The sequence below is a fragment of the Nomascus leucogenys genome, chromosome 6 (genome assembly GCF_006542625.1).
Source record: "Nomascus leucogenys isolate Asia chromosome 6, Asia_NLE_v1, whole genome shotgun sequence".
Lineage (NCBI taxonomy): Eukaryota > Metazoa > Chordata > Mammalia > Primates > Hylobatidae > Nomascus > Nomascus leucogenys.
This window is the reverse complement of record NC_044386.1, coordinates 95,487,251-96,556,052: the sequence shown is the minus strand read 5'-3', so window position 1 is coordinate 96,556,052 and position 1,068,802 is coordinate 95,487,251. Positions and strand designations below refer to the sequence as shown.

At 41.7% G+C, this 1,068,802-nt stretch overlaps 7 protein-coding genes, 1 long non-coding RNA gene and 3 pseudogenes across 25 annotated transcripts; 7 read left to right on the top strand and 4 right to left on the bottom strand.

Moving 5' to 3' along the window:
- Nucleotides 1-22,970: 22,970 nt before the first annotated feature.
- TSPAN3 (tetraspanin 3) lies at nucleotides 22,971-61,350 on the top strand. 3 transcript variants are annotated; one of them, XM_003275432.4, is made up of 7 exons: nucleotides 22,971-23,107; nucleotides 50,784-50,975; nucleotides 51,172-51,246; nucleotides 52,767-52,868; nucleotides 54,138-54,290; nucleotides 54,597-54,680; nucleotides 60,446-61,348. In XM_003275432.4, exons 1-7 carry the CDS (start codon nucleotides 23,018-23,020, stop codon nucleotides 60,536-60,538), a joined length of 789 nt encoding a protein of 262 aa, XP_003275480.1. In that variant the 5' UTR covers nucleotides 22,971-23,017; the 3' UTR covers nucleotides 60,539-61,348. The 3 variants fall into 3 exon arrangements, with proteins under 3 accessions (XP_003275480.1, XP_030670706.1, XP_012362786.1); XM_030814846.1 differs by lacking the exon at nucleotides 22,971-23,107 and adding an exon at nucleotides 35,334-35,663 and having other exon boundaries at nucleotides 60,446-61,350; XM_012507332.2 differs by lacking the exon at nucleotides 22,971-23,107 and having other exon boundaries at nucleotides 50,806-50,869; nucleotides 50,902-50,975.
- An 8,905-nt stretch (nucleotides 61,351-70,255) lies between these two features.
- PSTPIP1 (proline-serine-threonine phosphatase interacting protein 1) lies at nucleotides 70,256-113,189 on the bottom strand. 3 transcript variants are annotated; one of them, XM_030814844.1, is made up of 16 exons: nucleotides 112,715-113,189; nucleotides 99,631-99,849; nucleotides 89,425-89,525; nucleotides 89,132-89,206; nucleotides 82,395-82,429; nucleotides 82,107-82,213; nucleotides 79,815-79,877; nucleotides 79,077-79,175; nucleotides 78,158-78,203; nucleotides 77,050-77,129; nucleotides 76,357-76,455; nucleotides 75,239-75,335; nucleotides 74,673-74,763; nucleotides 72,044-72,099; nucleotides 71,674-71,807; nucleotides 70,256-70,552 (listed from the first exon to the last, which is right to left on the bottom strand). In XM_030814844.1, exons 2-16 carry the CDS (start codon nucleotides 99,637-99,639, stop codon nucleotides 70,421-70,423), a joined length of 1,224 nt encoding a protein of 407 aa, XP_030670704.1. In that variant the 5' UTR covers nucleotides 99,640-99,849; nucleotides 112,715-113,189; the 3' UTR covers nucleotides 70,256-70,420. The 3 variants fall into 3 exon arrangements, with proteins under 3 accessions (XP_030670704.1, XP_030670703.1, XP_030670705.1); XM_030814843.1 differs by lacking the exon at nucleotides 99,631-99,849 and having other exon boundaries at nucleotides 112,715-113,185; XM_030814845.1 differs by lacking the exons at nucleotides 74,673-74,763; nucleotides 99,631-99,849 and having other exon boundaries at nucleotides 75,205-75,335; nucleotides 112,715-113,185.
- Nucleotides 113,190-127,867: 14,678 nt separating this feature from the next.
- LOC100596240 lies at nucleotides 127,868-129,316 on the top strand (annotated as a pseudogene).
- A 29,775-nt stretch (nucleotides 129,317-159,091) lies between these two features.
- Nucleotides 159,092-177,918, bottom strand: RCN2 (reticulocalbin 2). The gene is made up of 7 exons (XM_003275425.3): nucleotides 177,558-177,918; nucleotides 177,077-177,182; nucleotides 173,823-174,019; nucleotides 165,429-165,542; nucleotides 161,486-161,582; nucleotides 160,440-160,582; nucleotides 159,092-159,920 (listed from the first exon to the last, which is right to left on the bottom strand). Exons 1-7 carry the CDS (start codon nucleotides 177,861-177,863, stop codon nucleotides 159,768-159,770), a joined length of 1,116 nt encoding a protein of 371 aa, XP_003275473.1. The 5' UTR covers nucleotides 177,864-177,918; the 3' UTR covers nucleotides 159,092-159,767.
- A 31,564-nt stretch (nucleotides 177,919-209,482) lies between these two features.
- Nucleotides 209,483-771,582, top strand: SCAPER (S-phase cyclin A associated protein in the ER). 8 transcript variants are annotated; one of them, XM_030814836.1, is made up of 33 exons: nucleotides 209,483-209,641; nucleotides 229,808-229,872; nucleotides 248,339-248,456; nucleotides 253,227-253,297; nucleotides 268,950-269,147; nucleotides 307,640-307,740; nucleotides 311,907-312,023; nucleotides 316,834-316,994; nucleotides 337,269-337,531; nucleotides 340,416-340,628; nucleotides 345,275-345,445; nucleotides 346,740-346,815; nucleotides 346,916-347,033; nucleotides 347,300-347,411; nucleotides 360,189-360,329; nucleotides 381,187-381,342; nucleotides 387,779-387,921; nucleotides 403,092-403,173; nucleotides 404,628-404,780; nucleotides 405,760-405,867; nucleotides 452,833-452,969; nucleotides 499,681-499,746; nucleotides 533,210-533,336; nucleotides 600,436-600,534; nucleotides 608,001-608,116; nucleotides 643,984-644,107; nucleotides 684,041-684,273; nucleotides 715,278-715,433; nucleotides 738,119-738,356; nucleotides 743,421-743,570; nucleotides 765,644-765,835; nucleotides 768,498-768,549; nucleotides 771,042-771,582. In XM_030814836.1, exons 2-33 carry the CDS (start codon nucleotides 229,867-229,869, stop codon nucleotides 771,143-771,145), a joined length of 4,302 nt encoding a protein of 1,433 aa, XP_030670696.1. In that variant the 5' UTR covers nucleotides 209,483-209,641; nucleotides 229,808-229,866; the 3' UTR covers nucleotides 771,146-771,582. The 8 variants fall into 8 exon arrangements, with proteins under 8 accessions (XP_030670696.1, XP_030670695.1, XP_030670700.1 ...); XM_030814835.1 differs by having other exon boundaries at nucleotides 340,416-340,646; XM_030814842.1 differs by lacking the exon at nucleotides 600,436-600,534 and adding an exon at nucleotides 260,231-260,348 and having other exon boundaries at nucleotides 209,600-209,641; nucleotides 340,416-340,646.
- Nucleotides 539,765-541,059, top strand: LOC101175914 (annotated as a pseudogene). The gene has a single exon (XR_004030572.1). The product of XR_004030572.1 is annotated as a eukaryotic translation initiation factor 4E pseudogene (transcript).
- A 5,717-nt stretch (nucleotides 771,583-777,299) lies between the features above and the next one.
- Nucleotides 777,300-783,070, bottom strand: ISL2 (ISL LIM homeobox 2). Its single transcript, XM_030813831.1, has 6 exons — nucleotides 782,853-783,070; nucleotides 781,803-781,992; nucleotides 781,256-781,518; nucleotides 779,217-779,500; nucleotides 778,476-778,643; nucleotides 777,300-778,057 (listed from the first exon to the last, which is right to left on the bottom strand). The coding sequence occupies exons 1-6, from the start codon at nucleotides 782,908-782,910 to the stop codon at nucleotides 777,941-777,943; spliced, it is 1,080 nt and encodes a 359-aa protein (XP_030669691.1). The 5' UTR covers nucleotides 782,911-783,070; the 3' UTR covers nucleotides 777,300-777,940.
- A 24,892-nt stretch (nucleotides 783,071-807,962) lies between these two features.
- Nucleotides 807,963-907,555, top strand: ETFA (electron transfer flavoprotein subunit alpha). The gene is made up of 12 exons (XM_003275417.4): nucleotides 807,963-808,106; nucleotides 824,250-824,396; nucleotides 827,264-827,345; nucleotides 827,450-827,532; nucleotides 832,033-832,132; nucleotides 833,498-833,608; nucleotides 834,237-834,338; nucleotides 836,152-836,220; nucleotides 846,031-846,113; nucleotides 892,232-892,297; nucleotides 897,900-897,980; nucleotides 907,245-907,555. Exons 1-12 carry the CDS (start codon nucleotides 808,068-808,070, stop codon nucleotides 907,281-907,283), a joined length of 1,002 nt encoding a protein of 333 aa, XP_003275465.1. The 5' UTR covers nucleotides 807,963-808,067; the 3' UTR covers nucleotides 907,284-907,555.
- LOC105739955 lies at nucleotides 859,466-862,226 on the top strand (annotated as a pseudogene).
- An 11,255-nt stretch (nucleotides 907,556-918,810) lies between the features above and the next one.
- Nucleotides 918,811-1,063,702, bottom strand: TMEM266 (transmembrane protein 266). 6 transcript variants are annotated; one of them, XM_030814830.1, is made up of 13 exons: nucleotides 1,063,523-1,063,619; nucleotides 1,059,321-1,059,436; nucleotides 1,058,651-1,058,747; nucleotides 989,723-989,856; nucleotides 986,135-986,323; nucleotides 967,357-967,511; nucleotides 963,952-964,025; nucleotides 954,368-954,424; nucleotides 953,100-953,238; nucleotides 948,581-948,696; nucleotides 931,724-931,913; nucleotides 921,489-921,551; nucleotides 918,811-920,034 (listed from the first exon to the last, which is right to left on the bottom strand). In XM_030814830.1, exons 4-13 carry the CDS (start codon nucleotides 989,758-989,760, stop codon nucleotides 919,466-919,468), a joined length of 1,590 nt encoding a protein of 529 aa, XP_030670690.1. In that variant the 5' UTR covers nucleotides 989,761-989,856; nucleotides 1,058,651-1,058,747; nucleotides 1,059,321-1,059,436; nucleotides 1,063,523-1,063,619; the 3' UTR covers nucleotides 918,811-919,465. The 6 variants fall into 6 exon arrangements, with proteins under 6 accessions (XP_030670690.1, XP_030670692.1, XP_030670689.1 ...); XM_030814832.1 differs by lacking the exons at nucleotides 1,058,651-1,058,747; nucleotides 1,059,321-1,059,436; nucleotides 1,063,523-1,063,619 and adding exons at nucleotides 994,301-994,303; nucleotides 997,664-997,674; XM_030814829.1 differs by lacking the exons at nucleotides 1,058,651-1,058,747; nucleotides 1,059,321-1,059,436 and having other exon boundaries at nucleotides 1,063,523-1,063,702.
- On the top strand, nucleotides 941,935-949,365 carry LOC115835521. Its single transcript, XR_004030571.1, has 3 exons — nucleotides 941,935-943,328; nucleotides 945,479-945,717; nucleotides 947,784-949,365. It is a non-coding gene; the product is annotated as an uncharacterized LOC115835521 (long non-coding RNA).
- Nucleotides 1,063,703-1,068,802: the final 5,100 nt, after the last annotated feature.

Here is a 1,068,802-nt window from a genome sequence, read left to right as displayed (position 1 = left end):
GGACCCATTTAGATTAAGTAAACTTACTAAGGCTCCAGAGGAAGGTCTTCAAGACTGAAATCTTAGTTATAGATTAAAAGAAGTTGGCCGGGCGCGGTGGCTCACACCTGTAATCCCAGCACTTTGAGAGGCTGAGGCGGGCGGATCACGAGGTCAGGAGATCGAGACCATCCTGGCTAACACGGTGAGACCATCCTGGCTAACACGGTGAAACCCTGTCTTTACTAAAAATACAAAAAAATTAGCTGGGCTTGGTGGCGGGCACCTGTAGTCCCAGCCACTCAGGAGGCTGGGGCAGGAGAATGGCGTGAACCTGGGAGGCGGAGTTTGCAGTGAGCCGAGATTGCGCCACTGCACTCCAGCCTGGATGACAGCGAGACTCCATCTCAAAATAAATAAATAGTCACTTATGTCTTTAGATGAATGCACACTTACACGTAGACATATAGCTTAGAAGGTATGTAAGATGTGGGAAACCGTAATTTTGAGTTGATCTGGCGATAACTTCGAGGCCTTCTCCCTGTAACTGGTTACAGAAATAAAAACTCCCTTCTCTCCCAGTTCATCTACATCTTGTTATTAGGCCGCAAGAATAAGCAGCCTGACCCCCAGTTTGGTCCAGGAACACCTGGAGCCCTGAAAGGATACAGGCCAGTGGATGGTGCGACCAGTTCGGGATTGCCCAAGCCAGACTCCAGGTGAGGTGGAACAAGGCCAGATAAAACACCGGGTTTCTATTCTTCAGTGGGATCACTTTGTCCTTTGGTGTAACTGGAGAGCCTGGAGATAAATTATCCTATTCCCCTTCCCCATCACGTCACCCAGCGTGGGATTCATTCCTGAGAATTCTATTAGTGGTCCTCAGTGACACCATCCTGTCTGACTCTGGGTTGTCCAGAGGCGATGGGCCACTGACATTTGGATGGGGCCTTTGGCAGCTCCATGCCTGCAGAGTGTTGTCTTTCAACCTAAGCCACTGAGAATCTTGATTTCTTTCCTGCCGGGAGTGAATTGGTGTGGCGAGCTCTCCATTGCCTGGGGTTGTAAGTGTGTACCTTCTGCTCCAGGAACTCTTTGCCTCCTCTCCAAGGCCTAGCAAATTATGCTTCCTTTTAAGTGAGTTCACACTCTCTTCTAGGAACTTCATTAGTGCCATAGGAGCCAAGAACTGTAGTTGGCAGATCACAAGTTGTTGTTAAGAGCAGCTCAAGGCAATTACAGCTGAAACTTAAAAACTGGATTTCACACTGGGTTGGGGGGTAGGATGGAATTTGTTGCCAAGATCCAGTTCTCTCAAATTTGCAAACCTCTAAAAGGAAATAGGCTTTTTGGACACAAACTGACTTCATTGAGATCCCAGATAAACCTCCGTACAGGTATGTGCACACACACACACACCAACTAATGGCTCCCTTGCCCTCTGGGAGGTGTATGGAAGCAACCAGAAAGCTGAGTGATAATGCTGTGAGGGCTTCTGAGGAATCTGCGATTATAAGGACCAGGGTCCTCTGGAGAAGTAACTCTCATGCAGGAAGTGGGGGTATAGGGATTTGGGTTTTCCCCACCAGGATCACCCATTGCTTACCAGCCCACACTTGAGCTGGAGTCAAAGACAGAGCAAAAAACTCCAAGCCTGTGGTTCATCTTTGCCCTGGGATGGGGGATGGAAGGCAAATTGTACCTCAGGTAAAGAGAATGTGGAGGGATAAAGTCACCAGGCCGCCCAGGGAGGGGCAAAGTTGAATGCCTTGAAGAGCTGAGATGCTCCTCTTTCAGGGTAAAGGAGTCTGTCATTAGAAAGCCAGCCCTGGGGGTGCTTGCCCATGAACTAGCTTAACAGCTTAATTTTATCTTCACAATCTGGTGAGGTGGTTTCTAGAATTATCCCCATTTTACCCATGTGAAAACAAGCCAGAGAGGGTTTGTTTGCCCCAGATCCTTAGTAAGGGAACTACGATTTGTCCTCCAGCAGCCGTACTCCACCTCCCAGCTTCCTGAAGTGAGGGACAGTCCTCCCTCACTCTCTAGCTGTCACCCCAGTATCATCAGTGGCTTCTTGGTGTCCAGAGAAGAAAATCCAATTGCTGAGTCTGTGTCCTCCACCTCTCATGCTTATTGCTGACCAGACATTACAGCCGCCCTACTCTCCAGGCTGGCCTGGGAGACATGCATTGAAATTCTCTGTGCCCGCATCATTCCTGTTCTTTTTCTCCCTGTTCTTCAGGGCCCCATTCAGCCAAGAAGATTTTGGGATGACATCCATCTGAAATCACCAACTCACTCCCCAGCTTCAGCTCCTGGCCTGGTGTGTGTGTCTGTGTGTGTGTGCACCTCCCTTCTCATGAGCTCCTCCAGGGAGGCCATGGCTTCAGCTGCTCTGCCTACTGTCCTTGGTGTCTGACTCAACTAACAGGAAGAGAGGAGGAAGAGAACCGCCCCTGGCTGCTCCACTGGGCCAGGCCCTGGTCCAGGCTTTCCCACACATTAACCTCATTTGATCTCCACTACAGCCATTTTACAGATGAGGAAACTCAGAGCGGGTAAGAAACTTCCTAAAGCTGCATAGCTGGTAAGTGGTAGAGCTGAGATTCAAACCTAGGCTTGAAGCCAGTTCTCCCCACCACCATACGAGTCTTTGTCTATTGGCTTGTTTTTGTGCCAGTGGATAGGCCCAGGCCTATGGGTGTTTGCTCCAACTGTGACAGACTGGGGTAGCCAAGGAGTGCTTCCTGATGTGGGCAGAGAGTATGAGTAAGAAGAAAGGGCTGGCTAGGCTGAGCAGTCAGATCTGTAGCTTACTGTAGGGCCAGCACCTTTCCCTGTCAGATCTTCACTGAGCTCCTATAGGATCGCCAGGCCAACACAAGGCATTGGCACTGGCCGTCTTTGAGACGTTTCCTCTCAAGGCCCCTGAGCAGACTTGCCTGTTTGCTCTCCATCTTCCCTACAGAGGGGCCTCCCAGGACTGCTTCTGGAACCAGAAAGGCAACTAAGTGGCCAACAGCTGCCACAGAGCAACTGACAACCTTCTTTTCCTTTTTGTCTTTTTCTTTCTTTTTGGTTAATAATCTGCTCTCCATTCACCTACCCCCTCCACTCCCACCCTGTCATGGTAATCAGGGTTGTAAAGTCCTCAACCCCTAAGAGCTCTATGCTTGAGCAAATATATACAAGACATATGCATATAGCTGTAGGGTTCCACTCTCTTACAAAAATTAGATCTTATTGTGCACAATACTCTGAAAATTGCTTTTCTTTTTTTTTTTTTTTTTTTTTTTTGAGACGGAGTCTCGCTCTGTCGCCCAGGCTGGAGTGCAGTGGTGCAATCTCGGCTCACTGCAAGCTCCGCCTCCCGGGTTCACGCCATTCTCCTGCCTCAGCCTCTCCGAGTAGCTGGGACTACAGGCACGTGCCACCACGCCCGGCTAATTTTTTGTATTTTTAATAGAGACGGGGTTTCACCATGGTCTCGATCTCCTGACCTCATGATCCGCCCACCTCGGCCTCCCAAAGTGCTGGGATTACAAGCCTGAGCCACTGTGAAAATTGCTTTCTCACTTAACAATATATAATTGGCCAGGTGTGGTGGCTCACGCATATAATCCCAGCACTCTGGGAGGATTGCTTGAGCTCAGAAGTTAGACCAGCCTGGGCAACATGTTGAAACTCCATCTCTACAAAAAAATACAAAAATTAGCCAGGTGTGGTAGCATACGCCTGTGGTCCCAGCTATTCAGGAGGCTGAGGAGGGAGGATCGCTTGAGCCCGGGAGGTCGAGGCTGCAGTGAGCCATGAACTGCACTCCAGCCTGGGGAACAAAGTGAGATCCTGTCTCAAAACAAAAACAAAAACAAAAACAAAAAAATCGTGGACATACTATTTCTTAAAAGGTAGCTTCTCGCACTAAAAATAATAGCATTACATAACATACATATATACAAATTTTATTATTATTATTTCCACTTCTTCAGGCATTCAGTCACATAGGGATGACTAAACAACAAAATATGAGAAACTACTGAGAAGTATAAAAGGAGATGCACAGATACAGAGATGAACTATCAGGTTGTCTCAAATTTTACTGAAATTTGAATTTTAAATCTCAATGGGTTTTTTTTTCTGGAGTGAAAAACTTTACAAAATGGTTTTCAGAGTCACTTGGAGGAATGAATATATGAAAGAAACCCAGAAATTTTTGAAATTGAGGGCATAATTGAGCATATGAAAAAGCTATGATCAATAAAATAGTGTGATACAGGTACAAGAAAAAAACAGATCAATGTAACAGAATAGGTAACCTAAAAATAGTATCAGTATGAAACTAGTATATGTAATATAGGATAAGTAAGACATCACTATATGAGAAGGGAAGGAAGTTTATCCAATAAACTGTGCTGGTACAATTGGTTAGCTATTTGGAAAATATTAATCTGCATACTATAAACTAATACAAATCTAAACAGATCAAACAAAGAGTTACATGCCACAAAGGAAAGAAAAGAAAAATCCCAAGAACTAGAAAGAATGCCAAGTCAATGCATGTTTTATCTTTTGTTGAGAAAGGACTTTGTAAGCTAAGAGACAGTGGAAAGCATCTGAAAGGGAAAGATCAATAGGTTTGACTAAAGGTGATAAACCTTTGTCCACGGAAAACAGCAGAAACAAAATCGAAAAGTAAATAACCCAGAAAAAAGATTTCAACACATATAACAGACATAGGGTTAAAATTCTGAGTTATAAAGAGCTGATACAAATCATTAGGAACATAAAACACTAATATATGAGAACAGAGAAGTCACAGAAGAACGCAAATGTTTAACCTTTCTAGAAACGAGAAATAAACTAAAGTGGCATATCTAAAAAAAATTTTAACAGCTTTTTCTGATTGATTATAAAAATAATGCCTGTTTACAGTAGAAAATGTGAAAGGTAAAATTGACCCACTAGGTCACCATCTAGAAATGACCACCATTAACATTTACTGTATATCCTGCAACTGTTGTTTATTCTGCCTTTTTCTTTTTAAATTAAGATCATATTGTTGGCATCTCATTTTCCACCTATCAAATTAGCAAAGCTTTTTTTTAAAGCTTATACTCCATGCTGGTGACAGGGTACACAGTTCAGTCAATATTGGTGCAATTGAATTGGATGGAAAGGGGCTTGATTCATCCTGTCCTGGGGTGTCGGGCAAGGGCTGACCCCAGTAGTCAGCGTGGTGGTGGGTAATAGAGATTTCAGATCTCCAAGGTCAAAGTGACAGAGTCACCAGGGAGCTTTTCAAAAGGAAAGACCACCCAAGTCCAGTGACTCCAAGACCCCCTCCTCCCCAGGGTCCTTCAGCTATTCTGAGCTTGTAAGGGGCCTCTCTGCCTGAATCTGGATTTAGCTTCAGGTTCCACCTCTGACGAACTATGTCCTCAGCCACTCTCTGAGCCTTGGTTTTGATGGGGATTCCTACCTCACAGGGTCATTGTCAGGATGAAAGGACACAGTCTAACAAGTGTGTTTAGTCCACTGCCAGGCAATAGTAAGTGCTCAAATATTGTTGATGAAAAAGGCAAACTCCAAGTGGGTATTTACTTTCTGTTTTTATAACCAAGGACTCATCAGGGGATTTTTGCTGAACAAAGGTACTGTGAATTCACATCTTGGCCTCGTAAGAATCAGAAAACTGCTTGCAGCTTTTGAGTGGCAATTTCTCCAGCTTTCCAAATATCTCCTGGCTGAATTTCAGAAAGCCTGGTTAACAGTCATTTCTCTGAACACCTCCTACCTGCCCAAGGTGACATAGCACATCAGAGGTAGAAATGGGTCCACGCCTCTGAATCCAAGCCTGCCTTCCTCCCTATACAACCTGGACCCTTTACTGGGGGAGAGTCAGGCACAGTGGTAAACTGACAAGGGACAGGGCTGCGATGGGAAGTGGGGGGTGAGGATGAAAGCAGCTGTCGGGTGCCCCTCTAGCTCTGGGCCGATGTGCTCTTTAGAGGGTGTCTGTGTCCTGAAGCACCACCTCCCTCCCTCAGCAAGTGGCTGGCCCAGGCCCTTGCCTTTCCTCGGAGCCTGCTGCCCACGTCAGAGCCCTTATTTCAGCTCCCATCATGACACTGCCTTGCATAATAAGTGCTTCAGTCGAATGTACTTTATTTTGGGGAAAGTCACTAAACTCCTTTTGTGGAAACATTTTAATTGAATTAGATTGTTTTCTGATTGTAATAAATGTTAATTGAGTGGGCTGAGTGTCCTTGGATGTAGCTGGCTTCTCTCAGTTTAATTAGGAGGTGAATGTGGACTTACTTCTTTTTGCTATGAGTCTGTGGTTTAAATTTATCTTTTCAGCTAATAAAGTGATCAGGCGAATGCAGGGAGCAGATTATTTCTTATATCTGAAATTTAATAGTCTGCTTCGCTCACAGAGCCAAGTGGCAGCCTCTGCTTGGCATCACTGGGGCGTGACCCAGTTCTCCATCTTGGCTTAATGAGGTTTCTCCATTTCTCTTGGGAAAAGAAAGAAGTTTTAAGTTCTACAAACATGCCTTTATCTCAAGGATACTAGTCACCTTGGGGAGTGATGCTGTTGGTTCCCACAGGTGTGGCTGACCTGAGAGGCAGGTAGTCTGCAAGGCAGCCAAGACTCCCGAGCTTTTGTCCATCCCTGGAGCAGGCAGGCAGGAAGGACTTGGGTAGGTACCGAAACTCAGAACAGCCAACAGACCCTGGCAGCTTCCTCACTGTAGAGATGCTGTAGCTGCAGCCCAGAGAGGGAGAGGGCATGCCCAAGGCCACACAGTGTGGCCCTGGGACAGTAACACCTACATCCCCCAGCATCTCTGACTAGTATCAAATTCAGTTTGGGTCAGCCAGTACTGACATGAGCCAGACCCTTGGCTATGTGAGAGGGCAGAGGTAGGTCCAAGGTCCTCAAGGAGGTTGCAAAATAGTGACAGCCATGATGTGTAAACGGAAACAACCAGAGGGATCCATACAACGTAGAAGACAGTGTGAGGGGCCAGGCATGCCACCTTGACTTGTGGATAGGAAGGGCAGTGTGGGAAGCCTTCTGAGAGGGGATGAGTCTGCACTGAGTTTTGAAGGATGAATAGGATTCCCCAGGAGGACAAAGTGTGGAGAACGTTATTCCAGACAGAGGCAACAGTATATGCAAAGCCAAGTTCATTCTGGCACATGCTGGCAAACATGTAAGAGCCACAGGAAGCCCTCAGCGGAGGCAGGACATGCTCAGATTTGCACTGTAGGAACAATGTCTCAGGCTATAGAAGTGGAGGAGAGACCAGAGTGGGAAATGAGGGATAGAAAGAACCAGGGGAGAGAGGCTGGGCACCCCCAGCCAAGCTCACTGCTGTGGAGATGGAAGAGCAGGGACAGATTCTAGAAATATTTAGGAGGTAGAGTCAACAGTTCCCAGCTTCCCAGAGGGTCAGGCCTCCCGAGGAGGCCCCAAGAGGGAGCAGGTGAGGATGAAGGAAGGGTGATGCCCTCTCTCTTAGACAAGTTCTTTGGCAACTAAATGGCTTGTGTTCCTCTGAATGGTGCTGTGAGGTGACAAGACTTGCAGTAGCAGTGACAGCTCACACTGAGTGACTTCCTTAGGCCAGATACCGTTACATGTGATGCGTGATGAACTTTATCTTCAGGACAATCCTGCAAGGGGGCTTCTTTTCCTACTCCATTTCAGCAGGGAGGAAACGTGGGCATGGAGATGGACAATGACCTGCCCAAGGTCACCACGCCGAGGAAGTAGCAGAGCGGTCGCTCTCCCAGGCTAGCTAGGGCCTCTCTGATCTACCCCAAATTGATGTGTGCTCCACATTCAAATAGGGCTTGCTTGACTCTTTACCCCAAATTATCCATTGTAACAGGCAACAAGAGTCTAGGTTTTCCTTTGAAAAATCAAAAGGCCTTCCAGCACCAAACATCATTCCCCAGAAGCACGGGGGCCTTGGACCTCGGCAGCTTGTCCCTTTCTCATCCATGCCCAGGGCCCCTGCTCTCTGGTGGGAGGAGGCGAGGAGTCCACAATGGGCTGCTTTTTTGCAGACCCCACAGTATAGCAAGAAGGGCCTGGTTCCAACTCACTGACTCCCTGTCTGATCCTGGGCAAGTCCCTTCCCTCTCCAGGCCTCAGGAACTGACCAGGTCTGCATCAGCCCCTGCCAGGGCTGCCATGGAGTCTCTGGGAAGCCACATGTGTAGGACTTCAGGGCACATGGTAGTTGATGGCTGCTGTGATTAAGGCTGCCTGGGCCTTGCTCCTGGTTCTCTCGAGGCCAAGGGGGTTTGGGGACACAGGACACAGAAAAGTGTCTTCACAGGGGCAGCCACTAACCCCAGAAATTGGCCCCCAGGCTCTGCCACCAAGAATCAAGCTCACTGCTTGTAGAGCTTCTTTCTTCAATAGGAACCCTTTCTCTGCAAATCCCTAGTTTGCTAGGAACCCCAGAGGCACATTCTTTCCTGTCCACATGCCCCTACTATCTCTGCCTGGCAGGACTATATTCACCCTTCAAGGCCCGAGTCTAGCCCACCTCCTCCTCAACCCCATCAGACTTCTCCCCATCCCCTGCCCTTTGGGTGCTTCCTATGGGTATCTGGCCCCATTCTGCCCTTCTGTGCCACTGGGCACTTTTCTGATGCTGGAGAGCTCCCAAGCTAGGCTTATGCCTCTGACTCGCCCAGAGCCTGCCAGAGCCCTCTCCTGGGTAGTTCCAGCTGAAGACTGTGGATGGCTAGAGAAGGGAAGAAATTCACTGTCCCCACAACATGTGCGTGTGTGTGCGCGCGCACGCACCCCCCCACACACACATATGGTCCCGCTCCCATTTTGTGGCCATAGCCGGCCTTCTCTCTAGCTCTGCCCTGTCTGGCTCTGGGACCTCTCCCCACTCTGCCCTATCCTTCATCAGGCTGTTCCGGATGCTTATCCAGCCCCTGGGACATTCTCACCCCACCCTTCTCACTGGAACATGCCCTGACTTTGGGGCAGGGTCTGGCGCTAGGCAAGCTGTCACTACACACCACAGTGGCCCTGTCTCTGGGAAAATAAATGGAACATGGCTTGGGAACTTGTCATCTACCGGCTCCAGGAGACTCCCACAAAAAAACATGGAGGAAGCAAACCGAGATCCTTCTCAAGGAGGCCAGAAAGTAGGCCCTGAAAAGCAGGATTAAGAAGCTTTTCCCTCTTCTCCCCGCCTGCTAGAGGGCAAAGCAGCAGGGGGGTTAACTGGTTCCCAATTGATAGGTTTCCTGTCACCCTTCCCCCTCCTTCTCCTGCAGGATAGACCAGCTGTTGGGGCCAGATTAATGGCCACAATTAAAAGCAAAATGCCCTTGCTGTGGCCCACTCTCCTCCCACACCTGTGAGCCAGGAGGCTGAGCTCTAAGCACCGGGAATGGGACATTTGTAATGAAATCAGACAGGCCTCTTAACCGCTGATGGTATCAGGGCCCAGGGGAGATGCAGACTTATTTCCTAATCTCCCGTGGAGCATCTGTCAGCCCCACTACACAGCAATGTCATTCCTGCGTGCAGCAAGGACCTTTCATGGGGCAGACTGTCAACTGCCTGCCTGGCTGCCCACCCGCCCCTCCAAAGCTCCCCAAAGCTGCTTCCCCTTTCCTGGACTCAGGCTGCACAGGCATTCACAAATGCTCACACCCCACACACTCACATCCTCTCATCCATACACAATCATTCTGATTCATTCATAAATTGCCTGCTGTGCCCCAATTTCATTGACAGACAAAAGAGAAAAATAAGAACATCTCTTTAGCAGTGTTGGAAAACAGAAAAGGGTATTATTGCTAAAGCAGTCATTTTGAGGGATTCCTAGAAGCAGAGAAGCAGATGAGAACAAGCAAAACGAGAGGCCCATTGATGCTGCACAGCTAGACAAGTCAGGGGCCTGCTTTCCCTACCAGAGCCCAGGGAGCTCCCCAACTCCGGGCAGCAGAGCTGAGCAAAGGGGCCGCACGAGGCCTCAGGAGCTGTCTCCATCCCGGCCTTTGTCCCAGGCTTTACTGGATTAGAACCGCGTGCTGAGTCCGCAAGGGGTTTGGTCAGCCTGCATGGGACAAAGGGTACAGGACTCCACAATCCCCATAGAGGGAAAGCAGGGGAGGGTCTTGGCCCAGCAGTGGCAGCTTTTACCATAGCCTGCTGCTACTGCTGTCACAGCCTGGTCCCTACGAAGACACCCTGAGGTCCCATTAGCAGTGGCGGGTGGAGGGAAGCAGGTGGCATGGCCTGGACTCTGCTGAAGCAATGCATGGAGACCTGCCACTCCCGCACCCCACCCCTCAGCCCCAGCCTCAGCGCCAACCGCACTCCCTGACACCTCAGACTTGAGGCACAAGGAATCCTAGGGCTCCTGTCCTCACCCTGGCCATTCGCCCCCAGTTCATGCACTTGGAAAGTGAACACTTCCTGCCCACACCCCTTCAAGAAGGGTCCAGTTACATCAGGAAAACCTGCATGCTACAGCCCCCTTCTTGACATTCATAATCTGTCTTAGCCTGTTAAGGGCTCTGAGAAGTCTTGCAGCATCTTTTATTGTATAATTTACATTCCATGCAGTTAACAAATCTTAAGCATTCAGTAGAGTGAATTTTGACAAAAGATTACACCCATATAACCCACACCTACATCAATATGTAGAACATTTCATCACTCCAGAAATTCCCCAGGTCCACCCCACAGGCAACCACGTTATGACATCTATAATGATAGATTCATGTTGCCTGTTCTGAAGCTTCACAGCAATGGATTCTCACAAAACGTACCCCTTCCGGTCTGGCTTCTTTCACTCACCATAATATCTGTGCAATGCATCCATGTTGCTATGTGTCAGTAATTCGTTACTTTTCATTGTTGAGCGTATTTTCTTGTAAGAATGTACTTATTGCAATTTGTATATCTATTTTCCTGCTGGTAAATATTTAGTTTTTTCCAGTTTTTACTGTGAGCAAAGCTGCCATGAACACTGTGTGCTAGTCTTGTTGTAAACAGATGTTTCATATTTTTCCTCGGCAGGTGTACCTAGAAATGGAATTTGCAAGTGTGCGCACACTGCCAAACTGTTTTCCAAAGCAATGTATGGGAGTTACTGTTGCTCCACATCCTCACCATTATTTCATATTGCTTCTTTAGGAACTTTTAAAAAACATTGGTTTAACTTAGCATTTCCCACACTAATTGAGCCATTGAACTTCTAAAATTTTTTGTTTAGTATTTCCTTATTTATTTAGAGATGGAGCCTCACTATGTTGCCCAGGCTGGCCTCAAACTCTTGGGCTTATGACACTGTGCCTCCAGAGTAGCTGGGACTACAGGTGCACACCACCACGCCCAGCTGTACTTTAATAAAATAATCCCTTTAACATATAATGGAGCAAGTGTTTTGGAGAATGAAGATCTAGATCTTTATTTATAAGTAGGAGAAACAAAAACATTAGCTATAACAATAAGTCACCAGATCAATGAGGAGAGGCTCAAAAGAGAGGGCAAGGCTGAAAAAGCTGAAGAAATGGCCTCCCATGAAAAGGAATGAGTACAATCAATCAGACTAACTGTGAGGTTCAAGAGGATGTCACACAGATAAAACTAGACGGAGCAGGCTGCAATGAAAGAGAAAGAGAATTTGGAAATGACCAACATGGCTGCCAAAATGAAAAACGAGAATTAATGAACTACACAATAAGCTCTGCCCCAAGCTAGTGATACTTGCGGCTAGAGACAGTGGAGTAAAGGCGTCTCCACCCCTTTCTCCTCTCTGAAACCAAGTAAAACCTTAAGAAGAATGAGAACTAGGAGAGAAATGCTCTTCTGCACAAAACTTGGACACTCATAACACCAAAACATAATGTATGAATACTGTAACAATTGGTTACTATCCTGGTCTCTCCAGAGAGTATAGTATCTGGAGAGGATTCTGAGAGACCAGATACTCCTAGAGACCAGGAAGGATAAAACCAAAGACCCCTCTGTTGGAAAAGCAAAGGTCAGAGTGTTTGGATGGGCTTCTGAACTTTCCTGAATGCTGCTTGGCCGTGTGGCATGGCTGTGGAGGGAGCGCTGAAAACGGGAAGGCAGAAGTTGCCATCCTTGTAGGAAGCTGGATGACCATCTGGTGGGTGACTGGCAGCCCTGCCACTGCTGGTCTTGATGGCTGAAGAGAAGCAAAGGCTGAACCACCACACACAAACCTGGGACACTCTGGGGACTTGACCGTGGGTGCCCTGCTAGTCTGGGGTGAAGTCACACCCTGGGGAAATTGTGGATTAGAAAGTATATTAGTTCCTATGACTGCTGAAACAAATTACCACAAACACCAGCGATTTATTCTCTCACAGTTCTAGAGAGCGGAAGTCCCAAATCTGTGTTACTGGGTCAAAATCAAGGTGTTGACAGTGGGGAGCCCTCCGGAGGCTTAGGGCAGAATCTGTTCCTTTCCTCTTGCAGTTTCTGGGGGCTGCCAGCACTCCTTAGCCTGTGTCCCCACCACTCCAGTCTCTGCCTCAGTGGTCATATTGACCTCTGAGGTCAAATCTCTCCTGTGTGTGTGTCACATCTGCTCCTGCCTCTTTCTCATTAAAACACTCATGATTGCATTTAGGGCTCAGCCAGATAATCCAGAATAATTTCTCCATCTCAAGATCCTTAATTTAACCACATATGCAAAAATCTTTGCCATTTAAGGTAACATTCACAGGTTCCAGGGATTAGGGCTTGATATCTTTGGGGCCATTATTCAGTCTACCACAGAAAGTATCACAAGACGAAGCTCAAACGTAAGCTGCACGCTAGCTCAACTCACTGCTTTGGCCTCTGGCTCCTCCTCCATACAATCTTTCATTTTCTTTTCTTTTCTCTTTTTTTTTTTTTTTTTTTTTTGAGATGGAGCCTCACTCTGTGGCCCAGGCTGGAGTGCAGTGGCACAATCTTGGCTCACCACAGCCTCCACCTCCAGAGTTCAAGAAATTCTTTTGCCTCAGCCTCCCAAGTAGCTGGGATAACAGGCGCACACGCCCAGCTAATTTTTGTGTTTTCGGTAGAGATGGGGTTTCCCCATGTTGGCCGGGCTGGTCTCAAACTCTTGGGCTCCATTGATCCTCCCACCTCGGCCTCCCAAAGTGCTGGGATTATAGGTGTGAGCCATCACACCTGGCCCTCCATACAATCTTCCTACAGAAAACTCGTCCAAAAAGACTAGAAAAAGCCAGTCAAAAATGAATGATAACAACGTATAAAATGGCAGGAAGGTCAAACATGTCCTTGTTGCAGGATAGCTGTGACTTAGCTAAGTACCTCTATTTAACGAGAAAGATCCTAATACTGGGCAGGCACCCACATATTCTTGTATGCACTCATACACAGACTTACACAACTCCAGCTACACACCAGTTACAAAATACTCAAAACAACAAGAGTCACATGGAAGGCCTGGCTAAGATATCTCAGGAAAATGCTGACATAAAGAAAGCAAGATAGGATATGTTTATATCAGACAAAGTAGAATTCAAGGCAAGATGCACTAAACAAGATAAAGAACTTTTTTTTTTCAAATAAAAGTACAGTGTGCCAAGAAGATGTGAAATGAAGAGGTCTTTTACCCAGCAATCTTCTCAGTGGGAGGATTTATCATAACTTTCTCAGACTCAAATTGGGTAAAGAGAAGGTTTGAATATCAAATTAAATAAGCTTTGTGTGTACTCTCAAAACAGACTACCTGTTTTCTTTTCAAATTCTCATGGAACAATGACAAAAACTGACCATATACCAGTCCACAAAAAACTCAGTAACCAAAAAGTAGAAATCATATGAACCACATTTCCTGATCACAATGTAATCCATCTAGAAATTAACAACAAACAGATAATACCTTCACCCCAGGTCTAACCACTTATAAATTTTCAAACATTTCTCCACAGCTCAAGTTAAATTAAAAGATAAAAATTGAGGCCAGGCATGGTGGCTCACACTTGTAATCCCAGCACTTCAGGAGGCCAAGGCTGGAGGATCACTTGAGGCTAGGAGTTCAAGACCAGCCTGGGCAACATGGTGACACCCCATCTCTACAAAAATAAAAAACGAAAACAATAAAAAATCACAAATTGTCGGAAATTATTATTAACAATGAGAATATCATTGTTAGTAACTGAAATATTAAAACCTAGATAATAAGACTTAAGATTTTCTCAGAGCAGTGGTCATAGTCTTAAACTCTTATATGTAAAGTCAGTAACTCATTCACTCCACAAATGTTTTCTGAGTGCCTATTATAGGCCAGCACTGCTCTAGGTGCTGGGGATTGAACAAAAAGAAAGAGAGATTCTTTTTGTAGAGCTTACATTCAAATTGATAATGGTAAGAATTTGGGGACAGGGGGAGGGGTGGAATGCCCTGAACATTCAATTCAAGAAGCTGGAAAGGTACAATAAAATACTCTCAGAAAAGCAAAGGTAATTTCAAAAGAAAATATATAAATTAGGCCAGGCACGGTGGCTCATGCCTGTAATCCCAGCACTTTGGGAGGCCGAGGCGGGTGGATCACAAGATCAGGAGTTCAAGACCAGCCTGGCCAAGATGGTGAAACCCCATCTCTACTAAAAATACAAAAATTAGTTGGGGGTGGTGGTGGGCGCCTGTAATCCCAGCTACTTGGGAGGCTGAGACAGGAGAATTGCTTGAACCCAGGAGGTGGAGGTTGCAGTGAGCCCAGATCACCCCACTGCACTCCAGCCTGGGTGACAGAGCGAGACTCCATCTCAAAACAAAACAAAAAATGAAAATATATAAATTAATGATTTAGAAAAATAAAGTAGAACTGATAAAATTGAGCTTTGATTAGACTCTATTGCATCTAAGAAAAAAGAGAAAACACAAATATTTATCATTAGTAAAGGCAAGAGGGATTACACAACTGCAAATACAGAGGCAATTGTATATAAGCAAATAATATGTGTAAAATGATGCTAAAATTTGAAAACTTAGATAAAGCAGATATTATGGATAAAAATGGATATATTTCTAGAAATATGTAAATTACCAAATAGGCTCAATAACAGATAAAAAACGAGTGGTGGAAGGGCGTAGTGTCTCACACCTGTAATCCCAACACTTTGGGAGGCCAAGACGGGTGGATCACCTGAGGTCAGGAGTTCGCAACCAGCCTGCACAACATGGTAAAACCCCGTCTCTACTAAAAATACAAAAATTAGCCAGGTGTGATGGTGTGCACCTGTAATCCCAGCTACTTGGAAGGCTGAGGCAGGAGAATCACTTGAACACGGGAGACGGACGTTGCAGTGAGCCGAGACTGTGCCACTGCACTCCAGCCTGGGCGACAGAGCAAGACTCCGTCTCAAAAAACAACAACAATAACAACAACAACAAAATCTGAGTGGCCCAGTTACTAGAGAAGAAATTGAAAAGATCGTTCAGGGTCCACCAACCAAAACACATAAATACCTAGATGACTGAAGGCAAAATCTGACAAACTTTCAACACACTGATAATCTTACTAAACTATATAGAACATAAAGATGGAAATACACTCTTTGCAAGTCTGGCATACCAAAATCTGATACACAGAACACACATGGGAATTACAGTTCCAAGCAGGAAGGCTGGGGCACACACTGCCGTCGTTGCAGCTGGAAGCGCCAAGCAGTGTTCACTTGGACACATGGGTGGCCTGTCACCCAAACACAGCTGTGGGGATATTTCACCTACTGTGGTCCTGTCCTCCTGTCACTCAAACTATGCTCCACATCTATGGCTTCAGGAGTGTTCCTTGTGGCCAGTTGACAGAGGAAGATAATAATTGAGTAGACTTTACCCCAACTGGTTCAGTAAAAGTGCACAGCTGCAGTGTTACTCTCCCACTCAGGAGTGGCCCCAAAAGACAGTGTGGAGAACAAATCCTCTCAGGAGTGGAATTTAGAGCGTTACATCTTGAACACTTTCCCCAAAGGCCAGATGGCCTAAGATATAGATCTACACTGGCTCATGGGCAGTAGGTCATGGTTTTGCTGGACAAACAAGGACTCCAGAACAAGATGCGAGATTGGAGACAGGGTGGTTTGGGGAAGGGAATGTGCATGGATCGCTCAGAACTGACCCAGAGGCAATGAGTATTTGTGTGCCATGTGGATTCTCTCCAAAATGTCCTCACTGTGGACATCAGGTGGACAAGAAGACCCACCCAGTGGATGAGTAAATGTCTGTAAGTCTCTTTCCTCAGTCACCCTTGTACCCACTCAGGAATAAAGTAGTTTTGGAGGCAGCAGCCACCTATCCAAGTAAGGACCAAATGGCCTCTCCAAAGCTGAAGCAGCCAATGGCACCAATGAGGGTCTAACTTCCAGCAGTAGAGACCAGTTCTGCAAATCTGATGTTATACCACAGTGAGGAGGACCAGTTAGCTACTTGATGGAAAGTTAGTTTTACTGGGGCTTCTTCCATTGTGGAGGGGCAGGAACTTGACGTCACTGGAATAACTACTTATACTGGAATTGAATATGCATCCTGTCTTTATTGTATTTCCATCAACACCACCATCAGTGGCCTGAATAACGTCCTCCACTCCATCATAGCAACCCATACAACACTGTTTCTGCCCAAGGATCAGGTGTACAGTCAAAGAAGTGGAGCAGGGGGTTGATAGTCATGGGATTCACTAGTCTTTTCATACATGTAGGAGCAGCTGGCCCTATAGAAGAGTAGAATGGACTGTTAAAGGATCAGTCCCAGCCGGGTGCAGTGGCTCACACCTGTAATGCTAACACTTTGGGAGGCCGAGGTGGACAGATTGCCTGAGCTCAGGAGTTTGAGACCAACCTGGGCAACGTGGAGAAACCCCATCTCTACTAAAAATACAAACAATTAGCCAGGCATGGTGGTGCACACCTGTACACCCAGCCACTCAGGAGGCTGAGGCAGGAGAATCACTTGAACCCAGGAGGCAGAGGTTGCAGTGAGCTGAGATCGCGCCACTGCACTCCAGCCTTGGTGACAGAGCAAGACTCTGTCTCAAAAAAAAAAAAAAAAAAGATCAGTCCCAGCACCCTGGTAGATAACATTTTGTGAGTTTGGGACACTGCCCTCCAGCGTTTGGTATGTGAGCACAACCAGCAACCAATTGATAGTGATCACAGCAATCTTGGCACCAAAGCATGGATGTGGGAATGGTGCCCTTCACTAATAACACCTTTTCAATAAATGCGCTTCTTGTTCCCACAGCTCTGCGCTTGCTGGTTTACAGGTTTTGATATCCAAAGGAGTAAAGCTTCAATGTGAGTAAAACATAATGGCTGCCTAAACAGGAAGTTAATACTGACAGCCCACTACTACGGGCTCTCCATGGTACTGGACGAACAGGCCCAAAGAGAGGTCAAGGCTTTGGCTTCAATGACTGATTTAGACCCGTGCTGCCCAATACTGTGGCCACTAGCCACACGTGGCTATTATATTTAAATTAGCTTGAATTAAACAAAATTAGAAGTTCAGTTCCTTAGACACACTGGCCACCTTTCAAGTGATCTGTATCCGCATGTGGCTTCTGGCTACCATATTAGCCAGAGCAGCTATGGAACATTTCCATCCCTGCAGAAAGTTCTATTGGACAGCACTGATTTAAACTATCAACGGTAATGGGGAGGTCACTGCAATGGGAGCATGAAGAAGTGAGGTTGACCTCCAGGAACCCTCTGTCCTGTCTGCTCATCCTGCTGTATACAGTGGTCAACATGGAAGAAGGTACGACAAACCTATATAGGCAAGGGCACCAGGGCTTAGCCCCCTCAGGAATAATGGTCTAGGTCACCCTACCAGTAAAGAATGCCTGCCACCCAAGGTGTGGACGGAGGGCAAAGGAAACATGGAATAAATGAGGAGGGAGGTCACACATCCTAACCACAACCATACAGAGCCTATATTTTCTTCCTTGCAGTGCCATGGGTATATTTATATATTTTAATAAATTTATTTTGTCTTTCCCTTTAATCCACTATTGTATACATTGTTTGCAGAATATTGAGACAGGAGTGGGACAGAATTAGAGAAGGAATGGATCTCACCCAGAAATACTGGACTTGGAGTTGTACAGAGTAACCGTATTATGCTGTTCTTGCACCGCTACAAAGAAATATCTGAGAGTGGGAAATTTATAAAGAAAAGAGGTTTAATTGGCTCGTGGTTCTGCAGGCTGTACAAGAAGCATAACACTGACATCTGCTTCTGGGGAGGCCTCAGGGAGCTTTTGCTCATGGTGGAAGGCAAAGGGGGAACAAGTATCTCACGTGGCAAGAACCAACAACCAGATCTCCCGAGAACTCACTGTCTCGAGGACAGCACCAAGCCAAGGGGGATCTGCCCCCTGATCCAAACACCTCCCACCAGGCCCCACCTCCAGCACTGGGAAATACATTCGACATGAGATTTGAAGGGAACATGCAATGCAAGCTGAATCAGCAACTGAGAAAATGAGTGAAAATATTTTCAGATGTTAGGCTGCACCTTCTGAGGGAGGAGTGCTAAGTCACAGAAAGAAGGCAGAACTGTAATAAAATCTCGGTTATTTTGCCTGCCCAGAGTTTGATTCTCCCAGTAGCCTTCCCATGTTAGTTTAAGTAGAGTTGATTTCTGCTGTTTGCGAACCAAATCTCTGACTGATCCAGAAGTCTAAATGTTGGTAACGGATAGACCACGTGGCTATTTGCAGATAACATGTTTGTCTTCCCAATCAACAGGAAAAAAAAAAAAATAGAAATCATTAAGGAATTTACTGTGGTGCAAAAAATAATAATAAATGTTGGAGGTGATGGATGTGCTAACTACCCTGCTTTGGTCATCACACAATGTGTGTGTGTATGGAAACACCACGCTGTACCCCACAAATATGTACAATTACTATGTGTCAATATTTTTAAAAGTCAAGAATTTACTGTGGTGGCCAGATACAAGATTGCTTTCTTGTTTATCAGATTTATTTGGAAAGAAAATCTAATTTTTAAAACCTATTTTGGGCCAGGCACGGTAGCTCACACCTGTAATCCCAGCACTTTGGGAGGCTGAGGTGGGTGGATCACCTGAGGTCAGGAGTTTGAGACCTGCCTGGCCAACATGACGAAACCCCATTGCTACTAAAAATACAAAAATTAGCCGGGCATGGTGGCACGCTCCTGTAATCCCAGCTACTCGAAAGGCTGAGGCAAGAGAATCACTGGAACCCGGGAGGCAGAGGTTGCAGTGAGCTGAGATCACACCATTGCACTCCAGCCTGGGCAACAAGAGCAAAACTGTGTCTCAAAAAACAAAAACAAACTATTTTCAATGTAAAATAAAACCAGACCCAGAAGAGCCTTAAATGCCCAACCGTTTTGTCTTGGAGGAGCTGAGCAGCCAGAGAAGGTGTGAGAGCAGCGAGGCCAGTGTTAGGAAGCCTGGTTGCAGGAGCTTGTGGGAGGACGGGACCTCCCAAGGCCAGGCTCATTCCTCCAGGGAGGTGCCTGCTGCTGTCCCCTGTGCAGGGGGCTGGGGCTGGGCATGGCTCAGATCCATGGCAGTGCCAGCTGCAGTGCACTCTGGTGAGAGATGGGGGTGTCTCACCCACAGGAGCCAACGGATAGAGCAGGTGGGCCTGGGTATTGGAAGGGTCTCTTGTGGAGTGTGAATCACTGCAGCCCCTCAGGCCACAGCAGATGCAAGTTTTGTGGTCCCTAACTTTGTACAATTTGGAGGCCTTCCTTAAGGAAAATAATAAAAATCATAAAGACAAAATTAACAGCTGGGCACGGTGGCTCACGCCTCTAATCCCAGCACTTTGGGAGGTCGAGGCAGGTGCATCACTTGAGGCCAGGAGTTTGAGACCAACCTGGTCAACATGATAAAACCCTGTCTCTACTAAAAATACAAAAATTAGCTGGGCGTGGTGGTGCATGCCTGTAATCCCAGCTACTTGGGAGCCTGAGGCACAAGAATCGCTCTTGAACCCTGGGAGACTGAGGTTGCAGTGAGCTGAGATCACATCACTGCACTCCAGCCTGGGTGACAGAGTGAGATCCTGTCTAAAAAAATAAAAAAATAAAAAATAAAGACGCTATTAGGTACAAACATGAAAAGTCACTTGGAATGAGAAAATAAAACAACCTACAAATCAGAAAAGTTGACACTACAAATACTACAAAATCCCCCCCAATAGCAATATATTTTTTATTCAGTGCTTAATAAACATTTATAATATCTTTTTTCCCTTCATTTTTGCTACGTATCTTTTGGCTGCTTTTTCATATGACAGTACTTTCGTGCTGCCATTTTCTATAAAGAGAATAGAAAGATAATTCACTGCTTGCTGTGGTATGGTTGACTAATTTGTTATTTTATTAGTGATAGTTTACAAAAATCTATTTTGGCTTCATGACTTACTGGTAAAGTCATGTACATTTTTAGGATTGTTGTCAAGTTGAGGGAAACCTTTATCAAATTTATTTTATAAATGAGCTGTAAGATTTCAGGGTTTTCAAGTTTTCTTGTGTTGAGGACCAATCTTAAATACTCCGAATTGATGGTGCTCGTTAAGGAGAGCAATTCAGATGCATTCTTAAATTGCTACTACATTGCTTTGAGCTACATAATTGTGTAATAAAATTACTCTTATGTCACATACACTGTACTTATTGATGAGCACATGTATGAGTTTTGTCGCAGGAACACTTGTTTCTTCGGGCTGTCTTGCTGTGTTGGTGGCAATTTCATGTGCCATTTCATCCGGAACTGCCAGACCTTATCAGGACAAGATGCGTCAGTTACACCAAGATGTGATTCCATATATTGGAGTGCATAAAACATCTAACTTCACACACAAAAGTACTTGCTGCTTGTAGAACTGCTGTAATACTCAAGCACTCACTATAAGCAGTGATTTTTTTTTCTTTTTCTTTTTTTTTTTTTTTGAGACAGGCTCTCTCTCTGTTGTCCAGACTGGAGTGCAGTGGCACCATCACGGCTCACCACAGCCTTGACTTTCAGGCTCAAGCGATCCTCCTACCTCAGCTTCCCAGATAGCTGGGACCACAGGCACGCACCGCCACATCTGGCTAATTTTTGTATTTTTTGTAGAGAGAGGGTTTCACCATGTTGCCCAAGCTGGTCTCAAACTCCTGGGCTCAAGTGATCCTCCCACCTTGGCCTCCCAAAGTGCTGGGATTACAGGCATGAGCCACTGTGCCTGGCCTCACAATGGAATTCTGATCAATTTTATTTTGCATGAATCTCATTAAAGAGAAACTAGTGTGTGGCACACGTGTCATGGTGTATGCTACATTATTGCATATATTCTTGACAAGAGAGAACTTTCATTTTGACTGGGCATGAGAAATGAGTCCCATGTTCTGATAGTGTAAGAATTTTCTACAGACTAACTTCTGGATTTGTACGTTTCAAACTTTGTTTCTCTTCCACAAACTGCCAGTGGTGGGAGCTGACATTCACATTTCGATGTGGCGTCTGGCCCTGCACCATCATGTCACAATGATGGGTGAGTCAGCATGGTGAGTATTGGTGGATAGGAGGAGTATTCCTGGAAACCATTCCTAAACCAGAATGGCTAGTAATAACTTTACACTGTAAGCCACATAAATGGATCCCACTAAGCCAAACAAATATGTCTTTAACTCAACTTCCCTTTAGCCTGATCCCCAAAATGCCCATGGCCATTCCAAACCATCCAACATGTGTGGAAAGATGATACAGAAGTTGGAGTGGAAGAGACAGTGATCTTCACTGATTGTAGTCAAAACGTTTTACTCCTATAGGTTTTACAGAAACCTTAGGACCATGTAAATACATTGCTAGTACCCCTCCCAGGGCTTTGGAGGGGGATGTCATTGAGCTTAATTAACATCACACTTTATCCTCCTTTGGCTTGGGCTGCCAGAGTGGGAACTGGGGAACCAGGGAACAGTCGCATTCATCATTCCTGTCACCACAAAGCTCTCCACAGTTCACACAACAGCCCTCACACTCACCTTCTCATTTTCTTGCTACAACCCTGTCAGGCAGGCCTTGTCATTCCCACTCCACGGAGAAAAAGCGCAGGCCCAGAGAGGAAGAACCCTAGGCCAGGGTCACACAGCTGGCAAATAACAGAGCCCAGCTCTCTGGTGTCCCAGTCCAGTGCTCAATCCCTCCGCCAGGGTCCTACTGCTTCATCTGAGCCCATAGTCATCCTGACAGGAGGCAGGGAAGGGGTCACATCCCCATTTCATAGAGGTGATGGCCTTTATGTTCACCCATCTACACCCACAGGACAGTCGACAGGACATTTGGCACACAGGAATTTATTTAACTCTCATGGCAGTGTGCAGGGAGTGTTATCCCCATGCTCTGGTGGAGGAAACTGAGGCTCGTGGAGGTCACGGGGTCTGATTAGGGGTCGGAGAAGAGGCACCTGAAGTCAGGTCTCTGGACTCGTAATTCAATGCTTTTTTGCTGAACTTTGCTTCTCCCCCTTTAGAGATGGACGGGACCTCGGAGTATCATCCAGCCCAATCCCCTTTTCACAAATGAGAAACCGAGGCCAAGAGGAGAAGCCAGGTCATACAGCAAGTTGGGACGGATGCCTTACTCAGCCGTCTGGTTTGCCTCTCTCCTTCAGGCACCCGAGAACCTTCCATCTGCCCCCTCATGTCTAGGGGTCCCCATTGCAGGCCGGATCTTTACCCCGACCTTTGAGTGACCCATCCAGCAACAGCCTGGACCAAGCAATCCTGTGATTGTCTTCCTGTCAGAGTAGACTCCTCTACTCTGAAACTGTCTCCACCCACAGCCCAGGAAGAGGGAGACGGGTGCCAGGCAGCCCTGAGAGCCCAGAGTAACCACGTCCCCATGGCCACAGCTGATTGGGTCACACCCGATCCTGGAGAGCCAATCCAGTCTGAGCAAAGCCGACTGAGTAGGTGGCAAGCCTGAGTGATCCGAGAGAAGCCGGGACGGATGCAAATGCGGAGCCGGCTGGCAGAGGCGCAGAGGCACCGACCGACCGACCAGAGCGAGGAGGCCTCCAGAGACAGCCGCCGCCGCCCTGTAAGTTTCCCAGTCCCATGAGCCTTAGCAGTCCCTGTGTCTGTGCGTTAACACACTCCCCCACGGAGTCCCATGAGAGGGTTTTTGTGCCCTTCAATTTAGACATTATAGAATTAATTTATTTTTATTTTAAAATGATGGCTAATATTTATATGGTTCACGAATCAAAGCCAAATGAAAAGAATACCTTAGGAAGTCTCATTCTCACTCCAGTTCCCAGACATCCTATTCTTTAGTCACCCGTGGGTAACCACTTTTATTCATTTCTGCTCAGTCTTTTCCAGCATTTCTTGATGCAGATATAAGCAAATACCAATATATTTTTTTTTTCTCTCTCTCTCTCTCTCTCTTTTTTTTTTTGAGACAGAGTCTTGCTCTGTCACTCAGGCTGGAGTGCAGTGGCACGATCTCAGCTCACTGCCACCTCCACCTCCCGGGTTCAAGTGATTCTCCTGCCTCAGCCTCTGGAGTAGCTGGGATTACAGGCACACGCCACCATGCCCGGCTAATTTTTGTATTTTTAGTAGAGACAGGGTTTCACCATGTTGGCCAGGCTGGTCTTGAATTCCTGACCTCAAGTGATCCTCCTGCCTCAGCCTCCCAAAGTGGTGGGATTATAGGTGTGAGCCACCGTGCCCGGCCCCAATATATTTTCTTACTCTACCCTCCTTGCCCAAAGGGAGCATTTATTTGTGTTCCTTGAAAAAGAAGCATTCATTGTGCCTTGCATTTTTTCACTTAGCAATCCTAGAGACCTTTCCATTATCATGAAATGATGTATTTTTGTTTTGTTTTGTAGAGCTAGGGTACGGTCTTGAACTTCTGCCCTCAAGCAATCCTCTCACCTGGGCCTCCCAAAGTGCTGGGAATTAGAGGTGTGAGCTACCATGCCTGGCTCTGAAATGATGCATTTTAAATTCCACTGAAATTATTATGTCCTGGGCTCCTGGCAATAGAGATCCCATAGGCTGAAGAGAAATTTTGTTGGGAATTTCAGTATTTCCAAAATTCCAAAAGTCTTCTTTTCCTCTCCACGGCAATGCTTGGAGGTGTGCAGTCTAGTCTACTGTAAGTCACATGTGGGAGGGAGGGAGTGGATGCTCTCCAGGAGCTGGGAGATGAAAGAGAGACATACAGGAGTGAGAGGAGTGTGGGCCTGTGCTCAGACAAGGGTGAAGAGCAGCTGCGAGGGGGCTTACCCCGCCTTGGGGTTGAAACTCTGGAGAAAGAGAAGATCCTACATTGTATAAACCCTACGTAAGCAAAGTGGGAACCCAAAGCAGGAGACTGTCTCTCTGGGAACCCTTGAGCCAAAAGGTCATTGGAAGCCAGCTGACCCCCTAAAGGGTGAGATGAGCCCCAGAGACTTCATGTAAGACAAAAGTGCAGCAGTATCTAGAGCTGCTTCTGGTCTGTCTGCTGGTGGGGAGAACTGAGTAGAGGAAGCTTCAACTGGTGTCTGCAGGAGTCAGGAGGCGCCTGGCCTAGGGCTTGGTCATGGCAGGGATAAAAGCCCATCACTGTTATCTTCTACAAGGTCTGCTGGCCTAGGCAACTCCTCAGCTTCCCCCCACTCTTCCTGTGAAGTTCGGAAATGAGTTTCTCAACCAGCTCAGGTTGCTCAGCTTATTTTTCTCTCACCCAGCAATTCCTCCCCCACCCTGAGTTGGCAGCTGTGAAAACATAAACATTGTCAAAACCTCCCTTGCACCTCCCCCGTCTCTCCCTGTCCCCAGTACTGCTGGGCCCACCTCTGTTCCCTGCTCCCGAGGGTCCTCCCTCACCCATGGCCTCTATCCGGGCAGCACCCAGGAATGTGGGCCCAGGACAGGCAGCTTCCCTTTCCCTCGGCCCATCCGGGGCCACGGGGGAAGCACAGTTCAGCTCTCTCCCTGGGCTCTGGTTGGACACACAGCATCTCGAGTAGCCCTATCTGGATTCCTAGACCCTGGTACAATCACTGGCAATTGGTGATGTGGGGAAGGGATCCCTATCCCCTGCCTCTGTCTCCAACCCAAACTTCAGGCTTCCCTGGCCCCTGGGCAGTGCCCTTCACTCCCCTGCCTCTACTTGATCCCCAGTGCTCAGTGGATTTGTGCCCCACCTTGGCCATTAGGGCTCCCTGTGCCTCCCTCTTGGAGTAACACTTCCCATCTACTCTTTTCTCCTTCTTCCACATTTCTTTTTCTTTTTCAAGATGGAGTCTTGCTCTGTTGCCCAGGCTGGAGTACAGTGGCACAATCTTAGCTCACTGGAACCTCCGTGTCCCAGGTTCAAGCGATTCTCCTGCCTCAGCCTCCCAAGTAGCTAGGATTACAGGCAGCCATCACCATGCCCAGAGAATTTTTTTTTTTTTGTATTTTTAGTAGAGACAGGGTTTCACCATGTTGGCCAGGCTGGTCTCGAACTCCTGACCTCAAGTGATCAGCCCACCTTGGCCTCAAGGTGTTGGGATTACAGGCGTGAGCCAACATGCTTGGCCGGTCACCTCCTCTTTTAAGGGACCCCAAAGTGCCTTTCTTTTCTCTCCCTTCTCCCCTCAGGTTACAGGGCCATTCATTAAAGTCAGGTGGTCTTTCTACAGAAGAATTTTTGCTTTAGTAGGCAGTTCAACTGAGATGCTGTTGAACGTGTCTATATCCCTGCAAGGAGGGATTTTTTTTTTTTTTTTTGACCGAGTCTCACTCTGTAGCCCAGGCTGGAATGCAGAAAAAGTATTTGATAGAATTCAATACTCATTCATGGTTTAAAAATAAAAAACTTCTTAGCAAACAAGTAATTCTTAAAAATAATCTTATAAAGGCATTGTAAAAGCCCTATAGCAAACATCACATTGAGTGGTGAAATATTGAATGTTTTCTTCTGATATTAGAAATAAATCAAGAAGACATGCTATCACTACTTCCATTCAACATTGTGTTTGAAGTTTACCAGTGCAATAGAACAGGAAAAAAATAAAAATCTTATGTCTTATGTATTGGAAAAAAAGAAATAAAGTTGCTATTATGTATAGGCAACATGATTATGTACATAGGATTTTTTTTTTTAATCTACAGATAAAGACTGGCACAGTGGCATGTGCTTGTAGTCCCAATGCTTGAGAGGCTGAGGCAGGAGGATTGCTTGAGCCCAGGAGCTCAAGGTTGCAGTGCACTACAATCATGCCTGTGAATAGTGTCCTCCAGCCTGGGCAAATAGTGAGACTCCATCTCTAAAAAAACTTTTTTTAAATCTACATACAAACCCTTAAAATCAATAAAATTTAGCAAGGTTGCTGGATACCCTCTCTATATACAAAAAACAGTAGATTTCTTCTTTTTATCTTTTTTTTTTTTTTTTTTTGAGACGGAGTCTCGCTCTGTCATCCAGGCTGGAGTGCAGTGGCACAATCTCAGCTCACTAGAACCTCCTCCTCCTGGATTCAAGAGATTCTCCTGCCTCAGCCTCCTGAGTAGTTAGGATTATAGGCTCCCACCACCACACCCAGCTAATTTTTGTATTTTTAGTAGAGACAGGGTTTTGCCATGTTGGTCAGGCTCGTCTCGAACTCCTGACCTCAGGTGATCTGCCCACCTCGGCCTCCCAAAATGCTGGGATTATAGGCGTGAGCCACTGCGTCCAGCCAAAAACAGTAGTATTTCTACTAATAGCTACAAACAATTAGAAAGTGAAATTCTAAAAATGAGACCATTTACAATAACATCAAAGCAAGACATATCTAGAAATAAATCTAATAAAAGATGTATAAAACTACATACTACATCACTGAGAGAAATTAAAGAAGACCTAAATAAAGGGTGAAAGGGATATATCACATTCATGGATTGGAGGACTCAAGAATATTCATAGCAGCACTACTCTAAATAGCCTAAAAACTGCAAACAATTGGCTGGGCGTGGTGGCTCACGCCTGTAATCCCAGAACTTTGGGAGGCCAAGGGGGAGTGGATCACCTGAGGTCGGGAGTTTGAGACCAGCCTGGCCAACATGGTGAAACCCTGTCTCTACTAAAAATACAAAATTAGCTGGGCGTGGTGGCACATGCCTATAATCCCAGCTACTCAGAAGGCTGAGGCAGGAGGATCACTTGAACCCAGGCGATGGAGGTTGTGGTGAACTGAGATCGCACCATTGCACTCCAGCCTGGGCAACAACAACAAAGCTGTCTCAAAAAACAAACAAACACTGCAAATAATCCAAATGTCCCTCAACTATAGAATAAATAAATTCATTGTGCTATAATTATACAATTGAATATGAATATTCACAAGAAATGAATACACTTCTGCTTCATGGAACAACATATATGAATCCCGTAAATATGATGTGGAGTGAAAGATGCTAAACACAGAAGATCATGACTCTTCACGATTCATTTATAAGTAAGATTTTATTCATAAAAAGTTCAAAAGCAGATAAAACCAATCTGGTGTTAGGAGTCAGGATAGTGGTTGCTCTTGCTGGGGAGTAATGACGGCAAGGGCCCAGGAGAGAAGGTTTCTGGGGTGCTGGCCACCGTCTATTTCTTCATCTGGCTGGTGGTTTCACAACTGCTCTCGCTTTGTAACAGTGAAGCCATGCATTTATGGTTTGTGTACTTTTCTGAGTGTATGTTTTAATTTAAAAAAGTAGGGGCCGGGCGAGGTGGCTCACGCCTGTAATCCCAGCACTTTGGGAGGCGGAGGTCAGGAGATCGATACCATCCTGGCTAACATGGTGAAACCCCGTCTCTACTAAAAATACAAAAAATTAGCAAGGCATGGTGGCGCACGCCTGTAGTCCCAGCTACTCGGAAGGCTGAGGCAGGAGAATCGCTTGAACCCGGGAGGCGGAGGTCGCAGTGAGCCGAGATTGCACCACTGCACTCCAGCCTGGGTGACAGAGCAAGACTCCGTCTCATAAAAAAAAAAAAAAAGAGCAAGTGGCAAATTGTGACATAAAGGACTTCTAAGGCTTCTCAGACTCAGTGACCTGGCTGCCGTCTGTGTCATGTGCTGCTGAGCAGTGGAGCTGAGTACTTTGTGTTTGTTTTCTCATGTAATCTTCTTGGATTAAATGCACTCTGTGAAATCGGTATTATCCTTTTTTTTTTTTTTGAGACGGAGTCTCGCTCTGTCCCCCAGGCTGGAGTGCAGTGGCACGCTCTCTGCTCACTGCAAGCTCCACCTCCCAGCTTCAGGCCATTCTCCTGCCTCAGCCTCCCGAATGGCTGGGACTACAGGCGCCCGCCACCATTGGCCCTGCTAATTTTGTTTTTTGTATTTTTAGTAGAGATGGGGTTTCACTGTATTAGCCAGATGGTCTCGATCTCCTGACCTCGTGATCTGCCTGCCGTGGCCTCCCAAAGTGCTGGGATTACAGGCGTGAGCCACCGCACCTGGCCGAAATCGGTATTATTCTTATCACCACCCCCATTTTGAAGAAAACACAGCAGTCCTCTCTTATCTGCAGTAGCACTTTCCATAGTTTCAGAAACCCACGGTAAACTACGGGCTGAAAATGTTAAATGGAAAATTCCAGAAGTAAACAATACGTTTTAAATTTTGCACCATTCAGAGTAGCATGATTAAATCTCTCGCCATCCTGCCCAGAATGTGAATCCTCTCTTTGTCCAGTGTACCCTGGCTGTGTACACCACCCACCCATTGGTCACTCAGTAGCCCTCTTGTTAGATGAAAAACACAGTAGACATAGGGCTCCGTACTATCCTTGGCTTCAGGCACCTACTGGGGAGCTTGCAACTTACCCCTGAGGATAAGGGGGACTGCTATACTAGCATATATATGTGTGTGTGTATATGTGTACATATATGTATATGTGTATATACATACACACATATACATATACACATATATGTACATATATACATATACACATATATGTACATATATGCACAAATATACATATACACATATATGTACATATATGCATATACACATATGTACATATATGCATATACACATATGTACATATATACATATACACATATGTACATATACACATATGTGTACATATATACATATACACATATGTGTACATATATACATATACACATATGTGTACATATATACATATACACATATGTGTACATATATACATATACACATATATGTATATATGTATTTGTGTGTATATATACACATATATACATATATACATATATATTTGCTAGAGAAAAATATATGTGTGTGTATATATGTGTGTGTATATATACATACACACACACACACATATATATATATATATATATTTTTTTTTTTTTTTTTGAGAGAGAGTTTCACTCTTGTCGCCCAGGCTGGAGTGCAGTGGCACCATCTCGGCTCACTGCAACCTCCACCTCCTAGGTTCAAGTGATTCTCCTGCCTCAGCCTCCCGAGTAGCTGGGATTATAGGCGTGCACCACCACGCCTGGCTAAGTTTTTGTATTTTTAGTAGAGATGGGCTTTCACCATATTCGTTAGGCTGGTCTTGAACTCCTAACTTCAGGTGATCCACTGGCCTTGGCCTCCCAAAGTGCTAGGATTACAGGTGTGAGCCACTGTGCCCATTCTATACTAGCAAATATTATTCCTCATTCTACAGATGAGGAAACTGAGGCCCAGAGAGTTTAAAGTAACTTGGCTAAGGTCACCTGAGGAGTAAGAACCAAGAGTGAAATCTCAGCAGTTGGTACCAGGACCCATGCTCTTTGCCACTGCACTGACTCAGCCTGTCAGCTGTGTGTCTGTTCCACTCCTTTCCCAGTTCCTGGAAAAGTGTTTCCCAAGCTACATAATTCATCCCACAATTCATGCGACATCTTTGCCATGTTTGATGACACGAAAAACAATAATGACTCCTATTGTATTCCAGCACTTGCCAATAAGAGACAGACTTTTAAAGAGCTTGGGACACGGTGCCAGGAAAATAGCTGAACAAAAGGTCTTCTGTATTTTGTCAGTAGAAGTGGAGTTGTGTGGGGCAGCACAATATGCATTTTCACTGCCAAGAAACTTGCATAATGATTTTCTGCCTCTTTAAAGGCCTGAATCTATTAAGGCTTTTTAATTGGTAAAGATGCAATTGGTACACGATGCAAATGGAAGGTATTATCCATCCCCAGCACCTCTTTGTGTCATCTTTTCTCTAGGAACTGTTAAAATGTCTCAGTTCACTATGCATAAACATTCAAAGTAATCAGCGTATTCTCTAAAAATGCAGAGGAAAGTTTTAAGGAAATACACCAGATTATTAATAATAATTATCTCTGGGTTGTTCTTGTTGTAGACTCAAATTTTCTATAATGGATATATGTCAACTTTGAACGCAGAAAACACTTTTCCAATCAGGTTAAAGTATATAAAGTTTTATAAAATCACATAACTACAATTATATTGAAATGTGTACATAGTAAAAGACTGGGAGAAATTGTTCATAGTTTTTTTTTTTCCTGGATGTAGAGAAATGAACATTTTTCTTTCTTGTACTTTTTGGAATTTTCCGATTTTTCTATAACAATCATTGTATTCGTCAGGATTCTTGATGATAAATTACAGAAATAGACTCCAGCTACCTTGAGCAGGAAAGGATTTATTGTAAGAACACTAGGTGGTTCCAGCATCCTTTGGAATGCTGGAAGCTGTGGAAGGTTTAGCAGGAGGGATCTCAGCCAAGGTCAAACCACAGGGATGGTGTGGTTAGGAGGCTGCTGCCGGCACTGCCACCCCGGCACACAGAGCCGGCGCTGCTGCCAGACTCAATGCCTGCACTGCCACCGTAAATACTCTCTTTTACTGTCCCTGTGTCTTTGCGTCACTCCCTGAAGGTCCAGATTTCTGGGCAGGATCATCTGACTTGCCAATATCCATCACATGGCCATGTTCTAGCTGCCTGAGTGCAGGGAGAAAGACTGTCAGGCTCCAGTCTGGGTGCCCCCAAAATTCATGCAATGGGGATCTTCCCAAACAGGTAGGGCAATCCAATGCAGGATAGCGCAAAAAAAGACAAATGGCCACAAGCAGGTATTGTTATTATGATTATTATTTGCAATGGCCCAAATCATACTACAGAGCTGATTTAAGAAAGGCACAAACCAGGCCGGGTGCGGTGGCTCACGCCTGTAATCCTAGCACTTTGGGAGGCCAAGGCGGGCGGATCACGAGGTCAGGAGATCAAGACCATCCTGGCTAACACGGTGAAAACCCGTCTCTACTAAAAATACAAAAAATTAGCCGGGCGTAGTGGCGGGCACCTGTAGTCCCAGCTAATCGGGAGGCTGAGGCAGGAGAATGGCGTGAACCTGGGAAGCGGAGCTTGCAGTGAGCCGAGATCGCGCCACTGCACTCCAGCCTGGGTGAGAGAGCAAGACTCCGTCTCAAAAAAAAAAAAAAAAAAAAAAAAAGACACAAACCACCACAAGCAGGCATTGCTTTACAATGGAAAGAAAATGAATAAACCTTTTCTTTTTTGGTAAAAGATAGACTCTTTGTGTCATACAACATGGATCAGAGTGAATTTTACTTCACACAGTACGGGTTGAAGAACAGAGTTTATTAGGGCAAGTTATAGGCCAGGGGTCAGTAAGCGAAGTCACAATTGCTCCATCCTCCCATCATCCCCAGACAGGTGTGCCACTGTCAGATACGGTGAGACAGGGTGGATCTGTGCTTCCTTGGGAGGGACTTCATGCCCTCGGTTGCTCTCTTTCTTAGCAACTTTGTCAGTGGAGGTAAAATCAGACTTCCTGAGCACTGGGCAGTAGGAATTTGGAGTTCCAAGAGTTACCCAGGAAGGCTAATTTTCCAGTAAGAAGGATCCTCTCGGTGGGTAGAAGGGGTCAGTGAGGGAGACTGTGGGTCATAATATCCAAGTCTTGGCCCAGGGAAAAGGATGGGTGGACTATTCATGAAGCTAAGGAACACAGGCAGAGGAGAGGCAGGTTGAGGGGAAATGATGAGTTCAATATGGGACCTGCCAGGTCTGGCGCACATATAAGTTAACCCCATACAAGGTTATGGTATCGTCCCTGTTATAAACTCTCACAGCAGCCTGAGGGTCTCCTTTGTATTGCTTATCCCAGTTGCAATTAGATCAATAATTTCATAATTAGTGTTGAATCTCTGCTCTGGACTGCAAGCTCCCTGGGGCCACTGCACACCCAGGTCTAACCGCTATGTTGCTAGAACCACCCCCCAGCACCTGGCATAGGGTCAGGCACAGAGTAGGTAACCAATAAATGTGTTGAATCAATAAATGAATCCACCTGGAGCAACGCAGCAGGCAGTCGGATACGTGGGTAGGAAATTGGGAGAAAGACCTGGGCTGAAGCTGTAGGTTCAGGAAAGTCCTGCACGTGGATAGCAACGGAATCCAGTGCTCTGGGTGAGCTGGCCCAGGTTGGTTGAGAAAATCAAAAGACCTAAGCCAGAACTCTGGGAGACACCAACATCCAACGGGTGCAAGGAACAGGTGCTGCTGCAAAGGCAGACAGTGAACTAAGTGACGATGGTGTTACAGAAGCTAAGGAAAGAGAGAGTTCTGAGTACGAAGAAGTCCATGGAGCGAAATACGGCTAGGTCTCGGAAACAGCAAACGCCTGTGATTACGAAGCACCTGTGTGCCGCATAATTCTCTGACAGCTCTATGTGTATGAACACGCTTAATTCTCACAGCAACCATATGATAATTAGGGAAGTAATGTCATCATTTTCTCCCTATGATGGGGATACTAAGGCACAGAGAGAGGACCCAGCTAGGCTACCTGGTCCCCGAGCCTGTGCTCTTAACCATGATATATGCCACCTCAGACAAGGGGTAGCAGATAAGTCACTGGTAACACTGACAAGAGCGATATTGGTGGCACTGTGGGGGTGATGCCACATGACACTGAGTCAAAAAGTGAGGCCGGGCCCAATGGCTCACGCCTGTAATCTCAGCACTTTGGGAGGCCAAGGCAGGCAGATCATGAGGTCAGGAGTTCAAGACCAGCCTGACCAACATGGTGAAACCACGTCTCTACTAAAAATACAAAAATTAGCCAGGTGTGGTGGTGGACACCTGTAATTCCAGCTACTCAGGAGGCTGAAGCAGGAGAATCGCTTGAACCTGGGAGGCGTAGGGTGCAGTGAGCGGAGATTGCACCACTGCACTGCAGCCTGGGTGACCGAGCAAGACTCTGTCTCAAAAAAAAAACACAAAAAAAACAAGAGTGGGAAGCAAAAGAGTCAAGGGCAGAAGTTCAGCCCCTTGCTACAAAGAGGGGCCCAGTTGCACCCCCACCACCTGGACTCTGCATCTTCAGGTGATCTGTGTGCAAGGAGAAGTCTGAGAAGCACTGGATGAGATGACTCTTCTAGGAACTTTGGCTAAGAGAAGAAAGAAAAAGTAAAACATGGTGTTTAAGTGAGAGGCTTTTCTTTTTAGGAGAGGCATGACCATGCTTGTAAACTCAGAACTGTGGTTTGCAGCCCCAACAGCATATTCGAATCACCTGGTGTGTTTTTGAAAAACAGCTGATTCCCTGAGGCTCACTCCCAGAGAATCTGATGGAGTTTGTCTGTGTGGCCCAGATGATTGTAATGTGGGGGGGTGGTCTGAGACCCACTTAAGGAGAAGGCACAAGAAGGACTTGATGAGACCTTCGCAGGGAAATGAGAAGGGACACGATGAGGATGAAGAAATGCAAAGGAGATGTTTTGGAAAAGGAGGAAAAGCAGTCAGAGCAAAGCAGACAGAAATTTACAGAGGGTAGGGGCGTCAAGAAGATAGATATTCAAAGGGAATCATATTTGAGAGCTCATCATTTTTCTTTCTTTAACTAGGACCTCCATGGTATGGCAAGAATGGCACTTGAAACAGATGGTGTTACTGGTCTGCTAAAAGGCTTGCACCTGGCGTAGTAGGCTGTTGGTGATCTGGACTTGCTCACCTCCAGCACACTAGGCTCTCTGTGTTCCACTTCCTACAGCACAGTGATCATGTTCCTTAGGGCCTTTGTCCTTGCTGCTCTCATCTCTGGGCTGCTGCTCTCATCTCTGGGCTGTTCCCCTCACCTCCCTTGCATCCCCTCCAATGTTCTCTCCTCAGAGAGGACTCCTCTCATCACTCTATTCCTTTCCTCTGAATTGTTTCCTAACACTACCTCATGTCATATACCCACTTGCCTGTTTGTTTATGGTCTGCCTCCTCTGCCCGAACGAACGTAAGCCATGGAAGGAAGGATATGTCTTGCTCACGGTGGAATATCCACCACCAACAACAGTGAGGCCCAGAGGTGACACGCGGTAAGTTTGATGAGTGAATAAATGGCTGTTGCTGCTGCTTGGTATAAATGCACAGGATGCTGAGATTAACAGGTACTTCTGAGAGTGCCTGGGAAAAGTGATGAGTTGGGGAGATTGCATGACAGCGAGCTGATAAAGACCAGTAAATGGAAAACCTTACGAGCGCGGTCAAGGAGGGAGTGCAGGATTATAATGGCAGGAAAGACAGCAAACAGAGGCAGTTTATTGTGTGACTGATGATGTGGTTTTTGCACTAGACCACTTACTATGTGTGGCTCTGGGCGAACTTCTTAACCTTTCTAAGCCTCAATTACCCGATCAGTAAAATGAGGCTGATAACCATAGTGCCTTCCATCCAGGGTTGTGGTGGGGGTTAAATGAACTAATGGAGCCTGGCACCGGGTAAGCACCCAATAATTAATTGCTATGACGGATTCAAGATTGGGGGAGAATGTAAAATGTTGCAATGCAAAGAGATGTTTCTGTAATCGTTGCGAATCTTGGTCCAAAACTTACTACCCTGGAATAGACCTTGTTCCTAACCACTCACCCACACAAACATGTCTCTGCCTTGCTAACGCCATCGCCAGCCTTTTCTCCTCTCTGACTCTTCTGAGAGCTAGCCCAGCGCCTGGCACAATAAGTTTCTCCATAAGTATTTGTTCTTGTTCTTTGCACTTCTCACCAACAGTGCTGCCAAGATTTTAACCTGGTCAGGAGAATCTCTGGTCAGGGAGAGATTAGTGTCTCCAACCTTCCTAGGGGAGAACGGGCTAGGTAGAAAGACAGCACTCAGAGGGCTCTGAATCATCTATAAGGGTGGCATAGTAAACGTAAGTCATAGGAGGAGAGTGGGTTTGGTCCACCAGAACCTCCCTAGGGAGCCATCTGCGTCCAAGGGCGGCCAGAGGCCAAGAAAAGGCACTGAGGCCTTGGCTCCTTTAAGAGGCGTGGCCTCAGTGCAGCCTCCGCAGAGGCGATTGGCTGAAGCGGCTGGCCGCGGAGGGCGGGACTCGGTTGCCAGGGAGCGGCGCGGGATCCCTGAGGGGACTGCGGCGGCTGAGCGGAAGAGCGAGGCGCTTGCTGGGGTCGGGGCTGCGCGACGGCGCAGGGGCTGCGGGGAGCGCCGCGCAGGCCGTGCAGTTCCCAGCGAGGAGGCGCTGCCGCCATTGCCGCTCTCTCGGTGAGCGCAGCCCCGCTTTCCGGGCCGGGCCTTCGCGGGCCACCGGCGCCATGGGCCAGTGCGGCATCACCTCCTCCAAGACCGTGCTGGTCTTTCTCAACCTCATCTTCTGGGTGAGCGGGGCCGGGCAGAGCGAAGGGCCGGCGGCGGGGCCGGGCGAGGCCGTGGCGGAGGCGCCCGTGAGGGCCGGGCTTGGGCCTGGGCGGGCATGCGGGGGTCGCGCGCGGGCCCTCAGGCCGCTGAGGCGAGGGGAGGGCCGGGTTTGAGGCCGCTTCGCGAGGTCCCTGCCGGACCAAGCCGGGAGCCCGGGCGCGTAGGACGGCGAGGGGAGGCCCTCAGGGACTCCATGGCCTCCAGCTGGCGCCTCCGCGCTCGGCCCACGCGGGCTGGCTCCGTGCCAGGCGCCCCAGTCTCCCCTCTGGAGTCGTCGGCTGGACGGAGAGGGCTCATTGCAGACTGTAACAGGACCTCGGGCTCGAAATAGGATCTTCCCCGGAGGCTCAGGTTCCGCGCTCTTTGTCGGGCTCCGCAGACGAGTGGCCGTCCCGAGGCGGGCAGATCAGTGGGGACGCCGCGGAGCCGGGGCGGGGGTTCCACTTAACGCCCTTTGTGTGTGGAGAACCGGCTGGCTGTCACCAGCCCAGAAAATGAAGGGTTTCAACTCGTGGAGCCAAATAATCCATTGACCAAGAACATCGGTCTGTTTGTTTTAGTCATGGGGGTGACCAAACTGTGAGATTATAACCCTTGGTTAAATATATGGTGGAGATGTCACAAGATTTTGAAAGTGATGAGTTCACTTTCAATAAAAGGTGGCTTATGAATTTTTAAGGGGTACACCCCCGTTGAAAGGAATGTTTATGTCATCTTAGTTTGGATCCTTATCTCACCAGGGACTTTTATAGCAACCTAAGTTGTTCCTATCCGTCTCTCCACCCTCCAGCCCATCTGGACTTTGCACCTGGATAAATCTTTTAAAACGTTTCCTCTATCACATCACTTGATCTGAAAATAAGGAAAACAGAAGCTTCAGCGGTAGAATAAGGTTCAACTCCTTCCCCTGGTCTTGCAGCTGAAGTCCTCAGTCTGGTCCCAAACCACCTTGCCTCTCTGAACTTGTCATTTCCTTAAACACTTGAGTGCCCTGGGCAGATTGCTCTGTCCACAGTCGCCAGAGCACTCCTTGAACATTCCGGTTAACCATACTCTGTGCCTCTTCCTCCTCCCCATTCAGCTCCTCCCTCCCACGCATACACACACCTGTTCTGGAAAGAATCCTTTCCTTCTCTCCCGACCCCCCAACAAGGGATAAAACTTCATATCCTGACAGCTGTCTCATAAAAGGATGGTTATATATTAAAAAGCACTTACTACACACTTGTATTGCCAGAGTCCTTCAGGGCATTTGTGTGTGAAGAGTCCTAACTGGGAGGTAGTACCTGTTCGCAAACACCCAGGCGACATTGGGATTTCCGTGATTTCTTCTTTTCCAATTAGAGCAGTGTTTCTTATATTTTAATTTGAGTTACAGGCTTATTTATTTTATTTTTTCAGTTTCTTGAGTTTATTGTGCAGAATGAAATGCACATACAGAACCAGTTCCATTAGCAAAAGTCGTATCAGTCTCCTCTGTAGATGTGGCATGATTTGTGAATCTGACCATTATAAAGGCATCTATTGCTAATTTAATACGTATCTATATACCTACTGCTACTTATGCATCCATAACATTTTTTATTCCATAAGGAGAAATGTATTCTACAATGATTAAGTCATTAACTCTCATAGCATCTCGTTATAAACCAGGAGTCAGCAATCTGTGGCCCAAGAGCACAAAACGGTTAGCTACCTGTTTTTCTACAACCTGAGAGCCCAGAATAGTACTTACATTTCTAAATGACTGGAAAACAAATGAAAAGAAGAATACTGTTTCTTGGCATGTAGAAATTATATGATGTTCTCCTACCATTCCACCCAGCAATCCCACTACTGGGTACATACCCAAAGGAATATAAATCATTCTATTATAAAGACACATGCACGCATATATTCACTGCAGCACCATTCACAATAGCAAAAACATGGAACCAACCCAAATGGCCATTAATGGTAGACTGGACAAAGAAAATGTGGCACATATACACTATGGAACACCACGCAGCCACAAGAAAGAATGAAATCATGTCCTTTACAGGGACATGGATGGAGCAGGAAGCCATCATCCTCAGCAAACTGATGCAGGAACAGAAAACCAAGCATCGTGTGTTCTCACTTATTTTTTATTTTTTTTAAGAGTTACAGGCTTTTTTAAAAGGAAAAATAATTTTCAGGGGTCCCCAAATGAGAAACACGTTGTCAGCTAGTAAGCTACCTAAGAGGTAAAGATGTGGCTTTGTACTCTTTACAGTTCCTTGTGAACTTATGGCCATAACTATTTGATTTTGAAGAATATTAGGTGAATTCTAGGTTATTCAAGCTCAGGGATTGGAATTGTTCATGTAACAAAATATTGGAAATACAGTAACCATTTTCTTTAAATTAGATTTTTATTTACTCTAAAATGTCAGTTCTAAGTGACTCCTCTGAATCTTTGGATATTGGGTAAATATATGTACCATTATTCCAGTGAAGAAAGTTATTTTGAACTTCAGTGGTGCTTTTTATAGCGAGTTATTGCCAAGACTGAAGTGGTAATGTTTAGTAAAAATATGCTTTATCTTGGTTAGTAGGGGGGTAAAGTTTTTGTTAGCTGTGATAAGGAAGTTAAGCAGATACGCTGGGGGCAGATGTGGCACAATGCAATGTAGCTAATGAGGAAACAGAATTAGGTGTGTCTCCCAAGAAATTATTAGTTTATGGACTAACTGGGAATCTGATGATGATGGGTAATGGCAACTAACATTTGAGTTACTATACCCCAGGCACTGTGCTAAACACTTTACATGGCGTATCCTCCCAGCTTTCCCATCTAGCAGGGAATATTATGTATATTTTAGAGGAGAACATTAAGGTTAACTGAGCCAAAGTAGCACACCCAAGGTGTGGTACAGCCTGCGTTCAAACCCAGGTTGTCCCATACTCTAGAGACTGTGATGTTAGGACAAAGTGTGATTTCAGAAGATTTGTAAAGAGAAGAAACTTGTTAGAATCACTTCTCTAAAGCATGCTGATTTTGACATTGCTAAAATTAGAAACTGTACCAGAATTTACATGACACTTTGTTTTGTTTTGAATTAAGTCATTATGAGGAAGTACATTAAAAAATGTTAAAAGGTTCCTCCTGGGAGTTTGTAATGCATTCTTCAGTTCTAATAAATGTATTCTTATATACTGGCCCCTCCCTCCTTTTAATGCCTTGAGATGATGTATAAGTGGAAGAATAAACATACTCTCCATAGAGCATATCAAATGTTTACCTAGGTTCCCTTGGGCAACTGTAGGCAATAAAAACTATGTTGCACTGGCTTTTCACTGTCAGATGGTAATGGCTGATTGTTAACAAGGGTCAAAGTTTAATTGCTTTGGCAAGACCTTTAAACTACACTTTCTTATGTCTTGATATCCTGATTCTGCTGGCAGTTTGTTCATTGAACTGTGACGTGGAGATAGATATATACCTGAAATACTCAGGCTGTAAATTATCTGACAGCTAAAATCATTACTGTTGATTTGGTGTAGATAGTTTGGAACAGTGCTGTAATAATGTTACTGTGGAAAGGCACAAACCAAAAAGCAGAAACAATCATTTCTAAAATCCTGAAATTTGTCTTAATGGAAATAGGGAACTCCTGCTATGGTTAGAATGTTTGTCCTTTCTAAAACTCATGTTGAAACTGAATCCCCAACGTGGCTGTATTGAGAGGTGGGGCCTTTAAGAGGTGATTGGGTCATGAGGGTTCTACCCTCGTGAATGGATTAATCCATTCATGGATTAATGGATTAATGGGTTTTCATGGGAATGGGATTGGTGGCTTTATAAGAAGAGGCAGAGAGAGCTGAGCCAGCATACTCAGCCCCCTCACCATGTGTGATGTCCTGGGCCACCTCAGGACTCTGCAGAAGGCCCTGACCAGATACTACCTTCTGACCTTGAACTTCCCAGCCTCCATGTATGTAAAAAAATTTCTTAAATTACCCAGTTTCAAGTATTCTGTTCTAAGCAACAGAAAACAGACCAAGACAGTTTCTCACCAAATTCTAGAATATTAGGATTTGTAGCTTGAAAGATAATCTTGGACAAGTGAAAGGATGTATAGCTTGGATCAACTTGGATCTCTATTTTTTTGGAATAATGAGGCTTTAAATATAAGTGTATTCATGCTGGACCCATGAGGATTTATTGAAGAAGGTTAGAAGTGTTTTAGGTAAATGACTAAATTTTAAAGGCTTTTTTTTTTTTTTTTTTTTTTTTTTGAGACAAAGTCTTACTCTGTCGCCCAGGCTGGAGTGCAGTGGCACGATCTTTCTGACTGCAGCCTCCATCTCCGGGTTCAAGCGATCTTCCTGCCTCAGCCTCCCGAGTAGCTGGGACTACAGGCGTGCACCACCATGCCCAGCTAATTTTTGTATTTTTTAAATAGAGACAGGGTTTCACCATATTGGCCAGGCTGGTCTCGAACTCCTGACCTCGTGATCCGTCTGCCTCGGCCTCCCGAAGTGCTAGGATTACAGGCGTGAGCCACCGCGCCCAGCAAAGGCTATTGTATTAAATAGTCATTAGCCTATTCTGTAAACTGTACCTTTGTACCAAGGTCAGACAGGATTTTTAGTTTGGTAAGACCAAAGAGGGCTCGTTGAAAACAAGTTTAAATCTTCTTCCTACCATTAAGTTTTTATTCTGGTAAATTAATTGATTCTTTCATCAAGTCCTATGTTACACAAATTACCTTTACTTTTTTTTTTTAAACCCTTTTAGAAAAGCTAATTGGCTAATACTTATTTTGCTCATATTTATCTTAGGCATTACAGGGACTGGAACAGAAAGCTTTATCCATGCTTATAGAATTTATAATCTTAAATATCTATTTAGGTTGTTGTTTTTCATCTGAGAGGTGATAGTATAAAACTGAGACACCTGTAGAGTGGGGGAAGTACCACAAAAAAGTCAAACGCCTTTTAAATAAATGCCTTTAGAAATAGCTTTGGAACGTGGCACCTTCACTAACCATCATTCATTCATATGAAATACTTTATACATATAAATTGTAGTTGAAAGCCATATGTAACCTTTAAAACTTATCTTGCCTTTAAAAATAAAACTTATCGGCCGGGTGTGGTGGCTTATGCCTGTAATCCCAGCACTTTGGGGAGGCCAAGGCGGGCGGATCACCCTCCTGACTAACACAGTGAAACCCCGTCTCTACTAAAAATACAAAAAATTAGCCAGATGTGGTGGTGGGCGCCTGTAGTCCTAGCTACTCGGGAGGCTGAGGCAGGAGCATGGCGTGGACCCGGGAGGCGGAGCTTGCAGTGAGCGGAGATCAAGCCACTGCACTCCAGCCTGGGCAACAGAGCAAGACTCCATCTCAAAATAAATAAATAAAACTTATCACACTTATGTCTGTGAATGTATATAAATAAGGAAAATTTGTCAAATATAACACTAATATTTGAGCACCTACTTTGTGCTATATTGTTGATAAATGATGAAAAGACAGTGAAAAATCCCTATTCTTACAGAACTTACTTTCCGGTGAAGCAAGACACACAAAAATAAACAAGAAAAATGATCAGAGTGATGTGTTATGCAGAGAATTAAAGGGTGATTTGATAAAGTGATTGGGTAGTGCTTTATGTTGGCAAAAAAAATCTGGAGTATAAGAAGTTGCTGGCCGGGCGCGGTGGCTCACACTTGTAATCCCAGCACTTTGGGAGGCTGAGGCGGGCGGATCACGAGGTCAGGAGATCGAGACCACGGTGAAACCCCGTCTCTACTAAAAATACAAAAAATTAGCCGGGCATGGTGGCGGGCGCCTGTAGTCCCAGCTACTCGGAGAGGCTGAGGCAGGAGAATGGCGTGAACCCGGGAGGCGGAGCTTGCAGTGAGCCGAGATTGCGCCACTGCACTCCAGCCTGGGTGACAGAGCAAGACTCCATCTCAAAAAAAAAAAAAAAAAGTTGCTGACTTGGGTGATTTGGAAGAGATTGGGAGATTGGGGGGATTCAGAACTGAAGGAACAGGCTATAGGCTGTAAGGAAAAAATATACTTGCTATATTCAAATTACTAAGAGGTTTATACCGTCATGCTTTTGTTTAAAAAATAAAACCTTATAATGAGGTATTTCAAGTGTGGTTCTCCCTTGTCACAAATCTTGTACATACTTTGTGTTTTCCAGCACATCCTACACATTTGAGGTGGTAATATGATACTTTTAAACCGGAACCTGCATCTGATATCCTGGAATTTGTTTCTCTACTTGCTGTATTTCTCCTATTATGAATGACTGCTCTGACAAAGAATATGTCATGGGACACGCCTTCAGCTAACTTTGCTTTTTCATACTTGTTTTCAATTCACTAGAAGAAAGTCTAACTTGTCAGGAAGCAAGTACATAATAGGAAGTGTGTGTCTTAGTTTGTCTTCAACAGTTAAGAAAATGAATGTTTCCACTCTTACTACATTCTTAGTCACCTGTCCACTGACAAAGAGCCTTGTGGCCCTGAGTAATCACTTAGAACTTGGAATCAGCAGGGGCGCTCTCTCTGGTTGCAGTTTAAGGAATGGGTTATTAGCTTTCTAGGATATTTATCATGCTTTGAAATAATTTAGTGAATTTTATTCCATAAGATCCAATTCAGGTTAGGCTTGTTTGATTTTTTTTCAGAAAATGTATTCCATAAAGTTTGTACTTAGACCAAACAGGTGTACTAAGAATCATTCATGAGTAAATGCGTGTTGAATATCTACCCTTGACCTTTTTTTGAGAAATAGAGTAAACACAGTCCCTGTAGTCTGACAGCTAATGGGGAGAAAGGGTAGACTTTTCATCGAATTAAATTTCTACATGCACCTTTCCCCCGGAAATCTTACTCATGGCTGGTCTCAAGTAAGTCTTTATTGAAAAATATTAACATATCTTCTTCCTCTTCCTTCTCCTCACTGTCTTCCTTTTAGTAGTTAGGCAGAGTTAATAGGTAAGAAAAATTGTCTGCATTTATATGTTGTTTTTAATCTACTAAAGGGGTTCTAGAATAAATGTTGACATTTTGTAACTTACATTGTTGTTGCTACTGATTAAACACAACCCAAGCGTGGATGAACTCTAGCATTACAAAGCTTAAGCACCTCAAGCTCCTATGATGTTGTAATGGACTCTTTTTACAATTAGAGTAGGGTGGGGTAACAGAGGGTCTCAAAGAAAATGCGTATTTAAATTTCATGCTTATCAGATAACCTCTGGAGCCCTACCGTCTGGAAACAGCCAATTTGCATGCTGTTACAATAATTTGGCAATGGCAATTGGTTAATCTCCAGTTTCTTTGCCACCTGAACTTTTGAGTTGTTCAGCCAGTAGATATTGGATTAAATAGAACAACTTTGTTAAGCTGGTTTAATAATGATTATGAAAAACCAAATAGAGAAAAGGTGAAAATGAGGCAGAATTGAGGAGCATGACCTTTGGCATATCATCAGAGTAATAGCAGTAAAAAGGATTAAAATATTTCTTATTTAAGAATAATGGCAATAATAATAGTGATGTTGATGGCAAAAGTGGCTTGTCAGAACTTTAAACTCTTAGCCAGGCGTGGTGGCACATGCCTGTAATCCTAGCTACAAGTAAGACTGAGATGAGAGGATCCCCTGAGTGAAGGAGTCTGAGGCCAGCCTGGGCAACATAGCGAGACCCTGTCTCAAAAAAAAAAAAAATAGAATTTTCTCATTAGTATAGTGGTGAGTTAAAAAAAACACAAAACTTTACACCCCAATTTAAGTAGGACTTTAAAAAAACCTTGTTGCCTTGAAAAGTAATATTTATGAGAAGAGGAACATAATGTACATTGAAAGAATTGTGTTAGATAATCAGAAAACATGTACAGGATGAGTCAAAGCCACACAGACCTGAGAAAAGTGGTAAGTGGGAGAGATTGGCAGAGGTGCCTAAAATATTTAGGATGGAAGAGGTGTCTGTTTTTGGTTGGTTAAGGATACATCCAGGGATGAATTCATTGGTGAGAGAACGTTAAAGCCTCAATTTCAGACATAATTTTAACTATTATTCTAATTATGCAAGTAATATATTTTAAAGAAGACACTAAAAGTATTTTAAAAAGCAAACTGATATCACCCATAGTTCTACCACCCAGAGACAACCAATATTAACATTTTGGTTTGTTTCCAATATGTGATATATGTGTTTTTTCCCCTGTCACACCACAAGCATATTATTAAATGATGCTTTAAGAAAATATTTCAGGGCCGAATGCAAACACACCTCTGAATACCAGGGCTTTCTCATTTTCATTTTTGCAGCCATAATTTCGTTACAACATCTCGATGAATTACCTTTTACGCAAATCTGTGTTTCTGACTAACTTTCTTAAGGATAGATTCCTGGAAGTGGAATAAGTAGGTATAAAGGCATCAGTGCTGAGGCAGATATGTATTGCCAGATTGTTTCCAAAAAGATGATTCTCTATTAGTTTGTGCTCCCGCCCATCTGAGGGCCCTTCTCTCTGCACCCTCACACATATTTGAATATTCCTTAACTTTATTGTTGATCAGTTTGTTAGGTAGAAAATGATATTATTTAATAGCTTCAGAAATTCTTCGTAAGAGTAGCTTTAATTTCTGAAAGAGAATTTGGAGTCTTTGGAATGGCCTTTTTTCCTTGAGAGTTGGTAGGAGAGTAAATGATATATTCAGGTAGTGGACTTACATAAGAAGTGGTTGTATTTAGTGACGTAAACTATTCTATCAGATTAAGTCAGAGGTGAAAGAAAGCATGGTTGAATTAGAGAATATACATTATGGCAAGTAGAGTGCTAAACGATTTAAGATGTTTTTTTTTTTTTTTTTTTTTTTGTGAGACGGAGTCTCGCTCTGTCGCCCAGGCTGGAGTGCAGTGACGCAATCTCGGCTCACTGCAAGCTCCGTCTCCCGGGTTCACGCCATTCTCCTGCCTCAGCCTCTCCAAGGAGCTGGGACTACAGGCGCCTGCCACCACGCCCGGCTAATTTTTTGTATTTTTAGTAGAGACGGGGTTTCACCGTGGTCTCGATCTCCTGACCTCGTGGATTTAAGATGATTTTAAGACACTTGTAATGGCATAAGGGTGGAGTTTGGGGAAGCTTTCAGAAATCCACTGTAAGGAATTACCAATGATTCTTCCCAGGATAGAAAAGAGGTATATGAAAAATATGACAGTACAGGAAACTCTGGATTAAATGTTAAAAAGATATATGCATAAGATGGATTCCTGCCGATTTTTTCCCTCTGCTTTTAAAGCCTGCTTTCTTACAAAGTCTAGAGTACAGCATTTTTTGCTCAGTCTTACATCTTGACTTTTTTTCCTTTCTCTCAACACTCCAGTCACTTCACTTTACTAATTGATTCTTTGGCAAAAATCACTGAAGGAGCAGTTCACACAGGCAAGCAAGAATTTGTCAGGCACTGTGCTTTTAGGTGAATAAAGTCCAGATGGTGCCTGTCTTTACATTGTCTTGATTCTTGCCAGTTCTAGATGTGAATCATCATCAATGGCTACTACATACCACTGCAAGAAAATCACTTCTGTTCTTTGCTTCAGCTTCACCCAAAATGTCCTGTGGGATGCTTTCGCCTTCGTATTTCTAAATCTCCATGTAGGTATAATTTTGGCAACAGAACTACTTTATCTCCCCACTTGTAGCAAATCCGTTTCATTTTTAATATTGCCACATTCCAATGGCAAGTTACACCGTGGTTGATGAAAATGAAGGAATTTAATAGTTTTACAGATTTTAACTTTTTTTTTTTTTTTTTTTTTGAGACCGAGTTTTGCTCTTGTTGCCCAGGCTGGAGTGCGGTGGCGCAATCTCAGCTCACTGCAACCTCTGCCTCCCGGGTTCAAGCGATTCTCCTGCCTCAGCCTTCCTGAGTAGCTGAGATTACAGGCATGTGCCACCACGCCCGGCTAATTTTGTATTTTTAGTAGAGACGGGGTTTCTGCATGTTGATGAGGCTGGTCTTGAACTCCCGACCTCAGATGATCTGCCGGCCTTGGCCTCCCAAAGTGCTGGGATTACAGGTGTGAGCTACTGCGCCTGGCCCAGATTTTAACATTTTATCTACTTGTCTCTTTCATAGAATATTTGAAAATTACCTCCCCAAAAACTAGTTTCTAAGCTATGGAAAAAGCAATCTCATATAAGAATGAAATCTCTTTAAGATATTTCACATTTGTGCATATGTAGAGGAAGGGTAAAAGCATAAAATGAAGTATCATACTTTTGGAACTCATACACTTGCAAAATTTTATAACAAGATGGCTTTATTTTTTAGAGAAACAGCTTAGTGGAAAAGCACTGGCTCTCCTAAAGTTTTAAAATGTTGTGACTTTATTTAGAGTGTAGGCTTATTAAAAGATAAGAATGGTTTTTTAAAAATTATTCTTTCTGTAATTTCAGACCTCAGCCTTTTGCCTAAATTTCCTTTCACTTCTTTGTAAAAAGGATGAATATTTTTAGTATACTGTCCTGGCACAAATCCTCCTTACAGGCTCAGATTTTCTCAGTGGTGACTAAAGCAGTTCAGCTGCTTCCAAGTTCTACATTTCATCTCCTTTTCTGTTGTACCTCCCTCCTCCCCACCCCCCTCCTTTGCAGCTGCTTTATTGGCAAAGCTCAGATCCTTTGATAGATCTCAATCCCATCATGGCCTTTCAAAAGAATTTAAGCTCACCTTTTATATAGCTTTTCTGATAGCCACAATTTCTGCATTAAAAATCTGAGGGACGACAAAGTCCCTATGCATACTAGTTAGGAATTTCTTAGAACCTCTCTTCCCTTTGCTATACTGTTTCCCATGTTCTTTTGGGTGTTCTTCATATTGATGGTTGGATATCATTACAACAATTACTTTTGGCTGTTTTTAGGTCTTCAGCCGCTACTGGGATACCTCTTCTATATTTTCAAAGTAACCAGTGTCATTTCATAATTGTTTATTATACAGCATAAGATATAAGCACCATATACAGATTTCAGTAAAAGCAAAATTTGAAGCTGTTTTCAATTTAGGAAACACATCGTCTATTTATAAGCAATTTGATGTGTATAGTTTCATATCAGCAATCCGTGCAGTTTCCTCTTTGGTGTGTGCAACTAGTAAGTTCCTTTCACTGTATGTTGCCAAATAGAGCTTTGTTATGTTCTCATCTTGTTGTGTGACTTGGATGTTGACTGGTTGCAGCCTGGGAAAAAAAACTGTTGTAGAGTCTATCAGAAAAGAAGAGGCAGCTTTACAAATGGCATCTCCCCACAGCCCTGCATTGCATTTGTTGTGCATCTGGTTGTCTCTGTTGCTGGTTTTTCTGCTTTCTTGTAGTCTCAGTTTCAGATGAGTGCCTCTTTTAGGGAGGAGTGGCAGTGGCAGCAGAGGAAACATTTCCCTTGGCCCATCTCCAAGCAGCACTAAGTGTGAGTCTCATAGGAACCTCTTTAGATTGAAAACTCATCAATTTATATCTAAAATGCAAGTAGTTCTTCAGTGAACTATGCTTCAGGTTGATTGTTAAGTACATATGGTCTCCAGTTTTCTCTTATTTTAATTTGAATTTACATAGGCTAAAACTAGTGAAGTTTCAGTAGGTGTACCGAAAGCTCAGAAATGGAATTCATTTTAACTCAAGCCTTTTAAGAAATAAATACTGCCTTTTTGAGTAAAAAAAAGCTACAACATTAAAGGATAGAGAAATGTCTAGTAAAAACAAATGACAAAATTTGATTAATTTACACTTCGGATCGCTTCTAATTTAGCGTGAGGACTGATACTATTTACGTTAGCAAAATGTGTATGTGTACATGTGTATGAATATATATCACACAAGTCAATAAAAAGGGGTATTTGGGAAGAGTGTTAAGTAGTTGACATAATTCTGTAATAAATGCACCCAAATTAAAATTAAGCTATTTCTGGCCAGGCGCGATGGCTCACGCCTGTAATCCCAGCACTTTGGGAGGCCGAGACGGGCGGATCATGAGGTCAGGACATCGAGACCATCCTGGCTAACATGGTGAAACCCCATCTCTACTAAAAATACAAAAAATTAGCCGGGCGTAGTGGCGGGCGCCTGTAATCTCAGCTACTCGGGAGGCTGAGGCAGGAGAATGGCATGAACCTGGGAGACAGAGCCTGCAGTGAGCCGAGATCGCGCCACTGCACTCCAGCCTGGGTGACTGAGCGAGACTCCATCTCGAAAAAAGGAAAATAAATAAAATAAAATTAAGTTAAATTAAGCTATTTGTCTTCTTCCCCACTCCCCACTTTTGTGCTCACCTTCATTCTCTAGTACCATGCCCCAAAAGCAAATATGTCAGTGAACTCCGAGAACCTTTGAACAGGCAGTTTGCTGTAAGTACAGCGTTTATATTTATGACAGATATTTATGATACATTAATATATTCCAGATGTAATGGCCATCAGAATTCAGCAACCTGGATTAAGTTGCCAAATAATTGAATAGTGAACTAAAAGCTATAAGCATTGAACTGAAGAGAAACCAGATACAAACCAAATACAAATACAAACCAACGCAAATACAAACCAAAGCTTATGATAGAGTTGGGAGAGTGATTTCAAGGGAAAGGGGTGAGATGAGGTGTACTCAATAAATTTTAACTGATCTCTGCTGTCTGCCAAGCACTGTTCTAGATGATACAAGGGTGAAGGACAGATGGGTACAATTTGTGCTCTCAAGGTGTGTTGAGACAGGTATAGCTATAATTGCAACCATTTTGATAAATATTCTGTTAGAACCATGCACTGGGAGATGTTTATGTCCACCAAGGGCAGCTAATCCAGCCTGAAATGGTCAAGAATGGCTTCCAAAAGGAAGAGGTAACATTTAAGCTTCATCTTAATGAGCGACAGGGAGTTCCTAGGCATTTGAAGAGAGCATTCTAGAGAGAGCAGCAGAGGGAAAGAAGTGAGAGAATATGTGGTCCATTTGGGTGTAACAGTTCTATATTGTTCATATTTCACAAGGGGTAATGAGATCTGAGGCTGAAAAGGAGGAACAGCTTGGTTCATCGGGGACTCACTTGCCTCATCCTGATTTTAAGTAAGGCTATGGCTTGATCTGGTTTGTATTTTTAATAAATTTAACCCTGGTAGTATAAAGAATGTATTAAGATGCAGGGAGAGTCAATAAGTAAGATTTAGGGGGATAAGTCCCAAATTAAGACAGAAGCACTGCAATGGGGTTGAAAAGGAGTTGAGGTATTCGAATAATGTTTTGGAAGTAAAACTTGAAGTTTTGTGATTTATGGGTTATAGAGGGTGGGGCAAGGAAAGTTAATCCTCAGATGTTTGACCAGAAAAATTAGATGTCTGGTACCTTTTGCTATGATAGGAATGTAAGGGAAGATTAGATGGGCTGGGCAGGAAGGCAGAAAGGGTTTGAGACAGGTTGAGGATGGCATGTCTCTGGAACTCGCAGATGGAAATGTGTAGGTCTGAGATGATAGCTCAGGTAGTGAGCTACAATGACTAATGAAGCCATAGCTGCTGTAGCCCATGGAAAGCCTAGAGAATGACTAAAGAATAAGGCCAAAGACAGAACTCTGGAGATCACTAACATCTCAGAGTCCGTGAAGAGAATGAAAAAGTGAGCACCTGGGGAAGTAGGAAGAAAACCAGCAGTGGGGCCTCTTGGAAGCCAGAGGAAGAGAGTTTTAAAACAATGTTTTTAAAAATTGCCTTCATTATTCTAGTTGTCTTCTCACTTTAAAAAGTTCATGTTACATTTTAAAAAATCAAGTTACTTTCCCAAATTTACATAAATGGAGTCTTTTTCTTCCTCATCTGACAGTGATCCTTATGGCCTAGTGTAAAAAAATATACTGATGATCCCCAAGCTTACTGAATTTCATAAACTTAAATGATCTGGGTTTTCAGGTTCAGAGAAGTTAATGATATTTCCAATATCACCGTGGCAGCTGTTTCTAGTTTGAAGATGATTTATATGTTAAATTTTAAAGGATGATGAAATACTTCTTGTGAAAGTTTAAAAGTACTCTACAAATGATAACTCATTGTTATCCAAATGATAACCAAATGTTTTAACACTTACTCTGACACTGCATTTGCTTGTTTGCATATGAGCCAGTGGCATTGGGCTGTCAGCACAGAGCTGGTACCCAAAGATAGCAAAATTGACAATAGCGGAGAAAGTAAGACTCTGCAGCTGGAGAATGATGCCTGGAGCAGCGGCTGAAATAAGACACACCTATCGCTTGTCTTTGTGTGTTCACGTTCCCTTTAGGTCTTTAATACCTTGTTACTCAGAGTGCGCTCCAAGAAGAAGCTGCACCAGCATCACCTGGAAATTTGTTAGAAATGCAGACTCTCAGGCTCCTCCTCAGACCTCCTGAATCAATCTGCATGTTATTCAGATCCCCAGGCAATTCCTATTCACTTGAAAGTTTGAGAACCACCATTCTAAAGAATTGATAGAGGGCTTGCAGTGTTCTTTAATGACAGCCCTCTAGCTTTGCCATTTCGCTGTCTCTAGGACAGCAAGATTTTTGGAAGTGGAGTGGGTATCATGCTTACTAGTTGGTATATTTTCTTTTCCTTGAGGTGGGGTAGATAGAGATTAGAAGTGCAGATTCTGGAGTCAGATTGCCTGAGTTCAAATCCAAGCTCTGTCATTTCTACCAAATTTCCCCACTTACTGAGGGCAACTGCAGTGAGCAAGGACCCCCCTAACACCATCCTGATCCGTATTGGATGTGGAATTGAGCTACAGTAAGCCTTTAGGGATGTGTAGGTGTGTGTCATCATCATTGTTATTTTTTGGTTATGGTTTCTTGGTTCTAGCTGAACCATCAATTCTTGAAAAGTAGGTGAAGTGTGGATAACTTTTTAACTTTAGTATAGAAATGCTCTTAATAAGGAATCATAGAAGACTTTTCAGCTTTACTGAAAAGTCTGTAACAGTTACGGTAACTCTCATTAAATTATACCATACTAAGCAATAATAGGAAATTTTTACCAGCAGTGCTTAGAGACCAGTACTGACTTTGTTTTCTACAGGGGGCAGCTGGCATTTTATGCTATGTGGGAGCCTATGTCTTCATCACTTATGACGACTATGACCACTTCTTTGAAGATGTGTACACGCTCATCCCCGCTGTAGTGATCATAGCTGTAGGAGCCCTGCTTTTCATCATTGGGCTAATTGGCTGCTGTGCCACAATCCGGGAAAGTCGCTGTGGACTTGCCACGGTAAGATGTGTTGTGAGAGCACGCAGGAGTATTTAGTCTACGCTACTGTCTTCTTGAACATAAGACTCCTTGGCTCTTATAGTTGGAACAGAGTTAGCATTTAAACTTCTAGCAATTATTTCTGATAACTTTAAATCGAGTGTATTTAAAGTTATTTTTTCATTTGTATATAATTTTAAACAATGTTTTCTTACAGTTTGTCATCATCCTGCTCTTGGTTTTTGTCACAGAAGTTGTTGTAGCGGTTTTGGGGTATGTTTACAGAGCAAAGGTATGTTGTCTACTGTAATTCACATAATGCCTTAAAAGGTGGTGTAAGTGTTTCAAGTAAAATAGAACATATTCATTTTATCAGAGTAAACATTTTCTTTTGCCTTACTTGTTTAATCTGTATTTCAAATATCTAAAGTTAATTGGCAAATATTTACATGTCAAGACTCCTCACCTCATTTAATATAGCAGAGTATTATATATGTATTGTTCTTGATTATAGGTATTTATAGCTGCAAATGAATAATTAGCTGAGAAGTTTGTTCAGATTTCCTTAACACACAGATTGCCTATATGAGGGGAGGCATAATTTTCTGATTTCTGCTTTAGAAGAACCAAACTCAGGATTTTGTTTTCCATTGTCTCTTTAAAAAATGCTTTGGTCCTGAACATAGAAAAAGATGTTGTGAGTTGTGATCCCACCTTCCACCCGTCCTGAGGAACAAGGGGTCCTGCCAACTTAGAACACCAAGGCAGCTGGTGCCAGCATTCCTTTCTTGACCTTCATTCTTTTTAATCATTTCACCGTTCCTTCCTTTCTATTTTGCCTGATTTTGCTGCCTACCTCTAGTACTACTTAAGGCTAAACAGGCTGCTTTAAATTAATTAATATGGGTATAATTTTAGAGGCATGGTAAAGACATAATAGACTCATTCTCACTGTAACTTAATGGTTTTGAGTCAAGGGCATAATATGCCAAGTTAATTTTCAGATCATTGATACGTAAGGTACTGTAAAGCTGTGCTAAAAAAAAAAATGCAATGGATTATGTCCCTACCTACGATCTGGTTATCAATTTTATGGACTTATTATATTACTGTTGTAATTACCAGATAAGTCCAGTCCTCCAAGGGGTAAGGAGGATCTGGTACAAGCAAACTTTACTAAATGATACTTGCTTGCCATTTTAGTAATTGGCAGCAATAAGCTATGAAGCTTGTTTCCTGTCTCCTTTTTGCAATACATTGAACAGTAGCTTTTTCATAAAGTGCCACTTCTAAGGACTGATTTTTTTAAACCTTCTGATTACTTTTGCACCTTTAGCCAACTCTAAACATTGAATAAATAAAATGGAAATAATGTTGGCGTTTGTCCTAAAAGTATCTTACAGGAGCTTCAGAGTTATTTTGTTTCACCTCCTTTAGGAAAGGAAAATGAGTAGTCTTCTGAGAAACTTATTTGTAAAAGGAAGGCGTCCATTTATAATTTAGGACATCTATCCCAAGCCTCAACTTTTCTCCCTTTTGAATACATTGTTAGCCTGCCATTTTGCACACAGTCCTCTCTTTGAATGCTTGAATCTATGTGGTATGTGTCTGAATTTTTACCTGTCACTTTTCTCCCTCCTGCCTTCATCTATATCTATATGAAGATGAAGGCAGGAAGGGAGAAAACTTTACAAGAAATTCATAGAGATCAGGCAACTTGCAAACATTTCATTTAAGTATTTTAGTAGGAGCCTTGACTAATGTTACTTTTACTAATATTTTTGAGGGACTGAATTCTTTGTTGTGATTCAGGTGGAAAATGAGGTTGATCGCAGCATTCAGAAAGTGTATAAGACCTACAATGGAACCAACCCTGATGCTGCTAGCCGGGCTATTGATTATGTACAGAGACAGGTGAGCTTTCTTGAGGCAGATTTGTTTTTGAGGACCAATCACTATTGGGTCCACATTAAACTAACTGCTATTTCTGTGTAAATTAGCCATGTCCCTTCACATCCATGGCTATCCTGATGTGACCAATATTTTTCCCCAACCTTCACCCTTGAGAAGTTTATTTCGTCACCTAGCCAGATGAGAAACATCTTGAACTTTTTTTTTATCATCTGAATTCCCTTTCCCTGACCCCAGTCTGTACTCTCCCAAAGTACTTAGCCAAAGGGGTGATGATGCAAGAGAGAGGTATGTGTCACAGGAAAGGTGGGAGTCCAGATTGACTCCAGGGGAGGTGGGAGGTCTATGTATACCTTTAGAAAACAAGATCAGAAAAGGCAACAGACAAACTGTCAAAAAAAAGTTGTTATGGACAGTTTGATACACACGAAGGTAGAAAGAATAGTAGAATAGATGTTTGCACCCCAACCCTGCCTCAGTAATATCAACTTTTCGTCAGTTTTATTGCCCCTACTTACTTTTTGCTTCATTATCTTAAAGCAAATCTCAAAATTTTTAAGACAAAATATTTTAAATACTTTGTCATTGGAAATAATATTTAACTTGGAACCAGATATTTAACATGTAAGACATGAAGATTTTACTTGGTTAGAAACTACCCCTTATAGGCAATGTACTTTTCTTTTCTTTTCTTTTTTTTGAGATGGCGAAATTTCACTCTTGTTGCCCAGGCTGGAGTGCAATGGCGCGATCTTGGCTCGCTGCAACCTCCACCTCCCGGGTTCAAGTGATTCTCCTGCCTCAGCCTCCTGAGTAGCAGGGATTACAGGCATATGCCACCACGCCCAGCTAATTTTGTATTTTTAGTAGAGACGGGGTTTCACTGTGTTGGTCAGGCTGGTCTTGAACTCGTGACCTCAGGCGACCTGCCCATCTCAGCCTCCCAAAGTGCTGGGATTACAGGCGTGAGCCACTGCGCCCGGCCTGGCAATGTATTTTTCATATGGAGGTTCTGGAGCCACCAGCCATGTCTGGCTGTTTACATTAAAATTTAAAATGCAGTTTTCTAGTCACACTAGCCACAATTTAAGTGCTCAGTAGAGCTTCATGTGGCTAGTGGCTACTATATTGGATCATGCAGACTTTCCATTATTATAGAAAGTTATATCGGACGTCACTGGTCTAGAGTAGCTTATTTTAAAGCTCTGTAGTACATGGAACTTCAGGTATTTGGGTTTTGTGAGGAATAATACCTATTCTCTTCTCCTTTAGCTGCATTGTTGTGGAATTCACAACTACTCAGACTGGGAAAATACAGATTGGTTCAAAGAAACCAAAAACCAGAGTGTCCCTCTTAGCTGCTGCAGAGAGACTGCCAGCAATTGTAATGGCAGCCTGGCCCACCCTTCTGACCTCTATGCTGAGGTGAGTCTCTTGGCCACGACTTGAGTCTAGCCTGATTAACCTGTTTTTCACCATGTCTTATCACCATCTGGGACTTCTTTTCTGCCATCTTGCTTGTCTTTAATGTCATATTGTTTTACTGTAAATTATTATAAAATGCATTGTCTTTGTTTTAATTACATGTCTGTAAATTATACCAATCATGGAATCTTTTTTTCCCCTCTTTCAGTTTCTGTCATTTCCCTTTCTGTCAGTGGGTAGTGGCCTGTGAATCTGCAGCTTTAACTTTTAAAGAACACTTCTAACGAGGATGACTGTTTGTTACAGGGGTGTGAGGCTCTAGTTGTGAAGAAGCTACAAGAAATCATGATGCATGTGATCTGGGCTGCACTGGCATTTGCAGCTATTCAGGTAAGCACAGCTTGCCAAGGAGTTCTATCAGAGTGAGTTGGTTCTCTGTTGTCAGCCCTGAATGGTTTTAATCCCCATCACAGTGAATCTTTGTGTATGTAGGTAATGTCGAAGTGACTGAGGTACTGGCCTCCCATTTCCCATGTCTTCCATTTCTTGTCTATGCACCTAGACGCGGAATGGTCTAAAGAAACCAGAAATCTGGATCGGGAGGGACCATGTGTTGAGGGAACTCCTCATCTTACTGTCTTTCTTGATTAGTGAGTGACCTGTTCAAAACATAAACGAACTGTTGTCTTAGTGTATTCTTGGAAGATACTTTAATAGAATGTCACAAGATTTTTAAAAATTATACTTCTTTCTTTCAGTTTGGGAATACAAAGCTTTATTCAGTTTTTTTCTATGCTAGTTCTCCCTCTAGTTCTTGTTTTTCTGTCCTCACAGGTTTTATATATTCATATACCTAAATCAAGAACTGGTACTACAGCACTGGTCTCTGGCACTAAACACAACAACTTTTAAAAATAGAGGCAAGGTCTCACTCTGTCACCCAGGCTTGAGTGCAGTGACATGATAATAGCTCACTGTAACTTTGAGCTCCTGGGCTTAAGCGATCCTTCTGCTTCAGCCTCTCCAGTAGCTGGAACTACAAGCACGGGCCACCACACCGGACTAATTTTTAATTTTTTTTTTTTTTCTTTCAGAAATGGGGTCTCATTATGTTGCCCAGGCTGGTCTCAAACTCCTGGCCTCAAGCAGCAGTCCTCCTGTCTTGGCCTCCTAAAGTGCTGGGATTTACAGGCGTGAGCCACTGCACCCAGCTTATGCTTTCTTTTCTTTTTTTTTTTTTTGAGACAGAGTTTTGCTTTTGTTGCCCAGGCTAGAGTGCAATGGTGTGATCTCAGCTCACTGCAACCTCTGCCTCCCGGGTTCCAGCGATTCTTCTGCCTCAGCTTCCCAAGTAGCTGGGATTACAGGTTCCCACTACCATGCCCAGCTAATTTTTGTATTTTTAGTAGAGACAGGTTTTTACCATGTTGGCAAGGTTGATCTTGAACTCCTGACCTCAGGTGATCCACCTGCCTCGGCCTCCCAAAGTGCTGGGATTATAGGCATGAGCCACTGCGCCCAGCTTCAGCTTATACTTTCTTAAGCCTGAAACCTATTTCAAGAGCTAAAAGAGCCAGGTGTGATGGGTTACACCTGTAATCCCAGCACTTTGGGAGACCAACACAGTAGGATCCCATGAGGTTAGGAGTTTGAGACCAGCCTGGGCAATAAGACTCCATTTCTTTTTCTTTTTTTTTTTTTTTGAGACGGAGTCTCGCTGTGTCCCCCAGGTTGGAGTGCAGTGGTGCGATCTCAGCTCACTGCAAGCTCCGCCTCCTGGGTTCACGCCATTCTGCCTCAGCCTCCCGAGTAGCTGGGACTACAGGCGCCCGCCAACACGCCCGGCTATTTTATGTTATTTTTAGTAGAAACGGGGTTTCACCGTGTTAGCCAAGATGGTCTCGATCTCCTGACCTCGTGATCCGCCCGTCTCGGCCTCCCAAAGTGCTGGGATTACAAGTGTGAGCCACCGCGCCCGGCCATAAGACTCTATTTCTACCAAAAAAAATTTTTTTTTTAAAAAAGAAAAGTGTAGATAACTTTTATTTGTTAAACAAAACCATTGTAATTGCTAATTTAAATGTAACTTGCTTGGATTGCTTGCTCTTTGTATATTTGAACAGAAGCTAGTGTATTTAATGGGAAAGGCCTTTTAAAATGGCAAAAGGATGATTGTTTACTTTGCTGATATTCAGACAGCCCTGAAATGATTAATTAAAAAGCCTACCTCTTTATTTGCCATGGTCTTTTGCCCTTCTAAGCATTTACTTTGCATCTCTGCATAGCAGTAATCTGATGATCAGCAGGGATTTATTTCATATTTTGATTATTTATGCAAACACATTCATTTAGCTAAAAATAATGAAATATGAGGAAGGTCTCTTTTCCCAAATAGAATTCTGAACTGTGCATTCTTAATGATTTTATGTTCAGTAATAAAGCCACATGTATTAGCATGCAGCAAAAAAGCTTTGGAACTGTATGGTACTTGTGGTCATGAAATATGCAACATGTATATAGAAGACTGATAAAAATAATCACTTTAACTATGTCCCTCATCTAGTTAAGTGGCTTAGCCTGCCAGATATTTCTTTATTAAATATTTTTCAATAGGGGCCAATAAATATTTTAACTAGTCTCTTAATTTAAATATGACTGCCATTTGTGTTTTATACTTAAGTCACCCTGACTTAAGTAAAAGCTGATAAAGCTTGATTTTTTCAGTTCAGCAAGGCTGCTTAAGTTTAGGGATTCAGAGCTTTCACAGACTCAAAACCTAGTGGTTTTGAAAATTTTAAAAACTTGGGTTTTAAGGGGAGAAAATTTATCTGAATGAATCATTTTCCCTAATTGTTTTTAAGAGTACCTGTAAACATTCTAAGCTTTTGGTATTCAAAATCTGATAGATTGGTGCCCTGGGTGTGGAAAACCTGAACAAAGGCAGAAATAACTGAAAGATCAGTGAGCTTTTGTGCTTGTACACTGATCCTAATATAGAAATTTAGAGCTGGAGAGGATGGTTGGAGATTCTCCAGTCTTGGCCCTCTTTGTTTAGCCACAAAATTTAGAGTGAGCAAGGATAGTATGGCATGACCATCACACAGAGAGTGTCAACTCTAGAGACCCCTGCCTCTGTTTGTACTCTGCCTCCAATTACAAGTATAAGATTTTCAGAAGATTAAATTCCTAAATTTTGTCAGGAAACCTGACAGTTAATTGACACTTTAGCGGATAAAATACAGAGGTAAGATGGCAGAGTTGAGTAGTTACAAATAGAGATTGATTTTTGTCTTGGTTTGGAAAGCCTAAAATATTTATGATATGGCCCTTTAAGAAAATGTTTGGTGACTCTTGCTCTAGTCGATTAAATAATCTAGATTTGGGTAGGACCAAAGTGACCAAGAAAGAAAAACCTGAAAAATACCAGTTAATTGCTATAACAGGACTTTTGAATATAAAAGAATGAGGTTTTAAAAATTTTCATGTACCCCTTATTAATTAGCAGGATAGTTCACTTCTTTGAGAGTAGCCACTCTCTTAACTCATGATCAATTATGAATTATATATTTGAAGAGTCTGGTCTTAATAATTGACAAAAATCTAGGGTTTGATTTGTTAAGCTTCTGAGTATCTGCTGTGAGTAGGGCTGTCTCTCTACAAAGGCAATACGGGGAAAATGTTCGAAGTCTTTACTTTGGGGTCTCATGAAGTTGGCATGTCCTCAAGATAGAATGATCAAGAGCAGACTTCATAGAGAACTGTTTCCCAAGGCCATGTTGCTTTTTTTCTGGTCTCTATGCCGCATGTGAAGCCGGTGGAGGCTGCCCTTTCCTCCTCCTCCTCAATTACCAGTTATTCATTAAAATGAGTAACTTGCTCCTCCTTCCCCTCACACCCTGGCCAACATTGCAAAATGTTACATAAATGAACTCATATAGTTTGCAACCTTTTGTACCTTCTTAAAAACAAATTAGTGTATTTTGGATATAGATCTGCCTTTTTAATTTCATGTCTGCATAGTATTCCATTTTATAGGCATACTTTAATCAACATTAATGGGCTGTTTATAGCAAAAATTTATAACCATGAAGTTATATTATCAGAATGTATGAATGAATTTTGATAGGTATTTCCAATTTTTTCTCAGAAAAGAGTGTTTCTAATGTGCAAAAGTTCTTATTTTTGTATAAGAATGCCTATTTCCCCATACCACCAGCTACATGGTATATCATAGAACATTTTACTTTGCCAGTCAGTTTTTTTAATCACCGCTTGTCATTTTTTGCAATTTTTGCAGTTGCTGGGTGTTATATTTGGGCTAAGTGAAGTTTAATTCTCATGCCTTGAATATTGCAAGAGAGTATTTCATTGCAAGAAATAATGTTGGAGATAAAATATTTGTGTAATGTTTCCAAGTCTGTTGTTGGAATATTTCAAAAATCAATGGAATTTCAGTATAGCAGGCCTTTGGAAATGAGCCTGTAATACTTAATGGTGAGGATAAGAAATTATTGTGTAGAGCTTAATGTTCTTAAGCAGACGGATTCCCAAGCATGAGTAGAATTTTATCAAGTTTATTTAATTGTTTTAAAATCAATACAAGTTGATTTCATTGAAATAAACAAATTGGGAAAGAAGTACTTATTTCAGACCTCATTTTGAGAATGCTGACTCCTCTAATAGAAGTTAACCAATTGAAAGGAATGTGGGGACGTGGGGCTGGGAAGAGAGATATTTTTCCCCTAGCAAATCAGTCATTTCTGAGCTTAGCATTTTTATTGCTCAATTTAACATTGCCTGAGAACATAATTGCATTTGAGTTTATAGCTGTTCTAACAATGTTTTGATGTACAGAGAACAGAAATGTATTTCTCTAGGAATTAGGTACTTCATCGGTCTAGAATTGACTTAAATTGTTTAGTAAACTTTAAATAATATTCACCTCTTAAGTGTGTTTAAGGTGCTTTTGCACTAGTAAGCACTCAGCAAATGGTGAAATAGTGAAACTGATGGATTTGAGCAGGAAATATATATCCCGAATGGGCAGAATATAGGTTAATGTGAGGGTAGAAATGGGAGTGGGTGACTTTATACCATGGAGAATTCAGATTGAGGACATCTTTATGTGTATATGTGTCTTAGTAGTGGTTAATCTTCTACTTCAAACTTTGAGAGTCTGTTTATGGATTGGGTACATTTTGCGGAAATTAGATTGACCCCCACATGTACAGAGGACCCTGTCTTTTAAAATCAAATAACTGAGGCTTTTCCTCATCAATGAGAAGTTAGAACAGCAAATTATCTCACAAAAAAATTATATTTTGTGAGAAGGTAGGTCAAAAATTCTAGAATCATTTTCTCTTTAATCCAGCTTAATCCTTTTGCTTATCCAAAATAACATGGCATGACTTTATTACTATTCCAGTATGCCACCACAGAAGGATTAGGACTTATTAAAATAAAATGATGAAGGAAGAGTGACCTTTCAAAAGTAATATGTATATAATACCACAGAACCGTGGATTTCAAAAATAGTAAATGTGAAGGAAACAAAAACCTTCCAACTACATTTTTTTTGGCATCAGAATTGGTTTTCCACCATAGGGCTATTCACATACTGAATTTTGTTTTCCAAAAACCAAAAGGCCTGAAAAGACCACCATTAAACACACACATTCTTGCTCATTCTACTCCCCAGGCCTTTGCTGTCCAGAATGGTAGCCACTAACCACGTGTCTACATTTAAATTAATTTAAATAAAATTAAAAGTGCAACTCCTTAGTTGCAGTAACTATGTTTCAGGTGCTCAGTAGCCACATAAGGCCACATGACAGTGCATATGTGGTATGTTTCCATTGCTGCAGAAAGTTCTTTTGGACAGCACTCGCTAGACTAGTAGTGGGGATACAAAATAAGAGAGACTTGGTTCCCTGCTGGCTTTATGAAGAGTTCCTGGGAAGGAAGCTGAAGCTTAGGACTTAGTTCCTTAAAAAATAATGTACTCATAAGAAATTTCTTCTATCACTGTTGTTACTGCCTTTTTGATGATTTGAAGTCATTGAACTTTGAAACAGCTCTTTTACCAACAAGGAAATACACACCTGCCATGAGAGGGTTTTCAGCCTTCCTTCCCCATTGTTGTTTTCTTTCAACAGCTGCTGGGCATGCTGTGTGCCTGCATCGTGTTGTGCAGAAGGAGTAGAGATCCTGCTTACGAGCTCCTCATCACTGGCGGAACCTATGCATAGTTGACAACTCAAGCCTGAGCTTTTTGGTCTTGTTCTGATTTGGAAGGTGAATTGAGCAGGTCTGCTGCTGTTGGCGTCCAGAGTTCATTTAGTTATTAAAACACGTGTACACTGGTGTTGGACAGAGCAGCTTGGCTTTTCATGTGCCCACCTACTTACCTACCTACCTGCGACTTTCTTTTTCCTTGTTCTGGCTGACTCTTCATGCCCCTAAGATTTTAAGTACGATGGTGAACGTTCTAATTTTCAGAACCAATTGCGCGTCATGTAGTGTGGTAGAATTAAAGGAGGACACGAGCCTGCTTCTGTTACCTCCAAGTGGTAACAGGACTGATGCCGAAATGTCACCAGGTCCTTTCAGTCTTCACAGTGGAGAACTCTTGGCCAGAGGTTTTTGGGGGGAGGAGGAGGAAACCAGCTATCTGGTTAAGGTTAACACCAGATGGTGCTCCTCATCAGTGTCCTTTTAAAAAATATTTACTGTAGTCCAGTAAGATAGCAACTGTACAAAATGACTAAAATAGATTTTAGGATCATACGGTGTATATCTTAGTTCATCTTCAAAATCAGAGACTAAGCTTTGAAACTAGTGGTTTTTAATCAAAGCTGGCTTTATAGGAGGAGTATAATGTATGCACTACTGTTTTAAAAGAAGTAGTGTGAGTGTGTTTTTGTATGAATGAGCCCATTCATGGTAAGTCTTAAGCTTGTTGGAAATAATGTACCCATGTAGACTAGCAAAATAGTATGTAGATGTGATCTCAGTTGTAAATAGAAAAATCTAATTCAGTAAACTGTTTCAGCCCGCAACATGTCATTGTTCATTATTTTGGGGATATTTCAGTTCCAGAGCAGCAGTGTCATGTTTTCTTTGTTGGCACTGCCTATAATTCATCATGGTTTACGTGTGTTTTCATTATAGTTGTTGCCAGATTCTAAAGGCCTTAATATTCAAAAAACCACAAATGCTTTCAGTCCAGTATATCCTAGAAATATAGAGCTCTACTTTGTGCACGGCACTGGGGATACTGAGGATACGCTGGCGATACTGTCCTTGTCTTCAAGGAGTTCGGAGTCCTAGTATAGGAGACATACTTAGGAGAAGGTAATTTTCACACTGTGCAGTGGTTGTAGTAATAGAATTGGAGTCCAAAGGGGAGTTCCGGAGAGGTCAGGGGTGACTTCCTGGAGGAGATGCCCAAGCTTGGAGGCTAGATAGGCTTTGTTGAAAGATGGTACACAAGACTGTGAAACAAAATTGTGTATGCAGGGAGCTTAAAATACAAGGCTAGGGAAGGAAGTTGGAGAAGCAGGAAAACCCAGGTCCTCTAGTGTCTTATGGAACATCCTGTGGAGGTGAGACCTGACTTGTAGGTGGAAGCAGCTCTTCAGAGGTTTGATTTGGAAGGTGAACTGAGAAGAAGGTGGTGATGCAAGCCGGCTGTGCTGAAGCCAGGATGAATCGGTGTGACTGGGCTTCAGTTAGGCTGGCATAGCAGTTGAGAGAGCTTAGCAGTGGGCAGCAGGGCACTGTTGGGGGCGGCGATGAGCGGTGGATTCTGGCTGTTAGGAGGCAGGACAGTGGTGGAATTCGATCATTGATTGGATGTGGGACAGAGAAAGGAGAAGAGAAGACTTATCTGGGATGAGTCCCAGGTTTCTGGCTCAGTCAACTGGGGAAACAAAGTCACAGAGATAGGGAGTAGTTAGAGAACACATCTGGGGGTGTGAGTTCATGGTCAGTTTTGGGCTCGTCAGTTTTGAGATGCCCAAATATCATGCAAATCTGTCCCACCTGAAAATGGAGAGGACATGGGAAAGGAGAGGAGTAAAAACTAACTCCTCTTCACAAAGTGGAAGTTACCAGAATGTTTGTGATTTCAGAGGCCCCGGGGGATTTATCATGTGACTACTGACCCATCCCACCTCTTGCCCCTGCCTGTTGCACAGTGGGCAAGAATGTTTGTGACCTTTCACTACCACCACTTCCCCCGAGCATGGTCCCCCCAGTTTTCAATATGAACCATCCTGTGGCTACCCTGTCACAGGCTGGCCCTGAGGTGAGCAATATTTGGACTGTGATGTTAGTTGTCCTCCACTCTTTCTACAGGACAGAACAGGGCCTCTAGAGTGGGAAATGGCTTTGGGAAATATGCCAAGCAGTAGCCTTGTTCTTGAACTTGCCCGAGAGGATAATTCTCCACACGCTTCCTGTACTCAGTCCTCAGTTTGCCTGGTGAGAGAGCAGCCTCCTCCCATGTGCTCTGCCAGCTAGACCCAGACTGGCCGTATTACCAGTGAGACCAAAAACATGGAGGTGGGGAGGTAGCTCTGAGGTCTGGGAAACCATTCTAGCTCCTGCCAGTTTTAAATTGTGTTTAATTCCTGGCACAGTTGTCCTGGAAATTCCTTTTTCTCTTGCCTGGGAACCACTAGAAGGGGAATGTTGTCTGTGTTGGCCAGGGCCATGCAAATTCAACATCTTGTCTCTGCCCTTCCCCCATGTAGCTGAGGCTAGGTGTTGGCATTACCCAGTGCTTGTTCTTCAGAGAGCAAAAGCACTGCTTGTCATGTCTGAAATTTAGTGAGTGAGCTCACCCACTAGACTGGTGTTTCCCGCCCGTGGCTGCACATTGGAAACACCGGGGCACTTTGAGAACTACAGATGCCTGGGTCCCAGAGCTTCTAAGATGCTCTAGGGTGTGTCCAGGACACAACCCCGGTTGAGGACCACTGCTATATCGTATGGCCTCTTTTAAAAAAGTTAATTTTAGGCCGGGCGCGGTGGCTCACGCTTGTAATCCCAGCACTTTGGGAGGCCGAGGCGGGCGGATCACGAGGTCAGGAGATCGAGACCACGGTGAAACCCCGTCTCTACTAAAAATACAAAAAATTAGCCGGGCGTGGTGGCGGGCGCCTGTAGTCCCAGCTACTCAGAGAGGCTGAGGCAGGAGAATGGCGTGAACCCGGGAGGCGGAGCTTGCAGTGAGCCGAGATCGCGCCACTGCACTCCAGCCTGGGTGACAGAGCAAGACTCCGTCTCAAAAAAAAAAAAAAAAAAAAAAAAAAAAAAAAAAGTTAATTTTACTTGGAAGTGATTTCAAACCTACAGAAAAGTTGCAAGAATAAGAACTGTACACATGAGGCTCACATATCCTTTGCCCAGATATACCTATTAACATTTTGTCCCATTCTGTCTGTCATGTGTGTTCTCAAATGTGTGTGCGTTCTCTCTCCCTTGCCCCAACCCCCTGTCTCTCCCTCTCCCTCCCTTCCACTGCCTCCACACCCGTCATGGCCTTTTACCCCTAATACCCCAGTGGGTACTTACCAAGAAGAAGACACTCTCAGACGACTGCAGTATAGTTGTCAAATTCCGTCCATCTAACACTGATAGAATACCTCACTGCTCATATTCCCATTGGCCGCATCATGTCCTCTATAGCACCTTTCCCTCTGCAGTGCTGGATCCGGTCTGGATCAGGTAATCAATTGAGTTGTCATGTCTCCTTGGTCTTCTTTAATCTGGATCATTTCCATAGCTTTGTCTGTGATGATAGGAACAGTTTGTAAGGATACAGTTCGTTTTAGGTTGGTGCTGCTTATCTGCGTTTGTCTGCGATTTCCTTGTGATTAGATTTGGTTTTGCATTCCAGGTGGCTGAACCACTACCTGCGTCACGCGGCCTCTCAGGGCATCGCATCTCGAGGCACACAGTGCCCATCTGCCCCACAGTGGGGATGTTCGTTTTGATCATCTAGTCCAAGGAGGAGGAAATGTGAACAGGAAGGTTTTAATGTAAATAATTGTTAACTGTGTAGAAGGTAGTTAACTACTATAAAAGGGATAAAAACGAGCTCTAAAGCAGCTTAACAGAGAACAGCCATCACCCCTAGGGCTAAGGGAAGAGAAAACAGAGAAGGAACTTGGAAACTCAGAGGAGGTTCCCCAAGGTGGAGAGACCTCCGAGGGGTGGCTGTGGTTGCCTGGGATATGCCACCTGTCCCATGCTGGAGAATCAGCTTACTGGAGGTGCCCCCCACCAAGCCACGAGAGCAGAGAGCCGCCACGGTGGGGAATGCTGCTGGGACCCGTGCACGACCAAAGGAGACAGAAGAAAAAGGCCATCTTCCTCCTGTAGCCTTGTGGGCCCCTTCAGAGCCCACCGTGGGTCAGGCTGGCAAAGGATAAAGGAGTTTGCAGAGTCCCTCTTCAGTATGACAAGGAAGGGCAAGGTCAGGGAAATTCGGAGTTAAGAGGCAATAAATGAGTACCTGGCACACCTGGTCGAGGTGTGTCCACTTTCTCCATAGCATAGTTACTGTTTTTTTCCTTTCAACTAATAAGAAATCTCTGAAGACACACTGTCTCCATGTACATACCCTGTTCCTCATGAGACTGTCCCCCCTCCCCGACCAGGTTCAGCAAATGTTGCTGATTCTGGCCTGATTCAATCTTTATGATGACTGCCAAGCGATGTTTCTGCAGCCCAGCACTCCTTCCTCATTTGCCTGTCATCCCTCCCTTCTCCTTCATTTATTTTCATATATCCACTATGGATTCCCATTTTTTCAACAGTCTGCTTCATCATTGACCTTTGGGGATGCGGGAAGAGCTCCTCAGATAGTTGCCGACTTGGCCAGTGAGAGCCCCTTTGAGTTCCTCCTATATCCCAGCATTTTTGGAAGCACTCCCGTAATTTCTGATCTAACAAGATGTTTCAGGCCCGTGGGCGCCAGCCCTGGATCAGTGTTTGTTCCGGGAGCCCTGGTCCCTGGCACTAGGTGTGCTTATTGCAGCTGGGGTGTCTTCTCTTCTTGTCCTATAGATTGACAGAGCCTGTCTTACTGCCTTTTTTAAGTGTATTTTTTTTTTAAAGTAATTGGTGCTTTAAAAAATGTAAACAATACAGACATCTGTAAAGAAGTACCCACAGGGAAGCAAGTTCAGCAGTTCAGCAATGGCATGTGTCTTTGCAGACTCTACATACACAGAAACAGACTTGGTGTTGGGTTTTGGTTTTTGCTTTTTGCTAATAGGAATTTTATCCTACAAGGTCCTCTTTCTGTCTTCACAACATAGTCTGATGCTCTTTCCATGTTGGACTGTAGGATTTGTCATTCCATTGTGTTAGCTGTGTGGGTACATTAGTACCATGATTAACCAAAGTGTATAAAGGGCGGGCCTGCAGGCTGCCTCCAGTGCCTCCACTGCTCGCCACAGTGACCATCTCTATACACACACTGCAGTCATTTACAATTTTTAAAATTAAAACAATTTTTATTGAGATGAAATTCACATGGCATAAAATTAACGATTTTAAAGTAAACAAGTGGCCTTGAGTACATTCACCATGCTGTGGAACCACTGCCTGTATCTAGTTTCAAAGCACTTTCATCACCCTGTGTCATGTATTTTTACATGAACTCCAAGGGTGGATTCTTGATAGTTGGATTTACTCTGGATTGAAAGTCATGTTTGGCTGAGTGCAGTGGCTCACGCCTGTAATCATAGAACTTTGGGAGGTCGAGGCAGGTGGATCACTTGAGGTCAGGAGTTCAAAACCAGCCTGGCCAACATGGTGAAACCTGTCTCTATTAAAAATACAAAAAATTAGCAGGGCGTGGTGGCATGCACCTGTAATCCTAGCTACTTGGGAGGCTGAGGCAGGAGAATCGCTTGAACCAGGAGGCAGAGGTTGCAGTGAGCCGAGATTATGCCACTGCACTCCAGCCTGGGCGACAGAGCAAGACTCTGTCTCAGAAAAAAAAAAAAAGTCACGTTTAAACATTTTCATGGATACATCTGGTTGCTCTCCAGAAAGATTATATCAATTTCTATTCCCACCAGCAGTGAATGAAATGTGCATTTATTTACACCCTTGTTGAACTTTGGGTGTGATCAGCCTTCATCTTTTCTTCCGTTCTGAGAGATGAAAATACGTGTTTGTTAGCTAGGGCCAGGATGCTTTTAAAGGTGTTTCAGCCATTTGTATCTTCCGAATTTTGTTTCTGTCCTCTGCCCGGTTTCATTGGTTATTGGGTTTTTTTCTTTTGGATCTTAACAGAGTTTACTTAGGAAACTTTTCTGTGAAGCTTAATGTCTGTAGCTATTGTGAATGCAATGGTTTTCCTAACTTATTTCCGAGTTGGTTGTTGTTGGTGTGTAACAGCACCTGCTTTTTGGGTGCATCCTTGCAGTTCTTGAAAATAACTTGCGTGTTGCACATGGCTTTCTATTGCAGTGCCTGTAAGGTCTGTGAGGTCTCCTGAGGGTGTAACACAGTGACCTGGCAGAAACCCTGTCTACTGAATGGTGCTGCTGCATTGCTAGTTGTGGGGAAGTTGAGTCCTACATAAATCCTGCTTTCCTGAGTTTATCCGATGAAGAAAGTAAGACAGATGTAGAAATTATAGGGTAGAAAAGAGACTTGCTGATCTTTTTTTTTTTCCCCCCCCTGAGACAGAGTCTTGCCCTGTCATCCAGGCTGGAGTGCAGTGGCATGATCTTGGCTTACGGCAACCTCCGCCTCATGGGTTCAAGCAGTTCTCCTGCCTCAGCCTCCCACATAGCTGGGATTACAGGCGCGCACCACCACGCCTGGCTAATTTTTGTATTTTTAGTAGGGACAGGGTTTCACCCTGTTGGTCAGGCTAGTCTTGAACTCCTGACCTCGTGATTCACCCGCCTCCGCCTCTGCCTCCCAAAGTGCTGGAATTACAGGCATGAGCCACTGTGCCCAGCCTACTTGCTGATCTTTGTTATCCCACCATCTGGCAGGTAGTGGGCACTATCACCTGAGATAAGTCACTATGGTGCCATAACTGTTTTTCAAACTTTTAAAAATGTTTAGCTGAAGATCCTGTTAGCCAGGGGTTTCTCAGCTCCAGCTGCGTATCAGAATCACCAGGAGAATGTTTCAAATATTTATGCGCAAGCTCAGTTTGCAGGGATTTGGTTTCAGTTTGTCTGAGGTGGGACCCAAACATCAGCATTTGAAAATCTGCTCAGGTGACTCCGTTGAGCAGCTGGGTTGAGAACCACTGCACGTGCAATATGTAAACTCTCCAAGTAGATCTCGAAGCGGAATGGCTGCCCCCTTTCTCCTCCTGTTGGCCCCTAAGAGGGCTCTACTGAGCACAGTTTGATAATCCCATGAGGGTGCTGAGGGCAGCAAGCCCACTTGCTGGTGTGACGTTGTCCTGGGCTTGTGCTGGCTCAAATGCCAGGATGGAGAAATAGGCAGACGCCCAGGTACGGTCAGACCAAGGCAAGCAGGTGACCCTTACGCTGAGGTTTCTTGGCCTAGGAAAGGCTGTGAGAGTAGTTGGAATTAGGTGTTGGACACCAGTGGCGCGTGCTTCCAGTTTGGCCAAATGTGAGTTGCTGCTTTTCGTCATCATTGCGAAGGATTCACTGACATAACCACAGCTGTCCCAGAGGGCGTGCTGAGCGAGGGGGATTATGCCAAGCTCAAAGCTGCTGTTGAGTGTAGCCAAGATTCAGAGGTTGTGGGCCTTTTCCTTAAAAGTGGTATCCCTTGCTGGTAAGTAACACCTAACCATTGTTTAATTTGAACCTTAGGGGATTTTGCATGGGGGCATGTTGCACCCATCTTACTGATGCTGAAACAGGCCCAGAGAAATTGTGACTTGCCTAAGACCACCCAAGAAAGCATGAGCCTGGATTCAGGCCCTGATGTTCTGATTCAGAGACCGTGCTTGTCCTCCTGCTCTGTGCTGTCTTTGAGTGGCCCTCTGTCAGGAAGAGGCTGCAGTTATTTATACACCCAATTACACGCTAACTCCCTCTTTATCTGGCACCATCTCTGCTGGGAAGGCCATCCATCCATGCAGTTGGTTCCAGCAGCTGAGGTGGTGCCCGGTGATGGGAGAACGAAGAAAGCTGCAGAGGCAGTGAATCTGACTTGGATTCATTTGTGGGCATTCTCCCCCTGGCATAAATTGTGACCCAAGAGTTGCTTTCAGTTCTATTCTCTGGCCACCCAAATGACTGGAGAACAGACTCTGTTATCTAACACTTGTTACCCATCACCCTCTGGGGCCCACAGACACTGCGGCACCCGTCAGAGATGATGATAAATATCTAGGCCAGAGGTTTTGAAAAAAATCTTTGCAGTGGAATGGAATGTTCAATCAAGATGACAAGGCATCTTCAAGGAATAAGTAAAGTATTGATTCCTAACTTTTTCCTTTCCCTTCCCTGCCCACACATGGCCCAACCCAGTGGTAAGCCTATGCGGCTATCCTGCCTCTCCCAGCCCTCACCCAGGCTTTGTTCCCGCACCACTTCCTCCAGCTTCTCCACCTGGGGAGGAGCCCATCTTCAAGTCTCGGCTCCGAAGTCACTCCTCACCTCCTCACTTTCCTCTCTTCCCACCCGTCTCCCATCCCGTAAGTTACCAAGTCCTGTCCATCTGCTCCGTGTTCTTCCAGAATTGCTCTCCAGCCCAGTCACCACTTCCCAGACAAGCCACCCTCCCCTCTGCTGGATGGCCTGCACCGGCCCCCAGAGCCCACTCACTCAGCTTACTGCCTCACATCTCAGGGCCTAGAGGGTACCTGTCTGTCCTCCTGGGCTGAATGAGCTCTTTGAGGGCCCCCTTTATCTTAGCACCACACCCCCATCATCAGGTACAGTGTGGGTCACACAGAAGTCATCAGAATGTCCTGTTTGAATTACTTGGACCACCTGACAGGTCTGGGACCCAGCTGGACCTGGTGGGGCTTGAGACGTGTGTCCTGGGCAATGTTTTTGGCCCAGGCAAGCATTTTCACATCCAAGGCTTTATTCACAGACTTCTCTCTCCTTCAGGAGGGTCTAAGACCAAGCACCAGATGACATTTTTCTCTCCAAACATCTCTATTGGGAAACCTTGGATGTATGAGAGCAGGAGTGGGCGTTTGGTCGGCTCTCACAGGATAGCTTTAGGAGGGAAAATGGCATTTCAGGAAGGATTTAAGCATCACTGAGTTTTTTCAGAGAACCAAAGCCTTTTCCCACCCTGTCTGCCACACGCCCTCTGGTGGGAAGCAGTGATTGATGGGTGACATTCAGCAGACGGCTAGCCTGTCCCCAGCTCTGGAGCCCTGCTTCCAGGGTCCTGCACCTGCACCCTGTGTGCCCGGGGCCAGCCTGCCTGGGCTCTGGAGCCCTGCTCGGCCGGGGTTGCCAATGTTGAGGGGAGTGTCACAGGCAACAGTGGCTTCCCCAGGCCCAAGCCTGTCTTCCTGGGCTCCCACCGTGGCCTCTCCAAAAGATCCATCACCAGCTTCCTGTTTCCAAACTGAGTCCTCAGACTATTCTTGGGTGTACCCCCAACCTCACCTTTGCCCACGCAGTTGCCCTGGCCTGGCCGCTGCTGCCCAGCCATGGACCTGCTCAACCCTCTGCCCCCAAGAAGCCTGCTCTCCCCATTGCAGCCCTGCTGAGCCCCTTCTTGCCCCTGCCACATCCTCCTGCACCCCTGTGGCCTCTGTCCAGGTGTGAATGTATCTCCCTGGCAGTCTGGGAGCTCCTAGCAACTGGGGCCAGGCCTCTTCTCCAACTGTAGCTGAAGCCTCTGTAGCTGAAGCCTCGGCCGAGTTGGGGAGCTCCGCCATCCAGGCTCCTTCCCTTGTTCCTTTGCCTCCTCTGAACTGAGCACTTGGACACTGGAGCAGGAGAAAAAGAGAAAGGGACCCCCAACACACCAAGGAGAACAGAACGCACTCCTTTATTCCCTGGGAGACAGGTTCCCTCTCGGGGCTGGGGGACGCTTAGTTCTGGGCCCCAGCAAGGCAGGGACAGTGCTGGGGGCACTGCTGGCTCCACTGCTGGCTCCACTGGCAGGGCAGGTCCAAAGGGGCTCCTGGCCCTTCCTCAAAGCTTCTCCAGGTAGGAACCAGGGACGAAGCCACGCTGCCCATTCCTCTCCACGGTCCACCAGCCATCCTCCCCTTCCAGGATCACCTCCAGGATGTCTCCCGCGGAGAGGTCCAGCTCATCTGGGTTCTGGCCAAGAGATTGAAAGCGCATGACGCTGGAAGGGCCTGCAGGGAAGGGCCTGGCGTTCTCCCACCCAGCAGTAAATGCGGCATGTCTCCCAGGGTGGGCAGGGGCAGCCGAGCTGTGTCCGTGCCTGCTGGGGCAGCCCCTTGGAGACACAGGATGGGGGTAACCCAAGGGACCGGGCCTCCCGTCCCCTTCAGTTTGTCATCATAGGCCTCCCCCAACCTGGGTTTCTTCCCAGCCTTACCTCCCCTCTCCCACTCTGGAGACACAGTGACTGGACCATGTCAGGGGCCATGGGTGCTCATCATACCCCAAGCCCAGGGCACACACATGCCCAAGCTTACCACACAGCCTCCCCTTTGTGGTCCCCAGCCCCAGCCAGCCACTGCCATCCAAGTACCCCGTCATTCTCCTGGCCTGGCTTCCCTGCCTCCCCGAGCCCTGGCCTTGTCAGTGGAGTCCACACCCAGCCTGCCTGGCCATGTGGGGGTGCTTGGCCCCAGTCCAGGTGGATGTGAGGTCTGGCTATGTACCCCTCCCCTCAAGCAGGGAGCAGAATGGACTCTCATAGCTGCCCCATGGCTGCCTTGGTGCATCCTCACCCTATGGACATCAGAAAATCAATCCTGGCAGGATTGTAAGACTTATTCTGGCCACAGTTTTCCACACCCGTGGCCACGAAGGACAGGGCCCTGACCCAAAGGCACAGAGCCTGGCCCTCAAGCTATGACCTGCAGGCAGCCCCAGGCTCTGCCAGCTCCCCGCACATGTGCACCATGCAGCGCCCAGCCTGTGTGGACGGCACAGGCACATGTGCTCCACGTGTGTGCTGTGTACAGGCCCAGGCAGACACAGGCCTGCTGCACACCAGCTTCCAGTCAGTACATGCACCCTGAGGCCCCCCCAAGCCCTGGGTGCTGTTCTCAGAGCTCATACCCAAGCACACTCCCAGGTGCCCTTGCTAGTGTAGACGCACAGGCACATGTGCCCTCCTGAGCAGGAGAGGACGCTCGAAGATGAGTGAAACCATGAGGAGAGATGACGCAAGGCACTGGATGGGAGAGGGAGCTCTCAGGTGCAGGGGAGGTGGCACAGGTGGGTTTGGGGTGTAGAGGCCTCACCTGCGCTGTATAGTCATAGAGTGCCTGGTACTCCTGGGCTGGCGAGGCCGGGTTTCCCTGCATCTCCTTCACTGCGATGGCTGCGTAGACACCCTCATTCCTCTCGGGGGTGGGGGTCGTGGTCTCCGTGGAGGCTAAGAGCAGGGTGAGATATGGACCCCTCCCCTTTCTGGGGACACTGGCCCCTGGAGGTCCTGCTAGAACGGGGTTTCTCCATGCTGGGCCCTGCCTCTTCCTTCCACTGTCTACACTTGCTGTTGGGGGACACACTCTTCCCCTTGAGGGCCTCAGTGGCCCCATCTGTGCCATGTGGGAGACCTCCGCCCCCGGGGGTCAGTGTGTTTGGGGGTCCCCTCCTGATCCCCTTTACCAGCAGAAGCTGCCGACGAAGTGGTCTTGGGACTTCCGTGCAGCAGTCCAGAGAACCTGGGAACGGGGAGGAAAGAGGGTGAGTGCCCCCGCCCCACACTCAGGGACCCACTGGGAGGGAGGGTTTAGACAGGGAGAGGTCTCAGAGCTGCACGCGCTCTGCCAGGGCTGGGGCTGCCCCTAGCCTCCAGGCATGGATGTCATTTATGAGGTGCCCCTCAGGCAGGAGGGCTCCCCAGAAAGTGGTCCCGGTGGCTCCTCCTTCCCCAGCTACGCCCTCCACTGGCGCCCTCTGCAGGCCATCTCAGCACCTGCTCCCTGCAGGGCCCTTTGGGGGCATCCTAGAACCCCCAAAGCTGCAGCTTCATGGGAAGACTCCCATGGCCCTTTGGGGGTTCTAGGACCTCTGTGCTAAGGCCTCGTGGGAAGACGCCCAGTCCTCACCCTCCAGGACCCTGCTCTAGCTTGCCCTAGCAGCTTCCCCCGCGGGTGGGGGTGGGGGGTGCACTGCCGCACAAAGCCTCCAAAGCCTGGCTCAGGTGCCCTGCTGAGGCCTCCACTGCCTGGGCCGAGCCAGCCCTCCTCCCTGTGGGCCTACGGTGATCAGGCCAGCTCAGCCACCCTGTGCACAGGAGTTCCGGGACAGCGCTGGGCTACTTTACCCCTGCCCCTGCGCCAGGCTTAGGCCTGGACTGAGCTGGGGTCATGAAGGTTTACTGAATAAAGGAAAATAAAACAGAAGAGGCAGATGCTGGGGGCACCCCCTGAAGTGGGCAGTAGTGAGGGCTCAACAAGTAGAGGCTGACACTGCCTCCAAGGCGAGAAGGCTTCTTGGTGGGGTGGGGCTGAGTCTTCAAAGGTGAGTGTGAAGCTTTACTAGGAGAGAAGGGGGAGCGAGGCACTGCGGGTGACCAGGAGAGGGAGCGCTCAGGTGCAGGGGAGGAGGCACGGCACAGGCAGGGTTTGTGGAGTGGAGTGGACCAATTTGGGTGTGTTGGGGACAGGACTGAAATAGGGACTGGACCAGACCCTGAGGGACCTTGAATGCAGGTGAGGGGCTGAGCCATGACTCAGGGTCCTGTGGGAGGCAGCCCTGCAATTCAGGGTGGCATGTGGAGGGCCTTTCCCACATGAGGGGCCAAGGGCCAAGGCCCCAGGAGTGCACACACATGCTCAGGGTGGACATGCATGGACCCAGCACATGGGAGGGCCTGACACCAACACAGGCGGGCAGACACACGCGCCAGCAACCCAGGCAGCAAAGGATAGGGTGAGAGCTAGCAGGGGCTGGGGACAGGAGGAGGAAGCGACCAGGGCAAGGGGAAAGGTATGCAGGACTTGCTGAGCCATTGTGCTGCCTGCCCCACACCTCTTTTCCCCAGACTGTCTACACTTCTGACTCTCAGCCACTGACCCCCGCCTCTTCCCAGCCCTGCCTGGCTTCTAGATGCCCCATCCAGAGGCCTGACCAGCCCCCTCCAGCAGCCAGGCCTCCCTCCGCCCTGCAAGACATCTCTCTCTCTCTCTCTCTCTCTCTCATCCTTTCTGGGGCCACTCCTTTCTGCCCCTTCCTGATACTGCTTCAGGTGAGCTCTTTTGTCCAGTTGCTTAAATGACCACATTTGCTGGGATCCAGGTCCTCAACAGGCGCAGGGAAGCCTGTCTCACAAGCTTTTGTAGCATGTGAGGCTGTGAGTGTGCTGCCTCCTGGGGTCACTGCTTTCACAAGATTCTCAAAGAGGGTGTGTGTATGCCCCTCTCTAAGCACGGGTGGTTCCCACGAGCCTCTGCCTCCCAGGAGTAGGAAGTTCCAGGGGCTCCTGAGGCCCTGGAATGAGCTGGTCCTTTTAAAGGGCCGGGAACTGCATCAGCCTCTCCCCAGAGGCCACTACCTCCCAGAGGCAGGGCCTTCTTGGTTGAAGGTTGGCTGAAGAGTGGTGGCATGGTGGTGGGGGCACAGGCACCATGTGAAACCCACAGACCCTTGTGGATGCTCACAGACAGGGCACGTGGCCTCCCTCAAAGGCCTGGCTATGAGGGCTCCCTGAGCTGGCTATTGTGCTGCCAATGGGCTGTCACTTTCGTCATTCAAGGCCTGAACCAGGAGAGTCCTTAGATTTTGAATCTGACCCCAACACTCAGGGCCCTGGCCTTAAAGAATGCGAATGACTTGCCCAGGTCACACATTGAGGCCCATCACTAGGACCTTGGCACCTGACTGCAGCCAGGCCGGGGAAGGGGCCCTGGAAAAGCCTGGAGAATTCTCCAGATGCCCCAGTCCTGCTCCAGCCAGACAGCGTTGCCACTGCAGCCTGACAGGGCACCAGGCTCACGTGAGGCCTCAGGGACAAGGAAGCCAGCATAGGGGCCTCCTCAGAGCTCGGAGCACATCCCCTAGTGAATAATTGGGGTGTGATTATTCACTTAGTGTCTGGGTCCCTTGGGCTGAGGGTTCCATAGGCTGAACTGAGCTTATCTTGTCTCCACAGAGTGCCCAGCACCTAAACTGGGCACCAGATACAGATACACAGTAGGTGCTCAGTGAACGAGGAAGGGCCAGGTACAGAGGAGGGGCTCGACTCACTTCCTGGCCCAGCCTCAGGCCCTCCCTCCGTCTGTCGGGGCCTCACCTCTTTATCATGCCGCAGGACGGCTGTATGCCAGGGCTGCTGGTCAGCGGGGTGACCTCCCGATCGTAGTAGTTCTGGTAGGGCACCGGAGCTGCAGACAGCAAGCTGTGAGCCCCAGGGCGGCCCCCAACACCCCATTCTGGCCCTGCCAGAGACTCGGCTGGGGCCCTATGTTCCCAATCTGGCCCTGGCCCTGGCCCATCCGGGTGCCTGGGGAGGTGCCTGTCTTGCTCCCATGAGAGACCCCACTGTAGGTACCATCAAAACCTAATATTCTGGACCCGTGATCCAGTGGAACCAAACAGGCGGGGAGTGGGGGCCGTGGGAGCTCCTCACATCAATGCCCATCCCCACCTCTTCCTCTGAGTGCCATCGTGCCCTTAGCTTTGCCTGAGAGAAGGCAGCAGGCCTAGGACCCAACCCCCCACAACCCCTGCTAGGGCTCCTCTGCCCGGAAGGGAGCTGTGAGCTACCTCAGCCCTGTCCTGGCACTTGAGGCTCAGGGCCAGGCCTTCCCAGGGGCTCAGTGCACCCAGAGGCTGCGCTGTCCGCAGGCCGGGCCTCACCAGGGGGCTCTGTGCCCGTGCTCTTGGCCTGGATGAAGCCGTCGATGTCGGCGTCTATGCTGCAGCCTTCCAGCGTCAGCCGCACTTCCTCGTAGAGCTGGGGCAGGAAAAAGCAGAGGCTGCAGCCCGATGCCCACTCTGCCCCTCTGTGGGCCTGAACTCTGGCCAGCGGCCCCCACCCACCGGCCTCCTCACAGGCCATTGTGTGCGGCTCGGGGTCTTTGATCCTGAGGGGTCACGGCCCTGGCTGACAGCTTCCTGTTTCCTGAACACCTTCTGTGCGCAAGGCCCTGTGCAAGGGACTTAACTCACACCTGTCCTCTGAGGTAGACCCCACTTTTCCCACTGGGTAGATGAGGAAACTCAGAGGAGAGTGACTTGCCCAAGGTCACAGAGCGAGAATGCAGCACAGCCAGGCCTTGGGGCTAGGAGAGTGGATCCAGAGCTTGCCCTTCCACCTGGAGTAGGCAAGGAGGCAGCAGGGGGCTCGAGTCACTTGGGCAAAAACAACAAGAAAATCAACCCCCGCAGCCCCCAGACAGGAGCATCAGGCAGGAAACACAGCAGGCAAGGGGGCCAGGGATGCCCGGGAGAGCCATGTGCTGGGCTGCATCAGCAGAGCTCAGGGCCCCTGGCTGGGGGCCCTCTCTGCTGGGGAGGACCCAACCAGCAGGTTGGGCTCAGTAAGGGGAACCAGGACACCCTGGAGATGTGGGGAGCAGAGGAAGGACTGCGCCTCGGCTCCTGCAAGCACCAGGCCTAGAGCAGAGCAGCCAGGATCCTCCAGCTTCTTCCAACCTCTGACAGCTGTGTCCACCTCCCCTCCCATCCCCGGCAGAGGGAGCAGGTGCTCTGTGGCTCTGAGGCATGAGGAGGAAGTCAGATGGCAGGGGAACCACAGAGTCACCATCTTCCAGGCAGAGAAGCCATGGCCCTGTGCGGTACTGAGCTTCTGTCCTGGGGTTCTGGGGGCAAAGGCTGAGCTGCTGAGGCCTGAGACCCCTGGGGCCAGGCTGATCACAGAGGACCAGGTGCTTGTTGACTGGCTCAGACAGACCTGGGCACTTTGCCACCTAGAGGCTGCCCTCCCTTACCCCACCAAGGCCCTCAGCCCCCACCTCATCATCCTTGACACACTGCATGGAGAGCTGGTTGCTGTGCACCCACAGGGCGTTGCGGAGAATGGTCAGCCGGTCAAACTCTTGTAGCTGAAAGGCCTGGGGGCAGTGGGAGGGAGGTGAGCAGTGAGGAGGGGGCCACAGGGCCCGGCCAGGCTTGGCCCCATTCACAGCTCAGCCGGAGCTGACCAGGCCAGCCCTCTCTGCTGGAAGCCCAGTCCAAAAGAGAGAGTGCCCTGGGGTCCCCATCCTGACTCCGGGCCAGCGCTGAGGCTGCCGGGAGGGAGGTGGAGCTGCGCAGGGGGTCCCTGTCCCAGCCTCCCTTCAGGCCGCACCACACCAAGGCAGAAGGGTAGTGAGAGGAACCTCAGACAGGAGTCCTGAGCCCTGTTCCCCAGGCCCTGTCCATCGGCAGCGCCCAGAGAGGCTGTGGGTTTTGTCGAAGTCTCAGTTTTGCCTTCAACAAAAAGGGTGGAAGAATGCCTGCCTGCAACGAAGGGGCCCAGGACTCAAGGGCAGGCAACAAGCACCAGGGCCAGGGCCCAGCACAGGCCTGTGAGCAGGAGGCTGAATAAATGAGTAACGGGTACCTTCCCCCACTGCCTCGCTTGGGCCGTTTGAAGCGGCTGGAGCAGGGATGGGCGTCTCACACTTCCCAGCTGGGGAAAGCGAGGCTCCACGTGGGCCACTCACCTCACAGGTGGTCCGGTGCTCCTGCTCCCACTCAGCCCGGACCTTCTCCAGCTGCGCAATACTCTGCCTGTATACCCGCTCTGAAAGCGCAGGCAGCCTCAGGGAGGGCCCTGACAGGAGCTCCTCCACCCCTGTGCTCCAGCAGGGTCCCATCGTGGAGGCCTCCTCCCCCCTGGGAGCCCCGCCTCCCCCGTGGGACCTGCCCTAGCAGCTGGCAGGGCCTCATCTGAGTGCCTGTCAGGGCCACCCACGCTGGTACTGCTGCTGCTCCCCAACTGTGTTCTGAGCTGCCTGAGGGCTGGAGTGGAGCCTCATATATGCAAGTCCAGAGTATCGGCCTCTGGGCATCTCTGGGCGCCCCACCTCACTTTCCAGAGGGGAAACTGAGGTTCAGAGAGGGCAGCTGAGAGGGCGCTGGAGGAGGGGTGGAGTCCCACAGGCTTGGGTCACAACTTCCGTGCCCAGATCTCTGGAGGTCACCTGTCCCCCAGCCAAGGGAGTAGCTGGGTCCCAGTAAAGGCAGAGCAGAAGGGAGAGGCCTTCCCAGGGGAAGGGAGAAGGGTGGGCGCTGTGTCTGGTGGGTGGGGCACCAGCAGGGACAAGGGTGTTGGTAGGATTCGGGCATCAAGTGAAGGACAGAGGCCCAGAGAAGGCTGTGTGCACACATGAGCACACATGCGTGTGTGTGTGTGCGCACATGCGTTTGAGAGATGAGTGGCTCTGTCTCCTGGGGCTGTGCCATGCAAGTCCTGGGCTCTGAAGCCCATTGGCCTGGGTTCAAATGCAGTCCCCACCACTTATTGGCTGTAACCTGGGGCAAGTACTGGACATTTTAGTGCCTCTGTTTCCTCATCTGTTAAGAAAGGGAATAATAACAGCAGCCACCTCAGAGGGCAGCTGTGAGGACTGAACACACGAAGCGCCAAGAAGGGTCGGCGCCTGGGGGAACACAGCGTTTACTTTGACTGCACATATCTGGAATGAGAGCGCCGCGCCCATGACTGTGCAGCCAGGTGGGAGTGTGTGTGTCCCCAGAGTGAGGAGGTGTGTGTGGGGAGTACCGCCCAGGCCTCCGCCCCGGTCGGATGGGGCAGCCAGGCTCACATACCTGCCTCGGCAGCCGAGTCCTTGCACTGCCTGGCTTTGTTCTGACTCTGAGGAAACAGAGGGAAAGCAGCGCTGAGCCCCTGCCCCAGGAGCCAGGGCCCACCCCGGCGGCCCTGAAGTGACTGTCACACCTTCCCTGGCCACCCTGGGGGGGCACATTCAGGAGCCAACTGTGGGCAGATGCTATCATCCACCAGCAACCTCCGCCCACAGAGGACCACAGGCTAGCTCCATGGAAAGGGAATGAAGCAGGAACCGAGCCCAGGAGGATGCCTGTGAAGAGTGGGACCACAGCCCACAGGAGAGGTGCAACTACTGCTGAGCCCCCTGGCTGGGACTTGAGCTCTGGCCGCTGACTGACTGCCCCCAGCTCACCCTCGGGCCACTTCCCTCTCTGGGCCTCAGCCTTCCTGTCTGTGCAATGAGTGACATGTTTCCTGGGCTCTGGGAGCTCTGATACCCCCACTCTGGCCTAGGGGCCACAGCATCAGGAGCATGGGCTCTAGACCACCTGAGTTGGGGGTCCCTTCTCTGCTGCTTCCTGGCTCTGAGACCTTAGACAAGTCACTTACTGTGAGCCTCAGTTTCCTGTGACATGGGCCTACTGAGCCCTTCTCCAAGGCTGTGTGAGGGTTGGCATCTGCTCTCATGGCCCTGTGGGCCTCAGTGGGCCTGCTCTGAGGAATGGGTCCCTGAGTGCCGCCTGATGGTGGCAAAGGGGATCCAGCTGACCTGCCTGTCCATGCCCTGAGGTTCTCTCTAGGAAACCCATTTCACAGATGGGGAGACTGGGGGTCAGAGAGGGCTGAGCAGCATCCCCAGATGCAGATCTTGCCTGGGGGTGTCTACAGCACCCCTTCCGTGCCTCCCCCACTGCCCCCAGCCCTGGGCGACCCACACGGCCCAGCAGCCCAGCGCACCTTCTCCACCTGCTTCTGGTGGCCGTTGGCGCTAATGCGCTCGAAGGCCTGCTCGGCGTCGTCCGCGTCCCGGCACTTCTGCTCATATGTCTTCTTGGACTGGGGGAGTGGAGGGGTGTGACTTGGGGGCGTGGAGGGGTGTGACTTGGGGGCTGCACAGCCCTGTTCTGTGGTCCCCGGGAGTGAGGCTCCCTTAGCCCAGCCTCCCTTTTTCCCTGGCGAGGGTTGTGGGTGGAGTGGGGGCATCCTCACCAGGGACAGGGATCTGGGGGTCCGGAAGGAGATGGAGAAGGCATGGGGGCTGCTGGCAGTCCTGCTGTCAGGCCCTCCCCACTGAGGACAGCGTGGCCTGCCCCAGGCCCCGCCTCCTGGGCTGTGCTCCTCGGCGAGGGCACGCCCTTCACCACGCTGCGCCCTCTTAGGAGCCCCTCTCCCTTCCTGTCCAGCGTCTCGCAGGATCCAGCTCAGGGGTCCCTCCTCCCTCCACCCCTGGAGTCCCCAGCTGACTTCATCTGCCCTTCATTCATGAGCCCCCCAAGGGAAGGGCCCAGGCCCATCCCCACGGGGCCATGGAGCCCAGCGCAGGCCCAAGCGCCCCTCAGGCTGTTGCGCCCTGGAGGACCAAGGCCGAGGCCAGCCTGTTCCGAATGCCCTGCCCGGGGCCACAGCCCAGGATTGCACCCTGAGCTCTGCACTGCTCCTCGAGGGAAGGCCGCGGCCCCAGGCCCTGGCGCTCACCTCCATGGCCTTCTTGTAGAGCGACAGCTTGCTCTTCTGGACCCGGTCCATGACAGCCTCATACTGCAGGGGACACGAGGTTCTGAGCCGAGGGCCACGGCCTCGGGAGGCTCCCCTAGGCCAAGAGGACGGAGTGTCCCTGGGATGAGGCGCAGCACCTCTCCTGGCTCTGGAGAGAGGGTGACAGACTGCCCTCCCTCCCCCAGAGCCTGCTGCTTCACAGTGACCCTCACAATGGAAGGCCACAGAGAATCCCAGGGCATGGGTGCGCCGTGAGGTCCTGGCTGCAGACCTTGGCCGGGGCTTCGTCTCCAGCTGGAGTTCCCACCCCAACACACGTGTGCACACAGTCGTTCATCCTGCGTCCCCGAGCCTCTGCAGGCATCACAGTCGCTCATGTGTGTGTACACTCTGGCACACATATACATGCAGAGTTCCACATTAACTCGGAGGCACATAGGCCCCATCCCTAGCTGCCCACACGCATGATCACAGGCATTCCTGTGCACACCCACAGACGCCACTCACAAGTACACACTCCCACAGTCACCCACACACAACCACAGGCCACATGCAGGCACAGTGGCCACTGGGCCCCTATGCCGAGGTCTGGGGCCAAAGTCTCCCCTCACCTCCCAGGCTTCCTGTTCTGATGGAGAATGCAAAACAGCCAGGACAGCGACTGGGTTATGAGGTAGGAGAGCTGAGCCAGTTTGTGCCTGGGGTCTCAGGGGAGGGGTTCTGTGCCAGCGGGGAGACCAGCGAGGCACAGGCACTCACACACACCCCCCAAAACACCCAAGTGCACAGGGCTGGACAAGGACACATGCTCACAGGCATATGCAGGGGAGCGTAGGCACGTGTGTACCGTCCTGTGAGCATGTGTCCCTGCTCTGTGGCACGCACACACACACACAGGCTCAGACACACATGGCACACACTACAACACAGCGCTCTGCCTGCAGGGCCCTGGCCACCTGGGGAAAGAGTGCTCTGTCCAAAACAGCCTTTGCAGCCAGAGCAGTTCCTCTGGCCACAGGGCTCAAAATAGCAGGGCCGGGGTCCCTCCTTCCTGGCAGGCTCTCTGCAGGCTCTGCAGGCAGGTCCCAGCTCAGAGAGGGTGCCTGCTCCAGCACCTCAAGCCTTGGCTGGCTTCTGGGGACCCATAGTCTGCTCAGAACCCCATATTTAGAATCCTGAAAGCCCAGCTGGCAGATGGGCAGGTGGCGCGGGCAGCCACGCTACATTTCTGCCAGCAGAGCTGCTAACCAGAGCTGGAGCCCTGTCTGTGGAGACTGAGGGGCAATGGCTTGGGCTGAGCTCCCAGCACTTGGGAGGTAGACATATGTGTCCCATCCTGTGAGAGGGAAACTGAGGCACAGAGCTGGGAAGTGGTATGGCCAGGACACCCAGGCCTAGCCTGGCCCCAGCCTCAGGTACAGCTTCTTCCCCTTTGAGGCTCAGTTGTGTCTTTTCATTTTCAGTTCTTCGGCCACTTTACAATGATCCTCTCCAAGCAAGAAGGGGGTCTGTGTGCTGCCCTCCCACCCTATGCAGGGCACCACCCTCAGCACTAAGGCCCTGAGAGGCTGAGCCCCCATCCTCACAGGCCCAAGCCCAGCCTCCAGGCCAGCCTGTGTCCTGCCTGCCCTCCAGGGAACCTATATCCAACTTCAGCCCTGCAGCCTCCCTGACAAGCATCTGCCAGCCTCTTGCTTACACACCTCCCATGATGGGGACCTCACTTCCATGCAGTCACTCTGTCTCGGGATAGCCATGCCCTACATATGGGTGAGAAGTACCTTTGGATGCTAAACAATGCCATACAACTCTCCCACCCCAGTCTGTGTCTGACCCCTCAGCCTTGGGCAGTCCTGTGGGGTGACTGGCTGCAAGTCTGCCTTTTTCCAGGACAATCAGACCTGATCCTTGGAATCAAGACCGGTTTCCAGTGACCCCCACAACTTAAACTGCCTCCTCTGGACACCGCCAAGTTGCCACAGACCCTCTAGAGACTGCTGTAGTAGGATCCTCCTAGGCGTGAGGCAGCTCAACGGGAAGGACCCTCCATGGGGCTCTGGGACTGAGAGTTGGCCTTGGTGCCAGCGGCCAGGCCTCTGCCCTCCCCACCCACTTCAGATCACCCTCAAGCCCCAAAGCCTGGGGTGCTGTCCCACCACCACCCTTGCTGCCCTCCTCTGGCTCCACCAGGAGGGTCAGCCCCCTACCCTCACAGCAACTGACAGGCTGGCAATGGGGCAGCAGCTCCCCCACCCCCTGCACCTGCCTCACCTTCTTCCTCTGCTCCTTCTGCCTCTCACGAAACTCCTCGAGACTCCGCAGCTCCTCGCGCAGGGTCAGGGCCAGCTGGATGTGTGAGCTGCCCACATTCTCCATTTCTGGGGGCAGAGCATGGATACTGGTCCCCAGTGTCAGATCTGATGGGCCTCAGCCACCCACAACTCACCCCTGTGTGGGCCAGCCCAGCCCCAGCCCCAACACCTCATCTTCTGTCCCCCCAAACCCTCCACCAGCCTCACAATCCCAAAAGATCCCATTGCCCCAGGGTAGGGGACTTACGCTGCTTCAAGGAGTCAAAGGAGGCCCTCAGGGAGCTGCAAAACAGACGGGTCCAGGTTAGGAGGAGGAGAGCACAGCGGGAACCTGCAGTCCAGGCTGCCCCCCGGCGGGGCGGGGTAGGGGGGAGGACTTTTATTTTGGTGGGAAGACCCTGAGTCACTTAGAACCAAGGGACCCTTTAGCCAGATGGTGACCCTCCACTGGGGCCCCAAACTGATTTCTGGAAGGCAAAGCTCTCTGCAAATTAAAGCAATCAACCCCCTGCAATGTGGCAGAAGAAGGAGGTACCGAAGGCCCCCACCATCTGTGCTCCTAGCTGCGTTCTTAGAGAAGAGGGGATTGTCTTCAGGACCCTCCCTCCCTCCCCTGAACTCCTCTCCCACACTCACAGCCCTCTCTCCTCTGCAGGTACCAAATGGCCCCAGGGTGAGGCTGCAGGGCAGGGGACAGTGTTCAGATGGGCTCTCAGCAGGTGGCCCAGGGGATGTTTGGAGGAGGTTGGATGGCCGTGGAAGAGGCTAGCAGGTCAGGGCGCAGGAGGTGAGAGGTGGGCACTGTCTACCAGGGAGGGAGGGAGGGAAGGGCCCAGCACAGCGCATAGGAGGCAGGGAATGATGGGCGGGGCCTGCCAGAATGAACACATAAAAACAGGACACCCAGTGCAATGTGAATCTCAGATGAACGAGCACTTTTTGAGTATAGTATGCCCCTTGTAGTATTTAAAACGGACTTTTATTTTTTAAGTATTTGTTGTTTATCTGAAATTCACATTCGCCTGGGCATCCAGTATTTTATCTGGCTCTCCCTGCAGCCTCTCTGTGGAGCAGCTCCGCTGCCCCCTGGCGGCCACATGGCCTCATGATGCCCACCACTGGGTGGCGGGGGCAGCGCACCAGGCAGGCTTCTCAGGGGGCTTCTCCTCTCAGTAGACACCTGGGGAAGCAGAGGCCAAGAAGGAGCAGTAGCCTGGCAGGAGCCTGGGGATCCAGGCCTGGGGGAGATCTGTGGGGGCCAGGCCCCTCGCCCTAAACTCGTGGATCCCAAAGTGAGGTCCACAGACCAGCCGCATCAGCATCTGCGGAGCCTGTTAGAAATACAGATTCTCAGGCTCCTCCCTGACCTCCAGAGGCTGAGGCTTCGGGGTGGGGCCCAGCCCCAAGCGCTGCTGATGCCCATCCAGACGTCAGAAGTGCTCACAACTCTGCCAGCACAGGTGCCTTTATTATCCCTTTTCACAGATGAGAAGCCAAGGGTCAGAGAAGTGAAGGAGCTGCGCCCGTGGCCACCCAGGCAGAATCCAGGGAGAGGAAGGAGGAGAGGGGTGGCTGTGTGGTGACCCCACCTTCCCTTGTGGGGCTCAGGACTCTTCTCTGACTCCTCACCAGCAGTGACACCTCCAATCCCTCTGCTTCTTGTCAGTTCACCCCTCAGCTCAGTCCCCCTCATTCAGTTAGAAGCCTCCAGGCACAGCGTGGTCCCCGCACCCCCAACCCAGCCCTCACGCACACCACCCTCCAGCCCCACCTCCTTCATGACCACAGCATGCCCAGACCCCTCCCAGAGCTCAGGGCCTGCACATTCACTTCCCCGCCCTCACCTTTTGGGTCTCATATCTGACAGATACCTCAAATTCAGCGTGTCCAAAACCGGACTCAGCACCTGCCCTGCAAACCTCTCCTCTTCCAGGGCTCCCCTCTCGGCAAAGACACCACTGTCCACCAACTATACACACCAGAAACCCAGGAGTCACCCCTGGCTCTGTCCTCTCCCTTCCTTGCTGCCACCTTCTATTTTATCTCCTAAATCTCATGCCTGTCCCACACTAGCTGCCACCACTGCTGCAGCCTCTGCCCCACCACCTCCATCTCCCACCTGTCAGCCCTGCTCTCTGCCCCTCCCCCCAGTGCTTCCAGGTGCCAGCCTCCATCTTGCCTCAGGGCCTTTGCATGTGCCCATCTCCATTGCTGCATCTTTGCCTGGCATCCTCTTCTGTCCTTTCTGAGCACTGATGTCACTTTGGGCTGACCCAGTGGATGTGTGTCACCCGGCTGAACCATGAGCCCTTGAGGACAGGGGCAATGCCTGGCTCTCCTCCTCATTGTCCCCAGGCTAATAATCTAGATTTTCTCAACCCCAATCCCACCTGTGGGCCACCCTGGTCCATGGTTTCAGGCTGGGGGGGTGCTGTAAGGAATCCCAGGTTCTGGGAGCTGCTGACCCTTTTCCCAGCCCCCATCTGAAAGCTGGGAGCCTGCCTGAACGTACAGCACTGCCAGATGGACATTCAGCCTCTGTCCCACCCCTGGGACAGTCTTGACAGTGATGGTCTGTGCTCACCTTGAACTCCCATTGGCCCCCATGACCTGGCTAGGCCTTGGGTGCTGCAGAGATACTGGTGCTGCCTCTGTCTGGGGCACCTGGGCAGGCAGGCTCCGGCCCCTCCAGGCCCCTCTTGCTGTCCCCTGGGCTGCAGGCCTTCCTGCCCCAGGTCCCCTGTCCCCATTGCTGGAACCATCAGGCCACCCTAGCTCAGCTCACACAACAAGGCCCAGAACACTCCTCCCTTTCTTGGCCCCAGATGAAATTTCAAGGAGCAGCCTCAGCTCTGTGGATGAGAGGAGGAGCCCAGCTTTGCCCCAGAACTCCCAAAGTGAACAGCCTTGAGCTCTGATCTTGGGGAGGATCTAGGGGCCACATAAAGTCATTCTCTGCCCCATGAAATTCTGGCTTCCTCCCACCGTCTGCGCAGGGAAACTGTCAAGATCTCCCTGAGCGCCTCTACTGTGTCTCCATCGCATGTTGAGGACAGGGTCCCGCACAGGCCTCTGCCTCCTGCCATCTGTCACCAGTGCCTTCATGTGTAACTCATCCCATTGCCCTTTTTGACTCAGCTCTCAGGAAGCTCAGTCTGAAATTCTGTGCTCAAATAGAATCCAGATTTCCAGTGTGTTTCCTGCTCTGACCCCACTGTGTCCCTGCTGCCTGCCCACCAGCTGACAGGAGTAGCTCTCTCGCCTCCCTGTGCTGAGGCTGTGCCCACAGTGAGCCAGCGTCAGGGGACATCTGACAGGAACAGGGCCTGGCTGTCTCCCGCCAATATCCTCAGCAATGTCGTCATTCTCTCTGAGTTCAGAGGAAGAGAGACCATGAAAAAAAGTGAAAAATCTCTCTGACAGGAAAACCACAGCATTTTTGGTTTGTGACAAGTGGGGGTGAGGCAGGGACGTGAGGATTCAAACCTGCACCCCTTGGGGGCTGTGCCTGCCCACTGGTAACCACAGAGGGGCTACAGGAAGCTGGCCTTGCCTTGATTTTCCTTTGTTTCCCAAACCCCTGCCCTGTGCATCTTCTGGGGGCATGCAGCACCCCAAGCACCTTACCCGACGCAGGAGGAGCAATAGGGGAGTGGAAGTGACAGCTTTCTGAGGGAGGTGACATTTCAGGCAGATCTTGAGGGATGGGTGGGACTGGGCAGGGGAGCAACAGGGCAACAGCAGGAGCAAAGGCCCAGAGGCTGGAAAGGAGAGTCAGGCAAAGTCTTTGCAGGGCTGGACATGTGACGTCAGCAATATTGGTAAGCCCCCTGCAAATACTAACACTGTCTTTTTTTTTAAGATGGAGTCTCGCTCTGCAGCCCAGGCTGGAGTGCAGTGGTGCAATCTGGGCTCACTGCAACCTCCGTCTCCCAGGTTCAAGTGATTCTCCTGCTTCAGCCTCCTGAGTAGCTGGGACTGCAGGCTCGCGTCACCATGCCCAACTAATTTTTATGTTTTTGATAGAGATGGGGTTTCAGCATGTTGGCCAGGCTAGTCTCGAACTCCTGACCTCAGGTCGGCCTCCCAAAGTGATGGGATTATAGGCATGAGGCATGGTGCCTGGCCCTAATGCTGTCTTTAAAATGCACTGAAAGCGCTGGTGGGGATCCCTGGAGTTTGGGGACTGGGTCTTACTTGTCCATCCTCCATTGCCACTGCCCCACGGATGTTTGCTGAGTTAACATGTGAAGGAGGTACATGTCAAAAATCACTTAAGATGTAACCTCCTGTTAATTTCAGTGGCCTGAGCCTCCAGGCCTGAGGGTGTCTCCTGGCTGGTTTGAGGTCAGGGGACTGTGCAGAAATGCAGCACCTTCAGGCAGCAGTTCTGCCTTTAGGGCTCACTAGGCTATTTATAGGGTCGCTTAACCACCTGGCTTTTGTCCTCATTCTGCACCCTGTTCCTAGTCTTCCCATCCCCCAGTCCCCTGCCCGTTCTGCAAGGGGCAGGGAATGAGCATCCCACAGACCTGGGGGGCAGCTGTGGGCCTCAGGGAGGCCAGGGGCTTCCCCTACTCAGGGATGGGCCCTGGAGGGTGGGCCACCAGCCCCCATGTTGAAGAGCCGGGTCACCTTTCCTGAGGGCCAACCCACACCCTCCCCACAGGAGTCCAAGATGAGGAAACAGGTCCACGGCCACTGCTCACACTTCCCCACCAAAAGCCCTTCAGGTTGGCATGGGGAGGGGTAACTGGGTCTAAGCCAAGACTCTGACAATGAGGCAAGGCAAGGTGTCTGGGAGGGCTTCCTGGAGGAGGTGGGGCATAAATGGGCCCTAATGCAAAGGACTAGGAAGGAGAAGGAAGTCACCCTCAGTGTGCTGGACTCTGGCTAAGGAATGGCAAAGCCCTTTATTTTATTTTATTTTATTTTAAATTAATGAATTCTCCTGACCCATCCAGGGCATGGCACATAGTAGGTCCTCAATTAAATGGTGACTAAATGGATGGAGGATGGATGCTTGGCCTACACTGAAAGGAACAGCTGCATGGCCTCACCAACAGTACTTCATGCCACATGGGTCAACAGCAACACTATGGAACCCCACTGTGTGCAGTGAACCCCTGTGGCTTGGCACTCTCTGCTTGTCCTTGTGACTGTCCAGAACACCTCTCCAAGTGACCATCCCCTTCCATAGGTACAGACTCTGGATTCAGAGACAGGGAGGACCATCCAGGGCCACACAAAGGATAGGTCAGGGCAGAGCCTGCCCCACCTGGCCTTGAATAACCATGGCACAATCAGGGCCGCCAAGAGCCTCCACCTGGCCCCTTCCTGGTTCTACAAATGGAGCAAGATGCTGCGCGCCTCCCGCCTCCCACGGCCCACACTGCTCCCCACCCCCATTGTATTTTCTGTGGGTAGATTCTCCTTCCCTGCTGTAAATCCCCTGTGACTCACAATCCCCTGAGCCTGCATCACACAGACCCACTCCAGCCTGGCTCCCATTGTGCCCTGCTGGGACCACCCTCTCCACCTCTCCCGAGTCTCTGAGTCCTTCCCATGAGGCACCCTCTCTTTCTGGGAAAGTTCTCTTCCAGCTGGCCTGGAGGCCGGGAGGCCGGGAGGGGCTCCCCTGGTCGTGCTGCCAGGCCCCCACAGCTGCTCCTCCCCTGGCTGAGAGCTCTGGGCACTGCTTCCTGCAGAAGACACCTCCCTGCATACGTCCATTCACTCCTCACCATGTCCTGAGCCCTCCTCTGTGCCCAGCCTGCACCCGGCCCTCAGCCCTTCCCTCGGGAGGCCCTCAGACCATGTTCTTGTTGATTTGCACAGCAGCTCGCTGGAGTGGGAGATGAGACACAAACTCGGAGAGGCTAGGCGACTTGCCCACGGTCCCACAGCTCACATTGGCCGAGCTGGGGCCAGAGCCCCAAGGGCTCCTCAGAGCCCTGCATCCTCCCAGGGCTGTGTGCACACTTTCTGGCCTCACACACAGCTCCTGCCACATCTAAGCCTTCCTGTGATCTCTGGCTCCTGGTTGGAAGCAGGAGCCGCCAGGGTGCCTGGTGTCTTTGGGGGACCTTCAGAGTATGGCACATTCAGTTCCTCTCTCGGGGGACAAGGCAGGAGGGGAAGGGGTTCCACAGCAGCTGCAGGGTCAGGCTAAGGGTCCCTCGGCAGGAGGACTCTGCAGAACCCTTTCAAGAACTTGCAGGCCAGTGGTCTGTCTGCCCCTTAGACTGGCTCTGTCCTCACCCAGGGGGACAGTCTGGGCCTTCCCAGAGCAGCCTCTCCACCCCACTGTTAGGGCGGCTCTGTCCTGAACTCAGCTTCATCTCCTCACCTCTCCTCCCACCCCAGCAGTCTGCGTGCAGAGACCTGTGGGGCTGGAGACCTCCGCTTCATCAGAGCCACTCTCCTGATGGCCTGCCCTCTAACCAGGCCTCAGCTAAGCCCATGAGCCCACTTCTTCCTTTGAGGAGGGCTGCGTTACTTTCCCATCACTGATGAGGAAACGGAGCCACGGAGTGTGTCAGCAGCCAGCCCATGGTCAGACAGCTGGGGGATGAGGAGCTGGCACCGGAACCCAGGTGTGTCCCCTCCTGGACCCCTGTCTCTGGCTACATCTCCATCCTTGAAGCCCATGCTGAACCAGTGCTGCAGGAGACTTGGGCCACCAGTGCAGAGGCCTGTCACCTGCCCCTCAGGACTTCAGTGGAGGCCACCCAGGCTGGTGCAGGCTGCGCTGCAAATGACTGAGGATGGATGGCCTCCTGTCTCCCCTGCCCAGACCCTTTCCAGCACTCAGACCCTTGGGCTTCCTCCCTCACAGAACCCGGCCTCCCCCTGAATGCCCGATAACCAGGCACCAAGGAGCAATCCAGCCTCCCCCATGCCAGGAAGACCTAAACCTCATCTAAGGGCCCGGAAACTGACAGCAGAGGAGAGGAGTGGGCCCCAGGGCCCGGGAGCTCTTACTTGATCTCCGTCTGGCCGCCTGCCTTCCGTGCAATCTGTACCAGCTCCTTCCCGTATCGCTCCTCCGCCTGGGCCCTGCAAAAAAAAAAAAAAGGGCATTTGAAAGATCATCAGTGACTTGCCACCTTTGGGGGAGGCCCAGGTTTGAGGGAACACAGGAGAGTTTTTTAAAGCAGGGCATGTTCTGACAGAGTTTGGCTGGGATGGGGGCCTCCTTGTCCACTGTCCCAGGAGCTGAGCAGAAGGCACCTGCCTCCTGCCCTGTGCTCCCCATGGCCTGCCCAGCAGCTCACCTCTGCCTCAGTAGCTCCTCCATGTCTTTGCACATCTTCCTGCCATCCAGAAGCCGCTGCAGCAGCACCTCGTAGCCCGTGTGGGCTGTGAAGTCCCTGCACTGTGACACAGGACAGAAGGACACATGAGAGCCACGACGAGGCGACACTGAGCACAGCCCTGTGGGGACCCTCCCACCATCTCGGGAACAGCCTCTCTCCTGCCTCCATCTCCCCTGCTCAGGGCAAGCTCTTGGGACTCCAGACCTGGCTTTACACAGGCACATGGGAGGTCCCCTCACATCTGTTCATAAGTGAGGTACATAAGTGAGCCCCACCCAGCTGACAGGGCCGGGGGTGCCGGGCCTGGCATCAGAGCTCACAGGACAGGACACACATCAGCATGAGACAGCAGATGGGAAGGGCCAACCTTAAGTCCCCCTGATGACAACCAGCCCTGAAATTCACTCACTCACGGTGCCACCCTTCCAATATCCCTGTCTCAGCTAAGTGGGGAAACCGAGGTGTAGGAGGGTGACGTGATCGCATCCAGAGTGGCCCAGCTGGAAAGTGGCTGGCCTGGCCTTGAACCCCAGGCTGTCTGGCTGGGGTCCCTGTCCTTCACCTCAGCACTGTGCAGTCTCCATGACCATCACAGCAATTGCAGTTTCTTGGGCACCAGCCATGTGCCAGATGCTGCGCTGGGCTCTCTGTGGGCTCAGGAACCCCCCGCCCCACACAGATCCAGGGAGGTGGGCATGGAGGGTGACTTCAGTCAAGGTAAGAGCACGTGCAAGCACACCCTACATTCACCTCTGGACTGGGGCGGGGTGGGGAGCCTCAGAGAACTCTCCAGGGACAGCTACCCTCTGCTGCCTGGCACTTGCCCAGCTTGCTCTGGCTGTTGTTCCTAGCCAACCCAATTCTCCTTTCTCACTGTGCAGTGGATTCCAGGTGCGTGTGTGAGCTGCTGGTGTGGGAAGCTGGGTGTGAGAAGTTGGGGGAGGGAGGTAGTCTTTAAGGACTATGAAGGAACAGAGGTCTCCCAGAACATTCCCAGGCCTGGGGAGTGGGTCCCAGGGCCAGGCCCCCCCCACAACCCCCTGAGCTCTCCCAGGTGCTGCATGCAGGCTTACTCCAGGGGAGCTTGAGGGGTGCTGGGGAGACAGGATTTTTGTCACCAACTGCACCAAGGCAGGCCTGACATTCTGCACTTAGTCTGTCTTCCTTTCTATCCCTGAGGACCCCTAAAGCCTCAGGGACTGGAGGAAGAAGTCCCAGCTCCCCTGACCACACACATTACAGTCTCCAAGGTCACACACACTCCAGGGTCGCACACACTTAACTCAGGTAAAGCCTGGTACTCCTTCCCCTGACCCATGTCTCCCCTCAAATGCCACCTTAGGGGTGTGAGGGGAGCAGGGATGGAGTCGAAATCCAGGAGAGCTCTCTGCAGGAAGAGGCATTTGAGTCAGGTGCTGGAAGGAGAAGGTATTCTCCAAGGTCTAAGAAGAATCTGAAGTAGGGGTAGCAATGGCATAAATTGCCCGAACAGTGCCCCCGCTCCCCACCAACTCCAGCCCACCCTCACAGGTGGACTCTCCTGGCCTGTAGGACACTTAGGACCCCAAGCTCCTACCCTCTCCATAAGCATCCCTAGAAATTCCTGAGGAGGGCCTGGCCCAGGCTCAGCTGTCCACAGAACAACAAGCAGAGTGTCTAGCCTGGAAGGCCAGAAGCTGTCCCCCCAGCCTCAGAGGCAGGCATCCACCCCCATGTCCAGGTTGGCGTCACTGGGCTAGCTTGGAGCAGGCTTCCATTTCTGTGGTTTTGGTGGGCAGCTGCTTGCAGCCAGCAGCCCTCCCCTTCCTACCCCTCAGCCTCTGCCCTCACTCCAGACCCTCAGGTCAGAGCCCCTGGCGGCCGGGAAGAAAAACAAATCTGGGGCCGCAGCCTCCTGCCCCTGCCCGGAGGGACACCAGCATTCATGTCAGAATGCCACAGACCCCCCCACCCCAGAACTGGGAACCACCTTGTGTGGCTCCCCTCACTCCTTAGGAAACTGAGGCCAGAAAAGGAAATGGCTAGCTCGAGGCTGCAGAGTCAGGACGAGAATCTGGACTCTCAGGGGACCTGTCATTCCTTCCTGTTACCTCTGGAGAGGCCACCTGGAGCCCAGCCCCACACCCAGCCCTGACGCCAAGGGAACCCTTCTTCTGTCCTTATGGAGGCCCCCAGAGTGGAAAGAGAAGCAAATCAAACCTACGCTGGCCATTCGGGAGGAGTCAGAAAGCAGCGAGAGGCCCTGCAGGCTGTGACCGCCGTGCTCAAGTCCCCAGAGGCTGCCAGCCTCCAGGATCCCGCCCAGTCCCCCGCTCAGAGCTCTGGGCTGCTAGCAGGGGCTGTGGCCGAGTGAGCTACTGTCACAAGGACTGGGCTGTTCCGAGGAAGTGCCTGACTCCCCAGGGGCTGCTCACGATGCTTCCCAGCCCTGCACCCCTTCCCCCAGCCCGCACCCTCCTCCTTCACCCCCACCCCTGCCACCTCCTCAAGGGCATGGGTCTGACTCAGTGCTCTGAGCTGGGAGAGTCAGGCTCAGGATGTGTTTAGGAAATGAATGAACCAATCATCCTATAACTTAATCAGTCGTGTGGGTCCGCCATCCAAGGCCCAGCATCAGCATCACCCCAGGGGGCCTACCCTAGTTGTCCCCCACTCCTCTTACCTCCCTCTCCCCTCATCCTGTCCAACCTCTGTCATCTGAATGCTGCCTGTGGCCCTGCCCTTTGTGAAATCTCTATTTACCAAGTCTACCTGGCACACACTGCACCAAGGGTATCATAGCGTTATCTTCCTGACCACAACACAGATCTCAGGAGGCAAAGATGGGGACAGGAGGCCCAAACAGGGAAAGAGACTGCCCAAAGCCACTCAATGGGCAAAGGGCAGAGTTTGGGATCTGAATGCAGGTCAACCTGTCCCCAAAGCCATATACCTACATCAGCCATTTAGTAGACAGCCCAGGAACCATTTTCTATTTTGGAACATCCAAACATGATTTGAAAAAATAACTCTTGAAAATGATTACTCAAATTATCTCCACCTCAAATCAAAGCTGTATTTTGGGCTATAATTTGGTCACTGTGGATTCACAGAGGCTAGCCTGGTGCCTAGGCTGGGTTAGAGGAGTGCAGCCCTGGGGAACCAGTGAACAGCCAGTGGTCACGGCCCAGCCGTGTGGCACCCAGGACAACCCGTTCTGGACTAGGGGTGCCAGGTGGGGAGCAGGCACAGTCTCTTCCTCTGGGAGGCTCACTTGAGCCAGATGTGGGACCCAGCCCTTGCCATCCATGGTGTGTGGCCATCGGCTCCAGGCTGCATCCCAGAACTCCAGGAGGAGACTCTTGGGAGGAAACATATTCCTGCCTCTGCCTTGAGGCAGTGTGGCCAAGGCCTGGGTGCCCTGTTCTGTCCAGGGACAGCCTACTGGCTTCATTCTCTGGTGGGTGTTGGTGTGAGCCATGGCCCAGGCCTGTGAGCTGGCCAGGGCCCTCCACACCCCCACTGGTTGAGTGGAGAAATACCCTCTGTAACTACCGCCACTTCCCCCTTTTCATGCCCATGACACTCTTGGTGGCTGCAGGGGCAAGACCACAGACACCAGGGCCTGAAGCAAGCCACTTTACTTCTCAGGACCTCGTTTCCTCATTGGGAAAATGGGGGCAGGAGGCTAACCTTTTCAGGCTCTGACAGCCCACCCCTCTAGGGCACAGTCCTGTTGGTGTAGGCCACAGGTCAGAGAGGGTACTCGGGCCTGTTTGAGAGGCTGGGAAGGGTCTGACCGACTAGATGTGGGTTCACACCTCCCATGACCCTGGCCCTTCTCAGTCTGTTTCCTTCCCTGTGAAAATGGGCCTAATAGTTCTCACCACATAGAGATGACCTGAGAAGCAAGTGAAATTGTGTGCATAGGTGAGAACGGTGGACTCAAGATCAGGGCTCACCACAAGGCAGATACTGGGCTAGGGGTGATGACTACCATTTTATGGATGAGGAAAAGGTAACCCAGAGAGGTTACCCAATCTGCCCAGGGACCTGCCGGGTGCAGCTGGGATATAACCCAGATATCCCAAGCCCCGATCTTGGCTGTTAACTTCCCATTACTTCACCTCTCTGCAAAGCCCCACACTCAGGGCCTGTCACCCGGGGGCAGTTCAGCAAGCAGCGGCTCCCCAAGCCCTGCCTGCCTGCCTGCCACCTCCCCCACCAGAAACACCTTCCCTCAGCTGGGGCCAGGCTGGAAGAAATGAGTCACCTCGTCACCTCCCCTCTCACCCTACACACCTTCCTCCACCAGAGGGTCCATTTAAAGGGGAGCAGAGCCTTTTTCAAATGCTCCCTTGCCTGGCACTCCAGAATACAGCATCTATCAGAGGACAGCTAAGCCTCCAACCTTGGAGGGGGACGCCTGGGTTTTGGTCCGAGTTCCCATCTGCTATGTCCAAGAATTGGCACCAAAATCTTCCCTGGGAACCAAGTGAGGGCCGTGGAAGGTAGCCAGGAAGAGCTGCCTGGTAATTCTGTCCAGGAGAACAGCCTGACAGGGAGAGGAGCCCCAAGGAGAAGCTGAGTGGAGCAGACTATTGGGTGCATCGGGAGGGGTTGGAAGTGGAAGGCTGTAGGGTACGGAGTGGTCAGGGACTCCAGGGGGGCAGGGTCGCCAAAAAACCTGCCCAGGTGCCAGGGAGAGAAAGGGCTGACCTGTGTGCATTCGCTGTCACCAGTTACAACAGTACCAGGGCAATGAGATGTTTCTCCCCTTTATAGTCACGGCCCCGTGCCCCACCCCACCTATGGAGACCCCAGAGGCAGCTGGCAGTGGAGTGTGGGTACCCCATGGCAAGGGAGGAAACTGCCCCTGTTCTCTTTTCCCCATCAGAGGTTTCCAGTGAAAGTCAGGGGACTGGGGAGCTTTAAATTGAATGAGAGTGAGATTGTGATACTGGGTTGGACTGGATTGGGTTACACCTGAAGATGACTGGGAAAGCTCCAGTATGGGCCCACAGGTGGGGAAGCAAGACCTAGCAGCGGCTTTGGAAGGTAGCTGCATGGTGCTGCATGGTGCTGCATGGTGTTGAATGGTGCTGCGTGGTGCTGCGTGGTGCTGCGTGGTGCTGCGTGGTGCTGGGGTGCTCTCCTCCCTCACACCAGCAGTGACTTCTGCAGCCAGTGTGGCTGACTCTGTGGGTTTGCTAGCACCTAGTTTCCTGCTGCTTGTCTTCTGTGGACTGAGAACCTGAGGTAGGAAGGGCTGAGCTCCATGGAGGCAGAGGGGGGTCTTTCAGGTTCCCCACTGGATCCTGGCACCCGGTGCCTACACACAGCACTGCTCACAGACACACTGAGTGATGGGCTGGAGAAGCAGCTCAGTGAGGCCCTCAAGAGGACAAGGCCTTATGACGGCTGCTTCCTGAGGTGCCCCATGGAGGGGACCAGATAATTTGCTTGCAGATTCAATGACCCATTACCCAGCACCTTTAAATAAGCCAGACACACTGGTCCCCTCTACTTCCTACAACAGTCCTCTGAGGCAGGAATTATCATCCCCATTGTATAGATACAGAAACTGAGGCACAGGGACGCTAAGTCAATGGGTAGCAACCAGGCTGCTTCCACTGCCCTACAGTCAGTACCCCACAATGGGACTCCTCTCCGCCATTACTGGTTGGCAAAGTGAGGCAGGCAAAGGACCAAACACTCAAGTACAACTTGATGGATGGATGGATGGATCGATGGATGGATGGATGAATTGACAGATGGAAGGATGGATGGACGGGTGGGTGGATGGATGGGTGGATGGGTAGATGGGTGGGTGGATGGATGGATGGATGGGTAGATGGGTGGGTGGGTGGATGGATGGATGGGTGGATGGGTGGATGGGTGGACTGGTGGACAGGTGGACAAATGGAGGGATGGGTGAGTGGGTGGATGCATGGATGGGTAGATGGGTGGGTGGATGGGTGGATGAGTGGATGGGTAGATGGATGAGTGGGTGGATGGATGGATGGATGGATGGGTGGATGGATGGATGGATGGATAGGTGGATGGGTGAATGGGTGGGTGGGTGGGTGGGAGGAGGGATGGGTGGATGGATGGATAGGTGGATGGGTGAATGGGTGGATGGGTGGGAGGATGGATGGATGGATGGATGGCCAGAGCCCTCAGTAAACAAGGCAGTTGCTTACCCAGAGTATTTGGGAGGAGGTGATAGGGAGGGAAGGGAGAGTTCCAAGCCAAAGCTGTGAGGGAATGGCTGAGGAACAGTCTCACCTGGAGATCTCTGTGGGGCCATCAGGAGCAGAGGGAGCACTAGTAGCTGGCATTTCCCAGCCCAAGCCAGGACTCATGGGGGCAGAGACAGGGAGGCCAACTCCAGGACGATGCAAGGAAAGGCTTCCCAGGAGCCCGAATGGCTGCAGGTATGGAAAGAGGGCGGGGGGCTTTGACAGGTGAAGAGCGCCCATCACTACAGTCTGTAAGCAGGTCTGGTTCCACAGAGAGGACTCAAGCCTCAGATGGCCTGTTAAACTAGGGACTTGGTGTCTAGGGATCCCCTGACTCAAGTACCGCTGGGATCCATCTATAAGTAAATAAATATGGGATGAGGATGACTTACAGCTGTCTGAGATGGCCCAGGGTAAGTGTTGAACAGAGAGGGCCAAGAAGGCAAAGACAGACTTTTAGTTTTTAGAGAACAAATATGCATTAATGTTGTCAGATGAGCTACTCTGTGTTCACCTGGGCTGACAGGACCTTGAGATTACAAATGAGTTTCCAGAGTGCCACGGTTCTCCTCCAAGTCCCAGTCTGATGGCCTCTGCCAGGCCTTACAGGGCCCCTCACCTGAGCAGCCCAGCTGGCCGAGTCCCAGAGATGCCTGGGCTGGGCTCCATTGTGCTGGGAGGCCCACAGGCCCGTGGCTGACAGGGACCCCATCAGAGCCCTGTGAGCTTCCAGGGACTCCCAGGGGTCCCACTGAGGGGACAACACAGGCACTGGACAAGGACACACTGCGCATGAGTGTGGCACCTGCCCTCAGCAATACTCACCACGAGGCAGCTACTGTCTGCCATGAAGATGAGGAAGGTGAAGACAAGAGAGGCGATTCTCTCTAACGTTGTGGGGCGTCTGGCTTTTTCACCAAGGTCTGTCTGGCTTGAAAGCTTTGTTCTTATAAATAGGCCTTCTCAATGATGAGGCAGGAAAGCACCCCACTACCTGAGTTCCCCTGACTGCTTCCCCTCCTGCACTCTCATGGGGCCAGCCCAATTCCCACTTCTTTCTCCTGTGTCATGAAACCAAAACATGCAGAAAAGTGAGAGAGGGCTGGACGTGGTGGCTCACACCTGAAATCCCAGCACTTTGGGAGGCGGAGGGGGGTGGATCACTTGAGCTCAGGAGTTTGAGACCAGCCTGGCCAACATGGTGAAACCCTGTCTCTACTAAAAATACAAAATTAGCTGGGCATGGTGGTGGGCACGTGTAATCCCAGCTACTCGGAGGCTGAGGCAGGAGAATTGCTCAAACCTGGGAGGCAGAGGCTGCAGTGAGCCGAGATTGCACCATTGCACTCCAGCCTGGGTGACAGAGTAAGACCCTGTCTCAAAAGAAAAGGAAAAGAGAAGAAAAGTGAGAGAGGAGGCAAGGAGCAAACACAAGGCGGCCAGAGGTAGATGGAGACACGCCCCTCAGGCTCAGCTGCCTGCTTCAAGGCAGCAGAGACAGGTGCAGGGAGATGGAGCAGGTGTCTGTAAAGGTGGCCTGAGGCCAGACTGAGGAGAGCCAAGTCACACACAGCAAAGGGCAGGACCTTCCCAGGAGGTCATAGGAACCAGGTTCCAGGTTCAGGGGGAGGGACTGAGTGGGGGCGGTGCCTGGTGGGGCTCTCACGGATCCCCTCCAATCCTCAGGGAACCCCGTCAAGTTGGTACTGTGCTGTTACTGTCCCATCTTACAGGCAGGCAAGGAAGTGAGGATAGCAGTGACTCGTCCAGGTCACACAGCTCCATACCGCCCCTGCCAAGCTGATTTGGCAGTCGGAGGCTCACTAGGTTCCAGCAGTGGGCGAGGAAGGAGGCTGATGGTGAGGGCAAGCGAGGAAGGGAGGCCGTGGGCCCTTGGGGGTGACTGATGCAGGGGAGGATGGAGCTGAGCCACCCCAGACCCCGAGCCCTGGAGGAGGCACTGACCCTGTAGCCAGCCAGGAGGGGTCCAGCCATCTTCACAGGAAGAGCAGGTATCCTTGCCGTACCGGCTCCTGCCTGTGAGTGACCAGCCAGGGGCACCGGTGGTCCAGGCACCATTGTTGCACATCCCCATCCCCAGGCCTCGCCCTCCCACACCACCTACGCCTGCCAGGGATGTCCCAGGGGAGCACAGGCCCACAGCGAGTCCAGGCAGTGGGGCGTGACAGGGTTCAGGCACTGAGTTCTGGTTCTGGCCAGTTCCACACAGTCTGCATGAGTCACAAACCTCCGGAGCCCAGATTCCTCTTCTGTGAGATCAGGATGAGAGCATCACCCACTTCCAGGGGCTCTGAGGACTAAATGCAAAACACCTGCAGGAGCCTTACGCAGGGCACTTGACGCTCACTGGGCTCCTGGAAGGGCAGCCGAGGGGATTCACACATGTTAACTGAGAGGAGCCCAGGGAAGGGGCGTTTACAAGGAGAATTGGGTTTGATCCTAGCCGGGACACTTCTCTAGACTAGTGGCTCCCACTCTCTGGCCTCGATTTTTACATCTGTAAGTTGGGGAGAATACGTGGAGTCCTAAGCGCTTATAGGGCTGATATGGGATGTCCTACCTTGCAGCTGTGATTTGCTGTAGGTGTGAGGGCTGGCAGGCTCCCCTGGGCTTGGGACTTGCTCAAGAGACAGAGATGGGCCCCTAGAGCTTCAGGGGAGCCCCACTCCTATGCGCATGCCCTTCCCTGAAGGCACGGACAGACCCCTGCAGCCTGTGGAGGCCCTTTGGCTCTCTCTGCCAGCCTCAGCAGGTTCAGGGCCTCGGAGCTCAGCCCGAGGCCTTCCGCGCCTGGGGGCTAGTTGGACTCCACACCTGCAGGGGATGGCAGGTGGGGCTCCTTATCCTTGCTTGGCCATTAACCTGCACGTCTCCACTCTTAATCCTCTAACCACCAAAGCTGGTTTACTACTACAATGTTTACAGACAAGGAACCAAGGCTCAGAGAGTTGAGGGGCTCCCCAGGGCCACCCATGAGTGTAGTAGGATCGAAGCGGGCCACTGGGCTCCAAGGTCAGAGTGAGAGACAAAGATGGCATTTGCCAAGTAAAGGCTTCTATCCTGGAGTCCGGGAAATCGCTCTGCTCTGCCCAACACAGCCAGTGTACATGTTGCACACAGCCACATGGTGGAGAAACACGGCTCTAAGTAGAGTCAGATGCTCCCCCTACCCCAGGCCTGGGGAGCTGGGCTGTGTGAGGAGCCTGGTGTTCTCTGGGACCATTTATTATTTAACGTTTTACTCTCAGCCTATACAGAGGTAGGACTCAAATCAAGACAGCCGGGCGCATGGCTCACGCCTGTAATCCCAGCACTTTGGAAAGCCGAGGCGGGTGGCTTACCTGAGGTCAGAAGTTCAAGACAAGTCCCGTCAACATGATGAAACCCCATCTCAACTAAAAATACAAAAATTAGCTGGGTGTGGTGGCGGGCGCCTGTAATCCCAGCTACTCGGGAGGCTGAGGCAGGAGTATTGCTTGAGCCCAGGAGACGGAGATTGTAGTGAGCCGACACAGTGCCACTGCACTCTAGCCTGGTCAACAGAGTGGGACTCTGTCTCAAAAAACAAAACGAAACAAAAATACTGCCAGACCCTGAGTGCAAGCTCCTTCCCTTGAGGACTGGGAGTTATCTGAGGACTGGGATGAAATTTCTGCAGCTTCATAGCAGCTCCTGCTCTGACCCTAGACCCAGGCTCAGCTGCTGGTCTTCCCTTGGTCCCGGCACCAGCCACACCTGTTTCTTTGGTTTCAGGGTCAGTGAGAATCCTCACAGATATCCCCAAACACCCCACCCACACCCTGTGCTTCCCTGTGCTGTGCAGACCTCACACCTGGCCGTGTTTAGTATTCACTGCAGCTCCAGGGACACTGATCCAGACTTCTGTGCTGATCTCCCACCCTCCACCCCCAGCTCTGCTTGCCTGAACCATCCTCAGCTGTTCTGGGTCTTCCTACCACCTGTAGTCTGGGGTCCTGATGCCTAGGAGAGTGGGCTCAGAGCTGGTCCAGGTCAATGGGCAGTTGTTCAGGAGGTGACCAAGAAGGGAATCCCTTCTGCTTCAGTGACTGCAGTCCCCAAAGTGTTCTATTGCCAGTTGGGCGCAATGGCTCACGCTTGTAATCCCAGCACTTTGGGAGGCCTAGACGGGCAGATCACGAGGTCAGGAGATCGAGACCATCCTGGCTAACGCAGTGAAACCCCATCTGTACTAAAAATACAAAAAAATTAGCCGGTCATGGTGGTGGGTGCCTGTAGTCCCAGCTACTCAGGAGGCTGAGGCAGGAGAATGGCGTGAACCCAGGAGGCGGAGCTTGCAGTGAGCTGAGATTGTGCCACTGCACTCCAGCCTGGGCGGCAGAGTGAGAGTCCATCTCAAAAAAAAAAAAAAAGTGTTCTATTGCCCAGGCTGGAGTGCCGTGGCGTGATTACAGCTCACTGCAGCCTCGACCTCCTGGGCTCAAGTGATCCTCCCACCTCAGCCTCCCAAGTAGCTTGGACCATAGGTGTGTACCACCACGCCCCAGCTAATTTATATATATATATTTTTATTTTTTGAGACGGAGTCTCGCTTTGTCGCCCAGGCTGAAGTGCAGTGGCGCAATCTCGGCTCACTGCAAGCTCTGCCTCCCGGCTTCACGCCATTCTCCTGCCTCAGCCTCTCCGAGTAGCTGGGACTACAGGCGCCCGCCACCATGCCCGGCTAATTTTTTTGTATTTTTAGTAGAGACGGGGTTTCACCATGGTCTCGTTCTCCTGACCTCGTGATCCACCTGCCTCGGCCTCCCAGAGTGCTGGGATTACAAGCGTGAGCCACCACGCCCGGCCTAATTTTTATATTTTTTGTAGAGATTGGGTTTTGCCATGTTTCCTAGGCTAGTCCTGGACTCCTGGGCTCAAGCAATCCACCTGCCTCGGCCTTCCAGAGTGCTGGAATTACAGGCATGAGCCACTGCACAGGGCCAGAAGTCTGATTTTTATCCAAGAAGGTGAGGCCGGGACAGACATTAATTCCTTGCAGGGTCTTCTCTTGATCCACTGAGGAAGTTGGTGACCCAGCCTCCAGGCCTTCCCTCCAGACCCTCCTTGAAGAAGAGTGAGAGCTGGTGGGGCCTCAAGGAAGCTGAGACATCATAGATGGACCTTCTCAGGGAGCTGGAAGGCAGAGCAATCACAGAGAGGAGCCCACAACCCAGGGGCCCTCTAAATCAAGTGTCTCCCTACATGTGCCCAGGGTGGGAGTATGATGAGGAGTTTGTCACGGACTCGTGGCCAGTCCAGGCTGGGCAAACTCAGGAGGGTCCAGGCCTCAGTCTCCTCACCTATAAAATGGGAACAACAAAAGCAGCTCTACTCAGGCCCCCGAAGAGCCAAAACAATCTTGAAAAGGAAGAATAAGGTTGGAGGACTCACACTTCTTGATTTTAAAGCTTACTACAAAGCTACAGTAATTGAAGTAGTGCAGTACTGTCATAAGGACAGACATATAACCAATAGAATGGAAATAGTGAGCTCAGAAATAAGCCCTATCATATATGGTCAATTGATTTTTGACAAGGGTGCCGAGACCATTCATGAGAAAAGGACAGACTTCAACAAATGGCACTGGGAAAACTGGGTATCCACATGCAAAAGAATTAAGCTGGACCCTTACTTTATACCATATGCAAAAATGAACTCAAGATGAATTGAACACCTAAATGTAAGACCTAAAGGTACAAAATTTTAAAAGGAAAACATAGGGAAAAGCTTCATGATATTTAATTTGGCAATTATTTCTCTGATATGATATTAAAATCATAGGCAACAAAACAAAGAGTAGACACATTGAATTCATCAAAATGAAAAACTTTTGTGCATCAAAAGACAACATCAAAAGAGTGAAAAGACACTCCAGAGTGGGAGAAAATATTTACAAATCATATATCTGATAAAGGATGAGTATCCAGAATAGATAAAGAACTCCTACAACTCAACAATAAAAAGACAACCAATTCAAAAGTGGGCAAAGGTCTTTTTTTTTTTTTTTTTTTGAGTCAGAGTCTGGCTCTGTCCCCCAGGCTGGAGTGCAGTGGTGCCATCTCAGCTCACTGCAAGCTCCACCTCTGGGTTTCACGCCATTGTCCTGCCTCAGCCTCCCTAGTAGCTGGGACTACAGGCGCCCACCACCATGCCCGGCTAATTTTTTTGTATTTTTAGTAGAGACGGGGTTTCACCATGTTGGCTAGGATGATCTCGAACTCCTGACCTCGTGATCTGCCCACCTCAGCCTCCCAAAGTGCTGGGATTATAGGCTTGAGCCACCGCGCCCGGCCGCAAAGGTCTTAAATAGACTTTCTCCAAAGAAGGTACACAAATGGCCAATAAACACATGAAAAGATGCTCAACATCATTAATTATTAGAGAAATGCAAATCAAAACTACGATGAGATATCACTTCATGCCTCCTAAGGTGACCATGATTAAAAAAAAAAAACAGAAATTAACAAGAGTTGGCAAAGATATGGAGCAATTAGATCCCTTTTGCATTGCTGATGGGAATGTAAAACTGTTTGGCAGTTACTCAAAAAGTTAAACATAGGATTACCATATGATCCAGCAATTCCACTCCTAGGTATATATCTAAAAGAACTGAAAGCAGGGTTTCAAACAGGTACTTGTACACCAATGTTCATGGCAGCGTTATTCACAATAGCTCAAAGAAGCAGCCCAGTGGTCATCAATGGATCAATGGATGTACAAAATAAAATATATATGTAGAATGGAATAGTATTTTGTCATAAAGAGGAAGAAAATTCTGACATATGCTACGACATGGATGAGCCTTGAAGACATTATGCTAACTGAAATAAGCCAGACACAAAAGGACAAATACTATCTGATTCTACTTACAGGAGATGACTAGAAGAGGCAGATCCATAGAGCTAGAAAGTAGAATCGAGGTAGAACAAGGTATGTGGTGAAGGGGTGGGGAGTTATTGTTTGATGGGTACAATTTCTGTTCAGGATGATGAAGCAGTTCAGGAAATAGTGAATGTTCTTAATGTCTCTGAATCGTATACTTAAAAATTGTTAAAATGGTCAATTTTATGTTACATATAATTACCACCACCCCCAAAACTTCTAACTTCTGCTCACTCAGGTGAGTCAAATGAGGTCATGAAAATGGTAAAAACCAGATGTATGCCTATTGTCAGCAATGGTAATTTTTGTTTTGTTTTGTTTTGATATTGAGTGTTCGCTCTTGTTGCCCAGGCTGGAGTGCAGTGGCACAATCTTGGCTCACTGCAACCTCTGCCTCCCAGGTTCAAGCAATTCTCCTGCCTCTGCCTCTCAAGTAGCTGGGATTACAGGCACGCATCACCACACCTGGCTACTTTTTAAATATTTTTAGTAGAGACAGGGTTTCACCATGTTGGCCAGGCTGGGTCTTGAACTCCTGACCACAGGTGATCCGCCCACCGTGGCCTCCCAAAGTGCTGGGATTATAGGCATGAGCCACCACGCTCAGCCAGCAATGGTAATTAATTACCACAATTATCTATGTTGATGCCTCTCAACCTGAAGTTCCACATGGAGGCACTGGGGAACTTTGAAAAATACTGATGTCCAGGTCCTACCCCCAGAAATCGGGATGTAATTGACCTGGGGTGTGGCCTGGGGATTGGGATTTTTTAGAATGACAGTCCTACAAGATCTGGCTCTCTGCTTCATTTCTTTTCTTTTCTTTCATTTTTTCTTTTTTGAGACAGAGTCTTGCTCTGTTGCCCAGGCTGGAGTGCAGTGGTACGATCATACAGTCACTACAGTTTGCAACTCCCAGGCTCAAGTGACCCTTCCACTCCAGCTTCCCAAGTAGCTGAGACTACAGGCGTGCACCACCAGGTACAGCTAATTTTTGTACTTTTTTTTTTTTTTTTTTTTAAAGAAGTGGTTTCACCATGTTGCCCAGACTGGTCTTGAACTCCTGGGTTCAAGTGATCTTCCCACCTCAGCCTCCCAAAGTGCTGGGATTACAGGTGTGAGCCACCATGCCTGGCCGCTGTCCTATTTCTTACCTTATCTCCAACTACTCTCCACCTTGGTCACTTTCTCTAGCCACGCAGACATGCTCTTGCCTCAGCCCATCACCCCCTCACTTCCTCCCCAGTGTGGCTGTTTCCCGTTCCTGTTTCCACAGCTGGGAAGCCCTGAGTTCCATCTGGCCACCGCATCCCCACACTGGCTGCTGGTCTCCAGGGCTCCAGCTGGCACTTCCTGTTGCCCAATGGTGGGTGGCCTGTCAACACCAGTGGAAGGAGCTGTCACTCTCCTGCCTGTTCCATCACCCATTGCTCAGTGTGCCAGGCCTCAGCAAACCACCACACCCTCCCATTAACTGCAAAGGGCTCTCTGACCCAGACCTGGGAAGGTGGTATCCAGGCCCAGCCCAGTCCGATCCATCTGTGTGGCATCCCCCAGGCCCACATCCCTTCCGTGAGGCTCAGTTTCCTCTCTGTAAAACAGGAATAAGAATACTGACCTCACAGGACTATTGTTGGAATTAAGTGAGATAACATAGATCATCTTGTTACTTGAAACCAAAGGAATGATTCTCTAATGGCAGAGTATAACATGCAGTGGTGAACATCAGTGGAGAAGGCATTCTGGAAACAGCAAGATCTATGTATAAGGCTCACCCTGTGGGTGCATATCCAATTAGAAATCTGGGTCCCCTGGGACCTGTCTGCTACTCCACTATGGTGAGCAGGAGGAGGTGGTCCCTTAGCACTGCCCTGAGCTGCCCCATCCTCAAAGCCCTTATCTTAAGTGATGATGACCCTGACATCCTACAGATGAGGAAACTGAGGTTCAGAAAGGGAAAATGATTCTCCAAGGCCACCCAGCAAGTGTGGGTGAGGGCTGGGTGAGGCTTCAAAGAAGCCTGCTTCCTTCTTCTTCTTCTTTTTTTTTTTTTTGAGACGGAGTTTCTTTCTTGTTGCCCAGGCTGGAGTGCAATTGTGAAACCTCAGCTCACTGCAACCTCCACCTCCTGGATTCAAGCAATTCTCCTGCCTCAGCCTCCTAAGTAGCTGAGATTACAGGCACGCACCACCATGCCCCGCTACTGTTTTGTATTTTTAGTAGAGGCAGGGTTTCACCATGCTGGCCAGGCTGGTCTCGAACCCCTGACCTCAGGTGATCCACCCGCCTCGGCCTCCCAAGAAGCCCATTTCCTTCTAAGCCTGGAGGGTGGGGCATGACTGAGTTTGTGAGGGAGGAACCTTCCGGAGCCAACCCAGAGGGAAGTCCTGGTGTGGGCGGCCCAGGGCCCAGGGCATCATTCTCTCTAGCAGAGGCAGTCTTGGTTTCCACCCAAAGTTCCCTCCATCGTGTGGTTTGCAGCGTCAGCCAGGCTCTGGGTGAGGAGGAAGGGCATCCCGCTCACAGCCCGCAGCCTCTGTCCTCTTTTGCATGAGAGGAAACAGCCATCATCAGAGAGGGTGCAGAGAGGCAGAAGAAAGTATTTCTGCCACCACTTACGGCAGAGACTTTTCACAATCCAGCTCGTGCCTTCCCTTCCTACCAGTCACCTTGCACAATGCTCTGGGCCAGAAAACTGTCTTCCAAACCCCCTTCCACACCTTCGCCCGTGCCGTACCTCCCACGTTGAGTGCCATTTGTCCTCCTGACATGTCTCAAATCCTCACCCACCCTTCAAAGCCCAAAGCAAGGCCCTCCTTCTCCATCCCAGGGGCTGCCCTAGTTCTGTGTAGATGCCAGGAGCAGCCAGGAAAAGCATGTGGGTTCCTGGGGACTGGAGCACAAAGCGGGTCATCTTTGTGCTCCAGATCTTGTTTTTTATCAAGCAGATCTTGTTTTTTTATCAAGAATAAAATTGAATTCAGAACACCAAAGCGACCCAGAACCCTGCAGCCAGCAAATCCCGTCAGTGACCATCTGCAGGCATCACAAAAGCAAAGCAAGCATGACCACAAACCTCTGCAATCTTCTAACACCTGAGCAGCCGGCCACGTCCTGTGAAATGGGCACAGATGAACCAAGTTCTTGGTCCCCAGAGGCCCACGTACCACAAAGAATTCACCAAGTGTGTGGAAGAGGGCATGCTAGCAAACCACAGATTTGGCCTAGAAACACCAACTCAGTCTTGAAAGCAGGAATTGCTTAGTTTTCTTTTTAAATATTTTCTTTTTAATGACAAAGGTACTCTGTATTGACTTGCAGAAAATTAGATGGGGGATGGAGAGAATCCTACTTCCAAATCCATAGACACCAGTGTTAACATGTAGGGAGGCATCCTTTCATCCTACACAAATTAAAATAGAAGCAAGAACAAACTCTCTAGAATTCAGGGGCAGAGGGCAATAGAGTTCGACAGACCTGGGTGGGAATCCCTGCTCTACCCTGCACAGGTGACCCTCGTTTGATCCTAGACCTGCCATGCGTTAGGTCCCATCACAGTCAGGAAGACACTGATGATGCGTTTGGGGGCATGTGGCCTGAATGGCACCATGCCTGTCATGGAACAGGCACTCAGCAAACGGGCAGCATTGCTGCTCCTCAGGGGATGATGTAAGTAGCTGGGATTCAGGGAAAAATTCTTCATGGGACTTGAAATAAATGTCCTCTTTTTCATTTTTAATTGTTTGATTTAATTTTTGAATAATTAATACATTCATATGGTTCAAAAATCAAACAGTATAAAAACATCAATCCTGAAAACGTTCACAGCCGCTCAGCCTCATCCCTCATCCATCTCTCTTCTCTCATTCTCCCAACAGGCAACCACTTTAATTAGCTCCCTGTGCATCCGTCCGCAGATTTTTGTTGTTAATACAACAAGCCAGTGCCAGTATAAATGCTTATTTCCCCACTTTTCCCAATGGGTTGCCGACCAGGCACACTGCTAGGCTCTCTGCTTTCTACAGGGAACACCAGGTCTTAAAGAGCTTTCCCAATCAGGAAAGGGAGAGCCTCTGTCCTCACTACTTCTGACAGATGCAGCCAGACAGGTACTGGGAAGGTACTTGGTGGCAGCAAAGGCAGGATGGCCAGGGCCTCTCTCTCCCACCTCCTGCACTGTCTGCAAGCTCTGAGTGCACCAGGGCCACTCCTCAGCCACTGGCCTCCTTGGCCCTCAAGGCCACAGCAGTTTGCTGGGCTGCAAGGCCTTCCACCAAGTCAGAGTAGGCTCTGGTTTCTAGCAGGGCCCCGTCCACAGGCCCTGACCCTTCCAGGCCATTCTGGGGTTCCTCCTTCCTGTGTGAAAAAGCTCCTGCCCAACCAGAGGACTATGGGGGATCCCAAAGTGACTGCTAGTGCCCATGGCTAGAGAACGGGCCACACTCTTTCACCCAGAAATGCCTCTTTCCCTGGAAAAGAGCCATTAGCCTCCTCTGCCCAAAGAAATAATCCCCAAGTGAAAAACCTTTATAGTCAAAGATCTACCCATGGTGTCACTGTCTGGAATAATAAATAATTGACAGTAACCTAAATGTTCAGCAATGGGAGACTGGGCAAAAAAATCACAGCATGGTCACCAAATTCACAAGCTAGAGAACTGTGCGGCCATGAACAGTGGTGTCGCTGAAAATGAGGAACGCATATCCACACCTGCAAGTGTTTCTGATGGCATGAGTTACGCTAAAAAAAAAAGGGGAGGGTGGCAAAGTGTGAACAAACATAGCGCTACTGAACCATACACCAAAAAAATGGTTAAGGTGGTACATTTTATGTTATGTGTATTTCACTACAATTTAAAATAAAACTTAAAATACTAGAAGAAAAAGGAGGGAGGGCCATGCATGGTGGCCCACGCCTGTAATCCCAGCACTCTGGAAGCCAAGGCAGGAGGATTGCTTGAGCCCAAGGGTTTGAGACCAGCCTGGGCAACACAGGGAGACCTCATCTCTGCAAAAATAAAAAAATTTTAAAAGAGAGGGAAAATACAAAATTATGTACACAACATGTTTGCACCTATTAAAGGCAATCGTACGCAAACACAGCAAAATATTAGCAGTTGTGTGATGAGACTAAAGGTGCTTTTTCTTTTCCTATTTTTCTCCATTTCCCCACTTTTCCTTTTAGGATCTTATATTAGTTGATTTTGTTTCTTCAGAAAGTGTGTGTATATATATACATATCTTTAAATGCCCAGGATAGAACAGGTACCCAGCAAATGTCAGGCTCTCCTGATGCCCCTAGGCCATGGTAAACAGGTCTGGGGGTAGGGACAGGCAGCTTTATGACAGGTCAAAGTAGGGCCCCTCAGTCCCCTTCTCTGTAGCCTCATAAATGGGCACCTCAGCGTCTCAGAACTGGGAAAGGAAAAGGCATCGGTGGCTGAGTGCCACATACGGAAGGGGCGGACCAGCCCAGCTAGTCCCACTGTGTGAAGCTGGTGAGTCACTGCCCCACTCAGCCGCAGTGCTGTCACCTGTTAAATGGGCTTGGGGAGGCTCAGCTCCTCCCAGTGTGGCACAAGGGTTTCCAGATAGAGCCGAAGCCCAGCCTCAAAGGAGAGATACGCCCACATGTCAAGGGGAAAGTTCAGGCCTATTGTCCCCATACCCCCTTGGTAGTTCCCACCCAAAGGGTGGGTGACAGTCACCGTAGTGCATGTGGCCCAGCCTCCCCAGGTCCTTACTTTTCCTTTTAACTACCCTAAAAGGGATAGGATGTGGATCTCAATAGAATCTGGTCCAGAACTAGATTTTCCCTCTTAAAACAATATCTAATGACATCTTTGCAAAGGCCGCTGGATGGACATACAGGTTGCAGGGAATGGGGGGCCTGGGAGGGGATGGCACAGTTGAGATACTGCTCCTCTCAGAGCACTCCTTGCCCCACCCAGTTATTCCTCCAGCCCCAGCACTGGACTATGGCTTCCTTCAGGTCAAGACAGTCTCATACATCTGATTAGATGTTGCAGGGTGAAGAAGCTCAGGGGTCCAGAGTGGACCACCTAGTAGAGAGCCCTACTCCCCAGATATTTGCAGAATATAACAAAAGTGAAATGAAGTGCTTGGTGCGGCAGCTCACCACTGTAATCCCAGCACTTTGGGAGGCCAAGGCGGGTGGATCATCTGAGGTCAGGAGTTCGAGACCAGCCAGGCCAACATGGTGAAATCTCATCTGAACTAAAAATACAAAAATTAGCCAGACGTGGCGGCGCATGTCTGTAATCCCAGCTACTCGGGAGGCTGAGACAGGAGAATTGCCTGACCCCAGGAGGTGGAGGTTGCAGTGAGCTGAGATTGTGCCACTGCCCTCCAGCCTGGGCGACAGAGTAAGATTCTGTCTCAAAAAAAAAAAAAAAAAAAAAGTGAAATGAAGTAAAAAATGGGTTCAGGAAGGGAGATGGACCATGGAGACATTCACTGTCCGTTCATTAATTCTATGAACACGTCCTCAGCCAGTACCCCACTTGTGAGCCCTGTGCAGAGGATACAGACAGACGTTTCTTGCAATAATTTGGCCGCCTGTTGGGAGTGGAGCCATAATAAACTGGGGGCAAGGGGAGGACCCTTCCTTCTCTGGGCTTCCCAGCGCCTCAGACTCAATGATAGGCCCGACAACATGAGGTCTAACGCCCTCTCCGCTCGGACAGCTGGTATTCTCAGATTCAACCTTGTCTCACTGACAGGTCCCACTCTGAGGCTCATTTACAAACTTCCTGCCAAGGGGTGATGCTCTTTATCATCTGCATGTATCACAGAAATCACATTATCCCTTCCCTCCCCCTGTGGCTGGTCCGCCCTGCCTCACTCCTACAGCAGCGTGCGTCTGAACACTCGGCTGCCGCTAAAATCAGGCTGTAAATAAATACTGTGTGGCCACCCTGACAAAACTGCAAAAACAGGCCGACTGACGGACAGGACTGTGTCTGCTCCCATGCTGAGTGTCCCCACTACTTCTATGCCATTACAGCTGCTTTTCAGACTGTTTCTGTCTCCTTCCTTGCAATCAGGCTGCTAGCTGCCTGTGAAACGTCCTCTCATAGTCCAGGTCCATCAGCATTTATCCATCGCCAACTGTATATCAGGTACTGTACAGACTGCCACTAATTGCTACATCTATAGGCTAAAAGACCCCATGACCAAGCTCGTTAAAATTGTGGGTGAAATTAGAGCTCATAGGACCTGAGTAAAAGCTAGGAGACCTCCTAGGAGTGTAGTGTATGAGCTTTAAGGAAAGCTCTTAGGGAAATCATCTTTGGCCCCTGAGAAACCACTTTTGCTTCCTCCCTTACTGTGAGCTAAAGCCAGAAACAGCAGGGCTGGGTCCCCTCCTCCACCCCGTGTTCTGTATGGGTGAGGTTGCCCAATAACTGAAGGGCTGTGATATCAAACATGAGCTTTCTAGTTTAGCCAAAGTAGGGTCCCTCCACTCTGTCAGCTCTGTCACCCAGACTAGAGTGCAGTGCGCAATCTCGGCTCACTGCAACCTCCGCCTCCTGGGTTCAAGCCATTCTCCTGCCTCAGCCTTCCAAGTAGCTGGGATTACAGGAGCACGCCACCACGCCTGGCTAATTTTTGTATTTTTAGTAGAGACAGGGTTTCACCATGTTGGCCAGGCTGTTCTTGAACTCCTGACCTCAAGTGATCTATCCACCTCGGCCTCCCAGAGTGCTGGGATTACAGGCGTGAACCACTGCAGCCGGCCTAAAAACCAGTCATTTCTAAACAGTGTGCTGGCAGGCTGAAGGGTTTAATGACAGTGCCTTGGGCTGGGGTGGGGGAAGGCCCGGACAAGGGCCAAGCTGGCTGGGCCGTTCCTAATATAACACCTGCAGTCAGGGCAGTGTGCCTTTTCTGTTTTACAGATTTGTCTACAAATGAAGCTTCAAAATATTGTTCTAGCCACCTTGTCTGATCTTCTTACCCCTCTGGAAGATAAGAGGGGTTACCTCTTATCTTACCCCAAAGCCAAAAGATCCAATGACATGTCAAATAGAGAGAGGGATCCTGCGACAACACAGGTGCTGGAGCCAGCCTGCCAGGGGTTTAATCCCAGCAGTGTGACCTTGCGCAAGTCTCTTAATGTCTCCGTGCCTCAATTTCCCCATCGGAACAAGAGAGAGAACAGTAGCACGTGTTTGAAGGATTGAATGAGTGAATATGCATACATCTTGAGAACAGCACCTGGCACATCTTTCGTGCTCAGCAAATGTTAGTTGTTATGCACTGGGATGGGCTGAGCATCAGGAAGAGGTATTAGAATCCAGAGCCCTGGGGCAGGTGATGCCTACAGTGACCTTTCAGGGCATCGGCCCAGACTCAGTGTGAGAGGTTCCCACTGGCTACTTCTCTCCCCTTCCTGCTCTGGCCTTCCCTAGGGAAACTATGCCCACCCCAGGCTCAGGGAGCCAGACACAGAGACCAGGCACTTGGAGGCCAGGAAGCCCAGAGGTGCGATGAGCACAGAGCGTGGGCAGGATGCCACTCAGGAAGCTCCACAGGGGCTGGCTGCTTGCTTCTGCTGCTGCTGCCACACCCTGCTCCCTTATATGCCACCCTTACCTGTGCCCAGATCCTGCCATGGAGGCTGCTCCTTGCCCAGCTCTGCCCTAGGGAAGGCAGGCCCAGGGGCTCTGGGACTGGACAGAGGTCTCAGTGATAAAATAGTCAAGGGGTCCTGGCCTGCCCTGGGCTACAGAGTGGCCTGGGTTTCCAGGCCCTACCCCTTCCCCCAACTTTGTACACCAAGGCAGGGCAGCAAGGTGGTGACTCACATCCCCCATCCCCCAGGGCTCCAGCTGCCAGCCTGGGCCCTGAGCATCCTGGTGCCTGGTCCTCCGGATGGGCTGAGGCAGCTCTGTCTCCATTGGCTTCTCTGGGCTGGGCCCACCCTGTCTTTGTAAAGATGGGGAAACTGAGGCCCAGAAAGGCACAAGGTGCCCTCCCCACATAGGGTCCTTTGCCTACTGTGCAGTCAGTGCAGAGGAAGCAGAACACTCACACGCTGGCCACAGGCCCCAAGTGGAGCTGGCCGGAAGGGAAGGAAGGCCTGGCTCTGTAGCTCTCATCCTCCTGGCTGCAGCCCCAGGAAAAGGCCCGGGGAGGGCAGGGCTGTTCGCTGGGGCTCAGCCGGCTGAGCCGAGGGCCAGAGCGTCCTCTTCAGGGTTGGAGGCAGCACCCCGGGACAGCCACATTCCCCAGCTCCAACCAGAGAGGTCTCAGCTTTTCCCCAGAGCCCTGGGCACAGCCAGAGCTGAGGGGCAGAGGGGTAGTTGAAGGACAGCTGGAAAAGTGCTGAGATGATCCAGGGGTCCAAGCTGGGCTACAGGCTACGTGGCCCGGGCCAAGCCACTTTACCTCTACCACTGGCTGGGCGCCCTTATTTCATGGGGGAAATGACTTGATTTAAGCCTGTGTTGAATTCAAGAAAGTAAGCAAGCAATTGCCCGCCTGGCTGCCTCCTTGAAGGACCCCTATGGTCTGCAAGGGACAAGGGGCTTGGTGAGGGGAACAGAATTACCATTTGGAGTGAGGCAAGGTGCTGGGGGCTTTAGTGCATTGGATCCCCTTGCTGATCCAATGTATTAGTTGGTGTGTTGATTTCTATTTTATCCCCATTATATAGATGGAGAGACTGAGGCTCAGAGACAGAAATGACTCACCCAGCCTGTAACAGAGCCAAGACCTGAACTCAAGTTTGTCTGGTCTCTAAATCTGTGACCCCTCCTTTGCTGCCCCACACATCCTCCTCAAGCCCCCACCCATGTGTTACCCTCTTCTGAGGAGCTCCTGCTGTGGGGAGAGGTCTCCCAGAGGAGAAAACAGCCAGGGCAGCAGAGAGGAGGACCCTCATTCACGGAGTCCACTTGCCTTCCAATCCAGAAGGGGTGGGGGCCTGGGCCACCTCCATGATGATTAAGACCAAGAATCAACCACTGTTTTATGAGAAAGCTCCCCTCTCGGAGCCGCATCCCATCACCTGCATGGAGATTTCAGCCTAGCTCTGCCCGCTCCACTTGTTCAGTGCCCCCAGCCATCCTCACTCACCCAAAAGGCATCTTTGAAGTGCAGCTGGGGCATCATCCTCAGGCGTCTGCCGCGGCAAAGCTCTCTCTCCTGCCACAGGCTGGCCTGATGGAGGGCCAGGCGCCAGCAGCAGCGTCCCAGTCCTGGCAGGGCTGGCCCAGGCCCCCCTTCCCGGCCGGCGCCGTCTGCAGCACTCAGAAGGCAGCCACGAGCCAGAGAGGAGCTGCCGAGGGGAGGAAAAAGCTCAACCTGTTTTGTTTGGGGCTAGAATCAGCAGCAAAATGAGGAAGGAGTGGAGCTCAGTGATGGGAGGGCGGGCCCTGGTGTCCAGCCCAGCCCCTCACCGACCCTGCGGTGATGGAGGACACAGTCTGGGACCCAGGGCAAGGAGCAGGGATGCCAGCCCTGGGTGGGAGGCAGTGGCCAGTGGAAGAGGCAGGCTGGAGCTCGGGCCAGGCAGGCAGGCAGCCCGAGGCCTGCGCAGGAAGGTTTGTGCAACCTCCCCTGGGGCAGGCGCAGGGCCCTCGCCCACAGGAAGTGGAGTTGCTGTGCTCCCCTGTGCAGCCCCGCCTGCCACCTGCCATCCTGCTCCTGCCTCTGCTTGCCCCCTCCCGAGGTGCGGGCTCACTTTATTCCAGAGGCCATACGCTAAGGGAGCTTGAGGCCCACTGACAGTGTGGCAGGAGGGGCCCAGGAACCCCAGGTGTGTCACCCGCCAGCCAGTCCAGCACCCTTCCAGGCTGGGCCCAGAGATGCCGGACTCTTAACCCCTCACCAGCAAGTCATTCTGGAGGGGCTTACTCAGGCCTAGGGCATCTGTCATTCATCAAACCCTGGCTGCTCTGGGACCCGAACCAGGTCCTGCCCTCAAGGAGCCCACAGCCTGGAAGACACAGCTGTGCTCTGGGGGCTGTGAGCACACACAGGCAAGGTGAGCAGGCAGCAAGATGAGGGAGAACAGCCTGAGGCCCCGGCACTGCTCCCACCACCACCACCGCCACCACCGCAAGTCTCCAGATTAGACGCAGTTTGGGGCAGAGAACCCCCCTCTGAAGATGGAGGCTTCCGGCTCAGTGAATGGGAATGGACGGAGACAGAAACAGGATTATCAAGGCACAGAGTGGGGTGTTTGGAAACCCAGTCTGAGGCCCAGTTTTTGTTTAATTTTGACCCTACCCCTCGGGGGCTGAAGGACTTTAATAGACCCTCCAACTCGCTGAGCCTCAGCTTCCTCATCTGCCACGCCCAGTATTTGGAAAGGAGACGGTGTCAAGAATATTTCTGGAATTTCCAGTTTGGTGGGCAGGTGCTGGGGGCACTGTGTGGTACCACCTTAGGAAGAGCCCTGGACTAGAGCCCCAGCCCCAGCCCTGAGAAGCCATGCCCTGCCCACTCAGCAGAAGATGCAGCAGGAAGTCCTGAGCCCAGGGCGGGCTGGCAAAATGGGGTGAGTCAGGGATTGTCCACAAATCACCACCCTCACTGATGTCTGCCTTACAGCTGACAGGTTGATGAGAGCTGCTGCAGCTGAAATAGTTGAGCTCCCAAGTGCCCATTATGCATGCCCAGGGTTTAGAGAGAGGGGGCACACCCAGGCTCTGAAATAGCCACCCAAGAGGAAACACTTTGGGGAGAATTGCAGAGCAATGGGAATGCCCCCAGAAGGCCCTCACCTCCAGAAACCTTGGATGTGAGCTAATCTTTAATCTGTAAGGCGCCCCAGTCAGGTTTTTTGTTACTTGCAGCTGAAGACAACTAATAGTGTAAAAATCCGCTTGAACTTTGTAGGCCATAGAGTGAGGCAGGCTGCACCTCCCTTCCCAGTCGCACCACCACCTCTGATAGCACTGGCTTAGCCTCCCTGAGCTCAGTTTCTCCATCCATCAGATGGGATGATGTCTCTAGATCTGGAGCAGACTAGAGACCCTCTGTTAACAGAAGGCTCCTGCCCTCTTATTGGCAGAAATTTTCATAGCTGGGCTCCCTGCCCTGCCTCTCTAGGTGTCCTTCCCATTACCTCCCAGAGACTTCCGCTCCGGCCAGGCCTCTTCCCTCTCCCCAGAGACACCTTTCCCACTCCCACCTGCTCTGTTCCCGGCCTCCCTTCTGGCAAGCCTTCCTTGATCTTCCTCACCTGGGCAAATCCTCCCACCCCCCCCTCAAAGCCAACCTCAAGGCTCCCACACAAGAGGCCTTCCTTTCTCAATTGCACTTATCCAGCCAGGGCAGCCCCGGATGGAGGGCCATGCTGGTGACAGGCTGGAGCAACTGGGGAAGGAAGTAATGTGAGGAACCTCTGGAGAGACTCTGCAGTTCTCTACTACAGAGGCCTTCCTCCTCCCTTCCCTTCCACCCTTACCTGTTGCAGCTCCCCAGGCTGGGCGACCAGACAGCCAATTCGGCTTTGGAGTACTTACCCAGCACCAGGTACATCATTCCACTTTTCACATGGACCGCCTCACTTACACTGTCATTATCCCCACTTTACAAATGAGCAAACTAGTGATTAAAGAGTGGAAGTAACGCACCCGAGTAACAGGCAATAAGCGGAGGGCTGGCCTTTGGTCCTTGATCTGTCTGAAGCCAAAGCACACGCTCTTAACTTCCACAGTTGTCTTTTACTAACAGCCCTCTATTCAAAAAGCGTTTCATTGTTCCTTTCTCCAGTTCTACCTCGAGACCTTCTCACCCAAGTCGATAGATGGAAAAACAATCTAGGGAAGCCACCGGGACTGATGGTGCTATAGAGATGAGAGGCCAGCCTTTAGCACATGCCATTCTGCAGTCACTGCGTTATTCGCATCAGTTGAGGATGCTTTTGGCTGCAAAGAACATAAACCAGAGGGTCTGACACAGAGGACGTGTGCTGTCATCTACACAAGGGGGCTGGAGGCAGGGCAGCCTCCAGCTGTGGTACACGAGGGCTTCAGCTCAGTCTCTCTGAGTTTCTCTTGCATTTACAATCTTCCTCCTTGGGCTGCAGGCAAAGGAGCTGCAGCAGCTCGTCTACAACTCCAGACACAGCCACAAGCAGAGAAAGAAAAGGACACCTGCCCTTGTATCTCATTTTCTCCAAAGCTCCTGCACCCTCCCTTCTGCCCAGCTCCCCAGGAGACCTTCCTCTGTGTCTCCTTGGCCCGAAGTGGGTCACGTGCTCATACTTCCCCATGGTTGGCCTTGCGAATGGGCAGCCAGGGATGCTGAAAGCCAACCACGTGACCACCACAACCTTCTCCTCAGCCCAGGCACACAAGCACTGCTGAGCACCAGCTCCTGCAGGGTCCTGCTGGGACCGGGGCCTCAAGGGGAGGCAGACTTGGTTTTTGCTCTGAGGGGCCTAGAGACTGACAGACAGGTTCTAGGGAGTTCTTTCTCCATGAGGAGTGGCTCAGACCGGGTGAGACCAGAAGAAGATATTGTGATGACTTAGACAGGAATGAGGTCTGGTTGGGGCAGGTGGGGTGGGGCTTGGGTGGATTGGTGGGATGTCAGGGAGATGGAGGAGCAAGACTGAGATGTCTGAGTGCCCCCTCAGAAAAGACTACTGTCTTAGGGGGCCCCTATTCACACCAGCCCCACCCACACCCAGGCCCAGGCCCAGGCCCCTGGGGAGAGGAATCTATCCCTGAAAATCACCGCTTTTTAGTGACTGTTCCAGCTGCTTCAAAACAATTTGCCTTGAGGTCTGTGCAGTTGTGCCTCAGGCCAGGCTGTGGGGGCATCCCCCTCCCAGGCAGAGCCCCTGCCTGTTTTGCCTGGTATCTGAACACATCTGCTTGAAGAATTCAAGAAGCAGTAGCTCCAAGGATTGAGAATAAAATGCAAAATCAGTTTTTATAACATTTACTGTCACAGCCCCCACCACTGACTGGCAGGACTCAGCTCCTGAAGACACTTCATCCGTCCCTCTGAGCCACAAAAACCACAAAACCAGTAACACCAGCTGCCACAGAAGGAGGATCAGTATTTACAGGACCTCCACCAATTTCACAAGCTTAATCTCACTGATTGCTCACTGCCTGGACAGCTACATAATTTGTGGGGCCAGTGCAAAATAAAAACGTGAGACCTCTTACTCAAAAAGCAGGGACAAAATTGCCATTAAAGGTACTAATATATAAAACTTGTTTCTTTACTGTAGTCTCTCTCTCAACCTGGAATGGTGTTTTTGATTTGTTATTTAACGTTACACTCCCTTGGGCATGGGAATATCTGTGGGACAACTTGCCCCGCCCCACCCTCTGACTTGACTCAGTTCTGTGTGAAATTCACCAGTTGCTGGAGTTCTCCTCCTGCCAGCCACCACGCTGACCTGCATTCTGCGTTCCCCAGTGGGGGTTGGGGAAGTCAAGCCAGGCATTGCCATTTCCCACGGACCTGCCTCACCAACCCACAGTGGACAGGCAGTCCCCAGGGGTGTTGCAAAGTCCAGGGCAGGAGGCACTAGGGACCTGGGTCAGAAGTGAGTGAGAGGCTCAGCCCCCGAGTCACCTGTTGAATTTGCCATGGTGTTGCCAGCCTGGGGCAGGGTCCACATTGCCATGGCCAACCCTCAGATGCTACCAGGTGTGCCCTTGACCCTGACTGTCCCCATGCCTGCACTCAGGTCTCTGCTGGGGGCAGAGGGTGGCAGTGGTTGCTAGGCAGAAGTGGAGAAGGAGACTGAGAACCAGTCCAGGGGAGGCAGTTGGAAGCAGGACCACAGGAGCCAAGGCTCCAAGTCCTTGATGTATGCTTCATTGTCCCACCAGACTGTACTTAAGAAAAGCAAATTCAAAAATAATGTGATTAAGAATTCTAAGATGGCAATCTCAGAGCATTAGACCCCAAGTACAATTTCTTTACACGAGTTGTACATCTATGAAACCAACCCTGCTCACTTCTGTCTGCTCTCCACACAGCAGAGTGACATTTTCAGATCCACATTTGGTTATGTCAACGTCCCACTGTCACCTTGCCATGATTTTCCATTACTCTCAGGACAATGGCCATTGCCCTTACATGGCCTACACACCCTGCATAATTTGGTCCCAGCCTACTCTTCAAAACTTCAACTCACGTTATGCCTCCCTCAATTTCTGGTACTGCTTCCTGGACCGTCTTTCAATTCCTCCATTCTGCCTCATTCTCTTCTACCCTGGGTCCTTCACAGATGATCTCCCCTCTGCCTGGAAGCTTCTTCCCGTTCCATCCTAGACCCTGCCTTGGCCCAGCTAACTACTCCTTATCCCTTGGCCCTCTTATCAAATGACACCTCTTCAGGAAAGCCTTCCCTGACCAATAAATGGATGGACAAATGGACAAAATGCAGGCAAGATGGAAAGCAAATAAACATCCTTTTTCTTCTTTCCTTTTTTTTTTTTTTTTTGAGACAGAGTCTCACTCTGTCGCCCAGGCTGGAGTGCAGTGACACAATCTTGGCTCACTGCAAACTCCGCCTCCGAGGTTCAAGCAGTTCTCCCAGGCTCAGCCTCCCGAGTAGCTGGGATTACAGGCATGCACCATCATGCTTGGCTAATTTTTATATTTTTAGTAGAGACAGGGTTTCACCATGTTGGCCAGGCTGGTCTCAAACTCCTGGCCTCAAGTGATCTGCCCGCCTTGGCCTACCAAACTGCTGGGATTACAAGTGTGAGCCACTGCACCCGGCCGAATAAACACCATTTTGAAGGAAGTTCAGCCAAGTTGTCAGGGGCTGGAAGAGAAGACGTTGTCGGGGGAATAGCCCTCAGAGGTGAGGCTGACACCAAGCTGGAGGGCGGGACTGCACTCTGAGGGTCCTAAGATTCTAATTTGTTATCCAGAAGGAATCTAAAGCGAGAGCTTCGAGCCTTCTGAAGAGGGGCAGGGGCTGGAAAGAAGAGGGAGAGAAGGAGGGTCTGAAAGCTCTTTGGTGACATTGGAAGAGCCAGGAGGCCCTTGCCATGAATTTCATTTGTAGACAGCATTGCCACTGGTCCAAGGGGTAGGGCAAGTGACGCACACTTCTCCCTTCTGCAGGGGAGCATCTGTCCTGCAGGAGTAATTCTCAACCTGCCATCAGCTATGGCCAGAAGGGCATTCACGAGTCGGCCATTTAGACCTCGGTGGGTGCAGTGTCACGACGCTGCCCATGGCTGTAGGGTTGTCCACCCATCCCATGGCTGAAGTGGGATGTTCCAGCACCTGGCCGTGATGGTTCACTGTTGCTGGGGGAAATACCTGCAGGGTCCCTCCAGGTGGCCAGAGGCTCATGCCCACTGTACTGGGGCACCCACTGTCCACGCCACCTATCCTGTCCCAGAATGGAACAAGCTCCACTGAAGCACACCCACCAGCTCTGACTGAGCCTTCCTGTCTGGGAACATGCAAATGAACCAGCTCAGCCCCTGCCAGTCTGGTGAGGGAGGCAGCCTGGGAAGGGAAAACGTGCTGAGCGCAGACAACAGAGAAAGCCTGTTGAGGAGCTTGGCCTGGGAGGTCCTCCCAAAGGAGGGGAGTTGGGTCTTGATTAATGGGAAAAAGCTCACCCGTGAGGCAGGAAGGGAGTTCCAGAATAACGCTAATAGCCTACTAGGGCTGTGCTGCATCAGGCTCTGTTGGAAGCACTTTACATGCCTTATGTATCACTTAATCTTCCCAACAACAGTGTGAGGCATTATGGCCACATTCAACAGATAAGGAACCTGAGGCTTAGACAGGTCAGTTAACTTTTCGGAGTCCCATCACTAAAAAGGGTCTTTCCCCTTCCCAGAGTGTGGGGCTGGCAGTGAGGGGCCAGGGCCTGGGGCAGAAACAGGATGAGGAAGAAGGGAAAAGCAAGTCCTGGCTGAGGAGGAAGTGCAGAGCCCATACGGGGTGAGGTTGTGGCGCTCAGATGGAGGCTCCCCTCCTCTGACTCCAGGAAATATCCTTGCCCCAGAGTCCTCCACTGGGGCTGAGGGTGTGGCCTTTGGCCTTCAGTATGTGATATAGTTTGTTTTTCAGTTTGCCCCCAGGGACAGCAGTTGCAAAAAATAAGGCCTCTTCCCACTCACACAGCTCTTCTGAGTTGATGAGGAGCTTTCAGGTTTACTAATTTGCAGCCACAGGAGTGTGAGTCTGAGTTTCCAAGCATTATCAGTCGTCAGAAACTGAGTGCCGGTCAGGATTCTTGAAAGACAGCGAAGGGGTGCAAAGTGGCCCTTCGGGAGGTGGCCCAGGAACTGGTGGGCATGGGGAAGGGACCTCAGTGAGTCCCAGGAATGCACTGCCACCTGGTCACTGGTCAGAGGGCAGAGGCCTGCAGTGATGGAAGAGTGTGCAGGGACCATCCAGAGGTGCTCAAACAACACAAAGCATGCCTACCAGAAGTGGGACTTTGTTAAAAAAAAAAAAAAAAAGAAAAGCAAAAGGCCAAGTCTCAACCTTGGCCTACTGACTGGGTGGGGCCAGGGAGTATAGATTTTAGGTTTCATAAGTGAGTCAGTCATACACCTTGGAGCAGAACTCCTGCTATTGCCTTACTTTGTCATTTTACAAATGGGGAAACTGAGGCCCAATAAGTGGGGGTGGCAGGGCCCAGAGGGGGACCAGTAGAATGATCTCACTGACAGGGAAGGAAAGGCATAACCATCTCCCACCCCCCACCCCCTTTTCTAGCCTGTTTTGTTTTGTTTCCATTATGGCAGCTGTCTCTCAAAACAGCTTCAAAAATGTGTTTCTAGCATCCTCTCCCCCGTTGGGTTGGTTTAATTCAGGTGGAAAATGACTTGTTCACAGTAAGGCAAAGCTTGATTTCAGCCCAGCTGGTGTTTAATTTTCCCTGAAAACCTAGGATTCAGAGGCAGGAGACCCCAACTTCAGTCTTGGCTGGGCCAGAAAATCAATAGGCAGAGACATGTGGTGGGCCCGTGTGCAGGCAAAGGGAGCAGCATGTGCTGAGGCTCGGAGCAGGGAAGCCCCAGCCTGTCCAAGGAGTGGAACTTGGGGTTGGGGGTGGGGGTAGATGACCCCTGGAGTCAGAGTTGGAAGAGCTCCAGCCTCACCTCACTGAGACTCAGTTACCTCACCTGGAAAACAGAAATGATGAGCCTACATATTTAAGCAGGTTACTCGTTTAAAGCTTAAACAAGATTCTGGCCAGCCGCAATGGCTCACGCTTGTAATCCCAGCACTTTGGGAGGCTGAGGTGGGAGGATCAGTTGAGCTCAGGAGTTCAAGACCAGCCTGGGCGACAAAGCAAGATCCTGTCTCTACAAAAAAAATTAGCTGGGCGTGATGGCATGTGCCTGTAGTCCCAGCTACCTGGGAAGCAGAGGTGACAGGATCACTTGGGCCTAGGAGGTTGTGGTTGCAGTGACTTGTGTATAATTGCACCACTGTACTGTAGCCTGGGTGACAGAGACCTTATCTCAAAAAAAAAAAAAAAAAAGAAAGAAGGAAGGAAGGAAAGAAAGAAAAGAAAGAAAGAAAGAAAGAAGGAAAGAAAGAAAGAAAGACGGAAGGAAGGAAGGAAAAAAAGAAAGAAAGAAAGAAAGATACATGCCTACACCAGTGTTTGAGAACATGAAAAGGAACCTAGTCCAGGTTCACCCACAGTAGGCTCACAACCAGGGTGATAACTGTACCCTTAGACCTGACAGTGTTGCTGCTGACAGCTCTGTCTGCTCAGCTGGAAAAGCCTCATTCCCAGAACTTCAAATCATAGAACCAAGCTGAGGAGCGGCTGGAAGCCAAAGTAGCAAACAGACTTCCCAGCCCCATGAGAGCCTACATCCTCAGGGTGCAGGCACTGCTCTCTAGCTGCCTCCCAAGCCCCGCCCTCGTAGTAACTCCTCGGGTCATCTAGAAGAGGCAGGCTTTCTCATGTTCCTTTTTTTTTTTTTTTTTGTAAATTTTTATTTTGGTATAATTTTAAATTCAGAGAAAAGAGTACAAAAAACTCCTGTCTGTTTTACCCAGATTCATCAGACTGTTTAAATTTTACCTCAACTGCTTTATTATTCTCTATTTTTATATATGCATACTGATTTTTTTCTATTAGTTGGGTAAGTTGCAGACATGGTATCCCTTCATCCTTAAATTATTCAAGTGTATATTTCCTAAGAATGAGGAAATTCTCTTATATAACCACAGTACAGTTTTTTAAATTAAGAAATTTATCATCGGCCAGGTGCGGTGGCTCACACCTGTAATCCCAACACTTTGGGAGGTGAGACAGGCAGATTGCTTGAGCTCAGGAGTTCGAGACCAGCCAGGGCAACATGACAAACTCCTATCTCTACAAGAAATTAGCCAGGCATGGTGGCATGTGCCTGAAGGCCCAGCTACTCGGGAGGCTGAGGTGGGAGGATTGCTTGAATTGGGGAGGTGGAAGCTGCAGTGAGCCTTGATCATGCCACTGCACTCCAGCCTGGGTGACAGAGTGAGACGTTGACTCAAAAAAAAAAAAAAAAAGAAGAAGAAGAAATTTAACATCAATATAAGGCTATTGTCTAATTTGCGCTCCATATTCAAATTTAATTTCATTAATTGTAACGTCCTTTAAAATTTTGTGTTTTTTTCTCTTGGTCTCCTTAATTCTGTGACAGTTCCCCAGTCTTTCCTTGACTTTCATGACCTTGACACTTTGGAAGATTGCAGGCCAGTTGTTTCATAGACAGCTTCTCAGTTTGGGTTTGTGTCAAGTGCTTTCCTCACGATTAGACTCAGATGATGCGTTTTTGGCAAAAGATACCACATAAGTGATGCTGCGTCTATCTCAGTGCATCATAAAAGGAGGCACGTGATGTCAATTTGTCTCACATTGGTGTTGTTAACTCAGATCACTTGATTAAGGTAGTGTCCACCAGTTTTCTCCACCTTAAAGTTACTGTTTTTCCCTTAGTGATTTGTAAGTATCTTGTGGGGAAATCCTTTGAGACTATGTAACTACGTAGATCATGTTTCTCTTTGCATTTTCGCCCACTAGTTTTAGCATCCGTTGGTGATTCTCCAACTCCATCATTCCATCTACATTTATTATACCGTAAGGAAGAATTTTCCCTTCTCCCAATTATTTATCCATTTAATTATATTAGTATGGGCTTGGTAAGTTCTATTTCATCCAATGAGTTTTAATCTGTTACTATTATTATTTATTATGATGCTCAAATTATCCCAGATTTGGCCATTGCGAGCCCCTTAGGGTGGCTTCTGTTTCCTTCTGTTATGGCCCCATCATTTATTGAGCACTTCTTTACTTTCTGGCGCAAGTTTTGAGGCTTATTTTGTAAGTTACCTGCCCCTTGCTCTCAAATTAACCTTTCTCCAAGGATCCCTGGTTCGTTTCAGTGGTGAGTCCAGAGCTCTGGCTCTTAACTCATTATTCTTTACCTCTTATCTCCTAGAAATTGTTTGGAGTAGACCTTGAGGAGACAGTTGAGGATTTTTTTTTGGTTTGTCTGAGACAGAATCTTGCTCTGTCGCCCAGGCTGGAATGCAGTGGCGCGATCTCGGCTCACTGCAACCTCTGCATCCTGGGATCAAGTGATTGTCCTGCCTCAGCCTCCTGAGTAGCTGGGACTACAGGCACCTGCCACCACGCCCAGCTAATTTTTGTATTTTTGGTAGAGATGGGGTTTCACCATGTTGGCCAGGCTGGCCTTGAACTCCTGACCTCAAGTGATCCACCTGCCTCAGCCTCCCGAAGTGTTGGGATTACAGGTGTGAGCCACCACGCCTAGCTGACACTTGAGGTTTTGTATGAGCAGATGAGCCAAGCAACTTTAGCTTATCACTGGTACTGAGCCCCTATGAGTACCTATGGTTTGGTGGAGCCTAGAGAAACATGCGTCCTTTTATTATTATCACTATTAACAGAAATAAGCATTTTTCCTTTTTTTTTTTTTTTTTTGAGGCAGAATTTCATTCTTGTTGCCCAGGCCCAGGCTGGAGTGCAATGGCACGATCTCGGCTCACCGCAACCTCCGCCTCCTGGGTTCAAGAGATTCTCCTGCCTCAGCGTCCCAAGTAGTTGGGACTACAGGCATGCGACACCACCCCTGGCTAATTTTATATTTTTAGTAGAGATGGGGTTTCTCCATGTTGGTCAGGCTGGTCTAGAACTCCCGATCTCAGGTGACCCACCTACCTTGGCCTTCCAAAGTCCTGGGATTACAGGTGTGAGCAACTGTGCCTGGCATTTTCCTCATTCTTACTCACTGAGCCCCCACTCTGTGCCAGGCTGGGAGGAAGCAGCCCAGCTCATGAGGCACTTCATGCCAGGCTGAGGGATTGGACTTCAAGCTAAGGGCACTAGCAGGGCACTAAAGGCCTTGAAGCCAGATGCATCCTCCTCTTGAGGACTCAGGTCCCATGTCTTTCGGGCTACCTCCTTACTCCCAACTTCAAGGCCTCATGGCCAAATCCCACAGAAACAGGAAAAGAAGGGAAACAATGCTCTCTGCTTTAAACAGAACGACGTGGAACCTTCATCCAGCAGAAAGCATATTACCAGGCCCAGGAGCTAGCACAGCAGGAGGGGAGGGAAGTGGTGAGACATGACAAGCCAGATATTTCAAAACTGCCAGGCCAGAAAATCAAGAAGCAATGGACTCAGAGAATCTGACTCTCCTAATTGGGACTCCTTTAGTACAAACACAATGACTTATTTTCCCTATCCACATTTATCAAAGCATCTGTCCAAAGCATAGGTTTCTATTCTCTAAAGTTTGTCTCTCTGCCATGTACAGTTGATAGGGTGGTTCACTGCTTAAAGTGTGATAGACATGGAGATGTGCAGCTCAGATTCCCCCTTCAAGGAAGGACCTGCTGCTCAGCTGCAGGGAGAGAGGTCGTCAGACAGTCTCAGCTTTCAGTTCCTGCAGAGCCTGCCTCCACTGCTGAGGGCCACCTGATCTCAGGTTATGCCGTTGCTGGGGTAGCCTACATCTGGTGACTGATGGTGGCAGGAGTATAGAGGCCCATCCACTTAGATCTGATGCTGGACAACTTTGATGAACACTGCTGGTTAAGCTGAGACTTTGCTGAGCTGCAGCACAGGTCAACTTCCCTCTGCCCAAGCCTGCTTCCCTGCCCCTTTCATAGCTGTTGACCACTAATAAACATCATGTGCCCCAAATTCTGTCTCAGTGTTTCTGCTTCTGCAGAACCCAACCTGAAACACAAGGGTTTCCAGCCAAGGGAATGAGTGAGGTCTGAAAATGAGACCTTATTCTTCTAGCCAAGTGATATAAACATGAGACTTCACCAGCCAAAGCAGGTGACATTTTCTAATCTTCATTAATGGACGGTGTGAATGGCAGGGAGCCCAAGACAATCCTCGCCCTGCCTTGGGGCTCCCCACTGGGCACCTCCCACCTCTGCACTCCTCTCACCCATGCTCCCTTTGTCTACCCCCCTGCCTCCCCTCCCACCCCACCCCTCCCCCCTGACCCTGCTCTGCTCTGGCTGTGGTCACTCTCTTTAAGCAAGCCCCCTCCCTCTGGATTTTCTTCCAATAATCCTCCCGAAAAGGCTTCCCATTGCTCCAAGAGACTCGGTTACACCAGCACTTGTCTCCTGTCTCCTGCAGAGGAGCTATGTTGCTAGGTTTTTAAACTTATGCGGAGGTCCAGATGGAGGGTCATTAGTCTCTTCAGGACACTGCCAGGCCAGAGGTTGTCCAAGATCGAAGGACACCCAGGAACTTCTGCAAATGGGTAAACCAGTGCGCAGTAAGGGTGAGGTTCTTGTTCAGGGTCACACAGTGAGCTAGTCATAGAACTAGGCATCGGGTGTCAGAACTTCCTGGGACCCATTCCTGCCCATTCCTCTGGCCACCTAGTAGCTGGATTCACCTTATGTCCTGGTACTGAACCAACCCTTCCCTTTGGACCTCATCATCTGGTCTCCACCTTTCCTGTCCACTCCTCCTCTCCCCAACCCAGCTCTCTCCCTCCTGCTCCTTCCCAGTCCCCTTTTTTTCCTCTCCCAGGCAGCCTGACGATCACTTCCCCACTCTGTTTTGCCCTCAGAGCCCTTTGCTCACCTTCTCTGGTCTCGGACCTTGGTGTTGGTTTTTGCTTTCTGCCCATCTGTCTGAAGGGATCCTGGGGGCCCTGGCTGGGTCAATGTAGGGACACACATGCCTGGGTTGGTGGGTCTCACTCTGCAGCTTCAGCTTTCAGAGGCCAAACATTTACACCAGTCCCAACCAAGGAGATGCCGTGCTATCGCGATAAACAATTGCTGTGCTCTTCTGTGTGCCAGACCCTGAGCTGTGTGCCGCACATTCACGGGCCTTGGTCCTCACAAAACTGCTTGAGGGTAGTATTACCACTTCCATCACACGGACCGGGAAATGAATCTCAGGAGGATGAGGCCATGTGGCCACAGCCCTGTGATTAGTAAGAACCCCAGAGCCGTGTGATTCAAAACATTCCATGCCCACCATCTCTTCTTCTGTAACTCCCATATCTCCACACAGATGCAAGGACGAGGCCATAACTGCGACGGGACCCACCGGAAAGCCATCTCAGAAAGTCACTAAGGCCATAAGTATCAAGGGATTATTGAGAGATTTAAAAATGTTCACACACTGTGTCCAGAATTTCCATGACTAAAAATCTACCCCAAGGAAATAAGAATCACGGGAAATAATTCTGTACAAAGATATTTGTAACAGTATTATTTGTCAAAGAAAAAGCCTGAAAACGAAACTAAATGTCCAAGCCTACTTCTTACACCTGTAATCCTAGCACTTTGAGAGGCTAATGTGGGCAGATCACTCGAGCCCAGGAGTTTGAGACCAGCCTGGCCAAGGTAGCAAGACCTTGTCTCAAAAAAAAAAAAAAATCAAAAAATTAGCTGGATGTGATGTTGCACACCTGTGATTCCAGCTACTTGGGAGGTTGAGGTGGGAGGATCACCTGAGCCCAGAAGGTCAAGGCTGCAGTGAGCCATGATCACACCACTGCATTCCAGCCTGGGCGATAGAATGAGACACACCCCCCGCCTCCAAAAAAAAAAACCAGAAACCTAAAAACTATGGCACTGCTTTACAGAAAATACATCACAGACATTGAAAATGTTTACCAAGAGTTTTATAATATTATAGGGCAAATGTTTATTACATAATGCCAAATAAAAATAGCAGGTTAGGCTGGGTGTGATGGCTCACACCAGCAATTTAGGGGGCTGAGGCAGGCTTATTGCTTGAGCCCAGGAGTTCAAGATCAGCCTGGGCAACATGGAAGACCCAGTCTCTACAAAAAAATACAAAAATTACCCAGGTGTGGTGACGTGTCTGTAGACCCAGCTACTTGGGAAGTTGAGGTGGGTGGATCACTTAAGCCTGGGGCAGGGGGTTGGGGGGGCAGCGGAGGTGGGCGTGGAGGCTACAGAGACCCTATCTATAACAACTACAAAAAAAGCAGGTTAACAAAGACTGAATAGCCAAATAAATCTTTTTTTTGTTTGTTTTTTTTGTTTTTGAGACGGAGTCTCACTCTGTCGCCCAGGCTGGAGTGCAGTGGCATAATCTCAGCTCCCTGCAAACTCTGCCTCCCATGTTCACGCCATTCTCCTTCCTCAGCCTCCCAAGTAGCTGGGACTACAGGCGCCTGCCACCATGCCCAGCTAATTTTTTATATTTTTAGTAGAGACGGGGTTTCACCATGATAGCCAGGATGGTCTTGATCTCCTGACCTCGTGATCTGCCCATCTCGGCCTCCCAAAGTGCTGGGGTTACAGGTGTAAGCAAGGGCATGCAGCCAGCCAAATAAATCTTAAGCAAAAAGGATAAAGCTGGAGTCATCACACCTCCAGCTTTACCTGACTTCAAAATTTACTAAAAAAATCTTTAGTAACCAAAACAGCATGGTAATGGCATAAAAACAGACACATAGACCAATGGAACAGAATAGACAACCCAGAAATAAATCCATGTATTTACAGTCAACTGATTTTCAACAAAGCTGCCAATAATGTCCTTTGGGGGAAAGGACAGTCTCTTTAATAAATGGGTTTGGGGAAAACTGGATATCTATATGCAGAAAAATGAAACTAGATCCTTATCTCTCATCATTAAAAAAATTAAATCTAAACTGATGAAAAACTTAAATGTAAGACCCCAAACTAGAAAACTACTAGAAGGGACCTAGAAGCAGCTTCTCTGCTCCTTCTTGAATGTCCACCTGGTTCAGCCCGCCTGCCTCCACTCCTGCCTCCACCATGTCCATCAGGGTGACCTAGAAGTCCTACAAGGTGTTCACCTCTGGCCCCCAGGCCTTTAGCAGCTGCTCCTACACAAGTGGGCCTGGCACCCACATCAGCTCCTCAAGCTTATCCTGAGTGGGCAGCAGCTTCCAGGGTGGCCTGGGTGGAGGCTATGGTGGGGCCAGCAGTATGGGAGGCATCACAGCTGTCATGGTCAACCAGAGCCTGCTGCGCCCCCTTAAGCTGGAGGTGGACCCAACATCCAGGCCGTGCACACCCAGGAGAAGGAGCAGGTCAAGAGCCTCAACAACAAGTTTGCCTCCTTCATCGACAAGGTACAGTTCCTGGAGCAGCAGAACAAGATGCTGGAGACCAAGTGGAGCCTCCTGCAGCAGCAGAAGACGGCTCGAGCAACGTGGACCACCAGTTCGAGAGCTACATCCAACAACCTTTGGCAGCAGCTGGAGACTCTGGGCCAGGACAAGCTGAGGCTGGAAGTGGGGCTTGGCAACATGCAGGGGCTGGTGGAGGACTTCAAGAACAAGTACGAGGATGAGATCAATGAGCGTGCAGAGATGGAGAATGAATTTGTCCTCCTCAAGAAGGATGTGGATGAAGCTTACATAATCAAAGTAGAGCTGGAGTCTGGCCTGGAAGCGCTGACTGATGAGATCAACTTCCTCAGGCAGCTGTATGAAGAGGAGATCCGGGAGCTGGAGTCCCAGATTTCCCACACGCCTGTGGTGCTGTCCATGGACAATAGCCGCTCCCTGGACACGGACAGCATCATCGCTGAGGTCAGGGTGCAGTATGAGGAGATCGCCAACCGCAGCCGGGCTGAGGCTGAGAGCATGCACCAGATCAAGCATGAGGAGCTGCAGACGCTGGCTGGGAAGCACGGAGATGACCTGCAGCGCACAAAGACTGAGATCTCGGAGATGAACTGGAACATCAGCCGGCTCCAGGCTGAGATTGAGGGCCTCAAAGGCCAGAGGGCTTCCCTGGAGGCCGCCATTGCAGATGCCGAGCAGTGAGGGAAGCTGGCCGTTAAGGACGCCAATGCCAAGTTGTCCGAGCTGGAGGCTGCCCTGCGGCAGGCCAAGCAGGTCATGGTGTGGCAGCTGCCTGAGTACCAGGAGCTGATGAACGTCAAGCTGGTCCTGGACATGGAGATCCCACCTACAGGAAGCTGCTGGAGGGCGAGGAGAGCCGACTGGCGTCTGGGATGCAGAACATGAGTATCCACACGAAGACTACCAGTGGCTATGCCGATGTGCTGAGCTCGGGCTACGGGGGTGTCACAAGCCCCAGCCTCAGCTTACGGCCTGGGCTCGAGCTTTGGCTCTGGCTGGGTGCTCCAGCTCTTTCAGCTGCACCAGCTCCACCAGCGCCATGGTTGTGAAGAAGATGGACACCCACGATGGGAAGCTGGTGTCCGAGTCCTCAGACGTCCTGCCCAAGTGAACGGCCATGGCAGCCCCGCCCAGCCTATCCCTCCTGCAGCTGCCCCAGAGCCTGTGCGGGAGGCCGAAGCCCACCCACGGGTGGGGGGGTTTACTGCCTGGGGTGCCCCACTTGGCCATGCTTCCAGCTACAAACCAATCGATTTTTTTTCCCAAAAGAAAACCTCAGCTAGCTATGCCAAAAAAAAGAAAGAAAGAAAAGAAAAAACTAAAACTACTAGAAGAAAATATAGAGGAAACACTTCAGGACATTGGATTGGTCTGGGCAAAGATTTAATGGAGACCTCAAATGCACAGGCAACAAAAGCAAAAAATAGACAAATGGAATTAGATCAAACTAAAAAGCTTCTGTACAGCAAAGGAAACAATCAACAGAGTGAAGAGACAGCCTGCAGAATGGGAGAAAATATTTGCAAACTATCCATCTGACAAAAGACTAATATCAAGAATACACAAGGAACTCAAATAACTCAACAGCAAAAAAACAAATAATCTCATTTCAAAATGGGCAAATGAGCTGAATAGACATCTCTCAAAGACATACAAATGGCCAACAGGTATACGAAAAAATGTGTGACATCACTAATCATCAGAAAAATGCAAATCAAAACGGTGATGACATATCATCCCATCCCAGTTAGAATGACTACCATAAAAATGACAAAAAATAACAAATGCTGAGGATGTGGAGAAAGAAGACTTATATGCTATTCATAGAAATGTAAATTAGTACAGCCATTGTGAAAACCAGTATAAAGTTTCCTCAAAAATCTAAAAATAGAACTAACATATGATCCCACAGTCTCACTACAGGGTATACATCCAAAGGAAAGGAAATCAGTATATTGAAGAGATATCTGCACTCCCATGTTTATTGCAGCACTATTCACAATAGCAAAGATATGGAATCAATCTAAGTGTCTATCAGTGGATGAATGGATAGAGAAAAGCTAGTATACATACACAGTGGAATACTATTCAGCCAGAAAAAAGAATGAAATCTTGACATTCACAGCAATACAGATGAACATGGAGGACACTATGTTAAGTGAAATAAGCCAAGGACAGGAAGAAAAACACCTCATGTTCTCACTCATATGTGGGAGCTAAAAAAGTTGAGTGCATAGAAGTAGAAAATAGAATAGCGGTTACTAAAGCCTGGGAAGGGTGTGGGATAGTGAGAGGTTAAAGGATACAAAATCACAACTAGATAGGAGGAATAAGCTCTCGAGTTCTATAACACCCTAAGATGACTATAATTCACAATTTATTGTATATTTAAAAATTGCTAGAAGAGTGGATTTTAAATGTTCCCAACACAAATAAGTGATAAATGGGCTGGACGCGGTGGCTCATGCCTGTAATCCCAGCACTTTGGGAGGCTGACGCGGGCAGATCACTGAGTTCAAGAGTTCAAGACCAGCCTGGCCAACATGGTGAAACCCTGTCTCTACTAAAAATACAAACATTAGCTGGGGATGGTGGTGAGTGCCTGTAATTCCAGCCACTTGGGAGGCTGAGGCAGGAGAATCACTTGAGCCCTGGAGGTGGAGGTTACAGTGAGCTGAGATCATGCCACTGCGCTCCAGCCTGGGTGACAGAATGTGACTCCATCACAAAAAAAAAAAAAAAGAAATGATTAATATTTGAGGTGATGGGTATGCTAATTACCCTGATTTGATCGTTACGGATCATATACATGTATTGAAATAGCACACTGTATCCCATAAATATGTACAATTACTACATGTTCATTAAAAATAATAATAGCTGGATGTGGTGGCGTGTGCCTGCAGTCCCAGCTACTCGGGAGGCTGAGGCAGGAGGATCGCTTGAGTTCAGGAGTTCTGGGCTGTAGTGTGCTGTGCTGATTGGATGTCTGCACTAAGTTTGACATCAATAAGGTGACCTCCCAGGAGTGGGGGACCACCAGGTTGCCCAAGGAGGGGTGAACCAGCCCAGATCCAAAACGGAGCAGGTCAGAACTCCCATGCTGATCAGTGGGACTGCACCTGTGAATAGCCACTGCACTCCAGTCTGGGCAACATAGTGCGACCTCGTTTCTAAAAAAAATTTAAGAAGAAATAGCAGGTTATAAAATTATACAGAAAGGTAGGTCTCAACCATAAAAAAGTGCTCTGCAGTTAAAAAGAAAAAAAAAGGAAGCGTGACTCTTCAGCAGCTCCACTTCCTCAGGGTTCCCCATGTGTCATGCACACACCTCTAACAGCAATTTCACTCTGACAGTGTCTCTTTGCCTTGTCTCTCTCTCTCTGTCTCCACTGGACTGTGAGCATTTAGGGTGGGGAGAAGTTGGGTCTTAGTTCTCTTTGATAGAGCAGCATCCAGGACAGAATCTGGCCCTGAGTGGATGCTTAATCCACATCTGTGGAATGAATAAGCAGATGAATGAAAGGAAAGGACGGGAAGGCTGGGCCAGATCCCAAGCCACTCACTTCCTTGAAATCAGAGATCCCCCAACCCACACCCCACTAGGATTCTCTCCTAAAGCCTTTGGCAGTTTTGTTGCCTGAGAAACAAGAAGGACCTTCTCAGCAGTTCCCCCATCATCCTATGCCTAGGGACATGGGGCTGGAGGCCTGAACAGCCACGCAGGAGCAGGCTCTTCATCTATCATTTCCTCTAGTCCTCATAGCAATAAAATATCAGAATTGTGATTCCTCATTAACATTTGCAGAAACTAAGCCTCAGGGGTTGAAATTTGCTCAAGCTCTTATAGCTAGTAAGTGGCAGAATTCTAATCTCCCTGTCTCCAAAATCCATTGTCTTAGAAACAAGACTGCAAAAGTGACCTTGGACAAGCCCCTTCTCCTGTGTGAGCCTTGGTTTCCCCTCTGGGTAATGAAGCTGCAGGTCCTCAGAGGGCTCAGCTATCCATTTCCACTCAGATAGTCCACAATAATAAAATGTCCCAACTCATCCCTCCCCAGCCTCCCTGTGTTACTGGAAGCAGCCTATAACCTACCGGAATGTAGGACTGCAAGCTTGCCAAGTGAGGCCATGTTCACCTGGCTGGAGAAGAGCTCCTGTTCCTCCTCAATGCTGGCAGAAAGCCCTGGGAGCATAAGAGCACCTCATCTGCAACTCACCTAAACAGGTGTGCATGGGGTTGTTGGCCATTGCCTCACATCCCCTCTGCCTTAACCCCCTGGGTTGGCATCTGAGGGTTGTGGAGGGGCTTCATGCTGGCTTTGCTTAGGTCTTATGGCCAAGAGGCACCAAGAAACACAATATCTCCCCCAACCCCAGTACACACCCCACCCTCAGGGAAAACCCTTGTAACAGCCTGCACCTGCACAGTCTCCCACATTAGCCTAGTAAGGTAACCAGGACACGGATGGCAGCCGCATGTTATAGCTGGGGATCCTGGGGCCCAGAAAGACAGTAATGTTCCAGAGACCACCCATCAGTTAAGTGGCAAAGCTGAGACTGAGTTCCAGCCCCTAGGCCAGTATTTAGTGCTTTCCTTCCAGAGCCCATGTTTGTCCAGGTCATGTAGCACATTTATTGACCCCTGCCACAAGCAGGGAACCATGAGGCCATGGAATGGGCAAGATGCGCCTCTGCCCTTGAAGGGTTACAGTTCAGAGGAGCAGAAGGATAAGGTCTCATGCAGGAGTTAATAAATGAAGATTAATAAGATCACAAAACAAGTGGATGAGGTGTCAGAGCAGGGGGTGTCCGAGTGCTGCCCAGGAATGGTGGGCACAGAGTGGGAGCCTGCAGAGCCTGCTGAATGCAAGGCTGGCTGACTGAATGAGGGGCTGTTTCATTACCCAGAGGGATGCATGAGGGTGGCGGGGAGGGGGGTTGAAGGAGAGAAAGACAACTGAGCAGAGGTGTGGCGGAGGGATGAGCACCCACAGTTTGATATACGTGCAGGATGCACCTCTGAAAGGATAAATAAAGCTGTAAAAATTCAGTAAGGCCACATTTTTGAACCATTTTAAATGCCAAGCTAAGTATTTTCAAAGATCCTCTGCAGATGAAGGCTGCTGTTATAGAATATGGTTTAGAAGCATTAATTTGGCAGCAACACAGTAACTAATCAGAGAAACAACGGCAGCCCCTGGTGGATACGTGGGCAGGGTGAGCTGGAGGCAGGGAGGCAGATGAGGATGCTGGAGAGGCTGGGCCAGGGCCAGCCAGGGACAATGGGAAGGGAAGAGCTGGTGGGTGACAGGGGCTGGTTCTGACATCGTCTTCCTCTGATCCAACAGCTTGGCCTCCCTGCTGGCCAGCCTCAGCCTCACCCCATCAGGGGGTCAGTCCTGACCCAAGAGGAGAATAAGAAGGCAGCCAGCAGCCAGCAGCCAGTCTCACAAGCCTTGCTGGTGGTCGGCTTCCTCTCTGGATGAAGCACATTAACACAGTGAAGTGCCTGGCATGGCCCCTGGCATACAGGACCACTCAGCCCCTAGACCCGGGCTTATATCTTTCAGACCCATAAGTGCCACTTCATCTGGATGTGGGACTCTTCCTCCAGCCTGCCAGAGCTGGAGTTAGGACCCTGAACCCCAAGCCGAGCTACATATGGCCCTGATGCCAGGAGCCACCTGGCCCTCCATGTGGGCCTGTGTCTGTCCTCCTCGTTCTTACCGCAGTTAACAATGCTGCATTTGCTTACTGGTTGTTCGTCTCTGATATCCTCCAATGTCAGCTCTTCGACACTAAGACCCACACATCACTTGTTCACAATTATATCCTGCAACTAGCATGGTACCTGACACATACAGATATCAAAAATGGTTGTGGGATGAAGAGTGACAGTTACCCGCATAGTGGGTGCCCTTACCCAGCCAGGGGGTCGTGCTTATTTCCTAAGGGTCTGCCACCCCCTCCACCTCCACTCTAGGTTGCCTCAGAGGCACTCACACCCCCATGGGGTCCTACTCACCTCCCCACTATCCTACCCTAATCTCACTGGACTTGTCCCAGGCTGTCCTTAACCATCAGAGTCATGCCATGGGTTAAGGGCCTAAAGGACAAATAAAAGTCCTTCCCCACCCCATCCTCCCACTGCTTACTGTGTGGTGGTGTCTATTATACACAGAAGTCGTGGTTGTGTCTTTCTGAGATAGGGCCATCCTGGGGGCCACCAAGGAAGGGCCCTGCTCCCGTGCTAGAAGGAGGTAGGAAATGGAACTTCTGGGCCAGGCAGGGTAGGGGAGAGCTCAATCCCTCTTGGCCTGCATTTAGAAAATCTGGAAGAATAGGAGGAACTTCTGGAGCCAGGGGAGAAAGATGGAACTGGGATCAAGGCAGGAGACACCCAAGCTCTGCCCCAAAAGAGTTTTCCAGGTTTGGGTGCTGCCGGGAACAATTTCCATTGTTCTTTCCCAAGCCTTTATCTGAATGGTCTTCACCACCCACACCGGGCTCTGAGCTGTCGCCTGGCAGCTGCCCTTGGTTCAGGCTGATTCTTGGATGCTGGAGGAACAGCGCCTCCTAGAGGCCAGGAAGGTGGGCAGCAGAAGTCAGCAAGAGCCCCCTAGACCCCCTATGCCAGGGCTTGAAGAGCCTGGTGTCACAGCCAGCCTGGACATTTCTGAAATTTATTTAGCCCAAGAAGCCTGAGCTTCCTATGGTGGCTTCAGTCCATCAGATAGTGATGCCGTTCCCCTCAGACCCACCCCAGGTGCAGGGGCAGGTGCAGCGATCAAGGAGGCACCACCTCGTCCCAGGGTGTCCCTGCTCAAGTCTTCTGCCTGCCCTGCCCTGCCCAGGCCTCCTCAGTCTTGAGACAAGAGGTGGCTGCTCCCTACCTCGAGCTATGCGGAAGGGGCAAGCTTGGTGTGCAGGACTTTCCAGCGAGTCCTTTGGAATTTCTGGGCCGCTTAACTGGACCCCGAGATAACTTCTCCCAGAGCAGACGGGTGGGGACTGGAGGCTCCTTAGCTGTAACCTTCCTACCCCAAATCCTGTTGTTTCGAGAGTTAATTCTGGAGCCATAGGGAGGATGGGAGGCATTATTGCTCTTCATACCTCCAGAAGTTCTCTTTCAGGCACAGGAAAGGGGTTTTGGCATCCGCCATGCTTGCAGTTTTCCAGACTGAAACGTCCGTATCAGTCTTATGACTCAGAAATTCTGTTCCTGTGCCTATGATGAGGGAGTGAGGGGCGGCCGGAGAGTCCGCCGGCCCGGGAGTAGATAAGGAACGTGGGGTTGATGCACTGCAAGTAGACGCATTATGGATATAATGGATATATCTTAAAATCAAAGGGTTTAATGAGAAAAGTAGGAAACCAGGTGAGATTTTTATAACATAATGCCATTCCTGTAGTTAAAAATACATGCTTATTTTTAGCACTGCGTTATTGCCTCTGGTGTTAATAAAATGAACACATGACTCTCTGGCACCTGTATGGAAAAGACTTAAAATACTTATTTTTAGGATATGAGGTGAACATGTTTTTGTCCAAAATCTGGACATTAACTTCATAGGCAAAGATGATTACATAACGTCTCTCTTATGTTAAGGATTTTTTAATCTGGAACTTTTGCATAGTCACACAGTTGGAAGGACTTTCGGTGGTATTTTCAATAATTCAGTACTATTTTTTAAATGTGATTGAAAATTCTATAAATTGACTTAGGAATACTATACTTAACTGGGAATGTAAGTATACATGCTATATTTTTACATATGTATATCCACGATATATTTTGCTCCCCAAATTATTTTTCATCTTCACATTGCATTGGCCCTGAGTTTGAAATAACAAGCTTATTCTAAGCAGAGAGGAAACTAGTGAAGGAAGATGATTTTGAAGAGAGTTTTGAGAAGTACTTATGTTTCTTCTCCCTTTAAAACTCTTGAAAATAATCATAGCCACAACATCACACTTAAAAACAATTAACAATAATTTTAATATAATCAAATATCTAGCCAGTGTTCAAATTTCTAATTGTGTTTTATATGTCAGCAAAAAATTATTTTATTCTGTTTAGATTGTTTGAATCTTGATCTAAGTAAGTTTTGCAGGTTGTGATTCTTTTAACTATCAGTTTCCTTTACATTTCTGTTTGTTTATCTTTACAGCCTATTTGTTTAAGAAACTAGATAATTAGGCCCGGTGCAGAGGCTCACACTCATAATCCCAGAAATTGGTAGGCCGAGGAGGGTGGATCACTTGAGCCCAGGAGTTTGAGACCAGCCTGGGCAACATAGCAAAACCCTGTCTCTGCCAAAAAACAAAACCAAAAATTAGCCAGGCATGATGGTGTGCACCTGTAGTCCCAGCTCCACAGGGGGACTGAGGCAGGAGGATCACTTGAGTCTGGGAGGTTTAGGCTGCAGTGACCTGTGATCGTGCCACTGCACTCCAGCATGGGTGACAGACGAGACCCTGTCTCAAAAAAAAAAAAAAAAAAAAAAAAAGAAAAGAAAAGAAAAAAGAAAGAAAGAAACTAGATCATTTATACTGTAGAGCTTCCCACAGTATAGAATGACTGATTGAATACCCATTGTGTCCTTCAATATTTTCTTCTATCTCCTGTATTTCCTGTAAATTGCCATTTGAATCTAGATTTAGGTCCAATTTTTTGGCAAGAATACTTCATAGGAGGCCTATGAGGTCTGGTTATCTCAATTTGTGATATTAGCAGACATTGCTGATCAGTGCCACTATCCATTAATTAGAGATTGCCACATGGCGATACTCTAATTCTACCATTTCTTCTTGATTTACAAGCTGAATTACTTCTATAACGTCTCCTTATCTACTATTTCGTTGCCCAGTAGTAGTTTGTACAGTATAGGTGGGATAAATGCTGAATTATTTCTCTTTATCAGTTTATGAACCACTGAATACTCCAAAGGTGACCAATTAGATATGTTTTAGTATCATTACGAACTCATGGAGTTAAACATATTCGATGTGCTTCAATCCATTGCAATTTTTGCCTTTATTGATGCAAAAATGGTCCCATCTTTGGCCAGACGGGGCCTCTTCAAGTTGACTCCTGAGTCCTCTGGACACCACCCTAGCTGTCTTAGAGAACTTTCTTGCCATCTAATATGGCCAATGTTCCAGTCCCCTGTCGTCCATTTCCTGTCTCAGACCTGGAATCAATCACTTTTTCAGGGAACACTAGTTCTTTTACTGGGTATATTTCAAGAACACAATCTGGGCATTGGGGTGCTCATAGCTACTGAAATGCTTATTGTTCTTAGGTCTTTTCTGAGGTCAGAACTAGGAAATACATTTTTTCTCAATATAAATATAAGGCACATCATAAGTTCATATTGATACTTTCAATTAAATTTAGGTCTACAGGGTGTTTGCACAACCTCTTCCTTCTTCCATCTGTACCTCCTTTCTTCCATGTCCAGAATCTCATTTCTCAAAAACACCAGGAATTCCAGAATTAGAATTTCATGTAATTTCTCATTTGCTTCATTCCACATTGCACATAACAGTCTCAGAACACCAATACCAAGTCTCCCATCAGCCAAGTGACTGCTGAAAACAATTTAAGATTTTCATTTGTGCATTTGCAGTTCTTTTTGTCTGCAGGCTATATCTTTTTGGGGTTGTACAGTCAAATTACTGTGTTTAGAACAGTTCATCTGTGTGCTGACTCCACCAACCAGATGCACATTATGTTTATTTGCTTCTTTTTGGGGGGATTCATTTTTATGTAATTTTTTTTACTTTTATGAAATATTTGGCCGGGCGCGGTGGCTCACACCTGTAATCCCAGCACTTTGGGAGGCCGAGGCAGGCAGATCACAAGGTCAGGAGATCGAGACCATCCTGGCTAACACAGTGAAACCCCGTCTCTACTAAAAATACAAAAAATTAGCCGGGCGAGCTGGCGGGCGCCTGTAGTCCCAGCTACTCGGGAGGCTGAGGCAGGAGAATGGCGTGAACCCCGGGGGGCGGAGACTGCAGTGAGCCGAGATCACGCCACTGCACTCCAGCCTGGGCGACAGCGAGACTCTGTCTCAAAAAAAAAAAAAAAAAAAAAAAAGAAATATTTACTCAGTTCCAAAGTCACATGTACAAAACAAGCTATCTTCAAATAAGCCCAGCTTCCATCCCTACCTCTCCCATTCTGCTCCCTCTCTCCTCCTACAGGTAGCCACTTTTCACTGCTTTATCCTTCCATTGCTTGTGTGCTTTTAAATATAAGCAGATACATTTACATGTTTATATATTTGCATCCCTGCCTTCCTTAGAGAACTGTGAGACACACATTCCTTTTCTTAATAATATATTCTATATCGGAACAGTCTTCACTCCTTTCTCCAGCTGCCTAGTACTTCTTGGCATGGCTGTACCATAGTTTATTCAGCCAGCCTATTGACAGACATTTGGGCTGTTTCTCATTACAAATAGTCCTGCAACTAATTGCCTTTTTTTGTTATGTTTTGTTTTGAGACAGAGTCTTGCTCTGTTGCCTAGGCTGGAGTGCAGTGGCTTGATCTGGGCTCACTGCAACCTCTGTCTCCTGGGTTCAAGTGATTCTCCCGCCTCAGCCTTGTGAATAGCTGGGACTACAGGCACGCGCCGCCACCGCACCCGGCTAATTTTTGTATTTTTTTAGTAGAGACGGGTTTTCACCTTGTTGGCCAGGCTTGTCTCCAATTCCTGGCCTCAAGTGATCCACCCGCCTCAGCCTCCCAAAGCGCTGGGATTACAGATGTGAGCCACCGCGACAGGCTTGCCTTTTGTGTTTTGATCTGAGTTCATTTTAGATGCAAATCCTATACATCCTTATTTCACAGAGTTTTTCTATATGACCAATGCGGTCAAGACTCTCCCCTGCTTAAAACCCATCAACAGTTTTTGATCATTCGTAGGATAAAGTCCAAATTCAGCTAGACAGACGGCACCCACCAGACCTGCCTGGCCCCTCATATTGGTCTATCTTCTTGTCAGAGGCATTCGAACCAGAGCGACTCCGTTTTGAGTGAGGGCTAGGAAAATGGTGCTGGGAATTGCTGGGCTGCGTTCTCAGAAAGTCAGGCATTCCTGGCCTCTAGATGTTTACAGTCAAGGGAAAAAATTAATAATGTTTACTAAACAGACCCAGACTTGGGAATGTCCAGATATCCTGATATCTGGAGAAAAAAGGCATTCCTAATATTGCTTTGAAGATAATAATATCGATTCTTGCAAAATATCATAATTAAGAAAATTAATCCTTTATCACAAACCCTTGTAGCAGAGCACATCTCTCCATATATACAAGCATTGTACCTAGGGTGGACGCATTCCTCCTCTTACTTTCGGGAACGTCCTGCTCTGTCTATGGAGTAGCTGTCCTTTCACCACTTTACCTGCTTAATAAACTTGCTTTTACTTTGCACTGCGGACTTACCCTGAATTATTTCTTGTGCAAGATCCAAGAACCCTCTCTTGGGATCTGGACCAGGACCCTTTTCCTATAACATTCTGGCCCCTCTACCCAGCACCTCTCATGCCCCTCTCTACCCAGGAGGAAGCCCACACTTCCCTGACTCTGGGCTGCCCACACATGCTCTACTTTCTGCTTAGAAGGCTTGGTATTCTTCTTTTCTTCACCTGGCTAACTGTATAGCCTGTGTGAACTTATCAGTGTCAATTCACGAATTTCCAGGCTGTGATTTTCTTTCTTTCTTTTTTCTTTTCTTTCTTTCTTTTTTTTTTTTTTTTTAAGAAGATGAGGCCTTTAGAACCTGGGCTGTGATTTTCTTATGTCCATCTCCTCCTCTCTGATGGCACCTTCAGAGCTGGGGCTCACTTAATATCCTCAATGGCTGGGCACAGTGACTCATGCCTATAATCACAGTGCTTTGGAAGGCCCAGGCAGGAGAATTACTTGAGCTCAGGAGTTTGAGATCAGCCTGGGTGACACAGCAAATCCCCATCTCTACAAAAAATTAAAAAATTAGCCAGGTGTGGTGCTGCTCCTGTAGTTCCAGCTACTTGGGAGGCTGAGGTGGGAGAATCTCTTGAGCCCAGGAGTTCAAGGTTGCAGTGAGCTAAGATGGCACCACTGCACTCCAGCCTGGGCAACAGAGCAAGACCCAGTTTTATATATTTTATACACACACACACACACACATATATTTTATATATAGGTATATTATACATACATATATATATATATGTATCTCCCCAATGACCAGCAGAAGCCCAGTGGCTCTATGGGCTCAGTAAATGTTTGTGGAATTAATGAATACTTGTCTTGCCTTTCCTTTCAAATAAACAAAAACAGCTCCAGGTCACAGCCGTGTCTCTTGCCAACCAGAGAAGCAGCTGCATTATAACGAAATCTCCTTGGTGTTATTCTTTTTGTTATCCTTCTGAAGGGAAAACATTTTACCCTTGTTAGGTGTTTATGAGAAAGACTGGAGCTATCATCATTGTGGGGGTGGGGAGGGGGTGAGGAGGAGATTTTCTAATCCAGAAACTCAAGTAGTCCAAGAATTTTATGACAAAGTTCTGGTTCTGTTGGAAAAAACAGACTCAGAGCCAGCAAGTATTGGGCAGACAAAGGCAGGCCCTGGCTGGCAGCCCTCCCCTCTGTGGCAAGTCCATGGGCCTTCTCACATTTGGCCCTTTTAGAGTCTGGGAAGTCCCCCAGGTTCACCTTTGAGATCCCACCACCAGGGCAGGCTCTGACAGTCTCCTAGGCTACCTTCAGGATGGGTTTCCTCCAGCATGGCAAAACCAATTCTACCCATGCCTTTGCCATTGTCCCAGGCTTTGGGGCTCCGTGCCTTTTCTCCTGTCTGCACCAAAGGTGGTGAAAGGCTCAGTTAAACTCAAATTGCAGCCTCTGCCGTCTGCTGCCTCTGCGATCCTTGACCCCAGCATGGAAAGCCCTCACTGTGTGCCATCCCTGGAGAGGGGCATGCGAGGTATGTGGCTGCAGCAGCGCACACACTCACGTCTTTCCCCTTCCCCATAAACATCACCACCTTGGTGACACCACATCCAAGGAAGTGTGTGGGCAGCTTAGGAAAAGCCTGGGAGGGGAGCAGAAGTTCCGGTTTGGAAAGTTCTCAAAGAACCACAGAATCAGAGGAGCTCCTGTCAGAAAGGACTTGATACTCACCCAGGATATTCCAAAGGGGTGTCCACATGGGAGGGCTCCAGATCCCTATCCCAGGGATCACCAAAGAGGCCCCACTTTGATTGTTTTATAAATTGTGGTACCATGGTGTATTATCTCATTCGAAGAAAGAGTTCTGCTTTAAAACATGTTTTTAAAGTCTGCAAAATATTGACCCTGGTGAAGTTTCTTGCCTGATACAAGAATTGCCTTTACTATGGCATCTCTGTCACGCGACCATACAGACTTACATACTCCCAGTGCCAGGAACTCCTTTTTACTCCTAAGATGCCATCCAATTGTTGGGTAGCTCTGTTTATCAAAAGGAGCCCCCAACTGTTTTTCATGGCTCACTGCATATGCCTCTTGTTCCTGGTCCTCTTCTACGTGACGGGGCTGTGGCTCCTTGAGACAGAGCCCACATACCTTCCCTCTCCCCAGCTCATCCCTTCTCCATATTAAGTGTCCTTAGGTCTTTGGTCTGCTCCTTTGATATTTAACAGACCATTACCTGCCCTAAAGGGACTCTCTTTTCAGAAGTAAAAATGTTTTATGGTTATCACCTCAATTTGCTCTGCCACTGTTTCCAAATAGCAATTGCTTTTCTCTTTAGAGTAAATGTTGTTTTTCCGCTTGTGAGTTCTTGCCCCTTTTAAAGGTGTGAAGATTGAAGGCTGCCCGCCCCCCAAATCCCCCCTTCCCCCCTGCCGCCACAGGTTTCAGATTTTTCTCCCTAGGCTTTCATAGCACTCCGCCCTCCCCCCTTCCCTCCGTTCACAGTTGTTGCTGACAGGGTAACAGCAACCTTACAATGAGGATACTTCAGGTGCACAGAATTGTGAAGCAAAGAATAAAGACTAAACTACAAGTAAAGCCATTTGATGAACCATCCCAGTAGAATCATGCTGAAATCGATGGTTCTGACTGTGCATGAGAATCCCCCAGAGGACTTGTTAAAACACAGATTTCAGGCCGGGCACAGTGGCTCACGCCTGTAATCCCAGCACTTTGGGTGGCCAAGGTGGGTGTATCACAAGAGGTCGGGAGTTTGAGACCAGCCTGACCAACATAGTGAAACCCCATCCCTACTAAAAATACAAAATTAGCCAGGTGTGGTGGCACGTGCCTGTAATCCCAGCTACTCGGGAGGCTGAGGCAGGGGAACTGCTTGAACCTAGAAGGCAGAGGTTGCAGTGAGCTGAGATGGTGCCATTGCACTCTAGCCTGGACAACAAGAGCAAGACTCCATCTCAAAACAAACAAACAAACAAAAAACCCCACAGATTTCTGGGCTCCCTCGAGAGTTTCTGATTCGGAGGTCTGGATGGGGCCTGGGTATTTGCATTCCTACCCGTTCCCAGGTGATGCTGATGCTACTGGTCACGGAACTGCATTTTAAGAGCCACTGGAGTACACGGCTATATTAGTCCATTTTCATACCGCTATGAAGAAATACCAGAGACTGGGTAATTTATAAAGAAAAAGAGGTTTGTTTAATGGATTCACAGTTCCACATGGCTGGGAAGGCGTCACAATCATGGTGGAAGGCGAAGGAGGAGCAAAGGCGCGTCTTTCATGGCACCAGGCAAGAGAGTGTGTGCAGGGGAACTGCCCTTTATAAAACCACTGGATCTTGTGATACTTATTCACTATCACTAGATGAGCAGAGGAAAAAACCCACCCCCCCCCAGCCATGATTCAATTACTTCCCACTGGGTTCCTTCCACGGCACGTGGGGATTACGGGAGCTACAGTTCAAGATGAGATTTGGGTAGGGACTCAGCCAAACCTTATCAATGGCCATGGAGAAATATCCCCAAAAAAAGCAAGGTTGCAAGGCACAGAAGTGTTTCTAAGTGCCCAGTGGGAAAGCGTGTGCCTGGGCCTGCACAATCCACAGCTGCCTGGGCTTACCTGGGCTTCTTCCTGAGGCGCTTCCTCCCTCACCAGCAGCACCTCCTCACAAATCAAGTCTCACAGGGCTGGACACAGAGCAGCCGACACATCTAACCTTCCCCTGCTGACCATTCTATCTCAGACAGCAAAGGAAACTTCTCCTTTGGACCCAATTTTGGCCACTAAAGAAAGAATTAACAAGAAAACATCCATTCTTGTCTTGGAGGTGGCAATATCTAAGCATAGTCATGCCCTCATCATGCATTTAAAACAGCTGTGTGTGTTAAATGCCTGCAGACATTTCCTAGTGACCTTAAAGAGGCAAATTTCAAAATTCTGAGAACACAGGTTTTCAGGATATGTGACGTCCAATAGATGAGAACTACTTTAAAGTAACAATTAACAATCACAGCTCTGGAGAAAGAGAAGCCAGATCTGGGCTGACATCAGGGCAGAGATGTTAGGATTTGGAGGTTTCTGTTGGTTTTAAAATATTTAACACCACCTGAGCATCAAAGACTGACAACAAACTGTGAAATTTCCCAGACCAAGAGGGAAGGCAATTATGTTCAAGGGGCAGAGCTGTCAATTGGTGGCTAATATATGCAGACAAGGAGCCTTCATCTTTGGCATCTTAACTCCAGCTGCTGAGTTCATCTCACCTTGCAGCCTTATCAAAGCTTTGCCCCTCCCTCCACTCTGGTTTTTGTTTGTTTATTTTGTTTTGTTTTGTTTTGCTTAGAAAGTCACTTTGCCGAGATCCTGAAATGCCAACGTTTTCAAACCATCATCAGCTCTTATCAGAACTTAGATGGGCTTTTATCAGAATGTGTGTATTTCCTGTTTTAACCTTTAAAAGCAGCTATGCCAGTATCTGCTGAGGTTTGATGAGGACTGTTTTATGACCGCGGGTTCCAGAGCTTTTCTTCGCTTTGTGTTTTGGCCATGCTTACCTCATCCTTCTCTTATTACCTAGCAAGGAAAGAATTTCCTTCTTTTTTTTTTTTTCTAGTCTAAACATTCTCCCAGGAGGAAAACCATCAGTTTCTGTATGGACTAATAAGCCCAAAGAGCTGGTTAATAAAAATTAAAGTTCATTTAGAAATTCATGGTAGGTATGAATCAATATAATTCATATTAATCATATTTTTCTACCTGATAGAGCATCAAAAGTGGATCAGCTTCCTAAGCTTGCACTGAAGGAGCGGATACAGGGTTTGCTTTTTAATGAAGCATGTCAGACTAGTCCTGTTGATGGTTCTGCCACCAAAATGTCTCCACTCTCTGTTCCCACAACAGTTTTTCTACCCAAAGGCCCATTATTCCCTTCCAGAGGCGTCTACACCCTCCTAACTGATCTCCCCACCTACTAATAATCCATTCTCCACACACTTTCCTCAAAACGCAGATCTGGGCACCGGTTCCTCTCTCATAGCCTGCAGGATCAAGTCCAAACTCCTCCTCGTGGGGCACCACAGAGCCTCCGTCCCCGCCTGACCTGCCTTCCCAGCTTTGCTTTGCCCAGGCTCCCAGCTCAGCACACCTGACCTGCTATTTCAGCCTCCTTCCAGCCATTGCTAGTCTCTCAGGCAGACAGGAGCTCATTCAGTCATTCATTTCTTCCCTCAGCACACATCAAGCCCCTATTCTGTCCCCGGTCAACAGCTTTAAGAACAACAGTAATAGAGCCAGGAGTAGTGGTGCTGGTCTGAAGTCCCGGCTACTCTGGAGGCTGAGGTGGGTGGATCACTTGTGGCCAGAAGTTCAAGTCCAGCCTGGGTAACATAGTGGAAATCCCCGCCTCTAAATATATATATATATTTTTAATTAAGTTAGTGCAAAAGAATAATGGTTTCTGCCATTACTTTTAAATGGCAAAATCTGCAATTACGTTTGCACCAACCTAATAATTAAAAAACCGTAATAACAGCTAACATTTATTGAGGACTGTGTGTGCCAGTCACTGTTCTTCAGACAAGAACTCATTTAATCCACACAATGACCCTATTAGGCAAATACAGGAACTTATCAACTCCACTTAGCAGTAATTAAAACAGAGACCCAGAGAAGCTAAGGAACTTGCCAAAGGTCAGACTTCACAGTTTATGGGTGAAGATCCATACGTGTTGTGGTGGAAGTGTGAAATTGTAGTGGGAGACTACGGGGCTTCAACCATTCATTCATTCATCCATCCACTCATTCAGTAAGATGTTTTTTGGAGCAGTTATTATGTTCCAGGAACTGTTCTAGGTGCTTGGAAATATGAAAGAAGAAAACAACCCTGCCCCCTGGGATCTTCTTATGTTCTAGTGGAAGGAAACAGACATTATAAATACATTATGTGGTGTGTTTGAAGGTGGTATACTGTGGGGAAAAAACAAGGGCAGGCTTAGGGGCTGGGGAGTCAGTATGTGGGTGGCAGGTTGCAGTATTAAATAGGGTGGTAAAGGGCAGCTGCATGGGGCAGATGACTTTCACCAAGAGCTAAGGGATGTAACACAGTCACCCTACAGCTATCTGGGAGGAACATTCTTGGGAGAGGCAACAGCTTGTGCAAAAGTCCTGAGACAGGAGCCTGGTGTGTTTGAGGAGCTATCATGGTGTCTAGTGTGGAGGGAGAGGAGTAAATGAGGGGAAAACAGTACGAGATGATCCTGTAGGAATTCTTAGTTATTGTAAGGACTTCGGCTCTTAGGCTGAGTGAAACGGGGAACGGCAGCAGCCGTTCTATGCTCTGGTGCCCTGTAGAGAGTGAATAATGGAGAAGGGGGTGGAGGGTGGGGAAGAGGCAATCACGTTAATGCAGCCAAGAGATGACCCAGGCAGTGGCAGTGGAGACAGCAAGAAGTGACTGGACTGGACATGAAGTGAAAGATGGGAGTCAAAGACTCCAAGGTTTCTGGTTGGGAGAGTGAGGAAGGCTTCACTGGGACTGACTAGGAGGTCTTAGGGACTCTACCCTGTCTCCTTGACAGGTAGTTGTATACAGGTCTGTTCCTCTGATTTGCTAGTTAGCTCTTAAAGGGCAAGGCCCCTTGGCAGCCATTTTTGTTTCAGGACCATCATTTGCACAACTCCAGGGTGCTCCATTCACAGTGTGATCTATGGGCAATGCGCTGCTCCACCACAATGTTTCACCTGTGAACAGCTCAATAAACAACATTGGAAGGAAGAAAGGCAGGCAGGCAGGCAGGTTGGTGGGCGTCTCTTTGGATTATCACAGATTCATTTGAAGTCACACACCCCAAACTGGAAATCGCTCATTTAAATTCATTTAATACTAGCATTACCTTTTTTAAAAATAACATCTACTTTTGAAAATTCCTACAGACTTTTTTTGTCTTTGAAAGTTAAATTGTTAAATTCATCATCTCCACTTTTAAATTCCTCTCATAAAAAGGCAGTGTTTCTTCCTGTCTGTTTAAATCATATTCCACACTGAAACCGGTTATGTAACTTAGGAATGAAAACAATGTCAGGCCTTACTTTTAGTTTGTCCCCTGGGAGGCTGGGCATGGGGGAGGGTGTACAAGAAACTTATTGAGGTAGAGGTAGAAAATCAATAAAGTCACAACCATAAAGCAATTTAATTAACTCATTCTTAATTAACTGGGAAATATAAAATTATTTTCAATAAATGTATCTAATGTAAAATACACTCCAATTCCAACTGGTTGCTAGGGGAAAGCAGGCAGAGAGAAAATGTGAGAGCTGGAAGGAAATGGAAAGATCCACTAGTTTGACCTCTTCGTTAGCCCTCTGCTGGGGAAACAGACCCAGGGAATATGAGAGAGCTACCTGGCAACAGTTTTAATGTTGAACGTCCCATTACTGAATGGCAGTCAGAACTTCTGACATCAGCTCAGTGCTTTTCCCAGACACTGCCCTGCAGCTTCCTGTGAAGGCAGACACAGAAAACAAGACGATGGGCTTTCAAAACCAGGCTTTTTGTTTTGTTTTTTGAGATGGAGTTTCGCTCTTGTTGCCCAGGGGATCTCGGCTCACTGCAACCTTGGCCTCCCAGGTTCAAGCTATTCTCCTGCCTCAGCCTTCCCAAGTAGCTGGGATTACAGGCATGCACCACCACACCCGGCTAATTTTGTATTTTTAGTAGAGACGTGGTTTCTCCATGTTGGTCAGGCTGGTCTCGAACTCCTGACCTCAGGCGATCCGCCCACCTCAGCCTCCCAAAGTGCTGGGATTACAGGCGTGAGCCACCGCGACCGGCCTAAAACCAGGCTCTTAAAGCAACTCAGAGCAACTAGACCAATGGTTCTAAATAGAAGGTGATATAGCACCCCCGGGACACTTGGGCAATGTCTGGAGACATTTTTGTCTGGCACACCTTGGCTGGGGGAGGGAAGTACTAGCATCTCATGAGTAGAGGCCAGGGATGCTAAGATCCTACTAAGCACAAGACAGCCCTCCCCGCCCCTCATGAAGAATTATTCTGCACAAAATGTCAACAGTGCCACAGCTGAGAAACCCTGAGCTAGAACAAGCTTTCGACCCTAGCCGCATATTAGAATCACCTGGGCCACCTTGGACCATCTGAATCGGAATCTCCAGGGAGGGAAGCCAGGCATCGATATTTTTGAAAAGCTCCCCAGATGGTCTTAATGTGCCCCAAGTTTGAGAATCACTGATTAAACCTCCACAAATTGGAAAATGAACAGTCAAGCAAATAAGACATTTAGCCTCTATTATATGTCTGGTGGAAACTAAAGGAAACATGAAGTCATCACTAACACAGTCCCTGCCTCAGGGAGCTTACAGCATGGGTGAGAAACAAACCAAGAAGAACTGTCATTCATTGAGGCTAAGTTAGGCAACAAATGAAGAGAAAGCGTGGGAAGCGTGATGGGAAAGGGGGCAGCGCATGGCAGCAGTGGGAAACCAGGACTCCCTGGGGTCATTGCCAAAGCTAAGCCTATTCGGTGAAGACTGCCTCATTCATTCTGCATCTTGTCATACTTTTACTTCTATGATCAGAAAAAGAATTATTTTCTCACTCTGCTAGAACCAGATTCACCATTTATCTTTCTCCTAAAATTATAATTGTACGTAACTTAATAATATTAAATATAATATATTCTATGAGTAAATTCAGGCTGCATTATTATTTTCTTTAACATTATACAAGTTATACAAGCAATTTTGTGTAACTGATACATTTAAAAAATAATGGTCCTCCAAATGTGATTAGGTTAAGCCTATCTTTCCCAGTGCGGGGGTTGGTTCCTTAAGGATATCTTGGTCAGATTCCTTCACCTGCCTGTCATTTTTGTGGCTATAGCTCCCTGATTTCACTATTTAAAACACAGTATTTAAGACACAGTCTTCTTCATTTTTGACTGGTCTCTATTCAAAACTGGTTTCCCTTAGAGGCCCTGGTGGTTCTGGCAGTGATTGTCAATCGTAAAGAGATTCAGTGCTCCCTTGCTATAATTATGTAGTAGCATTTGCTTTACAATCTTGAAATGAAATTCATAGGCAGTATAACTTATCTACATATAAAAATTAAAAAAGATCAATATGTACTTCTTACTTCTCTTCCCCTGTCTATTCTGTATCCTCCTATGACCTGCCCTGCCCTGTGATTATCTCCACAGATTGCATCGGCCCGCCTCCCTTGCTCTCTGGCTTCGTGGTGCAGCAGGCCAGCGGGAGGCACAGACAGGAGATGCAACAGAGAAGGAAAGAGATGAGGGCATTTATTCCCTGACCCAACAAGATACCTACAGTACAGGCCTATCTCTCTGGTCACAGCTCATGGAGGTAGGGGGAGGAGGGGCTGGGCTTCACCAACATCATACCTGTCCCAGGCCCCTTCAGGCCAAGGGGCAGTAAAGACTTCTGCTGTTGCTTATCCCAGGTTATCTCACCAAGCCCAGTTGGTTCCCTTAAACCTGCCCTCTACTCTGCAAATATTGAACCCCCCATTTCCTGTTGTAGCAGGTGGTGGGGGTGGGGGGCTTACTGACACACAGTGTAATGCTCTGACTAGAATAGGAAGGAGGAAGAAAAGGAAAGTAATTTTTATTAAAGGAGTATTATTTCAATATGTAAACACATGGATATGACTTTACCAGAGACCTATTGAAGTACTGTGGTCAGATGTTTGCACTGCAAATGGCCTAAGGACAAATGCAGGCAGTGGCAGTGCCATTTGTGACTTGGTTTTCTATTTTATTTTATTTATTTATTTATTTATTTTTTGAGACAGAGTCTCGCTCTCTCACCCAGGCTGGAGTGCAGTGGCGCAATCTCGGCTCACTGCAAGCTCCGCCTCCCAGGTTCACGCCATTCTCCTGCCTCAGCCTCTCCGAGTAGCTGGGACTACAGGCGCCCGCCACCACGCCCGGCTAATTTTTTGTATTTTTAATAGAGACGGGGTTTCACCGTGGCCTCAATCTCCTGACCTCGTGATCCGCCCGCCTCGGCCTCCCGAAGTGCTGGGATTACAAGCGTGAGCCACCGCGCCTGGCCTGTGACTTGGTTTTCTAAATGGCAAATAACTCTTGAGAATGTTCTGAATAAAACAAAGCATCACATTCCTTTGATTTACATAGTAGCTGAATTTCTGGAAATGCTATGTATGTGAAAACTATATAAAAATGGTTTAAAATAGAGTTTGATTCTAGACTCAAATGATCATAAGCAGGCCTTTCGTCTACATCGGGGTCTGCAACCCCTGGGCCACAGACCAGTACCAGTTCATGGCCTGTTAGGAACCAGGTGCACAGCAGGAGCTGAGTGGCGGGCAGGTGAGGGAGTGAAACTGCATCTGTATTTACAGCTGCTTCCCATCACTCTCGTTACTGCCTGAGCTCCGCCTCCTGTCAGATCAGCCATGGCATTAGATTCTCCAAGGATTCGAACCCTACTGTGAACTGCTCATGCAAGGGATCTAGGTTGCATGCTCCTTGTGAGAATCTGATGCCTGATGATCTGTCACTATCTCCTACCACCCTCAGATGGGACCATCTAGTTGCAGGAAAACAAACTCAGGGCTCCCACTGAATCTACATTATGGTAAGTTGTATTAATACAATTATTTCATTATATATGACAATGTAACAATAATAATAATAATAATAGAAATAAAAAGCACAATAAATGTAATGCACTTGAATCATCCTGAAACCATCCCCACAACCCTGGGTCCATGGAAAAATCGTCTTCCACAAAACCCCTCCCTGGTGCCAAAGAGGTTGAGGACCGCTGATCTACATGAATGCCCACTGGGATGTTCTAAAACCATGAAAGACAGAGGACAATTAGTTCTTGTACAAGACTGTCTCAAAAATTGTAGCATCCTAAGATTCCTAACCATGCTTTTTTTTTTTTTTTTTTTTGTGATGGAGTCTCGCTCTGTCGCCCAGGCTGGAATGCAGTGGCACGATCTCAGCTCACTGCAAACTTCGTCCCCTGGGTTCAAGCGATTCTCCTGCCTCAGCCTCCTGAGTAGCTGGGATTACAGGCGTGTGCCACCATGCCCAGCTAATTTTCGCATTTTAGTAGAGACGGGGGTTTCACCGCATTGGCTAGGCTGGTCTCAAACTCCTGACCTCAGGCGATTCGCCTGCCTCGGCCTCCCAAAGTGCTGGGATTACAGGTGTGAGCCACTGTACCTGGCCGACCCTGCTCTTTAAGTGCTTTCAAAATGTCCCAAGGGTGCTCTCATTGAGCACTAAATTTCAGGGGATTGCAGTGGGGTGGGGTAGTTGTGTAGTTTGCTGGGGGGCAGGTGGAGCCAGGTAGGGGTTGGTGACCATCTCTGGTAAGGATGTGCTTCTCTCTCAGGTGGTCGTCACTATTCTTGGCTCACACTGATTAGTGAAGCCTTCTGAGGAGAGGCTTTCTGGTGGGAAAGCCATGTGAGTTATGTTTTTTCTTTTTAAAATGGGCTTATGATGATATAACTCACATGCCTCAAAATTCACCCATTTAGGGTGCACAATTTGAGTAAAAAAAATAGAATGATTAAGACCTACTATTTGAGAGCACAACAGGGTAACTATGGTCAATAATAACTTAATTGTACATTTTAAAATAACTTTAAACACTTAAGGAGTGTAAGTGGATTGTTTGTAACTTAAAGGACAAATGCTTGAGGGGATTGATACCCCATTCTCTATGATGTGCTTATTTCACATTGCACAAGTGTATCAAAACATCTCTGGTATCCCATAAATATATATACCTACTATGTCCCACAAAAATTAAAAACTAAAAAAAATTTTAAAAATAAAGTGCACAATCCAGTGGTTTTTAGTATACTCAGAGTATTGTGCAACTATCACCATAATCGAATTTTAGAATATTTTCATCACCCCAAAAAGAAATCAGGTACTTATTAGCCAACACTCCATACCTCTATCCTCAGCCCTAGGCAAACATTAATATACTTTGTCTCTATACATTTCACATAAATGGAATCATGCAATATGTGGACTTTTATGATTGGCTACTTTCACTTAGGATAATGTTTTTAAGGTTCATCCATGTTGTAGCACATATCAGTACTTTATTGCTTTCTATGCTGAATAATATTCCATTGAACAGATCTACACCATGTTTTATTTTATCCATTTATCACCTGACGAAAGTAGAAATTGATTCCATTTTGGGGGTTAATATGAATAGTTCGGCTATGAACATTCTTGCACACGTTTTTGTGTGGATATGTTTTCATTTCCCTTGGGTATATACCTGTGAGTAGAATTGCTTGGTCATATGGTAACTCTGTATTTAACTTTTTGAGGAACTGCCAGACTGTGTTTTCCAAAGCAAATGGATCATTTTGCATTCCCACCAGCAAGGTATGAGGGTTCCAATTTCTCCACATCCTCTCCAACACTTGTCTGCTTTTTCATTATAGACACACGTTTAAATGGATCTGAAGTGGTATTTCAGTGTGGTTTTTATTTCTATTTCCCTAATGAGCATCTTTTCATGTGTTGGTTGGCCATTTGTGTATCTTCTTTGGATACATATCTATTCAGATAATTTGCCCATATTTTAATTGGGTGATTTGTTGTTTTGTTTCTTATTGAGTTATAAGAATTATTTATGTATTCTAGATATATAAATATAAATCACTTAGCAAGTATATGGTTTGCAAATATTTTCTCTCATTCTATAGGTTATCTTCTCACTTTCTCGGTGGTGTCTTTGAAGCACAAAATTTTTAATTTTGATGTAGTCCAATTTATCTATATTTTTGTTTCATTCTTTTGCATGTAGCTATCCAGTTGTTCCAGCATCATTTGTTGAAGAAGTTATTCTTTCCCCATTGAATTTTCTTGATACTCTTGTCTATAAATGTGAGATTTTATTGCTGAACTCTCAATTTGAATCCATTGATCTATATGCCTATCCTTATGCCAGTACCACACCATGTTGTCTTAACTACTGTACCCACATATATTTTTAAATGGGCCTTACAAGGGCCTCCCCCACTTCATACTTGTCCTTACATGACGAATCCAGCTCCTGCTCAAACTGTCCAGAACTGACAAAACCCACAGGGCTTAATCAAGAGGTAAATTGGAAATCATGCTGTGTAAGGATACTTCCACTGTCTTGGACACACCTGACTCCCATGAAAACAGCTCATTAAGATGCAGTCAGTCAAAGTGTGCAAACCACATGTGAGTTAGTGAACTAACAGATGGGACCACCACAAGGATTAACAGAACAATCCCAAAGTATTTTAAGATATATTTAAATATCCAAAGAGATAAAGAATATAAAGATCACAAGAACAGACTAACAGACATTAAAAAACACAGTCACTGAAACAAACTGATATTGTGTCAGCTCTCTCTCATCTTGTATCATTCCATTAGTAAATTTATTCAATGACTGTCTAGTATGTCCTAATCACCTGCTGGGCAGGGGAGATACAGTGATGAAGAAACAGTTGCAGTCCTCAAGGAGCTTACTTTTTCTTTTTTTTCTTTCTGAGACAGGGTCTTATGCTGTTGTCCAGGCTGGAGTGCAGTGGTGTCATCACAGCTCACTGCAGCCTCAAACTCCTGGGCTCAAGTAATCCTCCTGCCTCAGCCTCCTGAGTAGCTGGAACTACAGACACAAGCCACTACGTCCTGCTAATTTTTTTTTTTTTTTTTTTTGTAGAGCTGAGGTCTCCCTGTGTTACCCAGGCTGGTCTTGAACTCCTATCCTCAAGCAATTCTCCCCACTCAGCCTCCCAAACTGCTAGGATTGCAGGCATGAGCCACTGTTCCTGGCCTTTTTCACTTTAATGTAGGACAATTGATTTCCAGGTAAACTTTTTACCTTTTCTTTTTGCCAAATGAAATTTTATAAATTAGATTTTCTCACGTCTTTAAATTTAGCAGAAGGAAGGTGGCATTAAAGTAAATCATTCTTGCCTCTTTCCTTCTCTAAGCTCCTAGTAATAGTTGTTTTGCTTCAGTGAGTTGTTTGGGAGTTTAGGAGAGTTTTGCCTAGTCATTTGGGATTATAAAGTGGAAGGGCTGAAGACTAATTGCCATATGACAGCAAGGTAAAATAAATGTAAAGTAGCTTAGTCATAGCTCAGCCTCAGCCTAGCCTCCTTACCACCATGAAGGCAGTCCACAATTAACTTCAATCAAGTTTTTCATTACAGAGTACTCTTACAAAATAAATCACTTGCATGACATCACTTGTTGTAGACGGAACAACAAAGCATTAATTCAGACAGGCCAGCAGCTGGCACAAAAAGACCTTAGTTTATGCTTTTAGTGTGTCATTGTAATGGAACAGTCTCTCTACTTAGGTTACCAATCACTGCTAACTGAGCAAAATGGTGATGCCCTCTGTTCACTGGAAACTGGTCTCAGAAGAAAAATATCTCTGTGGAACAGAAAGCAAAAGTAGGGTTTTTTTCTTTAAGGTATGAAAAATCATGATTAAAAGCTATGAGATTTTTAAAAATTCCCATAATCACTTTAAAATAGTTTTATAAGCTCAAATGGTTTCCTTTCTACAGATCAGGAACTAACTGGTTAATTTGAGATAAAGATAGGGCAAACTCTAGGTATTCAGCAGTACTTGTTTTTCTTTGTGCTTGGATTGAGGTGTTTCCCCCCACCCCCAAACAAAACAGAGACGTTTTAGTAGCTGCACTGGAGGCCCTTAGGTAATTGGTTACTAGTTATAAAACATTTTATAACAGGCAGGAAATCTGGCCAAATATTTATTCGACAAAACTCAAATGTTGCAATGAAGCAAATTAGTTTTTACAGTTGTTTAAAAACTTTTACTCTAAGTGGCTTTCCTAAATCCTCTTCATAAGTAAAAAAGTGTAAGTTTGAGTTGAAATTTGTCACTCAAAAGGAGGTATTGTAACACAAAAACGTTTGAGAAACAATAGCATAAATTTATCCTCACATTTAAATTGCAAAGGAATGATATTCTGGAACAGGCAAAACTGTAGAGACAGACCATTAGGGAAACGCAAATCAAAGCCACAACGAGATACCACGTCTCACCCATCAGGATGGCTACTATTTAAAAAAAAAAGGCCGGGCGTGGTGGCTCACGTCTGTAATCCCAGCACTTTGGGAGGCCGAGGCGGGTGGATCATGAGGTCAGGAGATCGAGACCATCCTGGCTAGCACTGTGAAACCCCGTCCCTACCAAAAATACAAAAAATTAGCCGGGCGCGGTGGCGGGCGCCTATAGTCCCAGTTACTCGGGAGGCTAAGGCAGGAGAATGGCGTGAACCCGGGAGGCGGAGCTTGCAGTGAGCCGAGATCGCGCCACTGCACCCCAGCCTGGGCAACAAGAGCGAGACTCCGTCTCAAAAAAAAAAAAAAAAAAAAAAAAAAAAATAGAATTACTATATGATCCAGTAATCCCACTTCTATGTATAATACATATACAAAAGAACTGAAAGCAGGATCTCAAAGAAATATTTGTACACCCATATTCATGGCAGTATTATTCACAATAAAAGGTGGAAGCAACCTGTGTCCATCAAAGGGTGAATGGATAAGCAAAATGTGGTATATGCAAACAATAAAGTATTGTTCAGCCTGACAAGGAAATTCTGGTAACAATATGGGTGAACTTTGGGGACTTTATGCTAAGTGAAGCCACTCACAAAAAGACAAATACTATATGAGTCTATTTTAATAGACAAGAACTAGAATGGGACTGGGCGCGTTGGCTCATGCCTGTAATCTCAGCACTTTGGGAGGCCGAGGCAGGTGGATCACCTGAGGTCAGGAGTTCGAGACCAGCCTTGCCAACATGGTGAAACCCCGTATCTACTAAAAGTACAAAAATTAGCCGGGCATGGTGGCGGGCACCTATAATCCCAGCTACTCGGGAGGCTGAGGCAGGAGAATCGCTTGAACCTGGGAGGTGGAGGTTGCAGTGAGCCGAGATCGTGCCACTGCACTCCAGCCTGGATGACAAGAGTGAGACTCCGTCTCAAAAAAGAAAGAAAAAAGAAACTAGAATGGGAGGCTGGGCACGGTGGCTCATGCCTGTAATTCCAGCATTTTGGGAGGCTCAGACAGGTGGATCACCTGAGATCAGGAGTTCAAGACCAGCTTGACCAACATGGTGAAACCCCATCTCTACTAAATACAAAAAATTTGCCAGGCATGGTGGTGCCCGCTTGTAATCCCACCTAGTCGGGAGGCTGAGGCAGGAGAATCGCTTGACCCTGAGAGACAGAGGTTGCAGTGTGCCGAGATCACACCATTGCACTCCAGCCTGGGCAACAAGAGCAAGACTCCATCTCAAACAAAAAAACTAGAATGGTGTTTGCCAGGTGCTGAAGGGAAGAGGAAAAGGGGCTTTATTGTTTAATGGGTATAAATTTCTGTTTTACAAATGAAGTTCATGGAGATGGAAGGTGGTAATAGTTTCACAACATTTTGAATGTATTTAATACCATACCACTGAACTGTACCATTAAAAATGGTTAAGATGAATTTTGTTATGTGTATTTTACTACAATTTAAAAAAATATGAACAGTAAAAAGATCAGTATTAGCCGGGCGCGGTGGCTCACACTTGTAATCCCAGCACTTTGGGAGGCCAAGGCGGGCGGATCACGAGGTCAGGAGATCGAGACCACGGTGTAAATCCCGTCTCTACTAAAAACACAAAAAATTAGCCGGGCGTGGTGGCAGGCGCCTGTAGTCCCAGCTACTCGCAGAGGCTGAGGCAGGAGAATGGCGTGAACCTGGGAGGCGGAGCTTGCAGTGAGCCGAGATTGTGCCACTGCACTCCAGCCTGGGCGACAGAGCAAGACTCTGTCTCAAAAAAAAAAAAAAAAAAAAAAAAAGATCAGTATTGCTTGGGGTTACGGGGAAGGGAGGGATGAATAGGTGGAGCAGAAAAGACCTTAGGGCAAGGGAAATACTCTACCACACTACAATGGTGGCAATATGTAATTACACATTTGTCCAAACCCAGAGCATGTGCAGCACCAAGAGTGAACCCTAATGTAAACTATGCACTTTGGGTGATAATGATATGTTAATATAGTTTCATCGATTTTAACAAATGTACCACTCTGGTAGGTACTATCTCATGACATATAGGATAGGATAGTGGGGGAGGCTGTACATATGTGGGGCAGGGGACATATTGAAACTCTGTACTACTTTTTGCTCAATTTTGCTGTGAACATAAAACTACACTAAAAAAATAAAGCCTATTTTTAAAACTGCAAAGGTAAGAACTAAGTAAGGCAAACATGATATGCTAGCTTTTCCTCTGAATGTCCTGGCTTCCTTTAAATTTATATCATAACCTAGACAGTCATTTTGTCCTGCAAATTGGCCCAATCAGAACTACATATGAGCCAACATGTGCATATCCCATTAAATTTTCCCCTTTGAAGTTGTACCTGAAGTCAAATAATGGAAGTGATTAAGTCCTTCAGGCAGAATCAGCCAATGATTCAGAAAGTCTCAAACTATTTTTACTCTCACGCTCAAGGATAAATTCAAATTATCCTAATTACATTAAAACCAAAATAAAAGCTTTATTTAAAAAGTCTTATTTAAAATTCAAATCCAAAAAAGCCTTAAAATTTTCTATTTTGACTCAGCAGTAGATATAGCATCTCTGTTCACGCAGATGATTCTTTTTCTCTGCATGCTTATTAAAAGCCTATCGTTAAATGCGAAATCTTCACTCAGTCACGGCAGGATGGGCTCTGCTGTGGTTAAAAACAAAAAAGCACAACCAAATCTCAGTGGCTTAACATAATAAAAGCTTATTTATTGATCATACAAAGCCCACTGTAGATCCAGCTGACCTACACAGACTCAAGATCAAAGCCACTTTGATCTTGTGGCTGCACCATTTCAGCTGAGGCCTCCTGCACTGTGCTGTGTTAGAGGAAATGGGTTTGTCATAAGATAGTCTGATAGTGACACACACTACTTCCACCCATGTTTAACTGGTCAGAACTAGCCATCGCCTACCTACAAGAGGGCTGGGAAGTGTAGTTTTCTTTATGCTAGGAAGGAAAGTAGTACAGATACTGCATTTCTGCAAAGGACTGAAATAGAATCCATATCTGATTATCTATTCTGGCATAGATTTTGGAGAAGCTAGAGAGAAAAACAAATAGTTAACATACTAGTCAAACTGGTGATTTCAAATATGCCAGCTTCAGTGAGTCTGACAAATGACAGATGATAGTGGTAAATCTGTAATTCTTAAACTGCTATAGCCAGACATATATTATAGGTTAAAATGAAAACCACGTAGATACCCAAGTAAGCAAGCAGTCATTAAGGTGTGGAAGCTTACAATTTGCAAGCACACCTCACATCAGCAAAGATGCGGCAGTAGAGAGGTATATAGGTGCAGTCGATTCTATCAGAGAAAAGTTTCACGTCTTCTCAAATAGTCATAGGTACTTGTTGAGCCCCCAGTGTGCTGTATATGAGACAACTTTAGCCTGAAAAGTGATTAAGAGAATGCATAGCTGACCTCTTCACCCACAAATAAAAGTGATTTAAAGAATGAAAAACTAGAGGCCAGGTGTGTTGGCTCACGCCTGTAATCCCAGCACTTTGGGAGGCCGAGGTGGGCTGATCATGAGGTCAGGAGATCGAAACCATCCTGGCTAACATGGTGAAACCCGGTCTCTACTAAAAATACAAAAAAATTAGCCAAGCGTGGTGGCAGGCACCTGTAGTCCCAGCTACTCGGGAGGCTGAGGCAGGAGAATGGCATGAACCCAGGAGGCGGAGCTTGCAGTGAGCCAAGATAGTGCCACTGCACTCCAGCCTGGGCCACAGAGCGAGACTCTGTCTCAAAAAAAAAAAAAGAATGAAAAACGATCTCTGTACATCAGAACTAGAAAAAAATTAATTCCTCCCTTCACTTTTCCCTATCCCACCTCCACCAAAGTTAAATAAGTTGACCTACTGAATTAGGTTAAAATTGATTATCATGCTTATCAAGTATGATTTTAATTTCAGTAAAATTGATATTGAGCTCTACTGTTGATATCTGACCAGCTCTATTGGTAATTCCAACCTGCATTACTCAAGATTATTTATAGCCCCAAAGAGCAAAACCACATTTGCTACAAGACCAATTATTAAAATGTGTCAGGTGCATATTCAATTATATTATAACATGATTCTCTTATTTAAAAAAAAAATAAGAAAATGCAGCAAGAATAATTTGACAGTTTTGGGAACTATCCACATAAAGGAATGGATGAGGCAAGATAATGTACAATACCACAAAACCTATGCTAAATTCAAGATTTATCTGAAAGTTAAAGAAAAGCAAACAAACATATAAAAAGATAGGACATTTCATTTTTAATCACTCAAAAATGAAAAAGGTTTGGACAATGTCAAATTCCATTCACCATAATGCTATAGTTATACATTAAATATAATTACTATCTATACATATGCAAAAATATAAAGTTCTATTTCATACAATAAAACCCTTTATAGAAACCATTTTAAAATTAAACAGAACTTCTCAACATTAATATGTGAGGTCTAAGTCCTTCTAAAGGTTTCTTTAAAGGTTTTTAAACAAAATGCTAAACCTAAAAACATTGTCCTGTCAGTTCCCAAATTAAATCTACTTAGAACAAAAACAAAAATTTATAGCTCAGTCACATACTACTTAAATAATATTGTTCAGGCATCTCTAAAATCCTCCATGTTTTCAAGTATGGAAATAGAACTCAAATATTCCACAATACAGTACTAAACAGATGGAGTATTTAGGAAAGACTTTGTTGTCATATGGCACAGTATTAATGTTTCGTTGCTTCAATAAATTTTGAAATAAATATCAGATTTTTGTTTTTTTTTCTAAAAGACCAAAATTATAATCTACATTAAGATAATTCTGACTGTGGTTAAGACTTAAGAGTGTAAAATACAACATCAATATTTTATCACAAAAGTAAAGCTGGTAACAAATTATAAAAGGAGCCAGTACTCTACTGAGACAGGCTCGGAGATTAAAGCTCATCATGGTAGAAATAGTCATCATGGAGCTGTCTGCCATAATCTGTGGCTTCACTGGTGAGAAACAAGTCCGGGTTTTCCAGAATCTCTTCTTCAGAGAGCTTTTTGTCACCATTCAAATCCATTTCATCAATTAGATGAAGAGCCTTCAAAATAAAACAAAAAAGTGTCAAGTGTAATTAAGTATTTTCAGCAAGATGTTCACAATTTAATGTGATTTGACTTGTCAAAATCATCCAGGTGTACAAGTACTCATTATTATTTAAGTATCTAAAAATGTTACATGTTGTAACCAGGTCTGTCTACTGCTTTTCCCATTATCTCCTTTCTTCATTTCTGCTGGGTTCTGTCTCTCTCCACTCAAATCCAATCCAGGATATATCAAGGCAATGCAAAATTATTATAACCTACTTTGAGTCCCTGCAGGTAAATACAAGCCATTAGTCTATTCACTGTACTCTCAAATTAATACATGACACAATCTTAACTTCCTTGTCTCCCTGACAATCTAAAACAGTTCGTAAATTCAAAACATAGCAATGCATCAATCCCAAATAACTCCACTACTTCTTTCTTTGGCTTAAAATTTTGAACTTCTTTTCCTATCAACAGCACCAAATCTGGGGGGAGGGGGTGGAGAGAAACAGTTGTTCTGTAACACTTACCTCCTCTTGTGCAATGCCCTGATTATTAGGTACTACCCAAGGTAACAGCTCTTGGGGATCAAGCCTGCCATCGTTATCTTTGTCATAATCATTCACGAATCTGTCTTTCTCAACAAGTATCCATTCTGGATCTTCATTTGCAGCTTAATATAAAAAAACACAAATATACATACACAAGAATATCACATGTATCCAATAAGAAGTTTGGTATATCCCTAGAATAAAGGAAGTGAATTTAAAGTTTACTAAAGAAAGCCCAATAAAACGGAACTACTTAACTGAAAAGTCCTGACATAAGTACAAATATATAGTAATTTTCAAAGGTGACACAAGTCTAAATAACCCAGTTTTAAAATCACTGGATGTTTTCACAAACTAGTAATTTTGTTAACTGCTATTTGTTCTGATATCTAGTTTTCCCAAATGTGAGGTGGGTAATGTTTTACTGTATATCATGTTTCTATACAAAGTTTCCTATATGTTTTCACAAAGTAATGCCATGTGTAATTTTAAAGTGACAATCAGAATAAGTAAAACTGGTGACCAATTTAAAAATGGCAATGCTTGGTGTCTTTAAGCAACAATTCTGAAAAAACAGCTGCTTATATAAAAGCAAACTCTTAATTTCAAACACTTATTCACCTTCTACTAAGCTTCTGATACTGTGTTTACACCAGTATTTGTAGTGTTTTATGTTTCTATCTCTTTTAAGATCCACCTGCAACAGCACAGGATTTTGTTTAAAAATATCTACCTTACTTCCTTCCCCATTTAAACTGATAATAAAATTAGATTTGTTTGAAAAGAAAGAAAAATGTTTGACTCTAGACACGGAAGTAAAAGTAAGCAAGACAGTGTTCTCAGATAAGCTATAAATCCATTTGTTGAACTTGTATTACAGTTAACGAAACAAGTAGGATCAGACACAGATCCTCGCTACATTCCTGCTACATTTCCTGTCGAAGAGAGCTTTCAATGAGCAAGGCTGTCTTTCAATGTCTTTCTTCAATTCCTTTTCTCTTTTCACATTCTCCCAGGTGACTTACTTGGATCCCACCTGTAATCACCAAGAAATTCTTCCAAACTAACAAATCCATCACCATTTTTGTCATGTTCTTCTAAAGCTTCTTGAATGACAAATTCCTATTCCACGTTCATTAAAAAAGAAAAAAAAAGTTACAAAATGTTCAGTCCCACTGCCATCTGATTCAATTCTACTACAGAACTTCTTTAGAAATAAATGATAATTTTTGGAGCTCTAGTGGTGCAATCAGCTAGTAAGGTACTTATACAGGAAAAATCACTTTGGTTGTCCATATCTTCAAGACAATCCTTCTAAACACTGGAATTTAGAAGCAAGAATAAAACCTGAAGTACTATGTAGCTTTAAATTCAACATCCTTAAACTTCTGATAATGTGAAGAACTCCACTTTCACTCTCATAAACAACCTCAGCGTTACTCTCATGCTATTTTCTGCACACCTCTCCCTCTCAAGAAAAACATCTTATACTACCCTTGTCTTTAACTCCATTTGCCCTCCAATCCATGAACAACCCTAAAAGAGCCCTTACCTTAGAACTGCTGTTCTGCCTCCAGATCTAAAATGTGCCAGCCCGCCATTATACCTCAACCTCCTTGCTTGCCCTTCAGCAAACCTAGCCCTATTCATCCCAGACTGCCCCCAAATCTGTTCCTCCCTCTTATCAAAGCTTCTTATCAAACAACCAATCCTTTTCCCTAAAGATGACCTGTTCAATGGCAAGCTGTTTCAGTACTTTCCTCGTATCTTCCTATCTCCTTTTTTTTCAGATGGGGTCTTGCTCTTAGCCCAGGCTGGAGTGAGAATGGTGTGATCTCAGCACACTGCAACCTCTGCTTCCCGGGTTCAAGCAAATCTCCTGCCTCAGCCTCCCGAACAGCTGGGACTACAGGCGTATGCCACCACATCCAGCTAACTTATATTTTTAGTAGAGACAGTGTTTTGCCATGTTGGCAAGGCTGATCTCGAACTCCTAACCGCAGATGATCTGCCAGCCTCAGCCTCCCAAAGTGCTGAGATTACAGGCGTGAGCCACCCAGCCTAGCCCTTCCCACCCTTTTTTTAAGATAGGATCTCATTCTATCACCCAGGCTAGAGGGCAGCGGCACAGTAATAGTGGCACCGTAGGCTCAAACTACTGGACTCAAGTGATCCTCTCACCTTAGTCTCCCAAGTAGCTAGGACCACAGGTGCATGCCACCACACCTGGCTAACTTTTTTGTAGAGACAAGGTCTGCTATGTTGTCCAGGCTGGTCTTGAACTCCTAGCCTCAAGCTGTCCTCCTGCCTTGGCCTCCCAAAGTGCTGGGATTACAGGTGTGAGCCACCATGCCTGGCCTATCTCTGACTCTTACCTTCCCTTAACACTTATTTAGTAAGTCAACATTCCTGCATATGCTTTCTTCAAAATGTTGCTCGAATCTATTTCATTCTATTGCCAGATAGAACTCTGGGCCGTATCACATTATGCCTAAATTATTTCATTGCTTTTACTGGTAATTCCCCACTTTAGTCTTCAATTGTTCCTTATTCTCCAGAGAATCAAGCATCCTTTGCCTGTCATTCTTGGGCTCAATTAGCTTGTCCCAACTTAATTTTGGTACTTAAATTACACCCAGCACTGTTCTTAAACTGGATCATGTATTCTGTGCCAATGAGAAATTAGAAACTTCACAATGGCAAGAGAAGTGGTATTAATGACAGTGTCTTACCACTGAGCTATGGAGAAAAATGTATCTGCAGCCTTGTTATGCAAGGCAGCAGGGTCTACCATGACACATTAAACAAAAAGCTGTATCTTCCTTCTTTGAAATATCCAGGGAACCAAGCCACGTAGCTGGAGGCTGATGTCATGCAACAGACTTCAATATAAATGTTTAGTCTCTTTTTTAAAAAGCTATTTGTTACATTAGTCTTTATTTCCCAACGTGATGGTGTATGCTTTCAAGCTTGGCCAAGTCATAATAGGGACTCAATTAATGTTTGTTGAGTTAAACTTACAATTCAACAAAAGTTTTGAAAAACTGGTACTTATTTTAAATACTAAAGGGATGAGAGGACTCATTATGCTTAAAATTGCAAAAACATTACTAGTTACTAGCAGCTGCACCCCTACCAACCCTATGAAGAAGAATCAAAACATGACGTTTTTCCAGACCAAAAGCTTTCATAAGTGATGTTGTAAATTAAACAGAAATCCTAGTATTACTAACATTGAAAAACCAAAAAAAAGTCTGAAAGCTACAAAAGGGTAAGGAAGGCACTGAAGGTAACACAGTTATGAGAGAGAAAATAGTCTGAGGAAGCCTGCTGCTCATACATAGTACAGAGATTTAAAAATTCAGTCCTTCACCTTCTCCCTCCCAATAAGCAACTTCGTCACCACCAGAAAGCCTCCTTACCACTCCTAATTTTTTTTTTTTTTTTTTTTTTTTTTTTTTTTTTTTTTTTTTTTTTGAGACGGAGTCTTTCTCTGTCCCCCAGGCTGGAGTGCGGTGGCGCGATCTCGGCTCACCGCAACCTCCACCTCCTGGATTCACGCCATTCTCCTGCCTCAGCCTCCCGAGTAGCTGGGACCACAGGCGCCCACCAACACGCCCGGCTAATTTTTTTGTAATTTTTAGTAGAGACGGGGTTTCACCGTGTTAGCCAGGATGGTCTCGATCTCCTGACCTCGTGATCCACCCGCCTCGGCCTCCCAAAGTGCTGGGATTACAGGCTTGAGCCACCGCGCCCGGCCACCACTCCTAATTTTAAGTGGGGAGAATTAGGATCATTTTAAATCTGTGTATCTCTTAAAATTCTGGTTATACAATTCATTTTAACAACTTAATGAACGGGTTTTGAAGTTTTGGTTACTTGGAAATGTAAATTCATACAACCACTATGGAGAACTAAAAATAAAGCTACCACATGATCCAGCAATCCCACTGCTGGGTGTATACCCAAAAGAAAGGAAACCACTATGTCAAAGAGATATCTGCACTCCAATGTTTGTTGTAGCACTGTTCACAAAAGCCAAGATTCGGAAGCAACCCAAGCGTACATCAACAGATGAATGGATAAAGAAAATGTACATATACACAATGGAGTACTATTCAGTCATAAAAAAGAAAGAGATCCTGCAACAACATGTTGATCCACGCAACAACATGGATGAACTGGAGATCATATTAAGTGAAATGGGCCAGGCACAGAAAGACAAACATCGCATGTTCTCACTCATTTGTGGGATCTAAAAATCAAAACAATTGAACTCATGGACATAAAGGGTAGAAGGATGGTTAACAGAGACTGGGAAGTGTTGGGGGAGAGGGCGCTAGGAACAGTTAATGAGTACAAAAAAAATAGTAAGAATGAATAAAATCTATTATTTGACAGCATAACAGGGTTGACTATAGTCAGTAATAACTAATTATACATTTTAAAATAACTAAAAGAGTGTTCACTGGATTGTTAGTAATACAAAGGATAAAAGTTTGAGGGGATGGATACCTCATTGTCTATGATCTGATTATTTCACATTGCATGCCTGTATCAAAACATCTCGGCTGGGCGCGGTAGCTCACGCTTATAATCCCAGCACTTTGGGAAGCCGAAACAGGCGGATCACGAGGTCAGGAGATTGAGACCACGGTGAAACCCTGTCTCTACTGAAAATACAAAAAATTCACCAGGTGTAGTGGCGGGCGCCTGTAGTTCCAGCTACTCGGAGAGGCTGAGGCAGGAGAATGGCGTGAACACGGGAGGTGGAGCTTGCAGTAAGCCAAGATTGCCCCACTGCACTCCAGCCTGGGCGACAGAGCAATACTCCGTCTCAAAAAAAAAAAAAAAAAATTTCATGTATCCCATAAACACATACACCTACTATGTACCCACAAAAATTTAAAATATATTTTTTAAAGTTTTGGTCACTCAATAATTCTCTTAAAAATGTTTCTTTCTTACCGTCATATAATCAACTTCTTCAGGATGCTCAAAAGCAATAAATTCTTCAAGACTCAAACCGGGACCTGAATCCTGGTTAGCTTTTTCAAATCGCTTCTTGTCCTTTAAGTGAAGCTTTGAAAATTAAAATTTCTCATTAGTATACCACATCATTTTAAATACTTTGAAAAATACAAACTATGTGAAATTTAAAGTACATTCCCATCCATTATCTCATTTATCTTCACATCGTCCCTTTGAAGGTAAGCTACACAAATACATGTATTAGAGGCAGGACAGACTCACAAGCTCTAGAGTCATATAGACCCAGACCTGAATTCCAGCAGTGCCACTTACTAGCTGTGGTGTCAGCACAAACTGCTTAACCTCTCTGGTTTCCTCATCTATCAAATTGGGATAAAAATCTCTAATAAGCAATTGGGATGAGAATCCCTACCACACAATTAATAAACCTTAAGTATTAAGTATTTAGTGTTATATACTATTATTGATAGAAAAGCAGATTGAATGATTTGATAAAAGTCAGAAATACAGCTAAAAAATACTGAGCATGGCATAGTGGCGCACGCCTGTAGTTCCAGCAACTTGAGAAGACTGCATGAGCCCAGAAGTTCAAGGCCAGCCTTCACACCATAGCAAGACCCTGACTCAAAAAACAAACAAAACTACTGAACTTGGATCCTCCCTATTCTTTCTACAGTACTATACAGTCTACTTTAATAATTAATACTTTTTTGAATGCCCAAAAGTCAATAAATTTATACCATGTATTAAATCTTGGTAGGTAGGGCTTTTAAAAATTGTTCCTGGTCCTCTAAGTGACTTTTCAAAAATACATTATTGTTTCAGAAAAACAGTCTTCTTATGTTGAGAATCTCATAATATTAGTATATGTACCTAATATTTGGAAATCTTTTCTTTTTTGGGGGGGTGGGGAGATGAGGTCTCACTCCGTCATCCAGGTTGGAGTACAGTGTTGCAATCTCAGCTCACTGAAACCTCCACTTCCCAGGTTCAAGTGATCCTCCCACCCCAGCCTCCCAAGTAGTGGGGACCACAGGCATGTGCCACCACACCCAGCTAATTTTTTGTATTTTTGATAGAGATGGGGTTTCACTATGTTGCCCAGGCTATCCACCTGCCTCAGCCTCCCAAAATGCTGGGACTATAGGCATGAGTCACCGTGCTCAGCCTGGAAGTCTAGTCTTAGCAGGCTCTTTATAGTGTTAATTCTGTATATTCGGATATAAATACATCAAAAGTTTAAATGGATCCCATGTTGAGGTTTAACAAACATATCCTTTTCTACTTTCTCATCCATCTTCCCATCCACCCCCCCTTTTTTAAATGATTCGGCAGCTATCAGGGACAAGGCTGCTTTTGATAAAATTTTCAATGGTAATTCTGTAACCAAGAGCCTTGGGAGCCAATAATGCTATATTGCTAATCTTGCATAATTTCTGTTTTGAGAATTTCTGGGAATAGCTTTCCTTCCTATAAACTGATATGTATTAAACTGTGCATTTTTTTAAAGCACAATTTCAAATATTTTAGAAGCTTTTAAGTGTTTCACTACTGAATAAAAATACCTTTTCAGTTTTCTAGAATAATAGAGGTCAGGTAGCAGTCATTTACCTAAACACTAGTTCTTTTACAATTACTGATTTACAGCGGAGCAGCTCACCTCTTTCCCCAAAGAATTTGTTTTATTAACATCTAGACTCTACAAGCCAGTTATATTTACCCAATCATGACAGAAAAGAAAAAATAATAACTTGTTTCCAAATAGCTCCTTTTAACTTAATGTTTCATAATTTTAAATAACTAGGCCAAATAATTTGCATTTTATGTTCAGGTTTAACATGGCAAAAGCAGACAAACAAGAATTTGAGGTACTTTGCTGAGTCAATCGAGTTGTTTTTGAATAAACCATTATTCAAAATACCAAGTGCTTTGATTTCCTTATGAAAGAACCCTTCACTTTGGAGCAAAAAGGTCCATGTTTCAGGAGAAGAGCTGAATTTGGCCAAATTTGCCTATGGAAAGAAAGGATCTCTTTCAACAAGCTGAGATTTCTTAAAAAAAAAAAAAAAAAAAAAAGTGAAGGGGGTAGCTTTTTCTGGTTCACATTTCATGGCCATTTGAAGAACACAAAATAAGAATAGCTCACATTAAATCGAAGAAGCCAAAAACAGAAAGACTGTTTTTTACAAAGTGGCAAATTCCTAAAAAAACAACAAAAAAGATGGTCAGTTTCATAAAACTTCAACGCTTTTTTCTTCTATATAAAAACCTTGTATTCTAGTAGAGGGTAAAAAGTGTTAGGTACAGTAATAAAAAAGCTACCATAATCATTTATTTTTAGATTACAACAGAAACTTGTGAGGAACAAAACTGCCATCTTTTGGTAGACTAATGATTCTACACGAGGAAATATATAATGTGTGATACTAGAACAAATGACTAGGCCTTAAAAATTCTGATTAGCCACATGCAAGGTTATATCTTACATAAATAAATACTGTTTATATATGCACATCCAGCAGTCATGCCTGTAATCCTAGCACTCTGGGAGGCCGAGGCGGGTGGATCACCTGAGGTCAAGAGTTCAAGACCAGCCTGGCCAACATGGTGAAACCCCATCTCTACTAAAAAAATTAGCTGGGCACAGTGGCACACGCCTGTAGTCCCAGCTACTTGGGAGGCTGAGGCAGGACGATTGCTTGAACCTGGGAGGCAAAGGTTGCATTGAGCCAAGATTGTGCCACTGCACTCCAGCCTGGGTGACAGAGCAAGACTCTGTCACAAAACAAAAACAAAAACAAAAAAACACTTGCACTTTTGCCAGATAGATCCCCAAACTTTAATTATCTTGTGTTGACTATAACTGTCCTTTATATTATAAAGAAACGCTTCTTCAGGCATTTCACAGCCTGAAAGGGTTATCTTTATTCTCTATATGAAAACTTATTAAATATAAGATAAAATTCAGACTGGGCATGGTGGTTCACGCATGTAATCTCAGCCCTTTGGGAGGCCAAGGCAGGCGGATCACTTGAGGTCAGGAGTGTGAGACTAGCCTGACTAACGTGGTGAAACTCAGTCTCTACTAAAAAAAACAAAACAAAAATCAGCCAGGCATGGTGGCACGTGCCTATAGTCCCAGCTACTCAGGAGGCTGAGGCAGAAGAATTGCTTGAATCTGGGAGGCCAAGACTGTAGTAAGCCGAGATTGTGCCACTGCACTCCAGCCTGGGTGACACAGCGAGACTCCCTCTCGGAAAAAAAAAAAAAAAAAAGGTGAAGTTCAGATATCAAGCTGACTTTTGTTAACAGACTTTCTTACAGAAAACTTTATTTTATTCACATATCCAGTTACTTTTTATGATTATTTTATTTATGGTATAGTGTTTAGTCTATAACTTTGAGACTGATTCATTCCTCATCCTTTATTTTTTATTTTGAAAAATAATGCATATGGTTTCTGGGTTCATCTTTACACTCCACATCAATTTTTAGGACGTTATTATTTTTTTTTAAAGGGACAAGGTTTCACTATGTGGTCCAGACTGGCCTCAAATTCCTGGGCTCAAGCAATCCTCCTACTTCAGCCTCCTGAGGAGCTGGGACTACACATACACACAGGAAGTTACTTACAGCAAATTCTAAAAACATATGATTAGAACTTCATGAAGATAGAGACGTATTCCTAGGCTGTCAAAAAAAGAAAATAACCAAAAGGACTCCCATTGAAGTGTTCATTTTAGGGATCAATCTATTCCTTTTAGCTGTTAAGATTCATCTAATTCATCCTTTAAAAGCACAGTGTTATAATCAACACGTTCTAAGTAGCTAGAACACAGAATTAGAACCAGACACCTTTTAAAAGAACTGTTCATAAACAATTTATAAGTCATGTATCTCTTCAAAGTGAAGCTTTTCTTCTCAGCACCATCTATTACATCACCCCCTTCTAAGAATATAGGAACATTCACTTCTTATTTTTTAATGGGATAGTAATTAAGTCTTTTGAGTAACAAAAAAATAAAAATAGAAAACACAATTAGAATCTAATTCCAGCAAGATTTTAAAATACTGTATTTAACTTCTCTGTTGTTCCTAGGAAGGGAAATTATACCATACCCTGCTTTGGTTTTAGTTAAGTTACGATGGTTTAAGATAAGTTAATTCCTATAGCAAATGAGGATACTTAATAGACAGATGATCCCAAATCTCATTATCACCATTTGTTTTTCCTTTAGTATTTACAAGTAGTAAAAAGACTGATTTTTACTCACTTTAGTCCACTATAGAATGAAGACCCAAATAAAAAGAAAACAAAAGATACATTTTCCCCTTAAAAAATAAAATCCTGGCCAGGCACGGTGGCTCACACCTGTAATCCCAGCACTTAGGGAGGCCAAGGCAGGCGGATCACAAGGTCAGGAGATCGAAACCATCCTGTCTAACACAGTGAAACCCCGTCTCTACTAAAAATACAAAAAATTAGCTGGGCATGGTGCCAGGTGCCTGTAGTCCCAGCTACTTGGGAGGCTGAGGCAGGAGAATGGCGTGAACCTGGGAGGCGGGGCTTGCAGTGAGCAGAGATCACGCCACTGCATTCCAGCCTGGGCGACAGAGCGACACTCCATCTCAAAAAAAAAAAAAAAAAAAAAAAAATCCTAACTAATCTAAAGCTGATAGTTAACAAATGCATAAAGTTTTAAAAAGTTGATTAAATATAAATTTATGTGAACTGTAAATGCTTTCTTCAATAATATTCTTTTAAATCAAAACAGAACTGCTTACCCCTCCAACTGCTACCATTTATTACTATTTATCCACATTGTTATAATCCTAAATAAAGGGGAATTATTTATTTATTTATTTATTTATTTATTTTTACAAACGGGGTCTCTCTGTTGCCCAGGCTGCAGTGTAGTGGCATAAATATGGCTCACTGCAGCCTTGACTGCCTGGGCTTGAGCAATCTTCCTGCCTGAGCCTCCCAAATAGCTGGGATTACAGGCACGGACCATCATGCCCATCTCATTTTTAAATTTTGTTTGGGCATTTGTTAACTATACAGCTTTAGATTAGTTAGGATTTAATTTTTAAGAGGAAAACGTATCCATAGGGACGGGGTCTTGCCACATTGCCCAGTTGTTCTCGAACTCCTGGGCTCAAGTGATTCTCCCACCTTGGCTTCCCAAAGTGCTGAGATTATAGGTGTGAGCCACCACACCTGGCCTGAATGGGAATTATTATCCTCATTTTTGGAGATAAGGAAACTGAGGCACATGAAAGTTTAATAACTTACCCAAAGTTACACAACTGTGAAGTACTGGAGCTAAATGTGAAGCTAAGCAGACTGGCTCTAAGGATGGCGCCCCAAACCTCCACACTGATGCTGTAGTTATTAGCAGAGAATTAACCAACTTAGAGTTAGTGGTGGCTTACAGAGTTCAAGCGGCCAATATGATTCTAAATAAATAGCACACTTAGAAAGCATTTACCAAGGAGGGAATAGGGTGTTGTTTAACAGGTACAGAGTTTCAGCTTTGCAAGATGAAAAAAGTTCCGGGGATTAGCTGCACAACACTGTGAATGTACTTAACGCTACTGAATGGCACACTTTAAAATGGTTACAATAGTAAATTTGTTATACACTCCTCCCTCCATATTTGTAAGAAATTGGTTCCAGAACCTCCCTCGGATACCAAAACCCAAGGATGCTCAATTCCCTGATATAAGGTGGCATAGTATTTGCATATAACCTACACATATCTTCCCAAATATTTTAAATCATTTCTAGATTACTTATAATACAAATTACAATTTAAATGAGGAGAAAATCATTGCTACACTATATTGTTCAATACAATAAATTATGGCCACAATAAAAATTAAAAGGTATATACCAAAACAGGGTAAGTTAAGAAACAGAAGAGCCTTGAATATTTTCCAAGCACCCTTGACTAATATTTTGGGACAGTTTGCAACAGCATGTTTTATTTTTATTTTTTTCTACACATAAAAACTATCTTAAAAAAATTCTTAGTGATACTCTAATTACCCTGATTTGGTCATTATATTATATGTTTGTGTGATATCAAAATATCACATGTACCCTGTATGTATAATACAACTATCATGTACCTATAAAAAAGATTTTAATTCTTTAAAATTAGCTTTGAAATACAAAAGTATTTGATATAGCAATTTCTCAAGCTCAGTCATTTCTGTTGATATACTTTTAGTTTAATAGACTTCCTAGAAGTGTTAAAAAGTTCCTAATTCCTAAATTAGTCTTTCTTAGCTCTGCTTAAGCGGCATATATTTCAACAAATTAAACCATTAGACACATTAGAACTCATGGAGATACTAAATTTTCAAAAAATGAGTAATTTGGGGCCAGGTGTGGTGGCTCACACCTGTAATCCTAGCACTTTGGGAGGCTGAGGTGAGTAGATTGCTTGACCTCAGGAGTTTGAGACTAGCCTGGGCAAGATGGTAAAACCCCATCTCTACAAAAAATACAAAAATTAGATGGGTGTGGTGGCTCGAGCCTGAAATCCCAGCTACTTGGGGGGCTGTGTTGGGAGGACAGCTTGAGCCCAGGAGGCAGTGAGCTGAGATTATACCACCGCACTTCAGCCTGGGCAACAGAGTGAGATACTGTCTCAAAAAAAAAAAAAAAAAAAAAAAAAAGGAGTAATTTTAAAGGGTGTACTCACTATGAAAAATGGTACTGTGGTTTCTCAAAAAATTAAAAATAGAATTACCATATGATCCAGCAGTATCACTTCCAGGTATATACCCAAAACAATGGAAAGCAGGATCCCACAGAGATTTGCAAATCCGAAATCCAAGATGCTTCAATGAGCACTTCATTTGAGTGTTGTGTCAGTGCTCCAAGTTTCATATTTAAGAGCATTTTGATTTTGGAATTAGGGATACTCAACCTGTACATACAACAGAATATTACTTTGCCTTAAAAAGGAAGGAAATTCTGATGCATGCTACAAAATGGAAGAATCTTGAGGACACTATGTTAAGTAAAAATAAGCCAGTTACAAAAAGACAAATACGGCATATGATTCTACTTAGATGAGGTACCTAGAGTAGCCAAATTCAGAGACAGAAAGTAGAACAGTGGTTGCCAGGAGCTAGTGGGAGGAGGGAATGGGGAGTTATGGTTTAATGGGTAGAGAGTTTCCGCTCTGTAAGATGAAAAGAGTTGGGGAGATTGGTTGTACAACACCATGAATGTACTTAACAATACTGAACTGTACACTTTAAAATGGTTACAATGGTCAATTTGTTACACAGTCCTCCCTCACACATTCCTGGGAAATTGGTTCCAAGACCTCCCTATCAAAATCTGAGAATGCTTAAGTCCCTGATATAAAATGGTGCAGTATTTGCGCATAGCCTACACACAACTTCCTGAATACTTTAAATCAGGGACCCTCAATCTCTGGGTGGCGGACAGGTACTGGTCCATGGCCTGTTAGGAACTGGGCCACACAGCAAGAGGTGAGTGGCAGGCATTACCGTCTGAGCTCTGCTCTGCCTCCTATCAGATCAGTGGTGGCATTAGATTTTCATAGGAGTGCAAACCCTATTGTGAACTGTACACGTGAGGGATCTTCGTTGTGCACTCCTTAGGAGAACCTAATGCCTGCTGATCTGAGGTGGAACAATTTCATCCTAAAACCATTCCCCACCCCCCCACCACACACTGTCCCGTGGAAAAACTGTCTTCCATGAAACTGGTCCCTGGTGCCAAAAGGGTTGGGGACCTCTGCTTTAAATCATCTCTAGATTACTTATAAATTACAACTTAAATAAGAAATAAATCATTGTTATATTAAGGAATAATCAAGAGAAAAAAGTTCTGTATATGTTGAATAGAGACACAAGTTTTTTTTTGTTTTTAATACTTACTTTTTTGGATACTTACGATTCTCAGTTGTTTGAATCCACAGATGTGGAACCCGCAGATTTTTTTAAATGAGTATATAAAACTATGTGTTTAAAAATGGGAATGGGCCATAATGGCCTTCTTAATAAAGATAAAACTGATTATTCAATAATATTAAAATATTGAAATACTCATTCAAAACACATTTAAAAAGCAACTCTGAAAATGAGGACAATTAAATGATGCAGCTGAGAAAAACAGATAGAAGGATCATGTAGGTAATCTAGAATAAGAGTCCTAAATCTGGCCAGAAAGGAAACCATCAAAATGACTGCTGAAGTGGAACAGGTGATTTCCTAGAGAACAAGACAATCCAGCTTACAACCTCAGGCCCTCAGTGTGCTCATTCATGCAGGAAGGTAAAGTGAACCAACATGAAAAGAAACAGCTTGTGCACATGAACTCACCTTCCTAAAGGACTCCTCTTCTGCATCATCCAGAGCAGTGTTCTCATCAAAGTCAATCACACGATCATACATCTGAATGTTATATTCATCCCATGTCACAGTATCATCACTGTTTTTATCATATTCAACAAACTGTTGTTTTGCTTCTTGCATAGCATAATGCTTAAAAGACATCTGAATCCATGAACTGAGTTCACCTATGAGAATTTCCCAGAACACAACGCATGTGACGTTAATTCTGATACTTAAGAGTAAGGATTTACAAACCTTCTCTGAAAAGGCAAAATCTTTGATGTTTGCAAATACTGAGAATTGGCCTAGTTGTATTAATAGAAATGGGGTAGGAAGTGGGAAAGGCTGTTTAGAAGAGCTCATGGAGCTTTTTTTTTTTTTTTTTTGAGACGGAGTCTCACTCTTTCACCCAGGCTGGAGTGTGCAGTGATGCGATCTCAGCTCACTGCAACCTCTGCCTCCCGGTTCAAATGATTCTCCTGCCTCAGCCACCTGAGTAGTTGGGACTACAGGTGTACGCCACCACGCCCGGCTAATTTTTTGTATTTTTAGTAGAGACAGGGTTTCACCATATTGGCCAGGCTGGTCTCGAACTCCTGACCTCATGAACCACCTGCCTCAGCCTCCCAAACTGCTGGGATTACAGGCGTGAGCCACCGTACCTGGCAGGAGCTTCTATACTCTAACATATGATCTAAATATAATGTAAGCTCCATAAAATTTGGGTATGTTCTGTTCACTGATGTACATCAAATGCCTGGAAAGTTCCTGGCTCTGTAAGTATTTGTTGAATGAATTACCAACTGGCCAAAATAGCACTCTACTTTTAAAAAAATGTTATCCAAAATCTTGCAGAAAACCTTTGCTAACTACCACAGATCTCTCAGGAAGCATAAATATTTTGATAGCTATTTATTTTAATATGTATGAGAAAAAACAGTGTTTTTTATTTATGAAGGTGATATAAAGTCTTCCTTTAAAATAAATTTTATGTGAGTTGAATTAAAACTATATTAAGAAAATAATAGATGGTTAAGTAGATATGGCCTAAATTCTGAAAAGCTATTCAAGTGAGTGAGAATACTGCTTCAATATGTTACCTTTAAATATGTCGTTAAAACATCTGGAGGAAATTTTAACAAAGTTATGGGTAGCAATTTATGCCCTTCCTGCAACAGCTATCTGTCTTAACTTGGTACCTGAAGGCATGGGAAAAAAGTTTCTAAAACTCAAATGTCCACTTTTGAATCAACTTTTAAAAAATCTACTCGGCTGGGCTCAGTGGCTCACGCCTGTAATCCCAGCACTTTGGGAGGCTGAGGCAGGCGGATCACCTGAGGTCAGGATTTTGAGACCAGCCTGGTCTCGGGTAAAACCCGGTCTCTACTAAAAATACAAAAATTAGCCGGGTGTGGTGGCCAGTGCCTGTAATCCCAGCTACTCAGGAGGCTGAGACAGGAGAATCGCTTGAACCTGGGTGGCAGAGGCTGTAGTGAGCCAAGATCACACCACTGCACGCCAACATGGGTGACAAGAGCGAGACTCTGCCTCAAAAAAAAAAAAAAAAAAAAACAACTATTCATAAAAATATTTACTAAACTACATTAAAGAAAACAAAGGAGGGACGAACACTAATATTTGTGAGGACAGCATGAGTATACCATTTATCAGGTCCCTCTGTACATGTTGCCTCTAATCTTCAAAACAATGCAATTATAATCATCACTATTATATGGGTGAGGAAACTGAGGTTCAGAAAAGTCCAACCCTCCACAACTAGTAAATAGCAGAGTCCAGATTCAAACCTGTTTGGCTTCAAAGCCAACTCCTACTGAGTTTTGCTACCTCTTAACATCTGATTCCAGACCTGGCCCTCAAAGAGCAAATTGCCAAAATTATCTTAAGAGTCCTTAAGTAGAATGAAGGCTTTCATAAGCACCATGAGTCTTTCCTCTAGTTTATTTAAAGAGATCACCACGGCATAGAAGAAAACAATGGAACAGGGATCAGAAATGTGGGTTCACACTTCAGCTTTGCCATCAGGGAGTAGTTTACCGTCTCAAGCTTTTCTTCTCATCTGTATAATGAATATTTGGACGAAAGTTTTTCTAACTTTAAATTTCTTAAAACCTTGCTATTAAATATTTGAACATATCTAGGTCTTGACAGATAGGTACCACACAGTCTTCCAAATCAACGTGTTGTGTTCTTTGATTAGTATAACCAAAGATTGACTTATTCTTAGATTGGATAATCAGAATCCAAAGGTTTTGTTATTATTGTCTAATTAAGAGAAAGAAAAAAGCCCTTAATCTTCCAGAGGGTTCCAATGTGAATGTCATTGACAGCACATCTTAAATTTACCAGTTTTTAATTTTCTCCAGCAACTTAATTCCTTGATGGTGAACAGCATTTAAATGAGAGTTACAGAAAAACAGCTAACTTAAGAGTCACAGTAACAACCTGAATTTTTCTGAGGACCCACTTGGAATGCTGACAGGGTACATCATTTGAATTGAACAATGGGGAGAGACAATTGCACAGCAATTTATTTAGAACACTCTTTTAGTAGTCTGCATTTCATTTCTGACTAGAGAATTTACCTGAGAGCACTCAGATTTTTTTTTTTTTAACCGAAGGATATTAAAACTTGAATTAAGAGCAGGATACCTGGATTCTAGTCCAGCTTTGCCACTTATTTGTAGAAGGCACTCATCCCTGTGCTTCATTTCTTCATCCCTACAAAGTGATGTGGACAAGATGATCCTAAGGCCCCTACTAGCTCTAACATTTTGGTATAATGTTGTAATAAACGTAATTCACAGGCAACAGGTCTTTTTCTATTTGCTTACAAAAAGAAGCAAATTCCTAAAATTTAAATGAAGCGTATATCAAAACAGCGATAAATCATTTACTGCCTTAAAGTTTTGGGGCATATTTCTCTAAAATAAATCATATTGTTGACACTAACAAAAGTCATGTGAGAAAGAGGGTGTCTCAAGGTGTGACTTGCACGTAGAGTACAGGGTCAATGATGTTTATAGATAACTGGAGAAAGCACCGAGTTTTACTTGGTTCTCAGTGTCTAAAGATTTGTAGGTATAAAACCTATTCTCCATGTCCTTTTTTCCTTCTCACAGGACTTCCAACTTGGGACACTAGCAATCTATACATTCAGCACACATCCCTGCATAACATATTTGTATTTGTCTCCATTGTTAGTCGTGTAGGGCAGTCCTTACTTTCAGTGAGAAAGCCATCTGAGTCCAAGTCGATTTTCTTTATGATCGCCTGCAGTCTTTTTTGCTGCTCTTCGTGGCCGAGTTTAACATATTCATCCACATCTTCCTTTAGGGGGAAGCGACACACAGGAGGGCCAAGCATTACTACCAGTGGGGCAAAATGGTGGAGAAAAACAGGTCTACTAGAAGACCCCCTTGCCAAAGGGTTTCGGGGTGACCCGCACCTGCACTTCAAGGCCCCTACCGCCTACACACCCTCCATGATCTGAGGGGTAGAAGGGATCCAGCTCTTGGGCCGTGCTATCTCCTCAGGCTTTCCAGGCCCCAGGACCCCCAGAGAGCGAGTGCCGCGCCGCCCTGCTCCCATTGTCAGGCCGCCCCTGCCAGGCCTCGCCCGGCCGCCCCCCTTTGTCCCGGGACAAAGCCCGCGGCAGCCGCGGTGCGAGGCCCGGCCCTCCCAGCACCGGCCTGGCCGCCTCACCTGGACGCCCAGCAGCGCCTCGCGGTCGTAGTCGCTGCGGCGCTCGCCCAGCGGGTAATGCAGCTCCTCGGCCTTGCCGGCGCCGGCCGCCGCGGCGCACAGCAGCAGCAGCCCCAACGCCGCGGTCCTCGGGCCCAGCCGCATCGCGCCGGCCCGCGGAGGACACCGAGGGACGCGAGGAGGGAGGCTGGCGGGGACCCGGGACGGCTGCGATGCTCCGCGGGTGGCTACAGAGAGGCGGTGCGACGTACGTTGAGGGCGGAGGGAACGGGAGGCGGAACCTGCGGTGGCTGCCACAACGCCCATGGACGGGCCGGGGGCCGGCCCACCAATGCGGTGCGGAGGCTCGCCAGGAGGAGGCCTATATGGCCGGCGCGGAGTGGCGGGGCACAAGGCCGCGCCGCTGATTGGGCAGCGCGGCGCTGGGGGCGGGCCGCCGCGATGTCGGGGTCAACAGCCGCCCAGAGAGCTCCAGGAGCCATGCTGGGACTGCAGAGAGGGGAGACCCCTACGACCCGCGCCTTCTCGTTCCCCCGACACGCTTCGAAAAGCACGCCCCCACCCCACTCCTGCCCTGTCTTCCCGTCACCCTCGTTACTGCCATAAACTCCTGGTCCACTCCATGTACCCCTCCTACCGTCCATCAATGAGAGAGGCTGGAGGTTTCTGTGACAACAATACAATATCGAAAAAATTATTGCCTGAGGAATCGGCCAACAGTATTCTTTCTCATCTTCAATGTATCTCTATTTATTTTATGAGAGTAGGACGTACAAACTCAGGAAGTGCAGCCAGATGCTTGTATCTGATGCTCAATTTCGTGGTTTACAAGTTAATGTGAACTTGCTCAAATTTCTTGGCCCCTGAAAACTTGTTTGCTCATCTATAAAATGGGCATAGTAATAAGACTACCTTAAAGAATTGTCGTGAAGATTAAATAATGTAATGGGTTTAGAACAATAGCTGGCACATAAGGTGAAGTGTTTAGTGAAGGTAGGCTTTCATCCATGGAAGTAGAAAAACAAAAGATGATTGCACAGAAGGAATAGCTTAGTAAGTACCTAGCAAAACCTTTAGGGACAGAATGCATATACACATGGCTTCTAGTCCATGTCTATTCACAGGTTTATGTTATTTCTCCACCTCATCCTGAACACATTAAAACTCTGAGAAATTTGTAGGCTGCAGCTTGAACCCTTTTCTTTATGGATTGCTCCACTTAGGATCAGGCCTTTCACATAGAAGAAAAGGCTTTCTGGATCCTCTTTCATTTCTCAGTCTCTATTTGGATTGGGAGCAAGAATTCTGTTCCAAACTGCAAAACTGAGTGGGCACGAGTCGCAGAAATTTCCTGGGTCGGGTTGAAATTTATTGTTTGGCCACAAACCATTGAAAGATTCACAGAGCAAAGTGTAAGTTCAATCTTTCCAATGTTATAAAGATCAACGAAGAACAAAGTTTTAAATTTCAGAGTATAAATAAAAGCAAATTTTAGAGTTGATTTTATTAAACTAAAAAGAAAACCCTTTATTGCTGGATTTTAATTTTCACTTCCATTCTCGGTTTTGAGGAAAAAAAGAGAAAAATGTCCCAATTTAATATAAGGAACTCTGCTTTGTACCTGTTGTTCTCCAATTAGTAAAAGGTAAACTTTGACCAGCTTCCGGTGTGACTCCAATGATAAAAGGTAGGCTACAAGGTACTGTGGAAGTTCTTCTAAACTCAGGGGATCCACAGATGAGAGTTTTGGGGGCCAAGGGAACTTAATGATAGCTAAAGAGAAAATGGAGTAAACAGTATCAGAAGGCTGGGTTCTGTCTTCAGCCCCTAAACAGGCTGTTTTCTCTCCCTGGGTCTATTGTTTTCTTCTGGAGGAAAAGGATTATGTTATGTCAGCGGATCTTAATTTGAGATCTCTGGGTTCCTAAGTGGGTCCCTGCATGGTTTTCAGTGGTGTGTTTATCCCAAAATCTTGGTGTATGTGTATATTTCCAGGGAGGAAGTCTATAGCTTTGCTTTTATCAGAGTTTCAAAGGATCCATGTGGCAGAAAAAGTTAAGAGTCCCTGAAGAAGGCTCTGAGCAACTTTTTGACTCTTAAAATCAACGATTTTATTGGGATTGTTTGGAAGCAGATTACAGTAAAGGCCTATGCTTAAAAGAGGCAAGACTGATCCAGTGTCATTACTTGTAATTAATCCATTCTACTCAGGGAAAAATAAATATCTAAAATAAGTAACCTGTTGAAAAAAATGTGTTATGAGAATCCAAACATCAATTTTCTTGACCTATAAAAGCCCATAGCATATAGCAAAATTGGTTTTATGTATATTTTTATTGAGGTATAATTTACCTAAAGTACACAAATGTTAAGTACACAGTTCGATCATTTTTTAAGATTTGTTTACTGTGAGAGCCTTGAGGTAGGGAACTGTGTGATTTCTCCTAGTGCACCTACAAAGAAGAGGAACTCAATAAGTTTTTGTGAAATGTATGAATTCAGCTATTCTGGCATTCTTTTAGAAGTATGTATTATGGGTAATAAAGTTAACTTTGAAATTATTGAAAGAAAGATTTGTAGATTTCTTGCTTTTTGAATTTGGTAAGGTGTGTGTTACAATAAGCAGTGGCTTAAAAAACAAAGCAATACTTAACATATATGGCGTGGACCCTTGTGTTACAGGCTGATTTCCATCAGAATGAATGAGATTTGGCACAATAAACAACTTAAGTGGGAAAGCCAACAAACTCAGTGAGACTGCAGCTTTGCACAGATGGAAAACACAAGACAAAAGAACAGACTATAAGGCAGTGAATGGGAGAACAACTTAGAATGAATGATCATGCAATTAGGGGGATTTTGTTGGCTGTTTAATCTTTTGTCAGTCTTTTGAGGGGAGAAGGAAATGTGAGAATTCCAGGGTTATGGTGGAGTCTTAGAAGGTGACAAGAAAATGTGTAGGTGGGTGGGTGTATTATAATACCTTAAAAATCTTTTCATTTCCAAAGAGTATCTGAATGTGTAACTAGTCACAAAATCTTTATAACCTGTTCGAAGTACTTTCAAGAAATTCAATGTAACTTTTTCACTGAATAAGATTTCCCTAAATTAAAGATGGATCTGTCCCAATGATCAAATGTAATGATAGCTCCATTCTCAAATAGAAGCCATCCTCCACTTCCAGCAATTCACATTTATGGCCCTTGGCCAGTTATACTGGTGCATCTCTTTTTTTTTTTTTTTGAAACGGAGTCTCGCTCTGTCGCCCAGGCTGGAGTGCAGTGGCGCAATCTCGGCTCACTGCAAGCTCCGCCTCCTGGGTTCACGCCATTTTCCTGCCTCAGCCTCTCCGAGTAGCTGGGACTACAGACGCCCGCCACCGCGCCCGGCTAATTTTTTGTATTTTTAGTAGAGAAGGGGGGTTTCACCGTGGTCTCCATCTTCTGACCTCTTGATCCGCCCGCCTCGGCCTCCCAAAGTGCTGGGATTACAAGCGTGAGCCACCGTGCCCGACCACAGTGGTGCATCTCTTGCCCTAAAAGTAGCTCAAGTGGACAGATATTAGAGTGCCTTCCTGACTTGCTCCCTATTCACATAGGGTGACCATACATCCTGGTCGACCCGACATGATTATTAATCATGACTCTTTCACACTCAACAGTATACCAGAATGGGGTAATAAATTATATGATCACCTTACCTTTGGGCCTCACATTCAAACTGTCCAGCCCCCTCCCTGTACTCCTCCCCAAGCCCCAGGCTTTATTATGCCTCAGAACATTTTCCCACACTCTTTTCCCCAGGTTTTCAACAATAGGACCTTGAAGTCTTAGTTAAACACATTAGCAGTAAAAATAAAGAACACTAAGAGGGCATGAAAAGAGGAATAAGACTGTGGCTTAAGCAAGCATTTCTTATGAATTATAATGAAATTTATTTTCTTTGGCATTACTAAACAAGCTCTGAAGACAATTTCATGGAGGAAATCCAAAGCTGAAACAAGCAGAGTGACTTTGAAAGACAGCACCTCTTGAATTTATAAGTTCTCGAGTGTTTAAGAAAACTCAGGCATGGCTTTATAGTCACACCATGCATTCAACTCTTAGATATTCACAGATCTCACTGAGGAAGAGAAAATGCAGTTGCTCTGATTGCAACTCCATCACAAGATGGTGCTCAGGGGACTGTGATTGATTTGGGCTTTGGTTTTTTGATTCAGGATGAAATTCAAATCTATGGGATTTTGAGGTTAATTTCTGTTTAAAAAATAAAACTAAAAATTGGCCAGGCACAGTGGCTCATGCCTGTAATCCCAGCACTTTGGGAGGCTGAGGCAGGCAGATAGCTTGAGCCTAGGAGTTCAAGACCAGCCTTGGAAACATGGCAAAACCCCAGATCTATAAAAACAAAATACAGAAAAGCATATTAGTTGGGTGTAGTGGCATGTGCCTGTAGTCCTAGCTACTCAGGAGGCTGGGGTGGGAGGATGGCTTGAGCCTGGGAGGCAGAGGAGGCAGTGAGCCGAGATCGTGCCACTGCACTCCAGCCTGGGTGACAGTGTAGAAACAAAGGAGTTACACAACTTATGCATGCTTACTTGTTTATTTTTGCTTACTTATTTATTTTAGGGAAATCAGTGTACGCAAATAAGAAAAAGGAAGAAAAGATCCCAAATCCCATTCTCATAAATAATTGCTATTAACATTGGGGCATAACTTTCCGGAGGTTTTCTGTGCGCAGTATACACACTTCTAAAGGCAGTATCCCAGTCCATTTGTGCTTCCAGAACAAAACACCTGAGACAGGATAATTTATAAATCTGTATTTATAATTTATAAAGATTTATAAATCTGTATTTATAAATTTATTTATAATTTATATATTATAAATTTATTATATAGATTTGTATATTATTTATTTTAAAATATTATATTTAAATTATTTAAATTATGTGTTTATTTAAATTAAATATTTAATATTAATATTTAAATTAAATATGATAATTAAATTATTAAATATTACATATATTTATATATTATAAATATATTATACATTTATAAATCTGTATTTATAATTTATAAAGATTTATAAATCTGTATTTATAATTTATAAAGAACAAAAATTTATTTCTCACAGCTCTGGAAGCTGGAAAGTCCAAAATCAAGGCATGGGCAGGATTTGTGTCTAGCGAAGGCTGCTCTCTGCTTCCAAGATGGCACGTTGTTGCTGCACCCTCCGGAGGGGAAGAACACTGTGTCCTCATGTGGCAGAAGGGATGGAAGGGCAAAAACGGCTAACTCTCTCTGTCAAATTATTTTATAAGGGCATCTGGTCCTTTTCATGAAGGCTCTGAATCAATCACTTCCTAAAGGCCACACCTCTTAATACTGTTAAATTAGGAATTCTGTTTCAATGTGAATTTTGGAGGGGCCAAAAACATTCAAACCATAGCAGGCAGATACACCTTTTGCAAAAATAGGATACAAAGGAAGCTACTACTGTCATTGAAATAGCTCAGAAAAGCAGAGAAACAGTCCAGAATGACCTAAAAAGCCTGGGAATCCCTTAAAAATCCTCAGCAAATACGCACATTTCATCTCAGGAGTTTCTCTGTATCAATTAATTGTTGTCTGGTATGCTTTTCCTTATCTTTTACCTCTTTGGTGGAGTTTCTGTAGCTCTTACCACAAATACTGCTTCCCCCGGATCCATCTGAACTCTGGGAACCAGCAATCTATTTTGGAATTGAATATAGCAAGCTAGACCTTTGAGTCCCCTCCAAAATATAACTCCTGGTCTCTACTCTGAGTCTACCCATTATACCCAAAGTGAGAGGTATCCCACATCCTCCGGCTAAACAAACTCCCACCTGGCCCTCACTTAATAGTGGAATTAGAATGCAAATGTACAGGGGGCATGGAAATACGCATTTATTGTATCTGTTCTTTATTCTACTAGAGATGTCAGACCTCAGACTTCTGCTACCTGTGCCTTCTTTGAAAGAGTTCCCACCCATGTGCAACGAGGGAAAAAAAGTCTATATTCTGAAGTTGTTTATAGTTTTCTGTTTGTGTCAATTAGTAACATTTGTTAACTGTGCAGTATAGATCTTCACTGTACTGATATTTTGCTTGTCATTATCAGTTACTGAGAGATGTTTTATAATCTGCTCTGATTGTATATTTCTCTACTTCTTTACGTTTTGTCAATTTTTGTCATATGTATTTTGAGACTATATTATTCAGGACTTACACATTATGATTGTTTTATCTTCCTCATGGACTGCAGTTTAATCACTACAAAGTGTTTTCTTATCTTTAGTAGAGTTTTTATTGTAAACTCTACCTTGTTTGATGTTATTATTGCCCAGAAGATTTTATTATTATTTCATACAATTAAAATTTATTTAGAGTTTCCCACATATTTACCCTATTCTTTTCTTTCTTTCTTTTTTTTTTTTTTTTTGAGACAGAGTCTTGCTCTGTCACCCGGCTGAAGTGCAGTGGTGCAATCTCGGCTGACTGCAACCTCCACTTCCTGAGCTCAAGCAATTCTCCTGCCTTGGCCTCCCGAATGGCTGGGATTACAGGTGCACGACACCACGCCTGGCTAATTTTTGTATTTTTAGTAGAGACAGGGTTTCACCATGTTGGCCAGGCTGGTCTCAAACTCCTGACCTCAGGTGATCTGCCCTCCTCAGCCTCCCAAAGTGCTGGGATTACAGGCGTGAGCCACCGCGCCCAGCCTATATACACTCTTAATTTACTATTCTAGCTTTTACTAAAGTCCAGTGGATCGACAGTAGTCAAGACAATGTGGTACTGGCATAAAAATAGATATATAAGTCAATAGACTAGAATTGAGAGTCTAGAAATAAATCCATATCTTTATGCTTAATTGATTTTTTGACGAAGTTGCCAAGAGCACTGAATGGGGAAAAGATAGTATTTTCAGCAAATAATGCTGAGACAAGTAGATATCCACGTGAATGAATCCACCCAAAAGAATGAATCTAGATCTCTAGCTCACACCATACACAAAAATTAACTCAAAATGGATCAAAGACCTAAATGTAAGAGCTAAACCTTCAAAACTCTGAAAAAATAGGTGAAATTGTTGTGACCCTGGATTAGGCAACAGTTTCTTAGATATAACACCAAAACACAGGCAATCAAAGGATAAAAAGATAAATTTGATTTCATCAGAATTTAAAATTGTTGTAACTCAAAGAACACTGTCTAGAATTCAAAAAGACAACTCACAGAGTAGGAGAAAATACTTGCAAATAATATATCTGATAAGGGATTAATATTCAGTATGTATCAAGAATTCCTACAACTCAACAACAAAGAAACCAAAATAACCCAATTCAAAAATGAGCAAAGAATCCAAATAGACATTTCTACAAAGAAGATATACTTCTTTAAAGAAGAAATGACCAATAAGCACATGAAAAGATGATGCTCAATATCGCTACTTATCATTAGGAAAATGCAAATCAAAACCACAATGAGGTATCATTTCACACTCAGTAGAATGGTTATTTTATATATATATAATATATATAAATAATATAAATATAAAGTTATTTTATATATATATATAAAGAATAAGTGTGGGTAAGGTTGTGGAGAAATTGGAACTCTTTTGCTTTGCTGGTGGGAATGGAAAATGGTACAACCACTATGGAAATAGTTTGACAGTTTCTTAAAAAGTTAAATGTAGAATTACCATATGATTCAGTGACTACTTCTAAATATACACTCTGAAGAAGTAAAAGCAGAGATCTAAACAGATACTTGTACACAAATATTTACAGCAGTATTATTCATAATAGTCAAAAGGTGGAAACAACCCAAATGTCCATCAACAGATGAATAGATAAACAAAATGTGATATATATATATATATATATATATATATATATACACAATGGAATATTATTCAGCCTTAAAAACAAGTAATATTCTGATACATGCCACAACATGTATGAGCCTTGAGGATATTATACTAAGTGAAATAAGCCAGAGACAAATAGACAAACATTGTATGGTTCTACTTATATGAAGTACCTAGAATATTCAAATTCATAGAGCCAGAAAGCAGAATAGAAGTAGGCTAGGGCTGGGAGAGGGATGATGGGTAGTTATTGTTTAATGGGGACAGAGTTTCTGTTTGGATGATGAAAAGTTTTGGAAATGAATAGTGGTAATGTGACACAACAGTGGGAATGTGCTTAATGACACCGAATTGTTCACTTAAAAATGGCTAAAATAGTAAAATTTATGTTACATATATTTTACCAATATAAGAAAAATAAACTTAAACATTTTTTTAAATTTAAAAATGGTGACTTTTATGGTATATGAACTACAGCTCCCAAAAATATTTTTAACTCAGTGGATCATAGTGGCTGAGAGTAGACCACTGCAAACTTAATCAAGTAGTAGTCCCAATTGCAGATGCTGTGCTAGATGTGCTATCTTTACTAGAATAAATTAATATGGTTGCTGGTGTATGATATAAAGCTATTGATTTGGTGAATGCATTATTTTAACTACCCATTAGGAATTGTGACCAGAAGCAGTTCTTTCACGTGGGATGCAGGACAGTATACAATATACACTCACAGTGTTGCTCTAATCTAAAGGGACCCAAATCATATGGACATACCATGGAACATCACATTGGGCCACTATGCTGGTGCTATCATGTTAACCGTACTGGACAGATAATAAATGATGTCTACTTTGGATACCTTGGTATCCAGTCCACAGTGTGGAAGATAAATCTATAAAAATATAAGAGCCTGACATATCTATAAAGTTTTTAGGAGTCCAGTGGCCTAAGGCAATCTATCCAAGATAAAAGACAAGTTTTTGTGTCTTGCACCATCTACCACTAGGAAAGAAACACCCACTAAGAAAAAATAAACATAATCCTTAGAAGGCCTTTCCAGGTTTTGGAGGCAGCATATTCCACACTTGGGAATGCTGCTCCAACACATTTATGGGAGATGCAGAAAGTTGCTAGTCTAGAATCAGAGATCTATAGCAGATCCACCTGTAGTAAAAGCAGTCCTGCCATTAGGACCATATAACCTGGAAGATCCTACAATATTAGAGTTTCTGTGATAGAAAAAAGATGCTACCTGGAATACCTGGCAAGTCCCATAGGAGAGTCATAGCATGGATCATTTGGGTTCCAGAGCAAGGCCACGACATCTGTAGCAGAGAACTCTATACCATTTGAAAAGTATCTCCTGGCATGCTATTTTGCCCTGGTAAAGAATGAACATCTAGCTATAATGACATGTTGTGAGGATAGGTCACTATCTTTCTTTAACCTTAAACCAACAGTCATTGTATGGTGCTGCTTTTCCAGTCAATGCAACACATGGGTCTGAGAATCAAAGAGTGGAGTGGAATGGGAGTGGCCCCACTCCTCATCACTCTTGGAGACCCAGAATTTGTTCTGCCTGTCCTCACAATTTTAAGTCTTGTGGTTGTGGAGATTCTGATTTCTGGAAAGGATATACTTCTACCAGTTAACAGGGGATCCCACTAAACTTAATACTACAACTGCTTCCTTGACACTTTGGGTTCCTTGTGCTAGTGAAAAGGAGTTACCATCTGCAGAGAAACTGACTCTGATTATCAGGAGGAGGTAGGGCTGCTGCTGTGTAAGTAAGGGATGCAGGCAGAAGAAATGTATTTGGCATTTGGATAATCCACCATCTTGGTACTCCCATGCCTAGTTTTAACTGTACATGGAAAAATTCAGCAACCAGAGCCTGATACTGGCATGGTAATCAGGAGCTCAGGCTCCTCAGAGATAAGAGTCTGAGGCAACCCACCCAACAAACCATTCGGATGGGCAGAAGTACTACCTGAGGGTGTGGTGGAGAGAAGTGATAAATATCAGTGATGGCCTTGGGTCCAACTGCAGCAGTGGGGTTTGTAGTTCGTCTCACAGACTTTCCTATCTTAAGTGTTCCAGAAATTATAACCAACCAGAATCCCAGAGAAGCTGTAACAGGGTGGAGTAAACCTAATGTGAAAAGCACATGGACCTGAATGGTGCAAGAGGTGAACCTTTGTGGACATTGTCGATGCCTCGCCCAGATCTTCAGGATCCTCTTCCTCAGTCTGGTTCTTGTTTTTAATGCCCACCTGCCACAGATACCTTGGGTAACGGGTCATATCCGCAACTTTCTCTAGATGATTTTCTATGTATGTCTGAAGTCTCTGTGCCTAGAGATTCCTGGGAGTAATGCTAACCTCTCATTTCATGGACCATGACCAACAACTGTCTGGGGCAGAAATACAAAAATTCCACTCCTTTGTCCAATGCAACATGGGCTCTGCCATTCACTTTATACTCCAGAGCTTCCTGTAAGATGTGGCTGAAGGTAGATTTCACCTGGAACCTCATTCTTGCGTATGTTGTTTCCTTTCCTGCTTCACTCTGTCTTACCTGTCTCTCCCGAGTACACCCTTGATAAATCACAAGCACATAAATCCCCATCTCGTGCTGTTTCTGAAACCTGCTTAAGACACCTCCCAAATAAACTACTCATACCCAAGGCCTTCTCCAAAGCAAGAAAGAGGTTATTCATCCAATGGATTTTTAATAGGTGAGAGACCACAAAACCCTAAGTTATTGTATGAAACAATTACTGGACTTCAACTTTTATAAAAATCATGAACATCAGACCACAGCTTATCTTGGTATAAATTATATTTATACTTTTAAGGCATTTTAATAGACTGCGAGTCACTTTCTACATAGAAGATTGTGTCTGTAGGAACTTCATTAACAATGAAATATAAAAGACTTCAAGATTTGAAATTAGTTTCAAGGGTATAAGTTACAGTGATAAAAAATTCCATTGAGCACAAAGAACTTTTAGCCATTAGAGTGGCCTCAAGTTAGGTTGAATTTCCTGTAATCTTAGATTTCTGAACACAAGCTGGATGACCATTTGGTGAAGACTAAACAGAGGGCTCTTCAGGCATCAGGAGGAATGGACTGGTAGCTAGAAACTTAAGTATGGGGCTGGGCACAGTGGCTCACACCTGTAATCCCAGCACTTTGGGAGGCTGAGGCGTGCAGATCACTTGAGGTCAGGAGTTCCAGACCAGTCTGGTCAACATGGTGAAACCTTGTCTCTACCAAAAATACAAAGATTAACTGGGCATGGTGGCTCATGACTGTAATCCCAGCTACTTGGCAGGCTGAAGCAGGAGAATCCCTTGAACCCAGGAGATGGAGATTGCAGGGAGGTGATATCGCACAACTGCACTCCAGCTGGGGTGACAAAGCGAGACTCCGTCTCAAACAAAACAAAAATGAAACTTAAATATGGTATTTTAAACACTTTTAGTTGGAGGAATTACCAAGAAATTATTTCTAGTAATTTACTTTATATGTGTATTTTTTTCCTTGTAGCACCCAGTACTAAATTAATCTTTTATTTTTCACACATTTTTCTTTAAGCAAACAACTGTTTCTCATTAACACAACCCATACACTAGCGTGTGGGATCCTTCAGTGAATTGTGTTGGGTAGTGTCTCTTACTGATGGTATGAACTGAAAACCATGAACTTCCTACACCTGTAGGTGGCTAAAAACCCAATTTAAAATTTGATCCTGTGGGTTGCTGAATTTAGTCATTTAATGAATTCACAGCCATTCTCTTATATGAAAATAAGGGCATTGGAATGTAGGATGCCTAGAATTAAAGTGGGATGTATTGGAGTGTTTGGATGGTTGCTGTCTGATGGCACCATTCAATATCTCTGCCCACCATGCCCCTGAGCATAACACCATCCATCGCCCTTAACCATCATGGTATTCCATGTATCATTGCTTCTAACAAAGAACACACACTTTATGGTGAAAGAATTAAGGCAATTAATGATGTTTATGGAATTGACTGGCCTTATTGTTTACCCCATCACTCAGAAACAAGTGGCCATATAGAGAGGTAGGATGGTTTACTGAAGCCCAGGAATAATGTTGGTAGGGAGATTTTCCAAAGTTGGATGCCATTCTAAGATATGTTATATGCTCTAAGTCAGCAACAAATATGTGGTCTTTTTTTCATTGCAAAAACGTAGGATCCAAGATGGAAGTAGAATGTATGCTTTTTGCACATAGCAAATTTTTTGTTTTCCATCCACACAACTCTTTAATGTGCTTATTTAGAGGTCTTAGTATGCACAGGGGGAATGCGTCTGCCAGGGGACACAACTATAGTCCCACCGAATTGGAAACGAAGAGTGCCATTTGGATACTTAAAGTTCCTCAAGTCACCAGGAAAACATGCCGAAAATGGTACTTGCTCAGATGATTAATCCTCACTATCAAGAGGAGATAAGGGGCCAGGTGTGGTGGCCCATGCCTGTAATCCCATCACTTTGGGAGGCCGAGGCTGGCAGATCACCTGAGGTCGGGAATTCAAGACCAGCCTGGCCAACATGGCGAAACCCCGTCTCTACTAAAAATACAAAAATTAGCCAGGCGTGTTGGCATGCATGTGTAATCTCAGCTACTCGGGAGGCTGAGACAGGAGAATCACTTGAACCCAGAAGGAGGAGGTTGCAGTGATCTGAGAGCACAACACTGCACTATGGTCTGGGTGACAGAACAAGACTCTGTCTCAAAAAAAAAAAAAAAAAAAGAAAGAGGAGATAAAGTTGCTGATAAATAGCAGAGGCTAAAAGGACTATGGCTGGGACTCACAGATCTCCTTGGGGTGACTCCTGGTACTGCCAAGGTCCAGTGGCAAAGTTCTCTAGTAACAACAATCTCACGTGGACAAGACCATCAAGGGCTCCGATCCTCTAGGAATGAAGATTTGGGTCATTGTATCAGGTAATAAAGCCTGGCCAGCTGCTCTGGGCAAAGAGAACATGAAATGGGTGGTGGAGGAAGGAAATTAGAAATATCAATTACAGTCTCGTGACTACTTGCAGAAATAAAGATCGAAGATTCTCTAATGTTCTGCATTGTTCAATCATGTATATATATTTAACTAATTTTTCTTTCCTTTTTCTTCATGGCATGCAGCTGGTGGTTAATTTTACAATTTCGTTTATGTGTTACAGAATACTGAGATAGGATCATAATGGAACCAGAAGAGGACTGAGTGTCACCCAGAGATTCTGTATAAACTGGATGTAGCTGCCAATGAGGTTATTACCCTTTTAAGGGCGGGATGAGCGCATTGTGCTTTTATAAGGAATAGTAGCATTACGATAATTGGCAATAATTTTTCTTTTTTACGGGAAGAGGGATTTATGTTAGTGTTGGGTATGCATAGCAAAGAAGTAAACTCTGGTGAATATTGCCAAATTCTGTTCCATCTAGCATCTGTTTTCTTTTTGATATTGGAAGAACTCCCCACCTTAAAGTATGCCTCCCACTCTAGAAGCTGAAAATGGCATATACTCTCTCTCCTAGCCTTTCTTATAGTTAGAGTACATGATCTAGGACCCACCCCTAACCAAATACAATCTTCCAATTCTCTGAATCAGAGTTAGACACAAGAGGACTGAGAGGAGCTCTCAGACAGCATCAACATCACGGGAAGATCGAATTCCCGTAGCAGTGCTGCCTTCACTGGACCAATTCTGGTGTGGGAATTTTGGGTATCGTTTCTGATTGAATTGTCCTGAGCTCACTGAGACTGATTCTCCAGCCCTCCTAGAAATTCTGGTGTCACAGGATCCTTGGGGTGTCGCTTAGGCAGCTGGAAACCTCTGTGGCTGGCGGCGCGTTTCTGCCTATTGCTCGTTCCTGCTGGGCGTGTTCCACCCACTTGGCCTGGCAGGCTGCACTTGTTTCACACTACCAGCCCGGATCCCACACCTGCCAAGTGTGGCCAGGGGCGGAGCAGCAAGGGTTGTGTGTGGGCGAGCAAGCACGGGTCCAGCCACTGAACACAGCCAGGCACACTGGCTGCAGCAGTGCAGGCAGCTCCAGGTGCCAGCACAGGTGCCGGCTCCATGCCATGCTGCAGCTGGACCAGAAGTACTGTGTGCAGCTTCCGCTGCAGGCACCTATGTCTGGATGAGAGGAACTCAGTGGCGCCCAGAAGCTTGGAGACACCAGGAACGGCAGAACCCCAAAGAGGGAATCACAGCCCTGGCCCAGGGAACCCTTAGGTCCAGGCTCCCCGAAGGGCCAAAGCTCCTAGGTCTAGGCTCCGCAAAGGGCCAAAGCTCTTCTCGCCTTCACAACATGGCGAGTAGGGGGGCATGTTTCAGCCCTGTTTGTGTTATAGCTCTTTTAGTCCCACCATTTGGTGGGTCCCGAGTTCTTGTTCCACATCCATGGACCTCATGGACTACCTCATAGATGGAGAGGCGCTTCACTGAAGGCAGAGAGGCAACAGAACAGTTCTCAGAAGACCTGAAGCGGGCAGCTCCTTTCCTTTCCACAGGCAGGTCTAGGTCATCCTGACGAGTGTCCAGCCCTCAGCGGTGAGAAGACCCGCAGTCGGTAGCTTCCAGCAGAGAAAAGATGAGTGTCCAGCTTGGGGGTAGCTCCCAGCAGAGAGAAAACGAGTGTCTAGCTCTCAGTAGAGAGAAGACACGCAGTGGGTAACTCATTAGTAACTCCAATTCGCAAGCAGGTCTTCCCGTCATCTCTGCAGTCCTCAGCAGAGAGGAGACCTGGAGCGGGTAGCTACTATCTGCAGGCAGGTGGTCCTGTCCTTTGAGTCCGGCTGACTCAGGGGCTTTTATGGTCTTCAGATGGGAGGAAGTGTGTGCTGATTGGTCCATGGGTGTCCATGGGCTGCCGGAAAAAGCACAGTAAGTTCTCACTCTGGTCTGCGGAACTGACAGCCTGGCCCCCAGGATTCAGGCCATCCCTGGCTTGAAGGTGGGGCTTCATCGGGACTGCCCCTTTCCGCCCGGGAGCCTGTCTGCCTCCTGCCACCATCGGCCTGCTGTCCTGGCGTCCGTGGCGCCCACGGTGCCCAGGCGGTTCGTGCCAAGGAGGGCCTGCAGGCCTGCGCTGCCCTCGGCTTCCCTCCTGTGCTTCTCTGTGCCGAGGCGGCAGGAGGCTGGTGTGTTAGTGCTGCCCCAAGCGTGTGCACACCCAGCCAGGTCGCGACAGCGCCTGGGCTCAACCTCAACTTTGCTCTGAGAGCTGGTGCTGCCAGCGGGAGAGGCCAGCCAGGAAGAGCAGGCGCTTCCGAGCCTGTCGGGGGAAGGGGGCCTCCCGGTCCCTGAGAATGCAGAGATGCCCCGGTCGGCAGCCGCAGCTGGTCGGCTGCAGCTGCTCCTGGGAGGGTAGGGTTCCCGCCCCTCCAACTTGGAAGGGGGCGGGGCTCCCACCTGTTCCGGGCTCCGCAGGCTCCTAGGAACGCACAGCCTGCCTCATGGCAGTGGCCGCTCCAGATGGACTGCTGCTGCCATCACTGGGAATTATATTTTTGTTTGTTTCTTTACAACTTTTAATTTTGATATAATTTCATACTTGAGAGCAAAATTACAAGAATAGTCAAGGAATCATTTTTACAAGGAACAATATAAAGAGAATATGGTAAAGCAAATTTGGGCAAAGTGTAAACAACTAGTACATCTAAATAAAGAGAATATGGGAATCCTTAATTATTCTTGCAATACCCACACAAAGACACATTTTTTTTTCTGATTCATCTGAGAGTAAGTTGCAAACATTGTAGTTCTATACCTGTAAATGCTTTGGTGTGTATATCATAAAAACAAGGATATTTTCTTACATAACCACCATATAATTATCTAAATTAGGAAATGTAACTTTGGTATAATACTATTATCTATCGAATCCACTCCATATTCAAACTCCTATATCATTTAAACAAATTCGTTTACTTCTTAAATGAATCAGAATTAGCTTCTATGAACTCTGACTAATTCAAAGTCTCAAATATCACTCTCTCCAGACATGCTTTTTGACCCTAACTCTGGGTTAGACAGCTTTGTTATATACCATTATAACATGGAGTACTCTGTCTACCGGTGTATTTATAACTCTCTATTCCTGATTATTTATGTGTGTCTGCCTCTGCTATTTGAATTAAGCCAACTAAGGGCATATATGTCTCTTTTTCACTGGCCTTTCCTCACTGACTATCACAGTGACTAACACATAGCAGATACTCACTAAATATTTGTTGAACAACTGGATCTGCACACTTCAGTGGCAATTTAAATAAAATACTTTGAAGTTGAACTTGTCATACACCTTTTTTCGATTGAAGACAATGTCAGTCAAGGTTCAATGCAGAAAGTAGAAACCACTCCAGGATTTTTTTTTTTTACAGGAATAGATTTATTGCAGGAAATTGATGCTTAGAAAGGCTAGCACAGCAAGATCAAGGCTGGACCACTAGTAATGATTCTCAGAAAAATACAGAACTGGACTACTCAGAAACATTCCTACTTCCAAGGTTGTCATTTGAACCACTCAAGACACACCACCATAGCTTTGATCCAAAGGTCAGGAAACTAATGAAGAAGCAGCTGCTCTTGCAACTATGGATGCTGGCACTGCCTTTTGACACTCAGAAAGCAGGAAAATGGCCACTGAAGTCCCACTGCAGAAAAAAAAAACTCACATCTTCGGACAGGAGCAGTGGCTCATGCCTGTAATCCCAGCACTTTGGGAGGCCGAGACGGGCAGATCGTGAGGTCAGGAGTTTGAGAACAGCCTGGCCAACATAGTGAAACTCCATCTCTATTAAAAATAAAAAAATTAGCCTGGCGTGGTGGCGCGTGCCTGTAGTCCCAGCTACTCGGGAGGCTGAGGCAGAAGAATCGCTTGAACCTGGGAGGCAGAGGTTGTGGTGAGCCGAGATTGCACCACTGCACTCCAGCCTGGGCAACAGAGTGAGACTCTGTCTTAAAAAAAAAACAAAAACAAAAACGAAACCTCACATTTTCACAAATTTTCTAGACAGTATTTAAAATTGGGTTTTTCCTTCACCTCACTTCTGCCTGTCATATTTCATGAGTTCATCATATTATCAGAGACTAATTCACATTCAGAAACTTAGTTGCAAAGAAGTCCAGAAAGTGTACTTTTCAACTCTCCAGTCTTTGCAGTGCAGAAAGACACCTTGTGGATTGGAGGTTGAGTTAATCCACATTACGTACCATAATGGCATCACTATTCATGAAGCTGCTAAAGCTAGACACTGATGTGCAATCCTCAAATTCTGACACCAAGATGCTCCCCTTGGATGGAGGTGGTTGTGCCTCTTCTCTTTGAGATTAAACCTAGAAGATACTTAGTTTGTTAGTGCTTCCAGGGAATGGGATGAAGTGCACCTGTTTCCACTGCTCCAGAATCACTGATCTTTGAGAAGTTTTCTGCCTGAGAAAATGGCAGTCACATAGCCAGTTTATACCTTTCCACCTCTGGAAGTGGCAGTAACATACTGACTCATTTGCCAGGTACCGCAGTGACTTCTAGGGTCAGAGCAATGGGAAAAAAGTGTGGTAACCAAGGTCCAGAGAGATGAGAGACATGTGCAACGTAATGGAAAGAGCATGGGCTTTGCAGTCATGGTCCTCGATTTGAATCCAGGTTCTGCCCTTTACTAAATATAACACCTGGAGCAAGTTCCTTAGTGTCTTTATATCTTGGTTTCCTTGTCTCCAAAATACCTACTTCATAGTGTTGTTAGGAGGGTGAAATTAGGTAACACTTGTATAGTGCAGGTACATAAAGTACAAAAAGAAATATTGGTCCTTTTATTGGTTTCCTATGGCTACTGTAACAAATTATGACAAACTTAGTCGCTTAAAACAACACACATATATGTTCTTACAGTTCTGGATGTCAGAAGTCTGAAATCAGTTTCACTAGGCTGAAATCAAAGTGCTGGCCAGGCTGCACTCCCTCTGGAAGCTCCAGGGAAGAGTCAGTTTCCTTGCCTTTTCCACTTCCAGGGTTGTATTCCCTGTGTGCCTTGATTAAGGCCCCTTTCTTCATATCTGAAGCCTGCACCAGTCCTCACATTGTCTTCTTTGTCAAATTTCCCTCTGCCTCCTGCTTGTGATTGACAGTTAAGGCCCACCTGGCTAATCCAGAATTACCCACTATCTCAAGAGTCTTAACTTAATCACACCCACAAATCTCTTGTTACAATATAAGATAGCATTCACAAGTTTCAGAGATATGGATATCTTTTAGGGCCAATTCAGCCAACCATAATTCTTTTCATCACCAATCTTTACTACTTTTTTAGGCCATTTGGCATCTAAAACAGTACAGTCCAGTAGAAATATAATGTGAGCCACATATGTAATTTTAATTATTCTAGTAGCCACATTAGAAAAGTAAAAAAAAAAAAAGGTGAAATTCATTTTAATGATATGGTTTATTTAACTTAATATGCCCAAAATATCATCAACATGTAATCAATATGAAAATTACTAATGTAATATTTTCCTTTTTTTCATACTCAGTCTTTTTTTTTGGAGACAGAGTCTCACTCTGTCACCAAGGCTGGAATGTAGTGGCATGATCTTGGCTCACTGCAACCTCCAACTCCCAGGTTCAAGCGATTATCCTGCCTCAGCCTTCTGAGTAGCTGGGACTACAGGTATACACCACCACACCCGGCTAATTTTTGTATTTTTTGTAGGAATGGGGTTTCACCATGTTGGCCAGGCTGGTCTCGAACTCCGGGTCTCAAGCGATCCACCTGCCTTGGCCTCCCAAAGTGCTGGGATTACAGGCATGAGCCACGGCACCCAGCTCATACTCAGTCTTTGAAATCTGATGCGTAATTTACACCTAGTGCAAATCTCAATTCAGATGAACCATGTTTCAGTTGCTTGGTAGCCACATGTGGTTAGTGCTTAGTGTAGGATAGTGCAGGTCTAAAGTGTTGTGAAATTAAAAGGGCCAAATGTAGCTTGGACCATGTGCTCCTCACATCCAACCCATAGCTGTAGCTTTCACCTCTGGTACTTTATTCTGCCTATATTCACCACTGAGATGATGACTACAGCTCAGACCCTTGTCACTATGCCAAGTCGGCCACCAGCAGATTATAAACACCCATAGAGAACCAGACTGGGCATGGGATTAAATAACATTAGGTTATGTATCAGTTAGCTTTATCAAGAAAACATAACCCACCCTAGGTCTGAAAAGCAGAGAGATTTAATTCAGGGTTTTACTTACACAAGTTGATAGAAGGGTTGAGAAGTCAAATAGTAGACAATTAGACAAACCACGTATTAGCAACATTACACAGCTGCTGCCGCTTCTAGCGATAGAGGGACAACAGGAGGAGGTAGTGTTACCAGAGGCTGCAACTGGTACTGCTTATGAGCTAGGATCATGGCAAGGTGCTTGGATCATGAAGGAAGGAACTGTTTAGTGAGAACTGGAGACACGGAGGAAACATAGCCACTATTGCAGATGCTGCCTGAGGAACGAGTGAGAGAAATGCTTTGATGATTCCTTACTTCCATACTCTGGTGTTCTATCAGGGTCTTCCATTGGCCAAACATACCTGGAAGCGATTTGTCAAGGGATCCTGGGAAATGTAGTTCCTTGAAAATCAGACCAGCATAGGGGAAGATCAGGGAATGGATCCAAGAACTAACAGGCAAATAAGTGTCACAGTTCACATCTTTTTTTTTTTTTTTTTAATTTTGAGATAGAGTCTCACTCTCCTGCTCAGGCTGGAATGCAGTTGCATGATCTTGGCTCACTGCAATCTCATCACCTGGGCTCAAGCAATTCTCCCACCTCAGCCTCCTGAGTAGCTGGGATTATAGGCATGCGCCACCATGCCCCATTAATTTTTGCACTTTCAGTAGAGATGGGGTTTAACCATGCTGCCCAGGCTGGTCCTAAATTCCTGGGCTCAAGCGATCTGCCTGCCTCGGCTCCCAAAGTGCTGGGACAACAGATGTGAATCACTGAGCCCAGCCAGTCCACATCTTTACTATTTTTCTGTATTTACCTCCTATCTTACAACAACTTCATGTTTCTGTCTAACACAATGTAATTATACTTTATACAAATGAAGATGTCCTCATTGTCTCCTCAACATAGGGAGATTAGTCATCATTGCCATCTTAGAGTCCAAGATGTTCAGTGAATTTACAGTTTTCTCCATCAAATTATGGCTTTTCATGGTCTGGTAATATCTGAACTAACTGGCAAAATTAAATACCATTGTCCTTTTTGTACAAAATAGTAAGAAAGAGGAAAAATAATTGGTTAATATTAATATATACATAACAAATATATGCATAGTCATTTCCATAACTGGTCTTAAGGGTACAGTGGATACTTATCAGTTCCTTCCCTCACTCTCATTCCCTGGTCCCATTGTCCTTAGTTAACACTTTGGCTGGTTGTGGTCCTTCATCTGAGTAGTGATCCAAACCCTTGTTCTTAAAGGATCTGAGTCCTTAGTGGTCTTACCTTTATTGAGTCTTGCCTTTACTGGGTCTTGTCTTTATTGGGTTCTTCTTTTAACATTTTCTACTGGAAGTAGAAGAATAAAATGGTGCCCCAGTGGTTCCCACTGGGTTCTAGATAGGGTCTTTCCTGCCCTCATTGTGTAGCAGCAACCCAAATTTCCCCTGTTAATTGGAACTTATCACTCCATCCATTATAATTCCTCATTTCCCTGTTGGTTCAGTGGGATGAGGACCCCAAAATAGTCAGGTGGTAGTTTCAACTTCTCACTCAATGAGACCATTATTATGTACCCCAAAGATGAGAGCATACCTCCCTTGGGAAATTTCTCAGCTGAGGCAGATGTCTCTCTCCATGTCCCCTTGGCCCACCCGACTTCACTGGCAGCTGTGATAGAGAGTTTCCTGCACAATGACAGCTTTTCCTCCTTTGTCCTCTCTTCATGTGGGCTTTCTCTTGTACTCTGCCAAAGGAAAATGCGTATCACCCTGTGAATTGGAGTTGGTGGGTATACGCTTTGCCTTCCCAACCTCTTAAAGGACAATTCTAAAGCTTGTTCCATACTATTTTTTCAGAGAGTTCTTGGTGAGATGGAGCTTCAGTTGCCCTCAGCAGTCACCTGCTCATCATTACACACCTTACTGGCTTTTCTCCCTTCTCTGACTCATTTTCCTCTTTTCCTGCTTGTGCTTAGTGGGATCACAACCCAGATAAGCAATCTGCACCCAACACCTTGTCTTAGGACAAGAATCCAAACTAAGACAGGAGCAAAGATCTATAAACCACAAGAGTCTCTAGGCGTGGAGAAAGGAAAATACACTTTGTCAGTGGGTCATAAAGTGTAATCGGTTCCAGAACCTGGGTATTTGGGCTGTAAGAGAAATAGCACCATCTGTTGGTCACTGGCCCAAAGAATATACTCCATCCCGTAGGACAGCACTTGATCTCACAGGGTGTTGTCTCACATGTGGTGCTCTAATTATGGCTTCAGTAGTCCAATCCACCAGTCTGCCAGGTTACTTGTTCTCAGGTGTTGGGGTATGTGATAAGATTAGTGAATTCCAAGAACACGAGCCAGTTTCTCTTGCTTTCAAATGATATCTTTGGAGAGAAGCAACAGTGTATATCCTGAAAATGAATCACAGCATCATGACATTCCATAAGTCCACAGATGGTGATGCTGGCAGAACCATTTTGAATAGGAAAAGTTTTTTAAAAAAGTGTCTATTCCAATGAGGACAAATATCTGCCCCTCCATGACGGAAGAGGTCCAACATAATCAATATGTCCCCTGAATCCCAAGGAATGGTGCATTCAGGAGCTCACTGTTGGCTTCTCTTGTTGGCAGGCTGCATTTTCTGCCTTGGAGAGGGAAGTCCATGTTTTTGATCCCATGGATAGCCCCGTCCCTGTTGCCATGGTTAGTTACATATGGGGCCACTGAACAACAACTGGTGTAGCTGAATAAAGAAGCTGACCACGATCCACAGAATGGATCTTTTTGCCCATCTGATGATGATGATTATTATTATTACTATTATTATTTGAGATGGAGTCTGCCTCTGTTGCCCAGGCTGGAGTGCAGTGGTGCAATATTGGCTCACTGCAACCTCTGCCTCCTGGGTTCAAGCGATTCTCCTGCCTCAGCCACCCAAGTAGTTGGCACTATAGGTATGTGCCACCACCCCCAGCTAATTTTTTGTGTTTTTAGTAGAGACAGGGTTTCACCGTGTTAGCCAGGATAGTCTCGATCTCCTGACCTTGTGATCTGCCTGCATCTGCCTCCCAAAGTGCTAGAATTACAGGCGTGAGCCACCGTGCCTGGCCTGCCCATCTGATTATTGAAAGCCTATTCAGTGGATGCCGTTTTGTAAGCATTCTTATGGGTCACAAAAATCCTCATACAAAAATCCTGTCTCCTTCCAGGTAAAGAGGACATCCTAATATATGCTCAAAGTTTTCCCCACCGAGAGGATTGCTTTTCATCATTTTTTCAGAAACACTTCTCAACAGAATGGTAATACTGCAGTAGTCCACTTCCAGCTGATGCCAACATATTGTACAGATCCATCTTTAAATCAGCCTTAAGTTTTTTTTCACCCCTCTGATAACTGGTTATAGGAAATTCCTTTTGAGGCCCTAGAGTCTGAGCCACCTGCCTATGCAACTTTCTTGTGTCCTCCTGATCTTCTAAAGCCTGACCTTTTATATAGCACTTTTAATTGATGATGGATTGTTGCTATGTATGCACACCCAATCTTATGGAAGTTCATGATGGGCAGCTCAGAGCCCATTGATCTTGATGTCATCAAGATCTAGCCTTTAGTAGAATCCAGTGCTCTTTCAGCAGAAAAGAGCATAGCATTGTGTCAAAACCCTGGGATTCTGTGCTTTGGACCCCTATTTCGCCAGAGGATCCATACAGCATCCTTACTTGCCATAGACGCTTTGGGTTTTCTGAATTATTAGGCTTGAGTAGCAAGATAGCTTGCCTAGCACCCTGGACCTGCTACAGAGCCCTTTAATTTTCTGGGAGAAAAGGGTTCTCAGTAAGTTGGTTAGAGAAATACACCCAAATGTGGTATATGTGCCTCTTTCTTAGTGTTAGGATGTGCAAGATGCAGAAAGTTGTCTCTTACTATAAGTTACAGTAGGGATTCTCGATCTCAATCTTGTTATTTTGGGCTTGATAATTCTTAGTTGTGGGGAGCTATCCTCTGCATTGCAGGATGTTTATCAGCATCCTTGGCCCCTACCTGCAAGATGCCAGTAGCCACTAATTTGTCCATCCTCAGTTGTGACAACTAAAAATGTTTCTATACATTTCCTGCAAAATGTCCCCTAGTGGACACAATCACCTGGTCAAAAAACACTGCTATACAGGGATATGCCAACATTCCTTTCACTGAATTTTTATGTCTCTGGCATGCATGTGATTTACTAAGGCATCTAGAATATTTGCTACTTTTTGTTCACCAAGCCAATCAGCATGATGTTATCAATGTGGTGCATCACATGATGATGTTCTATGGCATGTCTAGATGACCAAGGTCACTGTGGACTAGACTGTTACGGAGTTTGAGAGCTGGCATAGCCCTGAAGTAAGACTGTGAAGGTGAATTGCTGTTTCTGACAGGTAAAAATTTGCTGCTTTCTGATTTTTCCTGCTAATTGATATGAGGGGAAATGATTTTCCAGATCAATAGCTACACAATAGATGGCAGGACTATGTTGATTTGTTCCAGTAACAATACCATGTCTAAATTGGAAGCTGCAAGTGAAGCCACTGTCTAGTTTTGCCACTAGTCAAACACAGGAATTATGCAGAAGTGTGATGAGAATCCTTACTCTTGTATCTATCAAATCTTTAAAGGTGGCACTAGTTAATGTCTGCAATTCCCACAGGGATGTGGTATTGTTTTTGGCTTACCATTTTGTTAGAGAAGAGCAGTTCCAGTGGTTTCTACTTGGCTCTACCTAACCATAAGAGTCCTCTCTTTATGGGTCAGGGAGCCAGTGCAGGGATTTTGCCAGTTGACAAGTATGGCTAGTCCAAATAACTTCAGAGTGGGTCTACAGAACCTATTGAGCCCTCTGAGTGATGGACTTGATTATAAATTTCATTTTCTACTTGACCACCTAAAGCTCTCAATCTATCCAGGGGTTCTCAAGGATTAGCATAAACTCAGAGTAGTGTGTAATAATCCTTCAAAGCCTAGGTATGTCCCTTTCCTCAGTGCACACTCATCCTGACAATAGCCACAGGTCCTTTTGGGACAGGCTTGGAGAAATATTTGTAGTATACAGTTGTGAGAGTGTTGTAGTTTCTTTCCTCAAGGGGACTCAGTTTCTGCTTCAATCCCTGGACCCTGCAAATGTGAAGCAGTTTAGGTCTGGGAACTAAATGAGAGGCTGCAATTTCCTTTTGTGGCAACTCAAGACAGGTTTCTGCTCACTTGATCTATAGTTTTGCTAGTTGCATATATCAAGTAATACTTCAGCAGGCTGCCCATCTATTTTATTCCTAGGGACCCTGTCATGAGTTAGCACCCCCACAGACCTCTCAATGTAAAAACTTTCTGACTGCCTGCTGCCCATTATGGTAATTGTGCCTCCTTGTCTCTGTTGGTGAAGTATTACTACATGGCCCCTGCCACGATGCCAACATTCCCGTAGAAATCAGATAACCTTTTCAATCATCCTTAGTCCAGAAAGGACAGCCATTGCAGAACTTTGGAGGATGCCTATGCTTCTCTGACTAATGTTTTTTCAATGCTTTAGGGCCCTCTGGGTCCTTCCAGGAAACATAGTCAGGAAGTGGGTGAACAGGTTACACATAATAAATCCACTCCAACCCTCTCATAACCTTGATCCTTTTGTATATGACCCTGTAGTTTGACTTTTTTTTTTTTTTTTTAATAAAACCCTTTGCGCTGAGCGCAGTGGCTCATTCCTGTAATCCCAGCGCACTTTGGGAGGCCGAGGCAGGTGCATCATGAGATCAGGAATTTGAGACCAGCCTGGCCAACATAGTGAAATCCCATCTCTACTAAAAATACAACAAATTAGCTGGGCGTGGTGGTGGGTTCCTGTAATCCCAGCTATTTGGGAGGCTGAGGCAGGAGAATCACTTGAACTCGGGAGGCAGAGGTTGCAGTGAGCCAAGATTGTGTCACTGCATTCCAGCCCAGGTGACAGTGGGAGACTCCATCTCAAAAAAACAAAACAAAACAAAACAAAAAATGAAACCTTTGCTTTTTCTACATTATATGAGATATTCTGGCATCTCAGCTCAGCTTCATTGAATGTAGGCCACCACTGAATCTTAGTTTCAGTCAGTCAACCAAGCAAACCATTAGAGATGCTGCCACTTGCTTTACTTACTTATTTATGTATTTATTTTTGAGATGGAGTCTTGCTTTGTCACCCGGACTGTAGTGCAGTGGCGCAATCTTGGCTCACTGCAACCTCCACTGCCTCCTGGGTTCAAGTGATTCTCCTGACTCAGCCTCCCAAGTAGCTGGGATTACAGGCATGTGCCACCACACCTGGTTAATTTTTGTATTTTTAGTAGAGATGGAGTTTCACCATGTTGGCCAGGCTGGTCTCGACCTCCTGACCTCAGATGATCTGCCCCCCTCGGCCTCCCAAAGTGCTGGGATTACAGGGGTGAGCCACTGTGCTCAGCCCAGTCACTCAATTTAGCACATTAAAAGGAGAACCTCAGGTAAGGACATCCATATTGTAAGTTTAGTCTGGTCTGTTATCATATTCTATCTTTTCTTATAAAACATCCTTAGAATCTACTCCCATAAATGTTTTTCAGGTTACTGCTGACGAAAATACACGTGTTTTTGTAGTGGTTTTTGTGTATAAGTTTCTTTTTCTTGGAATAGGCCTTACATTTCTCTCCTGAGTCACTAGATTTGACTTTAGAAATGGGTCTGGGCCGGGCATGGTATAGTAAACAGTTGAGTGGATTCTTTTTTTTTTTTTTGAGATGGAGTCTCGCTCCGTCACCCAGGCTGGAGTGCAGTGGCGCCATCTGGGCTCACTGTAAGCTCCGCCTCCAAGGTTCATGCCATTATCCTGCCTTAGCCTCCCCAGTAGCTGGGACTACAGGTGCCTGCCACCACTCCCGGCTAATGTTTTGTATTTTTTAATAGAGATGGGGTTTCACTGTGTTAGCCAGGATAGTCTTGATTTCCTGACCTCATGATCCACCTGCCTCGGCCTCCCAAAGTGCTGGGATTACAGGCGTGAACCACCGCGCCCAGCTGAGTGGATTCTTGTTCCTTGCTTTCAAAGAAGTCTAACTATTGAAGTTCATACAAAATGCTATGGAAGCCCAGAGGAAGAAGCAACCAAGCTTGCTGCCAAAGTGCAGGAAAGGATATCTGGGGCAAGTCCTAGAGGTGGGTGTGAGTTGATCAGGTAGCAAAAAGGAGCAGGGACATTCTGGAAGGACTCATGTGTGGAAGTCAGGAGGTGGGAAAAGACAGGGCAGCTGAAGCAAAGGGGGTAGTTATACAGTAGTACCCACCTCATAGGTTTGTTGTGAGATTAGATGACAAAAGAAACATTATAGTTGGTATAATTTGACCTCTTTCTCTATGCTAAGGCTTTCTGAGTGCTTTCTAAAAATTGATTCATTAATACTCACAAAACCCTTTGAGGTGTATTTTATTGCTCCATTTTACAGATGATGAATGTAGAGTTTAGAGAGTTTTAGTAATTTGCTCAAGGTTGCATATTATGTTATCTAGCTCCAAATTCAGGGTCTTAAACTGCTGTGGGATATCACTATTCTATACTTCGAGTGCATGGATTTCTCTATGTGCGTTAAACATAATCCACGAAAAGTCCATGCTAATATCCATTTAGCATAATGCCTGCCACATAGTAAATGCTTACTAAAGTTCAATTACCTTTAGCTCTTAGTACAGCATCATGACTCAGAGAAGGGCTTTGGAATCAAATAAACCTAGGTTCAAATTCTGGCCCTACCCCTTCCTAGCGCCAGGAAAAGTAAATCTAGGGTCTTTGTTGATTTGTAAAATGGGATATGGTACCTAATTCTTAGGGTTGTTGTCAGACCAAATATATATACATGTGTGTGTGTGTATGTGTGTGTATGTGTGTATATCTGACAACAAAGCACAAGATGTGTGTGTGTACACATGCACACACACATATATGTCGTGGGCATAGAAAATATTTAGGCAAAGATAGCTATTAATATTATATTAATCCAGTAATAATGAATACTTGGGCAAAGTCAGGTTAGGGGGAGGGAGAAAGAGAGAGGAAGAAGTAAATTCCAGGGCCTGAATGCATTTTATTTTGTCTGGAGGATAGGGTGGTTAAGGGAATTGCCTAAAAATGAGGCTGTACAGGTCAACAAGCCTGATCTTCAGGGCCTTGTAGGCCATGTCAAGGAGCCTGGAGGGACAGTGGAGCCAGTCACATAGGATGAGTGTGTCTTCTAGGCCAGGCTATATTATGATGCAGTAACAAATGTCCCAAAGCATCTGAGTGGCTTACAAAAACAAATGCTGTATTAGTTTGTTTTCATACCGCTATAAACAAATACCCAAGGCTGGCTAATTTATAAAGGAAGGAGGTTTAATTGATTCACAGTTCTGCATGGCTGGGGAGGCCTCAGGAAACTTACAATTATGGTGAAAGGGGAAGAGTCACATCTTATATTAGGGCAGGTGAGAGAGAGAAGAATGAGGAGCAAAGGTGGAAGAGGCCCTTATAAAACCATCAGCTCTTGTGAGAACTCACTATCATGAGAACAGCATGGGGGAACCGCTCCCATGATCCATTTACCTCCCACCAGGTCTCTCCCTAGACGTGTGGGGATTATGGGGATTATAATTCAAGATGATATTTGGGTGGGGACACAGCCAAACCATATCAAATGCTACATATCCACTGGGGATCAGCTGCAGTTCTGCTCCATGTCATCTCTGGTATGGAACTTATGCTGATGGAATAGCTTCTCTCTAAAACAAATTGCTTGTGGCAGACAGAAAAGAGACATGGTGAACCCACAAGCTAGCTCTTAAAAATTCTGCTTGGAACTGACATTCCTGCTTACATTTTATTGGCTGAAGCAAGTTACATGTCTGCCATCAGTGGGGCCAAGGCAGCAGCACATCATGGAGGGGAACCAGACTGTTTGGCATATCATTAGTAGGAATAGATTTTGTGGCAAAAGAAAATGAGTGGTAACCTGATTAAAAAATTGGCAAAGGATTTCGATAGACATTTATCTAATACCATACACAAATGGCCAATAAGCACATGAAACTATGCTATCAGGGAAGTGCAGATCAAAACTACAAAGAGATACCACTTCACATCCACTCAGATGGTTGTAATAAAAAAGACAGACAATGATAAGTGTTGGAAAAGATGTGGAGAAACTGGAACTCTTTATGCTGCTGGTGGGAGTATAAAATGGTGTAGCTGGTTTGATAAATCATCTAGCAGTTCCAGAAAAATTTAAAAATACAGTTACTATGTAGCCCAGCAATTCTACTCCTAGGAATACCCAAAATAAACGAAAATATATATCCCCACAAAAACTTGTAAATGAATGTGCACAGCAGCACTGTTCATAATAGTCAAAAAGTGGAGATAGTCTGTATGTCCTTCCACTGATGGATAAATAAAAGGTGATTATATATTCTATACAATGGACTATTATTCAGCCTTAAAAAGGAATGAAGTGTTGATGCATGCTACAACGTGGACATACCTTTTTTTTTTTTTTTTTTGAGACGGAGTCTCGCTCTGTCACCCAGGCTGGAGTGCAGTGGGGTGATCTTGGCTCACTGCAAGCTCCACCTTCCGGGTTCACGCCATTCTCCTGCCTCAGCCTCCCGAGTAGCTGGGACTATAGGCGCCCACCACCACGCCCGGCTAATTTGTTCTATTTTTTAGTCTAGACGGGGTTTCACCTTGTTAGCCAGGATGGTCTCGATCTCATGACCTTGTGATCCGCCTGCCATGACCTCCCAAAGTGCTGGGATTACAGGCGTGAGCCACTGCGCCCAGAAACATACCCCGAATATATGCAAAGTGAAAGAAGCCAGTTACAAAATACCGCATCTCATGACTCCCTTTATACAAGGTGTCCAGAGTAGGCAAATCTATGCATAGAGAAAGTAGATTAGTGGTTGCCTATGGCTGAGGGAACTGAAGGAAAATGGAGAAGTGAGTACTGGGTTTCTTTTTGGGGTGAAGAAAATGCAGCGATGATTGCACAATTGTGTGAATATCCTAAAAACCACTGATTCGTATGTAGGTTATATCTCAATAAAGCTGTTTTATATGTATATAAGAAAGATGAATGGTTTTTATTTTTGTCATATTATTTTTATTAATTCAAGTGGAGATGACCAGTAGGTAGTTAACAATGTGGCCTGGATCCCAGGAGTAGGAAACAGGGCTGGGGATATATATCGGGAAATCCAGAGCATAAAGATGCTAACCAAAGTTATGTAAAAGGTAGTGGTCACATAGAGAGTGTGTCCAGTGGGTAAAGAGTGAAGGCTTACACCTATTCCTGTGGGATAACAATATTTAAAGGCTGGGAGAAATAAGAGAGACTTTAAAAGAGATGGAGAGGGAGTGGGTAGAGATGGAGAACTGCTACCAAGAGAGTAAAAATGAAAGGCAAGGAAAAGTATTTCCAGAAGGAAGGAGTGTCATGAAGAGAAATTAAGTTAGGTAATGATAATGTCCACAAGATATATAGTAGGGAAATCCCTAGCGACTTTTATTTATTTATTTATTTATTTATTTATTTATTTATTTTTTATTTTTGAGACAGAGTCTCGCTCTGTCGCCAGGCTGCAGTGCAGTGGCACGATCTCGGCTCACTGCAACCTCCGTCTCCCTGGTTCAAGCGATTCTCCTGCCTCAGACTCCTAAGTAGCTGGGATTACAGGCACATGCCACCATGCCCAGCTAATTTTTGTTATTTGTAGTAGAGACGGGGTTTCACCATGTTGGTCAGGATGGTCTCAATATCCTGACCTCGTGATCTGCCTGCCTCAGCCTCCCAAAGTGCTGGGATTACAGGCGGGAGCCACCAGCCCAGCCTGACTTTTTTTTTTTTTTAATTGAGACAGAGTCTCGCTCTGTCACCCAGGCTGGAGTGCAGTGGCATGATCTCAGCTCACTGCAAACCTCTGCTACCCAGGTTCAAGGGATTCTCGTGCCTCAGCTTCCCGAGTAGCTGGGACTATAGGTGTGCGCCACCACACCCGGCTATTTTTTTTATTTTTTTATTTTTAGTAAAGACGGGGTTTTGCCATTTTGGCCAGGGTGGTCTTGAACTCCTGACCTCAGGTGATCCACCTGCCTCAGCCTCCCAAAGTGCTGGGATTACAGGCGTGAGCCATGGCAGCTGGCCCCTAGTGACTTTGGAAAGAACGGTTTCAGTGGGGTAGTGGGGCAGAAACCAGAGTGCAGTAAGTCCAGACTTGAGTAGTGGTTGAGTAATTGGAGGCACTCTTGTTTAGATAATTGGAGAAATGTATTATAGGAAAGAAAGCAGAGGTTGAAGTGGAGTCTGGTAGGTTCGGCGGGAGATTTCAAGATGGGAGAGACTTCAGGTTGTTTACATGCTTATGAGTATGAAAGGAAGCAGGGATAATTAAGAAATGAGGCCCTGACCACCTTTTATGGAATTGTAGTATGCTCCCTACTCTATCCCCCTTATCCTACTCATTTTGTTTACTGTAGTGCTTATTACGTTATAGAATTTACTTATTTATTGTGTTTACTATTTCTTGTGTTAAAAGTAAAACATTAGCCAAAGTAAACAGAGTTTAAGCAAAGAACTATTCCCGAATCAGGCAGCCTCCTGAGCCAGAGTAGGTTCACACAGACTCCCGCAGAGCCACATGGTGGAAAAAGGTTTATAGAGAAAGAAAGAAAAGTGAGGTAGGGAAACAGCCGGAATGGTTATAGCTAGACGTTTACCTTATTTGAACACGGTTTGAACAGTTGGCCGTCTTTGGCCAAAACTTGGTGATTGGCGCGAGTAGGTTGCAGTGTATTTACACCTCCATTTAGGTTATAGTTTACTATTTACGGAGAAACCTTCAGGCTGAACTTAAAATATGTAAGGACACAGCTTTTGGCTAAACTTGATGTAACACTTGCCTGGTTTCACTCTGCTCCAAGAAGTCGGAGGTTTTTTAGAGATTTCTGTTTATTTTGCTCACGTATTAACTCCAAGCATCTAAAATAGCATCTGATATATAGTATGTGGTCAATAAACATTTGCTGAATAAATGAAAAAGCGAGTTCTCTAAGAAGGCAAGAGAGAAGGGGAGCCAGAACATAGTCAGCCATATGGTTCCTGCCCCCACAGCGCTTGTGAGTCCAGGACTTCCCGTCTACTGCGGGTGGGGAGGGAGAGGGAAGGGTAAAGAGCTGTTTCCCAGCTGGATGAAAAGGGACGGGGAATATTCGTTTGATAATTACGGTCTGCATTGAATCTTTTTTCTATTTTGTTCAGACTGATTTAAACGTTAAAGTATTTAATTCATCATGTGTTTGTCTTTGAAGTAGATGAAACGTATTTGTTAGGTCTCTGTACTTCGACCTTCCAAGCCTGGCACACAGAAGGGCCCTGATAAAGCTTCTCGGAGGCCTAGTTGTGTTCAGCGCAGCCCAGCGTGCTCCTGTCAAGTGCTTTCACCAGTACAGATTTCTGTGAGGCGCCTCTCTAAGTCCTTAATCTGTGGATTGACTGTGGTGATAAGGCAGGAGGAGGGAAGAGATTGAGTACGAGAAGGACCTGTGTAGCCAAAAGCGGCGGGTGTAAGCTTAACCTAGGAAAAGAAACATCTTCGGAAAAGCCGCGCCGGGACATCGAACCAAATCAACTCTCAGACCTCCAGCCTGGGCGCCCCAACGGCGCGAACTGGCGTGCGCCTGCGCGCGGACGACACAGATCTTGCAGCCGGGAGCGGCGCGGCAGCGGCTGAGATCACGTGGTGCGCCGGGAAGCCACCCCGCCTCTCCGAGGCCTCCCCGCCCCGCCCCGCCACGCCCCTTTCCCGGCGGGACGCTCTGAGCCGCGCCGAGCTGCGCAGGGCGGCCGGGGGTGAGTGTCCGCGAGGGGCGTGCGTAGCGCAGACCCGGGCGGGTCCGAGTTGGGGCGCGGGCCGTCTGAATGCCTTGCGGGGACCAGGGGACAAAATGGCGGCGGGGCACGCCCTTTCACCCCCTCCCCTCACCTGGGAGTGCGAGTTGAGCGGGGCAGGGATCGTTGCTGGGGGAGGGGAGCCGCGGTCGCCTGGGGAGGGCTCAGAGGTCGGCCTCGGAGGCCTCGGGACGGGGGCGCGGGTGAGCCGCGTCCGGGCCTGCCCCGTGGGCTCATCTGGGGTGTGAGGGACGTGAGACCCCGCACACTAAGCGGTCTGAGGGGTGAGTGGGGGGCTGCCGCGTCACCTCACTTGGGGGCAGCCCCGGCCGCGGGTGACGAGGCTTCTGGAATGTCTAAATGCGAGGGGCTCCTGGAGGAGCCTCCCTTCGTTTGACAGGTGATCGTCATCGTCATCTCTCATTCTCAGCGGGGTTTACCATGCTTTCCCTGTACTCTGATCTTAGCTCTGCCCAGGCAACAGGGCAGGAATAGCCTCTCCGTCTTCCAGATGCGTGCGCTGAGGCCTGGAGGGGTGAAGATCCCCTCGCACCTGGGAGTAGTGGGACGCAGCCTCGTGCCTCTGTTGCTGCTCTTTTCCCAGCACTTCCTTTGCGCCTTCCCTCTACACCGTTTTCCAGTCGCGTTCATGGGAACCGCACCGGGGAGGAACGGGATTGTTAGAAAGCAGGCACAAAACTGGTCCTCTAAGCAACACCTGCTGCTGTTAAGGGGGCCCCAGCTGAGATGAGGCCGCCTGTTTGTGAGCAGCTTCCTGTTGCTGGTGGACTGCATCTCTTATTCTAGTTGTGACAAGTTATTTTCCATGAAAATAGCTGTTCACTAATAGTCATTTTAACGAACAGATACTAATTCCTTATATGAATTATAGTTTGTCTTAGTTTATGGATTAATTTCATCATTAACTTTTCATCTTCATAAATAATCTGGTAGAAGGATGGACTGGGCTAGGAGTAATGCTTATTTTATGAATGGAGAAACGGGGGCTCAAAAGGTTATTACTTGCCTTAGATCACCAGCTGGTGAGTGGTAAATCTGGGATTAAGTTTTCTGACCTAAGGTTGGTAGTCTGACCAATGTCCCACTCTGGCCTATACTGGTGCTCTGTCCATTCTGTTATTTCTGTTAACTATGACTTTTCCTCAAAGTTTGTTGGTTGCAGATGATTTATGCCACTTGAAGAATGATATCCACTAAAAAATTAATATTTTTAATCAATCAAAGAGTCAAGTTTTAATGTGATTTGGAAGGTTGTCTTTGTGGGAGAAGTAATCTGATGGCTTTGAAGGCAGACTGATTTGAGTTTGAATCTCAGCCCCACCCCTTGTTTTTGGCAAATTAATTTTTCTGAGCGTTTCTCATCTGTAAAGTAGGAATAATATCCACCTCATAAATTTGTTGATAGTAATAAATTAGGTGTCTGTAAAGTATTGAGAACTGTTCCTGGCCATGGTAAGCCCTCAACAAATGCTCTTTTCCTTCTTTCTCCACATTCCTTTGAGCTGCATTAAAAATACTCTCTATGTGTCTTTGGTCCATTTGGGCCTGGTATAACAAAATACCTCAGACTGAGTGGCTTATAAACAACAGAAATTCATTTCTTGCAGTTCTGGAGGCTGGGAAGTCATAGATCAAGATGTTTGATGATTCAGTGTTTGGTGATAGCCTGCTTTCTTGTTAATAGATGGCACCCTCTAGCTGTCTCCTTACATGGTGCAAGGATGAAGCGGTCTCTCTCTGGCCTCTTATAAGGGAATTTATCCCATTCATTAAGGGTCTGCCCTCATAATACAGTCATCTCCCAAAGGCCCCACCTCCTAATATGACCTTGGAAACTAGGATTTCAACAAGAATTTTGAAGAACACAAACATGCAGACCATAGCGTTATGGCTAATCACTCGGTTGTTCAGGTCAAACAACCATGGAAGTGTAATCAGCAGTACTGTACAAATGTGTTTGTAAATAAATTTTGGTGACTGGTCTAAAGGATATAGTATTCTAAACAGACTTTAAAAATGTTTGCCATTGGTGCTTCGTAGGTATTTTAAGAACTCCTAAAAGATTGGTATTAAGGTCATTAATGTCTTCATTTACCTGCAGGAATGTTTTAAAGATAAGTAAGATGAAGGGACTTGAGATTCTGTCATTTCTTTCACTTTCTTTTTTTTTTCTTGAAACGGAGTCTCACTCTGTCACCCAGGCTGGAGTGCAGCGATCTTGGCTCACTGCAAACTCCACCTCCCAAGTTCAAGCGATTTTCCTGCCTCAGCTTCCTGAGTAGCTGGGACTACAGGCACTCAACCACCATGCCCGGCTAATTTTTTTTGTATTTTTAGAGACCGGGTTTCACCATGTTGGCCATGCTGATCTCAAACTCCTGACCTCAGATGATCCACCCGCCTCGGCCTCCCAAAGTGCTGGGATTACAGGCGTGTGCCACTGCACCTGGCCTCTTTCACTGTCATACCTGACCACAGCCCAGACTAGTTTTAAAGGATAAACAACTTCTTTGGGAATCACATGTGAATGTTACTTAAACACTTAGAAAGTGGTGGTATTATTTAGGGGGAAGTTTAATAGAATTCTCTGTAAGGGTACAATCCGATATCCATTGTGGAATTGGCATTTCTGAAATAGTAGAAGAGAAAACTGTAAATGGCTGGCATAGCAAAAATTAAATCATTAATAAAATTCTGTTTGCAGTTTCTGCTGGATGGTAACCTTTTTTTTAAAAAAAAAAATTCAACTTTTATTATATAGTAGAGGGTACATGTGTAGATTTGTTACATGGATAAATTGTTTGATGCTGATGCTTGGGGTCCCAACTATCCCATCACACAGGCCATAAGCATAGTACACAACAGGTGGTTTTTCAGCCCATGCTCCCCTCGGTCTAGTGATCCCTAGTGCCTGTTGTTTGTGACTTTTACGATCACGTATTCAGTGTTTAATTCCCACTTATAAGAGAGAACACACAGTATTTGGTTTTCTTTTCTCATGTTAAGTCACTTAGGACAGTGGTCTCCAGCTCTATCCGTGTTGCTGCAGAGGGCATGATTTTGTTCTTTTTTATGGCTGCATAGTATTTCATGGTGCATTTGTAGCTAACCTTTTTCACAAACATGTTTGGCTTTCACTAATTGGCTATGGGTCTTGTGAAATATAAAGAGTGAAAAGATCTAGAGTCCAATGATGGAGCTAGCCTTAAAAATTATTAGAGGCTGGGTATGGTGGCTCACGCCTGTAATCCTAGCACTTTGGGAGGCTGAGGTGGGCAGATCACAAGGTCAGGAGATGGAGACCATCCTGGCTAACACGGTGAAACCCCGTGTCTACTAAAAATACAAAAAATTAGCTGGACATGGTGGCTCGTGCCTGTAGTCCCAGCTACTCGGGAGGCTGAGGCAGGAGAATCGCTTGAATCCGGGAGGTGGAGGTTGCAGTGAGCTGAGATCATGCCACTGCACTGCAGCCTGAGCAACAGAGCGAGACTCTGACTCAAAAAAAAAAAATTATTAGAAATTATTTATGGACAGACTTTTTCTTCTATGACATGAAACACTAAAGATTTCATAAAGTTTTGCTAAAATGATAACTTCTTAAAGTAATAAGTTCATTTTATGTTTTGAAACATACGCAAAAGAGATAAATAGTATGATGAACTACCATGTATCAATCTATTTCAAAAATTAGCTATACATTATACATGGGCAATATTATTCCATAAAAGTTACCTCCCCACTAAATTGTTTTGAAGCAAGTTTCAGACATCATATTTAATTTGTCAAGATTTTAGTATGCATTAAGCCTGCTTTTAATACAGTATTGGAAAAGAGAGATAGTTTCAGTATTTTCAATTGAGCATGCCACATTCATGAGAGAAAATAAATAACTTGGTTGACATATTCATGGCAGTATATATGGAAGTAATCAGAATTGAAAATCTTATTAAACAATTTAGAATTATAAGATGTCTATATTGCTCTTCAAATTACTCTTTTTTTCTTTTGAGATGGCGTCTTGCTCTGTCCCCCAGGCTGGAGTGCAGTGGTGCAATCTTGGCTTACTGCAACCTCTGCCTCCTGGGTTCCAGCGATTCTCCTGCCTCAGCCTCCCGAGTAGCTGGGACTATAGGCACGTGCCACCACACCTGGCTACAAACTACTCATTTTTACCATAATACACATTTTTCCAATTAGCAAAAATGTGAACGGTAGTTTTTGAGTATGCCTGTGACAACATTAAAGTATCAGACTCAGAAAGGCAAATACTCAGATTTTCTTAAATGTTGGAAAAGGCAAAAACATGGGTGACAGACTTTGTGAATCCTGGAGAGGAACTGTGATTGCAAACCTCAATTTTTCTACAATTTATTGACCAATATGTGGATAATTCATAGATGTACTATCCTGGCTTCAGTTAGATGGGCCCCTATATTTTGGAGTAGTGCTACCAGCAGGCTTCTCACTGCTTTGGGTCTGCCATTTACTCCTTGCTCTTTTACAACCTGTGTACCCAAACTTGGATAAAGAAAAGATATGCCTTTCCTGGCACTTGAGCCCATCTTTACATTTCCATCTCTAGGATTCTTAGGCATCTCCACAGATATTCCGGGATTGCAGGGCAGAATAAGACAAGTGAGACTTCAGTTCTGAACAAAGCAGGAACTTGTTCAGACACTTTGGGCTCAGCCAGGCCTAGTGTTCATTCCCTGTTTACCACCTTTTTTCTTTGTTTTTTTTGGGTGTTCCACTTTCTGCTTGGCCACTGTTTTTTTGCAGCCCTGAGTTTCTCAAATTTCATTTATTTGAGTACCACTGTCAATATTTCGCCATATCCATATTTCTTGTATATTGACTGATTTTATGTTTAAGATAGTGTTACAGATTTTTATTTGAGTAAATGTCATTTTATTGAAAGAAAATTATGTAAATTATTTTATAGGTGGTACTTAGTTATGGCAAATATCATGAAGGTAGTAACTGAATGATTGCAATTTTGGACATTTTGGATTAGGACATAGCTTGCTTTCTTTTTTAATTTGAAGCTTTATTGAGCTATACTTTACATGCCGTAAAATCCACCCATTTAAAATGTACACTTCAATGATTTTAATGTATTCACAGAGTTGTGGATCCATTACCACAATCAAGTTTAGAACATTTTCAGTATCCCAATATGAAACCCCATAAGCATTAGCAGCCATTTTCCATTCTGGCTTCCCTCCCTACTTCCCCATCTTATCTCCAGCTACAGCCACCCACTAATCTACTTTCTGTCTTTATGGATTTGCCTTTTCAGGACATTTCACGTAAATGGAATTATACAATACGAAACCTTTTGTGTCTGGCTTCTTCCATTTAATGTAATGTTTTCAAGATTCATCCATTTTGTAGCACGTATCAGCCCTTCATTCCTTTTTATGGACGAATAATATTCCATCATATGGATATAACACATTTTATTTATTCATTTATCAGTTCATGAACATCTTGCATTGTTTCTGCTTTTTGGCTATTGCTGCTGTGAATATTCCCGTAGAAGTTTTTGTGTGGACTTGTGTTTTCATTTCTCTTGAGTATAAACCTAGGAATAGAATTGCTGGGTTATATGGTGACTTATCTTTTACTTTTTGAGGAACTGCCAGATTGTTACCAAACCAGCTGTACCGGTTTACATTTCCACTGCAGTGTGTCAGGATTCCAGTTTCTCCACATCTTCTCCAGCAGTTGTTTTGTCTGTCTTTTTGACCGTAGACATCTTGGTGGATACGAAGTTATGTCTCATTGTGGCTTTGATATGTATTTCCCTAATGACTAGTGATTTCAACATGTTTTCTTATGTTTATTAGCCATTCATATACATTTTTTGGAGAAATGAGAACATAAACCCTTTAACCTGACATAGTGGTGCTATTTAACCTGACATGGGTTCTTATTCTTCCTCTTGGTTGCTCTCTGTTGGGTTTTTATTCATATAATCAAGTGAATTGCTCCCCAGAAATCCTTTGTGGTAATCTGTGAAATATACATCTCCTACTTATGTTTATTATTACATTGTAGTACCTGTTTACCTAAGTGCACCTGGAAATACCTGGAATTTATCTAAAAAAAAAAGTCATGCATCTTAAGTACCACTGACTTTCAGTTCAGAGGCAGAAACAATAATCTGTCAGATGCCTAATTGAACAGTAGTGCACAAGATGCAGTGATGTAAGGATTTCAAGTTAATCAGTATCTGGTGGGACTTAAGAAATAATAATTCAGTCTTTTTCTTTTTCTTTTTCTTTTTTTTTTTTTTGAGATAGAGTCTCTGTCACCCAGGCTGGAGTGCAGTGGCGTGATCTCGGCTCACTGCAACCTCTGCCTCCCGGGTTCAAGCAATTCTCATGCCTCAATCTTCCGAGTACCTGGAACTTCAGGTGCATACCACCACACCCAGCTAAGCTTTTGTATTTTTGGTAGAGATGGGGTTTTGCCATGTTGTCCAGGCTGGTCTTGAACTCCTGAGCTCAGGCAATCTGTCCGCCTCAGCCGCCCAAAGTGCTAGGATTACAGGTGTGAGCCGCTGTGCCTGGCCAATCTTGAACTAACATTTTTTTTTTTTTCCTCTTTGGAGGAAAAGGCCTGTAATTAAGAGTTTATGAACTCTGGACTGAAAAATTTTAAGTCAGAGCCTAGTTTAATCTGTAATTTGGAAATACTTTAAATCATTACAGGTTTTTAAAGTTGTAATTGCAGTGCAGTGCAATCATGTATCAGAAAATCTGAAAATAACAAAAAAATTCCCCATAATCCTGTGGTGCACAGCTACCAAGTATTTAGTGCTGGTTGTTTGCCAACAAACATTTCTTCACATTTACTTTCTTTGATTTTGAAAATAACCCTACAAAGTAGATATTTTTACTCTTGTTTTATAGCACTGTACCCTGAGATTCAAAAATGTTAAAGAATTTACCTAAAGGCTGTGTAGTTTGAAATTGGCAGACTTGGGATATGGATTTGTGTCTGACCTCAGAACTTACTCTTTTTTTTAAAAAAATAATTTTTTAGAGATGAGGTTTCACTCTGTCACCCAGGCTGGAGTGCAGTGGAATGATCAGAGCTTACTGCAGCCTCTGTCTGTGGGCACAAGTGAGCCTCCCTCCTTAGCCTCCCAAGGAGCTGGAACTACAGGTGTGTGCCACCATGCCTGGCTATTTTTTGTATTTTTGGTGGATTGCTGGTATTATTTTGTATTTTGGTGTATTCTCCACATTGCCCAGGCTGGTCTCAAACTCTTGTTTGAGACTCAAGGCGGTCTGCCTGCCTGCCTTGGCCTCCCAAAGTGCTAGGATTATAGGGTTATAGGAATGAACCACTATGCCAGGTCTAGGATTGTTTTTTCTATTTCTGTGAGAAACATCATGGAGATTTTGATAGGGATTATGTTGAATTTGTAGATTGCTTTGGGTAGTATGGATATTTTAACAATGTTAATTCTTCCAGTTCATGAACATGGGATGTCTTTCTCTTTATTTGTGTTATTTTCAGTTTGTCATCAGTTTTATGGTTTTCAGTGCATAGGTCTTTCTCTTTCTTGGTTAGATTTATATTCCTAAGTATTTTATTACTATTATTTTTGTTGTTTTTAAGACAGGATGTCATTCTGTCACCCAGTCTGGAGTGCAGTGGTGTGATCACAGCTCACTGCAGCCTTGACCTCCCCAGCCTCCAGTGATCCTCCCACCTCAGCCTCCTGAGTATCTGGGACTACAGGTACACACCACCATGCCTGGCCAATTTTCATATTTTTGGTAGAGACAGGGTTTCGCCATGTTGCCCAGGCTGGTCTTGAACTCCTGGGCTCAAGTGATCGGCCTGCCTTGGCCTCCCAAAGTGCTGGGATTACAGGTGTGAGCCACTGTGGCCAGCCTTTTATTGTCTTTTATGCTATTGTAAATGGGATTTTTTTTTTTTTTTTTTTGAGACAGAGTCTCGCTCTGTCGCACAGGCTGGAGTGCAGTGGCACAATCTCGGCTCACTGCAAGCTCCGCCTCCTGGGTTCACGCCATTCTCTTGCCTCAGCCTCCCAAGTAGCTGGGACTACAGGCGCCTGCCACCGTGCCCGGCTAATTTTTTGTATTTTCAGTAGAGATGGGGTTTCACTGTGTTAGCCAGGATGGTCTCAATCTCCTGACCTCGTGATCCGCCCGTCTCGGCCTCCCAAAGTGCTGAGATTATAGGTGTGAGCTACTGCGCCCGGCTGGGATTGTTTTCTTGATTTCCTTTTTGGATGGTTCATTGTTAGTGTGTAGAAAAGCTACTGATTTTTCTATTTTGTATTTTGATTTTGTATACTACAACTTTACTGAATTTATTAGTTCTAATAGTTTTTGGTAGAGCCTTTAGGATTTTCTGTATGTAAGATCATGTCATCTGCAAACAGACAATTTCACTTATTTTTTTCCTAACTTGAGTACTTTTATTTTTTCTTGACTTTTATTTTTTTTTTTTCTTGGTCAAGAAAAAAAAGAACTGGATGAGATGGTATTCTTGTCTTGTTGATCTTAGAGGAAAAGCTTTTAAATTTTCACTGTTGTGTATGTTAGCTGTGGGCTTGTGATCTATGATCTTTATTACGACATTACTTATGTACCTAATTTGTTGAAAGTTTTTATCTTGAAAGGGTGTTGAATTTTGTCAGATGCTTTTTCTGCATTTATTGAGATGATCTTATGATTTTCATTCTTTGTTCTGTTAATGTGGTGTATCTCGTGTTAATTTGCATATGTTGAACCATTCTTGCAACCCACAAATAATTCTTACCCAATCATAGTGTATGATGCTTTCAATAAGCTGTTGGATTTGGTTTGCCAGTATTTTATGGAGGATTTTTGAATCTATATTCATCAGGGATATGGGCCCGTAATTTTCTTTTCTTCTAGTGTTTATGTCTGGCTTTAGTATTAGGGTAATGTTGGCCTTGTGAAATGAGTTTGGAAATATTTTCTTCAGTTTTTGGGAAGAGTTTGAGAAGGATCGGTATTAATTCTTTGTTAAATGTTTGGTAGAATTCACCAGTGAAGCCATAAGGTCCTAGGTTCTTCTCTCTTGTGAGTTTTTTATTAAAAAATCAGTCTTCTTACTTGTTATTGATCTGGTCAGATTTTTTATTTCTTCATGATTCAGTCTTGGTAGGTTGTATATTTCTAGTTTACTTATTTTCTGTAAGTTATTCAATTTGTTGGAATGTAATTGTTCAAAGTAGTCTTTTATGATCCCTTTATTGCTATAGTATCAGTTGTAATGTTTCCTCTTACATTTATAATTTTGTTTGAGTCTTCTTTTTCTTAGTCTAGCTAAAGGTTTTTCAGTTTCATTTATCTTTTTCAAAAACCAACTCTTAGTTTCATTGATCTTTTCTGTTTTTCTAGTCTCTATTTCATTGATTATTTCTGTTATTATTTCCTTCCTTATGCTGACTTTAGATTCAGTTTGTTCTTTTTTTAGTTCTTTGAGGTGTAAACTTAGGTTGTTTATCTGAGTTGTTTTGCCTTTCTCTTTTTTTCTTTTCATAGATGGGATCTTGCTATGTTGCCCAGGCTGGAATGTAGAGACTAGTCTCAGGCATGATCATAGCACACTACAGCCTCGAACTCTTGGGCTCAAGCAATCATCCTCCCACCTCAGTCTCCTGACTAGCTGAGATTATAGGTGTTCACATCATGTGAGGCTGAGATCTGTCTGTGTCTTTTTTTTTTAGTTGAAATTTCACTCTGTTGCCCACGCTGGCGTGCAGTGGCACCATCTCAGCTCACTGCAACCTCCACCTCCCAGGTTCAAGCGATTCTCCTGCCTCAGCCTCCCAAGTAGCTGGGACTGCAGGCATACGCCACTGCACCCAGCTAATTTTTTGTATTTTTAGTAGAGATGGGGTTTCACCATGTTGGCCAGGCTGGTCTTGAACTCCTGACCGCAGGTGATCCGCCCGCCTCGGCCTCCCAAAGGGCTGGGATTACAGGCGTGAGCCACTGCGCCTGGCCCTGTCTGTCTTTATGTAGGCTTTTGTCACTATAAACTTGCCTCTTAGAACTGCTTTTATTGTATCCCATAAGTTTTGCTATGTTGTGTTACCATTTTCACTTGTTTCAGGATACTTTTTGATTTCTCTTTTGATTTTTTCTTTGACACATTGATTGTTTAGTTGTGTGTAGTTTAATTTCCACATATTTGTGAATTTTCCAGTTTTCTTCCTGTTATTTCTAGCTTTATACCATTGTGGTCAGAAAAGATACTTGATATCATTTAAATCTTCTTGAATTTGTTAAGACTTATTTTGTGGCCTAACATATGATCTATCCTAGAGAATATTGTGTGTGCTTGAAAATGTTGTATATTCTGCTGCTGTTGGATGGAATGTTTTGCATATGTGTGTTAGGTCCATTTGGCCTATAGAACTGTTCAAGTTCACTGTTTCCTTGTTGATTTTTTTTTTTTGTCCAGATGATCTATCCCTTGTTGAAAGTGGGGTATTGAAGTCCCCTGCTATTAATGTATTGCTGTCTATTTTTCCTTTCAGTGGTGTTAAAATTTTGGTGCTCCAATGTTGGGTGCATACATATCTACAATGGTTACATCCTTTTGATGAATTGCCCCTTTATCATTGTGTAATGACTTTTTTTTATTAATATACTCTAAGTTCTAGGGTACATGTGCACAAAGTGCAGGTTTGTTACACAGGTATACATGTGCCATGTTGATTTGCTGTGCCTATCAACTTGTCATTTACCTTAGGTATTTCTCCTAATGCTATCCCTCCCCCAGACCCCCACCCAGTGACAGGACCTGGTGTGTGATGTTCCCTGCCCTGTGTCCAAGTGTTCTCGTTCAATTACCATCCCAAGGATGAGTGAGAACATGTGGTGTTTGGTTTTCTGTCCTTGTGATAGTTTGCTGAGAATAATGGTTTCCAGTTTCATCCATGTCCCTACAAAGGACATGAACTCATCCTTTTTTATGGCTGCATAGTATTCCATGGTGTATATGTGCCACATTTTCTTAATCCAGTCTATCGTTGATGGACATTTGGGTTGGTTCCAAGTCTTTGCTATTGTGAACAGTGCCGCAATAAACATACGTGTGCATGTGTCTTCATAGTAGCATGATTTATAACCCTTTGGGTATATACCCAGTAATGGGATTGCTGGGTCAAATGGTATTTCTAGTTCTAGATCCTTGAGGAATCGCCACACTGTTTTCCACAATGGTTGAACTAATTGACACTCCCACCAACAATGTAAAAGCATTCCTATTTCTCCGCATCCTCTCCAGCATCTGTTGTTTCCTGACTTTTTAATGATGGCCATTCTAACTGGCATGAGATGATATCTCATTGTGGTTTTGATTTGCATTTCTCTGATGGCCAGTGATGGTGAGCATTTCTTCATGTGTCTGTTGGCTGTATAAATGTCTTCTTTTGAGAAGTGTCTGTTCATATCCTTCGCCCGCTTTTTGATGGGGTTGTTTTTTTTCTTGTAAATTTGTTTAAGTTCTTTGTAGATTCTGGATATTAGCCCTTAGTCAGATGGATAGATTGCAAAAATTTTCTCCCATTTTGTAGGTTGCCTGTTCACTCTGATGGTAGTTTCTTTTGCCATGCAGGAGCTATTTAGTTTAATTAGATCCCATCTGTCTATTTTGCCTTTTGTTGCCATTGCTTTTGGTATTTTAGTCATGAAGTCTTTGCCCATGCCTATGTCCTGAAGGTATTGCCTAGGTTTTCTTCTAGGGTTTTTATGGTTTTAGGTCTTACATTTAAGGCTTTAATCCATCTTGAATTAATTTTTGTATAAAGTGTAAGGAAGGCATCCAGTTTCAGCTTTCTGCATATGGCTAGCCAGTTTTCCCTGCACTATTTATTAAATAGTGAATCCTTTCCCCATTTCTTGTTTTTGTCGGGTTTGTCAAAGATCAGATGGTTGTAGATGTGTAGTGTTATTTCTGAGGCCTCTGTTCTGTTCCATTGGTCTATATATCTGTTTTGGTACCAGTAGCATGCTGTTTTGGTTACTGTAGCCTTGTAGTATAGTTTGAAGTCAGGTAGTGTGAAGTCTCCAGCTTTGTTATTTTTGCTTAGGATTGTCTTGGCAATGCAGGCCCTTTTTTGGTTCCATATGAACTTTAAAGTAGTTTTTTCCAATTCTGTGAAGAAAGTCATTGGTAGCTTGATGGGGATGGCATTGAGTCTATAAATTACCTTGGACAGTATGGCCATTTTCATGATATTGATTCTTCCTATCCATGAGCATGGAATATTCTTCCATTTGTTTGTGTCCTCTTTTATTTTGTTGCATAGTGGTTTGTAGTTCTCCTTGAAGAGGTTCTTCAAAATCCCTTGTAAGCTGGATTCCTAGGTATTTTATTCTCTTTGTAGCAATTGTGAATGGGAGTTCACTCATGATTTGGCTCTCTGGTTGTCTGTTATTGGTGTATTGCTTGTGATTTTTGCACATTGATTTTATATCCTGAGACTTTGCTGAAGTTGCTTATCAGCTTAAGGAGATTTGGGGCTGGGACGATGGGGTTTTCTAAATATATAATCATGTTATCTGCAAACAGGGACAATTTGACGTCCTCTCTTCCTAATTGAATACCCTTTATTTCTTTCTCTTGCCTAATTGCCCTGGCCAGAATTTCCAACATTATGTTGAATAGGAGTGGTGAGAGAGGGCATCCTTATCTTGTGCCAGTTTTCAAAGGGAGTGCTTCCAGTTTTTGCCCATTCAGTATGATCTTGGCTATGGGTTTGTCATAAAATAGCTCTTATTATTTTGAGATACGTCCCATCAATACCTAGTTTATTGAGAGTTTTTAGCATGAAGTGCTGTTGAATTTTGTCAAAGGCCTTTTCTGCATCTATTGAGATAATCATGTGGTTTTTGTCATTGGTTCTGTTTATGTGATAGATTACGTTTATTGATTTGCATATGTTGAACCAGCCTGGCATCCCAGGGATGAAGCCGACTTGATTGTGGGTGGATAAGCTTTTTGATGTGCTGCTGGATTCAGTTTGCCAGTATTCTATTGAGGATTTTTGCATCAATGTTCATCAGGGATATTGGTCTAAAATTCTCTTTTTTTTGTTGTGTCTCTGCCAGTCTTTGGTATCAGGATGATGCTGGCCTCATAAAATGAGTTAGGGAGGATTCCCTCTTCTATTGATTGGAATAGTTTCAGAAGGAACGGTACCAACTCCTCTTTGTACCTCTGGTAGCATTTGGCTATGAATCTGTCTGGTCCTGGACTTTTTGGTTGGTAGGCTCTTAATTATTGCCTCAATTTCAGAGCCTGTTATTGGTCTATTCAGAGATTTGCCTTCTTCCTGGTTTAGTCTTGGGAGAGTGTATGTGTCCAGGAATTTATCCATTTCTTCTAGATTTTCTAATTTATTTGTATAGAGATGTTTATAGTATTCTCCGATGGTAGTTTGTATTTCTGTGGGATCTGTGGTGATATCCCCTTTATCATTTTTTATTGCATCTATTTCATTCATCTGTCTTTTCTTCTTTATTAGTCTTGCTAGCATTCTATCAATTTTGTTGATCTTTTCAAATAAAACAGCTCCTGGATTCATTTATTTTTTGAAGGTTTTTTTGTGTCTCTATTTCCTTCAGTTCTGCTCTGCTCTTAGTTATTTCTTGCCTTCTGCTAGCTTTTGAATTTATTTGCTCTTGCTTCTCTAGTTCTTTTAATTGTGTTGTTAGGGTGCAGATTTTAGATCTTTCCTGCTTCCTCTTGTGGTCATTTAGTGCTATAAATTTCCCTCTACCCACTGCTTTAAATGTGTCCTAGAGATTCTGGTACATTGTGTCTTTGTTCTCATTGGTTTCAAAGAACATCTTTATTTCTGCCTTCATTTCATTATGTACCCAGTAGTCATTCAGGAGCAGGTTGTTCAGTTTCCATGTAGTTGTGCAGTTTTGAGTGAGTTTCTTAATCCTGAGTTCTAATTTGATTGCACTGTGGTCTGAGAGACAGTTTGTTGTGATTTCTTTTCTTTTACATTTGCTGAGGAGTGCTTTACTTCTAATTATGTGGTCAATTTTAGAATAAGTGCAATGTGGTGCTGAGAAGAATGTATATTCTGTTGAATTGGGGTGGAGAGTTCTGTAGATGTCTATTAGGTCCACTTGGTGCAAAGCTGAGTTCAGGTCCTGGATATCCTTGTTCACCTTCTGTCTCATTAATCTGTCTAATATTGACATTAGGGTGTTAAAGTCTCCCATTATTATTGTGTGGGAGTCTAAGTCTCTTTGTAGGTCTCTAAGGACTTGCTTTATGAGTCTGGGTGTCCCTGTATTGGGTGCATATATATTTAGGATAGTTGCTCTTTTTGTTGAATTGATCCCTTTACCATTATGTAATGGCCTTCTTTGTTTCTTTTGATCTTTGTTGGTTTAAAGTCTGTTTTATCAGAGATTAGAATTGCAACCCCTGCTTTTTTTTTGCTCTCCATTTGCTTGGTAGATCTTCCTCCATACTTTAGTTTGAGCCTATGTGTGTCTCTGCACATGAGTTGGGTCTCCTGAATACAGCACACTGATGGGTCTTGACTCTTTGTCCAGTTTGCCAGTCTGTGTCTTTTAATTGGGGCATTTAGCCCATTTACATTTAAGGTTAATATTGTTATGTGTGAATTTGATCCTGTCATTATGTTAGCTGGTTATTTTGCCCATTAATTGATGCAGTTCCTTCATAGCATCGATGGTCTTTACCATTTGGCATGTTTTTGTAGTGGCTGGTACCGGTTGTTCTTTTCCATGTTTAGTCTTCCTTCTGGAGCTCTTATAAGGTAGGCCTGGTGGTAACAAAATCTCTCAGCATTTGCTTGTCTGTAAAGGATTTTATTTCTCCTTCACTTATGAAGCTTAGTTTGGCTGGATGTGAAATTCTGGGTTGAAAATTCTTTTCTTTAAGAATGTTGAATATTGGCCCCTACTCACTTCTGCCTTGTAGGGTTACTGCCAGGAGATCTGCTGTTAGTCTGATGGGCTTCCCTTTGTGGGTAACCCGACCTTTCTCTCTGGCTGCCCTTAACATTTTTTCCTTCATTTCAACTTTGGTGAATCTGATAATTATGTGTCTTGGAGTTGCTCTTCTTGAGGAGTATGTTCATGGTATTCTCTGTATTTCCTGAATTTGAATGTTGGCCTGCCTTGCTAGGTTGGGGAAGTTCTCCTGGATAATACCCTAAAGGGTGTTTTCCAACTTGGTTCCATTCTCTCCATCAGTTTCACATACACCAATCAGATGTAGATTTGGTCTTTTCACATAGTCCATATTTCTTGAAGGCTTTGTTCATTTCTTTTTACTCTTTTTTTGTCTAATCTTGTCTTCTCCTTTCATTTCATTAATTTGATCTTCAATCACTGATATCCTTTCTTCCAGTTGATGGAATGGGCTATTGAAGCTTGTGCATGCGTCACGAAGTTCTCTTGCCATGGTTTTCAGTTCCATCAGGTCATTTAAGGTCTTCTCTCCACTGTTCATTTTGGTTAGCCATTCGTCTAACCTTTTTTCAAGGTTTTTGAGCTTCCTTGCAATGGGTTAGAACATGCTCTTTTAGTTTGGAGAAGTTTGTTATTACCGACCTTCTGAAGCCTACTTCTGTCAACTTGTCATTCTCCATCCACCTTTGTTCCATTGCTGGTGAGGAGCTGTGATCCTTTGGAGAAGAAGCACTCTGGTTTTTAGAATTTTCAGCTTTTCTGCTCTGGTTTCTCCCCATCTTTGTGGTTTTATCTACCTTTGGTCTTTGATGTTGGTGACCTACAGATGAGGTTTTTGTGTGGATGTCCTTTTTGTTGATGTTGATGCTATTCCTTTTTGTTTGTTAGTTTTCCTTCTAACAGTCAGGTCCCTCAGCTGCAGGTCTGTTGGAGTTTGCTGGAGGTCCACTCCAGACCCTGTTTGCCTGGGTATCACCAGTGGAGGCTGCAGAACAGCAAGTATTGCAGAACAGCAAATACTGCTGCCTGACCCTCCTCTGGAAGCTTCGTTCCAGAGGGGCCCTTGCCTGTATGAGGTGTCTGTTGGCCCCTCCTGGGAGGTGTCTCCCAGTTAGGCTACACGGGGGTCAGGGACCCATGTGAGGAGGCAGTCTGTCTGTTCTCAGAGGTCAAACGCCATGCTGGGAGAACCACTGCTCTCTTCAGAGCCATCAGACAGGGATGTTTAAGTCTGCACAAGTTGTCTGCTGCTTTTTGTTCAGCTATGCCCTGCCCACAGAGGTGGAGTCTATAGAGGCAGTAGGCCTTGCTGAGCTGTGGTGGGCTCTGCCTAGTTCGAGCTTCCTGGCTGCTTTGTTTACCTACTCATGCCTCAGCAATGGTGGACGCCCCTCCCTGACTAGGCCGCAGCCTTGCAGGTTGATCTTAGACTGCTGCACTAGCAGTGAGCAAGGCTCCGTGGGTGTGGGACCCACTGAGCCAGGCATGGGAGAGAATCTCCTAGTCTGTGGGTTGCTAAGACTGTGGGAAAAGTGCAGTATTTGGGCGAGAGTGTACCGATTTTCCAGGTACAGTCTGTCATGGCTTCCCTTGGCTAGGAATGGGAAATCCCCAACCCCTTGTGCTTCCCTGGTGAGGCAATGCCCCGGCCTGCTTTAGCTCACCCTCTGTGGGCTGTACCCACTGTCCAACCAGTCCCAATGAGATTAACCAGGTACCTCAGTTGGAAATGCAGAAATCACCTGTCTTCTGTGTCACTTATGCTGGAAGCTGCAGACTGGAGGTGTTCCTGTTTGGCCATCTTGGAACGGACTCTGACTTTGTTTTTTTGAAACTTTTATTTTAAGTTCAGGGGTACAAGTGCAGGTTTGTTATATTGGTAAGCTTGTGTCATGGGACTTTGTTGTACAGATTATTTCATTACCCAAGTGTTCAACGTAGTATCCATCAATTATTTTTCCTCATCCCTCCCTCCTCCCACCCTCCATTCTCCAAAAGGCCCCAGTGTGTGTTGTTCCCCTCTATGTGTCCATGTGTTCTCATTATTTAGCATCATTTAGCTCTCACATATAAGTGAGAACATGAGGTGTTTGATTTTCTGTTCCTGGATTAGTTTGCTAAGGATAATGGCCTCTAGCTACATTCATGTCCCTGCAAAGGACATGATCTCATTCTTTTTAATGACTGCATAGTATTCCCTGGTGTATATGTACCAAATTTTCTTTATCCAGTCAAGCATTGAGGGCATTTCGGTTGATTCCATGTCTTTGCTATTGTGAATTGTGCTGCAATGAACATACAGGTGTATGTGTCTTTATAATAGAATGATTTATGTTCCCTTGGGTATATACCCAGTAATGGGATTGAATTATATTTGTGTCTTTAGGTCTTTGAGGAATCACCACACTATCTTCCACAATGGCTGAACTTAATTTGCACTCCCATCAACAGCGTATAAGTGTTCCTTTTTCTCCAGTATCTTGCCAGCATATTTTTTTTATTTTTATTTATTTTTGAGAGAGAGTCTCACTCTGTTGCCCAGGCTGGAGTGCAGTGGCACAACCTTGGCTCACTGCAACCTCTGCCTCCTGGTTTCAAGCGATTCTCCTGCCTCAGCCTCCCAAGTAGCTGGGATTACAGGCGCGCACCACCACACCCAGCTAATTTTTGTATTTTTAGTAGAGACGGGGTTTTGCCATGTTGCCCAGGCTGGTCTTGAACTCTTGACCTCAGGTGATCTGCCCACCTTGGTCTCCTGGTGTGCTGGGATTACAGGTGTGAGCCACCGTGCCCGGCTGTGAGTTTTATTTTTATACATTTTCACATTGTTAGCATCCTTTTAAAAAATTTATATTAATTTATGGGGTCCATGTACAATTTTGTGGGAATGTGAATTGTTACACCCTCTATGGAAAACAGTATGGGGATGTCTTAAAAAGCTAAAAAGTAGAATTACCTTTTGATCCAACAATCCCACTACTGGGTATCTACCCAATGGAAATCAATATACCAAAATGATACCTGCACTTATATGTTTATTGCAGCATATTCACAGTAGTGAAGATATGAAATCAACCTGTGTCTATCAACAGATGAATGTTTAGTCTTTTGTTTGAACTTGAAGAACTTCTTTTAGCCTTTTTGTAAGGTGGGATGAACTCCCATAGCTTTTCTTTGTTTGGTAGGGTTATGATTTTAAATAGGGCCAGGTGTGCATGGTGGCGCATGCCTTTAATTCCCAGCACTTTGGGAGGCTGAGGTGGGTGGATTGCTTGAGCCCAGTAGTTCGAGACCAGCCTGGGCAACGTGGTGAAACTCCGTCTCTGCCAAAAAATACAAAAATTACCCAGACATGATGGTGTGCACCTGTAGTCCCAGCTACTCAGGAGGCTGAGGTGGGAAGATGGCTTGAGTCAGGAAGGCAGAGGTTGCAGTGAGCCAAGATCGCACCATTGCACTCCAGTCTGGGCGACAGAGCCAGACCCTGTCTCCAAATGAGTGAATGAATGAATGAATGTTATATGGGAAAGCCTTATTGAGAGTGACATTTGTGCACAGTGAATTGGGAGAGTTCCACATGGGAGGTCCAACAGGTATAAACCCCTAATGCTAGAATATGTCTGGCATGCTGGGAAGCATAAGCAGGCCAGTGTGATTGGAGTACAGTGAATGCTGGGGAGAAGGGGTATATGGAATTGGAAAATTTTGGACATGATAGGCTACTGTGAGGACGTCGGCTTTTACTCCGAGTGAGATGGAGAGAGGTTGGAGGTTTGTGAGCAGAGGTAGTACATTTAAAAAAAAATAATAGCTTTACTGATAAATGATTCATATACAATATAATTTCCCCATTTAAAAATGGTTTTAGTATATTCACAGAGTTTTGCAGCCATCACCATAATTAATTTTAGAACGTTTTCATCACCCCCTAAAGAAACCCTGTGCTTATTAGCAGTTACTCTCATTTTCTCCTAACCCCCCAGCCTTCAGCAACCTCTGTTTTCTGACACTATGGATTTGACTGTTCTGGACATTCCACATTGTATGTGGAATCATACAATATGTGTTTTTTTATAACTGGCTTCTTTCACTTAGCATGATGTTTTTAAAGTTCATCCATATTGTAGCATGTATTAGCACTTTCTTCCTTTTTTTTGGTCTTTTATCCACTTTTATGTCCGTTTATTCATTGTGTGAATATACATTTTATTTATCCATTCATCAGTTGATGGGTATTTGGGTTGTTTCTACTCTTTAGCTGTTATGAATAATGCTGCTGTGAACATTTGTATATAAATTTTTATCTGGACATATGTTTACTGGTAGTGCATTTTAAAGGAGCATATTTATTGACAAAGGATAAATGACCTAGGTTTTGTTCCAGAAGGAGGGAGGTTTGGTTCCATTTGCTGCTTTCTTTTCTTTGTTCACTGACTCTTCATACAGGATTAGGTCATTTTTTTGTTGTTGTTGTTAAGCAATTTCCCTGTCTCTGTGTTCTGTCTAGTTTCCCTGACTTGGATTTCTTTGAGTAAAAGTTTGGCTACATTAAATAGGTTACCTGAAATGTACGGGCTGTTGTACTTAAAGCCTTATGTAATTGTTAATTGAGATATTCTGATAAAATCTTAGTTTATGAACGTTCTTAAGGAAAGTTACACAGGATTTTCTATACTGAGTTGAGACTCATTAGTGAGTCAGTTCAGTGAAAGCAGCATTTAAAAACTGAAATAGAATACAGAAGGAAATATTACAGTACATCTGTTACTTTACGAAATTTTTAATTCAGTTAAACGTGTATGAACTGGGTAAGATATAAAACGTGTATGTGTTTATGGGTTGTAGTAAAAAAGTTTGGAACCCCTCTGGGTTAGGATGTCCATGTAATTAATACTGTTTCTTTTCCATTTTATTTTTATTTTTTGGAGAGCACTGAGGTCTTGTTCAGCATGGAATATTTATATAAAGCATGCTATATTATACCCCAACAGGTAATATAAAGGAGCAGCTTTTTTTGTTGTTGTTTAAGTGTGGGGATGAGATTTATATCTTTTTGTGAATAATTATGGTTTTCTGGTAATGTTATAACTAAGCGTATATATATTTTTTATTGTAGGAGTCATACTCCATGGGTTTATGTGATAAATGATCTTGGCATAGAAGAGAATTTAAAGAATGATGGTAAGTGATATCTTAAAGACTAGCCTTAGTTTTTTTGCCTTTCTCTTTTATTCCTTTTATCTTTTTTAATGTAATAGTTTTTTCATTCAAGATACCCTGTGGAACACACTGTCATAAAGCACAGTGATAAAGTGAGCAGCTATGAATGTACTATTCAATCTTAGAGCCCAGGAACCCTGCTGCTCCTCAGGCTTGACTCTAACACTTATGGTACCTAGGTTAGGAATACAAGTGGAAGCTAGCTTTTAAAATTTCTTAATATTAAATAGTTACAAATCAATGGACGCTAACAGCCTGACCTGGCCTCCTACCCAGGGCCTAGCCAAGTCTTAAAGGAACCTACTCTCTCTGGGCTAGGTAGGCTAGAAGTTGGGCTAGAGTAGGTCTTGAATCTGGTATGGGGACTGATGTGAAATTCCCCAGAGAGCCAGGGAAAACAGGTTTCTGTCCCCCACACTTTACTTTTCTAACTCAAGATTTTTCAGGCAATTCCAAACCATCTTCTTAAACTACTCAAATTGAGCAGGAGAAAGAAATGCAGGTATACAGGGAGTCCAGTCTGCCCGGATACTTCCTTTGGGATAGTTGGGGTGACCAACCTTAATCAAAAGCAGATATTCTTGTGCTGTTTTTTTCCAGCACTGATGCTGATTTGCCTTCTTCCTTCTCTCTTATTGTCTGGCCTGGAGGGACCCAGTTTAGTTTGTGAGTCCCTCTCTCTTAATTTGTGTTCACTCAATTAGTTACTGATTCCTTTTGGATTTTGGTGTTTTTGATAGGTACAACCTTCTGAAGTGTGGGGCTCAGGGCAGAGCCCCTTCTTCTGGTTGAAAGAGCGGGAGAGGGCCCGGCACGGTGGCTCATGCCTGTAATCCCAGCACTTTGGGAGGCCTAGACGGGTGGATCACAAGGTCAGGAGACCAAGACCATCCTGGCTAACACAGTGAAACCCCATCTCTGCTAAAAATACAAAAAATTAGCCTGACGTGGTGGTGGGCGCCTGTAGTCCCAGCTACTCAGGAGGCTGAGGCAGAAGAATGGCATGAACCTGGGAGGCAGAGCTTGTGGTGAGCCAAGATCGTGCCACTGCACTCCAGCCTGGGCGACAGAGCGAGACTCCGTCTCAAAAAAAAAAGAAAAAAAGAAAGAGCAGGAGAGCATCTATTTGTTGTGTGCTCTTATCTCATCCCTCCCACTTCATACTCTTCCTCAGTTCTAAGGTTTTGATTTTTCATATCTGTCATTTGGGGTTATTTTCTGTTGGTCTGCTTTTGGGTCTTTTGGTCATAAACTATGTTTTTGTTTGCCAGAAGATTTCTTTTTTTCTAATCTGCCCTAATTTTGAAAGATGGTCTTAGAGGGGATAGAAGTCTATGTTGACAGATTTTTTTCTCTTAATATCTTTTTTTTTTTTCTTCTTGAGACAGAGTCTGTCTGTCACCCAGTCTGGAGTGCAGCGACACAATTATAGCTCACTGCAATTTTTACCACCTGGGCTCAAGCAGTCCACCCACCTCAGCCTCCTGAGTAGGTTGGAACTATAGGTGCATGCCACCATGATTGGCCAGTTTTTTATTTTTTATTTTTTTGTAGCGATAGGGTCTTGCTTTGTTGCCCAGGCTGATCTTGAACTCCTGACCTCGAGTGATCCTCCTGCGTTGGCCTTCTTCCACAGGGCTGGGATTACAGGCATGAGCCACTATGCCTGGTCTTTCTTAGTATCTTGACAAAAGAAATTCCACCGTCCTCAGCTTCTTTTTGATTTTTAGGGAATTCTTTTTCCTTTGATTTAATTTTAATTTAATAGCATATGCAGCATTTACATGGTTCAAAATTCAACCTATAAAACAATGTTCATTTAGAGAAATTCAACTTTCTTCTCTCTTCTTCCTCTTCTTCCCTTGTGGGTAACATTAATTTTTTTTTAATTGTGCTAATACAAATAACATGACATTTACCATCTGAACCATTTTTAAGTATACAGTTCAGTTGTATTAAGTATATTCATATTGTTATGCAGCTATCACTATTATTCATCTTCAGAACTCCTTGTCTTGCAATATTGAAACTCTATATACATTAAACAGTAATTTCCCATTTCCCCTTACCCCCTGCTCCTGTACCACTTGCTGTATCTGTGATTTTGACTACTTTATGTACCACATATAAGTGAAATCATCCAGTATTTGTCTTTCTGTGTTTGGCTTATTTCATTTAGCATAATGTCTTCAAGGTTCATCCATGTTGTAGCATATGTCTGATTTCCTTCCTCTTTAAGACTGAATAATAATCTGTTGTCAGTATATATTACATTTTGCTTATCCATTCATCAGACACTTGGGCTGTTTCCCCTTTTTAGCTATTGTGAATGATGATGCTATGAACATGGGTGTACAGATATCTCTTCAAGACTGTTTTCAGGCCGGACGCAATGGCTTATGCCTGTAATCCTAGCACTTTGGAAGGCCGAGCCAGTTGGCTCACTTGAGGTCGGGAGTTTGAGACCAGCTTGGCCAACATGGCGAAACCCTGGCTCTACTAAAAATACAAAAAATTAGCTGGCGTGGTGATATGCACCTTTAATCCCAGCTACATGAGAGGCTGAGGCATGAGAATCGCTTGAACCCAGGAGGCGGAGGTTGCAGTGAGCCACGATCATACCACTGCACTCTAGCCTTTGTGTCAGAGCAAGACTCTGTCTCCAAAAAGTAAATAAATAAATAAAATAGTAAAGAACTGTTTTCAGTTATTTCGGGTGCGTAACCAGAAGTGGAACTTCTAGATAATATGGTAAATCTATTTTTAATTTTTGGAGGAACTGTCATAGTGTTTTCTGCAGTGGCTGCAACATTTAAAATTCCCTCCAACAGTGCACAAGCGTTTCAGTTTTTCCACATCCTCACCAACATTTTTTATTTTCTGTTTTTTTTGATAGTAGCCATTTTAATGGGTGCATGGGTAATCTTTTTATTAATGTTTGATTTATCCTTTATATTTTCAAAAAGAATGTATACATTTATATGTATATACATGTGTTTTTCTTTTTTGAACCTAAAGGTAATATATTTTAGTATCTTGGGAGTTTTTTTTTTTTTTTTCTCTTAGCAATATATCCTAGAATGTTAGAGATCTTCGTTTCTTTTTATAGCTGCATACTATTTCCTATTGATCTTTGTTTTAAAACTCTAGCAGGTAAAGTAAAGCTTTTCTTATCTGCCAATTGTGACTCTAAGGAATATGTCCAAAAACCTGAAAGTAAATGAAAAATGCCTATGATCATACACAACAGATAGTCCACACACTGTAGGTATATTCACTGTACTTGCAGAATTCTTGAGTTCCTTATTCAGAACTGTAATAGTACATTTCCCATAAGCCTACCAAATAAGAATTGACAGCTAATAGCTTGTTAGGGAAGAGGAGAAAATAATTAAGAATTAAGCTTTTGTGTTCTACTTAATCATCAGGAAGTAAAGAACTAAAAAATCTTTAACAACACTTTTGTCTGTGCACATTTATTTTAGGACAACTGTCTTTTGTATTTCTATAACTCCTGAGGCATAATTAAATTATAGTATCATGCAGAAGTTGGTGTTCGTAGTGATAACCTGAAGTTATCAAGAAAAGAGTAAGTTTCTTTAGTAGCCTCTGTTGCAGAGGTCAAGGAAATATGTTCAGAGATTTTCATACAAAATGATAAAACCAAAAAGAATTTGTGCTTAGCAGGGCAAACTTCAGTTATCAATTTATGTAGAACACCTCATTTCCCAATAATGTTCATTTATTGATTCCTTTTTAAAATCATTCTGTCAGTTATTCATTTACTCATGACATATTTATGTGCCAGACACCATCCTAGACAGTGAGAATAGTGAACAAAACCTATTCCTTCAGAAACTTACTGTCTAATGGAAGACAGAGTAAACACATTAAGTGTATGATTTAAAATATAATTGTGGTTAAGTGTTACAAAGGAGTACAAGTTGGTTTGAGTATATAAAAGGAATCCTGGCCAAGTCTCGGGATTGAAGAAAACTTAGCCTTAGGAAGTTACATTTAAGTTGGGATTTGAAAGATCATTAGGCTTTGGCTGGGCTAAGAGGAATACTCTCTTAGGATGCTTTCAGTAGCAAGTAGAGTTGGCTTCAGATAAGAGTTGATCCAGTGGCTCAACAGTGTCATCAAGAATTTGATTGCTTTTCCTCCACTTACTCTGGCTTCTGTTCTGTTTCCATTATTTTAAGGCTTGCTGTCTTTATGATCCCTAGATGGTTAGCAGTAGTTTCCAAAGCTGTATATTCCCTAATATATGGCCAGTAGGAGAGTCTTTAACATTCCAGTAAAAGATCTGAGATCCTCAGTTTTAATCACCTTAGGTCACATGCTTACCTCTGGATCAGTTGTTGTGGCTAGGCAAGCAGATTGACTTAGGCAAGGTCATGTGCTGCACCCTGGAGTTAGGGACAAAAGGTGCTTACCTAGAACCACAAGGGACCCCAACAAAAATTGAACTATTAGGAAAGGAGGATGCAGAGAATGAATGCTAGGGAAGAAGCCAATAAATGTGCATTATAGAGGGGCAGACTATTCCACATAGAAGAAAGAATTCTGTGTAAATGTCCTGAGTTAGGATGGAGCTTGGTGCTTATGGGGAACTGAATGAAAGTCAGTGATTTTGGAGCATGGCAAAGGAGGAAAATAATAGTACAAGATGAGACTGGAGGCCAGGTCATGTATTTGTAGATAATACCAGATTTCTAAAGTGGTGCTACCAGTTTCATTTCCTGTCAGTAGTGTATGGGAGGAGTTGCCCCAGATCCTCACCAGTACACAGTATAATAATTTATTTATTAAAAAAATTTTTTTTGGTAATTTTGATGACTGATTCTTAGTACTTTTTCGTTTGATTATTGGCCATTTAGATATCATTTGTGAAGTGCCTACTCAAGTTTCCTGCTCATTTTTTTATTGACCCAGTAGACTTCTTTTTTGACTCAGTCTCTGTCTTCTTCTTCCTCTTGTTTTTTTCTTTTTTAAATAGAGACAGGATCTCACTATGTTTCCCAGGCTGCTCTCAAACTCCTGAGCTCAAATAATCCTCCTGCCTTGGCCTCCCAAAGTCCTGGGATTACAGGCATGAGCTGCTGTGCCTGGCTTTGACTCAGTGTCTTTCTCTTTTTGCAGTTGATTTAAGGAGTTCTTTATCTTGAATCTAAGACCTTTGGCACCTTTGGCACTTCTCCTACTCTGTAGCTTGCTTTTTCATTTTTTAATACTGTCTTTTGAATAGGATCTGTTCTTAATTTTAATGAAGTTTGGTTATTAAATTTTCCCTTTATGATTAGTGCTTTTTGTGCCCTGATTATTTCTTTCTACCTGAAAATCATGAAAATATTCCCCTGTATCATTTTTGGTAATTTTTAATTTCATTATAATTTTAAATTTAAGAAAGGTTGTGAGAAGACTATGAGGAATTCTCATATATCCTTTTGCCAGATTTACCAATTACTAATTTTGCCCCATTAGTTTTATTCTTTCCTTTCTCTCTTTGTGTATATGAAACACACGTGTCTGTAAATATACATACATCCATATACGAATACATCCATATATGATGTATATCCATACACATTTATCCATATATGAATTCTGATATATCCTTTTGCCAGATTTACCGATTGCTGATTTTGCCCCATTAGTTTTATTCTTTCCTTTCTCTGTGTGTATGAAACACACGTCTGTAAATATACATACATTCATATACACATATCTACCTGCACACATATATAAATATATGCATATTACTTTTCTCCCTGAATCATTTGAGAGTATTTGAAGCCAACATACTCCTTCATCCTTAAGTACTTCAATATGTATTTCCTAAGAATTAAGGACATTCTTTTATATGACCACAATTCAGTGATCAAAATGTGGAAATTTAACATTTGTACAGTATTATTATATAATCCACAGTAGATATTCAAAATTTGTCATTTTCTGAATGATGTCTTTTATAGTTATTTTCTTCTTGATCCATTTAGTTGCCAGGTCTGTTTGGTCTCCTTTAATCTGGAACAGTTCTTCAGCCTTTCTTTTTCTTGACTGCGATTTTTGAAGACTACAGAACAGTTATTTTGAAGGATGTCTTCTCAGTTTAGGTGATGTTTCATCATGATTAGATTCAGGTTTTGCATTTCAGGCAGAATATCACATGAATGATGATGTGTCCTTCTCAGTACATCACATTAGGAGGTATATGATGTGAATTCGTCCTGCTTGTTAACTTTGATCACTTTGTTAGTGTAATGTAGTGTCAAGCTTTTCTACTTTAAAGTTTCTGTTTTCTCTTTTGATATTAGTAAGCAATTTGTGGAGAAGCACTTCGAGGATGTGTAAATATACAGTACCTTATCAAACTGTCACTTACTAGTTTTAGAATCCATTAATGATTTACTTATTAAAGATCTGTGAGGAAAAGGCTTACATTCTCTTGTTATCTGGACTCTGATTTTTAATTTTATTTAATGTAATCTAACATTATCATTATTTATTTTGATACCCAGATTGTCCCAGATTAGCCAGTGGGAGACTTTAATCTGGTTTTTTTTTTTTTTTTTTTTTTTGAGACAGGGTCTCTGTCACCCAGGCAAGAGTGCAGTGGCGTAATTACAGCTTACTGCCGCCTCGACTTCCTGGGCTCAAGCCAGCCTCCTGCCTCAGTCTCCTGAGTAGCTGCGCCAATTTTTTAAATTTTTTGTGGAGATGGGGGTCTCTCTATGTTTCCTAGGCTGGTCTTGAACTCCTGGACTCAAGCAGTCCTCCTGCTTTGGCTTCCCAGAGTGTTGGGATTACAGTTGTGAGCCAGTGTACCCAGCCAAGTCTATTTGGTATGTCCATATTATTCTTTGAGCATTTCTATACTTTCTAGTGTAACAAGCTGCTGTAGATTCAGCTTGTAATTTCCCTGTTTTATTCTTTTTCTCACCTTGTTACACAGGCTAGGACTTTCAATATAACATTGAATGGAAGTGGTGATAGTAGTAGGCATCCTTGTCTTTTTCAGTTTTATACCATTATATATGATATTTGCTGTAGTTTGCTAAGAATTTAAAAGTTATAAATAAATATTGAATTTCATTACATGCTTTTCTTTCCATCTGTTGATATGAACACAAGGCTTTTCTCCTTTATGCTGTTAATAAATGTAAATTTATTAACAGATTAATAAATTCTGTGAATTATATTCATTGATTTGAAAATGTTAAATCAGCCTAGTATTCCTGAAATAAACCCAACTTGGTGGTGTTCTCATATCTGAATTCAATTTGCAAGTATATTCATGTTTATACATACATGTATAAACGTGTGTGTATTTTTTTTTTTTTTTTTTTTTTTGCTTTTGTTTCGAGGCAGAGCCTTACTCTGTTGCCCAGGCTGGAGTGCAGTAGCACGATCTTGAGAGGTGACAGCGTGCTGGCAGCCCTTGAAGCCCTCGCTCACTCTTGGCCCCTTCTTGGCCTCGGCGTCTGCTCTGGCCATGCTCGGGGAGCCCTTCAGCCCACCACTGCGCTGTGGGGGCCCCTCTCTGGGCTGGTTGAGGCCAGAGCCCGCTCCCTCAGCTTGCCCTCAGCTTGCCGGGAGGTGTGGAGGGAGAGGCGCGGGCAGGAACTGGGGCTGTGCGCGGCGCTTGCGGGCCAGCTAGAGTTCCTGATGGATGTGGGCTTGGCGGGCCCCGTACTCGGGGTGGCCCCAGGCAGTGAGGGGCTTAGCACCTGGGCCAGCAGCTGCGGAGGGTGCGCCGGGTCCCCGAGCAGTGCCGGCTCACTGGCGCTGCGCTCGATTTCTCGCTGGGCCTTAGCTGCCTCCCGCGGGGCAGGGCTCGGGACCTGCAGCCCGCCATGCCTGAGCCTGCCCCCAGTCCCCCACCGTGGGCTCTTGTGTGGCCGGAGCCTCCCCAACCAGCCCCGTGCCCTGCTCTTTTGCTCTTTGCAATAAATCTTGCTGCTGCTGACTCTTTGGGTCCACACTGCCTTTATGAGCTGTAATACTCACTGCAAAGGTCTGCAGCTTCACTCCTGAGCCAGCGAGACCACAAACCCACCAGAAGGAAGAAACTCCGAACACATCCGAACATCAGAAGGAACAAACTCCGGACACGCCGCCTTTAAGAACTGTAACACTCACGGCAGTGGTCCGCGGCTTCATTCTTGAAGTCAGTGAGACCAAGAACCCACCAATTCCGGACACAGTCTCAGCTCACTGCAACCCTCGCCTCCCAGGTTCAAGCGATTCTCATGCCTCAGCCTCCTGAGTAGCTGGAATCACAGGCGCATACCACCACGCCTGCTAAGTTTGTATTTTTAGCAGAGATGGGGTTTTGCCATATTGGCCAGGGTGGTCTGTTTCATAGAGATTTACAAATTCATTGCTACAATGTTAATTATTATTATTATTTTTTTGAGAGGCAGAGTCTCACTCTGTCACACCCAGGCTGGAGTGTAGTGGCATGATGATCATAGCTCACTGAAACCTTGAACTCCTGGGCTCCAGTGATCCTCCTGCCTTAGCCTCCTGAGTAGCTGGGACTACAGGTGGTGCCACCATGCCTGGCTATTTGTTTTTTATTTTTTATTTTTAGTAGGGAGAGGTCTTGCTATGTTGTCCAGCCTGGTCTTGAACTCTTGGTCTCAAGCAGTCCTCCTGCCATGGCCTCCTAAAGTGCTGGGATTACAGGTGTGAGCCACGGTGACTGACCGGATACAATTTTATTTATAATATCCTTTTGTTATCTTTTTGATGTCTGGAGGTTTCTAGGATCTGTAGTGATATTTCTTTTTAATCCCTAATACTATTTTTGCCTCCTTTTGTTTTTACTTGATCACTCTTGCCAAGGAATATATACATTTCATTAGTGTTTTTAAATAACTCACTTTTGGTTTTTTTTTATTTTTCTGTATCACATGTTGGTCTTGTATTATATTGATTTTTTGCTGTTTATTACTTCCTTTCTTGGGATTTAATATGGTGCTGTTTTACTAACTTCTTGAAATAGACTTAGATAATTTATTTTTAGCCTGTTTTCTTTCTTACATATCCTTTAAAGCTATGCAGTTTCTTTTAAGCTGCATCTTGTAAGTATTAACCTGCCATCATTTTATTATGATTTAACTAAAAATACAATTTCCATTGTGATTTTTTCCTTGATCCCCGAGTTATTTAGAAATGTATTGGTTAGCAGGGTGTGGTGGCTCATGCCTGTAATCTCAGCACTTTGAGAGGACGAGGCGGATGGATCACTTGAGGCTAGGAGTTCAAGACCAGCCTGGCCAACATGGTGAAACCCCATCTCTACTAAAAATACACTAAATTAGCCATGCCTGGTGGCGGGTGCCTGTAATCCCAGCTACTTGGGAGGCTGAAGCAGGAGAATCACTGGAACCTGGAAGCAGAGGCTGCAGTGAGTCAGGATGGCGCCACTGCAGTCCAGCCTGGGCAACAGAACGAGATTCCATCTCAAAAAAAAAAAAAAAAAAAAAAAGAAGAAAAGAAATGTATTGCTTAACTTCCAAACACATGGGGATTATTCAGGTTATATCCCTTTTTACTTTCTATACTTTGAAATTTAGTGAGACCTGAGTTATCACTAAGGATATTGACAGTTTGGAAAACATGCACCTGGAAAAAATGTGTTTTTGCCATTGTTGAGTGCTGGGTTCTGGATATGTCAAATATATCAACCTTGTTAATTATGTTGTTCAAATCTTCTGTATTGTTACTTAATATTTTTGTCTACTTGTTCTGCCAGCTTCTAAAAGAGTGTGTTGTGTTAAAATCTTCCAAAATAATTGCATTTTTCTCTTATTTCAATTTTGCTTGTACATTATTAGATATGTTAGATATGTGCACATTTGACATTGATATGTTTTTCTGGTTGATAAACTTTTTACTAAAAGTATCACTATATATGCTCTAGCAGTATATCTTTCCATTTCTTCCTGTAAGCCAGTTATTTATATATTATTTTATTATTTTTTAGTGGGCACCCTAGAGATGCCTGCCTGCCTGCCTGCCTGCCTGCCTGCCTCCCTCCCTCCCTCCTTCCTCCTCCTCCCTTCCTTCCTTCCTTCCTTCCTTCCTTCCTTCCTTCTTCCTTCCTTCCTTTTTCTTTATCGTGAGATGGAGTCTGGCTCTGTTGGCCAGGCTGGAGTGTAGTGGTGCCATCATAGCTCACTACAGCTTTGAACTCCTAGTTTCAGGTGATCCTCCCACCTCAGCCTCTTGAGTAGCTGGGACTACAGGTGCCACTATGCCTGGCTTAATTTTTTTTTTTTTTTTTTGTAGAGACAAGGTTCTACTCTATTGCCCAGGCTGGTCTTAAACTCTAGACCTTAAGTGATTCTCCCACCTTAGTCTCCCAGAGTGTTGGGATTACAGGTGTGAACTACCATGCCTGGCCCAACATTTCTTAATGATTTATTAGAGTCTATTATAAATTGTTGCTTTTATCGCTTCCTGGAGAATGTAAAGGCCTTATCACACTTTGTTTACTCCCCTTCCACCTTTTGTGAAATTGTCATACACTTTGTTTTTCATATCTTTAAAATTTCATAAGATTATAGTACTTTCATATAGTTTGTATTCGTACTCTTTTCATATTTTTACTGTTTTTTGGTGTTCTTCGTTTGCATGCAAACCTAGATGATTATACTGTATTAATATAGTATAATAGTATAGTATATATAGTACATAATGTAGTATAATAGCAGATTATTATACTATATTATTATACTAGGTTAGAATTTTTTTTATACTAGAAAACAGTAATTTTCTTTCAGTACTTTAAGGGTGCTCCACTGTTTACTGACATTTATCATGTCCGTTTGTTGGAAAATCAGCTGAGCTTTTTTTTGTCACCCCTTTGAAGGTAATGAGCTCTTATCTTCTCTGTACACTCTTAAGATTTTCTTTGTTTCAGGTTTTCATCAGTTTTTCTGTGATATACTTATGTTTGGTTTTCTTTGTATTTATCCTGCTTGGGGGTTTGTAGAGCTTCTGGGAGAATTTGGCTGGTATCTTTTGTCAGTTTTAAAGCCATTCCCTTTGAAATTTTTTTCTGCTCCAGTTTCTCTGTTCTTTCCTTCAGGGTCTTCTCCAGTTGTACCATGTGAGACTTTTTCACTATGTCTTATAAGTTTATTTTCTCTTCTATGTTCTTTTTTTCCTCTGTGCTTTGATGTAGATATTTCCTACTGTCATATTTTCCAGTTCACTGACCTTTCTTCTGCTGTATCTAGTTTGTGGTTAAAGCGATTTATTGAGCTCATAACCTCAGTAATATTTTATTTCTCTTCTAGAATATCCACGTGAATTTTATTTTTTGTTTCTCCTCTTTTATTTATAATATTCAAAATATTTATTTTTAATGAAAAGGTATATCTTATAGCTTTTAAGAAATCAAGAAATCCGTGCAATATTTTGCTCATAAAAATGCAAATTGTGCCGGGCTTGGTGGCTTACACCTGTAATCCTAGCACTTTGGGAAGCTGAGGTGGGTGGATCACTTGAGGTCAGGAGTTTGAGACCAGCCTGGCCAACATGGTGAAACCCCGTCTCTACTAAAAATAGAAAAATTAGCCGGGCATGGTGGCGTGTGCCTGTAGTCCCAGCTACTTGGGAGGCTGAAGCAGGAGAATTGCTTGAACCTGGAGAATTGCTTGAACCCAGGAGGCAGAGGCTTCACTGAACTGAGATCACACCACTGCACTCCATCTTGGGTGGCAGAGTGAGACTCCATCTCAAAAAAACAAAACAAAAAAAAATGCAAATTGTAACAGATAAGGCCAGCCGCAGCTCCTTGGATTTGGTAATTAGTCACCAATCCCCATCCCTATCCCATCTTGCCCTTATTCCCCAGGTGACTATGTTATTTATTTATTTATTTTTTGGTTATCTTCATTTTTTATTAGTTTTTTTTTTTTTTTTTTGAGATGGAGTCTCGTTCGGTCACCCAAGCTGGAGTGCAGTGGTGCGATCTCAGCTCACTGCAACCTCTGCCTCCTGGGTTCAACCAATTTTCCTGCCTCAGTCCCCCGAGTAGCTGGGACTACAGGCTTCCACCACCACGCCCAGTTAATTTTTTGTATTTTCAGTAGAGGCAGGGTTTCACCGTGTTAGCCAGGATGGTCTCGATCTCCTGACCTCATGATCCACCCGCCTTGGCCTCCCAAAGTGCTGGGATTACAGGCATGAGGCATGGCGCCCAGCCCTTTTGTTAGTTTTTAAATAGATATTTTCACATATTTCTGCATGGCAGTTATTTACTTTTTTACTTTGAAGGTATTTTATTGACTTGCATTTATTATTTCTTATAGAATGTCACTTGTCAGTTTTATTCTTATTAATTTGAGGTTACTTGTAACCACTTTTAAGGTTTTTTTTTTTTTTTTTTTTTGGTTGTCAGTACTTTTTAACCCTAATATGTCTATCGTTTGTCTTTTTATTTTACCTTTTTATTAAAAAAATTCACAGTTTTATTCATAGTGCCTGTTGATTCGTGGTATGATCTTTTTTGTTAGTTTTGGAAAGTTCTCAGCCTTTATGTGCTCTAATCCCATTTTTGTTTCTCTTTTCCTCAGATTTCAGTTTTTGCTTCTGTTTGACCTTTTTAAAAATTTCTTATGTCTCTTTTGCTCTTTTCTATTTTTTTTTCTGTTTTCATTCTGGATATTTTAGTTTAACTAATTCACTAATTTCTTGTTAAACCCATTCATTGAGTTCTTAATTTCAGTTTTTTCCACATCCTTGGTAGCATTTTCCCCTATATTCTAGCGTGCGGAACTTAGTCACATGGCCATCTGTCTGCAAGAAAGACTGGAAGGTGTTGTCTAGCTTTGTGACAGGAAAGAAAGCAAGTGGTTTTGATGCATATTTGTAGTCTCTGTCATGGAGGCTGATACAGTATTAGTAATTTAGGCTTGAGATGATGATGGCTTGGACTAGGGTGATGGTAGTGGATTTACATTCTCCAGTTGTGTTCAGGAGATAGACTTCGTAAGACTTGATATATTATTTAGTGTATAGGCTAGTGAGCTATAACAGAGACTCCAGAACAGAGTAGCTCATACAAGAGAAGTTGTTTCCCCCTTATAATAGTTTAGCCATCCTTAGTTCATCTATGGTTTTACCCTTAGATGGTGTGAAATATTGGTAAAAATGGATAAAGTTATCATAATTTACTGAACAGGATTCCAGCTTATCATTCTGTAATATCAGGGAAATTGTACTAGTTACATGGTTTCTCAGGTAAGCTGCGTGACAAGTAATCTTGTCTTCATACTACCCAAAGTATTAAGGGTGTTAGTAGTGGGAATTTAAGAGAAAGGTTCTTTTCTGAATTATTCAGAAAGCTGAAAAACATTGGAAAAAAGATACAAGAATTTCATTTTATGGGCAGATAGTGGTATGAATGGATTTGGAAGAACTTGTATAAAGTAGAAAGTTTAATGGAGACAGATACATAGACATTTAGTAAACAGTACTTGTAACCTTTTCAAGATTATGGGGAAAGTTGTTAAAATTGAAATTATTTAGGTATTTTAAACCTAAGAGAAAGAAGTTTCTTTGGGAGCAAGTCTCAGAAGTACCTAGCCTCTTTGGTGACTATTGTAAACACTTTCTTAGATTATGTACTGTAAGATTTGAACATAAAAACTTTCACTGAAGACTGATCTTTATACTTTTAGTTGAAACATTATTTGAACAGGCCTCTGTAAAATCTCCATACAGCACTAGGTGGCACACTGTGACTTTAGATGAAAGTACACATATTTTGTTGAAGACTCCTGTGAGAAAAGAACCTAGGTTAAAAAAAAAATACTGTTTGAAATAGACATCTATTTTATGAAGTATCTCAGAACCATTTATTGCATTTCAGACCCTGATACTGATATTAAAATGCTTAAAACTATTTTATTTACATTACTACTGACATTTTTATAAGAATTGGATTACTAAAAATCATTAGAATTTATGGGTTTTTACTGAAAGGAGTCCATTCAGCATGTATTACAAAAAGCATCTGTGCTTTAAAATGAAAAATGATTTTCAATCAGATCTTGTAGTAAGATGAGTAGTTATGATGTTTTTGCTTATTAAGTATTGGAATTAAGAATAAAATCAAAGTCTTGAGCTAGCGGTTTTTCTTTGAATGTGTGTCTGTGTATATATACTAAATAAAAAAGAGCCAACTTGGTAAAATTTCTAGTGGAGCTGGAATGTTTATGGAGGTAAAGAATATTAGATTTGAAGTTTTCTGGTCTAGTGTTACAACATTGCTATTTTTGTGATTATCCATTTTAGTTTTTGGAAACTCATTATTTTGTGAAGACTCTTGACTTAGAATGTAATGTATGGCATAGTGAATTTTATGACCTGATACACACGCATGCACATACACACACACACACACTCAGTCTCTCTCTCTCTCTCTCACAGGATGTTCTGTGATTGTGTAAGGGAAGTATCTGAAGTAGAGCTGAAAAGTAGGCCATCTATTTATACTTGTTCATTTGGCCTGGAAGCCATAGTGATACCCTTGGTTAGAACAATGCTAAATGATAGATGCCAGTATAAGTTAGATAGAACTGACCAGTACTTAATGGGAGATGTGCTTAAGCTAAAGGAGGAAGTTTTCTGGTGTTACATTGATTGGAAAGTATGGGAATGAGTAGAGAAGTGACTTTTGCAAATCTAGAGGACACTGAATGGGGTTTGGACAGTGATCACAGACAAATGAGTTTCAGTGAAAGCTTAATGAGTCAGGTAAGTAGATGACACATGGATATTCAGGGTAAGGTCAGAGGAATGAAGGAATGTGGGTACAGATGTTTATGTTAAAGACGTAAAAAGTGACAAGTTCTGGAGAGGAAAATTTGGGTTAGACTCTCATCACAGAGAATTAGAGTAGAAGAACGTAGTCTTTGTTTTTCTGGTAGTTGGATATTAGTTGGTTAGTTCATTCATTTTTGTACCGAAACCTGATTCCTGTCACTCACAGATATAGCACCTATTGTCATTCCCTCTTTCTTACCATAACACAATTTGTCTCTGTACTGGATCATTCCCATCAGTATGAAAGTATGATATACTATCACTCATCTTAAAAATCCATTCTGTCCATTTATTTCTTTGTTCTCCTTTGTGACGAAACTCAAAGTATCTTAATACTCAGTATCTCCATTTTTCTCATCATTCTGTTTTGAACCGTTTTCAGTCAGGATTTTGACCCTACTATACCACTAAATAGGCAATAAGTTACCAATTTATTAGAGTTTATTATAAATTATTACTTTTATCGCTTCCTGGACAATGCAAGGCTGTCAGTCTTACGGCTGTTGCTTTAAAGGTAATGAGTTGATTTTTCCCTCTCCTCTGTACTCAAGATTTTTCTCTTTGTTTCAGTTTATCATCAGTTTTTCTGTGATATGCTTAAGTGTGGTTTTCTTTGTATTTATCCTCTTTGGGGTTTGCAGAGCTTCTGGGAGAATTGGGCTTATATCTTTTTCTCAACTTTATTTTATACTGTCAGAGATTAATGGGACACTTGGTAAAATGTAAATGCTGTAATTTAAATAATAATTCTGTATCAGTGATAATTTCCTGATTTTTTTGTTTTTTTGAGATGGAGTCTCACTCTTTCGCCCAGGCTGGACTGCAGTGGCACTATCTCGGCTCACTGCAAGCTCCGCCTCCCGGGTTCACGCCATTCTCCTGCCTCAGCCTCCTGAGTAGCTGGGACTACAGGCGCCCGCCACTGCGCCCAGCTGATTTTTTGTATTTTTAGCAGAGACGAGGTTTCACCGTGTTAGCCAGGATGGTCTAGATCTCCTGACCTCGTGATCCACCCGCCTCGGCCTCCCAAAGTGCTGGGATTACAGGCGTAAGCCACCGCGCCTGGCCGATTTTGTTATAGTATAGTGCTATAGGAGAGTATCCTTACATATATAAAATACATAGTGAAGTATTTACTGCCAAGGAGTATAACTGCAGAGTGTTCTCAAATGCTTCAGGAAAAAATGTGTAAGGGTATGTTTGATATTCTTTGTGTGAATTTATAACTTTTTAGTAATTTGAATTTATTTCAAAATGACAAGTAATATGTATCTGTTTATCTCACAATTGGCTTCTTACCATACAGCCACATTATTTGTTTACATATTGACTATGGCTGCTTGACATAAAATGGCAAAATTGAGTAGTTGTTACAGAGGTCTTATGGCCTGCAAAGCCTAAAATAAAAAAAAATATTTATTATCTGGCCCTTTGTAGAAAATCTTTACTGACCCTTGCTCTAGAGTGTACTATAGTGACTTTTTTTTTTCTTTCCCTGAAGTGATGCTACTCATTAATTTCCTTCATTTGAAAATAATGTATTGCTTTTTCTTCACATATTCCCCAAAAGAATAAAAATTAACCAGTAGGTGGGGAGAATCCAAACTGGAAGGCAAATAGTAACATACTCCCAGGTGAAGATGAGAACTAATTACATGATTTTGGCAAACAGTACTTTGGATATTGTAAGGTTAAAGATAAGAACCATACATAAATGCTGTAATGTCGTTAGTAAATGTGTTTCTCGTAGGAGTATGGGTTAGCAATTTTGAAACTACTTTATGTATATATTAGAATTGAACAGATAAGTAAATAGATTGTAGATAACGAAAGCTGGGGATCTTATGTTGGAGAAAGAAGTTTCAGACAAGCAAAGCAAAAGGCTAAAATGAGCCCTGTGGCATAGGATTGAAATCAATCATTATAAACTCACAGTTTTTAATATCTGTATACAAATAGATCCAGGTGTGTATACTGTGTGTTAGGGTGCATTCATCTAGTTCCTATTATCTCATTCTGTGAGTTGACTGGGTGATTTTTGTGATGTGATGTTGGCTTGGGTACTGGCATGGCAGCAGTTTTCTAGGGGCTCAGCTGGGCTGGAATGTCCAAAATGGCTCACTCACACAGTGGGCAGAGGATGCTGTCCTCTGGGGGTTCAGCTAGGGCCTGTCAACCAGAGTGCTGCCCATGTGTGGTCTCTCTACTTGTGGCTTGGGCTTCTCATGGCATGACAGCTGGATTTTAAGAGTGACTACCCTAAGAGGGAGCATTCTAAGAGACTCAGGTGGAGGCTGCAAAGCTTCTGATGACCTAGTCTCAGAAGTTATGCAGTGTCCTTTCTGCCTCATTTTATTGGTCAGAAAGCAAGTCACAGAGGTATATTCAAGGGGAGTGGATTACATGAGGGCATGAACACCAGCAGGTGTGGTTTACTGGGGCCAAGGGAGGCATCTTTGGAGACTGTCTACCATACTTGTTAATTCATGTATTATTTTTTCTCTTACATGTTTGGTTCATTTACTTGGATTGTTAGCTCTTTGAGGACAAGCACAATACTTTATATTTTCTTTATATTCTCTTCAGTCTCTTACTTGATGCTTTTGCGCATAGTAATTGCCTCGTTAAATGTACTATGCTTTAGGATTCCAGGGATGCTAAAAGTCCAGACTCGCAAGAACTATAGGAGGGCATGGAGGCACCTATTAATTGGACTGGGATTTTGGGCTGGCCCAGTGGTGAACTTGTTTCACAAAGAGGCAGGTTTCCCACACAGATTTAAGGATTAGATAAGGAGGCTGTATCCTCTTGTTCATATGGGTGCTTTATGATCTCTTTCTTCTCATAGATACTTGGCTTATAAAAACAGACTATTTTGATATGACATTCATTAGTGGGGAAGCAATTTCCTTTATTTTACTGGACCTGGCTCCCAGCTGGCACAGGGTGTTGGTGAGGCTGAACCTGTAGGCCTTTGTTCTTAGGCCAGGCGGGATAGAGCAAGTAAGAAATTACACATGTTCTGTGCAATAGTTTGAGTTTTAAAAATTGCAATTTAAATTTACCTGTTAACAGCAATTATTATTTGAATCCTAATAACTTGGAGATAAAATTATGTAGCTAAAAATGGAATGTTTACTTACTTTAGCACAATCTCTAGAGAATTAAAAAAAGAGTTTTCCAAAATATTTTATGCTGAAGAGGTCTTTTAGGGGAAATATATAGGATGTTTGTAAAAACTGGTCTCTTTCACACTTGGACTTGTTGATATGTGAGGGATGGTGCAGATATTAGTCCACAGCAGTGTTTGTGCTCTTTAGGCCACTTTTTCAAACCTTAGATTATATTTATTATTTAAATAATTTGTTTATTTTTTAAAAGTTACAAAATTCAGTGTTTTTAGATCTAAAAAAGACTTGTGACTTTCTTTTCTCTATTTAACCACCTGCCACATCCCAAATTAGTTTTAAGTGTTTTCTTTCTGAGAAAAATGTGAGAAATAATGACTTTGTTAAATATATATTTTGACTAATCTAATATCTAATAATCTAATAAGTACCATCTTTTCCATACATAGGCTTCATTCCAGCGCTCCAATAGTCATGACAAAGTAAGGAGAATAGTTGCAGAGGAGGGTCGTACAGCAAGAAACCTAATAGCTTGGAGTGTTCCACTAGAAAGCAAAGATGATGATGGTATGTATTTAAAAAATTAGTTTCATTTTTGTTGTAAATAAGAAGGATGTATTTAGTCCTAAAGAGATAGACTGAAAACTGTTTGCAATTAGACCTCTTGGGCTGATTGGTATGTTAAATAAGAAATAATTTTTTGTTGCTTTTATACACACATGGTTTTATAAAAGCCTTATTGTTAGTTTTGCTTTTTCAGATAATAGTGAAATTTGAAATTGGGTTTATTGTGTTATTATGACCAGCAGATTAGGGCTTTTTAAAGTGATAAGAGATTTAGTGATATGATTAGGTTTTGTCTCCCCACCCAAATCTCACCTTGAATTATAATCCCCATAATCCCCACGTGTCAAGGGAGAGACCATGTGGAGGTAATTGGATCATGGGGGTGGTTCCCCCATGCTGTTATCGTGACAGTGAGTGAGTTCTCATGAAATGTGATGGTTTTATAAGGGGCTCTTTCCCCTACACTCAGTACTTCTCCTTCCTGCTGCCTTGTAAAGAAGGCGCCTTGCTTGCCCTTCTCCTTCCACCATGATTGCAAGTTTCCTGGCCTCCCCAGCCATACTGAACTATGCATCGATTAAAGCCCTTTCGTTTATAAATTACCCGGTTTCAGACAGTTCTTTATAAGCAGTATGAAAATGGACTAATACATTTAGGTTTTTTCTTTTATTAAATTCTTATAAAAATAAAAGGTTTTTTAAAAATCATATTTACCATAGTTAGGTGCAATTTAATGTAATACTGTAGAAAATAGAAGATATTTCTTTAGTTCTCATTATTTGAACAAGAAAAAACAATCATCTCTCCCCTCCCTTTAATGGCTAGAGGCAGTGTGAAGCCACTGTTTCGGGGATGTTGAAGATTGGATAGAGATACAGAAGACAGGAGGTTGGCATACCTCACTTTGAAATTTTCTGAGGGCTTGTAGAATATTTGTCACAGTTAGGTTTGTCTGATATCTTTTCATGACTAGATTCAGGTAGGTGTTTTTAGTAGGAATTCTGTAGAAATGGTGTGTCCTTCAGGAAGGGGAACATCACACTCCGGGGACTGTTGTGGGGTTGGGGGAGGCGGGAGGGACAGCATTAGGAGATATACCTAATGCTAAATGACGAGTTAATGGGTGCAGGAAATCAACATGGCACATGGATACCTATGTAACAAACCTGCACATTGTGCACATGTACCCTAAAACCTAAAGTATAATTAAAAAAAAAAAAAAAAAAGAAATGATGTGTCCTTTTCAGTTATCAGAGGAGGTTCATAATAACTGTCTCGTTAATTTAATCAGTTGCTTTAAGTGTTGTCTGCCAGATTTCTCTACTGTAAAGTAACTTATTTTTTCCTGTGTAACTAATGAGTAATTTGTGGTAAGATAGTTTGAAACTATGTAAATATCCTGTTTTTGTTGAAACAGTACACTCACTACTTTTAGCTTCTATTGATAATCCTTGGCTTATGTTATACCTCTGGTGGTTGCAAAGTGGTGATTTGTTAACTCCATCATTCCTTCTGCATTTGTTAGCCTTCTAATATAAGGAAGAGCTTTGCCATCTCCTCTTTATTTTTATGTATGTATGTATGTATGTATGTATGTATGTATGTATGTATGTATTTATATTTTCAGTTTGTGTGGACTCATGGCTTCTTATGGTATTTAATGGGGTACAGTTACTCTATTTTGATGCTTAAATTGTTCTCGGTTTTTCAAATGGGAGACCCTTTAACTTGGCTCTTGTTCCTTTTGACATGTTCTAATCATGTTTCCATTCTTTGAGAACATCTTTACACAAGATGTTTGAAGCTCAACAAGAATTCACTCACCTGTTTTATTCTCTTAAATTTATTTTTACATTTTATTTTATTTAAAATTTTCTTTAAAGAATGTTTTAAATCTTTATCTTTTTTACATTTGGTCCTCTGATCCATTTGTAGTTTATTCTTACATATAGTGTGTGGTATGGATCTAATTTTATCTTTTTCTTTATAGCTAACAAGTTGCCTCAGCATAATTTGTTATAAAGTTTATCTTTGCCCTAGCTATTTGAGATTCCACCTTTTCTGTAGAGTGAATTTCCATATGTAATTGTATTCCATTCTGCTAGTCTGTTTACCTAATTCATGTGTGAGTGTCATACTATTTTAATTATGGAGGCACTATAGTATTTTAAAATGCCTGCTTGGACCTGTCTTCCCCTGTAGCTTTTCTTTCTCAGTTTTCCTAGCTATTTTTAGAGAGCAGTTATTTTGAATCACAAAAACTATCAAATAGAGGGGAAAATTGGATTTATCTTTTGAAATTCAGCTGCTTAACAGCTAATCTTTCCACAAGGAGCTTACTATTCATTTCTTTGATAAAAGTACATATCAACATGATTTATTACAAAAGTAAAAAAAAATTCTGTATGTTATAAATATTTTAATATGAAATTGTATTCTCTCATTTTCCATGGGTTATTCTGAACACAAAATAGTTCAAAGGTGTTTCTATTAAAGTTGTTTCTATTCAAAAAACAAAGGAAGTATAATAATCAAACATATGTACATAACCTGATTTTTCATACAAGAACATAAATAATTGGCCAGTACAATTTTAAAGCTTCATTTGTGACTGTTGTAACATAATAAAACTGTAAGCACAGGCCGGGTGCAGTGGCTCACGTCTGTAATCGTAGCACTTTGGGAGGCTGAGGCAGGTGGATTGCCTGAGCTCAGGAGTTCGAGACCAGCCTGGGCAACATGGTGAAACCTCGTCTCTACTAAAATACAAAACAATTAGCCGGGCATGGCAGTGGGCGCCTGTAATCCTAGCTACCCGGGAGGCTTGAACCTGGGAGGCAGAGGTTGCAGTAAGCTGAGATCGTGCCACTGCACTCCAGCCTGGGGGACAGAGTGAGACTGTGTCTCAAAAAAAAACAAAAACCCAAAAACCGAAAAACTGTAAGCACAGATAATTAGAACTTTCTGAGTATCTGTAGTAATGATGACAAAATAAGAATATTAACATTTACACTTTTTGTTAAGGATTATTTTGTTAAAACTTTGCCACATAGAGGCAATTAAAAACTAAGTTTTTAATAGCAGCTTGTTCTTGTTTTATGACTACAATATATACTTAGGTGTTTCTGAGGATAATTCCACTTAAAAAAAGTTCTCTGCTTTGTATTATTTCTGTTTCTAAGCTGGTTTTTCTGCTGGATATTCTAAAAACCTGCTGGTACGTTACAGCTTGTGCTTATTCTAAGCTGGTTTTTCTGCTGGATCTTCTAAGAAAACTTGCTGGTAGATTGTTTTATATAATTAAAGGCTGTGGCTCTGTAGGTTAGTGTAGCATTCTCTCTCTTCACCGCTGGTGGAACAGTGAGGGTGTCCCACTTATGTCAGATAAGTTGATAGTTAGGTACCTGTGTGTTATGGCTCACGTATACTGCTTCAGGGGACCTGGCCCAAAAATTACTTTGCAGAAAGGAGAATTATTCTGTTATACATTATAGAATTTTATTCCTATTTTGAAATGCTGGAGAGGTTGCAGAGAAAAAGGAACACTTACACGCTGCTGGTGAGAATGTAAGTTAGTTTGGCCATTGTGGAAAGCACTTTGGTGATTACTCAAAGAGTTAAAAACAGAACTGCCATTTGACCCAGCAATCTAATTACTGAGTATATACTCAAAGAATATAAATTGTTCTACCATAAAGATACATGTACGTGTATGTTCATCACAGCACTACTTACAATAGCAAAAACATGGAATCAACCTAAATGGCCATCAATGGTAGACTGAATAAAGAAAATGTGGTACATATATACACCATGGACTACTACGTAGCCATAAAAAGAATGAAATCATGTTATTTGCAGCAATATGGATGGAGCTGGAGATCATTATCCTAAGTGAACTAATGCAAGAACAGAAAACCAAATACTGCACGTTCTCATTTATAAGTGGGAACTAAACATTGAGTACGTATACATGGACACAAAGAAGGGAGCAAAAGACACCAGGGCTTACTTGAGGGTAGAGGGTGGGAGGAGAGTGAGGATTGAAAAACTACCTATCAGTTACTTATGCTAATTACCTGAGTGATGAAATAATCTGTGCACCAAACCCCTGTGAAATGTAATTTGCCTGTATAACAAACCTGCACATGTACCCCTGGACCTAAAATAAAAGTAAAAAAAAAAAAAAAAAAAGAATTTTATTTCTGTTTTGAATTGCTGTTGAGAATAGTAATTACAAAACAGTAGTTGGTGTCTTTCTTATAAAAAAGAATGAGTGAAAAAATACAAAGAACTGAAACCTCACTTTTCGCAATGAAATTGTGCATTTCATGTATCAGATAAATTAAAACAAAATATTGGGGTTTTATATAGAAAACATTAGTCTTAATTTTATTGTTGAAATGAAATTTGAACTTAAAGAACTATTTCCAGATTTATATAGAAGTTGAGGGGTACCAGTAACTGGACTTTGTTTTTAAAAGTTGTCAGAGTATCTGACTTCTTTAAGATGTTGATTTATTCCTATTCAGAGAAAGGTATTCAATAATAGCAGTCTCTGGGACTTTGAAAATTTGTTGTTGTTGTTGTTTTAATTATATCGGTTTATATTGACCATGAACAGACTGTACTATGCTGTGGTTTCTGGAAGGAGATTAAATGTTAGTATGCCTGAATGATTTGCGTAGTTTAGGTTTACATTATCTAATTCAATTTTATATTATCTGTCATTCTGTATATCTACATACTTATTTTTTTCTTGCCTTGAAGGAAAACCTAAATGTCAAACTGGTGGAAAATCTAAGAGGACGATTCAAGGCACTCATAAAACTACTAAACAGGTACAGCATCTATAACTTTTTTACTTATTTACTTTTAATTTCAATTTCTGAATGTATTATAAATTATGAAAATCTTATTTAGCAGGATTTGAATATTTATCTAAATAAAAATTTAATGTACTTTTTAAAAACGTGCATATAGTAATCAGTGTGACTTGTACTAAATACTTTAAAGATATTAATTTATTTGGTTCTCATACCCTTTGATGTAAGCATTACAGTTATCCTCACTTACATTGAAGTTTTGTTACAAAAAGAAACTGAGGCAGAGAGAAGGCATGTAACTTGCTAGTAAATGATACAGTCAGGGTTTGAACCCAGGCAGTTAATTTCTCTTTTTTTTTTTTTTTTTTTAACTTTTTTTTTTTCTTTGAGGCAGTCTCACCCTGTTGCCCAGGCTGGAGTGCAGTGGCGTGATCTTGGCTCACTGTACCCTCTTCCTCTTGGGTTCAAGCAGTTCTCGTGCCTCAGCCACCCCAGAACCTGGGACCACAGTCATGTGTCACCATGCCCGGCTAATTTTTGTATTTTTAATAGAGACGGGGTTTCACCATGTTGGCTAGGCTGGTCCCAAACTCCTGGCCTCAAGTGATCCACCTGCCTTGGCCTCCCAAAGTGCTGGGGTTATAGGCATGAACCACTACATTCAGCCCTCAGCGGTTAATTTCCACAGTTTATGCTCTTAGCTCCTCTGCTACGCCTTCCATGTTTGCCAGTTCTTTTATGATTTTCTTTCTTGATATAATGATGCCTTTAGGTTGTAGGATAGTAAAGATATTTGGACTACAAAAATTTTAAATTGCTCTAATAAAATTTTGGAGAACACAAGCCTACTTTATCTTTTGAAAGTGTTTAGCATAATTATAGTTAGCTTTTTAATCCATAGTTATTTTCTCTGAACTTTTCATATGTTGTTATTTTATTTTATTAATTTAATTTAATTTTTTGAGATAAGGTCTCACTGTTGCCCAGGCTGAGTATGGTGGCACAGTCACAGCTCACAGAATCACTTGACCTCCTGGGCTCAAGTAATTCTCCCACCTCAGCCTCCAGAGTGGCTGGGACCACAGGTGTACACCACTGTGCCTGGCTAACTTTTGATTTTTTGGACAATTATTTTTATATTTTTAAGTATATAGTATGTATTATATAAAATAAAATTTCATATGAGAAAAACATGGGCTTCTAATCATGATATCATTGTGAGTTCACAAAGAATCCCCCATCTCCACACACAAAGGCACCAATGATTTTATATACATATATATGTAAAAAAGGTTAAAAATATATACATATATGTATGTTTTTAATATATACATATAAAGATATATACTTATATATGCACATATATACACATATACGTGTATATATTTCTTATATATGTATATGTATTTTAACCTTTATTTTAGGTTCAGGGGTACATGGGCAGGTTTGTTATATAGGTAAACTCGTTTCATGGGGGTTTGTTGTACAGATTATTTCATCACACAGGTACTAAGCCTAGTAGGCAATAGTTATTTTTCCTCTTTCTCTTTTTTCTCCCACCCTCAAGGAGGCCTCTGTGTTTGCTGTTCCCTTCTTTGTGTTCATGAGTTCTTATAATTTAGCTCTCGTAAGTGAGGACATGCAGTATTTGGTTTTCTGTTTCTGCGATAGTTTGCTAAGGATAATGGCTTCCAGCTCCATTCATGTTCCAGCAAAATACATGATCTTGTTCTTTTTTATGGCTACATAGTATTCCATCATATATATGTACCAAATTTTCTTTATCCAATCTGTTGTTGATGGGCATTTAAGTTGATTCCATGTCTTTGCTATTGTGAATAGTGCTGCAGTGAACATTCACGTGCATGTGTCTTTATGGTAGAATGATTTATATTCCTCTAGTAATATACCCAGTAATGGGATTGCTGGGTTGAATGGTATTTCTGTTTTTAGCTCTTTGAGGAATCGCCATACTTCTTTCCATAATGGCCGAACTAATTTACACTCCCAGCAATAGTGTGTAAGTATTCTCTTATCTCCACAACCTTGCCAAGATCTGTTATTTTTTTTTGACTTTTTAGTAATAGCCATTCCGACTGGTGTGAAATGGTATCTCATTGTGATTTTGACTTGTGTTTCTCTAATGAACAGTGATACTGAGCTTTTTTTCATATGCTTATTGGCTGCATGTATGACTTATTTAGAAAAGAGTTTGTGTTCTTTGCCTACTTTTTAATGGGGTTGTTTTGTAAATTTGTTTACATTTATTATAGATGCCAGATATTAAACCTTTGTCAGATGCATAGTTTGCAAAAATTTTCTCCCATTCTGTAAGTTGTTACTTTTTTTTTTTTTTTTGCTGTGCAGAAGCTCTTAAGTTTAATTAGATCCCGTGTGTCAAATTTTGCTTTTGTGTCAATTGCTTTTGGTGTCTTTGTCAAGAAATCTTTGCATGTTCCTATGTCCAGGATGGTATTGCCAGTTGTCTTCCAGGATTTTTATAGCTTTGGGTTTTACATTTAAGTCTTTAATCCATCTTGAGTTGATTTTTGTGTGTGGTATAAGGAAGGGGCCTAGTTTCAGTCTTCTGCATATGGCTACCCAGTTATCTCAACACCATTTATTGAATAGAGAGTTCTTTCCCCATATCTTGTTTTTGTCTTCTTTGTCAAAGATCAGATAGTTGTAGGTGTGTGGCCTTATTTTTGGGCTCTCTCTCTTCTGTTCCATTGGTCTTTGTGTCTGTTTTTTTACCAGTACCATGCTGTTTTTGTTACTGTAGCCTTATAGCATAGTTTGAAGTTGGGTAGCATTGATGCCTCTAGGGTTTTTTTTTGGAGGGGGGGGATGGAGTCTTGCTCTGTCACCCAGGCTGGAGTGCAGTGGTGTGATCTTGGCTCACTGCAAGCTCCACCTCCTGGGTTCAGGCCATTCTTCTGCCTCAGCCTCCCGAGTAGATGGGACTACAGGCACCTGCAACCACACCTGGCTAATTTTTTTTTTTTTTTGTATTTTTAGTAGAGACAGGGTTTCACTGTGTTAGCCAGGATGGTCTCGATCTCCTGACCTCATGATCTGCCTGCCTTGGCCTCCCAAAGTGCTGGGATTACAGGTGTGAGCCACCGCGCCTGGCCGCGTTTTTTTTTAAACTTAGGATTGCCTTGGCTATTTGGGCGTTTTTTTGGTTCCACATGAATTTTAAATAGTTTTTTATCATTCTGTGAAGAATGTCATTGGTAGTTTGATGAGAATAGCATTGAATCTGTAAATTGCTTTGGGCAGTATGGCTGTTTTAATGATATTGATTATTCCTATTCATGAGCATGGGATGTTTTTCCATTTGTTTGTGTCATCTCTGATTTCTTTGAGCAGTGTTTTGTAGTTCTTCTTGTGGAGATGTTTCTCCTCCCTGGTTAGCTGTATTTCTAGGTATTTTATTCTTTTTTGTCGCAATTTTGAATTGGATTGCATTCCTGATTTGACTCTCAGCTTGGCTGTTGTTGGGTATAAGAATGTTAATGACTTTTTTGTTTTTGTGTTTTTTGAGATGGAGTCTCGCTCTGTGGCCAGGCTGGAGTGCAGTGGCATGGTTTCGGCTCACCACAACCTCTGCCTCCTGGGTTCAAGCGATTCTCCTGCCTCAGCCTCCTGAGTAGCTGGGGCTACAGGTGCGCATCACCATGCCCAGCTAATTTTTGTATTTTTAGTAGAGACAGGGTTTCACCATGTTGGCCAGGATGGTCTAGATCTGCTGACCTCATGATCAGCCTGCCTTGGCCTCCCAAAGTGCTGGGATTACAGGAAGAATGCTAATGACTTTTGTACGGTGATTTTATATCCTGAAACTTTGCTGAAGTTGTTTATCACCTGAAGGAGCTTTTGTGCTGAGACTGGGTTTTCTAGATACATAGAATCAAGTCATCTGCAAATGGATATTTTGACTTCCTCCCTTCCTATTTGGATGCCCTTTATTTCTTTCTCTTGCCTGATGGCTCTTGCCAGGACTTCCAATACTGTATTGAATAGGAGTGGTGAGAAAAGGCATCTTTGTCTTGTGCCAGTTTTCAAGGGGAGTGCTTCCAGCTTTTCCCTTTTCAGTATGATGTTGGCTGTGGCTTTGTCATAGATGGCTCTTATTATTTTGAGGTATGTTCCTTTAATACCTCATTTATTGAGAGTTTTTAACATGAAGATATGTTGAGTTATATTGAAAGCTTTTTCTGCATCCATTGAGATAACTATGTGGTTTTTTTTTCTTTAGTTCTGTTTATGTGATGAATCACATTTATTGATTTGCCTTTGTTGAAGCAACCTTGCATCCCAGGGATGAAGCCTACTTGATTTTTAATATACGGCTGAATTTGGTTTGCATGTATTTTGTTGAGGATTTTTTTGTCAATGTTCATCAAAGATACTGGCCTGAAGTTTCTTTTTGTGTTGTGTCTCGGCCAGATTTTGGTATCAGGATGATACTGGCTTCATAGAATGAGTTGGGGAGGAGTTCTTTCTCCTCAATTTTTTTGGAATAGTTTCAGTAGGAATAGTACCAGCTTTTCTTTGTATATCTGGTAGAATTTGGCTGTGAATCCTTCTGGTCCTGGGCTTTTTTTGGTTGGTAGGCTACTTATTACTGATTCAATTTCAGAGTTTATTGTTGGTCCATTTAGAGAATCAGTTTGTTCCTGGTTCAGTCTTGCGAGGGAGTATATGTCCAGGAATTTATCCATCCCTTCTAGGTTTTCCAGTTTGTATGCATAGAGGCGTTCATAGTGGTTTCTGATGGTTATTTTTATTTCTGTGGGGTCAGTGGTAACATGACATTTCCAGTTGTGTTTATTTGGATATTCTCTCTTTTCTTCTTTATTAGTCTAGCTAGTGGCCTTATTAATTTTTTCAAAGAACCAACTCCTGGATTTATTGATCGTTTGAAAGGTTTTTCATGTCTTGATTTCCTTGGTTCATCTCTGATTTTGTTTATATCTTGTCTTCTGCTAGTTTTGGGGTTGATTTGCTCTTGCTTCTGTAATTCTCTTAGTTGTGATGTTAGATTGTTAATTTGAGATCTTTCCAACTTTTTGATGTGGGTGTTTAGTGCTATGAATTTCCCTCTTAACATTGCCTTAGCTGGATCCCAGAGATTCTGGTATGTTGTATCTTTGTTCTCATTAGTTTCAAAGAACTCCTTGATTTCTGTCTTCATTTCATTATTTATTCAGAATTCATTCAGGTGCATGTTGTTTAATTTCATGTGTTGCATGGTTTTGGGTGATTTTCTTAGTTTTGACTTCCATTTTTATTACATTGTGGTCTGAAAGTGTGTTTGGTATGATTTCAGTTCTTTTTGCATTTGCTGAGGATTGTTTTATGTCCAATTATGAGGTCGATTTTAGAGTATGTGTGCCATGTGGCAATGAGAAGAATGTATATTCTGTTGTTTTTGGTTGGAGAGTTCTGTAGAGATCTATCAGATCCATTTGGTACAATGTTGAGTTCAGGCCCTGAATATCTTTGTTAATTTTCTGTCTTGATCCAATACTGCCAGTGGAGTATTGAGGTCTTCCACTCTTATTGTGTGGGAGTCTAAGTCTCTTTGTAGGTCTCTAAGAACTTGCTTTATGAATCTAGGTGCTTCTCCTGTGTTGGGTGCATATATATTTAGTATAGTTCGGTCTTGTTGAATTGAATCCTTTATCGTTACGTAATGCCCTTTTTTTGTCTTTTTTTTTTATCTTTGTTGGCCCAAAGTCTGTTTTGTCTGAAGTTAGGATTGTAACCACTCCTTTTTTTCTGATTTCCATTTGCTTGGTAGATTTCCCTCCATCCCTTTATTTTGAGCCTATGCATGTCTTTAGGTGTGATATGGGTCTCTCTAAGACAGCATACCATTGGGTCTTGTTTTTTTTGATCCAACTTGCCATTCTGTGCCTTTTAAGTGGGGGCATTTAGCCCATTTACATTCAAGGTTAGCGATATGTGTGGATTTGATCCTATCATGTTGTTGTTAGCTGATTATTATGCTGGCTTGTTTGTGTGGGCGCCTTATAGTGTCCCTGGTCTATGTATTTAAGTGTGTTTTTGTATTGGTTGGTAGCAGTTCTTCCTTTCTATATTTTGTGCTGCTTTCAAGATCTCTTGTAAGGCAGGTCTGGTAGTCATAAATTCTCTCAACGCTTGCTTGTCTGAAAGGGATCTTATTTCTTCTTTGCTTGGCAAGTTTAGTTTGGCTGGATATGAAATTCTTGGTTGAAGATTTTTTTTCTCTAAGAATGTTGGATATAGGCCCCCAGTCTCTTCTGGCTTATAGCTGAGAGGTCTGATGTTAGCTTTATAAGGTTCCCTTTGTAGGTAACCTGCCCTTTCGCTCTATTAAAGCTACCTTTAATATTTTTTCTTTCAACCTTGGAAAATCTGATGATTACATGTCTTGGGGGTTGATCTTCTTGTGTAGAATCTTGCAGAGGTTCTCTGTATTTCCTGAATTTGACTGCTGGCCTGTCTATCAAGGTTGGGAAAGTTTTTGTGGATACTATCCTGAAGTATTTTTTCAAGTCGTTTGTTTTCTCCGCATCCTTTTCAGGGATGCCAGTGATTCATAGATTTGACTTCTTTACACAATCCCACATTTCTCGGAGGTTTGTTGTTCATTCCTTTTTCTTTATTTTTGTCAGTCTTATTTCAGAAAGCCAGCCTTCAAGTTCTGAGATTCTTTCCTCAGCTTGATCTAATCTGTTAATACTTGTGATTGCATTGTGAAATTCTTAGTGTGTTTTTTAGCCCTGTTAGATCCATTAGGTTCTTTTTTATATTGGGTATTTCATTTTTTAGCTCCTGCGTTGTCCTGTTGTGATTCTTAGTTTCCTTGGATTGGGTTTTGCCTGTCTCCGGAATCTCGATGATCTTTGTTCCTGTCCATATTCTCTCTTTTTTTTTTCTTTTTTTTTGAGACAGAGTCTTGCTCTTTCGCCCAGGCTGGAATACAATGGCGCAATCTCTGCTCACTGCAACCTTCACCTCCTGGGTTCAAGCGATTCTCCTGCCTCATCCTCCTGAGTAGCTGGGATTACAGGTACCCGCCATCATGCCCAGCTGATTTTTGTATTTTTATTTTTGTAGAGATGGTGTTTCACTCTGTTGGCCAGGCTGGTCTTGAACTCCTGACCTCAGATGACCCTCCTTCCTCCGCCTCCCAAAGTGCTGGGAATACAGGTCCTATTCATATTCTGAATTCTATTTCTGTCATTTCAGCCAGCTCAGCCTGGTTAAGAACCCTTATTAAAGAACAGATGTGGTCATTTTAAGACGTATGACACTCTGGTCATTTGAGTTACTGGAGTTCTTGCATTGGTTCTTTTCTCTGAGTGTGGGTGTCCCTTTAACTGCAGTGTAGTTTGAGTAATTAATAGACTTCTATTCTGGATGTTTTCGTAGGACTGAAGCTTTGTGCAAGGTCTTCATTTGTTGCTGACTTCTTTTGTTTGATTTCATGGGGATGGGTATGTTAGTGATATGGTTTGGCTCTGTGTCCGCACCCAAATCTCACCTTGAATTGTAATCCCCATAATCCCCATGTGTCAAGGGTGGGACCAGGTGGGGGTAATTGGATCACAGGGGTGGTTTTCCCCATGCTGTTCTCGTGATAGTGAGTGAGTCTCATGAGACCTAATGGTTTTATAAGTATCTGGCATTTCCCCTGCTAGCACTCACTCTGTCCTGCCACTCTGTGAAGAAGGTGCCTGTTTCTCCTTTGCCTTCCGCCATGATTGTAAGTTTCCTGAGGGCTCTCCAGCCATATGGAACTGTGAGTCAATTAAACCTCTTTCCTTTATAAGTTACCCTGTGTCAGGTATTTCTTCGTAGCAGTGTGAGAACGGACTAATGCAGCAGCGTATTTTTGGTGTTGAAGCTTTGGGATGTGATCCAGTAGGTGGTGCTTAAGTATATTAGTCAGTTGATAGCTTCTTCCTTGGTCATGTGGTTTCCTCACAGTTGTAACCTTGCTCCCTCTCAATGCTGTCAAATGTGGGTTCCTCTCCCACTGCCTTTAGATTGTGGCTTGACACTCCCAGGCTGCCCACTGCAGCTCTGGGGTGATGTTTCCTCCCCAACTTGGAGCCAGCAGAGGAAGGGACTTTAGCAGTGGCATCACAGGATGGAGGGTCTGTGCTGTGGGCCCAAGCTGGGGGTTCCCTGTCTGTTGATGAGCAGGGGGTGGGTGGGACCCATGGGAGACAGACTGGCCTTCTCTCCTTGGGTTGATTGCAGTTTGTCGAAGGTGTGGATAAGGCACTTTGGGTCTTCGTTTCTTTGTTAGCCTGAAGGTAGCAAGTACTGTTCCATGGCAGAGGTAGTGGTAGAGAGGCTTTTGGTTGCCCCTAGGGGCTCCACCTCCAAGAAATGTGGAGCCACTGTTACTGACGGTGTTCAGCCACTGGGATGGGGCGGCTGCACTGCTGGCATGAGCTTGGGGTTCTGCTTGTTGGGGAGCAGGGAGTTGAAGGCTCGCAGGGAGGAGAGGTTGGTCTCCTCTCCATATGGTTGCTGTGATGTACTCTAAGTTTGAGTGTAGCCCTTAGGCTCTTTGTGTCCTCCCCTAGTCCAAGGGCAGGAGGGATAGCACTATTACTGTGGCAGTGGCGAAGGGGCTGTCGTATGCCTTTGGGAGCCTCTTCCCAGGGAAACTCCGTGTCACTACCTGTGGGTATGCTCAGCCATGGCTGGGGTGACTGTTCTGCATTCATGAGCCATGGGCCTTGCCTAGTGAAGAGTAGGGGTAGGGGTTCCTAGGGAGGAGGGGCTGCACTCCTGTCTGTATGGTGGCTGTGGTGTGCTAAAAAATTACTAAAAAACCAGTTGATAGATTTTTAAGTACATATTATATTTTAAAAATTACATATTAAGATATATGAACTGACAAATTGAGTGTGTTATTTAATGTTCCTTTAGATACACATATAATAAATTATTATCTCAGAAGAGGTAGACATAAATCTTTGCCCAGGCGCAGTGGCTCACGCCTATAATCCCAGCACTTTGGGAGGCCGAGGCGGGCAGATGACGAGGTCAGGAGATCGAGACTATCCTGGCTAACACGGTGAAACCCCGTCTCTACTAAAAATACAAAAAAATTAGCTGGGCGTGGTGGTGGGTGCCTCTAGTCCCAGCTACTCAGGAGGCTGAGGCAGGAGAATGGCGTGAACCCAGGAGGCGGAACTTGCAGTGAACCAAACCGAGGTTGTGCCACTGCACTCCAGCCTGGGCGACAGAGCGAGACTCCGTCTCAAAAAAAAAAAAAAAAAAAAAAAGAAATCTTTTAGCTCAGGCGCAGTGGCTCACGCCTGTAATCCCAGCACTTTGGGAGGCTGAGGTGGGTAGGTCACCTGAGATTAGGAGTTCAAGACCAGCCTGGCCAGCATGGTAAAACCCCATCTCTACAAAAATAGAAAAATTAGCCAGGCATGATGGCTGTAATCCCAGCTACTCAGGAGGCTGAGGTGGGAGAACCACTTGAACCTGGGAGGCGGAGATTGCAGTGAGCTGAGATCACGCCATTGCACTCCAGCATGGGCAACAGAGTGAGACTCCTTCTCAAAAAAAAAAAAAAAAGTCTTTATTTTTGTACTTCAGATAGTTTCAAAAACCTGCAAAATACAGGGAGAGAGCTTCTTTTTAAATTTTAATTAAAAAATGTTTTTAGAGGCAACGTCTTGCTCTGTTTCCCGGGCTGGAGTGCAGTGGCATGATCATAGCTCATTGCAGCCTTGAACTCCTGGGCTCAAGCAGTCCTTCCACCTCAGCCTCCTGAGTGGCTGGGACTACAGGTGTGTGCCACCACACCTGGTTAGCTTTTTCATTTTTTGTAGAAATAGGGTCTTGCTATGTTGCCCAGGCTGTTCTCAAACTTGTAAGTTCAAGCAGTCCTCTCATCTTCGTCCCCCAAAGTGCTGAGATTACAAATGTGAGCCACTGCACTTGGCTGAGGAACTGCTTTAAAAATTAATTTTTGTGGATACATAGTGGGTGTATATATTTATGGGGTACATGAGATACTTTGATACAGGCATGCAGTGTGTAATAACCACCTTGTGGAAAATGGGGTATTCATCCCCTCGAACATTTATCATTTATATTATAATCTAGTTACACTCTTTTAGTTATCTGAAACTGTACAATTAAATTATAGCCAGCCTGTTGTGTTCCCCAGTACTAGGTCTTATTCATTCTTCCCATTTTTTTTGTATTTTTTATCCTTTTATTTGTTAATATTTATTTATTATAGTTTAAGTTCTGGGATACATGTGCACAATGTGCAGGTTTGTTACATAGGTATACATATGCCATGGTGGTTTGCTGCACGCATTCTTTCCATTTTTTTGTACCCATTAACTATCTCTACTTCCCCCCTACTCCCCTGCTACCCTTACCAGACTTTGGTAACTATCCTTCTATTTTCTCTGAGTTCAATTGTTATGGTATTTAGCTACCACAAATAAGTGAGACCATGTGATGTTTGTCTTTCTGTGCCTGGCTTATTTCATTTACATAATGACCTCCAGTTCCATCCATATTAGTGCAAATGACAGGATCTCATTTTTTTTTTTTTTATGGCTGAATAGCAAGCACTTTATTGTGTATATGTACATTTTCTTTATCCATTCATCTGATGATGGCCACTTCCTTCTAAATCTTGGCTGTTTTGAACAGTGCTGCAACAAACATGAGAGTGCAGATCTCTTTGATATTCTGATTTCTTTTCTTTTGGGTATATACCCAGCAGTGGGTTTGCTGGATCATATGATAGCTCTATTTTTGTTTTTTTGAGGAACCTCTAAACTGTTCTCCATATTGGTTATACTAATTTATGTTCCCACCAACAGTGTACCAGGGTTCCATTTTTTTCCACATCCTCTCCATCTTTTGTTAATTGCCTGTGTTTTAGATAAAAACCATTTTAACCGGGGTGAGATGATAGCTCATTTTAGTTTTGATTTGCATTTCTCTGATGATCGGTGATATTGAGCACCTTTTCATGTGCCTGTTTGCCATTTGTATGTCTTCTCTTGAGAAATGTTTGTTTATATTTTTTGCCCATTTTAAAATTGGTTTATGAGATTTTTTCCTATTGAGTTGTTTTAGCTCCTTCTTTTTTCTGGTTATTAATCCCTTGTCAGATGGGTAGTTTGCAAATATTTTTTCCCATTCTGTTGTTTGTCTCTTCACTTTGTTGATTGTTTCCTTTGCTGTGCAGAAGTTTTTTTTTTTAACTTGATATGATCCCATTTGTCCATTTTTGCATTGTTGCCTGTGCTTATGGGGTATATTACTCAAGAAATTTTTGCCCAGACCAGTGTCTGGAGATTTTCCCCAATGTTTTCTTGTAGTAGTTTCGTAGTTTGAGGTCTTAGATTTAAGTCATTGATCCATTTTGATTTGATGTTTGTATATGGTGAGAGAAAGTCAAATTTCATTCTTCTGCATATGCCGATTTTCCCAGCGCCATTTATTGAAGATACTCTCTTTTCCCCGGTGCATGTTCCTGGCACGTTTGCTGAAAATGAGTTCACTGTAGGTGTATGGATTTTTTTTTCTGGGTTCTTTATTATGTTCCATTGATCTGTGCGTCTGTTTTTATGCCAGTACCGTGCTGTTTGAGTTACTATAGTTCTTTAGTATAACTTTAAGTCAGGTAATGTGATTCCTCCAGTTTTGTTCTTTTTGCTCAGGATAACCTTGGGTATTCTAGGTTTTTTGTGGTTCTGTATATATTTTAGGATTTTTTTTTCTATTTCTGTGAAGAATGTAATTGGTATTTTGATAGGGATTGTATTGAATCTATAGATTGCTTTGGATAGTATGGACGTTTTAATAACATTCATTCTTCCAATTCATGAACATGGAATATCTTTTTATTTTTTGGTGTCTTCTTCAATTTCTTTTATCAGTGTATTCATTGTAGAGATCTTTCACTTCTTTGTTTAATTCCTAGGTATTTAATTTTATTTGTGTCTACTGTAAATGGAATTACCTTTTTTTTTTTCAGATTGTTCACCGTTAGCATGTAGAAATGCAGCTGGTTTTTGTATGTTGATTTTGTATCCTGCAACTTTACTGAATTTGTTTATCAGTTCTAATAGTTTTTGGTGGAGTCTTTAGGTTTTTCTAAATATAAGATCATATTATCTGCAAACAAGGATAATTTGACTTCTTCCTTTCCGATTATTTCTTTCTCATGTCTGATTGCTCTAAGTAGGACTTCCAGTACATACTGTTTTGAGTAACAGTGGTGAAAGCAGGTATCCTTTTCATGTTCCAGATCTTAAAGGAAAGGCTTTCAGTTTTTCCACATTCAGTATGATACCAGCTGTGTGTCTGTCACATAATGTCTTTTATTATGTTGAGGTCTGTTCCTTCTATGCCCAGTAGTTGAGGGTTTTTGTCATGAAGGGATGTTGAATTTTGTTAAATGCTTTTTCAGCATGCATTGGAATGATTGTGTGATGTTTATTCATTTTGTTATATGATATCACATTGATTGATTTGCATATTGTTAAACCATCCATGCATCCCTGGGGACACTTGGTCATGATGAATGATCATTTTAATGTAATGTTGAAAATGTTGAACATGTTCAGTTTGCTAGTATTTTGTTGAAGATTTTTGCATCAATGTTCATCAAAGATATTGGCCTGTATTTTTGTTTTTTTGATGTGTCTTTGTCTGATTTTGGTATCAGAATAATACTGGCCTCATAGAATGATTTTGGAAGTATTCCCTCCTCCTCTGTTTTTGGAATAGTTTGAGTAGGATTGGTACTAGTTCTTTTTTAAATGTTTGGTAAAATTTAGCAGTGAAGCCTTCAGGGCCTGAGCTTTTCTTTACTGGAAGATTTTTTTTTTTATGGCTTTGATTTTGTTACTTGTTATTGGTCTGTGCAGGGTTTGGATTTCTTTATGGTTCAATCTTGATAGGTGGTATGTGTCTTGGAATTTATCCATTCTCTCTAGATTTTCCAATTTATTGGCATATAATTTCTCATAGTAGCCACAAACTGTCCTTTGAATTTCTATGGTATCAGTTGTAATGTCTCCTTTTTTCATCTCTAATTTTATTTATTTGGGTCTTCTCTCTTTTCTTGGAGAGCTTCTTAATCTGAGGTTGAAGATGGAGTCTGTGAATATGAAGAAAATATATGTTGAATGTCATACACGTGCATTTTTTTGGGGATAGGTCCATAGGTTTTCTCAGATTCTCAGGGAAGCCGATGAGCCTTTCAGAGAGGGATGAGTCAGAAGTCTCAATTTCTTCCTCCCTCTTTCCCTGGCCTGTCTTTTTTTTTTTTTTTCCTCTCAAAAGTCCTGGATTAAAACCCTATTACCTCATGGAATCCAATTGTGTGTGACTTCTCTTGCAAGTTTAGATTGTTTTGTCATCTATTGATTGTCTTGGGAAGCAGTTAGACATAGTAAGCCATAGTAGTAGTATAGTTACCCGATTAAGAATTCTGGCTTTGTCACTTAAGTTAATGTGAGGCTTGGGGGTATAATTTAATTTAGCTAAACCTGTTTCCTCCTCTGTAAAATGGAGATAATATTAGTACTGGTAATATAAAATTGCTTCAATGATTAAATGAAGTATATGTAGATCACTTGGTGTAATGCTTGGCACATAGCAAGTATATCGTGAATGTTAGATGCTGGTGCAATTGTTATTATCACTGCTATTCTTTTTGTTAGTAGTAATTAGAGCCCTATATTTTAAAACTCTCTACTAGTTAACTAGCCTCTATGATTTTTTTTTTTTTTTTTTAAGAGAGATTTAAGGTCTCACTGTGTTGCCCTGGTCTGTTCTCAAACTCCTGGGCTCAAGTGATACTCCTGCCCCAGCCTCCTGAGTGGTTAGGACTACATGTGTATAATACTATGCCTGTCTAGCCTCTGTTATTTGATGTGTCTTTTCTACCTTTCTTCACAAAGTTGGCAATTATTGCCATTAGTTTATGCACATTTTTTCTACAAGCGTGTTTTTTCTCCTTTTTGTCTTTCTTATGATAATCATACCTTACATTATTTGGGCACTTACTGTTTGCTAGATGCATGTCAAACGCTCTGTGAACATTGGAGCAGAAATTGAAAAATTGAGTTCTAGTTTCAGTTCTGTCATTCTTTTGACTTTGTCAAGAAATTCAGTCTGAGCCTCAGTTTTGTCATCTACAAAATGGGAATAGTAATATTTGTCCTGTCTTTACAGCTTGTCGTGATGATTAAATTATAACTATGTTTTCAAAAACCCTTTATAAAATATATTTTCTGCCCTTCTAGAATCTTTGTAAATAAAAGCCTTGGATAGAGCAGTCACACGTAATGATAGAAACAGCTTAACCCCAAAGCATTATTGCCTGTTGTACATTATAAGCAAGGATGGTAAAATATTTGAATGATATACTTTATGATTATAATTACTTATTATTATGAATGCTATACATATATACCACATTTATGGATGTATGATGAATTCATAAACAGGTGGGGATGAATGGCAGTAGTTTTGATAATTTCATAAGATTAGAGTCTGGATTCACAGGAAGCTGCTAGTCCTTTGCTGATCAATGTAGAAAAAAACTTAGGGAAGGAAGTATAATTCAGGAAACTTCCTAAGTTAATTTTAACTTTGAACGGTATATAGAAAGAAATGAGGTGGTCTGGAATATCTGGTAAAGAGCTGTCAGCACTGAACCTCGGCCAACAGTCTAATGGCAAGCCAGCAGTGTAATTGTAGAGCTGTAACTAGAAGATGGTCTCCTGTGGCAATGCGACCTTGAACAACTCAGCCTCTGAACCTCAATTTATTAATCTGTAAAGTGGAGGTAATAATACATACTTTAAGAAGTGTATGAAGAGGGTCAAGAGATATGTTAAGTTGATTTATAATATACAGTTGTTCCTCAGTATCCATGGGGGATTGGTTTCATGATCTCTGTTAGTCTGTTTTCATACTGCTGTAAAGAACTGCCTGAGACTGGGTAATTTATAAAGGAAAGAGGTTTAATTGACTCACAGTTCAGCATGGTTGTGGAGGCCTCAGGAAACTCATACAATCATGGCAGAAGGCGAAGAGGAACCAAGGCACCTTCTTCACAAGGTGGCAGGAAGAACTGCCCAGCGAAGTGAAGAAGATCACCTTATAAAACCATCAGATCTTGTGAGAACTTACTATCATGAGAACAGCATGGGGGAAACCGCCCCCATGATTCAGTTACCTCCATCTGGTCTATCCCTTTATACGTGGGGATTATGGAGATTAAATTCAAGATGAGATTTGGGTGGGGACAGAAAGCCTAACCATATCAATCTCCCGTGGATATCAGAATCTTTGGATGTTCAAGTCCCTTATATAAAATGGTATAGTATTTGCATATAACCTATGCATATCCTCCCATAGACTTCAATCTTTAGATTGCTTACAATACCTAATGCAATGTAAATGTTATGTAAATAGTTGTTAGACTGTATTGCTTAGAGAATAATGATAGGAAAAACAGTCCATACATGTTCAGTACAGATGCTTTTTATTTCTGGAGTGGTTTTGATTTGTAGTTGATTGAATCTTTATAAAAAATCCAATCGCTGGAAGCCCTTTTTATTTATTTTCATGTTTTATTTTACTTCACCAGAGTACTGCAGTGGACTGTAAAATAACATCATCTACGACTGGAGATAAACACTTTGATAAAAGTCCCACTAAAACAAGGCACCCTCGGAAAATTGATCTAAGAGCTCGATACTGGGCATTTCTTTTTGACAATCTTCGCCGAGCAGTAGATGAAATCTATGTAACTTGTGAATCAGATCAGAGTGTGGTCGAATGTAAGGTAAGGTTTGCTTTGAGGCCTTGTAATCCATTTGAACTCAGATTCTTGAATTTTTGCTACATCTGACTTGATCTTTTTTTTTTCTTTGAGATGGAGTTTTGCTCTGTTGCCCAGGCTGGAGTGTAGTGACGCGATCTTGGCTCATTACAACCTCTGCCTCCCAGGTTCAAGTGATTCTCCTGCCTTAGCCCCCTGAGTAGCTGGGATTACAGGCACATGCCACCACACCTGGCTAATTTTTGTATTTTTAGTAGAGATGGGGTTTTGCTGTGTTAGTCAAGCTGGTCTCGAACTCCTGACCTTAAGTGATCCACCCATCTTGGCCTCCCAAAGTGCTGGGATTATAGGCATGAGCCACTGTGCCTGGCCCTGACTGGATCATTTATCTCACTTTTTCTAGTTTTAATAAATTCTGTATGCTTTTCATTTAATTACCTCTTATGAAAAATTGTTCTTTTGATCCATACACTAACATCAGCATTATGCTTCAGGTTTTCTTGATTTTGAAGATTTTCTTTGGCATTACCTAATTATATATTTTATATTCTGTGAAGGATTTGGTAGAAAGCTGTCTTGATACATAGTTCTGGGCAGGGAATCAAAGGGTTGGATACACACACAACATTATTTTTAAAATCCTTCTTATCTGTATTCTCCATTGGTGCTGTAGATGGCACTAGTGAGATTTCACATTCTTTGGTTTCATGTTTAATGTCTAATTGGACATTACTCCCTTTCCATTGAGATACTTATCACTCTTCTAATTCACTTTGGTCAGGGAAAAGTGAGACTGATGGCTAACCATAAACAATCCTGGGTGGGATTGGGATGTCATTGTAAGGTGTGTTTTCTAATTTTAAATAATCTTGTGTTTGTAGTAGGATATTAAACAGACACATGGTGTAGAGTGTCTCTACCTAAAAAGCCTGGCCTTTTAGTAAGTAGAGACTGTATACCATATTACTTTTTACTGAATAAAACTATTTTGAGGAAAACCAGAGTGATACATGTTTATAGAAATATTAAAGAGATAACTTCTGTTTTTATGGTGAACATGGTTGAAAACCCTGGAATTCATTATTTAACCTTTGAAATATATGAGGGGTTAAAGAAGAGTTACATATTGAGACAGCAGCTATGTTTCCTCTTAAATTGGAAACAGTCAAAATAGGTTTTAGACTAACTTAAAAATATTAGTTATGGAAAGCAGGTTTCAAAATAAACAGTAGTTGAAACCATCTAAATACATGTTGTGTGGTTGTTACACATACTATCAGCATGTAAAAACTTTTTTTTTTTTTTTTTTTTTTTGAGGCAGGTCTTTTTCTGTCACCCAGGCCAGAATGTGATGGTACAAACATGGCTTACGAAACCTTGACCTTCTGGGCTCAAGCAATCCTCCTGCCTCAGCCTCCTGAGTAGCTGGGACCACAGGCATACACCACCATGCCTGGCTAATTTTTAAAAAATTTTTGTAGCGATGAGGATGCATCATGTTGCCCAGGCTAGTCTTGAACTCCTGGGCTCAAGCGATCCTCCTACCTCAGGATTCCAAAGTGGTGGGATTATAGGTATGAGCCACCATGCCCAGCCACTTTTTATGTTTAAAGAAAAATATTTTTAAGTAAAATCATATTCTTGGAGTATAATGAGTCAGTATGTTGTGGTAGAAGACACTACTGGACTTAGTTTTCTGTTATGCTTTGTAAACTGAGCATTTGGGCTTAGAGTATCTCTAGATTACCCCTAGAGATTAATCAAAGCAGCAGTTTCTTTGTTTTTTTTTTTTGTTTGTTTGAAAATAACAAATCACTGATTGATGAAATCAAATTTACTTAAAAATATATATACTTCTTTAGAGTAAAGGGAGATTTACCAATTGCAATTACGTCTTTTTGTGATAAGCAGAAACTCTTGCACCTGTCTCTGACACGACTGGGTTTTAGGAAGCTAGAATTGGCCACAAGAAAGTGTGGCTTTTATTTCTGGTTCTGTCATTTATTCCAAGCTTTATAAAAGCTTACTAGCCATAGATTTTTTTGTGTGTAAGTTGTAGATTAAAAGAATGGAGAAAGTTTTGACAAAGTGAGAGGAATAGAGATGTGTTTTCCATTCTTTGTACTGTGCCAAGATGCTCAAAGGCTTATGCTGAGAAATCTAGGAGTTTAAAAGGTATTTTTATATTCTACTCTTCTCCTCATCCAAGACTTACAGGTGGTGATGTAAAAAGATACATTTTAACGTTGCGTCTAAGCACATGCTAGGTATATACTAACTAGTTTTCTTGTTTTGTTTTGCTTTATTCTTATTATCAAAGCACTGCCATCCATGATCTCATTTGGTTAGTATCTTTATGAGATACATGACCCAATAATTTTTCCTCATTTTGTACGTGGATTCAGCCATTGTTTTGTTAATGCACTGAAAGATTTTTTCCTATTTGTGATTTTTATCTTTTAACCTTAGTTAAAATAATCACAGTTCAGTTCTGTGTCTCATATGTAAAATGCAGTTAATAACACATTATGTAATTCACGTGGTAAGTATAGCATGATGTGAAAAGTATCTTTCCTGTTTGCCCAGGATTTCTGACTAGATGCTGACTTTGTAATCAAAAGAAGCTACATTCCTCATTTTTTGAGTTTGAAGATTGTGCCTGTTTATGACATCCACTACTTTACTACATAAATTGCTAAGAACTGACGTTCCAGCAAAACTCTAAGCATCACCCCTACATTTCCCTTGCTCTCTTACCAAGTAGGCTAGAGTGGGCTGGGGGAGTTGCTTTTTGGAGTATGCTTCGTTAATGAAGTGGTGGCCATCTCCTCATTTGTTCTCACAAAATTTTGAGGTAAGGGTTGAAAGAGTTGGTTGTGAAATTTGTGGGTGTGGCTGCCGGAAGGGGAGATTGGCATCTTCTTCTCTGGTTGAATGTTTGTTGTGTGGACTGATTTTGGTGTCTCTGGAATGTGTTGAGAGAGTTTGGGGGAAAACATGCTGGGAAATACATTTTATTTTCCTTTCCTTGTTTCCCATTTCAATCTGGAGGGAACTAGATGTGTGTCTCTGGAGGCTTGGGGACACTTTTGGATATAGAGACTGGCACCTGCATCTGGCTTAGAGATTTTGTAGCACAATAGACTTGTTGGAGTAGCCTGTGCCAGCTGGGCTTGAAGGGACTCTAGGATAGTATGCCTTGAAAGGAGTTCTCAGTGATCAAGTAGAGAAGACCCGAGTATATCTAATGATCTATGTGAGGGAAGGAGCATAGGCATAGATGAAGGTATGAGTCATAGGAGCTTCCTCTGGGGACACTTGGCTAGGTGAGTATATGTAAAACTCTGATGGAGTTGGGCCCCAGTGTCTCCTATTCTCATATTTGTTTCCGTGCGTACTCAATCTTTAGCTCCCACTTAACAAGAGAGAGCTTGGTACTTGGTTTTCTATTACTGCATTAGTTTGCTTGGGATAATGGCCTCCAGCTGCATCTGTGTTCCTGCAAAGCACATGATCTTGTTTTTTCCTATGTCTGCATAGTATTCCATGGTGTATATGTACCACATTTTCTTTATCCAGTCTGCCATTGATGGGCATCTAGGTTGATTCCATGTCTTTGCTGTTGTGAATAGTGCTGCAGTGAACATATGTGTGCATATATCTTTTTGGTAGAGCAGTTTATATTCCTTTGGGTATATACTCAATAATAGGATTGCTGGGTCAAATGGTAGTTCTGTTTTCAGTTCTTTGAGAAATCTCCAGACTGCTTTCCATGGTGGCTGAACAAATTTACATTTCCACCAGCAGTGTATAAGCATTCCCTTTTCTCTACAACTTTGCCAGCATCTGTTTTTGACTTTTATTTTTTTTATTATTTTTTTTTTCAGTTTTTTTTTTTTTTTATTATACTTTAGGGTTTTAGGGTACATGTGCACAATGTGCAGGTTCTGTTTTTGACTTTTAAATAATAGCCATTCTGTCTGGTATGATATGGGATTTCAGTGTGGTTTTGATTTGCATTTCTCTAATGATTAGTGATGTTGAGCATTTTTTCATATGCTCGTGTGTGTATTCTTTTGACAAATGTCTGTTCATGTACTTTGCCCAGTTTTAAATGGGGTTGTATAATTTTTCTGACTGATGTGAGATGGTGTCTCATTGTAGTTTTGTATTGCATTTGTCTGATGATTAGTCATGTTGAGCATTTGATATGGTTTGGCTCTGTCCCCACCCAAATCTCATCTTGAATTGTAGTTCCCATAATCTCCACATATCGTGGGAGGTAATTTAATCACGGAGGTGCTTACCCTCATTCTGTTCTTGTGATAGTGAGTGAGTTCTCATGAGATCTGATGGTTTTATAAGGGGCTTTTCCCCCTTTTGCTCCACACTTCTCCTTGCTGCTGCCACATGGAAGAAGGACGTGTTTACTTCCCCTTCCACCATGATCATAAGTTTCCTGAGGCCTCCCCAGTTATGCTGAACTGAGTCAGTTAAACCTCTTTCCTTTATAAATTACCCAGTCTCAAATATGTCTTTATTAGTAGTGTGAGAGCAGACTGATATAGCATTTTTTATGTGCTTCTTGGCTGTGTTATGTCTTTGTTTGAGAAGTGTTTGTTCATGTCCTTTGCCCATTTTTTAATTGGGGCTGTTTGTTTTTTGCTTGTTGATTTAAATTCCTTATAGATTCTAGATATTGGACCTTTGTCAGATGCATATTTTGTGAATATTTTCTCCCATTTTGTGGGTTGTCTGTTTACTTTGTTAATTGTTTCTTTTGCTGTACAGAAGATGTTTCATTATGTCCCACTTGTCTATTTTTGTTTTTGTTGCAATTGCTTTTGGGGATTTTGTTATGAAATTGTTGCCAAGGCATATATCCAGAATGATATCTTCTAGGTCTTCTTCTATGGTTTTTATAATTTGAGGCTTTACAATTACTTTTCTTTTCTTTCTTTCTTTTTGTTTTTGAGATGGAGTCTCTGTTGCCCAGGGTGGAGTGCAACGGTGAGATCTCGGCTCACTACAAGCTCCGCCTCCCGGGTTCACGCCATTCTCCTGCCTCAGCCTCCTGAGTAGCTGGGACTACAGGTGCCTGCCACCACACCCGGCTAATTTTTGTATTTTTTAGTAGAGACGGGGTTTCACCATGTTAGCCAGGATGGTCTCAATCTCCTGACCTCATGATCCACTCGCCTCGGCCTCCCAAAGTGCTGGGATTTACAGGCGTGAGCCACCGTGCCCAGCCTACAATTAACCTTTTAAATCCATTTTGAGTTGATTTTTATATATGGTGAAAGGAAGTGGTCCAGTTTCAGTCTTCTGCATATGACTAGCTAGTTATCCCAGCACCATTTATTGAGTAAGGAATCCTTTATTCATTGCTTGTTATTGTTGACTTTTCGAAGATATGATGCTTGTAGGTGTGTGGCTTTATTTCTGGGTTCCCTAACTAGTTTCATTGTTCTATGTATCTGATTTTTGTACCATCCTATTTTGGTTACTATAGCCTTGTAGTATGGTTTGAAGTGGAGTAGTGTTCTCCTCCAGCTTTGTTCTTTTTGCTTAGGATTGCTTTGGCTATTGGGGCTCTTTTTTGGTTCCACATGAAGTTTAGAATAGTTTTTTTGAATTCTGTGAAAAATGACATTGGTAGTTAGGAATTGGCATTGGTAGTTGGTAGTTTGGAATTGGTAGTTGATAGTTTGGCATTGAATCTGTAAATTGCTTTGGGCAGTATAGCAATTTTAACAGTATTGATTCTTCCTATCCACGAGCATGGAATATATTTCCATTTGTTTGTGTCATCTCTGATTTCTTTCATCATTGTTTTGTAATTCTCATTGTAGAGGTCTTTCACCTCCCTGGTGAAATTTATTTCTAGATTTTTTTTTTTTTTTTTTTGTGGCTAATGTGAATGGGATTGTGTTCTTGATTTGGTTCTCAGGTTGAACGTTACTGGTGTGTAGAAATGCTACTGATTTTTGTACATTGATTTTGTATCCTGAAAGTTATCAGTTCTAGGAGCCTTTGGATAGAGACTATAAGGTTTTCTAGGTATAGACTCATATTGTCTGCAGAGACAGCTTGACTTCCTCTCTTCCTATTTGGATGCCTTTTATTTTATTCTCTCACCTGATTGTTCTAGCTAGGATTTCCACTACTGCATTGAATAGGAGTGGTGAGGTGGGAATCCTTGTCTTGTTCTGGTTTTCAAGGGGAATAGTTTCAGCATTTGCCCATTCAGTATGATGTTAGCTATGAGAGTGTCGTAGATGGCTCTTATTATTTTCAGTTATGTTATCTTTATACCTAGTTTGTTGAGGGTTTTTAACATGAAGTGATGTTGAATTTTATTGAAAGCCTTTTCTGTGTCTGTTGAGATGCTCATGTGGTTTTTGTTTTTAGTTCTGTTTATGTGGTGGATCACATTTATTGACTTGCATGCGTGAACCAACCTTACATCTCAGGAATAAAGCCGACTTGATCATGGTGAATTAACCTTTTGATGTGCTGCTTGATTCTGTTTGCTAGTATATTGTTGAGTTTTGTTTTTCTTTTTTTTTTTTTAATCTGTGTTTATCAGGGATATTGGCCTGAGCTTTTCTGGTTTAATTTATTCCTAGACATTTTATTTTTGTGTGTGTGTGTGGCTATTGTGAATGAGATTGTGTTCTTGATTTGGTTCTCAGGTTGGACGTTATTGGTGTATAGAAGTGCTACTGATTTTTGTATATTGATTTTGTATTCTGAAACTTTACTGAAGTTGTTCATCAGTTCTAGGAGCCTTTGGATGTTGCGTCTCTGCCAACATCCAATTTTTGGGAACAATTTTAGTAGAATTCTTATTAGCTCTTCTTTGTATATCTGGTGGAATTCAGCTGTGAATCTGTCTGGTTCAGGGATTTTTTTGGTTTTTAGGTTTTTTCTTAATGATTCCATTTCAGAACTCATTATTGGTTTGTTCAGGATTTCAGTTTGTTTTGGGTTCAATCTTGGAAGGTTGTATGTTTCCAGAATTTATCCGTTTCTTTTAGGTTTTCCAGTTGGTATGCACAGAGGTGTCTCTAATAGTCTCTGAGGGTTTTTTATATTTCTGTGGGGTTGGTGGTAATGTGAACTTTGTCATTGCCAATTGTGTTTATTTGAATCTTTTTTTCTTTATTAATCTAGCCAGCTATCAACTTTGTTTTATTTTTTTCTAAGAACCAACTTTTCTTCTTTGATATTTTGTATGGATTTTCATGTCTCAATGTTGTTGAGTTCAGCTCTTCCTTATTAGTATGGTGGTGAGTATCCTTGCCCGTCAGTGTTGTTCAGTTCAGCTCGGAGTTTGGTTATTTATTTTCTTTTGCTAGCTTGGGGGTTGGTTTGCCCTTGTTTTTTTTCTTTGACTTCCTCTAGGTATGATGTTAAGTTGTTAATTTTAGATCTTTCTAACTTCTTGATGTATGCATTTAGTGCTATAAACTTTCCTCTTACCATTGCTGTAGCTGTGTCCAAGAGATTCTCTTATGTTGTTTCTTTGTTATTAGTTTCAAATAATTTTTTGATTTCTATCTTAATTTCATTGCCTATCCAAAAGTGATTCATGAGCAGGTTGCTTAATTTCCATGTAATTGTATGTTTTTGAGAGATCTTATTATAGATTTCTGTTTTTATTGCACTGTGGTCTGAGGGTGTAGTTTGTATGATTTCACTTTGAATTTGTTGAGAATTGCTTTATGGCTGAGTGTGTGGTTCATCTTAGAGTATGTGCTATGTGTAGATGAGAAGAATTTATATTCATTTGTCATTGGGTGGAGTATTCTGCAGATACCTGTTAAGTCCATTTGATCAAGTGTGAATTTAGGTCCTTAATATCTTTGTTAATTTTCTACCTTGATCGGTCTAACACTGTCAGTGGGGTGTTGAAATCTCCTATTGTTACATGTGGTTATCTAAGTCTCTTCATAGGTCTCTGAGAACTTATGTCACGAATCTAGGTGCTCTAATGTTGGGTACATATGTTTAAGATAGTTAAATCTTCTTGTTGAGTTGAACCCTTTATCAATATGTAATACTCTTCTTTGTCCTTTTTGATCATTGTTGCCTGAAAATCTGTTTTGTCTGAAATAACGGCAACCCCTGCTTTTTTTGTTTTCTGTTTGCTTGATAAATCTTTCTGCATCCCTTTATTGTGAGTCTGTGGTTGTCGTTGGATGTGAGATGCATCTTTCGAAGGCAGCCTACAGTTGGGTCTTGCTTCTTTATCCAGCTCACCACTCTGCCTTTTAAGTGGAATGTTTAGCCCATTTATATTCAAGGTCAATATTGATATGTGATGCATTAATCCTATCATCATGTTGTTAGCTGGTTGATTCTTAATGTCGACTTGATTGTATAGTTGCTTTATCATGTCAGTGGGCTCTTATGGTGGCATGTATTGTTTTTTCATTTTCATGTTTAGCACTCCCTTAGGGACCTCTTTTAAGGCAGGTCTGATGGTAACGAATTCCCTTAGCATTTGCTTGTGTCAAAAGGATTTTATTTCTCCTTTGCTTATAAAGCTTAGTTTGGCTGGATATGAAATTCATAGTTGGAATTTATTTTCATTAAGGATACTGAATATAAGCTCCCAATCTCTTCTGGCTTGTAGGGTTTCTGCTGAAAGGTCTGCTGTAAGCTGATGAGTTTCCCTTTGTGGGTGACTTGCGCCTTCTCTCTAGCTGCCTTTAAGGTTTTTTCTTTTGCATTGACCTTGGAGAATCTGATAATTATGTGTCTGGGGGATGGTTGTCTTATATAGTATCTTGCAGTTGTTCCCTGAGTTTGCATGTTGGTGTATCTAGTGAGGTTGGGGAAATTTTCATGGACAATTGCTGCGTATTAGTTCATTCTTACACTGCTATGAAAAAATACCTGAGACTTGGTAATTTATAAAGAAAAGAGATTTAATTGGCTAATGGTTCCACAGGCTGTATAGGAACATGCAGCATCTGTTTCTGGGGAGGCCTCAGGGAGCTTTTACTCATGGCAGAAGGCAAAACGGGAGCAGCAGGCATCTTACGTGGCAGGAGCAGGGCCAAGAGCGAGGGGGAGGTGCCACACACTTTAAACAACCAGATCTCGTGAGAACTCTATCATGAGGACAGCACCAAAGGGATGGTGCTAAGCCGTTCATAAAGGATTCACCCTCATGATTCAGTCACCTCCCACCAGGCCCCCCAGCACTGGGGATTACAATTGAACTTGAGATTTGGGAGGAGACACCTATCCAACTGTATAATTCCTCAAATATGTTTTCCAGATTGCTTGCTGTATCTCTGACTCGTTCAGGAATGCCAGTGTGTTAGAGGTTTGGTCTCTTTACATAATCACGTACTTCTCAGAGGTTTTGTTCATTTTTTAAAATTCCATTTTCTTTATATGCTTGCATTGATTTGAAAGAGCAGTCTTTTGAGCGCTGAGATTCTTTCCTCAGCTTCATGTATTCTCTTATTAATGCTTCCAATTGTATTGTGAAATTCCTGTAGTGAATTTTTCATTTCCGGAAGTTCAGTTTGATTCCTTCTTAAAATGGCTATGTTGTCTTTCAACTCATAGATGGTGTCGCTGTTTACCTTGCATTGGTTTTCAGCCTTCTCCTATATCTTGTGGAGTTTCCTTCCCATCCAGATTCTGAATTGTAGGTCTTTCATTTCAGCCATCTCAGTCTGGTTAAGAACCATTGCTGAGGAGCTAGTGCAGTTATTTGGAGATAAGATACTCTGGTTTGAGAATTGCTAGAATTTTGGTGCTGGCTGTTTCTCATCTGTGTGTGGTGATGTTCTTTTAATTTTTGAAGTTGCTGTTCTTTGGATAGAGCCCTTTGCTTTTATATTCTTTGATGCCCTTGAGGGTTTGACTGTGGTATAATTTGGGTATAGTCAGTTGGCTTCATTTCTGAATGCTTTCAGGCCACCAAGCCTCAGCACAGCACTCCTGTGCTGTGGACTCTAACCCTGGGGGGCTGGAACTAGGCCTGCAGCTTTGTTCTCTGGTCCCTAGAGGTCAAGCACCTGCTGCACTTGAGGGATGGAGGTACTCCCAGTCAGCTGACAACCACATTCCGACAGGCTGCTAGCAAACATGCTCCGGTGGGGTGATGGAAGGGGTCATGGGAGAATATGCTGTGGTGGTGGTGTGGGGGCATTGTGGGTGAGTGTGTACCAGTGTGGCGGTGGGGCAACCACAGGTGATTGCGCACCAGTAGGGTGGCAGGGGATGCCGTAGGTGAGTGCTCACCAATGGGGTGATTGAGGGGGGAGGGGTTAGTGTACACCAACAGGGCAGTGGGGGCCCTGTGGATGTGCATAATGGTGGTGGGTCCTCATGCACGTGCATGCTGACAAGGGGATATTGTGGGTGTGTGTGTGCCGGCAGGGTCCTGTCTACAAAAGCACTCCTATGGGAGGGTGGGGGCTGGGAAAGAGTTATGGTAGTGGCCACTGACAAGCATTTCAGTGGGGCCACTGTGGCTGTGTTGCGAGTGTGTGTGGCCAGGGAGGGACCCTGGAAGGGGCCAGCAAATGGGAGCATTTAGATCAGACTGGCCCTGTACTGCAGGCAAGACAGCCCTGCTCTCTCCTGGTCTGGCAGCTAAGAAAGGCCAAACCCCTACCTATGGGAGTATGGCAAGCCTTGGGGAATGGGAGCCCATGGCCATGCTCCATAGTAGCTGTCCCCATGCCTAACCCTCTGGGCTCCATGCAGTTTGGAGTTCTTTCTCTGCCAACTCCCCAGGCAGTTCTCCCTGCCATCTCAAATGCCTGTTGAGGTCATGAGGGGCTCCTGCAGGTCTGTGGTGAGGGTGGACTACTTCATGCCTGTTTTACTCACCCCTTCCATAGGAGCCACTTTGGGCCAGGAACAGGTCACGGTGCTTGGCAGCCCTGTTCAGGGTTCCCAGCTTCCTTTCCCTTCAGCCCCAGGGTCTGTCTTCTCCCTCTATCCTCTCTCAATGCCTTCTTTACAAAGATCTGCTTGGAGTATGCCAGTCTACTTGATGTTTTGATCTTTCTTGGTGGGTGAAGCTCTTCTTCCTGGCTACGTCTATTTGGCCATTTTGGCTCTTCTCTCTCACAGCATTTTAAATTGGTAAAACTAAGTTGATGATCTCTCCTTCCCACCTCAAACCTGATGAGTTTCTCTTCCTTGAATACTGCTTTTACCCCCAGGTGTTTGTGCTTGAGACCTGGGAGACATCCTTGGTTCCTCCCCTCACCTCACAAACCCACTCACAATCCAATGGATTAATTCCTTTCAGAATTACCTCCTAAATCTTTCCAATCCATTCACATCTCTCACTCTACTGCTACCATCCTAGTCCAAGCTGTCATAAAATGCTTAGATTACAAGTGAAGCCTTCTAATAGGACTTCCTGCATCCTTCTAATCGATTCTCCACACTGCAGGCAGATTGCTACTTAGAAAATGACAAATGTGTCTCTCTCATTACTTTGATTGTAGTTGTTCAAAGGTTTTTCTTTACTCTGAGCATCAGAATCCTTAACATGGTGATGTTAAGGATCTTGAGTGACTTGATCTATGAATTCTTCATTTCACACCACTTTTGTCCCCTCCCTTCTGCCTCATGTAAATCAGACTTCCTTTGGTTCCGTAACCATATCATGTCCTTGCGTGTTTCCTGGCCTTTCCATGTTCTAATTTTTCCGCCGAGAACACTCTTTCCTCCTTCTCCTTGCCCAACACCTTCTTACTCATTACTTTTACTTAACTCCTATTCATAATTTACATTTCAGCCTAAGTGTCACTTTCCCAGGGGAGCCTAACTTACGTTTCAGACTATGATATGCTCTTATAGTGCATATGCTTCTCTTTGGAAATATATATCACAGTTGAAATGAAATAATTATATATTTAGTTGTTTAATATCTGTCTCCCTTTCTAGACACTAAGCTCCATGAGGATAGAAACAACATTGTATTGTTTACCCCTCCATCTTCAGTACTTGGTACTGGCACTGGATCATAGGAAATGCCCAGTAAATACGTGTTGAACGAGTGTGTGAAGCCATGAGGCTACATACACAGTTGCACTGATGTTAGTCTTCATAGTTGTGTGATTCTTAATTCCCCCAGTGATCCTTAGCAGCCAGTCATATGCTAAAAAGGTACAAAGATGGTGGGTATATGGATTAATCTTGGGCTAGTATTCTTCAAGCAGATGCATTGGAATTTGAATAGAGTAAAAGGAGTTGAAGAGGGTAAGAGAGTAGTTGGAGTAATGGGCCATGGAACCTAAGCTGATGGGGAAGGAAATGATTATAAGAGAAGCCTGATAGTGATGCTAAGTATTTACAAATACTCCTTGGACATGGAGGAGTGAGTAAGGTGGATTCTCTGTGGAAAGTGTTAGGTTTACATTTATATTTTTTAAATTAATATTTAGATCCTCCAAATACTAGTTTTCTTAATCTCCTTGATCTGTCAGATAGTGTATGTAGTCTTTTATCTCTCGTTCCCCCTCCCACCTTTCCTGAGTCCCCAGAATCCATTATATCATTCTTTATGCCATTGCACATCCTCATAGCTTAGCTTCCACTTATAAGTGAGAACATAAAATATTTGGTTTTCCATTCTTGAGTTACTTCACTTAGAATAATGGCCTCCAACTCCATCCACAGTGCTGCAAAGGTCATTATTTCATTCCGTTTTATGGCTGAGTAGTATATATACCACATTTTTTTTTGTCCACTTGTTGGTTGATGGATATTTAGGTTGGTTTCAAGTTTTTGAAATTGTGAATTGTGCTGCTATAAACATGCGTGTGCATGTGTCCTTTTCATACAAGGACTTCGTTTCCTTTGGGTAAATACCCAGTAGTGGGATTGCTGGATCATTTGATCCAGCCTGGCCCTTAAATGCTTTTCATTGTGAATTCTGTTTCGTCTGATATTAATGTTATAATCTTATTGTTTTGATTTTCCTGTTATACTTTAGCTCCGGAATTGAAATTTGTTACAGAGAATATGAGATTCAGGACAAGGATAGAAGGCCAAGAGTTCACTTGTGCATTTGTGGGAGTTGGCTTCTGTTACCTCACCGTTGTCTTACATTAATAGCCATCTTTTCTTCATCTGTATCTGTATCTGTATCTTTTCTTCTTAGCCTTATTCTGCATATTCCCTGTTGTGTTTCATGCATTGTAGTCTTCACAGTAAAATTTTACTGTTTGGTTAAATAATTAATTTCTCCTGTATATGTAACATTTACTAAAGCATTGTTTTATGAGTGTTTAAGTTGTAGAGATAAGATAGCTGTCATTTTTTACTCTGTTTAACATGACACTTTATTGACAATTTCTGGGTTGACAGATCTTTGTTCCTTATATCTAGTTTTCATATACATTATCATCAATATGATAGAGCACTGGTTTTTTTCCTTTTGGGTACGTTGAATAATGGAATAACCTGAGACTGTAATTACCATGTCATAACTACTGTGGGTTAGTCAAATTTCACTTGTCTGGTTGTCTCAGTCTGTTTTCTATTGCTTATAACAGAATACTAGAAACTGGGTAATTTATAAAATAATTATATATTATATAAATATATAAAAATCTTATCTTTATAAAGATAAGAAATTTATTTCTCATAGTTATAGACAGGCTTTATCTGGTTTGGGCCTTCTTGCTGGTGGGGACTCTGCAGAGTCCCAAGACAACGTAGGACATCACATGGTGAGGGGGCTGAGTCTACTAGCTCAGGCCTCTCTTTCTCCTCTTATAAATGCAGCAGTCTCATTCCCATGCTAATTCATGAATCCATTAACCCATTAAACCTTTCATGAGAGCAGAGCCCTCATGGCCCAATTATCTCTTAAAAGCCCTGCCTCTCAGTACTGCCACAATTGAGGATTAAATTTCAACATGAGTTTTTAAGGAGACAAATATTCAAACCATAGCACTGGGATAAGTTCCTAGTTATGTTAGCCTATTTTCTAGACATAGGTATTATACCAATTTATACCATACTTTCATTTTTCAACTATTTCTTCCTGATTTATTTTTGTTGATGGAACCACCATTCTTCTAGTCAGCTGTGTTCTATATTTTGTTGACTACACAGTTCCTATCCATTCATCTTTTGCATTTTTTTTTCCATTCACAAACTCCTTCCCTCTTTCCTAGTGTCAAGATACTGCTTTTTGAAGACCCTTATTACTCTCCAATGAAGTGTTATCTTTTTGGTATGTCCTCTTCTAGTTTTTTCTTTTTATAGTCCTTCATATTACTTTCCTGCTGTAAAACTTGTATCAATTCTATCTCTATAGTCTTCTGAATCCACAGTAGACTAATCATTTTGGCTTTTAAAACCTCCTACTGTATGGTCTTAGTTGACTTTTTTGGTTATGTTATAATTAGTGCTAAGCTGCCTGTATACTCACTACAGAAGAGCTTGAGAAAGCTGAGTCCTCAGGACCGAGTCCACAGGCTATGGGATTCCAAGTGGAGACATATTTTTAAAAAATGAATTAGTGTCTCATTTGGGAACTGGCATAATGCAACAGGATGAAATAACCTCAGCCCTGAGATTTTGTTGGACTTAATCTCAGTAGCAGTCATCTGTAGCTTTTAGACAAAGAGAGGAAATGGAAAGAAAGAGAAATGGGATGTTGGGAAGTGGACATTTGTTCAAGTCAATTTGGTGGAAGAATAGTAACTGGAAGGTGAAATCCAGTTCCACCTTACTTTTTTTTGTCTAATTCATTACGATTTAGACACATTACAACTTAGCTTTGTCAGAAAAAAGAAGAATGAAAATCATGTATGTGATTGGTAATAGAAACCAAAATAGAGCAGAATATGAAACTGAATAATAAATCATGAGATCTTAATGTGGTCTTAAAAATCATATAATCTAGCCATTTTATCTTACTGATGGGAAGCTGTAAAACTAAGTGATGTGTCAGAAATTACATAACGAGTTAGCCTCAGAGCTAAGGACTGGAAACGCAAGTGGACTTATATTTTATTCAACCACATTTAATGAATATTACAACATGCACTGTTTTGGGTGAAGTATAACAAAAATGCCTTAGATCAAACACATCATGTTGATTTAAATGCCACAGTTTTTTCCTTTTATAATTTAAAGACTTTCTTTGAGGAGGGAACATCCATGCTTCTCCTTCTGTGGATGTTGCCTTGGGTTATTTACACTTTTTATTGAGATAATTCCATTTTTTAATTAAAAATTCTTTTTTAACTATTTGAAATGATAGAAATTTTTCAGATAATGACTGCAACATAGAAAACAGATCTTTTTGTGGCCAGGCGCGGAGGCTCACGCCTGTAATCCCAGCACTTTGGGAGGCCGAGGTGGGTGGATCACCTAAGGTCAGGAGTTCGAGACCAGCCTGACCAATATGGTAAAACCCTGTTTCTACTAAAAATACAAAAATCAGCTGGGCGTGGTGGTATGCGTCTATAGTCCCAGCTACTTGGGAGGCTGAGTCAGAATTGCTTAAACCTGGGAGGGAGAGGTTGCAGTGAGACGAGATCACCCCACTGCATTCCAGCCTGGGCAACAGAGCGAGAGTCTGTCTCAAAAAAAAAAAAAAAAAAAAAAAGGGAGGGGGGAGGGACAGCATTAGGAGATATACCTAATGCTAAATGACGAGTTAATGGGTGCAGCAAAACAACATGGCACATGGATACATATGTAACAAACCTGCACATTGTGCACATGTACCCTAAGACCTAAAGTATAATAATAAAAACTTAATAAAAACCTTATATAGTGCCAAAAAAAAAAAAAAAAAAAAAAACAAATCTTTTTGGTGCCCAGACCACTAGGTGTAGTAGGAAAGGTTATAATTCTGTTTTTTATTATTCTGGGTTATTGAAATGATTTGATATTTGATCACTGTGGAGAAAAGATAGTCAATTTACAATTTTGGAATAAATTTTGCTCCTCTGTGCATGTTTGTCTCAATGAAGGTAAATATTTTAAGAATAACATTTTTTTGACTAATAACTTAGAAAGTGAGATGTGTTACTATGGACAAATATGGTTTGAAAGAGAAGGGACTTTTGTTTTTATAGCACTTACGGACTTGAATATCCATTGACATTAGTTATTATACTTGATACGGCCCACAGGAGGAGAGGTAACTTCTGGCTGTAGGATCATAGAAGAGTTTGTATATGTGGTATTTGTGCTGGCTCTTAAAGGGAGAATAGGAGCTATCATCAGTTAATAGTCATGTTAGTGTCTCCTCAAAGCTAGTTGTGTGATTTAAAAAAAAATCACCAGATTGTATTCAACCTTTGTGTTCGTAAATGAAGAGGTTGGACTATATGAGGGCTGAAGATCCTTGAGGCTGAATAAAAGCATGTGATTGGTATTGGAAGAATATTCCAGGCAAAAGAAAGATCTTGAAGCAGTTGTTTGGAGGTAACTGTGCAGGCATCTATGAGGGATTTGAATTTGAGTGTATTGATTTTGAGCCTTATAACTTAGCATTTTTGTCTATTTATTCTTAGTGGCAGTAGGTCTCTGATTTTTCTTAGTGGGAAATACTATTAGAAGCATCTAGTCAAGCCAACTTGCAAGTGAGTTTGAGATAAAAATTGGTTAGGAATTGCAGTAAAATATTTGTATCACTACCCAGGCAACTACAAATTTTATTTACCCACAAAGATGCAGGTAAGGATTAAATTATAAAGGAGAATGGCTTCCATTAGCAGATTTTAATTTATAAGGTTTTGGTTGGTGAAGATATTAAGTATTCTTTTTCTAGATAGATTATATTAAAAATTTAGGAGAGAGATTTAAAAAAAATGAGTGATTGAGAACTGAAGAAGATTGTGAATGATATTGACAGTTTTGCAAATGGTTTACTTGATGTTTTGCTTTTAGATGATGTCCCTGTTGAACTATTCCAGTAGTAGCATTCAAAAAACGAGATAAGATGTTCTTAAAAAATGTTTTAAGAAACTTGTTTTCATTTTGGTAAAGCTCATTTTTTTTCATAAAGGTTCCCTTTTGTCACTGACTTCTCATGCAGTGCATGTTTCTAGCCCTTTATCACTATGGGAGTACTCCACTGTGCTAATTCCTGTAGCTGAATTGGAGGGCTGTATTGATGTCATGGGCCCAAGGGCCTGCGCACTAGTATTGTGTGTCAGGAGGACAAAGGGATGGCGCCAACCTTCCTGCTCTGTGCGCCAGTAACTAGAATTAATTACAAACCAATCGAATCCGTTGCAGCCAATTGGTAAACTAATTGGTAATCTTAGCTGTACATCTATATGGAGTTGTCTGAATGCCTATAACATGACTTTCAGAGCCACTTTTGTTCTGTTTCATCCTGCTTGACAAAATGGCCTTCATAGCTTTGAGGAGAAAGATGTGCATCAGTGACTATGAGGTTGCTCCAGCTGCTTGTCTTGTTTGTATTCCCTTGTTCGTAAAACATGACTCGGATTACAACTTCGTGGTACCACTCTGATCATTTTTGATAACGTTGAGTTAAACATTCCTTGAAATAGGCTGTGTAAGCCACCAAATATACTTTCTCTTTACCAACAAATTTCTGAAGTATAGCGGCTTATATTCTTGCCCTTCAGAGTTAGTTTTTTTTTTTTTCAAAAAGAAATCAGTAGAAAACTTCTGAAGTAAATTATTCTTTGTCTTTTTGTACTTGATTGTAGGTGATTTAAGTCAAATGAATTTGATTAAGGAATTTGAATTATATTAGTAGAATTGAGGGAAGGAAGCCAACTAAATTTTTACATTTGTCCTTTTCTTGATTGTAGAAGACTTTTATTACCAGTTTTTTGGCACCAAGGATTACTTTTGAAAGGAAATAAACAGTACTTCTTTGTTCAGAAGGTTGTTTTAAAGTAGAATGTAACTTTTATGACTAAGGTAAGGGTGGTACTGTATGTCATTTGTGAATAATTTGGCATATATTCATTATTAGTCTTGGGTCTGATTTCCAAAGTATATGTGTGTTTATTTAATTTTATTTTTATTTTATTGTATTTTAATTTATTTATTTTATTATATTTTATTTTGAGACAGAGTTTTGCTCTTGTTGCCCAGGCTGGAGTGCAATGGTGTGATCTGGGCTCACTGGAACCTCCGCCTCCCAAGTTCAAGCAATAATCATGCCTTAGCCTCCCGAGTAGCTGAGATTACAGGGGCCTGCCACCATGCTTGGCTAATTTTTTGTATTTTTAGTAGAGATGGAGTTTCACCGTGTTGGCCAGGCTGGTCTCAAACTCCTGACCTCAGGTGATCCAGCTACCTCGGCCTCCCAAAGTGTTGGGATTACAGGTGTGAGCCACAGTGCCCAGCCCAAAGTATATCTGTGTTTAAAAACACTTATAAGTGAAAAATATTTTTGAGGTTTTTGAGTGTGACAATACAAAATCAGACTAAGCTATAGAAAAATAATGTATTTGTAATACAAATGATCATTTTTATAGCTGCTTGGCATTTTCCGATTGTCATTTTCTGAGAGTATTGGAAAGTTATCTTTATAGTAAGGTGAGACTGGTATATCTTTATGGCAAAGTGAGAATGGTATGAGACTGGTAAAGCAAATACATTTTAAAGTTTTTAAAATGCAATTAAATGACAGCTTTGGCTGTTGTACTAATACATACACACAGTCACATTTGATATCAATTTCTTCTTCCTGAGGAGTGGAGTGATTAGATTTTAGTGGCCTGTGCTTTTACAGTCTTTTCTTCCGTAAAATTTTAATTTCCATTTAGATGCATCAGTGATGAGTACCAAAAATTTATCTTTGCCAAGTGTGTAGAGTGTATTGTCACAATAATATAATTTTGGGTTATTTAAAGGAGATAATTAGAAGGCAGCAATGGTAATCATTGTGAATGGTGCAGTAGGCACAGATGATCTATATGTCCTAGTTAAGCTGATTTGAATATGATTTTCTGTCAGATTCAGACAATTTAAAATTTATCTTTGGAAGTTCAGTGTCAGTGGAAATGTTATATTTGGTAACAGAAGGCAGATAACCCATCATATGATTGAAAGCTGGTTTTAAATCGTGCAGAGTTGCCTTTATTTATTTAGCTTTGTATTAGCTGCTTAAGAAATGTTGGTAAAACTTTAAACATTTACTTTTTCAAACATATTTCCTTCTTTTTCTTTCTTTTTTTTAATAACTTTATTTTTTTAAGACCAATTTTAGGTTCACAACAAAATTAAGGGAAGGTAGAGATTTTCCATATAACACCTGCTCCCATACATGCATAGCCTCCTCCATTATCAATATCATACACCTGAGTGGTATATTTGTTACAATTGATGAGCCTGTGTTGGCAAATCATTATCATTCCCAAGTCCATAGTTTACATTTATGTTTGCTCTTGGTCTTATATGTTCTATGATTTTGGGCCAATGTATGATGACATGTATTTGCTATTTTAATAATATACAGAGTAGTTTCATTGCCCTAAAAATCCCCTGTGCTCTGCGTGTTAATTTTTCCCCAGTCCCCCACCCCTAACCCCAGCAGCCACTGATCTTTTTACTTTCTCTAGTTTTGCTTTCTTCAGAATGTTGTATAGTTGGAATCATACAGTATGTAACCTCTATTTTTATTTCTTACTTTTTTTTTTAGAGATGAGGTCTTACTGTGTTGCCCAAGCTGGCTTCAAATTCCTGGGTTCAAGAAATTCTCCCACCTCAGCCTCCTGAGTACCTGGGACTACAGTCATGTGTCACCATGCCTGACTAATTTTTAAAAAATTTTTAGTAGGGATGAAGTCTCACTATGTTTTCCCAGGCTGGTCTTCAACTCCTGGGCTCAAGCAGTCCTGCTACCTCAGCCTCCCAAAGGGCTTTGATTACGGGTGTGAGCCACCATGCCCGGCCCCACTGTGGTGTTTTGTTTTGAGACAAGGTCTCGCCCTGTCACCCAGGCTGGAGTGTAGTGGCTTGATCAGAGATCACTGCAGCCTCAACTTCCCAGGCTCAAGTGATCCCCCCCACCTCAGCCTCTCTAGTAGCTGCGACTACAGGCACGCACCACTATGCCTGGCTAATTTTCTGTATTTTTTTTGTAGAGATAGAGTTTTGCCATGTTCCTCAGGCTTCACTGTCTTCCAAAGTAGCTGTACCATTATGCATTCCCACTAGCAATAAATGAGTGTTCCCATTGCTCTACATCCTCATCAGCATTTGCTGTTGTCAGTTTTCTGGATTTTGGTCATTCTAACAGGAGTGTAATAATATCTCATTGTTATTTTAATCTGCATTTCCCTGATGACTTATGATGTGGAGCATGTTTTCATATGTTATTTTCCATTTGTATATCTTCTTTGGTGAAGTGTCTGTTAAGGACTTTGGCTTATTATTTAATCAAATTCTTTTCTTATTGTTGAGTTTTTTCTTTCTTTTTTTTAAATTTTATTATTATACTTTAAGTTTTAGGGTACATGTGCACAACCTGCAGGTTTGTTACATATATATACATGTGCCATGCTGGTGTGCTGCACCCATTAACTCGTCATTTAGCATTAGGTATAGCTCCTAATGCTATCCCTACCCCGCCCCCCACCCCACAACAGTCCCTGGTGTGTGATTTTCCCCTTCCTGTGTCCATGTGTTCTCATTGTTCAATTCCCACCTATGAGTGAGAACATGCGGTGTTTGGTTTTTTGTCTTTCTGATAATTTGCTGAGAATGATGGTTTCCAGCTTCATCCATGTCCCTACAAAGGACATGAACTCATCATTTTTTATGGCTGCATAGTATATTCCATGGTGTATATGCGCCACATTTTCTTAATCCAGTCTATCATTGTTGGACATTTGGGGTTGGTTCCAAGTCTTTGCTATTGTGAATAGTGCCGCAGTAGACATACGTGTGCATGTGTCTTTATAGCAGCATGATTTATAATCCTTTGGGTATATACCCAGTAATGGGATGGCTGGGTCAAATGGTATTTCTACTTCTAGATCCCTGAGGAATCGCCACACTGACTTCCACAATGGTTGAACTAGTTTACAGTCCCACCAACAGTGTAAAAGTGTTCCTATTTCTCCACATCCTCTCCAGCACCTGTTGTTTCCTGCTTTTTTAATGATCGGCATTCTAACGGATGCGAGATAGTATCTCATTGTGGTTTTGATTTGCATTTCTCTGATGGCCAGTGATGATGAGCATATTTTCATGTGTCTGTTGGCTGCATAAATGTCTTCTTTTGAGAAGTGTCTGTTCATATCCTTTGCCCACTTTGTGATGGGGTTGTTTTTCTCTTGTAAATTTGTTTGAGTTCATTGTAGATTCTGGATATTAGCTCTTTGTCAGATGACTAGATTGCAAAAATTTTCTCCCATTCTGTAGGTTGCCTGTTCACTCTGATGGTAGTTTCTTTTGTTGTGCAGAAGCTCTCTAGTTTAATTAGATCCCATTTGTCAATTTTGGCTCTTGTTGCCATTGCTTTTGGTGTTTTAGACATGAAGTCCTTGCCCATGCCTGTGTCCTGAATGGTATTGCCTAGCTTTTCTTCTAGGGTTTTTATGGTTTTAGGTCTAACATGTAAGTCTTTAATCCATCTTGAATTAATTTTTGTATAAGGTGTAAGGAAGGGATACAGTTTCAGCTTTCTACATGTGGCTAGCCAGTTTTCCCAGCACCATTTATTAAATAGGGAATCCTTTCCCCATTTCTTGTTTTTGTCAGGTTTGTCAAAGATCAGATAGTTGTAGATATGTGGCATTATTTCTGAGAGCTCTGTTCTGTTCCATTGGTCTATATTTCTGTTTTGATACCAGTACCATGCTGTTTTGGTTACTGTAGCCTTGTAGTATAGCTTGAAGTCAGGTAGCATGATTCCTTCGGCTTTGTTCTTTTGGCTTAGGATTAACTTGGCAATGCGGGCTCTTTTTTGGTTCCATATGAACTTTAGTTTTTTCCAATTCTGTGAAGAAAGTCATTGGTAGCTTGATGGGGATGGCATTGAATCTGTAAATTACCTTGGGCAGTATGGCCATTTTCACGATATTGATTCTTCCTACCCATGAGCATGGAATGTTCTTCCATTTGTTTGTGTCCTCTTTTATTTCATTGAGCAGTGGTTTGTAGTTCTCCTTGAAGAGGTCCTTCACACCCCTTGTAAGTTGGATTCCTAGGTATTTTATTCTCTTTGAAGCAATTGTGAATGGGGGTTCACTCATGATTTGGCTCTCTGTCTGTTATTGGTGTATAAGAATGCTTGTGATTTTTGCACAGTGATTTTGTATCCTGAGACTTTGCTGAAGTTGCTTATCAGCTTGAGATTTTGGGCTGAGATGATGGGGTTTTCTAGATATACAGTCATGTCATCTGCAAACAGGAACAATTTGACTTCCTCTTTTCCTAATTGAATGCCCTTTATTTCCTTATCCTGCCTGATTGCCCTGGCCAGAACTTCCAACACTATGTTGAATAGGAGTGGTGAGAGAGGGCATCCCTGTGTTGTGCCAGTTTTCAAAGGTAGTGCTTCCAGTTTTTGCCCATTCAGTATGATATTGGCTGTGGGTTTGTCATAGATAGCTCTTATTATTTTGAGATATGTCCCATGAATACCTAATTTATTGAGAGTTTTTAGCATGAAGGGCTATTGAATTTTGTCAAAGGCCTTTTCTGCATCTATTGAGATAATCATGTGGTTTTTGTCTTTGGTTCTGTTTATATGCTGGATTACGTTTATTGATTTGCATATGTTGAACCAGCCTTGCATCCCAGGGATGAAGCCCACTTGATCATGATGGATAAGCTTTTTGATGTGCTGCTGGATTCAGTTTGCCAGTATTTTATTGAGTATTTTTGCATCAATGTTCATCAAGGATATTGGTCTAAAATTCTCTTCTTTTGTTGTGTCTCTGCTAGGCTTTGGTATCAGGATGATGCTGGCCTCATAAAATGAGTTAGGGAGGATTCCCTCTTTTTCTGTTGATTGGAATAGTTTCAGAAGGAATGGTACCAGCTCCTCCTTGTACCTCTGGTAGAATTCGGCTGTGAATCCATCTGGTCCTGAACTTTTTTTGGTTGGTAAGCTATTAATTATTGCCTCAATTTCAGAGCCTGTTATTGATCTATTCAGAGATTCAGCTTCTTTCTCGTTTAGTCTTGGGAGGGTGTATGTGTCCAGGAATTTATCCATTTCTTCTAGATTTTCTAGTTTATTTGCGTAGAGGTGTTTATAGTATTCTCTGATGGTAGTTTGTATTTCTGTGGGATCGGTGGTGATATCCCCTTTGTCATTTTTTATTGTGTCTATTTGATTCTTCTCTCTCTTCTTCTTTATTAGTCTTGCTAGTGGTCTATCAATTTTGTTGATCTTTTCAAAAAACCAGCTTCTGGATTCATTGATTTTTTTTTGAAGGTTTTTTTTCTGTCTCTATTTCCTTCAGTTCTGCTCTGATCTTAGTTATTTCTTGTCTTCTGGTAGCTTTTGAATGTGTTTGCTCTTGCTTCTCTAGTTCTTTTAATTGTGATGTTAGGGTGTCAATTTTAGATCTTTTCTGCTTTCTTTTGTGGGCATTTAGTGCTATGAATTTCCCTCTACACACTGCTTTGAATGTGTCCCAGAGATTCTGGTATGTTGTGTCTTTGTTCTCATTGGTTTCAAAGAACATCTTTATTTCTGCCTTCATTTCGTTATGTACCCAGTAGTCATCCAGGAGCAGGTTGTTCAGTTTCCATGTAGTTGAGTGGTTTTGAGTGAGTTTCTTAATCCTGAGTTCTAGTTTGATTGCACTGTGGTCTGAGAGACAGTTTGTTATAATTTCTGTTCTTTTACATTTGCTGAGGAGTGTTTTACTTCCAACTATGTGGTCAATTTTGGAATAGGTGTGGTGTGGTGCTGAAAATAATGTATATTCTGTTGATTTGAGGTGGAGAGTTTTGTAGATGTCTATTAGGTCTGCTTGGTGCAGAGCTGAGTTCAATTCCTGGATATCCTTGTTAACTTTCTGTCTCGTTGATCTGTCTAATGTTGACAGTCAGGTGTTAAAGTCTCCCATTATTATTGTGTGGGAATCTAAGTCTCTTTGTAGGTCAGTAAGGACTTGCTTTATGAATCTGAGTGCTCCTGTATTGGGTGCATATATATTTAGGATAGTTAGCTCTTCTTGTTGAATTGATCCCTTTACCATTCTGTAATGGCCTTTTTTGTCTCTTTTGATCTTTGTTGATTTAAAGTCTGTTTTATCCGAGACTAGGATTGCAACCCCTGCCTTTTTTTGTTTTCCATTTGCTTGGTAGATCTTCCTCCATCCCTTTATTTTGAGCTTATGTGTGTCTCTGCACGTGAGATGGGTTTCCTGAATACAGCACACTGATGGGTCTTGACTGTTTATCCAATTTGCCAGTCTGTGTCTTTTAATTGGAGCATTTAGCCCATTTACATTTAAGGTTAATATTGTTATGTGTGAATTTGATCCTGTCATTATGATGTTAGCTGGTTATTTTGCTCATTAGTTGATGCAGTTTCTTCCTAGCCTTGATGGTCTTTACAATTTGGCATGTTTTTGCAGTGGCTCATACTGATTGTTCCTTTCCATGTCTAGTGCTTCCTTCAGGAGCTCTTTTAGGGCAGGCCTGGTGGTGACAAAATCTCTCAGCATTTGCTTGTCTGTAAAGGATTTTATTTCTCCTTCACTTATGAAGCTTAGTTTGGCTGGATATGAAATTCCGGGTTGAAAATTCTTTAAGAATGTTGGATATTGGCCCCCACTCTCTTGTGGCTTGTAGAGTTTCTGCTGAAAGATCAGCTGTTAGTCTGATGGGCTTCCCTTTGTGGGTAACCTGACCTTTCTCTCTGGCTTCCCTTAAAATTTTTTCCTTCATTTCAACTTTGGTGAATGTGACAATTATGTGTCTTGGAGTTGCTCTTCTCGAGGAGTATCTTTGTGGCGTTCTCTGTATTTCCTGAATCTGAATGTTGGCCTGCCTTGCTAGATTGGGGACGTTCACTTGGATAATATCCTGCAGAGTGTTTTCCAGCTTGGTTCCATTCTCCCCGTCACTTTCAGGTACACCAATCAGACGTAGATTTGGTCTTTTCCCATAGTCCCATATTTCTTGGAGGATTTATTCATTTCTTTTTATTTTTTTTTCTCTAAACTTCTCTTCTCGCTTCATTTCATTCATTTCATCTTCCATTGCTGATACCCTTTCTTCCAGTTGATTGCATCGGCTACTGAGGCTTGTGCATTCATCACGTAGTTCTCTTGCCGTGGTTTTCAGCTTCATTAGGTCACTTAAGGACTTCTATACATTGGTTATTCTAGTTCGCCATTTGTCTAAGCTTTTTTCAAGGTTTTTAGCTTTTTTGCAATGGGTTCGAACTTCCTCCTTTAGCGTGGAGTAGTTTGATCTTCTGAAGCCTTCTTCTCTTAACTTGTCAAAGTCATTCTCCGTCCAGCTTTGTTCTGTTGCTGGTGAGGGGCTGCGTTCCTTTGGAGGAGGAGAGGCGCTCTGCCTTTTAGAGTTTCCTGTTTTTCTGCTCTGTGTTTTCCCCATCTTTGTGGTTTTATCTACCTTTGGTCTTTGATGATAGTGATGTACAGGTGGGTTTTTGGTGTGGATGTCCTTTCTGTTTGTTAGTTTTCCTTGTAAGAGTCAGGACCCTCACCTGCAGGTCTGTTGGAGTTTGCTGGAGGTCCACTCCAGACCCTGTTTGCCTGGGTATCAGCAGCGGTGGCTGCAGAACAGCGGTTATTAGTGAACCGCAAATGCAGCTGCCTGATCGTTCCTCTGGAAGTTTTGTCTCAAAGGAGTACCCAGCCTTGTGAGGTGTTAGTCTGCCCCTACGGGGGGGTGTCTCCCAGTTAGGCTACTTGGGGCTCAGGGACCCACTTAAGGAGGCAGTCTGCCCGTTCTTAGATCTCAAGCTGCGTGCTGGGAGAACCACTACTGTCTTCAAAGCTGTCAGACAGGGACATTTAAGTCTGCAGAGGTTACTGCTGCCTTTTGTTCGTCTGTGCCCTGCCCCCAGAGGTGGAGCCTACAGCGGCAGGCAGGCCTCCTTGAGCAGTGGTGGGCTCCACCCAGTTCGAGCTTCCTGGCCGCTTTGTTTACCTACTCAAGACTTGGCAATGGCGCGCACCCCTCCCCCAGCCTTGCTGCCGCCTTGCAGTTTGATCTCAGACTGCTGTGCTAGCAATGAGCGAGGCTCCGTGGGTGTAGGACCCTCCGAGCCAGTTGCAGGGTATAATCTCCTGGTGTGCCGTTTGTTAAGCCCATTGGAAAAACACAGTATTAGGGTGGGAGTGACCCGATTTTCCAGGTGCTGTCTGTCACCCCTTTCTTGATTAGGAAAGGGAATTCCCTGACCCCTTGTGCTTCCCTGGTGAGGCGATGCCTCACCCTGCTTCGGCTCACACACGGTGCGCTGCACCTACTGTCCTGCACCCACTGTCTGGCACTCCCCAGTGAGATGAACCCGGTACCTCAGTTGGAAATGCAGAAATCGCTCGTTTTCTGTGTTGCTCACGCTGGGAGCTGTAGACTGGAGCTGTTCCTATTCGGCCATCTTGGCTCCACCCCCCTTATTGTTGAGTTTTAAGAGTTCTTTGTATGTTTTGGATAACAGTGTCTCTTATGTGTCTTTTGCAAATATTTTCTCCCTGTCTGTGGCTTCTCTTATTCTCTGAATATTATTTTTTGCAGAGCAGAAGTTTTTGATTTTAATGAGGTCCAGCTTATCAATTTTTTCATTCATGGACTGTGCCTTGGTGTTGTATCTAACAATTCATTGTTGCATCCAAGACCATCTAGGTTTTTTCCCTGTGAGTTATACTTTAGGAGTTGTATAATTTTGTATTTTACAGTAGATCTAGGATCCAATTTGAGTTAATTTTTGTGAAGATTGTAAGGTCTGTGTCTAGATTCATTAGTTTTTGCATGTGATGTCCCATTTATTCTAGCATCATGTCTTGAAAAACAATCTTTGTTCCCTTGTATTGGCTTTGTACTTTAGTCAAAGATCAGTTGATGATATTTATGTGGGTCTATTTCTGAGCTCTTTGTTCTGTTCCATTGACCTGTTGGTCTTTTATCCTAGTACCACCCTGTCTTGATTACTATAGCTTTTTAGTATATCTTGACATTGGGTAGTGTTAGTCCACCACCTTTGTTCTTCAAAATTGTATTGGCTCTACTGAGTCTTTTGCTTCTGTATATAAACTTTAGAATCAGCTTAACTTGCTGGGATTTTGATTGAGATTGCATTGAATTTATAAATCAGGTTTGAAAGAACTGACTGACATTTTGACAATATTGAGTCATCCTATCCATGGATTATCTTTCCATTTATTTAGTTTTTTAATTTTTTTATCAGAGTTTTATTGTTTTCCTAATATAGAGCTTATACATATTTTGTTAGATTTATACCTAAGTATTTCATATTTTGGGGTGTTAATGTAAATGGTACTCTGTTTATTTACATATATATTTGAGATTTATAACATGTTTTGACATACATATATGTAGTGAAATGATTACTGCAGTCTAGCAAATGAACCTATCTGTCACCTCACATAGTTACCTTTTTGTGTGTGTGGTAAGAGTACCAAAACTACTCTTTTAGTGAATTTTTAGTATACAATACGTTGTTATTAAGTAGTGCCCTCATGCTGTATATTAGATTTGTAAACCTGTTCATCCTACATAATTAGAAGTCTGTATCCTTTTATCTAAATCTCCCTATTTCCTTCTTCCCCCTGACCTTGTTAACCAACCACTGATTGTCCCTCTCTTTCTATGTATTTTACTTTGTTTAGATTATATATATATAAATGAGATCATACACTATTTTTCTTTGTATATCTGGCTTATTTCACTTAGCACGGTGTCCTCGAGGTTTATTCATATTGCTGCAAATGTCAGGATCTCCTTTTTAAAGGTGGAGTAATATTTCATTATACAGTCATGTGCTGCATAACAATGTTTCAGCCAACAGCTGACCGCATATACAGTGGTGGTTTCATAAGTTTATAATGGACCTGAAAGATTCTTGTCACCTAGTGATGTCATAGCTGTCATAATGTTGTAGCACAATATATTACTCAGTGTTTGTGATGATACTGATAGAAACAAGCCTGTGGTGCTACCAGTTGCGTGGAAGTATAGTGCATACAGTTGTGTACATTACACAGTACTTGATGATGATGATAATAAATTATGTTACTGGTGGCCAGGCACGGTGGCTCACGCCTGTAATCCCAGCACTTTGGGAGGCCAAGGCGTGTGGATCACGAGGTCAGGAGATCGAGACCATCCTGGCTAACACAGTGAAACCCCGTCTCTACTAAAAATACAAAAAAAAATTGGTCGGGCATTGTGGTGGGCGCCTGTAGTCCCAGCTACTCAGGAGGCTGAGGCAGGAGAATGGCGTGAACCTGGGAGGCGGAGCTTGCAGTGAGCCGAGATAGCACCACTGCACTTCAGCCTGGGCAACAGAGCGACACTCCATCTCAAAAAAAAAAAAAAAATTATGTTACTGGCTTATGTATTTTTATAGTATTTATTGTTATTTTAGAATGTATTCTTTCTACTTACAAAAAGAAAGCTAACTGTAAAACAGCCTTTGGCAGATCCTTAGGTGGTATTCCAGGATAAAGCATTGTCATCAGGAGATGATAGCTCCATACATGTTATTTTCTTGCTCTTGAAGACCTTGCAGTGGGACAATATGTGGAGGTGGAAGATCCTGATCCTGGGTAGGCCTAGGCTAATGTGTGTGTTTGTGTCTTCATTTTTAACAAAAAAGGTTAAAAAGGAAAAAAATGTTAGATAGAAAAAAGCTTATAGAATGAGGTTTTAAAGATATTTTTGTACAATTGTACAATGTGTTTGTGTTTTAAGCTAAGTGTTATTACAAATGTCAGAGTTTAAAAAATACTAAAAGGTTTATAAAGTAAAAAGATTGTAGTAAGCTAAGGTTAATTTATTAGGAAGACAGAAAATTTTTGTATGGATTTTGTATAGTCCAAATGTGTAGTTTATGAAGTCTCAGCAGCATACAGTAATGTCCTAGGCCTTCACTCACCATTCTCTCCTTTACTCCCTCCCTCACCCTCTCTTACCCAGAGCAACTTTCAGTCCTGTAAACTCCATTCATGGTAAATGCTACAGGTGTATCATTTTAAAAATATTTTGCGACGTATTTTCACTGTACATTTTCTGTGTTTAGATGCACAAATAACTAACATTGTGTTACTGTCACCCGTAGTATTCAGTATAGTAACATGCTGTACAGCAGTAGTCCCCAACCTTTTTGGCACCAGGGACTGGTTTTGTGGAAGACAATGTTTCAATGGACTGGGGTCGGTGTAGCAGGGGTAGTTTCAGGATGAAACTATTCCACCTCAGATGATCAGGCATTAGACTGTCATAAGGAGCACTCAACCTAGATCCTTCACGTGTGCAGCTCACAATAGGGTTTGTGCTCCTATGAGAATCTAATGCTGCTCCTGATCTGACAGGAGGTGGAGCTCAGGTGGTAATGCTTACTGGCCCACTGCTCACCTCCTGTTGTGTGGGTCAGGTTCCTGCCGTACAGGTTTGTAGCCTAGGAGCAATAGGCCATACTATATAACGTAGGTGTGTAGTAGGCTATACCATCCAGGTTTTTGTAAGTACACTCTGATGGTCACACAATGATTAAATTGCCTAATTGCATTTCTCAGTATATCTCTGTTGTTAAGTGATGCTTGACTGTATGTATGTGTGTGTATATATACACCACAATTTCTTTACCCATTTATCCATTGATGGACACTTAAGGTTGTTTCCATGTCTTGGCTATTGTGAATAATGCTGCAAATAAACATAGGAGTGCAGATGTGTCTATGAGGTGCTGATTTCATTTTCTTTGGATATCTACTCAGAAGAGGGATTTTTGGGTCATATAGTAGTTGTATTTTTAATTTTTTGAGAAACTTTCATACTGTTTTCCATAATGGTTGTACCAGTTTACATTTCCACAAATAGTGTACAAGGGTTTTCTTCACAACCTGGCCAACAGTTGTTATCTCTTATCTTTTTGATAATAGCTGTTCTAACAGATGTGAGGTGATATTTTATTGTTGTTTTAATTTGCATTTCCATGATGATTACTGATGTTGAGCATTTTTTCTTATGCTTATTAGCCATTTTTATGTTTTCTTTGGAAAAAAGCTTCTTCAGTTTCTTTGCCCATTTTTAAATCAGTTACTTGTTTCCTGTTATTGAATTGTGTGAGTTCCTTATATAGTTTGGGTATTAACCCCTTATCATATACAGGGTTTGCAGATATTTTTCTCAGTCTGTAGCCTGCTTTTTCATTCTGTTAAATGTTTTCTTTTTATTTGTAGGAAAGTTTTTATTTTGATGTAGTCTCACTTGGATATTTTTGCTTTTTTTGCATGAATTTTTGGTGTGATACCGAAAAAATTATTGCTTGAGGTCACTATTAAGGAACTTTTCCTTTTGTTTTCTTCTAGAAGTTTTATAGTTTCAGGTCTCATGTTTACGTCTTTAATCCATTTTGAGTTTATTTTTGCGTATGGTGTAAGATAAGGGTCTAGTTCCTTCTTTTACATGTTATTGTTCAGTTTTCCCAACACTATTGAAGAGTTTATCCTTTTCTCATTGTGTTTTTTTGGTGGCCTTGTTGAAAATTAGTTGACCATATATGCTTGGGTTTATTTCTGGGCTTTCTGTTGTGTTTCATTGTTCTGTTGGTCTTCATGTCTGTCTGTATGCCTGTCATTACAGTTTAGATTACTGTTGATTTGTAGTATAATTTACAGTCAGGAAATGTGATGCCTCCAATTTAATTTTTCTCTTTCCACATTGCTTTGGCTATTTAAAGTTTTTTGTAGTTCCATACAAATTTTAGCATTGTTTTTTCTATTTCTCTGAAAAATGCCAGTACAATTTGGTAGTGATTGCATTGAGCATGTCACTTTGGATAGTATGAATTTTTTTTTTTTTTTTTTGAGATGGAGTCTCGCCCTGATGCCCAGGCTGGAGTGCAGTGGCGTGATCTCGGCTCACTGCAGCCTCCGCCTCCCAGGTTCAAACAATTCTCCTGCCTCAGCCTCCCGGGTATGTGGGATTATAGGCGCCTGCCACCACGCCCAGCTAATTTTTGTAATTTTAGTAGAGACGGGGTTTCACCATGTTGGCCAGGCCGATCTCGAACCCCTGACCTCAAGTAATCTGCCCGCCTCGGCCTCCCAAAGTGCTAGGATTACAGGTGTGAGTGACTGCATCCAGCCAGTATGAATGTTTTAACAGTATTAATTTTTACAACCCATAAACATGGAATAGCTTTCTGTTTATTTGCATCTGCTTCAGTTTCTCTAATCAATGTTTTATAGTTTTCAGTGTACAGATCTTGCACTTCCTTGGTTATATTTATTCCTAAGTATTTGATTCTTTTGATGCTATTATAAATAGGATTTTGAAAATTTCTTTTAACATAGATTGTTATTGATGTAAAGAAATGCAACAGATTTTTTGAATGTTGATTTTTTGTATCCTGCTACTTTTCATTTAGAAGTTCTGACCTTTTTTTGTGTGTGTGTGACACCTGTAGCATTTTCCTGCATATAGAATCAATTCAAATGCAGCCATGGATAATTTTACTTCATTATTTCTGATTTGAGTGCCTTTTGTTTCTTTCTTTTTTTTGTCCGATTGCTCTTGCTAATACTTTCAGTACTACATTGACTAGAAGTGGCCAGAGTGGGCATCCTTGCCTGGTACTAGATCTTAGATGAAAAGTGTTATCACGTTGATATTGATCACTGTTGATTATGATCTTAGCTGTTCGTTTTTCATACATGACTTCTACTATATTGCGGAAATTTACTTCTATACGTATTTTGTTGAGTTTTTTTTTTTTTTTTTTTTTTTTTTTAGTGAAAGGATATTGAACTCTGCCAGATGCTTTTTCTGTGTCTGTTGAGATGATTATATGCTTTCTTGCCTATCATTGTGCTAATGTGTTGTATCTCATTGATTGATTTGCATGTGTTGAACCATCCTTGCAGCTCAGGGATTAATCTCACTTGGTTATGGTATATTATCTTTTTGATATATTGTTGAATTTTGTTCCCTAGTATTGAGCATTTTTGTGTGTATATTCATCATTTTTTGTGTTATCTTTTTCTGACTTTGATATCAGGATGAAATTGATCTCATGTATGAAATTGAAACTCTTCCCTTTAATTATTGATTCCCTCTGTAAGTCCCTCTGTGAGTCCCTTTAGCTTTCTTTACTCTTTTTCATTTTTTCCTTTTATTCCTCATCTTAAATGATTTCTGATGACCTCTCTTAGAGTTCCTGATCCTTTTTCTGCTTGATCTAGTCTGCTGTTTAACCCCTATATTAAAATTTTCAGTTGAGTATTATATTCTTCAGCTATATGATTTCTGCTTGGTACTTTTTGTATTTTCTGTCTCTTGGCAGAAATTTTTAGCTAGTTTTATGCATTACTCCTTCTGACCTTGACGTACTTCTTTATGACTGTTCTTTTGAATTCTCTATGTGATAAGTCACATATTGGCCATTCATTAGGATCAGTTTCTGGAGGTTTATCTTGCTCTTTTATTTGGAACTTATATACCTGTTTCTTCATTTTCTTTGACCCTTAGTGTTTGTTTCTGTGCATTAGGTGAGGCAACTGCCTTTCCTAGTCTTGTCATACTGGCCTTGTGTAGGAGATGGATCTTACCTGTCAGCTCAGCTAGTTATTCTAGGTGCCCCTCAAACCTTTGTGCTGATCTAAACTGCAGTCTTTGTTCTTAGTGGCCCCCAGCTTAGGGTATGCCAAGTCCTGTTAGTATCCTGAGACAAGCAAGTTAGAAACCCATCTCAAGATCCAGCTGGACAAAGCTGGAGGCGTCACGCTACCTGACTTCAAACTATACTACGAGGCTACAGTAACCAAAACAGCATGGTACTGGTACCACAACAGAGACATAGATCAATGGAACAGAACAGAGTCCTCAGAAATGATGCCGCATATCTACAACTATCTGATCTTTGACAAACCTGACAAAAACAAGAAATGGGGAAAAGATTCCCTATTTAATAAATGGTGCTGGGAAAACTGGCTAGCCATATGTAGAAAGCTGAAACTGGATCCCTTCCTTACACCTTATACAAAAATTAATTCAAGATGGATTAAAGACTTAAATGTTAGACCTAAAACCATTAAAATCCTACAAGAAAACCTAGGCAATACCATTCAGGACATAGGCGTGGGCAAGGACTTCATGTCTAAAACACCAAAAGCAATGGCAACAAAAGCCAAAATTGACAAATGGGATCTCATTAAACTAAAGAGCTTCTGCACAGCAAAAGAAACTACCATCAGAGCGAACAGGCAACCTACAGAATGGGAGAAAATTTTTGGAACCTACTCATCTGACAAAGGGCTAATATCCAGAATCTACAATGAACTCAAACAAATTTACAAGAAAAAAACAACCCCATCAAAAAGTGGGCAAAGGACATGAACAGACACTTCTCAAAAGAAGACATTTATGCAGCCAAAAAACACATGAAGAAATGCTCATCATCACTGGCCATCAGAGAAATGCAAATCAAAAACCGCAATGAGATACCATCTCACACCAGTTAGAATGGCCATCATTAAAAAAGCAGGAAACAACAGGTGCTGGAGAGGATGTGGAGAAATAGGAACACTTTTACACTGTTGGTGGGACTGTAAACTAGTTTAACCATTGTGGAAGTCAGTGTGGCGATTCCTGAGGGATCTAGAAGTAGAAATACCATTTGACCCGGCCATCCCATTACTGGGTATATACCCAAAGGACTATAAATCATGATGCTATAAAGACACATGCACACGTATGTTTATTGCGGCACTATTCACAATAGCAAAGAGTTGGAACCAACCCAAATGTCCAACAACGATAGACTGGATTAAGAAAATGTGGCACATATACACCATGGAATACTATGCAGCCATAAAAAATGATGAGTTCATGTCCTTTGTAGGGACATGGATGAAACTGGAAAACATCATTCTCAGTAAACTATCGCAAGGACAAAAAACCAAACACTGCATGTTCTCACTCATAGGTGGGAATTGAACAATGAGAACTCACGGACACAGGAAGGGGAACATCACACTCCGGGGACTGTTGTGGGGTTGGGGGAGGGGGGAGGGACAGCATTAGGAGCTATACCTAATGCTAAATGACGAGTTAATGGGTGCAGGAAATCAACATGGCACATGGATACATATGTAACAAACCTGCACATTGTGCACATGTACCCTAAAACCTAAAGTATAATTAAAAAAAAAAAAAGATCCAGCTGGAAAAGTTGAGGTATTAAATGTGGCTCAGGGAGAAGCTAGGAGCTGGAGTTTTTCTCTCATTTTGTTTACATTAAGCTGGGGAGAGGATCTGCAGTGATGCCATATTCTTGTTCAGACTGGACAGTCTTTTGACCCATTGCTTTGTACTTTGTTGCTCCCAGGGGCCTGGCAGATGCCTAATCTATAGCTCTTGGAGATAGGCAGGTTAACTGGAGACTTGGCTTTATCTCTGGAGCATGCCAGCAGGTGAAGTTGTGGATAGTCCCCACATGCACATTTATGGTCCTAGAAGACTGCTAATTTCCTACAGTTTCACTTCCCAGATGGAGGCTAAGTAATGGCCTGATCTACAGGTAGCAGCTGGAGAAGTCAGGACATTAGGTGTATAGTCAGTTTCCTTTAGGGAGAAACTGGGAGTCAGGAGTTTTTGCTTTTTAGCTCAGCGCTGACCTTCAGAGGAGATCTGCTGGAACTGTACCTGTTTAAAAAGCAGCTCTTTGCTCTTTGTAGTTTAGGGAGATTCACAAATGCAGAGCCTCATCAACTCCCAGGGCTAGGTGATTTAGGAGCCAGTTCTTTGGGTGGGAGCTGTGAAAGTTGGGGCATGCCATGTACATGCAAACTCCTTCCAGGGAAAATCTGCAGACCTAGTTTTATTGCTGGAGCAAGGCAGGGGGAAAAGGGGCAGCAGGTACCCATAAGCCCCTTGAGGCTTCTGGAGGTCTGTTGTTTACCTGCTCCATTGGCTTCCGGATGCAGGCTAGTTATAAGCCCAAACCCTCAGGCTGCAGCTGGAAAAGTATGCAGACAAACCCTTTCTGTGGAGAAACTGGGGGCTAGTAGTTTTGGCCCTTTTTCTCTTTCCTGTGCCCAGGGGGTTAGCTGCTGGAAGTACTTACACACCTGTTGAAAAATCACCTCTTTATTCTCTGTGATCCCAGGAGACTCAATACTGAGTCCCTTCTGCTGTCAGCTAGGTGATGTAGGTATCTGAAATTCTCTGTTGGGAATCATAGAAGTTGGGACGCTGTTTGTGAAGTTCGACCACATATAGTGGGAGAACTGGGATTCCTTTTGTAAAAAGAAAATTTACACAAAAAGTATTAATTCTTAGAAAAACAATAAAAACGGACATAAGAAATTGAAAACTTACATAGCTTTATAATTGGTAACTGAGTTTATAATTAAAAATACCCATCCCCCAAATAATTCCCAACTTTAGCGATTTTTCCAGTGAATTCTTCTAAACATTGTAGTTAAAAATAATGTTAGTTAAGCAATATTTTTTACAAATACAGACATAAAAATTCTCAACAAAGTAATAGCAAACCAAATCTAGCAGCACATAAAAAGGTCTATAACATCATGACCCAGTGGGATTTAGTTCAGGAAGGTAAGAGTGAGCATATGAAAATCAATAAACATAATAGAATATATTAATAGAACGAATGGAAAAAGATCACAGATTATCTCAGTTGGTGCAGAAAAGGCATTTGACAAAAGCCAATACCATTTCATGATAAAAACATTCAATAGGGAAATTCCTTAACCTGATAAAGAGCATCTATGAAAAATCGACAGTTAATGTCATGCTTAATGGTAAAAGACTGAAAGCTTTCCCGTCGGTTAAGATCAGGAACAAGACAGTGATGTCTTTTCTTGCCACTTACACTCAATATTGTACTAAAGGTTCTAGCCAGGGCAATTAGACAAGAAAACATAATAGAAAACATCTAGATGGAAAGGAAGAAGTAAAACTGTACTTGCAGATGACATGATTCTATATATAAAGAATCCTTAAAGACACCTGTCCCCCAATTATTAGAGCTAATAAACAAGTTTAGCAAGATTACGGGATACAAGATGGACACTCAAAAATCAGTTATATTTTTATACACTAGGAATAAACAATCCAAAAATGAAATTAAGAAAGCAGTTACATTAAAATAACATCAAAAACAATAAAATATTTAGGCATAAATTTAAAGTAGTGTAAGATGTACACACAAACTATAAAATATAATTGAAAGAAACTATGAAAAATCATTGTAAGAAATAAGAGAAACCTAATTAAAGGAAAAGATATTCGGAATTCATGAACAGAAGACTTCATAGTGTTAAGATGGCTGTATTTCCCAAAGTGATACCCAGATTCAATGCAATACCTATGATTGCTCCCTTCCCCCTTTTTGGCAGAAATGGACAAGTGGATCTTAAATTCATATGGGGATGCAAAGTATATAGAATAGCCAAAACAATCCTGAAAAAGAACAACGTTTGAGGACCTAGACCCCCTGAATTTAAAACTTAATAGAAAACCACAGTAATCAAATTCTGTGGTACTGGCAGTAGGCTAGATATATGGATCAATGAAATAGATTTGAAATCCTTGAAATAAATTCATACATCTATGTGTGAATTTGATTTTTGACATGAGTGCCAGAACCATTTAATGAGGGAAAGGATAGTATTTTCAACAATGGTGTTAGGACACCAGGATATCTGTATGCAACAAATGAATTTGGATTTTTACCTCACACTGTATACAAAAATTAACTGAATACAGTTTGAAGCCTAAATGTAAGAGCTGAAAGTATAACACTCTTTGAAGAAAACATATACATCTTTGTGACCTTGGACTGTGACACCCAAAGCCAGAGAAAAAATAAACTGAACTTTATCAAAATTAAAAACTTATGTGTGTCAAAGGATACTATCAAATGGAAAAATCACCCACATAATGGGACAAGATGTTTGTCAGCCATATGGTTGATGAAGGTCTAATACCTAAAATGTATAAAGAACTACAGCTCAACAATAAAAAGGACAAATAACTCAGTAAAAAAGGGCAAAGGATTTGAATAGACATTTCTTTTAAGGTATACAAATGTCGGCTGGGCGTGGTGGATCACACCTGTAATCCCAGCACTTTGGGAGGCGGAAGCAGGTGGATCACGAGGTCAGGAGATTGGCACCATCCTGGCTAACACAGTGAAACCCCGTCTCTACTAAAAATACAAAAAATTAGCTGGGCATGGTGGCACGTGCCTGTAATCCCAGCTACTTGGAAGGCTGAGGCAGGAGAATCGTTTGAACCTGGGAGGTGGAGGTTGCAGTGAGCCATGATGCCGAGATCGCACCACTGCACTCCAGCCTGGGTGACAGAGCGAGACTCCGTCTCAAAAAAAAAAAAAAAAAAAAAAAGGTAAACAAATGTCTAATGTACATGAAAAGAGGCACAAAGTTATTAGTCATCGGAGAAACACACATAACCCCCAATGATAGCACTTCACACTCATTTAGGATGACTAGGGTAAAAAAGTCAGAAAGCAGCAAGTTTTGGCAAGGATGTGAAGAATATGGAACTCTCATAAATTGCTGCTGGGAATGTAAAATGATGCAGCAGCTGTGGAGAAAAGTTTGGTAATTAACTTTAAACTTAGAGTTATCATATGACTCAGCAAATCCACTTCTAGGTATATACCCAAGAGAATTGAAAACATGTTCACAGAAAAACCTGGATACAAATTTTTATAGCAGCAGTATTCATAATAAACAAAAAGTAGAAACAACCCAAATATTTATCAACTGATAGATGAATACACAAATATACTATATTCATGTAGTCATTCAGCCATAAAAAGAAATGAAGTACTGATACATGCTACCAGGTGGCTGAACCTTGAAAAACATTGTTAATTTTTAATAATACTATTATTTAAAGATGGCATCTTATTATCTTGCCCAGGCTGGTCTTGAACTCCTGGGCTTAAGCAATTCTCCTGCGGCAGCCTCTGGAGTGACTGGGACTACAAGTGTGCAGCTGGATTTATGTTTAGTGTACTTTTCTATATGTTAAAATTCATAATAAAAAGGTTGAAAGGATGGCTATTGTGGGAGGTTTTGAGAAGGAACATCAATATCATTTCTTGGTCTTTAGACTTTCAACCTATTATATTTCTTATTATTTTACCAAACAGAATGAAAAAAAAAACTATATCAGTAACTTATGCAGCTTTTTCATTGAAGAGTGTAATGTAAAAACTTCTAATTCTTAAGTTGTTCACTCTTTTTTTTCTTCAAAGTTTTTAGTCTCAGACTGGAATTTAGTTTTTTTTGTTTTGTTTCTTTTAGGAGGTGCTAATGATGCTGGATAACTATGTAAGAGATTTCAAAGCATTGATTGACTGGATTCAGCTTCAGGAAAAGCTAGAAAAGACAGATGCTCAAAGCAGGTAATGAGCTCTCTGGTCTCAATATTCCTATCATCCAGCAGTTTCAATAGCAATCATTGAAACGGACAATAAACTTAACCTCATATTGACTTGAAACTTGTAAAAATCTAAAAATCAGGTGCCGCATTTCTCATTCAATTAAATAACAAATATTTATTGGGTATTTATCAGTGGGTATTAATTGGGTATTATCAGTTTATTCAGTACAGAGATTTAATTGTTGAATGTGACACATTTACCACTCATGGAATTTATAGCCTGAGTGTGATAAAAATAGAACTTAGTACAAAAAACTATTATGGTTCTTCAGATAAGGACAAATCTCTTTTGGAGGATAGATCAGGGAAGATTTCAGGAGGATGCAGAAGAAGAGTTTCAAGGATGGGATGGATTTTACCATTTACCATTTCGGTGAAGGGAATAAATTTAAACAGCTATGTAAGTGTAGGACATAGGCGAAGTCAAAGTAGTAGGGAAAGATACAGTATTTCTTCTTAATGTATTAGGCAATGAGGAAAATTGATGATTTTTGATTAGGGGAATAACACGAGATCAAAGCTCCTTTAGAAGGATTCATTTGGAATCACCCCACAGTATCTGAATGCTGCGTGCTAAGCTCTGTGACTGTTGTGGTCAAGAGGACAGATGCGGTCCCTGCCCTCATGAAGTATATAGTACATGCTATGGCCTGAATGTGCCTTCCCAAAATTCATATATTGAAATTTAATCACCAATGTGATAGTATTAAGAGGTGGGGGCTTTAGGAGGTAGTTAAGTCGGGAAGGTGGAGCCCTTATGAATGGGATTAGTGACATATAAAAGAAGTGGGAGCTGTTACCCCTCCACCATGTGAAGACACAGCTGAAAGATGATCTTTGTAAGGAACAGGGCTCGTATCAGACATTGAATCTGCTGGCACCTTGATTTTGTACTTCCCAGCATCCAGAACTATGAGAAATAAATTTCTGTTTATAAATTGTTGTTTATAAATTACCCGTCATAAGGTATTTTGTTGTAGTAGCCTGAATGGACTAAGTGCATTTCTAACAGGAAAGACTGATGTTAAGTAAGTATAAATGTGCCAAGTGTCATCAAGAAGAAATACAGCTTTCTCTGTGAGTATAAGAGAAAGCACCCTTAACCAGTTTGCTAAGTCCAGGAAGGCTTCCTGAGGAGGTGACATTTAAATTGAGACAGAATTGTTAAGTAGGAGTTAGTTAGACAAAGAGAAAAGAGTAGTTTGAGATAACGCTAACAGCATGTGTGATGTCTTTGAAGTGAAAGGGAGCACAGTGTACTCAAGGAATTTAGTAGGGCAGGAGTGAAAAGAACAAGGGGAGAGTAGCATGAGATGAGCCTAGAGAGCTAGGCTAGAACCACATTGTGTAGAGCTCTGTAGAAATAATAAGGGATTTAGATTTGATTTTGAGCCAATAAAGGGTTTTAAAGTAGGGAAGTGACATATCAGATTTATGTTTTTAAAAGATCATTTTGGCTGCCATGTGGGAAGGTTGAGATATAGCAATGTAGCTTAGAGATGATGGCTACTCAGATTAAGGTAGTAACAGTAGGGAGAATTAGATACTCCAGAGATAGATAATCAGATGGACTTGGTATCATTTTGGTTATGTACAAAGGCAAAAGAGCAGTTTAGTTTAGACATCTAAGTAATTCCTAAACTCTGGTAAACTTGCCAAGTCACATGGAGCTACAAGGCTGCTTACCCCCACTGCCTCCCGCTGACCAAATAGGCCTATTCTGCCTCTTTGCTTTGGATTTAATCTTGGTTCAATCTTAGTGGGTGAAAGTATCCAGTAAAAAAGGCATCTTTTATCTCATACTGATGTGTCAGCCCCTACAGGCAGGCAGAACCAGTAGGGTAAAGGAATTCCAAGGGAGAAATCCAGAGGGCTGGATTCCCAGGAAACCAAATCTAGGGAAACTAAGATAGGTTGATCCTTTTAACATTTTTGTTTCTCACAGTAAAATTTTTGATGGTTTTTAGTGCCTGCTTCATCCACAGTCCGTGGGTGGGTCAGGCCTAAATGTCTTTGTTTGTACTAAGCAATTTTACCCTTACCTTGGTAATAGGTGCTTGGATCTGGGGTTTCATTCTTTCACTGGGTTGAACCAAGCTAAGAGATCATCATGCTGATTTGGGACTTGTGGCTATATTGTCCTTGTGACAATAAGCAGAGTAAAACAGGTTGGGAAAGAAAACGGAATAGATTTACAGAAGGAAACAGAAATTATGTGGCCTTTGAGAGCCTATACCGGGTCTAATCCTCATGAGCCCTGATTCTAGTCTCCCCCAACTTTTGGATGTCTTTGACCTTGTACAGTTTATATCCTTACAATAAATCTTTATTTTCTTTTTCTTTTCATTTTTTTATTTAACTTGATTGAGTTTGTTTGTTGTATCCAAAGGTCTGTAATGTAATCACTAATGCATTAAAAAAATAGATTCTTTTTTTGTGCTTGCAAAATTCAGTTATCTATTGGTGGCTGTGTTGAGGATTGTACTGGGAAAGATACATAAGCCAAACCCAAGCTTAACAGAGTGGTTACCATTGCTCTCTTGGCACTGTGGTTCAAAAATATACCTGAGGCATCCCTTTTTTTTTTCTTTGGAGACAGAGTCTTACTCTGTAACCCAGGCTGGAGTGCAGTGGTGCCATCTTGGCTCACTGCAACCTCCACCTTCCACTTTTAAGCCTCAGCTTCCCAAGTAGCTGGGATTACAGGCACCCGCCACCACGCCCAGCTAATTTTTGTATTTTTAGTAGACACAGGGTTTCACCATGTTGGCTAGGCCGATCTCGAACTCCTGACCTCAAGTGATGTGCCTTCCTTGGCCTTCCAAAGTGCTGGGATTACAGGAATGAGCCACCATGCCTGGCGGAGGCATCCCTTTTACTTTTGCCAGTTATCAGCATTTCTCTTCTTTGCCTCATGAGACAGCACCTATATATGGAAAGCAGTCTTAAAGTGCTCTATAGATGGCATTATCCATCTTGCATTCTTCAAATCATGCATCAAAACTTATTTTGGCTAGCCTTGAGATTTAAATGTAAAAACTGAAGTTGTATATCTTTAAAGAAGAAAATATAGGTAAATATTTATATATTTGTTTTGCATGTGAGGACTTTGTAAGACACAGGCAGACACCACAAAGAAAAATATTGATACACTGATTCAATAGGAAGAGAACAAATGTTTCCAAATAAAAAGGAAAAATTAAAGGCAAAATAGTTGTATCACCAATGCCAATGGATTTATAGACATAAGAGTAGTAGTAAACTATTTCAAATTAATCAGAAAATGGTGCAAATCCCAGTGGAAAAAATGAGGGAAAGATACCAACATGTGAATTGCAAATGAAGAAATTCAGATGGTTGGTTAAAAAGTTCAGTTTCACTAGTAATGATAATAAACATATAATTTAAAAAACAAAGACAATGAAATACCATTTGCCAGTGAAATTTTTAAAAGCAGATATCAACAGGTGGCAAGATTGAAAGGAAATGGAGAGTAAGACACAGGGATACCCATGGGAGTTATGGGGATCTGATTGAGGGCATGTTATGCATCCTGTAAGCCAGTTGGTTGTGGGGCCAAGAAAGGAGGAGGAGTAGACGTTGTGTTACGTTTTTTAGCTTTCCCAGCAAAGAGCAGTGAAATCCTACTCTTGTGAGTGTTAAGAGGTAGAGGAAGGACATTTTATATTTTCCTACTCTTCATTTAACCCTTACCATATTCTTTCTCTTGATACATGTTTCACAAACTCTCCAGGACATCAGAGACAAGTAGATTGAAGTAGTATCATTGCCTTTTAAACATTTTTTTAGCTGGGCATGTGGAAGCTTATAAATCGTAAGTAGTGTATCTCATATCCCTGTAACACCATGACCTTTTTGAGGTAATTGGAGTAGTGTTGCTGTGCTGCAGTCAGTAGAAAATCCTGAACCATTTATCAACTATGATTTCTCACTGATAGTATGGTAACTTTCTGGTAATCAATGCTCTAGGGGAACATTTGCACATGTTGTGACTTTTTTTTGTTGTTGAAAAGTAGGATTATTTTTTCACCCACTAACAACCAAGAGAAAAGATTGTTTCTCCCTTTTCTCTGTTAATTTAGTCTGGTTTATATATTGAATTGGCAGACCAACATCATTGGCATGGGAAGTAAAGAAGATGTCTCCGGGACGCCATGTGATTCCAAGTCCATCAACAGATAGAATAAATGTAACATCAAATGCTCGACGAAGCTTAAATTTTGGGTGAGACAAACTAAGAAAAAACTACTAAGACTTGCATTACAGTAAATTATTTTCTTAGTTATTATAGTATTATGATTCTGATATTCTACTATAAAAATATCCATGTATATGTTATGCAGAATACTGTATACAGGTTCTGACACTCAGGAGGGGAACACTGTGTGTTGGTTAGCAACCCCAGGGGAGGATTCTAAACATCTCATCAATTTCTGCTAAGGTTCCTAGATCTGATGGAAGGTTTTGCATAAACCCCATTGCCACTGGAGGAGTTTGGTGAGTCATATGCTGACTTGGACAAGTCAGGTAAAGCAATATTGTTACTCACAGATAGGCAGCAAGGATCAACAGAAGCCTAGGATCCATGGCAGGATAGACCCCCGGGACTCAGGAAAGCTAACCAGGGGAATGGAGTTTCATTTGTGTGAGCTCCATTTATTACCACAGCCAAAAGACCCCAAAAGCACCCTGCTCTGGATTTTATACACCGATGTCACTTAGATTACTGAGTGCAAGCGTTGCAGGCATCCTCTCCTACGGGGATAAGGACAAAGCCTGGGCCGTCGTGGGCAGTTCCTTCTTATTTCAAGATGTTGCATTCTTGGTACATTTTGCCTGAAAATTGCAAGCCAGAGAGGGAAGAGCTGGGTTTACCAAGCAACCTGTCTTCCTGCATTGTGGATATGTTTGAAATTGTCTATATAAAAAGTAAAAACACCTGTAATCCCAGCAATCTGGGGAGCCGAGGTGGGAGGATCACTTGAGGTCAGGAGTTTGAGACCAGCCTGGCAAAAATGGCAAAACCCCATCTCTACTTAAAATCCAAAAATTAGCCGTGTGTCGTGGCATGTGCCTATAATCCCAGCTATTTGGGGGCGGGGGTGGGTGGAGGTTGCAGTGAACCAATATCACACCACTGTACTCCAGCCTGGGCAACAGAGTGAGACTCTGTCTCACAAAAAAAAAAAAAAAAATCCAGGAGATTATAGTTTAGCTTTTAGGACATGGACTATATTCAATCATAAATAGTAATTCAAAGATTAAAACTCACAAATTTCATGCCAAATATTATATAACATGAATTAACAATTTCCTTTGCAATAGATCTATATATTAATACATATCATACATTGTGTTATTGTCATACAAATTACATTATTTATATATTACAAGCTCAACACAGTTTTAAAATTACTGTTTTTTGCTATTGTCTCTTTAATCAGGAGAAGAAAAGAGTTACAAAAACTACATTTATATTGTCTTTTGTGGTTACCTGTATAGTTTTCTTTTCTAGTCCTTTACTGGAGTCTTCATTTCTTCATACAGATTCGAGTTACTATCTATTGTCCTTTTGTTTGAGCCTGGACTCCCTTTAGTATTTCTTGTTGGACAGGTCTGTTAGGAACAGATGTTCTCAGTGTTTGTCTTAATTTAGCTTTCAGTTTTGGAAGGGCAGTTTTGTAGTATGTAGAATTCTTGGTTAACAATCCTTTCTTTCAGCACTTTATGTTTCCTTACTGTCTTCTGGCTGCTATGGTTTCTGATGAGAAATCAGCTGTTATTGAGGATCCTTGAATGTGATCCATCACTTCTCTCTTGATTCTTTCAAGATTGTCTGTCTTTGGCTTTTGATCCTCTGACTATGATATATCTAAGTGTGGCTGTCTGAGATTATCATACTTGGAGTTTGTTGAGTCTCTTGGATATGTATTTAATGTTTTTAATCAAATTTGGGAAGTTTTTTTGCCCATTATTCCTTTAAATGTTTTTTTTCTGCCCCTTTCTCTCTCTTCTCTCCTCTGAAAATTCCACTGTACACATGTTTGTACTCTTGATGCTGTCCCATTTGAGTATCTGTTCATTTTTCTTTTTCTTTTCTTTTCTTTTTTTTTTTTTTTTTGAGACATAGTCTTGCTCTGTTGCCCAGGCTGGAGTAGAGTGACGTGATCTTGGCTTACTGTGATGTCCACCTCCTGGGTTCAAGCGATTCTCGTGCCTTAGCCTCCTGAGTAGCTGGAATTATAGGCGCGTGCCACCATGCCCAGCTAATTTTTGTAGTTTTAGTAGAGACAGGGTTTTGCCATGTTGGCTAGGCTGGTCTCGAATTCCTGACCTCAAGTGATCCACCCTCCTTGGGCTCCCAACGTGCTGGGATTACAGGTACAAGCTACTGTGCCTGGCCACTTTGATGTTCTTTAAATGTAGTTAATAGCTGATATAAAGTCTTTGTCTAGTAAGTCCAATGTCCGGGCTTCTTGTTGCTGCTCTTCTTGTGAATGGGCCATACTTTCCTGTTTATTGGCACATCTTCTGATTTTTTTTTTTTTGGCTGAAAAGTAGGCATTTTAAATGATAAAATATGACAGGTTTGGAGATCAGATAGCTACTCTCCAGAACTGTAACTGTGACTGTTGTTGTTACTGTTAGTTTAGTGCTACACTTAACTCATTCTGTGACGTCTGTATATTTTGTTTCATGGGTACATACAACATGAGTGTATGTTGATGTATGTTGTATGTAGCTATACAACAGTATGTTTTGTCAACATCACCTAATGATTTGACAGAGGTTTCCTTAAATACCTTGAGCCAATAAATCTCTTAGTTCTCACCTACTTCTGTCTGTCTGTTGGGACATACTTTGAATGCTCTGGCAGTTTATAACTCTCCCTTTGCTTGTCGGTTCCTCCTTTCTTAAAGCCTCAAGGCCAGTCATAGGTAAGAGATTAGGGTCCTCTCAAATATTTCCTAGGTATGCACACAACCTGCATATGTGTGTGGCCTTCTTGATTTTCAGGAATTTGCTAGAACTTTTCAAAGCCTCCCATGGATGTCTCATTCTTGAGCTTTTCCTTTTAAGTGTTTTGGTCAGCTCTTTGTTTGCCTCAAATGGTATTTCAACCTCTGGTAGTCGTATTATTTTTAAAAATTGTCACATTTGTTTTGCACAAACAAAAAAATTGTTTTTAAGACTAAGTTGTTTTGGACTCTACTTTTTTAGAGTGAATGTTAACATCTGATGTTTAATGGAAGGGTTGGTAAGTAGTTTGCTTGGTCAGTTTTCTTTTCTCTGTTAAAACCTGACCTTTCTTGACTGCTTTTTATCTCCTAACTTCATGTCACAGTTAATAGCTTTCACCTCTTGTTACTGCTCAACCTTGGATACAGTTTTATTGCTACATTTGCAATGTCTTATACTCTTTCTTTTAATGTCTGTTTTTTTGTACTTATACTAAGACCTTCTCTGAGGCAAGATTACTGCCGTATCTCTGTATTCTAAGTGCCTGGCACTGTATGGCATTTAGTAAAAGCTGATGAAGTGTTTGTTTAATAGAATTTAACTTTTGCTTTCAAGTTCCTTTATGGAGTTATTAGATAGTATTGCCTTTAAAGGTTGATGGGCTTTGGAACCATTTAATAATTGAACCATAGTGGAGTAGGGAAAAGATATATATGCAAATGAAAACAAATATTTATATATTCAAGCACCATTTTAAGGAAACTTGCCCTGTAATGCATTTCATTGGTGTGTGATTCAGAGTATTGTATAGTGTATGGTTTATTTTAACACTGAAAGCCGTTAATTCATGTGTGGTAAAAGTTCTTATATTGATCTCCACGTAACTGTGTCATTGGGTTAATTCAGTCCTCATTGTCATTGCAGAACACACTGTTTCAGCTTGAGGAACAATTTTGGCTCATAGACTACATTTTGTATATCTGTACTCACTTCTGCTCCTGCTGGTTGAGTTATATATTTGCTTCAAATGTGTTGTTAGTTACCAAACTTGGCTTATGTGAACTGTTTTCATTATTTTAACTCATAATTTAAATATTAAGTAGACCATTAAAATATGAGTGTAAAAAGAGTCATTGTTTTTGTGAAAACTAACATAAATGTTTGGAAACTTTGATAAAGGGAACTGCTAAAGTTGCTGTCAAATGAGGAGTAGACAGGACAACTATAAAAATTTGGGGAAATATTATTAAGGTTAACGAGAATTGTGCATTAAATTATATAATAGACATCACTGAATTTTCACTCCACTTTAAAGGAACCAAATTTAGATGTTGTCAGTGAGGCATCATGCTTGTGGTTCATGTAAGAAATGTACACAAAGAAAAAGCCTGTTTTAGTAGTGTCTTTATCAAGATTGACAAATTTATGCATATTTGTATCTTTTTCTTTTTTTAAATTGAGATAGAGTCTCACTCTGTCGCCCAGCCTGGAGTGCAGTGGCGCAGTCTTGGCTCACTACAACCTCCGCCTCCTGGGCTCAAGCAATTCTCATGCCTCAGTCTCTTGAGTAGCTGGGATTACAGCTGCACCCAGCTAATTTTTGTTATTTAGTAGAGACAGGATTTCACCATGTTGGCCAGGCTGGTTTTGAACTCTTGGCCTCAAGTGATCCACCTGCCTTGGCTTCCCAGGGTGCTAGGACTACAGGCGTGAGCCACTGTGCCTGGCCAATATTTGTATTATTAAAACACATAAATGAAAATAAAAACTTTTAGGTACCTATGCATAATTTTTAAAAAGCTTCCTCATTTAAGTGAAATCTTCTTTTAAACAACTGAGGGCTTTTATCCTTATTCTTTTCTGTTTATTCCCACATGTTATACTATATAAACTTAATGAAGTATTAGATCAAGATAAATTTATAAATATAGTTACCTTAAATTGCCATGGCAGAATATTATTCTATATATGTGGATATTCATATGCATAATTTAAAATTTAAATACATTTAGCATATATTCAGAAGTTTTTCTTTTATATTTAATTTATTAAATGTGTTTATTTTTCTCCATAGAGGTTCAACTGGCACAGTGCCAGCTCCTCGTCTGGCTCCCACAGGTGTCAGTTGGGCTGACAAGGTAAAGGCTCATCATACAGGCTCTACTGCTTCTTCGGAAATAACACCCGCCCAGTCTTGCCCACCAATGACAGTGCAGAAGGCCTCACGCAAAAATGGCAAGTGACTTCGAATTAGCCATTTTGTGTAGTAAACAGGTGGATATATAGAGATACTTATTTCGTTTAAAATTGGTCCTGTTTATCTTTTTGTACAACATATGTAATATTAATTTACCATAATTAAAACATAAAATTATCTTAAAAGCTGAGCAAAACTACTTTTCAGCACTGTAGATAGCTTATGGAGATCATTCCAGTTTCAGGTTTGCCATGTGTAAACTTTAAAGAGAATGAGGTCTTTTGTTTATTCATTATAAGATCCTTTAGAATTCTTTTCACTTCAGGTAGGAACAAAAAAGGCTAGTTTAGTCTAGGCAGAATTCACTTTTAAGTAGCATGTTACTACTTCAGCTGTTTAATACTTGATTGCTATTTTGTACTGCAAAATAATATTCTGTGTTTATCTTTGCTCACACATCCATTTTCTATACCATCAGAATAAGGAATACAAATAATTAGAAGAGGGATTATTATGAGGGCCCACCTAGAACAATTTTATCCCATAAGAATTATATAGATGTTTTATGTAAACATCTTTTTATGTAGAAGTCGCGAGTGGATTTTTATACATCCACAGAGGCTGGGATTTTAGAATGATAATAGGTAATAATGAGTTTTGTTTCATGAGTTCAAGAGAACTTCAGACACTGCTCTCTGTTTTCTTCAGTGGAAGATGCCATTGGAACTTTTTGGTTCAGAAAGAAATGTTTTATTGCACATAACAAAAGACATTGCTGTCTTTGTGTTATGGATGTGTTTTGTGTTTTTTCATTTTTTCCTCAGTTGTGTTGGCTTACTTCAATATATTGCCCCTCTTTTCTTCATACTAACTTAGTAGTAGATAATTGACTGTAGGCAAGAGTTCTTTTAGGAAAAGGTAGGAAAATATACAATCAGAAAACATAGTTTCCGTATCTTGAAAGATTCTAAGAGAAATGTGTTGTAAAAATCAAAATTGCAAAAAACTTAAAGGAATCATGGTATTAATACATATCAGTTTTGTTTAAAGCAGTCCACTTCAGATTATTCATGAATAACTCACCTAGTTGAGATGAAATAATAGATCTTGATTATATCTGTGCTTAAGATAACTCTTATTAATGTATTGGGAAATTTTATTTTGGACCAGTTTCATCTTCAGTTTTGGCGTTTCAGTGCGGTGTTATACACAGCAAGTTATGCCATTCTGTGGGAAAAGCAAACTATTTTTCCTCTGCTCTCATGCCACAGCAATCAACACAGAAGACCTCTGTGACCTCTGATCACCATGAAGTATGTGGGGATTTCTCCCCACCAACAACCAATCAACCAGTTCTGCAGCAGACACCGGCTGGTTGTCCTCGAATTCAATTTAATTCTGACACTGTTGAGCTGTAGATAGTGTCAGATCCCACAAGTCGAGGGCTCAACCCCACAAGGCTGCCTCCCACTTCTGATGCCAGTAACAAGCCTCAGGTTATTTTACCTGTGCTCTGACCAACTAGCTGTAAATCAAGATTCTGACTACCTACTTCTTGGATTTGATTAATTTGCTAGAGCGGCTCACAGAAGTCAGGGAAACACATTTATCAGTTTATTATAAAGGATATTACTAAGGATACAGATGAAGAGATGCACAGGGCAAGCTAAATGGAAAGGGAAGAAGAGCTTCCTTGCCTTCTCCAGGCACACAACCCTCTAGGAACCTTCAAGTGTTCAGCTATCCAGACATTCCCTGACCCTGTTTTTAAAAAAGGTTTTTATAGAAACTTCATTATGTAGGCATGATTGATTAAACCGTTGGCAAGCAACCTAACCTTCAGCTCCTTTCCTTTCTCCCTCCCTGAATGCTGAGGAGTTGGGACTGAAAGTCCCAGTGTTCTAATACTGCCTTGTTTTTTCCAGTGACCAGCTCCCATCCTGAAGCCACCTAAGGGCTGCCAGCCACTAGTCAACTCATTAGCATACAAAAAGACACATCATTTTGGGAATTCCAAAGATTTTAGGAGTTGCATGCCAGGAGACTGAGATGAAGACCAAATATATATTTTGCAATATCACAGGTGTATACTTTAAGTAATAGATAATAACAGTAGCTATAGAACTGAAGTTTGTAATTTTTGTGTTATAAAAAATAATTCTAGTTAAAGATGATAGAGTGACCACATGCATTTAATGTTCTCTTCCCCAAACCCAGCTAAAATGGTATAAAATGATTTAGAAATTGGACTTAAGGAAAAAGACACAAGAGAAGAGATGATATGAACAAGCTTTTGGAAGTTAGAAAGGAGAAAGATGGTGGTAACTGACAAACATACTGAGTGAGCTAGCTGAATCCTGTGCTAAAAAGAGGAGGCACAACTGAATACTCCCAGTATCTATTTCTATGTAGCAAGCCCAAAACTTAGCTACTTAAAACAGTTACCATTTTATTTCCACATAATTGTTTGAGTCAGAAATCTGAGCAGTGCTCAGTGGAGTGGCTCTTTTCTTTTCCACATGATGTCAGCTATGACAGTTGAGCTGAAACTAAAGTATCCAACATGATATCATCACATGATTGAAGCCTTGGTACTGGCTTTGGCTAAGAAACCCAAGTTCTTCTTACAGCCTCTTTCTCTTCACATGGTCTCTCGTTATTCAGTGATTTCTCCTGGGCTTCTTTAAATGTCATCTGGCTTCCAACAAGGAGAGAATGAAAGCTGCAAGGCTTCTAAGTCCTTAGTTGGGAAGTTATAGAACATCACTTACCATATTCAATTGATCATATGAAGTCACAGGGCCAACCAGGGATTCAAGGGAGGGTGAACAGTCTCCACCACTCGACAATGGGAGTGGCATGTAAGCACTGGGATGGGAGAAATTGATGGCACCCATCTTTGTGAACAATCTACCAGAGCCCACAATCTAACTTTATATTGCCAAAGTCTCCCAAGACTGCCAGTGACTCACTCAATTATAGTATCAGCCTTGAAGACCTGTATCTCATGATCTATATCAGATTTGAAAGTATTCCTTGAGTGTGAATTTTCTTAATCTGGAAGCTTGGAAGTTCAATGGGAGAAGAGGGCTGGAGGAAGAAGTGAGGAGGAAAGTCCTCAATATTACCTTTATATCTGAATTTCCTGTGGGTGTACTTTAAAATCATTTTTTTTGGAGTTTTACAATTATTTGACCTTTTTTTTTTTTTAAGCATCACTCACAGTCTTAACACTGTATATTAAAGATTATAGAGCCTCCAGCTAAAATGATTGTTTTTTTTTTTTTTGTCTGTCAAGATGATAGAGAACAAGCAGATCACCCAAGTCCCCTCCCAAAGGAGAGGGTGATCTGCTTGTTCACTATCATGTTGCAAGACAAAAAAAAAACCAACAACAATCATTTGTTCTCCATCTCCCTTTGGGAGGACTTGGGTGACCTTTGGTTTGGTTTGAGATTTTATTAAGTTTGATGTGTTTAATGTGTTTTAATTAGTCCTTATGCCTTTTGGGGTCTCAAATGAAAAGCTAGGGTGTTTGCCAAGGCCACTGCATTCCTGAATTTAAAATTTTTTCCTCAGCACTATACAGTTGCTATAATATCAGCTTAGCTCATTAGCTTCCCAGCTGCTGCTTTCTGCTAGGTTTCTTGGAGTCTTGCCCTGTATATGCAAAGTTTTTTTTTTTTTTTTTTAGCAGTTGTCAGACTTCTTAAGGAGAGATTAATTGAAGATTTTTTGACTCAATTCCCTGTAGTACTTTCCCACCCCCTCTAAGATTTTTGCCCCTGGAGTTCCAGTTGCTTTAGATTCTCTGAATTCTAATATCTGTTTCAGTTGGTTGGGAATGCTGGTTTCTGCCAGGACTCACTTCCCCTGCACCCTGAATTCCAGGTGTTTTAGGAGAAAATGCTATAGTGAATGTGGATCTGATCTCGTTGTCCTTCTCTCTTCTCAGGAATTGTAGTTCCTTTAAACTTGCCACATTGGCTGCTTTTCAATGCTGTTTAATTTTGTATAGTTGTTTTTGGCAGGAAGAGAGCAAATTTTAGCACAAGCTCCTTCACCATGGCTATAACTCTAAGTCCAAATACATAACCAAGCACATATGGAACATTTACCAAAATTGAAACGTGCTGGGTCATTAGAAATGTCTTAACAAATTTCAGGTGATTTAAATGATTCTGTTTGTTGCTGATCACAGTGGGATTAAATTAGAAATCAGTTACAAAGAATATAGTTAGATAATGCCCCAATTTTTGTAATTTTGGAATTTGCTTTTAGATAACTCATTGAGTCAGAGACGATATCACAATGAAAATTAGAAAAAGTAAATTGAATAAAAATGAACATTTAAAAACTTTGTGAGATTAAGGTAAAGCTAGGCTTCGAGGAAAATTTCTAGCCTCAATTATACACATTGGAAAAGAAGAAAAGCTAAAATTCACTCTGTTCATTTCACGAAGTTAGAAAAGAAAAGCAAGTTAAACCCAAGGAATATAGAATGAAATAAACTATATAGGTGAGAATAGAGAAAATAAAAGAAGCCAAAAAGTGGTTCTTTTAAATAGACCAGTAGAATTAACAGACCACTAGTTATATATTACTGTACTTGATCTTAGCCAAAAGACCAAGAAGTGATTATTACACAGTATTGATCAAGAAAAAGAAGACACAAGAAGTAATACCAGGAATCAAATAGAGGATATTGCTAGAGATACCACAAATATTAAAAAGATGAGGATTTTTATGAGCAGTATTATATACTAAATTTGGAAAAACAAAAGGATTGACATTCCTTGAAAAACACAAGTTAAAATTCGCATTGTAAGAAATATAAAAACTTGAAGAGAACTTAAAAGTATTTTTAAAAAGTGTAAGTTTGTAACTAAAAATTTTTTCATGAAGAACCTTCCAGGTCAAGATGGCTTCACGTGTTACTTCTTCCAAACTTTTAAGGTAAAAATAACGTGAATCTTACAGAAACTCTTCCTGAGGATAAAAAAGAGGACCATGTTTTAATGTTGCCAATGTAACCTTAATATCAAAATCTAACAAGGAAATTAAAACATTATCTCTTGAACATTGATGTACATTTTTTTTTTTTTTTTGAGATGGAGTCTTGCTCTGTCGCCCAGGCTGGAGTGCAGTGGCACAATCTCGGCTCACTGTAAGCTCCACCTCCTGGGTTCACGCCATTCTCCTGCCTCAGCCTCCTCAGTAGCTGGGATTACAGGTGCCTGCCACCATGCCTGGCTAATTTTTTTTGTATTTTTTAGTAGAGACGGGGTTTCACCATGTTAGCCAGGATGGTCTCCATCTCCTGACCTCATGATCCGCCCGCCTCGGCCTCCCAAAGTGCTGGGATTACAGGCGTGATCCACTGCGCCCGGCCCCATTGATGTAAATATTTTAAATAAAATATTATTGAATTAAATACAGTGATAAAAATAATATTTCACAGTAAGATTGGGATTATTCCAGATACACATCAGTTACTGGTTATATTGACTTGAATTTAGTACAACGTTCTTAATGACATTTGTAAAATTTTAAAAATTGTACAAGTGTAAAAACTATGAAATGAAGTGTAAGTTTTAGTTGTGTATACTCTGTCCTAACCTTCTAATTATTTAGAAGTTCTCTGACAGTTTAATCGCGTGATTTGCTGTTCTTAAACATTCTTTATTATGGGAATAATTTTTTAATATAGTTTGCACTGAAGGTTTATTAAAAATATAATTTGTCTATAACTAATTTCTCAGTTTTAAAGAGATCTGAGTTATAGTTCCTAGTTTGATATACTCCTCTCTTGACTGCTTTAAGTATTATTTCAATTAAAAAAATTATATGATAGTGTTTGTGTTGGCAATTTTATTGGTTAAAGGATTAGGTCCAATTTTAAGCAGTATTTCTTTCTATAAGGAAGGTTTCAAATAAGGGTGTTTTTCTTTCCTTTAAAAAGTAAAATGAGTAGGCATAGTGCTTCTAAGGGTGAGCCAGTTAACTGGAAACTAAGATGTTTTGTTAAACGCTTAATTTTATAATTTATTTTTTTCCTCTTGGTATGTGTGGTTTTTATATGATTCATTCTTACGATTTTTGTTTTAATTACATTATATGTATTTAAAGGATAAGCATAAATGTATTATATGTGCTGAATTTTAATAATATTAAACAGATGAAAATTGAACACAGACTGGATATTATATAATTTAAGGCATTATTATTTTTCAGTTTCATAATGTTATATTTTTAAGAAAATGCCTATTTATATTCTTACAAAGATACATACTAAACAGTTACAAGAGAAATGTATTTGCTTTCAATTATTTCAGAAAAAATAATGGGGAAGGGGAATGGATTGAAAAAAGAATGTCAGAAATTGGGCCGGGTAGCTGTAGTTCTGTAGTCCCAGCTACTCAGAAGGCTGAGGTGGGAGGATTGCTTGAGCATGTGGGTACTAGCCTGGGCAACATAGCGAGACCAGTCTCAAAAAAAATAAAAAAAGAGAGGGACAAAATGTTGATAATTGTTGAAGCTGGATTATTGGAACATGGGGTTCATTGTACTGTTTTCTCTATATTGTGTATTTGAGAACTTTCATAATAAAGAACTTTAAAAATCCACAAAACAGATGTAAACATACTTTTACTTAGAGGGTTCAAAGTCCTTATCTATGAAGTAAAATGTTACAGTTTCTGTCTGATAATATTTATTTTAAAATAAACATACAACATATGAACATACAGTTTTGGATTTTAAAAAATAGGGTAATGAATTAATATACCAGTTACAAGAATGAGCATTTTGGGTTTTGTTTTCTCCTGAAAATAAAATTTTTTTACCTTTAGTGACTCTTGTGATGGTGTGACACATTATTCTATGATATACAGATTTATTTTGTTTTCATAGTAATACAGATTTTCAGTTTTGCAAAAATAAACCTCAAAAGTTGTCTTTTTTCTGTTCATTTTTTATACCAGCTTTACTGAGATACAATTCACATACCATATAGTTTACTTGTTTGAAGTATGTAGTTCATTGGTTTTTAGTATATTCACACATAATGTGCAACTATCACAACAGTCAATTTTATAACATTTTCTTCACCTCCTAAAGAAATTCCATACACTTTTTGCTATCACTCCCGTAACCCCACATCCTCCACAGCCATGTGGTGTTTTGGTGTTACCACGGAATTTTGTTTTAGCTATTTTTATATGAGCATTGTGGTTTTAATTTGCATTTCTTTAATGACTAATGATGTTGAACATGATGGGCTTATTTGCCCTTTGTATATCTTCTTCAGCGAAATTTTTGTTCATGTCTTTGCCTATTTTCTGCTTGAACTGTTTGTAATAATAAGTACAGTTTTGAGAGTTCTCTGTGTATTCTAGACACTCGTGTTGTGTTGGATATTTTCTACCAGTCTGTCCTTTTCTTCACAGGGTGTTTGGCACAGCAAAAGTTTCAATTTTGATGAAGTACGATTGATTAGTTTTTTTTTTAATATATCATACTTTTGTCGTCAAGTCTAAGAATTCATTGTCTACCCATAGGTTCTGAAGGTTTTTCTCTTACATTGCCTGGAAGTTTTATAGTTTAAAATTTTATTACTAAACCTGTGATCCATTTTGAGTTAAATTTGTATAAAGTGTGTGTTTTAAGTCAAGGTTCATTTTTTGCCTATGGATGTCCATTTACTCCACTAGTTTGTTGAAAATTCTTGGCCAGGCTTGGTGGCTCACCTGTAATCCCAGCACTATGGGAGGCCAAGCCAGGAGGATTGCTAGAGTCTAGAGGTTCACGTCCAGCCTGGGCAACATAGTGAGACCTTGCCTTTACTAAAAATAAAAAATTAGCTGGGTGTGGTGGCATGTGTTTGTGGTCCCAGCTGCTCTGGAGGATCGCCGCATTCCAGCCTGGGGGAGAGAGTGAGACCTTGTCTAAAAATAAATAAATAAAAGAAAAATTCTTTTCTTTCTCTGTTGAATTGCATTTGCAATTTTATAAAAAATTAGCTGGCCATATAAGCGTGGGTGTATTTCTGGGTTCTATATTTTGTTTCATTGATTATATGTTTGTTGTTCCATCAATTCTATACTGACTTGATTAACTCTGTGGTAAGCCTTAATGTTGGGTAGAGTGATTGCTTCTTTTCTTTTTCAAAATTGTTTTTAGCTGTTTTAGGTTCTTTGTCTTTCTATATACATTTTTAGAATAAACTTATTTACATCAAAAATGTTACTGGGAGTTTATAGAACAATTACAATGATAGATCAATTTAGAGATAGTTTATCAATTTAGAGAGAGTATCTTTATTATGCTGAATCTTGCAGCCTATGAACATGGAATGGTCCCTCTATTTCTTTAGGCCTTCTTCGGTTTCATTCATCAGCATTTTATAATTTTCAAGACAGACATTCTGTACTTTCTTGTTGGACTTATAACTATTTCATTTTCTTTTTGCGATTATAACTTTTAAATTTAATTTCCACACATTTATTATTAGTATATAGAAATGCAGTGGACATTTAGAGTGTTGGTCTTGTATCCTGCAATTTTACTGAACCCATATAATTCTTGGAGTTTTTATGTGTATTCTCTGGGATTTTCATGTCATCTAAAAATAGGGACAGTTTTATTTCTTCCTTTCCTGTCTGTGTGTCTTTTTTCCTATGTTTGTGTTTTGTTTTTTGTGGCACTGTCTAGAATGTTCAGTACTGTATTGAACAAGCTATTGAATAAGCATAGTGATAGGAGACACCTTTCCCTTGTTCCAGATCTGGGAGGAAAGCAATTTTGCACCACTAAGTATTATGTTAGCTGTAGGTATTTTTGTGGATGTTCTTTATCAAGTTGAGGAAGTTACCCTCTATTATGATTTAATGCAAATTTTTACTATGAGTGGATGTTGGATTTTGTGAAATGCTTTTCTTGTATCCGTTGATATGATCCGATGATTTTTGTTGTTTAGCCTATTGACAGTGGCGAATTACATTGATTGATTTTTTTTTCTTTTTTTTGAGATGGAGTCTTGCCCTGTCACCCAGGCTAGAGTGCAATGGTACGATCTCAGCTCACTGCAACCTCTGCCTCTTGGGTTCAGGTGATGTTCCTGCCTCAGCCTCCCGAGTAGCTGGGATAACAGGCACGCACCACCATGCCCAGCTAATTTTTATGTCTTTAGTAGACACGGGGTTTCACCATGTTGGCCAGGCTGGTCTCGAACTTCTCACCTTGTGATCCGCCCACCTAGGCCTCCCAAAGTGCTGGGATTACAGGCATGAGCCACCGTACCCAGCCCATTGATTTTTTTTTAATATTATTATACCTTAAGTTATAGGGTACATGTGCACAACGTGCAGGTTTGTTACACAGGTATACATGTGCCATGTTGGTGTGCTGCACCCATCAACTTGTCATTTGCATTAGGTATTTTTCCTAATGCTATCCCTCCCCCAGTCCCTCACTCCACGACAGGCCCCAGTGTGTGATGTTCCCCACCCTGTGTCCAAGTGTTTGCATTGTTCGGTTCTCACCTATGAGTGAGAACATACAGTGTTTGGTTTTCTGTCCTTGTGATAGTTTGCTGAGAATGATGGTTTCCAGCTTCATCCATGTCCCTACAAAGGACATGAACCCATCATTTTTTATGGCTGCATAGTATTCCATGGTGTATATGTGCCACATTTTCTTAATCCAGTCTATCATTGATTGACATTTAGATTGGTTCCAAGTCTTTGCTATTGGGAATAGTGTCGCAATAAACATACGTGTGCATATGTCTTTATAGTAGCATGATTTCTAATTCTTTGGGTATATACCCAGTAATGGGATTGCGGGGTCAAGTGGTATTTCTAGTTCTAGATCCTTGAGGAATCACCAAACTGTCTTCCACAATGGTTGAACTAATTTACACTCCCACCAACAGTGTAAAAGCATTCCTGTTTCTCCACGTGCTCACCAGCATCTGTTGTTTCCTGACTTTTTAATGATCACCATTCTAACTGGTGTGAGATGGTATCTCATTGTGGTTTTGATTTGCATTTCTCTGATGACCAGTGATGATGAGCATTTCTTCATGTGTCTTTTGGCTGCATAAATGTCTTCTTTTAAGAAGTATCTGTGTTCATATCCTTTGCCCACTTTTTGATGGGGTTGTTTTTTTCTTGTAAATTTGTTTAAGTTCTTTGTAGATTCTGGATATTAGCCCTTTGTCAGATGAGTAGATTGCAAAAATTTTCTCCCATTCTGTAGGGTGCCTGTTCACTCTGATGGTAGTTTGCTCTGCTCTGCAGAAGCTATTTAGTTTAATTAGATCCCATTTGTCAATTTTGGCTTTTGTTACCATTGGTTTTGGTGTTTTAGTCATGAAGTCTTTGCCCATGCTTATGTCCTGAATGGTATTGCCTAGGTTTTCTTCTAGGGTTTTTATGGTTTTAGGTCTAACATTTAAGTCTTTAATCCATCTTGAATTAATTTTTGTATAAGGTGTAAGGAAGAGATCCAGTTTCAGCTTTCTACACATGGAGAGCCAGTTTTCCCAGCACTGTTTATGAAATAGGGAATCCTTTCCCCATTTCTTGTTTTTGTCAGGTTTGTCAAAGATCAGATGGTTGTAGATGTGTGGTGTTATTTCTGAGGCCTCTGTTCTGTTCCATTGGTCTATATATCTGTTTTGGTACCAGTACCATGCTGTTTTGGTTACTGTAGCCTTGTAGTATAGTTTGAAGTCAGGTAGTGTATTGCCTCCAGCTTTGTTCTTTTTCCGTAGGATTGTCTTGACAATGTGGGCTCTTTTTTGGTTCCATATGAACTTTAAAGTAGTTTTTTCCAATTCTGTAAAGAAAGTCATTGGTAGCTTGATGGGGATGGCATTGAGTCTATAAATTACCTTGGGCAGTATGGCCATTTTCACAATATTGATTCTTCCTATCCATGAGCATGGATTGTTCTTCCATTTGTTTGTGTCCTCTTTTATTTCATTGAATAGTGGTTTGTAGTTCTCCTTAAGAGGTCCTTCACATCCCTTTTAAGTTGGATTCCTAGATATTTTATTCTCTTTGAAGTAATTGTGAATGGGAGTTCACTCATGATTTGGCTCTCTGTTTGTCTGTTATTGGTGTATAGGAATGCCTGTGGTTTTTGCACCTTGATTTTATATCCTGAGGCTTTGCTGAAGTTGCTTATGAGGTTAAGGAGATTTTGGGCAGAGACGATGGGTTTTTTAAATACACAATCATGTCATCTGCAAACAGGGACAATTTGACTTCCTCTTTTCCTAATTGAATACCCTTTATTTCTTTCTCTTGCCTGATTGCCCTGGCCAGAACTTCCAACACTATGTTGAAGAGGAGTGGTGAGAAAGGGCATCCTTGTTCCAGTTTTCAAAGGGAATGCTTCCAGTTTTTGCCCATTCAGTGAGATATTGCCTGTGTGTTTGTCATAAATAGTTCTTATTATTTTGAGATACATCCCATCAATACCTAGTTTATTGAGAGTTTTTAGCATGAAGTGCTGTTGAATTTTGTCAAAGGCCTTTTTTGTATCTATTGAGATAATTGTGGTTTTTGTCTTTTGTTCTGTTTATATAATGGATTACATTTATTGATTTGTGTATGTTGAACCAGGCTTGCATCCCAGGGATGAAGCCAACTGGATCATGGTGGATAAGCTTTTTGATGTGCTGCTGGATTCCGTTTGCCAGTATTTTATTGAGGATTTTAGCATCAATGTCCATCAGGGAGATTGGTCTAAAATTCTTTTTTTGTTGTTGTGTCTCTGTCAGGCTTTGGTATCAGGATGATGCTGGCCTCATAAAATGAGTTAGGGAGGATTCCTTTTTTCTATTGATTGGAATAGTTTCAAAAGGAATGATACCATCTCCTATTTGTACCTCTGGTAGAAGTCGGCTGTGAGTCTGTCTGGTCCTGAGCTTCTTTTGGTTGGTAGGCTATTAATTATTGCCTCAATTTCAGAACCTGTTACTGGTCTATTCAGAGATTCAACTTCTTCCTGGTTTAGTCTTGGGAGGGTGTATGTGTCCAGGAATTTATCCATTTCTTCTAGATTTTCTAATTTATTTGCGTAGAATTGTTTGTAATATTCTCTGATGGTAGTTTGTATTTCTGTGGGATCTGTGGTGATATCCCCTTTATCATTTTTTATTGTGTCTATTTGATTCTTCTCTCTTTTCTTCTTTGTTAGTCTTGCTAGTGGTCTATCAGTTTTGTTGATCTTTTCAAAAAACCAGCTCCTGGATTCATTGATTTTTTGAAGGGTTTTTTGTGACTCTATTTCCTTTAGTTCTGCTCTGATCGTAGTTATTTCTTGCCTTCTGGTAGCTTTTGAATGTGTTTGCTCTTGCTTCTCTAGTTCTTTTAATTGTGATGTTAGGGTGTCAATTTTAGATCTTTCTTGCTTTCTCTTTTGGGCATTTAGTGCTATAACTTTCCCTTTACACACTGCTTTAAATGTGTCCCAGAGATTCTGGTATGTCATGTCTTTGTTCTATGTGGTTTCAAAGAAGATCTTTATTTCTGCCTTCATTTCGTTATGTACCCAATAGTCATTCAGGAGCAGGTTGTTCAGTTTCCATGTAGTTGTGAGGTTTTGAGTGAGTTTCTTATTCCTGAGTTCTAGTTTGATTGCACTGTGGTCTGAGAGACAGTATGTTGTGGTTTTTGTTCTTTTACATTTGCTGAGGAGTGCTTTGCTTCCAATTGTGTGGTCAATTTTAGAATAAGTGCTATGTGGTGCTGAGGAGAATGTATATTCTGTTGATTTAGGTTGGAGAGTTCTGTAGATGTCTATTAGGTCCGCTTGGTGCAGAGCTGAGTTCAAGTCTTGGATATCTTTGCTAACCTTCTGTCTCATTGATCTGTCTAATATGGACAATGGGGTGTTAAAGTCTCCCTTTATTATTGTGTGGGAGTCTAAGTCTCTACGTAGGTCTCTAAGGACTTGCTTTATGAATCGGAGTGCTCCTGTATTGGGTGCATATATATTTAGGATAGTTAGCTCTTCTTGTTGAATTGATCCCTTTACTATTATGTAATGGCCTTCTTTGTCTCTTTTGATCTTTGTTGGTTTAAAGTCTGTTTTATCAGAGACTAGGATTGCAACCCCTGTTTTTTTTTTGCTTTCCATTTGCTTGGTAGGTCTTCCTCCATCCCTTTATTTTGATCCTATGTGTGTCTCCGCACATGAGATGGGTCTCCTGAATATAGCACACTGATGGGTCTTGACTCTATCCAATTTGCCAGCCTGTGTCTTTTAATTGGTGCATTTAGCACATTTACATTTAAGGTTAATATTGTTATGTGTGAATTTGATCCTGTCATTATGATGTTAACTGGTTATTTTGCCCATGAATTGATGCAGTTTCTTCCTAGTATCCATGGTCTTTACCATTTGGTATGTTTTTGCAGTGGCTGGTACCGGTTGTTCTTTTCCATGTTTAGTGCTTCCTTCAGGAGCTCTTATAAGGCAGGCCTGGTGATGAGAAAATCTCTCAGCATTCGCTTGTCTGTAAAGTATTTTATTTCTCCTTCACTTATGAAGCTTAGTTTGGCTGGATATGAAATTCTGGGTTGAAAATTTTTTGTTTAATAATGTTGAATACTGGCCCCCACTGTCTTCTGGGTTGTAGGGTTTCTGTCGAGAGATCCACTGTTAGTCTGATGGGCTTCCCTTTGTGGGTAACCCGACCTTTCTCTCCGGCTGCCCTTAACCCTTTTTCCTTCATTTCAACTTTGGTGAATCTGACAATTAGGTGTCTTGGGGTTTGTCTTCTCGAGGAGTATGTTCATGGTATTCTCTGTATTTCCTGAATTTGAATGTTGGCCTGTCTTGCTAGGTTGGGGAAGTTCTCCTGGATAATATCCTGAAGAGTGTTTTCCAACTTGGTTCCATTCTCCCCATTTGTTTCAGGTACACCAGTCATACATAGATTTGGTCTTTTCACATAGTCCCATATTTCTTAGCTTTGTTGATTTCTTTTTACTGTTTTTTCTCTAATCTTGTCTTCTTTCATTTCATTAATTTGATCTTCAATCACTGATGTCCTTTCTTCCACTTGATTGAATCCACTATTGAAGCTTGTGCATGCATCACGAAGTTCTCTTGCCATGTTTTCAGTTCCATCAGGTCATTTAAAGTCTTCTCTCCACTGTTCATTCTAGTTAGCCATTCGTCTAACCTTTTTTCAATGTTTTTAGCTTCCTCACATTGGGTTAGAACATGCTCCTTTAGTTTGGAGAAGTTTGTTATTACTGGCCTTCTGAAGCCTACTTCTGTCAACTCGTCAAAGTCATCCTCCATCCAGCTTTGTTCCGTTGGTGGCGGGGAGCTGTGATCCTTTGGAGGAGAAGAGGTGCTCTGGTTTTTAGAATTTTCAGCTTTTCTGCTCTGGTTTCTCCCCATCTTTGTGGTTTTATCTACCTTTGATCCTTGATGTTGGTGACCTACAGATGGGGTTTTGGTGTAGGTGTCCTTTTTGTTGATGTTGATGCTATTCCTTTATGTTTGTTAGTTTTACTTCTAGCAGTCAAGTCCCTCAGCTGCAGGTCTGTTGGAGTTTGCTGGAAGTCCCCTCCAGAACCTGTTTGCCTGGGTATCACCAGTGGAGGCTGCAGAACAGCAAATATTGCTTCCTGATCCTTCCTCTGGAAGCTTTGTCCCAGAGGGGCACCCACCTGCATGAGGTGTCTGTCAGCCCCTCCAGGGAAGTATCTCCCAGTTAGGCTACCCTCAAGTGGGCATTAGGGACCCACTTGAGGATGCAGTCTGTCTGTTCTCCGAGCTCAAGTGCCATGCTGGGAGAACCACTACTCTCTTTAGAGCTGTCAAACCTGGACGTCTGAGTCTGCAGAAGTTTCTGCTGCCTTTTGTTCAGCTATGCTCTGCCCACAGAGGTGGAGTCTGTAGAGGCAGTAGGCCTTGCTGAGCTGCTGTGGTCTCCACCTGGCTTGAGCTTCCCGGCCACTTTGTTTACCTCCTCAAGCCTCAGCAATGGTGGGCGCCCCTCCCCCTGCCCGACTGTAGCCTCGCAGGTCGATCTCAGACTGCTGTGCTAGCAGTGAGTGAGGCTCTGTGGGCATGGGAACTGCCGAACCAGGCATGGGAGAGAATCTCCTGGTCTTCCGGTTGCTAAGACCATGGGAAAAGCGCAGTATTTGGTTGGGAGTGTCCCGTTTTTCCAGGTACAGTCTGTCACGGCTTTCCTTGGCTAGGAAAGGGAAATCCCTCAATCCCTTGTATTTCCTGGGTGAGGTGCCACCTAGCCCTGCTTCGGCTCGCCTTTTGTGGCCTGCACCCACTGTCCAACCAGTCCCAATGAGATGAACCAGGTACCTCAGTTGGAAATGCAGAAATCCTTTCTTCTGCGTCAATCGCGCTGGGAGCTGCAGACCGGAGCTGTTCCTATTCACCCATCTTGGTCGAACATCCCCCATTGATTGGTTTTTGAATGGTGAACTGGGATGGCATATCTGAAATAAATTTCACTTGGTCATAGCTTATAATTCTGTTTATATATTGGTATATTTTATATAGTATTATTTTGTTGAAAATGTTTGCATCTCAGTTCATGAGAGATTTTGGTAAGTCGTTTAATTTTTTTGTACTGTGTAATTTTTTTTTTAGCAGAGTAACAATATTAGCTTTGGATAACTTGAGATGTATTCCCTTATCTTCTATTTTATGGAATAGTTTGCATAGAACTGGTGTGAATCTTTTAAAAAGTTTTTAGTTGAATTTGCCAGAGAAACCATCCGGGTCGAGAGAAACTTCTTTCTTTTAAATTGTATATTGAGTTTCTTTAACAGTTATAGGGCTATTCAGATAGTCTATTTCATCTTTGTTGAGTTTTGGTAGCTAGTGGTTTTGGTGGGATTGATCCATTTATTCCATGTCATTGAATTTATTGGCTTAAAGTTGTTTGTAGTATTCCTTTCTTATACTTTTAATGGCTGGAAGATCTGTAGTAATGTTCCTGTTTCATTCCTATTGTGAACATACTTTGTGTGATGTCAGTTATTTTATACTTGTAGAAGTTTAGTTTATGCCTCAGATATGGTTTATCATGGTTAATGTTCTGTGAGCATTTGAAATCTTTTTTCACTGTTGTTGGATAGATTTTTCTATATATGCCATTTCTGTTGGTTGATCTTACGCATTTCTTTTATATTAATACATTTGCTGATTTTATGTCAATAGTTCTGTCAGTTGCTCTTTTTCCACAATGTATCTTGAGTGTCATTTGTTTGGTATTTATACATTTAGGAATGTATCCTGTATCCTATGTTTTGTGTTCATTATGGAATGATGCTTTTTATCATTATCCAATGTATTTTTTGTCCTTAGTAATTTTCTTTGTTCAGGATTCTCTATTTCTTACCCTCTCCTGATTTATTAATGTTTTCATGGTATATCTTTTCTATTCTTTTACTTTCAGCCTACCTGTGTTTTGTATTTAGATGAGTTGCTTTTAGATAACGTATAGTTTAAGTATATTTTTAAGTATATACATATCTAAGTATATACTTATGTACTGGTTTTGTAAGCTCAGCTCCCTGCTTGACCACACATATATATGTATATACTTAAAAATATACTTAAACTAATACTTAAAAACATACTTAAAGTATACATATGTATAATAATATATGTATTATATATTATATACCCACCTCATGCAGGTGGGTGCCCCTCTGGGACAATATATACATATATACATATATATGGGACATATATACATATATATACACACACACACTTATGTGTTTAAATAATTAAAGAGTTTATAGAGTCCCAGCCTGTGGGATTTAATTTGGATATTTAGAACATTTACATTTAATTATTGATAAATCTGTTCATTTTATTGTTTCTGTTTTCTCTCTTTGAACTGCTTTGCATTTCTTGCCTGTCTATGGGGTACTTGAAAGTTTTTTTGATTCTCTTTTGATTTACTCATAGTATTTTAAACAATATTGATTTGTATGGGTTCCTTAGTGGTTACTTTAGGTATAACATTATACATATGTAATTTATCACAGTCTGCTGATACTGGCATACACCACTGTGAGTGAAGTTTAGAAACCTTACATTTTAATTGGTTTCCTTGACTCTCTCCATTTTAAAAATATAATTTTTTCAAATATTTTATCTGTGTACATTGAGCACTGCTTCAGTTGGTGATACAATTTTGCATTACTATGAAAGATGATTCAAAAAATTCATGAGAAGGATAATTATACAGATGAGTCCCAACTTATGACTTTTCAACTTTATGATGGTGTGGTAGCAATATGCATTCAATACAAACCATATTTTGAGTATCCATGCAATCTTACCCAACAGCTGAAAGTGTTTTTCACTATCAGTATAGTATTCAATAAATTACATGAGTTATTTAACACTATTATAAAATAGGTTTTGTATTAGATGATTTTGCCCAACTGTAGGCTCTTAGTGTTCTCAGCATATTTAAGGTAGTCTAGGCTAGTTATGTTTGGTAGGGTAAGTGTATTAAATCCATTTTTGATTTGATATTTCAAACTTACTGTGTATGGGTTTATCAGGTTGTGACCACATTGTAAGTTGAAGAGCAACTTGTATTTACCTCCATTTTTAACCTTTCCAATGTTCTTTTCCTTTTTGAAGTTTCAAACCTTCTTTTATTATTTATTTATTTATTTACTTTTTTGAGATGGAGTTTTCCTCTTGTTGCCCAGGCTTGAATGCCATGGTGTGATCTCAGCTCACTGCAACCTCCACATCCCAGGTACAAGCGATTCTTCTATCTCAGTCTTCCAAGTAGCTCGGATTACAGGCATGTGCCACCATGTCTGGTTAATTTTTTTGTATTTAGTAGAGATGGGGTTTCACCATGTTAGGCTGGTCGTGAACTTATGACCTCAGGTGATCCACCCCCCTTGGCCTCCTAAAGTGCTGGGATTACAGGCATGTGCCACCACGCCTAGCCTCAAACCTTCTTTTGTTAAATTTCATTTCTCTTTTGGGAACTTTCTTTAGCCATTTATTAAAGGTGGTTTTGCTAGTGATTTATTCTCTTGGTTTTTCTTTTATCTGTGAATGCCTTTATTTTCCTTTCATTCTGAAGGATATGGTCACCACATATATTAATAAAATTCATAGTGGGCAGTTCTTTCAGTCCCTTGATAAATGTGCCACTTCCTCTTGGTTTCCATTGTTTCAGATGAGGAATCTGCTGTGATTTGAATTGTTGTTTCTCTATAGGTAATATGTCTTCTGACTGCTTTCAAGATTTTTTTGTGTGTATTTAGTTTTCAGAGGTTTAATTATGATGTTTCTTTGTCTTTAGTTTTGAGAGCTTTAATTATGATGTGTCTTACTATGGACTTTTTTGGGTTTATCATATTTGGGATTCACTTACTTTCTTGAATTCACAGTTTTCTCTGTTTCACTAAATTTACGAATTTTTCAGCCATTATTTTTTCAATGCTTTTTCAGTATTGAAAAGTATTTCTTTTTCCTATACTCTCCTTCTTGAACTCTAGTAACTCAAATACTGTCTCACAGGTTCTGAGATTGTTCTTGGTCTTGTGATACCTTTGCAACAAAAGTATCAAACCAACTTGGCATCACTTCCTTTCCTCCTACCGGTTTTATAAGCTCAGCTCCCTGCTTGGCCACCCTCACAGTAAGGAGGGGAGAAGTGGAAGCAGGACTGACTCATATCACCTTGTTGCTGTAGCTTGGGGTAGGATCCTAGCTCCCTGCTGGGTTCTGCTGACATAAGGAAAAGGAAAGGGGGAATCCCAATGTCAAACAAATCTGCCCCCCACTACTTTTTCTGCGTCCCACTACTTTTTCTGCCTCCTTGATGCTGGTGATAGCAGAAGCTCAGCTTTCTATAGGGCCCTGCTGATACTGGGTGAGGGTGAGAGCTAGTGAGAGGAGGCTCTGTTCACTATTGGGCCCTACTGATGCTACTTGGATAGGGGAATTGGAGTACCATCTATTTCTGTTAGGTGGGAGATGGAAGTTAAGCTCCCAGTTTACCCCTACTGAAACCATGGGGAACAGGGTTTCCACTGGTGTTTGGCTGCAGTAGAGTGGATATTGCTAAAGAGATTTTCTGTTTTGTTAGGCCACTCTTTTTTCTGTGCTTTGTCTTGGCAAAAGAGGCATTTCTTGATGCCTACTTTGTCTTTGCCTATTGATATTTTTGGAGACTGTTGCAGCTTCCTGTCTGGAATATATAGGAGGCAGTAAGGAAACCCAGGGAACTCACCAGTTTGCTGCTTTTCAAGTCCCCCAAATCCCAAGGAAGTCTACTGTAGTCTATCTCTCAGAGTCTTCCTATGCTTGATGTGTTTTATCTAGGGTTTTTAATTGTAAGATGGAGGGCCTGAAATGAAGGAATGGTTACTTCATTTTGGCCAGAACTGGAATTCTTTATATTAGTTTTGAAAGACTGTAATTAGCCAATAAAAATTTAAAATTGGGGCTATAAGCACCACTATACATATAAATACCTCAACATTGTCATATTTGAGAGAAAGATTCTTATTTATTTTAGGCTACTTTTTGTGATTTTTTAAGGCTATTTTGGTGTGTGGCTTTGAACGTAGGCCCTTAGTTTCCATGTATGTGTGGTGAAATATTAGACTAGATCGTCTGGGGTGCTATCAATTAATATCCTATAATTTTATCCTAAAAATAGTTTATTTAAGTCAAGGTATGCTGTTGGTGTTGGGATAGAGGAAAGAACTTGGACTTTGGAGGTAGATGTTTGGATTCTGAAAGATGAAGAGACAGTTTTTATATAGCCATTAGGATGGACACCAGAACCAATGTACCTAGACTAGCATTTTGGCATTACCTTTACTCTGTGTGTGATCTGGGATAAATTACTTAATTTCTCTTTGTCTCAGTTTCCTCATTGCTTAAATGGGTATGATAATACTGATCTTATAGGATTATTGTGAAGATTAAAAGAGATATTATATATAAAGCACTTAAAACAGTGCTCACACATAGTATTCACTATTTAAATATTTATTATTACTCACTGACTATATGGCCTTAGGTCAGCCTTAATCTGAATTTCAGTTTTGTCATTTGTAAAGTAGGAATAATTATACATACATTTATTTAAATATGTAAATACAAATATACATTTTGTGCAATACTTACTCTCATGTTTGTATATTAGTTATCTTTGTTGGGAATTAAATTGGAAAATGTTTCTATTCTATGAGTTTCCAAATATTTTTATCATCTAAATAAATCTTGATTTGTTTTTTACTTTAATTGCATAGAACGGAAAGATGCTGAAGGATGGGAGACTGTTCAGAGAGGAAGGCCTATTCGTTCTCGATCAACAGCAGTGATGCCAAAAGTTTCATTGGCAACAGAAGCTACAAGATCAAAGGACGACAGTGATAAAGAAAATGTATGTCTTTTACCTGATGAAAGCATACAGAAAAGTGAATTTGTTGGAGATGGATCTTCTAATACTGTAGAATCTCATCCCAAAGACTCATTACACTCTTGTGACCATCCTCTTGCCGAAAAAACCCAGGTAGTACATTCTGAAAATCCTTTTACTGTCTTTTTCAAAGGTGTATGTGTACACGTGTACTGGAATGTCTTAGTTTTGTACTTCATTTTTTAACTTACTGTGAAAATTCTCAGGTCTATAGACCTATAGAAAAGTGGCAAGAATAGAACAACGAACTCCTCCCATACTGTTCACCTACATTCACAAATTAATATTTGCCACATTTTTTCTTTTCTCTTGTTACATATTACACATACATGTTAAATGCTTAACATTTGAGAGTAATGTGCAAACATCATAAGCATTCACCTTTAAATCCTAGAGCATGGATCTCCAAAGAACAAAGACATTTATTTATATAACCACATTACAATTATAAAATTCAGAGAATTTGATATCTATGTATTATTTAATTTATAGTCTATATTTAAAGTTTTTTAGTTTTCCCAATAATTTTTTTTTAAATAGAATTTCCTCCAGGATCCAATGTGGAATTACTGAGTTCACTTGGTATGTTTCTTTAATATATTTCACTGGATATAGTTCCTCAGCCTGTCTTTGTCTTTCATGACATTGTTTTGAAGAATACATTGTAGGGTTTTTTTTGTACATTGTCCTTTGTCCATAATTCAATTTAGCTTATGCATTTTTGATAGGAATAAAGTAATTGTCCTTAGTGTCACATCTAGAGGCATATGATATCAGTTTGGTTAGGTTTGTTATTAACTTTGAGTACTTGGTTAAGGTGATGTCTTTGTGCCTCATTTGCAGTGTTAAAATTTGAACTTATTCTACTTACTGAAAATTGAGTGTAATTTGCTAATAATATTTAATATAATTCCTTAAAGTTAATATTCCCAGTATTTCTTCTGTGAGTTGAGTTGATGTTTATTTTACTTATTTGATGAACTAGTTTATACTTTTAGGTATTTGTTTATATAAAGGTTCATGTTCCGTTGGTGTAATTTTATGTAAAATGACTAATAAAATATAGGAGCTTTTTTTTAATATCATACTACAGGAACTAAATAGATCAGTTGTAAAATGGTTGTAGTATCTTTGGTCCAGAATAATATCTGCTTTTTAAAATTCTCTCTCTTTTTACCTGTAGGATTTTTTCAATTGGAAATGCCCCTCAAATTCCTTATCTTCCTTTTATGATGAGAATGACTCAACATTGTTTCTGATCTATAAACTCTTTAATGTGTATTGGTTTTATGCCTGTGTGAGATTACAGATTCCTTTTGGGCAGTATTTTATGTTGCTTTTTAATTTCTCACAATATGGAAGAGTCCTAAATGCATAGGAAGTAATTGGTATACATTTGTTGGATGTAACTTTAAGAAACTCTTTAGTGTTGTAAGCTACATTAGAGATACTTAGTGAATAAACTACTTTTTATAATACTTAACAAACAGCTAGCATTTTTGCTGTGTTCAGCTAAAAAATATAACTTACTATAAAAATTATGCAGTGTGTGTAGTGAATAAACCTATATGCTATTGAGATTTCAGGAATAATCTGTACATAGAACTTTTCGACAAGTAAACTATTGCTAAAATTTTTCAGTATAAAAGTTCACTGCTGATGGCAGCCAAGTTAATGATATTTCTTTTCTCCACTGTCATTCTAAAGATGGAATTAGCATATTAATGTCTTTACTTCATAGTTTAGCTTTGATTTTGTTATACAAATGATACTGAGTTTTTTAATAAGTGGGATTGAGTAGTGTACACATAAGTAATGCTAATATAAATATTGCCAAGAAGATTATAAACCATGGTGACTGACATATAAATAATGTTGATAGCAGTATAAACAATGTTATATCATTTAAATAATGCTTATGCTAAAGTCAACACTTTGGGACACTTTAAGTTCTGACCAATAGTAGAATTTTTAAAGTAGTTTATGAGACTTAGCCAAGTTTGATATTTGTATAAATAATTAATCAAACTGGGGGGAGGTTTATGGCCACTGCAGCGTTTATCTAATGTTTATTTAAGAAGTGACGGGAGTTTTAAATTCATAATTTTAGATTTTAGTTCTTTGACTTAGAGTACCATTGGAAAACACAGTACTATTGTTTCTCTTCTCTGTCCAAAGTAAAAATAAAGGCTTGACTCTACTAAATTAGAATGTTTTTAAAAAATGGATATGTATTTAGCCTAAGCCAGTGTTTGCTTTTTATATTGTATTTACATTTCTGTTGGTTTGTTATTAAATATTCCTAAAGGGGAATGGGGAAGATGTCTGAATCTAAAGTGTATGAATGTCATAATGAGACACTACATGCTTTCAATCTTCACCCTTAGGTCATGCTTTTTCAGATCTGAGAATTGGGATCATGTACCATATGAATTTTTAACAAAGATACTTTGAGATCATGTTAATATTATCTGAAGAGAATAAGTTTTATATTTTTGTGTAAAATACCCTCCAAATATATTGTTGTAAAAATTGCTTTCAGGATTTTTTCAAAAGTGCTGAATGTCCTCATTTGATATTAGACAGTCTTTGCAAAAGACCATGTGAATACTTTTGGTTGTATGAGTATAATGCAGTGAGTGAATGCCTCATACTTGTGACTAGATTTCATTTTTGAAGGATATAAAATACTCATCACAAATTGGCCTACTACAAGAAAATTACAGTATAAATTGCTTAATTTCTTAGAAAACTTTGGATAGCGCCCAGTACATAGTAGGCATGCAAATAAAATTTGTGCTTAATGGTCCCTGTCCTTTTGTTACACTTGAAACATACAAAAAAGATGAGTAAATTTTCTGTCATCCAGTCAAGTACCTCTTCATAGTTAATAGGTTAAGCAAAATCATCTCTTCTTCTAAAGTGGAATAGTTGGTATTTTTTAATTATCTCTGATTCATTCTCTACGTTTTGTTAGTTCACAGTGAGTACGTTGGATGATGTGAAGAATTCTGGCAGTATTCAAGACAATTATGTTCGAACTTCTGAAATATCTGCTGTCCACATTGATACAGAGTGTGTTTCAGTTATGCTGCAAGCTGGTACACCTCCTTTACAAGTAAATGAAGAAAAATTTCCAGCAGAGAAAGCAAGGATAGAAAATGAAATGGACCCTTCAGATATTTCAAATGTGAGTGCTGCTAACTTGGTAAGAACAACTTATCAGAATTCTGAGTATATTTAAGAGGCATAAACCCCAATAATAATAAGTTGTATGATTTATACTTTTAAAGCATTTTTATATATGTTATTTCATTTTAACATTTTATTCTTTTGGTAAACTTTTGATATAGTTAAGATTCTTGTTTTTTAGAGGAAGAAAGTGAGATTGTGAGAGTTAAGTGACTTGTTCAGAATCATTTGGTTTGTATGTGATTTGATTAAATGCTGTTAGCCCAGAATTAAGAATCTAAACTAGTAATAATAAAGTCTTCAATGCTACATCTAGCATTCTGATAGATGGAAAATGGTGTCTGCTAGACTTAGTTTTAAAAACTTTCTTAATGGAGTACTTTAGACAGCCACTATCATTTGCTTGGAGTTGGTCTTTAAGATGAAATTTATTTACCATCCCTATTCCAGAATCTCTAAAAATGCATTGATTTGTGATTATTTATAGATTTATGGTTTTGGATGATAACGTATTTCTACCCATCTCTTCCTTTTGCTCATTTTAGTATTAAGATACTTGACCTGGGGATAATCCAGAATAAATCATGCTAACTTTGTTTAAAAACTAACTTTCCAAAGAAATAGGCACATATAAAAAGCTGTGAAAAATTACTTAAATTTTATTTTTTAAAGGCTGTCGTGCACTTTAATTTCTTCTAAAATTTAATGCCTAATGCTGACAGATCTTAACAACACATGGTATTAGGTAAAATTATACATTTTATAGGGATAATAACAGTAGAGATGAAACTTGATATAGGTTGTTTAAGGGTAAAAAGGAAAATAAAGGTTATAGTAATACAAAAACCAAATGTTTAGATTCTTTTAATAAGGTAGAACAATTGATTTTCATCTTGTGTCTTTTAGTAATGAACATTTCTAAATGTTGAACATAATTATGGTCAAATAAGTAGTGAGTTTATTGTATGGGGTGGAATTTGGTCATTTATTTTGTTTTAGTAGTTGTATATCAAATTGTATATTTTTCAGTTTGATTCTGTGAGAATCAAATTTCAAAATTTTAAAAGAGGAAAACTATCTCATACTTAAATAAGTATGAAATAATTAAAAATTCTTACCTCATTTTTATTTTCATCACATACATAAACTTGCAGAGTCATAAAACCTTTTGGTTATTTTGAGGGTCAAATTTGCATACTTGAAAGAAAATAAATCCTGCTTTAATGTGGATATTAGTGTATTCTTAGAGGTCTTAAGAATACTTTTGTTTTGACAAACCAAGAGTGATAAGGTGATAAGCACCTTATTGTTTAGTTTCCAAGTATAGAGTTACAGAGAATTCCTGTAGTGATGAGACAACTGTTTTTTCTTTTCTTTCTTTTTTTTTTTAAATTATGCTTTAAATTCTAGGGAACATGTGCACAATGTACAGGTTTGTTACATAGGTATACATGTGCTATGTTGGTTTGCTGCACCCATCAACTCGTCATTTACTTTAGGTACTTTTCCTAATGCTATCCCTCCCTGACCCCCCTACCCCCTGACCAGCCCAGGTATGTGATGTTCCCCGCCCTGTGTCCATGTGTTCTCATTGTTCAACTCCCACCTATGAGTCAGAACATGCGGTGTTTGGTTTTCTGTCCTTGTGATAGTTTGCTTAGAATGATGGTTTCCAGCTTCATCCATGTCCCTGCAAAGGACATGAACTCATCCTTTTTTAATGGCTGCATCGTATTCCCTGGTATATATGTGCCACATTTTCTTAATCCAGTCTATCATTGATGGACATTTGGGTTGGTTCCAAGTCTTTGCTATTGTGAATAGTGCTGCAATAAACATACATGTGCATGTGTCTTTATCGTAGAATGATTTATAATCCTTTGGATATATGCCCAGTAATGGGATCGCTGGGTCAAATGGTATTTCTAGTTCTAGATCCTTAAGGTATCACCACACTGTCTTCCACAATAGTTGAACTAATTTACACTTCCACCAACAGTGTAAAAGCATTCCTGTTTCTCCACGTCCTCTCCAGCATCTGTTGTTTCCTGACTTTTTAATGATCGCCGTTCTAACTGGTGTGAGATGGTATCTTATTGTGGTTTTGATTTGCATTTCTCTGATGACCAGTGATGATGAAAATTTTTTCGTATGTCTGTTGGCTGCATAAATGTCTTCTTTTGAGAAGTGTCTGTTCATATCCTTTGCCCACTTTTTGATGGGGTTGTTTGTTTTTTTCTCTCTCCTTTTTTTTTGAGACAGTCTCACTGTGTTGCCCAGGCTGGAGTGCAGTAGTGCAGTCTTGGCTCGCTGCAAGGTCCGCCTCCCAGATTCACCCCATTCTCCTGCCTCAGCCTCCCGAGTAGCTGGGACTACAGGTGCTTGCCACCATGCCTGGCTAATTGTTCGTATTTTTTAGTAGAGACGGGTTTTCACTGTGTTAGCCAGGATGGTCTCGATCTCCTGACCTTGTGATCCACCCGCCTCGGCCTCCCAAAGTGCTGGGATACAGGCGTGAGCCACCACACCCGGCTGGGTTGTTTGTTTTTTTTTCTTTTAAATTTGTTTAAGTTCTTTACAGATTCTGGATATTAACCCTTTGTCAGATGGGTAGATTGCAAAAATTTTCTCCATTCTGTAGGTTGCCTGTTCACTGTGATGATAGTTTTATATAAATTGAATTGTGTAAGCTTTGCTTGACTTCTTTCACTCAACATATTTATTTTGAGATTTATCCATGTAGCTGTGTGTATTAATATTTCATTCTGTTCATTGACTTTACTAGTATTCTGTTACATGCATGTAACACAATGTTTGTTCATTCACTTGCCCAGAGACGTTTGAATTACGTCTTTTTTTTAATGAATAAAGATGCCATGAACATTTTTATATACAACTTTATGTGAACATATTTTTTTTTTTTTTGAGAAAATACCTAGATCAATTTTGTTGATAGTATTGTTCAGGTCTTCTATATCCTTACCAGTTTTTTGCTTACTTTTTCTGTCAGTTGAGAGAGGGGTACTGAAATCACTGATTGTAACTGTGGATCTATTTCTTTTCTAACGACTGTATTGAGATAATAATTTACATATAATACAATCCACCTGTTTCAAGTTTACTGTTGTTTTTTAGTATATTCACCATAATCAGCTTTAGAACCCTTTCATCACTCTAAAAAGAAAATCTAGCGCCCATTAGCAGTTACTCCCTTTCACTCCACCCACACCCGCCACTACACTGCCTTCTCTCTATATAATTTTGCCTATTTTAGACATTTCATAGAAATGAAATGCAATATATGGTTATTTGTGACTGGCTTCTTAGCATATTTTAGAGTTTCATTCATGTCTTAGTTTGTCTCAGTACTTTGTTCTTTTTTGTGATCAAATAGTATAGTCCACTGAATGAATGAATATACCACATTTTATTTATTCATCAATTGATGGACATTTAGGTTGTTTCCACTGTGCTATTATGAATAGCACTGCTTTAAGTATTTGCATAAAAGTTTTTGTGTGGGCACATTTTTTATTTCTCCTGGATATATATCTAGGAGTGGAATTGTTGGGTTATATGAACTCTATGTTTAACCATTTGAGCAACTGTCGGACTGCTTTCCAAAGTGGTTGCATCATTTTACATTCTCATTAGGTTTATATTTTTTTGCATTTCTATAGGTTTTTGCCTTATATATTTTGAAGTTCTGTTAGGTCTATAAACATTAGGATTGTTTTGTCGTCTTGATGAATTGACCCTTTGATTATTATAAATTGATCTTCTTTATTTTTTGTACTGAAATCTGTGTCTGATGTTAATACTTCAGCTTTCTTTTAGTTAGCATAGATCTTTTACTTGTAATCTGTTTTTCTTCTTCTAGGAAACATATAGCTCAGTCTTATTTTTTATCTAATTTGATAATCTCTGCCTATTACATGTTACATTTACATGTAATATAATTATTGACATAGTTTGTTTAAATCCACCATTTTACTATTTGTTTTCTCTGACTTGTGTTCTTCCTTCCATTTTTAATTTTTTAATAATTTCATTTTATCACCTTTGATGGCTTATTAACCACACGTTTGTTTTGTTATTTCAGTGTTTGATTTAGGGTTTCTAGTATACATCTTTAGCTTCTCATGAGGATTTATTAATTAATGAATCTCATGTATATTTTTATTATTTACAATGCATTTTTTAAAGTTAGGTGTATATATGTTCAGAAAGCATCATCACCAGTATAGCATATATTCTTTCCATGTTCCCATTATAGTGTACTATTTTGGTTTTACATTTAATGAGTATATTCATTTTGGCACTAAAATGAAATTCACACTTTGTCATTAATAATACCTGTTATTTATATGACTTCACAGTTTCTCATACATAGCAGTCTGGTAAATAAGGCAAGTCATTGATTATTGTTCCATTTTATGGAATACCAAGTAGGTTCTTGGTTTTTAGAAGCTTCTAAGGCACACAGCTAGTAAGTGGATGAGCCTGTATGGAACTCCAGCTTTTATGATTCTAGATCAATACAATTTTATGTATACTGTTGAGTTCATGTTAGAACATAAAAAATGATTACTTTCCAGTCAAGTGATGATTTTTCTTTTTGTTTATGTGTTTTTAACTTTATAGTCCATGGCAGAAGTCCTTGCTAAAAAAGAAGAGCTAGCAGATCGTCTAGAAAAGGCCAATGAAGAAGCCATTGCCAGTGCTATTGCTGAAGAAGAACAGTTAACTAGAGAAATTGAAGCTGAAGAAAACAATGATATTAACATTGAAACTGACAATGACAGTGATTTTTCTGTGAGCTTTTAGATTTTTTAACGTAACTATTCAAAATTTATATTTAGAAACAAAATTATCTGGGCCAGAAAGACTTGAAGTCCATCTAGTCCTATTTAAAATTATTTATTTAAAAATCATGTTCAGTAATCATAACTATTATTCTCAGGGTGATTTAGACTTATACAATAAACAATAGCAAATCTTTTGCTAGCACTTTACCATTACTAAGTATTTTCATATATGATACAGTTGACAAGTTAGAAGTTATTATTGTTATTTTACCAGTCAAGAAATTGAGTCTGGGCCAGATGTGGTGCCACATGCCTGTAATCTCAGCACTTTGGGAGGCCAAGGCGGTAGGATTGCTCGAGGATAGGAGTTCAAGACCAGCCTGGGCAACATAGCAAAACCCCGTCTCTATTAAAAAAAAGTTAAAAAATTGAGTCTGACATGAAGTAAGAACTCAACATTACTCCGATTATAATTTATGGAAAGTGAAGATGAAGCTAAGGTATTTTACTTCTGTATTCTATTAGCAAAAAGTAGGCTGGGCGTGGTGGCTCATGCCTGTAATCCTAGCACTTTGGGAGGCCGAATCGGGTGGATCACAAGGTCAGGAGTTCGAGACCAGCCTGGCCAATATGATGAAACCCCATCTCTACTAAAAATACAAAAATTAGCTGGGCGTGGTGGCAGGTGCCTGTAGTCCCAGCTACTTGGGAGGCTGAGGCAGGAGAATAGTTTGAACCCGGGAGGTGGAGGTTGCAGTGAGCTGAGATCATGCCACTGCACTCCAGCCTGGGCGACAGAGTGAGACTCCATCTCAAAAATAAATAAATAAATAAATAAATAAATAAATAAATAAATAAGCAAGCAAATGATACACTACCTTCTGTTACTAAGTGCTTAGGATATATATGTTGATGATGGGAATTTGTTAAGAATAAAATAACTTTAAATGTTTTACATATTGGTTTATTAAATTTTAATGCCAAGCAATCTTCAGTTCTTCAGTATTTGCTTTGTATATGTTAGCATTTATGTAGCAATAGGATAAGGCCAATATATTTCTTAAATTTACTTCATTTGTCTCTGCTGTTAATGGCTTCTAGGCTCTTAAAATGAATAGGCTGTGGTATTTTAACTTGGCAATTATTTTGATTGTACTGGTAGGTACCTTTTTCCTAGTTTTCAACTGTTGGTTAAATAGAATATATTAACAATAGGTAGGAAATTTTAATGTATAGTTCATTTTCTAAAGTTGTTATTGTGTTCAAAGATTTGATTTTCAACTTCCCTTATTACATTTTAGGCCAGCATGGGCAGTGGGAGTGTATCTTTCTGTGGTATGTCCATGGACTGGAACGATGTCCTTGCAGATTATGAAGGTATTGTGTATATGCATATTAGTACAGTGTTCAAAAGTTTGTTCTCAAATGTTTTATAGACCTATGTGGTTAAACAATAATAGTATTTTTTTCTGAACAGCTCGTGAGTCTTGGCGCCAAAATACATCCTGGGGGGACATTGTAGAAGAAGAACCTGCTAGACCTCCAGGGCATGGAATTCACATGCATGAAAAACTTTCTTCACCCTCTCGCAAAAGGTCTGGCATTTGAAATTAATTTGAAATGGTTCACAGGAAGGAAACCAGCCACCACTCTTGACTGCTAAATAAAATTGCTACATGGCATTTTTGGACACATTACTTCAGGACAGTTTCAGATCCATTGAAAAGTAACAAAGCTTTCCTGAAATGTTGGGCCAAAATTAGTTTTGTATACTTTAAGAAGTATGAAGTCTAAAGAACACTTTTTCTGGCCTTACCATGTAAACATTTCATGTCTCTTGTCCATTTGTTTGTATTAATAGAACAATTGCAGAATCTAAGAAGAAACATGAAGAAAAACAAATGAAAGCACAGCAGCTAAGGGAAAAGTTACGCGAAGAGAAAACATTGAAGCTTCAGAAATTGTTAGAAAGGGTGAGTTTTTATTTTTTAGGAAATTATGATAGTCTGAAGTTGGTGCGCTTATTTTCAACTCTACTTCTGGTCTGAGAAAAGCTAAAGTAACCATAAAAATAATTAGATTTGCTAGGAAATAAAAGCATTTTAATCTATTGACTCCAAGAAGGTTAACTATTAAAAAACTGTCATTTTCAAATTATCTAGTAAATTGATATTTTGCAGGGTTAGCGTGGATTATTAAAGTTCTACTTGTCTTTTGCCATTTTCATTGGAGGGTTTCCTTGGGGAGGTTTGTCTAAAGTGTAGAATGACCTGGTAGGACAATGTGGAGCCTAAGACTATCAGTTTGTAGTGTGTTTGCCCATGGCCAGCCCTGGTCCTTGCCCTTGGCTCTGGTTTTTACTTCTGTTTATGTATCTGCAGCCAGCCCCTTCAGCTAGAGGAATGCAAGCTACTGCCCTGTCGCACAGTTGTTGTCAATCCATGTCCATATGCAGTGGGCCAAATAGCCATGCACACACATGGCCACAGCTGGCCATGGCCCCATTGCCACATGTATGCCTGCAACCAAACTCCACCTGGCCTCTGCCACCACCTGCCTTGGCTCCCACCTACCAGGGGTGCTTACTTCTTAACACAGAGGTGCTGCTGGCAGCCACTGCCTACACCCTGTAGCTTTTAGAGCTGAGGACTGCCCTGTTACTGATACTGCCAACTCTAGCCCCCTGAGCTGCCACACCAATGCATACATATAAACCAAGAGTTATTGTACTTCCCCGCACTTTGGCACTCTGTGTGCCAGTAGGCTTAGTGCAACAATGTGCTCCTGCTTTCCCCCCAAGTCAGTGCTCCCATCTGAGCAATTGACTATCCTTTCTGAAGCCAGTCCATAAAGACTGGAGAAGGTGACTCCTTCTTTAAGTGCACAGACAGCAATGCAAGGATACAAAGAACATGAAAAATCAGGAAAACTTGACACCACCAAGCGAACACAATAAATATCCATCAAACGACCAAAACAAATGAAGATCCGTGAAGTCCCTGACAAAATATTCAAAATAACTGTTGAAGGTCAGTGAACTGTAAGAGAACACAGATAAATAATGTAACAAAATCAGGAAAACAGCATTAAAAACAAAATGAGAACATCAAGAAAGTGAAGCCAAGAGAAAGAACCAAACAAATTCTAGAGGTGAAGAATACACTGAAGAAACTAGAAAATGCAGTAGAGAGCTTCAGCCGCAGACTCAGTGAAGCAGAAGAAAGAATCAAGAGAACTTGAAAACAGGTCATTTGGAATTACCCAGTAAAAGGAGAGAAAAGAATGAAAAAAATGAAGGAAGCCTCTGGGATTTATGGGACACTATCTTTGAATGAATATATGCATTATAGGGATTGAAGAGAAGCAGGCAGAAAGCCTTTTTTTTTTTTTTTAAAGAAATAACCCAAAACTTTCTAAATATAGAGAGCAAAACAGATATCCAGACTCAAGCTCATAGAACCCCACAACAGGTAAAGAAGTCTACATCAAGACTTATTATAATTAAATTGTCGAAACTCAAGAAACAGAATTTTGAAAGCTGCAAGAGAAAGGCAACTCATCTCATACAAGCGAAACCTGCCCCCCCGCCATCCCCGGCCCCAGAAATGATTAGTGAATTTCTCAACATGAATCTTCCAGGCTAGGAGATAATGGGATGGTATATTCAAAGTACTGAAAGAAAAAAACAAAACCCTGCCAGCCATGATTACTATACCCTGGAAAGCTATCCTTAAAAATGAAGAGGAGATAAAGTCTTTCCCAGACACACGAAAATTGAGGGAGTTTGTCATCACTAGGCTTGCCTGAGAAGAAATGCTGAGTTCTTAAAATGGAATAGAAAAAATGATAAACACCAATGTAAAAGCGTATGAATAAAAGTATGTAAAGCTCAGGAGTAAATGTACAGTCAAATATAGAATAACATAATACTGTAAGGGTGGTACAGAAATAACTGGTAACCCCAATATAAAACTTTAAAGAAGGCTGTGTGTGGTGACTCACACTTGTAATCCCAGTGCTTTAGGAGGCTGAGGTGGGAGGATCACATGAGGCCAGGTGTCTCACACCAGCCTGAACAACATAGCAAGACCTCATCTCTACAAAAATAAGGAATAACAAAAAAATTATCAGTTATGGTGGTAAGCACCTGTAGTCCCAGCTACCTGGGAGGCTGACGCAGAAGGATCACTTGAACTTGGGAGTTTGAGGCTGCAGTGAGCTAGGATTGCACCATTGCACTGCAGCCTGGGAAACAGAGTAGCATCCTGGTACTAAGGTAGGGTGGGGGAGGGGACTTAAAAGACAAAAAGGAACTAAAGAGCTTCTGCACAGCAAAAGAAACTACCAGCAGAGTGAACAGGCAGCCTACAGAATGGGAGAAAATTTTTGCAACTTACTCATCTGACAAAGGGCTAATATCCAGAATCTACAATGAACTCAAACAAATTTACAAGAAAAAAACAAACAACCCCATCAAAAAGTGGGCGAAGGACATGAACAGACACTTCTCAAAAGAAGACATTTATGCAGCCAAAAAACACATGAAAAAATGCTCATCATCACTGGCCATCAGAGAAATGCAAATCAAAACCACAATGAGATACCATCTCACACCAGTTAGAATGGCCATCATTAAAAAGTCAGGAAACAACAGGTGCTGGAGAGGATGTGGAGAAATAGGAACACTTTGACACTGTTGGTGGGACTGTAAACTAGTTCAACCATTGTGGAAGTCAGGGTGGCGATTCCTGAGGGATCTAGAAGTAGAAATACCATTTGACCCAGCCATCCCATTACTGGGTATATACCCAAAGGACTATAAATCATGCTGCTATAAAGACACATGCACACGTATGTTTATTGCGGCACTATTCACAATAGCAAAGAGTTGGAACCAACCCAAATGTCCACCAACAATAGACTGGATTAAGAAAATGTGGCACATATACACCATGGAATACTATGCAGCCATAAAAAATGATGAGTTCATGTCCTTTGTAGGGACATGGATGAAACTGGAAACCATCATTCTCAGTAAACTATCATAAGGACAAAAAACCAAACACCGCATGTTCTGACTCATAGGTGGGAATTGAACAATGAGAACACATGGACACAGGAAGGGTAACATCACACTCCAGGGACTGTTGTGGGGTGGGGGGAGGGGGGAGGGACAGCATTAGGAGATATACCTAATGCTAAATGATGAGTTAATGGTTACAGCACACCAACATGGCACATGGATACATATGTAACAAACCTGCACATTGTGCACATGTACCCTAAAACTTGAAGTATAATAATAATTTTAAAAAAAGACAAAAAGGTATTAAGAGTAAGTATAATGACAAAAAATTGATGATGGATTCACTGTATGAAAAATAGTAAACTGACTTCAAAAACACAGTGTAGTGGTAGGTAAAAGTGTAGAGTTTTGTAGGCCATTGAATTTAAGTTGTTACCGAATTAAAGTAGACAATTGTAACCACAAGGGCAAACCTATTGTAAATACACAAATGCTAAAGAGAAATCAAACCAAACCATTACAAAAAAAAAAAAAACCCCACAATCAAATAACAAATGAAGATAGCAATAGAGTAAGGAACAAAAGCCTGCAGAACAAATAGAAAATAAGTAGCAAAATGTCAGTAATAAATCTGTACTTACTGTTAATAATTACTTCAAGTGTAAATGGATTAAACTCCCCAGTCAAAGAGCATAGAGTGGCTCAGTGAATTAAAAAAAGACATACCCAACCATATGCTGCCTTGAACAGACTTGGCTGAACACGAAGGAATATCTTATTCCATGTAAATTGTAACCAAAAGAGAGCAGAAGTGGCTAAACTTAGACAAAACAGACTTTAGGACAAGAACTGTCCCTAGAGAGGAAGAAGGCCATTAAATAATGATAAAAGAGTCAGTTTAACAGAGGATACAACAATTTAAATATATTTGCACCCAGCAACCTAACACATAAATATATAAAACAAATACAAATCTGAAGGGAGAAATTGGTAGCAATACAATCATAGTAGGAGACTTCAGTGGTCCACTCTCAATAATGGATAGAACATCCAGGTAGAAAATCAGTAATGAAACAGCTGACTTACAACACTATACACTAAATGTGCCTAAGAAATATATACAGGATTTTCTACCCCCGCATCAGCAGAATACTCATTCTTCTCAAGTGCGCATGAAACGTTCTTCAGAATAGATCATGTGTTAGGTCACAACACAAGTCTTTAGAAATTTAAGAAGATGGAAATCATACCAATATCTTTTAGACTGCAGTGGAATGAATCTAGAAATCAATAACAGAAAATAGGAAAATTAGCAAAAATGTGAAAACATACAGTTGAACAACTATTTGATAAAAGGAAATAAGGGGGAATTTAAATAATGCCTTGAAGCAAATGAAGACAAATATAACTCACTAAAATTTGTGTGATGTAGCAAAACAAGACCCTGAGGGAAGTTTATACTAATAAATGCCTACACTAGTTTTCTAACTCACAGAACTAGAAAAAGAAGAAACAAAACTAACCCCAAAGTTACTATATGGAAAGAAATAACGATAGGGCAGAAATAATTGAAATGCAAAAGAGAAAAACGATGGGAAAAAAATCACCCAAACAGGGTGGTTTGTTGGAAAGATAAAAAAAATCAACAAACTCTTAGCTGGTCTAAGAAAAAAAGACTCAAATAAATTAGAAATGAAAGTAGAGTCATTACAATGGATAACAGAGAAACAAAAAGGATCGTAAAGAACTATTATCAATAATTATATGGCACCAAATTGGATAACCTTAGAGGAAGTGGATAAATTACTGGAAATATACAACCCAATGTGACTGAATCAAGAAGAAATAAAGAGCCTAAACAGACCAATAACAAATACAGAGATTGAATCAGTAATCAAAAACCAACAAAAAAAGCCTAGGGCCAGATGGCTTAGTGAAGCCATCAATTCTACGAAATCTGTGAATTTCTGCCAGTATTTTAAAGAGGATTTCTGCATCTATGTTCATCTGGAATACTGGCCTGTAGTTTTCCCGTTTCTTGTGTTTCTATCTAGATTTGGAATCAGAGTGATGCTGGCCTCATAATACAAGTTGATCTATGATCAGTTCTACGAAACATAAAGGAGAAGTAGTACCAACCTTTCTTGAACTTTTCTGAAAAATAGGAGGGAACACTTTTGTGAAATAAGAAATATTATATTGGTCTCTGCCACTGGTTCCTGATGTAGAGCTCCTAAAACTCTGGTAGATAGAAGCACTAGGATAATATTGTTTTTCCAATATGCGATCTTTGACCCTGGTTCCCAACAGATAACTTCTATGATCTTTGTAATTTCTTTTTTTTTTTTTTTTTTTTTGAGACGGAGTCTCGCTCTGTCACCCAGGCTGGAGTGCAGTGGCGCAATCTCGGCTCACTGCAAGCTCCGCCTCCCGGGTTCATGCCATTCTCCTGCCTCAGCCTCTCCGAGTAGCTGGGACTACAGGCGCCCGCCACTACGCCCGGCTAATTTTTTTGTATTTTTATTAGAGACGGGGTTTCACCGTGGTCTCGATCTCCTGACCTCGTGATCCGCCCGCTTTACAAGCGTGAGCCACCGCGCCCGGCCGATCTTTGTAATTTCTTGAGTGATAAGAGCATCTGAAACAGAGTTCCTAAATGCCTTGGGCTTTGCTGAGTGATAGGAGCATCTTTTGTTATAATGAGGCTACTCTTGGTAGTGTCCTGAATAGCCTCAGAATTGGTGCTGGCTACTAGAACTTCGACCTCCAGGTTCAGTTGATTGCCAAAGCCAGTGATTTAATAGATCATGCCTCTGTAATGAAGCTTCCATGAAAAATCCCAAGAACAGACTTTGGGGAGCTTCTGGGTTGTTAAACATGTGAAGGTGGCACACCTGGAGAGGGCATGTAAGTTTCCTGTCCCTTCTTCACACTTTGCCTTAGGCATCTTTTCCATCTGGCTGTTTATCTGCATCCTTTAAAAGTTCCTTTGTAATAAATTTGCAACAGTAAGTAAAGTGTTTCCTTGAGTTCTGTGGGCCACTCTAGCAAATTAATCAAACTTGAGGAGACAGTTGTGAGAACTCCAAATTTATAGCTGGTTTGTCAGAAGTATGGGTCAGAACTTGGGACTTGTGATTAGCATCTGAAGTTGTGGGGGCAGTCTTGTGAGACCGAGCCCTTAATCTGTGGGACCAGGTAGATAATGTCAGAATTGGATTGAATTATATGACAGCTAGCTGGCATCAGAGAAGTGGTCAGTGTGAGAAAAACCCCATAAAAATCTTGGTGAACAGAACTGTTGTTGTGTTGTATGTGAGAGGAGGAAAAACAATTTAGTTTTTCCTATCTCTTACAACTTCCAAACTTGTATTATGAGGCCAGCATCACTCTGATTCCAAATCTAGATAGAAACACAAGAAACGGGAGAACTACAGGTCAGTATTCCAGATGAACATAGATGCAGAAATCCTCTTTAAAATACTGGCAAACCAAATTCAAGAATACATCTACAATCATACCATGATTGAGTGGGATTTATCTCTGGAATGTAAGTATGGTGAAATATACTAAAATCTATAAATGCAATATACTACATGAATACAATGAAAGACAAAAAACACACTAATATTTCAACAGATGCAGGATAAACACTTGACAAAGTTCAATATCCTTTCATGAAAAAACCCTCAACATAATAGGTATAGAAGGAACTTTACTTGACACAATATAGGCCAATGCTGTTGTTTTAATGTTTATCCCCTCCAAAACACATATTGAAGTTTAATTGCTATTGTAATAATATTAAGAGGTGGGTTCTTTTGGAGGAGATTAGGTTATATTGGCTCTGCTCTTATGAATGGATTGATAGCATTATTGTGGAAGTGGGTCCTTATTGCAGGAGTGGGTGCCTTATAAAAGGTTGGATTCAGCTCCCCATAGTTCCCATGCCACCCTTTGCCTTCTCTTGCCCTGTTGCTTTCCTCCAGGGTTGATTTAGTAAGAAGAACCTTATCATATGCCACCACCTTGATACTGGACTTCCAGTCTCCAGAACTATTATATGATAAATAAATTTCTTTTTTTAATTAATTACCTAGTTTCTGATATTCTGTTATAGCAGCACAAAACAGACTAAGACAGCCCATATATGAACAACCCACAGTTAACATCATAATTGGGAAAAACTGAAAGCTTTTTCTCTATGATTTGGTAAAAGGCAAGTATGCCCACTTTTACCATTTCTCTCCAAAATAATACTAGAAATACTGGGAAAAGCAAGAAGAAGATATGAATGCATTATATGGGAAGGGAAAGAAGTAAAATTATCTATTTGTAGATAACATCATAAATATAGAAAACCTTAAAGATTCCACAAAAACTTTGAGAAATAATATATGAATTCAGTAACGTTTAGAGATACAAAATCAACATGCTTAAGAATCAGTGGGGTTTTCTTTTTTTTGAGATGGAGTCTTGCTGTGTCCCCCAGGTTGGAGTGCAGTGGTGCAATCTCAGCTCACAGCAAGCACTGCCTCCTGGGTTCACGCCATTCTCCTGCCTCAGCCTCCCGAGTAGCTGGGACTACAGGCACCCGCCAACACGCCTGGCTAATTTTTTGTATTTTTAGTAGAAACGGGGTTTCACCGTGTTAGCCAAGATGGTCTTGATCTCCTGACCTCGTGATCCACCCGTCTCGGCCTCCCAAAGTGCTGGGATTACAGGCATGAGCTACCGCGCCCGGCCGGGGTTTTCATACACTAACTATGAACTATATGAGAGAGAAATTAAAGATACAGTTTTCTTTATATTAGCAACAAAAAGAATAAAATATTAGGAATTAAGCAGGGAGGTGAATCACTTGTATAGTGAAAATTATAAATTTATGAAAGAAAATTTAAAGCAAAAATTAAATAGAAAGTTATCTCTGTTCATGGATTAGAAGAATTAATGTTATTATAATGTCCATACAGCCTTAAGTGATCTACAATTTCAGTGCAATCTCTATCAAAATCCCAGCCATTTGTTTTTAGAGAAATAGAGAAACAGTCCTAAAATTCATATGGAGCTCCAAAAGACCCCAAAGATTGAAAGTCATCTTGAGCAAGAAGAGCAAAGGCTATAGTCATAACACTTTCTAACTTTAAATTTTATTATAAAGGTATAGTAATCAAAACAATTTGGCACTAGCATACAAACATACACACAGACCAATGGAACTTAATAGAAAACCCAGAAATAAACCTATGCAATTATGGGCAACTGGTCTTTGACAAGTATGCTGAGAGCATACAATGGGGAAAGCATAATCTTTTCAACAAAGGGTATTGGGACTACTGGGTATCCACATGCAAAAGATTGAAATTGGACGCTTATCTTACACCATGCATAAAAATAAACTCGAAATGGATTACAGGCTTAAAATCTGAAACCATACAACTTTTAGAAAAAAACTTGCAGAAAAACCTTCTTGACATTGATCTTGGTGATAATTTTTTGAATGTGACAGAAAAGCACAGGCAACAAAAGCAAAATTAGACATGTGGAATTATATCAAATTAAAAACCTATACAGCAAATGAAAAAATTATCAAAATGAAAAGACAGCTATGGAATGGGAAAATATTTGTAAAAAATATATCAGATAAGGCATTAATATCCAAAATATTTGAAGTACTCACACAACTCAATGGCAAGAAAACAGCCTGACTCAAAAATGGGCAAAGGACTTAAAGAGACACTTCTCAAAAGGAGAAATCCAAAAGGCTAACAGGTACATGGAAAGGTGCTCAGCATCTGTAATGATCAGGGGAAATGGAAATCGAACTTGAGTGAAATATCACCTGACACTTGTTAGGATGGCTATTATCAAAATGACAAGAGGCAAGTATTGGGGAGGATGTGGAGAAAATGGAACCCTTGCATGCTGTTGGTAGGAATGTAAATTAGTATAACCGTTATAGTAAGCAATATGGGATCTCCTCAAAAAATTAACATAGAACCTGTCATATGATCAGCAATTCTTCTTCTGGGTATATATCCAAAGGAATTGAAATCTGGATCAAGGAGAGATACCTGTGCACCCATGTTCACTGTAACATTATTCATAATAGCCAAGATATGGAAACAACCTAAATGTCTGCTGATGAATGAGAAAAATATGGTATATATTTGAGTGTGTGTGTGTGTGTGTGTATATATATATCTATATATATCTCTATATATAGATATAAACAATACTATCTAGCCTTAAGAAGAATGAAATTTTGACATTTGTGACAACGTGGGTGGAGCTAGAGGATATTAAGCTAAGTGAAATGAGACACAGAGAGAAATGCTGCGTGATCTCACTTCTGTGTGGAATATGGGAAAAAGTCACATTCATAGAAGCAGAGAGGGGAGATGGAGTGATATTGGTTGAAAGGTACAAAAGTTTGACTTATGCAAGATTAATAATTTCTGGTGAGGTAATGTACAACATCATGACTGTAGTTAACAAAAAACAAAATACCTGAAAACATAGGAAACATTGAGTTTATTCCTGGAATTCAAAGATATTCTTTCATTAGAAAATCTATGAATGTAATGGGATATAAACTGATGAGAAGAGGAAAACCATTATTTTCAACATCAGGGAAAGATGATCAAGTTTGGATAAGTGGAGCACTAATTATATTTACAGAAGAGAGTCTGTGTATTTAGAGCAGAATAACTATTGATCATCGTGGTAAGTAGAAATAACATGGGCTCTGGAGATAGCCAACCAAGTTTAAATCTTGATTTTCTCGTATAATAAGCTATGATTCCCTGAGCAAGTTACTTAACATTATTGTATTTCAGTTTCTTTTTCTGAAAAATGACAATTATTAATTTGTTGTGATGCTTAAATGAGGGAAGTGTTTAAAACAGTAACATAGTGCTAGGTTGGATGTTTAATATACAGTCACTCTTATAACTGAGTACTGTGTTATCTATGCTCTATTATAAATGACAGAAAAACATAGCTTAAAACAGCAAACATTTATCAGCTCACATTTTTCTGTAAAAAAGGCCACCAGGAATTGCATAGTGATTCTTTTATTGTTTTTTTTTTTTAGAGTCAGGGACTTGCTCTAGCCTCTCCCAGGATGGAGTGCAGTGATGCAGCATAGCTCACTGCAGCCTAGAACTTCTGGGCTCAAGCCATCCTCCTGCTGCAACCTCCTGAGTAACCAAGATTACAGGCACATGCCATCATGCCTGGTTAAGTTTTTAATTTTTTTTGTAGAGACAGGATCTTGCCATGTTGCCCAGACTGGTCTCAAATTCCTGGCATCAAGCAGTCCTTCTACCTCGGCCTTCTAAAGCACTGGAATTCCAGGCATGAGCCATCATACCTGGCCATCATTCTTGCCCTGGGTCTTTGATGATTTTTTTTTGTGTGTGTGTGACAGAATCTGGCTCTGTCGCCCAGGCTGGAGTGCTGTGGCACAATCTTGGCTCACTGCAGCCTCCACCTCCCGAGTTCAAGCGATTCTTCTGCCTCAGCCTCTTGAGTATCTGGGATTACAGGCGTGCACCACCACACCTGGCTAATTTTTTATATTTTTTTGGTAGAGACAGGGTTTCACCATGTTGGCCAGGCTGGTCTCGAACTCCGGACCTGAAGTGATCTGTCTCCCAAGTATTGGGATTACAGGCGTGAGCCACTGCTCCTGGCCTGATGAATATTTAGTCAAGCTATCAGTCAGGTCATAGTCATCTGGGTCTGGAGGATCCACTTCCATACTCATTTGTGCAGTTATTTGCTGGCCTTCGTTCCCCTTTGGCTGTGGGCCAGAAACCACAGTTTCTTGCCAAGTATACCTTTCTACAGCCCAAGTGTCTTCATGACATGGCCAGTGGTTTCTCCATAGAAAATCAGAGAGAGAGAGTGGGGGAGAGAAAGGAAAAAGTACCCAAGAGAGTTGATAAAAGGAAGTTGTGCTGAGTTTTATAGCATCGCTTTTGCTGTATTCTTTTGGTCACAGTCCTCATACAATATGGGAGGAGATTACATAAGGATCTTAAAACCAGGTGGCTTAGATCACTGGGCACCATCTCAGAGGCTCCATACTACAAGTACCTAACACAGCATGATGAAAAATGTATGGCCACTGTATTGTAATTACAGGTGAACTCTTTTGTTACCTTCTGGTATTAGAAAGGAATATAAATATGCATAGGTTAAGCATATTATTTGGATTACTTTTAGTGTGTAGTTTAAATTTGGGAGAAATAGTTGGACCACATAATCTGAATGTTCATAAAAATGCATTAGGTAGTGCAAGCTTCTGTTGAATACAGTAGTAAAGTTGACTAGGACTGTAAGAAAATTCTTTGATTTTTCTTTTTACTTGAATCTCAATAATTTGTCATGTAGATGAATAGATTAGATATGAAAAGCAGTCTCTTGTGGGATTCTACAAGAGTCAATGTATTATTTTAATTTTAGCTTAAGAGAAGTGCTCTAACACAATCACAGTTCTTCTCTTACTGTGTTTTTTAATACCAGCAAAATTATAGTATATTTTCTTTTATCTAAATATGATCTCCAAGTATTCATGCAAGAAAATCATAGGTTAGTGAAAGTATACAAGACTTTAGATGTTTTCTGGTTATTTTCTCATCAATGTAGGTATCCCTTCAATTAATTTTAATGGCAAATTTCATCTTCCATTTGTATGATGGATTATTGTTTTCAACACTGTTTCACATGAGTGATGTCATCAGATCACCACAATAACTCTATGATGTACACAGGGCAGGTACTGAACCTCATTTTATAGACGTAAAAACAATCTAGGAGAGGCTAAGTGTTGTTTCCAGTGTTACACAACCAATAATTTGCAGAGCTAAGGGTTTAAGGACATGTCATCTGGCTCTTAGTATAGTGCTATTTTTGTATCATACATTTTTGAATGGTTCAACACAATTATTGAGAGAAAAAACAATTAAAATGTTAGGTTTTTTCCACTCATATTGACCCATCTTCTGATTTTCTATAATTTATTCTCATTGGTGCTGAATCTTATTTCCTGGAGCACAGAACAAGCTTTTGCTTCTTCTGTTTGAGGTTGTTTTAAGGAATTAAAATTTTAAGCGTTAATTTCTTAAAACAACATCAAATAGCAATTATTATATCTATCTTTTTTTGTAGGTGAAACCCTCTCTGTTCCTTCAGAGAATGTTTCTTATGCAAATAATGTGATTTGTTAGATGTCATTTTTCAGTTTCTAGGATAAAATTACTTATTTTTCTTGAATATGGGTTACATCATAGAGATGTTAATGTTTATAAGGATAAGAAATATACACTATATTCGTTTTATACATACTCATGGTAACAGTACAAGAATAATAGCAAATATTTCTGTAGAGCCATGTCTAAGCCACTGTTCTGAGAGTTTTATGAACCTTCAAATAATCCTGTGAGTTAGGTAATACTATTTTTATTTCCTATTTATAGATAAGGAAACTGAGACATAGGCTAAAAAAGTTGTCTAGATTATGCAGCTAGTAAGTGGCCAATGTAGATTATGAATTCAGGTAGTCTGGCTTCATAGTCTTTGTCCTTAATTGTTAGTCATGTCGCTGTACATTTTTTCACTCTTAGAGTTTATATTTCATAAGCCATTTACTTGTTTGTACTTCTTTTAAATGATTGTATATGTTGAAATTAAGAATGTGATAATTCACTATACGTAGGAGAAGGATGTCCGGAAGTGGAAGGAAGAATTACTAGATCAACGACGCAGGATGATGGAAGAAAAATTACTTCATGCTGAGTTTAAGCGAGAAGTGCAATTACAAGCAATTGTGAAAAAAGCCCAAGAAGAAGAAGCTAAGGTATATCATAAGAGCTTTCAATGTTGACTTAATTACCCAAGTACTTTTTTGAATTGTTATATAATAGTAATAGAAGATAATGTTTATCCAATGTTTATTCTGTTGTAGAATAACAGCATTTTACACCCTCATTTAAAACTTACTAGGTGCAATATTTTATCCCTTTGATAATTCTATGAGCCATCTATTATTATTTTTACAACCCTATAAAGGTATAATTGATAGAGAATAAGCAGCACATATGTAAAGTATTCCATTTGATGAGTTTTGACATGTATATATCCTTGAAACTATCAGTTTGAACATAATTCAAATTCCCCTTTGTAATTCATTCCTTCATTCAACTCTATTATCTAATTACTGATCTGCTTTCTATCAGTATAGATGTTTGCTTTTTCTAGAACTTATGTGCATGGAATCATACGGTATCTGTTCTTTTCTCTGGCTTTCCCTCATAATAGTTACTTTGAACTTCATCCATCCTGTTGTGTGTGTGAATAGTTTCTTCCTTTTCATTGCTGTGTCATTCCTTCCATTTCTTTACATATGGAAATACCATAATTTGTCAACCCAGTCACTTGTTGATGGACATGTGTTTTCTTTCCAGTTTTTTTCTATTACAAATATAGCTGCTGTGGCAATTCATGTATATATTTTGTGCAGGTGTGTACTTCCATTTTTATTTTATAAAAACCTAGGAGTGGATTGGTATAGCATCTTACAATAGGTTCATGTTATGGTTTTCCATACTAGTTAAATATTTTGCATTCCTGCCAGCAGTGAATGAGAGTTACAGTTGTGCCATATTCTGACTAGCACTTGACACAGTTACACATTTTAATTTGAGTCATTTTTTAAAAATACAGGTACAGAGTCTAATTTTTTTCCTATTTTTTTGTGGGAAAAACATAATGTAAAATTTATCATCTGAATCATTGTTAAGTATACAGTTCAGTGGTTTTAATGCATTCATGTTATGCAGTCATCACCACTGTGTATCTCCATTACTCTTTTTCATCTTGTAAAACTGAAACTCTATACTCATTAAACAATAACTCCTCATTCTCACCCCCAGCCCCTGGCAATCATCATTCTACTTTCTAGATCTATGATTTTGACTACTGTAAGTACTTCTTGTAAATGGAATGATATGGTGTAATTTTATCTTTTTGTGACTGGCTTATTTCATTTAGCATAAGGTCTTCAATGTTATAGCCTATGTTAGAATTTCCTTCCCTTTTCAGGCTGAGTAATTTTCCATTACATGTATGTACCACATTTTGCTTATCCATTCATACCTCAATGGACATTTGAGTTATTACTACATTTTAGCTATTGTGAACAGTGCTGTTGTAAATATGGGTGTACAAATAACTCTCCAGTTCCTGCTTTGAATTCTTTTGGGTATATACCCAGAATTGGAAAGGCTGGATCATATGGTAATTCTATTTTTAATTTTTTGGGGAATCACCATGCCGTTTTCTACATGTAGTTCACCATTTTTATATTCCCATCAGTAGTGCGCAAGGGTTCCAGTTATTCCATATCCTGTCTAACTCCCATCATTTTGTTTTTGTGATAGTAGTCATTCTAATGTGTGTTATTTGGTATCTCGTTGTAGTTTTGATTTGCATTTCTCTAATGATTAGTGATGTTGAGCATCTTTTCATGTGCTTATTGGCCATTTGTATGTCCTCTTTGGAGAAATGTCTCTTCAAGTCCTTTGCCCATTTTTGAATTGAGTTTTTTTTGTTCTTGTTGTTGTTGTTGTGGAGTTTTAAGACTTCTGTATATATTCTTGATATCAATTTGTTTTAAATCAAAGATATGATTTGCAAACGTTTTCTCTCATTCTGTGGGTTGCATTTTTACTTTGGCAGCAGCATCTTTTGACATGCAAATTAATTTTCACAAAGTCCAATTTATCTGTTTTTTTCTTTTGTTGCCTGTGACTTTGGTGTCATATCCAATAAATCATTGCAAAATCTAGTGTCGTGACACTTTGATCCTGTGTCTTCTTCTAAGAGTTTTATAGCTTTAGATCTTACATTTAGGTAATTGATCCATTTTGGTTAATTTCAGTATATGGTGTTAAGTAAAGGTTTAGCTTGATTCTTTTGCATGTGGCTGTCGAGTTTTCCCATTACCATTTGCTGAAAAGGCTTTTCTTTGTCCATTAAATTGTCTTGGCACCCTTGTCAAAAATCATTTGACTGTATCTGTGAGGGTCTATTTCTTAGCCCCGTGTTCTATTCTATAGGTCTATATGTCTGTTTTAGTGCTAGTACTATACTGTTTTGATGATTGTAGTTTTGCTGTAAGTTCTGAAATTAGGAAGTGGGAGTCATCCAATTTTGTTGTTCTTTTTCAAAATTGTTTTGGTTATTTGGAGTCCCTTGAGATTTCATATGAATTTTAGGGTGGACTTTTCTGTTTCTGCAAAGTCATCATTGGGATTTTGGTAAAGATTGCATTGAATCTGTATATCACTTTGCGTACTGCTGATATCTTAACAATATTAAGTGTTCTGGTTTATGATCATGGGATAATTTTTTATTTATTTGTGTTGTCTTTAATTTTTCAATAATGTTTTGTAGTTTTTATTGTATGTGTCTTTTGCCTCCATGGTTAATTACTAAGTATTTTACTATTTTTGATGCTATTGTTAATGGAATTGTTTTCATGATCTCCTTTTCAGACTGTTCTTCTTAGTGTATGGAAATGCAATTGATTTTTGTATGTTGACTTTGTATCCTGCTTCTTTACTGAATTTTTACTAGTTTTAACAATTTTTTTTGGTGGAATCTGTAAGTGTTTTCTACATATAAGTTCATATCATCTGTGAACAAAGATAGTCTTACTACTTTCTAAATTTGGGCACTATTTCTTTTACTTTCCTAATTTTTCTGGCTTGAACTTCTAGTGCTACCTTAAATAGAAGTGGTGAAAGCAGATATCTTTATCTTGATCCTGATGTCAGAGTAAAAGCTTTCAGTCTTTTACCATTGAATATGATATTTGTTGAGGTTTTTTCATATATAGCTTTTGAGTTTGTTCTGTTCCTAGTTTGTTGTTTTTTATCACGAAAGATGTTGAATTGTCAAATGTTTTCTTCTGCATCAGTTGAGACTGTGTTTTTTTTCCCTCTTTACTTCTGTTAATGTGTTACATTACATTGGTCAGTTTTCATATGTTGTACCCTTCCAGGAATAAATCCCACTTGGTCATGGTGTATAATCCTTTTAATATGCTTTGCTAGTATTTTGTTGAGAGTTTGCATTAATATTCATAAAGGATATTGGTCTATAGTTTTTTCCTTGTAGTTTCTGTCTGGTTTTGGTATCAGGGTAATGCTGGCCCCATAGAATGAGTTAGGATGTATTCCCTCCTCTTCAGTTGTTTGGAGTTCGAGGATTGGTGTCAGTTCTTTAAGTGTTTGGTAGAATTCACCCATGAAGCTATCAGGTCCAGGGATTTTCTTAGGAGATTTCTAAATTACTGATCAACATCCTTAGTAGTTCTGTCTATTCATATTTTCTAAATTTTTTTGATTTAGTCTTTGTAGGTTTTGTACTTGTCTGTATTATGAGTTAGGGTTGAGATTTTTTTTTTCATATGGATATGTACTGTTCCAGCACCAGTTAAGACTGTTCTTTTTACATTGAATTGCTTTAATAACATTGCTGAAAATGAATTGGCCATGAATATGTGAGTTTTCTTTCTAGCTTGATTCTGTTTACTTTATCTCTGTGCCTGTTTTTATACCAGTACCACTCTATCTTGATTATTGTACCTTTATAATAAATTGAAATCAGGAAGTACAAGTCCATAAGCTTTGTTGTTTTTCTTCTGAGCTATTTTGGCTATTTTAGATCCTTTGTATTCCATGTAAGTTACAGGATCAGCTTTTGAATTTCTACAAAGATATTTTTTAAAGCCTATCTGGGTTTAAATTGGGTTTGCATTGAATTTATGGATTAATTTGGGGGAGAATTGACATCTTAATGATATTGAGCATTTCTTTCCATGAACATGACATATATTTCAATTTATTTAGATTCTTGCCTTTGCCTCTATGTTGTGAAATTTATCTGTAGTTCATATGTTTAATGGTATATTCAATGGTATTTTATTTTTTTTCTGTTTATTGCTAATACATAGCAATGCAGTTGATTTCTGTATATCTACCTTGTGTTTTACAACCTTGCTAATAAACTCACTTATTAGGTCTATTGTTATTTATTTCTTTGCAGTCTGTATGTTTTTTATTTTTTATCTCCTTTTACTGCAATAGCTGGAACTACTACAGTGTCGAGTAGTTGTGAAGAGAGCTGACATCTTTCCTTGTTTCCAATCTCAGGGGAAAAGCATTTATTCTTCACCATTAAGTATGATATTAGCTATAGACATTTCATAGATGTTTGTTATCAAATTGAGGAAATTTCTTTCCAGTCATAGTTTACTGAAAATCTTTACCATGATTGGACTTTAAAATTGTTCACATGGTGTTTTGTCAATTAAGATACCATTAAAATTTTTTTTTAACGATGAATTTCACTGGTTGATTTTCAAATATTAAACCAACCTTGCATTTCTGGGATAAACCTCATGTACTCATAGTATATGATCATTTTTATATATTGGTGAATTTGATTTGCTAAAATTTTAGGAATTTTTGCATCAGTGTTCATGACCGAGGGTGTTCTGTAGTTTCTTTTCTTGTAATGTCTTTGGTTTTGGTAACAGGATATGCTGCTGTCTTTGTAAAGTGATTTAGGAAGGGTTCTATCATCTTCAATTTTTTTAGAGTTGTTTGTGTAGATTGGTATAATTTATTGTTTAATTTGTTTTTTCTTGTAAAATCCACGAAGGAAGCTATCTGGGTCTGGGGTTTTCTTTGTGGGAGGATTTTTGCCTAAAAGTTTTATTTCTTTAATTTACATAGAGCTATTCCTATTGTCTGTTTCTATTATATAATTTGTATCACTCAAGAAATTTATCTATTTCGCCGAAGACTAATACTGTAGAGCATCTTTTCATGTACTTTTTGGCCACTTGTATATCTTCTTGGAAAAAATCTCTGTTCAAAATCCTTTGCTCACTTTTTACCTGGGCAGTTCGTCTTTTTGTTGTTTAGTTATAAGAGTTCTTTGTATGTTCTGGATACTAGATCCTTATGAAACTTGTGATTTGCAAATATTTTCTTTAATTTTGCAAGTTGCCTTTTCACTTTCTTGATAATGTTCTTTTCATAAAAGTTTTTAATATTGTCAAATTCCAATTTATCTTTTTTTGTTGCTTAGTTTTTGGTGCTAAGAAATAATTATCAAATCCAAGATCATGAAGATTTACCTCTTTGTTTTCTTCTAAGATTTTGTGGTTTTAGATTTTTATATTTAAATCATAAAGGCATTTTGAGTTAATTTTTGTGTATGATCTGAGGTAGGGGTTCAACTTAATTCTTTTGCATAAGAATATCCATATTTTGGCCGGGTGTGGTGGCTCACACCTGTAATCCCAGCACTTTGGGAGGCCGAGGTGGGTGGATCACCTGAGGTCCAGAGTTTGAGACCAGCCTGACCAACACGGAGAAACCCCATCTCTACTAAAAATACAAAATTAGCCAGGCACGGTGGCGCATGCCTGTAATCCTGGCTACTCCAGAGGCTGAGGCAGGAGAATGGCTTGAACCTGGGAGGCGGAGGTTGCTGTGAGCCGAGATCGCACCATTGCACTCCAGCCTGGGCAACAAGAGCGAAACTCCGTCTCAAAAAAAAAAAAGAATATCCATATTTCCCAGCACCATTTGTTGAAGAGACAAACCCTCTCATTGGTCTGTTTCAGCCCATTTGTGTTGCTATAAAGGAATACTTGAGGCTGGGTAATTTATAAAGAAAAGAGGTTTATTTAGCTCACTATTCTGTAGGCTGTACAAGAAGCATGGCACCATCATCTACTTCTGGTGAGGGCCTCAGGCTGACTCCACTGATGGCAGAAGGTGAAGGAGAGCCAGCATGTGCAGATCACATCGTGAAAGAGGAGGCAGTAAGAGAGGAGGGAGGTACCACACTCTTGTAAACAACTAGCTCTTGAGGGAACTTTCGCAGGAACTAATATAGCAGAACTCACCCCTCTACCCTGAGGGCATTAATCTATTCATGAGGGATCTGTTCCCATGACCCAAACACTTCCCATTAGGCCTCTACCTCCAACATTGGCAATTAATGTTTCACATATTGATTACATATATATATATTTTTGAGACAGAGTCTTGCTCTGTCACCAGGCTGGAGTGCAGTGGTGCGGTCTTGGCTCACTGCAACCTCTGCCTCCTGGGTCCAAGCGATTCTCCTGCCTCAGCCTCCTGAGTAGCTGGGACTATTGGTGTGCGCCACCACACCCAGCTAATGTTTGTATTTTTAGTAAAGATGGAGTTTCACCATTTTGGCCAGGATGGTCTTGATCTCTTGACCTTGTGATCTGCCCGCGTTGGTCTCCCAAAGTGCTGGGATTACAGGTGTGAGCCACCATGCCCGGCCAGATCACATTTCAACATGTGGTTTGAAGGGACAGACAGCCAAACCATTGCAGTCTGTATGTCTATCCTTATGCCAATACCATACTATTTTGATTACTGTAGCTTTTTAGTAAGCTTTGAAATGGGAACAGTGAGTCCTCCAACTTTGTTATCCCTGTTCCCACCAAACATGATGTACCAATGTAGTGTACCTTGCAATTCCATGTGAATTGAGGTTTGGTTTTTCATATCTGCAAAAAAGCCCATTGGCGTTTTGTTAGGGATTACATATCTTTATATCCCTTTGAGTAGTATTACCATCTTAACAATATTAGTCTTCTAATTTATGAACGTGGAATTTCCTTCTGTTTATTTGTCTTTAATTTCTTTCAGCATTGTTTTGTTTTTAACATGCAAGTATTTCACTGCTTTGTTTAAATTTATTCCTAAGTGTTCTTTTGGATGCAATTATAAATGATATTGTTATCTTAATTTCATTTTTTATTATTCATTGCTAATGTGTAGACATACAATCAATTTTTATGTATTGATCTTATGTCTTGTAATCTTGTTTGAACTCCTTCATTAGTTTTAATAGCTTTTTAGTGAATTCTTTAGGATTTTTCATAAACAAGATCACATAATCTGCAAATATAGTTTGTTTTGCGTTTGCTTTCGAGTTGGATGTCTTTGATTTCTTTTTCTTGTTTAATTGCTCTGGCTAGAACCTATAGTATATTGTTGAATAGAAGTAGTGAGAGTACACACCCATTTGTTATTCCTGATCTTCCTAGATATATTTAATCTTTCATCAAGTATGATGTTAAGTGTGGAGTTTTCATATACAGTTGAGCCATGGTATCTGTGGGTTCTGCATGTGCAGATTCAACCACCTGCAGCTCAATCAACAGGTGGTTGAATCCGTGAATGCAGAGGATCAACTGTAAGGGACTTCAGCATGTGTGGATTTTGGTATTCGTGGTGGATCCTGGAATCAATCCCCCATGGATACCGAGGGACAACTATATGTCCTTTATCAGGTCAAGGAAATTCATTTTTATTCATCATTTGTTGAGTGTTTTTATTATGAAGGGATATTGGATTTTGTCAAATGCTTCTTCTCCATCTATTGCTGTTACACTATTTTTTTTGTCCTTGTTCTGTTGATCTGGTGTATTACATTAATTGAATTTAGATATTTTGTATATTTGTCCAATTTTGTTGTTTAAAGTACAAGGGTAAATCTCATCCTGTTACTTACGGCTGGAAGTGGAATTTCTGATCTATGTATTATTAGTATTTTTATCTTTTTATTTTTGAGGGACAGTCTGAAGTAGATTATTGATTGTCAGAAGGCAGAATTAAATCCAGATCTTTCTGGTTCCAAAGGCTCTGATTTTACCGCTGTACTTATTACTTTAGTATTCTCATTTTGTGATATTTTGTCATATGACTTACATACATTTTGACTTGTCTAATTGCTTAATATACTTACTTTCAATATGATTTTATTAAGCCAAAGTGACTCTTATAAGCAAATTAACCTAATTATTTATCACAGTTTAAATAATTTCCATAGAGATGGATGGTCAACTCCTGCGTATCTTTACATGAGGAGATCAGCTACCATTTATAGTTCTTTTAATTCTTTTTCTTAAAATTCCAACTTTTATTTTGGATACAGGGGGTACATGTGCAGGTTTGTTACATGGACATATTATACCCAAGTAATGAGCATAGTACTCCATAGGCAAATTTGTTTTGCTTTGTTTTGTTTTGTTTTTTTGAGACAGAGTCTCACTCTGTCACCCAGGCTGGAGTGCAGTGGTGCGATCTCGGCTCGCTGACACAGCTGCCTCCCGGGTTCAAGCTATTCTCCCGCTTCAGCCTCCTGAGTAGCTGAGATTACAAGCACACGCCACCATGCCTGGCTAACTTTTTTTTTTTTTTTTTTTTTTTTTTTTTTTAGTAGAGAGAAGTTTTCACCATTTTGGCCAGGCTGGTCTTGAACTCCTAACCTCAGGTTATCCACCCACCTTGGACTCCCAGAGTGCTGGGATTACAGGTCACTAGGTAGTTTTTAACCTTCTCTCCCTTCCCTCTCTACCTCGAGTAGTCTGCAGTATCTATTGTTGCCATGTTTATGTCCATATGTGCTTATTGTTTAGCTCCCACTTACAAATGAGAAAATTGTCCTTTGGTTTACTGTTCCTGAATTAATTCACTTAGGATTATGGCCTTCAGTTCCATCTATGTTGCTGCAAAGGATACAATTTCATTCTTTTTTTGGTTGCATAGTATTCCATGTTGTATATGTACCACATTTTTTTAATCCAGTCTATTGATAGGCACTATTGATGGACTCCTGGGTTGATTCCATGTCTTTGCTATTGTGAATAGCATGGCAATGAACATATGACTGCACATGTCTTTTTGGTATAATAATTTGTTTTCCAATGGGTATATCCCCAGTAATGGAATTGCTGGGTCGAATGGTAGTTGTGTTTTAAGTTCTTTGAGAAATTGCCACACTGCATTCCACAGTGGCTGAACTAATTTACATTCCCACCAACAGTGTATAAGCGTTCCCTTTTCTCTGTAGCCTTGGCAGCATCTCTTGTTTTTCTTAATAGACATTCTGACTGGTGTGAGATGGTATCTCATTGTGATTTTGATTTGTATTTCTCTGATGGTTAATGCTGCTAAGAATTTTTTCATGTTAATTGGACACTTGTATGTCTTTTGAGAAATGTCAGTTCATGTCTTTTGCTCGTTTTAAAAAATGGGATTATTTGTTTTTTTGCTTGTTGATTTTTAAGTTCCTCATAGATCCTGGATATTAGACTTTGTTAGATGCATTGTTTGCAAATATCTCCCATTCTGTAGGTTGTCTCTTTACTCTGTTGATAGTTTCTTTGGCTGTGCAGAAGATTTTTAGCTTAATTAGGCCCTACTTGTCAACTTTTGTTTTTGTTCCAGTTACTTTTGGAGATATAGCCAAAATTGACTTGTCAAGCAGATGTCAAATGTCAAGAAGGGTATTTCCTAGGTTTTCTTCTAGGATTTTTATAGTTTGAGGCCTTACATTTAAATCTTTAATCCATCTTAAGTCAATTTTTATATGTAGTTAAAAGTAAGGGTCTAGTTTTGTTGTTCTGCATATAGTTAACCAGTTATCCTAGTGCCATTTACTGAAGAAGGAGTCCTTTTCCCATTGCTTGTTTTTGTTGGCCTTTTTGAAGATCAGATGGTTGTAGGTGTGCAGCTTTATTTCTGAATTTTCTGTTCTGTTCCATTGGTCTGTGTGTCTGTTTTGTACCAGTACCGTGCTGTTTTGTTTACTGTAGCCTTGTGGCATAGTTGGAAGTTGGGTAATGAAATGCCTCAAGCTGTTCCTTTTGCTTACCATTGCTTTGACTATTGGGGCTCTTTTTTGGCTCCATACGAATTTTAGGATAGTTTTTTTTTCTAATTTTGTGAAGAATGCCACTGGTGGTTTGATAGGATAGCATCAAATCTGTAAATTGCTTTTGGCCATTTTAATGATACTGATTCTTCTAATACATGCGCATGGGGTGTTTTTCTGTTTGTGTCATCTCTGATTTTTTTCAGCAGTGTTCTGTCATTCTCCTTGTTCAGTTCTTTCACCTCTTTGGTTAGCTGTATTTTCCTAGGTATTCCATTTTCTTTGGCTATTTTATATGATATTGTGTTCTTGATTTGACTGTTTACCTGGGCATTATTGGTGGATAGAAATGCTCCTGATTTTTGTACACTGATTTTTATATCCTGAAATCTTGCTAGAACAGCTTATCAGTTTCAGTAGCCTTTTGGCAGAATAATTCATGTTAAGTGAATTAAGAGTCTGCACTAAAATTCTTGCTAATGTAAATACTGTTTTGAAATCTTACTACCACTTGCTCACCTGTTGGTGCTCTCAATTGTCACTGTTTTCTGTTCAATAAACTGTGAAATCCTGTCTGGATATGTATTCCATTTCTACAAAGAAAATAGACACTGTATTTTTTTCCTTATTCAAAAGTATTTTTATTATCATAGTGAAGACTGAAGTCTCTTGAGTTAGATAAACTTGAACTTAGGTTCTGACTCCACCACTCAGTAGCTGAATATCCTTAGGTATTATTTTACCTCTCTGAGCCTATTTGTTCATCTTTAAAATGGGAATAATTTTATCTACATCTCAATTACTGTAAGAAGTTAGATTATGCATGTTGTGAAGCAGTTAATGTCATCTTTGGTATAACAAAAGCACTTAGTAAAATATTAGAATTATAGAAGAAATATTCTACTCAATTTTTTCTGAAGTCTCTCATGTATTTCTGTTGTTCTGTTACTAATCAAAAAGTACTAATAATCCAGTAATTTTTTTAATTTAAATTTTACTATAAGTGTACTTTCCTTGGGACCATGTACCATTTTAGTCCTGTTACATACTCAAGATTTTTTTTTTCCACGTATGCTTTTTATGAGTCCTTGGGGTAAATTAACGGCCATTTCAAATCCTTTAGTTCTTTCTTAGGAGATAGATGATTGAAAATAAATTAGCTAATATTCTGTTGATGGTGATTAATATTGCAGCCTGAGTTATTCAAAACCTGATTTTATATTAGATCATAGTCCATTATTTAATAGTCTAATATTGACTTTCATTTTCAGTTTCTTAATGATCTCATTGACTCATTTTCAGTTGCAGCATGTCTGGTAATAACTGCTGTTTATTTTTATTCTTTTTTTTTTTTGTAAGAAAAGACACCTGTTTCTTATTCCTTGTGCTGTGGGTCCTATTTTTGTCCCCTTTGCTGTTCTGGGAATTTTTTTTTTTATCAGTTAAATTCTTGTGCCTGGTCCTTTGCTTTCTTCCTCTAGATTACCTACTCTTGTACACCTGTTTTATAGATTACCTATTTTGTACTTTTGTAAATCCCCAAATTTCTGAGAAATAGTGGCCTGAGCTTGTTTCTACTACCTCATCACCCATGTCTTCCATAATTCCTTATATCATTTTCCCCTTTCTGCAACTATATTTGCCTTTGAGAATATTTCTCTGTTTTCACTGAGCTTAAAATACTTTTCTGAATCACTTCATATGAACACCATCAGGCATCTTTTTCTAGAAAACTTCTGCACTATCTTAATTTTCTCTCTACTCTCTAACCAGTCCTTTACTGTCTTCCCTTCTTTATTTTGTTAGTTAAACGTAACTGAAAAATGAAGTTTCACTTCACTTACTCTTCTTCTTTAGTATCACAGTCACTACCATTGCTTCAGCGTCTTCTCTGCAGTGATTTCTAAATCTGAATCTTTAGCCCTACCTTCAACTGAGCTCTAGACTCAATTGCCTATTGTTTGGTGCTTGTATCGAGTGGAACTCATCAGCTCACCATCTCCTTTATCCCAAACCAACTGCTTTACTGAATTCCATATTTTAGATAATGATAATAATAACTAGTCACCCATTAACCTAGATTTGGAAAACTTGTATTCATTTACTTCATTTCACTTTTCTTTTTAATCTCTTCTTGACAACTTTTTGTATATAAGCCAGAAAGATAAGCTAATTTTTTCTGACATCTTCTTTGGAGTCCTATGTATACATATACCTGCAGTTCTCTAACTCTGTAGGCAGCTACATTTTCCATTGCAGCTGCCACCAGTTTATTTTTATCTCCCTCCTAAATATTTACAGTTGATATTCTTCCCTTTTGTTCCTCCTCCCTCCAGATTAATCTTTCTGGAGGGTATTGTAATGCCTCTCAGTCCAAAAACCTTCGGGGACTTTTTATGGTCTTCAAGCCTAAGTATAAATCCATTACTCTAGGTTTCTTTAATATTATATCGTATTTAAAATAGTGGCCATATTTTTATTTTAAAAGTGATTCATTTTTATTTTGAAGAATTTAAGCAACATAGCAAAGGAAACTCAATCCCACCTTCAGAAATAGCCACCATTAACATTAGGTAGACACTGTTTCAGACATTTTCCTATTATTATATTCAGATTGCATGAATGGATAATCTTATAAAATAGAATTATGCTACACATGATACTTCTTAGTAAGATGTATTAATCTTTATTTTAGTTCCATTTTAAGGGAAGAAGATGAAATGGAAGTAAAATTGAGGAAATTCTTGAGTTTATCATGTTTATAACAAGAATTCATTCTCAGAATTTTTTGAGATAATAAAATATGAAACATATTGAAAGTTTGGAGTTGTATTTATTCAATTTCATTTTAATTTCTGAACATTTTTAGGGAACCCTTGCTAAAAAGAGATGAGAAAATTAGCACTCATATATCATCCTAATCTTTCCACAATAATTATTCATAGTTTTATGATTTTTCTCTTGTTAAGGTTGATCAAATTTACTTTTTTCTCTGTAACTTTAAATTCCTCAGTTTAGTTTTCCTTGTATTTGTAAATTGACTCATTGCTTACCAATTCTTCATTTATGAGTTGTTTTATCTTTTGGTTTGCTGGATTTTATTAAGAAAAAAACTTTTTTCTAGGAAAAGCTCGTATATGCTCTGTTCCTTGAGTTCTTGCATATTTTAGGCCTGAAGCATTTCTACCTGAATTATATGTTGGTTTGAGATCATATTTATGATTCACAATATCTCTCCTTCAGAACTTCGAGACATTATTCCATTATCTTAGTTATTTCAGTGTAGACTGTTTGAGTCTACACTGAATTTTCTTTCTTGTAGGTGACTTATATTTACTGCGTGGAAGCTTGAAAAATTATTGTTCTTTCTTAATGTTTTATGATTTAATAAGGATATTCTTGATGGTAATGTTCTGAGTCAGTTTTTTATGAAGTAACATAAGGTCTCTTAATCTTTAAACATTTCCTGTATTTTATGTTGGAATATTTTCTGTTGCCTTTCTTAACTACGTAGATACTATTTATCTTTATCTTTATATTAGGTCATTTTGCCATGTTCTCTATATTCAAGGCTTCTTATCCATTCATTTTCACTGTAAAAATCTACAATGACTGTATTATCAAAAGTTTTTCCTCTAGAAGTAATTTGTTTGTTTTAAGTAGAGACAGGGTGTCACTCTTATCACCCAGGCTGAAGTGCAGTGGCATGATCATAGTTCACTACAGCCTTGAACTCCTGGTCTCAAGTGATCTTACTGAGTCAGCCTTTTGGGTGGCTGGGACTATAGGCATGTGCCACAAAATTTGACTTATTTTTTAAATTTGTTGTAGAGATGGAGGTCTTGCTATATTGCCCAGGCTGGTCTCAAACTCCTGGCCACAAGTGATCCTCCTGCTTTGGCCTCCCATAGCATTGGGATTACAGATGTGAGCAGCTGTGCCTGGGCCATTATTTGGGGTTGGTTTTTACGATATCTGTTCTGTTCCATGCATTTTCTAATTTAAGTAATTCTGTGACAGTGTTACTTTTGTACTCTGTTTGTTTCCTTAGCTCACTAATCACCGTTATCAAATAAGACAGTAGTCCTCCCTTAATTGCAGTTTTGGTCTTTGTGGTTTCGTCTACCCTCAATCACAGTCCCAAAATACTAAATGGAAAATCTAGAAATAAACAATTAATAAGTTTCAGATTGTGTGCTGTTGTGAGTACCATGATGAAATCTTGTATAGTCATGTCCCAGACATAAATCATTCCTTTGTCCAGTATATCCATGCTGTATATGTTATCTGCTCATTGGTGTGTTAGTAGCCATCTTGGTTATCAGATGGAGTGTCATGGTATCACAGTGCTTGTGTTCAAGTAACCTTTATTCTATTTAATGGTCCCAAAGCACAAGAAGAGTGATGCTAGCAATTTGGATATGCCAAACAGAAGTTGTAAAGTGCTTCCTTTAAATGAAAGAGTGAAAGTTCTCAACTTACTAAGGAAAGGAAAGAAATCTTATGCTGAGGTTACTGAAATCTGTGGTAAGAATGAATCTTCTATTTGTGACACTGTGAAGAAGGAAAAAGAAATTTGTACAATGTATGTAGTCATCCCTCAGTATCTGTGGAGGATTGGTTTCAGGGCCTCTTGAAGATACAAAAATTCATGGTTGCTCAAGTCCCATGTATAAAATGGTATAGTATTTGCATATAACCTATGCACATCCTCCTGTATACTTTAAATCACCTCTAGCTTACTTATGCCTAATACAACGTAGATACTGTGCAATAGTTATTATACTGTATTATTTAGGGATTAAAGACTAGAAAAAATGTCTGTACAGGCATGCATTGTTTTATTCTGCTTCACTTTATTGGGCTTCAAAGATACTTACTGAGTTTTTAAAAATTGAATATTTGTGTCAATCCTGCATCAAGCAAGTCTTTATTTTTGCTATTTTTTCCAACAACATGTGCTCACTTCATGTCTCTGTGTTATACTTTGGTGACTCTTATAATATTTTAGATTTTTTAATTATTATATTTATTATGATCTTTGGAGTTACTATTGTAATTGTTTTGGGGTGCCATGAGCCACACTTGTATATGACAGCAAACTTAATTGATAAATGTTTTTTGTGTGTTCTGACTGCTCCACTGACCTGGCCATTCTCCCATTTCTTACCCTCAGGCCTCCTTATTCCCTGAGACACAGCAGTATTGATATTAGGCTAATTGGTTATTAATCGATAACCATACAGTGGCCTCTAAGTCTTTTTTTTTGAGATGGAGTCTTGCTCTGTCGCCCAGGCTGGATGGAGTGCAGTGGCGCGATGTTGGCTCACTGCAAGCTTCGCCTCCCTGGTTCACGAGTGGCCTCTAAGTCTTCAAGTGAAAAGAAGAGTTTTACATCTTTCACTTTAAATCAAAAGCTGGAAATGATAATGCCTATTGAGGAAGGCTTGTCAAAAACTGGGCTAGAGCCTGTGCAACTTAGCAAGACCCCATCTCTACCAAAACATTTTAAAAATTAGCCAGATGTGGTGGTGCATGCTTATCGTCCCAGCCACTCAAGAGGCTGAAGTGAACGAATCACTTGAGCTCAGGAGTGTGAGGCTGCAGTGAGCCACTGCACTCCAGCCTGGGTGACAAAGTGAAACCCAGTCTTGAAAAACAAAAAGAAAAAAAATAAAGCTGGGATAAACTGAAAGCTAGGCCTCTTGTGCTAGACAGTCAGGTTGTAAATGCAAAGGAAAAGTTTTGAGAAAAATTAAATGTGTTACTTCAGTGAACATATGAATGATAAGAAAGCACAACAGGTTATTGCTGATATGGTGAAAGTTCAAGTGGTCTGGATAGAAGATCAAACCAGCCACAACATTCCGTTAAGCCAAAGCCGAATCCAGAGTAAGATCCCGACTACTTCCAATTCTGTGAAGTTTAAGAGAGCTATAGAAGCTGGAGAAGAAAAGTTTGAAGATAGCAGAGGTTGATTCTTGAGGTTTGAGGAAGGAAGCCATCTCAATAACATAAAAGTGCAAGGTAAGGCAATAAGTGCTGACATAGAAGCTGAAGGAAGATCTAGCTAAGATAATTGATGAAGACTGCTGCACCAAACAAGAGATTTGCAATGCAGATGAAAGAACCTTCTCTTGGAAGAAGATGCCATCTAGGACTTTCATAGCTATAGAGAATTCAGAGCTTGGCTTCAAATCTTCAAAGTCAAGGCTGACTCACTTATTAGGAGCTAATGCAGGTGGCGACTTCAAGTTGAAGCCAGTGCTCCTTAACCATTGTGAAAATCCTAGGCCCTTTAAGAATTAGGCTAAATCTATTCTGTCTATACTGTATAAATGGAACAACAAAGCCGGCGTCACAGCACATCTGTTTATAGCATTGTTTACTGAATATTTTAAATCCACCGTTGAAACCTCCAGCTCAGAAAAGAAGACTCTTTTCAAAATTTTACTGCTTACTGACAATGCACTGGTTACTCAAGAGCCCTGATGGAGCGAGTACAAGGAGATGAGTGGTGTTTTCATGCCTGCTAACGTAGCGTCCATTCTGGAGTCCATGGATCAAGGAGTAATTTCAACTTTCAAATCTTAGTTTTTTAAAAAATACATTTTATAAAGCTATAGCTGCCATAGATAGTGATTCCTCTGATGGATCTGGGCAAAGGAAATTAAGAATTTCTGGAAAGGACTCACCATTTTAGACGGCATTAAGAACATTTGTGATTCATGGGAGGAAGTCAAAATATCAACATTAACAGGAATTTGGAAGACATTGATTCCAACCCTCACAGATGATTTTTGGTGGTTCAAGAGGACAGTTAAGGAAGCAACCGCAAATGTAGTGAAAACAGCAAGAGTATGAGAATTAGAAGTGAGCCTGCAGATGGGACTGAATTGCTGCAGTCTTATTACAAAAATTAAATATACAAGATACCTCTTGAGAACTTGTTTGGAGATTCTAGCAGGGGAGCACAGCTACTCATATTCCTTGACCAAAGACCAGTCCTCTTCTATCAGGGATGGTCATCCTCTTTGACCGAGCATGCAGCTTCGGGAGGGACGCATATGGAGTGATGAGGGAGGAAGGGGACACCCGCTTAGCCAGCCAGATCAGCTGAATCAACCCTGGTGATAAATGGGGTGACAGATGTTGCAGCCAGATCCCCCTCACGTCCTAGTTACTTCTTATGAATGAGCAAATAATGTGGTTTCTTGAGATGGAATCTACTCCTGGTGAAGATACTGTGAACATTGTTGAAATAACAAATTATTTAGAATATTCCATAAAATTAATTGATAAAGCAGTAGCAGGGTTTTGAGAGCATTGACTCCAATTTCGAAAGACTCTACTATGGGTAAAATGCTATCAAACAGCATCACATACTACAGAGAAATCTTTGAGGAAAGGAAGAGTCCATCAATGTGGCAAACTTCGTTGTTGTCCTATTTTAAGAAATTGCCACAGGCACTTCAGCCTTCAGCAACCACCACCTGATCAGTCAGCAGCCATCAACATCAATGCAAGACTCTCCACCAGAGAAAAAGATTATAACTTGCTAATGGCTCAAATGTTCATTAGCATTTTTTTGAGAATTATTATTATTGTTATTGTTATTATACTTTAAGTTTTAGGGTATATGTGCACAATGTGCAGGTTTGTTACATATGTATCCATGTGCCATGTTGGTGTGCTGCACCCATTAACTCGTCATTTAGCATTAGGTATATCTCCTAATGCTGTCCCTCCCCCCTCCCCCAACCCCACAACAGTCCCCAGTGTGTGATGTTCCCCTTCCTGTGTCCATGTGTTCTCATTGTTCAATTCCCACCTATGAGTGAGAACATGTGGTGTTTGGTTTTTTGTCCTTGCAATAGTTTACTGAGAATGATGGTAGTGTTTTAGAATTAAGGTGCGTACATTGTTTATTTAGACATAATGCTGTTGCACAATTAATAGGCCATAGTATCGTGTAAAAATAACTTTTATATGCACTGGGAAATTTGATAATTCATGTGACTTCCTTTATTGTGATACTCAGTTTATTGTGGTGGGCTGGAACCAAACTTGTAATATCTTTGAGGTATGCCTGTACATGTTCAGTACAAACACCCATTAAAAAAACATTTTTTATCTATGGTTAATTGAATCCATGGATGCAGAACCCACAGATATGGAGTGCTGACTATATAGGTACTGTCTGTGATTTGAAGCATCCACCAGGGGTCTTGGAATGTATTCCCTGTGGATAAGGAGATACTACTGTATGTTGTTTTATCATCTTTCCTTTGCTTCTTTAAATTCATGTTTTTGTCAAATTTTTCAGTGTTACCAAGTTTGTCTAATGAATTTTCTGCTGTTTGTTAGGTTATTTTCTTATCTTTTTTTCTTTCTTTTTTTTTTTTGAGATGGAGTGAGTCTCTGTTGCCTAGGCTGTGCAGTGGCACAATCTCGGCTCACTGCAATCTCCATCTCCCAAGTTCAAGCGATTTTCCTGCCTCAGCCTCCGAAGTAGCTGGGATTACAGGCGCATGCTGCCACACCCGGCTAATTCTTTTTTGTATTTTAGTAGAGATGGGGTTTCATCGTGTTGGCCAGGCTGGTCTCAAACTCCTGAGCTCAGGCAATCTGCCTGTCTCGGCCTCCCAAAGTACTGGGATTATAGGTGTGAGTCACTGTGCCCGGCCACAGGTTATTATTTTCTTCCAAATTGTTGCTGTTCTTTTAAATGAGACAGGGTCTCACTCTGTTGACCAAACTGGAGTTTAGAGGCGTGATCACGGCTCACTGCAGCCTCCAACTCCTGGGTTCAAGCAATCTTCCCACCTCAGCCTCCCAAGTAACTAGGACTATAGTTGCACGCCACCACACCTGGCTAATTTTTAATATATATATATATTTAATTAAATATATATAAATAAATAATAAATAAATAAATATATATATTTAATTAAATATATATATAATATATATAATATAATTATATATATATAAATATATAAAAAAAAAAAAAAAAAAAAAAAAAAAAATATATAATTAAATATATATATTTAATTAAATATATATATTTATTTAATAGAGATAGTCACTCTACATTGCTCAGACTGATCTTGAACTCCAGGGCTCAAGCAATCCTTCTGCCTGGCCCTCCTACAGTGCTGGGATTACAGGCATGAGCCACTGCCCCCTGCCAAGATTGAGTTGTTTAATCTGACTTTTGCATACTCTTTCCCTTGTGAGTTTTATTTTATTGTAAAAATTTTGCTTAGTGTATTAGGTCTCATTACTTTTTCTTTCATTTTGATTATGTTTAATATGTGTGCCCTGATGATGTAGTCTGAATAAATTTTCCTTGAACATACTTGTTTATCATACACACACACACACACACAACACACACACACACACACATATAGACAGAGAGAGAGAGAGAGAGAGAGATGGAGTCTCGCTCTGTCGCCCAGGCTGGAGTGCAGTGGCGCGATCTTGGTTCACTGCAACCCCTACCTCCCGGGTTCAAGCAGTTCTCTGCCTCAGCCTCCTGAGTAGCTGGGATTAGGTGCCTGCCACCATGTCCGGCTAATTTTTGTATATTTAGTAGAGACGGGGTTTCACCATCTTGGCCAGGCTAGTCTTGCACTCCTGACCTCATGATCCACCCACCTCAGCCTCCCAAAGTGCTGGGATTACAGGCGTAGCCACCACGCCTGGCCTATCTTGTATTTTGAGTACTTTCAGTACAGTTTGAAGGATATTTCTGTGATTAATGTACTTATTAAAGTGCTTATAAAAGTGGTATCATGGCATGGAGATTGGGAAAGCTTAGTTGGATCTGTATTCAAAGTTTTCTGAGATTTATAAAATATCTTAACGTAGGTTTTATTCCATCCAGCATGGATTTCTGTAGTCTGTGGCTGGCAAAGACAGTTGTCTCTAGTGTTCACTTCCCTACTTCACTCTACCATTTTAACTGTAGCATACCCTCCCCTCTGGCTTTCAAGAATGAGAGGGTTGATCCTACCTGATTTTTGAGCTTTATCATTAGCTGTCCTTTACTTAAAATATCTGTACTTTCTAGCAAAACTTGACTATTAACAATCAATATATGTGAAGTTAAGGATGCAATGTATAGTTCAGTACCTTGTATCTAATTGTCACTCATTCATTATAAGTTGAAGAAAAGTAATTTGTTGTTTATTTTTACATTTTGTCCTCTCAAACTCATTAGAATAACATGAGCATACCTATTTCAATGTTTGTGTAATTTGTATAGTTGCAAATTACAATGTTATTAAGTAGAACTTTGTAAGATGGTCTCTATAAGAATTTAAAATTCTTTCTTCACTTAAAAATGTTTTCAGTGGCAGGCCTCTAAATCACTTCTTTCTAAGGCCTGTGGATTTTTTATACACACTGGATTATTATCCATTTTGAGGTAAATATTGAAAGAAAAGACCCATAATTCCTTCATTTATTTTTTGTTCCATGCCTTACCACTGGTTTGTGTTGTTATATAAAGACTGTTGTTAGATTTCTTTCTTTCTTTTCTTTTTTTTTGATATGGAGTCTTGCTCTGTCACCCAGGCTGGAGTGCAGTGGCACGATCTTGGCTCACTGCAACCTCTGGCTCCTGGGTTCCAGCAATTCTCCTGCCTCTGCCTCCCAAGTAGCTGGGATTACAGGCACCTGCCACCACACCCGGCTATTTTTTCTTTTTTTTTTTTTTTTTTTTTAGTAGAGACAAGGTTTCACCATATTGGCTAGGCTGGTCTTGAACTCCTGACCTCAGGTGATCCGCCTTCCTTGGCCTCCCAAAGTGCTAGGATTACAGGCGTGAGCCACCACGCCCAGCCTGACTGTTGTTAGATTTCTTATTTTTGTAATGTGCCCTAGAATTAACTTGATCTAAACCTTACCTTCTTTGTTTTTTAAAGGTGAATGAAATTGCCTTTATAAATACCCTTGAAGCCCAGAATAAACGTCATGATGTTTTATCAAAATTGAAGGAATATGAACAAAGGCTTAATGAGCTACAGGAAGAGCGTCAGAGAAGACAGGAAGAAAAGCAAGCACGTGATGAAGCTGTGCAGGTAGGATTTTCTTCAGCAAACATTGATTGAGAACCTGTCATATTTGTGGGGTCCAGCCCCACAGGGTCGGTGGGTTTTTCTCCCCATGTGCGGAGATGGGAGATTTTTTTAAATTTAATTTTATTATTATTATACCTTAAGTTTTAGGGTACATGTGCACAACGTGCAGGTTTGTTACATATGTATACATGTGCCATGTTGGTGTGCTGCACCCATTAACTCGTCATTTAGCATTAGGTGTATCTCCTAATGCTATCCCTCCCCCCTCCCCCCATCCCACAACAGTCCCTGGTGTGTGATGTTCCCCTTCCTGTGTCCATGTGTTCTCATTGTTCAATTCCCACCTATGAGTGAGAACATGCAGTGTTTGGTTGTTTTGTCCTTGCAATAGTTTGCTGAAAATGATGGTTTCCAGTTTCATCCATGTCCCTACAAAGGACAGGAACTCATCATTTTTTATGGCTGCATAGTATTCCATGGTGTATATGTGCCACATTTTCTTAATCCAGTCTATCGTTGTTGGACATTTAGGTTGGTTCCAAGTCTTTGCTATTGTGAATAGTGCCGCTATAAACATACGTGTGCATGTGGAGATGGGAGATTATAGAAATAAAGACATAAGACAAAGAAATAAAAGACAGCTGGGCCCGGGGGACCACTACCACCAAGACGTAGAGACCAGTAGTGGCCCTGAATGCCAGGCTGTGCTGATATTTATTGGATATGAGACAAAGGGGCAGGGTAAGGAGTGTCAGCCATCTCCAATGATAGGTAAGGTCATGTGGGTCACATGTCCACTGGACAGGGGGCCCTTCCCTGCCTGGCAGCCGAGGCAGAGAGAGAGAGGAGAGAGAGAGACAGCTTATGGCATTATTTCTGCATATCAGAGACTTCTAGTACTTTCACTAATTTGCTACTGCTTTCTAAAAGGCAGACCCAGGTGTACAGGATGGAACATGAAAGTGGACTAGGAGCGTGACCACTGAAGCACAGCATCACAGGGAGACGGTTAGGCCTCAGGATAACTGCGGGCGGGCCTGACTGATGTCAGGCCCTCCACAAGAGGTGGAGGAGTAGAATCTTCTCTAAACTCCCCCGGGGAAAGGGAGACTCCCTTTCCCGGTCTGCTAAGTAGCGGGTGTTTTTCCTTAACACTGATGCTACCGCTAGACCACAGTCCGCTTGGCCACAGGTGTCTTCCCAGACGCTGACGTTACCGCTAGACCAAGGAGCCCTCTGGTGGCCCTGTCTGGGCATAGCAGAAGGCTCGCACTCTTGTCTTCTGGTCACTTCTCACTATGTCCCCTCAGCTCCTATCTCTGTATGGCCTGGTTTTTCCTAGGTTATGATTGTGGAGCGAGGATTATTATAATATTGGAACAAAGAGTAATTGCTACAAACTAATGATTAATGATATTCATATATAATCATATCTATGATCTATATCTAGTATAACTATTCTTATTTTATGTATTTTATTATACTGGAAGAGCTCGTGCCCTTGGTCTCTTGCCTCGGCACCTGGGTGGCTTGCCGCCCACACATATTTTAGATTTAAAGCTAGTTGCTGAGGACCCCAACTGGAGTAACCTAGTGTTTGTTCCCAAAGGTGCATGGTTCAATATGGCACTCTAGAAACATAAAGTCTATTTTCTAAAAGATAGTGTGTTCTCCTTCAGTTACGGTCATCAGTTCTTTCATCAGCAGACTGTAATCATAGCAATAGAATCATCAGCTTCAACTAGGTGAAGGATTAAACTGCTCTGGACAGATTATTGTCTATTCTTTTCTAATTGGGCTGGGCAAGAATATGGTCCTCTCCCAACAATAAAAGCAAAGGTTGTTTTTGAATCAGTATATATAGCCTCAAACAATTTTTTGCCTATGATGAGGCAAATTTAGGGTAATTTTTATGCCTAAGATAAGGGGCATCTGTTATTTTTTAGATGGTATCATCAGATACCATAATTAGATTTTAACCTCTGCAGCAAACCCTACGTTTGCAACCATTTTCAAGATGGGGAAAAGGTTAAGGCATAAACTATCCTGCTGTTTATAATCTATTTTAGATCTTCCTCAGTAAAATGCTTGCCCATAGTCTTTAAAGACCTGACATATTTTTGGATGTAGAAAACAAATTTTGCAATATTTAAATATAAATTCACATATGCTGTATTTATTGTGACTAATGTTTATTTGTTCCTTCAGTGATCATTTCATTGAGTTACTGCAAGTCATGTGTCAGGCTCAAAGATATGAAAAACATACATCTGTGTTCTCAATGTGGAGATGTATATGTACATAAACAAGATGAGGAAAAATGCTATGCTAAAGGCATTGTCAGTAGCACAAAGGAGAACACCTTATTTATATAGAGAGTAGAGGGAATATGAAAAAGTCCAGAAAAGTTTCCAGGTAGAGATGACATTTTTACTAAATTTTCAAAAATGAAACAGACAAATGATAAGTTGTATGGGAGGGCATTTCATGCAGAAGGGGATATGAGGAAGCGGTGCATTAGAGTTAGGGAGGAGGTCATGAAAAGCTTTGTAGGTATTTTTAAAAATTACAGGTGTTGTATTTCATGCTTCTTGTTATCAGTGATTTTAGTAAATTATTAATACATTTTTAAGTTCATTGGTCACTTTTTGCTATTTGTGGGCAATAACAGGCATTCCCATATTCATCCTGATCTCTATTTGATTTGAGTCCAATGTACTATTTTAATGAATGCAAAGCTAACTTCATGTTTAAAAATGCAGAATGCTCCCATTAGAGAAACTAGCCTTTCCTTTCCAAGAAGCAGTAAAAATTTTCATATTTATCATTTATAAGCTATTTATCTATTAACTTGTATTCTTAAATGAGTAAAAAAATATATTTGAATGTTTAATTTGAATCTTTAGCATTATTTCTGTTTCTCTACAGGATAAATGCTATAAATGTCTGTAGAGAAAGAAATACAGACAGATAAAAATAATACGGTTTGTAAATTATGTGTTACTTTAATAACTAATAATTCAGAGATATAAATAAGACATTTTTGCCTTTATAGCAAATAGTAAATTACAGTTTAATTTGAAAGAGTGTAATTAGAGTATGTACAAGGTACAAAGGTACCACAGAGGAGGGAATAATTAGCTCGATTGGTGGAAATAGAATATCAGGGAAAGTTCTCTGGAAAAGGTAACTTCTTAGCTTGTTTTTTTGAGGAAATACATGAGTAGTAGTGTATATTTTTAAATAGACATCTTTGGTTGCTTCCTCTGCATTTTGCAGATTTGAAATATAACAGTTATCTTTCGTTTAAAAATGATGACTCTCACTTCACAATTTTTAACATTCATTAAAACTTAAAGGAAAACAGTTTACTAAACTAGTAGGGAATTTCCTCCACCAACCAACACTTTAAGAATTGTTTTGGCTCTTTATAATTATTTTTGTTTTTAAAAGTGCTGAAATTTCCTATGGATTTAATTTCAATGAAAAATTTTAAACCTGTCTACATATGCTTGAGATATACTGAGATAGATAGTTAGAAAAATCCACTGGTAGATAACACGTATAACATTAAAATTTTAAAAATGTGTAGTCATTACATGCTGTACAGGCACTAGTGCCAAGTATTCTGTAAATACAATAATGGTAAGATCCTAACCTAATACAGAATTTCAGAGACCCTCCATCCATTTTATTTTTACTCTTGAAACATTCTCATGGACTATTAAAGGCAATTGTGATTCTCATTTCTTGTAAGTAAAATACCAAGTGCTGCCATCATATATTCTCAGTTTGCTGTTATTGTTATGTATATTCTTTATTGATTAATTATAAGCTCAATTTTTTCTTTTTTGCTTATCCTGCTTTGTCCTTTTGTCCTAATCATTTGAATTGTAGGCATAAAGAGGAGCTACAGAATCCTTTCTTAGGCTGCCTTAAACACCTCCCTGGCTGAGATATGTAGGGGTCTGAGAGGTTCTTCTGTAGGCTTAAGAATTAGTTATATTTCTAATTCCTTTGCTGTAAGTTTTAATTCTTTCCTTGTGGCTATATAGATTCATAGCGTATATTATTTTATAAAGTCATGCTTCATTTATTAAACAGATATTTAGGAATCCCTACTCTTTGCAGGGTGCTTTGTGGGGTGCAAAGTTTCCTGTCTTTCGGGAATTTAAATTTTAGATTGGGAAATGGTAGCTGAATTTTACTCATTAGCTGTGTGGCTACCAGTTCTCTTTTCAAGTTATTAAAAATGGAAATTAATAGGTTGAGTAACTTTTTACATCCAGTTATCTCTTTTCATACAATGTTGGAGTTGGTCTGATGTCCATTAAAACAATCAGCAAGTTGACATTATGTTTACAAGTGTACACTTGGCTACACTGCACATACCTGAAGTAATTATTTTTACATAATACATATTTTATAAGATCAATTTAGGATTTAAAAAATTACATTCCTCAAGCCCTTGGTCTTAATAAAATATGAAATGAAAAATTCTGCTTTAATTCTTTATATTTAATGCCTAAGCTCTTTGTATTTTGTTGTGAAACGTGTTTTCAGATATAATATGGAATTTTTAAACTTCAGAAAAATTGGACTGTAAGAGGAATTTTTTTGTTCACTTTTTTTTTCAATGGAGAAAATTTTCTGTGCCAGATTTGATTGTTTTTAGTCTTAAGAGTTTTTGATATTTTTTTGGCTAACCAAGTTTCCACATATTATTCTTGATTAGTCATGAGAAATAGCTACAACTATTTCATGAATAGTATGCTCAGACAGTAAAAGATATATTTTAAAATCTAATTGCATGACTACAGCAGTCTGCAGTGTGCCTGTTATGTCCTCCTCAAATAAGAGCATTCCCTCCAATTCCCAGTTTACCCTCTTCTTATACCACCCACCCCCTCAAAAAAAAAAAAAAGAAAGAAATAGAGATCCTTTTGGCTATTTTTAAAAGGCTTTCTTTCCCTGGGGCAGATAGAGCTTGTAGTGCAGGTGAAGCTACTATTGTGAGCTCAGTTAACTGTTAGAAATGTTCAAATCTCTCTTCTGTGTTCCCTGAATAGAAATTGCTTTGTTATTTTTTTTCTGCTATCTTTACTGAGCCCTTACTATGGCTAAACTCTATGCTGAGAACTTACCTGTAATTAATAATTTACATCTCACAATCAACTGAGGCTCTTTAAGGTGAAGTACCTTGCCCAAGGTTATGTAAGTAGTAGGTACTAGAGCCTAGATCAATGTATTCCATTAATTATAGAGGAGAGGCTACCAAGAGGTTGTATGTGCTATCTGGGGAATGGGTATGGATTCAGAGAAACATATCAATAACATGAGGAACAAATATTCATGGCAAATATTTCATGAGTGACAAATATTTCATGTTGAAGTTACCCAGTTTTGATGATTTATCTTCTGGCTTGATGATGATGATGATGATAATTATTGAGAATTTTATATATGCCACTATGGTAAGTGCTTTTCATATATTAGCTCATCTGTGCTTTATAATATCCTAAGAAATACATATTATTATTTATCTTCTAGAAAAGTAAGGCACAGAGAATGTAACTAAGTAGCCCAGAGTCACTGTGCTAGTGAATAATGGGGTCAGGAAACAAAACCAGGGAATCTGACCCGATATCCACTCTTATACCCACTATGCTCTATTATATTACCTCTTTCTCCTTCTCACAAGCTGTCTTTACTTAATTCCATCATGAAACCTTAGTTCAGAAATAAAACCTATTAACTATGGTTTTTTCATCGTATTCAGGTATTTCTATAACCATATATTAACACAAGGCTTTAGAAGTGATTAATCAGAAAACATATATTAAGTTCTGTATTAGAGTTCTCTAGAGGTACAGAACTAATAGGATATATATGTGTATGTGTGTATATATATATGTGTGTGTATATATATATATGTTTATTAAGTATTAACTCACACAATCACAAGGTCCCACAACAGAGTGTCTGCAAGCTGAGGAGTAAGGAGAGCCAGTCCGAGTTCCAAAACTGAAGAACTTGGAGTCTGATGTTTGAGGGCAGGAAGCATCCAGCACGGGAGAAGGATGTAGGCTGGTAGGCTAGGCCAGTCTCTCTTTTCATATTTTTCTGCCTGCTTTATATTCTAGCCTCGCTGGCGGCTGATTAACCATCACAAGTTCCCACAAAACAAATATAACACAGCGTTTGCGTAAAAAAGGAAGTCTTTACTGAATTATGTGTAACACTGGTAAATGACTTTCAGAAACCAGATATCATTGCTATTTGATTTTTGTTTAAATTTTAAGAAGCAGAGTACCTAGTGGCAAGCCCATGTTTCTACTTGGCTTGAACATATAAGTTTGGTGAAAGGTGTATTACTTTGAATCATTTTTAGTTTACACATAATTCTAATATTGGAAAAAAATATTTCTAACATTAGGAACGCAAGAGAGCTCTAGAGGCAGAACGGCAGGCCCGTGTAGAAGAATTGTTAATGAAGAGGAAAGAACAAGAAGCCCGAATTGAACAACAGAGGCAAGAAAAGGAAAAAGCCCGTGAGGATGCAGCCCGGGAAAGAGCTAGGTATCTCATTTGCTATCTTGATGAACATTTTGCACTGAGTGAATATTCAAGTTGAGGTCTTAAAGCCATTTACTGTCATGTAGAGTTTTTTTGAGATGAGGTTTTGCGATGTTCCCCAGGTTGATCTTGAACTCTCTGACTCAAGTGATCCTCCCACCTTACCCTCCTGAGTAGCTTGGGCTACAGGTGTGTACCACCACACTCAAATCAAAAAATATATAATTTGATTCTGGATGGCTTCAGCAAAAGAGACTTTTGGGGAAGATACTGAGGACATAAGTAATAGAAGGTTAGAGGACCAGGTTTGGAAATGTTCTGTCAGACATGAAAGGCTAGATCACAAGAGTCACAGCAGTGGATTTTTTTTTTTTTTTTTTTGATGGAAACAGTCTGGTCAGCGTGTTGCCACTCTGATGATGATATATAACCTTCAGTTATCCCTTAGTTTTAATCACTTGTTTAAGATTTAAAGACACAGGAAAAAACATATAATTGGCCAAGCCTAAGTCCCTTTTATTGGTGTGACCTTACTGACATGATATTTTGTGACTTTCCGAATTATAGCGAAGTTGGTAGATGTGAAAAAATAGCTCTTTGTGGTTTTAATTTGCTTTTCTACTTGTCCCTGCTTAATAATAAGGCTGAGCAATTTTTTCACATGTTTATGGGCTGTTCGGGGTTTTTTAATGCAAAGCGCCTATTCAAATTTTTGTTCATTCCTGTATTGGGGTCTTTTTTTTCTTATTGATGTTTAGGGATTATCTTTACTAGATACTAAGTCTTTGTTAGTTATATATATTGCAAATATACCTATAGGTTGTGTCTTACCTTTTTTCTTTCTTTATGATGTGTTTTGATTAACATAACTCTTGGTTGCAGTTTAGTAGAACTGAACAAACTATAATTTATGCCTTTTGGTCTTATTTATGAAATCTTTTTCTATCCTAAGTTATAAGACATTCTTCAAAATTTTATACTTTTATCTTTAATAGTCTTTATTTATCTGCAATTGGTTTTATTGTGTATTTAGAGGTAGGAGTCTTACTTCATTTTCTCCATGTGGATACCCAATTATTCTAGCATACTTTATTGAAAAATGCATTTTTTTCCTGCTCTGCAAGGCTTTCTAACATAAGCCAAGTTTTTATATATGTGTGGGTCTGCTCGTGGACTATTGTGTTCTGGTCCAGTGATCACTTTTTTTGTCATCTGCCTTAGTTATCAAAGCTTTATAATAATTGTTGGTGTCTGGAACTATCCTTCACCTTATTTTTTATTAGGACTGTCCTGGCCCTATTTCATGTCTGTGTTAGTTTTAGAATCAGCTTGCTCAGTTCTATATTTAAAAAGAAACTATAAAATTTCAATTGGAATTGCATTGACTCTATAAATTCAGGCGTTAAGATTGATATTTTTATGTTGAATATTTTAATTTATGAGCATGCTACTAAATGTTTTTCTACTGATTTAGGTCTTTCAAAACATCTTTATATCCTTTCACCAAACTTACATGTTCAAGCCAAGTAGAAAATTTTTTTTCTATAAAGGATTTTTGTATGCTTTTTTATTGTGACAAAAAATATAAATAACATGAAATTTATCATTTTAATCATTTTTAAGTTTACAGTTCAGTGGCCTTGAGTACATTGACTTTTTTGTGAAACTATCACCACCATCTGTACCCAGAAATTTTTTCAGTTTCCGAGACTGAAATATTCTATCTACTAAGTAATAACTCCCCATTCTCTCCATTCCACACCCCCACTTGCCTCTGACAATCGTCCTGCTACTTTCTGTTTCTATGAATGTGACTGCTTTAGGGATCTTGTATAAGTGGAATCATACGGTATTTGTCCTTTTGTGACTTATCCTAACGTCTTCAAGTTTCATCCATGTTGTAGCATGTGTCAGGATTTTCTTCCTTTTTAAGACTGAATAGTATTTCATTGTATGTGTAATACCACGTTTTATTTATTCATTTCTTTGTTGAAGCAACTTGAGTTGCTTCTACCTTTTGACTCTTGTGAATAATGCTGCTATAAACATGGGTGTTACAAATGTATGTTTTAGTCTCTGCTTTTTAATTCCAAAAGTGAAGTGATTGGATCATATACTAATTTTATTGTTTTTTTTTTAAGAGAACCCTACTGTTTTTCATAGCAGCTGTACCATTTTTATGTTCTCAGCAGCATTGCACAGGGTTCCACATCCTCACCAATGCTTGTTATTTTGTTTTTTTAAAAATAGCGTTATTGAAGAGTGTGAAGTGGCATCTCATTCTCGTTTTGATTTCCGTTTCCCTGGTGATTAGTGACCTTAAGCGTCTTTTCATGTGCTTATTGGCCACTTCTTTATATTTTTGGGGAGAGGTTACCACTTAGGTCCTTTGCCTATTTGCTTGTTGGGTTATAGAGTTTTTTTTTATATATATATATTCTGGGCATTAACCCTTTATCAAAGATACAATTTACTGACATTTTCTCCCATTCTGTAGGTTGACTTTTCATTTTGTTGATAATGTCTATTGAAGAACAAGAGTTTTAAATTTGGATGTAGTTCAATTTGTCTATTTTTGTTGTTGTTATTGTTGCCTCTACTTTTTTTGTCATATTCAAGAAATCATAGCCAAATCCAATGTTGTGAAGTTTTCTCCTTGGATTTTCTTGTAACATTTTTATAATTTTAGGTCTTATGTTTAGATCTTGGATACAGTTTTAGTTAATTTTTGTATATCGTATAAGGTAAGGGTTCAACTTCATTCTTTTGCACATACTCAGTTTTTCCATCACCTCTTGTTGAAAAGACTGTCCTTTCTCTATTGAATGGTTTTGTCATCTTTTTCGAAATTATTTGACTTACATACAATGGCTCTATTTCTTGGCTCTCTGTTCTGTTTCATTGGACTATACATGTCTGTTTTGATGCTAGTCCATACTGTTTTGATTACTGTAGTTTTGTAGTAAGTTTTGAAATCAGGAAATGTAAGCCTCTTTGTTCTTTTCAAGATTGTTTTGGCTTGAGGATCCTTTGAGATTCATGTGCATTTTTAAATTTTTGTAAAAAATAAGTCATTGGGATTTTGATAGGGATTGCATTGAATCTATCGATTGCTTTGGGAAGTATGGCTTTTTTTTTTTTTTTAAATGTATACACTAAGAGAATTCAGGGTGGGCTGCTTGTAAAGGATGAGGCAGCCAATATGGACATCTTACCAGGGCTGAGTTTTTCAGTCCATGAACACATGATGTCTTTCCATTTATTTGTGTCTTCAGTTCCTTTCAACAGTGTTTTGTAGTTTTCCTTGCATCTATTTTTCTCATCCTTGTTATGTTTATTCCTATTTTATTTTTTGTACACATGATATTTTTGTTATTATTTTATCTTGTTATACAATTATAAATAGAATCTCTTTAAGTGCTTTTAAAATTTGTATGTTGCTGGTGTTTAGAAATACCATTTATTTTGTTTCAGCAACCTCGATAAATTCTGTTAACCATTCTAATAATTAATCTTAGATTTTTTTTAGCATTTTTTACATAAACATACCATCTACCAATATATAGTTTGGGTTTTTTTCCTCATCTTTATGCCTTTTGTTTTGTTAGTGGGCATCTTATTTATAAGGAATGCTTTCCACAATTAACTATTAAGGATATCTGCCTTAGGTTTTTTAAAAAATAGTTTTTATTTGTTGTTTATTTAAGGTATACATCATGATGTTGTAGAATACATATAGATAGTAAAAGGGTTACTATAGTGAAGCGAATTAACGTATCTATCTTCTCACATAGTTACCCATTTTATTTGTTTTAGTGGCAAGGGCAACTAAAATCTCATTTATCACAAATCCCAATACTGTACAATTTTATTACCTGTAGCCCTCCTGTTGTACGTTAGATCTCTAGACTTGTTCATCTTACATATCTGCAGTTTTGTGTCCTCTGATCTACATCTCCTCTTTTCTGCCCTCTCCCTCTTATGCACACCCCTGATAACCAATACCTTGTTTTCTGTCTCTGTATAATTGAATTTTTTTTTAAGATTTCACATATAAGTGAGATCATGCAATATTTTTCTTTCTGTGTCTGGCTCATTTTACTTAGGATAATGTTCTCTGGGCTCATCCATGTTGTGGCAAATGGCAATGTCTTGTTCCTTTTAGGGCTAAATGATATGTATACTGCAGTTTCTTTATCATTGTTTCTTTGATGGACACTTAGTTTGCTTTCATGTCTTGGCTGTTGTGAATAATGCCATAGGAAACATGGAAGTGCAAATATCTTTATGAGGTGGTGATTCCATTTCCTTTGGGTATATTGCCAGAAGAGGGATCAGCTGGGTCATGTGGTAGTTCTATTTTAAATTTCTTTAGAAACCTCCATACTGTTTTCCAGATGGCTGTACCAAGCCACACTCTCACCAACAGTGTAAAAGAGTTCCCTTTTCTCCATACCCTCACTAACATTTGTTTTTTGACCTTTTGATAATAGTCATCTAATGGGTGCGAGTTAGTATTTCATAATGGTTTTAGTGTTCATTTCTCTGATGATTAATGATGTACACCACCTTTCCATATATCTACTGACTATTTTTATGACTTCTTTGGAGAAATGTCTATGCAGATTCTTTACCCATTTTAAAATCAGTTTGTTTTTCTACTATTGAGTTGTATGAGGTTTTTTAATATCTATATTTTGCTTTTTGTTTGTTTGTTTTGTTTGTTTTTTGTTTTTTTTTTTTCTTTTTGAGGCAGAATCTTGTTCTCTTGTCCAGGCTGGAGTGAAGTGGCATGATTTTGGCTCACTGCAGTCTCCGCTTCCCAGGTTCAAGCGATTCTTGTGCTTCAGCCACTCGAGTAGCTGGGATTATAGGTGTGTGCCATCATGCCTGGCTGATTTTCGAACTCCTGACCTCAAGTGATCTGCCCGCTTTTGCCTCCCAAAGTGCTGGGATTACAGGCATGAGCCACCATGGCTGGCCTAGTTCTTTATATATTTTGGATATTAACTCTTCATTAGATATATGGACTAAATATTTTTCCCCATTCCTTAGGCTGATGTTTTATTGATTTTTTTCTTTGCTATGCAGAAACTATAAACTTCCCTCTTAGAAATGCTTTTGCTGCAACCCATAGATTTTGCTATGTTGCATTTCTATTGTTGTTTGTCCCAAGATATTTTTTAATTTCCCTTTTGATTTCTTCTTTAACTCATGACTTATTCTGGAGCATGTTATTTAATTGCTATGTATTTATGAAATTTTCAAGATTCCTTTTATTGATTTCTAGTTTTATATCATAGTGATCTGAAACAACAATAGATACAATTTGAGTCTTCTTAAATTTGTTAAGACGACTTGTTTTGTGGTTTAACATATGGCCTATCCTGGATAATGATCCATGTGGACCAGAAAAAAATGTATTGCTTTTGATGGGATGTTCTGCTTATGTATATTAGGTCCGTTTGATCAAAGTACAATTAAGTCTAGTATTTATTTTTTCTCTAGTTTATCTGTTGTTGACAGTGGGGTATTGAAGTCCCCTACTATTATTATATTGCTATCTATTTCTCCCTTCATGTCCATTAATATTTGCTTTATAGTTTTAGTGCTCCAATGTTAGATGCATATATATTTACAATTGTTACATCCCATTGATGAACTGACCTTTTTATCATTAAATAATGACCTCTTTATTATTTGTATATTTGCTATAGTTTTTTGTTTTGTGGTTACTATGAGCTTATACAAAACATCTTATACTGTTACACTTAACAACTGTTAAGTTGTTATCAACTGTTTAAGTTGATAATTTCTGGCACATAGAAAAACTGGACTTTTACTGTCCATCCCACAAGTTATGTTTTCGATGCCACAATATTCATCTTTTTATATTATGTATTCCTTAAAAACTTACTGTAGCTTTTGTTATTTTTGACTATTTTGGCTTTTAACCTTCATAATAGAGACATGTATGGTTTACATACCACACTTACAGTTTCAAAGTATTCTGACTTGACTAAGTATTTATCTCTACCAGTGAGTCTTATACTTTACATGTATCCATGGTGGTAATTATTATAATTTTCTTTCTGCTCGAAGAAGCATTTCATGTAACACAAGTCTATTGTCAGTGAATTCCTTCAACTTTTATTTGTCTGGGGAAGACTTTATTTCTCCTTCATTTCTGAAGGATAGTTTTCCTTGGTATGGTATTCTTAGCCGGCAGATTTTTTTTTTCCCTTTCATCATTTTGAATATGTCATCCCATTCTCCAGGCTTGCAAGGTTTCTGCAGAAAAGTCCAATGATACTCTGATGGACATCCCCTTATATGTGACTAGACAGTTTTCTCTTGCTGTTTTTAAAATTATTTCATTGTCTTTTCACTTTTGACAGTTTGATTATAATGTACCATGGAGAGAACCTTCTAAAGTTTATCTGAGGATCTTTGAGCTTCATTGACTTGTATGTAGATATCTCCTCCTAAGTCCCAAGGTTTAGGAAGTTTTTACCAATTATTTTATTTATATAAACCTTTTCTGTTTCTTCCCCCTTTGGAATTCCTACAATGTGAATATTTGTTTGCTTAGTGGTGTCCCATAGCCTCTCTTCATTCTTTTTTCTTTTTCTTCTCTTCTGAGTCATTTCAGAAGCCTTCAAGATTCTTTCTTCTGCTTGATCTAGCCTGCTGTTGAACCCTCTGTGGTATTTTTTATTTCATTGAATTCTTCAGCTCTAAGATTTTTATTGAGATTTTAAAAATCATATCTCTTTTATTGAATTTCTCATTCAGATCATGATTTATTTTTCTAATTTCATTGAATGGTCTTTTTTTATTCTCTTATGTTTCACTGAGTTTCCTTAGTTCATTATTTTGAATTCCTTTTTAGACAATTTGTAGATTTCTGTTTCTTTGGGGTTAGTTACTGGAGAGTTATTGTGTTCCTTTTAGTGGTTTCATATTTCCTTGCTTTTTCATGTTTCTTGTGACCCTGCCATGATGTTTGTACATCTGATAGTGCAGTCATATCTTTCCAACTTTACAGAGTGGGAAGGGGAAGACTTTCACCTGAAGATGGGCCTGAGGGTACTGCTTGGGTGTAGGACACAGTGGCTCTGCTTCTGTGTGGGTGCAGTGGTGTAGTTGTCATGCAGCTTCTTAGTTGTGATCAATGTCAGTGAAGACTGTGAGTGCCTCAGTGATCTGGGCTATAGGAGTCTGTGTCAGTGATGGTGGCTGCTGAGGTTATTGGGGCAAAGGTTGTAGGGGTCTTCCTGTTCTTGTCTTCCCCAAAGTAGGGAATCTTCATTGAGGGGGATCTCTTTTGGTATCAGGTCTGACATTGCTCACAGGCAGCCGCAGCAGCACTGGGTTATAGGGCACAGGGGCCCAGAGCAGCTGTGGAGCCAAGTTCCTGGGCTTAGGGTCTTATGAAACTACTGTAGCACCTGGGACTTCAGGCACAGGTTCACTTTCCAAGGCATGAGTGGATTCAGTTCTCCCACTACACAGGGTTTGTTTCTGTGGGGCATACCCCAGCAGCTTGGGCCCAGGGGACTGGGATGTAGCCATGCTTCTGACCTTGGGGGGCAGGGTGAGGCACTGGCATGATTCTGGGGAAGAAGGGGTCTCTGGAGACTCAGTCCCTGGTGAGCAGTGAACAGTTGCCATTTGGGATCCAGAACCAACTGGGTAACATGGTAGCTCAGGCTGTGGGTGATGAGGAGCATGCGGTGGTCACTTGGGACCCTGACTTGGTATAATAGCCCAGGCTCTATGAGGCTGGGTCCAGTGGCAACAAGGACCCAGGAATGGCAAGATACAGCTGTATCTTGGGCCCTGTGAGGTAGGGAACAATGCAGCAATAACCACCCCTTGGAGAGGTAGGGTGCCTCAGCAGATTGAAATGTAGGGGGACTAGTCCAGTTCTAGGTAGATGGGGCACTGTGTCTCTTTGGCCTAGAACACAGGGTTTCACAGCTCAGCCGAGGTTCTGAATCCCTGGAAGGCAAGTTGCCATATCTTGTCAGCCCCAGAAGGCATAGCTACTTGGGTCAGTAGAGCCTTTGGATCCCTGGGTGGGGGTGGGGTGGGGGTACTGCATCAGCTATGGTGCTGGGGGTGCAATTACTTTGGTGTGCCAGAGGCTCAGAGCTCCTGGAAATGTGAGGTGCTGTCTCACCAGTGGTATTGGCGGGGGTATATGTGGTCTGGGGGAGATATCAACTGTTTCTGTGTGCCAGAGGCCTGAGGTCTCCAATGAGTGGGATGCCACTTCAGTTCAATTTTAAGAGGAGGGTACACTAGCAACTGGAATTCAACACCTCTGCAGTAGCTTGGCCCTTTGTGGTAGGGTGTAGCAGTAGTTCAGCTGGGGGATGTCATGCTGCTGCGTGGATGTTGAGTTTTTCAAGTGTTTTTTATGTTTTTTTTTTTTAATATGGAAATAATTCTATAAAATTTCTCCTTTAATGTGTTAATGTGGTAATTAGTTGATTGATTTTTCTAATGTTAAATCAGACTTGCGTTTCTGGGATAAGCTCAACTTCGATTTGATGTATTTTCGTAATTTACTGATATAAATTATTGTTGGATATGGTTAACTAATTTTCAAGGTTTTTAACCTGGGGAGTAAACCATATATTTTTAAAAACAGTAAACATTTTTTATGAATTATAACAAACAAAAATACACAAATTTAAGTGTACATCTTGAAGAATTGTCATCTTACCCCTGTAACTACCTGGCCAAGAAAGCAAACACCATCAGCTCCCCAAAAGCCCCCTTTGTGTCCCTCCAAATCGCTACTACTACTACTACTACTACTACTACTACTACGACGACGACGACTACTACTACTACAATGGTAATCACATTTTTTACACTGTAGTCTAGTATATGCCTAGGAATGGAATTGCTGGGGCCCAGGGCATGCAACTATTCAACTTAAGTAGATACCACCAAATTGTTTAGTAATGTAATGGTTTCTGTATTCAGATGCTCCACACCCTTGCTTGAAATGGAAATTGACAGTTAAATTTTTTTTCGCAACTTTATTGTGGTATAACTGACCACTTATTAAACTGTACAATTTGATGAGTTTTCACATATGTAACCATTGCGAAACTATCTGCACAATCAAGATAATATATCCATCACCACCCCACCCAAATTTTTCATGCTGCTTGGTAATCCATTTCTCTTTTCTCTATCCTCAGCCCAGCACAGCCACTGATTTACTTTCTGTCTTGTCTGTCATCTTTTACTCTGCACTATTTTTTTGAGATTCCTCCATGTTGTGTTTATCTGTGGCTTGCTCTTTAAAAAAAAATTGCTGAGTAGTATTTGTGTGTATGTCATGCAAATTACAGTCCTTTTACCTCTTTGAGACATTTGGATTATGTCCAGTTTTTTTGGCTGTTACAGATAAAGCTGATATGGATGTTTGCATATGAGTCTTTTTGTGGCCATTCACTTTTGCTTCTCTTGAGTAAATAACTAGGAGAGGAATGGCTGGGTTGTAGAGTAGATGTATCTCAAACTTTTTAGGAAACTTAAAACTATTTTTTCAAAGTGTTTGTTCATTTTACATAGCCATCAGCAGCAAATGAGAGTTTCAGTTCCGTCACAACCCTTGACACCATTTGGTGGATCAGTTTTTTAAATATACAAGTTCTTTCTTGTTGGTGTGTGGTCATATTTCATTATTTTAATTTTCATTTCTCTAATGACTGGTGCTGTTGAACATGTTGTCAGTGTGCTTATTAGCTGTTCATATATCTTCTGTGGTGAAATGTCAAAGCTTGTGCTCATTTTTCATTTGGGTCATTTTATTATTGAGTTGTAAGAATTCTTTATATGTTCTGGATATACATTCTTTGTGAAGTGTATGACTTATAATCTATGGCTTATCTTTTCAGATTTTAAATAGTGTCTTTGAAGAATGTGAGTTTTTAATTTTGATGATGTCCAGTATATCAAAATTTCATTTTATATACAGTGGTTTTCATATCTAAGAAATTGTTGCCTAACACAAAAAGAAACCACAAAAAGTTTCTTCTGTGTTTACTTCAAGAAATGTTTCAGTCTGAGCACTTAGCATTTAGTTCTGTAATTCTTTTTAACTTTTGTAAATTTATTTGTTTGCATATAGATATCCAGTTATAGCACTGTTTATTGAAAATGTTATCCTTTCCCCACTGAAGTGCCTTACCATCTGTTAAAGATCAATTGATCATTGATGCACTGGTATATTCTAGACTCCATTCTGTTATATTGATATCTATATGTTTGTTCTTGTGACAGTACTACAGTTTTAATTACTGTAGTTTTATAGCATATTTTGAAATTAGTATAAATTCTCCAACTTGTTTCTTCTTTTTCAAAGTTGCCTTTCCATATAAATTTTAGGTTCAGCTTATCAGTTTCTGCAGGATTCTGATAGGAAATGCATTGAATCTATAGGTCAGTTTAGGGAGATTGACATCTTTACAATATTGTATATTACAATCCATGAATATGATGTTTCTGTTTAAATCTCCTTTAATTTCTGACAACAAGGTTTTGTAGTTTTTTGCATATAGGTCTTGCAATTCTTTTTAAAATTTATTTCTAAGTACTCTTTAAAGCTGCTGTAAATGGAATTGTTTTCTTTGGTTCATTTTTGGATTTTTCTTGCTAGTATGTAGAAATACAGTAGATTTTAATTTATTTCATTCTACAACTGTGTTTTTTATGGCCTTGTTAAACTTGCTTACAGAGTTCCTCAACTTATGGTGGAGTTAAGTCCTTATAAACTCATCATAAAGTCAAAAAGCTATAAGTTGAACGATTATTAGTTGGGGACTGTCTGTATTAGTTTGGGTAGGTTTTTTTTTTATTATTTTGGTTCTTTAGTACTTTTTATACATAAAGGCTTATGGCATCTGCGAATAAAGTTTGTTTTACTTCTTTATTTCTAATGTAGATGCCTTTAATTTCTTTGTTTTCTTTTTGCCCTCTTGCACGGGTTTTCTCCTTCTGTGTAATGTTCAATGGAAGTTGTGATGTTGGGTGTCCTTGTTTTGTTCTCAGTCTTGGTGGGAAAGCGTTCGGTCTTTCACCACTATGTATGACATTTGCTGTAGATTTTTGATAAAGTCTCTTTATAGATTGAGGAAGTTTCTTTCTATTTCTAGTTTGTTGAGAGCCTTTAACATGAATGCATTTTGAATTTGGTGAAATCCTTCTTTTTGTGGGTCCATTAAGATGACTGTGGGTTTTACTCTTTAGTTTATTAATATGGTATGTTACATTAATTTTTGGATGTTAAGATAACCTTGCATTCCTGGGTTAATTCCCGCTTTGTCAATGATATATAATAGTTTTTATTTGTCGATGGCTTCTTGCCAAGGGCATGTTCATGAGGGGTATTTATCTGTAGTTTTCTTGTGATGTTTTTGTCTGGCTTTTGTGTTATGGCAATTCTGGCCTTATAGAATGTTTCCTGCTCTATTTGAGAAATCATTTGCATAAGATTGGTATTATTTCTTTCTAAATGTTTGGGGGGATTTACCAGTAAAGCCATCAGGGCTTGGGTTTTTCTTTGTGGGAAGATTTTAAATTACCAGTTAAGTTTTTTCCCCCTTGTTTTTGGTCTATTGAGATTTTTCTGTATCTTTTGGAGTCAGCTTTGATGATTAATGTCTTCCTAGGAATTTGTCTTTTTCATCTTCAGTGATCTAACTTATTATAAAGTTCTTGGCAGGGTGCAGTGGCTCATGTCTGTAGTCTCAGCACTTTGGGAGGCCAAGGCGGGTGGATCATGAGGTCAAGAGATGGAGACCATCCTGGCCAACATGGTGAAACCCCATCTCTACTAAAAATGCAAAAATTAGCTGGGCGTGCATGGTGGCATGTGCCTGTAGTCCCAGCTACTCGAGAGGCTGAGGCAGGAGAATTGCTTGAACCCGGGAGGCAGAGGTTGCAGTGAGTCAAGATTGCGCCACTGCATTCCAGCCTGGCAGCAGAGCGAGACTCCATCTCATAAATAAATAAATAAAATAAAGTTGTTTGTAATTGTTTTATAAGTATTTTGAGCATGATTTATAGTGATGTCTCTCCTTCATTCTTTTTTCTTTTCTTTTCTGTTGCCCAGGCTGGAGTGCAGTGGTGCGCTCTCAGCTCCCCATAATCTCCGCCTCCCAGGTTCAAGTGGTTCTCATGCCTCAGCCTGCCAAGTAGCTGGGATGATAGGCATGTGCCACCACTCTGGGCTGATTTTTGTATTTTTAGTAGAGACAGGGTTTCACCATGTTGGCCAGGCTGGTCTTGAACTCCTGACCTCAAGTGATCTGCCTGACTTGGCCTCCCAAAGTGCTGGGTTTACAGGTGTGAGCCATCGTGCCCAGCCTCCTCTTTCATTCTTAATTTTGGTAATTTATGTCACTTTTCTTTCCTGTTAGTCTAGCTAAAGGTTTATGTATTTTGTCGCTCTTTCCAAAGAACTAACTTTTGGTTTCATTGCATTTCTATGTTGTGTTTCTGGTTTTTGCTTCATTGACTTCCACTTTGATGTTTATCATTTATTTCCTTCTGCTTACTTTGGGTTTGATTAGCTTTGCCTTCTTTTCTTCATGAGGTTGAAGCTTAGTTGATTGATTTTAAAATATTTTTACATTTATGTATGTATTTAATCTTTTTTCTTTTTTGTTTTTTTCTTTTTTTTCCTGCCCCACCCTCCCTGCATTTCTAATATAAACATTTAAAGGTATACTTTTTTTCTTAGCATATCTTTAAGCACCTCTCATCAATTTTGATATACTGTATTTTTATTTCCATTCAAGATACATTTGGCTCTTTCTATCCAGAGGTTCCGCATCTGCAGATTCAGTCAACCATGAGTCAAAAATATTCAGGAAGACAACCCCAAAACAATGATAAGAATAATACAAATACCAAATACAGTATAACAACTACTTATATAACACTCATATTGTATTAGGTGTTATAAGTAATCTAGGGATGATTTAAAATATATGGGAGAATGTTCATAGCTTATGTGCAAATACTACGCCATTTTTTTATAAGGGATTTGAACATCCTCAGATTTTGGTATGGTAGGGGATGTCCTAGAACCAATCCCCCTTGGATACTGAGGGACAACTATATTTTGTAATAGTTCTTATTTGATTCATGGGCTATTTAGAAGCATGTTACTTAGTTTCCAAATATTTGGGGATATCACAGATTTCTTCCTGTTGTTGATCTATAATGCAATCGTTTGTGAAGAATATACTTTGTATGATTTCATTGCTTTTACATTTATTGAGCTATACTTTATGACGTGGACCTTACTAGTGAATGTTCTTTGTGCTCTTGGAAAGTATGTGCATTCTGCTGTTGGATGGAGTGTTCTCTAAATGTCAGTTAGGTAAAGGTAATTGATATTGTCTGGTCTTCTGTATACTGCTGATTTTCTCTGTAGTTCTGTAAATTCTTGAGACAGAATTATCAAAATCTCCAAATATAAGTTGAACTGTGTATTTCTTGTTTTAGTTTTGACATTTTGGCTTCATGTATTTTGATGTACTGCTAGTTGCATGTAATTTATAATTGTTCTGCCTTACTGAGGTATTGATTCATTATAAAATATTCCTCTTTAACTTTTAAAAAATATTTGTTGTATTAATGTCAAATTGTCTCTGTGGTAAATATAGGCATATCTACTATTTACATGGTATGTCTTCTTATACTTTCATCCTTTTTGTGTTTTTGTATCTCAGATCTGTCTCTTGTAGGCTGTATATAGTTGGGTTTTGCTTTTCTATCTGGTTTGCTAATTTCTGCCTTTTGACTGGAATGTTTAGTCAATTCTCATTTGATGTAATTATTGGTATGACTGAATTTATGTCTGCCATTTTGATATTTTCTATGTCTCAAGTCTTTTTTGTTCTTCTTTACCTTTTGTTTTTATTAAATTACCACTTTTTGTTGTATTATTTTCCTTGTTTTTTAAAAAATTATATTATTTAGTTACTTTAATAGTTGCTTTTTGGATTATAGTATTCATCTTGACTTACTATATTCTACTTCAGGATAAAACTAAGTTAATTTTGTTAAAATAGAACAACTTTGTACCAAAGTTCTATGTCCTCTTCCCCTTGTGTTACCGTTTTCAGATATCTTACATATATATGTCATAAATGAAACAATAGTCTTGTAATTTTTTCTTGATACAGTTCTATATTTTAAGAGAACTAGGCTAATAAAAGAGAAAATATATTTATACATTTCTTTGTGTGTGTGTGTGTGTGTGTATCAACAGTTTGTTTCTTTTAATTTATTTATTTATCTTAATTTATTGTACTTTAAATTCTGGGATACATGAGGGGAGTGGTATGTGAAGCTGGCTATGCATGTTGTATGAGTCAAAAAGCAGAAGGATGCTACTTGTCTCACCATTTCGGTATGTAGATTTTCACTTAAACTTCCTGTTTTCAGTATTTTATCTCACCTCCAATTTGCCTTCTGTCCTGAATGCAGATCTTTTTGTTCAGCCCCTCTAGGGAGTAATCTCTTCACCTTCTGCCGGCATGGGGAGATTTGGAGATCTGCTGTATTTTGAGGCCTTCCCAATCTGCTTATTTTTATCCTCAACCTTTATCCCTTCCTTCATAAGTGAATAGTTTCTTCAATTTCTGAGCTTCTATGGAATTTTGCTAGTAGAATCACCTTGCTTATTAGTTTCCCTCTGAAAGCTTAGATTTCAGCTTTCTCAGGATTGCTTCTCAGCTTTTGAAATATTGATGTCCATTTTTTGTGATTATTTCCTCTTCTACTTTGTCTTTGTGAGTTTATGCCTTTTCTATTCCTTTTTATGGTTTAATTGAGTTTTTGGAAAATAGAGATAAATATAGTTTTCAACATGCCATATTTAAATGACAGTCTTTGAGCTAATATTTAAACCCATGCCTGGGTTCAGAAACCCGTTTCATAACTGATAATCTCTATTGTTTCCCAAACATTTAATTAGCAATATACCTGAGACTTAGTAGGCACTCGAAGAAGAATATTTTTAAAAAATATCCCTTTAGACTATATAAGCCTATGTTTCCTAATTGTATTTTTGAGTTCCATGAGATTTGTTACTTTAAGCAGTTGAGTTCATAATTTTTACTGTCTTCTTACAGAGACAGGGAAGAACGATTGGCAGCACTCACAGCTGCTCAACAAGAAGCTATGGAAGAGTTACAGAAAAAAATTCAGCTCAAGGTAAGGATAGTATGTATTTTTAATTTGAAATTTTAGAGCTTACAGTGGAGCATGAGATCAAAATTTTGTAGAACAAAAATTGAATTAATTTGTATTCTTAATCTTTGCACAACAAAGATTATATAATTTTACTATGATCATTTCTAACTCAGTATCTGGAAACTTAAGTTTACTTTGATATGGTAGAGCCATTGAGGAAAAAAAATTTAAGAAAGTTTAACATTTCCTGTTTTTACTAAGCAATTTACTAATGACTTGAAGGCATTACAGGTAGGCTTCTTATATTCATAGGTTTTAATCACTGAAAAGTAAATTAAAAGATGTTTCTTATAATTTGGTTCACTTGATTTCAGTGCTTATGAATTGCGTAATTATAGCTTGGGAGATTATGATAAACTGATACTTTCTAGAAAATTTTTAGCATTACTACAACCTATAGGCAGTCTATAACAGTATGAATGTTTCATATTATATCACAGTTATTTACATGCTGGCTCCTCACAGTGACAGTAAAACCCTTAAGGTAGAAGACTGTATTTTATTATTTGTATAGTCCTAGAAATTTATCATTCATTTAAATTTATTGTAGCAGGTATTTATTGAGCCTTGTGGTAGGCAGGGGAATGCAGAGATAAGGCATGGTTCTGATTTTTAAGAAGCTCTTCATTTACTTTAAATTCAGATGCTAAGTACATAACCTCCACATAGAGAGAGGCATACATGAAATGCTGTGGAAGCACCAAAGAGGACACTTAGTCTAACATGAGGAGTGTCAGAGGTTAGGGAAGTGATTTTAAAGAACACTTCCTGAGCTGGATCTTGAAAGAAGGATGAGTAAAATGGATAGGTAGGTGGGATGCCATTCTAGCCATATCAGATAGATGAGTATAAGGACAAAGGTCTGAAATAGTGCTTTTTCCCCCAGGATTGTCACTGGAGGTATAAAAATGAAGTAGGTTATAGGTTTGGTCATGATGGGCCTTGCCTGCTGTATGGATAAGCATGTGCTTTACCTGTAGGTTAACATTTCCCATGGTGGGTTCCAGGAAGTGGTTCTCAAAAATATGTTACTGGCAAATAATTTGGAAGTTGATGCCTACTAAAAGCTAGGTGCATTGAGTCATAGATCACAGTGACATACTGGAGGTTCTGTGAAGTTCTACATTAAAAAACTGTTTAGCTTTAGCTTACTGTTTTCCAAATTTATTTGACCGTGGGACCTGTTCTATAAAACACTTGTTAATATCTCCTGGAGCACACTTTAATAAACATTAGTGTTCATGTGGGTGATATTAAAGGGCTTTGTGTAAAGCTTTGTCTTCAGTGTGTGTAGATTGTCATAGAAACGACATTCTCCTATTATTTTTGAAGTTTTAATGGAAATATTATTTTTCCGAGTTCTCACCATAATTTGAATAATTTTTGAAATTCTTGCACTTTGACTTCATCTACAGCATGATGAAAGTATTCGAAGGCACATGGAACAGATTGAGCAAAGAAAAGAAAAAGCTGCTGAGCTAAGCAGTGGGCGACATGCAAATACTGATTATGCCCCCAAACTGACCCCTTATGAAAGAAAGAAGCAGTGTACTCTCTGCAATGTCCTGGTAGGTTGTTATATCAATATTGTAATGATATAGTTTACTATTAAAGTTTATGAAACCATGGAAATATATTCTTCCAGTCTTTGAAAACTCATGCTAAAGCAGGCGAGATGTGGCAGCTCACGCTTGTAATTTCAGCACTTTAGGAGACTGAGGTGGGCGGATCACTTCAGGCCAAGAGTTCGAAACCAGCCTTTCCAATATGGTGAAACCCTGTCTCTACTAAAAATACAAAAAATTAGCTGGGCATGGTGGCGCATGTCTGTAATCCCAGGTACTCGGGAGGCTGAGGCATGAGAATCCTTTGAACCCAGGAGGCGGAGGTTGCAGTGAGCCAAGATCATGCCACTGCACTCCATCCTGGGTGACAAAGCAAGACTGTTTCAAAAAATAAAACTCATGCTAAGGCATCTGCTGAGTGACCTGGATTTCTTTCATGATTCTGAATGAAAAGTGTTACAGATAACATCAGCATTTTGGAATAGCAGTAAAAGTGCTAAAGAATATAGTTACTATTAAAATGGATGATTACCTGCTTAATGTGATAGCCCAAGTCAGTATTTTTGGGGTATTAGATCTAAAAAAAAGAAAGCAACATTTTCACTGCTGAGACTTGAACCTTCAAACTTAGAGGAAATAATTTCCTCTTAGGCTGGCTATAACATGTCTTTTTTTTTTTTTTTTGAGATGGAGTATCGCTTTGTCACCCAGGCTGGAGTGCAGTGGCGCGATCTCAGCTCACTGCAACCTCCGCCTCCCAGGTTCCAGCGATTTTCCTGCCTCAGCCTCCTGAGTCTTTTTTTTAACCATTTGTCTTCTAGGGGATTCTCAGAATTATGTTCTGAGGAAACTATTTTTAAGACTAATATGTAAATACTGGGTGGATCTCAACTCACATAATATCATATACTGGACTGAAGTGTAGTGTTTAAAATTCACATAATGTTATATTGATTACATTGCTTCGATTTTATGCTTTCAGATCTCTTCAGAGGTATATCTTTTTAGCCATGTTAAAGGGAGAAAACACCAGCAAGCCGTGAGAGAGAATACCAGCATCCAGGGGCGTGAACTTTCAGATGAAGAAGTGGTAAACTTTATTTTTGTTCATTTACAATTGTTTGTTGAGTACCCAATATGTGCTGTTTTATTATAAAGAATTCCATGTTTGTATTTATTTCTATGATTATTTAAAACTATATTTAGCACTTAATAGCTACTATAATATAGTGTACAAATGTGTCATTATTTTAGTGTATATATTAATTTAACAAGAAAGATAGAAAAAAGAATTTAATGCTGTTATTTACATAATTTCAGTATAAGGAAAGGTTATGGTATATTGATATTTTAATAATGCAGGAAAATAATCACTCGATGACATGCCACATTCTTGGAAAACAGTTAACCACATAAATTTCACTTAAGAGGATAATTTTGGATTAGTATACCATTTAGAAGCTTTTGGAAATTCATTATTTCTTCACACAAAATTATTGTCAACATGGAATTTAGATTTGTATAAATATGTATATGAATATTTTTCATGTAACTTTTTGAAACTTGGATGACATAGCTAGATAATCTATGAATTTGTTGTCCTATTTATTATAGTAAATTTTTAAAACTACTCAAGAATAAGAAATTCGTATTTGTTAAGCAACTCAAGCTGTCCAGGAAAAGTTATTGTGGGTTCTTTGAGGGCAGGTACCTTTATGTAGGTGCATGTGTATATTCAACTTTTTTTTTTTAGGTATGGCATTCATTAGTCAAGAGCACAAATCTCAAGTATATAGCTGATGAATTTTTACATATGTATAAACTGATATAAAACCACCCAGATCATAATATAGACCATTTGTTGTACCCTTTGGGCTCCTCTTATGCCCCCTCCTACTTATGTCTCCAAAAGTTAACTACTATGAATTTTTGCATCATTATTTAGTGTTGCCTGTTCTTAAATTTCATATAAATGGTATCATACAGTATGTATTCTTTTGTGCCTGACTTTATACATTCATGCTTAACCCTGCGAAATTGATTCCTATTGTTTATGTGAAGCTGTAGTTATTTTTTTTTTTTTTTTTTTTTTTTTTTATTTATTTTTACATGTGCCAATGTGCAGGTTGTTACATATGTATGTGCATGTGATTCTGCATTAACTCGTCATTTAGCATTAGGTGTATCTCCTAATGCTGTCCCTCCCCCCTCCCCCCACCCCACAACAGTCCCCGGAGTGTGATGTTCCCCTTCCTGTGTCCATGAGTTCTCATTGTTCAATTCCCACCTATGAGTGAGAACATGCGGTGTTTGGTTTTTTGTCCTTGCGATAGTTTACTGAGAATGATGTTTTCCAGTTTCATCCATGTCCCTACAAAGGACATGAACTCATCATTTTTTATGGCTGCATAGTATTCCATGGTGTATATGTGCCACATTTTCTTAATCCAGTCTATCGTTGTTGGACATTTGGGTTGGTTCCAACTCTTTGCTATTGTGAATAGTGCCGCAATAAACATACGTGTGCATGTGTCTTTATAGCAGCATGATTTATAGTCCTTTGGGTATATACCCAGTAATGGGATGGCTGGGTCAAATGGTATTTCTAGTTCGAGATCCCTGAGGAATCGCCACACTGACTTCCACAATGGTTGAACTAGTTTACAGTCCCACCAACAGTGTAAAAGTGTTCCTATTTCTCCACATCCTCTCCAGCACCTGTTGTTTCCTGATTTTTTAATGATGGCCATTCTAACTGGTGTGAGATGGTATCTCATTGTGGTTTTGATTTGCATTTCTCTGATGGCCAGTGATGATGAGCATTTCTTCATGTGTTTTCTGGCTGCATAAATGTCTTCTTTTGAGAAGTGTCTGCTCATGTCCTCTGCCCACTTTTTAATGGGGTTGTTTGTTTTTTTCTTGTAAATTTGTTTGAGTTCATTATAGATTCTGGATATTAGCCCTTTGTCAGATGAGTAGGTTGCAAAAATTTTCTCCCATTCTGTAGGTTGCCTGTTCATTCTGATGATAGTTTCTTTTGCTGTGCAGAAGCTCTTTAGTTTAATGAGATCCCATTTGTCGATTTTGGCTTTTGTTGCCATTGCTTTTGGTGTTTTAGACATGAAGTCCTTGCCCACGCCTATGTCCTGAATGGTATTGCCTAGGTTTTCTTGTAGGATTTTAATGGTTTTAGGTCTAACATATAAGTCTTTAATCCATCTTGAATTAATTTTTGTATAAGGTGTAAGGAAGGGATCCAGTTGCAGCTTTCTACATATGGCTAGCCAGTTTTCCCAGCACCATTTATTAAATAGGGAATCCTTTCCCCATTTCTTGTTTTTGTCAGGTTTGTCAAAGATCAGATAGTTGTAGCTATGCGGCATCATTTCTGAGGGCTCTGTTCTGTTCCATTGATCTATGTCTCTGTTGTGGTACCAGTACCATGCTGTTTTGGTTACTGTAGCCTTGTAGTATAGTTTAAAGTCAGGTAGCGTGATGCCTCCAGCTTTGTTCTTTTGGCTTAGGATTGACTTGGCGATGCGGGCTCTTTTTTGGTTCCATATGAACTTTAAAGTAGTTTTTTCCAATTCTGTGAAGAAAGTCATTGGTAGCTTGATGGGGATGGCATTGAATCTATAAATTACCTTGGGCAGTATGGCCATTTTCACGATATTGATTCTTCCAACCCATGAGCATGGAATGTTCTTCCATTTCTTTGTATCCTCTTTTATTTCATTGAGCAGTGGTTTGTAGTTCTCCTTGAAGAGGTCCTTCACATCCCTTGTAAGTTGGATTCCTAGGTATTTTATACTCTTTGAAGCAATTGTGAATGGGAGTTCACTCATGATTTGGCTCTCTGTTTGTCTGTTATTGGTGTACAAGAATGCTTGTGATTTTTGTACATTAATTTTGTATCCTGAGACTTCGCTGAAGTTGCTAATCAGCTTAAGGAGATTTTGGGCTGAGACAATGGGGTTTTCTAGATATACAATCATGTCATCTGCAAACAGGGACAATTTGACTTCCTCTTTTCCTAATTGAATACCTTTTATTTCCTTCTCCTGCCTGATTGCTCTGGCCAGAACTTCCAGCACTATGTTGAACAGGAGCGGTGAGAGAGGGCATCCCTGTCTTGTGCCAGTTTTCAGAGGGAATGCTTCCAGTTTTTGCCCATTCAGTATGATATTGGCTGTGGGTTTGTCGTAGATAGCTCTTATTATTTTGAGATACGTCCCATCAATACCTAATTTATTGAGAGTTTTTAGCATGAAGGGTTGTTGAATTTTGTCAAAGGCCTTTTCTGCATCTATTGAGATAATCATGTGGTTTTTGTCTTTGGTTCTGTTTATATGCTGGATTACATTTATTGATTTGCGTATGTTGAACCAGCCTTGCATCCCAGGGATGAAGCCCACTTGATCATGGTGGATAAGCTTTTTGATGTGCTGCTGGATTCGGTTTGCCAGTATTTTATTGAGGATTTTTGCATCAATGTTCATCAAGGATATTGGTCTGAAATTCTCTTTTTTGGTTATGTCTCTGCCAGGTCCTGGTTATTTTTCTTAGCTTTATGTCAGTGTCCTCCTACGTAGCATCAAGAACATGTCTGTAGTTGAATAGTATTTGGTTTACTGACTTGTTAAAAGATGGGGAAACAGGAAGAGCCAAGATGGCTGACTAGATGCAGCCAGGAAGAGCATCTCCCACTGAGAGAACAGACCATCAAGAAGGCTGGCACACTCTGAGCAGATCTTCCTAAGGAAGGCATTGAGAGTAGAGGGAGGGAAGGCACACCCTGGGCTGAAGCTGCGGGAGAAAGCAGGGAACGCTGCCTGGCTTTGTAGAGCACCAGGACTCTCTCCTGAGGAAGAGGTGGCTAACTAAGCAAGGAGTGGCCCACTGTCACCACGGACCTCTGGAATCCTAGCTGCAGGAGACCCCATGACCCCCACGAACATTTGAGCTGTCAGGGAGAATTTCTTGGAGAGGTGGCAGGGACTGGAGTCCAGCTTGTGAAGAGCCCAGAGGGTTTGACACAGAAAGAGTTGCTGTGGAGAGCATCCAGAGATGCTCAACCGCCAAGTCTCACTGTGTTCCACTAGGTGGCTTTGGCCATTATTGTCTGTCAGACCTGCACACAGCAGGGCTGTCTTGACAGTGGGACAGGGCTGGTGTAATCCGAGCACCCTGGCCTGATGGCATCTCCCAGGGTCCTTGCCTGGCCATGCCATCTTGCAGTGCAGACTTGGATGCCCAAACGAGGTGCTTCCAGGTGGTTGCCACCATAGCTCCTACCCCAGGAAACCCTGCCTGACCATCGGAGAGCTTCTGCACCTGCTGGCATGCAACTACCCACAGCCTCTCCCCACCACTTTCTGGCAGCTGCATGGACTTTGCCACCATGCTGCTAGTGGCGCCAGTGCAGGTATGGACTCTGTTGCCACTGCCCTGCCATCACCAGTGTGCGAACACATGTTCACACTCTGCCAGCTGCAACTGCATGCTTGCGGAACCTGTGACTGCTAGCCTGTGCACTTGGACCTGGTAACACCGTGCTGATGAAGTGATTTTGCCAGCGCCCGCCATTGAAGTGTTGTTGCCAGCGGACCAGGAACACCTTAGCCACTCCAGCGCAGCAAGTGCTTAACCTTGAGGTGCCTAAGAGCAAAGCCATGGGCCTGGTCTCAGTTCCCCAGGGCATGCAGTCCAGAAATCATCCAGAAACAAAGCCAGTTCATTGAACGCGCAGTGTATACTGCAGTCAAACCCTCAAGGGCATCAAAGAGTATAAAAACAAAAAGCCTCATCCATAGGACAGCAATTTCAAAGATGAAAGGAACATCCTTTCATGTTAAAAACCCTCAACAAACTAGGAATTGAAGGAACATAGCTCAAAATAAGAAGAGCCATCTATGACAAACCCACAGCCAACATCATACTGGAGGGGCAAAAGCTAGAAGCATTCCCCTTGAGATCTGGAATGAGACAAGGATTCCCACTCTCACCACTCCTATTCAACATAGTACTGGAAGGCCTAGCCAGAGCAATCAGGCAAGAGAAAGAATCAGAGGCATCCAAATAGCATGAAAAAAGTGAAACCATCTCCCTTTGCAGATTATATAATTCTATACCTGGAAAACCTCAAAGGGTCTGCTCCAGAGCTCCTAGATCTGATAAACAACTTCAGTGAAGTTTCAGGACACAAAATAATGTACAAAAATCAGTAGTGTTTCTACACAGCAACAACATCAAAGCTGAGAGCCAAATCAAGAACTCAGTCTCATTCAAAATAGCTACAAAAAGAATAAAAAATCTGGGAGTCTAGCTAAACAGGGAGGTGAAAGATCTCTATGGATGAGAATTACAAAACACTACTCAAAGATATCAGAGAGAACACAAACAAATGCAAAAGTGTTCCACGCTCATGGATAGGAAGAGTCAGTATTGTTAACATGGGCATATGGCCCAAAGCAATTTGCAGATTCAATGCTATTCCTATCAAACAACCAATGACATTCTTCACAGAATTAGAAAAAACTATTCTAAAATTCATATGGAACCAAAAAGATAGCCCAGTCTGAGCTCACTTTTTTTGTGATTTTTTTTAACTTGGAAGAATTTTGCTCAAGTTTTAACCACTTTGATGGCTCTAAACTCCAAATTCTGTCTCCTCAGCTCACTAAGACTGCTACTGTCTGCTTGCACTGTTCTCCCACGCCAAAAATTGGCATAAACCTTGAAGGAAGTATCCAGAATGAATGTACAGCTAATTTTATGTGCTTGCATTTTTTTAGGCATCGTAGTCTTTCAAGTCCTGTCTGTGTTGGCTTTTGTTCCCTTCAAATAGTCGATTTGTGTATTTTGTACAACTTTTGGCATTGGATTAGTCCAGTACAAGCCAGTTCACGGTAGCTAGAATTAAAAGTCTCCAGTGTTCGAGCCCTGCATATTCATGTTTGATACAATGCTTGACATATAGTTAAGGTTATTTATAAATGTCCGTTGAGTTGAATCGAAATGAAAAGTTTATATAGAGTGGCTTGAAGATATCATTGGAGTAAAACTCTCAATTTCACCTTTGTAAATTCTAAGTACTTTTAATACAAATGAAATGGAACATGGAACTAATAATCTACTTTACCTCAAATAATTTTCTGCCTTTTACTCAAATCGTCGAGTATTTTAAGAGAGAATAGTATGGATTTTTTTATTACTTAAATCTTTCATGATTACCCCCATTTTCTACTTGAGTTTTCTGTTTAGAACTATAGTCATGTTTTGTGTACTCTACTTTTGAAAACAATCCTTAATTGCCTCAATTACTTGTAATAATTCCCATTGTAAAGGATATTCTTTCCTTTATAAAAATTATTTGTGGCCAGGCGCGGTGGCTCACGCCTGTAATCCCAGCATTTCGGGAGGAGGCCAAGGCGGGTGGATCACCTGAGGTCGGGAGTTAGAGACCATCCTGGCCGACATGGTGAAACCCTGTCTCTACTAAATATACAAAAATTAGCTGGGCATGGTGATGTGCGCCTGTAATCCCAGCTACTTCAGAGGCTGAGGCAGGAGAATTGCTTGAACACAGAAGCCGGAGGTTGCAGTGAGCTGAGATTGTGCCATTGCACTCCAGCCTGGGCGACAAGAGTGAGACTCGATCTCAAAAAAAAAAATTGTTTGTAATTAATTTCCATTAATAAAACAGCTAAAAATATTATTTAATTTACAAAAAAAACCTTAACAATTTTTCTGGAATATGGTGTTATGTAATCTGAAATATAAATTTCGCATGTTTTTATTTCAATGAGAAAAAGTTACAAGGAAATAATAGGATTCATGCACTTTGGAAGAAAAATGTGCAATATTATCTGATTTTTGTAACCATAGCAGTCTTATGTTTAGCCATTATGGTTTGAGATTTGATTGGTGTGTTCATTTTGTGTACTGTTTCAGTTTGAAGGAATTAAATTTTCTTGAAGTTCTTACTTAATTCATGTTGTTATTCTTGGTTATAGCCTCTTCTTCCTGAAAACAAGTGTATAATATAGCATATGAATTGTGTGATATAAAAAGGCTATTTTCTGTTACTCTTATGGAAGTTTCATTTTTTTTAATCAGTAGAGGGTATCTATAGTAAACATACTTGTTCTACTTAAAGTTATTACTTGTCATCTATGATGTCTTTATGTTATATACACCTTGTCTGTGACCTTTCTTCTTTGACATATAAGATTTTATTTATATTACCTCTGACCTAATAAAATTGTACCTTTGACCTTATGAACTTAACATCTCTGATAACTTACTCTTGATCTTTGACACATTTTGTTTTAAGCCTTTTAAACATAATAGGTAGCTGCTGAGTAAGAAAGCTTTATTGTTTTGTGTTTTTATTGTAATTTGGGCAATTTTTCTAGTGTTTCTTGAGACTTAACAAAAGGGACTGTGTTTGAAGTTTATATTTGATTTGTTTCCTCATTCATCTTAGAATTCAAACGATTAAAAAAGTGATTTGTAAGTCGAAAATGGGTACTAGTTTTAAATACATTCTAAAATTTAACTTTTTACATGCATTGCTAAATAATGAAGTACTATTTTTAGTACTTGATATCTTTGTGGTCCTGTTTTCACACTATCTAAAGAAGCCGATAGTACTTTTTCTAGAAGTTGCTTGAAGTACATTTAATTGTATATGTAGAATGAATTTAAAAAGGTTTTTTTCATTTTAAATCAATGTATTTCTATGTTTGTGAGATTCATTAGCTTTAAAAACATGTACATTGTACAAGCTCTGTTTGTTATCCTGTATACTTATAGAAAAAAAATAATAGTTAATTTTCATTTGACTCCTGAAAGGTATGAATAGGACCTTCATGAAGGATCTTAAATTAACTGTAATTTATTGGATGTTTACAACCATATGTGACTTCACAAATAACATTATTAGTTTCCATGGACAATATATGCCAATTAGGTGATTGAAGAGAAAATAAATTTTAAATTAGGAAAATAAATCTTAAATTAGCAAAAATATAAAGACGTCACTGTGTTTAATGAAATGTAAGCTGACTGTCTTGGCCAGGGTGTGCCCGGCATTGAGATCGAAAGAAGAAGTGGCAAGATATTTCCCAGAATTATGGTAGTCTGGGAAATAAAAGATAATTCCATATAGACCCATTTATTTCCTTACCTTGCTTGCCTTTGTAGAAGAAGTATTCACTGTCATTTTATAATCACATTATGAAACATCTTATTTGTCTTTCAATAGGAAATCAAGTCAAATGAACAAACTAGAAGTAATTTAAAATAAATCTTCAGTTTTTTTTCCCATCTAATACCTCAGTAGGGTTAGCAAGTTTAAGACAATTTGAGAAATGATTTTAAAACATATTACCCTTTCTTTTAAGGCATAGCTTCCATTGACTTGATTTTCTCTTTAATAGTATGGGAAGAATTTTATGGGGTGTGTGTGTGTGTGTGTGTGTTTGTGTGTGTGTGTGTAAGTGTATATGTATTCAGTATTTAATGCACACACATATAGCTGATTATTAATTTATATATTCTAAGTTTTCACACTGTAACGGATGTGCAGAGAATATGTGGCTCTATATCTGTGGCTGATTTATTGATCTTTATTTAGTTCAAGGAAAATTTTTAGATTCCACTTATTAGGTCAAGGAAAAGTATTTAAGTAAACAGTTTTTTTTCTTTTTTCTTTTGTTTGAGACGGAGTCTTGCTCTGTCGCCCAGGCTGGAGTGCATTGGCTTGATCTCGGCTCACTGCAACCTCTGCCTCCTGGGTTCAAGCAATTCTCCTGTCTCAGCCTCCCAAGTAGCTGGGACTACAGGGGCCTACCACCGCACTCAGCTAATTTTTGTATTTTTTAGTAGAGATGGAGTTTTACCATGTCAGCCAGGCTGTTCTCGAACTCTTGATCTCAGGTGATCCACCTGCCTTGGCTTCCCAAAATGTTGGGATTGCAGGTATGAGCCACTGTGCCTGGCCACAAATAATTTTTATGAAGGAAAGAATACAAGCTTGCTTTTTAAAGTTTTAGAATTAAAACAGAAGAAGTTAAGAATTAAGTTGACTCTTAACAGATTTTTAGCTGTGTTAGTCAAGGTATAAAATTCTGCATGCAAAGTGACCTTAGAGTTACACTAGTAGCTAATTTAGTAACTTGGCATTTTAAGCTGAATGAAATTAAGACTTTGTTTTACCCTGTTACTTTCTAATTTGCAGTTTTGATTTGATCAATTTATAGGTTTTTATAAATATCTTTTATCATATTAAAGAAGGTCCTTTCTCTAATTTTATAAGATCTTAAAAATAACAAATAGTTATTAATTTGTGTTGAACTTTTTTTCCATCTTATGGTTGGTTTTTTCCTTTACTGCAAAAAGTATTTTTTGGGCAAAATTGCAAAATTGCTTTTTTCAGTTTGTTTATGTGATATATTACATTAAGGGCTTGTCTATATTAATATTTAACTTAATTTGGTCATGATTTTAAAAGTACATAGTTAAATTTGTTGTTAAAATATCTTATGATTTTTCTTTCTCAAGATTGTATCATCTTCATATATAAACTGACTACATTTTCCTGTTGTATTTTTATTCCTGGGAACATGTTGCATAAAATAGAAATTGTCTCTTCCTTAAAGGTTTTGTTTAATGTGTCTATAAAATTGTATGGAAAGTTCCTGGTATGTGTTTTTTGGGAAAATTTGTTTTCGGTCTTTTTTTGTGGTAAAATACACACAACTTAAAATCTGCCATCTTAACTATTTTTCCAACTTTATTGAGGTATAGTTTACAAAAATTGTGTATATTCAATTGTACACATTCAATGTACACAACATAATGATTTGTATATTAATGCATACACTGTGTAGTGATTACCACAATTAGTTGTGTTTCTATACACTAACAATGAACTTTCTGAAAAAGAAATTAATAAAATTATCTCATTCATAATCACGTCAAAAAGTAGAATATTTTGGAATAAATTCAACCAAGGAGGTAAAAAGTCTTGTCACTGAAAACTGTAAGATACTGATGAAAGAAATTGAAGAAGATACAAATAAATGAAGATATCCTGTGTTCATGGATTGGAAGAATTAATATCGTTAACGTGTCCATACTCTCCAAAGCAATCTGTAGATTCAATGTAATCCCCATCAGAATTTCAATGATATTTTTAATAGAAATAGAAAAAACCTCCTAAAATTTGCATGGAATCACAAAAAAAAACCTGAGTAGCCAAAGCAATCATGAGAAAGAACAAAGCTGGAGGCATTACACTTCCTGATTTCAAAGTAAAATACAAAGCGATAGTTACTGTCTTAACCCTTTTTAAGTGTATATTATAGTTTAGTGGCATTAAGTTCATTCACATTGTTATGCTACCATCACCACTGTTAATCCACAGAACTCTTTTTATCTTGAACATCTGAAACTTTGTGCCCATTAAACATTAACTTTCCATTCCATCCTCCCTCCAGACCCTGGTGATCACTATTCTAATTTCTGTCTCTATGAACCCCATATAAGTGGAATCTTACAGTATTTCTCATGTTTGTGACTGGCTTATTTCACTTAGTGTAATGTTCTCAAGATTCATTCGTGTTGTATGTATCAGAATTTCTTTTTTTAAAGGGCTGAATAATATTCCATTATATTTAATCATATTCCATTGTGTATACTATATTTTGTATAGCCATTCATCTGTTGGTAGACACATGGGCCACTTTCACCTTTCGGTTATTGCAGATAATGATGCTATGAACATGGGTTATACAAATATTTGTTTGAGTCCTTGCTTTCAGTTTTCTTAGGTATATACCCAGAAGTGGATTTCTGGATCATACGATGATTCTGTGTTTAATTTTTTGAGGAATGCCATACAATTTTCCACAGCTAATGAGGTATTTACATTCCTACCAGCAATGTACAAGGATTCCAATTTCTCCACATCCTTGTCAACACTTATTTTCAATTTTTTAATAGTAGCCATCCAAATAAGTTGGTCTTACTTTAAATTAGCAATTCATTTCTTTCAGTGTATTTAAATTTTCTATGATTTACTGTGTGTGTTTGGGTAAATTTTCATTTTCTAGGAAAGGATCTAGTTTTTTCCCTAAATTTCTAAATGTCTTGGCAGAAGTTTTTTTGGGTATTATTCTAGATATTTTATGCAATCTCAGTTTTATCTGTAACTGTAATGCTATTAATAACATAGCCTTAAAATAAATGTAGCAAAAATTGACAGAACAACAAGGAGATAAATCTATCATACTGGGAAATTTATAACCCTCTCAATCGGTAATTGAAAGAAGCAGCAGACAAAAATCAGCATAGATATAGAATATTGCAATATTCTATTTTTTCTTGATCATTTCATTTTTTTCATGATTATCCTTGTCAAAAGTTTTTATTTCCTAAAATTTGAATTTTGGTTTTATTGATACTGTCTATTGTCGCTTTATTTTTTTATTTTGTTAATGTCCATTATTTGACTTTTTTTTTCCTCTTTACCTCTTTCTTGGAATTTTGATGTCATTTTTCTTCCTTTCCTTTCCTTTCCTTTCCTTTCCTTTCCTTTCCTTTCCTTTCCTTTCCTTTCCTTTCCTTTCCTTTCCTTTTCCTTTTCCTTTCCTTTCCTTTCCTTTCTTTTCCTTTTCCTTTTCCTTTTTTTTTTTTTTTTTTTTTTGTTTTTTGAAACAGAATCTTGCTCTGTCACCCAGACTGGAGTGCAGTGGTGTGATCTTGGCTCACTGCAACCTCTGCCTCCTGGGTTCAAGTGCTTCTCATGCCTTTACCTCCCAAGTAGCTGGGATTGCAGACATGCACCTCCATATTCGGCTAATTTTTGTATTTTTAATAGAGATGAGGTTTCACCACTTTGGCCAGGCTGGTTTCAAAATCCTGGCCTCATGTAATCCACCAGCCTCAGCCTCCCAAAGTACTGGGATTACAGGCAAGAGCCACCACGCCCAGCCTTCATGTTATTTTTCTAACTCCTAAGGTGAATACGTGGCTCATTAACTTTCAGTACTTAATGGAAGTACTTAAAATATTAATTTCTAATTATCCTGTATCCTGTTTGATACAAACGATTTCCATTATTATTCATTTCCAATCATTTTCTAATTTCTTTGGTATAATTAATATGCTTGATCAAATGGATAACTCGAAAAAACACATTATCTTAAGGTATAAGGAGCATTTACAAAACCTGACCATTGCAGTATTCTGTATCTATGCTGATTTTTGTCTGCTGCTTTGTATTTTAAGGCTATGTTATTAACGGCATACAAGTTTAGAATTGTGTATCTTCTCAATTTCCAGCCTTTTACTGTGGAAAGTGATTCTTTTTAGTATAAGAACTGCAGTAGGTGAATAGTTTTTTCTTTTTTCTGCTGTCACTTTCTGGTTTTAAAATCAAGCTTATAATCCATTCATAAAACAAATTGGGACATTTTATCTAACTTCAAAAAGTTTTCTTAAAGTCTATTTTGTTTGACAGTAATATAGATAAGCTGGGTTTCATTTATTTACTATCTGTCTGATATGTCTTTTACACTTTTAAGAGTTTTGGTGACATTCATCATGTGTACAGAAGAGTGTCTAGGATGTATGTAAACTATTCATAGAATAACAATAGAACAAATTTCTTTGCACCCATCATTTGGGTTAGTGAGAATCTCCTGGTGGGGAAATCCGATTTTTGCTTGTCTAAAATTGTACTTTTGTTTGTAAATGGGGTTTTCACTGGGGGTAGAATTATAGCTTGACAATTTTATATTCCAAGAATTTATTGATTAGATATTATTCCCTATATTCTTGCTTCCATTCCTAATACATTAAGTTCATTCCTCTTTATTCTTTTTCAAAATTGCCATATTTCTCTATTTTTCAATTTGTGTATAGCCTTTGCAGTTAAGTTGTTCAGTTCAAAAATAACTGTTTGAATTTTGATTGAGATTGTTTTAAAATTGTAGATTAAATTATGCTTAAGAGTAGACATTATTTAAATATTGATTTTTTCCTTCCAGGGACTTGAGTGTTCGTCTGATCATGTCTTGCATTTGTGTGTATGTGTCATTGAGTAAAGTTTATGGTTTTCTTCATTTAAGTATTGAAAATTTCTTTAATAATTTAATTTTAATAATTTTTTTCCAATTATATAAAAGTAAATCTGTACATTTCTGTGTATTGATTTTGTGTCTGTCCATTGAGCATTTTTATTCTATTGGATTTTTTTGGCTGATTTACTAATTATTTGGTCCAAAAATAGTGACAGTTTGTAAGGTATTTTCTAGTATTTTTACTTTTTTAATACATGCTTTTGTTTTTACTGCATTGGCTAGGACCTCATTGCAATGTTGAAAAGGAGTAGTGAAAACAAGATCAAGAGCCCTCTTTTTTCCCTTGCTTTTGATTCCAGTGGAAATACCTCTTCAAAGATATATTATTTTGGGTTCACTGTGTTCATATTTCACTTAGAAGTTTTTTATTCATATCCTTTTTTCCTATGTGAACTTCGTCTATAGTTTTACTTTTTCTAGTCTCATTTTCTGGACTTCATATGAAATTCATAATAGACATAAGTAAATAAGGGCTCTTTCCAGCCTCATCTGTGTTCTGGAGCAGTTTCTCTAACATAGTCTTTTTCTTAAAGATTTGGTAGACTCACTTATAAACTATCTAGACCTGGTGTTCTTTTCTTTTCTAGTGAACTTTATTTTAGAATAATTTTAGATTTACAAAAAAGCTGTAAAGATAGTAGAATTTCTATATACCCTTTGCACAGTTTCCCCTGTTATTTATATCTTATATTACAGTGGTACATGAGTTAAATTTGTTAAAATTAATAAACTAACAGTGCTACATTAATATAACTAAACACCAGACTTTATTTGGCTTTCATTAGTATTCCCAGGACTGTTCTTTTTCTATTTCAGGATTTTATCTAGGACTCTACATTTCATTTAGTCACTATGTCCCCTTGGTACTCTCTGGTTTATGACAGTTTCTCAATCTTTTCTTGTTTTTCATGGCCCTGTCAGTTTTGAGGAGTGCTGGGTGAGGCATTTTGCAGAATGTCTCTCATTTGGGTTCACCTGATGACTGAAGTAGATTTATAGATTTTTTTTTTCTCGTGATTACCCTGGGGTTATACATATTTGGCGGGAATACCATAGAGTTGAAATGTCCTTTATGCCACATCATATCAGAGATACACACAATTATAACTTATTTCTTGCCACAGTAGTGTTTGCAATGTTTCTTCACTGTGAAGTGACTATTTTTTCTTTTCCATACCTTGGAAGCAAGTTTCAAGGGGTTGGGATACCTGTGGGAGGGATTAGGTTGCAGCTTCCAGAGGAGGACTATCTATATAAAATTTTCAGAATTCTTCTGGTAAGGAAGGTTTGCCAATATTCCTATTTATTTATTCATTTTTATATCAGATGGCCTTTTTTTTTTTTTTACTTTGAGTTATATTCTAGTACTACATTATCTTACTGCTAATACTGTTCCAGCTTTGGTGATTAGGAGCTCTTTCAGTTAGTTTTTGTGTCTTTTTGATGTTGCCCTGTTTAGTTTTTTTTTGAACACCTCTTTACTGGCATTTTATAATCTTGTAAGCAGCAGCCTTCTGTGGTATTCTTCCTTTTCTAGCCCTAGAATCAGCTACTTCTCCAAGGAGCTCTGTTTTTTTTTTTGTTTGTTTTCAAGGATAACATTTAGAAAACAAGACCTAGATACAAGGGGTGCTCATTGTTAACTGAGGTGTCGCTACTTCTAGGCCCTCAGGTTTAGAAGCCATTTTTAGGGGGAGGCTTTTCTCTACCATATCAGTTTCTTCTATATTCATTGTCTCTTAAGATTTTCCAGGTCTTCTTGAGTCAATAATTGATATTTTCTTAGAAAATTACTTTCTTAGATTAGATTTTCTAATTTATTTTAATAAAAGTATATACATATAGTAAGTAGCCTCTTTAAAATCATTAAAATCTGTTTTCTATTTTCTGATTTCAATATTTTACACTTTGTTTTTACCTTAATCAAACTTGCTAATGGTTTTTAAAATTTTTCTTTTTACCTTTTTTCAGTCTCTTTCTCTCTTCTTCCCTCTACCCCGTCTCAGTTGAATGATTAATTTGTTTTTATTTGTTCTTGTTTTAAGATATGTTATTTAATGCCACATATTTCCTTTAATTGAGGACAGTTTGATTTTCGTTTTTTTTCCTTTTTAAGAAAGAGGCATTTGGGCTGGGCGCGGTGGCTCATGCCCGTAATCCCAGCACTTTGAAAGGCTGAGGCGGGTGGTAAAAGGCTGAGGCGGGTGGATCACTAGGTCAGGAGATCAAGACCATCCTGGCCTAACACAGTGAAACCCTGTCTCTACTAAAAATACAAAAAATTAGCTGGCTGTGGTGGCGGGCACCTGTAGTCCCAGCTACTCTGGAGGCTGAGGCAGAAGAACAGCGTGAACCCAGGAGGTGGAGATTGCAGTGAGCCGAGATCGTGCCACTGCACTCCAGCCTGGATGACAGAGCAAGACTCCATCTCAAAAAAAAAAAAAAGAGGCAATTAAGGCTACAGTAACCAAAACAGCGTGATACCAGTACCAAAACAGATATATAGACCAATGGAACAGAACAGAGGCCTCAGAAATAACATCACACATCTACGACCATCCGATCTTTGACAAACCTGACAAAAACAAGCAATGGGAAAGGATTCCCTATTTAATAAATGGTGTTGGGAAAACTGGCTAGCCATATGCAGAAATTTGAAAGTGCACCCTTTCTTTATACCTTATACAAAAATTAGCTCAAGATGAATTAAAAACTTAAACATAAGAAAACCGTAAAAATCCTAGAAGAAAACCTAGGCAATACCATTTAGGACATAGGCATGGGCAAAGAATTCATGACGAACACCAAAAGCAATGGCAACAAAAGCCAAAATTGACAAATGGGATCTAATTAAACTAAAGAGCTTCTGCATAGCAAAAGAAACTATCATCAGAGTGAACAGGCAACCTACAGAATGGGAGAAAATTTTTGCAATCTATCCATATGACAAAGGGCTAATATCCAGAATCTACAAATAACTTCAACAAGTTTACAGGAAGAAAACAACCCCATCAAAAAGTGGGCGAAGGATATGAACAGACACTTCTCAAAAGAAGACATTTATGCAGCCAACAAACATATGATGAAAAGCTCATCATCACTGGTCATTAGAGAAATGCAAATCAAAACCACAATGCGATACCATCTCACGCCAGTTAGAATAGTGATTATTAAAGTCAGGAAACAACAGATGTTGGAGAGGATGTGGAGAACTAGGAGTGCTTTTACAGTGTTGGTGGGAGTGTAAATTAGTTCATTGTAGAAGACAGTGTGGCGATTCCTCAAGGATCTAGAAGTAGGAATACTATTTGGCCCAGCCATCCCATTACTGGGTATATACCCAAAGGATTATAAAACACTGTACTATAAAGACACATGTACATGTATGCTTATTGCGGCACTGTTCACAATAGCAAAGACTTGGAACCAACCCAAGTGCTCATCAGTGATAGACTGGATAAAGAAAAGGTGGCATATAAACACCATGGAATATTATGTAGCCATAAAAAAGGATGAGTTCATGTCCTTTATAGGGACATGGATGAAGCTGGAAACCATCATTCTCAGCAAACCAACAAAAGAACAGAAAACCAAACACCGCATGTTCTCACTCATAAGTGGGAGTTGAACAACGAGAACACCTGGACACAAGAAGGGGAACATGACGCACCAGGGCCTGTTGGGGATGGGGTGCTAGGGGAGGGATAGTATTAGGAGAAATACCTAATGTAGATCACGGGTTGATGGGTGCAGCAAGCCACCATGGCATATGTATACCTGTGTAACAAACCTGCATGTTCTGCATATGTACCCCAAACTTAAAGTATAATAATTTAGAAAAAGAGTATGTGTTGCCAATATGAGTACTATTCTTTGATTTTTAATTTTTACTTTTACTGGATTATGGTAAGAGAATATGGTTTATATAGGTTCCACTTTGAGGAGTTTATTAATTTTTCTTCATAGTTTAATATATTGTAACATTTTAAGAATAATCTCTTTTCTCTCTGGATATATATAACATATATTAGATCAAATGTCTTAATTATCATGTAAATCTTACTTTTTTATCCGATTGGTTTTTGTTCATTTAAATCCTTTACTCAAAATGGAAAAAATGCCAATATGCTACTATTGTTATTTCTTCACGTCTCTTTGTACTTTTAAAATCAATATTTGCTATTTATGTATTCCAAAGATTTATCATCACAGTCATAACTTTTTATATCTCTTTTACTGGTGAAGTTTACCTTTTAAGAGTGTGAAGCGGCCCTCTTTCCTATTTAATGCCTTTCTCCTTTAATATTATTTTTGTCTGGTATTAATATGCAAACCTAGTTTTGGTTAATGTTGCTTGATAGATCCTCTTCCCTCTTGTCCTGTTCATAATTCGTATTTTGATTTTTTTGAATGTAGGTCTATTCCTAAAATGTATACTTTTATTTTGGTTGTTTATTGCTCTACAAAAAGAATACCTTGCTGTATGTAATCTTTATAGACTTGTGCTTTTTCCTTCAATATTTTTTTCTTTTTTTTATTATTATTCTTTAAGTTTTAGGATACATGTGCACAATGTGCAGGTTTGTTACATATGTATACATGTGCCATGTTGGTGTGCTGCACCCATTAACTCGTCATTTAGCATTAGGTATATCTCCTAATGCTATCCCTCCCCCCTCCCCCATCCCACAACAGTCCCTGGTGTGTGATGTTCCCCTTCCTGTGTCCATGTGTTCTCATTGTTCAATTCCCACCTATGAGTGACAACATGCGGTGCTTGGTTTTTTGTCCATGCGATAGTTTACTGAGAATGATGGTTTCCAGTTTCATCCATGTCCCTACAAAGGACATGAACTCATCATTTTTTATGGCTGCATAGTATTCCATGGTATATATGTGCCACATTTTCTTAATCCAGTCTATCATTGTTGGAAATTTGGGTTGGTTCCAACTCTTTGCTATTGTGAATAGTGCTGCAATAAACATACATGTGCATGTGTCTTTATAGTAACATGATTTATAGTCCTTTGGGTATATACCCAGTAATGGGATGGCTGGGTCAAATAGTATTTCTAGTTCTAGATCCCTGAGGAATCGCCACCCTGACTTCCACAATGGTTGAACTAGTTTACAGTCCCACCAACAGTGTAAAAGTGTTCCTATTTCTCCACATCCTCTCCAGCACCTGTTGTTTCCTGACTTTTTAATGATGGCCATTCTAACTGGTGTGAGATGGTATCTCATTGTGGTTTTGATTTGCATTTCTCTGATGGCCAGTGATGATGAGCATTTTTTCATGTGTCTTTTGGCTGCATAAATGTCTTCTTTTGAGAAGTGTCTGTTCATGTCCTCTGCCCACTTTTTGATGGGGTTGTTTGTTTTTTTCTTGTAAATTTGTTTGAGTTCATTGTAGATTCTGGATATTAGCCCTTTGTCAGATGAGTAGGTTGCAAAAATTTTCTCCCATTTTGTAGATTGCCTGTTCGCTCTGATGGTAGTTTCTTTTGCTGTGCAGAAGCTCTTTAGTTTAATTAGATCCCATTTGTCAATTTTGGCTTTTGTTGCCATTGCTTTTGATGTTTTAGAAATGAAGTGCTTGCCCATGCCTATGTCCTGAATGGTATTGCCTAGGTTTTCTTCTAGGGTTTTTATGGTTTTAGGTCTAACATGTAAGTCTTTAATCCATCTTGAATTAATTTTTGTATAAGGTGTAAGGAAGGGATCCAGTTTCAGCTTTCTACATATGGCTAGCCAGTTTTCCCAGCACCACTTATTAAATAGGGAATCCCTTCCCCATTGCTTGTTTTTGTCAGGTTTGTCAAAGATCAGATAGTTGTAGATATGTGGCATTATTTCTGAGGGCTTTGTTCTGTTCCATTGATCTATGTCTCTCTTTTGGTACCAGTACCATGCTGTTTTGGTTACTGTAGCCTTGTAGTATGGTTTGAAGTCAGGTAGCGTGATGCCTCCAGCTTTGTTCTTTTGGCTTAGGATTGACTTGGTGATATGGGCTCTTTTTTGGTTCCATATGAACTTTAAAATAGTTTTTTCCAATTCTGTGAAGAAAGTCATTGGTAGCTTGATGGGGATGGCATTGAATCTATAAATTACCTTGGGCAGTGTGGCCATTTTCACGATATTGATTCTTCCAACCCATGAGCATGGAATGTTCTTCCATTTGTTTGTATCCTCTTTTATTTCATTGAGCAGTGGTTTTCCTTCAATATTATAATGCTTATATTCATCCAAATTACTATGAAGAGCTTTAGTTTGTTGGTTTTGGTTGCTGTACTCTTTTGTGATTATACATGATTTACTATCCTGTTGATTGGTGTTTATGCTGTTTTTAAGTTTTTGCTTTGTAAGTAGTGTTGGTGTTAACATTCCTATACATACCACTTGTACATGTATAAGAGTTTTCCTTGGGTATATACCTAAGGGTAGAATGCTGAGTAGTATGGTATATAAATGTTCAATTTTAGAGACGATCCCATACTGTTTTTCTAATTGGTTGCACCAATTTGCAGTCTTACCAGTGACATGTAAGAGATGTAGATTTACATTCTCCACAACTCTTGGCATTATATGGGTTTTTAACATTTGCCAATCAAGTAGGTGTAAAGTGATATTTCATTATAGGCTTGATTTTTATTTACATGATCATTAATGACATAAAGCATTTCTTCATGTTTTAGGAAAGTATTTCCTGTTCTGTAAAATGTCTGTGGCTGTTCTTCCCCTTTTCTATTGAGTTCTTTTGGGTTGTTTGCTTTTCCTTTTTATTTTTAGGCTTTTTTCATAAATTGTTACTAGTTTTTTATTATGTATATTTTAATTAACTTAGATTTTCATATTCTTATATCTGTTAGCAAAAAATATTAATTTCAACAATGAAATCTATCAATATTGTCTTTTATAGATAGTACTTTTTGTGTTCTGCTTCAAAAATCTTCTCTATCTTACGTTATAAAAGTGGTTCACCTATATTTTCCATTAAGTGTTTTGAAGTTTTGTTTTTGACATTTAAATCTTCAATCCACTTTGAGTTATTTTTTACAGCTCCTTTTATTGGACTCTTCTTTTACCATCTCACGTCACCTCTGTTTTATGCTACATTTCATGCATGCATGAACTGTTTCTGGGTTCCCTATCCTCATTTGTCTGCTCTATTATCATGTTATCTTACTTAAGAAACTTGTTCTCCTACACAGGAGAACAAGATCTTTCTTGTGGCTTCTTGTCCTTTTACTCATCCTTATACATTTTAGAATTAAATTGTCAAGTTCTATCAAAAACTGTTGAGAATTGTTTTAAATCAGATCATTTGGGAAATAATTCACATCTTCCTGATATTCTTCTTATTTGTGAATGCCATATTTATTACATTTCAGTTAGGCCTTTAAGAATATTTGTTACTAAATAAGGTTTTATAATTCCCCCAGTGGTATTTTTTTACCTGTTTGTTGCTCTATAGAAATGCAAGTGATTTTGCATATGAAGCTCATATTTAGCCCTCTTGTTAAACTCTTATTTCCAGTAACTTGTCTGTAGATTGAGGTTTCTATGTAAATAATCACACTACAAATAATAAGGTTGTATTGTGTATTTGCATTGTTTATAACTCAAATTTACTTTTTTTTTACTCACACTGGCTCATATCTATACTACAAAGGTGAACACATGAAGTGGTGGCATTCATGTGTTCTGAATCCCACCACTGATTTTAAAGAGTATGATTCTAAAGTTTTCTCACTTAAAATGATGTTTGCTTTAGGTGTTTAATAACTAGTCTTTTCAGTTAAGGAAATTTCTTTTTCTAATTTCTAAATATTGGCTTATGGATTTGTTGTTTAATCTTTTAGTATAGTGACATATTTATTTCCTAATATTGAATTGTTTTTGCTAAGCTGGAATAACCCTAATTCATTACTGGTATGTTATCTTTTTTATGTATTCTTTGCTAATATTTTGTTCACTACTATTGCATATAAATTTATGAGTGATAGAGTTTTATGATTTTTTCTTTTTTGCATCATCTTTGGTTATCAGGATTATTCTCATACAATAAGTTAGGAACTCTTTTTTTTCTATTTTCTGGAAGATTTGTACAATACCAGGATTGTCTTTTCTTTGAAATTTTGAAAGAAATTCCCTGTAAAATTTATCTGGTCCTGGTCCTTTCTTGGTTGGAAGATTCTTCAACAACCTTTAGTATTATTAATAATTACTAGTGTATTTAAATATTTTATTTCCCTTTTAGTCCCTTCTGCAAAGTTAAGAGTTTTCTGGAAATTTATTTTTATACTGTTTTAAAAATATTTTCATGTAGTTATTGATAGCGTTCTTGTATCTTTTAAGTCTCTACTTCATTTGTAGTTATACCCCTTTCTTAGTCATAATACTGTTTGAGTATCCCTTTATTTTTAATCTTCCCTAAGGTTTTTTTTATTTTTAATATCTTAAAATTTATTTAATTTTTAAATTTTCAATTAGTATGGGTATATAATAGTTGAATATAATTATGGGGTACATGTGATGTTTTGATACAGGCGTACAATGTGTAATGACCAAATCAGAGTAATTCGGGTATCCATCACCTCCAGCAGTAGATTTTTCTCTATCCCTTTACATTGAGCATATGGGTGTCATTGCATGTGAGATGGGTCTCTTGAAGATAGCATGTAATTGGGTCTTGCTTTTTTATCCAACTTGCTACTCTGTGCCTTTTAATTGGGACATTTATCCCATTCAAAGTTAATATTGGCATGTGCAGATTTGATTCTGTCATCATGGTGTTAGTTGGTTATTATGCAGACTTGATTGCATGGCTGCTTTATAGTGTCGGTGGTCTATATACTTAAGCGTGTTTTTGTGGAGGCTGGTAGCCATCTTTCCTATCCATATTTAGGACTCCCTTAAGGACCTGTTATAAGGCAGGTCTGTGGTAATGAATTCCCTTAGCATTTGTTTGTCTGAAAAGGGTCTTATTTCTCCTTTGCTTTTGAAGCTTAGTTGGGCTGCATGTGAAATTCTTTTTAATTTTTAGAAACATGGTCTTGCTCCATTATAAGGCTGAACTCCAACTCTTGGCCTCAATCAGTCCTCCTGCCTCAGCCTCCCGAGTTGCTAGGGTTATAGTTGTGAGCCACCCCGCCCAACTCTGCAATATGAAATTCTTGGTTGGAATTTCTGTTTCTTTAAGAATGCTGAATGTAGACCACCACCCCGCCCCCCGCCCCAGTGTCTTCTGTCTTGTAAGGTTTCTGCTAAACAGTTTGCTGTTAGCTTGATATAGGGATTCCTTTTGTAAGCTACCTGTGCCTTCTTTCTAGCTGCCTTTAACATTTTTTTTTCTTTAACTTCGACCTTGGAGAACCTGATGACTGTATGTCTTGGGGATGGCCGTCTTGTATAGTGTTGTGCATGGTTCTCTGTGTTTTCTGAAGTTCAATTATGGCCTTTCTAGCATGGTCAGGGAAATTTTCATGGATGATAACCTCAGATATGTTTTCCATATTTGCATGCTTTTTCTCTTTGTCTTTCAGGGATGCCAAGGCATCATAGATTTGGTCTTGTTGCATAATCCCATATTTCTCAGAGGTTTTGGTCATTTTTCTTTATTCTTTTTTCTTTATTTCGTTTGACTGAGTTAATTTGGAGAACCAGTCTTTGTGACGTGAGATTCTTTCCTCAGCTTGGTCAATTCTGCTGTTAGTATTTGTGATTGTATTATGAGATTCTCGAAGTGAGTTTTTCAGCTGTATCAGATCAATTTTTTTTTCATAAAATGAGCATTTCATTTTTTAACTCCTGCATTGTTTCATCGTATTTCTTAGATACTTGGGTTGGGTTTTGACTTTCTCCTGAATCTCCACGAAGGATGTTCCTATCCATATTCTGAATTCTATGTCTGTCATTTCAGCCATTTCAGCCTGGTTAAGAACCATTCCCGGGGAACTAATATGGTACTTTTGAGGTAAGAAGACATTCTGGCTTTTTGAGTTGCCACAGATCTTATTCTTTCTCATGTATGTGGGCTGATGTTCCTTCAGTTTTTGAAGTTGCTGTGCTTTGGATGGTGTCGTTTTGTTTTTAATCTTATTTGGTGCCCTTGGGGTTTCATTGTGTTATAAGGTGGGCTTAGTTGGCTGACTTCATTTTTGGAAAATTTTAAGGGGCCAGAGCTCAACTCAGTACTCCTAGGCTGTGTGCTGTAACTCTGGGGGGCTGGTATCTAGCCCTCTGCTTTGTTTTCTGGCCCCTTGAGGTTGGGAACCTGCTTTCCTGGGGGGGCTGAAGTATTTCTGGTCTGCTGACCACAACACTCTAATGGGTGGTACCAGCTAAAGTGCTTTTTTGAGGTGTTGCCTTGGGATCTGTGCTCACTTGTATGTGTCAGCAGATGCCTCACTGTTTTGGGGTATGCTCATGTTTGCTATGGTGGCGTAGCAGTGGGAGCTGGACTATGGCCTTCCTGTTTGTGCTTGTGCCAGCAGGGGTGGGGCAGGGTTTCCAGCATTTGTGTTTTCACTCACGCTTGCAGTGGCAGGGTGTTGATGGGCATGGGGCTGCCAGTGTCTGTGTGCACATTCAAACTGGCAATGATGGCACAGCTGGGTACCTCCCTGTCAGCTGGGGGCATCATTGGGGTGTGCTTGTGCCAGCAGCAGTGGCACAGCAGTCTGCATGCTCAACACGTGCACTGTGGGGTAGAGGGTGGGAAGGGAGGTGAGCTCTATGTGCGTGCACTGTCACAGCTGTGGGTATGTGGCCATGGGCTTCTGCATGCTGGCAAAGTGCCTGGGGAAGGTTGTGGGTAGGCTGGTAGATTTCCACAGGGCCCAGTCTAATGGAGCTCTCTGATGGTCAGGTGAAGTGTCTTGACAAAGAACATATGAAGAGCCCCAGCGGCACCCTGGTTGGGCATCTGAGGCAGAGCTCCAAGTGGCGCAGTCATGCTGGGGTTGCAGGAGAGGCTAGTATACAGGGCGGTGCCCAGATGGGACTGCCTCTGTCTCATGGGCAAGACCACTTTGCCCTGTCCAGGTCTGACAGTCACTCTAAGGCTAAAATCTCCTAGAGGAGCATGGTGAGCCTTGGGGGATGGTCAGTCACTGTCAGGCTCTACTGCAGACGTTCCTACACCAAACCCTCTGGGCTTCACACAGGCTGGAGTCTTGCCCCTACCACCCCTCTAAGCAGCTCTCCCTGTTAGCATAAATGTCTGTGGGAGTTGTGATGTCTCCTGCTGCTAGGATTCCAGGGATCTGTGGAGAGAAGAGGCCACTCCTTGCCTCCTCAACTCATCTCTTCCCCAGAATATTTGGGTGCCAAGAACTAGTCCTGGTTCTCAGTATCCCCATGTGGTGTTTCCAGCTTCCTCCCTCTTCATCCCAGCATCTGCATTCTGCTTCTATTCACTCTCGCTGCTTCCCCCTGACAGTCTACTCAGAGTATGCCAGTCACCTCCATGTCCCAGTCACTGGGTGATAGATGTTCCTCCTGGCTGCATCTAGTTGGCCATCTTGGTCACTACACTGTTTTGTATCCCCTTTGGTCTTAGATGGGTCTCTTACAGATAGCTTGTGCCTGGATTGTCTTCTTTTAAACTACTCTTATAGTATTTATCTTTTAGTTGAGGATTTGTTTTTAAGTGGACACAATATTTAATAGTATTGTAATTTGCATAATTATTTTATTTTACAATGTGTCTTACTGTAGGAAATTTGAAAATTGGGTAAGTTCTCCTTTCATTTATAGGGTTAGGAATAGATTTTTCTTAGAAATGTGTATTACAGTAGAGAGCTTTGAGGTATAACTATCATACATTTCTTACCCTGATTTTTAAGTGTACAATTTAATAAATTTTGGCATATATATAACACCATGGAACCATCACCATGATCAAGATAGTGAACAAATTTATCACCTCAAAACTTTCCGCATTTACTATATCCTTGCTGATTTTCTCTTGTCTCACCGGTTTTTGAGAGAGGATATTGAAATCTCTGATTTTAATTGTGCGTTTGTCTTCATGCAGTTTTCTTTTTTTTTTTTTTTTGAGACGGAGTCTCACTGTGTCCCCCAGGTTGGAGTGCAGTGGCGCGATCTCAGCTCACTGCAAGCTCCACCTCCTGGGTTTACGCCATTCTCCTGCCTCAGCCTCCCGAGTAGCTGGGACTACAGGCGCCCGCCAACATGCCCGGCTAATTTATTGTATTTTTAGTAGAAACGGGGTTTCACTGTGTTAGCCAAGATGGTCTCAATCTCTTGACCTCGTGATCTGCCCATCTCGGCCTCCCAAAGTGCTGGGATTACAGGTGTGGGCCACCGCGCCTGGCCCTTCATGTAGTTTTCAATTGTATTATTAGCTATATAAATGTGTCTTAGTATGTTTTTGTGTTGCTTCAGAAGAACACCTGAGGCTGGTTAATTTATAAAGAAAACACATCTCTTTAGCTCATAGTTCTGCTAGCTGGAAGGTTTAAGATTGAGCACATAGTGAGATCCTCAGGGTGCTTCCACTCATGGCAGAAAGTGAAGAGGAGCTGGTGCATGCAGAGATCACATGGTGAGAGAGGAAGCAAGAGAGTGAGGAAGGAGGTTCTAGGCTCTTTTTAACCAGCAGCTCTCATGGGAACTAATAGAGGAAGGACTCACGGCTCCACTAAGGAAGGGCCTTTAATCATAAGGCATCCACCACCATCACCCAATAACTTCCCAGTATGCCCCACCTCCAACATTGGGGATCAAATTTTAGTATGAAATTTGGAGTGGACAAACATTCAAGGTATAGCAAATGCTAAGGATTGTTAGGTTTTCTTAATTGGCCCCTGTATTATTATTATTATCATGAAATGACCTACGTTGTCCCTGTGCATATTCTTTGCTCTGAAATTTACCTGGTCTAATATTAATATAGCCATTTCAGCTTTCTTTTCTGTTGTGTTAGGATGGTATATCATTTTCTGTCATTGTACTTTTAACCTGTGTATTGTATATTTGCATGTATTTTTTGGTCAGTATTTAGAAGTTAACAGCACTGTGATGAAGCTGCTGACACCCTCAAGCCCTTGTCACCTATGGCTGTGGAAGCTACTCGAAACTAAGGACTTCTGGCTCTGAGCATTATCTTCCCTTTGATCTTGGTTTGAAAGATTGATGTTATTTGTGATATATGGTATTATTGTTACTCTGTTACTAAAATATTTTCTAAGGATGAAGCCTGATACTAGTCAAGTTGCTGTATTTGAAATCTGAGAATTCTGAGAAAACACCTTTCATTACAAGGCATGGTTCAGTACAACTGAATCATTCCTTGTTGCAATATTGAGCTCAGATCTTTCTTACTCTTCACAGCATGATAAATTAATAACCTTTTTGAACTGTTGGCTTTCCTTTGAGTCATCTGTTAAACCTCAGATTAGATCAGAAAGGAACATCAGAATCTGCAAAAGAAGGTTTTACCTCATTCATCATTGCTACCTACCAGAAAACTGATGGAGTATTTGTAATTGTCACTGAGTGGCAGGGGACAGATGGTGAACTGTCATCCTTATCAGTGGATGGCTTTTCTCTTTTGCATGGTGTCTGTTTCACAGTATTTCATTAAATTTATTTTTCTCATCTGTCACTTTAAACAATATAATAAATAAATTGTAACTGATAAAAATATAAGTATATCCTACATCTGTGGAAAGGGACCTTAGCAGAGTTGAAACTTTTGTATAATTAAAATGACCTATTTATTTTCAAAAGTTGTCATTGCCATATATGTTTAAAGTGATGCAGTCACAAATGATGCATAAATAATAAATGATGCATAAATGATAAGGCATTGCATTTCAGATTTTCAGATTTTCTCAAATTTACTGTTTGACAGAATTTTAAACTTAAATATAATGGAACTGTCAGTCTTTTTCTTTTATTTTTTAAAGCATTTCTTGAGCCCTTGCTTGTGTAATCTCTATTAGGCCAGGTGCTAGGAAAACATAGGTAAATGATGTCATGTGAGCCCACCTCTGACAAATTTCACAGTTTCTTGAATCTCTAAACACACTCATTTTTATATAAATTAAGTAATTTTTCCATATTGTTGTCTTCATTTTTGAATAGTGTTTGAATACTGTCCGTGGATACTTTATTTGATATGACTAATGCCATCCAAGACATTAGTAATTACAAATCAGCTTTAAAGAGGTCCTCTGTGTACTTTCTGGAACATAAACTGTTGGAATGTTTTCTTGGATGAGTGATCATCTATGAAAAGAACAGTTTACTACAGATTCCTTTGGCCTTAGCCTGAATAAAACTCTGGCCCCCAGAGAATCATTCCTCCTTAACTTAGGCAGTTAGCATAAGTCCCTGATACACAGTAGGTGTTGAATTAAATGTTAGTGATTGAGCTAAAACCCTAACTTATTATCTTCAGTATGCTGTATCTATGGGGATGCTATACGAAATATGTGATAAAGTGCTGTCTAAAAATGCCCTTTGTTTTTAGGTGAGTGTTCCTTTATTTTTCTCTTCTTTCATCTGTTTCTCTGTCTTGTTCTCCCAATTTTCCTTCTTCTTCTTCTTTCTCTTCCAGGTACCTTGATCTCTTTCCTGCTCTCCTATATACCTTCCTCACCTTTTACTTCTCTCACCCTCTTCATCATCCAGAGAAACAAGAAGTATAAGTTTTAACGCTTCAGTCCCTCACTCCTTCCCAATTTGGGTAGAAGGCAGTGAGGGAGTATTATAAATGCTTCCTATTTATATTATTCGTTGTCGTGCTGGGCAGGCTTAAAACAGTGGTATACTTAATAATATTTTTTGAATGTGAGGAAAAAAATGGATTTTTCAATAAACTGATAAAACTGGATTTTAGATTCCAAAGTTGATAAAGTGTAGGCTGAGACTGAGAGGAAAATGTTTTTTCAAATGACATGTGAAAACCATTGCACTAATTTTTTATGTAATTAGATTTGTAACTTGGTTTCCACCCTGGTCTTGAAAATAAACTTTAAAGAAATAAGCCTTTAAGCAAGACATTGAATTTTTATTGAAAAACTCTGATTTTCTAATAAAAAATTTGTATTACTGTAATTAAGCTTTGGATCCTTTTTTTTTCAAAGCATACATTTAAATCCTTTTGATCTAGGAAGAAAAATATCTTTGAATATTGTAAATTCTATTATAATATCTAAATAATGGGAAGGAGATTATTTGCCTCATTGTGCCACATTTTATGGAATGTGTTTGAGGCAACACTTGACAGAACTCTAAAAATGGCAGCTTAATAAAATTCTGTGTTGTGTCATTTATATTTCCTGCCTATTCTATTTTTAGAACTTTTATTCTTTTCCAAAGATCATGAACCTATCGTCAGTTTTTTTCCCCATGTCTCTTAAAAAATAGGAAATATGGGAACCCTTAGGAGGAGTCTGATAGACTATCAAGGTCATAAACCTGAGTATGAATTATTTCATAGAATACAATAAATTATGTTAGGAAAACCAGAGCTTTGGTCTAGTATGCCATAAAAGGTAATTAAAAGAATAAGAAGGGTGTAAACTTTTGATGAGATCATGTCTGCATACGTATTAGTTTATGTACATTATTAGTATTTTAAACTATAGCAGTGTTGTTTAAAATTTTACAGTGTGACTTAAAAACTAGACTTAAAATTTTATTGTGTGTGTGGAATTAGCCACCATTAATTAGCTTTTGGGCTTGTTACATTGATTTTTAGAATATTAGGGAAGGAGGACTTTAGAATTTATTATCTAGTCCCTTAATTTTACTAATTAGGAAACTGATGCCTAGAGAAGTCAGTCAGTCATGAGTTGCAGACTTTATCTTGGTGTGGATCTCTTGACTCACAGTTTAGTGCTCCTTCTACTGCATCAAGCTGCTTTTCTATACCTAAAATAAAAGCAATGTCTCTATTAAGGCTTAATTAGAATTAACAGTATGAAATATGGTCAACTAAGACTCATTTCTGATTCTCTTAGTAGCAGATAGGAATTGTATTATGCAGGATTCAGTGAGGCTAGAAGTTGCATTTTAAAAATTATATTAGGAAGGAAGGAGATCCAGGCACCTTTTGGGAAGATTTTTATTGTGATTCTCATTTTGAAAATGAGTAAGTCAGTCTTAGCTACTGTATCTCACAGGGTATATCTTTGCTTTTACTTGTGCCCGTGACATAGTAATTAGCTTTGAGAGTAGATACAAAAAGATAAGTGATGTCTATACCACAGATATTGTACAACAACTATAACCGTATGCAAATTGACCCTCTTTACTTGAAAGATACTGCTTTTTCTTCCATTTCCTTAATAACTAACTTATTTATAATATTTATAATAAAGTACATATTATTATATATTTATTGTAGAAAATTGAAGCAAAAACAAAGTAATGCCTGCTGTATTAACATTTTGATCTAATTATTTTCTGCTTTTTGTGCCCAAATATATAAAACTCACACATTTATATATAAACTGCATTGCATAGATTTGAATCCAGAATTTTTATTTAACATTATACAATGAAAATTTTAATATAATTAATATTGTTTAAAATTAAATTTATATAGTATAATCTCAATGCATGTGCCATAATTTATGTAATCAATTTCTTGCTGCTGATATTTTGTTGTGAATCTCACTACAGTGAATATCTTTATAGAGAAATCCTTTTGGACATTTCTTTCATTATGGTAATTTTTCAGAAATAAAATTATTTAAAGTACCTCTTATTGACTGAGCACTTACTAAATATTAGGTAGACTGGGCTATAAGACTAGTTGACTGTTTAGCAAGGTAGATTGTTATGAAATGTGACTATATAGAACAGAGGCAGGTATACCAGTATCCAAAGACCTCCATCTTTTTGATGGCTAGAGCTATAGATGACTTAAAGTGAACAGCATTTGAAATAAAAAGAGGTAAAATTTCTGTATTTTTCTGATCCCAGCCAGTGCAGGCTGGGTAAAGGAAGTGGGGTGTTAAGAAAGGATGCCATCAAGGCTCAGGGCCCAAAGGTTGCATTCTAAGTTTCTGAGCAGAGTTCAAATCACAGCAGGAATCTCAAGCAATGAGTAGGGAGAAGAAGAAATTAAGAAACCCAGTTTCAGCCGGGCACGGTGGCTCATGCCTGTAATCTCAGCACTTTGGGAGGCTGAGGTGGGTGGATCACCTGAGGTCAGGAGTTCGAGACCAGCCTGGCCAACATGGCAAAACCCCGTCTCTACTAAAAATACAAAAATTAGCTAGGTGTGGTGGCGGGCGCCTGTAATCCCAGTTACTCAGGAGGCTGAGGCAGGAGAATCACTTGAACCCAGGAGGTGGAGGTTGTAGTAAGCTGAGATCACGCCACTGCACTCCAGCCTGGGTGACAGAGTGGGACTCCGTCTCAAAAAACCAGTTCCATGGAATGGACTACCCACCCCTGAGGATAGAGTGAAGAGTGCTGTGTGCCCAAATACAGAAGCGTTCAAGTGTATTGGATTCTGGACCTAGAGCAGCAAGGGTAATTTCAGAACCCACAAGTTAGTATATGGATCCTGCTAGTGTACTTCGTATCATGGCAGATTTGGCTATGGAGTTACAGGAAGAGCATTAGAACCTTCATTTCAAAGTAGCTCCAGAAAGCAGAGCCTGACCCTTTTTTGTCAGCATTGTTACTTAGAAGGTTCAGCTTCTGCATCATTCTGTAATTGCCAGTTAAATTTTGTCCTGTTCGGTAGCCTCAGACATAAGAGAACCAAGCAAGGAAAGTGACGAAGTCAATACAAATATATCACCCTCTTCTTTCAGTAAAGCATATCCTTATTAATTTTACTTTTCTGCAGAAGACTGTTTTCTCCTATCCTTATAACAGATTTCAAACTTGCAGTATAGTATACGCTTTCAGCACTTGAATAGTGCACAAATGTGTTAATTTCGTTTTAAGTTCAGATCTTAGATGCTTGAGAGATACAAATATTATAATTTCATTTACTTATTTGGCAAGCCAAACATGGAATTTTAAGATTTATATGTATATATTATTTTTCTCTACAAAATGACTCTTTTATAAACTAATTATTATGGTGAACTTAAAACATACATAATAGTTGACAGAATAGTATGATGAACCTGTGCTTACTCATCATACAACCTTGCAGTGATAAACTTGTGGTAAATCCTGCCTCATTGACATTCCATCCACTCTCCATAAGTACTATCTCAAAGTCAATTCCAGATAACATTTCATTATGGCTATTTTTTATGGAGATTTTCTTTCTGCTTCTGAAAGTAACACATGCTTATTATAAAAGAGGAAATGTAAAACTTGTCACAATCATCTAGTGAGAAATTTTAATTTTTGCCTTTTCTTATATTTCTTTATGCATGCCAATATATACATATAAATACACACAAAATATGTATAAAACTTTGCTGCATAATTGTATTAGGGAAAGGTCTAAGCTGCTATAAAAGCACCAAAATACAGTGATTTTAAGAACATAGAAATTTATTTTTTACAGTACTGAGGTAAGCAGAGTAGATTTTCAGGGTCGCTTTATGTGACATATTTTTTCATCTTCTGTCTTTACCATCTCTTCAGGTATGCCCTCCCCTTCATGATTAGAGCTGTTGTTACAGGCTCTTTTCTGTTGCAATTTGCAGAAGGGGAAGAGTAAGTGGACCTTAAAACACGGAGTATGCATTCATTTTCCACTGACAAGTACTCAGTCACATGGTCACCTCAAGCTACAAGAAGGACTGGAAGTTCAGTTCATAGTAAAAGACTTATGTGACTTACTATAAAGCTCTATTACTATGGAGTCTGGTACAGTGCAATATTTTCTTTGTCCTCTTTATTTCCTCCCTTATAGACATGTGAGCCTAGAGTCTTAGACTCAGGTTTTTGATTCATTTGGTAAGACTATAATTGGTGCTGAGTTCTTTCATCGAGATGAACATAATGTTTGATTGTTTTTTATTTTTGTGCTATTGATGTATCAGCTATTGACGCTTAGTACCTAGATCCACTAATTAATAGATATGGGGATATTCCAGTTCTGCATTTCATTTTCATTTATTATTTGTAATACATTTATAAAGAAATGGTTCCCTCATCTAGTGTTTGGCTACTGAGTACAGTTTGTAAATGTGTGTGTTAGTCAGTACACATTTTTTATTATTTACCAGTTTTCAAGATAATGAACTGGTTTCCTATTATCTTCCAAAGTTATCTGATTGGGGTGTGTGTGTGTATGTGTGTGTGTGTGTGTATAGATAGATAAATTATGAATTGATGGATTTAAATATTTTTAATGGATTTCAGTCATTTGTAGTTTTCCTGTTTGAATCTCAAATTATGCCATCTTTTGTTCAGTGAGAGTCTTTTAGACTTTGTTTTCAAGTCCTTTTGACATGAGCCCAGTCAAATTTGATAGTTGCCTTGCTACCCAGTTTGACAAGGTGTTAGACTTATTATCAGCCATTTTAGTAAGAAACTCTGCTTACCTTTACTGGGAAATGATATTTCAAGACCATAATCAGAGATGCTCATTGCTACTGGGTTGATCATTGTGAACAGAATTAGGAAATGAAGAAATGAAATATGTGTATATATGTGTGTCTATTCAGCCTCTTCTGTATTGCATCCTGTATCTCTTTTCTTCCATACCAAATATCATGTTCTCAAGGACAGAAGAGATGATAGAATTATAATATAACCACATTTACTCTATCCTGCCCGACACATGCAACAGTCTTAGAATAACATTACTAATAGTACCACCATCAGTGTAATTATCAAGAACAGTTTAAATTTCTTTTCATATGTTTTCCCCATTCTCCCTATCTTTTAAAAATAGTAACACAATGATAAATCTGAGACACCAGCATTATATACTGGATTCTTTAGCTTTTATCCCTAGTTTAATCTCAGTTTTGTAAGTATATATGTAATGTTCACCAGTAGTCCTTGTCCATGTCTGTCCTGTCATTTTTCTTTTCTAAGGCATGTTCCGAGGAATCTTGTAGATTCCTCAGAAAGGTTTATGATGATAATATTCTCTAGGTTTTGAAAATGTTGATAATAATTTGTGCTTTTTTTGCTTGAAAGATAATTTTACTAGATAGAAAATCTTTAGCTTATATTTCTTTCTTGAAAATGCTAAATACATTATTTTCTTTTGGCATAAAATGTTGCTGTCAAAAAGGCTGATGATAATCCAGGTTTTTTCCTTGTAAGTCACTTGTTTTTTTTTTCCCCTAAATGCTGAAATAAATTTTCTTTTTATTTAAGGCCCAGAAATTTTAATAAGATATGTCAGTATTAGCCTCTCTAGGTCAGTATTTCCAAGTGTATGGTGTAGTCTTTCAGTATTTATATTCTTCACTTGATCTTAGCCAAGAGGCTGAGAAGTGCTTCTTTTTATATTCTTGAAAGTTTTATCAGATTAAAGTTTTTAATATTTGATCTTTTCTCTTGCTTTGGTTTACTTTGTCAAGAACTCCTATTATCTGGATCTCATCTTTGTCCCTCTTCACTATTTCCACTTACTTTCAAATCATTTTTTTATTAAAAAATTGTATCCTTTTTATTTACATTTTGAGGCATTATTTGTTGTGTTTATTTACTCATACATCTTCTGTTTCGTTTTTATTTCTTAAATGATTTCTTTCATTGCAATCTTTTTTTGAGTTTTTTTTTTTTTTTTTTTGAGACGGAGTCTCGCTCTGTCGCCCAGGCTGGAGTGCAGTGGTGCAATCTTGGCTCACTGCAAGCCCCTCCTACCGGGTTCACGCCATTCTCCTGCCTCAGCCTCTCCGAGTGGCTGGGACTACAGGCGCCCGCCACCACGCCCGGCTAATTTTTTGTATTTTTTAGTAGAGACGGGGTTTCACCGTGGTCTTGATATCCTGACCTCGTGATCCGCCCGCCTCGGCCTCCCAAAGTGCTGGCATTACTAGCGTGAGCCACCGCGCCCAGCCTTTTTTTGAGTTTTAAGACCAAATTATTGGGGGGTGTAGCCAAGATGGCCGAATAGGAACAGCTCCGGTCTACAGCTCCCAGCCTGAGCCACACAGAAGACAGGTGATTTCTGCATTTCTGTTTGAGGTACCTGTTTCATCTCACTAGGGAGTGCCAAACAGTGGGTGCAGGACAGTCGGTGAAGTGCACTGTGTGCGAGCCGAAGCAGGGCGAGGCATTGCCTCACTCGGGAAGCGCAAGGGGTCAGGGAGTTCCCTTTCCTAGTCAAAGAAAGGGGTAACAGACGGGACCTGGAAAATCGGGTCAGTCCCACCCTAATACTGTGCTTTTCCAACAGGCCTGGAAAACGGCACACCAGGAGATTGTGCCCCGCACCTGGCTCGGAGGGTCCTATGCCCACGGAGTCTCACTGATTGCTAGCACAGCAGTCTGAGATCAAACTGCAAGGCAGCAGCGAGGCTGGGGGAGGGGCGTCCAGCATTGCCCAGGTTTGCTTAGGTAAACAAAGCAGCCGGGAAGCTCGAACTGGGTGGAGCCCACCACAGCTCAAGGAGGCCTGCCTGCCTCTGTAGGCTCCACCTCTGGGGGCAGGGCACAGACAAACAAAAATTCAGCAGGAACCTCTGCAGTCTTAAATGTCCCTGTCTGACTGACAGCTTTGAAGAGAGTAGTGGTTCTCCCAGCACACAGCTGGAGATCTGAGAACGGACAGACTGCCTCCAAAAGTGGGTCCCTGACCCCCGGGCAGCCTAACTGGGAGGCACCCCCCAGTAGGGACAGACTGACACCTCACTTGGCCAGGTACTCCTCTGAGACAAAACTTCCAGAGGAACTATCCGACAGCTGAATTTGTGGTCTCATGAAAATCCGCTGTTCTGCAGCCACCGCTGCTGACACCCAGCCAAACAGGGTCTGGAGTGGACCTCTAGTAAACTCCAACAGACCTGCAGCTGAGGGTCCTGTCTGGTAGAAGGAAAACTAACAAACAGAAAGGACATCCACACCAAAAACCCATCTGTACATCACCATCATCAAAGACCAAAAGTAGATAAAACCACAAAGATGGGGAAAAAACAGAGCAGAAAAACTGGAAACTCTAAAAAGCAGAGCACCTCTCCTCCTCCAAAGGAACGCAGTTCCTCACCAGCAACGGAACAAAGCTGGACAGAGAATGACTTTGATGAGTTGCGAGAAGAAGGCTTCAGACGATCAAACTACACCGAGCTACGGGAGGAATTTCAAAACAATAGCAAAGAAGTTAAAAACTTTGAAAAAAAAATTAGACAAATGGATAACTAGAATACCAATGGAGAGAAGGGCTTAAAGGAGCTGATGGAGCTGAAAGCCCAGTATCGAGAACTATGCGAAGATTGCAGAAGCCTCGGTAGCCGATGCGATTGGAAGAAAGGGTATCGCTGATGGAAGATGAAATGAATGAAATGAAGCGAGAAGGGAAGTTTAGAGAAAAAAGAATAAAAAGAAACAAAGCCTCCAACAAATTTGGGACTATGTGAAAAGACCAAATCTACCTCTGATTGGTGTACCTGAAAATGACGGGGAGAATGGAACCAAGTTGGAAATCACTCTGCAAGATATTATCCAGGAGAACTTCCCCAATCTAGCAAGGCAGGCCAACATTCAGATTCAGGAAATACAGAGAATGCCACAAAGATACTCCTTGAGAAGAGCAACTCCAAGACACATAATTATCAGATTCACCAAAGTTGAAATGAAGGAAAAAACGTTAAGGGCAGCCAGAGAGAAAGGTCGGGTTACCCACAAAGGGAAGCCCATCAGACTAACAGCTGATCTCTCAGCAGAAACTCTACAAGCCAGAAGAGAGTGGGGGCCATATTCAACATTCTAAAGAAAAGAATTTTCAACCCAGAATTTCATATCCAGCCAAACTAAGCTTCATAAGTGAAGGAGAAATAAAATACTTCACAGACAAGCAAATGCTGCGTGATTTTGTCACCACCAGGCCTGCCCTAAAAGAGCTCCTGAAGGAAGCACTAAACATGGAAAGGAACAACTGGTACCAGCCCCTGCAAAAACATGCCAGATTGTAAAGACCATCGAGGCTAGGAAGAAACTGCATCAACTAACGAGCAAAATAACCAACTAACATCATAATGACAGGATCAGATTCACACATAACAATATTAACTTTAAATGTAAATGGGCTAAATGCTCCAATTAAAAGACACAGACTGGCAAACTGGATAAGGAGTCAAGACCCATCAGTGTGCTGTATTCAGGAAACCCATCTCACATGCAGAGACACACATAGACTCAAAATAAAGGGATGGAGGAAGATCTATCAAGCAAATGGAAAACAAAAAAAGGCAGGGGTTGCAATCCTAGTCTCTGATAAAATAGAGTTTAAACCAACAAAGATCAAAAGAGACAAAGAAGGCCATTACATAATGGTAAAGGGATCAATTCAACAAGAAGAGCTAACTATCCTAAATATATATGCACCCAACACAGGAGCACCCAGATTCATAAAGCAAGTCCTGAGGGACCTACAAAGAGACTTAAACTCCCACACAATAATAATGGGAGATTTTAACACCCCACTGTCAACATTAGACAGATCAACGAGACAGGAAGTTAAGAAGGATATCCAGGAATTGAATTCACCTCTGCACAAAGTGGACCTAATAGACATCTACAGAACTCTCCACCCCAAATCAACAGAATATACATTATTTTCAGCACCACACCACACCTATTCCAAAATTGACCACATAGTTGGAAGTAAAGCTCTCCTCAGCAAATGTAAAAGAACAGAAATTATAACAAACTGTCTCTCAGACCACAGTACAATCAAACTAGAACTCAGGATTAAGAAACTCACTCAAAACCGCTCAACTACATGGAAACTGAACAACCTGCTCCTGAATGACTATTGGGTACATAATGAAATGAAGGCAGAAATAAAGATGTTCTTTGAAACCAACGAGAACAAAGACACAACATACCAGAATCTCTGGGACAGGTTCAAAGCAGTGTGTAGAGGGAAATTTATAGCACTAAATGCCCACAAGAGAAAGCAGGAAAGATCCAAAATTGATACCCTAACATCACAATGAAAAGAACTAGAAAAGCAAGAGCAAACACATTCAAAAGCTAGCAGAAGGCAAGAAATAACTAAAATCAGAGCAGAACTGAAGGAAATAGAGACATAAAAAACCCTTCAAAAAATTAATGAATCCAGAAGCTGGTTTTTTGAAAAGATCAACAAAATTGATAGACCACTAGCAAGACTAATAAAGAAGAAAAGAGAGAAGAATCAAATAGATGCAATAAAAAATGACAAAGGGGAGATCACCACCGATCCCACAGAAATACAATCTACCATCAGAGAATACTACAAACACCACTATGCAAATAAACTAGAAAATCTAGAAGAAATGGATAAATTCCTCGACAAATACACCCTCCCAAGACTAAACCAGGAAGAAGTTGAATCTCTGAATAGACCAATAACAGGCTCTGAAATTGTGGCAATAATCAATAGCTTACCAACCAAAAAGAGTCCAGGACCGGATGGATTCACAGCCGAATTCTACCAGAGGTACAAGGAGGAACTGGTACCATTCCTTCTGAAACTATTCCAAGCGATAGAAAAAGAGGGAATCCTCCCTAACACATTTTATGAAGCCAGCATCGTCCTGATACCAAAGCCTGGCAGAGACATAACCAAAAAAGAGAATTTCAGACCAGTATCCTTGATGAACATTGATGCAAAAATCCTCAATAAAATACTGGCAAACCGAATCCAGCAGCACATCAAAAAGCTTATCCACCATGATCAAGTGGGCTTCATCCCTGGGATGTGAGGCTGGTTCAACATACACAAATCAATAAATGTAATCCAGCATACAAACAGAACAAAAGACAAAAACCACATGATTATCTCAATAGATGCAGAAAAGGCCTTTGACAAAATTCAACAACCCTTCATGCTAAAAACTCTCAATAAATTAGGTATTGATGGGACTTATCTCAAAATAATAAGAGCTATCTATGACAAACCCACAGCCAATATCATACTGAATGGGCAAAAACTGGAAGCATTCCCTTTGAAAACTGGCACAAGACAGGGATGCCCTCTCTCACCACTCCTATTCAACATAGTGCTGGAAGTTCTGGCCAGGGCAATCAGGCAGGAGAAGGAAATAAAGGGTATTCAATTAGGAAAAGGGGAAGTCAAATTGTCCCTGTTTGCAGATGACATGATTGTATATCTAGAAATCCCCATCGTCTCAGCCCAAAATCTCCTTAAGCTGATTAGCAACTTCTGCAAAGTCTCAGGATACAAAATCAATGTACAAAAATCACAAGCATTTTTGTACACCAATCACAGACAAACAGAGAGCCAAATCATGAGTGAACTCCCATTCACAATTGCTTCCAAGAGAATAAAATACCTAGGAATCCAACTTACAAGGGATGTGAAGGACCTCTTCAAGGAGAACTACAAACCACTGCTCAATGAAATAAAAGAGGATACAAACAAATGGAAGAACATTTCATGCTCATGGGTTGGAAGAATCAATATCGAGAAAATGGCCATACTGCCCAAGGTAATTTATAGATTCAATGCCATCCCCGTCAAGCTATCAATGACTTTCTTCACAGAATTGGAAAAAACTACTTTAAAGTTCATGTGGAACCAAAAAAGAGCCCGTATCGCCAAGTCAATCCTAAGTCAAAAGAACAAAGCTGGAGGCATCACGCTACCTGACTTCAAACTATACTACAAGGCTACAGTAACCAAAACAGCATGGTACTGGTACCACAACAGAGACATAGATCAATGGAACAGAACAGAGCCCTCAGAAATGATGCCGCATATCTACAACTATCTGATCTTTGACAAACCTGACAAAAACAAGAAATGGGGAAAGGATTCCCTATTTAATAAATGGTGCTGGGAAAACTGGCTAGCCACATGTAGAAAGCTGAAACTGGATCCCTTCCTTACACCTTATACAAAAATTAATCAAGATGGATTAAAGACTTAAATGTTAGACCTAAAACCATAAAAATCCTACAAGAAAACCTAGGCAATACCATTCAGGACATAGGCGTGGACAAGGACTTCATGTCTAAAACACCAAAAGCAATGGCAACAAAAGCCAAAATTGACAAATGGGATCTCATTAAACTAAAGAGCTTCTGCACAGCAAAAGAAACTACCATCAGAGTGAACAGGCAACCTACAGAATGGGAGAAAATTTTTGCAACCTACTCATCTGACAAAGGGCTAATATCCAGAATCTACAATGAACTCAAACAAATTTACAAGAAAAAAACAAACAACCCCATCAAAAAGTGGGCAAAGGACATGAACAGACACTTCTCAAAAGAAGACATTTATGCAGCCAAAAAACACATGAAAAAATGCTCATCATCACTGGCCATCAGAGAAATGCAAATCAAAACCACAGTGAGATACCACCTCACACCAGTTAGAATGGCCATCATTAAAAAGTCAGGAAACAACAGGTGCTGGAGAGGATGTGGAGAAATAGGAACACTTTTACACTGTTGGTGAGACTGTAAACTAGTTCAACCATTGTGGAAGTCAGTGTGGCGATTCCTCAGGGATCTAGAGCTAGAAATACCATTTGACCCAGCCATCCCATTACTGGGTATATACCCAAAGGATTATAAATCATGCTGCTATAAAGACACATGCACACGTATGTTTATTGCGGCACTATTCACAATAGCAAAGAGTTGGAACCAACCCAAATGTCCAACAACGATAGACTGGATTAAGAAAATGTGGCACATATATACCATGGAATACTATGCAGCCATAAAAAATGACGAGTTCATGTCCTTTGTAGGGACATGGATGAAACTGGAAAACATCATTCTCAGTAAACTATCGCAAGGACAAAAAACCAAACACCACATGTTTTCACTCATGGGTGGGAATTGAACAATGACAACTCATGGACACAGGAAGGGGAACATCACACTCCAGGGACTGTTGTGGGGTGGGGGTAGGGGGGAGGGATAGCATTAGGAGATGTACCTAATGCTAAATGACGAGTTAATGGGTGCAGCAAAACAACATGGCACATGGATACATATGTAACAAACCTGCACATTGTGCACATGTACCCTAAAACCTAAAGTATAATAATAAAAAATAAATAAATAAAAATTAAAAAAAGAAAGAAAAAAAAGACCTAATTACTGAGTTTTTAAGATAGTGATTTCTGTTGTTCCCTCATGCCTTATATCATTTTTTGTGTGTGTTTCAGCTTATTTTGAAATAGAAAGTTACATTTTGATCTGTGCGTCGATTTTTGTGGTGTGATTTGTTGTTGTTTGTAAGGTTGCTATTCTACTTATTTGTTTTCTTCTGATAACTTTGGAATTTGACCTTGATAATTTTCTCATGCTAATTTTTACATGGAATTAGTTTTATGAAACTTTTAGAAGGACATGTTTTAGGATAGCCATTCTAACTTCATAGAGATCCCTCTTATACAATTTTTGTGAAAAATTTAGTGGCTTGAGTTCTCAAGTTTCCTGGTTCTGTTTTCCTCTTCTGCCTTTAGCTAGGTATTGTTTTCCCCTTTGTCTCTATTATCCCTAGTTTGTCCAATTTAAATTCCTTTTCCAGCAGTTTCTCCTGGAAGGGAGCCCTGGTGGCTCATTTCCAGAGTCATAAGGGCTACCCTCCACTAGTCAGATCAGACCTTCTTAATGGAAGGACCATTTACTCACCTCCTATTGAAGTCACCAGAGCCTCTCTCACTTTCAAATGCTGTTCTCAAATTAGCCTGTTAACTCTCCAGTGAGTAACTGTTCTGTTTTTAGGGTTCTTATGTTCTGATACTCATTATTCATCCTGATGTTTCCCTCCAATTTCTCCTGTAGACACTGAAACGCTACCTCTCTGATGGTAGTTTGTCCACACTCCCTTTTTTTTTTTTTTTTTTTTAAATGGAGTCTTGCTCTGTCGCCCGGGCTGGAGCACAGTGGTGCGATCTCGACTCACTGCAAGCTCCGCCTCTCGCGTTGACACCATTCTCCTGCTTCAGCCTCCCGAGTAGCTGGGACTACAGGCGCCTGCCACCACTCCCGCCTAATTTTTTTGTATTTTTAGTAGAGATGGGGTTTCACCGTGCTAGCCAGGATGATCTCAATCTCCTGACCTTGTGATCCGCCTGCCTCGGCCTCCTAAAGTGCTGGGATTACAGGCATGAGCCACCACACCCACTTCTATTTGGAGGTTGTGGGAATACCTTGTCAGTATGGTTGTAAATATTTTTCATGGGTTTTGCTTTAATATCTAATTGCTCTTTATATTTGTATATGGAGATTCAGAGAGTTCAAAATTCTGCTACCACTGCCACCATCTTCTCAGAATTTTCTTTTATAATCTCAATCTGTTGCCCAGACTAGAGTGCAGTGGTGCAATCACGGCTCACTGTGACCTCAACTTCCCAGACTCAGGTGATCCTCCCACCTCAGCCTCCCATGAAGCTGGTACCGCAGGTGCACGGCCATGATGTCCCGCTAACATTTTGTAAAGACAGGGTTTTTCCACGTTGCCCAGGTTGATCTCGAACTCCTGGGCTCAAGAGATCCACCCACCTTTGCCTCCCAAAGTGCTGGGATTACAGATGTGCGCCCCTGCACCCAGCCTTTAATAAGGATTTTAATGACTATTACTTCTTCATAGAAATATACCATAATTTACTAAACCACTCCTTCAGTGTTGAAAAAGCTTCTTTTTACATGCTTTCCATCTTCAGAAACCATGTCAAAACTTTCTTCCTGTATAACACTGTAATTATTTTAATGGCAAGATAGATGATTTTTACTCTTTTATCATCAAAAGATGATCTCTGTCTTAGAAAAAGCAAAAGCATAATGCAAACCATTAAAAGGTAATATGTAAAGACTTGAAATGTATTTATAGAAAGCTGGACAGAAGAAACATCCTAAGTCACAGAAAACAAAATGCAGACAAATGGTCAAGCCTACTAATACCAATATTTCAGTTAACTAATCAAGAGATTTAGAAACAAAACAGGAACACCACATACTGGCAAACCACTTGCAGGGAAATAAATTAATTCCCATTTTGAATGTTCAGTTTGAGAATACTTATCAAAAGTCTTAAAAATATGTATAATCTGTGGCCCAGGTTTTTCATTTCTGTGATTTGATCATAAAAGAATAACTATGTGTTTAAATTTGAACTATAGGAATATTTTGTTGCACTATTTATGACACTGAAAAATTAAAAATTATCCAGATGTCTAACAATAAGGCATTACTCAAAATAGGTATATTTATGAAATGGAATAGCTTACATCTGTTATGTTGTAGAATTATTATTTAATGGAAGGAATATATATTTATATCAAATATAGCAAATTAAAAAATGTCATAAATGGGAGAACCTATTTTTAAAAAACTATATGTGCAAAGAACAATGGAAGAATATACTTCAAAACAGTGTTTTTCTAGGTATTAGGAATATTTTAATCTTAATTTTTATTTATATATATTTTCTATAATGAACACATTTTTGTGTTGAGAAAGTTTACTATTAAGTCAAACAAAAACATGCTCATTTATCTCTGGTTTGAGATTTTAAAAACATTAACGTTAATATGAATGCCTGATGTTGTATGTGAATATGTGTGTAAAGGCGTTGTCTATAACAAAGGTATGATTCTTGATAGTTCTGGATATAGTCCAAGTTTTTTTGTGTAGTGACTGCATTTGTGTATAAGTTTCCTTAGTGGTTTCTGTTAGTTATGTAAATAACATTTATATACAACTGAAAATAGTATAATTTGGATCTTTCACAAAACTGAAGATATCATTTAGAATATTTCTTTTCCTTAGTGCAGTGATCAAATCACATGTCGGAGACTAGCCTGCATGAGAATCATGGCGGGAGGGAATGTGGAGTAGTAAAAAACCTTCATCTTGTAAAGTCAGCCAGTCATGGTTTTGATCCTGAGCTTTGTGACCATGGGCATTATACCAAACTTCTTTGAGATTTGCATCAGTAAACATTTGTGTTTGTTAACCATCTGTGAAATGTAAACATACTACCATCGGCTTTATGGGATTGTGAAGATGATAGGAAATAATGTATGTAATTGATTCAGTCCTTTGCTAATCACATAATAAGTGTTCAATAAATGGTAGTATGGATGGTGCTTTCATATATGACTTGCTTTGTTCCATATGTCTTTGGGAGATAATGGGAAGAGGGTTTTCTCCCCCTGCCACTCGCTGTTTTCTTTCAGACCTGGGTTATTTAAGTTTTTTGTATGTGTGTACTTACTACTTAAATCTTTGCTTTACGTTAGTGCTACCGTGTAAAGGTATAGTATACCATAGGCCTAGTTTATCAAAGAAAATATCCTACAGTGAAAGAATACTTTGTTCGTTTGGCTGTGGGGTTTTCTTTGTTGTTGTTGTTGTTGTTGTTGTTGCTTGTTTTTTGTTGATAGGTTCATAATTTGGAAAGTGAGCACAATTCTATAGCTCAAACCTATTTCCAGCCATATCTCTAAGGTAGTAGTCAAGAATGTGGATTCCCTAATCACACTGTCTGGGTTTAAATTTAGGCTGTCACTTTACTAGCTGCAGTGTCACTCAGTCATGGTTTTGGCCTTCTAACTTTGAAAAAGTTAACTTTGTGTCCAAGTTTTCTCATAGTTAAAATGAGGATAATAAAAATATATACCTTCTAAGTTTTTTCTAAGTATAGTTGTAAGGACGAGATGAATGATATTATATAAAGTACTTAGCTCAATGTATCTTGTGTAATAAGGGCTGAAAAATACTATTATTATTTGTTATTACATTAACTCTCTTTTTATTTATTTATCTAACGCATACTTACTGAGTGCTTGCCATATGCCAGGCACAGTTCTAGGCATAGAAACAAAAGTGAACAAAACAGACAAAGTCATTGCCCTTGGGAAACTTACGTTTGAGGATGGAAATTGAAAATGATTATGTAATGTTAGGCAGTGATGTGAAACAAGTCCTATGAAGAAACATAAAGAGAATAAGGAGATAAATAATAGAGGGTGTATGTTAAGACTGAGCATTCATTTTGGTAGAGACCACCTAAATACCCAAGAGAATATTCTTGGCTAAGGATATATAGAGCCCTGAGGCAGTAACGTTTCTGATGAATGTGGGGAACAACAAGAGGACCACTGTGGATGTAGTTTTAGTGAAGAAAGAAGAGAATGGTAGATGAGATCAGAGAGATCAGTGACTCAGCCTTGTAGGTCATGGTGAGGAATTTGGATTTACCCTAAGTGTGATGAGAATGTACGTTTTGATAAAATGAATGACGTGATTTGACTGTTGTTTTAAAAAAATAAGTGGCTGTTTTTATAGAGAAAAGACCTATGGGGTCAAATTAGAAACTGCGAGACCAGTTAAGAGGCTATTGCAGTAATATAAATGAATGCTGATGGTGACTTAGAGCAGGTGATGGTGGTAGGGATAAGTGGTTGAATTGGGGATATATATGAAAGGAGAACTGATAGGATTTGCTGATATATTGGATGTGAGCAATTATGCAAATGATGGTACTGTTTACTCAAATAGAGAACACTTTCAGAAGAACAATTTGATGTATATAAGGAACATAAGAGTTTTGCTGTAGACGTGTTATTTTCGAAATGCTGATTGTGGAAATGTTCCACCTAACTGGAGATTTTGAGGAGACTTTTGTTTTGTTTTTTTAAAGACAGTCTTGCTTTGTTGCCCAGGCTGGAGTGCAGTGGCACGATCTTGGCTCATTGCAACCTCCGCTTCTTGGGTTCAAGTGATTCTTCTGCCTCAGCCTCCCAGGTAGCTGGGATTACAGGTATATACAGGCATACACCACCATGCCCGGGTAATTTTTGTATTTTTAGTAGAGACGGGATTTTACCATGTTGGCCAGGCTGGTCTTGAACTCTTGCCCTCAAGTGATCCTCCCAATTTGGCTTCCCAAAGTGTTGGGATTACAGATGTTGAGCCACTGTACCTGGCCGAGGAGCCTTTTTTTTTTTTTTTTGAGACCGAGTCTCGCTCTTGTTGCCCAGGCTGGAGTGCAATGGCACCATCTCGGCTCACTGCAACCTCCACCTCCCGATTTCAAGCAATTTGAGGAGACATTTTTATGCAGGTGAATGGAGTTGGGAGAGAGGTCAGAACTAGAGATAAAAATTTGAGAATTTTCTGCGTATGAATAATATTTCAAGTTACTGCATTAGATGAGTGAGTTTGGATAGAGAAGAAGAAAGCTCTGAGTATAGCTCTGGGATGCTTCAACATTTAGAGGTCAAGAAGAGGAAAAGGACCCAGCAAAGAAGACTTAGAAGGAGCAGCCAATGAGTTAGAAGGACAATGTGATGTCAGGAAACCAAGTGAAGGAGGAGTCTTAGGTAGGAGGAAATTATCTGTAGGACTAAGGTTGCAAGAAACAGATAAGAACTGAACATTGGCCACTGGCGTTATTGACCTTGACAAGGAAAATTTGTAGATTGGTAAGGGTGGTAAGGGCAAAAGCTGGACTAAAATGAGTTTGGGAGTGAATGAGAGCTAAGGAAGTAGAGGCAAAATACACTTTGTTTCAACAAATTTTGGTACAAAAGGGTTGTAGCTGAACAGAGACATACAAACAGGAATCCTTTTGAGATGATTTAAGTAGAAACAGGAAAACTGATGATACAGATAAGAGGAGAAATAACCATAAAAATGCGAGACAAGGAATGGGATCCAGTGTATATTTGGAGGACTTGCTCTTAGATAGGAACATGTGTTCATATATTACAACAGGAGGGAAGAGAGTGTACGGGCACATATGCAGATTGTTTGATACATTTAGCTGTGGGAGTGTGTGGAAGCTCTCGTCTGAATAATGCTGTTTTCCTTAATCAAATAAACATGCTCATGAACTGAGAGATAGGGTTAGGAGATGACAGATACTGGAGATTTAAGGAGAGAGTCTAAAATAATTTTTAGCAAGGCAAGTGTGTAGATTAACTAATGTAAAGTTGCTTGACTGCCTGGGAATACTAGAGGCCACTTGAGCTGTAATTTCATAAATTTAAAGTTTGTAATTATAGCCACATTAATCTGCTTCAGACATAGGCTCAGAATAGGGAGAGAGTTGGATTTAGGATTGGGATTTTGCCATGCATGTATGAAAGAAGAAAGGGGGAAAGGAGTTGAGCACAGGCAACAGAATGATTATAGTGATAGGCCATAAAATCTAAGATGGATAAGGAGGGGAACTTGACCAAACACTATGTGCTCTTGCTGAACCAAAGCTTTGCTGTCGATAGCCACATTCCACTTTCTCTTCTCTAGGATGTGTTTTCTGAGATGACCTTCGTTTTCCTTCCTGCAACCTTACCCTACTCACAGCCCAAACACATACTTACCTAATATCCATATGTTCACATTTTATCCTTTCTTCAAGGGATAGCAAATATGGTGCTTCCTTCCTGAAGTTTCCCCCCCTTCTCCCTAGTGAACAGTGATCTTGTTTCCCTCTTTGGGTTCTTACAGCACTCTAAATCTCCAATTGGCTTGGTATTATAGATGGTATTATAGTTTGGTGTATATATTTTACCTTTCCTACTCTACTTGTGTGATATCGTGGTAGGGATTATGTCCATGTAGCCTTAGCATTGGCATAGTTGATATGCAACGAAGTGAAGTCAGTGATGTAAAAACCTTAAGTAAAACAGTTTCTTCAACATTTTCCAAAACAACTGTAGAAACCAGTGTATTACGGAGATTACTTTTAGTTTCATCAAATGTCTTAAACTCACTGTAGTCTATAGCAATCCTATATTATATTTAAATAATCATCCTCGTTATTATTATTTTATTTATTTATCTTGCAGGAGCATCTTTCCTTGAAGAAGTATATTATTGACATTGTGGTCGAAAGTACAGCTCCAGCAGAATCTTTGAAAGATGGAGAAGAGCGGCAAAAAAATAAAAAAAAAGCCAAAAAGATAAAAGCCCGGATGAACTTCAGGTACCTTCAATACCCTTAAAAGCAAAAGAAAAACTCTTAGTGATGTATCTTTTAATGTAAATCCAAGGAAGACAAAAAAAAAGTTTAAAGTTGTTTGCTTCATGAAAGCCTTGGAAATAACACTGATGAGCCTAATTTATAGCCACTTTCCTTGATTGAGAAAGAAAACTGCATATCGATCTAAAGCCCTTGCTTTCACCTGTTAAGAGCTCTTCTTATAATTGGATGCCAAAGCTCTGCCAAACTTGTGCCTCCTCCAGCATACAATAGTATGTTTAAGTATGTGTAAACCAAGCCTATTTTTCTTTCCAACTATTGATTTTTAAATGAAGTATCAAAGAAAATCAATAGCAATCAACAAATAGAAGTCTACTGGCTGTAGTGTCAAATCCCATGACCAGGCTTAATCAATTTGGTTGCCTGTCACAACAAGAAAAAGTTCAAGAAATATCTTAAAATGGAAAGTGAGTTGTCAGACCTGTAGTTTATCATCAGCCTCCAAAGTGTCATCTGAAGATCAGACAGCTGTGTAGTACATCATTACCTCACAAGCTTTGAGTGTCATCTGATGACCGATGAGTCCGGTTGGAGGACACAGATAGCTCTTCTTTAGTAGATAATCCTTTGCTGTTCAAGGACAACTATTCTGAATATGTCCTTATACTTTTACTACTAAGTGTCTCAAAGATGGAGAAGCTGGACCCATGGGATTATAGGAATATAGAACGTACAATAATAGTGAACAGTGCAGTTATCTCTCTATAGTTTCAGTGTTTAGATAATGATCAATGTAGGTGTCTTTCAATTTACATAATCAGTGATAACTTCAGAGTGCTCATTTAATCAAAGAATAGAAAAGGCTTTTTTGATTTTAGTTTTTGAAGTTAGTCCAGATTTCTCAGAATAGTTTTACGGTATATTTTAGGGCATTACTGACCTTCATTTCTAGTTTATCCTAAGAACTTGCAGACCTCTTGATACTTTTGAATATTTTAAGGGCCTGTTTTTTGAACCTGTCTATTTTTTTTTATGTATTTTTAATGCAGATTTGAAAAATGCAGAAAAATAGAAATTAAGAAAAATGAAAGATAAACACTGTGAACATATAGTAGCATAAGGTTCTTTCCAACCTTAGTATTATGCGTAGTTTTCTTCTGGACTTTTGGTTTACAGTATTTGGTTGAATTTGGGAGGTTTTTGCTTTTTGGTTTTGTTTTAGAGACAGGGTCTTTCTCTGTCACTCAGGCTGGAGTGCCATGGTGCAGTCACAGCTAACTGCAACCTCGAACTGCCAGGCTCAAGCGATCCCCCTTATCTCAGCCTCCCAAGTAACTGGGACTACAGGTGCACACCACCACACCTGGGTAACTTTTTTCTTTTTTATGTTTTAGAGATGGAGTCTGACTGTGTTTCCCAGGCTGGTCTTGAACTCCTGGACTCAGCAATCCTCCTGTTTCAGCCTCCCAGAGTGCTGTGATTACAGGTGTGAGCCACTGAGCTGGCCTGTATATATTTTTTCACGTACTTGCAATTATTATGTATATGATTAGACTTTTTTTCATTAGATTATATTTTTTTATTAATTTTTTTTGCACACAAAACAATAAACATTTTCTAAAAATACATACAAACAAAAAGATGCGTATCAAACATATTAGGAAGGTTGCACATGGGAAGACAGGGAATAGAAATGGGGAGTGGGAATTAAAGAAAATGAATGAGAGAGGGACTTTGTATGGATCAATGATAATAACTCAATCCTCTATTTGACAAAGAAGAAGGAGAAGGAAGAGGAAGAAAAAGAAAGTGGGATAAAGGATCAGAAAGGGAGGAAAATAGAAAAAATTAGAGTATGACTCCAGGGTAGACCTGCTTTGTTGTCTCTGGGTTGGTTGGTTGGTTTGTCTGTTGTATTTTTCATATGTTTCGCCATGTTGGCCAGGCTGGTCTCGAACTCCTAGCCTGAAGTGATCAACCCGCCTCGGCCTCCCAGAGCGCCGGGACTACAGGCGTGAGCCACCATGTCCAGCCCTCACATTGCTTCTGGCCTCCGTGGTAGACCTCCCAGACGGGGCGGTCGGGCAGAGGTGCTCCCCACATCCCAGATGGGGCAGCCGGGCAGAGGCGCTCCTCACTTCCCAGACAGGGCAGCCGGGCAGAGGCGCCCCCCACCTCCCAGACGGGGCGGCCGGGCAGAGGCGCCTCCCCACTTCCCAGACGGGGTGGCTGGGCAGAGGCGCTGCTCACTTCCCAGACGATGGGTGGCCGGGCAGAGGTGCTCCTCACTTCCCAGACAATGGGTGGCCGGCAGAGGTGCTCCTCACTTCCCAGACGGGGCGCCCGGGCAGAGGCGCTCCTCACTTCTTCCCAGACGGGGCGGCCGGGCAGAGGCACTCCTCACTTCCCAGACGATGGGTGGCCGGGCAGAGGCGCTCCTCACTTCCCAGACGGGGCGCCCGGGCAGAGGCACTCCTCACTTCTTCCCAGACGGGGCGCCCGGGCAGAGGCGCTCCTCACTTCTTCCCAGACGGGGCGCCGGGCAGAGGCGCTCCTCACTTCTTCCCAGACGGGGCGCCGGGCAGAGGCGCTCCTCACTTCTTCCCAGACGGGGCGCCCGGGCAGAGGCGCTCCTCACTTCTTCCCAGACGGGGCGCCCGGGCAGAGGCGCTCCTCACTTCTTCCCAGACGGGGCGCCCGGGCAGAGGCGCTCCTCACTTCTTCCCAGACGGGGCGGCCGGGCAGAGGCGCTCCTCACTTCCCAGACGGGGGCCGGGCAGAGGCGCTCCTCACTTCCCAGAGGGGCGCCGGGCAGAGGCGCTCCTCACTTCTTCCCAGACAGGGCGGCCGGGCAGAGGCCTCCTCACTTCTTCCCAGACGGGGCGGCCGGGCAGAGGCGCTCCTCACTTCCCAGACGATGGGTGGCCGGGCAGAGGCGCTCCTCACTTCCCAGACGATGGGTGGCCGGGCAGAGGTGCTCCTCACTTCCCAGACGGGGCGGCCGGGCAGAGGCGCTCCTCACTTCCCAGACGGGGCTGCCGGGCAGAGGAACCTGTCTATTTTTAATGTTCACATTCCCTTGGTGAGCTCCCTGGTTCTGTGGCTGTAAATACCTCTACTTGCCAATGACTACCAATTTTATATCTTCAGCTTTACTCAAACTTAGTATGTCCAGAACAAACCTGCTCTTTCTTCTTGCCACAAAAAACCTACCTCATTTCATAGTCTTCTCTATATCAGCAAATGAATACTTTATTCCAGTTGCTTAGGCCAAAACCATTGCAGTCATCCTTGATCTGTCTTTCTCCTACACCTCACATCCAATCTAACTGCAAATGTTAGCTTTGCTTTAAAAATATATTCAGAATTTGACAACATGTCTCTAACTTACTGCTTTCCCCTGATCCAAAGCTTCAATCATCTCTTACCTGGATTGTTATAGTAGCCTTCTGACTAGTCTCGTTTCTGCCCTTGTATATTCTAAACACTCCAGCCACAGCAGACCTGCTAAAATGTAAGTCAGAGCCTGTCACTGCTCTTGTCAAAACCTCAAGGATTTTATAGTTGAGGTTTCCTCTTCCTAGAAGGTCCTCACATACATCCATACAGTTGGCTTCCTTGTCTCCTTCAGGTCTTTGATCAAATGTCACCTTATCAATGAAGCTGCTTTCGAGGGCCTTATTTTTTTTTTTAATGTAACTAATGCTTTGTTTTTTAAGGAAAATCTTAAAAATGTAAATAACCATAGGAAAAATACTTTTATCTTCTAATATTTTGCCATCTGTATCCATTCTATGCATACTAACTGTATCTATTGACTTTTTTCATTGATGTATGATTTATTTAAGTGCAATGTGGCAATGTCAAAAATATACTGTTTGAGTTTTGAAAAATCTAGATAGTCATACAATCCATACCCCTATCAAGATTTAGAACATTTTCATTGCCCCATAAAGTTCTTTGTTCCTCTTTGCAGTCAGTCTCCCACCACTCCTGGCCTGAGGCAACCGCTGATATGCTTTCTATAATTGGAGATTACTTTTTCCAGTTCTAGAAATTTATACAAACGTCATCCACTCTTTTGCAGCTGGCTTTTTTTTTTTAACTGATTATACTGTTTTTGAAGTTTATCTGTGTCGATGTGTATATGTAATTTCTTCCCTTTTTATTGCTGACTATATCCATTGTATGGATATACCACATTCTACTGATAGACATTTAGGTTTCCAATCTGGGACATTTATAAATAAAGCTCCTTTAAAGTCTTTGGGTGAACAAATATTTTTATTTCTCTTCGGTAAATACTTACAAGTAGAATTGTCAAACTGTTTTCCATAGTAGTTGTGCCATTTTATACTCCCATTAGCAATCTGTGAGAATTCCAGGTCCTTCACATTCTTGCCAATATTTGGTATTATTAGTTTTTAAAATTTTAGTTTAGTTCTAGTGGGAATGTAGTGGTATCTCATTGTTGTTCTAATTTGCATTTCCCCAGTGACTAACACATATATTGATCATCTTTTCATATCCTCTAAAACTGTTCAGTATTTTCCTTTATAAAGTGTCCCAATTTAAAAAAATGGGCTGTCATTTTATTAGTCATTTATATATTCTGACTGCAAGTTATTAGACAGATGTATGTATTGAGATGTCTTTTCTCTCATTCTGGAGCTTACATATACATTTTCTTTATAATAGCTTTTGATAAGCAAAATTTTTTTATTTTAATGATATCTGCTTTATCAGTATTTTTCTTTTATGTCTAGTGCTTTCTGGGTATGTCTAAGAGATCTTTGCCTGCCCAAAGGTCAAAAGATACTCTATCGTATATTTTTCTAGAAGACTTGTAATTTTAGCTTTTGCATTTAGGCTTATACTCCGTTTGAAATAAATTAGTAGGCATGATATAAAGTATAGGTCCAGGTTTATTTTTCTATAGATAGCCTGCTCTACTACCATTTTTGAAAAGATTTGTCTTTTCCATATGCCTTAGCACCTTGATTTAAAAAAATCTATCATATATGTGTGATTCTGTTCTGGACTCTATTGCATTCCATTGATGTCTAAGTTTCTATTTTGAAAACTTGATAAAAATGTAAATCTACCCTATTAGTTTGAATATATATCTGGACTCTCAGTTCAGTTCTATTTCATTGATAAATTTATCTTTAAACTATCTTGATTTCTATAGCTTTGTAGAAAGTCTTCAAATACAGTGGAAGTCCTTCAACTTTGTTTTCTTTTTTGAGCTTGTTTTGCTTATCTCAGGACTTTGCAATTTGTATATAAATATTAGGATCAGTTTTTTACTTTCTTTTGTTGTTGTTGTTGTAACTGATTTTATTTTATTTTTATTTTATTTTACTATAAGTCCCAGGATACATGTGCAGAATGTGCATGTTTGTTACATAGGTAAACATGTGCCATGGTGGTTTGCTGCAACTGTCAACCCATCATGTAGATATTGAGTCCAGCATACATTAGCTATTTGTCCTGATGCTGTCTCTCCTCTCAACCCCTGACAGGCCCTGTGTGTGTTGTTCCCCTCCCTGTATCCATATGTTCTCATTGTTCAGCTCCCACTTACTAGTGAGAACATGCAGTGTTTGGTTTTCAATTCCTGCATTAGTTCGCTGAGGATGATGGCTTCTAGCTTCATCGATGTCCCCGCAAAGGATATGATCTCATTCCTTTTTATGGCGGTATAGTATTCCATGGTGTATATGTACCACATTTTCTTTATTCAGTCTATCATTGATGGGCATTTGGGTTGGTTCCATGTCTGTGTTATTGTGAGTAGTGCTGCAGCAAACATATGTGTCCATGTATCTTTATAATACAGTGATTTATATTACTTTGGGTATATACCCAGTAATGGGATTGCTAGATCAAATGGTGTTTCTGGTTCTAGATCCTTGAGGAATCACCACACTGTCTTCCACAATGGTTGAACTAATTTACATTTCCACCAACAGTGTAAAAGCGTTCCTATTTCTTCACAGCCTCCACAGCATTGTTTTTTTCTTGACTTATTAGTAATCGCTATTCTGACCTGCATGAGATGGTATCTCATTGTGGTTTTGATTTGCATTTCTCTAATGATCGCTGATGTTAACCTTTTTTTTTAATATATGTTTGCTGGCCGCATAAATGTCTTCTTTTGAGAAGTGTCTGTTCATGTCCTTGGCCCACTTTTCGATGAGGTTGTTTTTATTTTCTTGTAAATTTGTCTAAGTTCCTTGTAAATTCTGGATATTAGACCTTTGTCAGATGGGTAGATTGAAAAATTTTTCTCCCATTCTGTAGGTTGCCTGTTTGCTTTTATGATAGTTTGTTTTGCTATGCAGAAGCTCTTTAGTTTAATTAGATCTCATTTATCAATTTTAGCTTTTATTGCAATTGCTTTTGGTGATTTCATCATAAAATCTTTGTCCATGCCTGTATCCTGAAAGGTACTGCCTCTATTTTCTTCTAGGGTTTTTATGGTTTTGAGTTTTGGGTTTTACATTTAAGTTAGTTTTTTACTTTGTAAAATAAGAAAGCCTGTTGGGATTTTGATTAGGATTGCATTGAAGCTATAGCTTAGCTTGGTAATAACTGACATTGTGATAGTATTGTATTTGGTCTTCCAATTCATGATTATGGTATATTCTCTGCATTTCCTTAGAGCTTCTTCATAAAATTTCAGTAATGTTTTGCGATTTTTAGTGTATAAGTGTTACATATGGAATATCATTTAAAACATTATTTTGTTTTCATTTTTGCTTGTTTTTTGCTAGTTTATAGAAACAGTTTTTTTTTGCATTATTAACCTTATATTCTGGGACATTGCCAAATTGACTTATAAGCTCTAATTAGTTTTTTTTTTTGGTAAATTTATAAGATTTTTAATGTACATGAACATGATATCTGGGAGTGAAAAGTGTTATTTCTTACTTTCCAATTTGTATACTGTTTTTACTATCATACTACACTGTCTTGTACCCTCAGTAAAATACAGAACAGAAGCCTTGATCCTGATGTTAGGGAGAAAGCAGTTTTTCACCATTAAGGGATGATGTTAGCTGTAGTTTGTTTTTGTTTTTATTTTTTTAGATGCCCTTTATCAGATTGAGGAAGCTTTCTTCTATTCTTAGTTTCTTGAGAATTTTCATCATAGATTGATGTTCCATGTTCCCACAGACAACCTAAAACCATGTTTTTGCTATTGTAAATACTGCCTTGATGACCACATGAGTGTATGTCTTTTTTTCCCCCTAGAGAAGGGGGGGTACACACCTTTTAAATTATTCGTTTATTATTTTTTAAAATTTTTATTTTAGGTTCAGGGGTATTTGGGCAGCTTTACTACATAGGTTAATTGCATGTCACAGGATATTTGCTGTATAGATTATTTTGTCATCCAGGTAATAAGCATAGTACCCAATAGGTTTTTTTTTATCTTCAACATCCTTGCACCCTCCACCCTCAAGCAGGCCCCAGTGTCTGATGTTTCCTTCTTTGTGTCCGTGTGTATTCAGTATTTCACTCCCACTTATGAGAACATGTAGTATTTGGTTTTCTGTTCCTGCATTAGTTTGCTTAGAATAATGACCTCCAGCTCCATCCATATTGCTGCAAAGCATACAACCTCATTCTTTTTTTATAGGTGCATAGTATTCCATGATACATACGTACCCCATTTTCTTTGTCCACTCTCCCATTGATGGGCATTTAGGTTGATTCCATGTCTGCCATTATGAGTAGTGCTGCAATGAACACAGACATACATGTGTCTTTATGGTAGAAAGATTTATATTCCTGTGGGTATATACCCAATAATGGAATTGCTGGGTCAAATGGTTGTTCTATGTTCTTTGAGAAATCTCCAGACTGCTCTGCACAATAACAGAATAATTTACATTCCCACCAACAGTATATAAACATTCCCTGTTTTCCACAGCCTTGCCAGCATCTATTATTTTTTGACTTTTTAAATAATAGCCATTCTGACTAGTATAAGATGATATCTAATTGTGGTTTTGATTTCCATTTCTCTAATGAATAGTGATGTTAAACATTCTTTCATATGCTTGTTGACCATGTGTTTGTCTTCTTAAAAATGTGTCTGTTCAGGTTGGGTGTGGTGGCTTGCACCTATAATCCCAACACTTTGGGAGGCTGTGGCAGGAGGATTGTTTTAGGCCAGGAGTTTGACATCAGCCTGGGCAATATAGCAAGACCCTGTTTCTACAAAAAAATGAAAAAGTTAGCAGTGCATAGTGGCATACCCTGTGGTCCCAGCTTCTCAGGAGGCTGAGGCAAGAGGATCACTTGAGCCTGGGAGGTCGAGACTGCAGTGAGCTGTGATTGTACCACTATACTCCAGCCTGGGCAACAGAGCAAGACCCTGACTTAAAAAAAAAAAGTGTGTCTGTAATATTCTTTGCCCACTTTTTAATGAGATTGTTTTTTTGCTTGTAAATTTGTTTAAGTTCCTTATAAGTTCTGAATATTAAACCTTTGTCAGATTCATGTTTTGCAAATATATTCTCTCAGTATGTAGGTTGTCTGTTTACTCTGGTAATATTTTCTTTACTTGTGTGGAAACTCTATTTTAAATAGGTCTCATTTGTCAGTTTTTTTTGGGGGGTTGCAATTGTTTTTGGCTTTTTCATCATGAAATATTTACCAGGTCCTGTTTTCAGAATGGTATTTTCTAGGCTATCTTCTAGGGTTTTTATAGTTTGAGGTTTCACATTTAAGTTATTTAATCCATCTTGAGTTGATTATTGTAAATGGTGTAAATAAGAGGTTCAGTTTTAGCTTCTGCATATGGCTAGCCAATTACCCCAGCACCATTTAATGAATAGAAATTCCTTTCCCCACTGCTTGTTCTTGTCAACTTCAAAGATGAGATGGTTGCAGGTGTGCGGCATTTTTTCTGCACTCTCTTTACTGTTCCATTCATCTGTGTTTCTGTTTTTGTACCAGTACCATGCTGTTTTGGTTCATGGCCTTGTAAAGTATAGTTTGAAGTTGGGTAATGTGGGTAATGTGATGTCTTCAGCTTTGTTCTTTTACGTAGGATTGCTCTGGCTACTGGGGCTCTTTTTTGTTTCTGTATGAGTTTTAAAATTTTTTTTTCTAATTTTGTTAAGAATATCATTGGTAGTTTGATAGGAATAGAATTGAATCTATAAATTGCGTTGAGCAATATGGACATGTTAACAATAGATTCTTTCTCTCCATGAGCATGAAATATTTTTGTCTTTGTTTATGTCATCTCTGATTTCTTTGAGCAGTGTTTTGTAATTCTTGTTGTAGACATTTTTCAACTCCATGGTTAGCTGTATTTCTAGGTATTTTATTCTTTTTTGTGGCTGTTGTGAATGGGATTGCATTCTTGAATTGGCCCTCAGCTTGGATGTTGGTGTGTAGAAATGCCACTGATTTTTGCACATTGATTTTATATCCTGCAATGGTACTGAAGTTGTTTATCAGATCTAGGAATTCTGGGGTAGAAACTATGGGGTTTCCTAGGGATAGAATCATATCGTCAGCCAACAGAGATCGTTTGACTTCCTCTCTTCCTATTTGGATGCCTTTTATTCATTATTTTGCCTGATTGCTCTGGCTAGGATTTCAGTACTATGCTGAATAGGAGTGGTGATAGTGGGAATCCTGTTTTGTTCCATTTCTCAAGGGCAATGCTTCCAGCTTTTGCCTGTTCAGTATGATACTGGCTGTGTGTTTGATATATACAGTTCTAATTATTTTGACATATTCCTTTTTTGCCTAGTTTGTTGAAGGTTTTTAACATGAAGCGATGTTGAATTTTATTGAAAGCCTTTCCTGCATCTATTTAGATGATCATATCGTTTTTGTTTTTAGTTTTGTGTATGGATGAATCCTATACATTGATTTGTGTTTGTTGACCAACCTTATATCCCAGGAATAAAGCCTATTTGATCATAGTGGGTTAGTTTTTTGATGTGTTGCTGGGTTTGGTTTGCTAGCATTTTCTTGAGGATTTTTATATGCATGTCATCATGAATAATGGCCTGTGTTCTTTTTTCTTTGTTTCTTTCTTTCTTTTTTTCTTTTGTTGTTGTTGTTGTGTCTCTGCCAGATTTTGATATCAGAATGATGCTTGGCTCATAGAATGAGTTAAAGAGTCCCTCCTCCTCATTATTTGGAATAGTTTCAGTAGTAATAGTACCAGCTCTTCTTTATACATTTGGTGGAATCTGGCTCTAAATCTGGTCCTGGGCTTTTTCTGGTTCATAGGCTTTTTATTACTGATTCAGTTTCAGTCCTAGTTATTGGGCTGTTTAGGATTGCAATTTCTTCCTCATTCAATCTTGAAAGGTTGTATGTTTCCAGGAGTTTATCAATTTCTTCTAGATTTTCTAGTTTGTATGCATAGAGGTGTTTGTAATAGTCTCTGAGAGTTGTTTTACATTTCTGTAGGGCTGGTAGTAATGTTCCCTTTGGCATTTCTGATTGTGCTTATTTGGATCTTATGTCTTTTTTTCTTTATTAGTCTAGCTAGTGGTCTATCAGTCTTTGTCAAAAAAATCAACTCTTGGATTCGTTGGTCATTTGCATGATTTTTTCTCATCTCAGTTTTCTTCAGTTGAGCTCTGATTTTGGTTATTTCTTGTCTTCCACTAGCTTTGGGGTTGGGTTCTTCTTCCTCTACTTCATTTGGATGTGATGTTAGGCTGTTAATTTGAGATCTTTCTAACATTTTGATGTGGTAGTTTAGCACTATAAACTTCCTGCTTCACACTGCTTTAGCTGTGTCCCAGAGGTTCTGGCATGTCACATCTTTTTTTCTCATTAGTTTCAAAGAATTTCTTGATTTCTGCTTTAATTTTATTGTTTACTCCAAAGTCATTTGGGAGCAGGTTGTTTAATTTCCATTTCATTGTATGGTTTTAAGCACTCTTCTTAGAATTGATACCTACTTTTGTGGTGCTGTGGTCTGAGATCGTAGTTGGTGTGATTTTTGGTTTTTGAATTTGTTGAGAATTGTTTTATGGCTCACTGTGTGGGTGATTTTAGACCATGTGCCTTGTGCAGATGAGAAGAATGTGTATTATGTTGTTTTGGGGTGGAGAGTTCTCTAGATATCATTAGGTCCATTTAGTGAAGTGTCAAGTTCAGGCCCCGAATATCATTGTTAGTTTTCTGCCTCAGTAGTCTGTTTAATGCTGTCAGTGGGGTACTGAAGTCTCCCACTATTATTGTGTGGTTTTCTAAGTCTTTTCATAAGTTTCTAAGAACTTGTTTTATGAATCTATGTGCTCCTGTGTTTGGTGCATACATGTTTAGTATAGTTAGGTCTCCTTGTTGAATTGAATCCTTTACTATTATGTAATGCTCTTCTTTGTCTGGTTTGTTGTGGATTTAAATTCTATTTTTTTCTGGAATTACAGTAGCAACCCCTGCTTTTTTCTGTTTCTTGTTTGTTAGATTTTTCTCCATCCCTTTACTTTGAACCTGTGGCTATCACTGCTTGTGAGATGGGTCCATTGAAGACAACAACATATGGTTGGGTCTTGCTTCTTTATCCACCTTGCCACTCCACCTTTTAATTGAGGGCATTATTCTCATTTACATTTAAAGTTAATATTGATACATGCAGATCTGATCCTGTCATGTTGTTAGCTGGTTATTATGCAGACTTGATTGTGCAGTTGCTTTATAGTGTTAGTGGCCTACATACTTAAGTGTCTTTGTTTGTTTGTTTTTGTGGGCCATAACAATCTTTTCTATTTCCACTATCTCTTAAGGACCTTTTTTAAGGCAGGTCTATGGTAATGAATCCCCTTAGCATTTGCTTGTCTGAAAAGGATCTTATTTCTCCTTCCCTTATGAAGCTTAGTTTTTCTAGATTTAAAGTTCTTGGTTGGAATTTCTTTTAATAATGCTGAATATAAGCCTCCAATCTCTTCTGCCTTGTAGTGTTTCTGCTGAAAGATCCACTGTTAGCCTGATGAGGTTTACTTTGTGGGTGACTGCCCCTTCTCTCTTGAGGATTTTTGTATGCATGTTCATCATGGATAATTCTTCCTTCCACTTTGACCGCGGAGAATCTGATGACTGTATGTTTTGCGCATGGTTGTCTTGTGTAGTATCTCACAGGGGTTCTCTGAGTTTCTTGAATTCGAATGTTATCCTCTCTAGAGTTTGGGGAAATTTTCATGGATGATGTCCTCAAATATGCTTTTCAGGTTGCTTGCTTTTTCTCTCCTTCTCTTTCAGGGACATCGATGAGTCATAGATTTGGTCTCTTTACATAATCCCATATTTCTCAGAGGTTTTGTTCCTTCTTTTTTCTTTATGTTTGTCTGATTTAATTTGGAAAACTTGTCTTCATGATCTGAGATTTTTTTCCTCAGCTTGCTTGATTCTGCTCTTAATTCTTGATATTTTATTATGAAATTCTCAAAGTGAGTTTTTTGCCTCTATCAGATCAGTTTGGTTCTTTCTTAAAATGACTGTTTTATCTCTCAGCTCCTGTATTATTTTGCTGTATTCCTTAGAATCATTGGATTCAGTTCACACTTTCTCCTAAATCTTGATGATCTTCATTCCTTTTCATCTTCTGAATTCTGTATCTGTCATTTCAGCCTGGTTAAGAATCATTGCTGTTGTTAAGAATTAGTGCTGTTGTTTTGAGGTAAGAAGACACTCTGGCTTTGGGATACCATAGTTCTTGCACTAGTTCTTTCTCAGCTCTGTGAGATGTTGTTTCTTTAATCTTTTAAGTTGCTATCCTTTTTCCTTTTGTCTTTGCTGCCCTTGGAGGTTTGATCATGGTATAAAGTGGATTCACTCAACCAGCTTTGTTTGCTAACGACATTGAGGCCTCCTGCAACCAGACCCAAAATTGTAAAAGAGTAAGGCACCTAGGTAGGACCTGGTGAACCAGGCCAGGGAAAGCGGGATGCCTGAGTCAGGGACTTGTCGCACTCGTATTTGCTGCCTGGTGGCCTTGTCAACCACTTCCAGATTTCTGCAAGTGTCTTCTTTGTAGAATGATTATTTTATTTGGGGTATATACCCAGTAATGGAATTGCTGGGTCGAATGGTAGCCCTGCTTTAAGTTCTTTGAGGAATCTTAAGACTGCTTTCCACAGTGGTTGAACTAATTTACATTCCCTGTGTAAGCATTCTCTTTTCTTGGTAGCCTCACCAGAATCTGTTGTTATTTGACTTTGTGGTAATAGCATTGTTAGTGGTATGAGATGGTATCTCATTGTCGTTTTGTTTGTTTGTTTTTGAGACAGTCTCGCTCTGTCACCCAGGCTGGAATGCAGTGGCGTGATCTTGGCTCACTGCAAGCTCCGCCTCCTGGGTTCACACCATTCTCCTGCCTCAGCCTCCCGAGTAGCTGGGACTACAGGCGCCTGCCACCATGCCCGCCTAAGTTTTTGTTTTTGTATTTTTAGTAGAGACAGAGTTTTACCATGTTAGCCAGGATGGTCTCGATCTCCTGACCTCATGATCAACCCGCCTTGGCCTCCCAAAGTGCTGGGCTCATTGTGGTTTTGATTTGCATTCCTCTGATGATTAGTGATGCTGAGCATTTTTTCATGTTTCTTGGCTACTTATATATCTTCTCTTGAGAAGTGTCTGTTCATGTCTTTTGTCTAGTTTTTAATGGGTTATTTTCTTTGTTGATTTGTTTAAGTTCTCTATAGATTCTAGATATTAGGCCTTTGTTGGATGCATAGTTTCTGAATATCTTCTCCCATTCTGTTTGTCGTCTCTTTGCTCGGCTGATAGTTTATTTTGATGTGCAGAATCTCTTTAGTTTAATTATGTCCCACTTGTTGCTTATTCTTGTTTTTGTTGCAATTGCTTTTAGGGACTTAGCCAAAAATTATTTGCCAATGGTGATGTTGGGAAAAGTATTTGCTAGGTTGTCTTCTAGAATTTTTGTAGCTTGAGGTACTTTTCAGTCTTTAATTCATTTGAGTCAATTTTTGTATCTGGTGAAAAGTAGGGGTCCAGCTTCAATCTTCTGCCTATGGCTATTCAGTTATTCCACCACCATTTATAGAATGGGGAATCCTTTTCCAATTGCTTGTTTTTATCTCCCTTGTTGAAGATGAGATGGTTGCAGATGGCTTTATTTCTGAGTTTTCTGTTCAGTTGGTCTATGTGTCAGTTTTTGTACCAATACCAAGTTGTTTTGATTACTGTGGCTTTATAGTATAGCTTGAAGTTGGGTAGTGTGATTCTCTGGCTTTATTCTTTTGCTTAGGATTGCTTTTGTTATTTGGGCTCTTTTTTGGTTCCATATGAATTTTAGAATCATTTTTTCTAATTTTGTGAAGAATGACATTGGCAGTTTGATACAAATAGCGTTATATCTGTAAATTGCTTTGGGCAGTATAGCCATTTTTACTATATTGACTCTTCCAATCCATGAGCATGGAATGTTTTTCCATTTGTTTGTGTAATCTGTAAATTTTTTTCGGCAGTTTTGTAGTTGTTCTTTTAGAAGTCTTTCTCCTCCTTGGTCAGCTGTATTCTTAGGTATTTCATTTTTCGTGTGGCTATTATGAATGAGCTTGTGTTCTTGATTTTACACTCAGCCTAAATGTTGTTAGCAATGCTACTGATTTCTGTTCATTAATTTTGTATTCCGAAACTTTACTAATGTCATTTATCAATTCTAGGAGCCCTTTGGCAGAGTCTTTATGATTTCCTAGGTGTAGAATCATATTGTCAGCAAAGAGAGGTAGTTTGATTTCTTTTCCTGTTTGGATACCTTTTATTTCTTTCTCTTTCCTGATTGCCCTGGCTAGGACTTCTAGTTCTGTGTTGGATAGGAGTGGCGAGAGTGGGCATCCTTGTCTTGTTCCAGATCCAAACAGAATGGTTCTAGCTTTTGCCCCTTCAGTATGATGTTGGCTGTGGGTTTGTCATAGATAGCTCTTATTATTATCATTATTATTATTTTTTGAGACAGAATCTCCCTCTGTCGCCCAGGCTGGAGTGCAATGGCACGATCTTGGCTCACTGAAACCTCTGCCTCCCTGCTCTAAGTGATTCTCCTGCCTCAGCCTCCCGAGTAGCTGGGATAACAGGCACCTGCCACCATACCCGGCTAGTGTGTGTATGTGTGTGTGTGTGTGTGTGTGTGTATAAATATATTTATATTTTTTTTTATTTTTTTTTTTTTTTTTTTTTTTTTTTTTATATATATATATTTATATTTAGCAGAGACACGGGGTTCACCATGTTGGCCAGGCTGGTTTCGAACTCCTGACCTCAAGTGATCCGCCTGCCTCAGCCTTCCAAAATGAGCCATCATGCCCAGCCTTATTTTTAGTTATGTTTCTTTGATGCCTAATCTGTTGAAAGTTTTCATCATGAAGGGGTGTTGGATTTTATCAAATGCTTCCACTGCATCTATTTAGATGATTATATGGATTTTGCTTTTGATTCTGTTTATGTGGTGAATCACATTTATTGAGTTGCTGATTGAACCAGCCTTACATCTCAGGAATAAAGCTTACTTGATTTGTGGTGTGTTAACTTTTTAATGTGCTGCTGGATTTTATTTGCTAGTATTTTGTTGAGGATTTTTGCATCTGTGTTTGTGAGGGATGTTAGTCTGAAGTTTTTTTTTTTTTTTTCCATTGTGCCTCTGCCAAATTCTGGTGTCAGTCTGATTCTAGCTTCATAGAATGAGTTAGGGAGAAGTCCCTCATCCCCAGCTTTTTGCAAATAGTTTTGGTAGGATTGGTATCATTTCTTCTTTGTATGTCTGGTAGAATTGGCTGTGAATCTATATGGTCAAGGGGTTTTTTTTTTTTTTTTTTGGTTGGTAGGTTCTTTATTACTAATTTAATTTCTACATTAATACTGCTTTATTCATGATTTCAATCTCTTCCTAGTTCAGTCTTGTGCTTGGACTGAAATAGGAAGATTGTGTGCTTGCATTGAAAAAATGCAATTTTAAAACATGACAAGTATGCTCACTCTCACTACTCCTATTCCACGCAGTACTAGAAGTCCTAGCCAGAGCAATCAGGAAAGAAAAATAATTCAATCTTGTGCTTGCATTGAGTTAGGAAGATTGTGTGCTTGCATTGAAGAAAATTTCATTATTTTTCTTTTAATTCCTGTATGATTTTTAGTGACATCCTCTCTTTCATTACTGAAAATTTTAATTTGTCTTTTCTTCCTTCGTTCCCCCTGATCTCTGGCCAAGAATTTATCAATTTTGTTCATCTTTTGAAATAACAAATTTTTGCTGCATTTGATTTTTGTTTGTTCATTTTTATTTCATGTTCTTTATTATTTTTTACTTGTATTTACTTCATATTTATATTTTCTTTTTTCCCGATTTCTTAAGGTGGCCTCTGAGATTATCGATTTGAAAGCTCTCTTTTTATAATATATGTAATTATAGCTATCACTTTCCCTCTAATACCTACTTAACCTACATTCAACATATTTTAATATGTTGTATTATTTTGATATAGTTCAAAATATTTCTAATTTGACTTTTAATTTCTTTGACCTATTGAATACTTAGAAGTGTTTTGCTTAATTTCCAAACATTTGAACTTTCCAGGTATCTTTTTGTCTTTAAGTGTTGATTTAATTTTCTGTGGTCAGAGAAGATACTGTGTATAATTTCATTCCCTTTAAAAATATTAAGATTTGTTGTGTTTCTCAGCAACTGGTCTGCCTTGATCAATATTGCTTATTTACTTGAAATGCACTTATATTGTGCTTATCATAGGTGTACTTTCTATGTTAGTTAGGTCTATGTGGTTAGTACTGTTAGAATATTTTGTAACGTTCTATCTGTAGTATTGTCTCTCTGATATTGTTCCATTTGTTTCTTCAAAAAGAATGTCCACATTTTCAGTCTTTATTACGTTTTAAAAATTTTCTTCCTTCAGGTTTTTTCCAGTTTTTCTTCAAATTTTGAAACTTTGTTATTAGATATATACAAATTTAGAAGTATATATTCTTGACAAATTGTTCCCTTTCCCATTATCAATGTTCCTTCTTCATATCTTCTTCTAATACTCTTTATCTTAAAACCTACTCTGTGTAATATTAATAGCACTATTTCTATTTTTTTAAATTTGTTTTTTGCGTAATATCTTTTTCCTTTTCGTTGTAAATTTTAACTGTGTCTCTTTATATTTAATGTGTAACTATTATAATCATGTAATTGAATCTCCTTTTTTCACCTAGTCTGGACATTTGTCTCTTCATTGATTTATTAATTAGCTCTACCACTTTTTATTTTTAGTGTTTGCTCAGTTTCAAATATGTATCTTTTAGCCATCACAGTATGCCTTCAAATAATATTATAGTATTTCAGTTACTATTGTAGAACCTTACAACAATATGCGTCCATCTTCCTTTCTTCTGCCTTTTGTGTTACTGTTATCATACATTTAACTTCTTCATGTTACAAATCCTGCATTTTAATTTCGTTCCAATCTTTCAGTTATCTTTTAAATAATTTAAGAAGCCATTTGTTATGCTCTTTGCTCCTTCATGTAGTTCTGAATTTTTATGTGGTGTCATTTTCTTTCACCTGAATAACTTCCTTTAATGCTTTTAATAGTTCAGGTCTACTGACAGTAGGTTTTCTTAGCATTTGTTTGCCTGAAAACGTCTATTTAACCTTTGTTTTTGAATAAAATTTTTAATGGATGTAGAGTTCTGTTATGACATGTTTTTTCTTTCATCTCTTAAACATGTTATTCTGTTTTTTTAATGGCTTTGGTTGTTTCTGATCAGCAGAGAACACACATTCCTTTTTTTCTTTTTTACTGTATCTGATGTTTCTTATTTTTTCTTTTCTGCTGTATATTTTTATATGTAAAAAATATAAATATAAACTAATATAAACATTAAAAAATAAGCATATATATATATTTTTTCCATATCATGATTTTAAGTAATTTTGTTATAATGTGCCTTGGTGTGGTTTTCTGGTTTGTTTGTTGTTGTTGTTGTTGTTGTTGTTTGGGGGGGGTGGGGAGCAGGAGGGATTGTCTCACTCGGTCGCCTAGGCTGGAATGCAGTGGCATGATCCCAGCTCATTGTAGCCTCAACTTCTCAGGCTCAAGTGATCCTCCCACCCCAGCCTCCTGAGTGGCTGGTACTGCAGGCATGCCAGCATGCTCAGCTACTTTTTAAATGTTTTTAGAGACTGAGTCTGACTATTGAAGTGACGTCGTTGTCTAGGGTAAATACTTGAGGCTTGTTGCCTCATGCCAAGAAAACTAAGGACACGGACACACACAAGGAGTGAGTTTAAGTACAGAGGTTTAATAGACAAAAGAAAGAGAAAGGAGAACAGCTCTCTCTCCTGCAGAAAGAGAGGGGCGCTCGAGTGGGTCTTCTGGTTTCACAGAGAAATGCATGGAGTTTTATTGACAAGCTTGAGGAGGCAGTGTCTGATTTACAAAGGGCGCGAGAGATTGGTTGGACCAGGTGTGCTGTTTGCAAAGTGTGAAGAAGCTGGCTATCCCACCCTAATCTTTTATTATGCAGATAGGGTCTCTACCTGGCTGGTGCCATGTTGCATGCCTTACTGCACAAGTGGTGACAAAGAAAAGGGAAGAGGGAACCTCCATGTTGAACATGCCTGACCCCCAGATACCCTTTTTTCCCTGTTGGCACAGCTGCCAGCATTTACCTATGCAAGCTTCCAGCTTGCTTATCTACTCCTGCAGCTTGATTTGTCAGGCTGCTTTTTGTTAGAAAAGAAATGATTTTGGGACTGCTTTTTTATTAAAAGGAAACCTTACCGAGGACTTCCTTATCCTTACTGTCTGCCTAAATAATTTCTTTCTAGCTCCTGTATCACTGTGCTGCCCAAGCAGGTTGGGAACTCTTCTTGTTATGGTTTTCTTTGTGTTGATTCTGCTTGATATTCATTTAGTTTTTTGAATCTATGAGTTTATATTTTACCCCAAATTTGGATAAATTTTGGCCATTGTTTCTTGAAAAAGTTTTTTCTGCCTCAGTCTATTTTTCTTCTATTTTCTGATTCCAGTAGTACTTAATATAAAACATTTTATATTGTCCCATAGGTCAGTCTTTTTTCTCTCTAGTTTAGATAGTTCTATGTCCTATGTGATCTTTTTTTCTACTGTATCTCATTTGCTTTTAAAATCATCCAGTGATGTTTTTATTTCATGTGTTATATTTTTCATCTCCAAGAATTCCATTTGGTTGATTTTATAGTTTCAGTTTCTCGATATTTCTTGTTTTTTTTTTTATGTTTTCATTTAATATGTTTATGAATTGACTTGAAGTCCATTATATCTGTCATTCCTTTTCCTGCTTTTTGGCTGATTTTTCTCCAAGTATGGCTTATATTTTCTGCTTTTTTATGCTTAGTAATTTTGTTATTAGTATTCTATTTTTTCATATGTTGGACAATATAAATGCTACATTGCTCTATTTCTGGGTTTTATTGTTTTCTTTAAGAGAATGTAGAATTTAATTCTGTAATGCATTTTTTAAACTTGTAGGTTTGCTTTTGTCTCTGAAAATATGGTTTTAAACCTTATTAGTTTGACGTAGAGTAACCTTTAATCCTAGGGCTCTGTTGTTCCTCTTTCTAAGGTATGTCCTTTGTGAACTCTACAGAATGACTAGGATGTTCAATGAGTATCCTCAAATATGACAGTTGAAACACAAACATTTCCCAGCTTTATGAAAGCTCCAGTACTTGTTCAGCTTATAGTTCCTTGATAGTTATTTTTTCCTGGAGATTCTTGCCTGCTCATTCAGCAGATTAATATGGCCAGAGACTCAGTGGGGCCTCTCTGAAGATTTGTAGACCCTCCCTGCGTACATCTTTTCACTCTGCTACTCAGCCCCACAAATTCCAACTTTTTCTTAGTTCAGACTTACATGTGTGCTCTGTTTTGGTTACTTAACCCTTCCCCGATATGTAGCTATCTGGAAAGTGCCTTCAGGCACAAAGGGTGAGACAATCATAGGACTTATTTCATTTGCTTTCTTTTTCTGAGGGATTCTAGTCCTGTGCTGACAGTTGTCCATACATGAAAAAAATTCATATATTTAAGAATTTCTAGGCCGGGCACGGTGGCTCATGCTTGTAATCCCAGCACTTTGGGAGGCCGAGGCGGGCGGATCACGAGGTCAGGAGATCGAGACTACGGTGAAACCCCGTCTCTACTAAAAATACAAAAAATTAGCTGGGCTTGATGGCGGGCGCCTGTAGTCCCAGCTACTCGGAGAGGCTGAGGCAGGAGAATGGCGTGAACCCAGGAGGCGGAGCTTGCAGTGAGCTGAGATTGCGCCACTGCACTCCAGCCTGGGCGACAGAGCGAGACTCTGTCTCAAAAAAAAAAAAAAAAAAAAAAAGAAAAAGAATTTCTAAGTTGCTTATAATAGAAAGGACAATATGATACTAGTTACTTAATCATGGCTGGAAGCAAAAATTGTCAAGGCCTTAATAAAACAATAACCTCCACTTCAACCTTCTCTTTTCCCAACTTAATATTTTACCAATACACTTAACCATCATCTAAAGTACTGTGTATTTCAACTGTTTATGTATTTACACATTAGCTTTCTCCTACTAGAAAATAAATTTCACGAGGATTTTTGTTTTTAGTTTTCTGCACATGGTAGGTGTCCAGTAAAAATTTGTGGAAGAATTAGATGAGATTGGATTGTGAGCTTTGTGGTTCTTATCACTAAGATTTCTTTGGCTTTTTAAGAAGGGAGAAACAAATTGCATATTACTATCATAAGTTGGAATTCAGGCTCAAGGCATGATGGTCTGCCCCACATTTCATGATATAGATAGTGAAGATAATGCGTTTAGGACCTGACTCAAGATGAATTAAAACTAAAGATACTTGATTTTTCTCCAAGCAGTGGGATGAGGGAAATGTTCTACAGGCAAAGCCAGAACTAGCATATATTTTAAACTGGATATGTGTTCTAAAATTAATTAGTAGGGACCTATATAACCTATATGTGATGAAGAACTGTGAGAGTACATGTGTTTACTTGAAAGTTTTGATAGGCAGATTTAATTTGGAAAAGGAGTCGCTATGATTCGGAACTTTGCTGCTGCAATTTAGGTGGAAAGAATTCATAGTTTGGCAAAGAGGACTAAGAAAAGCAAGATAGGCAATAAAGTTCTAATCATTGGACTGTGTTTTTGTACAGAAGGATGAAGATAAAGGAACTAGATTTATGTAATATATTGCCATTGAGCTGCAGTTTGTGTAGGAGTAGAAATAGGAGAGGAGAGAGAGCTGAAAAAGCAGCATGGGAATTCATAGTTTTTCACTGTATAATAGCTGGACCTCTGTCTGCAGTATTAGCAGCTTGGACATCAGCTTCAGTGTCCAGTGGTAATCAGTAGGCTAATAGACTTCCTATCTTTAACAATAATTGACTATCAAGAAGATATTCTGAAATGGGGCAGGGAGAGGAATGAGAGGATGAGGGGGGGTGTGTGTGTGTTTGTGTATCTACATTCAGAATTAAACCTTAGTATCTGTGGGTTCCACATGCGGAGCCTGCAGATATGGAGGGCTAACTGTACTATGTCTTTTTATATAAGGGACTTGAGCATTTGCAGATTTCGGTATCCATGGGGATCCTGGAACCAACCCTTCATGGATATTTAGATATAAATTTAGATATAGATAAACACACAGGTCTGTGTTAAATTTACATTGGTACAAGAATTGACATAGCGTCAATTTTTGTGTTAGAATTGACCAGAGAGCCTGACCATGGAGTAGGATACCTAAGTTGAACAGAGGAGAGGCAGGGAAAGACATAAGTTTTAACAAATATTACAGGATTCTGACAGAACTTTGAGGTGAAACCAAATGTTAAATCTAATTTTTAAATATTTTTAACACCCATGCATGTGTTTTTAAAAAATATTTGGTTATTTACTTTGTGATCTTAAGGAATTCATTCAACACATTTAAATACTTATCAGCATACAAAAGTGTATAGAACATGATTTCTAACCTTCTCAAGTTTACAATATATTAAAGAGAGGTAAATGATGTATATAAATAACCTTCTATGAGGCAGTGTCCAAAGTAGCAAAAGAAAGGTACAAATAAGTATTAGGTTAATTCCAGGGAGGATAAACTTAGGTATGACTGGGGCAGTCAGGAAAGACTGTTTATAATAATGACGATGATGATAAGAATAAATACATACAAACCAAAAAAAAAAAAAGGCTGATCTTTACTGAGCTCTTATTATGCCTCAGGTATTGTGTTAAGATGGAATATTTATGATTATGAGCAAAATACAAGTAGTCTATGAGTGTTCATTGTATTCATATTCATAAGAGCAAAAACTAGGATAAAAGTTTAGGTAACTAATAAAGAGATAAGTAAATTATGGCACACATTTGTAGAAGAATATGTAAAATGGGCATATGCTTATGATGTATAAGGTGAAAATGGATAAATCACACATTTTATATATAGTCATCCCTCATTTGGTTCTAGGACCCCCTGCAGGTACCAAAATCCAAGGGATGTTCAAGTCCTTGATGAAAAATGGTGCACTATTTGCATATAATCTACACACATCCTCCCGTATATTTTGAATCATCTCTAGATTACTTATAATATGTAATGCAGTGCATATGCTATGTAAATAGTTGTTATATGTATTGTTTAGGGAATAATGACAAGGAAAAAATATGTGTGTTTTTAATACAGACACAACATTGCAGTTTTTTTCCACAAAATATTTTTGATCCACAGTTGGTTGACTGTGTGGATACGGAACCTGTGGTTACAGAGGGCTGACTATATATAATAAGGCTACTGTTAAAAATTCACATTGTGCACAGAGAAAAAGACTAAAAGAAAACAGAAGCATGAGTATGTGTCTGGGAGGGTATATTTGCCAATGGAATTAGGAAAATGGTTTTCTTCTGTTTAAATATGTGCATATTTTGCTTTAATGGAGCTGTGATATCTTTGTATAAAAAAATAAAGTAGAGCAAGGCAATTACAAAAATTTTAAAGTAGGACTGTGCTCAGATGCCTTTAAGTAGTTTAGGTTTTATACTGGGGACTGTGGGGAATTGTTGAAGCTCTCTGAGACAGGCTTTGATAACATGTGTAAAGCAGTTCTCAGATTTTTGTTTTGATGGTCATAAAAATTAGTGAGGACTCGAGTGTACTGTATGTATGAAAGCAGTTCTTAGACTTTTAGGTTTTTACATTTGTAAAAATTATTGAAGACCTCAAGTATCCTTTATTATATGGGTATATTTATTAACATTTATCATGTTAGAAATGAAAAGTAAGAAATTCTTTAGAAAATTTATCAAACATTTGGAAATAATATAAAATCATTATTTGTTCACATGAATAACACATTTTTATATAAACAACCTTCCCAAAACAAAAAAAAAAGATTAATGAGAAGAGTCACATTATTTTACCTTTTTGCAAATTAATGTCCAGCTTAATAAAGACAGCTGAATTCTCACATCTGCTTCTGTATTCAATCTGTTTTAATATTAAATTCCATGTAGCCTCAGCTCTACTGTGTGCTTGTAAGAGAATGAGAATGAAAAAGTTTTGATCTTATATACCTTTTAAAGACTCTGTCTGACCCCTGGGGCCAGATCATACTCTAAAAACTGCTGGCCTAGTCCATGAGAAAGAACTCAAAGAATACTAATTATTCTTTGAGTTGATAATAATTATTGTCTTAATATGAATCAAATCATGAAACATGGTAGTGATTTTCAAACTGTAGTTCTTCATCAGATCAGATCCTGCATCAGAATCATCTGGAATCATTTTTAAAAGGTAGATTCGTGGTCCTTCCGCCTATTGATTTCTGATTCACTTGGTTTTAGGGGAGGAATCTATATTTTGGTAAGCTCTTACTAACAATTTGATATGCCTACTGTTTATTTAAAATCATGAACTCTTATAGTTAGGAGACCCTAAAAATTTTGCTAGTTTTTATTCCCTCATGTTACGAATGAGGATAGCTTAGGTTAACAAAAAAATGACTTTCTTTTTGTTTGTTTGTTTGTTTTTTAAAGACAGAGTTTTGCCCTGTCACCTGGGCTGGAGTGCAGTGGCACAGTTTCAGCTCACTGCAACCTCTGCCTCCCGAGTTCAAGCAATTCTCCTGCCACAGCCTCCCGAGTAGCTGAGACTACACGTGTGTGCCACCACGCCTGGCTAATTGTTGTATTTTTATTAGAGACGGGTTTTCACCATGTTGTCTAGGCTGGTCTTGAACTCCTGACCTCAAGTGATACACCCGCCTTGGCCTCCCGGAGTGCTGGAATTACAGGCGTGAGCCACCATGCCTGGCCAGAATGATGACTTTCTAAAGACCCACACTTCCTCACATGAATTAAGTTATTCATCTGAGGAAGTAGTTCAACAGTAGTTGAACAGTAGTTCAAGTTTGATCCTTATCGGACAGTGTTCAGTAAAGATCAAAGGTAAATGCCAAAATGTTTGGCACAGGCATGTGGAAGGAGATGGATTGGAGAAACTAATCTGAAATAGATTCTGTGGATGTCCTGATGTGAGGGAGGGAGACAGGAAGAAATTGATGGTGACCCTGACCCTAGAGCACATAGCATGTATGCAGATATCCTTGACTCAACTAGGGGGCACAGATAGAGGTGATGTGCCTGTGGCTATAGTAAGCCAGTTCAAGCTCTCCAGGGGATGTCCCAGAGCAACTGGTAGATAGTGCATCAATTTGTAAACCTGTTCAATGTCTGCTTATCTTTTTTAATTGAAACCTATTTTTGTAAAAGAAATAATTTCCTCCTAACCCTACCTTTTGAATATGTGCTGGTTTTAATCAAGCTCTACTATCCCCTAGTGGTAGTACCCTAAATGGTGAAAATGTCTCAAAAATCTTAAAGAAAAAATCTCAAAATGTCTCAAACCGGAGTCTAAAAGTCCAAACATATACAATATAGCTGATGATGTCAAAGAATGTAAAGTTGAAAAAGTAGAATAGGGTCAAAATAAGGAATCTTGAATGCAAATTTCTTGGAAAGGAACTACTATACTATAGATAATAAAGGGAATAACATCAGGAAATGTGTCATTTGGGAAAATTTGCCATCTTTGCGTTGCTGGTAATATTAGAAGGTTGAGAACATGGTGAATAGCAGGTTATTTTACTGATCCAGGTATGAAGTGATAAAAGCTTATATTACAGTGTACTGTAGATGAAATTATGAGGAAAAAAGTAATCAAGATACATTTTAATGTAATATTAATATTTTGATGATATATGACTATTCAGAAAATAAATTGAAGAATAAAAATAAAAGTTGTACTTTTAACTTTCTACTAGTTTTAAACTACTGAGTAATCCTTCCCAGTTGCTAAATATTATGTGTAATGTAGCTGCCTTGAAGTATATGGAACAAGCAGCATCAATAAGCTTTTAAAATAATCATTATTAACAGTCAAAAAATAAAGTGTAGGAAAATTTAGGATAGATTAGAAAATAAAGAAAACGTGGATAATCAAGGTATCAAGTATAATTGTCTTGGTATATGATGTTTGTACATTTACATCTGAATATAGATTGTATTTGGGCCTTTATAACATTTCAGCAGTAAAGAGAGCTAACATTTATTTGATTCTTATCTGAGTAGCATATTTTCAGCCATTTTCTAATTGATTCCTTATCATAATTCTGGGATGTTAACATCATCGTGCTTATTTTAGGGATGACAAAACTGAGGTTCATAGAACTAACCTGACTAAAACTTCATAGCTATTAATTGGTAAAATTAAAATCAAGTCTGTCTTTAGTGTCCATATTCAGTGACAACATGTTCTTCATGTAGACAAAGTCATTTAAAAGTATTGATGATGATGATGATATGATCAACTCAAAAGAGGCTGTCCATTTTCCTTGCCCTTCTTTCTTGCCTAACTCCAGTTTTGTCATGCTGCATCTTATTCCATATGGTGTTACCAAATGCAAATATTGTTTTATGCTGAGTGATAATTACTTTGACCCCCAGTGCCTCTTTTTCTTGTTCCTGCTGGGTGAGCAATTAGCCAAGTTCCTGTTTATGTTGAGAGAGTATTTAGTTAAGCAAGAATTTGAAAATAATTTATATTTAAATACTTTGGTATTGTGGAATCTGGCCAGCAGCCCGCAATGCAACGGGGGTCTCTCTTTGTTCCCAGGTGGATCGGCAGATCGAGAAATAATAGACACATACAGGATAGTGAAAGCTGGGTCCGGGGGGTCATCACCTTCTGGTCCTGTGGTGCCAACAATGCACTGGATATACCAGCATTTATTATTAAGTTTAGTGAGGAGGGGCTAGGTTATTAAGGGATTTAGGGTCATTTGATTATGAGGTGAGATGGTCGCATGGGGATGAAGTAATTCTTTAACATAACATCTGTATGCAGAAGTACAGCATGCAGAGATAAGAATTTACAATATAGTGTGTGCATCAGTAATTTCTAACAGAGCCTTAAAACAGAAACACAGTCTTTCCATAACCTATGATTAGCAAGATATTAATCAGCAGTAACAGTTGCAGCAAAAGCTGGTTACAAACAATCCATAGAAACAGGACATGAAGCTAGACAACCGGTTAGACCAGAAATTCTCAGAAGGGAGTATGCCTTAACCCTAAAGAGGCCTAGAAGAGCCGTGGCAAGATGACGGTGTTTATAGCCCTATCTTATCCATATGGACAGGCGCCCCTCATGCTTCCGTTTATAGGCTCTCCACAAGGGTCACATTCCATTCCCAGAGCTATGAACATCTACTTTTCTGGGATAGGCATCTTGGTGATGTGAAACCTCCCTGACTGCACGTCCATTCATAGGCTCTCTGCAGGGGGAAGCACATCACGTGCTATTGGCTCATTCTGGCAGTCCAACCTGGTGTTGTCTTTACACAATCCTGCATGCAACTTTGTATTTACAGTAATCAGGAGCATTTCATCTTTTATTCTGTAGCAATAGTTTCAGGGGGTCTCCCTACATCTCCCCCTTTTCTCTGATTTAAATGAACCATAGCAGTCATAGCTTGGTACTGATCACGATTGGATTGAAGAATATTTTTTCCAATTTTACTTATGGGCAATAAACCAATAGCACAAAATTAATGATAGTGGATCCTCCCAAAGATTTTACCCATTGAATGGGGTTGAGATTAGATAACCCCTTAGAGATACCATCTAAAACTTCAGCACTGGGTAAGCAGTTAAGTGTGCTTGAGAGGCCTCAAAAATCTGTTCTTTTAGCTTGCTTATGTCTATACTTAAATTATCTTCACTTCCTTGTAAATGGTGTTTTACTGATTACCAATTGTGAACAGACTCATTATACTGAAACGGAGTTATACAAAAATCAGAAGTATTCCAATCACATTGCATTTGTAATCTATGTTCTAAACTCATAATTCTATCTCCCATCCATATAACAGTTTGTCTCAGATCATTAATTCAATTGGCCAATTTTTGATCAATACTTGACTGAGAATTCCACATCCGTGTAGAATTTTTGCCATTTATCCACAAAATGAACAGTTTGAATAGATTGATGTATTGCAACTCCAGCAGTAGCAGCAGTCACAGTAACAGCAATCAAGCCCATTATTATTACAATTAATGTAAAAATAAATTGTTTACTCCTTTTGAGAATTTTTTGTAGAATATTATTAATAACATGGATAGAAGGGTAAGATTCCCAAGGCCTGTGTATGGCTATGGGGAGCCAAATACCTTCTCTGGCTCTGACTATTAAAATACTATGATATTGATTAAAGGATGAGTCAATACAAGTAACAACTAACACAGGTAATTATGTTGGTTTTTGAACTAATATGCATCTTTCCTACTAATAACGTATATGGTGGTTTAACACAACTTTTAAGTGATATAGTTTTGTTGGACTCCATAGAGATAGTATATATATTTTGGGATGGTATTCTTTTTTGTGAATGTGGGGTTGGCGGGAATAGGTTGTATGAGAGGTGGTGGGGGGACATTAGCAACGGGGGGGTGTAAGCCCTCATAATCTTTACTGTCCCATCTTTGAATTGACCTTTTGATGATTGCCATAGTGATATTTTTGGCTATGTGGAAATAGTAGTGTAAATCAATCTATTGTCTTAGTTTTCAAGGTGACAAGGTGGATTTACTTATAACACTTTCTCCAGCCCAGACTCTCATACCAGTCATAGCTATGGTTAATCTCCATAATTCTGAATGTTCAGGTCCTCAGTGGGGAACAACGAGCCTTGGCTTTGGAGGGGCAACCCCTGCCCCTTTCCACTGAAGAGGAAAAAAGGAGTTAAATCTACGTTATAATAGAGGAGGGTTGTCACTACTTTTTTGTTAAGTAATATCATAGAGAAAATGTTGACAATCTCTGTGACCCTGAGAGCAATCATTAGTAATATGACCTTTAGGAGCCCAGTCAACAATGGTGTAGTGAGAAGAATTAAATAACACAGTTCCTTCTGAATTAACACAATCCTTCCATATTAATTATAGGTATAGGTTTGACTCAATTCTGTTAAAAGTGAAATTTCAGTATGTGATCAGCCTCTTTATTCCAGCATATAAAGTGTCTCTTTCTGGCAAAAGAACCCTGTTTTTCTCCTATTTATTCTTCCTTTCTGTTTTTAAAAACAAGACAGGCATTTTCTATTAGACTCTAGATCTAAATACACTAGGTTTGAATCCATCTATGTCATGTAACCTTAAGCAAGCTTCTTAACCTGTTAGTGTCTCAGTTTCCTCATCTGTAAAATGGTTACCTAACTTGCAGGTTTATTATGAAAATTAAATAAATTAATTCATGTAAAGTGCTTATCACATATTAAATGCTGTATGAGAATTTAGAACCACACTAGGAATATTTTCAAAGGAAATAGCCAAATACATAAGTGTTCCTGTTTTTAAAATATAGTAATGACCAATATTTTGTCATTCTCGATATAGTTTATATCCTTGAAGAAAATCCCATTTTGTATTTATTGGAACATAAGATTGGTTGACTATTTGAAAATGAATCAGTATAATTCACCACATTAATAGAAAATATTTATGAAGAAAAATTCTAATTTTCTCATTAGATTTAGAAAAAACAATACATCTGTTCAACAGAAAAACCTCTTAACAGGTGAGATTATTGAGGGAAACCTCCTCAATCTGGTAAAAGATATCAACCAAAACCTTAGAGGACATATCATATTTAGAGATGAACTATTGAAGGCATTCCCTTTTAAGACAAGACAGAATGTATCTGCCACTGCCATGTCTATTTTATACTAAACTGGATATTGTAGTCAATTTGATAAGATTGAGGGAGAAATGTAAGAATCAGAAAGGGAAAAATAAAAGTGTCAATATTTATTGTTGTTAAAATTGTGAACTCTTGGTTGAGAGCAACTTAGATAAAGAAAACTGCATAAAAGATTTGATCAATAAATGAAATTAAACAAAAAAAGATGACCTTACTGAACAGAAATCATAAAACAAAATGGCAAGCAACAAAAACATAAATTGCATTAAATCAAAATTAAGATTATGTGCTTCAAAAGATCCCATCAAGAAAGCAAAAAGACAACCCACAGAATGGGAGAAGATATTTGTAAAAGATACTGGTAATGAAGGATTTGTGTCCAGAATATATAAATAATTCTTGCAGCTTAATAATAAAAATACAACTCAGTAACAAATGGACAAAGGAATTGACATTTCTCCAAAGAGGGAATAGACATTTCTCCAAAGAAGACATACAAATGAGCGGTATGTTCTTAAAAAGACACTCAGTCTAATTAGTCATCAGGGAAATCTAAATCAAGTCCATAATAGGATTCTGCTTTACAACAACTAGGATGAGTGGAATATGTATATATATATGTGTGTATATATATATAGTATATTATATATGTGTGTGTATATATATATATATATATATATATATATATATATATGTATTAGAGATAGGGTTTCACTCTGTTAGCCAGGCTGGTATGCAGTGTTGCCATCATAGTTCACTGTAATCTTGAACAACTTGGCTTAAGCAATCCTCCTGCCTCAGCCTCCCAAGAAGCTCGGACTACAGGCACGCACCACCATACCTGGCTAATTTAAAAAAAAATTTTGTGTGTAGAGATGGGGGGCATCTCACTATTTTGCCCAGACTGGTCTCAAACTCCTGGGCTCAAGTGATCCTCCCTTCTTGGCTGCCCAAAGTGTTACAGGTGTGAGCCACTGTGCCCAGCTGGATGAGTATATTTTAAAAAGACAGTAACAAGAATGTGGAGAAATTGGAACCTTTATATTTTGATAGTGGGAATGTAAAGTGGTGCATCTCCTTGGGAAAACAGTTTGGCAGTTCTTCAAAAAGTTAAACATAGGATTTCCATATGATCCAGTAATTCTGCTCTTAGATATATACCCTCAAGAATTGAAGACATATTCAAACAAAAATTTTATAGAGGTAGTAGATTAGTGGTGTGTAGAGATGGGATCAGAAGGAATGGAGTCAGGATTGACTGTAAATGGCTACAGGGTTTTATTCAGGAGGAGAAAAATGTTCTAAAGTTAGGTGGTGGTGGTGGTGGTGGTGGTGGTGGTGGCGGCTGCATAGCCTTGTGTATGTACTCAAAAACATTATATTATACATTTTAAATGGATGGATTATATAGTGCATGAATTCTATCTCAAAGCTGTTTTTTTAAAATAAAATGGCAGGAATAATGCTAAACTTATTATTCCTTGTAATTATGAAGATTTCTCATTGAAAAAACAGAAATCCTAAATTATGTCAGTTAAAATGGTATGGTAGGGAACAACCAAAGGTCGTACCTCCACAATAATAGTTAATTAATTGGCAAAAACGGTGAGAACCAATTTTTTTGGAACTCTGGAAAGTAATCAAAAGGCCACTGAAATCAAGGAAATGCTTAATCAAGTAAAATTAACTGAATATCAGTAAGAGAGTTTTGTGGCATTTTAACTTATCTTGGTCTCATCCCCTACTCTCCACCTCAACAGCAGCCTTGAAGACAACAACCTGTATTCCTGGTACAGATATCTACTTTTGGAGGCAACATAACAGACCATATTCTCAATTGTAATTGTCTGTTTTGCCCTGTCTGATGGCTCCCCGAAGGACTGGGTCAGATGATTTGTTTTTATTTTTACCTAACTCAGAATTCTCCTAGGGCTGAGGAGGCCACCTGAGAGATTTTTTTTTTTTTAAATTTAAAGGTAAATGTACTTAGTCACTATTTGCCAGGGAAAGGGAGAACAGTTGGGGTCAACAGTAGACTAACCAAAAAGCTTAGAGAGAAAGGCCAGAAATAGAGATCTCTGGGGAATAAGGACTTTGTGAAAGCAAAAGAGAAGAAAAGCTTCACATATAGTGAAGTATGTTTAACTGCTGATTTCTCACCGGAAATGATGGAGGCCACTTGGCAATGAGATGTCACACTCAGTGTGCTGAAAGAATTTTTTTCAGCCCTGTTAACCAAGAATTCTATATTTGGCAAAGCTTTCCTTCACAAAAGAAGGAGAAATTAATACATTCCCTGATAAACAGTAACTGAATTGTTTGTCACTAGTAGACCTGCCCTAACTTATTTTATGAAATCAGCATAACACTGCTACTAATGCCACATAAAGACAACACAAGAAATAAAATCTTTAGACCAATGTCCCTTATGAATATAGATGCAATATTCCTCAAGAAAATATTTTAGGAATGCAGCAGCATATTTAAAAGATTATATATCATCACCAAATGGGATTTATTCCAGGAATGCAAGGGTAGTTGACATAGAAAAAAGTCACACAATATAATATACCATATTAATAGAATGAAGGGGAACATAAACCATGATCAACTCAGTTCATGCAGAAAAAGTATTTAACAAAATCCAACCTTTTGTGATAAACACACCCAAAAAACTAGGAATAGAAGGCAACTTTCTTAATCTGGTAAAGGACAATTAGGAAAATCTCACAGCTGACAGCCATACTCAATGGCAAAAGAATGAAAGCTTTCCCCCTAAGATCAGGAAGAAGACATGAAAATCCACTCTTGCCACTTCTCACCTTGTTGTAATAGAATTTCTAGTGGCACATAGGCAAGAAAAACTAGTAAAAAGTATCCAAGTTGGCAAGGAAGATATGAAACTATTTCTGTTTTAAGATGACGTCTTAAAACAGCAGGTCCTCAAATAATGTTGTTTCATTATAACATTGATGAGGAAAAAAAAAAATCAATTCCTGGCCAGGGCCACTGTCTGTGGAATTTCCACATTCTCCCTGTGTCCGCATGGGTTTTTTCCATGTACTCTGGTTTCCTCCCACATCTCAGAGATGTGCACATTAGGTTAATTGGCATGTCTAAATTGTACCAGTATGAGTGAATGTAGATATGTATTTGAGTGCACCCCATGATGAAGTGATGTCCTGTCTAGAATTGGTTATGGCTTGTACCCTGAGCTGCTGGGATAGGTTCTGGCCTATAGACTTTGATAGGCTCCAGACACCCTGAACTGGGATAATTAGGTAAATAATTATCTTGTTTTCATTAATTTTTCTTAAATATATATAGAGCTCAGATTTATTTCAGTGTTTAATATTAGAAATGTTTCAGTCTTTATTTAGAAGTTTGGTGATGATTTTGTGACCAGAAACATACCATAGCAACCTTATTCTTGTTAATATTAATTAGCCTATGTTAAAATTAGTTTTGCTATGCATTGTTAAGATTACAGTTTCAAGAACCTATCTACTACATTGAGGACTTACTGTACTTACAGTATCGTAAATAATACACACACACACACACACACACACACACACACACACACAAATACCCACACCCAATTTTACCATGCTAATAAAGGAATTTGGCAAAGTTTCAAGAAACAAGATCAACATACAAAAATAGGTCATATTTCTACGTACAAACAATGAGCAATCCAAAAATGAAATTAAGAAAGCAATTACATTTGGCAATGGCATCTAAAAGAATAAAGTAATTAATAATAAATTTAACCACAGTAGTTTAAGACTTGTATGTTGGAAACTACAAACGTTATTAAGAGAATTTAAAGAAGACCTGAAAAATTGAAAGATATTCTGTGTTTTATGCTTTAGAAGACTTAATATTCTTAAGATGATGATACTCACAAAATTGGTATACAGCTTCAGTGTAATCCCTGTCAAAATTCCAGTAGCCTCTTTTGTAGAAATGAACAAGCTAATGCTAAAATTTATATAGAAGGGGGCAGCCAAGATGGCTGAATAGAAACAGCTCCACTCTGCAGCTCCCACCAAGAAGGATGAAAATGGCAAGAATTCTGCATCTTCAATTGAAGTACCAAAGTTCTCTCATTGGGACTGACTAGGCAGTTGGCATGACCCACAGAGAGTGGGGAAAAGCAGGGTGGAGTGAGGGCCCACCTGGGAGCAAAGGGAGCTCCCTCCCCTAGCCAAGGGAGGCAGTGAGGGACTACGCTACTCCTCCCTGAAAACCATGCTTTTCCCACAGATCCTTGTAACCTGTGGATAAGGAGGTCCCCTCATGAGCCCACACCACCAGGGCCTTGGGTCCCAAGCACAGAGCTGTGCAGAATCATGGCAGCTGCTCAGGTGGGCGGCTGCTCGAGTAGGCACTGAGACACGGGAATTTTTGCATACTGTGGCTCTGGGAACTCAAGTGAGGCAGGAGATCCATCCACTCCCATGGGAAGGGGGCTGAAGCCAGGGAGCAAAGTGGCCTCCCTCAGTGGGCCCCCACTCCCTATAAGCTAAAACCACTGGCTTGGAATACCCACCAGTGCAGCAGGCTGGAGACTGCCCTAAAGACCGAGTTCCGGGCAGAGAGGGGTGACCACCATCACTGTGGCTCCAGTCAGCCATTTTCCCCTGCTGCAGGTGCCAGTAAGACTGGGCATTTTGGACGGGGAGCAATTCCCCACAGTGCAGCACAGTGGCTGGGACAGTTTGTGGCCAGACTGCTTCTTTAAGCAGGACCCCAATCCACTCCTCCTCAGGAGTGCTGAGATTGTGCCACTGCACTGGGTTACCAGGCTGTTACCCAGCCTGGGTAACAGAGCAAGATTCCATCTCAAAAAAAAAAAAAAAAAAAAAAAAAGTCAGCAGCCTCAGAGATCAAAGGAAATAAGCCCATGAAGATGAGAAAGAATCAATGCAAAAATGCTGAAAACTCAGAAAGCCAGAGTGCCTCTTCTCCTCCAAATGATCACTACGTGTCTCCAGCAAGGGCACAGAACTGGGCTGAAGCTGAGACGGATGAATTGACAGAAGTAGGCTTCAAAAGATGGGTAATAATGAACTTTGCTGAGCTAAAGGAGTATGTTCTGACTCATTGCAAAGAAGCTAAGAATCATGATAAAACATTACAGGAGCTGGCTGGGTGTAGTGGCTCATGCTTGTAATCCCAGCACTTTGGGAGACCGAGGTGGGTGGATCACAAGGTTAGGAGATTGAGACCATCCTGGCTGACACTGTGAAACCCCATCTCTACCAAAAATACAAAAAAAAAAAAAAAAAAAAAAAAGCCCGGCTTGATGGCAGGCACCTGTAGTCCCAGCTACTCAGGAGGCTGAGACAGGAGAGTTGCTTGAACCCAGCAGATGGAGGTTGCAGTGAGCTGAGATTGCACCACTGCACTCCAGCCAGGGTGACAGAGTGAGACTCTGTCTCAAACAAACAAAAAACCATTACCGGAGCTGTTACCCAGAATAACCAGTTTAGAGAGGAATGTAAATGACCTGATGGAGCTGAAAAACACAACACGAGAATGTCACAATGCAAACACAAGTATCAGTCGCCAAATAGATCAAGGGGAAGAAAGGATATCAGAACTTGAAGACTGTCTTCCTGAAATAAGGCAGGCAGACAAGGTTAGAGAAAAAAGAAAGAAAAGGAACAAACAAAACCTCTGAGAACTATGGGATTGTTAAAAGGCCAAACCTGTGACTGATAGGGGTAACTGAAAGAGATGGGGAGAATGGAACCAAGTTGGAAAACACACTTTAGGATATCATCCTGGAGAACTTCTCCAACCTAGGAAGACAGGCCAATATTCACATTCATGACAACCAAAGAACCCCAGTAAGATACTTCACAAGAAGATCAACCCCAAGACGTATAATCATCACATTCTCCAAGGTCAAAGTAAAGGAAAATATGTTAAGGGCAGCCAGAGAGAAAGGCCAAATCACCTATAAAGGGAAGCCTATCAGACTAACAACAGACATCTCAGCAGAAACCCTACAAGCCAGAAGAGATTGGGGGTCAGTATTCATCATTCTTCAAGAAAATCCAACCTAAAATTTCATATCCGGCCAAACTAAACTTCATTAGTGAAGGAGAAGTAAAATCTTTTTCAGATGAGCAAATGCTGAGGGAATTTGTCACCACCAGGCCTGCCTTGCAAGAGCTCCTGAAGGAAGCACTAAATATGGAAAGGAAAGAACGTTACCAGCCACTACAAAAACACGCTGACATACACAGACCAGTGACATTATGAAGCAACTACATAAAGAAGTCTGCAAAATAGCCAGTAAGCATCATGATGACAGGATCAAATCCACACATAACAATGTTAACCTTAAGTGTAAATGGGCTAAATGCCCAAATTAAAAGACATAGAATGGCAAGCTGGATAAAGAGTCAAGATCCATCGGTGTGCTGCATTCAAAAGCTCCATTTCACATGCAAAGACACACATAGACCGAAAATAAAAGAATGGAGGAAAATCTACCAAGCAAATGGAAAACAAAAAAGCAGGCATTGCAATCTTAGTTTCTGACAAAACAGACTTTAAACCAACAAAAAAGACAAGGGCATTACATAATGATAAATGAGTCAATTCAACAAGAAGAGCTAACTGTCCTAAATATCTATACACCCAGTTAAGGAGTACCCAGATTCATAAAACAAGTTCTTAGAGACCTACAGAGAGACTTAGACTCCCACACAATAACAGTGGGAGACTTTAACACTCCACTGTCAATATTAGACAGATCATCAAGACAGAAAATTAATAAAAATTTTCAGGACCTGAACTCAGCTCTGGATCAAGTGGACCTGATAGATATCCACAGAATTCTCTACCCCAAAACAACAGAATATACATTCTTCTTGGTGCCTCATTGCACTTACTCTAAAATTGATCACATAATTGGAAGTAAATCACTCCTCAGCAAATGCAGAAGAACTGAAATAATAACAGTCTCTCAGACCACAGCGCAATCAAATTAGAACTCAAGATTAAGAAACCCACTCAAAACCACACAACTACATGGAAATTGAACAACCTACTCCTGAATGACTCTTGGGTAAATAATGAAATTAAGGCAGAAGTTAAGAAAGTCTTTGAAACCAATGAGAACAAAGAGACAACATGCCAGAATCTCTGGGACACAGCTAAAGCAATGTTAAGAGGCAAATTTATAGCGCTAAATAACCACATCAAAAAGCTAGAAAGATCTCAAATCAGCACCTTAACATTACAACTAAAAGAACTAGAGAACCAAGGGCAAACAAACCCCAAAGCTAGGAGAAGAAAAGAAATAACCAAGCTCAGAGCAGAACTGAAGGAGATAGAGATGTGAAAAATCCTTCAGAAAATCAGTGAATCCAGGGACTGGTTTTTTGAAAAAACGAATCAAGTAGATAGACAGCTAGCTAGACTAATAAAGAAGAAAATAGAGAAGAATCAAGTAGACACAATAAAAAATGATAAATGGGATATCACCAGTGACCCCACAGAAATAGAGAATACTGTGTTTCCACAGTACTATATACTGTATAGACCCCACCATCAGAGAATACTATAAATACCTCTATGCAAATAAACTAGAACATTGAGAAGAAATGGATAAATTCCTGGACATAAACACCCTCCCAAGACTGAACCAGAAAGAAGTTGAATCCCTGAATAGAGGAATAACAAGTTCTGAAATTGAGGCAGGTGATAAATAGCCTACCAACCAAAAAAAAAGCCCAAGACCATATGGATTTATAGCTGAATTCTACCAGAAGTACAAAGGAGAGCTGGTACTATTCCTATTGAAACTATTCAAAAAAATTGAAAAGGAGGGACTCCTCCCTAACTCATTCTATGAGGCCAGCACCATCCTGATACCAAAACCTGGCGCAGATACAACAAAAAAAGGAAACTTCAGCCAATATGCCTGATGAACATCAGTGCAATGATTCTCAATAAATACTGGCAAACTGAATACAGCAGCACATGAAAAAGCTTATCCACCACAATCAAGTTGGCTTCATCCCTGGGATGCAAGGCTGCTTCAACATATGCAAATCAGTAAACATAATTCATCACATAAACAGATCTAAAGACAAAAACCACATGATTATCCCAATAGACGCAGAAAAGGCTTTTGATAAAATTCAACATCCCTTCATGTCAAAAACTCTCAATAAACTGGGTATCGAAGGAACATACTTCAATAATAAGAGCCATTTATGACAAACCCGCAGCCAATATCATACTGAATGGGCAAAAGCTGGAAGCATTCCCCTCGAAAACTGGCCCAAGACAAGGATGCCTTCTCTCACCACTCCTATTCAACATAGTTTTAGAAGTTCTGGCCAGGGCCGTCAGGCAAGAGAAAAAAATAAAATGTGTTCAAATAGGAAGAGAGGAAGTCAAAGTGTCTTTGTTTGCAGATGACATGATCCTATATCTAGAAAACCCCATTGTCTCAGCCCAAAAGCTTCTTAAGCTTATAGGCAAAGTCTCAGGATACGAAATCAATGTGCAAAAGTTACAAGTGTTCCTATACACCAACATTAGGCAAGCAGAGAGCCAAATCATGGATGAACTGCAATTCACAATTTCTCCAAAGAGAATAAAATACCTAGGAATACAGCTAACAAGGGAAGTGAAGGACCTCTTCAAGGAGAATTACAAACCACTGCCCAAAGAAATCAGAGCAGACACAAACAAATGGAAAAACATTGAATGCTCACAGATAGGAAGAATCAGTATTGTTCAAATGGCCATAGTGCCCAAAATAATTTATAGTTTCAATGCTATTCCAATTAAACTATCACTGACATTCTTCACAGAATAAACTATTTTAAAATTCATATGGATCCAAAAATGAGCTTATATAGCCAAGACAATCATAAGCTAAAAGAACAAAGCTGGAGACATCACCCTACCCAACTTCAAACTATATTACAGGGCTACAGTAACCAAAATAGCATGGTGCTGGTACATAAACAGGCACCTAGACCAATGGAACAGAATAGAGAGTCCAGAAATAAGGCCACACACCTACAACTATCTGATCTTTGACAAACCTGACAAAAGCAATGGGGAAAGGATTCCCTATTCAATGAATAGTGATGGAATAACTGGCTAGCCATATGCAGAAGATTGAAACTGGACCTTTTCCTTATGCCATATACAAAAGTTAAATCAAGATGGATTAAAGACTTAAATGTAAAACCCAAAACTATAAAAACTGTGGAAGACAACCTCGATAGTACCATCAGGGACATAGGCACGGGCAAAGATTTCATGACGAAATTGCCAAAAGCAATTGCAACAGAAGAAAAAATTGACAAATGAGATCTAACTAAACGAAAGAGCCTCTGCACAGCAAAAGAAACTATCAGAGCAAACAGGCAACCTACAGAGTGGGAGAAAATTTTTGCAATCTGTGCATCTAATAAAGGCCTAATATCCAGAATCTACAAGGAACTTAAACTTACAAGAAAGAAAACCCCATTAAAAAGTGGGCCAAGGACATGAACAGACAATTCTCAAAAGAAGACATTCATGCGGCCAACAAACATAAGAAGAAAAGCTCAACATCACTGATCATTAGAGAAATGCAAATCAAAACCATAATGAGATACCATCTCATGCCAGTCAGAATGGCAATTATTAAAAAGTCAAGAAACAACAGAGGCTAGTGAGGTTGTGGAGAAACAGGAATGCTTTTACACTGTTGGTGGGAATGTAAATTAGTTCAACCATTGTGAAAGACTGTGGTGATTCCTTAAAGATCTAAAACCAGAAATACCATTTTACCCAGCAATCTCATTACTAGGTATATACCCAAAGGAATAAAAATCATTTTGTTACAAAGGTACATGCATGTGTATGTTCATTACGACACTATTCACAATAAAAAAGACATGGAATCAACCCAAATGCCCATCAACAATAAACTGGATAAAGAAAATGTGGGATATATACACCATGGAATACTATGCAGCCATAAAAAGGAATGAGATCATCTTCTTTGCAGGGACATGAATGGACCTGGAAGCTATTATCCTCAGCAAACTAACACAGGAACAGAAAACCAAATACCACATGCTCTCAGTTACAAGTGGGAGCTGAACAATGAGAACACATGGACACAGGGAGGGGAACAACACACAGTGGGGCCTGTCAGGGGGTGTGGTTTGGGGTGGGAGAGCATTAGGAAAAATAGCTAATGCATGCTGGGCTTAATACCTAGGTGATGGATTGATAGGTGCACCAAACCACCATGGTGCACATTTACCTCTGTAACAAACTTGCACATCCTGCACATGTACCCCAGAGCTTAAAATTTTTAAAAAAATTATATAGAATTACAAGAGACCTCCTGGTCGCCAAAACAATCTTGAAAAAGAAGAAAGAGGACTGAATTTCTCAATTTCAAAACTTACTACAAACCTATAGTAATTAACTGTTAACATAAGGATAGACATATAAATTATTTTATTAATCTATATTCTATTACATTCTAATCCATTAGAATTGAGAGTCCAGAAATATGTCCAGGTGTTTATTGCCAAGCTTTGATGTGTGCCAGTAGACCATACATATTTTAAAAAATACATTTCCATGGAACATTAATAAAACATGAACATACAACAAAACACGAAAGACCAAGAATTCTAATTCCTCTAATTCTGAAATGGAAATTATATATTCGTTGTGCATAAATCAATAAAACTAGAAATTTATTACAAAAGATCAATCACCACCACCTCTGAAAATAAACAGTGATTTTAACACAGCAAAAAATTTGAATACACTTAACTAGAGAAGATGTACGAACAGCAAATACCCACATAGTAGGTTGTTTAAATCATTATTAGGAAATTGCAAATTAGACCACAGTGAGATACCACTATACACCCACAGGAATTTCTAAAATTAAAAAGATTGGCCAAACCAAGTATTGGCCAGGACTAAAGCAACTGTAACTTTCATACTTTTCTGGTAGAAATGCAAATTGGAATGATTACTTCAGAAAACACTTCACTCATTTAAAGTTCAGAAAATACTTTGGTCGTTTAAAGTTAAGTACATGCTTATTACATGACCCACTCCTAGGTAATTTATCGGTGATAAATGAAAACTTTTCACCGAAGGACTTGTCTTCAAATTTTCATAGTAGCTTTATTCATAGTAATCCTAATCTGGAAAAAAGTGAAATGCCTAACTTGTGAGTGGATAAACAAATTTTCAGGTGTCTGAACAGTGGAACATTATTAAGCAAAAACAAAAAGAAATGAATTAGTGATACATTCAACAGTTTAAGTGAATCTCAAGAGCTAAATGAATTAATTTAGAGACGATAGTGTAGATTGTAATAATTGTATATTCTAGAAAGCCTTACTGGTAGAAAACAGATGGCTGATTTCTAGGAGCAAGAGGTAAGGGAAGAGATTGACTAGAAAGAGACAAAAGAGAACTTTGTGGTGTAGTGGAAATCTTTCATATCATGATTGTGATTTTGATTATACTGGGGTACACAATAGTGAAAACTCATTGAATTATACACAAATTAAAAATTTTTTATTGTATGGAAATTATACCTCCATAAAACTGACCAAATTTTTTTCAAATCAGAAAAAAATTAATTTTTTGGAAGCAGGGGTGACAAAAATAAAACATTTTCAATATGAATTGTTAGGAGTAAATCAAAGTGAAAACTACAGATTATTTGAAATTTATGACAGTGTGAAACTTACAGGATGTTACCAAAGCTTTGCTCAGAATGAAATTTTTGCTTTAAATGATTTTGTTATCAATTGATGTAGAAATGATCTAAATAACTCAAGGAGCTAGAACGATATTGTTATCACCCCCATGGAAAACAAGATTCATGGATTTACTTAGTTTTATTTAACAAATACACACGTGACACTTACAATATACTATTTTTTATAAAGATAAAAAAAGGTTTAATTTCTGAGAAGATTTGTAAAATAGCCTCTTTTTTTAATAAAACAAGATTTGTTTTGTTAGCAAAATAGCTAATAAAAAATAAAATGGAGCATACATATATCCCACATTATGACTGAGAGGGAGTATAACCAAGATGATATTGAGATTAATAATGAAGAAATGCAGTGTACAACACTACACCAATGAAAATTTTAATCTTACCAAAGTAGACAAGCATCTAAAAACCAAATCATCAGACTGTAATTGTGACAGTATATTTGAAAGGATTCTTTCAACCTTATCTCTTGCTATTCTCACATTTTAATCTTTTGCTCTGACCAAATGGGTCTCCACAATGTTCTAAGCATAAATTGTATTTTTCCGTATGTTCAGCATTGTTTGTTCAATTTTCTCTGGTAATAATGCCATTTCCTTTGTATTTGGAGACCACCTGACTTTCAAGAGAGTACACATTCCATTTCCTTCAGGAAACAGCTGGAAATGAACATATCACATTACTTACCTGTCACTTACTCTGCCCCATGTAATTATGTTTTTTGTTTGTTTGTTTGAGGCAGAATCTCTCTCTGTCATCCAGGTTGGAGTGCAGTGGTGTAATCTTGGCTCATTGCAACCTCTGCCTCCCAGGTTCAAGCGATTCTCATGCTTCAGCCACCTAATTAGCTAAGATTACAGGCGTACACACCACACCCAGCTAATTTTTGTATTTTTAGTAGAGACAGGGATTTGCCATGTTGGCCAGGCTGGTCTTGAACTCCTGACCTCAAGTGATCCACCCGCCTCAGCCTCTCAAAGTGCTAGGATTACAGGCGTGAGCCACCGAACGTGGCTGGAATTACGTATCTTTTTATGCTGTTATGTCATCATCTTCCTTCTGCAGACTAAGTTTCTTGAATATTCTCATTATGTATATACCTCTTTGTATCCCCCTCCCGTACTATAGTTTGTACAGAGTCAAAACTCTGGAAATAAATATTTAATTGAATGCTAAAAGTGAATCAAATGGGAGGTGCTTCCGGATGGTTGACTAGAGGCATCTAATGTATGCCTCCTCCACAACAAAGAACCAAAATAGTGAGTAGGTAATCACACTTTGAACAGATCATCTAAGAATATTGGCATTCAACTGAGAAGTGACAGGAGACATAAGCAAGCTTGTCCAGTGCACATCCTACAGGCCGCATGTGGCCCAGGATGGCTTTGAATGCGGCCCAACACAAATTCTTAAAGCATTACAAGATTTTTTTGTGGTTTTTTTAAAGCTCATCAGCTGTCCTTACTGTTACTGTATTCTGTGTGTGGCCCAAGACAGTTCTTCTTCTTCCGTTGTGGCCAGGGAAGCTAAAAGATTGGACACCCTGACCTAAAGCAAGATAGGAGAGGAAAGTGAGGTAGCCTGTTCTTCTGGGATCAGCTGGGAGCCTGGAGACGCTCCCCAGTGTGGGGAAAGAGGAAGTGCGTGATCACCAGCAGTCCACATTCCCACCGTGGACTCCTGCGTCCAGCCACGGGAAAGCCCCTGCAACTAACATAAGAAGCTACTTGGAGACCACATAAAGGTATTGTTCCAGAGAGGGAGTCCGTGCTTGGGCCTCACATACCCCTGAGCCCTCAGCAGCTACAGAAAGGTGCCACAATCAGAGTCTGCCTCCTACCAGAGCTACATTCTGCCCAGGGATCCAACAGCTTCTGCATTTCCATAACTCAAACCCCATTGACATTCCCCACCCTCAGCCAGCACCACAGTTGGCTACTGCCTCCAGGGATGAAGTGAGAGCCACTGACAAAGACCCTACTGCCCCTAGTGGTGAGGCCACTGTAACATCTTCATACGTCCAAGAATGAACTTCCCTGCCAACAGCAGCCACCACTGTGGGCCCCTGAACCTGGGGCCAAAGCACAAGCAATGTGCATGCTTCCCAGCTGCCTGCATATGGGTGCTGCTGAAAGCAACCTCATTCTCCCTAGTAGTGGGGCTGCAGTGCAGCCACTGCCATGTCTACCCAAGCATTCTGCCTTAGGCCTGAGTATTACCCCATGCTGGCCTACCAAAGCTAGCACCTACACATACCACCAGAGTGCCTGATGACAGATCCACCCAGCTCATCTCCACACCCCCAGTAACCAAGCATGTTGCCCAGGGGCCTGGGGACTGCCCAGCCCAGTCTACCACTGTTGGTACCCGAGTACTCTTTCTGGGGGCTTAAGGGAAAGCCCACCCAACCTGTCATTGCCATCACCGTGGGGATTCATCCACCTGCAAGCCTGGGGATTACACTGCCAGCCCATGAAGGCTACCACCAACAACATGAGAGTGAACTACTTGGGATCCAGAGGTTGTTATTCCTGCCAATGCTACTGCCATTGCCCATACCATGGCCCCAGAACCCACCTTCCTCACTAGCCCATTGTTGCCACCCCTGTCACCAGAGCAAGCTGCCTGTAGGCCCAAGAATCAGCTCACCTGGACCTGCTAACACCGGTATCAGTGTTTGTCGCTGTGGAGCCTAAGAACAAGTACATTTGGCCCACTGCTACCACTACGGGGGCTTGAGGTGTCCCCATCCCCAGCAAAACTTCATCAGAACCTTCACTAACAACCCTACTATAAATCGCTGAGGAAATCACAGACACCACTGATGCTGTTTACAGCTGAAAAACAGCATATGTGACATATGCAACATCATAAGGTGACAAAATACTCAAATTTGCAGTGTCCCAGAAGGTGAAGAAAAAATGAAAGGTAACTTAATAGGAATAGCATTGAATCTGCAGGTTACTTTGGGGAGCCATTTTAATGATATTCATTCTTCCAATCCATGAGCCCCTATGGAATGTTTTTTCATTTATTTGTATCATATATGATTTATTTAAATAATGTTTTGTAGTCCTCCTTGTAGAGATCTTTCACTTCCTTGGTTTAAATGTATTCCTAGGTATCTTATTTTTGTGTATGTGTGGCCATTGTAAATGGGATTGTATTCTTGATTTGGCTCTCACCTTCAATGTTATTGGTGTATAGAAATGCTACTGATTTTGTACATTGATTTTGTATCCTGAAACTTTACTGAAGTCGTCTATCAGTTCTAGGAGCCTTTTGGCAGAGTCTTTAGAGTTTTCTAAGTATAGAATCATATTGTCAGTGAAGAGAGATAATTTGACTTATTTTCCCATTTGAATGCTTTTTATTTCTCTTGCTGATTGCTCTGGCTAGGACTTACAATATGTTGAATGGGTGTGGTGAGAGTGGACAGCCTTGTCTTGCTCCTGTTCTTCAGGAAAATGCTTCCAGCTTTGGCCCATCCACTATGGTATTGGCTGTGGGGTTGCCATAGATGGCTTTTATTATTTTGAGGGTATGTTCCTTCAATTCTAGTCTGTTGAGGGTTTTTTATCATGAAGGGATGTTGGATTTTATTGAAAGCTTCTTCTGCATCTATTGAGATGATCATATGGTCTTTGTTTATCAATGTCATTTTTTACAAAATTATGAAAAGCTATTCTGAAATGCATATGGAGCCATAAAAGAGCCTGAAGAGCCAAAGCAATCTAAGCAAAAAGAGCAAAATGGGAGGCATCACATAATGCAATTTCAAACTGTACTATAAGTCTACAGTAACTAAGACAGCATGGTACTGGTACAAAAGCAGACATGTAAGACCAATGGAACAGAATAGAGAACCCAGAAATAATGCAGCACACCTATAGCCATCTGATCCTTGGTAAAGTTGACAAAAATAAGCAATGGAGAAAGGACTCCCCATTTAATAAATGGTACTGAGATAACTGGCTAGCTATATGCAGAAGAAATAAATTAGACCCCTACATTTCATCATATACAAAAGTTAACTCAAGATGAATGAAAGATTTAAAGATAAGACCTCTAAACTATAAAATTCCTAGAAGAAAACCTAGGGAATACCATTCTAGGCAATGGCCTTGGCAATGAATTTATGAGTAAGTCCTCAAAAGCAATTGTAATAAACACAAAAACTGACAAGTGGGACCTAATTAAACTAAAGAGCTTCTGCTCAGCAAAAGAAACTGTCAACGGAGTGAACAGATAACCGACAGAATGGGAGAAAGTATTTCACAAACTACGCATCCAAAGGTTTAGTATCCAGAATCCATAAGGAACTTAGACAATTGAATAAGCAAAAACCAAATAAAGCCATTAAAAGGTGGGCAAAGGACATGAACAGACACTTCTCAAAGGAAGACATACAGTCAGCCAAGAGACATATAAAAAATGCTCACAGGGTGAGGTGCCACACTCTTAAACAACTGAATGTCACATGAACTCATTATTATTCATTCCTATAAGGAGGGCACCTAGCTATTAATGAGAGATCCACCCCTGTGATCCAGCCACCTTTCATTGGGCCCCACCTCCAACATTGGGGATCACATTTCTACATGAGATGTGGAGGGGACAAATATCTAAATTATATCATAGGGATAATACCATATTGAATTTTTAGATACTTGTGATATTATTGAATGTACAGCAGCCAACACAATGCTTGGAACATACTCCACCATGCATAATTGTTACTTTCCCACCTTTCAGATGAGGTCACAATTACTTGCAGCTACCAAGTAGTTATTTCTCCATTTTGACATGCAAAATATTTACATTTGTAAAAATCTTTGTATTTATAAAAATCTTAATATTTAGGCTGATGGCAATGAGCATACTTAGGTTGAAAAAATATGTAATTTTATATTTTATTCCAATTTAGATATTTCTTTATTCCAAAAGCATCATCTGTCTAGTTTGCTTTTTTCCTCATTAGGGCTATTATAATTTGCATCTTTCCCACTTTTTTAGGTAGGAGTATTTTTTTTTCACCTGTCATTGTTCTCTAGATTGTTTTACATTGTGGATAATTTTTTCATAGATCACTGGATGAATTCTTTGACAACAGGATCCTTTGGATGAGCAGTTAACATTTAAATTGTCATTTTCCCCTTTTTTTCTCCAAAAAGAGAAATGTACAAATTAAGTCAACATTAATGGATTGCTATAGTGAGAACTGTCTTAGATCAGTGACCAGCTTGATGACTGTCACCTACTAGTTTAGGCAAGCTGGAGCCTAGTTAGAAAGGGGCAGAGAAGTATCTCAAATTTTTCTGAACCTTTGGTATTCAGTCAGTATAAAAAACAAAAACAAAACACATCTTTGAGAGTCTGGTCACGTTATTTCCACTGTCTTTTTAGTTATTTCTAAAATTAAATGCTTTTTTTTGTATTCTTTACCTGTATTTATCTTTTCATTGTATAACTCTTGAGGTACATAGGTAGTCAGCCACTTCAATCACCAAATTTAATAGGCTGAGTGTTAAATGTAATAGGGGAAAAATACAGCCAACATTTTGGTTTATTATAAAAATTAGCAGTGAAATAACTGTGTTAAAACTTTTTTTCTCTTCAGGGCTAAGGAATATGAGAGTTTAATGGAAACCAAAAATTCTGGCTCTGATTCACCTTATAAAGCAAAGTGAGTATTCCACATTTTAGTTCTCCTTTTCTTCAGTCTATGCCTGCAACAAAAGTGTATCTCAACCATCATGTTATGTCTGTAATGAGGTTCTTTGATTCTGATTTCTAGAGCAGCATTCTCTTAACACAGTAGTATCCAACTAGAGGAGAGTTTGCTGAGGATATTTAGCCATGTCTGGGCACAGTTCTTGTGAGCACAGCTTGGGGCTGCTAGCATCAAGTGGGTGGAGGCCAAGGATTCTGCTATATATTATTCAGTGTATAAGACAGCCCTCACATCATTCTCAGTAAACTATCCCAAGGACAAAAAACCAAACACCGCATGTTCTCACTCATAGGTGGGAATTGAACAATGAGAACTCATGGACACAGGAAGGGGAACATCACACCCCGGGGACTGTTGTGGGGTTGGGGGAGGGGGGAGGGACAGCATTAGGAGATATACCTAATGCTAAATGACGAGTTAATGGGTGCAGGAAATCAACATGGCACATGGATACATATGTAACAAACCTGCACATTGTGCACATGTACCCTAAAACCTAAAGTATAATAAAAAAATAAAAAAAAGACAGCCCTCACAGAGAGAACTATCTCATCCAAAATGTTAATAGTGCCAAGGTTGAGAATCTCTGTTCTAACAGATCAGGTTCTGGCAAAGCAAGGCTGTGCTGGTTCTTGCTCTGAGGAGATCTCTTTAAGGATTGTTCCTCGGGCCAGTCTGTAAAGAGAATTAGAATTCTCTAATGCTAATTCTCATGAGATTTTAGATGAGAATTTAGACTTCACCATTGAAGTGTAAATGTAATTAAACAATAGCTAGGTAAACAAAGGCATCATCATTTTGTTTCTCTTAAAAATACTGTCGGTAGAGCTGCAGTGAGAAAAGTACTCACAAACACTATTGAAGGGAGTACAGACTAGTATGATCTTGTTGAAAAGCAGTATGCATTAGCAGTTTAGGAAGTCCTATTCAGACCTAAGCCTGCTCAGTGAAATAGCACAAAATGTGCTCAGATATTTATATACATAGATGACTCTTTCTTAAAAAAATTTTTTATTTTAAGTTCTGCAGTACATGTGCAGGATGTGCAGGTTTGTTACATAGGTAAACATGTGTCATGGTGGTTTGCTGTACCTATCAACCCATCACCTAGGTATTAAGCCCAGCGTGCATTAGCTATTTGTCTTGATGCTCTCCCTCCTCTCGTCCCCCCTCAACAGGCCCCAGCGTGTGTTGTTCCCCTCCCTAAGTTTATGTGTTCTCTTTGTTCAGCTCCCCCTTATAAGTGAGAACATGCAGTGTTTGGTTTTCTGTTCCTGCATTAATTTTGCATAGATGACTCTTTTACTGGTACTTTTAACAGTGAAAAAGTCAAGAAACAATTTAAGTGCCCCAACTTGAGGAATATCCATAACCACTTGTTGGTGTACATATGCTATAGAATGTTAATGTAGCCATTATTTGCATTTACAGTAGAAATATTCTTGCCTGTCAAAAGATACCAATCAGCTTACTACTTTTATTTATTATTGTTCTGAAAGTATTAGGCATTGTAATAAAAAGATAAATACATATAAAACATTAAAGAAGTAAGAAATTATCAAGATTATGAAGATACTGTATATCACAAATACTGTATATCAGGAGAATGGAGTGCAGAACTAGTAGAAGCAACAAGAGAAATCAATTCAGTAGGATGGTGGATTACCAAATTAATATAGTAACAATAATAGGTAACAAATTACTGAGCCATTACCTTATGCTAGACTCTGTGTGTGCTAACTCATTGCTGACAATAATTCTATGAGGTTAATTAGGGAAATTAAGCTCTAGAGAGGGTAACTTGCCTGAAGCTACACAAAAGCAATATCTAGCATACAAAAATTAATAGCTATTCTTTGCAATAACCACTTAGAAAATATAAATATATTTACAACAGCAATAAAAAGAAGTAAAATATTTAAGAGAAAACTTGTATATATATTTTTTGAAGACAGAGTCTCTCTCTGTCACCCAGTCTGGAAGGCAGTGGCATGATCTAGGCTCACTGCAACCTCCACCTCCCAAGTTCGGGCAATTCTCGTGCCTCAGCCTCCCACCTAGCTGGGACTACAGATAAGTGCCACCATGCCCAGCTAATTTTTTGTATTTTAGTAGAGACAGGGTTTCACCTTGTTGCCCAGGCTGGTCTCGAACTCCTGCGCTCAGGCAGTCTGCTCACCTCAGCCTCCCAAAGTGCTAGGATTACAGGCATGAGCTACTGCACCCGACCTTTAAGAGTAAACTTAAGAGGAAATGTGAAGGATCTATTAAAAGAAAATCTTAAAAAGCTAACTAGAGATATAAAAGACTTTTATAAATGGAAAGACAAATCATACTCTTGGATAAAAGACACAGGACAGTAAGTTTGCTGTAAATATTCCTACAAATGTAATGTAATTCCTGTAAAATAGCAACCTTTTTTTCATAGATCTAAAATCATTCTAAAGAGAATATAGAAACGTCTGAGAATTTCTAGGAAAAATGTTTGAAAGAAGGAATATGAGATAGGACTCAGCTAATGGATATTTAATAAAATTTTAAAGCTGCACTCACTGACACATGAATAAAAATACAAATTGTTGGAAGAGTGTTCTTTTGTTTTTGTTTTTTGAGACAGAGTCTCACTCTATCGTCCAGGCTGGAATGTAGTGGCAAGATCTCGGCTCACTGCAACCTCTTCCTCCCGGGTTCAAGTGGTTCTCGTGCCTCAGCCTCCCTGATAGCTGGGATCACAAGCACCTGCTACCACACCCGGCTAATTTTTATATTTTTAGTAGAAAATATAAAATATAATGGGGTTTCACCAGTGTTGGCCAGGCTGGTTTCGAACTCCTGACCTCAAGTGATCCACCCACCTTGGCCTCCTGAAGTGCTGGGATTATAGGTGTGAGCCATCATGCCCGGCCGGAAGAGATTTCTTAAAACAGTCTAGAAATATATCTAAATACTTGAGGAAATTTAATATATGACTGTGGCATATAGTATTTGCAAAAGATGGCCAGAAGTTGAGCCATTTCTGAATACATGCCCCTTTGCAGTATAACTTTGCTGTTTCTCCTATCAAGAAGTGGACTCTGTTTCCCTTCCTCTTGAACTTCTGGACCTGTGACTTGTTTTGGCCCATTGAAAGCTGTAGAAGTGATATGTGACTTCCAAGCCTTAGCCTCACGGGTCTATGATTTCTGTTCTCACCTGCACTTTCTTATTCTTCAGTAACTGCCGTGTACGGAAGCCTGGGTCAGCCTCCTTGTGAGTGAGAAATCACATGAAGGGACAGGCTCAGTTGTCCTGGCTGTCCCTTCAAAGAAAACCCTAGGCAAGGGATTAAGGCCATCCAGGACCAGTTAGCACCTAGCCGGTTACATTAGGTGAGACCAGAAGAATTACCTAGCTGAGCCCAGGTCAAACTGCAGGGAGCAAATAGATAGTTGTTTGAAGATACTGAGTTTTGAGGCAGTTTGTTTCACAGGAAGTGATTACTGGTACAATGACAAAGGTGGAATTCCAAGTCATTAGGGAAAGGATAGATTAGCCAGTAAATGTTGATGAATACTCTTTTCACTCCTTAGTCTAGCAGTTAAATTGCTGATTAATCAAAGATGTAAAGATAAAAACATGAAACTGTAAAAGCACTAGAAGAAAACAGGAAATGTCAAAGTCCCTTCTAAATAAACTTCTAGACACAGGAGTCAGAGAAGAAAAGACTGATGAATTTGACTGTATCAAAGTGAAAACTGATGCTTGGTTAAATACCATAAAGAAAAGAGAGGGGTGGAAATATTTACAACAAAAATGATAAAGAGCTCATGTTTATATAAATAAATACCTTGTATAAATTAATATGAGCAAGATCATTCATCAGTAGGAAAAAATATTGGATATGATCAGATAATACAAGGAAAAGGAAATTAAAAGTGCCCAATTTGTTTTACTTTTGAAATTCCAAACTACTTAATTGGATTTTTAAAAATTATATTTATAGACATTTTAATGCTGTGAGGAAATGCTTATGATGATTGAAAACTTTTAATTTTGATACAGTACGAGCTTTTTACATTAAAATGATAGGGGCCCTAAAGGGTAGTAATGCTACTTAAATTCAAATTTCCATATATATCTTCCTAAAAACTATATATATCAACAAGGAAAGCAAATTAAGTCATCAATACTTCATATCTATACTATATCTAGGAGACATAGATGGCTACCAATGTATGTTTTTTCATTTTTTAAAATGGTGATGAAATACATATAGCAAAATTTACTATCTTACTCATTATTAATACAGTTTAGTGATATTAAGTACATTCATATTGTTGTGTAGCTATTACATCATCCACCTGCAGAACTATTTTCATCTTACAAAACTATAACTATACCCATTAAACGATAATTTCCCATACCTCCTGTTCCTAGCACTTGGCAACCACCATTCTACTTTCTGTTATTATGATTTTGAATACTCTGGGTAACTCATGCAAGTGTAAATATACAGTATTTGTCTTTTTGTGATAGGCTTATTTCATTTATCATGATATCCTCAAGATTTATCCATGTTGCACCAAGGATAAGAATATTCATCCTTTTTAGGGCTGAATAATACTCCACTCTATGTTTTGCTTATCCATTAATCTGTCATTAGACATTTGGATTGCTTCTACTGTTTAGCAATTATGAATAATGCTGCTGTGAACATGGGTATACAAATATCTCTTTAAGTCCCTGCTTTTAATTATTTTCTGTATATACCCAGAAGTGGAATTGCTTGATCATATGGCAAATCTATTTTTAATATATTGAGGAACCAGCACACTGTTTTCCACAGTAGCTATACCATTTTTTACATTCTCACCAGCTCTGCACAAGAGTAACAATATCTCCACGTCCTCACCAGTACTTGTTATTTTCTGCTTTTTTTGATAGTAGCCATCCATATAGTTGAGATAGTATCTTATTTTAGTTTTGGATTGCATTTACCTAACAATTAGTGATGTTGGACATCTTTTCATGTGCTTTTTGGACATTTGTATATTCTTTTTTTTTTTTTTTTTGAGATGGAATCTCATTCTGTTGCCCAGGCTGGAGTGCAATGGTGGGATCTCAGCTCACTGCCATCTCCAGCCCCCAGGTTCAAGCAATTCTCCTGCCTCCGCCTCTCGAGTAGCTGGGATTACAGGTGTATGCCACCATGCCCAGCTAATTTTTTGTATTTTTAGTAGAGATGGGATTTCACCATGTTAGCCAGGATGGTCTCAATCTCCTGACCTCGTGATCCGCCTACCTTGGTGTCCCAAAGTGCTGGGATTACAGGCGTGAGCCACCATGCCTGGCTCACACACATTTTTTTTTTTGAGATGGACTCTTGATCTGTTGCCAAGCTAGAGTGCAGTGGCGTGATCTCAGCTCACTGCAACCTCTGCCTCCCGGGTTCAAGGGATCCTCCCACTTCAGCCTCCCAGGTAGCTTGGGACTACAGGAATGTGCCACCAACTTGGATAATTTTTGTATTTTTTTGTAGGGATGGGGTCTTACCATGTAGCCCAGGCTGCTTTCAAACTCCTGGGCTCAAGCAGTCTGCCGCCGTCAGCTTCCCCAAGTGCTATTACATCTTCTTTAAATGCTTGGTAGAATTCACCAGTGAATCCACAAAGTCCAAGGCTTTTCTTCGATGAGAGATTTTGATTACTAATCTCCTTAATTATATGTCTTTTAGGTCTTCTATTTCTTAATCATTAGATTTTGGCATATTTTGGGTTTCTAGGAAGTGGTCTGTTTTGTGTAGGTTATCCAATTTATTGACATACAGTTGTTAATAGTACTCTCTTTGAATTCTTCTTATGTATGTACAATCAGTAGTAATGTGCCCACTTTCATTTCTGAATTTAACAATTAGTATCTTTTCATAGTCAATCTAGCTAAAGGTTTGTCAGTTTAGTTTGTCTTATGGAAGAACCAGCTGTTGGTTTCATTGATTTTTCTCTATTTTAAAAAATTCTGTTTCATTTATCCCTGCACTAGTCTTTATTATGCTTTCTGAAGGAAATAATAAAGCTTTGGGTTTAGCTTTGGGTTTAGATTTTTCTTCTTTTTCTACTTTGTTAAATATAAATGTTTATAAATGTCCCCCTTCTTTCACTGTGTCCCATACATTTTGATATGTTGTGCTTTCATTTTCATTTGTCTGTATTTTCTGATTTTTCTTTGACTACTTTTGTGATTCATTGGTTGTGTAAAAATGCATTATTTTTCACAAATTTGTGAATTTTTCAGGTTTTTTTTGTTACAAATGTCTAACTTCATCCTGTTGTGGTCAGAGAATACACATTGTATGACATCTATCTTTGTGAATCTATTGAGTCTTCATTTGTTTGTTTTTGTTTTTGTTGTTTGTTTTTTAACTTTTAAGTTCAGGGTTACAAGTGTAGGTTTGTTACATAGGTAGTAAATTTGTGTCATGGGGGTTTGTTGTACAGAGTATTTTATCACCCAAATATTAAGCCTAGTATTCCTTAGTTATTTTTCTTGGTCTTCTCCCTCCTCCCACCCTCCATCCTCCAAAAGGCCTGAATGTATGTTGTTCCCCTCTATGTGTCTATGTGTTCTCATCATTTAGCTCCCACTTATAAATGAGAACATGTGATATTTGGTTTTCTCTTCCGGTGTTAGTTTGCTAATGATAATGGCCTGCAGCACCATCCACGTCCCTGTACAGGACATGATCTCATTCGTTCTTATGGCTGTATTATGTTCCATGGTGTATACATACCACATTTTCTTTAACCAGTCTATCATTCATGGGCCTTTAAATTGATTCCATGTCTTTGTTACTGTGAATAGTGCTATGATGAGCATATGTGTTTGCATGTGTGTTTATAATAGAATGATTTATATTCCTTTGGATATGTATCCAGTAATGGGATTGCTGGGTTGAATGGTATTTCTGTCTTTAGGCCCTTTGAGGAATCACCACACTGTCTTCCACAATGGCTGAACTAATTTACACTCCCACCAACAGTGTGTAAGCATTTCTTTTTCTCTACAACCTTGCCAGCATCTGTGATTTTTTTGACTTTTAAATCGTAGCCATTTTAACTGGTATGACATATGTCATTATGGTTTTGATTTGCATTTCTCTAGTGATCAGTGATGTGGAGCTTTTTTTCATATGATTTTTGGCCATATGTATATCTTTTTTAGAAAAGTGTCTGTTCATGTCCTTTGCCCACTTTTTAATCGGGTTGTTTTTTTTCTTGTAAATTTAAGTTCCCTATAGATGCCAGATATTTTGTTGGATGCATAGTTTTCAGGAATTTTCTCCCATTCTGTAGTTTGTCTGTTTACCCTGTTGATAGTTTCTTTTGCTGTTCAGAAGCCCTTCAGTTTAATGAGATACCATTTGTCAATGTTTGCTTTTGTTGCAAGTGCTTTTGGTGTTTTTGTCATGAAATCTTTGCCCATGCCTATGTTGCAAATGGTATTGCCTAGGTTGTCTTCTAGGGTTTTTATAGTTTTGGGTTTTACATTTAAATCTTTAATCCATCTTGAGTTAATTTTTATACATGGTATAAGGAAAAGGTCCAGTTTCAGTCTTCTGCATATGGCTAGCCGGTTATCCCCACACCATTTATTGAATAGGGAATTCTTTTCCCATTGCTTGCTTTTGTCAGGTTTGTTGAAGATCAGATAGTTGTAGGTGTGTGGCCTTATTTCTGGGCTCTCTATTATGTTCCATTGGTCTGTGTATCTGTATTGTACCAGTGCCATGCTATTTTGGTTACTGTAGCCCTGTAGTATAGTTTGAAGTCAGGTAGCATGATGCCTCCCATGTTATTCTTTTTGCTTAGGATTGCCTTGGCTATTTGGGCTCTTTTTTGATTCCATATGAATTTTAAAATAGTTTTTTTTAGTTCTGTGAAGAATATCAATGGTAGTTTAATGGGAGTAGCATTAAATTTAATAAATTGCTTTGAGCAGTATGGCCATTTTTATGATATTGAGTCTTCCTATCCATAAGCATGGAGTGTTTTTCCATTTGTTTGTGTCATCTCTGATTTCTTTGAGCAGTGGTTTGCAGTTCTCCTTGTAGAGATCTTTTACCTCTCTAGTTAGCTGTATTCCGAGGTATTTTATTCTTTTTGTGGCAGTATGGAATGGGAGTTAGTTCCTGATTTGGCTCTCAGCTTGACTGTTGGTGTATAGGAATGCCAGTGATTTTTGTACATTGATTTTGTATCCGGCGACATTGGTGAAGCTGTTTTTCAGCTCAAGAAGCTTTTGGAGGGTTGGGCACAGTGCCTCATGCCTGTAATCACAACATTCTGGTAGGCCAAAACAGGCGAGTTGCTTGAGTTCAGTTCAAGACCATCCTGGGCAACATAGCAAAACCCTTTCTCTACTAAAAATACAAAAAAAAAATAGCCAGACATAGTGGCTTTCACCCGTAGTTCCAGCTATTCGGGAGGCTGAGGTGGGAGAATCACCTGAGCCTGGGAGGTCGAGGCTGCAGTGAGCCAAGATTGCACTACTGCACCCCAGCCTGGGCAACTAGAGTGAAACCCTGTCTCAGAAAAAAAGTAAAAAAAAAAGCAGCAGCAGCAGCAGCAGCAGCAGCTTTTTGGGCTGAGACTGGGATTTTCTAAATACAGGATCATGTCATCTGCAAACAGGGATAGTTTTGAGTTTCTCCTCTCTTGCTATTTGAATACCGTTTATTTCTTTCTCTTGCCTGATTGCCCTAGCCAGAACTTCCAGTACTACGTTGAATAGGAGTGCTGAGAGAGGGCATTCTTGTCTTGTGCCGGCTTTCAGGGAATATGCTTCCAGGTTTTGCCTGTTTAGTACAATGTTGGCTGTGGGTTTATTATAGATGGCTCTTATTATTTTGAGGTATATTCCTTCAATACCTAGTTTATTTAGAGTTTTTAACATGAATGGATGTTAAATTTTATCAAAAGCCATTTCTGCATCTTTTGAGATAATCATGTGGTTTTTGTCTTTAGTTCTGTTTATGTGATGAATAATATTTATTGATTTGCTTTGTTGAACCAACCTTGCATCCTGGGGTTGAAGCCTACTTGATCATGGTGGATAAGCTTTTTGGTGTGCTACTGGATTCGGTTTACCCAGTATTTGATTTTGGATTTTTGCATAAGTGTTCATCATGGATGTTTGCCTGAAGCTTTCTTTTTTTGTTGTATCTGCCAGGTTTTGGCATCAAGATAATGCTGGCCTTATAGGATCTGTTAAGGTGGAGTCACTCCTCCTCAATTTTTTGCAATAGTTTCAGTAGGAATAGTACCAGCTCTTCTTTGTACATCTGGTAGACTTCAGCTGTGAATCCTTCTGGTTCTGGGCTTTTTTTTTGGATGGTAGGCTGTTACTGCCTCAATTTCAGAACTCATTATTGGTTTGTTCAGAGATTCAATTTCTTTCTTGTTCAGTCTTGAGAAGGTGTATGTGTCCAGGAATTTATCAATTTCTTTTTCATTTTTTTCTTATGTTTTCTTCTAAGACTTTTATAGTTTTGAGTCTTACATTTTTTATCTGTTTTGAGTTTTTTTGTATATTGTTTGAGACTGGTGTTCAATTTCATCTTTTTGCATAAGGATACTCCGTTTTCCTAGCACCATTTGTTGAAGAGACTGTTCTTTCTCCATTGCATGTTCTTGGTTCCCTTGTCAAAGATCAATTGACTGTGAATGTGTGGGCCTATTTATGGATTCTCTATTCTATTCTTTTGGTCTATAGGTCTATTTTTATGCCACTATCATACTGTTTTGATTAGTTTTGTAATATAATTTAAAGTCAGGAAGTGTGATGCCTCCAGTTTTGTTCTTTTTGCTCAAGATTACTTTAGCTATTTGGGGAGTACTGTTGTTCCATTTGTATTTTAGGATTGTTATTTGTATTTCTGTAGAAGTGCTTTTGGAATTTTGATAGGGATTTCACTGAATATGTAGATCACTTTGGGTATTATGGTCAATTTAACAATATTCTTCCAATCCATGAACATGGGGTATCCATTTATTTATGTCTTTAAATTTCCTTAATCAGTGTTTTATAATTTTCAGTGTATAAGTCTTTCACCTTTTTAGTTAATTACTAAGTAATTTTTTGTTTTTCTTGTTAATGTAAATGGAATTGTTTTCCCAATTTCCCTTTAAGATAGTTTGTTGTTTATATATAGAAATCTTAGTGACTTTTGTATGTTGATTTTGTATTCTACAACTTTACTGAATTTGTATTTAATACTATCAGGATTTTTTTGTAGAATCTTTAGGGTTTTCTTTGTGTGTGATTTTGTCATATCCAGTCATTTTACTTCTTTTTCAAATTGGATGCATTTTATTTATTTTTCTTGCTTAATTGCTCTGTTTAGGAGTTCCAGAACTGTGCTCAATAGCAGTGGTGATAGTAGGCATCCTTGCCTTATTCCTAATCTTGGAGGAAAACTTTCTGTTTTGCCTGAGGCCTAGGGCTGATTGTGGACTTGTATGATAGTCATGCTGGGTTTCTTGAGGGACATGCATGGTGGTGCTGGCTGGGGTGACATTAGGGTGTAGAGGATGGTGGGTGACTCACGCAGCTGGAGTTTGGGAAGACATAAACTGTGGGGTCAGTGATGTTGAAAGCTGGGAGTGGGTGCACAGTGCTATGCTCGCACTGGTTTTCTCAGTTGCAGAGGCTCTTGGGGTCCTCTGTAGAGTAGGCCACTGAGCACCACAGTCGCATCATGGGAGGGGAAAAGTAATTATTTTGGAATATGTCAGAGCATTCTGTTTTTACCAAGCCCTGCCCTCAGGAAAGAAAAAAACCATTTCACCAGAGCCTAACCTTCTGGGGTTTTATCATAGCCAGTTCTACCTGGTGAAATGGGAAAACCCAACACTTACGTTCATTAGCCATGCTCTTCCACATAAGGGGGGAAAAAAAAGAAGTACTGGTTAAAGTCACAGTCCAGCTGCACAGGCCCACCAAAATAGTGAGACCTAATCATAGAATTATAGAACATTTACCCTCCTTTCACCTCTTACCATGATTTTACTAAAGGCTTATTTACTACCATAGTTCCATTTACCCAGTACATCATGTCCATCTTTCAAAAAACTGACAGGATATACTAAAAGGCAAAAAATGCAATTTGAGGAGACTGAACTAGCATCAGATTCAGAGTCAGATACAGCAGAAATGTTGGAATTACCAGATCAGAAATTTAAACAACTATGAATAATATGATAGGGCATTAATGGAAAAAGTGAGCAACATGGAATGACAGATGGATAATATAAGCTGGGAGATAATTTTTTTTTTAAGTGAGACCTTTTAATCAAAGGTCTCATTCTGTTGCCCAGGCTGAAGTGCAGTGGCATGATCATCGCTTACTGTAACCTCAGCCTCCTGGGCTCAGGCAACTCCCAACTCAGCCTCCTGAGTAGTTAGGACTACAGGCACACGCCACCATGCCCAGCATTTTTTTTTTTTTTTTTTAAGAGACAAGATCTCACTATATTGTTGCCCAGGCTGATCTCGAGCTCCTGGCTTCAAGCAGTCCTCTTGCCTCAGCCTTCCAAGGCACTGGGATTATAGGTGAGAGCCATTGTGCCCAGCCCAGTATTCTAAGAAACAATAAAAAAGAAATGCCAGAATTTAAAAACACAGTAACAAAAGTGAACAGTTTTATTGACAGGCTCATTAGTAGACCAGATAGCTGAGGAAATAATCTCAGCTTGAGGATATGACAATAGTAACTTCCAAAATTGAAAAACAGTTTGAAGAAGACTGGGGAAAAAGTGAACAGAATATCTAAAACTGTGGGACAACTACAAAAAGGTATAACGTACATGTAATTGGGATACCAGAAGGGAAAAGAAAGTGAGGAGGAACAGAAGCAGTATTTGAAACAATGATGACTGAGAATTTTCCCCAAATTAGTGACAGACACCATATCCTAGATCCAGGAAGTTTAGAGAATAGGAGAATACCAAGCAAGATAAATGCTTTCCTCAATAAACAAAAACAAAAAATTCTACCTGTGAGCGTATCATATTCAAATTGCAGTAACTCAAAGAGAAATGAAAAATCCTGAAAGACACCAAAGGGGAAAGAAACACCTTACCTATATGGCAGCAAAGATTAGAAAAAAACTCACCAACCTAGAATTCTGTACTGTGCAAAGTTATACTTCAAAAATGAAGAAATAAAAACTTTTTCAGATAAACTAAATTGAGGGAATTTGTTGCTATTAGACTTGCCTTGCAGGAAATGTTAAAAGAAGTTCTTCAGAGAGAAGTTAAATGATACAGATCAGAAACTCAGATCTGTATAACAAAAGGAAGAATTTTGAAGAATCAATAAACATAGATAAAATAACATTTTTCTTATTGTTAACAGATAACAATTTGTTCAAAATAATAATAGCAACAATGTTTTCTATTATATATGCTTATGTGTGTATATACAGTTGACCCTTAAACAGCATGGGTTTGAACTACCCAAGCCCAATGATATGCAGATGTTTTCAACCAAACACGGATTGAAAATGTAGTATTCTCAGGATATAAAACTCATGGATATGGAGGGCTGACTTTTCATATTTGCAGATTCCAAGGGGCCGACTGCAGGACTTGAATATGTGCAGATTTTGTTTTACATGGGGGTCCTGGAACCAATCTTACACATATACCAAGGGATGACTGTGTATTTATTTCTAAGCGAAATGAATGACAACAATGATAGAAGGGATAGGAAGGAAAAATGAGGAATATTTTGTTATTATAAGGTACTTCACAGCACTACCTGTGAAGCAGTATAGCGTTATTTGAAACTGGACTTGGAATACTTATAATGTATTCTGCAAACTTTTAGTTTGCAATTACTAAAGTAAAAATAAGAAATATACAGTCATACATCACTTAACAATGAAAATATGTTCTGAGAGATGTGTCCTTAGGCAATTTCATCATTGTTTGAACATCAGAGGATACATACACAAACACAGATGGTGTAGCCTACTGTAGACTTAAGCCGTATGGTATGGGCTATAGCTCTTAGGCTACAAACACGTATGCCATGTTACTGTAATGAATACTATAGGCAATTATAACAAAATGATAAATATTTGTGTATCTAAACATAACTAAACATAGAAAAGATACAGTAAAAATACAGTATTATAGTCTTTTGGGACCACTGTCATATATGCAGTCTGTCATTGACTGAAACATCCTTATACAGCATATGACTGTAATTGATGTGCTAAGAAAGGAGAGAATATGTAATCATATAAAATGCCAATTTAAAACCATCAAATAACCAGGCTAAATAAGAAAACTCACATACATATCATTAGATGGAGAAAAAACGTTTGACAACATCCATCACCCATTCATGATAGAACACCATTATTCTTATTTTAGAATATTATCTACTGCCATTACTTTTTAAATAAAAAGCATAATTTTCAGTTTCTATTCTGTGTATCCACGTTAACATTTTCTTTAATTCTCAGTACATTTTTTCTTTGGTTTTTGTTGCTAGTATTAGAAATTTCTTCTGTTGTTGTTTTTTGAGTAAACTTTTCAGAGGCTGTTTTTTATTTGTCCTTTCCAAAAATTGCTTTAAAATGTATAGATTCGATCTTTTTGTTTTCACTTTGACTTCATTTCTTCTTTTATTCTTCTTACTGTGTTTTCATAGAGAGTGTTTTTGTTTTTATTCATCTCCACATAATTGGTATTGATTTTATTTTGAATCCAAGAGTTATTTAGAAATATTTTTAAAAAATACTTCCCAGGTGGGGCGCGGTGGCTCACGCCTGTAATCCCAGCACTTTGGGAGGCCGAGGTGGGCAGATCACCTGAGGTCAGGAGTTTGAGACCATCATGGCCAACATGGTGAAACCCTGTCTCTACTAAAAATACAAAAATTAGCCAGGCATGGTGGCAGGTGCCTGTAATCCCAGCTACTCGGGAGGCTGAGGCAGGAGAATTGCTTGAACTTGGGAGGCGGAGGTTGCCGTAGGCTGAGATCGTGCCATTGCACTCCAGCCTGGGTTACAAGAGCGAGACTTCATCTCAAAAAAAAAAAAAATATATATATATATACACACACACACACACACATATATACACTTTACAAGTATACTATTTTTCTATTAGTTTTGCTTAATTTAAAGTTTTTATGTTGTTCAGTGATTTCTGCCTTTGGGATTGGGGATCTTCTTTCTTAATACAGTTTACTAATTGTAACTATTCCTTATTTTTTTTGAAAAGTATGTTATCTGTTTGGTACACAGTGTATAATATGATAGATATTTCTATATTTTTTCTAGCATTTTATTATGAAATTTTTCAAAAATTCAGAAAAGTTGGAAAGAATTTTACTGTGGAAACATATATCCTCTACATATATTCTGTAATTATTTACTGTACTTAATCACATTTATTCATCTTTCCATCGCTTTATCCATTATCAATCCATCAGATTTTGATGCATGAAAGTAAATTGCATACATCAGTATATTCCTCCTCCAGTATTTCAACATGCGTGTTATTAACTCAAGTTCATTATTTGTTTATCCTTGTTTATGTGTTTGTTTTGAGGTAAAATTTACATGTAACAAAATGCGCAGATCTTAAGGGTGGCATTTGATAAATTTTGACAAATGCGTACACCGAGTATTTTAAACACCTCTCAAACTTCGCACAGTATCATCATCCCAGAAGGTTATTATATGTCCTTGGTGAATCCCTTTACTCCCACCCAAGAGGCAACTACTATTCTGATTTTCTTTCATCATTGATTAGAATCACCTGTTGTAGAGCTTGTCTTTCACCACAGATGAGAATCGTCTGTTGTAGAGCTTTCTATAAATGTAATCAAATAGTATGTACTCTTTTGTATAAGCCTTCTTTCATTCAGCATGTTTTTGTGATTCACCCATGTTGTGTTTATCAATTCATTCCTTTTTATTGCTGGACAGTACTCCTATGAGTAAATGTAGCCTTGATTTGTTTGTGTATTCCACTAATGATGGATACTTGGGCTCTTTCTACTTTTTGGAAATAAATTTTGGATGTAAATTTTCATTTCTATTGGGTGAATACCTAGGCATGAATGTGCAACGTCCTTTGATACGTGTATGTTTAAGTTTATAAGAAACCACGAGACCTTTTTTTCAAAGTATTACTACCATTTTACCTACCTTCCAACAATGCGTGAGAGTTCCTGTTTCATATCCTTGGTAATATTTGATGTTGTCAATCTTTTTAATTTTAGGCATTCAGATGGGTATGTAGTGGCATTTTTAAATTTTATTTAGAGTTTTCATGATAATCCTAATGATGTTGAGTGTCCTCTCATGTATATATAGGTCATTTATTTCTTCATATGGCAAGTGTCTATTCAGATATTTTGCCCTTTTTGGTGAATTATCTTTTTTTATTATTGAATTGTAGATCTCTATATACTTCTGTATGTTTTTATTATTTTTTAAAGATATAGCAGGTAACGTTATACTTAATACCTATTCATTTTATTACCGCTAGAAACTGGGTGCTGGCAAAAGTTTTTTTTTTTTTATTTAATTTCTGGGATAAATACGCAGAACATGCAGGTTACATAGGTATACATGTGCCATGCTGCACCCATCAACCCATCATCTACATTAGGTAGTTCTCCTAATGCTATCCCTCCTCTATCCCCCTAACCCCAACAGGCCCCAGTGTGTGATGTTTCCTTCCCTGTGTCCATGTGTTCTCATTGTTCAACTCCCACTTATGAGTGAGAACATGTGGTGTTTGGTTTTCTGTTCCTGTGTTAGTTTGCAGAGAATGACGGTTTCCAGCTTCATCCATGTCCCTGTAAAGGACATGAACTCATCCTTTTTATGGCTGTATAGTATTCCACGGTGTATATATGCCACATTTTCTTTATCCAGTTTATCATTGATGGGCATTTGGGTTGGTTCCAAGTCTTTGCTATCGTGAACAGTGCTGCAGTAAACATACATGTGCATGTGTCTTTATAGTAGAATGACTTATAATCCTTTGGGTATATACCCAGTGATGGGATTGCTGGGTCAAATGGCATTTCTAGTTCTAGATCCTTGAGAAATCGTCACAGTGTCTTCCACAATGGTTGAACTAATTTATACTCCTACCAACAGTGTAAACGTGTTCCTATTTCTCCACATCCTCTCCAGCATCCGTTGTTTCCTGACTTTTTAATGATCGCCATTCTAACTGGCATGAGATGGTATCTCATTGTGGTTTTGATTTGCATTTCTTTAACGACCATTGATGATTTTTCATATGTTTGTTGGCCACATAAATGTCTTCTTTTGAAAAGTGTCTGTTCATATCCTTTGCCCATTTTTTGATGGGGTTGTTTGTTTTTTTCTTGTAAATTTGTTTAAGTTCCTTGTAGATTCTGGATATTAGCCCTTTGTTAGATGGATAGATGCAAAAATTTTCTCCCATTCTGTAGGTTGCCTGTTCACTCTAATGATAGTTTCTTTTGCTATGCAGAAGCTCTTTAGTTTAATTACATCTCATTTGTCAATTTTGTCTTTTATTGCCATAGCTTTTGATATTTTAGTCATGAAGTCTTTGCCCATGCCTGTGTCCTGAATGGTATTGCCTAGGTTTTCTTCTAGGGTTTTTATGATTTTAGACCTTATGTTTAAGTCTTTAATCCATCATGAGTTAATGTTTGTGTAAGGTGTAAGGAAGGGGTCCAGTTTCAGTTTTCTATATATGGCTAGCCAGTTTTCTCAACACCACTAATTAAATAGGGAATCCTTTCCCCATTTCCTGTTTTTGTCAGATTTGTCAAAGATCAGATGATTATAGATGTGTGGCATTATTTCTGAGGGCTCTGTTCTGTTCCATTGGTCTGTATATCTGTTTTGGTACTAGTACCATGCTGTTTTGGTTACTGTAGCCTTGTATAGTTTGAAGTCAGGTAGCGTGATGCCTCCAGCTTTGTTCTTTTTGCTTAGGATTCTCTTGGCTATACAGGCTCTTTTTTGGTTCCATGTGAAATTTAAAGTAGTATTTTCTAATTCTGTGAAGAAAGTCATTGGTAGCTTGATGGGGATAGCATTGAATCTATAAATTACTTTTGGCAGTATGGCCATTTTCATGATATTGATTCTTCCTATCCATTAGCATGGAATGTTTTTCATTTGTTTGTATCCTCTCTTATTTCCTTGAGCAGTGGTTTGTAGTTCTCCTTGAAGAGGTCCTTCACATCCATTGTAAGTTGTTTTGCTAGGTATTTTATTCTCTTTGTAGCAATTGTGAATGGGAGTTCACTCATGATTTGACTCTCTGTCCATTATTGGTGTATAGGAATGCTTGTGATTTTTGCATATTGATTTTGTATCCTGAGACTTTGCTGAAGTTGCTTATCACCTTAAGGAGATTTGGGGCTTAGATGATGGGGTTTTCTAAATATACAGTCAATGTCATCTACAAACAGAGACAATTTGACTTCCTCTCTTCCTATTTGAATACCCTTTATTTCTTTCTCTTGCCTGATTGTCCTGGCCATAACTTCCAGTACTATGTTGAATAGGAGTGGTGAGAGAGGGCATCCTTGTCTTGGCCGGTTTTCAAAGTGAATGCTTCCAGCTTTTGCCCATTCAATATGATATTGGCTGTGGGTTTGTCATAAATAGCTCTTATTATTTTGAGATACATTCCATCAATACCTACTTTATTGAGAGTTTTTAGCATGAAGGGGTGTTGAATTTTATCGAAGGCCTTTTCTGCATCTATTGATGTTTGTCATAAATAGCTTTTATTATTTTGAGATACATTCCATCAATACCTACTTTATTGAGAGTTTTTAGCATGAAGGGGTGTTGAATTTTATCAAAGGCCTTTTCTGCATCTATTGAGATAATCTTATGGTTTTTCTCATTGGTTCTGTTTATGTGATGGATAGTATTGATTTGTTTATGTTGAACCAGCCTTGCATCCCAGGGGTGAAGCCAACTTGATCATGGTAGATAAGCTTTTTAATGTGCGCCAGATTTGGTTTGCCAGTATTTTATTGAGTATTTTCACACTGATATTCATCTGGGATATTGGCCTGAAATTTTCTTTTTTTGTTGTGTCTCTGCCGAGTTTTGGTATCAGGATGATGCTGGCCTCATAAAATGAGTTAGGGAGGAGTCTGTCTTTTTCTATTGTTTGAAGTAGTTTTAGAGGGAATGGTACCAGCTCCTCTTTGTACCTCTGGTAGAATTTGGCCATGAATCCGTCTGGTCCTCGGCTTTTTTTTTTTTGGTTGGTAGGCTATTAATTACTGCCTCAATTTCAGAACATTTTATTGGTCTATTCAGGGATTCCTCTTCTTCCTGGTTTCGTCTTGGGAGGGTGTATGTGTCCAGGAAGTTATCCATTTCTTCTAGAGTTTCTAGTTTATTTGCATAGAGGTGTTTATAGTATTCTCTGATGGTAGTTTGTATTTCTGTGGGATAAGTGGTGATATCTTCTTTGTCATTTTTTATTGTGCCTATTTGATTCTTCTCTCTTTTCTTCTTTATTAGTCTGGCTAGTGGTCTGTCTATTTTGTTAATCTTTTCAAAAAACCAGCTCCTGCATTCACTGATTTTTTTGAAGGGTTTTTCGTGTCTCTATCTACTTCAGTTCTGCTCTGATCCTAGTTATTTCTTGTCTTCTGCTAGCTTTTGAATTTGTTTGCTCTTGCTTTTCAGTTCTTCTAATTGTAATGTTAGGGTGTTGATTTTAGATATTTCCTGCTTTCTCCTGTGGGCATTTAGTGCAATGAATTTCCCTCTAAACTCTGCTTTGGCGGTGTCCCAGAGATTCTGGAACATTTTGTATTTGTTCCCATTGGTGCCAAAGAACTTACTTATTTCTGCCTTAATTTTGTTATGTAACCAGTAGTCATTCAAAAGCAGTTTGTTCAGTTTCCATGTAGTTGTGCAGTTTTGAGTGAGTTTCTTAATCCTGAGTTCTAATTTGGTTGCACTGTGGTCTGAGAGACTGTTTGTTATGATTTCTGTTCTTTTGCATTTGCTGAGGAGTGTTTTACTTCCAATTATGTGGTCAATTTTAGAATAAGTGTGATGTGGTACTGAGAAGAATGTATGTTCTATTGATTTGGGGTGGAGAGTTCTGTAGATGTCTATTAGGTCCACTTAGTCGAGAGCCGAGTTCAAGTCCTGAATATCCTTGTTAATTTTCTGTCTCGTTGATCTGTCTAATATTGACAGTGGCATGTTAAAGTCTCCCACTATTATTGTGTAGGGGTCTAAGTCTCTTTGTACGTCTCTAAGAACTTGCTTTATGAATCTGGGTGCTCCTGTATTGGGTGCATATATATTTAGGATAGTTAACTCTTCTTGGTGCATTGATCCCTTTACCATTATGTAATGCCCTTCTTTGTGTCTTTTGATCTTTGTTGGCTAAAGGTCTGTTTTATCAGAGACTAGGATTGCAACTCCTGCTTTTCTTTTGCTTTTCATTTGCTTGGTAGATCTCCCTCCATCCCTTTATTTTGTGCCTATTTTTGTCTTTGCATGTGAGATGGGCCTCCTGAATACAGCACACCAATAGTTCTTGACTCTTTTTTTTTTTTTTTTTTTTATACTTTAGGTTTTAGGGTACATGTGCACAATGTGCAGGTTTGTTACATATGTATCCATGTGCCATGTTGATTTCCTGCACCCATTAACTCGTCATTTAGCATTAGGTATATCTCCTAATGCTGTCCCTCCCCCCTCCCCCCACCCCACAACAGTCCCTGGAATGTGATGTTCCCCTTCCTGTGTCCATGAGTTCTCATTGTTCAATTCCCACCTATGAGTGAGAACATGCAGTGTTTGGTTTTTTGTCCTTGCGATAGTTTACTGAGAATGATGGTTTCCAGTTTCATCCATGTCCCTACAAAGGACATGAACTCATCGTTTTTTATGGCTGCATAGTATTCCATGGTGTATATGTGCCGCATTTTCTTAATCCAGTCTATCGTTGTTGGACATTTGGGTTGGTTCCAACTCTTTGCTATTGTGAATAGTGCCGCAATAAACATACGTGTGCATGTGTCTTTATAGCAGCATGATTTATAATCCTTTGGGTATATACCCAGTAATGGGATGGCTGGGTCAAATGGTATTTCTAGTTCTAGATCCCTGAGGAATCGCCACACTGACTTCCACAATGGTTGAACTAGTTTACAGTCCCACCAACAGTGTAAAAGTGTTCGTATTTCTCCACATCCTCTCCAGCACCTGTTGTTTCCTGACTTTTTAATGATAGCCATTCTAACTGGTGTGAGATGGTATCTCACTGTGGTTTTGATTTGCATTTCTCTGATGGCCAATGATAATGAGCATTTTTTCATGTGTTTTTTGGCTGCATAAATGTCTTCTTTTGAGAAGTGTCTGTTCATGTCCTTTCCCCACTTTTTGATGAGGTTGTTTGTATTTTTCTTGTAAATTTGTTTGAGTTCATTGTAGATTCTGGATATTAGCCCTTTGTCAGATGAGTAGGTTGCAAAAATTTTCTCCCATTCTGTAGGTTGCCTGTTCACTCTGATGGTAGTTTCTTTTGCTGTGCAGAAGCTCTTTAGTTTAATGAGATCCCATTTGTCAATTTTGGCTTTTGTTGCCATGGCTTTTGGTATTTTAGACATGAAGTCCTTGCCCATGCCTATGTCCTGAATGGTATTGCCTAGGTTTTCTTCTAGGGATTTTATGGTTTTAGGTCTAACATGTAAGTCTTTAATCCATCTTGAATTAATTTTTGTATAAGGTGTAAGGAAGGGATCCAGTTTCAGCTTTCTACATGTGGCCAGCCAGTTTTCCCACCACCATTTGTTAAATAGGGAATCCTTTTCCCATTCCTTGTTTTTGTCAGGTTTGTCAAAGATCAGATAGTTGTAGATATACGGCATCATTTCTGAGGGCTCTGTCCTGATCCATTGATCTATGTCTCTGTTGTGGTACCAGTACCATGCTGTTTTGTTTACTCTAGCCTTGTAGTATAATTTTAAGTCAGGTAGCATGATGCCTCCAGCTTTGTTCTTTTGGCTTAGGATTGACTTGGTGATGCGGGCTCTTTTTTGGTTCCATATGAACTTTAAAGTAGTTTTTTCCAATTCTGTGAAGGAAGTCATTGGTAACTTGATGGGGATGGCATTGAATCTACAAATTACTTTGGGCAGTATGGCCATTTTCACAATATTGATTCTTCCAACCCATGAGCATGGAATGTTCTTCCATTTGTTTATATCCTCTTTTATTTCATTGAGCAGTGGTTTGTAGTTCTCCTTGAAGAGGTCCTTCAAATCCCTTGTAAGTTGGATTCCTAGGTATTTTATTCTCTTTGAAGCAATTGTGAATGGGAGTTCACTCATGATTTGGCTCTCTGTTTGTCTGTGATTGGTGTACAAGAATGCTTGTGATTTTTGTACATTGATTTTGTATCCTGAGACTTTGCTGAAGTTGCTTATCAGCTTAAGGAGATTTTGGGCTGAGACAGTGGGGTTTTCTGGATATACAATCATATCATCTGCAAACAGGGACAATTTGACTTCCTCTTTTCCTAATTGAATACCCTTTATTTCCTTCTCCTGCCTGATTGCCCTGGCCAGAACTTCTAGCACTATGTTGAATAGGAGTGGTGAGAGAGGACATCCCTGTCTTGTGCCAGTTTTCAAAGGGAATGCTTCCAGTTTTTGCCCATTCAGTATGATATTGGCTGTGGGTTTCTCATCGTTAGCGCTTATGATTTTGAGATACATCCCATCAATACCTAATTTATTGAGAGTTTTTAGCATGAAGCGTTGTTGAATTTTGTCAAAGGCCTTTTCTGCATCTATTGAGATAATCATGTGGTTTTTGTCTTTTGTTCTGTTTGTATGCTGGATTACATTTATTGATTTGTGTATGTTGAACCAGCCTCGCATCCCAGGGATAAAGCCCACTTGATCATGGTGGATAAGCTTTTTGATGTGCTGCTGGATTCGGTTTGCCAGTATTTTATTGAGGATTTTTCCATCAATGTTCATCAAGGATACTGGTCTGAAATTCTCTTTTTTGGTTGTGTCTCTTCCAGGCTTTAGTATCAGGACGATGCTGGCCTCATAAAATGTGTTAGGGAGGATTCCCTCTTTTTCTATCGATTGGAATAGTTTCAGAAGGAATGGTACCAGTTCCTCCTTGTACCTCTGGTAGAATTCGGCTGTGAATCCATCAGGTCCTGGACTCTTTCTGGTTGGTAAGCTATTGATTATTGCCACAATTTCAGAGCCTGTTATTGGTCTATTCAGAGATTCAACTTCTTCCTGGTTTAGTCTTGGGAGGGTGTATTTGTCGAGGAATTTATCCATTTTTTCTAGATTTTCTAGTTTATTTGCGTAGAGGTGTTTGTAGTATTCTCTGATGGTAGATTGTATTTCTGTGGGATCGGTGGTGATATCCCCTTTATCATTTTTTATTGCATCTATTTGATTCTTCTCTCTTTTCTTCTGTATTAGTCTTGCTAGTGGTCTATCAATTTTGTTGATCTTTTCAAAAAACCAGCTTCTGGATTCATTAATTTTTTGAAGGGTTTTTTTATGTCTCTATTTCCTTCAGTTCTGCTCTGATTTTAGTTATTTCTAGCCTTCTGCTAGCTTTTGAATGTGTTTGCTCTTGCTTTTCTAGTTCTTCTAATTGTGATGTTAGGGTGTCAATTTTGGATCTTTCCTGCTTTCTCTTGTGGGCATTTAGTGCTATAAATTTCCCTCTACACACTGCTTTGAATGTGTCCCAGAGATTCTGGTATGTTGTGTCTTTGTTCTCGTTGGTTTCAAAGAACATCTTTATTTCTGCCTTCATTTCGGTATGTACCCAGTAGTCATTCAGGAGCAAGTTGTTCAGTTTCCATGTAGTTGAGTGGTTTTGAGTGAGTTTCTTGATCCTGTATTCTAGTTTGATTGCAGTGTGGTCTGAGAGACAGTTTGTTATAATTTCTGTTCTTTTACATTTGCTGAGGAGAGCTTTACTTCCAACTATGTGGTCAATTTTGGAATAGGTGTGGTGTGGTGCTGAAAATAATGTATATTCTGTTGATTTGGGGTGGAGAGTTCTGTAGATGTCTATTAGGTCGCTTGGTGCAGAGCTGAGTTCAATTCCTGGGTATCCTTGTTAACTTTCTGTCTCGTTGATCTGTCTAATGTTGACAGTGAGGTGTTAAAATCTCCCATTATTATTGTGTGGGAGTTTAAGTCTCTTTGTAGGTCTCTCAGGACTTGCTTTATGAATCTGGGTGCTCCTGTGCTGGCTGCATATATATTTAGGATAGTTAGCTCTTCTTGTTGAATTGATCCCTTTACCATTATGTAATGGCCTTCTTTGTCTCTTTTGATCTTTGTTGGTCTAAAGTCTATTTTATCAGAGACTAGGATTGCAACCCCTGCCTTTTTTCGTTTTCCATTTGCTTAGTAGATCTTCCTCCATCCCTTTATTTTGAGTCTATGTGTGTCTCTGCACGTGAGATGGGTTTCCTGAATACAGCACACTGATGGGTCTTGACTCTGTATCCACTTTGCCAGTCTGTCTCTTTTAATTGGAGCATTTAGCGCATTTACATTTAAAGTTAATATTGTTATGTGTGAATTTGATCCTGTCATTATGATATTAGTTGGTTATTTTGCTCGTTAGTTGATGCAGTTTCTTCCTAGCCTCGATGGTCTTTACAATTTGGCATGTTTTTGCAGTGGCTGGTACCGGTTGTTCCTTTCCATGTTTAGTGCTTCCTTCAGGAGCTCTTTTAGGGCAGGCCTGGTGGTGACAAAATCATTCTGCATTTGCTTGTCTGTGAAGTATTTTATTTCTCCTTCACTTATGAAGCTTAGTTTCGCTGGATATGAGAATCTGGGTTGAAAATTCTTTTCTTTAAGAATGTTGAATATCGGCCCCCACTCTCTTCTGGCTTGTAGAGTTTCTGCTGAGAGATCAGCTGTTAGTCTGATGGGCTTCCCTTTGTCCGTAATCCGACCTTTCTCTCTGGCCGCCCTTAACGTTTTTTCCTTCATTTCAACTTTGGTGAATCTGACAATTATGTGTCTTGGAGTTGCTCTTCTCGAGGAGTATCATTGTGGCGTTCTCTGTATTTCCTGAATCTGAATGTTGGCCTGCCTTGCTAGATTGGGGAGGTTCTCCTGGATAATATCTTGCAGAGTGTTTTCCAACTTGGTTCCGTTCTCCCTGTCACTTTCAGGTACACCAATCAGACGTAGGTTTGGTCTTTTCACATAGTCTCATATTTCTTGGAGGCTTTGTTCGTTTGTTTTCATTCTTTTTTCTCTAAACTTCTCTTCTCGCTTCATTTCATTCATTTCATCTTCCATCGTTGATACCCTTTCTTCCAGTTGATCGCATCGGCTACCGAGGCTTCTGCAATCTTCACGTAGTTCTCAAAACTTGGCTTTCAGCTCCATCAGCTCCTTTAAGCCCTTCTCTGCATTGGTTATCTTAGTTATACATTCATCTATTTTTTTTTCAAAGTTTTTAACTTCTTTGCCATTGGTTTGAATTTCCTCCCGTAGCTCGGAGTAGCTTGATCGTCTGAAGCCTTCTTCTCTCAACTTGTCAAAGTCATTCTCCATCCAGCTTTGTTCCGTTGCTGGTGAGGAACTGCGTTCCTTTGGAGGAGGAGAGGTGCTCTGCTTTTTAGAATTTCCATTTTTCTGCTCTGTTTTTTCCCCATCTTTGTGGTTTTATCTACTTTTGGTCTTTGATGATGGTGATGTACAGATGGGTTTTTGGTGTGGGTGTCCTTTCTGTTTGTTAGTTTTCCTTCTACCAGACAGGACCCTCAGCTGCAGATCTGTTGGAGTTTGCTAGAGGTCCACTCCACACCCTGTTTTGCTTGGTGTCAGCAGCGGTGGCTGCAGTACAGCGGATTTTCGTGGACCGCAAGTTCAGCTGTCTGTTTGTTCCTCTGGAAGTTTTGTCTCAGAGGATTACCTGGCCGAGTGAGGTGTCAGTCTGTCCCTACTGGGGGGTGCCTCCCAGTTAGGCTGCTCGGGGGTCAGGGACCCACTTTAGGAGGCACTCTGCCGGTTCTCAGATCTCCAGCTGCGTGTTGGGAGAACCACTACTCCCTTCAAAGCTGTCAGACAGGGACATTTAAGACTGCAGAGGTTCCTGCTGTCTTTTTGTTTGTCTGTGCCCTGCCCTCAGAGGTGGAGCCTACAGAGGCAGGCGGCCCCCTGGAGCTGTGGTGGGTTCCACCCAGTTCGAGCTTCCTGGCTGCTTTGTTTACCTAAGCAAGCCTGGGCAATGGCGGGCGCCCCTCCCCCAGCCTCACTGCCACCTTGCAGTTTGATCTCAGACTGCTGTGCTAGCAATCAGCAAGACTCTGTGGGCGTAGGACCCTCCGAGCCAGGTGCGGGACACAATCTCCTGGTGTGCCGTTTTCCAAGCCTGTTGGAAAAGCACAGTATTAGGGTGGGAGTGACCCGATTTTCCAGGTGCCATCTGTTACCCCTTTCTATGACTAGGAAAGGGAACTCCCTGACCCCTTGCACTTCCCGAGTGAGGCAATGCCTCGCCCTGCTTCGGCTCGTGCACGGTGCACTGCACCGACTATCCTGCACCCACTGTTTGGCACTGCCTAGAGAGATGAACCCAGTACCTCAGATGGGAATGCAGAAATCACCTGTCTTCTGCGTCGCTCACGCTGGGAGCTGTAGACCGGAGCTGTGCCTATTCAGCCATCTTGGCTCCCGGATCTTTTTGAGGGTTTTTATCATGAATGAATGTTGAATTTTATCAAACGCTTTTTCAGGCCAGGCACTGTGGCTCACACCTGTAATCCTGGCATGTTCGGAGGCTGTGGCTTGTGGATTGCCTAAGCTCAGGAGTTCGAGACCAGCCTGGGCAACATTGTGAAACTCCTTATCTACTAAAATACAAAAAATTAGCCAGGCATGGTGGTGTGAGCGTGTAGTTCCAGCTAGTCAGGAGGCTGAGGCACAAGAATGGCTTGAACTTGGGAGTCAGAGGTTGCAGTGAGCTGAAATCATGCCACTGCACTCCACCCTGGGCAACAGAGCGAGACTCTGTCTCCAAACAAAAATAAATGCTTTTTCAGCATCAATTGAAATGATTATATCGTTTTTGTCCTTCATTCTGTTGATATGATGTATCACATTGTTTGCTTTGCATATTTTGAACCATCCTTGCATCCCTGGGATAAATCTCATTTGGTCACGATGAATGATCTTTTTCATGTGTTGTTGAATTCCATTTGCTTATATTTTGTTGAGGATTTTTATATCAATGTTTATCAGGGATATTGACCTATAGTTTTCTTTTTGTACTTTGTCTTGAAACAGCTGTGTGTGGTTTTGGTATCAGGATAATACTGACCTGCTCCCTTCTCCTCCACTTTTTAGAATAGTTTGAGTAAGATTGATATTGCTTCTTTAACTATCTGGTTAAACTCAGCAGTGAAGCCATCAGGTCCTGGACTTTTTTTTTTTTTTTTTTTTTTTTTTTTGCTGGGAGACTTTATTATGGCTTCAATCTCATTAGTTGTTTACTGGTCTCTTCAGATTTTGGATTTCTTCGTAGTTCAGCCTTGGTAGGTTGTATATGTGTAGGAATTTACTTATTTCTGCTAAGCTTTCCAATTTATTGGCATATAGTTGCTCATGGTAGCCTCTAATGATCCTTTGAATTTCTGTGGTATTGGTTATAATGTCTCCTTTTTCATCTCTGATTTTATTTGTTTGGGTCTTTTTCTTCTTAATCTGACTAAAGGTTTGTTGATTTTGTTTATCTTTTCAAAAAACCAACTTCTCATTTCACTTATCTTTTGTATTATTTTCTTTCAATTTCATTCATTTCTGCTCTGATCTTTATAATTTCTTTTCCTCTAATTTGGGGTTTGGATTGCTCTTGCTTTTCTAGTTCTTTAAGGTGTAGCTATAGATTTTTTATTTGAAGTTTTTCTGCTTCTTTGATATAAATACTTATAGGTATAAACTTTCCTCTTAGTACTGCTTTCACTGTATCTGATAGGTCTTGTTATGTTATGTTTCCATTATAATATTTTCAGGATTTTTTTTATGTGTGGAGATGGAGTCTTGCTTTCCTGTCCAGGCTAGCCTCAAACTCCTGGTTTCAAGGTGGCCTTCTATCTTAGCCTCCCAAAGTGCTTAGGATTACAGGCATGAGCCACCACACACAGCTGTTTCAAGAAAAGTATTAATTTTTTTCTCAACTTCTTCATTAACCCACTGGTCATTCAGGACCATGTGGTTTAATTTCCATGTGTTCATATAGTTTCCAAAATTCCTCTTACTGATTCCTAGTTTTATTCTAGTTTTGTCAGAGAAGACTATTGATATAATTTCAGGTTTTTGAATTTTTTAAGACTTATTTTGTGGTCTAACACTTGGACCGTCCATGAGAATGATCCATGTGCTAAGGAGAAGAATGTGTATTCTTCAGCCATTGGATGAAATGTTCTGTAAATATCTATTAGGTCCATTTAGTCTATGGTGTAGATTAAATCCGGTGTTTCTTTGTTGATATTCTGTCTGGATGATCTGTCCAGTGCTAAAAGTGGGGCACTGAAGTCTCCAGGTATTACTGTATTGGGGTCTGTCTCTCTCTTTAGTTCTAATAATATTTGCTTTACATATCTGTGTGCTCCAATATTCGGTGCATATATATTTATAATTATTATATTGTTTTACTGAATTGACCCTTTTATTATTGTATAATGACATTCTTTGTTTCTCTTTATAGTTTTGTCTTGAAATGTATCTTTTCTGATATAAGTATAGCTACTTATACTCTTGTTTGGTTTCCATTTTCATGTAATATCTTTTTCCATCCCTTTATTTTCAGTCTGTGTGTCTTTATAGGAGAAATTTGTTTCTCATAGGCAACAAATAGTTGGATCTTCTTGTTTTAATCCATTCGGCCATTACATGTCTTTTGATTGGAGAGCTTATTCCATTTACATCCAGTTATTGATAAGTAAGGACTTATGCCATTTTGTTATTTGTTTTCTGGTTATTTTGTGGTCTTCTTTTCTTTCTTTTCTTCCTTTCTGTCTTTCTCATAGTGAAGGTGATTTTTCTTTAGCAATGTGTTTTCATTTCGTGCTTTTTATTTTTCTTTATGAATCTCTTGTGTGGTTTTTGGTTTGAGGTTACCATGAAGCTTGCAATTGATATTTTATAACCCATTATTTTAAACTGATGGCAACTTAATACTAACTGCATAAAAAACTAAATAACAAGCAAAGGGAAAACTAATAAAAACTTTACATTTTAACTTCATCCCTCTGCTTTTTCACTTTTTGTTGTTTCTATTCATATCTTCTTGTACTGTATCTTAAAACATTGTTGTTATAGTTACTATTTTTTTATTTTTTTGAGACAGAGTCTCGCTCTGTCGCCCAGGCTGGAGTGCAGTGGCACGATCTCAGCTCACTGCAAGCTCCGCCTCCCAGGTTCACGCCATTCTCCTGCCTCAGCCTCCTGAGTAGCTGGAATTACAGGCACCCGCCACCATGCCCTGCTAATTTTTTGTATTTTTAGTCAAGATGGGGTTTCACTGTGTTAGCCAGGATGGTCTTGATCTCCTGTCCTTGTGATCTGCCTGCCTCGGCCTCCCAAAGATTATTTTAAATTATTTTCATCTCTTCACTAAATGTATCTGATAGAATTCTGAATTCCTTCTCTGTGTTATCTTGAATTTCTTTGAGTTTCATCAAAACAACTATTTTGAATTCTCTGCCTGAAAGGTTACTTATCTCTGTTTCTCCAGGATTGGTCCCTGATGCCTTATTTAGTTCATTAGGTGATGTCATATTGGGTGTTTGTGGGTGTCTGGGCATTGAAGAGTTAGGTATTTATTGTAGTCTTCACGGTGTAGGCTTGTTTGTACCCATCCTTCTTGGGAAAGTTTTCCAGGTATCCAAAGGGACCTGGGTGTTGAAACCTAATTTGTTGGCCACTGCGGTTATATCTGCATTTGGGGGAACCCCAAGCCCAGTAACACTATGGCTCTTATAGACTCGTAGAGGTACTGCCTTGGTGGTCTTGGATAAGATCCAGAAGAATTTGCTGGACAACCAGGCAGAAATTCTTGTTCTCTTCTGTTATTTTCTCCCAAACAAATAGAGTCTCTCTCTCTCTGTGCTGAGCTGCTTGCAGCTGGATGAGGGTTGACACAAGGACCCCTTTAGTCCCCACCACTGGGCCTGTGCTAGGTCAGACCTGAAGCACAGATTACTGTGTCTTGCCCAAGGCGCGCAGTAACCACTGCCTGGCTACCACCTTTGTTTGCTCAAGTCCCCCTAGGGCTCAGCAATCAGCAGGTGGCAAAACCCGCCAGGCTTATTTATTTCCCTTCAGTGCAGCAAGTTCTGCCTGGCCCGAGCAGGTCCAGATATGCCATCCAGGAGCCAGGGCCTAGAGTCAGAAACCTTAGGAATCAACCTGGTGCTGTGTTCTACTGTGGTTGAGCTGGCACCCAAACCGCAAGACAAAGTCCTTACCACTCTTCCCTCCCCTTTCTATAGTCACAGGAGTCTCTTCCTGTGGCCACCACCACCCCAGGCCTATGGTAAGTACTGCCTGGCTACTGTCAGTGTTCACTCAAGGCCCAAGGGCTCTTCATTCAGTTTGTGGTGTATGCTGCCTGGCCTGGGCCTTCCATTCAGGACAGTGGCTCCCCTGTGGCCCAGGTCAGGTGCAGAAATACCACCCAAGAGCCAAGGCCTGGAATCAGGGACCTCAAGAACCCTCTTGTTGCTCTACCCGACTGTGGTCAAGCTGATACCTAAGCTGCAAAACAAAGTTCCCGTACTCTTCCCTTCCCTTTTCTCAAGCAGGAGGAGTCTCTCCCCATAGCCACCACAGCTGGGAATGTGCTGTATCCCATCTGAAGCCATCATGTCTCTGAGTCTCACCCAAGGCCCTCGGCGAGTGCTTCCTGGCTACCACTGCTAACTCGTGAGGGCCCAAGGAGTCTGTTGTCAGCAGATGACGAATCCTTCCAGGACTGGGTCTTTCCCTTTAAGGTAGCCCATTCCCTTTTTGCCCAGGATATGTCTAAAAATACCATCCAGGAGCTAGGGCCTGGAATGGGAGCCTCAGGATTCTGCCCAGTTATTCTGTCCTATTATGGCTGAGCTGGTTTCCAAGTTGCAAGACAAAGTCCTCTTTTTTTCTTCTTCTTCTTCTTCTTTTTGAAACAGCGTCTTGCTTTTTCACCCGGGCTAGAGTGCAATGGCATGATCATAGCTCACTGCAGCCTTGACTTTTGAGACTCAATTGATCCTGCCTCCTCAGCCTCCCGAGTAGGTGGGACTACAAGTGTGTGCCACCACACCCAGCTAATTTTTGTATTTTTTGCTAGAGACAGGCTTTCACCATGTTGCCCAGGCTGGTCTCGAACTTCTGGGCCCAAGCAATCTTCTTGCCTCCACCTCCCAAAGCACTGGGATTATAGGTATGAGCCACTGTGCCTGGCACAGAGTCCTCTTTAGTCTTCCCTCCCCTCTCCTCAAGCATAGGGAAAGAGTCTGTACCAGAGTTGTGAGCTGCCTGGGGTTGAGGGAGGGGTGGTGCAAACACTCCCTTGGCTGCCCTGGCTGGTCTCATGGGTCACATTCTTCCCAAGTTCACTGGCTCCGAGCCCAGCACAACACCAGGACTTGCCCAGGAATTGCAGTTCTTGTGGCTTAAACCTCCTTTCAAGTTTATTTAGGTCCCCAGAACACTTTAACCTGCAGTAACAAGGCTTGCTGGAACTCAGGTTCTGAGTGCTAGGATGGGCGATTCCCCGCTTTCTAAGGTTGGTCTAAATGCTCTCTCTGTGGGGGTCAGCTGAATTCTGTCCTGTTGGCTTTCCACTGTAACAGGCTAGCACTGATTTCCAAGGCAAAGTCCCACTGCCACTGTGCTTCCTGTCTCCCAAGTGCATAGACTCTCTGTGTGCACCACAGGGTGGCTGCCAGGGGATGAGGGAGGGGTGGCATCAGCATTTCAAGACTGTCTTTCCTGCCTCTTCAGTGCCTTTTTCAGTGATATGAAGTTAAAATCAGGTACTGTGGTGATTCACACAACTTTCGGTTCTTATTAAGGTACTTTTTTATGTAGATAGTTGTTCAATTTGGTGTTCCTGTATGGAGGACATCTGTGAAGGCTTCTATTTGGCTATCTTGCTCTGCATCAGTTTTTGCTCTTTTCAAATAGGGATAATACTAATTGACAGTGTTGTTGAGAGGATTAAATAAGATCATGTACATGAAAGTATTTTGTAACCTATGAAGTTGTTGGGTTTTTTTCTTTTTAGAGATGAAGGTCTCACTCTCTTGCCCGGGCTGGAGCGCAGTGTTGTAAGCTCACTGCAGTCTGGAACTCCGGAGCTTAAGCAGTCCTCGCACCTCAGCCTCCTGAGTAGCTAGGACTACAGGTGCATGCCACCATTGCCAGCTAATTATTTCTTATTTTTTGGAGAAACTGGGTCTCGCTTTGTTACCCAGGCTGATCTCAGATTCCTGGCTTCAAGTGAACCTCCTGCCTTGACCTCCCAAAGTGCTGGGATTACAAACATGAACCACCATCCTTGGTCTGGATATTGTTAAAATTAATGTAAAGAAGAAGTTTTCTCTGTAGGACATGAATTTATTAAATATCTAATGAGTGTACTTATGTAAAAGTAGCATGTTACATGATAAGGATAAAGCAGTGAGCAGATAGACGAGCACCTCTCTCATGAAGTTAATACTCTGCTTCTGCACTGTTCAATACAATAGCTTCTAGCCACCATGTTGGACAGTACAAATACAGAACATTTCTATCACTTCAGGAAATTCCCTTGTAAAGCTTTGCATAGGAGAAGCACACATTAAACAGTTAGTTCAATATGTATTTTTAATTCTCTTGTGATGAGTGCTTTGAAGAAATAGTCAAATCAGAGAAAGTAATGTTTGTGCTAAGAGCTGAGGGATAAATAGTAATGTTCTAGGTGATGTGGGAGTGGAGGAAGCATTTCAGAAGGAAAAGATGAAGAACATTTGCAGAAAGACCTGAGACAGGAAGAAGAAAGAGCTTGAGATCCAGAAAGAACTCATGCATACATCCTGTGTGGTGAAGTTAGTCCTGTCTAGAAGGAATGACTGTAATAAGAGGAACAAAGAAGAAGATGAGTGAAATGCAGATAAGCTTGTAGATTTTATGGCCGAAAGTGAAAATTTTCTTGTTCCAATAACTTCTGTTTTCTCTTCGAAATGTAGGATCATCTTAGGAAAGCAAGAGAGAGAAAGGAAAGGGTGGAGTTTTGAAGAGAGTGGGGAATGTATGAAGCAAACCTTTGTGGATAGTGGGAGAATGAACACCCTAGAGAGATTTAGTAAGATCTTGAATCAGTAGCCCTACCAGTATTTTGCATGGTCTGACTCCCCCCACCCCCCACCCCCACCAGGTTCAGAAATGGAAAAGTCTGCCAGTTGTTTTCATTAATCCAGCTAAAGAAATTAATGCATGCAAGACATTGAGAATGGTGCCTGGCCCATAGTAAGAGCTAAACAAACATTATTACCACTGCCGGAGTTTGTCTAAGAAGAGTAAAAAACAGAACAACAGAGAGGAAATGTAGGACATTTGCAAGAAAATGATTATAATGATGTACTGTGGAATCTACCACAGATAAAAATTTAAGACAACGGGGATGATATATAGGGGAAAAGTGGGGAGATCTGGTTAGCATCTATTAGTGGATTCTCAAGTAAATAAGTGGAAAGCAGAGGAGGGTTGCTCCAAGAGTGAGGTACCAGGTAGGGGCCACAAAGAAGTAATGCACACAGTGATCTGAATGAAGACTCTTACAGTCTAGGTATAATGTGGTATTTTTTGGTGAAAACCAAATAAGTGTTCTGTCGTCTAAGTAAATGATATGAGCAGTAGCAGACAATCCCCAAACTGCCTGTAAACAAACATTTGGAAGTTCAACATTCTGAGAGTTTATAAAGCTAATAATATTCGAAGATTTAAATCAAAATATAAAAACCTGCTCAGGTTCTTATGCTCATTTTCTCTGCTCTCATCCTCTCACCTTCTCCCCATTCCTGATTCTGTTCTAAGAATCATACAGAAACTAAAGGCATCAATTGCTTTAGCTAATCCTGTAGATTGATAATACTATCCTCTAGTTCTGTTTTGTGCCATGAAGAGTGAATTGGTGGTCTTGAATAAAAAATAACACCAGCTTTATTGGTTGTCTGTTTTTTTCTCCCCTCAGATGCTCTGTGAAGCATTTTCAAATCCAATACTGAAAGTAACTTGTGTTTCAAAATGTTTTGGGAAATGAAGTATTATAGTCTAATTCATTAATGTCATTCTTTCCTTTCATTGGGTATTAAAGGCTTCAGCGATTAGCCAAAGATCTTCTAAAACAACTACAAGTTCAAGACAGTGGTTCATGGGCAAACAATAAAGTGTCTGCTTTGGATCGGACCCTAGGAGAGATCACTAGAATACTGGAAAAAGAGGTGTGTAACTAATCTCTGGCTTTTGAACCTTAATCTTTGTGATCCTTTCTCACTATGACAGTACATAGAGCTATAAGGCAGACTCAGTATATACCTTTCTTCTGTGTTTTTTAAAGCTAGTCAATAATAGATGAATTTTTTATTTTACTTTTGTTCTTTTCAGTTGTTTAATTGAAGCTATTTTCAGGTTTTTTTTTTAATTGAAGTCCTCTTTAAGTCATGGTTTCCTCAGTCACGTTTTCCTCACACAAACAAACAAACTGAAATTATTTTGTCAGGAATCACAATAATAAAGATGTATGACTTTATGACAGAAAATAGAAAACTTTGAATTATAAAGCCTTATAAATCACAACCAGATTTCTACAAAACACCAGTATCCCCTGATTCCAACAGATTTGGCAGTTTTCTTTAATGACTTAGAATCATTAAATATCTCATTTATAGTTTAAATATTCTCAGTGATTTTTAAAGTATTTATTATTCACTATAGGAAAATGTTAAACGTACAAAGAAGAAATAAAACTTCCTGTAATAGCAACTGATAACATTTTATTATATCTTCTTCTAAACATTTTATTGGACTTTTTTATGTTATTTTATCATAAATTATCATGTCTTTAAAAATCTTTAATGGAATGAACATATCACATTTTACATAATGTATAATATTTAGGTCGTTTCTAATTTTCTATTTAAAGTAATGACTATTTTCATTTATTAGCTGTAGTTTTGGGGTTTTTGTTTTGTTTTGTTTTCTGGGTTTAAAGTTGTTATGTAATATTTTATATGTAGAAAAGAAATATTAATAAAAAATAATATGAATATAGTGAACAGCTATGAACTCACCACCCAATTTAGGAGTAAGATTGTTACCACTACATTTGTGTTTCCCAATATGATCCTTTCTCACTCCATTCATGATTCCTTTAAAGGGAATACTGTACAGAATTAAAGGTGTATCATTGTTTTTTAGAAATAGCTTTATTGCTTTATCACATAAATGTATTGTTAAATAATGTTACTTGGTTTTGACCTTTATAAAATATTGCACAATAGACCTACAATTATTTTTTCAGTCAAAGTTATGGTTCTAAGTTTTATTTAGCCTTATAAATATAGTTGTTTGTCATTGCTTTTCTCTGCTGTAGAGTAAGTCCTTAATTGTGTTAATACTACAATTTTTCAATCTGTTCTGACAATGGACATTTCAGTGTGTGTGTGTGTGTAAGAGAGAGAGAGTGCACGCAAGCATGGACAAACAGTGCTGCTCAAACATTCTTGTATCAAAGTAAATAAACAAGAACTTCTTTAAAGCTGGGAGTCTCAGGCTTTCGTCTACATCGGAATTGCCTAGAGAACTTGTTAAAACACAAGATTGCTGCCCTCCGCTCCTGCCCCGGATTTCTGATTAAGTAGGTTTAGGGTGGGTCTGGAGAATTTGTATTCCTAACAAGTTCCTAAGTCATATTGATGCTGCTAGTCCAAGGACCATATTTTGAGAATCACTGCTCTAGTCTAGGGCATATGCCTCAATGGTGGAATTGTGGGGTTCTCAGGCATATGAATGTCCAACTTTGCAAGATAGTGCTCAACTACATTTTGGCATCAGACAGTACAGTCGTCTGGAGGAATCGAAAGCTGCCTATTCAGTGTGGCATTGTGGCAGAGCTGTAAAGTCAGTTCTTGTGTGTAACACATCCCTTTCAGGATATCAGAGGTTCAGAAACTGGTAGTTGTCACACATTTGCTAGAATGCAGTATTTAAAGATTTAATGTGCTTTAGGAAAAATCTCTGATCTTTTAAAAAATTATTTATGTACTGATTATTTTTGTAAAGTATAGAGTACTTTGAATTAAAAGGCAATTGCTTGAAGACACTGCTACACGTATCTTATCTCATGAATATTGTTTTAGATTAAAGTAATAGAACTTTTGAGGAAAAGGCAAAATGATCTATATAAGAAAGGCATTCAGTATGAAAATTTACCTAAAGTTATTTCCTTCACAAAGGGGCAATTTACTGAAATACCACTGATTTCTTATAATTTGGGGAAGAAAAATGTTGTCTGGCTCCCAGTCTAAATGGTCTGTGTCAGGAACCTTGCTGTAAAGCTGTCCTCAGAGTATACACTGCAGGACCACCTAAGAGTTTAGACTTACCTACAATAAGATCCTTTTGCTACTTTTATAACTAAAATCCTTTTTACCTAGCCAAGACACACTCACTTTATGAAGACTTCTGTAGAGTAATACTGACATTTCAGTGTAATTCAGCTGATGATATTTATGATTTCAGTCTAGGAATTGTAAATAGCCATTCCTTTTTGTTTGGAAAACTGCCTGGAGTAACAAACTCATTAGAGCCAAAGCCAGGTACCCAGTGAAGGATATTTGAAGATAGTCTAGAAGTGACAAGGTAAGATGGTAGAACTTGGGCAAGTGTAAGCACTAATGGAGGAATGGTGAGAGATGAATCTTGAGGTCTATTTTTGCTTAATTTAGACCTCAAAACATGGATGCTTTCTACTATTGCTTGACACAGTGTTTCTTTAGATAATTTTTCTAAAGTTCTGAGAACTATTTTAGACCTAATGGGTTAAACTTGTTATGTATAGTAACGCTCTTATCATGGAAGGGGTCAGGAAACTGAGGAGACCTGGGTTTTGTAGTACTTACTATGCATTTCAGGTTCCTTCTGGTTTTTTGGGTTTTCTGATTTCATTCAGAAATTAAAAGTGTGTAAGCTTTTTTTATGTGTTATGCTTTAAAAAAATCTTAAGCCACTTCTGTTTACTAACATACTTTGGTCTAGGGTACTGGTACCAACTCTCCCAACAAAAACATCTGAAAATGCTGGGTGGGGAAGGAAGCAGTTTTCTTAAAAGCATCAAATAGCTAAGAAGAAATTAAGGAATTCCCAGTCCAAAGAAAAAGCAAGAATTTAGAAAGTCGTGCTTATAACTTAATTGCCCCTAAAAGCATGTGCCAGATTGGCAAATGTGGGTTGTGGTTTATAAACGTCATTGTGTAAGGTGATTAAAGTAAAAGTATAAGGGCTGCCTAGGTATGAGGTCTAATAGGAGATTTTTCCGATTTTCCTTTCATAAAGATAAGACCACGTTAACCTACTCCATCACATAATCATGAACCTTCTTATCCCACCCTCAGGACTATGAAGAAAGCACCTTTGGCACAATGCAGAATTTATACCCATAGTCTAAACCCTGGCATAGATTTGCTGCTCAAATTCACATCACCCGTATTATTTCAGGTGGTGAATTGAGTTTAAAGTTGTCCTATATTGATTTGTGGTGTCTTTAGGAATCAAGCAGAAGAGAATACAAATCCTCATTGGAAGAAGACACCTTCATTCTAGGCCTCAGATAGTTTCTGTTAAACAATTTTACAAGGACAAGTAGCCATAGTGAAAAGATAAGCCTGAAAGTAAATAAGTCATGATGAGTAAGCAGAAACTAGAACTGCAAGGCTATGTTATTACTAGTCACAGATTATAAAACTATGCTTGCTATCTTCTGAGGAAATAAAAGGTAAGCTTGAAAATTTCTATAGGAATGGACTTAGCAATAGTGACAGGTAATTCAGAACTGTCCTTCCACTGATGACAATAAAACTAGATAAAATATGAAATAAAACTGAACTGCAAGCAGAGTAGTGAATAATTACTGGGCCAAGATCCAGAAATTTGGCATTTTGGGACTAGGTACCGTTGATGATCCAAAAGAAGTGGACATGAGTTTGATTAGTACTTTTGAGATTGTTTGCAGGACTGGTGAGAAAAAAAAAATGTTGGCATCTAGGACAATCAATGGTAGGGACTATGGCAAAAAAAAACTCATGTTTTGGTTTGGGATCTTAAAGGACTGTACAAGGAAAAAGAGTAGACAGGAAGTACACCAGTCATTACACAGACAGCTCAGTTTCAAATCATGTTAGGTGGCTGGGAAAATCCAAATCACTGAAAAAAGATTAAAATGATCCTAAATTGCTAATACCCCAGGTGGCTAACAGAAGCAGTTGGAAAATTTATTTTAGAGAAAGATAATAGCAACCTAAGTCTCAAATTATCTCAACAAAATAAATTTCAAATGCAGTGTTTGGCACAGTAAGATAATTAAGCATACAAAGGGACAAGACAAAGACAACATGCATAAAAACCAGTAGAAACAGACCTACAGATGCTCCAGAACTATGCTTACGATTATTGAAGATATAAATATTAATTATTTTTAAAGATGTATAGCACATTTGAGAAAAAATCAGAATTTGAGAACTGAACATTTTAGTAATAAAAATTACAAAAATTATAGATGAGGTAACAGTAGAATAAACCAAGCACTGGAAGATAGATCATAAGAAAGAATCCAGACTGAGCATGGAGAGAAAAAGATATGGAAAATGAAAAGAAGAGTATGAAAAGGATATAATATATGGTGAAAATGTCTAATTTATGTATAATTAGAGCTCCAAAAGGAGAAGAGAGAAGTATTTGAAGTAATAATCATTTAGAACTTTCCAAAACTTACAAATCAATTTACAGATTCAAGAAGCCCAATGATGCCCAACCAGGGTAAATGAAAAGAAATCCACGTTCACAAACGTCACAGTGAAATTAAAGAAAGTAAAATTATAAACCAATCTCATTCATAAATGTGGATTCAGAATTCCTAAACAAAATTTTAGCAAACTGAATCATGCAATATCTAATAAGGATAATATATCACAACAAAGTTGGATTTATTCAAGATATTTAAGTTTGCTTTAACATTGGAAAATTATGATCTATCATATTAACAGAAGAAAAGAAAAAATATCATCTCAAAAGACACAATGAAAGCGTTTGGTAAGTTCAGCATCAATTAATGATAAAGATTCATAGTAAACCAGGAACAGAATGGAATTTCCTTAATCTGACAAATTGAATCTACCAAAAAAATTATAGCAAAATAATATTTACTGGTGAAATGTTGAAAATTTTCACTTCGAAATTGTGTACAAAAAAAGAATATTTGCTGTCAACACATCTGTTTAAAATGGGGGTTCTAACTAGTGGAAAAATAAATAAATAAAAGTTGTAAGATTTGAGAGAAAAAGTGAAATAGTCATTGTTAGCAAATGATATGTTATATATAGAAAATTTAAAATAATTTACAGGTAAATATTAGCACAAATAAGTTAGATTATCAAGGGTACTAGACAATGGGCAGTATATAGAAATCAATTATATTTATATATTATCAAAATGTTAAATATCTAGGAGTAAATCTATAATGTTTATGGATTGGAAAACTCACTATAGTATATTTTTCTTTTCTGCCCAGACTTATTTGTAGAGTCAGTGAAATCTCATTTAAAAGTCCAACACTTTAGTCTTTGGAAATTCTAAAACACTATTTAGAATTTCTAAAGAACAATATATAGACACAGATTCTAAAATATGGAATTTCAAAGATCCAATGAAACAGTATGCAAAACCCTGTTGAAAAAGAACAATATGACCAGCACTTTGCAAGGCTGAGGCGGGTGGATCACTTGATGACAGGAGTTCAAGACCAGCCTGGCCAACATGGCGAAATCCCGTCTCTACTAAAAATAAAAAAAATTAGGCAGGTGTGGTGGTGGGCACCTGTAATCACAGCTACTTGGGAGTCTGAGACAGGAGAATCACTCAAACTCAGGAGTCAGAAGTTGCAGTGAGCCAAGATCGCGCCATTGCACTCCAGCCTGGGCGAGAGTGAGACTTGTAGCTCAGGGAAAAGGAACAATATGGGAAGATTTGCTCTACCAAGTATAAACACTTTTTATAAAGCCACAGTAATTAGGATAGTGTTCTATTGGAGATAAGACGGAGAAAAATAAGAATGGAACATAATTGAATTCATAAACAGTGCCATTTGTATATATATATATGCTTGATCTGTGACATATGAGGTACTTGTCTATGCACATATGGAAAAAGGAAGCACCACAAAACATTGTGGGAAAGTATGCTCTATTTAGTGAATAAAGGCTATAATGATTGAATATCCTTGTTTTTTAAAAAATGTTACTTCTATCTCACATCATAAACAAAAAATTGATTCCAGATGGATCTAAATATGAAAAGAAAAAACTAATTTTTAGAAGATAATATAGACTAATCTCTTCTTTACCTCGGAGTTTTACCTGGACAAGAAAATGACACAAAAGAAATTAACAATAAAGGGAAACTTGATAAATTGGGCTGCACTGAAAATAAGAACTTTTGTTCATCAAAAGACACCAGGAAGAGAGTAACAAGATAAGCAATAGGAGGGAAGAATATTTTACATATATATAATCAACAAAAGAGTGGCATCCAGAGTATATAAGGAATTCCTACAAATTAATGAGATACAAAAACAAACTAAACCGGTGCGATCAGATCGATCTAAGATGGCGACTGTCGAACCGGAAACCACCCCTACTCCTAATCCCCCGACTACAGAAGAGGAGAAAACTGAATCTAATCAGGAGATTGCTAACCCAGAACACTATATTAAACATCCCCTACAGAACAGATGGGCACTCTGGTTTTTTAAAAATGATAAAAGCAAAACTAGGCAAGCAAACCTGCGGCTGATCTGTTGAAGACTTTTGGGCTCTGTACAACCATATCCAGTTGTCTAGTAATTTAATGCCTGGCTGTGACTACTCACTTTTTAAGGATGGTATTGAGCCTATGTGGGAAGATGAGAAAAACAAACGGGGAGGACGATGGCTAATTACATTGAACAAACAGCAGAGACGAAGTGACCTCGATCGCTTTTGGCTAGAGACACTTCTGTGCCTTATTGGAGAATCTTTTGATGACTACAGTGATGATGTATGTGGCGCTGTTGTTAATGTTAGAGCTAAAGGTGATAAGATAGCAATATGGACTACTGAATGTGAAAACAGAGAAGCTGTTACACATATAGGGAGGGTATACAAGGAAAGGTTAGGACTTCCTCCAAAGATAGTGATTGGTTATCAGTCCCATGCAGACACAGCTACTAAGAGCGGCTCCACCACTAAAAATAGGTTTGTTGTTTAAGAAGACACCTTCTGAGTATTCTCATAGGAGACTGCATCAAGCAATCGAGATTTGGGAGCTGAACCAAAGCCTCTTCAAAAAGCAGAGTGGACTGCATTTAAATTTGATTTCCATCTAAATGTTTCTAAGATATAAGAGAAGTCTCATTCGCCTTTGTCTTGTACTTCTGTGTTCATTTTTTTTTTTTTTTCTTTTTGGCTAGAGTTTCCACTATCCCAATCAAAGAATTACAGTACACATCCCCAGAATCCATAAATGTGTTCCTGGCTCACTCTGTAATAGTTCAGTAGAATTACCATTAATTACATACAGATTTTACCTATTCACAATAGTCAAAAAACAACTTGGCATTTCTATACTTTACAGGAAAAAAAATTCTGTTGTTCCATTGTATGCAGGAGCATATTTTGCTGGTTTGAAAGATTATGATGCATACAGTTTTCTAGCAATTTTCTTTGTTTCTTTTTACAGCATTGTCTTTGCTGTACTCTTGCTGATGGCTGCTAGATTTTAATTTATTTGTTTCCCTACTTGATATTAGTGATTTCTGATTTCAGTTTTTCATTTGTTTTGCTTTTGTTCTTTTCCTCATGTAACATTGGTGAAGGATCCAGGAATATGACACAAAGGTGGAATAAACATTAATTTTGTGCAAAAAAAAAAAAACAAACTAAACCAGTAGGATAATGGTCAAGAGGATAGGAATTCTGAAAGAAATCCAAATAGCTAAAAAATAAATATGAAGATAGTCAACCTCTTTAATAATCAGGACAATTCAAATTAAAAATTGAATGTGATAATGTGATTCACTTATCAGAATGACAAAAATTAGATTGAAAATACCAAGTATTGGCAAAGAACTAGAGCAATGGGAACATACAGACAATGTTCGTGACAACATAAGTTGAGCCTACCATGTAGCAAACAGTCTACTGTTGTCTACCAAATTTGTAGACGTGTATCATATTTCACTTTTAGGTATATACTCTGGAAAGCAATGCATATATCCACCAGGCAAGATATACACAAATGTTCAATGGCAGCGTTGTTTATAATCACCACATATGGAAAATAGTGCAAGAATACATCAACAGCTGGAGATACAAATTATGGTATGTTCATATAATGGACTATTATTCAACATAAAAATGAATGAACTACATCTGTGGATAACAATATGGATGTATCTCACAAACTCTTTTTAGTGAAACAAGTCACCAAAAAATATATATACTGTTACAATTCCAGTCATGTAAAGTTCAAGAAAAGACAGAAGGACTTATATTGTTTTGGAATATACACATAGGCGGTAAAACTATAAATAAAATAGAAAAAGAAATTTCCTAAAAATCAGGATCGTGATTGTTCAGAGAGAAGGGTGAGATGTGTGATCAGAAAGAGTCATATAGGTAGCTTCTTTAGTGGCTTCTTCTAGTTTTCTTTTTCTTGACTGGATACTGGTTACACAGTGTTCAAATTAAAATTATTATTTATTTTGTACATACATGTTTGCTAATTTTTCTGACTTTTCTGTATGTTTACGTTTAATAATAAAATTAATTTTTAGAATTTAAGGTAAAGTAAATTGCTCCAAATAAAAGAATTTTTTATTGAAGAAATGTTCAATTATTTCAAAATTGAAGAAATGTTTTTTTAAGAAATGTTCAATTATTTCAAAAAAGAGTTTAAAAAATACTCTTATATGTGCAAAAGCATTTTCCTTATTCTTACCACTGTATTAAATTCGGTCCAAGTGAATGTGATCTGTTTTTGCATTGACTTTTCTCATTACTTTGTGATGATAAGCATTACATTTAAGTTTGGATAGTAACAGCATCCCAGAAGCTTTTCTGTGGTTTATCAGTAACATGAGACATGTGTATGCTGTTACTATAAGTAAACAGTTTAAGCAGATGGATTGGACATGGAGTTTGTCCAATTGCCTTTCCTGACTTTATAGAATCCTGCCAAATTTAAATAGAGATTCAGCTGTGATTCTTTCGAATCTGAGTAAGCAAACCACATAGCTGGCAACATTGATGATTTGAAGTGAATTGAGATATGTGAAATCACAATTTACATTATAATACCTATAGCAAACCATGCCATGCTTTGGTATTTTCAAAACTTACCTTGTAAAATTCCATTCACAGATACCTGTATAAGGTAGAAAGGTAGAAACTCTTCCCTACCATTTTCCTCTTTTTGCCAACTGTTGTGACTATGTAACACATGCCTAGGCTCAGAGAGAGAAATCAGTAAGCCTTAAGAGCTTTTTCAACCTAATCATATTCAGAAAACTGTGTTCAGATCCTGCTAGACACTGCCCATCTTCCAAACCCCATTGTTCTGCTTCTCTTATTTTCAGCTGGAATTCTTCAGCTGAAGAAATGGAAAGCATTCAATACTAGGAATCTCTTTTGATCCCTTCACTATGTTCTTAGCTTACATAGTTGTTTCCTCATTGCAGCTGATACATAACTGAATCTAGCTGGTATGACACTCATATTTTGTCAGAAGGTGACAAGTATATAGCCCAAAGTAAAATGAAGATGTTTTTCAGACGTTTTTCAGCTAGCTTCCCTTGGAAGACTACTATAAAGAAAAATTGAATTGTTATTTCATGAATATGACAGATTTAACTTATAAATGGTTTGTATTTTTTAAAAAGAAACAACAAAAGCAGGTGTTGAGAGAAGGAGAATTTACTGGAAATGGGCATAAGGAAATTTCTAGGGTGATTAAAAAGTGTTCTGTATTTTGTTTTGGGTGGTGCTTAGATAGTTGTGAGCAGTAGTCAAATGTCATCAAACTGAGTGTATAAGCATTCCTTTTTCTCCACAACCTCACCAGCATCTGTTATTTTTTGACATTTTAATCATAGCCATTCTGACTATGTGAGATGATATCTTATGGTGGTTTTGATTTGCATTTCTCTAATGATCAGTGATGTGGAACTTTTTAAAAAATGATTGTTGGCTGCCTGTATGTCTTCTTTAGAAAAGTGTCTGTTCTTGTCCTTTGCCCACTTTTTAATGGGGTTATTGGTTTTTATCTTGTAAATTTAAGTTCCTTATAAAAAAAAAGTTCCTTATAGATGCCAGGTATTAGGCCTTTGTTGGATGCATAGTTTGCAAAAGTTTTCTCCCATTCTGTAGGTTATCTATTTACTCTCTTGATAGTTTCTTTTTCTGTGCAATAGCTCTTCAGTTTAATGAGATACCATTTGTCAGTTTTTGCTTTTGTTGCAATTGCTTTCAGTGTCTTCATCATAAGATCTTTGCCTGTGTCCTGAATGGTATCGCCTAGGTTGTCTTCCACGGTTTTTAGTTTTGGATTTTACATTGAAGTCTTTAATAAATCTTGAGTTAATTTTTGTACCTGGTGTAAGGAAAGGGTCCAGTTTAAATCTTCTATATATGGCTAGCCAGGTATTGCATCACTATTCACTGAATAGGGAATCCTTTCCCCATTGCTTGTTTTTGTCAGGTTTGTCGAAGATCAGATAGTTGTAGGAATGTGGCCTTATTTCTGGGTTCTGTATTCTGTTCCATTGGTCTATGTGTCTGTTTTTGTACCAGTACCATGCTGTTTTGGTTACCGTAGCCCTGTAATATAGTTTGAAGTTGGGTAGCGTGATGCCTCCAGCTTTCTTCTTTTTGTTTTGGATTGCCTTAGCTATTTTGGCTCTTGTCTGCTTCCATATGAATTAAAAAAAATTTTTTTTTTAGTTCTGTGAAGAATATCAATGATAGTTTAATGGGAATAGCATTGAATCTAACAAATTGCTTTGGGCAGTATGGCCATTTTAATGATATTGAGTCTTCTTATCCATGAGCATGGAGTGTTTTTCCATTTGTTTTTATCATCTCTAATTTCTTCAAGCAGTGGTTTGTAGTTCTCCTTGTAGAGATCTTTTACCTCCCTAGTTGACTGTATTGCTAGGTATTTTATTCTTTTTGTGGCAATATGGAATGGGAATTTGTTCCTGATTTGCCTCTTCGCTTGACTGTTGTTGGTGTGTAGGAATGCTAGTGATTTTTGCACATTGATTTTGTATCATGAGACTTTGCTGAAGTTGTTTATCAGCTTAAGCTTTTGGACTGAGACGATGGGGTTTTCTAGATACAGGATCGTGTCATCTGCAAACAAGGATAGTTTGACTTCCTCCCTTTCTATTTGGATATCCTTTATTTCTTTCTCTTGCCTGATTGCCCTGGCCAGGACTTCCAATACTATGTTGAATAGGAGTGGTGAGAGAAGACATCCTTGTCTTGTGCCGGCTTTCAAGGATAATGTTTCCAGCTTTTGCCCAGTCAGTATGATGTTGGCTGTGGGTTTGTCATAGATGGCTCTTATTATTTTGAGGTATGTTATTTTAATACTTACTTTATTGAGAGTTTTTAACATGAAGGGATGTTGAATTTTATCAAAAGCCTTCTCTGTCTCTATTGAGATAATCATGTGGTTTTTTTGTCTTTAGTTCTGTTTATGTGAGGAATCACATTATTGATTTGCATATGTTGAACCAACCTTCCATCCCAGAGATGAGACCTACTTCATCATGGTGGATAAGCTTTTTGATGTGCTGCTAGATTTGATTGCCAGTATTTTGTTGAGAATTTTGCATTGATGTTCTTCAAGGATATTGGCCTGAAGTTTTCTTTGTTGTATCTCTTCCAGGTTTTGGTATCAGGATAATGCTGACCTCATAGAATGAGTTAGGAGGGCAGTCCCTCCTCAATTTTTTGGAATAGTTTCAGTAGGAATAGTACCAGCTCTTCTTTGTATACCTGATAGACTTCAGCTGCGAATCCTTCTGATCCTGGGCTTTTTTTTGGTTGAGTGGCTATTTATTACTGCATCCATTTCAGAGCCCATTATTGGTCTGTTCAGGAATTCATTGTCTTCCTGGTTCAGTCTTGGGAGGGTGTATGTGTCCAGGAATTTATCCACTTCTAGATTTTCTAGTTTATATGCATAGAGGTATTCATAATATTCTCCCATTGTTGCTTATATTTCTGTGGGTTCAGTGGTATTTTCTATTATGATTATGTAAACTAACTATTTTTGGACTGTTTAAAAATGTATCTTTGACACCTCTTGCCTTATGTAATACAGTACACAGATACTTACTTGCACAAAATAATGAAAACTATGAAGGCAAAAACCTCAGTGACTACTAATTGAGAAATAGGACATTGTCAGCATCCCAGAACCCTTTTGTCTGCTCCTGTTTATTTTGCTAATCACACTCCTTTCTCTGCATTTTATGATAAACTACTAATTTGACTTTTAAGAAGCGACTTCCTTCTCTTTATGGTTTTATCACTTAAGGGTCTGTTTCTAAACACCATGTTAATTAAACATGTCTAGTTTTGAACTTCATGTAAGTGGAATCCTACTGTATGTATTTTGATGGCTTCCTTCTATCAAATTTACATTTTTGAGAATTTATATTGTACAGTTTTATTTCCATTACTGTATAGTGTGCCATTGTATGAATTTGTCATAGTGGTATTTATTCATTCCACTGTTGATGGGCATTTGGATTATTTTTATGAAAAATGTGCCTGTAAGCATGTATCCTGGTATTTGTGCAAAAATTTCTCTAGCAAGCAGAGTTCCTGGGTCATAATATATGTCTCTCTTTATCTTTTCTTGATAATGCTAAATAGTTTTCCAAAGAAATTGTACCAATTTGCATTTCTACCAGCAGTATATAAAAGTCTTGTTGCTTCCTTTCTTTCTAGCACTTGTTATTATCAGACATTTTGATTTTTGCTACTCTTGTAGGTAGACAGTGCTATCTTGCCAAGATTTTAATGTGCATTTGTTTTTTGGCAGATAGGTTGAGGCACCTTTTCATATTTATTGGCCATTTGGGTTTCTTCTTTTGTGATATGCCTGTTCAAATCTTTTGCACATTTTTCTACTGATTGTTAGAATTTCCTGTGTGTTCTGGACACTAGTCCTAGGTTGTTCAAATATATTAAACATATCTACTCCTGTTACTGAGCTGTGTTTTTATTGTGTTTTGGTTCTTTCGATGAACAAAAGTTCTTAATATTAGTATGTCAGATTTATCAATATTATCTTTTATAAAGGTTGTTTTTGCTCTCCTTTAAAATATCCCATCCCAAAGTTAAGAAGATATTCTCCTATATTCTTGAGGTTTTACTTTTAGTTTCTTGTCCATTTGGTATTAATTTTTTTTTTTTTTTTTTTTTTGAGATGAAGTTTTGCTCTTGTTGCCCAGGCTATAGTGCAATGGTGCAATCTTAGCTCACTGCAACCTCCGCCTCCTAGGTTCAAGCGATTCTCCTGCCTCAGCCTCCAGAGTATCTGGGGGATTATAGGCACCCACCACCACACCCAGTTAATTTTTTGTATTTTTGGTAGAGATGGGGATCACCATGTTGGCCAGGCGGGTTTCGAACTCCTAACCTCAGGTGATCCACCTGCCTTGGCCTCCCAAAGTGCTGGGATTGCAGGCCTGAGCCACCGCACCTGGCCTCTGCCTCATATTAAAAAAAAAAAAAACTAATACTAGGAGGCGAAGTTTACAGGGAAGCAAAGGTTTCAGTGAGCCGAGATTGAGCCATTACGCTCCACCCTGGGCAAAAGGAGCGAAACATGAGGTAGAGACTTCATTTTGTTTTTCTTGCCCTTATAGATGCATAATTTCTTGAGTGTCGTTTATTGAAAAGACCAGTTTTAATAACTGTATTGTACCTACACACTGTGATTAACCACCCTTCCCTAAAACAGTGCTAAGAAAAGTTACTCAAAGCTGGTAAAATAGCACACTTCCCTCAAGTATCGGTTTTATTAAAACATTTCAGGGAACAAAAACATTTAAAAAAATTTTTATACTCCTAAGTTTTTGTCCATACCTGTGCAAAAGATACTAAAAATATCTCTTGAAGAAAGGTGGTATATAAAATACTTTATGGTAAAATAATTTTTAAAGAAAATTTCAACCAGGCATGTCAATTATTACAATAGGTAAGAAATATCATGAAAATAATATTTGAGAGCCAGAAGTAGGACCATTAATTATTTAATCTTAATTTTAAGTAAATAAATTAGAAACTCTTTTGGCCCAGCATGTGACATTGAGTGATTTTTTTTCTCAGTAAGCAGATGTGCTTATTGAGGTTTCTGCTTACAGCAGCCTGATAGTATTCCATCATGCTAACTCTCTGGCTATATTCTACTCTAAGCTCACTTTAGTGATTGATTGCCTCACGCAGTGAGTAAATACTTACTGTTTTTAACCACATTTATGTAAGTCTGGGTTCTCGGAAATAATGACACTAAAAAAAAATGAGAGAAATTGCCCGTGTATGGATCTTGATGCTAGCTGTCTTCAGTTCAGCTCAGTTCTTTTAAATTAGTAGACTCCATGGCAGATACCCTGTGTATTAACTAATGCAGGTAGAAAACTCATTTCTCCTTAATATAATACACTATTATCTAGTTATGATAAACGTGGGCCATATGGAAAAAATTGAGAAGTCTTGAAGGTATTTCTTTCTAGTGCTAGGTGTACATCCCCCAGCCCTGCATCCCTGGGAATTCACTTTTCTATGATACTACAAAGTCGTAAATGGATACTTGGAGAACTGTACTCTAGAATAAATTAAATCATTTAGCTTATTTTCTATTCCATTCCCAGGAACTATGAAGAAACAGGATTGTTGAAAGTGATGATGTGGGTTGGATTTGGATCATCATTGGGAAGGTATTTAGGGAAGCAGTTAAGAGCAATGTTAAAAGCGTGGACCTAGAACTTACTGTTTTGTTATTGTGTGACTCTGGACAAGTTAATTAATTTCTCTGGGTGTCCGTTTCCTTATCAGTAAAATATAAGATTTTGACACATCCCGAAGAATTGTGTGGCTATTAAATGAAATATTGCAATCAATAGGCAGTCAGCAAGTGTTGAAACAATATAATGCACCTGTTAAGAGCACAGCCTTTCTAGTTACGGGCCTGAATTCAAATTCCAAATAGATCATGTAGTAGCTCTGTGAGTTCACCAAGGTTTTATTAACCTTTGTAAGTTTCAGTTTCTTCCTTTGAAAAGTAGGATAGGATTACTCCCTTCAACCTCCTTCACAAGGGTACTAATTCCATTCCCAAGATCAGAGACCTCCTAAATTACTTCCCCAAAGGACCCACACCCAATGCTATCACACCGGGGATTAAGTTTCTACATGTAAATTTGGAGAGGGGCACACAAACATTAAGACCATGGCAGAAAGCTAATAAGAAAAAAAAAAACTCAGTGGGAGTGACACCATAAATATTTGTTGTGTGGGAATTTGATGTTTCTATCAAAATAGTTATACTATTTTAACTTTCTTTACAAAGTAGTAAACATATACATACACACACACATACACACATGCACACACATATACAAGTTGTTGTTTCTCTTTTAGTTTTAGGGGCATATATGCAGGTTTGTTACTTAGGTAAGTTGTGTGTCATGGGGATTTGGTGTACAGGTTATTTCATCACCCAAGTAATAAGCGTAGTACCCAACAGGTAATTTTTCAGTCCTCAACCTCCTACCGAGGTCCACCCTCAGGTAGGCCTTGGTATCTATTGCTGTCTTTTTGTGTTCATGTGTACTCATATTTAGCTCCCACTTACAAATGAGAACATGTGGTATTTGGTTTTCTTTTCCTGCATTTGTTTACTTAGGATAATGGCTTCCAGTTCCATCCATGTTCCTGTAAAGGACATTGTATGTCTGTTTTATACTGCTATAAAGAACTGCCCCATATTGGGCAATTTATAAAGGAAAGAGTTTAATCGACTCACAGTTCCGCATGGCTGGGGAGGCCTCAGGAAACTTACAATCATGGCAGAAGGCAAAGGGGAAGCAAGGCACCTTATTTACAAGGCTATAGGAAGGAGAAGTGCTAAGCGAAGGGGAAAGAGCCCCTTATAAAACCATCAGATCTCGGCTGGGTGCAGTGGCCCACAACTGTAATCTCAGCACTTTGGGAAGCCAAGGCAGGTGGATCACTTGAGGTCAGGAGTTTGAGACCAGCCTGGCCAACATGGTGAAATCCCATCTCTACTAAAAATACAAAAAAAAACTAGCTGGGTGTGGTGGCAGGCGCCTATAATCCCAGCTACTCAGGAGGCTAAGGCAGGAGAATTGCTTGAACCTGGGAGGCGGAGGTTGAAGTGAACTGAGATCACGCCACTACACACCAGCCTGGGCAACAGTTAGACTCCATCTCCAAAAAAAAAAATCAGATCTCATGAGAACTCACTCACTATCACAAGAACAGCTTGGGGGAAACCACCTCTATGGTTCAATTACCTCCACCTGGCCTCTCCCTTGACATGTGGGGATATTGGTTATTACAATTCAAGATGAGCTTTGGGTGGGGACACAAAGCCTAATCATATCAGACATGATATGATTCTCATTCTTTTTTATGGCTAATATTCCATGGTGTGTGTGTATGTATGTATGTATGTGTGATGTGTATCACATTTTCTTTATCCAGTCCGCCATGAATGGGCACCTGGATTGAGTCCATGTCTTTGCTATTGTTAATAGTGCTGTGATGAACATACATGTGCATGTGTCTTTATGGTAGAACAATTTATATTCCTTTGGGAATATACCCAATAATGGGATTTCTGGGTAGTTCTGAGTTCTCTGAGAAAGCATCACAACTGCTTTCCACAGTGGCTGAACTAACTTACTTTCCCACCAACAGTATATAAGCATTCCCTTTTCTCAACAACTTCACCAGCATCTGTTCATTTTTGACTTTTTAATAATAGCCATTCTGACTTGTATGAGATGGTATCTCATGTAACTCATTGATTTGGATCAGTGAGATCAATGGTATCTCATTGCTATGGATTTCTCTAATGATTAGTGGTGTTGAGCATTTTTCACATGCTTGTTGTAGACATATATGTTGTCTTTTTAGAGATGTCTGTCTGTGTCCTTTGCCCACTTTTTCTTTGTTTTTTGTTTGTTAATTTGTTAAGTTCTTTATAGATCCTGGATATTAGACTTGTGTTAGATGCATAGTTTGCAAATATTATCTCCCATTCTGTGGGTGGTCTTTTTACTCTCTTCATAGTTTCTTTTGCTGTGCAGAAACTCTTTAGTTTAATTAGATCCCATTTGTCAATTTTTGTTTTTGTTGCAGCTGATTTTGTGGTCTTAGTCATGAAATCTTTGCCAGGGTCTGTGTCCAGAAAGGTGTGTCCTAGGTTTTCTTCTAGGGTTTTTATAGTTTGAGATTGTATACTTAAGTCTTTAATCCATTTTGAGTTGATTTTTTTATATGGTGTAAGAAAGGCGTCCAGTTTGAATATTCTGCATATGGCTAGCCAGTTGTCATAGCACCATTTATTGCACAGGAATCCTTTACCTATTGCTTGATATTGTCGACTGTCAAAGATTAGATTAGATGGCTGTAGGTGAGCAGCTTTATTTCTGGGCTCTCTATTCTATTCCATTGGTCTATGTATCTGTTTTTGTACCAGTACCATGCTGTTTTTGTTATGATATTAGTCTGTTCTCACATTGCTATAAAGACATACCTGAGACTGGGTAACTGATAAAGAAAAGAGGTTTGGTTGGAAGCATGATTCTGTCATCTGCTCAGCTTCTGGGGAGGCCTCAGGAAACTTATAGTCATGGTAGAAGGCAAAAGGGGATCAGGCATTTCACATGACCAGAGCAGGAGCCGAGAGAGAGTGCCACACACTTTTAAACAAACAGATCTCACAAGAATTCACTATCGCAAGGACAGCACCAAGAGGGTTGGGGCTAAACCATTCATAAGAAGCCCACATGATCCAGTCACCTCCTACAAGGCCCCAACTCCAGCACTTGGGATTAAAATTCAACATGAGATTTGGTGGGGGACACAGAGCCAAACTATATCAGCTACTATAGCCTTGTAGCATAGATTGAAGCTGGGCAATGTGATATCTTCAGCTTAGTTCTTTTTGCTTAGCATTGCTTTGGCTATTGGGGCTCTTTTTGGTTCCATATGAATTTTAAAATAGTTTTTTTTTTAATTCTGAGAAGAATGTCATTGGTGCTTTGATAGGAATAGCACTGAATCTGCAAATTGCTTTGGGCAGTATGGCCATGTTAATATTGATTCATCCTATGGATAAGCATGGAATGTTCTTCCATTGTTTGTGTCATTTCTGATTGCTTTCAGCAGTGTTTTGTAAATTTCTTTGTAGAAATCTTTCACCTCTATTTAGCTACATTCCTAGGTTCTTTATATTTTTTGTGGCTATTGTGAATGGATTACACTCGTGATTTGGCTTTCATGTTGGATGTTGCTGGTGTATAAAAATGCCTCTGATTTTTATACATTGATTTTTTTTTATCCTGACACTTCCTTGAAGGTGTTTATTAGACATAGGAGCTTTTGGGCAGAGACTGTGGGATTTTTTAGGTATAGAAGCATATTGTCTGCAAAGAGAGATAATTTGACTTCCTCTCTTCCTATTTGGATGCCTTTTATTTTTTTCTCATGCCTGATTGCTGTGGCTTTTTTTGATTTGTAGGCTTATTACTGATTCAATTTCAGAACTCATTATTGGTCTGTTCAGTCTTTCAGTTTCTTCCTGGTTCATCTTGGGAGGTTGTATGTTTCCAGGAATTTATCTGTTTCTTCTAGGTTTCCTAGTTTGTGTGCATAGAGGTGTTCATAATAATTTCTGAGGGTTTTTTGTATGTCTGTGGGTTAGTGATAATGTCTCCATTGCAATTTCAGATTGCATTTATTTGGATCATCTCTGTTTTTTGTTTATTAGTCTAGCTAGCGATCTATCAATTGTATTTTTTCTTTTAAAGAACCCACTTCTGAATTTACTGATCTTGTGTATGATTTTTCAGATTTCAATTTCATTCAGTTCAGCTCTGATTTTGTTATTCCTTGTTTCGTCCTAGCTTTTGGGTTGACTTGCTCTTGTTTTTCTAGTTCATTCTGGTGTGGTGGTAGGTTAATGCTATCAACTTCCCTCTTACACTGCTTTAAGTGTGTTGCACGGATTCTGGTATGTTGTACCTTTGTTCTCATTAGTTTCAAAGGATTTCATTTCTGCCTTATTTTCATTGTTTAGCCAGAAGTTGTTCAGGAGCAGGTTGTTTAATTTCCTTGTGATTATATGGTTTTCTATGCTCGCTTCAGCAGCAGATATACTATGTATATGGTTTTCAGTGACCGTCCTAGTATTCATTTCTCTTTATTGCACTGTGGTCTGAGAGTATGGTCAGTATGATTTTGGGATTTTTTAATTTGCTGAGAATTGTTTTATGGCTGATTGTGTGGTCAGTTTTCCAGTATGTACGATGTGCAAATGAGAAGAATGTATATTCTGTTATTTGGGGGAGGAGAGTTCTGTTCATGTCTATTAGGGTCATCTGGTCAAATGTTGAGATCAAGTCACAAACATCTTTGTTAGTTCTTTGCCTCAGTGGTCTGTCTAATACTGGTGGTGTGGTGTGTTGAAGTCTCCCACCATTATTATGTAAGTTTCTTTCTAGGTTCCTAAGAACTTGTTTCATGAATCTGGGTGCTCCTGTGTTGGGTGCATATATATTTAGGATAGCTAAGTCTTCTTCTTGAATTGAATCCTTTACTATTATGTATGCCCTTCTTTGTCTTTTTTGATCATTGTTGCTTTAAACTCTGCTTTGTCTGAAATTAGAAAGCAACCCCTGCTTTTTTTTTCTGTTTTCTGTTTGCTTGGTTGGTAGATTTTTCTCCATCTTTTCCTCTTTGAGGCTGTGGATGTCATTGCATGTGAGATGAGTCTCTTGAAGACAGCATACAGTTGGGTCATGCTTCTTTATCCAACTTACCACTCTATGCCTTTTAATTGGGGCATGCAGCCTATTTCCATTCAAGGTTAATATTGATATGGGCAGATTTGATCCTGTCATCTTGTTGTTAGCTAGTTATTATGCATACTCAATTGTGGAGTTGCTTTGTAGTGTTAGTGGTCTGTGTACTTCAGTGTGTTTTTATGGTGGCTGGTAATGGCCTTTCTATATTTAGCACTCCCGTAAAGACCTTTTGTAGGAGAGTTCTGCTGGTAATGAATTCCCTTACAATTTGCTTGTCTGAGAAGGATGTTATTTCTCTTTGGCTTATGAAGCTTAGTTTGGCTGGATATGAAATTCTTCATTGAAGTTTTTTTAAGAATGCTGAATATATAGCCGGGTGCAGTGGCTCACACCTGTAATCCTAGCACTTTGGGAGGCCAAGACAGGTGGATCACTTGAGGTCAGGAGTTCAAGACCATCCTGGCCAACATGGCAAAACCCTGTCTCTGCTAAAAACACAAAAATTAGCTGAGCATGTTGGCACGTGCCTGTAATCCCAGCTATCAGGAGGCCGAGGCAGGAGAATCACTTGAACCCCATAGGTGGAAGTTGCAGTGAGCCAAGATCACGCCACTACCACTGCACTCCAGCCTGGTGACTCCATCTCAAAAAAAAAAAGAATGCTGATATAGGCCCCCAATCTCTTCTGCCTTGTAGGATTTCTGCTGAAAGATTCACTGTTACCCTGATGTGATTTGCTTTGTAAGTGGCCTACCCCTTCTCTCTAGCTGCCTTTTCTGTTTCTTTATTATTATTTTTTTTTATGTCGACCTTGGAGACATGAAAAACAGCCAAAGCAATGGTAAGTAGAAAGAACTTAAGCTGGAGGTATCATACTACCCAACTTCAAACTGTGCTACACTTGGAGAATCTGATGACTGTGTGTCGAGGGATGGTTGTCTTGTATACTGTCTCACAGTGGTTCTCAGCATTTCCTGAATTTTAATTTTACTCCTATCTAGAGAGTTTGGGGAAATTTTCATGGATGATATTCTCAAATATGTTTTCCAGGTTGCTTGCTTTCTCTCCCTCGCTTTCAAGGATGTCAGTGAGTTGTAGACTTAGTCTCTTTATGTAATCCCATATTTCTCAGAGGTTTTGTTCATTCTCTAATGGTTTTTCTTTATTTTTGTCTCATTGAGTTATTTTGGAGAACCAGTCTCCAAGCTCTGAGATTCTTTCCTCAGCTTGGCTGACTGTGCTGTTAATACTTGGTGATTGTCTTACGAAATTCTTGTAGTGTATTTTTCAGCTCTATCCGATCAGTTCTTAAAATGGCCATTTCATCTTTTAGCTCCTGTATTGTTTTATTGTATTCCTTAGATTCCTTGGATTGGATTTTGACTTTTTCCTGAATCTTGATGATCTTCATTCCTATCTACATTCTGAATTCTGTCTCTGTCATTTCAGCCGTTTGAGTCTGGTCAGAAAACATTGCTAGGGAAGTGGTGTAGTCATTTGTAGTGTCACTCTGGCTTTTTCAGTTGCCAGAATTCTTGCACTAGTTCTTTCTCATCTGTGTGGGCTGATGTTCTTTTAATCTTTGAAGTTGCTCCTTTGAATGAGTTTTTCTTTTTATCTTTTTTGATGATCTTTGGATTTGACTGTGGTATAATGTGGGTTCTGTTGACTGGCTTTGATTCTGGAAGATTTCAAAGGGCCAAGGCTCAGCTCAGGACCCCTTGGCTGTGTGATCTTACTCTCGGGGGCTGGGACCAAGCCCTTGGCTTTGTTCTCCATCCCCTTGAGGTTAGGAACCTGCTGTGCTGGAGGGGTCTAGGTATTCCCTAGTCTCCTGGCCCCAGTACCCCATCGGGTTGTGCCAGCCAGCGTGCTTTGTAGGGACAGTGGCAGTGGGATCTGTGCCCATTCATGTGTGCTAGCAACTGTGGTGGTGCAGCAAGATGCACATGCATCAGCTATAGGGGACACCTGTAGGAGTGGGGCAGAAACATCCATACATACATTCCCGCCATCTGTGGTGACACTGCGGGGTGTCCACATGTTGGCCATGTGGTAACAGGGGTACTGGCATCTATGCATGTACTTGTGCTGGCAGGGGCAGGGGCACCAGTGTCCATATACACATTCAGGTGGCACAGGTAGAGTGCCAGCAGGGGCTGGATTCTGGCATCTGCATGGGCACTTGCAATGCAGCAGCATGCTCTACGTGGTGGACTGCCTGTGCCTCAGCTGGGTCGGACAGAGGAGTGTGTGCACATATGTGCACCATCCAGGGAGGGGAGACAGGGTCCACCCACACCCATAGCCAACAAAGCAGTGGGGAGTGGGAGGTGCTGTGGGCAAGTGCATGCCAGCAGAGCGGCAGAGGGGAAGTTTCAGTGGGAGGGAGACTGTCAGTGGACTGGGGACCTATCTGCTGGAGTTCTCCAACAGGTGAAAGTGGTCTGCCAGCAAAGGAGCTATGATGAGGGTCCCTGGGAGGCATTCTGGTTGAACACTGGAAGCTGCCCAGTAAGAAGGCATGGCCAGACTGGGGTCCCTGGAGAGTCTAGCAAGTAGTGGGAGTGCTAGGATCAGACTAACCATGGGCAAGTCTGCCCTGCTCTGTTCAGGTTAAACAGTCTCTCAAAGGCTAAAGCCATCTAGCAGTGCTTGACGTTCCTGGTTGGGGGTGGGGGCAGGCATGGGCATCCCTGTCCATGCTGTACTGCATCAGTTCCTGCACCAAACCCCTAGACCGCGTATGGGCTGGAGCCCTGCTCTGCTACTTTTCTGTGCAGCTGTCCCTGCCAACTCAGGTGTCCATGGGGGTCAAGAGTTCTCCTGCAGTTAGGATTCTGAGGGTCCATGGCAAGAGGGGGCCAGTGCTCACCCATTCAATTCACCTTTTCCCAGGAGTCAGTTGGGGTCCAGGAGCCTGTCCTGGTGTTTGGCCAGCCCTGCGCAGGGTTCTCAGCTTCATCCCCCTTCAGTCCAGTGTCCACATCCTCCATCCATCCATTCTCAATGCCTTCCCTCCGATGATCTGCTCGGAGTGTGCCAGTCTTGCAGATGTCCAGTCCTTTAGTGGGAAATACTCCTCCCGGGTGTGTCTATTTGCCCATCTTGAATTCCTCTCTTATCTTGTTTTGTTTTGTTTGTTTTGAGATAGGGTCTCATTCTCTTGCCCAGGTGGGAGTGCAGTGACACAATCAGCTCACTGCAACCTCAAACTCCTGAGCTCAAGGGATCCTCCTGCCTCAATCCACCTAATCGCTGGGACTACAGGCATGTGCTACCATGCTTGGCTCATTTTTAAATTGGTAGAAACAGGGTCTTTTTTTGTTGCCCAGGCTGGTCCTGAACTCCTGGGCTCAAACAATTTTCTTACCTCAGCCTCCCAAACTGCTGGCGTTACAGGCATGAGCCACCATGCCCAGCTTCCATCTCCTGTTCTTGACAACCTGCAGGTCACAGGGCTATGGAGGCTACAGGAGAACCAGCTAGGCCTCCCAGACCAGAGAAAGAGGAGCAATGGAAACTGACCAAGCAACAGACATGTAGGCATGAGAGACAAATCTAGCTGAAGTTGTATTTTATATATAATTGACTCATAATAATTGCACATATTTATGGGGGTACAGTGTGATACTTTAATACATGTATATATATTGTGTACTGATGAAATCAGTATGGTTAGCATATCCATCACCTCAAACATTTCTTGTTTCTTTGTGATGAGAACAATCAAAATCTTCTACTAATTTTGATATACAGAGTATTGTTAACTACGGTCACCCTACTGTGCAATAGAACTCCAGAACTTATTCCTCCTAACTGTAATTTTGTAACCATTGACCAATCTCTTCTCATCTCCTCCTCTCTGATACCCTCCCCAGTAGCCAGTATTCTACCCTGTACATCTGTGAAATCTGTTTTTTTAGATTCCACAAATGAATGAGGTCATACAGTATTTGTCTTTCTGTGCCTGGCATATTTCACTTAACATAATGTCCTCCAAGTGTATCCATGTTGCCATAATGACAGGATTTCATTCTTTTTTGTGGCTGAATAGTATTCCATTATGTATATACACCTCAGTTTTTTATCCATCCATTAACTGATGGACACTTAGGTTGATTCCATATCTTGGCCATTTTGAATAGTACTGCAATAAACATAGGAGTGCAAATATTTCTTTGACATACTGATTTCATTTCCTATGGATAAGTAGCCACTAGCAGGATTGCTGGGCCATACAGTAGTTCTATTTTTAATTTTTTGAAGAACCTCCATACTGATTTTCATAATGGCTCTACTAATTTATGTTCCTACCAACAGTGTGAAAGTGTTCCCATTTCTCTATATCTGTGTTAGCGTTTGTTATTTTTTGCATTTCTGATAATAACCATTCTAGATGGGGTCAGAGGATATATCTCTTTGTAGTTTTGGATTGCATTTCCCTGATGATTAGTGATGTTGATAATTTTTTTTATATACCTGTTGGCCATTTGTATGTCATCTTTTGAGAAATGTCACATCTCACACCAGTTAGAATGGCGATTATTAAAAAGTCAAGAAACAATAGATGCTGGTGAGGCTATAGAGAAATAGGAGTGCTTTTACACTGTTGGTGGAAATGTAAATTAGCTCAACCATTGTGGAAGACAGTGTGGCAATTCCTCAAAGATCTAGAACCAGAAATACCATTTGACCCAGCAGTCCCATTACTGGGAATATACCCAAAGGAATATGAATCATTCTATTACAAAGATACATGCACACGTATGTTTATTGCAGTATTATTTGCAATAAAAAAGATATGGAATCAACTCAAATGCCCATCAATGATAGACTGGATAAAAAAAATGTGGTACATATACAGCATGGAGTACTATGCAGCCATACAAAGGAACGAGATCATGTGCTTTGCGGGACATGGATGGAACTGGAAACCATCATACTCAGCAAACTAACACAGGCACAGAAAACCAAACACCGCATGTTCTCAGTTATAAGTGAAAGCTGAACAATGAGAACACATGGACACATGAAGGGGAACAGTATGCAGTGGAGCCTGTCAGGGATCGGGGGAGGGAGAACATCAGGATAAATAGCTAATGCATGCTGGGCTTAATACCTAGGTGATGGGTTGATAGATGCAGCAAACCACCATGGCACACGCTTACCTATGTAACAGATCTTCATGTCCTGCACATGTATCCTGAAACTTAAAATAAATTTTTATTAAAAAAAGAAGAAATGTCTGTTCAGATCTTTTGTCTATTTTTAAATTGGGTCATTTGGGTTTTTTTTTTTTTTTTTTTTTTTTTTTTTACTTTTGGGTTATTTGAGTTCCTTATACATTCTGGTTATTAACCCCATGTCAAAAGCATAGTTTGCATCTATTTTCTTTCATTCTCTAGGTTGCCACTTCCTCTATTAACTGTTTCTTTTGTTATGCAGAAGTTTTTTAGCTTGATGTCTGTTTGTCTGATTTTGCTTTTGTTACTTGTGTTTTTGAGATAGTCTTCAAAAAATCCTTACTTACATTAATGTCATGAAGCATTTCCCCTATGTTTTCTAGTAGTTTTATAGTTTCAGGTCTTATATTTAAATCTTTCATCCATTTTGAGTTGATTTTTGTATGTGATGAGAGATAGGGGTCTAGTTTCCTTAATGTCATCCTTTTTTTTTGTACACTTTTAAGTTTTAGGGTACATGTGCACAACGTGCAGGTTAGTTACATATGTATACGTGTGCCATGTTGGTGTGCTGCATCCATTAACTCGTCATTTAACATTAGATATATCTCCTAATGCTATCCCTCCCCCCTCCCCCCACCCCACAACAGGCCCTGGTGTGTGATGTTCTGCTTCCTGTGTCCATGTGTTCTCATTGTTCAATTCCCACCTATGAGTGAGAACATGCGGTGTTTGGTTTTTTGTCTTTGCAATAGTTTGATGGTTTCCAGCTTCATCCATGTCCCTACAAAGGACATGAACTCATCATTTTTTATGGCTGCATAGTATTCCATGGTGTATATGTGCCACATTTTCTTAATCCAGTCTATCATTGTTGGACATTTGGGTTGGTTCCAAGTCTTTGCTATTGTGAATAGTGCCGCAGTAAACATATGTGTGCATGTGTCTTTATAGCAGCGTGATTTATAAATCTTTGGGTATATACCCAGTAATGGGATGGCTGGCTCAAATGGTATTTCTAGTTCTAGATCCCTGAGGAATCGCCACACTGACTTCCACAATGGTTGAACTAGTTTACAGCCCCACCAGCAGAGTAAAAGTGTTTCTGTGTCTCCACATCCTCTCCAGCACCTATTGTTTCCTGACTTTTTGATGATCGCCATTCTAACTGGTGTGAGATGGTATCTCACTGTGGTTTTGATTTGCATTTCTCTGATGGCCAGTGATGATGAGGATTTTTTCATGTGTCTTTTGGCTGCATAAATGTCTTCTTTCAAGAAGTGTCTGTTCATATCCTTTGCCCAGTTGTTGATGGGGTTGTTTGTTTTTTTCTTGTAAATTTGTTTGAGTTCATTGTAGATTCTGGATATTAGCCCTTTGTCAGATGAGTAGATTGCAGAAATTTTCTCCCATTCTGTAGGTTGCCTATTCACTTTGATAGTAGTTTATTTTGCTGTGCAGAAGCTCTTTAGTTTAATTAGATCCCATTGGTCAATTTTGACTTTTGTTGCCATTGCTTTTGGTGTTTTAGACATGAAGTCCTTGCCCATGCCTGTGTCCTGAATGGTATTGCCTAGGTTTTCTTCTAGGGTTTTTATGGTTTTAGGTCTAACATGTAAGTCTTTAATCCATCTTGAATTAATTTTTGTATAAGGTGTAAGGAAGGGATCCAGTTTCAGCTTTCTGCATATGGCTAGCCAGTTTTCCCAACACCATTTATTAAATAGGGAATCCTTTCCCCATTGCTTGTTTTTGTCAGGTTTGTCAAAGATCAGATGGTTGTAATAGCAACAAAAACTATGCCTAGGAATAAGTCTTTTAACCCTTTTCCATTTGCCTTGAGAATACTCACCAGTGGCACTTACAGATGCAGTGTTTACCCCAAGATAACTTTGCCATGAAATATCTCGCTTTTATTATTATTTTCATGTTGCTCTAATATATCAACTTTAGAAACAAGACATCATTCTATTTATAGCATTCTCGTTTTCATAGTGGTATTTCCATCTACAAAATACAGTAATTCTTTTTTTTCCTTTTTTTTTTTTTTTTTTTTTGAGATGGAGTCTCGCTCTGTCACCCAGGCTGGAGTGCAGTGGCATGATCTTGGCTCACTGCAAGCTGTGCCTCCCGGGTTCACGCCATTCTCCTGCCTCAGCCTCCCGAGTAGCTGGGACTACAGGCACGCCTGCCACCACGCCTGACTAATTTTTTGTATTTAGTAGAGACGGGGTTTCACCGTGTTAACCAGGATGGTCTCGATCTCCTGACCTTGTGATCCACCCACCTTAGCCTCCCAAAGTGTTGGGATTATAGACGTGAGCCACTGCGCCCGGCCCAAAATACAGTAATTCTTAATCGCTGAAAATGTCAAATCCTAGAAAATGTGGCATTCCTATTTGTGATGGTAACATCATTCTTGAGCAGTTGTTGGCCCAAGATTCATTTGATGAAGCTGATTTTTCCAAAATAGGCAATTCTGATTATTCAATTCTAATGTTCTGTTTAGAAATAACTCCACGAACAGTTTTTATATTTTATTTTCACCTTGAAAATCAGGTTAATTTGCTTCAGCCTCAAAGAGCATGTTTATGTAAAATTAATGACCACTAGCAGCAAGCTGCACTTTTTTTTTTTTCTAAACGGGAAAAGGGCTAAAAGAAATAAGATTTTATGAATAAAATTATAAAATTCTGTTGAAAGAACATTTAACAAAATGGAGATCCAGGATGCTCATAGTTTGGTAAACTAAATACAATAAAGCTGTCAAGTCCCCATAACATAAATAAGATCCATCAAAACAGCAATAGACATTTTCATGGAATATTACAAAATGATTCTAAAAGTTCAAAAAATAAATGAGTGAGAATAACCAAACCAATTTTAAAGAAGAAATAAGACTTTTTAAAGCTCTAGTAATTAAAAGTTTCTTATTAGTACAAATAGATAGATTGGTGGAAAATATTAGCCCACAAATGGTTTGACCTGTGTACGCATATGTGTATATATACAACATATATGACCCTTCTCATCAATCAATGAGTGGATGTAAGGATAGAGTAAGTGAGCAAATTAATAACCACACCATACACAAAAATTAACTCCAGAGTGAGTTAAATACCTATATGTGAAAAAGCAGAACTTTTAAAATTTAGAAGAAATATATTTTATGATATCAGGTAGAAAAGAATTTGAGATTCTGAAATCACTATTAATTAAGGTAGTGTGATTGATCATATTAAATTAAAAAAATTCTTCAGGAAGTAATGCAGCATAAACAAAGTTGGATACCAAAGAATATAAAGAAGATATTTACAACATATATAACTGGCAAATGGGTTAGTACAAATATATTAAAAAGTATCCTACAAATCTTTAAGTCAGCTCCTTAGAAAACTGGAAAAGCCATAGAAAAAGAAATCCACATGGCTAATAAACATTTCAATAGATGCTCAATCTCATTAATAATCAGAGGTCTATGAATTTAAATAAAAGAACATTTTAGTCCCACTTCTTTGGCAAAAATTGAAAGTTCAAAATACTAAATATGGGAAAGCATATGGGGAAAGGGAACCCTGTACACTGCTGGTGAGAGTGTAAATCGAAACCCACTTTGAAGAGCAAGTTCCGGTAAAGTTGAAGCTGTGCATTCCCTATTCAACCCCAAAATTTCCATTTCTAGGCTTATACTTTGGAGAAAATTTTGTAGTTGGATGTGGTGAGATCTGTACAAGGATGTGTGTTGCATCATCATTTTAATAACAGAAATCTGAAAACAACCTAAATGTTCATCAGTAGAAAAATGGCAGAAGGGAAGGGGGTAAGTTTGTAGCATTGTCATAGAATAGAATACATTGAACAGGTCATTGACTCATTTATTTAAAAAACATTAATGAACTATCCACTGTATGCCAGATACTTTTCTAGATACTGAGGATATGATGATAAACAAGACAAATACTTTTAAGTTGTAAAACTTAAGTTCTAGAAATCTACTTACAGTGTTCTACCGTTATGTAACACTTGCAAATACTTAAGGAAATGCTGTACTTCTTAGCAGAGAGAGAATCCATTTGTGTATGACAGACAGAGAGAGAGAGAGAGAGAGAGAGAGGGAGAGAGAGACAGAGAAGTATAAAAGCATCAAAAAGAAAAAAAACCAATTTAGGATAGTCCTTACCCCTGAGAAAAGTAGGAAATTGGAATTGGGTGGGGGCAGGGGTATTAATCCTATTCTGTTTTATTTCTTTTTAAAAAACAATAAAGCATGGTCAGACATGATGGCTAATGCATGTAATCTCAGCACTTCGGGAGGCCAAGGTGGGAGGATTCTTTGAGCCTAGGAGTTCAAGACCAGCCTGGGCAACAAAAATTTTTTTAAAAAGCACAGTTGAAAAAACATTTTTAGATGTAGACAGTAGGTACATAGATTTTGGTTATATTATCTTTTTTGTATATTTGAAATATCTCATAATTAATATTTTTAATTTAAAAAGAAGTGGTAGTCAATAACATAAAACATCCTGGTCTTATATTTTAATCATTTGTACTTCATCCTTTCACTATCCTGGGGTATATCTTGGTGTGTAGATTTTTCCTGGGAAGGGTACTAAACCTGCTGGTAAGCAGTACTCTACCATTTAGGGTCTTGTTTTGAAATTTTACTCTAGGCCTAGTTTAGTCCTACTATCAAGGCGTAGCTATTGTTGGGTTTCTTCTGTGCGTTCTGGATGTTGAACTAGGACTTTCTGCTGGCTGATCAGGACTTCAGTTTCTCCCTGCCCTGTGTGAACTCTGGGAATATTTTTTTAGGGGATGGGAGATGTCTTTTTTTATGTCAGTTTTTTGCCTTATGGAGTTTCATCCACACATGCATGACTTAATATCAGCAATAGAGTTAAAGAGAACTCCAGGCAAATTTCTGTAGTTAATTTCTTTGTGTTGCTCCATCTTTTCTGGTATTATGTTCCACATATTCCATCTAACTTCACCTTCCTGAATTCGTACTTCTGTCTCCTCAACTTAGTGAGACCATTGTCCTTTGCATCTGCATCCCTTCACAGTAGTCTTCAAAAAGCCAGGGTGATTATGAAGCTCACATCATTTATTTCCCTTCCCCTAGGCATCACAGTCCTGAGGTACCTATTATCTTAATGTCTAAAAATGGTTGTTTCATATATTTTATCCAGGGTTCTCGTTATTGACATTAGGAAGCTTAGCCTGGTCCCAGTTACTCTCAATGGCCAGAGGTGGAATTGATGATATATTTTTCTCTTCTAAAAATGTCATTTTTCTAACCATGTACACTATAATGGCATCAAAGGAACCTTTATAAGGCAACCCAGTAGCAATATTGTGGTCCCTAAGTACTCTTCTTAAAATGAACCAGTGTCATTGGAGAAACAGTTGCATCTCTAGCACAGAATGTTCAGGATGAGTGGGAGATATTTTCCTGTGCTAGTTAGCAAGGAAGTTATGAAGTGCTGAGTTCTTGTCAAAAGAACACAAGAACTACCCTGAAGGGGTTGTTGCCATTGCCCACAATAACCATTAGAGCATCAAGAATAATGACTATGGTTTTACATCAGACACATTAAAGATAAAAAAAAATTCCATGAATTCATAATGTTAATTTAAGAGGAAAAAAATCTCATTGGCCCCCATTCAAGGTACTAAGTTGTTATTCTAAAAATTGGTAAATTATGGGAAGAAGCCAAGTATTTATCATTCCTTGCTTATATAAATTGTATTTCAGGGTAGCCAAGTAATTGATGTTAATCAGCTCAGAAAGACTGATAAAGATATGACACCACTATATTGTAAATTCTCTAATGAAGTAATGAATCTAGGTAACAACTATTAGTGAATACCAAAACCACTGAGTGTTTGGCTAATTGGGATCTTGCATTTATCAACCTTAAAGAGACTTAATTCATATACCATACAAGTTACTATTTAAAATATCCAATTTATGGTTTTTGGTATAGTCAAAGAGTTGTGCAACCATCAGCACAATCAATTTTAGAAGATTTTCATCACCCCAGAAAGAAACACTGTACCCATTGCCAGTCATGCCCCATTTCCCACTAACTTCCCAATCCTCGGCAACCATGAATCTACTTTCTGTCTATATAGATTTGCCTATTCTGGACATTTTATATGAATAAAATTATTCGATATGTGGTCTTTTGTGACTGGCTTCTTTCACGTTAATTTCAAGGCTCATCTACATTATAGCTTGTATCAGCATTCTGTTACTTTTTATTGCTGAATAATAGTCCACTGTATGTATACAGTAGTGTTCCATTGTATAGGACATTTCATTTTGTTGATAGACATTGAGTTGTTTCTGCTTTTGGCTGTTAATAATACTGCCATAAATACTCATGTACAAATTTTTATATGAACAGATGTCTTCTTCAGGGTACATTTCTAGGAATGGAATTGCCAAGTTGTATGGTAATTCTGTACTGAACTTTCAAGAAACTGGCAAATTTTTCCAAAGCACCTGTATCACTACATTTTCATTAGCAGTGTGTGAAGAAGATTCCCATTTTTCTACATCTTTGTTATTGTCTTTTTAAATATAGCCATCCTAGTGGGTGTGAAATGGTATCTCATAGTTTTGATTTACATTTCCCTAATGACTAATGATATTGAGTATCTTTTCATATACATTTCAGCCATTTATGCATCTTCTTTGGAAAAATCGATTCAAATCTTTTACCCATTTTTAAACTAGGTTTTTCTAAAAATTTGAGTTGTAGGTGTCCTTTTTGTGTTCTGGATATATAAGTCCCTTAGAAATGTTACCTGCAAATATTTCCTCCCATTGTCTGGGTTGTCTTTTTACTTCTTGATGATGTCTTTGAAGCATATAAGTTTTAAATTTGATAAAGGTCAGTTTATCTGTTTTTCATTTTGCTTGCTGATGGTTTTGGTGTCATATCTAAGAAATCATTGCCTAAGCCAAGGTCATGAGTTGGAGGTCACAGCATTCATGGCATTAGGGAATTCCCTACCTTATTTCCAACCTATCTTGCAGCTATGGCACAGGCATATGATATAGGTTCCACCACTTTGAAGCATCCATGCCAGATTTTGTATCAGAGTCTAGGGAGGTAAGGAAGAAAAGCACTGCAAAAAATCCATTTTGGTAAGGGTAGCAGATATATCTAGTTTCCAGATTTCAGCATTGGTAGGAGTTAGGGGCAACACGCAGCTTCTGTCCACAGTGCAAACCACAGTGCTATGCCCAGCAGTTTGAAAGCACGGAGTGTACACTGAAAAATCTTTCTCTTACCATCAGTAATTCATTCCTGAAATGAATCCATTCTGTGTGAGAATTCTAATCGAGAGTCTACTTCCTGTATTTTAAATAAGAAAAAACTGCATTACATGTCAACCTTAAACCTACAACCAATTTCCTAAACTGTACTAAAACACAGTAAAATGCGCATGTAAGTAATAAGCATACATATTAGGATATAAAATGCTTAAAGCATCAAAATAATTCATATAGTTGTGAATGGTTTCCTTTGTATGCAGTAACATATTACACCTCCCCTTTGTTGACACTGAATGCATTTTTTCAAAATGTCTACATGTGATTGTGACATTCTACAAACTGTATTGGAAATGTAATTCAACATACATACTATTTAAAATCTATGGAGATATGCAACTATTATGTACTCATAATTATTTTTAAAAATTAAAAAAAGTACTGAGTTTGGGGTATATATAAATTTTTCTGTATACTAAACAACTGAAAAACTTTGTATTGAGAACTAAGTATGTCCTATAAAGTTTGAGTATTAAAAACCAAGAGGCATTTTACGAGGAAAATATTAAGCATGGAGACTTTCTGCAGAGGTATGCCTGTATTAATCAAGCACCTGTAACATACTTGGCACCATACAAAGGGTGCACATGATGTCTATAAGTTTATGTTTCAAGTAAAACACAGTTGTGTTTCATAACCATGACTTAGATACCCCAAGACTTACACAAAGAGTAAAAGAAGCAAAATTCTTTTTATATAGTCTTCCTTTTTCTTTAATAAGCTAAGCTGTACCTACACCTCTCTCTTTAAGGAAGGTTGTAAAATCATCTTATCCCAAAACTTGTGTAGGGGTTGTGGATTCTTTCTTTCTTTCTTTCTTTCTTTCTTTCTTTCTTTCTTTCTTTCTTTCTTTCTTTCTTTCTTTCTTCTTTCTTCCTTCCTTCCTTCCTTCCTTCCTTCCTTCCTTCCTTCCTTCCTTCCTTTCTTTCTTTCTTTCTTTCCTTTTCTTCTTTCTTTCTTTTCTGATGGAGTCTCGTTCTTGTCACCCAGGCTGGAGTTCAATGGCGTGATCTCGGCTCATTGCAACCTCTGCCTCCCAGGTTCAAGCGATTCTCCTGCCTCAGCCTCCCAAGTAGCTGGGATTACAGGTGCCCACCACCACACCCAGCTAATTTTTGTATTTTTAGTAGAGATGGGGTTTCACCATGTTGGCCAGGCTGGTCTCGAACTCCAGACCTCAAATGATCCACTTGCCTCAGCCTCCTAAAGTGCTGAGATTACAGGCGTGAGCCACTGCGCCCAGCCAAAGTAGTGGATTCTAATCCCAGCCCTGATAACACTTGGCAAGTCATTTTCCTTCTCTGGGCTACAATTTATCTATAATATGAGAAGTAGATTGAATTAGATCTAGGGTTTTGTCTAGTTTTAAAATTATTTGATATGGTCATATAAGCAGAAAATAGTCATATGAGTAGAACAGTTTTCAATGCTTCTCCTTTTAGAATGTCCAGATTTTTCCAAAATAGCTTTTATCTTATAGTTATTCTCAGAAAAACTCAGGTTCCCCTCATTTAGAAATTATATTCTGATCTGACAGTTTAGGAAGATCAAAAATTGTTTTCAAATCAATTTATTTTGTTAATTTAAAAAATGTTACAAGCAAGTATTTTTTATAAGCACATGATCTACCAATTGATTATTAGCTTTTTATCATATACATTTCTAGGTAAATGTCTGTAATAGGAAAAGGGCCATGGGAAGATAAATTTGGCAGTGTTAATAGGCAAGCCCTCATTGAAGTATTTTTTTCTTTTTCTAGGCATTACTCTGCCACCAGTGAAGTCTCATTATTTCTAAGTGTCCTAATCAATAAGGTCATGAAAGATTGATTTCAGGAGCTGTCGCTGTGTTTATGACAAGAAGCATATAGAGTCATTTATAGAAGTGGGCAGTAATTCTCCTGTTAACTAGCAAGTCAAGGAATCAGTAAGCCCATCTTACATGTCTTTGGGTGGTGAGGAAAATCTCAATGGTGTCCATCACCAACAGAGTAAGAGACTAATACTGTTAATTGAATTCCCCTAAAGAGAACAAAACTATACCATCATGTAGGGGGAAGGGTAGAAGGAGCAAATCCATACAGGTCTCCAATATGTATGAATTGGTTGCATTGATTTTCCTCTGCTAATGGCCTAGGATAGATACTGAATTGTCCTCAGAAAATATAAAGTTGATTACAGCAGCTTATTTCCACTTAAGACTTTTTAAATTGCAACTACAAATATTTCAAAGGTATATGTGTATATTTAGATATATATATTTTTTAAATAAAACATTTTATTTTTCGATTAATATGTGTTATACCATGCATAACTTATAAACATTTGCTCATCATTCCTCACAAACATGATTTTTTTTTCTTTTTTTGAGACATAGTCTTGCCCTGTCACTCAGGCTGGAATGCAGTGGCATGATCTCGGCTCACTGCAACCTCCGCCTCCCAGGTTCAAGGAATTCTCTGCCTCAGTCTCCTGAGTAGCTGGGATTACAGGCGTCCATCACCATGCCCGGCTAATTTTTGTATTTTTATTAGAGACGGGGTTTCATCATCTTGGTCAGGCTGGTCTTGAACTCCCGACCTCGTGATCCACCTGCCTCAGCCTCCCAAAGTGCTGGGATTACAGGTGTGAACCACCGCACCCAGCCACAAACATGACTTTAAGAACTACATGATATTCTATCATAAGGATACTATAATTTATTGGGCTAATCCTGTATTTTACATTTAGGTTTACAAGGCTTTTTGAAAATAATAATTATTATTACTCTAATACATGTTCATTGTAAAAAAAAAACTAGACAATACAGAAATGTGTAAATAGAATAAGTTAAAAACCCTTTCATTTTTCTGTCCTCAGACATAACAATTTTAACAGTTTAGAATGTATTCCAGATTTTTTCTATGCATATTTCTGTAAATATACATATACACTCATATTTTTTATTAAAAAAATAAAAATATAAACTTGTATATATAGTTTTTTCTTTTCACTAAGCAGTATATATGAACATCTCATGTCAACACCTGAAGATCTACCTAATCCTTTTTTGATTAGCTGGATTTTTAAAAGAAAATTTTTATAGAGACAGGGTCTTGGTTTGTTGCCCAGGCTGGAGCACAGTGGCACAACATACCTCACTGCAGCCTTGAACTCCTGGGCTCAAGCAATTCTCCTGCCTCAGCCTCCTGAATAGCTAGGACTACAGGCATGCATCACCATACCCATCTAATATTTTTATTTTTTTGTAGAGACAGGGTCTTGCTATGTTGCCCAGACTGGTCTTGAACACCTAGCTTCAAGCAGTCCTCCCACTTCATGATTTATTTTTTAATTTAAAAAACATGGCCACACATCGTTTTTCAAAAATTAAACCATCCAAAAGAAAATGCAGTGAAAAAGAAATTCTTCTTTTACTTTACTCTGGGAATTATTTTTAAAGACTGAATAGTATTCCATGGAATAGTTGTACCAATAACTTATTTAACTGTTTCCCTATTGATTGACATTTGTTTGAATTGTTTTTAGAGATTTTGCTGTTTCAGTGTTTCAGTAGGCATCCGTTTACATATAACATTATGGACTTGGACTTATTTTCCAGGATAGATTTACTGAATGTGGAATGAAATTTTGATTTTAGGCCGGGCGAGGTGGCTCACGCCTGTAATCCCAGCACTTTGGGAGGCCGAGGCGGGCGGATCACGAGGTCAGGAGATCGAGACCATCCTGGCTAACAGGGTGAAACCCCGTCTCTACTAAAAATACAAAAAATTAGCCGGGCCTGAACCCCAGGGGGCGGAGCCTGCAGTGAGCCAAGATCGCGCCACTGCACTCCAGCCTGGGCGACAGCGAGACTCCGTCTCAAAAAAAAAAGAAATTTTGATTTTAAGAAACTTCAGATGTGTTAAAAACTAGCCAAAATAATTTGGATCAGTAGTTGGTTGGTTAAGCCCAAAACCCAAACCAAGTAAATCATAATATATGATTACTAAATACCCTAAGTGTTTTAACTTAAAACATTTTAAGTGTAAATTTCTTCACCAATATTCTGATGTAGGAGCCAGGCTTTGCTTTGTGAATGATTCTCTTCTTGGGAGTTCCATTTAGGTTTACTTGCACAAAACGTACCTATAATACATTGTCTACAAATTCCACTTTGAGGTTTTTGTAAGTGAAGCAAGCACATAAAATAATCTAGTTTGTTATCAATCCTCTAGAATTTTACATTTTCCCCTTAGTCCTTTTGTTTTATCTACACCTAATTTGCTGGCAGTTTTGTATATCAATTGCTATTATTGAATCTTTCAAAAACATTCAGCTTAGTTTTTTAGTTGAAACTTTTTTTTTTTACTTACAACATTAGTTTACTTGGCATTTAGTTAAGTTACATAATTATTGTAGAGTTAATTCATATAAATTTGTTTGGGAACAGATAGGACCAACTCATGATTAGCATAACATTTAGAGGCAGGACCATTCACTAGGATGCAGGCATCAGTCTTCATGTTTTACGGAGGAATGGAAAGTGTCCCTTAATTTAACATTTTGGCTAAAGTGGAGATCAAATAACTGTCTATACCATTGTATATGCCCATCATAATTTGCCAGGTTCCATTTCTACATATCCTTGCTAAAACTAGGCATGATCAATAAAGCATTTTAAAGCTAGAAAATGTTTTGTCGGTGAACAATAACCAAAAATACCCTAGCATTTATTCTCTTGTAACACTTTGTAATATTGTCTCATAACTCATTACCATTAACTGTATAATGCTGTCCTCATTTTTAAAATAAGAACAGTGAGACACAGGGAGATTAACTAATTTGACCAAGGTCACACCGCAAGTGGCAGAGCTGAAATTCAAAAGTTTTTTTTTTTTTTTCCAATTTTTATTATTTTAATACTGGGTGTTTAAAGACAAGGTCTCTCTATGTTGCCCAGACTGGATGTCAACTCCTGAGCTGAAGTGAGCCTCCTGTCTCAGCCTCCTGAGTAGCTGAGTGGCACACACCACTGCACTTGGCCAAAAATATTTTTAAACATTTTTATTGGACATTATAATTTTATTGCATAAATGAGATATTCAGTATTTCAGCATCATATATTTATACAAGAAGTTGAAACATTCTTGCAAAATATAGAAGTAGTCTCTGTAAGATATGAAATGTATTTTCCCTTCAAGACATATACTTTCAGAATGGTTTTAAAGTTTTACTCAGTAAGTGTATGTTGAGCCTACAAATTACTGGAAGAAAACCATAGAATGTTAAAATTTAAGTAACATGAACAGTTATTAAGCCAACTCTCACATTTAAGCAAATGGGATAATACAGGCCCACAGAGTTGGAAGACCTTCCTAAGACGCTGTGACTACTGAGACCAGAACCCAAGTCTTTTGACTCTTCTGTCATACTTGTATTGAGATGATTCATAAACTGATGACCACTTTATAAGTAACTGATCTACCTTAACAAGACTCCTTCAGCCCATATAGACTATGCAGAACCTAGAGCCTGAATGAAAAGATTTCATTAGTGAAATCTTGGTGCATTTCTGTAGGCCAGCAATACCTGTAGGCCAGCAATACCTGTATGTCATCTGGGCAACATAAATTTTCCATAAATGTTTGTGGAATATGTGAATGAACTATGCTGATACTTCACATTTGTAAGGGCCTTTACAGAAAAGATTAAAATTAGAATTTCTTTTTTTTTTTTTTTTGAGACAGAGTCTTGCTCTATTGCCCAGGCTGGAGTGCAGTGGTGAGATCTCAACTCACTGCAACCTCCGCCTCCTGGGTTCACGCCATTCTCCTGCCTCAGCCTCCCGAGCAGCTGGGACTACAGTTGCCCACCACCACGCCCAGCTGATTTTTGTATTTTTAGTAGAGATGGGGTTTCACTGTGTTAGCCAGAATGGTCTCGATCTCCTGACCTCGTGATCCATTTGCCTCGGCCTCCCAAAGTGCTGGGATTACAGGCGTGAGCCACCGCGCCTGGCCAAAATAAGAATTTCTTATACTCTTAGCAGAGGATGATAATGTGTCATGGGCATGAAATTGTGTCATGGGCATGAAAAATTATCAGTCTGTAATCATAAATGTTAAATTCATTTCTACAGACCCACTGAGTGTGTCTAACTCCAGCATGCTTTTGTGGCCCAAGTTAAGACCTATGTTTCTCTATACATTAAGGTATACATTTGTTTTGGACTCTGACTTTTAATAGATTTATTACCATGTTTTGCAGTGACCTCCATTCCATTTTTAAACATTTTTAATTGTTTAGAAATAAAAATATATTTGTTCTTTATGTTAAAAGTCATCATTAAGCTCTAAGTATAGTTAGCCCAGGAATATTTAGGAATTTATAAACTAACATAAAAAATCAGCAATATTATAACCTTGTAATTTAGAAACATAATTTAACCTTATCATTTGTAATTATAATAGAGTTTGATTTGCAGTGTCATCTTAATTTAAAAGATATCTTGAAGTTTTCAAGAGAACTATTCATCCTACTGGACTTTTATAACTTTTCAGGAAAGCTCTACCAAGGAGCAGTAACAATTATCTCCCATAGAATAGAGGAAATGAAAGAATGAGATTCATTACATTTTATAGAAAATTAGAATTACAAATTTTATTCCATGCCCTTTCATGTAAAATCACTGAAAAATCAGAAACTAAAGTTAACAGATTTCTATTTGTGCTCTAATTTAAAACTGTCCTTTAGAGAGAAAATGTTACCCTTTTTCTACTGGCTTCTAATCCTTTTGCCTCTCATATTACTTACTCTTGCCTCAACTAAATTGTGACAGTATCTTTGGTGCATATTTTTTGAAGACTGATGACAACACTTATGACCTCCCAAAGCTGCTCCCTTGGTGACCACTAATGGTTTATCTAGTGTCAAACAAGATCTTTGTTTTCTTGATTTTAGATAAATTTGCAGCCCACTGCTTCACTAGTCATGATGTCAGTTGTTTACATTTCAGCACAATGTTTGTCGTAACTTTCAAATACAGGGGAACTGTAGACAGACGGTGTTTATCACGTTGTAGAGACTGTCAGAAATGGCTGGCCTCAACATAACTGAGTCAAGCCCAGTGTTTACATTTTAATCTGCAAACTGTCAGGCCTGCTCACTATAGTGACCGATTGCAGCATGAGAAGATGAATAGCATAGAATTTTTATACTAGTTGCTATATATTGCTGTGAATTAATCTTTTCAAAAAAATATATTTTACCATCATAGTGGCTGAAGGGTAAGAAGAAACCTTTCCAGCAATGGAAATGGTAATATTACTAATTTGGTTAATAATCCTCTTCTGAAAGTGAAATGTGGAAACTCACATGTAGAATGTGTTTTCTGTGGTGATATTCTTTCCTAGCATCTTCTGACCAAGTTAGCTCAGAAAAGTGTGCTGATAGATAGACAGAGGAGGACTAGCCCTTTACTTGCACAGTGGTCATGTCAACTATTACACCCAGTTAAAGACTGTTTCAATTTCAGGCATTTACTCAATTATTTACTGAGCAAGAATGAAGGAAATTTGTAATAATTTTAGTATTGCTTAAGATATGTCCATAGATCATACAAATGTACACTCACGCATTGCTTAACAATAGGGAGACATTCTGAGAAATGTGTCCTTAGGCAACATCATCATTGTGCAAACATCATAGAGTATACTTACACAGACCTTGATGGTATAGCCTGCTACACACGTAGGCTATATGGTATACCCTATTGCTCCTAGGGTAAAAATCTGTACGGCATGTTACTGTATTGAATACTGTGCTGAATACTACAGGCATTTGAAACACAATGGTAAGTATTCATGTATTTAAACATATCTAAACATAGAAAAGATACAATAAAAATAGACTATTATAATTTTATGGGTCCACAGTTGTATATGCTGCCAATTGTCGACCGAAACATCGTTATATGGCACATGAGTGTATGTAAATATTGACGTATTTGATTTTTAACTGTGCACTTCCTTCTTTACTGCCTACATGCCATTTCCTCTTCTGAAATACCCACTCCCCAAAGCCAGCCCCTACTTACTCTTCAAAACTAATCTCAGTAATCTCTACCTTTAGGAAGCCTTTTCCCAGTTCACTGTTTAACATCCTTGCCCAGCTACATCATTGCTGCATAATAGTTGATCATTTCTGCTGCATAATATAATTACTTATTTTCTTGATTGTTTTACCTACAAAACTATAGTTTCTAAAAGGTAATTATTTAACCCTGTGTCACTAGTGCAAAGCAGTGTTCTGCGTATAGTAGGGCTAAATAAGTGTTAAATTATTTGAGGACATCTTTCTCCTGCTGTAGAACCCTAGCATTCATGGCCCTCCCTTGCTGTTACTCTCACTTCCCACCTCCCAAAGGCATCACCACTTGTTAATCAAAGCGACATCTTCTGCGTTGTGCCTGCACCATCCATCTTTTCTATATTTCCCTGTGATGTTACCTCTGTAATACTCCCTCATTTCCTCTGTATATTTGTGCATGCTATTTTTAAAACCACATTTAAGGTGAATTTTCTTGAGAAAATTTATGATGAATTTAATCCTTAATGCCATAGAGATTGCAGTCAGAAATATAGGCCCTCAGATTACTTTCTGAAAAAATTAATGAGCGATAGAAAAATTGATGAGTGAAAAGTCAGCATTAGCCTGCAGACTTGAAAGAGAGAAAATATGGTAAAGAAAGAGGAAAGTAGCCCTGGCATAATGGTTCACGCCTGTAATCCCAGCACTTTGGGAGACCAAGGCAGGAGGATCATTTGAGCTCAGGAGTTTGAGACCAGCCTGGGCAATGTAGCGAGACCCTGAGTCAAGAATGAATGAACAAAAGGAAGGGAAGGGAAGGAAGGAAAGGAAGGAAGGAAGACGAGGGGAGGGTAGGGGAGGGGAGGGGAGGGGTAATGTTAAAAGAGTTTGAGTATTAGTTATATATTTACTCTTACCATCAGCATAGTCATCTCTATGATGAGGGAGAGCATTGCCACAGAAATGATAAGCCTCAGCTTCTTGCCCCAGATGTGCCTGGATGTGTGCCCTGGGGAATGACAAAACTATTCAGCCTCAATTATATTATCTGTGAAGCAGTAGGTTTTAGGGTTCTTCCATGGGCCAGTAAGCATTGAGATGATCAACACCTGTGAAAAGAAGGGGAAAAAATATATAAAGTCTACTATTTTAAAATCTTTTTTTTTTTAGTTTACTTCTGGTTTCTTTTTTTTTAAATTTTATTATTATACTTTAAGTTTTAGGGTACATGTGCACAACGTGCAGGTTTGTTACATCTGTATACATGTGCCATATTGGTGTGCTGCACCCATTAACTCGTCATTTAGCATTAAGTATATCTCCTAATGCTATCTCTCCCCCCTCCCCCCACCCCACAACAGTCCCCAGTGTATGATGTTCCCCTTCCTGTATCCATGTGTTCTCATTATTCAATTCCCACCTATGAGTGAGAACATGCAGTGTTTGGTTTTTTGTCCTTGCAATAGTTTGCTGAGAATTATGGTTTCCAGTTTCATTCATGTTCCTACAAAGAACATGAACTCATCATGTTTTATGGCTGCATAATATTCCATGGTGTATATGTACCACATTTTCTTAATCCAGTCTATCGTTGTTGGACATTTGGGTTGGTTCCAAGTCTTTGCTGTTGTGAATAGTGCCGTAATAAACATACATGTGCATGTGTCTTTATAGCAGCATGATTTATAATCCTTTGGGTATATACCCAGTAATGGGATGACTGGCTCAAATGGTATTTCTAGTTCTAGATCCCTGAGGAATCGCCACACTGACTTCCACAATGGTTGAACTAGTTTACAGTCCCACCAACAGTGTAAAAGTGTTCCTATTTCTCCACATCCTCTCCAGCACCTGTTGTTTCCTGACTTTTTAATGATGGCCATTCTAACTGATGTGAGATGGTATCTCATTGTGGTTTTGATTTGCATTTCTCTGATGGCCAGTGATGATGAGCATTTTTTCATATGTCTGTTGGCTGCATAAATGTCTTCTTTTGAGAAGTGTCTGTTCAGATCCTTCGCCGACTTTTTGATGGGGTTGTTTGTATTTTTCTTGTAAATTTGTTTGAGTTCATTGTAGATTCTGGATATTAGCCCTTTGTCAGATGAGTAGGTTGCAAAAATTTTCTCCCATTCTGTAGGTTGCCTATTCACTCTGATGGTAGTTGAAGCTCTTTAGTTTAATGAGATCCCATTTGTCAATTTTGGCTTTTGTTGCCATTGCTAATGGTGTTTTAGACATGAAGTCCTTGCCCATGCCTATATCCTGAATGGTATTGCCTAGGTTTTCTTCTAGGATTTTTATGGTTTTAGGTCTAACATTTAAGTCTTTAATCCATCTTGAATTAACTTTTGTATAAGGTGTAAGGAAGGGATCCAGTTTCAGCTTTCCACATATGGCTAGCCAGTTTTCCCAGCACCATTTATTAAATAGGGAATCTTTTCCCCATTTCTTGTTTTTATCAGGTTTGTCAAAGATCAGATAGTTGTAGATATGTGGCATTATTCCTGAGAGCTCTGTTCTGTTCCATTGGTCTATATCTCTGTTTTGGTACCAGTACCATGCTCTTTTGGTTACTGTAGCCTTGTAGTATAGTTTGAAGTCAGGTAGCGTGATGCCTCCAGCTTTGTTCTCTTGGCTTAGGATTGACTTGGCGATGCGGGCTCTTTTTTGGTTCTATGTGAACTTTAAAGTAGTTTTTTCCAATTGTGTGAAGAAAGTCATTGGTAGCTTGATGGGGATGGTATTGAATCTATAAATTACCTTGGGCAGTATGGCCATTTTCACAATATTGATTCTTCCAACCCATGAGCATGGAATGTTCTTCCATTTGTTTGTATCCTCTTTTATTTCATTGAGCAGTGGTTTGTAGTTCTCCTTGAAGAGGTCCTTCACATCCCTTGTAAGTTGGATTCCTAGGTATTTTATTCTCTTGGAAGCAATTGTGAATGGGAGTTCACTCATGATTTGGCTCTCCATTTGTCTGTTATTGGTGTGTAAGAATGCTTGTGATTTTTGCACATTGATTTTGTATCCTGAGACTTTGCTGAAGTTGCATATCAGCTTAAGGAGATTTTGGGCTGAGACGATGGGGTTTTCTAGACATACAATCATGTCATCTGCAAACAGGGACAATTTGACTTCCTCTTTTCCTAATTGAATACCCTTTATTTCCTTCTGCCTGATTGCCCTGGCCAGAACTTCCAACACTATGTTGAATAGGAGTGGTGAGAGTGGGCCTCCCTGTCTTGTGCCAGTTTTCAAAGGGAATGCTTCCAGTTTTTGTCCATTCAGTATGATACTGCCTGTGGGTTTGTCATAAATAGCTCTTATTATTTTGAGATATGTCCCGTCAATACCTAATTTATTGAGAGTTTTTAGCATGAAGGGCTGTTGAATTTTGTCAAAGGCCTTTTCTGCATCTATTGAGATAATCATGTGGTTTTTGTCTTTGGTTCTGTTTATATACTGGATTACATTTATTGATTTGCGTATATTGAACCAGCCTTGCATCCCAGGGATGAAGCCCACTTGATCATGATGGATAAGCTTTTTGATGTGCTGCTGGATTCGGTTTGCCAGTATTTTATTGAGGATTTTTGCATCAATGTTCATCAAGGATATTGGTCTAAAATTCTCTGTTTTTGTTGTGTCTCTGCCAGGTTTTGGTATCAGGATGATGCTGGCCTCATAAAATGAGTTAGGGAGGATTCCCTCTTTTTCTCTTGATTAGAATAGTTTCAGAAGGAATGGTACCAGCTCCTCCTTGTACCTCTGGTAGAATTCGGCTGTGAATCCATGTGGTCCTGGACTTTTTTTGGTTGGTAAGCTATTGATTATTGCCACAATTTCAGAGCCTGTTATTGGTCTATTTAGAGATTCAACTTCTTCCTGGTTTGGTCTTGGGAGGATGTATGTGTCGAGGAATTTATCTATTTCTTCTAGATTTTCTAGTTTATTTGCATAGCGGTGTTTGTGGTATTCTCTGATGGTAGTTTGTATTTCTGTGGAATCGGTGGTGATATCCCCTTTATCATTTTTTATTGCATCTGATTGATTCTTCTCTCTTTTCTTCTTTATTAGTCTTGCTAGCGGTCTATCAATTTTGTTGATCTTTTAAAAAAACCAGCTCCTGGATTCATTAATTTTTTGAAGGGTTTTTTGTGTCTCTATTTCCTTCAGTTCTGCTCTGATCTTAGTTATTTCTTGCCTTCTGCTAGCTTTTGAATGTGCTTGCTCTTGCTTTTCTAGTTCTTTTAATTGTGATGTTAGGGTGTCAATTTTAGATCTTTCCTGCTTTCTCTTGTGGGCATTTAGTGCTATAAATTTCCTTCTACACACTGCTTTGAATGTGTCCCAGAGATTCTGGTATGTTGTGTCTTTGTTCTCGTTGGTTTCAAAGAACATCTTTATTTCTGCCTTCATTTCATTATGTACCCAATAGTCATTCAGGAGCAGGTTGTTCAGTTTCCATGTAGTTGAGCGGTTTTGAGTGAGTTTCTTAATCCTGAGTTCTCAAAAAGTTGAGATGAGAGCAAGGATACCTGGTGGGGAGTCAGAGAGACTTTATATTCTAATCATCTCTATCATAGAAGACGTGTATTGTTGCTGGAGCAGGATTTTGATGATCTGTGCTTCTTTGCCAATCCCTGGTGCCAAAGGAATCTGCTGCGTGAAAGAATGTGGACACAACCCAGTCATACAACTCATTGACTTTACTGAAGACTGGTCAGTAGACCAGTAACTCTCTATGGGATGCTCAAGGCCACCTTTACTCAGAGTCAGAAGACACTGGGAAATAAAATATCTCTGGGCGATTTCATTAAATAGGTGCAGGCTAATAATCATAATTAACACTGTGTGCCAGGTACCATTCTTTTTTTTTTCAACATATATTTACACATTTAATCCTCACATCATCCCTTTTGTTTTTCTTACGCTGATTTTACGAATGAGGAAACTGAGGCACACGTCCACACTCCCTTAGCAAATAAGTGGTAAAAGATTATTTGAAAACGGATAGCTTGTCGTCAGTTAATTACTATGATGTACCGACTAAAGCAAGTTGGTATTCTATCTTGCTGCCTCTTGCTTGAGCAGCCATCAGGATGTAACTGTCCCCAGTTTCCTCAGGAGAGAGCACTGAGACTGTCTTCACACATACTCAGAAGCCACAACCAGGAGTCATGTTTCAGTCTCAGATACGTTTTTGTAGGGAGTGTTTTTCCAGACCAATAAAGAAAACAAGCATCTCTTCCCAAGTGGTTTGATTTTCTGATTTCCTTTTCCAGTTTTAGTAGATTCTTGTAGCAGGTTTTACTTCAGGACCTTTATGTCCTCAACTTTTGCTAATATATGTTCATTAGAAGTACCAGTATTCTTGGAGGTTAACTCATTTATAATCAACTTTTTTATTCGAGATTCACAAGCTTTTGCCCTAAATTTTTGTTATAGTCAATTAAATAATTGTTTTTATCAATGTAATCAAGAACTGTTTTTTAACTTACTTTTAATCTCTTTGTGGTTTGGATTATATATATATATATACACACGTGTATATTCATATATATGTATATATACACATATATACATATATACATATACATACATATATACATATGTATACATATACATATACACATACACACACAAACATAACTTTAAAGTTCTTTGATTATAAGAAATATGTCTTGGGGATTTTTTAAAATCTCTACATACTTCCCTCCCTCTGTCTTTCTCTTCCTTTCCTTTCCCTTTTTCCTTCCTCAGCACTGTAAATTGTTTTGTGAACCATGGTGCTGTACATAATTAATATATGATGGTGATAATTTCCAGAGCCATAGCTCATTTACAGGAAACAGATGTTCTCTCGATTCCCTGGTGCAAACTCAGAAACTATGTGCAGGTACACACTCATCAAATTCAGTTGTTTGGAAAAACCATAAGAAGAACAAGACCCTCCTAAGTGTGACCACAAAGAGGTTAATAAATTTCCCATAGTGCCTCTGGAACAGATATTTGGGACAGTGGAGGCCAGTACATGATGCCTTTAAATTTTTCTCGTTCTCAGAGCACATTTAGATAATTCAGGTTTGAAAGGTTCAGAACATGGTTTACAGGGTGACTGTGCACACTACTCTTTCAAAAGGGTACAATAATCAAAAAGTAAATTGGATGCCTGAGAGCTGGATTCGTCTGCTCATTGAAAACCAAGGAGTCATGTGGTCATTAAAAGATAAGGATAAGTTGCAACAAATAGATAATTTGGTTGATGGATGAATATTTTATTGTGATATATTCTGCCTGTTATTAATACTTTGGAAGGATATTTCATCTCTTCACTAAAAGGTGTAATGATATTATGCAGTATGTTCTTATTAGAGCACATTCCTGCATTCCTAAAAACTATTTTCAAAATAGAACTTAGGAAGTAGATCATTCCTCCAGCAATATAAATGCCTAAACTGTGTGTCAGACCCTGCTCATAAGACACTTCAATCCAATAGCTGGCTTCAGTCAAGTAGAGAGGTGGTTAAAATATAATAAGCTGTACAATAACAGGTCTTGCTTCCATCCCTGCTACTTTCAGTCTGCTCTTTATACAACCTCCAGAGTAATCCATAAGTCAGATCACATCACTTCCCTGCTCAGTACCCTCCAGTGACTCCTCATCATATTCAGAGTAAAGCTAAAGTACTTATAATCACTTAGAAAGCTCTAGATTTGCCTGACTCTTTGCATGTATGACCTGTTCTCTCACTACTTTCTCTCCTCATTAGCTTTGCTCCAGCCTCATGGCCCTTGCCATTCTTCGGATATGTCAGCTTTCTTCTGCCTTAGGCTCTTGGCACTTACTCTTCTCTCTGCCTGAAAGTTCTTTCTCAAGATAGTTGCATGACTTTTTCCTCACCTCCTTCAGGTCTTTACTCAAATGTCAACTTCTCAGAAGGCCTTGTCTTACCACACTATTTAAAATTGTATCTCCCTCTACCTCCACAGCCCAGAGGTCCCCTTCTCTGTTTTTCTTTGTGGTCCTTATGGGTGATAAAGGACTACATCTGACCGTCTAACATACTACCATATTGCTAATGACTTTCTCTCCCAACTAGAATATTCCTAGAAGTAGTAGAGATTTTTGTCTGTTAAACATTTGTTGAATCAGTCAGTGAATAAAAGTTAAATACAAAGTTCTGGCGGAGAATGGTGGCTCACACCTGTATTCCCATCACTTTGGGAGGCTTAGGCGGGTGGATCACTTGAGGCCAGAAGTTGGAGATCAGCCTGGGCAACATGGCAAAACCCTGTCTCTCCTAAACATACCAAAAAATTAGCCAGGTGTGAGGGTACAGGCCTGTAATCCCAGCTACTCGGGAGGCTGAGGCACAAATATTGTTTAAACCTGAGAGGCAGAGGTTGCAGTGAGCTGAAATCATGCCACTGCACTCCCGCATGGGCAGCAGAGCAAGACCCTGTCTCAAACAACAACAACAAAGTTCTATAAGAGCACATAAATCCAGCAACGAATATCAAAGTTATTATGTATGTAAAAGTCATGTAAAGTGTAAAAGTATGTAAAGTGTCATGTACGTATGTATGTAAAAGTCATAAAACTTACGACTTTTAAGTTACAATGAAGCTAAGATTTGGCAGATACGAGTAGGACGTTTTTAACAGTGTTTCAATGGAGAATGGCACTTGCTAAGACCCAGAGAAGCACAGAAGAAAGCGTGGTGCTTCAGTCATTCATAATGGCTGGAGCATAGCTAGGTTGGGAATGGTAAATGATGGGACTAGAGAGATAATCAGGGACTGGTTAGTGATGAGTCAGATAAAGACAATGAGAGCCACTGAAGGAAGAATGAAGTGATTAAGTTTGCATTTTGGAAAGATCTTTCAGGCTGCAATGTGGTGAGTAGATTGGAGGAAGGCAAACCTATAGCAGAAAAGCCTCTAAGGAGGTATTTTGGATATTTGAATGAGAGGGTGGCAGCCTAAAGTAAGCTGACAATGATAGGGATTGTTTGAACCTGGAGAAATGCATTTGAAAAGTGTTTAAGAGACTAAATCAATATTGGCTGTGAAGAGTAAGGAAAAGGAAGAAGCTAAAAATGGAGTATGGATGGTGGTGCCATTCCGGATCAAGTTTAATTTCTTATAAGAAAAATAACAGATTCCTCTCTGGACATGTTGATGTGCTTATGGGACATCCAAATGGTGGTAAGATACCTGGTAGAAAGTTATCTGTAAAAGTATGAGATTTAGAAGAGAGATCTAGACTCGAGATACAGGCTTGGGGTCATCAGCTTAGATATAGTAAAGGAAACAGTAAAATGGATGATAATCTATGGAATGAAGAATACAGGACAAAAAAGAAAAACATAAGGAATATTATTATTTAAGGCAGAGGTTGGCAAACTACAGCCCATGGACCAAATCTGGCCCACTGCCTGTTTTCAGTTGCCTACCAACTAAGAATGGCTTTTACATTTATTAATGATTACATTTTATCTAAAGTCCTTGATTTTGCTTCTTGGCCTGCAAAACTTGTACTGTTTACTATCTGGTTCTTTAAGAAAAAGTTTGTTGACCCCTGATTTAAAGGCAAAAAGAGAAGAGCCTCCAAAGACAAAGATAAATGTTAGACTGGTGGGGAAAATCAGAGTGAAGTGTCATGTAAGCCAATGGGAAAGACAAGGTTTCCAGATAGTTGGGAAAAGTTTTGGGTTGTCTTGACACAGTAAGTTTATACATTGACACATCCTTCTCCTCCAAATACATAAAAAATAAAAATAAAAAAAAATCTTAAACAGAACTAAGAGGACGTAGGCTGTCAAAAACAAAAGTGGGATTTCTATGGACTAGAAATAGGGCGAATATAAACACAGAATAGTAAAATTAGCAGAAGCCATTCATAATTCTGTTGTGCTCCTTGTCCAGCGGCAGACTGTTGTGACTAGGATTGGAATAAAAGGGGGCTACATGCCCCATACAACAGCTATGTTCACAACCTACTGTCAGAGCTTGGGTCTTTTCTTCTCCTAAAAGGAGGTGGAATAAAAACTGCTACTGATTACAGCAGCTTAATAAGAAGCTTTAAGCCTAGGGAAGAAGAGAGAGCACACAGTTTCACAACCAAGAATTGAACCAAGCCACCTGCCAGCTCAGTAACTATATCTGCAATATCTTCAGTATCAGTGCTGGAACTCCAACCACTGAATTGCCATTTATATGACCTGGAGCCCTAGATGCCCAAGGAAAGCAACTATGAAGCTGCTAAATAATAGAGGAAGAGACAGAATAAAACAAAAAGCCTCTTGCCCAAAATGCACCTGCAAACCAAAACTACAAACATGAATAAATCGAATATTAAGAAAGCCATGACATAACTTTCAGAAATAGAATAAGAATGTATAACAGATAAAATTACAGGTGAAATTAATTTTATAAAACTATCTGGGCTGGGCGTGGTGGCTCACACCTGTAATCCCACCACTTTGGGAGGCCGAGGCAGGTGGATCATCTGCGATCAGGAGTTCGAGACCAGCCTGGCCAACATGGTGAAACCCCATCTCTACTAAAAATACAAAAAAAATTAGCTGGGCATGGTGTTGGGCACCTGTAATGCCAGCTACTCAGGAGGCTGAGGCAGGAGAATTGCTTGAACACAGGAGGTAGAGGTTGCAGTGGGCCAAGATTGCACAACTGCACTCTAGCCTGGGTGACGAGCAGAAAACTACGTCCCCCCCACAAAAAAAAAAAAAAAACTATTTGAAAAATATTTTTCAGGAAATATATTTAGTATTCTCAAAGAGATAAATGAAAACAACAGGTAAGTATGAAAAAAGAGGCAAAAATGAAATCATAGGTGATTTAAAAACTGAAATCTAGGAAGTAAAAATATAGCTTTGAAATTAAAAATAAACTTGACAGGGAAAAAAATCTAGACTGGAAGTAGAATTAATAGCTTGGGTCATAGTATTAATATTAAGGAATATATCTTAAAAATAGCAGAAGAACAGATAAAAAGTGTGAAAGAATGGTTCAGAATGATAAGAGTATAAACTGTGGGGCTCCATTGATGTTTATTTGGAGTTCTGGATGAAGAGAATGGAAAGAAACGAAGAATTAGCACTATTTGACATAAAACACCTGACAATTTTCAAGAATTGAGTAAAGGCATCACAGTGAAACTGCAAAAGATCAAAGAGAAGAAGAAAATACTTTAAACTACTAGAGTAGAGACAGATTATGTAAAATGTACAGTTAGACTGGTAGCAAACTTCATCTTAGTGATAAGAGCTGCCAAAGACCAATACAGCAATAGGTTCAAAATGCATAATTATCATGTAGAATTTTATGCACAGTAAAACACTCAAGAATGAAGGCAAAATGAATCTATTTTCAGATATTCAAAGATAAGGAAATATAAGTACCACAGGTCATCACTAAAAATAATTAAAGGTATACTTCAACAAGAAGAAAATGAGCTCAGAGGGAAGGAATGGGATATATAAAAATGATGAACCTAGAAATTGTAAAAATACATTAGTGTATTTTATTAATTATTGACAATGTTCAACTACTTTTTTAAGTCAAAAAACCACAGATGCTGGCAAGGCTGAGAGAAAAGGGAATGTGTCTACTCTGTTGGTGGGAATGTAAATTAGTCCAGCCACTGTGGAAAGCAGTCTGGAGATTTCTTGAAGAACTTAAAACAGATCTACCATTTGACCCAACAATCCCATTACTTGGGTGTATACCCAAAAGAAAATAAATCATTCTACCAAAAAGACACATGCACTCTTATGTTCACCACTGTGCTATTCACAATAGTAAAGACATGGAATCAACCCAGGTGCCCATCCATGGTGGATTGAATAAAGAAAATGTGGTATATATACACCACTGAATACTACACAGCCATAAAAAAGAATGAAATCATGTCCTTTGCAACAACATGAAGGCCATAATCCTGAGCGAACTAATGCAGGAACAGAAAACCAAATACCACATGTTCTCACTGATAAGTGGAAGGTAAGCACTGAACACATATGAACATAAAGAAGGAAGCAGTGGACAATGGGGACAACTAGAAGGGGAGGGAGGGGGAGCAAGTTGAAAAACTACCTGTTGGGTACTGTGCTCACTACCTGGGTGATGGGCTCAACCTCAGCATCATGTAGTATTCCCATGTAACCCACACATGTTCCGCCTGTATCTAAAATAAAAGTTGAAATTTTTAAAATAAAATTACTTTTTTATTTATATTTAAAAAAGAAAAAAATTACACTGTAGTCCACAACAATAACATAGTAGGACGGCATATAATTGGGAGTTAAAGTATGCTAAGGGCCTTACGATAGATATGAGTTTCGGAGAGTGAAGATTTTCAATCGGTTACTAATCCTATGAATCAAAATTACTATGCAGGAAAAACATAGTTAAAAGTTTGTGTTTTAGACCAAGAATTCAAAATCAGTTAAATCATAAGATGAGGCTAATGATGTCATAAAGGCAAAGATAAAATTACTTGATCTACCCGTGAAAATCTTTTAACAGGATAAAATTCTAACAGTGACTAATTAAAACAGGCACCCAGACAAAGGAATGCCTATATATTTTTTAAGTATACATACAGAAAATCTAGCTTTACCAAAAAATAAATTATGCCTAACAATCATGTATTAATTTAGTCTGTTTTAATATGGTCAGTAATTATGTTTAATTTTTCACATTTTAAGGGACATACAATGGATTATTTGGTTGGGTCACTTAGATCTTCCCTGTATGTAAACCTACTATTCTTACTTATTCCCTAGATCTTTCAAAATTAAGTTTCAATTCTTGTTTCATTTCATGCATACACTCTTATGTATTGGTAAGTCTTTACATAATGGTAAAAACAAAAAAAAATAACAAAAAAACACAACTCCAGAAGCTGTAACAGCTATCTTAAACATCTTAAAGCACAGAATGAACTTTTCTAAGCAGAATTTGGGACTATCCTTATTTTCTATTTCTGAGTGTCATAAAAATATAGAGACAAAAATATGCAGTAAGATATAAATATTAAGTGAATATATTTTAAAATATTCACTTAGCTGTATATATATATTGATCTTGTTTCTAATGGAATCATCCATAAATGTCTAGTAATTTAAATGAAAATATTTTCCCAGAAGTAATAATCTTCTCTTCTTTGAACTCTGAAACACTTTGTCTGCACTTTTCTTCAGACACCTACCAAATTTTGCCTTATCCTGTAGCTACTTATTATCACTTTTGTCTCATTATATAGACAGTAGTCTTCTCAAGGCCTTCTGCCATGGCTGTTCATTCTCCACAGGGTAGACTAGTGCCATCTATACAGAGCATAAAAATGTTGCATGCATGGCAGGTTCATATATCTGAACTTTTGTTTTTGTTTTGCTTTTACTGTAAGAGGAAAGCATTTTACAGTATTTTACTGCTGCATGTTGTCTTGCAAAGCTATGGAATTTTTACAAATTTGCTGGTAAAGTAAGTGAAGTATTTGAGTAATTGGGCCATCAAGATAAGGAAGATTCGTGTAAAGCTGATGGTGTTGATGTTTTGAAGGAACTTTAAACCATAGTTTAACATAAGAGTCTTATTTCAGTACTGACAGTTATTTCAGTCTTAGGAAAGTCAGGAATTCATGGTGTGCGTGAAAAAACTAAGGTAGGAGAGGTTAAGTGAAGTCACCAAAGTTACACACAACAATTGGGATTTGTGGTTGTTGATTTATGCACATTTTTTTACTGACTGGGACATTGAAGTGGAAAGCATATCATCCTCTCCAAGTATACATGGAAACATGCTGCAGTAGTTATTTTTCACATATAAAGTATGTATTTTCTTCAAAAAAAGTAAACCGTTATTACTCTTCTGTGCTCTCTGAGCCCTCTGATTGTACTCCTGTTATAATGTGTACTATGCAATTATGGTTGTTCAACTGTCTTCCTAAAGCAGACCCACCTCAGTATTTGGCATTGGGTGGATGCCCAAAAATGTTTATTGAGTGAATAAATGATTCCCTGGATGTAATTTAATTGCCTTTGGAATTTGGATCCTAAAAGTTATTTATATTATTACTCATTTTTCCAAAGCAAATAGATTCTGAATCTCTTTGTTGATTATTAGTCGGTTCTATCAGATTTACATACAGGACAATCAGTGACTGACCTGGGAACCATAGCTCAGTACTTCTGTGGTCACAATATTGGAAATGTGTTGGCTGCTTTGAGAAACAAAAATGTGGCCGTTTATATCCAAACTTAGTATCATGGAGTTTTGCCTGATTTCAAGTCTTCCTCATTTTATGCAAATATATATTTCTCATCTTTTATTTAAAACTTTATAACTCCAATTAGTTTAACTGAGTATGAACCCCTTTATAAGGTAAAAAATATTTTTATAAAATTGTCTTCTAATTTGAATTTTATGTATCATGATTGGTTAAAGCAATATGCCACTTTTATTAAAGACATGAATACTTCATGAGAGTTAAGCTAACCTATTTTGGAATTATGGGTGGAATATGTAAGAAAACAATATTTATGTATATTATATATGTATTTATATAGTAACAATGCATTTTGGATTTTTCAGAATAGAATTCCCCATGTAAATGAGAAATAACGTTATATACTAACAGTCTATTTTGATGAATAGGAATGTATAAATCACTTGTCAGAAACATATTACATGAAGTTGTATTTTTAATTAGACCATTTTGTTAATATTTTAACAGCTCTATTTATATATAATTTTATGCCATACAATTCACCCATTTAAACTGTACAATTCAGTGGCTTTTAGTATAGTCACAGAGCTGTGCAATCATGACCACAATCAATTTTAGAACATTTAATTACCCTGAAAAGAAATTCTACACCTCTTAGTCGTTACTCCTCTAATGTCCCCATCCCCCAACATTTTATTAACATTTACACTTTATGATTGAAATACTTATTTACTACTCTTAGTGTAAAAATCTGAAGTTTGCGTTTTGCACATGCTTGTATGTATTTCAACAATCTCTGTACAGTCCATATTTTTCACATCTTGCTACAAGCTGTATGTGCAAATGACCTTCAGAATTAGAATTTGAGTATCATAGTTTTACTTTTTCCTCAAAATATAAAACTTAAAAATTAGTTTATTATTTGAAGATGAACCATTGCTTTATTGATAGAACTGAAATCAGCAATCTTGTAACTGACTTCCTACTGGTGAATCAGTCATTGTATAGTGATCGAAGAAGTATCTCTCCACCAAATTCAAATTAGAATAAATTATACTGGAGTACTTGCTCTCTGTCTCATAATTTGACCTAAATTTTTATTCTTCATAGGTTTTTACAATTTTTAAAAAACGAAAGTTAGTAACAATGCATTTTGGATTTTTCAGAATAGAATTCCCCATGTAAATTAGAAATAACGTTATACACTAACAGTCTATTTTGATGAATAGGAATGTATAAATCACTTGTCAGAAACATATTACATGATTTTTTATGTGTAATTTACACTAAATTCTTGCGGGCACAAAGCATTCTCTGAATTCTCTGTACAAAAGCAGTAAAATGTATAACGCATTTCTGAATAATGCATTAACATCCTTATATTCAAGATCAGTGATAAACAAATTGGTACCCTAGTATCTGGGGCCACAGGGCAATAAGACTGCTGAGTTCATTTGATAGAAGACTTTAGAGACTTGTCTACTATCTTTGCATCCATTGCCATAGAAACAAATTTAATAGATTTTTTAAACAAATTTAATAGATTTATTTAAAGCAGTGTGCCGCTTTTATTAAAGACATTAATACTTCATGAGGGTTAAGCTAACCTATTTTGGAATTATGGGAGGAATATGTAGAAGTCAGTATTTCAACAAGTTGTGTTTTGTAATTAGGCCATTTTGTTAATATTGTTAACAGCTTTGTATATACTTTATATAAGGTATATCATTTATGTATTATTGTGATACTTAATTGTAACATCAGGGACACAAATGGATAACCTAAGTACAGCTATGAAGGGCTAACTCTTCTTATCGCTTCAGTTTATTAACTAATGAAAATTGGTCTCGAACTCCTGACCTCTAGAGATCCTCTTTCCCCACCCTCCCAAAGTGCTGGGATTACAGTTGTGAGCCTAATTATTTGGGTTTTTTTTTTTTTTCTGACCTTAGATTTGGTCTTCTAAAGCACCAACTATACATTCCTTATATATTCTAGATACTAGATAGTTTGCTGAATTGATATATTAACAAAGCCTGTTTATATATGAATCCAAGACAGTGAGTTATAAAATATACCATAAAAAGCTAGTAAGTATACAGATACCCAAAATGACCATCCTAATATATTCCAAGGCATATCTTTGTCTCATTTAATAGTATTTAATTTTCACAAAGAAATGAGATAATTTTCACATTCCTTGCTAATCTAAAATTCCTGAATTCTGTACTTATTTTCTATCTTTTACCGTTTGTTCTTAGCTACTTGAAGAATGACCCTTTTCAAAGCTTCAGTAGCTTTTCTCTCAGGAGTAACAGAGCTATCTCTAATCTAAAAGTTTTTAGTTCATTCTATCTGTAGTGCTATCATCTGTCTAGGAAAACTTCCCACCACTGACCCTTTATATAATTGCATTCACTTTATGGACGTTTTAGTTCAATTAAACAATTTTGTTTTTCAGTGTGTACCATGCAGGGAGGCAATATACTATGGTGTTTGAAAGCTCAGATTCTAGAGTGAGACATATCTGGGTTTGACTTCCTGATCATCACTTACTATTTATATAATCATAAGCCAACTACTTATTTTCTCTGAACTTTAGCTTCCCCATGTAAATGGGAATAGTAATTGTATCAACCTCATGCTGTTGTGATATGAGACAGCTCTTGTAAGGCGGCACTTAGGAGAGTACTTGGAGGGCGTGTTTGTCTGTCTGTTGGGGGGTGGTGGGGAGTGTGTATGAGTACAACAAATGTTAGTGATTTTTTAAAATGGACCAAGCACATGGGAAACAGCAGTGATAAGACAGCTATAGGCTGGGTACAGTGGCTCATGCCTGTCATCCCAGGACTTTGGGAGGTCAAGATGGTTGGGTCACTTAAGCCCAGGAGTTCAAGCCCAGCCTGAGCAATATGGCAAAACCCCATCTCTACTAAAAATACAAAAACTAGCCAGGTGTGGTGGCGCGTGCCTGTAGTCCCAGCTACTCGAGAGGCTGGGGTGAGAGGGTCACTTAAGCCCAGGAGGTGGAGGCTGCAGTGACCTATGATCACACCACTGCACTCCAGCCTGGGTGACAGAGTGAGACTTTGTCTCAAAACAAAAACAAAAACAAAAAAACAAAAGATAGCTATAGGCTCTGTCCTTCCAGACAAACAAATAATTACAATAAAGAGTGATCACTGTTATAACTGAGGAGATACACAATTGTTCATGGGTATAGTAGGATGACTAAACACAATCTAGAGGCTAGAGAAGGCCCCTTTGAGGAAGTAACATGAGTGAATAGTTAGATTCTTAGCTAAAATATAGGTTTTATGAGAGAAACTATACTGTAGTACAATTTTAAGATACTACAAAGATTCCAGGATATGTCCATCAAGAACATTAAGGGTATACTATTATGAGTATCACTTAGCATTGAATGAAATAGAAATGAAATGTGAAGCCTAGAAAAAGCAAGAACTCTCTAGAGTAGGAACTAACATTTGTTTCCTAAAAATTTATTAGGCACTTATTTAGCTAGAGGAGTTTGGGGGACAGAATTTAAATATGATCATCACTAACATTTATGCAGGTTATTCAGTCATCTAAACAAGCACTTGAGATAGGAAGTATTAGCCCTGTTATATGAATAAGAACACCGAAGCATCAAGAGGATAAGCAATTTGCCTGATGTTATGTGGCTAGTAAGAGGAGGAGTTAAGATCCAAACTCTGGCAGAATTATTTCATAGGCCATGCTCTTAGCCACTGTTGTAATAGCTTCTGAACAGTGGATACACAGTCCCTGCCCATAAGGAGCTCATAGTCTAGAGGACAGTAGATGTTCTGGGCTATAGCTGCCAGGACAAGACTTATTTTGAAATCACTTATATCACAAAGTTAACAACCCTAAATGGCCTTTCTACCTGATTTCCCCTGATAAAATATATCATTCCTGCCTATCTTTCTCAGATCCCTACTTCTCCCTTTCCCTGCTAAAAAGGCCTCCTGGTGTTGTGTGCCATTTAATATTTACAAATGAATATTTTCAGAGGTATAGTTTTTTTTAGGATCTTTACATTTATTTTCTATATGATCACTTGCCCATGTAGTGAGGATATAAACTTGCCTGCTGACTTAAAGCTAAATGTATTTTAAATTTCAGATTAAAAGCGTTGTGTAAATATAAATTAATCCTCAAATTTCTCTTCAAATGAACTTAAAAGTGCTCCTTGTGAAGAGGAAGGGATTTTATGTTTGCCTTTTCATAAAATTATTTAATGGTTGAGTGTCCTCCAGGCTTAACAACTCTTCTGAGTTTTGTTTGCCTTAAATGAGCAGCCTTTTATTTTTATTTATTTATTTATTTGTTTTTGAGACAAAGTCTCGCTCAGTCACCCAGGCTGGAGTGCAGTGGCGCAGTCTCGGCTCACTGCAAGCTCCGCCTGCAGGGTTCATGCCATTCTCCTGCCTCAACTTCCCGAGTAGCTGGGACTACAGGCGCCTGCCACCACGCTCGGCTAATTTTTTTGTATTTTTTGTAGAGACGGGGTTTCACCATGGTCTCGATCTCCTGACCTCGTGATCTGCCCGCCTCGGCCTCCCAAAGTGCTGGGATTACAAGCGTGAGCCACCGCGCCTGGCCAATAAGCAACCTTTTAAATGTTTCAGTTCGCCTTTAGTAAAGGTCTTACTCTCACTAGCTAATAGTAGCAGCACAGAGTAGCTCTAAAGTTAGAATTCAGTGGGGCAGTATTAACTCTTCAGTAAACACTTGATCATGTTTGTTTTAGCAAAATCAAGAAGACCAGATATTCTGAAAAAAGTTTTCACACTGTTCTCCATATAAGAAGGTATTATTTGTGACCTCATGATGGAGAACAGAAGCTCAACAATGTTAAACTGTTCATCCATGACTAAAGTATAGATTAACGTAGGTACCTTGAAGTCCCCGTGCTGTTCATCTTTACCTTCTTCCTTGCTGCACTACATTTTGTGTCAGATAGTCTGATAGGAACACATTTTGCAATGTTTTTGCCTTCTGTGTTTCTCCCATAAACCTTTTAGGTGCTAGAGAACAGGAGGGTCTAAACCAGAGAGCAGGCTCCAGATAATCCATCAGAGAAAACCCTGACCCTGCCTATCACTAGCTGTTCCTTCCCTTCGTTTCCTTTAGACTAAATTAAGCAGACCCAGTACTTGGTAACAGGATCATCTCTAAAATGAGCTGTGCTTGACTTTCCTTGTACCTCATCTAAAGGCTTTTACCCCAGCTGCCTCTTGGAAAGAAAAAAATATATATATTGCAATAAATATCTTATCATGGCACAAGTGGAAAAGGCTTACTCTAAAGACTGAAGCAGTATCTGTGCTGAAGTTGGAAGCAGAGCCTGCAGAGATGAGCTCCAGTTCTGACATCCAGGAAGGAAGGTGTTTTGAAAGATGCCCTGGCTGAGCAACTATTGAAGGCCAGTTGGGGCTTGAGCTGCAGGGAGCCCATCTTGGGCCACCTGGAGTCTCTTCTAACCCTGGTCCCACATTTTCCCACATTTCCTGCCACCTTACCCAAGGCCTGGTTCCCTCCTGCTGTGTGCACATTTCTTCCCATTTCCTGGCAATCTCAAGAACTGCACCACTGGTTAAAAGAACTACTCATATTTCAGTCCCTTAGAATCTAGTTAGCTCTTTCATTTCCTTTTTATTTACTTGTGATAGTCAAACTTAACATTCCTTTACATTCTTTGAGTCTGGATTATTTCAAGGATTGTTTTTTTTAAGCTGCTAGTGAATGCTAATATAAGAAAGCTCAGGATCCCTCCTCTAATCCTAAAAGTAACTTTACTTATCTTTAAAATATTATTAAGCTAAATGCACTGTGGTATTCTAGGTTCAATCCTGGAACAGAAAAAGGAGGACATCAATAGAAAAACTGAGAAAATCAAAATAAAGGCTGTAGGTTAGTTAAAAGTATAGTACCAATATAATTTCTTAGTTTTGATAAACATACCATGGTTATATAAGATGTTAATATGGGCCAGGCACGGTGGCTTACGCTTGTAATTCCAGCACTTTGGGAGGCCGAGGCGGGTGGATCACTTGAGGTCAGGAGTTCGAGACCAGCTTGGCCAATATGGTGAAACCCCATCTCTACTAAAAATACAAAAAAATTAGCCGGGTGTAGTGGCACATGCCTATAGTCCCAGCTACCTGGGAGGCTGAGGCAGGAGAATGGCTTGAACCCGGGAGGCGGAGGTTGCAGTGAGCCAAGATCGCGCCACTGCACTCCAGCCTGGGTGACAGAGCAAGACTCCATCTTAAAAAAAAAGATGTTAATACAAAGGAAAGCTCGACTAAGGCATATAGGAAATCTCTACTATCCTTGCAACCCTTCTATAAATCTAAAATTACTTGAAAATAAAAAGTTTTAAAAATATATTTGGCTCTAAGTAGCCCAAGATTTTATAAATTTGGGCTATTTAGAGATAAGCGTGCCAAAAGTCAAACACATACTTGCAGTTACATGCAAGATTTTCCCACAACATTCTTGGTGTAAACCCATTACACACTCAGAAATCAGATAAACCTAGACTCAGTCCCCAGCTCTGCTACCTCTAGCTTTGTACATTTGAGCAAGTAACTGATTGTTCTAAGACTGATTTCCTTATCTGTATAATGGGGCTGATGAGTCCTACCTCATAGGATTGTTGTGAGGACTTATATGTGAGGATAGCCCAGGGCCTGTTACATGGTAAGCCCTCGAAATGTTGCTCTCAGTAGCCCTCCAAGATGGTAATTTGATAAAAGTAAAATTTGGGTTCCTCTTTCCTCCTTAAGTTTGTTTTGACTCCCAAGAATTGCTTTCCCCCTCTCTTCCTCAGGATGTAGAAAGTTCTGGGTCACCAGCAATCCCATTACTGGGTATATACCCAAAGGATTATAAATCATTCTACTATAAAGACACATGCACACATATGTTTATTGCAGCACTATTCACAATACCAAAGACTTGGAACCAACCCAAATGTCCATCAATGGTAGACTGGATAAAGAAAATGTGCCACATATATACCATGGGATACTATGCAGCCATAAAAAAGGATGAGTTCATGTCCTTTACAGGGACATGGATGAAGCTGGAAACCATCATTTTCAGCAAAGTAACACAGGAACAGAAAACCAAACACTGCATGTTTTCACTCATAAGTGGGAGTTGAACAATGAGAACACATGGACACAGGGAGGGAAGCATCACACATTGGGGCCAGTTGGGAGGTGGGGTGCTAGGGGAGGGATAGCATTAGGAGAAATACCTAATGTAGATGACAGGTTGATGGGTGCAGCAAACTACCATTGCACGTGTATACCTAGGTAACAAACCTGCACGTTCTGCACTTGTATCCCAGAACTTAAAGTATAATTTAAAAAATTTGTTAAAAGAATATATATTTACAAAAAAAAAAAAAAAGAAAGTTCTGAGTTCTGGGTCACTACTTTCCGTAAGAATATCGCAAAGAAAACTGATGCCAAGATGAGTAAGACAGGATGATTGACAAAGGCCCTGTGGTTGGCCTTCACATCTCTGGTCTCTCCTTTCCTTCTTTCCCTTCAGGCAGGCCTAACAGTAGGGCCTGCCTTCTCTGTCAGCACAGACAAAGACCAGTAACATTTTCCAAAGTTTCTAGCTTACTTGTACCCTTACCTTGACTTTTCCAAGGCTGTGGGATTCTAAACCTTTTCTTTCTCATTGAGGGGCTGTCTCTCCTCTTAAGGGAATTTCTGATGTCAGAGTCCCAGAAATTAAATTAATTGTAACTTTATTCTTTGATTCGGCAAATATTTATTGAATACCTACTTTTTGCTAGACCCAATATAAACATCATTCCAGCTGTTAGAGACCTCACAGTCTAGTTTGTGATGAAGTAAACAGATACTGTAATCATTATGATTTAGTTTACAACCAAATAAATAGAAAAATCAGTAAAGAAGCAAAAGTGTTATGATGGAGAGAAAATAGAAATTGCCACCTCTGAGAAAAGCCTCTGAGCTCTAAGGTCCTGCCTCCTGGAAGCTGCTGCACCCATTAGCGTTTGTCCATGTTACTGGCTCTTGTCCATATAACCCATTTGCCCAAAGCAAATTTTCTTTGTTCTCATAGTCCCAAATTTCTTTTTTTTATTTTTATTTTTTATTTTTTATTATTATACTTTAGGTTTTAGGGTACATGTGCACAATGTGCAGGTTTGTTACATATGTATCCATGTGCCATGTTGTTTTGCTGCACCCATTAACTCGTCATTTAGCATTAGGTATATCTCCTAATGCTGTCCCTCCCCCCTCCCCCCACCCCACAACAGTCCCCGGAGTGTGATGTTCCCCTTCCTGTGTCCATGAGTTCTCATTGTTCAATTCCCACCTATGAGTGAGAACATGCGGTGTTTGGATTTTTGTCCTTGTGATAGTTTACTGAGATTGATGTTTTCCAGTTTCATCCATGTCCCTACAAAGGACATGAACTCATCATTTTTTATGGCTGCATAGTATTCCATGGTGTATATGTGCCACATTTTCTTAATCCAGTCTATCGTTGTTGGACATTTGGGTTGGTTCCAACTCTTTGCTATTGTGAACAGTGCCGCAATAAACATACGTGTGCATGTGTCTTTATAGCAGCATGATTTATAATCCTTTGGGTATATACCCAGTAATGGGATGACTGGGTCAAATGGTATTTCTAGTTCTAGATCCCTGAGGAATCGCCACACTGACTTCCACAATGGTTGAACTAGTTTACAGTCCCACCAACAGTGTAAAAGTGTTCGTATTTCTCCACATCCTCTCCAGCACCTGTTGTTTCCTGACTTTTTAATGATGGCCATTCTAACTGGTGTGAGATGGTATCTCACTGTGGTTTTGATTTGCATGTCTCTGATGGCCAATGATGATGAGCATTTTTTCATGTGTTTTTTGGCTGCATAAATGTCTTCTTTTGAGAAATGTCTATTCGTGTCCTTCGCCCACTTTTTGATGGGGTTGTTTGTTTTTTTCTTGTAAATTTGTTTGAGTTCATTGTAGATTCTGGATATTAGCCCTTTGTCAGATGAGTAGGTTGCAAAAATTTTCTTCCATTCCGTAGGTTGCCTGTTCACTCTGATGGTAGTTTCTTTTGCTGTGCAGAAGCTCTTTAGTTTAATGAGATCCCATTTGTCAATTTTGGCTTTCGTTGCCATTGCTTTTGGTGTTTTAGACATGAAGTCCTTGCCCATGCTTATGTCTGAATGGTATTGCCTAGGTTTTCTTCTGGGATTTTAATGGTTTTAGGTCTAACATTTAAGTCTTTAATCCATCTTGAATTAATTTTTGTATAAGGTGTAAGGAAGGAATCCAGTTTCAGCTTTCTACATATGGCTAGCCAGTTTTCCCAGCACCATTTATTAAATAGGGAATCCTTTCCCCATTTCTTGTTTTTTTCAGGTTTGTCAAAGATCAGATAGTTGTAGATATGCAGCATCATTTCTGAGGGCTCTGTTCTGTTCCATTGATCTATGTCTCTGGTGCGGTACCAGTACCATGCTGTTTTGGTTACTGTAGCCTTGTAGTATAGTTTGAAGTCAGGTAGCGTGATGCCTCCAGCTTTGTTCTTTTGGCTTAGGATTGACTTGGTGATGCGGGCTCTTTTTTGGTTCCATATGAACTTTAAAGTAGTTTTTTCCAATTCTGTGAAGAAAGTCATTGGTAGCTTGATGGGGATGGCATTGAATCTATAAATTACCTTGGGCAGTATGGCCATTTTCACAATATTGATTCTTCCAACCCATGAGCATGGAATGTTCTTCCATTTGTTTGTATCCTCTTTTATTTCATTGAGCAGTGGTTTGTAGTTCTCCTTGAAGAGGTCCTTCACATCCCTTGTAAGTTGGATTCCTAGGTATTTGATTCTCTTTGAAGCAATTGTGAATTGGAGTTCACTTATGATTTGTCTTTCTGTCTGTGATTGGTGTACAAGAATGCTTGTGATTTTTGTACATTGATTTTGTATCCTGAGACTTTGCTGAAGTTGCTAATCAGCTTAAGGAGATTTTGGGCTGAGACGATGGGGTTTTCTAGATATACAATCATGTCATCTGCAAACAGGGACAATTTGACTTCCTCTTTTCCTAATTGAATACCCTTTATTTCCTTCTCCTGCCTGATTGCTGTGGCCAGAACTTCCAGCACTATGTTGAATAGGAGTGGTGAGAGAGGGCATCCCTGTCTTGTGCCAGTTTTCAGAGGGAATGCTTCCAGTTTTTGCCCATTCAGTATGATATTGGCTGTGGGTTTGTCATAGATAGCTCTTATTATTTTGAGATAGGTCCCATCAATACCTAATTTATTGAGAGTTTTTAGCATGAAGGGTTGTTGAATTTTGTCAAAGGCCTTTTCTGCATCTATTGAGATAATCATGTGGTTTTTGTCTTTGGTTCTGTTTATATGCTGGATTACGTTTATTGATTTGCATATGTTGAACCAGCCTTGCATCCCAGGGATGAAGCCCACTTGATCATGGTGTATAAGCTTTTTGATGTGCTGCTGGATTCGGTTTGCCAGTATTTTATTGAGGATTTTTGCATCAATGTTCATCAAGGATATTGGTCTGAAATTCTCTTTTACCTTCAAACTTTAAAACATTCAGGATACTTGAGATACAGGGGCAAGGAAAAAAGGAACTGCTGTGTTAAGACTCATAAGGTTCTGCTGTAAACCAGTGGGTAGACCTGGAAATTGAAAATGGTTGGCATATAAAGAAGTTGTACGAGGAATATCATATATACAGTCTTGACTTAGGTCCTTTGTCTTTTAATTTGAGAGCATAGTAGCTCAGAAAACTGTCCACATTGACACCAGTTGTGTTCTAAAGAATTAGTCAAAGGAATCATTTATTCTATGAACATCTTTTTATATCCACTCATTATAACATTTATCTCACTATATTGCATTTATCTATTTGTAAGTCTACTGCTTACTAGACTATGAGTGCTGGTCCTGGCCCAGTGCCTCCCACTTGGCAGCTTTGGAGAACTTGAGGGTAAGGAAGATCAAAATAACTACCATGCGCTTTGTTGGATTGCAGTAATGAACTCTTCGTACTAATCTTTGGTCATCTATCTCACAACAGCTTAAAAAGAAAGAGAAAGACCACTCAGGTCTTGTGGTCTGCTTCTGTCCTTCAGTTACTGCACCCACCCTCTCTCACTCACTCTGCTCTTTCCTTCCTTAGTCCAAATGTGTCAGAAATGGCACAATTCAGCTCCCTCAGGGAGCGTCTTCCAAAGAGTCCAACTTCTGATTAGCATCGCAAAGGAATTGTTCCTCTGATACTGAGAAAGCTTTTCTAGCCTCTCAGCCCCACTTACTGTATCACCTAAGCCTTCAAACTGTAGCTTATAATTTTACTCTGTTTGGCATCACCTTCCCACAGTATGTTTTTGTTCTTGTAACATCCTTGACCCCAAAACCTAGTACTATCAGTGTTAGTGCCTACAGCTGAAAAGCTGAGCATAAATATTTATGTAGATTATAGGAATATAAAGAAGCCAGCAGTTAGGAAGCTTGTGAGGGAAAAACACAGAACAAGGAGCATCATCTCATTGTGCTTGCTTCTTTTAAACTAACATTAACAGACAAGGATAGTAGAAAAGTGGAAATGATGTCTTTTAAGTGTTAGTAAAGTTTTCCATATTGGGAAAAACAACCATAAAAATTTTCACTTCAGGACCTTCTCATCTCTATAAATTAGGCTACTGAGTTCTAAATTTATGGACTTGCCAAAACCTACTTGTATTTTCTCTAAACAGGTCTTAAGGTGCCACAGATGCTCAGAACAAATCTAGCCTATACTGCTAATGAACACGCAAACAGTTTTCCCCATCTGCCACCTCTGTCTAAAAAGCTTTGAAGGCCTTCCTTCCTGATCACAAAGAACATAATTATTGTCTACAGAAAAGTCAAGTACAAAGGCCACTAGCCTTTGCAGGCTGCCAAAGATTAACAGCTGTCTCTTCTTTGATTGGGAGAGGTAATAACAGTTACTCCAGTTAATAATTGGATGGGTTCCCTGGCTGTGTAATTCAGATTGAGACTGTCATTTTTTGCTGGCCTTTAGCTAAGTGGGGTTATTAGAATGGAGCCACTAATCCTATTAGTCAGTTGTCAGTCTCACAGTGGGTGAGAGCAGGGGAAGGCAGAGCTTTTAAGGTATTATGCCAGGTACATAAGGGAAGCCACACGTCTTATCTTTAAAGGTATGTTTTTCTCAATCAAATCAGAATTACCAAGCTTTCTATGAAAGTTTTTTCCAGTTTCATATGTCTGAATGCAGAGAATTCGAAAAGGGGTAAAAGGGAATTCACCTTTCGAGAATGAGATATTTTCAATCACTGAAAAAACTTTGCTTGATACCTGCAGTGTGTGCATCCTGTGCTTGGCCCTGGGTAGGAACACAGACATAGGAGAGTTTAGGCTTTACCGTCTACTATGTGGACACAAATAACAGCATAAAGTAGAAAGTGGTAAGGGCCACACAAAAAAATACAGTTAAATATACAGAGAGCTTTGATTTTAGTTGAGGGGATCTGAGTGACTTAACAGAAGAAGCAACCTTTGATCTTGGTCTTAAGGGATTGGGAGAGCATTTGAACACTGCAAGTTGGAAAGGTGGCAGTTTGAACGGAGAAGTTAACTATGGTTAAGGATTTTTAGTGTACTTGCTTTTTCTGGATGCTAAGAGGGATAGGGACAAGTATAAAATGGTGTATCTGAAGAGTATCCAGTCTTATTATTATGGTATTAAGCCATCCAGAAATGTAATCAGAGCACTGTATAAAAAGTGCCAAGTGATTGGCACAGGAAGTTAGTGTGGTATGAAAAGAGAGGAACAAGAGATGGGAAAGCTTTCTGTGTTCTTTAAGTCTACCTAGATTTGTATGAGGATTATTTTCTTTTCAGATTTGCATATGAGGTATTTAACGCCACATGCTTCGAAGGTTTTTTTCTCTCTTAGTTTTAATATTTGGTTGGTTCATCATTGAGACTGCTTGATTTTCCCTTTCTGTCCCCATGAGATGAAGAAGTCATCTCTAATATCACAGGATTGTTTCATCCATCTTTATGTATAAACTGTTAGGGAATGGGATCCAGTGAGCAGTATTTCCCCTTGTTATATTTAACATGCCTCTATGTTGTGTTAATCTATCATATCTCACAGGACATTTTTACTGTCTGAAATAAGTCCTTTCACTTGTTCATTCTTTTGTTCCATCACTTATCTATCAGGTATTTACCATTCCTGCTCTGTACCAGGACTGGGGCTGCAAAGATGAGTCAGATGCCACTCTTGAGGAGTTTGCAGACAAGAAAGAATGGGGCCATGAGGTACGGCAGAGGTGATGGATGAATAGGGCTTGATGTGGGACATGAAGAACTTAGGATGATACTGAGCAGTGTTTCTATCTGTCTATGCTCCATGGAAGAGAGTCCCAAGGTGGCTTGTTGCATCTCTGATCCAGAAGTACACATAACCAGAATCTTCCTTAGTTCCAGGTGGAGATTTGGGAGATTTTTTTATTTCACAGTTGATTTTGCTTTTTGCTTTTTTTTTTTTTTGAAAAGCTGCAAACAATAAACTAAAACTTCAGTTTCCGATAGTACATTAGTAAAAAGTTGGCTCTGAATGGCCTTTATCTTCCTGAAATTGGCTTATTTGGTCCTGTTTAATATCTGTTAGAGCTTGTGTCTTAGGTTTTTCAAGAGGTCGCATCCATGTTGTTGGCATTGCAGAAAAGTCTTTGAGGGGTTTTTGGAGGGTTTTTTTTTAAGGCATAGATGTATACATTAAAATGATCTGCTTTTACTCACTCCTTTTCCCCTCCACTTCTGCAGTGCTGACCCAGTTTCCTCCCATTGTGGAGGGTCTGCAGGAACAGCAGTGGTGCTGCTTGGTTTCCCTGTGGACAGACTGATCAATCAGTGTTTCTGCTTGGCCTAACATAAGAGTAAGAGTATCTTTGTCAGCCTTCCTTCTCATTCAGCAACCATTGTTGAGCAATTACTGAGTGCAGTCCCCTGTGCTAAGTCTTTGGGATATGATGATGAAGTAGACATGGTCTCTGACATCAGCAAGCTCAGAGTTTCGTGCAGATACAAAGATGAAAAACTAGAGGATCATCCTTCCTGAAAAGGAACAGTTTATGCAAAAGCACAGAGGCAGGAAAAAGTAGGGATTATATAAGGAATTTGGTTACAAGAGAGGAAGGATCCTGGCAGGGAAGGAGGCTATTGGAGAGGGATCATTCTAAGTTCCATAGATCTCGTTCTGTAGACTGTGAAGAAGTTGTCCCTGGAGTGTTTTAAGCAAAGAGTGACGTAATGACATTTACTCTTCAGGGTATTTCTTCAGTGTGTATCCAGGGCAGGACTACTCAAATGGAGTTCGTAAGCCAGTGCCAGGCCACTGTTATGAAACATAATGAGATAAATACACAAATCAAGAGTAAATTTTGCAAGTTGACAGAGTAATTTTATGTCTTTTTCCATCGACTATTTTATTTATTTCTTTTTATTTCCATAGGTTTTGGGGGAACAGGTGATATTTGGTTACATGAGTAAGTTCTTTAGTGGTGATTTGTGAGATTTTGGTGCATCCATCTCCCCAGCAGTATACACTAAACCGAATTTGTAGTCTTTTATCTCTCACCCTCTTCCTACCCTTTCCCCTTGAGTCCCCAGAGTTCATTGTATCATTCTTATGCCTTTGCATCCTCATAGCTTAGCTCCCACTTACTAGTGAGAACATACAATGTTTGGTTTTCCATTCCTGAGTTACTTCACTTAAAATAATAGTCCCAATCCCATCCAGGTTGCTGCAAATGCCATTAATTCATTCCTTTTAATGGCTGAGTAGTATTCCATACACACACACACACACACACACACACACACACACACACACACCGTTTCTTTATCTACTTGTTGATTGATGGGCATTTGGGTTGGTTCCACATTTTTGCAATCACTAATTGTGCTGCTATAAACATGCGTGAGCAAGTATCTTTTTTGTATAATGACTTCTTTTTCTCTGGGTAGATGCCCAGTAGTGGAATTGCTGGATCAAATGGTACTTCTACTTTTAGTTCTTTAAGGAATCTCCACACTGTTTTCCTAGTTTACATTCCCGCCAGCAATGTAGAAGTGTTCCCTTTTCACTGCATCCACACCAACATCTATTTTTTTTTAATAGCCATTCTTGCTGGAGTAAGGTGGTATCACATTGTGGTTTTGATTTGCATTTCCCTGATGATTAGTGATGTTGAACATTTTTTCGTATGTTTGTTGGCCATTTGTATATGTTCTTTTGAGAATTGTCTATTCATGTCCTCAGCCTATGTTTTGATGGGATTGTTTGTTTGTTGTTGTTTGCTAATTTTTCTTGCTAATTTGAGTTCCTTGTAGTTTCTAGATATTAGTCCTTTGTTGGACGTATAGATTGTGAAGATTTTCTCCCACTCTGTGAGTTGTCTGTTTATTCTGCTGACTGTTCCTTTTGCTATGCAAAAGCTCTTTAGTTTAATTAAATTCCAGCTATTTATCTTTGTTTTTATTGCATTTGCTTTTGGGTTCTTGGTCATGAAATTCTTGCCTAAGCCAATGTCTAGAATGGTTTTTCCGATATTATCTTCTAGAATTTTTATAGTTTCAGGCCTTAGATTTAAGTCCTTGATCCATCTTGAGTTGATTTTTGTATAAGGTGAGAGATGAGGATCCAGTTTCATCCTCCTACATGTGGCTTGCCAATTATCCCAGCACCATTTGTTGAATATGGTGTCCTTTACCCACTTTATGTTTTTTATTTGCTTTGTTGAAGACCAATTGGCTGTTAAGTATTTGGGTTTATTTCTGGGTTCTCTGTTCTGTTCCATTGGTCTATGTGCCCATTTTTATACCAGTACCATGCTGTTTTGGTGACTGTGGCCTTATAGTATAGTTTGAAATCAGGTAATGTGATGCCTCCAGATTTGTTCTTTTTGTTTAGTCTTGCTTGGGCTATGCAGGCTCTTTTTTGGTTCCATATGAATTTTAGGATGGTTTTTTCTAGTTCTGTGAAGAATGATGGTAGCATTTTGATGGGAATTGCATTGAATTTTTAGAGTGCCTTTGGCAATGTGGTTATTTTCACGCTATTTTAAAATGTGGCCTTCTACTTAGTACATTTTTTCCCATTTGTTCAGTACTTCATCTGTATTGTATTTCACAAAGTGTCAGTCTATAATGGAGTAAAAATTTTAAAAACAAAAAATTGGCTTTTATTCGATAGAGTTTGGGAAGCAGTGTTCTGGCAAATGGGCTGGTTAGGGTAAGCTTGGACCCAAAGATACTAATTAGGAGGTTGCTATAATACCTCAAACAAGATACCATGAGAACCTAAGTAGACATGGTCCTGATATGGTAATCAACAGTAGGCATGGATAGAAGAGGCAAGAAGTGTAACAGAAGTAGAATTTTCAGAATTTGGAGGCTGAATCAGTGTGAAAGCTGAAGAAGAGGAGATAATCTAAAGGAGCAAATGTTCTTTTGAGAATCTACTAAAAATTGGACCCTTGCCTTATGCATTACTATCAGCTTCTCCATCCCTGTTTCACAGAGATGTTTCATTTATTTTTTAGTATGGTTATGATTTTTAATGTTTTAAAATATTTTATCTGGAATCCTTATTTGTTTTACATACAAGAAAGGAGGTGTATATATGTGTTTACATCCCCATCTTGCCTCTGCCATTTTCCCTACACTCGAGATGTTTCCATAGTTCGCTCGGCTTGGTGTAAAACTACTGGTAGGATAGCCAGTCCCTACCAAATTAAATCTAGAAAATATTTATACATACTAGATGATCTAATTTATATGAAAATCTATGGTAGACAACCCTAACTTATGGTACTATGAAACAAATCAGTTGTCGCTTCAGGGAGGAAGGATTGACCATAGAAGGAGCATGAGGGAACTTTCTGGAGTGATAGAAATGGATGTGTCTTGATAAGCATTTGTCAAGTTTGATTGAACAGTATATTTAAGATCTGAGCCTTTCACCCAATTATAAAACATACCTGAATTAAATTTTTAAAATCACGAACAGCCAATAAACATAAGATGTTCAGCCTCCCTGGTCATCAGGAAACAGCAAATAAAAACCTCAAAAAAATGCCAGTACACACCCATTACAATGACTAAAGTTAAAAAGAGTGGTAAAACCAATTTTGAGCGAGAATGTGGAATAACTGAAATTAACACTATATCACAAATATTGTTTGAAATATTTTAGAGAGCTGTTTGGCCATAGCTAGTAAAACTGAACCTATGCATACTCTGTGACCCAGCAGTTCTACTCCTAGATATGCCCAATATAGCTGCATATCACATGTGCCAAATACATGTGCACAAATGTTTAAAGGAGCGTTGTCCAAAGTGTCAAAGTAGAAACAAGCTAAATGTCAATCAGCAGTGAAACATTTAATTAAGTGGATATAGAATAATATCCAGAAAATATACAGCAAAGAAAATGAATGAAATACTGCTACAGGCAGCAACATGAATGAATTTAGAAATAAACAATCAACCAAAAAAAGCTAGACACAGTTGGGTAAAGTGTGATATAGATATGAAAAGAAGGCAAAATGAATTCATGAGTTTAAAAGTCAGGATAACCTTTACATTTTGAGACAAGGAAGAGATAGTGAATAAGATGGGCACAAGGGATACCAAGGCATGCTATAAAGCTTTGTATTTTAATTTTGGAGTTGTTACACAATGTGTTCAATTTGTTTTAGCGCATCCAGCTGTACAGTTATGATTAATGCACTTTTCTTTGTGTATATTATATGATAATACAGAGCTTATTATTCTAAATATATTGACATCCTAGCATAAACAGAGGGAGTAACAACAGCATTACAGTATTAAGTAAATTACTAAGTACCTGGATTTTGCAGGTTTTGATTGTTAGTTTTATTGCAAATAAATATTTTTCCATTAATAACAAAATTATTAATTTTAATCTTAAATGTATGAGTCTTGTCTCGCTTTCACAATGAACTTCTTATAGTCACAAAATGTATTTTATTGTGCACAAAGAGCAATTGAATGATTAAGATAAGCATTTGATTACACTGCTAAACTCTGGACATGTACTAGAGACAATAATTGATACATCATTAATGCTCAAAACACCAGGAGAATCAGGCAAATATGTTTGACAGAGCTTATGTATACTAATATCTCCTCCCCACTCCCTTTTCAAAAAAACCTCAGTATTTCAACGTTTCAAGGCTGTGGAATGCTATTAGAAGAAATATAAGGTGGTGATGTAATAGAGGGGTTGTATTAGTTTGCTTGGGGCTGCCATAACAAAGTGCCACAGACTGGGTTGGTTAAAACAACAGAAATTGATTTTCCCTCAGTTATAGATGCTGGAAGTCCAAGATCAAGGTGTCAACAGGTTTGGTTTCTCCTGACACCTCTCTCCTTGGCTCATGGATGGCCACCTTTTGCTGTGTCCTCATGTGGCTTCTTGACTGTGCAGGTGTAACCCCAGTGTCTCTTTCTCCTCTTGTAAGAACATCAGTCATATTGGACCAGAGCCTCCTCTAACGGCCTCACTTTTAACTTAGTTATCACTTTAAAGATCTTCTCTTCAAATACAGTTACATTCTGAAATACTGGGGGTTGGGACCTCCACATATGAATTTTGAGGAGGGCACAATTCAAGTCACAATAGGTTGCTATCTTATTTTTTACATATATGCTGCATTGCTTCTGCCTATGCTTAAGAACATATGGTGTAGCATAGAATTACTCTTCTCTTCCCCATGCCAAAGAAATGCAAATAACTTGGAAATGTTATTTCCCGCAAGAATTATGTACAGATCATAAATTGCATAGAAATAATCATAGTTTTAGTTCTAAAATTGTTACTTAATGTTCTCCCAAAATAGCAGAAATGGTATTTTTTAAAAAGGATACAGCTAAAATGATTAGATATTAGATTATCTTTTATTGCTGAAGACAAATATTCTAGTAGAGGGAATCTTTGTGGAAGTCTATATTGTTAGGTGGTAATTAAGATTACAATGTGATAAAGATGTGATTTTTAAGTAAATATTGCTAAAAATGTGTATATAATTTTTTTTCCTTTGCCTGGAGTGCTTCTTCACTTCCCACTTTCTTTTACTTGTCTTAAAACTTCAATTTTCTCAGAGAAGCCTATCCTGACCCTTTCTCCATTATATAGTTGATTCCCCCATTATTCTCATAGAGAACCTTTTATCTTTCAAGGTACTTATAATTAAAATCACCTTATTTATAACTATCCAATTAGTGTTGGTCCTAGCCACTCATTTTTTTTCTAATTTTTAATTTTTGTGGGTACATAGTTTATATATGTATTTATGGTATACATGAGATATTTTGATATAGGCATACAATGCGTAATAATCACATCAGAATAAATGGGGTATCCATCACCTAAAGCATTCATTTTTTTGTGTTACAAACAATCCAACTATATTCTTTTAGTTATTTGTAAATGAACAATTAAATTATTATTGATTATATTTACCCTGTTGGGCTATCAAGTACTAGGTCTTATTCTTTCTGACTATTGTTTCGTACCCATTAACTACCCTCACTTACTTTCCCACTACCCCGTCCCCCCCTACTACCCTTCTCAGTCTCTGATACCCATCCTTCCATTCTCTATCTCCATGAGTTCAATTGTTTTAATGTTTAGCTCCCACAAATAAATGAACACATGTGAAGTTTGTCTTACTTCACCTGGCTCATTTCACTTAACATAAGGACCTCCACTTCCATCTATGTTGTTGCAAATAACAGGATCTCATTCCTTTTTATGGCTGAATAGTACTCCATTCTGTGTATGTACTACGTTTTCTTTATCCACTCATCTCCTGATGGACACTTAGGTTGCTTCCAGTTCTTGGCTATATTGTGACTAGTGCTGTAGTAAATATGGGAGAGCAGATATCTCTTAGATATATGGATCTCCTTTCTTTGGGGCCTATACCTACCAGTGGAATTGCTGGGTCGTATGGCAGCTCTGTTTTTAGTTTTTTGAAAGATCTCCAAACTGTTCTCCATAGTGGTTGTACTAATTTACATTCCCACCAACAGTATATGAGAGTTCCCTTTTCTCCACATCCTCACCAGCATTTGTTATTACCTGTCTTTGGATAAAAGCCATTTTAACTGGGGTGAGATGATATCTCATTGTAGTTTTGATTTGCATTTTTCTAATGATCAGTGATGTTGAGCACCTTTTCTTATGCCTGTTTGCCATTTGTATGTCTTCTCTTGAGAAATGTCTATTCAGATTTTTTGCCCATTTTAAAATTGGATTATTAGATTTTTTCCTACAGAGTTGTTTGAGCTCTGATATATTCTGGTTGTTAATCCCTTGTCAGATAGATAGTTTGTAAATATTTTCTCCCATTCTGTGGGTTTTCTCTTTGCTTGGTGGATTGTTTCCTTTGCTGTGCAGAAGCTTTTTAACTTGATGTGATCCCAGTTGTTCATTTTTGCTTTGGTTGCCTGTGCTTGCCATCTACCAATTTTAAGCTTCATGGAGGACAGCAACCATGTATTTTATGCTCACTCCTTTTGACCTATATTTCCTAGTACTGAAACAATTAGCAGTGAGTAGCATTCAACAAATATTTATAAAATAATATTTGTAGAATAGTTGAATCATCGGCATGTTTCAGACTACAGATATCATTTGGTTATAGTTTAATGCCTGGGAAATTGGGCTAACTTCTGTTTGTATTTCTGTCTAGAATGTGGCAGATCAGATTGCATTTCAAGCTGCTGGTGGATTAACAGCCCTTGAACACATCCTTCAAGTAGTAGTCCCAGCCACAAATGTGAACACAGTTTTAAGAATTCCTCCTAAGTAAGTATAGTTTCTTAATCTATTTTTTATGTTTCATTTGTGAGTCATTTCTGCCCTATGGTTTCCATATGGAGAACCACAAGAAAATTGTATGCGTATTCAGGGTTGAATACCAAAACCTTACACTCCCCATTAGGGAGAAAAACAGAGGTGCTCAATGTCACTTACAAAACTCAAATTGAGCCTAAAAAGCCTTATAAAGGAAATCTCTTTGGTCTGTGATGTGCTCTAATCTGAAATCAAGAAGAATTGATGAACTCTTGAGCAATTCTAACTGCTTCCAAAAATTGAACACAAATAAATAATAGTAACAGAAAGCTAACTTATTGTGTTACATGTTAAAAGAGGTGAGTAAGTACATTAACAAAAGTCTGAGCTGTGAAATTTCAAGAAGTTCCTACCATACAGGAAGAGCAGTCAGAGGCGAAGAGTGCCATAGTCTAGCGTCCCAGCCAAATTGCTGGGAACTGAATTGCACGTTGGTCTTTAATAGTAAATTGCTTTCCTGTTCTCTTAAGTCCCCCTTTAGTCCCTGGCCACCTGGGGTATAGCAGCAATGTTATTTCAGAAGTATTGTGTTCCTGGGTTGTAACATCTGCAGTTTCTGGGTATTTTGTGGAGACTCTTATTTACAGAGTTTAAATAAGAGGTTTTAATAAAAGTTCATTTAGGCAGGGCTAAATGGCTCACATCTATAATCCCAGCACTTTGGGAGGTCAAGGCAGGAGGATCACTTGAAGCCAGAAGTTCGAGACTAGCCTGGGCAATGTAGCGAGACCCCGTCTCTACAAAACATTAACAAATTTAGCCAGGCATAGTGGCACACACTTATAGTCCCAGCTACTCATGAGGCTAAGAGAGGAAGGATCACTTGAGCCCAGGAGGTCAAGGCTGCTGTGAACCATGATTGCATCACCACATTCTAGTCTGGGCAACAGAGCAAGACCCTGTCTCAAAAAGAAAAAAAAAAGTAAATGCTTCATTTGTCCATTGGATACAACAGGAAAAAAAATTCCAAGAGTATGTTATCTCTTTTTTCTGAGAGGCATTTGTATTAAAAAGAAATAGCATTGGCTTTGGAGTAGGACAAACCTGGGTTCTGGTTTTACCTCTGCCAGGCTACTAGCTAAGAAAATTTGAGTGAGTGCCTTAATTTCATTGCATCTGTTTCCTTATTTGGAAAAATAAATGTAATCATATTCACCTCGTGGTGCTACTATGGGACCAGTTGAAATAACATATATATATGAGACCTCTTTGTAAACTGTTAAGTTTTCATTATAATGTATATTTGTATATTGTAATGTAAAGTTACATTATAAATGTTAGGTGAGAATTTAGACAGTGCTAGCTACCTGACATGAGATATTTCTAAGTACGAGCTTTTGACATTAAAGATAATTTGGATTCCTTTCCTCTATTCACAAAGATGAATGAAGAATGGTATAGGTATTCTTTAAGTCAGGAAATGTTTCTATGGAGCAGAAGGCTCCCCATCAGGCAGGTTGTAGCGTGCACAGTGGTCCTTATAACCCAGAAGCGTTGCTCTTCCTTATCAAAATGGACTTTATTCACAGGGTGCTGCTGGGCAGGTCATCTTCATTCACTGTGTGTTAATTGGCAGGGAGGAAGGTAGAAAGGAAGAAAGGAGTGAAATATAATACATATTGGAAATAAGGAAATGGTATTGATTCTTTGGGAGAGTGCTTTGATAACTGTTAATAATTTGTATTGTTCATCTTAAATTCACCTGGAGGTTTTTTGTTTTGTTTTTGTTTTGTTTTGTTTTCTGGTAGGCTTCAACGTGCATGACACTAAGCTCTCTGATTGGTAACCTAGAATAAATGCCTATTTCCCAAAAGCTGCTATTGTCATTGTGCCAGAGTATGTTGTTCTGGTGCTTATCTCTGCCTCTTGTTTAGGAAATGGAAGAGGCGTCCACAGTTCCTATAAAGACCTAAGCGAGAATTAGCACACTCCCTTTGCAAAGGAGCTGTGGAATCTTGAGAGTCCAGACCAGTGCCCTCCAGCTGGTCAGCACTAGCTGACCCACAGGGTCGGGATTAAGAGCTTGTTCCTTCATCTCACTTTAGGCCAATAGATTTGTGTTTTCTTTTCTTTTCTTTTTTTTTTTAATTATACTTTAAGTTCTACAGTACATGTGCACAACGTGCAGGTTTGTTACATATGTATACATGTGCCATGTTGGAGTGCTGCACCCATTAACTCATCATTTACATTAGGTATATCCCCTAATGCTATCCCTCCCCCTCCTCCCACCCCACGACAGGCCCCAGTGTGTGATGTTCCCCACCCTGTGTCCAAGTGTTCTCGTTGTTCAATTCCCACCTATGAGTGAGAACATGTGGTGTTTGGTTTTCTATCTTTGCAATAGTTTGCTCAGAATGATGGTTTCCAGCTTCATCCATGTCACTACAAAGGACATGAACTCATCCTTTTTTATGGCTGCATAGTATTCCGCAGTGTGTATGTGCCACATTTTTCTTAATCCAGTCTATCATTGATGGACATTTGGGTTGGTTCCGAGAGACAGTGTGGCGATTCCTCAAGGATCTAGAATTAGAAATACCATTTGACCCAGCCATCCCATTACTGGTTGTATACCCAAAGGATTATAAATCATGCTGCTATAAAGACACATGCACACATATGTTTATTGCGGCACTATTCACAATAGATTTGTGTTTTCAACTAAGTGCTACTTATTGAGGGAGTCTAGCACCCAGAGCTGTGGGCATCCAGCATTGACTCTAAGATTCTTCTATCCTGAACACAGTCTCAATATCATAACCCTACTTTCTAAACCAGCTTCAATTTTCAGGGCTAAAGGATTAAAGCCATGAGAGTGTTATGCTGTTTACTCAGAGAACAGCAAGAGGAATTTTGTAACCACTTCAGATTTAAATGTAGAATAAGAGCATACTGGTGGACATGAGTCAGTGGCTTACTTCAAAAAATACTCTTTCTCATTTTCCTTCCAATTGCTCTCCTGCACAAATCCCTGCCCAGGCCTTGGGCTTTCCATAGTCCCTGCGTACTTCCTTTGTTCTCAGCCTGTCCAGAATCTTTCCATCCCCAGCGATTTCCCACCCTTCAGCTCCATGAACCTTTTGCCACCTTAGCCCTTGCTGTTTCCTGCCTCCTGTGGCATTTCATGGCTTTTACCTAAAGAGGCTAGTTTAGAATATCCTGTTTAATTTTTCTCAGTGATAAATAGCAGAGGATTTGATAAGTTTAAGCCACTGTCTCATAACAGTTACCCTGTTGAAACCTAGAGTCCTATGGCCATAAACCTTATGTGTCACTACTTCTGAAGCCCTGACTCTTTGTTAGTGGATAAACCAGCTTCCTGTCCTCTTTTCTTACCATCCTGTTCATATCTCTTTTTACTTCACATAGTACCTCAGTAGTTGCATGTCTTTTTTGTCCTATAATTATTGCTAAGCAACTTCGTGTGAATGAATATTTGCTTCCAGAAGCTTTTTTTTTACGTGAAATTGAGAATTATACCTACTTCTGGAAATGTAACTGTTTGAAACCTTTCTGAGTCTGCAGTAGGTTGTTTTGCTCTTATCAGAACCAGGGAAAGGCCATAAAACTGCTTTAATTATTTTCAAGTTATCTTTGAAAGGGCTTAGGTCAGGATGTGTTATTACAAAATCAATCATTTAAACAAATGTGCTCCAATAAAATTGTTTTCAGTGCCAAGAAAGATCACCCTGAAACGAGGCAGTTTGTATCTCCTTTGGGGTAGACTAATGTTATTCTGCCTACAAACTTTTTTTTTTTTTTTTAGATAGGGTTTTACTCTGTCACTCAGGCTGGAGTGCAGTGGCGCTGTCTCGGCTCACTGCAACTTCCGCCTCCTGGGTTCAAGTAATTCTCGTGCCTCAGCCTCCCGAGTAACTGGGATTACAAGCACACGCCACCATGCCCGGCTCATTTTTTTGTATTTTTAGTAGAGACAGGGTTTCACCATGTTAGCCAGGATGGTCTCGAACTCCTAACCTCAAATGATCCTCCCACCTCGGCCTCCCCAACCTACAAACTTCTAATTGCAGAAAACAAGTACAGACAAATGAATAACATATTCTAGCCTTTTTAAAACTTTAGACTAATAATAGTGGTTCATCATAGCTTTTTAATATTTGAAAATAAATAGGAGTTTTCACTTTCTTTGAGCATAAAGAATGGCCCATGTTATGTAAATAAGAAGATGAATCTGCTATGACTAGAAGCAGCTGTACCAAAACTTTGTGTTGCCTTTTTATAGTATATGTACTTAGTAGCAATGGTAATTAAAGTGAGAGGTGGCACTAAACTGGCCCTCCACATCGCCAAGCCCTTTCCAGGCAGCAGTAGATGTTCATAATTCACAAGGCAACCAGCAAACCTCTTGGGCCACCAAAAAGAGTCTTCCCTAGGTTGTCTTTTACTTACTTAAGATTCATAATTTCTGATAGTTACACAAGGACCAGGGGCCAAATAGTAAACTCTGAGCTACTTTAGGTTGTTCTGTTGGGGAACTAACCAGGTGCCTATTTCTTCTCTGTCAGCCATGCGCATCTCTTCATCGTCCTTGTGGACACAGTTTTTCATATAGAAGTACATTCATCAACACAAAGCAAAGCAGACAGCATGGTATAGTGAAAAATGTGTAGGCTGTAGAGTCAGATCCAGGCTTAACTCTGCTTTTTACTGATTAGCTATATGACCTTGGGCCAAACTACTTGTTATAACAGAGCCTCAATTAAATTGTAAGACTAATACCTACCTTATAGAGCTGTTATGAGGATTAAAAGTGCATGTGTTTAAGTCCTGCACAGAGAAAGCACTTAGTTATTTTCATTGTTTTTTATTGTAGTTATTGTTTCGACTCCATATTATACTGCCTAATTACTGAGCTTTAAATCCCTAAGTCTTTGTCACTTTGGCTTCTAAGAAGCCATAATCTATTAATTTTATTGGGCATTTCTGTTTTTCACCCTAAATTCAAACTTCATCTTGGTAAATTTTAGCCCAGTCTGTCAAGATCCTGATGTGACCACTTATTCAGTTTCATTTTCCTTAACTTTGTGTCAGCCCTAAAGTTGATCTGTAGAGCATTTGTGTCTTCATCTTATCACTGAAAAAAATATCAAACGGGTTAGAGAATAGTTTGGCTTAGCACTTTATTATGTGCTGCATTGCCAAGTACTCCGTCTGCTGTACTATCATCTCCCCAAGTAGATTGTAAGTCCTTAGGATCACGAGACATAGTAAATACATTAATTGTAAATCATAGGACATCATAGTCAATATTGTGTGACTATATGAATGAATTCTTTCTCCAACAGGTGAAAGCAAAGCAGTAAAAGGGCATACGGCATCAAATACTGGACTCTGTAGACTTACAATTTGATCTCATTTTTGCCAAATATGGCCCTTCTGATTTTGGCATTTGATTTCCATATAGAGCTGTCAGGTATATTACATTTATTTAACAATCAGAGCATTTGGCATGTTTTCATCATTATCACACTATATAAATGAAGAAACCAAAGGTTTTAAAGACTGAATGATTTACCCCCCATCATCAGTTTAGCTGAGCGAGGTCTGAGCATCCTATTCTTCTTATTCTCTGTTAGATGGATTTTAGGCAATGGCTTTTTTAGTCTGTCTTTAAACTTCCATGAGTTTTTGAATGTCATGTATCTGTGACTGTTGCTTACTCAAAAGGCCAAAGAATATGCTAGAACTGTATTCTTAAGGTCATTGTCCTTATCACAGTTTTAGAATAAGAGCACATCAGTAGGTGTAAGATTGCCCCATTTTAAACTAATAGGAAAAATAATTCTTTTTGTAAGGTATGCCTAGTTATTCATATCAAATAGATCAGTAAAGTTGCTTTTTATTTCTTTACAGTACATTTATATAGGCATTTATCTGCCTATAGTAAATCCATCCTACTCAGGCCGAGCAATACTCATCAAATATAATTAAAAAAATTAGAATGATGTGAAATGGAGCTTTGTTCACTAGGAAGATCATTTCCAACAACATATCACAAATTTATTCTCCAAAGTAAAACTTGTGACTTTACTTGGGCAATATGCATTTACCTGATCCTTTGATTTGGTAAGGAGATACAAACTAACAATTATTGTGTGCTTGGTGCCAAGCACTGTGCTAGATGCTCTGCACATATTACCTTGTTTATTCCTCACAATCACCAGCAACCATGTATGTGGCTCACTGCCAGATGAAGGTTCGAAGCAGTCACATTGGGGTATGACTACAACCTGACAGAGCTATGATAACCCCTTTAAAAGAGTGTTTATTCTTTTCAATTAGTAGAAAGAATGTTCAGAGAGAACATTAGCAGAGAGAATGTTCAGAATTGCTCTCCCATGACTTATTGAGGTTTTTGTCCCCAAAGGCTTCTGTTTCCCTCTCTTTGTGTTGTGTAGAGGCTGATGCAATTCCTCTTATAATAGAAAAGAGATATTTCACTATGCTCCAGAAGCAGGTAATCTAGGGCTTCCAGTCCTTAATCCCAGGAAACTATTCTCTAGCATTTTCCTTCTTTGGATCACTTGTGGGCATGGGAATGGGATTGCCATACCTAGGAACCATTTGAAATAGACCCTGTCCTCAGGGAACTTACAGTCATGGAAAATGAGACATATTAAACTCTAAATACTATTAGTAGTAGCCTACTGTGTTACCTTTGTGGAACAGCCACCCTGGTGGTATAACAGAAGACTCTTCATTAAAGGAATGTTTTGTTACCTACGGCAATATCTGTCAACTTAGTTTCCTGAGATGCCAGGCCTCATGTGCTTACTTCCTTTTTTTTTTTTTCTTTTTGTGACGGAGTCTCGCTCCGTCACCAGGCTGGAGTGCAGTGGCACGATGTCGGCTCACTGCAACCTCCGTTTCCCAGGTTCAAGCAGTTCTCCTGCCTCAGCCTCCCGAGTAGCTGGGATTACAGGCACATGCCACCACACGCAGCTCATTTTTCTATTTTTAGTAGAGATGGGGTTTCACCATGTTGTTCAGGCTGGTCTCGATCTCGTGACCTCATGATCCACCCGCCTCGGCCTCCCAAAGTGATGGGATTACAGGCATGAGCCACCGTGCCCGGCCATGTGCTTGCTTCTTATTCCAGTCTCTTGACTCATTTGACTGTTCTCTTTGGGACTCATCTACTATTAAGTCTTTGCCTTTGTGTCTTCAGTTTGCAACACAATCCAGACTCTCACAGTTTTTACTATGAGTTTCCTTCCTTGTTACCTTTTCTTCTTTCTTGTTGGCTTGCCATAATCACCTTCTCCCTTCCTATTTGTTGCGTCCTTCTTTTTTTCAGTGTTTTATGAATACTACTTGTTCTAGGCATTACATCCATGCCTCGTCAGCTATGTTTTATGCCATCCATGTGGTGCTCCCCTCAATGGCCATAGCTGACTAAACTCTAAAGAGAGGACATATGACTCAAGAGCAATCAGTCTACAGACCAGCCAGCAAGATAGGATTTATAAATCTAATACAAAAAGTTGAACTGGCTCAGTCAAGTTTCTTTCTCGGGAATTTGCAGTTGGGAAGTTGCAGAACTTCAAGTCATTTTTTTTTTCTTAGGTATTTGAATTGGAATAATCATGTAGATTCACTTCTGGGATGGCCATTACAGGGCTATGTGCATTCCAAGTTTTGCAGGACTAAGGAAGGCTGTTTTGGGAAAAAAAAAAGAGGAGACCAAAACTGCTTCATGGGACAGAAGGGTGTTGGAAATGAAAGCAGTCTAGTCCACAGAGCTAGCATTGTTCCAGCTCTCTTGAGGTATGGTTGTTCATTTTCTCCTGGACTTATGTGAAAGTTCCCAATAGCCTTACAATAAATGGCTCTTTTTACTTAAAATATTTTGAGTAAATTTTTGTTCCTTCCAACCAAATGAACCTGATACTTTCAAATACAAATATTAAAGATTATTTTAACACTAGATTGGCTTGAAAATATTTGACTTTGCTATAGAGCCTTCCTTGTGACCTCATAGTTGTTTTTCAAAATTCTTCACATCAAGGAAGAATGAATAAATGCCCACCGTTTAAAGTAGGAATGAAGAGAGAAAGTATATTCTATAAGCTCTCTAGGGTACATTTCTTTATGAACGTTAAATGCTGTTACTACAAGCTGGGACTGACTGAACTTTCCTGTTTTCTGTCAACCTCAGTTTGGATAATTCTATATAGAAAATGACATTCATTAAACTTACTATCCCCAGGTCCTAAGGTAAACACACTTAAAAGGAACATACCTACAGTGAAGAGCTTATCTTCAGAATCAAAGAAAAGAAAATATGTATAGTTCTTTAAGAAAAATACAAGTTCTGTAAGAACAAATAACAGTACTGCTCATATGCTTTATAACTCTCAAATGTTACTTTCTAGGGGGACTTAGTGTCCCAGACTGGTTATCTCATCATTAACTTTATAATGAGCACTTAATTTGAAACCCAAGAGCATTGTCTTATATTTACAAACAACTGAAAAGTGTATTTCTTCAGACCCTACTCTCTCAGACTTGATCATAATGGGCTATAGTCCAGCTTTTTAATAAAAAAAAAAAAGGTTGTTAATGAGAAACTTAAACATTTCACCAATGATTTTCCTGAAATTAGAAGCCAGTTGCCTATTATGAAAGTGAGGTTAAGGTGTTCAGAAGGCATGCGATTATAAGAGCATACCCACATAGACCTCTTTTTTTCCTTCCCTCTCTCCCTTCCGCCCTTCCACCTTTCATCTCTCTCTCATTCTCTGTGTGTGTGTGTGTGTGTGTGTCTCTCTCTCTTTTGCTTTCTTTCTCTTTCTCCATCGCAAATCCTGGTAGCATAATACAGCTCAGAACTTTAATCCTACAGCTACAAGATAAAGCTTTACTATATTATGCCTTTAATATTTATATTTAACAGTGCAGTTTCAACTGCTAAAAGGAAAAAACACAGCATTTGAAAAATATAAATGATCTTTTCTTAGTTAAGTCATTTTACTGTGCTGAACAGAATGAAGAAAATCATTGGTTTATATCATTTCAAAGCTACTTTGGAGTTGCAGTTTGTTCCTCTCTGGAGAACCAAGAAGTATCTCCATATTATTCATCTACCCCAAACCCCAAAGAATGACATAGTCAAGTACCAGATGCACATTTTCAGAGCATTGCATCGTCTCTTTTTTTTTTTTTTTTTTTTTGAGACCGAGTCTTGCTCTGTTGCCCAGGCTGGAGAGCAGTGGCACAATCTTGGCTCACTGCAACCTCCGCCTCCTGGGTTCAAGCGATTCTCCTGCCTCAGCCTCCCGAGTAGCTGGGATTACAGGCACATGCCACCACACCCAGCTAATTTTTGTATTTTTAGTAGAGACAGGGTCTCACCAGGTTGGCCAGGCTGGTTTCGAACTCCTGACCTCAGGTGATCCACCTGCCTCGTCCTCCCAAAGTGCTGGGATTACAGGCATGAGCCACTGTGCCTGGTCTGCATCATCTCTTATTCCTCTTTCCCTCACCAGTGAGAAATGCAAAACTTCATTCCGGATTGGGTTGTTGTTTTACCAGTGTCAATACTACTATTAGAGAGTGAACGTATTAAGAAAAACTTGCACTGGTAGGTGTTGGGTTCATTTTTTCTGATAAAAATCCACAGTGTTGAGATTTTTTTTTAATGTAACCCATCTATGCCATGGTAAGGCATTTGATTTCCATGTAGAGCTGTCAGGCATATTACATTTATTTAACAATCAGAGTATTTGGCATGTTTTCACCATTATCACACTATATAAATGAAGAAACTAAAGGTTTTAAAGACTGAATGATTTACTCTCCATCATCAGTTTAGCTGAGCTATGTTTGAGCATCCTATTCTGGTCTTCCTTCTGTACCTTATTGCCTGCATGCTATCATCAGAGAGAAATATTATCAGTCTGCCAGTATTTGTTGAATTTCTTCTGTGATGAGTTTTGTCTTCAAAGAGCTTACATCATAGTTGAGAAGAGATATTCTCAACTATATTGATAAGATAGAATATCTTATCAATCAGTAAGATATTCTATACTACACAACAAAACAATTAAATTATTTAAGGGTAAGCAGAAAGTGCTATTTGGTTCAAAGTTTGCATCAGTGAGTGTTCTTGGTTGAATCTCTTACAAAGTTAGTGTTTGCAGGCTGATGATACCTGTACTTTTCTTCCTGATTTATGAACATAAAACTTTCACTATTTTAATAAAATATCATTTCATTGATAGAAAAAATACTGTTATTCCTGTGAGTTGCTGGAGGATTGCGATATTGTTTAGTTGATTGGTTTTGGATTTTTGGCTTGGGTGTTTTTGTACTGGTTTACTGATGTGGGTATAGGAAATTATCTGTGGAATCATTTTTCCCACCTAGCAGACTAGGGACCAAAGAGGAACTGACCTAACAGAAATTGAGAAAGGTGAACCAAAAACCACATGTATCTGTTTGTATGTGTGAGGCGAAATGTTCATGTAAGATCCAGCAACGAAGTCTAAAAATGAAATACAACATTTCTGTGTACTATAAACACTCTTTAAGGCTCAGATCAGCCGGCAAATGTGGAGTGAACTTATCATAGAATTTACTTCTTATAAGTAACAGATGAAGACATAGAATTGGAACCTATGTGTCACCTCCTGTGTCTACTACAGTAAGCACTAATAAAAGAGTATTAGCCAGTTAGGGTAAAATTTATACTACAATCCATTGTTAATAAACAATTACTTATTTCTACTCAGGATGATTTTAATATAATTTTAAATATCTATTTTTAGATAAAAGTTTACTAAAACTGAATAATTATCCCCGATAGACAATAAAAGTAAAAAATTATTTTGCAAGCTAATTAGCAATAGTGATTGATAAATACTATTCTCCATTTGACATATTGAGGCATTTTGTTTATGTCTCAAAAGGCTTTATAGAGATGGTTACAGTTGACAGCTGTTGTACCACTAATAAGATTAAAGAAATTAGTTGTGTCAACTTTAATCTGCTATTTAACACTGCAAACCACCTGGGGTCTCCTCCAGAGGCAACATGTTTAATTGTGAGTTTAAAATTACATAACCAGATCTTACTTAAGAACATATCTACAGACTTACTAATCATAGTCATCTTGTTATTAACAAATGCATGTTAACAGTAAAAATAATGCTGTAGCACTAGAGTTTAAAATTAATGAACTAATTTGATGCTCACTCTACTTTTTTAAATGTATTATTGTAATCTTTGAAACATAACACTTTCTCAGTCAGAGGCTAATTTGAGGAAATACAGAAAGTCTAATTAGGTTGGTGTTTAAAATATGTATGATTTCCTTTCTAAAGTTAGAATGTCTCTGTGGAATAATTAAATTGCCTATTCTATTAGGACCAAATTCACCAATTAAGTAAAAACCCTTGAAATAACACATCTAGTTGAAGATTATGTACTCCTTATTCTGAAGCAACATTATAATTAGGAAAATAGTTTAATTTTAACATTAATTTATTGTGATTAAAATGTTATATTTTATTATATGAAGTGCAGAGAAATAATCATTTGTGATTGTTATATTGACTTGATGCAAACTCAAGTTTAAGATGCATATAATTTATATCCCCACAGTGAAGATTCATTGTCAGAAAGTATTATTAGCATCCCTTGAAGACCCCTCTCTGGAGCTGGTTTGCTATTGCAGCATGATGGTTCTCCCTACTATCCCCACCCACTCTAAGTGTTCTGGCCTCAGAAAGAATGAGCCACAAGACAGGGAAGGCAGTGTAGGTAGTGTAGGTTTACGCTAGTCATCACAGTGCCAGCAGGAGAAATTTTCCCCCTTCATCCACAACTCATACTCTGATCCAAATATCCATCCCATTGTCTTCTGGGGAAAAAAAAAAAAAAAAAAAAACCACTCTCAGATTGTGTTACAAGTCTAACTTCTCTGTGGTCACGAAAATGTCAAAACTAAACAATCTCTTTAAAGAGATTTTAAATCTTTCTCTATATTTTAAAATTTTCTGTCCCCAGGTTTTTTGCTGATAGGACATTTTCTTATTATCAGTCCCCAAGCTTCTTGCTGAGAGGACATTTTCTTATTAACCAAGACTTATTCATCTAATTGCGCTAATTTAATATCTTCTAGTTTTATCACTGAAACAATAACATTAAAAATATTTCCATATATGCAAGTCCACATGTAGGACTTCTTACAAATACATTTTTCATGTCAAATACTATGTTTCTCTATTTCTGTTTAATATATTTTATTCTGATGAGTACTATACATTTAAAATATGTTTGGTACAACAGACCCAATGAGCATAACTAAAATGAGACTCCATTGGAAAAATCTTCACCCTTGCCACAATAAATAAACTTATAAACATAATTAAATAGCAATTTTTTTCTGTTTATAAGCACTCCATGTTGTTTTATAATTTAAAATTCATTGTTTTAATAATATGTATTTACTAGTAATTCTACTTTCTGTGGAGATGAACTAGGACATATGCCTGATACTGTCATTTGTGCTTGTAAATGAGATCTGGTTTTGCTCTTTTTAAAATTTTAAAGATCATAAGCCTTCCACATGTTTTCTAAGCTAAGAAGTATGATTTCTTTACTTTGGGGAGAGGAAGAGAGTATTATATTCATTAATTCCATCAATCGGTATATTTTTATGTTGCTGCTGTAGATACATCACAGAATAAAACAGTTAATAAATGTGCACAAGATTTGAATAGACACTTCACCAAATAAGATACAAAGATGCCAAGTAAGCACATGAAGAGATTCTCAACATCATTAAGAAATACACACTAAAACTACAGTGAGATACTTCAACATGTCAATTAGAATTGCTTAAAAAACAAAACAAGCCAGACACGGTGGCTAACGCCTGTAATTCCAGCACTTTGGGAGGCCGAGACAGGCAGATAACTTGAGGCCAAGAGTTCAAGACCAGCCTGGCCAACATAGTGAAACCCCGTCTCTACTAAAAATATAAAAATTAGCTGGGCGTGGTGGCAAATGCCTGTAATCCCACCTACTCTGGTGGCTGAGACACGAGAATCGCTTGAACCCAGGAGGCAGGGGTTGCAGTCAGCCTAGGTCACACCACTGCACTCCAGCCTGGGCAACAGAACAAGATTGTCTCAAAAACAAAAAACAAAAAAACAAAACCAGTAATACCAAGTGCTGGAGAGCATACACAGAGAAGTTGGAACTACGTATACTACTTGTGGGAATGCAAAATGATACAGCCACTTTGGAAACAGTAACTATCTCAAAAAGATAAACATATACTTAGTGTATGATCCAGCAGTCCCACTCCTGGGTAGTTACCTCAAAGGAATAAAAATACATGTTCTCACATATATTTTTTGTGTATGTATTTATATCATTTATAAATATAAATGAATGTTTATGGATGTTTTATGCATCATCACCCAAAACTGGTGAATGAATAAACAAACTGTGGTACATCTATGCAGTGACATACTATTCAGCAATAAATGTAACAGCAATCTTGAGAATGAAAAACAAAGCTGGAGTCATAACAGTTCCTGATTTCAAAATATGCAAAGATACAGTAATTGAAACAGTATTGTACTGACATAAAGATAGGCATATAGAGCAATGGAGCAGAACAGAGAGTCCAAAAATCTGTGTATATACCATCAACTGATATTTTTTTTTTAGCTAGAAATTATTCTTTATTGATTAAATCACCAGAAAATTTCAGCACAATATTTAACATCTTAATGACCACCAAGGCCTGGGCTCTAGGGCTCTCTCTGCCTCTTCTAGTCCTTAACTGGGTTTAAAGGGAGAGACATCATTAACAGAGACCAAGTCAGATGGAGTCAACTGATCTTTGATAAGATTGTCAAGAATACACAACACAGAAAGGATAATCTTCAACAAATGGTGTTGAGAAAACTGGGTATTCACAGGCAAAAGAATGAAACTGGACCCTTACCTTATACCGTAACACAAGAATCAACTGAAAATGGATTGAAGACTCAAACATAAGACCTGAAATTCTAAAATTAATGAAAGACGACTTAGGGGAAAACCCTTATAATATTGATCTTGACAGTGAATTCATGGATATTACACCAAACACAGACCACAAAAGCAAAAACAAACAAATGGGACCACATTAAAATAAAAAGCTTTGGCACATCAAAGGAAACAATAGAATGAAAAGGCCATCTACAGAATGGGAAAATATTTGCAAACCATATCAGAGAAGGGGTTAAGTTCAAAATATGTAAGAAATTCTTACAACTCAACAAAAATATTAACAACTTAATTAAAAAATGGACAAAGGACTTAAATAGATCTACTATGTCTTTACATGTCCAAAGAAGACATACAAATGGCCAAAAGATAAATGAAAAGATGATAAATGTCCCTAACTGTCAGAGGAATGCAATTCAAAACCACAACGAAATAGCACCTCACACCCATTAGGATGGTAGTTAACAAAACACAACAAGTGTTGACAAGAATGTGGAGAAATTGGAACCCTTGTACACTCTTCGTTGGAATCCAAAATGGTGCAGCCACTATGGAAAACAGTATAGAGATTAAAAACTAAAAGTAGAACTACTGTATGACCCAGCATTCTCACTTCTGGGTATTTATCCAAAAGAATTAAAATCACAATCTCAAAGAGATATTACCACTTCTGTATTTATTACAGCACTATTGACAATTGTGAGGAGGGGGAAACAACTTGAATGTCCATTGACATTGAGATGAGTAGACAAAGAAAATGTATACACATACAATGGAATATTACTTAGCCTTAAAAGAGAAGGAACTCCTGCAATATGTGACGTAATGGTTGAACCATGAAGACATTATGTTGAGTGAAAAGAGCCAGTCACACAAGGACAAATACTCCATGATTTTGTTTATATGAGGTATCTAAAATATTTAAATTCACAGAAGCAGAGAGCAGAACTATGGTTGCCAGGAGCAGGGGAGAGGGGAAAATAGGGAGTTGCTAATCAACAGGCATAAAGTTTCAGTAATGAAAGATGAATAAATGCTAGAGATGTATTTTACAACACTGTGCCTAAAGTTAACAATATTGTATTATACACTTAAAAATATGCTGTGGGTAGATCTCATATTAAGTGTTTTTACCACAATAAGATAAATATAAAATTTTAAAAAGAGGGACAGACTACTGATGTATGCAACAACATAGATGAATCTCAAATGTATTGTGCTAAGTGAAAAAAGGCAGACTTAACGGCTACATGTGGCACAATTCCATGTATATGACATTCTAAAAAAGGCAAAACTACAGGAATAGAAAACAAGGGTTGGGAGAGGAGTTGACTAGAAAGAAGACAGCAAGGGGAATTTAGGGAGGTGATACATCTACTATATCTTTATTGTGGTGGTCTCACAACTGAGTGCATTTGTTCAAACTCTTTAAGAAAAGGGTTAATGTTAATTGTGTATAAATTGTACTTAAATTTTTAAAATTACATAGCAAAAGAGCAAAAATAGTATTAAGTTGGTGCAAAAGCAATTGCGGTTTTTTTCTGTTACTTTTAATGGCAAAACCACTATTACTTTTGCACCAACCTCATGCATGATTTATAAGGGAAAGAAAATTAGTGTAATATCAGATTTTTTAATAGCAATGCTTTATTTTACAAGAAAATTGAATAACATTTTTAATACTCTCAAAAAGAACATATGTGCCAAGAACTTCATATCCAACAAAACTGATCCTTTCTTATAAAAGGCAAGATGGCTGGGCGCAGTGGCTCACGCCTGTAATCCTAGCACTTTGGGAGGCCGAGACAGGTGGATCACCTGAGGTCAGGAGTTCAAGACCAGCCTGGCCAATATGGCAAAACCCTGTCTCTACTAAAAATACAAAAATTAGCTGGGTGTGGTCATGCGCACTTGTAGTCTCAGCTACTTGGGCTGAGGCAGGAGAATCGCTTGAACCCAGGGGGCAGAGGTTGCAGTGAACCAAGATCCCACCACTTCACTCCAGCCTGGGCAAAAGAGCAAGACTCCGTCTCAAAAAAAAAAAAAAAAAGGCAAAATGTACTGTTACCAGGATGCAACATGCAAGAATTGAGGGAATATTGGTCCCACAAGCCCTTCCTAAGAAACTTACTAGAGAACAAGCTTCAGACAAGCAAATGACTACAGATACATTGACATAAGTACTTGTAGTGAGCATAAAGTATGTAGTTATTTATAGTTCTAAAACTTAAGAAGATTGAAGGAGAGAGTATAGTATGAAATGGCATGTTCTGACCACGTTACTAGTATAATGACAAAAAAATTAGTGGAAACTGAGTATGACATATGCCAAAACATTTCCAGCTGTTTTCAGTAATCATTATTGGTAGCGGTACTGTTAATATTGTCATTATGAAACTGTTATGTATTGTAATATAACATAAAGCAAATTATAGATATTCTGTATAATTGTAGGTATTCAAATTTTATCATCCTCTGTGCCCTTGAGCACCAGCATTCTCCATGTGAAAGAAAAGAGAGAGAGCTGTTATATAAAAGATATTAAAGAAAAAAATCCCTTAGTCTAGAATTTGAATTTGAAATATTATTACAAATTCAGAAGGTATTTTATCTTGGGCTGTATTTTATCTTGAGCTGTTATATAAAACATATTAAAGAAAAAATCCCTTAGTCTAGAATTTGAGTTTGAAATATTATTACAAATTCAGAAGGTATTTTATCTTGGGGGTGGGAGAGTGGGAATGGGGAGAGGTTCCTAGATCTATTCATTCTAAAGGTCTAGAAACAGTGACCACTCCAGTAGTATTGAGAATCCGTAGGGCCAGGTTATAGGTTTGAAGTATCATTTCCCATCAAATTAAATCAGTGGCTGATTCCAAGTATGCAGCAGGAAATGACTCTCAAACCTCTTGTTATCCCAACTAGAGCAAAGTTCTCAAAGACAAGTAGAGTTACGTCAAAGGATCAAGATACCAAGGGCCTAAGACGGAACAAACTGATCTCTGATATGAATAAGAATTGCAGGAGATTAAAACCTATCAGATATATCTAAATCCTAGAGTTTTTCTTAATTAACAGACTTTATTAGAGTAGTTTTAGATTTACAGAAAAATTGGGCAGAAATTGAGTTCCCAGGTATTTCCTCTTCCCATCCTGTCCTCGGTTTTACCTATTCTTGAAATCTTGCATTGGTGTGGTATATTTTTACAGTTGATGAACCAATACTGATATGTTGTTACTAACTGAAGTCCATAGTTTACATTAGGGTTCACTCTTTGCCTTTTCTAGTTCTATGGGGTTGACAAATGCATAATGTTGTGTATCTACCATTTTAGTATCATGCAGAACAGTTTTACTACCCCAAAACTTCACTCTGCTCCATATATTCATTCCTCCCCACCCACCCAACCCCTGAAAGCCACTGATTGTTTTTTAAACTTTTAAGTTCAGGGGAAAATGGATTTGTTACATATGTAAACTTGTGTCATGGGGGTTTGTAGTACAAATTATTTCATCACCCAGGTATTAAGCCTAGTACCCATTAGTTTTTTTTCCTGATCCTCTCCTTCCTCCCAACCTCCACACTCCAGTAGGCCCCAGTGTGTGTTGTTCCCATCTATGTGTCCATGTGTTTTCCTTATTTAGCTGCCACTTACAAGTGAGAATATGTGGTATTTGATTTTCTGTTCCTGTGTTAGTTTGCTAAGGTAATGGCCTCCAGCTCCCTCCATATCCCCACAAAGGACATGATCTCGTTCTTTTTTATGGCTGCATGGTATTCCATGGTGTATATGTACCAAATTTTCTTAATTCAGTCAATTGTTGGCATTTAGGTTGATTCCATGTCTTTGTTATTGTGAATAGTGCTGCAGCGAACATTTGCATGCATGTGTCTTTCTAATAGACCAATTTATATTCCTTTGAGTGTATATCCAATAGTGGGACTGCTGGGTTGAATGTTATGTCTGTCTTTGGGTCTTTGAGGAATCACCACACTATCTTTCACAATGGCTGAACTAATTCACACTCCCACCAACAGTATGTAGGCATTCCATTTTCTCCACAACCTTGCCAGCCTCTGTTATTTCTTGACTTTTTAATCATAGCCATTCTGACTGGTGTAAGATGGTATCTCATTGTGATTTGATTTGATCAGTGATGAGGAGCTTTCTTTCATACGATTGTTGGCCGCATGTATGTCATCTTTAGAAAAGTGTCTATTATGTCCTTTGCCTACTTTTTAATGGGGTTGTTTGTTTTTTTATTATAAATTTGTTTAAGTTCCTTATAGATGGATGTTAGACCTTTTCGGATACATAGTTTGCAAAAATTTTCTCCCATTCTGTAGGTTATCTGCTTACTCTGTTGATTTCTTTTGCTGTGCAGAAGCTCTTTAGTTTAATTAGATCCCATTTGTCAATTTTTGCTTTTGTTGCCATTGCTTTTGGCATCTTTGTCATGAAATCTTTGCCCATGCCTATGTCCTGAATGGTGTTGCCTAGGTTGTCTTCCAGGGTTTTTTATAGTTTTCGGGTTTTGGGTGTTTGTTTGTTTTTTGAGACAGAGTCTCCCTCTGTCGCCCAGGCTGGAGTGCAGTGGCATGATCTCGGCTCACTGCAAGCTCCACCTCCCAGGTTCACGCCATTCTCCTGCCTCAGCCTCCCAAGTAGCTGGAACTACAGGTGCTCACCACCATGCCCAGCTAATTTTTTGTATTTTTGGTAGAGACGGGGTTTCACCATGTTAGCCAGGATGGTCTTGCTCTCCTGACCTCATGATCTGCCCACCTCGGCCTCCCAAAGTGCTGGGATTACAGGCGTGAGCCACTGCACCTGGCTGATAGTTTTTGGTTTTACATTTAAGTCTTTAATCCATCTTGAGTTAATTTTTGTATGTGGTGTAAGGAAGGGGCCCAGTTTCAGTCTTCTGCATATGGCTAGCCAGTTATCCCAGCACCGTTTATTGAATAGGGAGTCTTTTCCCCATTGCTTGTTTTTATCAGGTGTGTCGAAGATTAGATGGTTGTAGGTATGCAGTCTCATTTCTGGGCTTTCTATTCTGTACCATTGGTCTATGTGTCTGTTTTTATACCAGCACCATGCTGTTTTGGTTACTGTAGCCCCGTAGTATAGTTTGAAGTTAAGTAGAGTGATGCCTCCAGCTTTTTCCCTTTGCTTAGGATTGCCTGGGCTACTCAGACTCTTTTTTTGGTTCCATATGAATTTTTACATTGTTTTTTATAGTTCTGTGAAGAATGCCAATGGTAATTTAATGGGAATAGCATTAAATCTATAAATTGCTTTGGGCAATATGGCCATTTTAACGATATTGAGTCTTTCTATCCATGAGCATGGAATATTTTTCCATTTGTGTCATCTTTGGTTTCTTTAAGCAGTGTTTTGTAGTTCTCCTTGTAGAGATCTTTTACCTCTCTAGTTAGCTGTATTCTTAGGTATTTTATTCTTTTTGTGGCAGTTGTGAATGGGAACATGTTCCTGATTTGGCTCTCAGCTTGACTGTTGTTGGTGATATTTGCACACTGATTTTTGTATCCTGAGACTTCGCTGAAGTTATCAGCTCAAGAAGTTTTTGGGCTAAGACTGTGGGGTTTTCTAGATGTAGGATTATGTCATCTGCGAACAGAAATAGTTGTACTTCCACTCTTCGTATTTGAATGCCCTTTACTTCTCTCGATTGCCTGATTGCCCTGGCCAGGACTTCCAATTCTGTGTTGAATAGGAGTGGTGAGAGAGGACATCCTTGTCTTGTGCCAGTTTTCAAGGGGAATGCTCCCAGCTTTTGCCCATTCAGTATGATGGCTGTGGGTTTGTCATAGATGGCTCTTATTATTTTGGGGTATGTTTCTTCAATACCTAGTTTATTGAGAGTTTTTAACATGAATGGATGTTGAATTTCATCAAAAGCCTTTTCTGCATCTATTGAGGTAATCGTAATTTTTGTCTTTAGTTCTGTTTATGTGATGAATCACATTTATTGATATGCTTATGTGGAGCCAACATTGCATCCTGGGGATGAGGCCTACTTGACTGTGGTGGATAAGCTTTTTGATGTGCTGCTGGATTCGGTTTGCCAACATATTCTATGAGGTGATGCTTGCCTCATAGAATGAGTTAAGGAGGAGTCTCTCCTCTTCAATTTTTTGGAATAGTTTTAATAGGAATAATACCAGCTCTTCTTTGTACATCTGGTAGAATTCAGCTGTGCATCTATCTGGTCCTGGGCTTTTTTTATTTGGTAGGCTATTTATTACTGCCTCAGTTTCAGAGCTTGTTATTGGTCTGTTCAGGGATTCCATTTTTTTTCCTGGTTCAGTTTTGAGAGGGTGTATGTATCCAGGAATTTTTTCATTTCTTCTAGATTTTCTAGTTTATGTAAATAGATGTGTTCATAATATTCTCTACTGGTTGTATTTCTATGCGGTCAGCCACTGATCTTTTCACTGTTTGTATAGTTTTACCATTTCCAGAATATCACACAGTTGAAGTTATATAACATGTACCCTTTTTAGACTGACTTCATTCACTTAGCAATATGCATTTAAGGTTCCCTCATGTCTCTCTGTGGCTTGATAGCTCAGTTCTTTTTATTGCTGAATAATAATCCATTGTATGAATGTATATCGATTGTTTATTTACCTACTGAAGGACAGCTTAGTTGCTTCTAAGTTTTGGCAATCATTAATAAAACTTCTGTGAATACTCGTGCAGTTTTTTGTGTAGATATGTTTTTAAGTCATTTGAGTAAATGTGTAGGAATGTGATTCTGGATCATATGATGACTGTGTTTAGCTTTATAAAAAACTACCAAACTGTCTTCCAATGTGACTTTATCACTTTGCATTCCCACCAGTAATGAATGTGAGCTCCTGTTCCTCCACATACTCACCCGCATTTCTGATGTTAAGTACTTTGGATTTTAGCCATTCTAATAGGTGTATAATGGCATCTTGTTTTAATTTGTAATCCTTCAATGACATGTAGCATTGAACATCTTTTTCTATGATTATTTACAATCTGTATACCGTGTCTTTGATGATGTATCTATTAGATCTTTTGCCCACTTTTTAACTAGATTTTTTGTCTTCGTATTAAGTTGTAAGAGTTCTTTGAATATTCTGGATACAAGTCCTTTATCAGATATGTGTTTTCCATGTATTTTTCTCCTAGTTTGTGGCTTATCTTTTTGTTCTCTTAACAGTGCTTTTCACAGAGCAGTGTTTTTAACTTTAATGAATTCCAACTTATCAATTTGTTCTTTCATGGGTTTTTGATATTGTATATGAAAACTCATTACCAAACTCAAGATCATTTTGAGTTTCTCCTTTGCATTCTCTAGAAGTTTTATGGTTTTATGATTTACATTTAGGTGTATAATCCATCTTGAATTAACTTTTGTGAAAAATATAAAATCATCTAGATTGATTTTTTTTTTGCATGTGAATGTCCAGTTGTTCTAGCACCATTTGTTGAAATGACTGTTCTTTGTTCCTTTATCAAAGGTCAGTTGACCTGTATTTGTGTGCTTCTAATTCTAGTCTCCCTTATTCTGTTCCATTGATCTGTGTGTCTATTTTTTTCACCAATACCACATTCTCTTGATTATTGTAACTTTATCATAAGACTAGTAGCCACATAGAGTCAGTCTTCCAACTTTATCCTTCTTATTAATATTATGTTGGCTATTCTGGATCTTTTGCCTCTCCATATAAACTTTAAAATCAGTTTATCAGTATTAATGGAGTAACTAGCTTGGATTTTGATTGAGACTGCATTGATCAAGTCAGGAAGAACTGACATCTTAACATTATTGAGTCTTCCTACCCATGAATATGGAATATCTTTCCATTTATTTAGATCTTTAATTTCATCCATCAGAGTTTTATAGTTTTCCCTCATCTAGAATAGTGAGGGTATATACATATTTGTTAGATTTATACTTGAATATTTCTCTTTTTTTGCTGCTAATTTAAATGATACCTTGTTTTTAATTTCAAATTCCAATCTGTCGTTGCTAATATATAGGATGGCAGTTGACTTTTATCAAGGTGTGACCTACAGCTTTGCTTTAATTGGTTATTCATTCCAGGAGGCTTTTTGTCACATCTTTGGAACTTTCTACATAGACCATCACATCATCTTCAAACAAGTAAAGTTTTACTTCTTCCTTCCTAGTCTATGTATCTTATATTTCCTTTTCTTATCTTACTGTATATAGGAGTGGTGAGAGAGGATATACTTAATCTTGTCCCCAATCTTGGGGGGAAAAGATCTGGTTTTTCATCATTAAATACGATGTTAGCTATAGTTTCTTATAGATGCTCTTTAATAATTCATGAGTTTTTAATGATATTTAAGATAAAACTAAAAAACTAACGTGTCACCTTCTAAGCATGACGGGGAACCCATTATGTTGATAACTGAAAAAATAAAGGGAAAATCTCAAACATTCATGTGGAGCTATACCACTAGACAATCAAATATATGAAGGGAATGTCTCCTTATAAATTATTTCATCTAACAAATTGAAACAAAATAATAGAATTTGAATATCACAGTTTTGTACCCCTTGAAGAGTGAACCTTTGATGAATTCATGGCTCTAAGTATTGATCATCAGTGACTGCTAATCTGAAAAAAAAGAATGACATTCAGATATTATGCGCCTGCTGATTAAAGAACTCCACCACCTATAGTCTTGCCAAAAGAGGTCAAACCTGAGTCTGATCAAGCCTCCAGATCCAACTTCCAATTTTCAGGAAATGCTGAAGAAAAAGGAACATTTGAACTTCACCATGTATATGCGGGCAGCAAAATTGTAAGGAAAATAGAGGAATGGAGGGGAACTTCACAGATTAAAAGAGATGTAAAAGACATATCCAGACATATTTTTAAAAGATTTTGTTAAAAGTAGGTAAGACTAACCATGGATGCACAGTGCTGGACATATACACTTAGGTGATAAAAGCATAATAAAATGCAAGGAAGTGATCACTGTAAATGTCAGAATTGCAGCTACTTTGCAGGGAAGGAGAGGCTATAATTGGGATGAGGAAAAGTATGTCTGGAGCTTCTTAGTAACAAAATTCTGGACCTGAGTGGTGATTTCAAGGATGTTTTCCTTATAGCAACTAACTAAGCTATATTTTTGTGTAATTTTCTGTATCTGTGTTTTATTTCATTAAAAATGTTTTTTAACAAAAAAAATTATATATGCATATATGCAGCATATATGAGGTCAGGACAGGTATCTAATTTTTTTCATTGTTACCTGTTACACTTAGCATAGCACCTAGACATAAATAGATGCCCAATAAACAGTAGTTAAATGAACAGTCATATAATCCCATCGTAATTCAGCTTTTACACAGAATCAGTAGATTATGTCTCCTCTCAAAATTGCTTACAGTGAAAGCTTAATAAAATAACTTGTATAAGTTTTAATCTGCCTCCCAGCATATTTATAAAGCAATTTAGCCACAATCTAATTTTCAAGTTCTAAAATAATTTTCCTTCTGTATAAATACACTTCAGAACTTTTAGATACTTCACAGTTCTCTCTGTTGGGTCCTAATTTTATTCCTGATAGCTACAAAAAATAAAATATTTCTTTGGTGCTGAGAATAAACCAGATTGGCTGAGAATAAATGTTCATGATCAAATGAGCATTAAAAAGTAGAATAGTGGGCCGGGCGCGGTGGCTCATGCCTGTAATCCTAGCACTTTGGGAGGCCAAGGCGGGCGGATCACGAGGTCAGGAGATTGGGACCATCCTGGCTAACACGGTGAAACTCCGTCTCTACTAAAAATACAGAAAAATTAGCCAGGTATAGTGGCAGGTGCCTGTCGTCCCAGCTGCTAGGGAAGCTACTGAGGCGGGAGAATGGCAAGAACTCGGGAGGCGGAGCTTGCAGTGAGCCGAGATCGCACCACTGCACTCCATCCTGGGTGACAGAGCGAGACTCCGTCTCAAAAAAAAAAGTAGAATAGTGGAGAATGTGGCTAATTAATGTATTAAGATATTCCACAGTTACACATTCTTGTATGTTTTAAACAAGGAAGACAGTTGTCCCTTCATTAGACATCCGTGTGCTCAGCCAGACTTTGTGCTGCACAGTATGAGGGCTCCCGACAGAATGAATGAGACAAGGATCTTGCCTAGAAGCAACTTAGGCTGGTTATGTAACAGAATATAGTTTTCAGTGGTTTGACCTAAGTCTCAGTTTCAGCCTCTAGAATTAGCACGTGTTTTCAGGTGGGCCACTCCTGCAGGGCCAGGCCTAGATTACACGTCTCATTCTGTGAGAGGGGCACTGACTTAGGTTCACTTCAGGCCTTAGACTTCTAAGCACAGTTAGATCTCCCTAGCTTCACATAATTCTTTTAAATAGTATCTGAAGAAACTAATTTGGAGCTTTATAAAGATAAAGCATAATTTGAGAATGACTAAATGCGTATAAACTGTATGCTATTTATTAAATCCTTAGTGCAAACCAAAGATATTCAGTAAATTACATATGCATTGGGGCTCTGGTGTTAACATTTGTCTCTCCCTTTCCTAAGGATTTGGAAAACTCCAGGTCTGGGTGTTCTGGTCCAATCTAGAGGGTTCTCATCAAACTACTATATCAACTGCTAATCATCTTCTTTGTTTTGCGAGGATCTGTCCTTTTATATTTATCCGCATCAGGCTAATTCTGTTCTTACTTGAGGGCAAAATGATAATTGATAAAAACACCAAGTTTCTCTTTGCAGCCATATTTATGTGATCCTAGTACTTGCTATCCCTACTTGGCACAGAATTTTACTGTGCCAGAACTTAAAGCCATTCTCTCTCCCCCATGTAGATTTTGTGAAATTGCCTTTGGCAGCTGTTTAAAAATGGTTGCTCTCTTGACACAGGTGTATGACAATGGATTTTGGTGAACAGTGTTTTTTTTTTTAAGTCTTAACCACTGCAAACTGCACAAGAATATAAACTATGTACTTTCTAAGTTATATTATTAAAACCTTCCCACATGGCAACAGAGCTTTTCTGTTTAACTATTTTATAATGTCTTAGGTGTGTACTACGCTTGTATTCTATTACTGTCCTTTTTCTGTATGTCCTGCACTTATTGTCAAAAGACCCAATTTTATGATGCTTTTCCTATCCTCTGTTTTTTGAGAGGAAACATTTTCAGTGAAAAGACTTGCTGACACAAAAATTCACTCACATATTCATGATTTTTTGGAGCAGAAAGCCTTTATCTCAAACCCCCCAACCACAGGGTACTTTTGACAGGATGGACAATAAGTTTTTAATGTCTTCTCAAAAGATACTTTGACAATCTGGTGCTTTCTGTTTGATGTTAAAAAGTGCTTCTAGTCATTTGAGTTTAAAATTACAGGGAAAGCTGCTTGGGTAGACCACCCAGGCTGGGTTCAAAGGAGTGATCTTTCTCAGACAGGTACTCCTCAAATAGAGGTTGTCTTTCAAACAAGTTTTACTGAAAGGACAAGTTTTTCCTGACCCTGGGTTTTTCGGTTCCCTCCTCCTTTTTTTTCCTCATCAGAAAGTGGTTCCTTTGTGAAAGTTTCTCAGGAGAGTTTTGTGAGCATAAGATTATGTAGATATACATTCCACACTTTACCCATAAATGACTTTTCTATATCATGTAAAGCACAGATGGCATTAGGACATCAGTCCCATATCGTGTGTTGTTTGTTCATGCCTCATGATAACACACAAAAGATTTGAAACAAGTAGTAGGAATTCCATTGAATAAAACAAACAAAAAAAGAAATTAAAAATAAAGGTTATATAAATATACTTCAAAACCGAAGGGAAAATAGGATAAACTATGGAGTTGTAATGTTCCACACATTATTCTTAATACCCCAAAATGTTTTTAAAAGGCTCTAGAGATCTGCAATTTTATATATTGACTTTACTGTAAAGCTACAATACACAAAACAATGTGAAATAGACATGATGATAGATAGTTATCAATTGCAGTCTGATAAAGATGGCATTTCAAACCAGTGGAGAAAGGAGGGTTTATTTAATACCTCTTCATGAGAAAAATAAATTCAGGCTCCTGTCTCACACAACACACCAAAATAAATTCTAAATGAATCAGCAGTGAATTAGAAAACCATAAAATTACCATACACAGTGATAATTCAAGGAAAATAAATACAAATGGTTAGAAGGTGATACAAATGAATAATTACCTCATCTCATAGTGAGAGTGAGAAAGAATTTTTAAAGCACAAAAGGAAAGGCAGGAAAAAGAAAACTACAAAAATTGTTAGACTACATAGAATTGTTTAGTCTCAATATATTTTTAAAAACTTTAAAATAACATAAGCAAAATGGAAGATAAAAGTTAAGCTTGAAAAAATACTAACAATATGTATTAACCATTTGTCATATTTATAATGAGATAATCTTAATAAGTTATTTTTAAAAGATGAAAACTTCCTCCCCAAATTTTAAAATAGCAAACTAGAACAATTAACAAAAAGATAGCGATAAATAGCAACTTTATTTTGAAAAAAAAATAAGATAGTAAATGTCTTTTTCCCTTATCCCCAAATCAAGTTTATATTGTGAATTCAAAGGCAAAACTCATAAAAGCACCAGAAGTAAATTTAAAAGAATATTTTTATAATATTCAAGTAGAATGGCCTTTCTAAGTCTGACAGAAATCTCAGATGTCCTAAAGGAAAAGTTTGGCCGATTGTATCAAATAAAAATGTAAAAGTTATTTATGACAAAAATAAAAAAATAAAAAAAAATCAAGATAGCAATAAACTGGAAAAGTTATTTTTAAAATATGACCAAAAGGGTTAACATCTATATCATCAGTAAAGAGCCTTATAAATAAATAAGGAAAACACACCCCAATAGAAAATGAGTAGAAGGCACACTGTGATAATGCAAGAAAATGTAAATAGACATGGCAAATAAACACTGGAAAAAATCTTTAATCATACTGATAATCAAAGAAATGTAACCTTTAAAATACAAGTTTTATTTAGCTGTCAAACTGGTAAATATTTGTTTTAGTGAGATTATTTAATGTTGGTGAAAGCATGGAAAAAATATTTTTCTGGGGGTATAAATTGATTAAAATTTTTTTTTCTGGAGGGCAGTTTAAATTTGACAATATCTATCAAAAGACTTCATAAAGGGAATGCTTCCAGTTTTTGCCCATTCAGTATGATACTGGCTGTGGGCTTGTCATAGATAGCTCTTATTATTTTAAGATACGTCCCATCAATACCTAATTTATTGAGAGTTTTTAGCATGAAGTGTTGTTGAATTTTGTCAAAGGCCTTTTCTGCATCTATTGAGATAATCATGTGGTTTTTGTCTTTGGTTCTGTTTATATGCTGGATTACATTTATTGATTTGCATATGTTGAACCAGCCTTGCATCCCAGGGATGAAACTGGAAGCATTCCCTTTGAAAACTGGCACAAGACAGGGATACTCTCTCTCACCACTCCTATTCAACATAGTGCTGGAAGTTCTGGCCAGGGCAATCAGGCAGGAGAAGGAAATAAAGGGTATTCAATTAGGAAAAGAGGAAGTCAAATTGTCCCTGTTTGCAGATGACATGATTGTATATCTAGAAAACCCCACTGTCTCAGCCTAAAATCTCCTTAAGCTGATTAGCAACTTCAGCAAAGTCTCAGGATACAAAATCAATGTACAAAAATCACAAGCATTCTTGTACACCAATCACAGACAAACAGAGAGCCAAATCATGAGTGAACTCCCATTCACAATTGCTTCAAAGAAAATAAAATACCTAGGAATCCAACTTACAAGGGATGTGAAGGACCTCTTCAAGGAGAACTACAAACCACTGCTCAATGAAATAAAAGAGGATACAAACAAATGGAAGAACATTCCATGCTCATGGGTTGGAAGAATCAATATCATGAAAATGGCCATACTGCCCAAGGTAATTTATAGATTCAATGCCATCCCCATCAAGCTACCAATGACTTTCTTCACAGAATTGGAAAAACTACTTTAAAGTTCATATGGAACCAAAAAAGAGCCCGCATCACCAAGTCAGTCCTAAGCCAAAAGAACAAAGCTGGAGGCATCACACTACCTGACTTCAAACTATACTACAAGGCTACAGTAACCAAAACAGCATGGTACTGGTACCACAACAGAGACATAGATCAATGGAACAGAACAGAGCCCTCAGAAATGATGCCGCATATCTACAACTATCTGATCTTTGACAAACCTGACAAAAACAAGAAATGGGGAAAGGATTCCCTATTTAATAAATGGTGCTGGGAAAACTGGCTAGCCATATGTAGAAAGCTGAAACTGGATCCCTTCCTTACACCTTATACAAAAATTAATTCAAGATGGATTAAAGACTCAAATGTTAGACCTAAAACCATTAAAATCCTAGAAGAAAACCTAGGCAGTACCATTCAGGACATAGGCGTGGGCAAGGACTTCATGTCTAAAACACCAAAAGCAATGGCAACAAAAGCCAAAATTGACAAATGGGATCTCATTAAACTAAAGAGCTTCTGCACAGCAAAAGAAACTACCATCAGAGTGAACAGGCAACCTACAGAATGGGAGAAAATTTTTGCAACCTACTCATCTGACAAAGGGCTAATATCCAGAATCTACAATGAACTCAAACAAATTTACAAGAGAAAAACAAACAACCCCATCAAAAAGTGGGCAAAGGACATGAACAGACACTTCTCAAAAGAAGACATTTATGCAGCCAAAAAACACATGAAAAAATGCTCATCATCACTGGACATCAGAGAAATGCAAATCAAAACCGCAATGAGATACCATCTCACACCAGTTAGAATGGCCATCATTAAAAAGTCAGGAAACAACAGGTGCTGGAGAGGATGTGGAGAAATAGGAACACTTTTACACTGTTGGTGGGACCGTAAACTAGTTCAACCATTGTGGAAGTCAGTGTGGCGATTCCTCAGGGATCCAGAATTAGAAATACCATTTGACGCAGCCATCCCATTACTGGGTATATACCCAAAGGACTATAAATCATGCTGCTATAAAGACACATGCACACATATGTTTATTGCGGCACTGTTCACAATAGCAAAGAGTTGGAACCAACCCAAATGTCCAACAACGATAGACTGGATTAAGAAAATGTGGCACATATACACCATGGAATACTATGCAGCCATAAAAAATGATGAGTTCATGTCCTTTGTAGGGACATGGATGAAACTGGAAACCATCATTCTAAGTAAACTATCGCAAGGACAAAAAACCAAACACCGCATGTTCTCACTCATAGGTGGGAACTGAACAATGAGAACTCATGGACACAGGAAGGGGAACATCACACTCCGGGGACTGTTGTGGGGTGGGGAAGGGGGGAGGGACAGCATTAGGAGATATACCTAATGCTAAATGACGAGTTAATGGGTGCAGCAAAACAACATGGCACATGGATACATATGTAACAAACCTGCACATTGTGCACATGTACCCTAAAACCTAAAGTATAATAATAATTTTTTAAAAATGCAAAGAAAAAAGGCTTCATAAAATGTTCATATTCTTTGACTCAAGTTATCATTATTGGAAATTTATTCTAGGGAAGAAGGCAGAGTGGTACAGAATGATTTGTCCAGCAGCTGTTGTAAACATGGGTTGTGCTGTTAACCTGCACAGCATCTCAGCCATTGTCCTGTATTTGCAGAATTCTCAAGCATATAAGATGGCTGTCTCACTATAGAACCTGAGAGTGCCAAGTATTTGCTTCCCAGTCTTTATTGTGTCTAAGATACAGGAATGTGACCAAGGTTTTACAAACCACGATACCCACACTAGACTTTCACTCTGAAGGCAATGAAGTAAAGAAGCAAAGACATATCAAACTGTATTCTTTGGAGAGTTTGAGGCAGCTATATCTAGTGTTCAAAGTCACAGTGTTAGTTCAGTCTGTTTCATATGGTGCCCAGTGGTTTTTTTTCAGCAGACCAGTTTGGTGTTGTGTTCTTTGGATATTAGTTCTGGAAGTGTAACTTCAATACCTAAGTTTTCCAAATTCTATTACATACACAAGTAGCCTGTCAGTTAATTTCCTTTCTATTTAAATCAACCTGAGCTTCGCCCAACCAACACCATGACTTGCAACTAAGAATTCTGACTGTGTTAAAACAACTTTATAACATTGAAAATTGGATAGAATAGTAAGAGTTTAATTGAAGTAAATTTTTATATCCATAGGATGAGACACTATTTAGCTTTTAAAAACCATGCAGTATTTCTCAGTTTAAATATTTTACTCAGAGAGGGAACTTAGTATAAGACATTAAGTACTTAGAAAATTCTTGGAAGGCTAAGTGTGTTGGCTAACGCCTGTAATCCCAACACTTTGGGAGGCCTAGGTGGAAGGAGGGATCACTTGAGGCCAGCAAGTCAAGACCAGCCTGGACAACATAGTGAGACCCTGTCTCTACAAAAAAAAAAAAAAAAAAAATGAGCTGGGTGTGGTGGTGTGTACCTGTAGACCCAGCTACTCTGGAGGCTGAGGTGGGAGCATCACTTGAGCCTAGGAGTTTCATGCTGCAGTGAGCTGTGATCATGCCACTGCACTCCAGCCTGGGTGAGAGAACAACACCCTGTACCCTGTCTTAAAAAAGAAAGAAAGAAAGAGAGAGAGAGAAAGGAAAGAAAGAAGAAAGAAAGGAAAGAAAAAGAAAATTGATGTAAGACTTCTAGATTGACTCCTAAAACAATACCAAACAAATTCACAGGGGTGCTGCTCCTTCTGAGGCCAGCACAAGTTAGGGAGGAAATGTGTGGCTAATGCTACACAAACAACTATCTCTTACACCCAAGAAACCACAGAATGTGTACCCGAAGCTACAGATGAGAAATTAGCACAACCTATCCTACTGATTTTTGATGCCCAGGAAGCTGGAAAATGGACCCCAGAATGCTGCTGCAGGAAAGCCTCATGTTTCCAAACCTTGCTAATAACAGCCAAGAGCCACAGGAAGATGTCTTTGACTCACATTCAACCTCCAAATCTTGTAGGATACTGTTTGTGTAGGGGAGAATAAAAGGCTTTCATATGCACAGATTGTCTCTGAAAGGATATGTAAACCAGTAACCATGATGATTTCTAAGATGAGGCTGGGGAACATGAATAATATGGAGAAGCTTTTCATAGTATCCTTTTTTTGTTTTGGCGTAATTGTACTGTGGTCATCATCACCTATTCAAAAAGTTAACAAATTAAATTTTACTTGTATCTTAGCTCAGTAGTTTTCACTGTATCACAAAGGAACACACCCCCAGGCCTCTAAGGATGCTTTCAAGGGTCTTTGAAAGGGGAGAACAGGGTAGGTCGCTGGGTCCGCAACTTCTGCTTCAGCCAGAGCAACTCTGATTTTATCTGTTCTTTGGTTCAAGCTTCTGAGTAAGATTTTGTTTGAAGAAAGAATTTCCCTGCTCTTCTTAAAAATTAAAAGCTGGTGGGGCATGGTGGCTCATGCCTGTAATCCCAGCAGTTTGGGAGGCCAAGGCAGGTTGATCACTTGAGGTCAGGAGTTCGAGACCAGCCTGGCCAACATGGTGATAAAAACACAAAAATTAGCTGGGTGTGGTGGTGTGTGCCTGTAATCCCCGTTACTTGGGAGGCTGCGCAGGAGAATAGCTTGAACCCAAGAGGCGGAGGTTGCAGTAAGCCGAGATCATGCCACTGCACTCCAGCCTGGGCAACAGAGCAAGACTCCACCTTAAAAAAAAAAAAATTAAAGGCTAGTGTTATAGAAGAATATTAGATGTCATGGAGAACTGTTCATTATTATATATTAATTAAGAAATGGGAAAATGGGATAAAAAATAAATGTAAATTTATTTATAAGAATAGGAAAAAGACTAGAAGTACGAATACCAAATTTTCTCTTGATAGTATTTCAGTATTTCTTTGTGGCTCTCTTTCCCAAATTTGTGACAATTATTTTTAAAATTATTTTTATCAGCATAAATGCACATTATTTTTAAATTAAATAGAAAAATACTCTTGAAAATTTAGACATGTTATCAAATAAATGAAGTGGTGCTGGTTGACATCTGTGAAGAATTTGCTAGATAGAACCTCCAACTGATGTGTCGTAAATGTGTTAGATGTGGGTCAAGGTTTTTTTTTTCATTACTCAGGGAAATTGGGTGAGGCTGGAAACAGATGAGTCTCCTCCTGGCTCCCATCAACTTAGTCCTTTCAGCATTTATGTCAGCATACCATGAAAAAATTTGGCAAGCACTATGCTTTACTAACCTGGAAATAAGCATCTGTAGCGTGCTTTAATTTGATTCTATTTATTAACATTTATACCTTATTCATTAAGAATAATAAGATTAATAATCCAAATAATGGACTAATAGCCATAATAAGGGCTACCATTTATTAAATACTTAATCATGTGCCTGGCACTGTCCTAAGTACTTTACATCTATTATCTCAATTCTCATGACAGCCATACAAAGTTTAGATATTCCAGTTTTATAGGTGAAAAAATGGATGCTATTATGTGAAATTAGTAACTAACTTGCTAAAATCTTGAATGGTAGAAGTAGGATTCTAACTAGTATCTTACTCCAATGTCTCTAGTCTTAACCAGTATATTCTACTGTGCCCTTTTTTCAGGAGTCTATCAATTATGTGAAGCAGTATACAGCTATATCAGACAGATGATTACAAGTATAACAAGGGCTGTCTTCACCATCTCTCTCCCACTAGAGCATCAGCTCCATAAGGACAGAGAACTTGCCTGTCTTATCCACCTAGCACAATACCTGGAACATCATAGGAAGTTAGATATTTTTTGAATGAACAAATAACTCTGGCTGCACATCAAAATTGCCCATAAAGATTTTGAAACATTCAGATGTCAGGAGCCTACCCTATCTCCCAACTAGTATCACCAAGGGAAGAATTCAGGCAAGCATATATTTTTAAAGATCTACAGGTACCAGGCATGGTGGCTCACGCCTGTAATCTCAACACTTTGGGAGGCTGAGGTGGGTGGATCACATGAGGCCAGGAATTCGAGACCAGCCTGGCCAACAAGAGGAAACCTGTCTCTACTAGAAATATAAAAATTTGATGGGTGTGGTGGCACACGCCTGTAATCCCAGCTCCTTGGGAGGCTGAGGTGGGAGAATAGCTTGAACCCAGGAGTCAGAGGTTGCAGTGAGCCGAGATTGTTCTACTCACTCCAGCCTGGGTGACAGAGTGAGACCCTGTCTCAAAAAAAATAAAAATAAAAATAAAGTAAAATAAAACTACAGGTGATCCTAATGCTTAGTCAAGATACAGAACCCCTATCCGAGAGCAGTGGTTCTCTAACTTGAATATGCGGCAGAATTATCTGCAGAACTTCTTAAAATCCCCAGAGCTTCTGTTTACTAGGTCTGGGTTAGAGCTTGAGAATTTGCATTTCTTACAAGTTCTCAATACTGCTGGTCTGTGAATCACATATTTAAGAACTGTCCTAGAGACTTGGTTGTAAGGGACTAAATCAAAACATTTTTACCTAGAACTTAAGCAGGAGATTTAGTCAGACAGGCCAAAATAAACATTGGTCACTCAGGCAATACAGGTTTTAGTCACAGTATTCAAAACATCCAGGAATCTGTCGTGCCCATTGAGCTTGTTGCTCTAAAAGTTTCTTTGAACAATTGCATATCATTTTTTTCCAAGCCAAACTATATCTAGCTTTATTAAAGTTACTTTCCATAAACAATCAGGGTATTTCAGGCAGGACATGGGCAGATAATCGTTAACGGTGTACAACAACTTTCAAACTCCCTTCTTCAATGGACTACGAAAATCAGAAAGCCACTATAAAACCCAGCGAGGTCTTCATTTTATGCTCTGAACAGGGAAAGTTTAGAGTGAGGGTTGACATTTCACCTTTAGCATGTTGTTTAACAGCTTTTCATGAACTGACCCTGACTTCCAGGAAATGAAATAAAAATGGCAGAATTTATCTGAAAATCTGAAAATCCACAATCTAGAAATGGAAACTCTACTCTTTTTGGGGGGCTCCATCTCAGTGGCACCACTGGAAAGTCTGATTGCCTGACACACTGGTAACCATTACTGGAGGGTCAGGGCCCAACAGAGTTTGGGTTTAAGGGAGTTAAGTCTATGTTGAAGATGACAAGGGAGAAGAGGACATAACAACTAATTTTTTTTTTCATACCACAAAGGATTTGTGCCAAGGTGGCTACATGTCTCAGAGTCATGGAATCCCTCCTCCTGGGAATCAAGAAGAAGTCTCTCAAAATGGAAAGGGAAAGGTGTTTTCCCCACATCAATCCAGCATCAGAGACATTCTATTAGTGACCTATGACCCTTCCCCACAATACAACAATAAAGCGTTCTGTGCACTAACGACATAGCTTTGAAAAAGTAAAACAAGGCCAGGCATGGTAGTTCACTTTGAGAGGCCGAGGCGGGTGGATCACCTGAGGTCAGGAGCTCGAGACCAGCCTGGCCAACGTGGTGAAACCCCGTCTCTACTAAAAATACAAAAATTAGCTGGGTATGGTGGCAGGTTCCTGTAATCCCAGCTACTGGGGAAGCTGAGGCAGGAGTAAAAAACAGTAAAACAAATTTTGCATTTTTATAAAACTTGATAAAAATAGTATTTCAAACTATACAGTCACCAGAAGTACACAGTCACCAAAAATGCACACGCTTCACTTGGCATCTCCAGCACCTTCAGCTTTCTGTGCCTGGTCTGTTTTGGCATCTTCATTTTCTGCAGGGTTATTCCCCTCCCTGCTAGTGTCAGCATTTTCCTTTTTCCTTTTGGGTACCTCCTCTCTCTCCTTCGCAGGGGACTTTTTAAGGTTGGGCTCTGGCTTCGGAGGAGCAGGTTAAGCAGACAACCTTGCGGATCTTCTCTGGTTTGTTCTTCACCTTGGCTCTATCGCCTTTAGCATCCCCTTCAGCTTTTTCTTGGGTGTGGCAGTGATGCAGCAGGACATAGGCCATGAATGCAGGAATGCAGCAGCAGGCAGACTTTGGTCACGCTGGGGTCGTTCTTGCCCCTTCTTCACATTGCTCAGGCTCTGGGGGCTTTATAGTGTTTTCAGCATATTTTTTTAACCTCCTAGAGAAAAACATTTCTTTGATCAGTTGATCTTAAACTGTTTGGGCCCACGCAGGCCAGTTTTTACACTCTGGGAAAGATGTCCTCATCTGCTCAGGCACTCATCCATGCGCCGCCTCCAAGCAGTGTGGTGTCCGCTTCCTAGAACTCCAGGGTCTTATCTTACGTGGAGAGCCTCCAGTTTCTCCTTATGGGTGCCCTCTTCTTCCATGATCTTTCTTATCCTGGACCAGGAGATCTGGCAACAGAAGCTTTGATAGAGCCCTTTTCCTTTTTTTTCTGGGTATTATTTCTAGAACCAAAGTTCCTAGATAACATCTAGTCTTAGAGTATTCAGAAACTGTCATAGACTAGTAAAATATGTTTCCATTATCTGCAACTGCAGCTAATAGAAATTAGTAAGAGTCATTAGGTACCAGTGAACCCTGGGCTTTGGGTGAAAATTATAAGCTTTTATATCTAGCTGATGGGCCTTGCACCTAATAGTATTTGGCTTGGTTTTTAGAGTGACTTCCATCTCATGCCTGTTGCCTTCGTACCATTCGTTTTATGTATTTTTAATTGTTTAAAGAAGAGCTGCTCGGGTTTTATAAATGGTGTTTTTCTCCTTCTTTTAGGTCTCTCTGCAATGCAATCAATGTTTACAACCTCACCTGCAATAACTGTTCAGAAAACTGCACTGATGTTCTGTTTAGTAACAAGATTACCTTCTTAATGGACCTCCTGATACACCAGTTGACGGTATGTAATATTATTGCTTTGAGTTAGAAGCAGTTAAGGTTTGAGAAATAGTCCCTGTGGAGAAAACTAAAAGAATTCAACTTATTTACTCTCCAGATGAAAAAAAAAAAAAAAAAGAAGGAAGTGAAGATGACTGTGAGAATAGAGACTGGCAGACAAATTTATTAATAATTTGAAATTTTTGCATTGGATTCTTTTAAGTTCCAATATTTAATGGATAATAGACTTATAACACTTGCTAAGGTTACAGATTTACCTAGTTAGACTGGGGCTTTGGAATCAGTTGGATGCAAAGCCAAACCTCTAAAGCCACAGGAATTAGTACTGTAGAAAGGAAGAACGTTAGGAAAGCCTCAAAACCTCTCTTGCCAGGTTGAGTTAAAAGGGTCAATTTAAGAGGACTTTTTGATGGATATTTAGATTATTTTAGAAAAGAAAACTCCTCTGTTAGAAAGGGGAAAACTTGTTATATTGTTGAAATGGGAACAAGCAGCCAATTTTCACCTTAAATTTTACTTCAGTTTACAGATGTTGAAAGAGGTAAGCTCAGTGTAATAGCCAAAGGTTTAAGTATGTCAACTGCAGTCGCCAGGAGTTTCCTGGTGAAGTTTCTAAGCCCCTGAGGTATTGGCACAAAATAGCTCTCAAGCTGCAAGTTTATAACACAAGAGATTTATTTTTCAGAACTGATGTACTTTTACTCAGCACACAGTTCTAGTAACTCTTCCTTAAACTACAAGCTATTGCCTCTATCTGGTTAATTCCTATGCATTTTACAGTCCTTTACCAAGGCTTAATGTTACCTTCTTCATGAAATCTTCCCCAGCCTGACTCTTTCCCCAAATTCAGGTTAAGTATACTTCTTATGTGATCTTAAGCATTACATCTCTGATAGAATTGATCACATTGAACTGTATTTAACTATTGTCTTGTCAGTTTTCCCCACTAGCCATAAAATTGATGAGGACAGGAAGTAAGTTATCACTATCTCCAAGATTCTAACATATGACCTGGCACTTAGTAGATTCACTACATCATTGTATGTATGTGTGGGTGAATAAATGAATTTTGATACATCACAAGCTGAAAATCAGAAATGGAATTATGAAGCCCTTACAGTCAGACATATTGACATTGAGAGGGAATAGCAATAAGGGAAAGCAAACAAAAATACAGATCTGGAACTGTTGCGCAGTACAATGGCTTTTTATAGTGATGATAATGAGTCATCAATCAAAGCCTACATGATATATGATTTTGTCTAAAAAATAAGGCATTAAAATACGAGTGAGATATTTTAGCAAAAAAAAAATTCTATCAGAAATATTTGAAAGGCTGCACAAGGAGAAAAGATAACATTTGTTGTATGGCCTTATATCCCAGGCATTTTAATATATTTGCTTCATTTAGTTTTAAAAACGGCCTCTTAAAGTCAGTATTACTATTCCATTTCACAGATGAGGAAACTTGGGTCCCAGAGAGGTTGACTTGCCCAAGGCTACATAGGTATTAAGTCAGAAAGCCAAGAATCAGACCTAGGTGTATCAAACCCAAGTTGGGGGACATTCTGCACAATAACTGACTAATATTTTTCAAAAACATCAATATCATAAAAGACAAGGAAAAAGTGAGGAACTGTCACAGAAGGGGAGAGACTAAGGAGACATAACAATTAAATGTAATGTATGATCCTGGACCAGAAAAATGACATCAATGGGAAAACTTGGAAATTCAAGTAAGATCTATAGAATAGTCTGTTTTATTGGCTCAATGTTAATTTCCTCCTTTCCATTATTATACTATGTTTTTGTAGGATGTTTAACAGTAAGGGACACTGGGTTAAAGGAATGCTCTATTTTTGCAACATATTTGTTTACTTAAAATTATTTCAAAACAAGAATGAAAAAAAAAACTTCATGCTCTCCTATCATTTCATACTGCGTCATCTGGAAGAATTTACTCCATGAAGCTTATTCTATGTTGGTGGTGGAAGAAGAGACATTACTTTGAACAGAACAAGTAATGAAAGAGAATGGCATTTGAAATGTGAGGGAATGAACAAGAAGACTTAAAGAAAGAATCTTGGTTCTGCATATGTATAGATGTCATGTGTCATAATATAGATGACATATTGTCTTAGTCCAGGCTGCTATTACAAAATACCATACACTGGGTGGCTTATAAACAACAGTAATTTATTTCTCACATTCTGTAGTCTGGAAGTTCAAGATCAAAGTACCACCACAGGTTATGGTGAGGGCCCTCTTCCAGGTTGCAAACTGCTGACTTGTCACTTTATCCCCAGGTGGTGAAAAGAGTGCAAGCTAATTCTCTGGCCTCTTTTTATAAGGACACTAATCCCATTCATGAGGATTCCATTCTTATGACCAAATTACCTCCCACAGGCCCTGTCTCCAGATATCATCACATTAAGCATTATATTCCAACATGTGAATTTGGGACGGACACAGGATTCGGACCCTAGTACATACAGTAAATGATATGATGGCAGCCTGTATAGAGTACTATGGGAGCACAGAGAAAGATATTCAGTGATCCTCCCTGGGACATCACAAAAGAGGGACATTTGAGTTAGTTCTCAGCTCCTCATAATAGCTCTCATTTATTAAGTACCAACCGTGGGCCTGGAGCTGGTGGGTACCTTGATCATTTTCTTCTTCTTTGAAAGCCCTAGTTCCCTTTGCATAATAAAGCCCTAGTTCCCTTTGAATAACCTTCGTTGTAACCCAAGGTTTCTTGACCTCAGAAAAGCTTTTAATCTCTCAATGGATTTGACCACATTCTATGTTTATTCTGCCCATGAATTTTGCTCAGTTTGGAACTGGGATCCTGGGACATTAGTTTGCCAAACACATTTTATCCTTTTTTTTCTTATACATGGCACTTTCTGAGTTTTTTCATTCCTTTTGGGCTCTTTATTTTATCGCTGTCAATTTTACTGTTGCTGTGACTGGGTTTGTGGCAGTGAGTAAAGGAGGATGTGTTTCCTGGTTTGGGGTGGTTGGTGATGGTGATTTTTATGTTTCTGAAATTCACTTGAGTGTATTTTCATTTTTCTTGCTAACTGGTTTTAATGTACATGTAACTGAAATATGGACCACTGACTTATTAGTATCCTTTAAATAAGGGATTAAAAAATAGTTGTCAATACATTTTCCAACAAGAATAGAAAAAAGCATAAAAGAAGCTAATTAATTGTGATCTGGTGTTATTTATAAGACAACTGATTATCATCAGGTACTATTGTCTTTCTGGTTATGTTTAGCAAACCCAGATGGTTTAGGAGACATTTTTCTTCTAGCCACTTGGAGTTTGTTTTGGTACTCTTGTATTTCATTTTAATTACTATTTCCAAAGCATTGTACAGATGCCTGGATTACAGAGGTGAATTGGACACAGTTCCATCACTCTAGAAGTCCACAGTTAAGGAAGGAAGAAATTGCATATGCAAATATTAATGACTATAGGAAGCTATGAGAAGTTCTATAATGTTATCAGAGCTACAACATAGCTCAGACAACCTAATAGAGTACCTAGCACATAATAGGTGCTTGTGCAGTATTTGATGAATGAATGAATACATTCTGACTTGGGGAATTGGGAAGATTTGGGGGAAGAAGTTTAATTTGATCATACCTTGAATACTTTGAACCCAGGAGTTCAAAGCTACAGTAGGCCATGATTGTGCCACTGCGCTCTAGTCTCGGCAACAGAGTGAGATCCTGTCTTAAAACAAAACAAAAAAAAAAAGACACCCCACCTCTCAGCTTCTCCTCTGGGAGGGAGAGAGAAGAGTGGAGCATGTGTACAATATCCCAGCTTTTTGGAAGGCTGCCTGAGAGACTGCTATCTGTCTTGCCTGACTTGGGGCTAGCATACTTTGGATACTGCTGAGAACAACAAAGAACAGGGAGGCTTGCTGCCATAAAACTAGAGAACGTGCAATGTGTATTAGTCTGTTTTCACACTGCTATAAAGAACCCCGTGAGACTGGGTAATTTATAAAGAAAAGAGGTTTAATTGACTCACAGTTCTGTAGGCTATACAGTCCTTGAGAAACTTACAATCATGGCAGAAGATGAAGGGGAAGCAGGTACATTTTACATGGCTGGAGAAGGAGGAGGAGAGTGAAGGAGGAGATGCTGCACACTTTTAAACAACCAATCTTGTGAAAACTCACTATCACAAGAACAGCAAGGGGGAAATCTGCCCCCATGATCCAGTCACCTCCCACCAGGCCCTTCCTCCAACATTGAAGGTTAGAATTCAACATGACATCTGGGCATGGATGCAAATCCAAACCATATCACAGTGCTAAAGACAGATACCAGAGGAAGGAAGAGATTATGATCACTTGAATAAGAAAGCAGCAAGCATCTCTAGTTGAGAAATTGCATACATCGGCCTAGAGAAGTTGTATCCCCCCCCCAAAGTTTTCAGAGGCCCCCCAGAACCTGTAGCTGAGCTCATTAGTGAGGGTTTTCCATACTACAAAAGCAGTTCATAAAGACTGGAAGAAGTGGCTTTTTTTGTCAAGTGCACAGATCCCAACAAAGCTTTCAAGACGTAGAAGCAACAGGGAAACATGGCCCGAAGAAAGGAGCAAAATAAATCTTCACAAACCAATCCTAAAGAAACAAAGACATGAATTACCTGACAAAGAATTGAAAATGGCCCTCATAAAGATGCTCTATGAGCTCAAGGTAACAATGCATGAGCAAAATGAGAATATCAACAAAGAGGCAGAAAATAAAAAAAAAAAAGGAACCAACCAATTTTGGAACTGAAGAATACAATAACTACACTGAAAAATTCACAATAGGGGTTCAACAGCAGACTCAGTCAAGCAGAAGAAAGAAACAGCAAACTCAAGACAAGTTATTTGACATTATCCACCCAGAGGAACAAAAAGAAAAAGAATGAGAAAGAGTGATGAAAGCCTAAGGGATTTGTGGCATACCATCAAGCCAACCCATATACAGATTATGGAAAGTTCACAAGAAGAAGAGAGAAAGGAATGGGCAGAAAGTTTACTTAAATAATGACCCAAAACTTCCCAAATCTGGGAAAGAAAATGGACGTCCAGATTCAAGAAGACTAAAGGACCCCAAATTCTTTATGTTGATCTTTCAACATAAAGAAACACACACCAAGACACATTATAATAAAATTATCAAACTCTCAAAGACAGTAAGAGAATTTTGAAAACAAGAAAAAAGTGACTTGTCGTGTACTAGGGAACACACATCAGACTATCAACATATTTCTCAGCAGAAACCCTGCAGGCCAGAAGGGAGTGGAGGGATATATTCAAAGTGCCAATTAACTGATCTTTGACAAGATTGCCAGGAATACACAGCAGGAAAAAGATAGTCTTCAATAAATTGTGTTGGGAAAACTGGATATCCACATGCGAAAGAATGATATTGGACCCTTATCTTAACACCATACACAAAAATAAACTCAACACTGATTAAACACTTAAATGTAAGACTTGAACTAAAAAAAAACTCCAAATTAAAACATAGGGGAAAACCTTCGTAACATTGATCTTGACTGTGATTTATTGCATATGACAAGCAGGGGCAACAAAAGCCAAAAATGGATAAATGAGATTACATTAAACTAAAAAGCTTCCACATCAGAGGACACAACAGTGCAGAAAGGCAATGTACAGAATGAAAGAAAATATTTGTAAACCATATGTCTGATAAAGGGTGCTGTGGGCTGAATGTTTGTGTCCCCAGAATTCATATGTTGAAACCTAATCACCACTGTGATGGAATTAGGAGGAGGAGCCTTTGAAAGGTGATTCCATCATGAGGGCAAAGCCCTCATGAATACGATCAGAACCCTTATAAAAGATGCCCCAGAAAGCTGCCTTGCCCCTTCTGTCAGGTGAGGTCACAGCTGGAAAGCGCCTTCTATGAACCAGAAAGCACCACTTCTGCCAGCATCTTGATCTCAGGACTTCCTAACTTCCTGAACTGTGAGAAATAAATTTCTGTTTGTTGTTTATAACAGTATTTTGTTACAGCAGCTCAAATGGAATAAGTCAGAAGTTAATATCCAAAATATATGAAGAACTACAACTCAATAGCAAAAATATATGATAATCAATTAAAAATGAGCAAAGGGCTTAAATAGACATTTCTTCAAAGAAAATATACAGTTGAACAACAGATATATGAAAAGATGACCAAAATCACTAATCACTGTGAAAATGCAAATCAAAACCACAATGAGATATCACCTCATACCTGTTAAGATGGCTGTTATAAAACAAATCAGAAAATAAGTATTGGTAGGAGTGTGGTGAAATTGCAAATGTTGTGCACTTTTGGTGCAGCCACTAAGGAAAAAAGTATGGAAGTTCCTCAAAAAAATTAAAAACAGAACTACCATATGATTCATCAATCCTGCTTCTGGGTATTTATTCAAAATAATTAAAATTGGGGTCTTGAATAGATATCTGCACTGCCATGTTCACCTCAGCATTATTCACAAGAGGCAAGAGGTGGAAATACCTAAATATTCATCAACAAATGAGTGGATAAAGAAAATGTGGCATATACAATTGACTCTTAAACAACACAAGTTTGAACTGCATAGGTCTATTTATGCATAGTTTTTTTTTCAAGCAAACATGGATCAAAAATGCAGTCTCCATGGGATACAAAACCCACACATATGTAGGACTGACTTTTCATATATGCAGCTTCCACAGAGCTGACTGCAGGACTTGAGAATATGCAGATTTGGGTATACACAGGGAGCACTGAACCAATCCCCTGTGTATACTGAGGGACTACTGTACAAACAATGGAATATTAACCTTAAAAAAGAAGGGAATTCTGTCATATGCTATAATGTATAAACCTTGATGACGCTATAAGTGAAATAAGCCAGTTACAAAAACAGAAATACTGCATGATTCTATTTAAATGACATATCTAAAAGAATCAACCTCATAGAAACAAAGGGTGGTTGCCAGGGACCAAGGGGAGGGGGAAGCAGAGTTGTTTAATAGGTTTAGCGTTTCAGTCAAGTGAGATGAAAAAGTTCTAGAGATCCATTTTACAACAATGTAAATATAGTTAACAATATTGTAATATGCACCTAAAAATTGATAAAGAAAAGTTATATGTCTTTTTACAAAAAAAAAAAAGACCAGTGAAAGTACTACTGAGTGCTGTGAAAATAGATGGATAAGCTTTTAATGTTGGGCAAGATCTAAACAGTCCAATATACTGATGAGCAAATTGAGATGTGGAAAAGGATCACAGAGCTACCTAGTGGCAGAACCATGACCTGGACCCTGGTCTTCTGAGTCCCTGACCAGGACTTCCCTTCCTATAAGCTAAATTGATGTGTCCTCATTTTCTTAAGTTGAGAAATGAAACAAAGCAACAATTTTGTGACTTTAATTTTATAAGTTTAATAGTATTACTTTGGTAAGATATACTGAAAAAGCACTTAATTAAAAGATTTATAATTTCTTGATGTTTCATTGCATTTTAAAAGGCATTAAATATTTTATTAGCCATCTTATTTTTAATTCATAGTGACCTGTTCCTTATGAAATATTTAATGAATACACTGATAAATTGTGTGTATGTATTTTTGGGAGCCAAGGAGATTGTTAATTGAAAAGCGATGTACTAATCTTAAATAATTGATATGATACTGTTGAATCAGAGAGGCTGCTGGTGAGCTCTTCAGAAGGTGACAAGAAAGCCCTGGATACAAACAAAGGAAATCTAAGTGCAACCTTACAGCAAGGGGATTGTTTTTCACTTAGTCATGTGCAGAGCCATCCAGGTGCCTGTTGATTTTCATTACAGCAGCAAGGCCTGGAACTCTCCATTCGCCACATTGTTTCTTTATATTGAATTGCCAGAACATAGACTCCATAGTTAATTACATGGGAGCAAAAATCCCTCAACACTACAGGTAACAGTACTCTTCCAGTTGCATCTTGTTTCCTTCTTTCCTCACTATATAGTATGGTACTTGCTCAGCATATCTAGGACACGTTGCCTTTTCCTTCAACTAAAGTGTGAACTCTGTTTATGTCTCCTGTGCCATATGTCTTATTGACACAGAATTTCAAAACTGGAGAGGAGGTCTTCATAGTATGTAGTCTATTTCAGTCCACTTGTTTTATAGGTGAGGATAATGGACTTCAAAAGAGGAGAGGGATGGGAGATATGTGGGGTTGGATACTTGCCCAAGTTCTACAGCCTGTTACCACTATAACTGGGATGCAAATTCAGGTCTCCTAAATCCTAAGTTAACTTTCTATTATTTTACTTAACAGACTGCCCATTTTTAAAGTTGGTGGGAACAGTTAAGGGATGTTGTGTGTATGGAGCTTTACTCTCAAAGCTACATTCAGAATTCAGCTGATAAAAGAACATGGGCCATATCTTAACTCAGATTGCCTTTGTACTACATTCATATGAAATAGTATCCTCACCACCATTATCACTATCACCTAAAATAATTAAATGACTACTTGAGGGAGCAGCTGACACTTGTACCTTCATCAGTGTAAAAGATATGTCACACTGCTTACAAATACTGATAGATAAACAAAATTATTAAAGGTGTAAAAGGTTTCAGTAAAACAACAGTTTAATGCACATGTACAACATTAGAGAATATATATTCTCTATAAGCACATATGGAAGATTTATAAGAATTATTCACTAAGCCATAAGCAAGTATTATCAAATTTGAAAGAATCCACATCATAGAAGATGACCCAGTTCTGCTTCAGTTATGGATGAATAAGCTCCTATCGGACTGACCCTCCTGCAGACAACAAATCCTAAGCCAAAAGAACAAAGCTGGAGGCATCACGCTACCTGACTTCAAACTATACTACAAGGCTACAGTAGCCAAAACAGCATGGTACTGGTACCACAACAGAGACATAGATCAATGGAACAGAACAGAGCCCTCAGAAATGATACCGCATATCTACAACTATCTGATCTTTGACAAACCTGACAAAAACAAGAAATGGGGAAAGGATTCCCTATTTAATAAATGGTGCTGGGAAAACTGGCTAACCATATGTAGAAAGCTGAAACTGGATCCCTTCCTTACACCTTATACAAAAATTAATTCAAAATGGATTAAAGACTTAAATGTTAGACCTAAAACCATTAAAATCCTACAAGAAAACCTAGGCAGTACCATTCAGGACATAGGCGTGGGCAAGGACTTCATGTCTAAAACACCAAAAGCAATGGCAACAAAAGCCAAAATTGACAAATGGGATCTCATTAAACTAAAGAGCTTCTGCACAGCAAAAGAAACTACCATCAGAGTGAACAGACAACCTACAGAATGGGAGAAAATTTTTGCAACCTACTCATCTGACAAAGGGCTAATATCCAGAATCTACAATGAACTCAAACAAATTTACAAGAGAAAAACAAACAACCCCATCAAAAAGTGGGCAAAGGACATGAACAGACACTTCTCAAAAGAAGACATTTATGCAGCCAAAAAACACATGAAAAAATGCTCATCATCACTGGCCATCAGAGAAATGCAAATCAAAACCACAGTGAGCTACCATCTCACACCAGTTAGAATGGCCATCATTAAAAAGTCAGGAAACAACAGGTGCTGGAGAGGATGTGGAGAAATAGGAACACTTTTACACTGTTGGTGGGACTGTAAACTAGTTCAACCATTGTGGAAGTCAGTGTGGCGATTCCTCAGGGACCTAGAACTAGAAATACCATTTGACGCAGCCATCCCATTACTGGGTATATACCCAAAGGACTATAAATCATGCTGCTATAAAGACACATGCACACATATGTTTATTGCGGCACTGTTCACAATAGCAAAGAGTTGGAACCAACCCAAATGTCCAACAGCGATAGACTGGATTAAGAAAATGTGGCACATATAGGCCTGGCACGGTGACTCACGCTTGTAATCCCAGCACTTTGGGAGGCCGAGGCGGGTGGATCACGAGGTCAGGAGATCGAGACCACAGTGAAACCCCGTCTCTACTAAAAATACAAAAATTAGCCGGGCGTGGTGGCGGGCGCCTGTAGTCCCAGCTACTCGGAGAGGCTGAGGCAGGAGAATGGCCTGAACCTGGGAGGTGGAGCTTGCAGTGAGCCGAGACTGCGCCACTGCACTCCAGCCTGGGCGACAGAGCGAGACTCCGTCTCAAAAAAAAAAAAGAAAATGTGGCACATATACACCATGGAATACTATGCAGCCATAAAAAATGATGAGTTCATGTCCTTTGTAGGGACATGGATGAAGCTGGAAACCATCATTCTAAGTAAACTATCGCAAGGACAAAAAACCAAACACCGCATGTTCTCACTCATAGGTGGGAACTGAACAATGAGAACTCATGGACACAGGAAGGGGAACATCACACTCCGGGGACTGTTGTGGGGTGGGGGGAGGGGGGAGGGACAGCATTAGGAGATATATCTAATGCTAAATGACGAGTTAATGGGTGCAGCAAAACAACATGGCACATGGATACATATGTAACAAACCTGCACATTGTGCACATGTACCCTAAAACCTAAAGTATAATAATAAAAAAAAAGTATGTGAAAACAAATACCTGAAAGGTACTAAGGACCAATGAAAAGCAGATCCTGATGGGAATAGTCACTTGGAAGAAAGGAACAGCTTTGGGTAAGTTTCCTGGTTGTATGGCTTTCAGCATGAGGGCAGGCTACAGTTGGTGCCACATGGGCTGGCTAGAACTCAATAGAAAATCCACAATCTTTTTATCCTGAAGAACCAGAGGGCAGTCTACAGTTGGTGCCACATGGGCTGGCTAGAACTCAATAGAAAATCCACAATCTTTTTATCCTGAAGAACCAGAGGACAGAATTCAGGGCAAAGACAAGTGCTAGAATGTTAGGAGGATATTCAGGAGGAGAAAAGCTACAAAGGGGTATCCCCTAAGTATTTACAAATATCTGCATGATTCTGAATATACTGTACATGTATGAGACAACTCCATGTAACTCAGCTAAAGACAAAAGAACTAAACTGAGATTTGATCTGCTATTCACTAGTAGAGTTTTGCAGTTTGAGTCCAACAAAGTCAAATGGCTACTTTAAAAAGAATATATCAACACCTGTAAGAGAAATATAGCAGAATCCAGATTCTTCATGACATAGCATTCACAGTGTTTGGGATTTCTTGACATAAAGAGAAAGAAGATGTGCACTATTTTCAAGAGTTAAGGCAATTAACAGAGGCCAATCCCGAGATGACAAAGATGTTAGAATTACCAAACAAGGATATTAAAACAACTTTATGACTCAGCTCAATGACAGAAAGAAAAATGTGCTGATAATGAAGGATATGAAATATCGCAGAAGTAAAAACATAATAAAGAATCAAACAGAAATTTAAAAACTAGAAAATACAATACCTGAAATAAAAAACTTACTATATGAATTAATGAGAAAGAATGATGAAAAACAGAAAAATCACCATTAGGCAAAAACCAAAGTAGTAAATATTTCAGGAGAGAATCATCAATGGATGCAAAAATTAGTGGACATATGTATGATGAGAAAGAGGATATTTGCATAATCTCAAAATAATTTCCCACAAAATAATCTTTTTTGTAAAAAAAAAAGGGGGGGGGGAATAGTAACTTCACAGTGAAAACCTTAGTAGACATCACTGTAACCAAGTTATCAAAACTAACATCACTACTACTGATGTTGCTATGTCAACATCAGTACCCTCTGATGATAATACATGTTTACAAGTTCACAGCATCACTTCTGTGATATTCTTGCCAAAAGTGCATAACCACCATCAAATTATGAGAAAACATCAGACCAAAAATTAAGGGGCATTTTACAAAATAACTAACCAAAGCTATTTCAAAAATAAAGACTGAAAAACATATTAGAGGAGACTAAAGAGGTATGACAATTCATTGTGGAATCTTGGATTGGATCCTGGACTGAAAAAAAGAATATTAGTGGGGAAACTGGCAAAACTCTTATAAGGTCTGTAGATAAGTTCATTGTTTTGAGCCAGTGTTAATTTTCTGGTTTTGGTAATTGTGCTGTAGTTGTGTAGGATATTAACATTAAGGAAAGCTAGGAGAAGCCTAAAATTGCTTACCAAAAGTTTTAAATTTTTAAAAATTCAGTAGATGGGTTTAACAGCAGGTTGGAGATGGCAGAGGAAAGGGTCATTAAACTTGAAGTTACATCAATAGGAATTAATGTAGTCTGAAGAATGGAAAGAGAATTTAAAAGGGAACAGAGCTTAGAGACTTATGAGACAGTATCAAACAGTGTAACATACATATCACTGGATATCCAAAAGGAGAAGAGAGAGAATGAGACATGAACATTTTTTTGTAAAAAATAATGGCTAAAATATTTTCCAGTTTTAGCAAAAGACATAAATATGCAGATTCAAGAAGCTCAGAAAAGGAAGTTAAATTGTCCCCATTTGCAGATGGCATGATCTTATATTTAGAAAAACCAAGACTCCACCAAAAAACTCTTAGATCTGATAAATGAATTCAGTAAAGTTGCAGAATACAAAATCAACTTATAAAAATCAGTAACATTTCTATACACCAATGATGAAATAGCTGAAAAATTAAGAAGGCAATCCCTTCTATAATAGCTATAAAAATAAAATTCTTAGGAATAAATTTAGCCAAAAAGGTGACAGACATCTACAAGGAAAACTACAAAACACTGAGAAAGAAACTGATGAGGACCCAGGAGATATCCATGCTCATAGATCAGAATAATTAATGTAATAAAATGACTATACTACCTAAAGAAACCTACAGATTCAGTGCAATCCCTATCAAAATGCCAATTTCATTTTTCATAGAAACAGAAAAAAATCGTATATTACAAGGCCACAGTAACCAAAACAGCATAATGTTGGTATAAAAACAGCCATACAGATCGATGGAACAGAAAAGAGAACCCAGAAATAAATCCACTTATTTACAGCCATCTGATTTTTGACAGGATGCCAAGAACATACATTGGGGAATGGACACCCTCTTTAGTAAGTGGTGCTGGGAAAACTGGATAACCTCATGCAGAATAATGAGACTAGACCCCTATCTCTCACCATGTACAAAAATCAACCCAAAATGAATTACAGACCTAAACCAAAGTCTAAAATTATATAACTGCTAGAAGAAAACACAGGGGAAACTCTGCTGGACATTAGGCAAAGATTTTATAGCTAAGACCTCAGAAGTACAGGTAATAAAAATAGACAAATGGACTATATTAAACTAAAAACCTTCTACACAGCAAAGGAAACGATCGACAGAGTGAAGAGACAAACTGTTGAAAGGGAGAAAATATTTACAGACTATTCATCCAACAAGCAACTAATATCCAGAGTATACAACAGCAAAAAAAAAAAAAAACCCTAATAATTCCATTAAAAAGTGAGCAAAAGACGTGAATAGATATTTCACAGAAGACATACAGATAGCCAACAGGTATATGAAAAACTGCTGAACGTCGCTAATCATCAAGAGAATGCAAATCAAAACCACAATGAGATGTCATCTTACTCCAGTTAGAATATATATAGAATAATGTATATATGCAAACACACATAATGGAATACTACTTAGCCATAGAAAAGAATGACATCCTGTCATTTGCAAAAACCTAGATGGAACTGGAAGTCGTTATGTCAAGTGAAATAAGCGAGGCACAAAAAGACAAATACCACATGTTCTGACTCATGTGGGAGCTAAAAAAAGTTTAATTCAGCCAGGCACAGTGGCTCATTCCTGCAAGCCCAGCAATTTGGAAGGCCGAGGCAGGAGGGTCACTTGAGCCCAGGAGTTTTGAGACCAGCCTTGGCAACATAGTAAGACTCCATCTCTACAAAAAATAAAAAAGAATTTGCCAGGCGTGGTGGCACATGCCTGTAGTCCCAGCTACCTGGGAGGCTGAGATGAGAGGATTGCTTGAGCCCAGGAGGTCAAGGCTGCAGTGAGCCTTGATTATGCCACTGCATCCCAGCTTGGGCAACAGAATGAAACCTTGTCTCAAAAAGTAAATAAATAAATAAGTTGATCCTATGGAGATAAGAGAGTAGAAAGCTAGTTATTATTAGAGGCCTGGAAAGGGTGTATGGTGATGGGCAGATAAAGAGAGATTGGTTAATGGATACAAACATACAGTTAAATAGAAGGAATAAGTTCCAGTGTTCAATAGCAGAGTAGGGTGACTGTAGTTTACAACAATGTATTGTATATTTCAAAATAGCTGGAAGACAGGTCGTGAAATGTTCCCAGCACCTAGAAATGATAAATACTTGAGGTAATAGATGCCCTAAATATCCTGACTTGATCATTACACATGACCAAAATACCACATGTACTCCATGAAATATACAAATATTATATATTGGTTTTTTAAAGCTAGAAACAAAAGAGAAGCTCAGAAACTCCAAAAAGGCTAAATACAAAGAAAATCAAGCTAGGCAAATCATAGTCAAACTGCTAAAAGTGTGTGTGTATATATGTGTGTATATATATGTGTATGTGTGTGTATGTTTGTATTTGTGGATATATATATGTGTGTGTGTGTATATATACACTTTCAAAATATTCTCTATATATATATGATTTTCTCTCTCTACATGTATAATTTTTCTCTTTTTCCCTTTATATACACGCACACACACACACAATGGAGTATGTGGAGTCTGTATGTGTGGGTGTATATGTGTGCGTGTATATATATCTATAAGGAGAATATATAGTGAGAGAATATATAAAGAGAGTATCTTGAAAGTAGACAAATTTCATATAGGTAAATAATTCATATGATGGCTTCTTAGCAGAGGCCAGAAGACAGTGAGCATCTTTAGAGTGCTTAAAGAAGAAACAAACATCAATCTGGAATTCTATATCCGTCAAAATATCCTTCAAGAATAAATGTGAAATAAATACATTTTCATATTAAATACATGTATACCTCAGAGAATTTGTTGACAGCAGACCTGCACTACTAGAAATGCTAAAGGAAGTTCTTCAGGCTGAAGGGAAATGATACCCAGTGAAAATTTCTATCTTCAGGAAATGATAAAGAGCAGTGGAAACGGACTCTATATTTATTTTAAAATTTTAAAAAATACATGTGATAGTTAAATTTTACTTTAAATTTTTACTTTAAAAGTTAAATTTTACTTCAAAAGTTAAATTTTTCATTTCGTTCTGTGAGGTTATGACATATGTAAAGTGTACTGCATATTATTATAATATGGAGAATGGGAAGGACAGAAAATGAACCCATGAGCTTACAAGCTTTTTACACTTTACACATAGTGCTACAATACCAGCTTAAGGAGACTGTGAGAAGTTAAGGTTGTGTATTGTAACTCCTTCAAGCAACCACTAGCAAAATAACTTAGAAGCCAATGGTAAATTAAAATAGGATTCTAAAATGTATTCAAATATTCCAAAAGAAGAAACGAAAAGAGGAATTAGAGAATAAAACACAGAGGGGACAAACAGAAAAGAAATAATAAAACAGTAGACCTAAACCCAGTGTGTCAATAATTAAATGTGTAAAGCCAGCTGGGCATGGTGGCTCATGCCTATAATCCCAGCTCTGTGGGAGGCCGAGGCCGACGGATCACAAGGTCAGGAGATTGAGACCATCCTGGCTAATACAGTGAAACCCATCTCTACTAAAAATACAAAAAAATTAGCTGGGCATGGTGGCAGGCACCCGTAGTCCCAGCTACTTGGGAGGCCGAGGCAGGAGAATCGCTTGAACCTGGGAGGCGGAGGTTGCAGTGAGCCGAGATTGTGCCACTGCACTCCAGCCTGGGTGACCGAGCAAGACTCTGTCTAAAAAAAAAAAAAAAAAGTGTGTAAAGCCCTCCGGTTACAAGGCAGAAATCATTGGAATGGATAAAAAGACCTAACCATGTGCTCTATCTACATGAAATGCATTTAAAATATAAAGACCAAACCCATATAAATACAGGTTGAAATTGGATAAAAAGACATACATAGTAAGCGTTAAGAAGTAGCTGTATTAATATCAAAGTAGAATTTAATATCACTGTATTAGTAGATGCAAAGAGGCATTGCCTATTAATAGAATATCAAATCCACGGGAAGATATAACAGTCATAAATGTGCATACTACAAAATACACGAAGCAAAAATTGACAGAATATAAGGGAGAAAGAAACAATTTCCATATGAGAATTTCCATTCTCGGAGATGGACAATTTAACAGACCTCTTTCAGCAACTGATAAAATAACTGGACCAAAAAAATCAGTAAAGATATACATGATATGAACAATACCATTATCAATCACTTTGACCTAATTGATATTTATAGATCACTGCACCTAGCAACTGTAGAATACACACATTCTTTCCGAGCATACTGAGGATGTTCAAGATACACTATATGCTGGACCATAAGACAGTTTTAATACATTTAAAGAGCTTGAAATCATGGAAAATATGTTCTCTGAAGACAGTGGGATGAAGTTAGAACTCAGTATTATGTATCTACAAATTCACAAAGAAATGAGAAAATATTTTGAACTGAGAAGTATTTTCAATGAACATATAGCATCAGGAAACAACAGATGCTGGCGAGGATGTGGAGAAATAGGAATGCTTTTACACTGTAGGTGGGAGTGTAAATTATTTCAACCATTGTGGAAGAAAGTGTGGCAATTCCTCAAGGATCTAGAACCAGAAATACCATTTGACCCAGCAATCCCATCACTTGGGTATATACCCAAAGGATTATAAATCATTCTACTATAAAGACACATGCACACGTGTGTTTATTGCAGCACTATTTACAATAGCAAAGACTTGGAACCAACCCATATGCTCATCAATGATAGACTGGATAAAGAAAATGTGGCACATATACACCATGGAATACTACGCAGCCATAAAACAGAATTCTGAGTTCATGTCCTTTGCAGGGACATGGATGAAGCTGGAAACCATCATCTTCAGCAAACTAAGAGAAAACCAAACACCGCATGTTCTCACTCATAAGTGGGAGTTGAACAGTGAGATTACGTGGACACAGGGAGGGGAGCGTCACACACCAGGGCCTGTCAGGGGTTGGGGGGCAAAGGAAGGGAGAGCATTAGGACAAATACCTAATGCATGTGGGCTTAAAACCTTGATGATGGGTTGATAGGTGCAGCAAACCACCATGGCACATGTATACCTATGTAACCTGCACGTTCAGCACATGTATCCCAGAACTTAAAGTAAAATAAAAAATAAAATTTAAAAAAGTTAAAAAATACTAGGCGTGGTGGTGTACACCTATAATTCCACCTTCTTAGAAGGCTGAGATAGAATTGGTTGAGCACAAGAGTTCAAAGCTGTGGTGCATCATGATAACACCTGTGAATAGCCACTGCTTTCCAGCCTAGGCAACATAGCGAGACCCCAGCTCTTTAAAAAAAACAATGCTTACAGGAAAGTTTATACCTTTAAATAAAAGTATTATACAATTAGTGCGTTCTGAATATAATGCAGTTAAGGTAGAAACCAATGAAGATAAAGATCCATATATACATTTAGAAATTTAGAGATTCCCATAATAAACTCAAGAGCGATAGAGTAAATTACAAGTTTTTAAAACCTAAAATGGAAAAATAGTGAAATCAAAACATCGAGTTGTACACCTGAAGTATATACAATTTTTATTTGTCAACTGTACCCCAGTAAAGCTGGAGGAACGGAAATAACAATGAAAATACTGCATATCAAAATGTTTGGGATGCAGTTAAAGCAAAACCATTGAAAAAGGTGTAAGCTTAAATACTTAGGCTTCATAAATTAGAATTGATCAAGAAGAAAGAAGAGGCACAAATAATGAATAAAATGGGAAATTTAACTACAGGTTGAGGAAGAATTAAAAAGTTAAGAAAATACTTTGAACAGCTTTATACCAGTGCATTTGAAAGCTTTAACGAATTTAAATTCCTAGAAAAACATAACTCACCAGACCAACTCAAGAAGAAATAGAAAGCCTGAATAATTTTTTAACCATTAAATAAATTATTTAAAATCTATCCATAAAAAAAAAGCACCAGGCCTAGATAATGCTACGGCCAACTTCCAGCAAACGTTCCAGGAACAAGATCATTTCAATATTAAATTATACCAGGAAGATAAAATGTGTGATTTCTTCACAGTTCATTTTTTTGAGACCACTATAACCTTGGTAACAAAACCAGACAAGGGTGGTGCAAGAAAAAAAATTACAAGCCAGTCTCTCTCATGAACCAAGATGTCAAAATTCTAAAAATATTAGTAAATTCAATGAATTATAAAAATGAGATATTTTTACGAAGTGTGAAAGCAAGCAAAACTAAATGTTATTTTTTTTATTATTATTGTACTTTAAGTTTTAGGGTACATGTGCACAATGTGCAGGTTTGTTACATATGTATCTATTCTTTAGGGACACATCTATGTAATAAAACCTTTGTTTAAGCAAGGGAATGATAAACACAAAATCATGATAATGGTTACTAGGTTAGGGAGATGGGGAATGAGATAGTAGAAGAGCCAAAAAGAAATTAAATGTATTGATATTATTCCCGTTAAATTATTTAAATTTTACTTAAAAAATTAAAGCCACAGTTGTAGTCTTCTTGGAATTTATGATCAGTGGATAGCCCAAACAAGTGGTCAAATACAGTATATCTTAAGGATTATGATGAGTCAGGACAGTGCTGATTTTCAGGGGTCAGAGAAAAGTTCCTAGAGAAAGTAATATCTAAACTGAGACCTGAAGGATAAGTAGTAATGTGATCATCTAAGAAAACAATGAGAAAAAAAAAAAATCCTTAGCAAAATTTATAACCCAAGTGAAAGGAAGGGGGATGAGTGCTAAGTGGTGAGAGCTCTAGCTGGTGACATAAGTAGGGATCCGCTAGTGAAGGATACTAAGTCAGTGATAATAGGACATAGCCTTTAGCTCTTGCCCTACAGATGCTTGCTTGTCTCTCAGGTTTCAAATATGAGGAAAGAATGTACTTACTGTCCTACTACATATTGAAAAATAATGCCCTGTATTTTAAATAGACACAAATGATACCTAATTTGTCAGTTTAAGCAGGAAGACCTGTATCTCGGATCATTCTCCAAGTATCTTTCTGCCACTTCTTACCAGTGAGAGAGAAATATTTATCTTGTTTATGAAATACTTATGCCATACCCATTTCCCAAGAAGAATGAACGTTTGTTGAGAAACAGGATATTTGCCTAACTTAAAAGTATAGTATATTCCTGAAAAATTGTTATTAGTTGCAAAGTAAAAGAGTAACTTTCCAGTGAAAAAACCTAGCACACAGCACCTTACCAAATGATCAAAGTAAACAGTATCAGTTATGCACAACTCAGAACTGTCTGCTACCTGATAGGCTGCAATGAAAATAACACAGCATCGCTTCTGTAATATTTCTGCCAAAGATAATATAATCTGAATCTAATTATGAGGAAACATCCTACATACCTAAATTTTAGGACATTCTTCAAAATAACCTGTAATCTTCAAAAGTCTGAAAATCATGAAAGTTCAAGGAGTCACTGAGGAGTTTTCTACACTGGTAGTGATAAGAGACCTGACAACTAATTAGAACACGATTCTGAACCAGATCCTTTTGCTATAGACGACATTAATGGGACAATTGGCAAATTTTGAATGGGCTCTGAGGTTTAGATGGTGACAAAGAATCAGTGTTAATTTCCTGACTGATGAATATATTGTAATGTAGGAGAATGTCCATTCATTGGAAATACACAAAAGTATTTAGTGGTGATGGGGCATCATGTGAGTATCCTCACAAGGTTCAGGGGAAAAGGTCATCTTAGCTGGGTTCGGTAGCTCTCATCTGTAATCCCAGCAACTCAGGAGGCTGAGGCAGGAGGATCGCTGGAGGCCAGCAGTTTGAGACCAGCCTGGGCAACATAGCAAGACCCCATCGCTACAAACATTTTTTAAAAATTTAGCTGGGTGTGGTGGCACACACCTGTAATCCCAGCCACTCACTGGGCTGAGGTAGAAGGATCACTTGGGCCCAAGAGTTTGAGGTTGCAGTGGGCTATAATTGCACCAGCGCATTCTACCCTGGGGAACTCTATCTCTAAAAAAAAAAAAAAAAAAGTTCTTTGAACTATACTTGCAGTTATTCTAATATTTGGGGCTATATGCACACAAATATTTTAATAAAATACAAAAATAAAAGTTTTGGAAACCTGGAATGAGTTTATAAGAGTTTTTTGATTTCCATCAGCTACATACATTGACCTCAATAGCTGAAACACAGAATAACTTAAAACTAGGGCTTATTTCTTGGAGCTGAAATATGGCCTTCAACTTAAAATGTTTTCCTTATGGGAAAATGATTGTTCTTATGAAAGGAATGTGAAGCTTTCATAGTAGACTGTTTAGCTATATTATTGAAACACCTTTAAAATCCTTGCAGAGGAATTTTTTTTTTTTTTTTTTGAGACGGAGTCTCGCTCTGTTGCCCAGGCTGGAGTGCAGTGGCGTGATTTTGGCTCACTGCAATGTCGGCCTCCCGGGTTCACGCCATTCTCCTGCCTCAGCCTCCCGAGTAGCTGGGAATATAGACGCCAACCACCACACCCGGTTAATTTTTTTTGTATTTTTAGTAGAGATGGGGTTTCACCATGTTAGCCAGGATGGTCTCGATCTCCTGACCTCATGATCCGCCCACCTTGGCCTCCCAAAGTGCTGGGATTACAGGTGTGAGCCACCGTGCCTGTCCTGCAGAGGAATTTTTAAAACACCTAACTCATACTATGAAAATTCCTCGAAGGGGATGACAGCTATTCAGTGTATACTTTGTGCCAATTTGAACAAAATGCTGATGTCATTTAATATGAAGATTTAGGAAAATGGGCAATCCCAGTAGCCAGGTGGGAAACCCACAGCATCCCAGGTATCTTGTGGAGAATATTCACAGTATAGCTGCAGGGAAGACTACTACAACTGAAAGGCACAAAGGCCAGGATCAGCAATGCAACGGAATAGTTCTGTTCCTTTGTGTCTAACAAGCCTGGAAATATAAGACTTGGTAACTGCTGTTTTGAAAGACTGAGAACAGAATGTTGAAATTAAGAAACCTAACAAGGATAAGATTCATACAATACACATGTGTACATATACTTAGAAAGCAGAGAGATGAGAGAAAATGGAAGAGTGGGACTAAAAGGAAGACAATAGTAGGAACTAGAAGAAGAATGAGACAGAGAGAAGAGGAGGTTAAGGAAGGAGATAAAATGAAGAGGAAAAGAGAATAGCAGTGGATCAGGTGTGGGGATATGTTTAGAAATTAGAATGGCAAATACAGAGAAACCCTGATTAGACCTTTCCCAATACTCTATAATAATGCAGTCACACCCTGCCCTCTTTAAGCTTATATCCCAGTGTTGTCATGTTTGTATTTAGATATAGCAAGGCATGAAGCAGTAAGTCTTCTGTCTTTTCCAGTAAATGAAAGAAAATAATAATATCAGACATTCTAAGATCATACACACAGCTAAGTTCCTGTTTCTGTGCCCTTTCCCACTCCTCTTGGGGTTTTATGAGATGTGGGAAATGGACTAAAAGCATTCTTTATGGTTGGCCTCTGCGCTTGTTCAGTTCATTCTTACCTGTTAAAGCAGTCTGTTTAGAGAGGAAAAAGCAGCAATATTAGGTCTCATTAGCGTTTCTGACTGTGGCAAAAGTTTTAACATAGACCGCACTTCAGTATGTAGTTGCATTCGTTCAAAGATAACTTGCTTTCTCTTAAACCTTGACAATATAGTTTAATAAACTCCTGTGTTTTATGAAGTGTGCTTTAAGTTTGGCAGTTTCTTATAAACATACACTTACCCTACATCCCAGCAATCCCACTCCTAGCTATTTCTCCAAGAAAAATGAAAAACGTTTCTCTACAAAAAGACTTGTACAGGAATGATCTTAGCATCCTTATTCATAAGTAAAATCCCTAAATAACACACATGTCCACGAACAGGTGAATTGATAAATTGAGGTATATTCAGAGTGGAATATTTAGCAATAAAAAGGAATGAACTATTGATACAACATGGATGAATTATTCAGAATTCATGGAAACATTATTCATACTGCAGAAAGCCAGATTCAAAAATCTGCCTACTGTATGATTGCAGTTATTTGAAATTCTAGAAAATGCAAAGTCATTTATAATACAAAGCAGATCAGTGATTGCCTGTGCCCACAGGGGCAAAAGGGAACATTGACTTCAAAGGGGCACAAGGAAACTTTTGGAGATGATCAAAGTGTTCTGTATCTTGATTATGATGGTTCTTACATAGATGCATATATGTCAAAATTAATCCAAGTGTACACTTCAAATGGGTGCATTTTAGAATAAAATTTATTTTTTAAATATGTGTTTACAGGCCAGGTGCAGTGGCTCATGCATGTAATCCGAACACTTTGGGAGGCCAAGGTGCGTGGATCGCTGAGCCCAGGAGTTCGAGACCAGCCTGCGCAATATGACAAAACCCTGTCTTTACTAAAAATACAAAAAATTAGCCAGGCGTGGTGGCACATGCCTGTAATCCCAGCTACTCAGGAGGCTGAGGCACAAGAATCGCTTGAACCAGGGAGGTGGAGGTTGTGGTGAGCCGAGATTGGGCTACTGCACTCCAGCCTGGGCAACAGAGCAAGACTCCATTTCAAAATATATATGTATATATATATATGCTTTTACAAATGTGGCAAAATGTTATCAATTGGTGAGTCTAGGTAAACGATATACTTCATTTTATACTTCATTGTATTAGATTTAGAAGGGAAAAAAATACTCTTTCCAAAAGGCAGCAATGTAAAGACAGTAATTGTATTATTGAGGGGAATAAATAAGCCGAAGAGCTTAAGGAATATGCCATCTTCATAGAATTTTGTATCTGTTCTTTCAGACTACACTGCTACCTTCTTAATTCAGTGTCTTGATAAGTATAACATCAGGAAAAAAGCTACTGATTTGCTTTCCTCATATTTTAAGTGAACACAATTTAATTCACTTTCTTCCACTTTGAGTGCCCTTTTCAGACAAGAATATGCTATAGTAGACATCACAAGGAATACAGAGACAATATGGTGTGGAGCTTCCTCTCAAGAAATATGCAGTATAGCACAGGGGTTAGCAGATTCAGATCCACAGGCCAAATCACCACCTGCTTGTAAATAAAGTTGTATTAAAATACAGCATTTGTTTACATATGGCTGCTTTCTTCTTACAACAGTAGAACTGAGTAGTTGTGATAGAGACTGTATAACCTGCAAAGCATAAAATATTTACTCTCTGGCCCTTGACAGAAAAAAATAATCGCCAACTTCTTGTCTGATAGAATAGGTAAGACATGGATGTTAAAAACAGAGTGTCATAAGCAAAGTAAAGATCAAGTGTTCTAAGAGGTCAGAGGAGGGAGAGATTCCTTTAAAAGGAAAGTTGGAGAAAGTTTCATTAAGGAAGTGGTATTGATAGCCAAACCTAACTAGGAATTAGGCAGAGAGAGATTTGAGGAAACAAGTTGGTAAGTGCTGGGGGTAAGAGGCATGGAGCAAAACTTTACACATGCCCTTGAAAATCACCAGATAGAGGGAAATAAGGGCCAAATTAAGCAACCTTGTACCCACTTGTCATAGAATTATAGAATATCAAGAGCTGTAAACCTTAAAGATTCTCTCATATAACTATTTCAAGTTACAGTTGAGAAAACAGACTCAAAGGGATTAAATCATTCATACAAGCCCACATACAAAGTTAGTGGGGAAGCCCTACTAAAATTCAGCATTTATGCCTCCACACCTTAAGCCAGCATTTACTGAATTTAGCTGAATTGCTTCCCCAGAGAGACTTTCTAGGGCAAAGACTTTCATCTAAGGTATAGAATACAGATCAAAATCTGTAGAGTACATTTTTAAAATTACATATGCTCTTTCCTCCTTTGAGATTTATTTACTACATGAAATGAGAAATGTCAGTTATGGAGATATGTTCCCCCAAATGAATATTGTGGAAGAGTAAGGCCAAAACTTTTTCTAAAATCATGTATTTCACATATGGTTTAGTAGATATTTTATAGGCCTTTATAGTAAAATAAATGATATTATTTTGAAGACCATTTGTTGCTGCCTATGAATAACTTGGTAATATCTGGATTCTGTGTTGGATCAGATTACCCATCCCAAGACTCACTTTTGTATTTTTCATTCCTGGATGTGCTTCTGTCCAAACTTTGCCAAAAATTATGCCATCATTTGTCAAGTGTCAGCATTATCAAGCTTTGTTGTGTTACGTCACTAAGTGCTGTCCAGTAGAAGAGAGATGATAACTCACTGGCTTCTGGTAATACTTATCACCCTTTCCTGTCACAACCAAACCTCTTAAAGAGCTGTCTGCATCCATTCTTTTCATTTCCACACTGCAGAGTCACTATTCACCCACTCAGTTTGGTTTTTTCTCCCACCATGCCACTCAAAGTTCTTTCACCAAGATCACCAGTAGATTCTAAGTTGAAAGTCTCCCCTCCTTTGGTTTGTAGAAAATCTCCCTCTGGACTTTCCTCCTGCTGGGCCATTTTGCAAATGTTGATATGTCTCAGAGTACCTTTTTAGTTTTCTTCCTCCGCTTCTCCTACCAAACTGTACAATCTTCATAAACAGGGTTTCTTTGTTTGTTTGTTTGTTTCAACAAACAGCATGCCATTTGTTTCAACTGTTGCCCATACACTGATGGTCCCAAGTCAGCATCTTCATACCCTGAAACTTAGCATGCCCAGAACTGGGCGTATACTCCCCTCAAAATCGGCTTCCCCCACTGCATTCCCCATCCTGGTAAACAACTCTACCATATAAGCGAGAAACCTAGGAAAGTTAAAACCATCCCTCCCTTCACTCTTCTCTCCCCCCTTCCCTAAATATGCAGTCAATTAGATTATTCTCCATTTCCCATCATCTTTCATTTGTAAGTAATATAATAGCCTCCTTCCCTGCTGTTAAGTGTAACCCTTCCTATAGCAGCCTACATATTGTGATGATCCATTTTTCAAAAAATGAAAACTTTTCATGTCACTCCTAGCTTAGAATCCTTCATTGTCTTACCCCTCATGTTCAGAATTGAGAGCTAAACCCCTCATTGTAGCACGGCCTGTGTGATCTGACAGTCTCATACACCACTAGTCCAACTATCTCCAGCAACCTGCAGCTTCCTGAACACACATACTCTCTTCTGTCTTCTTTCATGCTGTTTCCTCTTCACTACCCAACATCACCACCATCCCAGCAGGCTAAGTTTTTCCTCTTTCTGTGAGACTCAGCTCAGGGGTTACCTCCCCCGGGCACTGCACCTTGCACCTGTCCTCATAAGACCATGAGTTTACTTATCACCTGGAATTCGAATTACGTTTTACTTACCTGTGAACTCTGGGAGGCAAGACCGTGTCTTTCCTCTTCACCTGTTGAGTTTATCACTGAGTCAAGGACATAGTATTCAAAAAATGTTCAATGAATGAAAGAAATTGTTGTAAGCTAATGTGTTTTGTAGTTCAGATAATAATATTTCAGAGATAGGTGTCTGAGAATATAGGAATAACAAACTCAGTTTCAGCTATACTTTCACAACACAAAATGAGTTTGTGACCTCAGATGTTTAGGGGTTTTGCCACACACACACCAAGCCAAGTAGTCCTTCAGCAGCAAACACCAGCTGGGAGCCTCTACTTCAATTCAATTCTGACTACTTGAAGTTAGCATCATACCCACAGGTTTAGAGCTCAGTCCCACAAGACTGTCTACCACTTCAGATGCCAATCACAAGTCTCAGGTTGTTTCACCTATGCTTCTGACCACATAGCTATAAATCAGAGTTCCCCATGACCCTTTCCTTGGGTTCGATGAATTTGCTAGAGTGGCTTACAGAACTCAAGGAAACACTTACATTTACCAGTTTATCACAAAGGATATTACAAAGGATACAGATGAAGAGATTTATAGGATGAGGGAAAGAGGCATGGATTACCCTCTCCAGGTGCACCACCCTCCAAAAACCTCCATGTGTTTCATGCTCCTGAAGCTCTTCAAACCCTATCCTATTGGGTTTTTATGGAAGCTTCATTTCATAGGCATGATCAATTAAACCATTAGCCATTGGTTATCAGCTTAACCTTCAGCCCTTAATACACCAGACCTAACAAACATCATAGCTTAGCCTAGTCCACCTTAAATGTGTTCAAAACACCGACATTAGCTTATAGTTGGGCAGAATTAGCTAAAACAGAGTCTATTGTACAATGAAGTGTTGAATGTCTCATGTAATTTATTGAATCATGTACTGAAAGTGAAACAGGGAATGGATGTATAGGTACTCAAAGTATGGTTTCTATTGAACGCATATCTCTTTCACACCATGATAAAGTCAAAAAAATCCTAAGTTGAACCATGGCAAGTTGGGAACTGTCTATATATATTTCACAGTATTATGAGATTATGGATGATATACATTTCCTTTTTCATATGAATTTGTCTACTTCAGGATATGCACATAACTACCTCTTTAAACTGTAGGGGGTTATCCAGAATGTTAATCTCTATCCTATAAAGTGGATAGCAAAGCTTAGTGATTATCCATAACACATCTGTCCTTATAAGTATCTACTGAACTTGCCTGAAGAGATTAAAGGAAATTTCAGTTCCCTATATGTGCAAAAACAACCTATGAGAAAATAATAAATACTTGTATTTCACTAAAGCTCTACCGCTAAAACTTCCTGAGGTTCTTTTGCAGCTTTTGCTGAATATGAAACATGTCCTTTGGGGCAGCTATTGCAATGAGAAACAATGTTTAAATGATTCATTAGCACCAGATGAAGCCTGGATTCTCATTTATCTAATCATGATCACTTGTTGCAGTGCCCTGGAAATGGTAATAAAACTTCTTTCACACTTGTTTAGTGCTTTATAATTTTTGAGCACTTTTACATGTCACCTTGATTAATTTTCAGTATTGTATACTACAGTAGTTAAAGACTCAGTCTCAGAAGTGAGACAGCCTGGATTGAAATCCTGACCCTGATGTAATTTAACCTCTCTGAACCCTAGTTTTCTTATCCGAATATAGGAATAACAATATTTCTGATCTATGAGAGTGTTGTGTCGATTAAGTGAGATGATCCAGATGAGCTGTTATCATGGAACCTCACATTAAGTGCCCACTAAATGTTAGCTGCTATTACTATTATCACTACTGCCCCTTCCACCACTGTTTCTACAAGAAAATTCCCTGTGCAGTAAGAGTGGATATTACCACTGGAAGAATCAGAGGTCTTAAGAAAGGGTTAAGCACTCATGCAACACCCCTCTCGCCATCCTTTGGTGGTGTTAAGGAAGGCTGAATGGGAAATCGAGATTTTAATCCTCATCCAGCAGTAATGATGCACCTCCACCCGGGGTGCATGGAGACTGTATTGGAAGCCTCATTTTTTACCCCTACTGAGAGATAGTGAGATTCTCCTCCCCCACTCACCAGGATGGTGCCAGAAGGGGCCAAGTGAGATGCCAGGACTCACCAGCTTCCTGTGGTAACAAGCCCTATCCCATCCGCTCCTGTGGAAACCACGTGGGGAACAGTAACATGCCATCTCTGGGTGGTGATATCAGTAACATGCCATCTCCAGGTGGCTAACTCAGGAGCCTGAATTCCTGCTGTCACCTGATAATGAAGCAGCCTTCACCCCCACCTGACAGTAATGAGATGACACTCCCTGCCCTCCATCAGAACAGTGTCAGAGGAGGTCTTCTAAAACAAGATTTAAATAAGATACAGTCTTATCATACACAAAGCTTCCAGAATATAATTTAAAAATCACTCATCATAAAAAGAACCAGGAAAATCTCAACCTGAATGAGAAAAGACAACAGATGTTACAATTCTTATAAGGATTTTAAAGCAGCCACCATAAAAATGCTTCAACATGCAATTACAAATATGCTTAAAGCAAATGAAAAAGTAGTCTCGGCAAAGAAATAAAAGATATATATTCTCACAAGTGGAAACTAAGCTACGGGTATGCAAAGGCATACAGAGTGGTATAATGAACATTGGAGACTCAGGAGGAGAAAAGGTGAGAATAGGGTAAAGGATGAAAAACCTACTTATTGGGTACAGTGTACACTATTCGGGTGACAGGTGCACAAAAATCCCAGACTTCACCACTATACGGTTCATCCATGTGACCAGAAACCACTTTGATCCCTAAAGCTATTGAAATAAAATAGAAGATATAAAGAATAACCAAGTGAAATGCTATAATTGAAAACTATAATAATCCAAAATTTTAAAAGTCAGTGAATGTGCTCCAATGACTTGAATGGAGAGAAAGGATGAAAGAATGAATGAATTTGAAGTTAGAACAATCAAAATTACCCAATCTGAAGAGAACAACAGAGAAAACAGACCAAAATGTTTTAAATGACCAGAACCTAAGGACTGATGGAGCTATAACAAGAGATCTAACATTCATGTCATCAGACTCATGGGATCTAACATTCATGTCATCAGACTCATGGAAGTAGAAAAAAGACAGGGATGAAAAAGTATTTGAAGAAATAGTAGCTGAAATGGTCCCAAATTTGGCAAAAGATGTGTGGGTTCAAGAAGCAGAGCAAACCACAAACAGAATAAACAAAAGGTAAATTGTTGGACTTAAGCCCTAACACATCGGTAATTAGATTAAACATAAATGGTTCCAAAATAACAAAATTTTATTTAAAAATGGGAAAGGTTAGTTTACAGCAGTGAGGTGAGAGGGAAAATTTGTGGAAAAACTGAATTACATAATGAACATAAAAAACATGAATTTCATTTTTTTAAGTTCCATCAAGTTCAAGACACTTTTATAAGTGGTACTACCAGCCACTTAATTTATCCCTAAAAAACTAAGGGTCCTGGGAATTTAACCATGTCAATGCAGTCTTTTTTACATTATTAACTGAAAAAAAATGGGGCCCTTTACAGATTTTTTAAGATTAGGAAACAAAAAGAAGTCAGGAGACAAATCAGGGCTGAAAGGTGGATGCCCAATGATTTCCCATCAAAACTCTTGAAAAGTTGCCTACATTTGATGAGAATAAGCAGGAGTATTGCTGTGGTGGAAAAGGATCCTCCTGTGAAGCTTTCCCAGGTGTTATTCTGCTCATGCTCTGGCTAACTTTCTCAAAACGCACTCATAATGAGCAGATGTTATCTTTCTTTCACCCTCCAGAAAGTCAAAAAGCAAAATGCCTTGAGCATCCCAAAATGTTGCCATGATCTTTGCTCTTGACTGGTTCGCGTTTGCTTTGACTGGGCTATTTCCACCTCTTGGTAGCCATTGCTTTGATTGTGCCTTGTCTTCAGAATCATACTGGTAAAGCCATGTCCTACTGCAGTTCTTCCAAGAATTGCTTCAGGATCTTAATCACCCTTGTTTAAAATTTCCATTGAAAGCTGTGCTCTTGTCTGCAGCTGAGCTGGACACAATGGTTTTGGCACTCATCAAGTGGAAAGTTTGTACAACTTTAATTTTTCAGTCAGAATTGTATAAGCTACCAGTTGAGAAGTCTGTGGTGTTAGCTGTTGTTTCTGCTATTAATCATCAGTCACCTTCAATTAGAGCACAAAATGAATTCTTTCCTTGTAAATTGATGTGGATGGTCTGCTGGTGCAGGCTTCATCTTCAATATCATGTTGTCCCTTCTTAAAACAAGTTATCCATTTGTAAACTGCTGATTTCCTTGGGCCATTGTCCCCATAAACTTTTTGTAAAATACCAGTGATTTCACAATTCTTCTACCCAAGCTTCACCATAAATTTGATGTTTGTTCTTGCTTCAATGTTAGCAGAATTCATCTTGCTCTTAAAGGGGATCTTTTCAAATTGATGTCTTATCTTTCTTTGTGCCTCCAACTAGAGCCTCTTCAGACATGTTATAACAAGTTGGTATAAGTTTATCTTGGTGCAAAAATAATTGAAATCCACACATAGTTTTTTCAAAATACACATTTTTCACAAACGTTTTGAAGACCTCTTACATTAAGGAGCCCTGCACTGTTTGGGAGGATGAACTAGATAATCACCTTTAGGCTTTCCAACTCTGGGAGTCTCTGATTTTCTCCATTCTTCAAGGTCCACCATCTAGCATTATTATTAGAAGGTGATTCCCTCGGTGGTGGTGTTATTTTTTTACCCCAACTTTCGCTGTTTATCTGTCTTCTCATTTGCATCAGTACACATGCCCCCACCACCTTTTTCATTGGTTTTTTATTTCCTGGTTTTTACCTGTATTCCAGGTAAAATGAGATTACTTGAATAACTTCATAATCATAAATAAAGACCTACAGAATCATAGAATCTGAGACTTAAAAGAGGTCTCAGAGATTAACGAGTCCATCCTTATACCAGGGAAGATATAATGGTGTTGGGGTATATCACCTAACATGAAGTCAGATGTTTTGAATTTGAGAAGCTGCTCCATTATTTGCTGACGTCAAGATCTTGTGTAAGTTGCTTAACCTTTCTGAGCCTCTGTTTTCTCATTTGCATAATAGGCATAATAATAGATATACTAGAGGGTAGCTATAAACATTTAATGAGATAAATATATATAAAGGGACCTAGCTTGCCATCTTACAGTGGACTCTCAGTAAATATTAATTAAAGCTTAATGTCCTCATTTTATACATAAGGAACTGGATACACAGAAGTCATGCTGGTAGCAGAAGGTGAGATAGAATGAGAGAGACTCAGGCCTCCCAGCACAGTGCTCCCAACACACCAAAGCTGCTATGTAAATGCCTCTCAAACCTACCCATTCTTTCATTGGACAAATATTTAGGCACTGGAACTACAGAGACAAATTGTAGCTCACAGTAAGAGACATTTAAAATGTAGTATAATGATTGCTGCAGTAAAGCACAGCATATACAAGGTGTTTGGGAATTACAGTGAGGCACATAACTTATTTTGGGGGGTGGGGAAAAGAAAAGATGCACCTCATAGACTACAATAAGTGAAACAGGACTAAGAGGTGAACACGTAGGATATTGCATAGAGAAGGGTTTTGGGTGCAAAATTCCTTTCTTCCTTTAATTCACTTTACACCTTTGCCCAGGATGACTAAATACTATATATATATTTAATGCTGGTTTTCTCTTTACCTTGGACCTTCTAAATGTCACAATTATTGGTTTGGTGAATTTTTTTAGTGAAAATCAGTGTCTATATGCATTTAAAAAATATTTAGTGAACATCTACTACATGTCCGATGTTGTTTAGGCACTGGGATCGTAGCAGTGATCAAGACAAAGTCTCGCTCTCGTGGAGCTTATATTCTGATTGAGAAAGAGAGGAAATAATGTACAGTATTTCAGGAGGTAACTATTGCACTGGAAGAAAAATAAAGTTGAGTAAGCAAGAAAGGGAAGATAGGTTTGGGGAGAGAAATGTTACTTTAAATAAGATACTCTTGCCTAACTTACGGATGAGATGACATTTGAATAGAGACCTAGAAGAAGTGGAGAAATTAGTCATGAGGTTACCTGGGGGAAAGGTATTCCAGGCACAGGAAATATCAGAATGTGAGCAAGAGACAGACTGACTTAGTATATTAATTCGGGGAGGAATGGAGGTAGAAGATAGATCAGAAGGGCTTCCTTGGGCATCATGAGGTTTGGAGCTTTTAGTTTGCAGGAAATGAGATACCAGGGAATGTGTTGAGCAGAGGAAGTATATTATTCAACGTGTATAACAAAGAGTTTTGTAAGCATCATGACCACTACGGCATACACTATAAAGTTTGCTGACATTTTATCTTGTTAGGATTTTGTCTGCATAAATATAGGCTCAAAGGCATAAATATGTTAGAAAGGGTAATGATATTTAGGATTAATTGCGGTGTCTTCTTTAATATTGTCATAACATTTTTGTGGCACAAAAAGAAGGGGAATAGGCCAGGCACAGTGGCTCACGCCTATAATCCCAGCACTTTGGGAGGCCAAGGCAGGCAGATCACAAGGTCAGGAGATCGAGACCAACCTGGCTACCACGGTGAAACCCCGTCTCTACTAAAAATACAAAAAATTAGCTGGGCATGGTGGCGGGTGCCTGTAGTCCCAGCTACTCGGGAGGCTGAGGTGGGAGAATGGCGTGAACTGGGAGGCAGAGCTTGCAGTGAGCCAAGATCGTGCCACTGCACTCCAGCCTGGGCGACAGAGCGAGACTCCATCTCAAAAAAAAAAAAAAAAACAGAAGGGGAATAATTTTAAAAGATAATAGTGAAAAACTACTAGCCACTTCTGTGTGATTTCCTTTTATATTTTCAAGCCATGTAAATTGTTGAGGTAAATACCTTTCATCAGTTCTATTTTTATGCATAATATAACACGGGCATACACGCTTTATAAATATCAGTGGCAAAAAGACTGTTGCATGTTTAGTGACCGTTTCGTATAGGAAATGAGGTCAACAGTGTAAGAACTTGTCTCTGCTGCTGGAGCCCTTCCACATTTTTTGCCTTTTTTTTTCTATACTCTGACACTGCCTTGACAGTTTTCTAAACAATCTCTTATTGGTTCTCAGTGAACCTAATTCATATTCTGAGCATTCTGTATACACTGTACAGCTTGAAAATATGTAAACCTATCTTCAGAATACTAAAAAATAGTTGTACAGAATTACCAGTAATTACTAATTTAATTTTCTCTCTCATGGAATCACATTACAGAACAATAGATTTTTGTTACTAATAAAAGCATCTTTCTGTATTGCAAACAAGAATGTTGAAAGTATTTGAAACCACTTTGGCAATGGGAAAAAAGAATACATGCTTGGCTTTTAAAAGTTATAATGACTTTTAATTTAACTTTGCTGAAAACATTTTGATTCAGGGCTTGGTCCTATAAACATGGGGTTTAATTTTGGAATAAGTTCAGAGAATCGGCACCAGTATCTATTCCAGCCCTGATGATTTCTGTATCCTCAAGGAAGTCTTTTTCTCCTCTAGACCTTGGTTTCCCCAAAGATAAAATGAAAAGATTTGACTCTAAGATTTTTTCTATATCTAAAACTATATGAAATATCTACAAATTTTTAAAAGGTCAAATACCTTTTGAGAGGAATGGGAAATTTTACAATAAGATTATGCACATGAAATCACTGTATAATAAGCTGCTATTATAAAAGTAAGATAACGATCACTCTAGTGTATTCTAAAGAAATACTCTAAAGGAAATACCTTTCATCCATTTGAAAAGAAAGCATAGTTTTAGATTTCTGCCTGAGGGGTGAGAGATTCAGAAGGAGCAAAACCTACATAGCTCTCTTTCCCAGGCCAGGCTTGGTACATACCAGCAGGTGGTGGTTACAAACACTGATGCGTGCTGGGAAGGTAACCTTCCCCTGCCCCTCCACAGACCACCCACCCCAGAATGGAATGTGTTCCAGACTCAGGTAAGTCAGGTGTGTAATAGAGCAGAGAGGGGGAAGGGAGGAGGTTGCTTGCACATCTTGCCCAAAGGACAGGCGCTTGGCCCAGCAGCTGTGCTGAAAGTAAGTTCAAACTCAAGTGTTGCTCTATAAGCAAATATGAGAACTCACTCACGTAAGTGTGTATTTCATGTATTAAAGGTGTCCCAAAAGAGCAGGCTGCTCACAAGTGAGCTATTTTATCTCTGGCAAGTAACGGTGATACCCAACTAGATGAAAGACAGCAGTGCAGTATACTGCTTTGAATAAAATGTCATTTACAGTATAGAAACCTTCTCCTTAAAGTTTCTTTTTGTCAAATCTCATTTATAAGACTAGAAGGTCTTTGGGAGGCTGAGGTGGTCGGATTGCTTGAGGCCAGGAGTTTGAGACAAGCCTGGCAAACATGACGAAACCCTATCTCTACTAAAATATTAGCTGGGCCTGATGGCACACACCTGTAATGCCAGCTTCTTGGGAAGCTGAAGCACAAGAATTGCTTGAACTGGGGAGGTGGAGAATACAGTGAGCAGAGATTGCACCACTGCACACTAGCCTGGGTGACAGAGCAAGACTCTATCTTTAAAAACAAACAAACAAAATTTGTCTCACTGAAGATGAGCCCCTCTTTACGTTAATTCTGGCAATTTTGAAATTCTTTACTAGATGAAGCATTGGTTTTCTATTACAACATTCCTGTAAAATAACTTAAACCCAGCAAAAGAAAAATCTATACAAAGGGACAAGGAGAATTTCTGGGACATTTGAATAAAATGTCCTCTGAGACAGACCAAAAAATACTTTACCGAAGGTTGCAAGCAAAAAACACTATTTTTAACAATGAAATGGCCAATCTAAATGAAAAAATGCAATTTTCTATGAAAAAAAATTTGTTTCGGTGCTTGAACTGGATGTGAGGCTCAGTGAGACTGTTGAAAAATAGGAGATCATGGTGAGAAAATAGGACGGTTCAGTAGAGTAAAGGCCTTTACACCTGGGCCTGAGATCCTAGGATTTGGCCCAGCAAGCCTGACAAGGGAGATTTGCCTAGTGCAGGGCCACAGGGATTCTTTGTGTAACTGCTAGATTGTTATAGAAGTTTCTCCATTTGTGTTTGCTTTATGAGCAACTGACAAAATGGTGTTTGTGAAATTAGGCACAAATCCCCCAGTGAGACAGAAAAATAAAAGTTGCCAGTCAGCTATAGGCAGAGAATATAACAATAGTGTAAAACTATATATCTGATCTGCTTTACATTGAGCTTATTTTCTTGGGGCAGATGAGGAGGTAACATTTGGTCCCCAAACCACATTTACAGTTTCTAAATAATGAGATTAGTATGTTTCACCCAGAATTATCCCAACAGTCCATAAATATATTCTTAATTTTTTTTTTTTTTTGAGACAGTCTTGCACAGTCGCCCAGGCTGGAGTGCAATGGCATGATCTCGGCTCACTGCAACCGCCACCTCTTGGGTTCAAGCAATTCTCCTGCCTCAGCCTCCCAAGGAGCTGGGATTATAGGCACCTGCCACCATGCCTGGCTAATTTTTTGTATTTTTAGTAGATACAGGGTTTCATAATGTTGGCCAGGGTGGTCTCAAACTCCTGACCTTGTGATCCTCCCACCTTGGCCTCCCAAAGTGCTGGGATTACAGGTGTGAGCCACCACGCCTGGCCTATATTTTTAATCTTTTGGCCAAGAGTAAAGCTCATGTGGAAACCCCTAGTTTTTTAATGGAAGAGACATAAGTAAGGCAGTGTTTTAGCCCATGACCCATTTTCACATCCTCCACCAGAGACGCAGCTTCTCCACAACTCTCAGTAAAAGAGATGCCCAATGGGAGGGAGTCACTGTGGGGTAAGGGAAACCACATGGGCTTTAGAGTCTTAGCAGATTGGGTTCAAGTCCCAGCTCTTCCATTCAGTAGTTGTAAAACTTGGACATGTTGCTTGATGTCTCTGAACTTTGATTTCTAGTCTGTAAAAATTAAATGAGATAATATAAGGAAAATGATTAAGAACCTGGCATGGTAGAAAACTCTAGTAAACATTAGTTTTCATTCTTCCCCCACTACCCTCATAAGTGTGGCTCATATTTTAACGTTTTCTTGACCTCTTAAGGGTGTCCTTTTGAGAATTAGCAGTTAACACTGATTTGTAGTAAATCCTAATTTCACAGGAAATAAAGATGATTCAGTCTGTCCCCAGATCGCAATGCCTTTTGCATTCTCGTATCTGTCTTTTCTTGTGCTTCCAGAACTAATATCACATTTTACTACTGCCTACCTGTAAAATGGTCACCATTTTTCTCTCTCTGTTTTGTTTTTGTTTTTTTTTTTTTTGTGAGACAGAGTCTCGCTGTGTCACCAAGCTGGAGCCCAGTGGCGTGATGTCGGCTCACTGCAACCTCCGACTCCCAGGTTCAAGCGATTCTCCTGCCTCAGCCTCCCAAGTAGCTGGGATTACAGGCACGCACCACCAAGCCCAGCTAATTTTTGTATTTTTAGTAGAGACAGGGTTTCACCATGTAGGCCAGGATGATCTCCATCTCCTGACCTCATGATCCACCCACCTCAGCCTCCCAAAGTGCTGGGATTACAGGCGTGAGCCACTGTGCCCGGCCCATTTTTCCTTTTTATATTATTCCTTCTGTTTCTATAAACCAAGAAACCACATCTTGTTATAGTTTTATAAAATTAGTCTTTAGGGTCTGGACAAAAGCCTGAGGATGAGCAAAGCATCAGTCTGCTCCCTTGACTATGTATGTGTTAGGTACTCAAATGTTAGATGAGCAAGTGTTTAAATAAATGACATCAATTTTATTATCTCAGAAGTCTTTTTTATTTCCTGTTGACTCTCAACTGTATTTTTAAAAGTTCCAGTTACTGGATAAAAAAACTTCTAGATAAATGAAAGATTGCTAAATACAACATGCATACATAGTGTTTTATTTGAAATACTTCATGATGAAAAACAGTACAAGGTTGTTGGAGAAAAAGGAATATGAAAATTTGTGATGAATGAAGACTCCCTGACATTACCTAGAAATGTATTACTCATATTCTTTCTTTAGTGTGTAAAAGAAAAAGAAAGTTGTATTTTAGAGGATTTATTGAGTTAATTTTAGAATGTGGCCAGTTGAACAGATAAATTACATTCTCTCTGTCGAGAGGTCTTACTAATATTCTAGTAAATAGATGAAAGTCATAACCCCTCAAAGAAAGAGCACAGGAAGGAAAGGAAAGCAAGTATTTTTTTTTTCAATCTGGAAAGCACACGATTGAAAGACAGTTGCCCAAACTAGCAAAACGCCAGAAGAAAATTTGTGCCACAGAATCCTAGCAGGACTCAAGAATTAGAGTTACTGGCTATCTCAGAAAATGAGGGTGCAGGTGGGGCTGCAAAGAAAGGAATTGGTTGAAAGTCTAAATAAAAGGCAGTTTAGGTGCCCTGGGTGCCTTAGAACCTACCTACTCTATGTATAGCCAAGTGACTGCCATTGCCCAGCCCTCAGAGAAGACACCAGTTTCAATCAAAGTTACATAGAACATGGGGATGGGGACACCAGGCACAGCCATACAAAAACAAAGTGATTTAGTGAAAACCCATTCTCAGAACAGTAAGATACTGAGCCCCCTTCTCCAGTGAACCTCTGAAAATGGGCACCATGTTATACACTCCAGGTTTGCGGAGGATATAAGATTTCATTCTGTCTCATGAAATTAACTGTCCCAGGACTATAAATATTAAAAGCTGGGATCTCCCAGCAGAAAAGTGTGGTCTCAACCTAATCACCCAAATTGAAACTCCTCACACAGAAGTTTGTATTCAGCTTCTGACTGATTAGATCCAGATTGTGATACACTGATATATTCATTCATCAATCTTAAATATGAACAAAAAGCCCAAGATTACTACATGTTTGAGGAAAGCCTCCAACTTGAAATACGGAAAAACCTCAAACGAAACAGAGACCATGTTAGAAACAAAAGAAAATCTTTTAAAAAGTATAATTTCACAAAGATGAGAAGATATTGCATCCATGAAATAAAAACAAGACACTACCAAAACATAGAAAGCCAAAAAGACCTCTTGAAATTTTAAAATATAATTGATGAAACAAACTAATAGGACCAGAAAATAAGGAAGTCTCCAAAGAAGTAGGAAAAAACATAAAAAGATGAAAAGCAAGAGAAAAAGTATTTTCCAAATTAGAAGCTCATTCTAGGTTCAAAATCCATCAGAAGGCCGGGCGCAGTGGCTCACGCCTGCAATCTCAGCACTTGGGGAGGCCAAGGTGGGCGGATCACCTGAAGTTGGGAGTTCAAGACTAGCCTGGCCAACATGGTGAAACCCTGTCTCTACTAAAAATACAAAAATTAGCCAGGTGTAATGGCGCACACCTGTAATCCCAGCTACTCAGCAGGCTGAGGCAGGAGAATCGCTTGAACCCAGGAGGCAGAGGTTGCAGAGAGCTGAGATTGTGCCACTGCACTCCATTCTGGACGACAGAGTGAGACTCTGTCTCCAAAAAAAACAAAACAAAAAATCCAACAAAGAAAATGAATGGGAGGAAATTAGCAAAGAAATAATGCAAGAAATTTTCCCAGAAATGAAACATAAAACTTTCAAGTTGAAAAGACCACTGAGTTTATAAATAAAACTCAGTTCAATAAATAAAAGAAAATACCAAGGCACGGGAAATCAGCCGTCAGAAGATTCTAAGTTTCTGGAGTTTCAAAGTTCTACACGGCGTGCACTGAAGTATTAGGAATTAGAGACTTCTAAACAGCCATGCTTGAAGTGGAAAACAATGGAGCAATCCTTCAAAACTTAAAGGATATGGGTTCCAACCAATAATCCTATATCCAGCCAAACTATTGATAAAATGTAAGGATAATAAAAGATATTTTTAAATGCAGAATCTCAAAATGTTTCTTCTCATGCACTCTTTCTTAGGAAGCTGGTGGAGTAGACCCTACACTAAAATGAGAGAATTGTATGGAAAGAAAAGGAAGACATGTGATCCAAGAAATAAGGGCATCTAACCTACAGCTGTGTAGTAGGCCTAGAGAGCTACCAGTCTAGGTTAGAGAAAGACGGTGGCTGATTTCAGGAAGAATGTCTCCTTTGGAGAAGGAAAAAGAATCAGCAATCCCTGATGTACATGAACTTGACAGGAAATTTCATTTTGACAAGAAAGATAGACAATGAATTACTGATACATAAATAGGAAATTCAACATATAGGGAAAAATGATTATCTCAGTGAAACCAAAAATTTTGGACAAAAGGGTAAATATTAAGTAGATTAGCTGTGACTATTTGCATAGTCATAATAGAAAAAACAATAACTATTACTATGCAGTCGATTGTGCTGTTTAACAGATGTTCTGATTGTTTCTCTCTTTCCAAGTACATGATAGGATGACATTTCCTGGCTCCCTTTGTGGTTGGGTGGACTGTGTGACTAGTTCTGGCCAAAAAGTTGCTTGTTTTTTCTAAAGATCCCCCTTTTGGATCCAAGTGATCATTTATTCCTCTATCTTTGGTAGAACTGATACAGATAAACAGTGAAAATGAGGCAAAGGCTGGTTGTCACCAAGTAAGTACATTTGTGGAATTTAATATTTTACCAGATATTTTCCCATTCATCTTCTTAGTTGAACTTCAGAGTTGTCCTGGGAGCTAGGGAGATACAGAAAGCAAGGAACTTGTCTCAGATCATATACTGCAGAGCCATGGTCCAAGCTCCAACGTTTAATAACCACGTTACTTGTAAACTATACACAAAGAGAGCTGAGTGTGACATTATGTACTAGGGAAAGAACTATTTTGCCATTTTGTAGTAGGAAATGCAAATTTCATCCTGATAGAGGAATTCAGGTTAGATATTTTGTAATACACTGTAATAAGAAACAGTGCTGTCATTTTATCTGTTTTCTGAGTTCATTTAAATTTTTAATATAATTTATTAAGTATTGAATACTTAGTGTGCCTGTGCATGTTCTAAGCATTTTATATGTATCAGCTCATTTAATAATCACAAAAATTCTATGATACAGGTACTCTCATTATCCTTGTTTTATAGATGAGAAATTGGAATTTTGAAATAATAACCTCATCCAGGGACATCAGGTACTGAGGGTAAAGCTCAGATTTGAACTTGCAGTCTGATTTCAGAGCCAACACTCTTGAACATTTTAGATTGTCAAAATTACTTATGATTCCAGAAATGTTCTAAACTCTCTCTGCCCATTTTTGGTGGTTTTATTGAAACATATTTACTGTTCCTTTTTTTCGTCTAGGTTTATGTTCCAGATGAAAATAATACTATTTTGGGAAAAAGTACAAATAAACAAGTTTTTGAAGGCTTGACAACTGGACTTCTCAAAGTCAGTGCTGTGGTTTTGGGCTGCCTGATTGCCAATCGACCAGATGGAAACTGCCAGCCAGCTACCCCAAAAATACCAACACAGGAAATGAAAAACAAACCCTCACAAGGTGATCCTTTTAACAATCGAGTTCAGGACCTTATCAGGTAAAATTGCTAGAGTTCTTAAAACTTTGTTCTTTGTTAAAAAACTATATTAAAATAATTTAAATCTCAAGGCCCATGTGATGGCAGTGGTTCTCACAATGCCATTCACACATTCCTGGTAGAGAATACCAAAAATACCTTGTAAATGTTTCTCAGATTTATCACCTTTACTCCATTACTGCTATTAATACTTTACTTCAGATATTCAGGCTCTTGCAGCAGCAGACAGCATGTCTGTCTGTCTCTCCCCCACCTTTTAAAAATAAGTTCTTTTTCCTAATTATGAAAGGAATACATGCTCAATGATAAACACAGTTTGGAAAACACGGAAGAGCACAATGGATTTTTTAAAACAGTTTTGTAGACAGAAAATTATTTTAATGAAAAGTAATATAGGTAGAGCTCAGGTATCATTCTTGGTTGTTTTCTTGTTGTTGTTGCTGTTGTTTTTTCTATCACCCAGTCTGGAGTGCAGTGGTGCAGTGCAACCTCTGCTCACAGCAACCTCCGCCTCCTGGGTTCAAGCAATTCTCCTGCCTCAGCCTCCCAAGTAGCTGGGATTACGGGCACATGCCACCATGCCTGGCTAATTTTTGTATTTTTAGTAGAGATAAGGTTTCACCATGTTTGCCAGGCTGGTCTCGAACTCTTGACCACAAATGACCCGCCCACCTCCGTCTCCCAAAGTGCTGGGATTACAGGTGTGAGTCACCGCACCTGGCTTTTCTTGATATTTAGATATGTGATGTTAGAATGTGTTCTGCTAGAGCTTTTACAAGTTTCTTGATGTCAACTCTTTCCAACTGAAGGAATTTCTGAGAATTCCCCTATCTCAGTTCATCTCTGGTTATAAATTCGGTTCAGACTTAAAACAACAATAATAGCTACCATTTATAGAGTACCCATTATAGTATAATACCTTACACCTAGTAGGTTAACCTTATAGGGTTATACCTATAGTATAGTATAGTAACCCCTTTAAGTGTAAGGTATTGTAGTAGAGGCTTTGCTGCCCTGTAAGTGTAATATTTCTAACTCAAACTTTGTAGGTGAGGAAATTGCTCAGAGAAGTTAAGTACTTAGCCCAAGGTTATGTAATAAATAAGATTAAAAGTAGGTAGGAGAGCTGAGACTGGAACTCATGTCTAGCTGGACTCCCAACACCTGTATGCTTTCCACTAAACAAATGTGACAATTTCTGACACCTGTTCAAGGTCAGCCCTGTTTCCTTCTAAGGTCACCTTCTCTCCAGGGAAATTTACTCCTACTTTGGCATCTGAACTCATTTACCTTCGTTAATTTTTTATTTCCCAACAGTTTCATCTGGTGTTAATCAATTACCTGTTCCATCTATCAGCACCTCTTCTGTGTTCTGCACTGATCTCTGGCTCCCCAAATCCATGCAGTTTGTTGCTCTCTGAAGCTTATGGTTGGTTAACAAGAGAACAAGAATGCACTCCTCTGTATTTCCTTCTTTTACAGTTCATAAATTTCTTCTGCTTTCTTGTAGTGCCTTCTTGGGAACAGTTGTTTCACTCAGTAGCTTCCTTACCCTTGATTACTTTGTTCACTTACCCCTTCTATCTGCCTGTCCTCTTTCCTCAGTGTATTTATTACTGGAGAGCACCAGGCCCTTTGGGCCACAACCATTTATCTTACAGCACTTGACTTTTAGCCTCCCTGGCCTTTCTCTCAGTTGCATGATCCCATTCAATTCCCCATGTCTTTTTGGTCGTTGTAGAGTTTGCCCTCTCTGCTGACGAATGTCATTCTGTCCCTGTATTCTCCCTTGGGCTACCCTGTGATGCAGCAACCCTGCATGCTTGTCATCCAGACAACTTAGCCACATGCCTTAGCTGTGATGAAGCGGAAGACCCATTCAAATGCTTCATCGCAATTCCAGTGGGCCTTCCAGGGGGAAATACATACATTTTCACATATATTATTATAATTACCAAATTCTTCTTTTAATACCTTCCTTTAGGAGGTATTTTCCCCCTAATACCTTCCTCCTTTAGGAAGGTGGTAATCTGCCAAACCAAATAACTCATGTGACTTAAAAACGATGATTGACAACCATACTGCTTCAAAAAATACCATGCCAGTCTTTCTCTGATTTGAACCACTGTTGTTGAATATTGTTTTCTTACAGATAATGCATTGTTATTTGGCTTGGTGAAGACTGTGTAAAACCGCAAACCATATTTCACATCTGCCTAGTTTAGCAGACAGTGCATTTTTTTTTTTTTTTGCTAATCATTTTCATACTTGCCTTCTCACCTTCCCAGATATGAACTGACAAGAAGTCTCACTCCACTCCCTGTTACAATCCGGGCATTTTTGTCAGTTGTGAAATTGAGTAGAAAGGGCTCTAGTACAGTCTTTGGAGCTGTTCTCTGGCTGTATCCCTGAAGTAGAGCAGGAGCAGATTCTGATATCTGTCCCTTCCTTCCCCTTATCTGGCATAGGAGAGGTAGGAACATATCTAAGAGACATGAGATCATTACAGTATTTATTCTTATTATTTTATTTGTTTCAGTCAAGTTTCTGCATCTAAGCCATTCTTGGAAATATTTTTCAATTCAAAGTATGGCCACCCGTACTAATTTTGTGCCAGACACTGTAGAAGGACGTGTCAAAAATTTAAAAAGACTTTTACAGCATATCCAACTAATTTTACTTTACTATTAGACATCTGAATTTATTTCATTTTTAATTTTTTTAATTGGCATATTGTAACTGTATTAGTCTGTTTTCACACTACTGTTAAAGACATACCCAAGGCTGAGAAAAAAGGAGGGTTCCACATGGCTGGGGAGGCCTCACAATCATGGCAGAACACAAGGAGGAGTAAGTCATGTGTTGCATGGGTGGTGGCAGGCAAAGAGAGAGCTTGTGCAGGGGAACTCCTCTTTGTAAAACCATCAGATCTTTTGAGACTTATTCACTATCCCAAGAACAGCACGGGAAAGACCTGCCCTCATGATTCAGTTACCTCCCACCAGGTCCCTCCCAAAGCACATGGGAATTCAAGCTGAGGTTTGGGTGGGGATGCAGCCAAACCATATTATTCCACCCCAGCCCCTCCCAAATCTCATGTCCTCACATTTCAAAACCAATCATGCCTTCCCAACAGTTCCCCAAAGTCTTAACTCATTTCAGCATTAACTCAGAAGTCCATAGTACAACGTCTCATCTGAGACAAGGCAAGTCCCTTCTGCCTATGAGCCTGTAAAATCCAAAGCAAGTTAGTTACTTCTTAGATACAATGGAGGTACAGGCATTGGGCAAATATACCCATTCCAAATAGGGGAAATTGGCCAAAACAAAGGGGCTACAGGCCCCATGCAAGTCCAGAATCCAACAGGACAGTCAGATCTTAAAGCTCCAAAATGATCTCTTTTGACCCCATGTCTCACATCCAGGTCACACTGTTGCAAGGGGTGGGTTCCTCATGTTGGGCGGCTCTGCCTGTGTGGCTTTGTAGGGTATAGCCCCTCTCTTGGCTGCTTTCATGGGCTGGCATTGAGTGTCTGCAGTTTTTTCCAGGCACGTGGTGCAAGCTGTCAATGGATCTACCATTCTGGGGTCTGGAGGACAGTGGCCCTCTTCTCACAGCTCCACTATGTGGAGCCACAGTAGGGACTCTGTGTGGGGGCTCTGACCCCAAATTTCCCTTCCACACTGCCCTAGCAGAGGTTCTCCATGATGACCCCTCCCCTGCAGCAAACTTCTGCCTGGGCACTCAGGCATTTCCATACATCCTGTGAAATCTAGGCAGAGGTTCCCAAACTTCAGTTCTTGACTTCGGTGCACCTGTAGGCTCAACACCACATGGAAGCTGCCAAGGCTTGGGCCTTCCATCCTCTGAAGCAACAGCCCAAGCTGTATCTTGGCCCCTTTAGCCGTGGCCAAAGTGGCTGGAAGTCAAGGTACCAAGTCCCTAGGCTGCACAGAGCAGGGGGGCCCTGGGCCTGCCCCACTAAACCATCTTTTCCTCCTAGGCCTCCAGGCCTGTGATGGGAGGGGCTGCCATGAAGACCTCTGACATGCCCTGGAGACATTTTCCTCATTGTCTTGGGGATTAACATTCAGTTCCTTGTTACTTATGCAAATTTCTGCAGTGGGCTTGAATATCTCCTCAGAAAATGGGATTTTCTTTTCTATCGCATAGTCAGGCTGCAAATTTTCCAAACTTTTATGCTGTTTCTCTTTTAAAATTGAATGCTTTTAACAGCACCCAAGTCACCTCTTGAATGCTTTACTGCTTAGAAATTTCTTCTGCCACATACCCTAAATCATCTCCCTCAAGTTCAAAGTTCCACAGATCTCTAAGGCAGGGGAAAAATGCTGCCAGTCTCTTTGCTAAAACACAGCAAGAGTCACCTTTGCTGCAGTTCCCAACAATTTCCTCATTGCCATCTGAGACCAGCTCAGCCTGGATTTCATTGTCTTTATCATTATCAGCATTTTTGGTCAAAGCCATTCAACAAGTCTCTTAAGAAGTTCCAAACTTTCCCACATTTTCCTGTCTTCTGAGCCCTCCAAACTGTTCCAACCTTTACCTGTTACCCAGTTCCAAAGTCACTTCCAACATTTTCAGGTATCTTTTTAGCAGAGCCCCACTCTACTGGTACCAATTAACTGTATTAGTCCATTTTCACACTGCTGATAAAGACATAACCAAGACTTGGAAAGAAAAAGAGGTTTAATGGACTTAAATTTCCAGATGGCTGGGGAGGCCTCACAATCATAGTGGAAGGCAAGGAGGAGCAAGTCACAACTTACGTGGATGGTGGCAGGCAAAGAGAGAGTTTGTGCAAGGGAACTCCTTTTTATAAAAAACCATCAGATCTCGTGAGACTTATTCACTATCATGAGAACAGCGTGGGAAAGACCTGATTCATGATTCAATTGCCTCCCACCAGGTCCCTCCCACAATACGTGGAAATTCAAGATGAGATTTGGGTGGGGACACTGCCAGACCATATCAGTAACTATACAAACTTACTGAGTACATTTTGATGTTTTTGTGTATATATTGTATAATGATCTGATCAGGATACCTATTGTGTTCATAACCTCATATATTTGTCATTTGTGGTAAGAACATTCAGAAGCCTCTCTTCTAGGGATTTTGTAATATACAACACTTTACTGTTAACCATAGTCACTCTACTATGCAATAGAACACCAGAATTTATTCCTCCTATCTAATTGTAGCCTTGTACCCATTGACCAACCTCTCTTCCTCCTCTCTTCTTCCCCCACCCCCTCCTCAGCCTCTGGTAACCACTAGTATACTCTCTGCTTCTGGATACCAACTTCAACTTCTCTTTTTTGATTACACACTTGAGTGAGATCATGCAGTATTTGTCCTCCTGTACCTGGTTTATTTCACTTAGCATGAAAACCTCCAGGTCCATCCATGTTGTAATAAACCTCAAAGTCCATCCATGTTGTAAAAAAGAAAGATTGCATTCTTTTTTATGGCTAAATAGTATTCCATTATGTGTGTATACCACACTTTATCCTTTAATCCACTGAAGAACACTTAGGTCGGCTGCATATCTTGGCTATTTTGAATAGTGCTGCAGTAAACATGGGAGTGTAGATACCTCTTTGACATGCTGATTTCATTTCTTTGGATTTATAACCAACAGTGGTATTGCTGGATCATACAGTAGTTCTATTTCCATACTTTTACATGATGGCTATACTAGTTTACAATCCCACCAGCAGTGTTTAAGTGTTTCCTTTTCTCTATATCCTCACCAATGTTTGTTTTGTCTTTTTTGTTTTGTTTTGTTTTGTTTTTTGAGACACTGTTGCCCAGGCTGGAGTGCAGTGGCATGATTATGGCTCACTGCAGCCTCAACCCCCCAGGGTCAAGCAGTCCTCCAAAATCAGCCTCCCAAGTAGATGGGAACTACAGGTGCAAACAACCACACCCAGCTAATTTTTTTTTTTTTTTTTTTTTTTGGAGATGGAGTTTTGCTCATGTCACCCAGGCTGGAGTGCAGTGATGCGATCTCGGCTCACTGCAACCTCTGCCACCTGGGTTCAAGTGATTCCCCTGCCTCAGGCTCCCAAATAGCTGGGATAACAGGCACTTGGTACCACTCATGGCTAATTTTTGTATTTTTAGTACAGATGGGGTTTCACCATGTTGGCCAGGCTGGTCTCGAACTCCTGACCTCAGGTGATCCGCCAGCTAATTTTTTAATTTTTTTTATAGAGACAGGGTCTCACTATGTTGTCCAGGCTGGTCTTGATCTCCTGGGCTCAAGCAATCCTCCCACCTCAGCCTCCCAAAGTGCTAGGATTAGAAGCATGTGTGACTGTACCCAGCATCTTCTTTTGTCTTTTTGATAATAACTATTCTAACTGAAGTGGGCTGGTATCTCATTGTGGTCGTAATTTGCATTTCCTTGATGATTAGTGATGTTGAGCATTTTTTCACATACCTGTTGGCCATTTGTATGTCTTCTGAGAAAAGTCTATTAAGATCTTTTGTCCCTTTTTGAATTGGGTTATTTAGTTTTTTTACTGTTGAGTTATTTAAGTTTTGTATATATTCTAGATATTAACCTGTTATCAGATGTATAGTTTGCAGATATTTTCTCCCATTCTGCAGGTTGTCTCTTCACTCTGTTAGTTAACTTTGCTGTGGAAAAGCATTTTAGTTTGATATAATCCCCTTTATCTATTTTTTTGATATGTTAATTGTGGTTTTAAGATCTTATTTTTAAACTCCTTGCCTGACTCAATCTTGTGAAACATTTCGTCTGTGTTTTCTTCTAGTACATTCATAGTTTCAGGTTTTACATTTACATTTTTAACTTATTTTGAGTTGGTTTTTGTATTGGTGAGAAGTAGGGTTCAAGTCTCATTTTTCTGCATGTAGATACCCAATTATCCCAGCACGATTTATTGAAGAGACTCTCATTTCCCCCATTGCATGTTCTTGGCAGCTTTACCAAAAATAAGTTGGTTGTCAGTGCATGAATTTATCTCTGGACTCTTTATTTTGTTCCATTGGTCTATGTATCTGTTTTTATACCAGTACCATGGTGCTTTAATAACTATAGTTTTGTAGTACATTTTTAAGTCAATTAATATGATGCCTCCAGCTTTGTTCTTTTTGCTCAGGATTGCTTTGGCTATTCAGGCTCTGTTTTATTTTGGTTCCCTATGAATTTTAGGATTGTTTCTTGTTTTTGTGAAGAATGTCATTGGTATTCCGATAGAGTTTGCATTAAATCTGTAGATTGCTTTGGGTAGTATGGCCATTTTAACAATATTAATTATTCTAATCCATGAACACAGGATATTTTTCCATTTATTTGTGCCCTCTTTCTTTTTATAAAAAAAATTCTTGGGTGGTTCCAAGATGGCCAAATAGGAACAGCTCCAGTCTACAGCTCCCAGTGTGAGTGACATGGAAGACGGGTGATTTCTGCATTTCCAACTGAGCAAATGGCACACCAGGAGATTATATCCCACGCCTGGCTCAGAGGGTCCCACGCCCACGGAGCCACACTCATTGCTAGCACAGCAGTCTGAGATTGATCTGCAAGGCGGCAGCGAGGCTGGGGGAGGGGTGCCTGCCATTGCTGAGGCTTGAGTAGGTAAACAAAGCGGCCAGGAAGCTCGAACTGGGTGGAGCCTACCGCAGCTCAAGGAGGCCTGTCTGCCTCTGTAGACTCTACCTCTGGGGGCAGGGCACAGCCAAACAAAAGGCAACAGAAACCTCTGCAGACTTAAATGTCCCTGTCTGACAGCTGTGAAGTCAGTAGTGGTTCTCCCAGCATGGAGTTTGAGATCTGAGAACGGACAGACTGCCCCCTCGACTGGGTCCCTGACCCCCGAGTAGCCTAACTGGGAGGCACCCCCTAGTAGAGGCAGACTGACACCTCACACGGCCGGGTACCCCTCTGAGACGAAGCTTCCAGAGGAATGATCAGGCAGCAACATTTGCTCTTCAGCAATATTTGCTATTCTGCAGCCTCCACTGCTGATACCCAGGCAAACAGGGTCTGAAATGGACCTGAGGAAACTCTAACAGACCTGCAGCTGAGGGTCCTAACTATTAGAAGGAAAACTAACAAACAGAAAGGACATCCACACCAAAACCCCATCTGTATGTCACCATCATCAAACACCAAAGGTGGATAAAACCACAAAGATGGGAAAAAAACAGAGCAGAAAAGCTGAAAATTCTAAAAATCAGAGCGCCTCTCGCCCTCCAAAGGAACACCGCTCCTCACCAGCAATGGAACAAAGCTGGATGGAGAATGACTTTAACAAGTTGAGAGAAGAAGGCTTCAGACGATCAAACTTCTCCAAGCTAAAGGAGGAAGTTCGAACACACTGCATAAAAGCTAAAAACCTTGAAAAAAGATCAGACGAATGGCTAACTAGAATAACCAATGTAGAGAAGTCCTTAAGTGACCTGATGGAGCTGAAAACCGTGGCATGAGAACTACGTGGTGCGTGCAGAAGCTTCAGTAGCCGATTCTATCAACTGGAAGAAAGGGTATCAGTGATTGAAGATCAAATGAATGAAACGAAGCGAGAAGAGAAGTTTAGAGAAAAAAGAGTAAAAAGAAATGAACAAAGCCTCCAAGAAATATGGGACTATGAAAAGACCAAATCTGCATCTCATTGGTGTACCTGTAAGTGACAGGGAGTATGGAAACAAGTTGGAAAACACTCTGCAGGATATTATCCAGGAGAAATTCCCTAACCTAGCAAGGCAGGCCAACATTCAAATTCAAGAAATACAGAGAAGGCCACAAAGATACTCCTCGAGAAGAGCAACTCCAAGACACATAATTGTCAGATTCACCAAAGTTGAAATGAAGGAAAAAATGTTAAGGGCAGCCAGAGAGAAAGGTCAGGTTACCCACAAAGGGAAGCCCATCAGACTAACAGCTGATCTCTCGGCAGAAACTCTACAAGCCAGAAGACAGTGGGGGCCAATATTCGACATTGTTAAAAGAATTTTCAACCCAGAATTTCATATCCAGCCAAACTAAGCTTCATAAGTGAAGGAAAAATAAAATCCTTTACAGACAAGCAAATGCTGAGTGATTTTGTCACCACCAGGCCTGCCCTACAAGAGTTCCTGAAGGAAGCACTAAACATGGAAAGGAACAACTGGTACCAGCCACTGCAAAAACATGCCAAATTGTAAAGACCATCGATGCTAGGAAGAAACTGCATCAACTCACGAGCAAAATAACCAGCTTACAGCATAATGCAGGATCAAATTCACACATAACAATGTTAACCTTAAATGTAAATGGGCTAAATTCTCCAATTAAAAGACACAGACTACCAAACTGGATAAAGAGTCAAGACCCATCAGTGTGCTGTATTCAGGAGACCCATCTCACGTGCAGAGACACACATAGGCTCAAAATAAAGGGGTGGAGGAAAGTCTACCAAGCAAATGGAAACAAAAAAAGGCAGGAGTTGCAATCTTAGTCTCTGATAAAACAGACTTCAAGCCAACAAAGATCAAAAGAGACAAAGAAGGCCATTACATAATGGTAAAGGGATCAATTCAACAAGAAGAGCTAACTATCCTAAACATATATGCACCCAATACAGGAACACCCAGATTCATAAAGCAAGTCCTTAGAGACCTACTAAGAGACTTAGACTCTCACACAATAATAATGGGAGACTTTAACACCCCACTGTCAACATTAGACAGATCAACGAGACAGAAAGTTAACAAGGATATCCAGGAATTGAACTGAGCTCTGCACCAAGCAGACCTAATAGACATCTACAGAACTCTCCACCCCAGATCAACAGAATATACATTCTTCTCAGCACCACATCACACTTATTCCAAAATTGACCACATAGTTGGAAGTAAAGCACTCCTCAGCAAATGTAAAAGAACAGAAATTATAACAAACTGTCTCTCAGACCACAGTGCAATCAAACTAGAACTCAGGATTAAGAAACTCACTCAAAATTGCTCAACTACATGGAAACTGAACAACCTGCTCCTGACTGACTACTGGGTAAATAACAAAATGAAGGGAGAAATAAAGATGTTCTTTGAAACCAATGAGAACAAAGACACAACATACCAGAATCTCTGGGACACATTTAAAGCAGTGTGTAGAGGGAAATTTATAGCACTGAATGCCCACAAGAGAAAGCAGGAAAGATCTAAAATTGACAGCCTAACATCATAATTAAAAGAACTAGAGAAGCAAGGGCAAACACATTCAAAAGCTAGCAGGAGGCAAGAAATAACTAAGATCAGAGCAGAACTGAAGGAGATGGAGACACAAAAAACCCTTCAAAAAATCAATGAATCCAGGAGCTGGTTTTTTGAAAAGATCAACAAAATTGACAGACTGCTAGCAAGACTAATAAAGAAGGAAAGAGAGAAGAATCAAATAGACACAATAAAAAATGAGAAAGGGGATATCACCACCGATCCCAAAGAAATACAAACTACCATCAGAGAATACTATAAACACCTCTACGCAAATAAACTAGAAAATCTAGAAGAAATGGATAAATTCCTGGACACATACACCCTCCCAAGACTAAACCAGAAAGAAATTGAATCCCTGAGTAGACCCGATAACAGGCTCTGAAATTGAGGCAATAATTAATAGCCTACCAACCAAAAAAAGTCCAGGACCAGATGGATTCACAGCCAAATTCTACCAGAAGTACAAGGAGGAACTGGTACCATTCTTTCTGAAACTATTCCAATCAATAGACAAAGAGGGAATCCTCCCTAACTCATTTTATGAGGCCAGCATCATCCTGATACCAAAGCCTGGCAGAGACACAACCAAAAAAGAGAATTTTAGACCAATATCCCTGATGAACATTGATGCAAAAATCCTCAATAAAATACTGGCAAACCGAATCCAGCAGCACATCAAAAAGCTTATCCACCATGATCAAGTGGGCTTCATCCCTGGGATGCAAGGCTGGTTCAATAAACCAGCAAATCAATAAACGTAATCCAGCATATAAACAGAACCAAAGACAAAAACCACATGATTATCTCAATAGATGCAGAAAAGGCCTTTGACAAAATTCAACAGCCCTTCATGCTAAAAACTCTCAATAAATTAGTTATTGATGGGACATATCTCAAAATAATAAGAGCTATTTATGACAAACTCACAGCCAATATCATACTGAATGGGCAAAAACTGGAAGCATTCCCTTTGAAAACCAGCACAAGACAGGGATGCCCTGTCTCACCACTCCTATTCAACATAGTGCTGGAAGTTCTGGCCAGGGCAATCAGGCAGGAGAAAGAAATAAAGGGTATTCATTTAGGAAAAGGGGAAGTCAAATTGTCCCTGTTTGCAGATGACATGATTGTATATTTAGAAAACCCCATTGCCTCAGCTCAAAATCTCCTTAAGCTGATAAGCAACTTGAGCAAAGTCTCAGGATACAAAATCAATGTGCAAAAATCACAAGCATTCTTATACTCCAATAACAGACAAACAGAGAGCGAAATCATGAGTGAACTCCCACTCACAAGAGTTTATTCTCTTGCTTCCAAGAGAATAAAATACCTAGGAATACAACTTACAAGGGATGTGAAGGACCTCTTCAAGGAGAACTACAAACCACTGCTCAGCAAAATAAAAGAGGACACAAACAAATGGAAGAACATTCCATGTTCATGGATAGGAAGAATCAATATCGTGAAAATGGCCATACTGCCCGAGGTAATTTATAGATTCAATGCCATCCCCATGAAGCTACCAATGACTTTCTTCACAGAATTGGAAAAAACTACTTTAAAGTTCATATGGAACCAACAAAGGGCCCACATTGCCAAGACAATCCTAAGCCAAAAGAACAAAGCTGGAGGCATCCTGCTACCTGACTTCGAACTATACTACAAGGCTATAGTAACCAAAACAGCATGGTACTGGTACCAAAACAGAGATATAGACCAATGGAACAGAACAGAGCCCTCAGAAATGATAGCACACATCTACAACCATCTGACCTTTGACAAACCTGACAAAAACAAGAAACGGGGAAAGGATTCCCCATTTAATAAATGGTGCTGGGAAAACTGGCTAGCCATATGTAGAAAGCTGAAACTGGATCCCTTCCTTACACCTTATGCAAAAATTAATTCAAGATGGATTAAAGACTTAAATGTTAGACCTAAAACCATAAAAACCCTAGAAGAAAACCTAGGCAATGCCATTCAGGACATAGGCGTGGGCAAGGACTTCATGTCTAAAACACCAAAAGCAATGGCAACAAAAGCCAAAATTGGCAAATGGGATCTAATTAAACTAAAGAGCTTCTGCACAGCAAAAGAAACTACCATCAGTGTGAACGGGAAACCTACAGAATGGGAGAAAATTTTTGCAATCTGCTCCTCTGACAAAGGGCTAATATCCAGAATCTACAAAGAACTCAAATTTACAAGAAAAAAAAACCCCATCAAAAAGTGGGTGAAGGATATGAACAGACACTCATCAAAAGAAGACATTTATGCTGCCAACAGACACATGAAAAAATGCTCATCATCACTGGCCATTGGAGAAACGCAAATCAAAACCACAGTGAGATACCATCTCACACCAGTTAGAATGGCGATCATTAAAAAGTCAAGAAACAACAGGTGCTGGAGAGGATGTGTAGAAATAGGAACACTTTGACACTGTTGGTGGGACTGTAAACTAGTTCAACCATTGTGGAAGACAGTGTGGTGATTCCTCAGGGATCTAGAACTAGAAATACCATTTGACCCAGCCATCCCATTACTGGGTATATACCCAAAGGATTATAAATCCTGCTGCTATAAAGACACATGCACACATATGTTTATTGTGGCACTATTCACAATAGCAAAGACTTGGAACCAACCCAGATGTACATCAATTATAGAGTGGATTAAGAAAATGTGGCACATATACACCATGGAATACTATGCAGCCATAAAAAAGGATGAGTTCATGTCCTTTGTAGGGACATGGATGAAGCTAGAAACCATCATTCTCAGCAAACTATGGCAAAGACAAAAAACCAAACGCCGCATGTTCTCACTCTTAGGTGGGAATTGAACAATGAGAACACTTGGACACAGGAAGGGGAACATCACACACTGGGGCCTGTCATGGGGTGGGGGGAGCCGGGAGGGATAGCATTAGGAGATAGACTTAATGTAAATGGTGAATTAGCAGCTGCAGCACACCAGCATGGCACATGTATACGTATGTAACAAACCTGCATATTGTGCACATGTGCCCTAGAACTTAAAGTATAATTTAAAAAGATTTCTTCTTATAGTTAACAATGTAGAGATATTTTATCTTGTTAAGTTTATTCCTAGGTATCTTATTTTTGTTATTGTAAATGGAATTGCTCTCTTGATTCTTTTTCAGGTCATTCATTATTAATGTATGGAAATACCACTGATTTTTGTATGTTGATTTTCGTATCCTGCTAATTTGCTGAATTCATTTATTCTAAGAATTTTTTGGTGGAGTCTTTAGGATTTTCTGTATGTAAGATCATGTGCCAGGTATAGTGGTGTGCATCTGTAGTCCCAACTACTCAGGAGCACAGGAGACTAAGGCAAGAGGATCTTGAGTCCAGGAGTTTGAGACGAGCCTAGGCAACATAGACCCCGTCTCTATATAAAAAAAAAAAAAAAAGGAAAAAACATCTATAGAGGGGTGAAAGTGGGCATCCTCGTCTCATTCCTGATCTTATGACATTAGCTGTGGGTTTGTCTTAAGTGACTTATATTGTGTTGAAGTATGTTCCTTGTATACTGAATTTGTTGAGAGTTTTTTCAATGAAAGAATGTTGAGTTTTGTCAAATTGTTTTTCTGTGTCTCTTGAAATGATCATAAGGTTTTTGTCTTTCTTTCTGTTAATGTGGTGTATCACATTTATTGATTTCCATATGTTAAACCATCCTTTCATCCCTGGGATGAGCCCCACTAATTACAGTGAATGATCTTTTTAATGTGCTAGTGAATTTAGTTTGTTAGTATTTTGTTGAGAATTTTTGCATCTGTGTTCATGAAGTATACTGGCTTGTAATTTTCTTTTGTTACATGTTTGTCTGGTTTTGAAATCAGAGAAATGCTGGCCTCATAAAATAAGTTCCTTTCTCTTTAATTTTGAGAGGTTTAGTTTGAGAATTAGTATTAGTTCTTTTTTTTTTTTTTTTTTGAGACAGAGTTTTGCTCTTGTTGCCCAGGCTGGAGTGCAATGGCGCAATCTCGGCTCACCACAACCTCAACCTCCCAGGTTCAAGCGATTCTCCTTCCTCAGCCTCCCAAGTAGCCAGGATTACAGGCGTGCACCACCTCACCTGGCTAATTTTGTATTTTTCGTAGAGACAGGGTTTCTCCATGTTGGTCAGGCTGATCTCAAACTCCTGACCTCAGATGATCTGCCCACCTTGGCCTCGCAAAGTGCTGGGATTACAGACATGAGCCACCGTGCCCAGCCGAGAATTGGTATTAGTCCTTTAAACATTTAGCAGAATTCAGCAGTGAAAACTTCAAGATCCTGGGGTTTGTTTTTTTTTTCATTTCTTTTCTTTTTTTTTTCTTTTTGAGACAGAGTTTTACTCTTGTTGCCCAGGCTGGAGTGCAATGGTGCAATCTCGGCTCACCACAACCTCTGCCTCCTGGGTTCAAGCAATTCTCCTGCCACCTGTAGGTGGGTCCTAGGGTGTTGGTTGGGTATGGTGTGTTGGCTTTGGTTCTGAGTGGACTTAGTGGCATGGTCTGTGTACAGTTTCTTCAACTGTAATTTTCATCAGCAATGTCTGTGTTTGCCTCGGTAGCCTGGGCTGCAGGAATTTGAATAGTCACAGACATTGTAGCCTAGGGGCAGTGGCACTGGGCTGGTTGTTGGGCCAGGTACATGTTCGTGCAGAGGTCTGAGACACTATCTGGCAGATTCCCCAGGAAGGCAGCAGCCACAACCAGGCTGGCTTCAAGACTGGGTTCAGGCATGTGCAGGTGTGGCCAGCTATGTGGCTATGCAGTAGTCTCTCTGGGGAGGCAGGGCCATCACTGGTCCAGCTCTCAGGCCAGATGCAGGCACAGCAGGCCAACCAGCTGTTCGGTGGCTTCACCACAGTGCAGGTTTGCCTGTTCCATTGTTGGGTGGGATGCCACCTGGGTTCAGACACTGGCATCTCAGTAATTTTGTCTGGCCTAGGATCCAGCCAGCTACAGTTATAGTGATGCAAGCACCCATGTGAACATGGTGAAATGGCAGGGCCTCAGAGATGGAGAGAGTCAGTTGCTACTGGCCCCCAGGGCAGGACATACTCTACCAGTGGGTCTGGTTCCAAGATGATCTGTGGTGTGACAACTTAGGTTACAGAGGTGGGGAGTGCCCAACATGGGATCCTGCTCTGAGAGAGTTCAGGTTTACAAATCCCCAGCTACTCTCCAAACTAGATTTGGGTCCTATGAGTACTGAGAGATTCTCCTGTAGCAAGATTTGCTGGCATTTGTGGTGGCAGTGAGGACTGCTGGGAATCTCCAGCTTACTTTTTCCCTGTAAGAAGCCCTGCCTGACTCTGAGCTAATCTCAGCAGGGAAGACAGTGTGGCAGAGGCAGGATGCCTTACTCCCCTGTCTGTGGTGGTATCCTGGGCTTTAATGTTCCACAGAGATTTTGCTGCCCCTCTAGTATTCTCCAGTGTACTTCTTCAGTCACTACAGTCAAAATATCATTATTTGCTTGTTGTTTTGGTCACTTCCTGTTGGGGTGGAGGGTGACAACCACCAGGCAACTCTAATTCATCTTGCTGACATCCCTTGACCACATTAATCTCTGAATTTTTTTTTTTTTTTTTTTTTTTTTGAGATGGAGTCTTGCTCTGTCGCCAGGCTGGAGTGCAGAGGCGCGATCTTGGCTCACTGAAACCTCTGCCTCCCGGGTTCTAGCCATTCTCCTGCCTCAGCCTCCCTAGTAGCTGGGACTATAGGCGCACACCACCACACCCAGCTAATTTTTATATTTTTAGTAGGGACAGGGTTTCACCATGTTGGCCAGGATGGCCTTGATCTCTTGACCTCGTGATCTGCCCACCTCAGCCTCCCAAAGTTCTGGGATTACAGGCATGAGCCACCACGCCTGGCCACCAGCCTTTTAGAATCTAAGTTATCAAACATAAGACATGTATTCAAGGAGAAATTTTAGCCTAGCACTTTCCTGGCCACCACACCCTGACCACATATCTAGCCACCAGGATGTACCACAGGTACCTCAGACTCCATAGTTCAAAGCTTAATACATTATCTGTCCACCCAAAGGAGCTCCTCTTCCTGTGTCCTCTGACCTTATCAATGACAGCAATGTCCTATTAAGTTACTTAAGCTAGATCTCTGTCTTTTACCAAACCAATATCCAGTTAATCCTCCAGCACCTATTGATCCTGCCTTGTAAATATTTTTCAAAACTCTCACCCTCACTCCATTGCTATTTCTTTACTTCAGGTGTTCAAGCTGTCTTGCAGCAGGAGATGATGTATCTGTCTCTCTACCACCATCTTTTAAAATAAGTTCTTTTTTCTAATTATGAAATTACTATGTGCTCAATGACAAAAATAATTTGGAAAACACAGAAGAGTACAGTTTTTTGTTTTTTTGTTTTTTTAACACACACAGACTATCTTTAATTCCACCACCCAAAGATCATTACTGGGTTTGTGTTTTTTAGTGTATATATATGTAGTTATTTTATTTAAATATAATACCTATAAATACTCATTTAAGAAATGTGCTTTTTTAAACTTTATTTTTTATCTTTTTAGAGACAGGGTGTGTGTGTGCTGTCACCCAGGCTGGAGTGCAGTGGCATGATCATAGCTCACTGTAACTCACCTCCTGGCCTCAAGCAGTCCTTCTGCCTCAACCTCCAGAGTAGCTGGGATTACAGGTGCAAGCCACCACACCCAACATATCATATACTTTTTTAATTCACTTTTTCAAGTCCATAGAAACTTGTAAATTAATTTTTGCTGGTTTTCCAAATATTTCACTACTTAGGAATGATTTGCTTCAGGTAACCTATTATTACACATATAAGTGTATTTTAGTTTTTTACTTTTTCAGATAACACTGAACATCTTTGTATGCTCCTCTTTTCCTTTTTTTTTTCTGTTTTCATACAGTTGATTATTTTCTTATGATAGATGTTGAAAAGTAGAATTTCTGGGTCAGAGAATATACCTTAAGAATTTTGATCCATATTGCCAGATTGACCTACACAAAGAGTACCCATGAGTATGTCCTTGTACCCTCAACCTAGACAGTATTGGGTATCATCATTCTTTTTAAACCTTAGCCAAACTGAGAGATGAAAATATTTAACTTTTTTTTTCTTGAGATGGAGTCTTGCTCTGCCACTCAGGCTGGAATGCAGTGGCGTGATCTCAGCTCACTGCAACCTCTGCCTCCTGGGTTCAAGTGATTCTCCTGCCTCAGCCTCCTGAGTAGCTGGGATTACAAGCATGTGCCATCTCGCCTGGCTAATTTTTGTACGCTTTTTTTTTTTTTTTTTTTAGTAGAGGCAGGGTTTCACCATATTGGCCAGGCTGGTCTTGAACTCCTGACCTCTAGTGATCCACCTGCCTCGGCCTTCCAAAGTGCTGGGATTACAGACGTGAGCCACCGCGCCCAGCCAGTATTTAACTTTTATATTGCTAGTGATGGGGAATATTTTTTAATGTTCACTGGCCGTTTTTATTATTTTGTAAGTTGCTTCCTTATGTACTTAGCCCATTTTTCTACTGTTAGAGGTGTTGAAATGTTTTAATTATAAAAGTGATTTATATATTCAGAACATTAACCCTTCATCTTAATATTGCAAATGCTTTTTCATACTTAGTCATTATTGCCATTTTTAATATTTAAATTTTCTATTATTTTATTATGAAATATTGTCAACATACACAAAATAAAATTATAGATATCTGTGTACCAACAATTGTTAACTGATAAGATTTTCCATATTTGTCTTAGGTTTAGATCTTTTCCTTGTTGTTAAGAAACCAACTGTTGCAGATACAACTGCCTCCCCCTCCCCTTCCCTATCCTTTCCCCTTACGCTCTGCCAAGTGGTAAATCACTGTTAAGAGTTTGTGTATATCGTTTCATGTATTTTTTATATGTGTGTATGTGTGTGTATCTGTCTCCATAAACAACGTATTCTACTTTTAATGGTTTTTTAAATTTACATAAATGCTATGATATTATTTTGTCAATTGTTATTTTTATGCAATTAAACATGTTTTAACTTTTTTTATATTTATGTTGATCGTATAGATCTAGCTAATTCATTTTAACTGCTCTTCGGATTCTATTCTGTGAATAAATTCCCAAATTTATCCATTTTCTACCTCAGGGCAATAGTTTATTCCTTTTGACTATTTCAAGCAATGAGGTAGTAAATGTCTTTATAAAAGTCTTTTTCTGTACTTGTACAGAGTTTCTCAAGGGTATATACCTAAAGGAGTAATTTATGGATGATATAATAAATGCATGTTCAACTTTTATCAGAAAATACTGTTAAATATTTGCTGACAAAAATTTATACCAAATACCAAAAAAGTTGATACCTTAAAACCAAAATCTGACAAAGATATTCAACAATTTAACACCAAGTTGTTCTTTAAAGTAATTGTACCAATTTTAGTTCCCATCATCAAAAAAATTGCAGTTTCCATTTCCCCATATCCTTGCTAGTGTTTTTGTCAGTCTGATAGCTATGCAATGTTTTGTTTTTGTCGTCTTCATTACACTGACTTTATCACTAGTGGGGTTGAGCATTGTTTGTCAGTCATTGTATCAGTCTGGATTTAGTTGTAGAAAATGAAGCCATTGTAGCTATTTTAAGCAGAAAAGGATATAAAACAGAGAATTAGGTGCTTAAAAAATCGTTGAAAGGACTGAAAGAGCAAATTCTATCAAATAAACTTAAGTAAACACATAAAGCTAATGACTACTATACTGAACAACATAATTCTATATTCTTAATTTTTTTCCAGTTCTAACAATTAGCAAAATAGGAGTGTTAAAAATCTCCAGCTGTGACTATGAATCTGTCTCCATGTAATTAGTATGATTTTGCTTCATGTATTTTGAAACTCTATTAGACTGTTATGTCTTTCAGATGGCCCTTTTATTATTATTCCTCTTTATTGGTGTTAAATACTCCTTGCTTTGAAGTCTAGTTTGTTTCATATTAATTTCTCACATAACTGTTTGGTCTTTTCCATCCTTGACAATTTTTTTTTCCTTTAAGCACTTTAAAGATGTCATTCCGGCCGGGCGCGGTGGCTCACGCTTGTAATCCCAGCCCTTTGGGAGGCCGAGGCGGGCGGATCACGAGGTCAGGAGCTCGAGACCACGGTGAAACCCTGTCTCTACTAAAAATACAAAAAATTAGCCGGGCGTGGTGGCAGGCGCCTGTCGTCCCAGCTACTCGGAGAGGCTGAGGCAGGAGAACGGCGTGAACCCGGGAGCCGGAGCTTGCAGTGAGCCGAGATTGCGCCACAGCACTCCAGCCTGGGTGACAGAGCGGGACTCCGTCTCAAAAAAAAAAAAAGATGTCATTCCATGGTCTTCTGGCTTCCATGGTTTCTTATAAGAAATTGGCCTTCATTTATGTCGTTTTTCCCCTGTAGGTTGTGTCTTTTTTTTCCTCCAGCTGCGTTCAAGATTTTTTATTTATATTTGAGTTTCAGCAGTTTGACATGATCAGCTTCAGTGTAGTTCCCATTGTACTTATTCTGCTTGAGGTTTTCTGAGCTATTTGAACAGTAAATTGATGTTATTCCACCAGAACAGAAATCTACTTTCTTTAACTTTCCACAAAGAAAACTCTGGGTACAGATGGCTTCACTTCTAAATTCTACAAAGCACTTAAGGGAGAAATAATGGCAATCGTACACAAACTCTCTCAAGGGAGAGGAGGGAATACTTGCCAGCTTGTTTTATGATGCCAGTATAACCTTAATACCGAAATCTGACAAAGATATTCCAAAAAAGAAAATTACAGATCAACATTCCTCGTGAACATAAATGTAGCAATTGTTAACAAAATATTAGCAATTAAATTCAGCAATATATAAAAGGATCATGACGATATGAGATTTATTCTAGGAATGCAAGGTTAGTTTTAACATTTAGAAATTGCCATATTAACTTATCAAGAACCATGAAAGTTCATAGATTTTACCCTTTTTGCAAGCTAACAAGTTAGCCCACACAGTTTAATGGATGCTGGCAAAAGATACAAGACTGCTAGTCAGAGACAAGGGACCTCATTACTCACAGACAGCAAGCAATTTGAACTTTATGTTCTCATCAGTTTTTCTTACCCCCAGGTCCCACAGAAACAACACAGGGTGGGCCCAGATGGATGCTGCACGTGCAGTGAGTTTACATCACAGCCGAGGAAACCCCACAATCTTAGGAAACCCCAATCTTTAAAATGGGCTAAAAATAGATCTGTTCAACCTTTGCCTGGGAGGTAGACACTATCTTTACTATACTGCACAGCCAACATACCTGACCTTTGCTCTAAAGGAAGACATCATCACCATTTTCCAAGACCATTCCCTATACATTCTGGAAAACAGTCTAGAACAAAAGCTGTTAGTCTGTTAGTTCATCTGCTCACAAGACATGCAAAAATGTGGGACCTTTTGAGGATTATCTCCTGGCACTGACCTCAACAAAAGGAACCTATGATCATCTTCGTAGATGCAGAAAAAATGAAAAAAAAAATGTAACACCACTTCATGATAATAAAATAAACAGCAAATTAGGAATAGATGGGAAAAACAGCTAAATCATACATAATAATAAACAGTTTTTCTTTAAGATTAGGAATACACAGACTATTTACCCTCATCACTTCTATTCAGCATTGTATTGAAAGTTCTAGCTAATTCAGTAAGAAGCGGAAAAAGAAAAGGCATAAAGTTTGTAAAGGACAAAATAAAACTATTGTTATTTGCAGTCTCATGATTGCACGTATAGAAAACTATGTAATCTACCAAGAAAAAGATGACTATTTAATAGAACTGATAAGTAAGATTTAAGCAAGGTTTGAATATACAAATATAACTTACGCAAAAATCAGTTGTATCGCTATGTATAGCAACAAATAGAAATCAAAATTTAAAAAACAATACCATTTATAAAAAGCATCAGAAAATATCAAATACTTCTGAGTAAATCTCATGAAAGTAAAGCAACACCTTTATAAAGCATTATCGAGAGAAATTAAAGACCTAAATAAACGGAGATGTATATAATATCCATGGATCAGAAGACTCAATATTGCTAAAACATTATTTTTCCCCAAATTAATTTATAGACTCTCTGCAATCCTAATCAAAATCCCAGCAGGCTTTAGAAATAAATTTGCAAGTCAGCTCTAATATTTATATGGAAAAGTTAAGGCTCTAACACAGCCAAAACAATTTTGAAAAAGAATTAAGTCAGCGGACTTGCCTGATTTGGGGACTTACTACAGAGTTATGCTAATCAAGACAGTCTGGTATTGGTATAAGATTGATCAATAGGTCAAAATGGAATTGAGGGCACAGAAATAGACCCACACAAATACGGTCCAATTATTTGGGGTGGGGGAGCTGCTTAGGCTTTGAAAAAAACATACACAATTTTTTAGAGCAGTTTTTAAAGTTCACAGCAAAATTGAGTGGAAACTATAGAGTATTTCCATAAACCCCCTGGCCACACATATGTACAGCCTCCAGTAGCCCTCATTAGAGTGGTACATTTGTTACAGTCAGTGAACCTACATTGATGTCATTATCGCCCTAAAGTCCATAGTTTACATTAAGGTTCACTCTTGGTGTTAAATATCTTACGGATTTTGACAAATGTATAATGACATGTATTCATCAGTACAGTATCATATAACCCCATCTATCATTCCTCCTTCCCCCACAACCTCTAGCAACCTCTCGTCAGTTGATTTCTGATCAAGGGATCAGATTAATTTAATAGGGAAAGGAAAGTTCTTTTAATGAATGGTGCTAGAACAACTGGATATCCATATGGAAGAAAAGTAACCTCTTGTTATATACAAAATTAATTTGAGATGGATCATAGATCTAAACACAAAAGTTGTGACCATAAGACTTCTAGCAGAAAATATGGGACTATATATATCTTTGCAATCATGGAATGGGGAAAGATTTCTTTGGATACAAATATGCAAATAACTGTTTAACACATGGAAAGATACACAAATAACTACTTAGCACATGGAAAGGTGTTCAGTATGTTAGTTATCAGGGAAATGCAAAATAAAATTATACCAAGATACTGTTTCAAATCCAATAAAATGGCTAAAATAAAAAAGATTGATGATACCAGATGTTGGTAAGGATATAGAACAACTGGAGATCTAATACATTGTTTCTGGGAGAATGAAATGAAATGACCACTTTGAAGAACTCTAGCAATCTGTAAATTTAAACACATCTATTCTATGACTCAACAGTTCTACTCTTAGGTATTTACCCAATAGAAATGAAAACACATGTTCACAAAAAGACTTTCCCATGGATTTTCATAGCAGTCTTATTTATAATAACCAAAGACTGTAAATAACATATACATCCATCAACAAGAGGAGGAACAAACAAATCATAGCATACAGATTGAGTATGCCTTAATCTGAAATGCTTGAGACCAGAGTGTTTTGGATTTTGGATTTGGGTGGGGAGGGGATTTTGAGTATTTGCATTATACTTGCCAATTGAACATCCCAAATCTGAAAATCCAAAATCCGAAAAGCTCCAATGAGCATTTCTCTTGAGCAACATGTTGATACTCAGAAAGTTTTGGGTTTGGGAGGATTTTGTATTTTCAGGTTGGTCATGCTCAACCTGTATTCATACAGTGGGATACTAATCAACAATAAAAAGAAAGGAATTAATGTCCCATGCACCAACATGAATAAATCTCAAAAACATCATGCTTAGCCAGAGACAGATATAAAAGAGAACACTTTGAATGATTTCCTTTAGATGGAGATAGGAAAGGATTGGATAGAAAACAAGGGAACTTTCTGTGATGATGAGTATGTTCTATATCTTGTTTTTATTGATGGTTATGTAGATTTATGTGGTCTTCAAAACTTGTCAGACCAAACACTTAAGTTTTGTGCATTTATTATTTGGAATATATCTCCAGAGAAAGCAGTTGAGTATTAATCACAATGAAAGCAGAGAGAAAGGACAAAGGTTATCACAAATGTGATTAGCAAGAAGACGAGATGTGAAGGATAGACAACAGAATTAAAATGTTGAATAATTTATCTCAAATGAGGTAACAGGAGAAGTACAACAGAAAAAAAAAAAAAAGCAAGAATAGAACACTTCTAAACTGAAGGAAAACATTCTTTAGCCATATATGAAGGAACCAACTTTACTAGTGGGGTAGATATAAAGAGGCTGAGACTCAGGTCAGGCCTTGTTTCTAATATCACACAGTAACTTAGCCTGATAGGATGTGACCTTGACCAAACTATAGCAATAACAATTAGAGTGGGAGCAAGAAGGATTTAGGACTATTTTAGAGGTAGAATTAGCTTCTGTCTACCTCAGCCTTGGGCCTTGTCTACCTAATGAATTCATTTAAAAATATGAAGATGCCACCTCTTTTGAGAAGCTAGCCCTGGCCCATTAAGCCAAAAAATGGCACTTCTGCTATATGGTAGTAATACTTTGAACATACCTCTATTATAGAATTAATCATAGTAATGTAGAAATTATGTGTCAGCTACAATGTTAAGAAGTCCTTAAGGTTAGCATCAGCATCATACTTAGAAATGAGTGGATGAATGCATGATTACAAATGGTTATCTTAAAATTTCTTGCATTACTGTGAGATGAATAACGACATTCATTTGGACAAGAATAGTGGGAGAAGGAGATTTCAGAAGAGATAATGAGGTGTTATTTGAACATACAAATATAGGGGTGCCTTGGGACCCCCAAGGGAAAATATTCATAAACTAGTACTTTAAGAAAGAAGTTCAGAAAAGAAGTAGGTCAGATGCCATGGCTCATGCCTATAATCCCAGCACTTTGGGAGGCTGAGCAGGGCAGCTCGCTTGAGTCCAGGAGTTCAAGACCAGACTAGGCAACAAGGCAAAACCCTGTCTCTACAAAAAAAAAAAAAAAAAAAAAATTAGCCAGGCCTGATGGCATGCACCTGTAGTCTCAACTACTCAGGAGGCTGAGGTGGGAGGACCCTTGAGTCCAGCAGTGAGCCATGATTGCGTCACTATACTCCAGCCTGGGCGGCAGAGTGAGACCCTGTCTCTAAAAGAAAAACAAAAGTAGGCCTTGAGATAGAATTAGGAATTATTATTAACATATCGAAGATAGTTGAAACCATGGAATTGCATGACTTTACTAAATTTAGTTCAGGGATAGAACCCTAATAAGCAGCATTTTGGTTGGAATGTGAGAGTGGATAGGTAGACAAAGATGGACAAAGAAACAATAACTCATTTTAGTTTTTTTTTAATAGATTCAGGGGGTACATAATACATGGATATATTACCTAATGGTGAAGTTTGGGCTTGTAGTGAACCCATCACCCAAATAGTGAATATTGTATACACACACAAACACACACGTATGTATATGTTTCTAAATATCCCTTTCTGTTTGTAAAGTCCAATGACAGAAAGCTGCAAAGGGACTCATTTTAAATTTCAAATGGCAAAGCAAATGGAGAGACCCATTTACTGTATCATTTACAGCAGCATGTTTCTTTCCCAGGATGTGTGTTCCAAGAAGACTAGGAAGTTTTCTGTATTAAAGCTTTTCATCCTGGGTGTGGTAATAGTCTCAACATTATAATTTCAACCTAACAGTTACAATGCAAAAGATACATTGCTTTTGACCCCAGTATTCATTAGAAAGTTCCATATTCTTCCCTCAAAACGATGAGATTGACAAAATGAATTTCTCTACACTGACCTTTTAGAGCCATTTAGTTTAAGCATCTTCTTAGCCAGTCATTTAAAGATTGTCCATGCAGTTTTCAAGACATAGGCAATTTAGAAAAACATTAGACCGACTCATTAGTAGGCACCGTAGATGGCCCAGTAACCATAGGAGACGATACTCATAAAGGACCAACTACTCAACAAGTGGTTGTTTTAGTTTGCCTTGGCTTTACAATGCTTTTTCTCTCTTTGATCATTTTGTAGTCTTTCCTCCATTCTGGCTGTTTCAAGGAGGGTACCGGAAACCTAGCTAAGCCATTTTCATCTTGAGACTACATGGTTTTGAAGCTTTGTGTGATCACTTTAGACCTCAGTAAGGACCAAAAAAATGCCACAGAAAAGCAGTGAATTCAGTGCAAAGGACCCTCTTATCAGGAGTCAGAAAACCATAGAACGTTCCAGCTGTCTTGCTTGAGCTTATGTGTTGCCTTTCTTGAGCATCAGTCTCCTTGTCTATCAAATGGAGATAGTCATACCAACCTCCACATAGTGAACTGGGTTTTCTCATACCTTGCTGGTAAGACTATAAATTGATTTCATGTTTCTTGAATATAGTGTGGCTATGTATATCAAGAGCCCTAAAAATATGCATACCCTTTGACTCAGTAATTCCACTTGTGGAAAATAGTCTGAAATCTGGCAAGGTTTTCTACTTAAAATGTTCAGCACAGCATGGTTTATAGTAAGGAATATTGAAAATAACCAAAAGTTGCAAAAACATTCCACTGGTAGAATATTATTCAATCATTAAAAATGATGTTTATGTATCCAGTCAGACCTCTAGAACCTAGATCATTTTACAGGAAATAAATAGTTCCAAAAAATGTTATGTGACACCACAGGGATGTAATCAGCAAAATTCAACTTGTGGGGAAGTGTATAGGATAAACAACCAGGTTTCGTCAACAAATACATACATTTTCAAAGGGGGTTTAAAAAGGTGGAGGGTAGCTAACAGATTAAAAAGAGACTTAAGTCATATTAACCAGTCACAATGTGTGGTTCTTGCTTGGATTCTAATTTATTTATTTATTTTTTTAAAGCCAAAAATGCTTTTATTTATTTATTATTATTATTATACTTTAAGTTTTAGGGTACATGTGCACAATGTGCAGGTTTGTTACATATGTATACATGTGCCATGTTGGTGTGCTGCACCCATTAACTCGTCATTTAGCATTAGGTATATCTCCTAATGCTATCCCTCCCCCCTCCCCCCGCCCCACAACAGTCCCCAGAGTGTGATGTTCCCCTTCCTGTGTCCATGTGTTCTCATTGTTCAGTTCCCACCTATGAGTGAGAACATGCGGTGTTTGGTTTTTTGTCCTTGGGATAGTTTACTGAGAATGATGATTTCCAGTTTCATCCATGTCCCTGCAAAGGACATGAACTCATCATTTTTTATGGCTGCATAGTATTCCATGGTGTATATGTGCCACATTTTCTTAATCCAGTCTATCGTTGTTGGACATTTGGGTTGGTTCCAAGTCTTTGCTATTGTGAATAGTGCCACAATAAACATACGTGTGCATGTGTCTTTATAGCAGCATGATTTATAGTCCTTTGGGTATATACCCAGTAATGGGATGGCTGGGTCAAATGGTATTTCTAGTTCTAGATCCCTGAGGAATCGCCACCCTGACTTCCACAATGGTTGAACTAGTTTACAGTCCCACCAACAGTGTAAAAGTGTTCCTATTTCTCCACAGCCTCTCCAGCACCTGTTTCCTGACTTTTTAATGATGGCCATTCTAACTGGTGTGAGATGGTATCTCATTGCGGTTTTGATTTGCATTTCTCTGATGTCCAGTGATGATGAGCATTTTTTCATGTGTTTTTTGGCTGCATAAATGTCTTCTTTTGAGAAGTGTCTGTTCATGTCCTTCGTGCACTTTTTGATGGGGTTGTTTTTAACTATACTACAAGGCTACAGTAACCAAAACAGCATGGTACTGGTACCAAAACAGAGATACAGATCAACGGAACAGAACAGAGCCCTCAGAAATAATGCCGCATATCTACAACTATCTGATCTTTGACAAACCTGACAAAAACAAGCAATGGGGAAAGGATTCCCTATTTAATAAATGGTGCTGGGAAAACTGGCTAGCCATATGTAGAAAGCTGAAACTGGATCCCTTCCTTACACCTTATACAAAAATTAATTCAAGATGGATTAAAGACTTAAATGTTAGACCTAAAACCATAAAAACCCTAGAAGAAAACCTAGGCATTACCATTCAGGACATAGGCATGGGTAAGGACTTCATGTCTAAAACACCAAAAGCAATGGCAACAAAAGCCAAAATTGACAAATGGGATCTAATTAAACTAAAGAGCTTCTGCACAGCAGAAGAAACTACCATCAAAGTGAACAGGCAACCTACAAAATGGGAGAAAATTTTCGCAACCTACTCATCTGACAAACGGCTAATATCCAGAATCTACGATGAACTCAAACAAATTTACTGGATTCCAATTTTTTAAAAAAACTATTTAAAACATTAAGACATTTATGGTACATTTAGAAATTTGAACACCAGTTATTTGATGTTATTAAGGAATGGTGATTTTTAGATGTGATAATGATGTTGTGGTTTTGTTTTTTTTTTTTAAGTGATTTTTTTTTAGAGATAGAAATGGAAACATTTACAAATGAAATAATATGCCTTGGATTTGCTTAAACTTTATGCAGGATGGGTGTGGACAGATAGGATTGGCCATGGGTTGATGGTAGTCAGGGCTGTGTGATGAATGCATGGGTATTTGTTATCCTATTCTGTCAATTTTTTATGGTTTATGTTAACTTTTCAATAATACAATTTTTAAAGATTTAAAATATAATACTTAACCAAGATATTTTCATGACATAGAAGGGGCCTAAATAGTCATTGAATGAAATTCGGTATAATGTCAATCATGTGGAGAAAGAATCAAGTAGAAAAGCATGAAAGGAAAATTACCAAACTGTGATTGTCTTTAAAAGGTGAAATTATGGCCAACTTTTTCTACTTATTTTTCTGCTTTTCTTTACTATATAAATTTCTATAATGAGCCTATATTACCACTATAATCAGAAAAAAACACGTTTTCACTCTGGTTAGAACTCTTTTAGAACCTTAGCTTGAAACAACATAAGTAAAACAGAATAGTAAAATGGCTTGTGTACCTGGGAAGGTCAAGGTTTGAATTAGATGCCAAGGCTCTAAGTATAGTAATGCACTGCATAATGACTTTTCAGTCAACAACAGACCACATATACAATGGCGGTCCTGTAAGATTACAATACTGTATTTTTACCGTACCCTTTCTATGGTTAGATACACAAATAATTATCATTGTGTTACAGTTGCCTGCATTGTTCCCTGCAGTAACATATTGTATATATTTGTAGCCTGGGAACAATAGGCTATCCCATATAGCCTAGGTTAGGCTATACTATCTAAGTTTGTGTAAGTACACTCTATGATGTTTGCACAATGACAAACTTGCCTAATGATGCAGTTCTCAAAATGCATCCCCATATGCCATTACAGCTTTGTTTCTTTCTTTCAATTCTACTTATCTCTACTTGGCTTTATTCTCTACACAGATGTTCTCCATGTAACAACTTGACTACCAGCACCCCCAGAGTTACACATTTTAGTTTTGATATCCCCAGTGGAAAGAGATTTTTCCTATGGTGATATATTAATCCCACAGAAGATGTTGAGTGGTCCTCCCTAGGTCATATACTCATCCTAGAACCAGTCATTATGGCCAAGGTGATGAGTACTTTGACTGTCCTGAAGCACATGCTCACTCCTGCATTAGCAAGCGGGTAGCATCTTTAACAACACCCCCAGGACCATATGGAATAGGAGAGGAGAATGTGCTGGGCAGATAAAAACCAAAGCCTTTACAGTCTGCTCCCTAATGGTGTTCTTGGGATAATTCATTGGGATGATTAAGATAAAACACTTTCTTTTATTTTGTTTGCTAGTGTGTGTGTGTTGTGTGTGTGTGTGTGTGTGTGTGTGTGTGTATGTGTAGACAGGGTCTCACTGTGTTGCCCAGGCCAGTCTCAAACTTCTGGGCTCAAGCAATCCTCCTGCCTCAGCCTCCCAGTCAAAACACTTGATTTTTTTTTCTTGAGATGGAGTCTCACTTTGTTGCCCAGGCTGGAGTGCAATGGCATGATCTTGGCTTACTGCAACTTCAACTTCCTGGGTTCAAGCGATTCTCCTGCCTCAGCCTCCTGAGTAACTGGGACTACAGTTTCCAGCCACCATGCCTGGCTAATTTTTGTATTTTTAGTAGAGACAGGGTTTCACCATATTGTCCAGGCTGGTCTCGAACTCCTGACCTCAAGTGATCCGCCTGCCTCAGCCTCCTAAAGTCCTGGGATTACAGGTGTGATCCACTGTGTCTGGCTACAGACAAAACACTTTCTAAATTGAAGAGTTCTGTACAAATGTAAAAGCCAGTTTTTAAAATTCTAATTTTGTTAAATCAGATTGCAATAAGATTCTCAGCGTGTACATGTATCAGTCTATCAGTTTCCTTTACTATAAGAGGCCTGGTGGTCATCATTTCGTACTTCCCAATTTTAAAACTATAGGAGTGCTCAGTAGCCCAGGTAGATACATATTCTAATGTAAAAGATGGAAGGAGGCCCTATTTTGTACCTTCAACGTAGTAAACTTGGAATGGCTCCAAACATGAATTATTCATCAGTTTATCCTTCCTTTTACAAAAACCTGTGTTGGTAAATGAATAGTGGTGGGGAGTGTATTGCACTTACACACCAAAACCTCAATTCTCTTGCATATATCTCTGAAAGTTAACATGTTGATTTGCAGAACTGCTATATTTGCAGTCCTACCCTTCTCATACATGTCAGTGCAGTAGCATTGAATTTCTAGGCCAAGGTTGATTTATCTACAAGGTCTTTTATAGTTTTAAAATATTCTTTTCAACGATTGCTGCTCTGTGGATTAATAAAAGAGTTACTGTTGTCAGTCCAGTTTACAAACAGCTCTAGAAAACTGTTTTTTGTACTGAAAAGATGGAAATGATTTCTTAAATGTTGTTGTCAACCCTCAGGACTGGTACTTCTCAGTAAAAGCAATTAGATTCTCACTGTTCGTTATGCTGTTAATGGTGATAGAGTCTTTAAAAATAGAGAACCTGCAACTGGCTTTAGAAGTTTAACTTGTGGCCAGGCATGGTGGCCCATGCCTGTAATCATAGCACTTTGGGAGGCCGAGGCAGGAGGATCGCTTCAGGCCAGAAGTTCAAGAAGAGCCTGGGCAATATAGCAAAACCCCATTTCTACAAATAAAAAATAAAAAATTAACCACGTGGTGGTCCACACAGGTAGTCCCAACAACTTGCGAGACTGAGGCAGGAGGATCTCTTGAGCCCAGTAGGTTAGAGTTGTAGTGAGTTATGATCATGTCTCTGCACTCCAGCCTGGGTGACAGAGTGAGACCCTGTCTCTAAAATTAAAAAAAAAAAAGTGTAAATTGTAACAAGAGTGTCTGGGTTGAATCATTGTACTGTATCTTCTAAATCCTTGCATTGGGGCTCCCTAGTACTTTAAAAAGGAACAGTTTTTAAGAGCATAAAGGTCATTATAAATCATTTCACTTGTTGTTAGACTCTTTAGACCAGTAAGAATAACTAGATAATCATTTTCATTCATTTTTTTCTTGAAAAATAATATTCAAATAACCAAAAGAAAGAAGAGAGAAAAAAATATTTACAGAAAGAGCTGATTATTCAGGAGTAAATCTAAGGAAATTGTTACTTGAGATGCCTTACTCAAGCTTGTGTTGTGTCTGCTTGTTTGAGGGGTCCAAGCCTGTGTATGGTAACATTTATCATTGAAGGTGAAGATGTTGCTGGCCTATTCAGATTGATAACATGCATTTCTCCCCCACATCTAGCTACGTGGTGAACATGGGTCTGATTGACAAATTGTGTGCCTGCTTCCTCTCGGTGCAAGGCCCAGTGGATGAGAATCCCAAGATGGCCGTATTTCTGCAGCATGCCGCAGGCCTCTTACGTGCAATGTGCACACTGTGCTTTGCTGTCACTGGAAGGTAAGGCATCTACTTGATCTCAATCTAGACTCAGCTTTTGGAACATCTCTTGAATTTTGCCCATTCTAGGGTCATTTCATAGGAATTCAAGTGGTCATCTTGGCCATCTTTCCTCTTTGTTCTTTCCCCATCATTGGCTTTCTATATTGAGATGTATATTAATTTCTCATTTTTATGGGCCACACACTCTCACCAGAGTCTTTTTTTCTTGTTGGTGTCATAAATTTGACTATCATTGCTAGAAGAGACCTAAGAGGTCATCCAGTCCCTCTTCCACTGAGATCCAGAGGAGTCCAGTGATTCTCCTTCAGTCATTGAAGAAAACAAAGCCTAGACCAGACCAAGCCAAGCCGTCAGCCCTACACAGTACAGCCTGAAAGTGCTCATTACCGTCATTCATGTGCTTTCAGTTATAGGCTCCTAGGTTTATTTATTTTCCCTCTGTTCCTTCTTCCAGAGTACCTCCATGAATAAGGGAAGGGAGCCATCTAAAACAATAGGTCCCTGAAGTCACACGTGACCCATGGGCATAGTGAAAGCCAGCATGCCAGGGACTACTACTGGCCTGGTTGGCTGTTTAGACTACCCCATCCTACCCCATCCCACCCTGCGGACTGTCCTCAAAAACAATAATTCTCTAGGAAGGACACAAGTAATCCTCTGGGTCTTCTTGTCTTCTCCCCAACCCATCCCTCACCAAGTAAGAATCGTTGATAATAGTGCCTCCGTTTTTCTCATAGGAATATGACATATCCCTTAGGCATATTGAGGATGTTCAATCAAATAATTTTCTTATAATTAATTCTAAACAGCACATATGTATTAACTATTTTTTAATTATGTGTTTTGCATTTTTAGGAATTTATCAAGTCGAGGCTTCTGAAGTCTAGCTTCTTAAGGAAATATTATCCATCTTTATTCGGTGTTCACAGAATACCAGTGACTATATTCAGAACATTTTAAGAGGGGGAAACTGTATTCTAAAATGAACATCCTCAACATTTTTTGGTTCATTATACATAGGACCCCTAAGCCCACCTATCCTTCCTTACTCTTACCCAGTCCCTCACCACCAGTCACATTCTAATAAAATTAAGACTGTCTAGAGAAGTCAGGGAAGCCAAGCATGCCTGTATTCAGTGTTCCAAGTTAGTTTCTTCCCATCAAGAAGTGTAGACCAAGCCTACCTTCAGTGAGAGCTCGGGAAGTGACTGTTTGTGGGCCTGTGACCTATGTAGGATCAGGTAGTACCATACTACACAGAGGTTGGCATACCAAACACTGTCCATCTGGAACAGTGGCACCTGCCAGCTTGGAGGCCACCATGCTGCCCAGCTGGTTCCTGTGCAATGGCCAGGCCCCTCCATGGAGGTGTCCTCTCAGGCAGGAGACCTGTGCTAACCCTGTCTCTTTTTGAACACACAGTTTCCCTGTGTTCATTACGTTACAAACCTGCCAGCATCTCAAGTCTGTGTCACCTGTATTTTCTCGAATCCAGATCAATATCACAAATATAAGCATTTCCATATGTGATTGTTGTACAGTCTGTGGGCTTCAGCTTTCACTTACACGCAGATTCAGTCACTTGAAATCTATGGAATTTAAAAGAAACCTAAAGGCTATTCACCGTCACTTGTTTTTTGTAGGAAAAGTAACTGAGCCAAACTGACTTGAATCAGGTCCTGAGATTTCTAGCTTGGTACTCCTTCCACTTGACTTTATATTATTCAGGATGTTGAAGCATATATTTCATTTATTTGAAAATTTTCTCAATTACATATGGAACATGGAAATAGGATCTCCTTCTCTTTAATGCACACAGTCATGCTCTTGTCCTGAAGACACTGAGCATCTGTCCTGTGCCAAACACCAAGTTAGCTAGGTACTAAAGATACTGCCCTCAGGGAGCCAAGAGTCTAGTGCGGGGTCAGACTTATAAAGTAATAGTTATAGCAGAAGAGAATTTGCACAGAAAAGGAAGTAAAGCACTTACAAAGGAGGTCAAAAAAGGCTTCCATAGGCAGAATCCAAGACAAGTGGAAGGAAAAAAATCAATTGAGAAAAAGGGCATGATGTGTACATTATGTGGTATACCAGATGTTATTGGTGCCTTTGGTTCACCTGGAGGTCATCTGCCAATGGCTTTCTGTATTTCTCTGCCTCAGGACGTTCTCTGGACAAGGAGCTATTTGCTAGAGTGCAGAGGAGTTTAACTCCTCCAGTAGTGGCATTAATAAATTGGTAGATAATACCAATAAATTGGTAGATAATACCAATTTATTAGTATTATCAAACAATAAATTGGTAGATAATACCCCCACTTCCCTAATGTTCAGTAGTACAATTCTGAGTATATTCTGTACAGTTCTCACAAGATCCTAAGCCCTAACCTGTTTTTTGTTTGTTTGTTTGTTTGTTTTGTTTTGTTTTTGACACTGAATCTTACTCACTCTGTCGCCCAGACTGGAGTACAGTGGCACTATCTCAACTCACTGCAACCTCTGCCCCCCATGTTCCAGTGATTCTCCTGCCTCAGCCAGCTGAGTAGCTGGGATTACAGGCACAGGCCACCATTCCTGGCTAATTTTGGTATTTTTAGTAGAGATGGGGTTTCACCATGTTGGCCAGTCTGGTCTCGAACTCCTGACCTCAAGTGCTCCACCCACCTCGGCCTCCCAAAGTGCTGGGCGCGCCTGGCACATGACCTGTTCTTTAACACATCCTTGATTGAGTTTTCTCCCTTCCCTGTTTCTCTTCTCTACATCCTCACAAATAATCTATTTGCACCCATATTATTTTTTCAGGGTCTGCTTTTAGGGCAGCCCAAACCAAGAGATATGGACATACAAGACTTAGTGTCATGTGTAGTTTGATGTAGCTGTGCAATTGGGCAACTGTGGAGAGCAGCAGTAGATGAGGTATTAAATGAGCTCCACAAATGTTAGTTCTTGGGAGCTTTAAAGGGCTGCAAGAGCTAGACTAGAGCTGTCCAAGGCTGCGAAAGTTGCTTGAGAGTGAGGACAGGATCAAATTTCTGTTACAGAATGATCACTCCTAAGAAGCACAGAGATGACTGGAATGGCACAAGCCTAGAGGCAGAAGGATTAGAAAAGAAGCTCTTGCATAATCCAAGTGAGACATGTTGAGGGCCAGTAAAGTCAATGAAAATAGAGATGAGCAAATACATTACGAGGGAGTAGAATAAATGTAGGGGAGATGGCATAGGGTTTCATGATGTGGGGGGTGAAAGGAAGGGAAGCATCTAGAATGACTCCCAGGTTTCTGACTATAAAATTTTGAATGGTAGATAGCAGAGTCTCCAAATTAGGAAATATATCCAGTTTTTCATAGTGGAAATATGAGTTTGATCCTAGACATGCCTAAGGGTTATTAGATATGATATAAGATTATCATATACATATACATATCATATCCATATACATATACATGTATGTATAAACTTTGGTGTACTTGGATGATCTTCAGGCATGCCTAGGACCAAACTTATATTTCCAGTAAGAAAAACTGCTTATATTCTCAAACTTGGAGACTATGTTGTCTACCACTCAAAACTTTATATTTATTGTATATTCATACATCTGATAAATTACATGTTTACACATCTGATACATTTTATTTAAATTTTTTATTATATAATTTATTTTATTATGTATATGAAATATAATTCCTTCTATGTACACATACAACTGGATTTTAAACAGTGATTTACTCTTGATGGTTTTTAAGAATTCTTAATCTGTTTTTCTCCATTATAATTTCCTTCTCTAACCTCAATTGCTTAGCAAACTTCTGTCAGTAGGACTTACTACAAAAACAGATTATTCTAGAAAGAAGGTCCAGGTGGTTTCCTGGCTTAATTTACCTAGGAAATTATTTGCAGTATCAGTGTAAGCTACTTCTCTGAAAGAGCTGAGAAAAATGACCCCTTATTGTTGTTCTTCCTCTCATCCTTCAGTCTCCCAACATTTCCTGAACACCACCAGACCACAGGAATACAGGGAGTTTTTTCTACCTCCTCAGATTTGTTTAACTTCTGATATTTACAGATTGTTTTCTCCTGCTTATTTCTTCATGAAAATTATATTTCTAAACTATAAATGACAGCGACAAGCATCTTGTCGTATGCATTAAATAGAGTCTCTGCTGTAGGTCATAGCCGTGTCTACGAGGAAAGGTAGTGTGATTTTTGCTTTATTGGAGTAATTCACATAATGTCTGTTTTGGCCACCAGAAGGTAGCCAGAGCCAGAGTCAAGGAAGGCTTTGTCCTCATAGCCCTTTTGTGACAGGAATGAAAGAGGAAGAGGAGCTGGAGAGGGCTTCAAAAATTGCCTTTTGTGATGGCAGAGCCTGAGATAATTAAGGGGACTAATTGATATCTCCAGGCTTTGAGTAAACACTGCAGTCTGCTGGTGGCCCAGCCTTTGTGATGGTGATTACCACTAGTCTGCCTTTGCACTACTCTCCTATTGTGCCCTTAATCTTCTCATTTTTACCTAGGTTTTCTTTTCTTTTCTTTTTTTTCTTTTTTTTTTTTTTTGAGACGGAGTCTCTGTCGCCCAGGCTGGAGTGCAGTGGCGCTATCTCGGCTCACTGTAACCTCTGCTTCCTGGGTTCAAGCTATTCTCCTGCCTCAGCCTCCCGAAAAACTGGAATTACAGGCGCTTGCCACCATGCCTGGCTAATTTTTGTATTTTTAGTAGAGATGAAGTTTCACTGTGTTGGCCAGGCTGGTCTCAAACTCCTGACCTCAGATGATCCACCCACCTCAGCCTCCCAAAGTGTTAGGATTACAGGCCTGAGCCACCTCACCCAGCCAAATTTTTACCTAGGTTTTCCGAAACACAATTTGGACGTCAGAATTTGTGCTGTTGGTGTTTGTTTCAACTTGGGATAGAAAAGCGATAGCTGATGACTTGTACCGGGCTTAGTTCTGAACAATGAACTTGCATTTTTTTAAGTAAAAATTGAAATTGTGATCCTCTGATGAAAGGACTGATTTTATGTCAGAATTGCTCCAGAATTTTAATATTGCTAACAAATGATTCTTAATCACTTAAGCAAAATTCAACAGTCTGTAATAGGACTCTCAAAAATGCCTATTTCTGGCCAGGTGTGGTGGCTCAGGTAATCCCAGCACTCTGGGAGGCCGAAGCGGGCGGATCACCTGAGGTCAGAAGTTCGAGACCAGCCTGGCCAACATGGTGAAACCCCGTCTCTACTAAAAATACAAAAATTAGCTGAGAGTGGTGGCAGGCACTTGTAATCCCAGCTATTTGGGAGGCTGAGGCAGAAGAATTGCTTGAACCCAGGAGGCGGAGGTTGCAGTGAGCCGAGATGGCACCACTGCACTCCAGCCTGGGTGATAGTGTGAGACTCTGTCTCAAAAAAAAATGAAATGCCTATTTCTTTGGCCTTTACTGTTAACAGTTTTCTATTCTTGGTCCTACAAGTAAAGAGAAAACGATGGTTTTCAAATCTCAGGGCCAGAGCTCAATTGCTGTAATTGGTTGAGGCTCATTGAGTCCCCCTTAAGGTGGTGACTCCTTAGCAGAACTAATAGGATCAGCATAATAATGAGTGATTATAAATTGAAACCAACACGGGCTGTTAACTTAATCAGTAATCATTTACAGTATTCCTAACTGTGCTAGGCACCAAGGCAACAAAGCCAGGAAGCAGTGGACCCACAGTAAAAGAGTTTGCAATCCTTACAACTACACTGAAGAAAGGAACTTACAAAACTTGGATAATTCTGATTCGTTAGAAAAGACTTGTGAATTCAAGAATATTTGTATACAGAAACAAGTTTGATGTTATATATATTTGTGTTTTTCATTTTCACATCCATAGATGACAATAACAAAATGTGTTCTAGCCAAAGTTCTGGAAGCCTGTGTCATAAAAAGATAAGAATGATTTGTGATTTAGTCCATTTATTATGTGGCTATAAATGAGTGCTTTTCAAGTGTTTAAGGGTGCTTGAAAACCATTTGTTCAAGCAAAGGTAAACGTTAACTCTGCCCGCCTGCCTATTCATTCATTGAACAAATATTTATGTAGCACTTGCTCTGTGCCAGGCCCTGTGCTAGGATTGGGAGAAAGCAGTAATGGCTCAGACATCAATATTGTCTAAGGACTCTGTAAGCTCGTAGGGGGGAAAAGATGCCTATACAGCTATCTACAGTACAAGACAGAGAGTGATCAAGAGGACAGAAGATAACAAAAGCACTTAACATGCTGCCTGGTACATAGTAAATGCTTCATAAATGTTGGCCACTATTATCACCATTGTTATTGATGGAGTTCAGAGGAGGGAGAAATGACTGTTACTTGTCTGTGGGGATTAGCTGTTTTTTAGAGCAGCTAAAATTTAACATGGCCCTTGAAAAATGGAAAAGATTAGAACATGTAGAGTTGAGAAAAAGGTGGACCAAGAAAATAGCATAAGCAAAGACATAAAGGAGAAAAATACAAAGAATAGAGTACCTTAACTGAACTTTGAGATATATATGGTGGTATTTTAATGCTCCCAGATCCTTATGAGGCTCAAATGAGATCGTAAATATAAAAGCACTTTGTGAACTACATAAAATAATTTGCTGAGATGTGGTAATGGCAATAGTGTCATTAAAACCCTTTTACTAGAGGAAATGGATAAGTTTTGAGACACATGCAACCTACCAAGATTGAACCATGAAGAAATCCAAAACCAAAACAGACAAATAGCAAGTGATGAGATTGAAGCTATAATAAAAGTCTCCCAATAAAGAAAGCCCAGGACCAGAGGGCTTCACTGATGAATTCTGCCAAACATTTAAAGAACAACTAATACTAATCCTACTCAAACTATTCCAAAAAAATAGAGGAGGAGGGAATGCTTCCAAACTCTTTCTACAAGGCCAGTATTTATTAATCTGATGTCAAAATCACAGAAACATCAAAAAAAGAAAACTAAAGACCAGTATCCCTGATGAATATTAATGCAGAAATCCTCAACAAAATACTAGCAAACAAAATTCAGCAAAAAAGATCATTCATTATGATCAAGTGGGACTTATCCCAGGAATGCCAGGGTGGTTCATCATATGCAAATTAGTCAGTGTGATGCATCATTATCAACAGAATGAAGGACAGAAACTACATGATCATTTCAGGACATGCTAAAAAAGCATTTGATGAAATTCAGCATCCCTTCATTATTAAAAAAAAAAACTCTCAAAAAATTGGGTAGAGAAGAAACATACCTCAACAGAATAAAAGCCATGTATGACAGACCCACAGCTAGTATCATACTGAATGAGGAAAAATGGAAAGCCTTTCCTCTAAGATCTGGAATACAACAAGGATGCCCACTTTCACCACTGTTACTCAACATCATACTAGAAATCCTAGCTAGAGCAATCAGACAAAAGAAAGAAAAGACATCCGAATCAGAAAGGAAGAAGTCAAAGTATCCTTTTTTACAGATGGTATGATCTTATATTTGGAAAAACCTAAAGACTCCATCAAAAAGCTATTAGAACCGATAAACCAATTCAGTAAAGTTGCAGGATACAAAATCAACCTACAGAAATCAGTAGCATTTCTGTATGCCAACAACAAACAATATTGAAAAGAAATCAAAAAAAGTAATCCCACTTACAAGAGCCACAAATAAAGTTAAATATGTAGAAATTAACTAAAGAAGTGAAAGATTTCTACAATGAAAACTATAAAACATTGATGAAAGAAATTAAAGAAGACATAATAAATAGAAAACTATTCCATGTTAATGGATTGGAAGCAGCAATATTGTTAAAAATGTCCATACTACTGTAAGCAATCTTCAGAGTCAATGCAATCCCTATCAAAATATTGATGACATTCTTCACAGAAATAGAAAAAAAATCCTAAAATGTATATAGAATCACAAAAGACCCAGAATAGCCAAAGCTATCCTAAGGAAAAAGAACAAAACTGGAAGACTCACATTACTTGACTTTATAATACAAAGCTATAATAATCAAAACAGCATGGTACTGGCATAAAAACAGATACATGGACCAATGGAACAGAATAGAGAACCCAGAAACAAATTCATCTACAGTAAACTCATTTTCGACAAAGGTGCCAAGAGCATAAATTAGGGAAGAGTCTCTTCAATAAATGATGCTGGGAAAACTGGATATCCATATGCAGAAGAATGAAACTAGACCCCTGTCTCTTACCATATACAAAAATCGAAATGGATTATAGACTTTAAGACCTCAAAACTATGAAACTACTGCAAGAAAACACTGGGGAAACTCTTAAGGACATTGGACTGGGCAAAAATTTCTTGAATGGTACCCTACAAGCACGGGCAACCGAAGCAAAAATGGATAAATGGATCACATCAAGTTAAGCTCCTGCACAGCAAAGGAAACAATCAATCAAGTGAAGAGACAATCCACAGAAGAGAGAAAATATTTGCAAAGTACCCATCTGACAAGGGATTAACAACAAGAATATATAAGAATTCAAACAACTGTATAGGAAAAACTCTAATAATCCGATTTTTAAATGGGCAAAAGATCTGAAGAGACATTTCTCAAAAGAAGACATACAAATGGCAAACAGGCATATGAAAAGGTGCTCAACATCATTGATCATCAGAGAAATGCAAATCAAAACTACAAAGAGATATCATCTCACCCCAGTTAAAAATGTCTTTTATCCAAAAGACATTCAATAACAAATGCTGGCAAGGATGTGGAGAAAAGGGAACCCTCATACACTGTTGGTAGGAATGTAAATTAATACAACCACTATGGAGAACAGTTTGGAGATTCCTCCAAAAACTAAAAATAGAGCTACCATACAATCCAGCAACCCCACTGCTGGGTATATACAAGAAGAAAGGAAATCAAAGAGATATCCACACTCCCATGTTTGTTGCAGCACTGTTCCCAATAGCCAAGATTTGAAAGCAGCCTGTGTCCATCAGGAGATGAACGGATATAGAAAATGTACTCATATACACAATGGAGTCCTATTCAGCCATAAAAAAGAATGAGGTCCTCTCATTTGCAACAACATGGATGAAATTTGAAGTCATTGTGTTAAGTAAAATAAGCTAGGCACAGAGAGATAAACATCATGTGTTCTCACTTTTTTGTGGGATCTAAAAATCAAAACAAACTCATGGAGATGGAGAGTAGAAGGATGGGTGCCACAGGCTGGGAAGGGTAGTGAGTGGGAGAGAGCTGGGGATGGTTAATGGGTACAAAAAAATAAAAGAGTTAGAGTGAATAAGACTAAATATTTGATATCATAACAGGGTGACTATAGTCAGTAATAATTTAATTGTACATTTTAAAATAATGAAAAGAATATAATTGGATAGTTTTTAACACAAAGGATAAATGCTTGAGGAGACAGATAACCCCATTTCCGTGATGTGATTATTACTCATTGCATGCCCGTATCAAAATATCTCAGGTATCCCATAAATATGTATACCTACTATGTACCCACAAAAATTTTAAAAACATAAAATGAATTTTTAAAGCCTTTGAGCAGGGAAGTGACCTGCTAAGAACCATATTTGGGAGCACTAGTCAGGTGTCGTGCGAAGAATGTATTAGAAGCTGGAAAGTGCAACGGTCATTAACAGTTGTCCAGGTAAGACACGAAAGGAATGGAAAGAAGAATGTTTTGAAAAACCCTCCCATAGACACTGTTTTTATGTATGGTATCACCAGTCTCTCAGGCGTCAAGCTCCAAACCTCGTCATCTCTAATGTCTCCTCATGATACCCCAGATCTAATCTACTGCCACATTCTGTTGATTGAAAGGAAACTTAAAGTCCCCTATCTGGTCTTCCAGTCAGGTTTGAATCTTTTCAGTAAGCCTCTCGGTCTCTGTTGAACACCTCCAGTGACAGGAAACTCATTACTTACTAAGGGGAGCTTGAGTTGTTGATGCTTAAACCATCTCTCCTTATACCAAGCTGAAATCTGTCTCCCTAGTGCTACCCATTAGTATAAGGTCTACTTGCTCCTTGGCAACATGCAGACTAATATGAACCTACTCTTCTTCCTGAACTCCCCTGGTCTCACTGTACCTCATATTTTCCTTCATTTTTCTTCTTGTTACGGTTACAATGGCTGTGCAGAAAATTACCCTAAAATTTAGTGGCATAAAACAACCATCTATTAATCTCACAGATTCTGTGGGTCAGGAATTCTTTTAAGGTACGGAGAGGATGGGTTATCTTTGTTCCACAATGTCGGCGGCCTCAGAAGACATTGGTAGTTGGAATCATCTGAGTGCTTGTTCACACATCTGTGGTTGATGCTGGCCGTCAGCTGGGGGTCTTTCCATGTGGGGTCTCTGCATAGGCTTAATTGGCTTCCTCACAGCATAGTGGCTGTGTTCCAAGAACAAGCATCCTGGCAGTGAGAGAGCAGCTAGAAACCGTATCACCTTTTATGACTCAGCCTCAGAAATCACACAGCATCACTTGCACTGCGTTCTGTTCACCAAGGCAGTCGTGAAGTCCCATCTAGCTTCAAAAAAAGGAGAAATAGACTTTGCCTCTTCCTGGGGAGGATGAAGGTTCTAGAAGAGCATAGGGAACCAGAAATGTTGCTGTGGTTATACTTGAAAAATATAGCCTGCTACTTTCCACCCTCCTCTAAAGATAAATGAGTTCCCAGTCTCCTGTTCTCAGCTGCTTTCTATTCTCTCTGCAGTCTCTTATTTGATACTGTCAGCCCATTCCTAAATATTTTGTTGTCATTAGCTACTGTCTTTGGACAAAAGGTTTGTTGGTATTGGGAGATGGGCAATGAAGTGAATGTAACAGGACTAGGCAAGTAGCACTAAAAGAAGTAACATTTGTTGAGCACCTTTGATGTACCCTGAGCTGAGTGTTTCATGTGGGCTATCTCCCTACAAGCATTCAAGAATCCTGCTCACACTGTCAAAGAAGTTAAAACAGCCTCTAGACTAATAAGGAGGAGGGACTGTCCATATCCTTCAGATCTGGAGAATGAGAAGAATACAGAAGCAGGAACTTCTGGGCTGTCTCTGTACTCACAATGGCAGTGCTAATAGAGGGACTTCCGAAAGATCCATCCCAGCTGACATAAAGCCCTAGTTGATTTGAAGGAACGGAAAGATGACAACATTGGTACAGTTCACATGAGTGCTCCCTATGTGCTAGGCAGAAAGGGAACTGGCTGGGCCCCAGCCCATAGGGCCAAAGTTTAGGACAGTCTCCACTGACTTACCATTCTCACAGGGGACAAGGGATGATGGCCTCAACATGCAGGGTTTAGAGGAGCAGAATGTGTCCAGGATACATTTGCAGTCAGATTCTCACTGGCTCTAGGAGACTGAGGAGACAGGATCTCAAGAGGAAAACTATGTGTAATATTATGTTGAAGAGCACAGGTTGGGAAGTCAGAAAGATGTGGGCTCAGTTTCAGCTTTCTCAGTTCTGTGACCTGTGGCAGCATGCAGAAGAGTGATCACGGCTTACTGCAGCCTCAATCCTCCAGGCTCAATCTATCCTCCAACCTTAGCTTCCCAAGTAGCTGAGACTATAGGGATGCACTGCTGTGTTCCGCTAATTCTCTGATTTTTCTTTTTTCTTTTTTCTTTTTTTTTTTTTTTTTTTTGTAGAGACGAGCTCTCCCTATGTTGCCCACGCTGGCGTCGAACTCCTGGGCTTAAGTGATCTTCTTGCATCAGCCTCCCAGAGTGTTGGGATTGCAGGCGTGAGCCACCATGCCTAGCCCTGGTTCTTTAGGTTTTCAAAGCCTGTTGCTCACATATAAAAATGAATGTGTTACTTCTTCCCTCACAGGGTTGGACGTGACAGGAGTAAATGGGGGCTAACATCTGTCACTCTTATTTCTTGTCTAAGATGCTATTTTTTACATATTCATGTATTCATTATAACCCATTTTGTTCCAAAAACTTGAGATAGCTTATAGAAGTATATATATCTAACTTTTTTAATTAAAAATTAAAAGGAGATAGGCAGGAAAGGTAAATCAAGCCACAGCAAGTAAGGTTAAGGCCCAAACCATATTCATAACAAAGCCATGATAGACATTTCCTCCTGGAATTCCTACTGGCAATTTCTACCAGGAACTTATATTTAATATGTTAGATCCTGAGCTCATTGGCTTTCACCCAAAGTTGGCTGTCCCTCCTGACTACCTTATTCTGCTCATGATTCCAGTAATCTGAGTAGATTTTAAGACCCAAAGCCTTCATCATCTTTGACTTTTCTTTCCCAGAATCCAATCCAGTCCTATTTGATTCCATCAAAGAGATGTTTTCCTCTGAAATATGAGATGGAACATACTATTTATGCCACTTACTTGATATTTGTCAACGTGCAGTTCATTATTTCTCTTTCCTTGTATACGTGGTTTGTGTCTAGAGTTAAAAGATTTACCTAGAGAAAGAAGCTAAATATCCTAGCAGCTCCCCGTCAGGCACATAGCACCTGAAACAAAACAAAATAAGAACTTGAGAAACAGCTGTTCATTGGCAGAGCTGGCAAATACCAGTGAACAATCATTGGCCTATGCCAGAATCCCATTTCCTGGGCCTATTCTATACTTAAGAAGAAGGACTGCCCACATCTCATGTTCTTCTTTCTCTGAGTTAGGAAATAGGCATCCAAGGCCTTCATTCCTTTGGCATGCCTTGCTAAAATCACTTTTCCCTTTCTTCCTTCCATTTCTTTGGCGAATATTTACTCACGCCTATTTACTATGTGCCATGTCCCAGACCTTGGCAAGGTACTGGGGATCGATTGGTGAACAAGACAGCACTCTGATGAAATTTACAGTCTAATGGGGAAAAAACAATCAACCAATATACAAATAAGATTCTTTTAGCTAGTGACATGAGAAAATAAAGCCTGGTAATATAGCTGAATGTCTTGGTCAAGGGCTTCTGCAGACAAAGTGGTCAGGAAAGGCCTCTCTGGGGAGATGACAAGCTAAGACGGAGCCAGGCATGTAAAGACCCAAGCAAAGAGTATTCTAGTTGAGAAGAATGGCAAGACCTTGAGGTGGGATGTTCCAGAAACAGAGAAAGTGATATATTGGAATGTGAAGAGCCAGAAAGAAAGTGGTAGAAGATGAAGTCAATAAGTAAAGGCCAGGAGGTGAGGACAGAAAGATGAGAAATCTGAATTCTGCTCTTAAGTGTAAGGGGAAGCCACTGGAGGATTTTAAACAGGATGGTGGCTTAAAAAGTAAAAAGCATCTGTTTACTCTGTGAAGAATGGATTAGAGAGGCAAGAGCGGAAGCCAGAAAGATCATTTAGGAGGGTACTGGAATCTTAATGCAGCACCTGATATGACAGTTTTTTCCTCCCAGTTACTCCCCCAGCAGAAGCAATTACCTTTACTTGACAACACAACATAGCCTCTGGCAGAGCTCCTTCAGCCCAACTTCCAAACTGTAAAGAGAGGCCCAAAGTATCAACTAGCCAAACCAGTGTGTTAGCACAGGGTCCTTTGCTGTTTACAGTATGGGAAAACTGAAGCTAGAGAGGTCAAAAGTGTCCCATCTGAGAGGCAGTACTGGACAACAGCCCTAGCCTGCAGTTCCAAGATCTAGGAGGATATCTTGTTGTCAGTCACCCAGAGCTGCCTGCCTTCTCACCTCATAGGCTCCTCCCTGCCCCTTCATTCACCTTTCGTTTTCCTAAGATTGTCCTGAGCCTGTCACCTCTTTACTCTTCCACTTTGTTGTGTCTCCATTCAGACCTTTGCCAGGGTCCAGAGTTTCTTCTTCTTAGTGGCCTTGTCCTTCACCTTCCATTCTTATTGGTGTCCTCTGGTCTTGCTCTTTCTTCAGCCTCTTCCAGGTTGTTGATCCCAAACAGCAAGACTGTCCATTCCGTTTTCATCATCTGTTACTTCTCGTCTCAGGAAGGTTCCCTTCTCAAGAGTTCCTCTTTAGCCAGGCACAGTGGCTCACAGCTGCAATCCCAACACTTTAAGAGGTGAGATGGGAGGATCACTTGAGGCTAGAAGTTTGAGACCACCCTCGGCAACATAGCAAGACCTCATCTTACAAAAAATTAAAACTTAACCAGGTGTAGTAGCACATGCCTGTAGTCCCAGCTACTTGGAAGGCTGAGATGGGAGGATTGCTTGAGTCTACGAGTTCAAGGTTATAGTGAGCTACAATTGTGCCACCACACTGCAGCCTGGGCAGCGGAGCAAGACCCTGCCTCAAAAAAAAAAAAAAAAAGATTCCTCTTTGAGTTCACCTGAAACTCATAATCAGGTAACTGGAAATTCTCCCAGGTATCTGAGCCTGTCCTACCTAATGTTCTCACTTTTTAATTTTCCCTATATTTTTAATGTTCTTTTTCTCCTTATTTATTTATTTTTTTTTTTGACACAGAGTCTCACCCTGTCGCCCAGGCTGGAGTGCAGTGGCACATCTCCATTCACTGCAAGCTTCGCCTCCCAGGTTCACGCCATTCTCCTGCCTCAGCCTCCCATGTAGCTAGAACTACAGGCACCCGCCACCAAGCCCAGCTAATTTTTTGTATTTTTTTTTTTTTTTAGTAAAGATGGGGTTTCACTGTGTTAGCCAGGATGGTCTTGATAACCTGACCTCGTGATCTGCCCACCTCGGCCTCCCAAAGTGCTGGGATTACAGGCATGAGCCACCGTGCCCAGCCTTTTTTTTTTGAGACGGAGTCTCACTTTGTTCCCCAGGCTACAGTGCAGTAACACAATCTCGGCTCACGGCAACCTCCACCTCCCAGGTTCAAAACATTCTCCTGCCTCAGCCTCCCTAGTAGCTGGGATTACAGGCACATGCCACCATGCCTGGCTAATTTTTGTATTTTTAGTAGAGACAGGGTTTCACCATGTTGGCCAGGCTGGTGTTGAACTCCTGACCTCAGGTGATCGGCCCACCTCAGCCTCGCAAAGTTCTGGGATTACAGGCATGAGCCACTACACCCAGCCTATTTTTGCTGTTCTCTAACCAAATGTCCTGACTGTCTTAGATTGCTTACACATACATACATTCCACCTTGACTTTTCTTTTACCCTCAGCTCTCCGTTAAGTCATCCCCATTTTCTTCAACAGAGCTCCAAATTAGATTTGCATTAAACAAGCTATTGTCCACACCTACTATATAAATAACATAAAAGGTTAGAGAGGGAGGGTGTGCTGTATGTGTGTGTGTCTGTGAGAGAGAGAGACTGACTGTAATTTTTTTGTTTGTTTGTTTGTTTGTTTGTTTTGAGATGGAGTCTTACTCTGTCGCCAGGCTAGAGTGTAGTGTCGTGATCTCAGCTCACTGCAACTTCCACCTCCTGAGTTCAAGCCATTCTCCTGCCTCAGCCCCCCGGGTAGCTGGGATTACAGGCGTGTGCCACCACACCCAGCTAATTTTTTTTGTATTTTTAGTAGAGACAGGGTTTCACCATGTTGGCCAGGATGGTCTCAATCTCCTGACCTCATGATCCGCCCACCTCAGCCTCCCAAAGTGCTGGGATTACAGACGTGAGCCACCACGCCCAGCCGACTGACTGTAATTTTCAAAGTAGATTTACATCTGTTGTAACATCCCAGAATTGAACAGAATCTTAGACATCATCCAGGCTCATGCCCAGCTGAGCCTTAAGTGCCCTCTGCTATTACAGTGGATGTGACCTTCCACCTCTTCCAGGATGAAGAAGAATGTCAATACCACACCAAACAGCCCACTTCACTTTTAGGTGTTCTCATTATTAGAATTTTTTTTTTCAGAGATAGGATCTCACTATGTTACCCAGGCTGGAGTGCAGTGAGGCGATGATAGCTCACCCAGCCTTGAACTCCTAGGCTCCAGCGATGCTCCTGCCTCAGCCTCCCAAGCAGCGGGACTATAAGCGTGTACCACCACACCTAGCCCTAGAAACTTTTCCGTAGATTTATTTCATATATGCTTTCTAGTAACATGTCTCCCCTGGGGTCATAAATAAATACTTCTTCAGTTTGAAGATAGCCTTTGGGTCCTTCAGTTCTGAGCTAAACTTCCCGATTCCTTCAAATATTCCTTGGGTGACATTATTTCCAGACACTTTTACCACAGGGATCACTTTACTTGGGAACTTTGATACTTTGTGTCCTGAATTAGCGCTGCACCCAGTGCTGGACACAGTACTTCCAGAATAGTCATACAGTGCACTGGAGCAGAGCTAAACCTTCCTTGTTGTGTTCATTGTACTCCTGTTAGTCAAAATTCACTTATATTCTTTGGTGATCAAGCAGTGCTGTTTTCTCATTTGAACTGGCAGGAACCTAATTTGCTAAGTCTTTTTTCCCACTTATTGTTGACAAACCGTATTCCATTCCCTGTTACTTACCCTCTTCCCATCTTAAGCATGTGGAGTTGGTTTTTATAATCTAAAAATAAGACTTAAGTCATTTGTATATATTTCCTCCTTTTAGTCCTCATGTTTATTTGTAGGTAACCTTTGTTATTGATTACTTTCTCCTCCTTGAAGCTATCTTCGCTTTGCTTTTAGGGCACCATACTCTCCTGGTTTCCTTCTTACCCTACTGGTGACTATTTTTTTAGTTTCCTTTGCTGGTTTCTTTTCATCTCTCCTGGTTCTAAACTTTGGGGTATCCCAAGGATCAATCCTCAGACTCTAGACTCACTAGAATAAGTTTCTAGTTTTAAATACCATCTCTGTGTTGATGGCTTCCAAATATCTCAAGCCCAGACTCCTCCTCTGAATTTGGGCTTGTATATTTATTCAGCCATTCAACCCATATGTATTGAATAGCTACTGTATATGAGATACTGTTCTAAGCCCTGGGGATATATCTGTGAAACAAAAGAGACAAAAATCCCTATACTTGGGAAGCTTATTTCACACAACTTCCAATCCACTGTCTCCACTGTGATGTATAATAGGCATCTCACATTTAACCAGTTCAAAACTGAATTCCTGGTTTTCCTCCTGAGACATGCTCTCTTCACTTTCTTCCCCATTTCTGTAAATGGCAACCACAGTCTTCCAGTTAGGCCAAAAAGCATTGAGCCATTTTTTACTCCTCTTTCTCACACCCACATCCAATTTATCAGGAAATCTGTTGGCTTGCCCATCTGAATATTTTCAGAATCCAACCACTTCCCACATCCATGGCTACCATCCTGATTCATATACCATTATCTCTCACTTAGATGATTAAAGCAGCCTCCTAGTTGGTCTTCCTGCTTCTGCCTTGGCTCTTCTAAAGAGTTTTCAACCCAGTAGCTGTAGTGCTCATTGTTCAAATGAAGTCGGAGTACATCACTTCTCTGCTCAAAACCTTACAATGGCTTCCCATGTCACTCAGTAAAAGTTTTATAATGGTTTCCAAGACTCTACCTGATGTTCTCTGCTCCCTCCCTGACCTCATCTCCTATTACTCTTCCACTTACTCAACCTGCTGTAGCCACACTGGCCTTCTTGCTGTTGCTTGAACATGTCATGCACACTCCTGGCTCCAAGCCTTGGGATCTTCTGCTCTTTTACCTGAAAGACCCTTCCCCCAGGTGTCCACATGGCTTTCTTCCTCACTTTCTATAGAATTTTGCTTAAATAATGCCTTAGAAATGGCTTCCCCAACCACCCTATGTAAAGTAGTTTCACACACATTCCTACTTCTTCATTTCCTAGCTATGTCCGGTGCTCCTCTATCACACCATACATTACATATTATATATTTGTTCGTTTATATCTTCCGGCACTAAAATGTAAGCTTTATGAGAAAAAGGTCATAGATTTTACTGCTGAACTCCAGTTCCTAGAATAGGGCTTGCCACATAATTGGCCATCAGTGAATATTTGTTGAATGAATGAATCATGAATGACTAGGTTCTCCGGAGTAGGCATAATAAAGTGCCTACAACAGTATCTATATTTGAATCTCCAGAACCTGTGAATATTACCTTGCGTGGCTTAAGGGATCTTGCAGATATGATTAAGTTAAGGATCTTGAGATGGTGAGATTATCCTGGATAATTCAGGGGGGCCCAATGTAATCACAAGGGTCCTTATAAATAAAGATGGGAGGCAAGAAAGTCAGCGTTAGAAAGAGATTTGAAGATGCTCTGTTGCTGGCTCTGAAGCTGCAATAAGGGGCCATAAGCCAAGGAATTGAGGCATATTCTAGAAGGTGGAAGAGGCAAGGAAATGGATTCTCCCCTGGATCCTCCAAAAGGAACACAGCTCTTGTGACACCTTGATTTTAGCCTAGTGAGATCAGTTTTGAATTTCTGGCCTTCAGAACTGTAAAATATTAAATTTTTTATTGTTTTGAGCCACTAACTTGTGGTAATTATTCCAGCAGCAATAGGAAACTGATACACCCACCTGCCACTATTAGACTGTAACGCCTCTAGAACAGAGGCTTGGTCTTAACCTTTCACATCACAGGTGCTCAGAGTTCCCAGAGCACAGGTACTTTGGCTTTTTAGACAGAATACCTGACAGAACATCATGCCTGTTTGTGCTCACCTTAAACCCTGATGAATGATGTTGTTACTGGATACCGTTGGCTTTCTCAGAATATCCCAGGACATAATATCCAAAAACTGGGATACTGCTGAGGAATAATTTACCTCTCCTTGAACAGTAAAGTTCTCATCCATCACGGGGGAAGACAATGACTTAGTCTCACCCACTCCAACACTGTGCACATCTTTGAGTGCAGGTCTATGGGTTTAAGGGCTAAAATGGGATGTTCTCACAAGATCCCTCAGGGATTCCAAAACAAAGCCAAACTCCAAGAAGCTAAGAGAACAATCTAGAAGACCACCTGCACTGAAGATCAGAGTGGATGTTACCAAGCTGGAAATCTGGGGACCGTGGAAATGAGGGCAAACAAGCAGAAGAAAAGGGATTATAGAGTCTGGAACTGTCACAGCTGCTTTTTTAGGCCAACTAAGGCCCGGTGTATAAGTGGTTTATGAAGATGGAATGGATGGCACTTCATGCCCACACAAATCATGCTGTTTTTGCCCAGCTATACTCTCCTTTAAGGTAAAGTAGGGTTGTCAGGCATTGTGTAGTATTGATGAAAAACCAATTTTAGTTTTTCCTAATTGAATCTAGCTTTTGATAAACAGAAATGAATATCTCACTAAGATCTCTAGTCCTGGAGACCTAACAAAAACACCTTAAAATCTGGTAAAATTACAAATATCTCAGAATGTACTATACAAAATTGCAGATCTTATTTTTCACATCTTCTATGTATTTTTTAAAGAAAACTTCATTACCCCTGCCTGATATGAATAAGGCCTTTTACTTTTTTCTTATAAACATTTAGGCTTAAAGTGATTATAACTGACAGTTAAGACCAACAGAAGCCAGTGGCCTGTTCATGGACAAATTATCTGTACTTTTAGCTAAATCAAAAGTAAACATTCTCTATGGTCCCTTCAGGTCTACATTAGTACTGTGGAAGCCAAATGGGACAGTCAAACCCTCCCCTTGCCCCCATATATTCTGTGGGCTGTCTTCAGCGTGAATGGTCTTTTCCATGAAACACTGTTTTATGCATTTTGAACCATTTCCACATCTAAGTTCTTAAATGCTTATTTAGCAGATTTTCCTCAATTACCGTTTTCATTTCATTAGGATAATATTTGCAAAAGACTGGGCTGTATTGTTTTATAATCCATCAGATTAGTGTTTTCCTAAATAATGGTACAGGAGAGGAGATGTTCTGATAACCTTCACTTTTTTTTTTTTTTAAGATTTTTTACATGTATTCTTTGGAAGAGGAAATAGCAGTGAATTCTTGTCACTTAATAAATGCTCAGAAAGACTAAGTATTATAAAATGTTTTAAATGACAAAGCTATATTCCTGAATATCTGTATTAGAATATGCTGATATCAGTTTAAAAGCAACACAAGAGTAAAAGGAAAGTCACCATTCTGAATCACAGAGCAGTAAAACTGTTGTCACCAGCAGTGATGTCAGTCATCCTCAAGGTTCTGAAAACCTATTAGAAATTAGCTTTAGGGAGAAATATCTTCTGACTTGTCACTGGTTCTAAAAGGCAATCAGTGTTAAACAAACACAGGCCCCTTTTTGGAACCTATATAATAAACTCAGACACATTAATCTCTACTCACGTCTCTAGTCAGGGTCTGACCCCTAACTCTTATGGCTTTAATGGAAGGAAGTAAGGGCCAGCTGACATTAGCTAACAGAAGTTTGTGTAAAGGTTCAGATATACCTATAAGCAAATAAATATCATTTCTTAAACTTTTGTTTTTATTGAGTACTGTGAGACAAAAATATCTCCCCTCGACAATACAAGATTGCATTATAGTCTCTGTATATCTTAACAGTATTTAATCACAAAATTTGAGTTAAAAGAAGACATCGAGAGAAAAGAGGAGGTCAGCCTCTGTTTGACCTGGATGTTTTGGTCCATGGACAAAGCACTGACCCTAAACAGTCAAAAGCCCTGGGTGATATCCCTGCTTTTGCCACTAAAAATTTGTATGACCTAAAACACTTCACCTTATTTCTGTAGGTCTCACTTGCTTCATGTGCACAATGAGAGGATGAATAACTTCTCTACCAACTATGAAAACCCAGTAAGAATGAGATAAGATGAAATATATGAATGTACTTGGCAGATCCTGCCATATAAATGAGATGACAGTATTTCATAAGAGAGCTTCTTTCTTGGGTAGAGAACAAGGTATATGAAGATGTCATATCATTTGGCTGTATTCTTAGAAATAGTGCACATTCAAGAAATGAATGTGTACCGTGGTTATGAATAAAACTGCTTTGATGCAACTAGCAAAGTAAAATGAATAAAATGATCTCTTTGGAAAAACTAAGTTATGAATTGAGAAAACTAGACAAGATACTAGAAATTTGCCAGTCAGCACCTCTCAATTCTCATTTAATTAGTGACACCTCTTGAGTGCTTCTGGGAAAGATAATGAAGTAAGCATAGTTCTTCAAGGACTGCCTCCCATCCTGGGTTCCAGCTGAAAGGAATGACAAATGACAACGTATATATATGTGTATATGTGTGTGTGTGTGTGTGTGTGTGTGTATATATGTGTGTGTATATATATGTGTGTATATATGTATATATGTGTGTGTGTATATATGTGTGTGTGTGTATATATATATAAATACACACACATATCTATACGCACACTAACCCAGATTTTTAACACTAACTCATAGTGTTAAAAAATAGGGAAAAGTATTATGCCATGCCAGAAACATAAAAGCACTCCTGCTCAGTATTGTGTAGATCGTGCCACATTAAAGGAAGACATTGAGTAGAAACTTGTAACTTGCCTCCCTGAGAAAAATCAGAGTGTTATGAAGAAAGAGCAATAAGATACCTGAGGTTTTGTGCAGTGGTTACAAGTGGCTATAGCAACTCCAAACCTTACATCTCAGATTCAAACCCAGTAGAGGAAAAAGTGATGACTTCTTCCCAAGCATCTCAGCAAAAGTATCTCCCTGTATCCCATTAGCTCTGATTGTGACATGTGGCATCCCTGAGTGATGCTCAACAGCCAGAGAAATGTGTGGCTTACCTTAGGCCTGGGCACCCTTGAGCCAGAGTAAGTAGGGAGGGAGGTCTATGTGAAGCATATTGGCTATGAGTTAAGGAGAGGTGATTCCTTAGAAATCTTTGTACAGTTTCTGTTTAAAGGAGTGAATGCTTGGCAGCCATGTTTACTATAACTGCCTGCTCTTGGTCACTAGATGCTTCACATATACCTTAATTCAGAATTGCTTGGCTAGCTCAGTTGGTAGAGGCATGGGACTCTTAATCCCAGAGTCAGTGGGTTCAAGCCCTACATTGAGTGGTTCTACTTTTTTTTTAACACCTGTGAAAGGAAGGGAAAAATTAAAAATAAATAAAAGAAAAAAATAAAAAATACCTTAGTTCAAGGATGCAGTAGATTTAGCATACCCCTGTTGCTTTACTATTGATTTTAGGAATTCATTTCCGACTGCCATTGTCTCTTCTTGCTCTTCTGTAACATTACCTGCCACGGTAGCTAAGCTGACTTCATCTGATTTGTGTAGACCTAATCCAGTACTTGCTTGTTCTTGGAACTGTGGCTTCTACAACCTGTCCTGCCTGTACTCCTCAATGTTGGAAAAGGGGCTTCAATAGCAGCTGAAGAATCTCCCTACCACAGTATACCAACACATTACTGGGTTTTTGAGGCCTCATGCTTTCCTAATAGCTGCCTCCCCTAAGAAGAGTGCCTTTATATATCCAGAAAGGAAGCTAGGAGTGTTTTGGCCTCTGAGTCCCAAAAGCTTTCACAGACTCTGTCCACTTTGCCCAGGCCCAGGATACTAAACAAAGTGAGGCTACGTAGGCTATAAAGTGTGGGAAGGGTGGTTGGCAACCTCAGCACTGGCTGCAGAGTGCTCAGTTGACACTGCTGCAGCAGCCTGGTCTTTCAGGAGAAGAAAAAGCCACAGTGCAGTTGGTGGGGAGGGCTGCATTTATTCCTTGAAGTTTCTTGTTACCATATTATACAACTCAGATGGTTTGTTTTTAACCGTCTGCTTGTCTTGTTTCATTTAACCTATACAAATTGCTAACATCCTTTAAGTAGTTTTTCTCAAAGAATTGAACGTTTCTTTGTCAGGTCATACAGCATATTTGACAATAATCGCCAGGATCCCACAGGGCTGACAGCTGCTCTTCAGGCAACCGACCTGGCTGGAGTTCTTCATATGCTCTACTGCGTCCTCTTCCATGGCACCATCTTGGACCCCAGCACTGCCAGTCCCAAGGAGAATTACACTCAAAATACCATCCAAGTGGCCATTCAGAGTTTACGTTTCTTCAACAGCTTTGCAGCTCTTCATCTGCCTGCTTTTCAGGTACCAAGTATTGGTTTATATCAATGTTAACCAATCAAGAGTTAATATTTTAGTGTAGACAGGATGTCAGATTCTTCTCCTGAATTGGGGCATAAGGAATAAACTACAATAAATGGAATTATAATATGTATTATAATTTATTAAACTACTATTTTCTGGGAACTGTATTAGATGCTCTATAACATCTAGCATTCTCATTTATTCTCATAGCTACCATGCAAAGTATTATTATACCCATTTTACAGATAGAGAAGCTGACAGTTAAGTAATTTGCCCAAGGTTACATGTTTGTGAACCAGGACTAGAAACTATGACTCCCCCACCCCAAAGCCTATGTTCATCCTTTGCCATGCTGCTATTTATAAATCTTTTGTCTGGAATTCTTTAGATCAGGACATTATCATCTCATCAACTTTTAAATATTAAGGAAAGTAATGGTTTCTTATGTAAATAGAATCAAAATTAGATAAATTGATTGATATGACTTTCTACGGATGGTTTAGCTGATTTTGTATCCAATGTAAAGTGTATAACTAGCTTTACAGGGATTTGCATCTTTAGCTATTAAGTTTTTATAGCTAAAGAAAGAAGAATTGCTTTATGCTCTAACACCAGACTGTCAGCCTGGAAACAGATTTTTTTTTCATGTAGGAAATTTAATTTTCAAAAACACTGAACCTTTGGAACAGAGCAAGCCCCAAGGAATAGACTTTCTCTTTCAGTTTATTAACTGTCAAGTGATTTCATTAAAAAAGGAACAAACTTGGCAGATGATGAACCCATAATTTAGATGAATTGCTTTGCTCAGAGGGAAAAAGGTTACAGAGATACAAATGTATGAAAATAGTGGACTTTGCCATTCCGAGATGGGAGGAATAGTTCTATATTGTAGCTGATGACAAATGTGCATTTCTTTAATTTATGTCTTCCTGTCATTTTGTTCAAAAAAGGAAATTTGTGACTAAGTTGTATCATTGGATCTAGTATCTTTCAACTTTATAGAATTAGTTTATCTGTCACAAGAACAGAAATCCCTTCCTTTGGGTTGATGCTTTTCTGTCTCCAGAGCAGTTGAACTAGCCTTAGGTGGTAACTGACTGCACAACACCTAGAGTTCTGGGAGGTTACAGCCACACATAAATGAGAGATATCTGCTCCAAAAAATGTCAGTGGTTCTTGCCTCAGGGTTGAACATAACATCTGTGTTTTATGAAGACCTAAGCCCACCGTATTCTGTCTGGAAACAGTTTGCAAATCAGGGAACCTTAACTTTACATGCTGAGGATATGGAGTCCACCAGTCTACCCATCAGCTGGGTCGAAAGGGAGTGATTTCTTTTGTTAACAGATTATGGAATAGCAAATATCTAAAAACTGTCTCTTAGCTTCCTGTTCACGGGTCTTCTTGATCAACATTTATACTGCTACAGGGGACTCCATATCATAAACAAACATCTAGGATAAGTCAGCTGTTCGGTCAGTCACTCTGTCACGGAGCCCTAGGTCCCTGCTCCCTGCCCCTCTCCTCCTGTGAACTTGTGGCCTGTGCAGGCTCACTCACAAAGGAGCACCACTGAACTTCACCAGACCTGCTCCCTAGTGGCCTTTAAGCCTGAAGGGCTTAATATTGGGTGATAATGTCAAGTGATTTCATTAAAAAAGGAAAAAGGAAAAGAAAAAATCAAAAAGAAAAATCAAAAGCCTATTTCTGGAATCCTTTGTGCCCAACTAAGATAAAAAACATTTCTCCTTTCCAGATCCTTGCTATATCCAACTTGAAACATCCCCTACTTGAGCCACTTTTGCTGAAAACAGCAGGAATAAAACCAGAGTGGTTCAGGCGGGTTCAACTATTCTCAAAATCAGTGTCTCTAGGGATAAAAAGAAATGAAATAACAAAATAAATAAAAAATAAATATAAAACAATTATTCTCAAAATCAAATGCCCTGGCTCTCATTTGGAATGCCCTTTCTTGACTGGTTCTCACAATTCTCCAGTACCTTTTCTTCCTTCTTCTCATGCAACTCTATATTTCCTTCTCAGTTCTTTCCTTCCTGTTTTTTCTTCTTTTTTGTCTCTCTCCTGTCTCTCCTCTCTTCTTTTATCAGTCTTGCCTTTACTCTTTCTTATTCTCTTCCTAGCTGTAGTTTCCAGGTACCCTTTATCCTTCATGTTTCTTTCTGACTCTTTATCAGCATGTGAGGGGACCTAAATGCCCAGAATTTCTAGCATCGGGGCCTTTAATATACCAATGACAATGTATTTTTTCTTAATTACTTTTATGCATTGAAAAACAAACAGATGAACTTATTGGGGGAAACAATTATTTCTGATCACAGATTCTAGGAGTTCAGAATTCAGATGGGGCGTATCACAGTGGAAATGGTTTGTCTCTGCTCCGTGATGTCATGGCTACAGCTAGGAGCTAAAGTCATCTGGAGGCTCTTTACTGTCATGTTTGATGCCTGGGATGACTCAAAGACAAGATTCACCTAGGACTGGTGGCCAGAGCATCTACTACTGCTTCTCCATGTGACTTGGACTTTTTAAAACACTATGGTGTCTCGATTCTGAATGGGAGTGTCCTAAGAGGAAGCTTCCAGAAAGCAAGTGTTCCAAGAGAAACCAACAGAAGCTACAGGACTTTTTATGACTTAGCCTCAGAAGTCACATACTTACCTATCAACCATACTTTATTGGTTGAATCAGTCATAAGCCTTCCATATTCAAGGGAAGGGAAACAGGCTTCACCAGCTAAAGCAACACGTCTGTCTACATAGACACCATTTATGTAGATGGACGTGATCAAGAATATAATGCTTAAGTAAATTAAATACATAGTATTTGTACTGTATAGCAATGGATGAGTTTTCCAGAAAAGTACTATTTTTGTGATAGTTATGGTCAGAGAAACTCATGTTCTAGTTCATCAAAACAACTTACTTGTCAAAAGTGAGATTTTAGGAACTATATATATAAAGAACAGGAAAAGAGATTTTAAGTGGAAAGAAGGAAGGTGTACATCTCAGCATGATCTGACCTCAGAAAAATCTGAGAGACAATTTATGAATTGCCTGGGAGGCTCAAAGGAATTGAAGAAAAAAACTGAAGTGAGATAAATTGTCTGACCTGCTGAAGAGTTAGACAAGATGATATAAGACATGTTGATGATTTGGGTTCGAATGCATCACAAGAATACAGAGCTGTTACAGGGAGGCATCCTCATTAGACCCCTGAATCTGGAGTCAGAATGACATGACTTTGAGCCATCACGTTACCTCTTCAAATTGTATGACCTTAGACAAGTCATTTGAACACTTAAGACTCCATTTCCTCATCTGTAAAATAGAGATTAAGAACACCTATCTCACAAGACTATGTGAGGATTAAATATGATTGCATAAAAGTGCTGTGCTCGCTAGCACATAGTAGGCCCCCAGAAAATGTGAACTGACTCAGTTTCTGAAAAGAAGAATTTACCTAAACAGACATGCTGAGTCAGAAGGTTGGAAACTGAATGCAGCATTCCCAGTGCTCCTTCACCCTTCTTCAAAGCCACAAACCTGTGTGCTTATTTTGTGTGAGAACCCATCATGTAATAGTACAAAAGGTTATCCATCAGAGTATTTTCCTAGCTGGTTCCATTTCATTGTATACCAATAAGGCTGTCAAAATATTTTTCCCTCTTCAGCAAAGAGTCTGATTTCACTCTGAATTCATATTGGCACGGGTGACCTTGAGACTGGAGATATTGTATATTGCATTCAGTTTGACAGTTTTTACAATCGAAGGTGGTCTCAGGAAACAAATCAATGTACTGACTTGGCAATTAATTCTGGCTAAAAAGGAAATATAGTTTACTTGAAAAATTGGTTTAATTTTTATATTCAAACTTATATGCCCCTTGACCTGCTCTTATCAGTGAAGGTTAAACAGAGGGCACTAGGTCACAGCATGCTGGACGTGACTAATTAAATAAAGGCTGAGCTGAGAAGGTGTCACTACTTGATTTAAAGGAGCAAAGCCCTTCTGAAGTCTCTTTGGGGCTTGAAAAACATTTTTTTGTTTTGGGGCTGTGAAACAGACAAAAGGCACTCTTAAAATTTAGCAGTAATTTTGTTTCAGGAATGCTCACTAAAATGGCTCTGTTTTACCCACTGTTAAGTAAAGTGAATTCATTGAAACTTCCAAGCTGCTATGTATCCAACCTGGTTCAAGCCCACTAAGACCTCAAATCAAGAGATGAGTTTAAAACGCTGCCTTTTCCCACAGGCCAGCAGTGGTGCTTCATTCCAGTGTGGGCTGCAAGTATATTCTGTGGGCTTCGCCTCTCCCCTTTGCCCTCCTGTCGCTCTGTCTGTTTGACATGTTTATTAAATAGAAGCTGCAGGCTGCACAGACAGACTCAGACTCTCTTCTTGAGTTGCCCACCGCCGACAGCCTTTTGCCTGTCTGGAGAAAGGATCCCAGAAGTCCCATAGCTGAGGGGTTTCATGGTTTTAGGGAGAATTTTTTGTTTGTTTTTTTACATTCTTTTGGGAGCCTTTGGTTTATAGAGCTACTTATTTGAATAACAACCAGTTGTTATTTATATTTTTTGTTTAAACATAAATATTAGAAATATATGTTTAACTCTGTGTACAAGAAAATATTTTCTCCTTCAGAAAAAAAAAAGTGTTGGAATTTAGCTATGTGGTAGATTTACAGGTGAATTTTAGGTTTTTTATGCTTTTCCAGATTTTCTACAGTAAGAATATTTGTATATGAGAAAAATTAAGTTATTAAAAATAGAATAAATAACTGTGCTTTAGGTCGATAATGTCTTGATCCACGTGGTACAGGCATTTGGTCTACTACTGTCCCTTTTCAGGTTAAACATTGCATTTATTATGGTCATTTATTAGGACAAGAACCCCTAAACTAAAGTGTTAAGCATAGTACTGTAGAAATGTCATGTTTTTCCAGCACCGTGGCAGAAAGTGCACAGGGCCAGTCTTGCTTTGTGATTTGCAGCCCTGGCTCTCCCTGGGCTGAGGGCTTCTAACTGCTCCTTGTCTTTGTCAGTCTATTGTAGGGGCAGAGGGCTTGTCCCTTGCATTCCGGCACATGGCCAGCTCCCTGCTGGGCCACTGCAGCCAAGTCTCCTGTGAAAGCCTCCTTCATGAGGTCATCGTCTGTGTGGGCTACTTCACTGTCAACCACCCAGATAATCAGGTAAGAGGCCCTGGAAAGTTCCTTAGAATGCTCCCCCGGTGCTGAGAGTGTGAGGTATTAGAATGAGAAAAGGCAGGCTAGTGGGCTGGAACCCAAATGTCCTCTGTAAAGCCCTTTAACCAGACCCCAGGAATATGCCTCTAGCTCCTTCTCTTCAAATAGATTTTTTTTTCTTTTGGAGACAGAGGCTCGCTCTGTCACCCAGGCTGGAATGCAGTGGTACAATCTCGGCTCACTGCAACCTCCGCCTCCCAGGTTCAAGTGATTCTCATACCTCAGCCTCCCAAGTAGCTGGGATTACAGGCACCTACCACCACACCTGGCTAATTTTTTGTATTTTTAGTAGAGATGGGGTTTTGCCACGTTGGCCAGGCTGGTCTTGAACTCCTGACCTCAGGTGATCCACCTGCTCTTGGCCTCCCAAAGTGCTGAGATTACAGGCATGAGCCACCACACCTGGCCCTCTTCAAATAGATTTGATAAGAATTAGATTAGCACTAGGGCCTCCTCTTAGAGCTATAAAAATAAAATATTTTTATTAAAATATTCTTAAGCCACAGAGAAGCATGTACTCTCTTACCATGTAGATTCTTTACTATCTACTTCCTTACCACATGGAGTCTGCTGCTCTAGCTATCAGGGTTTTTGTTTTGATAAGGTAGTTTACATCTTCCAAGTTGGGTCACTTTTCATATAGTATTAGAGTCTGGTGCTCTATGAAACTGCTCTTGGCTCCTGGCTTCTGCCTAGGTGCTTAGAGTCTTCCTTTGTGTTGGTGAGAGGCTGAGAAGGTAGGACTCTCCCGCTTAGGTCACTCAGAGTAGTTTTGCTTTAAACTGCTTTAATTATTTGGTTTCTGAGCAAGATTTCATAGATTTAAAAGAAAAAAAGATTTCATAGATTTCATTTGTAAATAGGTTTCTGCTTTCTTTTTTTTTTTTAGACAAGTTCTTGCTCTGTCATTCAGGCTGGAGTACAGTGGCATGATCATGGCTCACTGCAGCCTTGACCCCCAGGGCTCAAGCGATCCTCCCATCTCAGCCTCCTGAGTAGCTGGGTCCACCGGCGGGTACCATCACACCCAGCTAATTTTTGTAGAGACGGGGCTTTACCACGTTGCCTAGGCTGGTCTTGAACTCCTGGGCTCAAGCAATCCTCCCGCCTTGGCCTCCCAAAGTGCTGTGATTACAGGTGTGAGCCACCACACCTGGCCTGCTTTCTGCTTTTTTAAGATGTTGGAAAATGTTATAGATTTTTTACTAATAATAAAGTACCTTATTTCTCTTTATCTTTGAAACCAGGATTATGGCATAACTAGCATATCAAATAGTAATTCCTGACAACCTTATTTATCTAAAGCCCCCTACTTGGCCGGGCGCAGTGGCTCACACCTATAATCCCTGCACTTTGGGAAGCCAAGGCAGGTGGATCACCTGAGGTAGGGAGTTCGAGACCACATACTCACCAACATGGAGAAACCCCGTCTCTACTAAAAATACAAAATTAACCGGGCATGGTGGCGCGTGCCTGTAATCCCAGCTACTCGGGAGGCTGAGGCAGGAGAATCACTTGAATCCAGGAGGCAGAGGTTGTGATGAGCCAAGATCACGCCATTGCACTCCAGCCTGGGAAACGAGCGAAACTCCCTCAAAAAAAAAAAGCCTACTCAGCCAACCTTAACTGTATAGATTGTAGCTAAGAAAAAAAAAAGCCTCTGAACAACCCCTTAACTCTTACTCTAAACTTTCATTTTTTTTCGAGACAGAGTCTTGCTCTGTCACCCAGGCTAGAGTGCAGTGGCGTGATCTCGGCTCGCTGCAACCTCTGCCTCCCGGTTCAAGTGATTCTCCCGTCTCAGCCTCCTGAGTAGCTGGGATTACAGGCACCCACCACCATACCCAGCTAATTTTTGTATTTTTAGTAGAGACAGGGTTTCACTATCTTGGCCAGGCTGGTCTCAAACTCCTGACCTCGTGATCCACCCACCTTGGCCTCCCAAAGTACTGGGATTACAGGTGTGAGCCACCGTGCCTAGCCTTACTCTAAACTTTCTAATTTTTATTGTAGGCAAATCTCTAACAAGTGTGTTTGCAAGGTTTATCTAGCCTGCAGCAAACTAGATATGGGCAGGAATAAAAGAGATGGTTGTGGTGGCAGAGCCAAGTACAAGGTGAGAAGCTGCACAATGAGAGCTGAAATTGCTTTTCTGAGAAGGAGAAAAAAGAAAAAAAAAAAATAAGGCAGGCCCAAGAACTCAGAAGTCACAGCCATCTGGGTTCAGAGGGACACTAAGCCCTGCTCTGTATTTCCTAGATGATTGTTGATGCCTCTAATACCTCAAGTAAGCATGGAGGCAAAGTGTATGTTCAGTGCATTCCCTGAACTGCACTGCAGGAATAAGCAGTCTGTTTTAGAAAGATTCCCATGGCTAAAATATAGACAGTTTGGATCCTTACCAGAATATTATACACAGAAAAGTTCCCCTTTTACAGACCCTGTTGCCAGGAGAGTAAATGGCAGCTTTTTCTCCCCTCCTACCTCTACAGCACAGATAGTGTCCTTCCCTTTGAAACACTCCCTGATGGGGATGCTGTGTCCTCTCTGTGGACCAGGCCTAGTAGGTTCACAGATCTCTTACAAACTGCTCAGAGGAAGGAAAGTTGAGGGAAATCATCCGTGTAGATTTTTTTTTTCTTCATGTGCATCCATTCGACCTATTAAATTGCTTTTTATTTTATCTTAAAAGTTGATTTTATTTTTCTGATTTTAGTTATTGTGAAAAAGGGCAGCCAGCTCAGTAGCTCACACCTGTAATCCCAGCACTTTGGGAGGCCGAGACAAGTGGATCACTTGAGGTCAGGAGTTCGAGACCAGCCTGGCCAACATTATGAAACCCTGTCTCTACTAAAAATACAAAAATTAGCTGGGCATGGTGGCAGGCACCTGAAATCCCAGCTACTCAGGAGGCTGAGACAAGAGAATTGCTTGAACATGGGAGGTGGAGGTTGCAGTGAGCCAAGATCGCGCCACTGCACTCCAGCCTGGGAGACAGAGCGAGACTCTGTCTCAAAAAAAAAAAAAAAAAAAAAAAAAAAGAAAGAAAACGGAAAGAAAGAAAGAAAAAGAAAAAGACAGGGCAAGTATAAAGAAAAAAATGGAATCACAGTTATTCCTGATCTCACTATCTGAGATAGCCACTGTTAACATTTTGGCAGATTCCCTTCCAGCCTCTTTTCTATGAGTAATTCTGCATGGCTGAGTTCATACTGTACAAATGCTCGTGTCCTGCTTTATGCACTTAACATTATATCAGAATCTTCGTTAAGTATTTTTAACGGCTGTATGGCTTTATCTTGTATGGACATTCATGGTTTCCCTAAAAATGTCTTGTTTTATACTTAAATTGTTTATCATATATCAAGACACTGCCTACTGCCTTTGAAAGAGGTGAGTAATTTGTATATGTGATAATATTTTGCTGTGTGCACTTCTGCAGGACAAAGTTCAGCTCTTTCAGTGTGTCTCGTATTAAGGATGGTTTAAAACTTTTTGCTTAAACGAACTCTGTTATGATAAACTTACTGAACTCAGAATTTCATGGGATTTCAGACAGTTTTTCTGCTGATGCTGGACCACAGACTAATCCTCTCCTTTAGATAAAACACACAATTTTGGCATCTCTGGGCTCTGAGTTAAGGAGTGTCAGGGATGGGGGACTCATATTTGGAGATGGCATGTAAGACCTGACTTGGACATGGTGGGAAAGTGATGACTGGGCACGCTGGGATGGGAAAAAAAGCAGATGAAATGGGTGGAGAGAGCACTGGTCAATACAAGGAGGAGGAACAGACTGAGACCCTGTCACTTGTCAGTTGGAGAAGAAGAGGATACAGTGGGGTTTGAAGATCCTTGGTGAGAGGTAAGCTCACGCTGAGGAAGAAATTAGAAAAGTGAAAAAAGCCAGACCCTGTGTTTCAACACCTTGCCTCCCAGAAGGATTGAATACTAAACTGGACATCCACTTCTGATTTGAGGGAAGATTACAGAGGTCAGTTTAGATCTGGGGCAGTTGCTGAAATGCAACAATCTATGAGAAGAAAGAACAAGATTTAAAAAAAAAAAGTAGAGAAGTAAGAAGCTTATAGAAAAGATAGTAATTGTAAGAAGCTGAGACACTGCACATTATGGAGATGATATTTCTAAGCATAATATTTATGTTAGAAATATTTATTTATTTATTTATTTATTTATTTATTTATTTATTGAGACAGAGTTTCGCTCTTGTTGCCCAGGCTGGAGTGCAATGGCACCATGTTGGCTCACCACAACCTCCGCCTCCCGGGTTCAAGTGATTCTCCTGCCTCAGCCTCTTGAGTAGCTGGGATTACAGGCGTGCGCCACCACACCCGGCTAATTTTGTATTTTTAGTAGAGACGGGGTTTCTCCATGTTGGTCAAGCTGATCTCGAACTCCTGACCTCAGGTGATCCGCCCACCTTGGCCTCCCAAAGTGCTGGGATTACAGGCATGAGCCACCACGCCCGGCCGTATATTAGAAATATTATAAGGTAGAGGCCAGGCGTGGTGGCTCATGCCTGTAATCGCAGCACTTTGAGAGGCCAGGGTGGCCGGATCGTGAGGTCAGGAGTTCGAGACCAGCCTGGCCAACGTGGTGAAACCCCATCTCTACTACAAATAAAAAATTAGCTGGGCGTGGTGGCACACTCCTGTAATCCCAGCAACTGGGAAGGCTGAGGCAGGAGGACCGCATGAACCTGGGAGGCGGAGGTTGCGGTGAGCCGAGATCATGCCACTGCACTCCAGCCTGGGTGACAGAGCAAGACTCTGTTTCAACAAAAAAAAAAAAAAAAAGAGAGAGAGAAATGTTATAAGTTAGAAATACCTTATATTTGTAGAGCTCTTTATACTATTCTTCCCATCTCTTGTCTCTTGAACCTCAGTAGCACTTTAGTGAGGCTCTAAGTACAGGAATTATTCTTACCTCACAGACAGGTGAGCAGTTGGGCTTCTAAAAGATAAAGCAAGCTCCCTGAAATGACACAGAGAATCATTTCTCTATGAAAGATCAGGGCTAGCATCCAGGTTTTGCAAAGCCCAACTCAGTGTACTTTTCATTTCATCTTACATTGCTTAAGAAAGCCAGGCATGTAACAGGTACCATCCACTAGTGATCACTGAAGAGTACCTTGGCTAGCGGTGGGAGGTATAGAAGATGATGCGGGTTCACCAAGACAGTCCATTTGAGAAACTGCCATTCTGTCCCTTAGATGCTGAATGGAAAGCTTCTAGGGCCTATCTGTGTGCCTTATTCAGGGAGACTCATAAAGATCTGGAAAGTGTAAATGAACATGTTTTATGAGTAGAAATGGACCACAATTTAAAGATAGAAAGCCTGGGTTCTAGCCCCAGCTCTGCCATTAGCTGTGTGATCATAGATAAATTCTTTCCCCTCTTGAGGTTTGAGCATCACTGACTCTACAAAGAAGCAAATTGGTTCTGGAAGTGGATAGCAGTGATAGTTGCACAATATTGTAAATATACTTAATGCCACTGAATTGTGGGGTTAAAAATAGTTGAAATGGGGCCAGGCCTGGTGGCCCAAGTCTATAATCCCAGCACTTTGGGCGGCCGAGGCAGGCAGATCACTTGAGGTCAGGAGTTTGAGATCAGCCTGGCCAACATGGCAAAACCCCATCCCTACTAAAAATACAAAAATTGGCCAGGTGCTGTAGTGCATGCCTGTAATCCCAGCTACTTGGGAGGCTGAGGCAGGAGAATCGCTTGAACCCGGGAGGCAGAGGTCGCAGTGAGCCGAGATCACGCCACTGCACTCCAGCCTGGGCGACAGAGCAAGACTCTGTCTTTAAAAAAAAAAAAAAATTGAAATGGTAAATTACATGTTATACATATTTTACACAATGAAGTAAACAAAAAAGAAGTGGATTATACTAGATGACCTCCCCTGTGAGTTCCATGAGTCTGTGACATTTTAAAGGCTGAAACTAGAACCACAGAGCAGCATTTTGATCTCATGGGGACTCCAAGCTATTTTGTGGTTTTTCATACCTTCCTTACCCTACTCCAGATCCCATCAGCAGCAGACAGCTTAATGAGCTGCCTGCCCACTGTGTGGCAACTTACCATTAAAAACTCAGTATACTTTGGCTCCTCACTATTGGTAGAGGGAGTCCAATGACAGACACTTATAAGCAGACTTCTTACAGGTGAGATGTCACATACCTTGCTCTGTGATGCCATCTTCAGCCACAGTTGTTTTACATGCACTAAAGGCTATGCTCACCAGCTCATGGCTGTGCTCCATGCCAGTCAAGCTGCGGGGTAAGGGCAGGGTATAAGAATAGCCACAAGCTTGCTGAGGTGATAACTGCTCATATCCCAATAGAGTTGGGAAGTTTTCTATAACTGAAAGGTTAATTGTTTGTTTGATTTCACTTTTAAAACTAGTTCTATTAAATTCCCTTTCCACTGCCCCCACGAAATCCAGTAATTTGCTAAGTGAGCATTTGCTAAGAGGATGTGGTAAGTTTAGTTTTCAGCACTGGCCTTAGCTTCTTCAGTCATAGATTCATGGCGCCTTCATCCTAGAAGGGCTCTGGGAGATATCTAGTCCATCTCCCTCATATTGTAGGTGGAGGAACTGAGGCTCAGAGAAGGAAAAGAAGTTGTCAAGCGAGAATTGGCAGAGCCCAGCCTCACCACTGGCAGTTCAGTGAGTTTCCACCTCACTTGTATACTTAAGAAAGTGAATCTGTTTCGCCTATTGCCACTTTCTGTAAATCAGAGGAAATTCACAGGAGAAATCAGATGCTCAATTCATTTAATGTTTCCTTATCATTAGTCAGAAGTCATGTTAATTTGCAGAGCCAATTTGTCGACAGGGCATCATAGATTTCCTACTGGGAAAATAGCTTGTGTCTTTATAAGACAGGGCATCCTGAAAGCCTGCTGCAGCCTACTGTTTGATTAGGTAACTGCTTTGCATAAAGGATTGGCACTTTTTATTTGCCACCATTTAGTCTATTAACTGGAAAGACTGAGCCCCTTGATACCAAGGATGACTTGAGAAGAGAAACCTGGATAATAAAAATAACGTCCCATCCTTGATGGAATGAATCTTCTGTTTCCTATAGGGTTGCAGTTTCTAATTAAAATGTTGTTTTAATCAAAAGATTCCCTGTATTTTATGGCATTTTCTTGACTCTTTCTAAATTCCTTCCCATTTAATTATTATAATGAACATAATTAGTATGTGCTGTCAACCCTTCACTTTATTTACATTTTGTGTTAGATAATTAAATGTGGTCTGATGATTAAATTAACTCAAATGACTGATGATTTGACTGCCTGCATATTACTATATTGGGAATATGCACCTTTGCATACTTTTATTTAGCAACTGGCTTTTTCATTTGGAAAGGCCCCATAGATTGCAGATATCAGAGTTGGAGTTTCTTGTGATCCCTGAAAGGAAGGATCCCCTTGACCCCCCTACCCCCATCTAGCTCTCTCTAGTGAAGTCCATGCTGATCATGTAACTGTCTGCTCTGCACCACACCCTGCCAAAGGCTCCTGAAAGCTTCTGGGCGGATCAGAACAGGCAAGTAAGTTGGACAGCGAAACTCACGAAACTCGGTTCGGCCTGAGCTGCATGCCATGCATTTTCCAGCTCTTTTGTAACTCAGTGACTCAGTGAGAAACCCCAAACGTTAATTTGACTACAAATTCTGAAAATGAATCTGCTGTACTCACCTTGGGTGTTTCCTTGCTCACAGAAATAAGGAGTGGTTTCCTAGAGTCATTGTGTGTTAAGAGTGGCAGTTTTCCAGAATCCCATTCCAGCATTTAGAACTTGTAGAGGTGGCTTAATTTCCTGTTCAAACATTCTTACTTCGCTCTTTGCCTCAAAGGCAGATGGTCAGTCCTAGGTCACACCCACTTGGTAAACTCCCCTAGCCCCGTCCCAGTTCGTGAATGGAGGCTGCGGTGGTGGGCTCAGAGTGGAAACTCCAGCACTCAAGGCCTTTCTGTTCTCCCAGAGTTGGCAGCTTCTTCTTTAGCTGTCACACAAGCATTCAGCTTTCTGTATTTTCTTTCTTTGTGTGACAGATACGTTCCTTTCGTAAAATAGAAATACATCATGTCTAAGGAAGAGCCGGAGTTTCAGCAATGCAACCATTTTGGAACCAAGTTACTCTCAATATTATAGCACCAAAGAAAAAAATGTGGGGTTTTTTTCCAAAAGTAGAACAAAAATTCTTAATTAAAAATAATTTATACCTAAATATTTATTTTGAGACTTCTGATGAGTGAACTGGCTGACATAAGAATGGAGAAATTTGCCAGTTAGCAATTTTGGCCAATTGCATTAAAAGTTACCAACTTCACAGAATCCAAATAAAAGATACCTTTTATTTTCCTCGTTGTTTTAGTGAATTTTTCCACACAAGGGTAGTTCAAAGTGCCACATGCTCACACTAGATACAGTTTTTACTCCACAAACCTCTGAGAGTTCAGAAGGTACTCCTGGCTTGCCTGAGTGGCTGTGTTGCCAGGACATCAACTGAGGTAGGCAGCAGCCAGCCCGAGGAGCTGCTGCCAGGTCAGGAGTGTGCATGAACCTCAGTTATCCTTTGCTCAATTGAAAATCTTCTATTGGGGTATCAAATCAACACAAGAAAATGAGGCCAGAAGGAATCTTTTGTCAAAGTTTAATTCATGACCAGTTTTTCTGGGCTTGCCTTGGTCTTCAGCCACAGAGGGGGCGTTTGTAATAAAAATCACTTTGAGATAGACTGTGTAAAGGCTTAAGCTGTAATCACAGGGAACACCTCTCCTGAGATAGGAGATTTTATATAAGACCTTCATCAGTTACAGAAAGCCCATCTCAATGGAACAAACATTGGTACAGCAGTCAGGACTGCTGGTTCCTTTCACAGCTTTACAGCTGTTTGACCCTGGGTAAGTCACTGCCCTTCTCTGAGCTTTAGTTTCCTCTCTGTATAAAGAGTTAGCCTGGGTGCTCTGAAGAAGGCTTTCAGCTCTGATAGAGGAAGAATATATAATTATAAGATGAATTGGGAAGTCATGGCCAGACCAGCTGTCAGAACATGGTTCCCCATCTGTGGAGAACCTGTGAGAAACCTCTGCCTACAGGGTTCCTCTGTGGACCAAAACATGTAGAAGTACAGAGGATCCTCCCGCCTCAGAGTCTTAGGGCTGCCACTCAAAACACTGTTTTGACACCGCTGCCAAGGGGACTTTGGAGTATCAGTTTGGTTCTGGTCAGCTGCCAGCTCCCCTTCCCAAAGGGGCATGCCTGGTTCACCTGGACATACCTGACAGGTGATAAACCTCTTCTTGTCTGGAAGGCAGTGAAGGAGAATCTCCACTCACCACCTTGGGCTATAGAAGTGGGAGGGAAGGAGACCTCACACCCAAATAATTATTTTACGTATGGGCAACTGCTAAACTGAAAACACACCACAGAGATAACTCAGAGGTGCATTGAGATTGTGTTAGGAAAAGAAACTGGAAAATGGCTCAATGAATCAATGTGAACCTTTAATGGGCCTTAATTGGAACCTTATCCTACTATACTTAGAGCAGAGAGATGAAAGCAGAAGAAATCCGAGAGACCATTTATTTCACTTGAGAAAGCAGTAAACTGGAAACTCCAAAAAGATTTGATGACTATTATATTTTTATGATTAAATAAAATTGTCATAGACTAGTGCTGGAGAGCCCATAAATGTTCCGTGGAATGTATCCATGCTCTCTGGCAGCTATTAGGTTATGACCAGAAAACCTGTCAGCCCGTGCTCTGCATTTATTAACCCTTTTGTTCTCATACCACCCAAAAGCTCCATAGTAAGGAAAGTTTGTCCTCAGTTCTCACAGGAAAGGTCCAAACCCTACTTGGAACCTTTGAATTTTAAAGGTTCATCATTATTTTAAATTTTAAAGGACATCATTAAATGCTGTCCATTCATCTACCCACCTTCCTGTGCCTCCATGCACATATCCCGTTAGTCTATAATGGACATAATCTTTCCGGTAGTGTGTGTGTGTGTGTGTGTGTGTGTGTGTGTGTGTGTGTATGTGTGTATGTAAGTAATCAGTTCTCTTTTCTTAAATAAGCTAGATTAGAAAATCAGAATAGGTACTCATTGAGACTTTGGGGGTGGCATATTTTATGTGATGACTTTTTTCCTTTGTAAGAAAAAAATATTATAAGCGCCTTCTCTTTTTACCATGTTTAAATGTCGTACCTATGCAAGTATGGGCAGCATAGGATGCGTAAGTGCATGATTGCCCATAGTCCAGGATTATATTATGTCTGCAGGTTCACAGGCCTTCAGAGATCATCTATTCCAACTCCCCTCATTTCCAGAGAGGAGAAGGACTTACTCCAGGTCACTGGAACCAGGCCTCCTGATATATTATCCAGGGCTTTCTGTGACCAGCCTTCCTCCCATCCCCAGCCCCAATGGTAAAAGAGACACAGATAATGCAAATAGACAAAAAAAAAATCCAAAATAAAGTAGTTTCTCAAATTTATGATGATATGGTGAGTCTGTATAATTTACAAGGTCAGTGTTCTATAGATAGGGTTCTTTCTCAAATGTAAATTAAAATGGAAGCAGCACTTGCTGCCATCATCCCTGATTAGCTGTAGAGCCCATGACTTTTAGCCTAGCCAAGTCTTTGAGAAAATCTAGCCCAATTTTCTTGTGCTGTGTTTGAACAGAATTTAAAATATGCTTCATTTAAAAGGTAACTCTTCTCACAGAATAGACAACATGAAAGAAGGAAAAAGAGGCCCTAACACAGAAGACTGGAAGGTAACTCACTCTTGGAGAAATGCCAGTATTGTTAGCTTTTCATCCCTATGAACATTCATCACTCATTCCTTCTCTCATTTATCAACTGTTACAAAATGCCCACACTATGTCAAACCATGTACTAGGAGATGCAGAAATGAACACAACCCAAACCTTGTCCTTGTGACATCCACAGCCAGAGGCAGTGCCTTCAGTGCTGAGACTCATTCCTTCCTTCAGCAGACATTTATTGAGTGCCTGCAGTGTGCCAGGCACTGTTTCAGACATCCAGGATACAGTGGGAAGCAAAATCAACAAAGTCCCTGCCCTCAAGTTGCTGACATTCTCGGGGCTGGGGGAAATAATTAACAAACCTGGATCTATGCCAGAGGTTTGAGATGTAAAATGGCCTGGCAGGTTCAGGGGACTGCAAGCTGTTTATTCTAACTGGAGCTCAGGATGTAGGAGAAACAAGAGCTAAGACTAAAGAGGTAGGCAGGGTCCAGATCGGGAGGGACCCAAGAACTTGAGGGTTGATCTCCTCAGAGATGAGGAGTCCCTAAGTGTTACAAGCAGGAGAACGATATGCTCAGACTATGTCCCAAAGTCCCGGATATGGAGAATGGTAGGTGGGCATCAGACTTCCACACTGAAGCCCCAGGGCTGTAAACAAGCGTCCCTGGTTCTGAAGCATTATTCTCCCCTGCAGGAATGGAATGATGTTTGAGGAGGGGAAAAGCCTTTTTTGCATTCCTCTGCTGTTGGTACCCAGCACACAGCCTTTTCCCATAGGAAGCAGACAGCAGCTGGTCAGGGGCCATCTCACTCAGTTTCCCTGGAGGGACACAGCAAAACAGCCATTCACCCCTCACTACATGAGAAAAGCCCTTGTTTCTCTACAATCACCTGGTTTCCAAAGCCTATAAAAGGCCAAGCCCCCAACTACTGGCTTTTTAGCTTCTTCTGGTGATCCTGGCTACTTTCTTTCCTCTTTCCCTTCTCTCATCCCTCCTCGTCCTTGACACTTTGCTGGTGCTAGAGAGCAGTGGATCCCTGGGACCACCAGGAAGAAGGCTAGTGCTTAAAGGGCTACTTCCCACATGGTCTGCCAAGGTTGCTGTACTTAATCTCAGTTTGGAAATCATCTAATGGAAGAAGCAGATCTGGGAGGATGGGAATTTGTTTGCAGTGCTAGCCAAAGGACTCTTTGTGTTTCTCTGCTCTGATTTTGACTTGATTATGTATATGTATAGACTCTTCAAACTTTTCTCTTGTGATATTAAAATAAAGCCACTTCTGTACCCTCCCTACCCTAACCCCAAGGCATCAGATTAAGCAAGGTGTCTGTGTTTGGGGCATGCCGTATTCTTTATGACACATAGATGTCATTGGCCTCAAGGACCCTTTTGTCATATTGCTCCTAGACCTGGTCTCCAGGTGTGACAAACTTGGCAAGAGCAATGCGGACAGAGATGCTTGGCTCTTGCACTGGCCTAGCCTGGCCACTGCAGCTGCTGCCTTTTTACTATAGCATTGTAGCAGGACCAGTTTTGTGGAGAGGAATGCAGCAACTACTTTGTTTCTGCTCTGCTAGAAAAATATTCTTTGTTCCAGTGATTTACAAACTCTCTCTGCCGTCTTTTTTAATGAATTTAGATGTCTAGACACCTACTTTTGCCCCTGTTAAGGACACCTTGTCTCTGACAAGGGAAAAAGTAAAACAAGAATTCTTAGGCATAAAGAATTTGCCCTGGTGAAATTTAACTATTTGCGTTTCTGATTCCATGTACCACTCACCCTACCACACCAACCAATGGAACTGATTAGGCCTTAGGTTTTGACAGGTGCTTACAAAGCCAGCAGAAAGAAGCTGCTTCTGCCCCACCCTACCCCTCCTCTCTGTAGCACTGTGCCAAGAGGCTGTTGGATGAGTTAGGGTGCTGGCCAAAATACCCAGCTAACTGTTCTCACACATAGAAAGATGGTGTTATCTGAGTCCTTGAAGGCCCGGGATGGGTAGGCCCAGAGCTCTGGTGTGGTACGTACAGGCTCCCTGGAGTAAGGATTTGGTCCTCAGTCATTCATTCCCCAGATAGTTAATGAACACCTGTTGTTTTCCAGACACTGTGCTAGACACTGTGCCAAATACTAGGAATACAGCAGTGAATATAGGGTGCTTAACCACTATCCTTACAGAGCAGACAGCCTTGAGACTGTTGAAACCGGGGATTCATAGCAGTCTGTCTTTGCCTAAACAACTGCTCTGGTATCTGGAGCGGGGCCGTATGTGGTTCTGTCTTCTGGTCTGGCAGGCACAGTGCTGGGGTCCCAGTGACATAAGTGTTTAGAAACTTGTCAGAGGGCCTTCTGAGGAAAAAAACAACTAATAAAAATAACACAATATGGAGAGCTTTCTAAAACCACTGATGGAGTTCTCCTAAATAAGGAGAAAATGCAGGATCACTCTTAGGTCTTAGCAAAATCAGAAGAGGCAGAGTATAAGTAGGTAAAACAGAACTTGACCATTTTCTGTTTTGTTTCCTTGAATATAAGTGAGTTCTAAAGGGCTGGGAATTTTACTGTAGGACGTCCTGGGTTTATCTATTATGTACGTAGATTATATGAGAGAGAGAGAGAGCAAGGGCCGGGCACAGTGGCTCACACCTGTAATCCCAGCACTTTGGGAGGCCGAGGTGAGTAGATCACAAGGTCAAGAGTTTGAGACCAGCCTGGCCAACATGGTGAAACCCCATCTCTACTAAGAATAAAAAAATTAGCCAGGCATCGTGGCACATGCCTGTAATCCCAGCTGCTCAGGAGGCTGAGGCAGGAGAATTGCTTGAACCCGGCAGGCAGAGGTTGCAGTGAGCCAAGATCGCACCACTGCACTGCAGCCTGGGCAACAGAGCAAGACTCCATCTCGAAAAAAAAAAAAAAAGAGGGAGCAAGAAACTACTACAGACCTTTTTCTACTTTATTTTTATAATTTAGTGCCATGGTTTGGTATGGTCAGGGAGTAAACTATTCCATATAAGTGAATTTTTCAGATGACCAAATTTACCTGTAAAAAACAGTATGTGGGCTGAGCGCGGTGGCCCACACTTGTAATCTCAGCACTTTGGGAGGCTGAGGCAGGTGGATCACCTGAGATCAGGAGTTCGAGACCAGCCTGGTCAACATGGTGAAACCCTGTCTCTACTAAAAATACAAAAATTAACTGGGTATGGTGGTGGGTGTCTGTAGTCCCAACTACTCGAGAGGCTGAAGCAGGAGAATCACTTGAACCCGGGAGGTGGAGGTTGCAGTGAGCAGAGATTGCATCATTGCACTCCAGCCTAGGTGAAAACAGTGAAACTCCATCTAAAAAAAAAAAAGTGTTTAACATAACTTTCCAGTCCCTTTTACAATATTATGATGTCTCCTTCCATCTTAAACCAATTATGCTGAATATATTATGTATTTTTTGATGCCTTAAGAAATGAGTTCCTACTATGATGCTAAGGCACATTACTATTATTAGGTATGTGGAAGCAGATTTTTAAAGTGTAGCATGCTAAGTAAGGATAACTGGTTATAATTAATAAGATATTTTACTACAATACAGTAATGCTCTCTGAAGACCAACTGAAAAGGGTAGAGATACTTTTACACCAAATGATTCTAGGCAACTTTTTGAATTCTCATGTCTGCTTAAAATAATTTTAATTCTCACGCCTTCACTTACTAATATCAGCTGGTGCTTCTTCCTCTTGTCAATTTACTTAAACCAGCAGTGTCCTTTCTAATTGCTGATTTCAGTCTACTCTAGGCCAGAAAGCCCACTTTTATTAGACTTGCTTCTGAAATGTGACTTGGTAGATTGAGTTGGAGCTTGGAAGACTTTCTTATAAGTAACTGGCATGGATTTTGTGGAAAAACTGGGCACTCTGTGAAGGCAAGAATGTCTCTGATTTGTTCAGTATTCCATTCCCAGTGCCTCACACCATGCTTGGCTAGAGTAGATGCCCAGCAAATATTTGATGAATGGACTAATCTCTCTGCTCAAAGGCCTGCTTGCGTCTTTTCACGTTCTTGACTGAATTCCATGTGGTCACAGTTAGAGGAAAAGGTCCCTCTGGGTGAGGGAATCAGGCTGTTTTACATTTATACAACGTGATAGACTCTCCATGGGCCTTCCTAGCCACTCCTTGGAATTTTATGGAGCGAATGTGACAATTGTCATTTTACAAATGTGAAATCTGCAAACTCTCTCCAGGAGAATTTGCATTTTTAATCCAGATTCGTGACCAATCACTATGCCACCTCCACTTTCCTTTTTTTTTTTTTTTTAATTTAAATTTTGGGTAACACTATACACGTAATTCCAAGTATTAATATTACAAATATATTTGACATGATAGCATTTGTTTCAAAAATATAAGACCAGTTTTGCAAGGCACTCAAAACCTGTCAAGGCTGCTCTAGAAGGCATCCAAATAAATGGCCATCCTAAGACAGTACTAATTTGGAGTCATGTGTTCCAACAGTTCACTCCTGAGAATCTAGCCCCATCACCAACCCTTCCTCTCTTTCAAGTTCTTACATCTGATAATTTGAGACAAACCCTTGGCACAGCCAGCACATAACCAAGAACTGGTTATTTGATACCAAGCCAAGAAGAGTATAGGTTTTTGAAAAAAAGTCTTTTGTGTTAGTTAAATCTGTGTCAGTTGGTTTGTTTATTTGAATGGCAGTATGTCATCCTCATCTTCATCCGGGCTGGCAGAGCCATGCAAGAAGCTGGCTGGCAGCCAGTCATGGAGGTGATTTCAGGCCTAGTGACAGAGAGCCCTTCTGCCCAGGAAGGAGTGGTCTCATGAGTCCAGTGGCTGTAGATGGGCCTTTGAGGTGAGAAAGAATCCAGCATTCGGAATAAGAGATTGCTAAGCCCAGCTCCACTAATGACTAGCTGGAGGACCCGGGACAAGCTCTCTTGAACTTTCTGAGCATTAGTTTCCCCATTGTAAGAGTATAGTCATCCCTGTCTGACCATTTCAGAGTTTAGAGACTTGGATAATGTAGGTAGAGGGGCTTTATAGCCTACTGAGTACCATCTCTGCCAGTAACAGGTTTTCTGCTGTGTTAACTGAGGTTTTGGCAAAGCATTGTCCTAGAAGGCCTTGAATTCCTTCATACCAAGTGAAACACCAGTGTTGCCCATACCTGCAAAAGGAGGAGGCTTTTCCAGAACTCTTCTTATAACCAGACCAGGGATCCCTGAGTTGGTACCCAGGATCCTGAGGATTCTAATCCTAATTTCCTTCTAGGGTAAGAGACAGCTTATCACAAAATCTATTCTTCAAGGACTTGATGTGCAGACCTAAGGTGATGTAGACACCATTGAAGCCTTCAATCCAAAACATGCCATCTGTATTTCATGAGACAAGATGTGATATGATTCTCCCCCAAGGCAAGGCACCAATTAGTTTGTTAACTAGGGGCCCCCTGTCACTTTATTTCATTCATTCCAGTAACTTTGAGGCCCTCCTTCAGTGCCTAGCCCTCAGCAGAGCAATGGAAGATTCAGTACCAAAAACAGAGTTCCTGCCCTTCTGGAACTTGGGATTCAGCTACATACACTTAGTTATGTGACAGTTGCTACCATGTCTTTGGGTTGAAAAAGAAAGGCTGCCTTTGGCTGTGCTGCCTGGGAAGACTTCCTGGGCTTAAGGATTTCCTTAAGTGCTTCAAGGGAAGCTCATCCTTGCTCTCAATCAGGAACCCACAACACCAGCCTATTAGCTTTGGCTCTTCCTGCTCTGTTTTCAGGTTGACAAGTCTAACACAACAGCCTCAAAACACACACATGCACAGTAAGTTAAGCCACTGTTTCTTTGTACCACTTACCTGTATTTCTTGGATCATGCTTTTCCTGGATTTTCTTTTCAGAGCTGTCAGAATACATTTCCTACTCTGCCACTGCATGATCCTGGCTGGCAGCCCCATCACTGTTTGCACAGCTCTCTCATGCAGGCAGGGCCAGGGAGAGACCTCAGCAATGGCTTCCCACGTGGCATGAAACTTGCTGATGAGTCCCAGCCAGAGAGTGGGGCCTGCCTCTGCCAGACCCTGTGCTCTGAAGAGTAGTCCTTATGGAGAGATGGAGCTGGGCTGATGGGGAGGGGGGCAAGATGATGGAAAGCATTTAGGAAGCCTCACACTGGGAGGGGGCTTCAGGTCTAGCAGGAGAAGATTCAGAGCAGCAGAACTGGTCAGCTAACCAAACACTCACAGCTAACATTGTTCTGTACTTTATGGTCACAGACACTGTCTCACTGGATCCTCATCTAAATCCTGAAGGCTGCCATCTACCCTTATTTTATAAAGACTCTAAGGCTCAAATTAGTTAAGTGACTATAGCAGATCAGGGGGCAGGGCCAGACCTAGAGCCCGGGGCTGCCTAACACCAGGACTCTTGAGCTGTAGCTTCATGGCTTATGGCCACTGAGAGACAGTTGGCCCAGGAAAAGCCACCCAACTGACTCTGAAGTGCACCTGGTTAGAGATGGTAGCCTTTCTAATGGAACATAATTCTGGCTGAGGTTGATGAGAAATGATCAGGATTGTGCTATGGACTGAACTCTTTTACCAGAATTCATATGTTAAAGCCCTAACCTGCAGTGTAGTTGTATTTAGAGATAGGGCTTTTAGGAGGTAATTAAATGAGGTTGTAAGGGTGATGCCCTAATCCGATAGGACTGATGGCCTTATAAAAGGAAAGGAGAGATCTCGCTCTCTAAATGCACTCACCAAGGAGAGACCATGTGAGCACATAGCAAGAAGGCAGCTGTCTGCAAACCAGGAAGGCCCTCACCAACCCCACCATGCTGGTTCCCTGATATCAGACTTGCAGCCTCCAGAACTGTGGAAAATAAGTTTGTTGTTTAAGTGGCCCAGTCTATGGTATATTGTTATGGCAACCCAAGCCAACTAAGATAGTTTTGTATTGAATCTATAAACTTCTTCCCTCCACTGAAAATTCACGTACGGTTTCCAGGTGTCCACTAGCCTCTGCTTTGAAGACCAAAAGGGGAGCTATGCACCTACGGTCTTCTCTCCAGAGAATGATCAGGAATAGCTCCAAGGAAGCCTTGAAGTACTCTCTCTTGTGTTCTGTTTAGTCAAAGAGTTTCCATATGATTTGTCCCAAATTCAAAATGTAGGAATGTAATTTTCAGTGAGAAAGATTATATTTATTTACTGATTTATTTTTATGTGTGTCTTCCATGTTTTTTTTTTTTTTTTTTAAATAAACTAGGGGGTACAAGTGTATTTCTGTTACACGGACATATTGAATAGTGATGAAGTCTGGGCTTTTAGTGTAACAATCACCTGAATAGTATACATTGTACCCATCAGGTAATTTCTCATTCCTCACTCTCCTCCCACTTTCCCACCTTTCCCTCCCATTTCTGTTCTTTCACTCTCTATGTTCATGTGTACACAGTATTTAGCTCCCACTTACAGGCAAAAACATGTGGTATTTGACTTTCTGAATATTTCACTTAAGATGATGGCCTCCAGATCCATCCATGTTGCTGCAAAAGACATGATTTCATTTTTTATGGCTGAGTAGTATTTTATGGTGTATTTATATGTGCACATACATACCTCACTTTCTTTATCCAGTCATCTGTTGATGGACATTTAGGTTAGTCCATCTCTTTGCTATTGTGAATAGTGCTGTCATAAACATACAAGTGTGAGTATCCTTTTTATATGATGATTTATTTTCCTTTGGGTAGATATCCAGTTGGTAGTTCTATTTTTGGTTGAGAAACCTCCATACTGTTTTCCATAGAAGTTGTACTAATTTACATTCCCACCAACAGCGTATAAGCATTCTTTTCTCTGTATCCTCGCCAACATCTGTTATTCTTTGACTTTTTAATAATAGCCATTCTGATTGGTGTAAGATGGTATCTCATCGTGGTTTTAATTTGCATTCATCTGATGATTAGTGATGTTGAGCATTTTTTCATATGCTTGTTGGCCATTTGTATGTCAAAAAGAATATATTTAAAGATCCAGCATTTTGGGTCATATTCTCATTCTTAATTGGGTACTTGGTGACACCGGTGTATACACTTTGTGAAAATTGAGCTTATTCACCTAAGCGAGGTAGGTGAGTGGCCATAGGGGTGTGTGTGTGTGTGTGTGTGTGTGTGTGTGTGTGTGTGTGTGTGATGTCAATAAAAAGGTTACTTCTTTTTAAATTCACCACCTTAAAACCCAGAGCAATGGAGCAATTTGCCCAGGGTCACAAAGCCAGTTGGTACATAAATAAAAGAACCCAGATCTCCTAGCTCTTTAGTTAGCACCTATTTAAGAATCACATCCAAGAACAAGGTTCCATTTCAATGTCTTTTGATCTGAATGTTGTTGGAAATTCCACTGATTTCCTCAGAGCCCTACTCTGCATCTGAAGGTGGGCATCATATTTGAAAGACTGCTTCTCATTATTATTGAGGCCATGCATGCTCCCTACTTGCTCTCTCTAGCTGATGAGTGTGGCCACCAAAGAAATCTACAGGTAGTCCATTCCCTGCCATTGGTGCAGTGCTTAGGAAGGAGGCTCTGTGGGAAGCCCCTTTATGTTTGTGTTGGCCTTGTGCACTCTGAAAGATGAGGTAGGTGGCTGGCCAGGCTCACGATGGTGCCTGCCTGCCTTAGGACTTATGGGCAGCCCTTTGTCTGGACAAAGGTGACAGGCCAACAGTTATTGACTTAGTAACAGCTCCATCAGTAAGGCAAATGGAGAGAACACCATAGTGTAAATCTGAGATGTCTCTTAATTATGCATATTTTGTTCATTGAGCAAGACTCTCATATCCCATGATGACTCCACTGACTTTGGAAAGCTCAAGCAGTCCAAGTGACATTTTACCACCCAAGGCCCAAGAGTGAATGGTGGCATGAAATAAAACTGAGCCCTGCTGTCATCTCCACATCTTTCAAAAAGCCCCTAAGACAACCCTACTCAAAACCCTGATCATTAAGGTCAGGCTGTTTTCATTCCCAGTCCTGCCCCCTGCCCCAAAGGGTAGTGCTTAGTCCAATTCAGCTGACGGTTCATCTGTGCTCATGACATCAGACTGCCACCCTCTGTGCCACAAGCCCACCTGAATTAGCCCACTGAGTGTTAGTGCTGTGGGCTGGCCCCTTCCTGAACCTCCTGATCCTGTCTCCACAATGTCTAAAATGTTGGAAAGACAGCATAGACTAGATGTCCCATTCTGGCTCATAACCAAGCCATGGGGTGGTAGGGTTGGGGGTTCTCATCAGTCCTAGTAGATTCCTTACCTGTAGCCTGGTTAAGTCCTGTCATAGGTGGTCCAATGGGTAAAGCTCCTTAGAACTCCAAGGTAACCAAACTGCCTACATCCATTTGCACCTTCTGCAGTCCAGGGATTTAAAAGTAATGGCTTCTGGCAAGTCATCTCACTGCACTGCTGGTCATCTCTGTAAACTCCCTCTGTAAATGGCGGCTGATAACTAGCTCTGTTCCTTGAGGGAACCAACAGGTCCCTAAGGGGCTCTGCCTCACCCCAGTGAGGTTCAGGAGCCCAAATGGAGTAACTTCCAGTTAAGCTCTTCATGTTCTGTGCTGATATGCCAGGCACCAGGAGTTGTCTGTAACATTGTACCTGCGCCAGCCAGACTGGCCAGTGTAACATCTTTTCAATTAGCAAATCTTCCAATAATAGCGTTTTAACAGTGAAGTTCTAAAGAAAAAACTTGTTCTTAATTTTTGTCCAAGGAGGGAAAAAAAAGAAGACTTCTAATAATCATACCATCATAAATTCTAATGTGGTGAACATTTGGCTGTGTTACAAAATTTGTAGCTAATAGTTAAAATAAAGATTTAAGTAAATGCCTTTATCAATAAAGTAAATGATAGGGCATATTCTTCTCAGCCAGAGTCAGAAATGGCAGCACATAGCCATGTGCTGAATTGTCACACAGTGCAAGTCTTTAAAATTCCTTCTGGATTTTAAGGTATTAACAAGTCCCTATCAACAGTCTCTAAAGGCTTTTGATGTCATTTTAGCTATTGAATGAAAATATGTGAACTATTACTTTGTTGATTTTGTTCTTAAACTAAACTGCATTATCATCTGAGAGTGTGTTCTTAAAGTATTGTTAAAAGTACTTTGAAAACTTGTAAATCCCTGTAATTTATGTTTCTCCTGCCTCTGCTGTTTCATTCTGTCCTTCTGGTTTTAATTTGAATGTAGTCCTGTCTGGGTGTGTACCTGTAAAATTGTGTTTTTCCAAGTACAATTTACAGTTCTGACCTCAGGTTTACAGTGTTCCTAACCTTCTAGGAGCTTCCTCGTATACCACGAAGCGGGCTTTGGGTCACCCAGCCCTCTCATATTAGAACTGTCTAATCAAGGTTACCTGAAACAGGTCTAATTTTGACATTTCTTAGTTTATCATGGAGGCCTAGGGAGTAAATTAAGACGGCTTCCCTGCAAGCCCATTCGTTGCATTGCCCTATTTCCTTCAATGTACACAGTTGTAAACTTAGACTGCTTCAAGACAACAGTCTCATTTATCTAAACAATTCTCCTTTTAGACTCAGTGGCACTGATGGAAACAAAGCAAAGAAATATAGATTGGAGGAAGGGTCTTTTGGAGCCTATAACTTTTTTTGAAACTGTTCCCATTTTCCTTAGAATTACCTTCTTTCTTGGACCTGCCTGCATACAGAATAGATCTGTCTGCATTGAGTGTATTCAGTGAGCTAAGCTAGGGGAAGACTGCAGTGGGCAGGGCCTTACTTTCTTGCGAGTGAGCTCTTTGCAGGTTTTAGGGAATATGATTACTCTGCTTTAAGGGGGCGTGGGGAGCACTTTGTTAAAGCAATGTGCATTCTGAATCTATTTCATAGGCGTCCTTACTCCATGGCAGCTACACTTTTCATCGTGGATTATAATAACTTTTCAATGAGTGCAAAACTTTCAGGATCTTTTCCTTAAGTTGGGAAATGAGATTTTTTTTTTTTCTCCTCTTTTCAAGTATCACTTAAGCTCTGGTATGGAGTTAGGAGTCTTTTTCTTTACGCCCCTTCAGCATGTTTTCCATGGTTCTAGCCGACACTGTGCAGGCGGGTGAGGGACAAGCTGGGGCGTTTTGGCAGCTGACCTGGGCCGCTCCTCCATTTCAGGTGATCGTGCAGTCCGGCCGCCACCCCACAGTGCTGCAGAAGCTCTGCCAGTTGCCCTTCCAGTATTTCAGTGACCCACGGCTGATCAAAGTACTGTTCCCTTCACTTATCGCTGCTTGTTACAACAACCATCAGAACAAGATCATTCTGGAGCAAGAGATGAGCTGTGTTTTACTGGCCACTTTCATTCAGGTACCTTCTACATTATACCTAATTGTCTAGCTTTATGTGTAAACTAATGTGACAGAAATGTAAAAGTAAGCCAGCTGTTTATTTCTGCCTTCCATACTACCTTTTAAAATCTTCACATATTTATGTGCTCCAAAATTAATTTCTAAAATATCAGCATAGTTTCTGAAATATTACTGGAACTGCGATTGGGTGTTGTATAATTTCTACTTGGAGGATTTCAAAGAAAGGATACTTTTCCAGTTCCTGAGTACGGTAACCCGTATTCAGGAAATGTTTTTGAAAGACTGCCAGACTTCTTTAAGGCTGTAACTATCGTATTTATCTTGCTTTTATTCTAACTATAGGAAATAGATAATTGCTGAAGAAAGATGAATTAAAATTAGTTTATTTGTACATTTTTAAATAAATATGATTTTCATATATGTGTAAAATAAAAACCTGTTATATTGATTTTTTTAATGTAAAACAACTTTTAAGTACAGTCTTATATTTTAAATTCTGTAGGGCTAGAATCAGAATTAGTGCCATAGCAAACTACTGTTTCCACATCTAAATTAACTCAGCTGAAAAACCAAGTTGACTATGCTTTAACATTTGCTACTAACTCATCCTTTGAATTTCTTTTTGTCATTGTAGAGCATTATTTGCTGAAAATCTCCCATTTCTTTCAAATGTTCCACCATAAGATGTGTTTTTGCTCCATGACACACATGTGATGAGTAGACAGTACTTTCTGGTCTTCAGAATAATGAAACAGAAAGCAGAGTTCTGTATTAGTATTCTTCCATATTCTGGTGAATATACATCTATCGCTGTCAAAAGGATATGGTAGTGCCCAGCTGGCTGGGAACTAGAGGATAGCTAAGGAGTTCTCCGAGCCCTCTTCATCTTAGACAACATTTCAAAGTTTATGTTTTCCAAACCATCCTGTATTAGATAATTAATAAATGCAACTAGATCAATTATGTTAGAAAAGTTTTGTTTTTGGCTTAATTGTTCTACTTGAATCTACTTTATTTTCTGAAAAAAAAGTTAGATATTTAGATCTACAAATATGGATTTCAAAAACTGTCTTATAGTTAATATCTTAAGAAAATTTTACAGTATATAACATCATATCAACACTTAGGATTCTTCATATATTTTTAGAGCCTTAGGATTAAATTAAATAGAAAATACATTATGGGCCAGGTGTGGTGGCTCACATCTGTAATCCCAGCACTTTGGGAGGCCGGGGTGAGCAGATCACTTGAGGTCAGGAGTTTGAGACCAGCCTGGCCAACATAGTAAAACCCCATCTCTGTGGGCACCTATAATCCCAGCTACTCGGGAGGCTGAGTCAGGAGAGTAGCTTGAACTTGGGAGGCAGAGGTTGCAGTGAGCCAAGATCATGCCACTGAACTTCAAGCTGGGTGACAGAGCGAGACTCCGTCAAAAAAAAAAGAAAAGACAAATACATTATGGATAATTTTAAGAGTGTGCTCTTTCTAAATTCAGATTATTCATTCTTTTATTGAACAGTTAATTTTTGAGTGTGTAAGGTGTGCTGGGCACTGCTCTAGGCACTGCAAATACAGCAACAAATAAAACAGATAAAAATTCCTGCCTTCACAGATCTTTCATTAAAGTGGAGAAGAGTCAAGCAAAAGACAAAAAAAAAATTAGTAAAACAAATAGTATGTCAGATACTATGCAAAGTGCTATGGCAATAAGCGCTGTGGAGAAAAGGCAGGAAAAGTAGCTAGGGACTTCAGGGAGATGATGCACAGGTTTTTATGATGTGGGCAGAGAGGCCTCAACAAAGACAGTGATGTTTGAGCGAAACCAATTTCACATGTGTATCAGCTTAGTTCCTTATGTTTTCAACTGCATAGACAATGACTTATAATGATACAAATGATATCAGGATCTAAAGATTATATATATTTCTTGTGTTTATCTGATATTGATCACAAAGTACTAAGTCTACCTTTCTCTATTACCAAAAAAATCTGTAACACATAAATTTTGTAAATGCTAAAAAAATTTCTTATATTGTTTATTTCAGATAGCATATTAGACTTGTGGAGTTAAATCAAGTTTTTTTTTCTATAAATAATTGTGTTCAAGAGAATGAATATAGATAGGATTTTAGTTTATAACGTGGTTCCTCAAGGTCTCTATGTGTTACATTGTAACTGAGTTACTAGAAAATAATATTAAAATAGCAGCTGGTTGTCTTAGGTTTCTGAAGATTTACATATTTTATATTACATTTTTCATTTTCCATCTACGTGCAAAATTACCAGACCTTAAGATTTAGCTGCAGAATACATAGGGCTTTTATATTTGTACTTTTTAAAAAAATGATTAAAATCTGTTGATATTTTAAGATAGTAAATTTGGCTTAAATTTTAGTTTATTAGATTAAAAAGTTGTAATTTCCAAAGTAGGCAGCAAGTTGTCCCCTGGTGATAATTTAGCAAGATGTAAGTCTTTACTATTTGGTTTAAATTTATGAGAACCTGGACTACGTAACATCAGTTTCTTCAGCTTTTATATTTGGGCCCCAAAATATTCATACAAAAGTGGTTGCATGAATCAGAAGTATATTTAAAGCCACCCTTAGTGAAATTCTCTGTTCATAGCATTGATAGAAAAACACTTTTCTCTCCTCATACAGGATTTGGCACAGACTCCAGGTCAAGCAGAAAACCAGCCTTACCAACCCAAAGGTATGTCTCTATTGAAATTAAATTTCATGTGTTTGTTAGCCAAATGGACATCTTTCTTATCCTTTCCTCTGCAACTGTTACATTATATGTACAATTTTATACATAACCTAAAAATATTTGAGATTCAGATACCAAGTATATTTCAGTAAGTAAAGAAATCAATTTTGTCATGAAGCATGAATGCATCCAAATATGTATAGAAATCTATGGGAGTAAAAGAAAAGCACAAATATCTTTGTATAATTTATAATCATTTCATGCAAGATATATTAAAGGTGAATAATTACTAAAGAGCTGCTTTGTAATACAGGAGCCAGATCATTAATACTGGCCCACATTTCTCACATAAATGCTGAAATCACATAGGTTTGGTTCCTTATCCATGTTCAGAATAAAGTTATCAGTAATAGTAGCCCACAATTTCCCCCTAAGTTCAAGTAGTTGAGCTTTTGTTTTGAAAATAATTGTTTTACGTAGAGAAAAAGTCATCTAATTGGCAAAGTCCAGGGCAAAAGATTTACAAGTTTTGTTTTTTTTTTCCTATAGCATTCCTGCTGGGGTGTTTGCTGTGATCAGAGTTAGAGATTTAGAATTTTTACCGCATTTTTACTTTTTTAAATATTCTGCTACCCAGACTGTAATTGAGAAGTACAAGTTGCTCTTTGGCTGTTATGACAGCATCTCTGATGAATGAGACCCTAATCCAGATCTTCTTCAATTCTTCCATTAGTTTGATAGTCTTTAAAGTGGCCATTTAGAGGTACACCCCCAGCAGGACCCTTTAGGGCACCCACGAAGAAACCCTTACTTGGTGGGGGTGGGGTTGTTACCTTGGACTCTTTCACACACACACACACACACACACACACACACAAAGTCCTCTACAGTGGACAGGTGTTGAAAAGTGCACAGAATAAAATATAACTAAAGCTATTACAATATCATGAAAAAAAAAAAAGACGTTTTATTGACTCAGGCACCCAGAAAAGTTAAACAGAAAGCTATGCAACTTTTCAGAAATTCAAGTCAACATCCTTGTCGGTACCATCTGTCTGAGCAAGAATTAGTCTGCAAGTTCAGTTCTGCCCTGACCCAGTCACAGCCCTTTTGTTTGTTTTGTTTTGTTTTAACTACTGGAGGATACTTGAGAGAAATCAGCAAAATGTGTTACTGTTCTTACAAAACAATTTCATTTTGAATAAATTAAAATGCTTAGAAAAATCTAATGTATTTATTTTCAATTGTACAGCAGTTTTGTTTTGTTTTGTTTGCCAATAAGAAGTATAGGCATTTTTTTCTTACTCTTTCTCCTGATCATAAAGATGAGTCACAATTTGTTACATTATCTGGAAGACACAGTTCCAGAAGCTGCCTCTGTCTGCTTGGTGGACTGAGGCCTGTGGAAGTCTCAACCTTCTTTCTTTTCCAAGGGACCATCTTCCCTGATTTTCATGCTTTCCCCAGTTACAGTAGGCTTAACCCACAGAACACAAAAGGGGAATTGGTCTCTCCTTTGCTCAGAAGGGGTCATCACTATGTTAATGACAGCTCATAATATGTTGCTTGATTTTTTTTTTTAAATGATGATGCCTCACTAAGTTGCCAGTTTGCACCTTGGATATTTGCTCCCCTTTTGCCTAGATTAAGTCCTCATAAAATGTCTCAAGATATTTTGAGTTCATTGTCCAGGTAAACCTTTAAGTATAAAAGCAGCTCTTGGTAATACCACATTCCTATTGCCCAGGAAGAATTTTGGTCTTCAAATACCTACTGCCTGTCTAGCTGCGACTGTTTACTTTACCTACGTCACTGGCCAGTAAAGCTCCTATCATTCATTCCTACTGCTTTGTTAGATAGGCAGTGCCATATTTGAATAATTTTAAAGACATCCTTAAACTACATTCATGTTTTAAATTAAATAGACTTTCAGAAAACGTCATCATTTACATACAGTTTTCCCCTTTCATGGCTGACTTAAGGATAGAATATAGGACTGTCATTTTAGTTTGTTCTTTTTTTTTTTTTTTTTGAGACAGGGTCTCTCTATGTTGCCTATCCTGGAGTGCAATGGCTACTCACAGGTGCGATCATAGCAAACTATAGCCTCTTAACTCCTGGGCTCAAGCATTCCCCCGACTTCAGCCTTCCAAATAGCTGGGACTACAGGCGTGCACCACTGTGCTTGCCTCGTTGCTAATTTTTTTCTCATTGTGGAGTCCAAAAACATCTTTTTTTGTAATTTATATAGGGGTTAATGTCTGAATATGTTAAAGTACAAACTGGATTGTGGTTAAAATACATGTCATATATTTTATACTACAGATAGATTGATACACATAGATCAGTCACCTTATTTACCTAAAATGTGTCATGGTTTATTTGAAGTGGATATCTCCATTTTATACTCAGATATCAAAATAAGTTTAATTTATGAATCTTCAAAGAATTTAACCCTCTTTTATTTAACTTGTTTCTCTTTTTTCCCCTCTCAGGGAAATGCCTTGGTTCCCAAGACTATCTTGAGCTGGCTAACAGATTTCCTCAGCAGGCCTGGGAAGAAGCTCGACAGTTTTTCTTGAAAAAAGAGAAAAAATAAATGTTTTGGTTGATTCTGTATTTGAGTACCCTTGTTAATATTTTAAATTGTTCAAACAAACATTCTAATTGTTCCTTAAGAACTCATTTTCACATGTTTATACTCTCCCCACACTGTAGATATGGCATGTACTTTACACTATTTATAATGACTGTAGATACTTTAATGTTCTACTTGCTAATTTTGGAAGTTGAGTTTATTTCATTTATGCAGAATATCTTGGAGTTTGGTAACTTCCATCTTATGATAATATATACTTTGCATTTGTAATATGGGTGAAAGTAGACATAAAATTAGCAAGTCTGTTTTGTTCTTGTAATAAAATAACTTATTCTGTTTTCATTGTTGACTTTTCATGTTAAGGAAATACGAATCTGAAAGAAAAATGTTAACTCCAGCTCTTGAATTATCTTAAATAAAGACTTAATTAAAGTTTACCTGACCTAAATTTAACTTTTTAAGGTCTACGGTAAAGATATTTGCAACACTTTTACATTCTGACTACATAATATGTTTGGGAGCTATTGAAATCAACTTAGGGCATTGTATTCATTGGTCTGCCCGAACTCTCCTAGCAGATAATCCTGAGAAACTCTCTTGGCATTGCCGAGCTGAAATTATTCTCCTAAGTAAAAATTAGTGATAAAAAAGATGCGTCCTAGTGAATCACCCTAGAGTATTTTCTCACATGGTTGTGAAATGCAGCAACGCTGAAGTAAAAGTCACACAGAAGGTCGCGATGGTTCTGAATGAGTTTCACATAACTCCTGTGCACCTCTCAGTGTCTCCCTGGAGATGTTGACCTTTTCATGTCTTGTTCTTATCGTTTCTACACTAAGCCGATGGTCAGTGCTAAGCCGTTCACTGAGTGACATCAGTAGTAATTTCTGTCAGATAATGATCAAACATTACCAAGAAAAAAGATCTGGTTGAGGAAAAAGATCTGAAAATGTATTCGACTCCGCACTACGGAGCGGGGAGGGACTGGAAAATACAGAAGTTTTATGTTTTTCAAAAGCAAACTTACCCACCTAGCGTTCTGGACCCTTCTTTTTGGGGCCTCACAGAGCTGCCGGGTTACATATTTGCTCTTTTTTACTTCTTTGCAAACAGAAAATTAAAAGGTATGATTTAAAAGAAAAAAAAAGCGAGCTCCTCCCTGTGCGATCGGCGCCCTCGCCGCCGCGGGACCCTGGCGTCTCCGGGGCTCAGCCCAGCCGAGCCCCCACCCCGCGGGTCTCCAGCGCAGCGCTCCGGCTCGAGGGCGGGGACCGGCAGCTCCAAGCCAGAGGGACAGGCTCTAGGGTCACCCCTCCCGCCTCGCGTGGAGACTCCGCCGCCGGGCACCGGAGAGCGGGACCCAGGACTCCAGCCGCCGGCCGCGGGTGCTCAGCAACTCCCGGAGCCGCAGGGCGGGGCTGAGCTCCGCGCCTGCAAGGCCGAGGGGTAGCCCCTGGCGCCCCCAGTGCTCCTCCCGGGCGGGGCTGCCGCGGGTCCAGCGAGCGGCCCCGGGGGACGGAGGCAGGTGTCGGCCGTAGGCTCCTTCCACACCAGGGATAGGAGTTCCCAAAGCTCGCTGGCCCCGCGCTCTCGGACGCAGGATCCTTGCAGCTGAAAGGAATCATCAAGTATTTATAAGATTTCCTGCAAGACGCTTCACAATAGAATATACTTATCTGGTCGGAAATTTGCCAAAAGCCATAAATAATTGAGACAGCTGTGACTAACCATACCAGAATTCTCAATTAAACATTTAATTGCACGGTCTCATTGCCCCCTCGTCCCGGAGAGGAGGAGGAGTAAGAAGCAAACCCAGGCCCCACCCAGCCCGGAGTCTGCGCGGCTCGGGCCAGGGAGCGCCCCGGTGCCTCCCGGCGCACGCGGTTCTTGGGGGTCTCGAGTTCGCTGCTTTCGGGCCCCGCGGCCCGGTCCGGGCGATTTAAGCTCCAGCTCCCCGGGCTTTTACGGCTTCTAAACTCTCCGGGGCTCGGGGGAACGCAACGCCCAGGTGAGCGCGGCCGCGTCTGGTTGCAGCTCGCGGGGACGCAGTGCCGCCACAGGTTGCTTTCTTCCGGGGCGAGGGCCGCCCCCCGGCTCTCCAGAGGCTGAGGGGCCGCAGCGGAGACCGCTGGGCGGAGGCGAAAGGCCTCTGCTGGGCCCAGCCTGTGAAGTTGACAGTTGCGACTGGGCGTTTTTGGAGTGAAAGCGACAACTTCGCCCGGGCTTTACAGCCCAGAATTTGGGTCAGGTAGGAGAGGCTGCTCAAGGCCCGGGAGCAGCGACGTTTGAACGCTCAGCGGCGTTGCCCAAGCCAATTCCCCGCAGCGGCAGCGGCTCCTCCCTTCCCCCGGGGCTCTGCGGGGCACGCCGCCCCAGACTCGCAACTGTACGTCGGAGCCGCAGCTTCGGGCCGGGCCACTCTCCTGCCCTCCAGACGCCAGCAGTCGCGAGGCTGGGACCTCGAACCCTGAACCTGGCCCCGGGGAGCCTCGGTCCTGACCGCGGCCTTCCTGGGTTATTTCTTCCAGGGCTCTTTGCCACGTTCTGGAAAGTCGCATTGCGTCTCGATAATCTGGAAAGAAATTACTCCTCACAATCCCCTATTCTTCCACTTCCTCTTCCCTGCTCCCTCCCGCCTCCCTCCCGCCTCCCTCCCCCACGCCCGAACACGAGGATCTCCGGTCAGCTACTCTCAAACCACGCCTTAACTTAAACACGCTCTTTGCCAATGGGGAACCGGCCTTCCTGAGCTCCTGCCGGCCCCTGGGCTCACGCCTTGACCCACTCCCCCGCTGGCTCCGACCTTCTGGACCAGGAGGTACCGAGACGGATGGCTGGATTCACCTTGCACTCCCGCCTCTCTGGCTGGATTGTTGCTGGGGCCCCAGATGTGCTTTATACATTGAGCCTCTCCCTACCCAACTCCACATCTGGATCCCAATGGAGTATTTCCTTGTGCCCTTTCTTGCTCTCATTACTACTCTCAACCTAGCTCTATTCATCTGCATCTTTCATGCACAGTCTCCATCAACAAGGTGCTAGTCTGTACTTGGCCACACAATCCTCGTAACTGCACTGAATCCCAGTATTTTCAAGAAAGTTTACTTTTACATCAATCAGACCCCGATTTAAAAGCCTCTAATCTTTCCCGCATCAGCTTAATAAACTCTGAATTTCCTGCTTTTATCACCACTCCACTGGGAACTTCTCTGCAAATAGTTATTCATCCATTGTTTCTCTCTCTAGCATGCTGCTGTTTGGCTAGTTCTCTTGCTCTCTTTGGTGAACACCCATGAGAAGGCACAGCTAACTAAATGTGTGGCCATCTATGTCCTCCCCTAGGCAGAAGAGATAGAACCTGAAATTTTCTAGAGAACAATCTTACACAATACCCATTTAAACCCTGTATTTGCAGCTCTGACAAAATTGAGCTTTGTTATTCCATATTCAAAACATAAAGCCTGATTTCTGTTCCACAATCCATTAAATATTAAAGTTTGTTGGGAATACTGCCACAAGGACTCTGAATTTCCCAGAATTATGCAGTCTTTCAATATGTATTAAATTTTGTGTGAAAACTTATAGCCATAAACTTTCTATCTCTGGGAATCCCTTTCCTGCCTCAATTGCATAGAGCTATCCAAATTAACAGTTAAGTCTTCTGAGAAAATCGTATTCTAAAGTGAATCTAGCTAAATAATTCCCACTTTCCACCTATGGCCTTTTACTGAATTGAGTTTTTACTATGCAATTGGGTATCTCATGTTAAAAGTTCAGTAAGTATAAAATACAACACTTGTAATTGTTACAGGTAATTTAATTTATGGGGAAATCCCTACTGTATTACAGAAGATGTTTAAAGATGACTTGGGAACCAGTAAAACTGATATTTATTAATGTAACTAACCAAGCGTAGATGTGACACCTCACTAGGGACCACTGTAGTAAGGCTTCAGAGTTGAATCTTTTCCTTGGAAACCCACATAGAAAACGATGCACCCCTTTGGGTGGGTAGCAACTATAGAAGAGAAAAGCTTGTAATGTTTTGTACAGTGATACAGAGAGATGCAGGAATCTTAACACACAATAACCACTTTTATCTAGGTAACTTCCCAATATTCAAAAAAGACAGACACAATCATATAAATAACAAAAAGAGAAATTTGATTTTTGATTCATGGATGATGGGGAAAGATAACTAATTAGATGTTAAGAGATAACTAATATAGACGTTTCCATTCATAGCGTTAAAACGCTGCAATCTGTCAAAAGCAAAAATTCAGAACTAATTAACCATTAATGAAATTTTTTATTCAATAATCTGTTATTTCCTTTTAAAAAAATGAGAAAACCCAAATATTCTGGATAAATCAAAAGTTTCTGACAGATTTATTCGAAGTTTTAGCCCCCTATCTAATGGCCAGCCAGAAGGTAAAAGGAGAAATCTGTATTTCTGTTTGGGAAGGAATGGTCTAAGTTAAAGGAAGGAAGCCTCAAAGAACCCAGACCAGATTATTAAAGCCATTTCTGGGCACTTGAGAGGTAAAGCTGGTCCTCATTAACTCTGCATATCTCTTCCCTTATCTCTTAAGTTCGCAGCACCATTTCCTATATTCCAAAGAAGGGGAATGTTCCCTTTAATATTTGTGCTAGCATCACCTTGACATTCAGGAAGTAAAATGTAAATGCAGCTCCATTTTCCCACCTCCCATTTTCTTTCAGTAACTGCCAGCAAGCCTTCCATCATCTGCAAGTGGGGTGGGAGGAGTGTGAAGGAATTCCGCCAAAAGCGCTGCTGAAAACCCACAGTGGCCTTTGGCCATCCAAGCAGCCATGGCTAACACAAGGCACCTACTTCTCTGGAGACCTAAAGACTACAGGGCCCCCCAGACACGTTTTCCTTGCCAGCCTCTACCAAAGCTAAGATGGCAACTATCCCCTACCCAGTTAGGGCGTTGCCCACTTTCAAAACAAACCTTGGACAAAGAAGGATATGCTTGTGGGTCACTTAAAACCGCAACTCAACGCCAGAGGTTCTTACAACAGCGGTGAACTAACTGGTAGTCGGGAAGCTCCCTCAGTCCACTAAGTGAAGGCTGGTCTTGGAAAAGAACTGTCCCAGGCTGTCAAAGGGTTAAATATTTTAAAGAGTAAAACCTGAGCCTCCGTGGGTTTTCTTTCTTTCTTTCTTTTGGGGCTTTGTTTTTGTGTGTGCGCGGTTGCCCGGGGGCCTACTGGAGATTCAGTATCTCTCGGTTATTTCCTGCGATCACTAAAGCCAGTTTTCAAGAAAACAAGTCGCAGGGGTTTGAAATGTCACACCAAGTGACCTGGGCACGGCATATCCAGGGGCCATTCCCAGCTCCCTCCCACCCGGGCCACCCCCGACCCCCTCCACTTCGGTCTGGAAAGAAAATAAACCAAGGACACGCCAGACTGGTTCTGGGTGGACTTATTTTCCCGGCAGCCGCGCTCCTAGCGGGGGCTCGTTGCGGCCCCTCGGTGTATCGCTTGCAGGTGATGCCAAACGCAGATAAGCAGCCGCCGCCGGGCCCCCGCCTCTGTCTAGACTGGAATTAATAAATGCCGCGGATTGATCACGTCGCGCATCCACTCCGGGGGCAGCGGGAGCACGGCCCGCCACGGCCGCCCGATCTGGACGGGGTTGGCCTCGCTGCTGTGCTGCAGGGCTAGGGGCAGCGCGTGGGGTTTCGAGCCTCACCCAGGGCCGCGGACCGCTGGGGAAGGAAGCACCGGGAGGGCCGGCGGCGCCGAGCTAGAGTGGGGCTCGGGGCTGGGCAGGCGCCAGGCCAAGGCTGGTTCCGGGAGCGGGGCGCGCCCTCGCCGGCATAACCCTAGGCCGGAGTCCGCTGCTCAGCCGCCACAAGCGCCGCAGGTTTCCCGCCCAAACTGGCCACGCCTCCCGCCCGCGGGCCTCGGCCGCCAGGTGCCCAGGGGTCGCCAGTGGGGCGCTCCTGCTTCTGGGAGGGCCTCGGCGCGCATGCGCCCAGCCCCACCCCTCGGCCGCGCCCAATCCCCACCGGGCCCGCCCCGCCCGCAGCACGCGGAGCCCAGGCATCCGACGCCAGCCTGACCCTGGAACTGGCCGCCGCCGGCCCTCCAGCCGCGCCAACAGCACACAGGAGCGGCGTCGCCCCGGGTTATTATTTTTTATTAAGATCAAAATACGAGTCCCACTATGAACTGGCTGTTCTCACAATAAATAACAATAACTTACGTTTGTTTGTTCGGCAAAGGCTCACACACTCTGTCCTCCGTCGAATAACTTAAACACTTTCAAGGCAAGTCTGGTTTCTACTGTTTCCCAGCAATCATGCGTTTTGGGAGTTTGAGTGTCTGTTTCTCTGAGTTATCCCCTTCCTTTTCCCCGCTAGGAGCCCGGGCGAAGCCGCCAGGGAGCGCGGACCGGGGGCAGGGCGGGGGTCCGCGTGGGCGAGCTCCGGGCCGGCCGAGGTGGGGACACAGGTGGGGCGTGGAGAGACAGAGCGGCGGCCACGCGGAGAGGAGAGGAGAGGGCAGAGCTAACCCTGGTAAGTCCCAAATTCTGGTTTTGAAAAAATAAGAGTCCTCGGAGCAGGGATCTGCAGTCTGGTGAAAGCAGGTTGCATCCTGGCGCCTTGGGCTGTCCAGACCGTGTCTCTCGGTCCTCTCTCATAAATAACAATAGAATAATTACGAAGGCGAGAGAGCTTTCGGAACTGGAATGGCCTGAGCATGGGTGAGTCTCATGCAGGGAGCATGCGAGGTCCGCGGGCTGGCAGGGAGGGGTCCCCCTCACGTCTCCACGGGACTCGGCACCATACTGTTGGGGGTGTCCGGGAGCTGCGAGGACAGGGAGGTCACGTCGCTGCCGGAGGAGTTGCCTAGGGAGCCGGACTCGGAGAAGGAGACCTGGGGCGGCGGAAACACCGGGAAGAGGCAGGTGAAGAGGCACGCGAGCTGGTGCTCCAGGGCCGCGTGCTCCGAGTCGGAAAGTGTCCCTTGGGGACCGGCCGCCGGTTGAGAACAAGCCCTGAGGAGAAGGAGGCCAGGTCCCCAGGCGCACGCAGGGGGGGATTAGGGCGGGGGAGCGGGTTGGTTAATCCTGCGACCTCTCTTGTGAGCACTTTAATCCAGGGAGACCTGGTTTAGGGCGCGTAATGGGCCGAGGTGAGATTTCAGAGCTCGCCACTGTTCCCCCTCTCCCACCGCCTACGGCTGTCCCCAGCCCCTCAGCCCAAGGCCACCCCCTCCCCTCTCTGCCAGGCTAAGTGGCTAAATCCCCAACCCGCAGAGTCCCGAGGTCGGGGCGGGTAGGGCAGGGCCTCACCAGCTGTTGGAAGGCGGGTTGGTCCAGGTCGCTCTGGAGGGCAAACTCGCTGAGCGCCTTCCACGGCGGCTGGTACGTCTGCACCTCCACTGCGCTGCCCTGCACGGCGTTCTCATGGCGGATGGGGCTGCCCGCCACCAGGGGCGTCCCGGTCAGTCCCTGAAGGCTCTGTGGGGCAGGCAGAAGGCAGTAGGTGCTCGAGTTAGGTCTGGCCTTTTTTGCCACCTTTGAGACTGGAGCTCCAGGCCTTGAGTGATTTGGGGTCTGCATTGCTTTGCGGGGAGGCGCACACTCGATCGCATCGGAAGAGCCCTCTTTCTCCACTAGAGATCTGCGGGGGCCGCAAACTTGCCACGATAGGTCAGCCTCGGTGCTGGAAGCCAACCACCGGTGAGGAAAGGCAAGACCTGCACTCCCACCCTTCTGCAGCTGCCGACAGAGTAAACAACCCACCAGACCGACTGGCGGGCGCTGCACACTGCCATGCAGCCTCGGGCTCCGCGCAGCGCCCGGGACCTGCAACGCGGGGCTGCCACTGGGACAAGGAGAAACCCCGATCCCAGACAAAACAGGAAGCCTCAAATCCAAGGGAAGCCTTGCTCTGAAGGTACAGACATACACCATCCGGAGCGCCCAGTTCTCCCTGGATCTCCCAGGGCTCGCCCAGAAAAGGGCACGCAGATACCGCGGCGGAGGTGCAGCCCCCACCCGACTGGAGCCTCCGGCCCCGCGGCCGCTCACCGTCTTGTCGCTGTGCTGCTGCTGCTGCAGCTGCTTCATGAGAATGGATTTCTTCTTGTCCTTGCAGCGCTTGTTCTGGAACCAGACGCGGATGACCCGCGGGCTCAGGCCGGTCATCTCCACCAGCTGCTCCTTCATGAGAGCGTCGGGCCGCGGGTTGGCGGCGTAGCAGGTCCGCAGAGTGTGCAGCTGCTTCTCGTTCAGCACAGTCCGCACGCGGGTCGTCTTCTCCGTCTGCTTGTGCACGTGCGGGCGCAACGCGGGCTGCCGGCCCGACCCAGCGTCTGCCAGGACAGGATGGGGCCAGAGGTTAGCGAGGGGCCGCCACCCACCCGCCCCGAGCCCAACCTCCCGGCGGCCCAGCCCCCCGGGGCCCGATTTCGTTTCTGTTTTATTCTGTTTGTTTCGTTTAATTGTTCGTCTTCCTCTCCATCTGTTCGCCTTACGCGGAGAGAGCTGTGCATTTTCGTTCTTTTTCTCGCTCCCGGGCCGGACTGCCCCGCAGCGATCTCCCCCGAGCTCAAGCAGGGCGCGGGAGCTCGGCGACAGGCCGCTGCGGGGAGGGAGTGGCTGCTCAGGGATGTGCCTCCTCCAGTCGCAGGACCCTCGGAGCGAGCGAAGCCCTCCGGAAGAAGTCGGAGTTTCAGAGGAAGAGGAAAGAGGCTCGCCCAGGACTCTGGGGAGGGAAAGGGACCGACGTGGACCCGGGGCGAGGCGCTGCCCAGGGGACTGGGTGGGAGTTTCGCATATGCCGGGGGCCTATGAGGGCCCTTCCCCTCCTTCAGAGCCCATTTGGACAGGGCCAGGCCACCTGTGTAGAAGACTCATCCAGGGTTACGGACGGGCCTCCAGGGCTTGCAACAGTTCCTTCCTGCCCGCCCTTGGGCGTCGGCCCCTGTCTCCTTCCTCAAGGCTCCAGGTTCCCCAGCCCAGTGGCCTCCCACCCACCAAGCTGCTGAGCAGCCGCTGGCACTCTCGTCGCTTGGCCCCAGGTTCTCTCCATCCCGGGGAAACAGTGACTGATTCCAGAGCCTGCAGCCTGAAGCCCGAAACAAAGGGGAGCCTCTCCGAGATCCCAGATGGGGGTGCACTGAATACCCGCTTGCTCCCATTTCACATCTCGATTTGATCCCGACCTACACACCGTAGATCTGTACTGCACCATTTCGGTTTATATTCCCCTCTACGCATTTCTAGGTCTGGACAAATATTTACAAATAGCCCATCCAGCCCAATTTCCTCTTTCTATAGGGAGGAAGTGGAGATCCAGAGAGGGGAGGAGCGGGGCAAGGCCACACAGCACCCAGAGGCCCAGCCTGGTCTGCGGATCTGTGCTGCAGGCCTGTGGCTACCTGGGGGAAACTGCCTTGCCTGGGGCGGAGGCACCGCTGTTTCTGTTCAGCCGTACCTGCCCATTATACACTCAGACCCCATCTCTGGGCAGCTGCTGATTAGGACCCAGAATATTCCAGTGACAGTCCACTATGCATTGATACTCCGCCTCCCCCAGAAGAAGCTGGCTAAATTGTTCATCAAACTGGGCCTCAAAACAAGATGGCAAAAACCCCTCTTTGTTGGGTTCTTGGCTCCTGGCTGACCAAGCTCCTGCCCAGCTCCCAGTTTGGAGCCATGTTACTTACACACATACCCCTGGGCAAACCTCCCCCTCTGACAATAACACCTATTCCTCCAAGAAATTCCTAATACAAGCCCCAAGACGGACACCATTTAAGATTCCCTGTTGTCATCCACTCTTCTGCTCCTAGCACTGTAGCCTGCATGTTCCTGGTCATGAAGAACACGATTCTGCACAATTCTCCGTGCTCACACACCCATACGCACGCAGTTTCTCCCGAGCACACGAGAACACACACAGCCTTGTTCCCAGCACACAGTTCCGCACTGATACAGAAAAACACTATCCCGGCAGACACGACCACACACAACTGACAACTTCTCGTTAGGGACACAAGCACACCCCGACACACACGCACGCACACACACCCCGCTCACCCCGGCGCAGGCCCCGGCGCGCTTACCTGGCAGATGCAGGCCGCGGGCTCCGGGAAGCGGGCCGGGGCTGCGCGGGCTGCCGGCCGCGGCGCGCTCGAGCAGGAGGCCGTGGTCGGCGCGGCAGAGCAGCTCGTGCTCCCGCAGCGAGAACTCGTCCCCAGGCAGCAGCTGGCGGCTGCACACGGAGCAGCGGAAGCACTCGATGTGGTACACGCTGTCCCGCGCCCTCATCACCAGGTCGCTGCTGCTGAAGCCCACCTGGCACTTGGCGCACTTGATGCCGAACAGCCTGCAGGCCCAAGGCGCGGCGGTGTCAGCGCTGGGCTTGCGGCCGCCCTCATCTCCCTGGCTGCTACGGCCCCGGCGCGCGCCCAGGACACTTTGTGGCCACCAGGAGACTGCGGTGACCCGCCTGCGGGCATTCCCGGGCCCGGGGAAGCGCTGCGGCACCCGTGCGGGATGCGGATGGCCTTCTCCCTGCGTAGGGCCGGGGCGCGCGGGCAGGCCGCCATCCCCATTCCCGGCCCCGGCCCCGGCGCGCGGTGGCCCAGCCCGCGTTACTGCCGGCCTCACCTGACATAGTCCCGCTTGCAGTAGGTCTTCCCGTCTCTCACGAAGCACGTGCACGTCTCGTCCAGGTACTGGCTGCACTCGGCGCACTTGAGGCAGGCCGCGTGCCACTCGAGGTCGGGCGACACCCGCAGGATAAACTGGTCGTGGATCTGACTCCCGCAGCCCACGCACATGGCCGTCCCGGGCTTCTCTGCCGGGGAAGGGCGCGGGGCCGCGTCAGGCCTGACTGCCCGGACCTAGGCCGGTCTCGGCCACTCCAGCCCCAACCCAACCCGCTCGTTCTCTTGCTCTTTCTTTCAAGACTTGCGACCATAAGGAAAGGTGTTGAGCTCTCTAAAGGTCCAAAGCATTAGAAACGAAAAACCAGTATCTTGTGGATTGCTGAAGGCTTCTTCTGTCCCCCACCCCCAAGTATTTCGCTATTACATTCATTAATCACAGTCGTTTTGTCGACGTGTCTTGAAACTAAACACTAACACGAAACTAAGAAGAGAGTAAATACACAGGCACTGCGGACGCCTGGATATCAACACCTAACGGTGCTGTCCCGGCATTTCCGCTCACACACTCCCACTCACAGCGGCTGCCTCCTATCCCAACACAGACACATCATCTTTCGGCAGTCCCCGCTCATCCTCTCAGACATTTCTTAGTTTAAATATCCCAGAGCAAGCGAGAGAACACTTCCTAGCTTTGAAAAACCTAAAGGCAAACAAACAACAACCAAAAAAAAAAAAAAAAAGCCGACATCCCTAAATCAAACCTAATTGCCTTTGCGCAAAACAGAAGCAGATTTCGCAGCCCGAAGTCATCCTAGCCGGCTTGAGAAATAGTGTTTACTTATAAAATAAAACAACAGGATTCCCAAAGATAAGCAGTCCTGCAGGAGACATGCATTCGTTTTTCCTCTGCTAAACTATCCTGACAAATAGAAGCCACTTGTAGAATCCACTAAACATTTTTTTGCATTAGAAATTTTGCATATTAAGCATACACACACACCCCACCACACACACACACACACACACACACACACACAGAAATACTTACTCTTGGAATGATCACCCATAGCACCCAGAAAAGGATAATGAAAAATAATATCCACCATGCAGAAAAAGGGATGTGCGCAAAGTGTGCGGCCAGGGGCAGAAGGACGAGGGTCGCGCGCCCGGCCTCGGCTCTTTGCTAACTAACTCCTACTGCCCCGCGGAGTTGAAGGAGCGATTCCGCACCGGCCCGCACGCAGCATGACGTCAACACGCACTAGCCCCGGGCCGGAGCTGGGGGCGGGACCTGTAGCGTCACGAAGCTTCCCCAGAACTGCCGGGGGATGCGGGGGAGGTGATGGGGATCCAGGGGCTGATGGGCGGGGTGGGTTGGGTTGGAGGCTGGGGGTGAAGGGAGATTGGCTGGGAGGAAATGGGCCAACCCTGATTGGCCCGGAGTGAACAATGGAGTGCAGCCCCCCCCCCCCCCCACCTCCGAAACCTACAAGGATCCTCTCTCATGCCCCAGGCCTGGCAATCTGGACTGGACCTTGCGTCACCGCCGAGCTGGCTCCGCGGCCGTTACAACTCTGAGCTTCCTCTTGGACTTTCGGGGCGGTTTTCCCAGGCGCGCTGGAGCTGGGTGATGGATACCTGGGGGTGGAGGTGGCTCTCCTTTAAGAGCTCCCTTCTTATATAAATTAAAAAAAAAAAAAAAATTAAACCCACTCTCAGGACGAGAGAGCCGAGGACAAGGGGGATCCGTTTGGACGTGACTGTCATCGTCCAGCCGGTCACCTTTCTCCTCTCATGTGCCTTTGTTCTTCGGGTCCAAGCTAGAGAGAGAGGGTAGAGAATGACCACCTGGGTTCTGATAAACTCTACTTAGACTTTCCTATCCACACGCACTGTAGAAAACTTCAGATTGGGGCATTAAGTGGGTTGAGCCAGAACCCAGATCCAAAAGCGCTCACCCGGGACTGGGAAGGGTCTTGACTCCATCCTTGCTGCTGCTGCCGCTGCTGCTGCCCCTCCTCCCTCTCCTCCACCACCACCACCTCCTCCTGCTCCACTTCCTTTTTGTTGTTGTTTTGTTTTGCTTTTAATTTGTTGCTGTTGTTGTTTTAAATGTAACATGGACTCCCCCGCCCCCTCATTTTTCCCCCATCCAAATGGCATAGCTCCTTACAGGGACACTGCTGGGGTCGATTGCGTGTCCAACTTCCAAAATAAAAGATTTTTCTAAACTCTTGTGCTTCATTCACAAACCCACTGCAATGCAAATAATCAGAAACCAACGTAAGGCGCTGGGTGATTTACAGTGGTATCTGCGAGGCGGCGGCTCGTTGGTCCTGAGAAAATCTGAGAGTTCTGAGCAGAGTCCAGGCATTCTTTCAAAGAAATAGCCGTGGGTTTTGTTTGAAAGGGTTCAAAGACCGGCCCATGAATTAGAAATAACATTTATCCAATCATGGTGTCTGTTCTTGTTTTCCCATTAAAAGGAGTACCAAGAACTTGGTGTGCGCCTGGGTGGGGCGCGAGGTGAAACGCCTGCGGATAAAGTGTCTCCACCGCCATTCCAGACCCTGCCCAGACCTTCGGGCTTGTGGGCCTGAGGGCGCGGTCGCTACTGCCGTTCTACTAAGAGCATGAGGTTGGTTGGCCTCGAAACGGGTGCAGCCAAGGGCGCAGGCTAGGGCGAGGCCCCGAGTGCACGCTAACATTATTCGACCATGGTCCACGGTGAACGTTCCTCACCGGCGCCGCGCTGGGGCGAGCACTTTCAGCCTCGTCCAGTAGCGTCCGGCTTTTGACCTCCGCCTCCACCTTTAGAAGGTCTAGTCTTCTCACCGGTCCGGCTTTTTTTTTTTTTTTTTTGAGACAGACTCTTGCTCTGTCGCCCAGGCTGGAGTGTAATGGTGCGATCTCGGCTCACCGCAACCTCCGCCTCTCGGGTTCAAGCGATTCTCCTGCCTCAGCCTCCTGAGTAGCTGAGATTGCAGGCGAGCGCCACCACGCCCGGCTAATTGTTATATTTTTAGTAGAAACCGGGTTTCACCATGTTGGTCAGGCTGGTCTGGAACTCCTGACCTCGTGATCCGCCCGCCTCGGCTTCCCAAAGTGCTGGGATTACAGGCGTGAGCCACCGCGCCCGGCAACTGGACAGGCTCTCGTTACAGTTTACCACCCGTTGGCCAATAGGCCATTTCTTGCGTCTTTAGTCAACAGTCCCCCAAAGAGCGCTCACCCTGAGTGTGTGCGGGCGGGTCAGGGGTTGGGGGATGCTGCATTTGAACGCATGTGTTTATGTAAGTGGGGGACAAGAACAAGGGGGTGGGTGTCTGTGCCTCAGGCTGTGCCAGGCCACCTGTGTGACCTCAGGCATCTTATTTTAATTCTCCTTCCCTCAGTTTCCTCATCTGTAAAATGGGGGTATAATAATTGTAGCTATCTCTATTACATAATAATTAAACAAACTGTTCTCTGGAAAGGGCTTAGAGCAATACCTAGCACAGAGTAAGCGCTCCATATGTGTTAATTATGACAATTATGACTGTGGCTGTATCTTTATATTGGGAGCCTCTGCCCACCCTGCCTGCTTGTGTCTGGGTGGGGAGGGGAGGTCTAAGTATGTCTCAGTGTGTGTCATCTGATGATTTCTTTGTGTATTGCGATGTGTGCTTGCTCTGTGTGTGTCTGCTATGTAGATGGGGTTTGGAGATGTGTGGTCTGTGCATAGACTTTGTGTACAGGTTATATCTGTGAATGTGGGTGCACAGTCAGAACTGGGAGGGGACTCTTGGTGTGTGTGTCTGCATGCGGAGTGAGGAGGTGCGTCTGGCCCAATGGCCCTACCCTCAGGTGACCCTGGACTAGGCCTGGCACCCAGCACCTACTAGGTCTTGCTCACCAGGCCGGGAGCAAGCAAATCTATAATTCAGGGGTTCAGACAGCTGGCCGGGAGGGGGCAGCTCCAGGCTGGAATCGTAGGCCCAGCTTTTAACCCTTTCCTGCCCAGAGAAACTCTTCCTTCCCGTCCAAGAAAACCTGTCCTTTGAGACTTCACTAGGGAGATGGGATTTGGAGAGGGTCACCCCTCCTGGGATGCTAGGAAGCCAGGTCAAAACAAATATTTGTTCAGGGCCGCCATGTGCAAAGTCCTTGTTGTTAGCCTATTAGGTCTTAAAAGTAATGCCATGTGGTGGGTAGTATTGGGCCCCTCCAATCCTGGAGGAAACTGAGGCTCAGAGAGGGGAAGTTACTGCCTCAGGTCACAGGTTAAATAATTGCTGGCATTGAACCCAGGTCTATCTGGCTCCATCTCGCTTGCTTTTTTCACTGTGCCATTGAAGAGCCACATGAGTGTAGCTCCACCATTCACCCATTTCACATCTCTGGAGCTATAAAACCAGGGATCCATTTCAAAATCACTCCATGTGTGACTTCTGGTCACAGCCACCCCTGAGAGACCAGCACTGAGATGGGAGAAGAAAATACCTGCACCTGCTGGGCACAGCCACGGGCACCATTGACGTGGCCCTACCCTGGTCCTCTGCCTCCTGGCTGCTCCCTTCTCAGGTATGGAGGGGCCACACCCTCTCCACATCCCAGGTTGGCACGCAGGAGATCTGGGTGCCTCCTATTCTGGGTCTTAGAGCACTTTCTCCTTATCAGGAACAGCAGCTTGAGCTCCATAGCTATGCTTTATCCCATAAAACTAGCCTGTACTGGGGAGAGTTCAGAAGCACAGAGAAGTCTCCGTGACTATTTTCTCCCCAAAACCTCCTCTACCACATCACTCACAAAGGCACAGCCCCATGCACAATGTCCAGCCAACACAGAGGAAGCTGTTGCTCGTGTGGGAGCATCAGTCCTACTGTGAATATCAGAAAGGAAACTGAGGCCTGGTGACCTGTTACCCAGCATGTGACGGAGATGGAGCCGGAAGCCAGGTCCCCTGACCCAGGCCAGACCTCTTCCTGCTGGAGTCCCTCTGGATGAACTTCTGCTGTCCAGGGCTGAGACCTTGCTGCCCAGCTTAAGTCACTAGACCAGGCTTCTCCTCTTGCTCCAGCCTCCATCCCCCTCCATTCTCCCGCCCCACTCCCAAAGGCTTTTACTCTTCTCCAAAGGTAGTTGGAGATGTTGAATACAGCAGGCCAGAGACAGCCTCAGCATCCACATCTTCACCCACCACAGGCATCTGAGAACTTGCTTTTGGGATAGGGACGGCGCACCATGTTTCAAAGAAGAAACTAAGGCTTGGGGGCAGGAAGAAACCTGGCAAGTCAAGGTCAGGCTTCAGGCTTCCTGACATCCGAGACCCATGCTCTCTCTCCCCAGCCTTGCCTGCCTCCCCAACCCCAGATTCCCTTAGAGCAAACAGGTACCCACAGGCACTGCTGGGCCCCTCTCCCTCCTTCCTGAGCCCCCTTCTCTCTTCCCTAAGTTACTGAGCACGTGCTGTAGCTGGGGCTCTGGGCTAAGCAGCCGTATGAGGTCTCATTAAAGTGCCCACCAATCTCCTGAGCAGGAATGGCCACATAATTTGCAGATCCCATTGCAAGATAAAAATGCACGACCCTTTGTTTAAAAAATTATTAAGAATTTCAGGCCAGGAGCAGTGGCTCACACCTGTAATCCCAGCACTTTGGGAGGCCAAGGTGGGCGGATTACGAGGTCAGGAGATTGAGACCATACTGGCTAACATGGTGAAACCCTGTCTCTACTAAAAATACAAAAAAATTAGCCGGGCGTGGTGGTGGGCACCTGAAGTCCCAGTTACTCGGGAGGCTGAGGCAGGAGAATGGTGTGATTCCAGGAGGCAGAGCTTGCAGTGAGCCGAGATCACACAACTGCACCTGAGCCTGGGCAACACAGCGAGACTCCGTCTCAAAAAAAAAAAAAAAAAAAAAAAAGAAACGGGGGAGGGATAGCATTAGGAGATATACCTAATGTTAAATGATGAGTTAATGGGTGCAGCACACCAACGTGGCACATGTATACCTATGTAACTAACCTGCACCTTGTGCACATGTACCCTAAAACTGACAGTATAATTTAAAAAGTTTGAGTATGTATGTATGTGTATGTGCATGTACATGCACAGAAAAAAATCTTGAAATATAATCATCAAAATTTTCAAAAAAAAAAAATAATAATAATGGCCAGGGGCAGTGGCTCACACCCATTATCCCAGCACTTTGGGAGGCCAAGGCAGGTGGATCAATTGAGGTCAGGAGTTTGAGACCAGCCTGGCCAACATGGAGAAACCCTGACTCTACTAAAAATACAAAATTTAGCCAGGTGTGGTGGTGCATGCCTGTAGTCCCAGCTACTCGGGAAGCTAAGGCATGAATCACTTGAACCTGGGAGGCAGAGGTTGCAGTGACCCAAGGTCGCGCCACTGAACTCCAGCCTCGGTGACAGAGAGAGACTCTGTCTCAAAAAAAAATAAAATAAATAAAAATAAAAATTCAAGACAGCAATGGCAGAGCATCAAACCAAGTGTGTCTTACCCCTCCATGCACGGGGTTTCTGTGAAGTTGGTCCTGCCTCTGAGGCAGGTCCTAATATCATCTTTCAGCCACTGAGAAATAAATAAACCAATAACCTTCACAAGTTAACACAACTAGTAAAGAGATGGGACTGCAACTGAGACTCAATCCCACACCCCACAGCCATCCGTGAGACTCAGACCCACACCCCACAGCTGTGCATGAGACTGGTTATGAACTGTAGTACTTGAGTGTGTCCAGATGGGAATAGTTTTGTTTGTTACTTGGGTTATCATGGACATATGCCAAGATGATTCTGTATTAAAACCAACCAACCCATAATCTATAGTACTCTTGTCCTGAGGGGATCAATGGGGAGTAGCCAGTGGGGAGGAGATAAAAAGACCACATGGGGTCATTACACAAGGAGGAGAAAAATTAACCCTTTAAAAATATATATATGGAGCTGGATGCAGTGGCTCCCTCCTGCAATCCCAGCACTTTGGGAGGGCAAGGTGGGTAGATTGCCTGAGCTCAGGAATTTGAGACCAGCCTGGGCAACATGGTGAAACCCCATCTCTACTAAAATATAAACAATTAGCCAAGTGTGGTGGTGCACACCTGTAATCCTAGCTACTCAGGAGGCTCAGGCAGGAGAATCGCTTAAACCCAGGAGGCGGAGGTTGCAGTGAGCCAAGATAGCATCATTTCACTACAGCCTGGGTGACAGAGGGAGACTCCATCTCAAAATATATATATATATATATACGTATATATATATGGAGGCTGTCATTTCTTTCCAAATCACATTCTGAGGGTAGCCCAAGGATACCCTCCCAAGCCCAGATCTTAGGAGGGGATGAGGCCATGGGAAGGAGCTGTGCCCAGTGGCTTTGGGGGAAAGCTGTATCTTCCTCATCTTTCCAGAAGGGGGAACCCGGGCTGGCTAGCGTGGCCTGGAAGTGGTTCTGAGCAGTTTGGCCAAAGGCACTGGCATATTCCCAGCCATGGGGCTTACCTTCTAGTGTTCTGCTTTCTTCTAGAAATACTTCTCCTCTTGCCGAGATCCAGGTCCTGGGCAAAATGAGAAAGAAAGGGAAGGAAGGAGGCACAGACTGAGCTCCAAAGGGAATGGATTCCCTGAAGCAGGACTGGACGCCTTTTTTGCAGAGAGGCCAGCCTCTTGCCAAATGGGACAGGTTTGCAGCTGAGGCCCTGGATGGACGAGTGCCCTTCACTGAGACAGGCAGTAGCAGAGACGGGAAAGATGAGGCAGGAAGGTGCGGGTCGGCACTGTGAAGAGGCTGCAGTAGAGCCATGACCTGGAGCTACCACAGGACACAAAGGGCGGGTGGTGCACGGAGCAGGGTGAGGAGCCTGTGGTGTCTCTTCCAAGCCATGGAAGATTAGCTGGATTCTTCCAGACACAAAAGGAGCAGGAAGGGCTCCTAGGAAGAGGGAACGGTCTGGCAGACAGAAGGAGGCAGTGTGTGAATCAAGTGCTTTTGGGGGAAAATGTGGGCAGCTAGGAGAGGCTGGAGCCAGAGGTGACTATGGGCAGTGGCACAAGCAGAGTCATGGAGGCTGGGAGAACCCATAGCCACCCCAGGCAGACCCACATGGCTGGACGGTCAGGGAGGAAGCAGCAGGTGCAAAAGACAGAAAGAGTTATTTGGGTGAGCGTGGGAAGCTCAAGTGCCACGCTGAGGAGCTTGGAGGTGATTCTCTTGGAAAAGGGGAAACCTCCCATTGCCTGGCTGAAGAGATTTAGGTGGGGAAATGGTATGAACACAGCTATGCTGTGGAAAGAGGAACATTTAGATGTGACAAGCAAGACAAGCAACAACAAGGACATGTGTCAGGAGTGCTGGGAGGAGACGGGACCAAGGAGGATGGCGTGCATGTTGACTTGACAAGTGGCTCCTCTCTCTTGCCCAGAAATGGGCAGGACAGGGGGAAGGCTGGTTTGGGGGAGGGTGTGAATGGGTGATAAATTAATCTCAACCATTGACATGGGGTGAAGGAATAATTTCTATTTGTAATCCTGAGGATGGTGGAAAAGAATACCCCTTACTTGTGACTTACGGATATTGTTAAATATATTGAAAAATACATCTGGGTTGAGATCCAGTTAGCAGGATTCCAGAGAACAATGCTGCTTTGTGAATTGTACCATCCCAGAGTGGGAGTGACTTCAGGTTTTTCGTTGTGCACCAATGCTCCAGCACCTGCGAGTCAGTAAACATGAGCGTGGTTATCAGAACTATCCTGACCCATGTGCTCCTTGCATTTCTCTTTAGCAGTACTTCTAGATTCAAATTTTCCCAGCAGGAAAACTGAATATTGTAATAAACTCCTCTGTCCTGCACAGATGTGTGTGGATTTAGGTTTTGCAGACTTTGCGGGCTGGTTACATCCCCTTTATCAGTCAGAGATGCTTGCCTTTATGATATTAAAACAAATGAAAAACGCCTTATCATATATTCTCAAACATGAGATTATCTCTTCATAAAGTTATTGTCCTTTTAAAGGCTTTTAGGGATGCCATTTATTCTCTCCAACATGTACTCTTAAGAAGCTAAATGTGTGGTTTTTTTCTTATAACAAGGACCAATCATTCTTGTTCTAGTTTGTCTATTCATCACCTTGCAACAGCTCTAACAAAAGTCCATCAAGCAACCATTTCTCAAAAGAATCTCCAGCAGATCCTCTTTCACTGGGAAACATCTCCTGGAGGTTAGAGTTACCGGTAAATTCCAAAAATAGATAATAAATGAGATAATAGAATCTGGGTTGTCACCTCTTGTCCAATGGGATTATCTGATGTCTAATCATGGACAGATTGTGATTTATGTGATTGTAGATGGGGCATTAATCCGATTCAGGAGGGAATCCAGTCGGATTTTCATCTGCTCCGAAAGTGTAATTGGTTTGGAGGTGGGAGAAAAGCAGCTTGTACCAGATTTTGCCGCATCCCTGTGATGAGGTCTATTTTGATCAGCTTGAGTTATGGACAATATAAATTATTTATAGCAGCTTTAGACATGCCTTATGCTTGTAAAGACCTTCAGAACAAAGTAATAATGCTCCTCTTGCCGTTGGAGGAATGAATCTTATTCAGCTAAATGCCGGTGCCCACAGCTTATAAAAAATCAAGAGGGAGAAAAGATGAATGGCCTGTCGGTCCATCACCAAATACTGACCAAACATTACAAGAGTCAAGAGGTTGAGCGAGGCCCAGGAGAGGAGGCCAACTGCTGTATGAAGAATGGTCCTGGCCCTCAAGGGGTTTCACTCTGATTGGGAAGATAAGACCCAGATTCAGGAAAGCACAGGCAACCAAAGAAGACAGCAGGTGGGGAGGAGAATTCCGCATGAAGTAGACAAGCTTCCTGAAGGACATGGAGTTGGAGTTGGGTCTTAAAAGGTGAGAAGGCTTAAAATGTGGCCTGTGTAGGAGGAGGGAGAGTACTGGGAGCAAAGGCAGGAATGCAGGCATGCTGTGGACACAGGGAGGACCCTGGGTTAGAGTGGAGGTTAAGGGAAGGTGCTGTCATTTACTAAGCAACTGCTATGTGCTGGGTGCTGGCTGGGACTGCATTTACCTCATTCAGTCCTCACATAGCAGCAGAGTGATTTTGGCTAAAAGATAGCCCTGCTAAAAGTGGCATTAGGCTGGAGCAGTGACTCACGCCTGTAATCCCAGAACTTTGGGAGGCCAAGGCAGGTGGATCACTTAAGGCCAGGAGTGAGAGACCAGCCTGGCCAACATGCAAAACCCTGCCTTTACTAAAAAAAAAAAAAAAAGAAAAAAAAAAGAAAAAATTAGCAGGGCGTGGTGGTACATGCCTGTGGTCCCAACCACTTGGGAGGCAAAATCAGGAGAATCGCTTGAACCCGGGAGGCGGAGGTTGCAGTGAGCTGAGATGGCACCACTGCACTCCAGCCTGGATGACAGAGCGAGACTCTGACTCCAAAAAAAAAAAAAAAAAAAAAAAGAAAGAAGAAAAGAAAAAAAAAGTGGCATTAACCAGGAATGAGTTGGCTCAAACAACAAGCAGAGAGGTAGGGCAGCCCCAGAGATGAATGACTCAGTGACCCAATGATATCAACAGGTCCTTTTTTGTTTTTCTGCTCTACTGTCCACAGATGCAGTCTCATTTTAAGGATGGTTCTTGTGGTCACAAAACAGCTGCCAAAATACCCAGGACCATATGCTCCCTCGGAGAAGCTGGCTTTTTTTCAGAATCCCCCAGGAAACCTCTTTTCTGTTCCATTAGCCCAAATTGGCTTAGATGTGCCATTTCTGAAGCATCACTGGCAAATAATTTGGGATTCTCTTATTGGTTTAGATCAGTCAGCACAGGTACATGCACTCCACCAGTAGGTACTAATAAATGTTCAAGAACTGGGTCTCTGCGGCTGGGTGCAGTGGCTCATGCCTCTAATCCCAGAACTTTGGGAGGCTGAGGCGGGTGGATCACTTAAGGTCAGGAGTTTGAGACCAGCCTGGCCAACATAGTGAAACCCTGTCTCTACTACAAATACAAAAATTAGCTGGGCGTTGTGGTGCACACCTTTAATCCCAGCTACTCTGGAGGCTGAAACAGGAGAATTGCTTGAACCCTGGAGGCAGAGGTTGCAGTGAGCAGAGATCATGCTACTGCACTCGGCCTGGGTGGCAGACCAAGATGCCGTCTCAAAAAAAAAAAAAAGAAAAGAAAAGAAATGCAATGGCTGGTCGGGCATGGTGGCTCACACCTGTAATCCCAGCACTTTGCGAGGCCAAGGCGAGTGGATCACTTGAGTCCAGGGGTTCAAGTCCAGCCTGGGCAACATGGCAAAACCCCATCTCTTAAAAAAATGCAAAAATTAGCCACCACAAAAAATAGCCTGGCATGGTGGCGCACACCTGTAGTCCCAGCTACTTGAGAAGCTGAGGCAGGAGGATAGCTTGAGCCCGGGAGGCGGAAGTACAGCGAGCTGAGATCACATAACTGCACTCCAGGCTGGGTGACACAGACTCTGTCTCAAAAACAACAACAACAACAAAAATGCAATGGCTGTTTATTATTTATGACAAAGGCGCTGATACCCTTACAAGCCTTAATGTGTTAAGAACTCAAATATCAATAGGAAAATGGTGAATGCTAATACTAATGGAAAAAGGGGCAAGAAGAAAAATGTAATCAATAACACATAAAAACCTGTAGTTTTGTTAGTTATATTAATTATCTACGCTGCATAACAATTACCGCAAACTCAGTAGCTTAAAATAACACCCATTCATTATCTCACAGTTCTATAAATCAGAAGGCTGGGTAGCTTCACCACTTTCTCTGCTCAGGGTGTTACAGGGCAGAAATCGACCTGTTAGCTGGGCTGCATCCTCAGAGGGAGGCTTGGCTAGGGAAGGATCTGCTTCCGAGCTTTCAGACTGGTGGCAGAATTCATTTACTTGCAGCTTCATTTCATGACAGCTTGCTTCTTTAAGGCCACAGTGAGCTTCTGCTGCCTTGAGTTTCTAATGTCAAGGAGTCCTTTGAAAGGACTCGCCTGATTAGGTAAGGCCCACCTAGAATAATATTTTTTTATTAACTCCAAGTCAGTTCATTAGGAACTTTTATTACATCCACAAAATCTTTTCACTTTTGGAATATTCTAGTCTTGTTTCTAAACAAGTCATAGGCATTCAAGGGGGGGTATTATCCAAAGATGTGACTCATTGGGGGTCACTTCCGGGCGTGTTCACCACATAATAATCAAAGGAAAGCAAATTAAAGCATTGTGAACGGCCATTTTTGATCTGTCACACTGACAAGGATTTTTTTTAAACCCCAAACCTGAAAATTCCCAGTGTTGGTAGAGTGTGGGAAAATTGCCCCTTTCATAGCCTGTTACAAGGAGTGTCAAATGATACAACATTCTGAAAAGCAGTTTGGAAAAATTTGCCAAAGCCTTAAAACTCTAATCTCTTTGATTCAGCAAACCTTCTGCTAGAAATTATCCTATGGAAGTACTTATGGATAATATACACAAACATTTAACCACGGGATTCTACACTGAAGCTTTTTTTTTTTTTTTTTTTTTTTTTTGAGACAGGGTCTCACTTGATCACCCAGGCTGGAGTGCAGTGGTGTGATATTGGCTCACTACAACCTCCACCTCCCAGGTTCAAGGAATTCTCATGCCCCAGTCTCCAGAGGAGCTGGGACTGCAGGTGCATGCCATTATGCCTGGCTAAATTTTGTATTTTTACAAAATACAAAAGATGGGTTTTTGCCATGTTGGCCAGGCTGGTCTTGAACTCCTGGCCTCACGTGATCCACCTGCCTTGGCCTCCCAAGTGGTTGGATTACAGGCGTGAGCCACCGCACCCAGCCTGAAATCTCTTTTCTAAGCACTGAGAACATAGCCACGAACAAGAGACATAAATTCCTGCGCTGCCTCATGGAAGTGGAGGGTCTGGGACAATCTGTGAGACCAGGGATGGTATCAATCTCCCCTCCTATCTCTCCACAGAACTAGCAGAGGAGAGCAAGTTTTGGCCCTGAGCTACTGAACCATTAAGTCTTCAGGTGCCCTGGAAATGCCAGCCAAGGGCATTAGAGGGAAAGACAGACATCCAGTGAAACTTCACTTAGTGTCTCTTGGGCACCTGCGGGTGCTTCAGCATCAGAGAAAGTTCTGGTGTCCATTTCTGTCCCTGGGTATATTGGAAAGATATGCATGTTTTATTAAGCTCAGAATAATAATTCAATATTTGTATATAAATCCGAAGCTTCGCTTCAGCATTATGAAGGCTAGTGAGATGCAAGGCTAATTTGATAATGTAGGCAAATTCCTTTGCCATTAATCCCATGAATCATACATGTCTCCTCTAAGAGCCTGAAATATGAATATTTTAGTACAAGCAAAATATCAATAAAGTAAAGTCTCACTAATTGGGACAAACCAGGAGAAGTCAGACTACATTAGAAAATATTTTGAACTCGAGGTCACCGTTTTTATAGTACATACATGTTTATATGTAGATTATATTAAACACCCATAAAATTAACAAAGTGTATGCATCATTGTCAAATAGCTGCTTTCACACAGAGATAAAGAGCCTGGGAATTTAAAAGCTTATTTGTTAGTACGCCTATGGATGCAGCTAATGTCTGAAAGAACAGTTTTGGAAAATAGATAAAACCACCCATGCACAACTGTGGATACCTTCAATTTACTAGTATATATTTTTCTCACAGACGATTATAATGGCTGTCTTCATTCCAGTTGGGATTCTTAATTTAAGTTTTCAGCTTCTAAACTGCAAACTGTAGAGTCCACCAACTTGTAACTGTCACATTTTGCAGGGCGGAGGAATCCCCTTCTTTCCCAAGTGTGAATTACTTGGATTATGTCAGTACCTTAAATTAGCAAGGACTCCTTTTGTTCTTCAACTTTTATTTTAGATTTTTGCAGTTTTGTTACATGGGTATATTGCTTGATGCTGAGGTTTGGGGTACAACTGATCCAATCACCCAGGTAGTGAGCACAGTACCCAACAGTTGTTCAACCCTTCCTTCCCGCCCTCCCTGCCCCACAGTAGTCCACATTGTCTATTGTTGCCATCTTTATGAAGGACTCCTTTTTAAATTAAATTTTATTTTTTTGAGACACAGTCTTGCTCTGTTGCCCAGGCTGGATGGAGTGCAGTGGTGCGATCACAGCTCACTGCAGCCTCGGCCTCTCAGGCTCAAGTGGTCTTCCCACCTCTCAGGCTCCCAAGTAGCTGAAACCACAGGTGCACATCACTACACCCAGAGGATTTTTGTATTTTCTGTAGAGACGGGGTTTTGCCCTGTTGCCCAGGCTGGTCTCGAGCTTCTGGGTTCAAGTGATTCTCCTCTCTCAGCCTCCTGAGTAGCTGGGACCACAGGTGCTCACCTCACTGTGTTGCCCAGGCTGGTAACTACTGAGTGAGGTTATGAAAGACTGCAGCTTTGGCCAGGCGTGCTGGCTCACGCCTGTAATCCCAGCACTTTGGGAGGCCAAGGTGGGTGGATCATGAGGTCAGGAGATTGAGACCATCCTGGCTAACATGGTGAAACCCCGTCTCTACTAAAAATAGAAAAAAAATTAGCCGGGCATGGTAGCGGGCACCTGTGGTCCCAGCTGCTCGGGAGGCAAAGAGCCGAGATTGTGCCACTGCACTCTAGCCTGGGCGACAGAGCGAGACTCTGTCTCAACAACAAAAAAAAAAAAAAAAAAAAAAAAAAGAAAGACTGCAGCTTTATCCTGGTCTCCTCACTCCCCACCCCCTTTCTTTCTCTCTGAAAGAAGCTGTATGGAGAGGTCCATGTGATACAGAATTAAAGCCTCCTGCCACAGCCACATGTGTGAGCTTGGAATGAGACCTCCTGTCTCACTTGAGTCCTCAGAGACCACAGCCCTGGCTGATGTTTTCAATGCAACCTCATGAGAGACCGCAAGCCAGAACCACCCAGCTAAACTACTCCATGAATCCTGACCCTCACAAACTGTGTATGATAATAAATGTCTCAAGCTGCTAAACTTGAGGGGTAATTTGTTACACAGCAATAGATAACTAATAAAACATACAATCCCACACATTTCTCACCTAAACCCTGTGAGAGGCCAGGCACAGTGGCTCTCGCCTGTAATCCCAACATTTTGGGAGGCCAAGGCGGGCAGATTGCTTGAGGCCAGGAGTTTGAGACCAGCTTGGCCAATGTGGTGAAACCCTGTCTCTACCAAAAATACAAAAATTAGCTGGGCGTGGTGGTACACACCTGTACTCCTAGCTACTTGGGAGGCTGAGGCATGAGAATTGCTTGAACCCAGGATACAGAGGTTGCAGTGACCCAAGATCATGCCACTGCACTCCAGCCTGGATGACAGAGCAAGACTAGCTCTAAAAAAAAAAAAAAAAACTCTATAAAGAAGGTATTAGCCTCACTCTTTTTTTTTCTTTTTTGTTTTTTCCTTTTTTTTGTTTGTTTGTTGGTTTTTTGTTTTTTTGTTTTTTTGTTTTTGAGACAGGGTCTGGCTCTGCCACCCAGGCTGGAGTGCAGTGGTACGATCATAGCTCAGTGTAGCCTCGGCTTCCCGGGCTCAAGTGATTCTCCCACCTCAGCCTCCTGAGTAGCTGGGACTACAGGTGCACGCCACCAAGCCCAGCTAATTTTTGTAGAGACAGGGTTTCGCCATGCTGCCCAGGCTAGTCTCGAACTCCAGAGTTCAGTCAATCCACCCACCTCTACTTCCCACAATGCTGCTATTATAGACGTGAGCCACCATACCCAGCCTAGCCTCACTTTTTTCCCAATGAAGACACAGAAGATCAGTGAGATTAAGGAACTGTTACAAAACTTCTGGGCTTAACACAGAAAAAAATGGATACAAACCCAGGTCAGGCACCTGCTATCTCTGAAAAAACAAAATAATCACACTTCTCTTGCTCAAATAATCTTACCATTAGTCTGTCACTCTGTTATCATTTGGGATTTCAACATCTGGTAATAATAAGAGTAGTAATTATTAAAAATATACCATGGGAAGCTGTTTGTGTAACCCATAAATGTTCAAGGTTTCACGGTCATGATTTTCAAATAGAGAAATGACAACATGTGGGAAGCGAAGCGATAACTTGAAAGGAGAATCGGAAACGGGCACAGTCAAAATCATCTGCGGTTATTTTTAGCACAAAGAAAGAACTCCTGTTGGCAGACATTGCTAAAAAGGTAGGTCCATTTTCATCTGTGGTATTTAGAAAGGCACAACGTCATTGCAAAATAATTGCTTATTAAGAACACAAACGGGCCTTGAAAATATGAAGCAGGTTTTAGAAATATAGACCCATTTCTACATGGCCCATACAGAAATGGCGGAAGGGACTATCCAGAAGCAGCGCCCTGGGGTCCAATCTCCATCAGCTTCCAAACGGTTAGTAGCAACAGCGGGTCTGCTGTGCACATGCAACTTCCAAACACATCCCTGCACTTCCCCGCCTATTCAGAAGTTCTGGAGCCGCTATAGAAAGCCGTGTAACTCAAGCCATGCAGATGGATAACAGAATTGCAGGGTGTTGAGCATATTAAATTAGGTGTAAAGCAGCAGTTTTCACTCACGGAATCCTGAAACGCTGGTGGGTCAAGGTTGGTGTGTGAGACATGTTACAAGGCCTTTGTAATTATTAACAGTTAAGGCACTGGCCTTTTCAAATGATTTATTTTTTGTTTTTAAAGACAATGTAAAAGAGAGGACTTATCATAACATCCCTCATCCTCACAGGATATGTGTGTCTTGTGTATCAATTTTATTGAGATAAAATAAATAAATAACATACATCCTATGCAATGTACCCACTTAAAGTGTATAATTCAATGGCTTTTAGCATATTTACAGAGCTGCATCACCATCATCACAATCAATTTTGGGACGTTTTCATCATGTCCAAAAGAAAGCCCATGCCCATTAGCAGTCACTCCCCATCCCTCAGTCCATCCTCCCAGCCCGAAGCACCTACTTTCTGTGTCTATAGATTTGCCTATTCCAGATGTTTCACAAAAATGGAATTAATACAATATGTTGTCTTTTGTGACTGCAGTCTTTCACTTATATTGTTTTCAGGGTTCATCTATGTGGTAGCATGCATCAGTAGTTCATTCCTTCTTATTACTGAATTAAAATATTCTGTTTTATGAATATAACACATTTTGCTTATCTATTCATCAGTTGCTAGACATTTGGGTTATTTTAACTTTTTGGCTATTGTGGATAATGTTGCTATGGATATTTGGGGTTTTCATTGTTGTCGTTGTTGTTGTTTCTGAGATGCAGTCTCACTCTGTCGCCCAAGCTGGAATGCAATGGCGTGATCTCGGCTCACTGCAACCTATGCCTCCCGAGTTCAAGTGATTCTCCTGCCTCAGCCTCCCGAGTAGCTTGGATTACAGGCACGCACCACCACGCCTGGTTAATTTTTGTATTTTTAGTAGAGATAGGGTTCTGCTATGTTGTCCAGGCTGGTCTTGAACTTACCGGTTCAAGTGATCCGCCCACCTTGACCTCCCAAAGTGTTGGGATTACGTGTGTGAGCCACCATGCCCAGCCTGCTATGGACATTTGTGTGCAAGTTTTAATGGGACATATATTTTCAATTCTCTTAGATGTATACCTAGGAGTGGAATTGCTGAGTCATATGGTAACTCTATGTTTAACATTTTGAAGAACTGCCAGACTGTTTACCAAACCAGCCACACCATTTATGTGGGTTCCCCAGCAATGTATGAGGGTATCAATTTCTCAACATCCTCGACAATACTTTGCTAGGAGACATGGGGTGATAGGGGTGTGATGGCTAAAGAGTCAGAAGTTTCTTTCTGAGGTGATGAAAACATTCTCAAACATTGTTGATGATGGTCATACAACTCTGTGAATATACTAAAAATCGTTGATTTATATACATTAAATGGGTAGCTTCTATGGCTTGTGAATTATATCTCAATAAAGATTATTTAAAACAATCAATCAAACAAAAGCAGCAAATGCCAGAGGGGTGAGGAATGAGGAGAGAGAAGTGCAGGCCAATCTGAGGCTTTATAAGTGCATCTGCTCATCCGGTCATCCACTCATTCATTTGTTCATTCATGAAGTATGCATTGAGTACCTGCAGGTACCAGACATTGTTCTAGGTGCCAGGGATGCAACAGTGAATAGAACAAAGTCCTTGCTCTGAAAAATTAAACATAGTAAGGGAATGGAAGAAATATGGAAGGTGGTCAGGAAAAGCCCATCCCAGGGGGGCATAGTAGTATTGAAGCTAAGACCTGAATGAAGAGTGGCAGCCAACCATGTAGAAGATCTGGAGCAAAAGCATTCTAAACAGAAAGAACAGCAAATGCAAAGGCCCTCAAGGCACGAGCATGCTTTTTTTTTTTTGGCAGGGTCTCACTCTGTTACCCAAGCTGGAGTGCAGTGGCACAATCCTAGCTCACTGTAACCCTGAACTCCTGGGCTCCAGCGATCTTCCCACCTCACCTTCCCAAGTAGCTAGGACCACAGGTGCACACTACCATGCCTGGCTAATTTTTTGTAGAGATGGGTTTTCGCCATGTTGACCAGACAGGTCTCTAACTCCTGGCTTCAAGTGATCCTCCCACCTCAGCCTCCTGAAGTGCTGGGATTATAGACATGAACCATCACACCTGGCCTAATATTATTTTAATTTTTTGAGCCATAGTCTCGCTCTGTCGCTCAGGCTGGAGTGCAGTGGTGTGATCTCAGCTCACTGCAATCTCTGCCTCCCGGGTTCAAGTGATTCACCTGCCTCAGGCTCCAGAGTGGCTGAGATTACAGGCAAGTGCCACCACGTCTGGCTAATTTTTGTATTTTTAGTAGAGATGGGATTTTGCCATGTGACCTCAAGTGATCCACCCACCTCGGCCTCCCTAAGTGTTGGGATTACAGGCATGAGCCACCATGCCCAGCCTGATATTCTAAACACATCACATAAGAATATATGTTGCATTTTGGCTGGTGGCAGTCGCTCACACCTGTAATACTAGCACTTCGGGAGGCCGAGGTGGGTGGATCACTTGAGGTCACATGGCGAAACCCTGTCTCTACTGAAAATACAAAAAATTAGGTGGGTGTGTTGGTGTGCACCTGTAATGCCAGCTACTCAGGGGGCTGAGGCAGGAGAATTGCTTGAACCTGGGAGGCGGTGGTTGCAGTAAGCCGAGATCATGCTACTGTACTCCAGCCTGAGTGACAGAGTGAGACTCTGTCTCAAAAAAACAAAAAGAACATATATTCCATTTTAAATTTTCTAAGTTTTTTGGATGGTTGTTTTCCTATGAGCTGGAAATACTGTGGTGAGTGCTTAGTTTGTCAACAAATATCATATTCTTTTAGCATAGCTATACTGTTATTGCATAAAAAAACACAATTACAAACAGAATAATTCACATTCCACTGGATTATTGTTCAGGCCTGTATATCAGCCCAGCTACTGCTTCTGCCCAGTTCTGCTGTCTCATCCCTCACACAGGTGTGGCCCCTAACTATCATAATGTATTCTGAACTTGTCTCCATCTTGCATCCAAGAGAAAGCAGGAGTGTGGGAGTGGTTGAGAAAACAGGTGGTAAGATGGGGGTTTGGAGCTGTATTACTCTTTACAAGACTGGCACTGAGGACCCCAACCCTGCTTGTAGCTGGAACAAGCCTTTGGCATAAGGTGGTATCCAATTGTTAAGACTTGCACTACTGGCAAATTGGGATGGGATGCTTGTGGAAGGGAATATGGGGGAAATAGTAAAGACAATGACATTGGGTGGCAATTGCTAAGCTCCATGCCCTTGATACAAAATTACAAAGGAGTAGGAATGATTAACAGGCAATTGAGAACCATGTATAAAAGCTATGGCCAGGCGCGGGGCTCACGCCTGTAATCCCAGCACTTCGGGAGGTCGAGGTGGGCGGATCACGAGGTCAGGAGATCAAGACCATCCTGGCTAACATGGTGAAACCCCGTCTCTACTAAAAATACAAAAAAAAAAATTAGCCAGGCGTAGTCGTGTGCCTGTAGTCCCAGCTACTCGGGAGGCTGAGGCAGGAGAATGGCGTGAACCCCGGAGGCGGAGCTTGCAGTGAGCCGAGATCGCACCACTGCACTCCAGGCTGGGAGACAGAGCGAGACTCCGTCTCAAAAAAAAAAAAAATAAATAAATAAAAGCTAGAGGACCTCCTTGACAGCACACAATGAGGCAAACTTCAAGGTTCTAACCTTTAAGGATCATTTTCGTCTTTATTTCACTAGTATTGTCCCTCCAGGAACCAGACGGAACCTGGAAGATGACAGTAGACTATCACAAACCCACAGAAGTAGTAGCCCTATTGCCGCCACCACACCGGTTTTGGTATCTTTGCTAGAGCAGATTAACACAGCCCCAGGTGCATTTTATGTGGACATTGATTTGGTGAATTGGTTCTTTTCTAGCCCTAGGAGAAAAGTGGATCAGAAACAGTATGCATTCACGTGGAACAAACAAGAGTCTACATTCACAGTATTGCCCCAGGGCTATGTTAACTTTCAGCATCTATGAATCACAATACAGCCTGAAGAGGTCTGGACCATCTGGACATACTGTAGAACATCGCATTGGTCTTTTACATCAATGACATTACATTGATTCAGCTGGGTGAAAAAAGTGGATAGCACATTAGAGGCCTTGGAGAATGACAACACAAGCACCTGCAGTATTGGAGCAAGGCCATGCCATCTGCAGTGGAGACTTATGTGCCTTTTGAGAAAAACTCCTGGTGTGCTACTGGCCTGATCATAGACACCAAGTGATCATATGCCAGGAATTACCCATCATGAGCTGGGTTCTGCCAAACCAACCGAGTCACAATACCAGGCAATAAGTAACAATGCATCCTAGGATGGAACTGGTACATCTGGGACTTAAGTAAGACCAGAAGGTACAAGCAAGTTCCATGAACTGGCAGCCTAGACCCCCATGAACACCACTACTACATCGGCACCCCTCCCCCGGTGCACCCTTCTGGTTGTATGTAGGATCCTTTATGACCAGCTGACAAGAGGAGGAAAAATCCTATACTTGGTCGATGGAGGGTCTGCTCAGTATGTGAGTTCAAGCTGAAAATACATGGCAGTTGTGCTATAGCCCCACTTAGGGACAGCCTTGAAAGACAATGGTGAAGAAAAATCTCCATGGGCAGAGATTCAGGAGGTGCACTTGGCCATCGACTCTTCCTGCACAGAGAGGCATCTCCAGCATAGAATATCTGTGTACTCAGTGGCAGTGAGGAATGGCCTACCTGGCTAGCCAGGGCCCTGGAAGAAGAAAGGCTGGAATGGAATATGGGGGACAGGGAGGTCTGGATGACAGGGAGGTCTGCATGAGGATAGGTGTCTGGAGTGGGCACCAAGTAGGAAGATGTTTGTATTACATGTTAACCATCCACCATTGAAAAGCCACCATGTAACTAAGAGGACAAAAATATCTGGGCCAGTTGACCTTAGTCGGCCTCTGTCATCAGCCACCTAGTGCTGGTACTAAGGGCACATGCATGAAATGACTACAGTGGCAGAGACAGAGGCAGTAGGAGCCTAATAGCATGGGCTCCCACTTACGCAGGCTGATTGAGCTACTGCTGCTGCTGAATGAGCCCCCAATATGGTACCATTCCTCCAGGAGACCAGCTGGCTCCATGGTGCAAGTTGACAACATGGAACCCTTTCTATCTGGGAAAAGGCAAGATTCATCCTAACCACATGGAACCCTTTTCATCTGGAAAAAGTCGAGATTCACCATGTCAAGAAAAACACATATATTCTGGGTACTGTTTACCTTTCCTGTCCTCAGGACCTTAGTCAGCACCACTATTTGAGGGCTTATCAAGTATGTGATGCACCGTCACAGGATCCCACATAACATCCCATCAGGCCAGGGACCCAATTTACTGCAATGGAGGTGCAGAAATGAGTCCGTGATCAGAGGATTCCCTAAGCGATTCACAGGCTGGATCATCCAGACACTACCAGCCTGATAGGATATCGGAATGGCTGCTGAAGGCCCACTGGAAGCAGCAGCTTGGAGGCAGCACTTGATAAGGGTGGGGTTCATCTTCTAGGATACTCCTTGAACCAAAGACCTTTATATAGTGCTGGGACCTGCAGGGTTAGAGGTCTTCATCCCCAAAGGGGGAATCTTTCACCAGAGGACACAGCAAGGATCCTCTGAGCTATAAGCTACAGCTGCCACCTGGGCACCTTGTATGCAGGGACCAGAAGACCAGAAGGGGAGTCATCTTGGCTAAGAGTAATCCACTTGGGTTCCTCTGAGTCCTCCATTGCCCAATTATGACAATAAACAGGCTTGGGAAGGGCACGCTGGTCAGGGGTTGAGATCCTCAGTCCATGAGGCAGGACGGAGGCATTAGCCACTCAAACCAGAGGAGGTGCTAGCTGGGGGAGGGGGAGATTTAGAATGGATACTGAGGAAGGAGACAATGAGTACCATTGTGACCCCCAGAGAGTTGCAGCAGCTGGGGCTGTAGTTTGTCCCAGGGACCTTTCTCTTCGAAGTTTCCAGCAGGAATCCTGGAGGAGCTGCTCCTGAAATTGGCCTGTGGAGAAGAAAGAGGTATTGCTCCAAATATGCTGGAGTCTGTGGCAGTCCTTGAATCCTCCTTCCTCTACTCTCTCTTTTCTGCCCTTTCTTCTTTGGACAAATATTTCTTTTTTTCTTTTTCTTTTTTTTTCTGAGATGGAGTCTTGCTCTGTCATCCAGGCTGGAGTGCAGCGGTGTAATCTTGGCTCACTGCAACCTCTGCCTCTCAGGTTCAAGTGATTCTCATGCCTTAGCTGCGGGGGTAGGTGGTATTACAGGAACACGCTACCACACCCGGCTAATTTTTGAATTTTTAATAGTGAAGTTTGGGGGAGGGTCTCACCATGTTGACCAGGCTGGTCTGGAACTCCTGACCTCAAGTGATCTGCCCACCTCGGCCTCCCAAAGTGCTAGGATTACAGGTATGAGCCATTGCACCTAGCCCATTGGACACATATTTCTACAAATGTTCACTGAACATCTAAAAATAAGAACCAGATAAACAGGCTGGGAACGGTGGCTCACGCCTGTAATCCCAGCATTTTGGGAGGCCACAGCAGGCAGATCACCTGAGGTCAGGGGTTTGAGACCAGCCTGACCAACATGGTGAAACCCCATCTCTACTAAAAATACAAAAATTAGCTGGGCGTGGTGGCGGGCACCTGTAATTCTGGCTACTTGGGAGCCTAAGGCAAGAGAATCGACTGAACCTGGGAGGTGGAGGTTGCAGTGAGCCAAGATCACGCCACTGCACTCCAGCCTGGGTGACAGAGTGAGACTCCATCTCCAAAACAAATAAAGTAAAAATAAGTAAATAAAAGGAAAGCATAGGTCCTGCCACCAAAGCAGCTCATAACGGAGTGGGAAAGTCATATGCCTCTAGGGAAAATCTTCTAATAGAAATGTCTTAGCACACACATTTCTCTGGTACATAACCTGGTTGTGATTGTAGAACCCTGATCCCCCTTCATCCCAAAGCCTCAGGGGGCGTTTCATGTGTGATCAGAACAGGTGTCACAGACTTTGCCCATTTTTAGCCTCTCCCCCTGCTCTGAACCGCTCCGCCAGGAACCCCCAGGGGCAACGAGCCTCTGGGGTGCACAGCTGCTGCTGATTTGCCCAAGCCTGGGAACTGTTGAAATCTGCCCAGTGGGGGCAGGGTGGGGCAGCTGCTCTCCTCTTGTGTTTCGCTTTGTCATGGGTGGGGAGGTAGGGAAGGAGGTTAGTTTGTATCCCAGTTTTTTACATGGTTTTTAGTAAAATATCCTTTTCCGTTTTTACTAAAAGTACCCTTCCCTCTACCTTCCACTCCCATAGGTCTCAGATTCTAGTCCAGTGTGGGACTGGTTAGGAGGTAAATGCAGTGAGACCTGGAGCACTAAATTGCCTCTCCCACAGACAGATTGACTGGGGGGCAGGGGTCCACAGCTCTGTCCGCAACATGAGTTCAGACATGTTCGAAATGGGTGCAACTTAAGTTTAAGATGGGTCCTCACCTCCTTGTTCATAGAGCTAGAAGAGTGAAGAAGAGGAAAGGATTAATTCATGCTGGAGAATCGAGAAAGAGCTTACAAAAGAAATGTCACTTGGGCCGGGTGTGGTGGCTCATGTCTGTAATCCCAGTACTTTGAGAGGCCAAGGTGGGAGGATCACTTGAGGCCAGGAGTTCGAGACCAGCCCTGGGTAACCCTGCCCCTACACAAAAAAATAGCTGGGCATGGTGGCACACGACTGTAGTCCCAGTTACTTGGGAGGCTGAGGCAGGAAGATTGCTTGATCCCAGGAGTTCGAGACTGCAGTGAGCTGTGATGGCACCACCGCACTCCAGCCTGGGAAACACAGTGAGACCTTGTCTTAAACAAAACAAAAGAATTGTCACTTGATCTGGGTTTTAAAGAGGACTGTCAGATGGGGAAGGGAATTTCAGACAGAGGGAAGAGCAAAAGCACAGGGCCCTTACAGTGCTTGTTAGTTCAGACAAACTCTTGCTCCAGGGAATTTACACTGCGATGCAGGGGGAGCAGCAATAAACAAACACGTGCATCCTGTTAGGCAGTGATAAACGCCAAGAAGAAAAATCAAACAAGGTGATAGGGCGTCTGGGAGTGGCATGGGTGCTATTTTAGGTGGAGAGGCCTAAGGTCGGCCTTTCTGCAAATGTGTTTTTTGAGCAGAGACCTGAATGAAGTGAGGAAGTACGCAACGCGGGTAACAAGGGAAGGCCATTTCAGGCAGAGGGAAGAGCCAGAGGGCAAAACTCTGAGAGGAGCAGGCTTGTGCGCTCAAGAAGGCCTATGTATCTGGGGAACAGTGAGAGAAGAGGGCAGTGGGAGGAGAGGGAGCCACCACAGGGCTTTGAGCAGAGGTCATGATCAGTCCATCAGCTTGGAGAATAGGCTTCTGGAAACATGGGTAGAAACATAAAGACCAGCTAGGAGGCTTTGCAATGATCCAGGCGAGAGATGACAGGGTCCTGAGTGAAGGTGATACTGGCGGAGGAGCAAAGGCGTGTTGGAGGATATTGCTGGATTCTGGTTATCTTTTGAAGGTAGAGTCAACGGGATTTGTTGATAGACTAGATAACATTGGAAAGGTAGGTTGTTGCTGAATTGGGAATTGAGACAATTTCTGAACATACCACTTCCCTTCTTAAAAATTTCGTGATAAAGTCCAGACTCATTAGCAGTCATTTATTCATTTGCTTATTGATTCAACACGTACTGATTGAATGCCTAGTATGGGCCAGACATTGTGCTAGGTGTTGCAGGTAGACGCAAAATTTAAAAGTAGGGCATACTGGCCGGGCGCGGTGGCTCACGCCTGTAATCCCAGCACTTTGGGAGGCCGAGGCGGGCGGATCACGAGGTTAGGAGATCAAGACCATCCTGCCTAACACTGTGAAACCCCGTCTCTACTAAAAATACAAAAAAATTAGCTGGGCGTGGTGGCGGGCGCCTGTAGTCCCAGCTACTCGGGAGGCTGAGGCAGGAGAATGGAGTGAACCCGGGAGGCGGAGCTTGCAGTGAGCCGAGATTGCGCCACTGCACTCCAGCCTGGGTGACAGAGCGAGCGAGACTCCGTCTCAAAAAAAAAAAAAAAAAAAAAGTAGGGCATACTTTCTGCCCTTACAGATCTTTAGTCAGATGGGTGACACAGACAAGTACTTAGGTCATTACAAACCACGTGACAATTGCTACCATGGGGAAATAGAGGGGGAAATAGGGGCATACGGGAAAGGTATCTAATTGCAGTTGGCCCCGAGGTCAGCTCAGTTTTGAAGTCCACTCTAGCAATGCTGCCCATTGCGGGGCTGTGAGACAGTACAGCCTCAGCTCGGTCATCAGCGGGTGGCCAGCTTTGTCTCGGCAGCTCCGCGGACCCGGCTTACTCGAAGGTCCGCGGGGAATAGCCTCACCTTTGCCCCACTTCCCAGTCTAGCCCCTAACTTCCCGCCGTCTATTGGCTGCGGCAGCCGCCCAATGGGCAGGCAGGAACCGCTGGCTCGTGCTCCCGGCCTAGGGCGTGTTATCTTGTTCGCGCGTCTCGCGAGCATTAGGTGACTGGCTGAGGCGGCGCCAGTTAGCCGGGCACGGGGCTGCTGTAAGACCGAGGTTGCGGCGGAAGCAGAGACCATGTTCCGAGCGGCGGCTCCGGGGCAGCTCTGGCGGGCGGTGAGTCCTGACTGGGAAGGCGAACCCAGGGAGGGTCCCCCATCAACCCGCCGTCCCTATGGGGTCTTGCACAGGTCACTGGCCCCCTCAGACTCGACCAGCCCTCGCGCCCGCAGGCCGGTCCTCGCCTGGGACTTGGGTCCAAAGTTCTGGGGCCTGCCCTGGACTCCCTGCGGGCCGTCAGCTCGGGGCAGAAGTCAGAGGTTTGGGGGTCAGGGTGACCCCGAATGATGTGAATTTGCGCGTCTGCTGCCCCTTCTCCTGGCCCACTCTCTGCCCTGCTGTTTCCCATCTTTGTCGGTCACGCTGGGCACTTTCGGGCCGCCAGGTCCTCCACACTTGCTCCACACCCGAGGGAGCAAAATGTCACCGGGGAATACCCTGTTGGGGAAAGTTTCAAACCTAGATTCCTCCCGGAGGCCGGCATTTCTGGAAGAATTAAACATTTTGGGCGCATTGTGGCTGCTCCGACCCACTCACTGTCAAGGGCGGGGGTGGAGTGGGGTGGGAGGCTGCGTGGCCAGTTATGGAAGCTGGCTCTGCTTTCTAGTTTATGGAGCAGAGCTGAATTTAAAAGGTGATTGTATTTGTAAAATCTGCGATCCGATTTGACAGCTTTAGCCAGTTTTGAAAGGCAGACGTCTTTTTATATGCTGCAGGCTGATCTGCTTTTAACCAGCAGACTGTAGGTTAAATAGGTTAACTGGTGACAGTGGTACATTTTCAGTGTTTCATTAGTGACAAACCACATTTCTCTCTTCTGTTGTGAGAAGGACTGATAGGAAACATATTTTTCTTCTCAAGCTGTGGGAGGGGTATTTGGAGACTGACCAGTCACAAGTCAAGTGACAATAATTTATATTGTGGATTCTGTAGTTTTCCTAGTTTACATTTAGGTGAAATGAGAAACAAGATTGGTAAACTTGGGTCAGAAACTTACCTGATGGTTTGTACGTTTTCTCCTTTTTTTGTGTGTATGTATGGATATTTTCCCATCCACTCCTGGGATTTTTGTCTCTGAGGCATAGCTGGAGCTCTTTCTAGATGTCTGTAGACATTAGACTTTTGTTTGTTTGTTTGTTTGTTTAAGAGGCAAGTTCTGGCTCTGTTGCCCACGCTGGAGTGGAGTGCAGTGGAACGATCTGGGCTCACGGCAAGCTTCGCCTCCCAGGTTCAAGCGATTCTCCCACCTCAGCTTCCCGAGAAGCTGGGATCACAGGTGTGCGTCATCACACCTGGCTAATTTTTTTTTTTTTTTTTTGTATTTGTAGAGACGGGGTTTCCCCATGTTGCCCAGGCTGGTCTCGAACTCTTGTCCTCAAGTGATCCACCTGCCTCGGCCTCCCAAAGTCATGGAATTACAGGCCTGAGCTACCGCACCTGGCCTTAGACATATTTTTTCTTTTTTTTTTTTTTTTTGAGACGGAGTCTTGCTCTGTCGCTCAGGCTGGAGTGCGGTGGCGCGATCTCGGCTCATTGCAAGCTCCACCTCCCAGGTTCACGCCATTCTCCTGCCTCAGCCTCCCGAGTAGCTGGGACTACAGGCGCCCGCCACCACGCCCGGCTAATTTTTTCTATTTTTAGTAGAGACGGAGTTTCACCGTGTTAGCTGGGATGGTCTCGATCTCCTGACCTGGTGATCCACCTGCCTTGGCCTCCCAAAGTGCTGGGATTACAGGCATGAGCCACCGCGCCCGGCGACATCTTTTTTTCTTGTGCGTATTCCTTGTTTAATAAAAAGTCCTGACCCTACCCTCCCCTAAAGAGTTCAAACCCATGTCTTTCAGGTTAGTGTCCTGTCTTCCCCTCGGGACATGTTTTCTCCTGGTTGCGGATCTAGACCTAAACAAGTGAAAGTCATGAATTTGGGGAAATTCCAGGAACCTGAGCCAGAAGAATGCTGCTTTATGCTGCAGTTGGAAAACAGTTTTGTGGACAGATTACAAGTCTGGCCTAAGTGAAATTATCATTGTGGTGGGGGATGGAATTTAGGACTCAGTAATTTTGTAGAGCTAACAGAAAAAAATGGAATGATTAAGTAATTCTTACTATCCACATCATTGGCTAATGTGTATAGACATTACTTCCAGATATTCATTGTGGTTTGCCAAAGACTTTGACATTGACTTATTTTTAAAATTTGAAGTCAAGCTAAGTAGAATAGCTGTTTTTTTTTGTTTGTTTGTTTTTGTTTTTGTTTTGAGACGGAGTCTCGCTCTGTCGCCCAGGCTGGAGTGCAGTGGAGCGATCTCGGCTCACTGCAAGCTCCACCTCCCGGGTTCCCGCCATTTTCCTGCCTCAGCCTCCTGAGTAGCTGGGACTACAGGTGCCTGCCACCACTCCCGGCTAATTTTTTTGTATTTTTAGTAGAGACGGGGTTTCACAGTATTAGGCAGGATGGTCTCGATCTCCTGACCTCGTGATCCGCCCACCTTGGCCTCCCAAAGTGCTGGGATTACAGGCGTGAGCCACCGCGCCCGGCCTAGAATAGCTGTTTTAAAGTCATTAAGAATGTTGGAGAGATTTGGATTTCTAGCATAAAAGAAATGGTGGCAACACTTCTAAAGTGGACCCATATATTAATAGGGACATATACCTGTATTTAACTTTTTAAATTTTGAAATAGTTGCACTTACAGAAAAGTTGCAAGAATAGTACAAAGAAATCTCAAAACCCTTCCCCTGGTTTTCCCAGCATGTTAGCAGTTTGACACATTTGCTTTATCTTTCCACATATATACATAATACTATCTTTCTGAACCATTTGAAAGTACGTTGCAAATGTGCCCTTTACTCCTAAATAATTGAGTGATATTTTAAAAGAACAAAGAGGTTCACTTTCTAACTACACTGTAATTGGCAATATCTGGAAGTTTCACCATAAAATACTGTTTTCTAATCTACGGATGTTCAATTTTGCCAGTTGTCCCATTCGTACAGTTTATAGCAATTTTCCTTATTCTGGTGTAAGATACTCTAGATGTCCTGCAAGTGATTTTCATGTCTCTGTACTCTGTTAGAAAGGTTCCTCAGCCTTCCTTTGGGTTTGATGACATTGGTGTATTTGAAGAGTACAGGCCTTCTATTTTCCAGACTGTCACTCAATTTGGGTTTGTCTGGTGTTTCCTCATGATTAGATTCAGGTCATGTATTCTTGGTGGGAATATCACAAAAGTGGTATTGTGTTCCCCGTGCATCATATTAGCAGGTACTTAATGTTGGTTTATCCCATTAGTGGTAATGCTAACTTTAGTTACTTAGCCAAAGTGTTGTTTGCCAGGTTTCTCCACTGTCAAGTTAATACTCCTCCTTTTGTAATTTTTAACTAATTTGTGAGGCGATGCGTTGAGACTATGTGACTCTCTTATTTCTCATCAGATCTGTACCCAGTCTTAGCATCTGTTGATGATTTTTGCCTGAGAAATGATTACTGTGATGCAAAATGGTGATTTTCTATTTCCATGATACCTTCTACAATTTTTAGTTATTCTACTATAAGGAAGAACATTATCTTCTTGCATATTTATGGATTTATGGATACATGGATCCTTTTTTAGGATAATACATTTCTACCTTATACTCAAGTTGCCTCATGTTTGTAAAGTGGGGCCCATTCAATCTGACTCCTGTTTGTTTACATATATATGTTTATGATATCACAAAGTCAAAATAGCTTATCTCAAATCCCCACTCTTGAAATTAAAAAAAAATTGTTCTGTAGCTAACCGTTAATGCATTTAGGAAGAGGATACATTTCCAAAACCATATTTAAAAAAATAAAGTTAGGAATTACAGTTGAAAGATTACCATAAACTGTTAACAATGTGAATATAGTTAACACTTAACACTTAAAAATGGTTAAGATGGGGCCAACCATGGTGGCTGACACCTGTAATCCCAGCACTTTGGGAGGCTGAGGCAGATGGATCACCTGAGCTCGGGAGTTCAAGACCAGCCTGCATAACATGGCGAAACCCCATCTCTACCAAAAAAAAAAAAAAAAAAAAAAAAAAAAAAAAACAATTTAGCCAGGCGCCATGGTTCACACCTGTAGTCCCAGCTACTTGGGAGGCTGAGGCACGAGAATTGCTTGAACCTGGGCGTTTGAGGCTGCATTGAGCCTAGGTAGCACCACTGCCCTCCAGCCTGGGCAACAGAGTGAGGCCCTGTTTCCAAAAAAAAAAGGTTAAGATGGTAAATTTTATGTCTTTTTTTAAACCACTTTGTTAAACTATTAGAATATAAGTTCAATGACTTGCATTTGATATCTAAGTTCCATTTTTAGTTCTGGCGGATTTGTGCCATTGAGTAAAGTCTCATCCTTATGTGTGTGGCAATGGTCTTTAAAGTCATCTGTTAACAAAGATAGTTTTTGTATCTATAATGAAGAGCTAGAGAACACACCAAGAGGAAAATAGGCATTTGCAATTAGTTAATATTCTTGCAGGGATGTTAATCCTAATTATTGTTATTTATTAATTTGCTCTTGAAATTGATTTATTGAAGAATAAGATGCAAAAAAATTTATGTGGTGAGTGAAAACAATTTCAAGGTCATTTGAGTACTCTTGTTACTGTGTTTATTGTCAGGTGGGAAGGAATATCAGGACTGAGAAGCTATGAAACTGGTGTGAAGGAACATGACACTTTTCTGTCTAGTATTGATGAATAAGATTGAACTCTGTAATTTGCATGCAAATTTTAATTTCTATTGAAAGAAGAAAGAGAGCCAATTTTGGTGTGATTCTAAAAGAAAATTTATTGCATAAGGTGAATTCAGTAAAATTATGATGCCTGCCAATGTGTCTACTAAGAGTCTTGTCTGTTCTTAAAGTGAAGTAAATTGACTGTGTTTTTAGTATTACAGTCAATGTCATATAACATTTCTGGTCATGATTAAAAGCTGCTATATTTTATTACTAAAAGATTAAAGGAAGTATTTAAAGTACAGAAATATACATTTTTAAAATTACAAAATGTATGTTAAAATAGAGATAAGTGACTTTTTATATTATTTATCCTTTTGGGTATGACTCAGAAAGATTTTATAGCTTATTCTTGCTGTTTTTCTTTTTTTAATTAAGAAGCAAAAAAACCGGCTGGGCACAGCGGCTCACGTCTGTAATCCCAGCACTTTGGGAGGCTGAGGAGGGCGGATCACGAGGTCAGGAGTTCAAGATTAGCCTGACCAACATGGTAAAACCCATCTCTACTAAAAATACAAAAATTAGCTGGGTGTGGTGTTGCGTGCCTGTAATCCCAGCTACTTAGGAGGCTGAGGCAGGAGAATTGCTTGAACCCAGGAGGCGGAGGTTGGAGTGAGCTGAGATCGTGCCACTGCACTCCAGCCTAGGCGACAGAGCGAGACTCTGTCTCAAAAAAAAAAAAAGAAGAAGCAAAAAAACCCTCCCCTGCCCTCTATACCCTCATTACACCTAGTTTCCAAAGATGGTTGGGGCGGAAGTATAGGTTAAAATCATTCTTACTACTTTAGGTTATGAGTGGGTTTGTAAGGGTAGAGAATTAGATTCCAGCTTTTTTTCTTCTTCTAGCATCTGTGGTACTTTACTATGTGAATATACAGTTCAAGTCACAGCAAGAACTCTAAAAAACTGACAAGCAAAAACAATGTCAAAAATGAGGCTGACGCTGGGCACAGTGTCATATGCCTGTAGTCACAGCTACTCGTGGCTGAGGCAGGAGGATCACTTGAGTCCAGGAGACCAGCCTGACTGGTCTCAAAGAACTTAGCAACATAGCAAGCAAGACCCAATCTCAAACACCCACCCCCACAAAAAAAAAAAACCAAAACTATTGAGGTTGAAAAAGAGAAGGACCAAAATGTGTTCATTGGACTTAGCCATAATGAAGTTTTTGGTGACTTTGGAAAGATTGGATTCAGTGTTGTGGAAGTGAAAGCCAGTTTGCATGAGTAACTGAAAAAATGGAAGGTGAGGTAATAGAGTTGGTGTCTGTGGAAATTATTTTCAAGAAGTTTAGCTTTGAGAGGGTGCAGAGAGGGTGATAACCTCTTTAAATCCTGCCCACAAGAAGTATACTATCTCATAAAGGCCAGTCAACTTTATAAGGGTATGTGGCTGGCATGAGAAAGAAAACTTCATATTTAGCTATTTGCAACCAAGTCTAAACAGAGTATAGAGAACTTCTCTAAAAGCATGATGGGGTGTCTGTTTTAGTGATGTAACAGTTTATATACTGTTTAGTTACCCTTATACATGTTTAGATGATTACATTATCAATGAGGAAACAGTTGCTTTTTAGTTTTTGATAATTTTAAGAAAAGTTTTCATTTAGTTACTATTCATTGAGTGCCAGCTAGCTTTGTGCCAGAGAGGTAGATACCAAGTTCACAGTGGAGAACAAGACAGACCTAGTCCCTGCCCTTGTGATGCAAACAGATTAAGGAAGAAACACATTATTTTAAGTGTGGTCATTGTTACAGAATATAGACAGTGTTTGGGAGAGGTTTAATCTTGTTAGAGGACTGGAAAACACTGAAAGGATATCTGTGAAATTATGTTTGTACACTGAGGTGCCTTAAAGTATTGCTGTTGAGTGATAAAGTAATAGAGTGGAGGATTTTCTTTCTTTCTTTCTTTCTTTCTTTCTTTCTTTCTTTCTTTCTTTCTTTCTTTCTTTTTCTTTCTTTCTTTCTTCTCTTCTCTTCTTCTCTTCTCTCTTCTTTCTTTCTTTCTCTCTTTCTTTCTTTCTTTCTTTCTTTCTTTTTGAGACGGAGTCTCTGTTGCCCAGGCTGGCGTGCAGCGGCGCGATCTCGACTCACTGCAGCCTGGGTTCACGCCATTCTTCTGCCTCAGCCTCCCAAGTAGCTGGGACTACAGGTGCCCGCCACCACACTCAGCTAATTTTTGTATTTTTAGTAGAGATGGGGTTTCACTGTGTTAGCCAGGATGGTCTCGCTCTCCTGACCTCGTGATCTGCCCGCCTCGGCCTCCCAAAGTGCTGGGATTAAAGGTGTGAGCCACCGCACCTGGCCGAGGATTTTCTTTAGATAAAAACATCACTTCATTTTTTAGTTTTGTCTAAAATCATTTATCGTTGCTATATCCCCCCCCCCCCAATTTTTTTTTTTTTTTGAGATGGAGTCTTACTCTCTCGCCCAGGCTGGAGTGCAGTGATGTGATCTTGACTCGCTGCAGCCTCAACCTTCTAGGCTTAAATGATCCTCCCATCTCAGCCTTCCAAGTAGCTGGAGCTACGGGAATGCGCCACCACATCCGACTAATTTTTTAATTTTTATCTTTCATAGAAACAGGGTCTTACTATGTTGTCCAGGCTGGTCTCAAACTCCTGGGCCAATTTTAGGTTTGCAGGGTATCTGTGCAGATTTATTATGAGTAAATTGTGTGTCTTGGGGGTTTGATGTACAGATTATTTTGCTGCCCAGGTAATGAACATAGCATCCAATAGGTTATTTTTTGATTCTCACCCTGCTCCCACCCTCCACCCTCAAATAGGCCCAGGTATCTATTGTTCCCTTCTTTGTATCCATAGGTACTCGATGTTTGGCTGACACTTACAAGAGAGAACATTCCATGTTTGGTTTTTCTGTTCCTGCATTAATTCACTTAGGATAATGGCCTCCAGCACCATCCATGTTGCTCTAAAGGACATGATCTCATTCTTTTTAATGGCTGTGTAGTATTCTGTGGTGTATATATACCACATTTTCTTTACCTAGTCCATCCCCTGCATGGGCATCTAGGTGGATTCTGTATCTTTGCTACTGTGAATAGTGCTGCCATGAACATGCACATGCATGTATCTTTATGGTAGAATGGTTCATATTCCTTTGGGTATATACCCAATTATGGTATTGCTGGGTCGAATGTTAGTTCTGTTTTAAGTTCTTTGAGAAATCGCCACATTGCTTTCCACAGCGGCTGAACTAATTTACATTCTCACCAGCAGTATATAAGTGTTCCTTTTCTCTGCAACCTTGCCAGCATCTGTTGTTTTTTGAGTTTTAAATAATAGCCATTCTGACTGGTGTGAGATGTCTCATTGTGATTTTTATTTGCATTTCTCTAATGATTAGTTAATGTTCAGCATTTTTTTATATGCTTGTTGGCCACATATGAGAAGTGTCTGTTGATGTCCATTGCCCATTTTTTAATAGGGTTGTTTTTTGCTTGTTGATTTAAGTTCCTTATAGATTCTGGTTATTAGACGTTTGTCAGATGCATAGTTTGCAAATTTTTTTTTACCATTCTGTAGGTCGTCTGTTTACTTTGCTGGCAGTTTATTTTGCTGTGCAGAAGCTCTTTAGTTTAATTAGGTCTCACTTGTAAATTTTTGTTTTTGTTGCAATTGCTTTTGGAGTGTTCGTCATGAAATCTTTGCCAGGGTCTATGTTCAGAATGCCATTTCCTACGTTTTCTTCTTGGGTTTTTATAGTTCGAGGTCTTACATTTAAATCTTTTTTTTTTTTTTTTTTTTTGAGATGGAGACGTGCTTTGTCACCCAGGCTGGAGTGCAAGGATGCAATCTCGGCTCACTGCAACCTCCGCCTCCTGGGTTCAAGCGATTCTCCTGCCTCAGCCTCCCAAGGAGCTGGGATTACAGGCGCCCGCCACCATGCCCAGCTAATTTTTGTATTTTTAGTAGAGACGACAGGGTTTCACCATGTTGGCCAGGCTGGTCTCGAACTCCTGACCTTAGGTGATCCACTCGCCTCGTCCTCCCAAAGTGCTGGGATTGCAGGCGTGAGCCACTGCACCTGGCAGAAGTTTTTTTTGTTTTGTTTTTAAGTAGAGTTTAGCCTGTGTGGTAGTACACATCTGTAGTCCTCGCTACTCAGGAGGCTAAGGCAGGAGGATCCCTTGGGCCCAGGAATTGGAAGACAGCCTGGGCAACATAGCAAGACATTGTCTCTAAAAATAAAATTTTTTGAAAATAGACTTTATGTTTTAGGGCAGTTTTAGGTTCATGGCAAAATCCAATGGAAAGTACAGAGAGTCCTCCTGGTCCACACACCCACAACCTCCTCCACTGTCAACATACACCACCAGAGTTGTCCATTTGTTACAATTAATGAATTTACATTGACATCAGCATTTCCCAGAGTCCATAGTTTACATTAGGATTCACTCTTTGTGTTGTACCTTCTATGGGTTTGGACAAATGTATAATGACAGGTAGCTACCATTATTATATCATACAGAATAGTTTCATGCCCCCGCCCCCACTCCCCCTGGAAAAAATAACAACAACAACAACAACAAAAACCCTCTATGCTTTGTTCTCCTAATCCCTGGCAGTCACTGATCTTTTTACTGTTTCTATAGTTTTGCTTTTAACAGAATGTCATATAGTTGGGATTAGACAGCATGTAGCCTTTTCAGACTGTTTTTTTTTCACTAGGTAATGTGCATTCAACGTTCCTCCATGTCTTTCTCATTTCTTGTTACTGCTGAATAAGATTCCATTGTATGAATATTTATTCACCTACTGAAGGACATTTTGGTTGCTTCCAAGTTTTGGCAGTTATTAATAAAGCTGCTGTAGACGTCTGGTTTTTGTGTGGACCTAAGTTTTCAACTCATTTGGGTATGTACAAAGGAGTGCAGTTGCTAGATTGTATGGTAAGATTATGTTTAGTTTTGTAAGAAACTGCCTGTCTTCCAAAGTTGCTGTACCAGTTTGTATTTTTACCAGCAATGAATGAGAGTTTCTGTTGTTCCACATCCTTACTAGCATTTGGTATTGTCATTGTTTTGGTTTTTTACCATTCTAATAAGTGTGTAGTGGTATCTCGTTTTAATTTGCAATTTCCTAGTGAGCATGTTGATGTTGAGCATCTTTTCATATGCTTCTTGGCCATCTTCTTTGGTGAGGTACCTGTTCAGATCCTTTCCCCTATTTAAATCAGGTTGTTCATTTCTTATGTTGAGTTTTAAGGGTTCTTTATGTATTTTAGATAACAGTCTTTGATCAGATATGTCTTTTGCACATATTTTGTCCCAGTCTATGGCTTGTCTTCTCATTCTTTTGATGAAGAGGCGTTTGTTCTGTTTTGTTCTGTTTTGTTTTGTTTTGTTCTGTTTTGTTTTGTTTTGTTTTGTTTTGAGATGGAGTCTCTCTCGCCTAGGCTGGAGTGCAGCGGTGCGATCTCGGCTCACTGAAACATCCACCTCTGGGGTTCAAGTGATTCTTGTGCCTTAGCCTCCTGAGTAGCTGCGACTATGGCGTGTGCCACCACGCCCAGCTAATTTTCGTATTTTTAGGAGAAATGGGATTTCATTCTGCTGGCCAGGCTGGTCTCAAACTCCTGACCTCAGGTGATCCACCGGCCTCGGCCTCCCAAATTGCTGGGATTACAGGCGTGAGCCACTGTGCCTGGCCAATGAAGAGTTCTTTAAAAAGAATGTTCACTTCCCTTATTGGTATCAGCTCTCTGCTGGATACTAGAGTCTAGGGTTATAGTGGTAAGAAATATCAGACATTGCTCCTGTACTCAATATCAAAGGGGGAAGACAAGACAATCAGGTGAATATGATCAGGTGTGATAAGTGCTGTAATGAAGGCAATTAGAGGGTACCATGTTGGTGCTAGCAAAGCTAACTAGTCTGGGACGGTCCAAAGAAGGCTTTTATGTGTAGCTAACATTTATTGAGGATTTAGTATGTTCCAGGCATCATTCCAAGAGCTTTACATTTATTAATTTAACCCTCACAACAACTCTATGAGATATTAATATTATTATCATCATCTCCATTTTACAGTCAGAGAACTGAGGTACTGAGAAGTTATGGTGGAGGTGGGATTCAAACCCAGGCAACGTGGCTGGCTCCAAAGCCTGTACTCTTTACCACTGCAACTGTACTAATGCTTTTTGGAGGAATTGACCTTTCCGCAAAAAACCTAAGGATGATTAATTGGAATTTAGTAGGGTAACAGGGAAAGAGGTCCACTAGGCAGAGGGAGCAATGTGTGGGAAGGCTGGAAGTCTGAGAGAGCAGGGCAAGTTCAAGTATCTGAAAATAAGGCATAAATGGAGTGAGGGATATATGGTTAGGGAGGTAGATCAGGCCATAAAATAAACGCATGATAAACCAACCTAAGGAGTCTAGTTTACCATATCCAGAGGAGGCAGAAAGCAATAGCAGTGTTTTAAGCGGGGGAGAATAACATGTTAGATTTGTGTCATGGAACGATCACTGACAGAAATAGATTGGTAGGAAGCAGAATTGTAGATTAGAAACAAGCTGGGTTGGGAGACTCTGGGGGGGTACTAGAGGAGAAGGATAATGGCCTGCATTAGGATATTGGCACTGACGATGGAGAGAAGTGAATGGATTTAGGAGTAGCTCTCTTTAGAAGGAAGAATTGTTATGACTTGAGTGGTTGGTTAGATGTAAGGTTGAGAGAAAACCCAGAGATGATTCTCTGATCATGGTTTGGGCAGATTGAAGTCTGGAGAAGTAGCAGTATGGGGAAGGGGCTGGAGGAACAGAGGGAAAACATGAGTTAAAGTTTAAATTTGCTGAGATGGAAAGTGTTTGATGAGACAGGCAAGTTAAGCACTTAGATATAAAGATGTAACCTTATTATAAGTCTAGCACTTAGGAAAGAGCTTTGAACCCTATTTGAGATTTATATATATAAAACATTTGAGCCACTCTATAGGGGTTAAATTAAGCCATGGAAGGCAGAAGGGAGTAGTCAGTAACTTCAAACATTGCTGAGATAACAAGTAACATAAAGCCTGAAAAGGGTTTGTTGGTAATTTGGGTGAGGGCAGAAACCAGATGCAAGTAGTTGAGGAGGGAGTGAGAATGAGGAATTAGGGAAGCTAGAGTGGAATGTGGGTTTGTGGCTTTTTAGCGGGATTTTTGCAAATGGGGAGAGCCTCAATCATGTTTAAATGTTGATGTGAAGGAACCAGGGTAAAGGGAGAAGCTGGAGACATGACTGGGAAGTGCAGATTACAGAAAGTCTCTGAGTAGATTCGAGAGAGTGGAATCTAGATCCCAGATGAAGAGATTAGACCCAGGAGAAAGGATCCACAGCAGCTTCCATTGTGATAGGACAAGGACAGGAATTGTAATAGGGCAGGGACAGGAATTTCTATGTTGAGTATCAGGAAAGGAAATCAGGTCCCTCCGATGGCTTTAGTTGTCATTGTGAAGTAGGAGGTGAGGCTGCCTTCCAAGAGTAGGGTGCAGAATGTGTTGGCAGTTTAAGAAACATCAGGAGGCAGGCACAGTGGCTCATGCCTGTAATCCCAGCACAATGGAAGGCCAAGGTGGAAGGATCGTTTGAGCCCAGGAGTTCAAGACCAGCCCGGGCAACATAGCAAGACCCTGTCTCTACAAAAAATAAATAATTGGCTGGACATGGTGGCATGTACCTGTGGTCCCAGCGACTTGGGAGGCTGAGATGGGAGGAATGCTTGAGCTGGGAGGTTGAAGCTGCAGAGAGCTGTGATTGTGCCACTGTACTCAAGACTGGGTAATAGAGGGAGACTTTGTTTCCAAAAAAGAAAAAGAAGAGAAACATCAGGAGAGGATATTTGAAATCATTGCTGTGGAGGGTGAGAGTGCCAACAAGGAAGTTGTGGTAGCATTGCTAGGCAGTTTTGAGAGCCCAGGTAAGGCTGGTGACTAAGAATTTATGGGTGGCATGGGCCTGCATAGTTAATTTTTATTTAAATAGCAGTGTTTGAAGAGATCGGGATTCCTTTTGAGGCAATTACTTCATTAAGTATTTCAATAGTTATCTTTAAATGTTTAAGAATTTGGCTCCTTTTCCTCTCATAACTATTGTTAAAAGAGGATCGATCCTAAAGTGTAGAGACGCAATGGGTTATAAAATAATAAAATGAAAATTTGTTTCCTTTTAAACCTTTTCAATAATAGACATGCATTTTTTTACTCTTTAGTCATATTCTATACTACTCTTCTACTTAAAATAGGATTTTAGGGTTATAGAATTTTTAGAGCAGGAAAAAAGGTCTTTTGAGATCATATTTTTCTTTCTAACAATGCTATTTTTTTTTTTAAGCACGAGAATGTTTGCCAAGTGCAACCTTACAGGAATGACCCATGTATAAAACAGCTAAAAATGGTGGTGCTTTGATGTGTGCTGGTAATGAGGAACTCAAACTGTGGAGTCAGACTACCTGGACTTAGAATAACCTGACTCTGCTTCCTACCTGTGTAGCTGCTAAGCTCCAGTTTCCTCATCTGTGAAGTTGGAGTAATACTAGTACCTCCATCATAGACTTTGTAGGAATTTTAAATAGGATACTGTGTATAAAACTGCTTAGTACAGTGCTCCATCAATGTTAGTTTGGTTAATCTGGTTAAAGCAAAGTTGGGTAGGGGGGCATTCTAGCAGCTGTACATGCCTAGTCCCTACCTTATCCCATGTGGTGGCTCCTGAGATGGCTTCCTAGAACCCTTCTATAGATGCAGTTTTGAAAATCTCTAATCTTGGCTAGGTGTGGTGGCTCAATCTGTAATCTCAGCACTTTGGGAGGCTGAGGCAGGCAGATCATTTGAGGTCAGGAGTTCAAGGCCAGCCTGGCCAACATGGTGAAACCCCATTCTCTACTAAAAATACAAAAATTAGTTGGGCGTCGTAATGCATGCCTGTAATCCGAGCTACCTGGCAGGCTGAGGCAGGAGAATCACTTGAACCCTGGAGGCAGTGGTTGCAGTGAGTCAAGAGCACACCACTGCACTCTGGCTTGGGCAACAGAGCGAGACTCTCTCTCAAAAAAAAAAAAAAAACAAAACTCTAATCTGATTCATCCTCCTAAATTTGCAGATGGGCTTTAGACTATAGAATAACATTTTAAAGGTTCAGGCCAATTTCTTCTGCTCTAGGTTCTACACAACCCTTATTGCTGAATTAAGCTGCATAACCATGCCTAGAGGCTGTAGCTTCTCTCTAGGTGGTATCTGAGAAATGGAATGTAAAACATTGAATTAGAAGGAAGTTTAATATTTTAAAAATTATAAAGGAGTCAATAAAATAGAGTACCTTTATGATGTATATAATGCTTAATAAAAATCGATCATTGGATGGACTGAGTGGGTTCTTAAATATGTTCTTTTGTTGTTTATGCTTATAAATCTAATTTTGATAAATCTTTAAAAAAGTATATATAATCTCCAATTGGAAGTTCTAAAAGCTTGATGGTTCCTTAGGATAACTACTTAATTTATCCTATGATAGAACTATAATTTACAGCAAGTATGGGCCTTCTGCCACCAAATATTGGATTTATTCTTCAAATGGTGATGGAAATCTCATAATTTTTATGGCAAATTATGTGTGAAACATAATAAATATGATGTCGGAGATATATTGGTAATAAATAGCTTGTTACTGGCAATTCTTGTGAAATGTGATTTAAATAATAAATTATTTAAATTATTTTTTATTTTCAATTATTTTATTAATTTTATTTAATTATTAATTTATTTATTACCCAAAGTAATAAATTACTTTGGATCTTAATTACAAAGTCCTTTCCAAAATATGGTGCTCTTCCAACGAAAAAAGAAAGGGTACCATATAATTAATTCTGCAGATGTACATTGGAAAAGAAACATTGTATTTGATTCTGGGGATACAAAATATGAACAGGTATGGTATTTGCTTTCTAAGAACTTTCATTTCATTCCAGGAATTGTCCTGACTTCCCTTCAATTCATACCCTCCTTTTAAGTTTCCAACTCTGGGTAAATTCTGTGCCGTGCTTTCTTCACTCCAACTCCAGAGCTTAAGGTTATTGTTGAATTAAGCCACGCAACCATGCCATTTGATCCACAGTTCCTCTTTTTCTCACTTTTCTTTGCCATTTTCCATAAGAATAGTTCCAAGATTTTATTTTTTCCTCATGCCTATGGTGCCATTCCTCATCTTTTCACATAATAGAACACCTGAACTTCCTTCCTTCCCCACTTGACTGTACTTCATGATCTGTAGCCTTCAACACTTTGGATCTCTTCATGATTTGAAAAACTGTTCTATTTTATAATTGTATGTGAACAAGTCTAATTTCCTGTGAAATATTTGAGCACAGGGATCATTCTTGTTCATCTTCGTGTTCCTTGTGTTTGAAATTATTCCACATGACCACGAATGATATGGTGGTTTCTTGATAGTCTGCATTAGATAGGGCTGGATATTGGTTGGTTCCAAGATACTGTCTGCAAGCTTCCTTTTTTGAATCCAGAAGCATATTTGAACAGTCAAAACCTGGCAAAACTGCTGTTTAGTGTCATATTTTAAAAACATATTTCCATTATAAATTATTTTGGTATTGAATGCATTTCAACTGAAACAATAGGAATCAACTTTCGTGACTGATTTCAAACCCATTATTTGTGATTATACTGTACTCTTATACTGTAGGAGTACACTCCTATACTGTAGGAGTACAGTATGTAACCAAACGTAATTGGTAGCAGAATTTGACCAGTTCCTAGTTAGGTAGTTAATATGTTCTGTCTAAGGAATTTACATTTAGTTATATAGTAGTTTCTTATCAGATGTAGATTAGTGGGAAAGTTGTTTTGAAGTAATTAAACATTTTTCCTAACAATAGAAGGCTAATTTGCGTTCTAATTTTTATTAAATAAGAATATTAGTAGGCCAGGTGCAGTGGCTCATGCCTGTAATCCCAGTACTTTGGAGGCAGAGACAGGCAGATCATGAGGTCAGGAGATGGAGACCATCTGGCTAACACAGTGAAACCCCATCCTTACTGAAAGTACAAAAACAAAATTAGCCGATGTGGTGGTGGGCGCCTGTAGTTCCAGCTACTCAGGAGGTGGAGGTGGGAGAATGGTGTGAACCTGGGAGGTGGAGCTTGCAGTGAGCCATGATCTCGCCACTGCACTCCAGCTTGGGCGACAGAGTGAGACTCCATCTCAAAAAAAAAAAAAAAAAAGAATATTAGTGGTACAGTGATAGACACAAATAGCTAGATTTTCGCTATAGAACAAGTATTTTATAAATAAATTTATAGAACAGTATTGTGTACAGAATAGTTTTCTTTAAAGCATACATGCTTAACAATTAGTAAAAAAAAAAAAAAACCTGTGATAACATTCTTTACCTTTTTTTTTTTTCTTTTTTTGTCTTTTTAGGCCTCATTGCTACGATTTCAGAGTACCCTGGTAATAGCTGAGCATGCAAATGATTCCCTAGCACCCATTACTTTAAATACCATTACTGCAGCCACACGCCTTGGAGGTGAAGTGTCCTGCTTAGTAGCTGGAACCAAATGTGACAAGGTGAGAAATTTTTAAGGTCAGCCATAGCAAATATAATCTCCATCAAGAGACAGGAAAAGATGGCAACAGAGAATTATGCTTAGGACTGTAACCCAAACTGGGCTCTAATCCTCATTAAATGGCCAGTGTCACAACCATTACCATGTATGAAAAAGGAACTAAAAGGTTTCCTCCCTAAGCATTTTATCTTTTGAAATGCGGTAGAATACTTGATTTAGTTCCACTGGCACCATCGTGTGCCATCAGGTACCAAGTGGAATGATAATATTTGAGTCCCCTTAGAGGTTAATAGCTGATCTCTTTTTTGTGTGGATGAATATACTTGGTAATTGCTTCTAATTCTTGAAAGTGGTAAATCTGGACTAAGTATTACGGATGTTAATTTTTAATTGGTAGAAGAATTTGAATGTTAAGTACTATTCTTTCCAAACTCTAGCTAGTACTAAAAGATGTTCTTGGGTTTTTTGTTGTTGTTGTTGTTATTGTTGAAATCGATGATAACAGCCTGGAACACTAACCCTCTAGAAAGGTGGGTCTTTCTATGCAGGGTCTATGCCACTGGGTTGCAATATAGATGAGTGCTTCAGTTAAGCTTACACAGCTTGAGCCATCAGTTCCCTCTTACATGGTATAGGAGTTGCTGAGTGTGTAGTTGGGGGCTTAAACTTCACAGAGGAATAAATCTGAAGGGAGTATGTTTTGAGGATTTTATGTTTTATTAAATAATTGATGCTGGCCGGGCATGGTGGCTTATGCCTATAATCCCAGGACTTTGGGAGGCTGAGGTGGGTGGATCACTTGAGGGTCAGGTGTTTGAGACCAGCCTGGGCAACATGGTGAAACCCTGTCTCTACTAAAAATATAAAAATTAGCCGGTGTGGTGGTGCATGCCTGTAGTCCCAGCTAACTTGGAAGGCTGAGGCACAAGAACCACTTGAACCTGGGTGGCAGAGGTTGCAATAAGCAGAGATTGTACCACTGCACTCCAGCCTGGGTGACAAGGTGAGACTGTATCTCAAAAAATATATTAAAAATAATAATTCAGAGCATGTGATAATGTAGGTTCATACTGCTGGTGTTGCTTCTGTCTAATTTTTTACATGAAATTGATAAAAGAACATATTCTGGTGGGTTTATGATTAGTTATGTAGATTTCTTTACCCAATTCCTGCTAACAACTATAGAATCTTACATAGTTGATATAGCCACAATGTGTGATGTGTGATGGCTAAGCTATCTATTTGTATGTCTGCATTAGCCACAGTATATGATGGCTAAGCTATCCTTTTGGTTTCCCTGTTTTTGGATAGATAGGAATTTGTGATTTGTTGTTTGTTTTGCTGTGATTTAAAATAATTATTGTAATATTACTTTAAAAAGACTTTGACACTTTATACTACTTTGAGAAAAATCAAAATAGAAATCATCTTCTGTAGTCAGTTACAATCCTAACCTGTCATGTTCTAATTTTAAAGAAAACAACCAGTACCTGTATGAAGAGATCGTTAATAGAGTTCGGTTTTATACCATTTTATTCAGCTATTTGTCATAAACAGCAAGTTATTCTTCTGTATAATGCCAGCTGTTTTTGCCAGTAAAAACAGGATCGTTTCAATGGGAAAATTCTGCCCCATTTTCTATCCCATGCTGCTATGCAGCTACATTGCAATTAACTGAGTTTCTTAATTGGAAATTCTCTTAAAGTTTGAGAAGCTAAATGCAGCTGCATCCATAATAAAGGGCCGCTGTAGTACAAAATGGTATGCTGGTGAACACTTGGTTTAGCAGAGAATGTATTTTTGCACTGCATCCTTTCTTCAGTGAATATTGTTGCAAGCTAACAGTTCATATGAGGGTGGCACAAGGCACAACCTTTTAATCCTACTCCTCAGTGAATCAATGAATCAGTTTGGAGGTAAACAAGGAGACAGAAAACAATAGTATGACTGATATGACTTAGCTAAAGTGGAAACCAGCCATGATGTAATAAAGATACTTAAAAAGGGGAAAGCTAATTATCTTCTGAATATAGAAAATCTGAATCATCAAAAAGCTTTATCAGAACCCCATTCTAATTCCAAACAGGAAAAATGAAGAATTAAAATAGGAAATATTTTGCTTTGTCATAGATAAATATGTGTATGTGGGCAGGAACTCAGTGGTTGACAATGGGATGTTACTAAGAGAACTTCATTTTCACCATTTCCAGGATATTGAACTTACACTTGGATTGAACCAAAAGTAAAAAGCACAATTTATAAATTTGAATAAAGAGCCATGCTGATTTTGGTTTGTCAATTAGCACTTTTCTTTTTCAAGGCAGGAATTTTTGTTGAAATGCTTGATAGTTGGACAGTGTAAGGTCAGTCAGTAGTAAGATCTATTGGCATTAGATTTTCTTTGTTAAGGAATGTATTTTAATTTTTTAATTGTTTGTTTGTTTGTTTTAGATGGAGTTTCACTCTTTTGCCCAGTCGATCTTGGCTCACTGTAACCTCCGCCTCCTGGGTTCAAGCGATTCTCTTGCCTCAGTCTCCCAAGTAGCCACGATTACAGGCGCCCACCACCATGCCTAGCTAATTTTTGTATTTTTAGTAGAGATGGGGTTCCACCACGTTGGCCAGGCTGGTCTTGAACTCCTGACTCCGGTGATCCACCTGCCTCAGCCTCTCAGAGTGCTGGGATTACAGGCTTGAGCCACTGCGCCCGGCCAGAATATATTTTAATTCTTAACTGGCCCTTTTGCTAATAAGAATAATTTTTACAGTTGGCCATTAAGATTTTATGATCTGTTCATATTTATAGTGGTGGCTGTATTTGTATATTTCTGATAGATGGATAATTAGGAACTTATCTTTTAATCATAGGTGGCACAAGATCTCTGTAAAGTAGCAGGCATAGCAAAAGTTCTGGTGGCTCAGCATGATGTGTACAGAGGCCTACTTCCAGGTGAGGTTTTCCAGTAGAAAAAAATGTAGTGTCTAAATTATGCTTGAATATATGAATATGAAAGTATTCCAAAATATTTTTTATCAAATGTGTTTAATTCTCAGAGGAACTGACACCATTGATTTTGGCAACTCAGAAGCAGTTCAATTACACACACATCTGTGCTGGAGCATCTGCCTTTGGAAAGGTGAGAAGGTTGAGAATGTGGAATCTGATATCACTGCTTGAAAGGGTTAGATTTCATTGTGCTGAAAGTGTGCAACAGACTGTTTATGTAGCCAATCTGGATTTATCTGAATTGATGTAGTTTTGCTAAAATTTATTCTTTCAAGGTTTTGTCATAATTTTCTGTTAAAACTACCATTTCCAGGTTTTCAAATTATGTTGTGGAGAAAACTCTAATTAGGCTATTATTTTAAAATTTTCTGCATTTAAAAGTAATGCTGAATTCTGTTTGCATGTGAGAGAGTGAGTGAACGAGCAAGAGTCATTTGTATTAGTAGCCCATTTTAAGAGATGGTTTATTTGGATGGCTGATGGATATCTAGAAAAGCCAAATTTTATCTACGTGGGGAATTTGGAAAGGGCTGTGTGGTGGTTGAAGACATCCTTAAGGTAAAGAAAGCTGTAATCTGATCATGTGCATTGTGATGTGTCTGAAGAATGAGTGTGTTATCAGATGGGTAGCAGTCTACATAAAGTTAAAAATGGAGGGAGGAGTGTAATGGGAGCCTAAGACAAGGAATTTGTTGGTGGATTTTTCTTGCTCTCTCTCTGCGGCCGTGGGTGTTATCTTAGCTCTCTTTTCTTTTGTTCCATTCTTAATAAGGTGTCATTTTTAGTCTTTATTTTTACTTTCTTTTTTTTTTTGAAATGGAGTCTCGCTGTCGCCCAGGCTGGAGTGCAGTGGCGCCATCTCGGCTCACTGCAGGCTCCGCCCCCCGGGGTTCACGCCATTCTCCTGCCTCAAGCCTCCGGAGTAGCTGGGACTACAGGCGCCCGCCAGCTCGCCCGGCTAATTTTTTGTATTTTTAGTAGAGACGGGGTTTCACTGTGTTAGCCAGGATGGTCTCGATATCTTGACCTCGTGATCCACCCGCTTCGGCCTCCCAAAGTGCTGGGATTACAGGTGTGAGCCACCGTGTCCGGCCTACTTTGTTTTTTTTTCGAGATGGAGTCTTACTTTCCTCGCTCAGGCTGGAGTGCAGCAGCACAATCTCAGCTCACTGCAACCTCTACCTCCTGGGTTCAAGCCATTCTCCTGCCTCAGCCTCCAGTGTGTAGCTGGGATTATAGGTGTGTGCCACCACACCTGGCTAATTTTTGTATGTTTAGTAGAGACAGGGTTTCGCCGTGTTGACCAGGCTGGTCTCGAACTCCTTGACCTCAGGTGATCTGCCTGCTTTAGCCTTGCTCTGTTGCCCAGACTGGAGTGCAGTGGCACGATTGTAGCTCAACATACCCTCCAACTTGTGGGCTCAAACGATCCTCGTATCCTAGCCTTCCGAGTAGCTAGGACTACAGGTACATGCCACCATGCCCAGCTAATTTTTAAATTTTTTGTATAGATGTAGTCTGCCTGTGTTGTTCGGGCTGGTCTTAAACTCCTGGCCTCAAGTCATCCTCTCATTTCAGCCTCCCAAAGTGCTAGGATTACAGACATGAGCCACTGTGCTTAGCCTATTTTCACTTTTAAAAATTGTAAAGTAAGTTGTACTCAAATACATCCTTACTAGGAAGAATGCATGTAGTACAGCAGTGTGCACAGCAAGGTGTCAAAGTCCTGCTTTCTTATTCCCAACTCACCCTCCCCTCTTTAGAAGTATAGCTGTTAACAATTGTACATTCTTTTAGGCCTCCTTCTGTGGATTTTTAAATTATAGTACATGTACAGCTATATATTTTTTACTTCTAAAATGGGATAATATGGCACGAATTGTTCTGTGACGAGTAGCTTTTACTTAAGAGTATGACTTGGGCAGGGTGCGGTGGCTGACGCCTGTAATCCCAGCACTTTGGGAGGATTGTCTGAGCCCAGGAGTTGTAGCCCAGCCTGGGCAATACAGTGAGACCTCATCTCCACAAAAAAAATGAAAAAAAAAAATTAGCTGAATATGGTGGTGCATGCCTGTGGTCCCAGCTACTTGGGAGGCTGAGGTGGTAGAATTGCTTGAGCCCAGAAGGTTGAGGCTGCAATGAGCTGAGATCACACTGCTGCACTCCAGCCTGTGCTTCAGGGTGACAGCAACACCCTGTCTCAAAAAAAAAAAAAAAAAAAAAAAAAAAAAAAAAAAAAAGAGTATGACTTTGGCTTATAATGTTTCTCTTTTTTTTATGGCTGCATAAGATTCCATATTTAGCTAAGGACAGTTAACTTGTTTCCGGTTTTTTGCATATATATACTTTGCTGCAAGAAAACATGCTCATGCATGTATCTGTGTAAACATGGGCTGGAATTTATTTACAATAGAGTTCTAGAAGTGAAATCACTGAGTCAAATGCTATGTAGTTTAAAAATTTTGATACCTATTGCTTAATTGCCAACACTTGGTAGTATACATTTTAACATTTTTTCCCCCAGTCTGATGGGTGAAATAATCTTTGTGGACCATTCTGTCTCTGAGAGTTTTGATTATATATTGGATGATTTAAATAATTTCATGAGCCTCAAGTTTCTTTCTGTGATGACAGTTCACCTAACAGATTTTTAGACGATGAAAGATTGTTTGTCATTAGCTAGATTTTAGTACTCTGGCCGTGATTGCTATGTTGTGACAGATGGGAGTTTTGAGAATAAGGGTCACGTAATAGTAGCTGGTCGTGCGGCCTGTAAATGGGTTTGGAATGAGAAACGTCTATCAGAAGAAGCCAAACAATTTGCTGTGTGATAGTCCTTCACCAGCTGTGGTTTTGAGATAACACACTTTTATACTTGTCCGCTAGAATTTTAAAATATGTCATTTTTTATGCACAAAAAGAACTCAGCTATTGCTTCTCCTTCCCAGAAACCATGCAGGCAGCCTGTTGAATGGGATATATTTTTAATAGGATAGATATCTGTGTACCATCCACCCTCATGACATTTAGATAGAAGACCAGATCTAGGAAAACATACTTTTAAGTACCATGGTAAAATTTCTTGAACATATGTTAAAACAAGGGATAATGAAAATACAAAAGACATTAAATTTTGAGCAATTTAGAAAGTTCTAAAATTTTTAAAAGAGGCAAAGTCTGTATAACATAAAATTTGTAAGATAATCTGTTCAGCCAAGTAACTATTTCAGTAATAATTCCTGAACAGTTAAAGAAGGTGGTTCAGGAGGAGGATTACTTACTGAAGCTAGCTTTAAATACTGACAAATATGGTTTTTAAACCAGATTAAGTAGGTGCTTCAGAATGGGCATGGTGGCTCATGTCTGTAATCCCAGCACTTTGGGATGCCAAGGCAGGAGGATCAGTTGAGGCCAGGAATTTGAGACCAGCCTGGACAACAACGCAAGACCCCGCCTCTACAGAAAAAAACAAAACATAAACCAAAAAATGAGCTGGACGCGTTAGCGTGCGCCTGTAGTCCCAGCTACTCAGGTGGAGGCAGAATAATCTCTTGAGCCCAGGAGTTCAAGGTTACAGTGAGCTACGATCACATCACTGCAAATTCAGCCTGGGTGACAGAATGAGACCCTGTTTCCAAAAAAAAAAAAAAAAAAGAAGAAGAAGAAGAAGAAGTAACTGAGACTTGGGGAACTGTGACTTTCCCAAGGATTCCTGCTACTGAGGACAAAGTTAGCACATGCATCTATTTCAGTAACAGGCACAAGAACACACCTTTATTTTATTTTTGTTGCTTTTTAAATATGTACTACACAGGCTGTTCTTCAGGTTAGTGTTATTCTTTTCCTTTTTTTTTTCTTTTGAGGCAGAGTCTCACTCTGTCACTGAGGCTGGAGTGCAGTGGTACTATCTCAGGCTCACTGCAACCTCCGCCTCCCAGGTTCAAGCAATTCTCATTCTCATGCCTCAGCCTCCTGAGTAGCTGCGACTACAGGCATACACCACCATCCCCGTCTAATTTTTTGTATTTTTAGTAGAGATGGTGTTTTACCATGTTGGCCACATTGGTCTCAAACTCCTGGCCTCAGGTGATCCTCAGCCTCCCAAAGTGCTGGGATTACAGGCGTCAGCCACTGTACCTGGCCTTACTCTCTTTTTTATGCAATATCAATTTAAACAAAAGGTGAAATGTCTGCTGTGAATTTTTTTCTTTTATATACATTGAGTAACTGTATACAAGCATAATCTTTACAGTATTTGAGAATTTTACCACGCTTATAAATTTGTTCTATCTTTTCTTATCTAAATTCAATAATCCACAACTGTCACACTTGGTAATTGATGTTTATTAAAGTAAATTTCATATCTCATAATTCAATATATTGCATTAAGGTGGCTTAATACTGTGAAACTCATAAAACTCTTAATGTAGTTAGAGTAATGGTAGGTATTCAATCTCAAAGGCTATTTAAAAAGCTGTGCTTGAAGTTGTGTATCCAAAGGTGCACACGAAATATAAAATACTTGAATTAAAATTTCTATAGAATATGCATTCAGAATATGTCATTACTGATCATTTATAGTCATCCATCACTATGTATGTGTGTAACTCACTGCTTATTTTGCTTTTAGAACCTTTTGCCCAGAGTAGCAGCCAAACTTGAGGTTGCCCCGATTTCTGACATCATTGCAATCAAGTCACCTGACACATTTGTGAGAACTATTTATGCAGGTGAGTACTCAAGGAAGATAATTAATCAACATGTTAAATTTTAGTGAAAAGCATAAATTAATCTTGAAGATAGAATTTTAAATCAAGCCATACAATTGCTTTAAGTGGACCATCTTAAAGGTTTCTGAGGAAAATTTTAGTCTAGAATTGCTGGTGGCCCTTGACATGGCATTCTCTCTGATGGATCGCAAGCACAACGATTTCCTGCCTGTTTATTCAGTTTGCAGAGTGATATTTTCCTAGTGGTCAATAAAAATTAGATTCACTATTTAATATATTTTGTAAGTGGTACCTGGAAAAGCAAAACTTAAAAAAAATTAATATTCTCAATCTTTGCTGCTTCTACTTCATTTCCATCGGCATTAAGAAATTCATTTTAACCAGCTGCAGTGGCACGTGCCTATAATCCCAGCACTTTGGCAGGCTGAGGTGGGAGGATTACTTGAACTCAGGAGTTCGAGGCTATCCTGGGCAACATAATAAGACCTCATCTCAAAAATAAATAAATAAATAAATTAGCTGGGCATGTTGGCATATGCCTGTAGTCCCAGATACTTGGGAGGCTGAGGTGGGAGGACTGCTTGAGCCAGAAGGTCGAGGCTATGGTGAGTTGCGATCATGCCACAGCACTCTAGCCTGGGTAACAGAGCAAGACCCTGTCTCAAGAAAAAAAGAAAATAAATTCATTTCAGTGTCTCTTCAGTTGATTTTTTGCTTAGCACACTGGTCTCTAGCGGGATCGAAGAAGGCAGTGAACTCTTTGTTTTTTTCCTGATTAAAGTTGTGTATTTCAGTATGAATGGCTAATTCTCAAATTAGACTTTTCATCTTCTATAATGTTTGAGGGAAAATATTTTGTCATGGTTTAGGTTACTGTTAATGTGATAGCTAATCCAGAGTGTCTCAAATCCTCTTAAAATCTTGGCACATCCATACCTGTTCTTTATGACCGATTGTGTTTTCAAGATATTCCTCCTTTAGCATGCATAGTAGCTACATTCTTACTAAGTTGTTGCAGCTCATAGTTTTGAGTTACTGACTGTATTGTTTTTGGAGAAGGAAGCTTTGTTCATATTCCTTTTAGAGGTGTAGTGTACCTTCTTAGTGTGGATGCCTGTTCGAGTTTCTCCCTTCTAGGTGTGGTAGTACCTGTCCTGCTTTTAAAGACATCCAGGGCTATACAAATATCTACTGATATGTTTCTTCACTGTTATAGTTCACTTTTTCCTATACTTAATAGAATTAGAAGACAACTGGTCAACAGTTATTTCTTGCCTTGTCTGTGAAGTAAATTCCAAGCATCAAAGGAATGCTAGTTTTGTTGCCTTTTGTTGTTGCTTTTAAAAAATAGATTGTATGTTTCAGGAAATGCTCTATGTACCGTGAAGTGTGATGAGAAAGTGAAAGTGTTTTCTGTCCGTGGAACATCCTTTGAAGCTGCAGCAACAAGTGGCGGTAGTGCCAATTCAGAAAAGGGTGAGTGTTCATTTGGAGTTTTTTGGTTTTGTTTCTTACTTTTTTAATTCATAGACTGTATTATAATAAGAGATGACCTCTGCCTGCATTTCTAATGCATAGTATTTGAAAGTTCAATTTAAATGATATTCCCAAGCTTATAAAAAAATAATAAATATATATAACTTACATCTTTCTCACATTATCTTTGGTACTAGGATAGTTGCTTTGGTAGATCAAGGGAGTGGGAGACAGAGGATCTATTAAGATTAAGCTTTTTTACTCTTGTCACTGTTTCCTATTACATTTGGGTGATTCAGTATAACAGAAGAATGTAATAGGAAACGTGTGGAGGGTGTTACACTTTAACATATATAGTGTCTTATTTGAACCTCATAGAAAGTTATTCTATATTCAGACTCAGAGAATTGAATGATTTCTGGAGTCATACAGCTAATGTGGCAAAGGCTGGAATCTAGTCTCCTTAAGTCTTTCCATTATCAGAGAGTATTAATTAGGATCACCGAAAATTCACAGTAATTAACTTAAATTTCATGGAATTATATACTTCTGTGTTTCTCTTGAAAATAATTATTGTTCTAGAACTTGAAATCATAGTCATTGTTTTATTATGTATTAATGTATGCAGCATCAAGTACTTCACCAGTGGAAATATCAGAGTGGCTTGACCAGAAATTAACAAAAAGTGATCGACCGGAGCTAACAGGTGCCAAAGTGGTGGTATCTGGTGGTAAGTGAAATATTAATCTTAAAAGATGTAAACTTTAAATATTTTGATTTTTTTTTTTTTTTTTAGTATTTGTTTTAGAAGTACACAGATCTTTTTCAAATGTAAGAAGTTGGGAAGTTTGGGATATTATTCCCATTTAACCAATTAGGAAAATGAAATTATGAGCATAATACACAGTTTGGGGTTTCTGTTGCACACCTAGTCACTGGCACCAAGGGAGAGCATGGTATAAATCTTATGTCCATAGCTTTGCCACTTGGTACCATCTTATTGATGGACTTCCATGTATTCTGCAGAGTATGGTTGGCTTCTGAATTATAGATAGAACTGGCTGGAATTTCAGGGCCATCTTGTGTATAATTCCTACCCTTCTTTCCACTTGGAAAGATTTCCAGAGTTGTCCATGTCTTTGTGTATAACTCTTTAAAAAGTTTCTTAACGTTTAATATCAGAACTGTTAATATTGCATAAGACATGCTTATTTTTGTACATCATGCTCCTTGTCTTTAAAAACAATGATTTTTTTAGGGCCCACTGACTAACTTTTTGAAAAAATAAGGATTGTTATGCTTTTTAAATCCTTGCAATTAAACATCCAACAAAATAATTAAGCTTTCAGCCTTCTATTGCAAGCATCATTGAGAAAAAAAATTTAATATTTTGAAGTGATATATCTGACTCGTTTTTTGTTTTCTTTTTTTCTTTTTGAGACGGAGTTTCGCTCTTGTTGCCTAGGCCGGAGTGCAATGGCACAATCTCTGCTCACTGCCACCTCCACCTCCCGGGTTCAAGCAATTCTGCCTCAGCCTCCCGAGTAGCTGGGATTACAGGCATGCACCACTACGCCCAGCACGGTGACTCGCACCTGTAATCCCAGCACTTTGGGAAGCCGAGGCGGGTGGATCACCTGAGGTCAGGTGTTCGAGACCAGCCTGGCCAACATAGTGAAACCCCGTCTCTACTAAAAATACAAAAAATTAGCTGGGCATGGTGGTGGATGCCAGTAGTCCCAGCTACTCAGGAGGGTGAGGCAGGAGAATTGCTTGAACCTGGGAGGCAGAGGTTGCAGTGAGCCGAGATCACACCATTGCATTTCAGCCTGGGCAACAAGAGTGAAACTCTGTCTAAAAAATAAATAGAAAAATAAATAAATAAAAATAATAATTTTGTATTTTTAGTAGAGACGGAGTTTCTGCATGTTGGTCAGGCTGGTCTCGAAATCCTGACCTCAGGTGATCCGCCCACTTCAGCCTCCCAAAGTGTTGGGATTACAGGCGTGAGCCACCGAGCTGGGCCCTGACTTGTTTATTCACTTATTTATTCAGGAAACGTATATTGGTTATTCTATGACAGGCTTATTGCCAAGTGCTGGAGAAACAGATGAAAAGGCAGAATGTTCTTCCTCTCGAGGAGTGTAAAGTCCTTGAGATGGCTCTCATTCAAATAATAACTTTATTCAGTCATTCAGAGAAATTTATTGAGCATCTATTATATGTAGAGTTTTGCTAAATATTGCAGATATGGCAGTGACCAAGATAGATATAGATCCTGAAATTAAAGAGTTTTTATTCTAGTGGGAAAAAAACTCATATTAATTACACAATTAGTTAACTAGTTAATCATAGTAGTGTTGAATGCTTTATAGAAGTATAGGAGTGTCAGAGGTCAGAAAAGGTTTTATAGAGGAGGTGACATGCTTAATATGGCAGTTACATAGTATGAAAATTTACTCCAGTATATAAAATAGCAAAATTGTTCCAGAATGGATTTGATGTTTGCCTAATTTTTTTTTTTTTTCATCTTTTTAAATGAGGTCGAGGCTTGAAGAGTGGAGAGAACTTTAAGTTGTTATATGACTTGGCAGATCAACTACATGCTGCAGGTAAAGTTATTTTCCTTAGTAGAAAGATATTCCCTTTTTGTTGGAAATATTTTTTCTTCATTATTTCATTTTTGTGTAAGTCTTTCAACCCTACAAATTATTTTACTTTCTGGATTTTTCAGTTTTTCTCTCTGAACCAGTTTTTCTTAAAAGCCTCCAAGTAAATGGTGTATAGCATTCAGTGAGGAGAAGGCCTCCTAGTATCTCTTACATTTGCCTAATCTTAGTAGGTTTTTTTTCTTCACTTTAAAAATAATGAAATGGGCCAGGCGCAGTGACACACACCTGTAATCCTAGCACTTGAGGAGGCCGAGGCAGGAGGACTGCTTGAGCCCAGGAATTTGAGACCAGCCCTAGCAATGTAGTGAAACCCCATCTCTACAAAACATTTAAAAATTAGCCAGGCATATTGGTGTGTGCTTGTAGTCCCAGGTACTCAGGAGGCTGAGGTGGGAGGATTGCTTGAGCTTGAGAGGTGGAGGCAACAGTGCACTGTGGTCGTGCCACTGCATTCCAGCCTGGGCAACAGAGTGAGACCCTGTCTCAAAAATAATAAATAAAAGACAAAATAATGAAATGTTAGTTTCAGTGCCTACTTCAGATTCAGGAATACCCTGGTTTTTCATCTTTTTTTGGTGGTCTTAATATAACTCCTATACAAATAGAAATACATTTAAAGTTTTTAAGTTTGTAGTTAAAAATATAGAATTGTAGTTAACCGTTTATAGGTAAGGCGGAACCTATTGCTAAAAGTACATTGATGAGAAGAGAGTGATGTTTTTTGAAAAACCAAAAAAATTTAAGCCAGGCACGATAGCATGTGTCTGTAATCCCAGATACTTGGGAGGCTGAGTTAGGAGGATTGCTTGAACCTAGGAGTTTGAGACCAGCCTAGGCAACATAATTGAGATCCTGTTTCGAAAAAAAATCTTTTTAAAGACATTTGATTATTTTTGAATTATACAATCACTACAACGAATATATATTAAAATGTCCCAATTCTGTCATCTCACCCTCCTTTGAAAACTTTTACGTATAACTTTCCAGGGTTTTCCTGTAACTTTCTGTGGTTTTCCTGTGCATTTCTATTACATAACATGTGTACCCATAGAAACAGTAATAGTTTTGTCAGAATAAAGGCATTATATTGACACTGTATAATCAGATGATAGTATTTCAGGGTTTATTTTCATTCATTCTTTCTTTGAACAAGTATTTATCAAGTGTCTGCCATATTCCAGGTACTATTTTAGGTGCTATTAGTTTATTTTGGCTACAGTAATAAGTTACTACAAACTTGGTGGCTTAAAGCAACAAAGTTTTTCCTCTCACAGCTTTAGAGGCCAGAGTTATGTTGAAGTGTTAGCAGGGGCCATACTCCCTCTGGGAGCTCTAGGAGATAATCTGTTATTTTCCTCTTGCAGCTTCTGGTGGCTACCCTGATGTTCCTGGGCTTGTGGCCACATCACTACAACCTCTGACTCTGTCTTCATATCATCTTCTCTGTGGGACTGCATTCAGTCTCCTTCTGTGTCCCTCTTATAAGGATACATGCCAGGTGTGGTGGCTCATATCTGTAATCCCAGCACTTTGGGAGGCCAAGGTGGGCGGATCACCTGAGGTCCGGAGTTCGAGACTAGCCTGGCCAACATGGTGAAACCCCATCTGTACCAAAAATATAAAAATTAGTTTGGTGTGGTGGTGCACACCTGTAATCCCAGCTACTTGTGAGGCCGAGGCAGGAGAATTCCTTGAACCTAGAAGGCAGAGGTTGCAGTGAGCTGAGATTGTGCCACTGTACTCCAGTCTAGATAACAGAGTGAGACTCCGTCTCAAAAAAAAAAAAAAAAAGGATACGTGTAATGGCATTTAGGGCCCATGTAGCTAATCCAGGATAAACTCCCTCTCAAGATCCTTAGCTTTATATGTATCTGCTGCCACGTAGGTAATATTCACAGGTTCTGGGGATTAGGATGTGAATATGTCATTGGAGGGGCCATTTTCTTGCCTACTACAGACACTTAACACCATAAATTAATAAATAATATAATATGGGCCAGGCGTGGTGGCTTACACCTGTAATCACCTGAGGTCAGGAGTTTGAGACCAGCCTGGCCAACATGGGGAAACCCCGTCTCTACTAAAAAATACAAAAATTAGCTGGGTGCGGTGGTACGTGCCTATAGTCCCAGCTACTTGGGAGGCTAAGGCAGCAGAAACGCTTGAACCTGGGAGGCAGAGGTTGCAGTGAGCAGAAATCATGTCACTGCACCCTAGCCTGGGCAACAGGGCGAGACTCTGTCTCAAAAAAAAAAAAACAAAAACAAAAAGTTAGAGGGTCGTAAGTGTTAGGGAGACTAATAGAATGGGTAATGGTGGGTGGAGAATTGGAGGGGAATATTGAAGTTTAAAATAAGATAGCCAGATTTGGCCTTAATGAGAAAGAGACATCTGGCTGGGTGTGGTGGCTTATGCCTGGAATCCCAGCACTTTGGGAGGCCAAGGCAGGCGGATCACTTGAGGCCAGGAGTTCAAGACCAGTCTGGCCCACATGGTGAAACCCCACCTCTACTAAAAATATAAAAATTAGCTAGGTGGGTGGATTACTTGAGGCCAAGAATTCAAGACCAGCCTGGCCCACATGGTGAAACCCCACCTCTACTAAAAATACAAAAATTAGCTCGGTGTGGTGGCGCACACCTGTAGTCCTAGCTACTCAGGAGGCTGAGGCGGGAGGATAGCTTGAACCATGAGGTGGAGGTTGCAGTGAGCTAAGATTGTGCCACTGCACTCCGGCCTGGGTGACAGATACACTGTCTGGAAAAAAAAAAAAATTTTGACATCTGAACAAAGGTTTGAAGGAGGTGAGGAAGCAACCCATGAGGAAATCTGGGAGAGAGTGTTCCAGACCAGAGCAACTAGTAAAGTGCAAAGAGCCTGTCTAAGGCAGGAACACATCTGGCCTATTTGACGAATAGGAAGGAGGCCAATGTTGGAATGGAAAGTGCAAAAGAAAAAGTAGCAAGAGATAAAATTGGGAGGCAACACAAGACCAGATCACACAGGGCCTTATAGGACATTGTAAAGAGATTGCTTTTTCTCTGAATGAAATGGGGAACCATTTCAAGGTTTGAGCAGAAGAATGACATGATCTAACACATTTTTAAAGGATCACTTTGGCTGCAGTTTTGTGAATAAGCTGTAGGGGGTAAGTACAGTAATGGGGAGATCAATTAGCAGGCTATATCAGTCATCTAGGTGGGAGATACTCATAGTTTGGACCAGGGTAGTTGCAGTTGATGTGGGGAGAAATTGTCAGTTTTGAGATACATATTTGAAGGTAGAGCCATCAGGATTTCCCGACAGATTGGATGTGGATTATGAGAGAAAGTATTTGTCCTGGCGAGTGGTAGGATGGAGTTACAGTTAGCTGAGATAAGGAATATCTCGAGTGAAGCAGTTTCCAGGGAGAGATCAGGAGTTCAGTTTTGGGCATATTAACTTTTGAGATGTCTAATAACAGACATCTGAGTAGACATGTCAATTAAGCAGTTGGTATAGGAATGTGAAGTTCCATGGAGAAGTTGGGGCTAGAGATACATATTTGGGAATCAGTTCATTTGGATGATATTGAAAGCCATGAGACTGGATGAAATTACCAAGGGAGGGAGTATAGATAAAAAAGAGGTCCCAGGCCAGGTGCAGTGGTGTGAGCCTGTAGTCCCTGCTACTCAGGAGGCTGAGGCAGGAGGATCTCTTGAGCCCAGGAGTTTGAGGCTGTATTGTGTTATGATTGTGCCTGTGAATAGCTACTGCATTACAGCCTGGGCAACAGAATGAGACTTTGTCTCTTAAGGAAAAAAAAAAAAATCTCAGGACTAAGCCATAAACACTGTATGATTAAGAGCTAAGAGAGAAAAGGAGAAAAGACCAAAAAGGAGTGGTAAGTTAGGCTAGATAACCAGGGCAGAGGCTATGTTTTGGAACCCAAGTGGAGTGTTTCATTGAGGGGGGAAAAAATTGATCAGCTATGACACACACTGCTAACAGGTCAAGGACGGTGAGGACTGAAGAGTGACTGTTGGATTTAACCACTTAGACATCATTGGCCACTTTGAGCAGTTTCAGTGGAGTGATGGAAGCAAAAGTCTGATTAGAGTGGGTTTAAAAGAATAATCCTGGCCAGGTGCAGTGACTCGCACCTGTAAACCCAATGCTTTGGGAGGCCAAAGTGGGAGGATTGCTTAAGCCTAGGAGTTTGAGACCAGCCTGGGCAACATGGCAAAACCCCGTCTCTACAAACAATACCAAAATTAGCCAGGCATGGTGGCATGCACCTGTGGTCCCAGCTGCTTGGGAGGCTGAGGCAGGAGAAATCACTTAAGCCCAGGAAGTTAAGGCTGCAGTGAGGTGTGATTGTGCCACTGCACTCCAGCCTGGGTGACAGAACAAGACCCTGTCTGAAAAAAGAAAATAAAAAATAAAAGGCATAGGTAGTGGTTACATGGTTGTCTTCACTGTATGATAATGCTCTTGAGCAGCACATTTGTCTTTTTCTGTATGTAGGTTATATTTTAATGAAAAGGTTTTTAGAGATAGAATGGGAGGGCTGGAGTTGGAGACAGTGAATGCAGATAACTTTTTAGAGGGATTTTGCTATATAGGGAAGCAGGGAAATGGATGGTAGCTAGAAGAGGAGTCTGGCCAACAGTGCGACTTCATAAAGCTGGGACAGGTAATAAGAGGCTTCTATGCTGATGGGAATGCTCCAGTAGAGAGGGAAAAGTAGTCATACTTTTTCTCTTCACTTTTTCCCCTTCCCTTCACATACTTTTTCACTTCACTCAAGGACATCACTCCAGTAATTCTTCCCAGAGGGAAAAGTCAGAACTACTGGAGTGATGTCCTTGAGTAGATAAGAGACAATGTGGACATAGCTGCAGGTGGTGGGTAGATGTGTTAATTGGAGCATGTGGAAATTCTCTTTTGATCCTTTCAAATTTTTTCAGTGAATAAGAAAGTCATCAGCTGAGAATGAGGATGCTAAAGAGGTATAGGAAGTTTGAAAAGAAGAAAATATATGAAATTATAGTTTAGGAAACAGTGAGCCAATGAAAGGACTGGGGGAACTTAGTATAACTGCCAGGAATTAAGGCTTATTTATTTAGAGGAAAATATACTTCACATGGATGGATATTTGGATGTTTTTCTCCAGTAATGCTGAACTACAGGAGAAGAGCTATGGAAAAAGTGGAGAGGTTGCTTAATCAGCCAGAGAGGGAGGTTTTTCTGAGTGAGTGTGGTGATATAAGAGGAGAACAAGGAAGTTGAAGGCATAGCAAAGGAATGATTAGAATGATTGATCATAGAATTTAAGGTGGGCAAAAACAAGAGGACAATGGGGGAGAGTGAATAGAATTGTAGATTACAGTGGGGTCAGAGGAATGTTGGAGGTGAATGTCAGCTGGAAAGAGGAGGTCAGAAAGACGCTGAAAATTGAGAGTATTAAGCAATCTTGGTAAAGAAAATATCTAGGATATGATCATGGGTGTGGCTGAGGTAGGGTGGTGGGCAAGCTCACTGGAGGAGAGTTGTTCAAATCTCCAAGTGTCGAAATCTCCAGGAATTAAGATAAGACTAGTGTAGGTCTTTTGGTTTCCAGTTTGACATATAAGAATCTTGAAGTCACCATTCTGTCCTAACAACAAGTAAAAAACTGAACAAACCAAAGAATCAAAACTCATCTTAGATCATAGGAGAAGCGAGGTTGCATGGCAAACTGCTGTCCCCCAAACTGGAGAGACCAACAAGCAAATACAGATAATCACAACTTCCCAGAGCAGAAACCCAAAAGTAGCAACCTCCACAGGAGCTGGTGGTGGGGTAGGGGGACCCGAAGTCTTGTTGATGAATTGCTGGAGGTTCTGTGTTAAAAACTCCAGGTGGGTAGGGCACGGTGGCTCATGCCTGTAATCCCAGCACTTTGGGAGGACGAGGTGGGCAGATCACTTGAGGCCAGGAGTTCGAGACCAGCCTGGCCAACTTAGTGAAACCCCATCTCTACTAAAAATACAAAAATTAGTCGGGCATGGCGGCACGCACCTGTAGTCTCAGCTACTTGGGAGGCTGAGGCAGAAGAATCGCTTGAACCCTGGAGATGGAGGTTGCAGTGGGCCAAGATCGTACCACTGTACTCCAGCCTGGGTGACAGAGTGAGACTCTGTTTTTTTGTTTTTTGTTTTTGACAAAAAACTCCAGGGGTATCCAGTGTGGGGTCCCAAAATTTTTGTGAGTTTTACCTTCAGGAGCTCTTCCACATGGTGAAAATTAGAGAAAAATCACCTCATGCTTCGGACAAGGGGAGGGGAAAGGGAACCATTTTAAAATATGCCAAAGCATTCTGTTCTTCTTAACAAGGTCTGATCTCCTTCAGGAGGAACTGTTTAAGCAGAAATTAATTTGCTGGGGCTTTATCAGAGCCTAACTGACGTGAGGAAAGGTAAATACTCAACTTCAGCCATTCTAGCCATCCTTTCCCACCTAAGGGAGAGAGAGGAACTGAGAAGGATATGTAAAGTTCACAGTCTCAATATGGTCTTATTGAGGTATGGTCTTAGTAAAAGACCAAGACCTCACCATAGGACTGTAGAATGCTTCCTTTCCCCCAACACCTTACCACCATGTAATAAAGGCTTATTGACAGCACTTCCTTTTACCCGTGTACATCATGTCTGGCTATCAAGAAAATATTGCAAGATATACTAAAAGGTAAAAGACAGTTTGAAGAGACAGAGAAAGCATCAGAACCAGACTCAGCTGGAATAATCAGACTGGAAATTTAAAACAACTATGATTAGTATACTAAGGTCTCTAATGAATAAAGAGCAAGCAAGATGTGCAATATAAGCAGAGGGCTAGAAATCCAAGAAAGAAACAAAAATGCTAGAGATAAAAAACATTGTAGCAGAAATTAAGAATACCTTTTAAGGACTTCTTAGTAGACTGGATATGGCCGAGGAAAGAATCTCTGAGCTCTAGGATATCTCAGTAGAAACCTCCAAAACTGAAAAGGGAAGAGAAAAATAACCAGAAAAAGAAAAAAAAAAACCTGAACTGTAATATAATATCTAAGAATTGTGGAACAACTACTAAGAGTATAACGTGTAATGGGGATACTAGAAGGAGAAGAGAGAAAGGAACAGAAGTAATATCTGACTGAGGATTTCCCCACATTAATGTCAGATACCAATCCACAGATCTAGGAAGCTGAGAGAACACCAAATATGATAAATGCCAGAAGAACTTCACCTAGGCCTATCATTTGCAAACTACAGAAAATAACAAATAACAAATACTGAAAGAAGCCAGAGGAAAAAATCCACCATACCTATACAAGAGCAAAGATAATAATTAGATCTGATCTCTTTTCAGAAACCATGCAAGCAGAAGAGAGTGTAGTAAAATGTTTAAAGTGCTGATTTTTTTTTTTTTTTTTTTTTTTTTTTTGGAGACGGAGTCTCACTGTTGCCCAGGCTGGAGTGCAGTGGTGTGATCTCGGCTCACTGCAAGCTCCGCCTCCTGGGTTCACGCCATTCTCCTGCCTCAGCCTCCCAAGTAGCTGGGACTACAGGCGCCCGCCACCGTGCCCAGCTAATTTTTTGTATTTTTTTTTTAGTAGAGATGGGGTTTCACCGTGGTCTCGATCTCCTGACCTCGTGATCCACCCGCCTCGGCCTCCCAAAGTGCTGGGATTACAGGCGTGAGCCACTGCGCCCGGCCTAAAGTGCTGATTTTATACCCTGTGAAATTATCCTTTAAAAATGAAAGAGATAAAGACTTTCTCAGACAAAAATTGGCAAAATATGTCATAGACTTGCAAGAAATGTTAAAAGTTCTTTTAGAGAGAAGGAAATGACAGAGGTCAAAAACTCTGATGTATATAAAGCAAGTGAGAGCATTGAAGAGGGAATGAGTGAAGGTAAAATAAGTTTTATTTTTCTTAATCTAATAGGTAACAGTTTAAAATAATAACATTGTATTCAATTACATATGCTCGTGTATTACAATTACTTATGTGCTCATGTATAAGTGAAATGAATCACAATGTAAGAAACAGGAGATAGGGATTAGGATTATCTTGTTATTAAATGGTACTTGCACCACCTGTGAAGTAATAAAGTGTTATTTGAAAGTGGACTTGGATTAGTTGTAAATGAATATTGCAAACTCTAGGACCACCACTAAAGTAAAACAAAAATACAACTAATAGCTAAGAAAAGAGACAAAATGGAATTATTTAAAATGCTCAGTTGGTGGAAGACAAAAATAGGAAAAAAGAACAAGGGCAACAAATAGAAGACCGTTACAAATATGGTAGATATTAATCCAACTGTGTCAGTTATTACTTTCAACATCAGTAGTGTAAATGCACCAATTAAAGATAAAGCTTGTCATAGTGGATGAAAAAGTAAGACCCAACTATATAGTGTCTACAATAAACCCACTTTAAATATAAAAATACATATAAAGTAAATGAGTGGAGAGAGATATACCATGGGGATGCTAATTGAAAGAAAGCAGGAGTAGCTATATTAATTTCAGATGGAGCCAATTTAAAGTTAAGTTTTATTAGGTAAATAAAACCTGAGTTTTAATACACTTAAAGTTTTAAGTTCTAAAACCTACATTTTAATAAAACTTACATTTTAATAAAACTTAATGTAACTTAAGTTTCACTGATATTGGGCTCTGTATTCCAGAAATCACAGTGTAAGGGTCAGGAATATGGGAGATGGGTGCAGGTTAGGGAGCATGCAGAGCATTATGGGGATCAGTGTATGGGTTATGAAGGATAACCTTTGAGTTTGGGGCTTGTGGGGACAGACATAATGAAGGGCAGGGTGTGATTAGTCCTGGCTGACTCAAGATAGTGGTGGTGAGGCTGTGCGTTTTTGGAGGTGGTTAGTTGTATTGTCTATGGCTCCCTCTGTCCTTTTCAGCTTGAGATGAAGAGGCCTGAGGCTCATTCTTGACTCCTGCTGGGGAAGGGGTTGTTTTACTCCAAGTATAGGGCTCATTGTTGTCTCCTGTTGAATGAGAATAGAAAGTCAGTTAAATTTTATTTATGAATTTGATAGCAAATACTGGTTAAACGTTCATCTTGTTATATGAAACTCTTTATCCAGTATCTTCTCTTGATAGTATTACAAGAGGTAATATTGTAAAACCTTTCTTCAAAACTTGTGAAGTTATTAAAGGAGCATTGTATAATGACATTCTAAACATTATAGTGTAAATTTTATGACTGCCATTTTGATAAAGCATGCAGAAGAGTTAAGCCCAAATTAAAATCTGAAATACTTGGGTATAATAAGTTATTCCTTGAAGCTTTCTGTATAAAATATACTAGTACTTAGAATTCTAAATCAATGTCTTTGTTTTTTTTTTTTTTTGAGTCGGAGTCTTGCTCTGTCGCCCGGGCTGGAGTGCAGTGGCGCGATCTCGGCTCACTGCAAGCTCCGCCTCCTGGGTTCACGCCATTCTCCTGCCTCAGCCTCTCCAAGTAGCTGGGACTACAGGCGCCCGCCACCACGCCCGGCTAATTTTTTGTATTTTTAGTAGAGACGGGGTTTCACCGTGGTCTCGATCTCCTGACCTCGTGATTCGCCAGCCTCGGCCTCCCAAAGTGCTGGGGTTACAAGCGTGAGCCACTGCGCCCGGCCCAATGTCTTTGTTTACAGTTATCAGTGACTATCCTAACTAGCTGAATAAGAGAGCTTGAAAAAAATGACAAATATTTTTTCCCCTTAGTTGGTGCTTCCCGTGCTGCTGTTGATGCTGGCTTTGTTCCCAATGACATGCAAGTTGGACAGACAGGAAAAATAGTAGCACCAGTAAGTATTGCAATAAAATTTGCTGTGCAAAATGTTATGGGGATAAGTACTGTATGTATTTGTTGAACAGTGATCTCAGTGATTTATCTTACTCAGTGTTCCTGAGCAGTTAGCCAGTACCATGGTGAATATGTCATTTTCACAAGGTCTGTGTAGTTCTTGGTCTCAGTAAAATGCCTAGCAGTTCTTAAATCCAGCTTATTTTTCAAGTATTTTAAAGCAGTGGAACATTTTATCAAATGAAGTCATATTACATCAAATGAAACATTGATAAAAGCAGCATTTTATCAACTCAAATTTATAAGTTCACATTGATAAGATTTATTTCCATAAAGCCCTTAGAGAGTATAAAATCAATAAGAACAATGAACCTATTTTAATGAACAGAATTTTGAAATTGGGAGCTGTGAATGACAGTTTTAGTCTTATATCTTCCTGAACACCTAGTTTATTTCTGTATTTTGTCTTAGAGTATGAATTTCAGAAAATTCTGTTCTACATAGATAAGTGATACTAGAATATTCTTCAGTTAAGCCTATCTAAAACTTGGAAGAACAGGAAATTTTGGTCTCAAAGTTGAATCACAGTTGATAATGACTGTTTATATTTCTTAGGTGATACAGATTTTCAGTGAATAGGAGTCTCAGCCAGTTTAAACTTGTATAGTATGCAGGAAAACATGTTTTTTATATATTTCAAAACAATATGTAGTCTTGTCCATTAAAAAAAAAACTTACATCCCAGTGCTGTATTCTATGAGATAGTCATTCACTGTTTTAAGATACTGTAGTCAACATTTTCAAGGCTTATTTTTGAATTTTTTTTTTTTTTTTTTTTTTTTTTGAGACGAGTCTCGCTCTGTCGCCCAGGCTGGAGTGCAGTGGCGTGATCTCAGCTCACTGCAACCTCCACCTCCCAGGTTCAAGCAGTTCTCTGCCTCAGCCTCCCAAGTGGCTGGGATTACAGGCGCCTACCACCACGCCCGGGTAATTTTTTTGTATTTTTAGTAGAGACGGGGTTTCATCATCTTGGCCAAGCTGGTCTTGAACTCCTGACCCTGAGATCCACCCACCTCGGCCTCCCAAAGTGCTGGAATTACAGGCGTGAGCCACTGCGCCCGGCCTGAAGTTTGTTTTGAAGTATTTGTTCAAGTCTTTTGCCTGTTTAAAACTTGAGTTCTTTTTCTTTTTCTTTTCTCTTTGTAGGAGTTTTTTATATAACCTACATACAAATTCTTTGTCAGATGTGTGTTGTATTTTTCCCATGCTAGGCCTTCCTATCCATTTTCTTTTGATGAGTAGAGATTTCTAATTTTGATAGCCTAATGTACCAGTCTTTCTTCTTATGCTTAATACATTTTGTGTTACTCAACTTACTTGAAGTCAGAAGTCAGAAAAGAAGATTTAAAGCTTAAAATACATACTAGAACTATTCATAAATTAAGTCACATCATCATGTGGCCTGTTTGCTTGTCATACTGAATTAGGCTGTGAGAGTGGATTTATTGAGCAGATGAGCTTGAGCCTTCCTTGACATTTAATGAACTCTAGCACACATGCATATATATAGATATATTTTAAGAGACAGGGTCTTGCTATGTTACCTGGGCTGGAGTGCAGGGGTTGGTCACAGGCATGATCATAACACACCACAGCCACTAACTCCTAGCCTCAATTAATCCTGCCACCTCAGCCTCTTGAGTGGCTGGGACTACAGGTATGTGCCACCATGCCTGACTGGCACACACATTATTTGTGGAAATCTTTCAATTTTACATGAGTAGACATCTGTAGGCCTGATTTCATAAAAGATCAGCAGACCCACAACCTTCTTAACCAAAAATATGTCTACAAGAAATTCAGGCTGGGCACGGTGGCTCACGCCTGTAATCCCAGCACTGTGGGAGGCTGAGGCAGGCAGATCATGAGGTCAGGAGATTGAGATCATCCTGGCTAATACGGTGAAACCCCGTCTCTACTAAAAATACAAAAAATTAGCCTTGTGTGGTGGCATGCGCCTGTAGTCCCCGCTACTGGGGGGGTTGAAGCAGGAGAATTGTTTGAATCTAGGAGGCGGAGGTTGCAGTGAGCCGAGATTGTGCCACTGCACTCCAGCCTGGGCGACAAGAGTGAGACTGTCTCAAAAAAAAAAAAAGAAATTAAAAGATAAACACTGAAGTGACAGAGACTTATTTTGACTGACAAAGAGTGCTTGTGGTTATCAAATAGAAGAGCAGAGTGGCAGGGAGTGGCTGGTGGTATCCTTTCCTATATTGAAGATAAATGGCATACAATCAGCATTATTCAATATTACTCTCATGGATATAGAACCATCGAAATTTTTTTTCATAAGGAAATATATTAAATGCTTTGAAGACTTTGACATAAACTATACAGCCTCCGAGAGAATTTTGATTCATTAATTCAGGGTGTGTGTGTGTGTGTATATACACACACACACATATACGCATATATGTGCATACACATATATACACATAATTTATGTATGTACATTTTGTTAAGGATCTGAAACTTTTTTTGGAAACTATATCTCAAATTTACAGAAAACTTACAAGTACAGAACAAAAAACCCTGTATTTTTATGGGCCATTTGAGTAAGTTGCTGTGATCGTCTCCAAATATGTTATATAGGACATTTTCCTAATAACTACGATACAACTTTCCAAATTAGGATATTAACATTGATACATAATACCATCTAAGCATCAGACCCTGACATTCAGGTTTTGCCTATTTATTCCAAAAATGTCCTTTATAGCAAAAGGATATAGTGCAGAGCCACATATTACATTTTAACTGTCATGTGTTCTTCAATCTTAAATATTAATAGTTCCACAGTCTTACCTTCACTTCATGAGAGAATTGTGAAGATTACCAGACAGCTGTTTTATAGAATGTCCCTCAATTTGGATTTGTCTAATGTCTTCAATTTAGGTTATATATCTTGAACAGGAGTATCACAGAAGTGATACCTCATCCTGTCAGATGGTATACAATTTCATTTGGTCTTTCATTAATGATTTTCACTTTAATCCTTTGATTAAGGCAATATGTGCCAACTTCTCCACTGTAAAGTTACTTTTCCATATTTTATATGGAGGTACTTTGAAATGACGTAAATATCCCAGTTTTCTTCAAACTTTTTTTTTTTTTTTTTTGAGACATAGTCTCACTCTGTTGCCGAGGCTGGAGTGCAGTGGTGTGATCTCGGCTCACTGGAACCTCTGCCTCCAGGGTGCAAATGATTCTTATGTCTCAGCCTCCTGAGTAGCTTGGATTACAGGCATGCACCAACCCGTGCAACTAATTTTTGTATTTTTAGTAGAGACTGGGTTTTGCCATATTGGCCAGGCTGGTCTGGAACCCCTGGCCTCAAGTGATCCGCCTGCCTCGGCCTCCCAAAGTGCTGGGATTACAGGCGTGAGCCACCATGCCCGGCCAATAAACTTTTGATTTATTCATTTATTTATATCAGTAAGGACTTATGGTACCTATTTTATTCAATGGGTAAAAATCTATGGTTGTCATTATTATTGATGTACGAATTGTCCCATGTTTGGCTAGTGAGAGGCCCTCTGTGTCTTTTTGACATGTTCCCATCATTCTTTGAATCCTTTTTTACTTCCTGACAAGACAAGATGTTCCAGGCTCATTTTGTATTTTTCCTATCCCATCTCTGGAACCAGTCATTTCTCCAAGGAATCCTGGTTCCTTTTGCTGAAGAAAAGTATTTAGAAGCCAGTGTTTCAATGCTAGTTATGCTCATTGCTGTTGAGATGTCACTGCTCCCATGACATCTCAGTGAAAAAAGCTAGAGAATGTGTGTGGGCATGTCTAGGCAAATATATGCATATATATATTTACATACATATACAAACACATTTACATTTATATTTCTATATCAGTTATATATGTTGAAAACCATAAGTGTACACTGGTATCTCCAATTCTAGTCTCATACCACAGGGTTAATTCTGGTTTTCTCCCTTTTCCTATTTGTAATGCCTTTCTCCTATGGTTAGAAACCTAGACCCTGCCAGTACTCTACCCTGCACAGATACCCTCCTTGCCCCACTCAAGCTCCAACACCTGGAACTGAATAGTCTTCCCTATAGATACCCTCCCCACCCTACTTGGACTCTGGCATCTCTGTCTGGGTAGCTTTTTCCCAAGGTGGTTGCACAATTTTACACTCGTACCAACTATGTATGTGGGTTCTAGTTGCTCCTCATTTTCACCGTTTGGTGTTTTAGACATTTTGGTGGATGTTATTGGTTTTAATTTGCATTTCCCTGCAATTAATCTGATGCTCATCTAATGATGATGAGCACTGTTCTGTTGCCATTTAAACATCTTCCTTATGAAGTACCTGTTCAAATCTTTTGCCCTTTTTTTAATCGAATTGCTTGTTTTCATTATTGAGTTGTAGACATATTTTATATATTCCTTTACAAGTTTCTTGTTAGATAAGGGTTTTACAAATATTTTCTCACAGTCCGTGGCTTACTTATTTATTTTCTTAATGGTATCAAATTGAGGAAGTTCCCTTCTGTTCCTAATTTGCTGAGAGTTTTAGGAATGTGCGTTGAATTTTGTCAGATGTTTTCTGCATCTGTTAAGATGATTGGATAGCTTTTTGTTGGGGTGATCAGACCCAACACCACGCTGTGGGGGCTACAAAGTCCAGAGGAGTCAAAGGAATGAGAAAAGACAAGAGAGAAAGTGGGACCAGGCGGCCAATGCTAGTATGGAGGCTGCAAAGGCCCCAAGCTCTGGGAGCCCATGCTATTTATTGATGATCAAACAAAGAAACAGGTGGTGAGGATGTGGGGGTTGAAAGGAAGTGATGTATCAAGCAAATGAGCTACAGCTTGGTGGTGTAGCATTTTCTTTGAAACATATGGCTACTTGAGATAATGGGTGTGCTAGAAGCAAGGAGCCAGCAAGTCTAGACATGTTCCAAAGGCCACGAGGGGTTTTAGACTCTGGACCCCGGACATGTTCCAAGACTCTTTTACATTGTGTCAGACATGCAAGCCCTGCCTCAGCTTCTCTCCCAACCTTCAGCTTTTCTCCCAACACTTCTTTACTCTGTTAATATGGTGAATTATATCGTTTGATTTTCATGTGTTAAACTACCTTGAATTACTGTGATAAACTGCAGTAGTTGATCATGTTATCCTTTTAATATATTGCTGGTTTTGATTTGCTGATATTGTGTTAAGAATTTTTGAGTCTGTCTTTATTAGGATATTCTGTAATTTTCTTTTTAAAAAAACTGGAGTTTTGGTATCAGCATTATGCTAGCTTCATGAAATGGTTGGAAGATGTTTCTTCCTGCTTTATTTTCTGAATGAGTTTGTGTAAGGTTGGTGTTTTTTTTTTTTTTTTTCTTAAATGTTTGATATAATTCATTAGTGCAGCCATATGGGCCTGGCATTTTCTTTCTTGGACTATTTCACAAAGAATGCAGTTCCTTTAACAGATTTAGGGCTAGTCAGATTTTCCATTTTATTTTGTGTCAGTTTTGCTGATTGATCCATTTCTTCTAAATTGTCAAATGTGTTAGATGAAGTTATTTATATTGTCTTTTTTCTTTTATTGTATATAAGATCTGGAGTGATACTTCCTCTTTCATTTCTTATTTAGTTAGTGTTTTTTCCTTTTTTGTTCTCCCTTCATTAGTCTAGGAGTTTATAGAAATTTTAAAAAATGTTTTCATTGATCCAACTTTCAAAAATAATAGCTTTGACTGGGCGCAGTGGCTCAGGCCTGTAGTCCCAGCACTTTGGGAGGTCGAGTTTTATTGAAATATAATTTACATACCATGCAATGCATAGTGTTTAAAGTGTTTAACTCAGTGGCTTTTAGGGTGTTCAAAGAGTTGTACAATTTTTACCTCAATCAGCTTTAGAATATTTTTTTCATCACCCCCGTGAAAGGAACCCCATACTTATTTTCTTCCCAACTCCCCTAGTCCTAGGCAATTGCTAATCTTTGTCTCTACAGTTTTGCGTATTCTAGACATTTTATGTAAATGGAATCATATAATATTTGGTCTTTTGTGACTAATTTCATTTAGCATGATGTTTTCAAGGTTCATTTATGTCAAAGCACTTCTTTTTATTGCTGAATAATATTCCATTGTATACCACATTTTATTTATCCATTCATTATTTGATGGACATTTGGGTGTTTTTACTTCTTAATTATTATGAATAATGCTGCTATGAACATTTGCTTACAAGTTTTTGTGTGGACTTATGTTTTCATTTCTCTTGTGTATATATCTAGGAGTGAAATTGCTGGGTCACATGGTAACTCTGTGTTCAACCTTTAGAGCAACTTGTCCAAACCACAGTCCAGGATGGCTTTGAATGTAGCCCAACATAAATTCGTAAACGTTCCTAAAACGTTATGAGTTTTTTTTTCTCTTTTTTAGCTCATCAGTTATCGTTAGTGTATTTTATGTGTTCCAAGACTACTTCTTCCAGTGTGGCCCAGGGAAGCCAAAAGATTGGACACCCTGGTTTAGAGGAACTGCCAAACTGTTTTCCAGAGCAACTACACCAACAATGAACCAACTTTTAGCTTTATTAATTTTTTCTGTTGTCTCTTTTTCATTTTATTGATTTTTGCTCTTTATTTTCTTCCTTCTAATTACTTTGGGCTTACCTGGCTTTTAAGGTAGAACTTTACTAATTTTGTATTTTTCTTATTTTAAAATATAAATATTACAACTATAAATTTTCCTCAAAGTACTTTAGCTGCAGCCCACGCTTTTGATACAGTTTTATCCTTCTTTTCAAAATATTTTCTAATTTAGAAATGTTTTATTTCTAGATATTTGTGTTTTTCCCAGATGTCTTTCTGTTATTGGTTTCTAATTTCATTGTGGTCAGAGAACATATTTTATAATAGTTCAATCTTAAAATTTATTGAGACTTATTTTATGATCTAGCATATGCTCTATTTTGGTGAACATACCTTTTGCATTTGAAAAGAACGTGTATTCTATAGTTGTTGGATGTAATGTTCTGTAAGTGTTAGGTAACAGGACAAGTCTGGATTGCGGCCTGTTTTTGTACTTAAAATTTTATTGGAATACAGCCATACTAATTCATACACTACCATTTATTTATTTATTTATTTATTTATTTATTTATTTATTTTGAGATAGAGTCTTGCTCTGTCACCCAGGCTGGAGTGCAGTGCTGCGATCTCAGCTCACTACAACCTCTGCCTCCCGGGTTCAAGCAATTCTCGTGTCTCAGCCTCCTTAGTAGCTGGGACTACAGGTACACACCACCACGCCTGGCTAACTTTTTGTATTTTAGTAGAGACAGGGTTTCACCATGTTGGCCAGGCTGGTCTCGAACTCCTGAACTCAGGCAATCTGGCCTCCTCGGCCTCCCAAAGTGCTGGGATTACAGACGTGAGCCACCGTGCCCGCCCTCATTCATATACTTCTTTGTCCAAGTCTGCTTTTGCTTTATGAAAGAAAGATTGAGTGGTTAACAACAGAGACTTTATACCCAACAAAACCAAGAACATTTACTATCTAACCCTTTAGAGATAAAGTTTGCTAACCCCTACTCTACATCTTTTATGCCCTTACCAAATTTTTTGATCTAGTTGTTCTGTCACTTACTGGGAGAAGGTATTAAAAACTATGATTGTGGATTTGTTGGTTTCTCACTTTAGTTTTGTCAGTTTTTGCTTGATATATTTTGAAACTCTCTTATTGGGACATTCATTCGTGATTAATCTATCTTCCTGATAAATTGACTATTTTATTATTATGTAATTTTCCTCTTTATGTTTGGTAGTACTTTGTCTTGAAGTCTACTTTGATATTAATAAAGACACTTCAGATTTCTTATGCTTACTCATTGTGTAATGTATCTTTTTCTGTCTTTTTCAGTGTATCTCTTTCTTTATATTTAAAACGTATTTCTTTTTTTTTTTTTTTTTTTTGAGACAGAGTCTCGCTGTTGCCCAGGCTGGAGTGCAGTGGCGCGATTTCGGCTCACTGCAGGCTCCGCCCTGGGGTTCACGCGATTCTCCTGCCTCAGCCTCCCGAGTAGCTGGGACTACAGGCACCCACCACCTCGCCCGGCTAAATTTTTTTTTGTATTTTTAGTAGAGACGGGGTTTCACCATGTTAGCCAGGATGGTCTCGATCTCCTGACCTCGTGATCTGCCCGCCTCAGCCTCCCAAAGTGCTGGGATTACAGGCGTGAGCCACCGCGCCCAGCCTTTAAAACATATTTCTTATAGGTATGTATAGTTGAGTCTTGCTTTTTAAATGCATTCTGACCAGCTCTGATTTGTTTGTTTGTTCGAGAGGGAGTTGCACTCTTGTTGCCCAGGCTGGAGTGCAATGGCATGATCTCGGCTCACCATAACCTCTGCTTCCTGGGTTCAAGTGATTCTCCTGCTTCAGCCCCCTGAGTAGCTGGGATTACAGGCATGCGCCACCACGCCTGGCTAATTTTGTATTTTTGGTAGAGATGGGGTTTCTCCATTTTGGTCAGGCTGGTCTCGAACTCCCGACCTCAAGTGATCCACCCACCTCGGCCTCCAAAAGCGCTGGAATTACAGGCATGAGCCACCGCGCCCAGCCTCAGCTCTGATTTTTCTACTGGGACTTGAAGGTCATTTATATTTTTCTCTGACTGCTTTTAAGAATTTCTCTTTATCACTTGTTAAGCAATTGGATTATGATACATCTTATAGTTTCCTTCATATTTCCTGTTCTTGGGGTTTTTTGTGCTTCTTAGATCTGTAGGGTTTTAATTTTTTCAAATTTGCAAATATTTTGATTATTATTTAATTAAAAAAATCCAAATAGCTTTTTTCCTCCAATTGCACATATATTAGGTCTCCTAAAGTTGTTCCACAGCTTACCAATGGTCTATTTTTTTCTTATTTTTTTTCTCTTTGTGTTTCATTTTGAATAGTTTCTTTTGCTGTATTTTCAAGTCATGAATTTTTTTTTTCTGCAGTGTCTAATCTGCTAATTCCATCCAGTATATTTTTATCACAGACATTATAGCTTTTATCTCCGGAAGTTTGATTTGGGCCATTTTATATCTTCCATTTTGCTACCTAACATTTATAATCTTTTCTCTACCTTCTTGGACATCTGGGACATACTTTTCTTTTTTTTTTTTTTTTTTTTTTTTGAGATGGAGTCTCGCTGTTGTCCAGGTTGGAGTGCAGTGATGTGATCTTGGCTCACTGCAGGCTCCGCCCCCTGGGGTTCACGCCATTCTCCTGCCTCAGCCTCCCGAGTAGCTGGGACTGCAGGTGCCCGCCACCTCGCCCGGCTAATTTCCCGTATTCTCAGTAGAGACGGGGTTTCACCGTGCCAGCCAGAATGGTCTCGATCTCCTGACCTCGTGATCCGCCCGCCTCGGCCTCCCAAAGTGCTGGGATTACAGGCGTGAGCCACCGTGCCCAGCCATCTGGGACACACTTATAATAACTATTAATATCCCTCTTTACAAATTCTTTCATCCTTGTCATTTGGAGATTTATATCATTCGCCTTTCTTCTCATTATGGATTGTATTTAACTGCATCTTTGCATGCATTGGTAATTTTTTATTAGATACCAGACATTGTAAATTCTCCCTTGCTGAATGCTAGATATTTTTGTATTCCTGTATATATTTCTTTAAATTTTTTAAATGTCAGATTTTTAAAATTTGTACAAATTTATGGAGTACCTGTGAAATTTTATTATATGTATATAATGTGTGGTGATAAAGTCAGGGTATTTAGGATGTCCATCACCTGAGTACAATATATCTTTGTCAACTAACGTCACCCTACAGTACTGTCAAACACTGGATTTATTCTTTGTGTCTAAACGTATATTTGTACCCTTTAACCCACGCCTCTTCATCCCCCCCATTCCCCCACTCACCCTTCCCAGTCTCTGTTATCTGGCTTTCTATTCTCTACCTCCATGTGATCTAACTTTTTAGTTTCCACATATACGTGAGAACGTGTGATATTTATCTTTTTGTGCCTGGCTTATTTCACTTAAGATAATGACCTACAGTCTATGCCTGTTGCTGCAGCTGACATGATTTTATTCTTTTTTATGGCTTTGTTCTAGGATGCAGTGAAAGTTATTTAGAAACAGTTTGATCCTTTCAGATTTTTCTTTTTAAATGTGAACTGTATCCTGGAAACTTGCTCAAGTTGGTAGGCTGGGGCGGTCACTGGGCTCATCTTGTTTGTTTCTCCTGGTTTTCAGATATGTGCTGCCTGGTAATCCAATGTCAGAAAGCAATTGTTTCTTAAGTTTTGTCCAGTGTTTTAGTTATTTCTGGCAAAGGGTACATTCAATTCCTGTTACTACATCTTGGTTGGAAGTGAAATTAGTTCATAATAATTTTTACAGTTGGGTTTAGTTGTCATTTTGCTATTTGTATCCTGCTTATCCTATCTGTTTTTGTTCACATACTTGCTTTGTTTTGTTCCGTTTCTCTGCTTCTCCTTTTCTGCCCTATTTTGGACCAGTTGAATATTTTAAATTGTTTTATTGGATTTTTAGCTATACCTCTTTGCATTATTTTGTTTTTTAGTTATTTCAACTGGGATTACAACATATTTAACTTTTCACGGTCTACAGAGAGTTAATACTGTACTTATTCATGTAAAACCTTGGAATCATATACAATTGACTGTTGAACCATGGGGGTTAGGGCCAGTGACCCACTATGCAGTTGAAAATCTGTGTATAACTTTTGATTGCTCCTAAATTTTACTACTAATAGCTGTTGACCAGAAGCCTTACCAATATCATAAACAGTTGATTATAACACATATTTTATATGTTATGTATATTATATATTATGTTTTTATAATAAAATAAGCTAGAGAAAAGAAAATGTTACCAAGAAGATTATAAGGAAGAGAAAATATATTTACTATTCATTAAGTGGATGTGGATCATCATAAAGGTCTTCATCCTCATTGTCTTTATATTGAGTAAGCTGAGGAGGAAGACGAATGCTTGGTCTTGCTGTCTCAGGGATGGCAGAGACAGAAGAAAAACTGCAGATAAGTGGACCTGCCCATTTCAAATCCATGTCAACTGTGGTTCCATTTATTTCTCACCTTCATGCTCTACTTGTCATCTGTGTTATATCTACATACCTCACAGTACAATGCCATAATTTTTATGTTAGGCATTCATGTGTATTTTAAAGAAATTAAAATATGAAAAAAGATACACTTTAATAAAAATTTACCCCCTGCCAGGCATGGTGGCCCGTGCCTGTAATCCCAGTGCTTTGGAAGGCTGAGGCAAGCAGATTGCTTGGGTCCAAGAGTTAGAGACCAGCCTGGGCAACACAGGGAAACCCTGTCTCTACAAAAAAAAATACAAAAATTAGCCAGGCATAGTGGTGTGCACCTGTAGTCCCAGCTACTTGGGAGGCTGAGGTAGAGGAATCGCTTGAGCTTGAGAGGCAGAGGTTGCAGTGAGCCAAGATTGTGCCACTGCACTCCAGCCTAGGTGCCAGAGTGAGGCTCTCTCTCCCCACCCCCCCACCCCCCCAAAAATTACCCCCATATATTTACCATTTCTGGTAGCCTTCATTCCATCTGAAGACTTGAGTTTCCTTCTTACGTCATTTCATGTCCTTTATGTTTTATAGTACTGGTATGGTAATGAATTCTGTTTTTATAAGTCTGAAAATATCTTTATTATACTTTCATATATATATATTTTTTTGAGATGAGGTCTTGCTCTGTCACCCAGGTTGGAGCACAGTGGTGCTGTCTTGGCTTACTGCAACCTTCCCCTCAAGCTCAAGCAGCCCTCCCACCTCAGCCTCCTCAGTAGCTGAGACTGCAGGTGTGTGTCACCACACCTGGCTAATTTTTTATATTTTTGGTAGAGATGGGGTTTTACTGTGTTGTCCAGGCTGGTCTCAAACTCCTGAGCTGAAGTGATCCACTCTGCTTTGACTCCCAAAGTGCTGGGATTATAGGCATGAGCCACTGCACCTGGCTACACTTGCATTCTTGAAAGTTTGTGTTTTTTTTTTTTTTTTTAGATATAGCTTGAGTCTGGTGCCTACTGGGCCATCCTGACACATCTATTCTTAGGTATAGAATTCCAGGTAGAGTTCCCCCCAGCACTTTGAGTTCCAGTGTCTTCTGGTCTTCATTGTTTCTAATGAGAGCTCAGCCATTATTTGTGTTGTTCCTCTGTATGTTTTTTTGTTGTTGCTTTCAAGATTTTATCTTTATCGTCGATCTTTAGAAGTTTGATTGTGATAGGCCGGGTGCGGTGCCTCAGGTCTGTAATCCCAGCACTTTGGGAGGCTGAGGCAGGCAGATCATCAGGTCAGGAGATCGAGACCATCTTGGCTAACACGGTGAAACCCCGTCTCTACTAAAAATACAAAAAATTAGCCGGGCATGGTGGCAGGCGCCTATAGTCCCAGCTACTCAGGAGGCTGAGGCAAGAGAATGGGGTGAACCCAGGAGGTGGAGCTTGCAGTGAGCCGAGATCGCACCACTGCATTCCAGCCTGGATGACAGAGTGAGACTCCATCTCAAAAAAAAAAAAAAAAAAAAAAAAAAAGTTTGATTATGATATACCTAGGGGTGTGTCTTTTTGTATTTATCCTGCTTCAGATAGCAAACTTCTTAAATCTATAAATGTATGCCTTTTACCACATTTGGGACATTTTATGTTACTATTTTTTCTGCTTCATTTTTTTTTTCCTCACTTTTGTTCTGGGCCTCTAGTTACACATATTTTAGATATCTTGATGTTCTTTCCCAGATTGCTGGAGTTCTGTTGATTCTTTTTTCTCTCTACTCTATAGCTTGGATCATTTCTTTTGGTCCATTTTCAGGGTCACTGACTCTTGTATAATTTTAATATGCTTTTAAACCTATCCAGGGACTTTCTTATTCTAGGCTTTATATTTTTTAGTTTGAGATTTGCATTTGGTTGTTTTTAAAATTTTTATTTCTCTAATTTCTTATCTGACCATTACAGATATTTTACTTTACATCCTTGCGCATAGGTATAGTACCTACTTTAAAATCATTGTGTGCTAATTTCAAAATCTGGATCATTTCAGGACTGGTCTCCTAGGCTCAAGCGATCCACCTGTCTTGGCCTTTCAAAGTGCTGGGGTTACAGGTGTGAACCACTGCACCTGGCCTGAGTGAATATTTTACTACTTTATAATATTATGCATTGTTCATTTAGAAAATAATGGTTTACTGAGTTATGAAGATCTTCCAAATGTTGACACATTTGTCAATATAAAAAGTCACATTTAGCCCTCCTGCCTCCTCGCTCGTGGGCCGGGCCTGGCATGGTATGGCGTCACCACAGATGGTGCTGAAGCAGAGCATGGGCAGCTGGGGCTCCTGCTGCTGCCACCGCCACCACCACAGCGGCTGAGGCTGCTGCTGGCGGCTCTGGCTTCTCTGCTGCTCCCGGAGTCTGCAGCTGCAGGTCTGAAGCTCATGGGAGCCCCAGAAAAGCTGACAGTGTCTCGGGCAGCTGGTGAAGCTCAACTGCAGCGTGGAGGGGATGGAGGAGCCTGACATCCAGTGGGTGAAGGATGGGGCTGTGGTCCAGAACTTGGAACAGTTGTGCATCCCAGTCAGCGAGCAGCACTAGATCAGCTTCCTCAGCCTGAAGTCAGTGGTGCGCTCTGACAGGGGCCAGTACTGGTGCCAGGTGGATGGGGGCAAAACCGAGATCTCCCAGCCAGTGTGGCTCACGGTAGAAGGTGTGCCACTTTTCACAGTGGAGCCAAAAGATCTGGCAGTACCACCCAATGCCCCTTTCCAACTGTCTTGCAAGGCTGTGGGTCCCCCTGAACCTGTTACCATTGTCTGGTGGAGAGGAACTACGAAGATCCGGGGACCTGCTCCCTCTCCTTCTGTTTTAAATGTAACGGGTGACCCAGAGCACCCATGTTTTCCTGTGAAGCTCACAGCCTAAAATGCCTGGCCTCTTCTCGCATAGCCACTGTTCTCCTTCAAGCATTTCCTGCAGTCCCCTTCAACATCACTGTGACAAAGCTTTCCAGCGGCAACACTAGTGTGGCCTGGATGCCAGGTGCTGATGGCCGAGCCCTGCTACAGTCCTGTACAGTTCAGGTGACACAGGCCCCAGGAGGCTGGGAAGTCCTGGCTGTTGTGGTCCTTGTGCCCCCCTTTACCTGCCTGCTCCGGGACCTGGTGCCTGCCACCAGCTACAGCCTCAGGGTGTGCTGTGCCAATTCCTTGGGGCCCTCTCCCTATGCTGACTGGGTCCCCTTTCAGACCAAGGGTCTAGCCCCAGCCAGTGTTCCCCAAAACCTCCATGCCATCCACACAGATTCAGGCCTCATTTTGGAGTGGGAAGAAGTGATCCCCGAGGGCCCTTTGGAAGGCCCCCTGGGACCCTATAAACTCTCCTGGGTTCAAGACAATGGAACCCAAGATGAGCTGACAATGGAGGGGACCAGGGCCAATTTGACAGGCTGGGATCCCCAAAAGGGCCTGATTGTACATGTGTGTGTCTCCAATGCAGTTGGCTGTGGACCCTGGAGTCAGCCACTGGTGGTCTCTTCTCATGACCATGCAGGCCAGAAGGGCCCTCCTCACAGCCGCACATCCTGGGTACCTGTGGTCCTTGGTGTGCTAACGGCCCTGGTGATGGTTGCTGCCCTGGCCCTCATCTTGCTTCTAAAGAGACGGAAAGAGATGTGGTTTGGGCAAGGCTTTGACAGTGTCATGGCCTGGGGAGAGCCAGCCATTCACTTCCGGGCAGCCCGGTCCTTCAATCGAGAAAGGCCCAAGTGCATCGAGGCACATTGGACAGCTTGGGCATCAACAGTGAACTAAAGGAAAAGCTGGAGGATGTGCTCATCCCAGAGCAGCAGTTCACCCTGGCCGGATGTTGGGCAAGGGAGAGTTTGGTTCAGTGTGGTAGGCCCAGCTGAAGCAGGAGGATGGCTCCTTTGTGAAAGTGGCTGTGAAGATGCTGAAAGCTGATATCATTGCCTCAAGTGACATTGAAGAGTTCCTCAGGGAAGCAGCTTGCATGAAGGAGTTTGACCATCCACACGTGGCCAAACTTGTTGGGGTGAGCCTCTGAGCCTCTGGGGCAGGGCTAAAGGCTGTCACCCCATCCCCATGGTCATCTTGCTCTTCATGAAGCATGGGGACCTGCACGCCTTCCTGCTCACCTCCCAGCTTGGGGAGAACCCCTTTACCTGATCCGGTTCATGGTGGACATTGCCTGTGGCATGGAGTACCTGAGCTCTCGGAACTTCATCCACCGAGACCTGGCCGCTCAGAACTGCATGCTGGCAGAGGACATGACGGTGTGTGTGGCTGACTTCGGACTCTCCTGGAAGATCTACAGCGGGGACTACTATTGTCAGGGCTGTGCCTCCAAATTGCCCGTCAAGTGGCTGGCCCTGGAGAGCCTGGCTGACAACCTGTATACTGTGCACAGTGACGTGTGGGCCTTCGGGGTGACCATGTGGGAGATCATGACACGTGGGCAGATGCCATACGCCGGCATCAAAAACGCTGAGATTTACAACTACCTCATTGGCGGGAATCGCCTGAAACAGCTTCCAGAGTGTATGGAGGACGTTCTTACACTCCCACTCCATCCAAGCCAAGGGCTCCTTAGGCCTTCAGACGACCTTTTGTATGATCTCATGTACCAGTGCTGGAGTGCTGACCCCAAGCAGCGCCCAAGCTTTGCTTGTCTGCAAATGGAACTGGAGAACATCCTGGGCCAGCTGTCTGTGCTATCCGCCAGCCAGGACCCCTTATACATCAACATCAAGAGAGCCGAGGAGCCCACTGTGGGAGGCAGCCTGGAGCTGCCTAGCAGGTATCAGCCCTACAGTGGAGCTGGGGATGGCAGTGGCATGGGGGCAGTGGGTGGCACTCCCAGTGACTATTGATACATCCTCACCCCTGGAGGGCTGGCTGAGCAGCCAGGGCAGGCAGAGCACCAGCCAGAGAGTCCCCTCAATGAGACGCAGAGGCTTTTGCTGCTGCAGCAAGGGCTACTGCCACACAATAGCTGTTAGCTCACAGGCAGAGGGCATCAGGGCCATTTAACCCGCTCTGATGGCCACTGTGCTGGTTAACTAAGCCTTGTCTGACCCCAGCCCAGACAGCAAGGTGTGGAGGCTCCTGTGGTAGTCCTCCCAAGCTGTGCTGGGAAGCCCGGACTGACCAAATCACCCAATCCCAAATCCTGCAACCACTCTGTGGCCAGCCTGGCATCAGTTTAGGCCTTGGCTTAATGGAAGTGGGCCAGTCCTGGTTGTCTGAACCCAGGCAGCTGGCAGGAGCAGGGTGATTATGTTTCCATGGTTACCATGGGTGTGGATGGCAGTGGGGGGTCCAGGTCCAGTCCTGTGGGCCCTACCCTCCTGCTGAGCTGCCCCTGCTGCTTAAGTGCATGCATTGAGCTGCCTCCAGCCTGGGGGCCCAGCTGTTACCACCCTTGGGGTTTAAATACCCAGGTTTGCCCCTCCAAGTCACAAAGAGATGTCCTTGTAATATTCCCTTTTAGGTAAGGGTTGGTAAGGGGTGGGTATCTCAGGTCTGAATCTTCATCACCTTCCTGATTCCACACCCTGTCTAGGCCAGGAGAAGCTGAGGGGAGGATGCTTCCCTGCAGCTGACCGGGTCACACAAAGGAATGCTGGAGCACCCAGGCTATCAGATGCCCTTCTTCCAAAGGCAGCGTGCTGAGCCAGCAAGAGGAAGGGGTGCTGTGAGGCTTGCCCAGGAGCGAGTGAGGCTGGAGAGGAGTTCAGGAGCCCCTATCCATGCCCACAATCTGAGCACACTACCAAATCTCAAAATATCCTAAGACTAACAAAGGCAGCTGTGTCTGAGCCCAACCCTTCTAAACGGTGAACTTTAGTGCCAACTTCCCATCTAACTGGACAGCCTTTTCTGTCCCAAATTTCTCCAGAGAGAAATCAGGCCTGATGAGGGAGAGTTCCTGGAACCTGGATGCATGGGGCGAGTCCTAACTGTTAGGGACATTTCCAAGCTGTTAGTTGCTGTTTAAAACAAATAAAATTGAAGACTTAAAAAAAAAGTCGCATTCATTAATATAGGCATGCATCACTTAACAATAGGGATATATTCTGAGAAATGTGTCATTAGGCGATTTTGTTATTGTGTAAGCATCATAGAGTGTACTTACACAAACCTAGATGGCATAGTCTACTAAACACCTAGGCTATATGGGGTAGCCTATTGCTGCTAGGCTACAAACCTGTATAGTATGTTACTGTACTGAATACTGTAGGCAATTGTAAAATAGTATTTGTATATCTAAACATAAAAAGTTAATATGTTGTGCTATGATGTTACGACATCTATGACATCACTGAGGTGATAGGAATTTTTCAGATTCATAATTTTATGGCACCACCCTTAATGTATGCAGTCTAATGTTGACCAAAAAATGTTGTTATGTGGTGCATCACTCATCTTGTGCATCTTGTTAGAAGAATCTTCAAAGCTCGTAGTCATCGGTACAAGTGTTTTAGAATTCTGATTTTCACTTAAAAGTTCAACTTTGTCCTTGATGAGAAATACTTTCAGTTGTTATCTCAGAATTGATGAGGTCACTTTATTCACAGTAAGATATTCTCTGAATAGACCAATAACAGGTTCTGAAATTGTAGCAATAATCAATAGCTTACCAACCAAAAAGAGTCCAGGACCTGATGGATTCACAGCTGAATTCTACCAGAGGTACAAGGAGGAACTGGTACCATTCCTTCTGAAACTATTCCAATCGATAGAAAAAGAGGGAATCCTCCCTAACACATTTTATGAAGCCAGCATCGTGCTGATACCAAAGCCAGGCAGAGACACAACCAAAAAAGAGAATTTTAGACCAATATCCTTGATGAACATTGATGCAAAAATCCTCAATAAAATACTAGCAAACCGAATCCAGCAGCACATCAAAAAGCTTATACACCATGATCAAGTGGGCTTCATCCCTGGGATGCAAGGCTGGTTCAACATATGCAAATCAATAAATGTAATCCAGCATGTAAACAGAACCAAAGACAAAAACCACATGATTATCTCAATAGATGCAGAAAAGGCCTTTGACAAAATTCAACAACCCTTCATGCTAAAAACTCTCAATAAATTAGGCATTGATGGGACGTATTTCAAAATAATAAGAGCTATCTATGACAAACCCACAGCCAATATCATACTGAATGGGCAAAAACTGGAAGCATTCCCTCTGAAAACTGGCACAAGACAGGGATGCCCTCTCTCACCGCTCCTATTCAACATAGTGCTGGAAGTTCTGGCCAGAGCAATCAGGCAGGAGAAGGAAATAAAGGGTATTCAATTAGGAAAAGAGGAAGTCAAACTGTCCCTCTTTGCAGATGACATGATTGTATACCTAGAAAATCCCATTGTCTCAGCCCAAAATCTCCTTAAGCTGATAAGCAACTTCAGCAAAGTCTCAGGATACAAAATCAATGTACAAAAATCACAAGCATTCTTGTACACCAATCACAGACAAACAGAGAGCCAAATCATGAGTGAACTCCCATTCACAATTGCTTCAAAGAGAATCAAATACCTAGGAATTCATCTTACAAGGGATGTGAAGGACCTCTTCAAGGAGAACTACAAACCACTGCTCAATGAAATAAAAGAGGATACAAACAAATGGAAGAACATTCCATGCTCATGGGTTGGAAGAATCAATATCGTGAAAATGGCCATACTGCCCAAAGTAATTTATAGATTCAATGCCATCCCCATCAAGCTACCAATGACTTTCTTCACAGAATTGGAAAAAACTACTTTAAAGTTCATATGGAACCAAAAAAGAGCCCACATCGCCAAGTCAATCCTAAGCCAAAAGAACAAAGCTGGAGGCATCACGCTACCTGACTTCAAACTATACTACAAGGCGACAGTAACCAAAACAGCATGGTACTGGTACCACAACAGAGATATAGATCAATGGAACAGAATAGAGCCCTCAGAAATGATGCCGCATATCTACAACTATCTGATCTTTGACAAACCTGACAAAAACAAGAAATGGGGAAAGGATTCCCTATTTAATAAATGGTGCTGGGAAAACTGGCTAGCCATATGTAGAAAGCTGAAACTGGATCCCTTCCTTACACCTTATACAAAAATTAATTCAAGATGGATTAAGGACTTAAATGTTAGACCTAAAACCATTAAAATCCTACAAGAAAACCTAGGCAATACCATTCAGGACATAGGCGTGGGCAAGGACTTCATGTCTAAAACACCAAAAGCAATGGCAACAAAAGCCAAAATCGACAAATGGGATCTCATTAAACTAAAGAGCTTCTGCACAGCAAAAGAAACTACCATCAGAGTGAACAGGCAACCTACAGAATGGGAGAAAATTTTTGCAACCTACTCATCTGACAAAGGGCTAATATCCAGAATCTACAATGAACTCAAACAAATTTACAAGAAAAAAACAAGCAACCCCATCAAAAAGTGGGCAAAGGACATGAACAGACACTTCTCAAAAGAAGACAGATATGCAGCCAAAAAACACATGAAGAAATGCTCATCATCACTGGCCATCAGAGAAATGCAAATCAAAACCACAGTGAGATACCATCTCACACCAGTTAGAATGGCCATCATTAAAAAAGCAGGAAACAACAGGTGCTGGAGAGGATGTGGAGAAATAGGAACACTTTTACACTGTTGGTGGGACTGTAAACTAGTTCAACCATTGTGGAAGTCAGTGTGGCGATTCCTCAGGGATCTAGAACTAGAAATACGATTTGACCCAGCCATCCCATTACTGGGTATATACCCAAAGGACTATAAATCATGCTGCTATAAAGACACATGCACACGTATGTTTATTGCAGCACTATTCACAGTAGCAAAGAGTTGGAACCAACCCAAATGTCCAACAATGATAGACTGGATTAAGAAAATGTGGCACATATACACCATGGAATACTATGCAGCCATAAAAAATGATGAGTTCATGTCCTTTGTAGGGACATGGATGAAACTGGAAAACATCATTCTCAGTAAACTATCGCAAGGACAAAAAATCAAACACTGCATGTTCTCACTCATAGGTGGGAATTGAACAATGAGAACTCATGGACACAGGAAGGGGAACATCACACTCCGGGGACTGTTGTGGGGCGGGGGGAGGGAGGAGGGACAGCATTAGGAGATATACCTAATGCTAAATGATGAGTTAATGGGTGCAGGTAATCAACATGGCACATGGATACATATGTAACAAACCTGCACATTGTGCACATGTACCCTAAAACCTAAAGTATAATAAAGAAAAAAAAAAAGATATCTGCGAAAAATGCAAATGTCTGTCAGATTTTCTTTGAAGTAAAAATTGTGTTTCATGAAAAATACCTGGTTCAGCTTGCAACTCAAACTATTAAACAAGTGCTTTCCCTCGATACAACCCATTGTACTTTGGTATGAAGTGGAAATGCTTTCTATATTCTTCACAGTTTGTCACACAGAATATTAAAGATACATGTACTCCAAGGTCAAGATTTAATAAGGTTAATCTTTTTTTTTTTTTCTTGAGACGGAGTCTCACTCTTACTGCCCAGGCTGGAGTGCAGTGGCACCATCTTGGCTCACTGCAACCTCCACCTCCTGGTTTCAAGTGATTCTGGTGCCTCAGCCTCCTGAGTAGCTGGGATTACAGGTGTGAACCACTATGCCCGGCTAATTTTTGTATTTTTAGTGGAGACAAGATCTCACCATGTTGGTCAGGCTGATCTCAAACTCCTGACCTTAAGTGATCCAAGTGCCTTGGCCTCCCAAAGTGCTGGGATTACAGGTGTGAGCCACCATGCTCTGCCAAGGTTAATAATTCTTACTGCTTTATCAAGGACCTTAGGTGAAAGTGGCTTTAAAAAAAACAAAACAAAAAAACAAAAAACTGTGAGTATGTGGCCATGAAGAATGCAGTGAGTTTGGTGCCACTGCCTTGAAACTACCCCTAAGGCAGTGTTACCCACCGTCAGTTTCACGTCATCAGTGCAAATGTCAATTTGGTTTTTCCAGAATAAACCATGGGATTCCAAAAAGCTATTTAACCCTTTGAGTATTTCATCACCACTTGTGTTCATTGCCAGGGATTCATGTAAAAATATTCTTCAGTGATTCCTTGATATCAATACTGGACAATAGAAGTAAAGCAGGAAACACAGTCATGTCTACAGACTTGTCAGGCAAAAGTACAATTTTGCAGATGAGATATTCATATTCATGTTTACAGCTAAATATTTTATTCAGCAAGTTACGTACCACTGGAATGTGACAGTGCCATAGTTTGTTTTCCTGATTTTTCAAAGTAGGAATTCAGCAATGTCACCTTTATTAGTCTCTCAGCAACTATACTTCTCTAACCAATGAAATATGATAACTTAAGATGCTTCAGTGACTTTTTCTTTTCTAGCTTGAAAAGCTAAAATAACAGCTTTTGGCTCTTAAACTCATGACATTTATGTTAAAATAAAATCCAGTTTAGTTTTCTCTGAACTCTGAATGTTTGTTTTCAAAATAGTCATCACTTCCTTTGCATAAGATAGAGTAAGGTAAATTATTAGCATCCGTAAAGCTAAGAGATAACTTTTATCATTTTCGTATATTTACACAGTATTTTTTAGAGTATATTTCTCTTTTCCATAAGTTAGAGAACTCTGTTATCGGTTTCATCTTTTTCAGCATCTTTAGACATGGTTGTTGCTGCAGTGGGTTGAGAAAGTTAGTCTTCTCTATTTCAGTATAAATATCAAAATAGAATAGTTTTAGAGAAATTTAAAAATGAATAAAAGTTTGAAAAAATGTAAATGTTGTTGCCATGTAAGACAACAAAGTGTATTTCTTGTGTTTCCTTGCAGGCACAAGGAAACCTTTGGTATTTCAAACATTGGTTTATTGAACGATAATGAAATTATAGAAATTATAGCAGTTATAACTGTAAGAACACACACTGCTGTACTGTCCTGAGAACAAACTAAGTTAATCCCTATATACACACAAATTTATACCTAAAATCAACTACCTTAAAAACTTTTAGGAAACATAAAAATACAGATGCATACATTCTATTAGCCATCAGAGTGATGGTTTCTTTAAAAGTCCTGGTATCTCTGGGAAACTCCACTGCACACTGTGAGAGAATGAAAGAAAAAAACGGTAAATAACATCTTAGTATTACTATGAAAATAGGTTTGACTTCGCAGAATCCCTGAAAGGGTCTTGGGGCTCTCAGGGTTATCCTGACCATATTTTGAGAATTGCTGGTTGTCTAATAGTTTTGTAATATATTGTAGAGACACTGAATATGTTGTAGAGATTTTGGATTCTGTTATATTCCTATGAAGAATATTAGCTTTGTGTTTTAGTGGGCAGTTAACTTGGCTGAACTCAAATTCCAGACTCAATCTCCTTATGTTTAGTTCTTTTAGTCTTAGTCTGGCAGCCTAGAGCTCACCTCATACAGCCTAATGCGGGGGTCAGCCAGAATTTTGAGTGGAGTGTATGTGCAGAGTTTGTGGTTCTCCCTCTGTGGTTCTCTCCTTCTGGAATTTTTCCCTCACTTTCCAGCTGGTTTGGCAGTCATGAATACTGTCTTTTGTGTGTTTCCTCAACCAATAAGACTGCAGGTTTCTATCCAGAGTATCTCCTTTCGGATTGGCTTTTATCCCTGTGGGGAATCTGTAAATGCCCCAAGGGAGGAAATGGAGATATATGCTGGGCTCATTTCAATGTGCCTCCCTCCCTTACAGGATTCTGGCTCCTTCAGTGCTGCCTGTCTAAGTTGATCTCCATTGTACTTAAACAGTTGCTATCTGTGTTTTAACCAGGTTTTGTAGTTGTTCTCAGCAGGAGGATTGGTCTGATACAAGCTATTCCCTCAGGGCCATAAGCTAGGAGTCCTGAGGCCCAGAATTGCATGCATTACTTCACTTGTGCTCTGACTAGTGCAGAGTTGGATTATTATCTCCCTAAACAATATCTTAATTAATGCTACTTAATAATGCATTAGGTTTTTGGCAGCCATATCCTACTGTTGGCAAGAATTACACTTGTGGCCATCCAAAATCTCTCCCCTCCCCCACTTGAATTGCCTGCTATTAAACCACATCTCCTTTGTCTAGTAATAATTCAGTATTTCTTTGTTTTTAAAGCTGAACGCAGTATTTTCATTTATCCTTATTTAATTTGGGTCTGTTTTCCCTACCATTGAAGCCTCTTGAATCTTTTAAAGCTTGATTTCGTTTTCTACTTTCCTTTCAACTTTATATTGTTTGAAGATCCTCTCATTTTTTGCCACTTTGAATAGCTATGGAAAGCATCATCAGCACTGCTCTTTCTGATGATCAGTAGTAATAAGTTCCCCACTTCATAAAGTAAGGGGACACAAAGTCAGATTTGGTTATCTTCACAAAATAATATTAATTTGAAAAAAATATGTAATACTCAAAAGATGCCGTGAATTTTGTTATTTTTTAAATGCTTTTTTGGATCATTCACAATAATTTATACGTGAATATGAAAGATTATGGAACAATTCCTAGTATGCTTATGGATTCATGCTCCCTGCAAGAATTCAGACCCAGTGATAGGAAAACACTAGTCAGTTCATAGCTTACTATTGTAACAAAGATTTCTTCTCCTCTTTATTTTTTATTTTGAAGTGATTTCAGACTTACAAAAAGTTGAAAATTAAAAGCAGTACAGCTGAGCACTGTGGTGTATGTCTATAGTCCTGGCTATTCAGGAGACTGAGGCGGGAGGATTGCTTGAGGCCAGCAGTTAGAGACTAGTACACCATGATCATACCTATGAACAGCCACTGCACTCCAGCTTGCATAATGCAGCAAGACCCCATCTCTTTAAAAAAAAAAAAGGTACTCTGTGTGTGTGTGTGTGTGTGTGTGTGTGTGTACACATACATTTTTTCTGAACTAGTTGATAGTAACATTTATAGCCCTTTACCCCTAAAGACCTCAGTGTGTATTTCCTAAGAATAGAAATATTCTCTTATATAACCAAAACACATTTATATACCATATCCCAATTTTGTCAGTTCATATTCTGATTCCAATTTTTTATTTTCTAATGGAATACTCCAGTTTTATCAGTTAGCCTAATACAGAATCCACTTTAGGGCCAAGTATTGTGTTTAGTTGTCATCTCTTTAGTCTTAAGTTATATGGTTGTAAGGTATGGTTCTTGATTCATATTTAGTCTCAGTCTTAGGCACATCCTCTGCACTTGGGCCTCAGAGTGAGGCTTTCTTAGTGTTCTTGCCCCTGCCCCCTGTGTCTCTACCTGTGGCAGCCAAACTCTGCCTTATCTGTAGTGATGGTAGCAGTTTGAGTCATCCTGAGAAAATTCAGGTGAAAGATAAAGGCTAGAAAGATAGGCTGAAACGAGGTGAGAGTGTGTAAATAATAATTCTGGCTGTGTGAGGTGGCTTATGCCTATAATCCCAGCACTGGAGGCTGAGTTGTAGAATGTACAATAAGTTTACTTGTGAAGTAGAAGGAAACCCAGGAGTTCAAGGGTTCAGTGAGCCGTAGTTGTGCCACTACACTCCAGCCTGGGTGACAGAGTAAGACCCTGTCTCTAATTATATAAAAATAAAGTCACCTTAATAAAAAAGATTCAATATGGTCCTGTCTGTTTGCTAGATGTGGGCTGCAAATTTGGTTTTTAGAGGCCAATTCATATTGGGAAACAAGATCAGTGCCCTGATGTACAGCGTCCCAATGTAAAAACAAACTAATGGCACATGGGAAGTATCATTTGGCCTGGTATCAAGATCAGAGAGAGAGATATATCCCTTGAGTCCTTATAAAGAAGGCTCTGTTGATTGACATCCTCAACAATACCTTTACTATAAATAAGACAGGGGTTTCATAGGACTGCGTTTTTAATAATGTCCCTCAGTGTAGGCTAATTGCCTAATATTAAGTGCATTTTTGTGAGAGGCAGAAATTATGTGATTTTGTATCTGCTGTTCAGGCTTATTCTAGGGTAGTGACAAGTGATCTAGTTGTAGAACCCTTCTTCAAAGGAAATTTTATCAGGAAGCCCCATGTATAATATGGGAAAAAGTGGAGTAGAAGTGGGGTTGTATATCTAGAGTGCTACTAGCTCAGCTCTCGCCCTTTCTCATTTTCCTGAGAGAGTCTGTACTACACCTCTGCGGAATGACTACAGCCCTGAACACATTATCAGAACTACTGTCCGGAGAAAATTGTTGAATTGCATAGCCCCAGATAGTTCTCTACAAATGTGTCTATGGGAACTGAATTCTGATTTTTGTCGTCTATTAGTATTTCAACTACTTTATTTTAAATTGTCACCCCTTTTAAAACCCCTTATTTAGTATCATTATCTTATTCTCAGAAACTGACCATTCCTTCTACTTCACAAGTAAACTTACTGTACTTTCTACATAAGCAAAGCAATACAAACAAAAATCCAGCTTATCTACGTGTAGATAAAAAAGAGGGCCTCCCTTTTTAATTTTGCTAATGTATCTGCTTGTCCTCTGGAGCCCATCATTTTGTACCTTCTTTGAGACAGTGTTCCATTAGTTACCCCATCCTCCAGGTCAGAGTCTCTCCTCTATTGGCCCCTTTTCTATAGTCTTAAAAAGAAAACCCTTATCTGCCCAGCAGCTTCTTTTCCTTATTACCTACTGCCCCCTTCACTTCTCTTGCTAGGCTGAGCTTGAAAATGTAGCTTATATTTTCTGTATTCCTTTTCCTTCCCATTCTTTTCTTTTTGTTTAAAAGTTTATATATAAATTTATGAAAATATAAATATATATACAATTTACATAGAAATAATAAACACAAATGTTTTCATCCCTGAATTTAAGAAACAATATTACAGTACTGTTGAAAACCCTTGTGTACTCTTCCTTTAATACACATTTTTTCCTCCCCTCAAAAGTAACCATTACTGGCTGGGCATGGTGGGTGGCTCACTCCTGTAATCCCAGCACTTTGGGAGGCTGCGGCAGGAGGATCATGTGAGCTCAGGAGTTTGAGACCAGCCTGGGCAACATAGCGAGACCTCCTCTCTACTTAAAAAAAAAATTTAGTTGGGTGTGGTGGCATGTACTTGTAGTCCCAGCTACTCAGGAGGCTGAGGTGGGAGGATCACTTGAGCCAGGGAGATCAAGGCTGCAGTGAGCTATGATTGTGCCACTGCACTCCAGCCTGATCAACACAGCAAGAAAAAAAAGGAAAAAAGTAGCCATTATCCTAAATTTGATTATTATTGTTTCAAGACATTTCATTTTTACTTTTACTACATATCTACAGATCCCTAAGCAGTATATAGCTGAGATTTTCAATATGAATATGATGAATGATTTAGAGACATACCAGATGTTGATCCTCTCAGCCTTTGGAACAGTGGATTTTATGACCAGCCTTGTTCGTGTACCGTACAAATGTTATTTTCTGTGTGCCATGGTTTAAAAAAGTTGGGGAGTACTGATATATAATATTATTGTGTATATTTTTGAAATTATCATTAGTAATGTCCTATATATGTTCTTTATCTTTTTTCAATCAATCTTATATTTGTGAGATTTGTCTTTGTTAATGCAGGTAGCATTTTTTTTCATTTGTATTTCATTTATGTATGGTATTCTATTATATGAATTTATCACACTTTACCTATTTTCTTATTAATGGTTGTTTAAGTAGTCTATAATTTCTTGCTTACAAATAATGTTACCATGAAGATTATTAATAATGTTTCCTTGTATGTTAGTGTTTTACTAGAGAAATATGCCTTGGGGTGAAATTGCTAATTGTAGAGAATCTAGCTTTACCAGATTTTGACAAATTGTTTTCCAAAGGGGTTATTCCAGTTTATATTTACCAACAGTTTTAACAGCTCTTTGAGCTTTGGTTATTTACAGTTTTATAAAAACTTTTGCAGTTCTTGAGATAGATGGTAGTTCTGAAGATGGGTGGTGATGGTTGCATAACAAGGTAACTGTACTTAGTGTCCCAGAACTATATATTTAAAAATGATTACTGGGCCGGGCACGGTGGCTCACACCTGTAATCCCAGCACTTTGGGAGGCCGAGGCAGGCAGATCACGAAGTCAGGAGATCGAGACTATCCTGGCTAACACAGTGAAACCCCGTCTCTACTAAAAATACCAAAAATTAGCTGGGTGTGGTGGCAGGCTCCTGTAGTCCCAGCTACTCGGGAGGCTGAGGCAGGAGAATGGCCTGAACCCAGGAGGCAGAGCTTGCAGTGAGCCGAGATGGCGCCATGCACTCTAGCCTGGGCGACAGAGCGAGACTCCATCTCAAAAAAAAAAAAAAAAAAAAAAAAGATTACCATGGACTGGACATGGTGGCTCATGCCTGTAATCCCAGTACTTTGGGAGGCTGAGGCGGGTGGATCACGAGGTCAGGAGATCGAGACTATCCTGGCTAACACAGTGAAACCCCATCTCTACTAAAAATACCAAGAATTAGCTGGGCATGGTGGCAGGCACCTGTAGTCCCAGCTATTCAGAAGGCTGAGGCAGGAGAATGGCATGAACCCGGGAGGCGGAGCTTGCAGTGAGCTGAGATCATGCCACTGCACTCCAGCCTGGGCGACAGAGCGAGACTCCGTCTCAAAAAAAAAAAAAAAAAAAAAAAAAGATTACCATAGACCAGGCACGGTGGTTCACGCCTGTAATCCCAGCAGTTTGGGAGGCCGAGGCGGGAGGATCACCTGAGGTCGGGAGTTCAAGAGCAGCCTGACCAACACGGAGAAACCCCATCTCTACTAAAAATACAAAATTAGCCAGGCATGGTGGCACATGCCTGTAATCCCAGTTACTTGGGAGGCTAAGGCAGGAGAATCGTTTGAACCTGGGAGGTGGAGGTTGTGGCGAGCCAAGATCGCGCCATCGCACTCCAGCCTGGGCAACAAGAGTGAAGCTCTGTCTCAAAAAAAAAAAAAAATTACTATGGTAAATTTTATGTTATATATATTTTAGCACAATTTAAAAAAAGTTTTGCTGGCCTGATGGGAATGAAGTCTTACTGTGCTTTTTATCTGCTTTTCTGTGATTACTAGTGAGATATCTTTTCATATGCAGAATATCCATTTATGGTTTTTTTCCCTTTGAATATTTAATGTTAATACCATTTGCTCATTTTTCTATTAAATTATCTTTTTGTTATTGATTCTTGGAAGTTCTTTTTTTTTTTTTTATTTTTTTGAGACAGGGTCTCACTCTGTTGCCCAGGCTGGAGTGGAGTGGTGCGATCTCGGCTCACTGCAGCCTCTACCTCCTGGGTTCAAGCAATTCTCCCACCTCAGCCTCCTGAGTAGCTGGGACTACAGGTGCCCTCCACCATACCTGGCTAATTTTTATATATTTTTTGTGGAGATGGGGTTTCACCATGTTGGCCAGGCTGATTCTTGGAAGTTCTTTATGTATTCTGGATACACATCTTTTGTTGGTTATGTGTGTTGCATACATTTCCTTTCATTTATGTCTGTCTTTTTCATTTTAAAAAATAATACCTTTTGATAGAGCATTAATTTTAATGTGGTTCAACTTATTTTTTTCCTTTTCAATATGTATTTTTTGTGTCTTATTTAAGAAATCATTCCTAAGTTAGGGTTGTAAAGATATTCACCTGTACTTTTTTCTAAAAGTTTAAAAAATTTTGTCCTTCTTCACATTTTGGTTTATAATTATAATCTACTTGATTTGATTTTTATGTTTAATGTGAAGTGAGTATTCCATTTTCCCCCCATGTAGTTAATCAGGTACCTCAGCATCATTTATTACACATTCCCTCTCTCCTCCACTGATGCACAGCATCATCTTTGACATATCAAGTTTATATGTATGCAGGGGTCTATTTCTGGGCCATCTATTCTGTCCCATTGGCCAGTTGTTTATTATTATACCCATACTACACTTAAGCTTTATAATAAAGTTATCTGGTTGGGCAGTATCTCCCTTCTCAGTTCTTCAAAATGTTTTTAGCTATTGGTTCCCTGTGTTACTTTACAGTTTTAGAATTCATTTGTTAAGCTTCACAGTTGAAATATTGATCGGAAATGTAGGTATAACTCATTATCCAGATTTAGACTATTACTAAAATTGTATAGATACTAAAGCTTCAGAGAACTCAGACCTATATTTTATTATCTTAACAGGGAGAATTAATAACTGGTTCACAGTCTATTCAAAACCTCAAATAATTTTCCCTCAAGTACAAAATCTTAAACACTTTTATAAGAATCCCAGTTCATGTAAAAATCTGCATTATGCATGTAAAACACCAGTTACTTAACACTTACTGCACTCATTATTTGGTATGTTTTTGGACAGAATAGTGTGGAAACTGTACAGTATCAGTTATTTCTTCTACACTGCTCCAAATGTGTACCATAATGTAAATAAGCAATGAGAAAATATGTTAAAGATACATGATGAATGCAAATAACTCTTAGTGAATAACCAAGACCACGTAAAAAAAAAAATGTACTGATTAAAGAGTTGCCTGAGTTAGATTTGGTGGTGAGAAGTGGGAGAAGGGGTTGTTATCATGGTTTGGTTCAGTGGTGAGTCAAAATGTATGGAAAGATTCTAGCAAAGGAGCTCACTATTGGATCCTAAGAAGTGATGGACAGTTTTCTCCACTCCTGAGGTCCAGAAATAGATGGCTGTGAACCATTGTCTGCAGTCTTAGATAAAACAATTAGATGAAAAAAAATCTAAAAAAATGTATGTCTCCTTGTGTTCCTTTTGCTCGTGGTTATAGAATGTGAGCATAAGATATGGTCCTGTCAGGAAAATAGCTGAGATACAGCTGCTGAGTAGACTGGACAGTCTCTCTTAGATTCATAAGTACCTTAAATGTGCACTCATGCAAATTCCTGATAGTTGTTTTTTTAAATTTGAATAGTGACTCCTGGGTTTAAAAAGTACATATTGTAACAAATACTCAGTGAAAATTCTTCAAGTGAGGAACATTGGATGTATAGATTAATTTGGAAAGAGTCAAAATCTTTGCAACATTTGGTCTTCTATCTGTGACCATGATTTTATTTCTCCACTTGTTTAGACAGTTTTATAATTTTTGTTATAAAAGTATGTAGATATATAGGAATGCAATTGATATTTATACATTGCTCTTACTAACTTATCTGTAGATTTTCTTGGATGTTGTACATACACAGACATATCTTCTGGGAATAATGAATAATGAAATTTTGCTTCATCTTTTTATTTAATTTTCTTTTTTTTTTTTTTTTTTTTTTTGAGACAGAGTCTTGGCTCTGTAGCCCAGGCTGGAGTGCAGTGGCACGATCTCGGCCCACTGCAAGCTCCATCTCCCGGGTTCACGCCATTCTCCTGCCTCAGCCTCCCGAGTAGCTGGGACTACAGGTGCCTGCCACCATGCCCGGCTAATTTTTTTTGTATTTTTAGTAGAGACGGGGTTTCACCATGTTAGCCAGAATGGTCTCGATCTCCTGACCTCGTGATCCGCCTGCCTCAGCCTCCAAAGTGCTGCGATTACAGGCGTGAGCCACTGTGCCCGACCAATTTTCTTTTCTTATTGTGTTAGCTGTGGCATTGTTGAACAGAAGTGGTGAGGATAAACATCCTTGTCCTTCATTTCGAGGAAATTCTTCCATTGTTTCACCATAGGTATTATGGTGGCTGTCTGTTTTTAGTGGATACCCTTTATCAGATTTTAAAAAGTTCCCTACAATAGGCAGTGTCATAGAATAGTTAAGAATCCAGACTTTCTAGCCAGGTTGCCAGGATTCAGCTCTTGGTGTTGCCACTTGCTGGCTGTGTGACTTTGGACAAATCACTTAACCCCTCTGTAGCACAGTTTTCTCAACTATATAATGGTGATAATAATAATTCATACTTCATACCGTAGTGTTAAAGATTAAATGATTTTAAAGATTAATATGTAAAACAGGATTAAATGAGTTAATATTTGTTTAACACTTAAAAACTGTGCCTGGTATATAGTAAGTGCTGTGTATTAGCCATTTTTACAGTACTGTCATAAATCCTTGTTTTCCGAGATTTTGTTTTATTTTGTTTTGAAATTATGAACAAGTATTGAATTCTTATTTCTTTACCTGAGGTTTGACTGACTTACTGGATTTTGTCAGCACATTAATATTTGTTGAACTTAATAGAGTCTCAGATTTACGCTACAACTAGCATTTAATTTCTATGGCCTTTTAAAGGTTGGCATATTTGGTGCTTGTTTCCATTTAATACTTATTTCTAGATTGCCTTCTATTAGCTTTTTTGATGGTGCTGACCTTACCTTCCTAACCATCTGAACATATAAGCATATTGCAATTATTAAAGAATCTGTTTTCTAATGCCAGGGAAATGTGTTCTTATGCTTAGTGCAACTTCTTAGTGGGAGTAGATTATTTTATGTATATTTTGGTATTTTACTAACAGACCACCTGTCCATTCATAATGGTGAGACTAAGTGAATAGAAGTCAGTTTAAAGTTACCAGATGAATAAGCAGTTTTTGAAAAATGTTATCAAGATAATAAATTTTGTTTCTGGGTTCTCTTTTGAAAATTCACTATTGTTGAAAAGTCTGTGTAGGAGTAAACTTTATAGACTTACTTGTATACAGCTGGGACTGAATTTATGGGCTGCCCTTCTAACTTGCTAAAAAGCTGAAGATTGACAGCTGCTTTCATACTGCATTATCTAGCTTGGCTTTTAACTCCAAGAGAACTGTGTTCACAAATTGATGCTCTGTTCCTTTGGGGTTGGTATAGAAGCATTAAATTGTACTAAAATATTCATATGTGAGTGCATTTAGCTGAAAGCAATTGATGTTTTGTTCCCAAGAGGACAGAGAGAAATGCTGTATGGACTTGTAGTCCAGAAAACACCCTAAGCATGCTTCTTAAAGGTAATTACATGGCCTGGATTATCAAAGCCCATACAGTGAAGTTTAAAACGACAAAGAAGAAGTTGTAGAATTTATAAACTGTGGTTTGTATATATAAATTATTTGGTTGTACAATAGTTAAAAACTTAATTGCCAAAAAACTAGGAGTTTTAATTATATCTTTGGTTTGTCTTCTCAGCTAATTTTTACTAGACTGATTTCTCTAAACATTTATTCCAGAGGTCCAATATCAGTGAAGTTCTTTATCCATTATCATTTTATTATATAAAGTTAAAAATTGTAAGTTTCAGAGAGAGTATTGAATTCTTTTTTACATATATATGGTAACTGTTTAAAAGCATGCCACCAATAATGATAAATTGACATGTCTTATAGATAGTGAATCTAATTTAACAGCTGACATGAAAGTCAATAAGAGTAGACAGCAGTCTTTGTCGTAGCTGTATTGGTGTGGTAACTTGAAAGAAATAAAACTATTCTAAATTTCTATTCTTATTCTATGTAATTTTGTTTTTTTCCTATAAAAACCAACGTATTTTCTCATATAGTTTCAGGTATGATAAATAGGCACATGAGTGTCAAAGAACATGAGACACTGTACTAGAAAATGTTGATTCAATGGATAATTGGTCATTTAGCATATGTAATTCAGTACTGTGTTCACCTCAAGGCCAAAGATACAAGCATTAAGGTATAGAGAAGAAGAGTTTAATAACATCGTTTAACTATATATTAATATTAACCAAACTTAGTCTGAAAGGAAATTTGGGAAATAGTATTTGGGGCAGGAGGGTACACTCCACTTCCTTAAAGTGAGATTATTTTAGAGGATCTTAGGTTGCATAGTAAATTTATTTTTAACTGGCATTACTGTTTTCCATATTACAAGCTCTACTCCAATTCTTATAATTTTAGAAGGTGCTTAAATGAGTTTTTCATAAGTCTTTGGTCTGAACTTCACAACTCAGATAGCTTTCTCTTAAATAAACATTTTGAGGGCTGGGTGCGGTGGCTCAGGCCTGTAATCCCAGCACTTTCGGAGGCTGAGGCGGGCAAATCACCCGAGGTTGGCAGTTCGAGACCAGCCCGACCAACATGGAGAAACCCCATTTCTCCTAAAAATACAAAATTAGCTGGGAGTGGTGGCACATGCCTGTAATCCCAGCTACGTGGGAGGCTGAGGCACGAGAATTGCTTGAACCTGGGAGGCGGAGGTTGCAGTGAGCTGAGATTGCGCCATTGCACTCCAGCCTGGGCAACAAGAGTGAAACTCTGTCTCAAAAAAACTAATAACAATAATAATAATAATTTTGAGAACGGTTTTGGATTTTAAGAAAAAAACTTTGTTTTTGTTTGAGACGGAGTCTTGCTCTGTCGCTCAGGCCTGAGTGCAGCAGCGTGATCTGGGCTCACTGCAACCTCTGCCTCCCGGGTTCAAGTGATTCCCCTGCCTTAGCCTACCTAGTAGCTGGGATTGCAGGTGTGCACCACCATGCCCGGCTAATTGTTGTATTTTTAGTAGAGACGGGGTTTTGCCACGTTGGCCAGGCTGGTCTCAAACTCCTGACCTCGTTGTGATCTGCCCGTCTCGGCCTCCCAAAGTGCTAGGATTACTGGCGTGAGCTACCATGCCCGGCCTGAATTTAAAGAAAAATTTTGAAGACAGTACAATGAATTTCTATAAATCCTGTACCTGGTTTTCCTTATTATTATTTTTAATGTATGTTAATAATTTTTAATAATTACCACAAGATTCTAGAATGAAGTTTTTTGAACATGGGAAATTCTGTGACGGTTTCTGTCAAGGTTTCTAGCAATTTTTTTATTGTGGTAAAATATAAAATTTGCCATTTTAACAATTTTTTTTTTCTTTTTCTTTTTTTTTTTTTTTTTTTTTTGACATGGAGTCTCACTCTACTGCCCAGGCCGGAATGCAGTGGTGCCATCTTGGCTCACTGCAACCTCCGCCTCCCGGGTTCAAGCAGTTCTCCTGCCTCAGCCTCCCAAGTAGCTGAGACTACAGGCATGCACCACCAAGCCTAACTAATTTTTGAATTTTCATAGAAACAGTGTTTCACCATGTTGCCAGGCTGGTCTTGAACTCCTGGCCTGAAGTGATCCACCCACCTCGTCCTCCCAAAGTGCTGGGATTGTAAGTGTGAACCACCACACCCAGTTGTTTTAACGATTTTTAAGTGTACAATTTAATGACTTTAATCACATTCACAATGTGCAACCATCACTACTCTATTTCTGAAAGTTCCATCACCCCAAATAGAAATCCTATACCCATTAAGCAATAACTCCTTATTACGTTCTACCTTGGCCCCTTGTCATTGCTAATCTATTTCTGTCTCTATGAATTTGCCTATTCTAGATATTTCATAAAGTTGAATCAAATAATATTTGTCCTTTTATGATGGCTTTTTTCATTTAGCACATTTTCACATTTCATCATATTGTATCATGTTTCAGAACTTAATTCCTAGGCCGGGCACAGTGGCTCACGCTTGTAATCCCAGCACTTTGGGAGGCCGAGGCGGGCGAATCACGAGGTCAGGAGATCGAGACCACGGTGAAACCCCGTCTCTACTAAAAATACAAAAAATTTAGCCGGGCATGGTGGCGGGCGCCTGTAGTCCCAGCTACTCGGAGAGGCTGAGGCAGGAGAATGGCGTGAACCCAGGAGGCGGAGCTTGCAGTGAGCCGAGATTGCACCACTGCACTCCAGCCTGGGCGACAGAGCGAGACTCCGTCTCAAAAAAAAAAAAAAAAAGAACTTAATTCCTTTTTATGGTCCAGTCATCTGTAAACATTTTGCTTATCCATCTGTCAGTGGACACTTAGATTGTTTTATTTCACCTTTTAGCTATAGCGAATAATGCTGCTATGAACATTCACATACAAGTATCTGTTTGAGTCCCCGTTGTCAGTTCTTTTGAATATATACTTAGGATTGGAATTGCTGAGACATATGGTAGTTCTATGTGTAACTTTTTGAGGAGCCTTCAAATTGGTTTCCTCTGGTTGCTTTGTAGCTCTCATAAGCTTCTTGACATAGAAGTTATGATTAAATGTCAAGAAAGGCTGTGTAAGCAATGGCCAGCTCTTAGTGATTTGGGAAAAGAGGCAGTTTGGTGAATGGAAAGACTACTACTTGGAAGTCAGGAGACCTAGGTTCGGGTGGCAGCTGTGTTTCCCAGGGCCTTGATTTTTATCATTGATGAAATAAAGAGATTGCATAGATAATTTCAAAGGTTCCTTACAACTCCAAAATTCTACTTAGAAATGTATAATTTAGCATGTTTTGACTTGGATCAATTAAAGAACTTTGCTGATAAAAAATTTTGATACTCGGCCAGGCGAAGTGGCTCACGCCTGTGATCCCAGCACTTTGGGAGGCCGAGGTGGGGGGATCCCGAGGTCAAGAGATCGAGACCATCCTGACCAACATAGTGAAACCTTGTCTCTACTAAAAATACAAAAATTAGCCGGGTGTGGTGGCGCACACCTGTAGTTCCAGCTACTTGGCAGGCTGAGGCAGGAGACTCACTTGAACCCAGGAGGCGGAGGTTGCAGTGAGCCGAGATTGTGCCTTTGTACTCCAGCTTGGGCAACAGAGCGAGACTCCATCTCAAAAAAAAAAAAAAATAGTCAAATAAACTTTTTTTTTTTTTTTTTGAGACAGAGTCTCACTCTGTCGCCCAGGCTAGAGTGCAGTGGTACTATCTTGCCTTACTGCCAGCTCCGCCTCCCAGGTTCATGTCATTCTCCTGCCTCAGCCTCCAGAGTAGCTGGGACTACAGGGGCCCACCACCATGCCCAGCTAATTTTTTGTATTTTTTAGTAGAGACAGGGTTTCACCATGTTGGCCAGGATGGTCTGGATCTCCTGACCTCGAGATCTGCCTGCCTCAGCCTCCCAAAGTGCTGAGATTACAGGCGTGAGCCACTGCGCCCCGCCAAATAAACTTCTTTTGAGACAGGGTCTCACTGTATTATCCAAGCTGGAGTGGAGTGGTGCCATCACATCTCACTGCAGCTTCAACCTCCTGGGCTCAAGTGATCCTCCTGCTTCAGCCTCCCAAGTAGCTGGGATCACAGATGTGTCCCACCACGCCCAGCTAATTTGCTTTTTATTTTTTGTAGAGATGGGGTCTTGCTGTGTTGCCTAGGCTGGTCTCAAACTCCTGGCCTCAAGCGATCCTCCCACCTCAACCTCCCAAAGTGCTAGGATTACAGGCATGAGCCACTGCACCCAGCCTTCAAATAAAGTTTTTATTTGACCTGCTAAAATGCAAAGCTTTGTAATAGACTTGATTACATATTCAAGTATTTTGATGTCATATACACAAATATTTCAATGTAAATTAACTGTCTGAATAGTTTTAGGTAAGTATATAATAATATACTTGGCTTTTCATAATTTCAGGTACACTTAAAGTATATTTTCCCACAATGGAAAATCTCTGAACTGGTATAGAAGCAAATTAGGTAAATGCAAAGCGTTTAATTATAAAATAGTTAAATATCAAAATTATATTTAATTATTATTAATATTTTTAGAGATGGGGTCTTATTCTGTTGCTCAAGCTGGAGTATGGCAACATGACCATAGTTCACTGCAGCCTCAAATTTCTGTACTCAAGAAATCCTCCTGCCTCAGCTTCCCAAGTGGTTGGGATTATAGACGTGAGCCACTGAGCACAGCTGAAGTTATATTTTAATGTGAAACTAGTGTCTTAAGAAAAAAAAACTTGTTTCAGGTCCTGTATATCTTGCATAATTGAAATCTGCAATTAAAAAACATTACTAAAACGCCAAGGGTCGGAATTTCACTTTTTTTCTGGTTTACATTTAAATTTTTGAATCGCGTTTCACAATATAGTTAATGTCCTTGTTTTAAAAAAATTCTTTTAGCTTTGTAGTTGAGCAACTGGGTAATTAAATTTACATTTTGAACAAAAAATGTGAGATACATAATGAAGTGTATGCTAGTGATATACCTCCCACCTGCTTTGGACATATTAGACTAGATATGAAGAAGACATTTGCTTAGTTCCCTATACATCCTGGGAGAAAAGGTAGGCTGGTTAAAAGAATATGGAGGAGCTTATATCTAAGAATGAATTTGAATTTAAGATTTCAAAGAATCTTTCACTACATATTCTGTCACTAAAAAGAACCAAGTCCATCTACTGAGCCATGGAATCTCCATTCATGTGAAAAATCTTCAGAGGCTAGATGAGGGCCCCTGCTTTTCTTCCAAATGCATTTTCTGGCTTTGCCTCTAGACATTTCCCTTTAGAAGTTATTTGGAACCAGATACTGACTTCACTGAAAGCCGGGTCAAAATCTTTAGCTGAAAAGTATTAGTTAGTTTTCAGTGCAGGTTACATAAATTAAAAGAAAGAAACATCAACAACAACAACAACAAAAATAATTTCAGAGCCTTGCCTCTTTTGTGAGTCAGTCTCCTTGAAGGGGTTCCAGCTGGTGCGTGTGTGTGGTGGGTGTGCATTAGAGGCTTTCTAATTGACGTGCAAGTGGTTGATAGAGCAATAAATCTAAACAGTATAGTTGTCATTATTCATGATAAGGAGACTCAGAGCTAATGTACAAACTGATACTTTTAGTAACATGAAGTAAAAGCTAATGTTAACTAAAATTGACAATACTTTTTTTTTTAATATATACAAACTTCAGTTGGCTCTTCACCAGGTTTCATCTTGTTTTAGGGATCTTTCTCTAAGATAAATATACTTTGTGGAGTTTTAACAGACTGGTGACTTCAGCTAAAGCATATTACCAATACAGTAATAATACTGAGTCATATGTGGTATAGAAAAAGTGCTGAATTTAGAATCAACCTAGGTTAAGAAGCCTGCCTTTTGAGAGTAGAACGGTGGCTTCCAGGGGCTGGGAGGTGGGGGAAATGGGGAGATGTTGGTCAAAGAATACAAAATTTCAGTTATGCTGGATGAATAAATTCTGGGGATCTATTGTACAGAATGGTGACTTTAGTTAGTAAGAGTGGATTATATACTTAAGATTTGCTAAGAGAGTAAATCTTAAGTGTTCTCACCACAAAAAGTAACTGTGATGTGATAGATATGTTAATTAGCCTGATTGTGGTAATTATTTAATAATGTTTACCTATATCAAAACATCACATTGTATACTTATATATAATTTTTATGTGTCAAATATACTTCAGTAAAGCTGGGGAGGGAGAACCTGCCTTTTACTAGGTGTGTATAATTTTGGACAACTCAGCAAGCCTGCCTGAGCCTCTGCTTTCTCTTCTATAAAATAGGAATCATTTCTATCCTATAGAGTTGTTGTCATAGTTAAGTGAGGTCGTGTTTATAAAGTACAGCATAGTTACTGGCGTAACATAGACAGTACATATAGCTGTGATGACTAGTGTGTTGTCTTGAATTCTAATAAAACAGGAGCTAATCTTAGTACAGGGGCATTGTCTGATGGATGGGATATAATTTCAGTTTCAAACCAAGAGTATGGGTAAAATCTTCCCTTCATGTGAAACTCAGTTTAGCCAGAATCCCACCTGAGAATTTCATAATACAGGCAGAGAGCTGTTTGAGAAAAGAGCCACAGATAGTTGTGCTTTCAGTTTTGAGGCCTCTTCCAAAAAGAGAAGAGACTTAAACAGGATTTGGCAAACAAAGGAAATAGTTTGGCCTCTTAAATGAGCAACAGGATGAAATATAGCACTATTAATGCACAGGAGGCTCCAATAATTAGAAAATATAGTTTGGTTAATCTACTTCTCAAAGACACATTCATTATTTGCTATGATAAATTCATTTAACTCCTAACCTGGCATTTGTTATGTATATGTATATTATGTTTTAGCTATAACAGTTGCTGTTTAAGGTTATGGCTGTGTAGTCTATTGAGAAAAGAAGGTTGAGAAAGCATTTGCCATTCTGTAAAACTCTTGTCCTGGTTGAGGCAGCCTTAGGGGTATTGTTTTTTTGAGCACATAACATTGGATCTCTGAACTCTAGATAGAACCACTTACATGATGTGTTTAAATTTTTATTTATTTAAATAATTTTTAATGTTCCTTCTCTACCTCTATCTAGAAAGGAACACTTTTGGCAGAAAAGTTTAAAACCTGATTTTTTAAGAGAGGAAACAATATTGGCATGGTATTTCTGCTTTGAATGCTCCAGATTTAACCACCCTACTCATATTCATATTTCATATAAACAAAAAGTAAACATTTAAATCTCTCCATTCTACTTTGTTTAAAGTAAAGCAGATCTGAAGTTGCTGCAGGAAGAATACTCTTCCAAATCCAGAAAAACGTGAATTCATGAGTTTATATCATAAACTCACATAATTTCAACTTCATATGTATTATATTTTTAATATGATCAACTTGATATGTCTTAGTACCTGCATCTGGGATATGTATCCTTGCACAAAGATTGTGTTAGAAATCTGTAAAGAAATCATCCCAACTTCCTAGGCAAGCACTGGCTAGGAAGCTGGGCAGAAATTCTAACTTTATGGTCAGTACTAAATGCAAAGAAGAAACCAGGAGCTATCAAAGAAAATTTTTCCCAGTACACTCCCCTGGAAGAATTGTATCAAGTTAGTAACAACTTTCTTGACTATAGATATATAGATAGTAATAGTTACCATTTTAAAGTGAAATTTTTGACAGTTGGCTGTCTGGAACTATAACATTAAAAATGCCTTCTAGTTTAGAGATTTGGCGATCATTTTAGAAACAATAGCATTATAGAAATATTTTGAGTACTTTATGTGCATCTTATTTTCATCATCACAACAATCCTATTAGCTGCAGGTATTTGTCTCCATTTTACACATAACAGCAGTTGAGCCTTTGAGAGATTGAATAACTTGCTCAAGAATGCAGATTGGTAAGTGGGAGAGTCAGGATCTGAACCCAGCTCTTATTTATTTAACTGTAACGATTGAATAATGTAGTGGTTTATTTTACCTTCTCATTTTCAACTTTCTTGAGTTGAGAATCTGAGCTTACTAATTTTCCATCATCCTTGTTTTCTAATATGCATTTCAGGTTATAAATCTTTCTAAGTGTCGGCCAGGCATGGTGACTCATGCCTGTAATCCCAGCACTTTGGGAGGCTGAGGCGGGTGGATCACCTGAGGTCAGGAATTCGAGACCAGCCTGGCCAACATGGCAAAACCCCATCTCTACTAAGAATACAAAAATTAGCCGGGGGAGTTGGCACGTTCCTGTAATCCCAGCTACTCGTGAGGCTGAGGCATGAAAATCACTTGAACCCAGGAGGTAGAGGTTGCAGCGAACCAAGATCATGCCACTGCACTCCAGCCTGGGCAGCAGAGTGAGACTCTGTCTCAAAATCAATCAATCAGTCTTTCTAAATACCACTCTAGCTGCATCCCACATGTTCTGATATACCCTTCCTTTTTTGGTGTTTTGTTCCATGTATTTTTAAATTTCCATTTTAATTTTTTTGACTCACATATTTTAGATACTTTTAAAATCTTTTTTAGAACTGTGAGTTTTTGAGGAAATATTTTTCAGGTCAATCTAGAGTTTTAAGGACTAAATATAAGTTACTGGAGAACAAAATTTGATAGACAGTTGCATTTTCAGAGTATAAACTCATCATGTTAAACCAGTAGTTTTCATCTGCTTTTGGTTTTCCTATAATGGGCCACACCACCTGAAATTTGATAGATTTTTGTCATCTATTTGTGACTCTCTATATTGGCTACTCTTGTTTAATGTTGCTGCCTCTAATGCTAGTCTTCAGCTCTGCCACACTGCTGACTTTCCTTTTTGGTTCACGTTCCCATTGAGCATAAAAGAACCTGTAAATGGTCTTGTTCTGAGCCAACAGAAGCAACACAGACACATAAGACAATGCCATTCTGTCTTTAGATCTGTTGTCAGACCATGGTCCATGGTTCCCTAGTGGAGTTTACAAGAAGGCTCTTTAGTTTGTTCTATGATTATTTTGGATTTGTGCTGCCCAGTAGGATAACCACTAAGCCACATGTGATTATTGGGTACTTGAAATATAGTTAGTCTGACCTGAGATTACATTATTAAAATTAATTTTACCTGTTTATTTTTACTTTAATGTGGCCACTAGAAAATTTAACATTAAATATGTGGCTTACAAGATATATAAGTATAGATATATCAAATAACTCTGTTTGGGGCTTAACAGTGATGAGCGAAAATGCAATGTAGCAGAGGACAGTTTTCCCCTTAGCTTCTACATGAAATTCTGGAAAAGCAGAGCTCAGATAATACACCTTAGAATTCCAGGTTTGGGCACGTGTTTTGGGTAAAGCAGGAGTGATGTTAGTATATACTTACTTTCTGAAGAAAGCAGCCAAAAACCTAATCATCCACCAGAGAACACTAGCCATGTTGAATCCACAGGTTGGTTAGATTTCTGTAAAAGTCTGAAGATTTCATTCCAATCATCCCTCTAATTCTCGGACATGCGGTTTTATCATTAAGCCAGGACCATTAAAACCTGCTTTAAAAGCTTGTTTTGTCTAAAGGGCTAAGGGAGCAGGAACAGATGGGGATAGATGGCAAAAGTGGGCCCCTGTTTGGCAGAAGGTAAAGATACTGTCCCCTAATCTGTTTTCTGCTCCTAATGGCTTTTCCACTTCTCAGTGGCAGGTAGGAAAGTGAGGGGCTGATGAGAGACTGTAGCTCTGTCACACCTCTTTTCCATTTTCCTTTATTGGATTACAGATTTTTGTGACCTTGCCATAACCTGTAATTGTTAGACTGTGAGCTTCTTGAGGACAGGACACAGAGAATTAGTCATCTTTATATTACCTGTAAGATACAGTAAGAATATCAACAACAGTAAAATGAGTTACCCAGTGCTGCTCAACTCTGTCCTATTATGGTACGCTTAGTTATAATATTTGTACCACAGGGGATTCTGGCCACCCAGTACTTCTAGTCCACACAACTCTTGTACAAATTATAAAGTACTGGTGTCTCAAGTTACTTTACTGCCATCTGTTGGAAAGTTATTGTAATAAAAATGCAGGGCTATAGTGACTGTTATGAGTGGTGCCTTCCTTCAGAGTTATTCAGTGTGCATCCTGCTCAGCTGTACATGGTAGTCCTGAGGCTACCTCAGGAGCCCACCTGGCCACCTAGTGGGCTGAGAAGATCAATATTTGAATAAACCTCAACCCATGAGTGACACATCAGTGTGTCCTGGGAAATCTGATACTATGCTAAGGACGAGCCTCAACAGTAACCCTATAAAGCAGGAGTTCTTATAATTCCAGTGTTTTGGATGAGCAATCTGAGGCATAGAGAGGTCACATGAATGGCCCATGGTCATGCAGCTCTCAGATGGCAGAGGTGGGATTTGAATGGAGGCAATGAGGCTACAGAGCCTAGGTTCTTAACCACAGTGATACGGTAAACCTGTTAAACCGTATCAGATGCAGCAGTTTCTCAGTCCTGCTGCCCTTTCTATCTCAGCCCACTGTAACTGGTTTAGACCTCAGCCTCTGAGTTCTTTGAATGAGTCTATAGGTTTTGGCAAAGGAAGAGGTATTTGTGCTTTTTTCTGCCAGTCCTTGTTTGTGTTAAGGTTAAGTGCTATCCCTTCCCTATATTTCAGAATAAGCTCTGGTCCCTTCCCATCCTGTGGCTTTACTTCTCTGCACAGCCCCTATTCTTGGCATCACAGAGTGATCAACCCAGACTGCTATCAGCCACCTGGGTTGATCCATTCTCTTCTAAATTCTCACTCTTCTAGATTCTAAAGCCACAAGGCCTATCTCTAGGACTATCCTTCCTTCTTTCTGTTTCTGTTCGTTCCTTTAATCCCCACCATCCCCCTCCACGCCTTGTATAACCCTTAATTGCTGTACTCCCTGGCAACATCTCTCACTTTCTCTCCAAATTATCTTACTATCTGATTTAGAAGGAAAGTGCCTCAGGGAAGGGATTGTCTTGTTATGTTGTGAAGCAGCATCTGAAGTGCCCCATAAATTAGCATCTGTAGAGGGTTTTGTATATACTAATTATTATTATTCTTGAAATACAAAAATGCTTTCTGAACCATGAGGAATTAGACTAAGATATTAATTTAATTGCCTGTACATGTTTTTTAAAAAGGAGGAAAAAAGCCTCTCTTCCTGCCTGAGAGAGCTATCAGAGCCTCAGAGCAGCAGCCAAAATCCCTAGACTTGTTCTGGGTTATTGTTTAAGTGCTTTTATATTTATTCAGAGGACCATGTTTGCAAGACAGTAAAATAAAGTCCTGTTGGTCATGTAGATCCATTTGGACCATTTATTGTCATCAGAAAGGTAGAAATGGCCCTGGAGCACCTGCCTTCAGTTTGTTTTGGCCCAGAATCTCTTATTTCCTTAGTGACACTTATGGCTAAAGTCAATGGAATTCATTTTTGGGGACACAGAGGGTTTTAAGTAATTTTCATTTATATTATATTTATGTTTACTGCTAGAGTGAATCAACATTTTTATTAGCATTTTATAATGCACATGGAGCTTTTAAGACTTGAATTTGCTGTAGACATGTATGACAGAAAGACTCATTTACAGGACTACTGGTCTTTTCCAATGCTTGCTCTGAGAATATACCTAAAAGAGTAGTGTCTAGCTAAATAGCTTGCTTTAAAAATCTTTATGTTAGAATTTGTTTGCCAGGTTTTTCTGAATATGAATGTTAGTATATTTTGATTAACAGTTTAACAAATGTCCCTTTATGAATGAAATGCTAGTCAGAATAAACTGAGGTGACCTTAAAATTACCTATTGAAGGCTGGGCGCCGTGGCTTATGCTGGTAATCCCAGCACTTTGGGAGGCCAAGGTGGGTGGATCACAAGGTCAGGAGTTCGAGACCAGCCTGGCCAACATAGTGAAACCCCGTCTCTACTAAAAATACAAAAATTAGCTGGGTGGGGTGGCATACACCTGTAGTTCCAGATGCTTGGGAGGCTGAGGCGGTTGAATCGCTTGAACCTGGGAGGTGGAGGTTGCAGTGAGCCAAGACTGTGCCATTGCACTCCAGCCTGGGTGACAGAGTGAGACTCTATCTTAAAAAAAAAAAAAAAAAAAAAAAAACCCTATTGAATTACTTCTAAATCTTAAATAGAAAGTAGTGGAAGAAGTTTACTACTTAATGCAAGTGTCCATGTCTGAGAGACAGTATGATGACAGGGCCTTATTGCATTGTCCGACTATGTAGGGTCACAATTAACACACTGGATACATTCAAGGTAGAATCACAGAGCATGCAATTGCTTTTTATCTTCATCCATACTTTCTGCAGCATTCCTCCCCACCCTAAGACACAGTCTTATTACGCCAAATTGTTCTTGTCTTCAGGCTTTTGGTAACTATAGAACAAGTTGATTCAAAAAAACAAGCTCATCTCATTTTTAGATGATTAACTCACTTTGGGGACTAGATTGTTTCCTTTTCCAGGTTACATGGTGCTGCTCTAGGAGCAGTTGGACACTTTATGCTTGTAAAGATCAGGGAGTACTGCAGGGGGCTGGACAGTTGTAAGATTCAGGCTGCCAAAGAGCTGAGGGATCACCGATTGTATGGTTCTCCAGCTCTGGCTATACATCAAAGTATCCTGGGGAGCTTTCTTTACAAGCACCAGTGCTGGAGCTGTACCTCTTCTGTTTACAATTGGAAAAAGTGAGGCCCTGAGAGGTGAATTGACTTGTATGTGGCCATATACAATTAGGTGCTATGAAAAATCATAACATTAGGAGGTAATAACATTATTTCCACATCCTCGTTGAAATGCTCTCTTATTTTGGATTGAGCAATTGTTAAATGAGATCGTAAGCAGTGCAGAAAACAAGGTGGGACCACCTTGACACTGTCATTGGCTTTTGAAGTATCTGCCCTGTAATAAAAGTAAGTATAACAGAACCACCTTCAGTGCCTTCCACATATTATTCATATCGAGGAGAGACTTTACTGTCAGTTGTCACAAAACCTTAGTGTCAGTCTGGTTACATGGTAGTTATACCTCCTACCCAGGCCAGGACTTGTTTGTTCAGTTTTTGTGTGGGACAAGGTTTTCAATTGAAGCTTTAATTATACCTGGTAAACAGAATGAAGCAGGTAAGCTCTTCTAATTAAGCACTTATTAAAGTGCTTAAAGTTTTTCATAATGGAAGTGTGTTTTTATTTTCAAACAAAGGCACTGTAAAAATTTTAGATAAGGAGACAGAACAGTGTCAGTCATCATTCCCTTTGTAATTATTGAGGGCAGAGGGGCAGGAAGAGGTACAAATATCATCAACATTTACCAAAAAACTATGGTATGGAGGCCTTTTGTTAGGCTCTGGAAACACAAAGGTTCAGCCCATACCTTTGAGAAGTTTGTTATGTTTTATTGAGAGAACGTGTGTGTGTGTGTGTGTGTGTGTGTGTGTGTGTGTGTGTGTGTTTAAAATCTCTTGATAGTGATTTGTATTTCTGGTTTTTCTAAATACAAAGTTTAGTAAACATATCCTAATTACCATTTTAACAAATATCCTTTTGTGATAAGGCGAACAACTAAGCCAAACAACTAAGTCAAAATTTATTTTAATATATTTGAGTATATGTGTTTATATGTTAATATACAATGTGTGTATGTTGTTAATTTTTAATGGGTATGTACAGCATGTATGGGTTGTGCAGTGATTTTCAAGTGAGTGCCACAGATGAAAAATGCTACCTCACAGGTAATTGTGAGATTGAGACACTTGATGTAAAATGCTTAACACTGTGTCTGGCACATAGTAAATGTTCAGTAATCCTCATTATCTACATATTTATTATACCACCACTGCTGTAGGAATTCATAGGAAAAAGAGAACTGTAGGTTAAGGAGATCAGAGAAAAAGGAAAGCATAATTTAAGCAATACATTTTGCCCCTATTTTATTTAACATATCTTTTGCCTAAGACTTAAACTGCTAATAGCAAACAGTTTGGAAAGTATTATATTAATATAAATACATATTAATAATGTGACCTCTTTTATTTCAGGAACTTTATATTGCTGTTGGAATATCTGGAGCCATCCAACATTTAGCTGGGATGAAAGACAGCAAGGTAATTGTATATCAGTGATGTTAAAATGTTTCCACATTTTAGGATTTGGCTTACCTTGTATGTTTCCATGTAGTTACAGTGCATGTAGTCAAGCCATTCACACTAATGTAGATCTGAGGACTGAAAGAAATAAAAGCTACCGTTCACTGCCTTAAAAATTATTGGTCACAGAGGCAGTGCTGTGTCATGGAAAGAGGCCTGAACCTGAGTTATAGCTCCACTGCTAACTTAATGCATGATGAGTGCTGTCTGCAAACTCAGTTTCTTTGTCTACTAAATGTGGGTATTGAATGATGATCACTAAGTTGCCCTTCAGCTATAACAATCTGTGGATAGAAAATATCAGGCTTAAACAATCTGATGATTTCTGAACGTGTAACTTATTTTTGAGGTTTTGATCCCTGATTCTCTCTCTGTCTGCTTCACTTTGGTCCTCTAACCCTCACAATCTCATATATCAGCAGGGCCCCACTTCTTGGGTTGTTATCAAAGTATAACCAACACATTTTGGGTTGGAGCATCAGGCCATCTTAATAGCTCAGTATCTCAGTAATTATCAAAAGTGCAGTAAGTATGGGGCCGGGCACGGTGGCTCACGCCTGTAATCCCAGCACTTTGGGAGGCCGAGGCCAGCGGTTCGTGAGGTCAGGAGATCGAGACCATTCTGGCTAACACGGTGAAACCCCGTCTCTACTAAAAATACAAAAAAAATTAGCCGGGCATGGTGGCGGGTGCCTGTAGTCCCAGCTACTCGGGAGGCTGAGGCAAGAGAATGGCGTGAACCCGGGAGGCGGAGCTTGCAGTGAGCCGAGATTGCGTCACTGCACTCCAGCCTGAGTAACAGAGCGAGACTACGTCTCAAAAAAAAAAAAAAAAAAAGGTGCAATAAGTAGAGGAAGGAAACACTTAATTTTTATTTGTTTATTTATTTTTTTGAGTCAAGAGTCTCACTCTGTCGCCCAGGCTGATTTCACCCAGGCTGGAGTGCAGTGGCCTGATCTCGGCTCACTGCTAGCTCCGCCTCCCGGGTTCACGCCATTCTCCTGCCTCAGCCTCCCGAGTAGCTGGGACTACAGGCGCCCGCCACCACACCTGGCTAATTTTTTTTTTTTTTTTTTTTTTTTTTTTTTTTTTGAGACGGAGTCTCGCTCTGTCACCCAGGCTGGAGTGCAGTGGCGCAATCTTGGCTCACTGCAAGCTCCGCCTTCCGGGTTCACGCCATTCTCCTGCCTCAGCCTCTCCGAGTAGCTGGGACTACCGGCGCCTGCTACCACGCCCGGCTAATTTTTTGTATTTTTAGTAGAGACGGGGTTTCACCGTGGTCTCGATCTCCTGACCTCGTGATCCGCCCGCCTCGGCCTCCCAAAGTGCTGGGATTACAAGCATGAGCCACCGCGCCCGGCCCCGGCTAACTTTTTTGTATTTTTAGTAGAGATGAGGTTTCACTGTGTTAGCCAGGATGGTCTTGATCTCCTGACCTCGTGATCCACCCGCTTCAGCCTCCCAAAGTGCTGGGATTACAGGCGTAAGCCACCGTGCCCGGCCAGGAAACACTTGATTTTAACTTGCTACTTGGACTACTCTGAAAGTCCTGTGTAATGATTCTGAACATATATTTCAGAATATGACACATTAATTCATGCATAATAATGTATAGTTTGAATTATGAACTTATCTTTCATGAAGTCAGAGATGCCTCTGACATTCCTGCATTTATCCATTCAGATGGAAGCTTGATATAAAAGATAATAAAGCTTTTAACAGGCTTAACTTCTTCTAACTTGAAATGCATGCACTACCTCTTTGTAGCTTCTAAATGAACTGGCCCAAAACCAGTCAGATTTTACAGTTGGATGGTAGGTTTCTTTACTGAGCTATGAAAACAGCAGTGCCAATGGGGAAAATGTGATTGCTGCATTAAAAAAAAATAATAAATGAAAGAAACTCCAACACCAGCAGCCTTAAAGTATATTTTTAGCCAGACCAGTTCAGACATAGCTAGAATTCTGCTTCTCTAAAAATAAAAGATTCTGCCTGTCAAGAAGATACCAATGAAAATTCTCACCCCATGCCAACAGGGCTGGATTGTGGGAGAGACACTAGGTAGTGTATGTCAGAGCAAATAGGGAACAGTTGAAGTAAGGAGACTGGTGTTGGGGGTCAGCCAAGACTTTGTATCTCCATCTAGTCAACAGATGTTTATTAAGACCATTCCTTGTACTAGAAGCTGGGAATGCTTAAATGAAAAAGACATAGCCCTTGTTGTCACTGTCTCATCCTGTTGTCTGTGTCGTCCTGTGTTGTCATAGCCCCATTATCTGCATAGGAGACAGTCTTTAGTTCTAAAATGGGATATTAGAATGGTTTAAATCTGAGAGTTGCATTCCCTACAAGCTGCAATTTTAATTAGAATCCTGGTTTAGTTGAAGGAATTCAAGATTCGATTGTTAAATCAAATGAATCTAATGAAAGCACTTTCTGAACTAATATATAGTAATATGGTTGAGGCCACGTGCAGTGGCTCACACCTGTAATCCCAGCACTTTGGAGGCCGCGGCGGGCAGATCACCTGAGGTCAAGAGATCAAGACCATCCTGGCTAACACAATGAAACCCCATCTCTACTAAAAATACAAAAAATTAGCCGGGCATGGTGGCGGGCGCCTGTAGTCCCAGCTACTTGGGAGGCTGAGGCAGAAGAATGGCATGAACCCGGGAGGCGGAGGCTGCAGTGAGCCGAGATCGCGCCACTGCACTCCAGCCAGGGTGACAGAACGAGACTCCATCTAAAAAAAAAAAAAAAAAAAAAAAAAAAGTAATAATATGGCTGAATACAATCTATGCATTTCAAAGCTTAGTAAAGAGGAAGAACTTGAGCTTGTGAGGAGCTATTGAGAGAGCTTTGGATACAAGCAAGACTTTATTGTGGTTCCTTACAATTGATTATTTAGGAATATTATTTTAATAATCTGAAGAACAATAACCAGCCCCACATCTTTTTTCTTAAATACTGTAGTGGTTCCTTGCCCACAGTTATATGCTCTCTCTTTAAAAATAACTTTTAAGGCAGGCATGGTGGCTCACTGTAATCCCAGCACTTTGGGAGGCCAAGGCAGGAGGATCACTTGAGCCCAGGAGTTGGAGAGTGGCCTGGGCAACACAGTGAGAACCCCATCTCTCCAAAAAATGAAAGAATTATCTGAGCATAGTGGTATACCCCTGTGGTCCCAGCTACTCAGGAGGTTGAGGTGGGAGGATCACTTGAGCCCAGGAGATCGAGGCTTCTGTGAGCTGATTGTACCACTGCACTCCAGCCTGAGCAACACAATGAGACCCTGTCTCAAAGTAATAATGATAATAACAATTGTTATATAGTATAATGAAAAAGCTTTCGGATGATTAAACTCCCAGATGTCTGACTAAGTGGCCTCTAGAAGAATAATTTACCATCAATAACTAAACAAATCTCTATTTGTCGCTGTGAAGCAGGTTAGACGTTCCCAAAAGAGAAACACATCAATGCAAATCAACACCTGCAATTCAAAATGTTTGTTCTTGTGCCTTTGGATTTGAGGCTCATGTCTGAAACTTGTTTATTGTCTCTGACCACGCATCTTAATGTGTGTAGCATGTTTCTCTGGATTAGCAGTTACCTGGACCATACCATGTTCCAATCTTAGACATTCTGGCATCTTCTGCACATCTCTCTGAGGAACCCCTCTAAGGGAAATACACAGATGTTGGATATCATGTAGCCTGTATTTTAAGTCAGGCTACATCAAAATACTTAATGTATTTTTTAATACCAGCTGTTTTCACAACATACAATGCCAGGTAGGTAGAAACTTAATTTTACTTCTAGAGATTTGAATTATTTTTAGTCCACAATCTATTAAAATAATACTACATTAGAGTCTAACTGCAGTGGTGTTAGAAGCATCTATGGGGAATACCAAACTATTTGTATTGATAAACTATCTGATATTAATAAAAGAATCATTTGAATGATAGCTTTTCCTTTTTTTTTTCTTTGAGACGGAGTCTCACTCTGTCACCCATGCTAACGTGCGGTGCACAATCTTGGCTCACCGCAACCTCCACCTCCCAGATTTGAGCAATTCTCCTGTCTCAGCCTCCCGAACAGCTGGGAGTACAGGCGTGCACCGCCACACCTGGCTAATTTTTGTGTGTTTAGTAGAAATGGGATTTCACCATATTGGCCAGGCTGGTCTTGAACTCCTGACCTCAAGTGATCCGCCTGCTTCAGCCTCTCAAAGTGCTGGGATTACAGGCATAAGCTTTTATCTTTTATTTGTAGAGATGGGGTCTCCCTGTGTTGCGCAGGCTGGTCTTGAACTCCTGGGCTCAAGTGATCCTCCCACCTCCACCTCCCAAAGTGCTGGGATTATAGGTATGCGTTACCATGCCTGGCCTGCATTTAAGAATATTTTTATAGCAAATAAGAGAAATGTTTGACAGCTTTTATAAGAGATACATGTAATTTGCTTCTTTTATTAATCTATTTGCTATGTACATAAGGACTTAAAGCTGTTTAACGTCCCTTAATAACAGGCTGACAAGATAGTTTAGCTTTCATATTGTTAGAATATCCCATAATAATTATTTTATTTTATTTATTTATTTATTTTTGAGACAGAGTCTCGCTCTGTCGCCCAGGCTGGAATGCAGTGGCGCGATCTCAGCTCACTGCAACCTCCGCCTCCCGGGTTCACGCCATTCTCCTGCCTCAGCCTCCCGAGTAACTTGGACTACAGGCGCCCGCCACCACGCCCAGCTAAGTTTTTGTATTTTTCAGTAGAGATGGGGTTTCACCGTGTTAGCCAGGATGGTCTTGATCTCCTGACCTTGTGATCTGCCCGCCTTGGCCTCCCAAAGTGCTGGGATTACAGGCGTGAGCCACCGTGCCTGGCCTATTTATTTATTTTTATTTTTTATTTTTGTCGAGACAGAGTCTCACTGCTGGAGTGCAGTGGCGTGATCTCTGCTCACTGCAACTTCTGCCTCCCAGGTTCAAGTGAGTCTCCTGCCTCAGTCTCCCAAGTAGTTGGGATTACAGGCACACGCCACCATGCCTGGCTAATGTTTGTATTTTTAGTAGAGACAGGTTTTACCATGTTGGCCAGGCTAGTCTCGAACTCCTGACCTCAGGTGATTCACCCGTCTTGGCCTCCCAAAGTGCTGGGATTACAGGTGTGAGCCACTGTACCTGTCCTCCGGAATAATTTAAAATAATAAATGAAGGACAAAATAATTTGCACTACAAAGGCTGTGGATTTGGGTATAGATTTGTTACTTTTTCACCTAAAATCAAATTTTTTTTTGTAAGTCAAAAGAACTTTTAAAAAATAATGATTTTAAACTCTTTAATACTGAGATGGGCTAGATGTGGGTAAGAGAGAATTTTATTACATTCCAACCTGGAAATTTCTAATAAATTTACAATATTGACACAGATGCATCAAATCTTATTTGGTAGACATTTTAAGAATATTAATATATTGTAAGGGAAGTTAAAATAGAACTATCAGTCTGTGTGGAATGTTTTCTTGATAAAAGTCAAACTCTTTGTTTTTATTTCACAGACAATTGTGGCTATTAATAAAGACCCAGAAGCTCCAATTTTCCAAGTGGCAGATTATGGAATAGTTGCAGATTTATTTAAGGTAAGCTGGCCTTGAGAGAAATTGCTATTATCTAGATTGTCATCCGAGAAACTCTCAGAATTGGTCAGGGATGAAGCTATTAAAAGAAAACATTGTGTGTTTGTGTGTCTATGTTTGTATGTATACTGTTAATATATGTACACAATTCTGACCTACTTTAAGTTGCTCTAAGAGTAGATATGTGTTGTTTATATAGAGCATTATAACTTTCCTTTTAAGAAAGTGTCCAAATTGTCTTTAAAATATCCACATGACGGCCGGGCGTGGTGGCTCACGCCTGTAATCCCAGCACTTTGGGAGACCAAGGCGGGCGGATCATGAGGTCAGGAGATCGAGACCATCCTGGCTAACACAGTGAAACCCTGTCTCTACTAAAAAATACAAAAAATTAGCTGGATGTGGTGGCAGGTGCGTGTAGTCCCAGCTACTCGGGAGGCTGAGGCAGGAGAATAGTGTGAACCCAGGAGGCGGAGCTTGCAGTGAGCAGAGATCACGCCACTACACTCCAGCCTGGGTGACAGAGTGAGACTCTGTCTCAAAAAAAGAAAAAAAAAAAATACCCACATAGTTTTTGGCATCTCATGTGCTAAGTTAATGCACAATGTGAAGTGATTCAAGTAATTATAACCTAGAATCATATTTGGCAGGTACCCTAAAGAAATTAACATCAAAACCCCTTATTCAGGGATTTGCCAAGAATGCTAGAGCTTTTCAGGGGAGAGTAGGCACTCATATCCAGCTTATCCGACTCAATAGGAATGCTCGGCTTGCTGTGTTTGTGGGTTAATGGCCTTCCTTAGCTGACAAGCGTAGGGAGGGCACTTATTTCCCACTCCTCACACTTGAGTGTTCCTTCTTTCTTGCCGTCACCTCCGTATTTGACCTTCCCATGAGAAAAATTACTTTCATGATATTAATTAGTGAATTACAGGTGATGAGCACCTGATACTCATTTGGCCACATTTAAAGGTCATGACTCATGCATGGCCTGGTTTCTTCTTTTCCCTGGGTCTGCCTACATGTTTCTAGTTTATCTTATGCAGAAATCACTCATGCAGGAATTGACACTCTGAAAATAGCATCCAACCCTAGGAAAAGTGGGTTTGCTGGGGTGAGGAACCCCTCATGGAGAACCACAGCAAGGGGCTATGGGCCTCAGTGGAGAGGCTTCAGCCTGAGAACAGAGCTACAGGTGGTCCCCTCAGCAAGAAGATTGGCCCATTTCCGTGACTTCACCAGCACTGCATATGATCTAGAGGAACTAGTGAGTGTGCCTGGAGAGCACATTTGTACTTTGAAGTATGTTCATGCTCAGTGAAGGATGGAAATAGGACCCTTGAGCCGATTACTCCTTGATGGCTCAGACTGCATGCAAAGACTAGGATGGGGCTCTTGCTCTGGCTCAGTGTTGGGCATACTTCCCCTCAGAAGGCCCCCGCCAAAGAGCTTAGATTTTGTCTTGGGAAAAACATTACCCCTCTTCAGTAACCCTGAAGCTCTGTATTTGGTGTTTGGGGTTCAGGCAGGTCAGCTGCTCATGTTGCCTGGCCCAAGTGCGTAAGAACAAACAGTAATGTCAGTCATTTTCCCACTAAGATGTTCCAGTGGGAAGGGGAGCTGGTATGAAAAAGAGAATTTTTTTTTTCTCTGTATAATGATAACTTTGTTCACGTAGTAAGAATTCACTTCTTACTATTGGTGTGAATAGAGGGTAAATATTATTTTTATTTAAAAGCAAAATTAAGTACTTTCTGAACCTCATCCATGTTTGCAAGTAGATGTCTACTGTAGTTGCCTTTTTTCCTCAAGAGAATATTTTAATAAACTTATAAGTAATTTTGTTACATTTTTCTGTCTGCCTGTGTACTATGTATTAAAACTCACATGGGGGCTTTCATGATAAAAAGATAAACGGTTAAGCAGTTGGAAATTTTCAGTGTTCTTCCAGTGGACACCTGCCTTGGGGCAGGAGCTTCGTTGTAGTCATTGATAGAATGGGGTCACACACATTGTGCTCCTGCATTAAGGGCAGCTCCCAGGTTTGGCATGAGAATATGCATGTGTGTGGACACAGAGGTATCTCAGTGAGAAAGAGTCCTAAGACAGTGAAGTGGAACGAGGCCTTAAAAATCATCTAGTCAGCTGACTTCCAGTTTCAGGTTCTCAGGCTCCTTTTGGTATTTTAGGAAGCCCACACTGGACTAGAGAGAGACTTTAGGCCAAGATATCATGTTTATGTGCTTTTAGCTAGAATTGTATTAAGGCAATCACTATCTCCTACAGCTTAGAAGTTCTGAAGTACATGGCCAGGAGCGGTGGCTCACACCTGCAATCCCAGCACTTTGGGAGGCCGAGGCAGGCGGATCACCCGAGCTCAGGAGTTTGAGACCAGCCTGGGCAAGATGGTGAAATGCTGTCTCTACTAAAACTGTGAAAAACAAATTAGCCGAGCATGGTGATGCATGCCTGTAATCCCAGCTACTCGAGAGGCTGGGGCACAAGAATCACTTGAGCCTGGGAGGCAGAGGTTGCAGTGAGCCAAGATGGTGCCACTGGACTCCAGCCTGGGCAACAGAGCAAGACTCTGTCTCAAAAAAAAAAAAAAAAAAAAGTTCTGAAGTACAGTTATATATGTATTTGATTAATACAAAAGTAGAGAAGTTAATCAGTCCTTAAAAAATGCAATTTGGGAGGCCAGGCACAATGGCTTATGCCTGTAATCCCAGCACTTTGGAAGGCCGAGGAAAGGCGGATCACTTGAGTCCAGGAGTAGGAGACCAGCCTGGGCAACATGGTGAAACCCCATCTCTACAAAAAATACAAAAATTAGCCGGCTCTGGTGACATGTGCCTGTGGTCCCAGCTACTTGGGAGACTGAGGTAGGAGGGTCATGTGGGCCCAGGAGATTGAGACTTCAGTGAGCCATGATTATACCACTGCATTTCAGCCTCGGCAACAGAGTAAGACCCTGTCTCAAAAAAAAAAATTCAATTTGGGGGAAAAAAACTAAAGATTATAAAAATATTAAACATATGGCAGACTCCTGTTTGTTACTATGTGAGTAACACAAGCCAGGTGCATTCTTTTTAAGTTGCCTGTCCCAGAGATATGTGATTTGGGACAATCAGCAAGGTTATGGGCACAACTAAGCCAGGGTCCTGCTTCTGTTCCCCTTCTCTCTCATCTTTCTGCCTCTCTGGCTCAGCAGGTACTACAGCTGGGTGGCTCACCACTACTATTGTACCTTGGATAAGGTGCAGTAAAAAGAATCGCACCTTTGACAGACTCTAGGAACCTACAGAGTATGCATCAAGTCGTTTTCTCAGCTGAAATTAGAATGAGCTTATTGTAGGTGAATACTGTAGTAATTCTGACAGAAGAGCATAGACAAAGTGGTTTGGTGAATATACTCCTTACTGGGGTGACCTCGTTTTTTAAAAACCAAATATTTAAAGAAAATATTTTAAAAATCAAATATTTAAAGAAAATATTTTAAAAATCAAATATTTAATACTTTTGATTTAAAAAAATCAAAAATGCAATATTTGTATAATTATATTTCTTAATGTTATATTTATAGTTTTTAATAAAATTTTATTTTTTTGTATTTTATGTATTGTAATTATATTTTAAAATTATAATTTTTAAAATATTTATGTAACATTAAGAAATATATAAGGTAACATCTTTATATAACATTAAGAAATACAATTAATTATACAAATTATGGGTGAGAATTAATTAGCATTATCTATTTTGGATTACAATCTAAAGAAAATAGAAGTCAAATAATAGCGTACAGAAAGGACTTTTTTAGCCTAATTTTTGTGTGAAAATTTTAAATTGCAAATTGTATCATGTGTAACATGTATATATAGCTGTTAGACTAATAATTCCCTAGGTGATATTTTGCTCACCAAGTAGAACCGTATCTGGAGTAAAAATGAATATGCATAACATTTTATTCTCTTGTATTAATTGTTTTGCTTGACCCTTCAACAATCATTAGTTATAAAGGGCAAGTTTGTTTTTCCCACAGAAATAATATTTTATAGTAATTAAGACCTTTAATTCCAATTCTGCCTTGGCCACATACTAGTTAAATTATCTTGGCTAAGATATTTAATCTCTGGACATCAGCTTTCTTGTAAGTAATGTAAATATTACACTACCTCTTTAAATGTTGTAATGAAGATTAAATGAGATTATACTGTACCTAATACTAATAGAGTCTGTGACAAATATTAGCCTGCCTGTTCTGTACAGGTACATAGTAGGTGCTCAATAAATGGTAAATATTATAATTGTAGTTACAGTGATAGGGCATAGGGCACCACCTGTTTTTTGTTTGTTTGTTTTAATATAACAGCTTTACTGAGATACAATTCACGTACCATAAAACTCACCATTTAAAAATGTACAGTTCAGTGAATTTTAGTATTTTCACAGTTACACAACCACTATCACACATTTCATCACACCAAAAAGAATTCCATACCTATCAGCATTCACTCCCTGTTTTACATTCTGCATCCCCAGCCCCCAGCCCCAGCTCCTGTCAACCACTAATCTACTTTCTGTTTCTATAGATTGGCCAGTCCTGGATGTTTCATATAAATGGAATTATGTAATATGTGATCTTTGTGATTGACTTCTTTCAGTTAACATAAGGTTTTCAAAGTTCATCCATGTTATAGCCTGTGTTAGTACTTTGTTTCTTTTTCTTGCCAAATAATATCCATTGTAGGGGTATGTAACATTTTGTTCATTCATTTATCATTTAATGGACATGTTGGGTTTTTCCCCTTTTTGGCTATTATGAATAATGCTGCTATGAACATTCACATATGAGGTTTTGTGCAGACCTATGTTTTCGTTGCTTTTGGATGGATGTCTAGGAATGGAATTGCTGGGTCACCTGGTAACTCTGAGTTTAACATTTTGAATACCCATCAGGTTGTTTTCAAAGTGGCTGCCCCCTTTTACATTCCCACCAAAAATGTGTGAGGGCTCCAGTTTTTCTATATACTCATTAATGTATGTTATTGTCTGTCTTTTTAAATATAATCCTTCTAATGAGTGTGAGGTGGTATCTCATTGTGGTTTTGATTTGTATTTCCCTGATGGCAAATGACGTTTAGTATCTTTTCATCTGCTTATTGGCCATTTGTATATTTTCTTTGGAGAAAGCTTATTCAGATCCTTTGTAATTTTTAAATCACATTATCTTTTTGTTCTTGAGTTGTTAGTGTTCTTTATATATTATGGATATAAGTCCCTTATTGAATATTTGATTTGCAAATATTTTCTCCCATTGTGTGGGTTGTCCTTTCACTTTCTTAATGGTGTCCTTTAAAGCATGAAAGTTTTAAATTTTGTCAATGCCTATGAAAAAGGGGGAGAAAAAGTTTTAAAATAAAGAAAGTTTTAAATTTTGATGAAATCCAGCTTACCAATTTTTTCTTTGTTGCTTATGCTTGAAGTCTCATATCTAAAAAACCATTGCCAGCCAGGCATGGTGACTCACACCTGTAATCCCAGCACTGGGAGGCCAAGGTGGGTGGATCACTCGATGTCACGAGTTTGAGACCAGCCTGGCCAATATGGTGAAACCCCATCTCTACCAAAAAATACAAAAATTAGCTAGGCATGGTGGCACGCACCTATAGCCCCAGCTACTGGGGAGGCTGAGGTGGAAGAATCATTTGAACTTGGGAAGAGGCAGAAGTTGCAGTGAGCCAAGATCATGCCACTGCACTCCAGCCTGGGCAAAAGAGAACCCATCTCAAAAAAAAAACAAAAACCAGAAACCCATTGCCTAATCCATAGTGTAGTGAACATTGGCCCACAAGTATCTGCTCAAGCCCCTGCTTTCAGTTCTTTTGGGTATATAACTAGGAGTAGAATTGCTGGGTCATATGATAATTCTGTGTTTAGCTTTTTGAAGAACCTTCAAACTTCTTTCCATAGAAGTTGCATGATTTTACGTTCCCACCAGCAGTGCACAAGGGTTCCAGTTTTTCCACATCCTCATTAACACTTATTTTCTGTTTTTTAATTCTAGTCATCCTAGTAGGTGTGAAATAGTATCTCATCGTGACTTTGATTTGCGTTTTCCTAATAACTAGTGATGTTAAGCACATAAACATATGAAAAGATGTTCATTGGCCATTCATATATCTCATTTAGAGAAGTGTTTATCCATCTCTTTTGCCCATTTTCAGTTGGGCTGTTTCTCTTTTTGTTGACTTGTGTGAATTCTTTACATATTCTGGATACTAAACACTTACCAGAGATATGATTTCCAAACGTTTTCTCTCATTCTGTAGGTTAGCTTTTCACCTTCTTGAGAATATCCTTTGATGTGCAAGAGTTTTAGATTTTGATGAAGTCCAATTTATCTTTTTTAAAATTTTGTTGCTTGTGCTTTTGGCATCATATCTAAGAATCCATTGCCAAATATTGGGTCGTGAAGATTCACCCCTGTTTTCTTATAAGAGTTTTATGGTTTTAGCTCATATATTTAGGTTGTTGATCCATTTTGAGTTAATTTTTGTATATGGTGTGAGGTAGGAGTCCATCTTCATTCTTTGGCATGTGATTATCCAGTTGTCCCAGCACCATCTGTCTGTTCAAAGAGACTATTCTGTTCCCATTGAATGAACTCAGCAAACGACTTATCTTTCTAAACCTTCCTTTCTTTCCTCTTCTCCCTCGTAGTCACTACAGTCTCTTTACTATCTCTGGAACCTGCAGTTGTTTATCTCTGTCTGTGCCTCGTTTTTTGCCTAGAATCCTTTTCTTCTTTAGTTTGATGTTCTGAATTTTCCTAATCCACACTGATCTTCCTCAGAACTCCTGAATTTGGAGCTTTTAATGCTGTTCTCTTCTCCTTCTCCTACATTCCAGTATAAGCTGAGGACACTTCTGATTGGGTGGTTCATAGGCCTCTGTCTATTCTTGCCAACTAGGAGGCAGAACTCCTCTGTCACTCCCACAGTGACAGAGAGCTTCTCTGTTTCCCTTAGTACTACCTGGAGGAAGTACTAAGTGAATGAGTGAAATATACTTGTACTGTGATTTATATCAGTAGGTTGTCTTTTTTTAAAAAAACAAGTGACTTTTATTGGGTCTTACTGAGTAGGGAGCTGCCTCTGCAATATCTAAAAGAGAATAGAAACAAGAATCCAGATCTTTCAGTGTGCTCAGGCCATCAGACACTCAATGAACCTGAGTTAGCATTTCCTTTTTCCTAAATAAGGCATCGTGTGGTATGCTTTAAAGGTGTGCAGTTGGGCTGGGTGCAGTGGCTCACGCCTGTAATCCCAGCACTTTGGGAGTCTGAGGTGGGTGGATCACCTGAGGTCAGGAGGTCGAGACCAACCTGGCCAACTTGGTGAAACCCCATCTCTACTGAAAATACAAAAAAAATTAGCTGGGTATGGTGGTGAGTGCCTGTAATCGCAGCTACTTGGGAGGCTGAGGCAGGAGAATTGCTGGAACCTGGGAGGCGGCGGTTGCAGTGAGCTGAGACGGCACCATTGCACTCCAGCCTGGGCAACAAGAGCGAAACTCTGTCTCAGAAAAGAAAAAAAAAGCATGTGGTTGATCTAATTAAAAAAGATATAGATGATAGAGAAAATCCTCTCAACCCTTTCATGGGGAGTGTGGTAAGGATATATTCGGTAAAATTTTAAAAAGTTATATATTCTAAACCAAATTAGTGTTTCACTTTGTGGTAAAAGAAGTTGGGCTTTATCCTATTTTTCATGAAATATACAGGTCCCGTGTGAAGCTCAGTTAGCATGTCATCTGTGTGACTGGCATGAGCTCATGGTCTCTCCACTGAGGAAAGCTGGGAGAAGTGGTGCCAGCACTTAATGCCACCCCTGAGCAAATGCCTGCTGGCTCCATGGTAAACATGGGCCTTTTAATAGGCTAGAGACAGTGACATTCGGAAGAAACAACATGTCGACAATTTCCTTAATAAATTTTGTAGGAACACATTATTGCCACCTAATGGAAATGTAGCTCTCTTAAATAATTGAGAGGCTATATTCATCAGTGGCGAGTTCAGCTGGGATCTTTGTGAGCTAAGGCAGCTGAAAGCCCCTTGGAAGGCTGGGTAATTGATATTTTGCACAAAGTGGCTGGACTAGTTTTCAGAGTAGCTGTGTGACATTCCCTGCAGCCCCCTCGGACAACTCTCCTCTGTCCGAGCAGTGACAAAGCAGCTCTACACTGGAGGCTCCAGTTGCAACCACTGCACCGCCACGACTAAGAGTTAGTAATTAATCCTTTTTAAAATTGGAGCCAACTCAGGCCATTTCCCCTTGCTGTGGTTTCTTACTGTGTCTGCTGACCGGCCACTGCATTAGCACACAAGGTCTTGATTTTAATAAAGAGTGATGATATTGAATGTTCAGCATGTAGCACATTTCTGTGTGCCAGATGATAGTAGTGTGCTGCTGAAAAAGCAACCAATATGTTTGTGAAATGAACAATGAATGAATGAATGAACAGTGAGAGAACAAGTATAGAGGAGGTTGGCAGGAGTCATAATTGCAGTAAGCTAGAGACTTTGGTGTGGACTTCGAAGGAAAGTCAGGAATGCAGTTAAGAGTGGGAAGAATGCCAAGGAAAACATGAAGGTAAATACACAGTACTCTTCGCCCAGACAAGAAAAATTGGGCTTCCTGTTTCTAGGGTGCCTTCTTGAAATTTGTGGTTGGGTCAAAAAGCCAAAAGGTAGCAGTGTGTGCAGTGGTTCACGCCTGTAATCTCAACACTTTGGGAGGCCGAGGCAGGCAGATCATTTGAGCCCAGGAGTTTGAGACTAGCCTGGGCAACATGACGATACCCCATCTCTACAAAAATTAGACAGGTTGGTGGCTACTTGGGAGACTGAGGTGGGAGGAGTGATTGACCCCAGGAGGTAGACGCTGCAGTGAGCCATAATTGCACCACTGCACTGCAGCCTGGGTGACAGAGTGAGAGCCTGTCTCAAAAAAAAAAAAAAAAAAAAAAAGGCACTTAGGCAATGAGTGGGCTGTAGGCCCCGTCAGCCCTGAGTCCTGGGTAGTCTCCCTGGGTGGGAAGAGAGACTACCAGAGAATAGGGGGTTCCTGGTGGAGAGGAGGGGGCCCTCGTGCCTCAACAGTGATTTGTGTTGTTTCTTTTGGCTTCCCTGTACTGCTTACGGAGCTGTGACCGTATCACAGTGAAGGCTCTAGTTGCTTAATTACTTTTTGTTTTTATTTGCAGGTAGTTCCTGAAATGACTGAGATATTGAAGAAAAAATGAATCAGGATCATGCCTTAAAAAGAAAACTGATGTTAAAGTATTCCACTGAAATCACAGATATTTGTGGGTACTATAACAATCGTTGGAAAGCATGGAGAGCTACATTTCATAATTTGAGGGAAAATTTCTAACAGATGCCAGAATGCTTGTTTATGGGATTACTATGTTTCCTTTTAATTATCTGTGGTTCCAAACAATTATTTTTTGAAATTTTTAAATTCTGTAATAAAATCTATAATAAAGCTTTTCCACAGCTTTAAAACTATCAGAAATATGCCTAGCCTCTAGAGAAAATTGAAGAAAAGGAGTAAAAATTTTGTTTATTTATTTATTTTTTTGCTTTTCTTGTTCATGGAGAGCTCTATGTTTTAGGAAGATTGTACACATGATTGTCTCCACCAGCCTAATCAATCTAACTAATCTCATTGTTGAAGGGCAAACTTCATAGGAGAAGGTAACTGAATTGGCAAGTGCAGAGTTAAAAAAGCATGGCTATAAAGCATGAATATTATCTTAAACATACTCCAGTCTTCAGAAGACCATAGCTAATGTGACAAAAGCAGACCTGACTTAAACCTGACCCAGCTCCATGTATTTAGTTGGCTTAAGGTAAATTTCATTTTCCGTTTAATTTTAAGGTTTTGTCAGTTTATAGGACTTTTGTCTGTAAAGGAGGGAGAGTGGAGGAGGGGCTGCTTTGAGACAGCATGGCCTCTGATGCAAACAGATAGTTTGATGTTATTATAAACGTTCAAAATCCTGTGCAGAGAATGCGCTAGCCTTTCTTTTGCCTTCTGTTGGCTTCTTTTGGGCTCTCTTAGGAAGCACCCAGGCCTGTGTAGTCACCCCTGGCACTCTCATTCTGCTGCCCAGGGCACAGCTGAGGTCCAAGAGTGTCAGCAGGGCTGCAGCTGGTGTGGATGCAGGCCCAAGAGCAGAGGCTAGTGAGGCTTTGAACAGGCCTGCAGGAAGGTGTGGGTAGGTAGGTGAGTAGAACAAAGAGGGCTGCCCTCCTGAATCAGATCTGCAGAAGTGGGAGTAGTGACCTGGATCAAGCAGACAGTAGGGAAGAGAAGGGAAGTGATAAGTGATGGAGGTGGCTAGAGTGCCTTTGTGTGGCCAGCCTGGGGCCCTTCCCCAGCTGACTAGTGAACCCTTTCTGATTTGTGTCACAATCAGTTGCTATAAAAGACTTTTAAAAGTTGTATCTTTGGCATTTCAGTCTTCTTTTAATGAGATGAGAGGAGAGCAGTAGAATGATGCCTCTTTTCAAGTAATGTCTGTTAGAATAGAAGAATCCTAGAATGTCTGAGCCCAGTGATCATCTGGTCAGACCCCTTGTTGTATGGATGGGGATACTGAAGCACAGAGAAGTGAAGAAGGTAAAGTGACTTGGCCAAGGCCACATGGCTTGAATCACCTTTGGGAGAGTAATTCCTATGTCTTGTTTTTATCTTTGAGATTCTTCCTAAGAGGGCTAACCTTGCTCAGGATTTTTTCCATTTACCCCTCATCCCTGTTGGATGCTATAACTGGGGGGCAGGAGAAATGGCAAAGGTGACGGCCGCAGAGGCACCCCCAGTAGAAGGTGTGCTGGCTCAGGGAGGGACATCCCAGGTGGTGCCTCGGCTCAGAGTTGAACTGGTTGGTCTTTCTCCCTTTGCTCCCTCCTGTCATGGCTGCCCTGCGTCAGCCCCAAGCAGCTGTTCACTGGACTAGTATTTACAGCTCATCATCATCATAGCATTAAGTATAATGCTTACTATATACCAGGCACTGTTCTAGCACTTTATACGTATTAAACCCCTTCAGTTCTCACAGCACCCTGTAAGTTAGATGCTATTATTATCCTTCTTTTACAGATGGGGAAGCTGAGGCTCAAAGAGGTCATATAATTTGCCTTAATTCGGACAGCTTATAAATGAGAGTCAGGATTTGAAACCAGGCAGACTGGCTTCAGAGTGGTAACTTCATTAAGGATGTGATGCTCCCTCACCTCAGCTCAAGGGACAGTGCGACTGCACAGCAGCCTCAGGTAAAGAGCACTAAGTACTTCATGCTGGGTGGGAGGGGCACATTTAGGACCCTGGTTGAGAAGGAGGGATGCGCGTTCTGGAATAGTCCCTCCAGTGGGATTTTATTCAACTCAGAAGTCCCTCTGAGTGCCCACTTAGAGCTTATTGTAAAAAGGCAGCCATGTGAGGTGGAGGCAAGTTGTTAAAACTATTATATATGCAAGAGGCACATATATATAATGTGCCCTTTTAATCTGTTTTTTTGGAAACCGAACAGTTCCTGTTGACTCTGCGCCTGTGTCCAGTCTTAGCACCCAGAGCAATAGCTCTGGAAACAGTATGGGGGAAAGGTGTTAGGGGTAGCTTTCTTTAATGCTTGCGTATAGGTTTCCTGCCTTTTCCCCTAGTTTCTTTGAGGTCTTTGGTTAACCTCACACAGCCTCTGGGAATTTGGTGGCCTGGTTATTTTGGCAGAACACCGAGTCCCTGGGAGGGCAGAAATAGGCATGTTAGAAAGGCAGCCCTCTGAGGGCAGAACCAAGTAGGTCCGTGAGCTGAAGCTGATGGCCTCTTCAGTTGCAGAAGGCCTGAGGCCTAGTAATGGCCCTGGGCCTAGCTTCTTAGTAGCTGAGAGGGGACAGCATCAGCTTTCTCCCAGGTCCCACTCGCTCTCAGCAATTCTGTGGGGACATGTTCCCTGCTGGGTTCTCTGGCTCACCAGCTGTGCTGTTTTGGGACTCTGAAGAAAATACCTAGAAGAGTGTGTGGTCCAGCCATTGCCCCGAAGTAGCTTGTGGTCTTGACAGGGAGGACGGTATCCTTCCAGATTCTGAGAGTACAGGCTGTTGGAGCCACAGCCCCCGCCCTGAAGGATTTTACAGCTACCAGGAAAGATGAGATGAGACATCAGTAAAAGCAGAAAGCAGGTCTCAGGATGGACAGCATATACAGAGAAGGCTCCTCAGGAGGCTGGCATGGCCATTCCTTGCAGGCAGGGGCTGTTCAATTGGTGTATGAGAGCAGAAGTGGAAAATGGTATCAGAGCTCAGGTGCATGAGGCAGTGAGGGGCAGAAACACTGGGGTCAGGGAGGGGATTGAGGGTGGTAGGTAGTTGAGGCCAGATTGGAGAGGACATTGACTCACAGGCTGAGGAGGCCTTTTTCCCTAATTAGAGGTCAATGGTTCTCAAACTTTGCCCTCAAGGAACACTGCCATTTCCACTGGACCAGCGATGGTACTGTGAAAGTTAGACCATACAGGACTTTTCCTGATTTGCAGGAAACATTTATCAACAGCAGTTTCCCAGTCTTAAGTCCTTCTTGCATACTTCTTTCTAAACCTTTGGTAGCTGCTACCCCTTGTCTTAAGAATGTGAGCAGATTCCAAGGTGACTGGACAGTAGCAATCTGGATCTGAACAAAGAGCAGCAGCCACTGACCCACCACAGCTTTTGTTTTTGTCTTGGGACGTATCAGGGATTTTGTTGAATATTTAAAATACTTTCTGCTAGTTGGTAATTGTTCCTTGTTTGTTAGAATTAGATATGTCAGTATATTAAGAGTGTCCCATAAAAACTGTATGACTTACTGTGCCACCTGAACAAGTCTTAAGAAACACCGCTGGCAACAGGGAGCCATTTACAGTTTTTGAGGAAGGCCTATAACTTGTGGTGTATGCAGGACAGGAGGAGGGAGGAGGAGAAGATGGAAGCCATTAGGGGCTGAATCCTCTGGCTCCAGATGAATTTGGCTGGGGATGGGCTCCTGGAGATTGTGAAAATGGGTCCAGTGCTGTGGGCAAGGCTGGCAGAGGGCAGGGCTCTTCCTCCCAGGATAGCAGTGGGAGCCCTGCTGCCTCCAGAGCCTGAGCATGTCTGCTGGGCTGGAGGGCTGGAAACCCCAGCCCTAGGTGCACTTTCTGCTCTCTTTCTGAAAGGGAGGGTCAGCTTGATTGCATTTCACGCTGTCTTTCACTAAGGGTTTTTGTTTGAGTTTGCATAAAAGTGGGCTGAAGAGGCTGGGAAACCCAGAGAACACCATTGAATGTAACAGATGGATTTGGTTAGCTGTTGCTGAGCTAAAGGAGGCTTGACTGATAACCTTGTGAAAAGTCCATGTAGGATGATACACTGCCATAATTTCTTATAGCTCTGGTGTTTTTAAAAAATCTTTGTGGGGAGCAAATGAAGAGTTGCTTTTAATCCTTGGCTTATAAAGCACTTTCATGTATGTCACCTCATCAGTGGGGGAAAGAGTAGAAAACATTCAAGAAATCAGACTCTCAGGAGGAGGCAGTTTGCCCCAGGTCACAACACATGTGATAGAACTGGAACACAAACAGAACTTTGGACAAATACTACTTATTAAGAACTCCCTGTGTGTTGGGTACATTATATACCCTTCTAATACAACCACCTCTAAAGTGCATATCATCACGCCTACCTTCTGGATGAAGAAATGAGCAGAGAGATGACCAGAGGCAGTTGGTGAGATGTGGGACCTGAACTGGACTCCAGGTCTGGAAAACTTGGCCTGTGCACTAGAGTGTGGTCCTCCCATTCTCTCCAGGACTGTCTCCTCTGGTTTGCATTGCTTCAAAACAGCAGGCTTGTCATTAGAAGCAAGGAACACCGATGGAATTAGGGATTTTCTGTGAAGTAAGCTGGCATTTACTTCCTGTGGAATTGGGACTGGTGAGAGGGAGGCCCTGGGGTGGCTTATCTGCGTGGCCTTTGCCTTCTTCATCTGCTGCAACTAACTGGGCATGTGGTTAAAGACGGGTGAGTGCTTTCTTTTTGTGTGCTCAACTCCAGCTATGTTTCCTTCCCAGCGTGGGCTGCATAGGGGACATTTGGGTCTGGGACCTGGGGACCACTGGGTGGACTGGTCAACAGGAGCGTTGGGTTCTCATCCTGTTCCTGTTACTGCCCCAGAGGCTCCCTGGTCACCTTCCCTCCTTTCAGGTTTCATTTTCATCATCTGTAAAATGGCGATGTGAACTAGGTGATCTTTCTAGATGACAAGCTTTAACCTATGAGTGTATTGGTGAGTGTCATACGAGGTGAGTAGATGGAGACAGTGAATACTGTTTTTGAGGGCTTCTTATGCCCAAGATGGTGTGCTGAGCCCTTTACATACGTCATCTCATTTACGTCTCATAACCTTACAAGGTGTAGGTTTGACCTGGGGCAAACTGCCTCCTCTCCTGAGATTCTGATTTCTTGAATGTTTCCTACTCCCCACTGATGGGGTGACATACATGAAAGTGCTTTATAAGCCAAGGATTATCAGCAACTCTTCTTCAGATGAGAAAACTAAAGCCTACACAGCTTAAAACACTTGCCCAAGGACTCATGGCTAGTAAATGGTGACCACAAGCCAGTCTGCTCCCAACCACATGCTATATCCCAAGTGCCTCAGTGGGAGTGCAGAGGATGGACCTAATCTAGCCTGACTGGGGTGGGCTGCAGTGCAGGGCAGCAAGATATGAAGGCCTCACCAAGTTCAGAAGGGGCAGCAAAATCAACCAGATGAAGAAGTGCATTCCAGGCAGAAGGCCAGCATGGACAAAGAACAGGAGTACCCAGGAACATGACACACTGAGCTGCTTTCTCTGGAAAATGCAAGGTCTAGACTTCGATGCATGAGTCCCCTTCTAGCCGGACACTCCTCCATTCTGAGCCACTCTTTGCTCAGGGAAGCAGGGGTCTTTGTACTGCAATCTGGATCCAGTCTGCTCATTGGCCTTTTGTGGTATTTAGCATGGTGCAGGTCCCAGAACCCCCATCCCTTCCTTAATCAGTGGAGGTGGAGGTGAGCATACCTAGTTATGAGGCCTAATTGATGTTGGGGAGGTTCCTAGAGTGCTTGGTGAAGGGTGACCCATAAATCTCAGACAGTGAAGAATTCTGCCACATCCATCACAGTGTTTAATGTCCTGATTGATCTCCAGGGTAGTCAATTTCATTTGCTTGTTTCAGGATGAAGAGGCAGCCTGCTTCCCTATGCTGCAGCCTGGGGCTCTGCATAAAATTATGCCAGCACTGTCTCCTGGTAGCTTGCAATAAATTTTAGCAGCAAATGTTTCATCATTTTCCTTGGATAATTAACTATTCACCAGGAGAGAATACCAAACTTTTCAGCAGTGGAGTCAAAGATATTCAGAATAGTGATGAATTCCTCACTTAGTTAATGTGAGGGAAATACAAGTTTTTGGCAAGTACTCCAGTAGTACTCTAATAGTACTGACCAAAGGGAGAGGAAGGAAGATAAGGCGCCTCCTGTCTAGAGGATAACAGTGCTCTCTTACCTCACTCAGAGTGAATACAGGCATGGAACAAATGGGTATGTGCGAGCAGGGATGCACTCAGGAGAGGAGCAGACAGTGGCTAGTCTGGCTGTTGGGACTAGGGGCGGGGCTCACTGCGGCCCTCCCACACCAGACTATCAGCAGCAGCAAGAGCGTCTCCTGGGCAGCTGACCTCAAAAGTGCTGAGCGTGTGCTGGCAGTAAAACATCCCAGGCTTCTCTTTAGTAAGGATGCTTTCTGTTTGTGTCTCCCCTGAAACATTCTCAAAGGGTTTTCCCTTCTGTTACATCATTAGCTATCCCAGCAGCCTTCGGGGTGGGAGGCACAAGATCATTCCTGTTGTACACGGGGAGGAAGCCGGTCTAAGGATTTGCTTGGAGCCTCATAGCTAACCAGAAACAGGGCTGGGCTGAGAATCCAGTCTCTGCCACATCCTGTGCATAGGTACAGCGGCACCTGAGGTGGGAGGCATGGGAGAGAGTGGGATGAGCAGACCTCTCTCCAGCCCTGAGATGTCCATGGTTTGGCTGTTTCAGCCCCCAGAGTTGTTGGGGGTCCCTGTGAAGCAACTCCACACAAGTGTTGAGTGGGGCACAGGGTACTGTCAGCTTCTTAGAGGGATTCCTTGGGCCCAGATAATTTGTCAGCTCCAAGAGTGGGACCCCAACTCTGTCTTCTCTCTTTAGAGGTAACTGAATAGCACCAGGGAGGAGCGTGGCGGCAGCACCAAGGCGGGAGCCATGCTCTTCGACTCTGGCTTCCGTCAAGAGCTGTCTCGGAAGGAGAAAGGAGCTCCTGAGTTGAATTTCAGGTGGACACCCACCATGCTAAATAGAATTCCAAGCCACTAGCCTCTAGCCACACAGGTTCCATCCCAATACTCCTGTCTGTGGGACTTGATCTGAAAAGCCACACTTTGGTTGGGAACCTTGCCCAGGGCTAGCTGGAGAGGGGCCTGTTGTGCCACTCAGGAAAGGCCTTATGGCTCCCTCATCCTGGGTGGGCTTCAGGCTGGGGCTGCAGACTCTGGCCCAGCTCCCCGGTGGGCCAGTCACCAGCACTGCTGGCTCTGAGTCCTGATTTCTTACTTTGGCTTTCCTGGTGGCACCTGGTTTGATTCTGGGCAGCTCATCTCACATCTAGCATGGCACATAAACCAGCCAGACCTGGGTTTGAATCCTGCCACTACAGCTCACTAGTTAGCTGTGTGCCCTTGGGCAAGCCCCTGAATGAGTCATTCCATGGCTGTTTTCTCCTCTGTAAAGCAGGGAAGACAGCGCCCACTTTCCAGGGCTGTGCTAAGGAGGGAAGCCTGTGAAGAGCACCTGTCACAACAGGCAATGCCGATGTGGGAGTCACTATTGTTACCACCCTCTTGTTCTAGCAGGAGACAGTGGCTGTTACCAGACCCTCCCTTCAGGGACAGCCGGATGACTCCTCTGGGCCACCAGAGTGGGTTCTCTAAGAGGGTGCAGAAGAACAGGGAGCCATTTCCCAGAGCTGCAAACCTCCCAGGGAGTGCTCAGGCTCCATCTCCCTCAGCCCCCAGCTGCCCGCCAGCCATAACTGTAGGATATGGTGCCCAGGGGAGCCATGAAAGGCGAAGCTTTTACCTCCATCTCCTGCACTTCAGGCCCGCAGGCCCCACCGTAGGACTTGCTGTGGGATGGGCTGGAGGAAGGCTCTTGAGTCTGCAGAAAGGACTGTCATGTTCGTGGCTCTGGCATCCTTCTCTATGCTCTTGGTGCCAGGCACAGCCTTCCTGATGTCTCATGCTCAGACACCACAGACTGGAAATGGTGGCATCTCCTCCAACGCTCAGCTCCCCCAAGTCCCATCAGTCAGGTGTCCCCAGCGTCTCCTCCACCACCGCTGCCTTCATCCTGCCTGCCCATGTGCAGCCTTGTTCCCTCTCCTCTAGGCACGGGCCCCTCCCTCTGGCTGCTCCTCTGCAACTACCAGAAGACTCTGTGGTAGCCCTTCCATAGCGCTTTATCTCTAGGGAGAACATCTGGCTCGGCCTGGCATCCAAGGCCTCTGGTGAGCAGCCTCACCTGTCCTTTTCCAGGTTGCTGTCATGTGGTCTGTTCCCCCTCCTACCCATGCCATCCTCTTCCTGACACCAAACTTCTCCCTATTCCCAAACCCTGTTCCCTGTCTAGCTCACTGCTGTTCCTCTGCTTGCACTGTTGTCCCGCCACCCTCCTCCTGACATTCCTTCCTTTTTTTTCCCCTTTAAGTGGTTTAACAACTGACTTTAAGTCAGGGAGACAATCAAAAATTCCCTGCTCACATTCTCTGAAGTGGGCCAGTTTTGTAGCTCACTGTTGAAACTACCCCTAAAAACTGCTCTCCTTTTCCACGACAAACAGAAGAGTTGATTTGGTATACTTACTCTTTTAAAATCGCCTTTAAATGTTTCCTCCATTGTGAGGCCTTCAGATGTCCCCAGGCAAGTAAGTTGCTTCCTCCATCTGTGTGTACTGTCTTACGCTGTGACTGTTGTGGACTCTGGACTTGGGGACCGCTTGTTATCTCTGTCCCCAGCCTCTATCTGTGAGGCAGTTCCAACACAACATGAAGGCAACAACAAGTGCTCAGCAGGGTCTCACCTCACAGCAACTTGTAAATACCCCAAGAAATCCGCTTTTAAATGTGGAGTTCTGGCCGGGCCCAGTGGCTCATGCCTGTAATCCCAACACTTCGGGAGACTGAGGTGGGCAGACCATTTGAGCCCAGGAGTTCCAGACCAGCCTAGGCAACTTGGCAAGACCCCATCTCTACAAAAAAACACAAAATTTAGCCAGGCATGGCAACATGCACCTGTAGTCCTAGCTACTTGAGAGGCTGAGATGGGAGGATCATCTGAGCCTGGGAGGTTGAGGATGCATGAGCCATGATTACGCCACTGCATTGTAGCCTGGGCAACAGAGCAAGACCCTATCTCAAAAAAAAAAAAAAAAAAAAAAAAAGGCTGGGCATGGTGGCTCACGCTTGTAATCCCAGCATTTTGGGAGGCCAAGGAAGGTGGATCACCTGAGGTCAGGAGTTCGAAACCAGCCTGGCCAACATGGTAAAACTCTATCCCTACTAAAAATAGAAAAATTAGCTGGCCATGGTGGCGCTCGCCTGTAATCCCAGCTACTTGGGAGGCTTGAGGCAGGAGAATCGGTTGAACCTGGGAGGTGGAGGTTACAGTGAGCCAAGATCACACCACTGCACTCCAGCCTGGGCGAAAGAGTGAGACTTTGTCTCCAAAAAAAAAAAAAAAAAAAAAAAAAAGTGGAGTGCCTATAAAACAAAACACAACAAACAACAAAAGAAAAAAAAGTGGAGCTCTCTAGAGACCCATTTCCTAGAGGACAAACTGAAGAGAACAGCTGCCACTTGCCTAGCATCTTTCCCATGGTATCCCTCCCCATCCTGTGGTTCTTCCCTGGAGTAGGAGTCCCCAGCAGACGCGAGTGCTGGCAGCCGGCCTTGCAGCTCCCCCTGGCATGGGGCCAGGTTCATGTGCCTGTGAGGTAGCAGCACTAGCCCAAGAGCTGGGACAATGGAGCTCTGCAGAAGGCCAGTCACAGCTCAGCAAGGTGAGCCTGGAGGAGGAGGGTGGCCATTTCTAGTCCAGTGGGTGGAGATCACCAGTTAAGGAGCCCACTGGCTTCTGCCCTACAGATTACAAACCATGTAATGCCCTCCAGCCCATCAAATGGCAAAAGCCAAGTGACTGCTTTGCTTCCCAAAGCTCTAAACCCTGGGAACCCCAGGGCCTGGCATGGTGCCAGCAGATTTGGGCCCCAGTTTCAGGGCCTGTCATTAGAGTTCAACCTCAGAAAGTTTCTTCAATCTCTCTGAGCCTCAGGTTCTTCAACTGTAAAATGGGGTTAGTGATACCTGCCTCACAGCATCACTGGAAGGGTTAAAGGAGCCCATGTGAGTAGGGGCCTTGGCCCAGTGCCCAGTGATGGACGCTATGACAGTGCTGCTGGTGATGCCTCAGGACAGCCACTCTTGCCCTTTGCAAAAGCTTCCCCTTGGTAGGTCTTCTAATTACATCCCAAGAGTGACTCAGTTGGATGTTGCCACCTTTAGCACTTTTTTTGACAACTGTTCATCACCCCATGAATCAGGAGGGTGCTCTTTGCCAGCACGTGGTAATTTCCTTCCCTTTCTTCCAATTCAGCCATCTTTCCCAAGTGGCTCCATGCCCAGGCCTCTGGGGTTCTAATGGGGCTCAGGCCTGCTTGTTGTTCTTCAGGACCAGCCTGGGAGGCAGGCAGGGAAGCAGATGCTGACCAAGCCAGGGACGTGGTGCACTGTCAGGTGAGTCCAGGGGGGACACAGGAGCTCCAAGGACACCCAGCCTAGTGAGGGCAGGAAGGACACTCTCACGGTGAGAATAACCCAGACCAAGGTAGAGGGGAGAAAGAACAGGCTGGACAGAGGCATGGGAGGACAGCCAGAGGGGCAAGCAAGCCAGCTCACGAAGGGGCTGAGTCACACTCAATGTTCTCTCGAGGCAATGGGAGCCCTTTAAAAAATTACGTCTTCTCGCTGGGCACGGTGGCTCATGCCTGTAATCCCAGCACTTTGGGAGGCCGAGGCGGGCGGATCACAAGGTCAGGAGATCGAGACCATCCCGGCTAACACAGTGAAACCCCGTCTCTACTACAAATACAAAAAATTAGCCGGGTGTGGTGGTGGGCACCTGTAGTCCCAGCTATTCAGGAGGCTGAGGCAGGAGAATGGCAATGAACCCGGGAGGCGGAGTTTGCAGTGAACCAAGATTGCAGCACTGTACTCCAGCCTGGGTGACAGAGTGAGACTGCGTCTCAAAAAAAAAATTATGTCTTCTCTACTCCCCTCCCCCTCCCCATATAAAAGAAAACATGATGGTCATACACACAAAACCCCTTGGAGGCTTTTAAGCAGGGGCGCTGAGGCTTAGCTGCCTGGGAAGATAAACTGGGGAGGGTGAAACCAGAGGCTGTGCAAAGAGGAGGCCGCTGCAGTCCAGTCCAGCAAGGGGCCTGGGTCTCAGCAAGGCAGTGAGGGGGGCCAGGGGCAAGCAATTTGGAGGGTGGAATGACCAGGATTCACGACTGCTCATAGGGCGCATCTGAAACTGGGTGGATGGTGGTGCCCTGGCTGGGAACCACTCTGGATGCCTCACCTGGGCTAGCAAAGGAAAACCTCCACCAACTGGGAGTCTCAGTGCAGCTGGTTTTTATTATTAAAGCCAAGGTTGGAAAATGGTTGTCCCTCTGCCCCCAGGACCCTCCCACCCACCTCTAGATTGATCCCTTTATATCCTGTGAAGGTGAAAACTAGATTTGTCTTGAAGAGACTCAGAAACGCTCATGCTGGAATGAGAGAATGAGGACAAATGACATAGGCTCAGATGGTGGTCTCCGTATGATTGTGTTGGACTCCACCCAGGATTCCTGGGAAAGACGGCTTAGGGGTGGGGCTGGACAGCCCCTGCTCACAGTGCTGTTCCCTAGAGTCCGGGGTGGGTGTCAGGAACGAAGGCAACGGAAGAGGCTGAGCTGGCCCCCCCGCACTCTACCCTGCTGAAGCTGGGCCACAGGCTGGTTTTTGTAAAAATGGTTAAAAAGAAAACCCAGCCACGAGCACCACCCTCCCCTGAGCAGGGCGAGAAGAGGCGCCAGCTCTGGGCTTTGAGGTCTGAAGCTTGTGGCCTCCTGGCCTGGCGTCGCCTCCCTGGAGGCAGGCAGCACCCTGAGGGAGGCCAGGTGGGCTCCTGGGCCCCGCATGTGGCCCTTGGCAGCCTCCAGGGTCCCAGGAGAGCTTTGAGATGGCTGTCTCCCCTCCTCCCACCCAGCCCATGGCAGGCTCTAGGCCTCAGGGACCCTGTGCAACTTTTGCTCTTTGGATTCCAAAGATCTGAACTTGTCCTCTAGCATGGGCACAGTGGGCTGGAAGTGGATGACAGGCCTGATCTGAAAGACAGTGAAGCCCTCCTGGTTCTTCTGGTTGAACAGACTTACCCTGTGTTCCAGCTCAGGGCTGGTTTGGGCCGAGCCCGCTGGGCTGGGCCGGGTGAGGGGGGCTGGGTCCAAGGCCCTCTGGGAAGGGCAGGGGTCCTCCGACAGGGAGGACAGCAGGTCCTGGACTGTGGCCTCCTCCACCTGCTGCTGGGGCGGCAGGGGAGAAGGGCCAGGCTCAGAGGATGGCTCCTCGCGGGCAGTGCTGCAGTCCGTGGAGGAGCCCAGCGTCTGGCTGTTGTCACTCTGGGCCCGGGTCACCGAGCTGCGGGAGGCACTCTCCGAGGTGGTGCCGGTGCCATTACCGCCGAGCTTGAGGGGCATGTCCAGAGAGAAGAGGTCCGAGGAGATGTTGGGCTGGTGGATGTCTATTGCGGCCGTGGTGACCATACACACAGCTGGCTCTGGGACACCACTGTCTGCAAGGTAGGAGGGGATCTTGGTCACACTTCAACCTCTGCCACACCTGGGGGCCCTGAAGAGAGCAGGTCTGAGCCGGGCGGTGGGCAGTGAGTGTGGCTAGGCTATAGGAGATCGTGCCTTTGTAGAGGGAGGCCTTGGTAGAACTCCCTCCCAGTTCTCCAACATCACTGCCCTGCTTTGAGGGGGAATTATGCCTCATCTTGTTAAACTCAAGTGTAGGCATGTGACACGCTTTGTCTTTGGCCAGTCACCCATGAGAAGTGACCTGTGGCACTTCTGGGCAGAAGCTTTATGAGCTGGTGCTTTACCCTGGCAAATGTTCTAGGATGGTGACTGTTCTGTCAACTGGGTGCTGGATTAACAGTGATGACCCAGGAGCAGAGCCCCCAGGCAACCTGCAGTGGGCTTTTGTGGCTTTGTTTAAACCATCGAGATGCAGGGTTATTTGCCACAGCTGCCTAACCTAGCCCATCCTAACTCAGGAAGCTTGGTGTGCCAGGGCAGGGAACTTGGATTCCATGGTCTGAGGAATGACTCAGTTTCAGATGGACTGGCAGGGGTGGGGGCTGCAGGGTGGGATGATCAGAGCCTGCTTAGCATGCATCACAGGATCAGAGGATGCTCTGAGCTCTTTGCTCTAGGTGAGATATACCACGGGGCTGACCTACAGAGGGTGCAGGGTGGGGAGGTTTCTCCCCAAAGTTGTGGAGGACTGGGAGAGAGGTCTGGGCTGGAGACGGTGGTCTTTTAAACCAGCATATTGGATGAGGCCTTAGGGAGGCTAAATTGTGGAAAACAAAAAATTCAAATGCATTATTCATATGGCCAACATAATATTCTAGCCTTACAGTGGAGCATACAAGGTTTTGGGGGCTGTGAAATTCAAACTCAAGAACTGCATGCGGAACCCAGAACTGGAAAGGGGGCTATGGAGAAACGAGACACCACAGGCCTCAGCATTATTTTAAAATTCAATTTTTCCCATAAGTAAAAACCACTGGGCTTCCCTGAGGTTTTTTTCAAGTGCAAGAACATCCAGCAGGAATGTACCCAAGACCTGCTGCTTCTCATGCCCAGGGGTGCTGTGGCACCTCAGCCTCCACTGTGCCCACCTTGACGTGTGTGCAGGTGGGGGGCACTGAGGTCACTTGGAGTTCTGGATTCCAACCCCCTTCCAATTTCAGGGTTCCACATGCAGTTCTTATGGGTGATCACAGAGCACCCCTATCCTGGCACCTGCAGGCTCAGCCCCTGGGGACCCCTAGCTCCAGTGCTGGAGTTTGCTGGAAGCTGAAGCTCCGATATTTTAACCTTGAGCACTGCCTGCAGTTATGGTTCACAGGCACCAGGTGATAGGCATGCTTTGAAGCCAGGCCGAGTTGTCTCTGCTCTTGGGTTTAGGGGTTGCTGGGGTTCTGGCACATGTAGAACAGCCCCAACCCAGACTTACCACTGCTGGGCCCATTGTAATACTGACTGATGTAGCTGTTCATGTCGTCCTTCACCGTGGCTTCTACAGAGGTGGGAACCGAGAAGGGTGAGTGCATCAAGTTCATTCTCTACCCCTTATACTCCTGTCCCCACCCCCACGGCCACAAGAGAAGGCAGCTGTCTCACAGAAGCCCTTGGTGTGTGTGACGGGAGCTGCCTCCTGGTTCTCCATGGGGACCGCCTGTCTCACCTGCCCCAGGGGCTGGACTGCACTGGGTGCTGGGGGACCCAGGTTCTGATGAAGCATCTGCCTTAATACTGACCTGGACAGACCCCTTCCCCTCTGTCCCCAGTTTCCCCATCTCTGAGATGAGGGGTATGGAAATAATTTCTCAGGGCTTTTCCTTGTCTGGATGGCCTGAGCCTTCATTGCCTAAACTTCTCAAGGGCACTGGAAACACTGCCCTCAGTAGAGAAGCCTTGAAATCCCATTTGCAGGAATACACGGCCAGCCACAGGGCTGAGGGGCCATCCAGACAGCCCCCCTGTGGCTCCATCCACCTGAGGGCTCCAGCCTTCCATGCAGTATAGGAACAGACCTGGTGAGGTGGGGTGCTGGGGATCTCTACCACCTGCACTGTTCCTGCACATAGTAGGTACTCAGTACATAATTACTGAGCAAATAACAGAAGGGGAGGTGAAAAGCTGTCCATGTCAAGGGGGGTGGGAACAGGGTCTTAAATATTGACCAGCCTGGGCAACATAGGGAAACCCCATCTCTACAAAAAAAATTTTAAAAATTAGCTGGGCACGGTGGTGCACACCTGTGGTCCCAACTACTAGGGAGGCTGAGGTGGGAGGATTGGTTGAGGCTGCAGTGAGCTGTGATCACACCACTGCACTTCAGCCTGGGTGACAGAGTGAGACCCTGTCTCCAAATAAATAAGTAAATAAGGAATCTTGGTTCACCTCCTGAGAGGAGCAGGGAGGGAATGGGAGGAGAGTTGAGATTTTCAAAGTGGCCTGAGAGTGGGAGGAAAGCCAGGTGCTGGGAGACCCCAAAAGCCATCCTAAGAGCTGGGCCTTGTTCCAAGGGCAGTGAGGGGCCACAGGAAGGTCTGAACTTGGTCAGGTGTGGCAGGAAGACCAGAGACTGCAATGCCCAGGGTGGGGTCAGGCACCGGAAAGCCCTCAGCATGGGAGGGCTGTCCTCCCTCTCCTGTGGAAGTCTGGAAGTGCTCCAGGGCTGCCCCTAGAGTCCGAGTCTGCACCCCCAGGAGCTTCTCTGAAGAATGGGGTCAGCAGACCCACTGTGTTCTGAGGGCCCCTCCCAGGCCCACCTGTGAGCTGCAGAAGCCAGTCTGCCCTGACCCTGGGAGGCTGGAGGCAGCACAGAAGGGCCTGGCTCTTAAAAGCTTTTCTGGCCTCTTTTGATCTTTAAATGCCTGCAGTCAGAGGTGTGTTTTGCACTAATGCTGGGGTTGAGGGAGGGCCCCGGGCTGGCTCCAGGCCCTGCTTCTCATCAGCCAGCTACACTCTTCTTGCAGCTGGGCATCCGTACGCTGTGTGTACTGCCAATGCTGTCTAGCCTGGCTGCCGCCCTGGGAAGCCAGGGGTAACTGATCCCTGCAAGCTGGAGGCTCAGGACCCCCAGGCCCTGTGGGCCAGGTTGGAGGATCTGGTCAATCTTGGTTTTATCCTGAGACTACACCTGCAGGGACTCCAGAGGGCCATGTGACGTGAGTAGGACAATGAGCTCAGCTAAAGTATCCACAGACCAGCGAAACTTTAACCCAAGAGCCACTTGCAGGAGGAGGCCAGGGTAAATGAGAAAATCCCAGATGCTGAGTTCTTGTCCTTGTGCTGCCACTGGCCTGCCATGGGGGCTCAAGCAGGTCCCATCCCCTCTCTGGGCCTCAGTTTCTTCATCTGTACCCCGATGGCGCTGGCGAGGCTCTTTCAGATTGTGATGGGGCCAGGCAATGGTTCTGAAGTTCCAAGAGGTGACAGAGTCACAGCGGAGTGCGAAGGGACTGGAGGCATCTTGGCCAGTCCCCAGTGCAGGAGTCCCCTGGATACCAGCCTGAGAGGGCTGTCTCCACCACAGCCTGCACACCTCTAGGAAGGGCACGCCTGCCTCTTTGTGGAGCAGCTCTGGTCATCAGCTCCTGGGCAGCTTCTCATTCATCTGTGCTCAGTGGAGTCACAGTGAGCCCACACCTGCCATGTATTGAGCCCAGGAGTCCCTGCCTTCGGGGAGCAGTTGGGGCCTCCTGGGGACGTCAACTCCCGGTCAAACGGCCCATTAGCATTTAATCAGGAAATGCCTACTATGTGTGAGGCTTACAGGTCCTGGTCCTGCCTTCCACACAGGTACCAAGGACAAGCCCATTTCTACTCACGGTCTATATGACAGCCCTTCCACCACCTAAAAAGCCCCTCACATCCCTCCTGGGAAGTCTCCTTTCCTTGGAAAGCCCCTGTGCATTCTCTACCCCTCCCTAGTTTCCCAGCCTTTCCACCTTGAAGGCTTCACTATGGGCTCCAGCTGTGACCAGAATGGGACAGAGGGAGGGAGGGACTAGTGTTTACTCTCAAAGCTCCAGACCTAGGAGTCCACACTTCACACACTGATCTCCCTGCCCCTGTGCTGCAAGGCCGTGATTATTGAATAGACTGTGCCAAGTGCCCCGAGATCCAATGTGATCACACTGCCCTAATGCACCCTCACATCCTCCGAGCATGTTCAGAAACTGCCCTCCTCTGCCAACTCATGTGGAGCTTATGGCCAGCACGGACGCCCAGGTCCTCTCTGCAGGAGCTGAGGCCAGACCAGACCTTCCCCACCCTGTACTCATTGTAACCCCCAAGGAGGGCTCATCACCCTGGGCAAACATCAGCTTGCTGGGCTCAGCCCAGAGGGTCAGCCTGCTGGAGACATCCTGAGTCCTGGCTCAGTCTACCAAGGTATTAGATCGTTTTCCTTTCTCTATGTTGCCTACATAATTGAGGAGGCTCACATCTTCATGCAAGCTGTTGATAAAAATAACCTAAGCCAGGTGACCTTCAGCCCAGACACCCCTCCTGAGCTTCGGACTGGTCTGGCCGACCGTCCCTGGACAACTCCTGGCTGGCCTCCAGCTACCTCTGACTCAACATGTCCAAAATAGAAATCGGTTTCTCCATCCTCCTCCATGGCCTCCATCTTGGTGACTCGTTCCTGGCACTTTTTAGTGCCTGTCTCTCACCAACAACTTCCACCAAGTCTGTGACCAGTTGAGGGACCCCTGGCCCCGTGACCAGTCTTAGATCGGACTTCATGGTTTACCCTTTGGACTCCTGCCCTGCCTGTGGGTTTAATGAATCAGATCACTTGCTCCCAGGATCTGCCTGACACAGAGCTGAGGTCCCTAGGTGGCCCTGAGGGGTCTTTTCAGTCTGCACTTGCTCTCCCTGTCCCTACTCCCTCGGCTCCAGACCTGGACCCACACAGGGCCTCGGAGTGAGCTTTAAGGCCTGAGTCTGACAGCCAGGCTGGCCTGCACTTCTCTAACGGTGCTGATGCCAGGCCCGCCTGTTGTCTGTCACGCAGGCTGGTGGATCCTCTTCTTCCAGAACTGAACACTTGGGCTGTGGTTCTGTCTTCACCCACAGAGGGGGACCAAGGGCCTTGGAGGGCAGAAGCCACATTTTACTCACTGTCTCCCTAGTGCTTGGCATGGAGTTTGGCATATGCTGAGTGCCATTAGGCTGGACTGGACAGAAGACTATGGTTGGATCAGAGGCCTGTGGGACTTCCCAGCCTCCACCGCTACTCCAGGGAGCCACGGAGCCATCACACACTCAGCAGGAAGTCTCACTGCCCACCCTGGTTCCTCCTACAGAGAGACGGGGGGGTCTGGGAGCGAAGGGGTGGCAGGGGAGGCAGACACAGATGTTTATGGCCGGGAACGAGCCACACTGTTGGCCTCACACGGGGTTGCCCACCTTCCATCTAAGAATAAGCCCCTGCCCCCGGGGGTTTGCTTTGATTCAGCCCTGAGAAGCCCTAGAGACATGCAGGAAGAACCCACAGGGGACTGCGCTGTGCAGCCCGTGGAGGGGCAGGAAAGAATGGGCACAAACACAGGCTTCAGAACAAAACAGACGCAGGGCCAACTCGGCTCTGCAGGGCACGTGCTGTGTGGCCTTAGGTAGATCCCTTAGCCACTCTGAGCTTCAGCTTCTTCATCCATAAAATGGGGATAGCAAATGCCTACTCTGCTGGTGAACAGGAAAGACTCACTGAGATCCTGAATGTTTAGCCCGGGGCCATCCCTTGCCTCCGTGAACCCCTGGCTCCAAAGTCTCAGTGCTTTCTGTGGCAGCTGCTCTCTGCTGCCCGGCGCCTTTCTTCCCAGGGTATGAGCACTTTGCAAACCCAACTTGACTAATCCTCCTAAAGCCCGTCAAGTGCAGCGGTGCCAACACTCATTATATGGGTTTTACTCCTTGGGTGGAGCCCCCGACCTGCCTAGCAAGGAGGCAGAGGTGGAGAGAAAGGGTGGTGAGTCAGCTGCGCCAGGCTTCCTGGAGGTGGTGGGGACTGGCCAGGCTGCATGGACTGTGGTGTGGCAGAGGGGCATGGGGCGCCAACCACATGCCCTGTGCAGACCCAGGCCCCAAAGCCCAGGGCAAGGCCCTGATTCCTGGTTTGGGCTCCTGCTCCTAAACTCCAACTTGCTCTTCCATGGCTTGGCAGCCCTCACCAAGGGAGGGCACTAATATTCACTGAGCACCTACTGTATACGAGGGATGAGAGCTGTGCATATGACTAAATACTTAATCCTTCTCAATGAAGAACTTCTGCACCTGTTTCATTTTGGAAACACTAAAACTGAGACAGGACCAGCTACATAATTTCTAGGTCCCTTGTTTAAAACATATTAAGAATTTCAAGAGGGTAACAGCAGAGCAGTGAACCAAAGTTAGGGCCCTGTATGACCACACAGGTCATGCGTCCATGAAGCCAGCCCTGATCACAGAAGTAACTTGTTCAAAGCCAAGTTGAAATTCAAACCCAGACCTCAGTCCTAAACCCATGTCTCTCCGGTTGCTTCAAATGCTACTTCGTCTGAGGCTCTTTCAGATCTAGTCCTACAGCCCTGGGGTTCCTGAGGTCCCCCATGTCCGGGTCAGGCCCACACATTTGGAGACCAGTGAAGAGCCTCGCCTTCATGATTAGCCAGGCCCGCTCCTCTCCAAGGACAAGCACTGGTGCCAGCTCAGCTCCCTCCACTGGGGCTGCCTAGCAGAGGGCAGGCACAGAGCAAGCTGGCCACATGCACCCCTGCGGCAGTGTCTCTGGATGCTGCAGCAGCGTGGGGGATGCGAAGGTTCCCTCTGATATATGGTGAAATCCGTGGCACTCCCACCAGGGGCTGTAATTCATAAGTTATGGGCGAGCTTCAAGACTAATAAATTTGGGAGAGAAGTATTAATGACTACACAGGGGCACTGTGAACTTGGCAGGCCCCAAAGCCTGGAACTCTGCAGCCTAGGTTTTAAAAATGATTTGTGCTAGAGCAAGTCTAAACAGAAGCTGCTTGGCGTTGTCTGACTGTGACCTGCTGGCAACTGCTGAGACTGTGGAGCCGCTTCCTCCTCACGGCTGGGGCTGGCACCCCGCCCTCCTGGGCTGCCCTCCCCCACCCTGCAAAACACACGGCCCTCCCGAGGCTCTGTGACTCACGGCTCATGTCTGTAGGTTAATCCCTGGATTGTCTGTGTCCTGTGCACGAGGTGGGCCTCAGAGCCTCGCTGGCCTGAAGGTCACAGTTAGTTAGCAACAAGCACTGCCCTTACTTCATCTCCAGAGTAGCCTACAGTGCTCTCAGCTTGTCCAGCCATAATTTCTAATGTCATGAAAATCCCTCCCTGGACACAGTTCCTGGTCAAGGAGAGATCAGCTGGGGGATGCCCTGTGTTCCTGGATCATGCAAGGCTGTGAATCACGTGTGCCCCTTGTCAGCCCTGTGTTCTGCCCTCTGCCTTGGAGGCACTGGCTTTGCTGTTGATGCTCTGGGGCTGGCTGTGAAACAGTGTGCCTAGGCTGGGGCAGACAGCATCCACAGAGCAGGGAGGTACCCAGGGGACACCCCAGAAGAAGCAGGGAAGAGTGGGCAGGGGGACCCCAGGGCTGGATGGAGAAGCATCTGCACCTGCTCCCAGGGTGCATGTCTGGCACCTCTATGGGAGGCCTGGGCCTGCCCTATCCAGATATCCCCTACCTTAGTTTCCAGGAGGGTGAGCAGGGACACTGCAGCCCCCGTGACATCCTGCTGGTGACACATAGCTGATCAGTTTCCCCCAAGTGGCCTTCGACTCTGACCCGCTTTCTCCCTTCTGCCCCTGCCTCCCTCCTCCTCCTCCTGGAAGTTGCCCACTATGGGGGCTGCAGAGAGAGGGGGAGCAGGAGGGCCAGGCAGGACTGAAAGCTTCAGAGCACTCCTAGAATGTACAGGAGGATTTTAAAGGCTTGTTTTGTTTGTGGAACCTCCAAGCCCAGATCTTGGCTCCCCTGTGGGCTCAAATGTGGCATCTGGCGTTCAGGGTCTTGTAGGTCATTGGCTGAGGGACAAAGGGCTGTGCTGTTAGCTCTAAAGCCAGTGACCCTGATGAGAGAGACAGAGGAGCTGCTGTGGAGAGCGGCTGTACCGGGAGCGCTTAGACACGCCGAAAGAACAACACGGGGCAGGCCCAAGCCCCAGGTGAGGTGCAGCCTCAAGATGGGCTGTGGGCAGAGCCAGGAGGCTGTCACAGAGGAAGATCCAAAAATGGGCTGTGAGATGGTAAATCTGCTCCTTTCATCCTTAGGAAGCCAGGCGAAGTGGGCAAAAGTTGTTCCCACCTTCCAGAAGAACTTTCAAAAAGAATAAGAAGATGGATTCCATAAGCACCAGCCTAGGGGCTGAAAGCCAAGAGTGGGGTTTCTGGGGTGGACTACTGCTGACTGGCCTCAGCTCCCAGAGAAGACGCAGGGCTCCACACCAGAACAAGTGATGTCAGAGAGCCTTATTTTGTTCTTTGATGAGTTACCAGCTTGAAGATTACATTCAATGCAACAAACTCTATGGAGACCTGGCTGAGGCAGGCCCTTTAGTAAGTTTAGAGGGGAGACACACACAAACGCTTCTGGCAGCGGGGCAGGATCTGGACCTGGGAGTCAGTGTAAGGTTGCCAGGGAAGGGTGTGGAGATCTGGGAGCTTACTCTAAGATGGGTTCTAAGCATGAAGAGAAGTCTGGTAGGCAGGTTGGGCCATCCCATGAACAACATGCAGAGACTCAGAGACCGTACAGCACATTTACAGAACTAAAGGTTGTTCCATTCCTCTAGAATGAACGGCAAGCTGGGGTGGAAGGAGATAAGGCTGGGGAAGCAGCCTGGGGCAAGATCATCAGGGGTCTTATGTGCCTGCCCCCTCTTAAGGGTTGAATGGGTACCCCCTGTTCATTCATATGTTGAAGCCTTAACCCCCAGTACCTCAGAATGTAGTCTTACTTGGAAAGAAAGCAGTTGCAGATGTCATTAGTTAAGATGAGGTCCTTATATGACTGGGGCCCTTATAAAAAGGGGAAATCTAGAACCAGACATGTGCATAGGGAGGATGTCATGTGCAGATGAAGGCACAGCAGGGTGATGCTACTGTAAGCCATGGACGCCGATTGCCAGCCACCACCAGGAGCCAGAGGGAGGCCTGGGACGGATTCTCACTCCCAGCCCCTAGAGGGAAGCAACCGTGCCCAACCTTGATCTCAGGTTCCAGCTCCCAGCACTGTGAGACAATACACTTCTGTAGTTTGTGCTAGCCAGTCTGTGGCATTTTGTTATGGTAGTCCTAGCAAACTAATCCACCAGCCTAAGGGGCATGGGCTTTTTCCTGAGGGACACAGGGAACCAGGAAAGGCGGAAGTCAGGGAGTGGCATGAAAGATTTTGGAACAATCACGGTATGGTGGGGGAGGGGAGACTGCAGACGGGAAGGGAGACTGCAGAGGGCAGGGAGCTGGGCAAGGTCCAGACATAACAAAGGCTGAACGATGAAGATGAAGAAGGGGGCTGTTTCAACTAATCAAGAATTGGCAATGGGTTGTGAATCAGGACCTACCAAGCCCTGGAGTAAAGGCAGGAATCAAGCTACAGCTGAACACTGATGATTGCGAAGTTCTGCACGAGGCTACAAAAAGCCTATTGCCCAAGGCCGGGCTGCTGGGACACGTGGCTCAGCTGAGCTGTGTGGGTAGCACGTGAGGCTGGGTCAGCTATGAGCTCAGCCAAGTGGTCCCCACAAACTCAGGAGCCTACTAGCTGCATCGTGGGGACCCGGGTCTAGAAAAAAAAAAGCAGTAGTGGCCCCCTCAACATTTCTGCCCTGGGCTTGCAGTGCCCCAGTAACTGCATTCAGTTGTGGATATTACTCTGAGAGGGACCAAAACACTGGAGAGCTCTGAGAGGAGGCAGTACAGCAAGAACTTGGAGAGCACGTCCCCTGAAGATTGGCTGTGGCAATGCAGGTGACGGTCCCTGGAGGAGAAACATCTCTAAACAGTCTCAGCTGGGATGGCACTGCCTGTGCGTGAAACCCACGGCTGGTGGGGAGGCAGGGGCAGGGGACTAGGCCTCAGTGCAGTCTGAGGAAGAATCTTCTTACAGGCAGAGCCATGTGGAGGTGGAGTGGGTTCCCCAGGGAGGTATGAAGAACTTATTCTTAGAGGAGGGCGAGCTGAGGCTGCATGGCTCATGGCAGGGAGTTATAGAGGGGATTCTCACATCAGCTGAAGGGCTGGACCCAGAAGTCCCCTCTAGCCCCCAAATCCTATGTTTCTAAGATCTGAAGATCTCTCAAAAGAGTGGCTGGACACAGTGGCTCATGCCTATAAACCCAGCGCTTTCAATGGCTGAGGCAGGAGGATCCACTTGAGGCCAAGAGTTTGAGACCAGCCTGGGCAAAATAGCAAGACCCCATCTCTACAAAAATAAAATAAAAACATTAATTGGGTGAGATGGTGTACACCTATGATCCCAGCTACTCAGGAGGCTGAGGCGGGAGGATCACTTAAGCCCAGGAGTCTGAGGTGGCAGTAAACTATTATGATACCACTGCACTCCAGGAGTGAGACCCTGTCTCCAAAAAAAAAAAAAAAAAAAAAAAAGTAACCGTTTCCCAAAAGCTGTTTGTTTGCAGTGTTGCAGTGCCTTACAGCTCTCAGAGCTTTCTCACACCCATCGGTTCCTCATACGTCCTGTGAGGCAGACAGAGCAGGAGTTACGAGTCCATTTTACAAAAGGGAACACAAGCTTCGAGTCATGGAGCTGAGGAGTGGCAGAGGCTGGAGCTCAGACCTCTTGCCTCCCGACCTGCTCAGCCTGCCCGGCTGTGTCCTCACTGCCCTGGAGGGGACACGGCATGCCAAGGCAGAGTGGCTCCTGGATGAAGCTGGGGTTTTGGGTCCCACGGCCCGAGTTCGCAGCCCAGCACCGCCATTTCCTGGCTTGGGTGGCCCCGTGCAATTCCCAAAACCTCTGAGCCTCGCAGCAGCCCTGTGAGGAAGCCTCAGTACTGCTCCTATTTGACAGCTGGCAAAACTAAGGCCCCAAGAGAGTCCCATCACATAACTGGCTGATAGAAGAGTTGGGATTTGAATCTCGAAATAACTCCCTTCCATACAGGACCCTACCCTGGGCTATGGCTCGTGTTCCCATCTCCACTAACATCACCGTCCCGTGAATTCTCACCGTCTACAAGGCTCGGGCTCTGGGCTGCTGTGGCCCCGGGCCTGGACTTGTTTGGGCCCCAGTAGGTGGTAGTCCAGTAGGACTTCCAGACCTCTGTCTGGAAGCCTGGCTCTGCCACTTATTAGCGATGCGCCTTTGGACGGCTTTCCTGGGTCTCGGTTTCCTCAGCCATACAACAGGAAATACAACAACCATACAACAAGAAAGTCACCGCACACAATGCACGCCGGTGGCCACAGGCATGAAATGGGGACGAGTCATTTCTAGTTTGGGTCGGTGGCTGGACTACATGCACTCTCCTGGGCTCTGACAGGCAGTACCGAGGCTACTGATCTGAGCGTGTCCCCCAATCACGATTGAAGGAGGGGCACACACTGCAAGGAACCCCATCCACTCTGCGCACAGTCCCGGGGCGCGAGAGGGAGGCGAGGCGGACCCCGGTCGTGACACTCTGGGGCCGGGTGGAGACCGGGACTTACCTTGCGAGGGCTGCAGCTCCTCCACGACGCTCTCGGCCGCCGTCTCCTCGTCCCACGTGCCGGCCTCCACCACTTTGAAGCGGCTGCGCGGCTGGCTGAGCACGTGCGGGGCCTGGAGCGCCGCCTCACGCTCCGCAGCCAGGTCCAGGTCCTGCTGCGCCAGGTGCGCGCGCAGCTGCCGGATCTCAAACTGCGGAGGGAGACGGGCAGGGCTGGATCAGCGGCGAGGGGCCGGCGGGGGCCTCCAGCCTGACCTCCGGGTGCTTTGCTCCTGCATGGGGGCGGGGTGGGGAGGACTGAGCTGAGCCTCCCGCAGCTGGATGATTCCTTAGGAATCTCCCAGCATCGCGGTTCGCAAGAGCTTCTTAGGGTTGCGGAGCCTTTTCCAACCTGTGCGATCCTGCGTCTCAGGTGCCTTGCAGTCTGGCCCCCATCTCACGGATGCCCGGGAGAGGAAACACAATGTGTTTCCTTTGTGGAAAGGCCACTGGACGGGGAGTCAGGAGCCCTGGGTGCAAATTCAGTTCTAGCTCTTCGCCCAGATGTGTGACCCCAAGGGGTGCTTGACAACATGAAAGCCTCGTTCAGAATAGGAAACCTCAGGACACCCAGGGCCCGCGTCCCAGCCTGGGGACCCCATCCTGGCGTCACTGCCCGCTGGTCTGAACACTGGCTCGTTTTCCCCACGAGGAGGCACCCAGGACCAGACCGATTCAGTCCAAGCCGTGTGGCTTCCTGGCCCTGTGGCCTTGAGCAAGTCCCGTCACCTCTCCAGCCTGTTTCCTTTTCTGTAAAATGGGATTTTCACCTCTTTGAGGACTTGGGTTGCTTCCACTTAAGGGTTTTTTACCAGGTGGAGTGGCAGCCTATTTGAATTTACTGCATTACATTTATCACCTTCTCATATTATTGTGAATTTAATGTTTTGTTGACTTTACTTTTACGAAGGTAAAACACACACACAACTGAAAGCATTCATGAACAATAGGGTGGCCAGGCAGCAACCTCGCCTTGTAAAAGCTGCACACATTTTAATTCTGTTTTACTTTCTGTTGGGGAAAGCTTCTTGGAAAGGCTTCCAGATACCTCTTGGGTCTGTGGCTGAGATGGCTGTTCACACGCCAGGGCCTTCATGGGACATCTGGGCCAATGAGAAGTTTGGGTCTGACATTGCAGGTCCTGGCCACGGGCTCGCGGGAAGGAGGGCTTTCACCGCCACCTAGTGCTCCCCGCATGCCTCGCACCGCTTCTAAACGGAGCGAGTGGGGAGGGCGGACAGAATACCACGCCCGGGCGCCCTGCCTAGGAGGTTACCTACTTACCAATGCCGCCCAAATGCACCTCGCCAGCCCTGACCTCTCAAACTAGAGTGTCAGACTCTCACTGCCAATGCCTCCATGACAGTATCACTTTCACAGGAGTTGCAAAATCAATCTGGTCAAAGCAGGACTCCTCACTGTCTCTCTAAACCTGTTCCTCAAGTGTTTTTATCTCATTTTAGCTGGAGCCAAAAATGCAATCACCTTCCTTGCTTCCTCGCTTTCCCTCACCTCAACATCCCATCCATCCCCCAAGTCCAGCAGCTATCCCGCCTCCCTCCACCTCCACTGCCAGCTCTGGCCCCTACAGCCGTGGCTTCTGCGTCCCTCTGCCATCGCTCCAACAGGACTCAGGGGGACTCTCCCACACCCAGGTCAGATCATGACACTCCTGTCCATAAACCTCGATGGTTCGCCACCCCACCTGGGAGATAGCCCGAGCTCCTCAGCCTTGGCTTACAAAGCACGTGCACCATCCGGCGCTGCCCACCTGGCCAACTTCATCTCATCCTCTCTCCCGTGACCTGACCCCAAGACACAGTCCTTCTTCTGGTTCTGTAAAGATACCAAGCATGCGCTGGTCTCAGGGCCGCGTTCTCAGCTGCTTCCTCTGTCCCAGATCACATGGTGGCCCCCCCTCAGAGGGGCCTTCCCTGACCCACCACCTAGGGCAGCCCCCCAGGCACTCAGTCGCATCAGCCTATCTGAATTCTCTGCATTGCACTTATCACTTTCTGATATTATTGTGTATTTATTTTAATATTTTGTTGATTTTACTTTTATGAAAGTAAAACACATACAACTAAAAGCATTCACCAACCACAGGGTGGCCAGGCAGCAACCTGGCACTGGACAGCCTCCCAATGTCAGTGTCTACAGGTTTGGTCTCTGGGACTGCAGGTTTTCAGCTTCCTGCCTGAGGCTATAATTTTGGTTGCCTCTGTGCTGGGAGTAGGGCAGGGGAATAAGGCAGAGGGTCCCACTTTTAGGGGGAAAGATTTTCATTTAATCCTCATTTTCAGCCCTCCACCTTTCCGCAGGTCCCTGCCTAACCCAGTGCCCACATGCAGAGCCCCCTGGTTCATTTTCTCCCAAGGACAAACCCCTTGACTCTTGCAGGGTGGGGGAGCTCAGTCTCCTGGTCATGCAGGATTTGGGAGGGTGTCTTGGGATCTCAAATATTATGCATGCAGACCTTTAGCCACCCCCATCCAGTGTCAGCTTCACAGTACACCCCCTTCCTCCCAGACTCTCAGGGGTTCCGAGGGGAAAAGTACCCCATTTCCCACACTGTCCTCCTCTGTGAGCACTTTAGTGACACATTCCCCACTCTGTTCAATCAGTTACCACTTTCTTGTCTAGTCTCCATTTCCCCTCAATTCACTAAAATCGCTTTCCTCTTTGTCCTGATGGACAAGACTCAAAGAGACCTTCCTTCCTTCCTTCTTTCTTCCTTCCTTCCTTCCTTCCTTCCTTCCTTCCTTCCTTCCTTCCTTCCTTTCCTTCCTTCCTCCCTCCTTCCCTCCCTTCCTTCTCTTTCTCTGTCTCCCTCTCTTTTTCTTTTTTTGAGACAAGGTTTGTCGTGATGGACAGAGCCAACCTTCCTTCCTTCCTTCCTTCCTTCCTTCCTTCCTCCTTCCTTCCTTCCTTCCCACCCTCCTTCCTTCCCTTCCCTCCCTCCCTTCCTTCCCTCCCTCCCTTCTTTCTCTGCTCCCTCTCTTTTTCTTTTTTGAGACAAGTTTGTCATGATGGACAGAGAGCTACCCTCCCTCCTTCCTTCCCTCCCTTCCTTCCTTCCTTCCCTTCCTCCCTCCCTCCTTCCTTCCCTCCCTCCCTCTCTTCCTTCCCTCCCTCCCTCCCTTCCTTCCCTCCCTCCCTCCCTTCCTTCCCTCCCTCCCTCCTTCCCTCCCTCCCTCCCTTCCTTCCCTCCCTCCCTCCCTTCCTCTCCCTCCCTCCCTCCCTTCCTCCCTCCCTCCCTCTCCTCCCCTCCCTCCCTCTCTTCCTCCCCTCCCTCCCTCTCTTCCTCCCCTCCCTCCCTCTCTTCCTCCCCTCCCTCCCTCCCTTCCTTCCCTCCCTCCCTTCCTCCCTCCCTCCCTCCTTTCTCTCTCTCTGTCTTTTTCTTTCTTTCTTGAGACAAGGTTTTACTCTGTCTGCCACACTAAAGTGCAGTGGCGTGATCATAGCTCACTGCAGCCTTGTACTCATGGGCTCAAGTGATCCTCCCACCTCAGCCTCCTGAGTAACTGGGACTGCAGGCACATGCCCGGCTAATTTTTTTTATTTTTATATTTTGTAGAGACAGGGTCTTGCCATGTTGCCCAGACTGGTCTCAAACTTCTGGACTCAAGCAATCCTCCACCTTCCTCAGCCTCCCAAAGTGCTGGGATTACAGGTGTGAGCCACTGTACTTGTCCAAGAGATAGTTTCTTAATTCTTACGCATTTATGATTTTGTTCTTTACTATCATTCCATTGGGGTTTGGGGAAGGAAATCAGATAAATATTTGTGATCATGCCTGATATGGTTTGGCTGTGTCCCCACCCAAATCTCATCTCGAATTGTAGTTCCCATAATCCCCATTTGTCGTGGGAGGGACCCAGTGGGAGGTGATTGAATCTTGGGGGTGGTTTCTCCCATGCTTTCTCATGATAGTGAATTCTCACAATATCTGATGGTTTTGTTTTTGTTTGTTTGTTTTTGAGACAGAGTCTTGCTCTGTCACCCGGGCTGGGGTACAGTGGCATGATCTCGGCTCACTGAAATCTCTGTCTCATGGGTTCAAGTGATTCTCCTGTCTCAGCCTCCCAAGTAGCTGGGACTACAGGCATGCACCACCACGCCCAGCTAATTTTTGTATTTTTAGTAGAGACGGGGTTTCACCATGTTGGCCAGGCTGGTCTTGAACTCCTGGCCTTGTGATCTGCCTGCCTCGATCTGATGGTTTTATAAGGGGCTTTTCCCCCTTTTGCTTGACACTTCTCCTTGCTGCTGCCATGTGAAGAAGGACATGTTTGCTTCCCCTTCTGCCATGATTGTGAGTTTCCTGAGGCCTCCCCAGCCCTGCAGAACTGTGAGTCAATTAAACCTCTTTCCTTTATAAATTACCCAGTCTTGGGTATGTCTTTATTAGCAGTGTGAAAACAAACCACCATTTTCAAAGGATTATCAGTTTACCTCTTGTTCAGCCCCCAGTGGTGTTCCAGTGGGGCAGGGTTGGGGGGGAAGGCATACTCCTAGCATGGCTGATTTCAAGCTACCAACCAGACACCCTGGGGGAAATGTGCACAATGGGTTCTCGTGAGCAAGTGAGAGCTCCAGCGCACCCCTGCCACCCTCCACCCTCGGAATATCATCTGCGAACCAACAGGGGTCTTGTCTGTTGTGTTGCCTGGTATGCAAGAGGCATTCAATAAACATTGCTGAATACACGAACAAATCAATGCATGAAACCAGTTAGCCTGTTCAACTCCCTGGCTTCAGACTGGGCCCTAAATCCAACCATCAACTGAGCTGCACCCCTGTCCCAAAGCTAAGACAAAGACTGAGGCCTCATGCTGGCTATGCACTGAGCCCTGACCCTGGTCACACACTGAGCCCAATGCTGGTCACAGACTCAGCCCTAACTTTGGGCTCACACTGGGCTCAGACACTGAACCTCGACAACCCAGCACTTAAAACACTCAAAGGTGGCTGGAGGGCTCACAGAGTGAGAAAGCGAGGCTAGCTCACAGGGTGCAAGCCAACCCTCTGGCAGCAAGGTCTCAGAGGCGACTGAGGGCCCATAAGGCAACCCTCCCAAGCTCTGCTGGGGGAGCCCCTCCTGCCCTGCTGATCTGAACCTCCCATGGGCACACCCAGCCCACTTTCTCCAAGGCCACTCATCGAGGCCTGCAGGCTAGCTAATGGCTTCCTGGCTGCTCTGAAGGGATGCATTATTGATGGCTTGTAATTGATATGGAGCTGCCCAAGAGTGTCCCGCTGGAATTCAGGCCAGACAGCCAGAGGCCAGGGCTTGCCCAGCCCCAGGCCCACATGTGCAGATGTAGGCACATACACAGAAGCAAGTTTCAGCTAAAGAGATGAACTCCAAGTGTGTGGCAGTTCTCACGTTCATTCATTCAGTAGGAAGTCAAGTAAACCATGGTGGGGCAATGTTAACATTCTGTTACAGGTTTTGGAATGAAAATGCCTTCCTCAGCTTGCAGGTAAAACCTGGATAGCCCCAACAAGTGGGGCTGTCAGCTGCATTGCAGGGAACAAGTCACCTCTGAGAGCCAAGCACAGCCTTGGGGTGGTACTTATGGCAGGGGAGGCATGGTGTGTACAAGGGCCAGAGGGCCAGAAGGTAAGGGGCTGGGGAGCTCAGCCGGGGCCCCACCAGGCAGAGCCTGGAGCCACAGTAAGATGTTTTAAAGAACAACCAGAAACCACTGGAATCCTCTAAACAGAAGGGTGGCGTGGTGGGAGTGGCGGTGCACAGTGATCCAGATGGGCATTTTGAAAGGACCATGCTGACCGCAGAATGGAGAACAGATTGGATGGGGCCAGAGTGGATATAGGAATGCCAGCTGGGAGGCTACTGCAGCAGTCCATGCCAGAGACGAGCAGGTATGGACGAAGGTGGAGATGGAGATAAGAGGAGGGATAAGAGAATTACCTTGGAAGTGCGATATCAGCACATGGCGTGGACTGGAATGGGGGTGAGGGAGAGGACAACCTGCTTAGGGGACAGATTTTGGAAAGCTTCACATCCAGAGGGTGTGGGGTGGCTGGATGCTGTCCATCTCGCCCTGAGAAGGAATGACTGACTCCTCAGAGGGGAAGCGCACATGGGCCAAATGGCTCTCGGCCTAGTCACAGGCTGGGACAGCCCACGGGGGCTTCAGGAGGTGCTAGCAGGACCCTCAGAGCTGGGCTCCTGGCTCTTCCTATGCTTATCATGACCACATGTGCCTCCGCAATGTTTCCCAGGGGCGCTAGGACATTGGGGCCTCATGAGTCAGATGGGGAACTGAGGCCCAGAGGTGGGAAGGAGCCTCCTGTGCTGGGAGGGTGGGGGAAAGGCCAGGACCACATGGTGCTTCAGAAGCAAAGCAGGGGCCACAGCCCACGCCCCTGGCTTCCAGCCCCCAAGACCTTGAGCCAGGGAACTTGCAGCCTTATAGGCAAGATGGAAGTGACTCAGCCCAACAGAATCCAGGGCAGCTTGATGGTAGCAGGGGCCAGAACAGAAAGTCACCAGAGGGAAAAGCAGGGGCTGGAGGCTGAGCTCTTGGCCCATCACCCCTCCCTCGCCCTGACTTTGGGTGAGCCTCTTTTCTTCCCTGGGCCTCAGTTTCACTGTGTGTCCAATAAGGCAAATGGACTCACTGAATTCCAAGTCAATGACGAGCTCTGTACCAGCTCCAGGACCCCACCTGGAGGGAATGAAGTGTAAGTGCAGTTAAGGCTTGGTGCTGTCTTGAGGGCCATCCCCTCCTCCCTGCCAAAATGCCCCATTCCCAGAGAACCATCTCTTCAGAGAAGGATAACAGAATCCACAACCTCTAAAATGCATGATCAATGATGTGTAGCATACCATGAGAATCATTAATCATGCAAATAAGCAGAAAAACATGATTGGTTATCAAGCCATAAAACAGTTAATAGAAGCTGACCTGGGTAAATATTTGAGTGAACAGACAAGGACTTCAAAATAACTACAATTAATATGTTAACAAAAATAGGGGAGAAAGAGACAAAATGAGCGTAGTGTTTCAGCAGAGGGTTAGACTCTATAAAAAGAATCAAATCAAACTTTTAGAACCTTGATATACAGTATCTGAAATTGAGTAGTTGGTTGGATGGGTTTAACAGGAGATTGGACATAGTAGGGTTGTTGAAGACAGGTCTATAGAAAAATATCAAAACTTACAGCCATTAAAAAAGGAGAGAGGGAGAGAGAGAGAGAGAATGAATAGTGGCGCAGAGTAGGATCTAAGAGAAACGTGAGACATAACCAAATGGCCTCAGGTACAACTGGAGCTCCAAGAGGAGAAGAATGAGACAGGTGCAATGAATAAAGAAACCATGGCCAAGAACTTCCCAAATCTAATAAAAAACATCAATCCACAAATTTAAGAAACTCCTAAGCAGAATAAATACCAAAAAACCCCACAGAAACCCACACGGAAGCACCTTGCAGTCAAACTGCTGACAACAGGAAGAAACACAACAGGACGGGGCTCCCCAGTGCTCACACGGGCCTGTGCCTTGGGAAAAGAAGGTGCATGGTGGCTTTGATGAAGCAAATCTTCCATTGGCAAATGGGCCCGGTGGGAAAAAAAGACCATCCCTAGGCTTGGGAAGAATTAAAGTGCAGTCACAGCCCCATTTAGTGCACATCATTAGCTTAAGTATTTCTAATCAGATAACCTGCCCAGATCATCTGGGATCCACAGGGAAGCCCGCAGTATGCATTACTGGAGTGAGTCTGGCCCCTTCCATTGGGGCCGGGCTTTTAATGCAAGCCCAGGAAGGGTCAGACCCACCGGGGCGGCAGGACGGGCACACCCAGCGCTTCTCCGACTTTAATGGTCCAGTTGCGGAGTCCAATTGACACGGGCCTTGTCCTGATCAATGCACACTTTGGCCAGAAGCTCGATGGTATCTAATGCAATAGCAGTAATTCTGCTCCATCCTATTAGTGCTGTCCGCACAGACTGCCCTGCCTTCAAACCCATCTGCTGTTGGGATAGCATCCAATGTTTATTTCCATTAGTTTCGCCATTGTTGGTAACAATAAAAATCAGGAGACAGTTGCAAACTAATGATTTAGGAGCAGAGTAAAGCTGAGATCGACCTTGGCCCCTTTCCATCCACTGTGAAGATGACTGGTAGTTGGCCATAAATTTAAATTATGGCAAAAGGATAACATAAGTTATTCCTCTGATGGCTAATTTTATCAGCTAAATAGGCTTGTCATTAAAGCTATCGGCTGTTTTACAAATCACTTCCCATCTTAAAAAAAATTTCACTTCCCACAGTGGAGATCCTGAATAATCCAGGTAACAAAGGCTATTGTGCTGAGCCGGGGACTTGTGGCCTCTGTAGGAAAAGAAGGAGCTCTCTGGAATGAGCCAGCCTCAAGCACCGTCCCCAGAGCCAGCATGGAACCATGGCTTTATTCCTGCTATTCCTGCCCTTTGGCCCGTTTTCTGAGCTGCTAGCCCGGCCTCAGAGGCAAGTGACCTAGGCAGAGCCATTGGCATTCTCTCAGGGGTCCAGAAAACCAGGGGGCAATGGGGTCCAGCGAGAGGCCTGGATGGAGAGATGGGCCCTGGCTCCCAATCAGACCACGCACCACCTCCCACGTCTGCTCTGGCTCCTCCATGTGAAAGACAGCGAAGGGGATGGAGGGAGGGGCATGACAGCTTCCTCTTCCCACATCTTCCTCCATCAGAAATGCCTACAGCCTGCAGGGTCAAGATTATCATCTTGTTTCTTCAGGAAACAGGCCAGGGAGACATGGCATTCCCCCAGGAAGGACTTTGATAAATGTGGCTGTGCTGCCTGCTGTAGTGGAACCGGGGAAAGGGTAGGGAATGTTGTGAGCCCATTGGCCTTGTTTTATGGGTTGGGTGACTGTGCAGGTGACTGTTTTCTTCTTGGGCATAAAGACCACTTCTGACAGCATCTGGTGCCCCTAGTTGGTACTGTGCAACTGACTCTTGCCAATAAAACGGGGGCAGAGCAATGTCACCATTTTCAGTCCTGGCCAATAAAAACCTGCTGTGCCCAATTCCTCAGCCTCACTTTCCTATCCACTGACTGGAGAAGACTCAGAGGACTTGGAGGAAGAAGGATTGGCCGGGCTTGGTGGCTCCCACCTGTAGTCCCAGCACTTTGGGAGGCCGAGGTGGGCAGATCACTTGAGGTCAGGAGTTCGAGACCAGCCTGGCCAACATGGTGAAACCCCGTCTCTACTAAAAATACAAAAATTAGCCAGGCGTGGTGGCACATGCCTGTAATCCCAGCTACTCAGGAGGCTGAGGCAGGAGAATCACTTGAACCCAGGAGGCAGAGGTTGCAGTGAGCCGAGATCATGTCACTGCACTCCAGCCTGGGCCACAGAGCGAGACTCCATCTCAAAAAAAAAAAAAAAAAAAAAAAAAGCCACAAAATGGAAGCAGCCTGGAGTCCTGAGTGACTTGTGTGGAACAGAGGGTCCCTCCACCCTGTCCCATTGCAACCTGCATTGGACTATGATGAGAGTGACAAATGTACTCCTCCTGTGTTAGGACACAGATTTCTGGATTTGCTGGATGCAACAGCTGGTGTTACTCACCCTAACTACCAGTGACTCAGGCAGATGTCTCTTTCTGGCACAGGGAAATGGACACTGAAGCGCTGGGTTTCTTTCCTAGTCCCTCCATGAAAAACTAAAGGATCTGGCCAAAGAACAGCCTCTCTGAGCCTCAGTCTTTCCATGTGAAGGGATTAATAGTACCCAGCCTGCCAACTTTCACCATCAAAGGAAAAATGAGCTAAAACATTGACAGTGCATTTGTGAATGAGCAACCATCATATAGATACATTTAGTATTATTATTATTATTTTGTGTGTGTGTGTGACTGAGTCTCACTCTGTCACCCGGGCTGGAGTGCAGTGGCATGATCTCGGCTCACTGTAAGCTCTGCCTCCCAGTTTCATGCCATTCTCCTGCCTCAGCCTCCCGAGTAGCTGGGACCACAGATACCCACCACCACGCCCGGCTAATTTTTTGTATTTTTTTTTAGTAGAGACGGGGTTTCACCGTGTAAACCAGGATGGTCTCGACCTCCTGGCCTCGTGATCTGCCTGCCTTGGCCTCCCAAAGTGCTGGGATTACAGGTGTGAGCCACCACACCGGCCTTTTTTTTTTTAACCCTTACTGAGAGCCTCCAGCAGGCCAGATTTAATTTGATGCATATGGCATCCACACGATATAGGCCTTGTTACCTCCAATTTTCCCAATGAGAAGCTGAGGCTCAGGGGTTAAAGGGGAGACAACTGGTCACTGGTGGGGCTGAGGTTTGAATCTGGCTTGCTGGCTCCCCGAATAAGAGGATTCTTTCCACTCCTCCAAGCTCCCCGACAAGGGACTCACCTTTCCCAAGGTCTAAGGATGTCCTAAGGGGCTCACAGGTCCCACTGGTCTCCTTGGAGGCTGGACCTTGAGTCACCCCGGATTGAGCCTCGTACCCTCAGTATTTTGCCAATGATCTCAGGGTGAATGGTGCTGAGGAAGGAGAACTTCAGAGAAGAGAAACTAACTTCCACAGTGGGCCAGGTCAGATCGTACTATTTTGTACCAAAAGCTGTTATCAGGCTTAAAGGGGAAAGAGCGGGTGTAACGGAGACTTCAGAATGTGTTTCGGAACTACAGCAAGATCCCGCTCATGGAGGTACATAAAACCTCAGAGGTGGTTTCGTGAGATGAGTCAGAAGAGTATATTGTTGCATTGATTCAACTGCTGCATCTAAAATGGCTTTGGTTTCTGAAGCAGCCAAGACAGAGAGAGAGAGAGAGAGACAAGGCGTCCACACTGTCTCTCTGAAGGGCAGCCTCTAGCATCGTGACTTTGGAATCCATCTGTGTACCAGCGAGCCTAACTCATAATGAAATTCTGGCCAGGATCCACCTCTCACCAAAAAAAAAAAAAAAAAAAGAATGGAAAAGAACTTCCACCTAAGGAATTGCTGAATTCAGGGATCAGAAGCCATGTGCTTCTATCACAGCAGTGGGGAGTCTGGAAGGGACTACAGAAGGCATGGCCAGGGCTTTGGAATGGTATGACTGACCAGCAGAGAGTCCTCCTCCCCTCCCAGGATCCTCTAGGCACCCCTCCCCAGGTAGGAATCTGTTAAGGATGAGGCGTGTCCACAACAAGAAGAGATCATAGGAATGAGGGAAGCAGTGAAGCCTGTTTCCCTGTCAAAGCCAGAGGGCCAGTGTGATCCAGGAGGGAAGGCACTGGAATGAGCGACAAGAGACCTGTTTTCGTCCTGGCCTCATAACTGCTGTGCCACATTGGGCCCACCTCTCCCTTTCCCTGAGCCTCAGATGCCCCATCTGCCAAATCCTAGACTGGGCCAGCTGCCCTCCCAGGGACCTCTCATCTGTTATAGAAGGTGGTTCTGGAGCCCCTTGGGTGTGGGCCTGTGACAAGAAATGAACTGCCACGTAGCACAGAAGATGAAATGAATCAGATATTCATGCAAGAAACCGGCCAACAGGCTCATCTGAGAGTCTCCACAGGGTCATGGTAAGAAGCAACGTAATCTTTCTTAAAAAGTTAAGATGGGCTGGGCGCGGCGGCTCACGCCTGTGATCGCAGCACTTTGGGAGGTTGAGGCGGGTGGATTACCTGAGGTCAGGAGTTTGAGACCAGCCTGGTCAACATGGTGAAACCCCATCTCTACTAAAAATACGAAAATTAGCTGGGCATGGTGGCGGGCGCCTGTAATCTCAGCTACCCGGGAGGCTGAGGCAGGAGAATCTCTTGAACCCGGGAGGCGGAGGTTGCAGTGAGCCAAGATGGCGCCACTGCACTCCAGCCCGGGCAACAGAGTGAGACTGTTTCAAAAAAAAAAAAAAAAAGTTAAGATGAAGAAACAGAGAGTAACTGTGCAGTGGAGACACCTGACCCATGCTGCCCCAGCCAGGTGATCCAGGTCACATCACAGTGAGAAGTCACATGGCCAGTGTGTCCTCTTGATGTGAGACAATGAGAATGGCACTTTCCTTCTGCAGTCTTCCTCCCAAAACCCACAACCCCGGGCTTACCCTGGGGAAAACATCAGACGAATCCCAACAGAGGGGCATCCTATAAAACAAAAACACCCGGCCAGTGCTCCCCAAAACCCTTCAGGTCATCAGAAACAAAGTCTGAGAAATTGCCACAGCCAGGAGGAGCCTAAGGAGACGTGCCGACTGAATGTGATATGGAGCAAATAGAGGACATAACAGATTAAATACTAAGAAAACCTGAGTACCATATCAATGTGGGTTTGTTCATTGTAACAAATGATACTAGTGTATGATGTTAATAACGGGCAGCCAGGCACAGGTGATACAGGGAACTCTGCACCTGCTTCACTGTTTTTTGATCAATATAAAACTGTTCTAAAAAATAAAGTTCATTTTTTTAAAAACAGCTGGGTGAAGTTGTGGCAAATAGTTGTACAAACACACCCCAGCAAGAGAGCAAGGGAGTGGAAAGTGGTTTTTTTTTTTTTTTTTTTTTTTTAGAGACAGAGTCTTGCTCTGTGGCCCAGGCTGGAGTGCAGTGGCATCATTACAGCTCATTGCAGCCTCGAACTTCTGGCCTCAAGCAGTCCTCCTGCCTCAGCCTTCCAAAGCACTGGGATTACAGGTGTGAGCCATCGCACCAGGCCAGGTGTTGTATTTAAACTGGGACCCTAACACATTTCATTGGTAAATGTCAATTTTTCAGACAGCATATGTGAATTCAGTTTGGAAATGGCTTCATTATACTCTGAGAATTCCTGCAAGGAGACAGCAAGAGTTTGTCACAAAGAATACTAGACTGTCCTGGAACAGGGTTGGGGGGTGCCATTGAGACAGCTGAGGGGAGCCAGGTCTGTACCTGCAGTATAAAATACCTCATGCATCATCTGATCAATGCTTTTGCCGAGTGCTAAGAAGTGCCATGAGTAGGAAAAAGGAGGCTCAACGTGATAGGCTGGAAAAGAACAGTGTTCACAGTTAGGACGCCTGGTTCTATGCCCCCCTGGACTAGCTGTGTGCCCCCAAGGCGAGCCACCACCGCTCAGTTTTCTTATTTGTAAAATGGGTGTGTGGGGCAGGTGTGGCGCGGCTGGTGGACTGCGGGGTCCCATCTGCTACCCATCACGTGTCAGGCTTTAGGCTACGATCTCATCGCCATCCTTCGAGGATTCTATTACTACACCCATTTTTCAGATTAGGAAAACCAAGGCCCATAGATGTCCCATTAATGCCCAAAGCCACAAGGCCAGTAAGTGTTCTAAAGAGAGACACACCTGGGTTCGAAGCCAACTCAAAGTCTATTTAGAACCGAGTTTATTCTCAACCATTCCATGGGCTGCTGTCTCCAAGGGTCTAGCCATCACTGACATTCCAGGACCCACAGTCTCATCTCCTCCAGGGTATCTGTTACCCAGTCAAGTCTCAAACCATGTCTGAAAATACAGCTGCGAGTGAGGCGTCTGTCTGCTTCGCTCTGTGGAGCAGGCACCATAGACTCCAGGAGAGCAGCCCTCCTGGTCCCTCTGGCCAGGCAGCCCCCCACCCTCCCCGGCAGCCCCACTGGGAGTCCAGCCTGTCTGGCCCTTTCTGCTGTCTTAACTAAGATGACAGGCTTCAGGTGTTTTTTAAATTAAAATGGTTCGTTTCTGTTCATCTCTTTTCCAGATGTCACTACCTAGAGGGAATCTGTCTTTATTTATTGGCTCTTTCCTGTGCAGAATGCAAGGGAGTCTCCCTCCGGCTGAGACCCCCGGGAAGGAGGCCACAAGTGGAGGTGACTTGAACCAGGACGGCAGGAACCTGGGGTCCCTGGGGGGCTCCGGACAGAGGTCATGGTGGAAACCCTGGGAGGTGGGGTTGCCTTTAGGATTTTCTCCTGGCCACGTGGCGCATGTGTGGTTGAGGTGAGGCATGTGGCAGGGTCAGCGCGTTCCCTGCTGGGCTGCAAATTTATGAGGGGTGGATGCAGCCCTGTGTCCATGTCTTTCATGTTGCCAACTGCAGTGAAGTAGAGCATTTGTTTTCCTGTTCAACAGCAGAATGAGAACTGCCTGATCGGCTTCCAGCCGCTTTCTGGATGACACCCTGCGCTTTCCTTTCCCCACTTCCCTGCAGCCCCCTCTGCCTAAAGCCAAGCTTCTCTCACCTTCTTCTCCAGCCTCTGTCCCCAGTCTGCCTGTCTCCACCCTGCCCTCTCCATCCAGCCTCCAACAGCAGCCAGAAGGCTCCATCAACAACTCACATCTGAGCAGATCCCCCAGTCCTGCTTTTAATCCTCCAGGCTTCCTCTGTCCCAGCAGGATAAAGCCCAAACTCTCTGGTCAGCCACAGAGCCCCTTCCCAAGCCTGTCCCCAATCCCGCTGCCTCCCTCTGCTCACCCTCTAAATGGCCCCAAACCCCCGGGGCACTGCACCCACTCCCACACCCCACACTGTTCCCTCTGCCTGGCAGCCTTCTCCCCGGGGCTCTGCTCCACGTCAGCTCCTCTGGAAAGCCTTCCCCACCCTGGCCTGCAGAGCCCGGGACATGCCCGTGTGATGCAGGCATTGCACCAGATTTCCACTGCCTATTTATGGGCTGCCAAACCCCCTGAGTCACCCAGAGCCCCGTGAGGATGAGGGTCACGCCCTGTCCTAGGTGGCATCCGCATGCCCGGCACAAGCCCAGCACAGAGCAGCTCTGGACACTGCTGGCTGACCACGCAATATGGCAAGAGAATGAATGAAGCTGATGCCAGCTCCTCAGGAAGGGAACGCTTCTCTTCCTAGTCTAGGATTCCATAGCCTGCCCTGCTCTCAGGACACCTTGGACAACCTGCCCCTGAGGGCCGTGTCCCCTGATGACCCCTCTTGTCGCGCACAGGCATTCTGTGCGAAACGAAAGGTCATAGTGTTCCCAAAGCAGATAAAAAGATTGGTTTCCTGACAGACATTCCGAGGGGATGATTCTGAAGACACTGTGTGCGTGTTCCTGGGGGGACATTTCCCAGGATCACTTTGTAGTGACATTCCACAGACGTGTCCCCCACCCCAAAACTGTGAGACGTTGGGGTTGGTTGAGGAGCCAAGAGGTACAGTGAATATGCATTTACCAAGACCCGCAACAGAATACACATTTACCAAGACCCACGACATACACTGAATACACATTTACCGAGACCTCCAACGCGCAGAGTGCTGGCTGGGGCTGGCTGTGAGCTGGACAAGGCTTGCCTTCAGGGGGCATCCATTTCAGTGGGAAGAGCTGCCCCAGGCATAAAGGAGCACTGACCATGGCAGTGAGTGCCCAGTGCCCTGTGAATGTGGACAAGTGAGGGCTGCTGCAGGGCTGGAGGAAGAGGTGCAGAGGCTACTGGCGGGGGGAACATGCTCTGTAGAGAGGCCAGGACTTGAATTAGACAGACAGAGCTTGCAAGGGGCAGGGATTCAGGCAAGGGGCACAGTGCAACCAAAACCCAAGAGGTGGAATGGCACAGGGCTTGTCAAAATGACAGGTGACTCCACTTGGCACAATCAGGGTGTTTATGCACCAGACACATGAGAGAGGAGGTTGATGGGACGGGCAGACACACAGTGGGCCCGTACGCCAGGTGAGACCTCAACCCTGAGACCCCCTTGGAGACTGCCTGGGCACCCAGCAATGGGGGAGGAATAGGGAGCCCAGGGGTGCCCATCCTCACTGCACTGCAAGCCAGAAGGGCTCAGTGCCCACATCAATATGCGGCCACAGGCATTCCTCCACTTTCACTGGCAGGACATGGGCTGGAAGACCGCCCATGAAGAACGCGCCTGGCCCTGGGTACAGAGAGCCACAGGCTTAGCGTCTCTGGCTTGTGCAGCTGGGGGCAGTGGCCCTGTCCTCTCCCCAGAATCCATGAGGCAGAATGGGAATGACCATGCATGTCATTTGGCCCATCCCCCACATTCCCACCACCTTGCCAGTCCCCTCAGTAGCATTCCCACCTTACAGGCTGGGACCGGACCCTTCCCTGCACACCGAGCTGCACTTCTGCAGAGCTCTCAGCCTTGCTGCAGGATCCAGCAGCCACCCGCTCCTGAGTACCCCGATCCCCCTCCTCTGAACTCCCCTGTCCCACTCACATGGGAGCAGCCACCTCATCTTACAGAGGAAGGAACTGAGGGCAGAGGGGTGGCCTGACTTGGCCAGAGTCCAGCGGGGGTGGGAGCAGCAGGGCTAGGCCTTGAATGCAGGTCTCTGGATTCCCGACAGGGTGCCCCCGGCCCAGCTGCCAGTCCCCCTTGCCTCTGCTGAGCCCATCCTTGCAGGGCCCACCACCTGCCTCTCTGAGTCTTCATCATGGCTCCTGGAGGGTAGAGAGCACTGCTAGCACCTTTTGGGGCTCTGGGCATCCCGCATGGCAATGGGCATACCATGGTGCCCAGCAACCCTCAGCAGACAGAATTAGCCACTGGCTTTAGAGACTGACCATGTCTCCGAGAAGACTCTGATGAACTGAGTGGGTGACCTGGCAGGCTCAGGTTGGGGGAGTTGAAGAGTCACCATGCTACAGTGGAAAGAACCCTGGCCTGGGAGTCTGGGTTGAGTCCATGCCTGGCTGGGCTATACATCAGTGACCCTGGAGATGTGTCCCCTTCTCTGGGCTTCAGGTTCCCCATGAGTCCAACAAGGGGCTGGAGGAACTCCCTGACCTCTGGTGCCCCTGCAGCTCTAGCAACCCCTGGCTTTAGGCACTACTAGTGTCCCCAGCAAGACCACGGACAGAGCCGAAAGTGGCAGTGCATTACCCCTTGCTCCTGACAGATCTGCGTCAGCCTCTCCAGCTGCTCGTCTTGGATGACCTTGGCCTTCTCGTACTGCTGGATAACCATCTCCATCTCCAGCTTCACTGGCAGGACGTAGGCTGGAAGACAGAGACAGCCCTGTAAAGAATTCAGAAGTGGCAGGGCTTGGACTGGGGAAGGGCAGGCCCAGCATTCAGCCAGCAGCAGGTTCGAGGCCCTGGGCCATTTCTGTGGATCTAGAAGGGGAAATGTCCAGGTACCCGACAGCATCCAGAAAGTACAGAGGGCCACAACCTCCACTCATGGTGTCCAGGGTAGCTGTTTTCCTGTTTTCCATGGTGCTAGATCCCGTACTTTTGGGCTGTGTGCACAGCTGCCTGGAATAAAGACTATTTTCCAGCCTCCTTTGCAGCTATGGGTGGCCACAAGACCACCCTCTGGACCATAGGATGCTAGTGAAGGTGGCATGCAGCAGCTGCAGGAGCCTTCTTCACAGAGGAGCTGGGGCCAGTGAGGATGGGGCAGCCCTGGAGCCTGCACACACTGGTGGAAAGCAAAACGGTGCAACCACTTAGGGAAACGGTTTGTCTGTTTTTCAGAGTGTTAAACAGAGAGTGACCATATGACCCAGAAATTCCATTCCTAGGTACCTTAGGGGAAGGAAAACATGTGTCTTCACAAAAACTCGCACACGAGCATTCATAACAGCATTATTCCTAATAGCCAAAAAGTAGACATAACCCAAATGTTCATCAGCCGATGAATGCGTAAATAAACTGTGGTCTAGCCACACAGTGGAGTACTACTTGGCAATGAAAAGGGGTGCAGTCCTGCCACCAGCCACAACACAGATGAGCCTCGAACACATGATGCTAAATCAGAGTGGCCAGCAGAGAAAAGCCACATGTTGCATGATTCCATTTATATGAAATGTAATGGAACAGAACAGACAACTCTATAGAGATGGAAAGCAGCTTAGTGCTTGCCTAGGGCTGAGGCGGTTATGGGAAGTGAGTCATGAAAACACTCCAGACTTAGATTTTTTGGTGATGGCTGCAGAACTCTATGAATATACTAAAAACCACTGAATTGTCAACTTTTATTTTGACATGGAATCTTGCTGTCACCCAGGCTGGAGTGCAGTGGGTGATCTCAGCTCACTGCAACCTCCACCTCCCAAGTTCAAGTGATTTTCCAGCCTCAGCCTCCCAAGCAGCTGGGATTACAGGTGCCCGCCACCACGCCTGGCTAATTTTTGTATTTTTAGTAGAGACAGGATTTCACCACGTTGGCCAGGCTGGTCTCAAACTCCTGACCTCTAGTGATCCACCCGCCTCAGCCTCCCAAAGTGCTGGAATTACAGGTGTGAGCCACCATGCCTGGCTGAATTGTGGACTTTAAATGGGTGGATTTTATGGCATGTGAATTATATTTGGATAACAGTGTTTAAAATGAGAAGGCAGTGGGCCTTCCTTTTGCCTCTTTATCCTCTTCCCTTCCTCCTTCTTCTTGGCTAGGATGAGGATGTGATGGTTGGCATGGAAGCAGCCATCTTGGACCATGAGGTGACTTTGAAAAGTAGGCTAAGTGCAGCAGAGCAACAAAACAGAAAAACAGAAGGAGACTGGGCTCTTGACTACAGGGAGTAAGTGACTGTAGTCAAAGCCATTTCTGTCTTGGGCCACCTTCCTACAGACCTTTTTTTTTTTTTGAGACAGGGTCTCACCCTGTCACCCAGGCTGGAGTGCAGTGACACGATCTCAGCTCACTGCAATCCCTACCTCCTAGGTTCAAGCGATTCTCATGCCTCAGCCTCCCGAGTAGCTGGGATTACAGGCATGCGCCACCACACTCAGCTAATTTTTATATTTTTAGTAGAGACGGGGTTTCACCATGTTGACCAGGCTGGTCTCAAACTCCTGCCCTCAGGTGATCTGCCTGCCTCAGCCTCCCAAAATGCTGGGATTACAGGCATGAGCCACCAAGCCCGGCCTGCAGACTTTCACGTGAATGAAATACGCTTCCGTGTTGTTTAAGACACTGTTATTCTGAGTCTCTGTTACTCAGATGATCCTATTTATAACTGATATAGTGAGACCCAGAAGAGAAAGCCTGGCCTCTGAGGTTGAGGGCCCCGTGCTCCACCAGCCAGCAGTAGTCCCATGGACACCTCCCTTGGTGGTTCTGTGGGTTCAGAGTAGCTCTGGGCTCCTGGGAAGTCTGTGTCCACTCCTGACTTTAACGCAGCCTTTCCCCTCACACTGTTCCCATACCCCTCAAAACCCAGCCCTTCCTGACTCTTCAGAAGCCTCGGTCACATGCCTCTCTTGCTCCTGATTTCTAGAACCCTCCACATTTCCTCTCTCCAAGTCTCCTTTCCACCCACAGCGTCTGCACTTCCAGATGTTTCCTGGCTGTTGCAGGAATCAGCAGAGAAGAGACACTGGGACTTTTCTGCTTGCTTCCAGACTTGAGGGCCGGCCATGTGTCCATGAGACCCATCTCCAGGTCCAGAGGCCGCCCCAAGCTGCCGCTGCCTCCTCAGATCTCTGCTGAAGCCAGTTCACACCCAGGGTTAATTTGCAAGAGTAGCAAATTAACGCCCATCTGTTCACCAGCAAGTCTCTCTCCTGAGGCTCCCAGTGGCTCCGTGATGCCTGATGTGTCAGGAAAAGGGCGGGACAGCTGGGAAGAGCATCACAAAGGGGGGTCTCAAAATCCATTAGTCTGAGGGTGTGCAGCTGTCCACAGCTGGAAGAAAGACCCAGAAGGCGCTGTTCCTGCCCTGAGGGGGGGTGGATGTTCTCATGGACAGAGCCAAGAACAGGGCCCTGAGCAGACTGCAGGGAGTGAGCAGCCGAAAGAGCGCTGGTGGGTGTCAGGGGTCCTAGGCTCCACTTCTGGTTCTGAGCCTGATTCACTATGTGACCCTCATCCTTCTTGGCCCCAGTTTCCCCATCTGTCAAATGAGGGGAGTGAACCAGGTGATGTCCCAGAGCCTCCCCAGCCTTCTGAAGGCTTCTGAAGTGAGACCTAAACACATTCCAGTTTGATGAAGATTCCCTATTAGGGGATCCCTGACAAGATGGCAGCATCTTCATCAAGACCAAATCCCACAGTGTTCGCAGGGTGGAACACAGGGTGAGGCCCAGGGAGAGGGAGCCCACCCTGAGGATGACAGCTTCTGCCTTGCACCTGCTGGGCAAATGCTGGCGGAATATTCTCATGGCTACAATTTCTATCATCTGCAATCAAAATTCAGGGCTGGAAAAGACCATAGCATCTATCCCAGTGGTTTTAAAACTGTGCTCCAGAAGGCCTGGCAGTTCCTTAGAGGAGCCTCAGAGGGCAAGGGAGAAGGCAAGTAGGTGGGCTGTGACGCCCCTCCACTCCAAGTCAACCAAAACAGCTCCACTTGCAATCTCTTTTACAGATCGGGTATGATTTTGCTGAAGAAAGGGCTTTGCTGTCAACCAAACCAAACCAACAAAACATGCTGGGAACCACTGTCCGTACAACCTCCTGGTCACTCTAGGGGGAGCTCTCTTGGAGGCTAACCAGCCCACTGAGTGGCTCTGTTCCTTATCTGGCTGAGGTGGGGTGGGCCTCTTCTTCCTGTCCTCAGGGACCAAGGACACCCTCTGGAGCCCAGCGACGTGAGTCTTCCCCCTTCCGTAAGATGACTTCAGTGTTCTGCCTGTGTTGTCATCCTCTGGGCCACCCCCCACCCCAAGTATCCTGCACCATTCTTCAGGGGTGGGTTTTCTGTCCCCCATGTCCTCTGGGCCACACACTCTGGTCTGTCACCACCTTCTGGAAACATAGGAGCCACCCAGGTCAGGGCACAGCTTTCCAGACAAGAGTGGCCCAGTGGGGAGGCAATGATAAAGCAATGACAAAGGAGTAGACCAGATGCTTTCTGCGAATGGAGACCCAGGGATGGAAAGGCATATCACTAAAGATGACAGAAGCACAGGCCAAAAGCCAGCCCCTGCCAGCAGCTCTCTTCTCTACTTGTTTGCAGGTCAATGGGCTTGTGGGCAGCCAGCTTGTCCTTGGTGGACTCAAAGGTGAGACAAAGCCTGCAGGGAGCAAGGCCTTGACTAGAAGACCTGGATAGAGCCAGTGGTGAGGCTGGCGGCCATCGGGGGAGCCAGCAGCAGGTGTGCATCGAGACACCCAGGGTGTAAAAGTCTGCTCCTTCCAGAATGGCAGGCCCTGCTCTAAGGGTTTGCATGGAGGCTGGCCCTCCAGGCTCACAGTAAACAGCTGCATGGGAATGAACACCTGGCCCCTAAATGGGAAGTGGGAAGCTCAGCGTGTACATGCGACACCCTGGCAGTGTGCGTGAATGCGTGACGGCAAGTGAGCAGGGACAGCTGGCCCCTCTCCCTACTGACAGTTTCACCTTCCGTCCTGACGCCAGCAGGGTGTACCCCCATCACACGGCGTCTCCTCTCTCAGTTGAAAGCCCCAGGTTCTGGAGCAGCCCCACTGACCACACCCCTCTCAGGCCACTCACCATCAATGACCCTCTTCACCCTCCAGATCCGGAGCATGATGATGAGGCTGATGGCGTCCCAGGGGCTCCTGGGTCCGTTGGCCACAGTGGATGCCACCATCGGAGCCAAAGATAGGATGATCACAGCCCCGTCAAACACCTGTGAGAGGAGGCGCATTTCAGTGCCCTGGGTCCTGCTGCGTGTCCGGGACCAGGGGTCAGTCAGGCAAAGCAGTTGGTGCTGCCCAACTGCTCCAGCAGCCCGGGCCCCCACCAGAAGGCCACCCCACCCCTGGTGGCCCCTCCTGACTCTTCTGAGTCTTTAGGGGCCTCCTCCTCCTAGATGTTCTCCTGAGTGCACTCTGTCCTCCAAGTGACCTCAGCCCATCTCCAGCCCTTAGTTCAGATGGCCTTGGGCTGTCTTGCCCCTTCTCAAGATAGGGCCTGCATCTGGTATCCCAGACCCTGGGCAGAGGCCAAGCTGGATCCCTCCCTGGCAGGGCAGGGGCTGAAGGCAGGCTCAGGGTGCCTCTTTCCCCAGGGGGAACAGGAGCCCGGAACTGGCATCTCAGCTCTATCCAGTGCAGAGTCTCTAACCCTCCAGGGGGGCAGGGCTAGGCGAGGAGTGGGCCCAGCCTGCACAATGAAGCCTGGGGTCCTGCCCTTCCATCTGCCTGCCCCAGCCTGGCGGTGTTCTGAGCCATCCATCGGCCAGGCCCACTGTGTCAGATCCCAGCACTGTGTCAGATCCCAGCACTGGGCCAAAGAGGCTGAAATGTAGATGGAGAGGTGAGGAAGGAGTGGGCAGCACATCCTGACCGCCTTGCCTTGTCTGTGTGCACAACACCGCCAGCGACAGCCACCGCCAGCGACAGCCAGGCCTCCCTGACCTCATCCCACCCACCACACCCCACCCGTGTGGCGGGAAGCAGAACGGAAACCCAGCCTGAGAAACACGCTGACAGTTTCCCGCTCAGCTTTCCACTTAGGTTTATTTTAAAACACATTTCAAAACCTTTTCAAATTGATTCAAATTGTAAAATTTTGCAGAACTTCAAGGAGTTCTGCATTCCTTTTAACATTCTAAACGAATGTTTTAGAACATTCCTTTGCTGGAAACAGTCTGAGTTTCCCCTCCCTGCCCCACCCAACATGCACAGCCACAGAGGTCAAGTGGGAGAAGGAGCCAGCCTTTTTGATGGTGTCCACCCTGGGATGGGTGGGACATGACGTTTTCCAGCTTCCAGGATGGCTGAGTGGGGGCTTTGGGGGTGGACATTGGTCTTTACCTCTATTTTGTTTTCGATGTAATCCCAGATCCCAAGCACCACAATCCGTAGAACAGTCTGAGGAAAGGAAGTGAGAAAGTGGTTATTCTCCAGGTCCTCCTCCAGCCGAGAAGATTCCAGAGCTCAGCACTCAGAGCTCTGCTTCCGCATTCAGTAAAAGGAAAAGGTCTTCGCCATCCCCTAAGCATTCCTCGGCCCCTGTGCCCTCTCCACTCCCACTGCCAGTGCCCCAGCTCCAGCCTTCATGGTGGCCGTGCCTCCTGCTGGCTCCTCTGCCTGCAGGCTCAGACCCCCCATCTCTGTGCCATCACCTGGGCACTCCTGATGCCATTTGCAGTGCTCCCTGTACACACAGAATACACTCCAAATCCCTTGGAAGGATACTTAGGACCTTGCCTCCTCTTCTGTGTCATCTTTTGCCACTCCTGTCATGCTGCAAACCACTTACGAATCTTCAAACATACAAGCTCTCTCTCTCATGGCCTTGTCTTGCATGTGGCAAAAACGCAGTTGACTCCCTTCTCCACTCCCCGACCCCAGATCTCTTCCCTCCTTCCTGTAACTGAAGCTCCAGCATAACTGAAGCTCCAGCATGGCCACCCAACTAAAGAATACATTTCCTAGCCCTCCTTGCATCTAGGAGTGGCCATGTGACTACATTCTGGCCAATGGGTAGCAAGCAGAAGCACCCAGTACAACTTTTAGGTCGAGCCCTTAAATGAATTAGGCTCCTCCTCCTCCTTCCGTCTTCCCGAGGCCTAGAATTGGGTGCAGAAGTGTGGTGGTGTGCCATCTTCAACCAAGAAGGGCCAGGCCACAAGACAGAAGCCTGCTGGGTCCCCAACAGCCCCAAGCCTTACCTATCACTTAATGTGTTTTTCCATGAGAGAGAAATGGACCTTGCCTTGTTTAAGCTCCTGTGTTTTGGTTTTCTTGTAACAGCAGCTTGGCCTGTGCCTAAGCCAGCAGGGCTTTCCCCTTCCTGTCCTTCTGGCTTAAACGTCACCTCCATGAAGCTCTTGCACACTCCCCGGCTCAGCTGACGCCTCCTTCCTGGGTGTTCCTATGGTCTCTGGGCGTCACCCTCCACAACAGTACCTTGTGCTGATTCCCTCCCCATCCCCAAGTGGAGGCTCAAGGGACCTGGTCTGCTTTCTCTCTTTTATCCCTAACACCTGGCTTACAGTAGCCACCAGGCGATTATGCACTGTGGACAGATGAACAATGAGTGCATGAATGAATAATTCCTGAATGGTGCTGCCTTCAGGAGCGGTTTCCTCACCAAGAGGACATCTTTCTCCAAAGAAGCCTCTAAATGCTGGTCTCGTAAGATGCCGGTGCAATGTCTGCAGGCTCTTCCTTGAGCCAAGATGACTTTAATTCACAGTGATTCACACCAGATGGTGCCCCTCTTCCGCATGCCTGTAGTACAAGCCTAGCCTTCTGAACCCTGCGAAGCTGCCTGGAGGATCATCACCCACAGCTGTTATGCCACAGAAAGGTTTGGCTGGTAAAATCCAGCTCTTTCTCGTGAAGGACAATCTTGATTTCTCTGAAGGGATGGGAAGGTGAATGCTCGTGGGGGACAGTCATGTTGCCTTCTCCGAGTACAGAGGGGAGCATGTGGCAGCCCGAAGTCCGCTCCGCTATAACTTCCTGGTCTCTGGGTGGGTGGCCCCATGCTTAACTGCAAGACAGCTTGCAGGGGTGGGAAGAGATCTGGGTGGGGTGGCCACAATGTCTTGAGATCATAGCTCAATAATGGGCTGGTTGTGTGGCCTTGGGCAAGTCAAATTCCGTCCCTTGGCCTCAGTTTCTCCTGGCAGAGAGGTGGGTTACAAGTTATAATTATTCCAAATATTTATGAGAATAATATCTGCCATCTACTATATGTCTGTGAGTGCCAGACCCTGGGCCAGCCCTCCTAACATGTGATTCCCATTTTACAGAAAGGGTCAGAGAAGTTAAGGAAGCTGCCCATAGCCACACAACAATCAGGAATGAAGGCAACATTTGGACCCAGAGGTTTCTGGTTCTGCAGAGTGTACTCAGCTGTGTAAGAACACCATGTAACAAGCAGGCGCGATGGCTCACACCTGTAATCTCAGCACTTTGGGAGGGCAAAGCGGGCGGATCACTTGAGGTCAGGAGTTCAAGACCAACCTGGCCAAATGGTGAAACCTCATCTCTACTAAAACTACAATCATTAGCCGGGTGTGGTGGCACACACCTGTAATCCCAGCTACTCAGGAGGCTGAGGCAGAATTGCTTGAACCTGGGAGGCGGAGGTTACAGTAAACTGAGATCATGCCACTGCACTCCAGCCTGGGTGACAGAGAGACTCGGTCTCAAAACACACACACCACATAATAATATGGTTTCTTTTTTTTTTTTTTTGAGACAGTCTCGCTCGCCACCATGCCCAGTTAATTTTTTGTATTTTTAGTAGAGACGGGGTTTCACCGTGTTAGCCAGGATGGTTTCGAGCTCCTGACCTCGTGATCCACCCGCCTCGGCCTCCCAAAGTGCTGGGATTACAGGCGTGAGCCACCACGCCCAGCCATATGGTTTCTTTCGTTGCTGCGCAACCCCTCTAATTGTGCTGAGATTGAAACTTCGTGTTTGTCTCCTCTGAAATGCTACAATAGCCATATCTATCCTGAACTCTCAATTCTGGGGCATCCAAAACAAAAGTCCAGGCTGGGAAGATGGGAACAGGGCCTGGTGCAAATATAATTTCTGCTATGGCAACTGCTCCTCCTCTTTCTCCCCCTTCTTCTCCTTTTAAAATGGTGGTAAAATACACATAACACAAAACACACCATCTTAACAATTTTGAAATGTCTAAGTGTGTTAAGTACGTTCACACTGCTGTGCAGCCACCACCATGCACCTCTAGAGCTTTCCCACCTTCCCAAACTGAAACTCTGTACCTGCTGAACAGTGACGCCCTATTCTACCTCTCCCCATTCTACTTTCTGTCTCTATGAATCTGACTCCTTTAGGATCCTCAAATAAAAGGAATCATCATGCTTCTTTAGAAACAACACTCTTCGTAGCTGAAAAGGCAGAGGCCCAAGAGTGAGGGGTGGAGGGAGCCAGCCAGGCGTGGGACTCAGCCAGCAGAAGTTGAGCAGGAAGAGGAGGCAGCAGACAGCACACCCAGAGCCTCTGTGCCCCGGGAAGGAAAGGGGCTGAATGGCTTTATGAACCAGAGCAGTGCCAGGGAAGCAGGTGAAACAGCTAGAATCCCAGCTGCTGCCTTCGCTCTGTGCTGGCCCATCCACAGGGGAACCATCCTCGGAGGCCTGGCTCAAGCCCCACTCTTCTGGGAGCCTTTCCTTCTTAGCTCAGCCCATGGAAACAGAACAGCAAGAGGCCACTGCGGAGAGGGCTCGGGAAACACCTCCCAGCCAGGCCTCCTGCTAGAGATGGGGAAGCGGTGGCTCCAGGTCAGGGTCAAGGCCAGAGTGACCCTGGCGCTGATACACCCCACCTGCTGGCTTTTCCCCCGCAGCATCCTTCCCCTCCCCAGACACCTTTACCGAGACCCACTGTTCACGGAGGCAGGGACAGAACCTCACTGCCCTGCCCCGCACAGACCGAGCATAGACTTACACCTCCGAAAACACAGGCTGGACTAACCCACTGACTGCCTGTGCTTCTCAGTGTGCAGCCAAGGACGCCCCGCTGAAGCAGCATCAGGGGGTTTATGTAAAACGCAGATTCCTGGACTCTCGTGGAGAGCCAGGATATCAGAAACTCTGGGCACAAGCCGCGGAATATGCTTTTTAAACAAACTCCCCTGGAGCACCCGACGGAACCGCAGGGATGTGTGAGGCGACCCTGCCCCGGGTTACAACAGGAGACCACAGGCCCACAAGCAGTAACGAGAAAGGGCGTTAGTTGGGGAGTGAAGAGTCTAGTCCTCTTTCTGGCTCCGACCATTCCTTACTAACCACCTGACACTGGCCGGATCTCTGGACAGATGTGGACTGAAAGCAGATCCACGCCCCTCCTGCAGCCTCCTTCAGAGCTGCTCCAGAGCTCAGCGAGGCACACGGCTCACTAAAAAAGCAGGGTGACGATGAGGGATGAACCACCCCCAGCCATAGCCCCAGCCCCAGCCCCAGGGCGGTGGCCTTGCAATACTGGCCCCTAAAAGTTGCAAAGGGCTTTGAAGGAGCATCTGAGGGAGCTGGAGTCCCCAGCTTCAGCCTCCTCCTTTCCCACCTGGGGCTAAGGGTTTTCAGCCTCCTTCATCCCAGTTTTGCCTTCAGGAGGCTGCTCTGATAAGCAGTGTAGGTTACAGCCTTGGCAAACACTCAAGGATGGTGCCATTTATTGAGTATTATGAGCAAAGTTTTTATACCATTTGAGAGACACAGAAACTGAGGTGTGAAGAGTGGCAGGTGAACCTTCTGGTCCCCGGACCCCTCTTGCCTTCTGCCTCAGGTGCCCTCATCTTCTGTTCCTGGTCAAGCCCTGCTCTCAAGAAGGGACTCCCCTCATCTCTTCCAAGGGAAGGAAAAGCTGACTTCTCTGAAGGAAGGGGTCCAGGCTTCAGGCCACAGGAGGGGAGAGTGGGAAGTCCCAAGCCTTGCACCTGGTCCAGGCCCTGCCTCAGCCAAATGACAGAAAGGGCTCCTGCCCCTTCCTGCTGCCTGAGGCCGAGGCCCTCTCCTCAGCAGAATCAGCATCTTTCCCTGGGGAGGGGCCTGATGAGGCTGCCAGAGTTTGGAAACCTTGGGAGATGTAGGCAGAAGTAGCTGTTAGTCTATAAGCTGGCTTTGTGCAAATTTTTAAAAGGCAGAGGGAGATCCCCAGATCACCTCTTAGTGAGCAGAATGGGGGCTGGACACCCCTGTGCCCTGCAGAGACATCTGCATGTGGGGCCCACCAGCCAGGGAGAAGGGAGCAGCCGTGTCTAGCCCCAAGCCCGTGGCCTCCCAACACTGCCAGCAGTGGGTTGGGGGCGTAGGGTGGTGTGTGGCTCAGGGGAGCAGGCTGGTCTAAGGAACAGCCACCATGGGTACCAGGCGCTGGGGGCTGACCCCTGGCACTTCCTTAAGAAGCAGATCTGCCCTTGGACAAATTTTCCCTGGGGTTAAACTACAATGGCAAGAGGAAGACGTGGATTCCAGGATCCAACTACAAGGCCAAAATAAGAAATGTGAAGATCTGTGTGGTAGCTGACACTGTCACCTGTCTCACACTGGTGAGGAGAAGAAAAATTGGGGCTGGACACAGCGGCTCTTGCCTGTAATCTCAGCACTTTGGGAGGCCAAGTGGGGAGGATCACTTGAGCTCAGGAGTTTGAGACCAGCCTGGGCAACATGGCAAAACCCCATCTCTACAAAAAAAATACAAAAATTAGCCAGGTGTGGTGGTGCACGACTGTGGTCCCAGCTACTCGGAAGACTGAGGTGAGCGGATCACTTGAGCCAAAGAGGTTGCAGCTGCAGTGAGCTGTGATTGGACCACTGCACCCCACCCTGGGTGATAGAGTGAGACCTTGTCTCGAAAAGAAAAAAGGAAAGTGCGCAGTGCTACATCGTGGATGAACCGAGAAAACATGCTAAATAAAAGATGCCAGTCACAAAAGACTACATAGTGTAAGATTTTCTTTACATTAAATATCCGGAAGAGTTAAGTTCACCGAGACAAAAGCAGATTACTAGCTGGCAGGGGCGGCCGCACAGGGGGAAGGGGGAGTGACTGCTACTGGGTATGGGGTCTCCTGAGGGTGATGCAAGTGCTTTGGAATCAGGTAGAGGTGACGGCTGCACATCACTGTGTGGGGACTAAATGCCACGGAATTGCCCACTGTAAAAGGGTTATGTGAAGACAATTTCACCTCAACAGAAGGAGGAGGAAGAGAGGGGGAGGAGGAAGAGAGGGAGAGGAGAGTCAGTAGCTGCTGCCACCACTGCCTGAGGCTCCTGTCTAGAAGGCCAGCCGCGGCTCCGCTTTCTCTTCTCCCAGGGAAAGAGCTGGGGCTGCCTGGGCGTTTCTAGACCCCAGGGACGAGGCCAACACCCCACGGCCTGCACTGGGCCCTGCTGCAGGGTGGCCTGGTCTTGGCCAGGAGGCCCCAAGGACTCCTGCAGTCTCGGGGCAGGAGCAGCAGGCTTCCCAGTTCCAAGTAGCCAGCTGGGCCTGGCCTCAGCCAAGGGTGGGGCTGCGCTTTGGAGGAACGTTTGCACAATTCTCCATCTGGATTGCAAGGCCCTGCATATTCTTGGTGTTGCAGGGCCACGTGAAGCGCAGTGACCCTGCATGACCTGGAAGACTGGGGCCCAGGAAGTCTCACAGGCATCCACTGTCACCTTGGACCCCTGCAGGGACCCCTGCACAGCCTGCCTGATGAGGGGCACCCACTCTGACTGCTTTGACAGCATCTGTCTCACTGTCAAGCAGCTTGGCCCATTTGAACAGATGTCCTCAAACGGAGCCCAAGCCAGCCTCACACTCCCCTTCTCTGGGCCTAGCTCTGTGGCGTGGGTCAAAGATGAGCAAAGTAGCCCATCTTCAAAGAGCAGCCTGCAGAGCTCCAGGGTGGGCAAAGGCCGGGGCAGAGGCCCACTCACCCACCCAGAGGCCTGCGCCTGGGACCGCCTGCCATTCCTGCAGGCCCTGGGCAGGTTTCCGCACCTCTCCAGGCCTCAGTTTCACAACTCATAAAATGTCCTACCCACCTTTCAGGACTGTCCTAAGGCTCAGCTGAGAGGAGGGGTAGAGAACTGCTCAGGACAGGCCCAGGGCTCCAGGACAGCAGAAGCCCTGGCGGGGTGACCTTCTTGGAATTTCCTGTGGAGTAATGCCCACTCCCTAAAGCCGAGGAGGCTCGGAGTGCCACCCCACCCTCGGCCCACAGCCACATCCCTGGGTATTAACCAGGAAAGAACTGGCAGACCTGAAGACGTGGCACTCATTTCTCCCAGCTGATGAGGGGGTGCCAGTTGCCCTGGGCCTGTGGTCTGAGTGATCACTTGGTCGGACTTTCTTTCTCAGGTCCTTCCCAGAGACCCCTGGTCCCTTCCCACCCTGCCAGCTTCAGGGCCTCCGAAGGATGTGGTCAGGGGCAAGAGACCAGCTTAGGAGCCCAGAGCCCTGGGTCCAGTTTTGATCTTAAGTGGCCGCGTAACCCTAAGCTGCTCTCCTTGTCTGTGCAGTAGTTTGAATGGATGCCACTGGTATGGTGGGCAAACATGCAGGCTGGCCCACCGCTGATGGACACTGGGCTCTCCTGGCCTTTCCTACTGGGCATCCCAGTCATTGTGAGGGGCACAGACATGCTCGCCTGTTTCCAAACCGTCCGGGGGCCGGGGACCTCCATGAGACCTTCCTAGTAACAAGGTTCTGACACGGTTCTTATGGGCACGCAGCAAGACCACGGAAATCTGTGCTTGCTAGTGTGGTGTGAGCTGTGTGTGTATTCCCGCAGGTTCTGTGCCTCATTCATTCATCACTTGATCCCCATGCACCGGCCCTCCATTCAGGCTGGACACTGGCAGGGGCGGCCCCTGCTACCTGCGGCCTGGCTCCACCGCCTCACCATCTTTGACGAGGTCAAGGTAATGGAGCCCGCCCTTCCTCCCCAGTCTCCTGCAGACCCTGCTCTCCCCGCTCAGCTGTGGGAGGACCCAGCCCCTTCCCTGGTTTGGGGGCGCCTATGGGGGACTCTGAGGCTGCGATTCCTGTGCACAGGGGTTTGTCTGTTTCAGGTGGCTCGTCTCCGGCAGTGACAGGAAGGGAATGCCAAATTAACGCTGGGCAATAAATTCTGCAAAAGCCAATAAAACCAAAGCAGAGGGATAGAGGGGAAGAACCGCAGCAACTGATTAAACATTTTTGTTGGCAGTCACAGACACATGGCACATTTTCCAAGGTTTGCATCAAGGAGACATCTGGCCACGGCCCATGTGTTTGCGGGAGGGAATCCTGGCCAGGCAGAGACAAGGGGCCAGGGAGGGCAAGACCCACGTGAGGCTGTAAGCTGGGGAGCAGGCACTCTGCTCTGTGGGGCAGAGGTACCTCCAGGGCAATGGTCTCAGGGAGGTGGTTAGGACCCCGTCTGGGAGGGCAGTGCTGCGATCTGCCCCTCCATCTGAGCCTCAGGCCCAGGCTCGCCAGCCAGCTCCATGGGCTGTAGGAGGCGAGGCCCAGGAAAGGGAATGTTCCATGCTTGGAATGCCTGCTGCCCGGCCCACCACACTCCACACCCGGACTCAGGATTCTGGACTCAAGACCCAAAGCCCAGCTCCCTCCTGATTTTTAGAGAGAGAGAGAGCAGAGCCATTAGCTAGGCCAGAGGGGCCCCACAGGAGGATGATGGGACTCCTGACTCCCGGGGTTCCCCACCTCAGTGCCCCTGCCCACACAGTCCTCTCCCACAGCATCCTTCCTCCCTTCAAGGCCCCCCGTCTCGAGGTCCCAGAGCCCCCGTGCCTCAGGTAGAGCAGCCCCCGTTGGTGTGAGATGTGCGTATGTTCCCAGCAGGTGCTGTGCCTCACTCGTTCCTGCCTTTCCCTGAGGGTTTGCTGAGCCATGCTGAAAGGCCCATGGGACTCCACATGGGCTAATATGTACCCATAGCAGGGACGGGATGCTCAAGGGTGGAGTGACACAGTGGCCCGCTGACTTGGGCCAGTCCTAGGCTCTGTTAGGAGAAACCAGTTTTCCACATGAAACTCCTGTCCTTCAGTGACCCTCCAGTGTGCACAGGACAGGATAAAGCCCTGCCTGCAGCAGGCCCAAGCCAATTCCTCCCACACCCAGATGCAGGCCAGTGTCTCACTGGGACAGCCTGGGAACTGCTCAAAGGAAGTGTCACTCACCCCATGCAAAAACAGGGGAATGTGCTGCCCAGACATGTCAGCTTCTGCACCAAGCCCAGGGTCCTGCGGATCTCCGTAAACTTTCCCCCTCCCCTCACCAGAGATTCGCACTTGGTCTCTACTAGCTGACTCCAGCAACGCTGACGGGGGTCCGTGCTCCCTGAGCCCCCACGTCAGAAACACAGCCTCGCACTCACACTGAGAGGCACATCTTTCGGCCCCGTCAGACCCAGGGCCCCTGCAGGACCATGTTGGGTCCACTGCCTGGCCCTGTGACCCCGTTCCCCCAACCCCTGCGTGCTTCAGCCCCAAAGGTCCGGCCAACTGTGGGCCCAAGACCACAGCCACAGCGTCCCAAGAGCTTCCCTGTGTGGGCACCTGGCTTCAGCCTCGCCTCCCGCCCGCTCCTTACTGGCCGCACCCAACACCAGCTGCCCCTTGACACCACATTCAGTCTCACCTTCACCAGTGTCATCGCCCACCCCTCACCTGGAGAACACCTGCTCATCCACTGGGGTTCCTCCCAGGAATCACCTGCTAGGGCCAAACCCCCCTAGCTGGGTCTGGACCCCTGTACCATCTCCCCCCACAGAGCTCATCTATCTATATTGTGTCTCCCTCCCAGCAGCCTCAAGGGCTAGCAGGGGACCTGATGCTAGAAACCATTTCGAGAAGCAGACCTTGGTTTCCCCAGGACAGGAGTCACCCAACAGAGGAGGTGACAGGGCCAGAGTCTCCACCTACCTCTGAGAAGAACACGGACAGAATGACCAGGCTGATCCAGTGAATCACGCCAGCAAACTGGAACGCGCTGGAAACTGCAATGGACATGATAAGGACCAATTTTAGGAGCGAGGAATTAGGTGAGTTGCTATGGGGGCTTCGCAGCATCCGTCCGGACCTCTGGGACCCCAGGGCCCGCCTGCATGAACGTTTAGATCTGGTGGAAGTCGGGTGAGAGAGCAAGGGCAGCTTGAGCTGGCGTCTGCAGTGAAGGCAGTAGATTTGTCAGCCAACGATGCTGTTCTTCTTGCCTTCAACACAAGGGGCTGCCTCCTTCTCCCCCACAGGCCGCCTCTCTCAGCTCCTGCTTGGTCTTGGTGGGCTTTTGGCTGTAGCCAGACCCTAGGCAAGAAGCCCTCCAGAAGGGGTTCATGAAGACATTCATGGCTTTTGGGCTGTGTAGGCAGCGTCAGTTGAGGCTGGATGGGCTTTTAGAAATCCAGCCCACAGTTCACCCCCAAAGTGCTGTGCACAGTCAGGGGACTCTAGGTGAGCTTACTGTGACTTTTCATTCTGGAAACCGAGTGGCAGAGATGGTGGTGTCGGCCAGTGTGTTTTAGAGAGAAGGCTGCAGTGAGGACTGGCAGGGGAGCCGGGCGTGGGGCGGAGGTGTCTGCCTCCCTCCCTAGATTGGCAGAGCCAGCGGGATGGGGTCTGCTAAACTTCCACGTTGCCCTACTTGCCCCCAGGTTCTGGAGTGGGAGTGAGGGTAGCCATCAGCCCCTGAGGGTTCCCACCCCACCTTTCACCAGCCACTCCTTAGAGTTAAGGCATTTTCTTTGGAAAGCCCTTTTAAAATACATGAAGCTACAGCCAGCCTTCGAACCCTGGCATGGCATGGTTTTTAGCCAGTGAGCCAAAAACAGGATGCTGGGGCCCAGGACAGGGGTCAGGTGAGCTCTGATGGAGACTGGGTGGAAGGGATCGCCCCAGAGGGTAGAGGGCTCCCCAGAGGCCTATAAGAAATACTGGTGGGATACTCTGGGATACTGGGGAAGCGCTGAGAGGGGGTGAGGGGCAGGAATGCTGCTGAGAACATGCCTGCTCTGCCTCCTTCGTGGACTGCAGCCAGGCCTGCTTGGCACACTGCTCAGAACGCCCCCAGGACCAAGGGAAAGTGCCCAGTGCCTTCAGCAGGGAGGGCCAGACTGAAACAGAGGAACCCACAACCTCTCCCGAAGCTCTGGGATCCGCAGACCCTAGGGGTGGGTAGAAATCAGGTCACAGAGCAGAGCCAGGGGAAGACGGCTGCAAAACCAGGTTCCAGGTGGGAGACTCTGAGGCCCCCTGGCTTTGGGCCAAGGCAACCCTTAGAAGATGAGCCCGGAGTCAGGCCACATGAATACCAGTGGGAACGAAGAGGCTGAGGCCTGTGTGACTCCAAGAAGACCTCCAGATGATTCTGAAAACATAAAATCTCTCTCCATTATTTCTCAAATGAATTCCTGTGCCTTTTTTTACGGTTTGCTTTAGAAGAGCAATAAATCTATGATTGTGCATTTTATGGAATTTAAGATGCCTTTTATGAGCTGCTATTGGATCTCCCACCAAAATCAATCTCCTAGATACTTAATTTTAAGCAAAATTCCAGTGTCGGCTGGGTTCTCAGTTCCCCTCTATACCTTGTCACAGCCCGAGCAGCTGAGGGCTCCGAGGACAATCTGCCACGGGGAAAGAAAGGCTCTGTTATGGGCAGGTCTCATAAAAAGCAGACGGTATGGGTGAGTGGGAGGGAAAGTATACAACATGGTTTAATTGAAGACAGGTTGAGTGTAAAACCAGTACCAGTCACTTTATGCTGGAAGATCCTTTAACTGGAACCAAGGGGCCACCAGCTACATAAAACCCAACTAGGCTTATCAGACAAAAGCAATTCTGTGCTCACCGTTCATCCTCTCTCAGAGAGCAGAGAAGGCTCATGTGACTTGGAGGGAGCTTGGACAGACCCTGAGTTCACAAGATCGCATAAAGGAATTGGGGGCATTTGAGAAAGGAAGCCCAAGACATCTGAATGGGTTTGGGGGTGACTGGATCTACAGTCCTGGATTTTGCCAATGGAAGGAAAAGAAATCTCTCTGGGGCTGATAATTGTATCTCTATTTATTTATTTATTTATTTATTTATTTATTTATTTATTTAAGATGGGGTCTCACTCTGTCACCCAGGCTGGAGTGCAGTGGCGTGATCACGGCTCACTGCAGCCTCAACCTCCCGGGCTCAAACGACCCTCCTACTTCTGCCTCCCAAGGAGCTGGGACTACAGGCATGTGCCACCATGCCAGGCTAATTTTTAAATTTTTTTATAGAGACAGAGTCTCGCCATGTTCCCCAGGCTGGTCTCAAACTCCAGGGCTCAAGTGATCCTCCCACCTTGGCCTCCCCAAATGAGATTACAGGCATATGCCACCACACCTGGCCTGTGCCTCTTTTTAAATTTGCATTTGAAGGATCTACCTTTTGAGTCAGGGCAATACAGGGAACCAGGAACTGCACCAGAAACCACTCACTCATCCAAAGTCAAGAGGCAAGACACCTGCTCCTGCCCCTCTGGTGCGACAAACGGTGGGGGGTAGGCCTTGTGGGGTAAGCGGTGGATCCTCCATTCGGACAGCCATGTCACTATGGGACATCCAGGACAGAAGAGGTGGAAGACAAGGTTTAATGTGAAACTGAGACAAATGCCAAGAGGAAGAGAACTGGCCAAGCAGTTAAATGACCTGGTGCCTTGAAGTCCCAGCTCCAATACCTCTTACTTAGGGCAAGTATCTCACTTCTCCAAATCTTAATTTGCCTCATCTAGAATACGGGATCATATCCATCTCGCCCATCTCACAGGGTTACTGTAGTGTCAAATGTGCGGAAAAATGCTTTAAAAACTATCATGATACATATAAATCACACTGCCAACTCACAGCTGGATAAAAATACCGGGAATCTTATCATCATTGTGGTCGCTGCCCTAATTAGTTACTATAAGCTGAGATGCCTCCGTAAATGGGAACCCTCTTTAGACTACAGAAAATTCCAACCTGGAAAATTCCAAATGGGAGCAATTAAAAAAAAATGCATACAGGGGTCCCCAACGTTTTTCATCTCATCAGTTTCTGATCATGGAATGCTGGGGAAGGGACTGCAGAGGCCACATTGGGCAGAGAGGGGCAAACAGGCTGGGGGTGACAGAGAGAGAAGCTGCCAGACATATTTCCTCCCCAGTGGCCATCCCCACGAGTCCCAGGGCCTGAGGCTGGGCAGCAGCATCGGCAGGGGCAGATCACAGCCTGCAGGTTGGGGACCCCTGATGAATGCAGATGCACATTGAATATTGACATCATATGTATTGGCATATGTATCTCTCTTGCTACTCACACTGGAGAAGCTTTATATCTATTAGAAGTTCCAGAGTCAGGAGAATCACCACCAATATTACACAGGCTACCAGGAAACTGTTGAGACTTGCACTGAGCAAAAATACCTGCCACACGGCTGCTCTCTTCCCACAGCACGGCTTCAGCCAGTTAGACCTGTGGGGACAAAAGTGGGGAGAAGAGAGGCTCAGGGTGGGAGGGGACAAGAGGGTGGACCCCGGCCAAAGCCCTGCTCTCAAACCCACCAGCATCACTCTTCCTGGGCTGTCTCCCTGGCTCTAGGCTTCACGGCGAAACACAACCTTATTCAAGAGGCTGGGGAGCATCATAAAGGGTGAAAATGTCTCATTAAGAAATGGAGCTGGCCATTTCTTTTTCCTTTTTTTTTTTTGAGATGAAGTCTTACTCTGTTGCCCAGGCTGGAGTGCAGTGGTGCAATCTCAGCTCACTGCAACCTCTGTCCCCCAGGTTCAAGCAATTCTCCTGCCTCAGGCTCCCAAATAGCTGGGGCTACAGGTGCGTGTCACCATGTTCAGCTAATTTTTGTATTTTTGTAGAGATGGGGTTTCATCATGTTGGCCAGGCTGGTCTCAAACTCCTGACTTCAGGTGATCCACCCACCTCGGCCTTCCAAAGTGCTGGGGTTACAGGAATGAGCCACCGCTCACAGCTGGGCTTATATGCAAACCTGCAGCTCATTCAGCTCTGTGCTTCAGTCTTCTCAAAGTTGAAAAGGGTATGAGACAAACATCTGGTGGGTTAGTGGACAGTCGGCCTATGCGGCGAGTGCAGCGTGGAAACAATGTGTTCTTACTGCACTTCCGTGCATCTCAGAATGCGGTGACGTGGGCTCTGGCATTTGGGAGCATCTCAATTTGCCTTTAGTAAATGCTCGATGAATCACTGAATGGATTTTCCATTTTTCAGCTATAAAAAGGCAGATTTGAACCAGATCGCTGTTTTTCAAAGTAGGCTGAGTGGAACGCTAGTTCCACGGAATGTTCATAGTTGTTATTTGATGCAAAAGTTTCCATGGTTGGGTACGTTTTGGGAAATGTGGGTCCAATGAAGTTAAATGGATATTTTTCTCTGTGGGGCGTTTTAGGGCCTTCAATATGCTCTTATGCATCATCATGGTCCCAAAGAGACTGCAGAATCAGGGCTTCCCAAACTTGCTGGACCATGACACCCTTTGTCACAGAGTGAGAATCTGGCGAGACTAGAGTTCCACGGACTTTCAGGGAAACCCTTGACTATATGATGCTGGGCATCACAGCAGAGGTGAGGCCTCCGAGGACAGCTTTCCTGAGCAGGTCTGGAGGTGGGAGGGGTCATGGAATCTGAGCTGGGTGGGCTCCGCAGGGCGCTAGACACCCTCCTCTCAGGAGCACAAGAAAGGCACCTCTGAGGGACCTGGGGAATACAGGGATGGGGGAGCTGACGTCAAACCTCACCTGCTTGGTAGTTTAGGTACGAACAGGACCTGCCTGCCTCCCTTGCTGAGGAAGAGCTAGGCATCCTGAAGTGGCAGCCACAGCACCAGCCTGGGAGGCCACACTTCTGGCTCTGCCTTCGGCCACCATGGGGCCCCGTGTGAAGGCTCCTCACCACTGTGGCCTCTGCCTCTGCCTCCCCATGTGTAAACAGGGATAATGCTCCTGAACTCACAGGTCACTAAAGTTAAATGAGGGAACTGATCTGCCCCGTAAAGACAATGCAGCTGAAATGGATTGGTGATGATGACGACAATGATGATAAAATATCTGATGGCCCAAACATGGGGTTGCGAAGAGGGCTCTGCCCTGAGGCACCCCCTTCTCGCGGAAGGAATAACGTGAATGCTTCAAGGAGACTTCTTCCTCACAGTCCATCCAGTGAAAGCCTGAAGGAGTCCCCCACCATTGGAAGGACAGACAAAGCTCACAGCTCTTCAAGAAGCCTGGCAGGAGACTGGGCTTATTCACATCATTCTGAATATTTTCTCACACCTCTGGGAATGATAGGTCCCCGTCCTCAACTCTGTGGGAAATGCAAAGACTGGTGTTCAGTCCCCAAACTCAGGTAGCTGCTCCCAGAAAGACAGGTAGGAGGACATCAACAGGCAAATGAGGAAGAGGAAGAGGCCCTTTTGGATGGGGATGGGGGTGGTCGATGTGAACCCCACATGGTCCAAGAGTATGGGGCAAGAGATGAGGAAATCAGCCAGGTCAAAAGAGAGGGTTTTTCATTAAGGGACAAGCAGAAAACAGGAGGGGAACAGTCTGTGGGGGCCAGATGGTGAAGGCCATCGATGAACAGCCTCATCGCCCACTCCAGTGGATTTCGAAGTCCATTGCAGAACCACATCTTTCTGCTTTCACGCCGGCACACGGGCCAATCCCCAAGCAAGCGGCTACAGAGGAAACCGCAGACTGAAACTGGGAGGAGCTCGGGAGGGTTGCCAGATCAAGCGCAGGATGTCCGGTTACATCCCAACTTCACATAAACAATGAGCAATTTTCTAGTATACCCTAAACATTGCATACAATAGACTCATACTAAAAAATGATCTGTTGCTTATCTGAAATCCAAATTTAACTGAGAATCCTGTATTCTTATTTGCTAAAGCTGGCAGCCCTAAACTCAAAAGCTAAGGGGTCCAGAGGGGGCCTGGTGAGGGCAGCTGTGATTTGATCAGAGAATGCATGGGAACCCTGGGATGCAGGCAGAAAGCCAGGATGAGCTGGGGAAAAGCGCATGGGAAGGCCATCTGTCCCGAAGGGGCAGGAAGGAGGGACCTGGCCAGGGAAACCAGGTGCTCAGATGACAGCTTTGGCCCTGCTGGGCTGGAGGCTCCCAGAAGCCTAAAGCTGCTGCCTGCAGCAGTGCCAGCGGCACGGCGCTTCCATCCGTTAATGAGCCTTTGCATTTTAAGATATCTTTGGCTATCATCACTTGGCCACCCTCCTCACCTCCTGATTCTTCCTTCTGGCCTCACCTACTCTGCCTGCTTCTTTTCCCACGATGTGACATTCCTGCCTCCCCTTCCGCCAGCCCCATTTTCATCCTTCACACCTCTCAGCCCAAGTTCACCCCCAGCCTCCAGCCGCCTCAGTGCCCCTGGAAGCCGGTTCCCCTCCTGCCCTCTGCCTGCTCACTCCTCCCCCATGGCTCTAGCACGGTCTTTTCTAGGGCCCAAGGACACCCGGCTCCAATTCCACATTCTCCCCAGTGCCCATTCCTGTGTCTTTGGCCCCTAAAACTGATGGCATGTCATTGTCATTTGAAATCTGAGCCAAGCACCTTCAGGTGGTTATGAATAAAAAGGGCAGCTGCCAGGGCCATCTGCCTGGGCTGGCCAGCAGGAAGCCTCGTCTTCACGTGCCACAGAAGGTGCCGGGCATTTGTTCACCTTTGTGCCTTGGACATCCCTAAGACACTGCTCCTTCTACCCCAGAGGAGGGTCCCAAAGGGAGTAGGGAATGAAACGAAGCACTGTAGGCAGGAGCACTAGTTCCATATATTCAGTTCCCTGTCAACAGGAGACTCAGATTGACCTGCCTCCAAGGGAGGAAAAGCCAATTTATATTGCTGTTTAAAATGTCGTTTTTTCTTTCTTTTGTTAGAGAAACTTACTAACCATATCAGGTGGTTTGGAAGCTGCAGGAGGTGGGCGTCTGGAGTTACCTGTGGTCTGAAGTCAGCCCATAGTTGGCCTGGCCCTGACACCAGAGCATACTCCTCAGCCTCAGGGAAGAGCCAGGTAGAGAACCGGGCAGATGGCAGGATTCGAACGCCAGGCAGGGGATGACGGCCTTGAAGTCAAATGAACGCCACCCCCACCATGAGCTAAGGTAGGCAGTGTGATCAAGAGAGGCGAAAATCCCTGCTCTTGGGCAGGTTACGCTCTAGTGGGAGAGAGGGTCAGGCAATCAATACAACAGGTTGTGGTGTGCTACAAGGCGATGGGTACTATAAGGAAGACACAGAGCTGGTGGAGGGATTAGGTTGGGTAAAGGATGAGTTGACATTTTAAATATGGTGGTCAGAGCAGGCCTCAGTGAGAAAGCAACGTGAGAAAGCTAATGGGGGTGAGGGGAGAGTGATCCAGGCATGGTTGAAATGTACACTAAATAGGGACTGTTTCTGGTAAAATTCTATTCAGCCCCGAAGTACCTCCAGCATGAGAAACACCAGGGTGATGGAAGCCAGGAGCTGGGCCGGGAGGAGGATAGGGCTTCCCCCTTCAGCAGTGGGTATAGCTCACCGCCCACCACCATCTAGGGCAGATGCTGCTGGTGGAGCCACAGCCCTTGGCACAGCCAACACACAGCACCCAAGAACCCCCAGGCAGCTGCACAATCGCGCCTGTGCCACGCTGCTTTGGGCCTGTCCTTTTATTCTCGTGCCAGCTCCGTTGTCCCCTGCCTACACTCTGCCCTCAGTGACCCACCCCTCCACCGTACCAGTCTGGGAGAGTTCGTGCAGGCCTCCTTGTTGGGGGTGCCACTTGCATCTTGCTCTGTGCACCCCCTCCTCTTGGTGACCCCAGGGCAAGGCACATGGGGGTGACTCGATGGAAGTGGAAGGACAGAAGACCACCATCAAGGAAACGATGGTATCCAGGGGATACAGTGGCTGGTGAGGCCTGGCTGCCTTGGAGCAGGGAGGCAGGGAGGCAGGGAGCCAGGGAGCCATGGAGACTGGGGGTGGGATCTGCCTCCAGGCCAGTGGATCTCAACCCAAGCTGCACACTAGAGCACCCAAGAGAGCTCTTAAGAACTCCAATGCCCAGGCTGCACACCAGACCTCCTGAACCACAACCTCTGTGGGAGGACCCAGGCCTCCTCAGATGACTCCAGTGTGCAATCAAGGTAGATGGAAAACCGCTGTTCCAGGTCCTCGATACTCAGTGGAATCTACAGAGCAGCAGCATCAGCATCACCTGGCGCTTGTTAGGAATGTGGCATCTCAGCCCTTCCCCGTGCTCGCTGAATTTGAGTCTACAATTCAATGAGATCCCAGGTGCTTTGGGTGAGAACAAATGATTCTGGCGGCCTACTAAGAGGTAACGGGTATCACAGAAGGTAAAGGGGGCATAGCAAAGGAGTTTGGGAGCAGGAGAGATGAGACAAAGAAGGCAAGCCAGGGTCAAGCAGCCCTGGGGCATCAAGGAAATGGTGCAGGCAGGCTGTGTGTGTGGGGTGGGGCAAGAGTGTTCAGGTGGGTTCTGGGCTCCTTTGTGAAGAGCAGAAACACAGGGCAGGGCTGCACTAGACTGCAAGACCACAGACCCCAGGGCTCCAGAACAGGGCCCCGGAGGGTGGGTGGGGGGCTGGGAGGCTGGGCTGAAGCCGCAGGCTTTTGGTTGACCAGTGTTTGAAAATCCCAAGCTGCTAATAAAATTTCATCTGAAATTCAGACGACTCGGACATTCCTAGAAGACTGTGTTGTAGCAGCGAAATAGAATGTGACCAATCTCAAAAGATTCCTGAGTGGTTCAGTAATGACTCAAGGGGCTTAGTGGGCCAAAGGGGAAATCAGCGTTGACTGTTTAATGAGAGAAGGTGCTTTCCTTCTGTCTTCTGCATCGGCCCATCAAGGCCCCAGGGCTGGTTCTCAGGGTGGTGTTATCCCCAGAATTGCCATGAGAGGGCAGGCGTTTCCCAATTTCCTGTTTCGGTGCTGCTGTAGGGAGGGTACAGCTCCAGGGGCCCAGCTTGGGCTGCCAGAGTCTGCAAATATCAACAAGCAGATGGCATGTCCTGGCAGGTGGGCGAGTATTCCACCGTAAGGTAGTTACTCTTGAGGCCTCAGAGAAATCCTGGGGTGGGAGGGGAGGCTGAGTACCTTCACTGCTTCTGCTTCATAGTCTAAGGTGTTTGCATAAAAATTTCAAAGAATAAATTCTAGAATATGAAAACGAACTGACAAACTTCCGGCGGAGGCTTTATATGTGATAAAGCCACAGGGGTGACCTGGAAGGAGCTGGCTCAAGTCACTGCTCCGTCAGGCAGCATTCCCAAGCCTGGCATTGAAACAGCTCCAATCTGGAAGGGGAAGTAGAGCCGTGTGGCACTAGGATGGGGAGGGCTGCGCTTGCTTCTGTGGGGCCTGGCCTCTCCCACCCCACAATCCACTATGCAATTGGTCTGCAGTGGCTGCCAGGCTGGCTGTGGCTGGGAGGACGCGTGGTAGCGGAGAGGGGAATGACTGCACTGTCTCCTGAGGTGCAAGCTGGGGAGTGGCTAGAGCAGGGGGACCGTGGAGACCCTCAAGGTGTCCTAAAAGGGGCTCACAGGCAGTGGAGAGTCACGGCATCAGCCCATCTCCCTGAAGGCAGCCAAACTACCTAACCCTGTCGGCGCTACTTTGAGATTTTCATCCTTCAAGTTCTCAAGGAAGGAGCTGAGGGAGGTGATCAAAATGAGACTGGAAGCTGCCTGGGGCCCTGGGCTTCCCCAGCTGCGTCACTCTGCCTTCAGGAAGGCACAGCTAGACCAAGGGCTCAGAAGCTTTCTGGACTGGAGAGCTCTCCAGCAGTGGATAGAAGCTATGCCCCTACACCCCCAAAATGCACAAAACTACAGCACTCTGCATAAAATTCCAGGGAGTGCATGGACTCCTTGAATCTCATTGATGGATCATCTAACAATACCCAGGCTCCAGGTTAAAGCCCCAGGATTGGGTGATTTGAGGCCCCACCTAGCTCCACTCGTGCCAGTTGTATGATGCTGAACACCTGTGTCCTGGATGTCACAGCTGACTTTGCCAATGGTTTCGACGGTCAGCAAAACTCCTGGGTCCCACTTTACTATATTTATTCCAGATGATTAAAATATTGGAGAAAGCCATGAGGCTGACTGAAATGTAACTTGTGTCATTGACATGGACTTTAGTTTTATTGATTAAACAGACACTTAAGATACATATTGTGCACCAGGAGCTGTTGTGAGCACTTTACAAATGTTAACTCGTCTAGTTGCTTTAAAAGGCAAGTCCTTTTTTCTCTGTTGTCACGGAGGGGAAAGCCAGACTTTTCCATCTGTTTGGCTGTTGCTGGCAACTACTGTCTCCAAATCACAGTCGCACCATTGGCTGAACTGAGTGCAATCGTTGAGCCTTAGTTTCCTAATCCCTGAAATGGAGATATCTGCTTTGACAGGTTGTTGTGAAATTTAAAAATATTAAAAATAACATATGTCAAGCCCATAACACAGTGTTTATCATATGATCTATGGTGATGATTTAGATACACAGTCATTAGAAGGGGGATAAATAAACTCAACACAGTAAGTCTCAACATTCATTCCATTCCAGGCATGGTTCTCATATGCCCACCAAATGCCAGGCACTGTATTGGGTCCTGGGCCCAGGAGGGTGGTCAGAGCCTTCATCCTCACGGAGCCTACAGCATTATACATGAACTCTGATGATCCAATGCGTTCCTAGTTCTAGACCACTCAAAAGGCAAAATAAATAAGGGGAGGAAAAAGGCAGGAAAGAAATGGGCTCACTGTGTATGATGTACCTAAAGAGACACATAATCTCAACCTGTGAGAACCATCAACCCCAATGCCTATATGGACGCCCTTTTACAAAACATCTGAAATTGTTAGTGGGGCTTCTTTCTCACCCAGGGAGAACCAGAACCACAGGAAAAACACTGTTATGCTTCCCCTTTGTTCCCTGTACCCAATTCCAGGGCGCAAGCCACAGCAGCACACAGACTCCAAGATGCAGGCTCATAAACAGACACCACAAAACCAGAACTCTCAGGGTGGAGGTGAGAGGTGACTCTCCCAGCACTCTGGGATAACTAAATAAATTGAAGTTTCCATACCGGCAGCTTCAGTTCCTCAATCAGAGCTAAAGATTAGCCCTGCTGCCTTGTGGGGAGAGAGGGAGGAGGGTTGTGTGCAGCTGGGGTCGCCAAAGTCTGACATTTGCTTGTCCCAGAATCTCAGATTTCTTGCATCCTCAGAAATGTCAACGCTGGGAAACAGTAGGGTGTGGTGGCAAGAGCTCAGGGTGGGGGGTGAGGGGGTGGGGGAAACTGCCATACACTTGGCAACCCCCACCCAGGGCACAGTGGCCAACACACACCATGGATTGTCTGTCCCTTCTTGGGGGGACCAAGGACACTGACCATACATCTCAGAAGCGCTGCCACGTAGGTGGGCTGTGCTCAGGAGCCACTTGTCAAGTCCTTGGCAAGGGGTTCAAGGTTGACTTAGGGGTGGGAATGAGGTGCTGTTGGATGAAGTGCCTATAAGGTCCCCGCCACCCTGAAGTCCTCAATTCTGGAAACTGGCCCCAAGTCTGAGAATCTCCTTGTGCTCTGCTTGGAGGACAGGGCTGGCCTGGAGGCGGTCAGCTTCCTACCGGGTGAGAACGAGGGAACAAATGGGCACCCCACCCACCAGCTCTCTCCAGGTTTGCTGTGGTTTGGCAAATCCTGGGTCAGCCATGATCTCCCTCCTTCTATTTGGCCAAAGTCAATATTCAGGTGCTTCTGCAGATGACTGGGGACTCCCATTCCATCCCAGCACCATAAATTCACCTAACTTTCCTTGCCGGACGTGGCCACGCATTTAAATTTTCCTCCCCTCTCTCCAGGAAACGTCCCAGACCCACCCCCGACCCAGGTGGTCAGAGGTGCTCCGCCGCCATCTAGCGGTCACCCGCCGCTGTACACCCTGTGCCTTGAGAGCAGGTGGGGACGGACGGATATTTTGCTGAGAAATAATACATCTGTGAATGTATTGCCTTTTTTCCTTTTTTTTTTTTTTATACAGGGTCTCACTCTGTTGCCCAGGCTGGAGTGCATTGGTGCGATCCTGAGTAGCTGGGACTACTGGAGCGCACCACCACGCCTGGCTAATTTTAAAATTTTTGTAGAGAGAGGTTCTCACACTCCAGGCTAGTCTCCAACTCCTGGCCTCAAGTGATCCGTAGGCCTCGGCCTCCCAGAGTGTTGGGATTACAGGCGTGAGCCACGGAAACCGGACTTAATTGATTTCTTAAGGAAGCTTCTCTGGGGTTCCTGGACTACAGGAAAGGCAGCTAACCAGTGCTCATCAGGAAAAATGTTTTCGTCTAAATTAAACTTTTATTCCGTTGTTGGGGCATCGAGAATTCTCCTGGAAACCGGAGCCTACTAAAAACATCACATCAAGGGAGTGAGGGGTCACAGTGTCAGTCTGGGGTCCAGGGACAGCTGACTTGCTAGAGAAAGGGGTGGTGTTTCATTGTAGACAAATCTCACTGGCATCAAGAAAGTGGATTACTGAAGCTCCTTTCTTTTCCTCCCTGAGAAAAAAAGGATGCAAAGCCGTCCTAAATCATATGATGCCGAATTTCCAGACTCTGCAGTTGCATGGCCATAGCGGGGATCAATCTGCCTCATAACCCTGAACCCCAAAAGGCTTTTCCTTCCTCTACCAGGATGTTAAAACCTAAGTGAAGTTGGCATGTTCTGAGGCAAATCTGATTTCCTTCTTCTAGGGTGACTTTGTGGAGAAGGCATGGAATTAGCAGGGATGCTCAGAGGTGAGCCAGCCAACAACCACAGCAGTAACTTCTGAGGCATAAGAAGCCTGGGGCCTCCCTTGCAGCTCCTCCTCAACTCCACAGAGATCTAGGGACCAGCTCCCAACTCCCTCCAAACACTCCAAAACGAACTGGGCTTCCCCTTCTCTTCTAATCCTTATTTGCATGCAGCCCCACCCATTCACTCACTGATTCGTTCATTCAAGTCATTCCTTGATCAGTCAACACCCCTGTTCCAGGCTCAAGTGATCTGATCCCTGCCGTGAGGAAGCTCCTGGCCCAGTACAGGAGACAGACTTGTAAAGAGAGGAGCAGAGCTCATTGTCACTGGGTGTGGTGATGGAAGTAGGCAAGGTGCTATGCATACGCTGAGCTGAGGACCTAGCCTGGTGGGGTTGGAGGACAGAAGACTTTCTGGAGGCTGTGGCCCTCAAGCCAGACAGTACAGGAAGAGAGAAGGGTATTTTGGGCTATGGCTTAGTAGGTCCCTACCCCTCCCTTCTCTTTGTCCCCAGTCTTTGCTCACTGGCATATCTAAAATTATTTCAGTCCTTATTTAGAGATGTTTGCTATATTAGGTCTGTCTTATTTTTCTAACCTGACATCTCAAAAAATATCCCTGTGCCCCCATTATGTTTTTTTCCTCTGAGTGTAAAGTTCTGGCAGAAATGTGCTGTTGGCATCATCTCTAAGTAATAACATCCATTTATGTCTGCCCAAGACCCAAACTTCCTCCAAGCTTAGGAGTTCAGTCCCGACCTCTCAGGCTGGGCCTTTTAGAATCCTAAGATATAAATAACTGTCTTACTAAACACTGAATATCTTTCATTTCTTACTTTATTTTTATTTTTGACAAAGTCTATCCCACTTCCTCATCCATGACCATCTTTGCACCCTCTTTTCACTAAAAAGATGGGGAGCATCTTTATGTGAGCACAGAGTGTCATTTATAAAGTGGGGATGATGACCCCCGCCTTGCACCACCATCTCTCCTACAGGGCTGTGGGCCTCTCTAGGGTGGAGACTCTGGTCTCTCTGAATTTTCTCTTTTGTTGCCTGCGGTCTCACCCAGACCCTGAAAACTAACCAGACCTTCAATGTACTGTACTTGGTTAAGAGAAAACAGAACTTCCATTCTGCACCATGATTCTTGCAAACTCAATGTCACTCTTCCAAAGATAGATGATTGGCTCACTGACAGCCTCACTGAGAGCCTCACTTTTCTGTACTTCATTTTTCCACCGCTGAGTCGGATGACATCTGATAAGAACATCACAGAATGAGAACAAGGAATCAGGGGCTCCTGTTATGTGCAAACACAAAGCCCCAGCACTGTCCACCAGGACAATGGACACTGGTCCAACTGCACTGGAATGAAAGCATCAACTGACCAAGTCATTGAAGAAACAGCCTAAGAAGGCAGAGCTTTCCCAAACCAAACAATGTCTAGCGACGCTGGATGAAATTAAGAGCTAATTTGAGACTGAAGGCTATGAAAGGAGAACTGGCTTCCTTAAAAGCTGTGGATGATTCTCTCTCTAATGTTCACACTACCCCATCCCACTGGAGTAACAGTAATGTACTTTGAGAAATGATACAGTTCAAGGGGTAGGCCTGATTGGGGATTTTCCTCCGTGCCTTCCCATGCGACCCAATTCTAGCCAAACATACATGTAGGAGAGAGCTGCTGGAGGCTTCTGGGAAAATTCTTTGTTGTTCTTAGAAGAGAGTGATGGGCAGCCACTCTCACTTGCCAGACATGAACGAGGAAGGATGTGGCCTCATGACCACAGGCAGCACTCTCGGAAGGAACCAGTGGGAATCACCATTTCCAGTGGAAATCGCTGGTTCCTGTCACAGCAGGAAGGAGGCCTGGGGTGCCTGTAAATGAGCCGAAGCGCACATGTGGCTCATGTTGGTAGTAATGGGTTGGTGAGGTCCAGGTTCCACACGTTAGGGGTCACATGGCTCTCAGAAGCCATGGGATGAAATTTACAGCATCAGGATGAAGCCGACACTGCGGCCAGCAGAGTGCAGAGATGAAAGGAATCTGGTTCTTGTTGGCACTGGTGAGTCTCTGGACCAACCTCAAAGCCACCCTTGCCCTGGACCCCATGGTACCTGGATGAGTGAGTGTGAGATGGGTTTTCTGTTACATGCAGTCCAAAGCAACTGGCTGATGGAATTACCAATCCTTCATGAGAATGGTGTAGAGAAGAGATATTAAGGCAGTAGAAATTTACAAGACTTGGAGATAATGGAGTAAGAGGCATGAAGGAGAAGATATTGAGCTGGTCCCTGAGGTTATCCATGCAACAGGGCATTGTGGGCAGCTCAGCTGGGGTGCAGATACCTCCCCTGTTCCCCTTTTCCCCTTCTCCTGAGTGTCTATTCACCCCTGTGGACACACATGAAGGTTTTTGTGTGATCACTATTGAGGGAGGGAGGCACCTGGTTGGGGGTGGGGGTAGAGGCAGGGAAGGAGAGGCAGGGAAGGAGAGGCAGGGAAGGAGAGGCAGGGAGGGAGAGGCAGATGATGCAGCAGGCATGATGTGCCAGCCCAGCTTCTTGGGTTGAACTGGTGACCTGGGTGTAGGGTGGTGAAGGCTAGAAGCGCATAGGACTGGAGCTGGGGCCATAAGCCGTGCATTGACGGCATGGTACAGGCTTGGCATGGGGGTAGCTTTCCTTCCTCACTCTGCATGGAGCCCACACTGCATGGGCTTTGGGTTTCTGAAGCCCCTCAACTTCGTACTAGCACTCCCAGAAGGGACACCATTGGCAGCAGTAGCTTCATGGGCACTGGACATGGTCAGGAGGGAGCCAGAGCAAGGGAGGAGGAACACAGACTCCAGGGTGACTATGGCTGACTATAGGTGACTAGAGGTGACCACAGCAGGCTTCATGTAGCTTTGGGGCATCTTGGAACCCACTGGTACCTGCTGCAGCAGGAAAGAGACGTAGGTGCTTGTTAATGAGCCGAAATGCACATGGCTCATTTTGGTAGTAATGGGTTGGTGAGGTCTAGATTCTACTGGTTAGGGGTCATAGAAAATACATATTGAGAAAAGATAGTTCAATCTAGGGCTTGCTGGGTTTGAGATGGCCAGGACAGGCAGGCCATGGTTCCTCAGGCTGAATGCTGTCACTGCAAAGGCAGTTTTTAGCAACGACCCAGGTGAGACAAAAACATTTCTCCTCTCAAGTATGCAGCCAACTCAGAGGCAGAAGAATAGATCATTCCACAGACACTCATCAGGATTCTGAGATACGTTTGGGATCCCTGTGAATAAGTCCAGGAAAGTAGCTGGATGTAAGTCGGGAGTTTGAGAGACAGAGAGAGAGAGAGAGAGATTTAGGCTAGAGACACTACTTTGAATGTTACCAGTTGAAGGAGATTAATTAATAGGAATGGATGAAATTACCCAGTGTGTAAAATTAGTAGAGTGAAAACGGCCAAAGGCAGAAAACAAAGAACCCAACATTTAAAGAACAAGCAGAGGAACCTCAAACAATTTTTAAAAGGCCTGGAAGGAACAGCCAGAGGAGGAGGAGGAAAATCAGGACAAGGGCTGGGCACAGTGGCTCATGCCTGTAACCCCAGCACTCCAGGAGGCCGAGGCGGGAGAATCGCTTGAGCCCAAGAGTTCAAGACCAGCTTGGGCAACATGGCGAGACCCTGTCTCTATTTTAAAAATTCAATAAGAAAGAAAATCAGGAGGTCATGGTTATAACAGCAGACACAAGGAGGCTGGAGAGGGAGGGAGTAGCCGACAGTTTCAAATGTTGGACAGAGGACAATAAGGATCATAGCAACAAGGAAGTGGCCGATGCCCTTGAGAACAGTTTCCATGGTGTAGACGAGGCTGAAGCTGGACTGCAGCAGTTGAGACATGAATGGGAGGGCCAAAGGGGAGGCGGCAAGTGTCGCGAGGCTTTCAAGAAGTTTGACTTCAAAGATAAAGAGAGGTAATGGTAGCTAGCAGGGACGTGGAGTCAGGGGAGGACACGAGACTGGAGTGTGATGACATGGGGTGAGGAGGTAACTGATGGAGCAGGTGCCTGAGAAGGCAGGAGGGGAAGGCAATCAGAGCTCAAGGAATGGGGCAGGTCCTAAAAGGCAGGAAAGAAGAGAACGGGGTGCGGTGCAGCCCATCCACGACTGTGCCTACTTTCTGAGGGTACTGGGAGAGGAGGTCATCTGCTGAGGGCAAGAAACAGGGGACCTGATGCAGACACAAGCGATCAGAACTGGCCACCTTGGGACTAACCAGGACCGCAGAGGAGGACTGCCAGGCAAAACTGAGAATCAAGTTGAGGCTGGAGACCTTGAGTCTGGGGAGGCAGCCAGTCTGCACAGTCATATGATTTTCCTCCCTGAGCCATCAGCAGCCTGAGTGCAGAGGTGAAGACAGGAGCAGCAGACAGCTCTGCCGTTTGGGCTCTGCTAAGCAGCTATCTGGAGGACAAAGGGCTTCTAGGCAAGTCAAGGGGCTTGGCCAAGATGGGGCTCTGACTTCATATCAAGGCGACTGCTCCTTCTTCCTCACCCCATAGGACTTTCATGGACTTAAAGCATATCAAACCACCTCACACCCATTAGGAAGGCTGCTATCAACAAAATGGAAAATAGCCAGTGTTGGTGAAGACAAGGAGAAATCAGAGCCCTCATGCACTGTTAGGTGGAATGTAAAACAGTGCAGCAGCCACTGGAGAAAGCAGTATGGCAGTTCCTCAAAAAGTCAAAAATAGAATTACCCTGTGAGCCAGCAATTCCCGCTTTTGGATATATACCCAAAAGCATTGAAAGCAGGGCATTATTATTACTAATTATTATTATTATTTTGAGACAGAGTCTCGCTCTGTCACCCAGGCTGGAGTACGGTGGCAGCGTGATCTCAACTCACTGCAACCTCCGCCTCCCAGGTTCAAGTGATTCTCCTGCCTCAGCCTCCCAAGTGGCAGGGATTACAGGTGCACGCCACCACCCCCGGCTAATTTTTGTATTTTTAGTAGAGACGGGGTTTTGCCATGTTGGCCAGGCTGCTCTCGAACTGCTGACCTCAGGTGATCCGCCCACCTCGGCCTCCAAAGTGCTGGGATCACAGGCGTGAGCCACTGCACCCGGCCTGAAAGCAGGGTTTTGAAGAGATATTTGTACAGGCATGTTCATAGCAGTATTATTCACAGTAGCTAAAATATGGACGCATTTGAGAAAAAACAGTCCAGTGTGGGGTGTGTGCACTGACAGATGAATGGATAAGCAAAGTGTGGTATAGTCACACAGTGGACGATTATTCAGTTTTAAAAAGGAAAGAAATTCTGACACATGCTGCAACATGGATGAACCTTGTGGACATTATACTAAGCAAAATAAGCCAGTTATAAAAGGACAAATAGTGCATGATTTCACTTATAGGAGGCACTTAGAGTAGTCGAATTCAAAGGGACAGAAAATCAAATAATGGTTTCCAGTGGCTGGAGGAGTTGGGGAACAGGAAGCTACTGTTTACTGGGTATAGAGTTTCTAGTTTACAAGAAGAAGAGTTCTGGAGATGCATGCTGGTTATAGTTACCCAACAATGTGTATGTCCTTAATGCCACTGAAGCCTACGCTTAGGAATGATTAAGATGGTACATTTTGTTACATGTATTTTACCACATTAAAAAAAAAAAAAAAGTGAGCCCGAGGCTAGGCACTGTGGCTCACACCTGTAATCCCAGCTACTTGGGAGGCTGAAGTGGGAGGATTGCTTAAACCCGGGAGACGGAGGTTGCAGTGAGCCAAGATCGTGCCACTACACTCCAGCCTGGGCGACAAAGCAAGACTTTGTCTCAAAAAAAAAAAAAAAAAAAAAAAAAAAAAAAAAAAAAAAAAAAAAAAAGTATACTGAGAAGTTAAAGGCAGGATAGCTAGAAGTGGAATCACATTGGCAATGCATGTTACCCACAGTCACAGCCATGATATTGGAAAGGGACGGCTGAGAAGTGGAAGCCCAGTGCTGCTAGCCAGGATCAAGGGATCAGGATCACAGAGATGGGGCTCTATTCCCGTCTCTGTCATTTTTTGTTGTTGTTGAGACAGGGTCTCACTCTGTTGCCCAGGCTAGAGTGCAATGGAGCAATCATAGTTCACTAAAGCCTCGACCTCCCGGGCTCAAGTGATCCTCCCACTTCAGCCTCTGAAGCAGCAAGGATGACGGGTGCATGCCACCATGCCCGGCTAATTTTTTTTTTGTAGTGATGGGATTTTGCCATGTTGCACAGGCTGGTCTTGAACTCCTGGGCTCAAGTGATCCTCTCACATCAGCCTCCCAAAAGTGCTGGGATTACAGGCATAAACTAGCACGCCCCGCCCCCGTCTCTGTCATTGTGTGACCTTCGGCAAGTTCCTTGTACTCCCTGGGCCCTGCTGTCTTTGAGAATGTCTAGAATGGATGCGTTTAGGCCTCTTCCAGCTCTAACGGTCTCAGGTTCAGGGAAATTGAAAAGCCCTGAAATATAACGGAGCTCAAGAGCACTGAGAGGCGGGCAGCGGGGCCACGGAGCACTTTCTTGCCAGGCTCCCTGAGGTCTCTTCATTCTCTACAGAGAAGTTCATTCCTATACATAACACTGGCCTTTGTAGGAAGAGGCATCTTGGACAAGACTGAAGCCAAGCTCAGAGCTGTAAATGAGGACTCTTCCTTTTGTTTTCCATTGCCCCAGAAAGGGCCGGGTTGGACATTTTGGGAAAACCCCAGGAAATGCAGCAAGAGCCAAGAAGCCTCGTGGAGAGAGGCCGTTCCTCCCTCGCAGTGTGTTTTTGCTTCGCTTCAGTTTCCCCTGGCTTCGGTCCTGTGCCTGCGCTTCCTTCCTCCAGGAAGCCCTCTGGCTGCCAATCGGGGCCCCCAGCTGAGAGCTCCAGCAGCGAGGCAGATCCCTTCCCCGGGATGCTTCCTATTTACCCAACGGGAACAGCTTTCCTGGGCACACCTGGAGATTCAAATCAAATCAAAGGCCTCTCTGCCTTGCAGGCGCTTCATTTGGATTCGTTTGTTTGGGAAGAAACCTTGCAAAGGCCCAATTTAGAGGCAAATTGAACGATAAGGCAAAGCCTCTGCCAGCCTTGGGGTTCAAGCTAGGGAGTGATACACAGGGGATACCTGGAAAGGGGTACACCACAGCACAGGACCCCTGAAAGGGGTACATCACAGGGTGGTACACCTGGTGGGGGAACACCCATAGCAAGGTCCACCCGCGGTGCCGTAACACGCACAGGGGGCACATGTGGACACTGCTTTGCTCCGAAGCAGAATCCCTGAAGGTTTCCCCACTTTTCTCCATACCATCCTACTCTCCACGTGAAAAGGGCCTAACACAGGCTCAGGCCGGGGGCAGAAAATGAATTCTCCGAAATAGCTACGGCATGTTAGAAGGCTGCACTACTGCTTTTGACCACCAGAGAGCAGTGACGCAGTGACTTGCTGGGTGCTCAGAGAAGGACCCACGAGCTACATCATTTGCAGAGCCCAGTGAAAATGTGGGGCTCCTTAAGAATTTCAAGACGGCAGCGGCAGAACATTTAGCCAAGTGTTGGGGCCCTTCTAAGCACGGGGCTCTGCGCTACTGCACAGGTCACATGTGCATGAAGCTGGCCCTGGCCCAGGGGCCTCAGGTTTTAGCCCGGCCTTCAAGATGGTAAGGACCTGACAGAGCTCAGGACAGCGCTGCCACTGCAGGTGTCCCTTAGCTGCCTCCGACCTGCTTGCCTATCCTTTTTTGTCCAGTGTCCTGATGACAATATGCATAATACTTGGAAAAATTATATTTTCAGAGAAAGCCACTGGGTGTAGTTTCTGCAAAAAAAAGGTGTGTGGTTTCACCATTGTTAGGCGGTTTATCTCAGGAAGTGGGGAAGCTCCTTCCAGAAACAAGCCCAGGGAATCCAAGCTCTGCCAATTTATCTTTAGCCAAGGCTTCTCATTTGCTTCTAAAATACCTGACAACCCTTCATTTTTATATTCAAAGCAGCCAGCATGTTCCGAAGTGTTTACCGGCACCCAGGAAAGAAAAGTCCAGAACTGGCTCCTAAGGTCCTGCCAGTATTTACAATTCTGTGTCTAAGAGCCACAGGGTGAGGCTAGGGAAAGCCCTTGTTGGAGTCGGAAGTCTGATCTGCTGTGTGACCCTAGGACCTGTTCCTACCCCTCTTTGGCCTTTAGCTATACCACCAAGCCCCATGAAAACAAGGACATCGAACTGGTGTGTCTCCCCTGCCCCATCCAGCTCTTGCCGTCTACCACTCACCTTCAGGAAGTATGTCTGTAAGACAGACCACGCTAATGAGAAGTGAATTGGGAAACGAAGGCATCCAAGCTGATTGACAAGCTAAGTAGGAGGAGGTAAGGACCACCTTTTTGAATTGCGGACCCACATATTCCGCATGCCTTCCCTGGAAAGGGAGTGCCCTAATGTCTGCAGAGCTCCTAGCTGAATTCTCTAGATTCCTTTACATCCTAAGCATGTTCCTGCATGTAGGGTACATTCTTCCTGGTCGCTTCCTAGTGAGAGTCTGCTTCATAAAGGGAAAGTGCAGCTCAAGTCCATCCCTTATGGGCTCTGGGACCTTGGGCAAGTCCCTAATCACTGTGGGTCTGCTTCTTTGCTAGTGTACATAGAGGGGATTGGATGGGTCACTAAGGAGTGACTCGGTCCTAAAATAAATTTTATGATTCTCCTAAGAGGTCACCTAAGAGGTTGTCTGGCAGGTATTTTCTACGTCCAGTGCCTTTTTCTGAGCAAGTAATGTGTGAATAGGAAAAGGGCCTGAGTGGTCTGCTGTGAACCTCTGCTGTCTCACTAGTTAGCATCTCTCATCTTGGCTGCTGCTTCTTGGAAGATATCCATAGAAACCCAGGGACTTTTTTTTTTTTTTTTTTGAGACAGAGTTTTACTCTTGTCGCCCAGGCTGGAGTGCAATGGTGTAATCTCAGCTCACTGCAACCTCCGCCTCTCGGGTTCAAGCAATTCTCCTGCCTCAGCCTCCTGAGTAGCTGAGATTACAGGGCTGCGCCACCACGCTCGGCTAATTTTTGTATTTTTAGTAGAGACGGGGTTTTACCATGTTGGCCAGGCTGATCTCGAACTCCCAACTTCAGGTGATCTGCCCACCTCTGCCTCCCAAAGTGCTGGGATTACAGGCGTGAGCCACCACGCCTAGCCTAACCCAGGGACTTCTTAGCTAGCTCAATGGTCCCAGGACCTACCCTTCTCTTTGGTAATCTTCGTCCAGATTTGACAGGAGCTGCGAGCCCGCCGTGGAGAGATCAACAGCAGCCAGGGGCAAGTCCCGATAGGCAAAGTTCACCAGCTGCACAGGAGCAATGCTCTTGGTTTCTTCGTCTACTTGTTGGGAGATGATCTCAACTTCGGAAATTCCTCCTTCTATGGCAGGCCTGGGTTGGAGAGGAGGAACAATGGGAAAGAGTTATCTTCAAGGGCCAAAAAATTCTTCCATTCCTCAAGGAAAGGAGGGAGAAGGCTGCTATGCCAGTGGAGGGCTGAGGAAGTTTAAGGTTGCCCCTCTTCCCTGCTGGGCACCCAAGGACTGGACTGAGGCCCTAACAGTCCCATCTCTTTCAGTGGTTGGGGAAAAGTGGGAGAATGGGAAGAGGAAGTGCTCAGACCTGGAAATATGAGCTTCAGTGGGGCAGAGTCCTTCATGCAGGGGAGGTAAAGACCCAGATGGATAACTGCCAGCCCGCAAAACTATGGCTTATACTTTCAGGACTCTGGATCACTGGACTCTATATGGGAGTAAGATATTCTTTTGTCTCCTGAGTTTCTTTGTAAAGTTTCTTTGTAAAGAAAACAGGTTTCTGTTCACAACTGGATGTACTGTGGTGATAGAGGAGCCTACATGGAGACTTGTAGAGACCTAGTGGGCCTTGGGGTGGTGAGGACAGGAGGCTCCAGCTGTCCCTGGTAGCCACTCCCTTCCTCTTTGAACTGGTCCTACCATATGTCTCTTCTTAAGGTTGGGAATAGGGGATGGGAGTCACTTGATCCAATGTCTTGAGGGGTTGTGGGTCTCTTCCTGTCTTACTGTCAGGCTCACCTTGGGCACTGCCAATAACTCACCACTCCAGTGGCATTCCCAGGCATCTCAGCCAGGGCAGTACCACCTCCCAATCTACCAGGGGATATCTGGCAATTTGTGGAGGCATTTTTGGTTGCCACCATGACCACGGGTGGTTGCTATTGACATTTAAGTAGGGCTGGGGACGCTACACATCCTGCAATGTGCCAACAACGACTAAAAACTGTCCTGCCCACACACCCACAGCAACCCTGTCCAGAGATGCTGGACTAGGAAACTTTCCCTTAGCTTCCTGGGGCACCATCTTTGGTCCGTCCATATGTCCTTGACCCTATCTCGTCCTGTAGAATCTGAGGGGCTCAGTCTTGTGCCTCTGTCCAAACAATGACAGTTAGAAAGGAACAATAGTAAAATGGCAAGGAGTAAAATTTAAATATTGGAGGGAACATTGAGGGTCAGTGCCCAGGGTAATGAGGGCCCAGTTTTAATACTGAGATGGCAGTCCTGTCTGCTGTAAACTGCTCTTGGGCTCTGGTGCTGGCTTGAATGCCAACTTCTGCAGGGCTCCTCCTGAACCTCAGTTTCTCCAATCAGAACATGAGGAGGTAAAACAGAATACTCCTAAGGGCTGTTCCTTCTCACTCTATGATCTGACATAGATAACAGACATACGGAGAAGATTGGAGGAGCTCTAGAGTGACAAGTCCCTGTACTTGTGTGGGAGCTCTAAATTCTAAACTTTTCCAACAACCTTGAAATCTAACCAATAATACACAGCTGCAGGCCGGCCGCGGTGGCTCACACCAGTAATCCCAAGACTTTGGGAGGCCAAGGCAGGTGGACCGCCTGAGGTTAGGAGTTCAAGACCAGCCTGACCAGCACGGTGAAACCGTCTCTACTAAAAATACACAAAATTAGCCGGATGTGGTGGCGCATGCCTGTAATCCCAGCTACTTGGGAGGCTGAGGCAGGAGAATCGCTTGAACCTGGGAGGTGGAGGTTGCAGTGAGCTGAGATCAGGCCATTGCACTCCAGCCTGGGCAACAAGAGTGAAACTCTGTCTCAAAAGAAAAAAAAAAAAAAAAAAAACCCACAGCAGCAGTTATCCTGGAAGTTCAGAGATTAATCTACCTATTTCTCTTTTGCTTGGATTATCCGCTAACTAAGGAGAAAGTGGGATTTTTATTTGAATGCCACAGACTGGCTGCCTAGACCACCTGAATTCACCAAGTAATTTCTAATGTCCAATTCTCATTTGTAGGCCTTATTTAAACCTTTGCTTTTTGCTACCTGTCAAGCACAGATAATAGTACTCATCATTGCTTGACATTTACAAAATGACTCAAGATCTTTAAACGAAACAGAATATGAGGTTTCAATGTTTCTCAACAATTGATATAAAAGTGTGGGTGTTTATGGGGGGAATCCCAGCTCCCCCAGATGTTTCCCAAAAAGCAGATGCTCAGTTGAATGTATTCTCTTTTCTTCTGGACTACTCAAGGAAACTATGGATCACTGAACTAAACAAAGAGAACTTTCTGATCAATAAGGTGTTCATGGAGGGAAATTAACAGGATATGGCTCTGAGAAGTGCGAACAAACTATTTCTGGCTTTCCAACGTTTCTGCCTCACGTTCCCCTTCCGTCAGTAGTCACAGTGGCCCGGCACCATCTCTGGCCATGTGGTGGTCATCTCAGCAGAGAGACAAGGCCTCCTCTGGTGAAGTGAAGGTCCCACAGTGTATAGGCTATATTTAGCCTACACCCTTTCCTTAGATACAAAGAATGGTATGGTGGACAAAAATGTATTAATGGTTCTATTATTTACCTCTCCTTGAGCCCGTGCCCATTGGCATATAACTTCACAGCTCCTTCCATCAAAAGGAAGAGTGTATTTTCCTAACCCTTGATTCAGCATTCAGCCACGTGACTCGTTTTTGCCAACAAGATGTTAGATGGTAGAAGAGCCAGGTTAGACACCAGCAAAGGCATGAAAAGGCTCTGTGAATTTCTGCCTGTGCTCTTGTACCTCCAACATCACCCATGAGAGGGTGAGCAGCCTAGCCTACTGGAGGATAAGAGACGTGGAGCAGAGTCCAGCCTCCTCTAGATCAGCTGACAGCCAGCTATGACCCACATTTAAAAGTCATCCCAGCCAAGATCAGAGGAGCTGTCTAGCTGAGTAGCCCAGACATGTGAGCAATAAACATTTTTTGTTGTATTCTACTAAGCTTCTATGGTTGGTTGTTACACAGCATTACTGTGTCAACAGATAACAGATTCATACTCCAGATGACAGAGCAGTCAGGCCCATATCTAGATAGGCCAGGACAGTGTGGTGTAATAGAATGAGTGCTGTTTTCATCTTAGTATTCATACCAACCAGTTGCAAAACACAAAATAAGTGACCACCTTGCAGGTGCTTGGTAAGATTAAGTGATTGGTTCATATGGCATCTCAGGTTTTGGGAACTGAAAGCAATTCTCCCTTAAGAATTCTGCCCCAGGTTTCATAAAGCCTGGTTTTAGAAACCCTCTCAGATTTCTAAATTTCCTTGCAATTCCCATTTTGTTAATTCACCTTCAGCGCTTCCTAATCTTGTCTTGAGTCTTGCTTTCGAAAGGTTTCTCCATTTTCTGTGGCCTCCTGCTAAAGGAAATGTACATAGTGGTTGCCTAAATTAGAAGATCTTCATCTTCTGGGAGATTTATAGCCACAGTTCTGGATCCAGAGAGCAGATCCCAGCATTACTTACTGTGGATTGGTCATGTTGAAAGATGCAGCCAGAGCCATGGGTTTTCTTGGTGTTTAGTGGGGCTCAGCTGTCCTGAAGCCTGCTGTCAGCATTTCCAAGCGTGGGTTCTACAAGACACATACAAATATAGTGCCCTGAAAACAAAAATAGGAACTTATTACCTTCAGATGCCAAACCAAAGTCCTCCTAAGCTCATCTAAAAATGGGAGTCCTTAGAACTTTCTTCCATCTAGCACTTTTCTTCAAAGTAATGTTGAATAGATTCTTACAATTACCCTATGGAAGGGTAATAATAGCATAATTTCTCTTTTCTAGATGAGGAAACAGGGCCAGAGTGACAAAATGACTTTTTTGTGTCACAGAGATGGTAGAGGAGCCAGGTTAGTGCCCAGGTTCTCTGACTTCTCATCCACAGTTCTTCCCACTAAACTGCTGTGCCCCCCAAAACAGCATCCCTTTATACTGCAGCTTTGAGAGGCTTCAAAATAAGGTTTGTCTAAAAAATCTCAAATGTTTTCCAAGTATTTTTTCTCCCACTTCCCTTTCCCTTCCGGTAGTTCCGTCTTTTCGTGCGGGCTTTTCTCTTCTTCTCCTCTCAGCTCATTCCAAGAGCAGAGAGAAAGAATAGACCCTGGAGCTGGGCTGCCACAGTCAGAGCCTCACTCCCACTTACTAGCTCTGTGACCTGGTGTGAGCTACTTACACGCCCATCCTCAGTTTCCCCACTTGAAAAATGGGGATAATAACAGAACCAACTACATGAGGTCATGCCTGTAAGACACTAGCATAGTGCCTGACACTTTAGTAAGTACTATGTAAGTGTTGGAGTTCATTATTATTATTTATTTTATTTATTTATTTTTTTAGATGGAGTTTCACTCTTGTTACCCAGGCTGCAGTGCAATGGCATGATATCAGCTCACTGCAACCTCGCCTCCTGGGTTAAAGTGATTCTCCTGCCTCAGCCTCCCGAGGTAGCTGGGGTTACAGGGATGCACCACCACGTCCAGCTAATGTTTTTGTATTTTTAGTAGAGACGGAGTTTCTCCATGTTGGTCAGGCTGGTCTCAAATTACTGACCTCAGGTGATCCGCCCACCTCAGCCTCCCAAAGTGCTGGGATTACAGGCATGAGCCACCACGCCTGGCCTGATTTATTTATTTATTTATGTTTAGACAAGGTCTCACTCCGTCACCCAGGCTGGAGCACAGTGGTGCGATCTTGGCTCACTGCAGCCCTGACCTCCTGGGCTCAAGTGACCCTCCACCTCAGCCTCAGCTGGGACTACAGGCACGTATTACCACACTCAGCTAATTTTCTGGACTTTTGGTAAAGTTGGGGTTTTGCTATGTTGCCCAGGCTGGTCTCAAACTTCTGAGCTCAAGGGATCAACCTACCTCAGCCTCCCAAAGTGCTGGCATTACAGGTGTGAGCCACTGTGCCTGGCCAGTAATAATAATAATAATTATTATTATTATTATTATTATTATTATTTGAGAGACAGAGTCTCACTGTATCTCCCAGGCTTGAGTACAGTGGCGCAATTTTGGCTCACTGCAACCTCCACCTCCTGGGTAAAGTGATTCTCGTGCCTCAGCCTCCTGAGTAGCTGGGACTACAGGCATGCGTCACCACACCCAGCTATTTTTGTATTTTTAGTAGAGACAGGGTTTTCCCATGTTGGCCAGGCTGGTCTCAAACTCCTGACCTCAAGTGATCCGCCCGCCTTGGCCTCCCAAAGTGCTGGGATTACAGACATGAGCCACTGTGCCCCGCCCATAATAATTATTTTTTTATAAATTAAAAGGGCATAGTCTGTTGAACCTGAGTATATTCCAACACATTTAGATGGCTGAATATAGTATTTCCTCTTAAAAACTGGATTGGTAGGCCAGGCGCGGTGGCTCACGCCTGTAATCCCAGCACTTTGGGAGGCTGAGGTGGGCAGATCATGAGGTCAGGAGATCGAGACCATCCTGGCTAACACGGTGAAACCCTGTCTCTACTAAAAATACAAAAAAATTAGCCAAGCGTGGTGGCGGATGCCTGTAGTCCCAGCTACTCGGGAGGCTGAGGCAGGAGAATTGCTGGAACCTGGGAGGCAGAGCTTGCAGTGAGCCGAGATCACGCCACTGCACTCCAGCTTAGGTGACAGAGCAAGACTCCATCTCAAAAAAAAAAAAAAAAATGGATCGGTAAACAGCATATACTTTCCTATCAACCAGTGCTACAGTACCATCTAGAAGTCTTCTGGGAGACAGGGCAACCCAGTAGAAGATATGCAGACAAAATAACTCAGAACCCAGGTTCTTAAAGGAGCGAGGAAGTTCCTTTAAGCAATGTGTAATTAAGAAAAGAGAGTGCTCAAGTTAAAGAAACTTAAGGAAATCCTGGGAAAGTCTGAACTTAGAGCAACTGGAATTAACAGAGACAGAGAACTCTCTAAAAGCAGAAGGGCAGCCAAGGAGGAAGCCACCAATCATATCCACACCAGATGTTTGTGGGGCAATAGAAGCAAGGGACAAAGACTCAGAGCCAACACCAAGGAGAAATGGACAGATGTTTTGTAACCACATCTTACTAAGGGCTTCATCTTCCCTTAGTATTCCTTAGTAAGGAGGGTCTAAGCATGAAAAACAGAACTGTCCTCTATAGTATTTGGGATTTCATATCCATTTTATACTAAGTCTTATAAAATTCCATAACATAGATTTAATCAGTATCAATCTTTTTATGTTCTCTTTATAAAACCTCCAGTTAATAAAGTCTTCTGAGACTAAGACTGATGACATAGAGTGTCTAAACCCAACTGACAATGAAGTCAGGATTGAGATATCCATAAATGGGAAGCCAGGTGAGCAAGCCTTCTTTCCAGAATGGTGTTTTAACAACAAGTTGTATTCCCAAATGAGGTTGGTTGGTTTGTTTGTTTGTTTGAGACAGAGTTTCGCTCTTGTTGCCCCGGCTAGAGAGCAGTGAGCAGAGGCATGATCTCAGCTCACTGCAACCTCCGCCTCCTGGGTTCATGCAATTCTCCTGCCTCAGCCTCCCAAGTAGCTAGGATTACAGGTGCCTGCCACCACGCCCGGCTAATTTTTGTATTTTGAGGTTTCACTATGTTGGCCAGGTTGGCCTCAAACTCCTGACCTCAGGTAATCCACCCACCTCAGCCTCACAAAGTGCTGGGATTACAGGCGTGAGACACCATGCCTAGCCCCAAGTTGGTATTTTACATGCTACACAAGGTATTAGCGCTGTCGGGGACATAATGGGAAGGTCATTACTTTCATGGACCTTCCTGTCTCTCTGGGCAGGCAAATTTAAAAAATACAAAACTCCAAACTTTTTGCACATTTCTAGTAGTGAAGAACAAGTAAAAATTCACAAATCTATATTTATAAATAATAAACATTAATTACCACATTAATATAGCCAATATAAAACATATACAAAAAAGAAGTGAAGATTATGAAATTTTTTTTTAATTTAACTTTTTAGGAAGGAAAATTTCAAATATATACAATTGTAGAGAATTGTATCATAGACCTCTAATTCCCCACCACCCAACGTCAACGTTATCAGCTCATGGGCAATCTTTTCTCTGTATCCCTGCCTGTCTCCACCGCTCATGACTGTTTTGGAATAAATCCTAGATGCCATTTCATTCACCTGTATTTCAATATGTAGTTCTAAGGATAACGAGGAGAAGGATTCCTTTTAAAAGAAGTAATCACAAAACTATCATCGTCCCCAAGTCAACAATCTTTTCTTTGAGACACAGTTTCACTGTCACCCAGGCTGGAGTGTGCTGGCACGATCTCCGCTCCCTGCAACCCCTACATCCCGGTTCAAGCAATTCTTCTGCCTCAGCCTCCCAAGTAGCTGGGATTACAGGCGTGTGCCGCCAAGCCCAGCTAATTTTTTTTTATATTATTAGTAGAGACGGGGTTTCACCATGTTGGCCAGGCTGGTCTTAAACTCCCGACCTCAAGTGATCCAACCACCTCGGCCTCCCAAAGTGCTGGAATTACAGGCATGAGACACTGCACCTGGCCTTTTTTTTTTTTTTTTTTGACGGGGTCTCACTCTGTTGGCCAGACTGGAGTGCAGTGGTACAATGGAAACTCACTACAGCCTTGAACTCCTGGGCTAAAAGTGATCCCCCCACCATCAGCCCCCAGAGTAGCTGAAAAGCACAAGCCACCACACCTGGCTAATTTTTGTATTTTTTGTAGAGAGGAGGTCTACAGTATATTGCCCAGGCTGGTCTTGAACTCCTGGGCTCAAGCAATCTTCCTCCCTTGGCCTCCCAAAGTGCTAGGATTACCGGAGTGAGCCACCATGCCTGGCCAGGATTTTCTTAATATCATTAAATATCCAGGCATTGTTCACATTTCCCCCATTTGTCCTGTATTTTTTTTTAAAGGTTTGTTGAATCAGGAGCCAAAGAGGCCACACATTATGATTAATATGACTCTTAGGTCTCATTAAATCTACAGGTTTCCCCTTCCTCTACCTCATTTTTTCCCTTGCAGTTAATTGGAAAAACTGAGTCATTTGTCTGACAAAGTTTCCCACAGTCTGGATTATGGTGATTGTATTTCCTTAGCAGTTTTTGTTTTGTTTTTAGTTTGTTTGTTTTGAGATGGAGTTTCGCTCTTGTTGCCCAGGCTGGAGTGCAATGGTGTGATCTTGGCTCACTGCAACCTCTACCTCCCAGGTTCAAGTTATTCTCCTGCCTTGGCCTCCCGAGTAGCTGGGATTACAGGCATGCGCCACCACGCCCGGCTAATTTTGTATTTTTAGTAGAGACAGGGCTTCTCCATGTTGGCCAGGCTAGTCTCGAACCCCTACCTCAGGTGATCCGCCTGCCTCGGCTTCCCAAAGTGCTGGGATTACAGTTGTGAGCCACTGCGCCCAGCCTCCTTAGCAGTTTTTTGGTTTTTTTTTGAGATGGAGTATTGCTCTGTCACCCAGGCTGGAGTGCAGTGGCACGATCTCGGCTCACTGCAAGCTCCGCCTCCCGGGTTCACGCCATTCTCCTGCCTCAGCCTCCTGAGTAGCTGGGACTACAGGTGCCCGCTACCACGCCCGGCTAATTTTTTGTATTTTTAGTAGAGACGGGGTTTCACCGTGTTAGCCAGGATGGTCTCCATCTCCTGACCTCGTGATCCACCCGCCTCGGCCTCCCAAAGTGCTGGGATTACAGGCGTGAGCCACCGCGCCTGGCCTCCTTAGCAGTTTTCTAACATGTTTCTCTGTCCCCTATATTTCCTATAAATCTTAATTAGTTTATAGACTTTAATCAGATTCAGGTTCAATTTTTTTGCAAGATTTCATAGGTGGTGCCATAACTTCAATAGGAGATACATATTGTCTTCTTGTCCCTCTTTTTATGATACTAACAGCCATTGATAATTGCTTCCTAGATCAATTAATTCATTAAGGTTTGCAAAATGGTGATATTTTAATTTTATTGTCCCTTTTTCATTGGTCAGCTTCTATTCAGACAGACTTTCCCTCCTCAGTTATTTGATTAGCCTAAAGTATGGTTTATATAAGGAAAGAAGGAAAATGCTTAACTTTCTCCCCTTTATTTGTTTTCAAAATAATGAATTAGCATCTTGGTATCTTCCAAAATGATCAACGAGGTGCTTATGGTTGTTTAAGCAGCTCCAGGGATTCATTCATTCACTCAGCATGGGTTGAGTGGAGGAGCAGATTCCCTGAAAAAGTGGCAGCAGTTTCCTGGGAAGGAGCTATGGGAGAGGGGAAGAAACGACTGGCCTCTCTGGTACAAGGGCAAAGATGAGGGAGGAAAAGACGATAAAATCATATTTAGATGGACAATGAGCAGGTGGCTTCAGCTGGAGGTTTTAATCCTTAACAAGCAGCACATTTTAGAAGGCAAAATTCCCTATGACGATGGGAACGCTGAGCCTGTTTATTTAAAAATAATATTTCCCAAACAAAATAACCCTCAAAACACAAGCCTAGCACGAAGCAGGCGTAGTCTAGCACTCTAAAAATGAACATCCGAAGTGCCAACCTGCTGTTTCATAAACCTGGTAAAAGTGGAAGATAAAACCTGTTTTGGATTTACTGGGTGGGTGGGAAGGCCGCTTTTAAGACTTTAGTCAAATTCCAGTCTCTTCCACTTGTTGGTCATGAGTCTATATGGGTCATGAACCCATATATGTGTTTCAGCGAGATCTGCCAAGTTCAACCTTAGTAAGCTAATATCCTTGGAATTTTAGGGCTGAAAAAGGCTGCTAAGATCGAGTAGTCAGTCCCCTGAAAAAAGGCAGAACTCATCTCACCTGTCCCCAGAAGCCCCCAGGTCTGTTCATCACCTCTTACTTGAGTGACAACCCCATGGCACACATGACCTGCTTTCATACCCAATTCAGTGTTTCTCATGCCTGGTTTTACTCTGAATCACCTGGGGATCTTTGGGGAAATAGAAACTCATAGGTGCACTGCAGAAATGTTAAATCAGAACTCTGCAGGTGAAGTTTGAGAAGCTGTTTAAGTTCCCCAGGTGTTTCTGACATGTAACCATTCCACTTGAACCTCTGTATCAGTGGTTCTCAAACGTTCTCATGTACCAGAATAATCACCTGAAGGGCTTATTAAAACCCAGCTTGCTGGCTCCGCCCATGAAATTTCTAATTTAGTATGTCTGGAGTGTTCGAAAATGTACATTTCTGACAAATCCCCAGAGGATACTGATCTGCTCACCCACCGACCACACTCTGATCTACTGAATCAGAAAGTTTGCTCAAGGTAAAGTATTTATTTTTATCCCTATTTTGCAGATGAAGTTAACTGGTTGCAAAGCTATTGTGTTGGAATTAGCAGAAGCTATGCTGGCCAAGCTGAAGACCCAGAGATAGGGTATATCAGTTAGAAATACTTTTGTTTGCAAACAACAGAATACCTAGCAGTGACTTAGACCATGAAGACATCAGGCCAGGTGTGGTGGCTCATGCTTGTTATCCCAGCACTTTGGGAGGCCGAGATGGGTAGATCACTTGAGATCAGGAGTTAGAGGCCAACTTGGCCAACATGGCAAACCTCATCTCTACTAAAAATACAAAAACTAGCTGGGTGTGGTGGCTTGCACCTATAGTCTCAGGTGCTCTGGAGGTTCAAGTGGGAGAATTGCTTGAGACCGGGAGTATGAGGCTGCAGTGAGCTATGATTGAACCACTGCACTCCAGCCTGGGCAACAGACCAAGGCACTGTCTTAAATTTAAAAAAAAAAAAAAAAAAGACTAGAGGTAGATGATTCCAGAACTGGAGAAGTGGCACCCAAGCTCTTTTTTCCCCCCGCATAGCTGATGTATGACTGACAAATAAAATTGTATATATTTGAGACATAAACTGTAATGTTTTGATATATGTATACATTGTGAAATGATTACCACAATCAAGGTAATTAACATATCGATCACATCATATAATTACCTTTTTTGTTTGGTAGTAATGAGAATACTTGAGATTTCCTCTCTTAGCAAATTTAAGCATACAATATGTTGTTATTGACCATTATTAGTCACTATGGTGGTTATTATTAACCATTATTAGTCACAGACCTAATACATTAGGTCTCCAGCATGTATTCATTTTATAACTGAAGACTTATACCCTTTAACCAATATCTCGTCTTCTCCCTCACCACCCACCCCCGCAACCCCTGGTAACTATCATTCTACTCTCTTGTTACTATGAGTTCAAGTTTTTTTTAAAGAACAAGATTCTACATATAGGCTGGGTGCAGTGGCTCACGCCTGTAAACCCAGCACTTTGGGAGGCCGAGGCAGGTGGACTACCTGAGGTCAGGAGGTCGAGACCAGCCTGGCCAACATGGTGAAACCCCATCTCTACTAAAAATACAAAAATTAGCCGGGCATGGTGGGTGCCTGTAATCCCAGCTACTCGGGAGGCTGAGGCAGGAGAATTGCTTGAACTCAGGAAGTGGAGGTTGCAGTGAGCCAAGATCGTGCCACTGCACTCCAGCCTGGGCGACAGAGTGAGACTCTGTCTCAAAAAAAAGAAAAAAATAAAAAAATTCTACATATAAGTGAGATCGTGCAGTATTTGTCTTTCTGTGACTGGCTTACTTAGCATAATATTCTCAAGGTTCATCCATCTTGTTGCAAGTGGCAATATTATTGAGCTTTTTTTAAAGGCTGAATAGTATTCCACCATATATATATGTATGTACACACACACACATATTTGTCTGTTGATGGACACTTAGGTTGCTTCCAAATCTTGGATATTGTGAATAGTGCTGCAATAAACATAAGAGTGCAGATACCTCTTCAACATAGTGATTTCCTTTCCTTTGAATACATACTCAGCAGTGGGATTACTGGATCATACGGTAGTTCTATTTTGAGTTTTTTGAGGAGCATCCATACTGTTTTCCATACTGGCTGTGCCAATTTACATTCCTACCACAATATACAAGGTTCTCTTTTTTCCACATCTTTGCCAACACTTGTTATCTTTTGACTTTTGACTTTTTTTTATAAGGGTCATCCTAACAGGTGTGAGATGATATCTCATTGTGGTTTGGATTTGCATTCCCCTGATGATTGGTGATGTTGAGCACCTTTTCATAAACCTGTTGGCCATCTGTGTGTCTCCTTTGGAGAAATGTTTATTCAGGACTTTTGCCATCCCCCGCAACCGCCTTTTTTTTCTTTTTTTTTTTTTTAGATGGCGTCTTGTTCTGTCACCCAGGCTGGAGTGCAGTGGCACAATCTCGGCTCACTGCAGCCTCTGCCTCCCGGGTTCCAGCAATTCTCCTGCTTCAGCCTCCCGGGTAGCTGGGATTACAGGCGTGTGCCACCAGGCCTGGCTAATTTTTGTATTTTTAGCAGAGACAGGGTTTCGCCATGTTGGCCAGGCTCGTCTCGAACCCCTGACCTCAGGTGATCTGCCCACCTGGGCCTCCCAAAGTGCTGGGATTACAGGCATGAGCCACCATGCCCAGCCCCATTTTTTTTTTAACAGGGCTATTGAGTTGTATGAGTTCCTTATATATTATATATTGAGTTGTATGGGTTCCTTATATATTATATATTAAGTTGTATGGGTTCGTATATATTATATATTAAGTTGTATGGGTTCCTTATATATTATATATTGAGTTGTATGGGTTCCTTATATATTATATATTGAGTTGTATGGGTTTCTTATATATATTGGATTTTAACTCCTTATCTGATAACTCCTTATCAGATATATTGCTAAAACATATTTCCTCCCATTCAGTAGGTTCCTTTTTCATTTTGTTGTTTCCTTTGATGTGCAGAAACTTTTAATTTGACGTCATTCCTGCTTGTTTATTTTTGCTTTTGTTGCCTGAGGTTTTGCCTCCAAAATATCATTGTTGAGACCAATGTCAAGGAACTTTCGCCATATGTTTTCCTCTAGGAGTTCTGATTTTTATGTATGGTGCAAGATAAGCATTCTGTTTAATTTTTTAATGTACATATCCAGTTTTCCCAGTTTTTCTATTAAAGAGACTATCCTTTTCCCATTGTGTATTTTTGGCACTTTTGTCCAAAATTAGTTGACCATAAAGGCATGGGTTTATTTCTGGGCTCTTTGTTCTGTTCCATTGGTCAGCCTGTTTTTATGTCAGGACCATGTGGTTTTGATTACAATAGCTTTGTAATATAGCTTAAATCAGAAAGTGTGCTGCCTCTGGCTTTTTTCTTCTTGCTCAAAATTGCTTTAGCTATCTGGTGTCTTTTGTGATTCCATACAAATTTTAGGAATTTTTTTTTCCTGTGAAAAGTGCCATTGGAATTTCTGTTTGTTTAGAGAGAGTCTCACTCCATCATCAAGGCTGGAGTACAGCAGCACAATCATAGCTTATTGTAGCCTGAAACACCTGGGGTCAAGTGATCCTTCTACTTCAGCCTTCAGAGTAGCTGGGACAACAGGCATGCACTATTATGCTTGGATGATTTTGAATTTTTTTTTAGAGTTAGGGGTCTTGCTATGTTGCCTAGGCTGGTCTGGAACCCCTGGGCTCAAGCAGTTCTCCTGCCTAAGACTCCCAAATAGCTTGGATTACAGGTTCAAGACACTGCACCCAACTCACTATTGGAATTTTGATAGGAATTGTATTGAACCTATAGATTGCTTTGGGCAGTATGGACATTTCAATAATATGAATTATTCCAATCTATGAACACAGGATATCGTTCTACTTATTTGTGCATTCTACAATTTCTTTCAACAATGTTTTCTAGTTTTCAGTGTACAGAGAACCCAAGCTCTTCTCATCCTTCCATGCCTCTATCTTGTGTGTGATGGATTCCTTATGCTTGTTTCCCTGTGGTTGCAGAATGGCTGCTACAGCTCCAGCTTGCACATCCTTACACCAACTCCCAAACAAGAAGAAAGAATCAAAGGCTTTCTCTTTACAAGGCTTTGATCTTTTATTCAGGAGGCATCTTTCTAAGCTCTCCAGACAACATTTCCTGATGTCTCCCTGGGCAGAGCTAGGACAGGGCTACAAAGGAGCCTGGGCCAATAGGCAGCTGGCCAAGGGGGTTAGGGGTGCTATGTGAGCCTAGTCCAGTCAAGATTAATCCCTTGGGACCGGACATGGTGGCTCACGCCTGTAATCCCAGCACTTTGGGAGGCTGAGGTGGGCAGATCACCTGAGGTTAGGAGTTTGAGACCAGCCTGGCCGACATGGTGAAACCCCATCTCTACTAAAAATACAAAAATTAGTCAGGCATGGTGGCACACGCCTGCAATCCCAGCTACTCAGAAGCTGAGACAGGAGACTCGCTTGAAACCAGGAGGCAGAGGTTGCAGTGGCAGTGAGCCAAGATCACACCACTGCACTCCAGCCTGGGCAACAGAGCAAGACTCCGTCTCAAAAAAAAAAAAAAAAAGATTCATCCCTTGGGGATAGGCATATTGTTTCCATAAACATAATCTCGGTTGTCTTAGCAAGGAAGAAGCAGGGAGGGACTATGACATAGGTAACTAATTGTATGCCAGACCAGGTTTGGACACTTCTGATATGGTTCTGAGGCTCAGCTGAGATAAGCTTTCTGGGTCCCTAAACAAGACTGGCCAAATATTGGTGACTGGCTGGCAGCATGTGCTCTCACAAAACCTTGGGGTTCTTTTATGTGGAGATAGCATTGCATGCATGTGAGGTTCGTTCTGACATCATAAAGTCTGCTTTAGAATCTGCTCCTAGGGAGAAGCCACTGAGCTCTGGCATGTTTCACGGACATCATGTTCCACACCCCCAGGAGGAGAAGGTTGTATTTCTTGTGCTTGATGAGAAAGGTTTCTGTACAACAGATGCTGGTCCTCCTTGTTACCTTGACCCCCTAATATTTTACTCCATTAACAAGGAGCTAAAATGCAGAAAATCAATCACACACCTGAGCATTCTCCTACTCCAATCTCCAGTCTATTGCAAAATTATTAGCTGCAAATCTGCTAAATGAATGGGCAGAGAGCCCACAGTGGCTTTCATCTCTAGGTGAGCCAAGGTCTCTTGTGGACCCCTTTAACTTTCTATTGTTTGCTCTTTTTCACTTACTTAGTGATGTAGTCTGTCAATTACTACTGGTCTCATGCAGCATGGGAAACACAAAACAAGATTACGCAAAATCAAATCATCCATCATTACTCAGTTACTCTTTTAAGAAAGCCAAAAGGACAATTATCGTAATTCTTCCCTTCCCCTCAATATCTTTTTCCACTTTTGAGCTTCCCTAACAAACACTTGACAAAGGATCCACTGGCTCCTCGCCCCTGGCTGGCCTAGGCTGAAAATAATGCCACCCAGCAAGCAATCCTCAGCCCCAGCCTGATGTCATTTTCCCTCCAGAATTCTGCAGAGTTTCTGGAGAACTCAAATATCTATGATTTTGAGAACCACCAACAATGAGCTAGGGCTGCAGTGGCTGCCCCAGTATCTCTAACCCTCCCCTCAATCAAGCAAATCTTAAGTGTAAATGCCACCTTTCAAACACTTTGCAAATTCCCAAATTAATCTTTTGCTTTACATGCTATTAACTAAAATATGTTAGGAATCCAGATATAATTTGCCATTGAATACTACATGGCACCAGGCAAGTAACTATTCTTTTGCAAATGGAGGGGAAAAGTCCTCTTTCTTCAATACTTTTCATACCACATATGGTAAGACTGTAAAAAAAGATCCCATTTTTTACCTGCACTGTATCAATGCCCGTTTGTCATGTAATTTTTCATTACCCTTTTACCCGGTAGTTGGCCTTGGCCATTTGGTTGACCAAGCAAATCTACTTGCTTTGTCCAAATAGATTATAAGGAAACATGAAAACTCTCACATGACTGGGCCTGTCCTCTCTTGCACCTTTCCCATCATCATGACAGCATACCCAGGCTGGCCTGCTGGAGGATGGTCATTACCCCCATCATCTCAACTGAGGCCAGCCAACGGCTGCCCTCCAGGCATGTGTGAGAGAGGCTCAGCCAAGACCAGAAGAGCCACCCTGCTGTGCCTAGCCTAAATCACTGACCCACAGACTCATGATCTAAATAAAGGGCTTTTTGGTTTGTTTCTCAATTCATTCTTCAGTCACTTATTAGCACCTTCTGTGTTCCAGGAACTATACTAAACATTGAGGTTATCAAGATAAATGAGACATGATCACAGCACTCAAAAACTCATGGGCTAGTGGTAGAGACAGATGCATAGATAGACATTTACATCAAAGAAGTGAGAATAGTGAAAGACTATCAAGGAGTGTTTTGAGAGCTGTAAACTTCTGTAACTAATTATTAACTAATGATTCCTCACGCTGGCAGGCACAATCTCCTTCCTTGCTTCAGCCACCTGTTAAAGGTTTGTTTTGGTTGGGTGTGGTGTCTCATGCCTGTAATCCCAGCACTTTGGGAGGCTGAGGCAGGCGGATCACTCAAGGTCAGGAGTTCGAGACCAGCCTGACCAACATGGTGAAACCCTGTCTCTACTAAAAATACAAAAATTATCTGGGCATGGTGGTGAGTGCCTGTAGTCCCAGCTACTCAGGAGGCTGAGGCAGGAGAATCACTTGAACCTGGGAGGCAGAGGTTGCAGTGAGCTGATATGGTACCACTGCACTCCAGCCTGGGTGACAGAGTGAGACTCCATCTTGAAGAAATAAAAAAAAAAAAAAAAAAAGAACACCAAGAAAGGCTTGTTTTGTTAAGCCCACCAAGTTTTTAGGGTGGTTTGTTATATGAGATTATTGTGGCAATGGAGCACTGATACATTATAGACAATTGTCCACTGCAACACATAAAATAATACATTTTATATCACATATATTGGTATATATATCTTTGTATTATATACATATATATAAATATATAAAAGTTAAACCTCTCTGCAACTTCCACCTTAATCTTTCGCCTTCCTTGCTCCATCCTCACTTGAGGTCCCTATGTCAATACCCAGGCATAGAAATCCTTGCTCAGAATTAAGCAAGCATATACTCTTATTTATAGGCTGATATTTGCGGGTTTGTGTTGAACAAAATAAAATCAACCCTGCAATTTGCTTTTATCACTCAGCAATATATATGGACATCCCTTCCAGTTAGTGAAGATTTATGTATTTTCTAATTTCCTTTTTCAGATATATACACACATGCATATATACAGCTTTATATAAATTGATTATCATGAAATTCACGTTTTAGTGGAGTTTTTTTTTTTCTTTTTGAGACGGAGTCTCGCTCTGTCACCCAGGCTGGAGTGCAGTGGCGCAATCTCGGCTCACTGCAAGCTCCGCCTCCCGGGTTCACGCCATTCTCCTGCCTCAGCCTCTCTGAGTAGCTGGGACTACAGGCGCCCGCCACCATGCCCGGCTAATTTTTTGTATGTTTTAGTAGAGACGGGGTTTCACCGTGGTCTCGATCTCCTGACCTCGTGATCCGCCCGCCTCGGCCTCCCAAAGTGCTGGGATTACAAGCGTGTGCCACCACGCCTGGCCGGAGTCTGTTTTTCTATTTTTCCTGCTTCCCCCACGTTACCTGCCTCTGTTGTACTCCCTTAATATACATATGCATGCAAAAACACATACCAATGTTAATCTGTGTATATCTTTCCTTACTTATCTTTTTTTTGAGACAGTCTTGCTCTGTCACCCAGGCTGGAGTGCAGTGGCATGATCTTGGCTCACTGCAGCCTTTGCCTCTCAGGTTCAAGCAATTCTCCTGCCTCAGCCTCCCGAGTAGCTGGGACCACAGGGACATGCTACCACGCCCAGCTAATTTTTGTACTTTTAGTAGAGATGGGGTTTCGCCACATTGCCCAGGCTGGTCTCTAACTCCTGACCTCAAGTGATCCACCTGTCTCGGCCTCCTATAGTGCTGGGATTACAGGCATGAGCCACTGCACCTGGCCTATCTTTCCTTACTTTTCTTTGTGCTTATATAATTATGTACAAAAATAGTTCATTATATATTTTTAATACATATTATTCACACTTACCTGCTTTTTGCTTTTTCCGTTTGACAATATCTTGTAGAAATCCCCCTCCCCCAAGTCAGGTAGTAAAACTCTAATTCATTCTTTTATTAGTGGCTGTATAATATATTCCATGGTGTGAATGATCCATAATTTAGTTAAAAATTGCCCCATTGATACAGTTTCTTTTTAGATTTTTTTTTGGCCACCGTGAAAAATGCTATCAGAAACATTCTTGTACACATTTCACTATATACTGGTATTTTCATTTGCATGGAATAGATTCCCAGTAGTGACATTACTGGGCTAAAGAGAATGTATTTTAAATTTTAATAGTTAAAATGAAATTGCTTTCTAAAGGGCTTTAACAATTCACACTTCACAGCAAAGTAGGAAAGTTCCCTTTTGAGGGGAGAATCTTAATCACAAGCTCTGAAGGGTGGCTGTGGACTATTTAAGTTCAAATACTTGCTTAATTATACCCTCTTCCCCACAGAGCACTGTAGTAAAAATCTGAAAAATGGAGGACAATGGCAAAAGCAAAAATAGTAACAGATATCCTTACACAAAAGAAAATATGTAGCCAGTTTGGGAACTATCCCTGTCACAATATTTCTTTCTCTTCTTTTTTTAATTAATTTTTTTTTTGAGACCAAGTCTTGCTGTGTTGCCCAGGCTGGAGTGCAGTGGTACGATCTCGGCTCACTGCAGCCTCCACCTCCTGGGTTCAAGCAATTCCCCTGCCTCAGCCTCCTGAGTAGCTGGGACTACAGGGGCTCGCCACCATACCTGGCTAATTTTTGTATTTTTAGTAGAGATGGGGCTTTACCATGTTGGCCAGGCTGGTCTCCAACTCCTGATCTCAAGTGATCCGCCCACCTCAGCCTCCTAAAGTGCTGGGATTACAGGCCGGAGCCACCACGCCTGGCCCCTGTCACAATATTTCTATGAATTGTTTCAGCAACAGCTAGTCCCCCTGAGACCCTATTTTCTTTTCTTTTCTTTTTTTCCATAAACCCTAACCCCCTAAACTAAACCAATGGCATAACCTTGAGATTAAACCTTGGGTTTCCTTGTGTGCCCTTCCCCTCCCAACACTCCAGGACTTACAAGCTGGCAAGTAGAGTGGGTACAAATATGGCAGGCTTAAGTCCGATATTGTTCCTGACCAAGTAGATAAAAATCATTATCAAAGGAGAAGAATTTTAGGAAGAGTCATTCACTTTTAATGACTAGTATATCAATATATAGGCTAGTGGCCCACATAGTACTAGACACTCTGGGAAGGTGGCACCAGGATTTCCTGGATTTGCCCCTCCGGTGTAGTGCTTTCCTGTCCTCATTCCCAGGGAAGTCAGTCTCCCCTCATAGATCACAGGTCTCTGCATGATGACGAGGGTTAAAGTGTTGGCAGTGCTTCATTTGAATACCAGTGGCACAACGCCCCTTGGCACCAGGTAGGGCCTGCTTTAAGCTAGGAGTTGAGGGAGTGCCACTCACTAACACCTCCCTCTGAAGAACCCATGTCTTCATGGAAGGCTCCCCACTTCCATGAAGAATCATCCCCTGCATGATGCTACTACGTGATGACAGTAGAATCATCCCCTGCGTGATGCTACTACGTGATGAAACTCTACATAAATCTCCTGGGATGCCAGAAGGATCTTCCTTTCTTCTAACCAACATCATTTCCTCCAAAAGGGTAGAAACTGGAGGGAAAGCAAACCAAGGTCTCTACATCACTGATGGCCACTTTATTGGTTAGGACTCCTTAGGTAATGGGCATTTACGGAGATCCTAGAAAGTGCAGAGCACGGGGCTGGGCACTAAGATGCAAAGCAGTCTAAGGCAACCCTTGCCCTCAAGTTTTCTTCCTTTCTTTTTTTTGAGACAGAGTCTTGCTCTGTCTGATGCCCAGGCTGGAGTGCAGTGGTGTAATCTCAGTTCACTGCAATCTCCGCGTCCCAGGTTCAAGTGATTCTCCTGCCTCAGCCTCCCGAGTTGCTGGGACTACAGGTACCCACCAGGCCCAGCTAATTTTTGTGTTTTTAGTAGAGACGGGATTTCACCATGTTGGACAGGCTGGTCTCAAACTCCTGACTGCAAGTGATCCACCTGTCTCAGCTTCCCAAAGTGCTGGGATTACAGGCATGAGCCACCACACCAAGCCTCTAGTTTTCAATCTCATTAGAATGGAGGGCCCAAGGCAGTACGATGTAAATAATGACTGAAGATGATATGTGCTGAAGGCCAGCTGAGTGGCTCAGAGAAGATGGGACAAGATTAAGCCAGGAGGAGGTCAGTGTGGGCCGCACAATCAAAAAGGCTGTGGATCTTCCCAGGGGTACAGTAACCTGGCCTTACTTCGAACCATGTATCTGGTCAGTGGCAAGGGTCATAAAAGAGCATTAGCTTTCTGGCCTTGAGGCCAATGGTATCTACCAGTGGCTCCAGCTGCGGCAGGCCTGAGAACCACCTGGAGAGCATGTTTAAAATGCAGATTCCTGGGCCATCCTAGAGATTTTGAGCAAGGAGATCAGAAACCTGCGTTTCCACCTGAGAATCACTGGCCTAAGTAACTGTCCCACCTGAAATTGCCTCTACTTTCACGTCCCTCCTTCAAGGACCACAATCAAGTTCTCTTTAATTTTACAAACACCTCCAGGCCTCAGTTCATTCCAGTCTCCTCTCCTGCTGACCCTCCTGTGGACCCACTGCCATTCCCAGCTTGTCTCCTCTCACAGAATCCTTCTCCACCTCCAGAAGTTCCTAGCCCTGAGTCTATTCCTAGAGCTTCGGTGGCCCTTTCTTATCTCCCTTCAATTCAAAACAAACTGCAGATACATTCTCATCGGGGCTTGCATTCAGGGTCAGGAAACATAATAAAACCACTCTAAGACCCAAACTGATCAAAACACCGGCTTGGGCTCTCTTAATAAGCAACCCAGGCCATGTGGGAGGTGGGTGTGGAGATGGTCCCAGACTGGGCAGCTGTAAAACTGGGCAAATCTCTTAGTCGGAGCCCAGTTTTGCCACGTGTAAATAAAGACAAAATGACTGACCACCTCAGGTACTGCCATAGTGTTTCATTTGATGCTGGTGTACAACATGGTGGTATGGCACGTGATGACCTTGTCTCTGAGAAGCCATTAGTATAAGGTACAAAGTCGATTTAATAACAGCTTGTCAATGAAAAAAAAAATGTACACACCGTCAAATTTATGCATCAAGTGTAAGACCCTGATGGATTCGGCTGGGTGTGCTGGCTCACACCTGTAATCCCAGCACTCTGGGAGGCCGAGGCAGGCAGATCATCTGAGGTTGGGAGTTCGAGACCAGCCTGACCAACACAAAGAAATGCCGTCTCTACTAAAAATACAAAATTAGCCAGGCGTGGTGGCACATGCCTGTAATCCCAGCTATTCAGGAGGCTGAGGCAGGAGAATCGCTGGAACCCGGGAGGTGGAGGTTGCAGTGAGCCGAGATCACACCACTGCACTCCAGCCTGGGCAACAAGAGCGAAACTCCGTCTCAAAAAAAAAAAAGATGTGCTTTGCTGTTTGTAAATTATACTTCAAACAAAATGGCTGATTTTTAAAAATAGATGAGGATGTGCTATTTTCATTAATGTGAAAAGTTGTCTGTAACATAATAGGAAATAAACAAGCAGGTTACAGGATGACATATGTTTGACAATCCCTATGTACAGAAAATATATGTGAGACGGGATTTGAAATGAGACTTTTCCTGTTGTCCTAGAATTTTGCAGATGCCCTAAAGATAAGCACAAAGGTGGTAAGAGCTCACACTTGCTAAAGAGAGATGCCAGACCATCTCCATTTGGAACACACTGATGATGGTCAAGGTGGTCCAGCAACCTCCACTCCGGATGGGTGCAGGAGAGAATGCCGGAGATTCATCAGTGAGGAGAGGGAGGGGAATGGAGGGAAGAGGAGGAGAGGGGGAGGGACAGGACGGTGTCTCCGAAAGGGATTCGTAGGAGTAAAGAATGTGAGTATTTCCCTTCCCTGAGGATGAGGGAGGGGTGCATACCTTTTCTCTTAAGCTAGGGGAGAACCAAGAGAGCCAATGCAAGGCTGTGTGCAGTATGGGAGTCTGGCATCTGCCTCTGGGTAAGCTACGGAGCCTTATCGGCCCAGCACACTACAAGACTGCAGAGGAACAGGGAGCAGGATCTTAGACAAGCTTCGTGTGTATCTCCCAGAGCTTGGGGATGTGCGTAAGCAGAGGAACCCATGCCAGACTCCCAGGCTGGCTGGCACAGTGGGCGATGGCAGGGCGAGGAGAGAGGGCCGCAGTGGGCGCAGGCTGCCTGTAACCGCGAGGCTAAGCAAGGATGTGGTGCTAGTTCTTAGTGAAAACTCAACTCGTTAATTTAAACAGAGTATAAATTTTTAAAGAACACTGAATGTGGGGGGCGGGGCGGGGGAGCGAGAAAGCCAGGCATAGAAAGTCAGGAACACTGAGCATCTGCTGAGCACTGCTCCAGTAAAAACATCACTGTTGTCACTGCCTCACACGAATATCTCCCTCCAAATCCAAAGGCACACAGCTTCATCTGGTTGGCAGAGGTCACATAGCTGCATCCGGGCTGCACATGGGTAGATGGACTAAATGTGGGAATTTCCCCAAATATAGAAGGGATACACATTGAATGATGCAGGATGGCCACAAATATGAAAAGTGCCCTGTCTAGTTAAGGCCTTCCTACAGGCCAAGTGAATAACTGGGCATATTGGCAGGCCCCCACCCAAGAAGGTGGCCTCCCGGGGCCAGGGGAATTCCAGGGACACAGTGCCAAAAGTGAGAACTGAAGGCAACCCCAAGAAGTTAGGCAGAATGTCCAGTGGAATGGGGCATGCAACTCCCTCCCCAGGGGCATTGGGAGTGGCCAGGACACAGGCGGTGGGTTTCTCGGGAACTTAAAAAAGCACATTCCGGGAGCCAGAGAGCAGAGAGCATGGGGCCAGAGCAGAAGAACTGGTCTGCCAGTGGGATGAGAGACCAAAGTTTTGATTTAGATGGGATGTTTTAACATCTGAAAATGAACCTAAGTCCTGAAAGTGACTAGAAAAGCTAAGACATCTTCCCACGTTCACATCAGGTGATGGGAAAGCGAAGGAGACAGAATATGTTGGAAGAATGCAGCAACTTGACGGTTCCCTATCAATTCCCAATCATCTAAAAGGTCTGGATGGCTAGATCCTAGGTAATTAGCAGCAGTTAAAATTAGGGAGGTGGCATTCTTGAGGGGAGCTCTCAGTAGTTTTTGTCTATGAGCATGCTTTATTTTAAAAAGACAAGGGATATTTCTGTTTTAAAAAAATAGAGGTGGTGTCTCACTATGTCTCCTAGGCTAGTCTCAAACTCCTGGGCTCAAGCAATCTTCCTGCCTTGGTTTCCCAAAGTGCTGGGATTATGGGCGTGAGCCACTGTGCCTGGCCAACAAGGGATATTTCTATTAAAAAATCTAGACCTGATGAACCTTGAACACATTATGGCAAGTGAAAGCCAGACACAAAAGGCCACATATTGTGTGATTCCATTTATAAGAAATAGAATGGATAAAAAAGCAGATTAGTGGTTGACAGGGGCTGGTGGGAGAGAGTGACTTTAATGGGGTTTCCTTGTGGGGCGATGAAAATGTTTCGGAACTAAATAGTAGTAATGATTGCACAACACTGTGGATGTGCTAAATGTCATAACTGTCAATTTCATGTGCATTTTACCACTATAAAAAATCTCGATATATTGGCAAGGAAAGATGTCCACTATACAGTAATTTGAAAAAGTAGGTTCTAAAAGTATGTAGCAAAACAAAACAATATAGTGTGATGCATATAGAAAGATATCTGAGTTTTTTGTTTTTGTTTTTGAGACAGGGTCTCACTCTATCACCCAGGCTGAAGTGCAGTGTGCAATCTTGGCTCACTGCAGCCTCCACTTCCCGGCTCAAGTGATCCTCCTGCCTCAGCCTCCCGAGTAGGTAGAACCTCAGGCGTACGTACCATAACACCCAGCTAATTTTTGTACTTTTTGTAGAGATGGGGTTTTGCCATGTTTCCCAGGCTGGTCTTGAACTCCTGAGCTCAGGCCATCCACCTGCCTTGGCCTCCCAAAGTGCTGGGATTATAGGCATGAGCCACTGTGCCTGGCCTATAGAAAGATATCTGAAAGGACAGACACACCCTGAGTGTCAACAGTAGTTATTTAATGGATGGTGGGATTACAACTATTTATATCTTTCTATACTGTCTAGTTTTCCTTTATAATGAACTACAACTATTTTTAATTAAAAATGTAGATAAGGTAAAAATTGGTAAGTACCTAAGAGAAGTACTGATAAAGGGTCGTGGGAGTGCAGAGGCAGAAGAGGCAGCTTCCAACTGTCTGGGTCCTTGTAACTGCCTTGAAATAGCCTCCTGATGGGTGTTCTTACCGCTGGGCATCTTGCTTCAGGCACATCCTTTTCTTTTTCTTTTTTTTTTTTTTTTTTTTTTTTTTGAGTCATAGTCTCGCTCTGTTGCCCAGGCTGCAGTGCAGTGGCGCGATCTCAGCTCACTGCACGCTCCGCCTCCCAGGTTCACACCATTCTCCTGCCTCAGCCTCCCGTGTAGCTGGGACTACAGGCAGCCACCACCGCGCCCGGCTAATTTTTTGTATTTTTAGTAGAGACGAGGTTTCATCGTGTTAGCCAGGATGGTTTCGATCTCCTGACCTCGTGATCCGCCCGCCTCGGCCTCCCAAAGTGCTGGGATTACAGGCGTGAGCCACCGTGCACGGCGCTTCAAGCACATCCTATACACTGCCACCTGGTGACTCTTCTGAAGTGCAGTGTGATCTGCTCATTCCCTGACTCAAACCCGCAGAGGTTCCTACTGCCTACTGAACACGCTCTCAATTCCTTGGCCAGGAATTCAGAGCCTTCCACCATCTGGCCCCAGCCTTCTAAGCCATTCCTTATCCTTCTTCCTACACTGTGCTCCAGCCACCTATCTGTTCCTAGTGCATGTGCACACACAATTATTCACCTCTCTGCCTCTGCTTATGGAATTCTCTCTGCTTGGAACATCTTTCTTTTTGAGACGGAGTCTTGCTCTGTCGCCAGGCTGGAGTGCAGTGGTGTGATCTCAGCTCACTGTAATCTCTGCCTCCCAGGTTCAAGCGATTCTCCTGCCCCAGCCTCCCAAGTAGCTGGGACTACAGGCGCCTGCTACCACACCCGGCTAATTTTTGTGTCTTTAGTAGAGACGGGGTGTCACCATGTTGGCTAGGATGGTCTCGATCTCTTGACCTCGTGATCCGCCTGCCTTGGGCTCCCAAAGTGCTGGGATTACAGGCGTGAGCCACCGCACCTGGCCCAGAACATATTTCATAGGAGTGGGTAGGAGTCTCACTCCTACCTGGCCCTCCAATCCAAACTTTCAGAACTGGTGTCACTGCTTCCACTTGAGGCCAGTGGGGAGGGGCTGGATTTCCTCTCTCTCCTGGCCACTTCAACTATACCTCTCCCAGACTATGAATCATAGTTTACCTTGTGTTATAGTGGCTTATGCTCACATACCATCTACTCTAGACCGTAAGCTCCTTAAGGTCAGGGCTCATAATCAGCAAATTAAGAAAGAAATCTCTCAGGCACATTTTTATCTGCCAAATTTAGTTCAGTGGCTTTTCAAAGGCAGAAAAATAATGCAAGGCCCTTGGATGGCCCCACGAGTGTGCTTCCTGCATTCAAAAAGTCTCAATAATCCATCAGACTCAAAGGACAGCTCTCGACAAGTCAATGCTGTGGTGGGGACAGCTGGGTGGAGGTGCCATCCGCAGCAGATGTGCAAGGTCATCTTTGTGCCTAAGGAGAAATGTGGCTGAGCAATCGTCCAGCAACTGATCTTCTCTTGGAATAATTTGGTAGCATATTATAAAAATTAATAGACTTTATTTTTTATGGAAACTTTAGGTTCATAGAAAAATTGAGCAGAAAGTACAAAGCATTACCATAGATACCCTTCCCCAGCCTCTACAGTTTCCCCTATTTTTAACATGTTGCATTTGTTTGTTAAAACTGATGAACCAATATTGATACATTATTATTAATTAAAGTCCATAGTTTATATTAGGGGTCACTCTTTGTGTTGTTTACTTCTATGGGTTTTGACAGATCCATAATGTCACATGTTCACCATTAGAGTATCATACAGAACAGTAGAGCTATAGTCCTAAATAGCCCCTGTGCTCCACCTATTCATTCCTCCCTCCCTCCTCCTGAATACCTGGCAATCACTGACCTTTTTTTTTCCTATCTCTGTAGCTTTGCCTTTCTCAGAAGGTCAAATAGGTGGAATCATACAGTATGCAGCCTTCTGAGATTGGCTTCTTTCACTTTAAATGCAAAAGAGGCATTTAAGGTTTCTCTATATCACTTCATGGCTTGATGGCTCATGTCTTTTTATTTCTGATCAATATTGCATTGTACGGATGTACTACAGTTTGTTTACCCATTCATCTATAGAAGAACATGTTGGTTACTTCCAGTGTTTGGCAATTATGAATAAAGCTGCTATAAACATCAGGTGCAGGATTTTGTACAGTCATCAATTTCAACTCATTTGGGTAAATACCAAGGAGTGTAATTACTAGGTCATATGCTAACAGTATGTTCAGATTTGTAAGAAACTGCCGAAGTGTTGGCCGGGCACAGTGGCACATGCCTGTAATCCCAGCACTTTGGGAGGCCGAGGCGGGTGGATCACCTGAGGTCAGGAGTTAGAGACCAGCCTGCCCAACATGGGGAAACCCCATCTCTACTAAAAATATAAAAATTATCTGGGTGTGGTGGCGGGTGCCTGTAATCCCAGCTACTTGGGAGGCTGAGGCTAAGGCAGGAGAATCACTTTATTGTGGTAAGAACATTTAAGATCTATTGGCTTAGAATAGTGTTTACTAGAGGCAAGCAAAGATAAGCGGGAGAGGGTAGCCAAAGGTTGGCTAACAGGTTAACAGACACAAGAGTATATGGCTGGGCCAGGTACAGTGGCTCATGCCTGTAATCCTAGCACTTTGGGAGGCCAAGGCGGATCACCGAGGTCAGGAGTTCAAGACCAGCCTGACCAACATGGTGAAATCCTGTCTGTACTAAAAATACAACAATTAGCTGGGCATTGTGGCACACACCTGTAATCCCAGCTACTCAGGAGGCTGAGACAGGAGAATCACTTGAACCCAGGAGGCGGAGGTTGTAGTGAGTTGAGACCGTGCCATTGCACTCCAGCCTGGGCAACAAGAGCGAAACTCCATCTCAAAAAAAAAAAAAAAAAAAAGAAAAAAGAAAGAAACTGCGAAAGTGTGTCTTCCAAAGTGGCTGTTCCATTTTGCATTCCCATCAGCAGTGAATGAGAGTTCCTGTTACTCCACATCCTCACCAGCATCTGGTGTTGTCAGTGTTCTGGATTTTAACCATTCTAACAGGGGTGTAATAGTATCCCGCTGTTGTTTTAATTTGCGTTTCCTTGTTGATACAATGCTGAAGATCTTTTCATATGCTTATTTGACATCTGTATATTTTCCTTGGTGAAGTGTCTATTCAGACTTTTTGCTCACTTTTTAATTGGACTATTGGTTTTATTGTTGAGTTTTAGGAATTCCTTATATATTTTGGACATAATTCCTTTATCAGATGTGTGTTTTGCAAATATTTTCTCCCAGACTGTGGCTTGTCATTTCATCATATTCTTTTTCTACCTTTGGGAAAATAAGCACCACAGCAGACAGATACACCAGGGTGATCTTTGACCTCCAGCACCTACTGAGCAACCCTGTTTGGCAGTCCATGTCTATGGGCTTGACTTGGCTTTGTGTCTGCTCTGAACAGAACCCAACCTACTAACATCTAAAGCAGGGGTGTCCAATCTTTTGGCTTCCCTAGGCCACACATAAAATACGCTAACGCTAAAGATAGCTGATGAGCTTAAGAAAAAAATCACAAAAAAGTCTCATAATGTTTTAAGAAAGTTTATGAATTTGTGTTGTGCCGCATTCAAAGCTGTCCTGGGCTGCATGTGGCCCATGGGCCATGGGTTGGATAAGCTTGATCTAAAGAAAAACTGACTTTTGGCATGGTGCAGTGGCTTACGCCTGTAATCCCAGCACTTTGGGAGGCCGAGGTGCGTGGATCACAAAGTCAGGAGTTCGAGACCAGCCTGGACAACATGGTGAAACCCTGTCTCTACTAAAGATACAAAAAAAAAATTAGCCGGGTGTGGTGGCATGCACCTGTAATCTCAGCTTCTCGGGAGGCTGAGGCAGGAGAATTGCTTGAACCCAGGAGGCAGAGATTGCAGTGAGCCTAGATCGCGCCATTGCACTCCAGCCTGGGTGACAGGGTAAGACTCTGTCTCAAAAAAAAAAAAAAAAAAAGAAAGTAAAGAAAAGAAAAATTGACTTTTAACTCAAATAGAAAAACCTGGCCAGGCATGGTGGCTCACACCTGTAATCCCAGCACTTTAGGAGGGCAAGGCAGGAAGATTGCTTGAGGCCAAGAGTTCAAGACCAGCCTGGGCAAAACAGTGAAAGCTTGTCTCCACAACAAATTTAAAAAATTAGCCGGGCTCCCGCTTCAGCCCAGCAGTTGAGGCTGCAGTGAGTCGTGATAACACCACTGTACTCCAGCCTGGGTAACAGAGCAAGATCCTGTCTCAAAAAAAAAAAAAAGAAAGAAAGAAAAAAGAAAAGCTTGTCATTGCCACTTTTATAATTTATTTGAGTCAAGGTGTGAGCCACTGCACCTGGCTATTGCCACTTTTGAAGTGTGCCAGAAAGTGTGTAATCATTGCTGAGCACATGGAGTCTTTAAAAATGTTTAATTATCACTGCTGTGTCTTTTTTGGCCTTTCTTTGTGCATTTATTCAATAAATCCTACAGCCTTAGGAGGAACCTGGTGTTGGGCCTGGCTTCTTGCTTGAAAAATGGCCCCACTGCCTCTTTCTCATGCCCCGGGCACCACATAATGAGGTGAGCCAGCAGCCTTCCCTCTCAATCCACGGACTGTGTTCAGAACAACTCCACCTGACCCTATGGACAGCTTGCCAATTCCTGCATTCTGTTTCCACTTCTAGCCTCACCTTGCACTTCAGGTCTGCTACCTGCTGAGGTCTTTCTGGTTCCAACTTGGGGCTCATTCCACTATGCCTCTGATCCCAGGAACATCTGATACAAAGACCTTCTCAGGTGACCCAGTCCCAGGTAATGTGCTTTCCACAGCTCATGTGGCCTCTCGGATGGGACCAAAGGGAGATACACAGGAGAGTAAGATACAGCCTTGCTTCCAAAAGTCTAGTTGGAAGAAGAGGATATTAAAGTAGTCTATGATGAGTGCCAAAAATTTCTACAGATAGTAAATACAGTTAGTACCATAGTTATTACTTAGGAGACTTGTACCCTGAATTTAATTAATCTCCCCCACACTTAAGTTTTCTCACCTCTAACAAAAGGCTGACAAGGATGTAACATTGTGTACAGGGAAGGTTTTCACATGGAAACATGAGCCTGGATACCCAGGAAAGATCAAAGATGGCCTCGCCTTCTGCTGCATCAATGCTAAGCTGCTACCCTGTCTAGCTACCTCTCTTCTCTTGGTTCCCAGGTGCACAGGCCCCCAGTTCAGTGGACCAGGCTCTTCACAAAGAAGCCCTCTGTGTTTCTTGATTTTTTAGATCCTTGCTTTTCAAAGTGTGTCCCGGGTCCAGCAGCAGCACTGGCATCACCTGGGAGCTCATTAGAAATGCAAATCCTCAGACCCCATCCCAGGCCCAGTGAATCAGGAATCTGTAGCTTAACAGGATCCCCAGGAGATTTATAAGACATTACAGTTTTGAAAAGGGCTGGGATGAATGATCTTTAAATTCCCTTGCAGTTCTAAGCTTCTACAATCTATGACATTTCTTGTGACCCTGTCTGGAGGAGACTGCTGGGAGTTCCCTGGAAGGCTGCTGACTGGCTGGGCACTGAGTAAGCCCGAGGGTGCCTCAGCAACCAGGCTCCAATGCCAGGCATCCAGGCATGGCAGGCAGCCACTGGCTGCAGGTTAGCGTGACCCTCTCGGAGATTCGTGCTGCCCTCCTGCCAGGGAAATGGCTCAAGTTGTCACGACAGAGATGACCCTGAGATAGAAGCTGGGGGTGGTGCCCATGTGCAATGAGCTTTGCTTGTTTGTGCAGGCTTCGCTTGGAGCCTCACGTAGCCAGGCTTAGCTGCTCTGCCACCCTTTAGGCTGCTGGGTAGCCAGAGTAAGGAGAAAGGAAGAGAATGAAAAAGGACGATGTATGGCAAGTTCTGAGGTTGTGGACAAAGGGAAGAGGGTGCCTGTTAAAATGTTCCCCTCAAAGCAAATGAACCTTCAGATGTTGAACTCCTATGGTTTCTTGGGATGAAAGAAGGATATGGAACAAGAGTAGTGCAGTGGGAATCAGCAATGTGGGTTCTAGCGCAGACTTCCTCCTTTTGAATGATCTAGACAAGTCTCTTTCCCTTTCTGGATCTCAATTTCCACATCCGTAATGTGAGACCAGATTCATTCATTCAAATACTATATTTGAGCCCCTGGGACATGGCTGACACATGACTAGGTGCTGGGAACACAAGTCGTATTTACGGAGCTGACACGTTGAATAATTTTCTAAAGAATCTTCCAGGGCTTGAACATTCTATTTTAAGGACAGGCTCTGGACTCAGAGTTGGGTTCAAATCTGAGCTTTATAACTTACATACCAGTTGGGTGCAAGAAAGCTCTTAACTCTCAGTTTGCTCATACGGAAAATGGGCGTAACAGTTTCTTTCATAATAGTTCTATGAGGATTAGAAAGTAAGTGTAAAGCACCTCACAGGAAGTACTCAATGCAGTCACTTATTAGACATTTACCATGGGCCCTGTGTGAGCGACATACTCTGGTATGAGGGCAACTAGCCACGCCTGGCTGCTGAGCACTTGAAATGCAGCTAGCTCATGTGAAATGTGCTGTGCGTGTAAAATACACACTGGAAACTAAAAACCTTGTATGAATGAAAGAATGCAAAATATCTCATTGAAAATATTTTCTATTGATTACATGTTGAAATAATAATACTCTGGATATATTGGTTAAATAAAAGATATTAAAATTATTTTTACATGTTTCTTTTCACTTTTTAAAATGTGCTAACTAGAAAATTTTAAATGGCATACATGGTTTATGTTATATTTCCATGGGATAGAGATAGTCTAGAAGAAACAAAAGCATACTCTACTGTCCTTGTGCTCTGTGAGTTTATGTGTGGTTGGGAAGATAATATCCACCATCAACTCATACCCAAGACAGCCCATTAGAGAGCAGGACTTGGAAGAAGTAGGAAAGAACACAACATGGGGACTATGGTTAATAGCAATAGATGGTATACTTGAAAATTACTAGAGTTTAAGTGTTCTCAACACACACACACAAAATAAGTATGTGAGGTAATGCATATGATAATTAGCTTGATCTAGCATTCCACAATGTATACATGTTTCAAAGCATCATGTTGTAGGCTGGCCATGGTGGCTCACACCTGTAATCCCAGCAATTTGGGAAGCCAAGGCAGGAGGATTGCTTGAGGCCGGGAGTTTGAGACCAGCCTGGGCAACATAGCGAGACTCTATCTCTAAAAAAATAAAAAATAAAATAATTAGCCAAGTGTGATGGCAAGCACCTGAAGTCCCAGCTACTTGGGAGGCTGAGGCAGGAGGATTGCTTGAGTTCAGGAGTTTGAGGCTGCAGTGAGCTGTGATTGCACCACTGCATTCCAGCTCTGGGTGACAGAGCGAGACCGTGTCTCTAAAAAAACCAAAACCCCCACAACCAAAAACACAAAACAAATTAAAAACAAACATTATGTTGTATACTATAAATATATATAATTTTTATTTGTCAATTTAAAAAAAGTAGAAAGGATGGGGGAAATCAGACGGGTTGGGGGGCAGGTAAGTCAGTTGTGAATATGACATGGGTAGGGAGAGGGCACTCCCAGTGGGATGTACCAGCCTGTGAGCCCCTTCAGTGGGGATCTTTGATTCTCCCACCATGCCTTGCATGTGGTACCTGATGAGTACTTATTCTTTGCAGGGGCTGGGGGATGGGAGGCAGAGGGGAACACAGAAACAGTGCAGAGGGAGGATGAACACAGAGGGCTTGTTTGTGAAAAGCCTGATCCCGCTAAACTGGGGGCCTGGCACCTGGGAACCTGGAGGAGACAGGTTGCTAGAGAGGGTGGCAGTTTAGCATGGACGCAGTAGAACGTGAGGCCACCTTTGATCTTTCCTGGGTATCCAGGCTCATGTTTCCATGTGAAAACCTTCCCTGTACACAATGTTACTGTAATAAAACTGGCCATTGACAAATCTGCTGGAAACTGTATATAGGAGGGAACGCTGTCTATAATGTACATATCTTGGCAGGCCTAACCACCTACTCTAGCACATCCATTCAGCTCTCATCCATTCAAACATTTCCTGAGCCCCTACCTGGTACCCAGATGCCACACCAGGTATGGGGGCTATGGAGATAATGGAGACATCATCTCTGCCATCTCTTTGAGCAGCGGTTGGCAAATCATGGCCCACAAGCCACAACCAGCCCACTGCCTGTTTTTGTAAGCAGTGTTTCATTGGAACACAGTCATGCTCAATCGTTTATATACTGTCAGACTGCTTTTGCCCTACAATGGCAGATTGAATAGTGCGACAGAAACCATGTGTCCTAGAAAACCTAAACTATTCACTATTTAGCCATTTACAGAAGAATTTTTCTGATCCCTGCCTTAGAGTAACAGACATGTCAGCAAATAATGACAAAGTGACATGATCAGCATTCGAGAAAGGGATGAGCAAAGTATGGAGACACCAGGGAGATGAAAGGGAGGAGGTTCCAGGGAAGGCTCAGAGGGGGACCCCAAGCTGTGCTTTGGAGGACCATGGTTTATGGGGCTGACAAGGGGGTAGTGAAGTGGAATGAAACTTTCTTTTTCTTTCCTCTTTTTTTGAGATGGAGTCTCGCTGTGTCGCCCAGGCTGGAGTACAGTGGCGCGATCTCGGCTCACTGCAACCTCCGCCTCCCGGCTTCACGCCATTCTCCTGCCTCAGCCTCCAGAGTAGCTGAGATTACAGGCGCCCACCACCACGCCCAGCTAATTTTTTGTATTTTTAGTAGAGACGGGGTTTCACCATGTTAGCCAGGATGGTCTTGATCTCCTGACCTCGTGATCTGCCCGCCTTGGCCTCCCAAAGTGCTGGGGTTACAGACCTGAGCCACTGCACCTGGCATTTTTTTTTTTTTTTTTGAGATGGAGTCTCACTCTGTTGCTAGGCTGGAGTGCAGTGGTACGATCTTGACTCACTGCAACCTCCACCTCCCAGGTTGAAGTGATTCTCCTGCCTCAGCCTCCCAAGTAGCTGGGACTACAGGTGTGCACCACCATGCCCAGCTAATTTTTGTATTTTTAGTAGAGATGGGGTTTCACCATGTTGGTCAGGCTGGTCTCGAACTCCTAACTTCAGGTGATCCACCCACCTCAGCCTCCCAAAGTGCTGAGATTACAGGCGTGGGCCACTGTGCCCGGCCCCAAATACACATTTTTATCCTCAACTGCTGCAAATTCCAAACTTGTGGATCCAACTCCCACCAGACATCTCCACTTAGATGTCTAGTCTGCCCCACCATGGCCTTTTCCATCTTAGTAAACAATAACTTGACTCTTCCAGTTGCTCAGGCCAAAAAACCTTAGAGAGAGTGGTGTGATCATGGCTTACTGCAGCCTTAACCTCCTGGGCTCAAGCAATCCTCTCACCTCAGCCTCCCAAGTAGCTGGGATACAGGCACATACCACCATGCCTGGCTGATTTATTTATTTATTAATTATTATTATTATTATTATTTTTTGGCAGAGACGGGGTTTTGAGACATTGCCTAGGCTGGTCTTGAACTCCTGGGCTCAAGCAATCCTCCTGCCTTGGCCTCCCAAAATGCTGGGATTATAGGCACGAACCACCTGCCTGGCTGACTCTTCCCTTTCATGCCCCACATCCAATCTGTTAGCAAGTATGTCAGTTTTACCTTCATAATACCTCCCAAATTGTACCACTGCTCACCACCTCTCTCATCCTGGTCCAAGCCCCCACTATCTCTCGGCCGATTACTGCCATAGACGCCTGTCTCCCTGCTTCCCCCCTTGCCTGTCCTCCACATAGCAGAAACCCAAGTCAGATGACTCGCTCCCCACTTACCGCCTCCCATGGCTTCCCATCCTGGCCAGTGCATGGATGGTTTCAAGGTTCTAGGTTCTATCCTCTCTGTCCCCTGCTGCCTCACCAGCTTCTCCCACCTCTTTCCTCTGTGTTAACTTGTGTTAACCTCTCTAGCCACACTGACTCCATTTATTTATTTATTTATTTTTTGGAGATAAGGGTCTCACTCTGTTGCCCAGGCTAGAGTGCAGTGGCATGATCTTGGCTCACTGCAACCTACGCCTCAGCCTCCCAAGTAGCTGGGATTACAGGCACATGCCACTGTGCCTGGCTAATTTTTGTATTTTTAGTAGAGACAGAGTTTTGTCATGTTGTTCAGGCTGGTCTCGAACTCTTGACCTCAGGTGATCCACCCATCTTGGCTTCCCAAAGTGCTAGGATTACAGGCATGAGCCACCGCGCCTGGCCTGACTCCATTTTTCCAACATGCCAAGCACACTCCCTTATCTGAGACCTTTCTCCACTTGGAATGCTCTTCTCTCAGGTGTCCATGGCTTACATTCGTTCTTTCATCTCCTTCAGGTCTTTGCTCAAATGTCACCTTATTCACAAAGCCTCCCCTGACCACTGTAATTAAAATAGCAGCCACCCCTGCCCACATTCCCTATCTCCCAGCTTTATTTTTCTTCAGAACATGTCTCACCATCTCTATAATTTTTATGATAATTATTTATGATCTTCCCCACTAGAATGTAAGTTACTTGAAAGAAGGGATTTCCTTTCAAGATAACTGTCTTTGCAGCACCAAGAACAACAGGTGCTCAAGAAATAGTTGTTGAACGAATGAGGTATAAGTGAGGAAGAGTATAAGAAGGTAGAGAGGATGGAGAGATAGATGGCTCATGAAGACACTAGGGGACATAACGTTAGGGGCCTGGATATGGGTGGATGAAGAGTCGCTGCAGGTCGCCCAGTCACCTAGCCCTCCAGCCCAGGTAGCTTCTCCCAGTACTTCGGCCTCCCACAGCCTCCATCTGTATGCGGTAGGAGGAAGGCACACCCCTAATTCCAGTTGGGGACGCTGCTTTTTGCCATGCATAGCTGGAGTGGCTCCCAAGTGCCCCGTCCAATGGAGGGCAGTCCTTGAAGCATATCAAGCCACCTCTGAGCATCCACCCTCAACCCGTGTTGGCAGCTGGCCAGGCGTGGGGAAATGACCTGCCTGCAGGGTGCTTTCCCTCTGCTCTGGCTGTGAGAGGGGAGTGCAGTCTGAGGGTGATAAAGGAGGTGGGAGCGGTGTATCCCCTCTTTGTGGGTCTGAGGCTGAAATCCTAGGAGCAATAGGATTGCATTTTCTAGATACTGACATTTCTCACTTGTGGGGTTAGAGCATTTCTCTACTAGAAGAATCCTTGGATATGATGCAGGAACTAGTCCCACTATATCACTTCAGAGGTAAAGAAGCCAAAGCCCAGAGTGGTGACCTTCCCAAAGTCTCCCAGTGAGTCAGTGCCTGCACCAGTTCTGGAACTTGCGTCTACCTCCTGGATCTCTTCAGACAGGGCACTGCCTGGGTAACGGTGTCTGTCCTCTGGATGATTTATCTTGGCCTATCTTTCAGACCAGTCCTGGTGTTCTCAACAAACTGCTTACTGCAGAGTCCTTTCTTCCACTGGGCTTTAACCTCTGTGCCTGTAAATAAGGTTCTGGTCCTGATCCTTACTCAGATGATGGAAATTAGAAGACTGCTGTAGTTGTCATGGCAACTCTGAAGCTCTTTTGCACCAGGTACTTCAGCTACTTGACATCCCTCAGCAAGATGGTGAGCTGAGTTCCAGCTCCGTTGCTGACTGCCATGTAATCCTGGGAAAGTCACTAATTCATCCATCCATTCACCCAGCCATCATCTACTGACATCCAAAAAAAATCTGTGCCAGCTTGCAACATTATATGCAAAGACCACCATTAAAAGCTCAAAACCATGTTCAGGTAGAAATATAGAGAAAATATAGAAAAAAAAACCAAGGTAAGCATTGAACACATATTGCTTTGATGATGAGGAAAAACTACTTAAAAACCTAAGCTGATACAAGTCCTACAATTGAACAGGAAATTTAGTTGTGGTCTTTCAAGTCTTTTTCATTCCCTGGCCTCAGTTTCCTCACCTGTATTATAAAAATGATGGGGTTGAACACAATGATCTAAGATCCATTTCAGTGTTGATATTCTGTGATTCTGTCTTTATAGGCAGATGGGACAGAGTGTCCACTCTACACTTCTTTCTTTTTCCATTTCCTTCTTTCCCAGGGGCAGCGAAATGACTGACACATGGAAATAACCTAAGCTGTGTCTTGAGTTCCCTGAATTGAAGGAAATGAAATGGATACAGTCTGGCATTAGCAAAATCCACTCATCCAGCTCATTCAACATTGACCAAACACCTACCATAGGCAGGGCATGGCACCAAGGCTATGGAGATATGCCAGGAAAATCTGACAAAGACTGTCCTCAAGACATTTTCAAGGGCAACTACAGTAAAGTCAGAAGTAGTGGGTTCTAAGGAGGGGAGAAATCAAACTCCACAGGAGCTCAGAGGATGGAGAACCCATTTTTTAGTGAGGGAATTAGAGAAGCTTTTGGAGGAAACTTTTTAATAAGGCCTTGAAGGAGGGATAGGATTTTTAAATTATGAAAGTAATCCATATACATAGTAATAACAATTCAAATGGTTCAGGAGTATATAAAATAACAGAAAATATAAGTTTTCCTCCCAGTCCCCCATCTCTAGTCCAACCTGCAGAGGAAACCACCTTGGGTTACTTTTACAATTCACTTGTCTTACTACATCAACTTGGGTATCTCCTGCCCTCTAGAATGTCCTATGAGGCAGTGATATGTTTCCCTCTGTGTCCCCACCCAAATCTCATCTCAACTTGTAATCGCCATGTGTTGAGGAAGGGGCCTGGTGGGAGGTGATTGGATCACGGGGGCATATTTCCCCCTTGCTGTTCTCATGATAGTGAGTGAATTCTCATGAGATCTGATGGTTTACATTTGTGTGGCACTTTCTCTTTCTCTCTCCTCTCTCTCCTCTCTCTCTCTCTCTCTTTCTCTCTCCTGCTTTGTGGTGGTAAGATGTGCTTGCTTCCCCTTTGCTTTCCACCATGATTGTAAGTTTCCTTAAGCCTGCAGAACTGTGAGTCAATTAAACTTCTTTTCTTTATACATTACCCAGTCTCAGGTAAGAATAGTTCTTTATAGCATTGTAATAATGGACTAATACAGGCTGTTGGCACCCAAATACGTCTCCCTGCCTTTCTCATGAAGGCAGGACAGCAGAGCACACCTGTACATTCTGGGGCCTGACAACCAGGCTGCCAATCTCAATGCATCCATTTTCCAGCTCCATGACTCTGGGCAGGCTACTTCGCCTCTTCACACCTCAGTTTCCTTATTTGGAAAATGGGTTTAAAAATAGCACCTGGGATTGTTGGCAAGATGGCCAAATAGGAACAGCTCCGGTCTGCAGCTCCCAGCGAGGTCAAGGCGGAAGGTGTGTGATTTCTGCATTTCCAACTGAGGTATCCAGTTCATCTCACTGGGACTCGTTGGACAGTGGGTGCAACCCACAGAAAGTGAGCTGAAGCAGGGTGGGGTATTGCCTCACCTGGGAAGCACAAGAGGTCAGGGAATTTTCTCCCCTACCCAAGGGAAGCTGTGAGGGACTGAGCCTGAGGAACTCCAGCACAGATACTGCACTTGTCCCACAGTCTTTGCAACCTGCAAATCAGGAGATTCCCTCTGATGCCTTCCCCAGCAGTGCCCTGGGTTTTGAGCACAAAACTGGGTGGCCATTTGGGCAGACACTGAACTAGCTGCAGGAGTTCTTTTTTTCCATACTCCAGTGGCACCTAGAACGCCAGTGAGATAGAACCATTCACCCCCCTGGAAAGGGGTGCTGAAGCCAGGGAGCCAAGTGGTCTGGCTCAGTGGGTCCCACCACCATGCAGCCCAGCAAAGTAAGATCCACTGGCTTGAAATTCCCACTGCCAGCATGGCAGCTGTCTGAGATGGACCCAGGACACTCTAGCTTGGTGGGAGGAGGGGCGACCACCATTGCTAAGGCCCGAGTAGGCAGTTTTACGCTCACAGTGTAAACAAAGCTGCTGGGAAGTTTGAACTGGGCAGAGTCCACTGCAGCTCAGCAAGGCTGCTGTGGCCAGACTGCCAGATTTCTCTTCTCTAGGCAGGACATCTCTGAAAAAAAGGCAGCAGCCCCAGTCAGCGACTTATAGATAAAATCTCCATCTCCAAGGGACAGAGCACCTGGGGAAAGGGGCGGCTGTGGGTGCAGCTTCAGCAGACTTAAACGTCCCTGCTTGACAGCTCTGAAGAGCACAGCGGATTTCCCAGAACAGTGTTCAAGCTCTGCTAAGGGTCAGACTGCCTCCTCAAGTGGGTCCCTGGTCCCCGTGTATCCTGACTGGGAGACAGCTCCCAGTAGGGGCAGACAGACACCTCATACAGGAGAGCTCTGGCTGGCATCTGGCAGGTGCCCCTCTGGGATGAGGCTTCCAGAGCAAAGATCAGGCAGCAATCTTTGCTGTTCTGCAGCCTCTGCTGGTGATGCCCAGGCAAACAGGGTCGGGAGTAGACCTCTAGCAAACTCTAGCAGACCAGTAGCAGAGGGGCCTGTCAGAAGGAAAGCTAACAAACAGAAAGGAATAGCACATCCACTCAAAGACCCCATCTGAAGGTCACCAACATCAAAGACCAAAGGTAGATAAATCCACAAAGATGGGGAGAAACTAGTGGGAAAAGGCTGAAAATTCCAAAAACCAAAATGCCTCTTCTCTTCCAAAGGACCACAACTCCTCGCCAGCAAGGGAACAAAACTGGATGGAGAATGAGTTTGATGAATTGACAGAAGTAGACTTCAGAAGGTGGGTAATAACAAACCCCTCCAAACTAAAGGAGCATGTTCTAACCCAATGCAAGGAAGCTAAGAACCTTGAAAAAAGGTTAGATGAATTCCTAACTAGAATAAACAGTGTAGAGAAGAATATAAATGACCTCATGGAGCTGAAAAATATAGCACGAGAACTTCATGAAGCATACACAAGTTTCAATAGCCGAATCAATCAAGTGGAAGAAAGGATATCAGTGATTGAGGATCAACTTAATGAAATAAAGAGAGAAGACAAGATTAGAGAAAAAAGAATAAAAAGGAAAGAACAAAGCCTCCAAGAAATATGGGACTATGTGAAAAGACCAAATCTACGTTTGATTGGTGTACCTGAAAGTGACAGGGAGAATGGAACCAAGTTGGAAAACACTCTTCAGAATATTATCCAGGAGAACTTCCCGAACCTAGCAAGATAGGCCAACATTCAAATTCAGGAAATACAGAGAACACCACAAAGATACTCCTTAAGAAGAACAACTCCAAGACCCATAATCGTCAGATTCACCAAGGTTGAAATGAAGGAAAAAATGTTAAAGACAGCCGGAACGGTTGGGTTACCCACAAAAGGAAGCCCATCAGACTAACAGCAGATCTCTCTGCAGAAACTCTACAAGCCAGAAGAGAGTGGGGACCAATATTCAACATTATTAAACAAAAGAATTTTCAACCCAGAATTTCATATCCAGCCAAACTAAGCTGCGTAAGTGAAGGAGAAATAAAATCCTTTACAGACAAGCAAAAGCTGAGAGATTTTGCCACCATCAGGACTGCCTTAGAGCTCCTGAAGGAAGCACTAAATGTGGAAAGGAACAACCGGTACCAGCCACAGCAAAAACATACCAAATTGTAAAGAACATTGACACTATGAAGAAACTGCATCAATTAATGGGCAAAATAACCAGCTAGCATCATAATGACAGGATCAAATTCACACATAACAATATTAACCTTAAATGTAAACAGGCTAAATGCCCCAGTTAAAAGACACAGACTTGCAAATTGGATAAAGAGTCAAGACTCATCTGTGTGCTGTATTCAGCAGACCCATCTCACGTGCAAAGACACACATAGGCTCAAAATAAAGGGATGGAGGAATATTTACCAGGCAAATGGAAAGCAAAAAAAAAAAAAAAAAAAAAAAAAAAGCAGGAGTTGCATCCTAATCTCTGATAAAACAGACTTTAAACAAACAAAGACCAAAAGAGACAAAAAAGGGCATTACATAATGGTAAAGGGATCAATGCAGCAAGAAGAGCTAACTATCCAAAATATATATGCACCCAATACAGGAGCACCCAGATTCATAAAGCAAGTTCTTAGAGACCTATAAAGAGACTTAGACTCCCACACAATAATAGTGGGAGACTTTAACACCCACCTGTCAGTATTAGACAGATCAACGAGACAGAAAATTAACAAGAATATTCAGGACTTGAACTTAGCTCTGGACCAAGTGGACCTAACAGACATCTACAGAACTCTCCACCACAAATCAACAGAATATACATTCTTCTCAGCACCACATCACACTTATTCTAAAATTGACCACATAATTGGAAGTAAAGCTCTCCTCAGCAAATGCAGAAGAACAGAAATCATAACAAACAGTCTCTCAGACCACAATGCAATCAAATTAGAACTCAGGATTAAGAAACTCACTCAAAACCGCACAACTACATGGAAACTGAACAACCTGCTCCTGAATGACTACTGGGTAAATAATGAAATTAAGGCAGAAGTAAAGATGTTATTTGAAACCAATGAGAACGAAAACACAACGTTTCAGAATCTCTGGGACACATTTAAAGCAGTGTGTAGAGGGCGATTTATAGCACTAAATGCCCATAAGAGAAAGCAGGAAAGATCTAAAATTGACACCCTAACATCAAAAGTAAAAGAACTAGAGAAGCAAGAGCAAATTCAGCATCTAGCAGAAAACAAGAAATAACTAAGATTAGAGCAGAACTGAAGGAGATAGAGACAAGAAAAATCCTTCAAAAAATCAATGAATCCAGGAGCTGGTGTTTTGAAAAGAGCAACAAAATAAATAGACTGCTAGCCAGACTAATAAAGAAGAAAAGAAAGAATCAAATAGACACAATAAAAAATGATAAGGGGGATATCACCACTGACCCACAGAAATACAAACTACCATCAGAGAATACTATAAACACCTCTATGCAAATAAACTAGAAAATCTAGAAGAAATTGATAAATTCCTGGACACATACACCCTCCCAAGTCTAAACCAGGAAGAAGTCGAATCCCTGAATACACCAATAACAAGTTCTGAAATTGAGGCAGTAATTAATAGCCTACCCACCAAAAAAAGCCCAGGACCAAATGGATTCACAGCCGAATTCTACCAGAGGTACAAGGAGGAGCTGGTACCATTCCTTCTGAAACTATTCCAATCAACAGAAAAAGAGGGAATCCTCCCTAACTCATTTTATGAGGCCAGCATCATCCTGATACCAAAACCTGGCAGAGACACAACAAAAAAAGAAAATTTCAGGCCAATATCCCTGATGACAATCGATGCGAAAATCCTCAATAAAATACTGGCAAACCAAATCCAGCAGCACATCAAAAAGCTTATCTACCACGATCAAGTTGGCTTCATCCCTGGGACGCAAGGCTGGTTCAACATATGCAAATCAATACACATAATCCATCACATAAACGGAGCCAATGACAAAAACAACATGATTATCTCAATAGATGCAGAAAAGGCCTTTGACAAAGTTCAACAGCCCTTCATGCTAAAAACTCTGAATAAACTAGGTATTGATGGAATGTATCTCAAAATAATAAGAGTTATTTATGACAAACCCACAGCCAATATAATACTAAATGGGCAAAAACTGGAAGCATTCCCTTTGAAAACCAGCACAAGACAAGGATGCCCTCTCTCACCACTCCTATTCAACATAGTATTGGAAGTTCTGGTCAGGGCAATCAGGCAAGAGAAAGAAATAAAGGGTATTCAAATAGGAAAAGAGGAAGTCAAATTGTCTCTGTTTGCAGATGGCATGACTGTCTGGTTAGAAAACCCTGTTGTCTTGGCCCAAAATCTCCTTAAGCTGATAAGCAACTTCAGCAAAGTCTCAGGATACAAAATCAGTGTGCAAAAATCACAAGCATTTCTATACACCAATAACAGACAAACACAGCCAAGTCATGAGTGAACTCCCAATCACAATTGCCAAAACAGAATAAAATACCTAGGAATACAACTTACAAGGGATGTGAAGGACCTCTTCAAGGAGAACTACAAACCACTGCTCAAGGAAATAAGAGAGGACACAAACAAATGGGAAAACATTCCATGCTCATGGACAGGAAGAATTAATATCGTGAAAATGGCTATACTGCTGAAAGTAATTTATAGATTCAATGCTATCCCCATCAAGCTATCACTGATTTCTTCACAGAACTGGAAAAAACTACTTTAAAAATCATATGGAACCAAAAAAGAGCCTGCATAGCCAAGACAATCCTAGGCAAGAAGAATAAAGCTGGAAGCATCACGCTACCTGACTTCAAACTATACTACAAGGCTACAGTAACAAAAACGGCAGGGTACTGGTACCAAAACAGATATACAGACCAATGTAACAGAACAGCGACCTCAGAAATAACACAACACATCTACAACTATCTGATCTTTGACAAAGCTGACACAAACAAGCAATGGGTAAAAGATTTCCTATTTAATCAATGGTATTGGGAAAACTGGCTAGCCATCTGCAGAAAACTGAAACTGGACCCCTTCCTTACACCTTATAGAAAAATCAACTCAAGATGGATCAAAGACTTAAACATAAGACCTGGGACCATAAAAATCCTAGAAGAAAACCTGGGCAATACCATTTAGGACATAGGCAATGGCAAAGGCTTCATGTCTAAAGCACCAAACACAATGGCAACAAAAGCCAAAATTGACAAATGGGATCTAATTAAACTAAAGAGCTTCTGCACAGCAAAAGAAACTATCATCAGAGTGAACAGGCAACCTATAGAATGGGAGAAAATTTTTGCAATCTGTGCATCTGACAAAGGGCTAACATACAGAACCTACAAAGAACTTAAACAAACTTGCAAGAAAAAAACAAGCAACCCCATCAAAAAGTGGACGAAGGATATGAACAGACCCTTCTCAAAAGAAGACATTTATGCAGCCGACAGACATATGAAAAAATGCTCATCATCACTGGTCATTAGAGAAATGCAAATCAAAACCACAATGAGATACCATCTCCCGCCAGTTAGAATGGAGATCATTAAAAAGTCAGGAAACGACAGATGCTGGAGAGGATGTGGAGAAATAGGAATGCTTTTACACTGTTGGTGGGAGTGTAAATTAGTTCAACCATTGTGGAAGACAGTGTGGTGATTCCTCAAGGATCTAGAACTAGAAATACCATTTGACCCAGCAATCCCATTACTGGGTATATACCCAAAGGATTATAAATCATGCTACTATAAAGACACATGCACACGTATGTTTATTGCAGCACTATTCACAATAGCAAAGACTTGGAACCAACCCAAATGTCCATCAATAACATATATACCATGGAATACTATGCTGCCATAAAAAAGGATGAGTTCATATCCTTTGCAGGGACATGGATGAAGCTGAAAACCATCATTCTCAGCAAACTATCACAAGAACAGAAAACCAAACACCGCATGTTCTCACTCATAAGTGGGAGTTGAACAATGAGAACACATGGACATAGGGAGGGGAACATCACACATCGGGGCCTGTTAGGGAGTGGGGAGCTAGAGGGAGGGATAACATTAGGAGAAATACTTCATGCAGGTGACAGGTTGATGGGTACAGCAAACTAACATGGCACGTGTATACCTATGTAATTACAACTGCACATTCTGCACATGTATCCCAGAACTTAAAGTATAATAATAATAAAAAAGAATAAATAAATAAATAAATAAAAACAGCCCGTGGCTGGGCAAGGTGGTTTACGCCTGTAATCCCAGCACTTTAGCAGGCCAAGGCGGGCGGATCACGAGGTCAGGAGTTCGACACCAGCCTGACCAATATGGTGAAACTCCATCTCTACTAAAAATACAAAAATTAGTTGGGTGTGGTGGTGCACGCCTATAATCCCAGCTACTCAGGAGGCTGAGGCAGGAGAATCATTTGAACCTGGGAGGCAGAGGTTGCAGTGAGTTGAGAGTGTGCCAGTGCACTCCAGCCTGGGTGACAGAGCGAGATTCAGTCTCAAAAAAAAAAAAAAAAAAAAAAAAAGCACCTAACTCATAGCATTGGCATGAATTCAATAGCCCATAAAGGCTTAGAATAGTGACTAGAAAATAGTATAGATTCAGTGACTATTAGCTATATTATTTATTTATTTAGAGATGAAGTCTTGCTCTGTTGCCCAGGCTGCAGTGCAGTGGCACAGTCTCAGCTCACTGTAATCTTCACCTCCCGGGTTCAAGCAATTCTCCTACCTCAGCCTCCGGAGTAGCTGGGATTACAGGCACCTACCACCAAGCCTGGCTAATTTTTTATTTTTAGTAGATACAGGGTTTCGCCATGTTGGCCAGGCTGGTCTCAAACTCTTGACCTCAGCTGATCGGCCCGCCTCGGCCTCCCAAAATGCTGTGATTACAGGCATGAGCCACCATTCCCGGCTATTAGATTATTAATATCCTTCTCAACATTCCAACTTTGATTAGCTGTACCAATATTTTGTTACATGTTGAGCTTTAAATAACTTGTGTTCTGTTCTGAAACTATATGAAGTTTAGCATGCTTTGGGAAATTGCTCTTAAACTGAATCTAAAACATGGAGACCAATAAGCAGCATTTATGCTATAATTACAGTATATTCACTGCAGAATCAGGTAGTGTGGTTAAATCAGGACAGAAAGGGATATAGTACTATTTCATTATATCCATGTTGCTGGATGGAGAAAGTTCAAGTATATAGATTTCTTTTTCTCTTATACTCCATCATATTGCTCAACATGATACTATATTTTAGCCTGCTTCATATTTGATCCATGACTTTTGCCATAGGTTTTTCTTTTCTTTTCTTTTCTTTTTTTTTTTCTTTTGAGACAGGGTCTTGCTCTGTTGCCAGGCTGGAGTGCAGTGGCATAATCAGTGCTCACTGCAGTCTTGACCTCCTGGGTTCAAGCTATCCTCCTGCCTCAGCCTCCATAGTAGTTGGGATCATAGGGATGTGCCACCACGCCAGGATAATTTTTGTATTTTTTGTAGAGACAGGGTTTCACTATGTTGCCCAGGCTGGTCTTGAACTCCTGGGCTCAAGTGATCCTCCCGCCTCAGCTTCCCAAAGTGCTGGGATTACAGGTGTGAGCCACTGCGCCCAGCCTCCACAGGTTTTTCTTTATCCTCCTGTGATTTCTCATTGCCTACTTCTTATAGAAAGTAGAAACAGGAAGCAGAAATAAATGTTTTCTCCATTTTATGAAAGATCTTCAAGATCCCCAAATTTTCTGTTAATTGATAATTTTTGTTTTGTTTTGTTTGAGATGGGGATTCACTCTGTCATCCAGGCTGGAGTGCAGTGGTGCGATTATGTCTCACTGCAGCCTCGAACTCCTGGGCTCCAGATATCCTCCCACCTCAGCCTCCCAAAGTGCTGGGATTACAAGCATGAGCCACCACTCCCGGCCCTTAAACTGTCAATTTAAGACACATTACTCTGTGGGTCTGCTGTATAACTGTCATCCTGGCCTGGCTCCATTTTTTTTCTGAGGTCCCATGTCTTCCTCTTTGTTGAGTTCGTTTTATCTTTGCTGGAGTACACCCTCAAGTAATTTTTTTCCGTAAAATTATATAGAAAAATCTTCTGAGTCTCTACATGTCTGAAAGCAATTTGGTCTGCATCATGCCTTCTCCATTTTTTTCCTCTTACTTCAACACTATGGCTTTCACTACACTCCAATAAAAATGATCTTGATATGTTAGCCAGGATCTCCTAATTCCCAAACCCAGTGGACACTTTTTTCCCTTTTATTTTTAATTGACATGTAATTGTACATATGTATAGGATACACAGTGATATTTTGATACCTGTATACAATGTGTGATGATTAAACCAGGGTAATTAGCATATCCATCACCTAAACATATATCATTTCTTCGTGTTGTGAATATTAAAATACTATCTTATAGCTTTTGGAAAATTATAATAAATTACTGTTAACCATATTTACCCCCCAGTACTATAGAGTACTATAACTTACTCCATCCATCTAGCTGTAATTTTTTATCTATTAGACAACCTCTCCCTGTCCTACCCTCTTCCTCACCCTTCCCAGCTTCTAATAGTCACAATTCTAAACTCTCTACTTCTATGAGCTCAAATTGTTTTAGCTCCCATACCTAGTGGACACTTTTAACCCTATCCATTTATTGTAGAATTTGACACTGTTGATACCCTCTGATTCTTAAAACTCTCAATTCCCTTGGTTCTTGGGACACTGTGCATCCTTTGCCCTTTTCCTCTCTTTTTGTTTCCTTTGAGGTTCTGCATCCTTTTCCCAACCTTTTTTTTTTTTTTTTGAGACAGAGTCTTTCTCTCACCCAGGCTAGAGTGCAGTGGTGTGATCTTGGCTCACTGCAACCTCCACCTCCCAGGTTCAAGTGATCCTCCTGCCTCAGCCTCCTGAGCAGCTGGGATTACAGGTGTGCACCACCATGCCTGGCTAATTTTTGTACTTTTAGTAGAGCCAGTGTTTGATCATGTTGGCCAGGCTGGTCTTGAACTCCTGGCCTCAAGCAATCCACCCACCTCAGCCTCCCAAAGTGCTGGGACTATAGGAGTGAGACTGTGCCCGGCCCTCTTCCCAACCTTTCAATACTGATATTCTCTGATGTCCCATCTCCACCCACTGATGGTCTTTCTCATAAATGGGCTTTCTGAAATAGCTCATCTAGCACTATGATTTCAGCCACCATCTGATGACAAAAAGCACTAAATGTCACACACGAATTTCAAAATTAGTCTATCCAAATCTTAATTGATTATCTTACCTCTATCCAAAGGCTGTTTCCATGCTTGTGGTTTTTATTTTGTCTTGTGAAGTTACCATCCACCCAAATCTTCCCATTTAAGAGCCATGGCGTCATCCTTAATCTTTCCCTCTTTTATAGCCCCCAACCAGTTGCCAAATCCTCTCAAATCTCTCAGAAATGTCTCTAGCGTTTTATCGTCTTCTCTATTCTCACTGCTACCCTAATTCAGATCCTCATTATTTCTCACTTGGATTACTGAAACAACTCCCAACTGGCCCCTCTGCCCTCGCCTGTGCCCTCGCCTCTCCTGTCAGTCCATCCTTCATTCAGTTAGTGATCATCCCAAAACAAAAAACGCATGACCACATCTTTTCTCTATTTAAGACCCTAGCTAGCTCCCTCCTGCTCACAGAATGTTTAAACTTATTAGTATCATACACAATCTTTTGCAATTAATCTCTCCCCATTTCCATTTCCAGCCCTCCCTCTCACCCTTCAACCCCACAAATTCTACAATTCAGCTGTAAGAAACTTCTGGGCTGGGCCCAGTGGCTCACGCCTGTAATCCCAGCACTTTGGGAGGCTGAGGCGGGCGGATCACAAGGTCAGGAGATCGAGACCATCCTGGCTAACACAGTGAAACCCCGTCTCTACTAAAAATACAAAAAAATTAGCCGGGCACGGTGGTGGGCGCCTGTAGTCCCAGCTACTCAGGAGGCTGAGGCAGGAGAATGACGTGAACCCGGAGGCAGAGCTTGCAGTGAGCTGAGATTGCACCACTGCACTCCAGCCTGGGTGACAGAGTGAGACTCCATCTCTAAATAAATAAATAAATAAAAGAAACTTCTGAAGATCACGGCCCCTGCTCACACCCTGTAATACTTCCTCTTGAAGACTCTATGCTTTTCTTTTTCCTCTTTTTTTTTTTTTTTTTTTTGAGACAGAGTCTTGCTCTGTTGCCCAGGCTGGAGTGCAGTGGCATGATTTCAGCTCACTGCAACCTCTGTCTCCTGGGTTCAAGCGATTCTCATGCCTCAGTTACCTGAATAGCTGGAATAACAGGCATGTGCCACCATGCCTGGCTAATGTTTGTATTAGTAGAGATGGGGTTTCACCATGTTGGCCAGGCTGCTCTTGAACTCCTGACTGCAAGTGATCCACCCGCCTTGGCCTACAAAGTGCTGGGATTACAGGTGTGAACCACCATGCCCAGCCTTTTTTTCCTTTTTTCTTTTTCTTTGAGATGGAGTCTCACTCTGTCGCCCAGGCTGGAGTGCAGTGGCGTGATCTCAGCTCACTGCAAGCTCTGCCTCCCGGGTTCATGCCATTCTCCTGCCTCAGCCTCCCGAGTAGCTGGGACTATAGGTGCCCACCACCATGCCTGGCTAATTTTTTGTATTTTTAGTAGAGACGGGGTTTCACTATGTTAGCCAGGATGGTCTTGATCTCCTGACCTCATGATCCACCCACCTCGGCCTCCCAAAGTGCTGGGATTACAGGCGTGAGCCACCACGCCCAACCACTTTTCTTTTTTTTTTTTTTCTTTTCAATAGAGACAAGGTCTCCCTATGTTGCCCTGGCTGGTCTCGAACTCCTGGGCTCAAGGGATCCTCCTGCCTTGGCCTCCAAAGTGCTAGGATTGTAGGTGTGAGCCACCATGCCTGGCTGATGCTTTTCTATTTACTGTTTCTTTCCTAACTTCTTCAGGCCCAGTTGCTCCCTATACACTCCCAGAGTACCCTGCTAATAACTTTTCATCATACTGTCTTATTGCCATCTATTTTCATCTTCCTCTATGGCTATGTCATTAACCCCTTAAAAGCCAGGCTTATGTTTTACTTATTGGTATCATCAGCACCTAGCATAGGTCTAACCACTAGAAGACACTTCAGTGGATGTTGAGGAAGAAAAGAGGACAGGACTTTGGGGAAAGATTATGTTCAGGAGGCAGGAAGAAGAGCCCTGCTGAGGGTGCTTTGAGGGTAACAAGGACCCTGTAGTCATAAAGGCCTAGCAGAAAATTTCAAGAAGCTATTTGATTGTTGCAAAGAAGTTGTAAGAGATGAGGTTGTCAATAGATCACTGGCTCTGGAGACTTGGAAGTCTCTGTGCACCTTCGGGAAAAGACATTCCAGTAGCCTGAGAAAGGAGCTGCTGAGATTTGAGGGGGGCTTAGGAGAGAGGGAGTGGTGAGGGAGCAGTTCTTTTTGACTTGACTTCTACAGCATTTGACATCAGCCCCTCACATTTGTTTAATCACTTTTCCCTTCTTTGGCTTCTATGATGTGACATTTTAAGGTCTCCTAGGATTCCTTCAAGGGCTGTGTGTTCCCTACTGCCCTTTAAATGTCAAGGTTTCCCAGGGTTCTGTTTTTAGCTCTGTCTCTGCTTAATCCATACACTCTCTCATTCATGATTATTTCAACAATGCCTACCTCCTGATGACTCCAGGTCCTCATCTCCAGCCCAGGACTCTCCCAGAGTCTCAGACCCATAGCTGTTAGTTCTGTCCACTGGACATGTAGATGCCCAGATGTGCAACAACCTCAGTATTTTTGAAACTCATCTCCTGCCACCAAAAATCTCCCCCTAAAACCTGTGTACCAATTTTCACCAAATATACCTATACTACCAAAGGGTATAACCCCAAATTTTCTTAACTCTTTCCTCTTCTCTAATCACTTAAGCCTTATCAATTCTATCATCTAGATCTAGAAATTCATCCCCTTTCTCCATCCCCACTGCCACTTCTTAAATTCTAGCCTTAAAATTTTTCAGCTGCATTATTACAGTCTCCCCATGTCTAGTCTCAATCCCCTCTTTCAGCCTTCTCCACACCACTTCCAAAGAAGTCTTTTTTCTCTAGTACTTTAAAAAAGATGCACAATTTATATACAATACACACATTTTAAGTGTACAGTTTGATGAATTTGAAAAGAACCACCAACCCAGTCAAGATGAGGCAGGAGAAGAGAGACTGGAGGCAGGGAACCTAAGGCCAATTCATGCTGACTTCCTAGAACTAAATCAAAAGGAAAGCCCCAACCTTCCATGCCCAAGTAACAAAAGGACCAGAGGGTACTCCCTTTGCAACACCACCCCCCTACCTGCTCCCTTTTTCTGCATGGCAGATGAAAAATTGGAAGTACCTCTGGTTGGTCCCCTCCTGCAAGCAATCAGGCTGGTTGTGGGCCAAGTCTTCATTTGCATAGGAGTATAACTTTGTAAGTTCACTTCAGCCTCTGATTGGTTGCTTTCTGCAACGAATCAGACGTCTGCATAGGGTGTAACTTTGTAACTTCACTTTAGCCTCTGATTAGTGCCCTCCCACAACCAATCGGACTGATCATGGGCCACTACTTCATTTACATAGGGTTTACAGCAAGTAACCAATGGGAAACCTCTAGAGGGTATTTAAACCCCAGAAAATTCTGTAACCAGGCTCTTGAGCCCCTTGCTTGGGCTGCTCCCAGCTTGTGGAGTGTACTTTCATTTTTCACAAATCTCTGCTTTTGTTGCTTCATTCTTTCCTTGCTTTGTTTGTGCATTTTGTCCAACTCTTTGTTCAAGACACCAAGAACCTGAACATACTCCACCGGTAACAAAGATATAAAACATTTCCATCACCCCAGAAAGTTCTCTAGTGACTTTGCAGTTAAACCTCTGACACCCAGAGGCAACTGCTGTCCTGATTTCTATCACCATTGCTTCACTGCCTGTTCTTAAAAATGGGATCCTATGGCATGGATTATTCTGTGCCTGCATTCTTCAGCTCAACATAATGTCTGAGACTCACCTAGGTTATTGCATCTATGAGTAGTTTGTTCCTTTATACTGCTGAGTAGTATCCAACTGTATGGGTATCCCATAGTTTGTTTTTTCCATTCACCTGTTGATGAAAAATTCAATCATTTCCAGTTTGGTTCTTATTAAAAAGTTGTTATGGACATTTTTTTTTTTTTGAAATGGAGTTTTGCTCTCATTGCCCAGGCTGGAGTGCAATGGCACGATCTCGGCTCAGTGCAACCTCCACCTCCCAGGTTCAATCAATTCTCCTGCCTCAGCCTCCTGAGTAGCTGGAACTAAAGGCGTGTGCCACCACATCCAGATAATTTTTTGTATTTTTAGTAGAGATGGGGTTTCACCATGTTGGCCAGACTGGTCTCAAACTCCTGACTTCAGGTGATCCACCTGCCTCGGCCTCCCAAAGTGCTGGGATTACAGGTGTAAGCCACCGTGCCCAGCCTATGAACATTTTTGTATGCCTTTTTTGGCATATATTTTCAATTCTTTTAGTTAAATACTCAGAAGTAGAACTGCCAGTTTGTAGGGTAGGTGTATGTTTAACTTTATAAGTGACTGCCAAACACTTTCCAAAGTGGCTATAGCATTTTATAACACCACCAGCCATGTGTGAGAGTTTCTGTTGCCTAAAGTGGTCTTTTGAAAATGCAATTCTGGGCCAGGCATGGTGGCTTACGCCTGTAATCCCAGCACTTTGGGAGGCTGAGGCAGGTGGATCAACTGAGGTCAGGAGTTTGACACCAGCCTGACCAACATGGTAAAACCCTGTCTTTACTAAAAATAAAAACAATTAGGCAGGTGTGGTGGTGCATGCTTGTAGTCCCAGCTACTCGGGAGGCTGAGGCAGGAGAATAGGTTGAACCCAGGAGGTGGAGGTTGCGGTAAGCCGAGATCACACCACTACACTACAGCCTAGGTGACAGAGCAAGACTCCATCTCAAAAAAAAAAAAGAAAGAAAAGAAAGGCCGGGCACAGTGGCTCACGCCTGTAATCCCAGCACTTTTGGGAGGCCGAGGCGGGCGGATCACAAGATCAGGAGATAGAGACCATCCTGGCTAACACAGTGAAACCCCATCTCTACTAAAATTACAAAAATTAGCCACCTGTGGTGGCGGGCGCCTGTAGTCCCAGCTATTCAGGAGGCTGAGGCAGGAGAATGCCGTGAACCTGGGAGGCAGAGCTTGCAGTGAGCTGAGATCACGCCACTGCACTCCAGACTGGGCGACAGAGCAAGACTCTATCTCAAAAAAAGAAAACGGAAAAGAAAAAAGAAAAAGAAAATACAAATCTGATCATACTATTTCCCTACTTAAAAACTTATCTCTGGGCCGGGCACAGTGGCTCATGCTTGTAATCCTAGCACTCTAGGAGGCCGAGGCAGGCAGATCACGAGGTCAGGAGTTCAAGACCAGCCTGGCCAATATGGTGAAACCCCATCTCTACTAAAAATACAAAAAATTAGCTGGGCATGGTGGCATGAGCCTGTAGTCCCAGCTACTCGGGAGGCTGGGGCAGAAGAATCGCTTGAACCCGGGAGGCAGAGGTTGCAGTGAACCAAGATTGTGCCACTGCACTCCAGCCTGGGCAACAGAGCGAGACTCTGTCTCAAAAAAAAAAAAAAAAAAAAAAAAAAACACCTCATCTCTGGCTCTTAAATATGTCCAAATTCCATCAGAAATAGGCAAGGCCCTTCATGACCTGTGTCCCAGTTGCCCAAACTCATCTCTTGCTATTTCTCCATATGTTTGTTCCCTTCATGCCTGTCATGCTGACCTCACTTAGTTCCCTTAACTCATGAAGTCTTTTCACATCTTTGTATAAACCCTTCCTGCTGCCAGAATGCCACCGTCTTCCTTATTTGCATAGTTAATGCCTACTCATCCTTTCCTTTTCTTTTATTTTCTTTTTCTTTTTGAGACAGGGCTTTGTTTTGTTGCCCAGGCTGGAGAGCAGTGGTGCAATCTCAGCTCATTGTAGCTTCTAACTTCTGGACTCAAGCAATCCTCCTACCTCAGCCTCCTGAGTAGCTGGGACTACAAGCATGTATCACCACACCAGGCTAATTTTTTTTTATTTTTCATAAAGACAGGGTCTCGCTATGTTGCCCAGGCTGGTCTTGAACTCCTGGGCTCTGGTGATCCATCTGCCTCAGACAACCCAACACTTTGATGTCATTCCTGTAATGAGCGACCACACGCCTGGCTGCTCATCTTTTCAGAGTGTTACTGATTACATCACCCCCCACCCCAAGTTAACTGCTACAATGTGTGCTCCCATGACATACAGAGCCTGACCCCATCCTAATACTCTGCTCAAAGCATTATAATACATTATTTCCTTCTCTCTACCTGACCCACTCTTGGAATACTCTTTTCCCTCCCTCCTTTCCTTCTACCACTGTTTGATGATGGCCCACCACCGGACAGACACTATGTTGGGTGATGTACACAGAACGGTGAATTAAAACAGTCACAGCCCCTGCTCCCATGAGACTTACGGTAGGGCAGAAAAGACAATCGAGTAATTACACTCATAAATGGAGAATTAGAAACTGAGTCAATTGTTCTGAAGAAAGGAAGTGATGGGTCTACCAGCACATAAAAGGAGAATCTGGTCTAGATGGTGTGGGGGTGAGGGCATGGAAGCCTTCTTTGAAGAAATAATGTTTGAACTGGGAGCTAAAGGAGATGCAGGAATTAAGTGGGGGAAGTATGTTTCCTCCCTATGGTGGAAGGGAATATGGGACTGTTCGAGAAACAGAAATTAAGCCGGTGAGCCTGGGGAAAAAAGACTGATGGGCCTCACCTGATGGACGAGTGTCAGGCCAGTGCCAGACTAGGAGCTGCCAAGAATTTGGTCATTACCTTGCTCGAGACCAAGGAGCAGGAAAACTGGTATTAATAGTATCAGCCTTGCTTGCAGTGAGCTGAGATCGCACCACTGCACTCCAGCCTGGCAACAGAGCAAGACTCCATCTCAAAAAAAAAAAAAAGAGTATCAGCACCCCTGACGGCTCCCCACTGCTTGTCATTGCACCTAGCACGTGAACATTGATACAGTTTGGATGTTTGTCCTCTCCAAATCTCATGCTGAAAGATGATCCCCAGTGTTGGAGGTGGGAACTAGTGGGAGGTGCTTGGGTCATGGGGGTGGATCCCTCATGAATGGCTAGGTCCCCTCCCCACGGGAACAAGTGAGTTCTTGCTCTATTAGTTCATGCCACAGCTAGTTGTTGTTGTTGTTTTAGACAGAGTCTTGCTCTGTCGCCCAGCCTGGAGTGCAATGGTGCAATCTCTGCTCACTGCAACCTCCTCCTCCTGGGCTGAAGTGATTCTCCTGTCTCAGCCTCCCGAATAACTGGGATTACAGGTGCCGGCCACCATGACTGGCTAATTTTTGTATTTTTAGTAGAGACGGGGTTTCACCATGTTGGCCAGGCTGGTCTCGAACTCCTGACCTCAAGTGATCTACCCACCTTGGCCTCCGAAAGTGCTGGGATTACAGGCGTGAGCCACCATGCCCAGCCACACAGCTGGTTGTTTAAAGAGCCTGGCGGCTCTCTTGCTTCTTCTTTCACCATGTGCCACGCTTGCCTCCCCTTCACCTTCTGCCATGAGTAAAGGCATCCTATCAGAGGTGTTAACTGATTATTTCACATCTGCACCCCCACTAGCCCAAGTTAATTGCTGCAATTCTGTGCTCCAATAACATACAGGGCCTGACTCCCTCATAATACTCTGTTCAAAGCATTATAATACATTATTTTCTTCTCTCTACCTGACCAACTCTTGGAATACACTTTCCCTTCTTCCCTCCCTTCTACCACTGTTAATGCGTGAAAACCTTTACTGAAAACCTCACCAGAAGCCAAGCAGATACCAGTGCCATGCCGAACCATGAGCCAAAGAAACTGATTTTCTTTATAAACTATCCAGTCTCAGGTATTCCCTTATAGCAATGCAAAATGGACTAAAACAGTCATGCATAACATATATTTGTTAAATTAATAAAGTTTAGAAGTGTTCAAGAAATTTGACATCTAAAGGAAAAAGCGACTATATGTATTTTGAGCAGGCTACAGGGTTGTGGGAAGAGTTTTTAAGCGAAGACATGACTTCAGTTTGTTGACGCAATACAGCCAACAGAGGATGAAGAGATGAAGCATGGAAATACGGTTCTGACATAGGTGGGAGGGGATGGAATTGAGAATACAAAGATCATTAGTTTTGAAAAAGAAGAACGATTCTTCCTTTGAGGTAAGAGAAAAGGGTAGGAAAATGGGGAAAGCTCTAGAGGAAAAAACACTACCGCTGGGAGAGGCATTGTTACAGTCATGTGGTCCAGGGGGCATTTTCCTAAATCTGCATGATGCCATCAGATAGGCACTCTTTTCCAGCTGTGTCATGGATTGTCCCCATGGTGGGCAGATTTGCAGTGTGGTGACCATGTAACTGGTAGTGCTGGAAGCTTTCTCATACATTCACCATCTACCAAATTTTTACAACAACCTCCAAGTATACAGACCCGATTTACAGATATGGACACTCAGGTTCAGGGAGGTGAAGAACCTTGCCACTGTCTACACTGTCAGTGAGTGTCTGACCTGGAACTGGAACCTAGGTCCAATGGACTCAACCGCGAGGAGCCAGGGCAACTGGGAAGCCTATTCATTTGGTTCCCTTCTTATTGGCTTTAGAGGTTTTGCTTCGTATGGCTGGAACATCATCGTTAGTGAGCCCAGGCACAGTGCAAGGTGATATAGGCAGTTTTTGCCTTAAGGGGGGGTTTAATTTTCATAATGTGACCTCCAGGGTCTCCTATGAATGAACTAAGAAATAAGGCAGTTTGGGGATGCAGAAGGTAAATACTCTGGCAGAGAATACATTATCCTTTTATTGGAAACGGAAGGATAAGACAGGAATACTGGAGTGCATTACAGGTTAAGCTAACTAAAGATGAGGGCAATGACTTGTCCATAGTCAATAGCATGAAAGAAAAGTAACATGGAGACTTGCCTTCTTGTGACCTTTTGAACTCAGTACACGAATGCCAAGATGACAATAACCTGAGTGGTAACCAGAGAGAGTGATTATAGGTGAGGCAGCTGTTAGAAGAAGAATCTATCCCAATAGAGAAAGGGGCCTTCAGAATCATCCCCAGGGTGCTGGGTACAGTGGCTCATGCCTGTAATCCCAGCACTTTGGGAGGCCAGGTGGAAGGGTCGTTTGAAGCCAAGGGTTGGAGACCAGCCTGGGCAACATAATGAGACCTCATCTCTACGAATTAAAAAAAAAAAAAATTAGCTGGGCACAGTGGTGCACGCCTGTAGTCCTAGCTACACTGAGGCTGAGGTGGGAGGACTGCTTGAGCCCAGGAGTTTGAGGCTGCAGTGAGCTATCATCAGGCCATTTCACACTAGCTTGGGTGGCAGAGCGAGACCCTGTCTCCTAAAAAAAAAGAAAAAAAAATCCGTGGCATGTCCATGCAGAGTTACAAAGCTGTGAAGGCCCTGGGCTAGGAGACAGGTGGCCGCTCCAGCAAAGACCAGCAGGTGATATGGGAACTAGCTCCATCTGTAGAGAGCAGTACTGCGGAAATAATCCTAATGAGAGGACGGCAGGAGGGCTCAGCGGGCAGGTAGTTGTTCCCAGTTTTAAATGGTGACTTTGGCGGGGCACGGTGGCTCACGCCTGTAGTGCCAGCACTTTGGGAGGCTAAGGGGGGCGGATCACGAGGTTGGGAGTTCGAGACCACCTGACCAACATGGTGAAACCCCGTCTCTACTAAAAATACAAAAATCAGCCAGGCGTGGTGGTACACACATGTAATCCCAGCTACTCAGGAGGCTGAGGCAGGAGAATCGCTTGACCCGGGAGGCAGAGGTTGCAGTGAGCCAAGATCGTGCCACTGCACTCCAGCCTGGGTGACAGAGAGAGACTGTCTCACAAAAAAACAAGGCAAAACAAACAAACAAAAAAAGAAACGGTGCCTTTAGGATTTATTTTATTTATTTATTTTTGAGACAGGGTCTCGCTCTGTCACCCAGGCTTGAGTGCAGTGGCACGATCTCGGCTCACTGCATCCTCTGCCTCCTGGGTTCAAGCAATCCTCCCACCTCAGCCTCCTGGGTAGCTGGGATTACAGGCACCTGCCACCATGCCTGGCTAATTTTTGTATTTTTAGTAGAGACAGGGTTTCACCACATTGGCCAGGCTGGTCTCAAACTCCTGACCTCAAGTGATCTGCCCGCCTTGGCCTCCCAAAATGCTGGGACTATAAGTGTGAGCAACCACGCCCGGCCGAAGGATCTTAAAAGGAAACATCACTGTTAAGTCATTGCTGACACAGATAAGGTGGCCTCTCAATTACTGCCAAGCGTCTTTATGCTATCTTATAGCTCTTGCACTTACAAATTGAGGTCTATTTAGTCTGTGCTGTCGTTGACCTCATATTTATTTACCATAATCAAGATTCACTTTAGTCTTGGCATCTTTTCCAAACTTACGACCTATAGTGGGTTGACTCATGTCCTGCTGCACTGCCCCCACCCCTCCCACCGCCCTAATTCATATCTACCTAAAACCTCAGATAGTGATTTTTTTTTTTTTTTTTTGAGACAGAGTCTCACTCTGTCCCAGGCTGGAGTGCAGTGGCATGATCTTGGCTCATGGCAAGCTCCGCCTCCCGGGTTCACTCAGCCTCCCGAGTAGCTGGGATTACAGGCACACACCACCAGGCCTGGCTAATTTTTGTATTTTTAGTAGAGATGGGGTTTCACCATGTTGGCCAGGCTGGTCTCGAACTCCTGACCTCGTGATCTGCCCGCCTCAGCCTCCCAAAGTGCTGGGATTACAGGCGTGAGCCACCATGCCCAGCCAGAATGTGATCTTATTTAGAAATAGTATCTTTGCAGAGGTAACTAGTTGAGGTCATACTAGATTAAGGTGGGCCCTAAATCCAATGGCAAGTGTCCTTATAAGGAAGAAGAGTAACCAGGAGACCTGCCTTCCTGCGACTTTTTTTTTTTTTGAGGTGGTGTCTCGCTCTGTTGCCCAGGCTGGAGTGCAATGCCACAATCTCAGCTCACAGCAACCTCTGCCTCTGGGGTTCAAGCGATTCTCCAGCCTCAGCCTCCCGAGTAGCTGGGACTACAGGCGTGTGCCACCACGCCCGGCTAATTTTTGTATTTTTAGTAGAGATGGGTTTTTACCATGTTGGCCAGGCTGGTCTCGAACTCCTGGCCTCAAGTGATCTACCCACTTAGGCCTCCCAGAGTGCTGGGATTATAGGCGTGAGCCCCCGTGCACATCCCCTGTGACCTTTTGAGCTCAGAATACGAATGCCAAGATGGCAATAACCTGGGTGGTAACCAGAGTGATTATGGGTGGGGCAGAGAAGAGAGGGCCTTGGGAAGACAGAGACAGAGATTGGCTTTATGCTGCCACAGCCAAGGAATTTGGCTTTGTTGGAAAAGGAAGAATTTTCCCCCAGAGCCTATGGGGGGAGTGTGGCCCTGCCAGCACCTTGATATTGGACTTCTGTCCTCTAGAACTGTGAGAGAATAAATTCCCATTGTTTTAAGCCACCCAGTCTGTGGCAGTATTTTAATACAGCAGCCACGGGAAACTCATACACGAGTTGAGGTTGTTCTTCCCTTTAGGGAAGGAACTCTCCAGCCCTGGCAGTTCCTCAGTTCACCCTCATATGTAAGTGCCCAGAAAAAAAACTGCTGAATAAACACATTTCCCAGATTTTGAATTGAGGGAGAAGTGTGATGTCCCTTGAGGTAGCACAGAGAGATCAATGGTGACATTAGATAGTATCTGGAAGACCCAAAGGCTGTGTATCAATTTTCATCGTGTGGCTTTAGCTTGGCAAATTTACTAAGTGTCAGGATGTGGCTTCAAGTTTTGTCAGACTCAAGGTTGAGTCAAACGTAGCATGATTAGCTAAGTCGTGCTAATCAGACTCACAAAAAATAAAAATCAAGCTGAAAATGTATTCATCTGTGTGTGTGTGAGAAAGAGAGAGGAGGCTTTTATTCCAGTATTGAAAATGCTCATATTCACTACTGGGGCCCCAGGTCAGAATACCTGGAAGCTGCTCCGTGACTGTAAGTCGCATGGAATCAAAGCAAAGAGGCAGGGCACCTTGAGGGGATCCATCCGGGCCACGGGGAAGCCCAGTGACCCTTCCAGGACCACAACAAAGCTTTTGTCTCCAGCACCACAAAGTTCAGGCCTGACAGAGTCAGCGACATTTGCCGCAAATCTGTAGTTCTCTGGCTTCTCTTCTCTATGTTCTCAGGTCAATTGCCCAACTTCCACCCACACGGTTTTTCTCTAAACAGGATGTTAAACAAATGGATACTAAATGACAACTGTGTTCTGGACTTGCCTCCCTTACAAAGAAGGTCACCTTGGCTAAAGTACTGGGTTCTTTCAAATCCACATTTACCATGTGCTTATTCCCACAAGAATGAATACCATCTGTATTAGTTTCTTTCGGCTGCTAAAACAAATCACCAAAAACTTGGTGGCTTCAAACAATAGACACTTATTCTCTCACAGTTTTGGAGGCCAGAGGTCCAAAATCAAGGTGTCGTGAGGGCCTAGCTCCCTCTAAGGCTTGTAGGGGAAAATCCATTCCTTTCTTCTTCCAGCTTCTGGTCACTCCAGGAACTCCTTGGCTTGTGGCTTCATCATTCCAGTCTCTGTATCCACGGTCATGTTGCTGCCACAACTTCTTCTGAGGCTAATCTTCCTCTGCCTCTCTCCTATAAGGACACTTGTGATTGTATTTATGGCCCATCTGATAATCCAGAATTATCTTAAGATCCTTAACTTAATCTCATCTGCAAAGACCCCTTTTCCAGATAAGCCAACATTCACAGGTTCCAGGGATTTGTGTGGATATCTTGTACAGGACCAGCTTTTGACTTACCAAACCACCATTTGTGGATTTTGAGGACTGGGATTGTATCCGTGTTGATATGTCTTCAATGTCTCACACATGAATGAAAATAAATAGGCAAATTAAGCCAATCTTATTTCCAAATTCAAAGGCACCTCACCGTCACTATGCATAATTGACATCCCTCTAAAAGGTTATCCGACGGCCAGGCACAGTGGTTCACATCTAATCCCAGCACTTTGGGAGGCAGAGGTGGGTCGATCACTTTGAGCTCAGAAGTTCGAGACCAGCCTGGGCAACATGGCGAAACCCTGTCTCTATAAAAAATTCAAAAATTAGCCAGGTGTGGTGGCATGCACCTGTAGTCCCCGCTATTTGGGAGGCTGAGGCTGGAGAATCACTTGAGCCCATGAAGCAGAGGTTGCAGTGAGCCAAGACTGTGCCACCACACTCCAGCCGGGTGACAGAGTGAGGCCTTGTCTCAAAAAAAAAAAAAAAAAAAAAAAAAGGTTATTCAGAGTTTTTATCCTCAATACATGACTGGATTTCATGTGTGCATAGTTGAAAATGAATTACTTCTGGCAATGAATCCATCTCTTCAGGCCAGCCTATTATAAATTGTAATCACAATCAGCATCATCTTTAAATATGCTATCAAATACTCTTGCATAATTATCTTTTGCCCTACCTGTTCAAATCCTTTCTACCTTTTGAGGCCCACCTAATGCCCGACCTTCCTAGGAACCATTTATGACAGTTCCTTACCCTCCACACCTGCTCATGACCTTGCCTAACTATGAGGTCTTCTTGCTCGGCCTGTGAGTATCACTTCTGCCTAGGAATTGGTAAACTCTTCCTGAGTGGGATTTTCTTTCTCAAATAAGACTCGATGTATGTAATAGAGCATATTGTTGGAATTTTGTTTAATTGTTGGTTTATGAATGTAAAGGGACCGTGTGAATATTTAAGCATAGGCGAGAGCCCACATCAAAACAATACTGTTGTTTACTCTCAGGCAGGAAAGAGGCACCCATTGCTTGAGGGTCCAAGAGAAGGAGGGTATTTATATTGGGTTAATTGATTTGGAAAGTTAGATGTTTGTCTCCTGGAAGATGAGATATTTAACATTCAGCTAGAAGAGAAAGTTTTCTTATGTAACTGGTAACTAGAAAGATAATCAAGAAGCAGGAGAGGTGATTTACTATCAAGAAATAAGGCACAGATCTTCAGGATGGAACGTTAGAAGGCTTGAAGAGCTGTCTTCTTGGCCAGGCACAGTGGCTCATGCCTGTAATCCCAACACTTTGGGAGCCCTAGACAGGAAGATCACTTGAGTCGAGGAGTTTGAGACCAGCTTGGGCAACAAAGTGAAACCCTGTTTCTACAGAAAAATTTAAAAATTAGCCAGGCATGGTGGTGTGTACCTGTGGTCCCAGCTACTCGGGAGGCTGAGGGAGGATTGCCTGGTCCTGGAATATGGAGGCTGCAGCAGTGAGCCATGATTGTGCCACCGCACTCCAGCCCAGGACACAGAGAAAGACTGTGTCTCAAAAATAAAAAATAAAAAAAAAAAAGCTGCCTTCCCTTCATTCTCCTCCAGAATTTGGTGAATAATTTGTGTAGACAAAATACAGCCCCAATTTAAAAATGTACGTGATAGATCAGAAAAGAACCCTAAGAATCATGAGACTCAGATCTGACACTCCTATATAGCTAAGTCTTGGACTCTTAACCTATTTTAAAGGCAAGGGCTGTGGTGTGATTCATTTTGGTTACTCTCTGTGCCTAGAAGTGTGAAGCACATAGAAAGTGTCTGATAAATGTCCGCTGAATTAATGAAGCAACAAACTGAGGGGGAACTGCCTGATTGAGGAGTCCCCAACATGTCATATCATTAAGTTGTCACAGACCCTGGTGTCTGAAGCTTCATCTCGAACATAAGCCATGACCTTCATATTGCCAAGTAAAACACGCAACCTCTTAGGCGCATTAGACACAACCGATTACTTACAGCTCCTTGAAACACTATTTTGCCTAGCTTTCAGGAGACCACACCATCTGGTTTTCCTCTCCCTTCATTGAATGCTCCTTCTCAATTTCCTCCTCTGGATTTTCCTCCTCCTCTTGACCTCTAACTGTTGCTATGCCCCAGGCCTTATTACTCAGCCCCTTTCTCTTCTCCATCTACCTTCTCTCCCAGGGCCTAGGTGAGCTCATTCAATGTCATGGCTCAAAATGTCATCCACATACCCTGGCTCTAAAATTTCTGTCTCCAGCCCCATCTTCTCCCCTGAATTTCAGACTTGCATATCCAACTGTCTACTTGACATCTTCAATTAGATGTCTCACAGATTGTAAAATGTAACATGATTGAAACAGAACTCTTTATTTCCCCCTACTTAAAATCTGCTCCTCCTCCATCTCCACTGGAATAAATGGCAATTTTATCCCTCCAATTGTTCAGGCCAAAAACCTTGAAGTTAATCTTGACTTCTTTCTCTCCCACCCCACAACCAATCCATCAGCAAATCCTACCAGCTCCACCTTCAAAATATATCCAGAATCCAACCCCATGCCCCACACCGACAGCACCCTGGTTCAAGCTACCTCATCTCTTACCTGGGTTACTGAAACTGCCCCCTAAGTGCCTTCCTGTCTCCTCGCCCCATGTGGTCTACCTCCACATCACAGCCAAGTGACTCTTCTCAAACGGTCTCAGTCATGCCACTCCTCTGCTGTCAATACTCCAAGGTGTCCCAGTAAATTTTATGAAATTCAAATCCTCACCATGGTCTACAAGGCCCTAAATTCTCCCTTTCCAGTTTATCTCCTGTCCCCTTAATCTCAACATTCTCATTCCACAGGCCTCTTTGCTCTTCTCAGCAAAGAGGACATATAATACATTAAAACATATTATAAAATAAAATATTATATAAGTATTAATTTGAGATGTCAATATCATAAAGTGGGGGTAGGGCAAAGCTGTAAAGGAATAGAGTTTTTGTGTTTAATGGGTACAATTTTGACTTTGCAAGGTGAAAAGAATTCCAGACGTGGATGGTGGTGACGACTGCACAACATCCATGTACTTAACACCCCTGAACCATACATTTAAACATGGTTAAAACTGTAAATTGCATGTTATGTGTATTTTACCCCAATGAAAAATGAAAAATAAAAAATCATTCATATACAGATACGTGCATGTGAATAACCAGTCTGAAAGGACAGGCGCAAAAGGTGAATAATAATTATCTATGTGTGGTAGGATTATAGATAACTTTTTTCCTTAATGCAAAAAAGCATTTCTAATTTATGCATTATGTGAATTATGCAATTTATGTGCGACTTTTATGTATTCCTTGTACAATAAAAACACATGAAAAGCTGTGTATAAAACTTATACCCAATGTGGCAATAGTATTCAACTACAAACAAAATCTGAAAATAAAACATGTGTCACAAACTACAGGCCTCAAACGTCCTATTGAGTATGGTCAATTTCAATGGCCTCATCTCCACAGGAACTGGACAAGAGGCCAGGAGAATTCAGTTTTTCAAATGCAGACTCAGGTGGAAATGCGGATGTTGACTGTCTGACACAGGCCAATCATGCCACACATGAAGAAGCTCTTGCAAAATTCTGAATATTTCTACGATGTGTCATTTGATAGTGTGGCGTCTTTTGACACAGACCAAGCTACAAAGCTGCCTACGGTGTATAATTAAGGGTTTCAGATATACTAAGGTTTTCTTCTGCCAAATGCCATTCATCTATGCTTGACTCTTCCAACAAATATAACCGAAGTACAATTTGTAAAGCCAACTCACTGTGTGAATTATTTTGTCCTGCTGTTTTAAGGAACTGCACCGTATACAGAAGTAGAGAAATTTGGCCTGGCATGGTGGCTCATGCCTATAATCCCAGCAGTTTGGGAGGCCAAGGTGGGTGGATCACTTGAGGCCAGGAGTTCGAGACCAGCCTGGCCAACATGGTGAAACCCCATCTCTACTAAAAACACAAAAATTAGCCAGGCATGGTGGCGGGTACCTGTAATCCCAGCTACTCAGGATGCTGCAGCAGGAGAATCACTTGGACCTGGGAGGCAGAGGTTGCAGTGAGCCGAGATCGCACCACTGCACTCCAGCCTGGGTGATGGAGCAAGACTTAGTCTAAAAAAAAAACAAAAACAAAAACAAAAAACGGCCAGGCAAAGTGGCCCATGCCTGTAATCCCAGCATTTTGGGAGGCTGAGGCAGGTGGATAACCTGAGGTCAAGAGTTCGAGACCAGCCTGAACGACATGGTAAAACCCCATCTCCACTAAAATTACAAAATTAGCTGGGTGTGGTGATACATGCCTGTAATCCCAGCTACTTGGGAAGCTGAGGCAGGAGAATCACTTGAACCCAGGAGGCAGAGATTGCAGTGAGCCAAGATCGTACCATTGCACTCCAGCCTGGGCAACAAGAGTGAAACTCCATCTCAAAAAAAAAAAGAAGGCTGGACGTGGTGGCTCATGCCTGTAATCCCAGTACTTTGGGAGGCTAAGGCAGGTGGATCACAAGGTCAGAAGTTTGAGACCAGCCTGGCCAACATGGTGAAACCCTGTCTCTATTAAAAATACAAAAATTAGCTGGGCATGGTGGTGTGCGCCTGTAATCCCAGCTTCTCAGGAGAGATCATGCCACTGTACTCCAGCCTGGTGACAGAGCAAGACTCCGTCCCAAAAAAAAGAAAGAAAAAAAAAAGTAGAGAAATTATTCTGGGATACCTAAACCACAGAGCCCAATCCCATCATTGGACAGGAGAGGATGCCAGGACCCAGGAAAGTGAAGACCCAGGAAAGTGAAGCGACTTGTCCAGAGGCTCACTCCTACTTTGTGAAAAAGCTGGGACTAGACTCAGGAAGTCCTGAGGCCTTAGTCCAGTGCTGCTGCCTTTTTTTTTTTTTTGACAGAGTTTTTTGCTCTTGTTGCCCAGGATAGAGTGCAATGGCGCAATCTCGGCTCACCGCAACCTCCACCTCCCAGGTTCAAGCAATTCTCCTGCCTCAGCCTCCCGAGTAGCTGGGATTACAGGCATGCACCACCACGCCCAGCTAATTTTATATTTTTAGTATAGATGGGGTTTCTCCATGTTGATCAGGCTGGTCTCGAACTCCTGACCGAAGGTGATCCGCCCGCCTTGGCCTCCCAAAGTGCTGGGATTACAGGCGTGAGCCACTGCGCCCAGCCGGTCCAGTACTTCTTTTCAAAACTTGGAATGTCATCTTTGGAAAAGGAGAGTAACTAATAACCATCTGAATGTGGTTACAACTGGAAATACGTTTATTTCTCTCCAACCTTTGTCTTCAAACTGGCCCTGCTGGTTCTCTCTTCCCCGCCCCTTGATGATAACTTTGACAGACTTCATAGCTTTCTGGTTACTCACAATTTCAAGAACCTCAATTAAGGTTAATTTTCAGGTGTTTAAAAAAAAAAAAAGCCGAATCTGGTCTAAATCAAATCTTTAACTTGACACCCAGTTCAAAGCTCTTCCCCCTGCCCTGGCTAAGACTGAGCACAGCTCGAGGTCTTGCAGCAAGGAAGCGGGGAAAGCCTGCTCTTTCTCTCCTCCTCCCCCCTGTCCCCCACTGCTTCTTGCTTTCCGGGGTCAGTGATGGGTCTGGGGTGGGGGTGGTGGGGACCAAAGAGCAGAGTAAAGGGGCAAAAGTCTTCACACTTGGTTGCAGCTCTCCCTTGGCTGAAGGCATTCTCTGGGTTGCAAGTGTCCAAATGCTGAATGTTCCATGGGATGCAGCTATGGTTTCTCAAGAGGCCTTATGAGAATCTCCATAGGGTCTGAGTTAGGGGCACCAAATGGAGAGGTGCTCTTGGAGCCCTCACTCTTGGCTGGGAAAAAACAGCCCTCTCCTACCCACACTGGGAGAAGTAGGGACAAACGATCGTACTTTCCCTCACACTGCCCAGTGACTCAACTCTCCTTGGATGCCTCATCTTTCCTTCACACAGGCTGTAGGTGGGTAATGGTGGCCAGAACAGTTCCCCAGTCTTTCTACAGATCTTGTGGGGTTGTGCCTAGCTGTTCCTCTGCAGAAGGTGGGAATACTTATCACCTAGCATCTTCACAAAATATCCCATTCGACATCCCATGAAAGGAATCCTGAATGTTGTCTGCAAGGAGGAGGTACTTCTTAATTTTGTAAAGCCTTGGCACTACACAAAGAGGAAGCAGCTGCTGGAAGTTCCCCAGCAAGGGATCTACCCAGGAACTTCTGCAGAAAGGAGTGGCTGCCTCCCAGACAACCCCCTTTATCATACGGAACATCAAGGAGCCTAAGGAAAAGACTCTGAAAGTTGCTTCTTCCCTGGGACCAACCAGACTGGGTGTGTCAGGATAAGACAAACTCCTGAGTCTGTCCTTCACTGACTATGTGGCACTGACTGAGCACTTTCCTCTTTATGGGCCTCAGGCTCCACATCTGTAAAATAGTGGGAGGGTAAGTATTTGTCATTTTTGGTGGCCTAGCATTGGAGGACCCTCTGTATTTGGAGGAATATCAAGATAAGTGGCTGGCAAGGTCCCCTCTTCCCCATTATGGAAGCCCAAGAGGAAGGGGACATATTGTCTTTCTCCCTACCCTTGCCATGTAGTTATAGCATGGAAATGTGACCTGGGCCCAGCCAAGAACTTTGAATCCTTAATAAGAATGGAAAAGCCTAGCTGCGGTGGAATGAGTTCCAGAGGTATGGCAGTGTTGACTGGGAGTGGGTAGCCCAGAGTACTAGAGTAGTAGTACTAGAGCACTTGAGCTGTGCCTAGCCACCCTTATTTTCTGAACTGGTTCTCTAAGACCTTATGACTCTGCAGAAGTGCCCATGTTCTTCTGTCATAAACATGCTTGGCTCACAGCCCCCATTTCAATTCCTTTCTTCCTTGTCTCCCTGTATTCTAGAGGCCAAAGCAAAACAGTTGAATTTCCAGACTCCTTAGCATTCAGAAGTAGTCATGTGATACAGTTCTGATGAATAAAATAAAGAAATAAGTCCCTTCTCCAATATGAAGGCAAAACCTGGAAGGAAAAAGGCTTTCATGCTTCATCTTCATCCTTCCTCCTTCTTCCTAACTGGAACACAGATGAAATGCCTGGAGGTGAAGCAACCATCCATGACCATGAACAGACTGCTAAATTGAACCTCAGCCTCTGATGACAGCCCTGAGCAGCCGGACAAGCCCTGGATTTCTGCCTCTAGACTTTTTACACAAGGAAAATAAGAAACCCACCTATTTAAGTCACTGTTTTTCAGATTTTCTTACTCCCAGATAAACACAGTCCTTCCTGATCTACTTCAATATTAGGAATATTCAATAAATGCAATAAAGGTTGCATAATATTCAATAAATGCAATAAAAGTTGAGCTGATAATGGTATTCACAGTTGTACAATATCTTATAGTTTATAAATTGTCATTACTGCTTAAGTTCCTCAGGGTAGGTTTCTTTTTTTTTTTTTTTTCTTTTCTGAGACAGAGCCTCACTCGGTTGCCCAGGCTGTAGTGCAGTGGCAATGATCTTGGCTCACTGCAAAGTCCACCTCTCAGGTTCAAGCAATTCTCCTGCCTCAGCCTCCCGAGTAGCTGTGACTACAGGTGTGCACCACCATGCCCCGCTAATTTTTTGTATTTAGTAGAGATGGGGTTTCACCATGTTGACCAGGCTGATCTCGAACTTCTGACCTCAGATGATCCACCTGCCTTGGCCTCCCAAAATGCTGGGATTACAGGTGTGAGCCACCACACCCGGCCCACCAGGGTATGTTTCTGTGGCTTAACACCAGAGACTCTGGCTGGTACCTTGAGCTCTTAAGGTCTCCTCCAGCTCTGATAGTGTATCCTCTTTAAGAGGAACATTCCTCTTACTATGCAAACTCATATCAACCTCAGCTTTTACAACTCAACCAAAGAGAAGAGCAATCATCTCGCTTGAGATGGTTCATCACCAAACCAGGCCCTTTCTCCTCCTGCCTCCTCTGTCCTTTGATCTATTCCCTAAAGCCAACAGCCAACCCACCCATGAGTCGACCTAGCCTAGTGCACAGAGCTACCTACTTGACTAGACTTACAATTTCCAGAGGCAGATAGATTCCTGCTAACTAGGCCGAATCTGAGGTCAGTATGGCATGTTTGTAAAATATTTTGTAGTTTGGAAACTTAAACTACCTTTTTTCTACTATGTCACTGATCCTTGCAACAATCCTGAGATAAACAGGGCAAGCATAAGGACCCTGATGCCCACAGAAGTGATGTGCTGTAGGTTCTAGAGATGATAAATAAGATGACCATATGACGGGAGAAAGTGTGGGAAGGAGAATGTACACTAGGCTAGGAGTCACAAAGCACAGGCACCATGTTCCAGCCCTGCCACTCATTAGTAGCTTGACCTCTTGCAAGTCTACCTGTCTGGATCCAGTTTCTTCATCTGTACAACAAGGATGCTGGATGTATTAGTTAGTGCAGGCTGCCATAACAGAATATCATAGATTGGGTGGCTTAAACAACAGAAAGTTATTTTCTTACAGTTCTGGAGGCTGGAAGTCCTGGATCAGGATGCCAGCATGGTCAAGTTCTGGTAAGGGCTCTCTTCCTGGCTTGCAGACAGCCACCTTCTCAATGTGTCCTCACATGGAAGCAGGAGAGAGAGATAGTATCTTTCTTCCTCTTTTTATAAGGGTACAGTACTATCAGATTAGGGACCGACCCTTATGACATCATTTATCCTTTATTATCTCCTAAAGACCCTAGCTCCTGATAAGTCACATTGGGGGTTAGGGCTTCAACATATATATATACTTTCTGGAGGGGATACAACTCAGTCCACAGTACTGGATATGATCTTTGGAGTTCCTTCCACCTGTTGGCACAAGTCTAGAACACTGAAGATACAGTTGTCTATGGAATTAGTAATTCTACCTTGCCTCCTTTTGAGAAACTGCACAAGGCTTATTTCTAGACTATTCGTAGGGAACATTTTGGAGATCATCTGTGTAAACACTTTTCCATCCCTAGGGCAATTAACAAGCCAAAGGTAATCTCTGGCCAAATCAGGTCTCTCCCAAAGTTGGGGCCTTAAAGTTTTTCAGAAAGTATGTATTTTAACTGTCACTTTTAGCCTTTGGGTATGGCATGCAATTTCTGCTACTGCATTTAGAAAGAAAATAATGATGACTGTCAATTGGAGGTGGGTTTTAAATCACAAGTCTCCAGCTAAATTTTCTAAGAGCCATGAAGATCACTGAGCAATTGTGGCCTTTCACAAAAGCACAAAGTACCTTGTCAGTTCTACTTTATGCAGCACCTGGAAGTGCTGTCTTAGAGTGGCTTTATGGTCAGAAGCAGGCTCTGGTGGGGAGAGCTGGCCCTTTGCAGGTCAAATATAATTCCCTCCAGTCATAATCAAATATTTCAGATTTCTCCAGAAATATTAATTATTTTTGGTTTGATATACTTATTGTCAAAGGCCGACAAGTACTTTGAGCACTTAAATTACAATGCCCCCCACAAAAACATACCCCAAGGATTATTTTAACAGTCACAGGATGTGTTATTGCATACTTTAAGCTCTTAAATACAATGCCAAAAAAAAAAACAACTCAAGAATGATTTTTTTCTTTTCTTTTTTTTTTTTTGAGACGGAGCCTTGCTCTGTCACCCAGGCTTGAGTGCAATGGCGCAATCTCGGCTCATTGCAATCTCTGCCTCCAGGATTCAAGTGATTTTCCTGCCTCAGCCTCCCGAGTACAGGCATGTGCCACCACACCCAGTTAATTTTTTGTATTTTTAGTAGAGATGGGGTTTCTCCATGTTGGCCAGGCTGGTCTCAAACTCCTGACCTCAGGTGATCCGCACTCCTTGGCCTCCCAAAGTGCTGAGATTATAGGTGTGAGCCACCACACCCAGCCCCAAGGATGATTTTAATAGTCCCAGAATGTGCTGTTGCATCTAGACCTGAGGCCTTTAGGAGTAAGAAGATGGTCTGCATTTCTGTAATTTGTTTACATCTCCTTATTTATGATATAATCTACAACTGCTTATAGACTCTAAATTTTCCTTGTCTGTGTGATTTCAAACCCAAATTTACCTTTCATGTATATTATAACCCAATCTTCATCTTCATTTGACCCAAACTATCTAAGTTCTGTATTCTTCAAACTAGAAAGATGCTGAGTTTTCTGTATTGATCCTATGGAGAATGGTTCTCAAATGGGGGTGACTTTGCACCCTAGGGGACATTTGGCAATTTCTGGAGACATTTTTGGTTGTCACCACTGAGGATGGGGGGTAATCGTGGTAGTACCAGTGGCATCTAGTGGGTAAGGGTCGGGGATGCTGCTAAATATCCTACAATGCACAGGACAGCCCCCTGCAACAAAGAATTACCTGGCCCCATGTGTCAACAGTGTTGAAGTTGAGAAACTCTGCTACAGAATCTCAAGATGCAAAGCATATGGTCCTTTGTGGCTTCCAGGGTTGTGGGGTGGGAATCTCTTATACTGGCAGCACAGCTCTGGCACTCTTCATGACCCCAGGGACACACACAGCAGATGCCGATGAAATCTTAGGCTGTCTTTGCCAGGCCAACTCACACCGCCAATAAAGGGGTTAATTTTTTTTTTTTTTTTTAAGTAGGCAGCCCTTCCTTTGATTTTCATCCAACTTCAATGTCCTCTTCACCAGGGCAGGAAGGAGAAAGCAAGCAGGACTAGAACACAGTGGCTCCAGAGCAGGCCTATAGCAAGGTCTGAAGGGTTGATAGATTTGATACTCACAGCTTTACAGCTCATTTTATTCTGAGAGTAGAGAGTATAGAAAAAACTTCTAAATACTTCTTAAAAATTCTAACAGCTTTATAGGTTGGTAGGATTTCAAGCTACTTTTTAAAAGCATTAAATTATTCCCTGGGCTCCCATTATTTTAATTATTTCTATATATCCCTCCTCGTTCCAAAAAGGTTCTGACACGGGTAACTCTCCCTGTGGTGTTGACTAAATTATTCCATATCAAGCTTACATGAGCTCCAGGACTGATCAATACAGGTTTCAATTTAGGAGGAAAAAGGATTTTGGAAGGGCCAAGTAAAACTATAATGTTTTGGCAGTTAAAAGATATGAGTTAAATTCCCACTATGTGTAAAGTTATAGTGCTAAATACTGAGGAAGACATTTTTTAAAAGTATAAATCACAGCTGGTGCCCTTAAGTAATTCATACTCTGTCTGAGAGAGATAGGCTCCACGCCCAAGGGAGGCTGTCTTCTGTTACAAAGCAGGCTGTGCTTGGTGGCTCCTGGGCAGGGGCAGCCCTCGGCATTCTTCCCTCCTCTGGCCAGGGAAGGAGGGGCAGAATAGGAAGAGGTGAGGGTGGTTGAGTGGGGAGTGCAAGGGACAAAGCCTCAGAAGTGGACGCACACTGGGGAGGGTCTGAGATATAAGCAAACTAAATGAGAACCGGATCTTAGAGGTCCTGATGGCCAGAGGGAGGCATTAGGGTTTTATTCTGAAGTTACAGGCACGTACACAGGAAGTTATATGATAAAAAAAAAAATAGCATTTGTTGGGTGCTTACCCTTTACTAAGCATACTATTTAATCCTCTGCCGTAGCTACTCTTCCCCCATTTTACCGATGAGGACACTGAGGTACGAGGGTTAAATCACTTACTCAAAGCTACTCTAGCAAGTGCTAGAGCCAGGATTCGCATCATAGGCAGAGCCCACACTCTTAACCACTTCAGACTGCCTCTTGATAGAACAGGAAGCTTGACAGCAGAGGAGAGACCAGATAGACACGGACACCGGTAGGAAGGAGCTGCCGACAGACAGCATTTCAAAGAGTAGAGGAAGTCAGTGGGGTCAGACGTTGCTGAGCCATCATGAACGAAATCTGAGAAACAGCCATTGGATTTATATTAGGCAATCACCGGTGACCTTTAAGAGTTCTGTTTCAGTAGAGGGGTGGGGGCAGGAGCTCCTTGCAGGGTATCAAGAAGGGGAGTGATAGCAGATAAAGCCTTGCATGGAAACTGACAGTTAAAAGACAGGGAGAGATGGAAGAGAAATTTCCAAGCTTTTCTTTTGAGACTATGTCCCAAAACAATGGAACCTTTTCTTTATTGAGGAATTGCAATATATTTCACCTTGTTCTTTTGTTTTGATGGGCAAAGCTAACAAATTTTAGGAGTCATGGTTAAAGGAGAATTAGCAAGTGTCAGAGAAATTGTTTTTTAAAAGCCCTGCATCAAATTCAGGTAAAGTACAAAGATTTGACTATTTCAAAGGAAACTGTCATGGGCAGAAGGTTAATTGGCCTTATGCATTGTATTGGCTGGAGAAAATGGCAATTGTGTAACCAGGGTGGGATAGTGTGAGGGAATCGTAGATAAAATAACTTGCTTCAGACCTGTTTTGAGCCAAGGGAAAGAAGCTGAAGCATTGCATGCATTGCGGCTTGACAGTGAAATCTGGAGAACAGCTGCCTGGACTTCCAAAAACCTGGGCTGCAAAGGGCAAAAATACTTATTAAAATTCCTTGTTTTAATGAGTTCTGGGAATAGGAGTTACCAGCCTCTGTCCTAGCTACTAAGTAGTTTCTATTACAAATCAGAAGCAGTTTTAGGGAGGCTGTGTTTTTTGAAGGGGAAATCCTCTCCTGGCGGGTAATTCAGACTGCCTAGGGCAGCAATTAAAGCCATCCGGGAGGAGGAGAGGAGGCCTTTGTGGCTGAGGAGCAGTTTCTCTCAGGCTTCTTCCCATAACCATGAACTCCCTTTAGCACCCCAGTGTAGTCCATTCTAAAGTGTTCTACAGATGAATCAGTCCCCAAAGTGCCTATGATTTTGCTGCGGCCCAAGAACTACTGCAAACAATAGATGAATGAAAGACATATGTAGAGTCCTTCCTGGGACTGCTTACACCAAAGAGATCTCAGGCTGTGATGCTTCTCAGACACATGGGGTAAGTGATTTGGCAATGAACTCTCAGACCCTGGCTCAAACAGGGATGACACCAACAGGTATTTAATGTTTAAAAAAATGCAACAGGCTAATAATGCAGGCAGTGCAAGGATTTACCTGTCTGTGTAAAAAGCCAGTAGGAATGACCGTGGGTTCCTTTTCCTTTCTAGTGACTCAGGCCACTGGGACAGTTGATGGTTGGCTGAAGGAATCCAGAGTCTCCTTTGGAAGTTCTTCAAAAACATTATGCATCCCCATTATAAGGGAACCCACACAGATCTCTTCTCCATCCCAGACCATCTCCCCACGTACCATTTGCTGCCTTGTCACACATCCCAACCCTCAGGTGACTTTTTCCCCATCTTTACAGGTTCCTCTCTCCCCAATACCGGCTCAAGAGTAAGCCAGATCTTTCCCGATTCTTCTCCACTTTCTTGCTGTTCCCCCAAACAACACATAAAGCTTTTGCATTTTAGAGGTTTCATTGCTCACTACAGAGAACAGTAAGGACTAACAAAAACAAAAAGTGTGGGAAGCTGGAAAGATTCAAGGATGCCATAGTGATTTGTTGATTCTTTTTTCACGGTACCAGAGTTGGGGGAGTGAACAAAATAGACAGAACCCCTGCCCTTTGGTGCATTCATTCCATGGGGGAGATGGGCAATACACTTAACAACTAATTAATATAGTATGCTAGGAGGTGCTATGAATAAAAGCAAACCAGGGAGGAGGAATAGGATGCTGTGGGAGTGGGGGTAGTTTTAAAGGAGTGGTTAGACTATGAGCAAAGCTGAAATGAGGCGAGGGACCATGAAGACATCTGTGGGAAGAGTATTCCAGGGGAGAGAACCATTAGTGCTAAGGGCCTGGGGTAGGGGTAACAGCAAGGAAGCCAGTGCGGATGGAGCAGAATAGGATGGGAGGCCAGAGAACTATGGAGCAGAGAGCGCTTCATCTTGCAGTCAGAGTGCAAAAGGGAATGAGCCCAGAGTTTGAGCTGTGCTGACTTGGGCTCAAATCTCGGCTCCTGCCCCTTAGGTCACATACCTTGGGCTCCCCCACTTCTTATCTATAAACAGTTGACCACAAAGAGTGGTCACTGCAATATGGGATGTGAAACTTCCTATCACAGGACACAGCACACGACAGCCATAGTAAGAAAGAGAGACTGATGAAAATAAAATATTTCAAAGTAATCTTTGAACTTCTTTTGTGATTCAAGATTGTCAACAACTGAATAAAAATCTCATTTTAAAGAATACTAAATTAAGAAATACTTTAAGAAAAAACATATTTCACAATGAAGTAGCTTACAAGGTCGATCAAGGAAAAACAAATATCCCAGTTTTAGTGTTTTATTCAACAATGTACTAAAATATTCATTATAATCAGTCACCACAAGACATGTGAGTTTCATAGCTTGGAAAACTTTTCCCCCACTGTCCCAAAAACTCTCGTGAAGGGAATAAAAAAATTATGCTTAAGCATTAATAGTTTCCCATATGACTTTCCCAGTTTAAATACATGTTTCAAGAGAAAAAAAAGGTAGTCCAGAAACATTTTTATATTTCCTGAATTGGCCTTTGCACGATAAAGCCTTCTCAGCTCTGCATTAAATGAAATCCTGCTTGAATGGAAGACAGCAGACTAGTCAGTTTCTCAAACTCTTCAATCATGAGACTCCCAACTGAAGAAGATAGTGATGCTTCCCATAGGAAAACTCATTTCCTCCCCAGAAATCAAGTAACACCTCTCGTTTTCTGCTTCTTGCCCAGTAACATCAGGACTCATCTTGAGTTTATCGGATCATAGACTGGAAATCCCCAAGACAGAAAGATCCTGTCTCAGCATTTCTGTAAACACCAGGGAATGTGCTCCTCCTAAACTCAGTGTTTTCCACGAGGCAAGAATACTATGTACAAACCGCTATACTGTTTCAAAAGAACACAGTGTAATGAAAAAGGTAACATCATGTTGCTCTAAAACCAATCACATTGACCAAGGTAAAACCAGAGCTTATAAAATTAAAAGAGATAGTCTTATATTTCCTACTTAATATTATTCATCAATTTATAATTAAAAGCTGTTATTTGTATGGGATATACTTTCCAAATAATTCCTTCTATTCACCTATACCTTTCTCACCACTATCTCATCTATGTGACCTGAGTAGAAAAGCTATTAGCCCCACTGGGTGAATTTTCACTGATGCAACTACAGCAATTTCTAAGTCCATGAGAACTGCTAGGAATGTTTAACAAAATCCAATACCTGCATTATGATAACGCACTTTAAAAAATGATTAAATACACATCCATAGCTGAATGCACAGATTCCAAGAACTTTGAATGCACAATTGCTACAATCATAGAGAGACTGGATTACGATCCACGGCTGGTATGGATGGATTCCTTCCTCCCATTAAGGCACTCACAGGCAAGTGTGATAGACAATGTTGCTCTGATGACTGGCAGTGAGACCAGAAGATAGTGTGCAGGGCAGCAAGGAGTGTAGGGTGGGATGCAATAATGGAAAATGGGAGTGATTCATTCTACTTGATGCATATACGTTTTATGGGTTTAAATCTGGAGGGAAACAACTTTTTAAACTCAACTCCTTGTGTGGGAGAATTAAATGGAAGCACATCTTGGACCCCACTTTTTATAGGTATAGTGCCACCTCAAAAAATTCCATACTGACCCATTCTGAAACAACAGCTTTTCTTACTGGAAAGCCACAAAGTTGGTGCGGAATCTATGAAATGGAAAATCAGACCCAAGTCATCGTACTCATGCATAAGCTTGATTTTAATGAAAAGGTACATGGAGCAGCCGCATCTGGAGGAAAAGCCCCCTCAGGGCTCCCCACCTCCAGTATCCCCATGCGCTTGAGTTTGCATCCTTACCCTGTCCCTGACTGTGTGACCTTGGGCAAGTTAGTTAACCTTTCTAAGTCCTAGCTTGTTCATCTTCAACATGGACGTAAGAGGTTTGTTGTGTGGACTAAATGAGATCATACACAAATAGTTTTAGCTCAGTACCTGGTACATATGAACATTTAAGAAACATGTCCTTCTCGTGATTTGATGTGACACTCAGACCATATTTTAGAAGCAATTACAGTTCAGCTATCATATCCCAACATCTTGTGATAACCATTTTCATTTTTTGCTTCTAGCTCTTACTACTCTTTTCATCACAATATTTTAGGGTGGAGGTATTTGGGGGAGGAGGTAAGCAGTTATATACATCCCATTTTCCCACTGTTGTTCAAAGCAAGGTGAAAAGCCAGGGAAATAAACACATGCACTGAAGAGAAATTCAGTCTTTAGGATATGATGTGATAGGTGTATGGAATATAAACAAATCATATAATTTTAACCTCTAACATATAGGGCATCAAATCATAGGTAGGTCTTATTTTAAAAGAAACAAAAGCCAAGCAGCATTAAAGAGGATAGAAGGAACCCATATGGGCCTATTGCTAGCTCAGTATTGGTGACTGTGAAACAGGGATGGGTGAGCTAGATTATGGGGGGGGGGGGTTCATGGGGTCTGACTTCCAACAGGTGGTTAGCTTTAGTCATGTTCAGATGCAAAACCGTAATGAGTTTGAGTATGCAAGTCCCAGGGATTCTGCTGAAGGCCTTTTCTCGGCCATCAAGAGAGACAATTTTCTAGGTTTAAGCCTCCCTGGCAAGTTAGCAAGCAGGGAACTGCCTGCCCTAGCTTGCACCTGTCCCCTAAAGGGGATTCTGGCCTGACGGTGAAAACCCACCATCCCTTCCAGACAGCCCATTCTGCCGCTGGGGCACCTCCCGACAAACGGGGGAAGCCCACTAGGAAGTGGTCACGACCAACCAAGCCACAAATCCTCAGGGTGTGGGATTTCCACCTCTATACCACGTCTGAAAACCGAAAATAGGCGCCCGCTTGCCATACTGCAATGGGATTCCCCCCAGCAGCAACCCCCCCTTCCAGCTTGCATGTTTTATTAATAAATGCAAGATGGCACACGGAGGCAAAGAATGGGAGGTAAGGCATCTGCAGCTGGACCCGAACCAGGGCAGTTTGCAAAAATAAATAAGAAGCATGTGACAAGAAGCAGGTCCCCAGGCTGGAGCTGAAGCCCTGGACTGCCCCACGCACCCTCGCCTGGCTCCCCCGGCCAGGGGGATGAAGGTCAGCAGCAAGATCCCAGCCCTTCCGAGCACGCATCCTGCAAACCTTGACCGGTCCCCCCACCCCCCGCCCCGACCACAGGACTTGGGCAGTGAGGCAGGGGAAGCTCCAGCCGCGGCCGGCTGTGAGGACACATACCTGCTGCCCGGGCTCGGGATTCGCTCGGCTCTGCAGCGGTGCTGGCCGCGGCTCGCGCTCCCGGGGCTCCCCTCTCCGCCCCCCCGCCCCCTCGCGGCCCCGCCGCTCCCTCCGCCCCTCCGCCCACCGCGCTCGGGGGCGCGCGCGCGGCCTCGCGCCGGCGGCTTGGCCGGGCCCGCGCCTGCGCCCTCGCCTCCCGCCGGCCGCGCGCACGCGCGCTCCCGAGGCTGCGGAACGGCGGCGCGGCTGTCTAGGAAACCGCGGCGTCGGCTGGCAGGGGCTGGCGGCCCGAGCTGGGCAGGGGGCGGAGGCGGGGGCTCGGCCGTCTCCGGGGCTGCCACGCAGGGCGGGCTTCGTGGCGTGGGTGAGGGGGTCGCGCGGCAGGATCGGGGCCTGAGTGCGAGGGTGTGGAGAGGCGAGGGGGCCGCGAAGGGTGGCTTTGACGGGGAGGCGGGCGGGGCGCAGAAGCAACAAGTGCGGAGGCCGAGGGCGTCTCTCGGGGAAGCGGAGGACCCCCGCGGGATTTCGTACAGCTGAGAATGAGAACCTCCCGTCGCTTTGGCGCAGCGCTTTGCAGTTTCCAGAGCTCTTTCCCAGTTGCTCCGTTTCATCCGCGCGGGGCGCCCGGTGAGGGAGCGGACGGCACGCAGTGCCCCCTGCGCTTGGAGGCCACCGAGGGGAAAACGCCTCTTTCTGTGTGGCCGGAGTCATAGCACAGTCAGAGTCCCTTGACTCTCAGTTGGCTGCCTGGGAGAAAAATACCTGTCAGTACATTCATTTGATGGCCTCAGCTCAGTACCCTTGTAGGACCGTGTTTCTCCTCTTTTTCCGTTTTTCGTTATCTGACTCTTAAAAAGGCTTTTTACACGTCCCCATCTCCTTTCCCCATGAAATTCCAGTACCGCAGATACACTGTCGATCTGCTTATGTGCTGTATGTGTATCTGTGCTTGATGCATAAAAAGTAACATTGCGCCCCTTGGAGGCAGCATCGCCCCGGTGGAGAAGCCTGTCCTAGGGCCATGGTTCCCAGTTACCGGGTGGGTTAAGCGGAGCCACTGAGCAATCTGGATGCACCCACAGATATTGTCTGTGGTTAAAAAAAAAAAGTCCTCACACATAATGGGTACAACTCTTTCTAATTAATGTTTGCAAGGGCTGCTGTGAATACGGCCATTTAAGCAGCTTCTGGATTAATAGTAGTTTATTATCGTTTGTCTTCTCCACCAATTCTTGCTAAAAATATAGCCATTTTCCTATAGGGTGTTGCCATTTTTATGTTAAAATATTTGAAAAGATGGGAAACCCTTGTTTCTAGGACACAGAGTTTCAGAATGGCTTTTGGCTCTGCAGATAGGCTTGATTTCTGATTCTTGTACCTCTTCTAAAGTGTTTTTATTTGATTAGGTCCAGTTGGCCTCCCAGGAATGTCCTTTGTCTTTTCTTCCTACCGTAGCTTTTTTAGTATGGATATAATGGTAATGGTAGAGTTGAAGGACTTCAAAACCACCTCTTGGAATTGCCCCACAGTCTTGGATTATACCTTCCCTGGATTATACGGGAATATCTATACAGGGAGCATCTACTTCTGGCAAACTGAGAAAAAAAATGTAAAATTTCTTCAGATCCTCCTTCTCCTTTCAGCATTTCCTACTCAACTCTAATCTCTAATGGTGGAATTTCAGAGGAAGAAACACTTGGAGATGATACTTGTAGAAGCTACCTGGGTTGCCAAAGGATTTTTCTACGTTTCTAGACGGAAGAAATGTGGAGTAGAAAAGAGAAAGTGGAGATGGGTTAAGAAAAATTAATGGAGGATGCATGGGAGGGGAGCTATAGATTTCTGACAGTCGGTGACATCATTTTAACTAGGTACACTTTCTTTAGAAAAAGCTTTGGCATAGCTTGCCCAAATTGTTATCCACTCCATTTTCCACCTTAGTAGAACTCTACTTAAGATTTGATTGAAACTATTGAGAAGCATCCAGTTATAACGCTAATTAACTCTCAGAGTACGACAAGTATTTTGAAACTTGCTGAGAGAAATTTGAAGACCACTTCAAATTTCTACCAGGAATCTTTGTATCCTAATAAAATTTTTTTGAATTCGGGTTCATGCTACTTCACGGGAACATTTTTTTCTACAATGGCTCTTTATAATATAATAGCCATTGTAGAAAATATTTGTATTTATAAATATATATTTATAATATAATTGCCATTGTATTGAAAATTACATGCTAATAACGTTTACCTATGTCTTTTAAGTGTTCTGGGTTTTTTCCTTTTCTGAGTAATCCGAGTTAATGGAAATTGTAGGTGCAACCATTTCATGGTGTAGCGTGAAGTCAAAAATCCCAAAACATGTATAATTTGTCAACTTTATGCTGCCCCCTGGTGATGTCTTACTTCACAGCACCTCCCCAAACTAAAATCTCCCTTTGATAAATTTTTTAGGGTATTGAAAACTTAAATCAAGTGTGGACGAGATGCCATTCTGCACTCTTCAAACTGGGCCTTCTCTTGTTTTCAAATACCCTGAGGCCTAACACCGGAGGAGGATTAGCCCTTGAGGCTGATCAGTCTAGAGGAACTGTGAAGATCTGCCACAGATCTCGCTTTCACTTGGAGCATTATTCTTGAACTTAACTGGCTTACAAGACTCACTTGGGAACACTTGCTTAAAATCAGATTCTGTGAGTCATAAATTCAGCTGATTAGAAAAAAAAAAATCGGATTCTGGAGCCTCCTTTCAAACACCTTGAAATCTAATATCAGGGGGTTGACTTGTGATTTTTTTTAACTGCCCCAGGTGATTCTTATTGACAGGAAAGGGTGGGGGAATCCTAGAGCTATAAATAGTACAGGTGCTGCTTCAGTACCCTGCAGGTGACTAATGAGAGGGAATTTTGTGAGTAAAGGAGCTTCGTAGCAACAGGAAAGTATAAGAGCTGTAAAGCAGAAGTGGAACTGTGGGTTTAAGCTTGGTATATCACTTTCTTGCCAGACATACCTGTTTGTTTCTAACGTAGCTGTAGTTGGCATTCTATCCCATACCAAGGTACCTTTTGAGGTAAGTCAGATTTTCTTTTAGTTAAAAAGACTGCCTTTTCAAGAGTACCAGGATGATATAAATGGAAAATTTGTACATGTATGTAGCTGCAAGATTATGGGAGGATAGATTAGAGATGACGTTGATCCTGTGAATGTCTGAAAAAGATTGGTAGCAGAGTTAAAGCTTTTGTTCTCTTGAGATAGTTGCTTCTGAAAATAGAACAAGTGAATCTGATGCCATGTGATTTGTGAAAATTTGAATAATGCCCGAAGTCCTTAAATTGTTAATGTGATATAAATGTTAATATTTTGAAAGCTCTTCTAAATGTTATAATATAACCTCACTTATTTGGAATGTACAGGTAGGAAGCCAATCTGAGCTGGTAAAATCCTGAAAAATGGAATATATGTGACTTTATGTGGTATTTATTTTAAATTTGAGTACATACAATATCTACGTCGTTTTTTATTTTTTAATTTTATTTTTATTTTTATTTATTTATTTATTTTTTTGAGACTGAGTTTCGCTCTTGTTGCCCAGGCTGGAGTGCAATGGCACAATCTCGGCTCACTGCAATCTCCGCCTCCCAGGTTCAAGCAATTCTCCTGCCTCAGCCTCCCTGAGTAGCTGGGATTACAGGCATGCGCCAACACACCCAGCTAATTTTGTATTTTTTTTTCTTTAGGTAGAGATGGGGTTTCTCCATGTTGGTCAAGCTGGTCTCGAACTCCTGACCTGAGGTGATCTGCCTGCCTCGGCCTCCCAAAGGGTTGGGATTACAGGCGTGAGCCACTGCGCCTGGCTGCTAAGTCGTTTTGTTTTTTGTTTTTTGTTTTTTAAATCCTGCTGCGATGGCTTTAGCAAATAAATATGATTAGGAACTAGCGACATTCATGTGGATGCAGTCTGTGTGGATACAATACGAAGCACAACATCATGGACTTAGTAGGCTCTCAATAAAAATTAATTGTAAAGTTTTCTCCTAAGTAGGTTAAGAATACTTAATGCAGCAAGCCCATCTTCAAAGATAGTACTTAGAGCAGATTTTACCTTGAATGGCATACCAAGAGTGGGGCAATAAGAACAGTAGATCTTGAGTATGGACAATAGTAATTCTCATTTTCTGTAGAGAATTTAAACTACAATAAACCCAGTAAAAGTCTGTTTTTTATTTCCAGTAATTTTTATGTACCAGTAATTCTAAACCGTGTCAATAATAAAATAGTCCTCCATGGAAAATCTCCCATGGATCTGGATTTTAAACAATTTCTGTAGTCTGTGTTAAGTTTTAGTATATGAATTTAAACTTCAAATCAGCACATTTTAATTATTTTTTAATAAACAGTATATTCTACATGGAAATTAATTTAAAGAACTCCCACTCATACAATTGTCCTTCAATAAACATGGACTCAGCTATTGTATATATTTCCAAGTAAACTCATAAAAGTTCAGGGTAATTCAAGATTTAAGGCACAGTTCATGTTCGCAACCCTGGTGGTCCATATTCCTGCATTTAAACAGTAGATTCTTTGTAAACAATGGTAGCACAGTGATTATAAGGATGAAGAAACAGTACTTGATTACTTCAACATTGTTCTATGTGACCACTTAGAGTTTTTGTTTATAAAATTTAAGAGTGAAACATAGTGCAAACTTTGAGGTATAATATTTTTGTTTCATGGAATTATCCTCTTGAATAATTTTTTTTGAGACAGGGCTTTGCTCTGTTGCCCAGGTTGGAGTGCAGTGGCACAATCTGGGCTCACTGTAGCCTCCGCCTCCCCTGCTCAAGCAATTCTCCTGCCTCAGCCTCCCGAGTAGTTGGGACTACAGGCGCCCGGCACCATGCCTGGCTAATTTTTGTATTTTTTTCAGTAGAGACAGGGTTTCACCATGTTGGCCAGGCTGGTCTCCAACTCCTGACTTCAAGTGATCTACCCACCTCAGCCTCCCAAAGTGCGGGATTATAGGCATGAGCCCCCATGCCCGGCCCCCTCTTGAATAACTGAATTCAAATAATACATGTAACTTTGAACTTTTTTCTTTTTTCATTGTTAATAGTTGCTTCAAAACTAAAAAAGAGATCAAGAAAATAAGAGGTGTAATGTTATTTAGTACTGCAAACAAACCAGTACATTGGCATATGTTTTTTATTTTTTGAAAATGTTAATTTCATTACAATTTCCTTTTTTGTACTATAATACTTTATTTTCTATTGGTATA

Bases quoted from the DNA above. Each gene is read 5' to 3' on its own strand.
- TSPAN3 (XM_003275432.4), top strand. From the start codon at position 23,018: ATGCAAATGCGGAGCCGGCTGGCAGAGGCGCAGAGGCACCGACCGACC. The intron at 23,108-50,783 runs GTAAGTTTCCCA...TGTTTTCTACAG, and splicing joins GAGACAGCCGCCGCCGCCCT to GGGGCAGCTGGCATTTTATG. The intron at 52,869-54,137 runs GTGAGCTTTCTT...CTTCTCCTTTAG, and splicing joins TTGATTATGTACAGAGACAG to CTGCATTGTTGTGGAATTCA.
- PSTPIP1 (XM_030814843.1), bottom strand. From the start codon at position 112,750: ATGATGCCCCAGCTGCACTTCAAAGATGCCTTTTGG. The intron at 89,207-89,424 runs GTGAGCTGCTGG...TTTTTTTTGCAG, and splicing joins GAGGAGCTACTGAGGCAGAG to GGCCCAGGCGGAGGAGCGAT. The intron at 82,430-89,131 runs GTAAGAGCTCCC...TCTGTTTTGCAG, and splicing joins GGCGGCCAGACGGAGATCAA to CTCCCTGAGGGCCTCCTTTG.
- RCN2 (XM_003275425.3), bottom strand. From the start codon at position 177,863: ATGGGCGTTGTGGCAGCCACCGCAGGTTCCGCCTCCCGTTCCCTCCGC. The intron at 165,543-173,822 runs GTGAGTTCATGT...TAATTTTCAAAG, and splicing joins AAGAGGAGTCCTTTAGGAAG to CTTCACTTAAAGGACAAGAA. The intron at 160,583-161,485 runs GTAAGTCACCTG...TTTTATATTAAG, and splicing joins TGATTACAGGTGGGATCCAA to CTGCAAATGAAGATCCAGAA.
- SCAPER (XM_030814835.1), top strand. The intron at 533,337-600,435 runs GTGTGTAACTAA...CTTATCTATCAG, and splicing joins CTAGAATACTGGAAAAAGAG to GTATTTACCATTCCTGCTCT. The intron at 644,108-684,040 runs GTATGTAATATT...TTTTTCGTCTAG, and splicing joins TCCTGATACACCAGTTGACG to GTTTATGTTCCAGATGAAAA.
- ISL2 (XM_030813831.1), bottom strand. From the start codon at position 782,910: ATGGTGGATATTATTTTTCATTATCCTTTTCTGGGTGCTATGGGTGAT. The intron at 781,519-781,802 runs GTGAGGCCGGCA...TTGGGCCTGCAG, and splicing joins TGCAAGCGGGACTATGTCAG to GCTGTTCGGCATCAAGTGCG. The intron at 779,501-781,255 runs GTAAGCGCGCCG...CTGTCCTGGCAG, and splicing joins CCGCGGCCTGCATCTGCCAG to ACGCTGGGTCGGGCCGGCAG.
- ETFA (XM_003275417.4), top strand. From the start codon at position 808,068: ATGTTCCGAGCGGCGGCTCCGGGGCAGCTCTGGCGGGCG. The intron at 808,107-824,249 runs GTGAGTCCTGAC...TTGTCTTTTTAG, and splicing joins CGGGGCAGCTCTGGCGGGCG to GCCTCATTGCTACGATTTCA. The intron at 827,346-827,449 runs GTGAGGTTTTCC...TTTAATTCTCAG, and splicing joins GTACAGAGGCCTACTTCCAG to AGGAACTGACACCATTGATT.
- TMEM266 (XM_030814829.1), bottom strand. From the start codon at position 989,760: ATGGCTCTGGCTGCATCTTTCAACATGACCAATCCACA. The intron at 948,697-953,099 runs GTGAGTGGCCTG...TCTGTCTTCCAG, and splicing joins GGTGAAGAGGGTCATTGATG to CCTACGTCCTGCCAGTGAAG. The intron at 920,035-921,488 runs GTAAGTCTGGGT...CCTACCTTGCAG, and splicing joins TTACAATGGGCCCAGCAGTG to ACAGTGGTGTCCCAGAGCCA.